The 1,150,864-nt window shown below is 37.8% G+C and overlaps 7 protein-coding genes and 1 non-coding gene across 21 annotated transcripts; 4 read left to right on the top strand and 4 right to left on the bottom strand.

Moving 5' to 3' along the window:
• Nucleotides 1-397,247: 397,247 nt before the first annotated feature.
• Nucleotides 397,248-942,639, bottom strand: CTNNA3 (catenin alpha 3). 4 transcript variants are annotated; one of them, XM_074830309.1, is made up of 18 exons: nt 942,519-942,639; nt 932,544-932,650; nt 925,017-925,209; nt 914,275-914,441; nt 900,587-900,706; nt 821,818-822,081; nt 814,533-814,736; nt 632,300-632,380; nt 627,003-627,155; nt 598,479-598,571; nt 568,319-568,475; nt 537,682-537,882; nt 503,363-503,514; nt 472,434-472,526; nt 462,744-462,925; nt 421,894-421,999; nt 414,000-414,134; nt 397,248-399,615 (listed from the first exon to the last, which is right to left on the bottom strand). In XM_074830309.1, the coding sequence occupies exons 2-18, from the start codon at nt 932,643-932,645 to the stop codon at nt 399,328-399,330; spliced, it is 2,691 nt and encodes an 896-aa protein (XP_074686410.1). In that variant the 5' UTR covers nt 932,646-932,650; nt 942,519-942,639; the 3' UTR covers nt 397,248-399,327. The 4 variants fall into 4 exon arrangements, with proteins under 4 accessions (XP_074686410.1, XP_074686411.1, XP_074686412.1 ...); XM_074830310.1 differs by lacking the exon at nt 598,479-598,571; XM_074830311.1 differs by lacking the exons at nt 900,587-900,706; nt 914,275-914,441; nt 925,017-925,209; nt 932,544-932,650; nt 942,519-942,639 and adding an exon at nt 894,198-894,251.
• Nucleotides 696,908-786,357, top strand: LRRTM3 (leucine rich repeat transmembrane neuronal 3). Of its 2 annotated transcripts, XM_074830315.1 has the most exons (3): nt 696,908-697,405; nt 697,726-699,257; nt 784,272-786,357. In XM_074830315.1, exons 1-3 carry the CDS (start codon nt 697,402-697,404, stop codon nt 784,479-784,481), a joined length of 1,746 nt encoding a protein of 581 aa, XP_074686416.1. In that variant the 5' UTR covers nt 696,908-697,401; the 3' UTR covers nt 784,482-786,357. The 2 variants fall into 2 exon arrangements, with proteins under 2 accessions (XP_074686416.1, XP_074686415.1); XM_074830314.1 differs by lacking the exon at nt 696,908-697,405 and having other exon boundaries at nt 697,464-699,257.
• A 13,759-nt stretch (nt 942,640-956,398) lies between the features above and the next one.
• Nucleotides 956,399-956,480, top strand: TRNAS-UGA (transfer RNA serine (anticodon UGA)). The gene has a single exon. It is a non-coding gene; the product is annotated as a tRNA-Ser (tRNA).
• Nucleotides 956,481-963,889: 7,409 nt separating this feature from the next.
• On the bottom strand, nt 963,890-978,315 carry DNAJC12 (DnaJ heat shock protein family (Hsp40) member C12). Of its 4 annotated transcripts, none has more exons than XM_074830308.1 (6): nt 977,924-978,315; nt 974,009-974,104; nt 970,794-970,872; nt 968,325-968,464; nt 966,865-967,066; nt 963,890-965,044 (listed from the first exon to the last, which is right to left on the bottom strand). In XM_074830308.1, exons 2-6 carry the CDS (start codon nt 974,084-974,086, stop codon nt 964,950-964,952), a joined length of 594 nt encoding a protein of 197 aa, XP_074686409.1. In that variant the 5' UTR covers nt 974,087-974,104; nt 977,924-978,315; the 3' UTR covers nt 963,890-964,949. The 4 variants fall into 4 exon arrangements, with proteins under 4 accessions (XP_074686409.1, XP_074686407.1, XP_074686406.1 ...); XM_074830306.1 differs by having other exon boundaries at nt 974,009-974,141; nt 977,924-978,314; XM_074830305.1 differs by having other exon boundaries at nt 974,009-977,573; nt 977,924-978,313.
• Nucleotides 978,316-978,715: 400 nt separating this feature from the next.
• SIRT1 (sirtuin 1) lies at nt 978,716-1,000,581 on the top strand. Its single transcript, XM_074830304.1, has 9 exons — nt 978,716-979,211; nt 981,864-981,980; nt 983,381-983,622; nt 984,941-985,093; nt 987,757-987,904; nt 991,139-991,218; nt 995,467-995,653; nt 997,005-997,565; nt 998,493-1,000,581. The coding sequence occupies exons 1-9, from the start codon at nt 978,731-978,733 to the stop codon at nt 998,813-998,815; spliced, it is 2,292 nt and encodes a 763-aa protein (XP_074686405.1). The 5' UTR covers nt 978,716-978,730; the 3' UTR covers nt 998,816-1,000,581.
• A 7,410-nt stretch (nt 1,000,582-1,007,991) lies between these two features.
• HERC4 (HECT and RLD domain containing E3 ubiquitin protein ligase 4) lies at nt 1,007,992-1,044,729 on the bottom strand. Of its 5 annotated transcripts, none has more exons than XM_074830300.1 (26): nt 1,044,572-1,044,729; nt 1,043,562-1,043,716; nt 1,041,997-1,042,288; nt 1,039,077-1,039,236; nt 1,037,628-1,037,704; nt 1,034,995-1,035,216; nt 1,033,433-1,033,524; nt 1,030,017-1,030,147; nt 1,028,827-1,028,987; nt 1,028,363-1,028,439; nt 1,026,139-1,026,263; nt 1,025,566-1,025,625; nt 1,024,922-1,025,033; nt 1,024,401-1,024,590; nt 1,023,161-1,023,333; nt 1,021,145-1,021,261; nt 1,018,506-1,018,529; nt 1,017,894-1,017,992; nt 1,015,893-1,016,060; nt 1,015,626-1,015,769; nt 1,014,561-1,014,727; nt 1,013,668-1,013,734; nt 1,013,376-1,013,458; nt 1,010,975-1,011,158; nt 1,010,283-1,010,385; nt 1,007,992-1,009,357 (listed from the first exon to the last, which is right to left on the bottom strand). In XM_074830300.1, exons 3-26 carry the CDS (start codon nt 1,042,220-1,042,222, stop codon nt 1,009,149-1,009,151), a joined length of 3,171 nt encoding a protein of 1,056 aa, XP_074686401.1. In that variant the 5' UTR covers nt 1,042,223-1,042,288; nt 1,043,562-1,043,716; nt 1,044,572-1,044,729; the 3' UTR covers nt 1,007,992-1,009,148. The 5 variants fall into 5 exon arrangements, with proteins under 5 accessions (XP_074686401.1, XP_074686400.1, XP_074686402.1 ...); XM_074830299.1 differs by having other exon boundaries at nt 1,043,562-1,043,723; nt 1,044,589-1,044,729; XM_074830301.1 differs by having other exon boundaries at nt 1,043,562-1,043,723; nt 1,044,677-1,044,716.
• Nucleotides 1,044,730-1,048,973: 4,244 nt separating this feature from the next.
• Nucleotides 1,048,974-1,128,468, top strand: MYPN (myopalladin). 3 transcript variants are annotated; one of them, XM_074830297.1, is made up of 20 exons: nt 1,048,974-1,049,050; nt 1,076,358-1,077,296; nt 1,087,455-1,087,630; nt 1,089,189-1,089,240; nt 1,091,360-1,091,507; nt 1,093,051-1,093,122; nt 1,093,354-1,093,495; nt 1,094,442-1,094,465; nt 1,096,512-1,096,628; nt 1,097,369-1,097,738; nt 1,099,830-1,100,417; nt 1,102,746-1,102,893; nt 1,114,107-1,114,328; nt 1,114,854-1,115,003; nt 1,115,936-1,116,015; nt 1,116,537-1,116,663; nt 1,118,194-1,118,401; nt 1,119,112-1,119,277; nt 1,121,518-1,121,651; nt 1,123,718-1,128,468. In XM_074830297.1, exons 2-20 carry the CDS (start codon nt 1,076,359-1,076,361, stop codon nt 1,123,885-1,123,887), a joined length of 4,032 nt encoding a protein of 1,343 aa, XP_074686398.1. In that variant the 5' UTR covers nt 1,048,974-1,049,050; nt 1,076,358; the 3' UTR covers nt 1,123,888-1,128,468. The 3 variants fall into 3 exon arrangements, with proteins under 3 accessions (XP_074686398.1, XP_074686399.1, XP_074686397.1); XM_074830296.1 differs by lacking the exon at nt 1,048,974-1,049,050 and adding an exon at nt 1,065,697-1,065,916; XM_074830298.1 differs by lacking the exons at nt 1,048,974-1,049,050; nt 1,076,358-1,077,296 and adding an exon at nt 1,050,312-1,050,322.
• A 6,137-nt stretch (nt 1,128,469-1,134,605) lies between these two features.
• Nucleotides 1,134,606-1,135,061, bottom strand: ATOH7 (atonal bHLH transcription factor 7). The gene has a single exon (XM_074831625.1). It carries the CDS (start codon nt 1,135,059-1,135,061, stop codon nt 1,134,606-1,134,608), a length of 456 nt encoding a protein of 151 aa, XP_074687726.1.
• Between the last annotated feature and the right edge of the window lie 15,803 nt (nt 1,135,062-1,150,864).

The following is a 1,150,864-nucleotide window of genomic DNA, read 5'->3' as shown; positions in this document are numbered from 1 at the left end:
TCCTAAGCCTACCACTCTGCCTCTAACCGTAACCCTAACCCTAAACCCTAAACACAAATGCTAACCTTAATTCCTAAAGCTAACCCTAACTCCTAACCCTAACCCTAACCCTAACCCTAACCCTAACCCTAACCCCTCCTAACCCTAACCCCTAATACTAGCCTTAGCTCTTAAAAACTAACCCTAAGACTGCCACTGTGCCTCTAACCGTAACCCTAACCCTAAACCCTAAACGTAAACGCTAATACTAACTTCTAACCCTAACCCTAACACTAACTCCTAACCCTAACCCTAACCCTAACCCTAACCCTAACTCCTAACCATAACCCTAACCCTAACCCTAAGCCTAACCCATGCTAACCCTAACCCCTAATACTAGCCCTAGCTCTTAAACCCTACCCCTAAAAATACCCCTGTGACCCTAATGGTAACCCTAACCCTAAACGCTAACCGTAAATGCTAACCTTAATTCCTAAAGCTAACCCTAACTCCTAAGCCTAATCCTAACCCTAACCCTAACCCAAACCCTAACCCCTCCTAACCCTAACCCCTAATAATAGCCCTAGCTCTAAAACCCTCACCCTAAGCCTACACCTGTGCCCCTAACCGTAACCCTAACCCTAAAACATAACCATAAACGCTAACCCTAACTCCTAAACCTAACCCTAAATCCTAACCCTAACCCTAACCCTAACCCTAACCCTAACCCTAACGCCTCCTAACCGTAACCCCTGATACTAGCCTTAGCTCTTAAACCCTAACCCTAAGCCTACCCCTGTGCCTCTAACCGTAACCCTAACCCTAAACCCTAAACGTAAACGCTAATACTAACATCTAACCCTAACCCTAACCCTAACTCCTAACCCTAACCCTAAGCCTAACCCCTGCTAACCCTAACCCCTAATACTAGCCCTAGCTCTTAAACCATAACCCTAAAACTACCCCTGTGCCCCTAATGGTAACCCTAACCCTAAACGCTAACCGTCAATGCTAACCTTAATTCCTAAAGCTAACCCTAACTCCTAAACCTAACCCTAACCCTAACCCTAAACCCTGCTAAAGCTAAGCCCTAATACTAACCCTAGCTCTTAAACCCTAACCCTAAGACTACCCCTGTGCCCCTAACCGTAACCCTAACCCTAAACCCTAACCGTAAATGCTAACCTTAATTCCTAAAGCTAACCCTAACTCCTAACCCTAACCCTAACCCTAACCCTAACCCTAACCCCTCCTAACCCTAACCCCTAATACTAGCCTTAGCTCTTAAAACCTAACCCTAAACCTACCACTCTGCCTCTAACCGTAACCGTAACCCTAAACCCTAAACACAAATGCTAACCTTAATTCCTAAAGCTAACCCTAACTCCTAACCCTAACCCTAACCCTAACCCTAACCCTAACCCCTCCTAACCCTAACCCCTAATACTAGCCTTATCTCTTAAAAACTAACCCTAAGACTGCCACTGTGCCTCTAACCGTAACCCTAACCCTAAACCCTAAACGTAAACGCTAATACTAACTTCTAACCCTAACCCTAACCCTAACTCCTAACCCTAACCCTAACCCTAACCCTAACTCCTAACCCTAACCCTAACCCTAAGCCTAACCCCTGCTAACCCCAACCCCTAATACTAGCCCTAGCTCTTAAACCATACCCCTAAAAATACCCCTGTGACCCTAATGGTAACCCTAACCCTAAACGCTAACCGTAAATGCTAACCTTAATTCCTAAAGCTAACCCTAACTCCTAACCCTAACCCTAACCCTAACCCGAACCCGAACCCGAATCCGAACCCTAAGCCCTCCTAACCCTAACCCCTAATAATAGCCCTAGCTCTAAAACCCTCGCCCTAAGCCTACACCTGTGCCCCTAACCGTAACCCTAACCCTAAAACCTAACCATAAACGCTAACCCTAACTCCTAAACCTAACCCTAAATCCTAACCCTAACCCTAACCCTAACCCTAACGCCTCCTAACCGTAACCCCGGATACTAGCCTTAGCTCTTAAACCCTAACCATAAGCCTACCCCTGTGTCTCTAACCGTAACCCTAACCCTAAACCCTAAACCCTAAACGTAAACGCTAATACTAACATCTAAGCCTAACCCTAACCCTAACTCCTAACCCTAACCCTAAGCCTAACCCCTGCTAACCCTAAACCCTAATACTAGCCCTAGCTCTTAAACCATAACACTAAAACTACCCCTGTGCCCCTAATGGTAACCCTAACCCTAAACGCTAACTGTAAATGCTAACCTTAATTCCTAAAGCTAACCCTAACTCCTAACCCTAACCCTAACCCGAACCCTAACTCCTAACCATAACCCTAACCCTAAGCCTAACCCCTGCTAACCCTAACCCCTAATACTAGCCCTAGATCTTAAACCATACCCCTAAAAATACCCCTGTGACCCTAATGGTAACCCTAACCCTAAACGCTAACCGTAAATGCTAACCTTAATTCCTAAAGCTAACCCTAACCCTAACTCCTAACCCTAACCCTAACCCGAACCCGAACCCTAAGCCCTCCTAACCCTAACCCCTAATAATAGCCCTAGCTCTAAAACCCTCACCCTAAGCCTACACCTGTGCCCCTAACCGTAACCCTAACCCTAAAACCTAACCATAAACGCTAACCCTAACTCCTAAACCTAACCCTAAATCCTAACCCTAACCCTAACCCTAACCCTAACCCTAACGCCTCCTAACCGTAACCCCTGATACTAGCATTAACTCTTAAACCCTAACACAAAGCCTACCCCTGTGCCTCTAACCGTAACCCTAACCCTAAACCCTAAACGTAAACGCTAATACTAACATCTAACCCTAACCCTAACCGTAACTCCTAACCCTAACCCTAAGCCTAACCCCTGCTAACCCTAACCCCTAATACTAGCCCTAGCTCTTAAACCATAACCCTAAAACTACCCCTGTGCCGCTAATGGTAACCCTAACCCTAAATGCTAACCTTAATTCCTAAAGCTAACCCTAACTCCTAACCCTAACCCTAACCCTAACCCTAACCCTAAACCCTGCTAAAGCTAACCCCTAATACTAACCCTAGCTCTTAAACCCTAACCCTAAGACTACCCCTGTGCCCCTAACCGTAACCATAACCCTAAACCCTAACCGTAAATGCTAACCTTAATTCCTAAAGCTAACCCTAACTCCTAACCCTAACCCTAACCCTAACCCTAACCCTAACCCTAACCCTAACCCTAACCCCTCCTAACCCTAACCCCTAATACTAGCCTTAGCTCTTAAAACCTAAGCCTAAGCCTACCACTCTGCCTCTAACCGTAACCCTAACCCTATACCGTAAACACAAATGCTAACCTTAATTCCTAAAGCTAACCCTAACTCCTAACCCTAACCCTAACCCTAACCCTAACCCTAACCCCTCCTAACCCTAACCCCTAATACTAGCCTTAGCTCTTAAAAACTAACCATAAGACTGCCACTGTGCCTCTAACCGTAACCCTAACCCTAAACCCTAAACGTAAACGCTAATACTAACTTCTAACCCTAACCCTAACCCTAACTCCTAACCCTAACCCTAACCCTAACCCTAACTCCTAACCCTAACCCTAAGCCTAACCCCTGCTAACCCCAACCCCTAATACTATCCCTAGCTCTTAAACCATACCCCTAAAAATAGCCCTGTGACCCTAATGGTAACCCTAACCCTAAACGCTAACCGTAAATGCTAACCTTAATTCCTAAAGCTAACCCTAACTCCTAACCCTAACCCTAACCCTAACCCTAACCCGAACCCTAACCCCTCCTAACCCTAACCCCTAATAATAGCCGTAGCTCTAAAACCCTCACCCTAAGCCTACACCTGTGCCCCTAACCGTAACCCTAACCCTAAAACCTAACCATAAACGCTAACCCTAACTCCTAAACCTAACCCTAAATCCTAACCGTAACCCTAACCCTAACCCTAACCCTAACGCCTCCTAACCGTAACCCCTGATACTAGCCTTAGCTCTTAAACCCTAACACAAAGCCTACCCCTGTGCCTCTAACCGTAACCCTAACCCTAAACCCTAAACGTAAACACTAATACTAACATCTAACCCTAACCCTAACCCTAACTCCTAACCCTAACCCTAACCCTAACCCTAACCCTAACCCTAAACCCTGCTAAAGCTAACCCCTAATACTAACCCTAGCTCTTAAACCCTAACCCTAAGACTACCCCTGTGCCCCTAACCGTAACCCTAACCCTAAACCCTAACCGTAAATGCTAACCTTAATTCCTAAAGCTAACCCTAACTCCTAACCCTAACCCTAACCCTAACCCTAACCCTAACCCTAACCCCTAATACTAGCCTTAGCTCTTAAAACCTAACCCTAAGCCTACCACTCTGCCTCTAACCGTAACCCTAACCCTAAACCCTAAACACAAATGCTAACCTTAATTCCTAAAGCTAACCCTAACTCCTAACCCTAACCCTAACCCTAACCCTAACCCTAACCCCTCCTAACCCTAACCCCTAATACTAGCCTTATCTCTTAAAAACTAACCCTAAGACTGCCACTGTGCCTCTAACCGTAACCCTAACCCTAAACCCTAAACGTAAACGCTAATACTAACTTCTAACCCTAACGCTAACCCTAACTCCTAACCCTAACCCTAACCCTAACCCTAACTCCTAACCATAACCCTAACCCTAACCCTAAGCCTAACCCCTCCTAACCCTAACCCCTAATACTAGCCCTAGCTCTTAAACCCTACCCCTAAAAATACCCCTGTGACCCTAATGGTAACCCTAACCCTAAACGCTAACCGTAAATGCTAACCTTAATTCCTAAAGCTAACCCTAACTCCTAACCCTAACCCTAACCCGAACCCGAACCCTAAGCCCTCCTAACCCTAACCCCTAATAATAGCCCTAGCTCTAAAACCCTCACCCTAAGCCTACACCTGTGCCCCTAACCGTAACCCTAACCCTAAAACCTAACCATAAACGCTAACCCTAACTCCTAAACCTAACCCTAAATCCTAACCCTAACCCTAACCCTAACCCTAACCCTAACCCTAACGCCTCCTAACCGTAACCCCTGATACTAGCATTAACTCTTAAACCCTAAAACAAAGCCTACCCCTGTGCCTCTAACCGTAACCCTAACCCTAAACCCTAAACGTAAACGCTAATACTAACATCTAACCCTAACCCTAACCGTAACTCCTAAGCCTAACCCTAAGCCTAACCCCTGCTAACCCTAACCCCTAATACTAGCCCTAGCTCTTAAACCATAACCCTAAAACTACCCCTGTGCCGCTAATGGTAACCCTAACCCTAAATGCTAACCTTAATTCCTAAAGCTAACCCTAACTCCTAACCCTAACCCTAACCCTAACCCTAACCCTAACCCCTCCTAACCCTAACCCCTAATACTAACCCTAGCTCTTAAACCCTAACCCTAAGACTACCCCTGTGCCCCTAACCGTAACCCTAACCCTAAACCCTAACCGTAAATGCTAACCTTAATTCCTAAAGCTAACCCTAACTCCTAACCCTAACCCTAACCCTAACCCTAAACCTAACCCCTCCTAACCCTAACCCCTAATACTAGCCTTAGCTCTTAAAACCTAATCCTAAGCCTACCACTCTGCCTCTAACCGTAACCCTAACCCTAAACCCTAAACACAAATGCTAACCTTAATTCCTAAAGCTAACCCTAACTCCTAACCCTAACCCTAACCCTAACCCTAACCCTAACCCCTCCTAACCCTAACCCCTAATACTAGCCTTAGCTCTTAAAAACTAACCCTAAGACTGCCACTGTGCCTCTAACCGTAACCCTAACCCTAAACCCTAAACGTAAACGCTAATACTAACTTCTAACCCTAACCCTAACACTAACTCCTAACCCTAACCCTAACCCTAACCCTAACCCTAACTCCTAACCATAACCCTAACCCTAACCCTAAGCCTAACCCATGCTAACCCTAACCCCTAATACTAGCCCTAGCTCTTAAACCCTACCCCTAAAAATACCCCTGTGACCCTAATGGTAACCCTAACCCTAAACGCTAACCGTAAATGCTAACCTTAATTCCTAAAGCTAACCCTAACTCCTAAGCCTAATCCTAACCCTAACCCTAACCCAAACCCTAACCCCTCCTAACCCTAACCCCTAATAATAGCCCTAGCTCTAAAACCCTCACCCTAAGCCTACACCTGTGCCCCTAACCGTAACCCTAACCCTAAAACATAACCATAAACGCTAACCCTAACTCCTAAACCTAACCCTAAATCCTAACCCTAACCCTAACCCTAACCCTAACCCTAACCCTAACGCCTCCTAACCGTAACCCCTGATACTAGCCTTAGCTCTTAAACCCTAACCCTAAGCCTACCCCTGTGCCTCTAACCGTAACCCTAACCCTAAACCCTAAACGTAAACGCTAATACTAACATCTAACCCTAACCCTAACCCTAACTCCTATCCCTAACCCTAAGCCTAACCCCTGCTAACCCTAACCCCTAATACTAGCCCTAGCTCTTAAACCATAACCCTAAAACTACCCCTGTGCCGCTAATGGTAACCCTAACCCTAAATGCTAACCTTAATTCCTAAAGCTAACCCTAACTCCTAACCCTAACCCTAACCCTAACCCTAACCCTAACCCTAACCCCTCCTAACCCTAACCCCTAATACTAACCCTAGCTCTTAAACCCTAACCCTAAGACTACCCCTGTGCCCCTAACCGTAACCCAAACCCTAAACCCTAACCATAAATGCTAACCTTAATTCCTAAAGCTAACCCTAACTCCTAACCCTAACCCTAACCCTAACCCTAAACCTAACCCCTCCTAACCCTAACCCCTAATACTAGCCTTAGCTCTTAAAACCTAATCCTAAGCCTACCACTCTGCCTCTAACCGTAACCCTAACCCTAAACCCTAAACACAAATGCTAACCTTAATTCCTAAAGCTAACCCTAACTCCTAACCCTAACCCTAACCCTAACCCTAACCCTAACCCCTCCTAACCCTAACCCCTAATACTAGCCTTAGCTCTTAAAAACTAACCCTAAGACTGCCACTGTGCCTCTAACCGTAACCCTAACCCTAAACCCTAAACGTAAACGCTAATACTAACTTCTAACCCTAACCCTAACACTAACTCCTAACCCTAACCCTAACCCTAACCCTAACCCTAACTCCTAACCATAACCCTAACCCTAACCCTAAGCCTAACCCATGCTAACCCTAACCCCTAATACTAGCCCTAGCTCTTAAACCCTACCCCTAAAAATACCCCTGTGACCCTAATGGTAACCCTAACCCTAAACGCTAACCGTAAATGCTAACCTTAATTCCTAAAGCTAACCCTAACTCCTAAGCCTAATCCTAACCCTAACCCTAACCCAAACCCTAACCCCTCCTAACCCTAACCCCTAATAATAGCCCTAGCTCTAAAACCCTCACCCTAAGCCTACACCTGTGCCCCTAACCGTAACCCTAACCCTAAAACATAACCATAAACGCTAACCCTAACTCCTAAACCTAACCCTAAATCCTAACCCTAACCCTAACCCTAACCCTAACCCTAACCCTAACGCCTCCTAACCGTAACCCCTGATACTAGCCTTAGCTCTTAAACCCTAACCCTAAGCCTACCCCTGTGCCTCTAACCGTAACCCTAACCCTAAACCCTAAACGTAAACGCTAATACTAACATCTAACCCTAACCCTAACCCTAACTCGTAACCCTAACCCTAAGCCTAACCCCTGCTAACCCTAACCCCTAATACTAGCCCTAGCTCTTAAACCATAACCCTAAAACTACCCCTGTGCCCCTAATGGTAACCCTAACCCTAAACGCTAACCGTCAATGCTAACCTTAATTCCTAAAGCTAACCCTAACTCCTAAACCTAACCCTAACCCTAACCCTAAACCCTGCTAAAGCTAACCCCTAATACTAACCCTAGCTCTTAAACCCTAACCCTAAGACTACCCCTGTGCCCCTAACCGTAACCCTAACCCTAAACCCTAACCGTAAATGCTAACCTTAATTCCTAAAGCTAACCCTAACTCCTAACCCTAACCCTAACCCTAACCCCTCCTAACCCTAACCCCTAATACTAGCCTTAGCTCTTAAAACCTAACCCTAAACCTACCACTCTGCCTCTAACCGTAACCGTAACCCTAAACCCTAAACACAAATGCTAACCTTAATTCCTAAAGCTAACCCTAACTCCTAACCCTAACCCTAACCCTAACCCTAACCCTAACCCCTCCTAACCCTAACCCCTAATACTAGCCTTATCTCTTAAAAACTAACCCTAAGACTGCCACTGTGCCTCTAACCGTAACCCTAACCCTAAACCCTAAACGTAAACGCTAATACTAACTTCTAACCCTAACCCTAACCCTAACTCCTAACCCTAACCCTAACCCTAACCCTAACTCCTAACCCTAACCCTAACCCTAAGCCTAACCCCTGCTAACCCCAACCCCTAATACTAGCCCTAGCTCTTAAACCATACCCCTAAAAATACCCCTGTGACCCTAATGGTAACCCTAACCCTAAACGCTAACCGTAAATGCTAACCTTAATTCCTAAAGCTAACCCTAACTCCTAACCCTAACCCTAACCCTAACCCGAACCCGAACCCGAACCCGAACCCTAAGCCCTCCTAACCCTAACCCCTAATAATAGCCCTAGCTCTAAAACCCTCGCCCTAAGCCTACACCTGTGCCCCTAACCGTAACCCTAACCCTAAAACCTAACCATAAACGCTAACCCTAACTCCTAAACCTAACCCTAAATCCTAACCCTAACCCTAACCCTAACCCTAACGCCTCCTAACCGTAACCCCGGATACTAGCCTTAGCTCTTAAACCCTAACCATAAGCCTACCCCTGTGCCTCTAACCGTAACCCTAACCCTAAACCCTAAACCCTAAACGTAAACGCTAATACTAACATCTAAGCCTAACCCTAACCCTAACTCCTAACCCTAACCCTAAGCCTAACCCCTGCTAACCCTAAACCCTAATACTAGCCCTAGCTCTTAAACCATAACACTAAAACTACCCCTGTGCCCCTAATGGTAACCCTAACCCTAAACGCTAACTGTAAATGCTAACCTTAATTCCTAAAGCTAACCCTAACTCCTAACCCTAACCCTAACCCGAACCCGAACCCTAAGCCCTCCTAACCCTAACCCCTAATAATAGCCCTAGCTCTAAAACCCTCACCCTAAGCCTACACCTGTGCCCCTAACCGTAACCCTAACCCTAAAACCTAACCATAAACGCTAACCCTAACTCCTAAACCTAACCCTAAATCCTAACCCTAACCCTAACCCTAACCCTAACCCTAACGCCTCCTAACCGTAACCCCTGATACTAGCATTAACTCTTAAACCCTAAAACAAAGCCTACCCCTGTGCCTCTAACCGTAACCCTAACCCTAAACCCTAAACGTAAACGCTAATACTAACATCTAACCCTAACCCTAACCGTAACCCCTAACCCTAACCCTAAGCCTAACCCCTGCTAACCCTAACCCCTAATACTAGCCCTAGCTCTTAAACCATAACCCTAAAACTACCCCTGTGCCCCTAATGGTAACCCTAACCCTAAATGCTAACCTTAATTCCTAAAGCTAACCCTAACTCCTAACCCTAACCCTAAATCCTAACCCTAACCCTAACCCTAACCCTAACCCTAAACCCTGCTAAAGCTAACCCCTAATACTAACCCTAGCTCTTAAACCCTAACCCTAAGACTACCCCTGTGCCCCTAACCGTAACCCTAACCCTAAACCCTAACCGTAAATGATAACCTTAATTCCTAAAGCTAACCCTAACTCCTAACCCTAACCCTAACCCTAACCCTAACCCTAACCCTAACCCCTCCTAACCCTAACCCCTAATACTAGCCTTAGCTCTTAAAACCTAACCCTAAGCCTACCACTCTGCCTCTAACCGTAACCCTAACCCTAAACCCTAAACACAAATGCTAACCTTAATTCCTAAAGCTAACCCTAACTCCTAACCCTAACCCTGACCCTAACCCTAACCCTAACCCCTCCTAACCCTAACCCCTAATACTAGCCTTAGCTCTTAAAAACTAACCCTAAGACTGCCACTGTGCCTCTAACCGTAACCCTAACCCTAAACCCCAAACGTAAACGCTAATACTAACTTCTAACCCTAACCCTAACCCTAACTCCTAACCATAACCCTAACCCTAACCCTAACTCCTAACCCTAACCCTAACCCTAAGCCTAACCCCTGCTAACCCCAACCCCTAATACTAGCCCTAGCTCTTAAACCATACCCCTAAAAATACCCCTGTGACCCTAATGGTAACCCTAACCCTAAACGCTAACCGTAAATGCTAACCTTAATTCCTAAAGCTAACCCTAACTCCTAACCCTAACCCTAACCCTAACCCGAACGCGAACCCGAACCCGAACCCTAAGCCCTCCTAACCCTAACCCCTAATAATAGCCCTAGCTCTAAAACCCTCGCCCTAAGCCTACACCTGTGCCCCTAACCGTAACCCTAACCCTAAAACCTAACCATAAACGCTAACCCTAACTCCTAAACCTAACCCTAAATCCTAACCCTAACCCTAACCCTAACCCTAACGCCTCCTAACCGTAACCCCTGATACTAGCCTTAGCTCTTAAACCCTAACCATAAGCCTACCCCTGTGCCTCTAACCATAACCCTAACCCTAAACCCTAAACGTAAAAGCTAATACTAACATCTAACCCTAACCCTAAGCCTAACCCCTGCTAAACCTAAACCCTAATACTAGCCCTAGCTCTTAAACCATAACACTAAAACTACCCCTGTGTCCTAATGGTAACCCTAACCCTAAATGCTAACCTTAATTCCTAAAGCTAACCCTAACTCCTAACCCTAACCCTAACCCTAACCCTAACCCTAAACCCTGCTAAAGCTAACCCCTAATACTAACCCTAGCTCTTAAACCCTAACCCTAAGACTACCCCTGTGCCCCTAACCGTAACCCTAACCCTAAACCCTAACCGTAAATGCTAACCTTAATTTCTAAAGCTAACCCTAACTCCTAACCCTAACCCTAACCCTAACCCTAACCCCTCCTAACCCTAACCCCTAATACTAGCCTTAGCTCTTAAAACCTAACCCTAAGCCTACCACTCTGCCTCTAACCGTAACCCTAACCCTAAACCTTAAGCACAAATGCTAACCTTAATTTCTAAAGCTAACCCTAACTCCTAACCCTAACCCTAACCCTAACCCTAACCCTAACCCTAACCCCTCCTAACCCTAACCCCTAATACTAGCCTTAGCTCTTAAAAACTAACCCTAAGACTGCCACTGTGCCTCTAACCGTAACCCTAACCCTAAACCCTAAACATAAACGCTAATACTAACTTCTAACCCTAACCCTAACCCTAACTCCTAACCCTAACCCTAACCCTAACCCTAACTCCTAACCCTAACCCTAAGCCTAACCCCTGCTAACCCTAAACCCTAATACTAGCCCTAGCTCTTAAACCATAACCCTAAAACTACCCCTGTGCCCCTAATGGTAACCCTAACCCTAAATGCTAACCTTAATTCCTAAAGCTAACCCTAACTCCTAACCCTAACCCTAACCCTAACCCTAACCCTAACCCTAACCCTAACCCTAACCCTAAACCCTGCTAAAGCTAACCCCTAATACTAACCCTAGCTCTTAAACCCTAACCCTAAGACTACCCCTGTGCCCCTAACCGTAACCCTAACCCTAAACCCTAACCGTAAATGCTAACCTTAATTCCTAAAGCTAACCCTAACTCCTAACCCTAACCCTAACCCTAAGCCTAACCCTAACCCCTCCTAACCCTAACCCCTAATACTAGCCTTAGCTCATAAAACCTAACCCTAAGCCTACCACTCTGCGTCTAACCGTAACCCTAACCCTAAACCCTAAACACAAATGCTAACCTTAATTCCTAAAGCTAACCCTAACTCCTAACCCTAACCCTAACTCCTAACCCTAACCCTAACCCTAACCCCTAATACTAACCCTAACCCCTAATACTAGCCTTAGCTCCTAAAAACTAACCCTAAGACTGCCACTGTGCCTCTAACCGTAACCCTAACCCTAAACCCTAAACGTAAACGCTAATAATAACTTCTACCCCTAACCCTAACCCTAACTCCTAACCCTAACCCTAACCCTAACCCTAACTCCTAACCCTAACCCTAACCATAAGCCTAACCCCTGCTAACCCTAACCCCTAATACTAGCCCTAGCTCTTAAACCATACCCCTAAAAATACCCCTGTGACCCTAATGGTAACCCTAACCCTAAACGCTAACCGTAAATGCTAACCTTAATTCCTAAAGCTAACCCTAACTCCTAACCCTAACCCTAACCCTAACCCTAACCCTAACCCTAACCCGAACCCGAACCCTAAGCCCTCCTAACCCTAACCCCTAATACTAGCCCTAGCTCTAAAACCCTCACCCTAAGCCTACACCTGTGCCCCTAACCGTAACCCTAACCCTTAAACCTAACCATAAACGCTAACCTTAACTCCTAAACCTAACCCTAAATCCTAACCCTAACCCTAACCCTAACCCTAACCCTAACGCCTCCTAACCGTAACCCCTGATACTAGCCTTAACTCTTAAACCCTAACACAAAGCCTACCCCTGTGCCTCTAACCGTAACCCTAACCCTAAACCCTAAACGTAAACGCTAATACTAACTTCTAACCCTAACCCTAACCCTAACTCCTAACCCTAACCCTAAGCCTAACCCCTGCTAACCCTAACCCCTAATACTAGCCCTAGCTCTTAAACCATACCTCTAAAACTACCCCTGTGCCCCTAATGGTAACCCTAACCCTAAACGCTAACCGTAAATGCTAACCTTAATTCCTAAAGCTAACCCTAAATCCTAACACTAACCCTAATCCTAACCCTAACCCTAACCCTAAACCCTGCTAAAGCTAACCCCTAATACTAACCCTAGCTCTTAAACCCTAACCCTAAGACTACCCCTGTGCCCCTAACCGTAACCCTAACCCTAAACCCTAACCGTAAATGCTAACCTTAATTCCTAAAGCTAACCCTAACTCCTAACCCTAACCCTAACCCTAACCCTAACCCCTCCTAACCCTAACCCCTAATACTAGCCTTAGCTTTTAAACCCTAACCCTAAGACTGCCAATGTGCCTCTAACCGTAACCCTAACCCTAAACCCTAAACGTAAACGCTAATACTAACTTCTAACCCTAACCCTAACCCTAACTCCTAACCCTAACCCTAACCCTAACCCTAACTCCTAACCCTAACCCTAACCCTAACCCTAAACCCTGCTAAAGCTAACCCCTAATACTATCCCTAGCTCTTAAACCCTAACCCTAAGACTACCCCTGTGCCCCTAACCGTAACCCTAACCCTAAACCCTAACCGTAAATGCTAACCTTAATTCCTAAAGCTAACCCTAACTCCTAAACCTAACCCTAACCCTAACCCTAACCCGAACCCGAACCCGAACCCGAACCCTAACCCCTCCTAACGATAACCCCTAATAATAGCCCTAGCTCTTAAACCCTAACCCTAAGCCTACACCTGTGCCCCTAACTGTAACCCTAACCCTAAAACCTAACCATAAACGCTAACCCTAACTCCTAAACCTAACCCTAAATCCTAACCCTAACCCTAACCCTACCCCTAACCCTAACGCCTCCTAACCCTAACGCCTGATACTAGCCTTAGCTCTTAAACCCTAACCCTAAGCCTACCCCTGTGCCTCTAACCGTAACCGTAACCCTAAACCCTAAACGTAAACGCTAATACTAACATCTAACCCTAACCCTAACTCCTAACCCTAACCCTAAGCCTAATCCCTGCTAACCCTAACCCCTAATACTAGCCCTAGCTCTTAAACCATACCCCTAAAACTACCCCTGTGCCCCTAACCGTAACCCTAACCCTAAACCCTAACCGTAAATGCTAACTTTAATTCCTAAAGCTAACCCTAACTCCTAAACCTAACCCTAACCCTAACCCTAACCCTAACCCCTCCTAACCCTAACCCCAAATACTAGCCTTAGCTCTTAAAACCTAACCCTAAGCCTACCACTCTGCCTCTAACCGTAACCCTAACCCTAAACCCTAAACGTAAATGCTAAACTTAATTCCTAAAGCTAACCCTAACTCCTAACCGTAACCCTAACCGTAACCCTAACCCTAACCCCTCCTATCCCTAACCCCTAATAATAGACTTAGCTCTTAAAAACTAACCCTAAGACTGCCACTGTGCCTCTAACCGTAACCCTAACCCTAAACCCTAAACGTAAACGCAAATACTAACTTCTAACCCTAACCCTAACCCTAACTCCTAACCCTAACCCTAAGCCTAACCCCTGCTAACCCTAACCCATAGTACTATCCCTAGCTCTTCAACCATAACCCTAAAACTACCCCTGTGACCCTAATGGTAACCCTAACCCTAAACGCTAACCGTAAATGCTAACCTTAATTCCTAAAGCTAACCCTAACTCCTAAACCTAACCCTAACCCTAACTCTAACCCTAACCCTAAACCCTGTTAAAGCTAACCCCTAATACTAACCCTAGCTCTTAAACCCTAAACCTAAGACTACCCCTGTGCCCCTAACCGTAACCCTAACCCTAAACCCTAACCGTAAATGCTAACCTTAATTCCTAAAGCTAACCCTACCTCCTAACCCTAACCCTAACCATAACCCTAACCCTAACCCTAACCCCTCCTAACCCTAACCCCTAATACTAGCCTTAGCTCTTAAAACCTAACACTAAGCCTACCACTGTGCCTCTAACCGTAACCCTAACCCTAAACCCTAAACGTAAATTCTAACCTTAATTCCTAAAGCTAACCCTAACTCCTAACCCTAACCCTAACCCTAACCCTAACCCCTCCTAACCCTAACCCCTAATACTAGCCTTAGCTCTTAAAAACTAACCCTAAGACTGCCACTGTGCCTCTAACCGTAACCCTAACCCTAAACCCTAAACGTAAACGCTAATACTAACTTCTAACCCTAACCCTAACCCTAACCCTAACCCTAAGCCTAACCCTAACCCCTCCTAACCCTAACCCCTAATACTAGCCTTAGCTCATAAAACCTAACCCTAAGCCTACCACTCTGCGTCTAACCGTAACCCTAACCCTAAACCCTAAACACAAATGCTAACCTTAATTCCTAAAGCTAACCCTAACTCCTAACCCTAACCCTAACTCCTAACCCTAACCCTAACCCTAACCCCTAATACTAACCCTAACCCCTAATACTAGCCTTAGCTCCTAAAAACTAACCCTAAGACTGCCACTGTGCCTCTAACCGTAACCCTAACCCTAAACCCTAAACGTAAACGCTAATAATAACTTCTACCCCTAACCCTAACCCTAACTCCTAACCCTAACCCTAACCCTAACCCTAACTCCTAACCCTAACCCTAACCATAAGCCTAACCCCTGCTAACCCTAACCCCTAATACTAGCCCTAGCTCTTAAACCATACCCCTAAAAATACCCCTGTGACCCTAATGGTAACCCTAACCCTAAACGCTAACCGTAAATGCTAACCTTAATTCCTAAAGCTAACCCTAACTCCTAACCCTAACCCTAACCCTAACCCTAACCCTAACCCTAACCCGAACCCGAACCCTAAGCCCTCCTAACCCTAACCCCTAATACTAGCCCTAGCTCTAAAACCCTCACCCTAAGCCTACACCTGTGCCCCTAACCGTAACCCTAACCCTTAAACCTAACCATAAACGCTAACCTTAACTCCTAAACCTAACCCTAAATCCTAACCCTAACCCTAACCCTAACCCTAACCCTAACGCCTCCTAACCGTAACCCCTGATACTAGCCTTAACTCTTAAACCCTAACACAAAGCCTACCCCTGTGCCTCTAACCGTAACCCTAACCCTAAACCCTAAACGTAAACGCTAATACTAACTTCTAACCCTAACCCTAACCCTAACTCCTAACCCTAACCCTAAGCCTAACCCCTGCTAACCCTAACCCCTAATACTAGCCCTAGCTCTTAAACCATACCTCTAAAACTACCCCTGTGCCCCTAATGGTAACCCTAACCCTAAACGCTAACCGTAAATGCTAACCTTAATTCCTAAAGCTAACCCTAAATCCTAACACTAACCCTAATCCTAACCCTAACCCTAACCCTAAACCCTGCTAAAGCTAACCCCTAATACTAACCCTAGCTCTTAAACCCTAACCCTAAGACTACCCCTGTGCCCCTAACCGTAACCCTAACCCTAAACCCTAACCGTAAATGCTAACCTTAATTCCTAAAGCTAACCCTAACTCCTAACCCTAACCCTAACCCTAACCCTAACCCCTCCTAACCCTAACCCCTAATACTAGCCTTAGCTTTTAAACCCTAACCCTAAGACTGCCAATGTGCCTCTAACCGTAACCCTAACCCTAAACCCTAAACGTAAACGCTAATACTAACTTCTAACCCTAACCCTAACCCTAACTCCTAACCCTAACCCTAACCCTAACCCTAACTCCTAACCCTAACCCTAACCCTAACCCTAAACCCTGCTAAAGCTAACCCCTAATACTATCCCTAGCTCTTAAACCCTAACCCTAAGACTACCCCTGTGCCCCTAACCGTAACCCTAACCCTAAACCCTAACCGTAAATGCTAACCTTAATTCCTAAAGCTAACCCTAACTCCTAAACCTAACCCTAACCCTAACCCTAACCCGAACCCGAACCCGAACCCGAACCCTAACCCCTCCTAACGATAACCCCTAATAATAGCCCTAGCTCTTAAACCCTAACCCTAAGCCTACACCTGTGCCCCTAACTGTAACCCTAACCCTAAAACCTAACCATAAACGCTAACCCTAACTCCTAAACCTAACCCTAAATCCTAACCCTAACCCTAACCCTACCCCTAACCCTAACGCCTCCTAACCCTAACGCCTGATACTAGCCTTAGCTCTTAAACCCTAACCCTAAGCCTACCCCTGTGCCTCTAACCGTAACCGTAACCCTAAACCCTAAACGTAAACGCTAATACTAACATCTAACCCTAACCCTAACTCCTAACCCTAACCCTAAGCCTAATCCCTGCTAACCCTAACCCCTAATACTAGCCCTAGCTCTTAAACCATACCCCTAAAACTACCCCTGTGCCCCTAACCGTAACCCTAACCCTAAACCCTAACCGTAAATGCTAACTTTAATTCCTAAAGCTAACCCTAACTCCTACACCTAACCCTAACCCTAACCCTAACCCTAACCCCTCCTAACCCTAACCCCAAATACTAGCCTTAGCTCTTAAAACCTAACCCTAAGCCTACCACTCTGCCTCTAACCGTAACCCTAACCCTAAACCCTAAACGTAAATGCTAAACTTAATTCCTAAAGCTAACCCTAACTCCTAACCGTAACCCTAACCGTAACCCTAACCCTAACCCCTCCTATCCCTAACCCCTAATAATAGACTTAGCTCTTAAAAACTAACCCTAAGACTGCCACTGTGCCTCTAACCGTAACCCTAACCCTAAACCCTAAACGTAAACGCAAATACTAACTTCTAACCCTAACCCTAACCCTAACTCCTAACCCTAACCCTAAGCCTAACCCCTGCTAACCCTAACCCATAGTACTATCCCTAGCTCTTCAACCATAACCCTAAAACTACCCCTGTGACCCTAATGGTAACCCTAACCCTAAACGCTAACCGTAAATGCTAACCTTAATTCCTAAAGCTAACCCTAACTCCTAAACCTAACCCTAACCCTAACTCTAACCCTAACCCTAAACCCTGTTAAAGCTAACCCCTAATACTAACCCTAGCTCTTAAACCCTAAACCTAAGACTACCCCTGTGCCCCTAACCGTAACCCTAACCCTAAACCCTAACCGTAAATGCTAACCTTAATTCCTAAAGCTAACCCTACCTCCTAACCCTAACCCTAACCATAACCCTAACCCTAACCCTAACCCCTCCTAACCCTAACCCCTAATACTAGCCTTAGCTCTTAAAACCTAACACTAAGCCTACCACTGTGCCTCTAACCGTAACCCTAACCCTAAACCCTAAACGTAAATTCTAACCTTAATTCCTAAAGCTAACCCTAACTCCTAACCCTAACCCTAACCCTAACCCTAACCCCTCCTAACCCTAACCCCTAATACTAGCCTTAGCTCTTAAAAACTAACCCTAAGACTGCCACTGTGCCTCTAACCGTAACCCTAACCCTAAACCCTAAACGTAAACGCTAATACTAACTTCTAACCCTAACCCTAACCCTAACTCCTAACCCTAACCCTAACCCTAACCCTAACTCCTAACCCTAACCCTAACCCTAACCCTAACTCCTAACTCTAACCCTAACCCTAAGCCTAACCCCTGTTAACCCTAACCCCTAATACTAGCCCTAGCTCTTAAATCATACCCCTAAAAATACCCCTGTGATCCTAATTGTAACCCTAACCCTAAACGCTAACCGTAAATGCTAACCTTAATTCCTAAAGCTAACCCTAACTCCTAACCCTTAACCAGAACCCTAACCCTACCCTAACCCGAACCCGAACCCCTCCTAACCCTAACCCCTAATAATAGCCCTAGCTCTAAAACCCTCACCTTAAGCCAACACCTGTACCCCTAATTGTAACCCTGACCCTAAAACATAACCATAAACGCTAACCCTAACTCCTAAACGTAACCCTAAATCCTAACTCTAACCCTAACCCTAACCCTAACCGTAACGCCTCCTAACCGTAACCCCTGATACTAGCCTTAGCTCTTAAACCCTAACCCTAAGCCTACCCCTGTGCCTCTAACCGTAACCCTAACCCTAAACCCTAAACGTAAACGCTAATACTAGCATCTAACATAACCCTAACCCTAACTCCTAAACCTAACCCTAACCCTAACCCTAACCCTAACTCGAACCCTAACCCCTCCTAAACCTAACCCCTAATAATAGCCCTAGCTCTAAAACCCTCACCCTAAGCCTACACCTGTGCCCCTAACCGTAACCCTAACCCTAAAACCTAACCATAAACGCTAACCCTAACTCCTAAACCTAACCCTAAATCCTAACCCTAACCCTAAACCGTGCTAAAGCTAACCCCTAATACTACCCCTAGCTCTTAAACCCTAACCCTAAGACTACCCCTGTGCCCCTAACCGTAACCCTAAACCTAAACCCTAACCGTAAATGCCAACCTTAATTCCTAAAGCTAACCCTAACTCCTAACCCTAAACGTAACCCTAACCCTAACCCCTCCTAACCCTAACCCCTAATACTAGCCTTAGCTCTTAAAACCTAAAACTAAGCCTACCCCTGTACCTCTAACCGTAACCCTAACCCTAAGCCCTAAACGTAAACGCTAATACTAACTTCTAACCCTAACCCTAAACCTAACTCCTAACCCTAACCCTAACCCTAACCCTAACCATAAATCCTAACCCTAACCCTAACCCTAAGGTTACACCTGCTAACACTAACCCCTAATACTAGCCCTAGCTCTTAAACCATACCCCTAAAACTACCCCTGTGCCCCTAATGGTAACCCTAACCCTAAACGCTAACCGTAAATGCTAACCTTAATTCCCAAAGCTAACCCTAACTCCTAAACCTAACCCTAACCCTAACCCTAAACCCTGCTAACCCTAACCCCTAATACTAGCCCTAGCTCTTAAACCATAACCCTAAGAATACCCCTGTGCCCCAAATGGTAACCCTAACCCTAAACCCTAACCGTAAATGCTAACCTTAATTCCTAAAGCTAACCCTAGCTCCTAACCCTAACCCTAACCCTAACCCTAACCCTAAACCCTGCTAAAGATAACCCCTTATACTAACCCTAGCTCTTAAACCCTATCCCTTGAGATAACCTCTGTGCCTCTAATGGTAACCCTAACCCTAAACCCTAACCGTAAATGCTAACCTTAATTCCTAAAGCTAACCCTAACTCCTAACCCTAACCCTAACCCTAACCCTAAGCCTAACCCCTCCTAACCCTAACCCCTAATAATAGCCCTAGCTCTTACACACTAAAACTAAGCCTACACCTGTGCCCCTAACCGAAACCCTAACCCTAAAACCTAATCATAAACGCTAACCCTAACTCCTAACCCTAACCCTAAATCCTAACCCTAACCATAACCCTAACCCTAACCCTAACCCTAACCCTAACCCCTCCTAACGCTAACCCTTAATACTAGCCTTAGCTCTTAAAAACTAACCCTAAGACTGCCACTGTGCCTCTAACCGTAACCCTAACACTAAACCCTAAACGTAAACGCTAATACTTACTTCTAACCCTAACCCTAACCCTAACTCCTAACCCTAACCCTAACCCTAACTCCTAACCCTAACCCTAAACCCTAACCCTAACCCTAACCCCTGCTAACCATAACCCCTAATACTAGCCCTAGCTCTTAAACCATACCCCTAAAAATACCCCTGTGCCCCTAATGGTAACCCTAACCCTAAACGCTAACCGTAAATGCTAACCTTAATTCCTAAAGCTAACCCTAGCTCCTAAACCTAACCCTAACCCTAACCCTAAACCCTGTTAAAGCTAACCCCTAATACTAATCCTAGCTCTTAAACCCTAACCCTAGAGATAACCTCTGTGCCCCTAACCGTAACCCTAACCTTAAACCCTAAACGTAAATGCTAACCCAAATTCTTAACCCTAACCCTAACTCCTAACCCTAACCCTAACCCTAACCGTAACCCTAACCCTAACCCTAACCCCTCCTATCCCTAACCCCTAATAATAGCCCTAGCTCTTAAACCCTAACCCTAAGCCTACACCTGTGCCCCTAACCGTAACCCTAACCCTAAAACCTAACCATAAACGCTAACCCTAACTCCTAACCGTAAACCTAACCCTAACTCCAAACCCTAACCCTAAACCTAACCGTAACGCCTCCTAACCCTAACCCGTGATACTAGCCTTAGCTCTTAAACCCTAACCCTAAGCCTACCCCTGTGCCTCTAACCGTAACCCTAACCCTAAACCATAAACGTAAATGCTAATCCTAAAATCTAAACCTAACCCTAACCCTAACTCCTAACCCTAACCCTAACCCTAACCCCTGCTAACCCTAACCCCTAATACTAACCCTAGCTCTTAAAACATAACAATAACACTACCCCTGTGCCCCAAATGGTAACCCTAACGCTAAACGCTAACCGTAAATGCTATCCATAATTCCTAAAGTTAACCCTAACTCCTAAACCTAACCGTAACCCTAACCCTAAACCCTGCTAAAGCTAACCCCTAATACTAACACTGGCTCTTAAACCCTAACCCTAAAAATACCACTGTTCCCCTAACCGTAACCCTAACCCTAAACCCTAAACGTAAATGCTAACCTTAATTCCTAAAGCTAACCCTAACTCCTGACCCTAACCCTAACCCTAACCCTAACCCTAAATCCTCCTAAACGTAACTCATAATACTAGCCTTAGCTCTTAAACCCTAACCCTAAGCGTACCACTGTGTCCCTAACCGTAACCCTAACCCTAAAACCTAAACGTAAACGCTAATACTAACATCTAACCCTAACCCTAACCCTAACTCCTAACCCTAACCCTAACCCTAACCCCTGCTAACCCTAACCCGTAATACTAGCCCTAGCTCTTAAACCATACCCCTAAAACTACCCCTGTGCCCCTAATGGTAACCCTAACCCTAAACCCTAACCGTAAATGCTAACCTTAGTTCCTAAAGCTAACCCTAACTCCTAAACCTAACCCTAATCCTAACCCTAACCCTAACCCTAAACCCTGCTAAAGCTAACCCCTAATAATAAACCTAGCTCTTAAACCCTAAACATAAGACTACCCCTGTGCCCCTAACCGTAACCCTAACCCTAAACCCTAACCGTAAATGCTAACCTTAATTCCTAAAGCTAACCCTAACTCCTATCCCTAACCCTAACCCTAACCCTAACCCTAAGCCTAACCCCTCCGAACCCTAACCCCTAATACTAGCCTTAGCTCTTAAAACCTAACCCTAAGCCTACCCCTGTGCCTCTAACCGTAACCCTAACCCTAAACCATAAACGTAAACGCTAATCCTAAAATCTAAACCTAACCCTAACCCTAACTCCTAACCCTAACCCTAACCCTAACCCCTGCTAACCCTAACCCCTAATACTAGCCCTAGCTCTTAAACCATAACAATAACACTACCCCTGTGCCCCAAATGGTAACCCTAACGCTAAACACTAACCGTAAATGCTATCCATAATTCCTAAAGCTAACCCTAACTCCTAAACCTAACCGTAACCCTAAACCTAAACCCTGCTAAAGCTAACCCCTAATACTAACCCTAGCTCTTAAACCCTAACCCTAAAATTACCACTGTTCCCCTAACCGTAACCCTAACCCTAAACCCTAAACGTAAATGCTAACCTTAATTCCTAAAGCTAACGCTAACTCCTGACCCTAACCCTAACCCTAACCCTAACCCTAAATCCTCCTAACCCTAACTCATAATACTAGCCTTAGCTCTTAAACCCTAACCCTAAGCGTACCACTGTGTCTCTAACCGTAACCCTAACCCTAAACCGTAAACGTAAACGCTAATACTAACATCTAACCCTAACCCTAACCCTAACTCCTAACCCTAACCCTAACCCTAACCCCTGCTAACCCTAACCCGTAATACTAGCCCTAGCTCTTAAACCATAACCCTAAAACTACCCCTGTGCCCCTAATGGTAACCCTAACCCTAAAACCTAACCGTAAATGCTAACCTTAGTTCCTAAAGCTAACCCTAACTCCTAAACCTAACCCTAACCCTAACCCTAACCCTAAACCCTGCTAAAGCTAACCCCTAATACTAAACCTAGCTCTTAAACCCTAAACATAAGACTACCCCTGGCCCCTAACCGTAACCCTAACCCTAAACCCTAACCGTAAATGCTAACCTTAATTCCTAAAGCTAACCCTAACTCCTATCCCTAACCCTAACCCTAACCCTAACCCTAACCCTAACCCTAACCCTAAGCCTAACCCCTCCGAACCCTAACCCCTAATACTAGCCTTAGCTCTTAAAACCTAACCCTAAGCCTACAACTGTGCCTCTAACCGTAACCCTAACCCTAAACCCTAAACGTAAACGCTAATACTAACCCTAACCCTAACCCTAAGCCTAACCCGTGCTAACCCTAACCCCTAATACTAGCCCTAGCTCTTAAACCATAACCCTAAGATTACCCCTGTGCCCCAAATGGTAAACCTAACCCTAAACGCTAACCGTAAATGCTAACCTTAATTCCTAAAGCTAACCCTAGCTCCTAAACCTAACCCTAACCCTAACCCTAAAGCTAAACCCTGCTAAAGCTAACCCCTTATACTAACCCTAGCTCTTAAACCCTATCCCTTGAGATAACCTCTGTGCCTCCAATGGTAACCCTAACCCTAAACCCTAAACGTAAATGCTAACCCTAATTCTTAACACTAACCCTAACTCCTAACCCTAACCCCAACCCTAAACCTAACCCTAACCCGAACCCTAACCCCTCCTAACACTAACCGCTAATACTACCCCTAGCTCTTAAACCCTAACCCTAAGCCTACACCTGTGCCCCTAACCGTAACCCTAATCCTAAAACCTAACCATAAACGCTAACCCTAACTCCTAACCCTAACCCTAAATCCTAACCCTAACCCTAACCCTAAACCTAACCCTAACCCAAACCCGAACCCTAACCCCTAATAATAGCCCTGGCTCTTAAACCCTAATCCTAAACCTACCCCTGTGCCCCTAAACGTAAGCCTAACCCTAAACCCTAAGCGTAAACTCTAATCCTAACTTCTAACACTAACCCTAACCATAACCCCTAACCCTAACCCTAACCCTAACCCTTACCCTAACCCTCCCTAACCCTAACCCCTAACACTACACCTAACCCTTAAACACTAAACCTAACACTAAACCTAACTCTATGCCCCTAACCGTAACCCTAACCCTAAAACCTAACCATAAATGCTAACCCTAAATCCTAACCCTAACCCGAACTCCTAACCCTAACCCCAACCGTAACCCCTCCTAATCTTAACCCCTAATACTAACCCTAGCTCTTAAACCCTAACCCTAATCCTACCCCTGTGCCCCTAACCGTAAAGCTAACCCTAAACCGTAACCGTAAACGCTAATCCTTTACTTCTAACTCTAACCCTAACTCCTAACCCTAACCCTAACCCTAAACCTAACCCTAACCCTAAACCTCCCTAAGCCTAACCCTAATCCTACACCTAACCCTTAAACCCTAAACCTAACACTAAACCTAACTCTATGCCCCTAACCGCAACCCTAACCCTAAACCCTAACCGTAAATGCTAACCCTAACCCTTAACCCTAACTCCTAACCCTAACCCTAACCCTACCCCTAACCCTAACCCCTGCTATACCCTAACCCCTAATAATAGCCCTAGCTCTTAAACCCTAACCCTAAGCCTACACCTGTGCCCCTAACCGTAACCCTAACCCTAAACCCTAACCGTAAACGCTAACCCTAACTTCTAACCCTAACCCTAACTCCTAACGCTAACCCTAACCCTAACCCCTAACTCTACCGCTAACCTTTAAACCCTAACCCTAACCCTAAACCTAACTCTATGCCGCTAACCGTAACCGTAACCCTAAACCTAACTCTATGCCCCTAACCGTAACCCTAAACCCTAACCCTAAACGCTAATCCTAACTCCTAACCCTAACCCTAACTCCTAACCCTAACCCTGTCTGTAACCCTGCCTAACCCTAACCCCTAACCCTACCCCTAAGCCTTGAACCCTAACACTAACCCTAAACCTATCTCTATGCCGCTATCTGTAACCCTAACCCTAACTCCTACCCCTAAGCCTATCTGTAACCCTGCCTAACCCTAACCCCTAACCATACCCCTAAGCCTTGAATCCTAACCCCAACCCTAAACCTATCTCTGTGCCCCTAACTGTAACCCTAACCCTAAACCCTAACCCTTAATGCTAACCCTAACTTCTAACCCTAACCCCTCCTAACCCTAAACCCTATTCCTAGCCCTAGCCCTTAAACCCTAACCCTACCCTAAGGCTAACCCTGTGCCCCTAACCGTAACCCTAACCCTAAACCCTAACCGTAAACGCTAACCCTAACTCATAACCCTAACCCTAACTCCTAACTCTAACCCTAACCCTAACCCCTAACCCTACCGCTAACCTTTAAACCCTAACCCTAACCCTAAACCTAACCCTATGCCCCTAACTGTAACTGTAACCCTAAACCTAACTCTATGCCCCTAACCATAACCTTAAACCCTAACCCTAAACTCTAATCCTAACTCCTAACCCTAACCCTAACTCATAACCCTAACCCTGTCTTTAACCCTGCCTGACCCTAACCCCTAACCCTATCCCTAAACCTTGAAGCCTAAGCTTAACCCTAACCCTAACTCTATGCCCCTAACCGTAACCCTAACCCTAAACCCTAACCGTAAACACTAACCCTAACTCCTAACCCTAACCCTATCTCTTAACCCTAACCCTAACCCTAACCCTTCCTAACCCTAACCCCTAATACTAGCCCTAGCGCTTAAACTCTAACCCAAACCGTAAGCCTACCCCTATGCCCCAAATCGTAACCCTAACCCTAAACCCTAACCGTAAACGCTAACCCTAAGTCCTAACCCTAACCATAACTCCTAACCCTAACCCTAACTGTAACTCTCCCTAAGACTTCTTATCTGGTTAATGTTATCATATGTGAACCGCAATCTTGACCTGAGAGCTAGAGAATGAAATATTAATAACTAAGGAGAAGAGGCAGAGAAGAAAGTTCAGCCAAAGGTGAGAGGAAATGTGACCCATTAGGAAGGGAAGAGGAGAGAGGGGCTCTGTTCCTGGCCTGCTCTGTGACCTTGGGCAACTATCTTTACGTGCAGCTTTCTCCATTATTTCTCCTATTAATTTGCCTGTCTTGGCTACTTAACCTGTGAGCTCTCTGAGGCAAGGATTGTGTCTTGCTACTGATGTACAGCACACTGGGGCCCTAATCTTAGTTGAGGCTTCTGCATATGACTGCAAAACAGGGAAGAACTAGCAGTTTGTGTTCATCTATGGGAGGAAGTTTGGAAGATGAGAGAAGTAAAATAGAATGGTTACAGTAGTAGCTTATCCTTCATCCCAGGAGTATGTATGCATACCTAACAATGAGGCAGGAAAATGAATGCCCATTGTACTTGCTTTAGACTGTGACATTAATGGACTTGCTAAAATTGTAATAATATCTTTATTTTAGAGTCATTCTGGCAATCTGGCAAACCATCATTTAGCTTTAACAATCAGTTTGATCTTCATGCTGAGCAACAGACTTGTTGATTTCTTCAAGACTGTAGTTGCAAATGTGCTGGACTAAAATAAAGTAAGGAATTGAAATGCAGAGAGACAGAACAAGGTGGTGAGAGGTTGTTGTTTCCAAGCTTCTTGCTGAATTGGGAGATTTTCATGATTCTCTTTCTGCCATCTAGGTTTTTTTTCATATCTTATTTTTGCATGTCGTCTCTATTCTTCTATTAAAACTTCTCAGCTTTGTCTGCCCACTTGCCTAGCTGCCACACAGATGCCTTATGTTTTTTCGTCACTGAATCCTTTGCATAGGACAGGTCTCCTAAATGAATTTGTCAGCTTTCTCCATGTTCCAGTGTCTCACAAGAATGTACTGTTGAACACATGTTGGGAATGAACTATTTTATACTTACAGGTTTAGACTTCCACTCAGGAAAACATTAAAAATCAGATGTATGTTACAGTCTTACCGAATAGGGACTTTTTCCAGCAAGAGCCCTTAAGAAGCAATTGATTAAAATTTATTACATTCTGTGTCATATTAAAAACCAAACAAAAAACAACAGCAGCAAACCCAAGCAAATATAACTCCTCTTGACCTTCTTTGTCTCTTGTGAGGAAAATTACTTTTTAAGTGATACTTAAACCCTTACTATTTTTCTATAAACTACAAGCACTTTAGGGTGTAGAACTTTCTTCCTTTTCTCTTAGAAGGGTGACAAAGCACACCAGGCACTTTTGTGTCCCATACTCCTTTACTCCTACTGTGTTTCTGTTGTCACTTATTTGTGCAAATGTTTATATACAAGGGCACTTAAGAATTACTTATTCTGAACTTTATTCAAGGGAAAAGATGGAATGAATAATCATCACTTCAAGATAGAGACAGTGTGCATGAAAAAATACTTTTCTTAGGACTGGACTTGGTAAGAAAAATAACAAACTGAAAATCTAGTTTGTGTGCTTTTGTAAGGAATCTCTGCAATTTTGTGGAAAAAAAAGATAAAATCCTCACTTTTGTTCAAAGCAGTTAGCTTAACTATTTCTCTTTTAATGGAGTAGCCATATATGTTTCTGTGAAGGTAGGAACATACTAGGGGAGAAGACTAACTTCTTTTATCTACCAATCTTATATGTAAATGTATAACATTCAAATTAGATACAGTGATAAATTCAAGAGTCTACAGTACACTAGTCCACTTCTTTCCATATTCCCCAGAGAAGGAAATGTCTTTTACAGCAGCTTCCTGCCATTTCTACAGGAATATTAGGTTGATGTTTCTCGTGAGTGAAGAAAATTAATTGTTATAATACCTTCATATACACTTCATAGCAATTCCTACTGCAGAATGAACTCTTACTACACCCTTTTCTTATATTGCTTCTTGCCAGTAGTGCCAGAAGATAGACATCTTAATTGTTTGTCTATACAGCTAATAATTTTTTCAATGTTTGGAAAATATAACCAGGGAAGCAAAAAGAGGCAGTAGAAAAGGGGCAACTCATATAATTTCTATTATGAGATGTAACTGACTTTGATTTGTTTAAGGGTGTTTATTCAAATTAGTCTTCATACTTAAAAAAAAAAAAAGAAAGATCTGTTATGTAGGAGAAGAGAAGAATTAGAATGTTAGAAATCTAATATATTGTCAAAAAAACCTTATTTGAGCTTTAGTTATGATCTTTTTATGGACAGAATATAGACTGAAAATGATTTTAAAAAGTTAACTTGGGCCAAGTCTCTTGAACTTTGAAATACAGGCTATAGCAGGAACTTTCAATTACAATATGAGGATGTGATAGGGTATGTTTCTGTGTTGAGCCACCAGTTACTACTGAGTGCTGTTTCCAAACTGTTTATCTCATCCCTCTCTGATAGTATGTACTGTTGTTAAAGTGTATTAGTGGAAAGGGAACTTGGCTCTCTTCAAAACTGTTTGCTACATTGGAGCACAGGGTGTGGGGCAATTTGATTTCCACATGGATTTGGCAATCACTGTTATTGTCTGCAAACAACAGTTTTTTAGGAGAGAGGTACATTTTCATGTCAAATGGAAGGTGGGCGTACTGGCATTACAGAGATGATTTAGAAAGAAAAAATTGCTCATAGAACACAAGAACTCTGCAGTGTCAGCAGTTATTTTTTCAGGCTTATCAACCTTCACTGTAGTTGCTCATTTTAAATTTGTGGCATCTATCCCAGGATCTAAACTGAACTAATACCAAATAAAAACACAAAAGTGATGCTTCCTCCATTTTGGTTTGAGAAATTAATTTTTCAGGATCGATATAATTAAATTACTTTTGAAAACTTTTTATGAAAACCAGCTAAAGTTATGTGACTCAGGTTGACACTCATGTTGCCCAGGAAGAACTGTTTTCAGTTATTCTGACAAAAGACTTTGTGTTTCTGTCTGTTGGGACTTAACTGGAATGTAAAGATTAGGACTTTGCATCCAGTTGGGACTAGGAATTTTAAACTCATTTGTCCACGTATATATGAGGAAAATGAAGCCATGGTGGAGACCTGGCTCTGTTCTGCTTAGCGTATGCTAATGTATTCTTCTCAGTGTAATCTTTTACCTTGCCTAAATAAACTTTTAAATGCATATTTCTCTCAAGGTGCTCATAGAAGTTTACGTTAGTCTGCAGTGTGCAGCGATTCCCGGAAAAATAATACCAGGAGAAGTCACTGTGAATAGTTTTATCATAAAAGCTGGAATCATTTATTTCCCTTTACAATTTAAAACATTGCACAAGACTCTCCAGGGTAGAAATAACATCTCCAGCTGGCCTGATTTGTGTTACTAAAAGTAACAACAGCAAAAAAATATTGCCTTTTATAATTTAAAATTGAATATGTACCTTATTACCAGAGTAGGAGGAATTGCATTTCACTGTAGTTCTCATGGCAGTGTCCATCAGGAGGAAAAGAAGAAGAAAACAAGAAAGCCCCAGCTAATCACAGAACATGCTGGATCATAAACATTTGGTAATGAAAACTAGAATTCAGTGAAAATCCACTTGAAACATTTCAATTAAAAGCAGTTGTTTTGGAGGATGACTGTATGATGCAGCTTCTCAAAATTAGTCTTTTAAAGTTCTACCCATTCTGACATTCTGAATTCACTTTGTGGCTTCTTTGTCTCTTGCTGAAGGACATGAAAACATAAATCAGCCAAAGTTATATGAATTAAGAAAACATTCTGCAAATCATGGTGTCTAGATTAGTGGGTTTGTGGTTGTGCAGAGGCAGTGATGCTTGACATCAGTGTGTGAAGGGTGTCTTAACTAGAGAAGTCATTGCAGGACAGTGCCCACCATGTTGGATATCTCTTTATAATTATGAAGTCCAAGGAGAAGCAAACACTGTAGGGGAACACATCCTGCAGTGCTCCAGGCTCTAGGCAGTAGGGTAGTACCTCTAATGAGTTATATGAAATCCTGAATGCTGTTAAGGGTAAAAGGGTAAAAGTCCATCAGCATTTTAAGTGTCAAAAGTCTCCTTGACTTAATTAGATCAGAGTTAGCTCAGCTGGGTAAAAGCTAATGTAAAAGGATCAGAAAGGAATGGATGCTGTTACACAGCAGCTCGCTGAAAGAAGAGAGAGCAGGATCTATGTGCATCATTTTTGTGACCCTTCTGGGGCTGTCAACAGGTAGGCCTGATGGATCTAGTAATTATGGCTTAGACTTATCTCTGATAACTACTGTGCTATTGCATCCTTTTGTTCAGGGTTGCTGGTCCCCCTGCAGTGATGGGAGATCTGAATTGCATTCTAACCTGAATTACCTTGGGCTCCTGTGAACAATCTTAGCCACTTCAGCAGGAACGTGCACATGTGCCGCTTCTCAGGCGTATGCCATGTTATCTTCAACCAGCACTGCTATGTGGCTACAGTTCCTGGCAGAGAGATGGAGCAGACAGCAGTTCAAGCTTTCACAAAGTTGGGGTTATTTTGGTTGTTGTGTAAGAGTGAAGCCTTCAATTAATTTGCTGTCTTAATTGGTCTGAATTAACCTATGGTGCAACACCATTAATTTCAACTGATCCTGCAACATCATTAAAATGATAGAAGGGTATTGATATTTCCTTAATGCAGTTGAGTTGTTGTAAAAGGATTCACCCTCATTTTTACATAATGGAACCAGAAATCTACACATACCTTATTTGGTTTTGTAAATATATTCTCTCAAATAAAGCAGTGACTATTTTAGCTTGCAGCAGTGGGTTTCTATATGTAACTAACTTGTTGATTCCTTTGCAAAAGCATGTTAATTTGTCTGTTAAGAGCCAAAGATTTCCTTGCAGTTTATGTAGATGAGGAGAAAAGAAATGGGAAGGACAGTATATGCTCTCAGACATAGCTCATAAACCAGTAATGTACTAATGGCAAACCTAAATTGGGCATATTTACCTGTTTGAAGTAGACAAAATATAAATGATGTTTTGCCCAGATTAGAATGGGTTTTCCTGTTTACCTGTTGTGCAAGGGGAATGGTTTATGTAGAATTTTGAAAGAATTTTGGAACTACTACCCCTATCAAAAGTTCTAAACCAAAAGGAAAGTCTGATGTCACTACTGAGAACATGGTCTTCCTTTGTATGTTCTGTGCTGAAAAACGAGATAACCTGGTTGGTGGCTATATCTGAACTTCCTTACATTTATTGTGGTATTTTTCTCTTCAAGAAATACTCATTCAACATGATTAGACTTAAGTTTTCAATGCTCTTAAGTTATTATTTTGCTAGGATTTTTTTTTTTAATTTAAATTCTCCTTACTTTGAAAGATGGTCTACTTGATCTATACCTAAACTTTGATCAGTTCTGCTAAACTCGTGTACCTTGGAAACTGCTGCTTCTCTTTCTTGATAAAGAAGGCCTTTTATGTCTGGAATGTTGTCTGACTTTTCCAGAAACACCAGTTGGTCTAGTGAAAGAGATACTACTACAACCTAGGACACTTTCTGCCTATGTGTTTGCTACAGCTGTTGTAAAACATGCTGCAGCAAAATATTTTGGTGCTGCTGCTACTAGAATCAGTTTACAAACTGGTCACATAATTGGTCATTGTTTCTTTCAATGAATCTCTGTTTTGCTAAAATGGTCTGCCATGTGATAGCCTGAATCCTGGATCAGGATCCTGAATGATGAATCTGTATTAGTTTTACTGAGTCTCCTGAAAAAATATTTTTGAGTCACCTGAAAAGTATTTTGAACCATGTTCATTTATTGAGCATCCTTTTGGTTTGGTGGTAGTTTCCTGACATCAACCTTCAGGTCTGTCTTTCCTTGTGAGTATCTCCCTGACACTGTGACTGCTTACAGCCCTGGAGCAAAGTAGACTCTGAAAGAAATGTAAGAAGCAACTTTTGAAGTGGGTATTTCCAGAATAACAGCACAGTTGGGGTTTTTTTTCTTGACCCTTCAGACCTTGGTGCTAGTTTAGCTGTGTGGGGTTGAATGCAGCAAAAGCAGGAGAAAAAACAAATGGGATTTTGCCTGAGGCTAACAGTCTTTTTAAAGAGGATGTGGAGGCATGCTCAGTCACTTTGGGTGGTGATATTAGTGAAATGAAGAGGTTAGTGGGTCCCCACTAACTGCTACATGAAGATGTTTCTTTTGAGCTGTCATAGCCTCAGATGGTTCCTGTCCAGAATCTGTGAGTTAGCTGTAAAACTGTGCTTGACTTAAATAATATCCATCCTGGAATTCTTTTTTTTTTTTTTTTTTTTCTCCTGTCCCCTGTCCCCCTTCCTTTTTAAGTCAGATATCTGGATGAGGGCAATACCTCACCCTAATCATAGAACTGAGGGAAAACTGTCAGGGAACAAGGCACTGTTCCCACTCTGTGTTTAGCTCTGGACTATAAGTAAGACTAAGTAAACTTCTGGTTTAGGACCTCAGATGTCAAGGATGTGCCACCACCATTTACCTGAAATCCTGGTTCATTTCTGCCTCTTTCCATCTTGAAGCAGTGGAACCAGCTCTGTTTGAAAAGCACCCAGTAGCAGAAGGGTGCATCTAAGATAAGACTTATTACTATCTCTTTTTCTTCCTGGCATCTGAAAGAGGGTGTTATGTTGTGTCTGCTGCTTGTCATGCCCCCATTCCTGGCTTTGCTGAAAATGTACTTAGGATGCTGCTTCATGGTAGTTTGTCCCATGGTTCAAGATTTGTCCATGTCCTATCAGTGAAGGTGGAGAGGCACTTATTCAGCTGAGTAAGCAATAGTTTCTTGCAGAACATGCCACGAAAATGGCAAGGGCATACCAGTCTGTAAAAAGACCTTTAAACTCTGAGTAGGATATTGAGGAGGGAAAATAGGAGGCTGCAGGGGAGATTGTCATTCATTAATTCCAATTGCAATTGAGAGAGAGGAAACATTGAGTAAAGACCTGTCTCCCTTCCTTCCCTCTCGTAACTGCTTCAGTCCAAATAATAATGAAAAAGCAACTATTCCCTTGCTCTCTTCTTCACTTTTACTGTTGTTGTTTACAGAAAAAATATTACTCAGTTCAGTATGAAGTGTGCACATTTATTTCCATGAGATTTATCAGAGACACGTTCCCCGCCCCCCCGCCCCCTTAACTGGCAATGTGTAGAAAATGCTTTGGTGGAAAATCAAGACTGCTGTTGTTCCTGTCAGTCTAAGTGATGTGCAAAAAGTGGACAAGGATATTTAGATTTCTAATATATTTCTCTGAATACATTGGTAGTCCAGACTCTGCTTCTTGTTTTCTTCCTGCTTATTATAGGTGGCATATTTTTCCCCAGAAGATGTATTCCAACCATTCTGTGAATTCATTTGGTTTTCTGCAAATATTTGTTTTAATTATGTCAACAGACTCAAAGCATCAATGACTATCACTGAATAAAAAGTTGTGTTGTATGTATAAGAATATAGAGCAAACATTCCATAAAAAAGATAAATAAATTTGGTTTTGTTGCATCATAACATCATAGGATAACTCAGGTTTGAAGGAACTTCCAGAGGCCTCTAGTCCAACCTACTGCTAAAAGTAGAATGGAGACTGCAGAAGCTCTCTGGGTAACCTGCTGCAGTACCTGACCAACCTCTGGGGCGGGAAAGTCTGAACCTCTGTCATTCCAACTCCATTGCACTGTGTGATGTAATACATTGCCTCTTAAACTTGTTGCCTGTTTTTGAAAGTAGCAGTGAGGTTATGTAATGGAAATGCTATATTTGTTCCTGCTGCATGGGGCTGGAGGTATTCATAGTATAAGGTGGGTCCACATACAGTTTACAGTCTGTTCTTATTGTGACGAAGTGGAAGGCTGTTGAAACAGTTCTTGTGTTATGGTTGCTAGCTGTTGTCTTCCTTTGCTTCTGGAAAGATCACATAAATTAATAAGTGTGCCTGATAAATTATATCAGTGAACTGATCCAGTTCAAAAATAGGGAAGTATTTCACTATGATCAGTTTGTTCTGTGGCTAATAGCATGAGGATGCAGGGATAGAGAAGAGGAACTTTAAATTGGCTTTTCTATCAGTAAAGGGATAGAAGGAACTCTAAATACAGGCTGGAGATCTGTAATGAATCTAAAGAAAGTCAAAAAGCTTTGAAAGACATGTAATGCACAGGATAAAACTGTGGCTGAGTGCAGCTCTTCTCTTAGAATAGCTCAGAGGCTGGCTGGCTGGTTGGCCAATCTTGATTGATGTGCATTTTAGGAATAATTGCATCCTTTGAAAAAGGAACTGACACTGGTGGAGTATTCATGACCACGCTGACCAGTTTATTCTCTGAGATTGTGGTGGAGACAGCACCAACATCAAACTCAGTTTTGTTTGCAGATACTTACCTGTTACCATGGAACAAATTTAATTCACAGATCAACTTCCATTTATGGATTTCAATGAGTCTTCTAATGAGAAAGAAGAACAAATAAGCTGGAAGTGGTAGGACTGTGAAGCTGAATTAATTGTCTATCCCTTCTCAATCTTTCTGTATGAGATCTACCAAGGTTTAAATCATGGGGCTCATAAACAAGGCTCAAAGCATGAAAAGCTTCAGACCAGGTTCAAACTTCTCATTCTGTTATCACTGAACTGAATTCCTGTTGAAAGAGTTTGGTGCTTTTCTGACTAGAAGTGAATCATTACTGATATAATGATCTGGGATATGACCTAATCACTTCTGCAGTATGTAAAACTAGCAGGAATGCATTTCACTTTCTGCTAGGTAGTTATATTAAGATGACATGTTGATCCTAGAAATCATTTGCTGTGAAAATTTGCAGAAATCTATGACTGCTGTGTTTGAGGATGTGTGGCTCATTAAATGGAATAGAAATTTCTTTCCCCCAAAATGGAAAAGAGACCACAGGAAACTGAACAGTCAGAGTATAGCATTGGATAATGGAGTTCTGAATTACTGGGAGTACTTAATCTGAGAAAGACAGGCAGCTTGGTGTTGATTTATTACTGGTATGTGCTGCTCTAGCATCATTCAATGAGTCCCTGTGCATTTCTATAGTAGAATAACCTCTGTTCACTTCACCTGAAATGCAAGAGGAACAATGGTATGGAAATAATTTTATTAGAATAGAATAATGGATGCTATAATCCTAGTGTTGTTTTAGTTAAACAGGATAGGATCATCTCCCTGTTGCTCATTGCTTTTGTTTTTTGTTGTTAAATGTTTGATATTTTAAGAAGTCATAAACACTTTTCAATTTAGCTTAAGAGTCAAAATTCTCCTTAGTTATCTACATCAGCCGAGCTTTCCCTTGTGACTTCTGTGCACAAAGGAACAGAGCACAGGATCTGCTTTTCATTACAGTTCTTGAAGAGTGTAATCTTGTCATGACTTAAATTAGAATTAGCTTCTGAAAAAGACATGTACCGTGGGTGTGAAATTAGTGCGACATGTGAATTCTTCCACGGCTAATTGTTCCATGACTAATTTACAATGACCATTTTTAGTATACTAATAACTGCATCAGATAGTGAGAACAATCTGCATTAGAATAGCATTTAGAAGTCAGTCATGTGTTACACTTACTTAATAATGTAAATTTGACAGATTAAATGTAATAATCAAAAAGAAGAATCCATTTTTAATGCCCTATGGTATCAGATGTGTCAGTATTTGTCCCTTAGCTGGCCATACCAGAAATAGTTTTACGAACAGGATGAACAAATTTACTGTGAAGCAAAATGTAATTTATGTAGGATTATACTTTTGGTCATGTTTATATAATTATGAAAATGAACCTGATGGCTTTTGGAGATAGTTGGAGACAGAGGCTGCCATGACATGAATGAGGGCATGCTGTCTGCATTGCGTGATGGGGCATGTTGAACTCATGCAGGCTGGTATGGTAGGGGTAGGTCCACAGCTCATTATTTTACTGAGGAGAGGTGCAGATTTCTCAGCTACAAGCAGTGCTTCAGCTTCTCGTCTGCTGCAGGACCTGATGTGCAAGACTAACATCTGCATCCCATATATTGTGTTACGGAATTGGAGGAAAGCTGCCTTTGGGAATGTATGAGTTAGTGCTGAGGCACAGTGGGAGAGGCAGGCTAATGATCCTAATCCCCTGTGCCTCCCACTCTTAATGTGCATCTGATTTTGCTTGGTCACACCAGTGGCACTAGCAGGATAGTTGGAAGCTTCTGCTTTACAGATGAGATGCATCTTCCCCAGTGTTTCAAAGCCATCAGGAATCATAGCGTGACACATAAACAAACGAAACAGTAAAACGTACTGAGCTCACTCTGAATCTAGAGCAGCTGTGGGACAGCCGTCCCTGGGTGAAACAAGCAATGTGGTTTCACAGAGAAGACTCTAGCATGGGACATGAAGGTGCAGCAAAGGAATAATACTGCAAGGAATTGAATACAGATGAACAAATATTCTGAATATCATGTGACCATGTCGTATCAAGCTGTTAATCAGACAGAACTAAATTGGGATGCTCAAGTCATTTACAGAGCACTTTATGTTCTGAGGAGCTATAGTCTTGCTCTTGACTGCAGAGAGTGATATCAATTACACTTACCCAGAACATTGTTTATTTGAATATTTATCAGGTTGTAAAAGACTTATGAAACAAAATTGTACTGCAGTAAAATTCAAGGTGTTCTTTTCCTTTCATCTGGGAAAGCAACAGAGTAGAGTCTGAAATTCTATCTTTGTCAACTTTCCCCCTCTTCTTCCTTGTTCCGGAAGTTAAATAATCTCTTCAGAAAGGATCTTAAAGAAATTTTTGAGAGGTAAGTTGATAATAGACCTTATGATATCTTTCCTTTTGGTTCAGTTTGCATTATTATAATGCTTTAATCTCTTGGATCTTTTTTCAAGTGGCTGTAGCATGCATACATGCATAGGTTTGGGAATGTACCATGCACTTGGGTCTTGTGCATGTTGAGCTGTAACAATCATACCGTTGCTGAACAGTGGGAATCAAGGCTGTCCTTTGTAATCAATAGATCAAGCCATAGAAAGATACAAGGAAAAGAAACATGTTGGTTATGTATTTGCTGGACATGGTCCTTATCCTTTCCTGCCACCATGACAGTGTTGGATGTGTGGTTTTATAAATTCTGATGTCAGCAGGGGTGTATCGAGCATAGAATATGGCCATGTATATTGATTTAAAGAGAACAAAAGTGGATTTTTTTTCTGCTGAATCCCTGGAATGCATTACATCAGTGTATTATCTGCCTCATCAAAGAGCCTGTAAATTGTGACATACATCATCAAAACAGTCTTCCTTTAATGATTCATAATGGAACATGGTGTATTAGAGGTGATCCATTTTAAAATTACCATGAGCTGCCAGAATAATTTATATTAGTTTTTTCTATAGAAATAAGGGCAAACCTGCATACATTTTCTAGTGTATAGAACTTATACCAAAGTTCACAATGTTAATGTGTATTTTTATATTGCAAGATCTATTCATGTGTTAAGTACACATTGTACAAGCGGTGAGTAGCGTAAAGCTGCCTTTGTTGCAGAACTCCTAAAACCATTTCATTCATCATATTCATTTAGGTAGATACTGTATGGGAACTAAACCAAATGTTACGTGTAGGGTTATTCACTTTTTGTATGACAGAGACATACGTTGATTAACACCATTACAAATTGGTTCAGTCATGTCATCACAGAATATTTGAGAGAAACCAAAAAGTTTCCTTCTCCTGTTTCATCTTGTGTTTCACTCTGGTGATATTGTTTGCTGAAAATTCCTGTCCTGTGACCAGTTCATTATCTTGCAAGGAAAAAGCTGGGTGCATTCTGCTGACTCATGGAAATGGACATTTCTGTTTCCTATCCAGACAAACAGGCTAGTGAGGAAGCTTAAAGCAGAACTGCATCTTTTGTAGCTGCTTCAGTTGTTAACAGTCATGTTCTGGAAAAATAGAGTAAGAGTGTTTGCTCTTATATCTGGACATGTTTATTTTGAACTGTTTGGGGAAAGGTAGATCTTTCCCCACAAGCAAAGCAAGTTCCTTTGCATACATTAGCTTTGGTGCAGTTGCTTGAAAGCCTATCTGAGCATTAGGATTATGTAGATTCGAGGACTAAAGTTTTGGAGATTTTAGGTAAGGAAAGGTAGGGTTGGGAATTTGGGGCCACCTGAAAAAAGGTGGAGGAAGTTCACTTTGAAGAATTCTGAGGTTTCAGCAAAAAGACCATTGCTAGAACAGTGGAATTTGGAACGGTAAGAATTCTGTGCAGAATCACTGGTAAATTACTGGGCTGCATAAGGGGAAAAAAAAAAAAAAAAAGAGGAAAGAAACTTTGAAAATCCTTTTACTTCTGCTGCAATTTACTGTATTTTTTTGCTTATAACTACTTATAAACGCCAACTGGTTATTTAGTCATATAAACGCTTACATCTATTCTTCCTTCCTACTATGGCAACTTACTTTCTTGTATCTTCTTTGGAAGATTATGTCACCTGAGTCTTCTTTAACTATGTGTTTGCTGATTCCTTCCGAGAATTCCTATAGGTTCGTGAGGTGTGACTTCCTTTTTCACCATCTCTGTTGACCCTTTCCCAATATATCACATCCATCTATGTGCTCACAAATTATCTTTATTATAGTTTCTACCAGTTCTCCATCTACAGCCCTCAGATCTACTGGGCTGTACTTCCCTCTCTCTCCTGGAACAGTTTTTCAAAATGGTTGTCTTATGTGTGACCTTCAGACTTCTTGTAGTCAGGCACTTGTAAGCAAGAGATGACACAGCACTGTTAACTGCTCAGATATTTCATTGTAGGTTTTGTCCAGAAAGTCACAGGTGAGTACCACCTGAGCCCAGCAACTTGTTATGTTTGGAGTGATCAGAGTAGAAGTTCTTTTACTATAGTGTCTTCCAGCAGCCCTTTGATTTGAGGGGGAAAAAAAACCCAAACAAAACCTTTGGCATGCCTTGTGCTATGAGGGGATCCAGTAGGGGAAGCTCTTTAAGCTGTCCTACAGTAAAAATGAATTAAAAAAAGAAAAAATTTTGCTTAATGCAGTAACGTTATCTTTCCTGAGCACTCCTTTTATACCTTGAACAGTAATTGCTTCTGCAGATTCTTAGACAGGTATTCTGTTCCTGATATGTTATAAAACATGGTAACATATCCTTTTTCAGACTCTTATAAGCTGATCCTAAACCACTGTGTCCTTTTTCTTTGCCTGTGTTCTTACATCTAGCCTACCAGAATTTATGATACTTTCTATTTCCTTTGGACAAACCTTTAGTTTTCTGAGGGATGGCTTCTCACTTCTTAGCCACTATTTAGCCATGTCTGCTTTTGTGTGATGTTTCTAACGTGTTTTTGGTCTCGAAGGCAAGTGCTTACCTTAAGCCTCCAAAACAGTGTCTTTCCTTATTATCCATGTGAGGAAAGTACTTTGTAGGTTTTTGTGTGTGTTTGGGAATTAAATTAAGTTAGAACCAAACCCAAAAGCTTTGATGTTACGATAATAACGCTCTAATACGACATGATATTTAGAGTATACTTAACAAAAGGAAAAAAAAAAATAAAAGGAATAAATCCAGGATGGTATTTACCTCAATAAAGAAAATCTACATCATTCAAGCCCCACACAATTAATTAATGTAACACTGCATTCCATGGCAGTTGAAAGAAATGAAGAATGAACTTCTTGATCCACATCCATTCTTGATCTCTCTAGCAGGCCTGCTGAAGATTATAGGACTTTATTCTCAAGTAAGATAAAATTAATGTTGTGTGAAACTCTCAGCATTTCAATGTAAAAACATTGAGTGTAACAGGGTTATGAAACAGTGGCTGTGGTTGTGGCAAGATACTTCCTATTTCTTTTTTATCTTTGGGTTAGTCCTGTAGTAAATATTGAAAAACTATGTGACATTTGGGGGATTTTAATGAAGGATGTCTGGAAAAAAAACCAACTCACCAAATCAGCTTGGAGAAGAGCATTGTTGTATACAATAACTAATTGAAGGATTAAAAGCAAAAGGTTATGGTGTCTATGGAGAGAACCTTGAAGGTTTTAATGACTTGGCAGGAAAGTCATCTAGTACAGGTGCATTATTTGAATACATTTTTGAAAAGTGCTTGTGTTCTTAAGTGAAATGTGTTTTTTCTCACACTCTGAAGTGGAACAACAAGTTAAAAGTTCAGTGGCTGAAAATGCATGCAAATGCTCTGTGTAATTTGAATTAATACATTACAACATTAATACATTAATTCAGTTCACTGTCAAATTCTCTAATATTCTGGGCTGGATTTTAGTATGTAGACTACTTGAAATTATAGAGGAGAAGCTTTCCTTGGTTTCTCATATTCATTAAATGTGCAAAGAACTTCGTCACTACTGTGCTGCCTTTGCTTCATTCAGTATAATGTTTATGTGCATAGAAGTTATTAATACCTAGTTTAGATTACAGAAAACAAACCCAGTTTTGCTAGTTCTGCACATACCGTGTTGCTCTGTAAGAATCAACTTCAGAAAGCTGTTTGGCAAAATGTCTTGAGAGGAAAGCCCTCACTCCAGACTGTGTGAAGCTGATAGATGTCTAGAGAGTTGTCCTAGGAAATCCAAGTTCTGTCTGTTTCTTTCTGTGTAGATGAGGATCTTGCTCATTTTTCTTTTCATGCATCAGGAAGTTTGGCAAAAGAGCACTTAAAAACACATACAGTACAAACCTGACCAAGACACTATGGAATGGTCTTTGTGCTTTTTTTACTGTAAATATTTTTTTTTTATAAATTTGGGCTAATGACAACACTATTCTGGATCTTCTTCAGAGGTGTTCAATATCATGATTTGCAGCTAATGTTATTTATCAGCTTATATTTACTGATTAGGGATAGATCCTCAGGTTCCCTGGCACTTTTGAAGGTAACACAGTAGTTTGGGAATTTGTTATTCAAGTATAAGTACTTCTCAATCACCTGAATTACATGTTGTTACTTTCATAAAAGATATTTTTGAACTAAAAATGCTGTTTTCCAAATCGGTTATGTTATCTGACAGATGCATTTTAAAATTTTATTTAAGCTATTATTGAATATTAGAGAATTTTGTAGAAAATCAGTGTAAAACAAATTTGCAACATGTTAAAGTTATTACTGTAAATCTTCTACTTTTATGCTCTTTATCATTAGATGGCACTGTTTTCCATGCTTACCTTTCAAGGGTGAGTCTGAGAATTTGAAAGCTAAAATTGAAATACCATCAAGTAATGGAGGTTTTAGTATATTTAACATAAGATAATTTAATTAAAATGTGGCAGTGTGGATTAGAAATGTATTGACCACTATCAGTTGGAAGTATATAGACTTTATAAGTTAATGCTGTTACAGTTTTGGATTAATAAAGTACCCTATCAATACACTTAGACTTATTACCTCTCTAATTCAGCCTATTAATGGGACCTTTGGATTTACCTTACTGTACTTATGGCTGGTAGAGGTGTGACTAACACTAAACCAGTGAATAGTTCACCTGCATTTTTATCTGGTTCACGTGTTTGTTTTGTTTGGTTGTGTGGTTTGTTTTGGGTTTGTTTGTTTTTTTTCCTAGTTTCCTGTCTTTGCAGTCCTTAGGGTTCCCATAACAGTTTTGCTTCTTTCAAGTGAAGCTCATCTGCAGTGTCTTAAAATAATTTACCTGAAAACCACTGCATGAGTTGAAATGGGGTTTAGCATGCTCTTGTCAGTCAGCACAGCAACAGGAGGAAGAAAGATGTCCTGCAGCTCTTGCTGAAAAAGATGTGTGCCTCTGAAGGTGCCTACCCAGAGAATGTCCCTGCTTGCACTTTGAGAGTGTCCTCACTCCTTTCTCTTTCCTTTTCTGACTGGGTGAAGCAAGGATGTTCATCAGCCACCTCAGCCACAGCAGGAGTCAGTGGGTGTATGTTATTGCCGGGCTGGAATTGGGCTACAGGAGTGGAAGGGTGGAAGGGTTGTTAGGGTAAATACAGACTGTGCCCAAAGCTCTTGTGAAGGTTTAAGGAGTGGAGCTGACAAGATATAAAATATTTCTGAGTTTTCCCAACACTAGAATCTGCTTTGAAGCCTTCCTAGATCCAAATTCCATGTGCAGTCTGTTGCTTTGAAAGGCACAACCAAACCCGAAGGATGATGAATGTGAATAGTGTCTTAGCAGTGCAGCGTTATCTCCAGCAGAAGGGAGCGTTAGCATCAGGAATATGCATTCTGCTGTTCTGAACCAGGGTGTGCCGCCTTCAGAGGGATCCTCATCTGAGCTCCCAAAGATTAGCTGCTTTTTGGTAGGATTTGGATGCATCTTCACATATTGGCCATGCTATCGATATAAGAAACAGAACTTTTTTGTGGATATTTAAAAAAAGCATTAGGGATAATAATGTCAGTGTGTGGCTTAAGTATTTAATAAGAATAATTTGAGTGTTAATGCAAATTCAAGTACTACTCTTTTAAGAACATTAATTCAATAGCATGAGTTATGAAATCAATGATTTGTTTCATTTTATTATCAAAAAAGTTTAAAAGCAGTACAGGAAGAATAACTTTTTCACTCAAAACTCCAGCTTTATCTTTGTGGTTATTAATTTATACAATTTTCCTCCCCTTTTGAGATATCTTTATGTTTTAAGTCATGAGAAAACTGTACTTTATAGTGGCATATATTGGAAAGATCTAGAAAAAAGTCCAGAATGCTTGTGTTGGGACCTGGGTGATTGAAGAGAAGTGACCTTACTGCAGGCAAATCACTCCTTTACTTTTCCAGTGTCAACAATGTTTAAATTAATCAATGGAACTACACAGGAGCATGGATGGTCTCTCTTACTGTGAACAGCACTGCAAGGGTGCCACACTTTGGAACTGGCTGGAAGTTTAAGGGATTTCCTTCTTTTGGGGCAATAGTTTATGTAACCCTCTGCTTTCTCACCGTGACTGTTGTCTTATGTCCCTTTGCAGTCAAGTAATAGCTTTGGTACAAATTTAGGCAGTATCGTAAGTTCTGATATCATCTGGGGATAATGACAAAGTTATCAAAAACCAGCCACCTTTCACAAGATGTGGTATTTATTTAGGCCAACAAGCAATACAGAGAAAATTAATGTTACCCACTACATGTGCAGTCCTGTCATGTGCATACGTGTAGGTAGTACACCATGCATAAATAAAAGCTCATTCTCCACCTGATCCAAGTTGAAAAAGAATTGTTTGTAACTGAACGAATATACCCAGTGCAGGGAGGGGAGTATAAGAGACATGGTCTGTTGATCTTGGGCTAAACTCTTACCCTCTCTTGGTCATGCATGGTTTTCTCCTGTCTTGGAGTACTGACAAGGTTTACTTGTATCTGCTTCCAAAGCACAAAACAAAGGCATCCCTCCACACTCAAGTTTATCAGTTTGTCTTTTTTTTTTTTTTTTTTTTTAAATCAGCAAGCATCTGCAACAGGGTGTCCATTAATTCAGATTGTCTTTCATGTTTAATTGACTTTCTTTGATTCAGGACATTTGTTTCCCCTTGCAGGGGTAAGAATTCAACACTCCTGTCAGTTGATTCTGTAATTTATATTAATTAGCATCTCCTTTTCCCCTCAGACTCCAGTTTCCCTGGAGAAGTAACTTTGAGCCCAAGTACAGATGATTGTAATTCTTGCTATGCTCAATATTAAAAAAAAATGGAACAGTGTCTAGGGTATTGGAGACCTCTCCATACGTTTGTCATGTGAATGCTCTTAAAACTCTGATTCCTCTAATAGTTATCTTAAGGTAATAACGCAGTGTTAAACTTTTTTCTTTTTTAATATATACATCTTTATTCACTGGTGTACATTTCAGTTATGGAATTGTTTATGAGGTACACCTGCTGTCTGCAACCTAATCTGTGTATGAAAATTTTTTTTATTGTATGTCCTGCTCAGTAGAAGATCTCAAAATACACTGAAGTATTGGGAACTATTTTATAATTAACAAAATTTTGTACTGTCCGAGTTTACTTCATGAGTATTATCTTAGTAGATGGCAGTTAGGAACATAAGAAGGTGGGAGGAAATAATGTTGTTCACTATAAACTGCTGTCTAGTAAATAGTTGAGTATTGTTAATAGACAATGCCAATACAAGAAAATGCCCAAAGACATGGCAAACCAAAATACTTTGGAGAGTTTCTCCTAGATGTGGAAGTTGCAGCAGACTACAGGCATTTTCTGATATGTCTGTGGTATCCTGAGGAAATAAGGTATTTGTAGTCAATCCTTTACCTAAAAGAAAACAGTCTATATTTATGCGAGAAGGCTTTGCTTCCACTACAAAATAAACATTATGTTGGATTTGAAAAGGTTTTCCTGTCACAGCATGTCAATGAACAGGACTATGGGGAAAATGTTTAAGTGAATCTGCTGAGTAAAAGCAAATACAATCTGCTGGCCCTGAGTTTTGGAAAATTGCACAGTTGTGCTAGCAAAGGCAACAAGACTAGAGTCCTAAGGTGGTTGCTTCATAGAGGTCAAGAAAAAAGCTAACTTAAATTTATCACTTCACCTACACTTGTAATATTTTTTCCCACCCCATCTTAGTTGGTAAGAGAACAGTTGCTGTGGAAATTGTGCATGAGGATACTGACAGCATGTGTGAAAGTTCCATATCTGCTCATCTTCAAACCTGTTTAAGATGAAGGATAACGCTGCAATTTCTGATTGTGTCTGTTTGCTGTGTATTTGAAGAAAATCTGTGGAATTAACTTTAGCTGTGGTAGCCAAATGTTCATCAGTGAGAATAGCCTTCGGAAGAAATACACTGACACTGTACCAAATCGGAGGAGTTCACTGGGTATCTTAGTAGACAAACATCTTCATTCAGTTCTGATTAACATTTAATCTTTAAAATGGCATTCTCTGTACTTTTCCAGGCTGTTTTTTTAAATTGAACTGACTGCCCATTATCTTTTAATCTGTTATATGACATACGACTACACACTTTCTATCATTAATTATTTGGAGCAACTGGATGTGGGTCAAAAAAGCATTTGATACACTCTTCTCTAAAGCTTTCACGTATCAAAATAAATAGAGAATCTCAGTTTACAGACAGCTTGCAAGGCTGTTCATTGGGTGTCATAAAAACATATCAATACAGAGGAAAACAGAAGCATGTTAAGGTGCTTCTATTTTCCTTTTTTATACAGATTGGTATCTTTTACTTGATATGTCTAAAAATGAGTTATAAACGTGCAGGTCAAAATTTTAGAACTGTATCTTGGGGGGAAAACTCTACAAATTTCTGTGGAGTTTCTTTTAAGGATAAATGACTAATCAGGAAACTTGAATATAGATCTGAACTTTCCTAAAATCTAGATGCATTTGACATCTGGTGACTTGATCCTGTCTCACCTAGGATCTTGAAACTCAGCTGGTTTTTTGTTTGTGTGTTGCTTTTTTTTTTTTGTCTTTACAGAATCAATTACATTGCCATCATCAAAATACAGATCCTTGCTTGGCTTTTAAATGGCAAATTTACACTAAAAATCCTGAAATTTCATTTCACGGTAAAAGTGATTCTATCATTTTGTTATGTACAGATGAATTAGAAATGTACAATTTAATTCTATTCATCTTCCTTGGGAATAAGAACAAGTGTACAAGACTTGGAGATTTTTAACAGTAGAGACTGGAAAAGTTCTGTAGGAGTGTAGGTACTGATTTGGAAGAAATCCATGCACACTGAGTAAGTTGTATTAATGCTGTATTGCTTGATGTATAGTCTTAAACAAATGCTAAGATAAGTCTGCATGGGTGGATATATCTAATGACTTAGTTGAATAATGCTTAGGAAATTGCAAATTGCTTTACAAATTGGTAGAACTGGGATCTAATTTTGGCATATACCAGGGTATTGGTAGTACTGTGGATCAGATTCTCCCCTCAAATACACATGCCCACAACTCAAAAGATTATATCTAAGGGTAAAATTAAACTTTTTATAAATACTAATCTTTCTATTTTTGTCACTTTCATTTTTCTTTATAGATACAGGTATATTTCTGTTGCAAATATTTTGAGAAGAAACTTTCTGCTTTAAGCTACTGAATGTCCTCAGCTTGCAGCAAGAAATTTATCAAGATCAAAAGTATATTCAGGGTCATGGTACCTACCTATAACTGAGTCTAGGTCATAAGCTCATAATACAGATAACTGAATCCATAGTGCTGTATCTGCAGATAATTGAAGCTGTAATTAGCAGTGTTATGTTGCTTGTGTAGAGGGTAACTTACCACCTTAGAAACTACTGGTGTGCAAAACAAAAAAACCCAAACCTCTGAATTACAAAACTGTTAGAAATGAGTACCTGACCAAACATTTTATGTTTTAAGTGTAAATGTAATAGTTCCAATATTTAAGTAAATTCTCTTTTTCCTGTTAAACTCCATTTTGAGCAGAATAATTCACCATTAAATGGATCTAATTATGTCTAATAGTTTTCAGTCATCTGAAGTACAGTGGTCTTGCTCCTTTTCCCTGTTATGTCTTACGTTTTTCATCTAAATAACATTAGGGGGGGGGGGGGGGGGGGGGGGGAAAGGGAAATGCTAGGATTGGTTTTGAATAGTTTATATGCTGCTGTTTACCTACGTGAAAAAGATGAAATTTTTCATCTTACGGCATTTACTCATACTGCATGTAGTCATTGCTTGCTTGTAAGTGAACTGAGTTGGAGTCCAAATTCCAGAGCCTTAACAGTTGTTTTTGCAGTCAGTGGACTCTAACTTCTGTTGTACTTTAAATTTATTGGACTAAATAATATTAATTCTGCATGAGCTGACTAGGGTTAGAAATTATATTTCATTAGTCATGTGCTAGGACTTTTGTGGGTAATTGAGATTTATATCTAATGAGCCTTTGCCTGGCCAGCTCTCAAGAGGTGGTGGTAGTTTTCTGTTAACATTATATCCATTCTGGATAAATGCGCTGGAGGAACTTCTGCTAAGATAGTTTTTCTTAAAATTCATTGCTGAGCTGTGGAGTTCCTTGCCACAGAATGCTGTGATGATAAGATCCCACAGAGCTACATAAAATATTTGGGCAAATTCATGTCAAGAAAATTCACCAAGGGCTTTTAAGTACAAGCACACCACTTCTGACTTAAGATGTCTCTGAATTGCAAATGACAATTGCAGAGTTTCATCTGTTCCTGCGCTCTTTCCCAAGATTCTATCAGAGACAAAGTACTGTGCTATGCGAACCTCTATTCTGATCAGATACATGGGGGGTTTTTTTGGTTTGTTTTGGTTTTTTTTTTTTTTACAGAATAGACAGATAAGTTCTTGGAAGATACTTATACTACATTCTTCCTGCACATAGCTCCCAAAATTTTTCAAGGGCAATGTAAAATCACTGTGACTAGACAAAAACTATTTTTGCTAAAACAAAGGCAAGCTATTACTGGAGGGGAAAAAAATTCATTGTTTTTGTCTAGCCACAACTTCAGCCTACCAAAACCATCTCTCTCCTATGAACTGTATAACTTCTGGAGAATTGAACGAAAGCATAATATACCTACTTTTCTTTGTTTGCTGTGTGTATTCTGGTGCTGAAAACAACTGAAGAGAGAACCTAAAAATGTGATTTGTGTAGAGTCAGCCATTCTCAAGCTGCTAAACTTTAAATATCAATGCTAACCTTACCCTGAAGCTAATAGAGAAGGGCATGTTAATGTGTGGTAACATTAGTATGATTTGAAAAGTAGAACTGGGTGGAAAAATGTGTGCAGATGTTCTTATTTTCAGTGATTGAAGGAATTGATTTAACACAATTCCCTAACTATAGTATTAAGCAGAATCTACAAAAAGCTCTCTATAGCCATACGTATTCTTAAAAAGTTTGGTTTAGGTTAGCAACATAATGCTAATAGGGTGCAAGATATGAAAATCAATCATTAAAATCTGTATTGTTGTAGTAGAGGAAAGAGTAAAAGGAACATTGGAAATAAACTAAGAGAAGATTAACATGATAGTTCAACAATGGCTAGTGAGTCCTCTGTGCCCAATAAAGCATAGGTATATGCAAAGTTCTGGAGTACTACATCAGTATTTCTGTGAAAATTATGTTTTGTTTTTTGCTAACAAATTAAATTGATCTGTATTCTCTTTAGGTAGTTAGACTCTCAATGAGTCATTCCTAACATGTGAAAATGATGGTTTGTAGAGCGATGGGAGTTAGAAATTAATATACAAAATTGTAAAACTGTTGTTGAATAAACCAATAAATATGTACTATAAGTCTATTAAAAATCATATTAGTGTCATTAAAAATTGAACTAATATATAGCATATTAAAAATGTGAGCCTATTTTAGCATTAGAGAAAAAAACCTTGTTGAAACAGGGTTACGTTCTCATTAATGTTGTGATTTAGTTTAGTAACAGTGCTGTCATTAATTTTAATAATTGATGCGACCAAAGCTTTATGCTGTTAGTGACAGTTCAATTCAAAGTAATGTATAGTCTTAACTGTAAGATCACAATGGAAAAAACACTTTTAATGTTCCTTTTTTAAATCTGAAAATAAAAGTTTGAGGAGTTTTCATCCACATCTAGCTGTACCAAAATTGTCTTTTAGGTGAAACGATACATATTCTCCCCCCTTCCTTATTTGTGGTTTTCTCTTAAGGCTGTTGCTTGGTTTCTTACAGGTAAGAACTGTCACTGGTGCATACAGAAAATATGCCTAATTGGTACATATGCATAACTGAAAACATTAGTGCATTCAGAAAACAGTTTTCAGATGTGCTGATCAAGATTTGTTCTTCCCCTTTCTTATGCATGGTCTTGAGAGCTGGCTTTAAATAATTATCATGTTATGGGTAACCAAAACCTAGAATTTGCATTAACAGCCAATGTTGTAGCCAAAATGGGGTTACAAATTAACAAAAAATAAATACAAAACCAATGGGATTAAATGGTGTTCTGGTTTCAGCTGGGATAGAACTATATTTTTTTTTTTCCTTAGTTGCCAAAATAGTGCTGTGTTTTGGATTCAGTACAGGATTTGATATGAGAAGAATGTTCATAATATACTGATGTTTTTAGCTGTTGCTAAGAAATCAAGGACTTTTCAACTTTTCATGTCCTCCTAGTGCGCAGGTACACAAGAAGCTGGGAGGGAACACAGCCAAAACAACAGACCCAAATTGGCCAGTGGAATATTCCTTATCATCTAATGCCATGCTTAGTATGTAGACAGGGTGTATTGGGAAGCTCGCTCTGGCTTCTGGGATGGTGATTGCAGGATTGTCTCTTCTCTGGGATCACTAGCTGGGAATGGGCCAGGCATTGGTCAGTGGGTGATGAGCAGTCACATTGTGCATTATTTGTTTGTTTTTTCGATGATTACTAGTATTATCAATGTTAATATTAATATTATTTTAATTTTATTTCAATTATTAAATTGTTTTAATCTCAACTTATGAGTCTCCTTACCCTCCAACTCTCTCCCTCATTGCCCAGGTGTGGGGAGGTTGAGCGAACGACTGTGTGGTGTTTGGCTGCTGGCTGAGTTTAAACCATGACAAATTTAAAAGACTGCTTTCAGTTTGGTTTCAAACAGTCAAGAGAATCTAATCATTATATGGAACAATTGAATGGATCTTACTCAGAACGTATACCAATAACATTTCAAAACAGAGCTTCTAATGCATCTTATTTTTGCCCATTTTAAGAGTCTGGTGGTGGGTTTTTTTGTTTGTTTGTTTGTTTGGGTTTTTTTGGCAAATATTATCGTTGCATCAATATCAAAAAGTTTACCCCACTTCCTTCATTTTAAATGAGGTTTTTCTGAAGTCCAGAACAGAATGCCTGGTAGAAAAGCAGACAAGTGGAATAGTCCCAATAAGAAACATTTGCAGTCTGGGTTGCACTACTGCAGCAATGCGTATTGCAAGAATATGTGCTAGAATATCTGCTCAAATGGTGTAAAATCTGTGGTCATATTAGCTACACTCATGTGTGGTGGAGAAGTAACTTTTACCCCAGCAGCAGGGTTCAATAGCTTCTCTTGAGATATGGAGAGAAATAACAAAATATGCTACAGGTAAATGTCATGCATCAGCTGTTGCTTTTTCTACAAACTTACTGTGCACATGAAGTGTGCACAAATGTGCTGTATTTAACAGTTTCTCCTGGGTGAAACAAACACTAAAGTGTGGCAAAATGCTGTTTTACAAATGCATTGGCAGCTGAATGCCCAGCCCAAAAGAGGGGGTGGAGGGGAAAACATGGCAACCAATTGCAGAAAGCAGCAATAGTAAAGAAGCTGTAATTTTGTGGGTGTAGATGTGTCAGTCCATGTCTTTCAAGCAATGTCCTTAGTGAATAACCAGAACATGACCACTGCCTTCTGTCGGAGAAGTTGATTGCTGAGGAGGAAAAGAGATGTTAAATGACTTTTATTGATTAGTCAAAAATGTAGCAAGTGCAATTTCCATAAAAATTCTGGGTGAATTCAGACAGTAGTCAGGTGTACTTTTTGCTTTCTCTAGGATAAATTAGGTATAGGCTGGGGGAGTGAACAAACAAAGCAGATAATTGGTTGCATGCAATATGCTGGTACATTCCAAACAAGAACCATGAACATGCTTTCAAAAAGTTGTAGAAGAACAAAAAAAAAAAACCACCCCAAGTATTAGAAAAAATTAAATATATAGCAAAAATGAACCACCATGTAGCATCTTGTAATAAAGAATCTTGTATGAAAAAGAGGTACATTGTAAACCACATAGATAATGAAAATATTTGAGTCTAATTCCAATGGTTTGATTCAACATGTAGAAGTGATATACAAGTATGTCTTAGAGAAGGAAGGCCATTGAACTGAAATTTAAACAGATCAGTTTTCTGTTTTGTTTAACTGAATTATTTGCCTGTATTGTGGGATACCTACCTGTCTGTACTGTAAGGAAATCTGTTGAAGCACTGTGATATAAGATAGTGTTGCATGCTGAAGAAAACCTGCTCTGTTGGTATGTATAGAGATGTTAATCTTGTAATCTTTTAAGAGAGAGAAGTTTCAGTTTACTTATCCTTAATTTCCAGGATAGACCAATAAGTATCTTTCTGAATCATCTTTGGAAAAATCTAGTGGCACTGAGCATCCTAGGATGTTGTACCTAGGGTTTCTGAGTGCATGCTTTTGGTAGTGCTGGCCATGTGATCTAACTGTTGCTAAAAATAAACTGGCGTTGCAGGAATCTGGTGTAATTTAATTGTCAAAATGCTTTAAAAATAGATGATTGAAATAGTAAATAATATAGTTCAGGACAAACTTATTTATATTTGCCACTAGAGAGTTTTGGTGCTGTTCTACCTTAAGGGGGAACAAATTCAAAGCTTAACATCTTGATTCATATTTGTTGTTCTTTGTTCCTCCTGTATGCTAGCTCAGTCTCTTGAATATCAAGTGGTTATGTTACCAAATGCTTTTAGCTGCAAAGCATTCCAGCATACCGCATTGATGTTTCTGTCCAATAGCTTAACCTGCTTCTTTCCACACACTCCAAAGACAGCCAGATGGTTCCATAATGTACGTCAATACTCAGGCATAAAACTCACTTCAGTAGCGCTCTACAGTTTCATGCTGGCGAATCCCAGTGCAGTGTTTTCAGAATAGTGATTACTTCAAAGGAAGTCGGTTTGACAGAATGTGTTTCATGACGGTGGTTATAGCTTTGTTGATGGATATACATAAAATTGTAAGGCTGTTTTCCTCTTTGTATGAGAAAACAGGTCAGTTAACCTTTTCTCTTAACAAAAATCCTACTCCAAAAGTTCCCTATTCCCCCAGAGCTCTAGCTGTGATAGTTCTAGTGCTCTGGTTTAACGATGTATTGTAGGGATACACTAACATAGACATGTTTGGAGGGATGGCTAGTGTGAACTCAGGGTAAAGGTTCTAAACAGATGGTCTTATTGCAGGGTTGATATATAGCTATCTGTACTTGGGTAAAGATTATGGGAAAAGGGTGGTTATAATGATCAAGTCATTCAAGTCAGTGGCTGGTTGGAGTGTTACATAGCAAGCATTTTTCATCATGGGAGACAGGATTTTTGGCAGGAACATTGACAGGAACGTTGGGCTCTGAAATGTTTGTGAGCTACAAAATTAATATTTTTCCTAATCAAAATATTCCTTTCCCCCCTGCCCCCCTTTAATAAAATACTTTCCTCCTGCTTTTAAAAAGTTGAAATTTAAAGTGCATTGAACAACTTTTGGAGGCAGTTATAAATAGGCAATCTGGAAATAAAATAGATATGGCTTAGATGTATTGAGTAACAGCCATTTAAATATGGAATATGTTTGCAGCTTGGCTTCTCTGAGTTCCTGTGTATCCATCTGCCTAAAAAATGGGGAAGATGACATTTGTAAGATACATCAAAAAAGTAAGCAAGCTGATTTAGCAAAATTAGTCAATTTATTTTTTATTAAGTCTATGGAAGGGTGTTTTGTTTTTGTGTGGTTTTAGCTGTAATACTTAAATTAAGAAAATAATCTCTAATTTATGATGGGTCCTTGCTGTTCTGGTAACAAAGGCAAGCAAATGGATTAAAAGTGAGCCAAGTATGTTGGCTTGCCCCTTGTCTGTGATATTGCTGATATCATTACTGTGCCTACCCAACATCCTGCTTGTTCCTGCCTCCCCCCTAAGCGTAAAGGACATATGAAAATGTTTCCATGAATCTTAGTCAGCTTAACTGAGTGAAGGTCTGAAAAGCACCAGTACTTCAGTAATGTAGTGCTCCTGAGAGCTGGGTGAATCAATAATAACAAAATACTTCTTCAAATGACAATATAACATTTTAGGCAGTTCCAAATGTACTATGCCTTTTTTATTGATACGGACAGAATAATGGTTCTAAATTAAATGACAGAATACCCTGTATTGTTAAAACCTTCTTGTCTTAGATATTTTGAATCTGATTTTATATTGTCTTTTTTTATACTGGGAGCTTGGCCTGGGGAGATATTTAGGTTTGGGCCTTTTTGTGACCATCAGCTAATGACTTCTGACATATTACCTGAAGGAATAAAGAAGCAGAATTTAGGCCATTGTAACTTGAACATAGCAATTTAAGTGATTTCCAGAGCTGGATTCTAATCACAAATTGCATCAGTTCATACTAGTGCTTTAGGACTTAGGAGAGAAGAAACAAAGTTTTTACAGGGCAAACATCTTAGAGGAGGGGTGGGGAGAGAAGATAGACTCCTGCTATTTGAATGGAGTGAATGAAGAAAGTACCTATGGAAACTCTACTGTGGTTATGTTATAAAGCCACTAAAGTGGAAGCGAGAAAAGGCACAGAATTTGAATGCATCTGAAAGGCCTATCTCTAGGAGCTTCTTTAGGTATCTCAAATAGGCTTTCTGAGAAATAATGAGCTCTCACTAGTTTTCACTGACAGCACCTAGTAGCTCTCATTCCAAATTAGAAAGTCAGGGTATGTCCTGCTTAGAGCTATCTGTGGATTTAATAACCTAATTTTAGTTGTAACTTAATTTTTAACAGATTATGTTGAACTAAGAGTTTTATTGTGTGAATTTAGAATTATAAGGCCATTTATTGACTGAGTATAAGCTGCCAGCTGTGAAATGAATGGTCAATTAAAAGGTTTATTTTTGTTTCTAGTGTAAACATAATATAAAACAATAGCAGTGATATGAAAAAAACAGAGGTGTAGCATAGGCTACTAGTAGATTTTCACATGCCTGTTGCTTTTGGGCTTTGTTCTATCTTCCCTTACCTTTGCTTCACCTTTGATGTCAATTCAGAGCTTTGGTGATTGCTTTCCAAAGTTGCCCCACATGATGACTCTGAAATGTTGGTCTCTTTGAGGGATTTAAATTAAGTTTTTCATCTTTGACAGGGTCTTCTAGCATTTTGCTGTCTTCTGCATCCTTTGCAAGCAGAAGTATATTTTTGGCGTTAGTACAAAATGGGAAGAATTGACAAATGATAGGTCTTGGTATACGACATTCCACTAAAATATGTTTTTCCTGAGACTGGGTCCTAAATTTGAATCTCAGACAAAATTGTGTCCTTTTTCAGTTTACATTTCCTTTATGGTTTTCCAGGTAGCTCACTCATTAATGTATGCTTGTCTGGATATTTGCAGAGCTCTGTCTGTCTTAATGGCATGAAATAGGTTGGAGCTTCAACTGGCTGCCTCACACCTCAACAGAAGTCAAGAGACCAGGCAGAGCACAAAAAATATGTAGTTGTAGTATTCCCTAAATATCTATTGTAATTTTGTCTTGGCAAAAATGCATTTTATTCTAATATAAATCTTTGGGAGGGAGTGTTTTATGTTCTGCTGGAACATAAGCTTTTTAGCACCTTCGTAACACTACAGATTACAGTGACTATAATGCTTCCATACAGTCCTTGCTATATATTGGAGAATAGTACAGATTGTGCCTCTTACCTGAATGGAGTGGTATACAACCATCCAAATGAGAATACTATCTATACGTAACAATTAGTCTACTATTTTTCTAATTAAAAAAAAAGAAATCCCTAAATAAAGCCACCTTTGCTAAATGAGTGGAGATAGAGCAGTTAATCCTTTATTCCCTGAACTGAAGCCAAAGTTTCAACTTTGTGCAGAGCACTTTTTCCAGTATGTAAGAACCAATGTAGCCCTAAGGACAGACTGCTCTGTTGCAGTTTTGAATATAGAAAATTCCATACAGACCCCCAAATACTACATGAAGTCTAGTATATAGTATTTTGGAAATGTTTTTGTCTCTTCTACTAACAGCACAAACAGTAACACATTACAGAGTGGTGAGTTTCAGTCTGAACTCATAATAGTCAACCAAATGAGCTGCTTAATTTAGGAGTAGTATTGATATTATCTCCAGTTAGTGCCAGGAGAAAGAAAGAAGTAAATGTGTTTCGGTTCAGAACACTGTCCAGTTCAACTTCAAAACCATTTGGCACCTGAATGGATTTTAGTGTTAACTTTCCTTCTACTGGAAATATGTTTTATTTTTAATAACAAGATCAGGAATCTTGCTTGAAGTTTTTCTCTCGACAGCATTGTGTTCTGCTGCTAACACCTGGTGAAGATATTAGTTCAGGAACATCTTCATTAAATGATCTCTGCTTAGAGGAGGTTGAAGGAACTTCGTAAAGTACAGCTTTGAATCTGAAGACAAGTACAGACCATGTTCCACAGTATTAGGTTTCTCTTTAGTCAGGCTGATTTAACAGTGTAGTTGTTGAGGCAATTTCTCTGCAAGAAACATGAATTCATATGATGGGATACATATCAGGTTTAGCTAATACTTACAAATCACTCATTTTTCCTAAAACTGTACAGTGAAAGTGCATTCCTCATAAGAGAATATATAATCTTTAGTATGTATTTTTCAGTATGAGAAATAAGTAGTTAAATTACCAAATTATCCAGATAGTTTTAAAATCCATTGTCACATGCTTTGGCATAAACATTCAGCCTTTCTTTTCTCTGTTCTTTCTTTTCTATAATGGAAATGTAGTGTTGGTTGTATACAGCTGATTTTATGTATAGTTTTTTAAATGTGTAATAGAAATTCTGAAAGGAATATAGTGCTCAGGTCCATTAAGTTGGAATCTTCTAAATTCTCTTAAAGTACTAAGTTTTGGTGGAATAAAATAATGTTTTTATTACGATGAATGATTGCTCTCTGGTGTTTAAATGATGGTTATACAATACTGAAGACTTATGTTTATGTACCTGTGCACCTTTTGTGTTTGTCACAATTTTACTATATTGTGGAATAACTAACAAGCATGGGACTTTTCAGTAGGTAATGTTGCACTGTAGCATATTTGAAATTGAATACATGATTAGGAAAGATAATTTCTTAGTATCACAATAAATTATTTTATTCTTTTTTTGCATGTTTTAAGAAAAGAATATTGGTTCTAGACATCTGATATAAAAGGGCTGTGGTGCATGAAGAAGGACTATCTTCCCTGGAAGGACTTCTGGACATGTCAACATTTCCTAAACTCTGTTGTTTAAAAGAAGCTGTGGTACTAATTTCAAATCTTGGTCTTTTAAACTTTACTTAACGAACTCCTCATTGAAGAGTGTTCTTACTGATGTTAAATGAGTTCTAAAAATTTAAAGTGGACTGTTCTGTGTGAGATGTACCAGGAGCCATAGGTTGGAGTATTGAGAATAGATGGAAGTATTGTCATCTTTCTATTGCCAAAGCATTGCATAGCACAGTCATAAAAGAAAAATCTTTTAGTATATGCCTATGCAATATAACCACACTCTTAAAGCTGTACTGTTCAAAGACAGACTGAAGACTGTGTCTGTCTTATATATGCATTTAGTGGCATAGGATGTAAAAGTAGTAGAACGGAGTAAGCATTCTGATTTCTTTCTGCTCCTCAACTTTACATGCTAAGATAATAAGCAGCGTATTGGAAGAATCAGTTCTCATTCTGAAAACAGGGAAGTGTGGTATGAAAATCACAATTAAATCTCAGATCTTCTTATTTACAACATTTTTTCTACTGATTACACAATAGATTTTCAAGGCTTTATTATTTCTTTTAATATTTTAGGAAGTATTAAATAAAGGTGACGTTTGGTCTGTTTAATGAAACATAAGTGATGTCATTCACCTTTAGCAGGCCTTGACTTGCAGTAAGCAAACTACTTGCAACGCTTAAGGTAGCTGATGGGGAGCAAATTCTTATTGCTGTTGATAATGGAAGTTTCTGGACACCTATAATGATGACTTCTGTCTTTATAATGAGGCAATCAAGCAATATGGCATTCAGTAATACTTTAATGGCTTATGAATAGGGAAATCTGTATGTGTTTCTTGTTAGATAAATGAGGGCAAAATTATTTATCGTTTGTGTTTCTAAAACTTACCCTTGAGATACCTTTTGCATCAGATGCAGATATCTAGAATACTAGCAATATCAGTAATGAGGCATTAAGAAGAAAAGTAATTTCCCTGTTACTATGTTATTGCATTATCTTTAATGTTGCACAGAAATTTTTGGAGATGACAGCCAAATACAATTTTAGGGATAAAGACGAATGACTTCTTACAAACAGGCCTGATTTTTCATTATAGCTTAACAAAATGGTAGGCATGATGATGCTGGATGTGTGGCACCGTAGAGTTGTGACTAACACGTTATGAGAAGCCAAGATACAAGATTCTACAGTGCACAAAATTAGCAAAAAATAGAAATGAAAGGTATTGCAATTAAGGTAGAAAGATGAGTGAGTTTCAGTGGGAAGTTGTGTGGCCCTTCTTTTCTATTGTTTAAAAATACTGAGAAAAATGTTTGAATGTTGCAAGGCTCAGATTTATTGTTTGCTTGGTTTTTTTGGTGTTGGTTTTTTTTTTTTTTGAGTTTCCTCTATTCTTGATGGTAAGACCTAAAGGAGGGGGGGGGGGGGAGATATTAATTTTGTGTGTTGATTTAGAATTATAATCAGTTCTACAGAGTTCAAGTTTTGAAATGACCCACAACCTGGATATTATTTCTAAATATGAATTGTTCAACTCTGTGGGTATACATGTGAAAAGACATTGACGTGCTGTACTGAAATGTATTTTGTAACTTTCCTATACATGGTATAGGACATTTGATCCCTTGTATGACATGTAGAACTTGAGTAACAAATGTATTTAAAGTTGGTAACATGGGGAAAGGAGACTGTATTGTCTCTGGTATAACAGCATGCCAAGCAAGAATACAAACTACCTCATGTTCCTGTCACATATGTCAGAATATTGCCCTGATCTGCTTAAATGTTACCTTTCTCTACACAGAGCTTGCTTTCTCATGTGATTATCTCTGTGCCTCTGTTCACTACTTGCTTTGTTTGATTGTATCTCTGTGTTAACAATTCTTGACTATTTAGAACCAAATTTGCATAGCTGAAAAATAATCTGTGTGAAACGTAGATTATGTCCACTTGTTGAACCCTCCAGCCTTTCCAGAAGTCTGTTTATCAGTGACATTTAATAGACTGTTTTTACTGGATTAAGCAAAGATAAATCCTCTCTTGAAAACTGAGTGGGCCCCCAATGAAGCCTTATTTCACGGTGCTTTTAAACTTTTTCTAATGATTGATGTCTTTATTCTGGTACATCCCATTCATTCAAACAAAACATTGTAAAATAGTTCCTATACTGCCTTTTGATATGTAGCTTGTCTTGACTGTGTGAAGTGGCTAATTATTTCCCCTAATGATGTGATTTAATGGTTAAATGTTTTAATATTAATATCCTGCCATAAAAAGATTTCTCAGCCCCTGCTCAGGGCTCTCACTTGACTTTTATGAACTAAAATAAAAAATTAATTCACATGGGATATCAACAGAAGCAGCTGTCACTGACTTCTCATTTGCGTATTTTAATGTCTAATCTGGTTTCCTTATCAGATATCATTTTTCATGTGTATAAAATCCTGAAATCTCCAGTTCTTAAGTAGTTCTAGAGTCAAATAATAAGGTTTTTAGGAGCTATGAACTGTTTGAGGGCTGAGGCAGATAATTAAGGCATCTTGATTCCAGTTGACTGAGAACTTTCTCTGCAGCCCAGCCCTTAGATGGACAGAGACCAGAGAAGCTTGTGGAGATTGTATTTCCTAGATGTGTAGCACAGAGAGGATAAAAATTCACTTTAAAAAAGCAACTTCTTGAAGTATCCATGTCATCAGTTTCAGCAGAAAAGCTAAAAGCTGAGTGAAAATACAGACGGTGTTTTTCTTTTGGATGAGTTTTTTTCTGATTTATCACTGAGGCACACTGAGGTGACAAAGGGCAAATAGCAAGCATATGTGGATATCTGGCACTTGAAAGATGCTTTTTTATGAAGCTTACACCTTCCTAAGCACTCAATAAACTAATTGTGTAGTAAATAAATGTATGTTTCTAAAGAAATGCAATGAAATTAACTGGATTAGGTGCTTTTTTTTTTTTTTTTTCCCCAGAAGTGTTTCTCTGATGGAACCTGCAACTGAAAGGACTACTCAGAGCTGTCAGGTATGTATATACGAACATACATATATTTATGTATATACACAAAACCTCTTTCCCCTGCAGTCTCAAATCTGTATGCACAATTTTGTGAATAGGACAGGAACTTTATGGTAAACGTTTCTAAAAAAACAGTATATGAAAACTGATCCATCACTACAAAAATACTCATTGCCACCTTTTTCTGGAGCCAGTTTTCTAATGTTCTACATTTCAAACTTTTTTAATTTCCTTAGCATAGAGTCAGTAAATGGGACTAGTGTAGGAGTATAGCCTGAAAGTGTGTGTGTTTGAATAATCTCTTAACAACAAGACTGTGCATGAGGATCCCAAAGCACTCAGGTATTCAGCTTGAACAGGTTGATTGGAAACCAAGTGTCGACCAACTTTCAAACTAAAATCTCTTTTTGCAAAGCTTTGTCAAGAAATAAGAACCTATGTCATTATAAAAGGCTATTAAATTTTGGAGGATTTTGAGAGAATTTAGTTCTCTTCCCTTATGCATCTCTTCTGTGAAGCCAAGCTTCTAGTTATGGGGGGCAGCTGCAGATATGACACTCTCTTCTAAGACAATTACAAGCCTTTTTAATTAATAAGACCATCAATTTGAAAATGCTGATGAATTTTCTGTGAGCAGCATTAAGGTTTTGATCTGAGTGTACTTTACAGATGATGCAGCAGAGGACCAATGGTAAGGATTTTTCTCTGGTAGGGTTAGCTGCTTTTTGCTCATTCAGATGTTTCGGCTTTTGTGCTGCATAGCCAGAAGCATGCAGCACTGCAAAAGAAGCAACATTGAAGCCTTATATGATGATAGCTGCCAAAGGCATCAGTAAAAGTACTTGCAATGTAATTTTATTAAAAATACTGGGTGGTATGTAATTTCCAATGTTTAAAACAACTGGGCTTGAGGCAAGGGGTTGAAAATAAAGTTATCTCTGTGTCCTAATCTTGTATTCTTTCTAGGCTATGGGCTGGTTTTGGACAAAGGCTTGACTGGATGTGTTGGTATAAACTCAGACAGCCAAACTCACATCTATCTTGACATCACTAACCAAATCACCACCTGTTGCATTTCCATAGAATTCATGAGACACTCAGTTCAGCAGTTATCATGCATAGGGTAGCTGTCTCCTGGTTGCTTATAAAATCACAAATCTGGCACTTTCAACTGCTTGATTTCACTGGCTCGTCAGTGCTCCTTTGATATAAGCAGTTCAGCTCAAGAACTACATAAGCAGCATTTCAGTGTGTTATTGCTGGATAGCAGTGCTTCTTTTCAGTTCTTGTAACGCTAAGTCTAAATAATAAATACTTATGCTCAAGTTCATAATTGTAAAAAACACTTTTTGGCATTCTTTATTAGAGTGTTAATTCTTAAACTTAGTCTTTGTATTTGTGGCATCTGATAATTACTTGCTTGCAATTATGGTAAGCCATGTGGTTGATCAAAAGCTTAAGTATGTTTGTCATTGACTTGATTCCACAATACACTGATTACAGCGGTGAAACTTCCCCAATACATGGCATCCATTCTGTAGGTCTTAGTGTTGACAGGCAGCCACCTATATTTTCAGGCTGTTGGAAGAAAATTTTTAGTTCTTTGATCACAGAGAAATGAAATACATCAGTAACAGTTTTTGAATGAGGGTGGAGCTAGGAGGAATTTTGAAGTCTGGCTTTACGGAGATTTTTCTGTAATGAGTGACATTAAGAGAGAAAAAAAAGCTGGGGGCCAGGTATGGCACATCCTTTATGAATATTTAATAACTTCTAATAATCCTCAGGGAGCAGTATTTTCTATTCTGCCATCTTTTACTTTTCATTTGTCTTTATTTTCATCACTTTAAACTTTTCCTTTTACTAGTGATCTGTTGAGATTGGAAGTCTTTGCTATGCACTGTTATGGAATAAATGCTCCATTCATTCATCCATCTTTTTGTAAGATACAGAAACCTCCTGTAACTTCATTCCTTCCAACACCTTCCCTTCATACAAGAAAAGAAGAGATGGATTCTTCACTGGAAATTCTGGTTTGATACTGGAAACTAACTAGAGGAAGTTGGTACTGCCCATCTTTCTCTTCAGAGTATATGAAATTGTATGAGTTGTTTTTGTCTGGAACTGCATTAATTTCCAGGATCCAAATCTAATGTACACAAAGACTACATTTCTCTTCATGAATCAAATACTAATTACATTAAACAACAAAATTAAGGTTAAGATTATAGAAGTACATTGTTAGCTTACAATCTCTTCTTAAGCTACCTTCTGCTACTGCAGTCTGACTGTGTGTTAAAAGTTCTGTAAACTGTTTTAGCTTTCACTTCCTCTATTTTGCTTGCCACCCAACTTGTCTGTCTTTTAATTCATCATAATAATTTTCATATATATATAGGCCCTAGGCATATTCATTGTTGTCCTAATAAATGAATTGCAGTAGAGAATATTTTTGTGCATATTATTGGAAGCTGTTTGAAACAAATATTTTAATTCAATAAAGCAAATGTGGCCAAAGTTATTGAATAGATATATTTGATAGTCCCTAGCTCCAAAGACATTGTGTAAAAGCTACAGTTTTTAGCAGCATCTTCTTTATTGTTCTTGATGTATTACATCTCTGTAACTGACATATCCAAAGTCTGTTGATCATTGGAATGGAGCAGCAAACAGAACAGCTGTTAGAGTTCACATTTGAGTTGTTTCAAAATGAAGTAGCTTATTTATAATGCAATTATTTGAAGCTTTCTTCTGGGACAGGGTGGAAGAGAGCTATCATATTGTTTCTGACTGCAGAAATCTTTGTTCACAGGATCCTGCCTATTTGACTGTCCTGTGCTGAACTGCAACATGGGTAAGGAAAGAAAAGCACATAGCTATATATCTAGCTTTGTGGTTTATGACATCTGTGTCTTAGTGCCGTCAAAGAGCTACTGTAAACTGCTGCTGGGTTGGTTAAAAAGTTAACTACTTATTGCTTATTAATGTTTTGCATATCCAAGATAGAACAGTTCATTATTATTCAGTAGAGAAAATAATCAGTCCACTTTTCTCTCCCACATGAAGTCTGTGTAATTTTCAAATACAAAAATATAATCTCTTGCCATATATGATTGATTATTCAGTCTCTTTTGCAAAGAAGTGTTTCAGTATCTGTTAAGCTTTAATTACCTACTACCTTTCTATCTTTCAAACAGTGTTTAACATGGTTACCTTCTAGAGAATATTTTTATGTGGAGACAGCTAGGGTTCCTGAACACAGCTAAATTACAATTGTAAAGCAAAAGTTCTGAAACTGCTGAATAGCACTGCAAATCAGGTTTTAGCTGGTGGTACCAACAGCTTCCAGGTGATAGCAGACACAGGGAGAAGATCAGTTGTTTGGGCAGTCCTCACTTACTCGCATTGTTGGGTACACATAGCTGCTTTTATTATCCCTCAGGCTTTAAGTGACACATTTGGCCTACTATGGAAACAGTCCAGCTTTCCTTCCAGTCTAAGGGCCCCAAAAAATTAGTATTCAACATTTGCAATGGAAACTGCATGTATTTTATTTCATAGATTTTTTTAATATAATTGCTGTTTTGAAGTGATTTTTATTTTCCTTTGCTAAAATTTCTGCTGACTCTTCATTTATATTCTAATATTGAAACAAACTTCAGCTTTTAGGTAGCAGCTTGTTGGAAACTTTAGTGGTTGAGCAAGTACGTGAAAAGAAAGGTTAGTGCTTTCTGTTTCCAATTAGTAAAACCCATATGATTAACCCAATTTTGTGGTTGGGAAGGTTCCTAATTGCCTGCATTTCAATGTTCTATCTTGTCTAATGAGTCAGCTTCCTCGTGCAGAGAATATCTCTTAGACATTGAAGGTTCCATGTAGACTAGTCAGGCTACCAAAAGCCGAAGAAAATGCAACAAAACTCCAAAAACTTATCAGTAATATATAACAGAGCTAGTGTTGTGCTCAGTGTATTAGTTAAGTACTTTTTACAATACTGTATTTTTAACTGCACTTTGGGAAGTATAAAGCTAATGTAATACATTGCCTGTAAATGCTGGTGCAATACAGTAGAATATTAAAAATTATGTCACTGACTTTATTGTGGCTTTTAAGCAATTGAGCAAATTTAGACTGTCATACAACCTCTAGATGGCTCATACACTCGCTTTGCGTGCTTTATAGGAGTGGCTTAGGCTTCACCCTGCAATGTATTGCAATTTAGCAGTAGGATGACCTCTGTGGTCATTCAACACAGCACCTATTATACATAGCTATCATCCTTTGGTACTCATCTAATTAAACAAAGAGTGTAATTCTGCTGATTGATTTTTGCAAAATCAAAATCTTAGTAATTTGGTTCCATGCCCATCCTTATTGGAATCAGCAATGTTGCAGTAGGGAATGTTTGAATAAAAAGACAATATTGATAGTTATCTCTAAATTAGGCCTGTTTGCAGGTTTTTTTCTCAGATCTGGTTCATGGCAGCTTAGCAGTATATATAGACAGCAGTATCTAACTAAAAATGTCCTTTTAATAAAAATCTTTAAATAATAATAATTAAAAAAAAGTACAGATCTCTAAGTAATATGTGTGTTCTACTCAGTAACAATGGTGGTTGACTTTCTGTGAAGTAGAAAGACGGATAAACCAAGCCTTTAAAATAATAAGTAGTTAATTTGCACTTAATATGTTTAATCTGTCCACTACACACAGATATTTCTTGCATATTTGTGTCAGTACTGTGCCATATCATTTAGTGAACACTGTTTTCATTTCATGGAATTTCTGGTGGGTGTATTGTTTAGTATATTGGCAAGGTCCTAAGAAAACACAGTAAGAATTAGCAAACATAAGACGCAAGACAAAGAATATTTTTGACACTGAGGACAGTTTGGTTTTAATTTTTGTTAAACTAATAACACAATTAGATATTCAACTAAGGCTGTATATTTTTACAAAGTAGTCCTGTTGTAGCATTAGAAACGGGATACTGTTTGGTCATGAAAGCAGTATGTGAGTAGGAGATAGTTGAGAACTAAGCTTTCGGCTTAGTGAAGAAGGAAGCCAGGAATGCTTTATTGCTTCTGTCCATCTTCTCCTTTAGGTTTCACTTAGTCAACCTGTCTGAATTTAGTTAAACATCTTAGGTGGGAGATCCATCCTACCCATCCTTAGACATTAAGAATATGACTGTGAGGTGGTGAGCTAATTATCTTGTGCTTTTCTTCTGATCAATGAAGAGAAATAGGCATTTCCTGAGAGTTGTGTATTCGACCAAAATGGGATGAATCACAGCCCTGACAAGGAGTTTCATCCTGTCAGACTGTTTTGAATAGCTAAAAAGATCTTTAGACGTTGTTAGCTTCCTTCTGAAATGCTCCCAGTGGGTCTGTGGAAGTGTTTATTTCTCTTCAGTACATAGGGGACCTCTGCACATGTTTTCACATCAAATCCAGCCTGACTTAGGGCTGTTGCGGAAATATGTAGTCCTAACCCTGTGCTTGATCTTCCCACCAATGCATAGTGACTCAGCAGTTTCAGAGCCAGATCATTTCACTGATCAAGCCCACACCCCCTCAAAAAACTCATCTGAGTAATTCAGCTTGCCTTGCAGCTACCTGATCTTTAGATTGGATGGCAGGCAGGGAGTATAGGACAACCCCCAGATACAGATGGGTGAGGCCATGTAGGGGAGCAGAACTGTCCTGCTCAGCAGACTGATGTAGTTGGATAAGGTGATCGTGGGAAGATGTATCCTTAGGCTCCTGTCTTCAGTCCTCAGCATCACACTCGAAGTACACGTGGAACAGATGGTAGGCTCAGTGAATTTGCTTAATATGCAAGTGCTATATTTTGTGTGCTCTAAGCAAGAGATTGAGTGGGTGAGCACCAATAGGGAAGGCTCCTTTTCACCTTATCCCGGCTCTTGTGTTATGGGTTTTGAAGCATCTGTGTGTGTCTAGGGAGAACTAGGGAGAAGCTTGCAACTTGACTGGCAGATGCCCAAGAAAAGCAAGAAGTCTGTCTGCAGTTGAGAATTGGACCAAAATTCAAGGCTTGGGAAATGGAAGGGGTTGTTTCTAGGAACCAGAACTGTTGGGGCAGGAAGGTGGAGCTGGAGAAAGAACAATGGAGGGGTTTGCCTTAACTCAGGCTCTGCAGGTTGCAGGTTTTGAAAGAAAAATGGGAAGAGCCACACTGTGGAGCCCCACATATGTATTAAATGTGGTCTTTTGTTCAGCTCTGCGTTCACCCTGAGCCTAGGGGCTTTGTTCAACTTTGCTGTTCTTGTGGTTTTACCGAAGTGTTGTACTAATTGGGGGTTTCAGAGGCTTTTGGAGTGCCTTTTTTTCAGCAGGGTTATTTCAAACTAAAGTTTGTGTTGCTTTGTGGTCACATACCATCTTCTAGGAAAGGAGGCCTGGACTGCGTTTGTTCTTGGACTTTAGCGTGTTGTACCAAGTGTCCAAAATATCCATGGGTTTTTATCTTTCTTGAGAGCACTAATTAGAGTACCTGTTTTCCCCACGTATTTTTGTTAAACGTATCTGATTCCTTTTTGTTAAATACTTTAAGAAAATTATCTGAAATCATGTTCTCCTTGATGTACAATTCTATACTTTCCAGTACTGCAGAATTTGAATTTACAACTCATTTTATACTTTGTGCTTCTATAGAATATGTTGTTTAAGCTGTGCAAAGTGTGTCATCCATGTTGGGTAACAAGCTTTGAAACAGCTTTGTAAGGTTATATGTAAGGATTGTTTCATTCACTATTTAATTAAGCTGAGGTCAGGCTATCACCATTTAAAGTATCTGTCTTAAAGATTAATTCTCATTGGCAAATTCAACATCCTACTTTTACGGGTTTTGAAGATACTAGCCCTCCTGTCAACTCCAAACAGCTGGGAGTCTGTGATCTTGGCACTGAATTTGGGTTTGTCTCTATCCAATTTTTCCAGTTCTTTTGAGGACAAATGAGTGTCTCATTACTGAAAAGAGCAGCTTGACACCTGGCTCCATTTATATTACAAATCTGGCCACCTGAGTCTTATACATGTGATTTCTTGAGGGCATTGAACAGCAGCATCATTCAAAGTCACCCACAGCTGATGTTTCTATTCTTCATATAATAGAACTGTCAGCTGGAAGCCTTGTAAGTTTGGGAAGAGGGTTAACTGGAATAGTTAAAATAAGATGTAGATGTCAATGAACACGTCCATCATTTAGAAAGCCCAACAGATCATTTTTCTCTGAGCAGTAAATGAATTAAGTATACATCTGAAAGTTGGCAGGATCTGTTAACAGCAAAAAACCTGAAAAGGCCTCCACTGACTTTTCACAATTTTATTAGTAAATATTTGTATTAGATACTAAGTTTTACACCATTTATTTCAGATGCTTGTAAAGGTTGCTGTAATGACCCTGGTGAAAATTAGTCTCCTGCGTATGTTGCCCCTAGACTATCTCTTTGTTCTCTTGGACAAATCATCTTTTTGATAGTGAGAATAATTTGGTCTGTCTTCTCATTCAGAGTTTGGTTTCTGATCAGTAAACCAGTTTTGTCAATAGTTTTATGATGATGCACCTACCTGTTAGGAGAGCTATAGAAAACCTCAATATGGATATTTTTGGAGCAAAGTAAAATACTTGCAGAAGAGTCTCCTTTGCAGTATTTTTTGTTGTTGTTTCTTAACAGAGTTTAAAACCAAAATATATTTCAGCTTTTTAAATCAGAACATGAACTAAATGTTAGAAAGTACAGAGAAGAGTGTTTGTGGAATAGGCTGTTCTGAAACTTAGTCATGTAGAATTAAATAATAATGTAGTTTGAAAAGGACTTATGGATGTCATCTGGTCTAGCTTCCCACTTGGATCTCCTGTATTTATGAAATGTAAACTATCATATAGCTTGTACAGATTTGAACTGGTTTCCTCTACGTGAAAGTTTGATTACTAATTTCTAGAGTCAATTTATTCTTATTATGTCCAAATCATCCCCTTATCCTCCATGTCTCCAGCTGATATGTCCTTCCTCAGTGACAGCCATCTTGGCTGGCATTCTGGCTCCCAGCCTGTCTCCTGGCTTTAAGACTTGCTTTATTATGTTCTTTTTTTTTTGGAAACAAACTCTGGGTTAGAACAGTGTTTAGAATAGAGAAGTGTCTTGAGTTAGCAGTATGGCTTTTCTGTCCTACAGGAATGTAAATAAGGTATAGATTGTTTGCAGAGGTTAGCTTGGTCATGAACCAATTATCTGCAAATAGACTGATTCTTCCTGGAAACTTACTGTTAAGATGCATGTACTCCTTTGGTTGGTCTTTGTAACAAAGAGCTGGGTTTATGTAACAAATGTGTCCTCTCCCTTTTGGCTTCTACTTCCCCAGCAGATTGATGATGCAATTAGAAGCTCACTAATAACCATATAAAATTACACAGATAATCCCAGATGAGGGATTTGTTCTTGTTCGGTGAAAATAACTAGTGACCTCTCAAATATCAATACTGCAGCTGTTCTTACCTGCAGACGACTTAAAGGCTTGGCTCCATATCTACAGGAACACCACTGGGAATTTCCATCTAACAATCTGGCATCAAAAACATTGATGTGAAACCTCAAATGGTTCCCAAGCTGGTTGTTCTGTGACAAAAGCAACCAAGGATGCCTTCTTTTCACCCCTCTCCTTTCAGTTACTGTGGGGCTTTAAAATATAAACAGTTTACCTTCACTGTAAGCTCAGAGAGCCTGGAAGAATTAAAAACAGGCAAACCTTACACACACACACACACACACACACACACACACACACACACCCAACTTGTGGTTGCTTTCTGAATTTGTATTTATAGCCATATGGAAATTTGTGGGTGGTGAAATTTTCAAGTGATTTCAAGTATGAAATGGGAAGTAATTGAGAACTTGAAACATTTTTTCAATTTTTCTAGTGAAGAGATCTATTTCATTAGAGAGCTAATTGTGCATTTTCTGTCAATATATTTTTTGTTTAAAAAGTACAGACTTGGAAAATAAAAGCCCAATAAATTTTATCGAAATCTACTGATTTCGACGCAAATGAAACAGTAGTTTACCAGGTCCAGGATAGATCGTAGAGAGAGGGAGAAAGACATGCCAGCATGCTCAGTACTGCTGATATTTAGTAGTAGTGATAACTGAGGATAGAAAGGTACACAAACCTGGTATAACTTACTATGGAATAAGCTTTTTTCCAGTCTGTTACTCATGTTTTACTTTTTAAAAATACAAATATGTATTAGTATAGGGATTCAGTCCTCATCATCTGTTTCATAGATTCATGTCTTTTCCATTGGAATTCTGGAAAGTGGAGTGAAAAATGAGATTCAGAAGTCTGTTATATTTGAAAACAAAAAAAAAGTTTTGGCTTTACCTTAGTGAGGAAAAGGAATCCTCTAAAAATATCACTTTTTTTGGGAGAAGATTCAGAGATTCACTTTGAGCAGAATTCAGGTATATTCTACAAGTAGCTAGTAACTGAAGAATAATTTGGGAAATACTTCAGGAAAAAAGGAAGGTATACAAATCCCAAGTGGAAGACACTGTTGGCAGAGATAACTTTAGGTCTCTTAATTAGAAAAGACATTTAGTGTGAAATGTTGATGATCAGGCCTAACTAAATATAACACACTAATAATAGAATGTGAGGTTATGAATTGCCTGTATCTAGACCAAGCAGGGAGGGGTGGTGCACACTGTTAATTTGCCAACACAAGTTGCTACAGCCTGTGTGATGCACTTCATCCACCAGCTTGGGTGTGAAGACAGTCTGTCTGTATGGGCACTCTAAGTAGCAGCCCAGCTGTGCTGCCTCAGGCTCTCCTGCTGACTTAGTCCTGACTTCACAGGTACAGTTCCACCATGATTTGTCTACATCCCTTAGGCCTAGCCTGTGGGCACTGCAGCACTCAGCCTTCAGGCTCATGGCTTCCACAGGCCTGGGTTGGTCCCCACCCCTCCTGTGCCATGCAGAGGGGAAGTGAGGCCTCAGTGATTCAAGTGGACTGAGTGTTTTAGAAATAGTTGACCTTTTTTTTCCTCAACAAAATGGCATGGTCATTTAAATCAGGAACTTGTTATAGTTATATATTCAGATTAGGAGCTGCATCTAAATATGCCTAAAATACTTGATGCTTTGGAAATGGTTGTGTTAGAAGTATTTGAAATGTGTCTCGTCTCCCCTCTCCCCCCCCTCAGCCCCATAAAACTTATAATATATTGTGACCTTCTAAAAAATACCTTTAGAACTATGGCAGAATCTTCAGACTTTAAGCAGAAACCTTGATGGCAGGTGGTGGTGGTATTCCTCTTTGTCCTTCAGGCCAGAGCAGGCAAGTTGTGATGCATGAAAACATTTCTGTCTCTGTCAAGCTATTGCATCCTTGTGCAAATACCATTGTGTCTTTATGTTCTGATAGACTGTCATGTATCATCATAATATGTTAGGTTATGTTATCAGCACAATATGTAGGAGGCTCTTATTGGCATGTATTCTGTACTTATTCAGGACAGACCCATAAAAGTAATGAAATGTATCTAAATGCAGGAGGTTTCTAATCTAAAATAATCAGCCCAGGTTATTTTTTCTGAATTTCATATGCAGGTATACTTATTACATTTGAAGACTGATGTTGGAAGCCTGCATATAACTGTATGAGGAAATAAACTTGTGACATATGCTCATCATGTTTAAACATTTAATTTATTTTTGAAAATTAATCGGATATCAACTTTTCATACTAGAAAGTTTCCAGGAGGTATTGGCTGTAAATGTAGAATCATATTCAGTATTGCTCTAAAAATATGATCTTATGAAATAATATAGATGCTTAGTGCATGGGACTATAACTGATATAATAGAACCCAAATTCAGTTACACCCACTGAAAAATTGTAATCTAAGATGGTATAAAGTGTTCACTTTTGCCCTTCAAAACCTGATGACTTGGCACCCAGAATAAGGTGCTCTTGAAGCAAATTAGATCAATTAGTTAAAGTGCACCTATATTTAGATACTGATTTTTGAAATTATGTTAATTTTTCTTATTTCTGATACACAAAATTATGGTATCTATGTTTGGACAATGGTAAAATAGATCTGATTGGTCTCTGAAGGTTTTTAATAGATATCTCAAATGAAACACCTTGAATAATCAGGGAGAACTGTTGTCTATGACTTCTGATTTAGAGGCACATTAATATCCTGGCCTCTTTGACTGCAGTCATGAGTCAATACACACTTAAGAATCAATCCAGATCATGTTTCTTCATTGCTAGTAAAGCAGCAAAATCATGATGCTCTGTTTTAGTGAAAACCCCGCATAAAATCTCTAACTTACAGATAATGCCATAGATTATTAGCAGAGTTTTTTGAAAGAAAACCTACTTACCTTGCCCCTTGTTTTTGCTGAAGTGTGTTTCAGCACTTTGTTCTAGGTTTGTGAGCATCAGGTGCATTTGGACACAAAGAGCATTCTAATCTATATACAGTGTGTGGGAGTGAACCGAGAGAGAAAATAATAAAGGGGTCAGGTTAATATATTTAATGCCTAGTGCTATTCTCTTTGATATAAAAAGATAACATGCCAATTGGATTCCCTTCTGTTTGCATTTCCTTTCAAAGAACAGATGTGGATTCTGACTCTTGCCACCACATTTTATTATTCTTCAAGTATGAGGAACAAGAGATGATATTTATTTTCCAAAGAGACCAGGGAGATAGAGTGGCTAGCTTGGCGTTATTTGCTGATTCTTGTACTATGATATATCAGAGTTATAAGTAGAATATCTTTGCTAATGAACTCCAGCCTTTGTCCTTTGTCTCTTCCGTAGTCTTTATATGGATCAGGAAAACCTCTTTTTCTTGCTACTCTAGAAATTGTCTATTCTTATTGGTGGCGTATACATATAGCCTCACATTTTGAAGTAAGTGTGCTGTGGCAGCCAGCAAGCAGCCCTGACTACTAAACAGTGTAGTAAGATTGCAGAGAACCACTTCTCGGCTAATGGAGTTTCCTGCAGTGCCAGTCAGGCTTCATTGTTTTGTCAGCTCCACTGGAAAGCTTCAGCCCCTCCATGCTGTGGCAGATTGAAACTTTGGGGCCAGCCAGTCTTTAACAGCAGGGTTAGTTTGGAACTACTGACCCTGTTCATAGGGAAGCCCAAACAACAGTGTGAGTGATTTTATAACAGTGTTTTGTAATGCTAGTTAGAGTCTAAGAAGGAGAGGCATTGTTCATGAGAACATAGGAAGAAGTCAAAATTTTGAAGATTTGTGGTTTTGCTGTCCAGAAGAGAAGACTGCTGTCATGTAAGCTTTTTAAAATAGAACTAAAAAAAATCTCACAGAACACTTTCATTCTATTCAGTTGGATAATTGTTCAGTATAATTTTTCTTCTATAAACTTACAAAAGCAAGTCATTAAATTTGAGACCCTAGCCTGAAGAAAATAAATGTTTCTATATTTGATGGCACAAATGCTGTCACCATCTCAGCCCACCCAAACACTGTAAACAATGTAGAATTTTATGAAAAAAACCCACCCAAACATATGGACACCATGTAACAACAGGCAAAATTTTGACCTTAAAAAGAATGCTTATTAATAATGTGTTAAGTTTACAGATACAACTAAAAATCACGCTTCGGATCACACTGTTGCTAGTCTGAAGTGTTAAAAATCATTACCGACTTGAAGTGATGAGGGTTTTCTTTTTTAAACTAGCATCTGTTTTATTTGCCATCTCTATGTAGGCATTTTAGACTTCACTCGTTTTACTTCCTAGCCTTGAGGAATGGAAATTTCACTTTCATGTCTATGCTAATTCAGTATTGATCACATGAATACGAGGATCAGAAATTTTAAAAGAAAAATTTGAAGTACTCTACAAGTGCTTGGTTGTTGGCAATGCTGAGATAACTGAAAGGAAAGAATTTGGCACAGACAAGAAAGGAGAGAAGACCTCGTGTGTGTGTCATTCTTTGGAGAAATATGTGGTTGTATTTCTGTAGTGACGCATCATGGTATGCTAATCTCTGTATTGCAGTGCCTTGCAAAGAAAGTACTGTTTTTCATATCATGAAATATTAACATCTGAACTCAGTTTTACTGTTTGTTTCTATGTAGCTTCGTGGTACAGTTACTAAAGGGCATTAAACGTGGAATAGTGAGAAAATATGTTTGTGAAAATTCAATGTAAATTAATTTTTTCCAGTGTTCCTCCAATGAATAAATACTGCACAAACACAAGTGTAAGTTTCTAGACATGACCTTGGTTTTGTTTGTTTAACCCTGGAAAGGAACTGTTATTACATCTGCTGAGACAACCAACAGTGGGACCCAGCCCATTATGCTTTGTTATTTGAAGTGTGCTAAGAGGCATAGTTACTGTAGATTCAAATCTATTTGTGAGGTTAATCTTTTAATGAATAAATCTTATGGAAGTGATCCTATCCCTTGTTGAAAGTTTTAGAATCTTAGTGACATTTACAAGTTTAAAAACACATATTATTTCTTTAGATTTAGTGAGTTGTTGAATGCTGATTTGAGTAAACTATTTTATAACAAGCTATTTATGTATCTTTATAATCACTTGCTATTTCTTTCATGTGTGGCAAGAATATTTTCAGTGTAGTGTATTGACATTTCTTCCCAGTCCAAAAAAATTGCTTTGAGAGGCATCCTTCATAAGATTCTTAAGCAAATGGAAAGATTGAGCACAAGCAAAGAAATGTATTAAGCTTCTTGTTTTAATCCATCCTAAATCACTTAAATGTATGCATATTTGCATGTGAAACCTGCTGTATTATCATTCCAGTACAATTGTTGATATAAATAATGCCAGTCACTGTCTAATTTCTAATTTATTTTTAGCTGGAGAAGCCTCTCTGGAGAAACACCAATTCCTATTTAATTGCCTTAGAATTTTATAGATGGAGATGGAACCCATTAATGAATCATGCATTGCTGTGAACTGATAGGATTGCTGAAATGCCATATAGTCTAAAATTTCCATCTTAGAAAACAAAAGATAAAACCATTTACTATTTTCAAGAACAGTGGCCATATATATATAAATAAAGAACTTGTTTGTGCTGAAAACCTTTTATTTGTTGGAGAATAATGATGACGCTTCTGTACTATTGTGTCTACATGTGTGGCTATATACCATAACACAGCTTTTGCCAGTTATAGGCTGCAATGATGGGAAAGCCCATTGTGTTTTCAGACATGTTAAAGAGGCAGTGGGACAGACTTGCACAGATATTAAGAGCTGGGGGTTTGCCACATTGAGCAAAGGGGGGCATCCAAATGTTCTCAAGCAGCTACCAAGGAGATGCAGTGAAACTTCAGTTTGGACAGAAGGATGCCAGTGGACAGAGATTCATGAGTTGTTCCCAGAGGTGCTGCAGCTGAACAAGTGTTTAGAGATAAGTATAATGAGAGGAGGAGGGGAAGGGCAAAGGGAAGCACCTGGCTGGAATGGAGCACATGTCGTACAAGGAGCGGCTGAGGGAAATGGTGTTGTTTAGTCTGGAGAGGAGGAGGCTGAGGGGACACCTCATCGCCCTCTACAACTACCTGAAAGGAGGTTGCAGAGAGCTGGGGATGAGCCTCTTCAACCAAGTAATAAGCGATAGGACAAGAGGGAATGGCCTCAAGTTGCGCCAGGGAAGGTTTAGACTAGATGTCAGGAAGTATTTCTTTACAGAACAGGTTATTAGGCAGTGGAATGGATTGCTCAGGGAGGTGGTGGAGTCCCCATCCCTGGAGGTGTTTAAGAGTAGGGTCGACATAGCGCTGAGAGATATGGTGTAGATGGGAACTGTCAGTACTAGGTTAATGGTTGGACTAGATGATCTTCAAGGTCCTTTCCAACCTAGTTGATTCTGTGATTCTGTGAAGTGAGAAACAATCTTCAAAGAACATTTTAAAGAGGGAAAAACTTGGAAGATTGAGAGCATCCCAGTTTTGTAGTATCCTATTCCCAAATATGGGAAATTGAGAAAATCCCATCTAACTTTCAGATCTTATTTTAAATCCCCACATACAATATGCAGATGAGAAAATTAAATCTCCTGCCTAATAGTTGAATAACTGCCTCTGTCAGATGTACAGAAGTGCTCTTATTTATTTTGTAATGTTAGAACTAGCCAAAAAAATCAGTGATAAAACACTGGTTCTAGTTACTCATCTTCTTTTCTGTAATCCATTTTGATTTCTTGATTTGCACATGTAAGCAAAAATTTAACTTAAAGTTAGATGGAACTCTGGATTTAGTGGCTTTTCAGGGAAATGTCAGGGAGGGGATGAGGATTTGCAGCTAATGACAAAGGAGCACTAGGCCATTAGTCAGCATGCTCTCTTCATGGACACTAACGCCTCGAATGCATTTCAGACTTCTATGCTGATGTCCTTAAGTACACCACAGAGGAGGAAATCAATCACGCTTTGAGTTTCGAGGAACTCCTAGATAGAAATCTTACCCCAGATGATGAGGTTGCCACTGCAAAAACTGGCATCTCCACAGCAGAGAAATCCACCAAAGGCCTGGCTGTGAGAGGAGCAGCTGTACAAGTGTGGGCTGCTCTACTGAGGACTCTACATCTGACCTAATATGTTTAAAAGAGAGAGGAAAGTCAGGAGGAGGAAGGTAACTCTTCAAAATCATTGTCCTAGAGCAGCTCTCCAAATAGTGTTCCTCCACTTTCATGAAAGATTTTTTTTTTTTGTCAGCTTTGTGCTGAATGTAAATGAGGGGATCCTTGGGTAAAGTGACTTTTATTTTCCCTTTTCTAATGAATGCGGACAAGTCCTAGAATAAGAATCCAAAATTGCTGCAAAAAACCTCTGTGCTCAAACTGAAACCTAGCACATATTAAGCAACAAAAAAGCCTCAAATAAGATGTAAAAAGAAAAGACTCCCTGTTTTAATTATATTAAATGATTCTGCCAAGGAACCAGAGGATAAGAGGATTATCCTTGGTCCAGGAAGACATTAGGGAGTGTCTTATTGCCTCATTAGTGTGTGTTTGTCTTCTGACCGTTTGAATTGAGGAAGGACAGAAAAGTTTGCTTGGTTGACTTTTGCAGCTTACAAAAACTGCAATTACTATTTGACTATTCTTATTTGTTCTACATGTGGGTGTAGACAAGATAAAATTTCCCTGTCCCAATGTGTGAGGTGTCTTCAGGTCATGTTGTAGCAGAGAATCTATGATGCAAGGAACTGCCTTTTGATAGAACTCCAGTTTGGTGAGGTTTGGTTGTGATGACCAGGTTGTAATAATCCTGGACTCTGAAAATTTGATAGTCAATGTTATGTATTAAAAGAGAAGGTCACACAGTTCTGCAGGAACTTTAATAGCTTGGCAGCTCTGTAACTGATGGTCTGGTGTACTAATATTTTATGCCCTATTGTCCTTATAAACAGCTCAAATGTTTGATAGTAAACCATGGACCATATTATCTACTAGATGTTCAGACATCCCTGAAAACTGAATTACATTTCTCAGAGGCCAAAGTTTCTAGTATTAGTGATTTCTGAAAGCCTAGTCAAATGGAAATGTTGTGTTTCCATTAACTAGGCAATTAGACTTAGAAATATAATCCCTAAAAATACAGCTCTTGTTTTATTGACGGGTATAATTGGGAGAAACAGTTGTTTTGTCTGGAGTTTTTTTCATGGGTATCTTACTCTGAAGGAAGGATTTAAAACTCTACAGATGGTAAAGTCGCATCTTAAATCAACATGGGCTACTTGAGGATTTTTGGTTTTTTAATTTGAAGAAATAAATCTTAGAAAAGTCATTGAGAATAAAATACTCCATTGATTTCCAGACTCTCTGTGTATGCTTACATTCCATCTTTTCCACTTCTTTATTTTTGTCTGTATGGTCTTTAATAGTTTTTTCTTTTTCATCTGTGAAGTTTTCTTTCAACATGTGCAGTTTTGTATTTATCAAAGCAGCACAAGTGTCTACTGGCAAAAGCTGCCTTTATTTATAATTATGTCAGCAAATTCTTTTGGTAGAAAGATGTATGAAGCCAAGAATCCCCAAAACTGTTCACAAATCATAATTTTTCTTTATAATTTCTTGCTTTGCTATACCTGGTCAGTTCTAATATGCTTTTGGAAAAATTTCAGCATCCCTTTTATGTTCTGACTTGAAAATAAAAGTGCTTATATTTTTATAATCTACAATTGTTGGATTGTTTTTGGTCACAAACCATTTATACAGGGCATTATTATAATACACGACGTTCTAAGTAGGTTTGTTTACCTGCTGTGAATGAATTATTATTGCACATTATTTTCATATTTATAATTTTATTTGCCAGTCATATGCCTATCCCATCAGAGTAGGGTAAGTTTAAAGAAAACTTCATGTGCATCAGTAGATCTGCCTTGTATATATTTCCCTAATATAATCAGTCAGAAACTCAATGTGATTATGGTCAGTGTTGTTGGTCTCTTGAAATTTGTCCACTTCACCTAAAATACATAATTGCAATGTTGAGAGTACTAATATAATGACTTGGCAAAAACACCGAAACAAAAACAATCCTTAAACTGTGGCAAATCATTCACAATAGTTTCCCATGGAATGTTATTGTGAATTCTTTCATTCATTCTTTCTTTGAGACAAGGCTCTCTTGTATTCAGTGAGAGAAAAGAAATTCAACTGATCACAACCAAGAAAGAGGTAGGTGGTTTTTATTTGTGTGGTTTTTTGGTTTGTGGTGTTTGGGGTGTGGGGTTTTTTTTGTAACCTTGGAAATATTTTTTTCTTGATGATTTGTATTTTTCTAGATTGGATGTTATACACTGGTCTGCAGAGTGCCTCGGTAGTATGCTTTGTCTGTCTGAATTTCAATCAATACAATTTATTTTGATGTGCAGTTGTTAGTACTTTCTACAGTGAGAATAAATATCAGGGCCCACTGTTAAGTTGTGCATATTGCATTTTCCTTCTTGCTGAATGCTAGTGTTGCATTTTCAAGAGCAGTCTTTCTAGATGGAACTAAACATGGAATTTGAAACACATTCTTAAATATTAATTATTTATCTAAATAAGCATATTATTTTTGCAATTATATTTTGTATTTCCAACCTATGTATGTCCATCATTTCTTTGGTGATGAATGAATTAGTTTAGTAATTACTTCCCTTTCTATTGAGTAGTTGAGCAATTAGTAGAATAATCATTAAAGTAATTACCTCTTTGTTGACTGAGAGCAATCTTGATAGTGAAAATCCATACACATTAGAGAGCTTTTCTGGTACAGAACTGGTTCACCAGAAAAAATTAAAGGGGTTATGTGATGAGGTGGACTGATTCTGTGTTGTAAATAAATTGGGCATTTTTGTGTCCCCAAATGCATTTTGAAACTATATGTTTCAAACTGTATGTTGTGTTATTTATTTGTATTGAGGTTAGGGGTAAGAAATTAAGCATCTGTTTATTCTTTTTAAAGAGAAACTTCAATGAATACTGCAATAATTGAGCTGCTCTTCCCATTTAGTAGCATCTTATCCTCCCTACTTTTCTTGAAAATAAACATATGTGAAATTTAAAATTGAGAAAAGTTCAACAAGATTTTCGTATTTTATATATATTAGATGTATAGGGTTTATATGTATGTGACATTATACGCTGAAGAAGGCCTAATTCATGAGTGCAACAGACTGCACACAAATCTGTGCACTGCAGGTACCACCTGGAATTAGTACAGTTGTATCAGCCTTACTTGTGCATTGTGGACCACAAAGATGGATTCTGCAATTTGCCTTCCCTGGCCCTCTGTGACAGGCACTGTGCCACTGCTTTGTTTACTTCTCACAATATTGTTTGAGTCAGGTCAGTTGTAAAGAAAAGGCAAACTCCTAGATCTGGTCAGCCTTGTAATTTACCATTACCATAAGCTTTTATACCATAGGTTTTGGATTATTCTTTAGAGTGAGACAGCCTGAGTGCCGAAAATGTTGAGCCTATGAGGCTTATGCAGTGTCTCATGCAGACTTTGCCCAGTGGGTTTCTGTGAGAGAATTGCTCATAAATTAGTACATGAGAACTACTAATACTCAAAACCTGCATGCTTGATTCAGTAGAGCTCTTCAGTACAAACTTAAGCGATTCAGTGAATGGGGGCCTTCAGTTCAGAAAGGTGCACTATGTTGTCAGTGGAGGGGGGCTTTCACATTGGCATGATGGTACCTTTTTGCCCATATGATTGAACTGTGATCATAGCAAAATCAAAGCCCTATTTCTGGCTTTCAAGTGTACTTAAAAACCCACCAAAATTTAGCTACTGACATTCTGCACCTCCATGCTCCATGTGCATGATCTGATTGAGGGTATTGTTCCCACTATGATACAATAGACTTATCTTTGTGAAGGCTTCAGCTGGTCATGTTGTATACATGCTGTCTCTAGGTTTCTCAATAGCTTATTTGGAGAAAACTTATTCTGCTACACATTTTAAGAATCACCCAGTTTGCCTCCTTAAATATCTTAGGCATAATGTATTTGAAAGCTTGCTCATGGGTGCGCTTTGAAAATGCTATAGCTCACATAACACAGATAGACTTATGGCTTGCATCACAAAGAACATCATTGGTGCATGGTCATGGTAGTATGAGAAATTCCCAGCATTTAAACAATTCTTGGAAAGAGAGCTCATTTTATGATTGTTCTTTTGTGACTTACTCTGACAATCTGACTGGACAATCTTTACATTGACTGCCATTAGCATATTATTAGCTATAATGTCCTCACAGTTTACATTCTCTCTTTAAACCTTTAACACACTTAAAATCCCAAATAACATTTCATTCAAGAGCACATATGTTTTGCGATTGTCACACGTAATGTGAAGGACTACAACCTCTCTGATACGGATTTATGTAGGAAATATAAGCATATTATCTTAGTAACTGACAGTCTGCTACAAAGGATACAGAAATCCACCCAGATAATGGTTGGAGTTCTTTCCAGCTATCAAGGATTTGTGTCAAGCATTTGCATTTGCAGTATGACTGGCTAATAAGATACTCTAAGTTATCAATGGGTTGCTGATTAGTTTGGTCTTTATATAAAGACATTTGAAAAAGATCTTAGTGCTAAAGACAGTATTAAAAAAACATATTTGAAAAAATCAGGTTGCTCAACATTGGCTTTTGACTGGTGTAAACTGTACTGGGCCTTTTATGATTCTTTCAGGTTTCCTGAAACAACTCTTTGGCACTGTTTCCTTGCAGTATTTTCCCTGAGTACAGCACAACTCTACTTCACTTTTACAGTTAATTGAAGTGGTTGGAGGTCAGCCAGTTTGACCAGAGAGTTACAGCCAGGCCATTTTATAATCCTGAGGTACTTAGCACTGAAGATTCTCTGTAGAGATTATAGTATTGAATTAGAATTACTCTCCATATATTCAAACTATATTAAATGTTTGTGCTTGAAAGGGGCAACTGGTAGGGCAGGAAGTATTTTATCTACATTGAATTAAGATTGTTCTAATTGCCCACATTGGTAGTTGGGGAAAGGATCATGCAGCCTAGGGGAATTAAGAGTGAAGCAAAGGAAATAAAAGTCCAGCAGGAGTGTTGCTTTCAAGAGTTCTAGCCCTGCAGCTAGCCTTGCCTTTGAATTAGGAAAGGGGGGTGTCCTTCATGGATTTAGGCTGGAGAGAGAAAGGCGCCCCAGGTACCAAAAATATCGCAGCTGTAGTTCGCTGTACAATTTCACAGTACTATAAAATATTTGAATAAAAGGCCCACAATTACATTTTAGCATTAAATTTGTAATGAAGTTTAGTCCTTAATTGTAGCCCTTTTAGAAAATGATGCTACTAATTGCAACTATTTTTTTTGACCTGACTTCATTTTTAGGGAATACTGAAAAAATGAAAAAAAGAAAATCACCAAAGGTTTAAAAAAGCATTTCTAGATAACAGTGTGTTTTAAATCTCCTGTGGCAAAAAAGAACATATCATTCTTTTGAGTTTCAAGATGCTCTAAAAGTTGGTTTCATAGTTGTTCTATCGCATGTTTTCTCTGGCTTGTTTATACCAATCTCATAACTTTTTATTGCAACTGTTGTTGGATCAATGTTTAAAAATAGTAACGACTTAGAAATGGCTTTAAAGATAAATCACAGTACATCATCTAAATAGGGTTATGCATAGAAATAATGCTATAATCAGAGCAATTACTGATTTTCATAAGTTTGTGATGAACAGCAATACACAATTGCAACAACAAAAAAGACAGATTTTTTAAAAAGTAGTTTTCTATATAAATTTAATTTTCTAAAGCCTATAACTGTTTCCATGATAAAAAGGCCCTGCCCAAAATATCAATTTTCTGCATAAATAATTGTAATAGTTTTCTCCAAAACCTTGTGTTCTCCCAACAGAGAACTATAAAATGGCACATTAATGTGAACTGGGTTACCTTCTCGCCAGTGGCAATAAATGGTATTCTAGAAAACCTAATAAAGTTGATGATAATGGGAATGTAGACAATAAAAATCCCAGTAAAAATTTTCTTTTTGTTTAAAGTATGCCTTTCAGGGGGCAGGGAAATTGGCTAGAGAAGGGGAGTTTATGAACATGCAGCAGAGTCTTTTCAGCAAACTGTTGTCATCTGGGGAAAGAAGATAGATATCAATGTTTTCCAGCCCATCAGGCTATTTTCACTGGCTTAAAGGCATTTCTGCCTATATAATTCCAAATGGGCATTTCTGGAATAATGCCAGTACCACCCCCCTGAAAACCAGACAAAAAAATGAAATGGGATTTCTTGAGGTTGCTGCATTCTAGGGTCACTGCTTATGCTCTCTCTGGAGCCTCAAGTCATTGTCCTGATTCAATCAACCCCAAGTTATCTCTTATTCAGGATATTCAAGTTCTCTTATTCAACATATACCACATCAAATATGATAGTTATTTGCCTTTGGAAAACCAATACCTTGTTAAAGAAAAAAAAAATCTGCATCTGATAAGCATGAGGCTAATGCCTGGAAACTGAACAAACCCTTTCTTCTGGGTAAGTCTGCAATAAGTCAAGATCTCAGCTAATTTCCTTGATTTTTCCAAGGGAGACCATTCTCAGATGTATGAGCCCCTTCCTGTTCTCTGTATGCAAGTGGTAAGATTGGCAGCCATTCATTATTATACCTCAGCTATTTGAGGAGAAAACCCCACTTTTAAACTATTCAACCAGGAAAATAAGGAGGAGGTACATCCCAGGTTTTTTTGAGATACAGAAAGTGAAGGGACATGGGAGAAGGAGCAGAAAGATCAGTTGCTTGATCAAAGCAGAGGCAAGATTTGCAATATTTGGATCCTGGTTTGTTGTATAGGCATGGCACGTGTGCCATTGGAGGTAAGGTAAACTCCAAATAATAAAAAGGTATATGCTTTAGAACATCACTTGTTTTTGTCATATCTATATTTCACATCTGTATTTCCTGGCTCAGATTTATTTAAATTTAATGTATTTGTTATATTTTGCTTTACTTGCATAATATAAGAAGAATAGCATGTCACACATGAATTCCTTGTGTTTAATGGACTCTGCCAACTGTATCGGACTCATGACTGATAGGATGGCACAGCTACTGAGGATGGCTGAGTGTGATGACTTTTTGCTTTTGAGTAGGGTTAAACTCAACATAATATTTGAAGTCCTCCATTAAACTTGAGCTCAATTTTATTGTATGGTTTGTTGAAGATGAGTAGATTTATTTTTTGCAGGGCTTTGCAGAAGCATGACAGTGAGTAGGAGTATTAACTGTATTGCATTCCTCAACAGAAATTGCAGCCCAGGATGGATAGCTTTTGGTTTTTAAGGCACCTGTCTTAGCTGGGGAGTTTCTGAAACTTCTCTAGACATATCACCTTTGTTAAGAGGAGAAAAATTAGTCTGTTGATGGCCTGTTTGAATTCTAAAGACCTACCTTTTTTCCCCCTCACCCCTTCATGTGTCAGTATTTGCTTTTGCAGTCTCTAGTTTGAACCTGATAGATTTTTTTTTTTTTTCCTTTAATAGTACTGGAAAATTAACAAAGTTCTTTAGAATTATTAATCTGCTGGAAAGGTTTTTAATGATCTTCTTTACTAGAGATCATTCAAGCGGTAATTCAGTCTTCAAATTTAATGAAGCATAAGGCGACAGGCCTCCTGATGTAAATAATGAACTCCGCATCCCACTTCCGTCAAGCTTTTCAGAAAAGAAGGATTCATCTATGCTTCACTGAGTAGGCAGTAAGAGTCTTCTCTATTGAAACAGTTTTTGTAGGTTAAACAACTGTCAAAATATCAAAATCTAATTTTTCTTTGGGGTTTTAAGATTTATTTATTTTTACACCACTTCTGTTTGTTACCTAATAAATAGCCTCTAGCATATACCTACTTACACTTATTAATGCAAATCCTATATGTAGTTGTTTGACAGAAGTATAGGTAGTTTTCCTGTGTTAAAATAGTTAACTCTGAAGGAAGACAACAACCCTTAGAATAATAGCACTGTTCTACTGGGGCATGCTGAAGCTCACAAACAGTAGGTATGGAAGGAGCCAGTACTGTGTGTAAAATACTAACTTATTATGCTTGATACTTTGGCTGTAATCGTATGGTCCAGAAAGAACAAGAGTAGAAGAGTGGGCAGAGTAACCAAACCAAAATAAAATAACATAATGAGGTATGTAAGTTTGTGTATCATTTTATTTGCAAGGGAGCATTTGTGTAGCTTTAGCACCGTACTACACTGCATGTGTAGAAGGCTTGTTAACACTTACACAGACAGTATTCAGGAGTGACAGCAAAGTTGCATTCTGAGCAGAACAGTTGTGAAATTGCACAAGTGTTTCTAGGTTGTACTACAGAAAAGTAGGAAACTTCCCTTGTTAGAGTTCAGGTGTGACAACTTATAAGTCTCCATGTGTTCAGTGTGGTGATATACTCTGTACTTCTAGACAGTATAATCAACATTCAGTTATCCATGAGTAGTTTATCTGGACTGTGCATTTTCCATGCTGCAGGTGCAGGATTCGGGCAGCTCCCTGTCAAGCCAAGTTATGTGTTGTGGGTCCTGGTGACTCAGATGCGCTGCACCACAGAAACAGTGGCCCTGCTCTCTGCTTGTCTCAGATGTGAAGCAATTAACTTACTTTTTCATGGATTGCAGCCTGCTCTAATAAGTCTGCCAGAATTAAATAGACTTTCAGCAGAATCAGGCAGTGTCATTACTCCAGGAACTGGAAATGTAAAGAACTATACCATGTTAGTTTACATGTTTACCATCTTAGCTTGAAGTCTAGGTGAATTTGTTAGGTATAGCTTGGTATTGGTTCCATGAGAAATTAGGCATTTGTGCAGAGCTGTGCGTGCCCTAGCGCTAGGTCACCTTGTCCTCTGGGTTTTGGAGGTGTTCTGCTGTGTGACTGTGGGGAGATGTGCAAATTTTGATGGTGAGCCTGAACTGGAATAGCCCAAAATAGTACAGGGTTTCCAAATATTTTTGCATGAGTTATGTAAGTGCTTATTGCCAAGAGCACTCCCTACCCAGACATTTGGGTGCACTGTGGTCTGCAAAATGCCCTGTCATTCTTGTACCTTCTGGGTCTGTCCATACCACCAAATAACAGAGCACTGACAGTGTATGGGAATCTGGTATCTGTGAACAAGCATTACCTCTTTCCACTAAAGAGTCAGGAGTAACTAGAATTGAGTAGCGCATGAAGCAGTGAGTGAAACACAACTTCAGAGTCCTCTCTGGAGCAGACATATGGACTGAGAACACACTGTCTCTCATCCAGCAAGCTTTTGGTATGCAGTGCTGCACACCTCCATCGGGCTCTTGAAACTTCTCTATGTTAGTGTATTGGATGTGTTCCCACACTGTAGTCAACTATCACAGATGGTTATGCCCAGTTGTTGTCTCCAATACATCATGACATTTATCTCAAGATACTGCCAATTGTCATATGCATAATCAATTCTGTAATTTACTTTCACCTGTTGGAATCAATCTCCATATGTAGATAGGTCTACCCATTTTAATGACATGCTAACAATGTGTTCAAACACAGGTCAAGATTGTTAGGGCTAGCTGTAAATTTAACTGATTCCTATGATGGTTTTTGAAAAGATGTCTGTTTCATTTAAGGTTGCCCACTTCACCCAAACTAATTTTTGTGGGAGAGTATCCAAATAATCTACAGGATAAGCTCATATTTATAGATCCATCATGCTGATATTTGTTGCGAAGTTTTGTGTGTGTTTTTTTGTTTGGTGTTTTCTTTTTGTTTGTTTAGGGGTTTTTTTTAGGGAATTCAAAAGTGGTGTGTTGAAGTACAGAAAGAATTGATGCTTAGGGTGAGAGAAGCGCATCTAGAGAGATGCAGAGAAATGCAGCAGTGGGCAGGCAGGAAAAAGGGTAGAATTGCAGCACAAGATTGGCCCTGCCTTGCAGCTGTCATTATTGCCTCTCTGCTCCAGCATACCAGAATTTACTGTCACAGGTAAAAAGTAATCTCTGCCCTTTCAGATCCTAGGCTGAGAATGTTCTGCTTCTTTTTTAAGATTAAGTCCAGCTGTAGTAGCCAGCTGATATTCAACCTTTTCTGTAGTTCAAAGTAAGAATTTTATACCATATCTTTATCCAATTTAGCTGTTGTAGATTGATTTCAGGTGATGGAATATGCTTAAGAATATTCTTTTTCATATCATTAATTTTATGGATTTATCTAGATCTATGCCTGTAAGCAAAATAACCAAGAAAGTCTAAATACCACAAAACAAGGGGTATTAAAATCTGCCTGTGGGATTTAGGAGCACAAATCTCATTGAGGGATGGTCCCAAATTACGTGATATTTTGGAAAAATCTGCCAGAATATGCATATGATGACATGCCATATGCATATGGATTCTCCTGAAAACAGTTGCTTCCTCATTCTGCCACTGTCACCAGGCAGGTTCACAAATTCCTTGTTCCAAGTTGGAAAATTCACAGTAATTGTGGCTGTCTACTACTCTATAAACTTTTTAGCAAAATGTGTAAATCTAAATCTGGAGATTTCACAGTTTTAATATCACATAAAGAAACAGGTTAGTGTTTGAAAAGCAGTGAATTTAAAGAAAACCAACCAACCAAACAAATCAACCAAACAACAGAATAAGTTAATAGAAATCATAAGGAAAAAAAAAACCTTCCATAAAGGTTTCAATTATTTCTTCAATTTCTTTGCTCCTTACACTGTTCTTTCTCTCCTAATCTTCCTGACAGGCTTTTAGCTGATCTGTAAGATAGAAGAAAAATCCCAACTTCTTCAAAGTCAGTTAAGATGACAAAATATTTTTCTAACCGCTCTCTCATTCTCTTTGTGTAATAGTGCAGAATCATTTGAATATTTGATGTTATATCCTGTGATTAGACTTCTGATTTTTAGACAGTTTTAACATTTGATAAGAAATTTAAAAGTCTTGCTTTGAACTCCTCTGTGTCTGCAACCCCTGTTCAAGGCTGCAAATTATGCAAGGTAGTGCATTGTGAGAGGGAGGGATCAGTCCACTTGCTCCTCTGGAGCCGACTTTTAGCAGGACTCTGGAGGAACAGTTATATTTATTTCAAATGAATACATGTGTTCAAAGAATTAAGTAACAGTTGAAGAATCAATATGATCTTTTCACTAAATAGCACTAAAGATTACATATTGTATCAGACTTTGAATACTGGTGAGTTGACCATGAAGGCACACTGGAGACTTCATGCCAGAGGCTGGTGTTTTGTTTTTTTTGTTTTTTTTTTTTTTTTTTTTTCTCTTTTAGGATGCTTCTGAGAAAGACTGACAACTAAAATATAATTATTTTGAAGCTTCTTGTTTGTTTGGGGATTTCACTTAGAAGATAGTAGAGACTTGATAAAGATAAGATATTCATTTGGCACCTCTTTCTGTACAGCAGCCTTCCTTGTTTGGAAGGGAAGAACTGCAGTTCACTGATGTATTTTCAGTTAGTTGAAAACTTTTCTGCTTTTGACAGAACAGCCAGAAGGAGAGGAAGGTTTGGCTGGTGTTTGTACTGTCAGGCTGCAGTGCTGCTACGCCAGGCTTGCTGTGTCAGCCAGAACAAATGTTATTTTGTAAATCATTTTCCTTTTGGTGTGTTCAGGTCTGTCTCCTTTACCAGTCATTCTCTGAGCAGACAAAGCTGAATGGGCTATTCTATCGCCTTGTTTTTCACAGAATCACTGGGGCTGGAAGAGACCTCTGGAGGTCTAATCCAACCACACTGCTCAGGCAGGGTCAATTAGAGCATGTTACTCAGGGACGTGTCTGTTCAGGTTTTGTCTACAAGGGTAGGGACCCCACAACCATCTCTGGGCAACCTGTTCTAGCATTCAATCAACCTTGCAATAAAACAGCTTTTCCTATGCTTTAAATGGAAATTGCCTCTTGTCCTGTCCCCTGAGAATAACCTATCTCCATCTTCTTTTTTGCCCCTGAGCTGTTGATAAGATACCCCTGGAGCCTTCTCTTCAGGGACTAATCAATACCAGCTCTCTTAGCTTCTCTTCATATGATCAATGCTCCAAATCCTTAATCATCTTCATGTCCCTTTGTGCGACTCTCTCCACTATGCCCATATTTCTACAGTGCTGCTTTCCAGCCATTCAGACTCTGGTCTGGGTGGGGTAATTCCTCTTCATGTACAGGGAACTTTGCTGAAGTTCACAATGTCCCTGTCAGCCCGTTTCTCCATCCTGTCAAGGTCCCTCTGAATGGCAGCACAGCCATCTGGTGCATCATCCATTTCTCCCCCTTCTGTATCATCTGCAGTCTTGCTGAGGGTGCACTCTGTCCCATCATCCAGGGCATTAATGAAGATGTTAAATTGTATTGCTCCCAGTATCAGCTGCTGTGGTACTCTGCTAGTGACTTGTCTTCAGCTGGGCTTTCTCCCACTGATCACAACCCTTTGAGCCTGATACTTCAGTCAGTCCACCACACTCTCCACTTACCTAGTCTGTACTTCATCAGATTGTCAACGAGGATGTTATGGGAGACAGTGCTGAAAGCCTTACCAGAATCAAAATAAACAATATCTGCTGCTTTCCCCTCATCCACCAAGCCACTCTTCTCATCACAGAAGACCATCAGGTTGTTCAAGCATAATTTCCCCTTTGTAAATCCATGCTAACTACTGCCAATCACTTTCTTGTCCTTCCTCTGTTTGGAAATGGCTTCCAGGATTATTTTCTGCACCACCTTTCCTGGAGTGAGGTAAAGCTGGCCAGCCTGTAGTTCACTGCTCTTCCTCCTTGCCCTTCTTGAAGAAAGGAGTGACATTTATTTTCTTCCAATCCTGTCCCAGTGACCATAACTTTTCTCAAAGGTAATGGAGAATGGCCTGGCAATGATATCAGCTAGCTTCCTCAGCACTATTGAATAAGGAAAATAGAGGAAACAGTGGTGAAATGGATGGACTGGGTTTTCAGACAGCAAGATAAATATATGTTCTATGAGTGAATTTAGTTTTTTGAGCACAATAAATAGGACTTTATGCATGAAGGTGTTCAGGGAATTACCTGATGTCCAACTGGCTGGGTGAGAATTCTTCCTGTCTTTTAACTGTATGTAGGAAAATGTTACATTAATTTTGTTTTACAAAGAGAAGTGCAGAATATATGCAAACTCATTGAGACAGATTATTCTCAAGGTTAATTGAAATATATCAGTTTGCACTAGCTTTCTCTCTAACAATTTTCTGCCTGATTACCAGTACAAAATGGTCAAATACATGCACCCTTACTCAGTGCAGTTTCTCTAAGGTTAGAGATCCCAAGAAAGATGGATTTACGAGGCTGAGATAATTAATAAAACTGTAGAAGTTATAGACTCATGAAAACCTAACTGAGGAGGGATATTCAGCATGGCTCCTTGCAGTACTGGTGCCTCATTTGTCCTTGGTATGCAGACACTTCTGGTGTGTGTGACTTTCTCCATTTGCACAAACTCGGGTTTTCTGTTGGAAGGAATCTAGAATTTTAGGAGTGGGAAGGTTAAGTTTGCAATCTGAACTGTAGATTGCTTCTGTCTCTGGTATCATGGTTTGGTCTTAGGAAAATAAAAGATTATTTTTCTTGAGATTCTGGAATTGTTAGCTCTTAACATATTAGCTAGAGAAGATTACTCTGCACGTGGGAGCTGCTTTTCTGTATTTACTTGGTGCTAATTGTAAATTATCTAATTTCAGGAATAAGGGCTTGAACTGGATGAGCCAAGAATCTTTTTCTTAATAAAGGTGTGTATTTCCACTTGAAATCAACAGGTATTTCATTTTCACAGAAGCTTCAAACTTAGCTTCTAATGTCCATCATTGCATATTTGGTGTGGACAGGAACTCAGGAGATCATTAAAGAACAGTAATTAAGGGTCTTCTGAAAGAAGTGCACAGGAGAAGATGAGATATTTAAGAGTATTTATCATTAATTTGAAAAACAGTTTGAGCTGCCAGCTGCATTGTTTGCATTTGCACAGTTGGCCATAAAGGTTTCTGTGTCTGTCTCTACTCTGATGGGGTTAACAGAATGGAAGATTCAGGATAATGAGGAGCAGATAATGACCAGTATAATTTCAGTATCAAATTGTAATTTATTTAAACTTGCAAAATGATCAGAGTTGGTGTGCATTTCTACCAATTTGTAACACAAATATTTACGAATAATTAGTATTATTAAGATCTTTATATATGACTGCGGACCAGACTTGACATTTTAGTTGTGGAGATGTGAGTTATGGATTGTTGTTTGCTCAACCAGTTCTAACAGTGAAGCAGAATGATGGAAAAACACATGGTAGCCTGGCAAAGGACAGACTCCACTAGCAAATGAATGTTGAATTGAGCAATTAGGCAGGAAATCAAAATGAGGATTCACTCTAAGGCAACACATGGCACATGATACAGAGCAGGTCTAGAAACAACTGTAGAAACTGGCAGAGCATTGTCAGCACCTGGTAGTGTCATCTATAGCCAGCATCCTGCATTAGGGACTCCAGAATGGCATGAGCATTTATCTTGCCTCTTTTGAAATGTTTTGAGAGCACCAGCTTGCTCAGAAGATTAAAAAAAAAAAAAAAAAAATGGGGGGCGGGGGGGGGGAGGCAGAGAAAAAAGGTTCCTGCTAACTGGAATAAAAAGAGAGGGGTTTGGTTGTTTTAAGTTCAGTGTATGAAAAGGCATTCCCTTTTGTTTCAGTAAGTCTCTGTTATGGACAAAAGTTGCTGTGTACTGAATGAAATAGCTGAAAACGAAATATTTTTATTTGAAATATTTTTAATAAGTGGTATGTGTTGTTGCAGGCCAGGATAGTAAAACTTACCGCTGCAATTATGAGCCCAAACAAGTGTGTGGATTCAGCAATAATCACAACCTGATATTTGTGACTAAATAAATCTTGTAGTTGTTTGTGTTGGAAGGAAATGGAACAAATGGATGTATACAACAGATTTCCACCCATTTTTCTGCTTAACCCTGAATTTGGCTTTTTGTACAGACTTTAGGTACTTCTATTCTGGGCCCTCTCTGCACTGTCTCATCCACATGATCCTTGCTTCAATGTCATGGTAGAAATTCAGTGGCACAGAGAGCGTTGCTACTGGCATTCTACACAGTGTTTAATTTCTACAAAGTGGTACCCTATAATGCCAAAGCTTAAATAGCTCCTACTTGTATTGTGTCATTAATACTCATCTGTCAAAAGCTGCAACATTCATCCAGAAAACATATTGAAACTTGGGGGTGGGAATCGTTCTCCTGCCAGTATAAAGAATAATTTAAATCTTCCTTAAAGAGTTTTCTGCATTATTGTGCAACTATTTTCTATATCAGAAAATCCACTTCAGTCACATTTTTACTATCCAAAAATGACTCATTACTTTTCCACACCAAACAACTGAATTTCAGTGTTTATAGCACACGCTAGGACTATGAGCACCAGTGTGTGCTGTAGGGATGAGACTTAAGTGATGTGGTGTTCCAGTGAGACCTGAGCGTGTATCCCCTGCGTAACAACCTGGCTCTGCTCTCTGGTTGCTCCTGATTCAGCTGTAGCCCAGACAGTTCCTGGGCAGGGAGGAGGGCAGAGACTGGAAGGCAGATGTGTGTGGAGTGCTTTGTGTCTCAGTGTGAAGAGTAGAATCTTGGCCTGTAGTTGCAGTGTTCCTGGGTATTTCTAGTGATATGTATATCTTGAGAGAGGGTGTTAAAAGCTGCCACTTTAGTGAAAAATGTAACTTCTTGCATAATATCATCAGTGTCACAGAAAAATAAAACTTGTGGAAATTCACAGGGCTCCTTTATATCTTTTCATATAATCTACTTTCATGTGGTTCTCCTTTCCAGTACTTCATTGCTGGAAAAAGTGAACCCCTTCACTTAGCGGAACCCAGTCACAGGCTCATGTGCATTAACTGATGTGAGTTCTGTATGGGCTGAGAGAGTCAAGTGTTTTCTTACTTTTGGTTCAGATGTAATTTGCATAATCAAAATGAAAATTAAAAATATTTTCATGAAAATAATCTGGCAAGTATGATTTGCATAGTATCTACTACCATGTTGTTTGAGTATGGGATGCTAAATAGTGGTGAGCCTGGGACAAATTCTTGCTTGATAATCAAGCTCAGCTGTGCTGTCTCTTGAACTGCTGTGTGCTTAATAACTTGGTCTCGCCCAGTTCTGCTGCAATTGGAAGTGATACTTAATCTATATTGCTGGGATGTGGTGGGAACCTGTGCCTCAGTGAGCTATTTACATTCAGGAGGAAGATTGATTCTTTTCACCTGCATGTGGAACAGAAAGTACTAGAGAGAATGACAAACCACAGAGACTGTCTAACAGATAACTAAAATACAGTTCAGAATATCATAATTCAGTGATTGCTGCCAGCTAATACTGTCTGAGCCTTCCTACTGTTGAATGCAGCCTTTTCGTGGAATGTAAGTCAATAAATGTGTGAAGTCAGAGGCTGCATCTCAAAGTGTGTTGAAAGCGTGTGCTTTGATAATAGGGCACTTCAAGGGTAGGTTAATTAGCATTAACGTCCTTTGCTCACACATATTAGGGAACTTTTCATAAAAAGAATGAAGTCCTAATTATTCAGATCAGCAAGAGTAATTAGGAAATATTACCTGCATTAATAGAACATGGGACAGATTTTAACTACTGCAAGATTGATTCAGGCTGTCTAAATGGGTAGAGTTACCTGTGCATCTTTCAGATTGGCCAGGGTCCCTAATTTTTAAGGAAATATGTAAGTATCAGAGGTCTCGGTGAGCCAAAATGTTATTAAACTTCTTAAAGCATACTCTATACTTTAGCATTCAACACTGACCTCAGAAGGGAACAAAAATATGCTGATACAGTTACTTCATGCAACCTGTAAGAAAGGTTCCATGTCTCACTGTTTCTTACATGTAATTGAGAAGACTGTTCTGTGGCCCTCCCATCTACTTTCTGGTAATGCTTCACCTTTGGGTTCATTGCTCGCCACCAAGGGTGCTCTGCCTCATCATGTCAGTGCTATTGCAAGAGAATAAAGCTGACATGACCCTCTGTGTTTTCTAGTCACTTATGCACATGCTGCATAGCTCAGTGTAGTTTTGGAGATGTTTATGATACAGGATCAGCTTTGAATTTTTTTTTTTTTTGTTATTGATGACAAAGTAAATTCCCTTAGTTTGTGTAACACAATAATAATGACGCCCTCCTAAGTAAGGGCAGAGCAATTGAAAACAGATGGAACTGCATTAGTGATGGGAACTGAGGTTATTCAGAATAAGAAAACAAAGGATAAAATAATACAGAGTACATCTATTTGATCGTTTGCAAAGGCAGGAGCTGTAGACACTTTCTTAACTAGCACAACTGAAACTAGTGCAATAAAAACCAAAAGTTACAGGAAGAGATTTTCAGATAAAAATAATTACAGAGTATTTCTGCATGAATGGTGGTTTATGTCATCCTCTTGAACGGGTTTGGGTTCATTAAGAGGATTAAAACCCAAGCCAAACAGTTTGTTTCCCCACAAGTGGTAGCTTTTAAGTTGAAAGCTGAAAATGTGGCATCTTAGTGTATTCAATTACTTTAATTTCTTTATTTTTTAACAGCTTTGAGACAATTCCACATGTGGTAAAGAAAAGTTAGAACAGTGAAATTTCCTTGGCTTGCTTTTTTTATTGGTGCCAGACTTTTTTATTCTATTCTAGGCCCAATTATTCTGCTAATATTAAGAGTATTCACTTGACTGTTCTTGACCTTCTCACTGACATGGACTTTGCTTTGCTATCTAACCAAAGGAACCTGAAGAACATTCAGGGGAAAATGACCTTTAAATGCCTGCTCATCTCAGGTAAAGAATAATAAGGGTTCACCGGCTCCCAACAGATGGTAGGCTTTTCTTAGGTAAAAGAGGAGAAATACCTACAAGCTATTTGTGCAGAATCCCAAATTTGGTAGCTAGATAGAAATTGACTTGAATGACATTTCTTCACAGGGTAATAGTAACCTGCAATCACACAAGAGTGGTTTCAAAGGTACAGGTGGCTAAGCCTGGTTTAGATGTTCCAGTAAAACTGTTCCATCCTTCATCCTTGTCTTATTTTTGAATACAAAATGTATATAGTTTATGAAAAGCTTGATTTAGATGAGAATAAAAAGGAAAGCATTGCCCAATTCATCTAAATACAGTTGTTTCAAGGGCTGATGAAAGCCCATGAAGGTTAACCAAGGGTCTGTCTTTTGAGATTAGTGGAATTAGGTCAGTTTCTTATTTCAGTACATCTGACCTACAGGCATCAAAACCAGCTGTAGATTCAAACAATTTGTTGGCACACTCCTCATTTATGTTAGAAGATGAAAATTTAATTGGAAATAGAATGGATCAAAATCTGTATTTTGAGTAGTTACAGTCCCTGATAACCAACCAATCTGAAAGTTGTACTACCTGGATAGCTTTGAGGTAGATAAAGGAATTAATTAAAATTAAGCTAGAGATCAAAATCTTACAAACCACTCAATCTGCAAACACTGATAAGATGTATTTTGTTCCTGCTCTTCAAACAATGTGTAAGTCTGTCAGGGATTTTGTGTTTGCCAGCCAGTACAAGCAGTAAAATTTTTCCTTCCCTGACAAAGCAGCTGAATGCCAGGAAAGCCGATGCAGCTAAATTCCCTCACTTTCAATGAACAGAGAAATCAAAGGCAGTTCAATGACACGTGGATAATGTCTGACTGAGGGTGATAGTAGTTTTCTAAATTTGTCTGTCTTGGTACATATGTTTCTGCTCACTGTGCATTGTGCAAAAGTAGCACTGTTCTGTTGTGTCACTACAGCAATGCTTCTGGCAAGTGTGCTTTTGCCTGCTTGACCTCCTCAAGCTCAGTGTATCAGTATCCGATTTATCATTGACTATACAGTATACTTCTGCTCCTTCAGAAAATCCACACTAGCAGAATTTTTAAAAGTGCTTCTCACTTTGAAGAAAATAATGTAGGAGGGGAATCAAGGTCAGTTTCCATGTTGAGGTTGCCTTAGGGGTCACAGAAAAAGAGCTTGTCTTTCTGTTTAGAACTGGTTCAAAGAATCATTCCACCTTTCTAGAGGAAACAAAAGAAAATGCAAGACTGCAACTCCAAACTACATGTTGGCTTCTTAATAAAATGTGAGGTCATTTATAACTGTTGAGACTGTTTCTGAATAGATGATAATAAAGGACAATTCAGTGATAAAAGGCAGAGTCTGACCAAAGAGATTTTCATACTTGGCAAGGAGGGGGGGTATAGGAAGAAAGGTTGGCACGGAAGGATAAGGTGTACTGAGAAGTTAACTTCAGTGAACTTAACTTTAGTGAAGTTAACTTTAAAATGTTCATCTTCCTTTTGGCTGGCTTTTAATTTGTCTAGGTATAAATTAAACCCCATGCTATTGTTAAGATCATAATCTTTCTCCTATGTTTGTATGAGAGAAAAAGTTGAGGGCTCTTTGCAGCCTGTTTGAAATACACCTGTGCTAGCAACTGGGGTGATACAGATGAATACAGAAAGAAGTGCCATTGAGGGAGGGAAAGATACTGGTGACCTTAAGGAAGGTCTTGTTTTGGATCTCCTGGGTGATTTTGACAAGCAATCAGTTTAGAGCAGTCAGACTGACATTGATGACAGTAACTGGTACACTGGTGACCTGTAAAGCACAGAAAGATTCAAGAAACAGATGGTAGAAAGGTTAGTGGAAAAGAATTAAAAGTTCAGTTTTCCATAATTTGAATAATTTCTCATTTACTTGGAGCAAAAGAACAGAAATTACATTTTAATGCCGCTTCCATCTTAAGCACTTTATTTTTTCTTTCCTCCATCTCTTCAGTTTTGTCCCTCTTTGTATCTGAGAAGATTTGCTATTGCTACAGTTTGGGTTGCTTTTGTCAGAACCTGAAGGGACTATGCCCAAAGGTGGTGTTTCTTGGAATATGTACCTAAAACTAGGGAGAAAATATGTGTCCTGTAATTTTGATGAAACAACCTTGAAGCCAGGGTGACAATAGCTGAATGATCCATGCTGCTTCTGCAGAGACAGCTGCAGTTTAAGATGGTAAAAACTAGTGGAAGAGATGGAGAAATCAGTGCTACTTCTTCCGCTGCTTTTTTTTTTGTAGTAGTTTTCTGCAGTCTGCCTCAATTATACCTCCACCATCAATCCTCAGAACCACTCCACAAGTACTGAGGATCAGAAAAGAGCTTAGTCTCAGCAGTGAGCAACAGTATGACTTCAATGTTCATTTGCTGTTGTAACTAGGGAACAGAAACACAAGGTTTATCTGCAGCTCTAGTAGGGTGTGATGGCTTCCAATGCTTCCTACTGAGCTATGCTGCTCTTCCCAAGAAGGAAATGTTTATTTGCTCTTTCTGAGTTTTGACAATTTTACTCCAGAAATTAAGGATTCCAAGAAACAAAGAGGGAAATGCATATGGCTTGACACTGAAACCTGACCAGACAAGGCTGTTTTCTAATAGCTTGTTGGGTCAGTGTTAGCAGTGAGAACATAGCCACTTCTGTCTTGTTTCTTCTGGTGTTTATCAGTAGAAGCCTGGAGAAGAGGAGGCAGTGGGCTGTTTCCCTCCATGGTATGATCATGTTAACAACAGAAGCAGTTGTGAAGTTCCTGTTTGGGTAAAATCTTTTTCTCTAATTTTTTTTTTCCTTCAGATAATGAAAGTAAGTAGAAAAGGATCCAAGCTTGAAAATATGCAGTCAAATTCCTATTCTTCTAAAAGCTCTTTATTCTTTGGCCTTTAATCTTCCAAGGTGTGAGGAGAAACTACATAGAAGCCTGCCTGTTTCCAGTACCATCACAAAGACGTAATAGGGATGCAGTGATTTCCTTTCAGAGTGCCTCTGTAATAAAATTTTCAGCATCTAACAGCCTGGCTGCCTTCTCAGGATTTCATATTTGCAGAGGATATGCATTACAAAAATATTATCTTATTAAACTAGGACATTCCCAGAATATCAACTGCTTATCAAAGCCATGGAATCCTTTGTTCAGGCCTTGCCCGCAAACATATACAAGACCAATAATCAGTCTTCTCAGAGAGCAACACTATCCTGCCCGACAGTACTTCTGAGCAGGTACTTGTGTTCAATCACCACTTACTGCTTGAGTTAAGAATCAAAACTGGGCCTCTCTCAAAAGGCAAGATAATATGTCAGTGCTAAAAGGCCTCACTGAAACTATTGTATAACATGTTATTAAGGCAGTTCTTGCCCACTCCATAGTCGCCAAAAGAACAGTTAAACAAACCAATATATTAGGGATGAATGAGAATTAGAAAAAAAGACTATGCCTCGATATGATTTGATGTGGGATGAAAAGAACTGGGTCAAACAACCCACAATCTGTCTGCCTATTAATAAAGACCAAGATTTCTAATGAATAATTATTTACTTAGTATTTTTCTTGTTATTAAATATAACATATTCACTGTAGTGCAGAAAAGTAATTTGGTTGGCACTTTCTTTACATATTAACAGCTGCTACTCTTTCATTTTGCAGAAACATTTTTATGTTAGGTATAAGTATACAGACAGTATTTATATAAGACCTTTGGTAAATTTCATTTGCTATTGCAGAACATTTCTCATAAACTGTATTTCTAAGAAATTTGAAAGTGAACACTATTTGTTTTGAATGTGACTGGAAAATAGTTTTCTTCCCTTAGTGTTGCAGGTGAAAGAGTTAAGACTGCCTGCAGTAGATTTATGAATGCTGCTGCAGGCAAAAATTAGCTTAGTAGGTTTTGCTAACAACTCCATTCTTTTTCTTCTGAACTCTACTTTCATCTACTAGAACTGTAAATTGTGTCCCAATAGAGTAGGTAAACTGAAGGTCAAAGAGAAATGTAATGTGCTGAATCACATGCTGGATCACATCACTTTCATGCAGGTAGGAAGAACTCTGTAAGAGCAGATCATAAACAAGCTGAAAATTGTGGGGGTCAAAACCCTGAAGAAAAAATAAATAACTTTTTTCCTGCACCATTTTTATAGTGGGGTGTGTGGCTTGTTTTGTAGGTGTTTTTGTGGTGGTTTGTTTTGTTTTTTTTTTTCTTTTTAGAAAAGTAAGAAGCAAAAGTAATATAGCTGGTCAACCTTGTGCCTTGCTGCATTCAAATTAACTACTTATAAAAATGATGAGTAGAGTCACCTAGTGTAGATTTTATCCATGGTGCATTATGCTTGTGGAAAAAACCTTTGCCTCTGTACATGCTGCTCAGATCAGGTGAAAGAGCGTTGTAATTTCTGTTGTACTGCACAAAGCTGCTTGTTCTTTAACTCTACATTGAGGTCTAATGTAGGAAAAAAAAGGTAAGGCTTGGACTTAGAATCATAAAATCATTTAGGTTGGAAAAGACCTTTAAGATCATCAAGTCCAACCATAAACTGAACACTACCAAGTCCACCACTAAACCATGCATCCCTGGGCAGCCTGTTCCAGTGCTTGACAACCCTTTCAGCGAAGAAATTTTCCCTAATATCCAATCTAAATATCCCCGGTGTAACTTGAAGCTATTTCCTCTTCTGTTGCTTGTTACTTGGAAGAAGAGACCGACACCCACTTCACTACAATCTCACTTCAGGAGGCATTCAATAAACTGCATCATGAATGGCAGCATATTTCTGCTTCTGCAGTCCACAGACATCAGGAGAAGGTTGGTGACAGCAATGCAACATGCCCTGGTGCTGGCAAGCAGTAGATAGATTTTACTTTTAAACTCTTCACAAGTATACCTGCGAAGAGTTTGAATACTTGTTCTATAGATAGATAGTTTGTATTTCAAAGCAAATGTGGAATGATTAAAGACTTTAGGATCAGATTTATCTCTTCAGCTTTGCCATTTGCTCTGTCAGTGACCAGGAACAAGACACACAGTATTTCTCTTGTTTGTCATGGACTATCTCTAGTTTTGTATTCGGAGCAATTTTCTGAGTTTATTCTTTCCAAGTCTGTTCTCTTCCATCTGACATTAAACAAAACTTACCTTCTCTGCTTTAAAACATTTTTTTCCTGTTTGTAGGACTGACCTTCTGCCATTTCTTATCCAGTATAGATGTGATCCCTACTGCTTAACTGCTTATCATGACATCTTCTGTCCTCTCACCAGTTTTTCGAAATATCTTTGTATTTCTTCCAGCATAGCTAATATGAGTAGACCAGGTAGAGTTCCAAAAACATCACTACATCACTAAAGCTTCCCTCTGTTCTTCTTCCTATCGTTTGTTACCATAATGCTTATGCAAAGCTTGAGGGAAGCTATTTGTCTGGTGTAATGAGTTCAATGGTTTTCACTGTGATCCATAATTTACTCCCTCGTTTGTCTTTCTCTTTATCATTTTTTCAGTAATAGGGCAAAGGTAAGTACTTCTTTTCTCTGTTTTTATAGCAGTCACAGAATCTAGGTAACCTGTTTGTGTAAATGCTGAATGACTTGGGCAGCTGGTGGCAGTGATAAAGTTGTGATGTTCTTTGCAAGTGTTCCATGCTCTTTTGGTTTGAAAATGAGAGACTTTAATTTTGTCTCCAGTACAGATTTTGTGTGTTTCTGTGTTGTCAGAGGCTCACAATTTATGTAGTGGTTCTACTCTTTTTTTACAGCATCAACAACAGAGGTCCAGGGCTAGGACTCTAATATGCTGGGGGAAAAAACCCAAATAATATCCAGAATGCCCTACCTTAATGTGACATCGTTACTGATGGGGATTACTTCTCTTTGCAGATATGATTGCTTGCTATTCTTGGATATGCAGAGCTCTGTCTTGTGCTAGACACACGAATGCCTTCTGGATAGCTGGGGAGGCAGAGGCTTTGTCAAGGTACATTGTGTGTGGTCAGTGTTTCAATGAAGGTGTGCTGGAGCATGGTCGCCTGCCCAGTGAGACCGGGGCTGCCGTCCAGCGGTTCCAGATCAATCGCTGGTTAACGTTAGTGTTTCATCACTATGTGATTAAAATAATTGTAGGATTTGTGGTAGTTTTCTACCCCAGGCTGGAACACTGTCAATCTCAACCCCATCAATTTCACTCTGTTTGGGAGGAAAAGCAAATGCCATGTTGATTTTCACTGGACCTGAATCAAACCTTAACCTGGGCATGAAGTCTGGTTGTTTGATGGAAGCCCTCTGTATGTTTCCTTACTGAAGGGAGGGCACCTATTTTGATGTGTTGAATGAGACTGCAAATATTAGCACTGCTTTTTGACTAAATCTTTTCTTTCAGTTCCTCAGTATGTTGGATTTGGTTGAAAATTGAATTTTTAGTTATGTCTTTATCTCAGTTAGGCTACTTCATCATTTGCTGCTTATTCTGAGTGAAGTAGCATGATTGCAGACTCATTTGAGCTCTTTTGTCAGTGGGAGTCTTTCAGCTGATATTAGTGGGTCTTGAAAAGGGTGCATTATGCACAACCTAAATTCTAGTGTTGGCTGCCAATGAAACAGCTGATTTATTTAAATATCTTTATTTTAAGGGCCTTAATTCTGTTGTCTCCATTTTTTATTTAAATCCAATGTCTTGAACCTTGTTTTGACTGGTATCTGAACTCAAATATCAAATTCTGTTAAAAGCCTATTTGTCAAAATAAAAAAATCTTTTCTCTCTTTAAAAATGCTGTCAAAAATGCCTTCTATTTGTTCTTAATCTGTGTAAGGATTTTGGAAAGGCTACTTACAATGTACAATATATATCAAGTTTATTATTCTAAATTACAGCAGTTTTCTCCTCTTTTTTTGGAGACAACACACTTTCCAGGTTTCATGTCATGCTGTAATACCTGATAATATTGGTAGAAGAACTTGCTATTTCTTGCTCATAGTTTTCTCAATTTGTTTCGATTTACATTTTAAATAACACTGTGATCTACTGTATTGAAATACTCAAACTGTGTTTCTGTAATGTCTTCCTTATTTCTACCAAAATAATTTTACTGAAAGCTTAAAAAGGTAACGTAATAGACATTTCATAGTAACGTGAATATAATGAAATAGGAAATACATTTATTCCTGTTAAAATTTGTGATTATTAATGGAGTATTTATTGATATTAGAGAAACATCAATAAGTGTTCATTTTCCTGCAGGTATTTTAATAGCCTAAAATTCTAAACACAATGTACAACCTCGTGCATTCTGTAGGTTCCAATTAAGAAAATTTGCTTTTGTGGCTTAAATTTTAATATAGCTCAAGTATTTAAATTTAAATTAAGAATATTCACGGGGAAAAATATTCTTAACCACTTCTGTTTCAGCAGTCGCTGTATACTTTTAAAACAGAGTCATTAAATGTCCACTCACACTGTTACAAAACAATAAATTGAAATATCTCCTGGGCCTACATTTAGTAGTCATGTCTGCACACCAATCACGCTCTCTGGGTGCTGCTTCTCATGAAGACATTAGAGGAGGTTTAGAGATCACAGGGGACCTTTAGTTAGAGCTGCACATAATGATTCTCAATTAGGTCAGGTAATGGTGGGTATCAGCATTCTGCAACAAATGGAGCTTGAAGTGTTTTGGGAATGGAAGGTGGGTTGAATTTCTCCATAAGATGCTTTTGCTGAAGTTCAGGAAGGACTAGAGAAACATTACTTTATGCTCATTTATGTAATCAGCCCCCATAAAGGATATTTTTGGAAAAAAAACCCAAACACCAAACCAGCCAAACAAAACCCCCACCCTTTGTTTTGCATTACAAAAATACAAACATGCCCACGCAACACGATGACCTCTTTTAATACTTTGATTCAGTTGCATTGAAGTTGTATGTCATGTACAGCTGTGTTAATGTAGCATAAAATGTTTGACTGTATATTTTACTAAGCATTTTGCTGCCTTTTCATAATTTAATGTTTTCTTAAGAATTAATAATTTCTGTGCTATTTATGCACAGTTTAAGGATTATCATAAGTATTCCAAAACTAATTCTATTTTCTATTCATATGACAAATGGATTAAGAATCTTAGTTATGAAAAGTTATTAGAGTTCAATTATCATTTGGTCGTTAATGTTCTCAAATAATAGCATGCTTTTGTGCTAAAGGAAGACACATTCTATCTGGAGGAGCTGCATCATTTTTCAGACTTCTTAAGTGGAGGTTTAGAAGTTTTCCCACAGAAAAGACTAATTTCTTATAATAGATTACATTGATGTAGTGCATTTAATCTGAAAGCCTCATTGCTTTTATAAACATCATTATTATTCTTTATCTATATTACAGTCCATCTAGAATCCCCTGCTGAGATCAGTTCCCTTCAGTGCTAAGCACTGTGCAAAATACTGAGTGAAACAAATTCTTCCCAAACACGCTAATGTCTGAGCACACATTCTGCATATGTGCTCTGTGCCAAGGAATTAAAATGAACATGAAACTCCCTTCTCTCAGCTGATGGGACTGAAGAGCTGCAGAGTCCTGTGGAAGAGGTGTTCCTCCAGGCAGCCAGAACAGAAGGAGAAGTCTAAATCTCAAATATAGTTTCCATAGGGCCATATGCTTGGGAAAAATATAGATTTAGAACTTTCTCCACATAATTCTGAGTGAACCATTATCAGCAGACTTAATAATGATTTATTCTCATACAAAATGAGATGGTTAGAAATGGAATATTTCCATTTATTTTCCCAGAAAAAAAATCTGAAATGAATTGATACTTCATGGTACCTGAATAGTACATCTATACACACAACGAAGTATGTTAAGTATGTTAAGTTCACTGAAGAAAGGAGAGGATCTGCTTTTTTTCCTAGGATAAATCCTTAATATTATTTCAGTATAATAAAGGAGTATTTAAGTTGCTAAGCAGAGTAAGACAGTTTACTAGTGTTTTTCTAGGGCCAGTATTTTAGGTAAAAGTGTTTTCATCAATTTAATAAGAACTAGGAAGCATGCCTCCTCAGGGTTCATGCATTTTCATGCTTGCAGTGACTGCTCCCAGTTGTCATATAGCAGAAGCAAGCCCCGGACTATGTGTGTGGTGGCTGCTGGAATGAGCACTGAAAATTCAAGATCCTGTACTCTTTAGTTTGTTCAGGAACCTGATGGTGATTTTTAATGTGGGTGTGAGAGGATCCATTCTTTACTTCAAAAGCCACTACAGCTTGTCATTGAGGCATGCTGAAAGCTTTTTGAGGCCATTAATCTATGAGGATGGAGATCAGAGGCACCTGTTCTCTTAAAATAATGTCTGTTTCTCCTTAAAACTTGCCAGTATACAGTTTTTACTCTGTGTGCTGGACAGAGAATGCAACAGTGAAAAGGAGGAAAGAGGACAACGTGTAACTGCCACACCGTGAACTTTCAGCATTGTTCTTCCTGCATGTGCAGCTGGTTTGGCTATTAGTAGGGATAAGTGAAAAGACACTGCTTTTCTTTATTTTTCTGTCAGATGCTTGGGTACGAAGTATCTTATTTTATGATAAACCTTAAGATCTGTTTTAAGCAGTTATGTCCTTGTTTTCTTATTTAGCTTAGATGCCTATATGATGATTATGGCCAGTTAGTCATGGGGCAGATCTTGAGAAAAGAGATTTACAAGGAAAATTCCTTCTATGTTTCAGGTTTTTTCCTTAGGGACTTTGCTTTTCCTAGCTTTAACTTTACAGTGTGACCCCTGTTACATGGTTCCTGAGGTTTTCCAAGTATTGCATTCTCAGTTTCTTAATTTCCAGCCTGTAGGGGAAAAAAGCTTCCTCGGTTTACGTAGTTTTGCTTCTCTGTGTTGCTGAGGGCATGTGTGTCTGAGACAATGACAGAGGTTGTTAAAATAAAAAATCTCAGTTGCATTTATCAGAGTAGGAGCAGCTTATATCTGTTAAAAGATTTCCCTGACTGTAGCTTGAGGATCTTTGTGAACAGACCTGAAGTTAAAAAGGTTGTTTTAAAATGATTGCCAGACTGTGGGATATGGATATGAAATTTCTCTGATTATTGTTTCTGCTGAGACCCAAATCAATAATTTTATGTGTTAGGTTTTTTTATTTTCAACATAGTATTAACCAAGAAATGTTAACACTTATGGGGAAGCAACCCTTGACACCATGAAAACTAAACTAATAGGTATTTAGGGAAATGAAAGTCTCCATATCTGAGGCCTTTACTTACTCAAGCTTTATTTGATCGCAGTAATTTGGCAACTTGCATACCCTAGTGTGAAATCCTAAACCTGTATCAAGAAAATTTAACAGCGGTGGCTTCTCAAAGAGCTAATATTTGAGGTATCATTAATGATATATAGGTCTGAGATTGGCCCATGCAGTCTAGAATAGACTTCCGTCAAGAAACGTGGTTTAAGAGATGTTCTTGATCTTGTCATGTCCTGTGGCTATTCAAGCAAGTGGTTAAAGTTTGGCAAAGATGGGATCTGTGACTCAGTTCCCAGTGAATGGGGTTCTGACACTTCCTTCTGCCTGCTTTCTGTGTGCTTTGAGTAAGCTGTCGGAGGCAGGGGGTGTCTTGCATCTTGTTATATTCTTATCAAACATAAAGCATGATGAGACCTTTTATCAGATGGTTCATATGGACGCTATCATAACAATAATACTCTAATAAATAATAAGAAAATTCTGTCTCATCTCCTGAATTTGCTTCTCATACGTGCTTCTAGAAAACGAACGCCTTAAAAATCATTCACCTAGAGAAATGAGAACACAGTGCTAATCACATCAAAACAATCTGAAATCCAGTGTTGCTTTCATTATCCTAAAGTCAGCAATATGCTATCCTCATTGTTCCTTTGTATAATGGAATTTATTGAGGCTATTCATCCTTCACGCACACTGTGGAAGTGCATTTTGTAAAGCTGAGAAAGCTGTAGAGTTAATAGTGTAATAATTCAGCAAGAAAAACTGATTTGCAAGTGACCCATGTATCAGGATGTCAATGGTGCTTAAAGGTAGTTCATAAATTCTTGACAGAGAAAGGTGTGGACTTTGGGGACCACCCTTTTTTATAAATAAAATGGCCTTGTAAGTGTCGGTCACAGGAGCTTAATGCAGAATGTTATTCTTGCATGTAATTTACATACCACCAGAGGAGAGGAAGGAAGGAAAACAACTTTTTGTGATCAAGAGCTAACACAAAACCACTACATCTCTAAGGACCAAGCAGTTTTACTTGAACCTAGACTGTGTCAGAGATGCTGCAATATTCCTTCTACACCCTACCGGTTCCCAGGGGACCTTGAGCAATCAGTTTTTCAGGGTCATTGTTGTTTAGGTTGTACTCAAGCATATAACTGCCACCTGAATGTGACATGAGGCCATAATTTTTCTCTTTTTGTTTGTGAGGACCTTGTTAGGTCAGTAGTGTTGAGAAAAAGGTGTCTGCCTGCTAATACCATGTTTAAATTAAAAATGATCCAGAAACTATAATTTGCCTGAATGGAAATTGTCTCTTAAATGCTTATGTTGTTGTGCAAACTCTAGGCACTTACTCTAAAGCAGGTTATGCTCTAGCACTCAGCTTGCTGCATGAGAAATAAAGGAGGTCATTATTCTTATAAGCCAGGCTTTGAATGGTTAAAGGATTGTTTTGCTGCCTTAGCTTTTCTTCTTGGGAAGGGTCTGGCAGCAACTGGGGCCCTTATATTTTCCTGATTGTGGGGGCTTTCTCCGTGAGTGTCGTGTGTCAGCTGAGGAGGTCTGAAATTACTGTGCTCTGCTGTCGTGGGGTGGCTCTGCAGTGCCCTGGCCAGTGACCAAGTTCCACAGAAATGGACAAAATGGACTTAGCTAAAAACCTGTGATGCTGGTTACTCTGCAGGGCTGAACAGCATTAATTTTGCACCAGCTGTATATGTGCAACCAGGAGTGTCATATTAAAAGCAGTTCTTACTGTTTCTGGGCAAATTAAAGGTAGAGGTGGGTTCAAGTATTTAAGGATTATTTGACAGAAACATATTTCTACGGGTTTATATCTCTCCTATGTATAGAATGGATGCAGCAGCTCAGTAATTGCTGAAGTTATTGATTACTGTAATAACCCATTAGTCTAGAATGTCCAATCAAGTCAATCAGTACCTCATATGATTTCAGACAAAAATGCCATGTGGTAGGTTTATATACATTTTAGCAGATCTGGGATGTGTGGATGGAAGCTTTTTTATTATTAATTTAAAAGCTGATTTCTATATAATGAAAACATAAATCAGATATGTGCACTCAAGCAATCTATTCACATTACTCAACTGAATTTCTGCATAGGGCACTGAATACATTTCATAATGCTTCCTACTAGAATTTTTTTATAGAAACGGGAGCTAATGATCAAGGTATAAATGTATGGATTAGACTTCAAAGGCCTCCCCAAGAAATTTGTTGAAGGGCCTGAGAGAAGATAATATACCTTGTGACACACAGTCAAATCACAGCAGATGTCAGCAGCAGTCAATACAGGAATCCAAGGAATCGATTTTTTTAAAAAGATTTTTATAATTGTCCTTTAGAAAATGAATGTAATGACAGTGTACATAAAATATATGTCTGTTTAAAACAAACAGAAAGCAATAGAAGGGCTCTGTTTTATAAACTAATTTTATCATCTCCTTATCCTCCACAGCACTGAGAAGTTAAGGTTCAAAAATGATTCTACAAGATGGTCTCTATTTGACAATACTGGATTAGCCACTAAAACTTCCTCTTGGGTGCAATCATAGAATCATTTAGGTTGGAAAAGACCCTTAAGATTGAGTCCAACCACTTCTCCCAGTCTTTCTGTTGTTCTTCCTCATTGTGTTGCCTCCGTATCCTTCTCTTCCTGACACCCCTCTTTCTACCCCTTTACATCCTGTACTCTGCTGCGACGTCCTGTTACCTCTTTTTCGTCCTCATGTTGCCTCCTGTTACTTTTTCCACTTACTTTTGTCTCCTTTTTCCTTTTCCTCCTCCTCCTTTTTACCTCCTTTTGCCTCCTCCTGCTGCCTTCTGTTGCTCCCTGCTCTTGCCTCCTTTGGTTTCCTTTTGCCTCCTCTTGACTCCCCCTCTTCCTTTTGTGCTTTCTTGTTACCACCATTTGCATCCTGTTCCTATTGCCTCCAGTTGTTTCCTCCCTCATTTTGTTGCCTCCACTTCCTCCTCTTCCTCCTCCTTGTCCTGTGCTGCTCCTGTTGATACTCCTCCTGTTGCATCCTGGTACCTTCTCCTTCTCTCATTGCCTACTCTTGCTGCCGCCTCCTCCTCCTCCTTCTACTCCTGTTGCTGCCACTGCCACCTCCTGTTCCTCCTATTGCCTCCTCCTTTTGCATTTTCATCCTTCTTTTACTTCCTGTGGCCTCCTGTGATCTGCTACTCCCTCTTTCTCCTCCTCTGTCCTCTTTTTACTTATTCTTCATGTTGCTTCCAACTCTGGTTGCATCTTGTTCCCTCCTGTTTCCTCACCATCCTCTTCCTGTTGCCTCCTGTTACTGCCTCCTCTTTTACCTCCTGTCTCCTGCTCACTTTGGACAGTCCTGTTGCCTCCTGCCGTTGATAACAATTAAATGTTTTGCCTTATTTAAAAGATGATATTGAGGTGCTATGACAAACACCTAAGCTGCTGCACTCAGTAATGTAACTGAAAGTGGCTGTACATGGCTGATATATTTGAGAAGAAACTGAAATTTGTATTGCCCCCATTAGAAATGCTAAAATTCTGATATACCTTTATTCCTTACTGGCCTTACTAGTGTTCCTAGGAAGAAAAGCCTGTGTTCTCTCTACTGACTTTCCAAGCTTTCTTGAAAGAATGATTATGGAGCCAGTGAATATTAAAGCTTATTGTATTAATAGAAAGTCAGAATCATAGGTCTTACTCAAGCAAATTTGCTTTAAAGCATGGAATTTCTTTTGTCTTTATAAAAAGCTGAGTAAAAATGGAATATAGATCGATTACAGAAGTTATAGAGCAGGGCAGTCATCAGTGGATCTCCATTTGTACTCTGAGGTACGGATGCTGTAACTGTTATTCTTTAACCATGCTCATTCACTTCAGACCTTCAGTAAATCTAGGAGCAATTTATTAAGGTAGCCAGTGCAGGGACCAGCGGGGGGAAGCTACTATTCTTGACATTTAGAGAAATCAAGTTACAGCACATCAAGTTGTTGCTCAGCAAAATATGCCTGTAAGGGAAAAAAGAAAGTGATTTCCTGCATTTCGTAAAGGGTGTTTTCCACAGGGCCTAGTGGGGGATCATGTATTTCCTAATGTAGATACAATCTCCCCTTTGTGGAAGAATTATTCTGCTGTACATATAAACAAGAGCATAAACAGCTAATAGTTCTTCCATTTTCATATTCAGTGACCTCCAGGTCTCCACTCATTTGTTATTTTCCAAAGGAGTTGTGTAATACTGAAGGCAATCATTATAACAAGATCAGATTTACTGATTTAACTTCACATTTAGATCAGTGGTCTCCAAACTTTTTTTGATTGCACACTCCTATTAGTTAAAAAAATATTTGAGCACACAATCTCAATAAATTTATATTTATTAGTATTGCTGTACTAATGTATTATGTATATTATAAAACATGCAAAAATAGAAATTGATAAAGGCTGAAATAATGTTGAAATAAACACTATTTTAAAAGTTATTTCTTACTTTATTAATGGCACTAAAAAAAAAATCTTCCCACATCCCAGTGGATTACCTTGCCCATTCCTTGGGGTGTGTCCGCTCCACTCTGAAGACCACTGGTTTAGACTCTGTACAGGAAATCGTACTCCCAACTCCCACTGTCCTCCCACTGTGTCCTTAAAAAGCTCCCCCATCTTCCTAACTTCTGAATAAACCCCATGTCTTTCATGTTCATCTAATAACAAAGGAAGGGCGTATACCAGGAAATGTTTGAGAATCTCTTCTTATTAAATGTGCAGGGGATTCTTCGATGTTTGATTATGAGACTAAAATGCATAATTAGGCACCTTAAAATACATATTCGCTGTTTACTTTGTGGGAGAGTTTCCTAAAGAAATGTTTTCCAGTTTTAAAGTGTTCATTTTGAATATTATGAAAATCTGTTTAAAGCTGTTTAAAAGGCTTAGTCATTTTCAAATGAAGTGAAGCAACTTGTTCCAGGTCAAAGGATGTATTTTATATGGAAATATATTCTTAGTCCTTATGGTTTGCTGAGAAAATTTTTCCAGTCAAGATGAAATCCTATTTGGTTTGTGTAGAAGTTTAACAATTGAGTTGGGAAAAGTAATCATTAGCACAACCCCACAAAGGTAGAATGCTTTTCGAAAGCGACCTTCAAGAAAACCTTTGTTTTGCAAGACACAACAGGCAAGCAAGTGGTGGATTGCCTGGCTGGGGGCAGGCTGGGAGCCCTGGCCTAAGCCTGGCCCTGCAGGTGCCTCCGCTTTGGACTGTGAGCAGCAGCTCCAGGAGCTGTGAGGTAGCTGTAGTTTTTGGGTTTTGTAAAGAGTTTCTAAGGTTCTAAGATTTATGCTTATACAGGAGATATTTTTTCTGTTTGCACTGATATTTTCAGTGGATTTCAGTGCTTGCTGTGATACTAAAAACAGCAAACCAAAAAAACTCCAAAGCCTGTAGCTTTGATGTAACAGTTTTTGTCATACTATTCCTTCTGGCACAGGGACCCCTTCTGATATTTGTGGGTGGGAGAAGGGGTTTGTCCCTGCTTTTGTATGAAGGAGAACGTCTTTACCATATTGTTTTGCAAGCACTTTTAAAAATTTTCTATACATATCTGTGTGCCTGTGTATATGTGCACGCATGTTTGTGTGTATTTCTGTGTGTAAACCCCATTCTGCCTTGTAATCTCTTTGGAGTGTGACCTTCATGCCACAGTTGATCTCTGTGTGGCTAGCTTGCCATCTTTTTAAATGCCTATCCGAGGATCTCAAGATTGCTTTCTTGGTTGTTTTGTGGTTTCTGGCCCATTTGAAGGGCCTGGCTTCACAGAGGTCAGCATTTCTTTGTGGGAATTCCTGGGCAAACAGAGTCTGGTCTCTGCTGTGGAGGGAGACCATCCCAGGAGGCAGACCCGTACTGCTGCGTGCTGGAGAGGGGGCAGAGCCAGGGAGACACTTTTGTCTTCGCTGTCATACTGACTGAATGCCAGATCTCAAGTTTGAGATTGGACTCATCAGACCTGCGTGCTACCTTCCTTGTGAAGATGTGGGGTTTTCGATCTTTGATACTATAAAAAGTTTTAGCAGAGGATTTCTTTTGCCAGCCCCTTGCAGTATGCTTGCTGTGCTGCACAGGTAAGGGCTTAACAGAGATGCTTAGGGCACCTGGTTGACAGGGACCTGCTGAATACGTGGGGGGAAAGGAAGGCTGAGAGAGTGGGACTTGGTGTTGAAGAAAGATAAAAGTTACAGTGTATTGTAAATTGTAGCCTAAGGAGTTGTAACCACAGAGAGGTGGGAGGCATACTGAACAAACATAATAGGGGTATTGTAACCACCAGCAAAAATCACCACCATGGAAGATGCCAAAGGAGGATAGATACATATCTTCTAGCTACTATAGGGGTGCAGGACACAACCCTGGAACTACATCCACTTACGTCACTGAAGGCCATAGAGTACTCCTGTACAAGGAGTTTTCTTGGAAAATGCAGCATCACAATAAAGGTTTTCATGAGGTTGGGGTGGGATTTCTTTGTTTTGTTGTGGTTTGGGGTTTAGTGTGATTTTTTTTGTTTTGTGTTTTGTTTTTTTTTTTTTTTTTTTTGAGGCAGTGTCATGCTGTAACGCCCATGAATGCAGGCTTAATTACAAAAACTTCTTGTCTTCACCATTAACAACAGAAATGCATCTCTAAGAGGCAAACCCCCCCCCCCATGTCTACAAAAGGAAATTATATATAATAAACCAGTTTGCCATTTGGTTGAATGAAACAAAACACAGTTTGTGAACTTTGAGATGATTCATAGTGCTGCCTCAGAGTAAAATCTGCAAATGAAAATAAATTGCATTTGGCATGCTGGTTGTACTCTGTGATTTCTTTAAAAGTATAATTGATTAAAAAAGATTGAATGGGAAAGGCAGCGACTTGGGTGGGATTCTCTCTCACAAGCTGGCTGAAAAATGGGCATTTCGTCTCACTGAAAAACCTAAAAGCTGGGGCAGGGGGAAGGGGTGCAGAGAATGAGAAGAAAGCCAGTGTAACATGAGTGTTGTATTGCTGAAGCAGAAGAAAAGAGGAATGTTGATTCGATGCCAGTTGTGTAATAATTTTCCTTTTTCAAACTTTGTTTCTGTTTTCTCTCAGCAAAACAACTTAGCACTTCTGAAAGAAATATTTGGGTTTTGAATAATGAAAACATTTTCACTATTTCATATTTCTCTTCTCCTTTTTTGGGGGACTAAAATATCCACCTGAAATAGCAAACAATGTAGGATTTGGAAATTTTTTTTTTTTTTAAATCATTTCATTCAGATCTAGTCTTTGTGTCCACACCAGCCTCATTGTACTCTTTAAAGTGCACGGAGCTCCATGTGTAGGCTCAAAAAGGACTCCAGAATCTTCCTGAGGAGGCTTTTCTACATGTTGGTGCCATTGCAGGCAATCACAGACTGTTTCCTAAGCGGTGCTGTGTGTCCCTCAGGCAGGGTGATGGGGGTACCAAACACAGAGGTGCGGGGCAGAGCTCTCCTGAGGCTGGACAGGGTGGGTGGGGGGTTGCTGTACGCTCATTGTATTGCACCTGACTTGTTGCAGTTTTCGTAGCTGGCCATATCAGGAATGGCACAGCGCTGCCATTATTCACATAGCTCCTTAACTGCTTGAGGGTATGAAGTTCTATGTCGTGTATTTTCAAAGTGCAGCATAGAAAATCATCCACGGTGTTAGCTGCAAACCATTCAGCAGCTGTAATCACAGTTATATTGAAAGGCTTCCTTGATGGTATGAAAGGTTTTGAAATATATAAAAGAGAGCAGGAACAAGGGAAATCATATAATATGGTGAAATTTTTGCATAAAGGTTGGTCACAGTAGTGAAATGAAGAAATTTTGTTTGCAGCCTTTATTTAATCACCAACTCAAACTATTTGAAGATGAACATTATTGCTTGCATCAATGACAACTCTATTATCTAACTGCCTCTAGAGATGCTAAGGATTTTTCTGTTGACTCCATTGGTAGATGTTGTAAAACCCTGTAATGATGAGTGTAGATGAGAAGGAAGTGTACAAATTCTTCATAATGCTATCATATAAGGAAATGTATATCGTAAGCCAGCTGCCCTCTTATAAAAGTTGTGCAATAGGATGGTATTTAAAAAAAAAAAAAAAAGAAGTTTGCAAAAGGTATGGATGATGTATGGTTTAAATCCTTACACCACCAAGGCAATTACCTAAAATGAGATGTTTATACAAGCCTTCATAGGGCCATTGCCACAGCCACAGATATAAACTGACTTAAGAGGTTACAGCTTCTAATAAAAACTAGACATCAATATCCTGAACTACTAGAAGTTTTTCTTGTACTAGTTTCAAGGATTTATTCCATTTCTCTGTCTATTGAGGACACAATTGCTTGAAACACAGGACAAATGCTCAGCTGACCAGAAAATACAGCCATCCTCCAAGAAAAGTTACTTTTTCAATAACAAATTGACCTGAAAATTGATTATAAATCCGAAAGAAATTACTTAGTTATGAACTTGAGTTAAAGCAGATTGCAATGTAGTTTGACTTTAAATAGGTGGCAATACGTATCCATTACTCTGTTCAATATGCTAATGGAAAACGAGGTCAGAATAATAAAGCATCTAATGAACAAAAAACCTTGAGAAACAGTATCTGATCTATGTTTAGCATCCTTAATTACAGGCTAGCAGCAGTGAAACACAGGCTGTCATCAGATAATATTTCATTTAGCAGAAAACTGAGAACTGGAACATTTCTAGTGCTAGAAATTTATGCCAGAGTTCTGCAGAAGTAAAAAAGCTGTACAAAACAAAATATTCCATATGAGACTTGAGGTCACAGGAATTGTATTGTTCACCTGTATGGTAATCTGTTGCTGCAAAACTCAATAATCAAGTCCCCCACTCAATAATCAAGTCCCCATAGATGGCCCTGCAGTTTTACAAGGTTGACTTACCACATGAACACATGAAGAATAATGATACTACCATTTTCCAAAAAGGAGAGATCAGAGATCAGAGATACGTAGTGTGTGGTCTTCCACCAAGAAAATAACAGGAATGACTGCAGTGGATTGAGACAGAGCATCTCCACAACATGATGCTGTTGTGTGTGTTGTCTCTTGTAATCATCACATGGGTGGCTTAGAGCAAATGTTTATCACTTATAAAAGACTTCAGGAAAATTCAAGGAAAGTCAGCCTAGCCAAGTGACAGGGTAAGTGAGGATGTTATAATTAAGGCAATAACCTTAAAAAAACTAAAGTATGAAAAAACAGAAATTGTGATTAACCTAACTTAGGTCCTGCTTTGAAAGAATGTTGAACTAGATAATCTGCAGTGGTCCCTTCCTACCTAGAGTTTTCTTCACTTCTATGAAATTTAAGTACAACGTAGCAGGCCAAAAGCCCAATGTGTTGGGTTTGAGTGTGTGGCAGTGGTTTTGTGGTAACAAGGGAGGGGACTACGGTGGCGGCCCCCTGTAAGAAGCTTTTCGAAGCTCCCCCGGCTCCAAGTCGGACCCGCCTCTGGCCAAGGCCGAGCCAATTAGTGACGGCGGCTGTGTCTCTGCAATAATGTATTTAAGAAGGGGAACCTGGGAGGAGGAGTTGGAGTTGTGTGGTGGAAGTTGTGAGCAGGACACCTATGCAAACATCGAGGTCAGTGGAAGGAAGGAGAAGGAGGTGGAAGTGTGCTGGGGCAGAGACTCCCCTGCAGCCTGTGGTGAGAGGGCAGGCTGTGCCCCTGCACCCATGGAGGTCTATGGTGGAGCAGAGACCCACCTGCAACCCGTGGAGGACCCCACACTGGTGCAGGTGGCGGTGCCTGAAGAAGGCCGAGACTCTGTGGGAAAGAAGCCCCCACTGTTGTAATTTGGCACTGGGAGGATTGTGACATGTGGGAAGGATCGATGCTAGAGCAGCTTGGGAAGAACTGCAGTCTGTGGGGGTGACCCATGCTGGAGCAGTTAATGAAGAGCTGCAGCCTGTGGGAAGAACTCATGTTGAAGAAAGTTCGTGGAGGACTGTCTCCTGGAAAAGGGACCCCATGCTGGAGCAGAGGAAGACTGTGAGGAGTCCTCCCTTGAGGAAGAAGGAGTGATGGAAACAATGTGTGAGGGACTGACTGCAACCCTCATTCCCTGCCCACTGTGCCACTGGAGGGGAGGAGGTAGAGAAATCTGGAACAAAGCTGAGCCCGGGAAGAAGGGAGGGGTGGGGGAAGGTGTTTTTAAGATGTGGTAATACTTCTTACTGTCCTACTCTGTTTGTGAAGTGATGGTGGTGGTGTTTGAATTAAATTGATGTTCTTTTTCTTCCCCTAATGAGTTTTTCTTTTGCCCATGACTGTAATGGGTGAATCATCCCTCCCTGTCCTTATCTTGATTCCTCACCCTTTTGCTTTATTTTCTCCTTCCCTTCCTGAGGGGGAAGGGCTGATCGTGTGTCTGTGTGGTGCTCCATTGACCTCTGAGCTCAAACCATGACACCCAACCAACCCCCACAAACACCACAATAACCAAAATCCCCAAAAGCTTGAAAATGTTATGCAAAAGGCTGTAATTTTTTAAAAACACAACAGAAATATGAAGCCTAATATAACGGCATAGGAGAAAAACTTCTACACATCATATCTTTGGAAAATATTGGGGAGATACTCGTGCTGGAAGTGTATTTAAAGGGATTGTGTGAGTTGATAGTCCTCAAAGAGAAGTTCTGGTCAGTGAGAATGTTGGAGTATGTGAAATTACCAGGAGCATATGTTACCACCCAAAATTTCTGAAGGAGTTCTCCAGTGAAATTGCTGCCTTTGTACCTGACAATGAGAAGGGTCGTGCGTTCAATTACATTTTTAAAAGGCCAGAGTACTGATGGCATGAGGCCTAATGTCTGTTGTAGGGGAAAAAAGATAGAAACCATAATAAGAAGTAGAATGAACAGACACACAGATGAATAGGATATTTTGGGAAGAAGTCAGCACAATTTCGACAAAGTCAAACCCCACACATCCATTGCAGTTCTCTGAAGGAGTAGATAAGCAGGTAGATAAGATAAAGCCTGCTGATGTATAAGCAATTTAGACTTTCAAAAAAGTATTCAACAAGATCCCTTGCCAGTATTTTTAAGGAAACTTACCCACTATGTGTTTGTTGAAGGAATCAAGGAATAACCAGTCAGGGATCAAAAAAAATGGTCAGGAGATAAACTGTGTAATGACAAAGTTTGCTTATGAGATCAAGTTATTTAATAATGAGGAAGGCCTGCATGTGAACATGAGATGAAATATGATAATGAGTGACAAAATGTCAAATGAAATTGAATGTAAATAAAATGCAAAATAATACACATGAAAAAGAATAATACCTTAGTAGTGTTTGTTTCTGATTTGGACATAAGCACTAAGTTTATAATTGATAGTTCAGAGAAAATGCCAGAGTTGTGCTCAGTAATGATCACAATAAATAGGAATATTAAAGATTATTATGGTAGGAATAGAAAACAGAATGAAAAAATGTCATTGTGTTGCTACATTTACTAACATGTACACTGCTGGTGAAACTACATAGATGTAGTAAAACTAGAAGTGGTACAGGTGGAGGTAGCAAGGAGGTGATTAAAGATGGAGTATATTCCATATGGAAAATGACTTAATTGACTCTTCAGCCTAGAAGATTGTTTTATGTTCTGTAGCTGAGAGGTGTTTTGAGACATGGTAGAGAAAACCTGACCCTCAGGTGATTCCTGAGCCTATTCAAGATGACATGCCCACACAACTAGACCGAGGGGGAAGAGGGGATAGTAGGAAACCTGCACACCTGGTTCAGTATTATGTCTGAGTCAGTGTTTTGCAAAGTGATGTTATAGGCTGAGGGGATGTAGAGAAGCGTCAGAAGTGGGAATAAGGGAGTAGTAGCATAAGAGTGATTGGATGAATGTAAAACGTCTCCAGACTTTCATGACCAACTTCTTTTGTTGTTTGAAATGATCAGCAGGAGGAGTGTGTCACATCTGTATGCCTGGAGCACTTGCAAAATGTGCTCATCTTTAGAAATGAACAAAAGATTAAATCAGTCTGCTTTGGGTTTTTGGGATTAGTCCTTTGTCTCCTCATGCTACTCCAGGTGAGTGCTGCGGGGTGCTAGATAGCAGTGTGGGTTTAAGGAAGTGGCAGCCTGGGGCACCTGTGCATGTTATTTTCAAATGAAATGGAGTTTTAGGAATTCTAATTAGTTAGAGGGCTCTGAAGATACATTAATTTTGATTTGCACAAGTAAAACCTCATCTGCTTCCCCGAAAGTATCCCTTGATTACATGCAGTCTTGTTTTGAAATCTCCATAGTGGGGAGACGCAGGTTTCCTCTTTGAAGCACGAGAGTCAGTGTGTCTATGATTCTGCTGCTTTTTTTACTTAGTGGAAAGAAAGGTTCAACCCAGTAACAGTAGAGTTAAGTAATATGGTTTTGTGCTGTACTTTCCTGAGCCTATTAAATCTGTAAAGGGAGTTTAGGGAGAAAATGTATTAATTTTCTTTTCTTATCATGAAGCTTTCTTTTTCTTGTATAATAGTGGTGCAAGCCTGACGTCTCCTAACGTTTAAAACAGGCAATGACCTTTTTGTGCTTTGGGGTGTGTGGGTACCTCTTGTATTGTTTGACTTCTTGAAGAGGAATAGTGAAGAACATACTCTAGATGAGACATACTGAACCTGCGAGTTTATGATTCCATCATGGGAAGGAAACTAATGTGTCATCTGTTTATGTTGTTCTTTTTATGACCTTGAACCAAAGCACAGTCTCAGCACGTAGAAATGGTAGCTTACGGTGTATATAGACACAGAGTTTTCACAGATGAATTCCTCTTATTGTAAGGAAGATATCTTAGACTATCTCTCTGAGTTTTTAACAAATTTGGGCTTGTCTCTCTACTGCCCACATAGGTTACTGCTGCTTAGCTCATTTTTTCTCCCTCAGTGCTTTGATCAAAACACTTCTCTTGGTGTTTTTATTGTGATGGTATGAGTTATATTTTTTGCCTCATTAAAATTATACCATTCTCTAGCATACAAAATGATGATTCCTAAGCAGGGTAAACCTTTCATGCCAGGTCCCCACTTACATGCTCTGTTTTGAAGATGCACCTTTGTCCTTTCTGTCCTGCTACTCCTTGTGCTCAGTAGGAGCTCATCTTTATGCTTCTCTTCTTGATGATTGCCATAAAACAACTTGACCATGATGAGGCTGCTGAACCTCTGGGTGTGTTGCCTGCAGCGCTGAGCATCAGTATAGCGTTGCATTGTACTTCCCTGTTAGTCTATCTGTTGTCTCAGACCGTTTCTAGAGCAAAGACTGGATTTTAAAGGGAGTTTTAGTCTTTTTGTAGCACCTGGTGCTACAGTGCAGGGTGCTAATGAGAATGGTACTGTAATGGTCATGGTATGACCCAAGTCCTGTGGACTTCACTGGGAATGTTGCCTGGACATTTAGCCATGTAACTGACTGCTTCCCTAGCTGTTTTTAACTGTGCTTAGTTAAATGTAAGTTGTTAAAAGAAGTAATGAGGTAAATGCTTAAATAAGATTAAAACAGGTAATAAACTGTCCCCAGAAAGAACATTGAAAAGGATTGAGAAAAAACAACCCTCCAGTCAGCATGAAAGACTGCATCAGGCAGTCTGACATACAGTAAGCACAGACATCCTGTCTGTCATGAACACAAACATGGAAATACATCAAAACATATAATAAGAAATAGTGAAACCACATGCAACTGAAACATACTTACACTAGAAGTTTTCTGGATCAGGAACCATTGTCTCCTGCCATGCACTATCATTGTATGAAATAGACATCTGCCACCAGGCAAACTGTAGCTGTGGGTTTTTTGGCTACTGAGATGCTATGAAAATGCCATCTGTGAAGCATGAAATTAGATGTCTTTACCAAGTTATTATTAGAGTAACTATATTAAAACAGTATTGGTATCAGGTTTTGCCTTTTGTTACTATTTACATTGAGCTGGCCTCATTACCCCCATAAATCTTGTTAGAAGAGTACAGAAAATGCTAGGATTGAGTATGATCTATGTTATTTACTGAGATGTTTATCTTCAAAATCTCATACAATGCAATGATCCAGGATATATTCTGATAGATTCAGACTCTGGACATACCAATGTTTGGAGAAGGCGATGGACAGTGTATGTGTCATTCTTTGCATAGATGTGATCCTGTTTGCTCTTCTGCAGCATCAGATGGTTTCCTGAGATTCCTGTGGCAGAAACGTTTCCAAGAAAGCTGGAAGCTTTATTGTACCACTGCCTGAGAATTCAGAGTCATTTCAGTGTGTGCAGTTGACAACTGTCAATAACCAGCAAAGGCTGATCATTATACTAGATACTACGTATAAACCACCTGATGGAATGTTGAATGGGATAAAATTATTATTTCTATCTAAACTTTAATAATTTTAGAGACAGTAAGTGTATGCATGTGTGCAAAGACTGTTAGTACTGACCAGTGTATGGCTGAATCTCATCTGAGACAGTAATTGCTGTGTTACTGCGCACTGTAACCCAGTGAAACAATTCAGCCTGGAAAGAGGGGAATAGTTTTTCTTCTTCATTGTCTGGAAGATAACCACATGTAAAATGGCAGTGCTTTTTAAAATGTTAATTGTTAGAAGGTTTAAAAATCTCTCTTACGGATTTTTCCTGAGCTCTTATGCAATGACTTTCTTCTGAACTGTATTGACATCCCAAGAAGCTCAAGACCTGCCTAACAATGAAATACCTGAACAAAAATAGAACCTAATTATGCCATAACCCTTATGGATATGCAGGAAGCACTAGGAGCTTCTCTGCTTGAGGTAGACTTTTGAATTTTCTGAGACAACTAAATATGCTGTAGATTCTTCAGTACCAAGCAGCAGAGTCCCTGGTAGTAGAGAGAACAAGGCCTTTCTTCAGCTCAGATATTCTCAAGAAAGCCTATAAATGATTTACAACTGCAAGTTTCTTTTTTAACAGTGCATCAACTAAAGCTTCTTTTTGTCTGAAGTGTCTCTGCTTTAGGATGGGTGTACTGGTTGCATTTAATCCACAAAATAGTTGGTTTGGTCACTTTATTCCCTCCCCACACCCCACTGCCCCGAATATTTCAGTTGCCCACTACCAGCTCATTTAGAACAGTGAGGCAGAAAGGTTTGTTTTCAAAATTGTTTAGTGCCAGGAATAACTAAAATTCTCAATGGAAAAACAAGCCAATTATTATAATTGTTTTTATAAAGGCAACTAGATCTAATTATTTTTCAATTGTTAACCAAGTGACTAATTCAGAGAAATACGAATCTCAAGTTTCATTAAATTTTAAAACAAATTGAAAATCTTAAAGATCTTTGTAAATTTAGAAATTCAGTAGTACAGAATCACAGAATCATCTAGGTTGGAAAAGAGCTTGAAGATCATCTAGTCTAACCATTAACCTAACACTGACAGTTCTCAACTCCACCATATCCCTAAGCGCTATGTCAACTCGACTCTTAAACACCTCCAGGGATGGGGACTCTACCACCTCCCTGGGCAGCCCATTCCAACGCCTAACAACCCGTTCTGTAAAGAAATGCTTCCTAATATCCAGTCTAAACCTTCTCTGGTGCAGCTTGAGGTGATTTCCGCTTGTCCTGTCTTGTTACTTGGTTCTAGAGACTCATCCCCATCTCTCTGCAACCTTCTTTCAGGTAGTTGTAGAGGGCGATGAGGTCTCCCCTCAGCCTCCTCTTCTCCAGACTAAACAACCCCAGTTCCCTCAGCCGCTCCTCATAAGACCTGCCCTCCAGACCCTGCACCAGCTTCGTTGCCCTTTTCTGGACACGCTCGAGTCATTCAATGTCCTTTTTGTAGTGAGGGGCCCAAAACTGAACACGATAATCGAGGTGCGGCCTCACCAGAGTACAGGCACTGATTGCTTCCCTGTCCCTGCTGGCCACGCTATTTCTGATACAAGCCAGGATACCATTGGCCTTCTTGGCCACCTGGGCACACTGCTGGCTCATGTTCAGTTGGCTGTCAATCAACACCCCCAGGTCCCTCTCTGACTGGCAGCTCTCCAGCCACTCCTCCCCAAGCCTGTAGCGCTGCTGGGGGTTGTTGTAGACCAAGTGCAGCACCCGGCATTTGGCCTTATTGAAACTCCTACAGTTGGCCTTAGCCCATCGCTCCAGCCTGTCCAGATCTCTCTGCAGAGCCTCCCTACCCTCGAGCAGATCAACACTCCCACCCAGCTTGGTGTCATCTGCAAACTTACTGAGGGTGCACTTGATCCCCTCATCTAGGTCATCAATAAAGATGTTAAACAGGAGTGGCCCCAAAACCGAGCCCTGGGGGACACCACTCATGACTGGCTGCCAACTGGATTTAACTCCATTCACCACCACTCTTTGGGCCCGGCCATTCAGCCAGTTTTTTACCCAGTGAAGCGTGTGCCCATCCATGCTGCGAGCAGCCAGTTTTGCCAAGAGAATGCTGTGGGAAATGGTGTCAAAGGCCTTACTAAAGTCAAGGTAGACAACATCCACAGCCTTTCCCTCATCCAATGAGCAGGTTGCCCTGTCATAGAAGGAGATCAGGTTTGTCAAGCAGGTCCTGCCTTTATTTTTATTCCATTACAAGAATTGTCAGTAATGATTTATGAAGGTAGTTCAAAGTAGCATTCTGGCTCTTACTAATGCAAGTTCTGTATAGTGTAGGAGGGTTTACCAATCAACATTTGCAATTGAAATTGATTTTGAAATAAAGAGAATGTTTTTATTAGTAGTGTATCCCATATAAAGGAAATTAAGTAAACAAGTGATGAAATGTGTTAGTATTTTGTTGTGGTTTAACCCCAGCTGGCAATTAAGCACTACACAGGTGTTGACTCACTCTCCTCCCCTCAGTGGGATGGGAGCAGAATTGGGGGGGAAAAAAAGTACAACTTGTGAGTTGGGATAAAGATAGTTTAATAGGACAGAAAAGGAAGGGAAAATAATAAGAGACTATACAAAACAAGTGACGCACAATACAATTGCTCACGACCCGTTGACAGATGCGCAGCCAATCCCCAAGCCATAGTTCTCCCTGGCCAACTCCTCCCAGTTCATATACTGCTCATGATGACATATGGTATGGAATATACCCCTTTGTCTCATTTAGGTCAGCTATCCTGGCTCTGTCCCCTCCCGGCTTCCTTTGCACCCCCAGCCTCTGCTGGCAGGGCGGTATGAGAAGCTGAAGAGTCCTTGACTTAGTATAAACACTGCTGAGCAACAACTAAAACATTGGTGTATTATCAACATTTTCCTAAATCCAAAACACAGTGCTATCCCAGCTACTAGGAAGAAAATTAACTTTATTCCAGCTGAAACTAGGACATGTTTAAAGAACATCACAGTGATGTGTCAAGGGTCATAAAATTATAACATGGTTAGGTTAAGTACCTTGAAAGGACATGTATCATGGAAGTTTCTTCACAAGCAATGAAAATCAAGAGCAGCAATTTAATATTCTACAAAGTCCAAGAGTGGTTGTGTTGAACTGAGGTTGATTAATAATCAAGATCATTGGCAGCATTTAGTAATCATATTAAGGGAAATATCATTGTATAACTTAATACAAATTCAATGAAAATAAACTTGCTTACTAAATGTCAGAATTCAATTTTATCTAGAGATTCTAAGGAAATTAATCAGAATAAAAATTGGTAAGAAAATATTACACTTGAAATTAGTTAATTGCTATTAAGGAGAAAAGAAAAAAAATACAAAAAAGAAAAACAACCAATCCAAATCCCTCAAACATCCTCTTTGTAATACTTAGACTTGAGACATGCTTGTCTATAAGCATGTCTCAATGACTGTTTCAAGACTAATAGTTACAGATCAAGGTTATACATGTACATGTGCCTAGCTGAGGGTTATTGCAGTAACTATATGAATAAAAGTTGAGGGTACAACAAAATCACATTATGATTTTCTAAATACTTTAAGAAAATAAGTTTTTTGAAAGGTAAGAAAAGAGTTTGAGTAGTGTATGTGATTTTCACATTGAAAGAACTAGAAAGGAACAATCAGAACATTGAAAATTACTCCATTAGGATACAGAGAAGCATTTATGTTATTTATTGAGTTAGTCTCTCTTTCCATAGACTATATTTTCATTTCTGGTTAAACAGAATGTTGCCTGAGCCAATGCATGTGATCCATCCTTTCCTGATTTTATAATAATGTGTAACTAGTATTTGAAGTTTTCTTTAGAATGTCTTGTTAAACTGAGCTCTTGTACAGATTGTGCTGTTTACTTCTTGAATGTCCTTTTGGGATTGTCTCTTTTTATGGCTGGTAGGAAAAGAAAGTAAAGAGATAAATTGGAATTTTATTATTTCTTCTCACAGATCTATTGCAAAAAGTATCTGAGGGTGTGAGGTGAGAGTAAGGAAGTTGGGAAGAATAGATTGATTTGGTTTCCTGTCCATAAACTCAGCAAGTTTCCAGGCTTACAATGTCCTTAGAATCCTCTCCAAAAGGATTTGCAGTGGGGTTGGTTGGCCTTTTAGGGCTTGAGGATCATTTCAGAGGTAACATACTTTATCACTGTGGATTTAGATCACGGAAAAGGTTGTCAAAGCTAAGTTGCATATAACAATCCAGTGTAAGCCTGGGTAGAGAGAATACACAAGAAAATAAAATACCCACAGCAGACTATTAAGACAAATTGTAGTTTTTATTGGTTTACTATGACCAATGCTAAGTCACCACTCCAAAGTAAAAATTAAAGGATAATGCTTGAAAGTATGTGACATTCACTCATAGATGGAATGTTTCTGTAAGTGAAAATACAAAGCACGTTCAAAATCAGTGAGGCAAAGTATTCTGAAGTTTATAGGAAACATACTGGATAGAATAGAATGAATTAACGCAGGGAATTACTATCTGTATTAATGCTCATTCATGACTAGGGAATGTTTTTATAACAGTCTTTAAGTGTCTTTCCCCTTTCCTGAGATGTACACAGATATTCAAAAGTATACATTGATACACTATGTAGTTTCATATGTCATGCTCAGCAAGGCAGTTATGATCTCAGTGTTAATTTATGTAAAGACTAAATGCAATATGAAGTATTTAACTGTTCAATCTTAGGCATCTTGCTGGATGCCTAAATCAGCTGGATATCTGCAAAACTAACCTGAGCCTGGAGTAGTGAAACATCAAAGTATACCCCTCACAGTCACTTGGGGATGTTGGTCTCTCTAGAGAAGAGCATAGTCCCACTAAATGTGGTAATTCAGGAAAGCATGGGTAGATTTTTAGGTACTGCAGATTCAGTTAAACTTTACTGCCTAGTAAATGATGGCCTAGAGCCAAGGCTGTGACTGCCACAGGCGGCACTGAATCAACAGTTAATCTGCCTGGTAAGAATTCTAGAATTCAATCCATTTCTTTTTTTAGGAAGGATCTTAAAAATCTTAAGCTGGCTTTGCAGAGGTAGATCCTATATTAATGAACCCTAATATTATTATGAATTGTAATCTCAGTGATATTTAGAATAGGTAAAATTTACCCACTTGTCTATTTCCAATGATTAAATGCTGTTGGCACCGAAATCTGAATTTATGAGATGAGATCTTAATGTTCTCAATATTCTAGTGGACTCACAACTTAAAGACCAAATTCTGAATTATATTTTAAATAAGTTAGAAGGTTTTTCTGTGGAATCTTTCAACACTAAGTACTGATTTTTCCTATTTCACTAGGTGCTTTTGGAGATTTGAATACCATCTTTCACAGCACATAGTTTGGGGCACTCCTTTCTTTCTTTTGATGAGATCATCTTGGTCTTGGTGAGGCACAAGTGTTGCTTTAGCTTTCCTTAATTAACTTAGAGTTGGAACTCTATCCTGAAGGTTTGACATTAAAATTTTTTTGTCTGAATTAGAGTGTTTCTCTCAGACTGATGAAATAACTCACTTGTAAGTAGGCATGTCTGAATCAATGAAGAAAGACAAATGTGTTCGTTAGCTGCTAATATTTTGATGAAACCTGAGATCTAGAAGTACTGCAGATCTGAGCAAGTAGGGAATTTCATAGACTTAAACAGTTCAGTGGATCCTTAGGCCCAGATGTTCCTTTTGGCATGTTATTTTTACCGTGAACTGTACCAAGGAGATATTCCAGTCCCAGATGTAATCAGTATCTTTACAGACCTTTTTATTGGACAATCCAGTCTTTGACTGCTGGCGATTACTTTAATAATTGTATGATTCAGTTGTCTCTGCTCATTTTCTGCCTGTCAGGTAAACTGCATTCAAATTCAGAGAGGTTTCAATTTTCCTTCATGTAATTCTTGTTCTTTATTGAAATTGGTTCAATAATGCAGATATATAAGGTGTCAACACAGGAACTTTAAGTAGCAAAAAGGGAGAGGAAGAGATTAATTTCTTCTTATATTATAAAATAATTGGAATTTTATAGGGCAAGAGGAAGATAATTTTCTTGTTCTCCTTCCAAACAGCACATAGGCCTTTTTTTTGGAAAGTAATAAAGATGATTCATATAGTTGATAAAAATCTGTCACTCAGGGTGCAGGAAAAATTACACTAAATTGGGATTATAATATTTAGAGCACATTCCATTTCAGATCATACCTAAATTATAAAAAAGTGTATATAATTAGAAATTTTTAAATATCTACTTTAATTTTTTTATGTAAATATTTATGTCTAAAAGACTTCAAAAATACCATAAGGCTCAAAAGTGAGCTTTTTATAAGGAAGCCATATTTCATAACAAATCTTACTGTCTTTCATATCCCTCTTGGAAAGAAATGGTTCCAGTTCCTCCAATCTAAACTTTATTTGCCCTTTTCTAGACAGCCTGTAGCTCCCCCAGACTTCAGATTATTTGTATTTTTTTGACGCAGGTTTCTAGTAAAGGAATTCCCAATGAAAGAGAACAAATACTTTGCCTGTATAATAGCATAGGCTGCTTCCCTCTCAGTACTCTCCAGATGAGTTTTACTTTTGAAAAAAGTACACCCTTGCTCATTTATCAGTAGCTTACAAACCTGTTGAACACCTACACAATCAGTTGATCCATTGTTAACTTTTGACTAATTTGATACTTACTGTTTTGTAAATTAAAATCAGAGATGCTAATGCTGCATGTTTCTAAAATTAAGCCTAATATCTGGGTATGGTGCTGAAAGGTTACCAGTCAAAAATTGACTTTAAATTTTTCAGGTGAAACTTTTAGGTTTTCATTTCATTTAAACTTACAACATCTGATTCAGTAGTAAATTAAATAGTTGTTTGTTTTTGTTTTTTTTTAACTCGAAGTTAAGTATGTTCTTAAATGCTTTGCTGATTTGGACCTATAAGGCAAATATATCCATGATGTTATATTACAGGCTGGATTGTTTACACTAGTTCAAAAAAATCACCGAGTTGGTAAAAGCTATAATTCAGATATATGAATAATACTTCAAAATTCTAATTCAAAAATCTTTCCCATATTTTAAGGACTTACTAAAATAGTGCTAAGGCATTATTAATCATTGGGTGTAGTAAATTTCTGTCCTTTTATTCAGTCCATGAGTAGGCAGGTCTGAATGTAATACATAAAGAACAAGTGACTGGCAATCCATAGTTGTTGACTGATCTTTACTAGGGCAGAAGAAAGATTCAAATTAGGACTGAAAACTATCCACATTGAACGCAAAGTTCTTGCTGCAAAACACTCCACTGCTATCATTGGTACTGAGAGGCAGAATCCCTCAAGCCGTAGTCACCCATCAGCAAGAATCTTCATTCCTAACCCTGTATAGAGCCCTTCAGATGACGATAAAGGAGTAAATTATGGTAGTGGACTTGGAAGACTCCAATTATGGTCAGATATTTTAAATATGCATGCACTGTTCAGAGCACTGGCTTTATTTCTGGGTGGATTTTGGAAATAGGATAGAAATTTGGAATAGTTGGTTGTCTACAGTGCGCAAGGTTTGTGTGGTGGAGTTTTTGGTAGTGGGGGAGAAGGTTACAGTGATGGCCCACTGTGAGAAGTTTTTTGAAAGCTCCCCCGTCTCCAAGTTGGACCCACCTCTGGCCAAGGCCGAGCCAATTAGTGATGGTGGCTGTGCCTCTGTGATAACGTATTTAAGAAGGGCAAGCAGAGGGGGGGTTGGGACTCTGGGGATGAGTTGTGAGAAGGACACCTATACAAACACTGAGGTCAGTGGAAGGAAGGAGAAGGAAGTGGGGGAGGTGTGCTGGAGCATGGACCCCTCCCTGTATCGTGTGGTGAGACAACAGGGCTGCCCCTCTGCCACCCACGGATGTCACCAGAGGAGCAGAGATTCACCTGTGGCCTGTGGAGGACCCCTGGGACTCTGTGGGAAAAAGCAGCCCCTGCTGTTTTAGTTCAGCATTGGGAGGACTGCAACTTATGGAGATGACCCACACTAAAGCATCTTGAGAAGAATGCATCCCGTGGGGAGGACTCACGGTGGAGAGAGTTCGTGGAGGACTGTCTGCCGGACTGATTGCACCCCCCATCCCCTGCCCCTGTGCCGCTGGAGGAGGAGGTAGAGATATCGGGAACAAAACTGAGCCCAGGAAGAAGGGAGTGGCAAGAGGAGGTGTTTTTGTGATATGGTAAAGCTTCTCACTGTCCCATTCTGTCTGTTAAGTGTCATTGTTGTTAGTGTTTTGAATTAAAGTGATGTTCTTGTTTTCTTCCCCTCATGAGTCTGTCTTTTTGCCTGTGACTGTTAACGGGTGACCTACCCTTCTCTGTTCTTACTTCCCTTCCTGACCCTTTTGATTATTCTCATTCCCAGTGCTGGGGTGGAATGGATGGGTGAATGGCTGCATAGTGTTCAGTTGCCCTCTGGCTCAAACCATGACATAGAGTTTGCATGAAATTGTTGTGTTGTCCTCATTTTCTCCATTAAAATAGCTTAATTTTAGTTCTGATACTAATTTTTCTGATACTCATTTTAGTTATGATCAAACATAAGTGAGCGTGATTTTTAGGTAGATAGTTTAATTCGACTAATGAATTTGTTGTGTGTAGTTATATCATAGCCCATAAATCTGCAGTTGCTTTTGAGCATTTTTCTGATTTTATTCAAACTATTATTTAAATTTAGAAAAAAAAAAATCAAAAATCAACATTGACTATTTCTCTTGGCTGGCATAAAAATGCTTATTATCCCTTTTGTAACATTTTCCCCCTGGTCATAAGTTCTAGAAAGTAAATTGAATTACTAGAAAAATTTTGCAAGCTTATATCACATTTTCATAATCTGCCAGAAAATTATTGAAGGACTTCAGTTATTTTAAGATCATTTTGATTGCCATATACTTAAATTTTCAATGACACTTGCTAGATGTGACTGTCAATTTACTGTCTCCTTTCCCACAAGCAATAACAAAGATATGTTAAGAGCTCTTTTTGCTTGTCAGATGAAAAGGCGAGAGTCTATTCTTTTCAGCCCTAACAAAAAAAAAAATGTGGGTTTTTTTCCCACCGTGTATAAAGAATTTGGTTTTTTTTCCCTACAGTCCTATGTAACTCTGATAAATCCAAAGAGTCTTGGACCAAACTTTCAAATAACATTTTGCTACACAGGCAATGTCAACGTGGAGAGAGACAGATTCAGAACATTGTACTCATGTGAAAGCTGTGTGACATTAAGAGTCTCTTGGCACATTGTACTGTTAAAAAAGAATGGAAAAGAGAGTTTGGCAGGAATAGGTTTCTTCTTGTATGTACAACAAAAGGTTTGAAGAAGTGAGGAGTGAAACAGAAGATAGAGTGAAGAAGCTATTAGAGTAGAACAGGATTAGATAAAAGAGAGTATTAACGTGGAAAAAAACATTTGCTTTTTAATATGCTGTGTGACTCAATAGACTCTATACAACAGATGTAAATTTAATTCATGAGGTGGTAACTCGGAGACAAAGGACATTTGTATTGAGGGGAAGGTATTTTACTCATTCCAGTTTAAAAAGATGACAGTTTCCCGTTCCTTATAGCTCTCATTTAATTAGTGGTTGGTTGGTTGGTTTGTTTCCCTAGAGTAAAGCTCTACTACAGTATAAATAAGATTATTGGTGGTGTTCTTTTGCCACGTGTGTACAGGGAAATTTATTGTTACTGTGTCTAGAGTTGTGGTCAACATTAAGTTTCTTGTTGATACCTCATGGTTTTGATTTGAGGTTTTGTGGTTGTGTTTTTCTAAAGCAAATTGTGCCTGTTGGAGACTTCTCCAGAGAACAGTTTTTCTGGGTGGCAGACTGTCGTGGTTTACCTCCAGTTGGCAACTAAGCCCCACACAGGCATTTGCTCATTCCACCCCGGTGAGATGAGGGAGAGAATCGGAAGGGTAAAAATGAGAAAACTCATGGGTTCAGATAAAGACAGTTTAGCAGGCAGAGAAAAAGCCACATGCACAAGCACAGCAAAACAAGGAATTCATTCACCACTTCCAATTGGCAGGCAGGTGCTCAGCCATCCCCAGGAAAGCCGGGCTCCATCACCTGTAATGGTCACTTGGGAAGACAAACACCATCACTCCAAATGTCCCCCCCTTCCTCCTTCTTCCCCCAGCTTTATATGCTGAGCATGATGTCATATGGTCTGGGACATCCCTTGGGTCAGTTGGGGTCAGCTGTCCTGGCTGTGCCCCCTCCCAGCTTGTGCACCCCCAGCCTCCTTGCTGATGGGGTGGGGTGAGACGCAGAAAAGGCCTTGGCTCTGTGTAAGCACTGCTCAGCATCGCTGTATTATCAACACTGTTTTCAGCACAAATCCAAAATATAGCCCCATGCTAGCTACTATGAAGAAAATTAACTCTATCCCAGACAAAACCAATACTCAGACAACTTGTGGACATAGGCATAAGACAAGTGCCTGGTACACTACCAGTTGTCTACCAAATCCAAAACATTTTTCAGGAGTACAGGAAGGTAGAAGTGTATTAGGCACCTTTAACTTTGAGATGTAGAACTCTTACCAGAAATGTAGCCAGGCCAGATCTGCTTGCTCAAAATCTAACCTGAAGTTTTCTCTCCTCTGTGTATGAAGGCAGCTGAATATGTTTTTGTTCTCATAACCTGTGAATCACCTAATGAAGGACTCTTACCATTTCAGTTTGCAAGAGGTTGCAGGCAGGATAGCATAGCATAGTTCAGGTTGGAAGGGACCTCAGGAGGGCTCTAGTCCAACCTCCTGTTTAAAGCAGTCGGCTTTGGGGTCAGACCAGGTTACTCAAGACTTTATTCAGTCACATCTTGGAAACCTTCAAGGATGGAGATAGCACAACGTTTCTGGGCAACCTGGTGCACTGCTGGGCTTTCTTCATGGAGGAAAAAAGAGCTTGTCAGCCCGTTCATCCCATACAGATTTTTCTTGATGGCAGCCCTGCCCTCAAGGGCAGTTGCCCTCATTTAGGTGTTACCTGCAAATTTGTGAAGTGTGCATTCTGTCACCTCTTCCATGGCATTGATAAAGATGTTAAACAGGACAGGTCTCAGGATTGGTCCCCGCAGTGCTTCACTTGTCACAGGCATCCACATAGAGTACGACCTATTTACCATAACCCTCTGAGCCTGATCATCCAGCCATTTTTTTCAAGCCACCCTTCCAGACTGTAATATCCTAACAAGAATAGTATGGGAAATGGTGTTGAAAGGCTTGTCAACGTAAATGATATCTATTGCACGTTCCTCATCCACAAATGTGATCATTTTCTCACAGAAAGTCATCAAGTTGGTTAGGCATGATTTATCCTCAATAAATCTTTGCTGACTGTTCCAAATCACCTTATTGTCCTTTATGTGCCCCAAAATGTGCTCAAAGAGGACTCACTCCATGATTTTCCAAGTGACTTAGGTTGTCTGGCCTGTAGGTCCCCACAGCAACCTTTTGACTTTTTTTGAAGATGCTTTCTCCAGTTGTTGGGTCTCTCCTCGTCTCTCTGAATTTCTAATGATGGCAGAGAATGGCCTTTCAAGGACACATACAGTTTTCTGAACACCCTCAGATGCAGCTTGTTGGATCCCAGTGACTTGTAAGGATCAATCTCTCCCAAGTAATATCTACCTCAATCCTCATGTTACTGTTAGTTCATCTTCTCTTTGAACCCTTTGACCAAGTACAGAGCCTTTTTGAAGAAGACTAAGGCAAAGGTGGTGTTGAGTAGCTGGGTTTCATCTGTGTCTGCTGCCACTAAGCCACCTGCCTCATTCACCAGCAGGCCCACATTTGTCTTGTTCAGCCTTTTGCTGGTAATGAAGCAGTAGGACACATGAGCCTATGCATGAGAATTCCAGGGTTTTTTCTTCCAGCATGTAGGCTGGGAGAGGCTGTGCAGACCTTTGATCTGATCTAGTCTGCTCATGTTAGGCAGTTCTGGTCTCTTATAAATGCGCAGACATTTGGATATGATGCTGGCTCTCACACAAAGAATTTGGTGTGCAAGCACTGTTTGGTAATTAGAGCAATGAGACTGAGGGCTGGAGCTTGTAAACTTAGCTTTTTCTTTTTTTTTTTCTTTTTTTTTTTTTCAGGTGACCAATAAGTAGCTTTGTGTAGTGTCAGAACAGGTTTTAGTCTTTTACCTTTCTCTCTAGGCTGAATAGGGTTCTTTAGAGCATCCTGAGAAATTTCTGTATCACTTGGTTATTCCCTTTGCTGTTCAGGTTGCAAATATGAATTCAGAGAAGCCCAGCTGTTGTGCAGCCTTGTTTCTGGCCTGCTTCCCAAGGGGATGCCACTATTTCTGATGAACAATGGACTTACTGGGAGTTTGAACATCTTCAGTGTATGTACTGGATGGAGGTGATCTCCATCTAGTATCTCCAGTAGATACTAGATAGAAATAGATCTATATAGAATTAACCTGTTTAGTTGGTTGAATCCAGATTTATTAACTGTATCAGGCCAACTTTTAACTGGAGGCCAACAGTTTTCCGACTTAAGAAAAGCAGTTATGTTTTACTTTACATATATTAAAATTTTAGCCATCAATACAAAGAATAGAAAACTTGGGAGCTTTACAAATATGAAAAATGATGTGACTCTAAGGGTTATAGTGTTTGAAAATAATGAATTATAATTGTGTTAGTTAATAATGAACTATAACCGAGCTAGTTCCTATGAACTATGGGACCAGTTCAGCATCTATCTGTGTCTAGTAAAGCCATGTTGAATATTAAGAGTGTTACTGAATGTTGTATGGGCCTGGACAGTACTTGTTTTGCATAACTGAAAGGCATTCCTCTTGCAAGCATGGGAGAACAGACTATTTGCTCTCTGTAGCAATACATGTGTTTACTAAAGCCATAATCGTATGAATGAGACTGTAAGCCAAAACGTCTTGCTAACAATATTTTTTTTTTCTCTTTGTCTTGCTTTTGATCTTGCTAAACATTTTTTTACTCTGTAGGCAGGGGATAGTGAGGATGCTGTTGTGAGAGAGCATGATCCTGTGATTGCCATTTCCTTGAGATCCTCTTGCCCTCCTGCAGCAGCATACCCCAGCTTGTGTCCCAAGGCACTGCAAGTGTGAGGCTGAAGGCTTGTGGGCAGTGAAGGACACCTAAGCTCTGTAACCCATGTCTTTGGTGGTGCACTCCTCAAAATAGCAACTGTATCAGTGGCCTCCAGCCAAGGTTAGCCCTCTAATTCTAGTCTTTTGAGTTTATATGACTCAGGAGGAGTCAATTAGGTTTTGTTTTTCTCAGTAAAAGAGATAACAAAAGCTTTTACTTCATTGTAAATTTTTAGTTGGAGCAAAAAATTAAAGCATCTAATTTTTGTATGGGTATGTTATTTTCATTGTTAATTTGATGTTTGGTTTTGAATTTTACTTTGTTTCCTGAAAGAGAATTATTTACTTTAATAACATCAACAGTTTAGTAGTGTAGTTTCAGGGGTTTTAATAAATAGATTTATGCCAAATATTGTGAAATCAGAAGAAAAATTCAATTCTTTATGCCAGTTACAGTTTTAATAAGGTTAGGTCCATGTTTTAAAAATAATTTTGTATATAATGAAAATAGTTGTTCCAGGTTCCTTTTCACCTTCTTGTCACTTGTTTTATAATTCAGCGCAATTATTTCCTAACATGCTGTAGGAAGTAATAATTACCTGATGAAAAACTAGTATTTACAGCTGTAATTTCATGGCTTTTTTTTTAAAAAAAAAAAAAAAAAAAGAGGGGGTGGGGGGAGGAAGCACCTCTTGCGTTTGAGGAGGATTAAAGCTTGGCACAATGAGTTTGGGAAAATTTCTTAGTCACTGTATTTTAAAATCTACACTTAACATCTGTAGAAGTGATGACAGCAATATATTCTCAGTATTGGAAGGCTGATTTCCCTTGGTTGTAAATGTGTCCCCAAACTGATGTAGTAAAGCACCCTCTTCTATTATGCAAGGACATTGTTTTTGAGCCAAGCAAGGGACAAGACGAAATTTCTGATGCATAAAATTTTGAAGTGAATTATGAGTTGCATTGTTGCAAAGTTGAGTTAAATTATTAAACAGTTACTCAGAGATAAGCCAGTTATGCAAGCAGTTGCTTACTGTATATATGAACCTGTCTTGCTAAAGTCAGTTGCATGCATAATGAACATTTTTGAAGGAGTAATCATAAAGAAAAATTAGTATCTATAGATATCTAAACATAATAAGAACATTGTGAAGTAACATTGCTTTGTTTCGGGAGAGATTTTGGTGTTTGGAATGCTTTGTTCTTTATTTGTGATTCTCATTTTAAATTGGTTTTCCTAAGAGTAAAAAATTTGTCCCTGCTGTTTTTAGAGTATACTTAGTGTAAAGTTTTCCTTTGGATAATTGGAAATTCAAGTGTGTGTGTGTGTAAGTCATGCATACTGATAGAAAATAAGTAACCTATCTTATGTGCTCATCTAATTGTTCTTAATCATATGTAATTTCAAATGAAACAGTGCACTATTAAGTGAATTCAATTGATGAGAAATAGAAATTACATCCTATGTAACATTGAATTCAGGATAGATGAGTAAATGGAAGAAATAATATATGTCCTGCTAAATTCTGAGCATGCCAACAGCATAAAATATAGATTCTGCTCTGCAGTATCATTCCATTATAGCTTATTTTTTCAGCCTCTGGTAACATCAAGCATAGAAATACCAATAATTATGGTGAGTTTGTGCATCTGAGCGAATCAGCCATGGATTATTGAGGTTGCCCTTGTAGGAGGAGAAATCCATGAAGACACGATTATAGGAAGTTCTTATAGCTGAGATATGCACCACCATGTTGGTGGGAAGCAATGCTGAATCCCAGCAAGCTCAATGCATCTTTTTTCTGATGCTTTTTTCTGTTGTTTTATTTTTTTTTTCCCTTAGGATGATCAAATATCTTACAATACAGTAATTTCCACACTGAAAGAGCTTTATAGGAAGGTTCATGACCGTTCTGCCTCCTAGAATGACATGAAGCATCCTAGTTCTGTTTTGTGATCTTTCCATGATGAAGAAGATATTTTGTCACCATCTTAGATTCATAGAGCACATATAGTGGCCAAAGCAATATGATAAAATCGATATGAAAGACATTAGGTACCTCTCAGGGATATCAGTCATCTGCTTGGTTTAATTCTCTTTTTCATTTAATTTTCCAGAATTGAAATTTTTGTCATGCAATTTCATACCAAGTAGAAGCATTTTAATAGGGCTGCCATTACACTTATCTGCCAGTGTACTGCTGGGTATCGACGAGTACTTTATTAGCCCTAGATGTATATACTGCAGCATGTGAGACTTTAAAAAAGGAGGGGGAAAAAAAAGTAGAGCTTAGCACAAAACATAATTACTGTGAAAAAAAGAAGAAAGATTGAGGTGCGTTCCAGGCCTATAAAAACAGATGACTTTTATGTTCAAGATAGAACCACAAATTATTAAAAAAATAAGCTTTGTATACCAAACTTAAAATGTTAAATCTTTCTTCCAGACTGAAAGTATGATGTATTCCTTCTTTTCCCTTTGAAATTGAAGTTACTCCTGATTCCTGGTCAGTGAAGTGTGAACATATATGTATTTCTGAAACATGCTTAAGTTAATCAAAACCACTTGAGGATGCTTAGAGCAGCACATGCGCTTTGTTACTTCCCTGAGACAGACCTAAGAATTTTAAAAATGATCATGCTATTACATTTGCTTTAAATATGCATGTTGATTTGAAAAACCTTTTGCTTTCCCAGATATTCTTGTGAATTAAATACAAAAAACATAACATAAAAGTTAGTAAATACTCAGCAAAAAATAACTACCTGAATTTGTGCTTTTTTTAGTTACAGTAGTTTGGTAGCATTTTAGTTGTACTTCTACAGCCTGATATATTACTATGGTAACAAATATCTGCGATAACAAATGTACATGGTAGGAATAAAAGAATTGTAAAGAAAACCTACTTAGCTTAAATTTCATGGATCAACTATGATAGACTAGTTTAAGGTGAAGCCTTAGCCCTATCATTGTACATCTGTTTTCTCTATATAGACCATGGATATAACATCTTTTGCATATGTCTTCAAATTTATTTTTTGGTGCTGAGTGAGAAAGGTACTACAACCAGAGATTTTCCCTGTACTTTCAGAAAAATGGAATTCCTCTGCCATATTTCCCCTGAATTCTGCATCTTCATGTGTTATTTTTCTTTCTTTTAAAAAATAGCAATGTCAGATTTCCTCTCTCCTGCACCTTTGTGCAAACTACTTTTTTTTTTTTTTTTCCTGGTGCTTGATGTAATTGATAGCATATATAGAATTTATGGTATTGGATTCTGAAAAATATTCTCCAGTAGGTAAAGGGAAGTTTCAACATAATTTACCTGGTTAGCTTCAGAGTGAGGATTATGACAAATATGAATTTTCAGCTTGGTAACACCCTTCCTTTCTTTGAAAAGATGGGAGTTATGTTAGGGATTTCAGAGACCTACCACTACAGGGTATGACAATTCAGAGTCACTGGCTGTGGCAAGACCCTGCTGGTTTTCCCTTCTCAGAAGAGGTCTGCCTTTCATATGGGCAACAACTCATCTGGAGACCTGGTGTGTACCAATCCCCATAGCACTTGAGTTTGGTGGAAAATATATCCATATTCTCAGGACTAGTTAGCCTTCCCAAAGTGGCATGTACCTGAAAAGTATACGCACATTTTTTTGTTGGTTTATTTACCCGTCTGCTTTATGACTCCTCAAAGTCATCTGAGAGCACTCTCAAAGATGAGAACAGATGGGATCCAGCAAAGCAAAGGGTTAGGTTTTATATTAGGAAAAAGAAGAGTAAACTAAGTTTTGTTTAGCACAGAATTTCTCTTTAGTTACCTCTTCTGTTTTTCAGTGCACTTGGGAAACTGATGATTGTAGTCTTGCCTTTTTCTTCCAGTCTCTCTTCCCACCAGGCTCCTGTGAGTCATATTTTGTTCCTTAACTAATAGCTTTCTTCTTCCTTAGGTACCCTCACTTCCAATCACAATGTTTTTATACCAATGTATTTATACCATTTTATGAGTTATATGTTATAAAAATATGTTTGTACTTATCTGTTGAAACATTTGTTCACAGTTTACCTACTTCATAGTTCTGATAGATAATAAATTATTAATATAGACAGCACACTTGGCATTTATAGCGTTTTTGCAAACCACTCTGTTTTGAATCTAGTATCTGTTATTTGAAATGCTCATGTCCTACAGGATGCTCTCTAGAATGTATGAGTGTATCTTGAAATCTGAAACATGTCTTCTTTGTGTGGTCTTTGTTCCATATGCCAAATGGCTAGATTCTCAGCAGGTATGTTAAAAAAACCCACTGTAGTTCAGTTGAAATCAATGGAATGAAGGCCTTGTGAGTTGTAGCTTTGGCTCAAAACACAGGCAGAATAAATGCATGTCTGGTTCAAAAACCACAAAAGCCATAACTGCAAAAGATCTCTAGGAATCTAATGGATTTATATTGCCGAAGTGGGTTTTTTCTCCAGTCAGAAGGACGATATCAGAGTTTTGGAAGCCTTATTTAATACTATCAGTGTAAATACAAGCTTGCTTTTATCATGTTCTAAATTCTTATAGCAACTCTTGCCTCTTTTTCATACTCCCAAATAGCTTCAGCCCTGAGACTAAGATCCTTTTTGCAGGACACTCTACAAGCTTATCAGGAAGACAGGCTTGGCCCCATGGAGCTTCCAAAATTAGGGGCTACCCTATAGCTCACTTCATGTTAAATGTTGTTATTTGTCACACAGTTTTATTTGTTGATTTTATATGTTTCTGATCGTGGGAATATTCTTTGCCTTTTTGCTTTCTCCAAACATTTCTTGCCACTTTTGTTCCTCCAGGTTGCATGTGAAAAACTGGCATTGGCAGGGTTTTGTGATCCAGGACTTTAATTAGAGCCATAAACCTCAGCTGCCATGTGCCATGTAGCTTTCTGAGCTCTTTTCACAGATTGTACTGAGAAGGAAGATACTTGGCAAATTTGACACTGGCACCTAACTTTCTGTCCTCATTTGTAAATGGCAACTATCTGTAATGCATATTTTTTTAAAATATCTCTATTTTTATGTATGCAAAACAAGTAAGCAAGAAGGAAATGAAGGAAGTAAACAGTAGCATTCATGGAAGACACGAGTGGTAACCTTGGAGACAGAAAACCAAGGGTGCAGAGCTGTTAATTTATTTTTGAGCCAAAGTGCTATAACAGTCTATTCATACTTTTTGTATAATGCAGACTTCTGCATTTCAGGAACAATAGAAATGGTAAGCGTACACCTTACCTGTATAGTTTTAAATATATCTCTAGGAGAGGAGAGACTACATGTGATTGTGAAAGATCAGCTAGGTTTCTGTGCTCACTGCATCCATCAGGTTGTGTCTCAGGCTGTTGGTTTTTCTTTGCCTTTATATGTGGATTTAACTTGAGGATGCAGACTGGTACCCCATAGTCAAAGGCATGTTTTCAGTTTTGACTACAAAAGAGGCTGTGTTGCTGTAGGGAAGAGAGATACATGCTATCCTGCTGCTTTCTAAAAACAATGAACTACTGCCAGTCATTTTTGCACAGTATTACAGATCGATATTTCTGGTAGTTTCCAGAAGATAACAATTATGCTTTTTTATGCTCATTTCATAATTAAATGCTAATTGTTTTTAGTTGCTTCTTATGGTGCCTGGGATATTTAGAGCTAGAAGTAATATTTCTGATACGTCCCTTATAAGAAAGGAGATTTGAAATCTCTAATAACTATAGCAAGTTGTAAGTTACTAATAGCAGTAGTGTCATAGCTAATCTGTAATAAAATGAATTAAAATTCTTGAAATCTGCAACAGAGCAAATACTGTGCAGCTCAATTTGAATGAGAAGGTGTGTCTTAAGTCTATAATGTGCTGGTTATGATATGGAAGCATGTCCTTGCTACTTCAGTCCCAGGTTTTTTACTACATTCAATATATTTACATTTGCTCCACACTTTCAGCTTTTTATAAGGAGCAGATCTTTGTAAGTACAATGCAGGGACATTGCCAGGGGCAAAAAGAGAGATTTGATAGCTAGATTGGCAGATGATAAATTGCTTCTCAGCATTTCCTGCATATCTACTGTCAGGGTAACTGAGGATATCTAGCAAGTATAAAGAACTGTGCCAAAACTGGCAGTCATTATGTAGTCTCACCAGGGCAAAACTATCACTGAAGCCAATGGGAGTTTCACCTGTTTATCAAGTCTGAGATTCAGTCCATAACTGATAACATCACTCAGATGCCTCATACATCATATCTGTATGCCTGTAACCTCATCTGCTTACACCTGAGGCAACTTCATTAGTTACTGTGAATTTATTTGACTTGAGATAAGAATCTGAGCCTAAATTTCTATAAATCCTTCACCTGTTGAGAGCTGTACATGTTTCTTCCTTTCATAATGCTGTGTAATGATCACCGTTTTGTTAGAAACACATTGAGCATTAAAGCTGGACCTCAAGGTATTTGTGCACTGAAGATGAACTCTCTTCCTGTGGTAATTTTAATGGTAAGACTAACTCTTCCAGTGCTGCCAGAACTAGTTGCACACCTTTTTAACTTGGCTTTGAGCCTACAGAAAACACAGGGTCTTGCAGAGGGAAGAGGATCTTTCATAATGTTTTTTTCTCATTATGATTGTACATTTAATCATGTCTTCTTTCAGGAAATCTAACTCCCTTGCTGACTTGAATCAGATGTCCTCTTTTTTCTCTTATGGTTTTTAATATATTATTAATTAATTTATCTCCTGTCCAAAAATGAAAAAAACATGAAAAAACCCACAACAAATCAACTGTTTTCCTGATTTTTCTTTCTGTGATTATGTTACGGAAAACTTGCTAGGTTTGAGTTGTCCCTTTTCCATCCCACTTCACAATTCCTTGTAGCATTTTTCCTTTGTTGTTCACCTCCACCTTTATATAAGTTCTTTTTGATTAATTTAATTCTAGTGCCATCTGGGATTGTAGCAATTCTGCTGTTTCTCCATCCTTGTAGACAGCAGCATATATTGATTTTCAGATTTTCAGGCTATGATCTGATTTGCAAACACTTCAATGATTTTCTCTTTATGTACATGTTTGAGGATTACAAGGAAGACTGGAGTCAGTTTTTGAAGGGATTTTCTACCATATAGAGAAACACAACCTGGCAGTTTAATTTTAATTGATGGCCAAATGGGCTGGAAAGTAAACTACCCAAAAGTCTAATGGAGGCAGTTTCCCTTTCTAAATGCTAACATAGGAATGAAATTGAACTCACTATAAAGAAGTAGGCTTGTTTACAGTAGAAGATTCTGCTTTAAAAACAAACAAGCTGTCTTTTTCCCTGCTTTCTGGTGAGTGTTCTTGGATATTTAATCTGGAAATATACTCAAGTTGACACAGGAAATTACCCAAATGCTGATGAGGGCTCTGACACTCCATCTTCTCTTCTGCATCTGTTTATATGGATCTTTGTTTGAGGACAATGCACTTACCTCCAAGGGTTTTTCCATGTCATTTCTCTACACTGCATCTCCGTCTGTCAGCCTGGCACTTGAGATTAAGTCATGAAGTGGAATGCTTCATCTCTACACATTTCTTTTTTAAATTGCTATTCTTGAGTTTTAAAGCTGGAAAATGTAAAAATTAAAGCATTGATGTTCCAAAAATATGCTTTAGTACATGCATGTTTACAATGTTTTCCTCATCTGTGAAAGATCATTATACCACTCTCCTGTAAGTGTGAGCTGACCAGCAGTGGACCCTGGAGGTGAGGCATGGGGTCAAGTCTTAGAGGCTTTGGGTCTACTTGTACTTGCCTGCAGAGTGAGGTGACCAAGTCTTAGCCCACAGAAGTGATTTTCTATGAGTCTTTGTACTGCAGCTTCCTCAATAGCAATATCTATCTTTTAAAAATGCATCGAGACCTACAAGTTAAATAATACCATCAGACCATCTTCTCATATGTTTTAAGGTAATTCAGATTGGTTTTGTTTTTGTTTGGGGTGGTTGTTTTTATTTTTTATTTTATTTGCATTTTCTGCATCCTAATTTACACCATGACCTTGTGTCAGGCATGTGGTAAAAGTATTACAGGCACTGGGATGAATCTTTTTCCAAAAGGTGGCCCTGGAATTAAGGTTGTCTTGTGGCACTGATTGATAGAGGCAGTCTGTTTATCCCAGAAAAGGACATTATATTGCAATTCTTCCAGAAATTAAAGAGTAAATAATCATCTCTCTTGAGATGATGCAAAGGGAAGGATAAATGCTGTAATATCTGTGGGAACTTTGCACCACCATGTAATCTTCAGGAAAAGACACATGAAAACGCTGTAGAAAGATTTAGATGTATAGCTGAGGCCAGGATCTGAATATGATGGAATATGGGATAGGGAGAGAGAGAGAGGGTGGAATTCAATTCAGCTATGTTTAGTTATAATTATTCAAAGACTGATACAAAATGAACATCATGGCTTCTAGGCAACACATGGATACTGCAAAGATTTAGCCTTTCTGTTACTCATCATACAGAAAAACAAATAAATAGTCTCTTTCCTACAATGGAGTGAGGGTATCTCATAGTCTAGTCTGCTGGAGATGTTTGTGAAACACACAAGGGAAGAACAGAAAAATTATGGATGCAATTTATACTGTATTGTATTTTTAATATTTTAGTATGTTTCTTTGTGATTATGAATTATTTTTTTTGAGGGATAAGGGCAAAACAATCCCACCCAAAGAGAAAGCCAAGATGCTTTTCCAGTTGTGATTGAGCTAACTAGCCAACATTTTTCACCTTTTTTTTTTGATGAAAATGTACACTCAAGACTTTAAATCATAGTTTAGAGATGGTTAGAAATTATAAAATATTGTATATAACCACTCATCACCATATATACCTTCCAAGTAATGACAATTAGAGAACTGTGTTGATAAATGTGCAGAATAAGCTATGAAATCTCTCCACAGTATTACAAATGCAGGCTTATAGCACCAAAATTTTCTTCCCCTGTATGTAAATAGTCTATGTCTATGTTTTATTAGTGGGTTACTAAGATATAGCAACAAAAAGGGTAAGAGTTGCAGTAGGTGTGAAGGTGTTAGAAGAACCAGCTATTGCAGTGTGAGAAGGATGTATTTTATTGTAAATATTAATCACATAAAACCATAAAAATTCAGAGGTAGAACAAAGGTATTCTATATGAAATGTAAAGTGCACAAGTTTTATAGTACTGTAAATTGTTTTCAGAAATAGTGGAATCACTTAAGACATACAGATATAAGCACTAATCATCAAATAACTATTGAGAGATAAAAGTTTTTTCCCTGAACAAATCTTCACAACATAAAAATATGAGATAATAAAATAACAGACACAGATCATAAAGGATATAAAACTGTGAACCCAGGATGAAGCTGAAAAGATGTGTAATGTTTGAATTTGCAGCATTCTGGAGAGGTAGGGTGAAAAATACAAGAGGAAGAGCAGAATGTCAGAAGGGGATCATGAGATGGTGCAGAGGCGACCAGGTGTAGGTCATTATTGCATGCAGTTAAATGCTAAATGGAACATATTGAAAGGGAATCCTTGCACATTAATAGCAGAGAATAAAAAAAAAAAAAAAAAAAAACACATCATTGAAGGAGGGATGTTTGGTCAGGGATAGGTTCAGTAAAAAAACCTGAGAATTCTAGAAGAACTAATATGCTGTTAAAGAGCTTATTAGTCTTCAGGGAAATACTGCTTTTAAACAGTCTCTACTTCTAATGTAAAAATCTCAAATAAAATTATCACAAACGAGTGAAAAACCTTCCACTCTGTCCAGCTTACCAAATACGATTCAGACTCCCATGAATCCATATTTTTTGAAGACCAAACTGGATAATGCTTGGAGGTGGAAAAAGGGAAATTGTGAAAATCTTCAGATTACTCTTTGCAAAGTGGTGGTCTAATTTTTTTGAGAAAATATGCCCATCAATTATAAGGCTATTGGATTCACCTGAGTATCTCTAGTATTCCAGACAAACTGCGTAGAACTCACAAATGAGCATGCATTAGTTCTTGATACATGATTTGGAAGAGAGGTTTACTGAAATAACTCAACCAAATGTATGTATTTCTGAGTAGCACAAATGATAGAAAAAGAAGAAACATCTTTCCAGTGACACTCTAAGTTATTTGGCACTCCAAACTGCAAAAGCATTTGATTTCATTTAAAAGGCCTTTAGACAGAACTTACTTTAATAGCCTACTCTTTTTTTTTGTCATTTTTTGATTACGGATCTACCCCTTATGTGGATTTGCAAAGAGGTATCAATGTATAATCACACTTGTAACAATAATATTCTGGGCTCTTGTTGCAAGTGGTTTGAAAGTTGCTTTATTTGCATAACAGGTTCTGAATTAGTTGTTGCAAAGCACTGGGTCTCTGGCAGAACCAAACTCTTCCATATGTATGTGCTTCCACGATTAGATGCAAAATGGGCTGTGTGGGTAGTTGGGTCTCCTGGCAGTATGAAATGGCTCTTATGAGTATAAATGGTTTCCTTCAGCAACATGCAGATTCTAATGGGGACTGAGAAGCTGGTTTATAAAACAGTACGTAGTCTGCTAATTTCACTTCATCATGCTGTTCCTGAAGAGCGTGAATCCTTAGCACTATCTGGAAAGCCCAGGAAAAAGCTTCCATCTGAGCCTTTTTTCTGGAATTTTATCCCTGGAAATGAAAAGGATCAATGTTTACATATATTTCCAGCTATCCATGTGCAGAATATGTTTCTAAAAAAAAGAAAAGGTAAATGGAAGTTTGAAAACTTGGAAATTTTGGAAAATCAAGGCAAACTCTCAAGCCTCATCTTGGTGTGGACTATAAAATCTTCAGGTATTTAGTTCATAAACTAAAAGCAGGTTCAGGAATGGCTGTTGTTTAAACAAAACTGTATAAAAAGAAATACTATAGTGCTGATCAAGATCTATATTCCTATTCATAGTTAGCTTTTCTAGATAAAATCAGAGTAATAATAGAGCATCTAAAAAGCTCTCTATATTTTTAGTAAAAACAAGTAATCAAGATACTTATAACGCCAACACCACCTGTTCCCCTCAAAGAAATTTGAAGTTGCCCTTATTTCCCCAGATAAACTAAACCCAAAAAGAAAAGTATATCATGTCTCTGGCTGTCTTCAGCAAATTGCCTTGAAATATGCTTTACTGGTTTAGCAATACTGGGACTTTATCTCTTCTCCTTAACTATTTTTTCTCTCAAATTCTTTTGATACATTTATTATGATATGCAATATGTCACTGCTATTTTGGAAAAGTCACAGAAATCTTCGTGGTGGTTATAAGGAAGTTTAAACCCCTAAAGACTCTCTGATCAAATAAGGTCGCAGCAGCAGTTACAGTGCTGATCAAATGCACTTTTTTCATCCTCATCCACATCTCAAGTATTGTATCAGAGGCTGTTCCAAAAGAGCAGGAGGATGGAAGTTCTTTTGGAAACTTTTGCATTGCATGTCTACAGGACAAAAAAGGTCTTTTTAAAGCAACATCAGAAATAAAAAATGCTAGCCTTTGCTATGGCTTTTCTTTTTTATTATTTTCTCTAGTGAAAACTTTCAACTGATGCTTTCACTGTTCTCTTTTTAACATCTTATTTCTGCCTAAGAAGCTGATGTATAAGAAAAAATGTAACTGTTGGACGACTGTAATTCTTAAGTCAGCATGTTCTGTTCAGTTTCACTAAATGAGAAGAACCTTAAATATGCTCTCCTTTCTGCGCCCTTTTTGATCATAATGTTAGGATGGGTCTGAAATCTGGCCAGCTTTCCTCTCCTTTGAGGTACAAACCAAAATGAAAACCCACTGTGGAATCTCGTCTTGTAGTCAATGCTCACACATTTGCTATCAGAAAATGGAGGATGATACTATTGTTGTATTACTGTTTAGGCTACCGGTCAGGCTGCTGTTGTAGATGCCATACAGGTTTGGAACAAAAATTAGGTTTCAGACCCAAAGACTATAAAAGTTCTATGCAAATTACAAAACAGTGGCTTGAAACAGAGAGAAGTGCAGCATGTCCAATAGACTAAGCAAAATTCAAGCCAAACTGCTACCAAGTAATCACTGTAATTTATAAATATGTATCCTATAGATAGAGGCACCAACTCGCTCTGTTGAATTACTACTGCACAGAGCGTGCTTTATTCTGGTCCCACCACTGTTCTTTAGCAGTAGGACAAGAGGTACAAGAGGTTGGAAGACTCATAGAAAGCTGAAACAGTTTTAGATCAACTAAGCAGCATTGTTTTCCTTCTTCACAAGTGCTATGCTAGATGCAATACCTTTATTTTTGTGTTTAAGAGTTGGAGTTGCAGCTTGTAGGGACCCTAGGAATTCCCCACTGAACCATCCCATGTGCGCTTGCTTACATTGAGAAATGGCAAATTTTCTGTAGGAGCCTTGAATCCAGAAATTTTTGACCATTGCCATCAGCATCCCAGCACCCTTCACTTCTTCCAGGGGTGAAGTGGTGTTACTTTCTTCAGTGGAGTCATAAAGAATAAAGAAAGAGCATTTATGGGACTTCTTGAATTGTTGAACATATTGCCAGTGAGTAGCTTGTCTCTAAACCGGTGGGAAATATGCAGCACAAACAGATGGCCAATCTTCATTCAGCTCTATGCTGTATAGCACACAACAGTTTTCTCTCTTTTATTTTTACAGCATTCTCATTTCAGTCAGATTAGTGATGGGGATATTCATAGTAGTCTGTGACTGCCTGGGCACTGCATGGACATCTTCTGCCAGAAGTACCTGGCCTGTTGCTTTGGATACAGAGATTAATTCTTCCCTTCCTTTGCTAGACTGCACAAGACAGAAGTGTCTCCTGCCAATGTAACTGTGTTGGGATTCAGCTTGTGGGGGCACTTCTGAGGAATAAATGATGGAGAATAGCCTATTAGAATATAGGTGTTTCTATTTTTATTCCTGAGGAGGGTCCTCTGGACAGAATTTGCTTTCCTGATTTCCTTGCAAGAGGATATATGTGTTCGATCAGGTGTTTTGCACTGATGTGTAGGGCTTAACCCCCAATATGCGTTCATGAGAAAGTGTCAAATGCAGCAGTTTGTTGTGAATGCAACCCTGTGTGTATTGCTAAGATTTTTTTTTTTTCCCCTCACCAAAGAGCACTGAAAACATTTTATTTTTACTTCTTCCCTTCCAATCTTTTCCTTTTCTGGACCCAGCACTGTAGTATAAATAAATTCAGGTTTTAGAAGTTTGCTCTATTGTATCATATGGTATTTACTTTATGTAGTAGAGCAGACAAAGTCTGCATACGTACACAGATCCATACCAGCTGATTCACCTTAGAGGCTACAAAATTCTCTTGGGAAAAGGAGAGGCAAAATCAAGCTTCTGTTAGGCTGTTCTGTCAGATGCAGTCTTAGTGCCCTCACCGTGACACCCTACCAGCTGGTTCTACCAGGTATCTCTTTTTCAAAACAATTTTCAGATTATTCCATTCCAAGAAAAAAATAAACTTTTGAAAACACATTTACCAAGTTTACCAAAGGAAGGAAGGAAGATGATTTCAGCTGGATGTAGTCCTTTATTTGTTGTAAGTCAGATGTTGGCTACGTGAACATCTTGTTTTGTTTCAGTTATTTACAGCCCAGGCTGACAGTTAACCTTTAAAAAACTTTCAATTAAAATGCAGCTGCAGACGTCTTCGTTTACACCACACTCTGAAAAAGTCCAGGTTTTTGTGGTTGGTGGTTTTTTTGGTTTGTTGTTTGTTTTTTGTTTGTGGGGGGTTTTTTAGCATAATGTATTGTATACTTCCCTGTGGTCTCTAAATTACCTGGTCATCAAAAAGGCATTTACATTCCTGTTAAAGTAAGTGCACTCAGACGTTCCAACAGAAAGTTATGTGTAGGGATTTAGTTTATGTATGCAGGTTGCAATCTCATAAAAAATCAGTCATTTCATGTTCTGGGTTTGTGAATATTTATCATCATAAGCAAGTAGCAGATAGAGGCTGAGGTGAGGAAATGAGAGGGTAGGGGAAGATATCGTTATAACCAATAGAAGACAAATCTTCTAAACGAAAGCAGGTTCTTGCAAAATCCCAGGTAAAAGCTGTTGACAGTTTCCTTTGTGTCCCTAAGTGCCACTGACCTAAAACAGCCCCATAAATTAAGCTGCTCAAGAACAGAACAGACATTCTGCCAGCTCCTCACCAATGCCCAGCAGGATCCCATCATTTTCTATAAAAGCAGCTGGGTGAGCGAACTGTGTGGCTAAGGAAGTGTCAGCAGGTTGCAAGAAATCATTAGTCACCTCTGCAATATACCTGGTATATTATCAGTACGTTTAAGCAAAGCTGTCTCTCTTAGAACTGTGGTGTAGACTACTGACAGGTTTAAGGCTCTGTACATAATCAACAGACATGTGTCTGCAATTAGAAATCAACCATCTCTTCCAGTACCAAGTCAATGCAGAAGAGCTGCAAGAGTGGCTAGAAGTAGGCTGTGCTTCCATTATTTTACTAGGCACCTGCAGCATAACACACCAAGCTGATCTGGCATGCAGCACATGATCCAGTTCTTTCAAATCACCCAGTATGTGCTGTATGAAGTCTAAACGGGTTTTAAGTTTTCACATCAACTGTAGCACAGCAAATGACATTGGGTCAAGCATAATGATGCAGTGGTAAGGTTGGATGGGGCACTATCTGGAAGAAATTCCATGGTACAAAGCTTACTCATCAGGAAAGAAAAAAGCTTATCACATTTGAACCACAGCATGAATTTATATTGAATCAGTATTTTGACTTATGCAGTGTGTTGCATAGTTTTCACCTGATGTAGGAGCTCTAAAGCTGGTTCATTTATAGTTTTGAGTCATTGCTTGGATACAGTAGATTTAAAAAGTGCTGCTATGTCAAGTGGAAAGTCTTCTGAATTAGTCTTGACTATTGTATGCTAGATAAACCTTTATCATTACTCTTTTCAGCTCCATAAACAATTAGATTAATCTCTAGAGAAATAATGCTTTGGTCACCTTCGCTCATACTGGGCAGTGCCTGACTCCGCATGGATTTCCCTGGAAATCTGAATCTGCCCAAAAGGGTAAAGCAGTGATTTCTGGCAGACTTGATCCAGAATGAAGAAGTCTGCTGATTAGCTTCAGACAGGCAGTAAAGGGATGTTTGCGCTGTTCTGCTATTAATGTTCAAGCTGTGTCTCTGAAGGGCAGCCTCAGCATATCTCACTGGCATGTTTCATGCTGGAAAAAAGGAGAAAAAAAATAAGAGGTTGTTTTTCATCTGCAAACAATACTTTTTTCTTCCTTGTGAGTTACCAAGATCTGACTGAAGCCTGACATCAAAGTTTTAATCTTGTCCTGTAATTGCTTGAAGAAGGAAAAGGGGGTATGAAATGAGTCATGACAAGGAACCAGAGTGGATGATGTTAGTTCTGGTTTCCTCCTCACCCCACATATGCTATGGCAGGAAAGGAGAATTCACCAGAGATGACATGCTGAGAGCAGTAGCACTCACCAATGGTCAGAAAAAGCATGTTGCTGTTTTCACAGATTCACGCTCTCAAAGCCTCTTGTATAACCAGTAATATGTCATTTTAGGTATGTGTTTATGTTATCAGACAAGCACCCAGGAATAGCTGTCCATTTTCAGAGCAATTTTCAAGGCTTATTACATCCTGTGGAATCTGTCTGGTCCATCAGTCAGGTTGTGGGCAAGGGAATAGCATTATGGAAAACAAGCATATCGGTTGTTTGTCAGTTCATCTGGTGAAGTATCAAGTGCATAGGAGCACTTGGTCCAGGTAGAGTAGTTGGGGCAGTGTGCTTCTGAAATTTTGAAAATCTGGGTATTAAGTGTAAACTCTGCTCATCTGACTGCTTGATGAAAACAAATTTCTACTAGTGACGGGACTGTGCACATGTCCTATTTTATGAGACCTCTTACTGTTTTCCATGCTGGGTCACCTAACTTCCAGTGTGCCTCTGCATAACCTCCTGTGGCAGCTACTACTTGTCACAACTCAGTAATAGCTCTCAGCAGCTGGCAGTCCTCTCTAGAAATCCAATGTCATTTATACTGTTTTATAGCACTTCTGCCAATGTTGGAAGATATCAGATCAAACAAGCCTTGAAACTTGGTGGAGGCAGGAATTGGAATTTTCAAAGCTAAGAGGTTCCCTCAGTATTAACAGGTTTTTATGCGAGGATTGGTCTGCTTCCTTCTTATTAAATACAAATACTAGAAATGTAGTAAGCATTCAAGTCGTACAAATTTTTTCGATATCCTTGATGAGAAAGTTATCAGCATTTCTAGTTTCCTATATGGAAACTACATAGCAGAGATACTGGCAGTATTCTTCACTTGCACTTAGAAGACAAGTATTATATGAAAGAGGTTTTAACCAGTATTAAATTTTTGCTTGTAGAATTTGTAGAAGCCAAACTTAATTATTGGAATAATATTCTAAACGGTCAACTATTACTCTAATAATCCAGTAGTTCTTCTGTATTCTGCAGCTGTGGTGTCACAGCCAAAGAAATAATTTAATGAAATACAGTGAGTGCTAAAATATATATATACACACACTAAGTTGACAACTGAAAAAAAAGTGACAATGTAAAAAGCACTTTAACAGATCTTGTTATTTAATGTTCAATTTACAATTAAACAGTCATATATACATTGGATGTGCTGCCACAGTAAACACTGCTTAATTTTAGTCCCTTAATCCTTTGCCCTCTTATGCAAAAATTGACATCACATCTGTTATGTAAGTATTGCAGATTCTAATAATAATAATAGGTATTGCAGATTCTAAACTTGCACAGTGTCTCCTTCTGGGAGTGCAGCAAATGGGTGCAGGGAGATGATTCATCTATGACACAGTTTTTTACTCTTACTTGTATGATGAAGGTACATGATAGTACTCAAGGTATAGGCTGGCTGCTTGATGATGGTGACGTGCTGTGGGGAATTGTTTTTTGAGAGCAATCAGCCAGTGGAGAGCTCAGGGCTGAACCCTACCTGTAATCCAGGTCCTTTGTATAAAGGAATGTATGCTCTTATTTTGGGCCCTTCAGTAGAAGTAACTTGGAGAGCACACTTGCTCCCAGTCTTCCTGATATACCCTGTTCCATGCAGCCAGCACGGCTCTGAAACAACCTGCCAGTTGCTTTTGCGGCCTCTGCCCGCTACGTCTAGAGTACAACCTCAATTTGCGATTACTCTCTCTTCTGCTTCTCCCATGTCCTTCATTTAAAAAGTAATAGTATATAGATAGATATAGTAGCATCTGTGTGGGTCTCCAGTATACAAAAATAGACTTAGCATTTTTTCCTTCCTTTACAGAGCAATGAGGTTCTTTATAGAAGAATCAGCTTGATTAGCTCACTGGTTTTCATTGCCTTGTTTGTTTGCATGGTATGAAGGCTTTTTCTGTGAATGGGAGGAATGTTTAGCATCTGATTTTACTGAACTGAAAAGATTTCCCATCTGTATAATTAGCCTTATTTATACAGTTTGAGTATATCCACTAATTGCTTGGGGGTTTTTTTGTTTGCTTTCCCTGTATATTCATCAGACAGCTCACGTTGGAAAGTCAGAGATCCAACAAGATTGTTGCTTCTGTTTTTCATGTCTCTACAAGGAATGCATTTGCCACTGAAGCACTGACTTGTTGAACATTATCTAAACACCGCTTAATGTCAGCATATTTTCCTGAGTGACATGGTGATGAATTCTGGAGAAAAATGTCGTAGTGAAATTTCATCAAATAAATAATCTAGTTGTGCCAAGAAATCCTGTAATGACCTCAAGGCTTAACAGCTGCTCAGCATTAACCACTCTTCTTAAGGTATTAAAACAGTATACAATGAGCACAGCAAAGACTGCTTTCTTTAGGACTTAATGTATGTTTTCTAAACCTACTTCACTGTGTGCAAATGATTCTGTCTTTTATAATAGTAGCACGTATTCATGCTCAACATTGTTCTTGTCTGTCTCTCTAGCAATATAAGGACTGTGGTGTATCCTGTATGTCTTGGAACTTAATAATTCAATTATCCAGTAAAAATAAAAGTAAAATTATGTGAACGTGCTGGTGAGTGAGAGCAATCAGACTCAGTTACAAAAGACAGTCCAAACTTGCATGTCATCTAGATAATTTACCAGGCTCAGAATGTGAAGAATTTAATCATGAATTGTGTCATCTTTATAGAGATTTTAAAGATTGTATAGATTATCTAAGAATAGCAATGGAATTATGATAATTAGAAATAGCAGAGTAGGGTAATCTCTTAATCCATAAACCATCCTGTCAAGCGAAAATATTGACAAGGTTAGCACAGTGGAATCTATTAAACTGGTAGTTGTGCTGCTTTCTTCTCTGAGAAATTAGTTCTCTAAGGCTTCACTGTGTGCTAGCCTTCACCCCTTGTAATGGTATGTTATATACCCTACAAGACCTACATTGGAGAGGACTAAATATTTCTGGGTAAAGCAGGCAAACTGAAAAGGTTGCTAGAAGTGCAGTGCAGCAGTGTGGTATCTGTGTGTCTGATCCTCTGCTTGTCTGCATGTGGACACACAGTCATTTTCCAAACATGACCTGCCAGGGCAGCAGAAGGGAATATATCATCTACTTGCTATCAAGAAATGGCACATTCCTTTCAAGTTTAGCTCAGCTGCATCCTGATCTTACAGGGCTGTTTGCTCAGATGGGTAGTGTATTAAAAAGTGTTAGGAGGCTGAATTCAGAGTTTCTGGCTTGTTAAATAACAATAAACAAATCACTTCTCTGTTCCTTCTATCTGTAAAATGGAAATTACAGAGGAGTGTTAAGAACTTTGGGTGAAAAGGTTCTGCTCAGTGATGTTTTAACACAGCAGTGAAGGCAGGATTAATGGTCAGGTAATTCGAAGATTTACAGAATTTTCCTGACTGGAGTGATAGAAGTAGTTTAGATGCAGTAACTAAAAATCAGTCATTGATCCAGCTGTATAGTAATGGTAATAAATACTGTTATTATAGAATGCATAAATCATATTGCTTCTGTGTTTAATTTGATCTGTATAGCTATAAACTCCCTTGTTTCTCAAATAAAAGCACACCTACTTTGTACATTTGCCCCTCTTTTTCTTTAAGATGATGTAACAGAGTTGATATATTAATATCCTGACATTTTCTACTTAGATGGATATGATTGCTACCATCCATTACCAGTTTTTAAATGCTTCTAGATTTGTGTTTTCCATTACTTTTTATAGCCTTATGTAGCCTCACGTATTTCCTCATATTCAATGTTTTCATTTTGGAAAAGCCCAGGTTGTGGTGTTATCCCATTTGTCATTATTTCTTCTTTAGAGAAATTCTTAAGCTTTAGTAAATTCATCAGTAGGATATGGTTGGCAACAGAGAAGTATTTGACAAAAATTCCGATTTTTCAGGCAATCTCATCAAAACTGTCAGAACTTTCATTAAATTATAACTCCCTCTGTAGTGTGTCTCTATTTCTTTTAGGGCCTCTGAGATCAGCATTTCTGTTTTACTAGACTGAAACTTTTCTTTTACAGCAGACATCTCCCACGTGGCATATCCAGCTACAGTGATGTATTTTCCTTTGTTAATGACAGTAGTGTTAACAGCATTGGATTGAATTAAGCTTTCCTAAGACTGTAGCAGCTAGGGAGGATCTTCAAATGCTTTTCTCCAAAGTAATTCTTTCTCGTAAGAGAGTAATTTGAATTTTTTTTTTTTTTTAAAAGCCTCCTACTTAAGAACTCACACAAAGAACTTCATTGTTGTCACTGAATTAACCATGCACTCATATCACACAGATCTACAAATTAAGTAGGCATCAGTTTTTCCCCAAAACTCTTTGAAAGCATGGGTGCCTTGAATAGATGCTCTAGGTTTAGACAAGCTTAAGAGATAAAGTCCTACAGTCAGGGCTCAGATTCAAGTGACATTATGAATAGCTTAATTGTAATTACCCTCTCCAGTCAGACTGGATCGTCATATAAAATGTTTTAAATCAAATGAAACAAAGCATTTAAGTGAGAAGCGATTGTCCTTACCACTCTATCACACTCAGTATAAGTGGTGCTGTGGATAGTATATTGCAAGAAAAAACTTGTTTCCCCATGATAAAACAACCTTGGAGGGGATTATGGCAGCCAGGCTCCCGAACAGCTGATATGCAGCTGGAGATGTGTTATTTCAGGTTCCTATTACCAGAATATATTGAAGAAAATGCATTTTGAGGGTGATGCAGAAGGAGCTGTTTCTATGAGTGTAGTAACTAGCCTAAGTGGTAGTGTTGTCATCCTGTAGTGCTGTGATTACAGGAGTGCTTTGAGTAGTTTCGTCCTGTTGGAGAATTATACTGACTGTATAAGTTGCATGTGAATTAAATCTGTGGCCAGCTGCGATTTATGCAGACTTTTCCCAGACTGTTAGAAGTTCCACAGCAGGGCAAACTCCACTCCAAACTCCAGTTTCCATATGGGATATCACAGAAATAGGGATTATTTGAAAACCAAAACAGTTCTAAAATCAGTGATTACTTGAGCACAAATGATGCTGAGTTAAAGCTTTTTAAAAGCCAGTGAAGTATGGACAGCTTCTCTATATGGCACATACCCAATCGCCTTAGAGCTGAAATTAGATTCTTATGCCATCACCCTCTGTTTCAGGTAACCAGGTGCCACAGTCAGTTAAATAAGTGAAATCACAGTAGGGCCTTTCCTTCATCTCCTTTCCAGGGCAGTGTCTGCTGTCTTTACGCTTTCTCATTGTCATTTACTGAAACTAGAGAATTCTTTGTTTTTTCCTGGCAAACATATACTGAAGAATTTCTGTGACTGTTAAGTGTGCTGTTTAGGGTGCTAGTAGAGCTTGTTGAAACAAAGCAACTCTCTTCCCATCACCACTGTGTTCGGGATGCCTTGAATCTGCTGATTTATGGACAACATGCTTCTAGCTTTCTAGCAGTGAAGAGTATTGATTTACATACCCAGTAAATATCTTGTAGGCATTTTTCCTTTTTTAATCATTGTTCAATAAACACAGCTGGACACAAATAAATTGACAGCATAGTTAGGACCTCCTAACAGCTCCACTCACATCTCCTGGGGCCTTCTTGTAACCTCTAGGATTTTTGTAAAGATCTGTTTCCCCTAAAAATGACATGATAATATAGTTATTTTGTTATAATTATTCTCATAATTAATTTTGCTATGTTCAAAACTTAAAGAAAGAAATGTGATAGAACATACCACAACATTAATCTGAGGAGCATATCTTGTATTTCTTAAAATTACTTCTGATTTTTATTTTACTTTATTGATCTCGGTGATATGATCGGTAAATGTCTTCTCAGCTACTGCCAAATTAAGCTAATATTTACTTGATTTTTATTGTACATCAATAAAAACATAGATGACAGATTAATAGCAAGAAGGAGCAGACATGTGGTTTTATGCTATTTTAAATGTGAATGTGTTACATCTAATTTTCTAATGTTAAACAAATATTGATAGACCTGAAGTATATAGTGGAAAAAATGCATGCTGTAAATTCAGTTTCTTGTCTTAGTTTATAGACTAGATACTTCCTTGTCTATTTCCCTTAGTCTAATACAGAAGTTCTTGATTTCTTTTTTTTTTTTTTTTTTAATTTCATTGCCATTTCATATGGATATAGAACTGTTTTGCACTGGCAGAACTGCATGAAAATCTCTTTGGAATAGATGTAATTTAATTTATTATTCATCAGTATTTTCTGTGTGGTCTTAGAAAGCAAATTCCTTGATAACTTTTCATGAGCACTTCTCTTTTTCTTTCTACACCTTTGTGTTTGACCACTGGGATGGGCCAGCCAATGGACTTAGATGAGTAGAGTTTCAGGCAAGTAAATTCCATAAGGTATGTGAAATATTGACTAAAAGACATCTACTTTTAATTCTAAGAAAGCGTATTTTCTTAAAATTAATAACATTTTAAGGATCAAAGAACTTTATAAAAATAAATGATCTGAATACTTAGGATACTTCTACAAATAGCAGTAGAGAGATCCCACTATACTGATTCTCAGAATGCATGAAAATAATATTTTTTAAAATTCTGTTCTCACATACATAATGTGTTTCAAGAAAAAGTCAGAAGGGAATATATATATCTTTTTGATGCAGGATGAATATGCTTTTTGAAAGAGAACAGAACTCAGTTAATTTCAATATTCCATATTCAGTATTTCAAATCTTTTAACATTTTTATATAAGCTAAAGGATTTGGGGATTTTCTCCTATTATTTTCATAATAGAAAATCCGTTACCTTATGTGAAGTTTCAGATAATTTCTCATGAAATTTCAATGGAAGAAACAGCACTCTGCCCCAATTCTTCATGCTCTTCTCCAGTGTGGCTGCTGTGCATGGTAGGAACAGTTAACTACCTGCTAGAGCTAGGGTGATACTGATCTGCAGGAGAAGGTGGAAGCAGTTACTGTTTTTTACAGCGATAGCACTAGGAAGCACCATTTTCCTTTTAGGGCCCACTATATTTGTCCCGGTGGCAAGCTAAAAATTTTTCAGAAGAGGCAGCTCGAGACTTTTCAGCAACAGGGGTTAAATTGAATTTTGTGAGTTCGGGGGTGGGAGGCGTGGAGGGTATTACCTCATTCATTCATGGTGCTGTCAGCTACACAGTTCGGTTTTATAGCAGAGGAGAGCCTGTGGAATGACACCAGCTGTTCCTCTGGTGTCCAGGCCAGCCTGACTGCAACATGTGGGCGGCAAAGGCCATAAGAGCTGGCAGGCAGTGCCTCCATCTTCTATGCTTTCCTGCACCTACTCAGCTTTTGCTCTGAGCACTGCCCTGGGACTGAAGAAAAAAAAAGTCTCTATTGGTCCAACAGTCCTCAGGGTATCTAAAATCTGGAGATACAGAAAGCACAGTTTTGATAATGAAAGAAAGGCTAATTGGGGTGGAGAAGGGAATAAGAAGAATCAAAAAGGGATGGCTTTCCCCAGATAAGCTAACTTCTCTAAAAGCTGGTGTGAATAATAGCTGTGGGAGAACTGAAAGGTCATTCAGGCCTAAATACAGAACATCTCTTTGTGGATGGAGTTCCTCTCTTCTGGATTTTAATAAACGTGCATAGGATAAAATTGAGATCACAGTTGAACTGAAATATAAACCCCCTCTTTCTTTAGTATTTTAGGTTCCTCAAACCAAATCTTTTAAACAGAAAATATTTGACCAATTCTCTATGGCGGGAAAATACATTTCCAAAGGTTTTTTTGTCACTACTCGTCGGGTGTTTAAATCTTTACCTTTTGTCAAAAAAAATCATTTGATAAATGCCAGCTCCATGTACATAGATTTTGCCTTTGGAGATGAAAAGGAACTATCTATACAGATATATCCATTCCCTTTTGAGAGTGTGTCCTGTGCACCGGACAGCTAAATACAGAGGTCAGTCCATCTAGGACCCTGAGGGTGATAAAAGTGAACCATGTCACCTCTCTGCTTCCCTACTGATCTGTTTTGCCTATTAAATCACATCTGTCACCTTCATCACCTCCTTGTACTCTAAAAATTTACTTCTCTTTACTGCTTTTTAACCAATTGTTTATCCATTTGAAGACTTTCTTACTCTGTATCAGCTGTTTCTTTAAGATCTTTTGGCTAAGGACTTGTCAAATGCCTTTGAGTATACAAATATAGCCTGGGTTTCTGTTGCCAGTATACCTACTGATGCCTTTAGAAAGTATTTTGATAGATAATAAGGGATGACTTCCTTCACAAAATCTGTCTCTCTCATTGCAATAAATATTTTTGTCTATAAGGCCACTCATTCTATTCTTTAAAACAATTTCGACCAAATTGGCTTTACTGGTCCATAATTGCCCAGGTCTTCTTTGGTATCAATGCAAATTTAAGCCAGAAGTTGAGTAGCACTGTTGGTAGTTAAGTCTTGAGTTTCTTTATGCTGTTGACATATGATGAGGTTCAGGTGGTCTGTTACAGCTCATTTGCTCATTAGAAAACCTTTTTGAGTGTCTTCTGGCATTAATTTTGATTTGAGATAGGCGCTCTTGTATATCACTGTAGAGAGAGATTCCAGCATAGGTGTCTTTCCAATCTCCTCCACGAAAACCACATGCAATAAATGCTTTTTTTTTTCTGCTATGGTTTTATCTTCTCTAAATATTCTTTTATACCTTCATCATTTTTTGACCCTACAGATGCTCAGCAAGATTTTTTTTTCTGTCTTTTTTATACCTTTTTATTGTTGTTCCTCAAATACTTTTTTTTTTGGTGTGTCATATATATTATACCTGCCAGAGTTTGTGATCTTCTCTGGTTTCTTCATCTGGACATGACTCTGCTGTTTAGCAGCATCAGGTTATTTTGGTTTCTCTCTTAAATTTTTAGTAGGCACAATTTATTTGTGAACAAAGTTATCTTTGAATATCCTTCATACTGCCTTTATGAATTTTACTTATCATTTAAAAAAATAGAAAAGAAAAGCCTGGTCTAGTGCAGTGCTTCAAACTAAGCCAAGAGTTGCTTCCTGCTCTCTGAGTTTCCTGACTGCCCATGAAATAATGATTCCTGACAATGTGTCCCAGTATGTTTACCACTCTCCACTGAGTATAAGTGAAATTTCCCCATCACCGTGTTCTTGCATAGTTGATAATATAATGCTAATAGTACATTTCTCCTCTTTGCCCAGAATATCAGTTCCATGGGATCATATCTTATTAACCAAGCTAGAGGGCTTGGCTGATTAGTTTTAAACTACTCTTTAACATATGATGCTACTTACTGCTTGGTATAGCTTACTCTATTTTTTATATATGCTTTGACTTTCATTCTACACTGATTGTATTCTTTCCACTAGGTGTCCTGTATGCTTATTAGGCCCATGTTTGATATTGTCAGTTAAAAATGTGTATGCAAACTAGTCAGCTAGGCAGTCTAGTTCCCCATCTTATTGCTTAGATGGCTGCAGGAAAACATGTATAAGTTGTTTTTATTTTTTCTCTGTAGAACTGTTTCTCTTATGTAGAACTGTTGCTATTCTTTGCTATTTCCTATTTGATTATTTCTAGCTTTCATCCTATTCTTTATATAAATTCTTTTAACTTCCCCCAGTGAGCTTTTCTGCACCCATCAACGTTCTTCCACTTTTCAGTTTCAGCAACTTTACACAAACCTGGCCTGTGTTCCTGGGAGGTGAATTACCCAACACTGTAGCCTGCAACTTGTAACTAAGGTTCATGACCCAAGAGTGTATTTACCTCTTGTGAGGAGGATTTCTAATGGACGTCATTTCCAACTTGGGTTCAGGACCCTTCTTCTACACAATGGGGACTGCTACCCTGTAAGTGTTCACTGCTAGGAAGGGTCTTCATTTAGTTGACATACACGCAACCCCCCTGAGGAGCTGCTGGTTGCTAGGTCTGTTGTGCAGCGCAGCATATTCTTGACACCTTCAGATTGTTTAGCTCCCTAGATGAATGGGCTGCCTTTCTCAATTCATCCTGTCAGTGCTAGCTAAATTGGGTGCCCCTTGTTTCCTTATTGTAGCTCAGATTGACCATGACAGCAAACTTTTTGTTTGTTTGTTTTTCATTTCTAGCAGTTGTTTTGCAGGCTAAAAGCATGTATCTGCTAGATTCAGTTTCCACAAAGTATTGCTAATTCTGATGGCAGAATCTGGGCTGAAGACTTCTCCACAAACTTCAGGCAGACTTCTCCACAAACACTGATGTGTTTGATATATTCTTGGCATTGATATTGTCTCTGGTAATTTGCCTTTTGCCTAGAAGGGCAGTTCAGCATGTGGCTCTCCTGTGTCTACTCCTAAGTATGTTGTGGTACTAAACAGCTTATTTCTGAAACCCTTCTGATTGCGTAAGCCATGTGGTTCTGGGTATAACTACCTGCTGTGAGGGAACAGCACCTGGATGTGTTGAATAGTGGTGGTTACTTGCATTTGAGCAAATTTGTATTGAAGGTCACTCTACTGGAAGCATGGAAGAGGGATTAATCCCAGAGTCTCAAAGACATTGTCCATAGTAGGAGGTTTGCAGCTATCAGACAGAAAGCATCAACTTTCTATTTTCAGAAGCTCCTTTGGTCTTGATGAGAAATAATAAAATCCCCCAGAACGTACTTCAATAAGCTATAGTTCAGTCTGGGATCATTGGTGAGGTTTACCACCTGTGTGCCCTCTTGTTTGCCTAAGTGGATTGTAGGTCATAGAAATATGTCAGGAAACAGCTTACAGGAGCACCTATTTTAATGCACAAGCTTGAACATCTGCCTCTCTTAATCTGTCACTCTCCCATTAAAAAAATGTTTCTGACAATCAGTCAACCAAAAATACCCTGAGAACAGCCTGGTGGTTGATTCAGTAGGAGCTTGTGAGTGGAAAGAAACCAGCCTGATTTGCACAAAATACCATTCAGTGGTAAAGCCTCACTTTTGTTGGTGGCTGGACAAGTATAGGCATGTTCCACCTCCTCATGTTTCACGCTTTAATTTGGCATTAATGAGTTCTTACAATCATGGCATCTGTGTTTACCCAGTCTTCTTTTTCTTGTTTCTACCAATCTCTCAAAGACCACATTGGGGTTTTGTGTTTGCCTTTGTTTTTTTCTTTAAACACTGAGCAGCTATCTAGGGCACGTGCAGTTGTCTACACATTTCTAAAATAATATCTGCTAAGTGAATGCCTGGAAGTAATACCTCTATTCCCCTCAGATTTCAAGTCTTACAGTTTGGTTGGATATACAAATAAGTCTGGTTTCCTTTTTCTGTACTTCTGAATTTATCTTATCTAAACTTTCTTTATGAGAAAAATGCTCTCACAGATGTTATAATTTAAAAACTAAATTGTGAATGTAGAATTCTTGTCTTATGAGAAATAATGAAACGTGTGTAAAAAAAAAATGGCTGCAGCAGGACCCTGTAACATGTCCTATGAGTCTTTCTTGGGTTTTAGCTTTGCTTTTGAGTACAATAATTGCACAGTTGCAAACTGCAATACTTGATCTGTTTTAAACTGGTGTCAAAACTGGTTGCGTTTTTCAACATTGTAAAAATGGCTTTAAAATTTCAGTAGTTGGATTTCATTGTCTGTTTCCTGATAGTCACAAATCTTCAAATATTTTAAAGTCAACGTTCAGGTATTAGTCTTGCAAGCTAACAATGTTGTATATTGCAAATAGGCAGATTTTTGATGGAACAAAAATAATTTAACCCCCCCCCCCCCAAAACAAAAGAAACCCCAAAACTTAAAACTAGTTTGTTTTCTCCATATTTGATTTTGTTGTTGTTGACAACCTTACAAGTCAGTGTTTCCTATTCTGTAACAGGTTGAGCACAGCCCAAACTATAACAGAAAAAAACCCTGAATTCTCATGTCTCGAGATTTATCTAGTGCTGCTTAATTACACAGATTAATTTACTGTGGCCTCAGTAGCAATGAGTTCTTGCTACAGTTAGCAGCAGTATGTTGAGGAAAATGATCATACTGTTGCAATAGCAGAACAACAAATACCCTCCCATGTTGCATGGGCTAAAGTAGGCTATTTCTGCCCCATGTGATAGAGTGTATCAGAGAGCTACTAAGGGTAAAATGAACTCTCTGCTGCTGAAACCCTTTAGTTATAGTGGGCAGCTCGGCACGTGTAAATTAGCTGGGACTGCAATTTAAAGGGTATTGCTGATTATCAGAGATGAATGCTGGCTAAGATGTATTAGAAAGCTTGAACAAAGCCTTCTGCCCTTTCACAATGAAATATTTGTAATCCACCTGTTTCATTCCTTCAAAATAAAATGCAGGAATATAAATAAATCCAGCAAACAACTTAATAAAGTCCAGCTAGATGGACAGTGTTCATGCTTTATTTACTTTAGTAGATTTGCGAAGCTAAGTCCTGCGCAGCTGTTTGAAAATTTATGGAATTCATTTCTAAAACAAACCACTTGGATGATAGACATGGCTATGATTTCTGTTGTGTCTGTGCCAGGAAAGCCTTTGGTTTTGTACTGCAAACACGCTTTAATAACAGATCTTGTGTTTAGTCGTTTGGCTTCTGAAAACAAATTACTCCCTTTTTGATATCCAGCTGATTGTGATGCAGCCTCATGATTTAGTTTTTAAGTTCATATTTGTTACTTAATATCCATTCCTTTCATAACTATACAGCTAGGACTGGCAATGGTATTGTACAGCTGAACCATATATTGTTAATGCAGCATAATGCTCACCAATGCACCTCTGCTGCATTATCCAGTGTGCCTGTATGATAATACTGTTGATTTTGATTGCTTCTTGTACACAGATGTCCTTTTAAAATATGCTTGAACTCCTGATGGATTTCCAAATATTTCCAATTGATACCCTCCTTACAAATACCCGTTTTGGGGACTGTGAGCCAACATTTCCATAATCATGTTTGGTCATTCACATAGCCATCACATTTGAATATAATGAGGAAAACTGATCGTGCTAAAGCACAAGCATTAATTGGAAGCAAATGCTGGAAAGATGTTTTCATAATGAATGCATTGATCTTTAAGTAGTTTTCCAGCACTTTAATATCACAAATCTGTTGGGATCTGCCAACTGACTTGGTAATCTTGGATAATACCAGGGAAACTGCACATATTCTGTGGCTTTAAGTAGTGCTGTTACTCAGCACACTTCTTGGGATTCTGTGCATTTTAGAAGCAATTACTTGCTGCCTTTCACAACCTTGGCAACAAGTGTCAGAGCGACTGCAATTTTTGTCAAGAAAAAGTGCTGTCCTGTAATTCCACGGAACACCTGAGGACACCACTCATGATAACAGAGTAAGGACCTGCAACATTTTGCTGGGACCTGACTATGGACCCATTTACAGCCCAGCTCAATAAAATCTGCCTGCCCTCTATGATTGCTGTGTGGAGTAGGATGTGTATTCAGAATGTTTTCAGCATTTACCAATTAAAAGCCAAATGTGGACTTTATTGCATGGGGCTTTCACTGGTTTGTTTGCAATCCCCTAGATACACATTGTGCCATGGCATAGCAGTGTCTGAAACACAAAATAAAGCAAAGCAGAGCTGTAAAATCTACTTCCATCTGCACATTACAGTTCTAAAGTGGTTAAAAATAAAACATTAGCTAGTTACAAAGCAGAGCTACTGAGAATCCATTCAAGATTCTGTAAGTAACACAGTTCATATCTCATAGCAAGTCACGTGCAGGTCAATCAATCAATGTTTCATTTTCCATTATGCTGTTGGCATGACAAAGCAGGGAAGTGTTGTCAGAGTTAATACTCCAGCTCTCTTATCTGTGTCTAGAAACTGGTTCATATTGGTCATGGGAGTGTTTTAGATAGTATTTCCATCTTGTGTTATTGTCCAGTCCTGATTATTTGGCAGACTGACATCTCTCATATATTTTGCTCCTGCAGGTTTTTTGCTGTCTCCCAAGGCTGTGCAGAGTTTGTCTTCTTTGCTTTTTAAGTGGAAAATACTTTGTTTTTTCCAGAGAGCTTGAGGATATTCCTTTCTCACATTTTTCTGTATTATTGTGTAATTTTCCTTCCTTGTGAAAGGAGATACTGCTTGGAGAGTTCCCAGAAGCTATGGCTACCATTTAAATTCTGTATTGTTGTCTTTTCTGTTGTGGGAGGTTTTAAAGGGTATTTGTTGGGAGGGAGGGAAAAATAATGAAGGAAAACTGATCTTATTTAAGGGAGTGTTTCTCCGTGAGCATTCAAGGAAATAAATTATTCTTTGTTCAAGTATCCCACCAGGTCTTAATTGACACTATAGGTAAATATATGTCAGGTAAATATATATATAAAACACGTATAATATATGTTAAGGAAGCTTAATCATGCCCGCTTTGAAAAAAATTTTGTAAGCCCTAACATAATTAAGGCGCAGTACAGATTATTTTTCAATAAAAATACCTGTATTTTCTCTAAGGTGAACAAATAAGTAGCTTTTTTCTATTTCTGTCTGTCTTGTGTAGATGTACCATGATACTATAGTGTAGTTGATGAAAATTAGATATAGTACCTCTTCCTTCCTTAAAATATGTCCACAGTCCATGTTTTCAACCTTTAGCTTATATGTAAATCCCATGTGTGATTATCTAAGAGAAAATCTGGTGCCTAAATGCACAAATAGTTAGAAAATGCCTTAAAGTATAGAATTGTATTTGGATTTCCAAAAAGTTCACGGAATCATAGAATCATCTAAGTTGGAAAAGACCTTGAAGATCATCTAGTCCAACCGTTGACCTAATATTGACAGTTCTCAACTACACCATATCCCTCAGCGCTATGTCGACCCGACTCTTAAACACCTCCAGGGACGGGGACTCCACCACTGCCCTGGGTAGCCCTTTCTAATGCTTAACAACCCGTTCTGTAAAGAAATGCTTCCTAATATCTAGTCTAAACCTTCCCTGATGCAACTTGAGGCCATTACCTCTTGTCCTATCGCTTGTTACTTGGTTCAAGAGACTCATCCCCAGGTCTCTGCAACTTCCTTTCGGGTAGTTGTAGAGGGCGATGAGGTCTCCCCTCAGCCTCCTCTTCTCCAGATGAGGTCTCTCATTGAAAGCTTTTAGAAGTACTGACAAGTCAAAGGATAAAAAGAAAACATGTAGATTGATAAAATACATAAAACCAAAAAAAAGGAATAAATAGTTAATTTTCAATGGGGAGGGAGACTATTAGCATGTCCCAGAGAAATTTCATCACATATTCATAAATAGTCTCAGGAAAGGGTAACAGCAGAGAGGAAGCATTTGCTGAGTATGACATTATTTGTGGTAGCAAAAATTAAACTGGCCATGAAGAGTTGTACTGGGATCTCAAAATAACAAGTGATTAAGGGATCAAAAGGTAGATGAAGTCCAGTGTTGATAAATGTAAACCACTCCTAATCTGTATGTATAACATAAAGGGCACTGAACTAGTGGTTATTACTTCTAAGCTATTTTGGATAATTCTGTGACCATATCAGTCTAGTGCTCAGTGTCTACGTCTTGACTGTTAGACACAGTTCTGCCACCTCTCCACACTCAGAAAGATAGATGGGAAGCCTAGCAAGGCCTATTGCATTTTTGAAGCTGTTCCATTTAAGGAATGACAAAGTAGACAAGAAGTCTTCATCTTGGAGGAAAGATAACTGAAGTGGTATGAAATAGGGAGTCTATAAAATAATAAGCAGAAAACAGACAAGTGAGTAGCGAAGGATTAGTAAATGTTTCTTCCAGTGGGGATAATATTTGGAAGTGGATTTAAACCCAAAAAGAATTAGTCTTTTTTTCCCAGTCTCATAAATAAACTGTGTGGCTTGCTGCTCAAAAATATTGTGGATAGCAAAAATTTAGCTGGATTAAAGATTATAAAGGCAGGTTAATGAAAGAAAATCCTGGGAAAGGCTGTAAAATATGAAGATACATCATCTGGCTCAGGTAGTTTGAAGGGTTTGCTAGAGGAAAGATGAAACAGGCTTGCTGTGGTTTTATATTCTTCTACTACACTGTCATTGTCAGAGATAATGTCCTGTGCTGCACGGACCTTTGGTCTGACCAAGCATAGCAAAGTCATGTCATCAGTGAAACATCAATACATTACAACGGTGGCTGAAAAAACCCAAACTCTACTACTGTATGCAGATTAAAATAGGAATTGTTTGTGTGCTGTAGCTATTCACATAACTGAAGTATTTGGCTGAGTAGCTGACAAGAGAATCAGTGCTATTCTGAATTGCACTAATTCTTTTATGGCTGTATTTCTTTTTTAATTTTAAGGTGTAAGATTATTGTATTCCCTTTCTCTGAAAACAAGTGGTCTGTGAACCTGGTTACAGTTCAGTTTCCCCTGAGACCTGGATTTTGAAGGCCTTCTGTATAGAATAACTATACTCCTTTCTGTCTTGCATGTGGTGAATATTCTAACTATGGAAAGCTGGATAACCTGTACTTGGCAGTCTGCACAATATGGCTAAACAGCTAATGCCCTCACTCAAGCTCCTCCACCTCTGTTTGGAGCTGTGGTGCTCTAGCAGAGATATATCTGTCTGTAATGGAAATGGAAAGATTGTCCTCCATTAGAGCACATTTTAGTTTTGTGGAAATACTGCAATGAGCTTGCTGCCATTGCTTACACTCTTTTCTTTCACAAACACTCTAGCAGATTGCAACGCTCTGACTATTAGGACAGAGATATTGATTTCACTGGAAGGCAGTGAGGTATGCAAAAGTGATGTGTTTCCATGGCCGCTGTTAAGTGAGCAGATGGGCTGCTGCTTCTCGTACTAATTGGACTACTTCAGTCAACTGTGGCTACATTCCCAAGTATTAATCCATCGACTTTGAGGCTGGAACTCACAAAGAGATGGTTTACCATGACCAGGTGGTCTAGGCAAGTGCAGCTATTGAGATGCTGAGTGGATTTTTTGTTTGTACATATCTTCCTGTTTGGACATCCAGTAGCCTCAAAGACTCCAGCTGGAGTCCGAAACTCCAACTCATCCTAATCATCTTGCAGGTGTCCTAGACAGATGGAGATGTCATGGAAGTGCTTTTGAAGCACTCCTCCCTATCTAACTACCATTATTTCTACCTTCACAATGTTCTGATACAGTAGCTGGGCTCCTGCCAGCACAGTCAGCCAGAGAAGCCCTGGGAAAGACAGGAGAGAGCATAGTCTGTAACAGAGAGGGAACAAACACCTAAGTTTTGAGTAAAAGTTTTCTATTTGCCTGGAAACCTACTGCCATTCCCCTCCCACCCAATAAGAAAACAAATATTCCAATTTTGGAGCAGAATTTCTAAAAGACAAATGATTAAGCTATTGGCCAGGCATTGCTGCGTATCAAACCACAATGTTCTATCTTGGAAAGACTATGAAGAATTCTATCACACTGTATACAAAAACACCTTATCTCTAATAAAAGAAGAGCTTAGCTGATAGGCAAGGGGTGCCCTTCTGCTTTAAAACACATAGTTTTATATGTAATGCCTTCTGTAAGTAATGTAGTGCCGTTTTTTTTCCATGCCATCAGTCTATTAAACTTCTGCAGTAGTTTGGGAATTTCTCCACATCTATTTTAGCACAAAAAATATTGCCCAACCTGTTGAAACTGTTCTTCAAGAGTTTGGAGGAGACAAAGCTTTTGACATGGAATTTAAGGGCAATATGAGAAGACCTTTCCCTGTACTTCCTTATTCCTGGGAAAGTTGTGGAACAAATCCTTCTGGGGGCTGTCACGAGTCAAATGAAGCACATGATTGGGAAAAGCCAGTACAGAATCACCAAAGGAAAATCGTGCTTGACAAACCTGATCTACGACTAAGTAACCTGCTTGGTTGATGTGGGGTGAGAGGTGGACATTGTCTATCTGGGTTTCTTTGAGGCCTTTGATACCATTCCCCACACCCTTTTCCTAGAGAAACCGATGTGTTGCAGTCTAGACAATTGGTCTGTGTAGTGGGTAGGGAACTGGCTGATAGGCTGCCCCCAGATGGTGGTGGTAAGTAGCTCCTTTTCAAACTGACAATATGTCACAAGTGGGCTCCCCCAACAATCAATATTGGGCCCAACGCTGTTTAGTATCTTCATAAGTGATCGGGATGATGGGATCAAGTGTACCCTGATGAAGTTTGCTGACGATACCAAACCAAGTGGAGAAGTGGATACTTCAGAAGGACGAACCACCCTTCAGGAAGACCTGGATAGGCTGGAGGAGTGGGCTAAAAAGAACTTTATGAAGTTGAACAAGTGTAAGGTCTTGCAGCTGGGAAAACGTAATCCAGGAGTGCAGCACAGGCTGGGATCTACCTGACTGGGGAGCAGCTCTGTGGAAGGGGACCTGGGGATCCTGGTGGACAACAAGATCAATATGAGTGAACAGTGTGCTGCAGTGACAGCCAACAGGATGCTGGGTTGCATCAGCAAGGGCATCACCAGCAGAGGTAAAGGAGTCATTATCCCACTTGTGCTTGTCAGGTCACACCTGGAATACTGTGTTCAGTTTTGGTCTCTGCTATATAAAAAAAGATGTGAACAGGCTGGAGAGGGTCCAGAGAAGGACCACAAAGATGATCAAAGGACTGGGAAACCTGTTATATGAGAAAAGGCTGAGAGAACTGGGTTTGTTCAGTCTTGAGAAAAGAAGGTTTATGGGAGACCTTATCACCATGTTCCAGTATGTAAAGGGTGGCTACAAAGAAGGTGAAGACTCCCTTTTTTACAAGGAGTCACATGGAAAATACGAAGGGTAATGGGTACAAATTATTCCTGGGGAGATTCCAATTGGACACAAGAGGAAAATTTTTCACAATGAGAACATCAGCCACTGGAATAATCTCCCCAGGGAAGTGGTGGATTCCCCAACATCAGACACTTTTAAGATTCAGCTGGACAGTGTGCTGGAACATCTTGTCTAGATGATGCTTTTGCCAGAAAGGTTGGACCAGATGATCTTTGAAGTCCCTTCCAACCTGGTATTCTATGATTAAGAATGGAGGAGCTAGCTGCTGTGAGAGCATCCTCCAAGGAAGCAGAAGATTGAAATCTGTCATCTAAATTAGTCAGAAGAATGTCCTCAGTCCTTGTCTCCCACATCCCAGCTACTGCCCTGGGTACTGTATATTTAGTCTCTGTTGTTGTGTTTTTTGCACAAACACTGAAATCTTTGTGGAAAAAGAAAATGACACAGTTGTGTGCTAGTAGAGACAGAGGAATGTGGGAGTCTCCTGTTCATATGTAACTACTAACACAGTGTAGGACTACACTAACAAAGGTGGCCCATATCTACTGTTCACTAATAGGGCATCACACAACTGCAAAATGGAGAAGTGGAGATGCTAGGGCTTGAACTGGTGCCACCTTCACCATGTGAACTACTCAGCTGTTCACTGTCATGAGCCTCTGCTGCATTTATGTATATATCTTCATCTCATTGTCTTCTGGAGTGAGACTTTTTAAAAATTTTTTTGTTCTTTACAGGACAGGAAAAAAGCTCTAGCAATTGTTCTGCCTCACATGTTAAGTTGCAGTTATACTGAATTCCAATGGAGAAATCAAATCATCAGCCTGTGTTTAAAATCCTGTATGGAGTATGACTATTATAATATACTTTCTTCTCTCTCTCACACGCAGCAGGAGCTTTTTACAGTCCATTTCACTACATCATCCTGGAGAAGGCTGACCTCCTGGCCTTATTAAACTCTGTTGTCCAGTAATACTCTACTCATTTTGCTGTTAGATGAAATGAGCAGCAAGCTGTGTACACGGCCCCCATCCTTATGGAAGAATTAGGATTGTGCCATTTCCATGCACAGTCCTGGCAACATTTGCTGATAAATGTGCAATGACAGGACCATTTTAGGAAACTTTATGTTATACATTCCCAAAAGATATTGCAGCCATAAGAATCTGATGAGGAATCCTAATAGAACTGCCCATGATGTGAACAACTTTGGACACCATCCTACCTGTTAGACCACTGGTGATGTGTCACCAAAGGAAGTTGTGCAAATACACCACTACCAGCATTGCTGGAACAATTGCAATAGATCATTTGACAAGATGCATTTTTGTCATTCATCAGACATTAAGTTCCCTTAATGTAAAAGTGAGCTTACTTCTCATTACAAATAGATGAATGAAATGCAGAATACTGAATAAAATGTTTCTCTCGGAGAAATAAGTTAATCGATTTGTAGTTTGCAGGAATACAATGCACTTTACTTGTCCCTGAAGGAATTTCTTTTTTATGGATCACGACAGGAAGGCTGGATACTCCAGGGGACAGTGTGATTTTGGCTCAAATACGCAGGTAGTGATGAACAGAAATATGGATGTCGCCTCGTGGTTACAACAGGATCTGATTTTTCTGTGCTTCCAATGATCCAAATACCTTTAGGAAGTTTTTTATCTTCTATTTTTCTCCAGACTCAGGAAAAAGTAAACGTGCTACCCCTCTTTCCTTTTTTCCTTTTCCGCTCCTTTCCTCTTTTCTGTTTTGTAATCTTTGCTGCTATTTGAATTGTTTTTCTGCCCAGACAGAAAAATTAGAGTTTTCGTCTAGACAGGAGTTCTTTACTCTTTCTGAAGACAGTTATTTAAAGCAGAGTGTTAGAACACCATTTATCAATGTTATTTGCACTACACAGTCTAGGCACAATCTAAACTCTGTTGTTCCTCACCCTTCACTTAGGACCAGAGTAAAATATGGTCCCTATCCTTGAGTGCTTACAGTCTGATTTAAAATGTTGTTCACAGTAATGTAAAATTCGTCTTTCTCTATACAGCCTTAGGCTGCTGCCACCGTGCATAGACATGTCTTCGAAGGCTCCTGATTTAAATTCTCCCCAGTGAATTTGAGCTGAGAACTGCTGCCTGGACGCATGGAAAACCTCACTGATACAGTGAATGCCATTCTGACTCTGAGCACTCTCATATTTAACTCATGCCAATACTTAAAATACAACTGTTGCAACATTGTATTTTGGGACTTGTTTATAAAATAGTCTTATCTTTTTTGAACATCCACCGTACATGGATGATTTTGTTTCAAGGAAGCTAAGTGAGATGGATGGATATAGCGAGATGAGTCTCTCAGTTAAATTTTATAGTGTTGAATTGTTCTGTTTACTTGAAAACAAAAAAACTGCTCTTAATTATTGTTTTCTTAATGAGGGTAATGCAAGCAAAGTGGTTTAGATGTACAGTGTATCAAAGCAGCTGTTGAGAAAGCTCTGATGTGTAATAGCATGAGAAGGCAGGATGGCAAAGCTGTTAGTCTTTCAGTAGTTCAGTAGCGTGAAAATTATTGTAGAGATAAGGGGAAAGAAGTTAAGAAGGGTGCTGGGAAACAGTGAATTGCAGTATCACTGTAAAGAATACAAAGGTGTATTTTCAGAGGAAAAAAGCTAAAGAACTAAGAGAACTGAACATCTAAGGAATATTGTTCAAGAAAAGACAGAGACTATCAGAGGTAAAGACTTGCAGAGTTCAGTTAATGGGGAAAAGCCAGCTATATTGGCATATAATGAGAAACTTGCTTGTGAGCTACGTTGTGGGTTGATTTACATCCTGTGCAACTTACTGAAGTTACTAGGATTTCATGGGATATAAATTAGACCAAATACCATCTCCTGATGTTACTGAGACAAGTTAGTTGTGTTAGAGATTTTGAAGGCTTTTACTGTACTTGATGAGAACAGCAATAGGAAAAGGGGGCTGTTAGCCTCAAGCTGGGATACAGGTGATTTGAAGTTGCAAAGGGATGTTGAGTTAGTAGGACAGAAATACTACAGTACAAAAAGCTCAGTGTTGAGAGTCTTTTCCAGGGGCTGGATGAAGGCAAATGAGGCGTTCTTAAAGTCAAGAGTTTTTGGAGTAGTAGCCAGAAACATAAGAGGAGGTTGTAATTTGCTGATGGTTATTTGGAGTAATCAAGCATCTACTGTTAAACTAGAGAAGACCAGCTTTTTTTTACAGGTGTGTGCTGAAGGCAAGTAGAAGGGTTAACACCTTTAGGCCAAATCATCACCTGATGTAGATTTAATTGAGATCAGCAGAATGTCACTGCTTCCAAGTAAGTTGTGCAGATTTGCGCCAGTGCAGGTTTGGGACTCGGCCTTTTCTCTATATATTTTTCTCAAATAAATAGTATGTAGTTAGACAACAGACTTGAAAGGATAGTCAGGAAAACACACTGGAATACTAATGCCCCTGGAAGAATGATTTGTATTTTGCCTCTGAGATAAATTTTGGAGGAAAATGCAGCAAATTAAAAAAAGTAAAGTAATTACTATATTAATAAACCCCATCACCCCAAAACTTGGAGCTGGCTACCTACTAAAAATCAAAGGTGTTGAGGAGCTGGATCTGAAGCACTGAAAACTATTATGTAAACATACGTGTAAATCTTAAGGCCAGTATAGGGTGACAGTTTAGTCAATAGAAGGTGAAAAATCAAAATGAAAGTGCTGTGAACATCACAGTGAGGCAAAATAATAATGTGCATTTATCTAGCATTTAACATTTCCAAATTGTAGGACCATGAAATAATGCTGAAAGTTACATTGGTCTTTGGAAAGAAATAAAGGATATGCTGTATGTCTAGAGACTCTATAGCTATAAGCAAGCTGAGACTGGAAGGCTACCTTAGAGAAACACTGTGAGTAAGGAATTATGGGTAATCTAAAATAAGAGGGAATGAGTGCTTTCTATCTGGATTTAATAAAAAATAGCATATACATAAAGGTTAGGTTGAGCAGCCCTTGGAAAACAAAGTGGTATATGAGACAAATTGAGTTAACTGGAGTGTTTAAGAAAATAAATTGGCAAACAACAGGTTGTGTCTTTCTGAATGAAAAATTAACTGCTATTAAAAATTGTTTTAAAGACATTTAAGGAAATACACTGGTAAAGAGCAATGGAAAAGCAGCTGAAAGATGTGGGTCAAAAAGGCTAACTTCTGCAGACCATATTATGCCTAACGTACTGACATACTGACTTGATTGTGGGGAAAAAAAAGAAAAATCTGCACAAAATGGTGATGGTCTGTCCAGGTAATTAGAGATGTGACTGATCTCTCTGGGGTTAATTCTTTAGATAAAGTTAAATGTATGCCTAGAGGGTTTCCTGGATACAGTCAGAAAGTTCATTCACTCTCAAACTTGAGAAATAAATCAGGGTAAAATCATAGTAATTGACAGCTCTTAGTTCTGACTTACTTTCTGACATTGCCAGTTGACTTCATTACAGGAACAGGGACTACGGCATGACCCAAGTTCTCAGAAAAAGGACTGTGTTCAGAGTGTTGAGTTTTGTGGTGAATTTGTATGTTTGTAGCCTTAGACAAATTTATTTTTGTAGTTGCCATATGTGAGGGCTTTTCATAATTACCATCTGTGGAATGAAAGGCAGTTCAGGCAAAAATGTGCATAGTTGCAAATATTAGAAAATATGGCTATTATAAAAAGTCATAAGAATTTTATGCAAATGTTCCATCTACATGGAAGGTCCAGATTCTAATATCACGCATAATGCACAGTAACAGATTTTTCTTAGGTATGCTGGGATGCCCACGCTGTGTCTGAGATTAGAATCTGTCCCAAAAATGGATTATTGGGATATGAAAGAGCCAGTCATGAGGAAAATCAAATTTTACTGAGCCTTTTTTTCCTCACCCTTACTATGTGAGATTTGGCTTTCAGCATAGTTTTTGATCTTTGTAATTTATTAGGAAAATTGGCAATAAAAATAATGACAAAATGTAAAAAATCATTTTCCTCCTTAAGAAATTCACATCATCAAATTAGGATAAAGAATTGATCTCCCTACACCCAGTTGCTCTGAGCAACTAGCGAATTTTGACTACTTGAAGGATTACCTGAAGCAAACAACAGTGACTCCATTACTGGGGGATTCCCCTGAGGTGGTGTTATCAGGTATTGGTAGCAATATAGTGCTGGCAGTGTAGAGGTTGTGTGCAGGTTAATTTACTCTGCAAATCCTATAATCAGAAGCAATATCTTCATTTATTTAAATCCCAAACTTTATTCTCTTATTCCCCCCGTATCAAGATACATACTGTCTTTTGTTCTTGTCTCTTTGGGGAGGAAGTAAATGAGATTTGAATATGAGCCATAATTATTCTGGGAAAATCACCCTGTGGCATTGATTTATATGCAAAATCTTGCCTTGCAGCAGCTTGACAGCTACACAAGGCTAGGAAGGCAAAGGGTACAGAGCTTCTCTCCTTAAATGATACATTTTTGGCTCTTGTCTTCAATTCACAGTGACCCAGGTTTAGCAAGAGAGGTCGGTACAGCTATCCTGTTCTCATCTTCAGAGTAACCCATTACCAGCCAGTTAAGAAACTCCCCTTGAATAGGGGAGATTTGATTTTTTAACATCATGGGAAGATGGAGGCGTGCAGTGAACCCAGCTCCTGTGCACCGCTCAGGGCAGAGTTAAAGAAGCCCTGACAACACTCCACAGTTAGAAAGCCCCTTGTGACTTTAGACTTCTTCAGTATCAAATAGCTGGTGCAGCAGGGTGTCCATGATTTTGGATTAAGAGAAGTTTCTTGGAATGCTGTTTGGAGCGTAAAGGGCTGTCTGATGTTTTGAAGTGCAGAGTCCTGATGACTTCCATGGAAATCAATCACAGTATCAATTGGTTCTGAAAATGAGGCCTCTTGTCTAAATGGCCAGGTATGAAGGGAAAGGACCAAACCCTTTGAAGTGAATGAAGTGTTTTGTTGGATCATTACATACCCATTTTGCTATGTCTGAGCTGAACAGTTTTTCATTTAACACACAGGATTCTTATTTTATTGCAAACAAAGGGCTACTAACGCAGACAAATTCTAATAGTAGATTCAGTATTTTTAGCAAAGGCTAAAAACACAAAAATGGTCACTGCAAATGTTTTTCTAATCTACAGCTTCTCAGTTGTTTCTGAGAGCAATACTCTTGTGTTAGTGATGCTTCTGAGACCAACTGAGAGAAGCTACAAATAACTCACAAGTGAAGCAATAAAATTTCAGTGGCAAAATGTTTCTGTCTTCTAGAAAATGTGAAAAATATGCCACTGTGTACGGACAAAGAACTTTTGCAGGAAATATTCATTAAGACTGACTGAATAGTCAATAAACACCTGAAAGTCCACATACTTTTAAGATGTTGTCTTTAATCAAGATTTTGCTTTTCAAATATTGTTTTAACTAACAATCTATCTTCAAATATTCTGAAAATAGAAGGATTTCATTCATCATGTATAAAGTATATAAATTCTAGCCAGATGCTGTTGAGTGAGCTACTTTCTTAGGCATACATATTAAGGTATTCCTTTTCACAGAAAGGTTTAAGTATAAAAATTACATATCTGCTTATCTTTATATAATAACATCAACTCCAAAATATCTTTTTTTCCTTTAAAAATGTAGTAGTTTTTATCAGAAATATCATGGAATTTATATGTAGTTGTAGATTTTTTAAGTTGCAGTGTCACAAACAAATCAAATTATACAGGATACTGCATCAAATGAAACTTGAATGTTGTGCATCACCAAAAAGTATGTTTTATATCTCACTGCCTCCTTTCCAGTTCCATTCTAGTTTCACACAGGAACACTAAGACCCTAAAAAAAGTCTTACACACACAGATAATTAATATGCTGCCTGATGCCTGTAACAAATACTGAGGACACTAAGGGGTCAGTCTGTGCTGATACTTTTTTTCATTCTTTTGTGGTTTCAAATTAGCTGAAAGGTTATTGGTGTCAAGTCTCCATTTCAAAATCTTTTATTATCTGGGCAGTTTTAGTAAGGTTTTGGAAGTATATAAAATTGTTGCTAACGCAGCAAAGGATTAGAATGACAGATCTTGTTTGTATATTATGAACAATAGTTGGATTGATGGTAGACATGAGGATCCCTGTATGTTCTTTCCTTTTTTGTGACTTCTCTGACCCTTACGTTCTCTGCAGTTACACAAATCCCCATGTGTATGGGATAAATAAATTCCTTCATTGTCATAAAAGAAAATAACGGTGGCTTGGAAAATATCATTAATTGTGGTCCCCTGCTGCATCATGACAACATCGTGCAGTCACTTTTATGGAACTTATGCTACACAACTGAAAAAGTAAATTTCTTGTTCCACCATCTCACTTGAAAACATCTTCCAGGAATATCATGGTGGAATAGCTAAAACCATTTCTTCTTATATAGCCTTAATGTATGCATGATCAGTTCACACACGTTTGTCCTTGGAATTAGTTGTTCTCTGGCTCTGAAACAGCAGTGCTTCTCCCTCCCTTATGCTTATCGTAGTGTATTTATGGGCAGCAATATTTTCCTCTCTTAACTTTTTAAGTCTTGTAAAACTGGTAATGCACAGTAGCTAGACTCCTCTGCTGTCACTGGCCTTGTCTTCTACTGTACATTAATGCTTAAATTTATTTACCTTGAATGTGAGGACCAGAACTCTGCATATTCTTGCATAATGTAGTTAGCAACCTCAATTTTGTGCCTCCCAACTGCTAGTTTTAATTTTCTCCCTTCTCCTTGGCTCCTCCCCCCCTTTTTCTTTTAACCATTGAGTTAATCTAACATTGATTTGATTTTATTAATGTATTATTTTGCTATGTATGTTTTAGTCTAAATTAGGGCATACTTTTTAAGAAAAACTTTTAAAGCAAAATATTCTGTATTTAATCAAAATTCTTATAGAAAACTGAGTATTCAACATAAATTGAACATAGAACATGTTTTACTTTTGAGGTTTTCATTAAATCAAAGAGTATAATTAATAAATACAATTACACATCAGTATTAATTTCTCTTGCATAGCAGATGTGCAAATGTTTTCTAAAAATAAAGGCAATACATGAAAGAAAAAGACATAACCTCTTCAGAAGTTTTGGCAATTTTGAAAGGCAACTATGGGGTTTTTCCTATTTCCTAATTGTTTCTTCTTTCTACTTTCTTGTGCGTGTTTCATTGGTGTTGATGTACGCAGAGCATAGCCTAGTTCTGTATGGTAGTTAGTAGCTGCAATTGCTGTGTAAAGCAGCAGGAGGTGGTTGAGGTCTTCACGTTAGACTGCAGGGGAGGGAGCGCGGAGTCATAAAGATGTGCCCCTTGCCGTTGAGAGCATCACTGCACAAGTGCCGTGTTGTCCACTTCTGTCTTGGTTTGAGTGTCTATCTGATGCAGTACTAGCCACCACATGTGGAAAATTGAGTTGAATGAGAAGCAAATTAAATCTTTCTGTTTTCTTTTATTTCTATAAAAGATGTGTTAAGTTATGCAAATGTTATTCTTCTGAGTTACTACTTTAAATTGTCACAAGTGCCTGTGGAAGTGATTGTACTTCAGAGCTGCAGAAGCTGTTCTGGGGCCCTGTTCCAGTGTGCACCAATTTCTGCTTTCATATTGGAACCACTTCAGAGAAACTTAAATGAAACTAAATCATGAGCTTCCTCCAAGGTGAGAACAAAATAAGTTTTCTTTTAATGCTGGCTTTGTGCCAAATGCTGCATACCAAATTTGTGGTCTAAAATCCAGGGGAAATTGGGACAGAAAAGGTTGATGTTAGATGATATTTTTTTTAAGTTTACCAGGGATAGAAAACATTTATAAGGGAAAATATTTGTAGTGGACTTTTGTGTCTGACAGTGAAGCAGGTACCCATGCCTTTTGTCTCCTGACATTCTGCTTGCACAAAGTTAGGTGTACGTGTAATTTATTCAGTGGGCTACAGCTGGAGTTCTGTCTCTTACTCCAAAACGGGCAGCGGCTTTAGCTGAGTCAGAATTTCATCTTTATTTTTACCTCGCTAGTTTCACATTTTTACCTGGTCATCTGATTTCAAGCTAGAACCACAGCCTAAGAGTGCTCCTTACCCCTATCATTTTCCCTTCAGCCTTTTTGGTGCCTAGGGAGCTTCAAACAGAGCCTCCTATGGCAACATGGAAAAATGTGATTGTTACTGAAGCAGCCTAAAGGTAAGGCCTTCCACCCACCACTACATATAGAAACTGTTTTTCTGTGGAGGTAACGTTTTTACATGATTCCTCTGTCAACTTGCAAATGCTTTGCCTTCAGCATTTCTCTAATTTTCAATGGCATTCACCCCTGGTATGTTGTGAAGAATAACTGATCCCTAGTTTTGCCTATGCAAGGCTGGAGCCACATTTCTTAGGACTGACTTGAGCTGAAAACAACCAAGCTCCCTCTGACTCCTAGAAGCAGCAATTAAGGGATCCTGATGATGGCTTTGCTGTTGTGAAAATTTTTGAAGCCAGAGTGACAACTTCTGTAGTCAATGGAGGAATGAGGACTGGAGCAGTCACTAGTCCACTCACCCCCTCTGATCACCAGCAGCAGGATCTTTGCCAGGGCTAAGTTTCTCTTCTGCTCCTTCTGCCCTTCTCTGTGGCCCTGATTTGCATCTTATCTTCAGAGCAGCAGAGCCTGGTTTACTCTAGGTCAGCAGGAAGCATCCAGCTGGCTCTCCCTCCTCTCTTCTGCACCTGGGTCCCTTCTGCGGCAGCCCAAAGTGATCAGAGTCAGCCTCTCGGGTCTTATGTGTGGTGCTGGAGCTGGGGATTCTCCTGAAATAAGGAAACATTTCCCCATCAGGTCTTGTAGCTTGATGCTGAAGCATGTTCATGGCAGATGGAATCTGTAGGGAGGTTAGATAATTTCTACAAAATTTCTACAAAGAATTTCTACCAAAAAAAAAAAAAAGCTTGCAGCTTGGTTAAAAGCATCTTTCAGATTTAAGTATGCTAAGTATCTGGCCTGCCATGTTTCAAGCTTTTTTCCTAGATTACAGTGATATTCGGGTGTCACAATATCACAGCAATTAGATTATTTTTAACAAGAAAAAAAACATTTTGTCCTAATTTTATATTTCAGACTGACTAAAACTTTTTAAAAATCTACTATTAAATTCAGGTGTGGAATGTGTTTGTGGTAATAAATAGGCAGATACAAGAGATTGTAACAGGAAGCAGTAGACCAGCCTTATTTTATCTAGAGAAAGTACTCTTTTTTTTACTTAAAAAGAAAAAATACAATATCACAGTGAATCCTGAGGATACTAAGTCATTAGTCAGGGAAAAATCCTATTGAAATCAAACTCTAATGGATTGTCCAAACAGCAAGTGCATACTCATCTCTGTAGAAAAATTATTTCAGGCTAACAAAAATTTATTGAAAACATCTGCTCTTCTAATTAGCATATTGAGTACTTATCATCTTTACTTGTTCAAAATGCCGGACAGTTTCATTACAACAGCAGGTATTGTGATACAGAAAAGTTCAACCAGGACTAAGAAGCAGCTATCATTATTGAATTTTTTAAATAAAATATTAAATATAAATATTTTTTTTTGTTTACTAGTAGGTCATTATGTCATAAACAACCTCTACCAAAACATGAAGTACAAATCTAGACCAAATTTTAATCCAATAATAAAATTTCTAACTCTTTCCTGATAGTAAATATCCAAATTAACCCCTCCATTAACCCCTCTAATTCCCTTTTAATGGGGTATTTTGAAAATGTTTTGTTTCACCCCAACAATGTTTGCGACAATCACTGCCTGCGAGATACAAATTCCAGAGCCAGTCCATTAATCAGCAGAATCTGTTTACCATGAAATAATGCCATGGAAATCTCTGATTGCAGATAAACACCTTCTCTTGGAGAATTATTGTCATTAACATAACAGGTTCAACTAACAGTTGTGGCAGGTACAGAGAGAGTATAGCTGGCTCAATCCGTCTTACTTTTTCTAGCCTCTTCATATTATTCTTCGCAATTGTCTGAAACCCTAGACTCTGGCTTTTTAGTGTTTCAGCTATATGCTGCTCTTAATGTTACCAAATATTGGATACTTTTGACTAAAGTTGAAAGCAGCTTTGAAAACAGACTTATGACATTCTACCATTTAGGGCTGAACACCACTTTCTCCTTTAGGACAATGAGGAATGAAACAATGGCTACTGATAGAAGAAAAATGTAGCTCTGCTGAACTCAAACCTCTGCCAGCATGCTCACAAAAACCTCACCATGGACAAAGTGGGCTGAGCCGGGGAGTTGTTGAGATCTATATAATTTCCACTGACTCATTTTATATCTGTAGGCAAGTCATTTAACTGTCTCTGGATCAAATTCTCTTTTGTTGTAAATCCATGAAGCTTTGTGCGTTCCATTGTACATGTGTCAGCTGAGGAATTTACCCAGATTCTTTCAGTGGAATATGTCAACCTGGTGAATGGAGTCAGCATTACCCCTCTAATATTAAAGGTTTGTAAGACATTTTGGGCTTTAAAAATTTAAACCAGTTACCAGGCTGATAAAAAAAAAAAAAAAAAAGATTCCTTGACTCCCACGCTGTTGCTTTTAAGAATAACACCAATTTAATTTCGAGTAGGGATATGTCAATCTGACCCTAAATGAGTGCAAATGAAAAAAAATTTGTTGCCAGCAAGCACAAAGATATGTTCCGCCATTGTTTAACAGAAAGACAAGGTTGTGTTACATTTATGACTGTTTCCTTTCACAGCTCTGTCAGTCAGGGATATAATTTCAGAAACTTTCCATATGCTAGATGTTCAGTTGGGTTTTTTTCTTCCTCTCTAGGCTTGCATAGATTTTTAGACTACTTCCCTTAAAAGAAAAAAACCCTTTCAAGTAAAATATTCTGTTAGATTCAATCATGTCTATTCTAGTAAGAAAATTTGTACTTAATAGCACCTCTTGTTATTATCAGTTCTTTCAGCACAATTTTGTTTGTTGTGAGTTATGTTATTCTAAATTATTGTTCGGTCAGTCGGGGGGAAGGGCTAAAAAGAACTGTCAGTAAAAGAGAGATGAACTGTGGTTCTTAGGCATTATATTGGTGTTGCATATGCAAAATCACCTTTGCTAGGGCTATGGGTAACACTGTACAACTCTGAATGTTCTTGAACTATTGCTGTTATGGTAAGTAATAAGGGTAGATACAAGGTGCTTCTAGGGTGAGAGAAATTTATTTCATTGCCTTTCCCAAAAGTGGCTGCTTTTGGAAGTGGAGCTTGGGTCATGGTGGAGCCAGAAGGTTGCTTTATTCTTTGATGATAGTATCCATTTTTAAGAGTCACATACAAGCATAAAGAAAAATGCCTCGTGATCAGTATATTACTTTAGTTCTTGAACAGTGTAACTGGTAGTGGAAGCGCATTGCTAGGACATACCCTCTGTGATTTGCACATAAATCCCATGGCATGTGAAAGCAGAAAACTGAAGAAAGTGTCAGACTGCATTTATTTTAATTTTTTCCTCCATGCAATTCATGTGAGCTTATGGAAGGAGTGACTGCCCCAGCATTCCCCTTCCAACTGCAGATTTCTTACTCCCAAAGGTCTCTCTGGAACGTGAGGGAGCAATGCAGCAGGAGTTGCTGGGAGTTGCTAGTTAGAACTGTAATTAGCAGGTAAGGATATGTGAGGAATCCTCATACGGGATTCAAATACAGTATTTCAGCTACAGTTTTTTGTCAGCGTTAGGTCCAGCATTAGCCTCCCCGGATTTTGCCTAGAAGTAGAACAAATGTTCTCTATAGAATTAACAGTAAAGCATTTTATGTGCAGCTGCATGGAAGCTTTAAGGGAATTGGCTGATCAGATTCACCTCTTTCTGCTGCAGCTACTTCTGCTGCTGGAGGAAATGAAAATTCAGGGATGATATGGTAGAGCTATGCAATGGAGAAGAAAGGCTTTTGAAAGCAGGGAAGTTTGCCTTTCAAGGAGAATAAGATTTGTGACAGGAGGAGAGCCTGAGTGGAAGTTCAGGGAAAGAAATTCTGGGTAGTTTGACATAATTTAGGGGAGGTAGCCTGTTTCTTCAGCAGCTCCCAGGCCCTTGAACAAAGTTTTAAGGGAATGAAGGCACTGACTCTGGCCCAAAAGAACTGGTAATGGGACATCTGCACACTTTGAGATATGAGCAATACCTTGAAGAGGTGCAACTCCTAGCAAGATGCAATACCTGGATTTGAGTATAATGTTGGGAAGAAGAGATTGTGATTCTTAACTGAATGGTAGACCGTTCACTGACAAATTCAGGCCAGAAATAATAACATGCTGCAGGGGAAAAAAAAAAAAAAAGACATGAGTCCATATGCTGCATAAATCTTGGCTAAAGTGCTGCCACTGTAGGAAGAGAAAATTGAAGTGGAAGTTAACTTAATTCATTACTAAAATGTGTCATTCATATTTACATACATTGGTTTCTTCTTCTCAACATCCCCAAAAATGTCAATATTCATTAAGTTTAAAAAGATAATGAAATATTCACACCATATCTGTACATTCCTAATACTTCAAAATACTCACCTGACTGATATCCTAGTGAATTCAGTCAAGACAACGATCAAAGTTTAACGAGTGCAGCATTTGAGTGTTGTTTGGGGCAGTTTGGCTAAAAGTTGCTGTGGGAATCAATAATGACACCCCCCCTTTGAGTACCAAAAAGCTGAAGGATTTGCACTGAACATGTTTGTGGTGCTCAAAGCAAGACTTCAGCCTAACAGGGTTGGAGGAGGGGAACTCCAAAAAGATTAGTTAAATGGCAAGAAACATTTCTTTCTGCTACTATGGCAAAGATGGTGTTAACTGTGCTGTATGCTACGGATTTGCTGTGGTGAGGGCTTGTGAAGCACTAGGCAAGGGTTGGCAGCGCTCCTGCAATTCAGCAAGCAATGCACCAGGTGGGAGACTGTAGCCAGCACAGGGTAACTATCAGCTGAGATAAGCAATCAAGCCCAAAATGCCTCATTTCCAACAACGAACTAATCCTAATAATGTCTGTTACAGAAGTGCTGCCTTCTTGATTTTTTTTTTTTTTTATTTCAGTGGGAAAGAACCCTGGCTTTGTAATCATTCTTAGTAATGGTTCAAATATACAGTAAATGCAGCAGTGAGTTGAGCCTCATTTGTTCCAGTTCACAACTGCAGACCTTCCAGATTCAGAAGGTAACTTTCTTCTTGAGACCTCTGATTATAACATTGCATCTTTCCTTACTGCTGTCTAAAGGTTTGGATCAGTACTTTTCTGGCCATGTAACAGTATAAACTTTACAAGCCATGGGGGAGGTTTTGTTCTGTTGCATAAGGGTTTTTTGAGGAAAAAGAAAACCATGTTTTATGGAGGCATGCTCCTTCCAGTGTCTTAATGAACATTTGCAAATATCAGAGAATTGATACATTAAATATTGCAGTGCTAAGACCTTCTCACTCTTACAATTTAAACTGTTAGTTATAACTTTAATTAAGAGCCAAATCTAAAAGTTCTGCAACCTAATACTGCTAAAATTGGTGTGCTTGAGTCTGAACTGAAGCTCTGCTGCTTCAGTAACTAAACAAAGGATTTCTTAGACTAAAAATGCTGTGTTGAACATCAGGAAGTCAAGTTATATCAGCTTAATATTAAATTAATGTTCTTTCACGTACATCATTATGTCCTACCATAAGCTGTGCAGCTGTTCATGAAATCTGCACCCAGTCTATAGTTTGTGACATGTCTTGAACAGATATTTTATCAAAAAACCCATCATGTCTAACCTTGTAGTCATCAATTTAGCATTTCTTACATTTACCTGTTAATAAATGTATACCTTCCTTTATATATGTATTCTAGAGGTGCCATGTATAAGTTCTAACAATTACCCACATTTAGTGCTCTTTCGTGACTTTTATGCATGTCAGGAGCAATGAAAATGCACTTGGGACTTGTACATGTCATGGTCGAATTTAATCGTTCGTGACTGAAAGAAGCTGAGCATGTAAGATAGAAAATAGTGCAACAATTGCTTCTTATTCTGGAAAATACTGTTCAGGCTGTATGTGCCAGAAATATTGTCATTTTGTGCTCTGTAGAGGACTATCTTCAGCCACATCATTGGAGGTACAGAGGTTCTTCCATCACAGGAAGATGACTGCAGTCCTAGAATTAGTAGCAATCCTCCCTGGGTTCCTGTATGCCTCCGATTTTTCCAACTTATATGTGCACTGTTTTTTAAAGTTAAAATGTTGTCCTTTTGGTAGATTATTGGATGCAATTCCCTGTTGTTGGAATTACTCTTGGCTGAGAACTAGACAGAAAATGACTGATGAAGATCTGCTAAATTTCTAGATGCAGGAGTTTAACCTGCACATTTGGTTCTATACTGAAAACAATATCTTTGAAAACTTAACTAAAGTTTAGGTATGTTCAGGTATGACATGTGAATATGAGATAACTGTTTTTTCCTAGGATGCCAAATCCAAGAGGTTTTGAAAATTATACTATTCTTTGCCTGAAGACTGATTACTCTGAAAAGTATACTTAGAGGCTCTTTGGAATTCTTGCTCACTGCCTGTGAATCATGGCATTTTTTACCAGTAGTCTCATGTTTTCATCTCTCCAAGAGCTCTAGGGAAAAAGAATGGTAACATTCATTGGGAGAAATTGTTTCCCCTCTCTTGGTGAATTAACTTCACTTGTTAGAAATAAGTTAAGAGCATATTAGTATCTGAAGTTCCTCACTATTCAAAAGGTTTGTTTCTGTTTGCTTTTGGCTTAATTTATAGTCGAATAGCAGAATGGAAAGTTCAGGTTTAGGGATTATACTTCCTTGTTCTCCCTGATGTGTCATAATTGCATAAGGGTTGAGACAGATTTTCTTCTTTCTGTTCTTTGAATGGGATCAGCAGCAATATAACTGATAATGAAATGTCATTGACTCTGGCTGTGGAATTAGAAGAACCATTCTTATGAGAAGAAATGGTCATTTATTCAGGGGATGAGCCAGTATCAACTGCAGTGATGTATTTTTCTACATAGACAAATGAACTGTGAAGTAAAGGTTCATTAAGCAAAGAATATCAAGTATGCAGAGAACTGTAAAAGTTATCAGATACAATGTAGATGACAGGAACTGAAAGGAGCTTAGAAAAGTGATGGCGTCATAGAACTGAAAACTTTTCAGAATCAAATACTTGTCAGAGCTTTAAAAATATCTTTTATTGCATTTCTTAAGTCTCCAAATATTTCTTAGTAACCTCTTACCTATTATAATTGCTTAGTGGCACTGAAATTATTGCAAGGTTGGCAGGTTTTAAGCGTAGCACAAGCCTGGTGCCCAGAGCGAGGCAGACACCTTTATATTATCAAGACTTGGGCATTTCAATGGGACCTGCGGGTAATAACTAGTGGGAATAAGGGTGATGGAATTTGTCCCTAAATTAATGCCTTGCTGTAGCCTTGAGAGTTTGTGTATATTGCCAGCCTAAGCTATTGTTTCTAAGGGCCTGTTTTGTATATTGATCACAAAGATTTATTTTAAACAAATCTCCTACGATAGCCATTGTAAATCACTGCTTTAACTTTTAATTATTGTCTAGGCAGCTGATTTTCTGAATTATATTCAATGTCACAAGTATTTTTTTTTCTCAATTCTAGAAAGTCACTTTTAAATACAAGGTGTCTCAGGTTCATTTGATCTGAGAAATAAGAAATCTAAGAGAATATAAGATAATTTAGCTGACGTTTTAGTGAGAGGGTGTCAGAGGGAGACTGAAATAAGTGAATGAAATAATTCAAGTTGCATATGGACTGATACATTGACTTCAGATCATGAACCACAATTTTTTCTTAGTGTAATTTTAAACTTTTTTTTTTTCTTCTCAAGGGACACATTTTTGCAGGCGGGGAAAAAAGGAATGCTGTAGTGATTTTATTCTGTAATATTAATTTGGTTCAATTAGTGTGAATTTTGAGTGTATAAATTTGCATATTTAAAAAGTGAAAAGGTTGGGTTTTACATATTTTTTCCTTAATAAATCTTTTAAATTATCCTCTAGTTATTACAAACTAGCCTTGGAGTTAAGGTTTAAAGGTTAGCTAATGGCTTTTTTAGAAGATTGGGAGGGTTTGGCATCTAATACAAACATTAGTGAAAACACAGATAAATTGTTGAAGGTGTATTTTTACTGATATACAGTTTTTTTCTTTCTCTTTGCTTTTTAAAAATCAAGCTAGACTCAGCTAATAGAAACAAAATTTAACATAAGAGAAACATTCCTTCCTGGGGTCAAAATAAGGATTATGATTTATAGCTTTTAGCATGCTATAATAGTATCTTGAAACAATCTGTATTTGGAGAATTATGTGAGATAACATTACAAGCATTCTGGAATCACACTCTATGACAGTCAAGTGAACACAAACGGTCATTGCAGGCAAAATCACAGGCTGAATGGAATAAATGAGATTGTATGTTTGATACACTTTATATTCAAAAGCTCTATGCAGACTGTTGCATACAAAATTTTGTTATGGGCAAATAGGGAACATAGCTTATATGCATAGCAAAGAATTTATTGCTAATCTAATAAAAGAATGATTACTAATCCAGATCTACTGATTATAGAAGATGAATAAAGACATTAAAGAATGCAATTTCAGGAAAATGTCCTAATAATGAAACAGTTGCAACTGTTGCATGCTCCTTATTACCCACCCTCTTCTCTCCAATGTATTATGTGTTTTGCTTGCCTTTCCACAGCTCCCATGAATCCCAAGACTGGGTGCTCAGCTTCCTCAAGAAGGGGGAGGGTGTTACAGGAGCCATCTGTAGCCCCTCGTTCTTCATTAAGAGGAGAATTTTGACTTTGGGTGTTTCCTCTACCTTGCTCCTGGGTCCATTAAGTTAACTAATGAGGGTCGTTTGCTTGTTCTTTCTTTGTGGGTTCCCAATTTCACCCTATGCACAATTCTTTATTTATGTATATGTGCTCTTTGTTCATGTTATTATCTACAAGCCAGTTCCTTGGTCACATCCAATTCGTGGCAGTAATTAACTATTCATGTTTATATCCCTGGGGCCTTTGGTATAATCCTCTACCTTTACTTGAAGGCCTCTGCAAGCATCTCATAACTGTCAATAATTTTGAGAGGAGTTTTGGGTATCTTATGAGTGACCCAGGGATACTTAATCATAGCTTGATGTTAAATTTAGGGCATGGCCATAGCATTTAACATAGAGTTCTTTCTTTTACAGTTTGGTACTGATCCTGCATTCTAGAGACTATTTCGTTTTTAACTCTGTCTTTTCTCTACTGAAATGAAATAGATAATTCTCTTGCCTCTAAAACCAGCCAAAACAATAAATCTAAAACTAATGGTATACTACTTGAATCAAATAGTGCAGAACAGCTGCAAAACTCCCTTATAATTGGTCTTGGTGATTCTCTTTCCTAGAGATTATCTACTTCATACATTCAACATGTATCTCCATTGCTACCACAGGTTCTCGGCAGGTCTGTTTTTATGTATATCAAATTAATGGTCTGAGATTTCTTTCATAGCAGTTATTTCAGTAATTTCCTCTTATCTGTAATTTTTATTCCAAATAATTCATTGAAATGATATTTGTATTCAAAACTTATAATACAGTAGAAGCAAACTATTGAGCATCTCATGTTACCTTCAGTTGAATTACATGTTTACGCAAAATAACTCAACTGGTTTACACTAAATAACAGAAACTTAGAGTAGTTGTCAGTAATCAATTGTCTACAAGATAATGAAATAATGTTTTAATAAATGGAATCTTAATCCAAGATAGCAAATCAATTCTTAATGTTTGTTTCTTCTAAGCTAATATGTTGGATTGTGGTGGACAATTTTTAACGGGTATCTTTCTTTCACCATGGGGAAAAAGTTACAGAGGAAACATAAAATCTGAGAAAATATTTATAAACTTTCATATATGAAAGGAGCTGTCATATATAAAATGCCTCATGTTTTTATAAAATGAAATGTCTACTTGGAAAAGCAATAATTTAACAAATGAAGTGGAGTATAGAAAAACTTTCTTAACATTAGGGGTTGGGTTTAGAAAACACTTGTGTGCCAGTCACATGGCAGGCACTGTTACAGAGCTGTACTCTCAGGATTCTCTGAACTGCTGAAAGAGAGAATCGTACACATTTTAAATCTGTCTTTAAAAAAGTATACTTCAGTAAGATACTGAGTTGTGTCAGTAACTGATGAAACGTCAAACAAGATGTACTTGAATGGTATGATATGATCTAACCTCAAATCTGTCCCTGTAATTTCTACTTCTTGCATGTGTATGGAGGGGAGAGAACTGTTAGATCAGTGGATACCCTTTGCCCCTGTCTGTGTACACGGTTTTATTTTAAATGTGTTCCAAGTTTTTTTTGGTAGCTGTAATCAAAGTCCCACATGACTTACACAAAGCTTCTGAAATGGATGCCATGGAAGCTTTGGCCTTTCTGGTCAGTATATTCTAGTGAGTACTGAAGAGAAATTAGTTTAAATAAGGTAATCAAATTCATGCTGATCATGGTATGATCAGAGATATACTTTTCCACATGAAAACTGAAATTTGTAATTCTGCATGGCTCTAAATGAATCATATCGTATCTGTTGCTGTAATTACGTCTTGCATAAAAATAGTCCTTATGAGAAGTAGTAAACAATTATAGTAGTGGTTTTACTGGAAGGTAGAAGAATATAACAGGTACAGCAACACTTAGAAAATTGATGAGTTGTGTATAAATAGGAACATTTATCCCTCTTCCCAGTAGTGATTTCCATTAAGAAACAAATACCAGAATTCCTTTTTCCAAGCCCCAGTTAACTTCATTTCTTTTGGTTGGATCTCCTTAACTATACAGTTTATATAGTGGCAGGTAAGCCATTAGAATGGTTGGCTGTTTTCTCTTTGGTTAGTGATCCTGTTCTTCCTTTTCCTGAATGTATATTTTTTAAATCCCTACATATTCTTATTCCTCAAGTCTGTGTTTCTGGCCTGCTGAATGGCAATCACAGCTAATAGCTCCCTTCAGCAAACCCTACCTCCCTCTAACTTTGTCTCTGGAAAAAATAGTCAAGTTAACTTTGTATTAAATGTGGGTTTTGGATTGGATTGTACAGTACTCTCTTAATGTGAAAGCTATGACTTTATAGCAGTCTTTATAAAGCATACCACCGTAACTCATCACATGTTCTCATTTCTCTACATTCTGGGTATATGTATTCTATAAATCACTTTACCTTTTATAGTCTCTATACATCTCAAAATAAATTGAAACCTAAAATTGAAGTGCAAAAGTAATTTATTCCTGAAAAATCCAATTGATATTTATTAAGCTAGCCATGTGGCGGTTCCCCTTTCTTTTCCAGCGCTCACTGTTTATACTGCCATCCTCCTTGGTCTATTCTTCCAGCTTAATATTTATGTGTCATTAGTAAAGAGAACACTCTTCTTTCAGATGCTTTCCATAGCACCATCTATGCTCAGAATCTGGAGGAAAACTTAAAGGGCTATTATAGGTAGAATACCTACTGCTTACTCACAGTATCTTAAGTTCCACATTTTAAGAAATTGTTCAGATTTTCTTCATACATTCAAGGTCACCATAGGTACTTTATCTTCCACATAACCTGATTGGAGAGATGCAGTTGTGTGTGTTCATTATTTAGTATTGGATGGAAAGACACTTCATTTTAGATTTCTACCACTTCCAGTGCAGTCCACTGAAGGAAGGGGCCACACTGCAACTGTAACCATGTGTTGTGCTCTGCCTTACTAAGTTAAACTCTTCTGGGTGGCAGCTGGCCCTTTCTCTACGGTCTGCCACTTATATGCTTCCCTGTATCCAACTGAGAACATTGATGTTGCATATATTATTGTCAAAGCCATGGAAAAAAGGTGTGTATCTTAAAAAGCTTCTGTATTTTGTGTCCTATAGGAGTTCATCCCAGCTTCAGATCATTCAAACTGATTTGCATACCAGCTATATTTCTCATGGTCTATTTGGGAACATTTTGCTGACCCACAAGATGCAAGCTCTTATTATTTGTGTTTAGGAGATCAGTGTGTCAGTGAACAACAGGGGCCTACGTGCAGTGTGCACTTACTGCAGTGCTGTTGGGCCCTGGGACTTTGTACTCCACACTCTCAAGATTGCTAAGGAGGGTGTTGAGTGACGTTGACTTTCCCTCACTGCTGGTAGTTGCTGTTCTGCAGTACTCATTAGCTCACTGTTGACTGGGATTTCACCTCTTTGTAATTGCTTTTCAGCGGGGTTAGTCATCTGGAAAGCCCATAGTGCATCCTAGCTCAATGCTTTTCTGAAACCAGGCTCATCCTCAGGCATCAGTTGCAGAAGTCATCAGAAAACCTTCCTGCCAACCTTGGATTTGTCTGTGGTTAGCCTCAGGGACAGGATTTATTACAATGTCTCTCTGTCTCTTCTGAAAGCAGAATAGAAATTTTCACTTTCTGCATTTTGAATCTTCCCAAGAAAAACAAAATTTTGGCTCAGGCATGGTATTTCTGAAGTCCTCAGAATGCCTTTTGGGATATTATCATCAGAATCAACTTTCTCACTCACTGGTGATTTTTATAGATATCACTGCATAGCATATGCCTATACCAGTCTGTTCAGATCACTACTTGCTATACTAGGCCCTGCTGATACACTATGAAATTCCAGACTTACTTTCTTCAGTACATGATCAAAGGCAGTCTGTCTTTTCCACTGATATTTCACCATTGTTGCTACCCTGTCTAAGCTAGGTTGTAGTTTTCTGGGTTTGCATCACTTTGGCTTTTGGTCCACCATCCATATTTATTCTCTACTCCACAAGATTCTCTCTCTTATCTGAAAGTATCGAGATGTTTTGGGTTTTTTTTAGTACAGCATCTGTGAGATAGTCCTTCCTGTTGATCTCCCTTTTTAATCTGAATGTGTCTCTCAGTTTGGAGACTCCCAAGAATTTCCTGGTGCTGCAGGAGTCTTCTCTCAGCTGGTTCATAGCTGTTGTTCCATTTCCATGTGACTGGCTGAAAATGTCCCCTTTCCTTTGGCTTTCTGCTTTGCACTAATCAGCAGAACAAGTCTTCTGACCTCTGTGGTTCCTAGCTGCCCTCTTTCTCCCCAGTATAAATGAAACAACCCATTTTTAAAGGTCATGTAATCTACTATTTCAGGAGATCATACTTACCTTTCTCATCATATTTCTTTTTTACTTCAGGCTATTCCAGAACATTGGTTCTGGCTGGACTTCTCAGCAGCTTAAGTAAGGTTGCTCAAATGGAGACTGGATACTGTAGATGACAAGTTCATGTGAGAGGAACTACATGCTTTGTGAAGGTGCTGACACTGAAGTGCTGCAATTCCACCTAGTCTAACAGGACAATATCTCTTGTGGTTTTATGGATACCAGTATAGAATTTGAGGGGGTTCCTAGATCTTTTGATTTGGGCTGAAACTTTGTACTCTGTGTCTGGAGAATATGGTATCCCACAAATGGTACCATTCATGTGTCTCACAGATTTCCAGTGCTGTACCTGAATCAGTCTATAACTTTGTTTCAAATTTTCTAGCAACCATTGGACCTCTGAAAATTTCACCAGCTGCTCACCTTTAGCTGGAGATGAACCACATCTTTCTTCAGTAATTTTCACTTAGAACTATGAATGCTAGTCACTAATAAGTGAGGAGAACTGAAACAGATGCCAGAAAATTAAAATCAATTGATTTTATGCATAACATTAACAAGGCATTTTATCTTGGTGACAAACAGTGCTATCTTAAGTAAGCATTCATTTGACCTAGTGGCTTTGGTATCCGTTGCTATTAATATCCATGTAGCACTCATTAACAAGTCTGCAGCTTTCAGGGATTTAGCTGAATAGTAAGTAAAACTAGACGTGAAAATAAACTGACCTGTAAGCAATAATTTTTTTCAGGAAAACAAAAAAAAAAACCAAACAAACAAACAAAAAAAAAAAAAAAAAAAAAAAAAAAACAGAAGGAAAACACAAGAAAGCTAGTCCAACATAATAACAGGATATTAGTAACTGTAGCCATTTAATGAATACTGTCTTATAAATAGAAAATAGATATTAGTAATGAAGAGTTTCTAAACTTAGAATTTGTCTCAGATGAGATATTTGGAATAAGTTTACAGAAGCCATGTTATATGGCCATAGGAACAAATCAAACAATAAATGGATGACAAGCATAAATGCATAATTAATGCACTGTACCAAAGCAGCTTTCATGTTTCCAGAAAACTGAAGGAAGCTCTCTGGAAGCAATTAATTTGTAATACAGAGTTGATGAAATAACATTTGCAAATGTTTCTACTGTGTTGGAAGGCTGAAAAGATGCTTATCAATTCCCTTGGATTACAAAGTAGGAGTTGAAATTATTGCAATGCCTTGCCCCATTTCACCAGCTGCGTACCTAACCTGACACAACCCAGTAAGCTCTCTTTGAACTGCTTCCTCTAAAAGTTACTGGAAAACTTGTTTGATAGGTCCGTATATCAGATTTACAGCTGTAGAAGCCTGAGTCAGTATTTATTTACTTAACAGGACTGTTCTTTCTTATTCTTGCAGTATCTCTAGCTTAGCCTAGAATTTTTTTTAAAACTACTGTAAACTTCAATAACTGGATCAGCACCAGTTTGTGTCAGGTAAACCTACAGTTCAACAGGTTTCTTCATTCTTTAGCTTATTATTGTGATGGTACTTGTTGGACAAGGAAAGTTTTAATTATTGATGCTGTGATCAAATCTGATGGTGGCAGGAAAAGCTAAAGTTCTTTGTGGCATTCTGTATGCAAGTACCTCATCTATCAAACAAGGTATCTGCATTAGAGCTCATTGGAGATCTCTGCAAGTAAACAGAAACATTGATTTTTTGTTGTTTTGTTGGTTGGTTGGGGTTTTTTGAGGGAATAGCACTAAGGAGGTTGAGATCTAACTATTGATTCACAGCCTAATCCTTTTAATGTATTAACAGTTAGTCTATGGAGAACTTGAAATTAAACAGAGCTGTTCAAACTTTTATTTAATGAACAGTAAAGTAATATTGCACGAAAAGAAATGCAATTAACCTGACACCTATTAATGTTGATGGCATGGTCCTTTCAAAGTAAGTGGCAGGCTCCCTTTGGTCTGACCAGGGCAGGATTCTTCTGTTTGAAATGGAAAAAGGATTCAATGTTCTTATAACCAGATTTGATCCAGCTCTATCAAAAGTCAATATTTTTCAAATTCTGTTCAATCTGATTCCGATTCTGTAGCCAGTATTACTCTAAAATAGCCATTCTAGAGCTCCTTTAGAGTATAACATGAGTGGTCATTGACATCAGTGGACTGAGATTTCTCCTCTGAGACTTCTCACCAGATAGTAGCTCTGAACAAACTCTCTGTTATGATATGAAATATTAAACATTAGAGAGGCAGGATTGCTGACAGCACTGTAATATTGAAGACATCTGTCTGATTCATAAATATATTATATTTGGTTTCACAAAAGCCAGGGAATGTCAGATCATACAAGTATCAATTTAGACTGGAGAAATTCAGCACAGTTTTAACTCCAGGGCATCATTATTTACATCACTCAGTGACATAAACATGATCTCTGATCACAACTTTGCTTTGAAGAAGCTGCAGATGTTGGTTCTTCTTTGCAGAGTACATCTCCAGAGACATACAAACCGAACCCTGCAGAATTTGCTGAAATTATCAGTTCCTCTTTATGTTTAGATTATAATAATGCTCAGAGTATTTCTGTGGTCTCTGCTTACGTTTCTGTGGCGTGTGTGTATGCACGTCAGTTATAGTGGAAATTTGCCAGTTTCAGACATTTCAAAAATATTTGTATCTTTTTTCATACCTTAATCTGATAGGCATTCCTGCCTTACTTCATTTGAAATGAACAGCAGAAGCATAAGACAAATAAGTGTCTGTTTAACTCATTACTGAGTGTGCTGGACTTCCTTGCAGAAACAACTGTGTCATAAATGCTTTTTGGACCTCATCTTTTGTAAGAGCAATGCTATTTTCCTCTTCAATGGCCATCGTCATCTCATTGTGTTGCATCCCATCGTGCAACTATCTCAAAATAACAAAAAAATATTTCTGTAGGCTTGCTGACTGAGGGTAGTTTAAGTACTTGTATGATATTTTATAGGCAGGGCTACATACTTGTAAAGTGATTGATTCTAGACAAACTTAGGTATGTTTTAATTTTAAAGGACATAGTAAACAATTGTAGAGCTCATAGAATAGATGACCAAAGATGATAGTGAGAGGTGCAGAGTGTAAACCTTTTTAAAAAATAAAGGAATTGAAAAATTGCTGGGTAATTACATGTTAGAATATTTCCAAAATATACTTTTTTGACAATGCTGGTATTGGAATTGATTTTTTTTTTCCTATTTTTCTGTGAATAGTGGGGAAAAGGAAGAAGGGGAAGAGACAAGAACAATTCCTATATTCTAGTGCAAAGATTTCAACTCTTAACAGTGCTTTTTCGCTAAGATAACACTTCCATCACAAGGAAAAATACGTGGAAACTACCTTTAAACAGAGAAATGGAGGCCTTCAATCTGGGGCTTTGTTAACATTTCAGAGAAAGCTTTCTAAAAGCTCTTTCTAGTCAGGGTTGGAAGAATTTTAAAATTACTGTAAAGTGGATCCGTTATACTTCAATCTGCCTTAGGAGTCACCTTGAGAAAGAAAAGTACTCCAGGAAGTTTGTTACCTTTCATTCTAGCAGATATCCTGAGAAAATACATCTAATAACAGGAGTTAGAAGAAAGCTTGTACAGCTAATTTGTAGCCAGTGTAAATACCCCCAGGTGAAACAGTGCTCTGGTTTAAGAAGATGACTGGTTGACAATCCCTTTTTAGTAATCATTCACTAGCTGTGTAGTCACATTTCTTTTCAATGGCTTGCTCACTACATCTGGAAGTAGCTTCTCTTCCTCAGCAGTTCGTTGTTTAATGAGACATAAATACCTCTTCATTATGAAAAAATTCTTTTAAATTGCACGATTTTTCATTATGTTTTCCATTAAGTTTGTGTGTCCTGTAGAGCTCTGGGAGTGAATCAATGTAATGCAATAAGAAAGATTGATGCTATCACCACTTCTGCCTAGACTACTGCAGAATCTGCACAGTGAGCCGAAGAAGAATTTCAGGAAGATAGAAAGCATAGTTTCATGGTTAAGGCAGTAGAAAGCTGCACCAGAAAAACAGACTCTCCCTATATACCATATCAGCCTATGCCACAGCATTCATGTGTAATCTAAACAAGTAATCTGAGGTGTAATTTTTAGATTTTCTCAGCTGCATGCTATGGATTTCTCAGGAGGCCACCTTTAAAGTCAGGGTTATAGTTTTGGGAAGCACCAAGCAGAGAATGCATCAGATGGACAGTACACCCCAGATACGGGGGCCAGCACTGTAAAATATCTTCATTATTGACCTGGATGAGGAGATGGAATGCCCCCTTGGCAAGCTTGCAGAAAGTACAGAACTGGGAGCACTGGGAATGCTGCCATTCTGGGGGACCGCAACAGGGTGGAGAAATGGATTGACAGAAACCTCATAAAGTTCCACAAAAGGAAATATATTTACAAACAAGCAAAGTCTTCTGAAGTTGTGGAAACAAATCAATAAAGGACAGTGTGAAAAACACAGTCAGTAGTGGGCAAACTACTACCATTTCTTTCAGAAGGGAAATTCACTGCAACACTGGTGATACCTTGAGACCTGTCTGAAAGTTGCACTGCAGTACGTATCCTTGCTTCTGATTTCCCAGGTTTTAGATCACACCTTAGCATCCAATACCTATAGGCTTTTTGTCCTATCTTTTCAGGTACATGTATTGAATAATCGTCTTCATCTGATTTCTTCTTACATTTCATTAGTTACTATTTTGTCAAGATGGACTGGAAAGTTTCCCTTTTCAGATTTCCAATACCAATGGGAATAATCACATCTGGAATACCTGAGAAGGGGTTATAGTGATAATACAAGGCCGTTGCAGTTCCTGTCTCTCATAAGACTCTTGAAATCTATAGTAGTGACCTCCAGAAGAGGCAGATATCAGAGAGGTTGCAAGGACTTCTTCTACTGAGTAGTTTTAAAGAACTAATCAAAAAGAACTCCTTGGATATGAGCTCTTTCTAGATTGTTTTCATCTAGAAGTAAAATACTAGTGAGTCAGCAAGAAAAAAAAAGTCTTCTACATAATCTAAAATCTTTACAATATTTTTTCAGATCTGATTCTGGGCAAATAGTCTCACTATACTGGAGGAAAATTAATAGAAAATCGTCTATCAGTGTCTTTGTTTATAGTTCAAGACTCAACAACTCAGTGATTTATATTTTCAATTTAATCACACCAATTGATGTAAGAAATAACTGGAAATGCAGGTATGACCTTGTTCAAGCAGACTATATAAAATTCAATGTAGCAAAGCTTGTATATTGAAAATTGTGCAGTAATAAAGTGGTTTTTGCATTGTGCAGCTTGCCAACTATGTCAATACAACATAATGGTTTAGGCAAATTACACGACTAAAGAACTAGAAATGTAACTGGAAAAAGGAAACATAATATTGAGTTTGTAGCAAGAACTCATTTTATATGATAAAACTAATTTGTAATTTGATCTTTAAAGCAGAACACAAAAAGAGTACTGAAGCACTTGAAATGCAAGGTCTATTATAGAATAAAGGAAGTGTGAAGACAAAGAAATAGTCTGACAGCAGCCTAGACAAGGGCAAAGGAACTCTTATTGGGCATAGCTAAATATTGTATTCTTAAGAAACATAATTTGGTTATTTGAAATAAGGAGCTGATGAAGTTCATGGGAGCGATAACGAGATAGTTTAAGAATACAAAGTTCAGGTTTAGAAATTTCATTTAATTGACTATATTTTTATCTTCACTTAATTTTTCCTTAATATACTCAGGAAAGAGAGGAAAGTTACTGAACCTATTGGAAGGACAGAAATTCAGCTTAGCAAATACAGTTCCTTGTTAAAGAGTTTCCCAGGCTCAATGTGCTTATGCTGCAAAGAGAAACAAAGGAGTGTGAGTGACTTCATGCAGGTCAGGAAGGTGAGCCCAGAGAATACCTTCTTTAGAACAAGCTTCCTGTCTCATGCGGAACATGTGCATGGTTTTCTGTAGGGAAATGAGGCTTTGTTCTGCCTGTACCCTCCACCACATTAGTGCAAACCAACTCTGAGCTGGAAGTCATGCAAGTAAGTGCTTTAGGTACAGCCTTATGATAACCACGGTTCAGAGCAGGCTTACATCCAGCTGGTTTGGAGCCCAGGCAGGTTGTTGTTGTTTGCAAAATACTGCATGGACATACCCCTGCACTGCAAGGATGTTAGGTGTTTGCTTCGCAATTTCCTTCATTTCTCTTTTTCCATCCATGTGTAGCCTCCAAAAGTATTAAGCAGAATAACTTGGAGGGATGTTGTAGCTCATTCTAGTGATTGAGAAGACTGACGAAGTAGGTGGGGGGCAGTTTCCCATATACTAGTCTACTGAATTATGTTCTCTGTCAGTGAAAGTGTAGCTGCTTTTCAGACCCATCTTGTTGGCCCAGGATGTCTATATGAGGCTTTTGTCTCTTTAACTCCTGACAAAAGGACTTCTGGGGGGACATTAAGCATTTTTCATTAAGTAGAACCGAGTAAAACCTGATCATTCCTTGGAACATGTGAGGTGTATAGCCATATCCAAATAACTAACTGAAAGGAAATTCTCAGAGTAACCAAACGTTTCCGCTGATGTCAGGTACTCTATTAGGAAATGACCTCAGGGATCAAAGAAAGATTCAAGATATTTCTTGCTAGCAACAGTGAATTTTTGTCAATTTCCTTCTCATTTACAATTCCGTGTTGGAAAGAAGAGGACTTAAGCCATTCAGTGCAAACATCTTTCATACAAGTTAGATGTATTTTTTCCGAAGGATAATTCCTCTCCTGGTACAGCTTCTCATAAAAATATAAATTCATTAATTTGTTAAAATACCCTAATGGCTTGGCATAAGTGCAAGAGGGTGTGATTATTCCTGAGTTATTAAGGGAAGAATCATTTAGATGCAGAAGTTCGCATTGCTTCATTGAAAGACTGTGTAAAACAATTGTTGAAATAGGTTTTTGGTCTATTAGGCTCCTCACTAATCTTTTGGGGGAACTCATTAACATGCTTGAATGATAAAAGGCATAAGGATGGCTTTCATCAAGTGAAATTGTTAGTGGTGCATGTCATGCATGAGATGCATTATAAGTTGTGTTTATGATGTGAGAAACCTTGTAATAGCAATTGATGCACTGCATAAATCGTTGCATTCTTGGGACATGATAAATGCAGAGAAATTTATTTCTGGGACAATTCTTAAAAGAAATCAACAGGTTGTATAAAAATCCTCCCTCATACTATTTTTTGGCCTACTGCTTATAAAGTATGAATGATGTACTCCCTCCCCTTTTCCCATACGAGAGATCTTTAAGTGCAGTGCTTGAGTGAAGAGCAGCAACGCTGAAATGCTTTGGCCTGTGTCCTTTGAGTCAGATAGAAATAGTTAATCACATGTCAGAAGCAAGCTTTGGGCTGTGATTAATCCCACACGTTAAGAATTCTCTTTCAAGAAATTGTTTAAGAGAGGGCATGAGTCTTTTACAAAGAAAATGAGACAGCTTGCCAGAGAGGAATATTTTAAACATCCTGTTTGTTAAATAGATACCTGGTGAGAGAACTCAGCTGAATATATTTGAAAGAATTATTATTCAGCAAATGAAACCCTTTCAGATGACTGTTATTGTAGTTTGAAATCCGATAATGTATCTTGGAAAGATGAAGAACGTTTAGGGGTGTTAAAAGTGGCAGGGAATATAGGACATCACAAATTTCTGATCAAGCATATTTTTCCATATTTAATGTATTTCACTTGTGCTTTTATAATGAGCTGACAATTTTATCAGATTTTTGTTTGTCAGTATTTATTTGGAATTAAATTGCTAAGAAACCTCTAATAACAGAGTTCTCAAATATTTTTATGCAGGCAAGAATGCCTATAAACCCAGGGCCTGCTCTTACAGCTTTTATTTACAGTTCTTATCAATCTAATGAGTAGTCCATGTGTAAACTCAGCCGTGAAATGTCTGGAGAAGACATGTAGGAAGAGATCTACATAAGCTTCAGAAAAATATTTTAAAAGATTTATGGAAAGATTTAATGAATTTAATGAATTTTGATTTCATCAAAAAGATTTGATGAAACAGTGCAATGTGCTGGACTCATCTGCTCGGGTAGAAGTATTTCATGTGTTTATTCAAGGACTTGCAATTGCTTAAACCTCTTTTATCTCCAAGATAAAACTGCCAATAAGTTTTATTAGTAGCATCCCCTGCAATTGGATGTTCAACCTCTAATCCTCATCTGATCTTGTAAATTCATTGATACAGGGAGATTATGCTACAGTGTGGATTTATGTTGCTAAGATTTAGAAAGCAAGAGACAACATATAAATGGAAATACCCTGCTGCTGGAATAAGTAGGAAAGGCATGCTTTCTAAGTTAGAGTCTAAAGGGAATTTTTGCCTTAAATATAAATTTTCCCTATGTCGGGAAATTCCTTTTCTTCATATGAAGAATTATTTTGGTGATGATTGATATCACTGTTCTGAAGAATGATCAAATGAAAGCAGGGAGCTAGGTTGTATTATCTGTTTGTGGATGGTCTTACAAACAGGCACAAGGATCTTCATCCCTAGTGAAAAGGCCATAAAGCAAGTAGGATAGTCCAGGAGAAAAGAAGTCTGGGCAAAATTTCCAATTGTTTCAGTAGTTCTGAAGTTTTTTCTCATGGGCAAATCTCACAGAGTAGTTTATTTAAAAGTATTTGTTATGCTTACAGATTGTACTGTTCTGGTTAACACACTTTCATCCCACTTTTTCCTCAAGACTGGTATAGTTTTGTTCACTGTTTCATTCAGTGAAAGGAACAAGATGTCTCTTAATTGCTTGTGATGCACTCAACAGGCATCTTCTTTTGCTTATGTCATGGGTAAAACTAAAGAAATAAAAATGTACCTATTTTTTCAATGTGGCAATTACTGAAGTGGTTCTGAGCTTGTTTTATAAAGGATGCTGGTTTGATCTTTTAAAATGACTTTGCAACAATTTTTTTTTTCTTTGTCCGCTATTTCTGGCCCACCAGGGTGTGTTTGAAATCAGTGTGTAAATAAGGTACGGTAGTTACTAATGAAACTTATGCAACTTTTACTACTGATAGTATAAAGCTTGCACAGGGGAAATATGAAGCAGATGTTACCTTCCTCTTTCAGTAATAGTAAGGTCAAAACTACACTATAACTTTTGAACTCTTGAAGTCCATCAAGCTGTTCATGGCTTTACATTCCCGAAATAGAAAAGAGGCAAGAGGTAGGCAAGTGCAAAATGACCTCCATCTTCAGTTCAGCACAAATGTAATTTACGGTCTCCTTTAGCAACTATTTCAAAAATAGCAAACCACATATTTAATATATGTCAAAACAAAGCCAAGTAACCTTGGTTCAGCATTTCACCTAGTAGATGGAAAAGGACAGATGTTGAAATACCATATCTGAGAATTTGAGACCCCTAAGAGTCTATTTACAGTACCTTCTTTTGACAACTCTTACAGTTTTTACCCTTGTTTATTGTACGTTTGCTATATCAGCTCATATCTCACTGGTGATTTTGCCTTTATCATGTTGCTCTAAAAGCTCTCCAGCTTTAGATCTCTCAATAGTTTGAAACAGAAGAAAGGACTGAGGGACAATTACAGGTAACATATTCCAGTTCAGAAATATGTGAGTATTGCCCTTATTTCAAGCTCTGTGGTCTCTTTTCTATTATTAGCTTTCGGAAATATTTTAATAGCCAAGGGAACCAAGTCTTTTGATCTCAAATTCATAAAGCTCTATTTATTCCAAGAATGGCAAGTGGAACAAGGAAGACTATAAATGGTCGTATGACTGTTATAGAAGGTGAAATGCAAGTTCCCATCCATCAATAAAACAGCTCAAATTGATATGAACATTAAAAGAGATTAGAGATATGTTAGTAACAGCTGCACTATTAAAATTAATTTGAGAAACTGTAAAGATTGGTCCTTGCTTCATATTGATCACTGGATGCATTCCATTACAATGTACAAAACTAGGAGGATTTATACTCACCAGTGTAATAAGGTAAAGCCTTCACATCTGAGTGCAGTAAATAAATGCTTTAATTAAAATGAATAAGAAGCAAGTCTTTCTTTGGTATGTTGCATGTTTTATATTTGTCAGAGTTTTAGATGTACTCAAGATACTCAGATATTTGTTCAAAGAGAGACAGCCCTTGCCTAAAGAGCATATTTGGCTGGGTAGAGGAGAAGAATAATGCTTGTGTTGTGTAATGTCACTGGTGAGAAGTATGTCCTACTTCTGACAGAAGTGGTACATTTCAGAACCCTATAGTATTAGATGCTTTTTTTTTTTTAATTTAGAATTTACACTAGGAGCCAGAAGAATGAAAATATTTTGAAACAAAGAACCCAAACGGTCAAAAAAAAAAAAGGGAAAATCTGTGTTATTGAAAATAAAGAAATTGTCTTTTAATTGTGTTGAATTCAGTGCAGTTTATATGCATTTATATTGTTTTGTCTGACTGGAAAGTGTTACCTCAGAAGAGGCTGAGAGCTGGAAACAAAACAAGAGCAAGCAATGGGTCCAATACAGAAAACACTAAATGCTAGAGCTAAACGATGGGGAGGCTATTAGATGGCACTGTATTTTCTTAGGGCAAGATTCATATTCTCAGGTGAAAAACAAAGATTCGCAGGTAATGCGTAAGAAGTCTGAATTAAAAAAGGCAACAACAACAAAAACTAAGACATGGAGGCAGTTGCTGGCTATAGGTGAAGAGTTTTTGACAGAGAAGCTGTAACAAGGCTGTTTCTCTATCAGTTTCACTGTCCTGGAGGCTGATCTTGTATGTAGTGGAAGTGGTGAGGAAAGATTACAATTTAAGTGGGTAATCTTTTTTTTTTTTTTCTTTAATCCTTTTTCTGTGTGTTGTGTGTCTTTTTTTGGGGAATAAACAGTGCTTTGCTGTTTGCTGGTTTTGGGCTGCAGTGATCTAGTGTTGTGACAGGATCCTGGGGAAAAGCTCTGGTAAAATCAAGTACCTCAGTGTTAACCACTGAAGATTGAGGGATGCAGAGTCCCTGTTGAAGAGTAGTGACAGCAAATAGTTTCAGATAGAGAGAGAAAGAGAGAGAAACACAAATCTGTTTCCAAAAGGCTGTATCTAAGAGAAGAAAATGTATACAGCACTGGGACTGGAACATCAAAAAAACATAGCTATAGATTTGATGTTCTGTATTGTAACCTGTGCCATCAGTGGCATTATTGCCTGGCTGGGAGATGTATAGTCAAACCCAGGAGATTTATAGGTTACTCTACAGGTTAGGAAAATGTAAAAGAGTACAGAAAATTTCCTTTAATATAAATTATAAAAGAACGCTTAGGTTTTCTGTGGAATATATGATGATGAAATGTGATGCATGTGACACTGTTCTGGGAAGGTCCTCTTTCTTGTTTTTAGAGCTCTGTGGGGCAACAGCCATTTTGTTTTCTGCGTTTCTGAGTTGTTAATAAGACAAATATTTTGTGCTACATCCCAGTGATCTTGCCTTCATTCTGTTTCCTTTAAGCTAAAAGAAATCACTGTAGACCGAAGATGGTTTCCCATTGCTTATGGCAATCACAGCTTGAATAGAGACTTCTTAATACTCCTGATGTTGTTAATATTTCTGTTCACAGTACTGAGTGGGGAAAAGAACATATATATATATGAAAAACCAACTATAACTTCAAAAGAGCTTGCAAAGATTTTTGGTTTTGTGCTGAGTTTGTGTGGTGGGGTTTTTGGTAACGGGGACTACAGCAGTGGCCCCTGTGAGAAGCTTCTTGAAAGCTCCCCCAGACCCACTTCTGGCCAAGGCTGAGACAATTAGCGATGGTGGCTGTGCCTCTGCGATAATGTATTTAAGAAGGGCAACCAGAGGGGGGTTGTGACTCTGGGGATGAGTTGTGAGAAGGACACCTATGCAAACACTGAGGTCAGTGGAAGGAAGGAGAAGGAAGTGGGGGAGGTGTGCTGGAGCATGGACCCCTCCCTGTATCCTGTGGTGAGACAACAGGGCTGCCCCCCTGCCACCCACGGATGTCACCAGAGGAGCAGAGATTCACCTGTGGCCTGTGAAGGACCCCTGGGACTCTGTGGGAAGAAGCAGCCCCTGCTGTTGTAGTTCAGCATTGGGAGGACTGCAACATATGGAGGTGACCCACGCCAGAGCATTTTAAGAAGAATGCATCCCGTGGGGAGCACTCACGGTGGAGAGAGTTCGTGGAGGACTGTCTGCCATGAGAGGGACACCACATGGAGCAGGGGGAAGAATGCAGAAGAGTGTTTCCCCCCACTTTTGCAGGAAGAAGCAGCAGACTGACTGTACCCCCCATCCCCTGCCCCTGCGTTGTTGGGGAAGGAGGTAGAAATACTGGGAACAAAGCTGGGCCAGGGAAGAAGGGAGGAGTGGGGGGAGGTGTTTTTGTGATATGGTAATGCTTCTCACTGTCCCTTTCTCTCTGTTACATGTTGGTTTTGTTAGTGTTTGAATTAAAGTGATGTTCTTGTTTTCTTCCCCTAATGAGTCTGTCTTTTTGCCTGTGACCATGAACGGGTGACCTACTCCTCCCTGTTCTTATCTCCATTCCTGAGCCTTTTGACTCCTTCTTCCCAGCGCTGGGGGGGAGGCGGGGAGGAGTGAGTGAACAGCTGTGTGGTGCTCAGTTGCCCTCTGGGTTCAAACCATGACAGTTTGGGGTTTTTTTATTCTTGAATGCTCAAGCCAGTATTAATTGTCTAAGACTGTCTGACAAGTGTCAGTGGAGTCATGGAGAACAATCATCTATCTAACTGTTTTTCTCTTGGTCTGAATTTCAGGTGTGAGTCTGGCTGGCTGGAATAAGGTTCCTGTATCCTGATACTAGCTTTTCTTAACCTGTCAGATTAAGAAGATCAAGCCTTGTTAGAGCCAGACACTTCCACTTGACTTGGATGCATTTCAGCTGAGCTCTGAGAGGCATTTGGAAAAGTCCATGTTCAATTTGAAAAAGCAGCTGCTTCTAACGTTTGTATAGAGCTCCATCAGACAAGCAGTGGCACTGTACGTTTCTTACCTTCAAAAATCCATTGGGAACACTATAATTTTGATTTTATATTTGTCTTGATGTAGGTATCTCCCAGTTTTGCCAGGGGAAATACATTTATTTCCTGATTGATACCAAAGTTTCCTCATGTGTTATCTGCCTGAGGCTGACATAGTATTATTCTTGGGCAGAGGCCTACATGCTAAGGCTTGCAGGAGTATTCTCTGGAGTTTCTTGACTTAGTGCTTGAAAATTGATTTACCCTGCGGTATTAGTTGCCTCTCAGTGCATGTCAGCTTTGTCTTAAAAAACAGAAAAGATCAGACCCAGCAGCAATAGCAGTAGTAAAAGCACTGCCTGTTACTGGTATCAAGGGACAACGGACAGAGGGTCAAGACAGGGTCCTGTAACTTTCTCAATGTAAGGAAGCATTAAAGGGAGCTACTCATAAAGCTTTAATTAACTTTCCAAACTGAACAAACTAGTCCCAACCTTCAGTGATTCCATACAGATCCGTCTTAAAGTCTGTTGGAGATCTTGAAGATCTTGTTAAATATCAAGCATTTGCTGAAACAGCAAAAATGCCTGTGAGGTTTGGGCAGTCACCTAGAAGCAGGACCCATGCAGTTCAGGTTGGGCTTTTTGTCAGTATTTGTTCATATATTCACAGTGAATAGAAGTCAACCCTTTTCTGACAGAGTGGAGCTGGCAAATCCCTGACCCATGGCACCTTTCATCTAAGACCTAATTTAGGTTCCAACTGGGCAATTTTCCATATGCCATTCTCACTATTTTACAAAGCTGCTTCAGCAGCCTAAGTACTTTCTTAACTTGTGTCTGAGCGCAGTCTTACCATCATGTTAACATGTGTCAGGCAAGCAGGTTTAATTTTTTATATTTATGTGTTTTGACTGTTCAAAAAAAAGATCAATTTTAACTGTTCCCTTTAGTCATTATTTAGTTATCGTCATTCCCCTTCCTCCTGAAAGAGCAATTAAGCTAAGCCTAACTGCTTTGGATTTGATGTGTCTAAGAGCAGACACATGGCCAGGTATTACAGCTTGCTTGACATAGAGTAACTTTTTGCAGCAAAATATGCTGGCCATTTTTTTTTGAGTTTTCCCCTGCCGATGGGACTGTTTCAGGTCTTATTGCTCACTGGGCAATGAACAACTCGGAGGAAGAAAAAGCTCCATTTGTGTTAAGCAGTGGCTGACTGCTTCCTCAAACACAATATCACACATGTTTTATGAGTGTGAGTGCAATCACTGAAATGTATAATCCATTTTTAATCTCTTCCTCTTCTGCAGTGAATTGTCCTGGTTAATTTTATGTTGTAGTAAAATATCCTGTTAATCAGTTTTTGATGTATTTAAATGTAGCCTTGTGATTTCATTAACTGTATCATCTTCTTTGTATTATGAGAGTGCACTTGATCTACCCTGCCTATACACTTCATTGTTTTGGGTTCTTCTGGCATATTCTAAATTAGTTAATCACTAATGTGAACTGCTCAAGTCTTTTTAATTTTTGTTCACATGGGACTCTTCGTTTCCCTAACAATGCTCATTGTATTCCTCTTAGACTCCTGCTGTTTCTGCTCTTATGGTTTTGGAAGAATACTTCTGGTTTTATAACATCATTGTAATTATCTCTGTATTCTGCTCTAGTCTCTAGCATTTGTCTGCATTCTGAATAGCTTTGCACATGCATTGTTTTCTTTGTAAGATTTTTGTTACATTAATACAGCACCGCAAGTAAACTATTTTGATTCAGTTTTGTAGATCTGAATGCTGTCACAACATTGGTGATTGAGTTCTGTATTTAGTCTCTGCTTTAGTCTCAAGTTTCCATAGTCACTTCATACACTATTTGATTGACTGAAATGGAAGCTGAACTGCGTCTTTTAATGGAATTATTACTAAGGATAAAGTAGTTCATACAAGCAGCCTTGTTGAATTCATATTGTCTTTATTTATGATTAATAATCTTTGTTCAGTCATTTATATGGATGTTTAGAAATATTTGGAGGTATTGACAAAGTTGTGAAAAACAGTTTTCTACACTGATGGAGACTTCTGAAAATCATGAAATAATAATTGCTTTAAAAATGTGGTGGTGTTTAAACTATTGAGTAAATAATAGTAAAAGGATCAGTAGAAATTGCAGAAGAATACTTGTAATTTTTTGTCTATGGAGTGTATGGTGGTTCAGGCCAAAATCCTATTATTATTTAAAGATTCATGGGTTTTAAAAAAACATTGACATTATATGATAAATTCAGTATAAATTATCTAAATTCTGAATATATTAGAATTATGACAGTCCTATGCCAATCGAATAAAAGACATGAAACAAGCACAGTGAAAATTGTTTTTAAAAAATTTAAAATATGTAAATCTCTCCCACTGTGCTAAGGAGAATTGGGGGAGGCCATATTTTGTTATAATATGCAATATGTTAAATATGTAAATAATAGTAATTATTTTGCTGCTGCATACTGTGTTTTTGATTGTTGGTTAAATTAACAAATTTTTGTCATGTCAGTCAATGAGCATTTAGAATCGGTTCTTCTCTGCTTAAACGCAGAGTGACACGGTCATGCACGAAAGAGGTGGTGCCATGGAGATCGAGGAGGGTGTATAATACTGCTGTAGCTTTTGCTTGAACTCTTGACAGCTGAGAGAGAAACTCACTGCACTTCAGCTGGGTTGCCTAGTATTTTGTGTGGAACTGGGGTGTTTTCCAGCATCAACTGTGGGCCCCAACAGATTGTTTCGCAATCCTTTGGAGGGGGTCATCCTCATAGAGGAAGAACAGCTGCGAACTATCTCTGTGTCACAGCCCAAACTACACCACTGCAGTTTGGTTTGCATGTCTGCAGCCAGACACTATGCTGCAAATTTTCATCTTTCTTTTGCAGTATTTATGGCAGCTAACAGCAGTGTTGGGAAATGGGATGTCCTCTGCATAAACCCTTGGACCACACTGATGAGAATAACAGATTTTGGTCCCAGACTTCTTTACTGGATGCCCATCAACTTTGGGATCCTGGGTTTCATTTGACCCCAGTAGTCTTGTCTGCAACTGGAAACACTATAATAATTTACACTCCAGTAACATTGGAGAAAATGGGCTTTACTTGCCCCTACTGTTTCCAAAACTCTTTGACGCTTCTCCCCTTCTTGTTACCTATTTCTGCCTTTCCCTGACCACACGTATGCACTATTTTTCAGACAACAATTTTTCTTCATTTTTTCCAGTTATTAGTGCTAACTCTTGTTTTTCTCTTACAGTTTTTCTGCACCATGTTCTGTACTACTTTGTCAGCTGAATCTCTCGGACAGAGAAAGAATATGTTCCAGTGTCTCCTATAACGTGGCCCTGGGCAGCAGAAAGGTTCATACATCCCATATGGAGCTTTATGACTTCAGGTGAGAAAGAAGTAATTGAAGCAGATGAATTTTAAAAGAGAACTATTTATATGCAAATGTATTAGTGGAAGTCTGTGCTTCAAATGTCTGTGGGCTAAATTATGGAAAAAGCATTTCTCAGTTAAAAATTCATCATAAAGAACTTAAAAATACATTTTGAAATAAGAACCGGTAAAATAAATCTCAAACTACTGTAAAGCAGCTTGAAATATAACACCATATTTTTTTCCTTATTATTTTTGGTTTTAATTTTAATAATTTATTGATTTATATTATGAATTATTTTTTTGTCTTCAAAAGGTCAGTTGTTTTTAGTGTCTCCCTCTTTAGCTTTTGCACCAGCTCTTCTAAGGTGTTTTTTTTTAAATATCCTAAAACTCATAGTGTATTGCCATGTTTAATTACCAGGATTTTCTACTGGGTTGGCAATGGATGCAGTGTTTTAACTGCTCTGGCAGAGAGATTACTTTTCCAATTCCCTCTTCTGGTCAGATGATTCAGACTGGACATTATTGATAAACTGAGATTAATATATTGCTGTAACGATGTATGTGAGCTCACTATTGAATACAGCCAACTTGAGCTCATTTTACACAGCAGATGTAATAATCATGGAAGATACTTATTTTTCAACAAAGGAAGAATTTTAAATTAATACAGCCAGCCAATTTGCTTGTACACTCTTCTTAAGGACTTACCTCTAAAGGAAAAGTTACTTGGTTAATGAATTCTAGTAATGATTCCTGACCTCTCTGGTTTCTTTTGGGTTTTCATGGGGTTTTTTAAATTTTTTTAACCATGGACCTTCATGTCTTGAATATTGCATTGGTGTTTTCCACAGTGATTTTGAAAAATTGGTTAAATCTTCAGCTGATTGCATTACAAAATTTTTTTTTAGATTTGTGTTTATCACTGATGGAGAATAACCACAAAAAATTTTTAGACAACTTGACATTTGTGTTTTTTCTTTATATACTGTAGCACTTGGAAATAGTATTGCACATGAGAAGAGATTAGAATAATAACAAGAGCATGGTGTAAAATATTTTGATGGACAGCTTTTACCTTAAGATTTTGGTGCATCAGCAGGTAGTGTACAAATTATGTCATTTCCAAAGTAGCTCTTGTTCTGAGCAGTCCCAAGTTACCCTTCTCCGGAGGTCTTGTCATTGGTTTCAAAAGATGGGAACCTATGTCTGCTCCAGTATCTCTCTGTCTCTCTGTATGTGTATGTACGTATTTCTGTGTGTTTACCTGCTTTAGTTAATCGTGCACTGGTTTGTCTTCACTATACGCAAATCTGTTTCACAGCTTTGCCCAAAGTCATATCTGTGTAGACTAGCTGTAGAGTTGTTTCCTCCACGTATCAGTCAGAAGATTCTCCAGTACTGAGGAGCTCCCAACTGATTTGTGGTTAGCAGATATTTTGCAAAATGAACTTATTTCTTCAACTGTTGTCTGTAAGCCTTTCTTTGTGGGGACATCATGAAACCATATGAATTTTGGGCCAAAGACTGTAGAAGGGAAGTTCTTGACTAACATTCAATAAGACAATGTGATACAATTAAATGATAAAAGACTGCAATTTAAGAAAAGAAGCATAAAATATGTGTGTCGTATTTGTAGTTATCACAGTGGATTGGTTTTGGTTTCTTCTACATTCTGATTCAAATACAACCTGGAAGACTGGTAGACTGGAAATGCTTATAAGAAAGCTGGAAATGGGTAGAATAGAGAGTAATGACTTTAAAGGATGATGCTAATAAATTCATATTGCAAATGCAAAACATCTTTGAATACTCTTCTCAGTTATAAAACAGAAAGAACTCAAACTTATCTGGTTACTTTTCAGTAAAAGTCCAATTGGAACAGTGAGTTCAGTTGTTTAGTATTTACTGCTGACATTCTACTTTTCCAATAATTAAGGCCCCACAGTACAACTCACTGAAATCAATGAAAATATATCCATTACCTTTGAGGTTACAGATCAGTCTCTGAAACAGTTTCAACATGATTTGTTACGTATGCTCTATTGTTATTCAAGTGTTACAAACTTCTGCAAGAGTTTGTGGTGTGACATCTGCCTCTACTGTTCTAGATTCACCCTGTCAGTGCCATAGTGGATGGTGACAACTGTCACAATATTTCTAGATCCTTTATAGAAAATGATTGATGTAAATTCTTACAGGAGATAATATACCCCCTTAAGCAGCCGTGCAGTATTTCAAAACTTATTAAAGCCTTTTCTCTACACTTATCAGAAAAGCACAAAATGTAAGGGTAAGTTTATTGGCTAAATCTAAGAAAGAATGAGGTGTGTACAATCCCAATAGGTAAAGCGCAGATCTATGTAGGCTTCAAAGGTCACTCTCCAAATCTGTTCTCCTTGTTAAATCAACTTTTGCTGTTCTGACACCTGTAGTGCTAGGGCCTGAATAATAGGCCCTGAAACAAAGTTGATCTCTAGATGAACCTCACAACTAAACATTATCCATTATTAGTATCTGTTAATTAGTAAAATCTGTATTACCATTAGCATTAATTATTAGTATCTGATCATTAACAAAGTAGGTATGCTCACTAGTGGAAGATATAGCTTAGACAGAATATAATCAGTAGTGAGGATGAAATGCTGAGAGAATGTATCCAACTTCCCTTGTTCAGCCTTGTTCAAGGCTGAGAACCCAAGTGTTTGGCCTTGTTAGAAACTCCCTTGGTTCTCCCCCCCGAGCCCTGGCCAGGCTTTGGGGGGAATCCAACAGGAGGATGAAACCAGATGTTTCCGCTCAAAGAAAAGTGTAAGTCATTCTGACTTGCTGATTTTTGGTATATAAGGCTGGACCCGCTTGCAGCGACTTTGGAAGCCTCACCTAGGGGTGGACGCACCGTGTAGGACTTCCCACTTGCAGGGACAGGCTCTCCAGATCTTCACTGCAACTGGGGCTCCCCAGCGACTGCGGGTCTGGATGATGGTAACGGATGCAAGTGGTGAGGTATCTTTCTTAATCACTATTCTCCCCATCATGTAGTAATGATTAGGTGCATTGCCTTGCTTAACTGTATGTAGTAATAATTTAATTAAGTGTACTATTCTGTATTTTTCTTACCACTTATTTTCTGTATTAGTTATATCTTTTAATTATTAACAGTAAAATCAGCCTACTCTTTTCACCCTGGTGTCTGAGTTTAATTGGCATCCTCGATCAGCAGAACACACCCAAATCAGCCTAAGTAGTATCCAGTAAACTGAATGCAGTGGCTTCAGTTGACCTTGTATACAATTTGGGTAGCAGGTTCATCAGTCAACTTCTGCCTGGTGCTAGTTCCCAGCAAACCAGGAGGGCAGTTGAAACTGCAGACTGACTGACATATAAGTGTATGCCCCTTCTTGAGGCACTTAAGGGGATAAATTTTGTGTAAGGAAATTACTTTTAAAATTGATCCTTCATCATGCTACATCATTCCATAAGTCACTGATGGGATCCTAAGATCCAGAGTTGATATGTCACTGCTAAACTCTTGATAGGAAGGTTTCTAGAAGTGTGACAAGAACTTCACGTTTGATCTTGATGGTCGTGGTGGCTGCAATGCCTCATTTTATGCATTTCAGTTTGATTTAACCCTGTAGCCTGACCAGAGTTTAGTAGTTTATTTGCTGTGAGGCATCTCATGCTAAGGGTATGTGGTAACACAGTAAAACCAATCTCAGTGTTTTGTAGAGGAGCTGGACATTTTAAAAATGCTAAAATTCAGTTTCATGGCAGTTTAGGATAAAAACTTTGAAATTCTTCTGTGAAAAAGAGTGAGGCTTCAGCGCAGTCTTTGCTGCAGCAAATGAAACTAAAGATAAGAAAAAGAGAATGAGAGGGCTGGGAAGAAATCCCAGCAAGGTGTATTGCAGCTGGAAGAGACTTCTTTCCAGAGAATTACGTTGTTAACCTTGTTAAGGTGTGGAGCCACAACCCTGAAGGACTCCTAAAAAGGGGCAGTCCTAGGGCTGATAACATGTGTGCTCTTTCCAAGGGGTAGGCTGATAAGAAAATAACTTATAAACTCTTCCCTAAAGGCACAGGGATGGGGTGGTTGTGGCAACTTGTGAACTGTTAGAAGTCTCTAGAGGCTAAGAAATTCATTTTTCTGGTTTGAACATTAGCTATCAGGTCATAGGAAGAATCTTTTAACAATTTGGTAAAGAGAGATCTCTAAGAAGCAGCATTTTCTTGATTTTTACTTTGCTCTGAAAACAGCTTCTTTTTATTTTATTTATTCCTTGCCCTTACACTGGGGACTCTTCCATAGTTTTGTTAAGAAGAATCCTTTTTCTCTTGAGAAATGAAACCCACAGAGGGATACTCTTTTATTTCCTCGCTGAGCAAATCTCTGTTTATGACTAATGTATCAATTTCTATAAAAAATTTTGAAGATCACCTTCTCTAGTCAGTTAGCATATTTTCTCATTGAACATCTCATTTTAAAAAATCAACATTCTGAAAAACAAAACTCTAATGTGCTATTTTATTGGCAGCAAATGTGAAAATGTAGTTAGATATTCTGAACTAGGTTTTCAGTTACAAAATTCCAGACAGAACAGAAAAAAATTCCAGCTGGAAATCAATATACCTGATTTTGCAGCTTGCTATATCTCTTTAGTTCACCTACTGCAAAAATTCTTTTTACTGATGTCATTTTTCAAAGAAAGTTAACAGTTTAGAACAAAATTTGGCATAAATCTATCTCTTTACTACAAAGCTTCTCCACTGACACTGTCATTGCAATGCAATTTCTTGTGTTGGTGGTAGACAGGATACCAGTACACACAGTATGGGGAGACTTGTGCATCATCAGTGAAACTGTCTGAAGGGTAGTGGGCAAACACAGGCAGAGTTAATTGATTCATGAACCAGCTACACAGAGCACATAACACTTTCTGTAATCTATTTGTATCCAAGTTAGCTGCTCTTCCCTCCCTCATGTATCTCTGACTTTTCTGCCATTTATCTTTGTTGTTAAAATTTAGATAGTTTATCTCTTGCTACTGTGCCTTTTTTAATGAGCATTCTTTATTTGTCAGCTTCCTTTCACTGATACCATCTAGAACCTTGCTGTACACCATATGTGTATGTTATACCTGAGCCAACTCCTCTATTTCCAATCTTCTCTGCACTTCACATAAAAGTGAAAATGAACATCCTGAGTTCTTGTTAAGCAATATCTGCCTCTTACTGAAGCTGCATTGCTTGCAAATCCACTCAGCATATATGTGCAGCTTTGGTGCAGGGATAACTGCAAACCTCCATTTGGAAACAACAGCTTTCATTCAAAAGGAGGTGACCGGCAGTGCTCATGACTCTTGAAATTTGACAGAATATTCTGATTACTCTTATGCAACCTCTGATTCTGCTATGGGCGTTTTTGTAGGTTTTGTTTACCATCTATTTACAGGCACCGATTTGGTTTGGGATTTCTTATAAATACTTAAATTCTGGCAAAACCAGAGCTCTTCTGTTTAGACATCAGACTCCAGCATAAACAGACAGTGGTGCAACATGAGGTCCAAATCCGTCAGAGATTTATTGGTGGTGTTATGAACCTCAAAAATAAAAATAGTGAGTTAAGCCCTGTAAACTGAGGACCTTTCTGTAAATGTAAAAGTAATGAATGTTGGGTTCTTTATTTGTACAACCTTTTGGATGGAAAGCGTGCATGAAATCCAACCAGGCCAGCCAGGTGACCAGGAGAGGAACGAGAAATACAGGATTCTCCACAGGAATGTTGGCTAGATATATAATATACCTAGGAAATTGGGATCCTGACAAAATACTTGCTTAGTCTTGAGCCATTTCAGTAACTCTGACTTACAGTATAGGTTTGGATAGTGTTTTCCAGATGTCTTATTTCTTCCCTCTTCCTGTTTCTGTATTTTGAAAATTTATGTTCTCACTCTTACCAGACTACAGTTTTCAACAACTAGATCTCGAAGCAGCATATGTATCATTAAGTTTGCAACACTGAACACTGAGATTTTACTATTGTTACCTTAAGAAATGCATACAGGTATGATCTTTTGAAAGGTCAAGACCAACAAATATATTTACATATTTGTGGATGCTAAAATTTTACATAGCTTAAAATGAGTATATGGATAAGTTAATGGAAAAAAAAAATCACTTAGAGCAGTTTAAAAAAACCCTAAATTACCTTATTTCTGAAAGTCTCTAACTGAAATCCCTCACAGAAGTGGTAGATTTGCCAGTGCCAAAGCATCATTCAGAGCCACACCCCCTCTGCACTGCCCCAGTGTGCCCGTTCATCTTGCCTCTCTAAGTAAGAAAGACTGCATGCAAGGGCTGCCAGTCTCCTGCACACTGCAAGTACTGACAGTTTCTGAGCACTCAGTTACCAGTTCTGTGTTTTAAAGCTGGCAATGGGCAGTCAGCCTGCCTACATTGGTTTTCACATCGAACTAGGTATTTGCTGTGAAGATATTGGGATGAGAGAGTTCTTCAGCAGTAACCATTAAAAACATCTCAACTTCAAAAACATATTGTAATTGCTACCATGAAAATAAATATTATATTGCTTGTAAATCAAAATTTCATGCAACACTGTCATCAAAAACCCAGCAATGGATATTAGAAATAAAATGTAATACAAATGGTAAACAACTATGTTTCTAAAAATCAAGATGAAAATGCACAGTTAATATAAACTGCAACGCATGAAGGAGAATGACTCTGAAGATGATTACAGCAGCTCTGTTTCATGTTTTGAAATAATAACCTCTTGGGTAGTACATTACTGCTGTTCATAAAAAAAGGATAAATCACAAAATTGTTAGCCACCCCCTACTCAGAAATCAAAAAAACATTCAAAATACATTTCAGAATTACCATGGTATATCTCTGGTCAAATTCTACCGGCGAAGTAGAGCATGAGTTTCTAGGCAGTTTGTGTTCATCCCGCATAAGCAGGATACAAGTAGCAATCTTACATGTCCCTGGCTTCCCTTGACTAGTGATAATGGATGCATTTTCTGGATGTGGGACCTAGTTCCACCAGCTGTCGGTATTCTAGATTTCCTCCACCTGTATTAAATTGTATTCTTGGTGTCTGAGACTGAAAAGACATGGGCTGCTTTCCGTCCTGAAAGAGTAAGTCTGAGAGGAGGGCAAAGGCAACAGACTTGTATGGATGTGTTTTAATGAATGGAATATTATAAATATCACAGATACCTCATACAAGAAAGAAGGAAAGGGAGGGGAAAGGGAAGGAACAGAAAACTGAAGTGATCAGGAAAACTGTAAATCCCCAGCCCTTGAAATCTAAACAAAACTGGGAAAGAATGGTATAAGGTCAGGATTTTTGAATAAGTAGAACTGTATGTATGGAAAGTTTTCATATTAAAATATATGATTTCATTTCAAACAAAATTATTTAAAGTAAAAAGAAATTTAAAAAGGGGGAAAAAGGAACATTAAGACTATTTAACTACCAAAAATTTTGGAAATTTTGGAAGGAATAGTGAGCTGATGCTTTAAAGTTATAATGCCTGTAATTTTAGTGTAATAACTCTTTTTGTAACAAAACTGTCTGGTTTGTCTTGTTTCCTGACAAGGAATTTAGAAGCAATGTTCTACTAATATACTGGAACACAACAGGCATCAAAACAAAAGTAGTTTTATAGTATATCTAAATATACTATATTACTAATACACTATATTATTAATATATCAATATATTACTATAGAGGATATTGAAAAGGGACAAAAAGGCTGGTTATTGAATATAGTCCAGTATTTCATTTGATGTCCAAGTCATATAATATCTGCCACTAAATTATGAACTTTTGATTTAATCATCCTCCGATTTCTGGATGAGAATTGGGGCTTAGTGTAGGAAACATATTAATGAATCAGCATTCAGAAAGATAACTTTTATCCTTGTTTATTATTTTTTTACACTTTTTCGGGGCAAAAGAAATGAACTGGGAAGCCTGAGCTTAAAAACAACAAAAAAAAAGAAAAAGCGTAAGGATTGGCCGATGGGATAGGAAAAGAAAGCTAAACTGTTAGTCTGATCGTCGAGAGATAGCTAGGGATGGGTTATGAACAAGATGATTAAATGTGTTCTAAACACCTTAAGAAAGTGAATGAGACTTTTCCTCAAACCTAATCACTTGCCTCTCTGCCTCTTTCCTCATCTACATACTTCCACAAATATTGTGCATATTAGCAATTAACAAAAGTTTCCCTTAGCAGAATCTTAACATTATGTTGCTGCCTACTCTTGAAAACAAGCTGAGAGACTCAGATTTCCCCTGGTACTGGTGAACCAGAAGCCCAGCTGTTAACCCCTGCATTGTAAGCAGAGAGTTTGCTGGAGGAGCCAAAACCTTTCAGCTTTCCAATTACTCCCTTTTGCAATTGCACACTTGGAAGCTCAGGTCTAAACCTGAATAAGTGGCCTGGATTAAAGTAGCTGCTGACAAAAATAATCAGCTGAAAGACTTATTTGGTGCAGATCTCTTCTGTTCAGGTTTCTTGCAAGAAAATGCAAGTAAAGTCTACAGGCATGCTAAACTAAAAGGATAGTCAGAGAGCTTCCAGGGATCCTGAGTGGATGCACAGCAAAGGAAATATCAAGGGCTTAAACTGAGTCTGTGAAATTGCCAACCTTGCATGTTGCCAGCACCGAAACCACCATCCTTGAGGCTCACTAGTTGCTAATGTAAAATTCTGGCAGAGCTTACCAAATGAACTGTTGAATCTGTAGATCTTTGCAGCTACAAAAGCCCCAGAAAAATTAAAGCTTTATGTGTGGACACATTTGCATCCCTGCATGGCTATGTCTGTAACGTATGTTTTACTCTGATAGCTATCAAGAGTAATAAACGTTTTAAGCAGCTGCCCTTTCTGATAGCTGCTACCTTTGGGGCTCATTCCAATGCTCATTGAAAGTCAGTGACAAGGATCCCATTACCTTTAATCATGCAGGATCAGGGCCTTATATGATGTGGTCAGTCCTGCTGAGCACTTTTTCAATGAATATTCACTTGAATTAGACTATGATTATGCCTTTGACTGCACTAACTCATTTCTGTATTAGATCTTCGTAAATATTCTGGTTCAGGCATGTCAGTAACCAGGGGTGTCCATGGAAACAGAAGTAGTTGGGTAAAAGTTAGAACAGTGTTGAAAACACGTTTTTAATTTATGACTGTTCATAGAAAAAATCTGCTGCACAGATACTACTTAGCAAATCAAAACGCAGGAGAGGGTCATGCAATTCATGGGTTCAGTGATAACCAGATAAGTCTGAAGGTTAAACCCCAAATACTTCCAAATAATGAACTGCTCACATGGAGGCCACAGACAGGGAATGATCTAATGATATTGTTTGGAACAAAATTAATTCAGTCAGGTTATTTGCTTGCTTGTACTGTCCTGCCCTTTACAACAAACAGAAAAAATAATATCTAATTTTCTAAAAGGTAACATCTTTACTTTCTAACTGTGAACATGTATTTTTTTGGCGTACAGCCTTTGTCCATGGAGGTGTGAGGCTCATGCTTTGTCTTAGTAGAGCCTGCTACTTTTTACTGATTTTGATGTTACCCTTCTTAAAACAGCTAAATTTATTCAGACCAAAATGCCTTTACAAGAGTTCTACATATGTCACACACATTATGTTATTTCAGGAGGGAATAGAAAATAAAAGAAAATCCTCAGCAGAACTGCTGCAGAAAACAATTTTTGTTCTTGGCTTTGTTGTTTTATCTCCTCTACTTCATTGTAGTAGTAGAGCTGAATGTAAATGAGAAAAACAGCCCAATCCCAGACACGAAGTTTTTGGGATTTAATTTAGGAATTGAATCTCCAGCTTGAATTTTTTCTAGGCAATTTGCAAGTCAGATTATTTGAAAAATCCAGACAGTCTAATTTTTTTTTCCTAGGCAGAGGGGCATTTCAGCTTTATCTCATGTATGTTTTCTGTAGAAGCTGGTGATAAAAGGCCTCTTACTTTGAAACTGTTTGTATGGACGTGACATTATCTCTCTTTCTGTCTCCTCCGTGCTGCTGTCTCTCTAGGTTTTAGCAAAGTGCTCTTAGAGGTCCAGGGACGTCTCCTCTGTTCTTTTGATAACACGGGTTTTTTCTTGTTTTCCCTCTTTTCCTTCTCTACCTTGGCAGAATCTGCCATACAAATATTGTAGTGCACAGATGAAGGGCATCTTCTGAAATCTGCCAATATTTATACCTTTTGTAATTAACTTAGGAAAATAATGCTTTCTTTTAGGAGAACGTTTTTTCACCCCACATTGCTAACATTTTACACTTTAATTAAAACCAACAAAACCTTTTATGGGGAATTATTCTACACTGTTAACTGTGTTTGTTCACAAGTTCTTCAAGATGATTCTCTACATGAGTGTGCATATACAGCTGTTTCATCTGAAGGACCCATTAAAATCTTTGCTCATTTTTCAGCTCTGGGAGTAGATGAATTTTTATTCAGGTCTGCTGAGCTGGGAAAGCTGGGAGGAAGGTGTTTGCATTTTAAGTAACTTTCACCAATAAAGTTGATACAGCACTGAGCCCAGTAAGTATAGAAAAGAGATTATCTTGATTTTTGTCTAAATCATCTCCATCATGCAAATTGATAGCCACTTTTCTTTGTAGCTATTTCTGTGTACTGGAAACTAGTTCCTGAGGTGTGAAAAGCCAGGCTTTCCCATCTGCTGTTTGACAGTAGGCCTGTTTCCAATTCCCATAGCTCTGCTCTTAATTCCCCATGCACTCATTTCACTGTTTTGATGTAAGACCATAACTTCCCTCTAGCAATAATATAGGAACTTCTGCTTGATCCACACCCACTAGTTTTGTAATTTTGTTACAGTACCCTCCAGACAGTAATTCATGCAAATATAGAATGTGCAGATTGGATTCATTTTCATAGAATAAAAAACAATTCTACTCTCCATGAAGTGTGAGATTAAGATTATTATAAGGTTACATGCTAGGTAAAGGTGTTGAATATTTCAGCAGGGATGAACGAGCACTGAAATAATCTGCCCAGAGTTGGGTGGGTCCCATGGAAGGCTGTAAGGACAGGTGAGACAAACCCCTCTCCAGAGCAGTTGTTCCCACCTTTCTGCACAGGGATGAACTAAATGACCTCTAAAGGTCTCTGACAGCTCTAGGCTCTCTTTTTTTGATGATGACTGTATTTTCATTCCTCAATTTGTGGGTTTATATTTAAAAGCAACACACACTGAGGTAACACAAACCTAGCCTCCCCTTTTAAACCAGGCCTAAGAGAGAGGATGAACATCCTTCCCTTTTCACCCTTTCAGGATGACCTTTCTTTTCCCCATCCACACCTACTACCTGCACTAGCTATGCTCAGGACAGGACAACCCCTTTCCCTGCTCCTTATGCATTTAAATCTTCATGGGCCACTGCCCTGTGTGAGCTTGTCCAGTTCTGCCCTAGGAGTAAACAACTCACTCCTGCACCCACCCTGCTCATTCTGGCCTCCTCTGCAGCCCTCAGCTGCTGAGGCTTTTCATCTGCTTCAGAAGAGGGAGTGGGTTTTTTTCTGGACTTATGCTTCATGTGGCTTGTGCTCTCCCCTCAGGTGGCTTATATATAAATCTCATCTGAAAGGTTGCTTATTGTACCTGCAAGAAAACAGTTATCTTAGTATAAAGACATCATGAATAGGTTGGTAAGTATCCTAAAAATACAGATGCATTATTAAAACATTGTCTTGCTCAGTCACCAAATGTTAAAATGTGTCCTATGTTTTCTTATTCTTTCTGAACATTTTTTAGGGTTAAACTCTCTGTGATCATCACTTAGACTTTCTTTACACTTCAGACACAGTGCATTACTGTTAGTGTTATCAGTACAGCGGTGGTTCACACAAAGTCCAGAAATTCTCAGGCTAAAAATAGCGTCTTAGTTTCTGTAGTAATCCTTTTCTGAGCAAAATGCAACTTTAGTTTGCTCATCTAAATTAGACTGCATGCTTATGATATAGGCCCAATTGATAGGAAACGGCACTTATGAAAAAGTGTTATGAAAATGGTCTGGAGAAAGGAAGTCTCCTAAATTGTATTCTCTTTTAGGTTCTTCATGGCATAGTACCCTCATGTTTTAAGGCAATTTAGTGGTGGTACTTTAAATTTTAGTGTTTAAACTAATCCACTGAGGAAAGACAGAGCCAAATTGTTAATATAATAAATACTGAAAGCAGATTATTTTACTCTTTGAATCTATTCCTATAGTGCTACACAAAGACTCCTCCTTTGGTTATTAAAGAATTTAGGGCATGGATGAATGTCAGCAGGAGTCCGTGGAAATAATTCCATTGACTTCAATGGGATTAGTATCAGTTTCTTATGAAATAATTTTAGGAAATCACTGTGTAGGAACTGCTGCTGAAATGCATAACTCATAGAAATATTAGACTAAAAGGAATAAATATCAAGGCCAGTTCATTCTTGTCAGGGACAGACAAGTTAGATACCTTCCACAAGCTAGTCGAGAAATATATATTTTTTAATACATTCATAAAATGCTTCACACATAATAAAATTACTGTTAATTTGGAGCTTAGGCACACTGAGTCAGGACTTGGTAAATTTCTCTGGATTACACAGATCTGCTGTCACACAGAATTACATTTGAGGTAGGAATTCACATAATAATTTGCAGAAACTTTATAGTATTATAAGAAACCGGATTTAACAATAGAGTATCAGATTGTTTCCAAATGTGTGAGCAAATATACTCTGTTGAATCTCTGAGAAAATGGTATCCCTCATTAATAGTTCATATCTAAGCATCTGTCAAATTACTTAATGCTTTGGTATTTTTTTTAAATTTCCCTTCTTTTCAAAGAAAAGGTGATTGATCCAGATTAAAGTAATACTTTTCCTGAAAAAAGTTATTTATATGAGTTTTTTTGAATCCATATTTATATGAATTACATTTATCACCAAAGAATTAAATTATCAATTGTTTGTCTCAACTGACACATCAGCAAATGCTTATGTCAGGCAATTCAATCTATACTAGATTGATTTATTTTCTTTTTTGATCTCTGGTAGAAATATATAGAGTATTCAGCCACTAAAAGTGTTTCTGTATCATCCTTATTTCCTCTCTATCCCAGCTGAACTTAAAAATAGGCACTGGGCAGTCCTCAGCTGGGAAAAGATTGATTTGTAATAGCTAGAAAATATTTTTTATTTTCAACCAAAGAATATAGAGGTAATCACTTTTCAGGGACATTGCTTAACATTTCCATATAATTGAGTTTAAAAAACATTTAAAATATCTCCTGTAATTTTGAAACACTATTGGGGGAAGAAGAAAACTCATCTAGAACTTGTTATAGAATATGAAATGAAGACTCATCTGTAGCTTTCTTTAGCATTATATTAGCTATACAATTAGGTGATACATTTTCCTTTCTACTTGTTTCTTGGCAGAAAGGAATCTTCTGATTGATAGTAGCATTATGCAAAAGAATATATGTTATAATTCAAACTATTTTAGTTTAATGCACATTTTTAAAGATATTTGCATTTTTAACATATTTTCAAATATTCCTTATGCAGCTTCATTGCTATTTTGAAAGTCATAATGACGACAATGATCATTCTTCCTTCACGTGAATGGCAATGAACAGCTATCAGAAATGTTTTGGTAATTTTTTGAAGCAAAGCTGGCCACAGAGAAAAAAATTGTGTTTTTCAGCCAACTCTTTCAATTTTCTCAATGTAAAAATGATCTACTACATTGTTAGCATAATTTCAGACAGCGAAGTAGCTTGGGGAAGAGGAAGTCATCAAAAATCCTGGAGAACAAGTTGTCACATATTTTTCCTTTCTGCCATTCCTTGATGTTTGCCTATGTCTGGAGAGGTTCTTCCATCTCCTTGTTGAATCTGATGGAACAAGGCCTCCTAGGAGAGGACTTTTCCCCAGTTTCACGAAGCAAATACCCTCATCCTGCAATATCTTCACTGTCTCAGAGCTAATAGTGTCTGTGTGCTGAAACATCATTTCAGTTAAAATCCTTCTCTCCTTATAGTCTGCTGAATCAATATAGGAATTTTCAAAAGTTTCTTGTAAATCTCCTGCTTGGAAATACCCGGACCTTCCAAAAGGATTTGTTTTCTCAGATGTCTTAAAGCACTGCTGTGTGCACAGTAATTGCTGAACTTTTGCAGTGGCCCCCAGTAGCAGCTGCCCATATGGTAAGATTTCACTGATTGCATCGCTGTTAATGAACCCTGCACAACATCTCCCTCTTTGGATTTTAAGCCGTACATTTCAGGCACAAGTAGAAGCCTAGAGTAGTGCTATTTTGTAACGAGGTAAGCAGCAAGATGTATCTGTGATTATTTAATGTGTGTAATTCAATGATGGTTTAAAACAATTAAAAAGGAGGATAAGGGGTTTGTTGGTTTGTTTTGTTTTGTTTTGAGGGTTATGACTAAACTTCATTAAGAGGTCAGGTTTCTTCAGGCTGAGTTCCATACAAAAAGCAGTATAACTCTGCACAGGTCTGATTGATTCAGCTTTTCATGTACACATGAAATGGAGGAACGAAATAAAAAAATGTTTCTTGGAATAAGCAGTGGATGGTCCTTTAACATAAACGGCTGTTCTCTCTCCTTAGGGCTAGGCCCCAAAATGCTTATTCGTATCATGGTTTATTATTCTACAGCACATTGTATTGTCTCTTAAGACAGGCTCTCACTTCCCCACATCATCCTAGTCATCATTCACTTCACCTGTTCCAACTTCATTTCCTCTATTTTGAAGAGGAGAAATTTGACTGACACTTATTTTTAAGTGAGTTTTCCTCTGGATTATGGACAATGACCTGATTTTACAAGCAAATCTCAGCAACAAAATTTTGCAGAGTTTCTATACAGCAAAACTCTTGAAACTAAGGCAGGTGAAGTATCAGTCCAGCCCTGGATACTGCTTCCTGTACCAGATAGAAGTCTTCTAAGATTAACTTGCATCTTTCTACGTGAAATTGAATTTAACTATGCTTATGCAATTAATTTATGCTGAAATATATACATAAATACAATACAGGGAAAAAGATGCTTTTGAAGGGCTTTTGAAGATATATATAAATTGGTAAGGGCACCCTGAAGGTGATACACACATTATATAAAGGTAAACTACTAGTCTCCATAACTTTGTATAAAAAGAAATGTTGTTAATGGTTATACAATAATTTATTTATAGTATGTTATATAATGCTCTTCGAATTCTGGTCACAAAGACTTTTGTAAGTCCCATATATGCTCTAGGATGCAACTTCAGTTTGGTTCTTTTAATATTTACTGGGATTTCAGTTATGCTCTCCTCTGCCAATAGTTAATTGAACACTTTCATAATACTCAGCTACCAATGAAATAATGTATCTCAGTGGATAAAAGTTCCACTTCTACAAAAGTTGTGATATTTTTATTCAGAATGTTCCCTTGCACTTTTTCTCCTCCATGTAATATTGGTGACTATATTTTTTTCTCTGTCAGCCTTAAACTTTATGAATTTTATTTTATTTGATAAGAATATTGCAAGATTAAAAAAAATCAATGAAAAACCAAAGAAGTGTGGCTTGCATGTGGAATTTAAGATTGGATGATACATTTTTATTTTACCATTCTGGATATTTCTATTCTTATTACTTTTCCGTTCTTTTGAATGACCTCTTTTTTTAATGTCATAAAATATTAGGTACGTTCAGCAATGCATAAAGTATTTGAGAGGTTTCTGAACATACTTTAGATTTTAATTAACCGGTTAGCTTTTCTGCCAATGTCAGTATGTTTCTATATTCTTGGAGCTAGGTAACCATATCTGGTGACTAATTCACTAAGAAGATTTTGGTTTAGGCTTTAAAATACAGTTTTCAGAAAATGGCATTGCAAATAGCAGTAGGTGTCAGTGAAGTTAAATTCATTTTAGCTAGTCTACGTTAAAAATGTCAACTATATGAATCATCATGTCTGCTTAACTGGGTTTTATTTCAAATAAAAGAGTAATGTTTAAACAAAAATTCTTTCACCAGTGCAGACCACTGGTAAAACACTAGTCATGTTAATGAGAGAGTATTCTTGGAAACAGCCCAAATCAGAAATAAGTTAACCATGAAAATGGTGTATTTCACAAAGCAAAACTGGGACTAATTTGACTCCTATTCTCCTGGATTTCTGTCATCAATGTATAGAGCTCTGTGTATTAGGAAAAGGAGATACAGGTTCTACATTTTGTTCATCTTAACTAGAGAAATACCTGATCTTTTTTTCCTAAAATGTCCTGATTATGCCTGTGTTTGGCCTTGTTTGCACAGCAGATAAGATCCCTGATTTACCAATGCTTCTTCAACAATGGGGAAAATTCAATGCAATTCCAAGTGCCAACAGGTATCTGTTTATTTGCACTGCCTACATCAAAACAAATCACGGCTGGTTATAGCAGGTTGGCATGGAGCCTTGGGCAGGCACAGATTCCTCCTAAAGAGGTTACTAACATCCTTAAAGTAAACCACTTCTTTAAATGTTGGGGGGGGGGGGGGGCAGAAAATAAAGAGTTTCTCTAGGAAGGGTAAGGTTTTTTTCTAAACATTTGCTGAGTTATCACTGCATACCAAATATCTCTTGCTGGTTGACAAAGCTGCATTTGTGTATGTGTCAGAGATACTCTGCTACAGCAGAACCTTGATTTGTATTCGTAAGGTTCAAAGGTTTGATCAAGGATGAAAGTTACTTAGTGTTTTAAGCCCAGGGATGCTTTCTGTCATCTTATTCCTAGCTATTCATATAACCTACAGACATTTTTTTCATATGCCAAAGTTATTCTGTAATAATTTTCTCCTGTATGATACTTTCTCACAATCTCAAATGTCAGCTACAGATCATCAGATTCATTTCTAAATTGAATTTTAATGGCTCACTATTTCTTCTCCTTCTATTTATGGCACAGAGCCTACAGATACAAGGTATTACACAAATCCTACTTTTTAGTCTGTTTGTGTTTATGTTCATATTGTCTGATAACATTAAGAAACTCTACAGGACTTTAAAAATATACTTTACATAATCACTAAATATATTAAGTAGTTTCTGGGACATTGTTAAATCTTTACTTTTTAGAAGCAAATACCATATCCCCCCAAAAGAAAGAATATAGAGTGGTTGATTATTTCAAATTATTTCAAATTATTTCAAATGTTAAAGGACCATCCACTGCTTATTCCAAGGAACATTTTTTTATTTCGTTCCTCCATTTCATGTGTACATGAAAAGCTGAATCAATCAGACCTGTGCAGAGTTATACTGCTTTTTGTATGGAACTCAGCCTGAAGAAACCTGACCTCTTAATGAAGTTTAGTCATAACCCTCAAAACAAATGATTAATTCAAATTATAGACAAATATATATGTATACATACATATACACACACACACACACACACTTCCTTTTGCTGGAGTGTAATCGGAACCCTTTCAGTTTCTCCTAACTTTGTGCAAATTTACTTGGTGGGATGGAATTTTCTTTGCTGGTTGCTAGATACTTTTTTTTTTTTTAAATATTTCAGTCAATTTCACATATTTTTCATAAATTAGATGAAGGAAAAATAACTATATTTTAAAAAGGCTAAAAATAGGCTCAGGATTAATTTACTAAGCTTTAACATTTTCATGTTTTCAAGAAGACATGAAATTTAAGAAGGTGTTGGTTTGCCATATTCATGAGAATATCTGCTCCAGTATAGCCAAATTATGTTTACAAAACCCAGAGCTTTTCATGTATGTCAGGGCAGATTGAAAGCTCTGAGGACATGCCTTTGCTGATACTGCTCCATCCCTCTGGCACTTGCGGTGCTGGCCAGCTTGTGTGCGCTTAACCCGCCGAGCAGCACAGCGAGCGCTGTCTTCTCATAACTCCTGGGTCTGACTAGATGGTGCATATGCCATCCCCATGGAGTAAATCAAACTTTTGTTGTAATTGCTGTCCCCAGCTGCTCTCGAGTATGTCTTACATGCTTTTAGCAACACTCATGCTGGCAATCAAGCTGAGTGGATTTGAAGATGGCATGTTTAATTTGAATGTAGAATGGCCTGGAGCCAGACCAAGGACAAAGAAGGAATATTTTGGAATAACATTGGTGATGCTAGAACTGAGGGGCAAGCAGGAGGGAGAAGAAACAGTGACTAGTTTGGCAAGCAAATTTGGCAACTTTGATCTGGGGTTATAGGTGTGGGAGGCAAGGAAGTGGAGCTTTTTGCATGTTAGAGGAGCTTGGGATGTGGTGAGCAGTGAGATCGTGGCTAAAGACAAAAACTGGAAGCCAGTGATGTGTAGTGGGAACACACACATTGAACATCACAGCGAGAGGCAACTTTAACTTAGTAAGTAACACGTAAAGGCTGGAGATGAAAGTAAACAGATTAATGCAGACATGAACCGAAGAGAGAGACTGTGATAGGGAATTACAAAAAAAAAAAAACAAAAAACAAAAAACAAATTGGGAGAAGAAGCCAGAGTAGAAGGAATGGGGCTGGCATTTTACAGGAGCCAAGAATGGGGAGCGGGGACAGGCAGCCTTCCTCTTGCTCTGCTCTTGGCAACTTCTGCAGCTCACCAGTATGGCAGCTGCCTTGGCATTGCTCTGGGAAGAGGGCAAAGAAGTTCATCACTCTCTAGCCAGCCAGTCTGCTGTTCAATACTGTGGCTTTAAAGTGGGTTTCTTTCTTTGTGTTTTTGTTTGTATGTTTGTGTGGTTTTCAGGTTTTTTTTAAATTTTTTAAACTCCAGCTTGGAGTGCTGGGGTTTAATGTTTTTAATGTCACATTCTGAAGAACAAAAAGTCAAAATCAGTCCACGAAAGAGGTGAATCTACTGATTAGAAAATAATGTTAGATATTTAATGGCATAACTTTGATCTATTTGGGTAGTAGCAAAAGATAGCCAGTCAATGTGTAATAATTATTTTCCTGTTTGTGTTAGCACAGCCTTGTACTCTCACAGTTGTAAATAATGTCACTATTGAGATGGAATTGTGAGAAGGCTGTGCCAGCCAATTAAAATGGTAATATTACTTCAGGATCTGTTTGTGATCGTATTGATTTCTTTAATGGAAAGCTTCTCTGTGACCTTTTCAAAGCACATACTGTACTTTTTACCCTTTTATAGATTAATCTTGTAAAACATTATTTTAAATTGTCACACAGCAGGCTTGTAGAATTTTATAAATTGCCTAAAAGATGATAAAAACTACTGTGATTTTGTGATAGAGTGTTAGAGCACTGCCAGAAGATCATGAAAAGTACCTCTGAAAGTCTACTGGGAATCCCCCATGGCAAAATGAAAATTGCAGTAAAGCAATTAGGAAAAGGAAGATGTCTTTTATTAATATACGGGTATTTGTTGTGGTGGAAAACTTGTTTTAAAAATGTAGCATAGCTATCAAATAAAATTTAGAATGTGAACAATTTATAGCTCATAAAGTGTAAAACTGTGAGTAAAAAGATCTTTCTGAGATTTAGAAGAAAGAAAACACTACAGCTGAGTTTGTTAAATCATAAAACATCAGGCATGGCCTTCATTCATCAGATATTCAGATGTGAGAGATGAACCTAAAGGAAAATTCCAAACTGGAGTCCAACTCCTTTCAAGCTTTACAAATCTGAACCTTCACATTGAAACCAATGAGTAAGATGTAATGGGATTTGAATTTTCTGGAGGGAGAATACTTGGGAAAGGGATTGTGTGAATGGAGTTTAACTGTGATGAAAAAAGGCTCTTAAATCTCATAAGGGCAGCAAGTTAATGTGCTGCCAACTTTACTGAACTGTAAGAAATTCCTTGGCACTTAAAAATAATGGGAAAATGTTAAATCATACTGGACAGTTGTTGATGATGATTTAGAAATTATATTTGATTCAGTCCATTTCAACAGATAGTTTCCAAACACGTTTGTGTTAGCCTCCATATTACATGCCAAAATACTTGTGTAGGGTTAGTGTTATTCTGAATCTTGTCAGCTTACTAAAATGAGGAGCAAGCAAAAATGGGAGTTGATCTCACCATTCATTATTAGGGACAAGCACTGGATCATATAAAATTTCTCAACTTATTCAGTATGTTTATATTGCATATTTTTGTAATCCTTTTGCAATTTACTCAAAATTTGTATTGCTGTTATTTGGAGCTCTGTTTATATGTGTGTGGTGTAGCATATAATTTACAAGGGAGGTCAGCAGTTTTGTTGTGGTATGTGCCAGCCACTGAGATCCTTCTTATTGGCTCTGAGAGATGAAGGGAAGCCCAGAAATGGTGCTAATCTCTGCTTATAGACATAGAAGAGGAGTAAACACAGATGTGATACAGCTTATTGACTGACTTGAGCCAGCTCTGTCCCTTTTGCAGAAAACAAAAGGAATGTACATTAATTCCTTAAGTCTTTCTTAATAGGTGCTGTGCTTTGCCTTATGGTATCTAAGTCTCTTGGCCTTTAGACTACACACACTACTATGCATGCTCTTCAACTCTCTGATTCTCAATCAGATCCTGGATGCTCCTTGAGACCAAACCAAGGTCACATCTTCTCTTCAGAGCTCCCTTAGCAGCTGTTTCTTGAAGCAGTTTTTGCTAGTACCTAAACACTGAGTCTCTCTTTCCCATCCCAGTGTGTCATGATCAGTCACCCCATCCTGGGTGGCATATGGGTAACATAAACCCAAAGCTAAATTCTTCTGATCAAGGCCTGTGGGTTTATATTACTCATTTACTGGAATGTTTGCTAATTTGATTAAATTCTAAGCTCTCTTAACCATCACAGCCTGCTCAGTGTTTCCTTTTTATTTTTTCTTTGCATTGCCTTGTCTCCCTCATTATCTTCCTATCATCAAATTTCTTTCTATGAAATACATTGATACTATATCAATTAGAGCTGGACCTTCCAGCTCCCCACCTTACTGACTTTTCTTTGAGTGTTTCTTTCATACTGGAAGTATTGTGCCTGCATGCAGGGGAGTAAATGGATACCTCACTGGGCAGTATCCACTGTGAGATTTGTTCACCCTAGTGTTTCTGCTGCAGATGCGTGTGGTGTGCTCAGTGGATGGTGATACAAGCTGAAAGGTGTCTAGTTGTTATTTGGAAATGTACTCTGTGCATTGCTGTACCATCAGTTGGAGTGGCTATGGGAGACTGTGATGGTAACAGAGGTGGCTCTTCTCTCTACAGTGAAGTTTTCTGTCATGACTGAGTTGCACAGACACCAGGCACATTTTCGTACACAGTTTCTTTGCAACAAGGTTGACAAAAACCTGACCTGAAGGCCTAAACTTTGTCTTGTTTCCCACGGTGAGTGTTTTTTGGGGGGAGACCACATCAGAGGCAACTGCTTCCAATCCACTTCCCATACCAGGCAGAGGCAGATGAAGAAACTGTGGTAGATGCCAGCCCGCTTTACCCACCCCCTCTCCTAAATGGTACTACACCTATCTGGTGCAACACGGCATTGTGGAAGCACATTTTCTGTGTGCAGTGAATGCCTGAAGGTATATTCTTTGAGCTTTACAAATCTCAGCTGGCATTGTCAGGCAGCCTGTGGTGGGCCACAGAGGCCACTAGGCTTCTGGCCTAGCTCCTAACAGATAGAGATGGGAGTACATTGGTCATCTCTGGTTTTGCTGGAAGATCCTATGAGCCTGCATCAATGCCCTATGGAAGGTCAATTTAATTTGCTTTTTGGCATTCTAGTCCATCATGTAAAATAATGAGCGTGCTGCTGTGCATCAGCAAAAGTGGTCTTATAGCTTTGCAAGGTATGTTTCACTTGCTGGTGCAGGAAGATGTGTGTGGACATACAGGAATGTAGGGATTATTGGGATAGTGTTGGAAAGCTGTTCAGCATGGTAGGCACAGAGGCTTATCCCTACTGCTCCTGCATAAACAAATTGCTCTGTGGGTTTTGTCACAGACAGGACTGTGGGGAGTGTGGATGATGATAAGACCAGAGCCTGGGAGCAGAGTAAAACTGAATTAGGCTGATATGGTAGGCACACCCAAATTTTGAAAAAATTCAGAAATATTGGTTCAGTTCAATGTAAATAAATCTCTTTCAATTGAGTATACTGATGGGCTACATATCTTGCATTTTATCTAGTTTTAAAACTAATTTTTGCTGAGAAGTTCAAGGTTTCCTGCTTGGTTCAATTTCCCTGGATAAATTGTCTAATTTATATACAACTGTGTTAAAATTCTGGGGTTTGCAACCTTCATCTGTGTAAATCTTGGATCTGATGACTCTGCCTTATTAAAGGTAGTAGTAGTCCTTTCAAAGACACCCTCAGATCCACCACTGAAGATTTTCTGCTTCTACTGCTTTCCACCTTCTGCTGATCAATTCCAACTGATTAAACACATAGGTAACGTGCAGTGGCAACAGACAGTACTTCCATACCCTTGCTTTGCATCCACATGGAAAGCCTGGGGAAAGCTAGTGAGCTGCACGTTATTCTCTAGCAGCTCTCCACCTGTTTCTATGCCCTCTTTATAGTTCTACATCGGCGGTCATTAATGATGGACAGTCTACAACAGGAATGAAGTTCTCCAGAGTACCCTGAGTGGACAACATTTCCTGCGGGAGATGTGGTGTGTGGCCTTTGATTTGGTGACTCAACATTTCCAGAGGCATGCACCGATGCTCAGCTCACCAGATCTATCGGAAAGAATTTCTAGGTCCACAATACTGTTTTCTTGTATATGCAGTTCCTCACTGAAATTTTATGGTAACTTTGTGTAGTAACTGAAGCACAAGTTGGCCAATTACCAGTCTGGTAAGCCACTCTGTCAGTCTAGTAGAACTGCAGTAAACTATCAGCTTCTGTTTTGAGTATTCCTATATGAAAACAGATTTTTCTCTCCAATATTCACAGGTTTGACAGAGAGCAAAATATTTCCATTTCCCCCAGCAAACAGCTTGTCCTCATGTAATGACAGTTTTCCATCTGCAGGAACTGCCATTTTGATACCACAAACCACCTGAGGTGAAAATGTAACTGACTTGCTTTTCTGTAAACCTGCCAAAAGTAAAATTATTTTGCCTGTAGCAAGAAATGTTTTCATGCATTCTCCAACTTTGCTAAAAGTTACATACTTCTGATTTTATCAGAACAGAAGAATAGCTGTAGTGTATCTCTTGGCAAATTAACCCTATTCTATTGTGTATCAAGACAGCAGTTTTATTTGTGAGTTCAGGTTTCATATTCACTGAAGAAAGCTGTGGTGTGTCAAATTCTGCCTTGTCAGTACCTAAATTTGAGCTTCTAAATCACAGGTACATGACTGAAAAGCAGACTCATTTCTAGAAATAAAGGGAACTGCAAATATGCATTTTCAGCTCGTTCGGTTTGTTTTTGTTTGTTTTTTTTTTTTCTTTAGATTTCTAATTATAGATTTAAGGGCTTAACTTCATGTGTTTGTGTTTGAAAATGTTTTGACCTAAAGAGTCATATATTAATTACAAATGTTCTAATTAGAGAGAAAGAGATTTCCAGAGGAGGGAAAGGTGACATGGGAGAAACAAAATATAAAATAATTTATTCCTTATGAGACAAAACAAATCTGCATTGTAATGTTTTGGCCAGCATCGAGCCAATCTCAAGTATAATTATTTTAAAGTAATACAGTTTCATAATGTGGTTAAAATTGACTTCTATACAGGGACTTTTTTTTTTCCATGCACTGCAATTATCCTTATATTGGAAGATATTTAATAAAAAACATTACTTGCCCTGACCTTGGCAGCATCCCAAAGGATGTGACAAGTTGTATCATGTTTTTAATCTAGTGCATCAGAATTCTGAATCCTAAATAAGTTATCCATTGTATGTCTGTGCTAACTTTGGATAGCAAGGGGACTTGCAGACTAGAGTACAAGCCACGGAAACCTGCAAGCAACTTCATACTATGTGACCTAAATTGGATGGCACTGCTAGAGAGTTTTCCTTCCCAATAACTTGCAGTTTTTGGAATACATTGATGTTAGGCATAGCTTCTTCCTTACTGTGTGTCCTATCTATGCAAAAATCCTTCTGCCATGATTCCTTTATGCCAAACAACTCTAGCCTTTTTCTCCTGTTACCCATGACAGCATCTCAAATCGTTCTGCTTATTTATGTTATTCCCCGGGAAGGTTATTTCCCCTGAGAAGGCAAAGAGCAATGGCTTTATCTTTTCTGCTGCTGCAATCCTGTCTGTGCACTTCTTAAGCATATGGAATCCAATTGTGTTTATGATGGAGAATGTGAGAAGCACATTCTGTAGTCCTGCCTTTTTGTGTAGTCCCCAAGCTCCTTCATGATCACAGTGGCACTGATAGGAGGAATGGACCTCAGAGAATATTTTACCTAGTTCTTTACTGCTGGAAGGATGAAGATTTCTTTAATGAAGTTTTATGCAGTGTGAAATATAAAGTGAGAAAAAGATGAATACAAGATACTCAAATATTCATCACAGTTGCTTCCTAGGAGAAAAATGTTTGTCCCAGTGAAATCAATATCAATAGGAGCGTCTCTGTTGATTTTTTTCAGAGCTGGGAAAAATTTCAGCATGAAATAATAAACCTTGGCTGCTTATTTTGCTGGTTCTATTTGTGTTTCATCAAGTAATGGAGTATCAGCTACAGCACATTAGAAAAGCCAATCTATATTCTGACCAGCTATGGACTCAGTAATTTGACAGCTCTTTAAGTCAACATCATTTAAAGATATTTTTAATCACAACAACATGAAAAATAGTGTGGATTATTACTCCACTAGCAAATTAATGTAAGAATGTACAAAAGTGGGAGACAGTTAAAAAAAAATCGCTGCTGGAAGAGACTCTCTTTAACAATATGCAATAAGGCTTAACACTTTGACAGTCTAAAAATTTACAGTTGAATCATCTTAAAATAATACAGTAAGAGCTGTCCAAATATAGTCCATCAACAACTGTTTGATACCGAGCCCTAGAAAAAAGCATTGCAGTAACCCAAGTTATAACAGGCATTCAGAATTTCAAGATAAATCAGTGCAGTAGTGTTTGCATGATAAACATGTAGACCAATGTTAAATCATGTCTTGACTTCTATTGAACCAACCAAAATGTTCTCAAAATTAATATTTACAAGAGGATATTGTTTCACAAGAAATTAGAGACATTCTACATATTGATGTATATTGTGTACATAAATCATCTTGAAATTATTTTGAGTGCCACATTGGATATAAGCAAAGAGACATTACATTTTCTGTGTGAAAGAATTATTAGGCTGCAGCTCCAGATTGGGGCTGTGAAGTTTTTGATTCTGACAGTAAATCATTTCAACAGAGATAGAATACAAAATGTTTCAAGCCAAAACTTTAGGGAAATGTATAGGCACTGTCATCATATCCTTAAATATTCTGGGAAAAACAAGAAAATTAAAAAAATGAAAAGGTTCATCATGAAAAGAAGGACAATCTCAATCTACAATTTCTACTGTAAATAAAATTGCTAAGGTACTACTACCAAATTACAAAGTTCACAAGGTTTCTTCATTGGAGCTGTAGGTCTAAATGACAGAATAACAATAATGCTGCATTTACCTTGGAAGTCAGCAATACATAGGAGAAGTTAGGTGACATTTTGTTGAGGATCCTTAAAAATTCAGGTGTTTTGACCTAGTATTAAACCAAATGAATTGATGGAGTTCATCTTTAAGTATACCATACTTACATCAGTTGTAGCAGTTGCTTCTCTTCTTGCTCAGTTTTACCTTACAAAGTCTGTGCTTGTTCCAGAATCAGAATTCAGAGGAAGATCTATGTAGCTATCTGTGAGTCAGGGTGTGTGTGTGTGTGTTTTCATAATAGCCCATGAAGACAACACAATAAGCCTCTGCTCTTTAAAATAAAATTTTAGTTTGTAGTAAGGACAGTATCAAAGTGGCCCCTGTTTACCTTCACAAAGCCTTACTCTGTCAAGTTGTAATACTTAGGTAGTGACAAAAATTTAATGCATTTATCACAGTTCCATTCCAGTCAATTCTTAATAATAAAAATTCTTCACAAATTGTTATAACATGCAGTTCCAAATCCATGTAGCTGATCTGTTGAGTAGCTTTCCAGCAATGCTCAGCCAGTTTTGGAAGTTCCTTGCAGAGACATTCTAATTTGCACATTCAGCTTAAAGTGTCAGCACTGCAGTTGTATAGTGAAAGTCCACTTGCTCAGTCTGTTTTCATGTCAGGCAGAACGAAAAACTCATCCCTTATCTTCTTCACTCTGGAAGCAGAAAAAATATGGTTTAAGTATTCAAAATGCACACCCTTCTGGGGGACAGTCCCCGGCCTCTAGGGAGAGCTCTGGATGAAGTTTGGAACCATGGATCATGTTCACAGACTCATGGCATCTTTTGAAACTCTCTAAGTCCTGCTGCTTTCTCCTGTACCATTCTTTAGTCATATATGCTGCTGCAAATCCTTAATTTCTTCAGCCACTGGTTACATTAATACAGGCTTTGTAACTCTGAGGTTTACGTGCACATAATACCTGAAAATTACACAGCATCTTTGCTTTCTTTTTACTATTCTGTCATTTGCAGGGTAAAGTATCAAGGATCAGAATCAGTTCTTTTGTCATTAAGAACCTCCTTATTCCAATCCTTTTTTAACTACAAGTGGTAGATTAGAAATAATGAGAGCTATGTGCTACTACATCTAAAACCAGACTTTACTGCAGGCAGCCTGTGGTCTACTCTCTAGGCTCCACAGATGCAATGTCAGTTGTATCATGCCTTGCAAAGATCAATTTGATCTTCATAATCTTTTGTTCAGCAGGGGTATCCTGTCAGTGTCAGTGACCTGAGAATTGAAGTCTGTTATGGGTACGTAATTTTCTTACAGTCATTTTAAATAAATCAATGCCATATTAGCTCTAGGGGATCAATTTTTTTGATCATTAGCACATGATCATTGGTTTCACTCAACCTCAGTTTTATGCCATATACCGCAAACCTGGAGACATATTTAGTATTGTCTCTCCAAGATTTTTCAGTCCAAAAATGGTATTCATCTTTCTGCCTTGTTCTCTCTCTCAATCACACCGCACACACACACCCTGCCCTGCCATAACATCTGAAAAACCCTTTTTTACTATAGCTAAATAAAAACTAAGCTGGAACTGAATGCTTACTCTCAAACTGTTGGAAAAAAAGCCCTTAGAAAACTGCTGTTAGAAATACCTTCTTCATGTTTTGCAGATCTCTTCCTGCATTATAGTTCTGGCAGTCAGATTTACAATTTCATTTGCAGCCAAAGGATTTTAGCATTCATGTAAACCATTGCTGTCATTACCAACCATAGCACTAGAAGGATACATATCCTTGAAAGGAACCTTTCATAGGATTGTGCTTGCTTTTCCTAGTACCTCAAGACCAGGCTTCTTTGATTCAGTTCATTATTTTCTCAGAACATTTTATTCAAATATATTTCCAGTATATTCTTACATAGCAAAGTTTTTTGACTTCATATTTGTAAAGTTGTTCTGGATCTGTTCTCCTGGGAATCAATTCATTTTTCCCCTGTAAATAACAATCACATCAATCTCTGGTGTCTTGGGGATCCATGTTTATTTTTTTCAACTTTTTCCGAGTGTCCACATCTTATATTCCATCTCCTCAAAAGCTTGTATTTTCTGGTGACACATGCTCTTTCTGCCAAGACAACCTGCCCCATGGTTCTGGTGCTAATGAGTCCCTTCTGGTACTTTCCCTTTGCAGCTTCTTCATTCCTGTTTTTCTTAGTTTTCTGTGTCTTGCCATAACTACTCTTTCTGGCTGTCTCTGGATGATTTCAGGGGTAATTGCTTTTGTCCCTTCTTGCTGCCTCATGTTCTTTCCTCTCTCCCTTCACCTCCTCATACTCCATTGTAGTGAACTTACTTCTCAGTTCATTTCTCCTGCATTAGCTTGTCTCTTTTTCTATTTTGTCCTTGTGTGCACATACACATTCTGGCATGGATTGTGTGCTTTTCAACTCATTCATGTTCTGTATTTGAGGGTGGTGAATCCAAAATTTAAATAAATTCGTGGTAAATTCAGAGTCAATATGTTTTGCAGTGTAGTCTATATGATCCACAGTTCATGATCTGGTAGAAGAGATTGAAAAGAAAATAGCATGATGAAGTCAGAGATGAAACCTGCTGCTTTCACACGCTTTTGCTAGAGCCAAGCTTTTTGGCTGGGCTCAATGAGGGCAAACTTTTATTGGCTTCCATGAGTCAGAACATGATTTAATGTGAATAAAGTCAGGAGAATCTGCCTTTCATCCAGAAGGAAAAGTTGTGATACCTCATTCATGCCATTACTAGCTGTTCACACTAGTTTACATTTCTTGTGGTAACTATTGCATTTGGGCAACAGCTGGCTTCTAGGCATGACACGCTGCCCTACTGACCAATAATAAGATAAGGATGGTTGTATTGCTAATCACGGAAGGAAATTATTGCAATGAAATTAATGTATTAGAGTTAATGAGTGTATCTATCTGCTTGTGTTGGCTTTTGCTTGCTTATTTGTTTTCTGTGACAGACTTAATGTAGACAAATGTTCATTTTCACAATATTAATAAGTTCATTATCGTATCAGTCTAACAAGTTGTGGTTTTAAAAGTTTAATCTTAAAGAGCTGCAAATAGAAGATAACTAGCTATGTAGGGCTACAGCAATCACTGCTTAGTGGTAATTGATTGATTGAAGAAGTGGTAGGAGTTTTCAGAAGAAGTTTCAAAATGGTTAAGTGGTTATTAGTGTGAAAGCCTATCAGTGGCCTAAGAGATATATTAAAGGTTATCATATGGCTTTTACTGTTTCATTCTCATGTCGATTACAATTGGGGATTTTTGCAGATACTAGAGAGATATTTCAGCCTTACTGTTTTTCTTGTAATTAGCAGATTTGTGTGGGAAGATGACACTGGGATATAGTGATGTTTCCTGATGTGCAGGAGGTAATGTTTCTAAGTGTAATCAGCAGCTTTTTAAAATGGATTTTGCAGCCATGAGGTGACAAGATATCAAAGTAAAGCACTTCAGTAATTTCATGTAGTTTATTTCACGTAGCTTTCACATAATATAGAAGGATTATCCATTAACTGGATAGTCATATAAGGGTTTTAAACAAAACAACACTCTGCACATATTCAACAAAGTATGTATTCTTTTTACTTAGCATTGAAGAGTAGGTAAAGATTTTCCTATGTGCAAGTCAGCTTAATATCCCAATAACTAAATTAATGTTATCTTAGTGAGTGTACAACTTGTAATTTCTGTATTGGACAAACTGCAAAGTATATAGGGCCGTCTTCTCAACTGGTAAAAGCTGTATAATTTGCACAAGTTCACATATGTGAATTAGTATGCCCTAGTTGACTATCTGCCCATTCTCCCAGAAATCTCAATGTCCAGATGAAAATACTTTCACTGATATCAATTCATGTGCATAACAGGAAACTGTCAAAAATGGAGTAATCATGTGCAAAATGGCTGCCTAAATGTTTCAGAGCCAGGTTGAAGAATAATAATAGGGAATGTGAGTTCTCAGGGACCCTAAATATGAGGATATATTTTCATCCTAATACAATTGAAGCTCCTAAAGAGGCAATTAGAGAAACTTAATTATTCAATTACAATCTAATAAGAGCATTCAAAGAAGGAATGTCACCAGTGATTGAGTGGGAAGTTGTACCCATAAGTCTTCAGACATTCTACAAAAAGAGCCAAACTCTCCCTTATTTGTGAAGCCTCTTCACCTTGATCTGTAGGCAGATACTCAACCCTTGTATAGCAGTGTATCTATCGCTATAATACTCAGACATCTCCCAAATGGTTTCCATTGTATTCATGGGTAAATGAATTTATCCAATATACAAAACTGAACTGGAAATATAGAGCATACTGGAGCACTTAGTTCTTGCTAAAAAAAAATAAAGAGAAAATCTGACAAAAGGAAGAATGGATGAGGGGAGATGTATCCATACCATTTCAGAACTTCTTGTCCCACACACACAAACTGGAAGATGTCTGGAGGATTCAAGAAACATATGGTGAGGCTGCTGAGAAGGACAAAGAAGATGTTTTATGACTCTCCTACCTACTGCAAGAACCTGAACAAGAGGTGAATGAATAAAGGCCCCAAGATAGAACTGTGCTACTAACAAGAAGACCAGAACAGCAGCTGATTCAGGCAAGAGAAAAATGAGATGTAAGGAGCAATGGTGAAGATACTGTGAGCCAGAGATGTTCCCAGTCTAAAAACTAATGAGAACCAGGGAATGTGGTCTTGAAGAAGAGCCAAAGCAGTGTATCAAAGGAATTCAGTGGAAACAGAAGTAGCAGCTGTCATCAGGCAGCAAGGAGACCTTGATTTGTAGGCTAATGAAAAGTTCAGGGAACATGTTAATTTGACTAAAAAACTTTAAAAATGCTGACTGAATCAGAACAGACCCTATAGTTCTAAAGGACATTAAGGTATATTATGGCAATAGGAGTCTTGAATTCTAGGCAGAGACAGTTTACATGGAGTTTAAGCTTAAACTTGTGAGTGAAGCATCCATGCATAGCAGGGTGTCCCTTTGAGGTCCAGTCTGTTCCCACTGCACGTGCTGACTGCTGGATTGAAGACAAAGAAGCTGTCTAGGTGTTGGATAATCTCATCAGGGCACTAAATAATCTCGTGTAGGCTGCCTTTCCCATGAAAGGTTGGACTAGATGATCTTTCAAGGTCCCTTCCAACCTGAGATGTTCTATGATTCTAAGCTATGTAGCTGAGGTCCATGTAGGTGGGAAGAGGACAGAGATAGGATATTTTCCCAGAACAGGCAGCATGCCACAGTAAGAGCAGCCTGCAAATGGGAGTGTCTACCAGAGGATTCAAACTCAAGGGATCATGATGACAGGAATCTGGGATGCAGTACTGTGGCAGCAAGAGGGGATACTGCTGAGAGGCCTTGCTGGCAGAGAAGTATGGGAAGCAGACAAGAAGCAGTAGAGGACTAAGAAAAAATGTCCTCACGAACCACAGTCAGTGTCAAAATCCATAGGTATGACTATAGACTCTCATTCTCTTACTAGCCCTCAAGAAGGATGTCCTAAGAAATAAACTGATTAGTGCCACCCTGAGAGGGGAGCTGCTGCTAAAAAGCCATTTCCTGAGCTGGGTTCAGTAAGGAAATTAGCAGGTGGGACCTAGAAGGCAGCAGTCAGCTGTTGCCTACGTATGCCAGTAAGCATATTCCCTTCCATATTAACCCAGGGGATTTTTTCCTTTAATTTAAGACATATAAGTTTAATGAACAGTAACACATTAGTGGACCTGTTTTTTCAGAGCACGTAAGGAGCCCTAAAAACATGAATTGTTTGAGCCATGATTGTATCAGTTTAGAAGCAAAGGAATTGAGGTTCTTTTTATGTCTTATGTCTTACAGGCATTTCTCCTGAATTTTGGCAGTTCACAAAAACAACCAACTTTTCGGCATTTTACCATGCATCTGTGTATGTGCCCTGTGAGGGAATTGAGGCAATAGAGAAAATAGCTGTGCTGCAATTCACACTGGGTCTTCGGTGTGCTGTCACCCTATGCTTACTGCAGGACTCAAAGAGACCACGGGAATATTCAGAGTATGATCCTTGATGCTATGAGATCATTTGCATTTTCTTCATTACTTTAAGTGAAAATGTTCTTCTGTAATGGTAGGAGTGATACATTTATGACCATAACAGTTCACGTTTCATAGTGAACATGGAAGTGATGGCAATTTCTACTAAGTACAGATTTCCTGTAAAATGGTTCAGCCTTGACTCTTGTCTGTTAAAAGAGAAAAAAGCATGTTACAGGAACAGATGGTGTAGCTTTTTTTTTTTTTTCCCCCTGCTCTTGTTGCTTAAGTGGAAGATTCAGAAACTATTTCTTTTTTGAAGAACTGTACTTTTTGGTGGGAGTGCTAGGTAAGCTTGTGCTCTGTGCTTGGTTTTTAATATATGACATGGTCTTGAATAAATGGAGCTGTTAGGTAAAATATCAAGTCCTTTCAGGAGTCTGTCTTTTTATCTCTTTACTCTTTTTCTACAAAAAGATTAAGAAACATCTACTTATGATTGTTTTGCTAAATATTTAGCTGTTTCTCTCAAATATACTTAATATGATCTAATATGAATGTCAACATCCTGGCCTGTTTTTAGTACAGGTTTAATTATTGCTTACTACTTAATTTTCTGGAAGACATGATGTCACACTGTGGATTAAATCAGTAACAGGTGCTGTTTATAGGAATTACAAGAATCTGCATGAAGTATAAAAAATCCATATTATCAGGAGAAATAGCAGCATCTTCTAACAGTAAAGAAATTGTGTTTTTAAGAAATAAATATGAAACACCTTAAAGGAATCTCAATGCGAAACACTGAGTGCATGCTTCCCTGCAGGAGTCACCTCCAGAGGAAGAGGGGGGGTAATGGGAGCCCCGCTGGGCCGCGTTATGCAGTGAGCATAGGTACCTTCCGCATTTAGCAGATCTATATGACTATTTGAATACTGTCGTTGAGCTGCAGGGCTGACATTAAGCTATGTTCCTGTGCTATTTAACCTGCTTACTGATTAAGACTCAGCATACAGTTTGAATTGCAGTGTACTCCAGTCTAGGAATGTTTTTTATGCATGTTTTAAATCAGTCCCTGTTTAGGAGGTTTAAATCCCATTCATTTCAGTGAGAATAAAACGTGTGTTTTAGTATTGCTAAAGCCTACAGTTGTAATTATTGGCAATGGTTATTAAAGGAGATTGCATTCCTTATGTTAACATTATCTTGTGACAAAATATAATTATAGTCAAGAATTATTAGGAGAAATTATTACACTTCGGTACTACCAGTGAAAGACATAATGAGAAGGTGTATTAACTGAAATTACAAGAGAAAAATGATGAGTGGAAGCAGCAAAGTATTTTCATTTTGAAATAGAATGATTCAAAACAAAGTGTGTTTCTCTTACACTCGTTAGCTACCTGCTTTTGGAAGGGTATATAAATTTTAAATGGTTTTATAGAGACGAGTAAAGCAACTAATTTTTTCTTCCAAGATTAGCTAGATAGTGTTTTAAATAGGAAAACATCATTTCTGTCTCAGTTTTCAATTTTTTCTGTTGAAATGAAACTGCTTCAGAATAAGGTATTATTCTAAACTAAGAAGCAAAGGTTGTTTTTTAAATTTGTATTAATAATATATGAAAATATGGATAAAATAAAATAGATAATATGCAATAATTCGCAAAATGCAGTATTCTGTTGTAATTCTGTTGTAATTTGGTTTTCTGGAAAAGCATTTAGATCCAAGAAATTTTCCATGGGAGAGAGGCAGGAGGACTATTGTGCTGTTTCTTATCATTAACTGAGCAGCAAGGTGCATTTAAATACACAATGCTATTATTTATCATGTCCAGATATTAAATCCAATTGAAAATATGTATATTTTGAAAAATGCATGCGTTGGAAACGTTTTCTCCTATACACATGCATCCAGTTTTAGGTTCTAATTCTTTCTTTATTGCTTTTAGTGAGTGCTATTCCATAAAAGAAATTCTAGGTGCATTATAATTCAGTTATAAATTTTTGGTTTGATGTCATGGCTCAAATGTTTCCATACATAGTATGATAGAAAAGCTTTGTTCTTCTACCCTAACTGCATGTATTCCATGACAGCAAAGCAGTCCACAGAATGGATGGTGTTACATTGCTATGGCAGTGGAATAGGTACTTCATTGCAAACTGGGTGTAATGTGGTATTTTTTACTGAGATTTTAGTTAAACGGTAAATACAGGATGTTTCATTCTATTCTTAATTATCCTGATCTGACCCCTCTATGTGAATATCACGTACACACATGCGGTACAGGTCCAGAATAGAAGTAGTGCTTTATTTTTTTCTGACAGTCTTCAGCTTTATATGCTAATGGACTATTTAAATGTTGTTCCTTAATGATACATACAAAAAGAGAGAAAACTGTCTTTGTATTTTTAATGGCATTTTGGACAAGGAAAGAAAACAAATAGTAGGAATGTTCTTCACAGTCCATCCATCTTTTGTGCACATCCCCCTATATGTAAAAAGCAGCACTCCATAGTTGAGGAAGAAAATCCCTTTTCACATTACTTCCCATGCAGCAACCTTTCATGGCATGTAGTGAACAAAAATTAGGGTTTCATGGAAGTTTGTGTGCATGCTTGATTTGGGTCCCTCTGTATTTACATATTACGGTGAAGTTTCTTCCCATTTTCCCCAGTTAAAACACAATTCTGAATCAAAGTTATTCTGCTATAAAGAAGGTAAACAAGTCCATTATAGACTGAAAATTTCAAAATGGAAAAAAAATTGTTAATGAACATTTTTTGGACACTTGACCAGTTGTGTTGAAATTTTGCAGGAAATTTGTGCTTATTTTTCAAAGAGAAGCTAGAGCTTTGCAAATGCAAAACCAGTCTAAAGGTAATGCAGGGAGGAAAATTGCAAATTAAAATGTTAGATGCATTTTAACAATCTCTCCACAAGAAGTTCATTCTTTGATTAAATTCTGAGCAGTCAAACCTTTGTGTGTTCAACATGCTTTTAGGCCAGATTTATGACACTGTGAGAAAAGGACCTACTTAAGAGCCAAACCTAAGATAGTTTTGTTAGCTATATTTTAATTAGTATTTCTTTCTGGAAAGCCCTATGATACGGTTAAGTGCTTAAATATTCTTAAGCCACTCTATATCTGTAAAACTGAGGCACTGAAGAGAAAAACTAGGAACCTTTAATGGTCTTTAAAACATTATCTAAATCACCAAGCTCTTAACTGAGTGTGAAAGATATTTAAGATGCTTGAAGTCTGTTGCTGATATGTTAATAACAAAAGTGAGTGACAATAACAATTTCAAGAGAGCTCTGGAGCACTGAGCAATCTGCAGTCACTTTGCTGGTGTGTAGAGCTGACTGACCCCAAGTGGAGTTAGGAAGTTCTCATTTTTTCTTGATTGCTCAGTATTTAGAACCTGGTTTTGGTTTTCCCAGTGATCTTTAATGACTGATCAAAAGACAAGAAATTTGGATCATGATGTTAAACTCGCTACATATGAGTAAAGTCTTCTTTCATGAATGACAGGTAAGATCTCATTCTGTGATGGCTCCTCAATTCCATTTACTTCACCGAAGTGAATGGTGGATATTTCAATGTTGGCAGTTTCTGAACATAAGTGACAGAACATCATTTAAAAAAATGCACTAAAGTTAAATTTTTATATTTCTATCTGTGAGAAGAAAAAACAAAGCAGGCTTTCTAATGGTTTTTTTTTTCCACCTGTTCTGTAAAAAAATTATTTTTGCATGTATACATCTTTGCTATTTCCACACTGCTGTACATGTAAATAAGTTATGATTACCAAAAGAATATTTCCATTGCTAATAAGATTAGAAATACCTTTGCTGTCAGATATAAATTATTCATTGCTTTTCATGTCATCTGCTCTTTTTAATTCTTATAATAGCTAACAAAACTCCCTACATGTGAATTCTTTTTAATTAAAATATTTTCATCCACTGTTTAAATTTTTTTTTTTCCTAATTTTTGATCTCCAGTTATTTTTGGGCTTGGGGTGTTTTGGGGTTTTGGGAGGTGTTTTGTGGTGGTTTTTCTTTTTTTTTAAAGCAGCTGAACTCAGTATACAGCATTATATGTGATACTCCATAGCATCTGATTTGCTACAATATGTTTAGTAAAGACTACCTTTCCACTATATGCTTCTGCTGCCTAATGTAACAAGACCCTGAGACATCCAGAGCTCACAGACATGATGTCAATAAAGCATAATAATATTAATAATAACTTATAAGAGAAAAGTGACAGTGGTTCAAATATAAAATTGACATAAAATCACTAGTCTTAAATAGCAATGCCTATTGCTCTAAAATACTACTCAAAAGCTTTTCTAAACATACATTTACTGCTTTTATTAAGCATATAAGAATAAAGACCCATTAATATGCTGAAAACCAGTGATGGAGTTGACAAAGGCACATGGCAAAGGCTAGGTTACACCAGCCCCATAATGAAATTATGGTGGGAAGAAGCATGTGGTCAGTAATGTAGTAAGCATGTAATATAACAGTATTTAAAAAGTCACAAAGACAGGGGGTCTATTTTCAGCATCAGATGTTTGCCACAGTTCCTTGTCATATTTATTTTCGTAGTTCTCTCTTTCCCCATAAAATACCTTCCCCTTTTTTCTGCTTTTTCACTGAGCTGATTTTCAGCATTTTCTTGATGATGTACTTTCTGATTTTCTTAGTGGGAATATCCACGTTCTTTGCAATTTTTCTCAGACTTGCAAGACTGGAGTCGTATTTAGTTCTATGTCTTTCCTTTGTGTTTCAAATACTTCCGTGTGCTGTAAAGTACATGGGTATCAGTTTCTCAGTAGTCTCTGGTTTGTGGTCATCAGATAACTATTGACTGTTTTGGTAGACCATTGGGATATTGTGGCTCTTTAAGCATAGACACCGCCTATTCTCCAAATTAATGGCCACCTATGTAGGTGCAACTGTTGGACAAGTATTTTATTGGAGTGGTTTAAATTTAGGTTTTAATTTCTTAAAAAAAGAAAAAAAAAAAAAAAGACTGCACAGACAAGGACTAATCTTAAAAATCTTAGTAGTTTTGACAAACTAATGTCCTCTAAGGTTTGACTTCAAAGCCTTTATTTTTGGTGACGCTAAAACCAAAACAGAACAAAGACTTACAGGCTTGATCTGAATCTCTTAGAATAGAGCATAGATACATTGTATAGCATTCTCCTGTAAATCAGGGTAGAACAAATCTTTTGTGGATTATAATCTAATTCCAAGACGTTATTCCTGTAACACAACTAGTAGCCTGAATTATGTTTGCTTCTTTATGTTGAAGCTTATGATTTATTTCAGTTTCAACTTGGTGGAATAATAGAATTTTTACTGGTGCTGCTTGTGTATAAATCTTTACAACCCAGAAGTTGTAATAGATACAGCTAGTGTTCATATTCATTCATATTCATTTTTGCAAACAACGGGATGGTATCAGACAGCATGTGCTAAACTCGTACAGAGGAGGGGATTAAGTGATTACTTGGCTTTGGAAAATTGGACATGTATGATTTAAAGGATCACTAGTATTTAGAGGAATGTGTTTTGACTGCAGAATGCTTTGCTTTCAACTCTTTCTCCTAAGCCTCCTGTAAAATTCAAATATAGGAGTAATAAAGTGTATTGCAATAAAAACACTTCATACTTTCCCCTTTCTGTACAGTGGACATGGATCATATTGACTGGACAATTGATTGCAGTGAATAAAAGCTGATCTGTAAAGCCCAAGCAAATAATTCAAACCAGTTATTCATGCTGTTTAGCAGTTGCAAACTTGATTTCAGTAATACTACTATATGCAGCTACTAATTAATATTCTGAGAATCAAAAGAGATAAGCTTGTAGCATGAACACACCACAGAGAGTCCTTTAAATCAGTTCATTAGAATCTTCACAGAAATGAATGTAAAACACCTTGGTGTGAAATATAGTTAAAACAATATCCTATTGAAGTAAACATTGGCCAGATCAACCTTCTGTTGCAGCTGTTTGATCACTGATATTAGAACTGATAGCCATGCAGAAGGCTCTTAGAACACATTCGGCTTTGCTGACTTGCCTTCTTTTTTTTTGTTTCCTCCCAGTTACCTTTCTCTGCTTTGTACCCTGCTTTTGTCAAGTGTCTCCATTGGTGGGACTGTTACAGCTCTGCCTGTACTTCCCATGCCTGATCTTCCCAAAATACTCTTTGCCCGTGAATCTCCAGAGGTAGTCCTTTTCCCTGTAACTCAGTTGTTTGTAAACAGATTCTGAATGCTACAAATTATTAGCTGTTAACAAATATTTGCCAGATAGTTTGCACAACCAAAACTGAGGTTGAAGTACACTGAATCTTATGCCTTGTTTGTGAGAAGTCACTTAAATCAGGTAAGATGTTAAAAAAGCTTTACTGTGACTTACCCAATTTTTTTACATGATACAAACAGAAACTCTTTTCTGCATTTATTTATAACTGATTAGTAAGACTGGCAAACATGGCTGAACAAACACTTGCTTAATGTTTGCTTACTACTTTACACACAAATACAGAAACCCAATGTTATTTAGACCGCAAATCAAATCCTCAAAAGCTAGAAACTTCCAGAATTATGATAACACTTAATTTAGCCCCTTCATTTGCAGTCTGATCCTACATTCAAGCTCATCATCATATATTACTTTTGCACAAGGCATGCGCCTCACTCATTGCTCAGGGAGGTCAGTGCTGTTATCCATGTTTTATGACAGAACATATTGCAGAGATTTAATAACATGTAATCCCCCAAAAGTGTGTAATCTTACACTGACTATACTATTGTAATATATAACATACAGATTTCAAAGGCAGCCTTGGTCTTAACAGTTCCTACTGGTTTAGAGTTTTATGTTGTAATTTTAATAACATTTTAAAATCTATTTGATGGGCTTCTTACAACTTTTTCAAAAACAAACTGAAAAAATAAGGCCACACCAGAGTCAGACTTTCAGAGCCTCAGGGGTCCCAGCACTGCACACAGTGAGAACCTTTGGCTCTCCCTACAGGCCTGTGCTATCTGCATTGCTGAGGTGTTGCTGTGTTGGGATTATTCTGTACCTGCAGCAATTCCAGGACATCTGAGGACACTTTACTCTTAGGTTTCACAAATAATTGCTGGCACAGAGGGTGGAAGTTGGATTCAATTACAAGCTGTGAAAGGAATTTGTACAACGAATAGAGAATGCTCTGCCTGCGTCCTTCAAGCTTTAGATTCCTTCTGCACCATCTTTCCATCCTGCCTCACAATGAATCCTTTTTGGCAGACTCCTCATACTAGTTCCTTTTTCCTCATGAGGAGTATGCAAGCCAGGCCCACTAAGGATTTTTAATGACACTTCTACTCTTCCTGCCTTTTAAACTGTAGCCTTCAGAGAGTCTCTGAGCTTTTTGTCAAGTCTGTATATTTGCTCCTTGTTCTGTCCTAACAGAGATATGTTGGCACTGTCCTGTTCAAGGAGATGGAAAAAAAGATGGCCGTGACAGAAAGGACAAGCTTCTTTCAAGTCTTTGTTCAACAAGGTAAGAATAAGAAGGCATTTCATAAAAAGTCACCAATTTTTTAAATTTTTGGGATGTGGAGGCAGATACAACCATTATTTTCCCCCAGCTGTGTTATAAATACCTGAGTAATTATGCCTGAGTTTTTAAAAAGTCAGTCTGGAACAGTTTTATGACTTCGGAAGGTTTATGCAAAATCCTTAGATTTTTGAGAAATCTTTAATAGTTTTAAATGGATTCTAAATAATATAAAAATTGAAGAAGTTTAGCATTAGAGAATGCTGTTACCTAACATTGCTTACAGTGCTTTAGTAGAGCTGGAATTCAGTTTGATGGAATATTCTTACTTGCATATTCATCACCTTTTATAGTATATGTCATTTAATGTGCTTAGTATTTGTTATACTAAAATTAACACTATACAATAGCATTAATGTAAAATTTATTTCTGTGATGTTATGGAATTTCTTGTGATGTGCAGTTCTGTCGATAGCCCCTGCCCAGATTAAATGTACTACACTACTGCAGTCCTCAGGTCTATCTTAATTTCCAGTGCACAACACAGTCATAGTCTGTCACTTGCTGGGAGGTATATATGGCGTATCAAGGCACACGGTGGGAAAGAGCCACAGCACTATGCCAAAGCTGGGACACCTGCTGCCGTGCACAGGCTGTTAGGAAGCAAACTCACTAGTGGTGACATGTTATCCTGGCTCCCATCTGGCCACATCCAAATGTAACTAGTTTGTCAATCACTGTGGTTATGTCCTGAATCCAGGTAAAAAAAACCAGATGATTTGTAGTTAAAATAATAACAGAAGAAGTCTCCCTAGCAAAAAAAGAACCTGAGCTATAAGCATTTACAGAAAATGAAGCTTTATAGGTATAATTACTAGTATTTCATTAACTTAAAGGGACATCATTACATTATAGCACAGTTATTTTGAAAGACTGTCTTACAAGCTTCTTTAGATACACTTTCAGTTCTTATACAGAGTTTAATTTACTGATAACATTTTTGACTTTAGTCTAATGTTTTACTTAAATACATATGTCTGTATACAGTACAAAAATATATTTTTTTCTTCAATGCTTAAGCAGAATTTTCAAATCTGAAGCGTACATTATCATGTTAAAATCTGCAATGTAAGAAAAATAAAAAAATGTTTAGCATTGACAATTACAGGACAGAAAGTCATGACAAAGAGAGAAATGCACCAGAGAAGGTCTGGGATAAATAACCTGTAACATAATTTCATATAATTTAATCTACTTTCTTTGTCCATGTTTAGCCGGATAAGAAGCAATGAGCTTGAATTTCAGAAAAAAACCCACTTCAAGTTATTTATTTGAAACTCTTTGTAGCAGAAAGCATGAAAAGAGGTTGCATGGAAAAGCTGTACAATCTCTAGTATTGGAGATATTTAAGAATGCATTAGACACAGATGTGTCAGAATGACTTAAATAAATTTAGGCAGCTGGCAAAGGGATAGAATAAATAACCCCCAGTTTTTGTGACTAGAAACTATGAAGGCACTGAAGAAGTAAAATGAAGTTATATGCAGTATTTTTAGTTTCACATACAGAAATACAGGCAAAGATTTACACAACAGGTAACTGGGAATTTCTGTGCAGTTCCAAGGAGATTTTTACCAAGATGTTTCCTCAATAATACTACAAATTTACAGATTAATTTGGGGCACTCAGTAATGAACAAGAATCAAGATAAATGGAACAAATGTTAATGAAATGTGGGCTTTTTCTTTTCAAAATCAAAATCCACTTCTTACTTAACTCTGCTAAACTCCATTGAAAATCTCAGCTCCTGGCACTGTTTCATAACCAGCTTATGTAACCTGTCTGATTACAGGGAAAGAAAAAATAGTATTACAGAATGGGTGTTCTTTTCTACTATTCTCCACTTTAAAGGGTAATTAATTTGTTAGGGATTTAGGGTGACTGGTGGGCTTCCACTCTGGTTAGATACCATCTTTATGGTACCTATCCTATAAGCACCTGTCATCTGCTGAAATCACGGTCCTTGACCATAGGAGTTTGAAAACTGGGGAAGGATAGAAACAACCTGAGAATGATTAAAGACATAACTTTTTACAGTTGAGAATTGCAAAAGTGCCTTAAGGGACATAGGCATCCATTCCCTGTTCAAATACTGTCTACAGATGCAGATGCCTAACATCTTTTGGCAGATACACCCTAGAGGTTTAGGACTGCTCAGTAGTGGAGTGGAAAAGGAGCATGTCCTATTCTCATACACTTGGTGTAAGTTTAAATATTCCAAAAGCAAGTTAAACTGTAATTTTCTTTGCTGGACAGAGTCACAGTGCAGTTCAGATTCACAGGCTGTCCTCAGTCAAACCTTCTCCTCACCACCTTCTCTCTGACAATGCCTCATAATGCCTTAAAATGTAGAGCTCCATCCCAGCAGTTCTGAGAGATTTAAGTTTATTAAAAGCACATGTTCATAAGTCTATATCAAAATATATTTTTCCCTTAGGGGCAGAAATGAAAGAGCTGTGAAATAAATGTGAATGTGACTTATTAGACTCATGATAGCAATCCATTTTCTTACTTTACTGTCTCCCTAGGAACTGTTTGTGGTTTTGTCCCCAAAACGTGTGCTTTAAATAACCCTAAGAATGTTATTTCTGTTTTAAAGACAAAGTGCTGCTGGTGCCGACCTAAGAAAAATAGAAATCTAATGTATATTATTTGAAATAGAAATACTACCATTTATTGATGCTCATGCCTCAAACCAATTAATATGGGGCTTCTGGTATGGGTTTCTTGAAAACAAGCTGCTACTAACTGGAAATGATCTGGTAGTTAATTTTTCCCCTCTTGGTACTGGAACATTTTCCATACCAAGTAATGTGGTAAAGAAACTACTATATAACTGAAATATATGGTGTTTGGAGACCTCTAATTACGTTTCCACTGGCTGCAGCAACCTCAGGGCTTGCTATTTTGATGTTCTGCTGAGATTACCATCAGCATTTCAGCTCTTTGAAGATAAATCCTTAGACAATACAGCCACATCACAGCATTTTCTTCTGAAGTTTGGCAAAGGCCTTTATGACATTAGTGAAAGTTTGTTCATGAAAATGTTTGTCAGGACCATTATGCTCATGAGAACTTCAGGGCCCTTCTTTACCTGGAAGGGAACTTTCCTGCTCTGTACATCCCTTCTGCATAATGTCCCTGAAGGACCTCTGGAACAATGTCACCTACTTAAGAGTGTGGTTCTGTGGTAGTTTTGGCCTGTAGATTAATGTTAACTTTAAGACACCATATTATGTGTGCATTAGACAAACTTTGTGTCTGTCACAAAGGCAGCAGTAAAGACGTGACTATTAAGCAAGGCTAAATGAGCCTGCAATATGCTGTGGCTTTCATTATGTCATCATGTAGCTGGTGGTCAGGATTCAGATGTAGAACATTTTGATGGAAAGATATGTGGTCTATCCAGACTGTTTTTTCCACCACCCGTATTTTTATTACAGTTAAATGAAAGGCAGTTTTTACTTCAACACAAATTAAATTTGTTGTTATCATATTGATTTCAACTGGGCTAGTAGCAATAAGCAATTATAATAAGTGGGAATTAAAAGGGTGTACTACTGCCCATTTTGATTCACAAATGGCCTGATTAAGAATTTCTTACACAGGAAAAACTCCTGTTAGACTTCAGAGGAACCTGTTCCATAGCACCATCACTTCAGCATGTAGCCAGAAGTGATGAAACTTGGCAAACATATTCATATCAAGTGTGTTGGAGAAACGATAAATTTAAATGAAGATGTTTGGGGCAGGAGGTCTGTTATATGGCACATCAATGCAATGTCTACAGATATTTTTAAAAACATCAACATTAAGCTGATAGGAGAAATTACAGAAAGTAATTTGAGGAGGTATAAGTAATAGTAATGGGAAGAAGTTAACTGAATATAGTAGACTCTTGAGGGGGGAGATTTACTTGCACTGGGACTGTGACACAACAACAGGTTTTTCAGCCTGATGGTTGGCACACTTACTTAACAGTCATGGTGAACATTTAAATTCCTTTAAGCAAAGTCCAAAGCAGTAAAGAAAAAAAGTGTGATAAAGGTTCCTATAGAGTTCATGCCAGAACTTTTATACACCCCATCTTTCCCCTGTCTTTCAGAGCCCTGTCACCTCACTGTTTCTTGCAAGACCCCAGTCTTGCACCCTCTCCTGACAGTTTGCCCAGTTGTTCAGTCGAGCTGGTATTTCTGCTGCCAGTTAGCCTGGATAAAACAGCAGAGTTGGTTGTGAAAATATTAATGAGATGACTGCAAAGGAAAAGGTGTGAACTGCCAGCTTGGTGGCAAGGTAGACACCATGCAGAGTCAGTTTGTATACATTTTGAAAAAAGGAACATTTAGTATTTTGAAAAAGGAAAATATTAGAAAAGGGTAAGGAAAGCGTTCTACAATAGCGTCTCAACAGAGTTAAAGATATATATATATATAGTTTTGTTAAAGTTAAAAGACATGTTAGTTATTTCTAGCTAAGGATCTAACCCTGTCTCTGAAGCTGTTGCCTGACATCGGTGTCCATTTCATATCAAGGGTGTAAAATTCTGGTTTGGATCTCTAGGAGAGATTCAGAACTATAAAGCAGTAGTAAAGGATGAGTAAGAAGTGACTAATAGAATACTCCATGGACATGAAGGGTTTTCTAAGTTATATTTGTAGAAGTTATACTTGTGTAAAGGCTTCAGCATGTTGCAGGTTACCTCCTCACATTGTTAACCAGGAGAACTGAAGGGAAGCTGCTGCAAGTATACTTGAAATTGTTAATGTACAGGGACCTGTAAAATAAGACATTTAGTTTTAATGTTAGACATCACTTATGTTTTACTAGCTTTTATTTTTTTCCTGTATTTTACTGTAATGAATATAATTTCATTTATACTTTTTCCTAACTACCCTCTGTGGTCGTTACCCTGTTACCCACTTGTAAGATGCTTTGAAACCTTTAACTCCTTGCCTAGCAAAGATAAGACAGACCTTGGACAGTCTGAAAAAACTCGCTGAGTACATCCCTAATAGCAGGAACCTAAAGAAAACAAGTGCCTAAGAAGACGCCGGTGTCAAGTGACTGAAAGCTGGAACAAACAGGAGCTGAAGGACGGATGAGATAACTCTATGATCATATATGGACACTAGAAACCTAAAGGTCACCAACGGACAGTGTGAGAAAGGCTCTGTGGACCCCTAAGGAGGGGAGAAGACCCTCACTCTATTTTTACTACGCATGCTCAGACTATGTAAATGAATTCTGAGAACCATTAGCATAAGACTGCCTTTTCTAAGAAATCTGATGCATATGTATGCTTTTTGTGTATATTAGAGTGTTTTGTTAGTAAGTGTGGCACCTGTGGTGAAACGATCCCCAGTGCTGCCCAGCGCTTCGAATAAAGAATACCTGCTTAACAGTCATACTCAATCCTGACTGTTGAGTGAAGCTCTTTGTTTCAGAACAGCACATGGACGCTGCAGCCAAAGCTAGGCTCAAAAGCCTGCCTTTCTCATGTCTGTTCTCTGAGCTGGGGTGATGTTTCTGAGGCTGGCACTGAAGGACAAGCAGGCTGTTCTGCACAGCAGCAGAACAGACTACCTCTATTTGGGGATTTCGCAAACTGTTTGTTTTCAAGGTTTTCTTTTCAGTGTGTTGAAAATTTAAATCACAAAAAGTTTGCATAAGTTATAAATTGTAATGCAGTCTCGTTAGATGTATCTTGTGATTCATCTCATGTAATCAGAGGTGATGATTCACTGAGCACTTTTCAAATACTCTTTCTCCCATCCTTTACAAAGTATCCCAAGAATTCAGGAAGCTGTTATTGCTCAGCTCTACTGAGGTGATAGCACACTGGCAAACAGGTTTTGGTACTTATTGATGGCACTTTGGCACTTATTGATGTATGGCTTAGTTGTTTACTTAGTGTTACAAAAATATTTTTCGTTCTACAGAGGATACCTGGAAATGATATCCCCTTCCATCTCCCTGTAAACCACACAAACATCTAAACTTTGTGAAAGCAGAGGTTGTTTCTCTAAGGAGAGAAAGAGAACAGTACTTTGCATGTGTAAAAGCATTCCAAAGTGATCCTCAGCAGTTGGTTATTTTATAAAATTTTAATAATATCTAACAGTTTCTTTTGATACAAAATTTTAAGACAGGTGGATTTTTTTTTTAATTGCCTCACAGTGGTTCTGTAATAGAAACAATAAGCAAGAAATTGTTATTGAAATAAGATTTATTTGTCTTTTGGATTGATTTTTCTTACAGGTATAAAATTGTATTATTTTGTTTATGTGCTTGAGTTTGTTCTAAAGAGCACTATAAATGACTGCTCAGAGGCCAAGAGTTGAACCATTCGTTTAGTCTGAGTCTTCCAAAGTAACCTTCATTTGTGCTTGCATTACTTTCTGCTCTTAAGGAATTTTTCCATGGTTTTGTACTTGTAGCTAGAAAGGAGATGCCGTGATGTGTGGGGTAGATAGTATTTTTTTCCTGAAACTATAAAGCCTCTGAAAAAGACATTTGCCTGCTTTAGTACAAGAGTTTTGCATAGGAAGATAGGGTGGATAGGAGATTAGGCTTAATTAACCAATACAGAGAATAATAAAGTTACAAGTAAGTAATGATCTTAACTGACAAGGAAAAGACATGAAATATTTTCCCCTTCAGTTGTTTAGACAGTATGTTTCCACAAGACGATACTTCATCAGAAATTAAAGGAAAAGGAAAATGGAACTGCATCCTAAAATCAGACTGGGGTACTGTGGTGTCTGCATTTTAGGCTCCTAGTCCTTGGAATATAAAACTCAGGATCTATACCGCGCATTTTGATTTTCTGTGAAGAGGGGAACAATCTAGAACAACTCGGAACTGCACAGAAAGCTGCGTAGGGTGAGCGGGGTCCATACGGAGCTGCGTGGGCCTAGCCAAAATGGAAGTAGCCGAGGCTCAGGGGTGGTTTTAGGTCTCCCTGTAAGTGCAGTAGTTCAGCCCACAAAAATAGACGCGGCTGTGAATCTTCTAGCACAAAGATGTGCAACCAAAACGCCCTTCTCCGCAATTTTAAAGAGTAGAACAGTGCAAATGATGAAGAATTAGTGATTACTGAACTTCCATTTAGGTAGTTTTGTAAGTGGTAAAACATTTAGCAAGACTGAAAACTGGGATTTGCATTTTCTTGCTCTGTGGGACAGTATATCAAGTCACCTGCTGGGGGAAGCCTGAACCATTGAGATAGAAACTGGTTCAGAATAAGAAAAAGTCTCTACACAATTTGCTGGAGCCAAAGAAAGTATCTGTTCTTTTAAGTTGTGTTTGGCTAGGGCAAAAGTCTGAGACAGTGTGGGATTCCTCTCACCTCATTAGAGATGAAAAAGAATGGGGGGCTGGGATGTGGGGGAGTGTCAGTTCCTTGCTACAGGGGACTGTTAATGCATAAACCCTTTGACCTCTATTAGCCAACCATAAAATCAACGGTGGACTGCTCAGCTCTCAAGATGTCGAAACTTCTGAGCATGGGTGGGAGCAGAACTGTCTGGGGAGCTTTTAATGCATTCACAAAGCCTTTAAAGTAAGACAGCGACATTTGCATTTAGGCATCCTGAAGTCATAAAGCTGCTCCTTTGGATTGGAGGGGAGGGGAGGGGGAAGAGGCAGTTGATGATTTCCCCTTCTGATCAGAAGAATCTTTGCAGCCCTTAAATCCTTTCTAAATCCTTGTAGGAATCTGGCCCATTCCCTTTCAGTTTTATTATGTGCTTGATGGCCATAAAATATTGAAAGGAAATTGAATGTGATAATGTCATAAAGAGTCTATAAATAGCATTACAGTCTTCATTATGATTCTAGTTGTGCTGTAATTACCTGTGCTCCATGTGAGATGAATGAGCTGCTGAGAGATAAATGCGGGCACAGGGACGATGCAATCAGTGGCTACCTAGCTACCATGTAATATGTAAAGTGTATGGGGCATCCATACTTCATCTCCACAGATATTTACAGGTTCATTTCCAGAGGTACTCACCCAACTAAAGCCCCATCATGTAAAAATGCATGAGTGGTATTCCTCACTGTACATTAGTATTCCTAATTGCAAGTGGGATGAAAGAGCTGCCAGTACTTCACAGGGGAAACTCTGTCCTGTTGCAAGTCAGCAGATACTTGGTCATTAAGTTTCAGTGAGGCCAGAATCTCATTGCGTATCTAGGTTGGCAGGGCAATTTAGGTCTTATATGCTTTAACTCCACTATCCTATTCATTCAGGGATTTAGGGATTTTCTTTTTTTTTCCAGCTGGAAGAATTAAATTTTAGTTATCTTTTTCAGTCTTTTTCTTCCTCTGTTCTACAGATATTTGTACTCACAAGTTATCAGCAAATAAAATTCCCCATTTTGCTTGTGATTATATCATCCAATATTTGATCAAACATTATCTCAGTTTACATTCTCAGTGTAATTAGGTGCTTACACAGTAAGATAGAAGATGGAATTTTTCTGCTTAGTTCTCCCAAAGTGCAGAGAGCAGCCTTGTTGTGACCTGTGAAGCTAGACCAGCCATGCATTCTGTATATTATGTATAGACAACACATAATAATACCCTGTAGCTCTGGCAGGAGCCTGAGGGTTTGGGAAATACAGAAAGGGTGAGAGGCACTAAAGAGAACATAAGCTATTGCATCCCACATTCTTTGGGTTTTTTTAGGCTAAAATTTCAAATGGGATAGGTTCAAATTTCAAATGGGAAAAGGATAGGTTAAGAAAACCTTACAGCTGCTACAGGTAGCATTCGAATAGCTGGCCAGTTTTATACCAACACTTAAATAATATAAATAGCTACAGGTATATGTATATGTGAATTTTTTTAGAATAGTATTCTAGGTCTTGCAAACTCCACATACTTTGAATCTGTAAGGTCAGTTAATGAATTTAACCTATATAATGGTCTTAAAGGAATGGTTTAACTGTGTATTAATTTTAGTCTACATTTTAGTTATGTTTTAGCAGTGTAGGAAGTGCTGTATTAGATGCAATGAGAAACATGAGCCAGCAACTGAACGTGGTTATATCATTCCCATCATGTATTAAAAAAACAACAAAGACTATTGTTTCTCCAGTGTCTTGTTATCAGTCCAGCCTTTGGAGCCACAGAGGACATGAACACCACCAGTAATGGCTGTGTTCCAGAGTGCCTGTGACTGCGTCAAGCACAGAGATGCCACCTTCATTCTCAGTACGTGCTCTTCCCCTCTTGCCTATGCAGGGTTCCTCCACGCTGGTACTGTGAGCACCCCTGAGCAGAAAAGTTTTCCCTACTGAAGCAGATAGTAAATTTGAACAAACTGATCTCCCCCCAACTCTGAACTTCCCACAGCCAGCCAGTCCCCTTTATCAGCAGAGGGTGTGAGGTGTAACCCTGCACTATCCTGTTGCCAACTCTTCCGCTGTTACCCAGTATCAAACTAAGTATATATGTAAGGAAAATACTTTTTCAGTGTTTTTCAGAACACAAGGGTTTTCCAAGACTTCATTTCTCCCAAGGAATAGACAGTAATCTTGAGATAATTAGAATGATAAGTAGTGATTGCTATAGTTTGGATTATGTATCCTTAACATTGTGTATTTAGGGTGATAAGAATATAGTCTCAAACAGAAAAACACTTCAAGACTGGGAGATAAAACAGTTTATTGCATCAATGGCTCATCATTCTTATGATTTTTATACTATTTCTTTTCTACAAAACTTTTATTTTAGAACAAAGGAAATACTTAGATTTATTCACAAGAAAATATTTCTTTATTTCTGCTTTTTTTTCTTTTTCTCTGTCCTAAAGCATTTAAGCTTTCATTTTTCTCCCATCTGAAATAGAAGTCAGCTAAATTATTTCTGTGTCAGAATTTTTTTAAAAAAAAAGTTACTGATGCTGTTTGGATTTGTTTGATATGATGTGGTATAATTTTGTATCACACCTGGGGAAAAAATTAGATTAAAATTAAGTAATAGTTACAAGTTCATTGACTATACATAAAAACTGCTGGTTTAATGATGGTGATTTTACATGTTCTAGCTTCTTCATGAGTTCACAGTCACTGAAGTATGAAATTAGTATAAAATTATCTGAAGTTGTCCAGGAGATAGCCATTTTGGGTCCTTTAAAGGCAGAGGAAATAAGTTACTTGTATATTAGAACATATTTAAACACCTCTGATACCTTTTCATGTAGAATGTGATCCATTACTGGAAAACACTTGATGAAGAATTCAGTGCTCTCAAAAGACAGGTTTCCCAGCAAGCACAAGACTCAAACTGTCTTGGAGAAATTGTAATCTTCAAAATGTATCGTGTCATTGAATAATTTTTTCTGGTGGCTTCCTCCTGTTAGTTCAAGGTGCTATGATTCTTTAGGCTGCTGTTATTAATTCATTGATGTTATTCTGATAGTGGAAATAAATCATAGCAGCACAAGCATTCCCAGCAAGTGCTGCTTTTTTGGTTTTTGTTGTTTGTTTTGGGGTTTTTTTTGCACAGTGTTCCATACTGAATGTCCTTTATGAAAGAGGTGCTCCCACTGCCTCCGAGCACTCAAAAGTATTACACCTTTGGTAACATGGTTCAAAAAGTTCTGCAGAAAACAAGCCAGGAAGAAGATTTTAATAACCATGCTTTCTGTTTTGGTTTTATAGAATGTTATTCTGTTATCCTCAGCTTCTCTTAGGTGTTTCTTAAAGCACTTCATTCACTACAATTAGTGTGACAACACCCAAATTAGTAATTTAATGATTATTTTTGTCCCAGTAGAATTCTTAGTGCTCCAAAAGGGTAGTTTTGTCTGGAAGTTTTCTAACAGTGTCTTTAAAGAGTGGTTGGCTATTTTCTGTGTCAGATAATTTGCATTAATTATTTAAAATTCTTTGGATTCAGATTCTGTTGAATCTATATATTGCTATGTGCAAAATGGTGATCATGGTTTGCTCAATGTTCTGAAAGAGAAGAAGATATAAGTAAATTCTGTAGTGAATACAACACAGTTTAGAAGCGTGACATTTTCAGCAGAAAACTTTCATGTGTCAGAAGTTCACAGGTACTACCATTTTTTTTCTTTTTTTTGTTCTGAAGGCCATTCTTTGTCTAAAAATGTCTTTGACATTTTCTTTGTCTCAAAGCAGAAATCTATTGCCTATTTAATTTTCCTTCTTGCTTTTTGGAGGGTCTGTTTGTTGATGATCTACAGTTTTGCAAATATGTACAACTTTAATTCCTGCAATTAAGATTCTCATGTCATCCACTGTCATTTCCAACAAAACTGAGTAGGAATGCATATGTGGATTTATGTGATTTGTGTATCTCTCACTTGTGTTTATCCTTAGGCAGAGGAGTTGTATGTACTCTGGCCTCAAGACTGTTTTGAATTGTGCTCTACAATCTATTCAACAGATCAGAAGGAAAGTCCTCTTTTGTGCCTCCTATATAACAAATTACCCAATCACATAAATCAGAGGCAGATGTGGCTCAAGATGTTTTATATTTCATCTGTCAGACTGGGATTAAAATGTCAATGTTGCACAGTATTGTGTAAATTGCCACACATCACATCTTCTGCAGGGAGCCTAGACTGCCCAAGCAGTTCTGGTAGCGAGGATATATTCTGCAAGTGCATTTCTAAACTGGCACTGCTGGAAATGGCAAAAGAACTGAAGACCTTGTGACTGTTTAACTCTCTCCTTTCAAATGGCTTTTGAAAACGTGGGTGTCTTAAAAAGTCTTGAAATGTGAGAGTCCTTGATAGCCTTAAAAGTACTACTAACTCTTCCCCCACTTCCTGAACATGCAAAAAAACCCAGCTGCCACAGGAGCTCTAGAAGAGGCTGGCAGAAACACATGCTGGCTGAAAGACATGCTGGCTGAAAGCAGGTGTGTAATCTGGATTAGAGTTGTTCAGATGCTCTTGTAACCATCATTAACTGATTCTCAGTGATTAGCTGGGTGAGTACTACAGAGTTCTAATACAGAAAACCTAAAACTGGCTATGCTGTCTCAACTTTTTCAAAGGAACCATCTGTAATAAAGTACATGCATATATTAGAGTAATTTTAAGAAGATGTTTATCATAATTATGAATAAGATCTCAGCAAAAAATATTGCAATACACGGTTTGCATCCTTACAACTCAGCAGCTTCAGTGAAACTTTTCTGTGTCAAGCAGTAGAAGGAATGCAAGTTCATATTATGAATTTTAAGGAAATATAAAGAATGCAACTTCTGAACTGTCCTAAACATCTACCATAAACTGTAAAGAGACTTTGTAGCGTTCCTAAATTGTTTTCTTAAAATAAGTTCTCACAGTAATGCTGTGGTTAAGTGGTACAAGTCTGCTGAAATAATTACCGTAGAGCACAATTGTCTGTCATGGGTATTCACCTGTTTTAGTTTTTGCCCAGGAAAGCCTTGGCACACGTGCACATATTTACTAAATGAGAATAAAAGAAGGATGCTTTATACAATTGGGGTTTTGTTTATCATTGTGAGAAGGCTGTTTAGGGTGCATCAGAGAAACTAAGTACACACCCGTTGTTGCAGGCAAGGTTTTGGACACAGGTGCATCTACAGAAGTGGTTTGTATGAGAGTGACGTATAGAAGGATTGAAAAGAGAAAATGCAGTCTAATTCCAGCCTGCCATAGGGGTGAGGCCAAAATCTAATCTAATTGTGCACTAATAAGAAATTGCAGAATATTTTAGCAGAATTTGGCTAGGTAGTTCACAGACCTTCATGCTCTTTGCACAGGATCCACCGGTAATTCTTGCAAGATGAATGTGATGAAGTACATGCTTTCCACTCAACAGCAGCTGAAGAGGCTTAATGTGGAACCTAATTATCTCCTCCAGCTGTGACCAAGCAGCCAGTTAAAAACAGCTGCTTTGAGAGGAAGTGTGGGCAGCAGGTGGAGTAGTTGTGTGATGCAGATGAGAGAAGCTTCAGGATGAAGAGATATCTAGGGGGGAAACAGCTATGCTGCAAATGAGTAAGAACAGCCTAGGAAAATGGCAAATGAAAGAAAAAATTGTCCTTGGTTATTGAACAAGAGCAGAGAGGAGAGTCCAGGATCATTTTTTTTCTCTCTCACACAGAAGGGGAAGTGAGAGCTTGCAGACCTGAGGGTCAAAGGATTCCTGTGTCTAAGACTGCAGAGAGACACTGTGTAGTGTACACAACCCCTCTGGTCTTTGGATTATGATTTTAAACACCACTTTTTTCCCCACTCTGCTTTCAGGCCCACCACCTCTGGATGGGAAGATAGGTGATCAAGTTATGTCTACACCAGGTCTAGCAGTTCTTGTACCAAGGATTCTTGTGCTTGATGCCTTATCCTTTCTCAGTGATGTAAATATAGAGTGCACTGAGAAGAACTTTATATAGGTAAGTGATTCTGAGAAGGTGGGTCAGCCAATGAGACATTGACAAGCATTTCTGTTTGGACAATTATATGGGGAGGTTACTGAACTAAACAGGCAGTTAGTCTGACTCGGATCTCAGCATCTTGGAGGGGAGCTTAGGAGAAGCTACTAAACTTGTGATTTTTGCAGACTTCATTTATTTACCCCAGCAGATAGGAAGCATTTAATGCATATTTCCTATAGTCTCTGTTTCCCTGTAGCTTTTACTCTTTTGGAAAGCTTTCTTAGGCATGGTCTTTACACTGTTAAAGGTTCCTCTTTCTTGAAAAACAACTTGTTATTTATTCAAAACGTGATCTTGCTGATTCCCAGGGCTGCAGGTGCAATATCACAGGGAGCACGACTGACAGCAAAGCTATGCAGACTATAACAGTATAAAGTCAGGACACTTTTATTAAACACTGGGGCAAAAAAGAAAGCAGTTCCCTTTAATTTTTCCTCCCAAACCTGGTGGTGACTGGGAAGGCAGTTTGTACTGAGTATGCTTTCTGTAAGGATAGATGTGCTGGATTCATCCTCCGCTTTGGAAGAAGTGGTGGCAATTTCTATGACTTCAGTAAAGAATATGAGGGGGATACTATCTAACTCACAGAAAAGATGTGTAAAGAACTACTATGCTAAGAGATTGGGTTTATGTTTATAGGTTACTCAGCATTTGGCTTGGCCACTTGCTTTATGGCTATATTAAGTGCTTATTAAGTGTCTTAGTTTAATGTCATAAACACCATCTTTATAATATGTGCTTGGATTTCATGTGTTATCTCTGTGGTAGACTATAAGTAATGCATAATCACCTAATTGTCTCTGTGTAAATGATAAATAACAAGATGGATCACTAACAGTTTGAATGAAAATGAAAAATGTATAATTTATAAAGGAGATCCTTCTTCTACAGGAGATGGGGGAGAGGCATAATACAAAATAAAAAGTTTTCTAATTTCTGCGTAAGAGGTTTCTAAACAGCCCTTTCTACAATAACTAGATTTTCATGTTCATTCAGGGCACTGTAGTATGCTGGTACCTTACCTGCATTCACATTTCTTTCCCCTCTATATCAGCAAGAGGGAAGGCATTTCTGAAGAAAGTACTTGGGATAAAAGGATCCTAAAGAGCTGACAGATTTGTATATGTTACCTTTGCTATCACAGACATGTTCTTTAAAGCTCTAAAGTACAACTAGCTGAATGTGAGCAGGCTGTTCAGCCTCTGGAGAACCCCATTGCCTTCAGGAGTAATCAGGCTGGGCACAGCAATATGACCCTAAAGTGAACTTCTGAGCACAGGCATGGAAATACCACCATTTTTATCCCATTGCTTTGGTTCTAAGTGCACAATTGTGAGAATGAGAAAAGCCAGAGCAAATTAAAGCAATCTAAACAACCACACCAGCAAAATTTCCCTTTATTTAACACACTATTCTTCCACTGTATTTATCAATACTTTTTTACTCTTTGTGTCTTACTAAACCTAAACTGAAAGATCAGAGGGGAAAAAAAAAAGGGGGGGGGGAATCAAGTAAGCCTTAACTTACTGAAAGGAATGGCAAGCTCCGTTGACTTCAATGGGCGCATCTCCTTTTGTGCTTTACTTTGAATCGGGAGTGTCTTTTGAAGCAAATTTGATCATCACCACTTACTGTGCTTTGGTTCACATCATGAAGTGATCATAGAGACAGAAACTTGAGTTCCTTTTGAATTAGACTGAACTTAAGGGTGCATTTCAGAAGTACACCTAATAAACTTCAACCTCAAATGAACATTCAGACCATGGGATGAGAGATGGGCTAATCTGAAATAAAAATGGTGTCAAATGAATGCAATGTGGATACAAAGGTCTATGAACCACTGTTTCTTTTTCTGATGTCTTCTTCTGCTAGGCCACGTTATTTGCAAATGTAGACATGACCAGTGAATCCAGGACTGGTCTGTGTATTCTCTGTTTTGAAAAGCACTGTGCTCTTTGGTGCTTTAATAGCTTCCTTAAAAAAATATTGATTGTCATGATGGCTTACAGAAATGGAGAGCAATTCAGTCGAGATTTAATATGAAATTGAAATTATGAGAAGAAAAGAAATATCTGAAATTAAATTGACACTGTGGTTCATCTTCTGAATTTAAAAATACCGTGGATTATAATTTAGAGGATTCTTGTATGGAATTGTTATTACCAAGTACTGTCAATGTGCTTGACTGGTTTAAAACAGAAATGTCTTGGAGAAGATGACATTTTCAGCATGCATGTCTGCAGAACCAACTTATCACCATAAATTAAATGCTCTGCTTAGAGTTAAATAGCTAGGCTGTATTTGCATTCTTTCTAATACTGTAATCATATCTTGTGAAGCTTCATTATTTAGTTTTTGAGGGGTTTTCCAAATGAAAATTCGGAAGGAAAAATTGGACAGCTCTTTTGTGACAGGGAACAAGAACAGATACATGGCGTGTGGGTTTGTGCATTATTTTAACTTTGTGCAGTCTTACAGCACATGACTTTTTAATTGTGACTACTTTAAAAATACATTATTAGTGATCTGAATTAATTAGAGATAATATAAAAATCAAGGGCATAAAAAGACATGTCACATAGCATGTGTTTGCTCATTAGATATGACAGTAACTCTGCAGGGGAAATTAATATTGATATGTATATTGAAACAGAAATACACTGGAGAGGAAGAGAGGCTGAGCACTGTTCTTTGCCAGCATTAATAATAGGAAAATAAAACAGAAATTAATATTGACTACAACTTCTCATACACTAAGCACGTTCTGTGGCTCAGTAGGTTCCTCCCGGTACCATCTGATTTCCCTGAGACAAATGGTGATTCCAGTAATACTGCTATACTTCAGGCAAGGAAGACTCCATAACTGACTCATTTTTTTAGCTACCATTATACTACAAAATTTATGTGAAAACTTGGAGCCTGTTCTGCAACCTACGCAGGCTTTGTGGTGTACATGAAAGAGGAACAGTCAGTATACTTATTAGGCATTACACAAATTTATTCATTCAATATTCTGGCTCTGTGGAGTAAGCAGATCTGTGCCACTGTTGCTATTTTTGTGCTATTTGTTCTCTCTGGCAGAGCCAGCAGTTCTTGTTTACTGGGAATAGGGCAGTTGGCTGTTGTGCCAAGTGTATACTTTTTTTGTTGTTTAGTTTTTAACTCAGTGAATTTAGAGGTCTACCAAGATGTATATTTAAGTTGTATTTCGGAAGTATTTGCAAATGTTTTAACTAGCAGAAGTTTTGTCTTTTGTCACTGTAGTTAGGTAAAGCCCCTGTTTTGTTTTCCTTTTAATGTAAAAAAAATGTTCAATGGTTAGTAGTTAATAGTTAAGAACATGAAATGTATTGGAAATCAGTGATGTGATGCTAATCTTGTCTGGTTACTGCCTATAAGAAGTGCCTCATCTCCATTGGGATTCTCCAGTAAGACAGTAAATGGGACACAATGTGCTAATATGGTTTCCTGTCATTCTCCTGTTTCTTTCCTTTCTTCCTCCTTCTGTCTTTCTGAAACTCAGATCAGACATAAGGAACTCCCACTGCAAAAGTTCCCATAGTAACATCACTGAGGAATTGTGAATAAACTACATGCCATCAGCAGACTCCTAGTTTAGATGCAGCTGTGCTGACTAGTGCCTTTGCTGGTTTAGCTTATGGTAGCTGGGAATTTACAACTTTCTGCTACCACAAAAAAAGCTCTTATGTATGTGCTATCTTCAGCAGAAGGGCCTGTTGCTTTAGCTATGCTACAGTCATTGTCAGGGATTAAAACTTGATCAGTGCATGAAGTCTTTAGGATTTTAAGTGCCTTGAAGTAAGGCACATTATTTCTTTTTCCTTTGTATTTATATAGCATCCCTTAGTATCTGGCTTCTGTGCTTTGCAGTGATATTCCTAACACATGCTGGTTACATACAAAAAATACTATTTTAGCAGTGAATAGAAAGATAACCTTCTGACCTTTCTCCTATGTCAGATGGTAGACCCAAAAGGTCAGGGCAGTTGATCAGAGCAGCTACCATTGAAGCAACAATCTCCTGGGTATGAGGATATAAATAAAAATTTGCAAATATCTTTATTCTCTCAGGGTAGCCCAAAATTATCTGCCGATGGGTTTGTTTTCATTTTTGCCTTTCAAGTTTGTTTCAAAGGATTGTAGAGAAACTTAATACTTTCTCTAATGTTCATCCCTGCATTATTCTTGTTGTTGGGTTGTGGTTTTTTTTTTTCTTTATTAAAAACAGAAGCTGTATTCTTAGCAAGTGACTAGCAAGCGTAGATAAGGTTATTTGAACGTTGAACTGAAATTTGATTTTTGTTAATCTGCTGTTTGAGCTTGTGAATGTTATGACCAGGATGTTTTTTCTTCTGATCAAGACAAGAAAGTGGAAATTAAGTGATCAGCTGAAAATTTCTACAGTGCATGTAAGGTACTTTAGCAACATAACCAACTCTGTTACCTGTATCCTCTTTCTAGCAGATTTGAAGGGGCGTGCTTAGTCTTAATAGCAAAATCATGTGTCGTGGCCACAGTCCAATTCAACAAGGCCCTAATTTGTCATAATTTATGCTTCTGGAATAATAATGGGGTATATCCTCTGTGATCAAAGGGGTATAGATCACTGAGCTGGCTCAAAATCAGTTTCACAGAAATAGCAGGAGTGCTTAGTTTGTGAAAATTTCTATCGTTCATGTGGGTGGAATACTGACTCATTGCAATAGCTGCCTTACTAATGGTAAATTTGAGACCCCTCTGATAACGCAATTGAATACTGAGATTTTTATTTTTTTAAGAGAGGTTACTTTTGTGGCTTATGGGTAAAGCCATGCGATATTACTCAAATTCATTAATTATGTGAAATTGCCCTGTGATCTCAGAAAGGTCAGCTGGGTCCTTAGGAGCACTGTTTGAAGACAGACTGTACATTTTGTACACTTGGAGAGGGAGAAAATTATTCAGTGTTTCCCTTTCTTCCTGTTCATGTCTTTTTATGAACAGCTCTAATGATCCAACTTACATGTCTATCAATATCCTAATAAACTGGAGGAGTTCAAACTTTGCAAAACAGACTCTGATATCCTTTTAAAAGAATGGAGGGAAATAAGGTAAATTTTGGTGTTGCTTATAACAGAGTAGTCTCCTGTCTTGGGGACTATCATTGCTGGCTCACATCCTTAGGGCTTGCAGAAGACTAAACAGGTAGTTCTGTCATTCTCAGAAGCAGCCTGGGAACTCTAGGTCACTGTGGTCGCTTTACTGGCAACCAGAGAAGCTATTGCTCAGCTGTGGAGAGCAGGCCCAGATCTGAATAGAGGGAAAGGTGTAGAGCCTTTTAGATGTGATAAATTTCTGTATTCTGTCATTCAGCATCCCAAGGTGTAATAGATCTGTAGAAATTTCTCATTAGTGATTACTATAAAGTAGCTAAAGCCTGTGAAAGCAATTAGAATCAAGGATCTTCATGGCAAAAAGGGAGCTCTAATAGGAAAAAAAATGTGCATGTGTGTACATACAAGTGAGTGTGTATGCTCTAGTTACCTCAGAAATATGCTATGTGTGTAGTGTCTATCAGCTTTGATATAGCTGCAAGGACTATTTATTTATTCTATTGATTGCTAGTGTAGAGAGGCCTATGTAGCACTGCCAAAAGTTATTTCAAAGCAAGTAGTATGCACTCTTAGATGCTAGTGGCCACTGCTTTGCTAGTGTTTAACCTCTCCAGATAAGCCTGGAATTAACAGAATTGTAGAAAATAATTTTTTTGAGACAACTTGAATTCAAAAGCAAATAGTGGTATACAGGTACTGATCTGGAAGTCAAGGAAAACACTTTTATTAGGGGTGAAAGCTGGATGCAATTTCCACCTTTGCTAACGAATGAAATTATGAAGAATCCTCCTCATGCAGGAGGATGAGGTATAAATCATTTTGGATAGTGCTCCTAAAATGAACACAGGAGTCTGCAACATTTTATGGAGGTAGTAAAAATTAAAGAGGCATTATATGTGATGCATATCAATCCATCAGCATCTAGCTGTGATATGATTGTGTGCATTTGACAACAACCTTTCCTACTGGGTTGCACTGATCAAGAAAAGACAATGATTTGGAGCCCCACAGCAGAGGATACATTTGTGCTGTATGAACACTATATCGGTTATCCAGTTTATGTTGGGAATTTAATTGTAAAAATGTGGACTTCCAGAAAATAATGCATATATAAATCTTTCTAACAAGGGAGATAAATTAGTTTTACTTGCTGTGCTGAAATTTTCAAATGTTAAAAGTTGGTAAATGCAAATTGAGGTCTGTATTTTTCATTTGATTCCGATGCATGCTTATTATTTAATAGAAATTTTTTTTATAGGCATGCTGTATATTTTACTACTAGAGAGTGGGAGCATATACTGAATTTTGCAGTTCAAGTATCATAGACACTTCATTTTAGAATAATAAAGTAAATCCAGAAGTAAATACGACCATACTACTTTTGTTGTATGGTACCTTACCAAACCTTTTTTTTCTTAACCCTGAAAAATGGTTTATGATTTGATATATTGACCTGTGGTAACCAGTGCTATTCATGTCAAAGGAGATGACAGCAAATGGAGAGGAAAACGTATGCCAACAGGCTGCAGGGCAGTTGCTACCTAATGTGTATTCACAGAGGTATATAGCATTAATGCAGGCAAATAAAAACTGTAAAATAGTTAATGAGCAGTAGGTGGACAATAGTCAAATGATAAAATTGAGCAAGAAAGAATCATCTATCCAGGAAAACAATATGTTCTTCAAAATAGTATAGCAATCAGATTGGGGCATGGCAGACATCAGAGCAATAATGGACAAGGTCAATGAAGAATCTTGATGGGAACTGTAATAATGGAGTTAGGAAATTTCATGTCTCGAAAGAACTTTAGGTTAAGTCCTTAGGACTGATCATTATGTGCAAGAAAAAAAAAAAAAAAAAAGTCTTTTAGCCAAATATCAATCTTTGGATAATTTTATTTCCACTTCTGAGAGTGGAGGAGCTTATGCACCAGTCCTTTACCCTAGTACCCTGGGGCTCTAGCTCTCCATCCTTCATCACTGTGGACTTCAAATGGACAAAAGCATGGTTGGATTTGTCTGGCTGAGTTTTGTTCATTTTCCGTAACTTTATTCATGTCAGTAAAATACAAAAGAAAGTTGAGTTAATTATGACAGAATAAATGTGTAAACATAGAAAACAGATACCTTCCTCTAATTTGAAATGTCCTTTTTAAAAAAAAAAAAAAGGTGAGTAGTGAACTGGCTAGCTACAGGGTAAATCCTTCTAGGCACAAGGAAGCAATACCATCACAGGTACAAGACTGCTTGGCACAGGTAAGACTTCAGCTGGGAAGTATTTATTGCATAAGTAGTCTTGACTCTGTGGAATGTGTGAAAGCCTTGCACAGTAATGGAATGCTGAAAGAAAGACTACTTTGAGTGTGCTGTATTCCCTCCAAATTTCCTGCTTCCTGATTACTGCCTGGAGCCACTTGAATTAAAATGCAGGTCAAAGCAGCCTTTGCTTTAAGATCTTGTGTGACCCAAAGAGGCATTCAGATTGTACTGTAATATATGTAATATGGATTGCTTTCTACTTTGTTTCAGTCAAGCACAGCTCTCAAGAAATAAAGCACCTACAACATAATAACTTGTAATGGCATTCTGCCTGGGGATTTACCTCAGCTCTCAGTTATTCAGCTTGAGAAATGTGTACTGGCTGTATATGTTTATATAACATGGTTTGTAAAAGAAAGTCTCTGAAGAGGAATTATCAAAGTATAAGTAGACTACAACTGCATTGTAAACAATTTTCTAGATTCTTCTCTGTACTAGGGGAGGGCCATCATGAAGTATAAAGCAAAATGTTTTGTCTCCAAGATGTACATCAAAGCAGAAGCCGCCATTTTGAAATGTGCCCAAAGTACCCCTTAAAGCTTGATTTTTGAAAGCATTTGACCTCAGCTCAATGCTAATGCTATTTAAGTTCATGGGAACAGGATCAGGCTAACAGTGAACTCTTCTGAAGGGTTATTCACCTCCACATCCCTAGCTTCTAGTCTTAGTGTTAGGAAGCTGTTAGTTCTGATATGTCCTGAGTTCTTTTTAGAACTTTAATAATAGATAACTATAATTCACTCTGAACTCTGCTGTTGTTCATAAACCATTTAAGCTGTGCTCTGGCAGTTCATGCCATTTCTGAACTCAGTGAATTACAACCTTTCTTCAGTTAGCAAGGTGGCTGGTAGCCAGTCTTTTGTCTATTTCATGGAATTTAATAGGGTTTAAGAAGATCTTTTTACTAACTGGGGGAAGAAAAACCACTCCAAGCCAAACATTCAGAAATTTTATTCTCATTTGAATGTCCTATAATTACTATATAAACTTCTTTTTTTCTTCTGTCACCGAAGTTGAAAGAGGGAACAAAGTACTGTGGTAGCAATATTTCATTCTTAAGAGGAGAGAACAAGGAAGAGTAAGAAGAGATAGTTTCTAAAACCTTACGACAGTCTGCAAATCTTACAAGTGAACAACTGAATACTTTTTCTCCTTGAAGGCCAACTGGCTCTTGCCTAATCTCTCATGTTTTTACATGATCTTGTTATGGGATCTCTTGTAAATGGTGTAGGGTCTAGCTCTTACTGTTTTTTTTGTCCAGGTTCATATATTGTTGCTTCTTTTTGTTCCAGCTGCTTTAACTGATCAGCTACCAGAATGGAAAGTAGTGCTAAACAAGAAAATCTTTTTGTCACTGTGATCACTCCTTCCACCACTCAAACTATCTTAGTATCTTATCAATAGGATGAAACTTGTTTTGATGTCCCCCCCTATTTTTCTTGTGCTAGTCTCACTCATGCACTGTCACACACGCTCTGTCCCTCTCTTTCTGAATTCCATCTCCCACAGTGCTGTATAAAATCATAAATGCATTGAGAAGAGTTTAGATACCTAATTAAGATTCTCTTCCTTTGCACATTCATCTTTTAAGACTGACTGGTTTTCTTTCTTCTTTGGCCCAGGTACTGTTTTTAAAACAGTCAAAGCTTCTCAGTGAGTTTTAGGAAATTTCCTTTTATAAAGGCTAGTTTCTTGTCTGTGTCAGTTCAAATAAATTAGACTTTAAAATTTACAATATTGCCATTTATTTTTAATATGTAAGATAGTGTGCTTTGTGCATCTTTTAATTACTTAGTATTTGTTTAATTTCCTAGTAATCACTACAGCAAATTCTGATGGATCATAGCATATTTACTTTCATTTTTTACCTTATTTCCTATGTTTGAGTTAGAAATGTATTATTTTGCCTTTTGCACTGTCATGCTGGAGTTCTCAACCATGTGGTGATCTTGGCAGGATTTTTTAACAATGAGCATTGTCTCTTAAGGAAAACAGACTTATATCGTGTTCTGAAATGTTATCACTTTTTAGGAAATATGTAAAATAATGACATGAAATAAAGTTCTTTGGCAGGACCCTGTTGTGCAACTGTTACAAATGTGATAAGGTGAACAAATGTGAAATGAGGACCTGCTATGTTCAGAGTATGTGTAAACTCAGTGCAAAGGGCAGAGTCTGGGAGACAGTTTATAAAATTCACAGTCACTGAGTGTGTTTAAAATAATTCAAGAAAAAGATATAAAACTATAGAATTTTAAAAAATCAAAACAAAACCAAAATAAACTAACTACTGTGAGATGACTTGTAAAAACAGATCCTCAAAGAAACAAGCCTACAAGAAACAAAGACAGAGAAAAACAGACTGAGAAAGAGATAAAGGTTAGCAGGGGGAGTGAAGCTCCTCCGAGCTAAGGAATGTCTCAAACACTTGCAAATAATGAAACTATAGTCATGGGGTGGATAGTGTGGAGGTCGAAGCTGATAAGGCTGCCCCAATAACACAGGATGCAGCTGGACGGGGGAGCCCTGTGGAGACAGGATGGGTCTGCTCTGGTGCACCTGGTCAAGTTTCAAGGGCCATCTGTCCAGTGAATGACCTTTGCTTCATTATCCATGAAATGCATGTTAAAGTTAACACCCCTGAATATGCTAACAAAGACTAACAAGATCATGCTAATTACATCATCCCATGAAAACACCTTACCCCTCCCCATACATGGGATACATAGGTATGTGAGTCGACCTAGGGGATGGACCCAAGTGTGTATAAATTGAGGGAGGGTGTTGGAGAGTGAAGTGAAGCAAAGAAGATGGATGCCTCCTTGAACCTTTGCTGGTGGGATCGACGCAGGAACCCAGACCGGTGATCTCTACTCCTCTATTCCCTCCATCTCCCTCCTTTCCTTTTTCCCCTTTGCTTCCACTACCATTAAGTAATGCAAGGCATACTGTATTGCTTGCCACAACTCATTATATACTCAGTCAATTATTTTGTATCCAATTAGTACATTGTGGGAAGTTAATAAATGTTTGCACTTTGAGACTTGTCTCGGCATTGTCCACTCTGTTGGGGATTTATGAATCTGAGTCACTTGTCTCCCTCATCTGAGCGGGACCTGACAGCTACTCAGAATGTGAATGAGGATTTTTACTTTGGAAACTTTCATATATATTGGATTGTCATCATCTCATTAAAGGTACTATGAATGGTGCATTTCAAGGAGAGCCTCAAACTAGTGTCACCATAGATGCTTATGGAGTGCCATGATGCAGTTAGAAGTTGAGCTCCAGGGGGGATGCATGACTCAGACTGTGAGTGCTCAAGTTTTATGAAATCCAGAAAGCACCCTCAATCTATACAACAAGGCTTGTGGGTTATGTTTCTCTAATAAATTTTGGAAGAATACTGTATAATTTTACATAGTAATAGAGAAGATAACATTCTTCTTGTGATTCTTCAGCTGCAGTACAAAAGAGGCTGATAAGTGTAGGGAGCTATTCTTTAAAAAACAGATTATCAAAGGCACTAATATTGTTGTGATTTAACCCCAGCTGGCAGCTAGAGCACCACACAGCTGCTTGCTCACTCCCCCCTCCAATTCCCCCCCAATGAAATGGGCGAGAGAACTGGGGGGGGGGGGGGGGGGAAGTAAAACTCATGGGATGAGATAGAGACAGTTTAATAGAACAGAAAAGGAAGAAAATAATAGTAATGGTAATAATAATAACAAAAGAATTAGAATATACAAAACAGTGCAATCCCTCACCACTCACAGAATGATGCCCAGCCAGTTCCCGAGCAGGGGACGCCAGCCAGCTTTCCCCCCAGTTTATATGCTGAACATGATGTCATATGGTATGGAATATTCCTTTGGCCAGTTGGGGTCAGCTGTCCTGGCTGTGCCCCCTCCCAAATTTTTGTGCCCCTCCAGCCTTCTGCTGGCAGGATGTGAGAAGCTGAAAAGTCTTTTACTTACTATAAATGCTACTTAGCAACAACTGAAAATATCAATGTGTTATCAACGTTATTCTCATCCTAAATCAAAAGCACAGCACTGTACCAGGTATTAGGAAGAAAAGTAACTCTATCCCAGCTGAAACCAGGACAAATATGAAAGCTTGGAATGAACAAACTTTTGCTGAAACTCAGTGAAGCTCATAGTACTGTGTGGTGAATACTGAATAGAACGTTGCCAATAGGAAAATTGAGTAAGTTAGTTTAGCGGTGCTCTACAACTTAAGTACTGTGAAATGAGATGAAATAACAAGATGCAATGCATATTTTCAAAGAGGATATTGGTACAGTCCTCATGCAATAGTATAATCAAGACTGTGACTAAATGCAGGTGTGGAGTGCATTGCTTGAAGGCACATTCTTCAGCCCAGTTGTTTAAATGGCACCATAGAGCCAAGTCCCGGTCTGTACATAGTCTTCTGATTTGAATTGTTTTAAATACCTCTCTGCAGATTGAATGCCCAAGTTTATGGTTGAGACAGAGACTTTTCAGAAAGTGAGTTAAAATGTTAGAACAATATGGATAATGAAATTGATGTTAAAAATAGAATGGAAGCTCTTTAGGCCTGATGTGTAGAGAGTTGCAGTTGTTTTACACTGGTCACACATAGTGTTGATTACTGTAAAATATGTGAAAAAACATAGGAAAAAAATTTTAAAACTTACTTTGGTCATAGAACTAAAATTTAGTTAAGCTAAAAATTACTTTAGAGAGCAAAGCAAAAGAGGACCATCATTTTCAATTTATCTAGTTGTTTTGGAATATTAATCTGACTTTCAAGAGATTTTATGTAATTTTTACTGCAAGATGCTTCCATTAAACAACAATCATGAATGTCAAGTCAGAATTGTGAACTATGAGACAGGAAGGTCTGAAAATGGGATCTGTCAATATGTTTTCTAAAACCTGTGTAGAGTCAGACCAGAAGTTGTAATTAGCACAAGTCAGAGGCTATCATTGTTAAAGAAGACGTCAAAAGGGAACCGGAGTACCTACCATGGCAGTGGCTGACATTATCAGAGGAACCAGAAATTGTTAGAAATACAATATGTAAATAAGAACAAGAAAACAAATCAGTATGTCTGGGGAATTGACATCTCTTCAAGAAAATGATTTACTGCTTTCCCAGTGGTAATTGGTGACTGTAAACCACAGTAGTGTTCTGAGAAGCTCTGCTTCTCAGAATATATTCCCAACATAACCTAGAGCAGAGTAAGTAACATTTAGTCCAAATCACAGGAATTAGGGAAAATTGTCCTGAGGGCAAGATACTGCCCAGAAAGATGTTAGGCAATCCACAATCATGTAGTACATGGGTCTTGGGGTATGTCGGGATAAAGCAAAAAAGTCATAGACAATTAAAAAGTGATTTGTTTGGTAATGACTGCTTGGAGAAAGTAAATTATATTTGGAAAGTCATTATTGTTCTTAACTTCTATTTTATGTTATGAAGTTATCCTGAAAATTTACAGTGCTTGGTATCTGGTATTTGTTTGGTATCACAGAGCTTATTTGGGGATTTGGCAAAGCAAAATCTCGGTTTTAAGAAGTTAACTTGTAAATCAGCATGGAACTGTTACCATTTTAATATAGGGGTTTTGAGATATTGCAGCAATAGGGAACAGTGGTTTAAAAGGCCCCTCTAATACTGTTAGAAAAAAAGATTAATTCAGATTTCTGGCTAACAGAAGAACACTTCAGAAGCCATTACCGATTACTTAGGAGGAAATGGCTGTGTCTGATTACTTAGGCTCGAAAAGGAATTATGTTAATTTGAAAACACTGTTAATGATAATTAAATTGCATTCCAGTTTTTGAAATTAAAGATAATCTGAGTTGGAGAAATTGAAGTGGTTATAGAACAACTTTAGAACGTCTAAATAATTATAGCTTTCAAAAACATGAAGTAGGAAGGGGAAGGCTACTTTCTTTTACTTGTTGGCAAAATGATACTTGCAAATTGAGACTTAATAATAGCAAATGGGAACAGCTACCTTCTTTGTTACTACCTATCCTTAATAATTCTTATTAGAATCAGGTTGTTTTTAAATTAATATCATACTCTGAGATCTTAATAGCTGCCTCTTTAAATTTAGCTGAGATAGAAATATGGCTCAGAAATAACTACACTAGTATTTGCTGTTAATGTCTGTTCATTTACTGAGAACAGTCTTCTTCAAATCTATGTTTTGTATGCCCTTTTTAAATCTTTCCTTACTTCTGAGGGGGCATCGTATTTTCAGAAACTTATTGTTTCAATTAATGTTCTAACTTAGAAAACGTAATCAAGGTGCTTTTATGAAATAAAAGATGGTATTGGTGGCAGGTATGATAAATGAAACAGCAGTTGTTGAAGTAACAAAGCTAGTTAGTCATTTAGAGTCATAAATGCTGTATGTGCTTTAGTCCCTCCCATGAAACTATAAAGGGATAGTACTTAGCAAGTACCATTAAATTTTTGGGGTATAGGGGACAGTAGCTATTGTAGTGATAATCCAAATTTCACAATTTAGGGCTTCCACCGCAGACACTAAGGCTGATCTCATAAAAGTGTGATGATAGAACAGCTGATGTGGTTGTTTCAGTCTTAGATGATTCTTATAGTGGTGATTAAAAATACTTGTATTAAAAATAACTAGTGAATCTGATTATTACAATCGTGATAAAAAATTACTTATATTGCACTCCATATGTACTGAGTTTCAGAACACTGAGGTTTACTGGAAGATAAAAATTAAATACTCAGTTGAAGAATTAAATTAATTGATAGAAACAGTGCTTTGGAAATCAAATCTCTGTTCCTTGAAGAAACAGGGCTAAACTTGGTTTAAACTTTATTTTTCTCCTCCTTAACTGTGAGCTAAAAGGTGTCCAGCACAGCTTATGTGCCAGTTACTCTGGTTGTGGTGACTGAAAGGCTCATGCCTTGAGGACTGCTTTGCAGGCTTGCACTTTATACTCGGTATGAAACTTGCAGTATGCAACTTGGAGTGGGATCTGAGTTTGACATGAGTTAAGTGAAACCAAATGAAAGGTTTGAGAATAAAAAAACTTAATATATAGAATTATTTTTTCTAAGCAGTTTGCATTAGGTCTTAATTATATAATTGATTATCCTCCTTTAATCCCTTTTACTTAAAGATCTGTTTCATCTTGTTGGAGTTGACTCTTTGAAATTCATGCGCAAAAATACAGCTGTGTCTAATTCTCTGCTGGTTTCTTGGAATTAATGTGATTCTTGTTCTTGCTCTTTTTTTTTGTTTTGCAAAGAAATAGTCTTAAGGCAACCTACTGCATTGAGGGAGTGAGCAGTTATGCTACACTTATGAATTCACAAGTTTCATGTTAATAAGTGGCAGCTCATTCTCAAAGTGCAGTTTCAAGTTAATGTTGAGAAGAGGGAGAAAGTGTGGAAGTATGGGGTTTTTTTCTCTTGCTTTCCCAAAATCACTTGTTTCTTTTGTGATTCTAATCCAGTTGTGATAGTAGATGGCTAAGTACGCAGATGCTTTATTCATATGACATACCATATAAGCAACCAGGTTGACATGGATGCAGTGTAGAAATTGTGAGCAGACTATTTACAGGAAGCAACAATCGGAATGGATATGAAGATTTGGGAACATCATACAGGATTAAATTGCTTATCTTTATTTAAGAATTGCAGATTGCTAATTGAGCATAAAGACCTGATTCTAAAGTGTGGGTGATAACTTCAAGAGTACTGATTCCCATTATTGTGAATAGCTCAGTCTCCGTGAAGTGCTTATGAAAAGAAAACTCATGTGCTATTTTGAGTGGATGGATAAAATAAAATAATGTTTGCTCTATGAATTAGCATATTGTTTCCAGAAGAAAAAAGGTCCTATTGTGTAATTTATTTTCCTCTGAATTTTTTAGTGTTTCTGCAGCTTTCCTGTCTGCAGGGACAAAAACAGATATAATCACATCTGCTTGTGATATGCCCTGTGCCTTGAGCCCTGCCCGTTGCAGAAAATTCTCAGTTCAGAATGTTTGTTTATTTATGCGTATTATGTTTATTTATGGTGTAAAATCCTGTAGCTTTCAGTCAGTCAAAGGTGTGTCATTTGTCCAGTGGCTTCAGTCATTAGGTCAAACAAGTTTTATAAAACTGTTTAGAAAATATATCATGCACCTAAGCAAACAGTAGTTAGATATTTGACCACTTAGTGACACCAGGAATTTTGAATCCACCTAAACTACTTAGTTATCTGCAGTGAGATCTTCTCTTGCCCTCATCTCATGAGTTTAACAATGTTTGCTGTCATGGCTGGTTGGCTTCAATTTGGTCAGAATATGTCAAGATGGTCAAGTTCAGAAAATCGCAGATCTATTAAAAGTAAAAGGCTCAGATGTGTGGGATTTGATGTGCGTACCACAGTCCTGCTGAGACAGTATAGTACACTTGATTTATGTGTACCCAGCAAATTCATAATCTGAGCACATCAAGGATCCTATATCACTTGCACTTTCCATCCAGTATGTGCAGGCACCTATTACACTCACTGCCTGAATATTCCTCCTGAGTTTTGATTGTTCCATTAAAAAGAGATAGTACAAAATGTGAAATCTGAATCCCAGTCAAATATTTGATAGCATGCTACATGTGGAGCTTTTTGTATTTAGCATTTTTCCTACTGCAAATGTAGGAATTATGCTTGTTTCTGATATTGATTTGGATTCTCAACTCCCCCCAAACCACAAGTCCTTACATATTTCTGTTCTAGAATTAAGAAAAAATTGCTTTAATGGTGATTTTAATTGAAGCGAAATTTACTTATGAGGGTGGGATAGTTACTGGGAGGGGTGGAAGTAAATCACTAGGTACTAGAAACATTTGTGTTCTGTGAAGGTTATGAAACCATTGCTAATTAAGCTAATGAAATCTCATAGTCTCTTCCCTCCCTCTGTCCTTTTAGTCTGTGGCTGTTCTTCATAATGCTTGCTCTGTAAATATCCAAAATGTTTATTGATCACCACTGGCAAACTATTCTAATTAACAGTGAAATTCATTAAATAAGTACATGGGAAACAACTCCATCTGGCTGTAGAAAATGAAATGAATATTTGGTACTTTGTGAATTTGTGATTGCAGTGTAAAACCCACGTGGGTAGAAAGTGTTTTTAGAAACATCTGAATCTCATTACTGAAGTGTAACATTTTTACATATTAACGTTTTTTAAAATTTATCTTGAGGAAAATGAATCTTAAAAGTACTTATTTTGTAAGGGAGGTTAATGTAGAATTACATTGTTCTAAACTCAATAAAGAGCAAGTATAGTAGATAGTAGATACAGGCATAGAAAAGTGAAGGGACAGGAAATGGATTAGGAATGAAAAACCTTACAAATATTCTGATCCTTGCAGAATCACATAATGTACAGTGAAGAAATACATGCATAGATCAGGGGAGGCTGATAAGCGTAGAGAAGGGGCAAAAATCTAAGAGGAGGAATGTTCTTGGAGTGCAGGTGGGGGATGGCTATTGCCAGAGAGGAACAAAAACTAGAGCAAATACAACGGTAGAAAATAAAATTTTGCTTCAAAGTCCTAAAAAACTTCTTTTGATGATATTTCTATTAAAAATGTATTACACTTCTGCCTTTAAACTCCTGTTTTAGTAGGGGTGCTCTATTGCACAGTCTAGAAATACCCAGAAATACGAACTTTGAAGGCAGCAGTGTATCCATACTTAGCAGAACCTGTGATAGGTACACAATTTGAATTCTCAAACGGGTAGTTGGAACGCAAATCAGTAATTGTAATTATCTCTTGCCTTCATTTGTTTAGGTTTAATTCAAGAGTTCAGTCATAACCCATGCTGGGGAGAGAAAGAGATCTTGTATTCTGTGCTTGTACCACATGTAATTAAAGGAGGATCTGTACAAGGCCTGGTACCTACCATTCCACATTTCAGTGTGACTTTTGGAATTCCAAGAAACTGAGAAAATTGTCTAGACAAAATAGAAATACATCAGCTACTAACAGGCACAAAAAGGTTTTAATCCAATGCAGTCAGTGCTTGCCACAGAGATTTTATCTGGTGTAAGTTTAAGTAAATATTCTCATTTTTCTCTAAGTTGAATTGGGTTAGAAAGTGGTGTGCCACAATAAATGAATAAAGCAGACTGTCAGTGGTTAGTTACTTCGATTTAAAACTGCAGTTGTAACATACCTCCTTCTTGCTCCAGTATAATCTAAATTTAGCAGTGTAAGATTTAGCAGAAGGGAGAGAACTACTTTAATCTTATAAAATGTTCATGGTCTGACAAGGCCTCTAGTCAAATGCAGCATGTTACAAAAATCCTACATAAAGAATGCTAACAAGAGATTAAAACAGGCAATAGTAAAATGTTTGTAAGATTTCTTTGGCAAGTTATTTTCTCTTTCTACAGTTCTCTTAGTGTCTTTCTTTAATATAAGGGACTTTTGCTCCTGGACAGGGAGTGGTAAAGAAATATAGCTGAAATGGAAAATGCTTCTCCTTAAGAACAACAGCTAAGAGATAATTGAATGGAACTAAAGAGTTCTTCAGGAGTGAGCCATGTGCTACTTTAGCTTGAATATATCTTTTTTGTTAGGATAGATTTCATATTTCAAAGTTGCATTAACATTAGTCATTGAGTTAAATGTTCAAGCATAGCCTGGCTGAGGCTAATACAGTGCTTTTAATTTTGCCCTTCCATTAGTTCAACATCCAAAAGAGTTCCTCATTCTGAAGCAGTGTTTCCATAGAATCAGTGTTAATAATTGTTGGGACAGCTCTGTTAATTGACACTAACATTGCTTTCTTCTGTTCTTGAAATGCTTACAAGTTTTGTCCTATTTAGTATTTCTTTCTTGTCTGAGTTCTTAGTTCCAATATTAGTCTTTTTTTTCCCCAGTGTTGACTCATTCCTTTGTTTCAAGTTACTATGTTCTTCCAGTCTTCCTTCACTCTGTTACTCATAATCATAACTCATTTTCTCTGAATCCATAAATGGCTCCAAGGGGCAGGCATTTCTAATAGAGGACATTTCAGAAGTTCAGATTAACGATTCATGAGTGTGCAGGTGAATGCCAAATTGCCAGGTTGCTGCTCTAGCCTTTCACTACTCTGATGGAATATAGATTTCAAACACATGGGCCCAATACCTCCAGCAAGATGACTTCATAAGGCCATTTTATTACTTTATCCATTCTTATTTCTGTAAAGTGGCAAAAACAATATTATTTTTTCAAATTATTTCTGATTTATTTAAAACTGAGTAATTATTACTTAATGATTATCAGTTAATATAGAAGTCATTGTTTTCAAGAGCGGTCTACCCGCACAGTATCACTAATAAATACTGTATAAACCTAAAATGATATACAAATACTGTTGGACTGCAAGACACTATTGGACAAAACATAACTCCTATGGATTTCAAACAAATGTCTGCTAACTGAGATTTATAGCATGGGTGTGTACAGACCATGCAATTCATTCTGAAAACCATTAGAGGTGTGGTAACTCCTAGTCTGTTGTAGCATTTGGTGATAGTGAGAAAGAACCGAAGACAGAGGCCTGTCTTTCGGTAACTCAGTTTTAGAGGTTCTTATTGAACATTGCCACAGAATGACAGTTCCCATTGTCTCTCCCTTAGAACTTGACATCTTTATGTTAGGAGAAAGAACACAGAGGAACAAACAAAAGATATTGGGAGTAAAAACCAGCATGTTATGTACAGCATGTCAAAATAATGCATCTCTGTCTTTTAACAACCAAAGAGTAGATTCCCATTAGCAAAAACTGAGCTAGAGATGTGAATACACACAAAGACAGAGAACACTATACCTTATGGTAACATATCACAGTTTTGAAGGGCAATTATTCATCTACAGTTGTAACCAAGTGCATTGGAAATCCTAGTAAGGCACTTGGCTATGGATTTAGGCATCTAAATACCTTCAACTATTAGCAACAGCAGACAGTTATTCTGTGTGGATTATCTGGAGACAAAGTGGATGGTAAACAATATACTGTAACAATACAGTAAATTGTACACAAATGCAGTTATCAAAACCGTATTTTCTCCTCATAAGGTTCTTCCGTGAACAGTAGGGCAACGAAATTAGAATTTCATGCCTCATGAAAACACATACATTTTGAGCAAAACTGGTCAAAAATAAAGCAATTTTTATAATGCTGAATTTGGACCAAAGTACACCAAAGGAAAGTAGCACCACCTGAACTCTGTTGTGATTTACTCACCAATCAAAAGCTTTGCAAATACTGCTCCTATTATAGATATTGACTGTTCTGTAACACACTCTGAATTTACATCAAGAAAACCAAGTTTTAAACATTGTTAAGAGAATCCAGTTAAAATTAATACAAATGGGCTTTAGTTCTCTGTAGAGAAAACTATAGATCAGAGGTTGGGAAAAGTTTTGCCACATAGATTGGTACACTTTCTGCTGAGTAATAAGGTGTTCAAAATTGCATGTGATTTAATTTTTGTCTGTTTTCCACAAAGCTGTCCCTCTCAAATTATAGTATGCATCAGCAGGGACCTGACAACGCTGAAGATAATTTTCTGTGATATCCTGATACATGCATATACCTTGAAAATTTCTGTAGCTACTTCTTAATTCACTTGCAATTTTTATGTTAAAGTTTTGAACAGGAACCATGCTTGTAAGATTAATTCTTTCACACCTTCATTCTTGAGGAAGAATTTTGCAATTATCATAGAATCATAGAATGGTTTGGGTTGGAAGGGACCTTAAAGATCACCTAGTTCCAGACCCCCTGCCATGGGCAGGGACACCTTCCACTAGACCAGGTTGCTGAAAGCCCCGTCCAACCTGGCCTTGAATCCTTCCAGGGAGGGGGCAGCCACAACCTCTCTGGGCAACCTGTGCCAGTGCCTCACCATCCTCACAGTAAAGATTTTCTTCCTCACATCTAATCTAAATCTACCCTCTTTCAGTTTAAAACTGTTACACTCACCAATAAAGAGTCCCTCCGCATCTTTCCTGTAGCCCCTTTAAGTACTGGAAGGCCACTATAAGGTCTCCCCGCAGCCTTCTCTTCTCCAGGCTGAACAACCCCATGCCACTCCGCCGAGCAGATCCCTGAAGAGGCCAAACTCTGCTTTCCTAAGTCTAGGGTAGCGAGTATGCTGTGCACCTTCCTCGCTGCCCAAAGGATCTTGAACTCCACCATTTCATGGTCACTGCAGCCAAGGCTGCCCTTGAACTTCACATTCCCCACCAGACCCTTTTTGTTGGTGAGAACAAGGTCCAGCATAGCACTTCTCCTCATTGGTTCCTCTATCACTTGGAGAAGGAAGTTATCATCAATGCATTCCAGGAACCCCCTGGATTGCTTATGCTCAACTGTGTTGTTCCTCCAACAGACAGTCAGATTAGATAATCAGATGGTGAATTAGATGGTCAGATAAATTTCTAATGTATAGCTTGTGATTTGAGAAATTTCAGACAGTATTATCATGCATATTTATAAGGCTGCAAATAATTTTCAGTAGGGCATTTCCTTACCTGGGAATTGTTACCTGTGTTAACATTAGTTAAGCTTCAGTTTACTGATATATTAGGTCCTGAATTTTCAGATTGAATTTAAGTGCTTGTGTGAATAAGAACAGAATGAGTGAAGACTCTAATTTATTTTTTTGAGATGAGATACATTTTCTTCAAACTCAAATCCCTTAAACAAGAAAGTATACTCCTGACTTTGCATGCCTGATTAATAAATGAAGCTACTCAAATTGGTGGACTCTGCATGTAACAATAGGCTCACCTGAAACTGGTTGCTGTTGGTGCTCTGGAAAGGAAAAAAGAACGTTAGCTGGTGTGCTACATTTCAAGAAGATCTTAATTTCATGTGCAAACTTACATTTTTCCTGCTTTGGATTTCACATTTTTTTACATTTTTTCTGAGGGTGGACTTCTAAGATGAAAGAGAATAACAACAGAAATTTTAGTAACTTCATTTGTGTCACAAACTGTTCATAAACAAGAAACTGTTCATAAAGAGGATGTCTCAAACAACTCGAGTGGGATGCCCTGTGGGGCAGAAGTGGCATGAGCTCTGCGGAGGTGGGGCAGTGGGCTGTTTCTCTCCCCCTCCCTCCTGTTGTTGCCCAGAGACAGAACTTGCCTAACTGCACAGGTACAAGCCAGAGAAAATGAGAATCTTTGGGAACAACCTACTGCACATGTGTAAGAAAGACTATATAAAGGCAATAATCCATGTATGTCTTTGTCGACCCACCATCTACAGACCAATCTGGCTACTCTGCAACAACTCAGGATCCAAGGGTGGTGATTTCCCCTTTTCCTATCCCTTCCTCCTCTCTTTTCTCTTTCCTCTCTCTGCTCTCTCTTTCTTACATATATTCATGTGTATACGTTTTGTAGTAATTGAATTGCAATCAGTTGATCATTGACGGGTTATTGGGAAAATAGTCTCATCACCAAAGTACCTTTATTCATTCCCCAGACCCTTTGATTGTTGCCAAATTGTCTCCATTCACTTACTAAAGTGGTCAGTTAATAGAGTCACTAGCACAATTGTTCCTCTGAGTCATTGTCGTGACTCGCCACCCTGCGGCTCTGCCAAGCAGAGACCAGCTCTTCCACCGGCATGCAGGGTCTCGGGGACTTCAAAAGATTCACCCCCCTCGTAACCCACTGCATGGGACAAGACAATTTGTTAGAAAGGTTTTGTTTTCTGGATAACCTTCTCTCTTTTACACATAAGGTGTTTCTGCCCTTCACTAGTTGGGGATTCCTATTAAATTTTGAAGACTGTCAACTTCCCTCAGTGTATCATACCTGTGAATCTCATAAATTTTTGTGGTTGCATGGTATTTTGTTATTTTGCTGGATTAGGCCCAAGCCATGTAATATGCTGCCATATTGATACATTTTTTATTTAAGCTATTTTCACCAGACCTTACTTGTCATTTGTGTTGTTAGTTGAAAACTTCTCGTCTGTTGAGGGTTGAACCCCAGCTAAGAAACCACCATAAGGCCACCCAGACACACACAATTGCAATGACCAAATCTGCTTTGTGCACCCAGGCTTTCTTCACAGCTATCTTGGTCACTTGGCTTACTTAGCTGATTTATCTGTTCCGGGTGCTGTCTCTGAGCTCCTGCACCATCCTTGAGCATACATGCTCACACACACGCCCTTGATATAGACAGTACTTTGGAAGGTTTCCCCTTTGCATAAAACGTTAATGAAACTGAGAAACAGAAATGTTTGTTTTTGTCTTGATTGATAAAATGTCAATTGCTGTGCCCATTCCATTGGAAGTTGTTGACAAATTTGTCTAACCAAATTTCTAGAACTCGGATAACTTTTAAGTCTTTCTCCTCATGTAAAATGCCATGATGCATTTTGTTTTACTTGATCCCTTTTGTTAAATCACTGTGAAATAAAACTCTTCTGCTCTCCATAAATCTCTTCTTTCAGGGATGTACAAGAGCAGATGTCATCATTTAAACTTTCTATCAGTCAACACTTTTAAAACTTTTACTTATCTGCCTGCCTTTATTTGGCAGTGATATACATCTCACCACTGTCTGTTTTAGAAACAGTCACTGGGTAATACTGTTGCAAAATTTAAAAATTCATAAAGATCTTAGTCAACCTTAGTTGGTTTATACTTTTTGACATAGTTTGACAAGATGTCTGTTAAGAGACAATAGGTATTTACTTACTGAAATGAGGTTTCAAAGCCTTTGAAAGTAGAAACAAGTCTACATAGCCATGGCAGTCAGATCTCAAGCTCATTTCTTTAAGCAAAATATGTTTGCATTCAGACCATACTCATAAAACTATGCGTGCAACACATATTTTTGATTTTGAAAGAAATGTTGGGTTTTGCTGATATGCAAAGTGCCATTTAAGCCCAGCCAATCAATGCTGTTTCCACCAAGGAGCAGTCATGCTCTACTAGGTTGTCTTGGCCACTTCAAGTTAATAGCTTTGAAAACTTCTGACTAAACAACTAGGATCATTCCTACTTTATTTTGTTGCACAATTGTTATTTTAATTTATCTTAATTTATTTTAATATGGGATTATTACAACGTTTTGTTTTTGGAGGCCACTGATGACACAGAGCATGCTGGTGCTGTTGCATGTGTTTAAGAAGCCAACATAGAGAGCTTCAGCTTTATAAAGTTAGACAAAGTAGTTGTGGATATCAATGGAGTATCTTGTGGTCATGTGTTCAGTTTTCTGACTTTCCCGTGCACACAACTTGATTAAGGGTTGTTCTTGATGAGAATTCCATCTGTAGCTCTTCTGTTCTTCCACATCTCATAATGTGCTGCAGCCAGTGTTCTGAAGAGGCTGGAGATAAAGTTCCGAATCTTAAATTCCAAGTGAACTAGAGCTTGTAAAGTATGAGAAATTGTGTCTTTAGAAAGTGGGTTAACTGGTCTGTATACACATACCTAAAACAATCTTTCTCAGCTGAAATAAGAACTTCTCCATTAAAAATCTAATTTCCCTGTTTTAAATATAATTTTAAAGGAAAACATGTTACATATTCCTGAAAGAGTGTTTCATCTTTTTGAGGGTTCAGAATCATACTTGTCTGGAGGTTGATGCTTCATGTAATAGTGAAGTGTTTTGCTATGAAATATACCTTCAATATTTTTCTCATTGCCTTTTGTTCTTCTCTTCTGATAGTCTATATATCCATGTAGACTAAGGAGGAAGAGAAGAGAGGACAGCACTGAGTTATGCTTTGGTAAGCTATTTTTGTAATTGATTCAGTTTCTCATTCTGCAACAGCTCACTGTCATCAGTTTCAAAGTCATTTAATGGCTCTACTAGATCTAAATCAAAGGTAATGTTCATATTTTTACTGGGTAGTTGTACAAGTCTTGAGTCAGCGTTGGTTGTGGATGAATGCACACATTATATATAATGGCTTGAACCCACCTAGGAAAGAGTTAACTGCTTTAACTTATGACAAAGAACAGCAGCTTTATTTTTCTCTGCCTGCTAGAGGCCAGTGAGGTGTCATCATTTAACTGTTAGAGTCTTGATTTTGGAATTTAGCACAGCATTTAGCAATCAGTAAAAGCATTCAGTAAGGCATTTAAACATGTGCCTCTGAAAATGTATGATATTATGTATGCTGCCTGTGTTATTCAGTGAAAAAGACTATGGTCAGTAACTTGGGAAAAAGGATAAGATTCTGAAAGGAGAACACAGTGATATGAATGGTGAGGAAGTAAATAAGGAAAGAAGAAAGAGCAGGGTAGCAGCTAGAGTAGCAGGCAAGGAATCTGAGGAAGTTGTACTTCAAGGGAGGAGATCAGGACAGCAAATATAATGAAATAAGAGGTCATGCAGGGTTGTGAAAGAAGGAATGGAAAGGAGGTAGTAAAGGAAAAGCTTGATCATCAGCAAAACCTGAAAGGATGAAATCAGGGCGAAATGCCTCACTAAACTAAGTGAAAACAGTTTTGTTCAGTATTATGTGAAAGGAGTGGTGTGCAAGCTGAGTGCCTCTTCTCTGCTGTAATTTATATTAAGACACTTCTTACACTGATTTGGTCTCAGAGGCTGATGAATCAGAGTACAGAAAGCAGTCTATTAGCAAGAAAAGCAGTGGCTTTCTGTGTCTGGAAGCAAGTGGAGTTCCTACTCAGCACCTTAGGAGGAGTCAGGACTTCTCTTTTTCTGCTTCTCCTTTTCCCCTATTTCTTTCCCCCCCCTCTATAGTTGGTTTTTTTCACCTTGTTTGGAGCACAATGCATTGTGAGGAATTTGAAGTTAATAGCTGTCTCGCTTCAGGTCAAGTTGCAACCTGAATTCAGTTTACTAGCTGATCCTGGACCCCTCTCTTTCTTGTCTAATTTTGCTAGGTCTATGCATTAAGTCTATTCTGAAATTTAAGTTTGCTGTGTTTGTTTTTTCTATCCTTTCTCTTCCCCTCTTACAGAGGTGTTGAAGGTTTACCCTTCGGTCTGGTTTCTGACACTATGTAGAGTTTATCAGAGATCAGTGCTGAGGTAATCTTATGTTAAGAACATATAAGAATGAAACAAGAGCAATTTAGATTTGCACATAATGAAAACAAGTGGTGAAATGGGGCCCAGAGCTATCCAGAGGCTGGAAAAGTAATTTTTATGGCTTTGATGTTTGAAATGGGAAGTAATGACTCTGGTAGAGAATAATTATCTTTTATCATTGCTCTGTAAGTATTCACAACTGCACCACTCTGCTCCAAGGCTGGATTATGGTGGATAATCTAATCCTAAATTAAAGCATGCAGGATTAAGTTAAATTAGAGCACATTAAGTGTTGCACAGATCAGGAGGACAGTTAAAGTGCTGAGAAGACTACTCCCAGACTTTCATTACATTGTCTGTTGAGAAATAAGGGAATAGTCTAGAAAGAAGGAATAAAATTGATAAATCCTAATTCTATTTTATTAGAAAAACAAGTTATGGGTAAGAGAAAGAAAGAATATTTGTACTTCTATGAAGGTATAAATGTATTTCTATTTCATTTAAAGTAGTCAAAATGGGGACAGAATGGGAGAGAACGTATATTTGAAGTGTTTGATAATTTTACTATACACATTACTGATTACTGCTCTGTGCTGAACAGACCTTAGTGACATGTGAGGTCCTTGAGAAAATTAGTAGATTATTGGTTCAATGGCTGGCCTTGAGCAGCTGTTAAAACTTTGTTTTATTTTCGGTTCAGTTTAAAAGTACTGTAATCCTAGACTTATTTTACAGATCTCACTGGAACTCTCTGGAGAGAAAGCTAGGGAGTTACAGTAAGAATAAAGAGTCAAGTCACCTAGGTTTTCAATCTTTTATAGGTATGCTGCCTTCTTTATTTTCTTGATAATGTGAAACCACTTCTTCATCTTAGATTGATTTTATGAGGAGTATTTATTAATACTGATAGGATTTAAACCATTCCATAGATATCTTTACCAGGCAAAAGTAGAATACTTGGGCATTTTGCAGTTACTTGAACAATATATTCTATCTTGGTTCAGGTTGTGTTTTACTTCAGTTATTTTTTTCTTGATTCATGTGTGTATTAAGTTTTTTTTAATATACAGTACTTTTCATCTTCATCATTATCTCTTGAGAGTGTACTTCTACTCATCTTTTCATTTGTGAGCTCTCCAGTAACATTTTTAGATTAGGTAATGCAATATAAATCACTTGAAAATGCAAACAGATTAGTTCATTAATAACTTGGAAGGTGAAGAAAGAGGAAAAAACATTTTTTTCTATGACACGGCGCTTTGTTTTGAGTAATATTTTACAATGCCTTCTTACTGACATTTTGGAAAAAAATTGCTGAACCAAAGTCAAATAAGGTGTCTTATGTTTTGGTATGGTTGCAGTGCCATGAAGTGGGATTGCTGCCAAACAAGACTGTCCTAGCCTTTTTGCTGCCTCTCTCATGTTACCACTTTTGTGGTTGTGCAGTCAGACAGTTGAGGGGACTGATTTGGCCTTAAATCGTCGTGCACCACAGATCCAACCAACCAAACCTCTAGAGTACAATCAGAGTGGGAAGCTGAGAATAGGGTTGCCTCACTTGGCAGCAGCCCAAATTTATGTTGGTTTAACAATATCATGAGTCAGCCATCTGAGTTAGTTATTTAAGCCTTCAAATGATGTTTCATATGCTTTGCTTTAGGTATATTTATAATCCTATTAAAAATGATGAGCTCATTTACATCTTGAGTGTACACACATTTAAATGTTTGCAGCATGGAGGCTTTATTTTGATACATTTGGGAATTTTAGTAAAACTTATTGTTTTCCAGTTCCATTCAAAACTAAATGGATATCAACCTTTGAAAGGTAACACAGGTCACTCAGAAGATAAGATCTTGCTTTGATCTTGTTTGGTTGCTGATATAGGTGGTTGCATGTGCCAAATGCAGTTTTCCACAACTGAAAGTTCTCTTTAGACAAAACTAGACCAGTTAAATGTACATTCTTTAAATAATTTTCTCTTACTATGTAGTCCCATGTAAGCTGTTAAAGATTTCCCAGAAAATGCTCTTTTTGCATGCTTTTTGCGTAGTAGAAATCATAAAGTGTAGATATGACTGTCTTCCTAAGTAATAACAGTTAAGTATGGACAAGGAAAAGTCTAATAGTGGGGGTTTTTTTACTGTCTATTACTTTTTCTTAGCAAGAATAAGACAAATGACATCATAAGGTCTGAGGCTGTAGAAGCAGCCTTTTCTGTTAAACAAATACACCCTCAGACGTGACCCTTTCTGTCTTAAGATTGCTCACTGGCATTCAGATTTATAAGTTTCACAAATCTGTCAGGTACTTCACAATGTATGTGGAATATCTTATCTTATTCATTTTGCACCTGTACTTGCCTCCCTCCCTTTATATTATTTTGAATTTAGTAAATCTTTGATGTAATCTGGTTTTTCTTTCTCATAAAAGTCTTGAAAAACTATTGTAGAATTTATGCAAACCTGATGGTTACTTGGTTCACAGAGAGTAGTTCTCAGTGATCTGCTACTGAATTGGAATTAATCAGGTTTTCCAGGTGATCTGTCTGGAGGTTTGTACAGCTTTGTATCTTCATTAGTGGTTCAAATAATGGAGTAAAAAGTATGCTTATTATACTTGACAGTAGCATGCAGCTGGGAAGAACAGGGCAAGTTGGAAGGCAGGTTTGTAACTGAGAAAAAGTCACAACAAATGGAAGAAATGGTCTAAAACTCAAAGCCATGCGTCAGTCAGAAGTGTACATTGCAGTTGGAATTTCTCAAGCACATAAACAAAGCACAGGTAGGATTAGGTAGGAAATCAAATTTTTTTTTTCTTTTTTTCCTAAAGGATCTGATAGTTGAGGCTCACAAGCCGAAGAGGAGTAAAAAATACTGTTGTGATAAAAATAAAATGCAGTACTGCATTATATGTAGTGGTAGTGTTTCTGAGATGTAAGATATATACAATAAAGTAATCCTTTCAACTCAGCTTAGATGGAGTCATATTCCCGGTTCGAGGAAAAAAAAATCGGGATGAATGTAAACTACTGAGAGAGGGTCCGAAGAAGAGCATAAGAATAGTTGTCTTTCCCTGCATTTTCTATAATTCTCCAAAGATAGTTAATAGAGTTTCTTTAGCCTAAAGACAGACATGAGAAAGTGGAGGAAAGTGTAGGAGAACTTAAGTATCTTCAAGTATGTAAAAGACTGTTTCTAGTTGAAAAGGCACTATCTGTTCCCACGTATCTGTAGTGCTTACGTCAAGAAGCATGAACTTAAATCTGAGGAGTAAAGATTCAGGATAGACACGGATTAAAACTATATCATGAGAGAGTACAGAAGTTCTCAAATGATTCAGTGAGGGACACAATAGAGTATCCATAATAGGGGAGCTTTAAACAGTGAAGACAATGTCCATCAATAATGACTGGGAACTGCTAAACCTGCCTTGAGTTCAGGAGGTGGCCTAGATAATAGGATTCCTTCCTGCTGTACGACCCATGTCATTTTAATGTCAAAATAATTACTGGTTTCTCCAAACATTAACTTTCAAGTTATGTAAAACACTCATCCTGTCTTCATGAGTATCTTTTAGAACCACTAGATACTGGATCATGCAAATATTTCAGACCAACAGATGAATAAATTAGGGTGACTTGCCTTTCTAATGAAGCTTGGATGTTACCCTGTGAATCATGGATTGATCTCAGTGTCCTGGGAAATTTGTCAGGACAGTGCTTTGTTCTGTACTTTCACCTGAATGGGATTTTTGCTGTATCCTTTCAAACTGTGAACCTAGGAACAGACAAGTGGTCATCCTTTACTAGAAGACTAATTGCTCTTGTTACTGTAGTAATAAAACCAATAAATCATTATTCTGTTACAGTCAATGTTCCGTGCTTATTTTTGTTACACATCCCACTCCTACTTCTGTAACAGATCCTAGCTATGTTTAGATAGGCATCTTAAAAGTATAAATGCCCATCTGTTTGTATACATCCATAACCTTTTCTGTTAAAAAGCCCCCTTTTGAGTAACGAGTGCAAATATAGGCTATTAAATATACTTTTTGCATAGATTTCCACAGAGCTTGGTCCAATAACTTACTTTTCAACACACTGTAATGTAAAGGAATCAAAAAGCCACAACAACGATGGTGTATTATAGGAATAGGGCAAAAAAGATGAAGGATACTGTCAATGCACTAGGTCCTGTTCTTGTAATAGGGAATATGTGCTTTTACTGTCAGGGCAACAAATTGAATAAACTGTTTTATGCAAATACAAATTTAACAAAAGATACTAAAAAAGCCTGCATTAAGTCCGATGATGTAAATTTGTTATGAAACACTTGTGCAACATATTTAGGGATGAAAATTCAGCATACGAAAAGCAATTGCTGTTAATAAATGCAGAACTGCATAATCCCATCTCATTAGCTGTGAGAGCAGACTTTATAGGGATGTCAGTTCAGGAAACTGCGCTGCAGTACAGTAGATTAGTCCATTATTGTGCAGACAGGCTGCCTTCTCACAGCAAAAGCCTTCACGAACCTCTGTGCGTTATCCACCTGCAAATAAATTGATTTCTCTCAGAATTAAAAAGCCTGTAACTCTGGAAGGAATATACTTATTCATTCCCACAAAAAGTGTAGCAAATAGAATATTTCCAGCAAAAGAGATAAATAACCATCCAAGGATCACTTTGTGCAAAATCTCAAGGGAATACTTTTCAGGAAGCCATTTTAAGTTCTGTTAAAACAAAACAAGCCCACATTAACTATCTTCTTCTTCCAAATACAAAATGTTTGAAAAAGCAAAGTCAGTCCCCAAGTTAACCTGTGTAGAAAAATTTTGGCTGCTTACTTGTTTTCATAAAACGTCTTTATAGATAAAAGTTAGTGTATTTGAAGATTGTGTTTATGTAATGAGAAGCCTTTAGATCACAGTTCTTGCTAACGTGGATATACAGGATTATGTCAGGTTTTATTTAAGATAATGTTTGCACAAATGCTTAGTCTTAAATTCTTATGTTGATTTCAGTGGAGTTAGTTAAGCACGTGTTTGCTTTCTTTCCTCTGTGGCAACTGCTTTACAAAATTGGAAGTGTAGATATTATGCCGCTGATTAAGGGCAAATGTGCACTTAATGAGAAACATAGAAAGCAAGATGTTTACAAAGCAAGTTCTGACCAGCAGAAAGATCAAAATTATTGCTTTCAAATACTGTTTTGAAATAACTTTCAAAAAGAGTAAAGTAAGAAGTTGGTTTCACAAGATGTACTCTGTAGGTGAACAGTTCATTGCAAACCATTGGCTATGCTGGTTTAGCCTTTTAGTTTGTTTGCAAACTGTTTTACAACAGACTTCAAATTTTATATTTTTATTTTCCTAAATTATTCGGCAAATGCTTAGTGAAGACAAACTTCACCTTGTGGATTGTTTACTAATTGTGTTTTTCATATGTTTATATGTTCAGCTTTTCTGCTGAGGGATTTTATCACTTTCATCACATGCTTGAGGACTGTTTTTTCCAGAAACGGTTATATGTAGCATAGTCCTGGAAAAAAATATGGAAGCACTAAAATCTTTACTTTCTCTGGGATGGAATCTTTGATATCTTACATGCTAAAGATTCTATAGAACTTTGTCTCATTTATATTTTGAAAAAATATGTCTGTTTGCAGCCCTTCACTGTGAAAACTGTTGTTACTAAAAACAGTCTGATGGTGTTAGCAGCTTTCATCTGTATGTGGGGCTTATGCTTTGTCAGATATAAGCGTTCATTTTCAAGAAATGATAGCCAACTACTGTGTCCACACACCAGGCACTCTGTTTATGTTTTGGGTTTGGAGCAGACTAAGAGTCTTCACATAATACATATATAATCTTTGCCCTTTTACCTCCCGAGTTCAGTTCTCTTCTGTTGATTTTTGCATACTCAGCTTTGCAGTCTTTCTGCTTCCCTACTGACCTACGTTCCCTGAGACTCTCTCAGCTTTTTGCCACCCTTCCAGTATTCACATAGCCAGCCATGGGGGTGGCTTGCCAGGATTCAAGTGTTGGGTTTTTTGTCAAGCTCTCTGTTCTACATTGGTTTTTAATATATTAAATCACCTGATCGCAATCTAGAAAATCTCATCTCCAGTCACTACCTGGATCTTGGAAAAGTAATTGTAGAGGGGTGGATGATTAGCATTTCATGTAGGGTAGCATGTTGGTGAATATGATTTCTTGCTATAGGTCTGGTTTGGTTTTGAATATGCCTAGTGTATATTCTAGGAGGCAGAGAAAAGATTGGATTATGCCTACCAGTGAAGTGAAGTGGGAGTTTGAGACTACTAAGGGTTTTGGAAGCATTACAATTTCTGCACTGATTAAATCCACAATTTCTTTATGGAACCAGTCTTACAGGATGTGCCTAAGCCTGACATACACCATGACACACATTGTCTGACTCCCACTCTGTATTTATTTCTTTGTAATTGGGAAAAAAGAGGAAAAGGAACAGCAGAACAGGACATGAGTCTGTCACATAACATATGAGCTGTTCCTTCCCAAATGAAGTCACTCACAAAAATCCATTCTCTTCCATATGAATAGAAATCAGCCTTTGTGGAAAAGGATGTTAAGGGAGGCCTGTCTCAAAGAATCTCATCAAAATTTTAAACATGTATCTTTTAAGTATGGAGTGTACTTCTAAATCAGTATGGCCTGGTCCTCTCTTGTAGTACAAAGAATATTCAAACATATAGACACTGTTTCAATTAATACTTTAACAGGAACAACTATAGGAAATTATTATTTTTTCTAGAATGGAAAAAGTATGATAACTTGAACCCATCAGGTTCATGTACTCAAGCTCTTTCTGTTCCAAAAAATCTGATAAGATGCTTTGAAACTTTTAAGTTACATAAATTCTATTCATGAGAGTGGCTGACTGTAGGATCCTTCATAGGGAAGCAGGACGACTGTGCTGCACAATACTTGAGTCCTGTCTAAAGACACACTTAAATAGCTGTAAGTGATGCTAGTAAGAGGACTTCATGTCAGCCCAGAATGTTTCTGCACAGGTGGTGTTAAAATTTATCTTAGATTTCTGCACAGAAAATCTAAGAAAAACTAAGGTCTGACAGAACTGACCTATAAAAAAAGTCAGAAAAGTTTTGTACTAATATCAGTGCATGTCTATTCTTTCTCAGGTGAAACAGATAATATTACTTATGTAGCTGATACAGATATGAAAATAAAGGTTGGATGTCCCCCTGCTTTTAATCTAAGCCTAGGAAAAAGACTCTTGTTTACTTAAAGAACTAGCATTTGCTGCAAGTGCCATCTAAATGTCTGCCCAAATTTGATCCATGTAAATCAATATAATGCAGCAGAGCTTCTGTAAGGCCCATAACAGCTGAAGGAGCCAAAGACTGACTTACGTATGTTTTATTAGCATTCATTGGTGAAATGTCTGACAGAAATGGCAGCCTCTGGAGAGAAGTCATTGGATTACAGTGTCATTTTCTTCCTCTTCTTAATGACAGCCACCCATGCCAAGCTTATAGGAGCTTGGTAAAATTTTAAGAAGCATTTTGGTTAGAAATGTTGTTTAAGATCAGTTTGACTTGTAGAAGATTTCAAAATTTTTTGGTTGTTTTTGTCCCAGTTTTTCGCACATGGTATTTTTAACACATTGAGTGTTTTTCCGGGATGGTAAACTTGACTTTCAGTTCTTCTTCCTTACCTTAGCCATGTATAATTGTAAGGAACTGAAGGAAGGAATGCATCATTCATTGACACAGAAGACCTCAAGGACAAGCTGTGGCCTTTGTGATTAGTCTAAGGAATGTCACCTAAGGAAGCATGGAGTGTATTGAAGGATGCACACCCCCACTCCCTTATGGTTGTATTTTCAAACTTCTTAGCTAAGCTTCAAAGGAGGGAAACATGGACAGGGTAAAACCAAATGTATCTCATCAAGCACAAGGACTACTAATCACTGGGTTCATTGTGTAAGACTGATACTTTGTGGCTCTATTGTGTAAGCCTGACACCATGCAGGCCTTGCTAACGACTTTGCCATTGAAGAGGTGATAAGACTTGACAAGAGGTGATCATTTCTGCCCCAGAACCCCAATGACTGCTCATCAAGAAGGTAGTCAGCAAAAATCTGTGGGAACTGGGGTAGAAGTAAAAGTGGCAGGGTGAGCACAACCACCAGCTCAATTGGAAAAGGGGGTTGGTACACCACATTTCTCTCTCAATGATTGTGCAGAACCCGTGCTCCACCTTTTTCCTTGTCTCTCATGGAAATGCGTTTGTGGAATACCTGCCTCTCTTTGTCTAGTATGCTAATCAGCTGATAAAATGAATTTAAATGACCACAGAAAACTTTGCTGCTGTGCACCCACCACCCAAGATTACCAGACCTCAGACAAATCTGGATCCAGGGGTGGTGACCAGATTTCTTTGACTCTCTTTCTCTCCTTTCTTTTTCTTTTCTTTCCTTTCTTTTCTTTCTTCTAGATTAATAAGAGACCACACTGCTTATTATCCTTTTCCAGGTTTAAGTTGTTTCTACCGCAAGTAAAACATTTTAAGTAGTCATTTAGTGTCATTTCACCTTAATTTAACCTGAGGGGATCACAGAACCTTTACGACCCTCTGGGCTCCCAGTCCGGGTCATGACAGTAATCCACATAATTCTTTTTTTTTTTATAGGTGGGCTTTTATCTTTGTGTTTTCCATTCTAAATGAAAACTCAGAACTATGCTTCTTAATCATGGATTTCTATAAGCAAGAGGTTAAAACTCTTACCAGAAAGAACAGGACCCACATTCTTTGTAGTCAGTAGATTTAAGACTGACTGACTCCTGTGGCAATGCAAATGCAAGGAAAGAAATAGTGCAGCAAATTAATGTAAAAATGAAAGCAGAGGATTTTTTAATTGACCCAAATTATGAAAATGAAGATACAAACAGAATATAATCTTTACATAACTTGTTTCATTGCTACATTAATTTTAGTTTATGCTTCTTTAATTTTTTAATGTGGTTCAGAGTTTTTAGCTGACAGTTACTGCTTTTGTATAGAGACTGACTAGTGAGATCTGAGGTTTGGGAATTTGGTGAAAGAATAGTTTTGAGATTCAGCAGCCCAGCTCTGAGAGCACTTGGGATTGTTGGAAAATGCTGCTAAAGGTTAAATATTAAAACTGTCATGTGTCTGACTTTGGAAGACAAGAAAGGAAGCTCTCTATATGCATCTGAGTTGCTGTACGGTATGTTATGTGTGTTCTGGCAGATGATGTAACAATAATTTACACATTATCAGAATGTTTTCAAACATTTCACTTAATTGGAAGACATCCCAATTTTGTGTTGATTTCAGATTTTGTCTGTGTTTATAAACACACATAGATGTAAACAAAACATAGATGCATTCACACGTGAACATTCATGTTGAACTTAATACTTATGTGGCAAATTCAGTGGTGGGAATCACAGAATAAGTGGGCTTCTCATGTGTATGCAGCTAAATAGTTCCAAAGACCTGTGGGAGAGTTTAGTTTCAGTGTCAATCGCAAGCATTCACAAATACAAATATTAGCTGCTGTTTATCACTACTTCTTCTTCTTTATATATTTATGTCTTTAAAAATCTCTACACTATGTTAATGCAGATCTTATGATGTCAGGATTACAGGGGACATTACTTTGGCATCAGAGCGCCAAAAGACCTGGTTGGTATTGTCATTCAGTGACTGGCCTAAGTAGAGGGATTTGTATTGGTTCAGCAAGATACCTAAAATAAGTTGTCATCATATTGTATATAACTTAGCTCCTCTAAGTGCAGTAAATTGCATTGTCCCTCAGGTCCCAAGCAGTGGGTCAAATGAATCAATTCTGTTCAGTTCATAAGCGCTTTAGGGTGGTACCTACTAGGTGTCATATGTTAATGAGGAATTTAGCCATTTGTGGAAATACTGGATCTCCTGGCAATGAGGAAGTGACAGTCATTCTCCTCATTGCCTATATTATGTTTGCTGTGACTAATAGAGAATTAAACAACTCTAGACAAACATAACTTATAAGCACAAATTTGCTTCTTGAAGATAGTCCTAACAGTAATCTGTTTCCTGTTCAGGGATGTTGGAGTTTTTAGCATCTTGAAGGGATTAAGCCCAGTGATACAACCAATCATTTGTTTAGTAGAACATTAATGTAAGTCATAAGATCAGCCTGGTAATCATACTTGTAACCCTTTTAAGATTAAAGGGCAGAAAAAATGTGCTCTCTATACTACTATACCAGACATTCATTTCCCTGTCACTTAAACTGTTGTGACAGGTGATGATTTGCTGGTTGTAAGCAGCACAACTAAGGTTATTATTAGGGAAAATATGGCAAGGAAGTAAAGCAACAGAATTTACAGCTGGTAAAAACTGAAAGCAAGAGTTGTCTAGCATTTATTTGTAATTTGTCAGACATTTGGCAGACAGGACCTCTAAAACCATGGGGGATCCACAAAAAGCTGCAATAGAGCAACAGGTGGTAAGGAGACCTAAGTATACAAAGGTAAGCTTACACTGATAGCAACAGCAGTTTTCTCACTTTATGGGTCACACAATTATACTACAGCCAAACAAACACCTAAGCAGAAACAGGGAGGCAATGTACAGTGAGAACCACTTTCTGGCATTTCTCCAAATACAGTCCACCTCAGAATTCAGCTTCCATCACTATTGAGGGATGGCAATGCCAAAAAAGCCAATTTCAGTGGTTTCAGTTTAGATCAGCAAACAGAAAAGAAGCAAGGTGTGTGCAATACAGCACAGAGTAATGGATTTTATCTTTACTGGAAGCTTTATTGTGGCTCAGGTGAAGCAGCTTGATACTACTAAGGAAAAACAGCCTAAGTATGGCAAGCCATGCCGTGGTATAGCTTTTCAGCTGGCATCATTTGACTTAGACAAGTAAAAGAAGCATGTCAGTGAATTATTTTGTACCTACTCTTTACAATTTAATCTAACAATGTCAGTAGTATGGAAGCTGAGGAACTGACTTAGCCCAGAGGCTGCATTTAAGACTGAATGACAAAATGCCAACTGTGAGACAAAAGATAATAATGACATTTGTCTTCCAAGATATTATGTAAGAATGAAAAGATTCTTTTCAGGAATGATTTGCAGGAAGACCTCTCTATTAGAATTTGTATAAAATATAGGGAGGAAAATACTAGGTGATATCCATGGGGGAAAAAAAATTTCCCCACGAAAACCAAACCACCAGATGTAACAAAGACAGCTTTGTGAATATGGAATAAAGAAAGTCACTACATTTGGCATGGGTAAGCTATTCTTCACAAAAAACCCACATGCTCATCAGAAGATTCTCCGAGTATAATCACTCTGAGAGAAAATATTTACCATAGTGTCTACGTTACTTGTGCTTGTCTTCCTAATATGTTTCTTGGCTGTCTTGCCATAGGTCAGGTTCAAATCTCAGGTCAAGGAGAGGTTTCTGGAGGGGTGGTGTTTTGGGTTTTTTTTTGAAAACTGAAGACTAAAGCAAGACATTTAATGAAAATTAATTGTGTCTATCATTTAGGTTCCTAAAATTTAGAAAGTTTCCCTCATTTTTTCTGCACACATAAACATGAAGGGGGGAAAAATAAATGGAATTTCTAGGAGGAGCAATCCAAATATTCAAACCATGTTCTCAGAAACAAATAACGTGATTAAGGTATGCTTATAACTCAAGCTTTAATCTTCATCCATATAAGATGGATATCTTCATGAAACAAATGTGTTCTTAAAATTCAGTGCCCCGCTTTGGCAATGCCTTCTTGATGAAACATCTATAGCCTGGCAACTTTTATCAGACATTGTTGTCTTCCATTTAACTGTGTTAGATAATTTGGTGAACTCATCCAGAAGGAAATGTTGAAATTTATAGAGGTGTTTTTGGGGAAGTTCTGCCAGATTTACAGGAGCTGTAGTTTTAGATTTGTTCATTTTCTTTTTTACTGTTTTGGATAAACTGAAGAAAGTGGGCTGAGTGCTGAACTAGATTGTCTTTTGAGGATTTAGACTTGTTTATAGTCAGGTCACTGATGGGCTTAGGGTCAGACAAGAACTGGAGCCAGTACAAGAAATTAGGAAGAAGAATTAGATCTGTTCCTGGACACATGGATTCATCCTAGAATTTTTTCTATCCAACTTGCCAAAAAAGCGTTCAGAGATGCAAGATCCAAGAACTCTTCAAGCAGTGATGTTTCGTAGGCTTTCTGAGATAGCTGTGATCACAGACTCCTAGCTGCTCTTCTAAGTTCAGAAAATCTTTAATTACAATGTAGGACATATAGTCAAATGATGTTTAAATTTCTAAATGCTTTTTTACCTTTGAAGAACCTTACCACAGCTGATAGACTTTATGGAACCCTGCAAGCCTGCTAAGATTAAATAAGAAGAATTGTTCATAAAAACTGTTGTAGATGTGGTAATTATTTTTTCCCATCAGAAAAATGTGAGAGAAAACTTCAAAGAAACAAAAGATAGAGAAAAGAGTGAGCAAGATGAACAGAGAAAGGGAACTGGGGGGAGGGAGGTAGATGTGATATTGAACCATACCATAACTAATTGCAGACTGAGTTGTACAAAAGAGACAGAATGCATGTTCACTTAATGGTTGCAGATCTGATAATAGGGTAGCATAGAGGGAGGTGTCTCCAGTGTCTGTAACTAAGGTCAGCCAGATATTAATTGTACAGACAATTATCAGTATGTCCTCTGTATATCGTCAGTGGCAAACAGGAACAAAATCAGGGACTCCTGCTTTTTCTGTAGTGTTGCCATCACAAGATTACTCGATTTCCTACAGTAATTGTCCAGCCCTGTTCCAGTACCTTTTCAGCACTGAAATGTGGTTTCCTCACATGTTACAACATTGAACTGGTACTGTGCAGAAGAGCCAAGGTACATGGAAAATGGTCAAATTCTTCTCTCACTCAAAAAAGCAAGCTCAGCATGCACATGCCCTTCTATAAAGAGTTATGCTTGCTCTGTGCTGAAGATGGCAAGGGAAAGACAGCCTCAAGGGTTCCTTAAAAAGTGTATTAGATCTTAACAATTTAATAATATCAGGATTCATAGCCAAATGACTTAAAAGCAGAGACTGAATCCCTGGTATGTGACTTTTTCTGGCTTTTGTTCTCTCCTATAGAGGGCTTTATGGGTGTGTTTTGTTTTCAGTCTTTTCATTTTCATTATTTGGTCTTTAGAAAAGACATAGACTTAGCATTTTATCACAATTGCTTTCTCATCAAGCAGGATTTGATCTTATCTGTGAATACTTAGAGCCATTGTCCAGGGTGTTTAATTAGCTCTAATTTACAACTCTAAATATACAGAGATGTTTAGATCTCATAAACTTATATACAGTATATATTAACTAATTACCATCAGTGTGATATTACACATGAATAAAGTATAATTATAATATTAGTAGATGGTTTAGATCTGATAAACATCTAGAAAGATAATTGGAGATTAGAATCTGCAAAGGGAAAACAAAGTCCATTTGCATTGACCCTAGCAACAGCAGTTTTCAATCTGTACATTCTCCACTTTTATATTGTAATTTCTACTAAAAGCTCATCATAATTCTTCAGTAGAGAACAAGTTTTAAGCCATTTTTAACTTCCTCTTACATGATGATGTGTTCTCTAAGCTGTCTGTTATAGTAAGTTTGTTCCTTTACTAAATAATACATGCATTTCCCTGTTAAAAATAAGCTGTCTTACAGTTCCTCCTCAGAACCCTGTATTTTTACAATATTTTATTTAGAGGAAATTAATTAGCTTGTTAAAATAGAATTGTATGAGATCTCACTGAAATATAGTCTGTAAACTCTAAAGCAGAGTCATATATCTAGTTTCTGCCTCATTTAATCAGACTCTGAAATTGTGTTACGCATTACAAAAGAGTGCTACTGGATATTTCAGGCCCCTAGAGAAATGTAGGTTGTGTGTCAGACCCGGTCAGGAATTCTGGTTTAACTGGCTTTATCCGAAATTCTCATTCATTAAACCTTAAGCATTGTGTAAGAATACAGCTGTTATAGATGAAAGGTTTCTGAGCTGTTAAGGAGAGAGATGGACTCAGATGTGGTTTTGATGCTCACCTGCCTGCAAACCATTGTTCAAATTCTAGCTCTAATTAATATTCAGCTTACACACTGGAGCAGCTCCAACAGGAGAAATTGGGATAAGCCTATCTCAAACTAATTCATAGGCTGATTGTGCAGTGGCATTTATTAACGTTGTGGGAGAGCCAAATTCAAATCCCCATTCTGCCAATAAATTATGTGGCTATGGAATTGCTATATGTTACTTCTTAGCAGTTAGCATTTTTTCACCCTATTCTCAAGAGCCAAGTTTAAGGATTATGTTAAAACATAGTGCAGATTGAATGATGCAATTTTCACAGTCAATAACCAGAAGAGAAAGAAAGATCTCATCAAGAGAAAGTACCAGAAAAGTTGAAAGACAGAGGATAGCCTCTTCCCATCCTTTCTCACGTACTATCTCTATAATACTTTACAACTGCTTCAGGCCATGAGTCCTGCCTGCTATAAAATATTTCTGCTCCACTTGCTTTGCAGTGCCACTCTTGATTGTGCTGAAAAAAAGCTGTTTGTGGGACCTGTACGGGTTACATGTGTCAGAGAAGTTAAAGATACGTTGGTAATGATATCATATTTAATATCTACATCTTTTACCCTGTCCTTGCTCAGTACTTAGGAGTTGTCAGGAATGAGCATAAGGGGCTGAGAACACTTTATGCCAGCAGTGAATGGCCCTTGATATACAGTACAACTAAGGCAATTCTATAATGCAAATAGATGCTCATTTAGGCACAGTAACTTCATGGCCTCACCAAATTTTGCTCTGCATGATCAGGGACCAGTTTATCATTGTCTTCTTAATTATGCAGTGCATTATACATATGATAGCCACTCTTGCTCTCAGCCAGATAGCAGTCCTCATCAATATTCAAAACTGATAAAGCTGTTTTAAGGAGCTACAAATGGTTGAATGCTGAGGTAACTTTTGCATCTTAACTTTCCCATTTAACGTAACCACTACTTTATTTAGCACTTGGAAAAAAATAGCTGTGCTGGATCTTTATGTCATTGAATTACATAGGAACAGAGAGAGAAGGAAAAGGATATCGAGCAAACAAGGATATGAGTACTGTGTGAGGAGTGTGGTTTCATAGCATTTTAAGCCTGGATCATAATCTGGGTTTGGGTTATAAATTCTCCCCTATTAAGATTGTTAAATCCTTACCCTTGCCTATAGTGATCCCTAACCTACATTTTGAGATGCTTTCAGGTCCTCAGGTTCAAGGTGAGTCCCTCCTGCATCTTGAACAGCAAAGTTGCTGAGAAGTGATGCCCCTAACCAACTGTGTGTTGTTGCTAGAGGCAGGCACTCTGGTCTGGTGAAGGGAGGTGCCAGTAGCTGGCAGCAGTCAGCTACAGCTTACTTCCCAAAGAACAGGGAGGATCTCCTCAGCCCAGCTACGGTCCCAGCTGAGGAATGGTGATCTCTGAGCTGAGAGCAGTGGACACAGTGACAATGGGTCAAAGAGATCAGCAGGCCAAAAGTCTAGGGTGCTGAAACCATATGGTACATATATACCCTTTAATATTTATAGGCAAAGATAGTTCAGATACATATTATCCATAGAGAGAAGACTGTCAAAGGATAAATGTCACTTCCCTAAATCTGAAATGATTCTATGGCATCTAACAGAGCATTCAGTGATCACTGAAAGCTTTATGCAGTCATAAATGAGTAAGAAAACTGGCTTAAAATATGGGGGAGAATTTCTCAGTGCTGGAAGAAATTTTTTCACTCTTTTTTTTTTTTTTTTTTTTAAATTAGAGACCCATTAGCATTGTTTTCTTCTAATTAACTTTCTGTCATGGAGACATTTGGTTATTCAAAGTTTGCTAAAAACAAGAGTAAAAAATATTCATCTCGAGTTATGTTACTGCTTTTGAATTACAGGTAATGTTTGACATTATTGGAGCGTGAAAAAATCTCAGGAGCATGGTTGCCTTTCACTCTTCTATAGTGTTACATTTCAATTAAAGTTTATTAGGCAAGTGTTGGTTTAGTTTTAATATTTATTGTTAATAATTACTAAAATATTACCCACATATTACAAACAGTACTGTCATTCTATTGGATTAGCTGATTTAGAAAACCAGGACTGATCATGAGTGGTGGAGTGCACGATATGTGCCCTTCTGGAGAGTTCTTTCTTTCTTCCCCAGTTGTATTTGTTCTGTTCTTCTACTACAGACACCTCTTTCTTTGCCCCAGGCATATGCTTCAAGCAATTTATCTCAAATGTAGTCATACATCCTAGCAAAGCAGAAGTCCCTGGAAAGCAAAATTTTCCTTTTCTGGCCAAGACTGACAATCATCATTCTCCTTTTCCTAGTTCCCTAGGAAGTTCCTCACTGAAATCTCTCCTGATGCTTCTCTCCCACTCCAGCCTGTGTTACAATGGTACAAACTAAAACAGAGCTCATCTGTCGACATCCCTGTTGCATTGTCATTTACTGAACATAGAAGCTGGCCTAATAGATCAAACCACTTGATGTTGACAGAGGTCAGTAATGGATGACTGGAAAGAATATACTCACTTCCATTAGGATAAACTGGTTTTAGAGCAGTCAGAATCCTAGAGCCACCTCTTTTTTTTCTTTTCTTTTTTTTTTTTTTTTTATTATTTTATTTTATACATTAAACTGTTGTAGATATTTTGGACTATATTGTAGTTAATTCCAAAGTGGTTGCCTAGAATAATGGCCTGTATCACACAGAAAATCCATTATGTCCTTCTTTCATTTAACCCTGTTTGGGACAGACTAACCTGCATGTGAACCTCTTAGCTCACTGTACATTTCTTAGTTCCTTTTGGTCTTAACTCTTCTGGGTTTTCCTGGGATTAATTGTCAGGACTCAAAGTTGAGCAAAAACAGAATTTTACAGACCTTTTCAGAAGAATGCAGAGAAAGAATTACAATGAATGAGACAAGAAGGTCTCAGAAAAGGAGGAATATTGCAGAAAAAAGCAGGAGAGGAGCTTGGCTCTGGAGAAAGGGGATGCATGGGATATTCTATGGAAGCAAAGGGTAGATAGAATTTTGATACAAATCTGTCTGAACGGGGTGTTAGGATAATAAACAGTAAAGCAGACTGTTGACATTAATTTCTTTTCAGATTGCCTACTGCTACTGCTTATCTATCATCTGGTGTAGTGGCACAAGTCCTTTTCTGCTTCCTTTCTGTTTTAGCCTCACACACCTGTGCAGGACTGAAATCAGTCTTGGTGTGACCTGGTACAATTCCCACTGAAAGCTTATGCCAGGGAGAAGTAATTGATGTTGCTGTCTATCACTGATTTATAAAGAAAAAATTAGCCTAAATATTGATTTCAGTCCTCCGTTAACTGTTGGAGTAAGCATTTCTTTGTAGGGCAATGGCACTTAACTTGTTATAACAGTTGGAGAAAATCTGAAGGCTTGTTTCAGTTGATATTATTTTGTGTTTATCTACTGTAAACCTGTGTGAAATTCAATTTACCAGTGAATGGATAAAAGCTATAGTCAAAGCAAGATAAATAAATTCTATCTTTTTGTTAAAATGTATAACCTATCCATGGGAAAGTCATGGCACAAATTAAATGAAAATTAAGTCAGATACTCTGTAAAAGCTACATACTTCATCTGCTTTGAAATTTTATCGTGCTTTCAATACTTCTTGATTTGGTAAATACCCTAGCCCAATCATGAAAATGTATGCTTACAAGGATACATTTCTGATATGCTTGTTAATAGCTACTCCGGTTGGTTCTAGTTAATATGCTTCATTTTGCATTCTTGTCTGAAAAGAAAAAAAAAAAAAAGAAAAGGAAAATTACGAGCATTTAAATAACAATACAAGGGGCTAAAGATTTTCCTTTCCAGCTCTGACCCAGCCACTGCTTTCTAGTGTTCTTAACTATAGCAGGAGACTTTAATAGCAAAATAGCCGAAAAGCAGTGGCTAGAACTGGAAGCATTAAGCATGTTGGAACTTTTTTATTTAGGTTTGTAAATTAAATTACAAGAATTTCAGATGTGATGATTCACACACAAGTACCACTTGTATTAATAGGGATCTCAAAATCCTAACAACTGTAGCATGTTAACTTCCTGAGTTTCTATTTTACTGGCTTCTGTGAGGAGGTGCTTGTACAAAATAAAAATATTATTTGTCACAATTCATGGAAGAGAAAAGATGAACTAGATTGGAACTCAATAGATCAATGTTCCAACACACCTGTAGGCCTCCAGAAAAGGTGTTAAATTTTGCTATGCTTGAGTTGCCTGGAGCCATTCCTCTGACACAGTGAGAGCTTGTACAAACATGCAACCAGTGTCTTGGTGGCTCCCCATTATCTGTGTGGATTTACATGCTAATTCATCCAACATTGTGCTTGATGGTGGCTGTTTAGATCACAATCACTGGTATTACTTTGTTTTCAGTGGCCTCATTATGAGCAAACTGCTTTGTAGGCTCACAGGCACAGCTGTCTGTCCCGAGGCATTTACCATCTCAGAAGAGGTGGCCAGTCCTTCTTCAACTGCGATTTTTTCATGTATTAAAGAATTCTATAAACAGGACGCTAGGAGGAGGATGCTAAGGATTACAAAGTACAATGGATAAGGCCTTTGTGTAGCATTTGACGGCCCTCAAAGACTGTACGTATTCTTCTGCATCTTCGTGAGGCTTCCCAAATTTGCATAATTTGACTTTTCTTTCTTTTTCAAAATAATTGGATAATTATTAATAGAGTCATGCTTCAGTTTTCCACCTTGCACTAGTTCCATTTGTAAAGTGATTTACTCTGAAACTATTAGTTTTAAGTAGAATGTGAAGTATAAAATAATAGAGGAAATCAGTTTGTTCAGAGGCAGTCTTTGTTAAATGACAAAGAAGCTCAGTTAATCTCACAATTTTATATGACGGGTTTTGTATACATCATTACATCACTTAAATGTGTGAACAAAATATTACTAATTGATAACCTGAAGGTTGCTTTTTCTGATTACAATTTAGGTTAATTAAAAATTCAGGTCAATTATTACCTGCAGGAGGTGACAAAATTTTTCAACATATGTGTAACCATATCTATTAATGAGATGCAGCTGAGAAAGAGGAGATTCTGGCTAAGTAGCAGGAAAGTCTGTCCAATAGTGATAGGTTTAGAACATTTTAGAATAGTGTCCCAGAAAAAAAATGGCTAAATCTCTTTAAATCTCTGTTGTAATCAAAAATACATCTAAGGGGATTATTCCACAGTAGAAGATGCTGAATTGGACAATTAATATATATTTATGATCTCTGGCTCTTACAATTACAACAGTGACTTACTCATAATGTTTGCTTTAGGATCCCTTACTCAAGCTTGTACAAATGTAGAAGAGCACTCTGAAGTCCAAGGAGCCTACTTGAGGCTGTGAGTTGTTTATGTAGCAAATGAATAGTGTCTGCGGCATAAAAGTAGCCATTCTCCCTGTATGGCCTTCATTAATTTTGATCTTAAACTGTCTGTCTTATGCTCATGAACACTGCAGAGTTTCACTTTCTGATATGTTACATCAGCGTCATTTTTCAGTACTCTGTTGGTCTAAGATAAGATGAGAAATCTCCAAAACCCACTGGCTCAGTGCCTTCACACAGCGACAAGTGTGAGCAGTGCTGAATGCATTTGATTGTGGGTGTCATGAACACTTAAGTAATGCTAATGTATTCAAGTCAAGTACTGAGCTCTTTTACTAAAACAATATTTTGCAGCATTTGATATTTACTACTTAGGGGCATGAGAGAACTTCTAATCAGAAAATGAAAGCAAGGAAAGTTTAGGGTCACTGTGAGTTTTAAAGGGCCATTATAACAACAGCTGAGAATAGCAAGAAATAGAAGAACATCATCTGAGTAAAACAAGAGTTAGCCCAGTATTCCACTCTAACTGAACTCATTCTTGTACACTGAAAAAAACCACAAGTTTTTTTACCTGTCCCAAACCTTTCTATTTAAGTCTATCTTAGCTTCTTTTCTGGACCTGAAATTTCATGAGGAATGATATTTAAATTAAGTGAAAATACCCCCCACATTAATTAATTCAACATTACTTTTGTACATTGCAGTAACTTAGGTAGGAAAATCTGAAAGATAAGGCTGAATGCACAACCTCATATAAACATATATGCTCTTACTCATATACATTATAATCAAATAGGTAGTTATGTGACCACCTTCTGTTCCTGAAATATATTATTCCTTCAACCTGTAAACATTCTCCCAGAATTTTTCCTCCTCAAAGTAGTCCTTGCACTTGTAACTACTCTTGTCAGAGATAATAGGAAAAAGGATGTAATAAGGTTTGTTAGATTTGGTCGTTAAGCAAGAATATTTAATGTTCTGCCATAGGGAGAGCAATGCAACAGATTTTCCTGATGTTAGTGGGTGCTTGGGAACCTTTTGCAAGAGAAAATCCATGAATTTGTGTAGAAAAGATTATCATGAGTAGGAGCCTTTCCTAATATGAACTAACGTGTCATAGTTTGACAAAGGTTTTTTGTTCTCTTCTGGTTTGCTAGATTACTCTTTGTTTGCTTCTTTCTTTTCAGACTAATTTAATATCTACTAATTTACCCTTTTCAATTCAATACAGTCTTATTTACCCTTTTTCCTCTAGCAACTTCAGAATCCAATCACTCCTTGTAGGATTACATTCTGCAGACCATTGGCCTGACAGTGACATAAATTAGGTTCTCTCCTACCATCAGGGTGGTCCTGCAGAAGCCAACCTTTTCTCTACAGCTTTGCTAAAACATCTTCCAATTTTTTGTGAGAACTAGACGGCTGCCAAGATCTCACATCGCTGTACCAAGTGGGAGTTAGTTGATCAGTTACCAATGGAGTGTTAAGATTCAAGCAAAAGGATTAAACAAGTCTGGCTAGCACAGCATCCTCTCTCCAAGGGCATTAACCATGAAGAGATCTTGAGAAACAGCTTTGCTAAAATGTATTTATAGTTGGATTAGAACTGAACATTTGTTATGTAACATTCCAAAAGTGAAAAGACTGTTTTCTTCTGATCTAGATAAATGAGATGTTATGAGAACAGTTAGTATGACAAGATTATAAATTCTTAAAGTGCTAGAAATGTTGTAAAATTGCCCAACTTTACCTATCTAACCTTACATATAATCTAATTTGAATAAGAATAATTTTTGGAATTTCTACAAGCACTGATTTGTTGAGTTTGTCCCCAAATGTCCAAAATGTGTGGTAAACATTAAATTTTTGAACCATATGTGAACATCAGCATTTGGGCTGCACATCCCTAATGTTAAACTAGTTTGTGAAGGGGTACAAAGCTTCTTTGGTACAAAAGGCATTAAGATTTTAAAATTGCATTTAAAATAGAATGCTGTGTCCTAGTCAGATTCATGTCTTTGGAAAGTTAGCTACTAGACAAATAAGAACTTTAGAAAGGAAGACAAAAGCTTGTGGAAGTGGGAGATCTAAATCTGCAGTTTTACAGTTTTCCTAACTTTTAAAAATTACTGCTCAGTTTAGGAAGAATGGATTTGTGAAAAAAAAGCACTAGTTATGTTTCATTGTCATGAAATAGTGAAAATTATGTTGTTTAAGTATATTCTCAGCAAGGAAGTAAAAGTGAAGACATTCATGAATCTTCACATTTTAGCCCATGGTTTTGGTGTGATTGGTTGTGGAGGCTGCTTAACATTATTGAATACCAGGAATAAATTCTCTCAGGAAATTTACATTAGAATAAAGAACAGCCTCTTAACTTTTGATCCATATGTGTATTAATCCACCAGAGAACAGAACATGGTTCTATGGTGCTATACCATACTACTTATTACAGTGAATATTTTCCGTCCAACTGCTTTATATAGCCCAGACTGTGGTTTTACAAATTCTTGTTCTGAAACCAGCAGCTAGCGGTCAAATATGTACTTTTTATGCTTCATTTTGTTAAAAGAGGAAAATATAGTTCATTAAGGAGATACAAAGCATAAAAATTTCTGAAGCTTAACTTCGATCTGTAAAATGAATAGCTTCCTTTTAGTACAACTTTTGTTTCTCTTGTATGTAGTAATTTTTTAGCATCCCAAAGGGTAGCATAGTAAGATTAAGAAGTTATTCCTTTCTTTCATGAGTTCCAATAAATCACTTTCCTACATGAAGGTATGAATTCTCTTTCCTCAAGAAGGCTACAGACTGGTGTGGGTATCTTTGTAGTATGTCTTGCTTTTTAAAATGTTTTTTAAAAAATTGGAGAGAGTTTTAAAAAGAGACTTCTTCCCTTAGGTAAGTACCTTTTCCAAAACATTGGCTAAAACTCCAGAAGTAAAAGTTCTGAAGTTTCATTAAAGACAAAACCTGCTTTGTTTTCACCTATTTCTAAGAGAAGGCTCTTTTGCTTACTAATCTCTCTTCTTCCCTTTGACTGCGTTCTGAAATATGCAGGAATGGGAGAGTGAGCATGGATAGTCAGTGACTTGCATTTGGCAGGTATGACTTTTTTCCTTCACTGCCTTTTGTAACTTCAATGTGTAAAGGCAGCAGTAAGAGATAGTAAAATTCATAAAGAACCTCAAAAGACGTTTCAGAATTGTTGGCAGTCATCTTTTGGGGACTCATTAAAGAACATCAGGAGTTAAAGAAGAATGGTAGAGGACACATGTCCAGCAGACCAGTTCGATGCTGTGTTGCATACATGCAGAACTGCAGTCACAATTGTGTATGGATCATAAAATAAGTGGTAAATAAGACTCCCATTTTTCAAGGTGGGGAAAAAAAGAGAGACCTCATAAATTACTGATAAACTGAAAATTAAAATATATTTGAGGAAGTGCTTCAGTATACACTGATTGTGATATAACTCACTGGATGAAGTCTGCTTTTGCACACCCCTACTTATCTGAATGTTTTCATGTAACAAATTCAGTGAAAACAGGAGATCTAATAGATACAGATTTAACAAGTTGCATGACTTTCATGAGGTACTGAAGCAATGTGTGCATTAGTTAAAAAATTTTGCAAGAAGATTGTCATGAGAAAATAAAGCAAATGAAGGAAAGAATGAAGATTGCACCAATCATATTTGCTGACAAAAATTAATCTAGGAGGGCTTGCTAACGTTTGTGAAGTTGGACATAAAAGGCTGTAGGAAATAGAGCAGTTAACAGAGAGGCAGATGTTAGCAGAGTAAAATGTAATCAATATGAATACAAATAGGTTCTCACTCGGTGTAAAAACCAACAATGAAAAACATAACGTGGGGATGCTGACTAAGAAACAGTATTAGAGAAGAAGGATCTTGGGAGTGCTAAATTGAACATAACCATGCAGTATGGTGCTGCTAGAAAAATGCAAATATGCAAATATAACAGAAAGGGGACTTTTATTTTCTCTTTCTTTGGACTGAAAATGAATCACAGTTTTCTTAGAGAACATTCTCTGACAGAAGCAGTACCACCAGAATTGTTATGAAAACTGTTGTGCTAGGTCACTGTGTCAAAGCAACACTAACAAGTTCCATTAAATAACCTTAGAAGCACTCACTCTTGTCTCTTCTGAACTGACTTTTCAAGAGGATTGCATTTGTAATCACCACTCTGAATTTTTAACTAAAATACTAGCCTCAATTACGATACTTCCCTATGCTTGGCATTAGAGAAATTGTCTCTTATAGCCTTTGTTCCTGTCTTTTTCCTGCTTGCAGAACATTTGAATTACACTACTCCTCTTCTGCAACCTAACAATGAAAATTGCTACTGTGTTTTTTGTTCTGTGTAATCTATTATTGCATCTCTTCATTGAGTTTTCAACCTCCTCATCTTTAAGACCATCCAAGAACAAGTATTTCTTTGTACAGCTGTTTTTCCACTTTTTCCCTGTGCTGATACCATCTTTATCTGACCTTTTGCACAGTCTCTGCTGCTGAGGACTAAATATGCTACAAGGAATAGAGATGAGAACTTTTTTAAGACAAAAGTTTTTGCGCTCTCCTTAGGTTAATCATCAATGTTTCAATTACCAATAAGTTAAAATAAGGCCAGTTATGGAGAGCTGTATGAACTGGAATTCAGAGGAGAAAGAAGTTGGATGTTTCTGCTTCTATTACAGTGATTTCTACAACTTTCATCTGACTCGTGCTTTCTAAATGGTCTCTTGCAGAGATCTTTCAGTGGCTTCTTTGCTTAATTTCCTTTTTAGCATTCTGTTGATTTATTTCCTCTGTAGCCATCTGAATCTTACTTTATATGGCTTTTGACAGATGCTTCTGTTCTTAACTTGCTGCAAGCTATGGCTGTTAGTTTCATGTTGTACGTTTGCTCTGGTATTCCATATTTTGGATTGCACTTTCATATTATTTCTTTCTGGTCTAACACTGCAAAGACATATGTAATTTTAGCTTCAGTGTTATTAACCAGTCGCATAAAATTCTTCACACACATAAACAGTTGTTCTAGTTGAAGTAGTGGCTGTTATTCCTGTAAAGTTGTCTGAATGATAGCATGCTTTCTCATGCTTCCAGACTGAATACCATGTATTTCACTGAACACTCTTCTTACAGCTCTTAATGCAGATGACATATGACTTTTACGATAGACTGATGTTGTTATTGTTCAAAAGAAACAACATTATTCTTTTACTGTCAGTGCCTTTCTAATTATTTTTAAAATGATAGCTGTATGCAATGCCATATACAATTTTACTTTAATGTTGCCTAGGCTGTAGTAAGGTAAGATTTGTTTAGTTACGTGAAAAAGAATTTGGAAGTTCTCAGTCCTTCTGAAGTAATGAAATATAGGTAGGGTTATTTTTTCTCTTCAAATCCCTCAGACATATGTAAGCTCCTGGGATAACAGATGATGTTAGATAAAACTGCTGAGAAAAAAAGGACAGATAAATCAGAAGTAACTGTCTTTACAGATAATAGCTGTTGGTGATGGAAATTAAGAAAGCTTTTTCAGAATGCTGGACTCAGATACAAGAGGATCAAGGAGTCTCTCGGTGACAACATACAGTTCTTGAACACCTGACAAAGATGGCAGCAGTCCTGCCAGATCACAATTCAGATCAAATATATTTTCCAGGAATTGTGCAAGTAAATTTCCCACTGTAGAGCATCTAGGTCTTGATGCTTGGGCTGAGCGAAGGAAAATGGACAAGACATTGATAGGTTTGCCAAATGGATGGGACAAGATTTCTACCCACATAACAATTAAATTTCTTTTTTCCTATAACAAAGTTATAAGGAACTTATGTCAGTGGTCTTTGCAAATCATGTAGATAAGGTGTGTTAGGAAAACAATTAATTTTGTTATATAGTCATAATTGCCATGTGGAAACGTAGCTGTAAAGAGGTGGTGATGAATAAAGGAACCCTTTCCTTATGGCCTTGGCCATATGACTTATGGGTAGAGTTGCCTCTTCCATTAAACTGTAATTCAGATCATTTAACATGCAATCACCAAGAAATAACAAAAGATTAATAATGATACAATTTGGAAGAAAAAAAAATCACATTTACAATAGAGGGATTTACCTTCGTTAATAACAATAAGGGTATTTTGATCTTTTCACTTGATGATGACTCAGTAGTAAAAAGTCTGTAATCACACAGAGATAACACAAGACAAAATGATAAAGACACATAGACATGAAATATGTTGCATGCAGTAGTGGAGTTCCAGTGACTTCAGGGGAAGTCCAATCTGCACTTCTTTAGCGAAACTCTTTGAATGGATGTTAGAATAATGGTAATAGAATATTAAAAAAGGCCTTGTTTATGCTTTGTTTTGGTACCTATGTGGTCTATGACACTGCAGAATTTACTTCGTATACTTTTTTTTTAACCTTAATTTCCGGTTTAGGTTGTAAAGTGGGGCAGGGCTGTCTCCTATTGTGTGTACCTACAGTATCTTTAAAATGGAACTTTGATCACATATAAGGCCACAAGGTACCAACTCACTTTGTTAAAGAATGCAGGTACACGATAGAGAAATCAATGGTATTGGTGCCCTCCTATTTCCTCTGAAGATGAAGAGCAGAGCAGAAAAATACCTCACTTCCAAGGATATGATTACAAAAATTCCTAAATTAACTGGATTTAATTATTTGTAGTTTTCCTACTCAGTTCATTATTCTTTAAATGTGTGTTTCTATACTTGCATATCTTAGCAAAAAATCAATTTGTCTAGAAAAAGCAATGTAAGAAGATCATGCTGACAATTAACAGTCATTTACAGCATAAATTCTACCTATAATATGCTTTTACTGGATTGTACTTAAAAATCTTTTATTCAGTAACTAATGCAAGAATGTATGTATACTTTGCAGTCTGATGTCTTCTTTTGTTAGTTTGGTTTTTTTTTTTAATCCATTCCTTTTTTGCTGATGCAAAAGGCTACAAAAGTCTTGGAGAGAAGAAAAATGTACGTAATATGTAATCATTCTGTTCAGGGCTGTAATCTCATAAATTACTATACCACGTTATATAAAAATAATATTATTCGACAGGTGTCTTCACTAGAACTGAATCCTGAAGAAGGCAGCTTCAGTGCTTGTTTAAGCATTGTCAAACAGGACTAATGAGAAGGTAACAGTAGCATAATAAATAATCACATAATAAGTAATCACTCTAAAAAGTAAGACCTGGGTCAAATTTGAAGAGGGTTGATTTTGTGTTAGTAGTGTTTTTGAACATAAGTTATTAGAAAGAATGTAGAATTTAGGCCACAAATCAGAAATACAAAAAAATATCAAGGTTTCAACCATAATTTAAAAAATAAAACCTGACAAGAGGTAATAAGGAATTACATGTGGAATGATACTTTGCAAGTTACCATTGTACTAACATGGTCCACCTCTTAGCAACAAATATTCAGTTGTAGGAGAAAGTAACTTAAAAACCTGAATCTATCTGGTAACCCTTTGATGATTTAGATTATTCTAACTGAAAATGCATTTTGGAGTATGGTTTTGTGGTGTTGATTTGCATTTCTTAAAGTTTAAAATTTGTAAGTTATCCTTAAAATTTAAAGTTTGTGTGGGGAAATAGTATCTTGTATTAGACCAACAAGTATAGCTGAGAAAAATGAGGCATGCTTTCAGGAACACAAGGCACTCTTTGAATCTGAAGAACCCATATATTTACATTGAAGACATTGTTATCCTAGTTCACATTTTGATAAGTATAGCAAAACAGTTGAGTGCAGGAGCTGTCTTGCTTATTAATGAGAACAAGCAAATTAAAAGTGCTTGCCCAAAGAGCTCATGATTGTCTCATGTTTTCTTAAGATTAAACTGACACCATCTAGCAAGACTGGCACTAGCAAGAGCTTTCCAGCTCATTGCACTATCTTCCTGCTGCACCCAGAATTGCCTCTGCTTGTTTGAGCCCTCATTTTGAGCTTTCTATCCTGTGTAATTGTGTTCTCCATTCTCTATCATTTATGCTGATCTGCTCTGTAATCTGCCCTCTTGCTCAGAAGCATTTCTTTCTGAAGTCTGTCTTTTGATCCATAGAAAGTGTAAGATCTCACCAAATAGCTGCCTGACTCTATTCTATCTTTCCTCTAATAGATCTTTGAGTGTGTTTTCTCTCACCAAGACTTAATTTTTTTCTCTTTGATCTCTTCTGGGTTTGTTTTTATTCTCTCTGCACTAAACAAACAGCCTTAAAGGTAATTTTTCCTTCCTGCTCTGCACAATACATTTCCTGGCTTTGGCACCCCCTTCTTTTTCACTCTTTTACAGGTATTGCCCTGTTATCTTTCCAGCCATATATTTTCTTCCATGCCACAAGTTTAATATATTTGAAATTGTGTGTTATGGTATTTTTGAAAATAGGACAGTCCAAACCAATCTGGAAAGCTTCCTTCTCAGCTGTCTCCTCTTCCTCCTTATGTGACGTGTTTTTTCTGTTTCTGGGTTTATTTCTGCCATTGGGGAGGGGACACAACAAAAAACAAAGCCCTTTTTCTTTTACTGCCTTATTGTGGTCTTATCTGTGGCATAATAGCCTAACATTAACCCTGTGAAAGTTATGGTCCAAGTTTCAGGTAGTTGATTAGGATTTCCTTATAGTTAGCAGTGGACATTTCTGTTGGATAATTCAGTACCTCTTCAAATACATACAGATAGTTCAAACAGGAGAGATGAATCTCTCCCTGCAGATGTGTGTGATTGTTGACTGTAGAGGGACCTTAGCACACTGTGTTTGCTTGCTATAAACTAGGCATCTACATTTGCTACCAGACATGAATAGTCCTCATAATCTACAGCCTGTGTTCCACCAGAAGCTGTAAGAGAAGGTGGAATTAAGGGCATCATCAGTATTTGGATATGGGTAAACTTTCTTGTGTCCCTTCATGGAGGTCTCATGGATGACTCTTAACTACGAGCATGATTATGATTTGTTCTCCCAAATGATAAATGAGTCTCACTTGCCCTACTGGTGTCCATCTGAATCCAATTCTCCATTTCTTTGCCTGTTTTAAATTTGAGCAAAGTTTCTCAAAGAAAGAGATGTAAGTCTTACAAAATAAACAGCTCAGTTATCTCAGAGAAAGAGTCATGAATCAAATACCAAATTTAAGCAGGAATCCATCTTCATGCGAACAGCACGTGTCTCTTAATTTATCTATTCTTTTTTTAAGGGAGGAGGAAAGCAAAATGAAGGGAGGTATAGGACATAATGCTAGTAAGTGAAGGACACTTCATGTTGAAGAAGAATGCCTTTTCAAATTAAATGCAGAGAAATGTCCTTTTGTGGACCATTTATACTATGGGTGACCAGCAAAATACTGTAACTTTTGTAAGGTAAAGCCTTCTGTAATTACCAATACTATGCAATTTGTATTTTTTTATAAAAGGTATAACTATAAATCTCATTAATAATTTATTTATAGTTGGAAAAACAGAAAAAGGGCAATCTCCTCTCTGCTAATTAAAACACAAAAAAACAACAAAGCACAGTGTAACAGCTCTTAGTTACCCCAAAATTCTTAGATTCTGGAAGAATTGTGATTTTCTCACCTTAAGCTTGCAGAGATCATGTCAGGGAGGAGTGCTGAATGACTGATAGTCTTGTGAAATGGAGAAGGGGGATGGGAATTAAATGAGTAGATTGCTGCTTAATGCATTCTGGTGTTTGCTTGTAAAACACCATTATAGTCGTCTTTCAAGGAGCTGCTTTCACATCAGGTGCAGAGATGATGCAGTAGTTGTATATGCCTGCAAGGCACAACACTTGACAAAGTAACGGAGGTGGAGATTTCAGGGGAGAATGCAGCACTGTGACACTTTCCTACTGAATTCTCCTTTGAACAGTCCTTTTCCTGCATCCAAGTGCATCATTGCAGGGACCCAAAAGTAGGCCCGGGCAAGGTGTTGATATAGGTATATTAAGAAAGTTAAGCATAACTGTAAAATAGTTAGCTATAGTAAACTTAAATTATACTTTAAACTAAAATTCCTTTAAGCTGTAAAAGCAAGGCATTTCTGAATTGTAAAACAAAGACAAAGGACTGGGGCCTCTGACACCTGGAGATGGAGGAGATCTGCATACCCGGAGATGGAGGACACCTGCACCTCTGCAGACAAGGGGCACCTGTGATTTGCAACCCAAAGGATGACTCCCCATTCAAGGATATGCATCACACATCAAACCGAGAACCAAGGAAGATGGCACCGCTCAAGGATGTGCATCATATCACGTTTCGATAAGATGGAGGAAAGCATGACAATGTTGATACATTTATGGCCTACGGAAGAGACTGTTGATACAGAAATTCCAGGACTAATTACACATCATTATGAATACGTATGTTTGTATTGTAAGACCTTGTGAATATGTATGAGATACCTGCATTTAGGTCGGGGTTTCACTGGCTTAAGGTGTGCATGTTTGGTGGAGAGATCCCCCATGCACCCAGCGCTGAAATAAAGAATGCCTGCTTTCTAACACTCTGACTTCTGAGTTTTAGAGAGTTCTTCTCCGACTGACTTTTACGGTATCAGTGTCAGCTATGTTTTATGGGAATATTGCGTATATTTCAGAATCTGCAGATATGATGAAATGAAATTTTTGTTGGGAAATTATTGGTTTTCAAGTTCTCCTTTCGATCTCTATTTCTGTGAATGCTCACCAACAGCAGGTTTTATTTGTTTAGGGCTAAACTCAGTGGTGCTTGAACTGTGTATCTTGAATATGACCATCAGTGAACTGGTTGGGAGAAGGAGAAGGGTTTTAAGTTATATTTTTACCTGTGCTTTGAATAAAATGATGGTTTTTTTATGGGACAGAATTAGTGTATATGATATATTCATGTTTCCTGTTAATCACCATCTGATCTCCATGAGAATACATGTTTGTTTACACGCACTGTTGTGGTTTGAGCTCAGAGGGCAACTGAGCACCACACAGCTGCTCACTCCCTCCTTCCCCCTGCAGTGCTGAGAAGGCAAAATAAAGCAAAGGCTCTGCTCACTCCCCCCTTCCCCCTGCCCAGTGCTGGGAAGGAGGAAATAAATAAAAGGCCCAGGAACTTGAGATAGGGATAAGGGGGGACGACATCATCCATTACAGCACAGGCAAAAGACAGACTCATTAGGGGAAGAAAAAAAGAACATAAATTTAATACAGACACTAACAACAACAACAACACTTAACAGACAGAGTAGGACCATGAGAAGCATTACTACATCTTGAAAACACCTTCCCCCACCCCTCCCTTCTTCCTGGGCTCAGCTTTGCTCCTGATATCTCTACCTTCTTCCCTTGGGTGGTGCAGTGGGAGGGGAATGGGAGGTCCTCACAACTCCCACACCTCCTCCAAGGTTCCCCTTCTTAAATATGTTATTGAGGAGGCGCAGCTAATTGGCCTGGCCTTGGTGCAAAGGTGGGTCTGACTTGGAGGTGAGGGAGCTTCGAGAAGCTTCTCACAGGGGCCGCCGCTGGGCCCCCTCACCTGCTACCAAAAACCCCACCACTCACTCCAACCAGGACACACATAAAGCATTTTAAATTTGTTACCACAACACAGAGTTACTGTTGCAACCGTCTGGCCAGACGCGTGTCATTTAGCAGTTGAATTAATAAAGACATGATCAGGTTCAAAGAAAGACTGGACTACACCTGTTGAAACACACTGTGTGTGAATTGAAAACAACAGGTATTAATGCCATTGTAAACAGACCAGAAGCTTTACCACCAGAGATCAGTCTTTCTCTCCATCAGGTTTGAAGCAACAAAGTTAAATTTAGCTTTAAAAAAAAATAACTTTTAAAGAAAATCTTCCAGATTTCAGAAAAAACATCCCACATGGCTAATTTATTATTTTGACTTCATTTTCCTAACATAACCAGGGCCTCAGTAGCTCATCGTACTCTGCAGAATTGCAACAGTTAAATAGACATATCTAAATAATGAGTTCTTAAATTAATATATTAAATATATACTTAATAGTAACTAGAAGAAATAATACCACATGCTCATTTTAGTGTCAAAATTTTCCAGTGCTTTTACTAGCAACTAAATTCATGAGCAATGTGTAGACTAGTATAACTTCACTGGAAACTTTACAAGTCAGTGTGGTAAATTAACAAAGACTTGCAAATATGGGTCTGTTTATAGACCAATTTTGTACATGACATAGGACTAAATATACTGAAAGACTGTGTATCATTATTATACTTAAGATAGTAAACAAAGTAGAATTTGTACTTAGCAATATGTTGGTACCTCTTAATAGATTTAAAAATCCAGACCATGTAAAATAATGTATTATATAGGTTTATCAAAGCATACTTGTTATGTAAACTCATTGTTCTTGTCTCTCAAATGTAGGCCTCTTTATTTATGTAATATTTACATGACATGCTGTATACGTTCTTTCAGGAGACTGAGCCCCTGAAAATTTGCATTTTAGGAGTTGGTTACAAATTTCTTGTCAAAGCAGTGCAGTTTGAGGCAAATCATAGAAGCAGACTTATTCAGGGTGTGTTGTGGGGTATTTTCTTATACCACTAAAACTGGTTTTGATATATAAGTATCACGGGGTTTATCAGATTTAAGCAAAATAGTCTTGCTGAACTACTCTGACAAATAGTCTTCTCTTAATATTTCTTAATGACATAAAGCACCTTTTCTTTTGGAGATCATGTATTATAAGCTGCATGCTTTGATGAGTTTGATATGAAATAAGGTTGTATTTTTTTAAGTTGCCAAGATACCAAATAATCAGCATAGAGTTTATTCCATCAAAAGCAATTAGCTGTCATCTACAGAGATGACAGTACCTTGTCATTAACATTGATGTGATAAAACATGCATGCTCTGGGAGTGTTTTAATCAGAGAATAAAAGCAGTATCTTGTTTTCATTAACAATAATTAATGCTTGCTTTTTTTTGTTGTATAACTTAGTCATGGAGCTGTTAGTAAAAGATGCTGTTAAAAATGTCCATACTTTTAATATTTTGGAGAAAGTGCAGTCATTGGCACTACATGCTAGCTATGATATTGGAACTACAACAAATAACTACCATAAAACATAACTGCAGTGTTCTTCCCACTGGTGGTGTGCAGTGCTGTGACTCCAACAGGAATGTGAGACTACTGAGCAGTGCAGATGCTGTGAGGGCATCAAATGCACCAAAAAAGGCTGAACTGAACAGCGGATGCAGGGTAGCCCCATTTTGCCTCTAGTGACGATTTAGCACTGGACAAATACAGCCATCAGTCTGACTTACTGCAGAAAAAAAGCTTTAGAAAGAATCGCATAGCTGAGCCACGCACCTGCAAATTGAAATTGGAATTTGTGTCCTTATCTCGGAGACATTTGTTTCTTTATAATATGCTTCTTGCCTGAGTTTAGTCGATTACAGCCAGTCCTTTTAAAGTCACGTTTAAGGAGGGGGAGAGCTATGACTGAATGCTTTCCTGTGACAAAGGTCAGGCACAATTGCCATTCATCCTGTGAAGATACTGACATGTGCTGAAATGTAAGCTCTGTGAATAACCTGGTAATTTCCATGGAACTACTGACATGGTTTAGAATTGAGAGCTTATGTATATCCTCAGCATTGGCTTGATATGCAATCAGAGTAGTGGTTCTAGCTATCTTAGAGACTGAGACTGTAAGACTTTTGAAGTTTTACTAATAATTTATGTCAAATATAAGAAGATTATGAAACACCTGTGTATTAAGATGTTTCTGGTGATGCGTGGAACTTTTTTTGCAAACTGTTGAGTGATCAGTTCCAAAACCATTATTGGATTTAGTCTTTTGATAAAACAGTCAAACAAAACCCTGCAATACAGATGTGTTGGGAAAAGCACAAGAGACAGACTGCAATGGGCAGGTGAATACTTTTGACTGAACTGAATAGTGTAATAAGAAGTTTTGACATAGAGTCCCTTTCTTACTTGCTTCCTAGTTATGTTTTTATCTGACTTTTGCTCCTTCTGGTTGGTTATTGTGCCTTGTGCATATAGTGTGTATTCTGGAACTGCAGGCTGGCAAGTCTAAGTCTATATATAGGATCATAGGATACCTCGGGTTGGAAAGGACCTCAAAAGGGCTCCAGTCCAACCTCCTGCTCAAAGCTGCGAGGTCAGACCAGGTTGCACAAGGCAATATCTAGCTGTGCTTTGCAAACCTTCCAGAAGGGAGTCTGCACAACCTCTCTGGGCAATCTGATGCACTGCTGGTCTGTCCTGCTGAGGATAAATGTCCTCCTTGTAACCAGGCTGAACCTCTCTTGTTCCAGCTTACTCCTGTTCTCACCCTCCCATCATGTGCCACAGTGCAGAGCCTGGCTCCATCTTCTTGATCTTGTATTGGAGGAGCTGCTGATAGGTGTCCCTGAAGCCACCTCTTCTTCAGGCAGAACAAGCCCACTTCCCTTAGTGTCCTCTCATAGGGAAAGTGTTCCATGACTTGACATCCCTCTGCTGAACATGCTTCAGTTGATCAAACTTTTCCTGTATTGGCAGGCCCAAAACTGGACACACTGTCTAGGTGTGATCTAATGTGAGCCAAGCCCAGGGGGTTAATCACTTCTCTGTCTGCTGGCTCTGCCATGGTACATATGATTCAGGATACTCTTGGCCACCTTTGCTGTCAGGGCACACTGCAGGCTTATGCCCAGCTTCCCATCTGCCAGGATCCCCAAGTTCTTTTCAGCAGAGCTGCTCCCCAGACAGGCAGCCCCCAGCCTGTGTTATTTGTTGTAAGGGGTTCTCCCTTCCCAGCTGCAGGACTTTGCATTTGTCTTTTGATTGTTTGGTGTTGTTTTTTTTTTTAATTTCATAAGGTTCCTTGCTGTTCTTTGTCCAGTCATTGAATACTCCTTGCATAGACTTGATAGCTTCAGGAAGGAAGAACTCTCTTTGATCTTCCTGACCAACACTTAGAGTCAGCAATATTTTTCCCTTGGATAAATATGAGTGACAAACATAATAGTCTCTTCATTAGGGTTGATGACATTCATTGCTTCTGTTTTGAAATTTAGGCTAGTCCATCAAAGTGGAGGTCTTACAAGGTCCATGTTACAAGAAAGCTTGTTTTTCTACTTTCTGACTTGTGGCATCTGAAGAATAGAATAGCTCCTTTCTTCCCACAGATACATTTCAAGTTAGGTAGGAAATGTCACTGGAATGTATCATAACCATAACAAAGCAATTTCACTAGGAATAATGAATCTGATGATGAGCTGAATAGCCTTCATCTGCCACCTGAGCTGCCTTCTGCTGTATGATTTTTTTTGCTGCAACTGGAAGCTGTCAGGTTGTGTGTGGGTTGTGACCGCTCACCTAATGGACACTATGCTCAAAGTCATCCAGAAGCTTATGCCCAACATGTATCTGTCAAGGACATGAGTCAAACAAAAGTATGTTGTGTTCATAAGCAAAACCTACCTGTTTACTGCACACATTACCTTCAAGTTGATATTCCAGTGAATTCTAAGTGCTTCAAAGTGCCTACAATAATAGCCTTTATTTGGCATGCATACAAAAACTCCACATTCATTAACTCAGTGCAGCTATGTTAATCAGTCCTTGAAAAGGTAGCCTTCTGCTTCTCTCACCCATTTGCCTATCCAGTGCCAAGTCTTATTTTTTATTGGTATGATCTTTCCTGGCTTATTTAAAACCACTGCTAGTGGAAGGAGACTTAATTTTAGCATTGTATCTAGCAGTAGCAACCTTCTTTTCTCCTTAATAAAATTACAATGTTAAGATAACCAAATGGTTTGGTTACAGTGGCTGGCCTGTCTCAGGAAGAAAATTCTGATGCAATTTTAGGGGTTGAAACCAACCTGAAATAGAGCTGTTTGCTTCTTGGATCAACAGTGTCTATAGGTGTGGTGAACAGGTGTAGTTTTCTTGAAATATTAAATAGCTAAAACCAGGCAAAGCTTAACAAATACGTAACTCTTTTCTCAAGAATTCTGCAGACACCTCTGGTGTATTGTTTCGGTTTGTGAAATTGGATTCATTCACTCATACTGCAAAAATTAATAAAAGAGTACAAGCTTTTCAGTCATTATTGCAACTGAGTAATATTTACTCTAAACTGTAAAACAGAACTATTGAAGACTTTAAATTACTACTGTAAAGCAGAGTATTGCAGTGTAACTCTTGGAGTAAGTGCTAGTCAGCATGAATAGCAGTTATATATCTGTGCTCTAATTATTACACTGAAAATATTCTTTACAAGTATTTAGCTCATTTTAAAAAGTATTATTTATGTATTTAATTTTTTATTTAGGTAAATATCTACTTTTTCTCCAAACCAGACATTTCTCTTTAATAAAAATTCACAGGCTAGTAACATATACTTGTTTTGAAAACTATGGTTTTAAAATTATATTTCTAATTGAAAAATGCCAATTTTGTGCAAATTAATGAACTTTTCTGCATGCTGTAATTTATTACATTGATTTGGGATGGGGGTATAACATGAACTTTCTTGACAGAGAGCTAAGTTGAAGTGGAAAAGAAGTTTTACTGGATTCAATATTATTGTCTCCTTGGAAAGTAATGAGCATAAGAAGAGCATAAGGATAGTAGATGAGAAACTGTATATGGCCTGAAATTAACTTTTAATTGAGGCCGAATGACACTTGAGCATCTTTTTCTTTTATGTAATAGCAGTGGAATAAGGGAAAGAAGTAGAGGGTTTTTTGAAACACAAAGGGGATCTTCCATAAAAAGAGACCTTCATTTGCAAAACCAAAGAAAACTCAGAAGCTTTTAAATCTGAATGCTGAGTCATAGAAATCAAATATTACTCAAGAGTCTAACTGGACATCTGTTATCAGGTAAAATGTTCTGTGAGACTGCTGTTTTGCCATCACTGGCAGACATTTGCTAGAATTTGTCCTGGAGAACAGAAGTTGTATTCTGATAATAGATAAGATTCTTTCAAAATCAAAGGGTTGTCAGGAAGTTTATCTCATGTTTTGAAATATTAAATGTCATTGATCCATTCCTGAAATAATGGACAAAGACAATGGCAGCTGAGCGATCAGTTATATTGAGGGTTTTTTTAAATTATACATTAGCTAACTAATAGAAAATGTATATGAAAAAGCAGAGGTGAGACACCCACTTGTCAAAAAGATTGATTTCTACTACAATAGTTCAAAATATGGAAACTTGGCAGGAGAGTGTGTCAGGTATGTCCATTTTGTGCTTAAGAACTTCATAGTTGGAAAAGCACGACTCCTGTTTTAAATAGCCTTTCAGTGGCAGAAAAAAGGGGGAAGGAACAACAAGGGGAAAAAATGAGGAAGAAAATCCATGCATATCTAGAGATTTCCTTTTCTATTCGTTATAATTAAATACAAAACCATCTGGATAACTATAGCAAATCAACAGAAATAAAAGACAAATATGCTACATTTGGAAGGACTCTGATTTTTCTAAATGTAAAAAATTCATTTTCATGTCTTACAAAACACTAAGCATATTAATAGAACTCCCTAGGGAAAGTGTTACATAAAGTTTTAAATATATTTATATTTAGGCCTTAAAGCCATGTTCTTACACATTTCACTGGCATAATCTGGAGACATCAAAATTTGTAACATGTTTTTAATCTGTACTAGATTATATTTTTATATGCTTAAAAAGCAACATAATCTGTCATTTAGGATTGACATTGTTGCCTGTGGAAATTATAGGTCTTATTCCTTCTGTCCGTGGTACCAGTTAATTGCATGAAATCTCACAGAAACAGAGAAAACTAGCTGTCATTAAGGAAAATCTATGTTTCCCCTAACATGACATCTCTGCCAAAATGTTCCTTTTATTTTCTTTTTAAATAAAAATATTGCAATCTTTGTTCTCACCGGTATGCCAGGTCCTGAACAAGACTTCTCTGCTAACATTTAAGCATCCAGGTCCACAGAATGCACATGAAAAGAAAGTCTTGGGAAATTTGACTTCTAGGATTGTAGTGATAGATCTTAGACCCACTCTTCAAGACATCTCAAGATCAATGTCATCCAAAAACTGATCTCTGGCACAGACAGCAACAAAAAGTACCAAGTCTTTTAATGCCTAGTAAGATTTACATCATGCTCACAATCAGAACTCATCTTAGGGTCAAGGTAACAATGAGTTGTTTTTCATCTGTCTACAATTTTACAGTGTTGCACATGATAAGGTAGTGCTCTTCAAAGTTGATTCCATTGCACTCGGGCCAAAATACTGTTGGATTGAGACTTCTTCCATGCCAACAAGACCTCGTAGGACTCAACCACCTTTGTTCTTGGGCTTACTTTCTCATACCAGAGGAATATGCAGACCCTTCTTATCCCAGCCCTGCAGGATGATTAGCTACACTGTAAACAAAGGAATAGCAACCAGGCATTGTTTTCTATTCCATTTTAATATGACTATGTCCTTAGAGTATACAATTTAAGTTTTAATTAGTTATTAACAGTAGCCATTGCAGTTAGATAATAGCATGAAGAAAAGGGAAAGCAAATTACTTGCAACTAATCTATGTTCCATTTCAGCACCCTGAAAATGAAAAGTTGCCAGGAGAGTGGGAGGGAGGAGGAGGGAGAAACGCTGTTTGAATACACGCCATTTTTTTCCCCAAATGTCAATAACAGCTTATTCAAATTAATTTTCTAGATTTCCAGGGCATTAAAAGTTTTTGCACTTGCAGAGAGTACTGTGATGGTTGGTGAAAGATTTGCTAGAAGAGGTTCATGTATATACAGCTAGACGTGAGAAATTGTAATAGAAGGAGATGGAAGCTACAGGCTGCAGTTACGTAGTAGAAAAACACTCAGCTCAGAAACTTGTTGAAATCTCTTCTTTTTTCCCCAGGAATAATATCACAGTAAAAGTCATCTTGTAGCATTGATGCGACACTGCTGTCTTATAAAACATGGTTTTATTTTTAGTACCTTCTGAGAGACTGAGAAGCAAACTGGTTGATCCTCACTATAAAAAGTTAAAGATTTTTAAAAATTCCTTTCCATAAACATGCTATGAGAAATAACCTCCTGAAGCCAACTGGTAATGTATGCACCAACAAAGGAGTTTTAGTCAATACTTCCATAAAACTTTTCACAGCCCTTGTAAAGAAAGGCAGATACAAAATGAAGTAGGCATCTGTAAGATTGCCAGAGGAAAGGGAAATTGGCCTAAACAGTTGAACTTTAGTAAGGGAGGGAAGTCCAAAAGGGATCACTGATATGATGCTGGGATCTGTTACAGAAATAGTCTTCTAGGTTTCCTACAAGAAGTACTTTGTTTTATTTATATTGATTTACAATCAGCCTACAAAAACAACTGCCTTGCTAAAACACTCACTGCATTCCTATGTAGCATGCGAGTACAGAAGCAGTGGGCCAGGCAAGGCAACAGAGCTTAAGACTTGCTTGAAGTGAGGTGCACCAATTAAAATGTGATGTAGAATCTGCCAAGGTAATAGAATATTTTATTCATGGTTTGGTACTCTGAGCTCTTCCATTGTTAAATCTCTCAAAAAAAATCGTAAGTTTTGTTTGATTTTGGTAATAATTTTTTTTAAGGGAAAAATAAAACTTTTTTTAGCAGACTGCAAGTCCCAAGGTTGGAAAATACCTTGGGATATGGTGAGTTTTACAAGCAATGTGTAATGTAAACTAGAAGGAAGGTGCTTGTATAGTAGAAACAAAAACATTCCCTGTTGTATCTGGTGTGGAACAGGACTTCGCCTCCAGCCGAACACAGAAAATTGTGCTTCAGCTCAAGTAAATCAGCATCATTCCTCCCCAGCTGAGTGTTTTGCTAAGATATTTATCTTCTTTGATCATTGTGCTAACAGACGTCAGTGTTATTGACCCTCAATAACTGCCTGCTGTGTAACTCTGTTTTTACAGTGCCGTGATTCCATTGTTTTCAGTGGAGCTATATGATTTAAAACTAATACTAATAGCAATCTCAGTTATCTCCTGTATTTTTCCCTTCCTAATGACACAGGAGGCAGGCCTTTTATTCACTTCATTTGGTCCTGTATTAATATATAAAATCCTTGGAATAAGAGACTTTCTGGAGGACTGGAATGATGATTTATATTTCTGGTCTCCTCTGTCAAATACCAGAAGTTAGAAATAGTTTCTTCAGTCTTCACTCATATTTGTCAGCTCCTGGAGCTTAAGGAATTAGAACTCTTATTCAACTCAATAAAGGATCACCTAGTGGACTTCTCTGCCATGGTCTTGAGATGAACTGAATCTCCACGTTTTCAAACACCATGCTTTCAAAACATACTTTCCTCATTATCTACTTCCCCACAATATTTGAACCTTGCACTCCTTTAAGTTCTCTAGGACCAACCCTTGTGCATCTGGGTACATTATTCCCTTTTTATTCTTTGTAAAGATGATCACTATGACCTTCAATAAAGAGACGTGAGAGTTTTCATTTCATAAGGCTGGTACCCAAACCTTCTGAAGAGTTTCTCCACACCCTCTCAAACTTCCTTTACAAAGTTATGTCAAGTCCATCATAACACCCTGTATATGAAGACAGACTTTCTACTTCACACCCGCTGAGTCTGCAGGACTCTCTTCTTCTCTCCATCAGGTATAGGTTCTTTAGGAAGTCCCTCAGGCACACAGGCTGCTTTCATTTGAACTGTACAAAGATACTGCAGCAAAAGCATACCTTTGAGAGCACTGCCATCTTACTCATGAAGAGAGGCCTAGTAGGAAGAAAAGAGAAATATAAGTAATTTGATTGCTATCTTATCCTACAGGGAGCTGAGGAGGCATACACACATGTTCTGACAGAAATGCGGGTTTCCTAACAGATACTTGTTCAGTGCTTTGATTTTTGTTGTTGTTGTTGTTGTTGCTGTTAGTGGGGGTTGCATTATGTTTGATTGTTTTGTTTGTATGGATTGAGATCAACTAGGAAAAAAATCAGTAAAAAGAGGACCGCTAGAGCTTCTCTTCTGTTAGACTTGAACTTACTACCTATTAAGTGTAACCAATCAGCTAATGAGGAGGCAGAATGCTGGAACCAAGAGAACTAAAGATAGACTGCAAGCAGAACTTAACTTTCAGAGTAAAAATGCTATTACTGGGACTGTGTGAATATGAAGAAGAGCGTGCATGTGAATGGTAATGATTAAAATATAAAGTACAGTGAAGAAACCGGTAATATCATTTTTTTCCCTGCAACTTGGTGGTGTACTTTGTAATTACTTCTAAGTTTTAATGTCAGTGATATTTGAGTGTTTTAGATTATTATTAATAATTGGCATTAAGTGCCTCCAATGAACTGCTCAATACCTAATCTGAGCTTATGAAGTATTTAATAACACCATGCTGAAAAGCAATGATGAAAAGGAAAAGAGGATATGTTTCTGATCTTTTAGTAAAACCTTTTTTCCTGCAGAGAAAACCAATTTTTTGTAAGATTCAGTTCTCATGAAATAATAAAATAGAGAAGAGGCATTTTATGGGCGCTACATATACATAGTTGTTTCACGTTATTGTTTTTACTTAAATTAGCCTTCTGTCACCACCCACTTACCAGTTCATTGGTATTTTTGAAGGGAGATTTCCTCTGCAGTGTCTTAATTAAAATCCAAGAAAGAGCATTCTTTTTTTGTTTATTGTTTTGGTTATTTTTTAGATGTTTTAATAAAAGATCTATGTAAATCAACCTGCTATTACTCACCTAGATTTATATTCGCCTCAATTATTCTAACATTTTCCCCTCCTCCAAGAAAGAGTAGCATGTTTGTGCACTGGCAAATGTATGACACTTTCTCAGGGGAATATTTAATAGTGTTAATTTTCAGAACCATAGAAATGAAAGATGCTTAGACTCCCATCATAAAGAATATACAAAGATGGATTTATCATCGGCATGCATGCAGTCCTTAGACTGTCAGTTATGAAAGTTCAGACATAGACAGTAATTTCTGACCTAACTTACTACTCATTCCTGATTTCTAGCAGGCAAATAATCAGTGAAATATTTAAAGGTACGGAAAGAGTACCTGCATAAAAATAAAATGAATGCTAGTAGTGTGAAGTGAAAATGATTTTTTTATGCTCTTTCACAGTAAAATATGTTTTAATTTTTTCAGCTGCATTGCTGCAGTGATTTGAAAGCCAGATCACGTTTACTAGGGGCACTATTACAAAACTGGAATTAAAGATCAGCCTACTCAATCTATCTGTATCATAAAGCAGTCAAAAAAATGCTGATGACAGTTGAACTATTGATAGTTTATCAAGTTTTATGGACTAATGGAATGTAGATCACCAGTACTTGTGTTAATAATGATTTTATAGCACTGTTTTTAAACAAAGACATTGATTAAAGAGTATCTGTTAAAGAATATGTCTGATAGCCCTCTAGAAATTTTTTTTTTTTTATTGAATTCAGAAGCTCTAAGAGATGAAGTTTACTTATTAAGGAAGAATGTGTCAGTAAATGTAAACTGGACAATATCTAATAAATATGTGTGGATCCTTTTAATTCATTCTTGATTGCCTAGTGTCAGAATAACACAGTGTGTGGTCACTCCCTTTCCCTCTCTTTGTATTCATATGTGTGCATGTATCTACCCACCCAGGTACATATTGTATAGTATAGCTGTATCATATTTACTTGATCTAAATTGTAAAGCTAATTGTTTTGCAATTAGATGTCACTGATTTGTCATTTTTGAGAATTTGCAGGCATATTAAGAGCTGTTTACATGACAGCCATAACTAGAAGCTAAATGGTAATGTAGAAGATCACAACACTACACTGGAAAGTTTAATTCCAAGTTTACTATTATCCCTTTTCTATAAATATATAATAAAAAGGTAAAGTAAATTTTTATTTCTTTTGAATCTTTTAACTGAACTGTAGAAAAGAACTCTGAAATCTAGATGACATGCTAAGAAATGTATCTAAATGTGATACACAGTAGGATTTATTTACTGTTTGTTTTCAGTCTTAAATTTCAGAGGTAAATGTTGAAGCTTTATATCATATTTTGAAAAAGTATCCAGTGGTAGCAGTTTTCTAACTTGTTTTTTTCCTTCGCCACATAAATCTATGCTTGCAAGCAAACTGGAGACATCGAATGGTTTTCATGATTAGCTGATGTGACACTGTCATCCTGGTGAAACAGACCCTCTATATTCTAGGGCAGATTGCTGTGCTTTCTGGTGCTCAAAGGTGCTCTCTAGCTTTAGGGAAACCAGTACATTAACAAAGAACCATATGCAGAAGCCAGCTGGTGGTTTGTGAGGCACAGGTAAACTAAAAGATGTCATATTTTTCAGAAGTGGATCAAGTGGGAGATCTGCATTATAAATGTATCCTAACCAGGTATGGCCATTTGGTGCTGTGAAAAAAAAGAAAAGGTGCTGTCATAGCTGTCCTGATAACTACCCTGATGCAAGTACACCTGAATATGTTAGATTTGTCACACAACCTTTAGGACAGGTTCCAAAGAGGTTATGGAATCACTTCATGTGGACAAAGCATTGGCCTGGTCTGACCCCACAGCTGACCCTCCTCTGAGTAGGATGTTGGACTGGAGCTCTCCTGAGGTCCCTTCCAACCTGAGTTATTCTGTATGATATAGGAGTTATTTTGGGCAAAAAAACCTGAAAACCCCACGTTTGTGGACACATCCATGCATTTCCATTGGAGCTCTCTTGACATAGCTGTAGTAGACAAATCGGAATTTCCTGCCCAGCTCTTGCCCCATCACACTAAATGCAAGAGGTCTGAGTGTTTTGTCAACTGGTTCCTGAAATGCTGAGCAGGTGGGACAAGGAACGCTGACACCAAAGATTGAAATCCAGCTCCTCCCTCTCCAAGGGAATTCTGAAGACTGACAAGGCTTTAGTAATATGGGATATGTGGATAAAGTATTTAAAAGGTTTCTTAATGGTATGGTTAGGAAGCCAGGTCGCCATCGCTTCCCCATGCTGAATGGTGAGATCAGTCACATTTATTCCTTTGTTCTCTTTCTGGCTTTACTAAATCTTGATAAGTCCATTGAAAATGAACAAGTTTCATTGGAGAGTTTGCCATCCACCTGAGAATTGTCTGTAACATGAATATTCTCAGATAACAGATGGAAGAGAACCTATGTTTATTCTACACCATCTTACCTTATTAGAAGACGGTGATGCCACTACTTCAGGGACTGTGTGCAAGTTGTGAGGTCTGTTCTGGTCATGTCTAACAAATTATGTAATAGTAGTCAGAGGACTGCCAAGTCTTTGGATCCTGACAGAACTGAGGACAGAAATGATCAGCATTATCACGTCAGGCAGGTTGGAGCCTACTTGAAAAACAAATTTCATTATTAAAAACTGCAGTATCTAGAATCTTCAGAAGCCATCAGAATAGACCAAACATGAGACACATGTCTTGGTTGATATCTGAAGTGAGCAGTATGTAGGGCTGAATCGTTGAAATCCTTTCTTCTCTCTGACACCTTATGTCTGACAGCTCTGAGTAGAACGTTGTTTAAATATTATAAGTATGGGCTTCTTAATAGTTCATAAGAATCAGTTCTTGTCATTTTACTGACACAAGGGATTTTGTTAGTACTTTCAGATGTCACAGCTGTGGTTTCCGATATGGCTAGTACCCTTTTTTTTTTGGATAGGGAGGAAATGGTTTGACATTTTGGTAAACAAACTTTCAGTAACACTGAAGTAAATAACTTTAACTACAAACATTTTGCACCATATGTCATCTGTTTTCTTTCTTTACTGAAAAGAATTTTTTCGCTATAAAATTTGACTTTAATTTTCCTGTGTCAACCTTAGAGTCAACTTTACTGTGAATTTTTTAGTAGTATATGATTTTTTTCTATCAATAATCTTTTGTTAGTGGATGCAGCTTCCACACATGTTAATCATACACCTCAAGAAAATACCTACCTTCGGTACTCCTGAGGAAATGATACTAATGACAATATTAGTACTGTCTAGTTAATGCATATGCATGTGTGCTTGACTGCATATGTCATTATCAGTTTGTCATTACCAGTTTGTATAATCCTGTACAGTGTTGGCATGGGTTAATTTTACTCCTGTAGTGAAACATGCATGCACCTTGGCATTGAGAGAACGTGTTTTTATGCAGCAGTAACTAAAATTAATCTGAATTTAGTATATGGATAAGCATATAGTTCATCAAATCATAGCATATTTGTTATGGGCAAAGCTGGTTGACTCAGAGAATTTTACTTAATTTATTGGCAATTACACAAACTTAATTACTGATTCATATACTGAGAAAAAAAGAAAATGTAAACAATTTAACCCTTAGAGAAATATCCTTCCTTTCCAGGCTCAGCTTCAGCCAAACACCTTTTCACCTCCCGTCCCTACCCTTGTTTTACACTGCCCCTCCGAATTGGAGGGGCTGCTGTTAGGTGCTATTAGGCTGAAGCCACCTCTTCTCCAGGCAGAACAAACCCAGTTCCCTCAGTGTCTCCTCACAGGGCAAGTTCTCCAGCCCTTGACCATCCTGATGGCCCTGTACTGAACTTGCTTCAGTTTATCAGACGCCTGCAGTTGTGGCCTATGGTGAACTATAATGCTGAAGCACATACCAGACCTGTTGAGTTCAACTTTGTTGTTTATTTAAGAATATAAAATTGTTTTCTTTACTGTATTAGCAAATACCTCATACTAACGTTTCTCATTAGTAAATATGATGGCATCTTCTCTCAGGTGTGACCTGATGTTTACTGCTTCTCATAGTAAATCTTCTGAGGTCAGCCAGAGAGTGTTGCTAGGGCAGAAAGAGCTTTGCATTCCATTCACTGTTTTAATTTCTGTGCTGTAAGGATAGTAGTACAGTGGAAGCAAAAAGATGAGAAAGAAAGATGTTTTAAGTGAAATTAACTTACTGTACTGAAATAGCTGAGTGTTATGAAGATCACCCTGGCTGCTTCCCTCTGATAATAGATACATCTTTTCTCTGTAACTTCACAAGCTGTGGCAGAACTTTTTTCCCAATATTTTAAATCCTCAGAGAAAGATATTAAAGGGGTCAACTTGTAGCTATAAATTACATAAATAACAGGCCATTAATTTAAAGCTACATTAAATGGCAGTATTGATCAAGGGAAGAAATCCCCTCTTCTCATAATGTATGCATTCTACATTTGCATTTAGATTCTTACTTATCATCTCCTGCATAAGTCACAGGTCTGAGAACTGAAGCCATGCGGCAGAAAATGTCTTAATATTTTTCTTTCCTCTGTGTTGTTCACAGCTAGAGGAAGGATATGAAAAATCATGTAGCCACATGTAACCAAAAGTCCTCATCCTTCAAAGATACAGGGTTTTTTACTGACTTCAAATGCTGCCTTGTGAGACTGATGTTCAGCATGAGACAGAAGTCTCACAATTTTTGTTGATGATATTCCCTAAATTTCTTTGTACAAATATCTGAAAACTAAGCCCGAACTAACTTAATTATGTGATGTTGTCATCAGCTTAACTTGAAACAAGTGGAGTCAGTCCTGCAAAAGACACTGGGTGCATAACCCTATCACTGAGACTTCCAAACACCACATTTTGGTGATGCATAATCTAGGAAGCCTCTAACTTTCTCTCTACAAGCTCCCTGGATGGTTTAGTGCCTGATTACTGTCAAAAACAGAGGTGCCTAAATCAATGTTACTAGCTCAGTTGGTACCTGCTGGGATATTTAAACCAGGTTTTTGTCCTTCTTGACTTTCTTAGACCCTATAGTAAGAATTCTCATGGAACAGTTGGTGGTAAGATGGTTTACTACTTCTTTATAGCCATTCCACTCTATGCAGTATCATAAAAAGTTGAGAAGGGCATCTGGGAGAATAGAGGCTGTTACTTGTAGGAAAGGGTGCAGATAGAAGATGAAGGGATCATCTAGGTTGCTGGAGGTGAGTCCAGATAGAAGGTTGTAAGGGAGTTACACTGGTACTTGGAAGACATTTTCCCTCTTTGTTTATGTTTTAAATTGGTTTTACTAGATTAAGAGTATGTTCTCAGCCTGTCTGCATATGAAACCTGCAAAGTTCTTGTCTGTTTTGTTATCTGTAGAGTAAGAGTCCTTAGACTGGTTGTGGAAAGGACGTTAGAAACCAGGAGATGGATGAATTTTCTCAAACTGTCCTAGATATTTTTATTGTGTTAAAGAAAGCTGACTATTGTAAATCCTCAGTGAAATTTCATAAAACCAGAGTTATACATGGATTGAGAAGGATCTGAGGATTTCTGTCCTTTAAAGGAGTGCCTTCCAGACCTCACTGAGTTCCTGCAAGCAGGGAATGCTGCCTGTTTGGATTCCAAGTTGCACAGCTCAAGCTGTTTGCCTATAATAACTCAATAACGTCCCCTCACCTTTTATTCCCACCTCAAGCATTGTATTTGTTTATATTATACAGTAAAGTGACTGCACAAGTTGTTTTTTTAAAAATTTAGGTTTTTCATTCTGTACTGCATTTTTATGCTTTTCTAAGTTTTTTGCCTTTAGTGTGATCTATGGACATGAATCAATGAAATGTAGGTAACTCAGGATTGTATATGACTTCTGAGTTAACAGAACATGCTTGTGGTTTATTGATGTAATTCACATAAGGTACAGAAGATCAATTTCTTATGGATTTATTTATGTTGGCTAAGTATTTATCCAACAGTTAATCTGAACAAGTTCGATTCTACCTTCATAAGGGCTTAATGATAGGTACTTACTTAAGATACTCAGCAGTAAAGCTCTGCTAAGCAGTAGCACTGTTAAGCAATAACTTAAGTTGGTATATTAAAGGCAACATGAAAAAATGTGAATCAAGGAAAAAGATAGAAAAAGATATGAAAAAAAAACAACCTAGAAGTAATGGAAGTATATTTAACAGAAGTTAACTGACATGATATTTGTACATTGATTAAGGTATAACGTCCCATGGATCAGGCACATCTCAGAAACGATATGGGTTGTTGCAAAGTATTTGAGGGTTGGTTCACTAATATTAAGGAATGAGACTAGGAAGGCTTTAAAGAACAATGAGAAAGTCCCTAACTACCTACTTAGATGAGCTACAAAGGTAAAATATCCAGCTTAGAGCCATTATTAGTGCAAAATTGGTTTTTGATAATTGTTACCTGTGTGCACCTATTGTCATGTGTATCAGCTGATGAAGAATGGCGTCTTTCCTGTCATGCTTGTATTCATTCTTATTAAAATGATGATCATCATACAGGGCCAGAGTTAAGTGCTTTCTCTACAGACACTTTTTCCTGAGAAAGGGCTTTCTGTTTGGCAGATACTAAGATGTGCTGTTGCTTCTTGTTCTGCTGGGGGAAAAATCTGTTTTGAAAAACCTTTCCCTCGCTACACATTCCTAAGTGGAAGAAAATTATTGAAAACCTGTCCATATGAATATGTCGTAAAAATGGCAGCACCTGAGTCAGTGCATCTTTCAGCATTTTATTCTCTGTATTTAACTGTCTGTGATCAGACAAAAAGTACTGACTTCTTATTTTTTCTTATATCCAAAATGCTGTTGATGAAAGAGGAAACATTTCCCATGCTTGGGTTTTGGTTAGTTTGGAGAAAGGCAGGTTGTGCTGATCTGAATAATTTCAGTAGTTAAAAATAAATAAATAAATCAGGAATTTCCAAAAATCCCAGAAAATGAGCTTTGAAGTTTTCAAGGCACAAGCACCTTCCAAATGTCTTTATGTTCATGAAGATGTTTCTTAGGGGGAGGAAATGCCTCAAGAATTTTAATTTCCTTTCATTGATGTTAATACGAATAATCTCTTTCTCCTCTTCTCTTTTTTTCTCTCTTTTTTTTTTTTTTTTTTTTTTGTCTTGGCTTGTAAAGACTTAAAGACTTAAGCAGTGAACTATGTTTTCTAAAGATTGTAGTGCCATGGGTGTCAAGAGAGTTTCTAGGCCATTGCCTCAAACAATTGTGATTGATATGTTAATACTTTCTGGGGTCCTCCAAGCATATGTAATGGAAGTGAATTTATTCCAAATGAAGACTGATTCAGATTGTTCATCTTTACTCAGGTGATTTGTTCCAAATGTGAAGATGGAGGTAAAGAAAGGTTTGCAAGGTTGACTTGGTTTTGTGTCTTTTGTTTCTACAATGAAAACATAATTCAGAATCTCCAGATGAGAAAAATACTATAAACATTCTTTAGGGAAAAAATTGAATTTTGCTATTCAGTTATAGCTGTTTAAAAATAAGTAGCCTATCAAAAAAGATCACTATTTAGAGGAAAAAAATAATATTTTTTTAAAGTAGTAACATATCCCTTTTAGGCAATGAGTTTGGCAAATATAGCAGGATGCTATTTTCCTTCTCTTTTCAAATTTATTATATTAAACATCTATTAAATGTAATTAAAATGTAATCAAGTTTTCCGGTAGAATTTTCACTTTCACGTTGTAAGGATGCCAGTGTTTATTGACTTGACTACATTCTTAAGAGGAAAAGGAGTAGAAACCTTGCTTTAATTAATGCAAAATATAGGACCCTTTCTGCTTAATTTCTAGTAAGGATAAGTCTATCTAACTCACAAGTAGTCGTCTATGTAAGAAGAATCCATAATTTATTGACTTCCCGAATAAGGGTCCCCTCATCTTCTACATCATTAAATAACAGACTTGATCAGGTGAAGAACATACTTTCCATAATAGAAAAAGTGGTGCTAGCAGAAAACAGAGTTTTCCTCTATGTTTGGTCATTGCTGCTCATGGGAGGGTGAGACAAAAAGAGCTTCCCCCTACTTTACTTCCTTCAAAGCCATGGCAAAATTTCAGGCTTTGAAATTGCAAATTATTTCCTAGTATCAAGTGCTGTACTGTAAAATTGAGTTTGACCTAATGAGCACGAGGATGAAAATGTCTCTTGCTCTCTTCTCACTCTATCAGTCCAACTGAATTAAGCCATAAAATTGTTTGCAACAGTCTTCACTGTTCAAAGCAATGTAGTAACAGCATGATAGTCTCTGTGGTGGGGAAATCTGTGAGAGACAGAGTGCATCACTTCAGGGTCAATGAAGACCTGCTCTTGAAAACCTTTATGATTTATAGAGTCTATTGTAATTCCTTTAATATACAGAAAAGTTAACTGTATTTATCCAAATTTTCATATATTCAGAAGAATTCAGCAACAAACCACAGTATTTTTTTCAGAGTTTTTGGAAAAGCCACTAAGTAAATTACATGGGGTTTTTTTTGTCTTTTCTCTTAGTGTCTCAGTTGTTTGGCACTTGATAAATTAATGGCAGGAAGAATGAACCCTGTATACCGGAAATTCAGAAGTAAAGCAGTAAGGAGCCTACTTTTTGGAAATAGTTGCTTCACTGTATCAGCCAACACCTGGTAATGTGGAGAATGACTGGATTAGACAATTACCATCTCTTGGAAAGACTGAAAGCTCACAGAAACAATAGGGGGACTATAAAATTGCTCAAATGATGCATGGATTGTCCAAGGTGTCATTGCATATTACAACATCAATTCTTCTACTCTAACAACTAGGCAAAATAATTATTTAAGGAAGCTTCTCTATTTGATATTTGTATGTAACTGTTGGTATCTGTTGCCAGTTCTCAGAATTATGTATTAATTACAATAATTGCTTTAGAGACTAAGTAATTAAGAGATTTTAATTCATATACTGTGAATGTTCACAGTTGTTTTACTAATTCGTTCATATATACTTGTTCAAACTTAGAGTCTATGGCAGTAAAACTGTCTTTTGGTACTATGAGTTTATGCAGTAGTCAAAGTTTCTGTTTGTTCTGTTAGTAAGTATAATAAATGTCTATTAATAAATAAAATCACAACATTATTTTTACTTGTAGATTTTAGAGTTCTAATGGAATGTACAGGGTTTTTTTCTTTCTTCAGGTAAGGAAAATAAGGCACAAAGAGGTAACTTGGACCTGTTCAGCATCACAGAAGAGGTCACTAGCAGAGCCAGCAATACTGTTGAGTCCTTTTCATTATCAGCTAAGTAGGTCAGCTAGTTGAGTCACTATTGCTGTCAGATGCCACAAAGACATAGTATATTGACATATCTTACTCTGTCCCAAAAGAGGAATTATGCTTATGGAGCAGGACTTCAGTCTGTCAAAACAATCCATTACAGTTTTTCCATGATCTGGTGACCCATCGAATAGTGTTTTAGTTGTCAGATTTAGGCTTACATATTCTGGGTTGAAGAAAAGTGAAAAAACTAGGGAATGTTGAATGAATTAAAATGGCTGGCTTTGACCATAATCTAACGATATGAAGCAGCAAGACTGACTATTAAAGCAAGTTATTCAGATACCTGCCAAAGGCTTTAAACTGTCTCTACCCCACTGTTGTGTTTGAACTCAGCCAGCAGACAAACACCATGCAGCTGGGTGCTCACCCTTTTCCCCTGTCCAGCAAAATAGGGGAGGGACAAAAGGATAAAAAAAAACCCCAAACCTCGTAGTTTGAAATAAAAAACAGTTTAGTGATGGTAATAAAACAACAGTAACAATAGGAAGTCCAAACTGCTAACGCACAATACGATTGCTCACCACCCGACGACCAACACCCAGCCCACCCCTGGCAGCGATCCCGAGAGAACGAAGATCCCACCGCACTGACCCGAAGTGAGAGAGAACCCACCCTCTTTATATACTGAGCATAATGTCACATGAGATGGAATACTCCAATGGCCAATCTGGGCCCAGCACTCCAGCTCTGCCTCCTCCCACCTCAAAGAAAATTAACTCTCTCCTGGCTGAAATCTGGGTCAGGCACTCTGGCTGTGCTCTCCCAACTCAAGAAAATTAACTATCCCAGCCGAAACCAGGATACCCACTCAAGGCTTGTTATGATAAATAATATGACATTGAATGACTGTGAATCCTCAGAAAAGTAGTTCTGGCTCATAAAATCTTCTAGCTGACCTACCCAATTTTGGTTTAGCAAGAATAATTTGTCTTACTCTGGCTACTGCCGGAGTAGGCCAAATATACATAATAACACCACATATTTTACAGCAGCCACGTCTGGTGATGCTACTTATTAACTTGTCAGTATAATCTAAGGAAACTGATGAAGCTGACTTGCTGTGTGTATTATTTCTTTATGTCTGCCCACACTTCCTAAAAGTAAATAAATCTTGAATTGTGGAAATGCCCTGCTGGCTGTATAGTATATATGTTCTCTATATAATTGATGAACAGACAGATTCTGTTATATTCATTTTCATGGTTATATTAACATGAAATTCCCTATATTCATCATTCCTTATACATTATTTTTTTTCTCTCCCACAATAATTTTCCAAGAAAACTTCTCTTCCACTTCTAATTAATCAAATATTCTTGTCCTTTGAGACTTTCAAATTTTTTTTATTACCAGGAGTAACTTTCTTTTTATTTTATTTTTTTAATTCAAGCAGTTTGTATGCTGGTGGCCTCCCACCTTTTCAGAACATTCAGTTTGCTAAATGACCACCAGCAGACATAAAATCTGCATTGACATTGATAAAATAATGTCAATAGATACAATATGGGATTAATTAGAGTTTGGCTTGTAGAAAATCAGCTTGTATACTCTTTCACTGCCTGCGTTATCATTCTTAGTGAGAACTACATGGGGCTGCTAGTAAACGCTTTCCATTTGTAAGTGACTTACAATGCCATGGGTTTTTTTTCTGTATATGAGTTATCAGTAATGTATATAAAATTAACTAAATAATGTTCACAAAATTTGGAAACTTGACCCATTTGACCATGGGAAAAGGCAGTTACAGAACCCTCAGAAACACAGTCATTGCCTACTCTTGTCTTTCAGTACCAAGCATAGTTAAACTATTAGAATAACCAGCCAGAAAAGAGGCAAATCCTCCTACAGTTGCAATGTTTGAGTCAAGGTTGTACCCCTTTATTAAAGATATGCTATGGCTTATGTCAAAGTTTACAGGTGTGATACAGAAATTGTTATGCAGGAGGTTCTGTGACCTGTGTTATGCAGGAGGTCAGAGGAGACTGTCACAGGAATTCCCCCCAGCCTCAGATTGAATTAATCTTTTCTATTTGACTTGGGATATTGGAAATGGTAAAGGTGATGGCAGGATGAGTTTAAATAAAGATGTTACTTTTTCCTGTCTGAATCTCTTGGAAGCATGGAAATTCATAATCACCCAAAGGGAACTGACACTAGAAGTGCTGTGTGAGGAGAAGGGAAGACAAAGGGAATGATTTCTGTTTATTCCCCACAAGATCAGAATCTTATAATTTAGCAGTCATATTAAAATAAAGGAAGAATAAAATCCATGGAGCTCTCTGGCAGTACTTTTACCAGTGAGACTCTCATGACGGTAAAACACAGGTGAGCTGGAACTTTAGGGAAAAGAAAGGACTGTTTGAAAACAGATCACTGACATTCTGGGGAAAAAAAATTCCAAGTTTAAAGTATCCTAGGAGAGTCAATATAAATAAAATTGGGGAAAAAGAGAAGAGAATGGCAGGTGAATGCCTGCTCCTACACCTAATAGACCTTGAGAAACATGCCTAGCTGTTCTAGTATCACAGAGAGAATTCATTCATCTTGCTTTTAGCTTTGCAAGTTCCTTTAGGGTAATATGAAGAGAAGTGATAGCCCAATTTTAATAGAATGGAAAAGACCAAAGGGTGACATTTTTAGGACAATAATATAGATAAAGACCAATGTTTATTTAATATTAATTTCATTTTACTGCAGGTTTGCACAGTCAGTGAAGTAGTTTACTCAGTATATTCCCTACACAGCACTCATGTTTCAACTTTAACTCTTCCTGGGGGAACGGAGCTTATTGATGGCAAGCTTCCAATGGTGTAAACAAATCACACAGAAACAACATTTGTTACACATCCAGGAAATATGGCACGTGGTATTACAGCATAATTTAAAAGAAGATAATAAAAACTGAAAACTGCCCATCAGAATTTACTCCAGAGGCTTAATGGAGGGTAAATGTTTTGTATCACAGAGATCTGGCTCCCGTTTTGCTGTCAGTTTATGTATGCAGCAATTCAGCTACGGGTGAGAGTGAATTTGTTGGGGTGGAAAAGGGAGAGTAATTTTACTTTTAAAAAGTATTTTATGTAATTGAAGATATTTTGTTAGATCATACTAACTTCAAATAGATGTACAATCTGAAAATAACCTCTCACAGCAGGAACCTAATTTCAGTAATATGCTGGGGAATTTTTATTGTACTCCTTGAGGTGAATAAACACACGTTTATGCTTAAATGTATTTTTTAAAAAAATTGGACAGAGTCCTACCTGTCACGTCCTGCTCAGATGAGGGAGACAAGTGACTCAGATTCATAAATCCCCAACGGAGTGGACAACGCTGAGACAAGTCTCAAAGTCCAAATGTTTATTAACTTCCCACAATGTACTAACTGGATACATGATAATTGGCTAAGTATATAACGAGTTGTGGCAAGCAATACAGTATGCCTTGCATTACTTAATGGTAGTGGAAGCAAAGGGGAAAAAGGAAAGGAGGGAGATGGAGGGAATAGAGGAGTAGAGATGACTGGTCTGGGTTCCTGTGTAGATCCCGCCAGCGAGGGTTCAAGGAGACATCCATCATCTTCGCTTCACTTCACTCTCCGGGCCCTCCCCCCCCGACCTTTTGCTCCCCCTCGATTTATACACACTCTCCTTGGGTCCCTAATTCGACCCACATACCTATGTATCCCATGTATGGGGAGGGGTAAGGTGTTTTCATGGGATGATGTAATTAGCATGATCTTGTTAGTCTTTGTTAGCATATTCAGGGGTGTTAAGTTTAACATGCATTTCATGGATAATGAAGCAAAGGTCATTCACTGGACAGATGGCCCTTGAAACTTGACCAGGTGCACCAGAGCAGACCCATCCTGTCTCCACAGGGCTCCCCTGTCCAGCTGCATCCTGTGTTATTGGGGCAGCCTTATCAGCTTCGACCTCCACACTATCCACCCCATGACTATAGTTTCATTATTTGCAAGTGTTTGAGACATTCCTTAGCTCGGAGGGCCTCCACTCCCCCCGCTAACCTTTATCTCTTTCTCAGTCTGTTTTTCTCAGTCCGTGTTTCTCACAGGCCTGTTTTTACAAGTTGTCTCTCACACTACTGCCATAAGTAGTTCTACGAAGAGTCTGCAAAGATGCATCACAAGCTGATTCCTTATATACGCTTGCAGTGACACCGATCCCGTGAGCACTGGCACTGGGTGCCTCAGACTTGCATTGGGTCCATCCCCTGGTGCCAGCTCTGCTGCCCAAAGGTGGCCCCTGAGCACTGGCAATTCCAGGATTTCTACAAGACAATTCTGTGGCTATTTCTTATCTCATCAGCAAAGGAAACCTCACTTCCTTCCATGAAGTCCTTCTGTCTCTGGCATTCCAGCTTTCAGACAGTTCAGCCCCTTCTGCAGTTGGGCCTTTGTGCCCTCTGTGCCAGATCATTCCTCTGGTCACAGATTACCACTGCTGAGCAGTTACAATTTGAATTTCCCCTTCAAATACTTCAGCATTGATGCTGAACCTGTATTATATAAAGTGTCTTTAAGTAACTTAAGTGAAAAAGGAAAAAGAAGTAAAGCTAGTATGCTTAACCCAAAGATAACCATCTAGATCAGGATTTGGGGTTTATGGATGCATGCCCCTTCTATGCTTTCTATAATTGGTAATGTTTACACTTTTTCTTAATATTAATTTCATTTTTATTGTGATGTTTGAGTTACATCTGGACACATACATCCAAGGTGTCTTAGGGAAGAAGGAAATTTGTTCAGTTTTACTTTTAGTGCCTTTCATCAGACTGCTTTTGTTTGAATCTGTCTTTGCTCTGTATTTTATGCTTGTAGCAAGACACTTGTGAATCTTCATATTCCTAGGGAAGACCTTGTTTGCCTTTGCAGCTGTGGATTGTGACCTAGTTGTATATCAGAATCTTAAGTCTGTCTGCTGGAAGCCTGTTTGCAGAAGTTAGACATTACGGAGTTGTAATTCTGAGAAGCTAACAGTGATACATATGGGATCTCCAAGCCAGAATGACATCACTGATTATTCCTGAAAACTGGGTGAATTTCTTAGAAATCAGGACAACAGGTAACAGGGGTCAATGAGAGGAAGGAGAAATAGGGATTATCAGTTGCATATCTGAAAATTAAAACATCTGTCTTCCTTGTGACCTGTCTCCTCAGATCTTGGAAACTGCTTGGGTATTTTTTCCTTTTCTTTCTGCTCATTTCCAGTGTAAGGTATTTCCTTGAAATCAGCCATGTCTTCTCTTCATCTTCACTATTAACTGTGGCAGATTCAGTCATGGCCCCTTAAGCTGCTTTTAAATCAATACGGAGTCAGTCTGGAATATGGATGAGGAGAAAACAATGGCAGCACTAGTGACACCTCTGCTGCACCACCCTCTGTAATACCTATGTGATACCAGTAGTAACAAAGAGTATATTTTTGAGCTGCCAAGTCAGTTGCAGCTTTTAAGAGCTAAATATTTAACTACCAATAGCAATGCAAGACTGCAGGTTTCCATTCAGTAGTGTAAGATGCACAAATGCATTGTGGCCAAAAGCCAATATGAATCTCCTTTGTGAGGTTTACAGCTTGAAGACTGATGCTTTCCCAGTGTTATGGACCCAACCTAGTAGGCAGCTAAGCCTCAGTCACTTGCCCCCAGTGGGATAGAGGAGAGAACTGGAAGGGCAAAAGTGAGAAAATGTGTCAGTTAAGATAAAGACAGTTTAATAGATAAAGCAAAAGCAGCACGTGCAAGCAAGGCAAAATGGAATTCGTTTACCACGTTCCATCAGCAGGCAGGTGTTCAGCCACCTCCAGGAAAGCAGGGCTGCATCATATATCATGGTCACTTGCGAAGACAAATGCCATAACTCCAAACATCCCCCCCCTTCCTTCTTCCCCCAGCTTTTATTGCTGATCACAATGTCATATGGTCTGGGACATCCCTTGGGTCAGTTAGAGTCAGCTGTCCCAGCTGTGTCCCCTCCCAACTTCTGCTGCAACCCCAGCCTACTCACTGGCGGGGTATTGTGAGAAGCAGAAAACGCCTTGATGCTCTGTAAGCAATGTTCAGCAATAACTAAAACATGGTCATTTTACCGACACTGTTTTCATCACAGATCCAAAATACAGCTCCATACAAGCTGCTGTGAAGAAAATTAACTCTAGCCCAGCCAAAACCAGTACACCAGGAAAGAAGGGACAGGGGCTAGTCTGAGCTATCTATTGAGAGGAAACATGCAGTAGGAAATTTTACTCACCAAATCCATGAGTGTCCTTTTGGATCTGCTTGTTGAAAATAGCAGTACAATACATTTGCTATGTGCAGCTCCCAAACCAGTGCAGAGGACAGATCTATCTGGAATTACTTGTGATTTCAAGCCATTGTCATCTTTTCTTACATCTTCCTTCTCCTCATAAATCCCCAACTCCTCTTTGTTAAAAGGGCATTCCTTCAGACTGTATTGTTTTAGAACTGACACGCCATGTGCTGTCTTGACTGCAGGAGGGTATTGTCAGAAAATTCTTCCTGTAATTATCAGAAAGACTAGCAACTTCAGAGGATGTCCTCTGAAATAATTTCATTTTTTAATGAACATTATGTCTTACCAGACTGTCTGCTTGCGTGTTCTGATAAAACATGGCATCTTGAGGCTCCTCCGTCTGTTAAATTTTGATAGGAATTATTGCTTTTGAGGGTATACAGGTTTTTTCTTCAGCTATTCTAACTTCTTTATTAGCGTCAGCTTTTGTCACAGAAAGAAGCCAAGCAGTGTAGACCTTCTGTTCTCATCTGCTGACTAAACTCTTTACTGTCTTCTAGTACTTCCCACTTCCTCACTAATGTTCATGTTCGCCATCAATTTTTTTTTAACTACTAGGGACCCCTTCAAGCCTCATTCCAGCAGGAATAAGTAAGGCCTCCAGCATGAGAAAACTCAACACACTTCATGATTACTCTTCAAAGTAGGCATGGCTCTGAAATCACAGCAAGATCCACAGCTCCTGCTTTGAGAGGATACTTGTACCTTCAAATTTCAGGCCTCATTTTAGGTGAAGCACTGTCCCCCTTGAGGGGAAGAACTCAATTTGTTCCCAGGCGCTTGAAGCACTGCACTCTGCAGAACATCCTGTACCTGTGTTGAGACCATTAGGAATATTCCAAGACACTCAGGGAAGAATCCTCCCTACAGACTTGCTTTGTTGCAAACTATTCTGTTTCCCTGCTCTAGTCCCCTCTTAGCATATGCTCCAGAAATTTTCCAGGAGTAAATAATGGTCTGCTGTCATTGGTCCTCAGCATCAAATACCTCAGCAGTGAGACAGCTCTGCCAGAGAGCTGAAAGCTGTTAATCCTACCCACAGATCCACCACCCATAATTCCAGTCAAATGTCTTTTCAAGGATAGACTGACAGATTTAAATCCTAATGGCAGTCTATAAATTCTGCAAGACAGGCTTTTAATATCCTAGTCTATGGCTATACTTTCTAATTCTTGAGAATACTTCAATCTATTCCTCCCTCCCCTCCCCTTTCTAAGACACCATCACAGGATCTTGAAATCCTATCATCATTTCATCCAGGTGCTATAAAATTGATCCCCTATACACTTTGATGCAAATTAGTTTTTCAGAAACTTCTCCACAGTTAAAAGAATGAAGTCCACAAAATGTTTTGAATTTTTTGATCAAAAACTTCTCATTTGGAATGGTGCCTTTGTGGGCAGTAATTCTGCTGAAGGAAGTAATTTTAATTTCTCAGTCTGTAGAACATACATATACATCTATATCTGCATCAGATCATTGCGTTAGTTCTCACCAGGTAAGAACCAGTATCAATCAGTTGAAAGCCCTGCTTTCTATTTTTCCTGTAGCCCATTTATAAAGATTTTGCTTCCTGTTGATAGACACCTTGGATATCAGGTTGCATAGGACCTTCTTTATGTGGACAATTGCTTTATAACAAAGCATTGTTTCTGCCTTAGTGATGAACTCACCATAATGTTGGGTGAAGTGACATCACTGGACCTCTGCATAAATATGCTCAAATTATACTGTACTCTTACCTTAACATCTGTAACTTATAGGAGTATTCACCTCTCAGTGTCATTTCCAGGCGTTCTCAAAACTCATCAGGTATTTTAACACAAAGCACAAATTAAAACTTCAAGATTTGCTGGAAAGTAGCATTCAACACACATACTAAATGCTAGAGGAAATGTGTACTGGCATCCTGAATTGATCTGCTGACAGAATATTCACAGTCATATTTCAGGCATGTGTTCTGCATTATGCCTCCAATGGTGGAAAATTCCAGACATTGTCTGCAAAGGATGTTTCCTCTTTTTCTTCTTCTTTCCAAACTGAAATATCAGAAATATTTCCTGTAGGACAGAACACATTGTGTAGGCTAGAGTACCTTGTGCAGAGCCCAGCTGCGTCTTCTGCAAGGCCTTCTCATACGTTTTGGAGGGGCTGCTTTTTAGGTGCCTCTGCAGTTACCTTTTCTCCAGGCAGAACAAGCCCACTTCTCTCAGCCTTTTCTTACAGGGCAAGCGCTCCAGCCCCTGATCATCTTGGTGGGCGTCCACTGAACTCACCCAGCTGATCTAGCCTTTCATTTACTGTGGAGCCCGCAGCCGGACACGGTATCTAGATGTGGTCTACTGGGTCCCAAATAAAGTGGGATAATTACAGTCTTCTGCCTCTGCTGTGATTCATACAGCCCAGGTAACTTTGGGCCTTCTTTGCCACCAGGGAGTACTGGTGGCTCATGTCCAGCTTGTTGTCTGTCAGGATGCTCAGGTCCTTTTCAGGCAGAGCCAGGCAGCCCTCGACTTGTATCATTACTGGACCTTCTTCCTTCCCGGCTGCAGGACTTTGCATATGTTCTTCCTGAATTGCATAACATTCCTCTCAGCCTATTGCACTGTTTACTGCAAATGTATGAGCCTCCTATAATTTCTATTAAAAAAAAATTTACCTTTATTTAGTGAGTTGTGAAGAACTCAGACATACCTCAGGAGTATTCCAGTACAAAATCTAAATAGCGTTATTTTGCTGTCTCACCTTGTTACCCTTAAATACATAGTTGTAAAACAAAAGGAAGCAAAATAAAAATTATTCTAAAAATTAGGAAGTTTATTTTTTCCTTCATTTAAATTACTTTTCTTTCCCAAACATTTTCTTGTCTAGTAGCATTGCCAGTTTACCATTCAATTGCTACTTTTAGCATTTGCTCTTGCTCAACCACATCTAATTCTGCTAAACACTCTGCATATTAATAACATTTAAAATGTAAAATTACCAAAAGAAAGTGTGGGATTATAGTCCTGATGAATTTCATTACAAAAATGAAAAAAAAAAAGGGGAGACAGGAAGAAAGAGTTTTTCACTTCCTCTCAATCATACCCCTAACCCAAGGGAAGGCTGAGCTTCAAGTGTCTCTCCCTCTGGCCCTGCACGCCCCCATCAGTACACATGAAAAAGCTCTCACAGCCAAGTTCTCTTTGCAGTCTACCCTTTCCTTTGGCAGCTTCTTTCCAGCCCCTTTCCAAATGGAGCTCTAGGCTTTCTCTTGACTCCAAACCTTAACTCTGACCCTCATCCCAGTCCTGAATGTAGGCTCATCTTTTGACCTTTTGCTGTGTAAAGAGGGAACACAGGCAAGAAACTATAGCTGAAAGTCTTCCCATGAGTTTAGTCATTCAGCACCATCTAGCAATGCTCTGCCTCTCTGCTTGCTACTGCAACATCAGTACTGAATCTAAAACCATCTGTATACTCATTTGCCTCGCTACAAGGTATTTCTGCAGTGATGCCCCAAAAAGCTTCCTGTGATGTGAAAAGTTATTAAATTTGCTTCTGCACTGAAAAGTTACCTTAGAAGTGGTGTTCCCATGTTTATTAACACTCAGCAACTACAGACCAAATGGGCTTTGATTATGGTCTTGGCTTTATTTTTCCAGTTGTGCCAACACTGGAAACAAAGTCTGGGATCTGCATATCAGTCTGTGTTCTTCTAAACACCTGTAAAAACTGCAGTTAAGATATTTTGCTCTGGATGCTTCAGAATGAAGGATTTCTCAATCAACATTATATCTCCAGAAGTTGTATAAGATGGAAACATATGACATAGCCTGCCATGCTCGTATCAGCCCTCGCAGAAAAGCACCGAGTTCCTCCTTCTGTCAAAACACAGAGAGATTAGTTAGAATTATCTGTGTGAAAAGTCTTAGGGAACAAGATCTTGGGCAAATAATTCAGTTTATTTATATGAATATTCATTTGGATTTTTAAACTAATTAATGTTGAGTGCTTTGAAATAATTCTGTATTTACTATTCATGTTTATCGGGGAATCAATTTCTCCCATGCGAATTCAGTAGCCTAAGCAGGATCCAACTGTGAACTACAAAATGTGTGTATCAAAATTCCCACTGCTCTTGTTATCTAAACTATTCAGTAAGGAACAGAATACCATTTAATTTCACAAATGATTGTAAAGGATCTGTTTGTCAAGATAATTTCTGAATTTCTTAAGCAAATTAATCTTAAAAACTCTATTCTATAATTTTTCACTATATGAATTTAATCACATTTATGAAATTGTTCCTTTCAAATTCTAACATTTCCAGTAAGAATTGTGAATATGTCAAGAAAATCTTGCTGCTAAGGCCATGGACAAGAACTTTGACCTCAGTCTTCCCTGTGTAACATTGGTTTTATCACTACAAACTTTGTCGTAAGCTTCAGGTCAGGATCAGTCTTTTATTCTGTGTTTGTAAAGTGCATAGCACAATACCTCTGTCTTTCACATAATTCTTGTTATAACTTAAGGAATAAAACCCATATATTATACAACAACATACTAAAAAGTGAATAAAACATTTTTCCAGAACTGGTAAAAACAAAGTAATTTATAGTAGATGCTTTTCTCTTCACATTTAAGAGTGACAAATCCTATTAAAAAGTCAATGGGAAATTAGATTACCAAACTTCTTAAAGAATTTTTAAAAATCCTTTAATATATACTTAGAGTTGTATAATTTTAATTAAATAATGATTTTATAACTATTGTGTATTTGAGCAGTGTTATGCTGAACCACTATGTTCATTAGCAAGGACTTGCTTAGTAAAGAAAACTTCTGATCTGTTCCACTGCAATATTCCTTATCTTCTATTCAAAAGAGCAAACTGTTTGGTATATTACATACAGAAGTTCAGCAAGAAATGAGATATTTATGAAGTGCCATGAGGAATGCAGTTTTTTATACACCATTATATAAAATAAGATTAATAATTTTAAGGAAATTATCTATAATTAAGCAAATTGTTAGCTGGCTGATAAGAAGAGCACCTGGTAATCATTAAGGAATTTTTTTTAAGGGTTTAATAATGTTAAAGGATTTTTTAGATTAGAGTTTTCACTTAGAGAAGTCTATAATTTACCTCTTCAAGATCAAATAAAAATTCAAAGGAAAATAAATAAACAGTTAAAAACATGCTTTTAAAAACTGTGGTTTAGAACTTCTAATTTTGCTACCAGTGCATCTATAAATGGAAAAAAAAAATCATTTCAAAGGACTGATGTTTAAATGTAAGTAGACTTGTGGAGGCAGTGTGATAAATAGGCTTGTTGTCTGCATGTCAGACTGCCTTATGTTGTGTACTGTAGAAACTGCCTCATACAGCCTTATTCTTTTTTGCTAGAACAGCTTTGTTTCTTTGTTGTGCTGTTTTGTGTGCATATTTATATACGTGCTAGTACTTTTCTGTTTATCATAGAGTTGCTATTTAGCTTTCAGTCTGGTAGTTGAATATTCATACGGCTCTTGGTATTTGGGATTACAGATAAAGTGTTATGGTAATGCTAAGTATGAATTTTTGCTTGTACTCATTGCTTTTTAAAAAAATATATATGCATTCAGCAAATTTCTAAATTTGAGGGTGTCTCAGCTAGATCTCTTATGAAGAATTGTCACATATTTTACTATTTTTTAACATGTTTTCTGGTGATAATTATTGTTCTTATTCTTTAAATTGAGACTATCGTGGAAAATTTTAGGTCCCAGTTGCTGATCATATTTTTCAACCCAAACATAGCAATTCCAACTTGGTTCCAAGAAATTTCAGTTGTTTGTTTATCCATCCTGTGGGGAATCACTATATGTAACATGTTACACATATAATCACCAGCTCTTTGACGTCGCTATTTATGTGGGTCCTGCATATGCTTTCTCTAGCTCTCCTGTTTGATTTGACTGTTCCAAGGTGCCCTTTGTCTATTTGTTTCAGTATTTTCCTTATCATCATTATTACACCTACAATTTGTGGACTTTTCAAAAGCTCTGCTGAGATCCCTGAAAGCTCATTTTTACTAGAAATATGAATAGAGAGCATTGATCATTTTTCTCCATTTTATAGTGTCATTACATGTTGGTTTTCATATTTAGTGATTGTCTTCAGATCACCCCAGATGCTTAAAGCTATAGCGTGTGATCCTTTTGTCACGGTCATGTACATTTATTACTTGTTTGAGGTTAGTGGGCTTGAATACTGCTAGTTTGATAATATACCCTTGAGAACATGCTTCCCATTATGAAAAGTAATCTACTTTCTTCAACTTGTAGCCCATATTGAGCAAAGGACTACAGAGGTAAATAATAGCATAGCATGTGTTATCTAGGAAATACAGTCTAAATTGACGTGACAAAAAGTGACTTGACCAAGGCTACAGAATATATCTATGGCAGAGCAAGGCTTGCATCTGCTTCACTGTCTTGGTGACAGTATTTTTTTTTCTCGCAACAGCATGTGAGATTGTAATCTTAGATTCTTCATATCAATTGAACTTTGATTTCATGAATCCCATCTCTACTACCAACCAAATCAAAGGAGAGGATGAAGCACTTTTAGGACAGAAATAGATGGGTAGACTTGTGTATGAAGTGCTTTTTTATGTGTCTAAGCAAACACACGGGATAGTCACATCTCTTCCCCAAATGAAGCAAATACAAAGATAATGTCATTAAACAGTTAAACCCCAGGTACCTAAAACCATTATGGAATCATGTTTTATGAGATACTTACCTATGAAAAAGGTTAGAATTACCATGTCTTTGTCAGTGTTTATGTTTAACTGCTAACTGTTTTTTGAAATATTTTCAGAACATATACCTGCCAAACAAACACTGCTGTACAACATTTAGGATTATTCCCTCACATTGACTTGGAGGATTATAACTTTCCATCACAAAGAAGCAACTCAATTTTTGCTTGTAATTTTTTAAAAATGCTGTCAGCAATTGATTTTTTTTTTAACCTCTGAGATACTGTCTTAGTTATCTAATACAGTATTACTCTCCATTCTTCAGTGGTGACCAAGATACTGTTAAAAACTGTATTTGTTATTTTTTGAAGAAACACACATTATGCCCAGTAGCATTGCAGAAAACTGGCAATTCAGAACACCCTTTCCTCTGGCAATTTGAGTGTTCTGAGCCTACAGCATATAACAGAAGATCATCTGATGCTGTTTCTATAGGGAAAAAGAATACATGAAATCAAGTCACTTAGAGCTCCTCTGGTCAAACAGAAGTAACCTTCACTCCTGTTTAGTAATCATGAGCGAAAATCAAAGTCGTGCAGAAGAATCATAAGCATCTGCTCAACACAGCTAAAGAGTTTCCTGAGACAAGTGAAGTGAGAACAGACACAGAAGACAAAAATAATTTATAAAATTATTTTAATAGTGACTAAAATACTGAGCAGCTTGTCACTGGAAAAGGTACTTGAGGAAGGTTTACACTAATGCAGTTCAGGAAGAATACAGAATGGTTGTAACAGATTATTTCATAGGTATTCTATGATTGTATGTGGTGGTTTTTTTAAAGTAACTGGATATTAAGTCAGTTACTTTATTTTTATATGATTAATTTTAATATGATATTTAATAGACTTTTATTTGGACATGATGAAAAAAAGCAGCATGAAAGGAAAGCAGAAAATATGTGTTCATAGTGTTGCCTTTATGGGAATGGTGGAGATGCCACACTTCCAGTATGTGCTCTCCCTTTCTGTATAACACAGATTACGCAGAACCATACTGCGGGTAAGACTAGCAGAAACGTAGCTAAAGTTTGTATGGTTCCCCAAAGCAGCAACTTTAAAAGTCTTTCAGGACTCCCCTAAAGTGGAGGGTGGAAGATCATACACCTGTGAGTGAACTGCTGTAATCTACCAGGCCAACTGGGACTTGGGGCTGCTCCTTCATGAGCAGTCCTGGTAAACTGGTGCTACAAAACCAAGCATTCCGTCATGCCTGTGTGTGGATATTTATTAAGCATCGTATTAGGAGTTTCAAGTGGAATAGGTTAAGTGCTTGTGATAAGATACATGTCCCTGCCAAAGCTCAGTTGGATGCTGGTGAGGGATATGGGGATGTTCTCCCACACAGATTATGTACTGAACACACACGCGTATTCCCATCTGTCACTCAGTGTTCCAGTTTCCATTTCTTCTTCAGCAGTCTCTGAGGATTTAGTATGTGAGGGTGTGTGGCAGGCAGATGGAGGTATCAATGTAGAGGATACAGAGAGGGATATGTGCTTCATTAGAGACAAACAAATGTATTTAAGGGCTATCCTTTGATCACAGAGGAGTTTGAGGACTACAGGAATATCCAGAGTTCAAGGGTCTAGATAAATATTCATAGTGTTTTGCCTAAGGATTGTCTAATCCTAGCACCTGTGGTGGTTAAAGACAATAAAGGCAAGGGGGAAAAGATATAACTGCTATTTGCAGGAGATGGCACTCAAACTGTAACTCTTATGATGTGGTATGGTCTCAGTGCTAACATCCTAATAGAAATACACACTGACTATGTGTAAGAATTTGGAAACAGCATAGAGAGCCTTATGGCCACTGAGGCAGCCAGGCACCAATCCCATTTCTCCTCTAGATAACTTTGTGGGTCAGCTCTCACTTTTTGTGTGAGTCTAGGTTGTATCAGGTGTTAAGTCTCAGGAGTGGAGGTAAAAGTCCTTAAAAGCTTTCTATTGTAAATAGGAGCATTTTGGCTTTGGCATGTGTTAAGTGTCACTGAAGGAAAATTACCCTGAATTAGCCACAGATACTGTCAGACAACATGTAGAAAGTTTGATCTAAAACCATTCCAGAACATATCGGTTATTTAAATACTTAAAACTGCATTTTTCTTGGTCACACTGACACCAAAAAACATGCTGTGAGGAAACTAGTATTGGAAAATGCATAGTTAAGACACATGTAAAATTTGAGTTTGCCTCCAATGTTAATTATCAGTGAGTTACACTTTGATTAGAAAGATTTAGTAAATCATTATTAATGCTACATGTTGAAGGATATATTGGTAATTAATTTGATAAATAGGACATATTTCTTGTAACTTCTTTGCAATGTGTTATCAGTAAGCTTAATAATCTTCGATTCCAAATCAACTGAAAATAATTTTCTGACCGTATAAAACAGTAACTACTTAAATTTTCTAATCTTATTCTCTTTAACAATGACTTTTATGGAAGGATGCATTTTGTCGTCTGGCTGGTGTCTCTAAGTAGTTTCCTTCTTTTCTTGAATTGGACTTAGAATTAAAGCAAAGGATTACAAAAATAAATTTTTGACTTCTTGTAAGTTTTCCATATCATGTGACTTTATTGCAGTAACACATTAACCTTTCCTTCATCCAGAATGCAGTAATTCAGCGTATCTGATTTTTTTTCAGTCATGGCAATTTATCCAAACTTTGTTAGATCTGAACATTCAGCAGTTAAAGATAGAGAACGTAACTTATCTGAATACTTTAGTAATCTTTTACTCTTTCCTTATGTGCATTCTGTCCAAGCTATTAATATTACCTAAATGTAGAAAGTTTATCTAAAATGTTTTTTTTCTTTCCATTCTAGTAGATAATTCCTAGATTGCTCATGCAAAGTAAAATAGTCAATTATTGTAAAAAATGGAGGATAAAGAGTAAGCACGGATGGTTTAAAAAATCTTCAATATTAGATATTTAATAACAATTTTAAAATTTTTAGTTACTGGGAATTCTCATTCTTTTCTAGTGTTGGTCTGTGTTTTACATGATCATGCATATTTTACTTTAAAAAAGATCTTGACTTTGAAATCTGTTGTTTTTTAGTATGGATTGTGACCCTGCCTTAATGTATTAATATTGTTATGGAGGCTCTCAAATAAACAAGCAACCACCAAAAATTAAAAATTTATCCTCAACACAATTAACTAGCCCTCTGCAAATTACAGGTTCGAATGTCTGTGAGAGAAGAACAGAACAACTCCCTAGGGTTTAACGACAACTCAAAATGCTTTTTACAAGTGAGGGCTCTCAACCTCGAGGACCTGCTCAGGGCAGCGTCCCGACCCAAGGCACCTCGAGGAGTTTCCTTAGGCAGCGTCCTGATCCAAGGGGAGAGTCCTCGACTACAGTGTGCTGCTCCAGGGGACAAGCTCAAAATGGTCCCCCAGTGGAGTCCATTTATACCCAGGTCGAATCTGACCTGTAGTCAATAGCGGCTCCCATTGGCCAAAGGCCCCGATTATCACGAAGCCCTGAGAACAAAGGCAACCAGGAGCTGCTACCCTTCAGCAGCCAAGAAGCTCTGCTTTCATGGGGTGGGTGCACCTGCCACAGATATTTCCAGTGAAGCAATCAGATTTCATGTAGTAACTTCACCCTCATAAAGAGCAATTTCAGTAAAGGTGATGCTAAGGAACATGCAAATCTGCATGTGGTTGTTTGAGACAAACAGGGATTTGATTTGATTGTACTGGCATTCAAGATCACTGTGGCATGCTGCAGAGAGGTTAGAGCTGACTGTGTCAAGCTGGCATTGCAGTACAGTTAATAAGGCATCGTGAGAGGCAGGAGCTGTGAGCACAGACACAGCACGGCACTATCATGTTAACACTGTTCTGTGCAAAAGTACCAATCAGCACTAGCCTGACCTCTCCGCACTACCGTGCACACTGCAGACATACACTCCGTTTTGATTGGCTTTTTCAAAGTGAATTCCTAGTGGCTTGGGGTTACAAAGAAACTTCAAGAAATTGTGACTGAGAGAGACATCTAAATCCAGAATAACAGCTTGAAGAGCTGTGACCTGCTTGTCCTTTTTATTTCAGAGTGGTGCTAGCTCAGCTCCATTGGCAGAGTTAGTACAATATAGTATCATTCCTTACAAAAGAAAATAATGTATGAAAGAAGCCCATGCTTGCACAATGCTTTATTCTGGAACAATAGAGGTCTCACAGTAGCCTTATCACTGACCCAGCTCAGGCAAATCCTGACTGTGAGGTAAGGTTAGATGGAAGAGAGCAGATCTATTTAAGACTCACATTCAGTCTAATATCAGCGATGCTCCTGTATCAAGATGTATCACAGAAATATTTCACATCTAAAGTGCTCTGTACAAGCATGCAGGAGAACTAACAAGACTGGAACCAGAGAGTCTGTGAGCAGATAATACTCATAATTGTAGGCGTGTAAATGCCTAATCTATGTAATAAAAGTTTGACAGAAAAGGTGATGAGTATAGCAGTTTGAGAGAAGAACTAACAGTACAGGCAGGTTAAATTTCAAAGGTTAGACATGTGTGGGTAGACAGGAATTAGCTTTAGGAATTATCTTTAGTCTTTGGTGATGAAGACAGCTTTCTCAAGAGATCCTTTCAGTCCCTCCAAATGACTTTGTCACCAAAGGGGGCGGAGGGTGTGTCTTTTGAATTAGCTCAACCAGAAATTACAGTTTTGATGCAGGAATATTGAGTGAAATTCTGTAGATGACTTATGAAGAAGGTCAGGCTAAATATCTAGCCATCCATTTTTGGCATTCAAATGTCCTGTGTGAAACTATTCATAGCTGTTAAGGTTTGGTTCAACTGGATCATATCCAGTGAAATTTCAGTAAGCTATGTAGAGTATGGTTATAAATTGTGTTGTAGATGTACAGCAGTACAGTATGGCTTGGGACTGAGAATTGTAGACCCTGATCACTGTCATATAGCTTCTTAATCATAAGTACTGTGGGGTTTTTATTGAGTTATTAGAAACAATAAAAAGCCAAGCTGTTTTAATAGATACACATCATATAAACTGCTGTGAAATTGAGACGGTTATTACTCATTTGCTATAGTTAGAGTAAATCATGTTGTGATGCTTAGCAGACTGCTATACCTGCAATTCTGCAGTCTTGTCATCAATGAGGACTATGCAATATGCTAGCATAGCCTGTAAAAAACAAAGCTCATACACATCACTTAAAGTTCTTTAGATCCTAGATGATGTTTTTGGTCTTGGTTTTTTTCTTCCCCCTAGGAAAAGTTCTTGGATTGAAATTCTCAGTGAGTTGTTGATTGTTTTCAATGTTCATCCATAAATCAATAATATGAGAGTTTGTAGTACATGAAAATGCATTCTGTCAAAGAGTTATCAATAAACAAACTCTGAACAGACAGCTAAAGGCTTCTTCGGAGAATCCTGTGAGCCATGTCCTCTACCTGTAAAAATAGTCTGGCTCCACTGAAGTTGCTCCAGTTTACCTCAGCACCTGACTGTCTTGAGTGTCACTTGGCTGCAAGGGAAGTTACTCCTTCCAGACCTGATGTTAGCCCACCTGCAGTAAACAAAAGTTCCTTCACTTCATCTACAGACACAAGTGCCTTCTCAGTTGTTTCATATCAATTTTTTCAATGTTAGAAATGAATGCTGAAAGAAAACAAAACCAAGTCAACATTGTTATTTATTGTAGTACTGACTTTTTGAAAGCAAATGGCTACATAGCAGTATTTGAGATATCAGTTAGTTTTCTTCATATTGCAAAACCTGCAACACCTGATACCACTATGGGTAGCAGCCAATCCTGAGGCATCTGTGAAAGGCCAGGCAGCCTCTCCCCTCCAAAGCCTAATGTGGCTTTTGTCACCTCTTCTACCCATGTCTGAGTAGCAAACAGGAACCAGCTGTGCAACATGCACAAGCCCACTGAGCAGCAAGGGAGAGGCTGTCCTGGAGAACTTTTAGAGAAATTGTGATAGAAACAAAGAACAAACAAGGCATGCTTGGCACAGAGAGCAGGAAGAGGACCAGGAAAAGCACTGAAGTAGTCTCTGCCTTTGAAAGACTGGTATAGAGCAGGATGGAGAGTCATGAGCACAGTGCTTCAAACTCCTGCTTGGACTGCCTGTAGCAGAAGTCACTCACAGTGAGGAAAAGGAAGGAGCCACCCCTGTTGCAAATACAGGTATTCTGGACTGGGACCTGGAAAAGCGGGTGCAAGCCTCTGGAAAACAAGGTAAGAGAACTAGAAATAAAATTACAAACATAGGGGCACAAGAACATGGAGTAGCCCAAAATGTTTTTGAACTATTGTGAGATGTTTGAAAGTGCCAGTAAGATAGGTGGGAGATGCTGCTTTACAGGTGTAGGATTATTCCTGATCAGAGTAAATCAAGTCAGAGCACTAGAAACAGTTTTGTCACCATAACCCTTTACAGTAAGGATTTTTGCCAATACTGCTATGGCAGGCAGATATCATGCCTCACTACACACCTAACCTGACGGTGCTAGCAAAAACTTAAAATATTGGTTTAGCTTTAGTAACTTGCCACCTGGCAAAGAATGGCAAACAAACCTGCCATCTTCTATGGTAAGCTCATTGTGAGTCAGAATGTGGAAATCACTCACTTCTGCTGCACTGAGTCAAAATACAACAGGGAGCTTGAGATGATGTGTGTCTACACATGACACTTGTATTTTAAATGAATAGGTCTATAGTTACCTCCATGTGGTTTCTTCTGTCCTCTCCAGCTGGGTCTATTCAACTTATCTCTTCAAAGAGTTTACCCTACATGTACTCCTAATGTTTGTGCAGCACCAGTCACTTCTGTACACCTCTGTCTTCAGAAAATATCCCCCTTAAACTGTCTTGCATTTGCTTCCTGAAAGCCACATCCTATTGGAGAAAGATTGGGGCTTTTTTGAATACAGCTTTGATCACAAACTATGCATCTACCAAGGGTTTCTGCTGGCACAAACTGCACCTTTGTTACAGACTTCTGGCACAGCACAAAAACACAAGTCTGTGTAAGAGAAAGGGGGTTTGGAGTCAAAGTTAGGTAACATATAGCAGTACTAAATATCACCTCCTGTTCTATTGTATGCTTATGTCTGTATGTCCAACACATACCACCTGCTTTTCCTTTTACGCGTGCAAGGCCTAGGCTTGCAGATGGATGATATCTGAGATACTCAGAAGAATGGGTAAAACTATGAAAACAGATTCGTGGATTAGTAATTAGACTTTGCAAGGTGTGTGGATTGAAATAGTAGGTCATAGAGTGGTACTCAAGTAATACAACGATCAGTTTACTTTCAAATAACTATTCCTGCTGTAAAAACTACTGCTGCTGTGTGTGTATATATATATGCACACTTTGTCCTGTCAAACTTCAAATTTTCTAGTATTTTCTTTATCTTTTTGATGTTTTAGGTATAGATAGTTTGAAATTTTTATGTTTCTAAAACTGCCACTTAATGTGGAGCTCAAAGGCTAACCAGAATTATCTTAGATTATGTTATAGGCACAATACACTTCAAAGTCATTTTCATATAGGTTAGACTTAATAAAAATGACTTACACTTTAAAAAGAAATGTATGTTCCACAATAACTCCTTATTTCTGTCAGGATTTAGTTATATCAGCCAGATAAGGTAAAGCAAGCACTTCTGGAGACAGGAATTTATCATAGTTTATATAGCTTTATTGCATGTAGCAGCCACTAAAATTTCCTAGGCTCATAATTAATAATGCTGGCACTGAGGAAGAGGGAGAGAGAAGTGATAAGGAGAGGTATTATTTTACTATATTGAAACTAAGTAAGATTGGTAAAGAGAAAGGCTACTTAAGGAAGAGTCAAAAAAAGTGAGGCAGCGTGGAGACATATTCATATTTTTCTCAATAAAAAATAAAACTAAAGATGACAGCTGAGAATTGACCTATTAGAGCTAAGAAAAAGACTTGTCCCAGGAATGACTAGGGGGAAAAAGGGTGTGTGTGTATAAGTCTTAACAGCTTAGAATCAGTAAGTTAATATTTTATACAAACTTTTTTTCATAGCCTCAATTGCTATTACGGGATTAAATCAAGACTTCTCATCACAAATACAGTGTTTTATCATTTTATTTATTAAACCTTCAGCCTCTTTGTCACCATCTGTAAAAAATATATGAAAGGCTTTACTGGTTTGTTTAAACTTAAGAGACAGACATCATCATTTTGTAACTTGATAATAATGGGGGTGGTATCTTATTGTAGATAAAAGGATTATTGGTTTACAGGTTTTTTTTAAAAGAAACATTTATTTCATTAACAGTCTGCCTTCATAGACATTGTGTTCCATCCAACTTCCTAGAACAGTGTTGAGAAAGCTTAGCTCGATTTTAAGCTAGAGTTTCTAAAATACTGCTTACAAGTATGCTAGATTTTCAGATATATTTTATTCTTCAGGAGAACATAAAAGTTGCCTACAGCTACTTCAATAGTTAGGGTGAAACAGAGCAATCATGAATTATTAACAGGCTACCACTTGTCACAGTGTGCTATATTACAGTTCTTTCTTTTGTACTTGTCAGGGCTACTAGAAAGTTTCTTTTACTGTCTTTCATCAATAGATTACCAATATATAATAACGAATGTTTAGTCCTTATCTAGAAATACCCATATATTGGGGGAAGGTTTCATTTCTTTTCAAACTACTTTACTGTAGAGAAAAAGATGCCGGTGATCAAACATAGGCTATAGAGCAACAATAGAACATGTTATTCCCTTTACTCCTTCTACAACTAAATCCAAGAAGAAACCAAGTTAAAGAGGAAGAGGTAAATTTCACATCAGGGTAATAAGCAAGGATGTAGAACAAAGTAGAAGAGAAGCTTCCCTGATTTTTCAGATTTTTGTTTGTCTTTGTTTTTCAGAAGTAGGGTAGGAGCTGTAAGATATGCTCTTCTTTTGTAGCATTTCTACCAGTGCTAGAGTATTACAGTTGGTTGCTGCTTCTTAGAAAGAACTCCTGCAGCTTGGTCAGCCCAACTTGGGAGTCAATAATGAGTAGGAAAGATGGGAGAAAAGAAGAGCAAAATCTCTTTAAAGTATTATATCAAAGTTACCTTGCCTTTGAACTCACTCTGTCAGGATGGGATGAGTAGCAGTAGATGCTAAGGCTGGACCCTGCAAATGACATTAGCAGTAGACAGGGAAAGGGAGTCAACATTCCAGCTAAATACTCTCTTCCTAATAGGCTAAAGTATTCATCCAATGAATAGTACCAACCTTCACACTTCTACCAAATTACTAATTAAATCCCCACCACAGCCATAATTAATACAGAATTGCAGTTCTGAATCAGATGGATTCTATTACTGCTTTCTAAATTACATCTAACAAAGAAAATACCCGGTGTATTAAAACAGCATTTACTGTACCTACTACTCAGTCATTTGTCATTAAGTTTTATTTTCAGTCTTTCCTGCTGTCATCCATTTTCTTATGTATTCCTAAAATCTGGTTGGTTAAAGCTGAACTTTGAAAGCTTGAAAGTATTCATAGTGGTTTTGGTTTGTTCCATAACTTTAGCCACATGGCAATTTTGATTTCAGCTCATAGTACTGAAGACAAGCAAATTATAATCTGAGGAAACAAATGTTTTCAGTGTTGTTTCAGTTATTTTTAATCTGTCAGATTCAGGGACTTCCTCATGGTTCCTGAATAAGAGAAATTTGAAAATACTGGCTTGTCACTATGGTTCCTGCCAAAAAGGCAGATGGAAAACTGAAGCGTTTTAGTAGTTGCAGTGATGAGCAGAGACAGTTGAGAAAAGCAGGCAACCTTGGAGTGAGTCGTTTATGAAACGTTCATTTTCTAGACACCAGTACTTCTCTCTTGTTTATAGGTAAAAATAATTATACCTGCTGTGGTCATGCTTTCTTCTCAGACAAAGGTTATAATCACTCTTGTCTGTATATTTTATTGCTAAAGTGCTTAACAACAAACAAGCCACTGGAGTTACAGATGGAAGACAATGAATAGGCTCCCCTTGAAAAGTATAAGGCTAGCTGTTAATCATAGAATCATAGAATGGTTTGGGTTGGAAGGGACCTTTAAAGGTCATCTAGTCCAACCCCCCTGCAATGATCATGGACATGTTCAACTAGATCAGGTTGCTCAGAGCCCCATCCAGCCTGACCTTGAGTGTTTCCAGGGAGGGGGCATCTACAACCTCTTTGGGCAACCTGTTCCAGTGTTTCAGGTATCAATACAGGCCAGGGGATGAAGGGAGAAGCCCTGCAGAAAAGGGCTGGTGGATGAAAAGCTGGACATGAGCCAGCAATGTGCGCTCGCAGCCCAGAAAGCCAACCATGTCCTGGGCTGCATCAAGAGCAGTGTGACCAGCAGGGCAAGGAAGGGGATTCTCCCCCTCTACTCCCCTCTCATGAGACCCCCCCTGCAGTACTGTGTCCAGCTCTGGGGCACCAACATCAGAAGGACACGGACCTGCTCAAGTGGGTCCAGAGGAGGCCACGAAGATGATCAGGGGGCTGGAGCACCTCCCCTGTGAGGACAGGCTGTTGGGGGGGTTCAGCCTGAAGAAGGCTCCAGGGAGACCTTACTATGTGGGCAACTACATATTTATCTGATTCTTTCACATGTCACACTAAAGTCAATGCAGTTACTGAAACAATTTTAGGAATAGTGTCTTTTTCTGTCTTTTAAAATTTCTTTTCATCTTTAATTTTGATTTTTGGAAATTGTGTTTTTTGTGGGTTTTGGAAAAGATGGAATTAGAAGGCCTATTAGCTTCGGCAAGAGATACGTAGAGACGCTGTAGGTGGGGGTGGTTGTAACAACATATAGATTATTTCTGTGGATACACAGTCCACTTTGGGGAAGACCTTTTTTTGGCTCCCCATTAACACCAATTATTAAAATTAAACTCTTATTATGAAATTTATTTGGCTTGCAAATGCCATGGGTAGGGTTTTTTTTTCTGAATAAGCAGTTAAGTGATTTGAAACCATTTGTGTGGTATATATGAGTCAGAGGAAATAGCTTATATATGTATTTACAAGGCTGCTAGTGAGCATGTAAAACTTATTTTCAGACCAGTCTGTTCTGAATGCATCAATTGTTTATTGGGGATTTAATTATGTAGGAGAACATTTCAAATGGAAATACAATGCCAATCTTTAGAGGGCTTTTGAAACATTTTTTGTAAATCTCTATTTTCAGTTAAGGGATGTGTTTCGCTCTGAAACTGGCAAATTCACTGTCATTGGAGCTTAACAGATATTTTAAACTTGGCTAGGAACAGTATCTTTTACTGATGTGCATTGTTAAAGAACTGCTCATTACACAGGCATATCTCTGATGTTATGAATTCAAGGAAGTTGCTCTTCCAGCAAAGCTTTTTCCACACCATCACCACAGTCTCTGTGACACTCCATATTACAGATAGCTACTGACATAGATGAGAGCTTTGCCTTAAACAGCCTAAAACACACAGTTTTCTGTTCTGTCCTTCAGGAACCGGCTTGTATGCTCTTGTCTCATTTGTGTTTTATAAAATTGCACCAAAAATTCAAGGCAGTTTGTTGTTTTGCATGGAGGTGGCTTAAAGTTTTCCCACTAAATGATAAAAGAAACACCGAAGGACTTGCATCCTGTGTTTGGTCTGAATCCCTTTTTAGATCAAAGCTCCCAAATACACTAAGGAATGCAAATAAGCAGCTAGATCAAATAAATAATTGACAACTGTATTATAATTAGAAAAATGGGTGAATTGTATGATAAACAACTCGGGTTTAATCAGATTTCATCTGTCAGCAGCAATCTGAAAAATAAAATCACCAGAGAAAGGGGTCAGAAATTAGTTATAAATGCATCAAATAATCAGGGCTTCTAACGAAGGAAGGGTCACTCCAGAGGGCTGTGAAAGCAATTAGTGTGCTACCGTTATAACAAGTGACCAGCGGTGGTCTGTGCTGTGGTCTGGGGGCTGTGGGGTAGTTTAAATCACTGACACACTGGTGGCTCATTTCCTTGAAGTACTAGGAAGTGAATTGCATATTCCTTTCTTTGTCTTCCTGAGTTACATAGTGAAGGGACGTATACTTAGATAACTCAATGGTGATTTGATGGAGATGTATGAAACCAAATGGAGAGAGTAAACTGGGACCAGTTGTTCACACTCTTAGTACAAGAATGAGGTTGTCCTGGTTTAGCTAGGATAGGGTTAAGTTTCCCCAGCAGTGGGGGGGAAGCTCTAGCCGGATTATTCAATACCATGCTGATGTCATCTCCGGGCGCCCGAGCATGGGAGCGCGGAAGAGTCGATGAGCGCGTGTGTTACGCGATCTCTCTGCTCTCGCTGCTGTATCGGCACATATCTTGTTCTGTTCGGTTATTACTGTTACTGTTATTGTTGTTGTTTGTTTTGTTGCTGTTGCACTGTTGTATTAAACCTCTCCTTATCTCAGCCCCGGGGCTTTGTATTTCACTTCCTTTGTGGGGGAGGGGCAGCAGCTGCGTGGTCTCGGACCCCAGCAGGGCCTAAACCAACACAGAAGTGGATCAAGTGGAGGTGGTAAGAGCCAGTTTTAAAACAAAAGGAAGGGCAGAGTTCACTATGCAGCAAGTAATTGAGCTGTGGAACCCCCCAGCAAAGAAGTTGTGGATACTGAAAGTTTGGATTAATTCAAGAAATGAGTTAATGGAAGAGATGTCTATGAAGGGATGCTAAATTTGTAGAAACATCATCCAAGTCAGGAAGTCCCTAGGCCAAAAATAGTTGACAGTTGGAAGAGTTCTACTTTAAAAGCTAAATGAATTAGAAGAGTTTTACCTTAAAAGTGCTCATTGCCACTCTTGGAGGTAGGATATTGGCTCTCATGACCTTTGCCTGACATACTGCTGCTTTTCTGATGTTAAAATTTTATTTTCAGTTTGCAGCTTGTACTGTCAGAGGAGCTTGGGTCACTTCTGTCGCCCAGCTTATGTAAGATTTATTATAAAAGCAAGTCTGTTAGGAGCCCCAGGGCTTAAAATACTTACCTGCCCAAGAAGGAGGAGGGAACTCACTTTGATGTTTTTTTTTAAACAGATGTGTTCTGATCTGGCTTATTTTCTAACCATGTTTTGTTGGCAGCTTGCAGTCTCACCCACTCAACTGACCTGCTAAAATACATACTGAATTTCTGTCAAACTGTATGAACTTTTGTCAACAGTTCTGGAATTTACAGCATCTTTACACAGTTAAGTGGAAATTAGAATCTGGTTGTGCAGTTTTTCTTGGGTGTTGCTTTCATTGCTTTATTTCCTCCCCTCTCACCTTTTTTTAAGAGAGTAAAATAATCAATTTATGAGACCAGCAAGTTATTTATAGGTGCTGTGATACCCAACAGATCTGAGTTTTATTTGTTTCAAGAGTCACCTTGTTTTGCTTTGTGTCTTAATAAAAACTAGCTTTGGAAGTTGAAGGGCTTTGGTGGCATAAGCGTGCTCACTTTCCTGGTGCATATTTATTTAGAACATAAGCATTCAGGTCAGGGGCTTTGTCTTACGTGCCTATACAGAGCATTTTCTGCTTTTACATTGGGGGCTGTAGTATAAGTATTCAAGAATATAGCTTGTTCTCTATACAGGATGTTGGACTGCTTTATGTAAAGGTTAATGAAGTCCTTCTCCCAACACATCTAAGAGTTGACATTAGCCCTATTTTTAAGTTCTGAACCAGAGGGCATGTAGGTTAAACAGCTCGCACAAAGTCACACATTAATTCTGGGGCAGATCTAGGAGGTTTTGTCTCCCAAGATAACTACAAAGCTTTACTTTCAGTGCTGAGCAACTTGTATGTAAACGTTAGTGAATGCAGTTAATACCTACTTAGAACCGTTTTGATTAAAAATAGTAGATTTCCAAGTTAAATACTCCAAATGAGCCTATAGGGATAAGGTTTCTTAAGGTCCAGAATAAAAAAGATTTTTTTGTGTACTTATTTTTATTTTAAAATTAATGCTATGAAGGAGAAAACCTAGATGCTTTCTATTTACTCTAGTTGACTATCATTGAACATTGTAGATATGGGGTGCTGAAGGGCTTAAAGTCCTATAAAGTTCAGCTGTTCATTGGCCTAACAATCCTGAGAAGCTAGGGATTAGGTTCTGCGCTTATTTGAAGAACCAAATTTAACTTTGGGAACAAACCGTGACAGGTACATTATTTACATAAGCTCCATGCCTCTTACAGGTAACTCTGCACATCTAATTGAATGAGTCCAAGGTTTATGGTAATGTCTGGATACCCAGACATAGGAAAAGAAAGGAAAATCTGCACTTTTCCATAATGACTGCGATCGGTAAATACACACTATGTGTGCTCATGCATGTATGTGGATGCATGGATAAGTGGATGGGCATAGGGGCAAATGTTCTCCTAATTTTGGTTCCCATGGAAACAGGGACATATGGATTCATCCATATGAACAGGAACATATGGATTCATCCTATGCATACCCTACATTCAGGCTCAAAGAGCCACAGGATCCAGAGCACAGGAATAATATCTGTCTGCTATCCCTTGATGTTCAAAATCATAATTCCCTGGGCAAAAGACTGGATGTCTATAAATTTTCTTAGTAACTGAAAAATCATCTGAGAGGTCCAGCCTGTGGGAATCAAGCTTTGGTCATTTTGTTACTGTTGTTTACAATGCCAAAAAATGCCTGTGTGTGTAGAGATGGATTTGCATGGGAATTCATTCTGATATTGCAAAACATGATCAGCTGAAAAAACTAAGATGGAAAAAAAAATAAAGTGAGTTGGCTCATTCCAGGACCACTGTTCCAGAACGCAGGATTTTGGTACTTGGAGAACCTGCACTAATGCAAACCTGTAAGGGCTTTAGACAGCAACACTGCAAGTGGTAGCTGAGCAAGTGTTCTAGAGATTTACATTTTGGATTTAAGTACTGAAGTGAAAATTAAGCCATATTTGCACACCAAAATTCTCTATCAGATGGACAATATATGTGATATGACTAAGGCTAGGTTAATATTGAGGAGTAGCAAAGAAAAAATTTTGAAGAACTTGACCTAATCCAAATGCAACCATAGAATAGATGATTTTGTAGAGATGCTTTAAACAACTGCTGAGAGTAAATTGAAACCCCAAGCTATCAGAAATACTGAACTACCCCAGGCAGAAGTGAGAAATATTTTTGTGGGTAAGACCTGGATTTTTGCTGATGACTGATAAGTTGATAAGAGAGGAGATGCAACTTCTGCTTGTTTCATGGGAAGACGTGGTTGCTGGTTTTCTTTGCTCTTTTCTTAACAGCTACAGCTCTTTCAGAGTTCAGTGAAGCATTTCAGCCCCAGTGGAATTGCAGCTTGGTGCTGAAATCTCTCATGAGAAAGTCTCATGGTTCCCTTCCTCTGTGGTGAGATGAAGGTGGCTTCTTTGGTGGCTGTTGACTCTGCTAGATGAGGTAGATATTCAAGTAATAACAAGTCACCTTCTTTACCTGTTTGTTTTCTAGTATCCCCAGTTCATTTCTCAAACTATCACTCAATTGAATTTAAGTCAAAAAAACTCTCCAGCTAACTGTATTCCTAAACCTTATACATCTGAGTTTCAAAAAAATCCATTCACATAGTATGTTTGGTGGTGCTTTCCATTTCCATGTCTATAGGATAAAGCCATTTTGGGAGAGGCTTAACCTCATTTTTTCCATGGCAGAAAGGCCATTAAGTTAACTAGACTCAGAGGCTGTTGCACTGAATAGGAGGACTATATTAAGCTTTTTCTGCAAAGGTCAAGCTGCATGCATGGCTTGAACATTCCTCAGGAGAACACAGAAAACCTTAGAGCATCTCTGATGAATGTCTTTGTTCCCAAGACTTATCTGAAGTTTTGTACATACCTTTTCCCAGTTGTATGCTTTGTGCAGACTACCAGTCCTGATACAGCTCTCTGAAAAGTGACTTTCCAGTTACCATTCTTCTAGGAAATCTTCTTGTTTGTAATCTATGCAGGTTATGTTTATACTGGTAACAGTCACCCAGATGTGAATGTGAACAATCACTGCAAAAAAAAGAGAGGTTACTTTGAGTTACCCTGACATTTTTTGAACACTCCTATCTCTACATACTTGTTTTTAGTCCTGGTGTCTTTCTGTTTTGCCTTGGAGTTCTACCAGGATATAATCTGGGGTCTGGGATTGGGCTCCACTCATACGAGAGTGCACTTGGGATAAAATATGCGCACTGTTCAGACACTGCTAGGGCTAAAATGTCTCTAGCTTGTTTTGTTTGTGCCCACCTATGGTATGAATGTATTGACATACTATGCATCCTAAAGGATCTCTTGATATTTTTGATTGCTATAAAACCCTTAGCTTTTGTTTTCATTCTAGCAACTGCCACTTAGACATAACATGTCTACTGTATCCTTGGGGGAATTGTGACGTGGAAATACATAAATATGAAGATAAGGGTCATTGGTCTAATGAGAATAATTTTCCTTTAAATGTATAAAATTTCTGTATCCCCAGAAGAAGGTGTGTTCTGGCAAGAGAGATGAAGGCAAATTTATTTTAGAAGAATAGGTAAAAAATATAAGCAGTTCATACAGTTTGTTACTATCACGTATTTTTCCCTCATTCAAAAAAATGTAATAAAATCACCCTTCTCTCTTTACTCGGTTTTGATGCTTTTTCCTTTATAAAACTTTTATATTTTTTTGTCCTCCTGATGTTTGTTCTTTTGTCTCTACACCTGTCTTGTCACATTTGCTCATTTTAATTTTAAGGGATGAAGAAGCTCTTTTTACTGTCTGCTTTCTTATCAGATTAGCTTCTCAGATTGTTGCTGCAGGATAGTTAAGGAATGTGGCTTTCATCTGAAATAATTGGCAGATTGCATCAATTCCTGGTTGAGGAAGAAAGGAAGTTACGTGTTCATATTGCACATAAATTTCTTGTAGTGTAAAATCTCTTTGTATATTTCTTGTTTTAGATATTTTCTGTGTTATTACTTTGATACAGCTGTACTTCGCAGAATGTAATCGGGATTCACTAGAGCTTCACTCTCCATCCATGTTCACTCACATTGTTGAATGTCTTTCATTCAACAGATAATAAAAGCATTCTTAAAAAGCATTGCAATTTCATAACCTTCTCTGTGCTGACTTCTTCACTTACCTACTTATCTCTGGTCCCAAATCAAGAATATGTTTAAAATGACTAGTATGAGAGGAGGTCCATGGAATTTAATGAGGCTATTAACAAACAGGAATCTAGGTAATTGGTTAAATACATTCCTGAATGCAAAACCAGTAAAATAGAATGACTGTATTAATAGATAATTAAGAAACAATTAACCCAGTTTTTCTTCTTCTGACCTTGAGACCTGTAATTGTGATAGCATGTGTTATTAATTTCTTATAGCTTAGCTTGAGACTCTTCCTATATGTGCTCTTTTCATATGATTCCATATCAAAGATTATATTGAAGGTATGCTGAAAAACGTTTTCATAATATACATACTATTATTCATAAGAAACTATAATGGTAAGAGAGGTGAGTAACTTTGGCATAGTTTATGGGCAGATTCCTTGCATACATTCTACTTTGTTACACTGGTGTATATGTAAAAGGGTAACTAATTTTGCCTCACTGGAGCTGTTCCAGATACTGATGGAAACAAGGTTAGAACTTATTTGCCCAGTTATAAATAAATTGAATAGCCATGCTAAGTGCGAAGAATGGCTAAAACTCAGCCAAATTAGTACTCTAATAGAAAGTTGTCCATAAACATTAACAAGAATTCTTTCAGTGTGTTCATGGTACAGTTGGGACTCTGCTTGCTCCAAATACCTGACACAATTCTGTTAGAGCTGAATGCAATGAAGGAAAAACAGCCTTGGAAGTACCACTCATAATGGAGGAAACATGAACTGTTTTGAACCCACTTATGATCACTATAAAACACTATTGATTCAATGGAATTAAATGTTATTTAGGATTTTGGTGGGTAAGTCTAAGTCATGGAAATGAATTTCCTATAATGCAGACATAAATTTATGTATACATTATATGTATGAATTTTAAATATATGGATGCATATAGAATTTATACATGTATTAATATTTTTATAGGGGATATATCTGTAGTCAAAGAGAAAAATACTCTGTTCTGTGGGTTTGAAAGAAAACCTGTGTATTGCAAATTTTTTGGTTGATTTCTCTTACAAAGACTTCCACTCTGTCATGGTTGAACACACAAGCCTCTTTAACTTTGTTGTGTTCTATATTTATATTCATGTGGAAAGTGATTGTTTCGTTACATTGATGTGTTCAAATTTAAGTGTAAGACAGAATGGCTGTCTAGTGCTGTCACTTGAAAGAATGAAACTTTAATTACATTATTTAACTGAGCTTTACAGTTAAAGGCAAAGTATAGTATGTGAAACATCTTAAAACTCATCTTCCCAATGAAATAATAGTGTTCAACTAATCATTCTTCGACAACTTGTGGGATACTTAAAAATTTCAAGGATCATAAAATATTGAGATCTAAAAAGTCAAATGATATTCGGTACTAGCTGTAAGAGTGAGATTAATTGAAGCTGAGTGGCAGGTTTTAGGATTTAACTACTCTCAGAAAACTCCCAATATCATTATGCTGTTTCATTACATATACTATTTTCTGTATTTTAAAACTGATATATGTCTATGTAAAATTTACCAATATGATGAATAACCCTCAGGGAAAAGCTAGCTAAAAGATAAAGCCAAAAGCAGTGCCTGTAAATGAACACATCAACATAAAATTGGCAGAATTTTCCTGTCCATCCTGGCTTACTGGGTCTGCCAAGAAGCAAACTGCATTAACCTAAATAGGCCTCCATGCTGGCATCGCTTTCTTGCTGGGAGGGTCACTGACAGCACAGATACCTCTGCACGGCATTGAAGCCATGTAATCAGTCAACTGGATGACCAGATTGTGTTGGGTTTTATATCTGATTAAGATGATTAAAGAAAAGATACTTCTTATTTAAGATCTTAGAATTTTGTGAGGGTTCTATGTGCACTTTTGTCTGAGAAATTTTCTTATCCATATGAATTCTCCTTAGTTTTATGTCATGAGAAACCAGTTGTTTCCACACTTGTTTCTCTTTGTCAGTCTTTTTGCTTGATTGATTTGCAGTTAAATCCAGCAGTCTATATCTTTTATCTGTGCTCTTCTTGGTCTTCCTCCATTCTTTTCAATACATTCTTGAATGGTTATCTTCTTTCAGATGTTGATTTTTTTTCCCCCCTCCTGATCACATAACTATATTTGTAATTTTCTCTGTTAATCATATTGAGAAGCTCTTTTGTCATACCACTCTTTTTTAATACCCAGTTATAAGATTGTTGCTGAAACTGTAGTTACAGCAGCTTTGAAATCTGGGATGGTTGTGTTTGATCTAACTAACATTATTACCTCTCCCCAGATCTTTCTTTCTGTTGTTTTTCTGTAAAACAAGCAACATTCAAAGTGCAATCTATGAAGTACCACTTTTTTCTCAGCCTCCAACTCTCATAGGTATATGTTGCTTTTTAGCAAGCTATTGTCTTCAAAAAGCATGAATTGTTGTTTTTCATGCTGACCTCTGTTTTTTTCCAGGTTGTCAATACATTTGTCTTTTTTGGTTCTGTAGTACTTAATTTCCTTCAGGTATTATTCTTGTGGGAATTGTGGGTCAGTACTTGAGCCTAGATATTAAAAGCTCTTCAACCCACTGATGTTCTTTCTCCTCCATTAGAACCAGAGAATGATCTCTTCTTTACTTAGAGATTAACTGAGAATCCACACTCCTGTTATATATAAGATGTTGACATGTTCTGTGGATCCTCAGACCAGCTGGTAATCGGTGTTATACAGTCTGCATACCTAAGTCTCAAACTCTCAAATTTTTTAATGCTTTCCTCTGTGCCATCTCTGCTAGAATGTTGGATGGGATGATACGATTCACCTTTTCCTGTACACCCTTATTGTTTGAGAGCCACTCTTACATTACTCTCACTTCTCATGCAGCAAATTTATGATTGTGATAAGTTTTACACGGTAGGTCGTGTAAGTGTGACAGAAAACCCATTTCAAGCATCATCAGCCATAACTGATCATTTCCCACTGAGTCAAATGCTTTAGTGGAGTCAACAAACAAGAGAGATGATTACTAAAATATTTGAACGTGACTGATCATGGTCTTGAGTTTTGTCCCTTCTTCCTCTTCCAAGTGTATGTCATACTAATTTACATTGATATTCTGAGTTGTTTTTTAATTTTTTTAATCCTTTCCAGAATAATAACCTTGCTTCCATGCAGTATCAATGAGATTGATTTGTAGTTGTATGTTTCTTCCAGTATACTTTCTTAGGTCCTGGAATGTACATTTGATCTTTTCCAAGAATCTGGCTGCTCTCCAGTTTCCCATAGCTTCATGAGTATAGAGAGCAACTTTTCTACTGCCGCTGTTCAAGAAGTTTTATTGGTGCATCATCCTGTCTTTGAACTTTTCCATTCTTCATTCTTTTAGCAGCATGTGCAGCTTTAGACTATAATGGTGGTGGTTCTGTTTTACCTGCTCAATCGATATCATTCATCTGTTCCTTATCCTTACATAGTTCCTGACAGTATTCTTTCTGTCTGTGTTTACTTGCTTTTCTTCTATGTGGATTCTGTCACCTTTGACTGAGTACCTGTTATGGAAGTTTTTAAGCAACACTGTAGTGAGGGTGCTACAAATACCTTATTTGAGTCAACTGTTATGCCATCTTCTGATTTTTTTGGTACCCCTTTTGATCTCCTCATTGCAGTTTTTAAAAATTATTATTGAAATTGTACAGATTGTTCTCTGCTTGTTAATAATATTTTTCTAACCTAAAGAACCCTTAGCTTATCTAGGAACATATTTCAAGAACGTTAATAATATTTGTTTTACCAAAATTTGGTCTGTTACTTTATGTTTTGATCTTGCTCCTCTTTCAGTTTCAACAGTTCTTAAAACCAGGTTTTAGTCTCTGCAGTATGTGTTCTGTTACATAGAAAAAGTTGAAACCCAACAAATCAAGGCCTTCTCTTTTACCTTCTAACTCTCAAGTACAGCTATGAATCACAAACTGCACCAGAATAAATTCTCCTTTGGTGCTGTAATGGTCTCCATCTGACTGACTATGTGCAGGTGTTCTCCTGACTTCCTGTAGTTTTGGCAATGTCAGGGTAAAAGTTTTTGCTTGGACAGACTTTTAATTTAGAATTCCACTAGCTACTAGCTCTTAATTTTCTTTTATTCTTGCCTTTTTTTTAATTCATTTTTCCCAACCTTGGCATTAATCATGATAAAATAGATTCTCCCTTTGAAAATATAACTGTTTAACTCTTGCATTTATTGATAATGCAGAAGTAGCCATGTAGGTTATGATTTCCTCCAGTGATATAAAATACCACTATGTTCTTTACTGATGTGTTTAAATTATTTTGATCGAACTCATGGCCACAATTCCCAGCATATCTGCCATCTGTAATTCTAATTCTTTTACAATTAATGCAATTACTGCAGTGCAAGATGTTTAGAAGCTCCACCCATTAATCTGTTTTCTTAAATTTGGTTGATTTTGATTTTTGCGCTCAATAGCCGCAACAGCTGGATTTGGCCAAGTTACATCATAAAAGTGCTTTTCCAAAGTCTAACCCTTCTCTTTCATCACCAACCTGCTGATTTCCTACTGTAATGAGAGAAGGAGAGGATTGAGGGGAATCCCTGTGTATATGAAATACTAAGTTCAAAAGAAAATATTTTCAGACCATCTTGATGTAGAAGAGATGATGGACAGTATTTTAAAGCCATATTGATAGCTTTGCTGGAATTAGTATATGTATACCAATGGGTGCATATAGACGTTGACTGCAAAATCTTTTCTAGACATCATTCTGCAGTCTTACAGTCACAAGTAGTCCTGTTTTTCTTAAACAAAATATTATTCAATAAAATAATTATTTTCTCTTGAAACATATTTATTTATCCTTTGAACGTGAGGGATGAAAGTTTTTAAGTACCAGAAATCTGATCTTATTTTCATAGGTCTTCTACTTCTGAATTACCACTCCTCTATATTAGAATTTATCTATGCTTCTGTGTGAAGCAGAGAACCAACATACCATTTGGGTTTCTCCAGGCACATAAGGGACACAAACGAGGAGAACTGAAAAAGCACAGAAGAGCAGAGCATCCCATATCACCAGGGTTATCATCATGGATTACAGCAGGTCAAATGAAAAGTGAAATTGTGTGTCCTCAATGAATAACTGCCATCTGGCTGACTTTGGATCCAGATGTCACATTTCTTTTTAGCCCGAGAATGCAACAACAGTTTCAAGGTTTACCTGGGGGGAAATGGTGCCTGTATGGAGAAGGCAGATGTGAAGTAGACATAAAGATTTTGGAAAGTAATTAGAAAAGATTGGATATTCTGTTTTATACTCTTCAGAGTTTTGTTCCACCTGTTTACTGTTATTACAAATGTTGGGAATATCCTTGAAATGTCAAATAAGACAAAAATGCTTATGCCTTCTTACTATATCTGCAAAGTGTTATGATAAAAGCTCTTTAATGCTTTTTTTTAATGCAGATGAACTGAAAAAGCAATAGCTACTACACCACTTGTTCCAACAGCGTGCTTTAATTCCAAAGAGTATTTACAACATAAATGTTCACTGAACCATTGATATCAATATATAATACTTAATGTGACCAGGATCTACAGATCAAAATTGGTATTGCTCAAAGTCACCAAGAGTATTTATCCTGGTGGAGGAGGAAGCCTCCAGGAAACTGTGTGATTGTGCTAAATTAATTGCCCGTCAGAACGTACTCTGCCTACAACAGAAAATGCCACCACACTGATTTGAAGTGTGGTTTATGCCCTCTTCCCCCCCCCCCCCCCCCCCCCCCCCGCCCCGCCCCGCTTATCTGTAGGAGCAGGGACTAGTGTTGATGATGATATATAAATGGATAACACAGACTTTGAAAAGTAATGCTATCTAGTGTGATACCTTTTTCTCTCCCAAGTATACATAATGCGCTGTATCTGATCTCTCTTACACTGAGAGCTTTAACAAGGCTGGTGGCAGCAGCTATCTGAAAGAATGAAGACTTCCTTCAAAAGAAGGGCCACAGACTGAGACGTGCAGACTAGATCACTGGCTCCAGATAGAATTTAACTTGAAGGGGTTTGAAATTTGGACCTGAATCCAACTTCTGACTTTCTAAGTCAGCTTGCGTCAATATTCAATTAGAAAGATGAAGAAATGCTAGTTAAGTATTTATGCATTGAATATTTAAGTATCACTAACTGATGCTTTTTATCTATCCCATGGTTCTGCCTCTCTTACAGAAATCAAATTGGTACAGGATTCATACCAGCTTTTGAAGTCCAGGTTAAATTATTTTCAGCAGTAGAGGGATCATAGTGGCAATTCTGCAACAGCATTGCAATTTAGAGGGAAAGGCATGTATTCTTCAGTCAGCCTGGGGCTAAACCTGGAGCCATCCCACCATCACTCTCTTCTCATAAATTTTCTTTCAAGTTCTTGTTTGTATGTACATCACGATTTGGGAACTTCTGTGCAAGAACTGTTGATTGCATACTTTTTTTACTTCACCTGGATGCACAGCACTGCTTTCTGAGTCTCCTCCCATGAGCACACACTTTTATTTCAGCTGCTGAGCTGGAGGTTTTTTGCTCATTGCACTTGAACTTAATTGATGAATGTTGCTTTCAACTTTTATTGGTTTCAAGTCTTTTTTCAGTTCCCTCAAGAACCTGTATTAGTGGGCTTTATTCCTTTAAGGGACCTAGGCCTTGGCTTCTTTTAGCAAGTATACTCTCGTGTAATGGTAACTCTCATGCTAGTTTCAGGATCTCTGTCTTGAAAGTGTCTGATGGGGATACATTCTTCCTGTGCTCTCTAGACGGAAACATTGAAGCTATGTGATTTATCTCTTCAGCCTTCAAACCTAGGGCACTTCAGCACCATGAAAAAAATTTGAGATAAATTGCAGGGCTAAATCAAAAGTTCTAATTATTATTTCTGTTTGTCACTGTTTACAAACACATATATTTTCAGGACCAGGCTACTAATATTTTTTTTACTGGATTTGGCAGCCTACAGTTTAAAAAAAAAAAAAAAAAAGGGCTTTGCATATTTACCCCATAACTTTTAAAACTTCTTCTATTAAAAATACGCTGCTCCCAAACCTCTTTTAAATTGCCTCTGAGCCTTCCCTTCTCCCTTTTAGGAAATGCTCTTGTGAGTCTCCTATAGGAGGCTCAGCGCTAAAACATTAAAGTCCTAAAACACAAAAGAGGGGTTCTGCATTCTAGCAAGAACAGAGGATGGACAGCAAGTCTGACTGAAAAACATTTGAGTCATTTTTATATGAAAACTGAAGCTTGGGGGAGCAGCTTTTGTCTACAATCCCCTTTTTTCAAAAGGGAGATCAGTTTGCCTGTAGTATGCTTACAACTGTAAGTTGATCATCTCTTTATATCAGAAAAAAACATTATTTCTGGATAAATCAGGTTCATCACTAATTCAGGGTCCTGCCTTTTGGTGTTCATTACTTCAGCTAGCTCAACTATATGCATAAGATGACAGGACTTAAAGACTTATTTATGTACATAACCAGTTCCTATAAGATAAGAATTCCTATAACTCCTAACTCCTTATTCCCACAAGATCACATTAAGGTTGTCACGCAGCCTGTCATATTGGCTGGTACAACTGATGTAATTGTTGAGAGAATAAGTGACATTCATGAGTTACAGCTATTAACTGGTGCGCTGCCTTTTTAAGAAGGGAAAAATTTCTCACAAAGTATGGATTTTTGTTCAGTTTTGGGTGCTAAATAGCATGTATGAAAAATTTGGTTTTAGCAATTTTCTTTGTTTAATTATGTAGTTTTCAAAATCTAATTGGTTTGCCCTGTGTCTTCTGAAACTTGCTATCCTAGCAAGTCATTTACCTTTGGCTACGTAGGAATCCCAGAGCTGTGGGTTTACTACTCCATACTGATCAGTGTAGCCTGAACTGACAAATATTAACCTCCTGCAAAGGCTGCCTTGAACTCAAAACTTGGTTACACAATAGCAGCTCAGACTAAGACAACAGAAGGAATGAAAAGGCTAGTCAGAAACAGCAGTGGTAGCATAAATTTAACTAGTCACAGATAATGCTGCTGTCCAAAGATATGCAATTATTCACTGTCATAGCCCAGCCCAAGCACAGTCCTGATTCCATGACCAGTTCCCCTGGTGGGTGGGAAAGAGGTTGACTGCAAAAAGTGGAGAGCTAGACTCATCCTTTGCTGGAGCCCCACCTCAGCCTGTGGATGCCAAGTGCCTGGCTGCCAGCATCCTGATCTCTGAAGTAGTTCTGTCGTCTCTTATCTTGATTTGTGGAAGCTAACTCAGTGGTTCCTCTACCTCTCCAGTCTTCCTATCTTATCTTCTTCCATGAAACTCCAGAAAAAAAATCGTTGATATAGTTTCTCTTCCCTTGCTCTAGTCTCCCTTTTATTGAATTTTACACTGTCACTTCCCTAGGGACTTAGGAGTTGGAATACACACTTTCATAGAAACATCAATATGGTCTTACATACTACCCTTAAATCTGTATGTTAATGTACTTAAGGACACTTTTGGCCGTATCCCTCAACAGTATCATACCTAAAAAATTTAAAATGGACTGTAAGATGGTTATATGGAATTAGGCACTGCATTTAGAAAATATCACATAAACCAATTCTTGCAGTGAAGATATACTTAATGAAGAATAAAAGCAACGTACTAGCTCTCTATTTAGCAACTTTGGATATATAACAGGTGGTGTTACACATCCCCATTGAATTGTTTGCTTACATTAATTCTGTGTGTGATAAAAAGACCCGAGTAAAATTATTTGTAGCACTTGACATGCAGAAGGCAGCAGATGTACAAAACCAGCTTGTTGGAAGGTTACCATATGGTCTCAATGTCCTTTGGCATGTTTTGTAGAAAGTTCAAATCCAGATCAGATCGTCAAACTAATAAAACATAAATTTCAAATAAATGCTTTCCTATTTTATAAATACGTAAACAATGCTTTGATACAGCAGTCAGTGAAATATGGATAATGTCAGGGGGCCTTTCTGTATGGAGCTGCTAGAAAGAAGGGGATCTGTGTTTATAATTGCATTATTTTTATGTTCTCATTTTTAAACTGACCTAACCCCACCAAAAATTAGGCCTCCTTGATCTGATTGGCCAGTCACTCAGATTTCTCTCCTCACTATCCTGTATCTATCCATAGTTTTACTTACTATTAACACTTCCACATGTGGTTGTGTATTAGGCTGTTCTTCAGTTCTAGCACCTACTGTGTATTAAGATCATGGAAACAAATAATCATGTTTTTACTTTTTTTTTCTGCAGAAGTTTTTCATATAATCTTTGTCTTTTGGAATTTACCAATCATTGATCTATAGTGTGGTAACAACAGTCACACATCTGTCAAGAGAACATTGGGCTAGGACAGAAAAACTCAATGACTAAGCTTCAGAATCCAGTTCCATTTTGTGAGCCTTGAAGTGCTGTCTTAAAATCTACCACAAAATTAGTGAGTTATTCTCACTATATTATAGATGTTATACTTCATGTAATCAACACAGTAAGAGATATCAGATGAAACAGAGTTGTTTCATGGCCTCTATTTACTATTGGATGTTAATTCCAGTATTGCTATAGCTTTTTTGCCTCCTCACTGGTATCTCTGATATATTTTTATAAGGCAGGCAAAGCCACAGGATCATACTTTTGTCTTGACCGAGCCTCAGCGATCAGTTTGCACTTCTATAAAGTTAATGTTGAAGCTCCCACTTCCTCTCTGGGTAGGTGGGAAGGTAGATAATGATTCAAATATCAGTCCATTGTTAGTGATTTTGTTTACATGGAACCTACAGATAAGCAAGACATGCTGCAAACAGTGTTTTAGTGCTACAGAAACTAATGGTGTTTTTCCTATTCACACAGCTGCCAACTTTGTATCACTAGTGAGTACTGCTTTAATTACTTGGTATTTTCTTCTTCACTCAATATGACATAAAGCAAAACAGCTCCAATTACATAAATACATGGTTAGGGGATTTTTAAAAGGCTCATTATGTACCATACATATACATATTTTCCTACAACTGAATGCTGTCATGCCTGCAAAGCAGTAACTCAATCCTTTCATAATCTCTCTGACGACTCCTTAATCCAAAAAGTCTTGAATATGTAGTCTGCAGATGAGCGAGACATTATAAAACAAAATTACTTTTTTTTAACAATGATGTCCTACAATGAAAGTATTTGTGACCTAGGTGGATTTACCTTAGTCTGTGGATTTTCTTACTGCTGTGAATTCTTCTACCAGACTGTAAAACACTGGAAACTTCATACTGTAGCAGCACTATTACAACATACGGTACTGCCACAGAATTATTCTTACGAATGTCTCAAGTATAATGTAATATGATTAATGTTAAATATTTGGCTCTGAAATACTGTGGCACAAGATCTAATCCTTGTAGTTTGCACTGAACATAGCTTTTAGTAAGCTAATAGAAAATAAAATATTATTTCTGGGGATTTTACTTTAAAATGGCAGTGACTGAGATGAGTAATCCTTATAGATGTTTCTAGTGGCTAGAAGTTCTAAGATGGAACTTCCTTAACTTTGCACCTAAGTTTCCATAATTTGACCCATTAAAATGTCATGTTACTTTTTTTTTTCCTAGTGGGTTGTTTTTTTTTTTTTTTGCGCGTCAGCAATCAAACACATACACAGCTTTAGGGAAATAGAAATCTACTGTCAGGACTTAGCAGTGAAAGAAAATTTGAGGTAATTTGGTCTATATCTTCCATGTTATTTTCATTTTGATAGTTTTTTCAATGAGTAGTTGAACAATGATATGAACTCTCCACCCTCCTTTGTGTGACTCTGCCAAAGATATAGCTGTGAGAAAGAGACACTAATCAATCTACTTTGTCTGAAGACAGCTCAGAAATACAGTAGCCAGTCTGTACACTAAGAAATATTTCCTGTGTAAGGCTTGATGTTACCAAGTTCCATGGCTCCAGAGTAGCATTTTACCAGATTTCCCTGAAGCCCTTGGCACCACTGAGAGCAAGTTAAACTCTGACAGCAGAAAAATTCCCTTGTTGCCTTCTGGAGTAGTAAAATTCTTATGGGAAACTGGTAAACTCCATAATCTCTCAAAACACAGCTGCCTTAGGTGGAAGTAGTTGTGACATTAAGAAATTTTCTGTGTGAGTATTTGACCTGTGTCCCTGCTTCTGGAAAAAAAAACTTTGATCGGAAAGCTCTGTGCCAGGAGAGTATGTTTTGTAGCCATAGTTTGCCCTCCCAGGCAAGAAGTCTGTGAGAGGTCAGTGGTTCAGGAGGAAGTTTCATGTTCTTTCCATTTCATAGCTATTTTACTGAACTTCTTTAAAAATATAAACAGTAATAGAGAGTCCAGCTTTTTTCTAGTCATCAGCTTTGCTGTATGAATCCATAGTCACATCTACATGAGCACTAGTACTTGAATAAAGGAAAACAGGAAAAGTTCCCATTGAGTATGTCTAATACAAGTTCTCATTAGAGTATGTCCTACCATTAAAAATCAGAAAGGTTATAACATGTTTGCTTCTTAGGGACTCCTTTTAATATCTTTTTTTTGCTCCTGCTGGGGAAGGAAGAATGTGAGGCCAGAGAAAAAAAGACTTAGTTACATAAGAGGAGCTGCTTTTGATATTGTGACTTTGCTTTCAATTTTAAGATATTTAATAACTGAGTTATGACTGACACAAATGAAATTATTTAGCTGAGTTTATAACCCACCAACTAGGTTAACTTATTGTCACCTTTAGTGTTTATAAAGATTGATTAGTCATAGTATTAATCTTTTGATATAATTTATTTAATACAACAAACATTGAGGGTAACTTATTGATATATTAATTTGACCTTTATTTGATTTTGATTTAAATAGTAAATTGTGTTATTCTTCATTACAGTGTTAGTATTATGCAAGTGACTCTGTGTGATATATTTTCATTTGTTCAATTTTCTGTTTAAATTTAACAAAACAAAAGCCAAACCCACCAACCTGCTGCTTTCTTTTATAAAGCCCACTGGGTCCAGACAGTTTGAAAACTTGTTTAGAAACATACCTGCCTCCTGCTGATTAGCTTTTGGCTCTTACAGAGGACAACTCAACATTTTATAAACTAGAAAGAGAGAGCTGAGGAAGAAAAAGTGTTACTAACTTTCGCCATGCAGGAAAAAGTCTCGTGAGCAATGATTTTTAAGAATAAACCTAAGACTTTCCTCTGAGGGATAATTTATTAAAATTTAATAACCCCCTCAGTATAATTAACACTTACATACATTGCGTGTGATTGCTTTCATGTGCATTTGCCTAAGAATAACTATGGTAGGTACTGTGTATTACAATAAACCCCTCCCTTTCTCCTCCCCTAGGAAAAAAAAAAAAAAAAAAGACAAAGGAATCTGCATAACTACAAAGAAAAATGTCTATTACTTGACTAAGCTGCAGTTTTTGACAGCTAGCATTAGCCCTTACTGAAATCCTTGAGCAAGACAGTGTTATGCAGTGCCTCTGAAATAAGTTACCACTTTCTGCTTTATATAGGTGTCCCTGAGAACAGAGCACAGGTAAATATGAATTGCTATGTTACTTTAAGAACATGGAATGACTCTTGATTACCAGAACTTTTTCAGCTGTTGCAATTCCTTGTATCTCTGCCTTCTGCAAGGACAGGTTAGTCCTACTGTATTTGCTAGATGTTACTGTTTAATCATAAAAACTTCCATATTTAGTCAGACGTAGAGGGTCATCTGGCTCATAGCTTGTGAAATTGTACAGTAGCAAATTCAAAGGGAATTTGTGCAGGACAAGGACACAAAAAAAGTGGTAGGTCAAGTTTTCATTTCCATTTCTAAAATTACATGTAACAAAACAAATGTAATCGAGTTTTATTCAGTGGAAAATTCATTTTCACCTTCTTCCTTGTCAAAACGAAATATTATTTTTGAAGTTGGGTATGCCCATTTCCTATGTATTAATTTTGATAGGAGAAAATACAGATGAAGCATTTAATTTAAATGATGCTTCATCTGTTAATGGTATTTCTGCCAATTTTCAATAGCTGATGCTAGTGTTAATGTAACTTGATTTCTGAGCAATTAAGCAACACATTTCATACTGGCAAAATGATTAATTGGAATCTTTTGTTGGGAAGCCAAAATAACGGCTAACACTGTGTGTGTGTGTGTGTGTGTGTAAAATTGAAATGAAATTCTGTAGTTTTATTAAATTCTCAGGCTGGACACTAAATAGCTCAAGCAATTGCTAATGAAATACAGTGCCTTTCACCTGTTACTGTAGTCGTTGCTAAAAGCAATAGTGATGGTGATCACTCGGGAGAGAGCCCAAGAACCATACTGGATGTGGAGGTGAGGGAACAGTTCCATCCAGAAGTGATGGCTGCAGGCAGAGCAGCAGCACGCTAGAGAGGAGGAACATAGACGCTTTTGTTCCTATTGTTTGTGATAAAGCGGACTCCAATCTTTTTTAAGGAACATTGAATTCACCATGAAGTTAAATTACACAATTATTGTTTGCTTGAAACCCTGTGGCTCCAAATCTGCAGCCTTTTTTTGTGTTAATTAACACTGACATACGTAATTAGTCTCCTCTGAAGGCACTAGTCCATCTGATCTAAATGTGGTTAGATAATCAAGTACGCTCAGAAACTATTTGTCAAGGCCTTGTTTTATCTATGGTGAATGATTGTCACTGTCCTAAGTATAAAGGAAAAAATGAGATTGATTAGCTATTGACCCTGGAACTTACTAAAATATGCTGAATTTGAAGCTTGCCAGCACGGGATTTGAAGCTTGTAGAGTATGTAGAGTGGGGGTAACATTTGAAACCGTTAGCTTCCAGGGTTGTCTCACTGGATAAGGAGCAAGAGAGAATCAAAACAGTCTGGGAAAATTCATCTGGGAAGGGAAAATGAGTAACATCTGAGAAAGAAATACAGGAAACAACATATTGCTAATCAGGGGGGACAGTTAGGGAAAGTAAATCAAGGGAAGAGAAAAGGGGAGGGGAATGGCAAACCACAGAAGCATTTAAAGCAAAGGTGGCTATAGGTGAGATCTATGTTATCAGCTGAAAGATGAGCATGGTACAAAGAACATTTCTCAAAAATTACATCTGCAATTATCTCTTATTGCGAATGTTCTTTTCAGCTGAAATCCTTTGTTCCGTTGCATTGTTGTTAATACAACTTTGTGTCCTGAGGCAGCAGGAAAGGACCATCGCTTTCTCTATGAGCTGCAGAAACAGAAGAGAGAGCTTCCATCAAAGGAGGTAAAGGAAGGAACAGTATCCAAAGATACATATAGGTACCTGCCACTTACAGATATTCAGTCTTGGATCCAATGTACTAATGTGAATTTAAATGGACATTGGATTTTATTAGTTGGAGGCAAGGAAGGAGAAAGAAGCAGTCAGGCACTAGAGAGAGATGTAGTTCTATTACAGAGGTATCTTCCATGTATATCAAAAGCCTGCAAGCTTAAAATTTAACTCAGCAATCTGCTCAGGGTAAACACTTGACTAGTTGTCCTTCTTGTTCCAGATACTAGTGTTTTATTTTACCTTTTCAAATCCATATATTCTTCTTTTAAAGCTTTCCCTAAATGGAACGAGAAGAAATGGAATTCTTTTCTGAATTGTCTCCATAATATTCCTCCTCAGTTACTCCCTTTCCTACTTAGCTCTTTAATCAGTGGCCCAGAATTCTGTCTGTCTGTTTGCTTTCTTAAGTGAATGCCTAATCTTTTTCCTGCAGTTCCTTTCCACTGTCCTCTCACTGCAGCTTCATGACTTAATGTGCTTCTGCATGCCTTCCTTGGCAACTGCCCAGCTATTCCCTCCAGAGCTGCTTTACATCTTTATGTGTAGTTTAGGTCTTGAGGTTCTTTTAGGTCTTGAGTTTGTTGCGGGGGTGTGTGTTTGGTTTTTTGTTTATTTTAATTTATTTTATTTCCTCATGTTTCCCTTTTATAAGTCTGTTAATCAAGTTAATCATTGTATGTCCAGAATTAATATGTTTCAATATAGGGTTTATCTCTAGAAATGACCAAACATCCAGTAGATTTGCCCAAATACAATGTTGCCAGTTTCAAGGTAGTGCTAGCTAGCACCTACACTTAAGAACAATACAGGTCCTTCCTTGTCCCTCTTTTAATAGTAAGAGAAAAGATTGCCATTTGAGGTTATTTACTTCTCTTGATGGTAGGGAGACAAACTTTCAGAGTTACTTACTGGCAGACTTCATTGGGATTCAGTAATCCAGTGGAGGAATAACTAACCAGCGAAGTTATTAACCAATAGTTACTCAGGTTATTACAAACGAAAGAAACACATGCACGGCCTCTCTCTTAGCATAAGTTGTTCTGGGGCAGAATTCACTTCCTACATCTTCCACTGCCATTTTCATCCCCACTGTGTGTCACAGGTGCTTCAGTGAACATCCAGTGCACACAGAAACCCATGCTGGATTCCATGCTCAAATGTAGTATGTTCTGTGAAGATACTTAATACATAGGTTGCTCCTGGGGTTTTGTGAGCTGTGTTTTTCACCTCATACCTTTTATTTCCATTTTTATTTGCACTTAAAGTATTTGAGGTACAGTGACCATGCTATGTTTAGTGGGTGGTGCTTCCAGAATCCATTGAACTTTTAAAGTGCATAGCAGTGCACATGTAATACAGACTTATGTACACTATTTCTAGCTTTCTGGAAATATATTTCTACATTTCTGCTTTGCTCTGTGGAACCAATTATTTAATATACCGTGAAATGTTGCAGGAAAACCTGATGCAGGCGTTCTGTGACTTCATTGCTAATGTATTCATTCTGAGATATATTAATCTGTTCTTCTACAAGCACTACAGGCTTTCGGAGGTAATTTGGTTTTTAGATTTCTTTAAGTTTAAACATTTGAAAAAGGAAGTTTTCCCAACTGAGCTGATTTGAATATACAATAAGAGGTTCTGATTTGTGTACTACTTTATTGCCTTAAAAGAAATCTAAGTTACAGCTATGGTTATGATTTTTTTTTTCTTTACTACAGATAATACCCAAGATTTTGCTGAATATTTAGTATCTGCTTTTATGCATTATAAAGAACCTAGAAATACTTCTCAGTTTGATGTCATTGAGTAGCTGGCCATTCCAATTTATAATTACATAGGGTCATGGTAGAACATGAACAGTGCAGAAGTATTCCACTGTGAGTACTGGGGAAGAAGTTGCTCTGCTAAGACTTGCTTTATTAAGTAAATAAGTAGTATATATAAGGATCACAGAAGTATATAACCAGAAGCAAATCACTTCAATTTTCACTCTTTAACAATAACTCAGTCAAAGAGGTGAGGTTGAAACCTGGCATTTGACATGCTGAATTTCTTTCAATTAAATTTAAAGGGTAATTGATCAGGAAGGTATAAAAAATCTGGTTTTATTTAGGCTATTTCTGAAGAGATACTGATGAGTTAGGAGTCAACTCAGTAAGCCGTCTTAAATACTCATCCACAGGGAACATGCAGGTCTAGATTAGGGTTATGTTTTCCACTGGGTGCCAGGATGCTTGAGAGTTAGGCCTTTTTGTTTTTCCCCAAATATGAAGTTGCCTTCTTATATTGATCACCTCTGATTTTGGCAAACTGCACTTGTGCTGTTGTTTTCTGTGTTCAGTCTTTATTTCAATTCAATACACAGTATAAAAAAGTTTTGGGTGGGGCATGCTTTTTAGCAGAGGGGTAGTTACGGAATAGTAATACTTTTCTCCTTTGAAAATCTCCCAAGTATAGTCCATTTATAAGCCTTGCAAAAATCACTATTTTATAATCCATGCAATTTATGCTTTCATTATCTGAGCTTTCCATCTGTTATGCTTATCTGTTGAAGCTGTTCCACTTTCCAGAGTAAAATGTATATATTTACTGAATCACAGAGGAAAGGAATCTGAATAAGAGCACACCCCAGAGAGCTAAAGAATCAAAGTCATGCCCCTGTTAGGGTGTTCCATTTTGTTTGTTTATTTTAACACAATTTGGAACAGCTTTGAGAAAACAGAGTAGTGTGGTCATCAGTCCAAATCAAGCAGAAGAGAGCGCTGTGTCCTGTATTTTGCAGCAGTATTTGAAGCGGTTGAGCTGCTTAGCTCACTGTGTGACATTGTCTTTTTCCTTTGCCCACCAAAACAAGTCTTGAAGCTGAAGGAAAACAACAAACAAGCCCCACTACTACTACAACAACAACAAACAAAAAAAGTATCAGTTTTTAATCTTCTTAAAGCTGAAGTTATCTTATACTTCAATGCACTCGTGTCATAGGTGACAACATATTCCTCAGAGCACTTATTTAGTCATCTAGGGAACCCTGCTGGTGGAAAATGAGGCTTTTAGGAAATTTCTGTGTCTGTACAGTGGAGGCAACAGCAACATGCAAGTTCAGAAAATCTGAAGTATGAGATTGTTAGTGTGTCACACATGTGTCCAGCTCTAAACTAGTACTTTCAGTAATGTGACCAATAAATAGCATGGGTTTCAGCAGAAAATGTTCTGTTGCTTTGATAATAGGAGGGATGCTCTTACCGTTTATGTAGGTTATGCTGGGTTACAAAGAGCTTAAGTTTTTTGCATAGTCAAGGAGAGATACGCACTTCCAAAGGATGGTTCCTAGCCCCTAGGATGGATGATTTTAGTTAGATGCTGTGAAGACTCCTAGTATTACAGCGTTACCCGTGGGCAATTCTTTGCTGGAAATGGGGAACTAGATAAATTCTGGAGAAGATCAGCCTGGTGTGATTCATACCCGTCTCTTATAATTCACATTGACATAAAGAGAACACACTATTCTTTTTTTGTAAGACCATCATACACGGAATTTGTAGTGTTGATTTCTATGCTTGTTTAGATCATTGGTTTACATTAGATTTCTCATTAAAATTCTATGCTTATAAAGACAGTTTGGAGTTAATTGTCTTGCGCTCCTCAATGTGTGAAATAACGTAAGAAAAAATTCCCTGTTTCATAGTAGTTTAAAACATGCATATAAAGGTGTAATAGCCTGTTTTCTTTAATCATAGCTTCAACATACAAATTACCTATTAAATGTTTCTTATAGTCAGTTTTGGAGAAGGGTTCTCAGCTGCAACTACTGTGTTAATGCAGGATAGAATAAATAAATATATATACAGTTCTGCAAAAAAGTAACACTAGTCTTTTTGCAGAGTTATAAATCTGCCTTCCGTACTTTCCCCATATTCTCTCATATGCACCACCAAAAGTCAGCTTGTTAGGATCTAATGGCATATGAGAGTTTTCCTTTACAAGACTCCTTTTCAGTGTTTTCTCTCCATAAAGGAGACTGGTATTTGATGACCTTCTGAACCAGCAATTCTGTTTTCTGAAGCAGAAAATTAAGTTTTCTCTTCTTTACTGTGAAGAAGCCAATGTGTATCTCATATTCACGCTAGACTGTCCTGACATACAAGCAGCAGAAAATGTGAAAATAGCGTGTCCAAGCAGCTAGGATAGCAGAACACAGTTTTCCAGCAGAATCTGTATCAGAAATATCTCACAGGTTCTGATTCTTATTTATACTAAGATATCTTTAAATTGCTCTGGGAGTGCAAAGAGGTTTCCCATGGATGAGGGTGTAATTTATACTCTTTGCACTGCCAAGAGACCACAGTGTAAATAAGAATCAGATTCCCTATCTATTCTCCCAAAACAATATGGTATCCAGATTTCAGCAAGGCATCTGAATTTTCAAGTAAGAATAAAAAAATGTGTAAGATACTTCAGGTAACAATTAAAATTAAATTGGATGTTGATCTTGGATATTATATGCACAGATGCTTTAGGAAAAGCTGAAAAGGGAGGCAGTGAAAAAATTTGTCCCAAAATGTCAGGTTGTGTATGACCACCGAAGTTGGTGAACAGATGTCTTCACTTGCATGGAGTTCAGATGTTCACCAGGACAGCAGCTTACAAAGGCATCCTGGTAGAAGCATCCAGCCCCTTGCACTGGGATTCCCACTCAGAGGAAATGCTTCATCTTCTGAATCTTGACAACTGGGTTTTTCAGGTTATGATGCTCTGGATGATCAGCCCAACGTTTTGTCTTGGTGCTGTTACTGCTTCTCTAATGCTTCTTTATTATTAAAATAAGGTAAAATACTGGATCAACCCACAGTTATGTTTGGAATTGTTTTTCCTGGGGTCCTTCCTATAGCTGTACTGTAAACCTGCCCAATAATGTAATTTGTTTCTCCTGCTGGACGTTATTCAGCTCCTCCTGTAATTTAGGTTGGAATAGCAGGCTCTGGCATATGGGCTTGCCAAGTGCAGTTAGTACACCAGCTATTTGTCTCACATGAAAGACATAGGGTTACTCGTAAAATTTATCCAAATGCACTGAGTCCCAGTTTGCTTCTCAGTAGGTGGTACAGCCTTTCTTGTGTCTTACTTAGATGAAGTAAATAAAAGAGATTATGCTTAGATAAGACTGAATTTTGAAATAATATATATGTTTGTACTTGCAGAAAACAAGAAAGTGAAAATACTATCTTTTTCCCATCCTGAACAGAAATGGAAGGAAAGCTAATCAAATGAGTGAAAACAGCACAGAAAAGCACTACGCTCATATTAGAGATGGATTGAATCTTGTTATTCATGCTCTGTTGTTGGCAGATGGCTTAATGTATTAAAACGGACAAGAGAGCATTACAGACAGCATGGCATCATAGCTGTACAAGTGGAGACAGTTCAGGCAGTAGCTCATTGCAGTTTGGGGAGTGACTGAGAAAAGAAAATGACTGTCGCACTTAATTAGAAAAGTAGCAGTACAATACAGAGACAAAGCTCAGTGACAAGTATCGTCCCTGCAGATCAAGCGTTAGATACCTAGTGCAGTCCATATAGTGCCTTTCAGCTCCTTAGCTTACTGACTGCATAGGTGATATGACTTTTTACTAATCTGACAGTCATAAAGAGAAAACAGCTCTTTAAGCCAGCAAAGGTCAGTCAAAAGGAGGAAGACCCTGAAAATGGACAATTCCTTTCACTTTCTTATTAGATAAATATAGGTCTGGCTGTTGCTTTCCCCTGGATTTCTGTTTCAGTGCTTAAATGAAAGATGATTTTTTTTATTTCTATACATATCTGAATAGCAGAGCACCTTCCTAAGTCCTTTCAGCAAATTTTTGCCTATTCTCAGTGCAAGCAGCATTTCTGAAACCTTATAGCTGCTAGGAAAAACAAGGGACTTTTTTTTCTTTTTCTTCACTAACTTTCAGAAGGTAATTTCTCCTTCTTGGCAGTAAGTTTAATCATATTTGGCAGTGATCTCCTCCTCTTTAGAGTTCAAGTAAATTAATAGGTTTGAGATGTCAGGAGCATTCTTTCAGGTATCTAAGGTGCACGGATTATTTTAATGGATTTTTAGTGTGCTGTGATCAGTTTTTGGTTCACGCTCAGCATGAAGTAGCTTCGGGCCAGCTAGTGATTCCCAGCAGATAAATCCCCTTGTACTGGGATCACTATTGCATATATGGTGCTAGCACACATGGCATGGTCCCCTCCCGCACTGTTTTCCCAGCCCTACCCCATTGCAGGCAGGTTGCCAGATGCAGCCAAGGGCAGTGTTAGGGCAAGACAGAGAGGCAGAGCAGAGCTCTGCTGCAGCCACCAGCAGCATCCTCCCCAGCAGCATGTGTGCATTGAATGCAGGAGACGAGCCTCGCACAGGCCTGGGACCTCAGGTGGCTCTGTGGCCTGCTCTGTGGTCAGTGGGAAGAGAGGAGAGGGTAACTGAAAGCATGGCGGTGTTGCAGGTGCTCTGAATTGCCCACAGGAGTTTAAAACACAGGTGGAGATTTAGTTAGTTTGTGTAGATAGCTAGTTTAGGTGCCTACAGTTGGAGCAATGAAATACGTCCAAAGTTTCTGTGTATTCTTCAAGACTCCTACAGCAAAGGGGCTACATGGGCATGAAACGTGGAGTTTTCTCTTAACAGTTTTATTGACTAATTGATTTTATATGATTTGAAAACTTTCTTAATCCCAGAAAGTTTTGACCACAAATACAGTTTATCCAAACTTCTCAGAAATTCTCCTTCGTTCTTCAGAAGTGGATCAGTTGTTAATTGTCCATTTGCCCAGTTTCTTCCTGTTCAAGCATTCTACCTGCTGCTCCAGTTTATGGTCTCCCAGGAGGTTCCAGGCAGGCGTTCTGCTGTTTTATTGTATAAATAAATAAGAAGCAAACCCCATATTTGTTGATGTGCTCTGTACAGCTGCTACCCCACCAAGATATGAAGTCAAACAGAGTTGCTTTAGGATTAACACAAAAGTCCTTGTTACCTTTTCAGTTTTTCTATATTTTTTTTACCAAGTTTTATGAATATGAAGGCTCCTGAAGGAGGAGCGAGGCTTTAACTAGAAGACCTCTTCCAGAAGTATATTTCAGTGTCAGTTGTCTCTTCAAGACCAATGACACAGGACTTCCTTAACAAGTCCTTCCAAGTAGTTGGACAAGCTCACAATCAGCAATGTTTTTCATGGGACACGATAGCATTCAAAGCATTGGCACAATGATGTTTGAAAGGCAGCTTTGAATTTTTCTGGTTTGTTTTCTGATTTGTCATGCAATTATCTAGCCTTCAATATATCTCCTTAATTCACAAAAATACCAAATGTTACACTACTGGCATGTAAACAAGATTTTAGATGTCCCTAGCATCTAAGACAACTGTTCTCTTTACTGGCTTCACTTAGCAGCCTTCACATACTGTCTGGTGTATTTTACCTTTCTTTTCACTGTAGCGAATTCAACTGTTCCATTATAAATCATCTTATGCATTTTTTTAATTACCATGGATAAATCATGTATTATTCCTGCACTTCATACTGCAGCAAAACTCCAGGTGCTTTCATTAGGAACTTAGCTTGAATGAAGCAAATCACCAGTGGCCCAAAGACATTTAAGTTTGCAACTTCCTAGGGAAGTTTCTTATGTGCATTTACTTCTGTGTGACTTGCCAAGTCCTTTTATTTTTATTAATTTATGATATTAAGAAACCTGCTTTTTCTAATCTTAGTTCATTTTTTTTTCTATGTTGCAGTACCTTTTCAATTCTAGCTTTGGTGTTGCTGAATATTTTGTTAGCTAACTATAGTGGTTAAAGTATGGAATCTTTAATGAATAGGGCATTTTCTCAGTATGTTTAACAAGTGAATTAAAATCTTTTTCTAAACACTAATTATTCTGAATTGCTGACATCTCCCAGTACTACTTCTTCCTCCTCAAAACAGGCCTGAGTTTCATTTTTATATTGCAGTCTATTCTTCTCTATTGCTCGGAATTTACTCTTCAGTTTTAAGAGAGTTTCACTTGTTCTCCAGTCAGTGAATCATTACAGTATGCAGGCCTTCCACATCACATCAAGTGTGTTGGTCATTGCTTGCATCTTACTTTGCTGTCATCTTATGAGGGACTCTCATCTAAAGATTTTGCTTTATATGCGCTGTTCTTAAGGTGAAACACATTCTATGTGACTTCCTTCTGTTTGTATGTGTGTGAAGCACTGTATTGAATAACATTCATTTAATTACAGGGAGAGATGGAAAAATTAGCTTGGTGATAATATCATTTCATAGGGCTTAGTTACAGTAGTCAATAGTTAAGTTCTGTGGAGAACAAAACCATTTCCTATATACAGGCAGAATAAATGAAATTTGGTTTTTAAGGTGCTGACGTATCAGGTAAAAACTTCCAATAAAAACTGGTTGCAATGTCAAAATCAGCTACTATTCTGCTTTACCCTTTACATGTGATTTGAATTGTTTTACAGAAGTTGATTACATACATTTTATAATTAAATCACTTGTATTACTTTATAATAATTCTCAGAAAGGCCCAGTGACATTCCTAAGGTCATGTGTAAGAAACTGAGACAAGACTCTAATTATATATTGTATTCTGGATAAAAAATGTGCAAAACCTTGCTAAAGAATAAAAAGTATCTAAAATGTGTGCATGTTAAAGATTAGCCATAAAATCTACCATAGGTCCAGTTATTCTTTGTACAGCCTTACTAACTTGAAAATATGTGGTTATAGACAGAACACACACACATACACAAAGACATATTCATTCAAATGTCTCCCTCCTCCAACAGTATTGAACAGAACAGGATGAATAAAAGTTGCAGTTTTGCTACTGTACTGCCATGCTGGTACAAAAATAAATTTCTTTTGCTTTGGAGATTGCAGATGCCTTCTGAATATGGTACTTAGTGATCCCGCTAAGATAGTGAAAAAAGTGAAAGAGATGTCAAGAGAAAATGCATCTTTAGAAGAAAAATCAATGTTTTTAATTCATTTCAATTTCTCATTTTATGAATTTCATTACATCCAATTCTATTATAGAAATCCACTCTCAGTATGGCAAATAATTGGAGGAAGAAAGTTCAACTGGGTTTAATAATTCATTTATCTGTGTGTCTTCAAATGTTTCAGTTTTCTTCAATAAAATATAACAAAATTATGGAAGATGATATTATCAGTCCAGACAAAGTCTTGTGCATAAAAGATTTATCCAAATAATTCATTTTTGTCTGTACTTTCTATAAATTCATACTAAACTAGTTCATCACCACCAAAACACAGCAATTTAAATGTTTGCAGGAGTTTATACAGTTATAATATACTTACAGTCTAGCTGTTCCTGATCAGTTCCTCTGAATAATGCATGCTACACTACAGAAAGTCATCGCTACTCAGGAAGAAATACATGGCCTGCTGCTTAGGTGGCCCAGGAAAATATGAAGTAAAATTGCCTTGATTTTGAAATAGGGTGCATAAATACTGACTTTGTTTTCTTGCCGTGCATTTAATATGAATCTTTGTTATGGTCTATATTTTACTCTCCTACAATGGAACATCCACAGTTGTCCCACTCATGTTCAATTATTCTATTCCTGGGAGACCATATGAAGTTGTTTGGGCATGTGTGCTGCCCTGAAGGCTGGAGGGACAGCCCCCTTGGGTGGCCACCCCATGCTGGCCCGTTCAGTGCCTTCCTGCTCCTGCATCCCTGGCCAGCCTGGGATCAATTGTGTGGATGTGGGAGGCTGGGGGGAAGCTCCCCTCAGTAAGGGCTGCACATCTGACACACAACACGCTCCCATGCCACTGGAGGAAGCTTGCTTTCGGTCATCCCTCTTCCTCCTCTGCTCACTTCAGGCAGGCAGTAGCATTTTGAAAGCTCCTTTCAGATGAAACTTTCTTCCTAAACATGTGTTAGAGAAAGATGGTAAGATTATAATGTATCTGAGACTGCTAGGAGAATGGCTTTCGTCTTGTAAAATAAACTGGATCTGCTCACAGTAGGTTGGTTGTCACAAGAGATCTTGGGAAGATTGCTTACAACCCTTTCTTCCATGTTGGATGTTTCTTGGAATTGCCGTGCAGTGTTGCATATCTGTTACATTCCTTACCTACGCAGCTGAGAGAGAAATAAAATGGCTCCCTCTGAGATGCAGGAAGAATTAAAAAAAATAATAATCTGATGGTCACTGTGCTTCTGGGAGGAGCTAGACTTCAGTGATCACAGAATATTGAAACCAGAGTCCCTAAAACTCTGAGAGCGCTACAGAAGTAAGCAGTGACAGAGAGGTGGCTGAGGTCTTTTTGATACTACTTATTATGCCCCCTTTTAATGTAATTCTCAGGAGGTAGCTGATTTGAGACCTTGTCAGACTAGCTTATGTAATAAGGGATTGCAATGCAGTGGCTTCAGGAGTCCAATGAAGAATTGCTGTTTTTAAAGGAGAAAACTTGTTTTTCATCTCTCTTCTGTCTAAAATTCTTGTTTTGTTTTATGACATGTGGTTTGCCATCTGTTCCCAGATCACACAAGTTTAAGGATGGGAGTTTTAAAGAAATAAGGTAACCTTTTTCTAAACAGGAAATACTGTTGTTGACAAATCACATTGTGTTTTGCAAAATCAGAGGGAGAAGCCTTTGGCCACTGCAATTAGTTTGTTGACTTTGCAAGTATAGCTTGCTCTGTTTGCAGTCTAAGGTTTTGAGTTTTTTGAAAGCTCTTCTGTGTGTACTGCATTAATTATTTAGTGTTTTGCTACTAGTCCCTCTTTTATCCTCCCTTTAGATATCAGAATCTTTGGGTATTACAGTGGGCAATTAACATAGCTTGCTAAAACAGCTTGCCACTTCAGTAAAAAAAATAAAGGGGGGGAGTCTTATTGCCAGGGAGGAAGTGTTGTGAATTATTACAATTAGGCTGAGGCTGTGGTAGAAGCTGGTGAATTGATCTTTTATTTATATGTGGAGATTTATATGTAAGAGAAAAAAGATGTGTTGAAAAAATATGGGGAGTTTATATCTATCTGCTTCTGCTAGGTTAGAAAAGCTGGAGGGCATGGGCAGGGCAGGGCAGGATCATATGGATTTGATAGGAGGGAGAAAGACCTTTCACTCCAGAAGCAGATCTGCTTCCCTCTCTCCTGGCCTCTCTAAGAATAGAGAACTCTATTATTTCATGATTGCTGGGCCCTAGTTGGCCTCCAACTGCCACATCATCCACCAGTCCTTCTCTATTCACAAAGAGGAGGTCCAGCAAGGCACCTCCTCTGGTTGGTTCACTCACCAGCTGCGTCAGGAAGTTATCTCCCACACATTCCAGGAATCCAGGACTGGTCCCGCTCCGCTGTGTTGTATTCCCAGCAGATGTCTGGGAAGTTAAAGTCTCCCACAAGAACAAGGGCAAGCGATTGTGAGATTTCTCTAAGTGCCTATAGAATATTTCATCCACCTCTCTGTCCTGGTTAGGTGGCCTATAATAGAATCCCACTACTACAACATCTGCCCTGTTGGCCTTCCCCCTGATTCTAACACAAAGACACTCCACTTTGTCTTCACTACACCTGTACTCAAAGCAACCATAACAGTCCCTAACATACAGCGCCACCCCACCACCTCTCCTTCCTTGTCTATCCCTCCTAAAGAGCTTGTAGCCATCAACTGGCGCACTCCAGTCATGGGAGACATCCCACCATGTTTCTGTAATGGCCACGACATCATAATTTTCCTGTTTCATCATGGTGTCAAGCTCCTCCTGTTTGTTCCCCATGCTGTGTGCATTGGTATACATGCACTTCAGATGGGCTCATGTCCCCAGCACCTTTTTGCATTTAGAGGTCCTAAGTCCGGCCTGAGCTTTCACAGGTGTTACCATGGTTACTGATCCATCAATATCCCTTGCATGTTTGTTGTGCTGCATGTCTCCATCCCTTGCCTCCACTGGGATGGCAGGGTGAGGGTCATCGCTAGCACAACAGCCCACAACCTCTGGTAATCTTCCCTGGGGCTTATATCTGGGAGTTCCACTTTTGTCCCTTTCCCCCTTCAAATCTAGTTTAAAGCTCTCTCAATGAGACCAGCTAACTCCTGCCCCAAGATCCTTTCCCCTCTCTGGGACAGGTGCATCCCATCTGATGCCAAAAGGTCTGGCAGCCTGTATATTAACCCGCGATTGAAAAATCCAAAGCCCTGTTGATAACACCAGTCTTGGAGCCCCAAGTTCATCTCTTGAGTTCTCCTGTAATCTTCCTCATCCATCCCTGCAACTGAAGGGATGGAGGAGAACACTATCCCCAACATTGGATCAAGACAGACTCTTGCCTTAAAGCTTTTCATTCATTAGACACCAGGCTCCAAGGTATTATAACAGAGTTTGGTTTGTGACCAGATTTCTGAAAAATCAAACCTTTGTTTCAATCACAAACTGAACCCATTCTATTGTGAAATCTGTATCCAGTGACAGGCAGTGTCTTACATACAAGCTAAAAAAGCAAAATAGAATAGAAAAGAGCCTGGGACAAAAGGAATGAACATGGAATAGTTTGGCAGTTTTGAGTCTTGAATTTCATTCCAATAACAGGGTTGCCTACACCCTATTTATTTTTTACTGAGTTTATGGGTTTAAATTCACAATTCTTATTAACATAACACCTATTTGACTTGAAGTTATGTTGGCTTGTGTAACGTTTGCAGCTAGACAAAGATGATTTCAGTGAAAATAGAGCTCACTGTTAGCCAAAAAGTTGTCTTGTTACACTTTTTTATTTTACCAACTATGAATATCCTATTCAAACTCTTCAGAGGTTGGTAGACATTCTGTGCTCTTATTTTTAATTGCCGGGGTTTTAGGTTCCAGTTTACTTTTGGACTGACTAGATGCAGTTGCTATACTTTTGCAATAAGATGCAGCTGATTTTTTTTTTTTTGACAGACTATTTCAAAAACAGAAAATTGAGGCTGAATATGGAAATTCTTCACCTTACTAAGATCAAACATTCCTGTACTTCTGATAGTACTGGCTATGAATTCTAACAACTTTATCAATAGATAAATATTATGTAATTATATGAATATGTTTTTATAATTATAAATAAATTGATAAATTTAATAGGCAAAATAATTACATTTATTATACATTACTAATATTTTATTAATGTATTATAGTAATCATTACTAATGTTATGTATTGTACCATATATAAAATATATAATAAATAAGTTAATTATATAATTATATAAATGGGTAAATAATAGCAAAAGAGAGTTATTTTTCTGTCAGGCCAGGGCAAAGATCAGCTAAGCATTAAGGCAACCAGATTAGGGGCAGAGTGTTCATGTGTCTTCCTCTATTTGTGTTTACTTTATTTCTGTATGAAATCTGTGGCACGTGTATAGTCCATATGTAGAGTAGTGGAGTCCTCCTGTAAGGTGAAATGTGCCATTGGAGCTGTTTGCCAGGAGTGAAATCTCCGTTGTAAGCTACCACTTTATTTTCACATTTACCCCTTCTGTAGTAATCCGTATAACTTTTGGGTAATAAATGTTCCTCTTAGTAACCATTCCTTGCTGATTCCTGATATATGTGCTACCTAAATGTGCCAGCAGTGTGGTTTTGATTCAGCAAAGCACTTACATACAATCCTAAAACAAAGCCTGCTGAACAGATCATTTAACCACAGGCTTAATTATATGGTTTGCAATAATGGCAGATCCATGAGAGTTCTTTTCAGTGGGAATCATTGCTTATGCTCACTGTGATAAAGTGTGATGAGGTATGTTATATCAGTATGTGTTGGAAGGTTAAGCATATTACCATTAGTCTGACCAAATACTAGTAGCTCTCAACTCAATGGCCACACCAAAGGTTACATCACTGTTTGGAAAAAAAAAAAAAAAAGGTATTTCAGCCAAGGTTTCCTCACACACACTCAGTATCTTACCAAACATTTGCATGTTATAGGGAATACTACATCTGAAATGAGTAATTCCATTTTTCATTACAATGATCTACATGAATCTGTCAAAAAATATCAAACCAACAAAGAAGTGAGAAGTCTACTATATACTATCTAACAACTTGGCATGATGCCTGGTTTTAATAAGTCCGAATCCATTGTCTGGGTAGCATGCTGTATGTGCCTTTCAAGTTTTTGTTAAGTGTCTTTATATAAAAATCAAATACCAATGATAATAAGATTTAACTGACTTTCAAAAGAAATACTAAATTGAAGCCTTTAGGTTTCTAGTAGCTTTTTCAGTCCTCTTGCATTGGAAATAAACTTTGAAACCTTCAAATACTTGGTGGCAAATTCTGTGCCAAAATGTGGGTCTCATAACTAGATGTAGTTGAATTGCTATTCTTCTTTAGATGTTGCCCTGTTTAAGGAAAAAGAGATTGCAGTATCGGGGCACAAAGCTTCTGGATGAGAAATTAAGATTTGGCCAGAAAAGGGGCTTTTAGAAAGTCTTTTGCAAGGCGTTCCATTTAAAATATGGTTGAACATGCTTTTGTTAACAAAAAAAGACGTAGTATTCTATCTGATGAGTAGCCAATCAAAATTAATTCACAGAAATCCTTTCCTAGAATGACAGGCATCTCTTAATGTGTAAGTCACTGGTGGGGGATCCATTCTATGTAATATGTACCTTATACAAAAACACAGGAAGAACTGTTCACTTTCTCTCCATTGATACCTTAAAAAAATCAAAGTACATGAATTTATTCTAGCACATTCAGACCCTCAGAATTCACTTGGTAGTAAAAAGATAAATGTATAGGTGCTTGGGAGCTGAGATATAATGTGTCTGAGAAACAATATTGTCACAGCTCTTACACTTAGGAACAATGTTCTCTGTGTTCCTTCTTTTGCCGCATATTTTCTGATCTGTTATGCTCTGCTGTTAATATTTTTGGGAGATGATGGGAAGGTTTGTTTGTGAGTGTGTTTTGCTTACACTGGACTCATGTATTATTGGCTGTCAGCTTTGGTCCTCAGCTGTTGGTGATGCAGGAAATTAATGGAGTCTTCAGCCCAGGCATTATGATAATAGAGTGCTTGAGGATGTGCCATCACTACCCCCATGACTCAATAGCTCATACTACCAAAAAGCTCTTTGCCCTTTGGATTGCTGCATTAATAACCTTCATATTTTGTATTTTGGTATTTTAAAGTTGGCCCTGACGTGCCTAAATAAAGACACGTTGTTTGAAATGCAGCAAGAGAAAAGGGCAAGGAAGACATATTTTCTTTCGGGGAGCATATCTTTTTACTGGTGGTGTGCTTTCTACCTGCTCAAAAGCAAACTTCAAGGTTACTGATTGGTCTTAGACAGCTTGAATGAGGAATAACATTTTTAGAGAGCTGCTGCAGAGGAAGGACTACAGTAACTACTGTCAAGGGGATATTTTACCACTGAACTCAAAATACCTGTGCTGGTTTAGCCTGGCTGCTGAGCTGGCCACACATTTCTCCTTGGTCTTTTGTTGTCGTGTTTTGAGAAGATGAAGTAAAACAGGACCCGGCAAAATGGGGGTGGAGGTGCTGAAAACCTCGATGCTGTCCTTTTGTTTAAAGTTGCAGTATCCAGGACAGAAGACAGGAGGTTAATGCTGAGGGAGAGCATAGACATCGAAATGATATGAAAATAGCATAGATGGAAATTAAAAGGTGGATTAGAAGGGAATAGGACAGGTGGGTTACTTGGTCACTGCATACAAATAATGCTAGAAAGTTGCAGGGAAGGGGTTCAGTGGTTCCTCTCCTCCCTTCTTGGCTAACCTTGCAGACAAGCAAGCCAAGCACTTCTGTGGAGCCACTAAGGACCCACTCCAATTAAACTCCTGAATGTCATATGAGCTGTGGCTCCTCTGAAGGACACAGAGTCTGCATGGTGTGGTTACGGTGTGTTGGATGATGAACAATAAGAAACGGTTTTAGTCCAGGCAAGCCTATTCCCACACCTGACAGTAAAGGGCAAAATACAGAAAGCTGTGGAGGCAGCCATGTCCAAATGTGCAGGACCTCAGCTGCTGATGCTTAAATAGGTCACCTGCTGTGACAGCTTGAATCTTAATGTGTGATCTACATACAATGTTACATCTGTAGTGCTGTTCCCTTTCCTCTAGTAGAAGGCTTAGTTATGACTGTGTAGCAGTCACTATTGAGCAGAGGAATATGGTACAAACTGCACAACATTTCTGCACACAAAATATTTACACAAATAGCACTAGGAATGGTTTGCTGCCTGCTTCTCCTGGTTGGTGCCTATCCAAGCTCTGAGAAACATCTTGAGGATTTGGGCTTTGCAGCTTGCTGGGTGAGGTCCTTAGTACCTTGAATAAAAAGTAATATGAAAAAAATTAATCAGTGCAACTTGCTGTTAGGAGGGCTTCTAGTACGTGCATCAGTTGCTGTAAAATAACAGTTGAGTGAATAATGCAAAATTTATACTTAGATAATCTGCAATTAGGAGCAAGTTTAGGACAGAGAAAATGGAGGAGTAGACTGGGTACACAGAGGGAGTGGAAAGCATGAAAAAGGCTCTTGCTGTTTTTCCCTTGATCCTTGTAAAGCTTTGACTCCAGGGGAATTTTACTTTCCTAGAGAAATCATTCCTTTGAATGATGGTCTTTCTCCACCAGAGAAGCTGAAAAAAAACACAAAAAAGCTTTCTTCCTTTCTCCCATGCCCTCAGCCATGCTGGCTAGTTGGGCAAACAGAGAATGGTGCTCTGTTCTGTATTTTGAAAGCATGGGAGCAATTTCCTATCATGTTTCCATCTAATAAGGGAGCTCTGGGAACTAAGCGGATATATATACCTACCAGCAGGCTTGCTGAAGTAGTTAGCACCAGCTCCCTTACCGTCCTGCCCCCCTGCCTCCCTGAAAGAGCAGTGCCAAAAAGGCACAGTCTGCCCCACAGCTAATGAGCTACATGACTATTTTCAGCTGCTGTTAAATCATTTGCTGTCTTCTATAGAAATAATTGAGAAGTACAGCAGAAAAGTCAATGGCTATAAAATGGCCAGGCTGATAGAAGACTGAGAGTTCAGAGGAAATATCATCCTGCATGATAAGGCATCTCTGTAGTCTCCAGTCTGCTTAAATGCAGTCATTTTCACCATCAGGAAGTAGAACATGAATATTTCCTATCCTGTAGAAAGCTCCTTAAAAATAAATTTGCTAGATCTCTTGCACTGCAAGCTTTCATCTTAACTATTTCTTGTATGCTGGAGTCAAAAATTAGTCCCTCAGCTTTCAATTCCTTTGACCGTAGCAGCAAGTTTCTCTTGTTGACGGTACACAGTGAAGGCTTTGAAGCATTTTCCTGGTTTGTTTTTACATGACTTTTAAGCCATTTCTGCTTTGGATATAATTTGTTTCTCTTTATCCCAAGAAAGTTTCCGCAGAGTTGTGGTTTATTAATTGGAAGGTGATAGTTTTCATTGCAGCAATACCATTTTCAGTGTACAATACAAAATCTGTAAGGTTTTTTTCATCAACAGTGCTAGTGCATTTTCTTCACTTTAAGAAGTAGTTCTGCAAAAAAAACAAGCCCACTAACCATCGTAGGAGAAAGAATAAGCCAGTTCTAATGACCTCCCAGGGAAAACAAAAATGAAGTGTATAGCATTATCTGCTTCATCTTTAATTATTATTTAATTACTAATATGGTCTTAAATTGCACTCTATTGGACAATTTCAGATGACTGCTTTTGTTATGTTAACTTTTTCTTCCCAGCACCCTAGTGGTTATAGTGGGTTATTAGAAAGCAGTTTATTAACAGTTGTGTATAACCAGAGCTACCTCAGTGTTATAGGCAAAATTCAATGGGATGCAGAGCATACCCTAGAATAAGAACAGGAGGCAAGAACCCAGAAGAAGGTTGAGAAGAGTCACTCATGTCTCAAGCGACCACCAAGAGCTGCTGGCAAGGACTGGGAGGATGAGGGAGGTAAACGGTGCTTTTCAGGGATGTTGGGATTCAGGGTGTTGCAAGGCTGTGAGGCAGAGAACAGGCAGCATTCACTGGCTGAGTCCAAAGTGCTGCTCTCTGATACAAATCAAGATGTCCTGCACCATTTTATCCTTCTGTCTCTGCAATTTCAACAACTTCCGTGTCTTCTGCCAGAAGTACCACCCCTGCTTACCACCCTCAGTTCTCCCCTCGCTCACAGGCACAAGACTGCTTTCTTCTCCTGCACGCTCACACATACCGGTCCCTCTCTGCCTCTTCTAATGTAGGGCATTTGTTTTGTTTTGTTTCTAAATCCGACCTGAGGGAATAGAATTTTATTTACCTTCTTATTTCCTGAGCCAAATATACAGACAAGTCCCCAAAGTTTAACCAAGAGCTTTAACTCAAGGGATAAGTAGAATCTGGAAGCAAAAATAGCAGGTGTGACCACATAGAATTTTACTGGTAAAGACTTAAAACTATTTTCTTCAAAAAGAAAACATTTAAAAACTCATTAAAGAGCTTGCTCTATAAACACATTTTTCTTAAATACTTCAGTTGCGGGTCCACAGAAAATAAACAACCCAAAACGCCTTTTCAAAGAAGCTGAAGACCTTTTAAAACCATCTGGAACATCAGCCCTGCATGATGTCAGGCTGCTTAGTCATCTTCTTCAGTAGAGATGCAGCCATAGAGCTTCCCAAGTGATACCAGGTTAATTTGGGGGGGAAAAGCACACTGGTGTAAGTGCAGAGAGGGTTACCACATCTGTTCCTCAGCTTCCCCTCCAAAAAAAAAAAAAAAAAAAAACAAAAAACCTATTAGTTATGATAGAACAGTTTTCCTGTGCACAAGAGCAGGGCTCCAGGGGCGGGCAGAGGTAGAGGGACATGTGGGTTTACATTTTCCTGAGGGCCCAAGAGATGAGAGGTCTTTCGTTACGTACCAGGAACAGCTCACTAAGTCAAGGCAGCAATGAAGTGATTGGGACAAACTGCAAACTACGCTCAGCGCTATCTGCAGTGACAGAAACTGCTGTTTACAAATTAGAATCACTAAATACTAAAGGAAACATCAGCAGCAGTGAGAGCAGAGTGACACAACCAAGTTGTTTATTAAAATAAAAATTCAACAGCTTTGTGATTTATAGAAATGGCATGAATGTGTCCTCTTGTACTAATGTGCTTCAACAATGAAAAATACAATCTACCTCATTTTTTAGTGCTTCAGTGAATTTTTTTTAAATAAAATTGCCTTCAATTGTCCATCATACTTTGCTTCGTAATGTGGTAATGGGGAGAGGACAAGGCAAGCTAACGAAATAATCTGAGCTGCTGAGGTCAGAAAGCCTTGCAAAGCTGCAGCTAAGAGCGTAGTTTTCAAGAGACATGCTGATACGGTATGGATGTCATGCAAACACAGAGGCAAGCAACAATGGAGTGAGAAAAATACACTCTGAAAACTGGGGCTAGGAAGGAACGAGTAGATTGCAGGATGAATTGAGTAGCAGTTTTTGAATAAAACTTACTGACCAGCACATCCTCCTTCAGCATTATTAATATGGTATGGAAGTGGTGGTTCCCTGCGTCGCAGACCTGCGGGGGGGGGTGTGGGGGGGGTGTGGGGGGGTGGTAAATGAGCTAATACACTGGGCTTTTTACATCTTCAGTGTATTACACTGTTTCTTAGACATCTGTCTCCTTAGCCAGGAATAAACTTCACCATGTTATGTTTTTACTGGGGTTTGAACTTTAGCCAAGAAAAGGAAGTCCAGATATAATTAACTCATGATTCTTTTGGCTCTTCTCAAAAACCAGCAGTGAGTTTTGATTTTCTTGTTCATTTAGGGGGTTGTTTTCTTCCTAATAAATTTCTGTGTAGTAGGAATAGTATTGGAAGTTGAGATCAAACTGGCTATTGAGTATGGCCAGGATAACAGAGCAGTGACTAGCACTGCAGAAAGGAGCATTAAATTAAGCAATAAACTGTGATTTAGTGATACTAATGCTAGAAGAACTCTCATTTAAACCCGACTGAGTACACTTAATGTGCTGGAAGGCTGGCATTTCTATAAGCAAACCTGGCAGGCTTTTGATCTGGGTGTTCACTACTGTTGGAGACCAATAGGGAGACACATTTAAAAGAAAATAATAATCCCACAACACTAAAAGACGTCTTCTCAGTGGTGTACGTGCTTTTTATTAATAATGTGATAACAAGATACCAGTTACAAACATTTGATGACAAGGTGAGCTATATCAAAGGTGTAACCCAGAGACTTAAGGATTTATTAAGAGAGTAAGACCCCCCCAAACAAGGTTATGACAACTTATCTGCTGGCTTCTGGACCCAAACCCTTCTGTGGGGGGTAGGTAGTCTGAGGAGGTAGGCCAGAACCTGAAATACTACATGGAGATTTTGGCTTTAAGGTGTGACAATAACATACACTCTCCTTATCTCTGTACCACACAGAATCTTTACCTCAGCTCTGCTTAGTCTGCCAGCAGACCTACTGAAAGTAGGTTATATGACCTGACCTATATCACCCCTGCCCGCTCCGCTTGACTGTTAGCTGCTTCCCACTCTGTAGCCCTAAAAGGACTAGCAAAGACCTAGACACATTACTAAGCTCTTGATGCAAACATGCTGGAGGGAATTTGAGTTGGAAAAAAGTAATTTTTCTTCCAAACTTCTCCTTTTGTTTCATTTAATAGATAGTAAAGTTAGGGAAGGTGGAATAGTGATCTGTAAAGCTTTTAATTCATGATCACTATAGGTTTCATGGGGTTTCTTAACCAACAGCCTAGAAATTATACTGCTCCACTGTCTTGAGCTTAGAATCAGAGTGGCCCCCAAGAGGAAAAACACAGTTTATGGTTATTTTTGCTGCCCACATTGTGCTAAGTAGGTGCTCTGCTGTACAAAACATGGTAATAAATGACATGGAGCAGCAGCCCATAGTCTGGAGCTGCCTTGTAATGGCAGTCAATGACACACCGTGAATTTCTGGTATTTGAGGGAGCCCTTTCACCTTAACAAATACAAAAAAACATACCAAAGGATCCATTTACTTGTGAAGCAAAGGCATCTTGAGTAACAAGTCTGGAAAAACTTAAGTGACATGGCAGGGAAGACAGGTTAGATCCTTCAAAAAAATCAGTCCAATCCATGGATTTCAGATTCAGACACAGAAAAATTTTCTTTGTCTAAGTTTCTTACAGAAGCCTAGTGGTGATCATAAACAAACAGCACTTATCTTCATTACATACTTTGAGATATAGTGCAGCCATTTAGCAAGTTGCTTACCAGCACAGCATTTAGGACTCTACTGTCATAAGAAAAGTAATTTAAATCACTACAGTTACCTTGCAAAGATCTCATCATTGCTAAGATTCAAGGTATGTTTATGTGTATTTCACACACAGATCTCAGAACAATGATTTATTTTGTATTTGTTCTTTTGTGCAGTGATCAGAAAAGATTATTGTTAATATCATCTGATTTATCTGAACTTCCAAATGTAACAGTCAGCAGATTTATTAGGGCTCACAGAAAGTAGTAGGAAGCAGAACACAGATTAATGTTAATGTTACAAAAGGCCTTTTAAAGAGTTATTATTACTGCTATGTTGCAGTCAATGCTTTTTTTATTACATCCATGTTGTTATAACGCTTTTTGTGTTTCATCAAACATTTTCAAACATTTCCAAGGCTGGGCCTTGGATGAAGGGAGCTCTTTAGATCTTTCAATCTAGATGCAAGCTGGGGGCCCGGACTCTCAGCTAGCATCAAGCAGTCCACTGATTTGATCATGGTGTAATGATGCTGATAAGGGATCTGACCCAATAGCACAATGTTTAGAAAGCTGTATGTAGCAGAATACATGCAGTTTAGTATCGGCCACATTCATCCCTGGTGAAGGAACACCTCAGTCTAGTGACTGCAGTACGACTTGGGGCAGGTTGGCAAGCTGCACCCACCTTTCCAACTACAGCGCAGGCCCATGATGTATCACTCAAAGTGCTCTGCTGAAAACATGCCAGTATAAAGACATGATAGTTTGTCACTGGAAGAGAATGTTCTTGTTTCTTCAATCGTGTGCTTCTAATTAATCCAACAGCATTTTCAAATAATTTAAGCAAGTGTTATCTTACAGATTTAGGGAAAAGCAAAACATTAATGTATATAATTATAAAGTGGGGTAAAGATGAAAAATCATCAGAAATTCAAGATAGGAACACAAAAAGTGGCAGAATATTAGACTATTTCTCTGCCTCTAAATTCACTCATGACTTGAACAGGATGGATTCTCTTCTTTGCAGAACCTTTTCTGACAGCTGCATAGATTTCTTCTGGCTTCTCTCTTTTAATTAGGGGCTTCTTCTCTGGAGCCTTCATTCTCCACATCACAACAGGATGTCGTGGGCCAGTAGGACTCTGAATCTTGATAATCTTTGTGGATGCAATATAGGACATCTTCACTGTCTGCACCACAGCATTCATTAAATTTTTGGCAGCCTGAATTAGTGAAGTGACGCTATCCAACTGTAATAAGAAACAGAAACATTAGCCTAGGAAGCCAGTCTGCCTTTAATCACAATATGCTCAGGAATAAAAAGTAGGCTACCATGCTAAACCCTATTTTCTTTGTTTTCCCTTGGTGTGTTTGATCATTATATTCATGTTCCACTGCTCAGACTTAAAGTGATATACAGAAATTTGTGCTGGTGGAATATAAATGCTTATGTAGATAATGTTTGTTGTTTTCTTTTTTTAAACATGAATTCATGATGCTTGTCTGCAGGGTCTCATTGCAATTACTACTGATGGGTAATGAAACCAACTCAAAAAAGAGCTATGAAAATGTGACCTGTTACTTCCTTTGTATCAGCACTAGGCAAAGTCTTCAGCTGCTCCTGTCACATTTCAGGCTCCCACACATGCTCCTGCGTAATGCTGGGATACTGGGAGGTGGCTGGCTTTGTCAGAGCTACTGAACCTAGTCTCAGCAGCCAAGATTTTAAAGGGTAATTAAAAGTGGGATAGCACACAAATTGCAGTGACTGTGTGGCCTCTCAAATTGTTTAAGAAGTGCCAGCCCAAGAGGCAGAATGTGTAACAAGCTAATCCTTATCACCTACTACCATCTCTTCAACAGCATACTACATAGGCATACAAGCCTTAAAGCAAAGGCATTTTCCTTTCCTTACTCATGGAAACAGGAAATAGTGCATTTAATTCGAACTGAAAATCTACTAACTGGAACAAAACTGACAGCTTTAACGAGCCAGTTGGCTGTGCCACACCGCTCTCTAGTGTAATACAAGCACACTCACTGATGGCACAGCTCCCTCCAGCCATCTGAGGCCCGCACAGCGCCTATGGGCTGAAAGCAGAAAGTGCTGGGGCCACTTTGCTGTCTCAGTCACCTCCTCAGCCCCAGTGACTTTGCAGCCTAGCTGGAGGCTAGTTGCACTGTGCAAATGGCAAATATGATCCTGTGATGTGTGTTGAGTAGTGGCGTTTTATTCTGTGTTCCCCTCCCCCCCACCCCCCAGTGAACCTTAATCTCAAACTCCAGGTACAGATCTGGTCCAACCTGCTCCAGGAGATTCCAAGCAGGCTGTAGGCAGAACAGAGTTACTACTCTGATGGGGAGAGCTATGATCTCAGGGGCTGTGGCTTGAGAAAACCAAGAACAAGCACAAGTATTTGCCAAAAGGCAAACACTGGCAAAAGAAGTGATGCCTGTAATTGGCCATCAGTATTACTTCAGCCCTTGGAAATGAGAAAAAGCCTTTTTCTTGGTTTTGTTCTCAAAACACAGACTGATAAGGCTCAGGTTCATCCTTTCAGAAGTAATAGGAACAACAAACACGTAAAAGGGGAGGAACTGATGGTGTGGTGGGGGGACTATGTGTGTATGGGGGTGTCCTTCCACATCTTGTGGTCTTAAAATCCAAGAGCAGAGAATTGCTGTGTGTATGTTTGCTGGAGCTGTGTTTAACATTAGGCATTGTATGTCACCCTGGGCACTTGAGAAAGTATCACTGCACATCCAGTGCACTCAAACAGGAAAAAATTATACCATTGTAGGTGACATCTTTATGATTTTATTTTTGGTCATATGGGAAAATTTTTTTTGACAGGGTCAGCTAACAGCTGAATGATGCTGTATTTCATTTTGAGCACAATGCTTTTTGTACCATTAAATTTCTTTTAGATTTATTTGCTTGAAATAAAGGCTGTCTTCCCTCTTCAACTTAAGCTACCTTTGCTGTTGTCATAGTGCACCGAAGAACTGTTAGGGACAAATATAGGGCATAAATCATCTCAGTGACCTAAATGAGTAGCTTTTTAACTTGAAAGAAGTCACTACGCTCCTATTTAATTACAAGGCTGACAATTCCAATTTGGAAAGGAATCTCAAGTCTGAATATCTTTAGGAAAGCCCTCATTTACATATTTATTATTTATTTTTTATTATTTAGTATTTAATAGAGTTATTATTTAGAAATAATTTTTATGATAAATATTATTTAAATTAATGAATTTTACCTGAGCCACCTGCTATTTTATGATATCCTCCCCAGAACAGTGGAGTGTTAAAAGCCAAATTTACATCAGTGTGCCAGGATGAGAACAGTATTGGGTTTAGGACGACATACAAATTTAAAATGCGAGATGGTCTACTTGCTAGAGGTCTACTTTGTAGAGAGTATGCGCGTGCATGCACGTGTGTGTACACGCATGCACACACACACACACAGAAAGAGTGTGCAAACACACGATTACATACACCAAGCACATTGTTCAGGCGTACCTGTCACTTGCATATATGCAAACACTGAGGAAGCCCACTATGGTTTGGATGTAAAAATAGTAGGATTACGCTATATGACTGGAGAGCCTACATTTCAACTTCTAAACATCCTCTTTGTTGAAACATTTGTCATCTGTAAAAGCAATGAAGTCAGTTCTCTAAAAAGACCATTGGTCGGTTTTAGTGGGAGAATGATCTTACACTTTGTCATCCAGCCTAACTGCATTGACCTTTGCAATATACAGATTTGCAAACTGAGCTGCTAGGAAAGGTTCAAGGTCTCCTCCCCTTTGCCAGGTCAAATGAATTGATCAGGGGAGAGGCATGTGTTACCATCTGTCTGCATGTTGATTAACACTTTATACGCATACACACAAATGCAAATAAGGCAATAATAAAAATGTGGCCAAGGGACTGGATTTTTAGTTGCATTTTGGAAACACCTCTGAACTGGCAGAAAACGTTCCAGTTGATATCATGTTTACTGCTTCTCTCTGGAAGTGCCAAAAAAACCTTACTAACCCCTCCCCCCTCCACCCCCCCCCGAAAGTTGAAATACTTAGAAGCCTGAGTGAATGCACACATAAGTGTGATGGCAAACTGAAATTATCTCTGTATGCCAGGAAAAGGTGTAAAATTTACCAGCTGGCCTCTAAAGTTCATTCCTTGCTGCAGCATTTGAGCTTTTTAGAAAGGATTTCCAGTTTATAATCGTCATGTAATCTTTGCATGGTAGCATTTGAACATAACATGGTAGGTGTACGTGGGGCCTGTGATTTATAAACTTAACTTTAGGAAAGTAGGCTGCCTAGCCACTCTACCAGATGTACCAGTACAGCAGAGGTTTTGTGATACGATTTGACATGTCGTTTAAAGCACATGGTGACCTCCAAGCCTAAAGCTTATTTCAAAGGCTGCTTTTAAACCAAACATTTTATAAACTTCCGGGCTGTCGGTAAGGCATTCTGCTCAGAGGACTTGGTACGTCTTCAGTCTCCAGCATATCACTTTTTCTAGAGGCTGACTAGTGTTGTAGCATTAGCTCACTGGCAGATGAACAGACATGCTGTCTAAATTTCAAACTGCTGAATACTCACTGTCACAATATATATTATTTAGTTAGAAGAAATGAGAAGGAGAGAGAGGCAAAGTTTCATACGAACTTTTTTCTTTCATGCTAACTGGAGGATTAATTACAGACAGACACACTTGCACACACACACAATTTTAATTATCTGTTGTTTTCTAGAACAGCTGACAATGCCATGATCCTGACAGATTCTTAAGAGCTTTGAATAATCTTTTTTTTTCCCCCCAGTGGTCAATATTGGGGCATCATACACACTCACTTTTCTAGCATTGGCTGTGTAGGAACACCGCTAAGAAGCTGCTGTGTGCAAGAGGGGGCAAAAGAAAAGATCATTTTGGTTCTATGGCAGAAGGTGTATGGGCTTAGGGGGCAGGTTTTTTCCTGAAGTTTTTCAGTGACTGTAATCCTTCCACTTTTCAAAAGTTGCCTGGAGTTAGAGCCATGCTAGGAGGTGGCAGGCTGGGCAGCAAGATGGGCTAGTGTTCTTAAACTATAATCATATATATCCACTATAAACAAATAATAAATAAATTTCATGGGTCTTTAACTTTGATGAGGTTGTAATTACAAGTTAGCCTCACAGTTTGACAGGAGCTCTGGGGAGTGGGCATCTATCAACTCCAGGATTTTAAATGCTAAAAATCTGAATTACAAACCCAATTGTACACTTGTACTGAACTGAAGTGGCTGAATTCCACTGCCCCCTTGCCATACCAGAGGTACTGAACCTCTGCCATATTATTTAAGTTCTACAAAAGATGCCCTGAGATACAAGCAGGCTTGCAGAAACAGATACCTAAAACAAAAATACAAAGAAGAGCACATGACCTGTCTACCACTAAGGCTGTTTAAATTGGGGGTTGCTGCAGTTACCAGAGTGGTGGGGGCAGGGGAGGAGGTGGTGTATGTCAGGACGGGCAGTAATTGCCATTAATTTCACTTTGCTCTTGGCATCTCTGCATAGGCAATGAAATATAGGGAGACTTACTTAATGCTGACCTTTAGACTATCCATGTTACCTGCAGTGTCTTAGTGTCCATGTTCTCCCTGAGCTTTCTGGATGCATCTCACACTAGTCTTATGTCTATCCAGAAAATGTGCATATGGGGGGGCAGGGGGGAAGTTATTTCTTAATTGCATTCAAAATTTTGGAGAAGCTTTTAGAAGGTGTCCTTGGACTACAGATGGTAAGAATCAGGCCATACGTTTCATGGGGTTTTTTTGTCTCTAGTGAGCAGCTGGCTTATACTTCAATGCCAATAACATTACAGAGTTTGGTGTAAATCTATTGTTCTTCTATAAATCTAATGTACTCAAGGACTGTCTTCACTTGGATGCTTTTACCTCAGATATTCAGTAAGCTCTTCAAGGTCTCGTAACGTATCTAGGAAAACTGATGAAATGAAACTTGGCATAAATGAAAGACTGATAAAGTACACATTGATCAGTTAAGTTCATTTCATTTAGAAAGATGTAGCTGCAAACTCTTCAATGTGTAGCAAATGGTACATAAAGATTCACTAGCAAAACAAACGAACCAACCCCAAACTAAAAGCTGTTTTATTTTTGCGTGACTCCCAGTTTTGCTCTTTCCACACTTTCCGTGGAGACACCAGTTCCAGCCTCCACACTTCACAGGTCTGACTGTGTCAGGCAAGACAGTAATTCATTAAAGGATTTAGGAAAAGCATCCCTTGCCATATCTTTTTCCTCATTTAAATATGTCATTTGTCCTGTGAGTGTTAGTACTTTGCAAAAGGAATAGAGAATGATTCTATAACCACTGTAATGTCACTTTGCGGTGAAACACAGAAGATAGATACAGACCTGAAGATAGTAATTTTTAAAAAAAGAACCTGTCACCCAAATCCCACTGCCACCAAAAATCAGACTGGTGGCACTCGTGCTGAAACCAAGTCTCTCATCTCCAGCACTTGCATTCCTCTTCTGTCATGAGTCCTGGGTGCAAGTAAGGAAACTCTCCATTGAATAACCAAGTGGAAGAAAAGGGAGTTCAGGAAAAACTGAATTTTGAAACTTTATTTTCAATTTGTTTACATGCATTATATTTTTCACATTTTTGTAAAATAATTTCATGTCTTGGCAGTAGTAGCAGTACATTACTATAAGAAGTTTAACAATATAATAACTGATATGGTCAGTTATTTTTATTTAGTATTCAGAATGATTAAGAGAATCATGACTTAGAACTTAAAGAAACTCTTTGTCAAAGTACTTTCTGTTCAGTGTACTAAGAAATACTTGCCTTGTCCTGTGTCAGTAGGAGTTGTTTCTGTAGCAGTTAAACAAATATAGAATTTCCTTATTCTTAAAGAATGTAAATAAGTCAGTCTCCCGCTCACATTCTTTGCATAGATTTGCCGCACTGTCTCTTTGACATAAAGAAATGGCAGACAATTGCCCTCTGGAATAAAGCTGTAAGAGACTATGCAGAACAATACTCGCAAAACGTTTCTTGATATGTAATGTGCCAGTCTGCTAGAACCCCAGGTGTGATACTCTCAGCTGGTCTGCTGCGAGCATTAACTTTTTTTGCCGGGAACTGAGGTTTTAGTTTGAGCGCAGATTTATCAATTGGCTGTTTACAGTCTCCCAAGTCCTATTTAAGGTTCAACCAGACTTTCATTTTTCATACAGGTGAAAACTAAGAATTGAATATCAAATACACAGTTCTTTAATCGGTGTTTGAAGTCTGAACTTAGAATTCTTTTGGAAACAAGGTCAGTTATTAAAAATTTATCTTAATTGAGCTGCTAGCTTTAAATACATTCCTAGGAGCAAATTTTCTTTGTTACACTATACTGAGAGATTAAGACTGAATTTTTATTTCTTTGACAACTACTTATGAAAATAACATGAATTCTGTATTTCTATAAAGTGAGCTTCTGAGTAGTGATGCATTTAAGGTGTAAGGAGTATTTATTACATCGTGCTTTTTATTTTCTTCCCACTTTTTTACTATGTGTAACAATTTGCTGCTGTGAATTATTTTATGGTTCTTTCACTAAGGTTGCTATATAAAATAAAGAGATTGAATCCCATAAGATTAAAAGTAGCAGAACAGTCCAAACAGGTAAATTATTAAGAGTGAAATCCTGACTGTTGAAGACACTGGAGTTTTCCTTGGCCTGGGCCAGGATTTTAACACTAATTACTTGCCTTGTTTTCTGAGCCGAGGATGTTTACGTTTCCACAGTTTTTCCTCCACCCAGAATAGTGATAATTTCATTTTAATGAAAATGGAGATCTTAGTGTAACAGTGACACCAGAAGATGGGTGTTCAAGAAAGCACAGGAAAAAGTTCAAGAACTGGAAGCACTTCATTAACTACCATGTTTCTTCACATAACTGCCAGATGATACATAAAACCTGTCATGGATTCAATCCTAGTACGTGTTACATATAAAATAAGCCAAAGGGAGACTTGCCATCACGACTCTTTCTTTCCCCATTACCGGAATCTGTTCCCTCAGCATTTTGCTCACTCTGCTTTGCCATGCTCTCCCTTTGGGATGAGAGATTTCATCCTGCTGTGTGGAACTGGCCTCGGGAAATTTGCCTCACCATTTGGGTGGGTAATCTGGGGGTGTTTATTTTCAATGAGCTGAGTCTTCCTAGAAATGTGGCTATTTTTTTGGTTATCTATCTTTGTCTGGCTGTCTAGTAATTACAATATACACCTCAAGGGTATTTGGGGTTTGTTCTGCATTTTACCCATTTTTCAGGTGGGGAAATTGAATCTAATGAACTAAATAATTAACCATTACCAGAATCTCCTTGAGGCTATGTAGGATTCAAAGAACTGAAATTGAGTCCTATAATTAGACCAGGCCCTGTGTCCAAGTTAAATGATAAACAACTTACATAAGTACTGTAAAATTGTTTCCCTTTAAACATCATAATGGAACATATGCTTAGACAGGCGGTTAGCTCAGTCCCTCTCAAGTACTGCTGCCTTCACTTGCAAGATTTTAAAAAAAGAAAACTATTTTTTAAAAAACGTGTCCTTGAGAAAAAGAGAATAATGGTTTAATATAAATCCTTTCCTTGCTGTTTCCATCAGTTGCTTTAGTTTGTGAAGAAATGGAGTGCTTGTTGCAATAATCTTTTACATGCACTGAGGCTGAGAACTATAAAATACATCCAGATTTTGCTAATTAGCAAAGTCATTATTATTAGGAAAAGTTAACTGTTTTGTAGTGTACATTACCAGTAATGCTTCTTGCTGCTTTAAATTAGTTCTTCCCAGTAGATGCAGTTTAGAAAGCAATAGCAACTGAGCTGTCTGTAAGTAACAGGAAAAAATATCTCCCTTGCTTTGTTTCCAAAGGCCAGGAGTTCTATATACACACACCTACCAGCATACACTAGGCAAAAGCAGTAACATGTGTAGTACTTCTACATAAAAAAAAAAAAAAAAAAACCAACACCAACCCAGGGAAACATTTCTATCAACTCTCAGAAAAAGAAAATGCTAAAATAATATACCAGCTCTTAGGGGTTAATGTCAACTTTTAGAAAATTAGTGGTTTAGTATTTTCAGAATCAAATACCAATATAAGAAGTAATTTTATGTATAGTGTAAGGCCCTACAACTGAACTACAAGTTCCCAATGACATGGAGAAATATCAGCAAGGAGAAACAAACTGGCTGAACAAGGAGCAGTAGCTGTGCCTCTGGCACATACAGGCATCAGCTCTGTCAGAATAGCAGCTATGGACTTACAGCAAGGCAAAAGAAAAATTTTGTCACTGAAGGTTGCACAGCAGGAAAAGCAGGACAGTGGTACTGAAGTCAGTGGAACAAACTGTCTACCTATAATAAATCAAGTGGGCTGTTACAGTAGCCAATATTTCAACATGATTGCCAGCTTGCTGCTTAGCCCTTTGTTCCCAGTCTTCAGTCTTACAGGACCTGCAGCTAGGAAGCCATTCTGCCCATCTGGACTTCTCTTTTAGGAGGAAAAAGCAAACCCAAACAGAAACCCTAGAAGGAACTGAAATGCACTGCTCCCCATCCCCTCCCCTGCCAAAGGAGCAGCTCTTAAAGAGATCAGCAAAATACTACCTCTTGCTGCCTGGCTCCTCTCTAGCAGAAACTGAAAAGCTCCAACTGTAACGAAGGCGTTGAGCAGCTTGCCAGCTGCCAAGGTACTCACATGTTGGCTGAGGCACAATTCTCCTGGGGTATGGCTATCCAAGGATTGGGACTGTGTCAGCCAAAGGTCTGGTGGCAGCTACAGATACTCTACCTGATATTTTTCTACATGCTAGTTTATAGCTTTGACTCCATGTGGTTTTACCTATGGAATATAGCCTTCAAAGCTGAAACCTCTTCATAGCAGTATTGTGCAGGCAACTTTTCATAGAATCATAGAATCATTCAGGATGGAAAAGACCCTTGGGATCATCGAGTCCAACCATCAGCCCTACTCTACAAAGTTCTCCCCTACACCATATCCCCCAACATCTCATCTAAACGACCCTTAAATACATCCAGGGATGGTGACTCCACCACCTCCCCAGGCAGCCTATTCCACTGTCTGACCACTCTTTCTGTGAAAAATTTTTTCCCAATGTCCAGTCTAAACCTCCCCTGTTGCAGTTTAAAGATGTTTCCCCTTGTTCTGTCACTAATCACCTGTGAGAAGAGACCAGCACCAACCTCTCTACAATGTTCTTTCAGGTAGGTGTAGAGAGTGATGAGGTCTCCCCTCAGCCTTCTCTTCCTCAAACTGAACAGTCCCAGCTCCCTCAATCTCTCCTCATAGGATTTGTTCTCCAGGTACTTCACCAGCTTCGTGGCCCTCCTCTGCACTCGCTCCAGCACCTCGATATCCGTCTCGTATTGAGGTGCCCAAAACTGGACACAATACTCAAGGTGTGGCCTCACCAGTGCAGAGTACAGGGGGACTATCACCTCCCTCCTTCTGCTGGTCACACTATTTCTAATACAAGCCAGGATGCCGTTGATTCATCTGGCATGGGAACTCAGTGGTAACTCGGTTAAGTGAACTAGACATTTAAATCCAGCCTTCAAGCATGAAGTTAGAAGTATTAAAGCACCTACATTTGGCACAAAAGTGGACTTACATCACTGTTTAAGTAAGTCTCGTTCTTGAGATACCAATAGGAAGAGTCAAAGATAAATCAAGTGAGACATTTGCAGGAAAAATAGAGTGAAACAGCCTTCAGTGCACAGGTAAGGCTGGCTAACCAGAGAGATCTTTTCTATGCCATTTATCAAATTCTCTGATACTGCAATTGAGAACTCTCTCTTCCAGATTTCTATTTTCTTTTTAAGGCCAAAAAGCATGGTGTACCATGCCAAATACAATATAAAATGAAATACAAGAAGGTAATGACTATAAAAAGCAAAAAACAGAATTGCCCGGCAGAAGTCAGAGAGCATGATGCTCACATATAAGATAGGTTAATTTTCTGCCCTGTGATATAATTCTCTTTATTTAAAGCCACTGTTGGGAGAAAAGTGAGCTGTCAACATGTAAGCCTATCATAGTGCAGTACTTGTAAATGAATTATCAGATTATCTACATAAATGAATGCATTTACTATCAATCTGCATACTGCAAATGTTACGCCATTATTTTGTGCCTGAAGAGGCACAAATTTATTCTAATTAATAGAAAGAATTGTCCATTTCCTGTTTAATCACACGTAGTGAAGAGTTACTGAATCCTCACCATTTTTGCTTGTGCAGCTTACAAATTGGCAATGCTAGCTGTGTTATTAAAAAAGTTAAGTATTTTATGGGAGCATGAAAGACTAAATACTGATTAAGGAAATTTTAATGAATGAAAAAAACAAAACTGCAGTGAATGAAGAATTAGAAGGTAATAAATAATTCACACATCTCTTTCTCTCTTTTCCTGTATATGACCCTTTTATAACCACCATAACTGGGGCTCTGAGCATTACTGCGCCACTGACAAGAATGAAGGTACTGGAGCTCAGGGGAGGGCAGTGAGAAAGGCAGGTGTCCACATGACTGTAGTAAGAGAGTACAAGATTATATGGCCTGAAGTCAAAAAAACACTAATTGAGGAGAGTAGTTAGGAGGACTATCAGCTGGATACTCCCCGAAGCATGCCCCAGGCAAATTGGCTTATTTAACCTACACTAGTGGTATGGCAGGGGTATTAAGTAAGGAATGTTGCAGGGCAGGTTGTCAGAAGAGTGTTACAGAGAAGAAAAGGACAAGGACACAGGGGACACAGATGAAAACCAACTAAAGAAGATATTGTGATATGCAGTGAATGACTATGAGCTGTGTTTGTGAATCACAACGTACTTTTTCCTATGCATAATGCTCTTTGCTGTCATGAGATAAGTCCTGAAGTGAACTACGATGGCAGTCACTAGTACCTCCTTAGGTACAGTGCTTCTGTAGATGAGAATCCATTTTCCTGTTCACAGAGATACTGGTGCCCTTATACCGTGGCATTGCTGACCACTGCTGTATGGCAGTGTATAAGGTTAATCTGTAATGCCATTTTATGTCTGGTTTACTTTCTCCTCCATAGCTTCATCCAGAAGATGATACTGGTAAAACAGATGTTGTGACTTAGCTCTATTTCAAGACAGTTCTTTCTTTTACAGATCTACAAATATGTGATGGAGTAAGTCTACATCCTCTGCTCCTCATCCCTCTATTCTTTCCTTTGACTTGGCCTTTAGGCTTCAATAGAGGATATTTTTTCATGAACCACTATTCTTCCTGTAAGAAAAAAACTTTAAAATTCCATGAGGCAGATTTAAATCCAAGATCCTTGTGCACAGCTGTTATCGGAGGAAGGGAAGTGTGGGGTGGATATAAATGCCATCTTACATCCATACAACAGCACTTTTACATGTGGATTTGTGGTCTGCCACCAGCTTTTGCTCAATCATTCTCACTTTTTACAGCAAAGTTGACTTGCCGGTGTGGAAGCTGATATGAATGCGGAAATCTGTAATCTCTCATAGGATAGGAGCTTTCCTCCTCAGCTCTTCAGTTTGCATACACCTATCACAGCTCATGAGGGAGTCAGGAGATAACAAAAGGGAATTGCAAGAGCCAACAACAGACAGCTGAGGGGTGACCAAGAATCAGGTAGTTCTATCTTGAGCATACATGTACATGGGTACAGAAGAGAGAAATCATGGGAAAACAGTGAAAGCAAAAAAGAGAAGTATGTTTATTTCCTAATGTCCTTTCTGATATACTTGTTCCTGTAACAGATCTTTACTATCTGCAATCCCCTCTTTGTTTCTTAATCATGTCTGATGTCTTTTTTTCTGAATCTCATACTTTATTAGCATAAACAGATAAATGAGAGAAAATCAAGACTGGGGAGAATATAATCCTATTCCAACTACAGTTCTGACTCCTTGAAAAAATAACTTTGCTATAGATTTTATGTGAACAAAGTCTGAAGTTTTAGTACTGTTGCATAAACCATAAAGAAAACCTTTTGGTTTATGTGTGAAATTCAGCTGAGCAGATGCTTGACATAATCAGGGCACAGATGTTCCATCCACATATTTTCTATAATTTTTTCCCTATTATGCTCCCAGATCTATTGTGTGTGTACATGTGTGTGAGGCGGAGGGCGAGGGCGGGGGGAAAGAGAGAGAACCTCTGTGCTTTCTTATACAGAACTTTGTTTTGTCACTTTTTCCAAGGCCAAGTAACCTACATGATCAAATTCTTAAGCCCCCACATGGACTTTCAAAGCCAGAATTTGCTCCAGCTTTTAAAAAAAGCAATTCAATAATCAGCCCTTTTGTATCAGTAGTGAATTTCTCTCCCTCTCTGCTTATCACTTTATCCATACAACATGTTTTTAGCTCCCATATTCTCTTAAAATTGAAGCAAGTCAAACACAAATAGTTCATTTACATATAGATTAGGACAAGCCTTATAGGAAAGCCATCACAGTTTAGTTTGGTTGCATTTTCACATAATCACAATTTTAATTGAAAAGACACAGTTGAACACAGTCCATCATGAATGCCCTCCCCTTCCCAATAACAGACATTTAGACCAGTGAGACTTTTTTTATAACCACTGATACCAACCAGGTATGTCTCCACTGACTTTAAAAGGGTTTGGTTGAGAGCGTAGATCCCTTGGAGCATTAGCTGGCAGTTTTTCTCTCTTTTATAGGCCTAACCTTAATACTCATATATAAAAATAAAAAATACAACCACTGTTGGAGCATTTTCCAAGATTGCTTTAACAGAGTATCAACCAGAATTTACAGCATCTCACCTTGACTCCACAAAACACTTCCAGAACTGTCCAGGACTCTAATCATGTTCTTAATTTCCACTGGCTCCAAGCTAAGTACCGGTTTAGTGTGTTTATTGAACTGGGACTCAGTTAAGCATTTATTTGAACATGTAATTGCTTTCCTGAACTGGAGCTTCTGGATTCACACATTATATGTCCTCATCCTCCTTCCTTGAAACAGGATTAAGATCTATAGTCATCCCTCTGGGATTATGAATGAAGTTAAATTTGGGGTTTCATTTTTAGAATTAAAATTTTTGCACCAGGATTATGTACTTCCCACTGCTGCTTGTTGCACAGCTGTAGTGGACTTCAGGGGAGGATTATGGCCGATTCAAGGTTTGCTCTATCTCTCATGATCAGGGGGAGCATGTTAGGAGCACAGAACTTTGGGTAAAAAGCACTAATACTCTAAGAAAGATGTGAGCAGTTCATGTGCAGGTGAGTGGGAGAATGAAGTACTGAAACAAGGCTTCCAAGCACAGAGGGATACGTGGATTTCTGTTCTGTGGGACCACTGGAGGTAGGTTAAAGACAGTATGGGAAAGTTGAGAGCATTGACAGCAAAAGAACATGCACAAAGGGCATGAAACAATGACATTTGGCTTTATTAACACACACTGCTCGTGGAACTGCTTGTAAAAAGAAAAAGATACTGAAGATAAACTTGATTAATTTACAACCCAAGTGAAAACAAGCGTTTGCTTGAGAAAGTATATATTCAATTCAAAATTACTTACCTGTAGGTTCCAGATGTTTAAATATGGTCTCTAAATTATCATTTGAATAGTCAACAAAAAAATCCTACAAAAATCAGTGTTTCAAATCTCACGTCAGCAATAGAGGCTTCATTTCTGATTAGTTTATAAACCATATAAAATGCACTAATAGTGTTAGTGATATATATATTCCAGTCTATATGAATGAGAGGTCATCATAAAGAGAAAAGTATTTAAATTGTAAGAATGTGGGGTGGGAAGCTTTTGCTACCTGTTTTTTGTACCATTTAGCAGATTTTATGTCTTGAAATCATAATCCCTTACGCTACAGGTAATAACGCTAATAATCAAAGAATATGTGAAGATGAAGGCATTCTGTGAATGCCTGTGATCAGATTTGTGCTGAAGACAAGTGCATAAAAGTTCCATAAAACCACAAAAAATATCTTTTCCATGGCTAATGATACTTAGCTGTAATGAAGATAATGACTGTTATATTAATGCAAAATCAAAAAATCTACTCAAGAATCAAGTCACCTTTCTCTCAGTTTTCTTTATTTCTGTAGAGATGTACAATGTCCTTCACCCTTTCCTTCTGAACTGACAGTGCATCTCTGGGGATTTCTTTTTGTGTACAGACACAAATACCTGCATACTCCATATATGTAAGTATGAATCACTATCTTATAATGGGTTACAGTTCTTAAAACCATATTAGTCCAGGATAACAGTGAAGAATAATATGTTTTGAGGATTTAAAAGAGAAAAAAACCAAACATAAGTGATTACTAATTCCTTTTAAGCCACCAGTCTTACGTTTCACTGCCTTAGATTCTCTGTGTTAAGTGAGCGTAAAAACAGTGGGGAATAAAACTAGAGATTCAGGACTACACTGGAACAACTCACAAGCACAGGAAAGCACAACTCAAATTTAAGATTTATTTTGATGAACAGAGTAATTTACACCATTTTTCTACTTACAGCAGACATGATGAGCTCTCCACCCAGATTCTGGATTTCTGCTTTAACTTGACTGCAGATTTTGAGTTGATGGGAGTACAGCTTGATCTGTTCTAGATAAGCCAACAAATCCTGTTTGCACGATTGGTCTGGACACTGAAGATTAAGAAAAGAGGAATTAATAACGCATTTCAGCAGTTGCTGATTCATAGTTTTGTCTCAGACATCAGGTTAATACTTCACTGAGGAGTATTCAAATAGTACATGAGTATAGCCTTGCTTTTCACTGCAGCTGTGTCAGGTTGTGTAGTTCGTTCCTCTTGTGAAGCTTTTTAACAAAATAATTGGAGAAGCTCATAATAATCCTGAACTTCCCCATAGTCACTTTTTATTTAACACTACTGTGCCTGCCGTAGCAATATTTCTAAACAAATTCTTGAATATATGGAGTAACTACTTTCCCTTCAATTCCTAAGAGGTTATGATTTGTTTTTAAGAAGATACCTACATTAACAGTGATACTTATGTGGGCACATGTAGACATAAATGCAGAACAATATTAACATTATATGAAATTATGCTTTATCTTATAATATGATCTATGGTTTTTTTGTGTTCCATCCAGAGTTTATTCAACTTCGTCACAGATCTTCTGTATTGGTGGAAACAGAAAATAAGAATGTCTTACAGAAAACTCACTGATTTCAATACTTTAAACAACACGGGTTTTTTTATAAAAATAGCATCGTTCTACTCTCACTTCTGTGAACTCCCAAAATACCTGAAATACTTTGAGGGGAAATAATTGCTCTGTGAGTACCAAGCCTGGCATGCATTTGTTCTAAAGCTGCTTTTCATTACTCTGGCAGAATAAAGGGATCTTAAGGTGAATGGCGAGTCCCTATTGTGCTACCACAGCTGTAAAAAGTGAGCATGATAAATAAGAAATAGATCCCCATGGTTTTCCAGAGATGTGTTTTTAGTTTGTGTGCTTTACTTACATTATAAATATAGTCATTTTCTTTTGATAGGAAATTGTGTTCAGCTTTGTATATTAAAAAAGAAAAGATATGGTCCCACCATCTGTAGTGGCAACAATCATTTATGGTTTCATGTAGTTATTTAAACTTTTGGTCTTATGGAATGATGGTCAATAGATTTAAATCCAAAACCTGCCAGAAGACAGAAAAGTCACCAATTCTATTCAATTCATGAAATACTTTACCTAAACTACTGGCTTTGCTGAGGAAACTTGATACTTGTTTAAAATGGGGGTGTGACAATTCTACTTCATGACTGTGCAGTATGTTTGGTTAAGCAAATAAATTCATGTTTTAGACTTAGGAAAAGATAACAATGAATAAGGAAGATGAGATTGAACAATTTTAAATTAATTAATATGAATTAAATGTCAGTCCCTACCTCATGTTCTGCTAGACCCATTACTAAAATGTTTTCTATACTTTGGCACAGTTTAGAAGAAAAATAGAAGATGTTCTTGACATCCTCTCTTTTTCACGTGTGATGTTTTCAAAGTGTTAGTGTACAGAAAAATATACTAAAATATGTCTTTGTTTCTTCCTTACTCAACACTGCTTTAAGAACTGCACAAATCAGTATTTAAATACTGGTATTTCAGTGACTGTTTAGAAAACTGGAATAATCATTCTTTATTTAATTTTAATTAATAAAAATTTGTTCTTCCAGTCAAATACAGCTGTAATCCCTTTAAGCCCAGAAGTAATTATATCAAGACAGGGTGTATTTCCTGGAAGTAAATGCTTGATCCTCCATTTTTTTTCTTTTCTTAAATACACTGTGATTTTTTTTTTTCCACTGAAAAAACTCAATAAATGGGCAGATAGGGTGCTTATATAGTGTCTCATCCACTTCAAATAGTGATAGTGTCAATTACAGAAGTTCAGGGACAAGAATAATTTAACCTTATTATATACCACTCTTTTATGGAACAATATTGGCAGGCCAGTCACATTTACTATCTTCCTTATGTACCATTAGAGAAGAAATGTGTAACATTTTAGGAATGCTAAAGATGATATGCATCAAAGACTGAGAAATTGCCATGCCAGAACAAGACCTTGAGGCTAAAATAGATCTGTGAAAATACTGGTTCAGTGCTCAATATCATTCAAAAAAAGCAAATGCTAGGCATTATTAGGAAAAAAATTCTGAAATGTAATTATGTTACCATACAACTCTGTGGGATACCCACAGTTTTCCTACCCTGTGTAGATATGGCGCATATTTCCCCTCCCTTGCCCACTACAAGGCATATAAGAGAAGAGAAAAAGGACAAAAAAGATCTTCATGAAGACGGGTATCTTTCCTCCAATACAAAACCAAGAGGTCATCAAAAGGAACTAGCATGAGTTCAAAACAAAAGGAGATGGTTCTTAACACTGTGTTATTAAGTTGCAGAAATCTTTGTTGCAGAATGGTTATAAAAGGTTCCAGGAGCTAAAAAAGTTACTGGACAAATTAATGAAAAAATACCAAGGACTATTTAATGTATCAAGTGTATTAAAAATATGTTTGATTAAGTAAATTCTTGAATGGATGAATGAGCTTGGGAGACCACATGGTGGAAGTATCATGAAACACATGCCATTATCTCACTGAGATCTGTATATGTTCACTATTAATGATTGTCAGAAACACGATATTGGCCTAAATGAACCTACAGTCTGACCAAATGTGCTCATTTTTATGTACTTTACCCATAAAACTTTACAAGATGATACGGTCACGGCAGGGACCAACACAATACAAAGAAGAGGCATTTACAGGGGTAAAGATAACATTTCAACTTTAAGCAGGATAAAGTACTACAAAAAAGTGAAAGCCTCATGCCTTACAGTATATCCCAATCAACCATAAACAGACGTTAGAAAGAAATGTACTCTGTAGGGAGAATATTCCGTAAGGAATCCTCTACATATGGCTCAGAAGCACCTGGTACAAGCAACACTTGCTCACTAGTGAAATCAAACACTAGGCTGCAACAGGGCGACAACAATAAATTCTGAGTTTAATCATCCCACAGGCAACTGATAGTTACCAATTTAATGCCTCATATTCTTAGGTAGAAAGCCGGGCAAATTATGAGAGGGTCTTTCCCATACATATTGAAGGTAGTGGGGTGTTAACAAGGTCTTTCCCTAAGAATGGGATCAGAACTGACTTGCATCCAAAAGATACAGTGGTGTTTTAGTAATAGAGATATTATCCACAGAAACCTCAAAGTGATTTGATAAATTATGTACTGATTAAAAATACAGTGAAACAAACATTCACAATCCAAATGAAAAAAGCCACTGGCACAGCAGTGGCACAAAAGATCAAGACAATTCTGCAGGAAATTCTGACTATAAACAATACAGTTCTTGCTTTTGATTTCATCCTTTTGCTAATGAAGCCAGTAGCTTTTCTCTAGAATCTGAATCTGTCTTCATGGTGCTTAATGCTGCATAGAATCACACACAGACCCACTACTATAAATATAAATGTATAATTTATTGCAACTATTTGTTAACTGTAAGCTTTTAGGTAAGATGATCCTGTAATGATAAGATCTTTTTGGCACATCTGCTTGCATCATATTTATCAGCTAATCATTTTAAAGGATGCTTTTTAAATTTCACTTTCAAGAAAACTTTTTTAAAGTACATGAAATCGGCTTCTAAGTCAGGAGACTACCTGGTTCTACAGAAAGAGATGTTTCATATTGATCCCTACACTTCCAGAGTTTAAAAGTAGTTAATGTTCTTTTGCATCAATGTATTGCTCCTGGCCGAGAGACCTCTGTGCATTCAGGAGCTAGTGACCCAGCCAGCAGGTGACCTGCACAGAGCCAGGCCTGGGCTGTGCTGTGGTTCACACATCCCCTGGCCGCAGCACACACCTAGCTAACGCACGGTACGGCAGCAGAGGAGCTTGTGGGCAGCTCCCACTCGGTACGGGTGACTAGGACGCCTGCGTATCCTTGCTTTTATTTAGGACTGCAAAAAGAAGTTCTCATATGACCATCCTGTTTGACAGTGGAAATGATTAATAGAGTTGTTTCCTTGTAAGAAAATCCCATCATAGCTCACATTACCAAAATGGGGGAACCGCTTCTAGGGACAGGGTCTGCCCAGCATGCTGTGTGCAGATTGGAGGCCCATTCAACATTACACCACCTGGGGCTCCCATCACTGAAAGGGATATAAGATTACCTATGCTATTCTTTCCTTACAGTAGACTATGCTATTACCTATGCTATTCTTTCCTTCCTGACAAATAACATTCTAAACTACACCTCACAGAGTCTGAGTGCCTGTTGTACTGGGATCATAATGGACCAGCACCTCCTGGTGCAAAACAACTGGAATACTGAGGAGGCTTCAAGTAAAGATCTTAATCTACAGCACATTCCATTAAAACCAGGATGTACTAATTGCCTTAATTATCTTAGGGCTTTCAGGTCACAAATTTGACAATGAATTTGAAACAATCTTATTTTAAACTAAATTTGTTATCAATGTACCAGTGATTAATTTGCCTAGGTTCATGTTGATGCTGTACTGTGATTATTTTCACCATTGTTAACTCTGAGTCATCTTAAAAGTGCTGTGAATATGAACTGAAATATAACTGAATTCTGCTAATTTTGCCACACTGTGTCCCTTTCCTTCAAACACGGGAAGAGGGGTTTATAAAAAATCTGAAATGAAGAACAGTGTATCAGAGAGCTGCTGTTGTGGCTGATGAATTATAAAATACTACAAATACAGTTTTGGGGTGGGTTGGTGGGTTTTTTATTCCTAACAGAAAAATGAATTATGTAATTACCCCATTCTGAATTTTGAGTCTCTGAAATTACATGGAGTATGAACAAAATCATTCCTTTGAAAATGTTTTATGAACAGGAAAAGGTCAGAGATATGACAATGATTCTTCATTATGCATTGATGGCTTCTTTTGGGTTCTTGCTCAGGTCTGAAGCTAGATGGAGGAAACAGAGTGAGGTTTTTGCTTTTCTTCCTTGCATGTAGCTTTGAATACTGAAAATGCTATCATACATTACTGTGGTCCTGTTACCTGCAAAGGCACAGTAATAGTTGAGTCATGGGACTACTGTGAACTGCAAAGTGATGCGGCCTAATTAAATGACAGTATCAGAAGTATTAACAAATAGTTATAGGGTAGCCTAAGCTCAATAGCAAGTGGTGAAAAAGAGTCAAGTATGTGTAGGAAGAATGCAAGGACCTATATGTCACAACAGTTACTTGACAGTTGGTACAATGTAGAGCTACCTATTTTCAATTTCAAAGCAAATCATACAAATCCATTTTTACATAGAAGAAAAATTCCACGTAATTTAGATGTTACTAAAAGGCAACAGGTGAAGTATTCCACTAAAAACTATTACTGCTGCTGAGAAAGGCACACATAAAACCTCATTAGAATTCATGTTTCAGTCTGGGCACCAAAGTCTTGAAGGCTTCCTTCAGTTTGGACCAAATTCAAAGAACATCTATTAGGTAGCCCAGAGGAATGTAAAGTTTACTTTATTTTAGGACCCCAAGAGAGCAGGGCATAGGAAATTTGGCAAAATAACGGCTGAGAAAAGGAATTACCGGTCTTACGAATACCTCGGAGATTAAAAAAAAAAGCACAGTGAGAAAAGAGCTGTATAAGTTAAAGGATGACTCAGCATGGGCAGAAGAGGTTACAGAAGTTAAAAGATTCTAGCCATCTGAGGAACGAGGGGATCATATTAAGCACCTTTGTCATAGGAGGAGTAAAGACAAGATTCTCTTTTTTACTGTTTGACACGTGTCTAGCAATGGTTATAGTTGTGTTCACCACAGAGTTACTGGAAACGCTGCTTCAGTTCATGATTTTTTTTTTTTTTAAATTGTATATGCTTATTTGCTTCTAGTGCTTATAATGTGAAATTACATCTAAAATACAAGCAACACCTCTAACTAACTAGTATATTTCAGATGCATACAAGATGCCACAGGGAATAAATACTAGGGGTCAGGTGGTTCAAGGGTTTCAACTGAGTGCAAGCTCTGAGCTAGGACAAATGGAAATAATTTGAGTGAATTCACTAAAAGGGTTACAAAAACTTGAATGATGTCTCATTTGCCAGCAGCTATGAGGGTACACACGAATTATTAGCAGTAATGATTCATAACTACTTTTTCCTCACACTGATTTGTTCATGTTTCTAGTCTAGAGTCACTGTAATAATACACAAAAAGGAAAATTTTAGGAAAGAAATATTTCAGCAAGACCGGATTCCCTATTCTGAAAAGAGCAAGAGATTATGACCCTTACTCATCTTTGGCTTTGATATCACATCATTTTCTGCAGTAGATCAGTGATGGTTTTGAATTTTAATTTGTAATTGATAAAATCTTAAAAGGAGCCATTCTCCAATGCTCTTGAAAGGAGAAATGTGATGGAAAACTATCTGTCAAGATCAGAAATGGGGACTCAAGACATTTTATCTAGTTTTTCCACAAATCAGGTCACAACCGTGTAGATCAAAACCAGAAATGCTTTGTCTTGTTATCTGGAATTCAGAGACATATGACAGAAAACACTAAGAGGTTGTTGCTGCTTCGTAGATATTAGAAAAGCAAGCGTACTAAATGAAAATCAAAAGTGAGGGGAAGAGAGACAGTACGTGAGGGTGTGGAAGACAGCGACTATACCATGCTACCCTGGACCTAAAAGTCAGGCACAAAGACTAGGAATGTAAATGCTTTAGATTTGATACTTGCACAGCAACATTTCACTACACTCTACTGGCACTGTCTGGCCCTAAAACAACCAGCCTTACTTAGTAAGGAGGGCTGCATGTGATGAGTTGCTTGGTGTATTCATTTACTAAACTGCTATGCAGTTGTCTTAGCTAGGAAAATGATCATGCTTATCAATTTACAGAGATCCTGATTTGGGTATTTTGCTGGGGCTTTTTGAGCTACCTGATGTTTTAAAAATTCAATGGAAATAAAGTAGACCTTATAGCTCTAGCACTTTGCATTTGATGATGATATATATTTCTTCTAAATGCTAAAAATTCACCTCAAGACTGCAGGTATGCTGAGGCCAAAACTGACTATCCAGAAAAGTATTTACATATAAAACCATTTGACGCCAAAGAATCAGACAGTGTTGGGGGGGCAGAGATGGAAGAAAGATAACCTAGGTACAGCAAAAGCACAGATTCTCTAACTATATAAAGGGAGAGACTATGGTGGAAAACAAATAATTTCTAAGACAGAGAAGAAAAGTCAGTAACCTTACTAAGTGTGGTGCTGAGACCTAGCACCTGTCCAAAACAGTAAGCCTGCTCAGCAGAACTCTATGCCAATGCAACAATCCTGTGTTCCCACATCTAAACTGACTCACCTGAAACAATCAAGTGGTGTCTGTGTAATTTACCCAAGGAAGTCAAGAATGGACTGTACTATACATCTAAAATGTTGCGGTCATAGCTTAAATAAGCTATAAATATATATATTTATATATACGTACACACATATATTCATAGATACTGTATGTCTGAAATGTTGCATTCGTAGCTTAAAGGAGTTCACAAATACACACATATGTACAAATACATATGTAGATAAATATATGTACACGTACATCTGTTATATATGTATAAGTGTATATAAACAGACACATTGATATGTATGAAGAAGGGAATCCACACATACCATTAAGAGAGGATCTATGTATTCATCGCTTCAGAAATTGAGAAGAAAAGGAAAGTCAGAGAGGTAGATCTAAAAATGTCACAAGAACTTTTGTAAGCGACCTTCTTAGGTGTTGGAGGTCTGTGGATGGATTAATCTGTGACGAAGTTTAATGTGTTACTGCATAAATAACCTACCTGATTGGCAATCAGCCGTGCTAGGACGTCCATCCTTGATCCTGACTCTGAAATCATTTTTGCTGCATTAATTACATCAGATGTGTTCTTCAGTGGTCCTCTACCCCTTCAAATGAAACAAAGAACCCTACTACGTTATTCAAAAACTGAGAATAAATCATATCCACGCAAATTAGTCACAGAAGAACTCCATTGAATAAAACAACTAATCCATACAGAAGCAACATTAATTAAATGCACATTCCCCACAACCGTTTGTTTTCATGTCCCACAAATTTGTATTGATTTGCATCATCTGGATGCGGAAGTACCAGAAAGATGTCACACAGTTTTTACATACTGGAAGCACATCCTATGCCAAATCGTGAGGATACAGATTTTAAGAGACTAATTGTGCCACTTGCTTTTCGCGTGGCTATATGAAGTTTATGTTCCTTTTCCTTCCAGGAATTTTCTAGTAAGTATGTTCAAAGAAAGTCCATCACAATGATGTATTCAGAGACTCATTATGGGTATCTGGTCAGAAAAATAGTTGGTTTTTAAAAATTTAATTGGTGTACACAAGCATGAATGGAAATATATGAACAGGGCTGCAATTAAAACTAATGAATGCCACTCAAAATACAGATATGCCATATCTGAAAGTACTTTCCAAATAATTTCATAAATTATTCAAAGAAGAATTTTCAGTTTACAAAAACTGTAAAGTTCTTGCGAACAGTTTGTCAAGAAGCCAATCTCTTTTTTGTACAACGCCCTCCCCCATACCCAAAAAACTTTAATTATAAGACAATGTTTCTAGAACCTAAGAAGTAAAATGTGAATACTTAAGGTAGGTAATACTGACAACCATTATCTTCACATTCTCTTGGGCTTCAGCTTCTCCAATGCTGAAACACTTCAGCTAAACTAAAATCAACACACACATGTATAAAGTGAGCAACCCTGATAAATTCAACTTTGCATTTCAACATCATTGACAGAATACTTTTAGTTTTATACTTAACATTTAATTCCTGAAGGTCTCATATCAATTTCTGTAATGGACAAAGGAAGTAGATGACATGAAAAAAAGTTACTATACTTCTTTGTTCGAATGAGAAGACCCTTTTCCTTGAAGTCAATATGATTTCATGTATAAAGAAGGCAAACCATTCCAGTAAAAAAATCATGTAGCCTAAAAATATCATCATACATAACTATAAAAACAATTAATTCAGTAAAAAGACACTGATGACAACACACCGTGGCAGATAATGTTTAATCTCTTCTTTGCTTGATTAATTATATTGCTTAGCAAAGAACTATTTGTTAATCCTTGCAAAAAAAGCATACCTTACAAATTACAGTTCCTTATTTTCAACTTTTGAAGCCCACATTTGGAACAACCTAGAATCAGGTACTTTACATGTTACTTTTCTACAGAAAGGTATCTTCTTGCTATGAAAAACCTATTTAGCAAATTGATCAGTTTATAGAATAATAGTGTATGTGGAGAATGAATTTGCAAATGCAATCCCACGCATCCAGGATTAAGTACTTCAAACTTCAGCATGGTCTTCATTTGCCTTTCCTGATATTTTCCCTTCTAACTCACAATTGAATTGTCAGCTGCCCATAACAAGTCCTTTAGGTCCTTTACAAACTACAAGCAGCCCAATACCCTCCTGGAAAGTTACAACCCAGTCTATCAGTCAAACAAAACAAAAGGTAAACACAACCCAGGATTAAAGAAGCGAGGAAAGGAGAGGTGGCATAACAGTGTAAGCAATTTCTGCTTAGGTAATTCTTGTGAGTATCAGCGAGCTTTTTCGACATCTGAGGATACGCTGGCCATGTATTTTGAAGGTGAAGTTGTTCAATTAAACTAGCAATTTTCTTGTACCTGTGCAAGTCCCTCAGAGGATCTGACTAATGAGAGAGAGGCAGTTCTATCCAAGAAAGGTATTTCAAACAAATGAAAAGAAAGTATTTCCACCACAGATACAGTCACCGTGAGAGCCATTAGAGGAACACTCAGCAATGAGGACTGACAAGACTTCTGCTCCACTTGCCACGTAATTGCACCAACAGTTCAAGTTCTTCTCTACTACATTTTCTAATGAATGTGGGGCAGAATGCTTATGAGCTATAAATCACAGCTAAGTCTTGAAATAAATGCTTAGAAATAGTGTTTAAGAAAGCCTTAGGCTTATACTAAAAAGTGTTGAAAAAACAGCATGTGAAGTTACACATACAAAGAGGGCTCCTTTTCTACACAACCAAGAAGAACTATCTGTGCTCCTTTTTTACCTTCATGTAAAATCCAGACCCTTTTACATAAAGTACAGGTTTAATACCTTGGGGTATGGCATAATGAGCCATTAGTCCCAATTTATGAAGTTTGGCAATTCTGCCCACTAAATACTTTTAAAAGAATACTTGGGAGAGTACACCAAATCTGCTGAATCACCAGCCAAATGGAAGAAACAAACAGGAGAAGAAAAAAGGACGAAATTTCTATGGGGACAACTGCAAACTCTGAATTTGGACACAAATAATCAACTCCACAAGAAGAGAGAGATACAGTCTGTATAGTAGTTTTAAAAAAAGATATAGGTGTTATTACAGTGAGTCAGTCTTAACAAGAGTCCATGAGGTAGTGCTGTTACGAAAATAATAGCAGATGCCACACCAGGGTACACAAATAGGTAGATACCCAAACCAAAGTTTGTCTTTTGCTTTCTCAGTTTTGTTAAGACTGCAGCTGGATTTCTGTGTGGGTTTCCGTGAATAAAGTTTTGACACGATTGGAGACTGTGCAGATAGGATGGTTAGACATGTCATAAACGTAACCAATAAGGAAAGACGAAAGAGTTTAAACCCTTCTTTGATATAGAAATTTGAAAGTTAGGAGTGAGACAAAGGAGGAAGCATGAGCAAGAGAGGCTGTAGGATACACACGGTAACAGTCTTCAAATGAGTGTCATGGCCATAGTGGATAGGGGAGGTAGTACTGAGCTTACATTCTGGAAAACAAGATTCAGGTGAGGTGCTGAGATCATGAGGAACTGGAACAGAGCAGCCAGGAGGTTGTGGCATCTCCACCACTGGATGAGACTGGACAGACATTTGTTATGAATGATGGGAGGATTTAAGTCCACTTCTGAGGTCTCTTCCAGTCCAATAATTTTCTTATTTTAAATTTAACAGAGAAGTTTCATGTTGTTTGGTGAATGACTACGTTTCAATGCGTGTTGCCTTCTAATGTTATTGGTGCAGCTGCGCATTTTGTGAATTCCCAGTTTTCCTGATTTAGCACCAGATCTGCAGATTCAGAATGCCACTAGCTCAGATTAACTCCCTGAATCCAGATGTTAGAGACACAAAAAGTCTATTAAATCACCTAGGATGTTTTCCCCAGCCATGAGACAGCTTTCTACCAGTTTTATATTTACTTGCATTTTGTCTGGCAAGTTTGAAGTATGAAAAAAAACTTTTCTTAGGAGGCTGTTTCTCTGAGCTATCCATCTCACTGTCTGGATTTTTTTTTTTTTTTTTTTTTGGATATTTCACTTAGTTCTCTCTCCATATCATTGTACCAACATCCCTTTCCTTCTACAGATGTAGTCCATGATCTGTCTCCACCAGGTGTTGAGGTATCCCTGCCTGATCTGTGAGACTATTGTGGTACTGGTCCAGTTATTAAAAATAACCAAATTACTATAGATAATACAGATCTGCATGCAGAAGCTTAAGAAAATTAGCTTAGCTCATGCATCTACAGCAGATGCTTAAAGACAGATAAAAAAAATCCTTCCCACCAACAGCATCATATAAATTCTCCTTCACCAAATTTTCCATCTTTTTCCCCTCTTCTGTAAGATAAATTCTATTTTTTTGCTAATAATTCCATGTAATTATTATCTTTTTTTCAGTCAGCCTTACCTTACTAGTTTTTCACTTCTTCCAGTCTCTGTAATTATTAAAGTCAAACTTCAACTCACACACTCAGTTACTACATTTACTGAAATTCTTTCCCAGTGATTTCATTGGGTTCACAGCCTACAGTAGACTCTAACTACCTGATTTGGATTCACTGCATAGAAGACCTAATACATCTATTTTCCTCACACTTCACTATTTCTGAGCATAAAGGCTTACTAGCTAAGTAAGCTGATAACACATTCAAGGCTATGAAAACAAAGACGACACAAGGTACTATAATTATGAGCAATTACACGCCCCCAAGGTAGCGATGGATTGTTACTATTAAATCACCTGCTCTATCCAATGAGGAAACTGGGAATAGACCATAAATAATTTGAGAGAGACGTCCAGCTAAGTCTAACTAGAATGAAAGTAATTAGTTTAAAGTATCTCCACAAAGTTGTAGGAGAATAAAAAGCTTCATATAAATGTTTCTTGAAAAGTGTAATCATAAGAAGAAAAAAGTTGGATCACGTTAATTAATATGACACCAAGAGCTTTGGAAAATTGTGAGAGACCTAAGCCTCTCAATCTAATCATTCTTGCTCCAAGCCATGATAAACAGTGTATTTGCAGAGTCTGTGTAACTACAATGATTAGGAGGCATCAGTATTGGACATTATTTTCTGTTTTCCTTCACGCTGGAATTTCACTCTGAAAAGTAACAATCAAAAATATTCTCTTAATTGTTACATTAATGGAAACTTGTGCTCTGACCTCAAATCCAAAAGGCCTTTGCCATCATATTTTCCAGGAATAGACAGTTTTCTATCTCTGAGCAAAGTTGAGTGGCTTACCCCTACTCACTGTACTCATCTCAACAAATGTTTTGTACTTCCCCTGCATTAGAAACAATAGGAAGCTCTACTGACTAGTCAGTCTCAAAAAATAAACTCTTACCTAACATACATCTAACACCATAAACTACCATCAGACATAAACATTTCATAGCACTGCAAGCATTTCAAGGTGGGAACTTAAGCTTTTCAACTGCTGTCATCTCCAAACCACAACCTGAGTGGTCTTTGTCACATTAAAGTCTTGAGCTTCTGACACTGACCACTACCATCATCAGTCCTGACTTCTAGCTCAGCAACTCCTGACAGCTCCCACTGTAATTACAGGTTTTCTGGGGATACTGCAGAAGAGGCACTAACTCCAAACCAGTACAGACCCAGCAATACAACTATCTCTTTAGTCCTTGCTGTTTCAATCAAAACTCAGCAATGGATCCAGCCTGGCAATCCCAGCCAACCCCAGACCAATGTCCATCTGAGCAGCCCCAACTTGCATCATTCATAGGGTTCAGGCTTGGCCTGCATAAGGCTGATGGTTGGCAAGGGCTCCCTGTTGACGGGAATCAACTGGGACATTTCTTGACTTTGTGAAGAAGGTCAGGGCACTCATCCAAGTGACTATCATGATTTTTCAAGGATAACTATTGTCAGTCCAATGTAAAATAAGCTTTTATGCCTTCTGGAAAGATAAGGAGCTGTAAATATCATGTCTTCAGATAGGCTTCTGAAACTGTCTCCTGTTGTATTTTCATAAACTACCTGAAGAATATGTGGTCTAGACAAAATAATTGCAAGGGAAACACAAAACTGTTGGAAGAGCATATTCCAAGACAGACTGGTTATCAAAGGGCTGCAGAGTCACAATGGAGGGAAAAATAGAAGGAACCTGGTTTTCCTGGGATCTGCCCTGGTTTCTGTGTTGCTTAGTTCTTTATGACTTGAATGAAGGAAAAAATAGAATGTTTAATGAACTTAAACTTGATACTGATGTGCAAGAAGAAGGAAATAGGCTGGGAGGCTAAACTTGGAATTAAGAATTATCTTGAGAAAAGTAGGGAAGAAAAAGTAGATATGTTTAAAAAGGGATAAGTGCATTGAGGTAGGAAAATCAAATGCACAGACATCAAGTGGAGAATCAATCCCTACACAACAGGACAGTAAGAAGCAATCTGGAGTTTCAGTAGATCACAAATCCATCAGGAATCAACACTAGCATGCTGCAGAAGAAAAGGCAATGGGAAAATGGTAAACACAGAGCAGAAGTAACACTTTTTCTCTTTTTTTTACAGTAATAAGTCTCTGTAGGAGAATTCCTGAAAAGACATAAGACAATTTAGAGAAGAGAAGACCGAGTGCCAACAAAATGGGTTAGGCTTGGGTTTGCTTCCTAAGTTTCAGCTTATTGTGGTGGAGTAAGCAGTAAGGCTCTGTGAAAAGTCTTGTCATGGGAATTCCTCTTCAACTGCAGTCACTGGGTTATGTGGCTCAGGAGGATTATATGGCATTTACATATGGTTACATGGTCTATCCAAAATGACATCTTACATAACATCATGCATCTCTTATCTTAAAGGCATCTATTCTGTCAAAGTGGCCACTGTCTGTTCCAGGGAACAGTAGGAAGTGACACAAGATTTCTGGATGAACCTGCAATAATTAGCCCAATGAATTCTACAGCGCTAGCTTTGAAGAAACCAAAGAAGTGGGAAAAATACTGAACACAGAAACAGTTCAAAAGTCCAGACTTTTCCTTTGAATTAAATTGGCAGGAGACAAACTATACTTCCCTCTTCTCCCAGACCTTTACAGAATGATAATGCAACTGTGGCTAAAGAAATATTGAAAATGAAGGCCAATGTAGTAATCCACAGGAGTACTTAAATCCTTTACACCAATGTGTCGTTAAAAGGGAATTGGAAAGTACTGTTATTCACAGCAATTTTTTTAACATCAATACACATTTATATCAGTCCTATGATTTCTTTCTTTTTTTGCTCTGGGGCAGATTCTACTATCTAGATAGTTCATTGTTGGTCTCATGTTGGTAATTTTCTTATATAGGTCATCCTTCTCTCCCCAGATCCCTTGTGCTTTCACCAGCTTTACAAAATAAAGCAAGTTGTTATTAAGAAGGCTTTGCTCTAAGAGGAACCCAGTCTTTTATTTCTTCTTGTTGCTCTTACTTCTTGTATTGTGCCACCCAAGACCAAGATACAGCAATCAAAAATTTTCTCAGCACTTAGACAATATAGAAGCAGATTTTTCAAAGGCCTTTAGTGTCTACCAATTTCAATTCTGATAGTGATGTCAAAAATTCTCAGAATTTCACTAAAACCATGATCATTTGTTGTGGTCTCTGAAGAAAATCTGAGTGTTCTGGTAATTTCACAAAACATCATGAAGACTCTTTGGTATATTTGTAGTTCATCTTCGGTGCCGTGCCTATGCAACAGGGATTCTCATTCATGGGCTGCCACTGCCCCTCAGGAACCACACGGCCCTGCCTCCCCCGTCACCCCCAGCTGCTTTCAAGTGTCATGGTCCCTGGCTATCAGTCTGCAGAAGCCCTTAGGTCCATCCTTAATAGTGTCTGTTCCTGACCTCTTCATACTTTTCCCAAAGCAGGCCATTTCTGACCCTGAATACAATGTGACTGCATAATGTTCTGAATACAATGTGACTGCATAACAACAAAAAAAATGCCCTGCATTTGTATTACTATTTGGACAAAATATATGATATTAAAACACAGAAGAGACCTTTTCTTAATGATTCTCTGTGTTTCCTTCCTCTCTCTGCTTTGATTAATGAAGTAGGAATACAGCTATTTAAACATGAAAAGGACAAAAGACTCTTCTAAGCTGACATAGCCTATTTTGTCAGCTGTATAAACTTTGTTAGAAAAATCCAGGCACTGAAAACTTGGCTGCAGGGTCAAAGGTGAACATGACAGTGTTGCAGAGTAACTGTCATTAGAAGTACTGTTTCTGGCCTTCAATTTTAAAAAGCATATGGCTTAACACCAAAAAATTCTTGCTTCTGAATGTAGTCCTAGATAGCAGAGTGCTGCTCCATCATCCTAATCATAACACTTTTGAAACTGAGAAATCCTGAAGCAGTTAGAAGGGAAGAATGCTGATCTTACTTGAATAGTAGGAGGGGAGAGGGAGAGGGAGAGGGAGAGGGAGAGAGGAGAGAGGAGATGAGGCAGAAGTGGGAACTGAAAAGAAGATATGTCAGGAGAGGAGCTGTACCTGTAGCCTGGGAGGTAGAAGAGCAGCTGAAACCGTGACTACCAGTTGTTAAATAAGAAGTCTGACAAAACTAATCACAGCAACAACAGAATGTGGAAAGCGAAACATCAAAGGGGTATGTTTGTACATGCCTGACTCTGAGTTGTATGTATTGAATATTTATATGTGCAACAACCAAACACAGAAGTGTCTGTATGTTTGCATACACTTACAGAGATGAAAATCTAAGACTTGTGAGATCTTCCCATACTTACACTTATGCACACAGACAAACACCCTTTCCCTTCACCTATCAATCCAAAAGTCCAAATCTCAAAGACATTTGGATTTCTCTTGTCAACCCTGATGAAATGCGTTAATGAAAATGTTCAGTTTCTATCCAGTTGAGACCAGCTGCAGGAGGTGTATATGTTTAAAAAAAACCCAAACAAAACAAAACACCATATAATTAGAGAGATATATATATTTTTATATATATGTAAAACAAACTTGTCATTGTGATCTGAAGATGAAGAGCACTTTATAGTCCTTCACAAAGCTAGTTGTTGTTACTAAATTATTTTATCAGTAGATTTTACACAGGACTCAAGAAAAAAACCAAAAAATAAGAATGCCAAAAGCTTGTAGTGACAAAAATAGTGCAAAATCAGGAAGCTGCCCTCTTGCAGCAGGTCTCAACTGGGTATAAACTGCACACTTTGATGATATATTTCATCAAAGACTGCAAGAGAAGTCCAAACGTCCAAGGGTGTCTGTCTGTGTGCACAAAAGTATGGAAACAGCCTGCAATTCTTAGATTTTTAGCTCTGTAAGTGCATGAAACATTTCTGTGTCTTGTAGCAGTTTATTAAAAATAGAGATGAAATTGTAACAAAAGCAGTGATTTGTACAATATAGCACACCAGAATAAATTTGATGACACCATTACTGAGCAGATGCCATCCATACAGCTCAATGATTTGCGTTTTGTATAGTTACAGAGGAAACAATTTACAGATGTAGAAACTGGTTCCCCCAGTTAGCTATTTCATAGTCACTTTTTCCTGTGCCACCAGAAATCTCTCCCCAAATGTCCCTCTGATCTGTTTATCACATCCATACACAAATATTATTGGTACAATGCAAGAGAATACCACAACATCACAAGTGAGTGAGTTCTAGTACCTAAACCAGGCATCAATTATTTGTTTCTCACCTCTTTTTCCTCTCATTATCTCTTGGATGTTTCTCCATCTCTTTCTGCTTCCAAATCCAGCTTTTCAAAGGACACTTTGATTTTTTAGTTGCTAAGAAGGTCAGCAGACCTTACCATAATTTGGATGTCTATCATTTTTAATCGCTATATTACATATCTACAGCTACTGTTTTGTTGATTACAGGAAAAGCCTCTGCTGTTTACCTCATCAATCTCCCTTCTCCTATTTTCCCTGTCATGAGCAGAAATTACCCAGAGACTAACTACCCAGTAGGCTCACAGACTGTATGTTTCAGTATTTTTTAAAATCCAAGCCTTTCCATAAGTAGAAACTATTTGGTTATGAACAAATAACATTAAAATTGTACACATACATGTTAATAAATGCACAGCTTCCTTGCAGTCTGACCTGGATTGTGCAATGAAGTGGACAATGCAAAAGGAGATGTCAAATCTTGTCCTTTACAAAGAGGCCAGACACACTGTCTATAATACTTCTGTAGGCACGGACAGCCTGTCTGCAGAGGTACTTAGGGTTGTCTCCCATGAGAGCTGAAAGAGCAAACCTGGAGGTGTTTGGCTATGTGGAGTATGTTTCAAACATAACAGCACTGCAGCTCCATATCTGCACTTTCTCAAAGCACAGAGGTGACTTACGGCCAAGTCAGAAAGTCAGCATTATCTCTAAGGACTCCCACTGCAGAGTGGCCCATCTGCTTCCCACTCTTGTGGACCATGTGTTGAATTTTCAACAGGAGTTATAACACGGTCTAGAAAAGGCAAGTCTTAACAGCCTGGAAGCAGAAAAAAGCCATTGGAGGGTTACTAATGAAACAAAATATTAATGTAAGCAGTGCAGTACAAACATATAGCAATGCCACTTAAATAAGTCAATATTGTCTTATAAAATCCTCTTGCTATGCTGTAACCTTTAAAAAATGAAAGAAACATTCCCTTTGTCCCTCCAAGTGCATCTTTTCAGTTTTCCAATGAGAGAAAGCAAATGAATTGTTCTGAAAATCATTTGTTGGGTGTTTTCTATTAATTTTTTTCCTTTAAAAGAATCCAGCCACGTATATATCCAGACTATTTCCTTACTGTTTCAGAACACACCCTGTAGGAAGGCCTGTTACAGCACTTAAAATTCAGTGAATCTCAAAAGGTAGAGGTTAAAACAGAAACAGCAAATTTTAATCTGGTGCTTTATGACCACTATGCTATGATTTTTTGAGGGTATTTATTCCTCATTTAATTGTGTCATTAAAAAAATTAACTTAGTGGCAGACCTTACCTTTTCAATTTTTACAACAGTGCACAGACACTCATGAACAGTGTTAAAACTGAGTTACTGGGAACCTGGCACAGGGTAATGGTCTTGTGGGAAATCATCTCTCTAAAACAGGACAGTTGGTCTTTCTCTGAACTCTCTATTTCAAGTGTCCTTACAACAGCATCTTCAGCTGGATTGTGAGAGACTTCCCAAACCATTCTGCTGAGTTTTTATCATTCAGCTGGCCTGTGGTTCTGCACAACCACTCCAACCTGTGCATAATCAATCCATTGTTATTTATTAACTAAATTACATTCATCCTCATGACTTTAGTGAGGTACAAAGGACTGTCCTAAGTTACCGCTTCTGCATCTGTGGCAACATTTTCTACTGGCTATTTACAAGTATCTTTTGCGTAGAGTTTCATCAATTTTGCAGCAGGAACTGCCTGGGGAGTCTGGACGGACCAGATTCTCCATATCAGCTGTTTATCAACACAGCAGGAGCTGCCTGGGGAAACCTTAAGGGCACTCCAGAACCCTCATCCAGAGAGCTCCTGCACCACTTCGTTACATCCTTCTTGGTGCACATGGCTGGAAGTTCAGTCAATCACCTTGTCTGTACTGAGTTCACTGTTCCAAGTCCATCCATTGTTTCCTGGATGCAAATGACTACAAGGGGAACTCCTGGACCATGCATGAATTTAAATTAATTTACTACCACATTCTGTGAAACATCATATTGTCACATCTTTTTCTAACTTTTGAAGTCTTTTCCATGTTTTTAGAACAAAGCGGGGACGGAGTGCATGGTAGGATCTGACCCCACATGTTTTAACACTTAGTAAATGAATGGCATATATGAATGAGCATGAAAGGACCTCCCCCTCTGGCCTCAAGCAGGTATGATCATTTCTGGATGTAGAAAATCAGCTAATACAGAATAAATCAATGCAATTTAAAAGCACAAACAGGGAAAAAAAATCAAAACATTAGGAAGCCTGACAAATGCATAACTAAACACTTAAATTCAGAAGGGCCAAGCTAAAGGTTGAAGGTGCCAACTACCCTCTGGGCATGGAGTTAAAGAGAAGCTTTTAATTACATCATCACAAACCCAGAGTAAAATATATGGTACACTGTACTTATTCCTGGGGAAGAAAACTGGATGGTAGCAAAAGATGTAGACACTGTAAAGAATGGTCTTCTAATGGATTTTTAGATTTTCAAACATGAGAGCAAACAAAGGAGATAGTAAATTCACTATGCAAAAATAAACATTGAAAACCCCGAACTTGGAGATCAGAGAGCTCTTTTACGAATTATAATAAAACAAAAAGACCATCATGAAGTAGAGTCACACAACGAGACCTCTGATTCACTGAGGTATTACAGGGTAATAGTGCCAGCTGTATTGTATTATATACCCAAATAGCTGTAATTATGCATTTATATGTACTACATGACCAATCTGTCATTCTTGAGCTTACACTTTTGATCTGTTTTTTTCCCTAATCCAGTTGATTATAGTTCCACTAATCAGACGACAGTAGAAATTGCAAAGAAAGGTAAATTATTGATTTCAGTTTGCTCTCATGTATGTCATAGTTCACATCATTAAACACCACATATATCTTGTGGCAAGAATTAGACACCTTTTGGAGTAAATGTTTCTACTTGGAGACTACCTTGCAAGTAAAGGTAGTGTATCTAGATTTCAATACCAGCCAAACAAACTGGAAAGTCTGGTAAACCCGTCTCACACGCACACAGACTGACCTGCTTTCTTAACAAATTTCTAGCTTTCATTACAACTCCCAGATTAACTCAGCACATAGTACATAAATATATGAAATGTGGGATCTTGCTCCACTATCCGCCACCTGACTTCCTTGGAAATAACTACAGCCACTGGATCAAACATAGCTATTTTATGCAGCTGGTCAAGACAAATCATGGTAGTCCCACTCCGCCATAAACTCCAGCTATGGAACAAGGGTGAGGACAAGCAATGAGGGCTGGAGAATATTCCCCATGCAATTCTCTGTATTCTAGCAGGCAAAGCACTATATTAACCTGCCACCAGCTCACCTGGGAACTCCTTTCAACGCTTCCCTAGACCTGTTAATTGTCTGGGTGTGTTGTTGATTCTGCATCCATTGCTGCATGCAGCCATCCTGACACAAGGACTGCCTATGCACCGTAGATATGCCTTGAAAACATCACAGGCATTATGGTCTACTGCCATATATGGTCTGCTGCCACTTACACAAAGAATTCCATTTTGGAGCTTTGAGATATTTAGAAAACATGATTCCTCAATGGATGATGGAGATAGCTCACACCTTCACAAATTTAGTTTTCTGTACTTAGAATGTCACAAGACTCATAAGATACATGTTTCCTGCTGACGGTATTGTCAGAGACTACCTAAAGACAGAAAAGAAAGCCAGAACCTAGCTATACAGTCTGTGCAGGTGTCAACACAGCTGCTGAGAGGTCTTTTAACACAGTTAAGCCAAGAGCTGTAGCAACAACATCCAGTTTTAATTCTGAACCCTTCTTATCTCGGATTTGCTCATTCCCTTTGACTTTATCTTCAATCGCAGTAATCAGAAAACCTCATCCAGATCTCAAATATCACAAAACTGGCCAAAAAGTGTGCCACTCAGATTATTTTGAGCTTGTTTTATTTCTAATGCTCAAGGCTGCATGCTGGTCCTGTCTTCAACCTTTTAATCTCTATTAATGAAAGCTCAAACCATTTTACTTTTAAATAAAGGTTAAGGCTCTGTCCAACTGAAAAAAATGGCTTTCTTAGCATGGACAGCTATGATGAGTGGTCACCCTTTACCAGGTCATCCTCTCCAGCATCCTTAACCTGCCAGGAAGTAGCACCAGGAGACATTGATGCGCTTCAGCTCAGTGCCATGACTGTAGTCACTGTGGACACCTCTGCAAGAACAGAGGGGAGAGATGATAGCTGGAAGAACAAAAAATATCTTCAGATGTGAAGCAGAGCCCTGAGAGGCTCCTCTACCCATAGGTCTTCAGAAGCAGATACTTCAGGGAAAAAGAAAAAGAAACTTGTATTGCTAGATGCAGAAGAAAATTGGGAGAACTGGCAAAACTGATTAATGGCAGTGATATCATGGGCTACAGAGGAGGCCATACTACAATCAGGTCTGTCTTATGGCATTATTTTACTCTATGCAGTTAGCTTCTGCAAATCTCTTTTTTACCTTCCATCTAACATTTTTTGAATTACTTTAAGTTGATTCACAGCACAATCATTTTACCTCTTTCTTGCCAATACTTCCTACTGTAATATTCTTTACTGAAGGGTTTATCATTCCACTGAAGTGTTGATTCCAAAATGAATCTTTCAGAATGCCTTTACTACATTTAACATCATCTTGCTAGTCACCAATCATGCCAATTTCAGAGTTTACATGTGCTATCCTACTTCTGGTGTTAACATGTACTATTAATAATCATATTTTTCAACACTCCTGCCTACAAGCTATCATTAATAGCTTTTAAAGCTACTTGAAAGAACAAGACCTCTCAGTAGTACAACTATAATTTTAACTACCCAGTATGTCACAACAAAGGAATAAGTCTTCTGAAAAATCTCCAGAAAAATACAAATTAATACTAAAAGTTGATTCAAAAACTCACCTGGGCTATCAGCAACCTGCTAACATTTTTTCTCACAAAGATGTATTTGATTAATGGTATCTAAAAATACTGCAAAATGGACTTTCAGAGTGCTCATCTAGTGTTTTGCAAAGAAAAAACTCACAATGATCAAAGATTTTGCAAATATGATAAATGGATTTTAAGTTGAATTAAGTTTAGGACACAGAACATGGGAATGAAATAAATTTTTGGAGTTAGGGAGTCAATTTTCTGGTAGTTAAACTGCGATATCTTATAATTGTATTTATCAAGTTTTCAAGTTTCATCTTCAGAAAACAAAGGCAATTTTTGCCTGATTGTGACATCTGACATTTAAAAAAGGGAGTCATGAAGTTGTACACTCTACATCCCATGCATGATCAATTCAACTGCAATTGGAATTAAAGATGCTATTGAGCCTAGAGAGGTACCAAAATTGGGATTATCAGAACCAAAATGCTGCAAAAAGTCTGTAATGATAGGCTGTAGGTCAGAAATGGAAGACAGTAAAGTTCACATTTCAAAATTAGTTCATTCAATTAGCAGACCGTATTTTAGAATTTATCAGAAAACTGTCCTCACAGATTTGTTTTAAAAAAATAAAAGCACTTTCAGTGTTGCAAAATGAAACAAATACCATGATACATAATGTAATTAAAACATTTTGTAGTAAAAAATAAGAAAGTACTCATCAAAAATTTACATTCATTATATATGCACCTAGCACATCTGCTATGCCATTGTGACAGATGTTTATTAATATGGATATCTAATCATATTGCTAGATTGCTAATGGCTCTAAGCCATCTTCTAAATACCGCAGAAGTTTCTGGTTACATGTTGAACCAATTATCAAAATATTTTCAAAGAACTACTTCTTTACCTCTATGGCCTCTGAAGGGCACCATTAACTTGCAGTTTTGTTTCAACAACAATATAGTTCTACCATAACAACACTTAGAACATGTTGTGTTTGTAATACGTATGTTGTATGAAAGACTTACTTTAAAGACACTTGCTTTAATATTATAACTAGTACGAAAATCAGCTAAAATTAATAGAAATGTGTTTTGATGTGAGAGATCTCTTGCAAGAATATGTTCTATGGTAAGGCTGGTGACCATGAAACAGGTAACTCAGCTGGGTACTACTGCTTTCAGTTATCTTTAGGAATGTAAATACTACTTACTCATGCATTAGCCCACCCTAAAATTTTTGTGCATTGCAACCTGCAACCTGTTTTTTCCTCTCAGTTTGGAAAGGAGTAAACCTCCCCACATCAAAATTGGATGTTGATTTTCAAAGCTCTTGTTCAGCTTCACAGTCTCTTAGGAGAAAATCTCATGTCTTCCTGCCAGAGTACTACAGATCATGCGCTTATTTGAAATGCTGGCATTTAGTTAGAGAGTTAATTACTTAGACAATTAGACAATTCAGTTAATTATTTAAATATTTGGTTACATCAGTGTTTTAAGAATCCTCAAACTATGGAAATAATAATGGTTTATTAAATTAAAGATCATAGTATCCTTTTCCAATATCCCAGCCATCAACTAATGATGGCCACTACTCATTTGTACTCACCATTACTGTGGACATATTCTCTTACCAACTCATCTCCTAATTTCTAAGCCCTTATGAAGGTACAGGTAAAGCTCACTTTATTACAAGTAAGTTCACTGAAGATGAACAAGCTGGAATTGTTGAGCTTGAATTTTTGAATTCTCTTGACTTTTTTGATACTACTTTAGCCCCATTTATTTCTACTAGACACCATCTAGCTCACTGACAAGTTGCTCTTTCATGTGGCACTGCCACAGAATCAGACTAAAAGGCAACAGAAGTTTTTGAAAGTGTTGTCTTAGACACCAGATATGATCAGAATCCTTCAGATACAACTCTTCAGAGCTAAAACACCACCTAGTGTCAACCTATTTGTTGCATTTCAAGGGTTGGGGTTTTTAGGTTTGTTTGTGGTTTGATTTTTTTGAGAAAAAACAGGTGATATGTTTTTTACTGTTACTTCCTCCATATTACAATTGCTTAATGGGCATGACCAGATAAAGCAATTTCAGTCCTAGATAGTCTTAATGACTGCACTACTTACTTGACTCTTACTGAAAAAGTACCTGGCTTTAAAATGCTATGCAAAGACAAAACTAATTTCAGATTTTTAGAATAAAAATATATACTTTGCCTAATGAAAAAGAACAGTTTTAGAGGCAGACTGCATTGTATTTTCTTTGTACTTTATCAATTTGATACTTGCCTTGTTCATGCTTTGAAAAAAAAGTCAGTAAACAAATTCTTATTTATACTGCTGACGACTCACAGAGTTATGAACAGCTCTACAGCATCAAAGGAAAAGGGTCACGATGTTCCCATCCTCCCAAATTTCTCACATTTTTCATGGTGGGCTCTCCCTATTGCTCTTAACTACTTATATAAACACAGTGTAACATGGTGCATGAATGAAATCTTTGTATTGTCAGCCTCAAGCATTCAAATATCATGAGTCAGGCTCTAAAATAAATACCATGAGACTTGAAATAATAAATCTGAAGTTCTTTGTATTTACGTTCTGTTTTCCAAGCCTTCAGGGATTGCATTTTCAGGATTTGCTCAACAGCCATGAAACTTACTTAAAAGATGCTGGAGGTAAGTTTCACCTACAATAACATATCTCAAGTGCCAAGACATGAAGTACTACACATAGAAAGATTTCTAATAATGTTGTGAGTCATCAACACTGACTATATGAGTCTAACAAATGAGCAGTTAAAACATGGAAGGTCTTAATTCCTGTTCTGCTCATCAAACATCAGTAAGAAAGCTCTCTTGCAGCCACATGGTGGTGAGAGATAAGTGGTAGTATTAGAGGAGGACGTACTCACCGCCTAGAATCCATCATTGATGACAAAAAAAAAAAAAAAAAAGAGCAAAGATGTGGGAAAAATTATTAACATAGGTGTTGTTTGCTAGAATGTATACCCTCTGGCAGACAGTTATGTCTGCTTACAGTGTTGTACAAAGCTGCTTAGCTCACTTTTTTTTTTCCCCATCTTAAGAATAAGGAATTTGCTACTGACTGGCTATAGAAAGCACTCATCATTCCTGCTGCAAAATGCTGAGGGGTGAGGAAAGGATTTCCTTCCCCAAGGTGATGCAAGAACTCACCTGCTTAAATGCTTGGCTGCAGAGACTGCAATCTAGAGCCAGAATTTGGGCCTTACTTAGATCATTACTTACTGTTTTGAACTGCCTCGTTCAACCACAGCAAGACAGGCCATTCCTGGTTATATTAATTATGTACTTCAAAGGTTTTCTTAACAACCAAGAAGGCTAGAAACTTTTTTTACTGGACACACAGTTTCTGCAGAAAATTACATTCAACACAATTAACATAATTCAGTAGGGCAAGTTACTTGCCATCGGCAAGTGTCGCTGTCACTTTGCTATGTCAAGATGAAAGCATTGGAAAATATTTTTTTCACAGGCTCTCTGGTGAATGAGACTTTAAAATTATATCACAGTAGTTGAAATTTCCTAGGACTGAAAGGGGGAAGTATCTTCTGAGAGAATTTCGGTTGAATACAACATGCCCAAAAAGTAACGTGATAGGCCTGAATAAAAATGCCACTTTGCTTTTTCATCTGAGTTAAACCATACTTTATTCTAATGCCTAAAACTATAGATGCAGCTTGTTTCCTCAGCCTACAGGACTTAAATTTGAAGAGCATTTCTGGAATAAGTTACTGCCTTGGCAGGCAATGCAGCACAGACAGCTGCTTGTTCACTAAAATCCTGACAAAATCCTGAGGGTTTCTGCTCTGAAGCTTGTGCTTTGTCCCAGGCCATGAGAAGTTCTCTTTCTATATTAATAACCCTCCTTTAATGATGAGAAAAGCTGTTTTATCACAGTTAAGCGACCCATTAAACAGCCATGTTTACTTACATATTTATCTTTACATTTATAATGGGTCTCTCCCTGCATGAGCAGAATTATGGGGCTGTGTAGCTTTTTAGCATGGCTTGTCTTGGCATTGGTTGGGAAGACAACTCTTCCAAATTTTGTTAAAATATTAGTAATATTCACTCAGTTAAACACTGCAGCCTGACTCTGAAAAGGAAACACAAGATGTAGGCTCCACACTGCAGCAAAGATGTAAAGGAGAAGAATGGCAGTGTGATTGAGAAATGTAGCAGGGACTTCCCTCTACAGTATTTCCTTAATTATTCTTCCTTCCTTCTGTTTGCTTTACCTGTTGTCAGAAGCTAAAGTTAGACCTTATCTGAGTGGTTCTCACTTGGGAATGTGGGAGAGTAAGGAAGTGATGTGTATTCCCAATCCTAACAACTGACTGTTCTTTAAACCAACCAGACGTCACTTGAGGTCCACTGAGACAGCTTTATGATTATGGTGGGGCCTCAGGCCCTGACATATTGTACACAAGAACTGCTCTTGGAAAGAATTTCATAAACTACTCTGAAAGTGTCCTTTGAGGAAAAAGAAAAAAAAAAAAAAAAATCCCACAGTCAGTTAAAAAAGATATAAAAAAAGAAAGATAAGATTCTCCAAGTAACTCATTGACTCTCATTAATCTAGATTGAACTGCAAGTCGCAAAAGCAAAATTATGGCTTGCATAAAGAAAAGCTGCAAAAACCCCACATGTGAAAAACAGACCACTCTTGACAGATATAAGCTGCAATGAGTAATCTGGAAATGACCTACATATTTATAGCCGCTGAATATTTAGAAATGCAAACAATGCATTTTAGGCATAAAAGGAAAAGCAGAGGGAAAACTGACACTAGCAATACCCCTTCCAACAGCTGTAACTTCTTTGGCAGCAACTTTTTCTGCTGTATCCTGTGTTACCCACACCATGACAGCAAAAGCCCTTGGTATAACATAGCACAGTTGCTAGTAACAAATGTCCAGCATCTGGTGCCTGCAGCTCATGCCTTCTTGTATAAGCACTGAGAACTCTTAAAGGAAATCACTTTTAGAATATTCATGTTGTCCTCATCTGCTACCTCTGACTGGCCCACTTGAAAAGCAATATAGACAGAGACCAGACAGCATTAATGAAGACGTTCAAAAGGGAGAAATGGAATCGTGTATATTCCAGTATAAAAAAACCTTGACGTGCTAAATTAACTGGGAACTATGATGTGTTTACAACTATTTAGCCCCCCAAAAATATCTTTAAGAGCAGAGTATTACAATACGTCTAGCAATTACCACAGGCCCATACATACAGAAGAGGTTTCTCAGCCATTACTCACTGAGGAATATGCTGCTCTGCATAGATGATTCAGCCAACAGAAAAAAGAGGATGTTTAAACCAGTGAACAAAACTCCGCAAATAAACCATGACTTAATGCTAAATATAAATCAAAGGTGTTAGTGTAAATGGCCAAGTAGTTTCAAAATTTTAATCCTAGTTTATACAGTTTATCTTCAGCTCTAGGGAAAGAGAGGCAGACCCACCTCAGGATAGCAAGAAAGTTAGTGATCAAGTCATCCAAGTGAAAGTGGGAAGCTGACCTGAATGATGAAAAGCAGAAACTACACTCTTCTGCTTCCTCTTTCTCTGACACAACACTAATCAGAAGCACACTATCTCCAGAATACCACACATTCCTGGGGGTAGGCACGTGGGACAAAGTGTGCTCACAACCCCCTTCCCCTCCTCCTTTACCACTTTGATTGTATTTTATTTGGCCTCTCCATAAATCTAAAGATGACCTCAATGACAATGTCAGCTACTTCCTCTAAGGGGAATAATAGAACTCCATATGTAGGGATGATCTCAATGGTCTGTGAAACAAGTATGACTACAGCAGATATCTTTAAACAATAGCTTTTCAGTAAATTTACCATGAAATGAAGATACCCTGTTGAACTCTGAAACTCCCTCTATTAACTCTCACCCACCCAGGGTATACTGAACAGTGTCACTCCTTCCCTCTGCCATCACAGAGCACATGGAACTAATGGAATTGTTTGATCCACTACTTGCTGACAATAAGTATAGCTCTCAGATGACCTTAACAGTTCAGGACTGAGACAGGTATGGGAAAGTATTGTGAAAGAAAATCTTACATTTGCAATCTGTGATACAGATTTCTCTACATTTCTACCTTTTGCCATCTTCTACCAGCTCGGGTAACAGCCATGATGCAATCTTTCAATAAAGAAATCATGGTATTACTTCTGTTGAGTGTATGTTGCATTAAGACTACATTTGCGTGACCTGGATAGTCCAAAATACCCATATCATGTTTATTCACATTAAGGTCACACAGCCTCCATATTCCCAGATACTGACCTCCAAGTGGTCAACTGGCTGTGGTCATTCTGCAAATTGGCCTTGAAACAGCAATAATACCCCTGACCACATGGTCTGTGGCAGAAGGAAGGGCATCTGCTCTCCTTGTTCTTCAACTTGTCTGATGAAAACAAGATCTGGTGCAGGGAGGCAGCACCATGCACTGAGCAGGTCTTACCATATTTGTGTGAACACACCTCACCGAAGTAACAGTGACCAATAGCCATCTGGCTTACAGAAAACCTAGTGCTACAAGCCAGTCCATCCAAACACAAGCTTTGTCCATCATTTCTCATTTGACCTTCTTTCCAGCAAACCAGAGGTATGTCTCTCACAGAACATGGGCCATGACAAGGGAAATGCCACCGTTATATTAAGAAAGCTGAAAGCTGCTCTCAGCTCATGTCAGGGAAGTGAGGAGTTTGGGCCAGAGGCTTGGTACGGGCATACCTCTTTCTGCCCTACAGTATTATGCCTCAAAGGTGTCAAGAATATAATAGGATGGAGAAGCAAAACTGTTCACTAACCTTTATGAACAGTAGTACTACATCAGGTCTGAGGCATAGTATGAGAAGCTGAATGCCACTACCAGTGCCATTTTAAGGAGAAAGATGGCGTTCTAATCCCCAAGGGTACCAAAACAGCAGCCACCAAAGGCACTGAATAAAAAATGTATCTTAAAAAATGCTGTATAGTGTTGGAAAAAAGTGTGAAAACTATTGGCAGGCTATGTGAACCCTGAAAGGTCCTGGTTTAATTAAAAAAGGTTGGAACAGACTCCAGTCATATTTTTAGCAGAAAACACAGCAGTTTAGCACTGCTTCTGTTGTTCAACATGCTCCCAAGGTAAGCATTTGTGAATAGTTTTTCTCAGAAGTATGCATATTCAAAAAAAGAAAACTAAACTAAAAGGATACTGAATAAAATAAATCATACAGTAAGGCTCTTTGTATCTTCTGGGAACAATTATATTTTATGAAATGGCAACTCCATCCTAGCTTGACTCTTGGCCATAAAGAAACCAAAGGTTCAACTGAAATTATTTCCTGAGGATTGATCACTCAGAAGAAAGTTACGACATTTGGTAGGGTGAACCAGCGGAGGACAAACAGTACAGGTAAATTGATTTTATAAAGATGAAGGCCTTATGTCTCTGAAATAACCACGGCTTCATCTACACAGAGGAGGGTGACTATAGCAAGTGCTACAGTGCTGTCAAACTGGTCTGTAACTCAGTTTAGGGAAGAGGGGAAAATAATAGTAAACTAACGCTTTAGGAAAGACTGAAGTCATATACTGAAAAGAAAATTCTAACCATGCTTCCTCTCCCTACCCTATAATGTACTCCTGCTATACCAAATGACCAAAGCCATGCACACAATTTGGAGAGTCTCTAACTGATTTGGATATGGCTGGGTACTCCCATAAAACCTGCTTTTTAGGGTGTGTTGTGCCTTCACCTCATCTGCATGCTAAAGGATATGGGATATGTCCAGAACACAAAGGGCCAAAGTCTAATTTTTCTCCAGTGCTTATGACTTACTGCACATGTGAATGTAAAAGAAGGTTATTTGTTTAAAGTAACTGACTCATAAAAATATTACAAAATCTCTTTGCTTTGGAAAATATGACTTAATCCTTCAAAGTTCTTTCATGTTTTAAATTCTGATAGAAAAGCCCTGAAATACAAAGTTGATAGCATTGCTTCTAAGGGTAAAGAAGAGTGAAGAAGATGGCAGAGAAGTCCCTGACTACAAGCCTTCCTCATTTCCTCCCTTTTCTCCAGACTGCCCACTTGCCCCCTCACTAAGATCAGAGCAGCAGTCCAGAAAACGACACCCCTTTACTAGAGTCATCTTATCCTGGTAATCATGCGCAAACCTCTGACGAGTATCTGCAAATTGTGGTGACCACCACTGCAAAGCCTACACAGCATCAAAAGTACTCCCTTTCGCTTTATAAAGTAACATCCCACTGATCTGTTTCCTTTCTTTTTCACTATCTGCAACTAGTATTTGACTTCTTTCTTTTAATAGTTACTACTCATTTTTATGTATCCACATTGTGTACTATCTTTATTATCAAGTTCACAAATTCTGCCTTGACAATTACTCCAGTCTTCTATTTCACAAACACCAGCCAGGTCAACAGTGCAGTAACTACCGTAAATCCATTTTTTTCACCCTTGGACAATAAATAGCAAGAGAAATGCAGGTGTACATCATACTCTGAATGTGACTGATCTCTTGTAGAAGAAGGCACAGCTTTCAGTTGAATCAGCATTAAATTCACAGAAAAAAAAAAACCTAACTAATATTTTATGTCAAATTTCTGGTCATAATTAATTTACTGATGTGCCTACACTTCCAATGAAGGAGCTGATAACTGCAAAAGTTTCCAGTCTTTATTTCTTGGAAATACTCCAAAGGTTTAAGCTTCTAATTTCTGCTAATTAATTCAGGAGGAACCTGAACATATGGTGTTATAGCAAAAAATATATAGCACATACAAAATATAGCAAATAAATTCCATAAAAATAGGCCTACATTTTAAAGGGGAAAAAAGCTGGGAGAGGTGCTTTGCCTTTTTAATGACTACTTCTTTATCTCTCTGGGAGACATTGCTGGGTGTTCTTACCCAACAACAGCTTGAGCAAAATAAACAGAAAAACAAGTCTTGCATCAAGCCATTAAAGTTCAAAAGGCAGGCTCAATGACATGCCAACTGGAGAATGCTACAAAAACTCACTTCCCAGAACATTATCATATGAACAACAAATTGTAATATGTCACTGATCATGACCTCATTTCCAGTTTGGACGCTGACTTCTTGGCTTTGTCTTCTGGGTGGGCCTGAGCCATCAGAACGGACTGAGAGAAGGGATAAAGGAGAAACCGTTCCCTGCTCCAGTTGCCATGGTCCTGAGTGCACCAATAGGCCTTATTGCACCTGACCAGTCTCACCTGAGGCCTCCCCTCACAGTCTCTGTACAAGAGCTCCATTTAAGCTCTGGCCTGCACCCTTCGCAAGCCTTGACCTGAATCACAGGTATACCTGTCCCAGCTCTGTTTCTAGCCTTACCCTCTGGATGGATTTTGGAACTACCTTGCCAGTACCTTGTCTACTGGATGGACCCCCTCATGCCCATGCTGGAGTTTGGCTTTGGCCCCTTCTCCTTTTGCTCCCAGATGGACCATACAGTTGCTTCATTGCTTACCTTGTCTGGGACTGCTGATGGATCTAGTTACCAGCACCCTGTGCTCCTTGCTGCATTCACAGAATCATCTAGGTTGGAAAAGACCTTGAAGATCATCTATTCCAACCACTAACCTAACACTGACCATTCTCAACTACACCATATTGCTAAGCGCATGTCAACCCAACTCTTAAACACCTCCAGGGATGGGGACTCCACCACCTCCCTGGGCAGCCCATTCCAATACCTAACAACCTGTTCTGTAAAGAAATGCTTCCTAATATGAAGTCTAAACCTTCCCTGGTGCAACTTGAGTACATTACCTCTTGTCCTATTGCTTATTACTTGGTTCAGGAGACTCATCCCCAGCTCTCTGCAACCTCCTTTTAGGTAGTTGTAGAGAGCGATGAGGTCTCCCCTCAGCCTCCTCTTCTCCAGACTAAACAACCCCAGTTCCCTCAGCCGCTCCTTGTAAGACATATGCTCCAGATTCTGTTGGCCTGAGCTGTGCTCAGTGCAAGCTCTGTCTGCACTGGGATTACCCCTGGACCCTGGCTTGCATCTCTTAGGGCGCAGTTGACCTTTGCTACTCCCTGACACTGGCCTATATCCTCACAACCTCAGGATCTCACTCCTGTTGCCTCAAGGACAGGGAGGAAGATGACCATGGATGGAAACTGAGCAGCCCATCAGAGTGATGGTGTTGGGTGACCCTGCAGAAGCCTGCAACTGAGCAGATAGCTATCACCTCTGGCGTGCTCTGCTTCCTCTTGCTAGGGAGCTGATACCACCTCAGCCCATCCCTGATAAATGGTGAATGTCTACAGAGTGTCTACACAACCTAAACTGCTGTGAGGTGGCACTGCATCTGGCTTTATGTTGGGCCTAATGCTGCTCATACAGGTACAGTTTCAACTTGGTCTGACACTCCCAAAGGAGGCTGCCCTGCCACAGGCTTCCCAACTGCCTATGAAAACAGGCCTGGAAGCTGTTAAATTATTGCCTGAACCCCTCTTGCTTTACACTCTTTATGTCTCTGATGGCAGGAGCTAATACTTGGGAGTCCCGAACTCACTTTGTCCTCTGAGTATAGTAGTCCCTAAAGATGAAAGGCAAAAGATGACTGTTCCTGGCACAAGAGATACAATTCTATTTTAATGAGAAGTTGTATTTGCTGTAATGTATGCTATGACTGTAGTTGTTTTGCTTCTAGTCCTGGATGTATTTATATCAATGGGTAGGATAGATCAGTTTATCTACCTTATTTGTTATTTTGCTATATTTGAGTATGACCCCATTTTATTAAGTTGTCTTTGCTTATGTACATGAAGCATGAACATTAGTTCCTCATTGTTGGAAGCATGGGAAAAGCAAAATAGCAAAAAATCTGCAAAACACACATTTCCTTAACACATGGTGCCCAGAACAAACACAGGATGGGATGGAGATCCAGTGATTTGTGTTGCTGTGGCACCAAGGAGGAATGTGAAGTGAGGTGGAGGCCACGCAGTCCCATTCTTCCACTTTACTCAAGGAACATTTGACATGACTATGCAGATTTATCTCCTGCTCTTCCCCTTCTCTCAAGGACTGTTTTGCAGTACTCTGTGGACCTTATCTCTCATTCGTCCTCTTTTCCCACAAAAACAGCGCACACCTTGCACCAACGAAATATGTGGTGTCATTACTCAAGAAACAATGGCTTGACCACAGTCCCATCCACTCACACATACATACTTCGATAAATACTACCCTGAGTTTGTATCTAACTCGAGAGATGATAATCTGATACCAAATCAGAGGGACAGATTGACGGGTTTGTGCTCCTCGGCCCCTCCCAGAAGGGACACCTTTTGGTAAGATTTGCACCCTTACCTACGCCGAGTGATTACCCAGAAATTAAGTGTGTGTGATTACAATCATTTTTTGTGTGTAGTGCTATATAGCTAACCTGCAGTTTGTGCGTTTATCGTAGGCAATCTCAAAGAATCTGTAGATGTTGCACAAGAATAAACTGTACTATCTGTGAACCTGACTGCTTCTCTTGAATGCAACCGGACCCACAGCATACGGGCTGATTGCGTATCTGGTGTCAGGCCTATAGATCCAGCCATAATTGGCATACCTATTAAGAGATAATTCCAGCCGCCCCTAGCTCCTCTAATCCCAGAGGACCAGCTAGAACGCAAGGGGATTCATCTCTTACCAAATTAATTCATTACCTTAAATGCAACACTCATTAACCTCCTTGCCCAACCAGCAAACATCTCTTTATCCCTTCACTGTTTTGCCTCAACTTTTACACTAAGGGTTTTAGTACTGGTATCAAGAAGTACTAGGAACCCTGATAACTGATAGACTATTTGTAAGATTGCTAAAAATGAAAGGAATTAATTGAAATCTTGCAAAGGAGTAGAGGAAAAATAGTGAAGTAGCAACAACTGCTACTTATCCAATTTCTTGAGGACCACTGTTTTCAAGGAAATACTAGTTACACTTTGAGATACTGAGACAGGGAGGTCTAAAAATATTTTAGTGTTCCTATTACTATATTGTTTTGTCCTATGTATACAATATGTTTATGTATACATGAGGTATAATTAATATGTCAGCACAAACAAAGGATTTATACAGAAAGAGTGGAATTAAGAGACTCACTTTAAAATGGAACACATTTTCCTGGTCTTAAATTTATAAAATTCTTTTAGGATGTGGAGCATGTAATTGCTCTAATCAGAGGAATTAATCTTCACAGCTTCCATGGCTACAAGGCATTCTACATCATGAAAGAAACACTTCAGAAATGGCTTTGTACAGTTCAGCCGCAAGTCAACTGAAAATATCAGAAAAGCAAACCATCACCAGAATCTTTAAGTTAAGGAGTTTTACATAGACTTTTAACCAGATGACTAGTAGGATTCTCTCTGTGAGAGAAAGTGTCTGAATTGCTGCCTCTATATATGCTATTCCAGCTGGCAAGTGACTCTTTTTGTTTCCAATCGATTAAAACATTTTAAAAGAACTTCATGTCTACATGAAAAAGACTCCATTTCTGAGCCCTTCTACTTGTATCAATACTTGGTTTTCTTGCAGAAAAAAATAGGAATTAAAAAAAACGGTTTGCAAGCACTGGCAATATACAAGTTGAAATTATGAAGCTCAAATGTCAAGCTAAAATAATTTTTTGCCAATTTTCTATCAAATGTCTAAGTGTAACTGTTAGTTCAATAATAAAAAACCATTATGTTTATTTTCAGTTTTGATCCAAAGAAATGAAAGTTGCACAAACTCAGTGTCTTTTTTAAAAAAAAAAGTTGTTAAATAAAAGACCAAACTGTGAATGCCTCACCCTTTCAAGGTAAGAGGCAATTAGAAAAACAGTGAAATAATTACACATGCTTATATTGTAGAAAGATATAAGCAATGTAGTTACATCAGTGAGAGAAGGAAAAAATAGTAACAGAACATCCTTCTGGCCTCATCTTTTGCTGAAGAGCTTGTGTTTTCCCAGTATGATTGCTCTCTGTGAGCAATTTCAGGGACTTAGAAGTCTATCCTTCTCCCCATATGGGGGAGAAAACATCAGCTCACACAGATCCAATAGTGATTCAGTAGTAGAACAGTTCCTGCAAATTTTGTGAAACGAGCTTATCCCAAACCAATCCTTCCCATTAAAGGCTTACTCTGGAATCATAACTCAGATCAGCATTTTTCTTTCCTTCCAGAATTGGAAGCGTGATAGCTTGAAGAGAAGATCAGGATTCAGAGGAGACATAAGCAACTGTCTATGCAGCAGTTTAATAACCAAGAGTTACTAGGTGAATTATATCATATGTTAACTGAATTATTTGAAAGTTAATAGCAATTCAGGAGGGAACTTAAGCACCTGCTGTATTCTAGAAGCTTTTAGTTTTGAGTAACACTCTGTAACTTAAAACTTTACAATGAACTTGAGAGACTGGAAAGGAACAGTGACAATAACGTGTGATTAAATGTTCAAAAAAGCAAAAGCTACTCATCAGATATCACAGTAATTATTACCAGGAACCTGATGCTGTCCTGGACCCACTGTAGTACATGCTAGGCACCTGCTGTCAATGAACTTGCAAGCCAATATAAAAGAAAAAACAGACAGCTCCAAGCTAGTCTCCAAGTTCATCTTCAAAAAGTTAAGGGGGATCTGCAGACCTACAGGCTAAGGCCTCACCTCAGTCCTGGGGAAAATTATGGAGCAAGTTCTCATGGAAGGCATTTTGAGGATAGGAATATGATTAGGAAGGGCAAAGGGAAAATTGTTGGTCTGCTAAACCAACTGCCTCCTGTGACAAAATGGCTAGTTTGGTGGATGTGGGGACAGCAGGGGATGTTGATCACCTTAAAGCTTTTGAGTCTCCTACAGTATACTTACAGACAAACTGAAAAGACATGACTACATAGGTGGACTAGCAAGTGGGTAAAAAGCTGGCTGGATTGTTGGTCTTGCAGTGCAATGGCCAGTTGTTCAAAGTTTAACTGATGAATTTGTTCCTACCAACTCATGTTCCTCAATGGTTGATAGTGGAGCCAATGCTGTTTAACACCTTCATCGATGACTTGGGTGATGGGACTGAACACACCCTCAGAAGTCTGTAGGTGATATCAGCTGGAGGTAGTGGCTGATACTTGAATGGTTGGGCTTCCATTCAGAAGGGCCTCAGCAAGCTGAAAGAATGAGCTGACAAACCTTTTGAAGTTCAACAAAATAAAACACATGGTCCTGTACTTGGAATGGAATAACTCCATGTTATCAGTGCAGAGGCAGAACTAACTGGTTAGGTAATAACTGCATAAAATGGTCTCACATGAGTTAGCAGTGTGTGCTTGTGCAGTGAAGACAAACCACATCATGGGCTGCACTACTAAAAGCATAGCCAAGAGGCTGAGAGAAGTGATGGCCCTCTACTTGGCCCTTGCAAGACTGCATCTTGAGTCCTCTGTCTAATACTGGGCTTTCAGTGCTACAGAGACACTGACAAACTGAAGAGTCCAGAGATTTGGGGCTGGAGCATATTATATATAGAGCAGAGGATGAAGGAACAAAGCTTCAGCCTCAAGAAAACAAGATAAAGGAGGGGTCTAATCTGCATTCTTCCACTTCCTGAAGGGGAGGATATAGAGGACACAGAGGACACTGACTTTCCTCAGAGGTGCACAGTAAAAGAAATAAGGTGCATGGGACACAAACCAGCTAAAAATTCCTGTTAGATGAAGACGGAAAAATTACTTACTGTGGATGCTGAAACACTTACAGGTTGCCCAGAGAAGTTGGATGTGCTGGAATCTCCAGTCTTAGGAATTTTCAAAGCTTTACTGGACAAGCCCGCCCCTGAGCAAATTGACGTAATGTAGAAATTAGTCTGCTTTGAAGAGGCTGAAGTAGATGACCTCCAAAGGTCCCATCTAACCAAGCTTGTTACCCTGGACTTCAGGAGAGCAGACGTTGGCCTCTTCAGGGATCTGCTTGGTAGAGTAGCATAGGATAAAGCCCTGGAGGGAGGAGGGGGCCCAAGAAAGCTCGTTGATATTCAAGGGTCATCTCCTCCAAGCTCAGGAGCAATGCATCCTGACAAAGAGGAAAGCAGGTAAGACTGCCAGGAGGCCTGCAGGGATCAGCAAGGAGCTTCTGGACAAGCTCAAACAGAAAAAGGAATCCTACAGAGGGTGGAAGCAAGGACAGATATCCTGGGAGGAATACATAGAAATTGTCCAATTAGCCAGGGATCAGGTTAGGAGGGCCACAACCCTGATAGAATTAAATCTGGTCAGGGGCATGAAGGGCAACAAGAAAAGCTGTTACAGGTACGTCACTGACAAAAGGAAGACTAGGGAAAATGTGGTCCCTCTCTGGAAGGAAAAGGGAGATTTTGTCACCTGGGATATGGAGAAGGCTGAGCTACTCAATGACTTTTTTGCCTCAGTCTTCACCAGCAAGGGCTCCAGCCACACCATCCAAGATGCAGAAGGTAAAGGCAGGGACTGGGAGAAAGAAGAGCCGCCCACTGTAGGAGAAGATCAGGTCCAAAACCATCTAAGGAACCTGAAGGTGCACAAGTCCATGGGACCTGATGAGATGCATCTGTGGGTGCACCTGAGGGAACTGGCGAATGAAGTGTCTAAGCCACTATCCATTGTATTTGAGAATTTGTGGCAGTCCGGTGAAGTTCCCGCTGACTGGAAAAGGGGAAACAGAACCCCCATTTTTAAAAAGGTAAAAAGGAGAAGCCCCAGGGATCTACAGGCCAGTCAGTCTCACCTCTCTGGCCGGCAAGATCATGGAGCGGATCCTCCTGGAAACTATGCAAGAGCACATGGAAAATAAGGAGAAGACTGGTGACAGTCAACATGGCTTCACTAAGGGCAGATTGTGCCTGATGAATTTGGTGGCCTTCTACAACGGGGTTACAGTGCTGGTGAATAAAGGAAGAACAACTGATGTCATCTACCTGGACTTGTGCAAACCTTTTGACATCATCCTTTACAACATCCTTGTCTCCAACCTGGAGAGACATGGATTTGACGGATGGACCACTTGGTGGATAAGGAATTGGCTGGATGGTCGCACTCAAAGAGTTGTGGTCAATGGCTCGATGTCCCAGTGGGGAGCAGTGATGAGTGGCATTCCTCAAGGGTCAGTGTTGGGACCGGCGGCTTAACATCCTTATCGATGACATGGACAGTGGGACTGAGTGCACCCTCAGCAATTTCACCAATGACACTGAGCTGTGTGGTGAGGTCACACGCTGGAGGGAAGGGATGTGCCATCCAGAGGGACCTGGACAAGCTGGAGATGTGGGCCCCTACAAACCCCATGAAGTTCAAGAAGGCCAAGGGCAAGGTCCTGCCCATGGGTCGGGGCAATCCCAAGCACAAATACCGGCTGGGTGATGAGTGGATTAAGAGCAGCCCTGCAGAGGAGGACTTGGAGGTATTAGTGGATGGAAAACTGACTATGAGTCAGCAATGTGCGCTCACAGCCCAGAAAGCCAGCCGTGTCCTGGGCTGCATCCAGAGCAGTGTGGCCAGCAGGGCGAGGGAGGGGATTCTCCCACTCTGCGCTGCTCTCTTGAGATCCCCCTGCAGTGCTGTGTCCAGCCCTGGGGGCACCAACATCAGAAGGACACAGATCTGCTTGAGCGGGTCCAGAGGAGGCCACGAAGATGCTCGGGGGGCTGGAGCACCTCCCCTGTGAGGACAGGCTGAGAGAGTTGGGGGTGTTCAGCCTGGAGAAGAGAAGGCTCTGGGGAGACCTTAGAGCGGCCTTCCAGTACTTAAAGGGGCTACAGGAAAGGTGGGGAGGGACTCTTGATCAGAGGGTGTAGGGATAGGATGAGGGGTAACAGTTTTAAACTGAAAGAGTTTCTGAATCTGAAGATTCAGATTAGATATGAGGAAGGAATTCTTTCCTGTGAGGGTGGTGAGACACTGGCACAGGTTGCCCAGAGAAGCTGTGGCTGCCCCCTCCCTGGAAGGATTCAAGGCCAGGTTGGACGGGGCTTTGAGCAAGCTGGTCTAGTGGAAGGTGTCTCTGCCTATGATAGGGGGATTGGAACTAGATGATCTCTAAGGTCCCTTCCAACCCAAACCATTCTATGATTGTATGAGTTGGTAGGAACAAACTGATAAGCAGTGAGATGAGACTAGACTGCTGGATAGCAAATGACCTCAGCAAACTAATATGCCTGCCAGTGTCCATTTCTCAGCCTGGCATGTTTCTGTGATGTAAAGGAGAATAATGAGCTTCCACAGTACAGCACCCCAAGGACCCATTTAAAAAAGAAACCTAGTAGGTGTTAAAGGAATAGGGTGGTATTATGAATGTTATGAGCTGACAGGAGACAGAAGCAGTACTGAGTGAGAGATGAGCGAAAAGATGTGTGCTTAAGGGTTTTGACAGTGAAGGCAGGTGAGGTGAGAAGTATGTAAAAAGGTTGTGGCTAAAGAAACAGAGATGACGCAAAAGAAACAGGAGGCTGAAAAAATGCAGATTCAAAACAAAGCTAATGCATTTAGGCATACATATGTAAGTACCTTCTTCCTACTCTGACGCTGACATGGAGCTTTAGTTTATCCATTCCCTTTAGTATCTCTAGTCCACTAGAGCTATTTTGCTATTTTAGCAATAGCAAAAAATTGTTTACTGAAGGTAGTTGCAGATAGTTTAGCAGTATTTTGTCAAAGTAATGTTGCAGAGGAAAGAAAGCAATGTTATGCTCATTTTTTTGGTCATTAGCTGTTCACTGTATTGGTTTATGAGTATTTAACATGCTTTGTTAACCTGCAAAACAGCAAGCATCTTAACATTATATTTGTTACTCTTATCACCTCACATCTTCTTTAGCTGCATACTGTTTATCCATTTAGAACCTGTTTATGTCACAGTCTAAAAGTAAATTCTGACTTTGTAATTCCTAACAAAAGCACCTCAAAACAGAGTCTGCATCCATGATTTACCATGTTGGTTTAATTATAGTACTATCGATGTTAATTATGCATGAAAAAAAAAAAACACCCTACTCAACTTGCAGGCAAACTGGGTATCTAAATACTTTGAGTAATAATCTGAGTAATAGAGCCAAACTGTTTAAATTGAAGTGGTTTTCACTTTGAAATATATGGTTGTATAAAATAACTAATATATTTGGTTATCTTTTTTTTTGGAAATTTTACTATCCGAAGATGAATATTTAGCCCTTACTTTTTAGAATTATACTGAGGCCACCAGAGTAGTGATCACCATTTCTAATTAAATGTTTTCTGGTATATGTCTTTAGGAATCAGCTGAAACTATTTTTACTATAAAAGTGGTAAAAGAGTCTCCACGTAAGTATAATATAAACTATCATATTCTATGTAAATATCATTAATAAAGACACATTAGTACCATGCATGAAATTCAGACTCAGTCAAAATCTTTTGAGATGGGCAGGAGGACAGATACAGGATTTTTGCCTTCAAAATCCTCACTTATTTGTGAAAATTTAATTTGTATACATTTTAGAAGCTCTGTGACATTCAGGAAGAATTAGCAGTATCAGCTGATTCTGTGTTACATGATATGATTTGACTTGCCACATCTCAACAATTCATTACAAATCTGAGAGACCATGTTTCTTGGGGGTAACAACTGCCTGAGCCTACTACATGTAGTTCTGGCAGGACAGTCAGTATTCTGCAAAATCCTAAATAACATTTACACTATTCTAGCTAATGCAATTCTGCTGCTCATTTTAACAGTAAAATTTATCTGCTTAATCTACTATGTCTTAACAAGTAAATCCTGGTGGTTCTGTTTATCAAAGCATGTATGATAAAACACATGCAAATATGCACACACAACTAAATTGTACTTGCTTTAGAAATAAATTTATCTTAAAGAACATCTTTATATAATTACCTCTGATAAAAGTTGCTCTTAAGATAGAAGCCTAAGGAGGGTTCACCTACTTTGCCCAAAGTAATTTTGTCCAAGACAACTGTTCTTTCGGATGACTCAGCTGGACAACATCACTGTTGACAAAACTTTTACAACCTTCAATGTTTGGGTGATTTTAAAGTGAAAGTTTTTTGTTCTTGTATGCATCTTATGATGCATGTTCTTTTTCCATCTTATGATGCAGACACTGAGTAGGTGTGGACTCTCAAAAGCATCGCAGACTGCTTAATGAAATAATGCTGACCTATGAATTCTCAGATATGAGCAATGAGAGGAAGGAAAAGGGAAATTTTTATATATAACTGAAGTTGAACTGCAGACGTAATGGCACTTAGTTCAGGATTTTCAGTTATAAAGGTACCATTATCTGTTGTGGCAGTGACAAACTGAGTTGGTGACCAGGGAGAAGACTGAGTAGGAGAGCTGGGACATTTGAGCGATATCCAGATGTGTGAGAGGAGCTGGATGGAACTGACACAAATCTGAGGGCTCAGGAGGGGCCAGAAAAAGGCAAGGAAGTCAGTGGATTTTAGGGTGCAATGGAAAAGCTCCATACTATTTCAGAAGCAGAATCATCTGGCTGCTAAAGGGAAACTAGGAGGATCATGAGTAACACTGAAGGGGAAAGGGACACCAGGAAAGGTAAATCAAATAGTAAGTTATGGTGAGGAGCTTCATGATAAACCTGAATAGGAACAGAATCCCTCTTCTCATCCATTATCTTTTTGTCCCATAGTCTCTTCTAATCCCACTAACTACAGAACTGCCATCTTGACTTCCCATCTTCCTTTTAGATAGCTCTCTTGCTTTGCCAAGCAAAGACTAGAAGACCAGGGAGAGCAGATGAATTAAGGCTGAAAACTGTGGCTGTTAACAGGTGAGGAGACTTGCTAGATTGGGCAGCTGCACTTGATCTTAACCAAGAGTACTACAGAGAAAAGTTTAGGCTAAGCTATAGTCCTTGGAAGTACTATAAGTATAAGCAGAATTATATTTAGGCTTACCATAGGACAGACAGGGACAGGTTTTGAGGGGGATGACTTGGCTAGATTTATTTTTCCAAGTCTTGTTAATTTGTTTTGCTATTTTCACTATTTTTCTAATATTAACTCTGATATTGATGCCATTTTAGAAACAAATGTCAAGTAGTAAGAGCAAATATGAGACATTTTCTGAACAGTTTGCTAAGAGCTGCCCTTTTTTTAAAAAAAAAAAAAAAGAAAGGAAGTGTTCATATAGCCCCATTTGGAATCTCAACAAACCTACAAAATGGGTAGGTGTAAAAGCCCGGTGATTCTCATTTCCTGTTTATACTACAGAAAACTGAAAGGGATTGTCATAGAGACCTCAACCAGGCACTGTGAATCCTGAATCCATGGACTGCATGCCATTAGGATATGCCATGGAACAGCCTAGCAGAAGTCAGTTACCAGAGCTAGTCTCTCCCTAGCATATCTTTAAAATCAACCCAGACATCGCAGCAAGCTCTGCCTTGTATGTCTGAATCTCATCTGAGTACCTAGTAGCATCTTTCCTATCAGCAAAGTGCTGTGAAAAATTTGCAGTGAAGACATCCTGCAGTTCTCAGTTGTTATGAAGGAACTTTCCTTGGCGAGCAGGACTCAAACAGTAAGGCTGTCCACTAAAACTATTCTCAACAAGTTCAAGACAGACTTCCCTCTCTGCTTAAACCATTGACCGTTTTTTGCTACTTTCTCAGTATGAATTAAAAATTTCAGTGTTCTGATCCTAAGCACTGCTTGAATTAGACACACATTCCTTTATAGGAGCAAAAGGGGATTTGTGTCTGTTTGTTGGTAAACACCCCCTTAATTATAAATCTGCTGTGGCAATGGAAAAAAAGATCCTTCTCCATTTACAAATATAGTTTAGGGAAAAAAAACATCACAACCCCAGGATTTATCTTGTACAATCAGCAGAGAAATTAGAGTATTTTCACCAGAATATTATTAAAACTACTATAGCAGATGAGGCAATTTCTTGCTATTTACCTCTACAGAAGACACAGCAAAAGGACAGAACATTGATGTGTGATTGACCCATGTGATTAAATACATTTTTCCCATAAAATTAAAAGCTCTAACTTCTTTTTAAATGACATTTTCCATCAGTGAATATCCATGCTTGTGCATCCGGAAAATTTAATGTGGCAGGACACAAGGAAGAAAAAAAATTCAAATTATATAAGCACACATATTATGTTTATACATACCAAAATCCCTGTTCTTTCACCCTTCCATTCCTTTCACAGGTAATTCTGCCTCTTGTACATTCCAAAACACTGTCAGAGAATAGAGACTACAGTACAGCAGATTTGTTTCCTAAAGAGAATACATACATACACACACATGTGTGTGTGTATCTCCCTAACCCAATGCTGTCTTTGGGGTAATTTTGTCCACGCTTTTTCATGTGTTTAAAAACACAATTCATGCCTGTATTTGAGATAAGCATATAAATAAGCAATTACATCAAAAGCCTTACAACGTTTAATAATTTAATTTGAAAATGGTTAGAAAACTTGGGGAAAGACGTGATTTTCATATTGAGAGGAAAATTGAGTGCATTTGGGACACTGAATCAATGATGTATCCAAGCTTACTATTAGCTACTTGTTCAGTTTCTGTAAAATACACCTTTGAAAAATAGTAACTCTAAAGTCAGAGGAGAACTTTGAATTAATTGCTTAGAAAATTGTAACCAGCCTTTCTTAAGACAACTCTGAGTAATATATGTTGGTTGTACCCTAATTTAGTTGTTTATTAAGTGCTCCAGAGTTCCTTGTTCCATGAAATTGTGTTTTCTTTAATGTCAAATCTTTGTAAGTTCTCTTTTGTTTGGGGTGAATCAACTAGTTCACAGGCAAAGATTTAAAACTAAATTACAGTGCACAGTATTCACTTCCCAGATAGATCTGATGTCCCAAATCCAAACTAGTCTCCTCTTACTTCCCTAAGAGTCTGCCTGTTCAGATGCCAGTTCTCTTCTAATCTTTCATTTAGATACCACCCATCAAAACAATGAAACAATGTCACATCTACTGAAGTCTAAGCAGTGAGTTAAATTAATTGACTGCTCTATGTTTATATAGATTCTTTCCAGGAATTATGTTCACTTAAAAGCTCAATTTAAAGGAAAAAAAGTCATTCATTGCTGAGACAAAAGCTATTCCTTTAAAATAATATATTCCCACACAGCAGGACAGATCTGTTGCTGCTGGAAAAGTGGAAGCTCAAAAGCAGAATGAACAACTTCTGTTTTGAAACCAGTAGGCATAAGTTTTGGACTGCGTTTTCAGATCAGTAATGGTGCTTGTACAACTATGGCATTTCAGATGTCAGACACCTAAGACTACAAAGGGAGTTTGGTGAAACTAAGTGAACGTCACAGCACTTAAATACATCTTCAGCAATCATCACATCACATCACACACACTGCGTTGTTAGACTGCAGGACACTGTAAATGAGAGTTAAGTAATTCAAAATGGGACAAATGAATCTTTATATCTTGTCACTGCCCAGGAAACAGAAGCCTTTCAAAAGCTGAACCAAGAACTGAAATCCTGCTTTCCCTTCTCCGTAACACAACTGATCAACACTCACGACGGTGGCAGAATTTGAGCCAAGTCTGACTTCAGTGCATAGAAATATAAATCCATGTCTATTGCCACCTCTCACTAAGAAATGTCATAAATTCTAGGCTACAGGGTACACCATGTCTGAGGACTATAGAAATGATGGCTTTGTGAAAAGGAGGAATCTAATATTCATCTTCATGTCCCCGAACTATCCAATGAATATTTAACAGACAGATACATACGCAGCTTTTGGAACACCAGTTGGGATCCTTAAACACTAGCCAAGCAAACTCTTCTTCTGCACAGGGAAGTATCCATGGGTTGGTGTTAAAGTATGTCCCACAATTCCCAATAATTTATAGCCTAATACTCTGGAAAGTGAAATATATGTTTAAACCCCTTCTCACCAAAGAAACCAAATGTCCTGCTATCTTGAGTGAATCCCTAAAGTATCAGAAAACCAAACAAACTCTATAACAGTTCTGCACAGCAGGCATTCAAAGGAGATGCAGATATGCACTCTGGATAGATCCTGACCCAGTAAGGTGCTCCTTTGAACAGAGGAGTGACAAAGCACCTCTCCTGCATATTCAGAGGAAGATGGTAAGTGACAGGTGTAAGGGAACCCTCTCCCAGGCTTTGCTCATTTCTGCACAAGACTAGAGGGAGAAGTACAGGTTTCTGGTCAATCACTGGGGAAGCTAGCAGAGCCAAGGCAAGATGGTCTTTCATGAGAAAGGCAGAAATGGGGCTGCAGCTACAGGCTGAAAACATCAGTGGACCCACTGATACCTCGTTTGTTTCTCAGCTTCGCTGAATGCCTTTGCTGTTGAAGCCATGGCAATATACAAACAATTTCACACTCCTTTTTCTTTTTGCCTTCTTCACTGTAGCCCCCCTAAAGAAACTAAAACTACAATCCAGTTCATCTTCAGCAAAGTAAAATTCAGGAAAGAAACCTCCACCAAACTCTCTCATTTCCATCAGCAACAAGCTTCAGTGAACAGACAGAATACAATTGGCAGGAACTTTGTATGTCATCCCCCAACAAGCAACAAGTCTGCTGGAGTCCAAATGGGAGTATGAAACCACACTTTCAGCAGAGCAAATGCCTGTTATCTACTGCCTCCATCTCTGCCTGTCAGGGCCAAAGCTTACTACTGCAAATATGATGGTATTTTTACAGAATTTTTACCAGATTTCAGTAATCAATATAGCCAGTTTTGCATATCATATTCATACCACCAATTAGCAGCTGCTGCTAGCTGCTACAAACTTCCAACAATAGATTTCTGCTCTTGCTCAATTACTTTTCCATCTGTCAAGTATGTTTTCTATGACAATGATTTATAGGATGGTTCACTGCAGCAAGGTTCATCATCAAGTTTTAGTAAGCTTATGCCTTGTAGCATACACAAAGTTTAAAGAAAGTTGGAAAAAGCTGTGTTACATAAAATTACAGTAGCCTGGTCTAGTGTCTATCTGCAGAGGACATGCTGATGAATGTTCAGTAGGATAAGGATTGTTTCAAATGAGGTTCTGCGGGTCCCTTCTGCCAAGACAAAAAAAAAAAGCAGAGGCATCTGCCTCTATAATCAAATAAGGAAACTAAGCTATAATAAGCTACTTCAGATGGTTTCTCTTCACACCAGTCCTAACTTCCGCTGAGCAATCACTGGCCTTCACTGACGTCACTCTCAAGTATTTTTGTTAATGATCTGAGGCATACATATTGATACTTTATGCCATCATTATTCCCACTACTCTCTGTCTGAATAATGAGTTATTTTGATACCAATGTTAACTTGGTTTTAGTTGAATATGTAACTGTTGCATAAATGTTCAGGGTAATACACACATGCAAACACACTAAGATGCCAAGATGACCTTGAAAAACTAAATCTTTGGAAAGCACTCATTGAGATTAAATAAAAATTAATCCAAGGTAATACATTTGAAGGAAAATGGAAATCAGCTTAGATAACAAGTGACTCAAATACAGAATTTAACTATTTGCCTGAGTAGCTTCTGATGTATCAAAGACAAAATGTCAGAATATTTTATTTCTTCCATGTCCAAGAACTTGGAATTGTAGACTGGAGAGATTAAATTCTAAAGTGAGCTGGTGCTTGCTGTGGCCTCTGCACTATTCATCCCCAGATTTTCATGGAGAGGGAAGTGAGAAAGCCAGCTGTGTTCCTCAGCACTTAACTGCCACCTTTGATATGGCAACAAGAAGAGAAAGGGGAAGATCCACAGGAGTTCACCTATTGTTTAGATAGATACAAACCTTCACTTTACAAGACTTTGTCTGGCATCATTACAGAAGAAACAAAACTTGAAAACATATTACTGAAGAATGTATTCAAAACCAGCTTTATAAAGATGTGAGGTAAGGTTATGTAAGATACAAAAGTATCTTGAAGACCTTTATTGTATATACAGTATTATAGGGTGACCTTGGTTTCTGTTACTAACAGTCCTAAAAACTGAACAAAAGACTTGGTAGGATAGTCCTACTCCCAAGAGGTTACAATTTAAGCATCAAACACATAATACAGGAGTATGTACTTGTATATACTTGCATATCTCAAATTATAGTTAAAAATCTATGAAGTACAAGAATCAATATATTTCCTAAAACTTATAGAGAATAATCAAAATCCATCTTCCCATAATGTAGTTCTACCATACTCTGAAGTAAAGACTAAGATTTCTGCTCTCTCTTCCCAATAGATTTTAATCTTACCTTCAAGTAAATTATTTTACAGGAGTCATTTCAGAGTTCTCCATGGACTCTTTGGATATCAGCAACACTGGACAAGAGCTGCTCTTCGACTTGAAACTGCAGATTATGCTGTGTCCAACTGAGAGCCACAGATGCAAAACTAAGACTATGAACTGGCCTTGTTAATCTAAAGCTTGATTAATCTAAAGCTAATAATTTAAAGAATTTTGGTGAGGAAGGTGACTTTAATTGTAAAGACTGACTTCGTGGCACAATACGTTCTTTTTCAAAGGTCTCAGTACAAATCATATACTCTTAAAAAGAATAAAAGGATTGCAGAGTTCAACATGCAGGTATTTAAATCTCTCTCACGTGAAGGTGAATTTGGAAAGTGTTAGCATGATAAAATGCAACAACTGTCTTCGCCAGAACAGGCCTAAGCCAGACCCCAGTTTTATTAGCTGGTTCAGCTCTATGCAACTCTGTTAATTTGCACACTTGAAGAATTTGTCCATGAGGCTTAGATTTTTCTTCATATCTTGTATGAAAGGACTCATTTTATGAGACATGAAGTGTCTTGCAAGAGTGGTTGTGTTTTAAGTCTTCACCTACCTATCCGCAACTATTTTATTAGTAACCAGATGGTGAGGGGTGAGAGGGAGAACCACCAGTACCTCCCTTTGCTACAATTAATTTGATGAAATTTACTGAACATTTATTCAGTTCATGGCAGAAAAAGCTCCTAAACTTAAGATTGTTTCCTCTATACAAGTATCATAGAACATACACTGGCAGGAGAGAGAAATACCACCTTTGAAAGCTGTCTGCTATAGGACACTTCATTCTTTAAAACTACATATAGCAGCATGATACAGTTCTGATGAAAGTAACAGCAAATAATGTGACATAAAATATGCATGAGTCTGAATGTGTACTGCCAGACATATGCTCTGTACAGTATGTTTTATGCTTGACAGCATGGTATGGTACAAGGAGAAAGAATGACAGATGAGACAGAACTACAGCTTAACATCAAGATTATTTTGTTACTTTTTCTTTTCATTGAGAGCAGAAATAAAGTGCAAACTAAAATGCAAAAACCACAACCAACCAAATGAATAAAAGAGGACAACGAAAAAAAAAAAAGGACAAGCATAGTTCAAAACTTCAAACATCCCTTCCAACACTTCAGTACTACTAGCTAGTGTGGTAAAGCTAACTACATTAGCTTAGCCACTCAATTTTGTGAAGATGCTGTCACCTGACATTTAAAATGTGGTATTTCCTGCTGTAACAATATGACAACGGCCTCCAACTTTTATAGATGTTGAAGACCCTTTTTTTGCATAATTACCTTGTGAAGTCAGTCATCTCCATCATAATTACACACATCCTCTTGGCCAAAACAATGATGTCATTGCTGGTATCATCCCATATTTCAATCTCTGCATCAAGTTTACTCTTAACTTTTTTGAAGTCAGCCACTTGCTCAGCTATCTTTTCCTTTTCAGCCTCTGGCAGTTGAGTCATCTTGGCCTGAAACATAAAATAATTTTATTTGCAAAATGTCTATGCCAGAGTTTTTTCTTATAAAATCCCTGGATGTTATTAAATATATAGTTTAAACACACCATGGCCTGAGCCAACTGCTCCAGCCTGAGCACTTCTGAATTTCAAAATCTGTATGCTATCATTGGGTTGGGCCAAATAAATTACCTCAGAGTAATGGGGATAGTCATGTCCATGAAACCATTAATATTAACGTAGTGAGAGAAAGAATAAATTCTTCCAGAGATCCTTTATGAAATATGATTGATAGATTTTCCTTTTTTCTTACAGATGAAGGAGCCTAAGTGTTTTAAAGTATTATACAAAATGCAGTATTCTTTCAGGTAGGAAAGAAAACGTTTAATTGTCCTAAAACTTTCAGGTATGCTTGTCCTCTCTCCTGAGAAGGTTTTACAATATCATTTTAAGAACTGAGAAAGACTTAATTACTCAAATATGCACTTCAGTCTTGAAGAAGATAAATAAATAGATGAGCATGTCAGAAATCAGTATGTGAATAAGGTTACCAAAAAAGTACCTTGAATGCCAATACGAAAACATCCAATATTCAAATAAAGCCACAGCTAAACTGGGTTCAGGCAGGACACAGCCCTATAACTTGACTGCAGCTCCAGATTGGACTGTTTGCAAACATTCCACTGGCTAAACGTGATTCAAACAAAGGTTTATCATAGCTAGAAAAGTGGTGCGTTTTGTGCAAGTTCAGACTATGGAATCAGAACATTGTATCTATACTGAATGCATGTATTCTTCCTACATTTAAGCATTTCTGAAGTATTTAATACATAAAGAGCAAAAAAACTTCTGAAAATGCAGCAGGTGAGAGAAATATTTTATTTAATATTCTTCATGAGCAAGGTTATCAGCCTGCTGCAGACAAGGGTCAGATATACTTCCTGTGTCAGAAACAGCCCAGGTAGCAGACAGTGGCTAAGATATTATGAGGCCACATGACAGTCCTGGCCCTTCATAATGCCTTCTACCACAGAAGAAGTAAGGAGACCTTTTGGCCTGTTGGTCTTGGTGGCTCTACTGACAGAGTGGTTTTTATCCAGCACCTTCTCTGTGAAATGGCCCACCTCTTGCACTGCAGGCCATCAGGAACTCACGGTTACATACAGCAACTATTAACACACTGTAATTATCCTGCAATTTAACAATAAATATTTTGTGATTTATTCTTGTTCATAAAACATTATGTACCATCCATAAAACAAAAAGTTAAGGCAGTGGCTGAATTACTTATAATTAGTGTAACGGGTAAGCAGTTTAATAGGTAATGAGTATGTTTTTCAAGCCATGCCATTTCAGATATTTTATTTATGCTGGAATCACTCTGTCACAAGGTTAATTTTCCCATTTATATGAATTACTGGAAATTACAGGTCTCCCAAGGTATAACTATGTTATAATTGCAGTCACAGAATTAGAATGTGTAACTATTTTAAGGAATACTTTTCCTGTTTTGTTAAAAAAAAACCAAACAAAAGAACAACAGACCAGAGAAGACCGAGACATATTTTCCTCATGTCTGTAGGATAAGCTTGCTCAGAAAGGTATGAAAAAGACAAAAATAAGAGTTGGGCTACAGAGTCAAGAGAACCGGAGTACCCCTTTTTATAATCTGATACATATTTGCTGATTTGTGGATGGTTGTAGTATTTCCTAGCCCCCAGCTTCAATACTGTTTTGAGTTCAAGAACACAGGCCTAGATCTGGAAACCACAAGAAAGATGACATTTTAATGAGGGAAATGTGACATACAATATCCTGCTATGTGCCAGCAATAATGAGTTTCTGGTGAAATGAGACACGTTATCCACTGGAACAAAGGGGCAAAGGAAACTACAATTCTGACCTTGACTTTTCTTTCATTTTCCTCATACTGATTTAAAAGCATGTACAGCAATGAAATAAAACAATTGTATACACAGCCTTTTAAGCACATATTTTGATTTTGTATCAAAATAAATAACATAACAGTAAATTGAAATAAATCTCTAAACTGAATGACTGCTGTTACATGAGTACAGGTTTAATTTGTCCACCAGGAGAAAACGATTTTTTCATTACTTCTAAGACAAAATGCTTTTTATTGCAGTAGCAGATAACAGACTCAAAACTAGGTGAGATGAGAAGTTACATTTTTGGTATTTTTCTTTCTTCTATTACAAAAAAAACCCGGTATATATTTTTTTCTTTAATTTCCTTGAATTAACTTTTCATAAGGCTATTTATCCCTGGTACATGGGAGTCTCCAACACTGGGGTTACTTGTGTTATCCCATTTGCAACCTGACTTACCATGTGAGATTGGTGTTTCATTTCATTTCAGCCCCTTTCAAATTTCAGTCAATTCTCTATCACAGATACCAACATTTTAAGGTCAGAACAAATTGTCCACATAATGATAAAAATAGAGGACACATAGGGAGTAACGGATTGGTGAAGATTTTGACTCTTCTCTCACTGGTGTATTACTCACCAGTGAGATCCCATCCCAAAGAACTGGCCTTTTGCCTACCTTTGTCCCTGGCTACACTCTAAGGAATTGACTTTCATATAAACTTATGATTATTCTCTCCAAGTCTTGGACTGACATGCACTTTTTTCTTTCCTGATCCCCTAAAATAAACGCCTGGATAGATCCACATCGCCAAAATTCTTACCATTTAGAGAGAGGAAAGAAGGAAAGAAAAGCAACAGAAAGAAGCACAATACATTCAGGCAATTTTTTTGTGTTATCAAAAACTCCTTCTGTCTGAGACAGAGGCAAGCCAGATATTCTTTTAAAAGGGAAGAACCTCCCTTTGAAAATTATTTAACACTTCCTTCTTTGTAGGTTGCAGTGTGTCACGTAACTATAGAGAAGAAAAGAGAAAAACTGTGGTTTTCTACAATTTTGCAGGTTACAAAGAAAACAAACCCCACTCTCTTGATGGAGCACATGAAAAATTTTTCAGAGCTTTTATAAGCAATAATACAAAATAACATGCTCTTCACATTCTGTAGTTATAAGATAATGGCATAGATCCCAAAAAATCTGATTCATATCCCTGTTTTGCCTTAGTTGAGAGCTAAGCTTTTCATTCCACCACAGACTCAGCAGCCATAGCAAGCCATCTCAACTATGTTCTTGCGCCTCTGCTGCAGAGTCAGCTGAACATTTGGTGGAAGTGAACAAGATCCCTCCAAATCACCGAAATGACAGTAATATATTTCAGACAAACTGTTTTAAAACAGTTCCAATTGTGACCTTTAATTGTTTTTTCTTGGACAAACTTTGTAGATCACATTGGTTGATCACATTTTATCAGGAAGGCAAGCATGAGATAAACACTTATAAAGACTACTATACAGATGTGTTTTGAATGTCAGTATGTAAGTACATTTCTTGAATACATCACAGAGTCAGAAGTGATTCTGTTAAAATGAGTAAAATGTGTTCACTACGTTTTACAAAACATTATACTTTTTCTACTGAGTGAATAATTGTTCAAGTTTGGATAAAAAGGTGAAAGAGAGAATGGTGGATATTCAACAATTCATGGCAAAGTGAATACACAGGATGTTCCCTGGAGATGGCCTGTGTGGGTGTGTGATACTGACAGTTGGGAGAAGCTGAATTTCTTTAAAGTTTACTACCTGCTGTCACCAGTTGTCTTCTCACATTTTTAAGAACTGTAGCATGCCTGCTGAAGTCCAGCATTCTTCGAACAAGTTCAGAGTGCCTCATGTGTGCTGCCATGTCAGTTCTTGGGAAGGTTTAGACTGGATATTAGGAAGTATTTCTTTACAGAACGGGTAGTCAGGCGTTGGAATGGGCTGCCCAGGAAGGTGGTAGAGTCCCCATCCCTGGAGGTGTTTAAGAGTCGGGTTGACGTAGCACTGAGGGATATGGTGTAGTTGAGAACTGTCAATGTTAGGCTAATGGTTGGACTGGATGATCTTCAAGGTCTTTTCCAACCTAGACGATTCTGTGATTCTTGCATATTTTTAGATACAGTATAATTGGATAAAGAGGTAAAGCTATTGGGAGATAATAGAACAAACTGTTTAATGCCATTTTTGCATCAGCCTTCACTGAAAAGGTTGACTTAGATGAGGAAATTGTGCCATATTAATCTAATTTCTCTTTGTCCCAGAGTAATAAGCCTATAGATGAAGAACCAACATTTCATAAATCTGGGCTTCACTAGGGTTTTGTCACTGATTCTCATGTCATCCTTATTTAATAATCTAGGGAGATATGATCTAGATTTAATTGCCATTGGATGGATGTGATACTGGTTAGAAAAGTGTTCAGAGACTACTTATCAAGAATGCATGCCAAAGCAGAGGGATCCATCAGGTGAAATTCTGAAGAAATCTGCCCTGACTCTGGCATTATTCAGTATTTTCACTAATGGCATGGGTGATGGAACACATCACACATTTGCAGTGTAAGAGCCCTGGTTTACAATTTAAAGCAATCTTGAGAAACTTGAGAACTGATCTGAAAAAAATAAAAGGATGTATTTCAGCTGAGATAAGTATAAGATTTTACACCTAAGAAAAATCACCAATACACACTTGGAACTGAGACAAAACCAGTTAGTGGCTCTGATTTTTAGTTGATCAAAATGTTGTACTCTTTGCAAAAAGGCAAATCTCATACAAAACTCATTTGTAAGTATGTATACAGAAGAAAATAGCCCTTGCTGTTGAGACCACAGCTGGCATAATGCATTTAGCAAATAAATAGTCTGGACACAAAATTCAAGAAGTCATTAACCAGCTGAAGAGCATCCAGAGGAAAGAAAAAGAGAGCAAAAAGACATACAGAAACTGCTGTCTTAAAGGATAAATGAAGGGAATTTGAATTATTTAATCTGGAGTTTAGAAAACAGAGAGGACACAGAAAAAGGATCTACAAGTACAAAAAAAATTATACATACAGAAAGGAAACCACACATCCTCTGTGTCCATTGCAGATAAGACTAGTACTAACATGCAACATACAAGGTATAAAGAAAAAAACCTATCTAATAAAAAATCAATTCCAGTAATGAGCATCATAGAGAGAACAATGCAATTGCTCTTATATATGTATGGAAGAAGTAAATTTATTCAAATTTGGAACAAATGTCTGGATTAGCCTACTTCTTGGGGTGCTTTCCAGTCCTACCTTGAGTCCTCCATTAACTTCATCTCTTCATTGAAATTGGGGTAATTTAAGAATTCACAAGGAAATTAAATGCTTTTGATAGATCATGACTCCTGACAGGGAATCTTTTGCCATATATTAAGTGTCAAATTATCATTCATAGAACCTACTCAAAATTGCAGTAAATATTTGCATTATGCTTGAATTCTTATCATCAGGATTTCAAGCTTGTGTGTGGCTTTGATGAAAATTAAATTTACAAAATATTTTAAACTCGGCTTTTTTATTAACAAAATAGCACATGCTTCCTGTTAATGTATGCCAGCATTTATACTAACATAGGAACTAAGATGTAAAGTATCTGTTACTTGAATAAGAATAGCTAATTAATTTGATGGCAAATTAACTTCCCTGAGTAGTTTTTTAAGCAAGTACTAATAGGTGTTCTTGGTGTTTGCTTTTATGTTCAGCCTCTCTTATAAGAGATTTTGGTAAGACCTTTATATAGCCATCTTTTCAAGGCTAAATATATTTTTAGACATATATTAATCATTACTGTATTTAAGATGGAATAAAAATAAAACCATAAAATAATTCAGCCTGGATTTTCTTAATCATGGTAATACACACTGAGTCATCAGCCCTGAATTGTTGCATAAACATATAGTATGCAACAAATCTGTATAAAAGAAGATCTTATTCTCAGACATTTTTGTCTATGTATTCATAAAACTGTCTGCAGAACTCTGAGAAAAAAAGTGTGGGTGGGTGGTTGCCTGAAAGCATTTCTGCTCTTGTCATCTCTAAGTGGATTATGTTATGAGCTAAAATATTTTGCCTCTTCTTCAATATGAACACCTAACCTGTAGCAATAACTTTGAAATTAAGCTAAGCTCTTCTCTTCACTAATTTAGTAACTTTAAACACTTAAAATAAATTTTCTCCTATCATCAGAATGTACGTTGTCTTCTAAGCGTGAAAATTAAGTAGGCAACTTCTTGACCCTCTCTTCAATGCAAAATCATATGATAATAAGCCACTAACTATCTCAATAGAATTACACTGATCGTGATGGCATAAATTTCCTCAAGCAAAATTACTGTGTGATAAGCTTGCAAAGTAACTACACAAATTAGACACAACAACCAGAGGAGTATCTAACTTTCAGCTGAGAAAAACTGTGTCAGCCCTTGGATCCACAAGCAGCACCTTTTTTTCTAGTAGCTAAGGATTTGCTAAGGATCTTCTTCAAGGATATAAAACTGTCAAATAATAATCAGTATTGTTATCCAGTTTAATTACTGAGAGATCTCACAGCACATTGCACAAGTTAACCTGCATTCCATGGTGTGGGATGGTGCCATAAGAACAATCATATTCATCCTAGAGATATGGAATTATCTGAGGGAAAGATCAATGAAGTAATATGTCCAAGATTACCTGTATACTTGCAGAGTCAGGAACATAAATACAAGGTCAAATCTCAGTCCTGCTATCTCACCACTAACCTATACTCTCTCTATATAGAGATAGATTCTGAAGAAGTTATAATTAATAACATATGATTTTTTCCTACATAAGGAAAATAAGATTTGCTAGTTAAGATGTAGCCTTTGTTACAAGCGGCATATGCACATCACATCTGCTTTTACAGACTTATGTTGTGATAAAAAGAGAAAGAAAAAAGGCATTTTCGTAGGCCCTAGTTCCTTGCTGGAACAGTGAGAGATGTGACAAAGGAGAAAATACGACACTCTTGACACAGCAAGAGGAATCAAGAGTGCTGTTATGCAGAACTAGTATCGAGACAGATACGTATAAATAAAATTGAGTTACTATAGTGGAAATGCCCAAGAGAAAGAACTCACGGAGGAAAAAGGGTTACTCTGCAATCTTGCCATACCACTTCTGGAACACAGCCATTCTTGGTGTTACCACTGCATGCAAAAGCCTCACAAAGCCACAGAAATCTGTTGCAGAATGCAAAACAAGACAATCCCTGTCTAAACCTTAAAATCTATCTTCCTTATACACATTCTTCATATTGCTAAACAGGTTCTAGGTATAAATCTTTAAATATCAATATCAAATAGCAGGCCAAACAAAGAGGCCTTAAATCATTGTTTACATTTGCTGCAGCAGCAAATAGATTTGCTCAAACATTTGTTTAAAAAAAAAATGTACATGGAAGTTTTTGTCAATATGTTGATTTAGGCTGAGAGGGTATCTAATTTAGTCAAAGCTATAATCTTCTATTAATCTCGGGGGTTAATGTGCCACTTATGGCTCTGATAGCATAATTTACAAAAATTGTTCCTAAGTAAAGATATAGAATCAGGCCTTAAGCGATGACCTGCTATCTAGATCCCCCAAACAGGAACATTTACAGTAATTTTATTATTTTGGGGATAAATGGAAGAAAAAATAGAAATGGAAATGTTCATCCTATACTGTTAAAACACTGTTTTTTCAAAGGTATTAACCATAGTTTATCTATAAACAATGGTCCCTTCCACCTCCCCACCCAATTCACTGCCAGTGCAGATTAGGTATTGTGTGCGTAGTACAAGGAAAAGCATATTCCAGAGATCTGTCTCCACAGCAATAACCTAGCCTCTGAGTCTTGATAGCCAGCTCCCTACCTACAGCTGTCTTCAGCATTTACTTCTTGCTTTGTGTAGCCATCTTGAAGTATGTGTTATCTACCGTTTTCTTTTCAAAAAACATTCCCTTTAAAGAAGTACTCTGGTTGATCTGAGAAGTAGAAGACCATGTGTGAAAATATGATCTTTTAAAGCTTTAGTGGATCTTTTGTTACTACATTGTGATAATAAACATCTACAAACTACTACGTCTGTTTTCCCAGTGAGAGAAAAACTTCAAGTGCGTTGAATATGGGATATTTATGAAAATATGCAAACACACCATTTGTACCTGTTCCAAAAAAATTCATAGCATCTTACATGGATAACATTTTGAAGGAAAACCTTGCCTTTCTTAACTACAATAGAGATTTCAGCTTGTAATGTGAGGAAAATGTGCTAACATTTACAAAGAGTAATTTAAATTGAAAAGGGCAGCTAGTATATTTTAATTGCCAATTATATTTATTGAGTAATAAGACTGCATGAGGTGATCTTTCACATAGTTGTTACATTTCTCACAATGTTTTAAGAATCAACGGACAGTGAATTAACATATAATTGATATGCACATATGCAACATAAGTGAACAACATTCATATTGGTTCATGTTTTTTCATTAGTATTTAGGGTCTTAATAAAGAAAATATTTGTGCTTGTTGAATAAAAAAAAGTGCTGAAAACCAGATGTGAATTAAAATGCCATTTTCTTGACATAATTCTTTTTATATTGAAAAGTTTTGCTTTTTCCCAACTAGTTCTATCATTTATAATTTCCATTATAGGAATAATACTAGAATCAATCAAATGTGAGAGATCTGTTATTGTGCTAGGTATTGAGCAAACAATTAATGAAGCAGACATTTCTGGCCCCATGGATCTGCACTTCAGAAAGTTGTGAATAGTGTACAGTTTTGCTGAAACATTATTTAAAGTGGAAACATAAAGAAGATTAATGTTTGCTAAATGCATCAATTTTGTACTAAGAAACCTTCTGCTATCTCAAAAATGTTTTCAGGCTCTTAAATGTTTGAATATAAACAATAAACAAAAAACAGTAATGCAGTGAAGTCCTAAGGTTAAACTATGATACAACAGGAAAAACAGATTCAGAACTTCCAGAAATACAGAAATTGTCAAATACTGTATTAAGTTTTTCATACTTCATTAATTCACTAGTTAAGCAATAAGCTATAGAATAGTTTCACACATGACCACAGCAGGAAAAGTCTGTAACTCACACACAGCACTGGCTATGATTTCAGATATATCACTTTCTCTTCTATGCATGTGAACTTTCTCAAACGTAGAGGTTATTTTTGATTAATACACAGTGCAGGCTTCAGTAAGACCCAGATATAAAAAAATCCTTATTAACCTAGCTTTTATTAGACCAAGCCACATTTATGAAACTGTAACCTGTTAGAATTTCATTCAGTAAGAATAAGAATTTTTCTGTGTAATTTAGATGTTCACCAAGTATTTACAACTTAATTACACTGTCTTTTTCTCTTTCAGGTCATACACATCAGTTTTATGCCCTCTGCACATTTTCAGAAATCTATTAAGAGTTGAATAAGATTTTAATGATTCACTGCATGACTTTAAGTGGCTTCATAGGAACAATAACAGAATAGCATTTTTCCCCTCATCAAATTGCTTTTAAAATAAACTGATGTAATACATACTCTGTCGGTTTTCCCTTCAGTCTGAATACTTGTACGGCTACGTGCATCATGGTCTTCTTCAAGGTCAGATACATCTTCTAGCTCCTCAGGTGTCTGGGAAAAAAATGTAGAAATGGGTTATTCTCTTTTATGGTTAGTAACTTTCATATTAATGTCAAACATACATTATAATTTGGTGTAAAATAATGTCTGACGAACAAAAACCAGTCCTGTTCTAGCAGTGCACTGGTTACTAAATGCTAACTAAAATCAAATTGTGTCAGACAGCTTTGAACTAGTTCAGATCAGCCATGCTTTAATTAAAACACTGACTTTTAAAGTTGGTACTTCAGGAAGTTATTTTATATTTAAATATCACGTCATTGCTGCTAGCAAAGGTGTCTTACAAGAAACCTTTACATGACAAGAAAAGATGCCTAGATTTTTAGAATCAAAAGATTGTTCTACTTTTTTTACAACTCTTCACTGTCCGGAAATACTCATATGTCCACCCTCCCATCTTCAGGTTAGATACAGCAGACTTAGTAGGCCCTTGAAAGGGCCTAATATATTGTCAGTGGGAGCAAGAGGCTTCAGAATCCTGCTGATTTTTGTTGCTACACTGACATCAAGGAGTGCTCAAAGCCAGCTATGCACTCTGGGAGGGAAAGAACACCTCTTCCCCAGTTTTGAAAGTGTCACTTCTTGATGCTATCAAGTAGCACAAGTTCCTGCACTACTGGAAAAATTAAATGGTCCTAATTTGCTATTTGTATACATGGCATTATTTCATATGCCACTGTCTGTTCCTTCTAGTGACCTTAACTGCCATTTAAGCAACACCAGTTTATACACATTTGCATTATGATAATTTGATATCCTTTTCTACTGTTGTGGTTTTCTTAGGGCTGTTTTTTGCCTGTAGGTGGATAGGAAGAAACAGTTCTTACAGATATCCATTAATGATATCAAGCTATCTTCTCAACAAAGGAAAGTTAATCCCAACAGCATTAGGTAAATACATTTACACTTTATTCAGCATATAAGCCTTTCACAACCCTCAAACTATTATCCTGCTTTGATAACATAGGTTTTGGGTACTAATTTCTTCAACCGTACATGAGCAACTCCATCAAAAAACATTTAACTTATGACAAGAGCAATTTTCTATACGATCCAGGTCTTCACATTTATTTCCTCCTTCTCACTTGCCAACATATTATAAAATAAAATAGTCTGCAAGCAGAGGTTCTGAATTTTATCATAAATAACAGTAAAAAAAGCATAATGAGCATGGCTATATAAAGTACACTAAATAAAACATTAAAAGCAATTTTACTCATATTAACAAAACATCACACAATGAAGCACACAAAAATTTTGGGATTATGAACTATGTAAAAATTAATATTGGCTCTGTCAGTGCAATAGGGCACACAAAAAATTTTCCTTTATCAAGTAGATTAATATTTTAAAGAATCAAAAATATATAGAATCAGACTCAATACATAACTGGTGGCAGATCTACTACTGAATGATCTACTACCAGCTTGACATATAGAGTTCCAATTAGAAGGAAATCCTGGCATTTTTAGTATCCCAAAAGGCTGACATGCCAAGAGAAACATGACAAGAGAAGGACTAGCAGATAACCCTACCAAAAGACAGGCAGAAAAAACTCTGGTCATTACTTTTACCCAACTTTCAATCATGTCAAACATAATTTTTTAAATCTGGAATTGCTGTACATTCTCACCTTTTTCTTTTTACTGTCAAGTTACATATAAACAAGATCTGCTGAGAGAGACATTGTAAGGTTCTGTTATTTTATTTCTGGGTCCGTAGCATGGTAATGGCACTACATTAAACTGAATAAATCCACCTGCATATGTTCATATCATTTGGGAAAGTGCCTCTGTGGCTCAAGGGTGGTATATAAACCACTAGACTTCAAAGTCAGCCTTGAAACAAGGTTTAAATAGCACTTCATTACTTCAAGAGCACACAAGTAAATTTGACTCACTAAACAAAATAACAATAATTTCTGTCAGATAACACTGTAAGAAATAAAGAACTCAAAGCAGGTCCACAAGCTGGCAGAAATATAATGCTGGTGGTGTAAAATACAGCTAGACTTCCTCACGAAAATAGACAGGCAATCAGTTTTGAGAGCAAAGATGAGCATAATGCTACACTGGTAAAGCAGGGAAAAGGAACATTTTATTTTCAGGCAAAGACTAAGAGTGTGATGAAGTCTCTCAGCTTTAGCCCTGGAATTAGACATGCTAAGAATTCCACGGTAGCCAAAAGCTGTTACCATGCAAAAGTTGTTTGAAAACCTGCAGTGTGAAAGGAAAACCAGATTTTATTGTGGGTGGATATCCAGGAAATAAAAAAACTGTCACAAACTCACTTTAATTGAAACACAGACACTTTTATTAGAGGACCAATAACAGAAAGGGTATTAAAACAGAATAACTGTAGCTTCTCAGGATTACACTGACCAGGGCCCTCAGGCAGGTAACAGCCTTGATTCAGTGAGAGGTTATTCGAAAAAAGAAATCACTTTCTTTTTAAAGCTACACAATACGTGGTTATTATATACAAAAACATATTGCGATTCTTAGGTTTTTCTAAACATTAATTACATTTTTTTTCTCCCAATAATCATAAAGTTGGATTGACAGTAGAAGGGCACTGTTCCTTCCAGGGTAAACACATACTTAGATATGTTTGACAATCCCACATTTACAATAGAGGTTTTTTTCCTTCTATAAAATATGGAATACAAGATGTTGTGAAAGGGCAGAATGGTTAATAATTTTGACACAGTCACATTATTCGTAAGTGAATTTTAGGTCGTGTCACTAAGAGCTTTATACCATCACCACCCCACAACAAACTGCATATATTTTATTTTAGGAGGCATTGAGAGAATTTTGTAGAATAGCATTGATACTATTTTTCTGTAAAGTCAAACTACATAAATATTACCAGCCTAAATGTAGAAACCATAGAGAGCAAAGAGGACAGGAAAATGACACTAGTATAACACATCTCTCAATGACAGTCTCAGGTAAGTTGTCCATAGGCGAAAACATCAATCTATTAATCTGATATGGCACTTTCAAAACCACAAGTTGTAGAACAGAGAACTCCTCCCAGCTGCATAGGTATAGGTATATATTTCACTCTCCAATTCTTTACTCATATGCAGAACATTAGGTCAGAGTCTAAGTGCAAGCAGGTTCATCTCTGAGCTCCTCTTGGCCCAAATGTTGTCAGAAAACTTTTTTTTTTTTAAATGCATATGCCCTTTTCAGGTTAGCAAAATTTATTTGTGGCTGGGACAAGAAGTTTCTTGTAGAAATCCCATTTTTCTAGCCAAAAGAGTGCACTCCCATTGACTTCTTTCCAAGTCATTCTCTCCAAAGTCTAGATCTGCCAGGTTTTGAACTATTGGTATTGTAGAATTCAGAAAAAAAAAACCTATCTAGTTATTAAAGACTAAGGACAAAGTTTCAAGCAGAAAGATGCTCTTGATTTATCAAATATTAAATCACAAACCATAAACCACAGGCAATTCATAGAACCATAGACTGGTTTGGATTGGAGGGGACCTTAAAGATCATCTAGTCCCAACCCCCTGCCATGGGCAGGGACACCTTCCACTAGACCGGGTTGCTCAAAGCCCCGTCCAACCTGGCCTTGAACCCTTCCAGGGAGGGGGCAGCCACAGCTTCTCTGGGCAACCTGTGCCAGTGTCTCACCACCCTCACAGGAAAGAATTTCTTCCTCATATCTGATCTAAATCTGCCCTCTTTCAGTTTAAAATCATTACCCCTCATCCTATCCCTACACCCCCTGATCAAGAGTCCCTCCCCACCTTTCCTGTAGCCCCTTTAAGTACTGGGAGGCCGCTCTAAGGTCTCCCTGCAGCCTTCTCTTCTCCAGCTGAACACCCCCAACTCTCTCAGCCTGTCCTCACAGGGGAGGTGCTCCAGCCCCTGATCATCTTCGTGGCCTCCTCTGGATGTGCTCGAGCAGTTTTGTGTCCTGATGTTGGTGCCCCAGAGCTGGACACAGCACTGCAGGTGGGGTCTCACGAGAGGGGAGCAGAGGGGGAGAATCCCCTCCCTCGCCCTACTGGCCACACTGCTCTGGATGCAGCCCAGGACATGGCTGGCTTTCTGGGCTGCGAATGCATGTTGCTGGCTTACACTCAGTTTTCCATCCACTACTACCCCCCAAGTCGTCCTCCACAGGGCTGTTCTCCATCCACTCATCGCCCAGCCTGGATTTGTGCTTCGGATTGCCTCAACATAAAGCATCAAAAATTGAAAAAAACCACCCACCATAATAATAAGAACAATAGAAGTAGTTAATTGTTTTCTCTCCTTGGAAGCTCTTTTATATAATTCAATGCAAGATTTGTGATTTTTTTATATTGCTTTCATGATTCACTATTTATTAAATACCTGAGACACAGACATATCTGCTTATATGAATCTGAATATTCCATATTGGGAAAACTGAACATAATGCAACTCTGCTGGTTTTGAATTCTACACTCACTTTTAATGCTACAGTAAGAAAATGTTATTGCATGTTTAAACTGGTATGAACTACCAAGGCTTGTAACACAAAATAGGGTGCTATCGTCCATAAACAGAAATTCTGAACAGGAAGAACAGTAGAGCTTGAGGACTGGAATAAGAAGAATGGAAGGAATTTGAAAGTACTGTTTAAGTTGAGTGTTTAGGGCTCTGACATAAACTGTACATAACCTCCAACATAAACTCGGCAACTGAAGTGACAGAAGGGGAAGAGAGTTAGGAATCTGTAGTCAGTGACAGGATAAAGACAAGACATAAATGGCAAATTCACTATTAAGACATACAAAGTATGGAATTTAAAATAAATGTAAGGAAGAACGTTGAGGTAAAATGAAGTCCTGTGCAATACTCTGGCCAGCAACAACCTACAATCTCATGCATGAAGCACAGTGGTAAAAAGAGTTTGGAAATAGATTTAAACAGGAAAATTTAGAAAAAGGTTTCCAGCAGTCATAGGAGCAGAACTCTTGAATAGTCTCCCCTAGAGGTGCCGGAGGAGGGGAGAAATCAGTTATAAGATGAACCTTAAGCAGCTTACAGACAATGTTAGATAACAGCTGGCTGCAAGAGCAGAGGTGTGAGACAGGACAGGACGCCTGCCCCAGCTTCCTGGCCCATGATTCTATGAGAGATTTCAGTCATTTGTGAAAAGGCTTTGTTGACCCCAACAAAAATGCATTCAAGTATGTCCCTACACATTTAAGACTATAATTACATTACTACTGCTGATGTGTTAGGCAAGTAGCGTGTATTCTTTTCCACAGTTCAATGCTTGTAATAAATCTGCATTCTTGATGGTTTTGCTACTGAAGACTCAGGCTGAGGACTCAAAATCATATTTATAGCCAAGTCTAGTACTGATGAATTTTACACCTTCCTGGTATTCAACTTCAAGCCGCAATAGCGAGTCATTACTATTGCACATGGGTGATTTCAGGCTATGAATTACCTTTTCATCTATGAAATGAAAAACACTCTCTGATGACAAACCTTTTAATTTGCTTTTCTACTAGGATTTTAAAGAGAATAATTCATAAAACCAAGGTCTGGCCTTAGTCTTTAAATCTCTGCCAGTCTTTCCAAACTGGGTGCAAATGTGCTTTTTGGCTTATTTGCTTTGTAATCCAAGCTTTGTAGAACAATGTATTTGACTAGGTTTCAAACCTCCTCAAAAGTGATTATCCAAACAACTTTATATAGATCATTCATTTTTAAAGGTCACATACACCCATGAAACCATCAATCCTGCAAATAAAGGGTCTCAGCTGGTAAAAAAAAATGCAGAGTCAAGTCTAAAAATCTCAAGATACACAATGTAAATGGACAAAGAGGCATCATGACATGAAAGAAGGAAGCTATCTCTGCTTATCTAACATTCAATTAAATGCTGACCTTTAAACTGTCATTATGTGCTCTTATGGTTTATCTTATCTTGATTTCAACACCCCCTGTCAGTCATTCTTTTTTCCAAATGAATACTAAAATGCAGTGCAGAATAACACCTTAACAAGAGCTAAATTGATGTGATATCTTTATTACACCACTGCAAATACAGAGGTATTTGTGGTATGTAAATACCACAGCAGCAACAGAAATGTTTGTATGTACTCTAGGAGGATCAGAATTTGTCTATTATGTTCTTCACTGAGAACAGAATGGATTTAAAGAGATTATCTATTCTACTCTGGACATTTGACTAATGTCCATATTTCGAAAATTTCATCATGTCAAGCAGCGTGTCATTCAGTGTAACAAACTATGGTAAACGTGCCACAAATGGGCCTTCTGCAAATATTTAGCTAGTGTCTGATATTTTTGTGTATTAGTCACAATACCACTGTTATCCCACACATAATTCTGCCAGATGACAGGCTGCCAGAGAAAGAGTTTTGATGCACTAGAGGGAGAACAAGAAATTGCAAGCATTGTTTGTTTTTCCTGACTAATTTAGTAAGAACCTCATATAATTCTTTCTATCTAGTCACTAAAAGCACTTTTCAGGTTTTTGCTTTTAGCAATTATTTTGAGTGTTATTTTGAAAACAATAAAATCCTACACTATAAAGGGCACATTAAAATCCTGTGTTCTTAATCTGTCAATATTGTGACATCTCAGTGCTGTGGCAAATACCATTCCCCCTATTTATCATTAAAAATGATCATACATCTATTCTTGAAATCTATTCTTGGCACTTCCCTTAAAGTGGCATCTTTTGTATACCACATTATTTGGGATACTATGAATATAAAGCTAAGAAATGATTAATTAAACCAGAGATCAGAGCTCTGTCTTTGATAGCAGTACTGTCACGACCGCTGGCAAGGAATCTGTCATCATGTAATAGTAAAATCATTATCCTGCCATAGCCTGTACACATTACAGATAGTTCATTTTCAAATGTAGGTGGTAAACAGTTCTTGTTACTAACAGAGAAAATTGTGCAAAAGATTTTTTTATATATTTAAGCTGTAATTTCAGGTAAGATTAGTGGTGAGAACACAAACTTTGGTGAAGACCAAACAATTTAATTAATGATGAGAATAAAGTATGACCTTCAACGCTAAAAGATGAAAGTATTTTCAATAAAAAAACATTATGTTATATGGTAAAGAGTTGAGGTTTTAAAAATAATAGATGTCATGAACTCATAGTATGGGAAAAAATTTGCCTTATTTCTACTGGATGCTAGGAGCTTTTGTTTGTTCATTTACCAATAAGGCAATTTATAACATTCTGCTCCAGGAGATGAAGACAAAAAAGTTAAGATTAATCACCATTAGAAACAGCTGGACAGATCAATAGCCTGACTCGATGTGACAATTCCTGTGTTTTCAGTTCTCACTGAGGATACATTAGGATAACAGCCTTCTCAGTAAACAGCCCGGCAGATAGGAAGGATGTGAGCAGAGGAGTGTAATTGAAAAGTTTAAAGTGAAATTTTTGAGAACTGACTTCTGAAAATCCTTTTAAACTAAAAACTGTGAAGTTATGACAGCTGAGTAAATTGGAACAGAGATTTTTAGTACCTATTCTCTATCCTAAATTAAACCTCTTTTGCTAGAAACCTGTATTTCAGCCCTGTTTTCATTCCTTCCTTTCTTGAAGTTTGGTTGTACCTCTTGAAGTGCTGATGGTACTTTGTAGGCATGCCACTCTTGCATAATGACTAGAACAATTAGGAGAGTTTTATTCCTGAAAATACTGACCTAGTCATGCTGTTGTAAAAGCACTGAACACATATTTAAATCTAAATAGTTGGTAGAAGCTTGAAAGTTGACTGAAAATCACAACTAGTAATGGTATTGTAAGCATAAGGGTCAAAAGATATAGGAAGATAAGATTTATAGATGAGGTAGAAGTTTTTACAAAATGAAACAGTGTCATCAGAAAAGAAGCTAAGATTTCAGGAGGTACCTGATTTTCATTTTCATTAGGTACCTGAGGACTCACTTCTGAATGTGAAAGCTTGTTTACTTTTTCCAGTTATCTCAAGGAAGCACTTTTTTGGTATGACATTTTAAAAAATATTTTAAAATTCAAAATAACAACAACAGAAAACGTGAACAAACACAGCTATTACAATCATACACCTCTGTTGTATCCAAAGTCTGTCTTCACTCCATGAAAACCATAACAACTGATACACAGCTCCGTGCAAAGTGTATCCTTTGCTTATGCTTATTAAGTAGGAAACTTCACCACATGGCTTAGAAGCTTCCATTTTAAACTCAGAAAATTAATAATTAACAAGAACAGATTAGTAGTTTTTAATACAAGTGATTTGTTGTTCTAAATGTATTCCCTGTTCCCTCTGCTGGGTTGACACACATTTACTCAGTCTAGTGGGAAGCTAATTAAGACATTTGATTTATAATGGCAATACTTAAGTTGTTTGAAAACAGGTAGTGAAAAGCCAAATGAGCTATTGTTCCCCCTTTTGCCAGTAATCTTTATAAAGTAAATTATATATGGCCTACCAATTTTATAGTTGTATTTGAAATAGAAGACTATTGCTAAACGTTACTCCAACATTTGAAAATGAAAAGAGAATAGAACTCGTTTTCTCTATCACACCTGTATGTATTAAAAGCAGTCTAAAATATCGTTATTGTAGGACTGGCTAACTCCAAAGGCAACCAAACAGATGCTTTGCATTTTTACTCTTCAAAAATTCATTATGGTTCCCATTTTCAAAAACGAACAGAAGAACAAATTGGAAAAGTACAGATTGCTCAGCCTCTCTTCAGTCCCTGGGAAAATCATGGACTGACTCCCCTTGGAACACGCTTCCAGGCACATGAAGGACACAGTAGTCACTATGGAGCGGAGTCAATCACGCCTCATCAAACTGACTACCTTCTCCCACATTTCTGGATGAGGGAAGAACAATGGCTATCATTTAGACAGGCTCTCCACACAATCTCCTAGTTTCTGTAACCAAGTTGGAATGTTAGACTTTGGATGGCTGAACAACTAGATGGATAAAAACTGGTCAGATGATCGGGCTTCAGAGGGCAATGGTTCATGGTTTGTACCCTACCTGGTGGCTGGGAACAAGAGGAGTATCACAGAAGTCTATCCTAAGACCAGTTCTGTATGACATCTTTACCAAGAGGAGGTGATGGAGTGTACATGCAGCAAATTTACAGATGACACCAGACTGGGGGACTGGTAGATAGGCTTAAGGGCAGAGCTGCCATTCAGAGGCATTTATGCACACTGTAGGAATGGGCTGATGGGAATATTGTAAAATTCACCAAAGATAAATGCAAAGTCTGGCAGTTAAGAAGGGTGAACCCCTTGCTACAAATAAAAGCTGGGGCTGCCTGGCTGGGCATCCTGGCTGCCTGATCAGCTGAAAAGGGCCTGGGGATCTTGGCACACAGCAAGCTGGGCATGAGCCAGCAGTATGCCCTGGCAGCAAGGAACACTAACAGCATCCTGGGCTGTATGAACCACAGCAGAGTGAGAAAATTGAGGGAAGTGACTATCTGCCTTTACTTGTCTCTTATTAGCACCCAGAATGCTGCATCCAGTTTTGGCCTCCACCCTATACACAGAAGACACTTGATTAACTGCAGTGAGGTCAGCAGAGGACCATCAAGACAGCTGGTGGCTGGAACGCTTGTCTTACAAGGAGAGGCTGAGGGAACTGGGCTTGTTCTGTCTAGAGGGCAGATGGCTTCAGGGCACCTAACAGCAGCCCACTGAAACCTATGAGAAGATCATCAAGAAGATGGAGCTAGACACCACACAAGCGATGCATGGTGGGAGGATGAAAGGTAATAGACATAAGTTGGAACAGAGAAGTTCAGCCTGGCCATAAGGAAAACCTTTTTCCCCATGAGGACAGCCCAGCAGTGAAGCAGCCTACCCAGAGAGGTTGTATAGTCTCCATCCTGAGAGGTTTCCAAGTCACAGATGGTTTACACCCTGTGAATGGGACCAAGGAGACCCATGGAAGGCAGAAAAACTCCCAAAGCAGAGGAGATGATTACAATGAAGATCCACTTAGCTAGACCCAGTCACACGTTCCAGCTACTTTCAAGAAAAGCCTTTGTTTCCTTCAGCATCTTTCATGCTTGTTTGCTTTTTTGTGTGGTTTTTTTTTTTTAACATTTAGTTTTACTTTAATCTCACCTAATGGTGAGCTTTCCACAATGCTTATTCCTTGTGATAGGGGGTAGTGAAGTGTGGTAAGATAAATCCACTTTTGTGAAGAAGAGATTTAAAATTATGCTTGGAAAACATGTGATACAGCCTGCCTTCCTGCAGAAACTCCCTTTCCTCCCTAGAAGACTCTTCTTTTTTTTTTTTTTTTTGTGGAGGTGGAGAGTATATTCCAAAACCTCATTCCCAAGGCCAAAACAAAGAAATTGTTTCAAGGCAGACTGTCCTATGAAATGCAGATAAGAAAACTGAAAATGCTTTTGGAAAACATCAATACATTAAAGGTAAAAAAGGTGCAGTGAATACCTCAAAGGACAAGAAACAAGAGACAAACCAGACAATTCAGAATTCCATAAGAAATGTAGGTTTATCAGACAAATAAAGCCCAAGCAATGGCAGCCCCTGCATCAAAGATTCTTCTGTAATGTGCCAAATCCATCTGTTTCTGTTAAATGAACTATGCTAAATGAGCATAGAAAAAAAAAAAAATTCCCTTGGATAGACAAATATATTCCTTAGCCAGTGATAAGTACATTTCTCAAACTGGAGTAGATTAAATTATTATCTACAAGCTCAATATTTGCTCAAGTCTCTTTAGTCTCAACTGACCCCCTCTACTATCTGATTGCAAGTAAAATATATTATCTTTAAAAAAAAGGTGCACAGAATAAGCTTGTCAATTAAAAACCTGTGCATAATTGTAAAGATACACAGTCTAATGCATAGCCCACTTCCGAATGCACAGGTATGACCACCATCATACTTCCCACAAATTCCCCACCTATGACTTGTTGGTGAAATGGGGACTTCTCACTTTTAGCAGATGTTCCTCCCAGACACTAAGACAGTGAAAATAAAACCACCCTAGCTGTCACTCCTATATCCATTACTTTTATTCCTGCTTTTAATTATCAAGAGGCTTCTGGCGCCCAGAACACGTGTCCACGCACATTTAGTCATTCAGTAACCAATAACTGTACAACTGAGTGATCAGTGCCAGCTGACATGGAACTAAATAACCCATTAAGCACATCATTGTGCAAACCAGCCTTCATGTCACAAATCAGTAATTTGATTCTGCTTTAAGAGTCTGATAGCCTTTATTACTAAGTAGGCTCCCCAAGTGAAGTGGAATTAAACACACACCCTCCAGCCACCCCTCAAAGAACACTATTTCAGGTCTTGTTTCTGAACCAATTATTTCTTACATGATTTTGTTGTCATTTTTATAGGTGCCAAAAAGAATCATACAACAACAGCTTTTTAGTTATATGTACACTGTCTGTTATTACTAATGCATTTAACAGTCCATGGAAAACTCTTGGGTCTGTACATGAAATGATTTCTTTAATTTGGGAAGGTTTAATGTCAAAGTTATGTGAAACAAGGCAACAAGGAATATTCCTCTCCAACACATCAAATGAGAAATTTATTCAGATCAGTATTTTCCCTTTGCATATTTTTTACGATATGCATCTTTGACAGCTTCTGCTGGCCAGTGAAATGGAAGGGCAGATATTCAACATAAATTTGTCATTTACAAACACAGACTGCCATAGATAAAAATGGCACAAAGACAGCCACAAGATCCTTAATATCTACAAAAATTTAACAAAATCTTACGAAATTTGGTTTTCCTAATGTCTAAACTGAAACTTCCCCCATGTAGTCAGAACTTATTATCTTTGTATCCATTATGAACATGTAACACAGATTTTCTCCTTTCTTGTGCAACAACATTTTATACACTTGAAAATGGCTATCATATCTTTCCCTTCTCTCTCCCCTTCTGTTGCTCTATTCACTGGGCTAATTAAGACTAACTCATTTGGTATTTTTCTTATAGGTCGTATTTTCTAATACTCTTATTATTCTAACTGCAATAAATCAGAGTGCCTTTGCTTAACCAACTAAGGAATTCTGGAGGCGCTCACTGCTCATCTTGGGACCATAAAACCCCACTTCCCTTTTTTTTAAGTAAGGTACATAAGAAGCAGAATAACTGCAGCCAATAGTAACTCCATAAAATCTTGCTTGGTTGCATGGGGTCAAATCGGTCTTTCAGAGATCTCCAGTATTATCTGACTTGAACAGTAAGTGAACAATAAGAACTAATGAATCTAAATACTAATTAACCATAACCAGCCCAAATTCAATCAGTAACTGGAGCTGTTCAGCATTATTTTTATCGCATGGCAATGAATTTAAAAAAAAAAAAAAAAAAGGTCTTTTTTACTAGAACAAATGGAATACAAAGACTTTTTTGCATGAAAAGAAAAAAAAATGCCTTTGATAAATACTTGTTAGAAAAGTATTAATGAAATTAATTTGGTTTGTCATTGGCACTGCCTACCCATAATTTTAAGTTTTTCTGGAAACTGTTCAGGCACATGAATAATTTCAGTAAAACCCTTTCACAGTCAGTTAAGTATCAGAACTATATCTGGTTTCAAATCTCCTGAAAAAGTTTAATTTTGGCAACAAGGTCAAACTTCCCTGATAAACTAACACAGCCTTGGGCCTTACAGAATGTAGTTGATGTGATGGCCAAGGTATCTCAATAGAGGAGGGCTTGTAAGGCACATGAATTCCAACTTGTATGCATGTGCATAATTGCACCAACTTCACTGCGGTCTGCCGTTCTAAGTAGCAATTTCAAAAAGCTTCCCAAAAGCTCTGATGAGAATAGGGCCCTGGTGAATATGTTAATTTGTCTACACAAACCGGAGCTGTGAGACAGCAAGGATGAAGCTATACTCCTTTCATGAATAAACTAAGCACTTCCGAAGTCTAAGTCTCCAACATGAAAATTACTTTGTCAATTTATATTAATCTGCAACTCACAAAATGTGAGGCAGCAGAACAACAGAGGTCTGTCCTGTGAACTGGGTGAACCTGTATTTTAAATTAAACAGTATACAATATGATGCAGAGCCTACGCTTCTACGAAATGTCAAAAACCATACAGAGCAGCCTCTTCATCAGTGCTCATCTTTATGCAGAGAGACACTTTAATGACACTTGCTGCTAAAGAAAGGAAAACTTGAAAGGAAACAAGCTGAGTAACAGCAAACATAGATATATCAAGAATAAATCATAGCAAAACAATCAAATTTACTTCTTTGATAGGATAATGCCCCTTTGGGGATAGAGGAGCAGAAGTTTTTGTAAGCTTTCACATTATCTGCTTTTAAGTAAGCTAGAGAAACAGGTTCTACATGAACTTATGATAGTGCTTGTACATAATTGGTTAAAAAATATACTCCAAAATATACCACCAAAATTTGTCTGTCAAATTGACAGGATTTATCAAGCAGAAATCAACAGGCATCTGCATTAAGCCCAATATTTTCATAAGAATTTGTACAATGGAATGGGGGGGGGGGGGTACTAAATCTGTAGGTGGTACTGAATTCTCAAGAGACTGCTACTATAAAGCCACTGTTAAAATGTAACATAATCTTGACAGACAGAAAAAAAGGAAGATAGGAACAAATGCAAAGTACTGAATTTAGGCAGGAAAAATCAACTGTACAAGTAAGAGATGAGATCTAAGTGTCTAAGCAGGAGCTCTAGAGAAAAGCATTAAGAATTACAGTGGATCACAGGCTAAACAGGAAACAGCAATGTCACATTCTTGAAAATAAAGGCAATCAGGTTGTTATAAGTATCTGCTGGAGCACAGTCAGCAAGCTCTATGAAATAAGTCTTCTACACAACTCAGAGTTGAGACCTCCACTGGAAGTACTGCATCTAGTGTTGGGCACTGCAATTCCAAAAGGAGGTAAATCAGCTGAAGAAAAGGATCACAGCAAGCATGAGCAGGATATGAAAAGAAACACTCTTTAAGTATAAAACAAGAAAAAGGAGGAGATTGCTGGTTCTCCACATCCTTGATGGACTAGACAAGAAGTGCTTTAAGCTGCCATAAGGAGACATGTGGGGCTTAATTTAGGAAGAACTTTCTAAAGGTAATGAAGGAGTGGCATAGATTGCTTGAAGACACTGGGGAGCTTCCAGCTGTGGATGTTTCTAAGAATGGTCAGTCAAATGAACATTGGGAATTATTTGAAGTTAATCCTGGTCTGCACAGGAAACAGTACTGATAGAGTACTGATAGGAAAAACACTTTTGAAAACAGTGATCACATAAATGATACTCTAATTCATTTATATAAATTTGTCTTAATTTATATGGTGATCAGACACCTAGTAAACTATTCAGAACCTTTTCAATCATCCAAACTCTAAAATTTTCTCTTACCCTAAATAAAAACCATAACCTACTCATTGATTTAGTTTAAACTTCTGTTTTCTTTTATGGAAGTACTAACATATTAGTATGCATATATATGCAGGCAGTATGGGTATTAAGGTGTATTTATTCAATGCAGTGCAAGAAGATTTATTATTGTTAATTACTGAGATATCATGAAAAAACACCCCTGCTTGTTAAATATATACTAGGGATGATTACTGAGACATTATTCAGATATAGTGCATTAACTTTGCAGAGAACCTCAACAGTGCTATTTACTAACTTTTAAGTGTTTGTTTCTAAAACATTCACAGTTTTTTAGTGTAGTATTTTAACATACATAGAGGCAACATAAGAAACAGAGAAGGGAGTGAAACCAGGTGCAAAGATCTGGATGAGTAGAGACTTTAAAATTTAAGATTTAAAAGAGAAAAGAGAGGAAGCTTACTTTCATAAGTAAGAAATCCAATTCTAAATGGGGGGGGGGGGGGGGGGAAGTTAAAAGATAACTTCAAAAAGTTGGAAATAACTAGTCATGAATGCTCAGTGAACTGTGCCATACCGTGGGACCACATGAAGACCGAATACAGGCTGAGTGAGATGGGTAAATGAGGTCTGCTGCTCACAGTGGTGGAACGGCCTTTATCTATTTCCCTTTTTTAATATTTTATCAACAAACTTCTATATCTCTGTCACACAAATTAATAAGAGTAAGACCTTCAAGCAGAGTCATTGCCACAGTTTACTGATTTTAACATAGGTGCTAAATTTCTGTAAGCAGAAGATGTGGCCCATAACATCTACAGAGATCAGTTTGCAGCGGCCCACTGTTCAGTGGTGTGCTCCACAAGAGGTTAAAAATACATTAATTCCCTTGAGATTTCAATTTGCTTTCATGGTATTTTTGGTAAAATACATCTTTTTCCAACTAATGAGTTAGTAATTATTCTATGTAATAGTACAGTAAAAAATACCACCTAATGGCTTCCTTGGAAAAGTATATATTTTGCACAGATCTTTTGGAGCAGATGTAACAGAACAGAACAGAATATTTTCAGTTGTAAGGGAGCTGCAATGATCAATAACTGCCTGACCACTTCAGGGCTGACCAAAACCTAGAGCATGTTATTAAGGGCATTGTCCAAATGCCTCTTAAACACTGACAGGCTTGGGGCATCAACCATCTCTTGAGGAAGCCTTTTCCAGTGTTTGGCCACCCTCTCAGCAAAGAAATGCTTCCTAATGTCTAGTCTAAACCTCCCCTGGCACAGCTTTGAACCACTCCCACACATTCTATCAGTGGATCCCAGGGAGAAGAGCTCAGCACTTCACTCTTCCCCTCCTCAGGAAGCTGCAGAGAGTGATGAGGTCAACCCCTCGGTCTCCTTTCATCCACACTAGACAAGCCTGAAGTCCTTTAGCTTCTCCTCACAGGACATTCCTTCCAGCCCTTTCGTCAGCTTTGTTGCCCTCCTCTGGGGGCATTTGAGTACCTTAACACCCTTCTCAAACTGTGGGGCCCAGAACTGCACACAGCACTCCAGGTGAGGCTGCAATAACACTGAATACAGCAGGATAAGCACCACTTTTGTCCAGTTGGTTTTACTGTGACTGATGCACCCCAGGATGTGGTTTGTCCTCTTGGCTGCCAGGGCACACTACTGAATTATAGTGACTCTGCTGTTGACCAGCACCCTCAGATCCCTGTCTGCAGGGCTGCTTTCCAGTCACTCCTCTCCCAGTTTATACTTGTGCCTGGTGTTACTCCATCCTAGGTGCAGAATCTGGCATTTCAACTTGTGAAATTTCATGGTTTCTAGAAAAAGCAATCATGGTTCAGTTTTTGAAAGACAAGGCTAAACATTCCTTTTCTTGTAAGAAAGTCCCAGGCTACAGAACTGCCTTTAAGCTTTGAAGCCTTTAGCAAGGTCACCAGTCCCAGGAGATAACGGAAACTACTAATCATGAAGATTACAGTATTTTCACTAAAATGCCAACTGTTTTCAATTGCATTCGCAGTCAGGAATATGGCTGTTGGGGATCCTATCCTGGTTTGTCCAGCACTTCCCTTATCCTGTATGGGGAGGCATGCCATAGTGGTGAATTTAACACTGGAGATGACATTGAGGTGGAGTAAAATCATGGTGTGGTGCCACTTGTTTTATTTTTGTCTAGCTCAAATGACTTCCCTGGTGTGTAGAAACTACTAAGTACATAGACTGGGGTAGACTTCAGGGAATGTGAAGATGCATCTCTAGGCCTTGAACTTTGTATTTAAACATCCACCTTCTAATCTATATCCATATGCCAAGGTAGCTTTTAGTGTGTATGTCCCCGCTTCTAAGACTTTTTATATTGGATTACTGTATTATACAATTTCTATACATAGTTTAGTATCTTTAAATTTCATACCACTGTAATAGTATTTATTTTAGCCAAGATAAAAGTCAAAACTCATGCACTAATTATTCTTTTCCAAGAGACTGACACCCTGTGGGAATTCCAGTTTTCATGCTTTACAAAAGACAGTAATTATAGTACCTTAAAATCAGGCATGAGAAGTTAAATCTGCATATAAACAACATGAAAAAAACCTGTAAGGTAACAGGAGAGAAAATGGAAAAGGAAAGAAAAAAGGGAGGGGAAGGAAAAGAAATTAAGAGGGTACAAACAAACAATACTATGTGAGGAGGGACAATGCACAGCTATACCTGTGATGCAGCAGGATGATTCTTCAAAGAATACTATCTTATGTTTTCACAGGAAGCTATTCATGCCAGTTGTTGAATGGTCCCTGACATGAATTTCAATTGTTCTTTTATTTCTCTTTGTGGATGATGGTATTTTTTGGCAATTAATAATGCTCTCAGTGGGTTTTTTTGCCTAGGCAGTAGATAAATCTCTGAGCTCATCAACATACCCAAGAATAAACAAAAAGGAGCAGAGATGTATCACAGCCTAAAACCCAATTATGTCAGGTAAAAGCTTCCTGCCAAACCTCTGGGCTATCTGGCAATCCTACAAAGTGTGTAAGAGTGAATCATTCCATCTCTAAATATCCAGGCTGCAGGTAATACTTGCTGTCGAGTTTACTGAAATAGAAAATATCAGGAGAAAATGAAGTTTTTTACTGATGAACTAAACACAGCCTAAAACTTTATCTGGATTTAACTCTACCAGCTGAGAAACGTGATAATTTTATAGGGAGAAAAGAGTAGAATTATAAAGGTAGTATGTTCTACAAATGCATGGTGTAATTTCATATACCAAAAAAAAGTCAAACACCCAAGCAAAACCAATGATACAGCAGCAAACTATCAGATAGGATGATCTTTTCTTTCAGGAAAAAATAGCTCCCTTCACGCAGATCCTTTCTGCAGTTAAAAGGCAACTAGGGTGAGCCATCTGCTTTCTGATCTCTGAGTTTCCTATAAATGGCAAGAGCAAATCAAGCAGTCAAGGCTGAGATGGTGGAAGCTGTAAGATGCAAGGCTTAAGGCTATATTAATAGAATGGAACAGCAAAGCGGAAAGGGAAGCCCAAGTTTAGGTAGAGATAATTTTAGGTTTCATCTCTGCTGGGGACTGGCTCCATTTCAGAAATAAATTATTAGTCCACAAACCCCAACATAAGCAAATAAAGCCACAATTTGCGCTGGTACTGCTCTGCTTAAAATCTGGTTAAATTCTACTTCTGGCTTCGCTTAGGGAGGGGACAAGCTTGTCTTATTTGTTGGCCACTGACCAGTCAGACTGAGCTTTGTACTTACACAGGTCCAAGGCACCTGTGAGATCTCACATCACTTCAAGCATGTAACTGTGTGCTACAAGGGTTACCTTTGCTGCTTGTGGTTAGCTCTTCCTCACTGAAAAAGCAAACAATTATTCAGCTCTGTTCTTTAATTGATGAGTATTAATTAAGCCTCATACTTGGCTACTTACACATTTGGAATCCAGCTTTCACAAACCCACAAACATTTTCAGAGTTTATTTGACAGAACCCTGTGGGGTCAGCAAATCTCACAGACATAGCATGGCATGCCATGTTCAGGTGGGATGCCAGATGGGTTTCTCACTAAGGCAAAAGGGACCAATTCCAATTCTGATAGCACATCAGCAACAAACACAAAGAATGTAGAGCTGTCTGACATCTGCTTATCTGATTTCTTCAATGAGCAAATTACACACGGATTATGAAGAAGGTAAAAGGCAGGCAGTGTATGATTAATGCAATAAATATAGATGAAGAACAATAGATGACAGTTATCCAGCTAGCTCTCAATGGATGCAGTTATCCAGCTAGCTGTAACACCAATTATGCAGTCAAGCATGTGGCCCTCACCACAAGACTGCACACAGTCAGCCAGTGGATTTCAGAGCCTCTGAAAGAATGATGATATTTCCCTACCTGTGCTGGCCATGATGCCAATGTAGGAAACCAGATTACACCGTAGTAAGGGGATGAACCGTTGCTGGAATGGGGGTCATGCAGCTGGTCTGGGTGCAAGGGGGCTAACTAATGCAGTCATCTGTTGAAAAAGCCATTCTCAGGGACACGTAACTGTACCTGCGTGCATCCCCAAGCTGCCACCACCTCGCTCTGCATAGTTACTGGCAGCTCTTTACTCTCAGTACTTCATGTGGATATGCTTTGCAGCATTATAACATGAAAGTTGTTACTATTTTTGTAGGTGAACTTAACACTGTAACAAAGATCAGGATATTTCAAAGGCTAATCGAATTGGCACATATGATCATTTCTCATGCGCTATTTCACGCAGGACCATGACAAGAACAAAGGCAGGCTTCTATTTTCTATTTTCAGAAATAAAATAGACTTGCTGAATAATTGGGTTTTCTTATATTTTCTATAATCATTTTATGCAGACTACTTCATGTAGACCAGGATAACAAGGCACTTGGAGTAACAAACTAATTTTGTGTTAATGTTACTGCTCTAATTTCCTACTACTTGGTACAGTGAACAGCAAGAGGGCCTCGAAAGCCAATAGCTAAGTTATGTTGAAGGAATGATGCTCTAAAACTGCAATTTCAACACAATCCATGCGGTAGACGATGCACAGTGCTCCCTTGCTGCAACACACTTCACTTCAGTACCAATATACACTGACTGTTGATACTGAATATAATGAAGGGTCTCTTTTCTCTCTTTTGAAGAGCAGGCTGTAAATCCCAGAGGTTCTCAGGTAATTAGGTAGTATCTGGTTTGTCAACCTCTACAGAATCTTTTCAGGTAAGCAGTATTTAAAAACACCATCTTCCATTTATCAAGCTCAGTGGAGGATTTTTTTAAAAATTCTCCATAGAATTTTCTTTCAAGGTTTCTGGTTTTTCTGAGTCAGTTTCCCTGTTATTATTATGCCTCCTTACTTGGTATGCCCACCTGCCTTCATCAATTCTGCATTACAACTGTATGAGCACACGTTCAAGAAAACAATCTGGTGTGATTCAAGTTCTCAAACAACATTTAAAAAAAACCAAAAAGGCAGGAAGGTATCATTAACAGCAAAACCCAAAGCCAAATATACCTATGGAATATGATGGAATTATAAAAATGTAAACCAAAAGAACTATTCAGAGTTAAATAAAAAAAATAAATTAATCCCAAACCTTTTTTCACTGTCATACTGCCGCATCAGCAAGGATGTGCATGACAACAGGACCAGATCTTACACTGTGACACCAATGTCAAAGGACAGAATGACACAGACCACAGCACTGCTACTCCATTCTTGTGCCAGCAAAACTGAGATCACAATCTAGCACACAAATAATTATGTTTTTGAAGTTTGATTACATATTGAATACATTTTCTGCATTATGCTAAAAGGAGCCTGTCCTACCAGTTAAATGATTCCACAGTGAAAATAATGTCAACAGAGAAATTTCAACTAGGTCATGGACTGTACAGATGATTATGATCAGTAAAAGGGATCTATGGCCAGAGCAATGAAGATCTCTGAGCCAGAACTGGCACTAGCATTGACAGGGCTGATTTCTGAATCAGAACCATAGCCTGAGCTATTAACACTATTGAGAGACTGCTGTCTCCATTTGCAGGCTTGCATTTCTCATACTCCAGTGAACCGTGTGGCAGGATGCATATTTTAATAGAGTATCTGTGATTTGTAACACTTTTGCTGTGCCTCCCAGTTTTAGTTCAAAAAATTCAGTCCTTCCCTTTTAACAGAATAACATTCATTCCATTTCTCTGGGAATATAATTTATATTAGACAGTAAGCACCAAATGGCAGGGAAGGAATACACATCACTTTTCCTTGCTATAAGAAAAAACCTTCAGCAAAGATTTTAATGTTCCAGAAAAAATACTGCCTTGTGCTTAAGCTTCCAATGAGATGCTAAACTAAAGCTACCAAATCATTCTGGAAAGTTCTGTTTTCCTGAAAGAGGGGGACAATTTTGTGAACAATTAAAAACATAAACAATATGTGACATAGTTCCAATATAATTTAATCCCTAAACTGGGAAGAATTGAAATTTAAAGTAGTATGTAAGTCAAGACTGTTCATGCCATCCATTTCTGTACAAAGCATATTGGCTTCTCTGTCTGAATCAGTAACCCCAGCACTAAGAGACTTTGATGGTAATCCATGTCGCAATTTGCTGCTGAGAAGTTCTTAATTCACAGCCTTACATGATGCCTAAGGCTGTATAGCTTGGGCAGAAGACGATGCAGATTTGCCAGAATGGATAATTGCACATTTATATTGTAATGGATACAGAATGCAGCTGACACTTTCACCACTGGTCCCTGTATCAGCGTTTCTGAAACCATTCACTATTTTTGTCTATATATACACACCCATAAAGCCTTTCTTTTTCTTTCTTTTTTATAAATCAACGCAACATCTTTCCTGTTAGCTGACACTTTACAAACTCTAAACCTAAGGCAGATTTAAGAAAATTACATTTTTAACTGGAAAAATAATAAGAAAGAGTTAGGCCATACAGTCACGTCATGAATATAAACAAGCAGGCATAAACGCAGCAAGCAATGGTAAAAGTATTATAGTCTAGTAGTTGCACGCAATGTAGCAAGCACCTTGCCTTTATAAAGAAGATTTAGCACACACTATGACTTTGTCCCATCAATTCTCCATTACTGTCTTAACACTAATACATAAAAGAAAAAAACAGACAGTAAAGTCAGACTTGGCTTGACAGGGCCCTGGATAACACTCTGCTTTCAACAGGAGGTTGGACCAGATGATCTCCTGAGGTCCCTTCCTTCTGTGATCCTCTACGTACGTGTTTCTCTTCTCTCTTTCCCCTCACTGACAAGAGTGCGAGATGACTGAAATGTGTGACAGTGAAAAGTATGGTTCGGTTCAAAAGATACTGCAGTATTTTTGGTGTAGAAAGTAGGCTCAGTTAACCATAATATTTTTGACAAAAAGAGGAAATACTGAATAGTATTAAAAGAATTTCAAATAATGAAAAAAATTAATAAATGTTAACATACAGTAACTGCAGGCTTGAATGAGGTACTATCTGAGCGGTGAGTTCCTGGCACTCCTTTTAAGTACTTACTTCCATTTAGTCACATCTAGAGTCACCTGGATGGTGCATGTGAGCTGCTGCTTTGGAGGGGAAAGAAAATCTTCACTGTCAGACCTGTATGCAAGATGTAGCCTGACAACATCAAGCACTTTTTGATATGCTTATAGATGCAATCAGAGAAAGAGTCTACTCCTCTGACAACATACATAAAACAATTTGAAAATTCTACATATTCTTGCTTGGAAGGGGGCATCTGCTTTTGACACTCCTATAGTACAGGATGATTTCGCTGTATAGAAATAATACAGTACATGGATGTAAAAAGACAATTTTGGAATTTCACATATGGGGATGAAGAGGGTACTTATTTTCCTACCCACTATTCATTTTATATGTTAAAAGAACCCAGAATCTGCAATCAGGAATCCCGCTGTAAAGATTGAGCAAATAGCTGGAGCATGGGAACAGGGGCAGCAGTCAGAAGGATGTACAATGAAGCAAAAAGTTATAACTTGTTAGTCTGAAAGTGCAGGAATGTAGAAGCACAATAGCCAGGTAGTTTCTATTATCATTTGTTCAAAAAAAAAAAAAAAAGAAAATAAAGAAATCTATCATTCCCCAACCACTCTGCTGACTCTAATTCAATGGTTTAAGCAAAGGGAACCTGAAGATGTGTGAGGAGAACAGCCATCCCTCCTTGGGTGAAATAACAATGTGTCTGTGCTTTGGCTTCCACTCCCATGTCTGAGATTAAAAGGATGAGCATCTGCTTTTTCCTCTTCTGTCTCCCTCCCTCTACCTGAGATGTGAACACACCATCTGTTTTTAAAATCAATAAATTAATCTGTTTTTCTACTAACAAAGCTTTAATTTTTTTTGTGGAAACACCTCAACTCTTAAGAACAGACACTTGTTATGGCAATTGTGGCAATTGCAAACTCTAAAGATATTTCTTAGGGTAACAACCTGCTCATATGTTCATGAAAACAGGATGCAGCTTTTGAGGAAAATGAGAGGGTGGGGTTTATTTACAGATACACTGCTGAGCAGCTTTTTGCTCTATAGAGCAACAAAGCCAGAAACATTATTACACAGAGAACCCAAACGGTCATCTGATTTGTTGAAGATATTAAAGGCCTTTAAACTAATGAAATTGGCAGAAAATCAGACCTTTGAGAGTTTGTTATATGGTACATAAACATGAAATACAAGCAAAATTATATGTGTAGCTGTTTGCCAGAAAACAGAAATTGGCTTTATTTATTTGGGAACACAAACTGACCTGGTACTAAATGGAGATTAGCATTTAAAAAAATGTCAGCATGTTAAATTGAAATTATATGCAGAATGTCTCCCAAAACTGTTTCAGTACAGAGCATTTTGATAAGACATCTGCAAGGTAGTCATAATAATAACAACTGAGTTTATGATGTCAGTACAGATGTAAATATAAACACACAAGTATTTCTACAATATGAGATGACTTCTCAGGTATACTGTGGGGTAAAGAACATCCACATACCTATTTTCCAAAAATGTCTATGAATTAAAATATGAAATGTAATCTATGTGGGATATTGCTTTGAGTTAAGTTTTCCCCATAATCAAGGTTGGTGATCCTGACTCAAGGTGTGAAAAAGCCAAGTAATATGGCAGGGACAAATAGGTGCCAGAAGCATTTACTTGCAAGTATGCATATTTGATCATGGCACTAAATAGTTTTAACTCACTTCTTATTTGGTTTCTGCAGCACAAACATAACATTCCCCAGTAATACCTTTTATGTGACTCAGGATAAAAAACTGAAAAAGGAACAGGTGTCCATCTATCCTTAACAGACGACAGGCACTTCTTCTAGTCTCTTTTTTAAAGGACATCAGATATTATATCCTTTTTCAGTCACACTGCATCTAGCTATATCAATCTTTGGATGACAGGACTGATAGAAAAAGCAAGAAAAGCACCATTTGAAGAAGGTAGGGCACAGAAGCATCTGCTTGGTAACAACCAGTATAGAGCATATTTTTTCCTGAATAACAAGGAAAGAAAATCCTCTCCTGGTTAAAAAAAGATGACAACGTAAGTAGTACTAACTATGTTTATACCAGAAGCCTAGTGCATAAGGGAGCACAAAGAAAGTTCCTGCTTTCTGCCAGGGAAGTTGACAAGTTGCTGAGGGAAGGAAAGGTCAGTTCTGACCTACTTAGGTCAGCAATGGTGAGAAAGTGATGAGAGGTGCAGGTCCAACTGGCTTGCTAACTACTTCTCCAGAAGTTCTTCCTCTTGTGCAATTGGTGTAGGATAGAAAAATGAAGAAAAAGATATTTAAAAAATCTCCAATATATATTTGTAATGAGTTAGCATCACTTATAAATTTCAGACCAACAACAATGAAGTTTCCCAAGACTATGAATTGTTCTTTGCCTTTCCTCCCTATGAGATCTCAGGGCTCTCTTGGAAAAACAAATAATTATGAGTGCAGTAAATGTCTTTTTTGTCAAATGCTTCTCTGCTTTGCTTTTAAACAGAGGTTCAATTCATGTGTGATATTGCCTGTATCTGACAGGATCTAACTCATTCCTACTGCAGAAGTAAAAACAGGTAGAAAACCCTACATGTGTAGGATAATTCTGTCATTAATAAAAGCAAAGGTAGAATCTAAACTAGATGGTTATTAACTGGCTGAAAGAGAAAAAGGATGATAGGAAGGTTTTCACCATTGCTATCTTCCTTTCCAAGTCCATATTCTGAAAATTCCTATAACTCTGCTGGATACAAGAGATCGAAGTTTGCTGTGATGTCTCTTACTGAGAGAAATCAAGTGTATTGAAGAGCTCACAAGCTCTGTTATGGATGAACTCTTAGATTTCTTTAAAACTGAATGAAAAACTACCCAGAATTTGCCACCCTCCCACAAAAGGAGAAAAAGGGAAACCATCTCAAGGGTATTTTGAGGTAGCCAAAACATTTTAAAAAGGGTCATGCTGAATGTGTATCTGAATGTGTACCTAAACTGAGCTTGAATTTGCAAAGGAAATTAAAACCCACAGTAAAAGATTGAGAGCTAAAGAAATAGGAATCTAAGGAATGGAATGGGGATGTAGTGAGGATCTAGCTGAAATAAAAGTATCTAGGTATGATAGAAAACCAAAATGAATGTTTTGTCTTACTTTGCGGCGGGGACCGGGGAGGGACTGGAGGTGGAGATCATGTATAACATGGTACAGAGAATGGCTACTCAATATTAACAAAGGCACAACCCGCAAAAGAAACTCAAAAAGCTTAACACCATAAACTCTGAGGGAACCTGTAGTCTCCATGCCAGAATTCTGAAAGAAACAGCACATGGAATACACATTGAGTAGAAGGGATTCTTTAAAAATGCATTAAAATCATGCATTGTATCAGGTAAGAACCACAATCTCAATATACATTTTCTACCCCATAAAATCAGGGAACACAGGTTCCTCATTCACTGCTTCCATGAACAAAGAGTAGTAAAAACATTCTGAATAGAGTATATGAACATTTTTACCTCTTCTTCCTCGCTGTAAAACTCATAGCAGTTCACTTGTTTACCCTCCAATAAAAAGAAAGAATTCCATGAAACTTTGACTTGGTGAATTCTTTTCCACTACTCTTGTTGCATTTCTATTAGGATGTCTTTATTACCAGTAGTTATTATTAATTTGAAGTCATTACCACTTTCCACTGCGTTTAATATCCTAATGGGATATTCTTAGCTGTTACCTCAATACAGCTGCCTCATATTCTTCAATAAACAACTTTCATATAGAAGCTCCTTTTTTTTTTTAAAGTTCTAGAATCACTCTTAACATTATGTAACATTTAATACGTATTGTCTCAAAAACTGTTAACCTGTTTCCTTTAACTTTTCTATGTATTTCACCTGGCAGAATTCTTGTCTTTGATTCTACTATCTGCCCTAATATACTTCCATAACAGCAATATTCTGATTAAAACACTATCCAGATAACGCACAAATGTTTCTGTGAAAAATCAAGTTCCCAAAGCCTCTACAATTTCACAAAAATCAGATGCTTCAAGAATCAAAAAAGGACTGAGGAATGTGGACAGTAATAACCACATGCAGCTATACACCCTGGATCAAATATATAATTATTTCTAATCAACAGCTACCACTGGATTAATTAATCATTGCAAGTGAAACAACAAAAAGCATCTTAAGGGAAGCATCCTGCAGTTCGAGAGGCATTTCTATTACAGCTCATCAGTGCAGCACACCTTCCACTATTTAGATGCTCTCAAGTGTTATTCACATTATACCTGCAGGACTGGAATGAATGTTTTATGTATCTATGGTTAAGCTTGGATGTTGAAAACCATATCTGATAATTTGCATTAACAACAGTATTTGGCAGCATTTTACAGTTAGGAACTCTATTTTTAAAAACATTTTCTCAGTGTAATTACATGCTTGAAATGCTTCCTGAGGAGCTGATGTGGAGAGTTTCTGCTTTTACTTTGATGTTGAAATGTTGTCCCCTGTGAATCAATGTCCTTGTTCATTTACACCTCTCAATTATATTTTGATCAACAGTTTCTTTCCCTGATTCAGCCTTGCAATCCCCTGTAATCTGCAACACATTGTTCTTTGGCACTGTATCAGTGAGCTCCATAAGCTGGCCACAGAACACTTTTATTTCCTCACCTTGGCTGCTGTGGTAACAGCATACGTCTGAATAACCATCAGATTTACTAAAGCTTCTTACAGACAGACTGAAATGAAACTGGCATTGTCTGGAATGTATCTAATTAGGAATGCAAATACATCCTTACTCAAAAAATGAATATCAGGGTTTCCTCTGCAGTCTCTCTGTGCTGGCAGTCAGTATCTCTGTGGGATGGTGGAGTAGCTGACTATCTTTTCACCAAACCTCAAAAAAATGCTCAGTGTCTGAATAACGGTATTCATTGAGTAGAAAGCTGCACATGTCCTTTTTAATGAATTTTTTTTTTTTTTTTAATCTCCTGGGCTTTTGTCAGGACTCTGCAATTTTTGGGCTGTTGAATACATTCAAATACAGTTGAATACACTTCAAGCCACATTGATTTCTAAAGCAAACACATACATTGTTTAGGATAATGGGAGGTTCAGTACAAGTGGAGGCAGGCCCTTATCCCATTGGTCAAATTCTTCAATTTAGAGGAGGAGGAGGAGAATCTGCTCTTTGCTACCCACAGCTTCAGGTACAGCCAATGAGCTAACTTCTGACACTTGGTTTTTTCTTGCCTTGTCAAACTGCACTTGCAAAGCAAAAGTGGAAAATGGCACTGATAGAAATCATCATATTAATACTGTCCATTTAGGTGTTGTGCAATGACTTGCAATTTTATAGATGCACTATGTACTTACATATTACACGTACACACTGCACTTACTATGCGTTATGCATATGTACAGTCTCTTCAGATGAAAGTATTTCCCCTCATGCTTCAGAAAGAAGTACAGGGGATATAATTTTTTTTTTTTTTTTTTTTTTGGAGTGACTGCCCACATACATACACACATCACAGAGGACTAAGAATAGACACTCAAAGAGTTTCCTGCAGAGCAGTGTCTGCATCTTCCTAGAGACTGAGTGAAGCTTTGTTACACTCCTCAGTGCATTTCCTAAAAATGAAAAACTCCACAAAGGAATAGTCAGTCATAATATCTGAAGTTCAAGCCCAAGAAGACTGGACATAGAGAAGACTCAGATCTCACTGAGAAACAGATAGAAACAAATTTGTAATCTTAAAAAAATAAGAGTCCCTGAGACACTAAGGGAAGGCAGGATGAGCAATGCAAGCATTAAATGAAGCCTAACTAATGTAGAAAAAAAAAAAAAAAGATCTCCTAACCAAAACTCTTAGCCTATGTTCACTGAATCAGGAACTGATCAGAAGACCTAACAGAGGATTGCCCTCAATCTGGTCTGTTTTGCCAGGTAAATCCAACTCACATAAATTCTACCTGCTATAGGCAATAATCTACAAAGTAGAGGAACAGAGCCAGGGAGTACAACCCTGTGAAATGACTCATCTTGAGCCTGGGACAAGCAGAGAGTTCTGCACTAGCAAATAAGGAGGGGTAGAGTCCAGAAAATTGTCATTGACAAAGACCATCATATCAAAACCGCTTATCTATCCTGGCATTTGGCTTTCCCTGAGTAGGACTCATAGAAATTAAGGGGACAGAGGAAAAGAATATAATGACCCTCCAAGTGTCCCAGTCACTTGGGATGCTGTCTAGCTTGCAAGTAAAAGGTCTGATGCTTTTTTCCTTGTCTCTGAGGCACAGAGCTTCACCCTAGAATTATTTCTAGTCCTAGCAGGACCCACCAAGTAACATCTGCATACTGATAACATTGTTCACACTCTAACCTCATGAAGTAGCTGAGATCACCCACCAGGATATCTAAAGTGTGAAGGAGTTGAACTTTGAATCTGCTCTTGATCCATTCCAAAGACTGACTGTTCCCTTACAGAGAAGAGGACAGCATTCAAAACTCTACTCACATATTGCAATAGCAGTGGCACTCGTCCCATAAACGTGATTTTCCTGGTAGATACTTGCCTTTCCTGTTTGATCCTGAAAGTATCTGTTGTAAAACTCCTTTTTTTTCCAGAATCATACAGAAAGGAAGTTTTATGATTCCCAGATTAGCAGAGAAATTACATCCTTTAAAGTATATGGTTGTGAGAACACATCACCGAAAACGCCTTTTTGAGCTAAAAAGGTTTCAGCTTGGACTCCTCTCAAAAGGTACACAGTTTAAAGGAGCAGCAAATGGAGATGTTGCTTTCATCTTTGTTGTAGACGTGCCTACTGCAGTGGGATCTGTAAATTGAATCTGACCAAGGCAGGGTGACATGAAAAGTAAACATCTGGAAGACGCTGTAAGAGCAGAAGCCCACTCAAAAGTAACGGTGACAGGCACAGAGGCAAGCAGACACATGAAGATTTCTTGAATACATGGGGTAGAAACTGAATATAGTTCAAATAGGATTAGGAAACTTCTAAATCTGATAAGAAACAAAAATATTTTTAAAATGCTGCTCGACTGAAAATTAGCAGAAGAGTACTAAAACTTTTTCGGGCACTTGCAATGAAATTCATGGTACTAGCTGCATCCTGCATCATGTAGTTAGGTGCTGAACAAGACAAGCAGGCCAGGCTTTAGTGAGCCCTCCAGATAAAGTATATCATTATCTAATTTTTTACGCCTGCCTACATGCACAACCACCAGTTGAAATAAACCTCATAAACAATCACTTCAAGACAGAATCATTTAAGACTAACTTGCTGGCAACCAATCAAAAATCACTGTAGGTCAAGTGAAAGAACAGCAAACATACAATAGTGTTTCAGGATCTCTCTTCATAACAACTACAATAAGGATGAGACATTTTAAAGATTTTGCACATTAGCATTCCTACTGAAACAGTGTAACTTATACACTGCAATATGTTAAGACTCACTAATATTTTCCATATTAGAATCACAGAATCATAGAATGGTTTGGGTTGCAAGTGACCTTTAAAGGACATCTAGTCCAACCTCCCTGCAATGAGCAGGGACACCTTCAACTAGATCAGGTTCCTCAGAGTCCTGTCCAACTTGGCCTTGAATGTTTCTAGGGATAAGGCATCTACAACCTCTCTGGGCAACCTGTTCCAGTGCCTCACCACCCTCATAGTAAAGAATTTCTTATATCTAATTTGAATCTACCCTATTTCAGTTTAAAACCATTACTCCTTGTCCTATTGTAAGAGGTCCTCCTAAAAAGGTTGTCCCCATCTTTCCTGTAGGTCCCCTTTAAGTATTGAAAGGCCACCATAAGGTGTCGTTAGAGCCTTCTCTTCTCCAGGCTGAACAACCCAACTCTCTCAGCCTGTTGTTATGGGAGAGGTGCTTTTGTGGACCTCCTCTGGACCCACTCCAACAGGTCCATGTCTTTCCTGTACTGAGGACTCTGGAGCTGGACACAGCATTCCACTCAGAGTCTTGCTAGAGCAAAGTAGAGGGGCAGAATCGTCTCCCTCGACCAACTGGCCACACTAGCCTATAATATATTTTAATATTTTAAAGAAAAGATAAATCTGTTTCTTACTTTCTTCTCAACTAAAAAGACAATTCAGAGACAACCTTCCTTTGAAAAATTTATCTACATTTTTATTAATGTTTACTTTTATTTTAATACAAAATTGCTGAACATACAGATATTGCAGCTCAGATGTTATCTTGTATCATTTGAAATTGGATTTGTGGTCTGAAGATATTTTGGGGAAATTCTGCATCTGACAAAATTCTGTTTCAAATTTTAAAAATAAGCTTTTCTGAAGCATTTTCTTGAACTTCAGAAAAAACACTAAGATAAGTACATTAATTCTGACTGTGTAAAACTGACAGAAAATCAGGCTGTTAAATCCTTTGGTGTGAAGCTGACAAAACTTCAACAAGAGATTATCAGGATCACCTAAATATACTCTCTATTCCTACATTCCACTAAAGAAGGTTAAGTTTAAAAAGTTACAAGCAGATTTGTGTTAGTAGACATAAACTGATCATTAATGAAGTGAATGAAGATTTTTATCAACCAAACATAAATATATACTTTTACGGAATAAAACACATTTTTATGCAACATTCTGATCGGGGACTCAATGCAATTCTTGCCTTCTTAAGTTATAATCATGTGTGTTTCACTGTAATCCAAATTTCCTGAATCAGTTCAATCTGGATATAAGCTTTGGGGCACTGTTCATATACAGTTCTAAATTCTCCAGCATTTTCCGGATAATATTCCATTAATATTAAATGAACAAATAAAAAACTTACCCGAATCATCATGACTGAGCATCTGATGTTATGAATTGTATCATACACCTTCTTAGAAATGTCCACAAACTGGTTGTCATCAAACAGATGCATTGTGTTCTTGCTTAAGCTCTCCAATGCAATATTTACTTGACTAATAAATTCTGGAATCACTATTTAAACAAAGAAAACACAAACAAAATTCGGTGAGCATAAAAAGGATAAAACGTGATTTTTCTTTCTGGCAAATTGCCTCACATTGATTAAAACTTTATTTAAAAACACATTATAGTAATAACATGATTAGTTTTAAGTGGGAACACATTTGTAATTTTTATCACAGTGATAAAAATGCACGTGGTGTGCACGTAAGCTGTGGGTGGTTATACAGTGCAACAAAGAAGAAAACAGCTTTAAAAGCGGGGGAGGGGGCGGGGAAGTAGTTGTAAAAACTTGCCAGTGATTTCAGTAGTAATTTTACCCAAAGAATCAGGATGAATAACCTGGGTCAAAGTTGGAACTACTATTCAGCAGACTCCTACTATTTCAGAATCTGCTTTTAGTCTGAATGGAGACAAAACTACCAAAAGTTTGATGCCTATTCTCCAAATTTAAAAGTCCCACAATTGTAACCTGGACTTACCAAGGTGTTTTATCTTGTTTGATTGAATCAAACAAATCGTAAATTTTGAGTCAGTTTCATATTAACCTGTGCTTTACCCAGAATGTCCTGGGAATTTTCTTCTGGTGATCCATGGCCTTATTTTGCATGGTGACCTGGTACCACTATATCTCTCTTGACCGTTCACATCAATTCGAAGCAAAGGAAACCCAACACACAGAATATAGAGTGAAGAGAGAATGCAGCTGGAAAATCCATCAGGCACAGAAGGACCTCAAACAAGTACAGACCAAACTCATTTGCAACAACTCATTTCCTATCACTTGGAGATTGAAGACATAGAAGAAATGGAAAGTAAAGGGACAGACCTCACCTTCTGTAATATTCAACATGAATAACATACCTTGTGGAACAGAAGTTTTTTTCAGGCAACGTGTTGGTTTCAAATACAGGTATAATATGCTTTTCAGCCCTTCCTCCACAATTACACATTGTGTAAATCATAAATTCATACCACATGAAAGCAACACCACCAATACCTTAAGTACGAATCATTTCAGGTGACTATAATAAATTTTTATGCCGACGGAGATTCAGCTGAAGTTAACAGGACTTCTGAATTAGAAAACCTGGCCACATATACTTTAAACATTAGGAAAGATGCCACAATAATGCTTTAACCCCTAACTTTACACAGAGAAAGCCACATAATCCGTGGAGATATTTAAATTCACTCTTAAATTTCAGTAACTTCAGGCTCAGATGTTTCTCTCTAGAGTGTAGAGTAGTTACTTCATGTGTCAGTTCTCAGAAATAACAAGCTTCAGTTAATTCAGCAGTAGTAGGAAGGTTCATTTTCTTCTCTAAAATAAGTCTCCACAAATGTGAGACGAGTAGATACCATTTAATTTGAAAAATAGGATATTTAAAATCCTTTATTCCCTCTTCAGATTATCACCTGAATTATTCTGCTTTCTGAAAAGGTCAGTGGGAAGAACAGATTTCTTAAATGATATGGAAAAAAGACAAGGTACATTTTTCATTAGCAACCAAATGGAATAATTAAGGAGAGCGAGTGCCTACTTATTTAGTGCTTTTTGAATATTTTTTTTAAAGAAACACAAATATACAATTTCAGAGCATTAAATCTTTTTCTTCTGTTAAACAAAGATCTCAGCCCCTAGACTATCAAAATAATTGCAAGTGTGGCAGTTTTAACTAAACAGTCACTTCATACATTTACATAAAATTAAAACGTTTAGCTCCTCACATCTGTTGTAAAAATGCTGCAAAGGAGAAGATAAGAAATTTCCAGGAATTTGGGATTTCCATTGGTATAGTCAAAACCATCAGGTGTTTTCCAGAGCCTCCGACATCCTCACTTCGCAGTTTGTTGTACTTCATATACTTTCACTTGTGGTATTGTAAAGCACAGACTCCCTGCTCACCAGCAGCATCTTCAGTGGCTGCTAACTACCTGCGGGCCTCTTCTTCTACAGGACAGGCTATTTCTTCTCAGTTATCTATTCAGGCTCCATCCTGCACTCCATCTTTATTCCATATGCTTATTAATGGCCTTTTTACAGTTTCTTCCGAGGCCAAAGTCATTATCACAGTGTATTTGTTTGTCTGAATGAAAACATCACTTCTGAAAAAGCATTTTGCGCAAATATGTACAGTATAGCTCATATGCTACCAGTGTAGTCAGTGCTAAACCAGAGGCTGCACTTGATTATAGAAATATGATTTCAGTGGCTTCCCTTTGATAACCTTTTTAAGACAGTTGCTTTCCATCAATACAATTTTTACACACAGGCAATTAAAACACAAGACTAAACTGCAATTCTAAAATATGTACATAATAATCTGCTAATGAAGTATAAAAATACACTTGGGCTATTATAAGGTTACAAAATAGTTCTTATTATTTGGTCATTTACCCTGTATCTGATTGGATAATTCCCTCAAATCCAAGACTCCTTTCTTGACTGCATGTGATTTATTTAATTTTTGAGTTCCCAACAAAATGACTACTTAAAAAGAGGTTTTGGTGGATATACGAGTTCTTATCCATGGCTCATTGGCATCAAAAATACTTTACTTCACACACCCTCAAATGGTTCAGGCACCACTCTGACACACTGCATTAAGTGGACTAGAATTATGTTAATGATGTGCATCTTTGCTGTATTCCGCTTTATTTTTCTAGGCAGCCTAAATATAGAGAAGTGGATGAAGGCAAAAATACGTTGGATAAGATTGATTTTTTCAATCTTTCAAAAGCAAAGAAAAATTAAACAAGTAAATAAAATGAAAAACTTGAAGTGTTATACAATTGAGAAGTATTATTACATTTTTGTGATTTTAATATTAAAACTTTTTTCTTCCCTCAGTGAAAATTATGAGCAAATTTCAACATGAATATCTGTAATCTCCCTTTCCTGAGGGGAAGGTGTGGAAAGGAGAAGAATGTTTTGGAAAATACCAATACTGCTCATCATCGTAATGTTGAAAGTCCCCAAACTAATTTACAGATTTCATGCCACCAAAACCACATTCTGCACTCTTCTTGAAATTAAGCTTATTTATTCTCATCACATCTTCCCTAATTCCTCTCGTTTTAAACAAACATTATTATTTGTCTTTCCTTGTAGGCCATGTCTTCTTAAACCTCTAATAATTGTTGCTTGATTTTGTCATCTTCAACCAAAACCAACTAATGAATCCTGTTTGTAGTTTAACAGCTGTCATGGCCCAGCTCTTAATTCAGAGTCTACCGCATCTATATGCCACAAACGCATTAGGCAATACAGAAAGGTAAGCTTCACTAATCACTTTATTTCAATTAGCAACTCTGTGCCCGTTATTTTTAATAACAGAATCATCAGAAAAACAGGTTTTCAACTTTGCAGAAGGCCAGTGACAACAGTTGAAAACGAGCTATTCTACTGCACCTTTCAATGAAGTTGTGTTAAGTGATTAACTTCTTCAGCTATCAGGATAGCTTGCTATTGAAAAAGCAACAGGCTCCACAGCTAAAATGTCCACAGTCATGCAACACTCACCTAAAGAATGCCTTAAAATAAATATAAGAGACATGGACAGACATGACCTCCTGGAACTGATCAAAAAATGATTACTTTTTTTTTTTTTTTTCCCAATTCAAAATGTTTATGGTCTTTAATTGGGAAGAAAAAAAAACAAAACAAAACACAAACAACAAAAACCGTGTTTCATTTATCTGACAACGAGGAAAAAAAACCCAAGAAGCATCTTCATAAAAAATGAAAATACAGATTACTTATTTTTCACCATTCTTATGCTCAAGTACTGAAAATAAGACTATTTGGTACTTTGCCATCTCTGCAGGACAATCCTCAGGTCCCATCCCTTGTGCTTATGTTGGAATGATATAGGCAGGGTATTGTTCTCCCTTTTAGTTTCTCTCAACTTAGAATGCCACAGTTTCTCAAGGATGTCAAGGGAGAACAGATGTGGTGGATTACTGAATGCACATATACACAGTTTATCTCAAGAAAAAGAATTTGTGGTAAATAGCCAAACTTTCACCTTCAATGTTTATCTATACGTATGAAGATTGTGAGCAACTAACTGCATGGTGTAAATAGACTGGGAAAAGGTTCAAGAGCTCCCACTAGAATGAAGACTGAAAAATTACTCTTTCAAAGGCAGCTCTGAAATGGAAATGTAAACACAGTGCCCAGATGAATGAATAAAGCTCTCTGCGGCAGACCTACAGATCCCAGCTACAGGTAGTCTCTCTAAGACTCTCACAGCTATTAATTAAACTTAAGTTCAACGACCTTTCAACAAAAGAGAAGAATCTTTGTCGGGCAGTCAGCCATTCAGAGACATCTTCTGTGCTCAAATAAAAGAGCCACAGGACTGTTTGGTAGGAGACATGAAAACATGAGCAGCCTTCCTAAAAAGTTTCTTGTCACTATACAAAAATACAGAACACCCAGAGTGAGTAAGAAGTTTCAACTAATGAAGCACTCAGAATAAAAATCACATGAAGGTTAGTACCCAAACTGAACCTCTAATATCAAAGTGAGTAAAGACTGGAGGAGAACTTAACAAGAATAGCATAAGGAGGATTTGTTATAAGAATGGGAATCTCCATCTTCTACAGGTAGCTGAAGTAATTGCTATGAAAAAGACCATTAAAAAAAAACAAATGCGGGCAAGACTGAGTGAAAAAAATGTTTTTTCCTCCTGAAGATAATAAAATCAGGGTCAGTTACTATTGATGAATTCAGATTCTAGCAGGAAAAAAAAGTCCCATGAGAACTTCCAAAAGCCCACCAGAAGACGGTCTAAAGAATTAAACAAAAGCCAAATGCACAGTCATGTAAGGACTAAAAAGATGCTGAATGGACCTAATAAGAAACTAGTATGTCTAGGTTTTTTCAGATCACAGAAATAAACCAGATTTACAGGCAGGCAAATTAAAAGAGATGAGTGCAACCTAGACATGTGCCAAGCCACATGTTTCAAATGCTGAGACTAATACCTTCTTTCATCACACTAGGTCTTTCTATTAATTAGCCTCCAAGCAGGAAATAACAGCTTCACTAAAATCTTGAAAACCATCCACCATTTAGGCAGTAAGATGGCAAAAAACAGAGGCTCAGGTCTTGATAATAACCTTGGTTTGTTGCAAGATCTGAAATCACAGGAAGAGCTACAGGTCTCCAAACCAAGAGACACAGCAAGTCCTGAAACCAAAACTGTTTGGGTAATGTTGCAGCTTGAGGTACTAAAAATGGACTGTCTTCTGCCATCCAAAAGATAACTCCTGACAAAGAAAAACTTGAAGGTAATTAATATATTACAATTCCTAAAGACAGGGCTAAGAGTGCACCTGACAACAATCCTTGGATGGGACTCCTTTCGGAGAAAGAAGTTGATCTCGGGGAACCCACAAATCCTGCAAACCAGTCTTCAGAACATCATTGTTTATCTCCCCATTTCTGTACATCAGCCTGAAGGAACCTAGGTTGCCTACAAGACCAGGAGGGCTCCTTGGAGCTTACCCAGTAATATGTGAATCCAAAGTTCTCAATACAGAAAAAGAAAATGCTAGCTTCAAGCATAAGCAGGCATTAGGAGCAGTATTTTTTATGAAAAACTTCAGTGCTGCAGAGAAAACAAAATCCAGAAGCCTGTTCTGTTAATGCTTATGGGACAAATTTAAACCAAAAAACCTTCCAGAGTTACTCTAGAATAACATTTGAAGGTAAATTTATCACCCAAAACTCTACAAGGGAGCTGTAATATGAAAGGTGGTAAGGCTTTCACTGCTGGTGGGGCCAAACAACCTGAATAAGATGACTCTAAGCCTTCTAAGATGAAGAGGAGATAGATGAAGGACTTCTTTATTTAATCATAAAATTAGATGGAGATTGAGTGGCTTGTAACATGAGAAGTCTTTGACATAGCAGAACAAAAAGAGCTCTAAAGGCTGTCTGCCTTAACAGCCTTCAGGTCAATCAAAAGATGGTGAAGCCATGGCAACAGGTTAATATGTCTCAGCTCGGGTTTCCCTAAGAATGGAAGCATAGCTATAATATATGAAGCCCAACTCACCTTACAAAATCTAGTAAGTTCATTGTTGACATTGAAGTATATGGATAGATTTCTATCTTCTTCTGCAAAGGCAGCAGAGTCTACACCTACAGAAGGACCCCAAATACACATTTTATACCTTACCTTTCCAGATGAACTTGCCATATCTCTACAAGCATGCTATGACTGTCAGGAGAAAAGGAGGCTGAGGGGAGACCTTATTGCTCTCTAGAACTGCCTGAAAGGAGCTTGTAACAAGGTGGGTGTTGGTCTCTTCTCCCAAATAGCAAGTGAAAGGACAAGAAGAAATGGCCTCAAGTTGCACCAGGGGAAGTTTAGATTGGACATTAGGAAAAATTTCTTCACAGAAAGGGTTGTCAAGCATTGGAACAGGCTGCCCAGGGAAGTGGTTGAGTCACTATCCTTGGAGGTATTTAAAAGATGCGTAGACGTGGCACTTAGGGACATGGTTTAGTGGTGGACTTGGCAGTGTTAGCTTAACGGTTGGACTTGATGATCTTAAGGGTCTTTTCCAACCTAAATGAGTCTATGATTCTATATGTGATCTCTTGTATTTTACCTTGAAAAAAAGGTAAAAAAATGAAGAGAAAACAGTGCAAGCATTCCACAGAAATCTCCAAGTCTCCTACTTCAAAAATGACCTCAAAGTTATTCTAGGCATCAAGAGCTTGTGAGAACTCATAAAAGTCAGAACCAGTGATCTTGTATCTTATGTTACCAAGGAAATTTCCCCTTGCAGATGTAGTTAAACTCAAGCTAGCTATGAAGCATGTTGCTTCAAGTGATTTTCTTTTCATTTCTAAGTGTCAAGGACGTAGAAGTTCCAACCAACTCTGGAAAGCCTTTTCAGGTAGCAAGGTAAAAAATTACCTTGTTTACAGTAGGTATTCACATCATGTCTTAAAACTGACTTGACATTTAAAGGAAAAAAAAAAAATTCTGTTGACATTTTTGGTGGGCTTTAAATCTCCTGACCAGTATTACTTTCTGTGCTATTGCACAATTAAATTTGCATTGCTGCGTAACCCATGTATTTTAGTACAACACAGGTAACACAAAAAGGACATGACCCATACAATTACAAGATGATATTCAGAACACTGCACTCCCACAACTCACACTCTTTCCTAAATACAGGAACTATATTGTCCATCAAATCTGAAATTCCCCTCCTTTTCTAAGAGTAAAAATTTAACATTTCCATTTCAGAGAAATATACCATTGATGCTTTTAAGTTCTGCAGGTAAAAATTTTCAGGAGCTGTTGATTAGGAAAAAGAAATCTATCCCTGTAACAGATAGCTAATAGATGACAATTTTTTTAACAGTCTTTTGATTTCCCTATTTAAAGGAAGAAGCTTATACAATCCTTATAAAGAAGAAAGTTGCCATGCACACTCAAATCCTGACACTAGCTAAAGGCTACAGGCAGGCAGCAAGGGTATAGGCATACCTTCCATCACTCGGCTTAACATTCAAAAAAATAAACAATGGTAAAGCAAAAAAACCAAGATAAAAGTGAAAGAAAAGTAGAAACAAAAGTAAAATAAAAATTAAGAAGAAGAATGAAAAAAATAGTAAAGCAGCAAAGCAAGAGTTACTCTTCCATGAGGAAAAACTAAATCATTTTTTCTTGTCATGTGATGTAATTCACTGTTTCTTCTCTGTATGCCTTTTCATTTTCCTCTATGCTTGTCAGCATAGCTTGAGTTTAATTTTTATTCCATTCGTCTAATTTTGTTTAGCACTGAAAAAGCCACACAGTAAGAGGAATAAATGCTTGAAATCTACCCTCCTGAGGATGCTTTTCAATACTATATCCTGGAACTGTACACTATGTTAGACTGAACTAATTTATTCATGAGAATGAAAGATTTGCGTTAAGGATGTCCTTTGTCTTTCAAGAAGAAGTTCAGATGAGCCCTCCTGTGGCAGCAGAAGCAGAGAGCTGTGGCAAGTGGCGTGTATCTCAAGTATTTTATTATCCCCCATAATCTGATCACCTAGCATGAAAGTCAGTGTGATGGGTATAGACAGTTTGCTTTCAGAGGATTTAAATAGTTTTTCAGTTGCAGGAATTCAGCTAAAGTGAAGCATAAGAAAATTAGGGTTGAAAGGATTAAAAACACAGTTACCACTTAAATGTAGGGTAATACTAGAGCAAATAAGAAATCTAGTTAATAATGGCACAGTCTTTATTCAGAACTTTTTTATTTCATTTAATTCTTTGAGACAAAAGAGTAGTTTGCATTTCTTGAGATTTAAAAATAAGCATTTGGAAATTTATTCCAGAGTGGTATCTAAGAATTTTAGGTAGAAAGAACATTGTATATTCCGGTAACACAATTTTATTGCTAAGTATTATGTCTGTTCTTAATGTCATTTCAATCCAAAGTGGTATACAAAGAACTAATAAATAAATCAAATAAAAAACATCTAAGCTAAGGCAACTGCGCTGGCCAAAGCATACCATCTATAAGGGCTTCTTCTGGCAGAAGCTTGAGTTACACCACCCACAGCATGCTATTTAGAATGGAATAAACTGTTTAATGACTGACGAAGACCTCTTCATCGGATGTGTTCAAAAATACATTTAAATAATAATGGAATTACTGAAAAGAAAGATGATTCGTCACTCACTGCAAAAGGTTGAACTAAATAACTTAAACAGTTTTTTGAAACTCCAATCATTTATGACTATTATAAATCCATATAATGCTAATATGAAGATCAAGCTGTTTCTAAATTTGATTATGGTACCAGACACTTACCTTCAAGCCTGTATTTTTGTGATACAATGTTAAATTGGTGACATTTAATTATAACACAGTATCAGATGACTTGCTGAGACGTACATATAAATATATATATTATATATATGAATGGAGTAGAAGACATTTGTGACCGTGTGCATCTGATATATCCCTTATACTTCTTCAAATATTACCACTCATATTTAATAACATTTTTTTGGTAACAAGCTTACAGATTATATGCAGGAAAAGATGTTTTTGGAATTTCTAACACATGAAACTGATGTTTATTTATCTGCTCGAGGGTAGGGAGGCTCTGCAGAGGGATTTGGACAGGCTGGAGCGATGGGCTAAGGCCAGCTGTAGGAGTTTCAATAAGGCCAAATGCTGGGTGCTGTACTTTGGCCACAACAACCCCCAGCAGCGCTACAGGCTTGGGGAGGAGTGGCTGGAGAGCTGCCAGTCAGAGAGAGACCTGGGGGTGTTGATTGACAGGTGGCTGAACATGAGCCAGCAGTGTGCCCAGGTGGCCAAGGCGGCCAATGGCATCCTGGCCTGTATCAGAAACAGTGTGGCCAGCAGGGACAGGGAAGGGATCTTACCCCTGTTCTCGGCACTGGTGAGGCCGCACCTCGATGACTGTTCAGTTTTGGGCCCCTCACTACAAAAAGGACATTGAATGACTCGAGCATGTCCAGAAAAGGGCAACGAAGCTGGTGCAGGGTCTGGAGCACATGTTGTACGAGGAGCGGCTGAGGGAACTGGGGTTGTTTAGTCTGGAGAAGAGGAGGCTGAGAGGAGACCTCATCGCCCTCTACAACTACCTGAAAGGAGGCTGCAGAGAGCTGGGGATGAGTCTCTTGAACCAAGTAATAAGTGATAGGACAAGAAGGAATGGCCTCAAGTTGCGCCAGGGAAGGTTTAGACTAGATATTAGGAAGTATTTCTTTACAGAACAGGTTGTTAAGCATTGGAATAGGCTGCCCAGGGAGGTGGTGGATTTCCCATCCCTGGAGGGGTTTATGAGTCGGGTCGACATAGCACTTAGGGATCTGGTGTAGTTGGGAACTGGCAGTGTTAGGTTAATGGTTGGACTAGATGATCTTCAAGGTCCTTTCCAACCCAGATGATTCTGTGATTCTGTGAAACACTTAGCTCATGTTCCTCTGCCAATCTGATTCCTAGGCCAATATATGAGAGAAAAGACCTCTGAATCGCTCACTGTGCCTGCCCCACCACCTTGATTGTTTTGAGCATAAATTATCTTTGTGGGAATTAGTATTTCATGCTAAAGTTTTTGTATGCTGAAAGTGTAACACAACATGAAGTATCCAAGGCAGAGGCTTGTTACATGTAAAAAGAAGTTGTATACTAAAAGCAAGATATAATTAGTATTTGCTTCTCTTCACCCAGCCATATGCATCCTGGAATAGTGAAACCAGAAACTGTGTGTAAGCATTTTGCAACACTGGGTGCACTTACAAGGTTGTAAGACTACTGGCATAATCAACAAGCATTTAGTAACACAGCTAAGTATATATATAAATACATATAATATAAATATTTAGAAAATTATATACTTAAAAATATATACAATGTTTATACTATATGTATATGTTTACATATATATTTATATGTAAGCTATGCTGAATATATGACAGCAGTTTTGTGGTATTACATCCTTACAGCTAATGAGGGTAAGATTTTTAAGAGTTAACTCTTCCGAATATGAGATATGATTGATAAGGAGTGAGACTTAATTATTGGCAATGTGTATTATTAATGAATGGCAATCCCATAAACTGATGCTTTTAAGTTTGGAAAAGGTCCTAATTTATCCTTGTCTTAAACACACCCATAACAGTGATTGAACTTCCTACCTGGAAAACATAGTTATTTTCATTTGCACCACACCAATTTTGATATTTACAAAGTCACTGCTACTGTGTAAAACAGCAGACTGGATGGATACGGGTATGGGTAATTGCTTGTGACTTTGGAATCCATGAGCCTCTGGACTTTCCCCTACCCAAGCTCGCTCTCCACGAGTCTTGAACAGCCTGGCAAATGCACGTAACACTGCAGCTGGGAATTAAGGCAGTGCCTATAATTAATCATGGTTCAAGACTTCAGTGATGACTTAAAGGGATCTTTTTCCCCTCTGCACAAATGTCCAGAAAAAAAAAAAAACAGAGAGGTGGTCTTGATTTTGAGGGGTTAGATGATTTTCCCTATATGAGCTATTAGAGGCCGGTCACAGCATCTGTAAGAGCAGAAAGATACTATAAGATCATATAAATAATCTAACTTTTTAAAAGCTGTCTGCCTACTGCATTTTGCTACCATGCTCACGGACAGACTGACCATGAGATCTCAGATGAGAAAGACATTTCCCCAGAGGTCATACTGGCAAAGAATTTAATAAATTTTTTTTGCATCTCTTAGCAGACAGTGTGGACCATGTGGGCCTGTCTTATCCCACAAGTCGCCTGGTACTGGAAAGCCTTTATGTGCTGTGGAAACATCCACTCCTCCTGAACTCAGCTCACAGTGCAGAACAGCATGACTTTAGTCTAACTGAAGTCACTGGGCTTAATTTAGAGGCATCAGCACTAAATAGAAGGTCTTGTGATACACATAAGCTAAGACTAGTAAATACCCCAAGTCTATGTAAGTAGAAAAAAAGCAATTACTTTTCATAAGTGAATTTCATGGGGCTTCACCCAGAGGCTTCAAATTTACCTTCAGTCCAATTGCAGACTACCATCAAACCTTCACGTGTATGTCCTCACTTCAAAACCAGTGATCATACTGGATACAGCATGATCACAAAGGTCAATGAACTGAAATGGTTGAAGACTTCAGTTTTTGGTTGCCAAGCTAGTTTTGAGGTGGTTCAGTACTGCAGTCAAACTTGCTACCAGGCCAGAGAGTTGACATGCTAGTACCGGTACAAGGAAGGTGATAGGAAAAGGCAGATGGGGCAAGTCAGCACCGCTGATGTCAATAAAAACTGCATTTAGAGCTGTTTAAAATGACCATGAATTATAGCCCCCTTTTCTATGACTAGATTTTGTTACCGCAGATTTTTAATGAAGTTTTTCTTCACTGGGTTTGTTATATTCAAGGCCAAAGCTCTGCTAGCAAGAGCAGGGAGCTAACACATCAGGCAATTTCTAAAGGCTGCCGAATGAATACTCCCAAATTGGGATTGTTCAGATATGCTGAACAGGACACAGGAAAAGCCATACAAACCATTTAGAGGAAATGGAGGTCTTCCTATGGGAGAGTCCCTTCATTCTAAGTAAGAGACACTATCTGCACAGAGAACAGCTTTTCATTAATTTAGGTGGGGAAGAGAAATCCTGAGAGTTGAATAAAAAAAAGATATATCTCTCTATGAAACTTAGTTGTTTCAAGTGAATCAGCATTTTGCTATACACTGCTTAAGGTAGAGAATGGTGTTAATCAGCAAAAAACCTAAACCAGTCAGACAAAAAACCTAAACCAGTAAGACTTTCTGAGTATTATTACATGCTGGTTTTTGTTAATTTTACGTTAAGTATGATGATTCCTATGAAATTTGAAGTAATAAGAATATGCTTAACAAAGTATGAAGTGATATTTTGGGGTAAGTAAGACTATTTAAAAAGACTGACCTTTGAAAAAAGCTCATTTGGAAAACATTTAAAGTCATTTAAGAGCATTTAAAAAATATTACCTCTTTTGAACTATAATAGAGATCTTATTAAGTCTGTTCTGGAGAGAAGTCCTGAAATGATAACAGAATTCACTCACTGCATCAAATTCACCACTGTATTAGAGACTGCATATTTGGGAAACAGACATCCTGGAACATGGAATATATTCTTACTCCGTGTGCAGTTTTGGCTAAGGTTTCGTACACTAACATTGCCACGACTAGTACGGGTTTCCTCACATACTCACTTATGAATGCTGAGACTACCTGCAAACTGACAGCCTGCTTACTCCACATTTAGTGTTACAACCCAGACGTTACTGGTTAGGCATTACCTTGGTCTATGCCCTGAGCTTCTAACTATTAGTGCACCTTCTCCTTGAAGGCAATCCAAGCACCTTCAGAAGATCCCCAAAGCATTCAGGACTCATCCAGTAAAATGGAATTCCACAACACAGTCTGTTGCTGGGTAAGGTGGATTTGTTTCTAAACATAACATACACATTCCATATAAGCATTGCGTCTGTAAACACAATGATTTTTTTAAAAGAAAAAAATATTGCCAAATTATTTTTTCACCTTTAGTCTGACAGATTACAACTTGTGAGTCTTAGAAGACTGGCTTCATTTATTTTCTTGAGTATGACCATAACACCTTTTCTACCATTTTTAAACCCCATCTCTGTAATTTTCTGTTCAACTGCATAAACACTGTATGTACACACATACACACTTCCATATCTATTGAAGACAAGACAAAAAAAAAATATTTGAGAGATATTACAATCTCTTTGTCTTATCGCTTGCAACTGGAAAAAAAGAAAAATGAAACCTCTTCTAAATCAATAAGAAGAGAATTAGCAGTCCACAAGAATGGAGGATAATCTGAAAGGATGTTAAGAACTCTCTAACCAACCTGTTTCTAGCACTTGATTCTGTTATCAAACAGTATCAGTGTGATAGCAGGCTACTCTCACTGATTTTTTGCTAATTTTATGTCAGGATAGACAAAGTACTCTCTGATTTTTAATAGCTAGTATCTGATTTCATTCCCAATTAAAAACTGTTATAGTGGGTGGGATGTGGCAAGTTACTGTTTTCATTTGGAGAATAAGGAAGATGGTTAATATAATTTAAGTATGTAGAAGTACTCGGGAAAGCTAGCTAGAACAATTAAATCAATGGAGAAACACTAAGTATCTGTCACTAAATATCTAAGTATCTCTGAGCTCTGCTTAGTGAAAAGTCACAGAAAACCAACTATATTTTTAAGTGCAAAGTTATATTCTCATTTTATAATCTTCCCCAAAATGCAGCTTGTGCTGCATGAACATATTGACTTATCTGGAAAAATGAGGGCAGATTTTATTTACATTAATTTATAACTGTTCTTTACGAACACAGTTTTGAAAAATACAGAGAGGGTAAGCAGGGAAAACCAATTAAGATGGGTCTTCAGGTAATGCAAATCTCAGACAATATGTCTATGAGACAGTGTTACATTCACTGAAGTGAATGGATATATGGCAATTCATTCTGGGAAAGGGACTTTGTAAAAGAAACAAAATTGCTGTAAAATAATTTCTGAATGTCAGATATGTGGATTGCACTTTTGTGTTTATATAGCAGTGTTCATTGTAGATATGAGCATGTTTGCCTATGAAGTCTTTCTGTATGCTCTTATTAAAACTGTACAGATCACTTTGTCTTTGCCTTTTCCCTAAACTGCAGTGCAAATAAGCTAAATGCAACTACTACTCTTGAAAATTAGATCACTAACACTGTCTCTAAAAATGAAATGAAAATGCACAAAGAACCAAGAGAAGCACGTACTGACATTTTTACCATATCTGGTTGGTCCCCTCCCAAAGGGAGGGTGGGGGGAAAGCACGTGCACAGAAGCCCTCACTGGAGACACGCTGGTAACATTTGGACACATCTAACACTACAATGTCCAAACGCCTTAGCCATGAAAAGTGAGTGTCTCTAATATGCTGCAGTGCTCTGAAAATGTTAATATAAGGGGGATGGCTGATACATGAAACTAGAGAGGAAAAAAGAAAAAGCCACAGGGCAGGGGGCAAAGGCTTGCCATGGATTAAAAAGTGAAAGTGATAGGAAACAAATTTAAAGTGAAAGCTGTTTCCCCTGAGCATCGAGGAGTTAAGCATATGGTGCTTCAACACATCAGCAGGGGTGAAGACTATTATTCATAGCCACTTTCACATTCACATACCTTTAAGAGTTATCTAGGCATGAAAAGGAGTTGCTCTCCTTCATTCCCTTAATGTCTTCAGCAGAGATCAATGGACAAAAATACATCCCTCTGCTAACAGACACAGTAAGAGTCATGGAGTTTAAAACTAATACTGTAACTAACATTGACATTTTTAAAGGGACAAAGCTAACAAAAGGACAAAGCTAGACTCCTTCCTGTCATATTGAGTAATTAAGTATCTTCAAGACTGCAATAGTCTCCAGACAAAGACACTTGAGGAAAACCAGGCAGAACAATTCAGGATAGGTTTTACTCCAGTTAAGTTTAATTAAGTTTAGGTAACACATAGTAACAAATATGCCTACGTTTCAAACGGGAAAATGGAAAAGGGAACAGACCCTTACATTGGACTCAACAACAAGAACGGCATAGGGCTAGCTTCTCTCTCTGTGTTGCCCTTGCTCTCGACACTCTCCCAAGGTCTCCAGAAACACTCTAAGTTGCTATAGCTGCATAAAACCAGAGCAGAAACCAGAATGGGAGTTAGCATTTGTTAGCTTACATAAATGTAATAACCACTGATAGTACATCTTCTGAAATCGTTACCTTTAGGTTCTACCTTTTATAGAAAACAGCTAATAAGGCACAGCTTGAAAATGGTCCAGAAGAGGCTCTTAATGGCTGCAGCAAATACGGTTTGAACAGGACCAAGTGCTTGCAAAGCAGAGGAGCATCTTCTCTAAGGTACCCGGTGCGGGACTTCTCTTTTCCTATTGAGCCGTGCTTATTGCATGGGAGTCCTAATAACAGAAATGAGTCACCATCTTCACAATGGGGAAGCTTTTGTCACTTACACAATGGCAAAGAATGCTTGTTCTACATTTTGCCATAAATCTGTAGACAGAGCATAAAAATAAATTTCATCATTTTGGAAAGAAACAAGTCTGTGATGCTTGCATCAGCCTTCTCTAGACTTTGCTTACCGATCGCCATATAACTTCTAATAAACTCAAATAGCCAAGGATTTTGTTCTAGACTCTTTTATCTCAGGTTGGCGTGTGTCAATTGCTGCATTGAAGGAGCTACTTTCATAAGCTGCAAGGTGGATTACTTGTGCAATCTCATCCTAATTACTGCACGACACCCTACTCACTGGAAGGAACATGAGTGAAGGCCTGAATCTAATCATATTTGTTTTGCTGTACAGGAGTGGGTTTAAAATTATATTTTTAAGGATTTCTTGAATCAGAGCTTCAATTACAAAATGACCTAAAAAATTAAAAGATCATTCAACTAAACAAGGTCAGAAACTCCAAAACATTTTTTCCCCTTTACAAAAGTAATGTTTCCACTGAACAGACAAGGGGCAAGGAATGATGCAATTCAATGACAAATGGAGAAATCAAATTTCTTCAAATAATTTTTTTAACTGAAAGATGTTTAAACTCTATTCCAAACAAACAAGCAATACTGAGCAATACTGACTGATACAATGTTATCTCATTTTCTCCATCCTGTATTCTCTTTGGGGTGTAACTATAGACACTTTTCAGGCCCTACACTTTTATAGCAGGGCAAGGGACACCTCAATTCAGAAAGTCACCAAACACAGAAATAACAATAAACAAAATTGAAAGAAATTATCTAATCCCATCTCACTACTTCTTTTAGACCCTCTTTGTCTAAAACGAATAAGTTAGTTGCGTTTGCAATACACATAGACTGGCATGCATGTTTTCAGTAAAACACTAAAACTAAATATACGGTACTTTGACTAGCGATTCACCCCATTACCTGTCACATCTTATTTCAGTTTGACTTGCAATGTCAAACTACCAATGCAATCCTGCAGTACTATATGCTTTCTACAGAGGAAAAGGCAGAAAATCCATTTATTTTAAGGACAACAAATCTAGGCCACAAATCTGCAAAGGAATCCTTTGTACCCTTATCATATGCTTGGTTTGTATGATCCTTCTTAATATTTCTCATTATCTAGCTGCTTTTCTTTGCAGTTTTTACAACAGTGTGGGATTTTTTCTTGTGCTTATCGCACATCTAAATGACAAAAATGAAGCATTCTTTTGTTTTATCCTTTGCATACCATACTACACTTCATGCAATTCATAAAAGAAGAAACAGAGGTCTGTAAAGGTAAGACCCTTTACAAAAAAAAAAAAAAAGCTATTTTACATCTATTTTTATTTTCAATGATTCATTTTGAGACACTGCAAAGAATGACTCTTTCACAATGGCAAAAATAGTGAAAAGTCTGTTTCATAAATAATGTTTCAGAGACTCTGTTTTACCAAACATGGCAAGAATGAATTTGTCTACACAGAATTATCAAGCAGTGACTATATACTGTCTTGAGTACCAAACACCATGGGTACTTGAGCCAAATATATACCTGTAACAGAAGATCAGACTACATCCAACGAAAGAGACAGACCAGGCAGAACATGTGAGCAATAACTACAGTCTTTCTGCCCATCTCTTGCTAGAAAGATAAAATTTAGAAAGGCACATGGCAGGTGTGTGTGAACAGGAATGAGAACACTGCAGACACCTCTGCTCAACACTGCTAGAAACCAGAAAACATGACAGCTACATTTGCTGCCTTTGGCAGTAAAAATATATCCCTATAAGATCAGCTGCATCTTTGACATATGAATGATTTATTTCCCAACTGCAGTTTAGATTATTTCGTACCTCTAAGACAAATTTAAACAATCCAAACAAATCTGAATATTATCATTGTTACAGTTGGCCACAAGGCATAGCTATTTAAACTGGTATTAAATGAAGCAATCATCCTATAGGGAAAGGAAGAATTTGTTTCCAAGTGGTGAGAAAGAGTTTCCCCTGAAAACAGGGGAATGCTTGCAAGCAAAGGTGGACTGAATCTGCAGGTATAGACAAAGAATTGCAGCAACAACATTCTTTAAATTTCTCCCTCTTATTACCACCTTAACTAGTGAAAACAAATGGTGCACCAGAAATGGAAACTAACGACTATGACTATAGTGCTCTGAAAGACAGCCTTCAAAGAAGCCACAAGAAATGCTCTGTCTTCTCTTTGCATCTTGCCTGCTTGCAGACAACCTGCAGGGTATTAAATGACTATACCTAAGTTTTGGGGCTAGAACATGCTCCAACAGTACTTGAGAACATGCTTCTGAGGATGTGGAGTCCAACAGTGGTGAGTTCTATCTTTAGAAAGGGCTTTTACACTATATTGTCAAAAAGCATTGTACAGGGCACATGCAAACACTCTTTGATACAGCTGAGGAGCTTTGGTCTTGTTAAAAGCTCCGAATTGCACACAAAGTTCCATTTTCAAAGCTTGTATTTTGTTTCTAAAAAGGTTTCCAGATCCGAAACATCTTGAGGAAGTAGTTCCATTCAGATACCTCCAGAGATCTGTGCACACATTACAGATCCGGTGATCATGAAGTACTTATTCCTGCTGTGCTAATATTGACCTAGAATTCATTTATTTAGGTGCTGTACCTAATACTAAAAGAATAGTCCATAATAGTTTAAGCATGATACTGAAAGGTTAGATACAATTCAGTTCTCTTGCCTAATTAATTTGATATCTTAATACAAATCTCATCCAAAACAGATCACTCATTAGAAAACAACCAACAAGAAAAAAAATCCCCACCCAAAACCTTGACCATGAGGCCAAGACTTACAGAGCTATAGGGAGAACTTCCACAGTGTTTAAATTCCAAATTACCTAAAACTGCAAAGTCCTATCTCAACAAAATTTAGGATACAAACAAAACAAGAACAAAACTTCCATGAGGCTCATGAGCAACAGATTTAGAGAAGTATCAGGAAAACAAGAAAGCTGGAGAGGGACATTTACAAGGGCATGTAGCGATAGGACAATAGATAATGGCTTTAATCTGAAAAAGGGCAGATTTAGATTAGATAGAATAAATTCTTTCCTGTGAGGGTGATGAGACACTGGCACAGGTTGCCCAGAGCAGCTGTGGCTGTCCCCTCCCTGGAAGTGTTCAAGGCCAGGTTGGATGGGGCTCTTGGGCAACCTGGTCTAGTGGAAGGTGTCCCTGCCCATGGCAGGGGGTTGGAACTAGATGATCTTTAAGGTCCCTTCCAGCCCAAACCAGTCTATGGTTCTATGAAAATGGAATGCCTAAATCTGAGTTAACTCTAGTCATCCTATAAGGTAGAGAAGTAGGAAAAACCCTGAGCCCAGCAGCTGCTAACATACAAACTTCTGTATTATCCCTAGCAAGTCCTTCAGTGATGGGGGAGGGCAGCAGACTGATGTTGAAGTGGTTATTATGTGCTTGGTACAGGGAGGCTTTCATGTTCTATGGTGACGTTATGTCAGGAGGCACCAGTGTAGTTTAAAAAGCTCAGAACATGGCTCAGAACTTAGTCAAATTTTCCCAGTATTATAACCATGCTGGCAATAAGTTGGTTTTAAAAACATTAGCAGTAGACAACAGTCTAAACATTTCCTTTTGAAATGCAGCCATTTGCTTTAGTAGATTACTAGGAATATTGTCTTTTTAGAAATCTGATCCCCAGTGGGTGTATCAATTTACAAAACCTGAAGGTAATTGAATTAGCCAGAGGGGATAATCCTGCACAAGATTCCCAGCTTTCTTTGTCCCAAAGACAAAAAAATTTGCATATCCCACCAGGAAACATCAGAAATGAACACTGGGTTTTTTTAGGCAGAATCAGATACTTCATTTTTGACATATCCATTAGCAAATGACAAAAACCAAAAAAGACAAAATTGCCTTTGGCAAAACATATTTGGGAAAAGGGTCACACTACTTTTTACTACTATATTACAATAGTAACTTGGAATAACTAAAATAATTTAATCAAGAAGAACTGTATTTCATGGAAGACTGCTGACATTTAAAAAGCAGGCAGAAGAAAAGTACAGCTTGGTAGCCAAAATCCTCAAATTCTTAATGACAGTCAAAACCATTGTCAACTGTAGAAAAGATATTTGTCTGAACAGTGAGAGAAAAATACTGACTCTAAATTTAATACTAATAGCTAACCTCAAAATGATTCAGAAAACCCTGCCTTGTGACAAAGACAAACTTTGTGCATCTACTTCTTTCTTTGCTGTAACACCTTAGCGTACTGTGCAGTGGTACCCTATCTGTTCTTTGCTGTTCAATACGATAACAAACAATGGAAAAACTCGGTAAATAAGAACTGGGACAAATAGGTTTTGAGACATAATTAGCAGAGTTAGTGGCAATCATTCCAGCAGTTTCAGTGGATTTGAAATTAGGTACTAAATGCTGAAGCGACCACACAGAAACTTTCATTACTAGAACATGGTAGCATTGAAACTATTTTAAATTAAAAGTGAGAAAGGAATGTTGGTATATTTAAGAAGTATGTTCAATTATAGTATGTAATCATTTGAAACCAATAAGTCTGCAAGTTGCAGAAAGTGAAATACCATTGGGCAGCTTGTTTGTGGCCAAGGTGACAAAAACTCAAGTGGTTCTCTCTAGACTTTAAGCTAAATTTTATTACCATGTGTGGCCCTTTTGTTGTATTATTCATGGGCTTTTTGGCTTTTGGAATTATCTTGTAATTGTCTTTTCATTTAAAAAATGGAAATTTCTTCTAGAACACCTTAAGTCATACATTGTAACTATGACTCACAATCAGCCTTCACAATGTCGCTTTCTGGACCGCCATTTCTACTCCAGGAAGGTAAGAAATGTCTGTTCAGGCAGCCAATGCTGTCTTAGCAATATTCTTCCAGCAACTCTGCTTATACAGAGCTTTGAGGCCAAACCACATTCATGTCCATGTGGGAAGACAGAGATGAGCCAGATGTATAGATCCCAGCTTGAGATAGAGCCATAGAGCATGGAGTAGCTGCTACCATATTGACATAACCTGTAGGACGGTCCCCAATCTGGACAGCTTTGGGCTTCTCCTATTACATTCCTGAATACTGTGAAAGTAAGTATGCATCATTCTCAAACTTAACAGACACTTAGAACATTGCATTTAAATATGTAAGGTTAAGATCAGCTATAAGAACGTGAGTAAATCTTACCCAAAGTGTTTTATATTGGTGGCCCTATTCATAGTGGAGAATAATTTCCAGATTAAGGAGCAATATAAATGCAATTAGAAGATCTTTAGGCAAATCAAACTGTTTGTACATACGAACACACTAAGCACATTTATTACATAATCAAGCATCTAGCTATGGTGTAAATACAATGGTAAACCCAAATTAGCAATCTAATTGCTAGACTCACAGATATCTGTTTTTATTGCAGCTGAGCTTTTAAAGACTTCCTGTCAGAAATGTTGAAGCATGAGCTCACCATCTGACTCAGTTGAAAAAGGAGGCTGAGGAAGAAGACTTTATAACATAGGAATCTGAAGCGGCAATTGCTAGAATTCTGGGTAAAATGAAAGATGGAAATTATCATATCCTTATCTTGCTGCAAGCAGCAGAGCAGCCCTCTGGACACCTGGCTTCCCTGAAGGTGAAGACATATCAGAAGAGAAGTTGTCAGACTTGGGACACTCAATCATTTGCCCACACTCCTCTAAAGAAAATAATGGTAATTAGAGAGTTAGAAGAAAACAAAGAACACCTTTCTCTTGCAGAAAACAATAGTGCTGTGCTTGAGCACCTTCTTTCACAAAAAAAGCTTACGTCTGGATGAGGAAATTAAGGAACCTACTTCTACTGGCTCTTGCTTGCTATGAGTTTGAGAAGGCTCAGGTTCCCTAAATCTGCCTTAAACCACTCAATATTAATTGAATAAAACCAGTCAAAAGGGAGAAGTTTCAGCCTAGTGAAACAAGTGTCAGGAGGCAAAAAGTTAATGTTCTCTAAGCAGATGACTGCAAAAGCATAATAAGCATCAAAGTATGCATCAAAGGAGGGGAATATCAAGGTGCTCTGCAAAAATTCCTACATACAGACAATACTCCAGAGAAAAATAAACCAACCCAACCCAAGAACTCAAGAAGTTACCTAGTTCACCTCCAGCTCAAAGTCGTACGGGTTGTGCCAGACTGTCCAATTGGGCTTTGACCAGAACCTCTGTGGGCAACATTTCAAAAGCTGTCATGTACATTTGGATAGAGTCTGTATATCTTTTTATGTTATCAAAACTAATTTAACTACGTGTACCACAAGGAGAGCAAGTATTTTAGAATATTTCTTGTATATCTAATTAAAATCTGAAACCAAATGGGAAAGTGATTCTGAAAATTGTTTGAAGTGAAATTTGAAGGTAATTGGAAGCCCAAAAGACCAAGCATAGACACCACAGAGTGAGCAGATGATCAGATACACAACAGCCCCCAAATCAGATAGGATTGACATAAAGAATGAGACTGTTCACACAGCCTAACAAAATTGCTTGCAACTTTCTTACTTTTATACTAAAAGATGAAGAGACAGAGAATATCATGTTCTCATGTACCGGTTCTCTATTGAAAACAGCAGGATGGGATACCACACAAAATAAAGGGAGGGGGGAAAAAAAAGGTAGAAAATTGAACTAATTCCAGTTGTACTCTTCAAGTTGCTCCTTCCCTTGATTCTTACCCCTGAGGTAAAAAAGCATTCAAAGCAAAAGTCTGAATGGGCTGTTTGCACTCAGTATACTGACAATAATTGCATCTTGCATTACATTTTTGCCCCATAACAGAAACCTTTCTACCAACTAGCTACCAATAACATTAAAAAGAACATTCTTCAGTGTTTATCTGAAACCTCTCAATCAGCTAGTGATTAATTAAATTAGCAACTTTTACAGATATTAGTGGTAATGCTAGTATTATCATGAAGAAGTTGTTCTTCAGGGTAAATAAAGTTCTGTACAAGAACCAGAAAAACAGTGGCAATGATTAATTATAATATGTACTGCAAATACAGTCAGGGTGAACTCCAACTGCAACGGACTGCTGACAGATAAGAAAGTGATTGTCAATTAGATTTTCTGCTACTTTCAATTCTATGTAGAGAGTATGGAAAGCCTAAAAAACTTCCAGAAGATTTTTTTGCTCTTTACTTGTGGTTTAGAGTTTAAAAAGGCTGATTACAAGAATACTTCCCCCTAACCTGCAAGGCAGAAAGAATAATTTTTCTCCAAGACTCAGAATAGCAGACTTTAATAAAGATTCAAGAATGTCAGTTATCAATTAATGAAAAATGGTTAGGAACTGAATAAAACTATACTGAATAAAACTAACATTGCTTCTAACACTATTAAGATATGATCTCTGGAGGTGTTCTTAGGTACAGGTACTTATTTGCCTTATTTGTCTCACAATAATATATAAGCGAGACAAGCAAAGAAATTGAGTAAATACAAGATGACTGTTGTTATTTAGAAGAAATCTGAAGCAATGCTGAAAATCTCGCTATTAGCTCTCATGGAAAAAAAAGTCAACATATTTTTAAAAGAGCACACTACAGAACGAACAAGAACTTTGAAAAATAGAGTACCAATATGCTTTAAATGTTTATCTGCCTATCTGGAAATGTATCAGACTAAATCACGTAGATTGATTGCATCCATTTGTGAAGTTGCTATGCTTCACCTCCATCTAACACATGATACTTCATACAAGAAACCTGCATTAGCATTCTAGAGAAATTTGTATATTCAGAATGAGGTATCTGCAACCCTTTTACACTAAAATCCTTCTCAAATTCTAACACTACATATTTTTAACAGCAAGCAAGTAGCTAAGGAAGAAAAGGAACTCTTCTCTGGGAATTCAAGATTGCTACTGCAGAGTATGAATGCACATGTTAAAACATTTAATTACCCAGAAAAAGGTGACTCTTATATGAATGCAGCTGGTATCTAACATGAAGGGAAAAAAAATCATAAGCATTGTTTGTAAGGGAATTCTGCATATCATTTGGATGAGTGTCCTCCTTGAACATAAGACTAACACCAGATCAGGTCAGTCATAATTTTGACTAGCTAGGTCTTGAAAACCTCCAAGGACAGAAATTTCATTGCATCTCTGTTCTAGTGTTGCGCTACACTTTCAATATATCCTCCCACCCCCATGTCCTACCTGAACTTCTCGTGCTGCAACTTGTGGCTATTGCCCCTTGCTATCTGTCTCTACCAAGAAAAGTTTGACACTATTGCTTCTGTATCCATGTCTCAAGAAGCTGTAAGGCTTCTATTTGATTTCCCCTTGGCCTCCACCTCCTCAGGTTAAACAAACCCTCGATCTCTCCCTCTCCTCACAGGTCACCTGCTCTAGGCCCCTGGCCATCCTGAGAATTCTTTCCAGAAATCTTTTCCCCAGCTTTTCTGAATTTAGCACAGCCTGTTTTGGAAAGTGTACAGTGAATATCTTCCTGTTTCCAAAAGACACATTCTCAGATTTTTCCCACCTTTTTGACATTCTTGTTACAATCAATACATCATCTTTCTTTAATGTTTGGTGTACTACCATTAAATACTATTAAAATGAATGCTTCCTCAGACATCTGCTTCACAGATTTCCTGAAATCAAATCTCCTCTTCCCAAAAACCAAGTGTATCAAAAACAAAGGCCCCAGGAAATATAAGAAGAATAAAAATAGGTCTATCACTTGCAGCCATCTTCTAGAACAGATCACTAAACACTTCTGACTTTAAACCTAGGAATCAGTTTCAGGAAATTATTTTAAGCCTCCCTCAACACCAAGAATAAAGTTACTGGGAAAACACTAGTCTGATACAAGGAATGCTAACTTGCAGCTTCAGGTCAGGAAAGAAGTTATAAAATTGCTCCAGATACAAAAACAAGATAAACAAGTTGTTGAAACATCTATGGCTTCTCCCAAATGGTTTTTTTTCTTGATTGGGAGAGGCATCAAACTGTTTACTGCCTAAGCTAGGTGTCAGGCTCTGAGTATTCCATGAGAGAAGCATGGCTGCTGCTTTATATTGCTTTGGAAGGGTGAAGGTTTCTGTAATGAATTTTTTGTACAATGCCCAAGGTACACACCTTCAAATCTTCTGACTGAAGCTGTCTACCTTTTAATTTTTAATTCCTGACAGCAATCATAAAGGAGCATGAGTGACGGATAGTTGTATATTCCTGCATGAAACGCCATGACAAATCCTCTAAAATTGATGGATGTATTACTTACACTTTGTCTGCTATCTACTGAATTATTCCAAAACTACTCTAGCTGCAGTTGTTTAATAGCACTGGGTAAACTGAGAAGATGGTCTGGTCTTCTCATCAACTGAGTCAAAACAAAGCCCACAGGAGACAAATCTGGCTTCAGAGAGGACCTTGTACAGTGCTGGCAGTGGTGAGATTATGGTAGAAAACAGAATCTCATCCCCAGAAAGTAAGGAGAAGCCCTAGTTACAGAAGTATTGACTTGGCATATAATACATTCAATGCCACTTCTCCAAATACTTCCATAAATGGTAGTGCTGATAGACTTACTGAGATCTGAGGTAAACAAACTGACCACAAGCCTATCATTTATTTCAGCAAGACTCAATTTTACTATGTTAACAGATTTATAATCCATACATGCATACACACACATACATAAATCCTACTGAATTATGCATATGCTTCCCCCATCAAGATCTGTTGCATCATTTCCAAATTTAACAGTTCATAGCTACTAAGAAGGGAACCACAAAGAGTTGAGGGCATATTTACCAGAGAGGAATTTGGGTGAGACACTATGTTAATCTTAAGCAGAGCAGACAAATTGTCAGCTATATATAGTTGGAAATATTACTGGGGGAAGAGCGGTAGACTACATAATGTTATTATTATGATATAGCATGTTATGACTGAGTTAAAGTATAAAACATTAAAAAAGTATTCCATGCAAAAATGAAAACTGTGGAAGGTGTTTTTTGTAAATTCAGGTTAGAAAACAACAACAAATGATAGCTATGAAGAACTTAGAGTGATCTAAAGCATAAGAACAAGAAATTACCCTGATTTTTCAAGTCTAAGGAAATCCTTGATGATACTGGATTCATGTTAAAGACTTAAAACAAAAAAGTCCTTGTAGACAACGGAACACGGAATTAACTCTTAAGCACTAATGATTTGTGAAATAAAGTTACTCAGTCCACAGTCCTTCTTAGGAGGCAGATCATGCTCTGACAAATAAATTACAAAACCAGATGGTTAGAAGAGTGGTAAATCCCAAAGAATTCAAAACATTTTGGACTGTAGGAAAAAGAAAAAAAAAAAAAAAAAAGGTAGGTATGGCTGAGCAACTGGCTTCAGGAAGCATCAGGAAAAGCCAAAGCTGCTAGGTTGAGAACTAAAACGTTCCTATTACAAAGAATTTACAAAACAGACAAAAACTTCGACTGTTGTAAGGCAGATGTCATCACCAATGCACTACACTGTTCTAAAAGACAGCAGGACAAAAGGATTCTTTGGATGTTGAATGGCAAAGGAAACAATTGTTAAACTAGTATCTGAGACATGGAAATTTAATCATGGACAAATGCAGCTGGCACAGTATGCTTATCTTACCTCTCAAAAGAATGCAAACTAACAATAATATCAGTGTTTGTAGCTGCAAGACCATGAGAAAAGCATTATGACAACAGCAATAGAAAAATACAGAGGCTGTGGAAAATACATTCAAAATAATCCCAAAGGTTACAGAGCTGGAATTGAAAGGCAGAGTATAGAACTGCAAATGAAAGGTCCTTAACATTAGAGAGATTGAGGCACTTAAGACTCTGTGCAAGAAGGTCGCAGCTGAAATGAAGGTAATGGTTTTGATATAGGCACCCAGATAGAAACTGTCCAAGTTAAAGAGTCTGTTTCAGTTAAAAACACCTACTACAAAGAGCAGTAGTATCATCTTAAGGAAGGGCTGTCATTATGAATGGAGTCTACTAAACAAGACCAGGACAGTGATTCTTAACATCTAAAAGAGAAAAATATATTAAAAGGGATAGATCAAGATTATATACACACTGGAGAGTCATGAGTCATTTCTTAAAGTAGACTCAAGTGATGAGAAGCAGTGAAGATTTATCACAAAGTGTCACACATGAAGAACACAGAAGGGCAATTCTACTGGGAAAAAACAAACCAACCAACCAAACAAAAAACCCACAAAACAAACAAACAAACAAACCCCCAACAAACACATGAAACAAACTCACCCAACAAAAATTGTCTCCTGGAACACACAGATTTATACTGACAGGGAAAAAAAAAAGCACTTACTGCACATTACTTTTTTATCATTCTCACTTCCCCTAACAGAAATAAAAAACTGGTTTTACTAAGGGCTTGTGGAAATTAAAGAAAGAAGGACAGCAGTGGAGTTCCTACTTTAAGGAAGGCTTACACAAGTGTCCTCTGCTCCAGAATCAGACTGCAAGCAAACCTGGCTTCACCAGGGTACATGACAAATTCATTATCATGGGAGCAAGATTTAGAATTCACAAGAAATCCTCCCTTTTCCAGTTTCATCCGCAAATGCCCCTTAAACTGAGGCACCCTTCCCTCAACTCTCTCCCCTCTCCCCACGTAACTAGCTGGAGCAAGACCATGTATGTCAAATCCATGCTGGAAACAGAAATGTATTTATTATTCTAATTCAGAAAAATGATATAACAACCAAAAAATATCAAAACTAATTTGAAAACTGAAAAAATAAAGTTATTAGCTTATTCATAAAACATAAATTTATTTTATATTAATGCTGTGTTTTAAATGTTACTCTTACCAACTTTTATCTTGAGAAGAAGGAAAGTATTTGGAGACCATGTGTTTAAGGATTAGGGCCCTAGACAGCGCGTGTGCACTGGGCACCCTGAAGCTTTTACTGCACAAAGCCTGTGGGAACAGTGCACTGAAGAGGAGTTGCTTCTCAGTACCTTGGACGATCACTAAGTGCAACAGCATTTTAAAGCCAGCAAATGTATAGTTAAAGGCATCGACTCCCACACAGTGTTTATAATCAACATGGACATTACTGTTATTAACACTGAAGAAAAGCTAATTTTAAGCTACAGGAAATGAAGAAAAATTGTCACAAAGAAATGGCATTATGTTCAGGGTCATTTTCTGATTATCTGGAATACAAAAAAATTTGATTACATTTCTTCCTATTTTTCAGAACATTCTTCACATCTGAAGCAAATCTCATGTTCTTTAAAGCCAACACTTTTAACATAGTTTCACAGAAGGATCAGAACAGAGCCTTACAAAAAAAAAAATCTAGCTGCAGACTTAACCGAAGGGAGGTTTCTGACTCAGTAATAAAGTCACAAGAATGAAGGGTTATTGCTTAAGCTATACTCTTACAGTCATCATGTAATTATAAACAAAAAATATTTTAGGCTAAGTCATGCAAACATCCTCAGCATTTTTACTAGTTAATGCTTTTTTTTCCTCTTAGCTCTTAAAATAATTCTCTGTTGAATAGCTTCTTACAAGCTGTTCCTTGTCTGAGTTGTACACCAATTTCATAAGCTTGTATACTCAAGCCTTGATTTTTCCATCAAATATTTTGGGTTTTTTTTTAATATTTTACAGTGAAAACTCAGTCCTCTTTAACAGTCTTTGGGCTTCACAAGCAAGGGTAAAAAACTCTGAAAACTAAACAGACTCAAATAGCAAGTATTATATATAAATCTCATTTTGAGGGTGATGAATGAGCAGTGGGAAATATTTTCTTACTAAGAATACTTGTCCTTTTAAATGAATGAAAACTTAATTTTGCATACACTGCAGAAAGAGTCAGATTCATCCACCTCACTCTAGCTACTCTCAAGTAAATCACCTAAAGTTGGTCATATTGGTATCTTTTATACTACAAGAAGAGGTAAGGAGCTTCAACAGCTGATTCATCCTATGTAATCTGAAGATGTATCAATGAAGTCTCTGGAGGTGCTTCTCTCTTCCCATTCTGGCTTAGATGGCATGCCAAAAGAGGATAAAATAAGTACCAAATGTCAGAGTGGGCACGAGAAAACAGACCACAAAGCCTTCCTATGTTTCCTCCTTAGCAGGTTTCTTTTGGGTGAGAGGGAGGGTAACATTCTTGAACTGGAGAAAACAGACAATCCCTACTGCAAAAGGCTCAGACAGTGGACAAAGGAAACTGTCATTTTGCATAAGCTGTTGCAACAAGCCTGCAAACTGTATTTGAAAAAGGCAAGTGAAGCATCTAGGAAAATACGAAGTCATTAGCTTGTGCACATAAGCATGCAAGAAATGGAAAAGCTAAATAAAAAGCAGAAGATGGAAGGAAGCTCCTATCAGATAACACTAGTCTCTTTTAGTGCTAAGATAAATAATCTTTTCCCAGAGGAAAGCAATGCAGTAGATTTAATCCACCCTGCAGAATCATTTAATAAAGTACCGTACAGGAAAGCTCTGTTTCAGGTGGAGTAGATCAGTATTAGTATGGAGGCTATACAACTGATCACACTGAAAGGGCTATAAAGTGAGAGAAGATTCTGGAAGGTGGCCAAAATAACAATCTTTGGACCAAGAAATAAACAAATAAATAAATTAATTAGTGACACTGGCAAACGGTATGATGTTAAAACATGCTGCCAATACAGAAGACAACTGGGTCAGGAGGAACAGAATTTTAGGACAAAATCATAGGAAAGGACTTCAGAAAAAAGGTAACTGAAACTTGTGGAGGTTTGTGTTTGTCCCACTGGGGCCAAGTGGTTTTAATCCAGGTGGAGGCAGAAGAGTTGTTAATATTGACACAAGAACAAGATGTGTGAACTGGCCATGCATAATTGCTAGAAATTTGAGGAGAATATTTAATTAGAATTAATAGGCCTATACAGCTCTCAAGGGGACAATGGGGACACAAATTGTCCTTGGTATCCCCCTTGCTATATCAAAGACTTATGATTATGTAATACTCAACATAAAGCTCCTTGAGCCTCATGATTAAGTCATGGGGACTGTTTGCTTTCTCCCTCACTCTGAATTGTCTAAAAACTTGTACTTACCCAGATGATTACTCACTTAATAAAAACCACCTCTTATGTATTTTGCCCTTCAATCCCCAATTACAAGTAACATTGGTGGTATCACATCAGAAGAGCAGTAATCTCTAAAACTGTTAGATTCCAGTTAATTCAGTTACTACACTTCATAGTTTATGAGCGCAAATGTCACATGAATAACAGTTTTAACGACTTTCAAGGAGACACAATTTAGGCATGGGGTATTTGTAAAAAAATCTAATTTATGTTCCTCTTATACTGAGAAAGTATTTGGAATCCACAGTTACGGACACAGGTTTATAAACATTTTCTGAGGCAGGAAGAAATTTTCAAATCCATGTTCAATTTTACATTTGATATCACCATTTTGTCTCAGAGATTAAACTCTGTCTTAATCCATACTTCAAAGGGACTGAGAACAGTATTTTGTGTCATGCCAGTATCTGTCTCAGAACAATGCCTACAGCTGACCTTTAATTTGAGAACAGTTACATTTGTTTTTCATTCCAAATGCAACTTCATTACTATTCCTAAACTTAAAAGTAAGCCCTATCCCTATGTGAATTATAATATATTTCATAATTATGGTTGTAAGAAGCTGTGGACAATGGTTTGCTGTAATTCCATCAGCACTATTGAAATAAAAAAACATGGACTCAAAACTCCATGATTCAGAGAAAGATACCTCCACTAGTTCCTTAAGACAGTTAAAATATTTATCATCTTTGTCTCCAGCCTTTTCCTTGTTTTCTACAAGATCCTTATATCTAAATAACTAGAGGATTTATATATGTGTTTACATACATATATATGTATATAGTATATCATTATACTTTGACATGAAAGCAAAACTGCAGACAAAATTTACAATAAATATAGGCTCTTTCCTATATCAACAGATACATGCCATAATATAAATTGCTTACTTAAATTTAACTGCTGCAGATTCTGGCAGGCAGTAAAATAACAGAGTAGACTTTGATTTTTTTAAAAATACAGTACAAGGTTAGTCTTCCAGTTCTGAAGTGGAAATACCTTAGGTTTTTGTAAACAGTGTTTCCAAAGGCTTCATTTTGCTTTCATGCAGCGGTACACAAATCCTACCAAAATGCAAGGATCTGCGTATTTCAATCTAATCAACAGTGCCAGACACTAGGAATGACAGAGAGGTACCAGTACGAACATTTTCACAGTCTTAACCATACCAGAATACAGCCTGAAGCTCTCCTACCTTTGCACTTGTAAAAACAAGATAGGAAATGCTGGTTTAAAAAATTGCCTGCATGGAGTATACAGACCGCATGATTGAACACTCTTTTCCCCAGTGGTCTGTAACGGTTTCATACAGACCCTGGGGCACGCATTTCCATGGCATGATTCTCAGTGCTGACTTCCAATCATCTAGAGTAGGGACTTGGTTGGAATGCTTTGCAGCTCTCTTTCCTACCCACATTACCTACATGCCCGTCCCACTGAAACCTGAGAAAAGAGGGGACAGAGGATGTCCCAATCTTATTGTGATGTAGATGAAGGACACAGTCAGCATGGTGCTCACTCAGACCAGGAGTTAGGAAGCATTCCTGCACCCCACCATTAGCTGTAGCCTCATGAACTTACACAGTATCACAGAGGCACTCTATACAGACAGTGGCACTCTAAATGAACTACAGAGTCATAGAATCACTTAGGTTGGGAAAGACCTTTAAAATCATGAGTCCAGCCATAACTATCCTCAATATCAGATCAAATATTCTCTTCTTGCAGCCCTCTGCTTCATTAATTCCCAAATTAATCCTAGGGACACCAGTCTCCTCTAATATGTGACCCTGGCATATGTCTAAAGCAGGTTCATCCCGTGACACTGAAATCATTTCAGTGACCTAAAAAGGCAGCTGTTTTGTAACATAACTGTGCATGACCACATAATCACAGTGTCATAATGCATGCACATACCGAGTGCAAATCAAGGCTGCAAAGACAACTTTAGGCCTGGTATTGCCTAACTTCTAAGAGCTTGACTCCACAACAGAAAGGGGCCTTGTTAGTTTGCTTGGGGTTTTTCTTCTTGGGTGAAAGGGAAGGGGCAAAATGAATGAGCAGCAAAACATAAACCTGAGAAAGCAGACACTCCATTGTATGGTGCTGTAGAGCTCTTCAGCTGTCAACAACTTGTGCCTAAACAAGACTACGCAACTTGAACTAAGAAATTAAGCACTGGTTTTTAATATTCATTGTATGGCAGTATCACACTATTATTGTTGAATAGCTCACTTTACCATCTCAAATACGCCTGATGTCTTCCAGCGGAAGACAGATTCAGTGATCTTATGCTCTTTTCTATATGTACTGTATGTACTGTAATGCAGAGAATTTAACTTCTTTTTTTCTTCTAAGTTACCTCAACATATATGCCACAATTTCTCAGTCTTTGTTTTAAAAAACAGTAAATGTATAAGTTCCCCTTTATGCACAATTTCTCTGTCCTGTTACCTCCAATTTGCATAGTTCCCATTTCTGGCTCCCATTCTCTCTTTAGTTTTTGTTTTATTTCTCTGCAATTTCTGTGTACACTATTATTCTATAATTCCATTTTCACTAACTCTATACTCTGCCCGCAATAATTTATCTTCAGTAAAGCATTACGTTTTCACTGGGCATAAAGGATGCACTTCACTGCCCTAGGTTACTCATGTAAGGTATCTTAGGAGCTAATGGCAGCATAAATACACAGTTCTCTTCTAGTGAAGTGTCACCTTGCAATCAGCTGGCTCCTGAAAGACTCAGAAGTGATAGAATGTTTTGGGTCACACCTGAGGGCTGCAGCCTACCTGCATTTTCCCTGTAAGCTGAAACAGTTAAAACAAACAAACAAAACAAAAGAAAACCATCAAGCAATCAAAAACCCTTGCATGATTTGATGTCTGTTCATTGCAGATCATATAAATACAGGTAAGAATGAAAAGTACATGTTCCTTTTTTCCACTCCTATTGAATCGTGTAAAGATAGTGGATTCTTAGGTCTGAAGTACGGCAAAGACATTTGAGATGACACCATGCTTGATGTCCCTTGACATAGGCAAACATTTCAACCAAAACCAGTTTTACGCCTTCCTGTCTTTTATAGATAGACAGATTTAGGTACATTATATATTACTGTCAAAGCAAGGCAACAGAACAGAAATCAGTGTCAACCCTTAATGTGTTTAAACACTACCAGTTTCAAGAAAGAAGGGCTCAGTTTTTAGATGGGAATCAAAGCTATGCTTTCATATAATTGTTCCTTCCCTTGGTATTTGTCATAGCACTTTCAGAAGTTATGAAAAAAAGGATGTCCTGTTGAAAGTTTTCAGATTTTCTCATCAAAATGTCAGAAAAGAAGATAACAACAGGCAAGTCTACTTCAAACTCTTCTCACTATTCTGTTCCTTTTGCCACTTCATTGCGATATCAGTTCACTCTTGTTCACATGAAGACAGTTCTGTCCTGGACATATTTGAACGGATTAAGAGCGAGCTCAAACAACATTCCTGTCTTTTCTTGCAGTAAAATAAAGTAAATGTCAGTCAAATGTAAGATACTAGAAATTTATTTAGACTGGCAGAACTAGGATTTAGACTACTGAGTTCAGGAAGCTAAATCCTATATTTCAGAGATGTACAGATTTGCCAGAAAATTTCTTAATAGCACTTTTTAAACTGCCCAACTATTAGACTTGCAACCACTGAAAACATGGAAGTCCTGAGAGCTCCAGAGATAATTTCTTTTTATTAAGTATATACACTATGAAAGGCCAGGTAGTCATTTATATAAACAACGGCTGTAAACAACAGAAACCATTTATAGAATAGTGCAGTTGCATCCCTGCTGCCAGTACAGGGATATTCCAATATAGGATATCCTCCTTTTTAATATTATGAAAAAGTAAACGGACACTACTAACCATTTTAGGAAGTTCCAAATTTCCTTAGTAAAACTGAAGATATTTGGGGATATATAACCACTGCTCAACAGTCCTTAAAGTGGTGTGGTACGCACAAATCATGAACCTGCTTCTCCTTCTCCGAGTTTGCTTTTCATCTGCTTAGAACAGATGTGGTGAGGCCAGTGCTACAAAGTGGAAAGCTGCTGCCTCATCAGTTACAAGTCTCCAAACACTGTTACTTGTGTTTATTTAATTCTGGTAAAAGCCTTCCATAACTTAAAAAAATCTTACATGAACGATGTAATTCAAATAAAATTTTAAAAAATAGTTTTGAACTGCATGGTATCATCATAATTGGAGAGCATGCTAAAAGGAGACTAGAGACCATACAGTGAATCATTAGTGCATAATTAGTTCATTAGACCAGAGAATCACATGATTCACTTTAACTGTGGCATATAAAGAAAAGTTTATATCAATAAAGAGACTGAGAACATAGCTTAGAAATCAGACTTACCATTCTTGGATAAATACTGAACATTCGTCATCACTCCTTCAGTGTAAGCCCCTGGTTCATAATTGTCCATCTCACCCGAAACAATATGAGCTATTCTTGAAGCACGCCCTCGGATTGCACCTGCTGCACGATCTAAACTGTCCGCATTTTGCTCTCTCAGTGCAATGATACACTTGTTTACATCCTCAAGAATATGGCTTTCTGCAAATAAAAGAACATTTCTTTTAAGATGGCACCTCTTACACAATCAGACACATTTTAGACTCAGAGTTGATTGCATTTTTTCTTCCCCTGTTGAAATGCAGGTGTGGATAAAAAACTTACAATATGAAATCTACACTGAACTGTCCTTGAAATTCTTAAAACAATTTATTGATTCCTAGAATTTAAAGGTACAGTAATAGTCTCCTATAAGCAACAGCAACAATAAAATACTGAGTCAGAAAGCGTTAGAAAAATATGAAAACCACAAAAATTTACATATGTAGTGAATATTTGCAGAATGAAGGAAAATTTCAAGGGATTAAAGCTGTTACTTATTGTTGAAACCTTAAGCCACTGTGACAAAAGGTTCCATAATGAGATGAATCTCTGCTGACAAACAATTGCCCCAACAACTAAACTAATTTCTTTTACATCAGTGTGTTAGGATGTTCACGCTAAATCAAACTCATGTGAATAGAAAGAGCAGTATTTTTCCCTGGTACTAAAATTACACTACTACTTATTAAATGATTGCAATATGAATCATTATTATAAAATTTTTATTGAATACATATTTGCTATATGGTTTACATTTCTTATTTACAGTAATGTATTTACTGCATTACTATGTATATTATTGGTTTATATGCTATTAGTGACATTCAAATAAATATGTGCAAATATCTATCTATACACACATACATCCAGTAGCACTTATCAATATATTAACACAATTAAGCAGCAATGGCTTTCCTGCTACAGCTACATTATTTCACTAAGCCTTCTTAACACATAGTACTTCCCCCATTCAGCTATCTCTGTCACTGCCTAATGGCAGGATTTCTCTGTTCTATTATCATGCTTTCATTCCTACAATATTCTCTTCCTTATTGGAATTTTCCTCTTCAGAATTCATGATCACCTCACAAATTCAAAGCCACATTGAGTAAATGAAGAAATTCTTGTTTGCTTCATCTGTTCTACAGTATGGCTATTGGTTTACTCTAGTTAACTGATTTGTGATGACCTATCCAAAGCCTATCCATGTTAACTTTACCAATTAAAACATATACATGCTATAGTCACCTTCTGCCTGTCCAAATAGACATACATTCAAAATTTTACATTTCTGGCACAAAACAGAACACACAGTTTGGGAATAGGCAAGGAGATGCTGCTAATCTATGTGAAACACAGAACCTCTGACACAGAACCTCTGAAAGTCAAGAAGTCTCTTAGACACCAGTTCTTGAATGAGACATTAAATGGGTTAATGATGATCCTCCTAGTAAAAAGTTTTAAGAAAAGAAATGAACATGCACAAAATCATTCTACTAAAGAGCTGAAAGATGCAATAGAAAAGGGCTATTCAGCAATAGCACTATTTAAAAAAAGACAACACAACAATATATGTCATGGTAATTGCTATATTCTGACTATAGGCAATATTTAACATCCAAAGGGTTTCTTCAATATTTGATAAAGACAGACAAAGAGACACCTGGGAGCTGAAGAAGTGGATGTGGTACAGTTAACCAAAGAGGTACCCAGTGGTGTGTTTGCTAAAGATGGGAGTTGAAATAAGTTGACTCTGTCTTCCCTACAGGTCACACATGCTTATATCTGGCAGTCGCCTCCAATGCAGGCAGAACTGCAAAGTTGCTTTTGCCGTTTCCTCTTTGACAGACCTTTTTTTTTAACCGGTGGTAGTTGCTCTAGGTCGAGACAAACTGAGCTGCTTGACACACTTCCACGCTAAAAGGCATCAAACACTCAGTACAGAAGAGACACTTAACTTGAACCTTTCTTTGCTATTTCACTCAGCTCTATGGGATGTAATGACCTCACTAAAGAGATGTCAATTTGTGTCTAGGACAGTCAGAAAAGATAAATTATTATAAAAATCATAAATACAACATAAGCATGGCATATGATCATTTCCAAGTCACCCATGCAAAATGTGAACAGTTAAAAAAGAACAAAGATTTGGCTAGAGGGAAGCAGAAGGAGAAAATCTTTGCTTAAAGACTGATGGAAGCAATTGTTGGGTTTACACGGTCAGAAATAAAAATGTAGACAAATGCAGAAGGGTGCCAAGCAAAGAAGAATTATACAATTCTTATTCAAAAATAAATTATTACCCTTCTGTCTTTCTGAACATTCATTTTCTTGACATTTTTCACATGGCCATAGTAAAGCTGCATTTGTGCTATTTTTCAAATGGCAATAGTAAAGTTGTATTTGTGCTTAACAAACTATTTTTTGATACTCAAATATATAGTAATGGAAAAAAGAGCATCAGCAGGAAGTATGGAGATGAAGGAGAAAATACTGGTACTAAAGACAGACTGGTCATAAAACCAAAGGCTAATAGATCTCAGTAAGAATTCAGATCAAGCTAGAAGACAGTCTCAGTAATGTCAAGAGTTACAGAGAGAACAGGTATGTGATATGCTAGTATTCCCATCTATACCACCAATACTGAAGGACATACTACATTTTGTCAGGCAAAGTAATGTGTATATAGAATTTAACTTATGGTACAGAGGGTAATACCATAAAATATAATTAGAAAATATGTTTATGGCTTTAAAGCTTAAACACGTCTTAAAAGCTTCCATATTAATTTTGGTATTGAATTTCCTTTCCTACACAGACCTAAAATCTGCTTTATCTCTTAGAGAATGTAATACAAGAACATTAGGAATGCAAGATGTGAATGCAACAGATTTGCTCTATCTTCAGAAATACTGTTGTGAAACTTCTCTTGCACTAAGCCATGAAATAATTCAGAGTTTACATGTTTCTTATTAGCTCACATGACTGCCATTCAGTACATCAGTATTAAGTTACATTTTATGTTACACAATAAATTGGACAACCGAGGTAGCTCAGCAGACAAAACACATCATTAGGTAATCCTGAATTACTAACTGTGTCTGGCATGAGTATCTGGGATTCTACCTATGCAAAAATTATGAAATCTGGTTGAGTTTATGAAATTGCTACATCACAGAATGCCTCTGTGAATATGGAATGTCCATACCCTTTCAGGTACATATCACCAATCTCCAAAGTCAGCAGAAAAAGAAAAGTTTCATAGTGGTGACTTCATTACCACTGTTGGTTCAGTCTGTGCATATTCTGTATCTAAACCCATTGGACGACCATCTACATGGAAGTAGGACAATGAGAGGACTGGCAACTATTTCAGTTCCACCCATGCCAAACACAACACATGAAACTGAAAGAAAGGGACAAATGACAAGATGCACAAAGATGTTCCAGGGACTACCCTGTGCTGTATAGGCTAACATCTCACCTTTCTTTTTTCAGGCATCTGTTCCTGTATGCTTTCCACATAGTGGGAGGCTTCCAAACAAAACAGTTTGTGAATGTGTGCAAGGTTGAAAAAGGCTAAAGCACTGTGAGCTGACATGCACGGAATGCATGAGAAAGGACTAACAAAACCCCACTTCTGCTGCCATAGTTATGCTTAAAACAAAGTAATATAGATCACCATTGCATTAGGTTTAATATTGCCCAACTGTTAACAGAGATAATTACGGAAGCGGATAGAGCAGCCTCCACTTTAAGGACCTTTGTGTGATGAACATACTGCCTTTTAACTGTTCAGCAAAGACAACAACTAAAGAGCTCAGTCCTGTGTAAATAGAAAGGTAGGGCTCTTCTGGTATCTACCAAGTGAAATCTCCACAATGGAAAAACATAGTTCACTGGTTATCTTGTGTGATATGAATCTGAAGGAAATTTAAAAAAAAATATTGCATGTGGCCTAATGGAAATACTGTATGAATGGAACACACGATGGAAACCTCCAGGTTTCCGAACCCTTCTAGGAGATGTCATGGAGACTTTCATGGAGAAAGAAAAAGCAAACTTGAGGCTAGATGCTCAACAGAAATGCAATTAGATGTGTATGTTGTGGCCTGAGATCCCAATTAGCTGCTTCCTTCCAAATTGTTAAGACTTCTTTTAAGCCATTTTAGAATCTAACTATCAAAATCCATAATAATATCAGGGAATATACATTAGAATGTGATATATCCTTCCAGATGTTGTGTTTCAAAGAAGCTAAAGACAGAAACAGATTTTATTAACGGTATATTGTCCATCCACCTTGTACTAGAAAAGATGTGCAACATCTTTTCTTGCTACATCCATCCATAGTCTCATGTAAAAGATCAGTTGAGAACTTGACAAATGCCATACTTATGTCAAAAACTCAAAAGCTCTTGTCAGCGTTACAGAATGCAGACAATACATGCACGAAATGAGCATAAATGACCTCGTCCACACACATGGGTACTACACAGTGAATATCCATAGTGAATATCTGAATATCCATAGCCGACATGCAGACTTTCACAATGTTCTGAAGCTCCTCCTAGATGAGTTACTTCACAATCAATAAAATGCTGCTTAAGTTAATTTTCCTAAGGCACAAACAAGCTTCTACATTTGCCTTGGCACATCTAATGGAAAAGGAATGAAATGAGCACTGATGACAGTCCAGCTGAAATTGTTCTAAACTGTATCTTTCTTATATATGCTTCCCCCTCCTGTACAAAATGCATTAGATCAACTTTTGATTTTCATCCAAGCATCCTACTTTCCAAAGCAGAAAAAGAAGATTAAGAGGATGTACCATCTCTTTGTCATGAGTCAGAATGTCTAGTATAAGAGGTAATTGTAACAGTGGATTGATAGATGTTTAAAGAAATTGTCAGATTGCCATGGTCACCACAGCAATTATCGTGAGTGGTGCACTGTACCTTCTGATCTTCCTTTGGGATCTTGGTGTTAGTTGTACTGGCCAAAAATCATCTCTCAGCTGAGCTAACTACTGGATAATAAAGCTGTCTTTGACAAATCCATGACTCAGCCTCTCTGTGATAAAATCAATAGCTCTTCCTTTGCATGTCATCTGAAGAAAAAGACAGGTGATGCCCTTCCACTCCACTTGGCACTGATAAGGCCTCAGTTGAAGCGATTCTTTTAAAAGTTTCTCCACTCAGTTCAAGAAAATTGTGGACCAAATGGAGACATTACAGAAAAAAATAGAAAAGAAAAAGAATTATTAGAGATTTAAGAAATATGGTATATGAAGAAGCATTAGAAAACTAAATTTGTTTGGTCTCCTGAAGAGAAGATGGAAAATAAAACATACTTTCCTGCAATTCCTATACCATAAAATTAGATGTACAAATGTATGCAGTGATAGTTTAGCCTGACCAAAATGATTTCTGTCTTTTACCATCTGTTGGCATGATAAAACGGGGAGCAAAGAAACTTTGTACAAAAAGCAAATTTCTTTTCAGACCACTCCTATTCCTGGACATGGTACCTTATAGTGCTACTCAGAAAAGGATTTCAAGTTCTCCAATAATGGCACTACCTAGTATGGCAGAAAACGTGCTCCCACAGATTCATAATGCTTTGATGAATCCCAAAATTGTATTTGAAAGCAAACAATTATTAATAATATCCATACTTAGATTTAGTAATTTCTGGTGCCGAAGTTAAGAGAACAAGACTGCTAAGTGGAAGATGGAAGTCCCAGTATACAACTCCCTGTTATCATTCCTCCTGTATTCAGACAGAAGAAGAAGTTGCATTTAATTCCCACCTTTTTCCTACATACTGAAGTTCAGAGAATACGCAAGGCTAAATCTCCACAAGCAATCTTATGGAATAGATTTTCTTGGCAGTTGGGACTCTTTAAATATAATATCTGCATTCTACAAGTAAGACAGTGTCTTAGCCACTATTCAAAAAAGAAATCACTGGTAAACACTTAATGTTCAAGGTCCCTGGCAACTTCAATAGAAGAATTTTTAAATGAATAAAGAAATGGAGAAAAAGAATTACTCAGAACAAGGAAAATAAATATCCTTTCTTCTCTGATTATATTAACCAAATATACTTTATCTGCCAAAACTAAGAAACTAGATAATTTCTAATATTATTTGTTGCTAATACACCTGACAACACTGTCATTCTGTCTCAGACCAAGAGTGGTACTGAGAGGCACGGTTGACAATGGTCTGATATTTACTCAAATGCACACATGTTGCGTGCTTCCAAAACGCTCTGTTTTTAGACACATGCAGTTAAAATATAAAATGCACATAAATGTCTATTGTCATGTCCATCTTAAAAAAGGTAAGGAAGAGGATCCAGAAAGCTACAGGTTAAGGCTTCACCTCAGTTCCTGGAAAATTATGGAAGAAGACCTCAAGGCATTTCCAGGCACATGAAGGACAGGAAGGTGTTCAGAACAGCATCAATTTACTAAGGACAAATCAAGCATGGCCAAACTGATTGCTTTCAGTGATGAAGGACTGGCTCTGTGGATGAGGGGAATGCATTGGTTATCGCTTGCTTCAAGAACATTTTTGACACAGTCTCCCATAGCCTCCTTGCAGAAAAATTAGAGTGATAGCATCTGGGTGGGTGAAGTGGCGATCAGACCATCAGGGTCACAGAGGAGTGGTCAGTAGTTCAAAGTCAAACTGGAGGCTAGTTAGGACAGCTGCTCTTCAGGAAGAATTGATGCTGAGGCTGACACTGTTTAACTTCTTCATTAACACCTTGGGCAATGTCACAGAACACATCCTCAGCAAGTGTGGAGGTGACATCGACTTGGCTGACTGGCTGGCCATTCAGAGCAACCCTGACAAGCTGGACAAATGTGCCAACAGGCTATTGGTCAGAAGTTGAATTCAAAGGAAACTTAGGACTTGATGTAAGGGTTAAAAAAAAAATAAAAATTCTTAATCATGAGTACAGTGAAACACTTGAACAAATTGCCTGTGGAGACCAGAAATTAACTGATGCAGAGAAATGGGTGCAAATGTCTTTCTTTTCAAGTGCTAGATAAAACAAATTATTATTACTTTTAAACAACACTGAGAAAGTCTGCCACAACTACAATATCTTCCTGAAGGGGGAATTATGATGTCAAGAGAGACCAGATTTGGAAAAGCCTCCTGAGTTAATAGGTATGTCTCATGTTAATGGGTACCAGGCTGCAAGAACAAATTTTCCTGAAAGAAGAACATGCCTAGGAAGTGTGTCAAAGAGTTCCAGGAAAAAGTGAGCTAACTTGGAGAAAGGTAAAATCTAAGAGTCCAGTATGATGGGACATAAGCACAAAAATATGGCAGCTATCTCAGTGAGCTGAAGGCTGCAAGACAAAAGCTACAAGACAACAGAATATGGATGGAAAAGGAAGATGAATGTGGGCAGAGAAAAGAGGGGATGGCATAAAAGCACCCCCCTAGACAAGATACTGAAAGTTCTTCAGTATCTATCACTATCTGTGCACATCCCTATAGATGAATTTTGAACAAAAAGGGAAGCAACACTTTAAATTGTATAATAAATTTCTTGTTTGTGTTTTTAGAAACTTCAACCTGTAGTCTGAAACATTAACTTCAGTTCTGTTCACAGAAAATACTAACCAAAGTGTGTATTTCTTTCGCATTTTACCTTAGGGTGAACAAAGTATTGATTGAGTTGGCAGCTTCTCCTTAAGGTTTATTTTCATTCACATATGCACAAATGATTCCAAGATGTTAGCATTTAAACTCAAAAAAGCAAAAAAGTAAAAAACAAACAGACACCCCCCCGAAAAAAAAAAAAGTCTCCCACCACATAGCCACCAAAAAAGAACCTCTGAAAATAAGAATGTTTCTTAAAGTGAGTGTCTATTAATTACAGAGTTGGCAGCCCAAAACGATCAGTTTAATTGGCTAATGAAGGTTTCAGATTACAGAAAATTTCTCTCCCTGCATGAGTGAGAACCTTACAGCAATGTTAATCCTTTCCAGACTTTTATTTCTTTCCTTCATTCATTTTAACACGATTACAATAAGATTTGGTTGGTTTGAGATGTTAACTGCTTGTCCTTCAATCCTTGCCCTCAATTTCTTGGGCACAAAATTCAGCCTAGAGACAGGTTCCTGGATTGTCAGCTTCTCCTTTCAGCATCCAGATATATTCCAGGATCTTGGGGAAATAAAGGAAGCACAGTCTTAAATTCTCAGTATGCTTAAGTCTCTTTTCTTTCCTAGAACTTTACATGAAGCAGGCTCTGAGATCTCTGAAAACAAGGAAGTACACTGTAAAAGCATACAGGCCATCTTGATGTCTAATAGGATCTAGAGAGAGGAAGAGCAGAGAAAAAGTAGACCAGAAGCATGGACACCTGGATGGGCAAGAGATAAGGAGAAACCAGAAAAAGCAAAAACATAAGCATACCCTGCTGCATAGAGGTCACTTCTCTATCTACATACTCCAATTCTCTCCTGGGCTACAAGACCAAGGAAACACTTTCCTCCAGAAACATGCAGGGGTGATCTGCACTCACACAACTTGCCCCTAGCCTCTTCATTTGGCCTAGTCATCTTAAACACACTCTTCTTATGTCAACTGAGAACAATTATACGTTTTAGGGACAATCTACCTCATCTTTTATGTACACATGTAAATGTGTCCAATTCACTTAGGCTTTAGAGGTGCCCATTTCTCTCCTCTGGCTATAAAAAGCTGAGAAAGTTTAGCTCAGTTTTTATTTTAACAATTAAAGGTGATGTTTCATACTCCCATTATCCACGATAATGTACAGGGCAACAAAGAATTTTTTATGTATTAATAAGCTGTAATACGATGCTGACTTCGTAGGACAAGAAGGGAGAAATAATGAATTGAAAATGGTAGCAGGACATGAAAGAGGAGACAGCGAGACAGAAGAAGAAATAAAGCTTTCTTGTTTAATCCTCAGAAATCACCATAACCCAAATTCATGCCTACAATACACCCCCCCAACTGCTATTAACTTGCAGAATGTACATAGCAAATTTTACTCAAACTAGCCTTGTCTCAGCTATGAACCTAGGTAATTATAATTATTCTCTCCTAAAAGAGCATTGTCTTCACCCAAGTAGCTATAACTGACATACAATAAAATTTTTCAAAGAGTGTAATTTACCTTCCTAAAAAACAAATTCAACAACTTCAGCTCCTTGAAGTACAATAGAATAAACCCCTTCAACTTTAATTTGAGTGTGGTAACTGACTAGAAGGCCATTTGGCCTAGACTAGGAGACTAGGCAGCACTGGACTAGAAGACCTTTTCTGTCTCACCTACTGCAGACGGACTAATACTTCGTTATGTTATTTATATTAGAATTCTCATGGTACATGTACATCTTTTACATCTGACCACAAATGTGGGGATGGCAAATGCCTCCCCCTTCCATAGCAACTAGTACTTCAATGGACCTGCATTATACACTCAGATTTGCTAAACTGCTCCAAAAAGTGTCTCCACCATTTAAATAACTTTACACCTAATACAGTAAGTGCTTCCAGACAGATTCAAGAAGACATATGTTAATTAGCATACATCCCCCATCTCCTATACCACTTTTTAGAAATTTAGGTTTTAGTGAACACAGCATGCTAGAAGAACATTGTCAGGTAACTTTATCTCTGCATCAATAAGTTAATTGACTCCAGTGTTTCACTTATTCACTAAGGCATGAGGCTGGTGAATGAGAGATAACAGTCAAAATGCAAAATGGAACAGGCGAGGATCTGAAGGGGAAAAAAAAAAAAAAAATCACTGCAAGGATAACGAGGTTCACCAGATTAATGAACAGTTGTTCAGAGAGGTTGTAAAATCTCTGTTCTTAATCTGATTTCAGTGTGGTCCAGCTGTGAACAGTAGGATGGACTAGACCTTGAGGTCCTTTCCAACCTGAATGATTTTATGACTCTGTGATATAGAGAGAAAAAATGGTAAGAACTGCCAGCCAAAAAGAGCATGGGCTAAAGCTGACAGATCCAGGCTCCATGAATTACTGAAACACACCTTCTTAGCATCAGCAAGTCCTTTTACAGATTTGCTCATAAAATTCTTCAGAACATTTGCCACCAACCATCAGCCTTAACTTAGACTTCTCTTCTCAGTTTGTTATCTTAGACATAATAATTATTTTTCACTCTTCCCTTTAGCTACTGGATAATGGAGAACTGTTTGCAAAATCATGTCATATTTTCTTTAGTATGTGGCATCCAGTTCATAAAATACACAGGAAAACCATTTCCTTTATACTCAGTCCAAGCCTGTTCCCTTCATTCACACAGAAATGCACAAAGCATTGATATTATTCTCCTCAGAACATACACTCTCTCAAAAAAATACAGGAGATGGTTTCTCTTTCTGTCACCTTTATAAACCTCAAGTAAAAATTCCTGGAGGCTTCTTTTTTTCCAGTAGATGAACTACAAAAGGGGAGAGACTTTTCTTTGGAATATTTTTTTGTTTTCATGTGTTTCTTCATTCCCATCGGCTTTTCAGCAGTCTACTAGAACTGTCTGGGGGAGAATTCTTAACTACAAGAGAGGATTCTCCTTCAGCATGTGAGAAGACGACTGTGTGTCATACAGAGAATCCTCCACAAGCCTTTGTTTGGTCTTTTGTGTCCCACTTGCCAACTTGCAGAGTTGCTTACACAGCTAACAAATTAAAGCAGGTAGAGGCTAAAAAAAAAAAACAAACCCCAAACAAAACAAAAAAAAACCCAAACAGGGAGTTGTATTCTCAGTGCTATGAAAGTAGAGATTCAATTTTCCATATCATTTGCTCTGCCAAAAGAGAAGAGCTGAAGTCTGCAGTTTTATTGCCTTCGGTGAAATACGAGTTGGTCCTAAACAGGTCATAAATAAATCTGTTTTCTGCCCTTCTATGGCTGGGAAATGGAAAATTTATTGTTGCTTTCTAAATTCTGCATTCAAAATCCAAATCTAGCTAAAATATTATCTAACTTCATGAAAATACCTCTTAAAAACCCAGAAAGGCCTTGATAAATCATAAATCCTTAAGTCTAAAATGGCAAAAGCAGTATTTTCTGAATAACAGATTATCTAAAGGAATTAGTTTACGCCAGGAATTACACAGAGTTTTTCATTGAGCTCCAGTTTTATCTCACTGGAAATGAAAGTCTTTTGAACAGTGAAATAACTAGCCAGGTTACAGTGAAACAGTTCACAGAACATATCTTAAAAATCAGTGCATATCTGAGTTAATAATTTCAGGGTAGATGCTATAGAATGAAGAGCTGGCAATCTTCCTAGTTTGGACCAAACAGCGTAAAAGAAATTTGCAATTACTGGGGAATACTCAATGTCTGTCTTTGGATCAGCTGAAAGATTTGGTTAATTTATGACCTTCAAAAGATTTAATTTTTCTTGGGATGGGGGGGCAGGATTAACAAACATGAAAATTTATCATCTATTTCCTTCAGCTAGATTAGTGGTGTATAATTGGAGACCTTTTGCATTACCTGTTTTACAATGTGTGCAACAAAGCAGACCATATTATGTTAAATGGTAGCTATTTCGTTTATGTCTATAAAATATTGTCAGAAGATAATAGCCATCTGTCACTTAGATAATTGTTCAGGTGAAAACACTGACTTTATGATGATATTTTCTTGTAACAGCTTTATATCTGCTATAATGAACATCTGATGAACACCTAATAATTCTATTTGACACTAGCCAACCCACAAATAGGGCAAATGTTAACAGATGGAAAACATTTAATTGACAAGAGATAATTTGGGGTAGGAAACTCAGAAATCTCCCTGCAGAAATGATAAATTCTAAGCTGTGATAAACTTGTCAGTTTTCCTGGTGGAAGCATTATACTCATCTGTGAATTGCGTTGTTTACTGTTGAAAATAGTAACCTCTTGAAATATCAAGCTTGCAAAAAGAAAAGCTGCTTTTTCATTAGAGCAGTTTTTCCACTGAAGTGTAAGCTAGGATGATTTTTGTTGCTGTTGGGGAGGGGGACATGTTATTGTTTTGGTTTGGGTGTTTTTGTGGGTGTGGAGGGATTAAGGTTTGGGGTTTTGTTCGGTTGGTTTTAAGTTTTTTTACACTACCATGCACCACATTTCTGGCACCAAATTTAAAGTATCTGCTAAAATTATTGGCAACAGAAGTCTGGACACCTAAGTCAGACTTTCTGCAACCCATGAATTTAATTACACATGTTCCTCGATTTTGCACTTCCCCCCCTCTGATGTACTAAGGATTTCCAGCTTTGTAGCAAACAAGCACATGTCCTATCCAGCTGCTGGACATTACAAAGGGTAGGCTGCCTTTTGATCATCAAGGAAACCTCATTAGCATCCTACCGCTTGTTATCAAGTTCACAAGAGGGGACCTTAAGCGAACACATCACATTCAACAACCAGCTTTTGTTCATCTTGTGCATGTATGTCTGTTTTCTCAAATCTCATTTTAAAAGATAATATGGGTTTGACATGCTGCACACTAGCCTGGCTCGCTATCTTTCAGTAGTAAAGGCACACACTAGAAGTTTCAGAACTACAGCACAACTGGAGCCTGCTCTCCCAGATATAGATTTTGTATCGTATCCTGGAAACAGAAAGTCTGACATTCTGCACCATAGTAGCATCATCACTTTAAACTCTCAGTGCCACTGATCAAAAACCTTCCCTTGTCATTTGGTTGTGCTTATTTAGATATCATTTTTTAGAACACTTGTGTATGTTTCCAGTAGGCCTCATTACAAAAAACAAGCAAATCAATTCCTGCAAAGCTACACAAAACCATTAAAAGCTACTTCCACAGCTGCAGCTGAAAAGCTATTAGCAACCAAGCTGTTAGGAAATAAACACACAAAAAATTAATCCCGATCTGTATCAGACCCATGCATTTTAGACCATGCTCCAAAGGCTGCGAAATCTGAACTCAGCCAGATCAAATACAAAGTGAATTCCAAATGCATCAGTCTTCAGAAGTCCGGAAGAGGATGCCAGTAGTTTGCAAAGCTGGTGATGAGAAACAAATCTTGCAGAAAACTAGGTCTCAGCAACAATTTACTGAAATTCAGTAAGAAGTGAGCAGAAATTCAATATGAAATTTCAGTTTGTGGATAACTGAATAATCCAATAGTCCATTGCTGAACTACACTACCTAGCCTCCTTAGTACTGCCTACTTACTGAATGACTTCACACATCTGAGTTGCTCTTATCCTCTACAGATCTGCAAGAAGTTCACCAGTACAATGTTCCCATAACTTTATGTCACGGATGAGTGTTTTAGATCATTTAACCACTGTCAACGGTATTAGCAAAAAGCGACTTTAATGTCAATTTGTAAAAGTGCAACTTAACAAAGTTCAATAGCAAGGTTCACTCTATTACAGGGACAGAAAATCTTGAATTAGAAAATGCTACTTTGAAATAACAGGTTTTTATGGGACAACACTTGCCAAAACGGTTTCCCAAAATCAGCGTGTGATACATGGTCTAATTTGGTGGCCAGGATATGGCATACCTAAACAAGCAGTCCCTAAGAATGCATCAATTATCTAACAAGTATAATACCATTATAATGTTTGCTCTTGAGTCTAAGCAACCAGTATTACAAGAGCAATTTGCATTGAGATCAGTGTATCAGGGACTGTCTGCTACTTTGGGGGCACGGATATGAATATCAAAGGGAGGTAGGAGGCAACACTAGATTTTCAGTTAAAACAATGGATACACTGAGCAACAACAAATTTTCACAAACAAGACATTCCTCTAAAGGAAGCTGAAAACAAATTGTTGAACTACTATTTGTGACATGTAACATATCAAATTTTATTAATCTTGGTAACAGAGTAAGAAAAATTGATTACTATTGTGTTAACTTTTAAGGCATTTGTTAGGAATGGGGAAACAGAAACCTATATATAACATTTCTGTTGGGCAAACTGGTAGGAACTTTTATAGAAAATAGAACAGAGAGAGATCCAAATAAGATGTAATTAACAAGGGACAAAATAGAGTAGAAAGCCACATATCAGAAACTGGAGATTTTTAAAGGCACCAGAGAACAGTGGGATAAGTAATACATTTAGTAACTATAGACTGGATTTCCAAAAGACTTTCAAAATGGCCAACTTGCAACTACTATTCCTGGACAACTCTGAGATGGCACGGGATAAGATGACAGATTTTCCTAGGTGTCACTTACTTCTTACAAAGCAGAAAACAAGGGCTAGAAATAAGCAGACAGTTTTCACAATTACGTAAGCCAGCAGTTCCGGCAGGGATTGGCTCTGAAATGGTATGATTCAATATTTATCGAAATAATATAAAAAGAGAGTACTGAAGTAACAAAGGAGGGATTTTTTTTTTGGTCTTTTCTCATTTAGCATAGTCAAAGTTGACAACAAAGAACTGAAGATGGCTATCGCAGCACCAAGTGATCAGTCAATAAAACACATCACATTCAATGTCAATAAACTCAAATTAATGTGTATAGCGAAACAGTCCTAATTCTATATAAAATACTGACCTATAAATTAGTTACTACTATTAAGCATAGAAATTTCTGAAGTCAATTAAGAAAATTCTAGAAGCACACTAGCTTAATGACGATTAAAAGGTAAACAATAGTAGGATTTCTCAGGGAAGACCTGACAGTAAAGAAAAAAGGGGTTTACTATGCCAGCATAAGCCATGATATGCCTACATCTTAAATGCTATGAACAGTTCTTGTCCTTCCTTCCATCTAAAAACATCTACTTCAGCAAGCAGCAGGACTAAAACCAAAAAACCCTAGTTCTTCACAAAATACATCTCTAAATTGTTGAAATAACAGTTATGTAATGTTACTGAAGACAAACTTGTTAAAAGAAAGAGTACGAGACAGTAGAGGATATGCCCAGCAAGGGCAAAGTCATATGATGGCTTTGACAGACTTTCAGGAGAGTCATTAAGCTGATGAAAGCTATACCAGCAGAAGCAAACTTTGCATGCTCAGTGACACACACATCAAGCCTTAAGTCTTGATCAAAAAGGAAAGAATTCAAAGCCATTTTCTTACACTCCAGGTGAGAACTGTGAAGAGGGAGCTTGACTGTTTTAGCTTAGTGAATTCATATATATCCCCAAGCACATTATAGACAGGCCAAATAAACTTGAGATAAATGGTATTGAAAAACTCACTGTGTAATTTACCTTCCTGTTCAAATATCATTTCACCATAAATAAGTGTATACATCTCTACTTAGATTCTTACATTTATTCTCTTTCAAAAAGCATGGCATGGTATTTTGCTATCGCAGGTGCCAAAAAGCCAGCATGAAAACATTAAATTTAATCTTAAATCTCTGAATAGCATCTTTTTTCCCTATCTCCATAGCTATGCTGAGTGAATCTATAATTGGCAATTTTTGCTATGCATTCATCTGTAAACATGTTACATAGACCTGAAAAACAGTAATAAACTGAAACAGAACTTTGAACCATTGATGGAAAACTAATTATATCAAGTGAGATAAGCAAGCCAGAAATCTGAATCATTCTCTTATTCCTTGACCAAGTATTTACAGTACATTTTGCAGTTTACTTTGAATGACTTCAACTGTCCAGGCTGCCATTTTAATGATTGTAACTGTCCAAAGTAATTTGAAACATGAGCCTGATCAAAATCTAAAATTTAATGCTATAAATACTTACAGACTGAGACTTGGCCTTACGGTTCATTGTATCTGAGTGCTATCCATCAAGTGCATTTTTTTTAACATAATAGAAGATGTAGCAAAGTTATAAGGTTAAAACAAGGGTGAGCTCAGCTTTCCAAACAAGCACTACAGAGCATCTTAGATCTCTTAATCCCAGCATTCCAACTGAGTAAGAGTTTTACACTATCCATAAAGAAGAAGGGGATGGTGTTAGTAAATAGGAATTATAATGGGGTTTTTTTGTAAGCAGTAAAAAGAATGTTCTCCCATGCATAAATAATGTTTGATAGTTGTGGGTTTTGGGGGGTTGTTTGAGTTTTTTAAACTAAAAGCATTTAATAAGAAACTTCAGACTGCCTTTCGCATTCTAAAACATGAAAAATGTTCTAGTGTGATTGCAGTTTACACAACAGTTCAACAGGGACCAGACAAGGGCTTCCCTTTCTTTCAGAAAAAAACTCAGACCTATCCACTAAGATTGAAATCACATTCACAAAGGAACACAGGGAACGGGACAAGAAATTCCACAGCTTACCATGAAATGGGCACTAAAACCAGGAGCTATGAAGTACCACTGGCACTCAGGACTCATCCAGGAAGAGGCCCTTCTGCACAGGGTTAAAGGTCTCCCACATTGCTCAGCAGCAAAAGCCATCAGGGACGGGGAACAAGGTAGATTTTCCATGGCAATATGTCCTGGTTTGAGTGAGTGGCAGGGGTTTCTTGGTAGCAGGGAAGGGGGCTACAATAGTGGCACCTGTGAGAAGCTTCTCAAAGCTTCCCTGGCTCCAAGTTGGACCCGCCTCTGCACCAAGGCCAGGCCAATTAGCAACGGTGGCTGCACATCTGCAATAACGTATTTAAGAAGGGGAACCTGGGAGGAGGAGTTGGAGTTGTGAGGAGGTTGCGAGGAGCGCATGTGTGTGAACACCGAGGTTGGTGGAAGGACGGAGGAGGAAGGGGGGGAGGTGCGCAGGAGCAGAGACTCCCCTGTATCCTGTGATGAGACGGCAGGGCCACCCCCCACCACCCATGGAGGTCACTGGTGGAGCAGATACCGATTTGCGGCATGTGGGGGCCCACGCTGGGACAGGTGACTGCACCCAAAGAAGGCCGGGACCCCATGGGAAGAAGGCCCCGCTGTTGTAGTTCAGCACTGGGAGGATTGCAACACGCGGGGGTGACCCACATGCCCGTGGGAGTGACTCATGTCAGAGTTGGTTTGTGGAGGACTGTCTCCTGTGAGAGGGGGACCGTGCTGGGGCAGGGGAGGAATGCCAGAAGTTCTCCCCTCCACCCCGAGGTGCAAGAAGCGGCAGGACTGACCGCACCCCCCATTCCCTGTCCCCTGCGCCGCTGGGGGGGAGCAGGTAGAGATATCAGGAGCAAAGCTGAGCCTGGGAAGAAGGGAGGGGTGGGGGAGGTGTTTTCAAGATGTGGTAATGCTTCTCATGGTCCTACTCTGTCTGTTATGTGTTGTTTTAGTGTCTGTATTAAATTTATGTTCTTTTTTTCTTCCCCTAACAAGCCTGTCTTTTGTCTGTGCCTTAAAGGATGAGGTCATCCCTCCTTGTCCTTATCTCAAGTTCCTGGGTCTTTTGCTTTCCTCCTTCTCAGCACTGGGGGGGAAGGGTGAGTGAGCAGCTGCGTGGTGCTTAGTTGCCCTCTGAGCTCAAACCACAACACAACAGAATCAACCAGCCCAAAACTTTGTGACTTGTGCTTACACATGCACTTACAAAAATGAAGCTGGATGTCTTTGTGCAGGTAAGTGACATATAAATATAGGTACAAGTTGTGCAAGATTTTAAAATAAAACTTGCACGTGGAATTTAAAGGAAGTACATGTGTTCCAACAGTGCAATGGCTCTGCTGGCTTTGGCAAAGGAAAGAAATTTTAGGTGACCACTAAATCTAGTTATAATGGTAGAGACCTCTGATGGTCACAGGCCATTCCATAGATTGACTTCATTGTACTATAGCACATAGCAGAGTACTTTAAGCTAAAGGCAAACATATTCACTTACTACATTTGATATGGCATGAACTTATTTTAAGATTTTTATCATCTGTTTTTTTAAAAAAAATGGTATTCTATAAACAGCCTAGTTTTGTTCTCCTTTAGGGGTTAATAAAAAAGCAACTGTAGTTAATAGAAACAATCTCACCAGAGTCCTGTGTTCATGTAATACCCATTTGCTCAATTACAGTCATGGGTAAGCCCAACTACCATAAATTGAGAGTAATTAAAATTAGAGATGAGAGAACTTTACCCACAGAAATTTAATCACACACATACAAATGCACAAACATGCAATCGGTCCTATAACTGCAGTGATGCATGACTTGAAGTAAACTGCCTTAACAGTATTATTCATGGCTTTGATGAGTTCATAGTACTTTGTTATAGTACTACAGTAGCAAAGTTACTGCAAATATCTGAAGTAGCAAAGTTTGAGATGTTTCAACAGTCCCCACTCTTCCTACAATATACCTAGCAGATACAGGTAGGAAACAAATAACTTCTTCAGTGATGCTCCCTAAAATCTACTGGGTGGTCTCTATGCAAGCTGTTCTGCAATGAAAGAAAGATATCACTCGTTAGACTTGATCCTGTAAGACAAGCCTAAGAGAAAGACATAACTCCAGAGGCAAAAGCCAAAACCTCCAAGTTAATGAAATAACATACTAAACCTGATTAACCCTAATTATATCCAACACTTTCTATGTGGCTTCAGCACAACTGTGTATTTTGGCAAAGAACAAGTGATTAGTGAAGCATAAGAAGTTCTGCCTGGACTGCAATAAACTCAGACTAGCACCTTCTTTAATGCAGGCTTAGTGCAGGTGTTCAGAAAGATGAAAGCTAGCATACATTCCTAAATCACTGAATAAAACCACAACAGAATAAAGTGCACCTGAAAAAAATGCAGAGATGTCATACACTGTTTCTGTTTGCAAGTTGCTCCACTAAATTAGCAGACAAAGCATTAAAGTTTTACAGCCTTACCTGCAATGTACTAGAACATTGCGGAAATTTGTTTTTTTAAATAAGAATGGGAGTGTAGGGAGGAAAGAGATTCTAGAAGTTTTAGAAGATAAACTTCAAAGGAAAGAAATTAGAAGGTTTTGGGGCGAGAGGGGAAGGAAATCAGAAATTTTCAGTGGAAATGCACAGTACTAGACAACTGAGGAGTTTAGGAATAAAATAAGAATAAATTACATATAAATTACATATAAAATGGTTTCTAAACTTTGAAATGCATTGGATATAACCTTTCAGAATTTTTAACTGAGTTTCAGTAGCTGGCATTAAATAAATTTCCCAGCACATATAAATTTCCAGTGGAATATGAGAACAATTAGTAAGGATGAACACGGTTTTACAGAGTTGTAGTAGCATTTTTCAAAAGGCATCTAAACGAAGTAGGGATTCTCTTCCACTAAACTTTCAAAACAGTTTCTGCACTTCTGAATGTTCTACCATTTGCCTCTATCTACATATTTACAATGACCTTAATTCTAAATGGCACCTCTACAAAGAGCTCTTGCCATGTCTAGGTTCCTACCCGAAGCAATTTTTTTCATGTAAAAATCCCAGATGATCATCAAAGCAGAGATCAGAAGGAAGAATTCAGTAAATAGGTCATTGATTTCCAAAATTTTTGGCAAGGTTAGTATCACGATTCAGCAACACTGATGTCATCAGTATATTGCAATAAATATTTCTACAAGTTAAGAGTTTGCAGAGGATAAAAATACTAGGTCTAACACATATGATGCATTCTCTAGTAATGACGCAAAGGGCACAAAAATACAGTCTGTTTCTAGACATTGGTTTAGTGCAGTGAAGGACAGATCATGCCACAAGAATTAGAACACGTATTTTGGCAGGAAGGTGTGATATGCAAAGAGCTGAAAACCTATTGTATCTAATCTCCACTCTCTTTCCAGTTGTCTCCTACCCAGAATTTGTCACTCAGTTCAAACCAATGGGTCAGCAAACCTTTTTACCATCCAAACCTTCTGGCAATTAGCCTAGGGAAAATAACAACATAAAAGAAAATCAACATGCCTCAGTCACTCCAGATAAGAGAAACACAAGGCAATTTAAGAACTTGCAAAGGAATACACATCAGAAATGAACACTGTGAACAGGTAAGGTGTTTTCCCTTGTATTAACTTGTTTATCATACAATGTTTCTCTACTGCATGACCAACTTATTTATGGAACTCCATTATTTAGCAGTTCCTGTAATTATGAAATAAGTGATATATATCCAAAAATGAAGAAATTATTCAATATGATTTCAGCACAACATGACCCCAACACAAAGAATAATCTGTTTTAACACCTCCTTCCCTCTTACCCCTCAGTCCATCAGCAGCAGAGTGCCTGAAGCTGGAACAATGACTGCAATTTCAGTCTGGATCCCAATTTCAATGCTGATCTGTGACAATCAGTGTGAGTCATCACACAGATTCTAAAGCAGCCATGACCTCTGGTTAGCAGACAGGATGCACAGGGCAAGACAGAGTCACTTATGTTAATTACCTCTGGTGCTCAGCATCCTTCTCTCTCAAAATGTCATCAATTAACGTAAGTTAAATCCTAAGCTATTTTTACCTTGAAGTTTGCTGCTTCTGTTTCAAACAAGAAAAAAGGGTTTTATACTAAAAACCAAAACTTTCTCTTCCCTTCAAATGTAACAGAAAGATATTAACACCCCTTTCACATCTTGGCCTGTTTCCATCCTCAGACTGTAAAATGGCAAGCATAAATTATTGTTTCAGGTTATTTGAGGTCCCAGAAAAAAAAGGAAAAAGCGGCACTGGGTAGACTATGACACAATCCTGGATAAATGAATACGATGAGATGAAAAGGACAGGCAGCATAAAGTTATTTCTTAAGAATACCTTTATACAGAATGGGATACCGGATGATGATTCATAGAATGGTTTGGGTTGGAAGGGACATTAAAGATCATCTAGTTCCAACCCCCCTGCCATGGCCAGGGACACCTTCCACTAGACCAGGTTGCTCAGAGTCCAACCTGGCCTTGAACACTGCCAGGGAGGGGGCAGCCACAGCTTCTCTGGGCAACCTGTGCCAGTGTCTCACCACCTTCACAGGAAAGAATTCCTTCCTCATATCTAATCTAAATCTGCCCTCTTTCAGTCTAAAACCGTTACCCCTCATCCTATCCCTACACCCCCTGATCAAGAGTCCCTCCCCACCTTTCCTGTAGCCCCTTTAAGTACTGGGAGGCTGCTCTAAGGTCTCCCCACAGCCTTCTCTTCTCCAGCTGAACACCCCCAACTCTCTCAGCCTGTCCTCACAGGGGAGGTGCTCCAGCCCCCTGATCATCTTTGTGGCCTCCTCTGGACCTGCTCGAGCAGGTTCGTGTCTTTCTTGTTCTGGGTGCCCCAGGGCTGGACACAGCACTGCAGGGGGGGGTCTCACGAGAGCAGAGCAGAGTGGGAGAATCCCCTTCCTCGACCTGCTGGCCGCACTGTGCTTGATACAGCCAGGAAACAGTTGGCTTTCTTGGCTGCAAGCGAACATTGCTTGATCATATCCAGTGGTTCAACAGAAGAGTAACTCCTATAGGACAGAGATAATTAAGAATGTGTGATATTGAGAGAATATTACAACAACTGGAAATGTAGTTCCATATAATTTTATGTTAGGGAAAAGTCAGAGGAGCTAAAAGTATAGCATGATTATTTTTTAAAAAAAGGCTGATCCAAAGTAATTTTGGAGTAGTACAGGAAAGATCTCTTTTTATTATATGAGTCTGGATAATGCTAGGGATCTGCTACAGATTTGAAAAAACAAACTTCAAAATTTATTACAAACATAGCTACCAACCAGAAATACATCAGACTGGAAGATCAAGGGGAGAATTCATAAAATTAATGTTAGTCTAATCTCAACAACCTTTTTCTGTATTCAGGAAAGAAAAACTGAATCATTCAGAAGAAAAAGTGATGCTCTCCCAAATATCTCTAAATGAGCACATCTCTGTTCACTTAGTACTGAAGAAAAAAAGGAGATTAAATTAAGCTTCGGAAATTCATTTAGATGTAGATTGAAGAATAAATGCTCATCAGATCTTGTAAAAAAATTCACCTATTTAAGAATTGCTTTTGTTAAGAGGTATTATGATTCAAAACAAACATTGGGTTGATTTTAATTCAGACAGAAGTATATAGAAAGACTATGACTCCACAGCTTAAGTTCTCTTAAAGGTAAACTGTGGTAAGATTAACAGAACTGTTTAGTGAAATCAGTTGTACTCATGAGTCTAGGGGAATAAGAGAGGAAAGAACTGTACTGAACTTATATCAACTATCTTCTGCAACTAATTATACAAGAGAAATTAACAGAAAGCCTACAAGGAACACAAACAATACAGGCAGAGCTAGAGCTGAGACACAAAAGTCATTCTCACACAGCTCTTGCAAAGGATGTAAAAAACCAAACATAGCACTTAAAAACCAAAACAGCTTAGAGAAGAAAATTACCAAAGAGAAATTGACCTGATGTGAAATTCAGTCAACGATGAGTCTAACGATCCAAGAGGTTTCTGCCAGGAACCTCTTCTAAAAGTGTTCAGCAACTCTGTTTTAGTACTACACAGAAGCAATAAAGTACTGGGATTTCCCCCCGCTTCCTTCCCCCGCAGTGCTTCAGAAATACCAGTCTGAAATCCAAGAAATTGAAGGATAATTACATGGGCATTTCAGGCCTTCTAAAATTATGTGTTTCAGTAAAAACAGGTGACTACATTCTTAAGTAAGAAGGTGGTCTACTTTTTCTGAAGCAAATTCTCAAACATCAATATATGGTCAAAATACTTTGAAATATGTTTTTATGTAAATAACAAAGTTTTTGCTTTCCATCTACTTAAATGTCTACTTCATATACTGAAATACTTTAAAACATAAAGCTTTACAATTAAGTTAATCGCAGTTATTTTTCTATCAAATAATGGCGTGCTCCTGTAACTTTCAGTTCCTCAGTTTAATAAATAATTTTAAGCAAACAATTACAAATGAAATGCTTATGTAAATCCCTTTCTATTATAAGAAAGGATATGCTTTCTAACTTACATAAATTATAATCTTCACCACAACTACTGCATTACCACAAGGCATCCACCCTGCAAGTCCTAACTTCAGTCAGTATCATCAGCTTAGAAAAGCTATGCAGTAATTCACAGAGCTCAAATATATACAGTTATATGTAAGTGTGTGTGTATACACACAGGAACATAAATATGGATGTACATGTATGCACACATACATACACTTTTTTGATTCTTTTCACTAGTGTGGTACTTTAGATTTTAAAAAGCTCCCACTTCTACTCCTCAAAGAATGTGTGTACAACTGAAAAATTAAACATGAAAAATATTTTTCAGACCTATGCAATTTAGTAATTGCTTTCAGTATTTACAAGTGGCATATTACCGGTATCTTCCCATATCTATGAAATTATCTGTAAATAAAATAAATCTCTTTTCAAAGTACAGATATCATATTTTAGTCTTATTTTGAACTTTGTCATCTTTTATATAATCCTAAAAATTTATGAAAATACATTTACATTAATCAACTCTTAGTTGCTCTGACAGATCAACTGCATTCTTCTTTCAGTGATGCAACTGAGACAAGGGATTCGTCAAGTAGATATTTTTATATATTATTGCAGTAGATGAGTACTACTTAAGCATTGCATTGCTTAAGCTTTGCTGTACATGAATAGTTAAGACCAAACTAAAAACAAGATTTAGATCTCATATAGCTGAAGAAGTTTCAGATGAAATTTCTGTAGAAAATTTGAAGTTTGCCCTGCTCTGTGCAAGATGGTTTAGTAGATAATCTCCAGAGTTCTCTTCTAATGTCTTTTATTCTTTGAGTCTATTCTCCTATTCTGCACATGCTAAACTACATGTTAATAAAGTTCATCTGATACCCGGTTTTCTAATCAACTATTAAAGATCTTTTCCAACTGTAGAAACTGCAGTTGCAGGACAGGCTTCCATCTGAAACTATAATGTTAGGAAAGAAGCAAAGCTGCATATTTGCTCCCTCCGTGTTATCAGTAAATTACTTCCTTAGAACTGGGCTTTTGGAAAAAAGACTAAGGTAAGTTTCTTTTTTCCTGTTTATTTTTGCTAGTGTTAAACTGAGTAAGCTTCACTGAAATCAAATAAAAGCTACAAAGAAAAGCAGCAAAAAATGTGGTCCCTTAGCTCTTGTTTTTGTTGGGACCATAAGACCATTTGCACACATGAAAACTGCTTTCTCCAACAGCTTTACAATAACATCCTATCTTTTGCTGTTTTCCATGAATTAAAAGTAGTTTCTGATGGCACAGGTTTACATAAAATGGCAAGTTCTGTTCTAAAACTGTGGTATTTCACTGTTTCCCATTATGCTTGGAAAGACTTAACATATTCTTAGATTCCAAGGGAAGGATTAAGAGGCTGGAAATAAATTTCTAGCCTGCACGATTTCAGATTTTTAGAGAATCCCTTGCACACTCCACATTTGGAGTGTGCTCTTTTCAACTCCATTCAGAGGGAGAGCCCTGCAACATTTCCCTGAATCTCTTCTGAAAGTCTGTACATGACACTGGAACAAGACTATAACAGGAAGGTGAACTATGTCTCTTCTCCCTCTTGCCAGCAGTAACTGATTTGTGCCAATTCTTCACTTAAAAAAATATTCCCTTTTGCCTGCTCAAGTCAGCTTGAATGATCTTCAGTCTTATCACAGAACTTCCTAAGCAGTCTCAGAAGTCTTTATCTATCTATTTAAAACACTTCAGTCCAATTACTGTAAGGAGTTGAATTGTGGGGCACCTCTGTATACATTATAGTATGTCTTTATGTTCACAATACTAAAAATGGCATCTTCTCCCGATTCTACTGCAGATTGATCTGCAGATGTCCACGTTTACCACTATCAATTTAGTATTGGAAATTGCATGGAGGAGTTACACAAACCCTTACCTGAGGCAAACACTTAAGTCATTCCACTCACTATCGCTCCATTAGGTAAAAGGCAAGTAACAGAATTTCTGGTAGAGAAACAATGAAGTGGACATCAGACAAAGCCATCTCAAAGTCTAATGACTTATTAACCATTATGTGGAATGCATTTACCTTTAAAAAAAATTAATTCAATTTTAAGTGTTGATGAGATTACAAGAGTCAAAATGCACTTTAGACAAATTGTATTTTAAGGAGGTATTTGAAAGGGCAGAGAGTGAAGACATCATTACATTGAGAATACAACAGGAAAGGGTCTATGGTATTTGCATACAGTATATGAAGAAGAGGAGGATTTATTCATACATGAGGAGGGATGAGAAAAGAGATGAACAAAGAAATGTTTTTATGAAAAAAGTTGTCGTGTTTTAAGCCCAGAAGGCAACTGAGCACCACATGGCTGCTCGCTCACTACTCCCCAACAGTGGGATGGGAAGGAGAAAATATAACAGAAAGCTCGGAGATTGAGACAAAGACAGGGAGGGATGACTCACCAATTGTGGTCACGGGCTAAGGACAGACTCAGTTTGGAAAAAACAAACAAACAAACATCAATTTAATTTGGACACCACCACTAATTTACCAATCAAATCGGAGAAGCACAGTGAGAAATACAACCACATCTTAAAAAACCCTTCCTTCTACCCCTCCCTTCTTCCCAGGTTCAGCTTTGCTCCCTATTTCTCTCCCTTCTCCCTGCCTCAGCAGTGCAGGGGGCAGGGGATGGGGCGTGCAGTCAGTTCATCACCCGTTCTTTCTGGCACTCCTTCCTCCTCAGCGGAAGGACTGCTCACACTCTTCCTCTGCTCCAGCGTTTCTCATGGAAAACAGTCCTCCATGAACTTTCTCCAACATGAGTTCTTCCCACAGGCTGCAGCTCTTCACAAACTGCTCCATCGTGGATCCCTTCCACGTGCTGCAACCCTACTAGCAACAGACTGCTCCAGTGCGGGCTTCCCTCAGCGTCCTGGCCTTCTTCGGATGCAGCCACCTGCTCCTGTGTGGGGCCTTCCACAGGCTGCAGGTAAGTGTCTGTGGGCCTCCATGGGCTGCAGGGCCCAGCCTGCCCTCTCACCACGGGTTGCAGGGGAATCTCTGCTCTGGTGCACCTACCCCTCCTCCTCCTTTCTTCAACTATATTTGCATAGGTATTTCCCTCACTCCTCCTCCTGGGTTCCCCTTCTTAAATACATTATCACAGAGGCACAACCACCATTGCTAATCAGCTTGGCCTTTGCCAGAGGTGGGTCCGACTTGGAGCAGGGGAGGCTTCTCACAGGAGCTCCCCCCTGTAGCCCCTCTCCACTACCGAAACCTCACCACACACAAACCAAATACTACAGGAAACATCAATTTTGGCAAAAGAGGACCTAATATTATACGTATTTAACCATACTGATATTATAAATATGACAGACCAAAACTCAGACAGCATGGAAGGCTGGAGAGAAGGTTCATTAGATGAAATAGTCATAGTTTGGGCAAGGACATTGAGAAGAGGACAGAAAAGCAGCACAAGTCTGCCATTCAAGCTCATCAAGAAGTTGACAGAAAGGAAAGATCACAGGCCCTGAGAATTTTGCATATTTAAACACACTTCTGATGCTTTTCTTACCTATATAGTCCTTGCAAAAGTTGAATTAACTCTTGGACTAAAAGATCTAACTCTTCTCTCACTGGTTTTCTAACATGTAATAATGTAAAATTCTTAACAATTGTAATTAACATATTGCAATTACACACCATCATCAGGAGAGGAAAACATACATATAAAGGAAGGAAATACTGTCATTTCAGATTTTCCATCTATATCCAAAAGCTTTATTCATATAATTTTGAATAAAGGGTATTAAAGTAACACAGAGGAACCAATATTGAAAAATGAACTTCATGAACAATGTTTTCAGCTTAATTGTATCAGGAAAGAGACACTCAACGGTCAGTTTATGAGAGCGGAGTTGAGGATAAATCTTAAGATTTACCAACATAAACAAAATTAGAAGCATAGCAAAACTAGTTTCCTGGAAATTCATACATCAAATGCAATAGAACATTTCAATTTACTTATATGAATCTAACCTCACATGATCATGATAAATGGATGACAGTATTTTTTAAACTTAATGTAGTAGGTCATAAAGATTAATACCCACATTCTTCCTTGCATAAATTAACTATCCCAAACTGATAGGCTGAAACTGATTCTCTGTTCTTAGGAGTTATAACATATCTATGAACAATGGTATTATAATTTATAATGTTTCATAATTGCAATGACATTTTTTATACAATTCATTAACTCTTGCTTTCCTTTACAAGGAACAGACCATTATTTAAACTGTCTATTTGCAGTCAGACCTCTTTTTCACTTGCAAAGACCTGATTTCATCTCTTTTTTGTCTTCTGTAGTGCTAATTTTCCTTTGAACACAGGATCACATACAAACAAATAGAAAGAATAAAACACAACTGAAACAACAAAACAATATCCAATTTCATGAGGATAGGTGAATCTGAAAAGGAGAGACCAATACACTTCGAAAAATAAGAACAGCATTATTAGCAGTACAATAAATGTCATATTAGCACTTTAAAAAACAAAACACCCAACCAAACAAAAAACAACAAAAAACTCCCCAACCTTTCAAATGCTTACAATTCACCCTTTTTGATCTGCCACAGAATTCTTCTTCCCACAGTGCTACATCAAAGAAGTACATGTATCACAACCGGAGAGACACGATTTTCCTGTACGCATGCGTTTTGTTTCAGCAACCTCACAAGTGGCTTGCAAAAAAGTCACAAGGAGATATTTTCACAGGGAGCTCAGTTCCTTCCCATCCTCTCAGCTATAGGTCCCTTATTTAGATTATTTTAAGGACAGAAACATAACATCCTGGATCCAAGAAACATAGGGACTAATCCACTTGCTACTGAGCTTTGCACAAAATTTTTGCAGTGACATTCATGGAAGTAACCTGGCACCTTAAAATCGTCCATAGCAGAAATGCAGCTAAAAGTTCTGAATTAACCCTCCAAACCATCAGTAACGCAGAATAACTCACATTAATAACATCATTTTATAGAATGACTTGCCATCCAATGCTCAGGTGACACTGTGTGAAAGGAGATATATAATATAAACCACAAAATAGATATTCCCAAATCTTAACAGTTTGGGGAAGTACATTTTGTATCTGGATCTGACCTATCAATCAGTCAGAGAGGCACTTTAAAATAAATTTTTAAGTAGGCGGTTCTGTTGTATGACTTAGAATTCTGAATGACCAGAATTACTAGGAAAGGTGTGTTTACTGTATTTACCAAAAAAGCATACTATATTTTTGAAAAAGATTTTAACACTACAGGACTAATCACTTCCCTTGCCAACCTGGGAGATGCAGACACAGATGCAAACTCAGCCATTCAACTCAGATATGAATATTTGACACTTTGAGACAGCACAGTATCAATTTTGAATGAAGTATGTTATTTAAAAATCATTTTTCCCCCCCAATATGCCCATGTTGACATGTGTTGTAGGTTACTATTTTCTGCAGAAAACACAGATCCATTATAAATCTATTCTAGTATTCCTTTCATCTCAAACATGACACAATTATCTTTCCTAATTGCCAAGTAATTTCCAAAGAAGTTAGATACCATCTTCTATTACATATTTAAATTTTATATTTAGACAGAACAATATATGAAAGTTTTAGTCCCTCAGAACACGGTAATGGTGCTAATACACTGAGGAGTAGACCGAGAGTGGCTTGCACTGTTCCTTTAATAATTACTTCTTTGTACATGAGCTAATAAATAAAATAAAATCTTCCAAAAGCAAGCAGGTGACACTGCCATAGGGAAACATCTACTCAGCAGATCACTTAAGAACAAGCATGACACTTGAAGTTAAGCAAATTAAATTAACATGTGCCAAAAAGTTATACCAAAGCTTACAGAAGATGGTCTACACATGGTTTAGAGCAAATATATGAATGTTCAATTTCTTGGACCTCATGATATGTAGGCCTACACATTACTGTTACTTAAGTTACAGTTTCTGCTTTTACTTACTCTGAAATATTGTCCAATTATTCAGCTGTGCTCAACCAAAGAATATAAAATACATCAAAAAGCCAGGAGTCTACTCTGAAAAGAGTAGCTGCCAATGACAGATTTCTTTCCCCCCAATTGGAATGTCTAACTATATTCTTCAAGACAAGGCAATTTTAAAAAAATATCTGAAATGTGCCACTTAAATGAATCACAGTTGTGTAGTTAAAAAGAAACATTTAGCTCAATGAATCTGAAAGAATTTTAAAACTAATGAGATTTCATATTAGGTTAAAGAGATTCATGGATTTAATTCATTAGCAATTGAGTCATTTCTTCCTTTTTTAACAGCTCCAGCAATACCTGCAGAAATTTCAGTTTCAGTCTAACAGGAAAGATTTGCAACCTCCCAGGCCCTATAAGCAGTAGAAAGGTTCATAATTGGCTTCTATTAAAGGCTAACTTACACAGGGGAAAAAATTAATCCTCTGGTAATGTTTTCCTGTACTAAGATGCTAAGATACACATAGGAGAGTAGCTCAGTGAATAACCAACTTGTGCTATTTGCAGTAAATTCTTCTACATTCAGACCTAAATCACTTGCTAGGTATACCAACTGACCACTCTAAAGCAAAGGAGAACTTTCATGCTGTAAGGAAAAGTCTGTATCCAGCATCAGCAGACCCAGAAATGGCCTGCTTACAGTTTTTGCACTGTAAGATCCACAACCTAATCACAAGAAAAAAAACCACCACTCAGTTATGGGGACTCCTGTCCAGCAGCTTCTGGTTACCACAGTAAAGGTGATATTTTTGAAGATATACAAGTAAGCTTTAGAGCAATGAATATCCAAGCTAAGTCCCCTTTTAGACAAGAGTCCACCCTCATGTTTAATGAGCAAAGCATAATTTGGGAAAATTAACTTAGTTCTGACTTCACTGACATCTGCAGAACTATTCATGTTCTATACTGCTGCATAAACCAAATAGCCCTAACAAATGGAGTTAAGCCCAATGGACATGTCCAGAGAAAAATGGGTAAGTGCAGTGGCCCACTGGCCATCGGGAAACACAGAAGTTAAACCACATTTAATGAAGATGAGGCAAATTTTTTCATTCCTGTCCATGTTACGCTAACTTAAGAGAAGTAAAAAATGTAGAATTGGGATCTTTAAACCGAAACAAGTAAAACTGTTTTCTATCTTCTGCTTAAATGTTGAAGACACTCACTGCTTCAGCAAATACAGTTTACCACTATCAAAGATCTCTTCAGTGCACAGATTTAGAAGTACATTTTGTTTGACAAATATTTGTAACTCAAAATTCTGGAAATGCTACAGTGCATTCCACAGTAATTGGAACACAGGATATCATGAGAATCTCCTGGTTTATGTATATGCACACTGATAAATACTTCCTTTTCCAGAAGGAGACTTCTCACAGCTGAAGAGAGGATTTTGAAACTTAGAGCTAAATGAACCTGTAAGGATGGATAAACGTACCCACTGTAACATACCCATACTGCTTCATGCACCTAGTTTGCTCAAGTAACTTCCACCCAGCTCTACATTGTGCAGAGTAGAAATATCTACTGTGCAGGGACATTTTAAACAGAAGCAACAGCTTCACAAAACCTTACACAATCTAATCTTTCATTGGTTTCTTGTTCAAATGTTATCAAAAGTTTTCAAAGAATATAAAAGAATATTAAGATTCTGAAAATTATCATACCTGATACAGCAAGAAAATCATCAATACTTGTTATATCATCTACAGCTTCAGTAAGAATATGGATGTGATTCTCCCATGTACTCCGATACATCTCCATGTTGTTTTTCACAACTTGACTTTTTGGTCTGGCAGCAAGAGCTAAAGCAGCATTAATAACCTGTATCAAAAATAAACACAAAGCCCAACATCTAAATAATAGCTTCAGAAAGAAAATTTTACATTTTACTTAAAATTGCAGAGCAGCATTTCTGTTCTCTAAGCAAAAGCGTTGCTCAGCTTTTGTTACTGTTCTCAGCAGGAATATCAGTCAAATGTTGCTTAGGCTAACTTCCATTTTAGTTTTATAAATTAAGCAGCTAATGGAATAGGATAGTAAGAATCCCAACATTTTATTTTTAGTTGAAGAATTCAAACTATTCCAGTTTGCAAGATATTAATACAAGGCAGTTTTTACACACACTTAAGGCCCGCACATACTGGTACAGCATACATCACTTCAGTTTTGAGTTTAAACTCTGTAACAACTGTTATCACAGAGCTTATTATGGAGTATCTTCACTGAAAGAGATATTATCAGCCTCTGTCATGTAAAAGTGGAAGGTTTTACCAGGATAACAGATATCTCTTTTAGGATCAGTGACATGGGACATAACACATACTACATCTATACAAAAGCAGCAGACTGGTATTTCTAAATCAGTTAGGCCTAAAAATAGTAACTATGTTCACATGAAGAGGGTAGATTCCATTTTTCCCAGGAATCACTAACTGAAGATGGAAATATTGGATCCTGAAGTGATTAATTCTATAGATACCTCTTCAATCAGTTAGTTAGAGGGTTTTTTTCCTAATATGGCTTTTTGTTGATGTTATATCTATAAACATTATTTAAATTAAACTAATACATATCCCAGGTAGAAGCTGAACATTAACCTTACAGTAACCTTCTTTTTCCCCTTCCCAATAGTGCTTATTTATCAAAGGAAGAATGGTTTTAAGAAGACAAAACACCACGTAAAGCAAAAAATGGGAAGAATAAAAACAATATATTACACTAATCCTCAGTGCTGACAGTACACATTCATGAAACATTCTTGTATGTCATGTCACTGTAATCAAATCATTGTATCAAAGAATAAGAACTAGGAAATTCCTCATCCTAAACCCATCTGATGTGTCTTTGCAGTAATATCAATCCTCTTGACCCTGTTCTGGATCATAAGCTAAACTTGTAATCAGTTATGTTTGGTTGGTAATTTTACATATCACATGAACTTACATAGCTGGTGAAATCTAAATAATGCCAAACTTACTAATATTTGCGCTCTCATAATGAAGGAACATACGTAAGAATACTACTGGGATTGAGTCTTTTTACTAATGATTTTGACAAAGAAGAATAGACCACATGCTTATTACTTTACCAGGTAGTTGGAGAAGGAGGAGAATATGCAACTAAAATGAAGAAAAGGGTAAGATTTCTTCACCAACTCCACAAGTGATCTAAAAAAAGAGAGTTCTGTCCCATAAGTACAAATATAAATGCATCCTATTCTCCAGCAAGAAAAAAAAATATCCCAGTAGGCAAAACAAATTTAGAATTGGAACCAAGTGGATAGGTAGCAGCAAAAATGCATCTGCATTTACAGTGCATCAGTCAATAAATGCAAGTCCACCATGCTGAGTAGTTGCAAAAAATAAGGTACTGTCAGGGAAACCAAAAGTCTGAGAAAAACAGAGAAATACCTGGAAAAAACATGAGGCGAGTGTTTTGCTTTACTTTTGCACTATCAAATTTTTTAAATAACCTGTCCACTTTGCATCACCATACTTCTAGAAAGACATAGTTTCTCTCCCATGTTAGACAGAACAGCATCAATATCATCATCATAGATCTAAAAAGCATAAAACTGAGAAAAGACCGAAAAAACTTAAGTCAGTCTAAAGAAAGAGAGAGCCTGAAGAGAAACAGAGAGTGGCTGTAGAGATGAAATTAATAAACTACTCTATGTGCATCATGAAAAGAAGAATCTTTAAATTGCAGAAGAGAAAAATACAAAAAAGAACATAACAGAAAAATGTAAATCAACCAAATAAACACTACCTGAACTTTTTGTAGGCAAAAAGCTCTCCATTTACCTTAAATTCTCTAACATATGAAAGGAGTAATTTGCTTAAGATTAAAATATCAAGCACACTAATTGCTGAGCTGAGGAAGACTACATTATTAACATGTCATTTGGTTGCATAAAATAGCACCAACATGCAATATAAACCCAACATACCAGAATGTTTTACTACATAAATAAAACAGGACTGGAATTATCATAAAGGTGTTACTTAACTTAAATAATGACATAATACATATATTTAAACACTGTTTAATTGTTGCCTAAGTGTAACTAATCAGGAGCTCCACTGCCTCAGAATTATTGAATTAGTGGTGATCTACACCGCAAAACCTTCCTATTTTGACAAAACATCTGCAAAGTTATGCAGAAAACCACAAAATACACTGAATAAATCTGAAGTTGTCATTATCCCCACTTCCAAATTACTAATACCCAAATTATTTAATCCATTAGACTTTCAGCTTTTTGACAATGAAATCTGCCTTCATATACACAGCACAGCACAATGCTGCTACCTTAAAGAACATACTATCAAACTACTCATATTTGGAAAATATTTTAAAATTTTAGTAAAGAACCAAAGTAAAGAATCAAGTTAATTCTGATTAAAGGCAAAAAGTACATGCTATAGGAAAAAAGTGCTGAACAGTTGAACAATTACAGTTTGAAAGTCCTGAGTCTGATCAGTCTTTTTATTAAAGCTGCACAGCTTGATGTTCTGAAAATATCTTATGATAATAACAACAATAACAATAATAAAATCACTTGATCTGCACCTCAGATAATATGGAATACTGTTACAAGTGAGTAACAGAACACTGCTCTAGCCAGGCCCAGTAAGGACTTAGAACTGGCTACTTTTTCCTTTTCTGATTATAATTTGGCTTGTGTTAAACACAACTTTCCCCAGTTTTCAGACGTCCTTTCAGTATAGCCCAATCGTTATGTATTATAGAATTTTATTTTATCCATACTCCAGATCTACAAAATCTGCAGCAAAAGCATTTATCAGCTGTATCATCTGACAGCAGATCTGTCTTGATGGTGATGTGATCCTACCCCTAAAAGCAGGCACACCATTTATGTCTCTTATGTGAAAAATACAATCCCAGTTCCCCACTCTCACTTACTGGTTTTTTTAAATGCAATTGCCAGGAAACATATATGGTTAAAATAGTGTATGTGCAGAAGGTGCCTTATATTTTAGTTTGTAAATAACCTTCCATCCAAAAAAATGTGGGAGAGAATTGTAGAAGCTCTCCCAAATAAATGTTGAATGAAGCTTGGAGCACTGCTAAGATCACTCATCATTTCTGACATCTGAAAAGTAGTAATAGCACAGCAATGCTGACGTAGATGAAAATGTTGATCATTGAAACCTCATCCGAATGTAGACATTAAAAATGAGACGCCAGGGACTTTGAAATCCTATTCAAAGACACCAACAAAGGTGCCTATCTCCTAGGCATAAGCAAACTACCGCAATAAACCCTCTGCCTACATTCCCACATGCACTATTCATTTACAGAATCACTTTGGAAACATAGGGTCTCTTCTCCAGACATTTATTTATGCTTGGCTAGCCAATTGCTTCTGGCTTCTCAAATAAGTCAACAGACCACTCAAGCTACTGAAGGTTTAAATTTCCATTTACGTCCGTTGCTTCTACTGAAAGCTCTGCAAGTACAGATTTTTTTTTTTTTTTTTTTTTTGCAAAGAGTTAAAGGAGGGAATTTAAGAGCTTATTAGGGTTCATTTTTATAAAGATAAGTGTTCAGCATTTCCCTATTATAGAACTACCTTTGGCACTAAACACACACTTTGAAAAAATACTTCAAAGTAGGCAATAACACACTATGCTAAAGCCAGTCTCAACTGACTTCCAGTTTCACCAGTAATACAAACTTCCCTTGTTTATTAAAACAAATGCTTAAAATTCAAAAGATGCAACTGTAAGCAGTTTATGAACTAGGCTTCAAATCATCTTTCCAATGTTGTTACTATGTTTCTCAGCATCCGTGGTGATGGAGTCCATTGCTTAAGGTTTCTACTGGATTGGAGGTGCTTCAGCAATAGGATAAACCAAACGTTTTTATTTGCTAAGACAACTCTTCTTCTAAGCTGTAAGGAACTGCATACTGTGGCTATTCCATCTGATTTGGTAAAACTAATAAAATATCCCACACATGCTAAAGTAGGAAAGTGCCTGCATTAATACCCTTTCCTTTTCCTTTATCCCCTGTAAAATAGACTGAGCTTTCAGTTCCTAAACACTAGACTAGAGGCACAAGGCCTTCTCATAAATGCCCAATTTGAACTCCCAGACATGGAAAATGAGGAATAAAACATGGTGACTCAAGACTTGCACACAGACCACGTTTTTAAAACAATTCTGCATTTGATACTTCAGGAGTACCACTTCTGGTGACAGTATGTATCACGTCCTTCAGCTCCTCACAGAAACTTCTGTGCAACAAATGCAACCCCACCAATCTTCAGCTCAGTGCCCAAACGGCTTTGGTTAAGAGACAAAATTCAGTGTAACAAGTGTACTTCCATATAATTTTTAAAATAATATTAGCAGTTTAATCATTTTAGGAACTTATAATTTTAGGAATTAGTAGAAAACTCTGTTTTCTTTGTCCTGAGACAAGACTCTTTTTTTTTTTTCCAAAGGTACAAGCTCTACCAATAAGCATTTGCACTTACATAACTCATCCTGCTCTACCTTAAGCTTTGTTTTCATCAGCCAGAACACAATACATCACGAAAAAAAGAAGAAAAATTTCAGTAAACACACAGAACAGGAATTTATAAAGCAAGCAGCATTCTTAATGTTGGGTGCTTATAGCTATTTGAAAATTATACCCAGAAAATGTACAATGTAACAACAGGACAATGTCTGCGTGCAGAAGCAAATGGGAGAGAATTTAAAAGCCGAGGAGGAGAAGCAGAAGAGAAGAATAAAAACAACATTCCCTATAAAATATATGCCAAGTTATCTTCCACTTTCTAAAAAAGGAAGAAACAGTTCAAATTGCAAATTGGTCCTGAAAAAAAGCCATAAAAAGATTTTGCAAGATACCTTAATAGACCAGTATATGCTGGTGTATTAACAACGAAAACACAACCTTCACCATTTTGGTCGGCCTATTACTAGCAATCCTTTATGTCACAGATTTGTTGTAAGAAAGACTGTGATACAAAGGACTAGTAGTACTGGTAGCATATAGAAACTGCAGTATACAAGTGAAGGGATATATGACGATTTTCAAATTCATAAAAGGTAGCTCTAAGTAGGAGAAATAAAACTGCAATCTCTACCACCAGGAATAGGTCAGGAAGTACTGGACAGAACTGTTGCAAGAGAGAAGGCTGTGTTGGGTTTTTACTGTTTGGTTTTTTTCTTAAATATAATGCCTAACTGAAGGGAGTTAATATGCACAAAACCAGACTGCCTGGAGAGACTAAACTCTCCATCACTGGAGGTACTTAAGAGTAAGGTAGATAAAACATCTGCCAGGAATATTTTTACTCTCTAAACCATGGAAGAGTTGATCCTGTATTGGTGGAAGAGAGAGGAAAGGGAAAGTGGACTACACAAGACATCAATATGACATCAAAATAGAGCTAAAATGAAATGGTTTCCTGACTTGATAACAAACATTTCTTATAGTACAGAAGAAGAGCAGAAGTTGTAATACCGCCAGGAAGAAAAGGCATCAAGGCTGGCATCAAACAGGCATCATCTACATACTGTGCGACATTTTTAAAAGAGTTGGGATGATTAATTTGTAACTACTATTTTTTCAATACTAACGGTAAACATTTGAAAATGTTATAAAGTAGATAAATACTTGACATTACTAGTTAAGCCTCAAAATTTAGTACTTTTTGGAAAGCTTGTTTCAAGCAACCAGCACATATTTCTATAGAGTTCACGACACTTTTTTTTAGGATGCAAAACACACCCAGTAAACAATTCACTGCCAATCCCTGTACATGCTAGGGGTTATACAATAAAGATTTTGAGCTTCTGCCAGGTGGAGATCCAGCCCAAATTTTGTTTCTAGGATGTGGACTGCATAGATCTGCTGCAGGCAGGAAGAAATACTACTCAGCTAACACAGGAGTAGATCTGTTCTGCCTTTGTTGCTCTGATCTCACAACTGTTTCCTAAACCATACTGTGAGATGGGAAAACTTGCCAACAGCTTTCAGAAAGAGTGTAACTGGGGTGCTTTCTCTCACACTGCTGGTGAGAAACATACACAGGAGTCCTCACAAAGCCAGGCTCTGCAGCACACAGACTCCTGCATGACTTGCAAGTATTAGGTCCCATCCTCCAGACACAGAGCAGTCTACAACATGAGCTAGCAATAAAGCATTGAGAGCTCTGGCTGTACAACTATATTAGTGTCTGCTGCCCAAAGGGTCCAGGAGATGGGCTACAAAGGTGGAGGAAAGTGTGGCCAAGTACCAGCACCCAATTAAATACCCTCTGAGCTTGTTAAACCCAAAATAGGATCTGTGTATCTGATCCCATTTTGATATTCTACAGTTGCATATGAGAAATAATCTTTGGTTTCTTTATTTCAACATCAATACCAAAGATACAAGAACTTTCCACGCAGTGTAATACATAAAAGTCCATTTCTGTTTGCCTTTACAGCAGCTACCCCAGTATTCTTAAGGGTAAAAAATTTGCAGGAGTTGAAACATCACTGTTTTCCTTCCTATCACATTTGATCCAATTTCACGGGATCAGTTTTCTGAACTAGGGCTCAAAATTTCACCTCTATATTTCTTAGGTTACATTAGTCTTGTTTCCCCTCACCACACTAACTGAACAGGTTACATTTTAAGATGTGTCCATCAAGACTGAAATATTACACAAGTAATTTCTAACATTTCTGGTCAAGCCTCCAGAAAGGTATTACCTGAAAGTCAAACCCCATTTCTGGTTGAATACAATAAAGTCTTTCTTCCTGTATTTTCTTGTTTTGGTAAATTTACCCAAAAATAACAATGAGACTAAGTAAAAAGCTGTTTCAGTATCAGAAGAATCATAAAATTTTTATCTTGCCAAATGCAATAAAGAGGTAAACTGCTTGGGAAGATCACCAAAACTGTTACAGAATGTAGTAAACTTTTCTAAATGGGTGAATTTAGAAATCTGGATGACTCCATATATCTCTGGAAATAAAGTCCTGAAACCTTCACTAAAGGCAAAAACTACAGCACAGGCAGGCATCCTCATCTAACAGTACAGATATTGCTCTGACACACAGACTGATAGACTCTAAGGCTACACATGATCTGCAAATCATCTAGTCTGACCACCTAAATAACACAAACTATAGAACTTACTAAGGTTTCCCTCGGGAATTTTACAGCTAGAGGTTAAATCAGTTACATTCTACATACAGGCAGCTAATCCTGAATTAAATACTCCAGTGATAATGTTCCTTATGGTTCCCAAGGTAAATTGTTCTAACGCTCAATATCCTATTAAGAAAAGACTTAATTCCACTTTGAATAAATGTGACTTCCACAAGTGTGACAATACTTACATTCCATAAAACAATTCAGACTGATATTAATGAAATTTAAATGCTGTCATAGCTAAGCTGCAGAGCAGGGTATAGACCATGTGTCTTTATTTTGCCTGGCTATCATGTCAAGGTGACAGACCCATGGGTTAAGTAAGGTTGCTAAAGCCTGGCTAAGCACAGGTATACTATTAGCTTTGTTCTATCTGGAACTGCCATGCTAGCCAAGATTCATTAAATTAGGAGCAGCAACCATGAAAAGCTCCTTGGTATAGACTTATAAGTAGTTCCAAATCTGTAGCCATTAGAGCCTTTGTTGGACATTTCCAGTATGACTGAAAAAGGGGGCATTCAGCATTCTGGTGTTCATGTTGTAGAAGCCTATCTGCCTCAGATCCAATAGGAACAAAAACAGCAAGCAAGAGGCAACTGCCACTTTTGCTCACCCAAAAAGTGCAATACAATGTTGTTTATTAAGATCAGTCTCATGTTCTTTTTTTTGAATCATATTATCTTTTTTTCTTTTTACTTGTTTTTAGACAAATCGAACTTGGCAAGAAGCTTTATCTGGTTTTTGTTAAGAAATTATATGATGTATGTATTTAAAATCCTTTGAAATACTTGATCATCACTAATATTTTGATGATCAGAACAAAATATAACTAGAAATTCAAAAAAAATGTGAAGCCATCAGTGGCACCCACATACTAAAAAAGCCAAAACCCACAACATGTATGATTTAGACTGGAGTATTATCAGTATGGGCTAAGAAACTTGAAGGGATACATTATCACCCAAGTAAAATGGAGTTTTAAAGCCTTTTTTTCCTGTAAAAGGAAGAAAAATCAAAAAACAAAAACCACGTACTTCACACCAAGGTGCTCCCATTCTTACCAACAAGAGACCAAGCTGAAAAGTTTTAGCCAATTTCTAAGGCTTCGTGTAGCTTAGCTTTTCTACCTCAATCCAATTATAATTTGTGGTGTAAATTTATCATTTTCTGAATTGACCTCAAGAAACAATGAGAACCAAACCAATCTGAAGTCACTGTTTCATCACTGCTTCCTGGTTTAAAACAGGGTTACAATTTGTTGCTGGCCAATTAAATATAGCCTTAGTCTAGTTTATTACAGCATATTTAGGCTGTTCTAATTCCATCATTACCTATCATTAGTTTTTCTCCAAATGTTGCATTTCTGCACTACAAATCTCACAGTTCAGGTAAACATTACCAGAAAGTTGCTATTCCTCCTGCTCTACTGCTTGGGCATATTGCCAGAAGCTAAATTAATAGTTTTCAAATATTTCCTTGCACTTCTGAGCACAAGTTAGCTGAGGACAGCATTTATTATTACTACTTGTACTGCAGTAACATACATATGTCCTCATCAAGTAAAGGATAAACCATACTCTACACACTCAATTAAACGAAAGCCAGTCTCAAGAAGTTAACAGAACAATAACAGAAGATTACACAGGTTGAGGGAAGCTTGAGGATAGAGCAAAATTATGACAATAATAAGATAATTCTGCATACCTTCTGCTAACTAGCTTCTGAACAGATAAGCTAAAATGAGATTCAAAGTATACACAGTAGATGTAGCTTTCAAGGAGATACACCAGTGCATAATGGGTTAAAATAAAGAAAAAAAAAACACAAACCAACAAAAAAAAAAAATTACAAGAACAACAACAAAAAACCCCAAACAAACAAAAAACACCAACACACACACACACACCCCCCTCCCCCAAAAAAACAACCACCCAACACACCTGGACAGCATTCATGCGGTAGCCTTAGACTATGGGACATTTACTCCTTTATCTTAGCAATAACAAATTGGAGGCCAACAGACATCTATTCTGTCACACAAGGGAGGGAAGCAGTGTTCAGTGAGATGGTGCCTTAAGGTAAGGATGAGTCACCCAGTTTAAGGTCAGGCAAAAGGAGACAACGGAAGAGTAAGAAGTGCATAGCAGGGCTGGAGTAACATTACAAGAGAATACTTTTATCAGTGTTTTAATTAAATAAAACAAGGAAAGAAGCTTGTTGCCTTCTCTAGTCTCACCAAATTAGCAAGCACAACAGTCTGTAAAGTTGGTGTTTCTGAAGAAGTGCTCACTTTCATGGAAGATGTAAAAGGCCATGAAGTTCTCCTAATTTGCGTGCAGAGCTAATGTCCCTAAATCTGATACATGATTGAGAACCCTGGCCCCAAACATTAAACTAACTCATATTTCCTAGTATTAAAACTGTGCATCTATCATATATATGTTAATATAATCTCTTATGAGAGAGAATTATTCTGTGTCTTAATATTATAGGATAATTAAATGTAGTTGAAAACTGATATATTTAACTGCCACCCTGCTCCCTGAAAAAAAGAAAAGTCCATACCTGCTCCAGAGCAAAAGCTCCCAGAAATTTCATGTTCTGCCTGGGGTAAAAAGTTTTGAGCTGAATGTAGGCTGGAATTCCTTTGGAGCCAAAAGTAAAGAAGTGATCTCCGATCAGTTCTTCCTGTGTATAGGATAGCGCACTCTACATTCATGTAAATAACCAGAAACTGAATTCAAATCATCTGATTTGATCACAGAGATTTTTTATGGATGGAAGATGGAACTTTGTAGTTCCATTTATTTATAGCTAAAGAAAGTATAATGGATGGTCATATTCAAGGTGAATAGTGTATCAAACGTGGCATTTGATTCTGTCACTTCTAGAGATCAGAATGCATATCTTTGTTCAAAATCAAAGCTATTCCATGCATCTTCTATTAATCCCAATTCATTTATGTAATGTGAAAAGTTTCTAAGCATACCTCACAAGATTCATCGAGGTATGGTGCATGAATAACACAATGAAATAACACAGAAAACTATTTTTTGAGCTTTTAGAAGGTGGGTTTTTCCCAAGCTATTACTAATCATCTAACTAATTTTACTAATCTCCTAAACTTACTAACTAATCATCTCATTCTACTTCACAAAAGGAATTGCACTGCTTGGGACAGTATCAGTAAGGAATAAAACACATGTACAACCATTTTTGATCTAAGAGAAGCTAAGATTTTTCTTCTTCCTTTCAAAAACTATCAACTGAATGTCTAAAAACTAGTCTTGCAGCCAGGATGGAATAACTTTTTGTCATGATACAGTCTGGAAACCAACTGGCTGGGGGGCAGCTCTGCTGGAAAAGGACCTGACATCCTGCTGGACAACACTTTGGAATGCATGTCAGCAGCAGGCCCCAGCAACAATGAAAGCTAACAGCATAGTGGGCTGAAAGGGCAGAAGCGTAGCTAGTAGAATGAGAAAGGTGACACTTAGTAAATCACATCTAGAAAACTGCATCCAGGTGTCCAGTTCTGTGCCCTCTGATACAAGACAGACATCAATGAAGTAGAGCAAATTTAGCAAAAGGCCACCAAGATGGTTAGGGTCTGGAGAACTGAGCTTGTTCAGCCTGGGGAAAAGGTGGCTTCTGAGGGACCTAACAGCAGCCCCTCAACACATACGAGGAGATTACAAAAATGACAGAGACAGGCTCTGCACAGCCATGGAAGGCGGGAGGACATTCTGACAGTGGCTAGAAATTGAAGGAAGTTCTGGCGAGAGAGCGCACAGATGCACGCAAGAGCACTTTTCACACCAAGGTCAGTCAAGCCCTGGAACAGGTTGCCCAAAGAGTCTGTGCAGTGTCCGTCCTTGGAGATTTTCAAGACCTGTCCAGAGAAGTTTAGAGAAAACCAGTCTGAAATTCAGCATTGAACTTGCTTTGAGCAGAAGTCTGGGCTATAGACATCCTAAGGTTCCTTCCAACCTGAATTGTTATATAATTCTGTTCTGTAATGCAGTTACAGAATTATATGATACACAGAGTCATAGAACAGTTTGGGTTGGAAGGGACATTAAAGATCATCTAGTCCAACCCCCCTGCCATGGCCAGGGACACCTTCCACTAGACCAGGTTGCTCAAAGCCCTGTCCAACCTGGCCTTGAACACTGCCAGGGAGGGGGCAGCCACAGCTTCTCTGGGCAACCTGTGCCAGTGTGTCACCACCTTCACAGGAAAAAATTTCTTCCTTATATCTAATCTAAATCTGCCCTCTTTCAGTTTGAAACAGTTACCCCTCATCCTATCCGTACACCCCTGATCAAGAGTCCCTCCTCAGCTTTCCTGTAGCTCCCTTTAAGTACTGGAAGGCCACTATAAGGTCTCCCCGGAGCCTTCTCTTCTCCAGGCTGAACAACTACTTAGTTGCTAACATCGTTACTAATATTGTTACTCCTTCTGGGGCAAGTTACTAACACTGACTCCTCCTGGGACAAGAGCAACTGACTTCTCAGGGATACCCTAAAACAGTCAATAGAAATGTAAACAGATAGCTACCAATAGATATAGCATGATGTAGCAACATCATGAAATAGTTGTGAGAGACTGAAATGTCAAATGATTGTCTCAAAGCTTGCTTGTGTGTTTGCTTTGAGTTACGGGGTGGTGTCAGTAATGCCTCAACCATTCATCAAGGACCAGCTGTGGCCTTTGTAATTAATCTAAGGAATATCACCCAAGGAAGCAGGAGTGTATCAAAGGATACACCCCCCACTCCCTTGCAGTTGTATTGATAAACTCCTTAAATAAGCCTCAGAGAGGTGGACTGAGTGAAACCAGGTGTTTCTCATCAAAAGCACAAGGACCGCTGATCACCGGCCATTGTATAAACCTGATATGTGCCTTCGCCATTGCACTGATAAGAGGTGAGCGTTTCTGCCCCTGAAGCCAGATGGTTGCTCAAGAAGCATGAAGTCAGCAAAAACCTGTGGGAACAGAAAAAAACTAAAGGTGGGCAGATATGCTAATCAGCTGATACAATGAACTTAAAAGGTGGCCGAGAACTTTGCTTGGTGTGCACCCACGACCGAAGAACTGAAGACTGAGGACCAACTGAGTCCCCATCCCTGGAGGTGTTTAAGAGTAGGGTCGACATACCACTGAGGGATCTGGTGTAGTTGGGAACTGTTAACGTTGGGTTGATGGTTGGACTGGATGATCTTCAAGGTCTTTTTCAACCTAGACAATTCTGTGATTCTGTGAACAGGACGCTGCTGGATCCATGGTGGTGACTATTCTTGCAACTCTATCCTGCATGATTGTTTGATTTCTGTCTTTTCCTTCCATTTTGTCCTATTGCTACCCCTCTTCACTTTTAATAATAAAAATTGGTTTGGGTGAACAGCATTTGACCTTGTTTGTGTCTTAACCTCGCTCTTGGGATCATATCGTAACCTCCCCCGACATTGGATCAGGACAATAGTATTTCCTGACACAAGGGCTGCTACTAAAGAAACCACAGAAACATGTTGGCAGTCTGCTATTTTTTTTCTTTTAACAGAAGATTGTGCAGAACTTTATTTCTGTCAAGCTGTGCCTTGTTTTTCTCTTAAACAACGCAGTGGGGGAGCTTAAACATCCAGACATCCCCAAGCTCTGTAAGAAGGCATCTGTATTTACTGCTAACCCAAAAAACAACCTTGCAAGCAAAAAAACCCCACTATAATGATAAAAAGTCTCAGGGATATATGACACTGTTGCTTTGTCATCTGCCATAAAAAGTCATTAAAATAACAAATATATGAAAAACCCCTAACAATTTTAAAGCTTTGAAAGCTGAGTATCTTGTATACATAGTATTTAATCATAAAATGTATTTCAGTTGATATAATTAAATAAAATTGAGATCATGTTGATAATGCAGCTCTAGTCAACACACAAATTCTACCCAAGGGGTAAGTGCATTCCGAGAGTAAATAGATTGCTTGCTATATTTTTTAAATAAAATTAACTTTTAAATTCACTGACCAATTAAAGGTGAAATCCACACCCTCTGAAATACCTAAAAGGAGATGCAAAGTTAGGGAAGATCATATAATCATTATATCAAAAGTGACATATCAGTGACAACGCAAGATTGTACTTCCACAAGAAACTTCCCTCCTCTTCTGAAAACAGGAAAAGTTCCACCCACAGCACACCACGCCCTCTCACAACACCCTGAAAAATTTCTGTCTCAGCAGCATTATCAAGTATCGATAGTCCTGAGAGTTAGATGTACAGGTGGTGTGGTGGGATAAACACATGACTGTAAGTTTTACATTATGTTCAGAAAAGACCAAGACACCTATTGCTTCAGACAGAGACTCAAAAATTCCAGCAAGAAATAATGATGCAATAATAAGAACACAGCAACCCCTAAAATACTAAATGAAATGGTTAAAATTTCAAAGTCCTATTTGCAATCACTCTCTATTTTGGCAGAACTAGTATTTAAATAACTTACTGTATAATTCTGTTTCTTCCTCCTTTCCAATCATTTAAAGCAGGAAGAAGGGATTGCACTGGAGATCTATTGTTTGATAGTGACATAGTTGACTATGTTTGGTAATACGTTTAGAAGTTAAATATGAATTTACTTATTCTGAGATTATTAGGTAGCTTTAAACTTTGAGAAAAGGTCACTTTGTTCAAGTTGGTATATATTAACACACTGTTCAAATACCAACCATTAAGGGCAGATTTAATTTCTATATTGTTATTACAAGCCACTGGCCAAGAATCTTGCAGATAAATTCTGAGCACACAGGTAAAGCAACTCCTCAAGAACAAATAGAATTGTGGGGTAGGGGGTAAACCGACAATACTATGAACATTATTGATCTGATACTCCAGGCTAGAAATTAAAAACAATCTTGCATAGCTTTTATCTCCTGATATCTGGGCAGTAGTTGCTAGTGCTACACAGGAATATGCTTTTATTACATTGGGATAAAGATTTTGTACTTTATTAAAACAATTTGTGTAACTTCACTCAAGCATACTTCCCAACATAGGCTAGCACTGCTGAGAGGCATGGTGCACTCTTGAGGAAGAAAACAAAACCAAACACAAACAAACAAAAAAACCCAACCCAACCCAACCAAACCCCTACCAAACCAAAAACACACACACCACAGTCCTCTCAAGCTCCCCCCTACGCCCATACACAACTATGTCTTGGTTTTACCTAGCGACTACCTGCACATTTCTGAATGTATTTGGAAACCTTCTACAGGAAAGGCACACAAAATTATCTTTTACAGTCCAGGGACTAAGCAGAGAACCTAATAAAAATATTCTGAGAGAAGAATAAAAAAAAGCTTAAAAAAACAGACATTCTTATTATTTTAGTCTAGTGAAAAAGAACTGAAAATGCAGTAAAGTATTCAGTATTCACATTTGGGTGGATAGTTTATTTTGGGGGGACAGAGGGCAAAATAGACTGAACACTTAAAGCCTGATTTTTAAATCCATCTGACAGCACCTCACTTCCAGAACTAATTCACTTGACCTGACAAGCGAAGCAGACAGCAGATCACAAAATACATTGGTGGTTTTTTGCAGGTCAGATTGCAGGTGCTTGATTTGCATGAAATTCGTAATTGCAGCTGTTAAGCACTTTCACTTTTTCTATTTTACAATACTGAAACTGAAGTAACAAGAATAAACAAACATTTCTGTTTCTTCCTTATCGAATACAGTGTCTGTAAATGATGCAGGGAGTGTTTTGGCTATGATATTCAAAGGTATGTGGGGTGGATCACACTAATCCCCTAGTTTATTTCAAAAATCAAAAGTGCATTTTTCCACTCAACCAAAACCACTGTTCCTCAAACTATATTTTTTTGTATTAGATATAAACCCAGTATCCAGTATCTCACTTAAGCAAATCATAACATTGGTCAATTGCTTTAAATAATTTTTGCTACAGTTTTGATTTTCTAACTAAACAATTAACTTTGTGTCCATGGTTTGTGTATGTGGGGGATGATTAGATTCTTCTCAGAAAGCACAGAATACTTCACAGAATTTTATCAAGCCTTGAGCAATGTATTCTCAAATGCAAATTTTAATTTCAAGAGAAGCAAATTCTTGAAATGGAAGGCTAAAATAATCCTCAAGACTTACTGATACATGAAAGAGGAAATAAAAAAATATTCAAAACAGAGTTCTGTTTATAATGTTGCACTTGTTATTCTACACTCAAAACCATAGCGGACGTCGTATCTTCCAACAGTGCTCCATCCAGAACTGGAGCTCCACTATCTGCAGTTCAGTATAAACATATTGAATTGAGACCAAAGCCTCTTGATACAGCAATGTTTTTCAGAGATGTAAGCTGCTTCTGCACTTTCTTAGGCTATGTAAATGCTCTATCACAGAATACCAACTCTATTGGTATAAAAATTATCAGCACTGGTAATAGCTGAGTTTGCTGATCAGACTGGGATAAGCCAGCAGCACAAGTTATACTCATATAGCTACAGTACAGCTTTCCAGAATATCCAGGCATACAGGAAACCAAATCAAGTCTCAGGACTTGATCTTGAAAGGTGCTCAGCATTAAAAACCCCTGTGTCTGAATACAATTATCAATGAAGTTAGCTGTATATTGAAATTACAATATAAAAATGAAGCTTATGTAATTAACCTTCTGTTTATTGGATTTCACATCCAAGTAAATCTTTAGTCCAATTTATAGTATACTGCATATAAAATAGAAAGGTCCTTATGGACTGTTCATTCACATAGCAATCTTTACAGAGTTAAAACTCAGCTGCAACGGAACTAGAACAACTGCAGTGTAACTACACTACAATTACAGTCTTTGAATATTTGGTAAAGTGAATCTAAATCTCATCAATTCATCCTGTAAAGGTATACAGGGGGAAAACTACGCTTGAGAAACAACAATGAAAACACTGAAACAGTTGAAAGACACAGTAAGATCTGGGAGCTAACAGATCAAGAAAGCATCATGAGCATTTTCAAATGCATCATGACAAATCAGGTATTTTTTATATATATTCAGGAACAAAGGAGAACTCTAAAATAAGAAGATTATTTCCAGTAATATCTTTTATATGAATGAAATTAGCCCATAATAATCAGCATCATATGATTTCATCACAGAAGTGTAGTAAGAGTTCAGTTACATTCCTGTGGAATACTGTACTTTAAAATGGAATATCATACCTTAAAGAGAACAACTGTTTGCTTGGGGACATATAAGAGCATAAAACTATCACTAACACCTTGAAGATTTTACAAGTTCCTCCAAAACAAATGCTATGTCACACCACCAGATGTGTTACGCTGAAGTAGCTGCAAAGTGAAGCCAATGTAACAAAACACTTTCTTTGTCCCCTTGGCAAATGACTGTAGTCCCAAAGATCCTTGCTGCTTCATTTTGAGACATTTGTGTTGGTGAGGTTGTTTTTTTCCCGAGTGTAATATCTCCCACCAAGAGAGTTTCAAATCACTTTTTTCCAGAATTCTTTCAAGCAAACCCTCTGCAGCCAAACAGAAAAAAAGTCCTAAAACCCAAAAGAATTAAGAAAATGGTGCAAAGTGAAAACTGTGTATTGTCAGTATCTTAGCAGGTATGCATGACATTAAGGTAGGTAAGTATTGCCACATTTCCTCACAGTTTTCATTTTCTGTCCTGAATTTCACATACAGTCTGTACACCGTATGAGCTGAAAGAAGTGCAAAAACCAGCACAAAACCCTTGTTACCTTTCAGACAGTGAGGATAGTACAGGGCAGGTAATGAGAATATTCTTCAAATAAAGAAAATATTTTCTCCCCCCCCCCCAAAGGAATCTTTATTCCTCTGTTATTATTAACAATCATTTCTGAAGTCCAAGTGCAGAGACTCATAATCACGAAATTAGGTCCCTACACATCATTCACATTATCATCCTGTAAAAGAGGAACCCAACACTACCTAAATTGTATGTTACCCACCATCAAACGACTACTTTTTTCCCCTGTTGTTGGTACTATTTTTCTAATGTCATAGTCCCTTTTCCACATGCAGAAACCCCAGCAGAATATCAACTTAAAACAGCATCAAGAAAGAGGCAAGCTGTTGCCTCCAATAGAAAAATGTACCATTAAGGAAATGAGAAATGGGGTGATTTTTGAAGCATCACTATTTATACATTCCATGATTAGGTATGGGTAGAATGAATGTCAGAAGAATGCAGTGCGCTATCCAGAAAAAAATTCCTTATGAGAACATCTTTCCCAGAAAACTACGTATGTATGGGGGTAATAGTTCTGCCAAAATTATACAGATCAGGCATCAACAGCAACAGAGTCTGCAATCTTCAAGAATTTCAGTGATGCTACAGTATAACACAAAGTCAGTGTGACTGCAGATATTTATTTAAAATTCATTTTGCATTTTCCCAGAAAACGTGGAAAGGAGGCAGAAGTGGTATAATGAGAAACACACATGCCTTATCTCTATTTTATGCATAAACGTAAACATGAGTTTACATCTAACTAGCACATCACATCACACAGAAATTAGAAAGAAAACTTTGCTTGAAATTATCCTGTCTAAAATAGTAGTGACAGCTTTAGGATGGCAAATGAAGCTTTTTCTAACTCAAAATAGCAAATTAGACTGTGTCAATATCAACAATAATGCACAATCATCTAAGAGATGCAGGAATCAAAAAACCTGGTGCTGTATTTGCTACTTGCACTATTACTTCCAAAGCTGCTCTTACTGATACATTTCCTAATGACTTTTAATTTGGAATTTAGTAAAGCAGATAGTCAAATTTGCCAGATGTATTTTGCATTTATTATTCTGCAAATATAACTCAGAAAATCCACTTGCAGATCACATTACCTCTCTTTGCCTTCTTTAATGACATTTTAGCATTTTAGTTTCCAGGAAGAAATCATGAAAACACAAGAAGGGTAGTCATCTGCTGCCTTGAATTTGATGCTACTTCTACACAAACCATTTAAAAGCTCAATTTAAAAACTTGGAAGCTCGTCAGAGGCGTGAATCAGCCAAAACTTGCAAGATTCACCTCTTCACACTTCTCCAGGTCAGACACTTCCCTCAGAGACTTGCTAGAATCTCCCCACATCACTGAAGTCTGACCCTGCGTCAGTGACAGAGGGAGAAGGTGGGTGTGCAGGGAAAAAAAAGAAAAAGAAATTCTTGTGCCTTTGCTATCCAAGCTTGTGCAGAAGACACTAGAAATTGCCAAAAAGCTTGTTCCTTAGCTTCAGCTCATAGGACATATATGCACGTACAAGAATGTGGACCGTGCGGCCCCACCCTGTCAATGCTACAGCTACACTCAACTTATGTCTACCTCATCCATTCCCTTGGTGCTTGCCAGACTCAGTGCCAGACTCTGTTCCCCACCATCTATGTCACCAGCTGTCTCCAGGGTGCTGAAGCACCCATGAGGACCCCCATCACACTTTCAGTATTCCAGTTGAAAATTATCTCAAAATTAGGTAAAAAGCTCATGATTGTGATATGTCAAATGCCACAGAACAAAGTTATGTCAGATGGAAACATGCATCAATGATTATAGCTTCTTCCTTCACCAAGAGGAACGTGTTCCCCTTGTCACTCTATGCTATCTATACCTCTCTATTACTGCATGCTATAGCTCTTTATATTCTCTGCTCTTTATTGCTGTCCATCCCCTCTCTTCCAAAAACCATGCAAAACTACATCTCTCAATAGCGGTATTATTCTGCTGTCTTGTACTACTCTAAGCTTTCCTACTGTTTGACGACCCTCCTCCCCAGACTCAGTAGGGTGTTTTTTTTATTACAAGTCTCCAGTAATGATGTTTTATTGCCTTGCTTTCCTTCCCTGGCATTCTGCTGCAGGACTGTCACCAACAAAATGTGGCATTTCCAGAAAACTTATAAATTCAGAAAAAAGGATGACATTAAAGGGATAAAAAAGAAATATCTTTCCAGGAAGAATACTTTCAAGTTTTAAAGGCACAGGGAAAAATAAATTGTTTATAAAACATTCATAGCACTTTTGTGCAGTATGCATCTACAGCAAATGCCCTCCAGCAACTTTAAGAAACTTGATCGTTCTCATGTCATGTCCATTAGCTGCAGGTGGGGCAAGCAGAAGAGAGGATAAAACAGAACAGCTTCTGTATTACTACAGAAGTTGAGGCTACTTAGGGTTGGTATTTTTATTTAATATTACAAACCGAGAATTTGTTGAGGATTCTATCCTAACACAACAGATGCTGGAAGATGAAAGTTAAGACTGAAAACCTCAAGGCATTTTGTAGTTAATTATTCTCTCTCCAAGTACGATCATAAAACAGCCAAGCAGTCACAGCCAACATGAGACTTTCAGGGGAATTTAAGAGTCATAGTATTATTTTTTTCCCCCTTCAAACTGTTTCTTGGAGAAGTTCAAGCCAAAGCAAACATCTAGCTAAGTCTATTTGTGTAAGAGCATAAAGTGTTAGGTCTTCCAATACATTTTGGTGGCCCACAGCTTTAGGATTCCATAGTATTCCAACCAGGTAAAATGTCACATGCTATATCAACTTTTTGAAACAACAAACCTCAATTTCCACAAACAGAAAAAGGTAGCATCCTACAACTACTGATGTCGGTAAATGATGCTAGAGGATATGAGAAAGGTTTTATTCTTCGTATCATTTTCAGTCCTTATCAGATAGCCAGACTGGAAACTGGAGCACAGCTGGTTTTGTACATGTTTCTTTTCTGCAGATTGCCCATCACATTAAGACTGCAGTGTTCTGATAATACAAAGGCTCATCCATCCAAATAGGATCATACAGTATTATAATACTTGAGGACTAGACTAACAACTTTTTCCATGCAATCAATGTCTCCCTAGTAACTGGTAACAACAGCTATCTGCTAATAGCGAAAACAAACATTAACTTCTAACACCAAAGCTATGCCACCATCAGCCCAACCTGGCAATATTCTGCACTGCCACCAAAAGCAGTGGCCTGCTCCTCTTTCAGACTCCTTTTCCCTCATTCCTCTCCTTGAGACAGCAAGAAGTGTTCATACATCCACACAGCAATCTACATCAGTCAACTGATGTGAATGAAAACTACCCTGCTTATACCTGCTTCCCAGGTTAATTCTCAGCTGCATCATTTTCCTGACCCAGATCACTGAATTGCTGTTGTTAGTCACAAGGGAAGGAGGCACAAATAACAGCTTGAGAGTAGGGAGGGAGATCGAGTCTTTAGCAGCACTGATGATATATGCCAGATTAAACTGGTTGTGGAACAAAGGTTCCAAGAGAGAAGAAATTAAACATAGTAATGTTCGAGCAGACTACCATACCTATCAAGGTTAATGACAAATTCTTCATTAACCTCAGCAGCATTGTGTGTGGACTTTGCTAACGTGGTGAAAACCTATGTAAAAAATGTATCACTTCATCAAAATATCTTTCCTTTAGTTTTAGAAATATTATTAAGGCATGATATGTACTTTTAATTAATCTCCCAATTGAAAGGCTGGAGATGGTTCTAAAGAAGATGTCTGATACTGTTAGAGATACTAACATCTCTTTTCTCTCTTGTAAAGCAGATGGTAGAGAACTCACTAACGTACCATGTTCTCTCCATTACTTCTGCCCTTACACAAGACTGCTGTATTTGAAGAAAAATGTATTAAGACAGATAAAAGGAGATGCCGCACAGATGGTTCAACCAAGAAGATGAAACAAATGTGGTTATTAAAGTGATATTAGTGAAGAGTTTTTATAAGGCTAATAAAAAACTTCTTCAGTGTCCCCCACCATTTAATGTACCAGAGCAAATAACAAAATGGATGATTGATTTTCTCTCATGAAAAAGTAAATATATAGGAAATGTAAATTGCTAGCTTCAAAAATCCACAGCATCATAAAATACATAATTAAACTCCAATACCTGAAAAATGCAACGCACCAAAAGATGCTGCCCACTTATTAGCTATCAAGTCTCATTTTTGTCATTGAGAATTTTCAGGTTTGTTCAATACAGTACCTAGTTTCTAGAAAATAACACAGAAGCAAATAATATCCATCTATCTATATCAACCTAAAAGGGCTACACAATTTAAGTGTAAATCAAAACATAGCTCAAATAAAAGACTAAATTCCCCTGCTCATTTTTATAAGAAAAAAACACACTGATAAAATGCGCAACTTTGAGAAAAAGATTTTATAGGACATTCACACTTAAAGCTTGAGCAAAACTTATAGGAAACATAACAAAGTTATGATCATAGTTTTTAGGACAGAATGCAGAGAACATGCAAGTTGGGCTCAGAAATTAGAGCTTCTCAGTTGAATACTCATATACGTGGGGCACACTGCTGTAACTGCTAGGCTGCTGAAGGCTTCCATGCTACTTTGCACCAAATTGTAAGTGTAATTGACATACTTTGGAAGATTATCCTTAAAAACAGGCACCTGACTTAATACTGTCTGCTAGAGAGATAGGAAAGGAAGCATCACTACAGCAGTGCTGAAATTACCAAAATTCAAAGAAAGGAAGGTGCGGGGGCTGGTTTCTTGCAAGGAGTCTTGGCGTTTTTTGCCATTCTCCTCATTGCAGGTACATATGTCAATAGAGAAGCAGCTCCGTAATACCACAATACAGCAGTCAGTTCCAGACAGTCATGTTGTCACTGAAAAAACAGATTAATTATGCTGGACAAGCCAAATACAAAATATTAAAGACAGCTGTCAGGTCAGTGTTTGAATGGCCTGAAAATATGTGTATAAATATATTTCCACTGATCAGCTCAGCATCTTGCTTACCCTAATACCTCTCCATGTTATTTGAACTACCGCACTGATTTATTTACAGACGCAGACAGCCAAAATTCCAGCTTCTATCTTTAGTGGTATATCACATACCAAGCAATATTAAGAATAACTAACAGCATATTGAGTTCCAAGTAGCAAGAAAAGATGGCACTGAGAATTAGAACTGTACCTTCCACAAATGTGCCAGGTGTTATGCTCTTTTCCTTAGTATTTTTTTAAGTATTGTAGGAGAGGAAAGAACAGCAAATATAAAAATAAAAACCAACTGTAACAATGAACCCAAGATAGCATACACTAAGTGTGTTAGACATCAGTGCTCAGGTAACACAGGCCAATACATACCACACGTTGTCTGTTCCAGTCTATGACCAGCAGGGTTGTAGAACAGCAGCAGCTGGTTTTAGAGAGTTGTCAGCAGGACTTCTGACTGTCTAAACTCCATTTTGGGAGTCAACCATTTTATTAAGAATTTACTAACAGTAGATTTTGCAGTGTGATTTTACTGAATACTGTTAAATAACATAATCCAAATAATTACTTAAAAGGTGACAGATACACCTGCCTAGAAATAAACATTTTGATTTGGATTGTGAAAGTGCTGAAAACTGCACTGAGATAGGATGCTTACCAGATGCTTTTGCATATATTAAACATCTTTAGTCAAAGAGTTCTTTCGGTGGGAAAGGTGAGAGTCCCCATTTAAAAAGTAGTAATTCTGTGTTTTATGTAATTTCTGCATTGAATTCTATATTGAAAGAAAAATTACATCATAGAAAAGTGAACCCAGAAAAACCAGACACCCAAAACAGGTCCTAACGCACTGCAAGCCAAACTAATAATCAGCCTGATTTAGAGCAGAATACTAATGGGGGGCTGTTTTCAGGAAAGAAGCAAAAAGAAATATGATCAGAACATTCATCATCTGCCTCTGAGAGTTTTTAGAGTGAGGGAAGACGAGTCTATACATATATTTTTATGCTGTGAAATTTAAACAGAAGTGCTGAGACATCCTCCAGGAGTGGGCACACACCAAAACACCTTGTGTCCTTTCCAACCTGTCACAAAGACTGATAGGGGTCTCTCTCTCAAATCCCCCATGAAGTTGTGCAGGAGTGCATGAGTGAAATCACGAAATTTGAGATCCCCTATAAATAGCATTGAGAACAACAGAAGTATTAATCTAAGTTTCTTAGACTCTCATCAGTGAATCTAGGAGTCTAAATAGAAGATGGATTCTTCTAACAGAATTTGGATGAAGAAGAGCAAATTGTGGGCCCCAATGAAGTCAGTCCATGTGTCCCTACTAACTGAAGCTGGAGTGAAACAACAAAGAGTTTTCTCTAAGAGGCAGTTTACTTTCATAAGCATGGAATATAAGAGACATACTTTTTAAAAATCAGATCTTTCAATATGGATATTTTATAACAATATAATTATCTCATTTTAAAAGTTATCAGAAATCTGGTGTGAAGTATTCTCAGAAGGTTTTTGCAAGATCTCAAAACTAAGTCTGCTGTCATGTGTCATCACTACAAGTTGCTAGAACCTAACCTCAACTGTTCTGCATTTCTCACTCTGTTTCATATACTTACAGAATTATTAATTTAGTTAGATCTTAATTAGCTTTTTGGTGTTTGTTACAGCTTCTTCCTCACAGCTGAACTAGAACTGCTGCAGGAACAGGACTAACAAACTTATGCCTCTGTTTCCAAGTATGCCAACTTAACTTCTTGCATAGTATTTTGCTTAGGCATAAGAGGAACTGTAAGTGTAGATATACAAAGTAAACAAGAGTGGGAGGACACTGGAAGTATGGGCACTAAATGAACTACAGAAGACATTTCTACTGAAGGAGAAATAGGATAAGGGAGAAACCAAACACAGATATCCATTTGGTGACTATTACAAACTCAGTAAACCAATATGAATAACTAAGAGTAAAGCCTGTAACACAAAGCTAACTGATAATAAACATTTTATTCTCTGTCAGTAAAAAGTTCTGAAGAAGCACTGCAGGGCAGAAATGCTATCACAGGTACCAAACCCTACCTACAATTGGACACTCCACTGTAGAACAATTTTTATATTAGAGGCATCAAGGTATCATACACATCAAGAGAACTAACACATCAACTACAACTACAAAACAAATAAATCAAAACCATATCAAATCTCAAATAATTTTTCCCAAACTGAGACACTCCACATACACCAGTAGTGAAACTGAAAGTCAAGACATGTTAAAAACATGTAATTTGTTTTTTAAATAACATCTTCCCATTCATGCTTTTCCTCAATAATTAGTCATCAAGACAAAACACTAGCTTCTACTGATTTTACACCAGCATGTGAGAGAATACAGAAATGAATGTTCCATGGTTCTCAGAATAAACATGCCCTTAGATAGAGTGCCAAGGACTAAGAGGAAGCCGGCTTCCATCTAAGTAACCATAAATATTTCACTAGACAAATTCTACCATATTAGGATACTAGTCTTGGTCAGCCTTCTCATATAATGGGCACAGCATGACTTGTAGTTTTATTGGACAGCCTAGTCTGATCTGCAAGTTGTTCTTTCTCAAAGCAACCTGTAAAGGTGCCCTTAGAATCATATCCTGCCACTGGAGCCAACCATATGGATCCACTTGGATGCCAGAGAGCCATAAGGGCTTACAGTGGCTGTGTAGCTGATGCTCTGTCATTAAAGGTCCACTCACCTCCTCTACTTCCAAATGGTTCCTTCAGAAGGCAAAAAATAGTTCATATTGTGAACACTTACAGGCAGCAGAAAACTGGGGCAGAAGAGGAGGAATATATGAACTCCCAAGATCAAGCCTGGTACTAGCTAGCTGCAACTGGTATGTGCTGGTTTTAAATTCTGTTAACATCTCAACTAAACAAAGCTGACGTATCCTGAGTCATCCAATTAATAAAGAGACACAAAACACAGCCACCAATTAGGAGGCAGATCACACTTCCTGCTTTTGCACACACACTTATGTTGGGAAAAATCAAGGGTTTAGGGGCCCAAAAATAGGTTGAAGATCCTGGCTGGAGAAACAGTCATGGAAATGAGGAAAGATCCCAGAGGTCAGGAAAATACTTGGAGACAAATGCTGGGAAACATCCAGGGACCTTGGACAGTAAGGCCCATGACAGGTGACTGCAAGCAGATGTACATGACAAAACCATCATAACTTTCTGCCCAACCTTCCTGGACCAGCAGCAATCTCCCCACTGGGAAGAAAAGTCAAGACCTAGTGAAAGTAACACTGTGGGGAATACAAATGAGTGAGCATGTGGTATTATCAAACAGGGTAAAAACTGATTTCCCTGGTTCTTAAATAAACCCTAGTATCCAGATCTACTATGTGTTGTAACTCTGTCTTGCTTGCGACAAAATTTTTGACCTATCACAAGGTGCTCTCTCTTCATCGTGTGGTTTCAGTAAATGATGTGTAATGGGCACTGCTTTTTAGACAGTAACTCCAATAGCTTGAATACAAAGATAAGACTCAGGCAGTCAGCATTCTCAGAGCCAGTATCACTATGTGAGCACGTACACTTTACATCAGAAGTGACCGCGAATTTAACTGACTCACCATGCATTTCATATCCATTCAATCAATGTCTTCCCCGTAATACATTTTGCATCAACAATAGCTAGCTATAAAGAAGGACATTTATGTCCTTGCAAACTTCCTCCAGCAGCTTAGGAACTAGTTCTGAAATACGCTGTAATATCTGCTTTAGATTCTGATATATTTCTGGTTAGGTGCAAGTTAAGAAAAGAAATCAGGTGACAGCTTCCTATACATTTAAAATAACTCAAGATGCACACTCTCTTTTTTTAAGGTTATCTTCCCTCATCTCCATTTTTATTTTTTTAAACACAAAGAGCAACTCAACCTCTAATGGATTTCCTGTTACATAGACATCCTTCTCACCTAATAGCTTTATAACTAGATGGCTTCTATCTCTCTCAATACGTAAGACAAAAACAGAACTCACTAAAAATACTAAGATCTGATGCTCTGGTTATACCAGTGTATACCTTCTCTTTTTTAAAATATATGATTAAAATATTGCATGGGATTGAATGATTTTTTTAAAAAAATTATCACTAACAATGATTAAGCTAAACCATGAACATTCATGTGTTTTTTCTGCATTTTACTTCCTTGCATGATGTACCAGAACAGATGTGGCTCACTGCAGAACTAATCACACTGTGCCATTTTGGTAACTAGTAGCAAGCTCTAGCAAAATCTCATCTTCAAAAGGAAGTGAGCCTAAATTCACTTTTTCAGGTATGGTTCTTCCAAACAAGCTCAAGCCTTCTGCTCCTTAAAACTATCCTGGGATCTTTGTGCTAATAAAAAGGCTCTAGCCAGAGCCCTTTGACATGCTGAAGCTCTTCCCAGCTGCCGCCTTGAGACTAGCCACTTCTGATCTCCACTTTAAAACATCTGTTCCAGCTTTAGGCTCAAGGTCTTTCTTCCCCTCAAAAATATTAGCTCAAGATCTGTTTGCACTAATGTTCTTGGGACTCCCTGGCTTCCATTCCCTCAGGGAGGAAAATGTCCTTAAATCTCATTATGAGCATCCCATCACCTCCACTATGTCTGTTTCTGACAGACATGAGTTTCAGAGAGAACAAGCACACCGTCACCTACCTCAGCTACTGTTCAATCTTGCTACTCTGCTCTCCCCCATCACCATATTGCTTACCCCAGGTTAAGTCACATATCTAAGGCCTTCAACTCCATCCAAGATCTGATCAATGGCTTCCTTCTCACCTCCTCCCTTTTTCAGAGCCTGTTTGGAGAAGGCGTCCTTATTCCTCAAGCTTATCACTCAGCAGAGCTCCCCAACCCCACAAAACCAAAGACCTGCCTTAAGGAAGGTAAAGAAAGAGGACCCAGTACACAGAAACCAGGTCAAATAACAGGCTAGATCCTCCTTATACACAAAACCAGTTTTTTCTAGGTCTTTTCTCCCTTGTTCCTCCTCTTGTTGGCTGGTGTGCCAGGACATACTTGTTGAACTACCTGAAAGCCAACCAGCGTAAAAATGTAAGAACCTATCAAGAATTTAGACAGAGAAGCCAGATCCTTGTCTGCTAATCTCCAGTTTCCTACATTCAGGATATTCTTCCGTCTCTACATTGACAGGTTTACCCTCTATCAGCTACCTTTGGCTATTCCATAGGACTAACTATTAGAAGAACCAGAGGACTTCTTCAAACATGCCAGTGAACTGAAGCATCAGGGTAACAAATTCAAGATCTGTATTAGCAAAACAGCTCTGCAGATTTATATCCTTACTGTTCAAAACCAGAAATTAGTTTGCTTTTGTAACCCATGAAGGTTTCTTTTCCTTTTCTTTCTCATGCATTTGATGAGGTCATGATTTTGTTTGCACACCAGGAAAGTAACATGGACTCCCACATAGAACAACTGACATTGTAGATTTTACCTACCTGACAACACTCAAGAAAATTTTCGCAATCAAAAGCTAGTAACATGAACAGAAATAACTCTTCCTTCATCAAAACATATGTTAGCAGGTCCTTATTTCTTTATTCTATTCATTATTATTGATCTAACATTAAATATTATTAAAATTAATTTCTCATGAAGCATTCATGAAATTTCAGGAACTACAGGCATTATGTGTTTTGTATCGGCTCTAACATACATGCCTAGCTTATTTTATTTATTGAACAGTCAAAATATTTGCTAATAATCTCACTTGAGAACAAAAAAATATGGTCAGAGTTCAGAATCAACCCTCTACATTTTAACTAAAGTACAGTATAATTAATATAATATAAGCATGTCTATGAATTCTAACAATCAAAAGGCTTTCCTCCAGAGTTTGCCAATTCCCTATCTGCCTTCTCCCCAGTGCTACATGGGAAGTTTTGCTGTCAAATCTGCAGAACTCCCAAGACTCTGCAGGCGTTGTTTTCATTCCTGTTTTTTTTCGGTGGTGTGTTTGGGGGGTTTGAGGTGTAGGGTTTGGGGTTTTTTTCTGTTTTAATTCAACCATTTCAGATTTCAATCCAAACCATGTGGTTCCCTTCAAGAAACATATTTTCAGAGCATGTAAAATCCCATTTTTTTTACTCTAAAGATTTAAGAACATTGGGAAGTTCTACATGCAAATTTCCCCGTTCCAAACTCTAATTGATATGTCCTGCAGGGATCTTAAGAGATAATTATTTTCGCTGTGGAGGATTTTTAAATGATATGGCATAATCTGATTTACTGAAAAAATGCAGGAGACTTATTCTGCTATTTCTTACTTAGGTAAAATGCCAACTGCTTTCGCAAGGAATGGTCCTTATCTAAGAAAGCAGCAAATCTTGCACAACGAACACACCATTAATAGTAATATAATCTTATCATGTGCATACCACATTCCCTGTTTAGAGAGATCTGTAATCAACTAGTTCACCCCTGGTTTACCTTGAGGTTAAAAAAAGGGGGGAAAAAACCCAAACAAGAAACTTCCATTTTACTACAGGAAATTAAAACCCTAGCAACTTAAATGGCTGTGGAGAAAATCAATATTTTAGTCAAAATTAGATTTTAGGAGTTTCTGTTATCAGATGCAATACTGAAAGCGTAGGTTTTCAATTAAAAAGCTACAGCTGGGTGAATAATAATGTATTACAAAGGTGCACTTGTACCCCTGGAGAAACAAAGAAGCTGGAAGAAACTATTCATGAATTCTTCTTACAACCCAGCAATCTTCTTACAAAACCAGTAACACATTAAATTAAATGGAGTGGGATGTGAAACACAGAAATGTAAAAGTTATAAAAATAGACATTGAAACTGAATGATTCAAGAGAAAACACTGATCTGTGATATTTTCAGAATATCATGTTTCCTTGATAGAAGCTTCTTTTTTCCCAAGTCTTGTGTTTACTCAACAGGCATAAAATGGACTTCTCAAGCTTGTAATTGGACATATTATTAATATTTGCTCTTCACTTTCTATTTCAACTACATTTAGCATTCAAACACACAAAAGGGTAAGAATATTTAGGCCACTGTGTAAACTACAGTGTTCTTCAAAGAACTAATGATCCTGAAATTATGCAGCCTCAAGGCTGAAACACTTAGATCAGATTCACACAAATCAGTAAAATCTTTGCTCTAAACAGATGTAACTGCAGAAGCTTTTATATCTCTGTAATTCTGAACGCAACAAATACAGAGTGAATACACTTTTTATAAGATAATAAGCACCAAAAATGTATCTGTAGCTGTGCTGTTTTCCATTCATTTGCTTAAGACAAAAGCTCAAGCTTTTGAATTGGTGACAATCAGAATTCATACTTTAACATTCACATACACAAAAAACAAATCAAGTGGTAATCATATTTCAAGTTAAAGGTCAAAATATGTATTGTTTTCTAAGAGTAATACTCCCAGTTTGCCTATCATGTTACACTGTTCATTCAATCAGGTTTAATTTCAGAAACAGAGCAGCATGTTTCTTCAATTGCAATTTTTATAGCTTTTTAAAATTTCAAATCAATACAGATTATTAACAATTTTTGTGTTAACCACTAAGAAAAAATAAACAAATTAACTGAGTATTTGTCCTTGATTTATCATTTGGTGTCCATTTACTACACTAAGCTGTGTGAATAGAATGTGAATTTAGATTGAAGGAGCATGACTGAACATCTATGTTGTGTGACAAAAATACAGTGTATGCTCAGTGTGCTGTCATGGGAATTAATTGAAGAAGTCATACCTGTGGGCACAAAGTCTCTATGTGATTAGCTGCCATTTGGACAATTTTCATTCCATCTTCATTTGTTGACAATGAACAAGCAAGATTAGCAACCTTAAATAAACAAACAAACAGTTTTGTAAGCAAGTATTCCTCCCCAGACTCTCAAACTTGCCAAAAAACATCTCTGCTAGAAAGCCTTTGTTATTTGGGGAAATTAATTTACCAAAGAACATATTTGAACAAGGAAACACAAGGGGGAAAAAAAAAAAGGAGTTATGGAAAGGGGTGACAGTAACAACAAATCTCATGACCTCTCCCCCATTTAGGTTCTGCACCTAATAGCTGTAGAGTGGTGTTTAGATAACATCAGGAAATTTCAAAGATCCTAAGGCCTCAGCCAGACTGCTTGTGATCATGCTTTTTAATTTTTCAGGGCCCTTCAAACCATGTCCAGCTTTTAAATTTTTTTAAAACTTACTTTTAAAACCTTAAAGATCAAATAACATTTGCCTTGGTTTGTTGTAATGAAACACAGAATGATTTATGCCCTGAGCTATCCACAGATCATTATTTTAATTAGTGGTATGATTTTCTACTGAAATAGTCATATCAGTGCACTTATGCTGAAAATGTATAAGGAAACTTGAAATCTGTGAAAGAACCAGTCTATCTTCTGTTTTATTTTATTATACACCATGGAGATAGAGCTTCCTTGAAAGGAAAAAAGCTCTTCCACAATGCTCCACAGTTCTACAAGTTTGAAGAGATGAAGGAAAAAGAGCACTTGCTTCAGCTCACTGCAACTCAACAGGTTGCAACAGACAGGCTTGACAGAGTCAAAAGAGGGGTTGGGATACTGGGATCCAGTAGATCTTTTCATCTTCATGAAGTCATATGATGTCCTTACATAAACTACTACACACTTCTTAGACTTCATAGCCTTCGCTGAAGTAGCTGTAATACATACATGTCACTCCAGTGTTAATGTAGATCAAGACCTGTCTGAGAAATAGACCTCCGTAGTGCTGCAAATACCAACACAGATAGAAACATAGATGTACAAATTTGTGATTATTCAAAACTCATGCAACGAGTTCTACAGTCGAGCTGCTGCAAAATAACCGCAAATCTTCATTTATCAATGTTTTAGACACTATTTCTAAGAAAGAACAATAATTCAATGATGATCTATTACCAAAGGCTTTTATTATTCTTACTTAATTGATACAAATAGTTACAAGAAATTAGTTCGTTCATAGACAAATCAATTACTTTTCCTACCCAAAATTCAGAAGAGACTGACAGACACTTTCTAAAGAGGATGAAGGCTAGAATGCATGGCCTTTCATGTACACCCGTGCCTAAACAGAAATACTTTATGAGCCTATCCCTGGTATTCCAATACGACTCACTGGTTCCCCACCTGTGTGATGTGTTATCTTGTCCACATAAAAAATAAAGGTTAAGACCAAAGAAATCCAATTTTCATAGACGCACTCAAGCTGTATTCTCTTTTATTTGAAGTAAACTGCCACAGGTCTTTTTAACATAATATTTGAGAAAAATTGTTTTTGATCCTACGCTTCCCCTCCTGACTCTTCAGCTGTAAGTTACCTACAGATGTTTGGGTATCATCTAAATACAGCTCTGAAAGACGTGATTCCCTCCCCTCAAAAAAAAATCAGTTATTTTCTTTGGATTGAAGGTCAGGGTTTTTCAATATTGGTTACAACAACTATTCACATTGGTTTGAATATTTTCTTTGCAGCAGTCACTGAGCTGCTTGTATATCCCAAATGTAACACTGCATTCTTTCACACTGCATTAATATACCACCATATATAAACAGCAGCACTCTACAAGGCTCAGTGCAAATATTATTGACCTGTTTCTTAAAGAGTTCCTCAATGCCTAAAACAGTAACATTTCAACCGTTAAAAAAAAAAAAAAAAAAAAAGTAATACAAGCCATTCTGCCAGGATTAAATACTCTCTCAGCAGCTTCTTCTCTTTGCCATAAGGTTCCTCAGGTTTTCTAATTCCATTTCACAGTTCCCAGAAAAACTTTACTTTTAATTTCTTGGGATCCACTGAAAAAATGTGCAATAAGTAACTCCTCTTTATCAGTAAAAACAGTTTTAAGATCGAGTTCTCTGCTGTAAGCAATAAATATTTTGTCCCTGTCTTGATGTGCAAGGCAGATACAGAGACAGCCTAAAACAATTTTTTATCCTGTTTCCCAGTTGCACCAGCTGAAACATCTTGGTACAAATCCAGTCCTTGATATAAATTGTGTCATAAAATTACAGAATAATAATTTAGATTGGAAGGTTTCCAGAGGTCATGTAGTTCAACCTCCTGCTCAGAAGATGAGAATGAACTCTAAACAGATTTGTGCCAATGGGTCTATGCGGCAGATAAGCATCTGGGGACAAATTATGTATATGTTACTAGATCATGTTGAAGATTAGAAGGGTGAAAAAGCGTGGCTCTTCTCTGACAAAACACGCTCAGGTTGGGAAGGATCTCTTAATCCACAGTATCCTCTTTTATTTGAAGTCAACAGCCATGGGGGTTTTTTACATACATTGACAAAAAACTACTTCTGATCTTAACTTCCCCCCCTGATTCTTCAGCTCTAAGTATTCCTTGGTAATGGCTGAATTCATAATAGGATTCTCAAAGCACAAGCAGCAAAGTAAGGATATAAGCATTAGGAATTTATGTTAAACCACCTAATGCCAGATAGAAGTCTGTATTATTTACATTAGACATCTTTTAAAAAACAATAAAATTAAAGAAAGTAGTATTTGGCTACTTTAAAATAAATACATTTACGGTGTTACATTTCTGCTGGGTATTTGGAATTCATACTACAGAGCTACACCAACAGTGCATTTAGTCCTCTGCCTTTCATTTTGATTGACATTAGCAAATCTTTTGTTTCCATTAGGAAATGGGTAGAATTTTCTTCTCTTGGCATTTAAACGTGTTCTGGTTTCGGCTGGGATAGAGTTAATTTTCTTTGTAGTAGCTGGTACAGTGCTGTGGTTTGGATTTAGTGTGAGAATAATGTTGATAAGACACCGATGTTTTAGTTGTTGCTAAGCAGCGCGTATCCTACGTTAAGGATTTTTCAGTTTTCCATGCTCTGCCAGCAAGGAGGTGCACAAGAAGCTGGGAGGGAGCACAGCCAGGACAGCCGACCCCAACTAGCCAAAGGGATATGCCATACCATAAGATGTCATGCTCAGTATATAAACTGGGAGGAGCTGGCCAGGAGGGGCAGATTGCTGCCTGGGGACTGTCTGGGTATCAGTCAGGAAGTGGTGAGCAATTGCATTGTGCATCACTTGGGGTTTTTTTCCCCCTTCAGTTTTATTTCTCTCTCTTTTTGCTACATCCCCTTTCATTACAATTATTATTTATTATTATTGTTATTATATTTTATTTCCATTATAAAGCTGTCCTTACCTCAACCTACAAGCTTTACTCTTTTATTCTGATTCTCCTCACCATCCCACTGGGCGGGGAAGAGTAAGTGAGCATCTGCGTGGTACTTAGTTGCTGGCTGGGATTAAACCACAACAAAGTGGCACCACTTTTCTACATGTAGCTTATACATAAGTAAAAGGGTTCTCTGTCAGTCCCAGCAGGTGATTAGACTAACAACTGTTTCACCCAAAAGACAATCCAGATTCCAATAAGTCATTAACATGGTCTCAGCCATCAGTACACTCACTGTTAGTATTTTTCTCACCAGCTCCTGAAGAGAGCTCCTTAAAACAAATTCAAAACACAATAATCCAAATAAATCAAATGGAAAGTGTCAAAGGGTGGGTGGGTGTGTAATTTTTCCAAGCATAGGGCAGGGCATCTGAGAACCTGAAGTCTCTTTCAAAGCTCTATTGTTGCTACTAAGGATGACAAGCTGTTTCATCAATACTAAATGCTTTTAATTCGTAAGAAAATCAAGCACTAGCTCAGAGAAGACCTATCACCTTACTTTCCTGAAAGTATCATGCACATCTTGGAAGGTTTCTCAAACAGCAGAACTCCTTTATTACGCTACAGTCTCTCCCCTAAGCATTATAAGCTACACAAATACACCACATCTCTTTTGTATTCTCTAAGAGAGTCAGTAGCTTCCCTTAAAGGGACTTCAAGCCCAAGTACACCACAACTTCAAAAACAAATAAAATTGCAAAATGAAGAGCCAATGATTCCTCTCAGAAAATCACTGTCTTTCTGAAGAGCAAAGTTTGTCAGGACAAAGTTTTCTTGGAGGCTGGTTTGATTGAAATCAGCTCCAACAGAACTTAAAAAAAAAAAAAAAAAGCCATCAGAAATTTTTCAACTGTTTTTTTCCTTTTTTTTTTTTTTTTTTTTTAACCATGTGAAAAAGCATATTAGTTCACCTTCTACTATTCCAAGAGAACTTGCATTTCCTCTTCTTGGTGAAGACTTCCTATTCTTCATAGTAAATACTTCCTGTCAAGAAATCCTTTTCACTGAGGAAAGATATTCCACAGCTCTGCCTACCCTAAAGTTAACAAGGTCCTTCACCACCCTGCAGGGTAAGCCCAAAGTCTGTTGTATGCAGTTTTCTAGCATAGTGTGAAGAACTTTCTGGCAACCTAATCCCTCCCACCAATAACCCTATAGAAATTCTTAAGACTATGCTGGGAGCACATATAGCCTTCGACGACAAATGTTCTGCTGATATTTAAGTGTTTGGAATATATTCTTAAGCAAAACCAAGGAAAAACAATGATATGTCCAAAATAAAATCTGACATGTTTCAAATTTCAAGAAAATTTAACTTGTGTGTCATAAGATTTCAAATACAGTATTTACTAAAAAGTTTAAAATAATGATCCTGTCATTTTGCCAGTCTTTTTTTTTTGTTTTAATATGCATGTAATAAAGATCAGAACAAAAACATATTGGTGTTCCTCAAAACCAAGTACAAGTATTTCTTATACATACCTCTTGAGAACACTAACCAGATACACTATCACTTTAATTCATATATGAATTTACCAAGTCATTGACATGATGTAGGGGGTTAAAAAGGCCTAAACCAAGATGAGGACCTTGTTTTGCTGAAAATTTCACAAAAGGCAAAGCCTGAAAGACCTTCTGATCCACTAAGCTTTATCTTTGTAATGAAGCCAAATAGATGGGCACCAAACAGAAACAAAATAATTGGGGGGAGTGGGTGTGGGGGGTGTGTGTGTGTAAACAGGAAGGGGAATGGGAAGCAACACCACAAATGGACACAAATACAATAAAGCAATCCACTGAGGTACAAATTAATCATGAGTAATCACAGTTCAGAAGATATTTCATTTGTAGGAGAGCAACTGAATACTGAACTGGCGAATAACATTTGAATCTCAGCATTACAGCAGTTAACGTGGCTTTTAATATAAATTAGATACTCCACATAAATTGAATTTAACTGTTAGTCTACTCTCCTCCAACTATAAATGAAAAAAGGTACTTACATATTCTTTGCTTCTAATTTTTTGGTATACTGAACTATCTTTTGTAAGTTTATTAGGTGTTCTTAGCTTCTACCACTAGTTTTATTCATGAAGCCTTAAAAAGTCTTTTGAGAAAAATGACTGTTCATACAAAAAAATGCCATGGAAAAGCTAGGAAGGTCAGCAATAAATAATGACTCTATACTTTTTTAAGGAAAAGGCTACATTGATCTATGTATGTCTTCCAGTCGTTGCTGCATTTTTATATGCATTTATGATTACTATGTGCATTTTTATGAGCTTAATAAAACTTACATAGACTAGAATATTTGTTTAGAGTAAAAAAAATGTATTCCTGTGGACTGAAAACTTACCTCCAGTGGGCAATAAAGTAATATCACAGTGTTGCTTGTTTTCCAACCCATTTTCTACTGTAAAACTTAATTTCTTTCCAGATCAACTCAAATAGTAACACTATTTATAAGCTACTGCAAGAGTTTATCTGTTATGCTTTCATTGTTTATAAAATGCTTTAGGATACTTCAGGTCAAAAGTTACACTGTTACTTTAATTTTTATTAGTTTTTACTTTTGTGAGAATAAAGCTAGAAACTATACAAAAAATACATTTAACTTATATTACATTGCTTTCCCTGTCTCTTTTAACTTTTCACCTTCCACACTTCCAGAAAGATTCTTGAATCTGCTAATTTAACTACTGTGGGGCACTACATATCTTAAGCTTCTTCACGGATCTTTTGGCTCCTTTTGCACTTCTTTTAATGTTGCATGTCTCTATCGCTTCCGTTTTCTGCAGAACTGAATTACACAGTACTCCATTAATGCCATAATCACTACTGATTTGATAAAATTAGCTCTACCTTGTATACCGGAGGCTTATCACTGCCCCTGTTCAACTGTAACCAACTTACTTGTTAACATGAGGAAACTCCTCAGAGTATTATGTAACTTTAAATGTTTCCTGTAATGTTATTTGTCAAGCATGCTAAAGATTCTATTTTCATAATTAATTAATAAAGGGTATTTGAATACCAATGGATTAGAGTGTTCCTTTTTTTTTTAAACCAACATAAATCTAGAACAACCCACTGTAACCGGTTTATTTCAAGTTCCATGTGCTCAGACAAGTCTCATCTCATACAAGCTCGTTTAGGAGACTGTTTTGATAAACTGGGCCTCAACCAAAATAAAAATAGAAAATAAATTAAACAAACACAATACTCTGAGGCAAAGATTGTACATGTGTAAGGGATAATTCTGCACAGTAACACTTCAGAAATAATTTCCTTTTCAATAAAGGTGTCAGGCTTGATGCAGAGCCCCATTAAGCTTTCTCTCACTGTTTGGGTCACAGTAAAGACAGTTGAAGAACTAAGTTAAGGATTCTCTCTCTAGACCTCAGTATGCAGAGCCCTGGTTACAACCAAATAAAAGATACTGTATTTGGATTACATTTGGGCTCTGGCAACCCAAGTTAGCTGAAGAGTCCACTAAATAGAAACTGTCTATAGGCATGACCTGAGTCTCACTGACAGTTTCTCAAAAAATGTACCATCTCCACCAGCACCAGACTTAATCTACTGGAATAACCACAAAATGGCCTTTGATATCTGAAGGAAGGTCCTTCCATGGGCCCAAATGTAACAGCAGGTGAAAGATCTAAATGTAAACTACTTATGAAACCTCTCCCTTAGCACCATTTGCTGAAATGTTAGCAAGAGAGGGCTTTCCAGCAGTACCACATGAGCACAGAAATATAAAGAAAACTACCTGAAAAGAACAGGACAAGCAAAGACCTAAAAGACCAACCATTTTACTGCCTTGTTCCTACTTCCTTCATGCAGACAGAAAAAAAAGTCAGTATAAAGGCAAAAATTTATTTTAGCAGTAGACAGAGGTGTTGTATGTTATATTAAACTAGAAAAAAGCATGTATTTCAAAATTATAAAAGTGACTATCCAGTTCTATAATCATGTAACCAATAACCAACCTTCTGATTTTCTTTATCCCAGCCTGACCACAAATCTTGCAAATAAGATAGCAGTTAACCATGGAGCAAGAGGCCATCAGTCATGCACAGAATTAATCAATTCCTTAAAATATCTAAGAGGAGGAGTGATCAAAACTCACTGCCAGAATATTCCTTGAGGGAACTGGGCACCACACACACAGAAGTGCTTCTGAAGAGATTATTGAGCTGGGCTCGACTGTCTGACATTGACCTGACTGACACTATCACCAGTGAAAGCCAGTAAAGATCAGGGTGGATTAACCAGTTCTCAAAACAAATACAACATCTCAAATCTAAATATCCTATATATTTTCCAGTTTTTAAATAAAATACCATCTTATGAGGCAATATTTTGCCTGGTCTGCCCCATGAACTAATCTTCTTCTATGTTCTTAGGTGTTTCAGTGTTTCAGAATTTCCAAATATCTCTTTCCTTCTGCATGAACACTTCTTTTTTCCCCTTCTTCCCTGCATGAAACCCTCTATCTCCTGCACCTAAATAATAAAGAGGCAAATACAATACACAAACTGTCATTAGAATACTCACATTTCACACCCTTTTCCTCTATAAAAGAAAGGTAAGATTCAAACATATGCATGAACACACCCTCATTTATTTTCTTATTACTCATTATTCAAAAAGTCTATGAAACAGTATCCATTACCCTTGTTTTAAGGATTTTTCTGTTAGACTAAATAACATATAGTTTTATCATACAAATACCCGAGTGTACTCAGGTGACCTTTGTTTCCCCCGGCAACAAAATCTTACATTCTTCCTATTGTCAAAATCAAAATCTTCACCTTTTTGCCTCTGACTGGTTAACTGAGATCAAAATCGATCCCAGGAGATGCAGCACATTTCCTCTTAAGATGCATAAACCCTCTATTATTTAAATCAGTGTGAGATAAGAAAATGTGTGCTAACAAAATGAAACCACACAGATCTCACTTAGCACTTAATAAATATTAGTGGAGCAGGAGAGGAAACAGACTTCTTTCCAGCAGTATAATCACTTAGTTACAATACCAGTGTAAATGTTTTCAATTCCTTGAAGGACACCTGACAAATAAAACATTAAATGATTGTTTTTGAATGAGAAACAAAAACACAGTTCGAATAACAGTTCTTAAAGGAGTTCAAAATAGAAGCAGTATTCTACAAAAATTAGACAATTGTGCTTTCACAACAACAGTTACGTTTTAAGCATATTGTTCTGATGTAACACCTGTATTGATTATACATGCTACAGATCTACGTTTTTAAAAATAATACTAAGCATAAATTAAATAATTTGACAATACATGAAAAAACAGAATTCACCTCTGGAAGGTTACAAAGAACAGCCACTCAGAAATGTAATAAATACTGTATCACAAATACTTCCAAAAAAATCATGCATAATCAGGGAGGGGCAGGGGGGAACCCACCAAAAAATCCATAAATAAGAAAGAAAATGAAAGCCCTGTGTGAAAAAACATACCTTCAGAATTTAATCCGTCTCAGGATCAGTCCTTCACAGAACTTTTGCCTCCACAGAAAGTATGGTGATTCATTTTACATCTAACATTAATATTGACTACCTGCTTTGGCAATATAGAAAGTACATTGCAGTACAGGTTTTTGGAATATGTATTTTTTGCACTAAGAAGCTAAGTTAATCTATATTCTAGTTCATTCCCAACTATCATTAACTACTGGTACAGAACTATAGATGTGTGTGGTGCTTGAGCACTTACAATCAAATCTAGGATGAGAATAATAGGAGAGTCAACAATAACACATTGAGGGTTAGCTACAGCTGAATGAAGTTTGACAAGCAGAATGTTAACGCACATTACATTAATGCACGTAAATGACACGTTGGCAACAAAAAACCACTTTCTTCTCCATAGTTGAAAGGAAACAACACAGGGAGATACAAGCATATACTCACTCAATAATACAAATTAAATTTACCATATTACTAGAAATAAAGTAGCTTACATCAGCCATACAAACTTTGATATTAATTTTAACACATCCACCATTAATAGTACCTACTTTATTTTCTGCAGGACACAGTATTGTGTTACAAATTGCATGTGACAAATTCAAAAACAATGAAACTGTTTCTCCTCTAAAAGTTACTACAGACTTCAGCATGTCCAATTTCTCTTAAAAAAAGTAATCTCTTTTTGAGACAACAAACAAAATTTCATGCTGATGGGTTGCCCTTTTGTTCACAGGGCTAAGAGCAAAAGACTACCTTAGATCCTTAACTCTGAAATCAGTGCAGCAACTTTGTATTTCCCTGCAAACTACTAACAGAAGTTCAATGATACCAGCAATTACCAACGGGGTACTAAAACATACCAATGCATAGATTCTAATTTCACTTTCCTTGTGAAAAATCCCAAATACTATCACTGACTTTGGTTAAGATTTGCATCAAAAGGTGTCACTGACTTTCCAGAAACACACTGTTTTTCTCCCTAGATATTTAATTGAACCAAATCAGTACTGCAAAATAAAGGCACAAAATCATTCAACCATATATACCAGCATACATGGTTAGTAAACTGGGAGAACACAGGATCAATGAATGCAGTATTTGCTCTCTTATTATTAATGGCACAAACTGGTTAGTACTATACTGAAAATCCAAATTAAAACATAGAATGCATATATAACAAAAATGGGAAATAGCATAAAGCTGCATATCTTTTCATAGTGCATGACAGGAAGGATTAACCTGAAACTTTAGGCATCCAACTTTTCAAGATTCAGCTTGTGGCAACATCTGAATTCTAGCTCTTTGACAGCCTTCCCAAAGCAAGTACAAGGTCCATCTCCCAATTTAAGATGAAATTTACTGAAAAAAGCAGATCAGGGCCTAAGGCACCTTGTGTGATGCACAACCACCAGCTCCTCCTACCTCACACAAATAAACATATCAGATGCACTTAAAGAATTCTTTTCAAATACTGAAAAAGTCCCATTTCAAACTTGTCATGAGTTAAGTCTCTCTTTCAGTATTCTTGGAATCTTTCTCCAACCCAATCGTCTCGCTCCAACATTTGGGACAGGACAGCACCAATTCAGTGCAAATGATGTGCAACCTTCACAGCACATTTGCATATAGAAAAAAAACAACCTTATTTTCAGAAAAAATTTTGGGGTTTACACTTTACATATTGAAGTGAATCAAAACTTTAAATTGAGATTGAAGGCTGTAAACATGCTTAGGAAGCTTTTTCTGAAATGCTCAAGCCAACTATTTGCAGTGGCTATAAGGTAATCCATTATTCACTCATAATGAAGTACATACATGTATGTATACTAGGTAAATTGTCTGTAAGGCAAAATAAATGTTATACTGCTCCAGTGGTAAAAATGTAATCTGTGTCACAGGCACATAGTATATTCTTACACATTACATTATGTCGTTACTGCATTACAATATATTCTTATGCATTCACTATAGGCTACATTTCAAATATCTCATAAAAATATAATTAATCCTCTCGTTCCTTTTTACCCTTCCTTTATCCCTTAAATTAATATCTCAGTAATTTTTCTCAGGTTTATTAGTTTTTCTTCTCCTTTTTGTGAATGGCGCCATAAACTGCCTATCTGCAGCTATTGTGAAAGCCATCTGCGGACAGCACATTCCAGCTGCAGTGGAGTTGAAGATAGTCTCCTAGCTACTGTAATTGATATGGAGTAAATGTTGCACTAGCATAAAATGTTTCTGTGTCAGTAGAAGTCTTTATTTCACATTAATTGAGTTTAAAGGTTCATAAAACATTTTATAAGAAATTCTTGACTCATTTTTGCAATGTAATCTCTGGTCTAGGAAAGGTAAAATTGATCACAAAGGAAAACATTTAAAACTGTTTATAAGCTTTGCAACCAAAACTTAAACATAAAATCATCCAGATTTCCAAACTGCAGATTGCAATGCAGTCTGAGGCATCACATGGTCTCACCCTTAAGCATGTGGATAGAATTCAATGTGTGGGATTGTGATCCTACTAAATTCGCTGACAAAACTCCTGGGGAAACTCTACCTTGTTTACAGTACACTGGCCTTGAAAAAGGGCAAATTAATTCACTGTTAATCACTGTAAAGCGATGCACAGATAAGAAGCAATCCTAACACACAGTAGACATCTGTCCAACAACAAAGTAAGAGATGTGGGGGTTGCTACTATGTTTCAAAGGAAACAAATCTCTGTGCAAGGAAGTCTAGAATTATAATCTATAAATTATTTGTAATTAAAGGGCTGACAGGGTACATGTTAGTTAAGCTAACACTCAGAATAGTGATCTGAAATTCCCATCACAAAAGTACATGGGATATGGCTACGTCTGTCTGTCTGTCCCTTTACTGGACTGGTTGTGTAAGGGAGCTGATAGTGACTGACAGTCATTACGAGAAAACAAGCCTAGATACTTTAATTCTGTCCTACTGAGTCTAGCAAGGAGGTTCCTTGTGTCTAGAAAGACCAGCCTGTGTTTTTTAGAAGAAGTTTTAGAAATTTGTCATGAACCTAGTATTTGGAATACTAGGCTAACAGGTATTAAAAAACAATTTAATATAATGATGTTAAGATGTGAGCAATGTGGTCTCCTTGGAAGTAGCTATGTTGACATTATTGCATATTGCTTGAGTTTGTTTTTCAGTTTCTTTTAAAGAGCTTCTGCAGAGGATTAATTACACCAAAGGGAAATACCGAACAGTATGTGCCTTTTGACTCAGCCAAGCTGTCAAAAACAATACTACCCAATTTCCCCGTTAAGCAAAGATCATTTCCCTTCCTTGCGATCAGAAATTCTAGTCCATGACTTCCCACAGTATGTTTTCCTGATGATGTGATTGCCTTTTATTCTAAAAGGACAGTTCTTTTAATTTTATTTATGCTGTTAAGTCTGTATTTTGAAAGGATTTGTCCTACTTTTTATTGCCTCAAATACAAGATATTACCTAGCTTCTCTAAGTATTGTGCACAAACTACATTTTAGAACAAGAACATTTCTCAGTTACTTCAATGTATTCAAGAATTCACATTATTAGGTACAGTCTTGTAAAAAGCATCACCCTGGCAGTGGGGGAAAAAAATACTTGTTCAAAAGCCATTTGGCAGTGGTAAAATACCCAGAAAGATTCCTAGAGAAGTGATTAAATTGAGCAAACAAACATGTTGCCCGATCCTCTAGAAAATACTCTTAAAATCATAGAATGGTTTGGGTTGGAAGGGATGATCTAGTTCTAACCCCCCTGCCATGGGCAGGGACACCTTCCACTAGACCAGGTTGCTCAAAGCCCCGTCCAACCTGGCCTTGAACACTGCCAGGGAGGGGGCAGCCACAGCTGCTCTGGGAAACCTGTGCCAGTGTGTCACCACCCTCACAGGAAAGAATTTCTTCCTCATATCTAATCTAAACCTACCCTCTTTCAGTTTAAAACTGTTACCCCTTGTCCTATCACTACAGGCCCTAGTAAAAAAAAAAAAAAAAACACCAAACAATTAAAAAATTGATCTCCATCTTTTTTATAAGCCCCTTTTAAGTACCAAAAGGCTGCAATAAGGTCTCCAGTCTAAACAAGCCCAACTCTCTTCTCCAGGCTAAATAACTCCAACTTTCTCACCCTGTTGTCATAATAGAGAGGTGCTCCATCCCTTTGATCATTTTTGTGGCCCTCCTCTGGACCCACTCCAACAAGTCCATGTCTGTCTTGTTTTGGGGGTCCCAGAGCTGGACACAGCACTGCAGGGGGGGGGTCTCATGAAAGCAGAGTAGAGGGGGAGAATCCCCTCCCTCACCCTGCTGGCCACACTTTGCTTGATGCAGCCCAGGACACAGCTGGCTTTCTGGGCTGCGAGCGCACATTGCTGGCTCACAGTCAGTTTTCCATCCACTAACACCCCCAAGTCCTTCTCCTCAGGGCTGCTCTCAATCCACTCCTCGCCCAGCCTGGATTTGTGCTTGGGATTGCCCCGACCCATGTTCAGGACCTTGCACTTGGCCTTGTTGAAATCCATGAGGTTTGCACAGGCCCATCTCTCCAGGTCCCTCTGGATGGCATCCCCTCCCTAAAGCATATCAACCAGCTTGGTGTCATCCACAGACTTGCCAAGGGTGCATGCAATCCCACTGTCAATGTCATTAATAAAGATATTGAACAGTACCGGTCCCAATACAGACCCCTGAAGGTCACCACTTGTTACTGATCTCCATTTGGACACTAAGCCATTGACTCTAATTCTTTGGATGCAGCCATCCAGCCAATTCCTTATCCATCAAACAGTCCATTCATCAAACTCTTATTTCTCCAATTTAGCAACAAGAATGTTAAATGTGACCATGTTAAAGGCCTTATAGAAGTCAGAACAGACAACATCTGCTGCTCTTCCCTTATTCACCAATACAGTCAGTCCACCGTAGAAGGCCACCAGATTAGTCAGGCATGATTTGCCCTTTGTGAAGCCATGCTTGCTGTCTCTAATCACCTGCCTGTCATCCATATGCCCCTTGAGTTCTCTTAGCCTGTGGAATAACAACTTGCAATAAACCCTCATGTTTTAGGCTAGAAATCTGGTTACCAAAAGAGGTGAAATTAATGCAAACCTATTCTGTATGCATACATGCATATATATACACCCATGCTGTACATATAGATATGTTTCTCTGTCCTCAAGAACTTGGAGATCCCATTGGCCAATTTGACCCAACGGAGCCAGATCATTTGACAGAAGGGTAACAGCCTCTGGCAGTTTGCATAGAGGGTCACATAGAACAAAGAATATTCAGCACCTCCACTGACAGGAATAAACCTCCTCTTCACCAGATATCATAGCATCCACATTCCAAGGAAAAAAACAACAACAAACCAACAAACCCTAACAAGTACACACATTCACAGACATATTTGAGATACTAAGAAGCACAAGCTTTAGTAAACTGATGTTAATATTTTGAAGACATGCCTTTTTTATAACCTTCAGAATTATTCTGTTATAGTGGACTGACTCATTACAGATCAGTACTTTAAAACTATGACACTGTTGGGAACGTAAGATGGAATCACAATTATCAAAAATTCTAATATTCTGAGGAACTTCTAAATCTGGTTTCTGCAGTAATACAAGAAAAATGTCACTGCCACTGCACTTGTGTCAGCTGTCTACACTATGAGCAAAAATGTTAACCGGGTGTATTATGATGAGGAGTCCATGTTGAACCAAGACAATTTCTCTTTTGGAACTCACATAACTTTTAGTACACCCTGCCTCACTGTACTAGGTGGCTGACATTTCTAGCTGTTGAAATACGCCCCTCAGACATAGAAAGTCTGATAAATCTTTGGGTTGTTTATCTTTTGTTCCCTTGCTTCACACTTATGCAATAAAGGCTGTGATTAAGAGGATTAATGAAAATGTCACCATTTATCACCTGAAGTTCAATCAGTAATAGGAAAGTTGGGCCTTATTTGATTAATTACATAAAGGTGCAGAAATTCTCACATTATGAATTCAAGACTTGCTGCAAGATGCTGGAACTCTGTGAGGCCCAAAATAGCAAGATTCAATGTCTTAAAGTTTACACACTTAGAAGTACATGCTTGACTTTAAGCTAATTTTTTGAATTAATTTTCTTAACTCACTATTTTGACCACATTAGCCCTCCATTAAGCATTCGTCTACCAGCTCCAATACATCAAGAACAAGTTACCTTTAAAGGCCTCCTTCCATCTGTCTGCCACCTCTAAATTACTCTTTCCAGGCTTCTTCTATTAGAATTTAAAGCTTTTTTCAATTTAAAGCATTTGTGCGTTGTTCCTGTGCTGTCTTTCATTTTAGAAATAATTCCACACACCCCCCACAAATGCCATTACCATCTTTAGGCTTCCCTTTTGTGTGCTATCTGCAACAACCAAACAGAGCAACCCCTGACAACAGAGGGTTTGTAGGCTGTAGCCAGTAAGGCTGTCTATACTGTTTATTGACAGCTGTGACATCATCTTGACAAGCAGGTCAGTTTGCTGAAGGACTCTCGGAGCCTTCAGCACAAAAATGAATTCTAGTTGAAATGGGAAAGCAAGGGTTTAGACCTAACTCTTAGGCTTACTGACATTAAATTTGTGTTTCAGACATTAAAAGTTTAATTTTTAAAATGTAGAAAAAAATTATCTGTAAGTAAAATGAGGGAGTGTGCTTTTGGTTTTGTAGTTGGATTGCTATTGCTTGCTACAGACCTATCTAATCACAGATTTACTAAAATTAGCAAAGTCAGCAGTTGAATTGCTAAAATGGATCCCACTAAGATCTTTAGATTTAACTGAACTGCAGCAATGAAGAACCTACAAGAAAGGAACCTCCACTGCCCAGATCTCATGGATGTGCCATTAATTAAACCCTGCCTGAACAGGCAGGCTGCACACTGGTCTCTCTTGAATGTGAATAAGTTAGACAAAAACAGGGGAGTGCTGAATGGGAATTCTGAATCACACAAACTGAGGGTGCATAGAAATTAGCAAACTGAAGGTGGTTTTCCTCTCAAAAACAAAGCATTGTGTTAAGCAAAATAAGAGTTAAAAAAATGTATATGATAAGAGAGAAGGGATAATTTATCAAGGATAGACTGATTCTAGAAATTAGTAAAGTAATGAAAATGCACTCCCCATTCATAAATACTGATCGTGTTTAAAAGTGCTCATCTTATTTACAAAAGATGTCCTCCTAGTCTGCCGACAGGTACATTTTATTCCCAAAATGCTGACCAATATTCTGCATGCGTACCTCTAGATGCTAACTGCTTCATGTTTAATACTTAGATATATGCTCTTTCAAGCAGAAAACTACACTTAAATTCTGTGTCCACAGGTCACATTGTACAACAACATCCTGCATTGTAGTGACAGCTGCTGTGAGTGTTCAGGTACGATGACTAATAGAAGATAAACTGTTAACGCAAAAATAGAGATGATGACATGCTCTTCAGCTTAGCTGTTATTTTGACACAGATGTAATTATATGATGATATCACTGAAAGTGTATTATGGGTTAAAGAAGAATAGTAACAACAAAAATGCCAGCAAAAAAATTATAAACCCTAGACTCGGGTCTTATATCTGGGGATGAAATTCCTTAGCATTGAACTGTTTGAAACTAAAAACTTCTACGGATTCATGTTTCTTGTTTTCTGATTATGCTCCTAAGAAGAATGCTAAAAGATTCTGCTCTCTTCTGATATCCTGAAAGTTAATAAAGATGTTCCAGTAATCTGTCAGTTTGACCTCTACACATGCAGTTGTTATGGAGTTTTGCCACTGTCAGAAGTAGTTTTGTTTTTCAATAGCTCAGTAAAATCAATACTAAAGAACTAGTAATGGAGCATTAAAATGTTATTTGTATTTAGTGTTCACCAGTCTGTGATGAAAACCCATAGAAATGGGTCCAGTGCTGAGAATACTCAATTCCCTATTCTTTTTGACAGTGGTAGAAAGAAATCAAAATCTTCCAGTTGACAGTACTTTGTATATGCAGTACTTTAATACGTAAAGCAAAACGTTAATGGACTGTTAAATTCCATTTAAGATTAAGTTGCTATCTGCCAGGAAACTATGCGTATGCTACTTTGGATGGCAAATCTAGGGGGTTTTGTCAGTTTTCAGAATTCAAATAGTTTTTTTCCCATGAGCCTTAGCTCTGAGTAAAAGAAATGTGAAGGAATTTAGTCCTTATATACTGGATGTTCAGAGGTTAAAATAATAGCTGTCACAGGCTGCTCGAAGGTTGGTTGTTGTAACTAGACTCAGGAAAGCACAGGAGTGAGATGATTTTGTTTTAGGGTTTTTTTGCCTGCATCTTTCAGAGCTATGGTGACTTGCTGTCAGAACCCAATTTTCTGGGTCAGTATATTTAAAATTTGACACAAACAGATGTAGCAAATTACATACAAAAATCAGACAAAGTGGCAAATAAGAGCTATCATCTTTTATATATATGTCAATAAAACAGGTTGAAGTGGTGAGAATTTTCCCATTGTACTTGGAGAGAAATATTTACTGTTTGTATAGGAAACAAAAAGCAACTTATCATGATTAAGTTGCAGATTCCATGTTGAAAATTACTTTTGGCAGAGCTGTTTTCCACAAGAGGCAAATGTAGAAAACTTTAGTTCAAGAGCCAGTGGCCCTGTCTTTTGCTTGAGAGAAAGGATTTTCTTGTAGCATGCTTATTAAGTTATTGTCAATATAGATTCATTTTGATTACCAAGTACTTACTATTATTTCTACTTTGCTGGGTTTTGCAAACATTTTGATTAATATGTTTAACCCTGAAAACTTTTCATCTGTATGTAAGTTTTTCCATATTGTTTGTTGAAATGGCATTGTAATTGTACTAGCATTAAATGAAAAATAATTTTTATATCTACATATATCTCAAGCCTTAATTTCTTTATAGAAATTGCACCAATTAAAGGCTTTCTAAATAGGCGTTAATTCAGATAACCCCTTACATGAACGTTCTTAACTGAGTTTAATGGTGACTGATTTTGAGTTAGCTAAATTCATTTATCTCTGTTTTATTCCAGGCTCCGTCACTGATCCACATGACAGATGAATTCTCCCTTTCTGCCTCCTTCTACAGTTTATCTGTCTCATCTGTTTTCCCAAATCTAGGGACCTGGATATTTCTTGGAGTCTCCAGAGTGCTATTGAAACACAAATGAAATAAATTTTACCTTCGAAGAACTTAATTTCTGTGAAGGATGAGGCAATTCCATGAGTTTGGCTCCCATTAGTTCAAACACATTTTCTGGGTCCAGCTCTTAGGTAAATAGGAAAGGCTCTAAAACCACAAACTAACAAAAAAATTTATACTTAAAGTTAAAATTATAAAGGTGTCAATCCCAGACTGTAGTCATTCCACACACAATAGTTTGATCGTGTTAGAATGTCAAAAAGTTATTAACTCTGAAGTAAAAGTGGTTTAAATGAATTTCCCTTATCCTTATTGTTGTGCTCTGCTATCCAGAGACAGAGACAACCGCCCCAGATAAGGGGCCAGGAGCCCTATATTAAGCAAGGCGTGCCTGGACTCAAATTGTATGGTGTGAAGCAAAGTTGTCCCAACACATTCAGGACATCAGTCTCATCTTTTTAAAAGCTAGTTTTAGAAATAGCTGAAGTAACAAGAGTCAGCAAGTTATTTTATTCAAGATCTTAATATTTTTTTTTCATAAAGATTCTGTCAGTATTTGTATAGTTTGTTCCTATGCATCTTGATTCTTTTTCAACTAGAAAGTGACAAACCAATTTATTTCTCTCTATATATTTTCATAACTCAAGATCTTTTCTCCTTTACGTGTTTTAATTTCATTTAAAAAGAATGATTTCTTAAGAAGAATTCACCTTCAATAGATGTGCTGGATTTCCTGCACTGGAAATCTTTATATCAACTGGCAGACTTGCTTTTTAACAACACTCTATGTCCCGCATGCCTTTGCAGTTTAGTATCAATACATTACCATACCGATGTACTTAAATATACGTGCTGTCTGTTACTGTCTGCTGTTCCTAACAGATTCAGCCTTAGAAATCCTAATTCCTAGAAGCCAGCATTGTCATATTGGAATACAGTCACAACTGAAAGACACAAGGGCATGAATTAGGCAATAGGCTTCAAGTTTATGCATCAGACTAGTAGATCTGAAGTCAGTGTTATTAGACCAAACTACACAGAATATGATATATTCATGTACTGAGAGAAGAGATGAAGAACACAAAGTTCACTTCATCATCGCCTCCACTTCTATTAAATCTCTCAGCCTCTGCTTGGTACAGCTGACCTTTAAACACTGCAGTGGGAGATTTGCATCTGAGCCAAAAGAAAAGATAATCAGAGAATTCTTCCCTTCTCCCATCAAATTCCTTTTTTAATCTCAAGTTCACCCAGCCTATCACTCCTCCTCTCAAAAAGCATTTCATCTCTTTGACAGATCAGCTCAGGAGAACAGCCTGTCAGCTTTCACAAACAAGAAATTTCTAGTTACAGAGGAACTGCTTTTTAGCTTGTGTAGATGTGACGTTTCAGTCTTCCTTTTTACCTATCTTTTGTTCACTCTTGTGTACTTGGTCTCTCAATAACAGAATTTGGTTTGGTCTTTGGTAGAAGTGAACTACAGACCAAACACTATATTCACTAAAACCAGGCATGTCTTACAAGGGACTTACAACCAAGTCCCCTAAGGCTTTTCATTATTATTTTGCCATAATTTTCATTATTTTAAATAATGTTTCTATTCAGAGCTAATTTTGAAATTTCCTAGAAGACTGTTCAAAAAATGTTTCCACATAACCAAATATTTCAATTGGATTTGCAATTTAATTGTAACATTTTAAATGAAAAAGCATTTCAAAGCAAAACCCAAATGTGTGAAATCTCAAAACAGTTAATCTTCATTTTTTGAAATATTTTTAATCAAAATTAGAATTATAGAATGATTTGGGTTGGAAGGGACCTTAAAGATCATCTAGTCCAGCCCCCCTGCCATGGGCAGGGACACCTTCTACTAGCCCAGGTTGCTCAAAGTCCCGTCCAACCTGGCCTTGAACACTGCCAGGGAGGGGGCAGCCACAGCTGCTCTGGGCAACCTGTGCCAGTGTCTCATCACCCTCACAGGGAAGAATTTCTTCCTCATATCTAATCTAAACCTACCCTCTTTCAGTTTAAAACTGTTACCCCTCGTCCTATCCCTACACCCCCTGATCAAGAGTCCCTCCCCACCTTTCCTGTAGCCCCTTTAAGTACTGGGAGGCCGCTCTAAGGTCTCCCCGCAGCCTTCTCTTCTCCAGCTGAACACCCCCAACTCTCTCAGCCTGTCCTCACAAGGGAGGTGCTCCAGCCCCCCGAGCATCTTTGTGGCCTCCTCTGGACCCACTCGAACAGGTCTGTGTCCTTCTTATGTTGGTGCCCCCAGAGCTGGACACAGCACTGCAGGTGGGGTCTCGCAAGAGGGGAACAGAGGGGGAGAATCCCCTTCCTTGACCTGCTGGCCACACTGCTCTGGATGCAGCCCAGGACACGGTTGGCTTTCTGGGCTGTGAGCGCACATTGTTGGCTCACAGTCAGTTTTCCATCCACTAACACCCCCAAGTCCTTCTCCTCAGGGCTGCTCTCAATCCACTCCTCACCCAGCCTGGATTTGTGCTTGGGATTGCCCCGACCCATGTGCAGGACCTTGCACTTGGCCTTGTTGAACTCCATGAGGTTTGCACAGACCCACCTCTCCAGCCTGTCCAGGTCCCTCTGGATGGCACATCCCTTCCCTCCAGCATGTGACTGCACCACACAGCTCGGTGTCGTCAGTGAACTTGCTGAGGGTGCACTCGATCCCACTGTCCTTGTCGCTGTCAAAGACTTTAAATGGCACGGGTCCCAATACCAAGCTCCAATGTTAAAATTGTTGCATTACAGTAAGGAATTCCAAATAATAAGTACTTTCTAACAGAAATGTATCTTTTGGGAATTTATTTTAGCCAAGGCTCACAGACAAAAACATATAGTCAGAATTTTAACCGAAATCTGGTTGCTTTTTCCATTCTGCAATATACCCTAGTTTTTCAATGTCACAAAATTAATATTCAGACTTACAAATATTTGATGCAGTATACGAACAATATAAGGCACTATAGTCTAGAGTAACCTCCATCTGAAGAAAGTTTAATGTGACCTTTGGTACTCATGAAAATACTTCAGCTGCCGAGTGTCCTTTTCATATGTGGGAAGTGTTCAATATAATAGCCAAAGTGCGCATTTTAATGTTTTTTTCTTTTTACTGTGTAACTAGGACTATTTCACTTCTCTAAGACTTCACTATCTGAAGATACTATTCATGTTTACCACTAAGAGATTCTGTTTTGTACAATTATTGTGCAGCTATAATAGCACAAAGATGTTAACCAAGGTAGCTCAAATATTTTGCCACTGTTTGAGCTTTTCAAATACTAGCACTGTCCACAAAGCACCAGCTAATATTCCTGGTAAGTGGGGCTAACATCCCAAGTGTATGCGTTTTTTAACAGAAGCTAGGACCTCTAGGTTAAGAGCAGGGAGTAGTTAATAAACTCAGGAGAGAGAAAACATAAGGAAACAAGGAAGAAGATATTACCTGTAGTTGCTACTACCTTTGGAAACATCATTGCCCCAGATCTGGTGAAGTGTTCTGTCTTTTCGTTTCACTGATGTTTTGTACTTCATTGAATTTATATACATACTTCTGAATTGCATTATATTGTTATGTCTTAAATCGATTTTTAACAGAAAGACTGTAACTTCCAAACACTAATCCAGAAGAGAGGTATTTGTAAGAGATATTAATTCTCAAGCTGATTTACAAAGGTCACTGGCCTATGAGGATACTGTTTGTTTCTTAAATTACAATATGAGCAGTGAGGCAGTGCAGTGGGCAATTTAGCTTAGCTCAATTAACATTTCATATCTGAAGAGGAAAAATAAGTATGTTCCTTCTCAGGACTTATTGTTTCTATATGAGAAGTTTTAATTTTCAGATTAAAATAGAAACCACAGAAAATCTCTCTTGATATTTCAAGTAGTACTTCTAATTTCCATATCAAATTCATCGTTGGAGAAACCTTTGTGAGAAGACGAACAAATTTGTTTTTGTAATGTCCAACTTGGTCTACTGTATTGATATACAAAACAATATCATAACCTACTACTCAAACATCCTTGGATCTTTCAAAAACAGACGCAAAAAATGGACTGAAAAAAGAGGATACACCTGATTAAAAACTGCTATACAGAGCATAAGAAAATGCAACATAATATATGTCTCAAAACAGATCACCACTCATCTCTCAAGGTACAATTCATCTCAGCTCATTTCAGCTATCTAGAAATTAGACATTCAGACTAAACTAGTCTTTTAGTCAAAGGAGAGACAGGCACTTAATATAAGCAAGATAAATCTTCCTTGGGAAATCTTTATCTTGAGTTAAGAGTAAACGGGGTAAATAAGATAAATCTTCCTTGGGAAATCTTTATCTTGGGTTAAGAGTAAACATGGTAAATAAGGTTTTAAATTGAAAAAAGACCAACACAATCAAATCTCAGAATAGCTACCTGACTTTTTCAACTTTAAAAAAAGAAAAAACAACTGAAACAACAAGTAAAGTGATACTGGGGGAGGGGGGCTATTGTTAGTACATGCTTTAATTTGAGCAGACAAGTAAATGCTTAAACTGGAAATAACACAAATATCAATGGCTTGTTTTACTTAAAAATGGACTTACATCGTAATCCTGTAAAATCAAAAGCATTGCATTATCTATCACTGTTGGACTTGCTGGCTGCAGTACTAAAATCAATTTTTATGTGACTAGAGATCTGACTAACCAAATACGCAAGTCTTTGTGGACCAGATGCAGAAATTTATTTTGCAAATTTCTGCAGTCCAGTGAAATACCATGGAAGGAAAATTAAACACCGATGGTTTTATCAATATGGCAACAACAGCATCACTTACTGACAGAGTCATAGAATAACAGTGTATATTAACATTTACAAAGGACATATTAGAGTAGGTAATAAAACTATGCTGATTCAAACTATGGCTCACTGATTATTTTGCAAATGCAATATCATCTCTTTATTACAGAATGTTTTCCTGTCTCCATTTTTAAATTGACATTATCAAATTAATCATTGGTGCAACTCTAACACCATCACCCCAGCTCAACAGCGTTGCTTTGAAGCCTCATAGGTGTGTAGAACATGTTCAGCTGAAACAATGCATCTGACAGGGTAGAGCTGAGACCCTGCTTTTTAAAGAGACTTACTGAAGTTGAATTCATGACTGGATTCAGGAAAAGCTACATTTTTTAAAAAAAATACTGTTTCCTTAGTTTGGAGAGAGTTAAACTTCAGCAGACGGTACATACAGCTGATTTCACAGCACATATCTTCAAGTGCAAAAAGTTACCCTTATATGATGAAAAGGAAATAGTCATAAAACTTTCTTATGCCATAAATATCTTTTAGGAGAGCAACGTTAAAATCAAGGAGAAATGGACAGGCCTGTTTCCATACAAGGAAGCAATGAAAATGCCTTCACTGAGGTTGCCAAGAAAAAGGTAGACAATTAATTGTGCTGTATATGCAGTACTGAGATCCAGGCATGTAGATCCTAAGGGTTCTCCAAAAATCAGGGTGGCTGAGTAACCAGTAATTCTCAGCTGATACAGATAGATTAACATCACTTTTTTCAACCTCAAGAGCAAATCAGCAGGAAACTGGGAGAAAGCCACAAGCTGGAAATTTCCTTGTCCTTGTGGTCACAGGGTCTGCATTAACCTTTCATTAATATTTGTTATGCATCTTTTACCAAGTTATTCAGAATAGTAAATAAAAGAACTAATGAATATTTGCAAAAGGACCTCATGGTACTAGATGACTAGATGATAACACAGAAGATGAAATTCAATCTAGAGAAATGCAAAGTGGATCAATTTTGGGAAAAAAAATAATCCAGCATTACATATCTATGACAGACCTCAGCAGACTAGTACTAATCAGGAATAGATTTTGGGATTATCATATAAACCTGTGAAAGTTGCGGTTTAGTCTTCAGCAGTCATCTGAGAAGAAACACTGTTAGGGATTAAATAGATGTGGAATGAAGTACCTTGAATAGCATGCACAGTTCTGTGCTATCACCTCATGAGATGGAAGGTACTGGAAAAGGTACAGGGAAGGTAGCAAGGTGATCCTTTTATGGCTTCCAAACAAGAAAAATTTAAAAAGACCAGAAATACTCAACTTGGAAAACAGACAATTCAAGGAGGATATGACAGAGGTCTGTGAGTGGCATGGAGAAGGAATACAGGGACTGGTGCTCATTTTCTCTTCTGATACAAGAATTCAGGGACATTAAATGAAATGATCATATGGGGGTTTCACAGATACTTCTCTACACAATGCATAGTCAAGCTGTGAAATTCTTTACTATGGGATGTTATGGATGTCAAAGGTTTACAATGGGCTCAGATCCACACCTAGGGTGTTTTATATTCAGAAAAAAAGGACAGTGGGAATGTAATTGGGTTTTTTCTTAGCTTTTGTTCTCCAAGACAAAAACTAGGGATTGCATCTGAGCTGGTTTTCATGTCTCAATGCTTGCAAGCAGCTTTCCTATGTCCTATGTTCCATAAAGGCTATTTACAGCTGACAAAAGAAAAAAAGCCTTTTTTTCTTCTGATAAATAAGGTATTTTGTATTTAACAACATGGGCAGTCTTGCCTGCATCACTGGCCTTTGCTGTATCATTTGGTGCCCACAATCCATCCAACTCCTTGGATGTCACAACTACATGTAGATAGTAAAACTGCCTTCATAGCTATATTATAATCGTCTGATGTCTCATCTACCCCACCCACTAGCCTTCTCTAGTACAGTTACTGTCGTATGACATTTTTTGCAACAATTTTTTCTTAGTTGTTTAGCTTTTGAAATATTTTACCTTCAATTATTGTCTCTATTAGTATTGCATAGCCAGGTATGTGCCACCCACGATCTTGCATTTCAATATTTGACTTAAGTTATTCTCAGTTGCAGAGATCAAGCCCAGTTTTGCAATAGCATACATGACTAGCTTTCCAGATTTATATTTCATAACCTGAAAGTTGTAAGGGATTTGTTTGTTGGCTTTTATAACCGTGAAGGAAATAAATAACAAGGAATGACTGTGAGGGCTATCCTGCAAACACACAAATTATAACTGTCATTTAAGAACCTTCTAATAAAATACAAAGATGTTTGACAACTTTTTCATAAACTCTGGAAATGTTGTACAGGGTTGGATATTGAATTAACCTGTCATCTCAGCTCAAAGTCTTACAGATGGCAGACAACAGCATGTTAGGAAACATATCCCTGGCAAAAGACTGGGCAGCTATCCCAAAGGGTCCAGGTGATATTTATACATTAGAAGTTTCACCAAGAAAAAGTAAATTCTTTGGCAAGTAAATGGATAATAGTAGTGGCAAGGATTCAAAGCCAACTCATCTCTTTCTATCAGTCCTGTCCTTCTTTCAGAATCAGGCTCCTTGATTTTGGTAGCACTTTTAACTATACCTGATTTCTACGGAATATCCATCAAGCATGGCACCATGTTCAGCTGGAAACCAAGCTCCATACATATTTGCCACCTCTCAGTTTCTGAAGTACGCGTGTATTTCTGAAGCACGCATGCTTGTGAAAACTAAGATTAGTAAGATCTATCTATCGGTTATATTCCTTGACAAATTAAAGCAACAGTGCAGTGCTCTACTACTGTCAATTTAAATATATATATATTCTCATCTTAACAGGTTTTAAGCCACTAAAAAACAAAATATTCTTTCAATTTACACCTCTAATGTATTTAAATACTATTCCATTTTTATCAGTTGAATTGGTATTACACTTTCCACAAAACAGATGCAATAATTCTTTTTCTTTGATGATGCTTTTAGAAATGACTGAGTTTTTCTTAAAAATCAAATAAACCTGTTTATATGTACAAAGCCCCTTTGTTGTCACTTGCTTAGCTGTTAATATTTTTTCATTTTTGTTTTGTTTTACGTCTGATAGGCTAGCAGTTGATGGATGCAGTACAACTACTATCTAATTAATTTGCTGGACAGTCTAGCAGTACAGTTTATCAAAAAGCCATCAATCAAGCTCTCAGTTAAGAGATACTGATAAGTGCATTGAACCAATATAAGCAACTTTTAAATAAGATACTTCAGTTCTAGTAGATATCCAGAAGTGTCTGGATATATGAAGATCACTTCAATTTTCTTTTATGTTAATTTTCAATAGCAGCATATGATGTAAGCACCAGTAAAGCAACAATTTGGAACAACTAATTCAACAATAGGAGATGGCACTGTGTACAGTCTCTCTGAAAGCCAGTTACTTAAAACATTTTAAAAGTACGTGTTCTTCACTGTAGGCAGCGTATTAAGTCATGGCATAAATATAAATATGTCCACACACACTGTATATTTACACATACAGTAAGATCAGTCTACCATGTAATAGAACCCCTTTTATACAAGAGTCATGAGACTCATTCTTTTATCCCCTCACATGATTTGTTTATTATTTACTAATTTGCTTGTAAAATAAATATGTCTGATGTCCTCAGAATAATCTGGATAAATGACTCTCCACTAGTATTTGCATTCTTGAACTATACACATACTTTCCCTCTTAGACTGCTCTGCTTAACAGCATTTAAGTAATAAGTTTAGGTAAAACCACAAGGTTCTGAAGTTCACCATTCAGTGAGGTGAACGACGGCAATCTCTGTAGGTTTTTGAGGCATCACTGTCTAGTCTGATTATGAATTTGCAGAGTGGACACTGCGGAATGGACTAGTAAGTAATGTCTACGCTGAAAAAGGACATTGGACTTCCCCCACACCCCCCTCTTCTAGGTAGTAACTGTGCTGGAATTGTGAAACTTTGCTATAGCTTTTCCTGCATCACTAAGGATAGCTGTCTTCTGGTCAGTCTTATGTTCACAGGCAGCTGCTACACGTCCTTCTAGATTTTGTAGGCAGTGCATCTGTGCAGCCATCAGCCCCTTTAATCACAAACCTACCCTGATGACCAGCCATTCCTTGCATCTGGGAAACAAATTCAAACCTATGAAAGGAAATGAATACTGGATTTTTAGGTTCACATCTTCTAAACTGAACAATGATTTGGGTATTTTAGCTCACCTGGACTCAACTTCAAATTCATTAAAGTTATCTGATCTTCAGAGATAACCTGTCCTTTCTAAAAATCAAGCCACTTCAGCCTGGTTTAGCTTCCATATTAAAAAAATCTGAAAAACTTTTAAAAATTTGGGTTTGTGTTTTAGCTTTCACTTGATTTTGCAGCATGGTCAAAATGAGACACTCCTGTAAATTGGAGAATAGTAACTAGTCTTATTCGGTAACTACATGACCATGAAGAGAAACATAAATGCATTTCCCTACTTTAGCTGTTTACCTATTTGTCTTTCATTCTCTGTAGATCACCCAAAGATTAACGAATTCATTCTGAGCCAAATAGTTTTCCTAAGTAAATTTTCAGCCACACAGTGAATTCATTGATTTTTCCCATTTTTGCATTACTGCACACAAAAACACTAAAAGCTTAAAAAACCTCACCAAAAATAGCAACACATTCCTTACAGGCACTTGAGATAATATTCCTGCAAAATCCATTATTTCAGTATTCCAGCAGTGCTTCAAGCTCCAGTTTGAATGCGTTTAAGTCAGTGGACATTTAGTCACATTTGCAGTGCTGATTGTCCAACAAACTAAAATCTCACCCCCATTCTATTTGGAAATTTCTAAGTGACGAAGAAGAATAGTTTATAAATAATACAGAAGTATATCCTTTAGAAATGAATACTGAGTATACAATGTATGCGAGTGAATTTATTCAGCATATACACCAACATGCTTTCAGTGTGCTAGAGGGTTCATGGCTCTAAACTGTGTGTCAGAGCACCATTTCGTCTTCAGCATATCACTGCACAGGCTATAAACTTTCAAAGCGAGAAAGCTGGCAAACAATTAACACTAATATGGTGTCTCACGTAGTTTGGATAGTAGTATTCTGAACACTTTGAGCTAATATGCCTTAGAATCACCCATTTGGTCCCCATGGAGCCACCCCATGGAATATAATTTTGGAGAGGTTTACACTAATTTCTCAGATTAGAATTCACCACCACCTAAATTCTATGCAATGAGATACTATATAAATGCCAAGACCACAAAACCCACTATCTTACTGCATACGATTATATAAAAAATGGAGTATGTTTACTATTACCCTAGGCCATTTATGTATTCTTTCCTGAAATGCCAGGCTTAATTGTTTTATGATATCTGCTAGCAAAGGAAATGTGCAGTGGCAAGTCACTTATACCATATATTCAAAAAAGAGCAACTCTGTCAAACATACCTCCACAAGCCTGCTGGTATGTTCCCGAAATATAGCAGCATATTCCTTTATTTCTTTATCTCTTCCATTTTTAGCAGCTTCAATGAGAACTAGAAGTGGAACAGTGGTATCTAAGAAGGAGTCTGAGATGTGATCTATAATGGCTTTACGGAGCTGCAAAAGAAAGCATTACGTTAATATCTGCTAATTGGACTATTTATTAAAATCTACTGTAATTATTGTCCATTAGTATTTTATAACATAAACACATACACAGTCTATTCTTCCATTACGTGCAGGATTCTGTGTCTGAAACCTACAGCAGGTGCAATTTATCTATTACACAGAAAACTCTATTTAATTTTAGGGACAATTTTAATACACCACTAGTTAAATATGCATGTTTGTATGTGTGTGTGTGAGTACAGATACATAAAATACTTAAACATGTACTAGTTCTGTTGAAATCAAGGGAGCCAAACAAATATTCATGTTCTTCAATGAATAGAATAGACTACTTAACTGATTCCACACATGAAAAGTTACGGTTAGACCAGTCCTAGTCTCTCTTGAAGTTCAGATGCCAAGGGAGAATGCTATTTCATTTTACAAAAAAAAATTAATTTAATTATGTTTGTACTCACAAAATAGTCTACATCATGTTTTCATAATTGTAAATTTACCCAAATATTTTCTACCTTGTTGTAAAACCTAACAATACAGTTTAGATAGCAAAATGGTAGACTTCATGGTAATTATATCAATGAGATTTCTGATTATGCCACCTGATAATAGATTAATAGAACAAGAAGAACTATAAATGAGTCTGAAGTTCAATTTTCTCTATTTAAATTAATTGTTCTTGACCTTCTTAAATTATTAAAGAAGTGTAATATTCTGCTACAAATTACCTCTCTTATATTGGGTTTCATGTAAGCTTATAACTGATCATTGGGACATTACTTCATTTTCCATGTTATAAACCTACACATGGCAATTGTTCATTTTAATCATAGAACACTACAAGAAATTGTAACAATGCATGTAATGCAACTAAATTATCAAGTTCATTGACTTTTCTACTGCAAAAGAAAAAAATTTCCAATGTATATAAAAGATATTGATTGGAACAGAATAGAACACAAAAGGCTTTTAAGGTCTTACATGCCGACAGGCTTGTTGCCAAAGGACGTGTTTTCACTTAGCATTTTGCTCCAATGTATCTATGTGAAAATTTGGTAAAAGTAAAGACTCCTACAACTAGAAAAATGCAAAAACCCACAATCTTTTTGATGCTGCTGTCCTTACAGGTAGGGCAGTGAACATGCACAGCAGAAATAATAGTAGAGAAAGCTGTTTATTATCAAGACAAAATTTGGATATGAATTCCACCACTAGGCTTTTGGATAGCCTCACCATCTAAAAGACAGCTTTCACTGATTCACCAGGCACATGTGGACAGAAAATCTTCCAAAAAAATACAGGTAAGTTTACCTTTGGAATTTTTTTTTGTCTTCTAACTTCCTGTAGATTATTGCATTAGGATATACTATCTGGATACTTTGTATGTTCTCAAAAGCAATTTACAAAGACAAAGGCTATGGGATTCCAATACAGAATTGGATTTTGACTATCATGTTCACATTCTCAGTTTTATTCAGGATGGAATTTAAAAAAACTAAAGAGATAATAAAAAGCTTCTCTACCAGGAACAAAATACATTGAATCTCGGGTCCTGCCAAGTTACTTGTTAAAATTTCTGTGTTGGAAAAGTCCAGCTGAAGAAAACAGACATACTTGCCTCCCTAAAATGAAGTATGTGAATGTGACTTTGAGGAATCACAGTTTAAACATTAAGATTTCAATTTACAATAAGCAACAAAAAGCTGTGGAACCATATCCATGGCCCATGATTTATTATCTCCAGGAGAAATATTTTTGGGTTCTGTATAGTCCAGGTTGTAGGAGTTTCACAGCCTTAATGTATTATTTGAGGACCAGTGACTGCAATGACCTTAGTCACATTTGTGGTGAGCTTGAGGCATCCAATTTTCAAACCAGAAGCCTAATTTTCTGTCTCATCATATAATTCTTTGCTGTAGCTTTTTACTGGTTCCTTTGGTTTAATTAACCTTTCACATATAAATTATCATTATTATTTTGTTTAAAAAATCCTCTATCCTGCAATTCAACAGTGAAACACATCTTTTTCCAAAAAAAAAAAAAAAAAAAAAAAAGATAATGCCTTGTTTTTTTGTCTTTGCTGAATACAAACACATTTGAAATTATGCTCCTGTTTCACCTATGTGAAGGAATACATGAAGCTGAGATTTTTAAAAGATGGCTTGTGTAGCATTAAAGAAAGAAGAAATACAGTGTAGAACAAAGAAAGGAAAAAGACAAAGAGGAATATCTGAAGCAGTATCTATTTCTCTTCATTCTAATCATAACAATCATTTTTTCTATTACTCAGTAAGTCTGTTCTGACTCTGGTCACCTCCAGAGCAAAATGCTAAAAGTTAAGTAGACATATAGGGAGACATATAAACAGACAAAAGAGCAGCACCAGTAACGTTATCAGGCAATACTAGATAATTAAAATTTTCATCATATTTTTAAGTGAAAGAGACACCATCAGAAAGGGAAAGCAGAGGGAGGATGATGTCTGACAAATCGTTTTATTTTTAAGTTGCAAGGTTTTATTCTTACCCTGCGAGCAGACTGTTACAGAAGTGGAAGCATGGAGAGTTTTTGTTTTGATATCAAAGTGCATTAAAAAATAACATAGAAACATGTTGTTTACAAGACATGGTGCATAAGGTTGTGAAAAACAAACAGTGGAGGGTAGAGTAGAAAATTGCAGAAGCTGTTTACAACACTATTAAACATCAGTATCCTGATGAGTACAAAAACCTGTGTTTGCCTCTATTTGCCTATTGCCTCACAAGGCTGCAACTGGCAAAAGTCCTGGAAGAACTGAAGATTAATTATTGAGGGATCTCTTTTTCCTGTTCCAAAAGGATGCCAAGAAGGCAATCTCCTTTGTGTTCAGAAAAAAGCTATCCATGGTGAAGAAGCAACATAGAAATATAAGAATATCATTGGGAATAACATTTATTAAAAACAAACAAAACTGCTGAACAACCGTAGGAGAAACATTTGTGCAGTCGTTTCCCAGCGTACTGTGAATGAACTGGGAGGTAAGAACTGAGCATGGTAATTTCTCAGAATTAGAAATTAGAATGAATAGGCAATTCCTTCCTAAATATTCATACAGCTCTACTAGGCAGGGAAGCAGTGATCTAGGTAAAACTGCACACACAAAAATTACATGCACATCTCTGGCACAATACAAGTAAAAATCAAAATAGAATAGTTTAAAATCCCCACAAGCACTGGCCATGCTCCTGAGATGAATACAAATTATTTCACTTGGAAAGCCAGAGGTTTTTACAACTTCCAGAATACACTGGTTTTGGGACAGTTCCTTTTGCCTTCAAGTTTTGTCAGATACAAGCCTTCCTTCACTTTACTTACTGTGGTTGACAAAGATGCTCCATAGGGGCTCACTCATGGCATAACCCACAATCAGGTGGTGACTGTGCCAGCATTTGTATGATGGTTTTGTTTATTGTGCACTACATTGAAGAGGTTTAAACAAATACAACTTCATAAGGTTTCATATTCAACCCCAATTTTGCAGAGGCAATCCCAGTAATTGACTGAAAGCAGAGTATATTGTGCACCCCCATAGCCCCGAATCCACTACAAGTGCCTAATGTAATGCCAGCTATGGCACACAGTATTGTTCAAAAAAAATTTTAAGTATTATAAAAGCTTTAAGAGTAGACCTAATACCAATTTTCATGTTTCGAGTAAAAGTCCTGGGAGACGGAATAATGAATGTTCATAAGCGAAAGCAAGTAAGACTCCGCTGCAATATCTGCAGGCACAGAACTCACAATTCCATATTTCCCAGATCAGGAATCAGACATGCAGTTAGCACTCTTCCTAAAACAACTTTTATGCAATTCACATGTATGAACACAGAATTGGAGGAAGTAAATTAAATATTTCTTATAAATACCTTCCAGTGGAAAATGTCAAGCCATAGAGTTACTCTGGTTAAAGAAAACTACTTGTTCTAGACTGACTATAAATTGAGCATGATTACATTCAGCCTGAACATTTTATAAAGGCTTATAGAAACACACACATTGACTTAGTTAACAAATTTTAAACACTGTAACAGAGTCAGTAAACTGTTACAAGCTAGAGTTAATTAACTCATGAAAGTGTAGGACACAATAGGAGTTCCTAAACACACTGAGCTTGTGATACAAGTTGTCGGATGTCTGAACTGAACATATTTTTGATGGAATGTGAGCAGAAATTGGCTAGTTAGTTGTAAACACTATATTTATATTATATTCATCTCATCTTTCAAGGCTTCTCCTGGCTGATTATGAGAGACAGGAAGGAATTTATTTGTCATCGTGAAGCATAGGCTGGCTTGTAAGACTGTACACAAAGTTGGGAGGGATATTCTTCCACCAGGGAGTTGACAAATAGCCACAGCTAGAGACAGGCTGAAAGCAGTGTGTGCTCGTGTTCTGCGTAGCCATAAATTTTCATATGGTTGGTTGGGGCAGGCTGGCTGAAAGAACGACTGGCTTTCTAGCTCTCTCTTCTAAACTGGCATGTTATATACTTTAAACATAATTTGCAATTTTTCTCAAAGATGTTCCTTGCAGAGAAAGGATGTAAACAGCTGATGTCTACTGCTCACCTTCTGCAGTACACTGAAGTGGATTTTAGTCCATGTCTTACATTAGTTTTAGGATACTGGGACACAAAATGGGTGGGTGGACTGTGGACCACATATTCCAAGGACCCTTCTCTGTTGTATGAGTTCTCACAACTGTAAAGAACTAGACACAGTGGCCCAGTGGTCCCTTCAAGGTTCCAACAACTCATATTAATTCAAGCTTATTTAAAATAAAACAAATCTTGATTTCCAAAGTACATTACCGATATATTTCTATAGCAAATACATATTGAGACATGTACACATCCAGGGTTTTGTCTATGTACATACATATATTCAGCAGTATAATTTGGCAGATTTTTTTTGTTCAATGTTTTGAAAATTTGTATGTATATATACTGTGGAATAGTGTAACTATCTTCAGTATTTTTTTAATATAGAAGGAATCTTTATTTTCAAAATGCAGTGCTACAAAGACTGAAAATAGCAATTTGGAAAAGTGTCCTTCAAGCCTCCTTTTTCTACCTTTTCAGTTCCCCAGGTTGCTTACCTGTCTGCGGAGGTCTCTTGTCTTCTTGCACATACTATCTATTGCAACATTCAAGGCATTACTTCTCTCTTTCTTGTCAGTCTGTAATAAATATGACAGAAAACACAACAGTGGTTATTTGTGATCTCTTAGCAAGCATGTTCTTTGTGTCCTCAGTTCATCAGAGCATTTGGTAAATCATACATGCTTAAGGATTTTTTTGAATTTTAATATGTTTCAGGAGCCAGTACCACAATATTCACAGAATGCCAATTTCTGATGTTAAGCATAATCTGCTTAACATAATCTGCTGAAACAAAACATATGATTTATTAGTATACAGGAACAAAATTAAACACTTTCTATCTTCTGAATTGCTGTAATACTCTTTTTATAGTCCAGGGTTACTTATGGAACAACATTAATATAATTATTGGTGCCAATCCATTATCACCATATTCACATGAAAAATTATGTTACCTCTCTACAAGTAATTTATAAATTCAGATGCCCACAATGCAGTTCGGTAGTGCTTTAGTCTGCAGCATTCATTATTTTACTCCTGTAAAACAGAATGGCTGAGTTTAAAAATGTCCAAGATGTTGCAATGCAAACACTGTCAATAAAAATGGACAATTTCTTCATTTAACAGCACATTCATTCTCAGCATCAACAGAAGATTGAGCTCTTGAGATGTTGGAGAGGCCTTAAGAAAATCGGTTGTATACTTTACAAACACTCTTAACTTTTTGTTTCTATCTATAAGCAAAGTGCTTATATCATTATTAGCTATTTGAAGTATAGTTAACACTTTTATCATACTGCCCAGCAGTTTTTCTATAAAATATTACCGTAGTAGTTCTGTATCTACTAGCTGTTTCAAATAATCTTTTTTTCATGTTAGTACATAAGCTATATGAAAATCCAGGATGTCTGATGAACTTTGTTTCTCTAAAGCAGTCATTCGTTACTCACTACCTTTGACTGCCCTGGTCCAAAGGAAAAAAACCCACAAACAGTGAAAGTGTCTTTACTCAAGTCTTAAGTCAGTACACATTACATTTCCAGGGAAAGGACCAGATTCTCACACATGTTAAAAAAAAAGGCATTGTATACTGACCATAATATATGGGCTTCAGTTATAGTACACTAGGAAGTCTATGTTATGAACATGACTGTCTCATTTTGTAAATCATACTAAAATAAATACTAGTAAAAATAAATGTAGTATTATCTTGGTAGGCACCTAGGTATCTAACCTTGTTATATACAATATATCATACTTCAGTCAGTTATTTCCTTGCTAAAAAAAAAAAAAAATAATCTGTGAACAGAGCAATATGCTTAATATTAAATCAAAGACTAGAGATGATCAGGAGAGAACTTTTATATTAAAAGTGAATCTGTAAAGCAATAGACACCTTGAAATAATTAGTACATTCTCTGTCAACTGAAATGAACAATCACTTTAAAAAATTGAGCTTATATATTCAGGGTGACTTCGAACTTTTCCTACTACTTTCCATTTCTGAAATTGCTTACAGTCTTCGCAGGGAACAGATGATCAAACACAGGTCTGAACTTCACCTTGAAACCTTCAAGGAATCCCTAAAGGTAGATACTAACCTTCTATTTCATAGTAATGTGACCATTTCTCATACCAATGCTTGCATAGGAACTGAAGTAAATAATGACTCTTCTAGTATGTTTTGCAAGCTATTGTCAGCCTTGACAACAAAATTGATCCTTTCTAAACTGCTAAGTAAACAGGACCAGTAAAAGCATTGTGGATACAATTCAGTTTATGCCTATGCATTTTCAGATGACAAAGATGCAGTTCCACACTGGCACATCCTTTAAAAGCCTTATATTTAGGAACCTATTTTTCAAAGACGACAGAATCCACGTAAAATATTGGGATTTTTTTAAAGTTCTCCAGTAAGCTGTAACATATAATATTAATAATACAACTGGCTCTAAGCAAACCTAGATCTTTGAGGCAGCTAATATGAAATAATCTCACTCGGGGAGTGGAATAAAAATATTGAACAGTGAACAAGGCAAAAAATACTTTATTTGCAAATTCTTAACATAATTGTCAATAGTCAACGTCAAGAAAGCAAACCTAACTATAATTGAAGTTATTTTTCACCTTGTGTTTTCCCCAAGAACTAAATACACTGTAAAATGTAGCTTCAGACGGCAGAATGTGGACAGGTCCAGAATGTGGGTAACCTCAGAGCTGCAGACTCTCTTCCTTAAAGAAATTTAAAACTCAAAAAACTACATTACTGTTTGGATAAATCCTTCTTGTAAATATTTAAGTATTTCAAAATTGTATATATTCTGTTAAAGTCAGTTCACCTGACTACAAAGTCTACTGTGGGAGTAGTCTTAAACATCGAAGGTCTCGTGCTGTGTTGTCCAGCCTCTGTAAGCTATTGTCCGTTGGTCCCAAGTACCTTCGAATGCTGAGTTACTCCTTTAAGTTAAGTTTATATTCCTCTGCAGACTCCCATCTCAAATATGTTTGTGACAATAACAGCTCAAGATCCTCACTAGATGATTAGACTTTTTAATAACTGAAAAATACTAATTTAATATTTTAAAAGTGTATATTAAAACGATGGCATAGTGAAACTAAACATGATCTGCACATCTCTACACTCCCTATCTTCACACATATAGCTAACATGTCTGTATTTGCAATACTCTGCATCTGCTTGTCAATTAACATTCTTCTCATGACTGCTGTACTTAAAAACAAACAAGTCTATCCTGAAATAGTTCATTCTTGTACAGGGTGACTGGATTAAGAAAAGGGCTAGGAAAATTATGCACATTATTCTAGGCTCTGGATTTCAAAAATCATGCAGTTGAGCTCACTCCTTTCTCTCTGTTTTCCTGCACTCAGCTACAGTTTTATTCTGTAAAACATATGTAATAATGGCTATATGTCTCCCTTGTGAAGATACTACAAGCAATATCCATCTCCTATTTCAATGCATTTTTAACATATGAAACATTTCACAAGCATTAAGTCACACCATTATTAATACTCCGCTAAGTGAAAACAAGTATTTTTAATTAACACTGCATAGCCTGAAGATAGATGCTGAGTATCACCAATAATACAGGCCTATTTCACACACTGGCAAACCACATTAGTTGAATGACTCAAAACCACATGTGCAGAAAACCTTTTCTGTCAGATTTTCATTTAAAACAGTGCATATCTAAGGGCAGATTCTCAGCTGAAACAAATCACCATATCTCCACTGGTTTTAATGGAGTTCATTTTTATCAGCAGGGGATCATGACCTTCATAGAATCACAGAATCATTCAGGTTGGAAAAGACCCTTGGATCATCAAGTCCAACCATCAGCCCTACTCTACAAAGTTCTACAGATCCTTCTGCACTCCAAGGTATACAGATGCAAACAAATATGTTTGCATTAGCTACCCAACCTTGCAGGACTTAGGAACATGTCTCCAGTGGAGTCTTTGGTAGGCACACTCCCAAAGTACTACAAATTTTTACCTAATAGTTGCACTGTCTCTCCTATCTGAAAACTAATCAGTAGATTATAAAGACGATTTGGGCAAAACTACTTAAGAGATCATCTAAACTCTCCAAATACTGAGGCTAATAGAAAAGGGCTAAATTTATAAAAAATTATATAAAAAGAATATATAACAGGATACAATCAGCCACAGGTATTAAAAGAGTAAATACTATTAGTATTATGTGAATCAAAGAACACCCCACCCCCCTGCTTTAGCTATAATCAAGAGCTCAGTTACAACACAAAATTGAAGTGCTCTCATTAGCAGGATTAAAATAAACAAGATCTGGCCAAGTGAAATGGAGTCTGTTTATTTGGGTACGTAGTGGTGATAAAGTATTCACAAGGTTTTACTTAAATCTTCAAGGCTGCACTCCTTGAGGTCCCCTTATAGTCATCAGAGAAAGTAATTACTTTTGCATCACCTCCAAAGGTCCTGAGCCTCTACTCACCATAGAGGGTGGTGAGAGACACCTAGTTTGGTAAGTTGAAGTTTTGTCTTGTGAACAGTCCCCCAAAATACATTCGAAAACCCACAAACTTTTGAAAGTAAATTGTAACAGGCCTTCATGAAGCACACTGGATATTTTGGACATATCCACCTGAAACTGGTATCAATATTTCAAATATAAAGTCATTGTTTTTCAAAAGTAGCCCTACATGTTCAAGAACACATCTGTAGACTCTAGCTTTTCAACATAGTGGAGTAAAAGGGAGCAATATTAATTTATTACGTCCATGGTGAGATCAGATGTCTTTTGAATTCCATAATACATAACATCTAGAGTCTTAGTTATAAACTTAAAAACTATTTTACTTTAGTCTTAAAGGATTCCTTCAAATATTTGTATGGCAACAAAACAGTCAGGAGATTCTATCCATGCCAGTATGCAGGGCCTCGAGATACAACAGCTGAATTAGAATCTAGACTGCAAACAGCAGAAGTGGTCAGGATCTATCTGTGTTCCCTGTGCAGGAAAAGTGATGTTGGAGTAGTGAATAAAATGCAGAGCTTGAGCCTCACTGAATTTTTAAGAATGGTCCTCCTCAGCCAAGTAAAGGAATAAATATATGCAGGTACTGGGCAGTATAAGGTTGTAAACAGGCTACATCAATATAAGCCTAGTTATATCACACACGTCTGTGTGTGCCATTGACTGCAGAAACTACAAAGCAGTAAGTAATTTATCTTGATAGGCATCCTGGCCTTTTTTCCTTAAACACCACTATAAATAGTTATTTGTAAACACACAAAACAGGCTTAAGATTCAGAGCATTCCTGATATTTGAGGGTACTCAGATATAAGTTCATGTTGCATTCCTGGGCTTACATATTGGTTTAAAATAACAGAAGTTTAAACAAAGCAATAATACTTCATTGGAATGCTTAAAACTACATACATGATTAAAAAAAAAACTACATACATGATTAAAAAAACCCTTTATAATCTTAATCCATATTGTACTCAAAGGCTCTCCTGAAAATAGATTTCCATACTTAAAGGCCTATAGTAGCTGTACCATGACTCTGTGATAAACATCTTTTGATTTAGTTCAATGTATCCTAGGACAATTTTATTTTTAAAAAGACTAGCACATTTATTGAAATCAGTTCTCTATGGAAATATTAAAAAAAATGTCAAGCTAAAAGGTAAACACTAATCAATACTATGATTAGTTAATAAATGTCAGAGCTCTAATTAAATGACTGATCATTTCAGGCTATGTGTTGATTGACAGTAATCCTATATTCAATAATTATAGGGTAGGGTACATTCTACCTTAATTAAAAAAAACAAAACCTCACCCAACCTAAATAAGATACACGAGGTCACGGTCCCTATAGAGATACCAGTCCCTATAGAGTCTGTTGTTATAACTTAGTTTTAAACATTCACCATTTAACACTTTTTGGTATATGGTGCTTATAAATGTTTCCTCTTTTGAATTATAAAGTCATTTTGAATTCTAGACAAAATTGTGAGAGCGATGAAAAAAAAAAAAAGTTGTATAAAAAGCAATTTCACAATTTTTATCACTGTTGAAACAATGCTGCTATTGCTTGGGAAAATTCCATGCATGGATTTGTTGTACAGACACAAAAATAAGAAATTATTTTAATTTTTTTTTTACATACTCAGCTCATAGAAATCCTGATCTTTCAAATCCTGTTGTGTAATTTAACAAAGTAAAGACAACGGCAAGCATCTGTCTCAAAACAAACCCCAAACCATAAGCCTTCATAAGGGAAGATCCAGTTCAATCCTGTTGCAGTCTTCATTTATATTAAAACATATCAACTAATAGAGAAGGGCCAAGAGGTTTGTCAACTTGATTACAGTCATTTGCTTCTGCCAAAATTAGTTAACATAGTGCTTCAGCCATCAATAAGTAAATAAAACTAATTTCGCTGTTTACATTCTTTGCTGGGAGAAGGCAAGCGACTTGTCACCTTTTAGGTCACACAGAGAGTGAAGAAATCCAAGAGGAGTGCTTCACTATGAAACACCTGTGGGAAGTGCCAAGTCTGGGGCAGCCACACCACAAGAATGATAACAGGGCCCCAGAAACATCCTGATGATGGGAACAGCATAATACAGCATGGAAGGCCCAGAACAACAGTGTTTCAATAAACTCTGTCTTTTTCACAGTTCTTGCCAAAGTGAGGCCTCGGGACAGCTATTTCCGTATGGATAACCTCCCTCTCTCTGACGTCTCATGAGGAACAAGTAACTAGAACCACATAATCTAAACCTTTCTCCAGCCAGTGGGTCTTACTCTAGTCAATCTGCTTGCCATCAGGCTCCTGGGTGAACCTCCTCCCTGACCCTTGCTCCCTGCACAGCCCCTGCTAGCTGCAGAACCTGCACTGCACCAGAAACTGCTCTGGCATTAGGCCCCCCAGAGACCCTGTTTTTCTTGGGGCAACATAGGCATACTATTACCAGAACATGAAAATCAAGCCTCAAGTGTCTTGTTATCAAACAAGATGCTCTTTGTACCCAAATGCATCTGGCTTCCTTGTTCAATCCAATATAAAGAAAAGATCTCTCAAGTAAGCTTTCTTTCTTACTGCCTTCTTGTCCCAATCCTACAGTTCCCAGCACAGTAGGAACAAAACCTGTTGTAACCAAAAGGCAAAATCAAAGAAATTTAAATGCTCTTAAGAATCTCTTCGTACTTGTACCAACTTGTATATCACTAGGCCTTAGGAATATTTGACCCTTACATGCAGAATTAATGGAAACAATATTTTACCCTCCAAATTTTTAACTTGCTCCTCAAAGTACAACTTCCAAGTAACAAAACAAGATCTCTTGTTGAAGGTCATATGCATAGTTAAATAAACCAAAACTATGATCTTATCCAAAGCTAAAGACGTCAATGGACAAGTTTGTGTCAGATTCGAACACAAAAGGAAGCCAGCTGTTTACAATTCTAGTTTTCAAGTATGTCTCATTCTTTTAACAAACTTTTTAAAAGAGCTCATGTTCTCCATCCTGGAAATAGATAGGAATAGCTTTTTGAGTGCAGATAACCTCATTGAAACAATCAGACTATTTAGATGCATGAACAATTATGTGCACATATTTCCTTTTTTTTTTTTCCCCCCCCCAAAAATCTTTAAGGTTTCACAGCAATGCCACCTTATTAACTACTGCCTGAGAGATCTCTTAAATGAACATTTTAGAAGTTATTCAAGGAATCCTCTGACAAGACAGTAAAGGCAGAACTTGACATTTCCGACATTTTAAAGAAAAAAAAATTCCTTTGAAAAGGCAAAAGCTCCCAACCCTTTTCATACAGCATTTCAAAGCATATTTTTACTGTATATCAGAAGCCTACAAAAGAAAATTAATTTACAAGTATATTTATTACTTTTCTTTGTTAATATAGGAAGCACAAAGAATGATTAACTCATGAGTATTTTAAGTCAAAAATCACTATTTTTACACAGTAACACAGATTCCCTACTCTAATAAACCAAGACTAGTGCACTTTTTTTAAAGACATCTGACTCAAGAAAACCTATTTCTGTGAAAAAATAGTAAGTATTTTTAAAAAGGGGGGGGGGGGGTAAAAGCCAAGGGAAAAGAAAAACAAAAACAACAACAAAAAAAACAACCAAGAGGGGCATGGAAAATCATATGCAACTGAGCAAATAAGGAATCTTTCATGTGGAACTGTTTCTCATTATAGATTTTTTTTTCCTCAACAGCTTCAATATGAGATTGTCATTTTTTTCCTCTTCAAGCCATCACAGACAGCTCCCTATGGATCTAATGCTGTGAGATGTGAAGTACCTCATAAGAAATGAATTACCTCAACCTCTATCAATACCAATTGGAGTACCGAGGGCTCTCCTCACTGTGTGAATTACCCTTTCTCAATCAATATGCAGGAAAAGTCTTGAATTTAAAGCCTCTCAGTATAACTCTCTTTTAGCATTCAATTACATCTAATTCATAATACTGCAAAACAAATTTAACTCTAAATGAGCATGCATGAAACAGCCTTAAAAAAAAACAACAACAATTTTTAGAATGAATAATCCTTTAATTAAAAAAAAAAAAAAAAAAGCAGAAATTTTCAGATCCTAATTAATCCTAAACTGTCAGAAAGAATTATGTTGCTGGAATATGCATAATATTGCATGTTCTAATCTACTCTGTGAAACATTAGTTTCAAGCAACTGAAGTTGGGGTGGGTAGCCAGGGTATCTCAAAGGAGAGAGCAGGACCCGTGGTTTCTGGTAAGAGAATAAGAATCTTAAATTCTCTTGAAAGTGACTATGAGCAAGCCAAAGAAGGGAAGGAGGAATCTATGTTGTTTTCAATTTTGACTGTTTCTTTCTGATATATAAGGCAAATATCTCATTATATCAGTTTTTCTCTTACTTTTTCACACTGGCAATATTAGAAAAATTCAGCATGATTCCAAGCTGATCCTAAAAAAAAAAAAAACCACCATGTTTTTCTATTACTTATTTGGGGAAAAAAGTCACATGAAGTGAATGTGTCATAACTGGTCTGTTGCAAAGCAAATATGATGATCACTTCTAATGTAAAATCAAAAGCCATGGGTATTTCATATTTGAAATATGACAGTCTTTACACTTGATAGAGAAATCATAAAGGCCAGTGGTACTTTATTTTGGTTTGTATTTCAACTTCAGAAGTACTGGAAAAATCACAGGGAATAAAAATAGTTAAATTTCTTTTAATCAGATGTTACTGTCATTCAGTGATGATGCAGGAAGGCAAACATAACTAGAAATAGAGCAATATCCATACTATCGAACTGACAACAAGAACCATACTTAAGGTTAATTTGCTTTTTACTAAGAAGCAATTTTCTAAGTTCCTAGTAGACAAGTTTTTAATTGAATATCCATCTACCATTCACCAAAGTGTTCCAGCAGTTTTATAGAAGGAAAATAGGAAATTAGTTGGAGAAAAACTCATCCTACAGCAGCAGCATAAGACTTTCCTATGATGAACTATCATATAAATTGCTTGGAGATTATATGTTGTTATGAGAAGGAGGAAGGGGATAGAGGGTGAAGAAAATTCAAAATAAAATATAGTAGAGTTTCTGAGACAGTCCTTCTCATCCAGATTGTTTAAAGGTCTTAGCTGTACTCTAAATCAAAATGTGATGGTCTTAAACAGAAGTCGTAAACAGGGAAAAATGTCCAGCACTAAGCTACTCGAATTCTTCCATACCTAGGGATAGACTGAGTTAATACAACTTCTAAAGTGGTATTTCTGCAGCAAAGCAAAGGCACATCCTGCATTTTTCAAGACAACAAAAACAATCTTACTGTGGTTTTAGATGGGGTATTTTAATGCACTATGTACTACATAAATAGATTCCAACAGACTTAAGAGAAGTGTAACAGCATTCAAATATGTCAGCATCATATATATAAAATACATACAAACCTTTTTTTAAATATATAGAGTGATTACAGATATATTTCTGGAAAAAAAAAATAACCAACAACTTTTTCAGGTCCTCATAGCCACTCCATACTATCCAATAGCATCACACTTTCTCCTTATATTCCCATTATATCAAAGAGTAACATGAAGAGATAAGGAAGGTAGAACAGTAGAACTAAGAAGGTAATTTCTTTTTTTCCTTTATGAAGTTTGCTGTGTTGACATATTTATTGTTCTGAGATAATCCCTATGATCCTATTCATGATCAGTTATGGAACAGACATGCCATGATATTTCTTTTACTGGAAAACCAGCATGCTCTTGTATCGCCATGGATGGGTAATGAAGATTGATTTCCCTGATTCCTTTGATCTGAGATTTCAGCTATGCACATGTCCATAAACAAAGGAAATTCCACTTGTAATTATTCTAAAAAAGCATTTAGTTTCACTCACACATAACTCATACTCTACAACATTTCTGCGGAATGATTTGAAGGAAGCCGTTTGAGACAAACATGGGTGGAAACATGACAGAGCTTGGTTTACAGACAGAAACTTTATGAAAATAGCTACTTGTCAAAGACTTCAGCTCTAAACCAGGCAAAGTTTGGTCATTTCAGCTAACATGCACATTATGGATTTGGTTTTGTTCATAACCATACTTCAAATAGAAGTTAAAGGATGAAACCCCAAACAGACAAAAACTGTTAATTCCATTTAATTATGTTTTACATGTATTAGTTAATCCCTTTCTAATCCAGAGCAATTAATTTAACACCATACTGTGATGCAATATGTGAATCTAGGAGACTAGAAGTCACTTAATGTGCAATGAATGAAAATCCAGCTTTTAGGGAGAAGACTAAGGCAAGTGGTTTAAAAATTTAGCTCTCAAATTTACAAATACTTCAGCTAAACACTCATCAGCATCCTGTACATATAATGAATCCAGATTGTATGAATTCCTTTATACATGTCTTGTCTATACAGAGGACTACAAGATAAGAAGTAGCAACATAAGAAGTTTTGGGGATTGTCAGAGCAAATAATAGCTGATGCAATCACTTCACCAGGTGAATTCTGTACTATCAGTCACTCCCGAATAAAACATACCATTATTTATAGCAACACAATGAAATTACTCAAAGATGTTATTCTCAGAAGCTCATGACTAAATGTTTTTCATACTCAAATGTTATTTTAAAAAATCACTATTGTTAACTAGAGAAAATCTATTCTACTTCAGATAGTTTCTGCTGTTAGCACTTATGGGGGAAAGAACATGAAAGAGATTGATAAAAGAGCACTTGAATGATCCTTTTACGCTGACGACTGCCAGGAAAGAGGACATTGCATAGCCATTTATTTAGCAGATTGATTTGGAGAGTGAGAAACCGGAGCATTACTGCGCCTGTTGGATTATATTCTCAGTACAGGTTTAAAGATCCTGTGTTTCTATGCTACATGAGAGAAAAAAAAAGCAACGTGTTAAATGTAGCAGCTAACAAACAGAGCAAGTGAGGCTGTATGTGATGGCATGCAGGGAAGACAACTGAAAATTACAGTCTCCTACAGGGCAGGTAAGATCAAGAAAGTCAGCTATTCAGGGCATATTCCTCTGCAGTTCTATGCAGAAATTCTCTATATTTTTTCCCCTATTTATTTTTACACAGAAAAAAACCCCAAATGGAACCCCCTGTGGAAAAATTCACTCAGCATGCAACATTTTTAACATTCTAATGAAGTGATCATATTTTATGTTGGAAGTTCTTTTTCTTCAGGACTTTTAGTTTAAACTTTGTAGAGCATTTCTGTTTAAATTAAGATTTCCAAAGTTTCATATTTCATTTTTTTAACCATTTACATTCCTAATTAGCCAAAGAATTAATGTACTATAAATTAACCTACATTCACATACAATTGTCATCAGCTCTATGAAAGATTATAGCAAAAAAGGAAAGGAAATGAAAGTATCTAATTAGAACAGAATCAGTAGAAAAGTAACTGGGAATTATGTTGGGTAAAGCTAAGAGCAGAAGAAAGATTCATTAAAGGTTTGAGATGTGTGTAAGTTAAAATCCTGTGCTGACGCATCATTAATTGTACAGAGTAAGCTTTTGACTGACAGGCAGCAGTGAAGATCAGGTAAAAGGTAATGAAAAGTCCTTGATATTAGCAGAAACCTCAAGAAGGACTATTAATACATAGGTAGGAGAAAAGATACAGGAAGCATTGTGACATGGCTATAGAAGGTAAGAGTCATGCAGACTGATGAAGTTCGAAGGTCAAGAGGAATATACCCTGTAGAGGTATAGCCTATTGATTTTAAGAATAGTGTTCATGCTTTTAGGTAGCCACACATAATGAAGCAATGGATAACATAAATGCTCTGTAAAAGAGAAATCAATGGTTGCAATCTGGTGACAGCATTTTGTAATGACACCAGTTATCTCAGTTGAAGTAGAACCAGGCAAGCTGTCTGAATACCCAGTGACATGAGCTAGTTTCATGGACTATCTCTGCTGACTGTACCTATCGTATCAGAAGCAAAAAAACCTAACAGATTCAAATTAGGGTTTTAGGGGAGGATAACATATTTTAAAAGTATGCTACTTATGTCTTATCAAGAGATCAGTAAAAATTACAAACCCAGGGTCTAGCAAAGGCTGTGTTGAAGGTAGGCAAGCATTCAGTTTAAGACACTGCACCCACTTGGTATGCCTCTACTGGCACAATACCAGAGATATGGTGGTAAACTGCCACCATGCAGTAGGAAAAAAGGTGAGAAAAGGAGCTTATAAAAAAAAAAAATCGGAAAAATAGAATGAGTTTTTTCATAAACGCAGCAATATCACAGAGTTCAAGGAACATTTTTTTCCTTTAAGATTTATATTCCTTCCTTCACTTCCAATGAAATAAATGAAAAAATGAAATACATGGCTGAAATCTAATGAGCAACCTCCTCTTTCTATAAATGTGTGTTACTGAATTATACATGAAATTTAAAGAATGTCAAAAATACACAAAGTCAGGTTAAGTACGATAACTGTAAATATTGTTCACTAGTTGCAACGTACATGTAAATTCAGACAGATGCATTTATATTAAAGAAATATTCAGGTTGTCTTATAATGACCTGTTACCAGGGTCTTAAAAGATACGCTGTCTGCTTGTGTACTCTAAAAGTAAACCACTATATAAGATTTGAAACTTTTCTTCATAATATCTACAGAGCATTTTCTCTTGGACCCCCCCTTACTGCTCCTCAAGATAGTGTACATAGGTCAGAGTAACTGCCACTAGTTCAGTTAGCTCTCAACCACGTGGCTGGCACATAAAGGAGAATAAGAAAAGACAGGTGGAAGTCAAACGTCCACACAGACTGAAAACTTCAAGGAACAGCTTATTGGTAAGGAAATCGTCTTTATTCTTTGCAAGTCCTTGTATATATTTTAACAACAGGTGCAGTCAGTTACCATTTTCATTTATTAGCTGGCAGATAGTTTTGAAGTTTCTCATGCAATTACTCATGGTAGCACCACCATGCCAAAAGCCATGTTATCTCCCAATTCTTCAAAGATGCTGCAGCATTTAATAAAAGTGATGATGGAGCTCCAGGTGGCAACAGAGCAGCCATCTAGAGTTGCAATCTCAGCCCAGCCACAGAAGTTTTTGAGGACTCTTACAATATGCTCTGATGATTGTACAATGGCACCTTTCAGCAGTTTACATGCAGGCGCAGATACAGCTTGCTATCCACTTAGTTAGTCCTCTTGGAAACAGCTGGACATAAAGATCTCCCAATAGTAAGCATCAGTAACTTGAAAAAACTTCAGAAGGGGACTGTTCATTGACTCTGTGTGGTGTATGAAACATCATTCATGTGGAGAAAACATTCAAGCATGCATTTAAAGATGGTGCTAGTACGCATTCTGCTGATAGGTCATGATAGGTGTGAAGAAGAATCTTAATTCCACCATCTCCCTGCTGCTTCGAGTTTTGTTGCTATTAACTATATATCTATGCATTTGATGATACACAGATATATTGTTCAAACACACACAATACTCACATATACAAATATAAATTCAGATAGCAATATGTCAGACTGTACCTGGTTTACTTTATAAACACTCTTTGGACTGAAAAAATTCACAATACTGCATGCAGATCTGACAGAAATCCAAGCACAGCAAGTGCACAAAACTGAGTGACTAACCTGAAAACTTACCATATTTGAGAGCCACCTGTTCAAGCATTGCAAATCAAAGAAAACCAAATTTTCTATTAATTTGAAACATAAATACTCACCGTTACCATGGAAAATACTGTTAATAAATGCCATGGAAAGAGAGTTTAGCATACAGTAAAATTGTGAATGAGATTCTGAGAATTAAGATAATGTTGATACTTATTAGATATATGTATCTTACTTCAGGCTTTCATAATAAAATACTTGCTATTGTGCTATGAACAGTATGGCAGAAAGTAAGCTTTTTTCTATAATCCCTCCCACTCCACTCTTGTTGCACCGAAAATTATCCCTACCTCCCTGTTCTAAAATCACTTTGAAGAGTATATGCCTATTTGCTGGGGGGAAAAAAAAGTGGAATCACTTCAAATATCAGCTGTTTATGGAAGTATAAAACATATTTAAAAACTCAGTGCTGAAAGTATAACTTCAGTTTTGCATCATCTTTTGTATGAAAATAAATATATTTTAAAATACACTTGTTATATCAAATACACTTCAGTGTGCTATGCTTCCAAACTGCCACAACAAGAACTGCCTAAAAACAAATGTCTGTGGATATCTCCTTTATCAAACTACTTAAATTTATCACACTGAAAGTACACTTTTAAATGTCTTTCAGCAATATTAAAGGGTGCATACATTCATTTTTAACTAGAGTATGTGTTCCAATGTAGACAAAATACCTCTACAATCACATGACAGTATTATATATTAAAAACAACTAAAATAATAATTGAACAAAACCACATTAATGGGATCACGGATCCAAGAGAATATAAGAGCAATTGTACATGAAAATGCTTTATGTCAGATTGTGCTGACAGCATAAGAGAAAATGGATGCTGTAGTAAACCATATTACATAAAGAGCAAATCTGATGTGACAGTGTATCTGCAAAGAATGTTAATAAGAACAAAACCAAAATCATAAAAAAAGAGAATGGGAAAGCTAAGCAGGAAAAGCAAAGCAAATATTCCAGGCAAGGTTTGTTCTGTAATTAAGAAACAGAAATTAAATTATAAACCATGGAAGAGCTGTTGTTTCCTACTCACAAGGCATGAGTGAGAAGGGTACTTGGAACTGAAATGAGTTTGCAGAGCCAGGGCTTGGTTTTGGTTGTTTAAGACTATCACACTCAGGCTCGTCTTTTTTTTTTTTTTTTTAAATTACTGATACACTTCTTTTATGCCCATCCATACGACAGCAAATTAAATATACAGGATGTTTTTGCTACACTCAGAAAACCTCAAATGGGAACTAACACAAAACTGCTATTGCAGACATACACTGACATAATTTAAACTCAAGGGTACTGAGGTAAAAAAAAACACAGCAAAAATGAAAATTACAAAGTTGAAGGCTCTTCTTATGAAAGACTTGAGGTTTGGTGCTTCATTAAGCTATTCTGAGTGCAGGAACTTGGGTGAGAAGAGCCAAAATGCTTCCAGATTATTTTGCTGCTAAATCCAGGTTCAGAAAGACCTGGATCCTCACACACCACCTAATGAAACTACGGCAGTTAAAGAAAGCCGTAGAGAACCATGCCACTGTCTGAAGTCAGAAGATGGCAATAAATGACATGCCGTGATCCCTGCACACTACCTCTCCTAGCCTAAAGAGACATTAAGCCTATGTTAGCAGAGCAGGTGCCAATTAAAAGATTCTCCTGCTTTGGAGGAATCCCATTAACCTTCTCAGGGCAACTGCTTGTGTTCTCCAAGTGATCAAGAGAGGAGAACGGAAGACAGAGCTACAGGGCACAGAGCTATGTCTGATTTACACTACCCTGAAGAGACCATACAAACTTGTTCTAAGAAAAAGGAAAAAATAACTTTGTGCTGTAAATTACATAGTCAAACAAGATCATTTCACATATTCCGTACTGACCAAGTCCAAACCCAAAAGCTGAGATGTCCAACATAACAGTGATTTCATTGAATCATCATTATTTATCAGTAATAATCTCACAGTACTTTCAAGCATCTGAAAAACAGCATTCTTCTTAAATTAGTGACATTTAAAAAAAAAAAAAAAGAGGTAGATGGAAGCTATAGAGACTGGAACAAAACAGAGCTTTTAAAACATGTCGGCTAAATCCACTATAAGCTGCACAACAGCAGTGTGCTCTGAAAAGTCCCTAACAATATATGGACAATGCATACTTGGAGCCTCTGGGTATTTTTATCCATGTTTCAAAAAGTTTTCAGAAGGAACAAGGTTGCAGTACTTGCAAAAATATTAAGTGCAGGTTTTGTTTAGAATACATAACTACATACATACTCTACAAAAGCTAAAAAAAAAAATTATGCTTATAGCATGTCAGCTTTGTTACTGTTTTTGCAGTAAGCAGCCATCACTACCCAAGTGACAGCAGAAATTACGTGCATAGGGTAGATCAAACAGGCTAAATGAAATAAATACACTGCAAAATATCCACTTATTTCTCATACAATAAAGAGACAAAGATCCCATGATATGCAAAACATCTTTAACCACTTATAACTCTCTATATTAGTTACGGCATTTACTAAAAATGTTGCACTTTAAAATTAACATTATTAGCTGTTTTAACACTAGTTTGTTAGCGATCACAATGTTGTGAAATGTGCAACATACAAATAAGTGCTATGCTTTTAACAAATTCCATCCACTAAAAAATGATCCCCTAATGGCATCCGATATAATTTTAAAAGATAAATACTCTTAAATTTTACTCGTAACCTGAGCCTAAATAAAAACAAGACAATAAAACAGAAAGGTTCAATGCGTAAGTTGAAAGAGCCGGTAAACCTAAATACACCGTAAGCAACTGTTGTTAAAACTAAAAAAGAAAATAAAAACAAGTTGCTAAGAAGCACAAACAACACTTTGCTCTCGTTTTCATTTATAATTGAAATACCAAAGAGTAGTATACTCAGAGGCTCTAAATGATAGATGACAGAAATCAGTGAAGAAACAAAAATCAAGCAACTGGTTTCTAGCATCAATCGTACAGAACATTCAACATAGGGCAGAGAATGACAGGAATTGCCAGTTCTTGCTAACTTCAAATTTCTGAGGTTGTTCCACGCAACACTGCCATCCCTGAATTTATAAAGTACTGATTAGAATTTAAAAACACATCATCACTTAGAAGCTTCATCCACTTCAAGCGTGATATGAAGAGACATTGCCATAAAATGAAGGCATCGACCAGCTCTGGAGACTGAGGCAGAAAATGAACAGCTTCCCACTTAGGGAATACATCTAGTAATGGAAAATGGAAAGTTGAGCATGAACAAGCCAGATGACAGAATGACATCTTGAGAAGGCTAACACAAGGAGGTCTGAAAACAATACCTGTAATTTTCATCAGGTTCACTGTTGACTTATTAAGCAGCAATGTGCAACTGAGAGTAGGGCTTTATCAAGCAGTTTTTTCCAATCTTTTGAAAGAGAAACTGAAGTTCGAGAAACAAAATCTTTTGTCCAAATATGTGTCTGCTAGTATGGAAGCAGTTCAAGTAGCATCCTCTGACTCTCACATCTACATCACACCTTTCACAAAATATGGGTCATACTCCTTGCTGCATAATGATAGCTCTTAATGCAGTTGAACTGTTATAAGAGAACACTGATCTAATTTTTAATCCATATTCAAAATGAGACAAAAGTCTGATTCAACACACTGATTAAGAAGACAGCAAATGCCATAAATTTTATGTGTGCACAACATGCACATATTTAGAACAGAGACAACATTGGTACCACTCTTGGAATTTATATTTAAATGAATATAAAAAGTTGCTAAGCTGAAAAATGCTTTTAAATGAATTCCCTTCATTATCACATGTACTGCAAAGAGACAGAAACCAACACAGACGACTCAGACTGATACTCTAAAAGCTGGTGGTTCATACAAAGGATGCTAGGTACCATCTGTGACCTCATGAAGAATTTAACCTCCACAAGTTTTTTGGACCATTCACCATGGGTCTAAACACACTCTAAAAATCACTTCAGCCTTTGGACATGTGCCAGAACAAAATTAAAGCCCTTCATACTCAGTTTTGCTAACTGCAGAAACTCATTCACCTGAGGCTCAATGATGACAACTTGATTCAATTGCAAATCAAGATTGGTAAGTTTTGTAAAATACATTTCCTGTCTGCAGACCGCAAAACACTATGCTAAAAAAAAGTTCTCTTTTTTAACTTTTGAAATACCTAAGCCCCACTTGTAGTTTAATATAAAAGCTGTAAACATTTTCAGATTCTGCTACAAGAGCCCATTTAGATTCTGTCCCTCTTATTCTTTATACCTTAAACAAAACTTGGGTAGGTCAAAAGCTTTTGAAAACTACACCTTGTCGTTAAGTAGTTACTCAGACTCCAATATATATCGCATATGGCATGGCCTAGAAGTACAGCAATGCTTGTTATCTGTGTCATGTTAGCTAATAATTTCTTGCCAGATCCACATAGAGATTAAGGAACCTTTCTCAATAAAGAGAATGCCGAAGAACAGCTACCCCTAGTGATCAGAGAAATGGGAGACGAAGTTCAAAGTCTATCTCTGTTTACAATCATTTCTCATTTTTTCCAACAAGCTTGTAGCCAGACACAGAATAAACACTGAAAGAAGACAGTACCTCAATATGTATATACATATTTGGCAAAATCACTGCAAATAATTATACTAGAAACAGCTTTCTGAATAGGCTTTTATCACATTGTTACATCCAGGGCAGAACTCTAGCTTCAAATGCTAGTGTACCTCCAGCTAAAGAGTTAAAGCCCAATTTAAATTTCTCTGCTCTGACCTCCTCAAACAGAACAGAAAACAGAACCTTCTCTGGGTCTCTATGCAATATGAAAGCACTTGAATGGGCTAACTTAGGGTCAGTCTTTTTTAAGTGCCCTGATCACTAAGCAAAGATCCCTTATGTGGAGGGTCACACATCGGAGTGGTATCAATGGCAGACGGAGAGCAAAAGGTAAGAATGTAGACTGGGCACCTGGGGGCAGAAGCCTTCCATCTGGTAACAGCAATACCCCACGCCAAATGGTGTAAGGGGGAGAACATCAATGTGTTTTTACTGTGCCTAGCAGAGCTCCACTTCACAACAAGAAAATCCAGATGCTACCACAGGAGAAATATATAATCATAGAATCATTTATGTCGGAAAAGACCTTTGCAATCATCAAGTCCAACCGTTAACCTAACACTGCCAAGTCCACCACTAAAGCATGTCCCTAAGCACCACATCTACGCATCTTAAATACCTCCAGGGGTGGTGACCCCACTGCTTCCCTGGGCAGCCGGTCCCAGTGCTGAAGAAATCCCATTTTCACTGAAGAAATTTTTCCTAATATCCAATCTAAACCTCCCCTGGCACAACTTGAGGCCATTTCTTCTTGTCCTATCACCTGTTACTTGGGAGAAGAGACCAACACCCACTTTTCAGGAAGTTGTAGAGAGAGATAAGGTCTCCCCTCAGCCTCCTCTTCTCCAGGATAAACAACCCCAGTTCCGTCAGCTGCTCCTCATAAGACTGGTGCTCCAGACCCTTCATCAACTTCGTTGCTCTTTGGACTCACTCCAGCACCTCAGTGTTTTTCTCGTAGTGAAGGGCCCAAAACTGAACACAGTATTTGAGGTGTGGCCTCACCAGTGCTGAGTACAGGGGGACAATCACTTCCCTGGTGCTGCTGACCACGCTATTTCTGATATAAGCCAGGATGCTCTTGGCCTTCTTGGCCACCTGGGCACACTGCTGGCTCATATTCAGGCAGCTGTTGACCAACACCCCCAGGTCCTTTTCTGCTGGGCAGCTCTCCAGCCACTCCTGCCCAAGCCTGTAGCGTTGCACGGGGTTGTTGTGACCCAAGTGCAGGACCCAGCACTGCGCCTTGTTGAACCTCATACAATTGGCCTCGGCCCATTGATCCAGCCTGTCCAGATCCCTCTGTAAAGCCTCCCTATCCTCAAGCAGATCAACACTCCAGACCAGTTTGGTGTCATCTGCAAATTTACTGAGGGTGCACTCGATCCCCTCATCCAGATCATTGATAAAGATGTTAAACAGAATGGGTCCCAGTACTGATCCATGGGGAACACCACTTGTGACCAGCCACCAACTGGATTAAAGTCCATTCACCACCACTCTTTGAGTGAGGCCATCCAGGCAGTTTTTTACCCAGTGAAGAGTACACCTGTCCAGGCTATGAGCAGCCAGTTTCTCTGGGAGAATGCTGTGGGAAATGGTGTCAAAGTCTTTACTAAATCTAGGTAGGCAACATCCACAGCCTTTCTGTCATCCACTAAGACGGTCACCTTGTCACAGAAGGAGTTTAGGTTAGTCAAGCAGGACCTGCCTTTCACAAACCTGTGCTGACTGAGCCTGATCCCCTGGTTGTTCTGTTTCCATATAAATGGAAAAAACTTAATATTTTTTAGTGCAAGAATGTTATTCATCAGAAAGTTAGGAGACTCCATAGCAAGTAGCAATCTTCCTGATTTTTCTTCTGTGAGTGAATACACTGTGCAATCAAACTGGCTAAACATTGTCCATGAGAACACATTCCTGATGGATAAATTAGTACAAGCAACACAAACTATTTAGAGGTGTTATTACCTGGAGCTTTCTGAGCACTGTGTGGGCTCTTTACTTAAGTTATACAATTGTATTATACAACTGGGAACTCTGTCTGTCTCGATAAATATGATAGTTAATTATCATATGCATAATACACTCTTTATAGACTCAAAAGATGGATACAGGACTAGGGAAATGATTTTTACAAAGAAGCAAAGAAAAAAATTAGCATAAAGAATATTCATGTGGCAGGAAATTTAAAGCACAGCAGCTGCAAGAGCAAGAAGAGATAAGAGTGAGGAAGAAATCAAAATCTCAGTGAAGGAAAACAAAATGGAGACAAATTAGAAACACCATTATTTTCCATAAAGCAGAATCACCACAGTCCTTGCTTGTAATAGTGCAACTTGCTATAGGCTTCACTCATTTTCTATACACATATCAAATCCTTTTCTGAATTGTATTTGCTTCAGGACAGTCCTGCTTGAGCATCTTCCTTACAGCTTCTCTCCATACACACACCGACTTCAGGCTTTTTTTCTCATAATAACCAAAGATACTATACCAGCCTCCTCCATATCCAGCTTTTCTCAGACTAATAGTCTCTGGTTATTGCTACTTGTCTACCTTTGCATTCATCATTCATGGATTTACAGAACTTTCATGTGGTAGATTCTGTGCAGGATCTTTGAAGACATTATTTAAATCACATCCTCTCCAGCACATAACTTGCAGCATTAGCTTTCTATGTAACCAAGATAGAAGCTGAATGAAAGGAGGAGAGACATAATATGTATGTGTGCAAGCATTTTGATCTACATAACTCTCACTTTTTTTTTAAATTGTTTTCACTTTATACGCTTTCTCTATGCCCCACAGTGAAATAAGCCAAGACAAAAAGAGCAGGTTACACTACAGATGCATGCTTTACCACAGGCATTCATTTCAGAATGAAAACACTCCTCTGAAAATAGCAGAAATTTATAACATAGCATAATGCCTTTAAAATAAACAGTCTAATCCAGAATTAGTAAAAAGTACTTCTCTCATTAACATTCCTGTTATATGACACCATCAAGTCTCAGTTTATCTGAAATAAGGGGGAAAGAAGTTTGAGAGCCCAAGTAGAGAAAGAAAAGTGAATTATACAGAATATATATAAATTATAAGAGAAGTCAAAAATAATGGCGGGGCATGCAAAGGTCATTATGTAACTTGAAAACATGTGTCTTTCACTGACCTAAGTGTTACATCCAGATGACCACAACAATTCTCCATTTAGATCTCCACAGAGGAAAGCCAGAAGGCAGATAACAGCTCCCAGAGTTCCAGAAGCATCATGTCTCCAGCTCCAGTGGGGCTGTGTTATTTCTGACAGTGCACAGCTTGGCGCATGAAACCAGTCAGAGGCCTCCACACCTGACACACAGTTAATCTCAGCCTGGACAGCTTGCCTGTGAGCAACAGGGATCTTACAGTGTTAAGCATGTACTATGATTCTGTGATTTTATGACTAAACTGAGAAATCGCTGACAATTTATAAAACACCTATCCCTTTTAAAATAACTATTTTTGCAGGTTATTTTCTATTAGATTAAGATGCTATTTCCATTCTGAAAGGGAAAAGAGAGAAATAAAGTGTGTTGGCCTGTTACAAAACAGGGAAGCATATTTTCATCTTTATCACTCAACAGAAAATAAGAAATAAATTTCAAACATGGTCTGTGATACCTGTTCACCAGCAAGTATTTCAACACAAAAAAGACAATATAGGGATGAAGCTAGACTCACAAATTCACTTTGGGTGGGAAACAGCTGAAATCAAGGAATATTACTTCTAATGCCAGGGAAATGCATCTGCCAGGAAAAGCAAGGTCAAGCCACAGATACAATCTCAAAAAAAACCCAATTCAAATCTTAACACTGGAGATAATTTGGAAGCTGGCACGAGTAAACACGGAACAGACAAGCTGGAAGACAACAGCAAACTGCCAGAGAGGGATAGTATTAGCCACTCTAATTAAATGTGTTATTACAGGGCACGCCACTGAGGTGTGTGTACATCAGGTCTCTGAAAGGGCCACCTCATAATCAGGTGGAATTATCATCCTGCTGCAGTCTGCAGGACCACAGTCCGTCCTTTCTGAATATTCAGTGCTACTGTGGCAAGAATTTTGACTGAGTATTATCAAGCTTGATAGACAAAGCATAGTTGCATTTTATGTAACAAAGAGCCAATACTGTATTATTAAGACAAGATCAGCTGTCATATTAATCTTGCTATTATCCTATTATTATCCTATTTTTCTAACTTTCATCTGTGTATATTATAAATTCTAAAAATCCTTCTCATTTGTTTAGACACAATCAAATACAATGAGGCCCCTGCTGGAAACAAGTAAGTGCAATGAAGGTAATAATAATTAACAGTAATGGAGTACTGTTATAAAACTGTTCTCATCAACTTTTATTGCACAGTAGTTAATGCTATGAGATTTTCATGAAACGTTCATCTTTAATCTATTGTAAAATATGAGTTATAATACTGATCTGGAAACAATGAAGACTAGGCAAGAAAACAGTACATCTACAACTTGCAACATCTTCGAAAAGCATTTCTTAACTGATATACCAAATATGTTATATCATGAATATGACTGTACCCTAAGTACTAGGCTTACTTTGAAATATTTATGCTTCAACATCACAGCTAGGTATTTCTTCATAACTGTACATTAAAATGGTTTCACAGGCTACACTACAAGTGTTTTTATGTTAACTGTTAGGAAAGAACATTTATATATTCAAGCTGTGTTTAGCAGGCTCTTTTAGATCCTTGAAAACTTGACTGGGTAATACTGGACTTCAGCAGACAGGCTGCCAAAACACAGTGGGCCAGACTGTTGAACCCAGAGAGAAAATATGACAATCATAAAAACGGCCTACACAGCAATAATAGCTTCCTATAACAGCAGATGAGGTTATGATACAACTATAAATGCATTGATAGATTTGTTCTCAGCATTTTGGTAATACATGAGTCTCTGAGAGCAAGAGCGAATAGGGATGTGCTGGGTTTGTGTGTGTGGCAGAGTTTTTGGTAGCAGAGGGGGCTACAGCTGTGGCCCCTGTAGGAAGCTTCTTAAAGCTCCCCCGGCTCCATGTTGGACCCACCTCTGTGCCAAGGCCAAGCAAATTAGTGATGGTGGCTGCACCTCTGTGATAATGTATTTAAGAAGGGGAACCCAGGAGAAGGAGTTGAAGTTGTGAGGAGGAATTGCGAGCAGGACACCTATGCAAACACCGAGGTCAGAGGAAGAAAGGAGGAGGGGGAGGTGCACCAGTGTGCCAGAGACCCCCTGGAAGTCCGTGGTGAGAGGGCAGGGCCGCCCCACTGCCACCCACAGAGGTCAACAGTGGAGCAGATGCCCCCCTGCAGCCTGTGGTGAGAGGGCAGGCTGTGCCCCTGCACCCATGGAGGTCACTGGTGGAGCAGAGACCCACCTGCAGCCTGTGGAGGACCCCAGGCCGGAGCAGGTGACTGTTCCTGAAGAAGGGCACGATGCTGTGGGAAGCCTGTGCTGTTGTAGTTCGTCACCGGGAGGACTGCAGTACACAGGGAGGACCCACGCCAGAGCAGCTCGGGAAGGACTGCAGCCCATGGAAAGGACTCACGTCAGAGAAAGTTCATAAAGGACTGTCTCCCATAATAGGGACTCCATGCTGGAGCAGTGGAAGAATGCAAGGAGTCCTCCCCTCAGGAGGAAGGAGCAGTAAGACTGACTGCAACCCCCCCATTCCCTGCCCCTCGTGCCCTGTTGGGGAGGAGGTAGAGACATTGAGAGCAAAGCTGAGCCCAGGAAGAACGATGAAGTCTGTCTTTTGCCCATGACCATTGTCTCAATTCCTGAACCTTTTGCTTTATTTTCTCCTTCCCATTCCTGAGGGGGAAGAGGTGAGTGAGCGGCTGCATGGTGCGTGGTGCTCTGTTGCCCTCTGGACTCAAACCATGACACCACACCACATGTAAAAATTCAAACTGTTTAGTCATATAAAATATTATGCAGTAGATTTAGCTTACCTGTTTAGTGTCTTACATTCATGTTTACCAGCAAACAAGATTCTCACTAAAACTCTTCAGATAAACATCTCTACTGCCTTGATGCCATTTATCATATGGCACTAGAAGCTTACATGAAAGATGTTGTAGAAACAGAGACAGCAGTAGCAGTACTCTAGTACAGAGGCACTTTTTGTCATGGTTACACACCACAGCCAGTAGTTTGGCAATCACATTTAGTAGAATGGAGGTGTTTGAAGATTTATTACTATTCTGTCAGTTTTTCTGTGATTTCTTTTACCAGTGCTTCATGAAGACGACCTCTGATGTTCACTGTAAAGGCAGGAGTAAGAATCCTACCAACGGCTTTCATAATGAACATGGATGGGTTTGAACTCACTGAGCACTCCTGAAAATATTTCAGTCATTTCTTACAGACTCTCTTAAGACTTGCTGGACCTGAGCTATTTGGAAGAGGGTTCTGTTCATGCAATTCTCACAAGCTTTTCTGGATGCTCTTAGTTTAAAGTCACTGTGATTTATTTTGTTTGTATTTACATTCACATTACTGTTCAGCAATTTTAGCTTTCTGAAGCTGTTTCAAAGTCTTCTCTGATAGGTACTATGTATTTGCTCTGGGCCTCTAATACAGTATATTCAAACAGTCTTCACAGAATTTTGAAGGAGTTCACTTGTAATTGAAGTTTTTAGTTTCTTTCCTTGTTTACTTTAATTCCTTTGTTCCACATCAAGCATACCTTCTGCAAAGATGTAAAATCTACACACATTACAAAGTAGCTCTTAAAAAGGAACATTTTGAACCAAGTTCAGTGTGCCATTCCAGAATAACTGAGGAGCTGCTTCTTATTTTACACCTAAAAAATAACTGGGAGAAGGGCAAGCAACAAAATAGCTGAAGAGCCAAAGAGATGCAGACTGCAATTCAGGAAATACACCAGACATTTCTTGTACTCTATAAAGCAAAAACAGGTATAAGGGAAGGAGGAATTTGTGATATATCCTCAGGACTGGCTTATGTTGCAGTCTTCCACATAAGCATAATTTGCTGATCAGACATATGTAATTAAGAGACTTCACATAAGAAACTTCTTTATAAGCTCACTTATATAAAGGCAGATCACTTCAGCTATGAAGTTTACAATCAAAAGAGTAAGCTCAGTTGTACAGCAAGCCATCTCAGTAATACAGGAGGGAGACACACATACAATTTTAACATTGCTGTTAAAACCCACTCTAATTAAAGCCTACGTAAACAGAAAATATTAAAATCTTATTATCTGCCTTGCTCCTACTTCTCTCATAACCTCCAAAGCAAATAATCAACGAACACTATCACAGTAACTAGATGCTCAGCAGCATCAAATCAACGGTAGCTTTTCTCCAACTATATCTTGTGATGCTTTTAAGCACAGAAATGAGACAATTTTAAGCACTCATCACCCGACAGACCTAATAAGCAGTGCCCTGGACTGCTCACTGAACGTGGAATAGAAAGTTACCAGCCCACAGTTTACAAAATGCATAGAGACACTCCTGAGAGACACTTTCAGCTCAGCCACTGATACACTACTTTGTTGCTTTATTTTACTCTTCCTGCAAAATAATCAGATCTATAGCCAAAAGGTCTTCTGTGACTTGGGGGACATGCATTGACTCATCAGTATTTATATTTCATTATTATGTCAATACAGTCTAATGTAATATATCATTCATATTGCAATGAGCACCACTGCAGAACTGTAAAATATAATAGCAACAATTAACTCTTAAACTGAGCTTTTCTCAAAGTGTTTTGTGAAGAAAGCAAGTACTCTTCCCTTATTTTCCCATGAGAAAACTGAGGCATAGAACAGCAACGTTACTTGGCCATTGCCTTCAGGCCAATAGTAAAGCCAGGGATAGAAAATTAAAAAAAAAATAATCAATCTTTAAATCAAAGGGCTCACACTTGAAAGCACGACTGAATACATATATGGGGTAACCAACAGTGCAAACCACAGGATAATCTTTGCTTCCTGCCACAAGACTGCCAATGCAGGTCAGGATTTCACCATACAAACTCAGTATCCTCTGACACCAACTGTTACTGTAACTTATTGTTGTGAAGAAAATTAAATACAGTATCCAATACAAGTCCACCATTGTGCAGCTAACAAACTTAAACTGAAGAGGCATACATGGGAAACTGATTAGACAGCCTCAATTTACCAAAAGCTGAATTATTTCACTTTTGAACCCCCCTCCTTTTGTGCTTACAAAGTTATGTCTTAATCTTGTAATCATTTCCTCCCCTTCATAAAAGCAGAAGAGTCCAACTTCTATTTTTTGCCAGTCTGACTTGCTGAGTAATGGAAAAGTACCTTTCATCAGCTCAAAACAAGGTTAACAAGAAAGGAATCCCTACCTCCTTGGGTTTTTTCAGTCAAAAATCCATCTAGGCCAGTACAAACCTTTTGTATTTCCTAGGAGCAATAAAAAGTTTGAAAGAAAAAAAAAAAAAACAAAACCAAAAAAACCAAACAGTTGTAGAGATCTCTTGTTACAGCTTAGGGATATCAGGCAACTGGAAAGTAAGAGCAGGATAACTGGTAGGAATGAACTCACTGTTGGAGAACAAAATAATTTGCAGGTCATACAAACTAGAAAGATTAAAATACATTTATTCTGCTCAACCTGGATCATACTCTGTGTGGCATTAGAAGAATGAAATAATTGTTTCATTACTCATCCTAACAAGGACCCACAAATTAGATATATTTTCCTAACTAACCCCTATAAATTCCAGAAACATATTCTGCAAATATTATAGAGGTGGGACTATAGAAAGAATCTGAGTTGGCTGGAGTACTGCTGCACATTACAAACTAAGACACAAATTAAAGATTACAGCAAAAGCTTAAATTTATTACTTCCAAGATGAATGAGTCTCTGCAAGTGGTTTCAATGTCTCTGGAATGGTGTACATCACATAACCTTAGGAGCAGTGCTATCCCTGTCTGTCCTGGTCATCATTAAACAAGCAATAGTGAAAAGCACTTTCTGTTATTGTTGTTTCATGGATTTGGGGATGGATAAATCTTACAAGTTCTCTAAAGTGACAGTTAAGAGTGTTTTGGATGAACAGTTCTTTGTTTAGCTATGAAACTACAGTCAAAAGGCAGGTCAGAGCACAGCAAGCTATCATTCATGATTTCTTCTCTCACATTAGGAAATAACTCCCAGAATGAAATTAATTCATTTTACACGTCCACACAGTCCTTAGCTTTGGGGTTAAGATAATAAACAAGGATGCCAGTAAATAAAAGTAAGCACTACCCTTCTGACTGCAGCTGATATACTCTTTTTTTCAGCAGACCAAACACAGCTGCATGTTTTGAAGTTTAAGTTTTCCTCCTATATTCTAAGGACATACAATTTAACCTCAGAAGCTTTTTTCCTAACCACTTACATTCTCAGGTGCTGCCATTGCAGCGTTTCTACAGAGCAGTGGTGAATCTCCATTGTGAAAATGTGTGTGTCTGCTGAGAACTGTCCCTCCAAAAAGAGAAGGGATGCACGTGCTTCCCAGAGCACAGCACAGGACAAACTGTCTCGCTGTCCTTGCAACCTCTCCCTACACAATGGCAATAGCACAGAGGAGGTTTATTAGCCATTACAGGGCAAGTCCCCATGGGCCTGTACCCAGAAGGCTGCCCTAGCACCACCCTCCAGCCTGTGGGCAACAAGCAGGACCACTGCACATAGCACTCACAGACAACAAACATATGGTTGGAGGGGAGTGTGGGGAGGTCTCCCATTAGTCTGTTGGGAAAAAGAGAACAAATGCCATGAAGCTTTAAAGCTCTTCAGCTCTTACAGGGTTTAGGAATCAATGGTATCCCTGAAATATACCATCAATACAAAAGCTGTCTGAGGACAGAAAGAGAATAATGGAGTACTTTGTGTCTTAGAGCAACTGATAAGAAGTGTTAACGGAGGATGCGTTAAGTAGAAAATCATATGAAGTCCAAAAGATGACAGGATGGAAGAGCCAGAAACATCCAGCCTGTGACTGAGGCAGCAGCTGCTCATGCATATCTATTAGCTACCACAACAACTAATCCATCCAGATTTTGATAGGCTTATGAATCAATCTTTTGAACAGTTCAAACTATGATCATTGCTGTACATGGACCAATGTTGAGCCTTCACAGAGTAGGCATTTTTTGGTCACTAATAACTTGAAGATTCAAGCTACATCTACAAAAAAGCTGAGCAGTAAAAAAATATATTAGCTCTATTGTCAAGTCAATATCACCCCTAATTGAAAACATTTCATCAGGTGGGATATTCAGTACAATGACATCTCCTCTCCAACTACAGATCATCCGGCAGAAAAAACAGTGCAAATCCACTACACCGAGACCAAAACTGGGGTTTACAACTCTGGTGTATTGTCAGAAGTCATAAAGGGACATGTGAATCCAGAAATGGAACCAGAAGACTGTCATGTCTTCATTTTCCAGTGAAGAACTCGAATACTGAGGCTGTATAACTTGCTGTCACGTCAAGACTGTAGAGGAAACATCCTGCTTTACAGGCCTGACAACAGAGTTGCCTTTCTTCCTCCATGCCTCTGGCTTCACTATTCCACAGAGTAGCTTTGCCACCCAGGAGTACAATCATGAAGATAATAAGCCAACTTTTAATGCACTTAGTCATGATAAATACTCAGGACTAAAAGGCAGTTAGCATTATCCAGTTTGCAAAGTGTACTTTGCAGTTGTGAAATGTTTATGACCAGCCAAGCCTTTGTTAGTAACTCAGCAGGACAATCCTATAATGTAGCGTCTCATATAATATGAAAGGCACAGTCTTGATGCTATTCATACTTTGCTTCTGTATTCTTTTTATGAGACACGTACATGAAATACTGTTTATCACCATTACAGGAACACAATTACTTCCTAAGTACAGAGAAATATCTCTGGACAAGATTTTGACTGGCTTCAGCATGAAAAAAAAGATTCTCAGACACCTAGAATCAATTACTTCAGAAGCGATAGCTATACAAATTAAATACAAACCCAAGCACCTTCAAGCTGTTCAGACTGCCAGGAAATACAGGGCCTAATTTAGTATTGATATACACCTAATGGGAATTTACCGGTGTGTGTGTCAAATAGATTTTGCTTAAAGTAAGTAATTATTAGGAATGAGAAATATTTGTATGGTTTACTTGCAATACCACATGGGATAGGGTTTTTTTAAAAAAGCCTTTTTAAGGTCTTTGTTGCTGTTCCTACAAAATGGACTTAACATTACAACTGCGTTGCACTTCACTATGATACAGTACCTTTATTACAGCCAAATTCCCTTTCACTTTCTCGGCCTTTAGGCCACAAATCTTATAGTGCCACACGGTGGTTATTTATTTCTTTTATTTGTCTGTTTCTAACCTGGTATTCATTTTCCTCCACAGCATATTTTGATTAGGTTCACAGTCATTCCAATTTGAATGAAGGAAAAAAAAACAAGTTTGCACTTGACCACCACAAAATTTGAATTTATTTGTTTTCTTTTTACTTTAAAATGATTTGTGTAGTGTTTGGGATTTATGCCCAAATGGGCCTAGCTGACTAGTATAGTCATAGCTCTTAGAAATATCAATTCCCTTTGAATGGCTTAAAAGCTGCATAGAATGTAAAACAGAAGTGGAATAAATGTTGACTAGACATCTAGCAACACATTCAGAACTGCAAATTCATCTTTCTAAAACAACCTATCTTGTTTAGAATAGTCTCAAACAACTCATACCTACTTTGCAGCTAGTTTATGAGATCTCAAGGATTTACTGTTTGCATTATATTGACAATATAGCATTTGACAACTGCTGGGTTGGAGTGAGGAGATATATGTATAGGAATTTATGCTTTTGATCTTAAAGGTTAGTTATCTTCTGAATTTTATTCCAATCTCTTATATTTTGATGAAGCTCATTGATCTTTAACAGTATAAATTAACAGATTAAAAGTACTGATCTATTTTCTTGTTATTTTTAGTCAATATTTGAAAGACCATAGTGTATCAAATATTTGCTACTTTAAATTTCAAGTCATCTCTTTTTAATATCTGGATCTATTGATTTGTCAATGCCTGGCCACACAAGAGTCAGAAAAGTCACACACTGCAATACAGAACAATCATCAGTTCAAATCTGACTTTTGGTATCTACAGTATTGATATCCACACCTGAATGAGTTGCTCTGTGCCAGTGGAGATAGAATCAATACAAACAATATTAAACTCAGCCTAAATTTGGCATTTACGTTTGGTCAGACTGTAGACTCCACTGACTGTACTGAGTCAGTCTCCCAGCACTGTGATGGGAACCTAGACAGTTAGGTTAGGTGTAGACCACTACACTGGAAATACTGAAAATTAAGCAACATGGGTTCCGCTCTCAGTGTCCAAAAAGCAGAGGTGTCTCTATTATTAGATGGGTTTGATGATGTCATTATAAAAATTTCTTTCACTGCATAATTGTAAATTAAAGGCTACAGTATTTTCTGCATTTTCTTTTTCCAAAGAAATACAAAAGGCATGTCCCCTGAGTCAAGCAAGCTTTTAACAACTTCCCTAGGCACTAAATTACAACACCTGAAATAGTTTAGCTATCAGCAAATCTGGATGAAAATGTATAGAACATACAGAAATTACTTCAAAGATTTGATAGAAAATAGTAAAAGACATAATGCTGTGTCCACTGAAGGCAGCAGGAACACTACCACTTGTTTAAACAGAAGCAGAAAGGAATATGAACGTTTTTTCACAAAAAGGTTTTGAATCATTTTGAAACTAAACCATCTATTTTCAAACAATATTTTTTTAAAAATTACATATTCAATTTAATTTTCTTTTTCTTCATCTCTAAAACTCCAAAGTACTTCTAAAATAAAAATGAAATGAAAACTGGGATTTCCTGCTTGAATAATTTTCGAACGAAAAGGGCAGTCTTAGAAAAATATTACTGAAAAATCTAGATTTTCCCTATGTAGAAATCACACCAACATATGCTCTCTCAGCAGTTCAAGCCAAATGGGAAGACTTCATTGTACTACAATGATATGGAGAGTTTTGTCTGAAGTTAGCACACAAAAAAGCATAACATTTTATTTTCTTTCTCATGCATTTAGGGATTCCATAGAAGACCTACACATCTCCCTCACAATAATAAAACCACAGGAGAAAACCTGTACACTGCATGAGAGCAAGCTGGCTATCTACGGACACGTAGCAGGAGGTGACTGCTGAGCTGAAGATGATACCTCCCTCCTTCCGCACCCTTTGCCTCATCCTGGCTCCCTACCAGGTAAGTTATGTAAAGTGAAATACACTCTTTTAATTTCAAAAGGTAAAAAGCTTTCAGTTCCAATCAGAAATGTTACAATAGAATGTCCATGTTTCCATAGGCTTACTCAATATTTTCTTACCTCAAAATCTCTTTTTGGGGCAAGAATAATGATTTAAAGTTGGAGTATTTATGATTGAGATTACAATTTCAAATCAACATGTTTTATGTTCTATGGGAAAATAAACATTACTCCTGGGAATGCTGTTTAAAGGTGTACTGGGGGCCTGTGCCCAGGAGCTGGGAGCAGGGCTGAGAGGTCCCTGGAGGAGGCTGGGGCTGCCCTGTGCTGGACACAGGGGTTCCAGCCAGTTCTGGACCACTGCAGCCAGACCCTGTTCAGCCCCTCAGCCACACTGCCAGCAATCTGGGGAAAGGGATTTAATAAAGGGCAAAAACACTGAAAGGAGAAAATTAGGGAAAAACAGGGTGAGGAATAGCCCAGTGAGCACTCGGAGATGGGGGGAAGTGGTAGTGCTCCAGGAACCAGGGCAGAGACTTCTGGGTTTTTTTAACATTGGTTTCCAAGGCAGATCTCTGCAGAAAAAACCTTTCTCAGATTTACAGATAAAACCTTCCCATGTGTCTGTATATTCATTGACAGATATAGCGTATTATGAACCTTAGAGATAATTTAATATAATTAAACTACAGGCACAATCTGTAACACTAGCCAGGAAAGTATACGGCAACTGAAAGCAAATATTGACTCAGTGAAAGCAGCAAATAATGTTTACCTGATAAAAAGCCAAAATTGAGTAAACAGGACAGAGGCTGATACTTTGTGTAGCTCTTAAATTCTGCTCACAAAGCTAATTCTAATTTTATTTTCTGTCATAAATCCATTCGCTTTAAATCTCCCTTACTGCCTCTTGTTAGTTTAGAGAAATGAGCATTTTTTAAGCCAAGAAAGCCTGTGTTATGCACTAGACCAAGTCTAACCTAGAAATTTTAGCAATATACAGATATCAATTAGATGTGTGAATTTTAATAATATTTCACTGCTATACTTGCCAAAAACTGGGGGAGGCTTGGAATAAGTTAATTCAAAGAACTAATTAAACATTCATTCTCTTTTTGTTGTTATAGCTAAATTCCCTACAATATATCTTATAGTATTTCCTATAGACATTACCCTGATTAGTGCAGCTTAACATAGAGCAGTTGGCCTAGATGGTTAGATTTAACCAATCCAAATGTCAAAAGAGAGAAATTGTGTCACTGTGTATGCAAATACATAGATATTTTCATCTCCTTTGTTTTCATTGCTCCTTTAGTTATTTTTTTTCCAACAGAATATGCTAAAGAGCTTGGACTTCATTACAGCTAAAAATGTGGAATGAAAATATATGATAAAATTATGGCAAATTCTTTACCCTGCTTCTGAGAATCAGTCTGATACTATATTCTGATTTTTAAAGATGAAAATCCTGGTTGAAATTTTCTCTTTTCTTGTCCTAAGTTTGGCTCTTCAACTGTTTCAGATACAAATCCTTTGAGACAGAAGATCCTGACTGTCCTAGTGATGGACTAATCTTCTCACAGAGAACACCTCCAATTGCATCGCCAACGATAGCTGTGAGAATACAGGTGGGCAAAAGCCGTTTCCTCAGAGCCGAACAGAGGATGCTTGAAGACAAACAGCTCTGTGCTCAGGGGTGGCAGAAAACTGCACCAACCAATCATCAGCACATACATTTCTGTTTCTATCCAACAAGATACAACAGTACATTTCCCTTAAGACCCGAGCTAGTTCATTCTAAACCAGTATAAATAATGTGGTTTTCTACACAATTAAGTTAATTTTGCTTATTATTCAGAGCAAGAGCCTGGTGTACTCCACAAGTTACTCATGTACAGCCCCTCAACTGAACAATCTGAAAGAGGGTGTACATATTTATGCAGAGAGACTATAAAAATGGGGAGAAGTATAACATGATAGCATGCGCAACCTTTGTTTGCAATACATTTTACATTGATGGATTTCAAATAAACTAGCTATCGCTTCACCACTCACAGGAATAAAACAAAATGGCACATTACAGAGAAACGCTATCTCAAAACAACAGCTGTATGCATACTTTGGCTATGAATGTAACTGGCACACAGTCCCAGCAGCGTTGCCTATTCTGACATCCCCCATAGGGAATCAATGCCTGATTACATTTAGCATGGCCTCTTTTTTGCTACCTTCATTTCATCTGCTATGAAATAATAATTCTCTGTTTTCACTTCCTCCCAAAGCTTTCTTTGTCCATGAACTCCTCCGATTACTAACTCCCTGTTAACAGTCTTTGTGTATCTTTTAAGAAGCAGAGCATACACTGGAGGTCTTTTATGTAGGGTTTTACCCTCCAGAAGTGAACCTGCATCCCTTCATCACAGAGACTGCAAAAAATCTCACTGCACCTAGTTTGGGGCCGTTCCCCTGCCTTAAGATAGTCACATGTGAATAGACAATCAAAGTTTACTGTCCTGCCTTCACCCCTCCTCTGGGAGACATGCGATGACCATGACAGTAGCCCCAGGCCCTGCATATCCTCTGTGAAGAAGCTGACTGAGCCCTCCAAATTTGGTGATCCCGATTCTGTTGGGTGACTTCAGGGAGAACCCAGCAGAAGCTTCCTGTCACCCAAAATGCTTCTTGAGGGCATCTGATGAACTGTGCCCCTTTGAAGTCATTCTAGATGCATCATTACCATTTTTGCATACTGCAAAGGGTCCCACATACACCTCTGTAGTGCCATTAGAGGTGAGAATTAAGCAGGATATCAGGTTTTAGAAGTCCTATATCCATGAAAGCCACTGAAGTTAGGTAACACTGCAAAGAGCACTCTGAGTACACTCTCTCTCCCTCTCTTTCTCCTGCTCCCCCAAAAACGAAAAGCTGTGCCCTGCATCAGAGAACTTACCCAGTGCTGGAAGGACCATGGCCAAGACTCACAACAGTACTTCAATATTGCTGAGATGGAGGCAGGGTAGGAGAGTGTCTGTTGCTTACCTACTTTATTTAAGGTAATATGAGAAGATTCACAGCATGTGAAAGAAGGAAAGAAGCACACTCCTCCAGGTTAAGTGTGCTCCCAAATCAATATTCTTACCTTTGAGACCGTAACATAGCTGACTGGTGTTCTAAGAACATATTGACATTTCCACAGTTAATGTACAAGGATTTCTTGTTTACCGAAGACAAACAAATTCATCATAACAATAGCAATGCTGGATAGCTTGAAGAGTAAATGGATTCTGTGAAGTTTCTAGAATGACCTCAAGACTCATCTATTAATCCTCCATTAATACCCATTAGTATATTGAGAATTACACTAATGCTTCTCATAAATTATTTTCAGATTTTTTTTTTCTTATTATAGCATATATTCCACACATTATAGAGTAAGACATGAATAAGCCCACAGGAGACAACATAATGTGACGTGAAATTCAAAACCTACCGAGAGTAAAACCAACTCTTATTCAGGACACATCATCTTGGCTCTTCTTAGAAGGATGTGTAAGATTATACAGGCTTTCAAAAAAATGAGCAGAACATCCACGCAGTGTGATTTCCAGTGGATTTGTCCTAAATCTGCACTATATCTGTATGGGATAACAGCCTGTCCCATTCTGTCGGGTGTCCCTCCCACATGCCCTGCTCATTTTACAGGCGACGTGGCAGCACGCAGTGTGGGAAGCTGCTGTAAGGTACACGCCGATTCACCCATCCAACTATGCTGACTGGCCAACAGGCTGATGACTCCCCCGCTATGGCTAATGTGTAGTTACAACTGCTTTACGCTCTATGGAAGCTTTAATGTGGACCTCTCTTTTCCAACCAGCGATGGGTTTTGTTGTTAGGTTGGGGTTTTTTAAATCTTTAGCATAGTGATTTCAACACTCAGTCAGATTTGGATGAAATCAGCCAAAAGATAAAAAAATTTCAAGAGGGGACCCATCATTGGCAATGTAATCACTTAAACCTCATTTTCCTAAGAAACCAAGCTAAATAGTGATTATTTTATAAAAACCCCAAGCCAGGAAAACACGTTAAGTAAGTTTCCAATTTTAAGTATGAAGTACAATCAAATAAGCAGTAGCATAGCAGAGGGTTTTTGAGTGCAGCAAAACTTTGCACACCAACAAATAAGAAAGTCCTCATACTGATCTCACCTTCTCCCACCTGCAAATGAAACCAGCACTAGAAACCAATGGGATAGGCTTAATTTAAGCAGACATAATGAGCTTGTGTCAGTTCCCGCTCTGATGACATAAAGAAGGATTTTCTCCTTGGTGTTAGAAGGTTTTCCTTGTTTTTATTTTTGCATATAGATTCCTTATAACCAAAACAATGTGTACTGTATTGTTTTAGCATTCACTCTAATGTGCATACATACATTTTTTAACCTGAAGCTCAAACAAAATTTCAAGATGGGGAAAAATTGGTTTTGAGAGAGATTCCTTACTGATTATATAACCAGTAAAATATGGCTTTAATAGTAGCTAGAGTTGTTAATGACATTGCCTACAAGAGTATACTATAAAATGTAAATAGTAGCATATAAAAAATACTTACATTATGCAGTAACCAATTATTTATAATACATATGAATAGATAAACAATTTTAATGTACCATTAAAATGACATTGTATTTTTACTATCTGTCGCCCCCTTTTTCCTCTCAATTTTAAACAACAATAGAAAATCTAATGCCATGCAAAGAAGTTTACCACTTCTGTATAGGACATATACTGCATTTATAATGGAGTGCAGGAATAAACTGGTGTGAGGAAGCCTTTAACAGAAGGAGGAACTCTCTTAAAGAATAAATATGAAAAGAAAGATTCAAATGAATAGATGTCAAGTCTTTAGTATGTTGTTGTTACTAAATTTCTTTCATCTTTTTCAGCTACTCCAAACTATACTGAAAAATCATTAAAAAATACAAAATACTTGTATTACTCCCAGTTTCCCAGATTTTCAATTAACAAATTTTCATATGACTTTCTATGAGTACAGTACAGGTCCAGTAAGAACCATTCACTTAGTTTACAATGGTAAAGTGGGCAAAAATAATCTTTGCCACAGTTCAGCAGAACGATCTACTTAATACAAAAGCAACCTGTAAAAATAACCCCATGTATGATGTTTGTGCTCATGTGCAAAGCTTTTTCAGATGGTGCCCAAAAGATTAGTCCCAGTTAATTTAATTTTATATTAAACTCAACCACATCAAAAAAGGTACATATAGAACTGTTTGGGATTTCAGATAAATACAGGAACATGAGTAAGAAATCAGACCACAGGTCCCCACTGCTCAGTATCCTACCTCTGACAGTGATTATCCAGGAATGGTTGGGAAGAAGACGTAGGACAGAAAAAATACACACTGATACTTTCTAAATTATGTGCTCCCACCTATTGGCAATATCCAGCATAGCTTGGGACTTCTGGAGCCAGAGGTGGTATCCACCTTTTTGTACAAATCCACAGCTGCAGTGAATAAAAATGTCTTACTGCTAGCTACGCATAATTCATTACTCTTCAGTCACAGAATCTAAAAGTAGAAACAATAATCTGTGACCTAGGTGACCAGCTGCACACCATGAACAATAAATTGCAAATAATTCAAGCAAATTGTTTATGCCCATGGGCTAATATTTGTTCACAAAATATTTCAACATTTGTGAATAATATATAAGTGAAGAGGAATGCCTGTTCATGAACAATTCATAGATAAAACAAATGCTACTTTAGCCAGATAATTCTTTTGTGACAAAGAGTTTGGCCAACTCCCACGCTCAGAGAACTTCTAATTTTTGGTGGTCTCCCCTTCTTTTCACCCCTCCAGGTTCCATCATGAGGAATGCCAATGATTGATGTATTGGGAATACTAAATTGCCTGAAGTCTATCTCATCATTCTGACTCCTTTACTTCCCCCAGCATGAGGCAAACAAATCAGCCAGGACCACAGCTATTTTCTATATACTGTAGGTATTCCAAAGATGCTTCTCCTTCTCCTCTTTCCCTTCCCTTCAATTCAAGATGCTACCTAACATGAGAAGCAGAAAGACAAGACAATGACATGTATATCTCCTGGAATTTCTAACTACATCTCAATGCTACTGTCTGAGAGAGAAGCGGACTACTAAAAACTCTCTGTTGAAAAACTCACTACCTACTGCTCACACTGACATTCACTATGTACCAAACAGTGGAAGCCCCCTCTAAATGTTTCGCCCAAATTCCATGTCTATCTTGTTAATCCCCTTCAATCTTCAGCATTTTCAAACTAGCTTTCAAAACAGCTAGAGGGTTTCAACAAAGAATTTCTACTGAGTGAAGGCACGGCTGAATTCATCCTTAAATGCAGTATTCCCTTCTGTACTGCAGACTGGAAATTTCAGGCTGGATCCAGATACCAATGTGAATTTCTCCAAGTAACTTCAATGCACAAAATTAGATGCCATTTAGTGATAGCACTCTACATTCCCTATACAATCAACAGTGGGAGACAGCTGGTTCCCAGAGGGCAATTCAGAAGCATGATACACAAAAAGAACAGCTACCAAGAGGTAGCTAGGAGAAAGTAACAAACATAGAGTACATCCGATTCCCCTCCTCACTCCAGAGATTAGATACATGTCTCAGCATAACACACAGCTCAGCCTGACATAGTTTCAGCCCATACCTCTTGCTTCCAGGCCTTACTACCAGACCACAGAACAGGTTAGGTAGGGCAGAGTTTTGTCCCTCACACTAAAGGATGGTGACAGTGCGGGTGCCACAGGGCCAGAGCACACTACTGACAGACTTCAGGGTAGACCATGTGGTCCCTGCTCACAAGACCGTTTCATCAGTCTTGAGGTGAAAAGCCTTCATTAAGATGGAACCAGAACTCAGATTTCTCCTTCCTCAGTGAGCCCCCTCAGATTGAGGCTCCTGCAGTCACTCCTCTGTGTGGCACACCTACCTCCCTGCTTTAACGCTGCTCACAGACCCATTCTCCATGCACAGGGGAACTGTATGCTTTTCAGATTGGATTCACAATGTCTTTATACTTCCAACATTTATCTAGATCTCTGATTTAACTACAGGCTTCAGTAAAGTCAAGAGTAATGCAGATGTTCCAAAGGAGACCTTTCCATTACTAAGCACTGGTGTGGCTTCCAGCCCCTCCTGGAAGACTGTTGTTTTGTAAGGGTCCAATTTGACAGGGGATGGGGGAGCAGAAATCTCTTGGCTTAGTTTCAGATGTTGCACTCAGTTTCTAAACAACTAGATTTTATTTTCAGATCACTCAGACTGGTTTGTTGGGGTTTTTTTTCCTTTGTTTTTTAGATGTTAACAGAAGCATGGACTCTGTCCCCAAGATAAGTTCACTTTGTAAATATTTACAACACTGCAGCATTAATTTGGGATCTCAGTTCTGTTTTGCACTGATCATGAAAACTAAACCCCCTGCTTATTCCATTAATACTGACAGATTATTTAATTTTGTTGTTACTTGGTAGGGTTCCATTTTCTTCCCTGTTTGTACAAGTCCAAAACAAAATCAAAGTCTGTTTAATTTTGTAAAGGAGATACCAAGTCAAAGCAAGACTGGGTTTACAATGCTGCAAGCTAAAAACTCCTTTTTGTTGGTTTTGTTTGAGTTATCATGTACATTGTTAGATGATTAAAATACAAGAGGAGGGGGGACTGATCCCATACTGTTCAAGTTAACCAAATAAACTTCATGACAATATCAAGACTTAGCTACTAGATTTGTCATCACATTCCATAAGTTGTGTTTCTAAATCACCTGCACTGCTTTGAAAATTTCATATTGAAATATTGAAGATTCCTCCTCTAATATGAAGGACTAAGCAGTAACATAATATACTAAAATGTACATTAAAAAAATAGCCCATAGTAAATGAAGCCAGAGAAACAGAATATTTTCAACAGGTATGCCAGTTACTAAAGAAATTATACATATATCCTTATTCTTCCGAATCTTGTTCACCAAAATAAACTTAGTAGGTTATCCTCTTTGTTTCACAGTTCATAAAATGTGTATGCCATTATAATGGCATTCACTGTACATACCACTACCATTTTCAATCTTTGCCACATGAATTCATATAAATTGAGTGTCAGCAGAAAGCACATGTGTTTCTAGATGCCACTTAAAATTAAGTATGTCTTAGTCCAGTAACAAACACATCAGAATTCCTCACTGTTTTGAATGGCAATGAAGACAAAAATATACCAGCCGTAATGATTTTGTCATCAGACCAACAATATTATGCCATGCATTCTGAAAACAACATTTTCCTTGGCCTTCCAGTCAGTGCAAACACAAAATGTGTGGGAAACATCCACCTCAAAAATGTGACTTTACTCGCGAGTAAATATGTAAGCTCATGAGTAAAAATGAGCCCAAATACTTTGAAAACACAAATATGGGCCACATGTATATGAACAGATATGCATGTAGTTTTACATGCCTGCTTAATGCATTTCCTGATACAGTGAAGTCCTTAACATAGCTAATATTTGCCTTAACAGATATTTACACTATAATCAAAATTGAGATCTGGGAATTGTGAGAGGGTGGAAAACAACCCTGGGAGGGCTATGAATGAGCAAGGGAAGGACATACCCAGCAATCTTGTGCTCATGAGAACAGAGAAGGAAGGATAGACACCCAGCTGTCCTCTGGAGGATTGGGCAGTCATCAAGAGTCCACCCCCAAGTTGCCCCCAGGTAATCTTTGTATTTCCCACTCTGACTCCCAATCCTTCCTGCCTTGCAGCCTTCACTTCTCAGTTGTTCTCCTTCAGAGTTTGGATCCCTCATGTTTGTGCTTTCACCCCTCTGCGGTTCCCAGCTCAGAAATCCACAAGCCCAGATGCTATCTTTTCACTCCAAAACACTTCACTCTCAATTTTGAGACAGTGTCGCATGCCTACTGGGGGCATCTATAGGTATAAATGCTTTTGCTTTTGTTGCTGCCTCTCATAACTGGTATTCCAAGGAGCTGACTTCACTTGAAAATATGTTCACTTTATAAAACCAATTTTAGTCATCATGTGAATACATAGTCTCACACTTATGTCGGACTGTGCAAAAAAATTAAAACAATTGCTAAGTATAATTATTTTTGAAATGCAGAAACCTAATCCTCCTTAAAAAGAACATTTTATACTTTTACAGCCTTTTCTGAAGTTCAGCATCTCAACTGAAACTACTAGTAACATTCCTGCAACTTACATTTCAAGTTTTGACTCTGGGATGACAATTCTGCAGAGTTGCAACATTTGTATGTTTATTTGCCCATCAAACCTAATGCTAAACACTGAAGCTAATATTTTCATACTTTACACACTGCAATTACAAGTTTATTTCTATAAAATATGGTTCAGTTGCTAGAGATGTCTCATAAACCCTGTTTTTTTTCCTATCATTTCATTTCCAGCCCCCATGGTGAGAATCAGGCATTCCAAAAACATTATCGCTACTTTAAAACAAAGTTTCCAGACAACACAATGATAGAGTTGGATACAGTTAAAACATCTGTGAAAATGACTGAGGAATAGAGACTTTAAACCTGGCATCCTAAACCTGATTAAATTCTTCCACAGTGCACAGAACTGCAATGATTTCTACTAAAAATTGAATTTGGCCCTGAGAGTGGAATCAGCATTTGAGAGCTGCTGTGTGATGGTTCACCAAAGGATCACAATTAATGCCCTCTGGCCCACAGAGGATTTAAGGAAAGCCGCTCACTGAAGTGACAGAGATTTCTCAGATCATCTGAGCTTATATGGAAGATATAAAATACAAAGTCCCATTTCTCTGGCTTTCAGTGGAAATCATATAGGTTACTTATTTAATCAATGGTAATTTGACAAACCCGTAAGCCAAAATGCATTTCTATCAAAGCTGAAAAAAACATAAGTATTTTAATTTCATTTACAGCCTATCTAAAGACAAACTCATATATCCAGTATTAATTTAACAGAGAAGTCTGCTCAACACAAACCATATAGTTCTGCCTACACCGATATTTACCAGTTGTAGGTGGAGTTGGGATTTTAAAACAGTGGAAGCATGAAGCTCTGCATACCTCCTTCCCCTAATTAGCTTTTTAAATACCCTGAAAATGCAGTATATCTTCAGGGAAGGAGCATCTGTCCAGCCCCATAGGCACACTGTGGATTAAAAGTTGTACCTCATCACTGATTTCAGTATGTCACCTCAGCATCAGCCACAAGCATGCCAGAGGTGATGGCTGCCAGTTATATTCAGGTCAATCAACCTTAAAAATTTTGTTAGCACTGCTGACATTTAAAGCTATAATTTTTTATCATCAGTACCTTAATATGATTAATATTTATACCATCTTCCTTAAATGAAAAATAAACCTCTCAGTAAAGAGCCTTTTCTAAAGCACACTCACTTCAGCATCAAACCATTTGGCTGTCATTAACTGAGTCACATTTATGCAGATGAGGAATTTACCAATAAAATCTATGAACACGGTTAACTTGTTCCTCATCTCTGATTTTCAGAATCTAAACAAAACAATAAAACTGCTGATTTCTTTTATTGTTATCAGCCCATCATATTTTGAAATAATGTTAAGCTGCTTGCAATCTCAGGAAATGTATGCATTCAAACATTATAATTCTGAAATTCAATGTCATTTAAAAGTGGTAATGCAATGAGTATAATAATTTAAGACTATTCTGTATATGCATTAGCTTTTATTAATTCCATGTTTATTAGGTGTTAGTTAAAACCAGTTTGCCAGCTGATTTTAAAGTAAATACCTTTCTGTAGTCCTGAGGAATGAATTGCCTTTTGCTTCAATAACAAAACTCCATAAGTAACATGTTTCTAACAGAACTTTGCTAATTATTTCAATTCAAATAGCTTCTACTGTGAGAGACAATTTGGCTGCGGTCTGAGAGTTGCATCACCACAAGCGTCCAAAGAAATCACTTTAATACACACTCAGAAATGAACAAATGCTGTTTCTACAAGGTGTCATTCCCACTGAGACCAGACTGGCAGGCAAGTCTCTATGTTCCTATAATCCCATTCTTCCTCAGGGAACAATTTTTGCCATAAAAGTTTTATTCCCATTGAATAATTTTAACTTCCCTTAAAGAGAGAGACCTTTTCTTGCTGCAGGATAAACAGAACTTTAAAGATTCAGGGCTGAAGTTTAATTCATTCCATGTAGTGTTCAGTACCTTCAGCCTGACTATGTTACGCTCCACCCAGACAATCTATCTTGCTGGAGTCTGCTTACTCTCTTCCTCCTCTCTTTTTGTTATGTTTAATTGCTTTATACAGAAAGATTCACCATGCCTTTCCATCTCCCAGCTTGTCTTTTCACATAAGCCTAACTAGTGGGGAAGAAAACAAATGTGATGTTGAGTAGGACAACTATGGGAGACCTGCTAGAGATGTGCATTCCATGGCCAATACAAGAAATAGGTTAACACCCTTACATACTATCATTAAGTAAAACAGTGAGGATGGAGAGAGAAATGTGCATTTCATTCCATACAGTTATAACTCTGAAGAGAGAAGCAGTAATAACAACACTACTAAATATCTAGCAAATCCAAAGAAATGTCTCGAAAATCTTTTATCACAGAATGTGCACAACAACAGTTTGTGTTACAGATGTAAATACACTAAGACTGAAATCCAAAATATAGTCAGGTTTTCCTCTTTCTCTGTCTAATTGTCTATCTGTCTATTGTCTAATATGTTTTTCCTGTCTGTGCTAAGGTCCACCCTTCAGGTAAAGCTGGTAGATTACCCTAATTTATCAGCATATAAAACGCTACAAAACTGAAGCACTATGAATCTAACAGCAGTGAAGCTACTGTGTATCCGTTTTGTCTGTTGTGATAGCTACATAGCATCAATTAAATAATGGCAGCAATTACTCTCAGCTTTCCAATGAAGTCGATATGGATCAATGATGTCAAATCATCAAGTTGTACAGAAAGTTGGTCTATGCACAGTTCTGAAAAGAACTACGATGTCTTCCACTCTTCCTGTCTTTTGAAAACACCTGTCATGTCTTTTTCTCAGTGAGATTATAAACTCCTAGGACTGGGATTAACCCTTTCTGTACACTGTCCACTGTCACTGCTCCAGCCAATAATTTATGCATTAAAGACCTATACAGAATTTGTATTTTAATTAAAATTATGTTAGCAAGTGTTGAAGATTGATAGATCTAGAACCATTTCATCCCTGAACACTCCCCACTCAGTGGTCCTAAATGCAGAGCGCCAGCTACTCCTGCCTAAAAAAGCATTTCATTCTCTATTTCGTGATCCTGATCCATGATGAGCAGCCAAGCCTAATACCTACTATCTAGCTGAACAGAGTATTAAGCCAGAGACTGGAAGATCAAGCATTATACTTGACCTTTTGAATTTTGTTCCAATCAATACCTCAGAAATTGATTTTTCTCCTATTCAGTATACCCAAATGGTTTCATTAAACTGAAAGATTACGTGATCACCCAACAAGGAAAGGCCATCAGAACCTATTCTGTAGTCTGTGTTATATAAAAACCCTAATCAGCAACCAGTGAGTATCTGAGAATATCAAACACCTCAGTTATTATACAACAATCATACTAGCAGCGGTGTTCAGAAGAAATTATGTACAGAATATTAAATTATCAAATTTTTAGACTTGGTTAAATGTCTGGCAGCAGAACACACAGATAGATTTGGACTCCATGAAAGTACAACTTCAGCCATTACCAGTTCACTGTAGCAAGCATGTCAGAAAGTTTCCTAATCCAAATGTGTTCAAGTGATTTGATACACCAACAAGTTACTCCCTATCAGGGGACAAATTCCCCCAGTTGCACTTTTAACCTAGAATAAATGAGGTAACCACATTACTGTCACTACTAGTCCCAATCAGCTTGTAAACACTCCTGTAGAAGTGGTGAGCTCCAAAGGATAAAGGTGACATCAAGGGTAGCAAACACAGAGAATGAGCTTTATCATAGAACCATATAATTAGTTAGGTTGGAAAGGACCTTTGAGATCATCAAGTCCAACCTAACACTGCGAAGTCCACCACTTAACCATGTCCCTAAGCACCACATCTACGCATCTTTTAAATATCTCCAGGGATGGTGATTTAACCACTTCCCTGGGCAGCCTGTTCCAGTGCTTGACAACGTTTTCACTGAAGAAATCCTTCCTAATATCCAAACTAAACCTCCCCTGGTGCAACTTGAGGCCATGTCTTCTTGTACTATCACTTGCTACTAGGGAGAAGAGACCAACACCCACCTCTCTACAACCTCCTTTCAGTTAATTGTAGAGAATGATAAGGTCCCCTTCAGCCTCCTTTTCTCCAGAATAAACAACCCCAGTTCCCTCAGCAGCTCCTCATAAGACTTGTGCTCCAGACCCTTCACCAGCTTCATTGCTCTTCTTTGGACTTGCTCCAGCACCTCAGTGTCTTTCTTGTAGTGAGGGGCCCAAAACTGAACACAGTATTTGAGGTGCGGCCTCGCGAGTGTCAAGTACAGGGCACTGTACAGTCACTTCCCTGGTGCTGCTGGCCACACTTTTTCTGATATAAACCAGGATGCTCTTGGCCTTCTTGGCCACCTGGGCACACTGCTGGCTCATATTTAGGTGGCTGTCGACCAACACCCCCAGGTCCTTTTCTGCTGGGCAGCTCTCCAGCCACTCCTGCCCAAGCCTGGAGCATTGCACAGGGTTGTTGTGACCGAAGTGCAGGACCTGGTATTAATACTTTTGTACTACCTGGACCCTGGCAATAGTCTAATAAATGGAAAGTCCTCCTGCTAAAATATCAGACATCCTGTGGTCATACGTAAAACAAAAAGAAAATTAGAGAGTCCCTTTAGCGTTTAAGGAGGTGTGCAAGCAGCCTTGTGTTAGTGTCACCACCTGAAAACAGGGTCTTAGTTAAAGATGACCAGACCATATCTTCTGCGATCTGTCCCTCATTCCAAACCCTCTTTTTTACTACAAACTCTTGTTTTTCTGTTCTAATATCCAAGAAGTCTCCAACCCTATTCAATACTATCCTGGTTTCGGTTGGGATAGAGTTAATTTTTCTTCTTAGTAGCTAGAATAGTGCTCTGTTTTGCATTCAGGATGGAATTTGGTATGAGAAGAATGTTGATAAAACCCTGATGTTTAGTTGTGGGTAAGAGATCAAGGACTCTCCAACTCCCAATGTACTGTCCAGGCACAGGTGTAGAAGAGGCTGGGAGGGGTCACAGCCTGAGCACTGTACCCAAATTAGTCAACGGAATATTCCCTATCATGTAATGTCATGCTCAGTATATAAAGGAAAGGCAGGTGGGAAGGAAGGGGTTCTCTCTTACTTCCAGGATTGCTATTGGGGTACATTGATATTTTGGGATTGCTAGCAGGGAACAAGCTGGGTATCAGTCAGCAACTGGTGAGCAAATCGCATTGTGCATTACCCATTTGTACTTTCTATTATTGTTATTGTTTTATTTTATTACAATTACCGAACTGTTTTTATCTCAACCTATAAGTCCCCCTTTATCCCTCCAATTTCTACACCCGTCCCCCAGCAGGGAGAGGGTGAGAGAGCAGCAGCATGGTGTTTGGCTGCCAGCCAAGTTCAAACCAGAATAAATACCACAACCTTCACAGCTCTCAAGCCCTCCTGTCTGGTGCCTACTCCATAGTTATCACAATTCTAATCCTTGCAACAACTTTCCCCTCCTACCCCAAACCCTCTCTGACAGAATCCCTTCTATTCCTTCTGCCCTAAACTTCCTCAGTTTCTCATTTACAAGAACTGGGCTTTTTTCTTTAAAGCTAATTACAATTAAAGCAACCATGACCTCGTTGTGCTAAAGGAGAGTATTTTATATTTACATTTGTGTTTTTATTATCAGAGATCCTGCTCTTCCTTACTTCCCAAAATTGCCTCTAGATCCAGTGGTCTCCTTTCTCTTTCATTTCTCCTATCCTTCTGCTGCACCATGCTGCCATCTCAAATCTTCCTGCCCTCATAGTATCTGGATTTATGTTCTTCTACCCTCATCCCACAATGACTATAATCCAGCAGTCCATTTACACTAGCCACCCTCCTTTGATCCCTCTTTCAGTACAGCTGTTTGAGTCCACAGTATGCCTATTCATTACCTCAATTAAACGTTTGTAGGGTGGTGTTGTTTGGGTGCAGGCATGGGGAAGAAAGAGAATGAAAGAGCAACTTTAAAAAAACCCTACTCAAGACAGCAAGTATCAAAAAAAAGTCTTTCCTGATAAAAGCATAGGGACAAGAAAATGTTTTGGAAGTGAGTGGAGGAGAGGAACATCGCATGGTAATTTTCCCCTGTATTCATCCAAGCTCAATAGCAAATACATCCATTTGTCTGTTCTCAAAAAAAAAAAAAAAAAATTTAAAAAAATCACTTTGCAAGATTTTTTAAACTTGTATTTCTTTAAATAAAATTAATCCTAGAAAATCTGAATTAGGCTTAGCCTGGTGGAAAAATGTACAGAATTTTTCAAGCAGCCCTCAGAATACCAACCATAGAAAAATAATAAACAGAAATTTTAAAACTGCAGTTTAACAAATGCTTAATCTCAATGAATCACCAGTAAAAAGAGAAAAAAAACCCTACAAAACAATTTATTGCATGGCAACACTGAAGCAGTGGGAGTTTAATCTGGCAGACAAGAAATAAGGGAAGGAATATTAACCATTCTATGCTTTAAATCAAAGCTGGTGTTTTGGGGGTTTTATTCATTCAAAACATGTTTATCTGATTATAAAGCTCTGGAAAGTCCTTGATATGAAAACAGGCATATAATAATGTATACTACTTCTCAGTTTCCTGTATACTACTTCTCTCTGTTGCCTTTTTAATAAAGTTATGGCAATTACACAAAAATTCTTTGCCCATAGACACTCAGATTTCATCTGAAGAGGACATAATATTTGCATAGATAAGACAAACCCTTCTTGGACTAGACCAGGGGAAGTATTCAAATTTTTTCCCAAACAATTAATACCACTTGCCCTATCCTCACTCTGTCAGTACTGTTTATATCAACCCCAAAACAGAAAGCTCCAATCTTTCCCTAATCCTAACCCCATCTACTTCCATATAGCTTCAGTAAATAATGAAATGTCCTTAAATGATGAAACGCCTCCTAAGTGCAGTGATCTTCCTTGCCCCAACTCTACAATGACTCTACTTCTGAGCACCTTTTTTAACAGAAGAGTCTGTAACTTTAATCTCCAACCCTACATTTGACATATCCAGTCTGGGCCCAGGCATGACAGCCTGAGAAAATCACAACCTCAACTATAACTCCAAAAAATATTTTATTGAAAATAACTGCGAGGAGTCCTTATGCTTCCATAGAATCAGTCAAATAATGGCTGCGGAAGCCTTTATGTGGATAAAAGACAAGCATATGTCAGTGTCACACAGAAAAAACAAGACATGCAAAACTGGTCAGAAATTAGACCATAACGTTAATGTGGTAATGGTTGTTGCTTTGTGAAGACTTGTATATGGACAATAGGAAAAAGCAGGGAGAAACATCACAGAAACTGAGCCACAAAATAAGTTAAGCTATCTAATCTCATCAGATCCTGGGACTGCAATACCCAGAAAAAAACAACAGAGTATGTCTTTTGGGCTGCAGCCCAGCTGAATGAGACTTGAAACTGTACTGACAAGGCTTAACTCAACTGCTCTTTGATTCTTGCTGCGTATGGGGAAACTGGAGTTAACAAAGAAGATAATTTTTGCCTCCAACATTTACCCTTTCTCCTAAGCAAAGCTACTGGAAGAACTGTGACATTTGTCTAGCTCTCACATCAAAAGGGATACCAACACGGACATAAACCCAAACACACCTAGAGCTGTGACTCTACTCTGAGGAAAAAGATTCTTAACTTTCCTTCCCAGTCCCTATAGTTTCAAGAATATGTCATGTAAATTTTTATTATGTACAAAGGGAACAGATAATTTGAAAAATGACCAGTAAAAAAAAAAAAAAAATATTCAACTTTCCAACTTTCTGGCCCAAGATAAACAATAAATTAAAATAATTACAATAAATGATAGACACACCTAAACGATTTCTAGGAGTCAATCTCTAAAGATATTAATCTATTTAAATTGCCAAAGCAAAACAGCCCACCTACAAAATTTGCAGTCTGCAATGATATCTATGAAAACTAGTTTTCATGTTGGCCTCTATTTACCGACCTTTTTTTAGATCAGTTTTATGTATCTGAAAACTCATAGTTCTACACTATATGTTCAATATCAATAAATTAGTAGATTAACTTTTTAATTAATCATACTTGCATTAAAATGCTGATTAACTTAATCTGAAATGACTTGTGGGAAAGCATCAGTCTGTATTTTTCATTAATAAAATGTGTTGGAAGTTTTGACTCTCTTTACAAAAATCAAAAACCAAATCAGGCCAGTGGGTGAAAATTAAAACCACTTCAAATTCAAAGAAATTCAAGAATTAACTCCAATATTTTAAGCACATTATTAATAAAACTCCTATTTCTCTACATTCATATGTATTTAATTGAAATGATACATTTGTAAGCTGTCAGCATAAAGTACTTCAAATAAGCTGAAACAATTTTGTACTCATTTTGAAAATCATCACCTCAGTAAATAACCCTGACTGAAACCTGAAACCTTGACTTTCATCACAATTTGTGAGTTTTTAAAAAAAAAAACAACCGCCTTGAAAACTGGTAAAGGGTAGGGGTAACTTTCCCTGTCAGTTTCTAATATATACAACATAAAAGCTGATATCAATTTACTAAAACAGCAGCTCCTAGAAAAAAACAGTATTAATTTCTATATGAACACACAATACTATCTAAGCAGTCCAAAAGCAAGTAAAGAGAGTCACGACTGGTGCTCCTCTGAGTGAACAGATCAAAATAAAAAAGCCAGATAGGGAAGAAGACATAAATATTTGTAAGAAATTGAATTCTTCTTCAGAGAGAACTGTTTCTTGGTGATAACCTACTCATTTTGCATGTATTCTTGTTGATTTACTTCTTCGTCAGTAACAAATGTTAGTGTTGAGACTCCCTGGCTCATTTGCACAAGACCATGATGATGGGTCAGATAGCACCTCAGCCTCAGAGAGAGGACACAGTGCAAAGACACTGTAACAGACCTCTGCAACAGCAAGAAGTCCTGAGGTCACCAAAAAATAAATAAATCTCGGTTTCAAAATTCAGTGACTCCTTCTGTTCTTCAGCCACTAAAGAAAGCACTGAAGAACTGCCACATGACTGACTCCTGTCTTCAGACATGGAAAGTCTGAAGCAGAAGGGAGGAAAAAACAAACCTTTAGAAGTCTAAAACTGTAAGGATTAGAAACACAGGGTGATAGTTACTTATTAAGTATGTTGCCCTTATTTATAATAAGGATTTTCAAGACTTTAGAGAGAGAGATTTCAGGATTTTGAGAAAGAGAATTATATGTGTAGAAATTTTAATAATTTTAAATTAGTAAAATGTATTGCCTGTCCAGAGAGAGCTAAAAAAAAAAGCTATCTTATAGGTCTAGAGAAGCTGTTCCCAGTTTAAAGGTGGTAACAGTAAGGCAAGCTGATATACAACAGTGACCATCTGGACAGCAAAATAAGATACCATCTTACGGAAAGAAAGTTGAAAACATGCCTTCACCCCATGAGATGGAAACCTGCATGGTCAGCAGCCGACTAGAAAATCAGGTGGGTGGGTTTATTTGTTTTTAATGGACAAAATGAGAATAGCCAAAGGTCCTCATGGTTAGAAAACGTCTGAATCAATTAATAAAACTGATACATTTTTATCTAGCTGCTGGACTTACTTGCTGAGCTTCAAGCATATTTTTATTTTCAGTTGCATTTCCTGAAAAAGAAATTGATCCTGAAGAGACTGCAAGAATGCCTAAGAACAACCTTTTTAACAATCTGGAATTCAAGACAATACTTGGGGGTTTTTTTTAATCTGACCTGTTGAGTTTAACAGGTTAAAAATTAGAAATTAAAAATAGAAATTTCCTTAACAACCTCTTCTGAATTTCTTATTAAGCATCCTATTGAACCATCAAGAATAATTATATAGCATAGACTAAGATAAAGCCATTAATTATGGCAAGAAATATAATGCTTTGCTTTGTTTTATGTAATAATCCCTATTTGGCTCAACTGAAACAAGAGGTCTGAGTCACAGGAAATGCATTACAGACAAAAGTGCACTGAATTTCCATGAATGTTATATTATCTTGAAAAACTCTTTAAGTTAATTTTTTGAACCATGACAGGTGTTTCTACGATAACTTCAGTTCCTTTCCAGCTGTGTGCATAGGAGCTTTGTACTTTTGAAGAGCTCAGGAACAGCAGTGAAATTTACTTGGAAGTCACACAAAACTGTTTACCTACACAATGAACCAATTGAAGAAATTCTGTGAACACAGATAGACTGACTGTCTTCAGAAGCATTATTGTTTCAGCTATGATTAAACGGGAATGACTAGTATCTTGATAAAAGGATTATTGCATTGCCCTTATAATCTTTTTCCAGAGCAATAACATTTTGCAACAGTAGTCAGAAAAATCAAAACACATCCCTCGTCTGCTATAGCAAAATTCCTGTATATAAATATCAAATGGATGTTTATTTACTTATATGTGCATTAGAAAGTGATTCAACTTCGATTTATATATCGATTAAAGGGAGTAGCAGAGAGAAAGAAAATCACAGAAAAACATCACTGTCACCAGACTGTGATGAACCTGAAAGGCTGATACCTTACAAACTGGTACCAGTACACTCAGATACACACACAGACTGACAGAAACTACTCACTTCAGTGTAATGTGGATGAATATGCACGACTTAAACTGACCTTTAATTGTAGATCTAAGAAGGAGCTGAGAATGGTGAGACATGACATCCTATATTTTCATTCTACTTAGCAGAAATGAACCTTGCAAACAAGACTTTTAACCAGTACCGGAGGGACTTTTCACAAGGTGGTGAGAATCTGATTATCTCAGCCTCCTTCCCTGTGGAACACTAATCCTGAATAACTGGACACAAAAGCTCCCCTTTAGAATGTCAAATAAGTTATCTGCTTCAGTTCAAAGTTAATTAAGATTCAAATTGAAGACACAATGTTACAGCATAGCTCCCTAACCCTAAATGAAGACATTCAGCAGTATGAGGGACAGCTACTTAGAAGAACATTTTTCATGTCAGTACGTTTAGACTAAAAGTATGGTAACCAGAGCGAAGCAAATGTTAACTCTATGATGTTTACATGGCTCCTGACTTGTGAAGGCAGTCTCCATTTAACACACAGATTCATACTATGTTTTCTTCACATGAAATAATTCCCTTTCTTGGGGAAGTAAAGACAATGGGAGGCCAGTACAGCTGACTGATGAATGCCAAAACCTATTCCACTAAATAAATGTAATGACAAAACTCAGAAGAGGCAGAAGCACTTAACAGTGAGTTCCCATTTATTCATTTTATTTCAAACCCAGCAACAACTCCTATAGATTGTCTTAGACTCCAAGACAACAGAATATTTATATTTTGGATTTTATCAATCTTCTAAAAACATTACCTACAGCACACACAATCATGTCTAACACAGACTCACAAGTTCTGTAAGAGTTATTAATGTTTAAATTAAAAATGCATAAATGGAATCTTAGTATAAACTATGAAAGATTAATCACCTTGAATATCAGGAGTAAAACTATGTAGTGACTACGTAAAATATTTACCTCCGACCCTTGTTCTAATCATGCAGAATACAAATTAGAGACAAATTAAGAGATAGTCATTAATTCCATAGGGAACAGACATCAGCAAAACATACTCCCAGTAACTGTTATGTTAAATCATGAAACTCATCACTAAATTCCTACTAATGACCCCTGACCTCAGGATACTGTTGTTCTAACATACACATTCAGATCTGATTCACTGATATGCCTATTCACTAGGACTCCTGGAAAGTGTTTAAATAGTATATCGCTCCATATAATGATGACTAAAACTCTTTGCGATTTTTAAATTCTTTTTTATTTCAGAACATAAGAAACTCCCTAATGATTTCATAAATGGGTTCATATGCGGTTTCTACCTTTCTTGAATGGCAACAGTAGAAAGAATAGGAACTGAAACAAATTAGACTGCCGCTGCTGCCTGCTTTTGCATTAAACTGTGGCAAGTGAAATAAGCCACTACTGACACACATGACACTTCCAGCCAGCCTTTGAGAAGGAAGTAGCATACGGTACCAAGCAAACTGTGCAGAAAGCAAAAGACAAATACTAGCAAAGGGTGGCAGAGGCTGCAAACTTGTAAAGCACTGAAAGCATTTACTCTTTCTGAGATATATTCTAGGCACAGTGGGACATAGAGGATTTCACACATTTTTGCTGCAAGTGGCCTAAAGTAAAAAATACCAGGTAAGTGGCAATATAAGCAAAGAATACAAATGTACCAGATAAACACTTTAAAATAAAAGGACATAAAATAGCCATCAAGTACTTCCAATAGTTGTGAAAAGACCAGCAACAGAAGGTCACTGGCATACCTATTAAATTATATGCTGAACATTTAAGAGGCTAATTTTGCCATACTGAAAAGGATCAGCAGCTCCCTGCCTTAATCTTTCGGATGCAACTTGTTGTATTAGTTCATTATATGATATGGTATTAAGTATTTTAAAAGACACAGATAGAAAAAAACTATACCAATGGACAATCATCTCCCACTCTGAAATTCTGCAAATGAACCACATTCATTATGTGATAATTAATTCTGTCATCAGTTAAGACATTTGACTGTAAAAAACTGTGCTACAAAGAGTAGGAATTCTCTCTCTCAGTGTCCCTGATGCAATTTACAACAACCTTTTTTAAGTAGAAGATCTAAGCTGGAAGTTTACCATTACTATGCTAATTCCCACCGTGTCAGTAATGGGTAATGACAAAAGTAGGCTTCCACAGTTCTCACTTAAAGGTACAATAACTATCACAAGTGGATTTGGACTTTGTGCAGACTCAAATAACCAGAGTAGTAACTGTTACTGGAAACCTTTTCTAAACCTGGCTTTGGAAAAAACTTTGTTTTATCAAAATTAAGGATCTTTGCAAGATCAAGTCTTGAAGTTCAACTGTTACAGAGCCTGGCATATTCACTCCTGTGTTCCTCTTATGGTTTTGTGTGTACGAAAGGGTGCAATGTTAAACCCTGGTCTTTATGTGAACATACGAATCATCAACTTCTTCAAAATGTTAATCTTTTGACCAGCATGTATCTGATACAGAATTCCAAATACCATGGTATTTAAGTAAAGAGCAAATATGTCCAAGGACATTTACAGTTTTCTTCTTGGAGATTCTCTCATACAGTGGTGTTCTGATAGAACTCCAAGACTTTTATCCGTTTACAGATATCTCCATTCTAACAGCATATTTCTACTTGACTTTAAATCGCACGAAGAACACTGAAATTGCTATGTCAGATAAGAGCACTGGATCTCTTCCAGCTTTCTGTCTCAGAGTGGCAAGTACTAGGTATTTTAAAGGAAACTGCAAAGATCTTCATAGGAGACAACTCTTACTCAGTAACTTTTTTTTTCTTTTCCCAACACCCAAGTCACTTTTTGACTTATACATTGAAACATGAGACTTTTATGTCTTTTAGCATTTACCACCCTATGTGAATTCTTCATGCATGCAAACAGGCCCACATCACCTCAGAACAAGTCCCACAGAGATTGTATTGTGGGGTTCAACTATCATAGTATAAACTAAACTATACAGCTGAAATTATGCATATTAAGTTTAAAAAAAATCAAAGGTATATTTAACTTCCCCTGAAAAGTCCTTCTTTTCTACTTTTCCTATAAATTTCAAACTAAACAATATTTTGACATCACTCTACTTACAGTTGTTCTGTGTATTAGATTTGTATATATTCATTTTATGATTAGGGTCCGTTTTAGTCTTACATCGATAAAGCACATCCCTAGAAGCTTACAGTCTCACAAAGGAACAGGGGAAACCGCTGAACACACAGCGGTAGAAACCCCGCAGGATTTTTTTTTGTTATGTTAATTATATCTGTATGTGTCTATTCATGCTCTGGATTTCAGTCCGGTCAATTTGTCCAAATGACAAATAAATGACGACACAAACATATGCTGTAAGATCAAATCAGCAAGCCACATGACTTCCCTGTTACATAGAGAGAAGATTTTTCTGTTATATACCCATGACAAAAGAGGTACCTTGTAAAAACAAGTGGATGGAGATGTGCCTGCTTCCTGTGTGTCTGGAGGCAAAATATTTGGTTTTGAAACTGAGTACACATTTATAAGCCCTTACTTCTTTCTCCCAATTCCTGTTACCATTTAGGGACACAGAAATGAAGCTGTTGACTCACTCAGGTTCAGCTCTTCTGTGTCTCCACTGTGTGGGCTGACCAGAGTCTGTACTTGGTTATTAGTTGGAAGAAGCCCTTGCTTTCTAACCTTTTCTGTATGCAACTAAACTATAAGAGAGAAAGGTGTTTTTAAGCTTCTCAACTACTTAGGAGACACACAATACTGGATAGAAGGATTTACAAAATGCAAAAACTACAATGGGCCTATCCCACTATTGTTGCAGGAAAGAGAAGAAGGGGTGAAGACTCCAATTCTTCTCTTCATGTCAGCTTCCTCTCTTCCTCCCCGTGCCTGCAGCACTCTTCAACATTTTGGTCGATCAGAAATTAACATTTTGCAGATATTTATTGCTTTACACTGTGACGCAGTAGGCAAACGCCATGTATAATATTTGAGTCCCTTTGAGTTGGGTTTATCATTTGTTTGCTGCCCTGTCCACTGGATAAAAGACATTTACTTTTAATCAACAGTATACTGTCACAGAAACCAAAACATATCTGTAGTAACGAAGATTTTTGCTTTGGAAAGAATTATATGGGAGTCTGTTGCACCTTTGTAAATCACTTAAATATGCTGGGGTTTTGCTGTATGTTTATTTCTTTATTTAATCACATTTAAATTAAGACAATTTTCTTGGGTAGCCATGGCCTGAAAAGATGAGCTAATAAGTCATTTAAATCACCTACGGTTTCTTCAGAGCTCTGTTTGCTGGACACACCGATGGGAAAAGAATAAGAAGGATGGCAAGTACAGAATAGAATAGTCAAAACATACCTGCAACAATTAACCTTCTGTATTTTTTTTTAAACCAGAAAGTTCTAGTCCATCACTACTGGGCACAGATGAGTGACCTCTGTGACTAAGTAGAAGCAGATTACAGGCCAGTTAACAAACCAAGACTGTCAGTGTAATTAAGATTCTGAGCTTTCTCAGGAACAGCAACTACCAAAGCTAGAGTATCTAAAAACTGCTGTAGCTTGCTTAATTGAAAAAGACTTGATTGAATTATTAAAAGCTACAAAAATCTCAAACTTTTGATGAAAAAGAGAACAAACATTTTTGGCAGGAAAATGCCAGAAAACAGAATTAGTCTGAAGCCAGGGAAGGAAGTGACTAAGCATGCAACTGTAACCATTTGGAATAAATCATTTTTATGCTAGTCATAGTATGAATGAACATAATTATATGCTTCTTAACTTTGTTCATGTTTTTCTCTTTCAGTTGCAAATCTGCTCAACTGTCATGTTTAGTTTTCTCTTCAAAATGTTACTAATGCTGTATAGTAACACATCACTCTGACTGTCTTTGGTTTGAAATCACAATCTCAGAATACCACACTTGAGTCCAAGCATAAATCCTAATATAGGTAAGATAGAATGCTTTTCTCTCTGTAGAGTTTTTCATGCATAAGCAAGTGAAAGGAGAAATTGGAAATTATTTTAGAATATTTTAACAGGTCAAATGAAATCAAGCTCTTCTGCACTCTTTAATTGCTTACACCTGTATGCCTGTTTGCACTGACGAGCACTAAGTCTAGGAAGTACAAGAATAATTTTTATCTACTAATCTAGGTCTGATCCTAAGGAATGCTATGTATACATATCTTTCATTTCAACTAGCCAAAAAATGTTAGCCACCCATCTCAATTTTTATATAGAAAATTAAAGGTAATATTTGGCAGATTTTAAAAAAGTTTTCAAAATAGCACTCTTATAACATCAAAAAAGGTCCTACGGTGAACAGAAGTTAACAAGATAATTAACCAAAGATTTAAGATAATTTTGCATTTTAAAAAGAAGCCTGTGTTCCTATATTTGACGACTATGTTGTCCTCACATGGAATTTTGCTATTTGGTCATTCTAGCTCAAAAAAATGTATCAAAATAAGTTATCACAGAATATCACAGAATTGTCTAGGTTGGAAAAGACCTTGAAGATCATCCAGTCCAACCATTAACCTAACAATGACAGTTCCCAACTACACCATATCCCTCAGCACTATGTCGACTCTACTCTTAAACACCTCCAGGGATGAGGACTCCACCACCTCCCTGGGCAGCCCATTCCAACGCCTAACAACCCCTTCTGTAAAGAAATGTTTCCTAATATCTTGTCTAAGATTATTTATACCCAAGATTAATTATACCCATACCAAGTAATAAAAATTACAACAGATACAGAATAACTTGTGCTGGAAGTCCAAAAAGAAATAGATGGCTTAACTGATGGAAAAGACATATGTTTGAAAATAACTAGTGTCAGACAAAAAGTGAAGCAAGTCATCTATTATGCTGGTCAACTTATAGCATAATTAAATGTCACTATCCCACTCTCAGAAGTGGAGATACTGAGACCCAAAGAAAATTAGGGTAAAAGTTGAAGTTTGGAAAGCAATTTATGAGACTTTTTTAATAGCTTTTGATATAATGTGGACGTCATGGTTTTCCTATAATGAAAGTCCTTGCCAGCTGCTTCCCTCCAGCAGTCAAGGAGCCACAGCAGCCAACAGATATTTCCAGGCTGACCTGACAGAATAACTACCTCTGCAGCTTCAACATATAGTAAGATACCAAGGCAGTTTCATTTGGAGAGCCAAGGAGCAACTAGTTAAATGTGTAATAGGGAACATGTCTGAAATTCATAAGAACATGTGTGAACATACATTGTATATCTGTGCTCTATGCTGAGCGACTGACAAATACTCATCCCTCAAAGACTTATACATAGGGTAGGAGTTAAGAAGGAGAAGATATAGGCAAGGGCATGAATGCAGAAGGAACAGCTGAGGAGGAAAGTCTACCCTAAGGTTTTTAACTACACATCAACACTGAAGACTGAAAACGCCTAGGGTTTGGTGGAAAATAAAACACTGCCAAATGGCCATATTACTGATACTACCACCACCTTAGTTCTTAGTCAAATGTTCTTGTTCTTACCAGTAAGACGGGACATGCTCAGAGCTCACTCCTTTCCCTCTGGCCAGAACTGGACGCTGTCAGGATTCTTTTTTCCCCCAACAAAGTGTCTTTCTGTCAGAAAATATTTATTTATATAAACCTTCTATTGAAACATAGCCATTTAAAGGAAACCTTCATTGCAGGATGCCTTCAGTTTTCCAGTTCATTCTCCAAAGAAGAAGTAGTATTTATGTGCACACATATACTCCATCAACCCATAGCTAAATTGCTTATCACACTAGTTCTACCTAGACTAACAGATAGAGCCAGACATTACAATATCCTGAGTGCCCCCATGGTTTTCTCCTCAGTCTTAACGAGACCAAAGACCTATATTCCTCCCATTCGCTGCTCATCAACCATGACCATCATTGGCAAGTCAGGTACCCTTCAGCTGATGAGAGCTTGGAGCAGCCTAGCTCAAGGGCCAGGCAGGCACATGTTCTGAAACCAGCTGCTCCCCATCCCCTCTGATTCTTCACATAGCAGCACAGAGCTGCTCCAGGGATGTCACTCTGATGGGACCAGACTGCAACTCCACTTGATTTCAGTTACACAATACCTCCAGCCTGATGTCCCAGTATTACAGAGTTCTCCATGAACAAAACATTTCTAGAAAATCTCCATGTTAATATGGCTCCTCAGAAAGTTCATTAGCTTTGCCATCTATCATAGCCTGCCACTGATACATATGCAGAATTGTTATAGCAAGGTGGAAGAGTCAGATAGCCCTAGGAAAACAAATCATACTTCATAGGCAAGCATACTTCATGGTGACATCTAAGGGTTTCTGAATACTTTAGGCTACATAAACCCCAAATGTGCTGCCTGGACAATACCACAGTAGGCACTCTTCTAGCAATGGCATCCCGGCCCATAAAAGAGCATTTGCAACAAGCCTGGGTTTGTTCTAACCTACTCTCTCTGCATCTTCAGAGATAGACAGAATCACAAGCAGAGGCCACTAAGACTGCCCTTCATTTTGCACCTACAGGGCACTTATGGTGTGTATCATTCATGGTCTGCAGGTTGAAGCTAGCACTATGTGTGAGATGTAATTAATTTCTTTGAGCTAGCTCCCAAACAGCTTCAAAATCATAGGACAAGAAGTCGACTGGGGAACATTGAGTGTCCAATGCCTCATTAAGGGTACAGGAGTTATGATAGGATGCAGAAAACCTAGCCACTGGATGCCACGAACAAAGGTTGTAGGCTTCTATGCAACATTATCTACCCTGAGACAGCTTAGAGGCCCCTGTGACCTATCCACAATGCACAGATTTAAACAAAATTGTACAGCTGGGAAAGCTTCATTATTCAACAGTGTGCAACTGTGCATAAGGCAAGCGATAGCCTGTGTTGCCCTGTGAACCACGGCACTGAGGAGATCCTCCGGGTATACACAAATTGACAGACGTGTCCCTGATGTCCTCTACAAGCAATCGGATGTTACGGAGGTTACTGACTCCTAGAAAGGGGGCATGGCTCCTATTCAGCTTCAGATGTTCCTTCAGCTTATCACAGAATTTGTAACTTGGGATCCTTTCACCAGAGGCAGCTTTGTAAAGCTAATTGTTCCTCACAGGAGAGCAAGAGGATATTTCACTTATCCACCTCCCCAGTCTATCGCTTACATGGTCCTTCAGGTCAGTCCTGACAAACTGCTGGGGTAAGACCCTAGTCTCCGTCTTCTTTCTCTGTGTCTTCAGAGCATTTTCTGTTGCCTCGATTTCCCTTGCCTGCATGTTCCTTGAACCTAGCTTTCCCACACTTTCCTTTCCTTACATCTGCCTTTGGCAGATCATGCATCCTGAGTTTCCCTCTGTCTTCCCACACTCTGATATTTACACTGGGAGTTATACTCCCCCAGCTCTAATCTGATCCTCCTGGAACAGCAGATTCATTTAATCACTGGCTCAAAAATTGCAAACATATTTTATTAGACTTATCTACTCTTAATGATACAGTGATAGCAGACTACAATACCACTTAGAACAAGCTACTATTGCTAACCCAGCTGACTCCTAGTTTCTTTACAGAGAAACAAAGTCAAGGGAAAGATATATGTTGTCACTTCATAAACCCAAAAAGAACAGAGTGCAGCAATGCTTAACTATGGTTCCTCAAAGCAACATGCAATTACACACACAAAGGCACCCCTAGACCCAGGAGCTCTATCTGTGAACAGAAAAATGCTGTATCCAGAAGTCTAAATTCTGAAATTTGTGCATTAACAACATAGTGCACTGTGGCTAGAAAGGATCATACTGCTTTTCAGAATGGATTTTCTATGGGAGCAACAGAAATGGAAACTTTTTTTTTAAATTATTTCCTTTTTTTTGGTAACAACATCATTAAACAAGAACTGCATTTTAAAGAGTCAGCATGAAATATCCTGAAGAAGGCTGATGAGAAGCAAGTGACGGAAGAGGGAAAGACTTCTGACTGATGACTTATGTGGGATCCCACTAGGACCTGGTAACTGCTGGTTCCTTATGCTTTGGAAGTTAACATGTCTTCCTTGCACCCCTCATCTCCATTCCACTGCAGCCTGATAATTCTGTCATCTCCCCTTTTCAAATGAACTTAGCAAACAGATGTACCTGGTCATTACATGTGCCTTCTCACAACCCTGAACAATGCAAAATTTTCTATTTCCCCTTTCCTCTGCAAAATGTTTCAATTCCAAACCAGCTCTGTGGAGGAACAGGCTTTCACAGTGAATGTCATCTTTTGATTCACCTTTTACTATTCTGGCTGCAGTTCGTGTTAACCTTTCCACAGGGAAGTTGCAGCTAGGTACAGAGACCACAGCCAGAATGAATGGAAAAAGAAAATACGCTAAAATTTAGCTACATAAGCAAAACCAAAATCAAACATGAAATTAAAGCAAATTACTGCAAAAATCAGATAGCAGTGAAATCCATCTAGAACAATTTCCAGGCAGAAAACCTATTGAAACTTTAGTACCAAGAGAAAAATCTGGGCCATCACTACCCTGGGATAGTGCATAATTTCCAAACAAATTTGAATTTAATTTGTCTGTTGTGCAGATGAAGAAAACACTGCATTCATCACAGGCTCCACCCAACACATCACTTTCCATCTATATGAATGTTAAGACATATTTAGCCACACATTTGTCAATGTATTTTCTCACGTATGCCATTTTCTCCTCAGAAGAAGCCCAGAAAAACAAATTGGAGTGATCATGGAGGCATACAAATCAAAACTAATAACTTTCCCAGGATCTGTGGCATCTCCATTTATGTCCAAGGCATATCCCAAAACATAGACTGCGTGCAAGAGTACACAAATAAATGGAAAGATTTCTCTTAAGAGCACCTGTCTGCAGAATTGCATAAAATGCTGTCTTCACAGGCAGAAGAGAAGGAATAATATCATTTGTGAGCGCTAATATTCAGTCAGCGTGAAGTCATTGAGACTTTTGTTACTTGCAGTTTTTACCTCCTGTTCCTGACTGGGAACTGCTGTTCCAGGACAGGAGGCAGGGCTGCCTAGCAATGGTGCAGAGAGCTGAACTTAAAATGCCCTGTGCCTACAGCAGCTATCCTGCAGAATGAATACACACAGACTCACATGGAGGACAAGTTAATTACACACCAAACCTTCAACAAACTCCTGGATTTTAGGCACTCAGGAGTTGCAGTATTAGTTCTAATGAAACTAGCTTATCCATAAGAGAAGCTAGCCAGTTTGGCCCTGTGTTCTTTTTTCCTGGTTATGTGAGTTAAATGGTAATGCAATGGGGTTGCACAGATATATAAGGTGTAGTTGATCCAAGACAAAGGTTAAACCACTTACAAAATGTATCTTCTTACCTAAAATACACCTTTAACTTAATTCTCTATTTTTCATAGTTTATAATATGGCCAGATTGGTCTGAAATTTGGTATGAAATGTTTCATACTGGGAGCAGCTTTATTTCCACAATTTGAAAAGAACTCATTCAGCTGTATGAAGATACAGAAATGTAATTTTAAAAAACTGTTTATCAGACACTGGCACTTTTCCTGCTTGTGTAATTCAAAAAGGATCTCAGTAAAGAAAATTGAATTTGGCAATCCATTAACATAGATTTGATGCTCTCTCTGTTCATCTCTTGATGCCTCAACCCTTTCAGAAAAATGAAAATAACTCATGGTAAAAGAGAGGCTGTTCCCTCTTATTTGTCCAGTATATTGGCAATTATTAAAACCCTAGAAAAGCTGCTGAAGCTCTGCTGACTCATGGTGGCAGAGAACTTACTTGTTAACTCCACAACAAAGATGGAGGCAGAGAAGACAAAAGAGGAAAAGCCAGAGAATAGGCAAGGTTTGGGGAGAAGGCTCAAACTGAGCTGGTATACTAAGTAGCACCAACTCTTCAGGAGAAAGAATTTGGATGTTATCTGAAGCTTTACATGCTGTGTTTGAACCAGATGAAGATTCAGACCTAATTTAATACCATCTAAGTTTAGGAACCCAAGTGAGCCATTTCAAAAAAGAGTTTACTTGTCACAGGCATCCTCTACTATCAACAGTGGAAGAGCAGCAGTTCCAAGTGACAAATTGGCTTACTGAAGGTCTGAATTGTCTTCTGAAGCTGTCAATCTTGCTCCATCAAGTACAGGGAGACCCCAAGGCAGCGATGGAAAACCTGTAACAGGCACACGAGGACTGGCACGTGACACTCCTGTCAGCAGAACAGCTCCCCAGACTATCACAGTTCCCAGTGCAGCCTGCAGTTTGTCACTGGCTCCTCAACCCTATAGATCAGATTTAAGAGCCAGAAACAAGCTCTAGTAGAGAATGGGAGATAGTTGACAGTCACAGAGATTAATGGAGAAATTAACCCTTTCCCTCTTCACAAATCAGACCCAAAGGAGAGAATTTTCACAGGATGTGCCTTGATGCAGGTATGTATTTCTGACTCCTGACATGAAAGATGTTTATAGTTGTTAGCCAGGGGCGACTATGCTCCTAATTTAGGCACTATAGATACGTGTGTTAATACTAGTGGGATTACTCTAAGCCTGAAGTCATTCACAGACTAAGTACTAGGCAATGGTGGCATTTTAGCGCGTGGAAAATTTCAGGTTCCACCTCATTTTAAGTTCTTCTACGCTCACAGCAGTGAATAATAAGGGAAAATTCAAAGCACATTATTCCAAGGGGTAAGGCGTCTGCCTCAGAAAGGAAAAGCAGTTCTCAGAGCTGTCTGGTTGCATTTGAGGGACTGTAATCTGTACTCCTCTTTTAACAAGCAGCACACTTCTCTTCAGGCTCTAGCCTATTCTTGCACGACAAAGAGCCATGATTTCACACTTCCCCACCATCATCTCTGATCACATATTTCTTGGCGGAGGAAGACTGCCAGCGTGGTGCATTTGCTGTAATGCCATCTTACCTTTGCTCTGCCCACATAAGAGGATGCGTCGATCCTTTCTCTACAGCACACAGGAAAGAAGAGAAGAGTAAGGAAAGAGAAAAAGGCTCTTTATGTGATATATAAGGACTGCCCAGAGCCACACATCTAAAAAAACTCTGCATATTGTACCTTCACATAAAATCCTGCATATGTCATAAGTTACAGTAAAAATAATTCACCTGATTAAGGTACTACACCAAGCTGCTTAGTCCCTACATTGTAAGCGTTACAGAAGCCTGTGTTTGAAGTGTTAGTGTTGTGGAACGAAGTGACAGCAAGTTGGGAAATAAATGAGCACAATACTCTCTTCTAACCTCCTGGCACTGTGCCTTTTAACAGAGAATAAAAAAGCAAAAAGGCAAAATGTCAGCTCCAAAACATTTTTCATGTTGTAAAATATAGTGTCCCCACTGAAACACTTGCTAAGAGACACACTGAGGGAGCTGATACTTCTCTAAAAAATAGTGAGTTATTGCAAAAAGGTCATGTGAACACATGTCTAATGCAGTAAGGAAAAAAAAAAAACACCAAAAAAACAAACCCTTAGGACCAAAAATTTGTTTCTATGTCCTACAAATGTCATGTTAGCCCTTCAGACAAAAGTCTCAGCAGCGCACGCTGAGCTATTATTAAGTTCAAGGATGCAAACCAGCTTTCAACAAGCAGCAAAAGAGACTAAGAGGATTTGGATATTTCAGCACACCTCACTAGTTTACATCGAAGCTGACCATTCGGCTTCTATTAGTCACTCAGAACAATCACTCTTTTCCCAGCAGAGCTTACTCATTTGCAAGATAAAAGGAAGACATTTCTGCACATGCCCATAATATTCTTCACCACTGGGGGCAGCTTTACATAAGACTGCATTCCCCGAAACCAAAGCAACAGTCGGACGGAGCTCTCAGAATGACAGTATGCAGAAGTGAGCAGAGCTTGTTCGTTGTACGGGCTTATTCTACCTTCTATGCTACAAAGCAGCTTCCTAGCCGGATCGGGTACTAAGTAAGGGAACTGCTGGGCTATGGAATACAGATGTGTGAATTCAGATAGCTAAATGGTGCTTGGAGAAATCTAACATGCTTTCCTATAAAGAGAAAATTTAAAAGCCAGGTTCCTAACTATAAAGATGCAAAAACGTAATATCCATGAAGATCCTATTACCTAGGAAGAATTTGACATTTTGCTGCGAATGCTGTGTTGGGATTGATTTATTCTTGGAGTGTTCTGCATGGCTGGCAAAGAATAATGTTCCAAAATCGGTCCATCTCCCAAGGGGTCCAATTTTTCTTCCTGGGTGTCAGCGAGCCCTGACTCACTACAGTGCAGCTGACAGGGGCTGCCATGCTTGTGGCACACTAAGCAAAAAACAAAAGACCTAAGGACGACCTTTGAACAACACAAAGGATGGGTATGTTTTTCATGTTATTTTTCTAATGTATAGTTCATAGCCACTGCATAGCCTGTGCTTTAATTACTCCATAGACTTACCTTGATGTAATTTATTATTACAGTTAAATTGCTTAGGGATTACACCTTTTACCCAACTGTTCTTCAGTATTTATATAAAGGTATTCTTTAAAAAAAATCTGAGTAAAGAAAACAATGTGAAAAGTAGTTGAGTCAAGCTAGGGATTTTTAAATGATTGTTGAAATAAAAGATTTTAGCATGACTGAAAGAAATGACTGATGTGTGGGGGGATAACTTTTCTAAGTTGTTTTTATTTCCAGGTTTCAATGTAATTAGGCTACTGAGCGGATCAGCTGTAGCTCTGGTAATAGCCCCTACTGTATTACTGACAATGCTTTCTTCTGCTGAACGAGGATGCCCTAAGGGCTGTAGGTGTGAAGGCAAAATGGTATATTGTGAATCTCAGAAATTGCAGGAGATTCCCTCAAGTATATCTGCTGGTTGTTTAGGTTTGTCCCTTCGATATAACAGCCTCCAAAAACTAAAATACAATCAATTTAAAGGTCTTAATCAACTCACCTGGCTCTATTTAGACCATAACCACATCAGCAATATTGACGAAAATGCTTTCAGTGGAATACGCAGACTAAAAGAGTTGATCTTGAGTTCCAACAGAATCTCCTATTTTCTTAATAATACCTTCAGACCTGTGACAAATCTCCGGAATTTGGATCTGTCATACAATCAGCTGCAGTCTCTGGGATCTGAACAGTTCAGGGGCTTAAGGAAGCTGCTGAGTTTACATTTGCGGTCCAATTCCCTAAGAACCATCCCTGTTCGAATATTTCAAGATTGTAGGAACCTTGAACTGTTGGACCTGGGTTATAATCGCATCCGAAGTTTAGCAAGAAATGTCTTTGCAGGCATGATCAGACTTAAAGAGCTTCATCTGGAGCACAATCAATTTTCTAAGCTCAACCTGGCACTTTTTCCAAGGCTGGTCAGCCTTCAAAACCTTTATTTACAGTGGAATAAAATCAGTGTGATAGGACAAACTATGTCCTGGACCTGGAGCTCATTACAAAGACTTGATTTATCTGGCAATGAAATAGAAGCTTTCAGTGGACCTAGTGTTTTTCAGTGTGTGCCCAATTTACAGCGCCTCAACCTGGATTCAAACAAGCTCACATTTATTGGTCAAGAAATTTTGGATTCCTGGATATCCCTCAATGACATCAGCCTTGCTGGGAATATATGGGAATGCAGCAGAAACATTTGCTCTCTGGTAAACTGGCTTAAAAGTTTTAAAGGGCTGAGGGAAAATACAATTATTTGTGCCAGCCCCAAAGAGCTGCAAGGGGTGAATGTTATTGATGCAGTGAAAAACTACAGCATCTGTGGCAAAAGTACCACGGAAAGGTTTGAATTAGCACGAGCTCTCCCAAAGCCAACGTTTAAACCAAAACTCACCAGGCCTAAACATGACAGCAAGCCCCCTCTGCCCCCAACTATTGGAGCCACTGAATCGAGCTCCGAACCTGAGCACGACACAGAACACATCTCCTTCCATAAAATCATAGCAGGCAGCGTGGCCCTTTTCTTGTCTGTGCTTGTGATCCTGCTGGTAATCTATGTGTCATGGAAGCGTTACCCAGCCAGTATGAAGCAGCTGCAGCAGCGCTCTCTCATGCGAAGGCACAGGAAAAAGAAAAGACAGTCACTGAAGCAAATGACTCCAAGCACACAGGAATTTTATGTAGATTACAAACCTACCAACACTGAAACCAGTGAGATGCTGCTGAATGGAACAGGACCCTGCACGTATAACAAATCAGGCTCCAGGGAATGTGAGGTATGAACCATTGTGATAAAAGAGCTTTTAAAAGCTGGGAAATAGTGGTGCTTTATTGAACTCTAGGGACTATAAAGGGAACGTTTTTCTCACTTTTCTGGCACAGCTCTTCCATGTCTCTTTTTTGTACATTCATAATACTGGTCATTTTATTCTCATACATAATCAACTCATTGAAATTTAAATACCACAATCAATGTGAACCCTGAGCTCTGGTTTAATACAATACCTATTGTACAAACCCTCTACTGATTTCATTAAAGTCTCTCTTGTTTTTAAATAGAAAACTTCTTTCATAAGTAATCCATTGCACCTGCAGCAACTGTGCCTCTGTTTAGGGAGAAAAATGTCAACAATGAGGAAAAAAAAAATATCAAACTCAGCTCCCCCCACCCCATCCCCACTTCCTCCCCCAACCCAACCCCAGCCCTTGCTCTGAAACTCACTTTTTGCACCAAGAACAAACTAAAGACCCAGGTACTGTAGCATCATATGAATTCTGAGTTGTCTGAGGAGAGAGATGATGCAGGAACAGCTCTGAAAGAGTGCCCGATTTCTGCCCAACACAAGATAGAATAAAAAGCCAGTGGGGAGTTAAAGCACTGTCTTAGGACATGAGGTATCACACCAAAAGCAAAGCAGAGGGAGACATAGGTTTAATAAAAAATTAAAAATAAAAAGGTACAATGGGATTTACTGTACTGCATTATAATACAGTGTTTCTAGGGCTGATAACTATTAATTGAAACCTGGTTATGTGACTTCATACAAAAGGTGCCAGTGTTTATCCCTTACATCCAGTTGCCTTTCAGAAAGTAGTCAAAAGGCATTCATTAAATGAGGAGCAGAAATTCCTTATTGATGCAATTAGAGGAACTCAAATGTGCAGTAGCAAAAGCAAGACCACTTCCTGCACACATTTGTTTCAGCGCTCATTAGAAATTCTCTTTTCAAGACTGTCAAAGACATTAATGTAGCTGAGGAAACCATTAAATCTGTCATTTTCTTCTATTTCTTTTTATTTGCTGGGCTGGGCTTGTTAGGGTTTTGTGATGTGTTTTGCACACTGTCCCTCTAATAACTAAATAAAGCTTCATTACTTACAAAGCCACCAGTGTACATTTTAGAAATACTACAACTGCAAAGAGCTTTCAGAAAAAATCAGTTACTCTCTGATATGAGAAGAGTGTATCCAAAAATCCTTAAAGAAACCAGTGGCAAATTATTTTTCTCTCTTAGCAAAACCCTAATGACATTACAAGAATTCACAGATATTCTTTTTTTATGTGTAGTCATTCATCAGTGCTTCTGGGCAAAATACAGATTTGTAACCCAGCTACTCCCTGCCCTCTCTCTTCCAAAGTCATGTATTTTTGTGGTTGCAGAAGAATATAACACCCCCCACATTTCCAAATAAATCATATCTCCTATTTTGATTATCATGAAGGGGGGGGTGGGGGGGGGTGTCATTCTTGAAATAATACAGCAGCACCTATATAGAAGCAAGTCAGCAATTTAATTATCTCTATTTTGTAACTTGATTTGGCTTAGTAAACTGCGTGTCTTCAATCACTTGGGAGGGAATGTTTCTACAAAGGAGTTTCACTGCAGCAGATTAGAAAAATCAAAACCTTAGCAGAATATTCTCCTGAATTTTTACTGGGGAAAAAAAAGCTAATCACAGCCAATCACCTTGAAATATGCTAGGTACAATGAAAACAAAGCTAGAAAGCATCTCTTAAAAAGAACTAATGCACTTGAAGGGATTTTGGTTTGGTTTTCTTCATGTAGTGAAACCACTCTCATTTTCAAGGACTGTAGCGAGGAAATATCTGAGAGTAGAGGCTTGAGACTGAACCCTACAACGAGACCCCATTTTACTGAGTACAAAGAGGATCCCACACAATTAATAATGCAAGTGCTTGAGACGCTTTAGTAGCACTGAGCAGACTGTGATTTTTAACCTGAGTTGTACCTTGAAAGTTGCTATTAAAAATACACTTACCTTAGCTGTTACAGGATTTAGTTTTCTACCAGCAGGACTTGGTTATCTCTGTACAGAAGTATTAGAGTTTGCTGTAAACTTCGTGTTAAGAACCATCTCTGTACTTCTACAGGCTACAATGTCTGCAGTGGTGACTAATATTAGGCACAGCCAAAACAAGAAAGATTTGGCCCAAAAAATACATACATTCATGTACACATATACACATACCCTCACCTGTGTATGTGTATATGTATATAAAAGAAACTTGTGCTATTTAGTTTTGGGAGTGCTAACTGCAGTCAGAAAAAAAATTTCATACTATTAATTTAGAATTTTTGCTATTTGAAAATATTCGATACATCTTCTAAAACTTCTTAATGGACTGTGATTATGAATTAGTTATATATAACTGCGTTTGACTTTATATGTTTCCTTTTATGTTTCTTTAATGTCTTGTTCTAACCATAACAATACTCAGAAAGAACCAATCCACAATTTCCTACAGAAAGAAACACCTGTAAAATTATCACTAGCTCCTTTTAAAAAATATTTCATTATAAGCATGAAAGAAAATAATGCCAGTATGTCATTAATCATAGATGAATATCAAAACTAATAATGAAAATCCAGCACGTCTATATTCAAGCACATTCAAGCTCAGATCAGCTAATTTGTTTATTGCCTGAAAAAAATACAGATTCACCTTTCATGAATTTTCAAGCACATACCAAATACAGATGAATGTGTAATTGCTGCTATAGTCATTGATAATGAAACCACTGTCTGATTACACAAAAAAGATGCCCCGTGTAACTCTCTGAACCTTCTTGCACAGCCTGAGGCCTGTGAGCTGAGTTGTTAAATCCCACTTTAGTGGCTCTGGCTTAGAAAACATTTTAAGCTCATGCTTTCATCTGTGCAAAGACTACATGAACTAAGCTAAACTTAGACTCACCACTGTCAAATTAAACACTATAGAAGTGACTTATTTTGGGTGTCTAGGCCACCAGAGTCACAAATTCTAATAATCTTATAGGAAACAACCTAATCTTAGCTGAGCAGCTCTCAGTCCCTGTGAATGTCTGCCCCTCTCCTAAATACAAACGAAGTGTTAAAGCCTCAAAGATTCCAAAGAAGAAATTTCTCCTTTGCTTCTCTATAGTTTGGGCAGCAAGTATCTAGAATTCTGATTCCACTTTGTCCTGAGTTTTGGATATTTTGGTGCCAGTAGCTCACGAAACTGTTAAAACTTTGCTGGGGTGATGCTGAGGGATCCTCAGAGGATGGCAACAGCAGTGGTGGCTCTCACAAACCCCTAAGCCTTCATACAAGCATTTTAGCACCATCTTGAGGAAGGAGATGTGATTGAGTGCCTCTAATGACCTGGCTATCCCTTAATGGATCTGATGCTGCTTACATATTCCAAGTTTAGGAGAGCAACAATGTATTTTGAAGGTATCTGGCGTTTGTTTTGTTGTGGGTTTTGTGCTCTTTTAATCAATTTCTAATCCTTTTCCTGAGTCATATATGGTGTTCTGGGGCTACCACTCAAAGACCAGGGCTTTTCAAGCCACAAACAAGGTGCAGTACTCTTCCATGGCCATTTTTATTGGTTTTGCAGTCTACACTTATTCAAACAATGTTGAGACAGATGTGAGGTGGAATCACCAATCAAGACTTTCATTTTATTGTAGCACCCCAAAAATCTTAAAAGAAGTCAGGACCTCCTCTGCTAGACACTTTACAAACACATTCCAACAATCTCTTACATTAAATGTTTACGAGGTATGTTGAGAAGACAGACAGAAGATGGAAAATAAACGTGATAGATTTGAGGTAGTTTGCTTGAAATCACACACCAGTTGAGTACTGGGAATATAATTCAGTCTCCTCACACTAAGACATCCTCCTAGCCAGTGGACTACTTGGCCTTTCAACTAAACGACCTAGCTCCTGGAATACTGAAGTGGTATTTCAGAATAATAAACCACACAGAATGCACATCTTTGGAAAAAGAAAATAACTGATGTACTAAGCAAATTCGAGGAGACTGGTAATGTTCATTCACTGTGTTGAGATTACCTCCAGCAATTGCAGAGTAAGAGAATAATAATGAGAACAAGTGGCTTGAGCATAATAAATGAAAGTTTCTCTACTGGGTGGTAGATTTGCATTACTCACTGTCTGCACTTACACAGTCATCACAGCTCAAGGTTGGGCAATGCTCTTTTTTTATTATTATGAAATAGTGAACCTTGATACAAAATTCAATTGCAAAATGAACGTAAATGTACAATATTGCTGCAAACACAATTAGAAATTTTCAGTTTGCTGCAAGCTAATGGTCTTTGCTGTCAGCCACTCAACTCTAGATAAATATTCCCTTAGATGAATTTCTGTGGAACAATAGTGACATCCAGTGGGTAGTTTGCTTAATCACAGGTATCTATTGTCTATCAAGTCACACAGAGATGTGCTTGCCTATTTACTTTGCATTCTTCTGTATCACATGGTGGTAGCATCAAATCCTTTAAGCATACAAAGTATTCAACTGTATCTGTGTAGAGCAGTCATGACCTGAATGCAGTGAATAAGTGGAGAAAATAATGGATGAATGCTAGCAAGAAATAGTCTACCCAGTGCCACTACTGTCAGTAAAAATCAAGAAGCATATAATAAGTAGGCAAGGACAGGAGCTGTAACAAATCTGTGGCCACTGATTCAGAACTTCTTACTTATATAACACCACTAGGTGACTTTAAGATACTATAAAATAAACTCAGACTACAAACAACTCATTCAACTTTGTTACAGCAGCAGATTTAAAATAGTAATAAAAATGTTGAGTTTATTTTTACAATGATGAAAGATATTAGTAGATATCAAAAGGAAGGGCACTTACCACCCGTGAACAAGTTAAAGTAACAGCTTCATCTCAAAAACACAAAATGTACACAAGAGACAAGAAGGAAATTATGAAAGATCAAATTCACAAGGAATGATAAAGCCAAACTATTGGAAAATCACCAGTGACATGAATATGCAGCAAATTTGCTTGGACAAAGGTTGCTTGCAGCAACCTCTGGTATGTTTTGCAGCAATTACTTTAGGCCTCAGAGTAACTCTATGCTAATATTACTGGCAGTGATTTTAAATCACAATGAATGACAAAAGCCAATGAAATCAGGATTATAGCTCTGTTGATAACAGACATATTTCATTTCCCTTAAGAAGATGCGCAAGAACTCATTTCACTCCACATTGAGTATTTCTAACTTTTTATGTACTTAGGTGTGTTTGGAGGTCACCTATCAGTCCATGATATGTAGCCTTGATTTTTATTCCTAGCTAGGCTGTCTAGAGTGGGTGTTATCACAGCAGTACAGTATAGGATTTCGATGTGATTCTCAGGGTTATAGCCAAACTATTTCTTGGCATAACAGTGAATGGAATGCAGTAGGACACCAAAGAAGTAAAAAGGGACTGAGCTCAACAGCTATCAACAGATCACCAAGGAAGTGATAAAGTAATAAAAAGGAGTTTATTCAAGATACTCTGGGATGGCTAGCTGTGAGTTGATGGCCAACATTTTACCTACTAGAGAAATTGCAAATCTCATTTAAAATGAGCACAAACATCATAAAGGCAATAATGAAAAAAACTTGCAAGTAGTAGGTAGTGTTTTTTATTTGACCAACCCATCACAGAAATCACATCTTACCACAATTCATCTTGCTGGTATTGTTAGACTATCGTGACCACAGCATTAGCATTCTAATGTAAGAATGAGCATTGTTTACTGAGAAGGGACAAAAAGACAATTAATCCCTATTTATTAGCTTTTTGTTTCTAAACAGCTTAATGAAATTTATTGATATTACAGGAAATATTTTGTATTCATGTGAAAAATTGCAAGTTTAAGATTCTTCATTACTGAAATCAACTAAACTAACAAAACATTTCATTCTTTACTTATTGTTTCTTACTGTTTCTCACAAACTCTTTTACTTGCCAAGAAACTGAATGACTGGAGATGTAATCTTGAAAAAGAGTTTTCCAAAAAGCCCTCACATGTGTTGTCTTAGCCACTAAAACCATTCCCTTCCTGTGTTCCTGTGCAACTGATACACTGACCATGTGTCACAGCTTACACTCTTGACTGAGTGTTAAATTTCTATTACTTCAACACTAGCAGTAGCATTGAGATCATGTAGGAATTCATAATAACAGTTCAACCTTGTAAATTCTCTAAGTGTTTTGTGGCAGTCAGACTCTATTAATACATCATAAGGACATATGAAAATAAAACATCCTAATTACTCATCTACTTACACTCCAAACAAGAACATAAATGCATTACAAGGTTTATTGCTTCACTACACTATTGAGAAAATCATCTGCCCAGTTCTATGTGCAAATCCTTTTCTTCTTCAAACTAACAAAACTAGCTAGGTCTCTCAGGAACCTAATTGCTTAATGCTGAAAGAAAAAAAAATTAAACACATTGATATTGGCAGCAGCCTGCAGAAGTTGTCATCACAAACTCAGCCTTCATTAGTTATTCTCACTTGAAACCCAGCAGTACCTCCTATACTCGTCATGTATTATACCTGCACTATATCCTATAGTGTGTTGTACTAACAATATAAAAACTGCTTTTTTATAGGCACTTCTGTTCATGTGCATAATTATACTGAGAGATGGAAAACAGAAAAGACTCAGGAAAAGGACTGCATATGGCTTACAGTGCTAGTAAAAAGTTAGGGAGCGTCACTCAGCTTTTCCAGAAGTTAAGCAGCTGGGTTTGAAAAAGATAAAATCACATTCTAAAGCAAAACTGGAATGCTAAATAAATGCTTGTGCATTTCTTAAAAGTATTTTAAGCATCTGGGGTTTTCTTTTAAATTGCTACTGTCTGATTCTGGGCATCTTTAAACATCAAAGAAAACACTTCTTTAACTTTTATTTCACACCTAACAGTAAGAGGGAGAAAACACCTTATAATGTAAGACACCTATTTCTGAAGCTGTGGGACTGAGTTGATATGGGAATAATCACAATCTATTTCATCTTACTATTTGTTGTTTCTTGTATGATTATTTTCAACATCTGTAGGAATAATGAGATAATGCTAATTAGTAGCATGTACATTACTCTAGCTGAGTATATTCTCCTGACATTTATTTTGTGCTTCATGGCAAATCATAAGTTGTGTTGTTAGGTCTTACATGTGCCCTTTATGGCCAGGAACAACTTACTGGATGCTTGAATACTAATTCTATAACTAGTGTCTATAATAATGGGTGCTGCAGAACTCATGGTTCTGATTTTCAATCAGGCACTTAGATTTTCCACTTCCTTAAAGGCTGCAAAGCTCACAAACCAACTTCAAATTAATGTAACGAGACTACCATCCCTGTCCTGGTTCAGCTGTAACTCAGGGAGAAAACATGCACGAAACTTTCAAAGGTACAAAACATGATCTCCAATGGAAGCTGGGCATCCTAATTATCTTTGTAATTCTTCCCTTCATTGCCCACAAGGTTAAAAGTAGCCATAGATGAAGGAAACATGAAGACTGAACATGTGTTTTGCTAGAGTGTAGATTATAATACATTATATGTATGTATATTTTATATATACATATATATGTATATTATTATAGTATGATAATACAAGCAATGATAATACATTAGTCATACAATCTCTGAGCCACTGAAAACACAACCATCATAAATGGATTCCTTATTCCAAAATACAGACTTCAGAATGTATATTATAGTATATACATTGTTTCTTGTTGGACTTTTTTTTTTTTTTTTAAACACGTTATGCAGGAGCATCTATTTGGCTTGCGGTAAGTTGTACGAAAGCCACAGATGATAAAAGTGTAAAAAAGGGAATACAGTTTACAAAATGCAAAATGAAGTCAAGCAGAAAAACACTTTAGACTTCATCTTAATTAGTGTCTTGCTACTAATTTTTCAGTTTCCTATAGATTATCCTATTTGAAAATAGATTACAGGAAAGATTTTCAAAGCTGCAAATGGGAATTTAAATACCCAGATCCCACCCACTTCTTGCAATAGTTGAGCACTTAACCTTTGTGACACAACATTATCTCCTCTCCCCTTCTGCCCAGAATTGGAAATTTGAACGAGACTCTAAGGTCTACAAAGTGCAACCATCTTCATGAAGCTAGTCTAAAAAATTACCCTCTCGGAGACTTTTTGCAGGTTTTCTTGCAAGCGAAAGGAAGCAGTTGTACCTCAATGATGCGCAGATGGTGGCAAATGTATCTTACTAACATTGGGTGGGATGCATATTGAAAAAGGGTATATATTGGAAAATTGCCTTCTGACCTACTACAGAAGGGATTGCCGCTAATTCCTGGCATGCAGTTAAAATTAACTGACCTCAGAAAAATAACTACCTATGGTTCAGTTTAAAAAACACCTACAGATTCTGGAGTCTGTTTTTTTTTAACCAGATGAGCTTATTCCCCATATTTCTCTCTAATAACTATCATAGTAATCTTATACAAAAATATTTAGCCGAAGTTTGAGAAAAGGATCATCTTTTCCTCTTCAAAAATAACATCAGATAATCATCACAGTTTTGTTAGCAGTGCACTATTGCTTTCATATCACAGTATTAGCCTTCCAGCCATCTGTAATGAGTCATATCCTCAAAACAGTGCAGGCTTCATCCTACATTACTTCTTACCAGCCAGCTTCTTCTGAATCACATTGTACTATCCAGAATACATATGCACTGCATATAATAGCACTTTCCAATTCAAAAATGAATTTCATGTGATATTACACCTGTGACTCACAGTGCAATATACCTACTATCCAACAAAGGATCACAACACACAGGGATGGAAACCCTTCAGTGGGAACTCTTCCTAAGGCTAATTGTACTTATCACAAACATTCTCTGTACTTTTGGGACTAAATGTTTAGTTTTCTCTACTTTCATTTATCCTTAACAACAGTTTCCAGGCTACGCTACTGATACAAAATGTGGGCCTGCAGCAAAAACTAGCAGTATTATTATATGAGCTCAGAAGCTCCAATTACTAGCCAGTAACTTGTCCTTCGTTAAAGAACAGATTTACTTCAGACACACATGACACCGGACAGCATATTTCTATTACATCCCCACTGATGCTGGCAACTCAAAAATAGTTTTTCATTTTTCTTAGTGAATAATTCACAATCACAGAGAATATGGGGTGAAAAATTTCTAACATTCTAAATCAGAATCCTGCATATTGAATCTTTATACCTTCCACATTTTGCATAAGTGGCTTCCCATTTTTAAAATATGTACGTCAAAAATAAACTATTTGCCACAGGGGAAGTAATAAATTTTGTGAGGCAGTCTGCATGTAGTTGCCAGTAACCATGTTCTTTCCACTGAGGGTTTGAACTTATATCCAGTGTTTATTTTACAGCTTAAGGAAGCCTGCAGCACACAGCTATGACGTCTCAACATTTTCTTACTTTTTAAATTAATTTTTGTATATGATCTTTCTTAGGACAAAGCTTGAAATATTTTAAAGTGAGAAGTTATTGCCTATCAGGCCGAGTAGAAGGCAACAACATTGTAGGGAGAAAAGTGACTGTGAGTGGTATGCAGTTGCTCTTAGTTTGCATGTGCTAAGTATTCACAGAGGTTTGTTGTTATGAAGGCTTAATAAAGCACAGTAACTCAAACAATCATGCACAACTTTTTGCTATCCAAAGGATGCGGGTTTGTCTGTAGCCATAGCATTTAATGGTAAATTCTGATGTGTTAGAGATATCTTGTAGCAGCATAAAATAATCTGAAATCATAACATAATAGATTGCATTCTCAGATCTGAAAGCATGCTGTATTTGGGCTGTATCGGTATCATAAATTTGAAACACCTATATATCAGTAATAATAATAAAATGCATTTTTCCAAAGCCACAGAACTACTGATACATATGCTTTGGCTTCATATATAAACTGACATGGCAAACTCTAAATTTAAACAAAGGCAATTACTTTTAAAGCCTCATCACACTAATTACATCCATCAAGTGTGTAAAATACATTTTGTCAGCTAAGAACAGAGGACTTCAATTAAATGCAAATCCTTATTCAGCACTCTAAACTGTTAATGGCTCAAACTCATTAATGAGATGATGAAAAGAAAACGCTCCTACACACAGACTCTGCAGTGAGAATTTATTACAAGTACTCATTATTTCCACCTAGTTCATATACTTAAGAAAGTGTCCCATATTTATATGTCAATACTCCAATATCAACAGAGAAAGATATCAAAATAATATTTTTTGTTTGTGAATGTGCTTGTATACATATTTGGGCCTTGACAGTCATTTCCAAGAGAGGTGACCTTCTTCCCTAACCCAGAGGGCCCCAGAATAGCTAGTGGGACACTAACCAGCCATGATCTGCTGTTGATTCAGACTTTGAGCCCCTTCTGTGCAGAGCTTGCTATAACTATTTGATAGCTTTTTTGCGCAGTCACAGCAGCTTATTTGAAAAAGTATTCCATATTCCCAAATCTTTCCTCAGCCATCCAAGCAGCATGGCTCTCCAAAACTGATGACGAAGTTCACCTGGCAGGTACCTCTGCCTCAGAATCAAAATAGAAGAATCTGCATTTTAAGCCATATGGGTGATAAGGCCTGAAGTAGGGGAGAGGAAACTGTCAGAATGGTATTTTAAGCAAACTGTCCAGCATTTTAATTTTTCAAATAAGTAATATGAATGCTAATGGCAGGCTGCACAGCATGCCTGGGCTTACACATTTTTATAATGATTTTGGATAGATCCTCTATTTGAATTAGTTCAGAAGAGAGTAGAAAGAGGCTTACAGAACTACAGGTGAACTACTACAGCAGGGTGGTGGGGAGACATGAGAGTCAGAGGAACATATCCCTGTTCTCTGATATGTGCACATTTCACATCAGGTTTGTGAATTTTCATCCCTCTTGTAGACTGCAGGGTTTTCTGTATGAGCTTATAACCTTAACAAAAGTTAATAAGAGGATTTCTCAATTGCAGGACTTCCCTAGATCAGGGTTACTTCCCATAGAAAGGAAAAGTATCATTATATTTTGATTTCTTTTTCAGATTTCTCTCTTCCACTCCAATCCCTTTCTTTCCTCCAGTCTGGGCTCCTCTTCTCCTTTGATTATCTATTTCCCAGAAATAAAAAGGGAATCTAAGGACTACATATAAGTATAACAGATGCCCTTGAATTTCTAGCAAGTCTAACAAGTTCTGCCCATGCAAAGCCTTGTTTACAAACAAACTCAGCTCCAACAGCAGGCAAGCTTTCAGCAACAAAGAAACAAGAGACATTTTCATAAGTCTTAAAATTACTTCCCCCCAGTAGAGAAGACTCATTGATCAAATACCAAGTAAAATGAGATACAGTGAAGTGATCCATATTATAAAGCAGTTTTGAATATTTGTACCTCCAGCAGAAACCCTATCCTATCAATTTTAAGTGAAAATTAACATAACGTTCAAAACTTGTTCTGCATGAGAAAACAAAAGTTATCTAAAATTATGGGCCTTGCTGTTACAGTATGCTGATTAGTTACAAAGAATTGAATTTTTTATATCAATGCTTTACTGGGGCACTATATGGATATGACAGCTAGGACATGTCCCTGCACTGCAAAAAAGAAGCAGATTTGCCTAAGGTTAATTCTACACTGGCTTAATTATTAATCTATCTCTCCCAAATGCATTTTTTTTTTAAGTACTTAAAAAGGCCTTTGCAAATAGAAGTCCTCTGTTTATCGATAGGATAGTTTTCAAGGCGGACAGCTAGGCTGCAGTATATAGACAACATTTCTTCAGCTGATCTGGTTAATTAAAATGCATGGTTATAACAAGCTCTCTTAGAGCTGCAGCTGAATAACCCATGATCCCTTTTTTCTCAGTACCACAGAATACTTTGCGTCTGTTTAATAGGGCTGTTTCAGGATTTAATCAAAGATTTCCAATCTATGCTCTGGAACAAGGAGTCTTTCCCTTTTTAAAAGGTTTCAAATAAAATGCTCATTTTCATAGACATCCCTTCGGAATACCTGTAGCTTGTGCCCTTTACCTGCACTTCCACTCAATTTAATGCTTGTTTTATACAATTTAATACTTCCTCTTCCATTTCTCTGCGTCCCTACACAAAGAAAACGCTAACAACACTATTGCATGTTCTTTCCAGCATAAATCTGTAAGTCCAATTTTTTTGAATCACTTCAGGAGAATATATTAACAGCTTTGAAGGGGGAGGGTAACTGGAAGAACTGCAAAAGCTGATAGAAAACCTGTGCCAGGTAGTAGATGGAGCAGGATTGAAAGTGGAAATCCATGTGCTATATAGCATTTGCTAACACACTACGGTGGTGCTGCATGCTAAGTAAGAGAAAGAAGGGGATTTGCAAAGGAATATTAACTTTGAAGATGTATAGGCATTAAACTGTTTAGAAAATAGCCTGGAATAAAGGAATGCCTCAAAGTCAACCACTCAAAACTAGCGGACACTTGAAAACACAGCCCCTCCCTATTTCTGTTTATACATTATAAAAATCACTGTGATAATTACAAGGTTCATTTAGTCAATAATGGTAAAACATGTGGATACCTGAAAATTAAACATCTTCAGTTCAAAAACAGTAGCTGACTCAGTTCCTTCACATGTTGGACCAGTTGGTCATTCACCCAGAGCTAATGTGAACCATATCTGACAGTACTCTAAAATGATCCTCTACTCCAAACCTCTGACTCAGGATCTCTAGTTAACTACCTTGAATGGGTTTGCCTATGCATCTTTTCCAAGCAGTACTGGAAGTCTCTAGTAAGTTGACGATCTTCTGTATCCTTCAGAGAAAGATTATATATTAGGTCTCATCTGCCCCATGAGCTACCAAAAATGACTGAAAAGAAGCTCTTTTCTAAGCCATATTTTCCTTTCTGATGGGTGAATTCAAGTAGACCTCCATGGTGTAGTCTGCAAAAGGGCTCCTTATTGGCAAAACCATACTGAATGGGTGTTCAGGGCAGTCTGATTACCTTTATAAATACCTTTTCATTCTTTTTATGCTACTGAAGCAACATAGATCAGTGAAGAATCACTGCACATCCCCCTTCTGATGGTTTCATTCTATTTAAGTTTGTTTAATGGACAAAACAGTACACTTTCCAGGGTCTTCAACAGCAGCGTTATCTTTCTCAGGTTAACTGTCAGCTCCTGTGTTATTTTTTAGGAAGTGCTGTTTTGCTTGACAATAGTAACACTAACTATAAGAAGAACAATATATAACAGCAATAGCTTTATACTTTCCTATTCTATTAATGTTCCAGAAATCAAAGCTTGCAGAGCCTGTGGGAAAGAAGCCAGTGACCATTAACCTTCACTTTATTTTAAGCTTCTGTAATTTTAGGAGTTTAATTTCAGGCTTGCAGCCTTCAGGCTGCAGAGTTGAGACTGAAGTAAAATAAAAGAAAGAAGCAAATGTGTAGCACAAGTTAGAAGAACTCTTTTCCTGGGACCTCTGGTCATCTCCCCCAGTCCTAATGCAAAATTTATTTCAAGGCATTTAAAGTATTTCTCCCTACTTAGAGTAAATGCAATAGAGTTTTGATTTCAAATAGATGAGGGAGACAGATTCTCAAATCTTCATTAAGAACCCTGTAAAATTTCCACTAACTTTGCAGCACAATCTTACCAAAGAAATGGCTCCTGGTTTGATAGTGGCCAGTTCAGTAAGTCCCCAGACCTCCCTGAGAAGTCAGGTTGAGTAGGCAACACCTGACTATCTTTCCAACCCTGAATTTCTTGTCAGTGGACTAGATCAATCAGGGCTGGAAGGATGGCTAGGACAGCATACTCTTCATTTTTGCCATCTGTATGAATCCAAGAGAAAACTCTGCTGCTACTAAAAAGCAGGAAATCACTCTTATACCCTCATTCTCTCCTTTTCTTCAACTCAGATTGGTCCACTGGACCTCAAGACAAGTTAAGAGTTTTCCAAAGGATAAGTGTCCCACAAAACTCAAAGACAGAGCTTACTAAGAATGCACTGGCATGAGGACTTTGTGGGTGTTTCAGAAAGTTTAACCTTCATAACTAATTCACACATCAAAACATTCCAAAAGGTTAGCTGAATTTTACAGAAGACTGTCATATGCTACAGTTTGTAAATCAGCGGTATGAAAGTAGGACAGTGGTATCATGCTGACAAGAGGCCTCAGCATTTAACAATTTCCTCACTAAATAAGCGTGACTTGTGATGGCTGCAACAAATCCACTCTTCTCAGTATCAGCTTTTCAGCACAGCCATTGAGAGGGGGAAGGAGCAAGGGAGAAGCAGCCTAACATGCCACCTTCCCTTCTCAAAACAATGTATAGCAGTGGAAGTGTACCCTTTCCATAGCATACACACACTTCTGTTACAGCATCAGGACCAGGCTGGAGAAGCTGAAACATCATGCTGCTGTTGTTGAGGAGTAGACCCAGAAACCACGAATGGCCTACACTTTACACAGGTCTTTGCAGACGTGTGTTACACTAATGAGACATGCAACGTTATTCCTGTTGAAATTACAGTCCCTTATGAAACTTAGAGTAATTTGGTTTAAGATTTAGAAAATTCATTATGACTGTACACGGGGTGTGAGGGGAGCCAGCACTACAGTGAAAGGATGATTTCATCATAAACAGCCTTTTGCATTCTGTTTTTCAAAGGCTTGATTGATTAAATAATATTCATTAGCTCCTATTATACACAACAGGTGTAGGAAAGGGCGAGCAGGCCAGTCTGTTCAGTGGAAAGGAAGATGGCACCATTGATTCTTCATGTCTCCTAGAAATCAGAGTCAGGGGGTTCAGGCCATCTTGACCTGCAGGTAGAAAACAGCTGATAATACCCTTTATGTCATGTCCCAGATCCTCCTCAGGGAGAAGAATCTAGAGTCACCACATACTGTAATAAGGGTTGTTTTTTCATTTCTGAGTTTTACAGGCTGATGGCTTTCAGTAATAGATTCTGTAAATCTTTTGTATCACTGTCTTTGCTGTGCCTAATACTCCAGGTGGGAAGGCCCTGCAACAGACACAGGCAATGTTCTGACATGCTGCAGTGTGCCGCTGCAGAGGAGTCAGGCTACTGCCCACCAGCCCACAATTCCTCCCAAACCAAAGGAGGCCACAAAACACCAAATTACTTTCACTTTTCCAAATCAAGTCAGTCCCCCAGTGAGCCAAATATCTGTTGTGATCTTTGTGTGCTAACCTTCATTTTTGTTTATGTTTTGGGAAGTGAGTAGATAAGGACATAAAGATTTCTTCTAAATCATACCCTCAACAAGGGGCCTATATCTCTTTTGTTTCTTTTCTTGGTGTATACAGAAATAAAACTTAATCTGGCAAGTATTTTTCTTACTCAGAGTTTTAGTACCAAATATAAAAACACCCCCTTAATTTTCCAGGAATTTCAAACAGAAAATAAACAGCTCATCAAGTCAGGTATCAGTTAATAAATTAAAAGATTATAACATTCCTCCCCAACTGCTTCATAATAGAATTAATTAGTTGCAATTAGAAATAAATGTCACTCCTTAAAGTAATCTTAACAACAAAAATATTGAGGCACCTTTCATTAGAGAATCTTAAAACACTTTACAAGACATTATTAATGCCGTTTATACAAAAAAGACACCTGATCTGGTTTCCTTACAGGCTACAGCAGCACTGGGAGCAGATGCTCAGCCTCCCACCGCCAGCCCTCTGCCTGTTAGATCTGTGTGACAACTCAGGATAACTTTGTTTAATAAAGCCAGAGTGGATTTCCATTTCTGTTTATACAGTAAAACTGGAATTCAAATAAATATTGTACATTATCAGTACTTGTGAAAAGGGCTACTCCCCACTGCATTTTAAGAACTTTTATTCAAACAGTGACCCCTTTGTGAGATGGGTGGAAAGAACACCCATAACAGAGTGATGGGTGCCTTGAAACCATCAGAGCAAATTTGTATGTTTTTCCCAAAGACAGGTATGCTGTAACCCTCAGATACACCAAACAGCTTTCAATGTGCAAGGGAGTCTGCATCTCCTAAACTGTGTAGCTTTTAGCTGCAGTTCAGGAATCCCTAATGGGAATTGCCTTCACCCCAACATACATGGTAAAAATTACATCTTCATTTTAGCTACTGTCTAGCCCCTACTTAAGCAGCAGTGCTGTTCACATTTTTGCTTGTCAAATTAACATAATCTCATTTTATACAGGGAAAATGATATATTATTCCCTCTATAGCCTTACTCTATTTTAAAAAGTTTTTCATTAATACTATTTTATTGTTTTTTCTTACAAAGAAAGTGGAGATTGGGTAGGAGACACGAGTCAGATGAAGTGAGAGTGAAGGATTATGCAGCAGCAAGGGAGTCACTCCAGACACTACCATCTGAATTTAGAAAGGTACAGAATTTTTTTAATTAAGATATAACCTTAATCCCATAACAACACACTTTTAGAAGTGTTGCTTGAAGATCTATAGCTTGTCAACCCATAAAATAAAATCACTCAGAATTTAGAATCACCACAGAAATCACGTAGACCTGTTGTGATTTGGCAGGCTTTCCTCCTACACTGACAAATATAAAACAGATGATGGTGGCCTACAAAACTTTAAGGAGACATAATGTTTGACAGCAAAACAACACTGCATTAGAAATATTGTATATCTTCCAATAAAATAAACAAACTGAAACTCTCACAATATCTGTTCCAGCAATTATGACCGTCATAATAAATCCAGAGTTTGAAGTTTTTTGTTTTAAAAGACTCATTCCACTTTGTAAATTATGGCTATTCTTTCTGAAGTGGCTCATGATCTGATTGCTTAGAGATCCATGTACACTCAGATTATTGTAAAATTATTACTGGGAACATCTATTCAGATGAATACTTTCTACAAATTGAGAAAATTACTAAAGTCATGATTTTGTATTTATCATCTAGTAATCTAGTATTAATAAACTTTTTTTATTAACAACAGTGGAAATAATAACTTTATATTTATAGTGCCAGACAAGATTCAGTTTCGTTGCTAACCTCTGTATATTGATTTTTACTATTTGTCCTACCCAACATGACTTAGCAAGAGCATGCTGATGTTACAGTTATCATTTCCAAAAGATCCAGGTTTTCTGTTAAAAAACAACCCATTTCGATCCTAGTCTTTATATTAGGACCAATAAATAGCATTGAAGTACACCTGTCTATGATAAACTAATGAAATCCTGCTTAAATAAAGACAAGCGGGTGATCTATCCTGGCAGTGACCATGTCAGCATTATGATTCACCACTAATACTACATGCAGAACGAAAGAGGTGTCCAAAAACTTGAAAGAAATAGTCCTTTTTAAAAAAAAATAAAAATTAAGAAATAGTATAATACAGCAACACGTGCTGAGCACAGAGCACCAAGTTTGCCCATGCAGAAAGAGCAGGGCGTTACCAGAAGGAACCAGACTAGGCCAGGGAACATGCTACCCCACCCTCTACAGTAGTAGCAGCTCAGGAGAGTTCTCCTGCATTCCTAAATGGGGTCCAGCTACAAACTACCAAATGCTGCTTTTCTCCATCCCTCCCTGTAAAACATGATGGCAGGTGAGAAGGGCATATAAACTGTGTTTTATAAATTGAAAATTCTGATCCAACTTCCATTGGCCACATTAGCATTACAAAGGAGTTGGAATACTAATGAGATTATGGCTCTAAAGAAACTCAGAATCAAACTGAAACAAATATCAACATGAAAATTGTTTTCTTTAATTCCATTGTGACTCTGTTTAAAAAATTCAAATCATGATGATACACAATACAATAATTTACCTTAAGTTCAAAGATGCACTTGCAGAAGTCCAGAAAATTGTAATACCTCATAAATTGAAGGAATTAATATACAGGGCATTTAACTATTTGTGCTTTCTCCTGATCTAAGGACATTGCAGTCACACTTGGAACTTGCCTAGCAGGCTTTCTAACTGTGAGTAACCTGTGTCTAACAGGTAGAACCACATATTTACAAAAAAAAAGTTACAATAGTTAGAGAAAAAGATGCTGCTGTCTTAGTCCTTAACATATTATCCCTCCAGGCATGTGGATCACGTATCATACTTTTATTTTTAAATAACATACTTGTAAGTGTTCCCATTATACATTTAGAAATTGAATCTTTTTATACAGAAATTCTACTGAAACCTTAACATCACTGAGTTCTGGCAACAAGTTCTACAGGTGAATTATGAACTGTGAATAAAAAGATTTTAATAGGCCATTTTAAAATCAATTCCCTATCCCTTGAATCAAATGCTCCCAAACATTTTGCTCAGCAAGCTCCAAACCATTTCTGTTTCAACTAATCTTCCTTGATAATACATAGTTAGAATTGAACCTAGACTCAAGAGAAAAGGTGAAATATTTACACAGAGGCATTTATTAATTTTCAGTGCATTTTCTAGTCCATCACATGCATGCCCATTTAATTCATCGCTATACTCTGAGCAAGGCTTTTGAACACAGTGTCCAGAAGGACATCACATACTATTTTTTCACTGCTAACACTTTGCTTAAATACTAACAGCAGATGTTTATAGTTCAAATTATTCCTACCATTATCAACAGCCATTACTTTACATTTGTCAACTAATTTTGCTTGGTATGGTAGTGCTCATTCATCTAGCTTTGCTGAGTTCTGGAAGGTTCTAGTTGCATTTCCTAGGTTTGACAGACCTGAACAAATGTATATTATCTGCACATTTTGCCATTTTTCGTTTCACAGAGACTTCAGATTGTACCACATGAATCTAACCTGAATACCTGAGAGCTCCCTGCTGTTAACCTTTTGCCACGTGGCAAACTGACACTTCATTCTTTTCTTTGTTTTCTGTCTCCAGGCAGTTCCTACCCCAGAAGAGTAGTTCCCCTTTCGCCTCAGGAATATTTATTTTCCTGAACAGCCTCTTATGAGGAACTCCAGCAAAGGCTTTCTGAGAGTCCAAATAAATTCTGTCAATGTGCTCTTCTTTACCCTGTCAGACAGTACTGATTAGCTGTTGTGGTGGTAAAGCTGTTCTAGAAAAAAAAAAAAACCACACCTGTTTTCTGGGTTGGTGCTACTTTTAAGCACCAAAAGAATGCAGTAGTTAGCCCCCATTTATACCACATCTACTTGACATTTAGGAGACTGATAAAAAGCAGCTATGTGTAATATTTCGAGTATCTACCATACCCTCTCCCAGGAAACACGTAAGGACTGTCCAGCAGCAGTTCTGAATTTTTCTCTTTGGTGAGTTCAGGTCAGCCCCATAATGTTACCCTTAATTTATTTGTTTTCTGATTTAATTATGCTTCGTCCTAGTTTCCAACAGGATGTGCTTATATCAGGCTAGACATACTACAAAGCACTAAGGCTTAACGGAGTGTAAAGATACAGTTGTTATCTTCATTCATATGCACTGGATTAAATCTAGAAAAGTTTTTTTACAAAGCTACCATTCTGCAGAGAGAATTCAGCCAACAGTTCTTTCACTTTCCCTTTAGAAATCAGTGAGATGAATATAAAAATCAAGACTTATTATGTTAAAAACTACCATTCCGTAATGGGTGTAGAATTAAATTTGATTAGCGTCTTATTGACGTACAATGCAAAAGCATGCAAATGACAAAAATGAAAATCTATTTATTTTACAGTTGGCAAATAGAAGTGTATGTAATACTAGACACAAATAGCATGCAAGTTTACAAGCATAGTCAATGTTCAGATAAAGGCATATTTATTTCAAGTAATGTCTATTATTCTAATGATCCATGCATGAATGCCTGCATAGTATAGTAAGAAGAGAAGAAAAAATAACATTATATAAATTATTTGTTTATAAAACACATATTGAGATCAGTCACATTTTTGGCTATCCTATTAAAATACCATCTTACAAAAACTAATACTGTCTCATCTGAACTACTTTTCACTAAAAAGATAATTTGCCCTCTTTATGCCACAAATAGATACACCATAGATTAACACATTCTCAGTAAACATATTTTTACACATCTTACATATATGAAATCAGGAGCTACTGCCTATTAATGACAATAATTAAATACCATTAAACAATATCTCCAGGTATCTTCATGGCACTATAATCCAAACAGAACTTCTTTTTAATGCTAGTCCATATAAAAAGATACAGGCCTGTGTGCTGATGACATGAGCACCTTAACTTCTAAGCCAGAGGTATATTACTGGTTTGAGGTATGTGTGAGAGGAAAGGGCTGGCAACCACACCTAACTGCAGAGGAGAAAACTTGATCCCTAAATCATGAATGAAGTCTCTTATCGTCCATCCATCTAAACTAGACACAGTATAATCTTAGTGGTATGAACAGTCCTGCTTAATTCCATCAAATTGAACGAGGTGATGGATGTTATTAAAGTAACATTTGGACAATTACTTTAATAGGTTGGTTTTTTTTAAGATTCAGGTCTTCATAGGCAATTTCTCTTTAGGTGGCTTAAACAGGATTTAAGAGTTTAGCCTTGGTTTGAACACTGTTCATATATCTTTTCCCCTCACAGGTCTGTATAGTGTTCATTCTTAATGTACTTCAAATATTTATAGATATATATTTAGAAAAGGCATACATTTTCAATAGAAAGCCATTACAACACACCTGTTGAGAGAGAAACTAGTTGTCTTGTGCAAAAGTAGAAATACCGCAATTTTTGTAGTCAATAAAATGCAGACCTTTATTCACAATAAAAGGGCACTATCTATCTTGGTGCCAACAGAGCAGGGTTTATTTTTTCTTTTTGCAATCAATGTAAGCAAACAAAATTTAAATGCAAAAACATTTGCAACTAGGTTACAGAAATTTCAACGTAATATGGAATATTGTTAGTTCATCTGCCTGCTATTATCAGATCAGATAATTAGATTAGATGTATTTATGCTAATGTTATCCTTACAACCCCCTAGAAGGTCAAATATTCTCTCATCTCTGTAATAAATCAGCTGTTCTCTGCTTGCATGTAAAATGTTACGTACTTGTAAAACAGCATCTGGTGGTGAGAGAAAGGATGGAACACAATTGCCATGAGTCCAAAATTTACCATGTTTCAAAATCCTATTTCATTATATAGCTTTATGCATCTCATTGCAAAAATAAGACTAAAGATTTTCTTGCATTATTCTCTCCGTGATACATTATTGCCAATAACTTTTTAAGATTATTTTAGGAAATGATTTATTCAAGTTTCTAGAGCAAAGCAGTATGGAAAAACATTTAACCCTAATTGTTTAGGGGCTTATTCTTCACTAGCCAGTGTGCATAATGACACAAACATTCTCTTTTCCCATTAAAATGACTGCAGCTCCCACTTGTCCTTGTACCACTTGCCTTGTATTTCTAAAGTGAAACTGGAATAGTATAAAAAAATTTATCGCATGCTATCAACAAGCAGCATGCCTTACAGTGCCCCGTGGCCTTCTACAGACTTCAGGGCAAGTCTTTAGCCTTAGTATCACAACTATGCTCAAAATCAATCACAACAAACATATTAGCTAAGGCCGACTAAGGAGTGGTTTTAAGCAGCTGACTGAAATTTCACTAATTTGAGTCACTTGTCCCATAAACAAAAATTCATAATAAAGTAGAAAATCTTTGGGAGGTTTCCATAAATGAAAGGACAATGCAGCTGAATATCTGACCAAAAATGAAATTACATTTAATTGCAGAATAAATTGAAAAAGTAAACGGTAAGAACTCATCAGGATCAGACAGAATTCATCCACAAATTTAAAAGAAATTCAAGGATAAAATTAGTGAACTAATCACCGTTGCATGCCATCTAATGCTTTGAAACCGCATCAGTGTCAAAAGAAATGAAGACAGGACAAGTGACACGGGTTCTTATTAAGAAGTCTTGAACACAAGAACCAGTACACCCAATGTCCATCTATGAAACAGGAGGGAGGAGCAATAATAAAGAACTGATGTAGTAAAAGGTAAATGGACAGTTACTATGTCTTGACAAAGAGTTAAGGAGACTTTTGTAAAGAAAAATCACACCTCGCAAAGCTACTGAAACTTTATGTAGGACTCCAATGACAGCTGGGAGAGCTTTACAACTAGTTCTTAATTAACAATCTAGAAACCTCTGATATTATATCCACTGTGGAGAGATGGACTTGTAAAATGTAAAATCAAAACCGTCACACACACAGAATAAAATCCAGCTTTCTAGACTCTCAAGCTCATATCTCTCAGCTGTGATTTTCAAAGGTTAATAGAATTGGGCACCAACGTGTACTTCTTTAAATATTGGAATTTAACATTTTTTGATGTGGTTCTATGACAAAGTTAGCTCCAGCCATTCCACTAACAACTACCACCAACTCACTTCTGTTATTTCAAGGTAAAATTAATTCCTGGAGTGGTGTTATTTTGCCGCTTGAACACCATAATTACACAAATCCCAAGTTGCTATTCAAGCTTAAAATAGACACATTGTTTTTCTTTCACTGTCACTGTTCCCCTACCTTCAAAATTCTCTCAGCCCTTATTCATCACACTCCAATAGGTATTTGATAGCTGACAATATGGCAGACACCTAACACAAATAGACTTTTAAAGTTTATGATGAGAAAGCCAGTTTCCAGGCAGTGAACATCTATGAACTCACTCTTTTCCTAAGCAAAAGGAAGTCTGTAGGTAAGTGGGTGCCCCCAAGGACGACTGAAGTAAGAGCTCACCAAAGGAGGAAGGAGACGGGCAGGGGGACACCCTGCTAAAAAGACCCCCAAGGAAACTCTGCTTCTATTTGTTACTGCCCCCCTCCCCCAAAAACAAGCTGCCTGTGCAGCTCTTTGTACTTTTCCCCTTGAAGCTTCCCTGTCGATCCACACATGGGGCCCAAGGTCCATGAGCTCAAAGCCAGCTTCTGGGTTTGTACTGCGTGTCCCTACTGATGAGCTTTTAAAGTAGAAGTGAGAGTAAAGTTCAGAATGTGGGTAGAGGGAGGGAGTAAGAGGGCAAGTAGGATAATGAAGGGAAAAATCCAAGCACTTTTGGAGACATAAAGGGATTAAAAGAAAAAAAAAAAAGGCCACAGATGACTAGTTCTGCAGTTTAATATAGCACTGTTAAATACTTCTCTGAAACACAGGTATGGTGGCTGTTTTCTGCTTCTACCTTATAGCAGTTTCTTCTTTGGAAGGGCACTGCGTTAATCAAGATCAGGCACAAAAGCCTTAGAGATTCACTAAAGGACTCCAGTTTTATAAATCTAAACAAAAGTTGTGTGTAGTGTGTCACACATACACTTCAAAGGAAAAAAAAACAAACACAAATGGATCTTTAAAATCTGTTCTAGAAAAGAATGACAAAAACAAGTGATATACTCATTCTTTCCAAAACTAACCCTTCACAGCCACCATCTTCACTCTAATCACTATTTCCTTGAACAAGGCCTTAGGGGAAATGAAACAAACTGATTTTAGCCTAGCTTTAAAGCTATACCCTAAATATCTAAAAGCTGCACATCGTGCTCAGATTTGGAGAAATTCTACATGTCCATGGGTACCAGAGACCCAAGTCCCCTCTCTCAGCACGTGCACTTTCTGCACCAATCTGAATCTCTTCCTGCTAGTACTTGGTGTAGACCATTTTTCCCAGCAAGCTGGCTTAACTGTGCTGCCCACTGTCTCAGGAGTCGATGAGACGGAGACCTTCAACCCTCTTCCTACTCATGCCTGCCAACTCTTCAGCCTTAAACACAGTGCTGAGAGAAATAATCTCCCCCTGGTGTGAGGCTGTTCAGGACATTGAAGGAACTGAAGGGCATTCATTTCCTGCCCAGGCATGTTAGACAGGTCATAATTAAACCTTCTGCTGCAAAGCTTTTAAACATTTTTCTATCAGCTTCTACAAGATATTTTTTGAGCAGCTTTACTTATATAGTGCCATTGTGACTTCTAGAAGAAACATTATTTAATATGCTATGCTAGTACTACTCTTACAACAGTCACAGAAAAGGAAAAGCTTTATGATACAGAAGAGATTTGGATTTAGCAATTAAACCTTAATTTGTATTTCATTTAACAATATGAGAATTCTGCCAACATCTTTAGAAAATTTTTAATATATCTGCATTAATGTGTAGCCCATAACCCACCAGTGCTTTCATTTACTAAGCACTCTAATGCAGCTAGATTTGCCAGATCAGCTGGCGCATGGGAAAAAAATTTTCTTGGCTTGACTAGATTCTCCAGTCAGCTTCAGTGAAATAAAACAGAAGCAGCTCCAAACTTCAACTTCAGAAAAGCTCTAATACATTACACTTCATGTTAATCAAAAGCATATGGTCTTTCAAATAACATACAGCCTTCAAGTGACTTAACATTACTGTTCAGAGAAGCAAGGGTAGTACGTTAAGCAATTCTTACGTCAAAGCAAGAGTCTTTCAAAATACAGGGATGACTCTAATTCATCTATTTTTCATGCTTTTAAAATTATTTGGAGATTAAAAATATAAAAAGGAATGATGCAGTGTTCCCTTTAAAACAGAAAGGCAGCATAACAGTTCTTATCAGCATCAAAGGGGCCACATGTTCAGGGTCTTTGAGCAAGCCAAACTATTAAATAAAAAAATCTGAGAGAATTTTGCTCAGAAAGATGTCCTCCTGAGGTTTATATTTCATCATTATACTAACATAATTTCAAAGAGGTGCATAATTTAAAGATTAGCTGAAAGTATGTGTGCCCTGTCAATGGTGCAATAGGAATTCATCCTGCTTGCAGTGATCCTTGAACAAATCTCCTGTATGGAAGCTCTGCACATAGATGCAATCTACGTTCCATTGCAATAAGTAGGACTGCCCAAATTGTGCAGATTTTCCAGAACAGTCTCTTAAAATTGATTCCTTATTACTAATGTAACAACCCTTATTCTGTCTGTTTCCATTTATTTATGAGTGATTACGCTTTCCTGGCCTGAGTCACAAACTTATTCTTTCAAAACATTTCATATCTGTATGGAAGCCAAAAATGGCTACCTACTTGAGCAGTCAGAAAACTCAACTTCTCCCACAACTCATCCATCTAACACTAATGAAACAACATCTCTCATTTTTTTATATTCAGAATTAAACATCAAGAAAGAACAAATACATTATTGATCAACAATACTGAAAAAATATAAATTAAAATTTTATTAATACAGCTTTAGGATCCTCACCCCTACATTGCAAGATCAGCTAATAAAGTCTAGAGCAAGTGATTTGTTGTGAAGGATTCACCCATGTCTAGAATTAGCCAGGGCTAATGTCTCCTTTAAATGTGTTATAAATTGTTATAAAGAAGAAAAAACAAAGCTTAAGAACTAGATTGTGATCCCCTTACTCATATAGTGGCTAATGTTAATCAATGGTATTTCCATAAACTCATATGAGTAACTTGCCTCCACAGCAGCCGTCTAGATAGATATCACTATCTAGGTCTGAAAACAGGCTAGGAATAGGGGAAAAAAAAAAAATAAAAAATCTTTAAGACAAGCAAAACTCCCACAAATTCAAGACTATTCCTCCTGCCAGGAGAACACAGGATAACAAACAGTATTTCATGCAAGAGAACCAACAGTCACTAGCCAGCAGGCTACTGTGCTGAAACTGGAGAAACCCCAAAAGATTTACTATGACTTGGTGCTTTAAAATGGCTCCCTTAGGTAACCACAGTAAGTACTGCTAATGATTCCCTTCTTCAGAAGGAATTTGTATTTAGATCCAACAAAACACTGGTGAGGCTTTGATGCCATTTTTGTTCTAGGGAAGGATGAAGACAGACTATTTCGATGTTTTCCCTGTGCCTGGGACACTGTTCTAAACATTTCTTACAAAATCAACTCTTAAGTCCTGAGCTCTGCCTGAGATAGGTAACTAGAGACAGACTGTTGGGTGGCTTTAGTTGTTGGGTCTTTTTTATTAAATTTGTTATTTTCAAATTAGGCAGAGCTGGGATTTAAAGTTTATCACCAATATCCAAATTCAGTGTCTGAACTACCCAGTTACCCACTCTCTGTTTGATTCAATTCATCCAGCTGATGAAATGTTTCCATTTCAGCATGACAAAAAATAGATTTCTCTGTAATTTTGGTTTAGTTTGATTGTTTGTTCTTAACTATCTCAGCTTCCAAAAGCAACTGCAGATGCAAAGTTACTCTCCAAGCTCCCTGATGACAGTAATACTTCTAGCTGCAAACTAGTGAGATGCAGGAATAAATTCTGAAGAGCTGATAGGAGTCGAGAAGCGAGGAGAAAGGTGCTAATGAGCAGCAGGAGGAGGCTTGGAGCATGGAAGGGAAGTTCCAGGGCACTGCAGGCAGGCAAGGACAGAGGAAGGGGAACTTAGCCCTTAGCATGCTTTCACTGCACAAGCTAGACCCTGCTGCTGGCACAAGACAATCAAAAATCTATGTATTGTCTGCAAGGCCTTCAGGAAAATTAGCAGACTAGATAGTGAGAGAGAAACCCTTATCAAGGAGGAGAATTTGCTGATTTTTTCCACCCCAGGCTGCAGCTTTACAGTTAATTTAAACTGACCTAATTACAGACTGTTGCAAAAGAGGATGGGAAAGACAGTAGGGATTTTCTCTCCCTCCCTTGTGCTGGCACTAGACCTGGTACTGGGCACACTGCGCAGAATCTGGGGTTTCACACAGGACACTGATTCAACTGAAAACTATTTTTTCTGCTGTTTTTAAATTCTTTTCAAGTTACTTCTAGGCTGGATCAGTTCCCTCCTTTGGCTCAGCCCAAGCACCTCAAGAGCACATTTAGATTAAACAAGGCATGAAACCACACCTGGAGAAGGCCCCAGCTCCACCTAGAAAGACAGAAAATACCCATGGTCCTGGGCAACTCTCCTACCTTTATACCAACTCCCTGTGGTTCTTAAGAAGTTCCACCCACTGCTATTTTACAAACATTTCCATCCTGCTCAAATCACTAAGGTTTTTTATTCACAGCAGTAGGCTACAACAGAAAAAGCCTCTGTGCACCTACCAGACTGCAAACAAGCAGTTACAACGTATGCAATGTGTAATGGAGACAGATTTTAGACTTCCAGTGACACAGTTTAGCGAGGCATTGGGGAAGAACATTCGGCTATGAGTTTTCCATAAATAGCCAATTTGCAAAAAAAGGTGTTCAAGTTCTAGAAATCTGCCACTTTTCTATTTTCAGTTCTTTATCTCATTATTTCATATAAATGTTCAGAACATACTTCATACTTCTGAGATTTAAAGTGAATGTCTTTGTGGTTTTTGGCTAGACCACATGCTTCATAGATACAAATGGACAGAAATTAATTTGTATGATAAACTAAAAGAGGGATCAAATGGCAGAAGCTCCAGTTCTGCAAATCAAGCAGTAATCATTCAAAAATTAAATAAGAATCTCTTCATAAGCAGAACTGCATTTCTATTTGTCTGTAAATAAGCAATGTATTTCTTTTCAGAACCTGCTCAGACAAACCATCTTTGAAGCTCCTCTGATGTTTCTTAATGACACTAAATAGATGCAATAATTGCCTTTTGGCAATTCTCTAGGCCTTTGTCTTTGTTCAGCTGCTTAAAAGTCGCTTCTTCCGGCTCATCTGTAGCTTCATAACTGACAAATTTTTCTTCTAGGGTTTTTTGTTAGGTTTTATTTTCGCTCTTTCCCCTGGTCTTGCTCATTCTAAAAACTGAAAATGCACAGAGATACCAAGACAATAATTTAGGGGTCCTGCTGAAACAGCCTGGCTTCAGATACATACAAGTCAGCTGTAGGACCTTTTAGGAAGTGCATCATAGTTCACTTCAACTGAAAGAAGGAGAGGGGAAGAGGGTGAAAAAGGAGCAGAGAGATTATATCAAGGGCTCTTAGAACTAAGACTGCAGAAGTAATTACAAGTCTAAGACTCATTCCAGAAACAAAGTCACTACTGCCAAAAATTACCATGAAATGTTCTTCATGGAAGCTACCACTTGGGTAGTTAGACACTATGGGTCTAACTGTAAAATTCTTCCACAGCTGTGACTTAGAAATATTAATGAAATCTGAGAGGAACAGGACTACTGCAACAGACAAAGCAAGACCCATGTAAATCAGGAGTGAGCATACAGCAACTGACAAATATCATCTTTGATAGATCTATGCTTAAAACCCTTCTATCTGCCTTTACTGTTGCATTAACAGTTTCTAGAAAACTCTTGATTGAACTTAATCATGAAATTTCCTACGTTCATCGCTAATCCATACACACACTAAAAATAATATGGATGTGCAGATGAACACTGAGAGCTAATCCTTGCAGAGAAAGGTTTAGGAACTCACTTAAGACCAATTTTGCACAGTTTATCTATTCATTTCCTAAGCCATAAGTCTATGAAAAATATTACCTTACTGGTATTTCTCAAGAACGCTGAAATAACTGAAAATAGTTCAGTATTTTCTTGGATCATTGTTGCCATGAATATGTCATACCATTTAAGTTCACTCAAAACTAGTTTAGGCTTCTCAGTACTCTCACAATGTATCAGATAGCAAGAGAGAATACTGTATGCTGTAGGCATAGAATACTTTATAAACAAAACTTTTATGAAAGATGGCTTTCACTTTATGAATTCCAGTAAAATTTGGTGTAGGATGCTGAACAATAAAAATAATTATAGCACATGTCTTAATCTCATCAAAACCAGCTTCTTGGGCTTCACAGAGAACAAACAAAAAAGTTATGAAAGATCATTTAGTTAAATGTTTTTTGAGAGTTGACAAAACACAGTCCCTAACATAGCTGCTTTATTGAAAAGTGGAATCAGGTTACTCTTACGTGAACAGAAGTAATATTCTCCCACATTTCTTAACCACCAAGAATTATCCTTCCCCTTTTCATTTCATATTAAAATAAAGGTCAAGTTAGTGACTCAAAGAAAACTAATGCTGTAAATATTGACCTCCATAGCTCTGAAATGATGGTTGGTACCACTGAATCCTTGAAACACGGTTGGAAGTGAAAAAGAATTGTAAACTACTGCAGAATTTTCTAGTGCTGTGTGCACCTTGTGGGGTCTTAAATACCTGCCAGACAATATAGACAGAAGTGATTTACAACAAACAAGTTCTGTTCAAAACTAGCTAGCACTGAAGACTGATCTTCATTTAACATGATTATATAACCACAAATTAAAATAAGAACTCTGCTTTTTCAGTGTGAAACCCAGTTTGTCACAGTGTCTCTTTCACACTTGATTACAAATGACAAAATCATTTCTTTCTGGTTTTTTATGTAATGTAACCATAGTTAACATATTTACTGCAACATTTCATTACCCAGGTTAACATGCAGTGTGGAATATCCTAGTAGTATGTTTCTAGAAAATACAGCTTTTTAAATGTCACTGACTTAAAAGAGATAATTGGAATGAGTGAAAAATTCATTTGTTCCTTCTCCCTGAGGACAAAGCCATTTTTTTCTTCCATGGAAAGTGAAGAGGAAAACAGGAAAACAGCTTTCTGAGGAAGAGCTTTGCACATAAACAGGTGTAGAGGCCTAATTTATAAAAATAATGCAAAACAGTTAATTCCATTGACCTCTGCCAAAAAGCAGCTTGGGTAGGTTCCTTGCAAAGCTTCAGCTTCACAGAAACCCAGAGCTTCTAAAAAGGCTGGGTGAGAAACCCTAAACTGCCTGTGAAACAATATATTCCCCAGTGGAGCTCTTAGCAGACTAAATGCACCCCTGGGGAGGCTCTAATTGATTATGCTGCTGCCAGTGGCTGAATAAACAAGCAAAGGAGCACACACGGTCACAGTCTCATTTATCATGCTTTAAAATTCTATGTTGTCATATTTGCTCAATTAGTAAGTAAATGAGTTCACAGTGTGATCCTTCCCATTTAAAGATGAAAGAAAAGGAGTGGTATCTATTTGTATTGGAAGTCAGGAGGACACTCATTTTGCTGCCCAAAGTTCACACACATATAATTCTTATCCCACCACAAAAGAAGGACAAGCAAATGAACCCCATAAACATGTTTGAACTTATGATGCAAGCAGGCCTTTTGTTCATACAAAAAAGAAGTATGACTTTCTAATTTTAAAATATTACTAAATTTAAGTAGTGCAAAATAGCATAGCATTAAGAGATATTTATTGATAACACACAAACTAACTGTCAAACAGAAAAGATTGTCAAACAGAAAAAAATCCCCAAGCCCGTAATATACTAACAACAAATGTAATTGACTTCAGTTGGAATCTTGAATAAAAACAAATACAGGATCAGACCCAAATATAGTTCAAGCTCCAAATTTAGAGAAATAATCCTACTGCTGTTTAACAGAGAAAACTAATCTCACTCTAAAATAACTTTCATGAAAGTTAATGAAACACTTGCTAGTGATTTATCATGGGAATTGAATGGTGCCTTAGTTTCAGCATCAGAGAAGAGAGAGTCTTCTCTCTTCGTGATTTCTAATGGGCCAGGAAAAGGCAGTGGGGAAAGCAAGAAATACTAATTTTGACTAGCCAAAGAAAGTAACTATGAAAAGCTGATTCCCATAACAAATATTTCTGAAATCTGGTGATTCCTGCTAATAATTCACCCAGAAGAATTTTAAAACATCTGAAATACAAGTCAGAATAAGGGTTAGAGACATCAAAACTACCTAATCTATGGTGCATAAGTACTGTGGATATTGGTCACTAGAATTTTTATGCGTAAGTCTCTGTAACATTTGTTATTTAATTGCATTTCAGGAGAACCACAGATGAATGGAAGCATCTTTTTAAAATTCTGCCACACTTTTCCAATTAGCCTAGCACACTTAAATTTAGGAGAAAAAAAGATTATCAAGAAAAGCTGAAAATAGCACTGATAGAAAATCTGTTTGAGATAGTACTCAAGAAAAAACATTATATAAAAAAATGGGATTGGAGGGAAGACAGAACACATACCAGAGTTACCTTCAAATAGGATAAGCAATTAATGTTGGCTCCAGGATATTTTATATAAAGCATAGGAAGTCTAGCAGAATTATTTCACTCCAATTGACCTGAGCTGATACACTGCAGCCAGTTACAGATACTGCATTTTAAGGAAAATAAAAAGGTAAAATAATCTAGAAAAGAGAAAAGGAAATTAGAAGAAATATTGTTAAAATTACCTATGATGTGTTGAATCGGTTCAATTTCAAAAAGATTGAGGCAAACGAGAGAGCAATCCCCCACTTAAAAAATCTATAGCAAAAGGAGTAACAATCAACATTATCAGTAACAAATGGGAAAAAAACCAAGAAAAATCCAATAATTTGCGATATTTATTTCTATTGAAAGCACTTCTTCAAACTCCATTTGCAGTTTTCTCTTCATCCTTCTCTCACAGCAATAGTATTTACTGCCTCTATCCTACCCAGGGAAGAAAGCCTGATCTGTAGAGACCACTGTGTAAAAGCACACTGTTAGGCACTGAAGCAAACACAATTTGTAGCTAAGAGCAACTTTCATTCGGTTTCACCCATGCTTCTGTGTTGCCAGATGTTGGCAAAGAATACATAAGCTTCTTACAAGGCACAAATAAAAACCACATTTTATCTGAGGTTCTATGCAACTTCAATACTTCCTATATTGGGCGATCAAAAATATGAAGTGGTCTTAGGTTAAAGCAATGTAATGGATTACAAATTTGTCAGTGTAAGTAGAAAACCAGGCTTTAAAAAAAAAAATTCACAGATTTGCACATGACAAAACATAAACAGCTAGCTGTATAAATGATACAGAGCAAGGCTGATGATTGTCAATAGGCTAGCAAAAGAGGTGAACGATGAGATTCCAGTACGAAATAACGACAAGATGTCCTAGAAGTTTGTCTCCCCAGGATCAATGAGTAAAGTCAGCGTGTATTCCAGTAAAGAGCGACTCTAAACCACTAAATATAGAAACCACGCTAATAAACTACAAATCACATATTCAGCACAGTGAGTACTAAAGATGCCTCAGAAATATATGAAAGGCAGAAGTAGCCAGATATGATGTCATCAAGCTCATTTAAAATCTACCTAAAGCTAATTATAACAGGCCAAGCTCATGCCACCTTTCAGGATAAATCAAGTCTATGCGCTAACTGCGTGATGAAGAAACATGATGAAGGGATAACGTAGATTCTTACACTTCCTTGCATCTCCCTAAAACTGGGTATAAAATTCAATTTTTCAAGGCACATCTTTCTCTATAGAAATGGCAATATTCAGTAGCATATTTCAAGGCAGCTCAGTTAGGAGGCATGGAATTTGGCAGCAATATGAGTGAAAACAGTAGCAAGTGTTTTAAGGATGCAAAGGTGTTCAGAGATGATTATAACCTTTTATCATATGTAAATACATATGTCTGGAATGTATTTAGCTTCTGGCAGATACAAAAGGATAATATTTAGGACAAGTGATGTGTATGGCACTTAGTTGTGGAATCCAGTTTGGTAGCCTATATGATACAAACAGTTCTCAGCAACAAAAAAAAAAGCCAAACAAAAAACTCGTTAACACATCAGAGAGGTTCTGAGGTGCAACTAAAAATTTGTGTTAGGGGACTAAACCTTATAATAATCGTACCTTTTTTTCCATGTCCCCCCCAAATCCCTAAAGCAAATGGAATCCGACTTGCCTCCCATCTCCCCAGCGTACAGCACAGGCTCCAGACATAACGGGCAGATTTTAAACCTGATCCTTACCTCGAAAAATAAAGTTAAGGCTGTCATTTAACCAAACCTTTCCAATGTTCACACCTTCCTTTCACCTGCTGCCAGTCAGTGAAATGAATTCAGCAAGCAGATTGTGTAAAGGCAACAGATTATATCAGTTTAGTTTTCCTCACTTGTGCGGTATACTATTCTCTTAACAGCTGGTTTGAAATGCCACCTAGGGGTCTTGGTGAAATCATGAAACTTGCCAGCACTTTGGAGCTGAAAATCTGCAGAATATGACTATAAGATATGATTAGAAATACCAAAACTGTGAAAGAAAATACAGATGGATTTTCAAAACAAGGGATTTTAACATCTATATTTGATTAAATGAAATGCGAATAGACAGTATTTGTCTGAATTAAATGGATGGCTCAGCAGCATACGGACAGGACAGCCCACCTCATACATGGGACCTTGACAGTTTTCAGGTCATTCCAGCAGCATTCCATGTTGCTCTTCCACAGCCCAAAGGTCTTAGAAATGCTCTAACAATAGTTTTAGTTGTCATGCAGGTATGTAAATTCTGCAATGCCTAATAGCTGTTCTTTGTCTGGACAATTAGGCAAATAGGGCTAGTAATTTGGGGGTTTCTTCTATATCAAGACAAAACTTTGGTTTTGCACTTCCTTATATCATATACTGCAGCCAGAACTGCTACAACTGTCTTGTTTTCAATGTCTGAATAGTTTCTCTTTTTGTTCCTTACCTAGAATTCTCACTTCACAAGCCAACAGCCACAGGTCTTTCTATAACCAAACTTTGCTTTATGTAATACAGGAGCAAATACATTTCAGTAGAAAACTGGCCTTCATCAGTCCTATAGGTCTCTCTCCTCTATCTAAACTAGGGTAATGCCAGCTCAGCTGCTACTGAGACTCTGCCAAATGCTGCAGGAGAAGCTGTCACTCGAAAGTACACCTCCTACGGAACAGTATTGTGTCTGTGCAGGCTTCCTACCAAGAACAAAAGTCAATACGGCAGCTAGGCTTGTCTAATGCTATGCCTGAATAAAACATTTCAGAAAAAAGCAGCAGCAGCAAACTTAAACAGAAGTCAGAGATGCTCTTGGATCAAAATCGTAGACCTGATCAGCATTCCAAACCTCAGAAAGTCTCAATACTGGACAGCATGCAGTCCTCCTTAAGAAATAAGTCTACAGACTTTGTGACCCCTCTCTACTTAAGAGCCTGCTAGGATGTAAGCTGAGAAAAAGTAACTTAGCCCTGTTTGAAGGTGAAGCCATCCTCATCATGACTGATTTTGTTAGCACAATTGGATGAAATAAGTATGTGCCAGTCTGCCAAAGGAGACTAACAGAGTAGGTGTTTACACAACATAGCAAGTACAAAGATTTTCTGCAATAGACAAAGTATCTGCAGCTTTTCTCTTCACATTTGTTTCCAAATGTGTGGTATTTTCCCAACAGGTGAGATAAACAGATACAAATCATTACATAATCTGTCTCTTACATAATCTGAGAACTCCTCCCTCCTCTATGCTTGACATCTCCTAGTACCTTCAACTGTTGGAAGCCCAAAAGACAGCTTTTCTAAAGCCCCCAAAGGTGTTCTTTTTTTTTCCCCTAATGCAATTTAAAAATAGATCAAAACTACCTCATTCCTGTGACAGGCATATTCATCCAGAGACTTAACAGCATCACTTAATGTGCCACATTCAGACAAATGAGACCACTTCTCAAATACATCTATAAGAGTTATGCCACTCTCAGGTGACCACTTGGAAATGGGTTCAAACCACACTGCCTTCTCAGAGACAATCACACAGCAGATAAGTAACAGCATTAATAGCTGGCACCTTTGTCTAAATGCCCATTGGCACAGACTACACATCTAGTTACTAACTTTCAAGGCGCCCTGCTCTCAAGATCCAGGTTTGCTTTCCTTTTCTAACTATGTCACATAAAACCCAGTTTAGGAAATGTACTAAATTTCCCTACCATATTACAGGTAACCACAATCCCCTTGGTATTTCTTATGCAATTCATTGCTTTTGACTTGAAAAATAAACACATGCATTAAAATTGCCATTTCTTATAATTACACAGTATCCTCCTCTATAACTTTATCATACATTTATCACATTTTTAGCTGCAAGTTAGTTAGGGAAGGTCTTACTCTTCTGCCATTATTATTGCCAAGTGGTTCAATCAAATTTAATGGCATCATTTGTTTAATAGGATACTACCCAACATGAAAAGAATAGATGAATCCAGCTCCCAGTAAGGTATCTGCCTCATTTCAACTAAAAATATGCTTCTGCTAACCACATACATATTAAATGGTATTTTTTCCCCATCTTCCCCTGTGCTAGCTTTTCAAGCCGTTCTTAATTACCTCTGTTTTATTTATGAAAGCATATTTTGTTAGACTTTCCCCAAGAGCTTTACTAAACAGTTATATGAAGCTTGTCTTTACTTATAACACACCTGCTTTTAATGCTTTCAAAAAGGAGGGGAGAAGGGGAGAACATTTAGAGGGGCAGAGCTGTGTTTGGGGTGTGAAGGTTTCTGCTACGTTTAGCCCATCTTCCTTAGGAAATCATAATGTTTTTTCATGCCTGTATATGTGCAAGTGTCAATTTGTCTCCTTTCTTGTTAGTTTTTAGCCGATTAGCCTATTTTGGCCTGATTTAGTAGAGGGCAAAGCTCTTAAAAACATACAGTTCTTACAAATTTTGTGAATACTGGGAACAGAGTATAAGAGAGAGACTGTATGAATATTGCCATTGAAGGACTGGACTATTCAGCTTGTTAGATGCAACAGAATTGAAAAGAAGTAACTTTTCCCCCCAAGGCAGTAAAGGCTTCCATCAACATTAAACACGGGGTAATGCTGTTTTCCACACATACTTCAGTGGTAGTTGCTAAGTTTGCAAACACAATGGCTGTTAACCGTCTTGAAAGGATGCCCATCACTCTAAAGGTAGGTAGGAAAGTGTTTTGCTGAAAAAACTACCACACTCAGCCTGGTAAGAGAGTTTAGGTTTTCCACACCTCACTTCGGGGTGTTACACCTCAGTTTGCTGGACTGTACCAATCACATTTAAAAAGCACAGGGAATGTCAATAAATATAGTCACCTTGCAAATCATTTGTTAGTGAAATGCACTGTTAATACTAAATGACAAATTTTCTGAAGCAAAAAAATTACATGATTTTATTCTACAGAGATCACATGAAGATTTGGGACTGCAAAATGAAACGTAAATGTGCATTCATTTACTTCTCAAGTTAAACAACTCTTGCAGATTTTTGAGTTTTAAACTTTTTGGTGTATATGGATCAGAGAATCAATGGTCCATCTCAAGTATAGTCCATCAAAAATTACTACAGTATCTTTCCATAAAGTGGAGGAAGAAACAGAATTAAGCCAGAGAAAATCTGCTGTAGATACATCTAGGTGAGGAGATGTGGTTCCATATCCTTATGTGTCCATCTGCCTCCTTTCCTGTCAGTTTTTAACCAGTTAGCCTGTTCTGGCCCAGTTTGACCTCTATCTTTAAGACCAGGTGATTTTTATTTTAGAAAGATAGAAGGCAGCACAACAATTTGTGTCATTAGAAATATCAATTCTACAGGAGAGTCAAATGAATGTGAAGCTCAAAAACTTTGAATTTTTACAATGCTTGCCATTAAAGCACTTAGAATTTAAATTAAATTGCTAAAAAAATTGTTTTGTGAAAATATTTTCACTATTTTTTAATTCGATGAAAATTGCAGAAACTGACTAGAAGTAGATGAAAAGAATGAAAAGTTTTTTAATGTTTTCATATTTTCAAATTTTAAAAAAATTCTTGTCATTACAAATAATATTTTTCCATCAAAGTTATTAATGAAATACTTTTTTAAAAATATCCTGACTAAAAATTAAATGTTAGCTTGCACATCAATACAAGAAGCTACTTTTCAAACCCAAATGATCATTATCTTGTTTTACCAGGATAAAAAAAGACATTTAAATCCAAAATAGCCAATCTTTCACCATGACGTGACAATGAATTAGAAGTTACTAGATACATTCCTAAAAACCAAAACAAACTCACTCCAAGAAAAGAACAAAAAACTTGCACAGACTCAAAAGCTCCTACTGACCAAAACAATAGAGTGGAAAAAATAAACATTCAGGTATTTTGAGTTTATGCTCACCACACTAGCATTAAGGTGAAAGAAGAAAGTATTAAGCAAGATTATTACTTCTAAATTCTAGAAATGGATGCACAAATATGGCTATTACCACAAACACACAATTAGTTTAGCTAAATTATGATTTTTCTAAACATGAAACCTCAGTCAGAAATCACAAATTCAGGTCTAAAAATATTCACAATCAAGAAATCATTAAGAAAACTTTTTAATCCTTTCAGGTCTGAAACAAAAATACTTTTAATTTTGTTTTCTGTTCTTTTTTATCCCTGTGTATTTTTTTCTTTTTCTCTCCTTTGTGGACAGCCAAGGTTGTATATTTGCTTTACAGCCCTTCTCTCCATCCGTACTAGAACACCAAACAACTTAAATGCCTTGGCCTCCTATCATCTCCTGAATCACATACAGAGCTTCTGAGTTAATTGTCACTATACTGAGGGCATTACAAAGGAATGCCAGTCTACAAAAGTAATTTTTAAAAATCTTCACCTTACCAAAGCTAGCTGAATTAATTCAGCATAGATTAATCTCTCTTCATTTTAGGGATCTAGGTCTGTGAAATAAATCTTGAAACATGGGACTCAAAACCTATTGGTAAAGCTGGCTTAGGAAAGCAGAGCTGGTAGCTGACTATATAACAATTCTGGCTTTCATAATACCCAAATTCATACAAACAAAATAAGTTGAGTTTCCTCATTTTTTAACTTTAAATGTAATCTCATCAGGTATATAAGAAATCATACCCTTCAACTGTATGTGCATTTGGCTTGGCAAGTGAATGGACTCAAATGTACAAAAGTTCCAGGCAGGAGTCAAACCAAGTAGGAAAATGTAGCTCTTTCCAAGGATCATTTAATTGCTGTTATCTACATATCAGAAGTCATGATCTTTGACTTTTTGTAAATTCCTGAGCAATCCATTCAGTATTACATGCATTTCTGTACCATAATGATCATCGTATAAAAATACAACTTTTAGATCAGCACATATTAAAAAATAGTGTCCTTCGATTAGATGTGGCATTTCTATTCAACTGTGCCAACATTCTGCTTAAGAGAAAGGAGTAAATAAGCTTCCTCTTATTTTTTGACCTTTTATGAATTGTCTTACATTAATAAAACATGTTTCTGATAGACACCAGTTTGTAAACAAATATCAATGCTTTCCACTTTTGTCTCCCAGATAGACTCCCCATTGCTTCAAAAGAAACCTTCTGCATCTGCAGCCTTCACTTGTATTTTTGTTTCAGGCTATAGAAAATTTGAAAGCAATGGCAGACACAAACAAAAATGAAATAAATATAAATTATTAAAACAGAAATTCTGCAAGTGCTACCTCTTAGACTTACATTTAAGTTCACTGAAGTTAATGGAAAAAAACCAACAACATTGAATTGAGTAGGGTTTCAACCAAGTGGTTACACAGCTTAATTCTTGTGGCTGAACGGTTTTTGAAGACTTTTTCATGTTCCCCAGTGAGCCAAAAACTTGATTTAAATCTCTCATGCTCACGTTAAACACCATTTGGGAACATTTCAAATTCTTAGCTTACAAACTAGCTTTAAAATGTCCAAGTGCAATTATTTACTTATTCTAAATGTCAGCACATCCTCTGACATTGCCTAGTGTCCAATACTGGTACAGGCCTTTACACTAGGAAACAGGGGGATAAATTCAGAAGTATCTGAGAAAAAGTCTAGGCACAGGATTGAAAATTACTCCCATGACTCCTTCCAAAGTCTTGGGAAAGTTATCTAACATCTTTCCTTCAGTTTGCCCCTCTATAAAATGGGAATATTAATACTTAACAATTTTGAAGGATATGATGAACATTAAGTCATACTTGTAAACTGCCTTGAAGGAAAATAACACTATATGAAAGCTAAATATCATCCCCATCATCAAAAATTCATGATGTATCCTATCCTCCTCCATACATATAAAGGCAGGAAATTATCTTACCAAGGAGATTGATAGCACCTGGAAATTGTAGGCAGCCACCCTCTAAATTACTGTCCATGAGTCACTTTAAAGTATTATAGTTCTTTACTCAGTGGGACTGTATTGACTTTAGCATATATTGTCAGAAACGTATTTGGAGATGCTTGTAAGAGGGGAATTGTTACTGAAGACTCCCTATAACCAGTATGTAAAGCAGCTAGGGCAAACTTCGCAAAGATGGAAGAGATGTTGGCTGTATTTCAGTATCCCCATCCCAAAATATGAATTTCAGATTATGTTAGAGAGAAACTGTGCTGATGTATAACACCACCAGCAGTGAAGCTGGATCCAGACCTAAATTCAACCCCGTTACATTATGCTGCATACATCTCTCCACTACTTTTTTTTCCCCACGCACATCATTACCAGTGCCTGCCCTTGTTAAAAAAAAAAAAATTCCAAGAAATGCAACTTATGTTGAAGGTACCCCAACACATCAGGTAAGGAACAGCACTGACAAAAGATATCTAAATCAAAAGCAAATTTAGAATAACTACTACTTCTGGCTCTTTCAAAAGATTCACAGCCATATCCTCAGCAACTTTAAATTAAGATAGTTTCCTTGACATTGGTGGAGCTCTGCTGCTTAACAGGGAATGAAGATAGGTTATTTAAATTCTAAGAAGTAACTAAAGCACCACTTGAGGTATTTGAAGATGAATCTCCATTGAAATTTCATTCTTTCTGGCTTCATCTTCTGATGGTCTGCATCCATTAGGCTTTGCAGGAAGCAACTTCACTCTGTTAATTCTATGACAGCCATAGTATAAAGACATGAGTTGTCTGGGTTTGTTTTTGTGTAAATGAAATAACATTCTATGCGGCAGTGACAGCATACGCACTGAAGAAAGTTTAGAAAACTAAATCAGAGTACTCAGGCTATCTTGACACACATCCTGTCTGCACAAACTGAATCATTATTTTGGAATCCAACATGAGACAATCAAGCTTTCACCCAAAGACCAAGGACCTTTAGTTAAAAATGTTTTATCATTCACACCCTCAAAATGAGGTCTTGCGTATATCAAACAGAATAACAACATGGAAACAATCAAATCTGTAATTTCTTTCCTGTATCACTTGCATAAGGCTGCAAAGTGCCTCATATCTTAGTTTTAGCCTTGCAGTCCAGCACTTTGACTTCAAGGGTTAAATTTAAACTGCTAGAACATATCTTTTTCTGAAAGCATTGAGCAAGTTCAACAGTATTTTATGTACTGAAAAAACTGTTTCATCACTTTTCATCCTCTCATTTCTAGACTTAGTAAGCCCAGGTCTTTCAGTCTTTCCTCATAGGTATTATTTTCTAAGCCTTTTATCATTCTTATTTCTCCAGCTTATCTATATCCTAGGCATGATGCCCAACCAACACAATACACTTCCTTTTCATAACTAAATAGTATCCAAACTGCACTTATCCTAAGCGTGAGTATTGCAAATGTTTCAGCAATATGTTATCTTTGTAAAAATATAACTGAGTCTCCCACTTACTGAGATTTTACTGTGTGCATATTTTCCCAGCATACAATGGTGAGAAAAGTGAATTGCTGGGAGAAAAAAAAAAAAAAAAAAAAAAAAATCAAGTCTTGCTGTCTTGGCCGTGAAGAAAAGACTGAAAATATTAAGTAAGTTGACAGTAAAGATTCCAAAAATTGAGTTGAGAAATAAAAATAACTTTTAAAATGCATTCATTCTTCATCTCCTTTTTCCAAACCTTTCATTGTGATTTTGGACAGTCCAGTTGATGACTTTTGAAAAATTGCCGGTGCTTCATATAAGAAACAAAGCAAAAGACACCCCTGAAAATTCTTTTCTCTGCTACATTTAGGATAACAAGACATTACTGACCCAGTATTCTCTCAGCACTAGAGTAATGGAAATCATAAGTAACCAGTCCATACTATGAATTTTATAATTTGACTCTTAACATCATTTTGCATTTCCTGTTTCCGAAGGAAAATGAATACTGTCACAGATGGCTCATTTAAAAGTGTTCTAGACCAGTTTTTTCAGCCTTAGACATCATGATTGATGTTGGGAAGAATACTCTGGAAAAATTGAAGCTGCAAATCTCATTTGGATTAAGTTCTTTCACATGATCTCTAAGAATGAAAAATGGCTTAAGGTCAGAGAAAGCAATTTCCACATGTATTTTCATTGTGCACAAAAGACATGTGAAGTTCTGTCTTCAGCAGATACAATTCTTCGATTTCACATTGATTTTGACTTGATAATTTTAGGGGTGACATGAGAAAAGTAATGTAAGAAAGTGGAAGACATATGGAATCATGACAGTGGAAGTTAAAGACTCAAAACACTTCTGAAGATCACGAGGTTATGAAAACTTTTCTATTCATTTTTTTTAACATTGTATAGAAAGAGGTGCAAATTTATCCCTAGTGAGCTTTTTTCTTCAGTTATGCTTGTTTCCACAGGTGATAAAAATCAAATATATTTGAAGCCAACAGAAAACTTGGCATAAAAGAACTGCAAAAAAAGGTGAAGAACCACTTAATTTTCAAGCTATCACAGACAAGCATAAATTTAATTTCTATGAGGAAAAAAAAACAGACTAAAAATATTGTTGAAGGAACTGTAAAGTACCCATTCACCTTTTATTTTCACAAGTGTATCCAATGCAAGCCCTCAAAACACTTTACATGGAGTCTTAAGTTGTCAGGCACTTCTTCCCATGCAGCCAATGCTTGTTTTGCTATGAGAGACATTTTTTATCTTTCATATGCAGACTAACAGAACTCTAATGCTGGAGTTCTGAATAACCTGACATGTCAGTGTGTTCTCTGTGTTGCAAAATAAATAGCATAACTCAAATACTCAAGGCATTAACCTAGGCCATTGATAATGTGATTCAAAGCATCACTCCTCTAAATCACATTAGACATACCTGTACTTCCACTTGCAGCATTTTTTTCTAACTTCTAATTGCTCTGATGCCAGCTGCCTCTTTATTTTATTGGAGCAGGACAACCACCACAGCATGTCCTGTACTTCTGTAGTGCTGCCTTTACAAGATGGTACCCATTTCATTCACGGTCCTTCTTGTTGTGCTGTATACATGAACCCATGGGTCTGATACTTCAGTGCATGATTTCTCATGAATACATCAGCCCAAAATTTCAGTTACTACTTATCTCCAAAACAGTTTTATAAAGATGTGGATAGGCATGAATAGGTAATGATTAATAACAGCACCCAGTCCATTAGTAAATCAAAATGCACCGTTCAAAAGTCAGCGTTAAAATCTATAATTAAGACATGAGGGAACTGAGTTTCAGAAAGGGAAGTCCCAAAGATGACCAGGCCATTGGCAGAGACAGGTGATAAAAGCCAGGTTTCCTGTACTTCGTAGAATCATAGAATCATTCAGGTTGGAAAAGACCCTTGGGATCATCGAGTCCAACCATCACCCCTACTCTACAAGTTCTCCCCTACACCACATCGCCCAACATCTCATCTAAACGACCCTTAAACACACCCAGGGATGGTGACTCCACCACCTCCCTGGGCAGCCTATTCCACTGTCTGACCACTCTTTCTGTGAAAAATTTTTTCCTAACGTCCAGTCTAAACCTCCCCTTTTGCAGTTTAAAGCCGTTCCCCCTTGTTCTGTCACTAATCACCTGTGAGAAGAGACCAGCACCAACCTCTCTACAATGTCCTTTCAGGCAGGTGTAGAGAGTGATGAGGTCTCCCCTCAGCCTTCTCTTCCTCAAACTGAACAGATCAGCTCCCTCAATCTCTCCTCATAGGCTTTGTTCTCCAGACCCTTCACCAGCTTCGTTGCCCTAACTTCATACCCTCTACATTGGACTAACACAACTCAGAAATCCCACCACAATTTATTGACCCTTTGTAAACCCAGGCAATGGTGTTAAGAAGGACACATTGATTACACAAAGGAATTGTTTAACTGTTTAGGAAAGTGTAACTAATATAAAGAGACATCTGAACTTTCTCTTTCTTTGATTAGCCAAGATTTTATAGCTAAAGTTTCACATTTATATAGGCAAAGCATACTATATTGTATTGACCATAAAACACAAAACCAGCTGATTTGCAATATTTCCACCTTTAAAGTTAGAGTTCGAAAGACTCGGTACCAGAAGCATATTGCTAGTAGAAGCACAGATTTGGTGCATAGTAAATGCAGATATAAAACATAGTCTTCATGAAACTGAAGCATTGATACTAATGGAAAAAGGCCAGGCAGGTCTTGTCCATACATTTCCATAGAGCTCTCTGAATACTCGTGAGACCTAACCTCTGATGTTGTGGCATGCCTTTTCCAAGACTGCTTCTCCAGTGGATCTTAAATTTTTCACTCTTCATGAATAAAAGTCAAAAAATTATTACTATTCATGAAGTTTAAGACTGCTGTTGATCAAGAAAAGTTAAGATGGAAAGAAAATACAGGAAATATAATTTCAGAATGTGTAGCGTTGCCAGACTTTTGTTATCTGCCTTTATGTTCCTTAAATAATAGGGCCAGCAGGAGGATGGGTAAGTCCCCATACAGGAGCATTAACTCTGATTAAATCACCCCGTCAAGAGGTCAAGGCAAGAAAGTATGACCTGGCAATACTTTTTCTCCCTCGCAAACAGCCCCCGAACATGAGGATTTTTCATTAGCTGAAGCTTTCTTTACACTAGCAGGCTCACTAAAGGGAAGAATCCACTGGTTTTACCTCTCAAACTGTGCTTTTGCAGTAAAAGCAACCACTGCCTTGCTGATAATCTCAGTTTTAAAAGGTGTTAGATATATGAATTCAGCAAAAGAAGAGACCGATATAAAGGTGTCGTTGTCTATATCAACCAGGTAATTCTATAATCCAGCTCCCTAGTAAACAATTTATGACCAGTGCCAAGCAAGTCATTGCAGCAAACTCTAAAATTAACAGTGATCATAAAATACAGCTTCTGTAATGCCTTCTGTTTCTTCAAAAAACAGTTACTAGAATTTAGCCTTATTCTTTTCTCAACCACTGCAAAACAAGCACAATGTAAATCCACTGAATGAAATGGAAGTATTCAAGACTACCACCAATACAATTGAGCTGAAAATGTGAGGCAGAAATGCTGCCTATAGAAAATACTAGGTAAAACACATTACTTTCTAGCCTGTATGCAGAATTAGTAACATTTTCAAAGTAATCAATTTTATCAACCGTGCCACAATTTTTAGTTCTGCTCTATTTCAGATCTTTAGGAAGATGTCTTAATTAGGGCAGTAGTCCATTAGTACTTTATGCTACCACTGGTCTTTCTTCTTCATGGTCTGATAACAGCAGTAAAAGACATCGAAAGCCTTGGTGAGTACTACCTACTTCAGATTACTGACTGGGTTTTATTGGTCACTGTTCTGTCATCTTACCCCATACAGGCATCTCTCACAGTAGCAATCACTAGTTTTCACTGACTTTAAAATAATTCTGAGATTAAGTAAGTATCTTACAGTATTTTCTTAGAGTAAAAAGATGTAATTGGGTGTCACAGACTCCTAAATAAATTACAGTGCCAACACAAGAAATTAAATCCTAAGGAACTAGTTAATAACGAACCAAATCTCTGGATGCTGTAAATTCATCAGTGGAATTTTTACACTGGCAGAATATTTGGCCCTACAGATTTAATAATGTATCAGCACACACATTTCAGCATTTTTGTGGAGGCACAAATTGGAACTCATCAGGTTTCTGCCTAATGGAAGTAGTTGTCAGCCAAAAAATTCATCTGGAGTATTTGAAAATTAACTTTACTAATCCCCTCCATGCACTCTTAGTACGCAGCCTTCTCCTCCAGCTGTTAGAAGTCATGATTTTTGTAGGACACAGAAACCAGGGGAACAAGGGAATGGCTAAAGCCAGAAAAAAATAGGATGCACTTAGGACATGACTATGTGTTAAAAGCTCAGCCTTATGTCTCATTTATCTCTAATGTTTCAATGGTTAAGTATTTTTATAGAGGAAGGCTAGTTTTGATATGTCAAAATGTTATACACCTTGCTCGTGTTCCCACTAAAGTTCACTTAAAGTGAACTTCTAATAGGATAAATTAGAATATTTCTAATTTTCTTTCAGATCCTTACTATCCTATTCACATCTGAAGTGCAATGTCTCTATTTAATAAATGTAATCAGATTTACAGCTTCTTCCACTCATTTTTATAATGAATGTTATAAAATAAGTTCAAACTTCCAATATGGAAGTTTCTTACCAACTGTGTAAGTAATAGGAGGAGCAAAAGACAAAAAGAAGGTATAGTTCATGCCCACGTGGTGTAATCTGACTGAGGGGCACAATGAGCTACCAGACTAAGCCAACTTCAGGAATAAAAAATTGCATCATTTCTTGATGTTATGTTAATAGTTGGATAAAACAGCACAGTGGCCTGATGTTTAGACCATTACATCAGCTGTATCAGGAAGATGGGACAAGCAAGGGAGGATCATAAATTTAGATACTAATGTCTAAACATGTAAATGCTCATCTGGACCAAACCTGAAAGTTATGGTTGCTGACTCATTGTAAAATTGCCATCTGATTTTTAGTTTGTAATACCAACTTCTGAAATTATTGGGAAAAGCCACAAAACCGCATGCTAATTTCATATTTTAGTCATGTTTCTCAAATAAATCCAGCCTCCTGTGTTCTACACGCATGCAAATATAAATACAAAGTTCCTTTGTAAGAGTTCTTGAAAGCTTTCTGTGTTTGAGAAGGATGGCTTTCTTAGAAAGGTGACATAATAGAATCACTTCAAACACAAAGCCCACCAGAATTTTTTTGGTTAAGATTCTGTGCATTCACGTTCATCAAATGTCTACCAGTTTCCTCATCTCAGGAGACAGCTGCTGAAAATCATTCTTTACTGCTACTCTCTCTTGCTCTGCAGAGACCACCTCCAGATTAGTGAAAGAAACTCACGCTCTAAATTGTTAGACTGATGAAACTGGCACAATGGTGCCCACTGGGGTGATTTTAATAGGGTGAGAAGGGAGACTGCATGAAGGCTTCCAGCTGGAAGTATATTTTTAGGCGCTATTTACAATTCACTGCAAGCAAGAGTAGCTCTTAAAACTGCAAAGCAGCTCTGGAAGCTGTGGGAGCCCCTAACAGCTGTGACATTTGCTGGGATTGGGGAACCCTTTTGAACTAATGCAGTCCACGCTTCTTGGGAGGGGTGGGGGGGAGAAAGGAATCAAAGAAATAATGACACAAAACATTTTCAAAACAGGTACCTGACATTAGATTGCTTAGACATGGCCTCTAACAATATGAATCCCACCCATGGGATTTAAAAAAGGTTCTTACGCATTTAGATTTTACAAGCTTTCTAAAATCTAGAGTTTCATAAATTCAAACAGCCTTCTGCCAGCTTTCTTCCCCCAGATTATCCCGACATTTACCTTTGTCAGGATGCCTATAAACACATTAAAATGTGACCAAGATCTTGTGCTTCCCTTAACTGAATGATAATCCAACTACTTTAACGATTTAAATAGATTATAAACTCAGAGAATAAGAGTCAACATTTTCACACTGAATATAGTTACAGCACTTAGACCTGCTTAAATGATACAACATCATAGACAAGAAAAATAAGTAAATCAATAATTAGCAATGAATTTGTTGCATTTTTTACAAGAAAAGAAGCAGATTCTGATTCCTGATTCTGTAAATCCAGGACAGCTCAGTCCAGTTTCCTACATGAGGTGTCAGTTAAGGGTAAAGGACTTAAAGTACCATTTGCAAAGGGAGTATTCATAACTAGACTTTATCAGATAGTCTAAAGACTTGATGCTGGCTCCTGAAACAAAGAAAACATAAATCAATTTCGTGTGAAAAGTACGTTCACCATGTGTCAACTGATTAAGTTTTCAACGGACTGTATTACTCCCCCTGCCCCAAACACATAACATATGCATCTATAATCTCTTCTAAAAGGTTTTCTGAGTCTATCAAACTGACCTTGTTATCAACTCTCTCTGACTCCAATGACACCTTTGCCTTGTCATGTTCCAGAATTAGCATTGTATGTTCTGGCTCTCATTCCTTTTACTTGCCAATTCTACATTTCAGCTCTGAAACTTCTTCCCCTCAAAGATACACTACTTCTCTGTGTCACAGCTCCCATTTGGACTTTGATTTAAAAAAAAAAATAGTTTTCATGAAAAAATGAAGATTAGCAATGAGAATTCTGATGTGGATAAGGGGCTAGTTAAAAGAGAAGTGAGAATTCAGTGTTTGAACAGAAAGAGCTGGTGAGAGATTATAAATGGCTTATCTCAGTATTTTCATTAATGATTTTAACACAAAAAAAGTAAAATTATGCTAATGAAATTTGCTGTTACACAAGTTTATGCAGTATCATCAATAGAGTGGGTTTGGAATATTACATTGAATGAGGGAGATGTCAGAGAAGACTGCAGTAGTAGGAAAAAAATTAAAATTGATGTGAAATAGTACAAAGTCATGCATTAAGAGACAAAATATTTTTTTCCTGTAAACAATGGGCTTATTCACTGGAAATAACAGCAGGAAAAAAGATATGAATGTATTCATCAATTCCAACTTAATATAAAGGACTAATGCAATATGGCTTTGAAAAAAGGTAAATCTGATCCTAAACGTCAATCGAGTCATTTTCAGTAAAGAAAGGGAGGTGATAACATTATTATAAAGGTACAAGTAAGAGTTTCTCCTAGACAATACATAATTCTGTTCAGTTATATTTGAGAAAGAGATTCAAAGCGAATCTTTGATGAAGAACCTGTATGACAATCACTAGGATGGATGAAAGGAGAGTAACATCTTGGATTTTTAGTACACAAAAATTAAGAACGAAGGAGAAAATTAGGTATATATCAGTAAATTAACCCCAGAAAAAAAGAAGGTTAATTTAAACTGAAAGGCAGTGAAATGCATTTATTTTGACCCTATAACACTGTAATCAGAAATTAAAGAATTTCTAACATCAGGAAGATGAGGTCCTACAACAAAATTAGTAAAAGGGGAGGGAAGAAACCTGGGTTTCAATAATGAGCTTAAGCAGCAAAAAAGGAACCTCCAGATTTATGTTCTATATATCCCAAACCACCATGTTATACAGAATCCTTCCTGTGACTTGCCTCTGGTTCTGTATCAATGCAGCCTTGATGGGATTGCATGGAGGCCTGGCTGTTTATGACAAGAATGCAGACTGTCTTCTGTTAGCAAATTCTACACGTTTGAGCATACAGGGAACGAAGGAGTGTCAAGCAATGAACGAGGAGGACATCTCAGAAATACATAACTCACTCCAGCACACTGCTATTTTGAAGCAACCTCTTTAAAATTTATCCATGTAGGTTCCTGTGTTGGTAGGAAGTAGTTCTAGAGCCCTTTGCATGGGAATTAAAAGCTGGATTCAGCAAAGTGACATTCCACAAGCCTTTGTCCTTAGATAAGTTATCTTTTTCCCCAGGTTACATTTGATAGTATCTCACAATTGGATTAATCACATCGGATTTTATACTAACCTACTTCCCTAGGTTTGCTTGACTAACTCATATTCATACAAAACAGCATCTCTGGTAATATGCTCTGAATTATGGGAAACCTTGAACTTCTGACAGATGCTATACTAAATTTAGTTTTGATAAATATAAGAAATGCATAGTAAGCTGTTTTTAAGGCATCTCTCCTATGATTTCAGAAGCAGAGTTCTTTGGCCATCATAAGCTTTAATCAAACAACTACCAAAAGGCAGATACACAGACCTTTTTCTTGTCCCTAAAACATCCCCTTAACTTTAAAAAAAAAAAAAAAAAAAAGATTACTAATAAAAGGAGCAGAGCTAACTAGAGAGCCTAGCAATCTCGTTATAGCCCTCCAGTGAGACACTACCTTTTGACACACATTTGTTATACATTCCCTTTTGGACACAGAATGCTTAAGGTCATGGTTATGGTTTCTAAAGTGAATCCTCAATTATGAGAGAAGAGTCAGAACAGATTTTTATAGCACTACTCTATTCATTTACCAAACTCCTTAATAAAGGTGAAATGTGCCCCAGCTGCTTTCTTGACTGTGTTGTTCCAGAAATTATGTTAGTATAAAATGTATTTTTATTCTCAGGGATTTTAGGAGATGAATGACAAGCCTTAATCATTAACATATTCCTGAGGCAATGCAGATGCCAAATATCACATCCTGTAATGCTGTAACACTTCTCCAGAGAACTTTAGGATTACATAGAAGCCTGAAAGCAGGGGAACTGATGACTTTTCTGAATTCAGTGACTCTCTTGTTTACAGAAGGCATTGGTAGCTTTCAGACAGGTCACAGTAAATACTTAAGACACTTAAGGTTCTCTCATTTGAAAAGAACAATGACAATCTGGGAGGCATGGGAATCATGAAGCTTATCCATTACCAGCAATATAGATATTTTGTATTATTTGTAGTTCCTACCACCTTTTATCTGTGATGACCCTAGATCTATTGAGAGGTCGTCATCCCTATGTCCATTTAACTGTAGCTGGGGACTGCCATGCTGGTTGAGGAAAAATAATTTTAGTATGCCTGAAAAAATCCACAGCTTCAATAGCGGCGAATTTCCACCTTACCTATTTGAACATACACATCTCTCAGCACTCATTTCGACAAGCACTTCAGGAGCTTATCACATTTTGGCTGGCATTGCGTAGCGGTCTGAAAGCAAACTGCACTCCTTTTGCATGAAACTAAATCAGAAGGTGTGCTCCAGGAATGTTTCAACTGCTTGTCAGTGCTCCTCCCACAAGATCAGACATGGCCTGAAAGATAATACACACAGTGCAGACTCTGGATGGTCCTCACCAACTGTTTTGCTCTACACATCTGCCTCTATTGCACTCACTAATCTAGATGTAGCCAGCGGTTTCTCTAGAAGCCCCTCTAAAAAGAAATACTGGCCTGAAACTTTGCCCATTAGCTCTGACAGTTCTTCAACAGTGGAAGCTCAGTGAAGTCAATAATTAACCATGTCTTTTTTTTTTTTTTGCCTAATGAAGGATAATAGTAATTTAATCTGGTACCATATCGCAAAGCTTTTGTAAAGCAGAGGGGACCCTAGAACAAGATTAAAGAGTAGAAAGAAAAGTGAGGTTGCCTTCTCCCAGAGGTACCGAAGCTACTCTCCCCATGAAACAGGTCTAAACTTTCAAACTATCACATGCATGCTAGGCCATTTTATATAAGCAACATGCATATTTTCATTTCTTTTCCCTGTTCCTCAGCAGGTGTGGTGAGTACAAAGTATGAGAAGCTATGAAATCAGGCCACGTTAATATTTCAAGTAAAATTTGACATTTGAATCAACAACATTAAATGATTGAGTCTTAACATCAGCAAAGGTACATAAATATCACCTAATCAGCACTTCCAGGATTCTCATTTGGCAAATTAAGGAATGTTTTCTGTTTCATGTCGCATCGATTTCAGACTTTTTTTATAACAAAATTAAGTATGCATCAGTATGTATGGTTAGATAATATAGACGCATAGAAAATCTACTAGTATTTTTAAAAAATTTTTACAATAATTATTTTATGGGCAATTTTCTTTGCAAAACATTGCCTCTGCACTAAAAGAAAACTTTTCATATGTTCTTGACAAAAATCCCTGTACAATGTTTCTCGTCAAAATAGTTTCAGGCTGGTATTGAAGGAAGCCATTGATGGTACAGTTACAACATCACACTGTTGCAAAAGGTAATGAAAATCTAGAGGGACTGCTGTACTATGGCAGAATGATGTCACTGCCAGTCTGAGGAGATGACTGCAGAATAGTCACTGGCCATAAGAGTCTTTGGGGATGGGACCATGATGACAACACCACACTGCAGTTCTAGTAAAGCCATAATACTCAAAATTTAATTTGATAGTTTGGCATCTAAATAAATTACTCACACAGGATCAGCTGGAAACTAATCAAGCATTGACTCAGCAGCACTTACTCACCAGTGCCATAAAATGATAAATAGTGACTTTCAAAGGAGATGAGGTATGAGAAGAAGGGAAAGGTAACAAGCAAATTATTTTGTATGCAACTGCTGTGAGAGACCTCCCTAACAAATAAATTTTGCATCTATCATAATTACAAATAGGTACAACCCAAAAATGTGTTTATTTTGCTGGCATTTAAATTCTGAGCTCATTTGTAGATCCCAAGCAGTTTCTAGAATGTTACAATACAAATAACGTCTCCCAGGACTCTAGGACATAAGATGTTAAGATCTGGATGCAAAATTTGCAATTGAAGTCTACTTCTACTAACCTTAAAGAAATTTTCAGTCAAAAGTCCTGAAACCACAATTTCCAAGTACCTGTCTTATGGCAGACAGGGGAAGTAAGAAAGAAAAGGTGGGGGGAGGCGGGGGGGAGGCAGTAGCTCAATCAAGTAGCAATCATATTTACCTGCTATAATGCTATTAACTAATTAATACAAAGGTCGTCAAGCCAGGATTTACCTTGTTCTTATCTACACAATGCGCAATTTTGTTTTCCAACCCTTCTGATGACAGTAATATGAAGTAAAATTTTATATAGTTGTAAAATTAAGAAAAACAGTACGCCAACAAGATGTTCTTGAAGTGCCAAACAGGATTACAACACACACAGAAAGTGGGCAGAGGAATCTCCTCCTGATTTCTGTCAGGTTGATACTTCAGACTATAAAGCTATTACAGAAGATCCTATAGCAGGTATGGACACGTTTCTGTTTTGTCATTTTATCTTTCTCAGTATCCTTCATGTCCTTGTTTGAGATTAATTGCCAACAGCAATAGACTAGATAAACAGGATTTTGGAGTAATGTATTATCCACGAATGTGTGATAAATCATATTGTTGGCGCCTTTCAAACTTTCTCCTCAAAAGGCATATCCTGTTTCTCTCCTAAAAGCTCATTTGGTAATTATTTGAAATTATTTTTTTCAGTCATTGTTTTATTTTTGTGTTAGACTTCACAGGTTTGATTCTTGCCTCCTTTAAAACAGAGGAATGCAAGAGCCATAATGCTCTGTGCTTATATGTGCACACACTCATAAGAAATTTACAGCACTGACTTTACAGCTCTAGTTTTATGAAAAAAGTCTGACAAAAATGATGGCTTTATTAGATAAGAGAAAAAAAAACAATTTTAGGCATAAAAAAGATTACTTCAGAATTATAAGGACTATTCTTACAACATAAGCAACAATTATACTATGTGTATATATATATTATCATGTCAGGTATGTTTATCTCTACCTGTTTTTCAATTAAAAACTGCTTCTGCCTCATATGCCTCTCTATCTGCAAATACAGATGAGAGGTCAGATTTGAGAGCATTGCATTTGGCCTGTAACACTTAAGAGGCTAAAATGGGTAAAGAAAGGTTCCTTTGGTGGGTATGATAAATTAAATCAGAGCAGAAGATGGGGCAAAGCCTTTCTCTGAGCAAGCAGCACACCAAAACACAAGCAGGGGAAAGAAATCCCGACTCTCTCAACACAGCACAGATGCCACACAACTGTGTCCTGGGAAGAGGACGAACAATCTCCACACAGACGCCCTGCCGAATCCAAAACCTCTTGAATAAAGAAAGGACTGTTTCCAAACTATGTGACTGAATTCAATTCTCTCAATTTTGCTGCAATAAAAACTGCAGTAAAATTAAGATTTGCTGGGCCTGTCACTCCTGTATTCAGATGTTCTCACTTTTAACATCAGACTCCAAATAACATGACTTCTTTTATACGGGTTCTAGTCCACTGATCACATTTTAGCTGAAAATCTACAGGTATAAAAAAGTAGTCACAGGTTTATTGAATACATCTTGTGCTGGATGGGACATATAAGGTAAAAATTAAGCTAAATACTAACCTTTATAATAAAAGCAAGTTTTTTCTACAGTGTGTTTAAGATAATGACCTGAAAAGCCCCACTCCCCATCCCAAGTAAACCCTCATTTTAATGCTGAAACAAACCCAAATAAATTTGTAAAAATACAACGCAGAAGGTAAAATTATGGAGATCGTTTCAATCCGACCTCAAGTATCTGAAAAAAAAAGTGATTTTTCAAATATGTACTGCACATTCTCCAAGTAATACACATTAAACAACTGGAAAAAATGTTACACAATTAAAAAAAAAACACCAAAAACTTTACATTATGGCTAAATGATACCAATTTCAGAATAAGTAAAATATTAAAAAAGGGCAACAGGACAACGATAAATCCCTTAACTTGAGGCTACTCTTAACAGTTTAGCTTTTCTCTGAATAAATGTAGTCTTAAAATTGTCACTGCAAAATGGAATGCAATCATTAGATAAACTATTGAATTATGATGTCCATCCACATGGACATACGGGTCTCACAATATTATAAGAGTACCTTTCTGCACCAAGATTTCTAAGGAGCAGAGCTGCCTGATTTTTCATTCCAAACAGTTTATTCACCACCAAAGGCAACAATGATTTCCTAAAACTATTTGACAAATGTGGGTCAAATGTACTAAATTGTTTTGGCCAAAACACTAAAAAAAATAGAGGAATATTAAGGTTACTAATGTAACTAAAACTTTTTTCCTTTATTTAAGTTTTTCACTTCTCCCCATAGCTAGCTAGAATTGTTGAGAAAAAGTTGTGATGAAATTTCAGTAAAATACAGTAAAAAAAAAAAATGTTCTGACAGGTAGCAAATATTTTTAATATGTTTACGACTTTTTCATACATCATATAGGCTTTATAATTAACATTAATAAAAAACTGAACTCCTACAACAGGCAAAAAATGTCAAGACCCATACTAAATAAGTACCAGCAGCCTTGAAGTTGATTATAGTATCACCTGTGCTTATTTCTTTGCAAAATTCCATAGCAAAATTCTGTTTAGTGTAGTTTTGCTCTATGATGTAATGACCAGCCTAGTTTCTTTCTGAATGCTCCAGACCAAATAGGAGAGTGATTATTAACTATTCAAATTTGCAAGTTTATCTTTTTTAGTAAATACTTCAACCTTCTTATCCCGAATGACTTAAGGTATATCCCAGTTCTATTTTAGTTCAAACATAAAACATCTGCCTATGAAGATATTGGTAAGCCTTCCATTCACATTTAATTTACTGTATTGCTGTAACTATCATAAACACAGCCATGCATGAGATTAAATGCAGTTTATGAAATAAGAACGTCACTTGTTTAATTTGTTTCAAGTAATTCACCCCTAGTGCATTTAACAACATAATTAAGTTAACACCAGTGCTGTTCTCTACTGCTTTGTGTCAAGAAGTGCTGCACTTAAACCTGCATCAAGGTCACCTTGCCCCATAACTCTTATAATCCCAAATCACCACACAATAAAAAAAACCTGCTGTCAGTGACTGAACAGATTTATATTATTTTTAACAGCCTAATAGAATTCACAAGTTGTACCACCCCTAATAGAGGCCAGATTTTAAGTTACTAGGCACGTAGGAATATTAGATACACACTTAAAATGAGCTACAACGCTTCCCACATTCCATAAAAGTCAGCTTCCTCGGTGGCTCTTAGAAACTTGCTGGGAAAGGAGGAGAAACTGCTCATTATACTGAAGCTATCTCACCTAAATATATTTTCTTTGGTCTATTTTAAATACTGTCAAAGGGTATTTACGAGGCACTGAAATGATATAAATACCATCACAGTAGGAATTAAAACTATGGTATGTATAAAATATGGCAGGTTCTAATACTGCAATTAGCTTCACACTGGTAGATTAGCAGGCCTGCAAAGAGACCTCTTTCAGTCAGTTGAGCTCCAAAATGGCCGTGTGTCTAGCAGATCAAAATTCATTAACTAGGACATTTTATAATTTCATTGTTTGTATTTCCACTATATATGGAATGTATGAAAATACACATTGAAAACTTTTGTACTTATTTCCCCTAAACTGACTTTTATTAGACTTTAAGAGACTGGAAAATCATCAGTATCACAGAATAGTATTTGTTATGTGAAAAGGTTTTCTCTCATCAGTATTCATCCAACCCTGTCCTACCTTGGGGCCTAAATTATACTTTAAAATCCTACTTCCCTAAATTAAGGCTTTCAAAAACCAGAGATGGTACGAATGGTACCACGGCATTTGTCTCTACCCAGATTTTTCAGTCTAGCTAATTAAAAAGCATCGATTCCTGACGATTGAAATGCATACCTCCCAGAGATCCCATATACTGTGTATTTTTTGATACTTAGATCTTAACCCACAAACACAGTGTATTGCTACTGACCTCTTCCTGCTGTAGAGCACTGCTAGCAGGATCAGAGAGGTTCTTCAAGTAACAGTCCCTCCATTTCACAGAAACAAAATAATAAATCACAACACAAGTACACTTTTACAGATCACACTGTATTTTACTATTTCATTCTCCAAATTTGTCCTAAATGTAAATGCAAGCTATTCAAGGGGTAAGTAATATTTTTACTGACTTAGCATTTCTGTAGCTTATATTTCAGGACAGCAGCCCCCGTAAACTACTAACTTGAACAGATCACAAAAAACATCATCTTTTCACTGTAGAAGTTCTTTTTTTTTTCACTGTATGATTGGTATAGAAAGGCTGTAAGAGAAATTCTTTGATCCAGGAGGATAATACTTTAGAAAAGACCAAATGATATTTTTCTAAATTCCATCGCTGGGCAAGAAAGATTGACTTAATCAGTCTAGATTTCTGGAACTACTCCATTTCCACTTTTCTTTTGATCAAGCTACATGTGTTAAGATGCAGTAACTCCAGGCTGGCCAAATTTATGCACAAGCTTCTTTGAACTTCAAACAAGCTTGCTGGACCCTTTAAATTCAATTTTATCTGTAACTCAATTACAGAGAAGTTGTTCTCTCTCCTCCCCCCAAGAAAATATATTTCCATTTGCATCATCTCATAATTTCATATAACCTCCTATGGAATCCTATTTCCCTTGTCAAATGTGATCAGCTTCCTTAAGACAGTTATAGACTGGAGTTAGCAAAGTATTTATTCACAAAGCTTTCTGTAGTCTATGCCCCAGTAAAGATGATTTCAACATTTAAAGTAATTCCATTCTTGTCATATACGAAAAACTGGAAACGTACCTCACAACTTTTGTACTACAATCAGTTTAGTTCTCACTGAGATCTCGTAGGAAAATCACCTGCTTTAGAAATAAAATGGCTCATTACAACTTGATATATGCTAGAGATGTGTGGGCAGCCAATCTTGGGAGGAAACTACTTGCAACAAAAACCAGACAGCTATCATTCAGCTATGTCTAAAAGCAGATGTAGTACCTGCAGTGAATACCTGAGTACACAGGAAAGAATTGCAAAGCTGTAGATACCCATGCTGCACAGGTATCGCAGCACACAGAACTCAAGCACAGCGGGAAACTGCTGTTCCAGTGTGATACAGTGTCAAATAAAATACTTACTGGGTTCTCTTCTGACATATTTGTAACTAATATAAAAACCAGTTTGTTTCTACTGTAGGCCAAGATGGCAAAAATCTCCTTTTACTGCAGCATATTGCTCTGTTGTCAAGAAGTCACCTAGTGCACCCTCAGCCTCAGGACACAATCAACTTGTCCTAGATCAGTCTGATGTGTATCTAGAAGATATCCCATGACAGAGGATCCACCCCTTCGATACACAAACTGCTCCAACGCTTTGCCATAATTAGTATTAAAACAAATGAACTGCTGTTTCTTGTCCTATCAATCTCAGTCTAGGAGAGCAAGCCCCCTCTCCCAAAGCAGCTTTTAAACTCCCCGTGCGGTATCCAGCAGGATTGCTACCAGATTACTAGCAGTTCAGTTAATAACGTTGCTGATACAGGAATAGATGGGAACTTCACACATCTTTGTGTTTGGAGATGCAACTCAAGCTAATTGTAGTGCATACAGGCTCTACCTACACACTGATACTCTTGCACACCATATTATGCTGTTTAGCCTCACTGTTGAGGCCAAAACTGTGAATCTGCGTTATTTCATTATCTAAATTAAAAAATACCAATAAATCTTTTCCAATACAACTTCGCTATATATGCCAGTAACTTAGCACTCTAAAAGTCTGGGCAAAACTGTTGTAGAAAGATGAAGACAAATCCTGAGGCCAATTAACAACTCCCAAACTTCAAGCTGAATTTTTGCGATTGTATGGACCTGTGCTCTCAGGCAAAAGTATATAGAATAGACAGCAATTACAGATACCTCACACTGCTTTACATGCAATTACAGGTACCCTCCTAACAACTGAATGATTTTCTTTACAAATAGATCTGACAGTGAGAACTTCTTAATCCTTTTTAAATTTGTCCTTAAGCAAATAGCCTATGCCAACTCTACACTGCTTCAACACTCATTTGGCTACAGTACTGCAGCATATTCAGCTCATTGCCATGCGTGGTATGAAAATAGGGCCAGGCCAAGAATGCATTGCCAGAGTTAAGGCTTCCGAAAGAAGCATTAGCAAAAAGATGCCTAGTTTCCAAAGAAAAACTCCATAGCATAAAATATATACATTTAATTTTGCAGATTATCCAAGAGTTGACAAGTGTGGTGAATTTATTAAGCCCCAATGAAATATATCAGCAGATTAACCCCCTGTGTTCCTTTTACATCTGCTGTTTTATTAGCATAAACCCAGTCGAATAAGTCCTGATTTACAATGCTTTAAGTGGGAGAATAATTAAATCCATTATTCCACTCTCCCAGAAATAAACTATGATATATACCATTCTAAGTGGCTTGACAAGGGGAAAAAATGTTCAATCCATCCCAAATCTTTCGTAATTCAAATATGAAAGCCCCTGTGCTGTCCATCCTACAGGGCTGTCTCTCCCAATTACTGCTACTACTTTCACCAAGATCTCTTTCTTCAGGATAGGGGAAGAGATAAATTCCATTAGAACTTCTAGAGAGAGCAGACAGAAATGGCAGCCATCTATTTTGAGCAAAATGTTACCTTGGCAAAACCAGTTCAAGATAAAATAGAAATAATCTCTTCTCCTAGGACTGCCTCTCTCAAGAGGAATTACTCTCTTGCATCTTCAATGAGCCACCACAATCAACACAAATAAATATTCCTCAAACCTATGGGCCATCCACAAGGGTGCTGCGATAAGATGCAAATGCAGAATTTCTGATGTGTTAAGCTTGCTGTAGGTGCTTCCCTTCAATCACCCAGGCTACAGGCTACTCAGAATTTCTCTCTGACAGAGCTATGCCATATGCTATAAGCTACATGCTTATGACATCGGATTCAGCCATCAGTTTTTAGGAACATCTTTTCCGATAATTTCAATTAAGGTACAATTTTCCTGTTTCACAGTTTAACTCTTAAGGAGGAGCATCATAGGTGCAATTAACACATACACTAACATAGACAGACTTTGCAAAGAGTCCTGAATACAGGGTTTCTCAGTCACAGAAATCTTGGGGACTGTGGTTGTTATCTATGTCCAGAATACCATAATCAGTCCTTTACTTGCTCCCCATTTGTTAAAGATAGCTTCTTAAGCTTTCCTGGATCAAACCATTCCTTAATCAGGTGACTTTACTACCAATGAAACCTCTCCATGAAAATTCAGTCACTATTTGTGATACCTGCATTTGGAGAGACAACCGGCACGACTTCAGGGCTTCAGCCAATCAGTTATGTCTCCATGTGCTAGCAAAACAGAGAGGTGAAAAGAAAACAGGGCTGAATAAAAGTTGAACAGATGGGACCTTGGCAAGAATGTCTCTGATCCCACACAAAACACAGATCTCTCCAAATTCTCTTTTAACCTACTTGTTAGCTCTATTTCCCTACCTAACAATGACTATCCTCACTCCAAAGTGTATTTCTTTGATGTATACCTTCTAATTCTGGAAACAATCAACAGCTTTTACTTATCTAGGAACTTTTCAAGGCTAAGAAGGGGTTTTTTTTCGGGGAGTTGGGGGAATGACAATTCCAACTACAACAACAAAAAGTCTTCTATCTAGAAGCTTACTCAGAAAACGTTTACATCAAACCAGCCTTTGGAAAAACAATAGGCGATTTTTTTTTGTTGTTCAGATTCAAAGCATCTTTGAAAACTTACATTTTAGACTAAGGCTGGAAGGAGTTGGGGAGTTCAACTTGTCCGTCACTTGCCCTAGCAGGAATGGTCATGATGCTGTCATCCTTGACAGAATTCTGACTAATCTATTTCTAACTTGCTTCTGGTGAAGTACACTTCACTATTTCCACCAGCAAACTATTACAGTACTTAATTATTTCTAACATGAGAAGTTTAATCCAATTTAATCCTATTTAAGACCTGCTTCTTGTTTTACCCACCACTACGATAGAGAACAGATCTTCCGTTCTTTGCAGCAGCATTTTATATATCTGAAGGGTTTTATCACATCTTGCTTCATCTTCTCTTATCCAAAGACTCCAAATCATTCCCCTAATTCATCATTTCTGGAGTCTGATTTCTCCTGATGCTGCCCTTCAGAGAGTCTCTGATTATTTTGTATCTTTCTTTAACCACACCACTCGATACTGGACAATATTCCTCTCCAGCCAATGCCTCACCAGTGCTGGACAGAGTAAAAGGATCACTAGACATACCTTGGCAGGGAACTACCTCATGTGCCATACCTTCTTCATTATAGCATGATAATGTTGACTGGCATGTCCTGTGCCATGCACAGACACTTTCTTGCTGAATTGCCACTTACCTGTTTCTCACCCTGTGGGGACACAGCTGACTAGTCCCACATGAGGGCAGAACCATGCACCCTGTTTTTTCAAACCACCTCTCCCATTTGCCAGTGAATCTAAATTCTAAGTTCTGTCATCCAACATACTCCTAGTCTCCTCCTAAAAATTCAATACTCAACTCCATTAAGAAGTTGCCTTATGACCAAGATATCTAGGAGAGACTTCTCAGGACTTTATTTGCTACATTCTTCCAACCTGAGAGCAAAACTGTACAGCTCATTTGTTAGAATACTCCTCCTATTCACTCACCTGCATTTCAGCACATAACAAGTTCACCTTCCAATTCACATTCCGTAACATGCCCTCTCACTTTCAAGTTTTTCCTATAGCATCATAGTCAAGTTAACATACACTAACAGAACTATTTAAAGTACCCATTTTATCACTGTAATTTAATAACATTTATGCAATGTGTAAATAACTAGAAAGACAGCTTATCCTACAAATACATCAAAAACCTATTTTCTAAACACAATATTATAAAACAGAATACGCCAAGTAGACATTCAGATTTATTCTATAGTGTTTGTAGTTTGTATGGCTACCAGGTAGAAAACTGTGATTATGACACTGAGTACCACAAGCGCCACAAGGAGTCCAAAATACATAGGATATTTTGGTGTTATGGCACATGCCCTAAGCAGTTTTCCTGAGTCAGACATGTCTACTGCCTCTAATTCAATACACCCTGGACCTGCTGAGCCAAAAGCACTAAACAGATCAATTGCACACATTCAATAAACGGAGGTATGCCAGCTCTACTCTTCATGTGTGCAGCTCAGGAGCAGTGACCTCATGCATAGAACTTTGAAATCATCTCTCTCCAATTTTAATATACATAACTTTGAGAATTCACACAAAAATGTGCAGAAATCAAATAGAAGAGAGAAGCAACGGTGAGTATAATAAAAGCTAATTCACTTATCATGCCTTTGTCTGTAGCTACCATGAAAATTGTTTTAACCAGTAGTAGCTGTAGGCTGAGAGTGAAATACACCCTTTTTAAAGCATAGTGGAAGAAACAGGCATTAATGAAACACTTTGATTTTAAAAATAAAGATAAGAGAATTGGAAATTGAAGTTCCCAAAGCAACTAGAACTCTGTCATATTTTATGTGTGTATTGAAGTGAAAAATTAAAATACATGTATGCACAAATGGAGAGAATTATAAGAACTGCCATGAAGTAGTATAACAGCACAGTATTTCTTCAAGGGCAGGATTCATCAGATTTCTGTTTCAATTCCCTCCTGGAAAGGCAGCACACCCCAAAAGAACTGAGAGCTGGATCCAGGAAGAAAGGATTTCCTTGAAAAATTGAAAAAGGACTTTCACCTGGACAGGTTTGAAATCAGGATTAGCACTGTTATAGTAGCCAAATGGACCATGGTTGTACACAGAGGAAAAATTCTTCACAACTGGACCAGTTCTGATATTAATTAATGACCTATTCAGCTTAAAGTGCTGATCTTGATGAAAAGTGGCATCAATTATGACAGGAGCAAATGTTCTTTGTAACACTTTTACATACCTAACAGACATTATCATAACCAGTTAACAAACACTTCAAAGCCAGGCTATTATACACACCAAACTGCAGTGTTATTCAACACAGTCATTTTGAAAAGGTGTAACTTGCAACTAATAGACTCGCACCTAACACAGGGTGGACACATGGTAGAATTTAACATGGGATGTTAGAAATAAAGTCAGTTTAAAATCTCACTACAGCTTTTAAAAATTCACTTAGGATAAACAGATGCTCAGTGCCATATACAAAATTAAGATTTTGTACATAACCCACTATCATGTATTAAGCCCTGATGTAACAATTAAGTGAGAGATTTCTGAAAGGACACCAAATGATACTGAACACTCTTTCAATACTCTGAAATCTTGATTTAGTAAATTCTCTCATCCTGATTTCTAACAAATGAGTTATTTCAACCTGTATATACAAGAGGCCAGACTGTGATACAAAGCCTGGATTTGCAGGATTATTCAAGGACTAATAATATATTTGTCAATGAGAATGAATATATGTGGCTCTCGCTTAATTCAGTTGAAAATATTATTTGATCAAAGCATCCATAATGCTTTAAAGGATAGTAACAGATTAGATACAGTACCAAGATGTACATCAGTCTTTAATTCTTAAAATGTACTTGAACACAGAGATATACTACTATATCAGACGTAAGTAGATGCAACAAAAATATCAAATATCTATGAAATTGGTAAGACACTGACAATTAAAAGAGAAAAGGAATATTTAATGGTAACTAGTTTAAAGATCCCTCTCCTATACTTACAGCAAGACAATTTGGCAATAAGCACCCAGTAACATTAGGAATAAATATGTACATAGTTCTCTTGCTGCTTAAACAAAACTAGTCTAAACTTCAGTCTGAAGAATGAAGCTTTAACTTCTTGCATATTTTACAGACACGACAAGCAACCCTCTAAACTTCAGCCAAAAAAAAAGGCAAAAATGGAGTAGGAAAGTTTTATGCTAAAATCTTTCTGCACAAAGACTTTTACTTACAAAAAAAAAAAAAAGATGCAAATTAAATGAAATTTCTGTTATTTCACTGCAGATTTATGTGTAAACAAGCTGCCAGTTCCTTAGTTCAGACTACAAAGGCTGAACTATACTGGAGGCCCCAATTCCCCCTTTGGTGGCAATCAAGATTAGATTTGTTCTGAACAAAGCATTTTTGGATCCCTTTCAGACATCTGGTAAAAAACTCTTTGCATACGCTATTAACTGGTATATGAGAAAAACACTTTACCAAAAAAATAACAAACCAGAGAAAATATTTTATAATGCAACAATATCAGACTTCTTTTATATTTGGCATGTCTACATAAATAGTATGGTAATAGTAGTACTGCATCTTTTCTAAGTAGGTCACCATAAATACCATCCAAAACATGGAATTATGTTACATTTGTTAAATCTGAAAACTACGATTGCAGCTGGTAACAATTATTAGATGTCAGTTATGCATTTTGGTACAACCATTCACCTTATATTTATAGCAAATACGTCTACAAATAAATGAACCAAAACTATAGATTTCAACATAGAATACAGACCCTGTTTTAAAGACCCTGTAATGCCCTATAGTTATGAAGTTTATACAATTAACAATCATGCAAGTATACAGTATTATAATACAGGCAATGGAGCAGTCTGCCTGTTTAGGTGATGGAGGAGTCCATTTGTTTGACTGGAAAGTAATATTGACTCTATCATCTAGGAAGTTAATAATGGCTTATACGTTAAAAAACTCCTAAAAATTAGCAACTGGGTTGGCTGGTTTGTTTTGACAACTCCTCAGCAAGAGTAAGTATCTTAGAGGTTCTGAACATGTTCTCAAATTACTGAGAAGTATGGAGATTATACATGCACTTGACCTCTTGCCCACAGAGATAACCATTTTCCTTCCCTGCCAGCCGCAGCCTCCAAATAAGAATAAGGAGGACCAGTCTCTGAGGCAGTCAGAACACTAGGTGAGGAAGAGAACATAAAGAGCCTCTCTCTCTCTGCCCCAGTGTCAGTGGCTATTCACTTGCTGTTTCAGTAACACCCAGTCCAAACATTCACTTCATGCCTTGGCTTTGGAGTCCCTGAGTGACACCATTTTGCAATGTAAAGGTGGAACCAGATGCTTGGGTTGTGGTTTTTCCCTCTAAAACAAGAAGAGATTGCTATCTTCAAAAGAAATGTAGAAATAAAACGAAATACTTTCTCCGGAGACATGGAAAGCAGGTCCCATCCAGTCGTACAGCACCTTAATATCAGAATACGTACGAGAAACATTTAGGGAACTTGGATGAGACAGGGTTAACATTGGAGATGTTCTTTATTTTATTGTTGCACATTCTGTCTGAAGTAGTGGTGCAATGCTGAGCAAGGGAAAAGATATCTGGCAGAAGTAGTACCAGTCTTTTAATTATAAGAAGCTACATCCTGGCTGGGGCTTTACGTTAAACAATTTGCTGGTTAAGCAACCACCTGTTCCATCAAGTTATAATTGGCCCTGATTGAAGAAAAACATTTAGAGAGGCAGCAGAAAAGTATTAGTAATCTTCCAACACTGAAAAAAAAAAAAAAAAAGAAATAAAAAAGAGACATAGTTCTACCCATTAAAGCAGAAGATTCCACAAAATTCAATAAAAACAAACATTTGTTGGATATATTTTAGATGTTAGAACAATCCACTGAGCAGACATGTTCCTGATTACAAAATAAACTGAATTATCAATAAAAAGCTCTGCCAATCCTCATGTCACCACGTCCATATAACGGAGCTCTCACAAGTGAGTGAGTGCTGTGCACAAACGTACAAAGGGATGCCCAGTGAGAGTCACTAAGAAGTACAACTATATAGGAAGTAATTCAGTAAAGGAGAAATGGAAATGAAAAAGCATCTATCTGAATAGCTACCGTGACGGTGCACGGAACTTAACATATTACAATCAACAGGGAGATTAAAAAGGACCCCCCACCAAGGAGAAAACTGGAGAGATATATCAATAAATTATACTATGTTTAAAAAAAAAAACCAACACCACAAAAAACCCACAATAGTTCTCAGGAAAACTCTTTCATTGATGGAGAGTTTTTCTCCAAAAGGGTGTTTTCAACAAGGAAATTAACAAAGATACATAGCTTGACAAGATTCCCATAACTCTGAAAAACTAGCATTAAGGCTCTCAAATACTACTGCTCTCACTGCGCTAGTTTTTCCCAATCCAACATCTAGACAAGCTTAGGTTTTTAACACCTTCTTCTTATGACATGTGCATTTTTGTCACTTTTCAGTGGAGATCCTGTCCCAGCAATACCATCATGCTTTCATATTTTGTCTAAGTTGCAGTTTCCTTACATTCCTTTATTTATCTGAACAAGCTGCAAGAGTTAATGATTTCCTTGCACTAGCCATGAGATTTCTGTACAGCTCACACCAGCTTTATTTCTAGGCTGTGAGCATCAGATCAATGTCATACAGACCTTGGGGGCAGCAGAGCAGTATCAGTGAAAGAAGTACAGTAAATGCAGCAAGAATAACAATCTGGTTTCTCACATGCAGTAAAAATGCTATAGTCTAGAGACTATGTGTTTGCTGCAAGGAAGCAAAGAGGTGATATAAAGCAGCAGCACGTGTTGCTCAACATCTCCAGGGGCAAAAAGGAATAGAAAGGACAGGTTGATTAAGGATAGAGACTAAAATGCTTTAAGGATATTTTTTTTGTTTGTGTCTCTTCATTTTCTTTTAGTCAAACACCACACGTGAAAACACCACATACTAATTGAATGAAAACCGAACATAAAGAATCTCAGAAACTGAAAATCCCATTAGGCTGTAGGCATTGTTCTTATGGATTAAAACAGACCATGTTATGAAGAACAAATGAACTTATCACAATTTAATGCAAATCATCAGCCCAGCAATACAATAACTTTTCCAAATGGCAAATAACAATTTTTACCCTTCTCATTTTTAGCTTGTTAAAGCTTTTCTTTCTAAACGAAAAAGATAATGTGTCATTTATTCAAAGTGCATAACTACCTTTTAGAAAAGGATTTCATAGGAGCGTTTTGAAAGCTCTACTCTGATGTTTACACTTACCCCATAAACTAAATGATGGCGTGTACTAAAAAAAGCTGGATCTAGGACACTGAGTGGTATATCTTACAGATACAACATGGGTTTAAAATTAATTGTTCTTCCTTTTCTTCTTGTACGCTTTCCAAGTTGCCACCTTATCTCTGGAGTAGGTTGCAACAGAATTTTTCCATCCCTTCTCTCAGTACCATCCAAACAACAGTAACACCAAATACAGTGTTATCATTTTGCTTTCTTACTTTTAAACCACAAATTATTATTTCTATATAAGCCAATTTTAAACTATCACTGTTACAAGATTTAAAAGACACTGCATGTAAATCTGCAGTATAGAACACAGAACAATGGAGAAAGGAAGTAATCCAACCCTGACTGAGCTTGCTTATAAACAAAAGGCAATGGGCTGGCAGTGTTACTAAGACACACAGACCTAATGGGGCCTCTATTGTTTCTGGGATTTGAGTTAGCAGCTCTGTACCACAGTGTGTAGTGTAGAAACTCCCTTCAGAGCATTTTCATGGGACTGCAGGCCAAAAGATTTACTTCCTTGAGTAGAGTACCTTTGCTCAGTATTTTCAGATATCCAGAAGTCTAATCAGTGCATTTCACTGTACTGCCAAGGACACCAGCTTCAGATATGACATGCCTTTGATACCTTAGGGAATGGTGAAAACATTGATAAAGAAAATGCAAGGTACTATTTTAACTGTTAGGAAAACTACCAAGGATTACCTTGTGTTGACAGTAAAGAAAGATCATTTTCTTGGGCAATCACTGCAGCATAAATCAAGATATACACCAGTTTACTTTAAAATAACTTCCTTCTCAAGCCAACCTTCACTTACTACAGAAATTCACACGTGTGAAATTATTCCATTTGCCTTCAACAATCAGTAATTCGGCTGTATCTTTCAATTATTTGAGTTGTCATGATTGTTATTTCCACAGAATCATCTAGGTTGGAAGAGACCTTGAAGATCACCTAGTCCAACCATCAGTCCAACCATTATTTTATCAACTTTCTCTTCCAACAGTGCCAAACTAAGAGTTTCCACCAAGTCCTGAAATAGTCCTAGGAAAGAGGAATCTTTTCTGGGCAGCACTTTGCCTCCTCCAGATCCATTGCCTATCAGTGCCAGATCCAGAGTACAGATAAAGTCAAAGATTGTGGCTGCCCAGAAGCTGCCTGTGGAAGGCAAATTACAAGTGAGGACCCACCTGTGTAGCTGGGACACAAAGCCACTGTGGAGGCACGAAGACTTCTAATAGACTTCTAGGTGACCAAGGTCAGCTGCCTGATTTAGCAACAGGTGCCACAGACTTAGCACATAAAGGAATGAACTATCTCAATAGTACTGAAATCTACATCAGTTTTCCTGTAATCAAATCCTTTCCTTGAACGATATTACTACTTTTGAATCCTTATGTGATTTATCAGATGTGTTGTTAACATTCACAAGGTTAGAGAAATTTTGTCTGTACAACTGTAAAATGCATTGCTAGAAAACAAACGTGTGATCCATTCCAGTTACCTTCACTAGCTTCAAGGTAAAAAGTCTTTCATAAGGAATTTTCCAATATAGATTTGAGAGACTGGCAGATTTCTGTACTAGACATCTGCGCCTTTGGTTAGCTCAGCTGAATAGTTCTCTGTTCATTTATTTTTAATGTGCAAAGCACATTACCAAAAGGAACAAAACGATAAATAGCAAACTATTCTTTAAAAAGGCAGAAAACATCTCTGCCATATGAAGTTATATAAAATACTTCTCTTTTATTCTAAAATCACCCTAAAGAAATTCTGTCCAAATATTTAAAAATTTGTTTTGTACATTTAATTAGATGTTACCTATGACATCTGATTGTGAAATTTGGTCAGATTTTCAGTCCATCTGGTGTGCATATTAAAGCATGCAAATGCAGATTTTGAAAAAGTCGTACTAGAAATTAATTATGTTTTGGTCATTCTCATGCAAATTCTTGTAATGAAAGTTTTACACAAAGGTTTTCAAAGAGGATGGATTTAGAGGGCATTTTATGAGAGAGAGGTAAGTTAGCCAAGACAATTCTCTGCGGAATCACACAGTGGTGTCTCAAAAGATATAGGCTCATCAAGCACCTATACTGGCCCTTCCTCAGGTCTATTCAGATTCTTTGGATGAAATGTAGTGCTGTCAGCACATGTGACCAGTGTTGTAAGCAAATATCTATCTTCCATTCCTGCAGTGTTCAGCACCACTTAATCCAGCTTCCAGATCCAAACACCTCTTAGCACATCTGATGGATTTCCTGGTGGTCAATTAGGGTGGTTCTGAATCCGCAAATAACACTGAACTGCAGCGCCCCAGGAGCTTACAGGTCAAAAAAAAAGAGGAACATGGCTTGGGATTGCTGTCTCTGGTTCAGTTGCATTAGCATCCACTTAACTGCCATTTAAGCTCGTACGTCCTTCTGTCAGTGAAGCCTTGAATCTGCTGCATGACTTTTAAAAACAGACTCAAAAACATTACTTTGAACAAGCAGTACTTTCACAGGGAACAGTCCAAATGCATCCCAGCATCCTCTAATTCAAAAGCAGTTTTTCAGAAGTGATTTTATATTGCCTAGGATTGCAGAAACACAGGAGCACTCCACAGTGACTAACGAAATGGAGGGAAATCCTATTCTTCCTTCACTGACAAAACGCTACATGAGCTGTGAATCAAAGTCAAGCAAATGCAAGTAAGCAGTTACCATTCTATTGTCAGCAATCCCATGCAAGAGAACAACACTCTAAGGAAGTGACACATATTCACTGATGTGGTTATTTTCTTTATGGCTAATAAATATTAAAACAGAAATTTATGATTACATAAAGCCACATTACTCATAACATCTTTCACCTTAAAAATCCTAATACTATATAGAATAGGTGGCATCAGAGTCCTTCGTATGAGACAAGTCAAAGTCCGCACCTATTTTTTATCACTGTATTCCAAGAGAGAGAACTCAGAAATGCCTAAGGAAATTGAAAGGAAGAAAAAGGGGATCCATGTCATATGTGCATAACATATACCACACAATGGTTGGCTCAAGGAGCCAGATGATAAAGAAGAACTGACATAGTGATTACCTATATTTTTTCATGACAACTTCATTAAGTCCTTTAATTAGTTACAGCCACTAAGTATTGCATTAGTGCTATTAGTAACTCACTCTATTGTTGCAAGATTGCCTATTATTGGTTGGACTAGATGATCTTCAAGGTCCTTTCCAACCTAGATGATTCTGTGAAATTCTGTGAAATTTTGTGTCTGAATCTGATGTCTCAGATGAGATGTGACAGTACCTTGCAAACACCATCATTCTAATGGCACGATCTGGCCTCAAAGGAACCAGTCCTTGGAATTATTCTCAACGTACTCAGAACTGGTCAAAAACACATGGATGGATTTTTCCATCAGAAAATTCCAATTCACGAAATGCATTTAAAGGAAAAATCTATCCACAATATTTCACTAAAAATTCTGGAACGTTTGGATTAGACCAAAATGTTCTCATTATGATTTTAATACACTCTTGCAATTTTTAAACTCTAATTAACTTTTCAAAAATCAATTTTGATAATTCATATTATTGAAACTTTAATTATTAACACAGTGTGCAACAAAACCAGAACTAAATATTCTCATTCAAAATGAAAACGCTTTGGTGCTGTGAAAAACTTCAAAAGTCCTAAATTATTTTTCATTCTAATTCACTGCGTATCCGAAATCTCTCAGTGGTTTGAATTTCCATTTAAGTGGAAGTTCATATTCTATCATCAGGAGCTGCCTAGAGCTAGTGTAGGTAGAGCATGCAGGCTTCAGAATGTACATTTCTCAACATTTTGGAAAGCAGCACTATTTTATTATTTTTAACATGAACGTATCCATTAATATAGACGGCTCACAGATCTTCATATTTTGCAAATACAGAGGGTAATTTCCTTTATTACGAGCGCATTCTTCCCACTCTTGCCCCTGCTATCACTACCATCTGCAGGCAGTAAATACTGACACTAGGCCAAGCAGACTGATGAACATCTAGTATACCTGTATTTAATTTTGCCTTGAACACAGATGGGCTGGTTTACTATGCCTAGCTCTTGAGCCCTCTAAGTTTGTCTTGTTTTCCAGTGAGTTCTCACTTGTTCTAACAGCAAATAAGTTATCTGAACAGAAACACATCTCTTGTAAATTCAGTGGAAGTTTCCATATAGAATTATATAAATGGAATATACTTGTAACATATTCTGTAACATTTTGTTTCAGAAATATTCAGGCTCCATTCTTTTTCTCCAGGCCAGATCTGTTAGAAGTGCTGACAATGCTGCTCATCACCTATTTTGTGTGTTCCTTTAAACTCATGCTGGGCTCCTGCTATATATGTGAGCTTTTTTAATACTGTTTAACATCTCCGGTTGCATGTTCTAAAGAGAACCATCCTCCGCCTACCCACAATACCAAAAATAGTACAAACTGCTGCTTTTACCACAGCAACAAGACTCCATTTTGACCTAAAGAAAACATGCTAACCAAAACACTTATGCAGTAAGTATGTATTGATGTCTCTTTCCACAGTTAATATAAGAAAGTAAACATATTTGCATGAGTGGATACTAGGAAAGATCTAAGTGACTGGGTTTAACTGGCTGGCTCTTAATAAATATCCTAAACAGTTTTCATTTCCCTCACTACTTGAGAATTTCTTTAAAGAGAAAACACACTTTACCTGTATAAATCTGAAAGGAATACCACTGGTATCAACAGGAGAATGGGGTTTTAAGGTCCACTTGTCAAAAAAGCCATGAAGAGGAATAATAACCCAGATCCAGACTGAGAGGGGGTCTTTTTTATATTAGTCCTATTCAAGTTCCTGTACCACGAGGGCTATAAAGGAGTCCGGGCTAAGCACATGAGTCACCTGGATATCTAAAACTCCAAAATCCAGTCCCAATTCTATGAACCATGCAAACCAGCAATTAAGGTCATCTTTAATGAACCAAAAAGGTCTAAGAGAACTTTTTTTTAAAACTACTTTTTTTTTTTTTAAAAACTATTCAGCTTTGGTCCCTTGCCTGCAAGCCTTTAACTCTGTTATAGTGTATTTTCTACACTCCCTTGCTTACTATAATTTTCCAGAAAATCTGCCACAGTAACTAACTAGTGAATCATTGAAGAGTGAAAAGGATGACTAACAGCCTGGCTATCAATAAACTGCCACTTTATGCTCTGAATGTTTGCCCTGGATTTTAAAGATATTAATATTAGATTGGCCAAATAATGCATTCCTACTCTGCAAAATTTGTAGTCCAACATTGATGAATTGTTTAATTATGGACAGATATACAAACATACAGTCTGAATGCCACACAAATATTTTAGGAGCAGTGCAACTGAAGCACATGATATAAATAATTTTAACAAGTGCAAATATTAATAGTTCTTATCAATAGAAATAATCTTGCAGATGCTTCTTGGGAATGTAACAGAACTTTTTCTCTCTAGAATTATACAGTGGAAAAAATATAATATGAAGGCCACTTAAACACACTCACAGATTGAAGAATTTTTTAAAAAGAAAATTTCATTTGCACAAATATTAAACAATATATGCAGAGGATGTCTTGGTTAAGGAAAAGAAATGCTATATCATTACCACTGTCACATCAGAAAGTAACAATTTTATATTTGTCAGGTATACACAGTGAACTTAAGAACCTTTCCTGAGAACTGAAAGAACCATGCTCCCCATCCATGAGATATATAAATTATATTAAACCCTGCTCCTGCTTTTCAAGCTGCATCTGGTATTAGCCTTCTGTTACAATATCATTCAATTTTTAACAAAGATCTTTCTTTAATTTACTTAAATAATTACACAGAGCTTATTCACTAATGTAATTGGAAATACTTCACTCAGATGAGTTTTATGAAATTATACTATTTTGTAGAAATAAACAAAACACTGCTCATTGCATGGTAAATTCCAAGAATTGAGTCTCTTAAAGCAGTATTTTATTTGAACGTTAAATGTAAATTCCCCCCCCCCTTTTTTTAGATATATTAATCTCTATTAATTTTATAAGTTTCCAGTTAGAAATTTTACTTTTGCTTTAAATTCTTCTGTGTTCTGAGTTGTTTCTCCCAATATCCTTTAGGAAATTTCTTCTCTCTGGATGAACGTGTCAATTCTCCTACCACTAACAAAGAAAGAGGACTTCATTCCAGGAGAGCCTCCTGCCAAAACTGCACTAGCATTTTGGCATCACTCAAAAGGTTTTTTTAAGATACATAAAAATGCCCTAGTTCAAACCATTAGAAAAGAGCAATACACTAGTTATTTAACTAAAGTGTAATGGTAGCTATATGAAGAATTGATATTTTGCCTATTCTAGTTATTCTTTGACTAGATAGACCATGATCCAATTCATTCCATTCCTCACTTTGTACTCTGAGCAACCAAAACCCACCTCACAGAACAAGGACTCCTACTCCCTAACTGTTGTTTCGTGATTGTGTACACCCAAGTTAATACCCCTTATCCTGTCTGCCTCCACCCCCCACTCTGTGATGTCCTGGCCTTGCCTGAGTCCCAGCAGAACATTCATTGTAACACAGAGCTGCAAATTATCACTGATAGCACTAACCTGCCACTAGCCAAGCCAGGAGCTCCCAGCTATTGCTTCATCAGCAAAGCAAATTGTACTTCAGAGCAACAACAACAGAAACAAAAACTAGCCTTTCATCAGCTTGGTGGGGAAAGGGAACAAGAAAGGAAGGATGGGAGAATAATACCTGGAATTCTGTGCAGCACATACTGTTTTTCAGTGAGAATAGATAGATGCATTATACAGTGCAAAATAGATTTTTAAAAATAAAACACTTCCTACCATAAACAAACCATTTAGGCTTCAACAAATGATTGAATCCCAAGGGAATCTGTCTATGTCTTCCAACTAATTTAAAGATCATGCAAAACTCAGCATGTGGAGTACATTAGGATTTCAATCAGTTACTTTAAGACCATAAGAATCAGCAAATGGATTAAAGCAGTCTTAGTATAGGTTTTCCACCTCTGACAGGTATGTCTGGATTAGTCACTGAAATAACGTTAGTCATATAATAAGCTGATGCAGCTATGAATTTAAGTTAGATTTGTAAATTTATTAATTTGAGACCACTGTGCAAGAGGACACCACTCTATGGAAACTGATTGTTTAAAATACAAAAATAGGAATTTATGTTGCAACACACTTGAGAATGAAATAAAGAACACATGCTTAACATTCTCATTCTTCATAAGTAGTTTCCTACATCCAAAGAGACATTTTCATGATATGGCTTTTAAATTAATCCACACATGCCATATGTATCTAGGTATGCTTTGGCCAGCCTCAAGTAGTGGTCAGCCTTGCCTCACAGAATAATGCAGCAGTACAAAGAGGCATCAGAGAAGGGTAAGGTGAGGTTGGGGGATGGGGGTTATTGGGTTTTTTTTTTTTTAAACCTTTCTTACATACTTCCTAAGGCTCCTGAGACTTGAGATTTCATTACATAAGAATATTCCTGATATTATATCACTGACCATTGAATGCCTCAATATTACTGAAAGTCAGCTGAGCATGCTGTGATAACAATCACACTCATCAGAACAATCTGACAGCAGACCTCCTGCACCAGCTGAAGAACATCCTGACCCATACAAGCTAAGCTAATAAAATTAATCATGGCCACATCTGCATGAAGGGTTTTACCAGCACACCGATGTTGCTGAGAGTGCATGATGACTTTTCAGTTACAACAACACTGTGAATAGGATTCTGTCAGCTAAAGATGTGACTGGAAAACCTCTTCTCCAGAAATGTCAGAAGAGGATTGAAAGCTTCAGGTTTCAGCTGTTGTTTTTAGTGATTTTTAAATTGGTACCCCAGTTTAATCTCAAGCTATCAGTAACATAGAATTCAAATGAAATACATGTCTTCAACTCAGTTTTCTACACGCAAAATTTTGAGAGAGAAAAATCAAACTAGCAGAGTGAGTAAGGCCTTCTCCTTGCTGTCAGAGATAGCACAAGTTATTTTCCCTTCAGATCTATAAATCTTTTGGCCCTGGCATCTGTCGGCCCATACAACTCCCATTTATATAAACACTAGATTAACTATGTGGATGTCTGTCAGCTCATTCTAGTAGACTAGTCACAACCGCATGCAGCAGTTCGCAGAATCAGACTTTGGACACTATGAAACCCACAATCACAGTCCCTTCAGCAGGAGAACTGTTTTAACTATCAAGGGCTGAAAGCTAATGCTCAAAATTTAAAACTGCAGGGGGTGGGTTCACTGTGAGTTTGTCTCAGCATAACCAGGCTTTCCTATCTCCTTTCCTGGAATCAAGAAAGCATATTTTGGGATATGACACTTAAGAAAGGAAAACATTAGGGCACTTACTGAAAAGTAGCCAAAGAGATACAGTAGAAAACAAAGAAAAACAAAGGTGAATGAGGTAATAGACTAATGGCAGCCAACAACAACATAACTTTAAGATGGAGAGGTTACACAAATTATTAATATAGTTAATAAGAAGAAGGATGCTTCCTCTTAAAGACAAAAATAGAGGAAAAACAATAAAACAAGTAAGAAAAAAAGAGGTTAACAGTTGGGAGATATCAGAGAGAGAAAGGGCAAAGTGGAAAAAGGAGCACATATATCATCAGTACTATCAAGTTTCCTGATATCTCCTAAAGCCCCTACTATTAGAGCTTTAAGAGCTTCAGCTTTCACTAAAATTAGAACCTAGTCTTCATAGCTAGATACAGAAGCTATATAATATTCCCCAACTGCTCACACACTAAGTAGTAAACAAGAAAGCTAAAGATGATATCAACAAAATTACCCTCCTTTTCTTGAAGTGGGGTCATGATTTCTTTGGAGATGACTCGTGGTTCTGAATACTCAGAATAGGTAATACTTCAACTTCTGGATTATTCAGTGTTATTTATTTTGCTGCTGTTTTATTTCTCTGTAAACAACCCTGATGAAAAGTAATGAGATTGCCTGTTATAGCACTTAGGGGATATTAAAACTGTTTGTTACATTAAAATAATTAGAGAAGGATAAAGAAAATAAGATCATATTAATCACACTCTACACAAGCCTTTCTAATGTAAGAGAATCTAACCTGTGAGGAATAGAGTCCTCAAAAAACCTGCTTATAGCCCTATGATGGGCCAAGAAGTTCAACTATCAACCAAAACAATCACGCTTAATGAAATTCTGTTAAAATAACTGCAGTCTGTACTGTAACTGATTAGATATTGGATATAGGCACTCATCAACGATTTTTGCTCATTAAGGGGAATACCACAGAATACCATGCACAGACCTTACTCTCCAGAGAGCTCTCCTAAACAAAATGTCTTCCCTTTGGTTTCTGCAAGACATCATGCATGACCAGGCCTTAGGGTATTTAACTAAACAACGCACACTAATGTTTAACTAAGCCTGGCTTGGACAAGTTTTTCTAAAGTGTAATACGTTGTTTCTTCAACTTATGATACAATATATTATTTTTTTAAGGGAGATAGACCTCCTCTAAATATGAAACAATCTATAATATAAATCTATAACATAAATTCTATAATATAAAAATGGTTCCTTTCATACAGCTCCCTTTCCTTCTACATATACCAATAAAGTCTAGTTTCCTTTTTAGTACGCTAAAACTTGCAGAGGAGAAGGGAAGGAGCTGCACTGACCTCTTTTAGGGCTTGTCCACAAGACTTACAAGTGTATGTGTACAATATATATACACATCTACCTACAAGTGTGTGGCTTACAATCATATGCTCTTTGAGACATCTCTACAAACACATTATTTACTTTTCAAAGGTATCTTTTTCATGTGCTTTTTATTCATGCAAATTCTTCACGTTTTAAGATTATTTATTGCTTATAACTCAGATACAGTATGATGGTCAGGTTCTCCAAGCTGCAACAAACTTTACTGAGACAAAAATAGCTATATTTTCCTATATATAACAAATGCTTGCTATTTAATACTTCGAACTGAATACATCATTTATCTAGCATCTATAGTAAAAGCTTTATCTGTGTTGATTTACTTTTAGTCCCAAAAAGTTCAGACCCGTCTTTTTAAAATAATACTTCAGTAATTATGCCTTCAAAGCCTATTAATAAACACCAAGTTTTGTATAAAAATTAAAAACAAATGAAAAACCTAAAAAGGTTAGTGCTCAAGAGGTATGGATGTAATTGTAATAACACTTCTAGAAATACTTTAGGGCAATATACTCTTCAGTATTAAATAAGTTTTTACCTGTAATTATATGCTCTCATACCTACTTCCCTAAATCAATTCACTATATTAGAACTTGAAGGACTTATTTAAAAAAAAAAAATCCAAACCAAATGAATCCACACACACAAACAAATAAAAAAAAAACCTCAAAAAGACAGGGCAGATATTTACCTTGTCAGGCAGAACAGTATTGATAACTTGTTCATTTTTTAACATTAATAGCTAACATGACTAAATAAAATAGAAAGTAATACATACTGTTTTCAAAGACAAGTAAGCAATTAAAGCCAGTCAAGTCACAAGTTGTTCTCATCCCACGAATGTCGCATTCTTTGGAGGAAGGAAAGATGTTAAGCAAATGTCACCCTGTTCAAATTTTGAGAAAGCTAACAACATGCAAGACAAAATGTCCAGCATTTAGGAAACCACAGCTCACTATTTCTTAGTCTGAACCCCAATGAACTGAATCAGAATGAAAAATAAAACCTTTTTAGTTCTGCTTCTTCTTATCTTCTACTTCTTAAAAAAAAGAAAGCTGTGATATTCTGTAGCTGCTGTTCATTTTGGCACTTCAAGAACTAGTAGAGACCATTGTCAAAACTAGTATATTCAACTTGCTGAAAAATTTTTGCCAATTCCATCTACTTTAAAATTACAATTCCAATTCTACATTGACATAACTAAAAACACAGCAATGGAGAATGGGCAGAACACTGATGCATAGTAATACATGATTGGTTTTGGTTGCATTACTTCTCACAGTGTGGGACCCCAATTCAGGTAAACCAGAGATGAACATGCGGGAACTGAAAAATTACCAAACCCAAGGAGAGCACATGAACCATACCACTACTGTACGTTATTGCCCAGATTTACTGCAGAGAAGGAAAATTATAGCAGAAGAAAAGCAAGTGTTCCTGAGCAACAGAAATTTTCATGTTGAAATCACGTACAACATCTGGACAGATGTGTCCTTTGAATAGAAAACACAATTCTCCCTCACCAATAAGACATTAACTTAAGCTTTGTGTGAAGAAGAATTCTGCTATTTGATGAAAGCTCTTGTTACTGCTTACACTTCTGGTAGGTTTTTAATTACAGCCTGAACTGAGTAGAAATGCATTTTGAGAGAAGCAGAAACAGCTTGAAGACATCCTTCCCTTTGCATTCCTTCACTTGCACAACTCCTCCCTGCCATTCACAAGTAAAGCTGGGTAAGTTAATACCAATGCCTTGTGACATTTCATGCCAAAGTTCCCACCAGCTGATCTAACAACATATTGCCCTTTCCCAGGCCTTTAGAATTTGGGCTTTGAAAGGTTGAAATATGCAGACAGAAGTTTTAAAGAACAGACATCTAAGAAATTAGAAATTTAAAGAAAAACTAAGATCTTTAAAAGTGGCTAGCAATTCTTGCAGCCACCCATTTTCAGCACTTTAAAGGGACCACAATTTAATCTGAAGTACTCATTGCCTTAGAGTAAGGGCTCCTCACAGCGTATGCAAATGCCACCACCACCAAAAAGTAACTTCTGGTAACTTTACCCCCATGGCTAAGTTACATTTTGGTAGAGAAGCTACGAGGATCTGAACTGTAAATCCATGATGCTCAAATTGTCTGTGACAGGTTTATGTATTGCTTTAACAGACACTTGAGTTTAATTATCTCCCTTGTTTCACCACACAGCACTTTTAAGTAAATACATGCTTGAAGAACCAGACAGTGAAAGAAAGGGGACAAGATCATAATTGGATAGGTACTTTCTTTTCATAAGTATACCTACCAGACACCTCTGGGGCTTTCATAAAAAGCCATTGGACATGCTATTTAAGAGAGAAAATAAGGGACTTGTTATGTGCAAAACCTGCCCAAATCACAGAGAGGATTCAAACGCAGGGGTGAAGGGACAAGAGACATAGGCAAACATACAAAACAATCTTGCTACAGTCCTGTCCTAAGACTCTGTAAGGAACAGGGACTCAGCTTCCAGGAGAAGCCAGTTAAGAAGCTTGAATGAGCATTCAGGTGATTTTTGTGCAACATTATCAATAGACCAGAACCCTGAAAAGTGCTTCAAATATTCCAAGACCTACCTAGGTTATTGGAAGAAAACAGGAACCACTAAGGAGCAGACTATCTGCAAGGCTACTACATTGTGCCTAGGGTGCATATTCAACTGGCTTTCTCCATTCAGCACAAGCAGTAGTTTCTAACACAAGTCCAAAAATTCACAGAAGTACTATACTCCAGCAGCACTGGAACTTTTTGGATTACACTCTTACATACCATTTTCTCTGCATCTTATAGCAACAGAAAATAAAGAAACAACCAAGTTAATAGAGCCCTCTTAGGAAATAACAGTGTTAGAAAGCAATGGAAAAGGATTTGAAGAAAATCACTTCCTCTTGAGAGAAAACCAGAGCATAGAAAATGGTAAAATGTTCTGAAAGATCTGTGTTAAAATCTGGGATAGGCATTACAATGCCCTGCAACATTGCGTATGAAAACAAAAGGGCACCTCTGGAGGACTGCATGGAAAAGAGGCTGACAGGAAAAACTGAGAAGCTGTGCCTAAAGCCTCCATGCAAGGTCTGGCTACAAGAGACAGCTCTCAGAGGGCAGGATAGGACACATTTCAGTGGAATGAGCTTGGGGCAGGCAGAGGACCGAACCAGTGGGTCGGGAGAGGGATAGAGTCACTGGAGAGTGAGAGGCAGGTGCAGAAGTTGTCACTGGGCATTGTGCAAAGCAAAGACTGATAGAAATGGAAGGGAAAAGCAGGGGACAAGATAGGAAACATGCAGATGAGAAATATGGAAAAATAGGACAGAGGGTGACAGAGGAAAACAGGTAAATGTGGCTGGCCATGCTAAAGACAACAGCATAATGAAGTTTGGAGCAGGCAAGTTGGGAAGTTGAGGGGAGGCTGAGTAAACAGAGGTAGCACAAAGCACAATTTGTCAAGTGATTTGCAAATAAGAAAACTTGTGGGAAATGGGTATTTAGAGAAGAATCAAAGATGTCCCAGAAACACTGGCTAGTAAATATGAATAAAATGCGTTCAGTGATGCTTTGCTGAGATCAACATTTAATAGTGAGGTTCACGGGTATAGGAAACAGGAGAGAAACTAGGGATTCAGGAGGTTCCTAAATAAAGATAGAAACTGCCTTCACTTGTAATTCAAAGTCTGAAATCAGGTTGTTAAGATTCATGGAAGAGCCAATTTAGATAAAATTTCTTAAATACATTAATTATAATTTATTCTAATGTATTCTCTATCTAATAAACCCAAGGTATTTTATTCCTTCCAAGCCTTTTTCTGTTTTACATGCATAAGGATTCAAAAACAGTACTACTCAAAATTTAACCTCCAATCTAAATAATATGGCAAATACATCACAAAGACAAAGTAATGGATGGTAAATTATCAGGTTTATTTTGAGGTTCATTTGAAATAACAGGATTCTTTACACTGGTCATGAATAAAGCATTTAATTTTGATTCATGCCAATAAAACCTTTATGGTTCCCTGGTATATATTACAAGGGCTTGTTCTTTTTTTTTTTACTGGAGCCAATAGAAAATTCCACCAACTTCTTTATGAAATAGATTTAATTCTCATATGTTGACCATATGCTGATATATTATATTCCCATGTCTATGTTGTAATGACATTTTTATATTCTGTACATTTTCAGAATGATATATCACAACTCCATCAGTTCTATTGCTTCCATTATTCACCTTATTTTATTCTCCTATTTCAGTGTACAAACCGCTTTACTTATTTTCATCCCTCCTGTTCATGATCTGCTACTTTTCAGCTCCTTATCTCTGTCATCTCCATGGATAATATTCCTTTGCCCTATCATATTTCCCCATGCCTACATTCTTAAGCCACTCTGGATCTGTTGCTATGCCCTTATGCCTTTAGTTTCCAAGCTTTCATTTCCAGGATTCTGTGGCTGAGTCTTGAAATCTCCTTGGGAGGTTTGAACACCCCATATCCATTAAATTTAAAAAAAATACCAAAATCCTTAGACTGAAAATATTGCCTCTATGTCTAAATACAACAAATTCAGAAAAAAAAAATGCAAGTCTGTTTCTTATGAAAGCCAAGCCAAGGTCAAGCAATCAGATAAAAACAAAGCCACAACACCAGAAGCTTAATAAGTGCTATATGCCTTTGCTAGAACCTTTCCCACCTTTGCTGGCTGCCAAGATACTCATCTGTAGCTAGCAGCATTCTCCTCCCCAACCAGTTCACATCTGTTTAGTAGTCAATATGCTTCTGCATTCTAGATAAAATAACCTATTTCCTGCAGATCTCTGTAATTGCTATTGAGAAGCCAGAGCCAAATTCTCAGTCTCTTTTTTTAAAAAACAAACAAACAAATAACTTTCTTTTTAATCTGTGGTAACTTTTCACCAGCCAGTGAGGATCAAAACAGAAATGCAAAAACATCAACATCCCAAACACTGGATTAAATTCTTGTCAGGACTGAACAGAATTATTTTTTTAAAAAAATTCTGGTTTGCTATACAGTTCTGTAAATGCAACCTTTTAGCTACATTTTCTCTGTAAAATAAGTCTGGAGTTTTAGAGTTCCTTACTGAAAAGATATAGGGTTGCTGGAACTTTTCTCCCCACTACACTATACAGAAATTTCATACTACGCAATGAAATTCAGCTTGCAGGACGGATGCTTCCTTGGATAGTAATTGCAATTCTAAGGCTTCTGAACTGTAAATCTGAGATAAGCAGAGGCTTTTTGGATGCTCATCTGAACCTGAACTCCAAACAATATGAAGTTCACAAATCACTACTAATTAAACAATGCAGTGTTTTTTACTGCAGAACTGCTGTCAGTGATGAGAGCTATCATTACAAATGCTGCGGTATTACTTATTTGCATTTTTAAAAAAGTTTGAAGAACAGGAGGTTTACAGAGATAGAGCTTTTACTGAGACACATACCATTATCGGAAGGGAAACAGGAAGGAAAAATGAAAAGTAGGAAACACAAACAGGGATGTCCTTGTTTAATTACCATGTCATGAGGGTTGACATCTCTGTTCCAGGACTATAATCTGAGAAGCCCAAAGTGATCCAAGCACACACAGACAGCAATAAAGCAGCAGTTGGTAGCAGCTTCACCTAATGGTTACAAATGACCTGTGGTATGAACTGCAGTGACCAAGGAGTCTCCTTACACTAAAAAGAAACATGGCAGATGGTCAGATCCTGACCATTCGAGGAAATAGAGACAGAAGGGGACACACTTAAGGAAGGAAAAAACATGCAACAAAAGAAAAAGAGTAGGTCAGAAGAAATTATCTGGGTGATTTTATAACAACTTTGAATATCACTAATTTTCTAAAAGGTGCAGATTTTGCATTCTACAGGAATGACCTGGTTACAAGAGAACCAATGCAGATTCTTCTGAAGTGTGCCATCATTCCTGGTTCGTATCTGCCCAGAATAAGGTAGAACTGCCAACATTATTTCATACATCACTTCAGAAAACAGCAGTGGAGAACCACACAAGCTAATTTTTTTAAGAACAGAAACTTTACCAGACTAAGGAAAATGCCTTTAATCCAAAAATTGTTCTGTTTCACTAACCTCAGCTAGGCCTTAGATCTCTTCCTATGTGCCTTCCCACTCAGGCCCGTGTGTGTATGCACAAAAGAATGCATGTATGCAGTTGTCTACATTTCATGGCAAATGCGCATATAGTTTGCTTAGCCCACCTTACACTGCTAACCAGCTTCCTGGAGTTGCTTTACTGCAAGGCCATCATGTCAGCATCAGAAAGAAATTAGAACAAGCCTGTAACCATAATCAGCTTGTTTCTGACTATAGATCTGAAGCACTTAAAGTGCTCCTTTCCTCCCTTCTAGTCTGATGTTGCTGAAAACAGAATATGATCAAATGTCAGCAATTTAGATACATTGCATGAAAAATATACGAAAAAATGCTCCTGAGACTCTGACCAGGTATGAAGATTGTAACACACGCACACATTTTCCAGTCCAACATACAACAAACCTTTTTCAAAAATGCATGTAAGCCTCAGCTCTTATTCCAAACACACAGATTTTAATTTTTACAAAGCATGTCAATCCATATCTTCTATTTTGATAGATGTGGCACTAAATATCTCTTGATTGACTATTCCAACCAAAATGTGGGCAACAGCAGATTTGAAGCCAGATTGTACAACATTTTGTCTGGCTGTCTGGTTTCCATGGAAATGTGGATATACATTAGTGATTCAAGGCCATTCGCCACCTTTTGCTCCTGCAAAAAAAGGGCAATGCAAACAGGACTAAATTAGCTGAGCATGCAGAGAAAAAAAAAAGTAAGTACCAGCACATCTACATGATTCCCTGTACAGCCAGAGCCTCTATGCCACTTTTCCTTTTTTGTACACCCTTTGGGACATCTCATGTTTTCTAGCCTCTTTAATAAAGTGGTTCATTCAGCAAGAAACTCTGTATAACTCTCAGACACCTATGTCTGGTCAACAGAACCTGAATGGAGATGGAAGCGGCTTTGCTTACATCCCATCTCCAGAATTTATGGCAGTTTTTAGGTTAGGTACAAAGAGGCCCAGAGATGTTTTTATCCTACAGTACCATGGGAACTGAAGGCACAATCAATCTGGGAGGGAGAGCATCAGTCCTGTTTACAGTAGGGTTTAAGAACTGTATTGGTTGTACTGAAATTGCTACTTGAGGAGATCACTTAGGAGCCAGGGTTCTGGATGTGATCACAGTAATGATGAGGACATGGTGCAGCACTGTAGCCTTTCCTCTACCATGAGAGCAAAGCTGCAGGACAAAGTACACCTTCACTGCATTGCAGCCTCCGAAAGTAATCCATGCCTACAGTGACACCATCCAATATTGTGTTGCATTCATGAAATTAGGTTAGGAAATACATTTTGAGTTGTCAAAGGAAATGTTCAAAAAAAGATACTGTTAGTGTTTATGAAGAGGGGAAAATGTGGAGCGTTTCTTCTTATTGCATGTATTTAAAATGTCAGAGTTCTTCCTCGGGTGAACTTTTTTCATTATTTTAAGAGAGCCTGAGGTGTTAATTTAGTGCTTTATCATGAGGAAAAAAACCAAACAAAACAACAACAAACCACCACACTCTAGGTTGCTACATGAAATGCAGAGAGAGCTCATGAGTTTTGTGAATAGAGATATATATATCACCATACACCTATGACACAGTATGGTGTCTTCAACCTTAAGTTTTCAAATACAAGAGTCAGGATAGAAAAAGATACATTCCACTGGGTTTCTGATTCTATCCTATGAAGGTACAGTTTTGTCACAGGTTTAACCGATGTTCTTCTGGTTCAGACTGTGATCACATGCTATGCTACATACGTCCATCTTCTAAGCTGAATGTTATTTAGCTCTTCATGAGCTCTGGATATCTCCTACGTAGGTAGAAAAATCATCTATTTCCTTATATTTTTCAGTCTATCTCCATGTTTTGCATAGCATATGAGCAGTGTTTATAATGGGACTTCCAACATGCTGTCACGAGCATGTAGAAGTACAGGTGGGATATCCAAATGCATCAACCAGTTGTGCTAATGAGAAACAGTTGTTTTGTATAATTTCATATTTCAAATTCAAATGCTTTTAAATATTACCTGTCTTCATATTTAGTTTTATTATATTTCAGTCAGTCTTCAAAATAACAGCAAAACAATAAAAGTCACAAATAGAAGTTGTTCTCTTTAGTTTTACAATGGACTGGAAATCTGATTTTTAAACAGTTTAAGCATGACTCACACAGCTATTACAATACAGTCACCTTTTTCATCCTTCAATTCTCAATATAAAAAAATAAATCTAATAATACAAATATTCAAAATCTGTATTAATATCACCTCTGATTCTACAGTATATTGTAAATAATTCTACGGTGATGCGTGTTCAAAATCACCAAGAAAATAGTAAAAAAAATTTAATAACTTTTCCTGGTTTCAGCTGAGATAGAGTTAATTTTCTTCCTAGTAGCTGGTACAGGGCTGTGTTTTGGATTTAGTATGAGAATAATGTTGATAATACACTGATATTTTAGTTGTTTCTACACAGCACTTACTCTAAATCAAGAATTTTTCAGTTCTCTGCCAGCGAGGAGATGTACAAGCAGCTGGGAGGAAGCGTAGCCAGGACAGCTGTCCCAAACTACCCAAAGGGATATTCCATACCATAGGACATCCTGCTCAGTATATAAACTGGGGGGAGTTGGCCAGGAGGATGGGATCACTGCTCAGGGACTTGTTGGGCGTCAGTCAGTAGGTGGTGAGCAATTGCATTGTGCATCACTTGTCCATCTTGGGTTTTATTTCTCCTTCTTTTTATCTACCTTTTCATTACAGTTATGAGGAGTAGTAGTATATTCTATTTATTTCAATTATTAAACTGTTCTTGTCTCAACCCATGAGTTTTGCTTTTTCTCAATTCTCCCCCCCATCCCACCAGGGGAGGGGAGGAGTGAGCGAGCAGCTACATGGTGCTTAGTTGCCAGCTGGGTTTAAACTATGACATAAAACTTTTCAGCCTAAAGCATTTGAATTACACCTGCAACAGTGAAGCTTCCAAAGATACCATAGTATAACAGTGGATGAAGCTATCAACTACCACAGTCTGATATTTACTGAAAGCTGCTAGATTCAAATCGATGCTTATGCTATAATTAATAGGAAACATGTCATCTGTATTTCCCAGTAGACCAAAGATATCACACCCACTGATATATTCAAGCAAGATCCACTAACCACTCAAACTTAAAAAGCCATTTAAGTTTAATTTGAAATATTCCATATATCTCCAATTGATTCACTTCTCTTTCTCCTCCCTGACAGATTGATTTTAGCAGAGGCTAATTATATTCCAAAGAAAATTTGAGTTCAATCACATCTTAATGCTCACAAACACATTCAAGCACACACCTAGTCCTGGCCCACAAGATCAAAGGTGGTAGTGGTTAGGCTTAAAACACCCTAGTAAAGACCAGGGTTTGGGTGGAGTGGAGGGGGTAGAGGGATGGAGAAGGAAAAGGTTTTTTTACATGCAGTACTATATTTGGCATTAGCCAGTGTTTTTAGACAGCCCATTTCTTCAACATCAAATTCAGGCAAGTACAATTTGATTACGTCTTTTGGTAACTGGCTGTTTCTCATCTTTGTTTTTCCCCTAGATACCATTGGCTATGAATGTGTCAACATTTCTTGCCTACGATCAGCCCACGATAAGTTACTGTGGAGTCCATCATGAACTGCTTGCTCACAAGCCCTATGACTCGAATAACCAGGAAGAAACAGTGGATACACACCTAGAAACTGATCTGGATCTGAGCACAATAACAACAGCAGCACGAATCAAGGAACACAGTCAGCAGCTGGCTTAACTGGGGTTTTTTTGTTGGTTTTTTTTTTTTTCCTGTAGCAGAGGCTGCAACCAAATTCTATGTAACATTATGGACAGAAGTGAGAAGACATAATATTATGGATTCTAGGATCCTTGTTCAAATTAAAAACGAATCACAAAGATTAATTGTTTCAAGTCTACAATTTGTAATTAGTTAAGTTGTGCAGTATTTTTTTTGACTTCAGAGTATGACCCTTAAAGTGAATCTTTTTCAAAACTCATCCTACCTACCTGTATAAACTGTACAGATGTAATGTATTTTTCATATTGTAAAGTTTCAATTACCAAGAACAGCTGGTATGTACAGTACCATAATTTAATTACATCTTACTTTACAAGTTTCAGTTTCTAAAGTTTCAAATTAACAAAATTTATTTCTTGTGTTAAGTTACTCTGTTTTGTAGGGATCATTTTGTTACTGCTTTTGTGCCCAGAAAACTTTAATCTAAAATTCTGTCCTTTGCAGAATATGCACCGTTTTTACCGTGTTTAATGTGTAGAATTTTATCTACTGGTTCCAGAAGTAATGCATTAACCAAAAGGAGGGTTTAACTATACAGACTTCTAAGAAATTCTTGAAATACATAGCCAAGTTTTCCTATAAATTAAAATCAAAAAAAGTTTAACAGTTCTCCTCAAACTTACCTGTTGCCTTGAATTCTAAATTTTTGATTTCTAAATCAGAAAAATGTAATGATAAACAGATATATTTTAACAACAAAATTTATGTATGCAACCGTTAGCCGAAACTGATGATGTTTTGTAAATTCTCACTATTCGGCAAGAAAATATGGACCACAGACTTCAATAGGCAGCTGTCTTTATGAAATCTGCTGTGAAAGTAGAGCCTGCCAAATCAGGCATTTGTATTTCTACTTAAAGACAAATGGGCCCAAAACTTACTTCTGTCAAAGATGGCTGCTGACAGAAACAGCAACAGAAACAAGCCCGTAGAGCTATACTTCTAGAATGTAAAACATTACTCAAAAGTAAGAAACCTCTACTTTGCTTAAAAATATAGTAATTTGGACCAAATAGTACAGATTAATAGTCCTTTAACATTATGATACATCAAGCTAGGGAAAAAAACCCTAAAACCTTTCAATACAAAAAAATGTAGTATTAAGTCTTTAACAATTACTACATTGTTTATTTGTCTACCATTTAATATCTGGATTGAAGCATTCTTATATCCCATTCTTTGGTTTTAAATCTTCGAGACTTCTCAATACTGTACGAGAACAACTTTTATAATACTACCCTCATGTTGTAATCAACAAGGATTACAGAAATCTGAAACACATTATATCATGACAACTCGGTGAAACATAAAGGGAACACAAGCCTTCCAAAATATAGGAGAAAAAGAGTTTCATATGGTGAATCAACTTTTTTTATAATAAAGAGAAATTATATAACCACAAATCTATTTTTCTGAATGTTTATCCCACCATATTTTCATGTAGCTTCAAAGCAGAAGACAGAAATTTACAGTTCAACTGTTTGTACAAAATATAAAACAAATATAATGAAAAAGAGCTTCAAAATATTGTTAACAAATGAATCTGCATTCACTATCTTTTAAGTGGAAAGAAAAGTGTCAAAACAGAATACATTGTATTGGTTATTTATTTAGCATCTTAGATTTTGTAACATATTTTGCATAAATTATTTGCTATCCAAACATTACTTGTTTTTTTTAAGACTCATCTTAAACCTCCACATTTCAGTTTCTTATTTCTTTACTACATGGGTTCTTGAATTTCTGGTGATCTTCTACAGTGCTGGAATTTTACTATGCACAGTTTGAAAATACATTTTGCTAATTATAAAATGAAACCAAAAATGCAGGTGTCATTCTGGAGTTGAGTGACTTTTGTACTGCAGGAACAACATTTCCAAGTTGTTTAATGTTTAGGCATTCTGGTCATAATAGAAGGCCTGAGCTGTTAAGATCAAATACCATCCTCCCAAAAAGATTATTTCAGTTATTCTTACTCTGTCATTCCTATTCTTTACTTTGATCCACTGCCCTCAAATATTTACGGCGCATGAATGTGGTCCTGGCACTGATGCCATTACTTAAAATGCACAAATGTTCAAAGGCTCCATGTACTTCTAATTTATGGAGAACTGTACAACATGGATATTTTCAATGTTAGACACGCTAATGAACTTAGGCTAAGGAATTTAGGATAAAATATTTTCTTATACCAAGAGACACAAAATCTTTTTGACATATCTGGTTAAACAAGCACAACCAAGTATATTTTTATGTACACACAAAGGTTTTTCCTTTTGTTTCTTTTTCTCAATAACAAAGCACACATTAATGAATCTGGTTTGTTCTGGACCTCTCCTGAAAGACTTGTAGTTTAAGACCAACATATCAATGGACAAACAGTAGAATAGCAGTGTCACAGAAGTAGCAGCAACTCTGCACCTTAGAGGTCTGCTATACTATCAAAGTCAACTTCCTGGGCATTTGTAGTCCAGTAACCCCAGGGGGCCACTCCAATGCTCTGAAAAATGGCTCCAACACCCCAGGACCCAAAGCAGTGGTGGAATACATACCCACCCCAAACCTAGAGTGTTAAAACATATTTTTCTATACATATCACTGGGTACCATTTTTTTAATGGACTACATCAACCTGAAATCTGCTACTCTTAACAAGATGGATGTCCTCGAGAAAACTAGATGGCAGGTAGGTACCTTCCCTAAAAAATGCATATCATGAAAAAAATCTAGGTTAAACTAACCCAAACAAGGTTTCACTCCTCAAGTCCTATGTCAGTGTGTGTATGCCTGCTTTCCAACAGATTATTGCCACCTATATTCTGAATCAGAGTGCACAGAAACAGTAAATGCTCTAGTCACATGGACAAAACAAAATATCACCTAATGAAACAAAGTATCACCTAATAAAGCCCCAGTTTTCTAAGCTGCAAGTTAGCAAGAAGAAAGTAGGCTGAGCTTATGGGTTCATATATATATTCACAGAGGGTCACTTTCATATATCACTTCCCTCTGCAATAAGATACATTAACCAGAAAGAGGTAGCCAACAACACCATCAATCTCAGTCTTACAGTTAAGTGATACCACCATACCCTGGTAGATCATTTTATCTAGAAAAAGCTGGGCAAATTAATTATGCTTGCAAAATACAAACTGATAGAGAGTATAACTGCTATCAATAAAAAACCCAGACAATTTTAAAAATAAATCTCTCTACAAGCAACAATTCACACCATCCATCAGTGGATCATGCTTTTATAGCAATTTACAGGGCTGAAACACCCATTAGGGAACTGAGCACAGTCCTATCTAAAGAAGAAGGCATATGTGAAGATTAATCTGACAAATTACTGCACATGTCTCAAGACAGTATATAAAAAACCCACCAAAATAACATCTATACAAGAAAGCAAATGACTCTTTCAATTAAACAGTGATCAAAAATTACAGTATAAGGCATTGTACAAAATATTCACAAGTTCACTGGGATCTGAGAGCTACCACTAACAAAAATATATATATACACACACACAGTTTTCAGAGATAAATCACAAATATCAAACTTCTTTTGGCAACATACAAACAGAACATGCACCACCCTCAGAAGTTGCCTATTAGCTTGCTTTACTGACAGCCATTCAATTTCTCCCCATGCCTCTCAAGATATTTTTTATCTCTTACTGTTGTTTCCAATCCTCAGATTGGACAAGAGAACAGAAATTGTGCAAAAACAGTAATGTGAATGGAAAACAAAACAGAAAAACAACACTGCAAGGGCAACACCACTGACTAGAAAAATAAAGCCAGGATTCTGGTATCAACAGAACTGTAACAAATTCTGGGAACTGCTTTATTAGCAATGTAGGTACTCAAAGATGATTAATTTAAGCAAATAACATGATCACATATAGTGGCAAATACAAGCAGCTGTATTTAGTTTCGAGCTGGTCTAGCAGAAATAGTCTGTTGAACTGGCAAAAAAAGAACAGTTCAACTCATGTTCCCTAGCCTGATCCTCCTCTTCTGAGGGAAAGATTTTTTTACTCCAGACTTTTGCATGGATCCCAGGGGCCTGGGCTTCCTGAAGGCAAATCTTACCAGTGAAGACATAAATATCTGTAAATTAATATAATAATGGATTTACTTGGTCAGATCAAAGGTACATCTAGGCTTGATAGCCTGTCTCAAACAGCAGCTGAAAGATGAAACCCAAAGAACTAAAGAATAGGGCAAACACACGGCAGTATTTCCCCGGAATGCCCCTACAGTTCCCAACAATTTGTAGGTTGAGGACTTACTGAGCCAAATGTGGTGTCTTAATAGTCCCTCTTTGAAAGTGTAGACAGCTTCTCTGAAGCCATGTAAATTTGTAACATTCACAAGTCCTGCAGAAAGGAAGTTTACTTTGACAAGAAAAGCTGCCTGCTTTGTTCTAGTAGAAATGACAGAATAGTGTAATAATAACACTTTTCACTTCCATTTTTGACACAGAAACATGATTATCATGTAATTAATAATGACAGACTGATGACTTCCAGGTAACTTGAATAGCATCCATCCAGTCATCTGAAGTACAGACATTATCTGAAACCCTGTAGATTTAATTATCAGATTTCCCTCAGGGGGGTCTTAAAATCAAGATTCATGTCACCAGAGAGCAGAATATTTTTTCAGCTTTCTCAAGTCCATCACAGCTGAAAACAAAAAATAAGCCTGTTTCTAACAAAGTATTGCAAAACACTTTTCAACATAGACACACACACACATGAACCTCTTATGAGATATATGTTTGACTGTATGATCCATATTTAAAAGCAGATGTTCATTAAATTCCTCAAAAAAATTCTAACATTTCAGTGAATTATTAGTTCTATTATAAAGTAACAAGGCCAAATTCCATTTCCCTGCTCTACCTAATTATAGAACCTGATTAATTTTAATTATAAAGTTTCAGAATAAATCAACGTGAACATCATCAGAGTTCATGATTAATGTTATTTTAATGAACACCTAAGGAATTAACATTTTGCCACTAGAACCTTGCCAAGAATTTTTATGTAAGCTGAAGTGCAGCGTGTACAACTGTGAAAATCCCACATGGCATCAAGCTTATATTCTACTTTATCAACATCAATTTTGCATGTAAATAACTCATTCTGAAAACTGTCTCTTTAGCTGCTTAACTACGAAGGAGCACCTGCTGTGTAAGAGCAAATGAGTCTGCAACATGAAATTCATTATACCCAGGCCTGTTACATTAAATCTCTGATACATTCATAATAGTGGACATTTCAAAGCGTCACCACTATAGACATGACACATGTAACAATAATAATATACAAGTGAGCATTAATTAATTTTGCATTAGTATGGAATTTCTTTGGATTAACATAAATGTTTGAAGTTGCCTTAGGTCAACTGACCTAAACAGGATGGATGTCATTGTAATAAACACTAAAGGAATTTAAATGGTTCATTTATGTAAGAATATGGTTTTTCCAGCTTTCACAGAGTATCTTCCACTTTGTATTCCATAAAAAATAAGTGGATGAAATTCAGCAATAGTTCTATCTGCAATCTAATCATAAAGTGATTGCACCAATGAAACATCTTTCAAAGTCAAATAATTTAAAAATTGTATATACTAATTCTGTGCTTCTTAGAGAACAAAAACTCATCAACTGGGGATGAGAATAATCATTAAAAGAAAGCAATGTGTCCCTCCAGCACTGCGCACTTCAATAATTTCAGTAGTTTTATACAAGAGTGTGACATAAATGAGCATGGAAAGCCATTAAATGAACCATTCATATCAAATATATTTTGTTGTCATTTAGTCTTTCAAAAGAAATAATGAAAATTATTTACTTTTCTAGTAATGATGATGCACCTCCCTTTTACATCTTGCTGTAGGTAACTTGATTTTTAAAGAACCTGTAAACTCAAACAATTAGTCTAGACTTCACTATCCAATAGCCTTATTCTCCTTTTCATGAAAGGAAAAAACACAGGTATCAATGGTATATCTGAATATGCAAGTAAGATTCATGAAGAAGATTTTTTTTTCCTTGTCTTCTGCTTTAGCATTATCTAGACAGTTCATATTTCTTCTCCTTACACTTCTGCAACTTGCATCTTTCTGCAGGTTCTAACAGTCACAACTGAGAATGCAAGAAATTGAAAAAAAAAAACAAAACACAAAACTATTTGGGCTGCATTACTGGAGGGGGAAAATAAAAAATGTTGAATGCCTTTCAGGTATCCATCTCCAGAGCTAAACAGGTTTGCTGCCTACTAAGCACATGGCAAAGCTTGTCTGACTCAAGTGCCTTTTACTTCATCACTAGATCTTTCAACTATAAACTCATAAATATGCTAACACTATAACATGCTAATAAAAATCAACTTCTTTGTTGTTCTACCACTACACAAGGTGAATTGGGTTTTGGTTTTGGTTTTTTTTAATCTCTTTGCACCCTCAAGACTTGAATACATTTGATTAATAGATGTCAGAATAAACTGTCCTAATTCCACTTTCATCAATTGATTACAACACAGACTAAAAATGGAAGGAGTAAACATGATGCCCTCCCCATCTCAAAGCAAAATCAGCTTTACTATGATAAACACTTCTCTAACATCTTCAAAAACTTTCATTCTGGGGAACACAGTGTCTACCTCAATCTCTATCCATGCTTAACTATTCTTGCCATTACAATATTTTTCCTTAGTGCCTAACCTAATTGCTACTTGTAGCTGTTGGAGGTCTACACCCATATGTGCATGAACATCTTGAAAAATGCCATACAGGTTACTACTGACTGAAAGTCTCATGATGTTTTAAGAGAAGTAAGATATTCTCCAAAATTTGAGCTTTCATTCAGAAAGCTAGATGCACTGCTTGTGAAGATGACCAGGACAGTTTTTAAAAAAATCTTTTTAAATTATATACTTAAATAGGAATGTAGTTAGTGAACCTGACTGGGAATAAGTATTATTGATTAAATTTCTATTTCCATTTTTAAGACTTTATAATTCACAAGATTTGTAAAACAGGATTCATAATCCTGTCTACTGTCTGGCTTAAATATAGCCATTGTTATGTTACTATTTTCCTGAAGATTTCTTCCATTTCTTTATTTCTTTGAATAACTCCTTGAATCTACAAAGAATCTTGTTGATGATACCCGAATCCCAAACAGGTATCTGCCTCTGTTCTACACTGCAGGATCAATTTCATGGCTTAAATTTAAAATGACAACTCAAATATAAATTGCTGCCAGTCTCTTCTCCCATATTCACAAGCTCTGGCACTTGTTCATTCTTTTCTTCCCTACCTGCACGCATTTTGCCTCAGGATTTTTGAAGTTCTACATTTTCTTTACCAAAGAAATTAAGAAACCCACTGAAATTAAGAACTGATTTCAAATCATTTATACTGCTAAATTATATTCTAAGATTTCTTCATGTCATATGCAAGTATCTTACTAAAACCCAAAATTATTCTTTGAAAAAGAATAAATTAATTTGTGCTTCCAGAAATAAGCATTAATGGCCTGTTGTAGGACTTTGTGTTTAAGTTTTGCTTTTACAAAATTCGGAGGAGGGGGGGGAATTTATGCAGGGGCATTACTAATCCCACAAAAATACAATATTTACTGAAATAAAACACTGACATTGCTAGCTAAAACTTGAAGTGATTTAAATACAAAGAATAATTCAGTGTTACTCCTGAGAAAGGATGTAAAGAAAGGGGATATAAACATCATAAATGCAACTAAGTTACGCTGCAGGAAGAAAAAAAAAATATTCTCAAAAACTATATGGAGTTAGAATAGAAGATATTTAAGGCCGGTTTTTAAAAGGAGGTGCAGGCTAAAAAGGCACTAAATAAAATACAAGATGAGAAGGATTAAACTTAAGTCTGCACTGAATAAACACAGGCAAACAACCTAATAAAGAAAAAGACTTCTGCCTTCCTCCCAAATGAAAAACATTTTATTTCTATTTGCTCTAGTACTAAATATCTTCTGTATATGTGAGTAATCAGTAAGAAAGTATCCAAATGTAAATCATTAAGAGGGATAAAAAAGCTGGCCCTATGTACATGAACTAAAAGGAGTAACTGACCACAGAGAAAACAAAGACAAGACCCACATATGCAAACATTTAAATCTCATTTCACCAACTGCTCTGGGAGGCAAATAAATAACTCTACATTAGAGTCTCAATCAAGTGCTTTTCTGTTAAAAATAAGTAATTGCTAATGACCTGTTTCACCTAAAAGGTGAAACCAAAGGAAGGGAAAGGGAAACAAAAGGAAGTGAAAAAGTAAATCAAAGACAGAATTATTAAAATATAAATAAACAAACAATAGTAAATGCAAGGACACCAAAATATTACTCATATGAAAATTAATTCAATTACGTGGGGCAATGAGGACCTAAAATGCTGACTATCAAGAGCAGAGGTCTGCTGTGCTTTAGTGGTATATTTTTCCATTAACACCACAGTTTTCAAGACTCTCAATTATAAAGGCAACCTTGGAAAATAATTTAAAAAACTAAGCAAGCATTATAAAAGGAAAATCTTTTAACATATATATTGTAGCATCAACACGTCAGCTAATCTGAAATTGTATGAGTTTCTTTATAAATTTACTGTCTGACTGAAGAGATAAATAAGCAAACTCTCATTCTTAATTGTTGGTAAGATGTGCTAGCTACCAATAACAGCTCTTAAGATCTTTACAGTTATTTCTCATGCAAATCCAGTATCTCCATTAAAATTGTCCAAAAATGAATCAGCATTTCACTGGAAAACATCTTCTCCTACGACACAAACTTTAGGAAATACATTCAACTAAGAAAAAAATTAATTCTATCTGTACAGGAGAAGGGGTAGATGTGTAAAATGGAGAAATGAGAGAAAACAGTAATAGAAGCTGAAATAAAAGGAAGACCAAAATGATTCAACTATGAAGGACTTGACAAAAACTGTGTAACTGGTCATTATGGTAACAGATCAAGATAAGCAGGTAAACAGGAAATAACGAAAATGGGAAGGTACAAATTAAGCTGCTCATTCATATTGATTGGTCCCAAATCAGGTTTAATCCTCTGGGGACGGGATGAAAATACGACATTTAGATTCAACAAGCTCTCTACCTCATCTGCCATGGCAGCAAAAATAGGTGAATAAGATGTTATGTTACATCAGAAGGATAAGATAGTAACACTATATATATATATTAAGACAATACTATCTGAATTGATGTCATCTTTCCAGCTTGAATACTTCATTCTATTTGGACATCTCAAGGTAGAGCCATTATTTTTCTGATGACAAAAAGGGCTCTTACTTTGCAGCCATAACTCTCAAAAGAATTAGTTTTTAAAAAAATGCATTTTTCACCTTTAGTAGAGCACACCAAAAACTGTAAAATACTCTGCTCCCAAAATTCTTATAAAAATAAGATCTTTGCAATCAGATATACTTGATTTAAGGATAATGAAGCAGGTTTTGTGGGCTGCAGAACCTTATAAATCTTTTCTGATTTCCTTTGGGGTAGAGGGAAAAACGGGAATTGTTGAAAGAAAAGATGATAAATTACATTTGCCTGTGGGTAATAAGGCTTCCTACAAGGAGAAACGGCATACTCTGAATAATTACATGCAGTTTGAGGCCAAAAGAGACACACAGTCTAGTCCTGGTCAGAAATTTCAACTGTCACAAAATACTGATAAAAAACACATGATGAAAACAGGATGAATTCACACTATTTTTCAACATTTTTTCTTTTACTAGTTTGCTTAGCTTAAACAGTAGGTCAAACTTCAATTTCTTCCTTCTACTTTGTAAAAATTCTTGCATCATGAATGTCAATAGAAAAAGGAAATAATAGCCAAACTGCATAGAAAGAATGTCAAAACATCAAGAACACAGCACAACTCCGATAAAAAAAAAAAAAAAAAAGAGATATAACCAGGACTGTATTTTAACAAAAATATTAAGTATTTTTTTCAAAGAATGTTTATAAGACACTACAATAAACATGGGTGTCTGGCAATATAGACAACAAAAACACAGCATGAAATATTCAACACAAACCACACTTCTAAAAAAAAAAATAGTAAGATCCCCTTCTCCCCACCCTCCCCCTTATTTTTACCAGATGCTACACAGCTGTCCTTTTATATCTACAGAGCTGAGCTTAACTTCTTGAAATAAGATGATATTCCAGCTCCATTAAAGTCAGTTGAAGTTCCACCATTGGCTTTAGAGGATTTGACCTTTTGAAGTAGCAGGATTTTTGCACTTTTAGAGATGATAGTTAGGAGTTGGCAACGGAGATAAGCATGAGTGTTTTATGTAGCACAGTTTGACATAGGCAATAGCCACAACACACTAGCTAATCTCATAATTAAATACTCACTTGCAGCCTTCTAAGATATTTCCTATACTTGAAAGAATATTTGATGAGAGGGTAACTCCTTTCTTCTCACACTGAAAAAAACCAACTCATCCATATAGTGATTTAAGAGTTTAAATTTATGTGTCACTGAGAAGTGGCTATTGGGAGCCACCCAGAAACTGCCCACTCTCTTGACAGGACCTCCTCCACCTTCTCCTTAAGAGAATCAAAAAGACACTGAATCAAAGCTATGTTTTACTGCAACACAATTCTGGAAGAACAAAAAAGCTGCTCTGCTGGACAAAAAGAAGCTAAAACAGTGTTAGTCAACCAATCCCTCCCTTGCTCATCATGTACCCTTCCTTTCTACAAACATGTTCTCAGGCTAAGAATTCTCAGTGGGGTTTGTTTGAGATGCAATAACTTTATAAAACTCCCTTAGGGTCCACAGATATATTACCTTCTTTCTCTGAAGTCTCCTCCAAGAGATACAGTCCCTAGCTTAGGAAACTCCAGAAATTTCTTTCAGCTGAGCATGCTCAGCTGCTCACAAAGGAAGTGCATTCTCCCTTCCTTCTGGAAAGCTCCATCTGAACCCCCAGGGGCCAACAAGGAAAATAAGCAACCTGTCTCCCTGCCTCTGAGCCAAAATATAACATACAGTAACATTCAGTAAAGAGTGAACAATTGAATAACCAAAGTTATACTATCAATCACATCATCCCAGAACATGAAAGGTCACATCTTATATCACAGTTCATTAGATCAAAAGTGTCAGAATAGCTTAAATTTTTCTTCTTTGTAGTTTTAGGATCTTCAGGCTATTTTCTGGGTTGCCTTTTGTATTACTTCAGCACAAGCTAACAAGATATTGAGTGAGAATTCATTAGCAACTGGTCAAGTGTAAACAGTCCATCAATCATTTTTATTTCCTTACTGTCAGCAATTCTAATTTCAACTCCAGAAGAAAATTTGTTTTAAACTGTGAAATATATCACGTAAAATAGTGACATTTGATAGTATGTTTTTAGATTCTCAAGCTTATTGAGAAAAAGTCTGTTCAACACATAATAAAGTCATTCTTCCTTTATAACTACCAAACCCAATTGTAGGGGGGGGGGGGGGGGGAGGGAAAAACAAAAAAAGGTGCTTCAACTAGGGCAGATGAACAAACTACAATCTTTTCCAGAATAAATCCATCAGTCTGTTCATAAAGCTCCAGTAAAAATTCTGGAAGAACTGCAAAGCTCTCTCGTGTCTTATATTTACATCATTTCTGCCCAACACGAAGCCAATACATATTCTGGGTTGTTCTTATATTCCAGTCAGTGAAACATCAACCAGTTACTATAAAAGGACCTTTCAGCCGACAACAGAAGTCACATATTCAACATACCCAACAGTGCCCTGCTGCAGTTTTCGTGGCGCTGTTTTTGCAGACATGCTTTCATCAACTTTCCTACAAGAAATCTACCTGACATTTGGTCAAAGTTCATGAAGAGGGTACCACTGCAATTAGTCACACCAAATAGCATCATCACTCTCACAAATTTTCTGCTCATTTGGCATACCAGATTTCAGAAAAAGGCACGGTGCAACCGCGTCCTGGGAACAGGACCAGCTTTTCTCTCACATGATTGTAGCAAAAGCACATTCAATCTCTAAATCTATGTTTACTATAGCTTTCTGTTTATATTGAACAGAAAGATTATAAAGTTGAACACAGCAACTATCTGAGAAAGAAAGCTCAGATGGCCAAGTGACTCAAAACATATGAAAGTGGTTACCTCCCCCTCATCTGTATCCTGACACAGTGGGAGGCTCACTCCTTTGTTGCTTCCTAGACCAACACCTTTCAGCAGCTTCCTGGCTTACAGCAATCTTAGAAAGCCTCCTCTAGAACCCTGGGAAAATTTCCTCCCTCCAAATTTCAGGTGAGGCTTGGCTGGGGGTCCACTCCCTATGGACATGGAGGCCTGGGGCAGAAGCATCCTGTCTCCCAGTTGTACCCCAGCCCACTCCACACTCCAGGCCATTCCTCACTTGTGCACATCCCAAAGCAGGAGCAGCATCCAGGACCTTGCAGAGCTCCCTCAAATCCAAAGTGCAGAAACCGCAACAGGTAGGTCAATACATCCTGTTTTTAAAATAGCGTGGTACAAAATGCATACAGAATACATTAAGAGCATAAACATTTAACAACACAACCATGCGTGACCTGTCAAGCTGGCTGTTTCCCTGCTAACAGGTTATGCAGCTTCATATGCCTGACAAGACATTAAGCAAATCACTCCTCCAACCAGAGTCAAAACTAAGCAAAGTGATATTCTCTCACACATAAAAGCACTAAGAACAGTGATACTGACGTTTCTTAAATTATGAAATGATTATTAAAATAAAATTTAAAGTAACAGTAGGTACAAAGAGTAATGTTAAATATTAAATATCATTTATTAGATTTTATATTACCACTGGGAAATTATTGTGGATTTCTGCCATACAACCAACCAAGTTCTAGAAAGATTTGTTTTGTTCTTGGTTGTTTTCTACAGTGCATATTAACATTTTTCTCTGAAGAAAGCCGATATGAAAGAACAGCTCATATTACATGACACAAAGCAATTTAGTTGCTAAAGTTTTCATTTTGTACAGCAAAACTCCAATCTTCTATTTCTTGTACTTAAGTTCTAGTTCCTGAACAGATTGTAGGATGTAAAATTGTTAGGTAGATTCTAAAATATGAAGTTTAGATAAATCTTTCTAATGTAGTTACAAATCTAGTAGGGTAAAAAAAAAAAATCTTGCTGAATCAATGTTAAATGTACTACTTTCATGCAAACAACTCATGAGGAAATAGACTCGTATTATGCATACAACGATTAATAGCTTCTTTTGTATATCCAGCCTTCCCCTGATACCAAAGGCAAAATTTTAGAAGGGACAAATTATCTGTAGATAACCCAGAAGTCTAAAAGCCCCACCAAATTTCAGTCCAGTTTTGATCACTGCATATGAAAAGCATTCACCATTACAATTCTACACTAATCTGGGGAAAAAGCAACTTGTAGTAAGAAAACGCACAATGAAGACCAGGAACATTAATGAAAACGTAAGCCAATAATCAGTGGGGCTAGAAGGGACCTCATGGTCACTTTTTCCATTCTGACCACTCTGAAACAGCACAAATGTTCCTAGAGCTGCCCAAACAGATGTTTGGCTAACCAGTCTTTAACCGTGTCCATAAACAAATCTCTACAACCTCCCCAGGTAACCTGGTTCTAGTGTTTCCTCATCTAATGGTTGACTTTAACCTAACATTGCACAGTTTTCACCTTTTGCCAATTACATTTGTTTTTCTTTTAACAGATATGGAGAATTACTTATTATGAAAACCTCTTCCATACTGAAAACATTATCATATTCCTCTTCGCCTCCATCTTTTCCTAAATTACACAAACTCAGTTAAGTCAGTTCTTCTTGCCTCTTGTGTATGTTCTAGAATCCTTGCTTCATTTCTCTTACCAGTCCACACTATTCTTAAACTGTGATGCCTAAAAGTACATACTGAGCTGAGCCCTACTCACGGTTCGTTTCATCTGTAATTCTGTACAGCTCCCAGTGTCTTATGAACAGTACCACTGTTAAGCCAGAAATCCCGCATTTTTATTTATACAGCTGACTTCTTCCCTGAAGAGACTTCATTTGCACTTGTCATTTCAACTTGCAGATTTCAGACCATTTCTCCAAATTTAAAAAAAAAAAAGGGGGGGGGGGGGAGAGGTGTGCTTTTACTGTCCTATAAAATACTTCAAATTCTCACCAGGGTAGCATCATTAAAACTCTCAGTAAATCCACTCTTCATTCCCTCAGCCTCCTTATTAATGAAAACATGTAATATATGGGAACCCAGGCCAGTCCTTGCAGGACCACACTTTATTAAACTATCCCAAGCTGACCTGCTATAGTACAAATAACAATTCAGTAGGAATGTTATTTTTCAGTGAACTGTATTTTCCCTTAATACTAAGTTAACTATGCTTCTCAAGTTTGCTTATGAAAACACCCTACTTCTCAGTGTGAAACACCGTGTGCTAAGTTACATTTACTACTTCCCTTTTAAGAACTAGCCAGCTATTCTGTTAAAGAACTGCATGTATTTGACAACACATATTTTGAAAATTTATCCTTCTGGTTTATCACCACCACCTTATTCTCAAGATTTGTGGGAAATGAACATTTAAGGATCTCCTGCAGCTTCTTCCTGGTTATCCAAGTTACAGGGACTGATCTATAAATTCCCTAGTTTTAAGATAAGTTTTGCTTTTCTATTACTTGCAAATACTCAGTCCTCACTGTTTTTTACAATCAAGGCCAATGGTTCAGAAACTCCTTTCTTAAATTTTCTTCAACCTCTTTTCTGGCATGTATTTCACTTTGTCTTATTAACTGCATTAAGCACTTATTCCCAGCTAACTATTTACACGAAACCTGAAGCAGGTAGAAAAATCATAGTATTTTTGAGTTACTGTCCCTGATTTAGAACAGTCTTTACCTTCCTCCTTAGTTCCTCTTATTAATAAAGGATTAGTAGAAACTTCTCTCCTTGCCTTACGTAACTTCTACTGGTTTTAACACATTCTGTGCCACAGCTTTTTTGACTGTGTCCACAATCAATCTTGTCTTTTTATTTACACTGCATCTCTATTTTATTTTCCAGTCACTAAAAAGCTCCTGATGCAGGCAAGTTGGTCTCTTTCTCTGCTTTCCACTTTTCCAGAAGTTTGCTTTTGTGCTTTAAATAGCTTCTACTCTCCACATTCTTTTGAATCCCTTGTCTTCGTTACAATCTTTTTTAATGAATGGTTTTGCTGTTTCACTTGTAATGTTTAGAATCATGTTTCTTATTTTCTTATAGTATTTTTGACTAAATTACTTCCAATGATCAGATTTCCACCCTCTTCTTCACTAGGTACTTCTTGCTTTTAACAGAAAAAAAAATTCTTTGATGCTATATAAAAACTTGGAGTGTGTCTTGTTGTATTATTTTTGCAATAGAATGTTTGTTATTTGAACAAAGGAGCAAGCAGCCATTCTGACATAGAAACCACGTACAAAAATTCATTCTAGCTAGTCCTCTTCATCTAGTCAACAGCCAGGCCTTACAGAACCGAGGGGAAGCTACAACTTTCACAGACAGATGGCATCAATGGTTTTCCAGTACTCCCACAACAGCATTCTGTTATAAGGTTGTCCTAAGCATGGAGCTAGATCTCACAGCAATCCCATGACACTGTTTTCAAACTCCTCCTCATTTACTTCCTCCTGTCACTGAAGATTGACTCTCACCATCAGCCAGAGTGAATACCAAGGACAGGATCGTGTTCCGGCTGTTTGCAAGCAACGCGTGTTTCCAGATTTCCAGGCTGGCCTATAGATCTGTATCACAGATACACACAGACTCTCCACTACAATAATAAACTAGAGAATAAAAAAATTAAAACTTCCACCCTTAATTAACAGTCAAAACAAAAATCTAAAAACTCTCCTCCTGGTTATTTTTCCAACCTCCCTATTTTAATTGAGCTGTAATAACTATTTGGTTTGTAGTAGTATTCTACAGGAGCTGTATCTAAATAAATGCCAGACAAATAATCTGAACATCTGACCTTTGCCAAACATCACTTTTGCTCCAGACATGGAAAAGCCAAACTCTTTGGCAATGTCTATGAATATACAGAAGTCTGAATTAATCACACAATTCACCTCTGTCCTCACCAGTTGAAGGGGAGGATCACCTCCTCCCATTGTTGCAAATGTCACACCTACTAATAAAATTTACCTTTTCTTTTTAGTTTTTTAAATGTACATTCAAGGGAATAGTATCTACTTCCTTCTTTAACCTCATCCTTGGAAACTGCCATCACGTAACTCATACACAACCAACATGACATTCAGTTATAGTGTTTCTCTGGAAAACCCAGTTTCCCCAACCTGGCTAACTACGTCTTTATTTTTTGTCTCAACCAAGAGCTAGTTATAAGCTAAAGATACATGCAGAACATACAGACTAGCATAAAACACATTTTGTACTGAAATAAATCAGTAAGGCACAAAACCAGGTGAAAGGAGGCAGGCCTCTGCTGTTTCTGAGAGAAAGACCTGTTAATCTAAAAAGAGGTGTTGGTATATCCAAGAAAGTGAAACACGCTCACATTTCTTCATTAAAATAAGCATTATTTTTCTATGGAAGTGAAAACCAGAAAAAAATTCAGGGATGAAAAACTCTAATCTTTGTAAGGAAGAATTAGCTGCAAGAACTAACAGGTGTGAGGAAGGAAGTACTCTAGTGAGAACCTCTCTATAGGTTCAACCTGAGGCTTAAGACATGCATCAAGAATGAATCTTTAACACACACCTTGCCAGGAAAGGATGATGAATCAGATGGATAAGGAGAAAGTGTGGGGGTCTTTCTCATTTCTCAGGGTGGACTAAGTTAACAGCTTGCAGCCCACAAAAGAGACAGTTCTGCTCAGCTAGCCCACTTCTGCACTCTCAGTTACTCATTCCTGTTTCCCTGGGCATGTATATAGCACTTGTGTAACCTTCTCAGAGTTTGACTCATCTCAGTAAAAGAAAATTAATGCAAAAAGAACAAGTGAACACTCAGTTTGACAAGCTCATCTGGCTGACAGACAGGGTAACCTAAGTATCTGAGGTAGCATGAGGAAAGGAACAGACCTGAGTGGCTGACAGTGTAAACATGCAAAGAATAATGGGACTACCTATTCCAGCTGAATTGAGCACTCAGATCGAAGCAAGGGGAAAGGGAAACTGATGAGATAGAGGAAAAAGCTGCTTCACAATGAGCATGATAAAACACTGGCATAGGCATCCAGAGTCAGTGGAAACTGCATCCTTAGAAATCTGACCTGATTGAACATAGGCCTGAGCAACCTGATCTAACTTTGTAGTGGGATATTTTTTGAGCAGGGAGTATCACCAGATGTCAGGTGTCCCTGATAACCTAAAATATTATATTATTGGATTTTAACTAATAGTTTAAACAATTAATATTGATGAAAGCTACAGAGATAAAATTAAGTAGTCAGAGGGCTTACTACTTGCTTACAATTCTATGAAACATTTAAAATGGCACTAACAATGCTACAGGCTAACTGGAAAACAAACAGGAAGAATCAAATCAGAAATCAAAACCATCAGAAACCAGCAATGTAGCTGACTGGAAATTCTCCAAAGGAATCATTTTTCTACCGAATTTTGCCAGTTTATCAAAAGCAGAATATTCCATGGAAATAGAGCAAGCGCAACAGATCTTCTGACAAAACACAGGCATATGCCCTGCCAGCTCTGCAAGATGGCCTTGGAACCAAAATCTGAATGTTTCAGATCCACTGCCCCAGGCTTTCCGGGAAGAACTTGGAGGTACCAGTCCAAAAATTTTGTACCAGGTACAAAAATTCTGTTCTTACAGCTCAGAGGGGCAGGTGTTCCGAGGATCACAGTAACTAAGGAGCCAAACAACCTAAGAAACTGACAGCCTTACCTGGAGCTTATTGAGATTTTGCATGCTCACTCATATGCAACAGCACTCTGGCTTCCCATTGGGATCTAGAATAATACTTCATCTCTCATCTCAACAATCTGGTCAGTTTGTCCACAGCTGTTCTTTAGTGGACAGGTATTAAACTGATAATGCTCTTGGCAATATCAGTCAGCCACCAAAAACATTCTAGTGTATTTCATTTCAAAATCTTGCTTTAATGTGTGCACAACTGAACATAGAAGGTGGCTGAAAGAATCCAGAAGGCTATTAGGCTTCTTTATTTTAAAATTCTAAACAAAAATCTTCCAATAACTTGAAAGCCAAGAAAACTCCATTTCCTAGACAATTATAGCAAGGATCAAAAATGTCATTATGAACTTGTCTCCTTAAAAAATGGCTACAAGCTGTCAAATAGCATTTCATGATTCCTTTACCTAGTCATTGTTTGGTTTCTACTGGAACTTTGCAGTTTTCATCTATTATTCCTCCTTATTATTCCAAACAGTAGACTGGAAAAATCATTATCGTACCAAAACAGTTCCTGCTTGTGTGCATATGCTCTCTCACACACACATTGTCCATTTGTACGTGTGCACAGTTAGGAAAGACATCTTAATAATACAGTGCTCTTTTGCTGTATTAAAAAAGTACTAATCAAGTTTCCAGAGAAGACATTTACCTTGGGCTCCAGTTTTATTTGCCATTAGCTGCTTCCAGGGTGTATGTAATTATTATACTTCTTATTTGCTCCTATTTACGTGGAATTCAAATTGATTTTTATTCTTCATTTCTCCAGCAAAGACCTAAATGTATTCAGTAAGAGAATGGAGGGAGGGATTCCTTTACCAGTTATCTTCTTTTACAGACTGATAATTCCTCCTATAGAATATTAAGGTTTTGAAAAAAAATTAGAAACATCACTACTTGATAGAAAAGATAATCCTAGATTATTTCTGAGTACAGCCCCTAGTTAAGTAGCTGGCTTATACTTTCTTTCCATCTTTGTACAATTTTTCTTTTGTTTTTGCTACTGATAATGAAACAATGGTTAAAAATAATTAGTATAACCTAAAGATAGCAAGGATTTTCCAGTAAATAGAGTAATTAGAATATTTTGCTTTATTTAATGTATTCTACTAAGCATTGCAGCTGTCTGATTTGAGACATTTTCTTCACATACTCAAACAGAAAGAAAATGAGCCAGTTGGCAACACAAGCTTAGAAAACAACCACAAGAAGCAGTTCTTGAGAAAAGCTGATCTTGAAAGGACTTTTTTTATTAATACAATGGTGGGGGCCATTTTGATTGTTTACTATTCCAGCCTTCTGATCATACATATTGGTCACAAATGTAATGACACAGAAGAATATTCTTCATTTTTATTTTTAGTTAATTAAGAAAAAAAAGAGTTGCACATCAGACAGAGAAGCAACTCAAAACAAATCCCCTGAAATGAAAGTTAAAATAAAAACCATGTGCCAATGAGTGCTGTTTATGGCCACAGACAAAGATCTGGTTTTGTTCTTTAAGCAATGTTTTGATTTTTTTTGAGAAAGAAAATGGAAATGTGGAATTTGAATTTAGATCCTCAGGTTCCCAGTCTCTTTTAAATCACTGTTTTAAGATCTGGCTGAATAGTAAAAACAAAGCATTAGAATTTGTTATGCAATAGTTTTATGATACAGTACTGATTTAATCAGAAGTGATCATAAGCTATTTCACATAAAACTCCATTCCTCATAAAAGAGATCAGTAGAAATTAAGCAAGAAATTAAGTTGAAAAGCCAGCTGAGAACTATGCAGATATCTCCATTTCTACAAAAAAGAAGTCACCTCTGGTTCTACAAATTAAGAACTGCAGCATCTCATAGGTTGCTGGCGTACAAATACTTTAAATCTGAGTAACTACAAGAAAAAGTTTTGTTTTGTTTTTTTGGGGTTTTTTTAGCCACACAGTAGACCTCAGCACTTTGACTGATGAAATTCATAAGGAGAGGCTTTAATCAACCACTTCCCAAATGATCCCTACAAGGAATTCAAGCTGTCATTCTAACCTTTGTTTTATATAAAAGATTAACTAGCACAGATTTTAATTTAGTAACTACTCTCCCTTTCACAACCTCAGGATTGTCAGATTATTCAAACTAAAGAAACTTTCATTTTACTACTTTATGTTATTTCTTGTCCCTCATTACCAGAGTATCTTTTTATCTTCCATTAGTAAATAATGAGATTTACTTTATATTAACAGAAGCTGGCAAGGACATCCAGGAAGTTGCACAGACTTTGGAATTTATTCAAATGTTTAGAATCACAGACTCCACTTACTGAAGTCAGCAGAGGCATCTGGACATCATCCAGTCCAACCCACTGCTCAAAGCATGGTCAACTACACCCATGTTCATTTGGATTTTGGATGGGAACTCCACAATCTCTCTGGGAAACCTGTTCCAGTGTCCAACCACCCTCACGGGGCTGGGGGGGGGGGGAAGAGTTTCTTGTTGTTTAAATGCAAATTCCTGTATTTCAGTCTGTGCCCATTGCCTCTTGTCCTGTCACTAGGAACTCCTCAGGTATATCTAGATACCATAAGGTATTTGTACACACTGATAAAATCCCCCTGGAGCCTTCTCTTCTCCAGGCTGAACAATCCCAGCTGTCTCAGCCTCTCCTTGTATGGTAAATCCTTAACCAGCTTTACAGCCCTCCACTGGACTCCATCCAGTATAGCCATGTCTGCTTGGCACTGGGGAGCCCAGCACTGGACACAGCACTCCAGATGCGTGTCACCAGAGCTCAGTAAAGGTGAAGGATCACCCCCTTGACCTGCTGGCTATGCTTTTCCTAACGGAGCCCAGGAGGCTGATGGCCTTTGCTGCAAGAGCATATTGCTGACCAACTTTGTGTAGGGCTTGGCCTTTCCCTTTGTTGAACTTCATGAGATTCCTTGTCAGCCCTTTTGTCCTGCCTGTTGAGGTGCCTCTAAAGGGCAACACAACCAGCTGGTGCAATAGCTATTCCTCCCAGTCCTGTATTATCTGCAAGCTTGCTGACAGTGCACTCTTCCATCATCCAGGGGATTAATGGGTTAAACAGCACTGGACCCAGTATGACCCCAGGGGTACACTGCTAGCTACTGGCCTTCAGCTGGATTCTGTGCTGCTGATCCCAATCTTTGAGTACAGCACTTTAGCCAGTTTTCAGCCCAACTCACTATCAACTTATCTAGTCCATACTTCATCAGTTTGTGTTATGAGAGACAATGTCAGAAGTCTGACTAAAGTCAAGTTAAATAACACCCAGCATGCTATCACACTGAACACGTGTTTAGAGTTTGTACAGATATTTGGGGTAGTGTAGGTTACATATTTAGCAAGTATGTAACATAAGTATGCAAGGCATTTGAGATTTGTTTAGAAAAAAATAATTCTTTCGTTAAAAAGTTGGATTTGGTCTTCATTTGTCTGAAATATCAATATTTTAAGGGTCCCCTAAACTATCAATGACTGATCTTTTTAATAAGAATTGTTACATAAACAAGAAGTAAAAGCCTTTTAATCTGAAACAGAATCCAATTTAGAAATTTGTTTGGAGAACAAAAATCAGCTGTCCTATACAGAGGATAAAAAACAAGACAAATGCATTCTGAAACACCAGTCTTCAGTAGTCTTCCTAGAAATGGCATACTAGCATTTTAAAAAATGATCAGTCTTTAACATCCTCCAGAAGATAGGAAACTGGTCAAGAAAAACCTCACGTAATGACAACCATTTTCCATAAACTGTGAAAGAAAAAAAAACCTTGTAAACAGCTAGATAGATGTTGAGTTAACAAATACTTTAATATTAATTTTTAATGCTTGTTTATTACCATAGTAAAGGATTTATTTAATCTTGGAGAGAGAAAAATGCTACTTTATTGAAGGTTCCCTGAAAAAAATTTTTCTTTAGCAACCCAATATATTCTCAGTCCTGTCAGGTATACCACATACAAATTGCTGACTATTGTACTGAATCATCCTCTACAGAGCCACGAGTCGCTCATCACGCTACATTACTTCAATGCAAGCCTTAAGTTAAGATCCAATTAATCCTGAAATAGCTTGGCTCAGAACCGTTAAATGAAAAACAGGGCTTAAGAACAGAAAAATCTTTCATTATCTTTCTATAGCTCACGTGCATAGATCCCAGTTTATTGCAAATTCTGTAAGACCATCTATAATCAGGTAAATTTAACTGCAGCTTATTTTTCAAATATAAATCTATTTGAGGAATTCACTAGACTACTTTTGTCTTTTAAGCACACTAATAAATCTTATTCCTGAACAGTTAGTATCTAATTTCCCCATAAAACTAAATGTTTGACAAAAGTTAGTATTCAGAAGAAAAATTTTCAATTACACATACTGCATATAAAATGTAAGAAAACCCACTACGGGAGTGTTCAAAGTCAACTGAACTAAGTACTCGGCCAATGTCAACAACAGAATGATGAAAACTACATTTTCCTGAATAAATGCCAGCATAATATGCCATATGGGCATACCAATTTTACTGGAATAAATCTTTTTTTTGAAAACATAATACTCGATAAAATCATTAAAACAACCCTGAATAAGAAAAATCCAAGTGTCACTTTCCACCCACACAACACACAGAAATTCTTATAGTTTAAATTTTGCTATACCCGACTTCCAAACTTCTCTGGAACAGCAGGTTTTTTTAAGTGTTTGAATATGAAGAGGACAGTAAAGTAAGAACATTTGAATCCATTCCGTTTACAAAAAGATGGGAATACAAGCTCTGCTTGTTCATGTTCCTATATAGAAATACAGAAAAAAGGATTTCAGGAAATCAGTTACTTCAACCACTTGCATGAATAACCAAGAGCTATACTGTTCTTGAAGACTTTAACCAAGGATTTCTTTGAACTCCCTGGTTAGTCTAGTCTACCACGCTTGAGCTCAGTTCTTCAACCAGAGAGCAATTACACAAAACTTTTCAAGATACATATTAGTGAAAGAAAGTGGAAGTAGCCAAGAAGGACGAGTCAAACTGTCCCCTGTTCTCAGCTCCCTAGACATCACTGGCAACAATATGGAGCATCTGATACTAAAGTATATTATTGAACAAATAACATATTTAACATAACTCTAAACAGTTGCTGTAATCTTCAGCTGTGTCATATATGATTGTTTGGAATAATTTTCATTATATGAAGAAAGTTGGAGACACATCAAGCTAAACAGATGAAGGTAGAAAGCTGTATATGAAAATCTATTTCTTCAGTCATAGCTCAGATCCTTTAATTAATGAGCTGAATTATCAGTTTTAAATTGATAATATCATGTAGTCACACAGACAGTTTCACTGGAAGCTACAATCAAACCTCTGTAAAAAGAAGTACACACCTTCACAGAACTGATAATATCCTTCCAGCAGTTTCACCATCAACAAAAACAATAAAGAAGGACAAACAATGTGAAAGTGGTAAAATATACATATTTAGACATGTATCAATATGTGAAGTGGTTGTAATACTTTTGATATTTGACAAGAATATTAAGAAAATTTTAACATGCATCATCGTATCAGTTTCCTATAGCAGAGCAAACAGCAGCTAGCAGGTACTGATATGAGAAGGTTTAAGTCATGAAAAATGTATTCATGAAGGAAATTATACATTCCAAATACATTTTCAGCATACTATTAAAAAATATTCATATCAGACTGTTCACTATACCTCCACTGCAAAACATAAATGCGATCTAGCCCCCAATTAATGAAACTTAAAGTGGCAGACACTGTTTTCTGACATAGCCTGTGTTCTCTGAAGCCCATCTGACAGGAACAGGTTAGGTGAACCCTTACGTGAATGGAGAACATAAGCTTTACCATAAAGAGTTTAGCAGATTAAAAAGTGTCTGGAGCTTTTTCACAAGTTCGGTTATTTGATTCATGCAATGTAAATTTTCTCTGGTAAGAGGTATCATTTTGTGCCCTAATTTCTTATTTATGGAGTACCAGTCTTTTCATATACATATTATTAACCATCAGTAATCCACTTTTCTGCAGCTACAGCACACGGATAATTAAGGGAAAATAGCCCCAAGAGATGCAAATATCTAACAAAGACAACCAGGCAATTCTTTAAATTAAAAATATGAAACATTCCCTTTTTAAGATGAACAGAATGTTTTCTTCAATCTGAAATAACTCTTTTGGAGGAATTCTTGCAATTTCCAGAACTACCGAAAATGTTTCCCCTGAGCACTGAAATGAAAAATCCACTGCTCAGAGCAAGATTAAGTAGCTTAAATGCAAGATACACTGCACCACTGCGATGATAAACCAAAGTGTCTTGTCTTCCCTCTATCCAGGGAAGCATTAAAAGTCTTCATCAGGAAACCATAAAGTACAAGTAACATGAAGTTTGAGGTACCTGTATACTTGAGGTATCTATATGTCCTTCCACTCTAAAAGAGTAAGAATGGCAATAAAATACTACACAAAACATTATCAATCACAGGCAGAGTCTACATAGAGACAGTGGGTCAGACCTTAAGCTATTGTTGAAGAGTACTCAAAACAGAAGTAAAGCAAGGCATTAGCACTCCACAGCACTCAAATTTATCAGTTGAGACAAAGGGTAAGGCCCAGATAAATAAAGATTCAGTTTTCCTTCCATTTTCTGGTTTTGAATTTCCAATGCTCAGGTTCCACTAAATGAACAACTTTTACAATTTGAAATCTGGATAGACACAACTGCAGAGGTCCCAACTATCCACTGCATCATCTTTCCTACAGCTGGACTTTCCCCATGGCTACAGAGGGTCTGTACTGCACACCTTTTCCTTAGGGGGCTCAGGAGAGTCCAGCTCACTCCCTGTCTCAGTTGTCCCCCTACTCTGAGGGATCCTAGCTCCCAGTTTACGTGTTCAGATCCAAATATGCCTCAAATCCAAACGTGACTCTCATCCAGAAGTTGTGGACACAAACCTGTGGTGAAGGAACAGGCTTCAGAGAACCTTCAGGGAACCCTAGAACATAAAGCTCCAGCAGCTGCATTTCAGTGAGATTCAAGTATGCCCTACATGCAATACAGGTGCTTCACTATCTGCCACCAACTACTTCATCTCCCTTGCAGCACCATTCCTGGAGTGACCCGATGCTGTCTGCCACAAAGCAGATGAGATTTATAGTCAACCTCAGCTTGGAGTGCCGTTAGGCTACATGGATGGTCAGGGTTTGATAATCAGTACCCTAGATATATAATATACGTATGTAGAAGGTGGTCAACTTCAGTCCACTTCCTGATCTGGCCTTAAGATAAAATGTATCATTAGTCTCCTCCTATTTTCTTAAATGTCTCGTTAAGAGACTGAAACCACCACTGGTGTAAGAAAGGATGGCTTAGCTCTGCTCCATGCCACACTCAGTACAGCAGTGCCACACACGTGGTATAGCTGTGGTACAACAAGCAGCAGCAGCAGCCACCACCTGTGGCACAAGAATCACAGAATCAAAATACCAGGTTGGAAGGGACCTCAAGGATCATGTGGTCCAACCTATCTTGGCAAAAGCATGGTCTAGACAAGATGGCCCAGCACCACGTTGGGACATCCAGAACTGCTAACTAAATTACTGAGTTGCTACTAGTTTGCAGTCACGCATTTCTGTGAATCATGCGTGAAATATTCTGTGAAATATTTTTAACAGAAGAAATTATTCTGTGGCACTGACACGTTTTTCAAATCTGTATGAAGTTGGCAAATGTATTTAGAAAAACAAAATATTGTTTTTATAAATACATTTTCAGATCTCAATGTTTCAGATTTTCTTTTGAAACTATTTTTAAAGATAGAAGACTCGAAAACATGCAAGCACTTTGAAAATTACAATGAAAATGCAAACCATTTTACTGACATTATTTGACCCAAAAACTTAGGTAATTTTAACATAAAATCCTAGTTGAGAAACAGAAGTTTTTTAAATACACAACAGGAAAGAATGAAATCACGACCTACCAGAAAAGGCATAAAGTATACTGGCCCAGCATGCATAACAGTCTGTGTGTACAAATACACACCAATATCCAGAATAAGATGAGTAACTAGTACAGCTAAAATATCATGAAACAACATTCCAAAAGCAAGGAAACTTTAATTCAGGAAAGTAGCTATCATACCATCAGTATCTGACCTTTCTTTACCAACTTTTTTCAGCCTTGTCTGAACAATCTAGCCAGTGATCTTTATTCAAACCCACAGGTGGGTGCAGAATAATTATTCTGACATACCCTCCCTATTTAATGAAGGCAGAGAAAGCAGTGCCTGCAATCATCCTAATTGCTGCTCACAACAGCCACTTTAACCCACACTCAATCACAACTCTATTATCCCTTTTGATCACCCAGATAAGTGCATATCCCTATTGTGACTGAGAGTAAAAGCAGACAGAGAAATCAAAAAACATGGAGTTAATATTGCTAATAACTTCTCATTTTAAAGGATGAGCAGAGACCAGACAAGAGCTTGTCATTAGGAAAATGCAAGTGCTTATTACTAGAACAAAATGACTGCTCCTATGGATACATTATTATCCACACACCATAGTATGATTTTGTCATTGATAAGCTATCCAAATTCACTGTAATAATTCCTGTTATTTGATGTCCTGAAATGCAAATATATCCCTTAAAAATATATGTCTGAGTAAAATGCAGAGAGGATAACAATAGTACAGAAATAACTCTAAAATACCAGAAGAAAAATCGCTGCCTTTTTAAAGAATTATAAATATATTTTCAATTTACTATATGTCTGAATTACCTTGTGAACAGAAAAATGTAAGGCCTCTCGGAGACTGAGTGGGTCTTTATTAGTGTAGAGAACATTTTGCTTAACTTTGCATTGCATCACCTCACTGTGATACAGCCTGTGAAAAACAGCCACTTACATGAAAGGCAGTATCTGCTGAAAAGATACTTCTCCCAGCTTGCCATAAAAACTCTAAATTTTATCACTGACACCAATAGGCCCTTGATTTCACTTGATGTCCTTAAGGCTTATTAGAGACTTCAAATAATTGAGAATAAAAACAAAGTAGGAACCACAACAGCTATATTCCTTATACTCTTTCAAATAGTTAGGGCTAAATCATAAGTTTCTGTACACTTGTTTAGGCACTGAGGGCTAGTTTCAAAAAAAAAAGAGGGTGCAGAACTCACACAGAATTTCAGCACTGAAGTCCTTGGCAATGATCATATTAAAGCTAAACACTTACCAGACAGCACCAGACCCAGGGGCTTTAGAGATACCCTGGATGTTACCAGTGTCAGTGCAGCTCATACAGCTTCCTGACAAACGAGCTGCTAGAGAAGGATTTGCGAAGGTGGCGCTTACTGTGTGTGGTGTCTCTGAAACAGTGCAGCTCCCACTAGCAACACTCAGATAGGAAGAAGCCTTAAGAAAAGGAATCAAACCAATATACTATCAAGAAATGACAGACACGTATCCAGAAAAAAAAAAAAAAAAATCTTCCAAGCAGCTGACTACTACAACTCATGTGACTGAAAAGAACCAAAATGATGGTGGGTAAGCCATGTTTTGTGAACCATATATCAGAATGAAGACAGGAACAAAAGATGCTCTTTGTGGATAATGGGCAAGGAAAGCTTTCCACTCTTACGTACAAGCTGTGATACAGAGCCTCTGTGCCTCGCTTTGGGCACAGGTCACAAATACACCATACACAAACAAACTCACATGAAGTATTACGAAGACAGTGCAATTGCTTGTGGAGTACAACAGTGTTCCCAAGGAGAGGAAGTGAACCACAACCTAGTCCTTAAATTGTACTATGTTAACAAATGGCTGGCATAATTTTTATAGCTCATTCAATTCACAGTCCTAGCTTATTAAAATTATTAATAGAAGAGCCCAGAAGACAGTGATAAATCAGCACTGTCTCCTGGATCTATCATCTATTCTTCAGTGAGAGTTGTGAAATGAAGTAACTGACACCTGATAATCTCCTTGAAAAACTTATTTAATCCAGTCTCAGTAATAGCCATAAATGATTCTTGATGAGAGATTTTCAATTGAGATCAATACTAACTGTATAAGCAGATCAAGAGCACTAAAAGCAACTAAAAACTTTAAATTCACTCCTGTCATTTAACCCTAGTATAATACTTCATATGCCTTTAAGTCCTTTGCATTTCTTCCTTTCTGCTTCCCTCCTCATCTTTGCCACCCTGTGCAGACACTGTGGTCTGCAGCAAATTATATGACATTTTCCCTTCTTGACATATTTAAATAGCTGCTTCCTAACTTGAGAAAGTCAGTGGAGTGAGTTATGTATTCTTCTTTTACGTTCAGTCTGCATTATGTAACCCTAAACCCATGATTATTTCAGAAAGATAATCACAATTTTATTCCAAGAGTCCAAGAGTTCAAGACCGTTTGACTTCCAATCATGTAGTTTTACTCCTGGCAACACATCGAATTCCTGTAAAGCATTCTTGGGACAAACCCACAGTGTTCTTTTGGACCAATATGAGTTGCTATACACTACGTCTGCCTCCACAGGTTAGAATTATAGAATCATTTACATTGGAAAAGACCTTAAAATCATCAAGTCCAACTGTTAAAGGTTGATGCCTTCCCTTATTAAACTTTCAGCCATTTAACAGCAAACCTGATCCACCCTAGAACAGATATCATAATAGACATCTGCTAGAAGAAGGTGTCAAAGACTAACATTCCAAGCTAACCAGAACTAAAGAAATCTCACATTTCTAACCCATGTGTAAAAGCACCACCTGAGAGGTTCAAGAATTATGTTGCATTCACCAGAAACTGCAGCTAAATTTTGAGTAAAAATATGAAAGCATCTTTATCTGGTATTGGGACTGAAAGAGCAACTTGAATTTACAGAAAATGAAATGTTAGCTGTAAATGCCACCTGGCCCCCAATAAAGAGAAGATATAAAAAAGTACAATATCTATGAAATGAAAAAACATCTGATATGTATAGATCATCTTAGCCCTCATACCTCATTATCCTAATGACAATAGGATAAGACAAAGAAAACAATCTCATTAGAACAGCTTCAGACTAGATTAACTAGTATGACTTAGAGAATAGAAAGGCATTTCAGCTTCCCAAAAAAAGAAACAAATAGCTGTATCATACAATTATCCTCTCAATGGGCTTGATGAATCATCTTGAAATATCTTTAGATAAGAACAGTATGTCTACAGAAAATGTTTCCAGAGAAAAAGCATGGTATTAACACTGTGTACCCATATTAATAGTATCTGAGTCTCCACTGTTTTATCATTTAACTGCCAGACATAAGAAATGCCAAATCCATTCTTTAAACCTAATAGTTATTTTTAAAAACACAATCAAACTATATTCCTTTTCAAAAATTCACAGATGAATTGGCCTATAAGCATGCCAGACAACCAGATTTCTGGATTTACTGAACAGTCCTAGCTTTCTAATTTAGCAATTCAGTCATTTTTACACTTAAACTTGGTGCTCTTACACAGATCAAATATAGCGGTGTGGACACTCTAAAATGATACTAAGAGATTACTTACATTTTAACAAATTATTATTTAAATTGTTGCATTCTACAGGAACAAAGATTACATTTTAAAACTCTGGTCTAGGAAGTGACATTACGAAGAAACTCTTGTTGCTAGCATATGAAGGATTATGTCTGTTCTGTACTAGTGACAGTTTGCAAGTAAAATAACCTAAATGTGTACATTGTATCTGTAATACAGCATTTTCCACGGACTATATGTCATAATACAATCCATACTCATTATGGAGATCTGCATTTAGCTTTTGCTTAGATTTATGTCGGAAAAGTGTTCCTTTCAACCTTTTGAAGAGCATGTTGAGAAACATAGGTTAAACTCTAATTTACACTAATTATAGGTTAAATTGCAATATACACTAAAATAGGCTTTGAGACAGACATTAAAAAAAGAGGAAACAAGTGTGATTACCTACATTGTTTATGTATTCAGAAAGCAGGTCTTGGAGAGCTTGGCGGATAGCATTGCATTCAGCAATGATACGTTCTCGATGAAAATCACGTGTGCAGGAGGAATCAGCTAGCAAAGCTGCTCCACTGATAATAGCTTCCAGACGTTTCTCTAGTGATGGTCTTATTTTCTCTTCATTCACTACAAGAGGATCCAGGATAATTAAATTCTGGAAAATATTAGGAGTACAGGTAAGAAAAGTCAGCCCAATTAAGTTGCTGCTTTGTTTTTTATCTGCATGAACTACAGTGACATTATGCTTCCTAGACATGCAACTAACCCTTTCCCCTTGTCGTATCCAGCTTGACCATGGCAGGTTCCATTTTCCCTACTGGGGCTATGCGTACAGGTCATTTGCAGACAAAGCCAAGTTCTCTCTGCCATTCAGATCTCCCTAGTTCTAAGCCAATATCCATGTCATCAAACCCTACTGGCCTGGACCCAGCAAAGACAACAACAGAGCCTTCCAGCCAGAGCTAGTTTGCACCTAAGCAGCTCATAGAACAAGTAGAACAAGATCACATCTATCTGCAAGCCATGTTGACACCTTCTGACTATAACTGCCTTGTCTCCAAGTCCTTCCTCTGTTTCCTACTTTTGCTGCATGAGATTCAAGATTTTCATCCTCGGCTTCAGTCTCTCCTACACCATATCTGGCATTTCTTCATCTACAAGGCATCTTACTTCCCCTGGAAACAGAAATGCTATTTGTCTGCCTTTATAAATATGCATGCACTCATCTCTGCAGTATCTATTTAGTCTATCCATCTTCACAACATCATACTCTACAACGAAAAGGTATCAACCCCATTTTATAAACAAAGAACTGAGGCCCAGACTGCCAGGTTCATGGCCATACAGAAGGTATGTCAAAACAGGCAACTGCATCCCATCTTCCCAAGTTCTCAGCCAGCATTGTTCCCTCCCCTTCAAGTTTTGTCACTGCGGTTGTAAAAAAAGTATTTCTTCTTTCAAACTCTTTCCTGTGTCTGTCCACATTTCTTAAGGGTCATCTGTCTTCCATATCCTCCTATACAGTGGGACTGCCTTGTATATTTACCTTGTAAATTCTTAAAAAGAAGATATATATCTTATGCTAAGCTTGTAACATCTATGTACAATTATGACACTGTATATGAGTTTACTACTCAGTCATATTCTGTGTTTTATCTAAGTATCTCAGACCAGAGTCTTAGCTTTGTCTGAAAGAGGGGTTCAACACCTCCAAAATTTAGTATTTTAGAGGTCAGGAGGGCCTCTGCGTTTAACACAAAAACAGCAGTGCTAGCTCACAGCTGTGAATGTTAAATCAGATTACACAGGCAGTCTACTTCTGCCAATTTTTAGTCTAATACAATCCTACACTGTGGCAAAAAGACACTGCTGCTACCTTTAACAGGCTGAACATAGGCAAAGATCAAAATAGTAGCTTTTGTCCAACAATTGATTTTTCAAAGGACATAGATATAACTGTCCTTTTTCTTTTCACTAGCTAGGGTAAACAGAAGCAGACAACTCTTTTGACATGGTAAAATTATATTTGTGTCTCAAGCAAATATACTAAAGAGAAATAAAAGGAGAGGTGATATTTTCATGAAATGTGAAAGTAAATATATTCAACCTGCAGCATTTAAAGAAATATAAACTAGTAATTTTTAATCTAACTGAACATCTGAAATAGTATCACAGTCCAGATCACCAAACCTATATTCCACATAAATCCATTCACCTGTTACATCCACATGTGGTTCCAAGCCTTCAGAAGAAATATTAAACAAGAAAACTATGTCATATACCCTTAAGTGGAATTTAGGTCAGGTAAATCAGAATTTATCTGTGCTTATACAGTATGTGCTGGACTACTTTTAAGCTGGAGAATTTTAATTATTTTTTTAATTTAGATTTAATATCATGATTTCAGGTACTGTCTAGCTTAGTCAATCCTAAAAGCAGTGAAAGTGTTCTATTAGAACATCATAAGATAAAAGCTTAAATAGCTAGGAAAGGGGACTTCAGTCACCTTGAAATTTTCTTGTTGGTTATTATTAACATTCTCTTGCATGCTGGCTATGATTTAGTGAAAGGAAGACTTTGTTACATATTCAATCCTCCCATCTTTTCTGAAATATACAATTGTTTTGAGACAGCTGGGAGATTCTCAAAAAAAAACTAGAGAAAAATCAGACTTCATGAACTGAATATTTCCAGAGGAAAACAGTGCAGGTTCTTTCTGCATTCTATGTTGTTCAAATGGAAGCTTATATTTCCCAGCTTGCAGAATCAGTGTAGGTTCCTAAACATTCCACCTCCACTACTGTTCCATTGCCTTGAAGCCCTCCATCTCATTTTAAAACATTCTAGTTATCTAAGTAGTCTCAGCACTTCAGCTCCATACTTGCTACCTATTAAAATACATAAAATCAGCAGACAATGAACCTCCTTAAACCACCTCTGTAAAATCTTCTAGGATCTAAAGTTCTATGCTTTATGTTATGCTTTGTACCAGAAAACTGGGACTACATGAATTCTAGTCCTCAAACTTCCACAGACAATGACTAGAAAGAAAGGTACTAGTGAATTGCTGTCTGTCTCCACATTTTCTGTGTTGAATTTTGGGATTTTCATACCACTGTAGAGTATCACAAAAAATCAGGCCAGTGCTACTGCAATTTTCTGTTGTCCATTCTGAGAGACTATAAGAAGTCTAAAATTAAGTTTATGGACTTGTTTCAGCAAGTGACAGGATAGACCATTAAAATGGTTTATAGGTCTATCTCAGGTGTTTATGTGCATTCAGCAGATGAAACCATAGATTAAGTATTAACTATGTATTTCCAAGCTCCTGGATTTTCTCAAACTGATGTTCACCTACCCAGATACACATAATATACTGAAAAGGAGTTTATGTGCAAGCAGGAGGGAAAGAGCTTAAATATTTCAAAGATGAAAACCACAGCTATTTGTATATCCATAAAGGCAACATATTAACTCTATATCTCTTAATTTCCTAATTAAAAGATGTAAAACATATGTTGATCATGGAAATGTTAATCTCACATGCAACTTTGGAACCAAAGCCAAACTGGGATGAAACAATAATTCGCCCACTCACAAAAACAGAGCAAAGGAAACAGGCAATCCACTCTTCCATCCTTCTTTGCAGGAGAAGCTGGAGCCAGTTAAGAACCACTCGTTAATTACAAAAAAAACCCTGACTTTTGCCCTCTCCAAGAGGGAGAGAGAACAAAGCTGAAATTTTGCCAGGGCCTGGCAGACCCTGCCATGAAGGCTAAAATCCAAAGAAAAGAAAGACCGCTTGGACAAAATGAAGATGGCTTGCTCTTCTACTCCAAAATATCTCCATATACCCTAACCTCTTGCTCCAGATGGAGCCAGACTGGCTCTCTCCCAAGGAACAGCATAGGAAGTCATTTTGCTTTTGCAGGCAACTTCTTAATTGCCCATGCCTAGAGCCAGACCCGATAGGAGCAGTAATCCAGCTCTTAATGTCATCAGAAGCCTTCCTAATGCAATTAAAACATTAAGACTCCTGTGTCCTTTTCTATAATAGCTATTTCCACAGAAGGAAGGAAATGTACCTGAAGACACTGTTCTGGAAGGGTGAAGGCAGTAAGATAACATTTGTTCACAAGGATAACTTGGAGACACGTTAAGAATATTAGTATAGGGCATCCATTTTTTCCTCATTTCTTCTCTTTGCTGAGCTTCCTTACAATAGTGAGATTATGGCTGAATGCAAAGGAAAACTGCACCAAATTTACCTGGAGGCAAGCTAAATTACTGCATGTCTCAAAGACAATACACATTGCGGGGAATTAGGGAAATGCAGTACAGGAAATTGTAAAGTGGTAAGAAGTGACATTAAGGACCCTGAAATTCAGGGGAATTAATGCATAACTTTAAAAGCAGAATGAAAATAGTTTTAAGCAGTAGGAACAGTGTTTTCCTGTGTAACAAGTGTTTAACAACTGCATTATCTAGGTCTTTGTTACTTTGGCTATATCCAAAGACACAGCAAAATTAAAAATGAAAAAGCTTTGACTTTAATAGCTAGCATATTAACAGAGTTTTGGAAAACTGCATAAAACTAGTCATTAAAGTTTAAATATTTACTTTTTTTAAAAAAAAATTAACTTACACCCAATAGATTATTTCATACTAATCTTAAACACAAAAGACTCGTCCATGATGATCTTCTAAGAATGACAAGGGAAGGCACTCTAAGATATAGTCAGTTTCCCGAGGCCAGGACACCCTTTTCTGATGTGGAAGACAGGTTTATTTGTGTAAAGAGATTTGAAAGTGCACTCCTCAATTCACATTACAGTCCTTAATATCAAAGTGTTCTGTGGTACCTCATCTCTGCTGGAGTTGTGCCACTTGGTCACTATTGACTGGAGCAGCAACTTCACTGTTGCGTTCCTATATCTCAGGTAAGCACCCTCAACAGTAGGCTATACATACAACGTTCATCCTAATGTAAAACACGCCTGCCAAGTAGAATATTTAAGTGTTACCTTAGCAACAGCCAGCTTCATTGATTGTGGAAGACTAAGAAACACCTGAAGGCTGCAGCAAATTAGCCATTTAGCTAGCAAAATGACTGCCTTCAAATCTCAGACAAAACAGGAGTAGAAATGTCTTCCTTTAGGAGGCAGTTTGTAGAAGTTCGTGCAAAGATGGACAAATAGCACTGGCAAAAAAGCTACTACAGTTCACCTCTAAATTAAAAAAAAAAGTCTAGACAATAATAACCAGGAAAATATGACTTAAGATTCTGCCCACAGATTAAACTCTTCAAGCAATGTCAAATATTTATGATCAGTACATCTACACAGAAAAGACGATCCAATTTCCAACCAATCAGAAGACAAGCAGTTTTGCTTTTTTAACAGAGCTAAACAGTGGATAGCTGAGTTCTTAAGCTTAAGTGAGCATTTAAAAGGAGTTATTAGAGCCCTATTTTCTCCCTCATTGGTCTTCTGATTAACAAAATAGAGGGATCATGAGTATCCAGAAACCTGGTTATATTTCCTAACATTTTGGACTGATTTACAGTATTTTGACATCTCACATGTAATTGCTCTGCAAGATAGCCATGGTCATTAAAAGGACCACATATCAGATGAATATGCTGACAGAGTCAGGCATGCAAGAGCTGTATCATTTTCTGAGAAATCTCTTTACATTCACAAGATGCAACACCTGTGAAATGCATTAGATAAAAGAGCATGTAGGTGCAGGTTAACACAGACGTTAATATGTAATTAAATTTGTAATATTACAATTTTGTGGGGTTTTTATGACATGGTAGTTATATGGAGCCTTTAAGAGGAACTCTTGAGAGCCTACTGATTTAAGAGTTAGCTGCTGTTTTACTGGTGGCTTCCTCACCTATAAATCTGTAACGACTTCCACACTGCCAGCACTGGCAAAGGAAGAACGACATTGCAAAACATCTAGATACTAGATTGTTGGGTAAGCTCCTTGATACATTTCCACACTATAAACATTTAATGAGATTTGTTCCCAACAGACTATTTACTACATCAATCTATTTCATGGCACCATATTTGCAACAAGAAGATAGAGCAAAGGTTATTTCAGGTCCTTAGCCAATAGAACTTTCTGTAAGAAAGAAAAAAGTGCAACCATATAATTCATAAAATCATTTTAAGAAGTTAAATGCTCTATAAATTGTGCTTTATCTAACTCACACAGCTTCAATTCCCATTTATATTACCTAGGTAAAAGTATATTTAAAACTCCATAAACAAATGTCTTTTTACAACAGTCAGACTTTTATGTTCTTATACTTCCAAATAAAAACAAATTCAATCCAAAAGACATTTTTTTCCATTTTGTGATTATCACAAATCTTAAATTTTAAAACAGTAACAAATTCATTACTTTTTTTTTAAGTCATTAAAATAGTAGTGCTCACATGCAGTCAAGATTAATTCATCTGCAGTCAGATGATTGAATCCTTTTGCCAAATTTTGTTTAAAAAAAATTTGTAAATAAAACAGGTAAACAATAGCTCTCATTTAAAGTATGCAATTTTTCATTGTGAAAAAGTCATGTATTACTCTTAAATGTTTCTTTTTCCTTCCATTTATTAAGAAAATAGATTAGAAACTATAAATTTAAAATCTGGTGTGAGAAGAAAGGAAGGATGACATGTAACATACAATTGTAGCCTGTTCCTTTGGGGGGAAAAAATCTGTCAGATTCAGCTTTGAGCACCATCGAGAGGTCTGCTTTGACCAATAAACTACCACTACAAGATTTGTGTATTCAATGTACATTTACAATTTACATTGAAAGTTTTAGACAAAATCTGTTACCATCAGTCATAACACCAGTTCTCCTGAAAATGCGTCAACGCTATCGGAATTCTGTGGCTGAGATCTGATAAGTCCAAGAATTTACAACCAAAGAAGGCCCATATTTGCAAATGTGTTTAGAAACTTTCATTCCTATTGTTAATCTGGCCACTATACTGTTGATCTGCCTACATCAGTTACACCAGATGAGGTCTGTAATCTCATCTTCAGGAGGTCTTTTACCATTTTTGACATGATGGAAAATAACACTAGTAAGAGCCCAAGCAGCCATGAGAAAAAGGGAAAGCTCCATACAAAAGCTTAGGATCTGGTCAGGAGTAGAGAAAGAACTGACTTTTCTCCAAGTATTTGTTTAAATAATGGAAGTAGACATGCAGAATTTGTGAAAGCATTTTGGTTGTGTCACTTTATTTAATGATAAGCAGAAAACCTAATTAGGTTTCTAAATCCTTCAATTATAAATTACATAATGATCCCAATGACAAGTTTTGGAGTCAAAGACTTCAACTTGCATTGTAGTAGTTCAAATGCAGTCAAGGTAGCAATGATCATCATCATCTGATAATGACTGTTTGTAACCTAAACTCATGGGTTCTGCTCACTTATTCAAGGATGTGTCTGTCTCCATCATTAGTGACACACTTAGAACTAATTCTTTCCTGATGTTTGAAGGAAGCCAAATATTAAACATACATGAAGACTTAATTCCAAACTCTTTTGAAGGAAGCAACCCCTTCCAATGAACTAATTTAGAGTGATACTATTTATGGTAGGACTAAGCAGAGCATCAATTTCTAATGCCTTCAGGTCCACCACTTATGATAGCAATAGTTAATTAAAGAGAAAAATCCAAAAATGTTGCAGTCTCACAGGTTTACGTACCTCAAGCTCATCAAGTGCACTTCCAAGAGTAGCTGTGTGAGATGTACGTTGTCCCATTTTATTTCCAACTCCTTGGGAAGCATTAGAAATTACATTGAGAGCATTCTGTATTTCATTGCAAATTGAATCCTTGCTGGCTGTTAGGGATGCAACATCTGAATGTTCCAAACAAGCTGAACATATTGAATGTAAGAGAGAGGAATTTTCCTTCAGGGATGCACGTGCTGCAGCAATTTCATCTCGCTGATTGCTAGATTTCAAATCCTGTCAGCAAAAGAACATGCTGTTTATTTCCAAAAGCATTTCAAAACTGACAAGAAATATATAAACAATTATTCTTCTATCTCTACTCTGTTTAAGGAAACATTGAGTTAAATTCATCAAAGATTGTGAAAATGGACTACAACAGTACTTACAACTGAATCATCTTTATCTCACAGGAAATGAACAAAGGCTGTTTAAAACAACCCCATTTATTGTGTCTTATAGTCAGCACCATGAACTGTCCATATTTTCCTTATTTTTAAGCAGTTTTTCTATGAGAAAACTGGCCTGGAAACTAGCTGTCATTTCTCCCAGACATGCGTCTCTTCATAAGCAATAGAGAACAGAGGTGCAGGCTGGGTTAAGCAAGGAATTCTGTGGATGTTGCATCTGAGCAAATTCCCTGTGTTTGCTTCCCTGCCTCACCACTATATGTCCTGAGCACGCTGCAGAAAGGACCAGCAGGTCAGGGATGAGAATCCTATACTCCTGGGAAATGGAAAGCGTGGAAGGTGTGGAAATGAAAAAGGTGCTTGAGAGAAGCCATCTCTGTGAAGTGTCACTGACTGTTTCTCCTCTCTCCCTGCTACGTACACACTTAAAGCACTCAGGGATCTTACCACACTCATCTTGCTCCTCTCTTCTCCACACAGATCTTCTTGAAACCCTACTGCCTCCTGCCAGTACAGACAACAAGGAACACACAGCTCAGTCGAGCCGCCAAGTCAGATTTAACTGTTTCCAGGAATCAAGCTTGAGAGCTGTTATTTGGACAGCTGAAAGTTATGAACTTTGGGACAACCATACAGTCAGCATCAGGATTGTAAGGAGCCTCCTTGCCTCATCCTGTTTTACTCTAGACATTCTCCCCACTCCCATTCTCATCTTGTGCCTTTGAAAAAAAAAAAACTAGTATATATTTGCAAAATGACTTGGGTGAAGGAGACAGTTAAATTGGGGGGGGGGGGGGGGGGGCGGGGAGGGAAGGGAAGGGAAAATAGCACATCAGAACAATAAAACCCTGTGGCACCAGCTTCAAATGAGAAGAGGCACAATGAAGAATGAATGACAAAATGCATACAAAACTGCTCACAGCATGCTCTAAAGCAAGCTGGAGTCTTTGTAATGATTTTCCTTTGCATTGCATCAGGCTCTATATGCACTATTTACAAAACTGTCACAATATCCACTTCTCACTGCATAAAGTTTACAAGTTTATGGCTGAAGAAGAGAGCATTCAATATTCAATGAACCAGTCCTATGTTCTTAAAAATCTCATTTACCGCAAGGTATGCACTGGACATAGCATTGTCTCTTACTTCCTCAGGCTAACTTGGAAATCTCAGGAATACAGTAAAAACCATACAAACAAAAAAAACCACCGGGAGAGGGAGAGCCTTAAACAGAAGCAGACAATGGTTTAACCAGCTGATCATCTGAGTTAGAAAATTGAGTCATTTTCTTGGGCATATTAATACTTAACATAGTTTTACATTTTCAATAAACAAATATATATAAATGAATCACCACTGCACAGGAATGACTTCATTACCCAGTGTGCTCAAATCCAAATACTAGTGCACCTCCAACCTTGGTAAAGCATCTGCAGTTTACCTAGTGCGCTCTCAGCAAAAAGTGTTCTTTATTTGTAAACACGGACTCTTGTTGTAATCAGTGAATTTATCTTTCCTACAATTAAATTACAAGACAACAGAACGCCCTCTTTTCTCTTGTGCTGCAAGGAAGCTACAGACCTAGAGATACAATGGTAAGTCAATATAACACTTCAGTCTAGCGGTCTTCTGTTCTTAACCATTTCTTACTTTGCTGCATCATATGCAAACAATCAAACTCAAAAATCCCTTCAAATTACTTCTTCCCTCTAAAACAGTAGTGTCTAACCAGGAATGAGGGGTTCATAAGAAATCCAAAACTGGCAAGCCAGTGGCACAAAGCCAGTAATGGCAAGTCAATAACACAGCATCTGGAAACAGTCCAAAAAATTCAATGTGTTGATGTTTTCACAACACAGAATATTTTTTTCACACAATACTGTGTACAGTTTCAGAATCACAATATTGGTAAATTCACCTATGAAGGTCTTCACTTTTGTTCAATAACACTTTTTTTAAAAAATTAATGCTTACACCAATGAAATTCATCATTACTTTGTTGTTCAGTTGTGAACCTTGGACAGCCCCAGAGAAGCTGTAGGGCCATTGTTCTTTTTAACCTTGATGAAGAATTAATTCCTCAAAACTTTTCATGTGAACAGGAAGAGACAGTTGATAATCTTAGTCTGATCTGCTGCACAAATGGGCAAAAAAAAACCCCTACAACTGAGTGATTTTTCTATCAAATATTTGCATATGTGGATTATCAGAATAATGTAAGTAGTTCTCTGAAGAAGGAAGTTAATCTCTACAGATTGTTAACCCATAGTCCATAAACTTTTTCCTCGAGAGAAAAATACAGAAACTGTCCAATCCCTTTTTTACTTGTCAAAGAGAATATACCACTAGAAAACACAAGAAAGCAACACTGAGAAAGTATACAGTTTCTCTTAGGTTACCCTTTGACAGAACATATCACTTGAGAACTACAGAGTATTAACGTTCTCCTATGAACTGTCAAACTGTCACAGTTCTAAACAAGTTGATGGGCACTGTGGTAAGTTTGGAAGACTTGCACACTTTCAGACAAGTTTCCAATCTAAGACCATAGACTTTTACAGGTCTGAGCATTCAGCGTGTCAAATCTGGCTGCACTCAAAGTTGGACTCAAATAGGTACTCTGTATGTACTGACCCTTGTCCAAATATACTACATTAACTTTGTCACAGAAAGCAACAAGACATGTTACTCAAGCAGAAGAATCATACGGGGGAAAGTCTGTGCATAAAAGACTGAAATATCTGTAAAACATGTCACTAGAACAAGAGGAACAGGAAAACACAAACTACAACTATGGTTTTTGTTACTCAGAGATTGTTTTAAGTATGGATGGATCATCTTCCACCTCACAGAGGAGACAAATAGGACTAGAGAGAAGAAATTTTCCAAACTAGTTCTTACTACTACTCTCTTCATACCATAATATCTGAGCATCTGTAGTTCATCCAGCTACGTTACTGGGATTTCTTCACAGCTTATGACTTTCCTCTTATTCCAACTTCTTTTTAGACTAACGAACTATTTCCACTGCTCTGGGATGTGGTCTTCCATACTAAGTCAGCAACTGAGCTCTAGGTATGTCACATGAGACCAGCTAAGATCAAAGATAACCCTGTCTCCAACCACTGTCAATCTAAGAGGCCCAGTATAGTGATACTTCCCCAGGCTGCTGTCCTAGTCTCCCCTAGGACATACTATTATGTCTTCCTCATACCTGGTTGTCCCTGATAAGAATGGAAAATTAATGGATAGTCACAGATTCCCAGCTGTGAATTGTTCCAGCCAAACATGGTGAATGGATAAGAAGGCTTTGAATGGAAAACTTGAAAACTACCTTCACAGTTAAGCTTTGGTTGCACTACTTCAGCAAGAAGAAAAAAAAAAAAATCTGTTCTTTATCACACTTAATACATTTAAGGTTTGATAGCACAATACACCAGGAAGCCAGCTCTTGTTCACTGAATACTCGTATCAGCACAATTCATGGGATCCAGGCATCGCTGTGGGTATAAATCACACTGCCATATTTTGCATCGACTGCAGTCAACACAAGGTTCACAAAGGCAGCTTCAAATAAAGTGCGCTGCAGTCCCCTAGCTCACTCTTTGCAGAGACAGATGTCATTGAACTGAGTTGCATATGCAGGAAAAACACAGACATACAAACCCCCACAATTTCACACGGGCTGGGAGACAAAAGCATTACTCTCCATCACAGCTTAAACTTGGGCTTTAGTGTTCAGCTTTTGGTCAAAATTGACTGACAGATTGCATGTATTTTGTGAATCAAAGACAATAACAAAGCTCAAACTCTTCTGAGTGCATTCATGGACTATTTATCTGGGTAAGGTTCCAGTTTACATATAAGTACTGTGTAGTCTTCTTCAGTGGAAGAAAATATCTCATAGACAAGTAAGTGAAAGAGATCCAGGGTTGATGCTGACTGCCATGTTGCTCTTCAGCTGTGTCAGTTCTTCCAAGACAATACTACTTTCACACAAGTTTTAAAGGCTTATACCTGTGAGGGCCCTGAGAGCACTACTAAGCCTCAGAGGCCCCGCCCAGCCTCCACTGAGGGCTCCATGAACATGTCCCCCTTGGGCCCTGGAGCCCCAGTTCAGCTTCCATCCCTTCCTGAGCTATGCTATAGGAGTGCCAGTCCCCAGCTCAGGCACATCTGTCTCCCTGCCTGGCCATGGGCCCCCTGATCCAAACCTGAGCCCACAGGCTGACCTCCTGAGCTCAGTCCTGCCCTGACACCATGGTGCTTCTGAGATATCGCTGGGCTCGCTCTCTCACCTAGTTATCCTCATCAGGCCTGAGCCTCAACCTGATCCACGGACTGACTTCCCAGCTTGTTCTCTGACCTGCCTCATCACCACAATCTTTCCTAATGATCTGGACTCTTGGTTGGACCTGGTTACCATCACCTGGCATGCCCAGCTCACCTTGATGCAGGGCAGCAGGACAGGGCCCTGGCTGGGCAGACCCCTGCCTCAAAGAGCAGCCAGCCCTCGCTGCACCCCCACAATGCCTTTTTCTAAACAGATAAGCATTTGTCATCATCAGGGATCACCCATTATAAACTCTAACATAAAGCTGACCCTGCCTACTCTACAAAATGCTAAGTTTACAGAAGTTGAATAGCATGACTTAATGGCCCCTTTCCTCCACATTACATTTTTAACGCTACATCCAACTACCTACACAAGTGACTGTAGCCATACAAAAGAGACACAAACACACATTGGGAAGAACACCTGACTTAGGATAATAGCTTTGTTAACACAAACAAAACATCGCTAGATCATACAGCTGTATTACACTGACAACAAAAGGTCACCTTACATGCATTCACAGCAAGTTAAACCCACTGAGAAGGTGTGCCAGTAAATTCAGAACATCACCGAATCAAAGGAATTTGTTTAAATGCACCTTTGTGCATTTCTCATTGACTGAATCAAAAATCTGCCATTACCTCTAGAAAGTAAATTATTAGAACTTCCACATCAGAGAGATGAAAACTCACTGGAAACTCTTCTTAGAAAAAAATATCTCATCTGCCCCTTCACAGAGAAAGCATGTATTCGCAAAGCCAGTTTGTTTGCATTTTGCTTTTTTTTTTTAAAAATACATAGGTTTCCAGAGATTATTCCAGTCCAAACAGGTTTACACTCCAGAAACATAAAAATTTTTTACCTTTCTCATTTTTCTTCTCTGATAGACAGACAATGCTGAAACACTGACAATCCCCAAAACAACAGTGCTTGCAGGCACCACAGAAGTAAGCCATTTTAATAGATGTATCCTATAGATTGATCATGTCTGAAAACAAAAATAGGAACCTATCTTTACAAAGCAGTGACACAGTATGCGCTTGATTGTCAGGAAATTCAAGTTAACCTACTAAAAAATAAGTCACGACTGGCCTCTAGCTTTATTTTTCCTGACTTCAGAAGTGATCAGCAGTTCTTAATGTCTTTTGCTAAAATATACAACAGCATATATACAGAGCACATCAACACCATATTTATACACACAAAATATATATACACTATATGGCTATAAACTGTAGGCAGAGTTTGTTTGCATCAGCCTTATGCACAAATACACAAAATGTGAAGTGTTACAGTACAAAGCCGTGTCAGTGTTATCATACAACTAAGCCTTAAGCAATACCCTCTGCCTCTAAGATGGCTCTGCACAGTCTTTATAAAACCATAACTTTTAGTTAACTTAGAGCAAACAGGAAACAGATTTACAGGACTGAGGTCCCCAGTAGAAGCAAAGTCTTGCAACTTTCTCTTTGTATCTATACCTATTTACTATTAACCATAGGCAAACTGATATATAATACCACAGAAAAGCAAAACTATCTTATATAAGAAGTATCAAAAACTGCCTGTGATGCTTAATATCCCAGTTTTGTTTTTTTAATTTACTAATGTTTTTCAGGAATTTGCTGCTCAGCCAGGGAACAGAACAGTTTCTTTTGATGACTTTGTTGCATCAGATTTCAACTACTGCACAATATTCTGTGTCTCTCATGCTTCAGCAACTTCTAGTCCAGTTACAGATGATAGAGCAACACCTTGCTGTCACTACTCTATCCATTATTTCAGGATTTGGTCCCCACACTTCTAATACCCTGCTGTGTTAACCTTCAGTCTCCTAGATGAACTAGCTGATTTTGAGAGGCAGCAAAGCAATTTTTCCATGTAAGAATTAACGTAAGAATTTTTCTTTAAGTTCAGCAATCTTTTTTCTGCAAACATACTAGCTCACAAAGGTTTTCTTCAAGTACAGCTATGGTCATGTTTTTCATCAATGAGCTTGCCTGGAACTAGAGCAGAAAACATTAACCAGGGAAAGGACTCTGAAGTTAGGAACCTCCAGAAGGTCTTATCACATCTTGAAGAGAAGGAGATGGTTAACAAAGATGTGAAGGGGAGGAAGCGAGGAAAAAGAGAGGGAGGAAATACAGCAGAAATATGGATTAAATTAAAGACAGGAAAAGAGGAAAGTAGGGAGAAACAACACAAAAGAGAGTGAAAAAGTGTAAGGAAGATTAAGATGAGGAAATAATGGATGGGAAGGAGTCAGTGATATACCAACATCACTTGATCCAAGCACTTGAAAATAGGATAGCCAGTATAGAAACACGCAAAAGTAGGGCAGCAGCAGCAGCAAACAGTCCTCTTATGTAATTTAATGAGTAAAGCAGCATTCTTTTCTTTGTAAAGAAAAAGAATGAGGAAAGCAACATTTTTTTCTTTGTTAATATTTCTACCTAAGGAATACCTTCTCTTTATGCTGCTGTCAAATACAGTTTAAAATTTTCACAAGTGTTTTCATGGCATAATTTTCTTTTCCTGTCTAAACTTGCTTTGTTTTCAGTGCTCAGTTCTTAATGTGACTTGGAGATAGATCTCTTTCCAGAAAGTTAAAAAGGTGGTAGGTGTAACTATTTGTTTCAGAAGTACATTATATCTGCTAGTGTTAGCTTGACCTGTGCTGTTTAAAATTCTATCTTACACTTTAAGCTAAATAATCTGCTGATTAATGTCTATCCTTGAGATAAAAGAGCTCAGAGGTTGACACATATTTCTGGCAGTCAAGATAATTTATAATTTAATGTAAAGCTTAATATTAAAGCAACCTACCAGAGTTTTCAATAGACAAGGAATTTGTTCATACAGGCCGAAGTAATATATGACAAACAATGCAGAACATGGAATCTGCAGAAGTAGGAAGTTCAGAAGATATGCCAAAGCAGGACCTAACTTCTTTCTTAGGAGTAAAGACACCTGAAAACTTGCATTTGTGAGAAATGACAGATTAAGAGTATTCTGTAAACATTCATACCAATAAAATAAAATCAAAGTAAAACACATCAAGCAAGACTCAATACAAGATCTTTCATACTGTGGTTATTTTAAAGATATGAAAAATATAAAGAACCAACATTCATATTTAGTACAATACACAGAATACAGCTGTTAAAGCGTCAGGAAATATTTTGGCCTGGAATTTTTTTCAGTGGAAGATGACTCATTAAAAAAAGTGGCAGAATGACATTTATCCACAATTACTTATTTCTGTAAGTTCAGTAAATTCTCATAATACTAAATGTGATTATTTTTTATTTGCTTCTTTTCTGACATTTTTAAAATTAGAAGAGATTTGGGGATATTTATTAGATTGAAAACTTGGTTCATTCTCTGCCTTAGTGGTATTAAGCTACTTAGAAACAACCTAAGTAAAACTATCAGTAGTGGAAGGTCATGTTACACATGGTCCACTAGCATTTTCACTGATACACTGTTTAGCAGACAAAGAGATCTTTCACATTTAGCCTGTTCTGGTTTAGCATTCTTTTTATACAAATAATCATGTCTAAACATATTCCACCTGCCACAAGAGTTCAGGATCTCTTTTGGCAACAAATCAGCTCAAGTTCCCCTAGGTACAAGTTCTTCCTGGTCTTGAACAGAACACAGTTCAATTTTCCTTGATTTAATATCTCAATATGAAAGATGTGTACACAACTCATACCAGGCAGCCTGTTTCAACTACTATTTTCTCACAGATTATATACTCAACAAATATTCATGGCCCTTGCCCCTATTTTTCTGTCAAACTCCAGTTACAGTTTAACTACTTTTAACACCCATTATAAATACTTTCCAAATATTTAAAAGAAGCTAGTTTCCTTTTTTGCTAATTAAAAAAATCCAAAACTAAAAGCAAGCTGAATCAAATTAATCAATGACATATCCTCACACACTCTCTTAAGATGAACACATTTCAAACACTGCAGGGCATATCAAGTTTCTGTAACATGAAGACATGTACAATCGACATGCATAAGGAGTAGCACTCAAGCAAACAGAACTGAAGAGCTAATCCATCAAAACAAGATTATTAGCATTATCAATTTCAGAAATGTTAACAGTAGGTTTTGGTTTTGCTGTTCAGCTTATGTTGTAAAATAAGCTGGTTTCAAGTATTTATCACAGACAATACCATTTCTTTTTTTTTTTTTTCTTGTATATCAGTTTAAGTGTTTTAATGTTTTCTGCATACCTTGCAAACACTTACAGGACAGCAACTCAGAGCAAGAAAGAAAAAGCCATAAGCCCTTGAGCTCTGTACTGAATGTTAATGTATTTGTACATGATAGATTTAATACTGAACTGAGAATAAATGACTTCCAGCAGCTGCATTCTGGACCTATAAATTGCTGTGAGTACTACAAAATCCATACAGAGGAAGAACAGCTGTATAATTTACAGTATCAGTATTTGTCAAGAAATGTTGCAAATACAGAACTTGATTTCTTCATTTTAGCATTCCTATAAAAATTAGAAATTACCCTTACATAGATTCTACTTAGATTAGAACTTTTATTCATCTTCACTGATGGCACTTCAATGCAGAATGCCGTTTAATTCTTACCAGTGTTAAATGAAATGCAACAAGTATAAACACCACAAGAGTTTTATAAAATAAGTGTAAGAAATGTGTAAAAAGCTGAAGATTAGCATGTTATGTTTTACATAGAATATGCTTTGAGAAAAATCAGGAAAGTATAAATACTCTGATCAGATGATTTATACTACACAACAGATGTATGTTACACAAATCCACAAGAAGCAAATCTCAGGGGCAAAGGTTTAAAGAGCTGGGTTTTTCCTCAAGATGTATCCTTACTGACAGTATTGACAGCCACCATATCACACACCCCTCCTTTATGCTTGAGAGAATTTTGCACCACCTTCACAGCATAGTGTGACCAGCGCAAGAATATAACCCAATATGCTATAAAAATATGCAGTATAACACAGTAGCTATGAAAATGGTATACACTGTAACCATCTAAAAACTACAGAATTTCGTTAATTTTATGGAAAAAATCCAAAGTTTCGGGTCCCAAAGTCACATGTCCAACAGTTATACACAATTGCTTATTTGTGAACACCAAGCAATACATTTTTAAGGGATTAAGATCTGAATTTTTCACTAATGAGGAAGTATGACTTGTCAGCCTGTACTTTTAATTCAGAAAATCAGAAAAAATTCTGAAACATGTTTTTTCTGACAACAGACATTTTAGCAGTTATATTCATAAAAAATGTTCTGTAATAACATCTTTATTAACACAAGTAATTTCAGTGGAACCAAATTATTTTGTTTTGAAGGCATTACAATACTTTTTTCAAGAATGAGATCAGCATGAAACTGCATTGCCTAGTACGTCTACTAACTCAAGAGACTACTGTGTGTTAACATTCGTTTAAACCCCCATTTTAATTTATGTGTCAGCTTCCAACTTTTATAGTTGAAATGACTCAGTAGGAGACAATGTCTTCCTGGTCTCACAGCAAGTGACAGCTAACCCTGTAGTGCATTTATTATATAGTAATAAGGTTGGTAAATGCAGTTTTCTTGATCTCTAAATATATAAGAAATAAGGTGTTCAAGTCCCATAAAAAAAACCCTGAGGTAAGCTGATCTGAAATAAGACATTTCATTATGATTTTTGTTGCAGAAAATCAGAAGAGTTCCAATATGTAATTTCCATTTTTCTAAACTGAATGCTGTATCAGAAGTTCAGTCATACAAAAGCCCTTCAAACTGGTCAGAATTCAGCTTTATCCCTGTATCAGACACATAATGCCACAAAACAAAATAGCAAGCCTGTTTGTATTATCTCACATGGCACTAGTTGTTATGATTCAGTGGGTTCAACACAACTCTTAACCTTAATACAAGGGATACCACAGGCAACATGCTCTAGGACAGCCATGTTCAGTAGAAACATCCAAAATACAATGATTCTCATTAATACAAGAAAAAGCAGTCACAACAAAGTTCATTAGGGAAAACTCGATGAGGACCTTACAGATGCGGCGAAACACTGAAATTTTTATTTTCACCAAATTGTCCTTTAATATATTAGTTACAGAGTTGCACTGTATCTCCTAAAGAATAAAATATGAATCCACAGCTGATCACAGTCATCATCAGAAACAAAGAAATCTGCTTCACTTTGTTATCGTCATCTCCCTACCTCAGGACATATCAAAATAGCCTATAACCGTCTTTCCCTGAAAGAAAGGAAATGGTGAAGAACTTCCAGCTTCACACAGCAGTGGCAGCAGTTTTGCCAAATGTCCTCCATCTGTCCTTGATGATTCCCTTATTTGACTCATCTAAGAGATAGAAACTTACAGCAGGTACCTTTCCTTAAACTAGTAATTTTTCCTTATTAATTAAATCCTTTCATTAGAAGTGGAAAACTTCTGTAAACGGCAAAAAATTATCAGAACTAGTTGGGTTTGGGGGTTTGTTTTTTTTTTTTTCTTTTTTTTAAACGATAGTATCAATAGTGTGGAAAACACTGATGAATTAAAACATGCAGAGATTAATCTAATTAAATTGCCTGAGAAGTTTTTGAGTTCAAGGGGTTTGTTTAAGTACAGTTATTCTCTGTAGTATCAAAGTCTTGCTTTGAAGCAACTTACTATTTTTCTTATAAACCCCTCAGCATAATAAGCCTTGATAGAATACAGTCATTTCTATGACTAGTGGTTTTGCACAAATGATAATGAGGTCAGTTTTTCCATTGAGGAAAGGTCACTGTCAAAGAAAATGTCCTCATCAGTAGCATTTCTAGTTAGAAACTACAATATTGTAAGGACCTCAGACAATTTATGGAGCCTAGGACAGCCTTCTTGGTTGATAAATATTTACATTACTCAGACTTAAGTGTTTCTAAGTAAGCCATTCTTTCCCCTGTTGAATTAAAAGGCACCTCATTAGTATGAGTTAAATCACAGAACCTTATAAATTATGTAAAATCAGATACAATCTTCAGTAAATTCTTCAAGTGCTTATGGTAAAAATCTAGGAAAGAAACCCAAATTCTTTTATTTAAGAAAGAAAATGGAAGAGGTTAAAAATAACACCAGTCTATCTCTGCTTCCCTTGATCTTAATAAAGGAGAAAACCCAAAACTTATTACATGATTCTGTGCAAATGGTTTAGAAAAATCTTAGAAAAACGGGTATATTTTATGCTTCCTTAAAAATAAACCACAAGCTTTCAGGTTTGTCAAGTTTTCAAGAGTTCAGCGGAAGGCAGCTAGGATTGTTAGCTGTGCTGGAGCACTTAGCATGAGGCTGCAGGAATTAGGTTTACTGAGGCTTGAAAAGAGAAGGTTGCACAAAGGGAGGGTCTGCTCCATGGTCTTGACAGGCACAGAAGTGAGACTGACTGGCCTGTAGTTCCCCAATACTATACTATACAATGCTAACTTTCATTATTCAAGTGGTGAAAGTGAATATTCTGCAGCTTTATGGAAAGTCAGGAATCTTCCGTCTCAGGGAAGGATATAATAACCAAGTCCTGCTTGAATGGTCCCCATCAGGGTAAAGGATAAGTGGTTTATTGTTATGGAAGATTCAAAACCACAACATGTAAACCACTAACCTCAAAGTACTCCAAGGCCCTGGTTCTGCATCTTCAATGTGGAAAGTCCCTACTACTCAGAATATGCGAAACTTGTAATGAGGAAAGGTTAACTACCCCACAAATCTGACAGACTGGGAGGAGGAGGATATATTTTAGTAATATTTCTCTCCCCACCCCAATGTAGAATTTCAAACTCCAGTTAAGTTTAGAGAAACTTAATGATGAAAAGAGTATTGCAGGTGAGGTAAAAAGTGTGGAAAAAAAAAAAGTTGGCTTACTTTGCATTGGCTTGTGGAACATTTTCCATTATAAAAAAAAAACCTGCTTTCAACTGTTCATAATTTTGATGAATGAATAGGTTGGGCTCTAACTGATCACATCAGATATCTGGAGATGGTTGTTTGTTTTTAGAAAAGATGGGTTCAGGCACTTTCAACTTAAAGGCTAAGGAAAGCATTTTCCCCATGTTAATATAGTCTGAGTAGTATTTTCTTGAGAAAATATAGTATTTCCATTTTTTGAAGAACTGACTTAAAGTTTGCTTCCCGTAATGTTATGTAAAGTTGTAGCTGCAACAATAAAGATCAAGTACAAAATACTCCACAGCATAATGTTTCGGGCGCTTTTTAGAGAGAAGAAAACTCAGAATTCATTGTCCTGGGAGACTGCTCTGACCAAGAAGCCACATCGTGTAAGTGCACCAGGGTTGACAAGGTGAAGGAGCAGAAAGACAGTATCGCCATCTCTTCCTTATTTGTCACATTGAAAATAAGTTCTTAACTTTAAGCCTATGTCACAAACTCGGTATGAAAAAGCAATTTTATTCAATTTAGTTTTAAAAACTATTCTTTAGGCAAGTTATTCCTCCATACTAATTATAAGACATCATATTGAAGTAATCACATACTATTATTCCAGTTAGTCACTCAGTGCATGGTTTGCCTACTTCTCACAAAATAAAAGCAAAACTCTATAGAATTAAAGCAATTATCTATAATTGCCATGTTAGCTTTGGAGGCTTGATGGTTTGCTGTCTGTAGGCTCTTATTTTTTCTATCTGTATCCCACCAAAGCCTATTCATCATCAGAAGGCATACTTCTTATATACTACCTGATGCTTGCCACATACTTATCTCACTGAAATGTTGGCCAGTGTTTTTGTCTGCTCTATCAGCTTCCTGCAGAGACAGCCCCTTTGCTGCTCACAGCTACAGCCACGAGCAAAACTTGTGCACAGAAACCCACCTTCCCTGACCTCTAATGAGAAAAGACTCCACAATAATATGGTTACGTATCACACAGAAGTTTGTCAATTTGACCAGTCAGTGTATAAGTGATTTCCTTCAGTCCTCACATATTCTCCATATGCTCTTGAGAATGAAGGAGACAGTGATTGGGATATAGGCTCTGAGATACATTAGAGGATGCAAAAAATGAGGGGGAAAAAATGAAGGAAAGGTATGTAGGTAAGTGGATAAGGAGGAGGAAAATATGGAAGAAAAGTAAGTTAAAAAGCAGGAATGCTAAATTAAGGAAAGAGGTGGGGGAAAAGTTAAAGGCAACAAGCAGAAGGACTAGCAGGTATAGCAGGCTAGGTCATCAGGCCTCAGTATTATGTGTCTTGTGAGGCCTAGGATCTTCTCAGGGCAGGTGATTTGACAGGTAAACACAGCAGCCCCTCCTGATAAAGGGGGAAAGATGATTCCAACATCTCAAGTGTCCTGGAACACAGAGAGAAACTTCAGTTTCTCTGTCCCCTGGTTTCCTCTGTGATAGACTTTTTTTTTTTCCCCTCCAGCTGCGTGTCATGGAAGGAAATAGCATATAGTAGATGGGAACAGAGGCTCAGCAACCATCACTGAAACTACTATCATAGACATAACCTTGTATTTTAGATTTCATTTCATAAAATTTCATTTTACTAATGAGGCCAGGTAAGCCAGTCTAAGCAGCACTGTACTTCACATGACCACCCAATCTATCAAGCAGAAACCAGCTCGACATAAAAAATTTTTTCCACATTTCATGCAGAAAGTTTCATGTGCTCAGCAGGTGCTCAACACTTAAGCATTAGGACTTTGTGCCACTGTGTATGTCTCACTAGCAGTCACTCCTCTGAGATGATACCATGTTACTAATGAGCCTATAATTTTCTATTTTTTGTTACAATTTGACTAAACACAGATTTGACCCAAAACCCCCTCAAGCCAAGGGGAACTGCTATATAAGTCTTTGCAAAAAACTGTGAATAGAATACCATAACAAACAACAAGAGTCTTCTTTCATGTTTCTGAATCTGTTTTTTAAAAAGTTGACTTAGGCATTTCTTTCATTGTCTAGCTAAGTATTGCCCAATTAATTTTCATCTCATTACAGTATCAGTCTTTTGTTTGCAGCACACTCAGAAATTCTAAGATTTACAAGTAACCAGAGTGCTGTTCATTTATAATTCCAGATGAGTGGTGTAATAGCCTGGATTGCTGAGACTAGAATGCAGTAAATTGTATTCTCTCTTTGTCCACCCTAAGCCACACTAAAATCAACATAATATCTTATAATTTCAGGACTGTGAATCACATTTATATAAAAACTGCAGTAGAGTTCTTTTGTCTTTGAAAGTTTATTTAACATGAAAATTACCTGAAATGTTTCCTTTCTTCCAGTTTATTCTTGTGATATATTAATGCAGCATTAAAACTTTTTTCATAAGACAACACCTCACTGTTAAAATGATAAGTCACACTCAACAACTACTTCATCAATTTACTTTTTAGATTATTAATAGAACATAATTTCTGAAAAGAGAACAGAATTTTTGGAAAGTGTAATCCTTCAGAGACCCGATCTTCAAAGCTAAAAGCATAACTGCCTTCTAAAAAGGAACAAATCTTTTGTATTTTATTGTAATAGTCAATTTTTATAAAATATTGGAAAAGTTATTCTTGCTCAGGAAAAAAGCTCCAAGATTTCTACTATAAAATTCTTTCAGCATGAATGTGAGATGCAGTTGTGTATTTGTATATTTCAAAAGTGAGTTTCATATGTCATACACCCCAATAGATTTTAAATTTGTGAATCATATTCTGATTCTGCAATATTAGTTCATAAAGAGAAGAGGTAAAGGATCTCCATTCTCCTGCTGGAACAATTTGCTGTAGGATTGCATAGTAGCAGCTGGGATCAGAGCCTCAGCATACAGGCACTGCATAAACCTGAGGGACACTGCCTGTCACAAGGTACCAGAAACAGGTCATGCTATAAATAGATAAGAGAAGCTACATGGAAAGGAGAAAATAAACATGTGAGCAGAGGAATACATCATTTTAGCCATACGTTCTGCTTTTTCTTTTAAGCACAATCAGCCTAGGGGGATAAAAGAATGGAGTAGGAGGACGCAGGAAGTGTTTGTAATTACATGGGACTACGGGAATCTTAGGAAAGTTTGTTAAATGTGTGTGACATTCTCAGCATGTCAGTAACAGCAAAAATGAAATCTCACTCCTTTTAATGATTACAGAAGTGGAAAGAATAGCACCTGGCACGGGAGTCATCTAACAGAGAACAAAAGAATAGTGATCCCAAACAGAAACAAAAGGCATCTGGACTACTGCAAGCCCACGGACTGTTTTTAGGCTCCAAAGAGGCCAACTGTACTGTGCACTTACTCCAGAGCTTGTGATACAGAGAGAAGATTCTGCACGTGGAGTCCCACAGCACCTTGGCAACCATATTCTTCCAAGGCTAAATAATCCTTCACTTCAAGAATTTTTCATGCTAATCAAATATCAGTAAAAATTACTCCTATCTCATTCTAAGAAGCCATATATTTCCCAGTTTGGGGGGTTCTTTTTGTGTTGGGCTTTTCTTTGGTGAGGTTTTTGTTTTGTTTGGGGGGGGGGGGGGGGGGGGGGGGGGTGTTGTTTTGAGGGTTTGGGGTTGTTTTTTTTTTAGGAACCATCCACTGAAACCAAATAGCCCAAGTCTCCAATATAATTTCAATGTCCTTCATCACACATTCTCTCCACAGAAATGTGACCAAACTAGAAATGTATTAGGGAATTGTAGTATGGAAAATATATTTCTGTTAAAGTGCTACTCATATACTAACAAAAACAAGAAAAAACTCATCCAAAAAAGGTATTTTACAAATGCATACACCTGCATTCTGTATACTTACTCAACTTACAACAGCCACACAGCAGCTGTGGAATGTCTGTTATTAGCTGTTTTTTCTGCTTTTTAGACACTCTTCTTCTAACTTAGACAAAAATAATTTCTCCTTGTTAAGCAGTCACAGAATGACAACTTCTGGATTTAAAATCAGGCTCAATCACTTCACCACAGAAAAATGTCCCAAATGCAAAACATTTTAAATCCTTTTGAGCACCATATTAAACAGCTAGCCCTGAAAATTCACACTTGTGAAAGCCAGTGAAATATGTTCAAATCCACTGCTGCTTCAGCCTGTTAATGCCACAGTAAGAATAGGAAGCTGCCAAAAATCCAACCACATAATAACAAACCCCACTGGAAAACAATTTTAATAATTACAGTCTCCTCAGATAATCAAGAAAAAACAATTTAATATCCCTATAGGAACTGTATTTTTATCATAACAAAATTCTTTCCATAGCATTTGTATGTTGCAATCAATAGCTGTTTGCTATATAGCAAGGAAACTTTCTGATAGCTCTGGACCAGCGCCACGTATATTGTCAGACAAACTGGGTAGACTGGCAATTCTCCTTACAAGGGACTGCTTGCGGACTTGTGCCTAGTCATCTGCAAGGAGGTTTGTGTATCAGTTAGTGAAAATCCTTCAAAAGAGACAACAAGAGATGTGTGGCTGACTGCTGGTAAGTACGTAAACTATGTATTGAGAATTCTAATGATAATCATGACAGTTTACAGTAATTAGACAGTAACTAGCAAAACCAAAATACACATTTTTTCTGACCTGGCTAAACTTGCCGTTTCAGTAAATTGCAAAAATAGTGATACAAATGGATATACACACCAGAAAAAAAGCAATCAGCTTGAGAAACCTACATAGCCAACTAGCAATATATTATAACAGGAGCAAAAGCTCATTATCTGTGCAATTAAAGTATCTAGGCAACTTTTCTCCCACTGGTTGCTGTGTGGCCAGTCCTGCTGCAGGAGTATGGTGCTTCATGGAGTATTTAAATAAAAGGATACCCTCCAAAGTGAAAATTCTGGGTCAAACTGGCTGCGCAAGAGAGGTTACGATCTATGGCTCGCTGTCCACTTGGAGAAAAGGCACCACTCCTTACTCCCCTCTAGAAATAATGGGGTAATTATCATTGCTTCCAAATGAGGCTGCTTAATTCCTCCAATAAAGGTGGTAGATTTCCTCCTCCTTCCCCTGAGAGCTTGTACCTGAAGAGTACCGCAGTGTGCAAAACCTTGTTAACTTTTAATACTCAGCACTTAAGTGAAATCTGCTGGGACTGATTATTAGTTTTTGGAAAGCTTTGCAAAGGTGCAGCCCAAATCAGCCTCACATTCTGTCTAAAGTGCTCCTTTCTGTTGTCTCTGCCTCTGATGATAAAAATCACACGTGGAGTGGAAACTCACTGAGCTCCAGCTTGCTCCGAGTGGAACATGGATGAGGAACATAAAGAATGCTGGAGAACCAGTGAGAGCTGTGACCTCCAACAAATGAACATATTTCTTCTCTGATTAGAAGAGGGGTCTAGAGTGAAGCAACCATGCAGAACCCCTTCCATGCATCTGGAAATCCAGACAGAAACAAGTACTTAAGTCCATGTTTCCCTATGCTTTCACTTCCCAATGAAAACAGGTCTGTTCTTTCCTGTTATAAAACAGAAAAGAAAAAAAGAAAAAAAAAAAAAGAAACCTTCAGAGGATAAATCAGTAAAACAAGTTTTAGCTACTTTTGATGTGCAAAGAAAAATTGCTTCAAAAAAATATTGCAGTTTGCTTCTTCAAGAGAACAAAACCAAAAAATGAATGTTAGTAATATCTTGCTCTTTAAAAAGGCTCCTTATCAATACACAAGACCAGTGCACTGGCCTATACCAATACCCTGTCAAGCTCAGACTCACTTCCTACACACAGGGCACTAATCCAGAGGAAACTGAAGAGGATGACTAAGCTTTTAATCATTGAGCTAGAAACAGTACCAGCCACAGCATGACCTTCAAATGAGGAATAATTTATTTTCAAAGAATTGACCCAAACTTTATTGTTAGGTTAAGTAATAATTTATTCTGCAGTTTCTCTCCAGGGAGAAGTACAGAATTTTCCAACAGGCTGTCTATCTATCCATTAACACCAGCAAAAACTGTTCCAAAGTCATTAAAACTCATTCTTTTTCTGTAAGGAATATTTTTTAGAAATAACTTTTTAAAGATAACAAAGGGACCTGATTAATGAGAGACTTAGCACCTGGTCTCTACTGAAGTCATTCTCTTACTCAGGTTCTGATTCAGCAAAGGACTACATAAATCTAACTGAAAACACAAGTGACATCACCAACCTTCATGGGACTACAGACATACTTTCTGCTTAGTTTAGAATAATTATGATGTGGGCATTAGTAGACTAATAAATGGACAGAGATAATTGCCAGTAAGGCAGAGCACAGCTGTTACATGTCATCTCTAATCATCAGAAAAATTCAGATTTGAACTTCTGGTCTTCAAATGAAGGCCTCATATACTGGTATCAAACCCTTGAACCAAACAGTTCATCAAATACCATATGTCAAATATCAGAGAATCTAATCAAGTCTTCCTAGTCAGTAATGAATCCTAAAAGAAAAATCATTCTATCAATTAGATGGAATAAATTTCTCAGAATTTGCCAGATTCCTTTATTTTAGAAAAGATTTAAAAATTAGTTTTTAAAAGGAATATAAGGCTTCAAACTGATCATTTGTACAAACCACAAAGCAAGACTGCCTATTAGAAAAGCTACTGGTAATGAGTTTATCATCTTTCTGTTGTCCAGTCAAGAAAGAAAACCAGACATTTTCACTCTGAAATCAATAGAAGGCATTCAGCTTTTCATGAATAGACAATTCATGATGGTAGTTAAGAGAAAGCCAAGAGCCATATGCTCACAATATGGTGTGGTTAATATAGCCAAGAGATCAAGGCAGCATGTCTTGTATATCAAAATCCAGAAATATTCAACATAAAATTCCTATATTTTCCACTTTCCACATTAGTGCACAGTATCTCCAGTTTTTACAAATATACATACCCTTTTTTGTCAGGATTACAGTTCTATACACCAGCACAAATAGATTAACTTCTGTTAATACTCAATACTCCACTATTAAACAAGGCAAACCTTTTTGAAACCTTTTTGCTGGCAGTTCCTTGGTGAAAGTTTCAGTTGAAGAAAGAGTGATTAGAATAATAGCTGTACAGAACTACTTCTCTATTTATACATCATCTGCAATTCTCTAAATCATGTGGATTTTCTTTGAAGAATATTATAGTTTTGTAGTTTACTATCACACTAAAGATCAAATGGATAAGCAACAACAACTAAATTATGTTATGCTACTACTTCATTAGGAAGCCTTACACAGTCAAATTGCAATGCACTACTCACAATAATTAAATCATTGATGGAAAAAAACCCCAAACTTACCATGCTCAGAAGTACTTCAACAAGTGAGAAGCTGAAAAAAACAGGTCCTAGTAACTTATTTTAACTTCAGAAATTTTCTGAATTAAAATGAACAGATCAGTTTTCTCAGATTAATTATCAAAAGCGTTTGCTGAGGACAATCAGCAAAAATATTTCATTTGTTGCAGCAGCTTCAGTGCCAAGTAAAAATATGTATGAATGAATAAACGAAGTAAATCCACAGAGGAAGACTGCCATTAAAAATAAGGCTACTAAGCCCAAATAAAGAAGCTACTACTACATCCAGGGGACACCAACACTTAGTTATGCAAAGAGATACAACTCTTCCATACTGATGCTGCTGTACAATGATTGGCATTACACGTAAAAACAGAAGTTGTTTGGTGAACAGCAGAACAAGAACATAGACACCAGACCTGCACCACTCACTACCCAACCTTCAAAAAATACACCCAAGGCCTGTTTGTTTTCACTGTAATTTGTGGTGTTCCCCCACAGCTGCTAACAAGGAGCAGGAGCTCTCAATTAAATAATTCTCTAGTGGATGCATGCCACCTATTCCCAATTAGACAAAGAAAGCTGAGTGTGTTGCACCACGGGGCCATTTTATCTCCACTAACCAATACCGCTAGAAATGCTTCAGGGTTAGTACACTTCAGCACAAGTTTTACAGGTCTGATATCCTTACGTTTTTCACTTCCAAATAAATTACAGCACAGTTCTTAATCTATTCCTGCATGGCTCATCTTTCTTCAACAGATCAGGGCAAGTCACAGGTCTATTCTCTGCATTCTCAAAGATTACAAGCTTTCTTTCTCATACTAATGACCACTGATTCTTCTGCAATCCAATTCTACTCTAGTAATTGCCACATCAGAGCAAAAATCCTGAAGGTTACAGCCTGTTGCTGCTTTCTGCATCTAGGTTACACCATCGTATACATGCAGGATGCTATTTGACTGTCATGATACAGTTTTGGTTACTTTTTTCCCTTAGTAAAATAAAAAGGATGGACTTGAAGACAGACAACAGTGACCTATGACAGTCACAATGTGGGAAATGGAGAGAAAAATACCAAATGGGTTAATCCTCAAATATTTCTTTAACTTCTCAGAAGGATGAAGGCAGCCTATCCAAAATAGAAACTAGGTCAGATTACCACAATCAAATTTAAAAGAATAACACAAAACACATAAAGGACAAAAATCAATACTAGCAAAACATAAAAGGAGCTTGAATTAGCCAGGAATACCAAACACAGCAAGAAAAGGTTCTGGAAATGTTGAAGAAGTAGGAGGATGATGAAGTAAGTGCTAGAACACTAGAGGGAAATCTCCAGAGACAGATTATACTGTGAAAGACAAAATGTTCACAGCTTTTTTTTTTTTTTTCTTCAGACTTGACTTGAAAGATCAGTTGCAATCATATATTAAAATCAGTAAAAAATAGTAAGATTTCAGATTAATATTGAAAATAACATATTAAAGAATACTTAAGATAACCTGGCAGCTTTCAAATTGCCTAAACCTGTTTAGTTTCATCCCATTATATACTAATCAAGCCTAAGAGTCATAAGTGATTAAACTGAGACCCTGCTGGAGTAATTAGAGAATTAGGGGGGAAAAAATATCCTTAAAAATGGGAATTCCTTAAAAAAGAGAAAACAAGGACAAGTAAGGGAATAGAAATTTAACTGTAATTCTGAAAAAAAGAAATCTGTAAGCACATAAAAGAAAAGTGACAAGTGAAGCTAATTTGGGTTGGCTCAAATAATCTCATTTCTTTCTATAATAGGGCCATGGGTGTGTGACTAAAAGAAGTAGACAACAATAACATATGCCATTTCTCTAGCATGGTTTTTAAACCCATGACAAATGAGGTTCTTCACAGCAGGTTCAGAAAACATGCTCTAAATGAAACTAGTGGAAGGACTGTACAAAATATTGGCAGTGGAAACATCTTGGAACAGATAACAGTGGACCGCTATCAAATGTACCAAATAAGGCTCTTCAGAAATTTTTTCTGCATCTGAAAAAAACTAAATATTCTCTACCAAGGTTATGAAAAAGAGAGAAAGCTGAAAGAGAATAGAAAGATGACAAAGGGCAAGTTTAAAACTGAAATAGTCTTGATAACTTGCAGAGACCTAAACCCAAAACCAATTTAAAAAGCACACAATTTCAACATGCACGAATTTCTGAACTCAAATTGGAAAAAATAAACTGTTGGCTATATTATAGTCTGCAAGAAAGAATCACAACAGTCAATTCACAATTAGTGCAAGGGAAATATGCTGCCCTGTTGAAAATCCCTCTACAGTCCTGCCTCAAACAGCAAATATCAAAGTGAAGTGAATGAATAGATGGTAGCCTGTAAAAACATCTGGTTACCTTTCATTATCTTTAACAATGATAAATCCAGAGCTGAAGTGCTGTGAATAGTTGTGGGCATTATAATCTCTGCCCCCCTTCCAAAAACCTCTCTTCAAAACAAGAGGGAAGAGAGCACTGTATGCCAAGAGTCCTAAAAAAACCACTTTAATTTAGAGTGACTGAAGAGACTGGGGCTGCAAAGAGAAAAGTTATAGGAATTATGGATCTTTTTCAAATATATTAAAAGGAAGTGAATCATCTTTTCTCTGTGATCACTGTGGACAGTAAATAAGAAAAGAGATTTAAATGACAGGAAGGAAAACAATTAAAAGGGGAAACATTTTAACAGTAAGGATAGTGAAATACTGCGACAGATTGTACAGAGAGGTTGTAGCACAGATAGGGATACATATTTTAAAGCAAAAAGAAATCTCTTGGAATTGCTCACTTATATTTAATCTGGTTTGGGAAGCACGGATACTGGATGACTTCCTGCATTCCTTTCAGACCTACTTTTCTGAATCTATGAACACACATTTTGAAACAGACTAAGCAAAGACAGATTTCACATCCAATACAGAAGGAAATGTGTCTGATTAACAGAGGAGGGTTACAAAGGCATAAAGAGGTTTTCATTGTGGGTCAGTAAACTGAATCTCAGTTTCTCTAGTCATGACCAAAATAACCGTCCTGTACAGACTTATGTGAAAATATCAGGCGTGTTGTCAGAACAAGCCAGAAGTCACAGGGTCCCTGTTTCTGCTCTACTGGCCTTGTGACTAAACAGTTCCGTGCATGTGAATTTTGCTCAATGTAGCAGCTTGCCACTAAATTAAATGCTACAAAACACACAGCAATTATAACTACAGTCTAATGAGTAAGCTGCATGTAAAGTACATAAATCTAAAAAGAAGACATCAAAAATAACTACTTACTACACATATATGTTCTTTTCATTCACTACGTCTGAACAAGTTCCTAAATTACAGAATGACCTAACATGGAATGTAATGCTAGTGTTTTGGTTCCAGGCTTTAAGTATCCTCAGTTCAGCACTGTCAGCATCTCTAATTTATTTATCAAGTAGGTTTGAAATTATTCCAGAGAGCATCAGACTGCACCTGAAAGTGCTACTTAAAAGACTGAACACTAATCCTGTACAGCAAAGCATGGTGCAGAGATCCCCATACTAGCACTGACCCAGGGTAATCCATCTCCACAGCAGAGAGACACAAAGAGATAACAGCCTCAATCCAGAAGAAATTTCAACATGTTAGTACAGTGGTGTTCCATGCTAATGCCACAGCATAATTTTACTGTTCCGGAATAACACACACACACACACACACCCCCGCCCAGACACAGAGGATTAATATTTCGGACTGTTTTACAATGATCAGTGTAGCACGGTGAAAGGAAATCTGTTTCTCAGCCTTGTGCAAAGTTGTACTGATGCAGATGAGAACTTTGGGATTCTTGGCCACCTCTGTACAGTTGTACACAGACATGACAGTTTTAATCAGCACTCGTTCAGGTGTGTGTGCTACCATATTCCTTCGCTCAGTTGTAGTTAAATCTCTATTTCCTTGAGACATGTGAAATCCGTTCCATATACTTTGCATTTCTGCTATATGAACCTCAGAAATTTTACCAAACATACATACAGCAGTGTTTGTTGAGATATCTTTTTTATGAAACCTGTGAAAAATAATTCACGAATTATTGTAATATTAATTTCATTATTAATAGTAATAATATAGTGAAGTATCTTCCAACCTTTCACATAATCTTTTAGAATGCTATTAGTCATATTCCAGAATCCATATTATTACAACAATTCTCAAGCTTAGCTCCAACACACTATCAGGCCTAAAAACTTCTCACACTTCTTGAACACATCTCACACTTTTAACTGAAAAATCTCTTGAAAAACACTGCTTACAACAGTTCCACGAATCAGCCACATACCCTGGCTCACCACAGCTTTGCAGACCACTAATCTAGAGGATCTTTATATATCACAAGACTGCTGAAATTAGTGCTATACAGACTGAAAAGTAGCAGAGGGACCTGATTAAACATAAGCAGGGAACTTATTTAATTACGGGTTTCATAGAATTCAACAGGCATCCTGTCAAGTGGTGTTTTTTCCCCCCACTGATTAAAAGTATGTGCCTCTGCCATCGCCTGCTTCTCCTCCTCTTCAATTTCCTCATCTAAGAGCCCTTTGTTTACTTGCTTTATTGGTCTTGTGAGTGAGACAGGCAAATTATAGACATTGCATTAAACTGTTCTAAGGGCAATGCAGGTTTCAAAGTCTTGTTATTTTCTCCCTGCAAGCATATGACAAATAATGTTTACAAACATCTGTTATTATTGGTTTAGACCATCCTGGGTCTTTTTTAACTACACCAAACCAGTAATCACAAAATCACAGAATCGTCTAGGTTGGAAAAGACCTTGAAGATCATCCAGTCCAACCATCAACCAACATTAACCGTTCCCAACTACACCAGATCCCTCAGCACTATGTCGACCCGACTCTTAAACACCTCCAGGGATGGGGACTCCACCACCTCCCTGGGCAGCCCATTCCAATGCCTAACAACCCATTCTGAAAAGAAATGCTTCCTAAGATCTAGTCTAAACCTTCCCTGGTGCAACTTGAGGCCATTCCCTCTTGTCCTATCACTTGTTGCTTCGTTCAAGAGGCTCATCCCCAGTTCTCTGCACCCTCCTTTCAGGTAGTTGTAGAGGGTGATGAGGTCTCTCCCTCAGCCTCCTCTTCTCCAGACTAAACCACCCCAGTTCCCTCAGCCACTCCTCATAAGACCTGCCCTCCAGACCCTGCACCAGCTCCGTTGCCCTTCTCTGGACATGCTCGAGTCATTCAATGTCCTTTTTGTAGTGAGGGGCCCAAAACTGAACACAGTAACCGAGGTGTGGCCTCACCAGTGCCAAGTACAGGGGTAAGATCACTTCCCTGTCCCTGCTGGCCACGCTAGTGCTGATACAAGCCAGGATACCATTGGTCTTCTTGGCCACCTGGGCACACTGCTGGCTCATGTTCAGCCAGCTGTCAATCAACACCCCCAGGTCCCTCTCTGACTGGCAGTTCTCCAGCCACTCCTCCCCAAGCCTGTAGCGCTGCTGGGGGTTGTTGTGGCCCAAGTGCAGCACCCGGCATTTGACCTTATTGAAACTCCTGCAGTTGGCCTTAGCCCATCGCTCCAGCCTGTCCAAATCCCTCTGCAGAGCCTCCCTACCCTTGAGCAGATCAACACTCCCACCCAATTTGGTGTCATCTGCAAACTTACTGAGGGTGCACTCAATCCCCTCGTCTAGGTCATCAATAAGATGTTAAACAGGAGTGGCCCCGGGGGGACACCACTCGTGACCAGCTGCCAACTGGATTTAACTCCATTCACCACCACTCTTTGGGCCCGGCCATCCAGCCAGTTTTTTACCCAGCAAAGCGTGTGCCCATCCAAGCCGCAAGCAGCCAGTTTCGCCAGGAGAATGCTGTGGGAAATGGTGTCAAAGGCCTTACTAAAGTCAAGGTAGACAACATCCACAGCCTTTCCCTCATCCAATAAGCGGGTCACCCTGTCGTAGAAGGAGATCAGGTTTGTCAAGCAGGACCTACCTTTCATAAACCCATGCTGACTGGGCCTGATCATCTGGTTGTCCCACATGTGTTGTATGATGGTACTCTGGATGAGCTGCTCCATCAGCTTCCCGGGGCACCGAAGTCAAGCTGACAGGCCTGTAATTTCCATGATCATCCTTCCGACCCTTCTTATAGATGGGCATCACATTGGCCAGTTTCCAAGCTGTCGGGACCTCCCCGGTCAGCCAGGACTGCTGGTAAATGATGGAAAGCGGCTTGGCGAGCACCCCAGCCAGCTCCTTCAGCACCCTCAGGTGTATCCCATCTGGTCCCATAGACTTGTGTATGTCTATGTGGTGCAGTAGGTCACTGACTATCTCCTCCTGGATTGCGGTGGGGTCATTCTCCCAGTCTCTGTCTTCTGGCTGAGGAGGCTGGATTCCCTCAGTACAACTAGTCTTGCTATTAAAGACTGAGGCAAAGAAGGCATTAAGGACCTCAGCTTTTTCCTCATCACTTGTTACCATGTTTCCTCCTGCGTCTAGCAGGGGATGGAGGCTCTCTCTAGTCTTTCTTTTGCTGCTCACATACTTATAGAAACATTTCTTGTTGTCCTTGATTGCTGAAGCCAGATTAATTTCCAGCTGGACTTTAGAACTCCTGATTTCCGCAGGAAAAATCAATGATCTTAAAGGTCTTTTCCAACACAAACAATTCTATGATTCTGTAAAACTCACAGAATTTAATACATTTTGTTTTCAATTCCAGGTTTGCAGTGAATGAGTCACCTTTCATTTTCATTTCTTGGAAACTCTGAATAGATTAGTAAATTAACAAAAATTTTGACACTTTTTGCACTAAGATCTGACTCCTTTTTCTCTTAATTTGGTTGAATATCAATTGATTTTGTGAGTCCTATGCTAAATGTGAAAACCTGTCTTTTTCACTTGAACATAGACATTCCTGAACTAATTTTCAAAGTTTTCCACATTTGGGAGTCAACTCTCCAACCTCATATTTTCATGACATTTTCATCTGAAGATTGTCTTCTCAGTTTATTATTTCCATTTCAGCACAACAGATATAAAATGTACTCATACATGAAACATGATCAGTGACTGACCATGGTGAGACATTGGTCATCTTTCATTGCAAGTATTCAAGTTTATTTGCTTCATTTCAGCACTTACAACATATGGAGAGACTTCCATAGATGAAAACATCAAAACCAGCCTTGATGAACACACAACTCTTGAACACTCCAGTCCTGCCTTTCACATAGAAATTACAGTTCACATAATCCCCATGAAGTTATCTTTACTCTAACATGCAAGTCACAGCCTATCAGAAGTAGGAGAGAACTTTTCTGAAAAGGCAGAGACTGGCTGCAATACTAAAAACATTTTCACCTACATTTGTGTTTTATATTCACTCTCCTTAGTGATCTCAAGATTGAGAACTGAAAATCCTAAAATTAAAGTTTCAATGAAGTTACTTTGGTAACTCTGGAAATTCTGATACAACTCACAAGTTTAGAAAGAACAAGCTACCTTGACATATCTCTATACATTTCATAAACAACAGTCACTGCCCCGTAGTCTTTCAGTCATTTTGCACTAATAAATTCCCTAAACACCTCTGCACAGAGCTAAGGAGCAGCTTTAAAGGAACACATTTAAAATATTTGTGGGGCCATCCAGGCCCCATCAGACCTTTGGTACTGACTTTAATAAAGAAGAAAGAAGGAAAGAAAAAAAGAGAAAAGAAAGAGAGAGAAAGAGAAAGAGAAAGAGAAAGAGAAAGAGAAAGAGAAAGAGAAAGAGAAAGAGAAAGAGAAAGAGAAAGAGAAAGAGAAAGAGAAAGAGAAAGAGAAAGAGAAAGAGAAAGAGAAAGAGAAAGTGAAAGAGAAAGAAGAGAAAGAGAAAGAGAAAGAGAAATTTATAAAGCAAAATACTTGCTGGTCTCAAGGACATCTTATCCAAGAAAAGAAAAAGGCCAAGATTACTTTGTTCTACTGGTCCATAAAAAGAAATTCTAACATTTGAGATGTCTGTCCATTTAAACAGAAAACAATAATATCTGCAGCACTATTGAACAGGCATTTCAATTAGAAAATTACTCCTACAAATACTACAAAACCAAAAGAATCTCTATAAAATAGAGAATTATTCCAATAGATCAGTTAATCCACACACAACTTCAGTCCAACCCTTAACAACTATGACACAACACATTTTTAAATCCCACAGAAGGCTTTACTCTGGTAATACAGTTCTGCTACCATTGGCTCAAGCTAAAAATAGTATGTAACAGCAGCAGAAAAGATTAAATGTTACATTGCTTCATGAGTGCTAAAGAAGATCAAGAATTAGGAAAATAGATGGAAAAATTTTGACATTTCTTTGAAAACTTTTCAGTACATACTGGAAAATATATCTACTGATTAGTTTACTGAATGTCAGATTGTTTGGAAACTGGGTGCATATGATAAAAATGTACATTCAGTTCAGTAACCGAAAATGCCTATTCAATTGGTAAACTAATTCGTGCACATTCTTTAACAAGCTGTAAAGCTAAGCATTTTTTGAACATTTCAAAACTATTAGTGGTGAAAATATGTAGTATTGAATATACAGACAACCAAATATTCATGAAATCCAGTGAGTGACAGGTAATAAACATTGTATATGGGCATTCTTCCTGAAGTACTATGTCAGAAAAACCCTGTCAATATAAAATATGTACACTCATTAATAAATAGTTGAAAGGTTTAACAACGAGTACAGACTCAAACTGCAGTTTACAAACACCTTCACTAAACCAAGTAAAAATTCTCCATGGGATCCATTCTCCCACAGATCTCAAAGCCAGTCCTTATCACACCTAGCAGTTTCTTCATGGTACAGTGTAACTACTCTGTTTCTCTTGTGGCCCTATTCTCTCCTCCTCTACATCAATGGACCATTCAGCAGGGGGGGGAAAAAAAAAAAAAAAAAAAAAAAAAAAAAGGAAGGAAAAAAAAAAAGGAGGTAGCTCTCCTTTGAGTAGTAGATGGGGAGATTCACTTGCAGGGGCAAACAACCCCTCTAGTCCCAATCATTACAGCTAGGAAACTAGCAGGGGTTCCTTAGCAACCACACATTAATGATAACTGAGCTTTATTTCCCTATGGCTGCCAAGGGTATCCTATAATATTTCCTAGCTACTGCACCAAGGATTAAAGAAGGGGTGGTGATTACAGGGGAGACAAACCATCTTCCATTTCTATCTTGTTTAGACTTCTATAGGAAGAAGTAAAGATTTTCATATTTCCTCTTGTTCTGCTGGAGGGAGGAAGTCAGCTCCCTAGCCTGCACCCTGCACACCAACACGAAGGGACTGCAAAGCAGCAGGAGGCAGTGGGTTTAGCACTCTTGGGCCACGTAACACTCCCTAAGATCACTATGCCACCCAAAATGCAAAACAAACAGGGAGGATGCCTGTATGAGCAGCTGTGTAAACAGCCAGGGCTCTTGTCCAGTGGAAGAAATAATTATGTATTTAAGATTCAGATACTAAATGTATTTACATAGAGAAAACTCTAGGAAAAGCCGAGTTACATCATTTTTTTTTCTGAATAAGCTATGCATTAAAAAAGTACAAAAAAGATTTTATCAATGTATATTATCTTTGATGGTCATACTAATTTAACAAGAAAACTGGAAGCATATATAGCAATACGTTAAAAAACAGCTTCAGTTATTTCACAAAGCCAAGGAAAAACTTGACAGGTTATTCATGAGAATTTAAATCCATGTTTCAATTAGATACATAAAAACATCTATGATATTGAAAACACTTTTGAGACTGCAAAAATATGTGACCCAAAAAGAGATCTATAAATATGCTTGAACATTACAATTGCTAAGTTACATAATAAAGTTAGAACAAAAATTTTAAGCATGTTCTTTTCTTCCAACATTTATACTTTTCCTGAATCTGCAGGTCAAAGATGCTAACAGTCAGAATATCACTGCTCATCATACTTTTTATTTTCAGTTTGTCATTGAGAACAACCTGGTATAAAGTTGTCTCGTAGCTTTTTGTTCCAAAATCCTGTAATCTTATATCCCTAATGGTTGCTGAGATCAATCATGTGAAAATTATTGCAGCAAATGTTGAAATTTGGAAAAAAAATAAGATTAACTGAGGTTGTACTAGGAAGGATATTATGTAAAGCATATAACACTGGCCAGTTTTAAATAGGTCGTGAGCTAGAAGGGAAACGAACACCTCTCATGTACCAGGGAGCTGTGTAATGTTAAAAATCTCACATTTTCTCTGACACTCTAGGATGAACAGAAACCTACTGAATTCTGTATTACTGTAGTAATATGGAAGCAGTTTCATTTTGATAAAATTTATTCATTAAAAAATTAAAGTCTGTGGAAGCCAAAATAATTTCTCCTGACAAAATGGAAGATAGCCATATTCCATGGTTCACAGGAACAGTTAGACTTCTTTTCCCATAGAACCAGATACTGTGCAATTCAACTAAGATTTTTTCCACACTGGATTTCATCTCCAGCCCTGAAAGATTTATACCCACTGCACATCACGTATTGACTGAATGGCTCTCATTTATTTTTTGAGAATGTTTTGGAAAGAATGGGTTATGTTCCAACTCTCCTTTTCACAAGCTTCTGAAATTCTGTCCGTGAGGATTTAGGCCAGTACTAACAGGAATGCTGGCAACTTCCTGTTAAATCCAGTTTGATCAAAGCCCAACAGACAGACCCTTCTCTGATAGCAACAGATTCTACAGTAGTCCAACAGTTATATAGCTGTCCCGATTTTTATATTTTTCAAACATTTAATGCTGCAGTCATTTAACAGGTCTAAGGTCCTAATATTTACAAATCTCAAAAATCTTTTCTCTTTGTAGATGATTATAACATAACTATGTAATTTGGCATCATGCTGAGCTCTGTCTTCACTGATTACTGAATTCTTGACAGGATAAGCTGCACGCTATTCCCTTCATTTTTCATTATCACACGACTACCATAAGCTTAAAAGCAGTTCTTAAATAGAGTGAGTGTGGTTATAAATTTTCACCACAGATGCCTGCCCTCTTCCACACGTCTACACTCTATTATTCCAAATAGGTTTTGCTTTTTTAATGGGTTCTAGGCACTGCTGCAGTTCCCAAGTAAACTCCTGTGAAGGTCTGAAATATTTTCATTACAAATAATGTTTCCAATTTCTTTTCCAAAGTTGTTAAGTATTTTCTGACAAGCCAGCACATCTCAAAACCAAACAAAACAGTGTTAAACAGAATTTGCATTCCTATATGTAGGGTCTTATTTCTGTCTGTCACATCTATTTTAAATGCAGACCCAGGGGTGTCTGTGCCCCTTGAACTGCACATGACTTAAAAGAAGTTTAAATGTCCTTCCCATGTTGCTGATCACATGAATAATCTCCAACTAGGGGAGCAGGAATGCAAGGGAGGATATCAGGTAATCAAAAGCCCCGACTTTTCAAGGAAGTAGGCCACCATCACCACATCACCCCGGGGTTCAACTGTATCCTCAGTGCTCATAGGAACCCCTGCTTGTGAACTTAAAGTCAGCTCTCCATTCCTTAGGCTTTCCAAGGTTTTATGACATGTATCTTGTAGCTATTGGACATACAAAGATTAGGTTAGGCAGTCTGAAGGCCAGGAACTTTGACCACCTGTGGTATACTGTATTTCTTGATAATCTTATTACTGTTGCAAAATGGATATTTCATTTACCAGTTCTTCTGTTTATTAAAAATGCAAGATGAAGAAGAAAACATACACGGAAGATTATACTACCCACCAGCAATCACTTCTTTGTACCAAGGATTATTAGACATGGACTTATTGGAGTGGGTACAGAGGAGGGCCACAAAAATGATCAGAGGGAATGAACAACTCTCCTACGAGGATAGGCTGAGAGAGTTGGGGTTCTTACAGAGCAGAGTTGTATTATTTTCTCTTGATTATTTATTATTGAATTGAGTGGGATTAAGTTGAATCTGCAGCAGTTTGCCTGCTCTACTATGTCTGTTGTTACCAGACACAAAGTGACTCTAGACAGATAGTACACAATCCTCTACAAAAGGATTATTCAAAAATTCCTTTTAATTAGTATGTGAGCACTCATTTTGTTTCCACACCACTCCTGTGAGAAAAGCACAATGTCTGAAAGGTCTGCAGCAACACAAGTCAGAAGCAACAGTGACAAGAAAAATCTCATGTTTGATCCTTCCATGCAGATTTTGAAGGGGCTGCATTAAAATTTTGGCAGATGGACAATGGCACAACTACTCAATCTCTTCCCCTCTCTGATCATAGTCAATAAGTGATTTTGGTGTGAGAAGCTTCAACAGATGCTTGAGTAGCAGGTCAAAATCAAACAGCCATCAGCATAGTGTATGATGGAGTATTAAAAAGAATTGCTACAGTATCTGCAGTCTCAGGTGGCAGGAAATACTCAGGTAACTGAAGAAGTAGGGCCCAGGGGTAAAAAAAACAAAAACAAAACAAAAAAAAAAAACCTGTATCTCGACTTACTGCTTTTCTGCATTGCTAGTCCCAACTTGGCAAAGCTACATGGCAATAGACTTGTAGAATACTATCTTTTCAGTGCCACACTGTGCTAAAGTTAAAATTTGACTCGTGTTCTTTTACCTAAACCAGAAAGGTCTTTGTCAATGCTTTGATTTTTTTCTATAGGGAAATGACCCCTTATATCCAAAATATAAATTCAGTTCACAAATATCACCATCAGTCAAAACACACTGCATTTCGTTGCAGCTTAACATTGCTAATAAAGATTCTGCTGATTTCACTAACAAGCCAGAAACTAAAGAACCGTGCAAAATCAAAGCTATCCTGCAGGCCGTTTTAAATTTGCATCTACATTGGAACATTCAGATTTCTTGCCATAATTTTTTACCAATTGCAACTAGACCAGCACATCAAAAACAGGTACGCTGACCATACACACGATGCGTACGTGTCAGTACACAGCACTACTGCTCAGCGTGAGAAAGGGTTGCAGAACAGGTCCATGAGGAAGACTGCAAACTTGTGCAGCAAAGTTACGATTAGCACCATGGTATAGACAGACTCCTTATAACACACTTTTTATCTCCATGCAGATGTCACTAATCACGGCTTTTTAAAATCCCACTTTAAAAAAAAATCCCATCTTCCCCTTAACCACATTCCTGGTGATTTGGAATTTTCAGCACTTGCTGCCTGAATATACAAATACATAGTAGTTTTTATAGCAACTTTATGGACTCCTGCTGCTGATGTTCTCAACAGGCATTATTTTCTTCAAGTGTGGTCAGCCAATTAGGCATCAAGGTCTTAAGTCATTAAGATATATTCTTAAGAACCATCACGTACATAACACCAACCATGCAGTGAGAAAAAAGGTGCAGCTAGCAATTAGGGAAACCAGTCTACCGCATTTGAAAACACTGACCTGTCTGCATGATACAAGGACTGTAACTGAAAATGTGTAATCACACATCAAGGACCTAGCCAACTTGAATTATTCAGCAAGTTTATCAAGTACAGTATGAAGATATTTGCAGAGGGAAGTTAGAAAGCAAGCAAAAAGGAAGATTTTCTAGATTGGGGTAGAGAGAAAAAAAAAATCTGTAAAAGAGAATCAAGAAAAAACAACCTGCTTTTAGAATATGGCCAGTTTCGTCTCCTAAAGAAACTTACTGGAAAGCTTCTAAAGTCCCATCTTCAAACACACACAACATACCTCCTGGACTTCATTATGTGCTGGTTTTGTCTGGGATAGAGTTAATTTTCTTCATAGTAGCTAGCATGGGGCTATGTCTTGGATTTGTGCTGAAAACAGTGTTGATAATGCAGAGATGTTTTCATTATTGCTGAGCAGTGCTTACACAGAGCCAAGGCCTTTTCTGCTCCTCACCCCACCCCACCAGTGAGGAGGCTGGGGGTGCACAAGCTGGGAGGGGGCACAGCCGGGACAGCTGACCCCAACTGACCCAAGGGATGTCCCAGACCATATGACATCATGCTCAGCATATAAAGCTGGGGGAAGAAGGAGAAAAGGGGGGATGTTCAGGGTGACAGCATTTGTCCAAGTGACAGAGCCCTGCTTCCCTGAAGATGCCTGAACACCTGCCTGCCAATTTTTTTTTCAACCCACAACTTTTCTCATTTTTACTATTCCGATTCTCTTCCCCATCCCACTGTGGGGGAGTGAGCAAGTGGCTGTGTGGGGCTTAGTTGCCAGCTGGGGTTAAACCACAACAATTACCTATGTGGAAAGCCAGATTCAACTGTCTTTAGACAGGTAGTTAACAGTTTCAGAGAAAAAAATATTTAGGGCATGAGGTTTTGCCAGCATAACCCAAGAGCAATATTCTACTCTTGGAAATTTCAGTCTCATAAATATGTTTTTACCAAATGCTCTCCTTTTACAGCTATTTTTTGCTCATTACTTCATCATCCTTCCCACCTTTTCAGATCTGTGAAAGGAAAGAAAAAAAAGTATGATCTTCCCTCTGCATTTTACGCCATCTATTCCTTAGAATTGCACAGACATATTGCAAATATTGGTCTACAACAGCAAAGCTGTGAAGGACATGATTTAGGAATTGGTTGCAACACTTGCTTATTTGTGGCAAAAAGGGTTCTCAGATGCTTGGCTGATTCAGGTCTGCAGGCACTTTCAAAGAACAACCAAACATTAACAACAGTCTCCACATTTTCCAGGTTGTATAGATAGATTACGACTTGTTTTTTGCTTTGGGGGAATTTATTTAAAACAGAAGCTGTATTTGCCTGTCTGCAGAAGCTGCTGTGATTAAAACATTGGTATTACATGAGTCAGTCAGGAGGAAAACTGGAACGGACAATTCTTTAGAAGTTATCTTAAAATTATGCCCAAATGTGGATGTTATAGATCCTTAAGAATTTAGGGTTTGTTTAGAATTATATCAGAAAGAGTAATACAGAATCTCAAGGTACATGTTTTCTGCCCTTTTAAAACGAAAATTTAACCTTAAAAGCACCAAAGCACATATGATGACTCTATACTGAACATACGATATACTAATCATAAAGTTAACTTTTAAGAATCTTCCAGAGTAGATTAAATCTCTGTGTCTTCCCCGTAACTATATAAGTAAAGAGACTAGACAGTGTTTTCTGCTGCATTCAGAAATAAATTCACCTCCGAGAAAAGGTCATCCATGAAACATTTCAGCCTCAAGGATGAATATTTGGAAAGCTCTGAGCATATAAAACAGAATGCCAAAAGAAAAATAACTGCAACTCAAAGCACAGACTGGTGTTTCCAACCAGCAAATTTTGAAGGAGAAATATACTCTACTGCTACTGCAAATTTTTATTTCCTCACCAAAAATAGCCACCAAAGGAAGTTATTTTCCTTGAAAAGTCACTCATTTTGGAAAAGGAAAAATTTTGTTTAAATAATTTTATCAAAGACATATTAAGTCCCCTCTATGTAATAAAGAAAACTGTATGTAATAAAGAAAATTTACCTAAAGTTATGGAAGAGCACATTTTTTACTGTATTTATAATATTGATAAGAATAAGAAATTCATAAACAAATATGTAAGGCATAAACTATAATAGTAGGCAACAACCTGATTGGATTTGTTTCTAGATCTAATATTAATAGCCTGTAGGTACACCCCCATAGAGAATTCTCATGAGTTACATCCTTGTCTATTTTGCAGTTTCTTTTAATAACACACGCCAGAGACAGGAAGTCTCTCTCTCAGCCATTCCATCCCTAAGATTATAGCCTGAAAGTTCCCTCTGTATGGGACAGTATACTGGAACACCTATATAGGGCATAACTTTATTTATCTATTTACTTAAAGAAATTTAATACCATTTCAAGTTTATTATCTCCCATTCCAATGCTGCAATTAAATGAAATAAAATATCCCAAACCTAGACGTATTAAAGTTGTAGTTACTCAACTAAACGGTAACTATACACAGATAGGTACATTTTCCTGTATTTTCATTATATATATTTTCAATTTCACTGCTGGTGGTAAATAACCCAAGTACATTATATACATACATATATATACACACATTATATACATATATACTGTATATACATAAACCAAGTACATTATATACATATATACATTCAAATAAAACAAGTACATTATATACATTAAAACCAGAAACATGGTTGAAAACTTTCTGCTCAGGCATTTTTAGGGATGATCTGTAGAAGCAAGAGCAAGTCAAAAAAAGATCAAATATTTTCCATTCCAGTCTGCATTTTAAATAATCCATTTGCTCCATTATTTGCACTGAGAAGTGCTAACCCACTTCGTTCTCATGAAAATTTATACATAATTAAATGCACTGCATACAGTTTACCAAACACAGATATTTACAGTATATTATACCTTCAAGAATTGTTTCAGACACTTACATCAGCCCCCATCTGTCCCACATTTTGGTCACGTTTGACATGACTTCATGATTTCACTGGCTTTTGGGCAACCTGAACCACAGAAGACTGTAAAACACAGCTCTGCTAACATTTAGATTTAAAGATTCAGTCAGGACTATAATAGAGAGCAAAATAAAACAATGCATTGTAAATGTCCATTGGAAAGACGATAAATAACTGCAAGTTAAAAGAATGGTGAGAAACAATGTTATTTTTTTTTAATCTGCTAACAGTAAAGAAAAAACGCAGGAATGACAAAAAGAAGATGACTTCAAAAGTCTCTGGGGCGCAAAATCATTTTGAATACACCTTGATAAGCTGTCTCCCAAGTGTTTCACATTCATACATGTTTTGATTAGGAACAGGAAAACCATTCCAAATACATGAAGGCCAAATTTATCAGCAGTCAAGGCTGACCTTGCTTTCAGATGAGCTATTAACATTTGTTGCATAGAAGAAGACATGATGTGCATGTGTAAGCCAGCAACACCACTACATTACACCTGCTTCTCCAAAGGAGACCCTCACAAGCAACATTCTGAACTACAGATCCTGCTTCTTCTGGTTAAATTACATAAACTCATATACTTGGTCCTGAAGCTGGAAGTCCCTGATTCAGTCCCTAATACTGGCCAATGCAGAGATTACCACAAATACACACGGGATCAGCTTGATGATATTTTTTTGAAACACAGCAGGCAGCCACTCCCACTAAAAGAATCATAACCATTAATGGTCAGAATAATAAACAATCTGTCAATTCATAATTAATTAATTAAAAATTACATCATAATAGTTTATAAATAAATAATCTGCAGTGTTGAAGATGGGTGATTTTATTTGCTACCGATAACAGGAGTTTTGCACTTTTTCCATCAGGTGAGCATACAAAAAGATAAGAGTAGCAGCCCTTTGGTAAAGCTGTGATTTAACACTGTGCAAAACAGCACCTAAGAATAAGGAGACATATTCAAAAAGAGGGGGAAAAGAAAAAGAAAAAAAAAGATAAAAAAAACCCCAGACCTGTGCTTGGAGAGAGCTCCTATCTGAGATCCGAGAACTTTACAGATGGATTATTATCTTCTTACATAAGTCACTGATAAATTTTAAATGCAGGAATATCACAGAATCACAGAATCGTCTGGGTTGGAAAAGACCTTGAATATCATCCAGTCCAACCATCAACCCAACATTAACAGTTCCCAACTACACCATATCCCTCAGCGCTATGTCGACCCAACTCTTAAACACCTCCAGGGATGGGGACTCCACCACCTCCCTGGGCAGCCCATTCCAACGCCTAACAACCCCTTCTGTAAAGAAATACTTCCTAATATCTAGTCTAAACCCTCCCTGGTGCAACTTGAGGCCATTCCCTCTTGTTCTATTACTTATTACTTAGTTCAAGAGACTCATCCCCAGCTCTCCGCAATCTCCTTTCAGGGAGTTGTAGAGGGCGATGAGGTCTCCCCTCAGCCTCCTCTTCTCCAGACTAAACAACCCCAGTTCCCTCAGCCGCTCCTCGTACGACATGTGCTCCAGACCTCGTGGGGCACCGAAGTCAAGCTGACAGGCCTGTAATTTCCATGATCATCCTTCTGACCCTTCTTATAGATGGGCGTCACATTGGCCAATTTCCAATCTGTCAGGACCTCCCCGGTCAGCCAGGACTGCTGGTAAATGATGGAAAGCGGCTTGGCGAGCACCCCAGCCAGCTCCTTCAGCACCCTCAGGTGTATCCCATCTGGTCCCATAGACTTGTGTATGTCTATGTGGTGCGGTAGGTCACTGATTAGGAATAATATGATTCCATCTTGTTAATAGCAGTCCTTCAGACTTATAAGATCCTATGACATTCATGAAATATTACATAACTGAGCTTTGGAAGATTAGAATTATATTTTGATAGAAAAGCAAATTTAACTTTCAATGTGGGAAAATTTTTGGTCCGCTGCCTTTCAACCAAGCATTTCCAGATACTGTAAAAAAAAAAAAAAAAAAAAAATAGCTGTTTGTATACCAAGTAAGACACTAACAGAAACATTTGAGCATGCTCCTTCAGTATATTTAGAGATCAATCAAAATAAGATTTCTTTACTATCAATCTTACCTTGAATACCATACTCTCCAAGTTTACAGAAACATTTTCCTGCACCGACAAATAGTGCAATACAATAATCTGCATTAAAGCCACTGCTCAGCAATTCTTCCTCAAGCGTAATTCCCAGTGAAATCAAGGGAAACTACTCAAACAGGACAGCTGAAGATACCCAAAGGTAGTGATGCCTCCAGCTCAGGACAGTTTCTGCCTGCCAACAGGCTGTGATCAGACCTGCAATCCCTGCTCCACTGAAATCAAGAGGATGCTGTCACTGGTGGTCTACACTTCACCTTTTCTGGTTGGTGTTCTTATGTACTGGAAGTGCTACAACATCACTCTTTAGAAGAGGGTTAGCAAACTGGCAGGGCAGAGACTTTATTTGATCTACACGTCTTTCTTGTTTCCATGTATACTGCATATGACTAAGGTCACAGTTCTGTGCTGTCATCATAGCAAGAACAGAGGAGCAAAAGCAGCTTCATCTATCAGAGATTTTTTAGGTCAACTACAGGGCCATCCCAACATGGCAGGCCTGGGGGGTTTGGCTTCATCAAAACATGTAAATGAAGATGGTTCCTGATCACTTAGAAATCAGTTAACCTTGTTTCCAAGACGCTGCATGTATGGTGTTGACAGAAATCCATGAAGAGACACGTGGATCAATTAAAGTGCTTTGATGGAAATTCACAGAAGGAAAGAATATGGATGCTTGTGTCCAAAACAGTGGATAATGTTGAGATGGTTAACAAGCTATTCAGATAGCAAATAAAATGGATAAAAATAGATCTGATTATCCTAACAATTACAATGAGTGCATGTACACATGAAATTCAATTTCCTTTCCAGCCTTGCAACACAACTATCTAGAAATTATGTTTCTGAAGTGCTTTTGTATTTTATATATTATACTGTATCATGTATATTATATAGGTCAAATATATGTCTAAAACAACAAGAATAACCATAAATATGTTTTCACAGTGATTTCAATTATTCTTAGCTTATTCATACCTCTACAAGTTGTATTCTGGTTTATTAAGTGCTCCATTTACTTAAGTCCTTCTACTTCATATGCAAGAAGAGACTCTTTTCACCATAAAGCCTCATAATATAGACTGACTTTAAGACAGCAGAATTGCTGAATCAAGTTAAGGCACTGTTTCACAAAAATGAAGCACCAGAAATCTGACATAGAATTGTGAACTGCACAGTACTGAAAACCTTAGGATTCACCTAACTAAAGTCACTGTTATTGCAGTAAGAAAACAACCAAAATAAAATTTTAACACTTCTTTCTTGCCAGACAAACTATGCTGTTTAAATACGGTTCCTGCCATCAACTGCCTAAAGAACCAGAATCATACTGAGCTAATGAATGTTCAAAAGGATTCCAAAGTGTCTCTGCATGCAAATTTTTTGTTTGTTTGGGTTTGTTGGGGTTTTTTAAACAAGACTGGGGAGATAGGGTTTTGTATGAACCATCTCTTTCTTTCATATATAAAATACTCTCAGGACTGACCATGAATGAGAGATAAACACTAAGCATCACTGTTTAAGGAAGCACTCAATAGATGCAGAAGGAAATTACAGACCCATAAGTCTAAGATGAGCGTGAGAACAAGAATATGTTGGAGTTCTTTGAAGATGTAACTTCTGAGACAGATAAGGGAGATACATTTGTTGTCAGAGCTTAAAAATGTGTTTTGGTGTCTACATACAGTACGGTAACCTTTCAAACCTGTATAGAAATCTCACTGTCTACTATTGAAGTTTAAAACTCTCAAATTTAAAAGGGAGGAAGGTTAGTTAGCGAAGCTTCAGTTTGTTATCTGGCATGAGAGGGCACAAGGTGCCTCTGCATTATATTCAGAGTAGTAATCGGTTCAAAAACCGTAACTGTTGAAGGCAGTAGCATAATGGGATACAGCGCTATGGTTAAACATGTTTAAAAGCAAGGCAGAGGGAAGGTGCAGCTGCTGTTGGTAATGTGTACCTCATGTCCTTGGTCAAGTCTTGAGGTCCTGACAGTTCTTTTACTAAAAGAAAGACACACTATAGAGCTGAACACAGCCTTTGCTGCAGCCACCATGCCCTGGCTGGAAGGAAACACCCATTTTTCTAAGAAAAACCTTTCCCCAATTAATCTTCCTGCAAGTCATTCTGTCAGAGATAGTCTTTGATTTCACAGAGCTAGAGTTGTTGCCAATCTCACCAGAATTATGCCTTCCAGAATAACTTTGAACCCAATGAACACTGTCCCAAAAGGCTTTTCAGAGCCCTTTGCAGGGGAAGGGGAAACAAAAGACAAAACACCCACAAGTCTGTGCAAGTTGTTCTACTTGAATAGCATATTAATGTGATTAGTTGCACATACCAAATCAATACTGATTTTGGGAATGCAAGTTTGGTTTGTTTTTTATTTTACTTATTTGCTCGTTATTAATTGCATATATAATTATATATAATTCATGCAGATTAAAACTTGCTTGTCACACTGTGGTGCATTTTTATTACTGTAGTAACATCTAAAGGACCAGGTTCCAACCAAATGCCAGTTTTAAGATTGGAGATTATTTTCATGACTTTTCTACTTCTGTGGTAAGGATATTCAATACAGAAGTCAGATACAAACATATAGCTGTACTGTTTCATTGTTACTAAATCACTTTTCAGAGAAGAAACACACTCTATGATTTAGCCCCTTCCTTACAGCTCAGAACAAAGAATCCTGTGATCAACCCCCACAAATGTACTAAAGAACAACAGCAGATATTTGTCACAGTTTATGAACATTTTTTTTTAAATCCCAAAACACTACAAGCACTGCACACTACAAACTAGTGCTACAATAAATTTCTTTAATTTTAGCAATTAAAAAAATGCTGAGTACTAATGAATTTCCATCATTTATAATCTCATATCCTTGTTAGAAGCAAGTTTTGCAAATCTAACGATTGTCGTGACCTCTGTTTACTCAGTCTAACCAACTATGAACCCAGGGTTTGTTTTGTTTGAATAAATACAGAATAGCATAATATTTTCCTGTTTCCTAATAATTACTGTTTAAAGATTATTAGTCAACAAAGACCGAATTTTCTCAGGAGTCATCACTCTTTGCTTGCATGTGTACTGACATTACTGATTTCCTACTTAATTCCTTACTAATCTTGCAGAAGTTCTTTAAGACAATATAAATCAGATATTTTGATGGGTCTTTACAGGTAGGGTCACTGGAAAGACTGTGCAGTACGGTTCAAATACCAAGGTGGTAGGTATACAGGAACATATAAAAGGCAGAATTTTTTTTTATTTTTGTCACTTGCCAGACATCAGTAGAGGAGGAAAATATTTTTAGTATGGCACATACAAGCCAGAACATGCAAGGATATCTTATGTGTCACTATTACTTGTTGCCAGAAGTACTATGGATGGTGAAATGCCATTTTGCAATGCACTTTGTAAAACTCTTTCCTGCCTTACCCCCTAGAAATAGTTTTGAAAAATCTTCTGGTTTCTTCTATTGTTAATCTTCATATAAAGAATTAAGTTGCTTTAAATAAAAAAACTCTGTTGAAAATTAAAGATCAAATAATTACATTCCAAAACACTTTGATATGGACTTTAACTCGTATTCTCATGGATTAGGTCTAGAATCTCAAACTACATTGCGAACCTCACTTCTATAAAATGTTGCTAACTATAGAAGGACTCGCTAGACTTGTTTTAATCTACAGGCTAATGATATTTTTGATCAGTCAACATGGTTGTTAGCATTTACTTTTTATTACTGTGAATTTATTATTTATCATATATTTAAGTACTGGTAATGACATTCTTTCTGTTACCCTTTGTTTAATAGCAGATGTATCAAGAAAGATCATGAAGTGACCCAAATAATCCATAAATCCATGTAAGGTCATATCTGCTGTTCAATGCATGATATAATGAAAAACGTAGAGCATGAATGAAAAATAGAAGCTGATCTTTTTAAGATTACAGCACCCCTTTGAATGCTAGGAAGGACTTAGTAAGGTATATTTTTTTGAACTGTTCGCTGTGGTCTTGTTCAGTAAGTGATTGAGCTGTGCTGAACTGAACTTCCAAAATTGCTGTAGTTGATTAAGATTACCTTGACAACTAACGTCAAAATACAGCAATTCCATCTGGTCAAAACTCTTCACCTCCCCTCCCCCCCTACCTTTTTTTTTTTTACCTTTTTTTTTTTTCAAGTTTCTCAGAAATGAAATGTTGACAACATTAAAATAATTTTGTGCAAGCTAGTTTCAGTGGAAACGCACTTTCAAAAACAAAACAATTTTCCATTTTTTTCAAGATAAACACAAGTTGTAAACTTTTTGAGAGCTGTCTGGTTCCCGGAAGAAATTTTGAATACATAAATGTATTCTTGCTTATGTTTATACTACCACTGCATGCATGTGAATCTACTTACACATTTAAACAGCTTTATTGGATTATGGCCATGAAGACTGATGTTTTAAGTCTCTGTACACAGAAGCCTCATTTAACTCAAGAGGATTTTTATCCGCTAGAAAATGGCAGAACCAAAGCCATATGGCCTTTTGGCTTGGATTATAGTATCATATAAATATTGACTTTTTACTCTCCTAAGGGTGAATTAACATAGTCATGGAATATGCACTACCCTAAGGAAATATTTGTGCCCAAAAGCTAGAGCTGACTTTTTAAAATCACAAGGCCTGTTCTTTCATAAATATTTCTAAAGTAAAGCATTGGACTCCAGTCGGTGACTGTTAAAAAATTTACAATATCAATATATAATGTACTTATACTGTTTTGGTTTGTTTTCTTTACCTCCACACCAACAAATTTAGACATATACATGAAAATAATTTCATCTTTTAAAGTAACCAGTTTAGAGGTCGGCTGTTCTGTTATGCTAAGGTGGCTAATATAGGACTCCAATAAAATTACCCATGTGAGTGATGCTTTAATGAAAAAAGCATTAACATCCTGCAGACTTCCACAGATATAGAGGAAAATAAATAACAGTCCATATTTCTAAATCATCGGTCTTATTTCTGTCATAAATAAGTGTGTATCATTAATATCCCCACAAATATCCAACTTTATTAAAAAAGCCACAGTTTATTCTATACCAGTATCCCCAATGACTTCCCTATTATAAAGATGTTAGTGTAGTTCTTTCAGTTTCCATTACTGAATTTTTCAGAATGAAGATGAATGTTGACTTGTGAAAACCTCCTGCTGCTCTGTACACCTGCAGACTGCCTTATGCAGCCCTCCTATTGTCCAGAGCATCTGTTCATATTTTACCTTCAAAATGCAGTGCTTCTTCACATTTTGATTTCCCCTACAACTCCTTAATAAAAATCTTTGTAGAGTCAAATGGTGAGAAATTGTAAGCCTAACAAAGTGACTTTCCATTTTTTCCAATGGCAGATTTTATAGTACCTCAGAAAACTGCTCCACTTCAACCCCTTGAAACACTGATTTTGTTTATTAATAAGGGATTGCCTAATAAGGCAGTTAGGGGCCACTGAAACAACTTATTTCCCGGATGAAGAGAGTACATAAAATGAAAATACTGAATGCTTGTCATATAAGACTTATTCTGCTACTGGTTTTTAATTCCTTCCTGAATTTCTTACAATAGCACCATCCATAATTAAATTCCCAAGAATGTATAAGCCATTAAAAACATGAATACAAGATATTTATATAGTGCTAAATATTTGCACTGAATTCTGTTGAGTTTCACCAGTATTGCAAAAAAATACAAATCATAAAAAGGTCACTTGAACAAAGATTATTCTATTCAAATTATTCCAGATGAAAAAATATGGTTTTCCCAGATAGAAATGCCTCTGCAACTGCATGCTATCTTCAGTCATGGGATAAAGCTAACATCTGGTTTAGTGGTTTGTTATGAAAATAAAGTATTTTCTAACCATTCACAATGGAGTAATACTATAATCTTAAGGAAAAAGCCCCACAGCTAAAAAGCTAGAAATTGTACAACAAATCAAATATAGCATGAAAAATTCAAGGAACAGTGTCTATCTGTTTAGCATTTATGCAATATAATTAAATCCAATAATGAAGACACAGTATTTGATGATTAATTAACATAATATCATGCTTTTGTAGGGTTGGGGGGGCAGGGCGGGGTTGGGGGAGGTGGGTGTTGGTTTTCAACGGAGACATCCAATACATCATACAAGCTTTCAAATACCAGGCTCTCCAGGAAATTTAAAATGACTCACTGTTTGCTAATGCACATTCAGACTTTATGCATGTCAGTAACATTACTAACAGCAGACTGAGGTTATTAAAATTTAACAGCAAGGAAAGTTTCCTAGATCAATACATATGATAGCAAGATGGCAGTCCTAGCTTGGTCTAGCAGGCTTCCTTAGTCATTCTGAAAAGTGAGCCTACAGGTTGTGGCATAATGTATCAGTATTTACACATACAAACTACCACTCAAATCAAACCATAAGGCTTCACTTATACATATAGCCCCCAACTCATCATTAAGACTATTCACATCTACAGAATCAGACACGTGAGAAGCAAATAAAAAAATGACAGTTTCATAATAATGAGGACTATCAAACATAGGTGACCGCTTCTATAAACTGTCTGATTGAAAGTATGAAACAATTTTTTGTATTTTGCTCATAGAAGCAAGCCCATGCTAGACTGGACTCCTTAGATCCCAATCCCAATCTGACCCATGAAAGTTTGAGTCCTAATTTAAAATAAGAAAAGAGTAGGGTAGGGAGATGAGAAAGAAACTAGATTTCTTTTTAAATAAGATTTGTGTTTGTTTCAAAAAATACCATCTTTGGACTAGAGAAAACATTTATTTTAGATTTTTCTCAGAAAGCAAAAGGAAAAAAATAGTCATAAACAATGGAATTCTTTAGGGGTCATTAATGTATTTTACTAGAACAATTCATGGATCTGGAGAAAAAAGTAGGTATGCTTTTGTTCAAAAGCATTGTCTATTAACCTAATAAAAGCATTAGCTCTCCTATGACCTGGACAAGTTTTTATCTTCAGACTGCTACAGCTACAACACAGTAACTGGCTTTACACCTTCATATTAGTACATAACTTTGTGCTGCAAAGTTTTGTACTTCATGTAGGCTTAACTTACCCAAAGAACAAGAGTGTGTATGGTAAAAGTTTTCCTGGGCACACAAATTGTTATTCTGGAAGAATCCTTTATAAAAGACAAATAGGCAGGAAGAGCTGACAAGTTGCAGAAGCTAACATTAAAAAAAAAAAAAAAAAAAATCATAACATTATCTCATATTCTGATTTACATGTCAGAACACTTCAAGGAATACACCTTGTATTCAGTGCTTCATCTGTTAATAGAAGTTAGCAGGTACAAAACCAAACGGAAGTTAATATATGTTAATAGATGTATCTATCTATATCTAGGTATTATAGAAAATTATTGTTGATGTTCAGGAAATGTTAACTAGATGACTGGGAAGGTGAAGAGAAAAAGTCCAATGAGGGAAACACAAACATATATCTGTGAAAGAGCATTCTGTTTAGTAAGATATTATCTACTCTAAATTTATTCATTTTGACTGGAGAACCTAAATTATAATCACAGCCAAAGATTAATGGGCTGCAGTAAAATTACTTCTTCAGTAAAATATTTGAAAGACTGCTTTTAAGAGCATATAAAGAGAAATGAAAGAGAATTAAAATGCAAAAGAAGTCTTCATTTGGTCCAGTTACGGGTCTTTTTTTTTTAATGGTTTGGGCTGGAAGGGACTTTTCTATGTGATCAGAATTAATCAATACTACAGAAATAAATCTAATAGATAATGTACAGGACAGGCAGTGTCAGGCATGAGGCAGAAAAGGTACACATCTCTTTGCACTGACTCTGTTTAAATTTAGAATTGATGGTATGTGCATATACACACCATCTGTCTGTCATATATATTCACAGAAGCATATAATTATAAAAATGTACTCAACAATATCATTTTAATAAGCCACTGTCCAGCTCGTGCAGCAAAAAGCTTATGGGAAACAGGTATGATGACTACTAGAGCTGTACAAAGTCCTGTTCAGAAAGTATTTATACCTAAAATTTCTGATTTGTTCCTGTTTGAAAATGGTATTTAAAAAAGCAAAAGCAAATGAATCTCTGTAGCAGGAAGATATTGCCATTCTTCTGTTACAAGTGCAGGAGCCACATTTGTCTATTCCTGTCATGACAGGATTACACTGAATGGACATGATATGAAAATACAATTTTATATTTTCTGTTATGAAAATAACTTTTCCTCTGTGCCACATAGAAATTCTGATCAATGTCATAATGAATTACAATGTACAGGTAAAACCTGTCAATTCACAAACTTCTCCAAGTCTCTCCCCATATCTATGGAAAGATTTAACAGTGGAGGTGGTAGAAATTCTGTCTTATGAAAACTCCATTATTTTCACAGGGTATTTATTAGTACACTATGAATAGGTCTACAACCACATAGCTATGAGTTCTACAGTTATTCCAAGCAAACATCTACACAGATAAATTTTGCAGCAAAAGAGTACAAGTATCAAACTAGGACACCTGGTAAAAATTTTACTAGCAATAATTCTGCTGGATAAAGGGGCTTACACAATGTTTGAACACCTATCAGAAACCATAGAGAGTGCAAACTCTCCCTAGGCTGCCCCTCTACTGAGGTGCAGGCACAATGCTTCCACGGAGCTAACATGGAAATAAGAACAACAGTGAGGAGAAAGCATTAAAACTAGAGTTTCAGAAAGGGGCATAAAACCTGATGGCCCCTCAGCAGTACTCAGGACTCCTCAAAGGTGCCCAAAGAATAAGATGTTGTCAGGGAAACAAACTCTTCCCAGAGAGACAAGGGAACCAACACATGGAAACAGGTCTATAATCAGGTAGACTGCCTTTCCCCTTCCTCATGCCACCCTGATTACAATCACTACTTGTCACACCGTCACAACACGTTATGGAAGTAACAAATATAGAGGAGTCATCCACTATGAAACAGTATCATGCATTCTTATCTAGCAGTTCCCAGTCCCATTGTAACAACGAGCAAGCATTACCGATTTATTTATTTAGAATTCTTCTTATGAGTTACAAAACGTAAGCCAGGAGATGGCATTTCTTTCCAGCCATGCAAGTATCTGCTTCCTTTGGTTTTTGGATAACCCTCCTATACTCAAAAAAAACTATGGATTAGACATATTGGAAAATAATTCATCTTCTAAGACAACTGTGAAACAATTGTTAAATAAGATTAAAGCTTCTTCCACTCAAGACAACCTTATGTTGGACTGACCAGTGATTCTACCAATTCTACTGAATTTTAAGTCGTTTGGTCTGCTACTGCTGCAAGTTACAAAAGGAAGTAGTGTACAAGGTTGTAGGAAAAAGTTTCTTCATGTATAAAGGAATACAGAAAACAGCTTTATGATACTGCCTTTAACAACACCTGAACCATAAACAGATATACCATTCTATTTGTAGAATAGAATTCATAAAGTCTATGCACTATATTCATTTAAATGCATCTTCCACAGAAAAGGGATTTGCTGTGTAATTTACACACACAATATAGTTATAAGGCCATGGCCCTTCGAAGGCATACTTCACTGACAGTAGTCATGTCAATGAAGATATGAGCTTGCAGGTATAGCGCCAAAGTGGTTCTCTGGGAAGATGCTTAAGGAATTGATGGATCAAAAGTATGCGGGGCTGCATTAACAGAATCGTAGCCAGGAGGTTGAGGGAAGTGAGTACTCCCCTTTACCTGAGCTTGTTAGACCACATCTAGAAATCCGTGTCTAGTTTTGGGCCCTCAGATACAGGAAAGACATCGGTACACTGCGGTGATATAGGTGGAGGGCCATTAGATTGCCAGGGGGGCTGGAGCACTTCCCTGTAAGGAGTGGCTGAGAGAATGGCTCTTGCTCAGCCTGGGGAAGGTACAGCTTTGGGTGCACCTAATAGCAGCCCCTCCAGTACCTTCAAGAAGGTCATCAATAAGACAGAGTCAAGGTCTGCACAGTGGTGCATGGTAGGAAGATGAGAGACAACAGGCATAAATTGAAAAAAGAAAGGGCCAGATTAGATGTAAGCAAAATTTTTCTCCAGGAGGACACCCCAGCAGTGGAGCAGGTTGCCCAGAGAGGTTGTGCAGTCTCTGTCCTCAGAGATTTCCAAAATGCAACTGGATAAAGCCCTCAGCAACCTCATCTGACCCCCAAGCTGACCCTGCTTTGAGCAGGAGGTTGTACTAGGACCCTTATGAGGTGCCTTCCGGTCTGAATTATTCTGTGATTCTATAATTATAAGGAGAAACTAGAGGAGCTAGTAGTCAGAAATAAATCACTGTGGCATTTTTGTGACATATAAAATAATATTGCAGCAAAATTATTACACAAGGGTATAAAGTCTTTATACAAAAGTTCACAAACCATTCTTATAGTATGTATGAACTTAATAAAATTTATATGCATGGTAAAATGTCTAATTTAAAACTTTTATAAGATTTAACTAGTTACATTTTATTAGCATTACTTCCTTCCAAAAAAGAGGATTAAGTCTTACAATTAAGTACATCTTGCTAAGAGGGAAGTATGCATTTTAATATTTAAGTAATGGACATGCTTCAGCTTTTAACTTTGATTTTCTAACTAAATAAATCTGTCTGTGCCAGAAAATTTTACAGACCGATTCCCACCAGTGCTAACACTGCCTCTACTGAACTGACATTAACAATGCCAAAGGAAGCTCTAATTGAAACTGAATTCTTTGACTAGGACAACTCTTTTCATTTTGTCCCCTAAGTCTAGCTTTGCAACTTAACTACCAGAAGAGCAAATGTGCTGCAATAACCTGGAACCTTGTTTAGGTCACAGCTAACATCAATTCAATGGAACCCACCAGAAGAGAGGTGTTTTGTTGTGTTGGTTTTTTTAAACAGCATGAGATGTGCCTTAATGTTTCAATATCTGACTACATAAAACATGGTTCAGTTCCATTCCCAAAGCAGCTTTTTGAGAGCATGCAGTCATGTTTTTACATATATTTCCTACATCTGTCAAGCTCCTTATCAGAGAAGGCTGGAAAAAACAAGATCTCAGCAGAACACTTTCGGAGGACACATGCACAATATCCATAAAGTAAAAAAAGATTAACCTATATGGATCAGACTAAACATATATTTAGTCAAGCATCCTGTCTCTGACATCTGAATAGGACTAGGGCAATCACAGCTGCCTCAAAGAATATCGATGAATGCACCAGGGTCTGACTTCTCTGCTTGGGGTTTGGGGGTATTTGTTATATCTGCTATAGAAGAACTTGAAAAATTAGAAATATTGGCGTGTGTAGCTCACAGCATGCCTCACACATAGCTTCATTAACTTTTGATTTAGCATCACAGAGAGCCCTTTGTCACAAGTCACATGAACAATGGTGATTGTAAATGAATGGCAGGAAAGAGAACAAGTACTTAATCCAATTAAACACATTTTCCTTTCCTGGCTGTCAAGTACATTGTTGCCTGACTGAAAAAATACTGCTTTCTAGCTTCAATGTCTTTTTTTTTTTTTTTTGACAGATAGGTAGGTTGATCTCTATACTAGTCAGCTGACTAGCTAGAAACTAACTAAAAACTATTTCTTTTTTCTTGTCTAGTTCCCACACCATTCATCTGTATACAAATACTACTGACAGCCCTCAGCCCTCGAACACTGGGGAGTTTGCCCTGGGCAAAGATCCATAAACTGTGGGACCATGAGAATAAGAGTAATACAGACTAGGAGGAACAAATGTACAAACAACAGCCTTGCAGGTCCCTGTACAATTGCACCCATGGCAGACTCGCTTACCAGCAACCGCAGGCTGCTAAGATATCTGCGTGGTTGGTATCTTCAGTTCTGCTTTCCCCGTGGGTACTGGTTCCTAGAGGGAAGGGTACCAGTGCTCAGTGGATAGGCGACAGCTCCTTGCACAAATACTTGAAGGTGTCATCTCTCATAACATTTTTTAAAATCTCATTCCTCTTTAACACTCCTTTGAAATACTCCTGTAAGATGGGCTAAGGTTTATCTCCACTTACAAACAAAGATTTTAAGAGTTGTCTTACTGAGACTACTGAAAGCAGTGAAGAAAGGAGCTACTAAAAGCAGTGAAGAAATGATAGAAAGAGAATGCATTGAAATTATTTTGAATTTTCTTAAAATATTTATCTTCTGCATCTTCTTTGGAGAACTTCAATAGTGCTCAAATCTTTTTTACATTATTTCTGTTCATATTTTATTTTCAGAATTGCTTTCTTTCCTCCCTCCCCTGACAACTGTTTTAGTTTCACAACTATGGCAGAAGCATCTGTCATTTCTCCCCTAAACTATTAAAGACACTTGGAAAGGGAGTACATTGCCTTTCTGGACTACCCTTACTGCTGACAATAATGGTGGGAAAAGATTAGGCAAGATTCATGCAGTGTGCAGGCAGAGATACACATACTTCTTTAAATTAATCTTCATTTGTTCTAACCTTTTCAAGATTCTCAAGAGCTTCTCAGCTAGCTCTTTGCAATTCTAATGAATCATTTTTCAGGGCAACATAAAAAACCTCCTATCTCATTTACAATAAGCCAAGAAAGTGACCAAGGCCAGAATCAAGAACTCTTTAGCATGCTTTCACATCTTTCTCACTAACTCCTTTCCCTGACCTCCTAGGTTCAATTCTTTACATACCATAGTAATGAATCTATCCATCCTTCCTGTGATAAAATGCAGTCCACTTCTCTAACAGACACTTCCCACTGAGTTCAGAGGGGATAGGCTCAAGTGTATCAGGACACTTTGCTATCATTTTACTTGTGTTTAAAAACTATAACCTACTTGTAAAATAAGTAAAAAAAAAAAAAAAAAGGAAGAAAATAAAGGATAATATTACTCCTCACATTGTCTCTGTATCTATACTCTCTATCTGTCAATTTATCAATAAAACATAATCGGCATCTCCAATCTGCAATCACATTGTCACAGTTTAGTTCCATGGACTTTAGCCCCTCCATTTAGGTTCAGATCCTTGACATACAAAGTACTGCTCTAAGAACACTGTATTAGTGAAAACATAACCTTTGCCAGGAGTCTTACCCAGAGACATATGGTGAGCGGCTCATTTCTGGCACATCTGTTATTTGACTATAAACTAATAATCGGTAAAGAAGTTAAATGTAATGCTGTTCAGATCCTGAAACAATTTATTGGCCTATACTAACTTAGCAGAAGAGGAATAGTACTGCATTATTTTCTCAAGATGCTCAAGCAAAGACTAACAACTTTAGCTTACTCTTCTGAATGTATGAAGAAGCATACAATACTCCTCTGTAGTGTCTGTCCTTGCTAGAAGCATAGTATAATATCTATATCAGTCAGTAAAGAGAATCAATAACTAACCAAAGCAACAAGCTATTACTCAAAATATATATTGAAGTTATTGACACCATCAGCTCCAAAGACTTCTCACTCATACTTTCCCTTTGCCACTTCCTGGAATGGTTTGTGAGCATGTGAACAGTTCAGAGAGCACAACTGAGTATTTCTGAGTACAAGTACTGGGCTGGAGGACAACTGGGTGTTTGCATACAAGAAATTCAGCGGCAGGCTCTCTTAGTTACAGAAGAGACTGGAGAATATCAGTGATATCCACCAACAAACATAGCTATGACACTCATTTATAGCTCTAATCATTGTAAAAGTTGATTTAAGCCATACCATACAGCTGTAATAATCATTAAAATACATGTACAGAGAATATACTGTGGACAGAGTCCGACAGTGAAATGGCTGTTGTGTAAATAGAATTGTTTTCTCTTTCTCCACACTGTATTTTCATGGTTAGCTTTTACACAGTACAGCAGCATACAGAAAGATCTGGAAGACAGTAACAAGGTTCTTACTTCTCCTAGCTTTTTAGAAGTTTTTCAGTCCCTGATTAGAAATCCTATACTAAAACTGAATCATGAATATGCCTCCAACACCTGATTTCTCCATGCTTTTAGCTCCCATTCAACCAGCACTTGCAATTGCTGCTTTATTCTCAAATCTTTTCTGAACCATCTGCACCTAAACTCACTGTTCCAAGCTAGATTTAGTATTGATTGTACTATAGTAAAATCTGAAGTACTTTCCTGATAATATGTCCAAATTGTAACTTTTCATATATTCAGTCTATACTCACTGCACATTACTAGACCATGTCAAGATCATGTAAGACCAACCCATGGTCTACTAATCAGGCCTTTTGAATCCATAACAGCAATTCTAGGTCTTGTTCTCCATTTCTGGGCCATGTTCCAAGTGTAAATTAAATATATCTCTTTAGTACAGTAACTCTGCACTTCAGATATACCATCTGCAGGAACTGCTCAGAGACATTTTTCCCAGGTCCCACAAATGAAAAAGGGAATCATCGTTAGGGAATCATCTTAGCCTCCAGTTCTCCTTTCCCTGAAGGATATTTAACTGTACCCTGTGACCATGTGGTCTGTTAATCTCTTTTACACTTCAGTGAATCCAGTGCTGAATTTCTTGAGTGCAAGTGACATAACTTGGCAAGTTTACACAATAAAATGCACCCCTTTTTTTTGGCAACCCTTTGTGATCTAGCTAAAATAAACAACTACATAAAATTGTCCTACAGTACAGATTGTACTTCTCTTCTGCAAATCAAAGAGGATGCTCAAGTTTCTCCCAGTGTTAACCAACCAAGTTACAGCTAAAATTAATACAATTGTTGTTGCATATGTAAAGCTTGACTGAAGTAAGACTTTATTACATATTACCTCTTGATCTTACAATGTAAAGTTAGATCCATGGCTAAATTCATGCAGGGAAGCAAAAGAAAAGAAATCTTTCTTACTCAAGGCAATAAACCTAGATTTAAATAGGACATAGGAAAGCATTCACTGTTCCATTGCCAGCAGAATTTATTATCATTAGTTATAAAAGCACTGTTATACAAGTATCAAAATCTTACCTACAAAGAAAGTTTTGTTCCATAATGGCCATCTATAAAGCCACAATTTCACTAAATGACATGAAGGCAGACTTCAGGGTGGATCAACTGAGTGATAAGGTCTATGTTGAAAAGGAACCAGCTATAGCACTCTTAAACCATGAAGATCTTACAATACAGACAAATAAAGGAAAATATTAGAGCCTGATGAGCCCCATCAAGTAAGGGGAAGCTCTAACTGTTCTCTCCCAAGTCCTTGATGAGAAAAAGTGTCAGAGATGACAGGCCTATATATCACAGGCAATCAGATGCATTTCAGCTGGGTTGGAACAAGGATCTGGAGTTCTAGAGGGACAGGAAGGATAAATTCAGATCAGGAAGTTCAAAACTAGGTTGAGGCAGTGACCTCTGTCATGGCCCATCCTTTGCCCTCCTTCCTCCATGCACAAAATCTCTGTGACCTGACAGTCCACACATACACACACTCCAACTCTTAATGGCAATCCTTCAGACCCTACATAAAAACATACACACCCATCAGTACTGTATCCTTTGTGCATGGACAAACAAGAATAAAGGGAAACAGTATATGTGTGAGCAGAATTGTTATGTTTGTTTGAATCTAATGAGATAAACATCTATCTGTGAGCAAAATGAATGAGTAAATACCTTTAGAATGAAGAAATAGAAATGAGGTGTGGATGACAAATGATGGAAAGGCTTGGAAGAAGGAGGAGACAGATTGAACAAAAATTGATGCAGAGTGACTGGATAAGAAATTTAAGAGCTGAATGACTAGAGTGAGTTTTAGAGGGAAACTGCACATGGGTAACATTATGCAAATGCAAAATATAGAATGCAACTTTATGTAGAATATCTGCTGGGGAAGGGGTGAGGGTGTGTGTTGGGGAGACAATACAAAAAGGACTAAGAGCCCAACTTCATAATGTCACAAACTACAAAGTAAGTCTTGGATTCAAGACAAGACTAACAAGTAATTCATTAGTATATGCAACATTGATTTCTATCTTTAGTTTTTTTGTTTCAGCCCTGTGTAGCATTGTTCCAGTTTAGCAGTATCCTCAAAAAGCTGGAATCCAAAGGCTGTGTGGGTACCTACTATTCAAGTGGCAGCAACCTCATGAATAGGGTTTGTGAGTTCTTCCCTCAAAACAAAGTTCTTAGCCAGGGGTGAGCTATGAAGCTCACCTGTTATATAATCCTAATTGGTTACAGAACTTGAGTTTCATAGGAGACACAGAGATCCCTACCTCTACCTCCTAACCCATGGCCAAGCAGTTAACGATATCCACATGGGAAAAAAAAAAAAAAAAAAAAAAGTCTACATCCTGCATTAACTCTCTCAGGTTCAAGGAGTGCACTAAATCCAAGTTTTCTGTTTCCTATGTGAATGTTCTATCTATTAAAGCACTCCCATATAAAAGTATGGGCAAGTAGTACAGGCATAGTATCTGCAACACAAGCTCAGCCTTAGAAAAATATGGCAAGAAGACACAACTGCTCCTGGCAGTCTGCTTTTGGTGTTGTGCACTACAGGTTCCTGGAGCAAGCACTTCAGGAACAGTGTTCCTGCAGGATTTGTCCACTGTGACCAGGCATTATGTTCTCAAAACATTTTCCACTCACAGCTCAGTCATTTTGCAAAGCTTTGATTTTCGTCTAACCTGACTTTTATAAAGTGCCAAGGTAGAAAAACATTTTATAAAGAGAATTTCTTTTTCTGTGAGAAACTAGTATATGTCTAGTCAGGCTTGGATCAATACAGTTTAACATTGCCTTCAGATACTCTTTTACCAACTACTATTACTGTCATTTTCACCATGACACGACATCATTCATTAGACAGTCTTCTCTAATCAGGGCTCTACATTCCAAACTGTTATTCCACTTGCATTAATTTGCATTATTTCAGCACCTGAACAACAGGTTTTTCTCATATTTAAAAAAAACAAACTACCGCAAACACAAAAATAGTGGCTCAGGCTACGTTTTATGCTGCCTCTGACCCTGTAAAGGTGTGTCAGTTGTGCTCAGACTGAACTTCACTGAACTGCTTTACTTAGGTGAGAGCAAATTCTTAATATGAAGATCCCATGCCAGACTGGCCTAGTATAGAGGCCAACCTCTTCTCATCCTATGCTGACAGGATTTACCTAGTCTGACATAAATCTGTAATAGTCTGACAAGAACAACTTCAAATCTGGTCTGGTGCTAAGAGTCTTGCTAAAGATCACCCAATAAAGCTGTGAGAAAGAAAATTTGAAGGTGTTTAGAAGAGACCTATATAGATATCTCCCTCTTCTCTTTCTTCTTCTTCACTTTTCAGTACGACAAATCTTATTTTAACCACCACTCCCTACTGCTTCAGACTGGTTTACTTAAAAAAAGAAAAGAAGATCAAATCAAAATAGCACATATATCACCTTTGATTGTGTTCAACAAATGAAGCATCCTCGATAATTCTCACCTTTTCTGTAGAATATTCCGATATGTTATTTCCCAGAAAATTAGGGAAGGTATTTTCTCCTTCAATTATGGCTAAGAATCATGCATCACTTCACTAGGTGATGATTTCAACCAATAAAAATGTACCGAGCTGTAGATCTATAAGACAGGGACAAAGAACTCAGCATAGTCTTTGAAAATAATATCCCTGGAGTATTTCAGATTTCAAGCCAAATTTTTATTATTCTTTCCAGAGATATAAAGTCAGCACTTAGACCTAGTCCAAATATAAATATTGCTTCTCATGCACAAATATGAAAGTGTTATGTTTTATCATATTTTTGATAAAAACTTTGTCAAATTTCCTTAGACTGTAACACTTTACAGATCATAATGTTGCATAAGCTTTTACACGAGGCTTATATAATACAGGAATCTTGACAGGTGTGTGAATGAGGACATTAAAACCCAGCAGTCCCGTGTCCCAGCATGACCTGCAAGCAAGCTGCTGCAAACAGGAGTTCTGCAAGAGTGAACCAGCAGGGGAGAGGAAGATCTGTACAGAGAACCATACTGAGAACATAACATAAGGGAATTTTTTCTGCATACAGCTGGTAGAAGCATCCAAAGTGCAGGACTTACAATGTAGGCTTTGAACTACCCAGTGGGGAAGGCAACAGTAGCATAGAAAATGTTCAGCAAGATCTTGAAATGTGTTTGATAAGGAAGGTGGAGCAAGTGGTGAGAGGGAAACTCTTTTAGATTTGATTTTAACCAATGTGGAGAAACTACGTGAAGTTCTGAAAGCCACTTTAGTTTAATCATGACACTCATTACTCTTGGAAAGGCATGATCAAAACCTGCAAAATAAACAGCAGTGTGTTCCATTAAGGCAGTTGGGTTGAATGAACATCATCCTATGACAATAGAGAACTCACACATTGATGACAAAGCTATTCAATGCTCCTTGCTACCAATGTTCCCCTGCAAGAGAGCATGGAGATCTGAAAGACTGAAAGGGAGCAAACCTGACTAGTCCTTTTCCAAAGAGAGAAACCAAGGAATTAGACCAGTCAGTTATACTTAAATTCCTGGGGAAAATAATGAAGTACACTATTTAGTTATCTAGAAACAAACACAGGAATGAGTAATAGCCACCACAGTTTTATCCAGAGCAAGTCTTGCCAAATCAGTCTAATTTCCCTCTCCTTCTGTTCTTGTAGTCATAGGATTAGTAGCAAATGTCTCATAATATGACTAGATTTTTGACAGTCTCATGTGACTTCTTCATAAATCAATAGGGAAAAAAATAGAGGAAATTACTCTGGAATCAATGGAGATTTCTTAAGAGCAGTTACCAGTGATTCACTGCTACAACAGAAGAATGCATTAAATGATTCTCTGCAGGGGTCTGTTTTGGGTGCCTCACTATGCAACATAACTTGGATAAGAAAACAGAAACGGATTTCTTGGGGGTGGAGGACAAGAAACCGTTAGTGCACTGGAGGTCAGGATTTGAACTCAGTGTTTATAAATAGGTGTGATGCTCTCAGATAGGATACAGTTCAGTAAGGATGAGTACAAGTCATCACATGTAGGCAGGCACAGTCAGCTGCACATTGTATGATCAAAAAAATCAATTAGGCAACGCTTCACAGGAAATTGTTCAAGGATCATAAAGATGATCGTGCCTACAAGAAAGGTCAAATCGCATACATGTAAATAGAAGACAAGAGAAGAAATCCTTCCATTCTACTTATCAACAGGATCCTTTAATAAAGGGGTAGAACTATTTGAATGGGACATAACAGAAGGCATCAAAAGTATGACATAGGACGAAAGACTGAATGATTTGAGGCTAGTTGTTTTAAAGCAGAGAAGCCTGAGAGAAGGCATGATAATATACACAAGACCACAGCAACACGAAAAGGAATAATCTGATTCTTATGTCCATAGTAGAAAGTACAAGATGCAATGATCTTAAATGTATTGAGGATTCAGATCAGACACTAGGAAAACAAACTTTCAGTGAAACATAAGGGCAGCCAGGGATGTTGTGGAATCTGTCACTGGAGGTTTTAACAAAATTTTAGATAAGGACAAATGTCAGAGTAGGTCATACTCTGACATTACTGATATAGTTTATCTAATTCTGCAGTGGAAAACCAGAGTAATGGTCTCTTGATGTATCTTTTATTTTTGTCAAAAAAAAACCAAAAAAACACAAATAGATTTGAATATATTTTTTCTCTAGATTTTTTTTCATACTTGTAATAACTCCCACAGCAAAATTCTGTCCAGAAAAGGTATCATTTATATCATCAAATAAACTCTCCTTCTTGGTATGAACTGTACCCAGATGAAGAACTTCACTTGTGTGGTTTGAAAAATCATGAAACTTTTTTTAAGGCTCTTAATATCAGAGGGAAAGAAAAATCTGGAATGACTTGTCCCCAGTGATACGGAGATTCTGCAGTAAAATTCAGACATCACCATACTTTTCTTCAACGAAATTCAGAGCATTTTAAGAGGCAAACTATGTATCATTGGCCTTTTCATTGTTGTGCATATTGCAATCTTTTATTGTAAGAAAACTAACCCAAGTTGTCAGAATTCTAAATTTCACAGAGTAACTGAAACGTGACTCAACTTTTTTGTGCTAAAGATGTTACCATTTGACCATGTGTATATATATCACAGCTTTATAGAGCCATTATCCCACTATGATTCCATCTAATGTGTGAACTTATTTCTTGTCAGAGAGATTAGCTATGCTGTGGGAAGTTTTACCTGGAATTAAATTTATGATTTCCTTGCAAATGAGAAGATGATCCCATGTGAGACAGTCTAGATAGCAGAAACAGGGAAAATTTTCTCAAACAGCAATGGTTTGATCATCAACTCTGCTACCTCAAGCCTTGAAAGATGATTAAAAAAAGATTACTGAATTTTGCAAGAAAACACATGTTTGTTACCCTGCCACATAAAAAACAAGGTTAGTTTTTATTTACTGTCTAGACAAAGCAGAAACCTTTTTTTAAAAAAAAAATAAAAAAAAAAAAAACAACTAGATATTTCTTTACCAAGAATAAATGGAAGATTGACAAACCATTCTTGCAAGAGTCTTCTCTTTTTTATTTTTTTTTTATTTTTCTAAAAAAAAAAAACCTCTAGTTTGATCTCTGAGAACTGGCTCTCCTGCTGGAATCTAAGCTGCTTGTAGACATCCTGCTGGGTTAATTGATAGGATAACAAGGATCATCAGTCAATGAACTTACTGCTTCCTTAAGCCTCATGGGGCTTGTACATAACTCTGCACATATAAAAATGTAACAGAGTTAGGTTGTCATCAGTAGGAATAGCTGCAATCTTCTCCATGTTCATAAAAAACCCATATACACATCCCATACGATTGCCAAACACAAAAAGAAATGCATATGCACAAATCACAGAGTAAGGAAATCAGATATACCACACCTGAACATGCAAATTACTTCTGTAAATATTCAGTCTTTCAGTTCCAGGACACAGGCATACTTCAGTCTCAACAAACTGAGGTGTATATGGAAAAATAAAAAAGTCACAAATGGTTTAACACCCGACAACCAAATTTAGTATCAAGAAGCAGCACCACTACAACTTTCAAGTTTGTCATAGTTCTCATAAAAAGGAAGACACAACCACTTTCTCACAAGCAAGTACATGACCCTTGTAAAAGATTATTCTTTCAGTTACGAAACGCTCCACTCCCTTACAATACTTTATATTCATACAAATCTACTTGTTTTGCCATCTCCACTGCATGAAGAATGCAGTCTAAAAACATATAAGTGTGAACTCTTTCTTCCAAATCACTCACCCACACAAATGAAACATCTGCCCCCAGTTACCAACCACTCACATTTAAATAGCAATATTAATTTGGAAAAATCCAAGAGTACTTTCTACATTATATCAAGGGCAATCAGAACACTTCATTCAATAAATTTAAGTGTCACTGCAAGTAGCTATGAAGAGAGTCTACATGGACACAGATTTCCACAGATCACAGAGTGGACAAGCAAATCCAAGAATGTTTTTAATCATTTTAACTCAACAGGAACATAGAGAGAAAACCAAACCAAAACCATATAACTAAATACCCACGTCGCATGGAAAAAGAAAGGTGTTTTTCTCTATATTCTCCTAAAGAAGGATTCCATAACATCCATATAGAAGAAACCACAACAAGCATGCATACTACTTTATCAAAATTATCTGTTGTGCAGCATTCACATCCTGAAAACATCAGAGGCCTACACAAAAATAATTACGTTGTCCCATAAAAAAACCAAACCACTGATCCTGTTACCAAAAAACAAATGCACTGATCCTATTACCAAAGCATTCCAGGACCAGCACTCCCCAATTCTTCTGGCAGAATGGCACTACCACATGCCAGCACAGGGAAAACAAACACCACTGGTGGAGTGGGTGATGCAAATGGCCATCAGAAGCTGAAGTTCGTAAACCATAGAAGAAACAACTGGAATCAGAGAGAGAGCTGGAAGTGGTTTGCTATACCAGCAGGCTATCACCCCTTTTTACCCCTGTATATATACTGGGGTTACAAAGCAAAGGCTGTATAATGTCATTAAATACTTACAGTGCATTGTTGTGAACAAACAACTATATCCTAAATGCTGCAAAACATTTAAATCTCAGTACTCGGTTGTAATATTTATTTGAAGAAGTAGTTTCAAGTTTTTATACCACAAGTTCTGTGTGTAATTCATGCTGTAAATGCACTGACCTAAACTGAGTTAGCTGGGGGGAATTTGACAGTGACAGTAAAATCTTCATCCAAAATATATTATGTTCTTATCTGCAATACGCTTCTAGATTTTTTTTCTCTTTAGCTGGTCTAGTCTTCTAACTTAAGCCTGCTGCTTTCCTCTCTCTTATCTAATTATAACGTGGATTTTTGCCTTAATCAGGGTGTTAATTACTGTATGCTCCATGATGTGGAAAAACAAACAAAAAACCTCCCTGATTTTATGTTGCATTCACCTCTTCTTGAAACAACACTCATTCCTCAACACCAGTTTATGGGATTAATATATATTTTGACTCCCTTACTTGTTAATTTACAGAAGTCTCATATATAGTCTTACAAAGTATTTGGAGCACTTCCAGAGAGGAAGATGACAACTAGAAGACATTAAATACACTTCATCTGCATTAAACAAAACAGTAGTCTAACATTAATGTACCAACACACAGTCATGAATGATACCTGCATGCAAAATAAAGATATAACGCAGTTCCTCACAAACAAATGCCCTTGGCTACGTTTAGAGCATTGAACAAACATACTGCCTACTTTAAGGAGCACAATTTTTGGTATAGCTAGTATTCTGCAACTTGCCTTAAAACAACGTATCTGCATGAACTCCAAAGGATGACACCTTTGCCATCTGTAGGAACAAGATAGATTTGAGTCTAAGGAACAGTATAAATCATGAATATTTTTCCAGAAGTACTACTATAAACAGAATGTTCTTTTGAATTTAAGAAGCTACCAGAGCCCACTACTTTCTTTAGAGAAGTTAATATCAGTAAGAAAAGCCCAACATTTGATATAAATCCAACTTGCTCAATGCAAGGTTTAGTAAATGTTTCATTGCCCCCCCATTTCTGACTTTCTGTATGTTCTGAATACAGTCTACTTTTTTCCCCTCCTCCTATTATATCTTTAGTTGTACTGAATTCAGCCAAATGCCACAATTTAAGACATAAAGTATCCATGTCTTAATAGCTTGAACTTAGTCAATCTGATGCCCTTGAAATGCAATTCCACAAGAAAAAGAACCTCTTAATTTAAGGATGAAACATTTTTCTCCTATCAGATTACTCCAACATGAAATACCTGGCCAACTCTATAACTAATAATACATATATACAAGAAAAATGTGTTTTCAGTTCATCAGTGGAAAAAGTGCTGGCTTATTTAGGGGTTATTAGATCACCAGGGAGTTTATATGTTCAAGTATTAATTCTCAGAAGACAGACGATTTTTCAGTTGTACATTCCACAATGTAATGTATTTCTATTTTATCTTCAGAGACATCTAGGCTTGTGATTGTTTTTCTCATTCAGCAGTGAGAATGTTCATTTTAGCATGACCACATTCATACAAGAAATAAGATGGAACCTTGATATATTTAATTTTCTTACAGCCTTCACTGAGGTGATTTACTGAGAGGAGAGAGTAACCTGTAATAGCTGGTTCTCACAGCAGCAGTGGGAAGACTCATGCTGGTTGGTATCTTTTTTCTTTTGTATATTTTCCTCTCCCTCACCTGGACCTGTACGTTATGGGTAGTTCAACAGCAACAAAAATCAGATTTGCTTTGACACATTACTGGCAAGGCTAAGCAGCTTGCCCAGCAACACACTGGTAAATGGAAGAAAAAAAGAAAAAAAGAAAAGATATCACCAGCAGTGAGTCTGTGCTTGAGCTCTAAGTTGCATTTATCAGAACTGTGTTCACAGATAGAATCTGGAAATTATTTTTTAAGTGGTGAAAATCAGAGCAAAAGTCACGGTAATAAACATCACATGAGATACAAACCTTATAAAAAATAATTAGCTTTCTTTGTTAAGTCACCCTTGTGCTCCGTTTTCATTGCAAGTACATATATTGTGTGGCAGTAATAGGAAAACACTTTGAAGCTATGAACTGACCTGCCAGATTTTAAAGATTTTTAAGTTGTCTTTTGTAACTGATGAAGTTCATTGTTTCAGCGCTTTGTTGCTGCTGATCTCCTGCTCTCAGGCAGTTTTCAATTAACTCTGTTCATGTATTTCTCCTCACCCCCTTGACTGTTAAGAGCCAAAAAAGTAGCGTTTTGGAATTTACTCCCACCATTGCGACATGGAGTAAAAGACATGAAAAAAAACCAAGTTTGAAACCTAGAAATACTACTTTTTTTGGTGACAACTGATTAGAATTTAACAGAAAATTATCAACCAGTTATCTAGCACATGAGATCACTGTTGTTTTATCTTAGTAACTTTTGTGTTCTGTAGCTCACAAACACTTAGTTTTCTCCTGCCAAACTTCTGCACTTCTCTCTAGAACTGTCACACAAAAAAACCCCAACAGGCCCATTTCAGATGAAAATCATTAGTCCTAAATGCTCCCAGCAGTGCAGAGAAATAATTTTTGTAAGCCTATTTTGTCCTCCTTGTTGGAAATCCAAGATCAGGTCTTCAGCACAGTGGGTCCTAAGGAAATGAAGCTGGCAGGGAGGCACAACATTTCAGGCAGTTGTGGATGGATGAAGGCACTGGAAGTAATCAATCAGTTATTGGGGTCCTGTGAGCAAAAGTTTCCTCAAAGTATATTCAATCCATTCTCAAAACAGAGTTATCACTTGCCTCTTTCAGATTTCACACAGCTGTATTGGATGTGTTGTCCAAGGTCTAATAGTACAAATGATAGGAAGGCCACGGGCAGGTACACACATTCTGTGTCACAAAAACCACTGAAGGACCCCCCTTCCTCTCTCAAAGTTATAGAGCATGTCTGCTACCCCACCCCTCTCCCACATACCCAGATACATCAAATACTACAGAGTGCATAGTACGTCTTTAGCAACACTGAACTTCCCCACATTAAACAGATCCACTCAGATCTGCGCAGGAGCCCAGCAGCAGGATACAGAAGAAAGTACAGTGCCGGCCCTATTCGGTGAGCTGTGTGAGAACAGAAGAGAACGAAGGCAAAAGGCCAAGACACAACTGCATGCTGCAGCGTTCCACAGGGTCTTGGAGGATTCAATAAAAGCAGAGTCTGGTACATGGAAATAACCCAGCCCCCCAGGGAATGCAAGAGCACCTCTGTTCTTAGGCCTGATGCAACTGGAAGCACAGACAGAGAGGATGCGATTACTGTTATTTTTAAAATTACCAATTGCTTACGGTGACCTATGCCTCAGCTCAGCTCCAAAAACCTAGAAAACCAGGTCAACTAATAGTAAAGATGCCAGGGGCTATGACTGCACATTTAAGGATAGAACTTTTAAAAAAATCTATGCAAAGCAAGGTAAAGTACTGGTGCTTTGCTTGGAGTCAGTGTATACTATCCTTGAGCAAGCCACATTCTGTAACACATCTTGTTGCTCTTCCTGTCCATCTGATCTCTGCAACTAAGTTTAGCACCTGTTAACAGAGTTCTCCATGTGTAGTGGTCTAGTTATATTCTTTTTTATGTATTATTTGGTCTAGTATTCTCCTTCTTCCTTATACACCAAACAGGAACATAAAGATGTAAGGGAGAATTGGGGGGGGGGGGGGGATATACATGGGGTGGGAAAAAAAGGGTGCCTCGAGAAAAAATAATGGGAATGCTTTTTAATGGGAATCAGAAGGTAGTACCACAAAATCAAGATAGTTAGGGCTTTTCTCCCATTTAAAAAAAAAAAAAATGCACTGTGTGAAAAAACATTCTCCAAGGCCAGGGCAAGCCCAAGAAAACCCAGACAACTGACAGGTCCACAGCATGCTGACATTCACAGTCGAGAGCATTATGATGAAGTTTTTAAAGAGTTAGATTACTTAAGCACTGGATGCTTTTAGCATTGTGTGTTGCCTATGGTATGTCAGGATCTTTACCCCAAGGTTTTTATCTAAACATATGATAAAAGAGGATATAGTTTCCAAAAAGAAGGCAGAAAGCTTCTGACTGCAGGGACCTTTTCTATGCACAGCGCTCCAGGTTCAAAACTGCCTGGCATAAAAATACAGTAGGAGTAGGTCTATAGAGAAGAGCTTAGCACTTTATCTGCTGGAAGTGATTCCTGATGAGCATATCAACTGGGGGGACAGACCAGAATGGAAATCAGGAAGACCACAGTCCCATTGATGCATGCAACACCATTGTTTTCTAAAAACTAACATCGCACATACAATGAAGAAAGCAAATAAAAGCAGAAAAGAAAAATACTATCTGAATGAGACAAATGTTGTGATAAAGGTACCACACCTGTTAAAAGACTCATCTTTCCTGCAGAAGTTTTACATGTAGTTTCTCTGTTAATTTAATCACATATACTTCAACTGTACTTAATGTCTTTAATTTTTTTTAGTACTCTCTCTTTTTCTTTTTTTCTTTTAAATGATTTATCAGAACTGGAAAGAACAGGTTTTGTTTCTGTGCACAGAGTAGATTGCCAGAATCACAGAAACTTCCATTATCAAATAATTAACCCTGTTATTTTCAGCCTAATTTAATTTTTAAGATTGCCTTGGGATAGTTTAGCTATATCTTGACATGAACAATAAGACATTCCCACCAAAGCATGCTGACTGCTCAAAACAAACATGTTGGTTCTCATATATATCATGTTAAATCTCCATTAGTAAAATATTTAATGGCTCTGATTTTCCCTGATAAAAAAGATGAACATGCTCCCCAAGACACACTCCTTGATGTGGCACTTAGGGACATGGTTTAGTGGTGGACTGGGTAGTATTAGGTTAACAGTTGGACTCAATGATCTTAAGGGTCTTTTCCAACCTAAATTATTCGATGATTCCTTCAAATACTCCTCAGCTACTTCTCTCACCATTCTAAGATACATTAATAATAACCTCCTGAGATGCAGTTTGAACCAGAGGAAACCTAATTTATGCTTAATCTAACTGATGGCTTTTTGAACACAGAACAGCTTGACCTTCCTTGCCCAGTTCTGAGACAAGTCATAAAGCACTCAACTGACAACTAGAAGTTCTACTGCTCCAATTAGAACAGCCAACAGAACATCTTTTGCTCTCCAGGTAGAATGCCACATTTTAGCAAAAAGGGAAGAATACTAGAAAATACTGAACACTGTATAATTTACTCTTTTATAGAAGTGGAAAAAGGCATTTAAGAAAACAGGAGGAAGAAGAATATATTCCCAACCTTCCTGTGCACAGCTGAAGCAGGTCTTAAGACCTGCATTGCCCACAACCACAGGCCTTCCACGGTTCTGAGACACAAGGGCATCAGGTACAACCTTAGTTTCCAAGAGGATGTCCTTCCACTGAGCACTAGGCTTGAAAGCTCATGGGTTCTCTGGTGACATTTGCACTTATCTTTAGACTTTTCTAACACGAATGGCTCTTACTGACAACCAGAGAAAACCCATACAAACTTCCATATCCACAGGCACACTTTGAGTTGCCCCAAAATAGCACTGAAAAGAAAGAAGTGAGAATTCCTTTGATTCTCTCTCACGCATCTTCCCTCCCCATAGTACTGCTGCTTCTCTTCGCTCCCTGATGTTCTCCATCCTAACAGCAGTTTTGCAAAACAGGAAGGGATATATATCCAAATGTCTCTAACAAGCTATCCCATTTATTTTCATGTAGCTTCACACATACATGAAACAAGTATGATCTGATCCTGTTAAAGATCAGATCAAACTTCTCGGTCAGTATAATTAGAAGGAGAAACAACCATGAACAAGGACTGTGATCAACTTTGAGGCTGTACTTTGTCTCCTCTTTGTACTTTCAGTTCTTTGTTTACTCTCTCTTCCCATGTCTCTTGGATTCACTGATGCTGCTACTCAGTTCTCTTATATCCATGAGCAGTTCACAACAATTCAAGTACTACATATCTTCCTCTATGACCACATAGAGATTTTGTTTTCTTTTAACATCTGTATCAGTGCCTTTCTATTGTAAAATTCTTGCAGGTTTCAATAAATTTACTTTGCCTGTATATCTGGAAACAGGAAAAGATTAACAAGACAAACACAGCAACTAAGGCTCACCTATCAAGTTCATTCTTTCCCCAGTTGCTAAGCCCACTCCTAACCACTCCTGAACACCCAGAATATTTTATTCTTTTTTCTAGTAGGTTATTATCTATTCCAAAAGTACAGGATATATTTAATGAAGTTCATTCTGATTTGCAAAGGAGAGAGATGTGTGGTGCTCACAGCTGTGCAGTGGTTTTCATTAGCCAATGCAAACCTTACTGCTGATAAATTCTTCCCCAGCAACAGAAATAAGTATAATTAATGGAAATTACCACAAAGGATTTCAGGAGGAACATTATTTCTGAAAAAGGAAGACTAAACAAAATAAACAAGAAAAAATAAAGGATCACTTGGTATCTCCTGGAACATTTCAAAGAATTTTTATTTTAGCTGGGAGTGTTAAAACATGGGGAATTATAGAGCCTTCTTGATTCTACTATTCTTTGCACTCTTCCAAAAGGTAGAATGCTTTATGTCTCTCCTGAACACAAAACTATTCAGGAAGGAAAGAAAATTACAACTACAGATATTAAAAAAAACCAAAAAAAACCACAAAGCACACACATACACACAGCATCTTGGTACTCTCTGCACAGAAAAATATCTGTGGAATAAGTCTACCCATGCCACCAAAGTAAGACAATTTTTAAAAGTTTTTCCATTATCTCAAAGTGAATTATACAGTAATAGTAATACTGCTGTGTCTTCTTAATATTTGTTCTGAATACAATTCACATGAATTGTGTGTTGGTAGCAGACAAAGTCAGGCCTCAAAGTAAGAGGCAAGCAATTTAGTTTTAAAACATTTAATTTACTGAAATTGCTCTTGTCCAATTAGAATAGATTCTGACCTTGGTGTAAGTTTATAACACTATTAACTTCCTGAAACTACTTCACATTTAAACCAGTATAAATAAAGCCAGCTCAGAATATAGAAACTAAGTATTGAAGTCAATAAAATAAAATGGAAGGTAGACAACCTCATATGGTAATTCTCAAAACAGTCTCCACAGACCACCTGGCTTATATAGATCTATCGATATTGATTGTGACAGAGACATCAGACAAAACAAAGTATTAATTGGAAGCATGCAGGACAGTGTAAAAGAAGTCCCCTGCAAAGTGGATCATTTGTGATCCTTGGATTATTGACTCAATACAGATGTTTACTAAAAAGTAATCCTCTATTCAGAGGAGCTTCCATTGATCTGAAAATATGTCATATAAACTTGAAGTATGCCCAGTTCAAATATGTTTCTCAAACCGCTGCTCTCTTACCATTTCCAATCATTCTCAAAAACTCTGCATACTTCAAAGCTATTTGGCTAACACAGAAATTATCTTATTAGGCACTATAAACTCATCCAGGGATTTTTCTTAAAATTTATGACTCGTTCTCTGTTATGGAGAGAATTCACGAGTAAGGAGGTGATCATGTACAGATGACAAAATTTGCATTGATTACAGTTCAGATGTGGATCATAAAGTGGACAAGACAAGCCATACAGAAATGCAGCTTCTGTGTCTCATTCTGTGTGTATCCTGGACATGCATAAGGGGCTCAGAGAAGCCCAGCTAATCAGCCCAGAGGCAAAACCCTGTCAATCATCTGATGCACTGTATGCGCCGCGAAGCAAGCTGTCTCTCACTGCAACAAGATCAGCACAATCTTCTATCTGTAAGGAAACACTACTTCAATTACCACTGTGTTCTGAACTAAGCAGGAGCCTGCGGCCACCACATCACATTATCTCATCTTTCTCCAGGAAAGGTCGTGTCTCTTCAGCTACAGAAACCGCCCAGGAACCCGATGTGATACCCCACAATGCAGACACACACTGACTGCCCAGGAACTCCCAGGTGAACTCGGACTGCCATGACTATTATCAGAAGAAAACAAACCCAGGCAACTTCCAGAAATGATAGTGGAGTGGTTTGCAATTCTTTGTGGTTTTCTAAAATATTAGAGCATGCTGAACCAGTTTGAATTTGTTGATTTCCAAAGTCCACAACAAAAGGTGCCTGTTTGATATCAGTATTTGGAGGTATGAATGCATGCCTTTTATAACTTTAAGGTCAAAGAACGTAATTTCTCTCAGTGTCTGGCTGAATTCTACCACAGTGATTACTTCAGTGCTGTTAGGATTTTACAACTAACAGGCCAGTGTACCAAGAATCTTGTCTTTAGTTGGTTTCAATCCAATTTTTTAAAAATCATCCATTTAAAGTAATTAACATATTTTGGATCACTAGACATAATAATGCAGCAACGTATTGATTTCTCCTGTATTTGTTCATCAGGAGTGTTGATGACCACTTGTAATTCTAAAATCATCCCAGAGATTTCAAGATTTTTCCCTTTTTGCAGTGGACCAGAAAATGAAGCACTTTGAAAAACCTTTGTCAAGAGAAGAGACACATTACCCAGAATTACAAATATAACTCACTAGACCGTGTTGGTTTAAGCCTCACAAATCAAATAGAACAGGAACTTTAATCTGAATTTGGAAAAAATACTATTTTTGGGGTAGAAGTCAGCCAGCATGTGGGTCTCACGCTCTTAAAAAAAAAATATATATATATACCCAAACATAATTTTTTAATTAAAAAAAAAAAATCGAACCAACTCCAGCAGTTATCCATACCAGAAATGTCACAGATAATGACTGCCATTTCAGAGAGTATAGGCTCTGCAGCACAGAATTATTCCTTAGTGCATTTTAATACACAGATTCATTATTTCACCTCTATTCTCAGCTAAATCATATAATCTACTTTATAGCGCTGTATCTGTCCCACCCACAGTTATTCCTCCATATCAGAGGCTCTTTATTTCTTTCTTCCCTGCAAGTGTGAGGAACTCAAATTATTCAAGCCAGAAAAGTTATCACTGAAATAAGGGCAAGTAGTCACTTTGTCAAACCACTCTCTAATCCTAGATTCTCAAGATATGCACTTAAGACTAGTTAATGTCACTGCATCTTCAGCAGCTCAGAGAATACCTTTTTCTTTAAAAATCCTAATCATTAGGATCTTACAGTCCCTGCTCAAGAAAATCCAATACCACTTTGAAGTTAGCAATAGGAAAGGCTGAAGTTAGCCTTAGGAAAGGCTGAAGGAATAAGGCTCACAGACTTAATCAAATTAATTCTAAATCGCTTTGCTTCTCTTTCAAGCACTGAAAGTTTCTGCTTTGAATCTCTGCTTCATCCTAAATTTGCATTGTATTTTCCTGATATAAACCAAAGAGAAGTCCAAATACTGGCTTGTATGGAAGTGGCTCTCCAGTAGTTTCTCATCTGACCATTTCTCCATCATTAAAATTCTACTCTGCTACACAAGATCCTGCTTTATTCACCACATTGCCTAACCCACAAAATGCTTACTGAGGTTGCAAGCAATTACAATAGCCACACCCTGAACCATTAGTGGGTTACAAATTAAACTCTAGTAAAAACGTTCATCAAGGACACCCTTGGTTGTAGAGCAGATTGTATCCAAAAGAAATTCTTTCCCACCTCTTTGATTGGGGCTAAACAATTAAAACATACACTGTTATAGATCAGACCTGAAGACCAATTGAAAGCTACTATTACTTCAAAAAATAGTACACTATCTGCAGAATAACATTTTTCACTGTTTGTACTTAACCGCCCAGTGAAGCGTTGCCAGAGAGCAGGAGCAGCAGAATGAAATTAAAGGTGTCAACTTTAACCTATCACTTGGAACGCTGCCTGGTTCATCACTGAAAATCTGCCTCCCTTTTTCACCATACTTCCTTCTTTCCATCTTACTCCTTACTTCCTCTGTCGGGATTAGAGCAGTAAATCTAAACTCTCTTAAAACTGCACTGTACACTGCACTGTCCTGGCTAGGGAATAGCCAATCCTTTCAGTCAACATTTGCAAGTAAATGGGAAGCAGTAAGGAGAAACTAGTGTTGCCATTAACCATAGCATTGAGGGATTGTGGGACAGAATTCATTAGGATGACACAGGTAATTAGCAGCTGATTAAATCAGGTCAGGGTAATCAATCACTGTTTTTTAAAAGTGGCTGGAGGAGCTCAGCCACGTAGCACAGCTTCATCTAGCATCAACATGAGACAGTTATACTACCTAACTCTGCTTTATCTGTGATGTCAACTGTTAAAATACACTCGACAAATACTTTGCACTCTTTTATAATAAACTCTCCTGAGAAATCAAAAGCTATTAACCCCAAATGATTTATTCCTTTCAAGGCTCATCTTACTCCTGCTGTATATAAACACAGTTTTGTTAGCTCCTTGAGAGGACATTGCTGCCTAACAGAATACTCTAATTATCATATTATCATTATTGTTGCAAAAGTAGGTAGACTCTGTAGACTCTGACTCTGTTACATTCCACAAATTCTGGTTTTGTCCTACATTAGGATAAACATATCATCTAAAGTATCAGTAATATTTCATTTGGGGAAAAAAAATAATCAATTTCTAGGCGACTGAAAGAATAGGGTTTTAATCTGAGCCACTAGATACCACTGAAATAAAATACCCACACATTAAAATTCATATAGGACACATATATGGTACCATACCAAATGTTCAGGTACGAAATCAGTGGCATTTGCAAGTCCCCCATGGCACGCACTCAAAATTCTCTAACAGCTTTTTAAGTCACGCCCTTTCAATGTTACTTAGTTCTTACTGTAATTTATTTCCTAGCTGAAGATCTCATTTCCTTCCCGCCCTTATACTCAAATTTGTATTGTTTGTTTATTTTTAAATTACCCGGGCACTCCATGGTTAAACTTAAAGTATCATCCATCCTTGGCTCCCAAGACATTTTAGATACAATTATCAGAGATAAGACTAGACTGGAATCTTTTACCCAAACGGAGGACGTCGTGGGTGCAGGTAAACAGCAATTCAGTTTCATAGAAACAGTGACAGACTGAGCTTTGGAAAGATTGGGAGGGGAGCCTTTTTAGCCCTCTGCTGAAGTGCCAGGCTACCTACAAATGCCCTTCTGTTTTCTTAAGAAAGTGAGAAGCAAGTTTATATAAACCCCACACATCTCAACCCCCTTACAGCACCACTGGTTTTATTCCTGAAAAATATATAAGTGTTTCAGAACTTCCCCCCCCCCCTCCCCCTGCTTTTATTTCTTTCCCTTAAAATATCAAAGTTTTAAGGGCTTTTTGCCACGGGCACCTCAGATAATAGATTGACTTCATATCTTGGAGGTTGAAGACTACATACTAACTACTTACATCCTCCACAAACAATATAAAAAGGGGGAAAGATATTATTTCTCATAACTCTCACTCTGGATGCAAGATAAACCAGAATTCTGTCCATTTCCCCCAGATTCCAAAACACTTACACTAGCTCACATGAGAATATTTCAAAGACATGCAAGACAATTACACTTTTACCTTCACGACTGGATTTTCAGCAGCATTTGAGTCACTACTTCTCTGCTTTTACATTTGGATGACAAAAACATACTTCCCTGTTTCTTTAAATTTCATCCATTTATCACAGCTGTGGAAAAAGCAATTGAGTACAAATGGTTCCTTTTTGAATTTTGGATACACCTTTATTGTTCCAAAAGAGGAATCCCACCCACTCTTCAGTTTATCAGTGTTCATACTTTCAGCAGAAATTTCAATAACTTTTAAAAATCAGAGTACCCCTTTATAGTGACACTTTTAATTATTTACTAAAAATCAGCTTCTTGTTATTCCCTCATCACATTGACTAACATCAGGCTGGTTCTGAAGCCATCAGCATCAAGGCATCTTTGGCATTAACCACAGCACAAGTATCAGGCACTTAGATGCTAACGTGACCAACTATGTAAACTATACTTCCTGGTTTGCACCCTAAGGATTCTTGTCTATTTTACCTAATTTCGGTGATCAGATTTCTACAAGTAAAAAGTGTATCTATAAGACCAGCAAAACCTTCCTCCTGCTCATCGTGCAGCTGCACAGTGAGCACCAGATATCTGTATAATCATACACACACACAAAAACCCAAACCAAAACAGAAGCTGCTAAACAGTTTTTTAAAGAAAATCTCTACTTCTCCTTTTTTTTTTGTCCTTGTCATTTGATTTTTCCTTCTTTCAAATGGAAAAGACAAGTTTTTTTTAGAAGTCTGGATTCCATGCACAGATAGAAGAATTGTGCACATAGAGATATGAACTGCTTGCAGCTTAAAATCATGCAAGACTAGCACTACAGACAGACATATCCAATTGAAGAGCTGAGCTGTAAAACTATGGTGCATGCAGTGGCAAAGTTGATGGGCGATACAAAAGTCTTCCACCCCACCACCCTGAATACATAATAAAAAAAATTGTAAATGGGAATATCAGCACTTTCGGGTGGGCAGGGGAAAAGAAAACCTCTTCACCCATTAAGCAAACCATATAGACCCGCAGGACTGACAGAAGCAATGGCTCAATGACAGAGCTCTAATCATGGAACTACCAAGAAATGTCAGGTGGCTGGAAACAGAATTGTCATAATTTTTCACTCTCTTAGCTACTGAGACTGATTTGCTGTTTTTTTAAAATGAATGCATAAATCAATTATTTTAATTAAACAGCAACATGATAGATAGTTGTTCTTACGTCAAGGAGAGATAATAAGCTAGAATACTGGAAATACAACCTAGACTCATTTTATAATTTATATTGTGTGACTAAATATTAAAGAAGGAAAGAAGGCATTTTCAGAAAAGCCTACGGGAATCAAATGCCTACATGTTCTTAAAATTACTCGAAAGTAAAGTGCTAGGCTTGTTTGAAAATTCCTAAACAAGAACGCAACACATCCAACCCTGCAGAAGAATCGACAGTGGCAGGGTTGTAAATACAAAAGTAAAAAAACTCACCCATTTCTTAATCCAGGATGGCAATTCAAAACACATAATTCTGCCTTTACCCTCAAATACCCAACCAAATGTACTGTCATTCTTAAGTCTAGAAAAAAAAAAAATATGAATTCTCATTCCAGTTCATTGAATAGCACAAGTGTTAAAAATTTCCATAATAATTCCTGCCCTTTGATTTGCATCTCAGTTACTGCACATCTTTTAGAAAGGCATGGATTATGGATATAAAGGCTACAAGCAATGATTAATGTACTGCACCTCTTAAGTAAGACATCTCAGTAGTTAATTGTCAAAAACATTCATTTGTTTTCTGATTTGAACTTTTCTGACTTCCATCCATTGGATCTTGTCATACTTCTGCATACTAAAGATTTAGTTAAGCACCTCTGTTTGTGATATTTCCAAGCCAAAACTTTTTCCAGATAAACTCCAATGACTGAGCTCCTTAAGTTTTCCTTGTTAATGCTTGTTTTCTTTACAGCAAATAATTCACCCCTACCCTGAACTCCCTCCAATTTTCAGCATACTTTTTAAAGTGTTCGTCACACAATAAACCTGACACTTCATAGGTGATAATCTCGTTTGAAAACTTGGCTCCAGTTTCTGGAGTAGAGCACTTTAGTGAACAAAACTCATGGTCAACATAATGCCATCTTAAAAAGCGAAGTGAACAATCAAAAGTAGAGAATAAAAGTGCACTTATTCCATTTTAACAAAGAGAAATACCATTTGGCTCTACAAACAAGTCATCACTCCAAAATTAAGACTTTTAAAATGTAGATTTGATCTGTATGATCATGAAGATAACTGCAGTACTGATAACAATGAACTGCTCTGAAGTAAAACAGGTTAAGGGCTCTGCTACATCTCCTGGAAGCATTAAGTTCCCATAAGCAAAGTAAATTACTGTGTGCCCCATAAACATCTTTGACACAGCCCTTAATTCCTTCAGTTTCTAATGCAACTTCTTAAAACATTTCTAAATACAACAATCATCAGGAAGCAATCCTAAAAAGATTTTAAAATGGAACAACCAAAACAGTTTCATATAGATTCAGTCCTTTAACACACAATTACCTTGAGGGCATACAATCAAAATCAAACAAGCAAACTCAAATTAGCATATCTTTGCAATATGATACTGCTTTTGTGCGTGTTCACATACTAAAGTTCTACTGTCAACTGTTAGATTACCACATTGCCAGAGACGTCTAGGCAAAACCTAAGTGTCTGGATTACAGCCAGCACTGCTACAGGCATCCTAAAGGCACTGTTAACACTAAGAACAGCAGCAGCAACAATTTTTCAGTTTGACAGGTGCTAAATACCACTGAATTTGATTATAATTCCATTTTTATTGTAGCTATTGCCCAACACTCCTGAAATGACCTTACAATAAGATCATTATAATGAATGGCCTTAAACCAGTACTGTTCAAGCTGAACAATACATGGACAACCTCTCTTCAATAGGAGCAAGGTCCTATATAAGAAAAAAGGAAGCATGCGCCTACTACAGTATCCCAAGAAGAGCGTGGGATCTATCACTGAGGCCCCTCTTATCCCCAGGTGCTTTCCCATTTCACAGGATCAGAATCACAGAATCGTCTAGGTTGGAAAAGACCTTGAAGATCATCTAGTCCAACCATTAACCTAACACTGACCGTTCTCAACTACACCATATCCCTAAGCGCTATGTCAACCCAAATTTTGTCCTATATCATTTCCCTTGTAAATATTCCTATTGCAGATGTGTTAATATTTAGGTTGAAACTAAACAATGCTCAGTGTAAAGCTTACTTAACTCTTATTAGAAACATTCTATTAAGTCACAGAGCAGGAGAATACTTTTACTACTTATTGTGGCACAGAGCTATTTTGAAGTCAAATTTCAGAGACGACAGTCAGTATCAAGGAAATTAACAGCTTGTTTTAATTCAAAGGAATTGCCAGACTATCTCATGGACAAGAAATTAAAAATACATTTCTTGGAGACAGGTCTATAGAGATGGAAATGTGTATTCCACTAACCAACAGTAAGAAGGAAAGCTCTGACAGCAATATATTTGGCAGCAGACTTGAATATGGTGGGATTTCATCACAGACAGCAACAGTACAGCAACGATAACTAGACCTGGCATATAGATGCGATTCAATACTTTATATTGTGTTTGGGACACAGAAGAATGGCAAAGAGCATCGTTCAGGCTTCTTGCCCACAATACTAGATGTCATCCACACAGTTCAGCTTTGCAACATTAGAGCCCAAGAACTTCCCATTTTTCTCCTCTGTAATCACCAAAGAATTTAGCCACCCTGACCAGCTCCATGTCAGCTGGTACATACACTCAGCCTATTTGCAAAATTAGAATCTGAAAACTCTGAGTTTGACCAACATACGCTAACAGCTGTGGGGTTTTTGTATAAAGAAAGCCAGAACTGAATTCTTGACCTCACTGCCCATTTTAAAGAGACATTTCTGTTGTCAATCTGCTGGCTGTCTAAAAACTCAAGACCTTCTACCCCATTCTCAAAATTGCCAGTTAAAAATGACATAATATAAACCATTATCCCAAACATATTTGCCTCTTGTATACTTCTACCACTCATAGAAGTTTGGTCTGTATTTATAAATCAGCATCAACATGGGTCATTTTAAACATCCTTTAAAAAGCACAGTTTTAGTTCTCCATCTGTCCTGTAAACTTCACCACTGAAGAATTACATTGCTATATTGCACTTCACGTCTCATGTCTAAAAAATGACAGAAGCAGATAACCATATTTCATTCAAAAGCAGTTATTCATTACTTTGACTACATAAAACACTTACTTTAGCATGAATGGATTCATATTCATATTGTATACAATTGTTTGTCTCCAAACAGATGGTAGTGACTCAACATTTTGCCAGTGGGGCTATGAATATACCCTTAGTCTAATAAGAGAGCATATAAGTCATTATCAATGAAATGCACACACTCCACAAACTCAGATACAAATGTCACAAATTCAGAACAGCTTCAGTCCGAATCCAGGTCACAGTAATCAAACCAAATCTTAATCTTTTGACAGAGGGACCACTTTCTTCTCAAAGCACAAAACAACTCAAAGTATCTTCTATAATAAATAGATATGGCAGCTTTTCAAATCCCTCACTGCAGATAGTCCAGCAAATGCTATTGAGATGAAAATCTCAGTATCAGAACTGGGAAAATACTACTCAAGAAAACCATAAAACTACTGATCAGGTATACAATGTAAAAACTAAGACACAGAGAACATCTCTGGTCTCCCTCATTTGGTTTTGGTTTGGGGATTGTTTGGGGTTTTTTAATAATTTCAGAATTTCAGCCTTTGCCTAGTTTATTTTCTTAATAGCATTGTATAACATTTTAGAAAGATTCAATCACAGAACAGAAGATAGAACAGCCTATTTTCTGCTCTGTGATTGAAAGCAGGAAGTGATTTTATACCTAATACACCTTTAGTACCTCAAAATGCAAAAGTTTCTGCCAACACAGTTAAATATAGAACAGAAACAGCATGGGGAGATATATGCATGCCTGATATTAAACAAGGATTTGAGATTCTCCAAATGGCTTGAAAGTGCAAAGTACTGCAATGGGAAGAGTAGTAAAGATCCAAAAACAGGAGAAAAGATGTCCTTCTCAAGGTGAAATTAAGTATGTTATTGAAGCATATTCAGAGTCTGCTAAAGAACCAGACATATATTACTTGAAATAACAAGAAATTTTGCGAAGTCAAGAGCGAGAATTCAGGCTAGGGAGAGCTATCCCAATAAAAGTGTGATGATAGCCTGAGAAGTAATTATAGAATTTACACTTCCCTGGCTCAGAAACACTCTCCAAGCCCTTGCAGATGTGACATTTATTATGTTTGACATAATTATGAGATCAGATAACATAAACTCACATTAGTTGCCAGTTAAAACATTGTCTTCTCGTTGGTGGCAGCCCCATGTCAAAGGGCACAAAGGACGATGCTATAGCGCTACCAGAATAACAGCTCCCACCACACTGAAACTCACTCAAGCCAATTGCTCCCTGACCTACCTATCTCAGGAATAAAATATTCATGTGTTCAGATACCATCTGTCCCTGAGCCCTTTCCTAATTGTTAACTATCTAATCAATTATCTGATATAAACAACTGTAAGTGACCTGCCCCCAAGCAAATGAAGTGTTTGACAACACTGACACCAAGCGACAGAATTCAGAAAAATACAAACCAAAACAGCCCCCATGTAGAAATGTTAGCGTATTTCATCAGTATGCTCTGAAAGAGGCAGTCTTATTTTACCAAGAACACAAAAAATAAGTGAAGACCTATTATGAGAGCTGACATTTTCACAGAAGGCACGCATAAGTGACAGAAAGTATGTGTAACATCAAATACACGTTAACAATTTAATTTGACCTTGACCTTGCAATCACGAGTCAAAGACCGCATACACTTTAAAGTTTTATGCAATCTAGATATGTAAATTCATTTCTAAAGAATAAAAAATTAGTGGTTTGCGTGCACAGTCAATATCTGAATCTATTAACTTATGTGGATTTAGTTCATTTTGCAAGTAAAAAAATCTAAACAGTACTCTGATACTCTTTAATTAAAAAAAAAATATATAGTTATGTGTTAATGCAAAGTTTAATAGTCTGCTATGTCTCACTTATTTGCTTTACCTATCTTTCTCTCTGTTGAGAAATCAAAAACCATGTAGTGCAATATCATATGCATTAAATAGAATTGTCACCCCGCCTACTGGCTTACCTGATAACATTACACAAAGCATAAAACCCTGCTGATAGAACAATAACTCTATCAAATGCACTGGTTTTACCACCCATCGTGTTTATACCCAATATTCTATGTCTTCCTACCAAGCCTCCATGTTCTTACCTGCTGACGTTTGTATGCCAAATAATCAAGATTTTCCAGATCTTTTCGAAACTTCTGGTAGGTTTTCTGTAGATCAGCTTTAGTGGATATATTTCTTAAAGATTCAAAGGTTCTTTGAAACTGTGATGGTAAAAAAAAAAAAAAAAAAAAACACCACAATCAACACACCATCATTCACACAGTTGTTGTATTTTATTCCACTAAATACTAATGGTACGGAGCTGTGTCACCTCTTGAGTATACTGCCTTCTATACATTCCTGCAATTTTGTTTTGAAATCAATCCCAGAATTCAAAGCAGAGTACATATGCCCTGATTAATTAAATTAAATCCTCTAACTTCATAGGTCAGACTTGCATAAGACAAAACACTAGCAATCAACACAACCTCTAAAGTTTGTTTTCTATGCCATGTTACAGGATGGAATACGTTCATATAGATTTAACTTTTTCAACTAATAAAAGCATATGCAACTTTTTACAGGCCATGAACTCCTCACTCCATCAAGCATAACAGTAGATCTTATATATAAACAGGTACTCCTATCAAGTTAATTTACTTAAGAGTAATTTGCAAGACCGGATACTCACCTTAGGCAATGTGCTCCCATTCTGTGTGAAAGCTGTGACAATGTTAATTATACTTCGTTACAGATCTTACTTTTAAATTTAAAACTTCTTTCATGCATACACTATTATTAAAAATAGTATGGGTATTTTTCAGAGATGAACAATACCAGCTCAGCTGTAGGGAACTGTAAGAGAAAGGCTAAGGTTTGTGCAAAAGGAGAGCGGGAGGTACAGCTTCCCTGCTACCTTCAAGAAATCAAGAACCTTCTCCTCTGACTTTTTCTGTTTCCCCATCTGTAAATATTCTTCTTCACCTCACAAGTATGTGACAGCTGTAAAGCTGTAAGTAGTTTAGAAATATTGTGTTATCACAGTGATTACTACCAGAAGCAAGTCTCTAAACATTTATTTACACTGATATAATCAGGAAAAACTACCTGTCTTCTAAATGCATCCAAAATACTGACTTAGCTTACTACAGTTACAGGCCCTGTAGATGAAGCACCTACTATAAGCTTGCATGTGGTGCTGATGTCCAGGGAATGAGGCAAAAGACCAAAACAAATGGACTGCTTTCCAGTCTGTTCTGGAAAACCAAGCACTTCAGTAGTAACTACAGCACGCACTTCTCTATACCTTTGCTAAAATTACAGTCACTGAATTGGAAAAATTAACCATAGGAGTAGAAGGAAAACAAATCCTCCATTTATCTTCAGTCCCTCTTTAAAAAGCTGACAGCAGAATAGACAGCTAGTGCTGACTGTGAATGTAGACTGCTGCACAGCGTGACTCCTTCTGTGGACATCTGACTGAGATCAAGCCCGAGTTGTACACACCATTGAAGTGCCACTGGCTAATTCCTCTTTGAGGATAATAAGCAGCTGCAGTGGATTTCAGCTGACAGTTTACAACAGATACATCCTGGAGTCTTCAGGCAAGTTAGCACTTCTTGTTTGCCATGTTGCAGACTTTATTTCAGTCTCACTGCTCTGATAGCCAAGAAGCAAGTTAAGGCAGTGGTTATATCTATTTGTAATTTATCTTACTATACCTCATTCAGCACCACTAGAGGTTAACTGGAGACTTTCTAGTTGCATCTGAAATGTTTGCTAACAAAAGCTAAAAGAAGGCTTTGTCACCCAAAGTATACTTCACCCAATTCTGTAACAACATGAGTAACAGAACATAAATGTTAAGACAAAACTTCAAGACTCTCTATTCTTTCCTGTTTGACTTCATTATCTTTCACCTTTTGCAGGATCTGTTGGTTTCAGATTTTATCTCTGCTCCAGAGTTGCTCTGAAAGCCTTGAATTTGCAATGCCTGCTCTTACCAATTCCCACCCCAGGGTATCCCTATTAGGTGTAAGCCATTTAATTACATCTACAAGCGAGACCTGAGTACAGTTTAAGCTGACCAAAATATATCCATAGTGCTCCCTCTTTATAAGTGTGTAAGAAACTGTTCATAATATATATGTACAAGTTCATCATACACCCCCAGCTCCAAATCATGACAGTTCTCCAGAAATTACTCCAAAGCTGCTGCACCCTGTCATGGGGTTGAGTAATTCCCAAACTCACTAAGTGGACATAAAGTACAGTCATATTTGACCATCTTTTTTTTTTTCTTTAAATCATGAACATGTTAGACTACAACACAGTTGTAGAATCATCATCATCATCCTCTTAAGGATGTACTTAATCCCATAGCTTCAATTTTTCCTTTGGCAGGAACTCTACTAGCAAGGTCACTCACTTCCTCATGTCCTGAAGCAATCCAAACATTAATAATGCATTTGCCTCTCTGGAAAGAGATATAAGAACCAGCATGTGAGGATGAGTTAATACAAACCACATGTGTAACTGTAAGGGTAATATACTTCAATAAAATAGATGGGTAATGGCCAGGACATCCACTTAGAAGAAGTCTGTCTTTAGATGCAAGGAAAAACACTTTTTAAAAATTTAACTCAAAAGTAAATAAAACCCAAACAGGCAATTTTAAGAAAATATACATATGCTCTTTTCACTGCCAGCAATGGGAAATCAGAAAAATGTGCCTTGAACATACAAAGGTTATCAGAACATGTTTTAAGCTTAAAACCACATCTGGACCTTCCTGTATCATTCTGCCATTGGTCTGAACCACCATTTTGGGTGAATGGCAAGAAAACCTCTCTCACCAACAGTTTTACTGTCTAGAAGTGTAAATAATTACTATTCTATACTAAATACTTAAAAGAGGTACTATTTTTTTCTCTCGCTCACCAATAACCAAATGTAAATAATCAGAAGAGATCCACAGAAGCTCTTTTTTGCCTGTCACTTTTTCAAAGTACTTTGAACATTGTTTCTGGAAGTTGAGAAGTAGCATTCTTTTACTACTTTTGCTCTCTGCAGCACTACTGGGTAACTAGCTGGACTGGTCCTCTGAGGAAAGCTGGACCACAAGTAGAGCAGAAATACCAATATTTCAACAATTCCAAAGAGCTTCTTCTGTTTGTCAGGTTACTTCATAGCACAGATACTGCATGGACAACTTTATAACTTTTCAAAACACAAGAACACATTACAACATTACAACATTCCTTTCACAATTAAAAAAACAAAAAAAACAAAAAAAAAAACCCAAAACAAACAAACAAAAAAAAAACACAAAAAAAAACCCCAAACAAACCAGAATCAACAACTGTAAAACTAGAGCCCAGCACCCAGGCATTAAAACACACAAGGTGGATAGCACAGCTGATGCTATGTCCTGAACATGCACCATCAAGACATTGATGAATGAAGGTTGTGTGCTTATCTGACTGAAAACCAATGCACAATGGATGTCTTAAACTAAGTGGAGCAGCTCTCACAGACCCACTTTAGATATCTCGAAGCAACGCATACCATCAGAACTCTGAAAGTGATGAAGATCCCAAATGTGGATAGACCAGAAGAGTGTTATTAATATGGCCTCTTTGTAAGTATGGTGTCCCTGGTTAGTATGGAAAAGTCCTGCAACCTCCCCTCAGATAGCGATCATGGTTCTATCTAATCAGTAAGTATAACTGTAAGCATTAGGACTAAACTTCCTATAGTCTCACAGCTTATTCATTGTAATGTCAGAGAAGAGATGTGAGCTCTGACTGAGGTTTCTTCTGCAGTAAAGCTGTTGATAAGGGCTGAGAATCCTCTGGTGTCTTTGTTAGCTCCTGATGTAGCCTTTTTGACTGCTATCCATCTACCTGATTTCAGGAACCTTGGAACTTCTGCTCTTCTGTCATATGTAATGGAAATGAGGCAATGAGTTCAAAGAGAAGAAGCTGAGGCATAAACAGAGTGGTTGCATAATGTTTCAACAGGAAATCATACTAAAATTTTGATACTACTTAAGTTAAAATTTCCTGTGCTTGATCATTCAAATTAATTTATCCAACTTAATAAAGACTTAGAAGTTTCTTTATGTAGCTTAACTCTGCATCCTTCTGTAAAAGGTTAAGGTTCTGGTCACTATTCACTGAACACTCTTCACTGTTGCTACCATGTTCAGCTGTTGCAAACTGATTCATAATATGAGTATTTGTAGAATAAGTAATGATATTAAAGGCAGTGATGTCTGATTTTTAAAGTCTAGTTTAATTATTACATTTTGACAATATAGCTTTGCAGCTACACTTCATAGCATCCTTTATGGAATCCCAAGGAAATAGCTTCTGCACTAGACAAATTTAGGCTTGTTTGCTCTGAGGTGGACAAATTTCTCTCCAAGTTTAATGGGGTTCCCTTGAATCCCTGGGAACCTCAATATGGTCCATGAAAATTAATGGCTTGTCAGCTAAACAGGACACCAGGCCACAAAAACATGAGACTATAAACACGCACTGCAAAGTACTTCACTGCTTACAATTCAGAGATATGGGAGGAAACATCCTTAAATATGGAGTACTTACAGTCTCCATATAAACAGAAAGAGGTATGGGAGGCAGCAGATACTGCTTCTTTAGGGTGTAAGTGATGCTATTTGACAAACCACATACCTTTAATGTCATTTGCCTGGGAGTCTAGCTAAGTTTATAAGGCTGACGTAATCAAATGTCCTGCTGCGCATCCTCTACTTGGTTTCCTTCTGCATACTTGGTTCAGACCTAGGGCCAATGCTGCAAAAAGCCAGTCTGTTATTCAAGAATAAGGAGTAATGGCTCTCTTCTGGTTTGTCTAGAGCTGCAGAAGTGAGAGTATTTGTTTTTCAGAATATCAATATTATCATCTTCCACTGTGCAGGACAGCAAAGTAGGACTGAACTATTTTTTTCCATTTGTGAAGTATTTCTCTTTCTTTTCATATGGATTAATAGGAGTTGAATTAAGGATGAGAAGCAAATTTTATTTCCATTCTGACATAAGGAAGCTGTTCATTAAAAAAATACCTTCCTGTTTTAATAACATACTGCTTCTTTAAAAGACTAAATTATACTAAATGTACTAAATCACCAGGAGATACATTCAAAACCTTTCTTAAATTCTGATTACTGAACACACATATTTACAAGAAAATAGTTGCTCTCCCAATATTTTGCTGTAATGAAATGGGCAACATGCCTCTTTGGAGAGGTTTATAGAGAGTAGGTCACATAGCTTTTTCCGTTCAGAAAATATCAGATTATTTTGCTCTCATTTTAAGAAGGTCTGAAGACATGCGTTTTGACGATAAAGCAGATACTTTGTTTTGCATGCATTTCCACATTTCTGCCTCCCAAAGCAAGAGTTATAAAATACATTTCTCTAGATCAGAATGATCTGTGCATGCTTGAGATACAAATAATCGTTGATCAGACAAGCTATTCTACATTACACTGACTTCATTACTATACTACCAATAAATAATCTGCCAAGAGAAACTGATTTTCCAAGGTTATTTTACCAACCTAGAATTTGCCTTCCAAGATTAGTGCTCAATAGAAGGAAATTTCAGAGCGTCACTTCCATATTATTCTTTTATAAGCACTGCACTTCATGTTAAGTAAGTGCTGCTGTAGAAGCAAAACACAGTAATAACTACTCAGAAGGAAACAATTTAGCAATGCTCTTTTTTTCCTGATAAATTCAAAGAGAATCTACTGCAATGGAGTTCTAATCACTGATTGGAGCATGCAGGCATTTACATAGTCCAACTAATAATTTAAAATAGCTGTCTGCTTTTCTAATATCCCACCTTCCAACTTTCCCAAAATAATTTTCAAACTTCATCACCAGACACAATACAGATTTCTCAAACTTGGTTGTACTACTGGCGACTTCATGCATTCCATGTTAACCGATGCTACAAACCATCTTTGTATCATAGATCCCCCCAAGCTTTAGGCTTACAACTTACTTCATTCAACTTACTCACAACTTTACGATTATTTATTTTTACAAAAACTTAGTAAATAAATAACTTTCATACTATGTGTGCTAAACCAAACCAGAAAAATTCCATCTTACTTAAAGAAAGCCTTATCTGTTTAAAATAAGCCCTACTTCTTTCACTCCCCCTCCCCTTACACCTGGGTTGTGCAAACAGTTTGTATAAAGCTTAGGACGAAGTGAGTCCACGTAAATTTGCTTTCATCACTATTTTCTCCTGGTTTGTGTAACTGACAGGTTGCTGCTTATATTCTCTCTCATCATCTCAAGGATATAACAATATACCACTGTTTTCTAAGGCAGCTTTTCCCAGCTTTAGGAACCTTCTCCTTAACTCTTTGTCTAAATTCATAATTAAAAAGTTTATATCCTCCCTTCCCAGGTCTATCTACCCACCCCTACATGCACAGTTTTCAAGAGATGTCAAAACTCACTCCCCCCCAGACAGGAGTTTTAAGAGGGCAACTTATTCCCTCCTATTGCTTTTGCCTTTTTTTTTTTTTTTTTTTTTTTTTTTTGAGTGCAGTAGATGGGCATGACTTTTCTTTGCTATTGTGACACACGATTCTATTAAAAAGGCAGTGGCTGAGCAGTAGGAAGGCTGCGTATTTATCTGTCCTGCCACCACTAAGGGTGAGGGCCTGCTCTTACTGCACTCTAAAGCATGCAGACACTATGGAAGAAATGGAAATAATCCTCTCTCAAATCTACCAAGCATGCTTTGCTCATGGAGACCCTTCTAGGATACTGGGTAGGAAAGGAAAAAGTGAAACAGCAGACAGGGTGACTGCAGCAGAAGCAAAACTAGGAAATTCCTGATAAGTAGAAATTCCTGAGGGAGCTGACCCACACTTAAGTCTTAAATGTGACAGCAAAGAAAAGATTTCAATGCATATAAAGACGACATTGAAGAGCCTGTTGCAGACAAGAATCTGCTGAGAGGTACTGAACTAGAAATAAGACTGAAGGGAAGGCTCCATACTGCAAAATTCAAGGATTGGATTTGTTTTGAAATCTTTTCATTTAAGTGTGTTTTTAACCCAGCAATTGTGTTTTTCGCTTGGAAATACAGCCACTATATTCCATTTCAGTTTCTCGTTCTCTGGCAAAACAAGGTTCAGGAGCCTTCAGACTTGCTCCCTTCAAAGAAATTCTGCAACAGTAGAACCTGAAGCTGGCCTGTTAGGGTCCCTTCAAAGCCATATTTCTGACTGGCAAGAAAAGCATAATGTTCTTTTTTTCAGTGATTCCCATGCTAAGACCAAAACCAGATATTATATAAACAGAAGTGCAGCCACTGGGGAGTCTGTTCCTTAGCAACAGCTTGTTAGAAGAGAGTCATTACGAATATGGCTGTTTCAAGAGAAGTCCTAGGGGTTGTAAACCCACGAGTCATTAGGGAATTACAAAGCAACAGTCAGGAAGCCACTATACCAAGAACAGAAGTGGATCCAGGTTCCTGTTGCTCTCAAAGGGATGTTCACTTTGAAAAGCCCAAGTTTTAAAAGTAATTCTTTAGGAGCTGCTCCGTCATTTATTGCACATTAGAGGCTGCCACAGAATTTGCAGAGTGCAGCGATAAACACTGTAGCCCTGATTACAAACAACTGCATCCCATGTACCATATACTGACCAAGAATCCATTTCTGCTGGTTGATGAGAAAATAAATATGAGTATGTACCAAAGGAGAAGCCAAATCCTCTCCCAAAGACTCCTGTCATCTTCTTAACACTCCTTATTTTCAGAGATTTCTCTTGTCATGAATGACCCATGCCCACCAAAGGGAAGGTGGGAAAAAGGTAGAACTTAATCTGGCTACTGCTGTAAAAGACAGTAAAAAAATGTTTCTATAAATACATTAGCAACTAAAGGAGGGCTAAGGAGAATCTCCGTCCTTTATTTGTGGTAGGGGGGAGACATAGTGACAAAGGATGAGGAAAAGGCTGAGGTATTTAATGTCTTCTTTACCTCAGTCTTTAATAGTAAGACCAGTTGTTCTCGACGTACCCAGCCCTTGAGCTGGAAGACAGGGAAGGGGAGCAGAATGAAGCCCCCATAATCCAAGGGAAAATGGTTAGTGACCTGCTACACCACTTAGACACACACAAGTGTATGGAGCCAGACGGGACCCACCCAAGGGTACGAGGCAGCTGGCAGAAGTGCTCACCAGGCCACTTTCAACAATATACCAGCAGTCCTGGCTAACAGGGGATGTCCCAGCTGACTGGACGTTAGCAAATATGAAACAAGAAGGGCTGGAAGGAGGATCCAGAGAACTACGGGCCTGTCAGTCTGACCTCAGTGTAAGGGATAGTTATGGAGCAGAACATCTTGAGTACCATCACATGGCATGTACAGGACAACCAGGCGATCAGGCCCAGTCAGCACTGTTTTATGAAAGGCAGATCCTGCTTGACAAACCCGATTTCTTTCTATGACAAGGTGACCCGCTTAGCGGATGAGGGAAAGGCTGTGGATGTTGTCTACCTAGATTTAGCACCCTCAGTAAGTTTGCAGACACCAAGCTGGGTTAGAGTGTTGATCTGCTTGAGGGTAGGGAGGCTCTACAGAAGGATCTGGACAGGCTGGATCAATGGGCCGAGGCCAATTGTATGAGGTTCAACAAGGCTCAGTGCCGGGTCCTGCACTTGGGTCACAACAACCCCGTGCAACGCTACAGGCTTGGGCAGGAGTGGCTGGAGAGCTGCCCAGCAGAAAAGGACCTGGGGGTGTTGGTCAACAGCTGCCTGAATATGACCCAGCAGTGTGCCCAGGTGGCCAGGAAGGCCAAGAGCATCCTGGCTTATATCAGAAACAGTGTGGCCAGCAGGACCAGGGAAGTGATCGTCTCCCTGTACTCAGCACTGGTGAGGCCACACCTTGATTACTGTGTTCAGTTTCAGTCTCCTCACTACAAGAAAGACACTGAGGTGGTAGAGTGAGTCCAAAGAAGGGCAGTGACGCTGGTGAACAGTCTAGAGCACCAGTCTTATGAGGAGCAGCTGAGGGAACTGAGGTTGTTTATCCTTGAGAAAAGGAGGCTGAGGGGAGACCTTATCACTCTCTGCAACTACCTGAAAGGAGGCTGTAGAAAGGTGGGTGTCGGTCTCTTCTCCCAAGTAGCAAGTGATAGGACAAGAAGACATGGCCTCAAGTTGCACCAGGAGAGGTTTAGACTGGATATTAGGAAAGATTTCTTCATGGAAAGGGTTGTCAAGAATTGGAACAGGCTGTCCTGGGAAGTGGAGGAATCACCATCCCTGGAGGTACTTAAGACACATGTAGATGTGGTGCTTAGGGGCATGGTTTAGTGGTGGACTTGGCAGTGTTAGGTTTACAGTTGGACTAGATGATCTTAAAGCTCTTTTTCAGCCTAAATTAATTCTATGATTCTGATCATTTTCAGTTTCACAACCTGGTCCTGTACCCCCAGGGTAGCCTACATTCTTTTTTGCCCTTTTTCCATTTTTTAATGTTTTACTGCATGATACCACAATACCAAAACAGTCAGAAAGTAATGTGGGTAGCCAGTCAAATTCAAGTTTAAGCAGTTATGCCAGTCAAACCACATACCTAAATCTGAGGTGTAGGTAAGCCTGAGATGACTTACTTCTTATATATTAATACTGTTTTTCCTCTGTTCAAAACATTTTTAATGCTGATGAATACTCTGCAGGGAAGGGAGGAATGGGCAGCACTATGCCCACAGGGCCTAAGCTCACAAGTTACTTCTTATCTGTAGCCATTCTCACTCTTTTTTTTTCTGGCAGAGTTTTAAATAACTCTAAGCAAGCATTTTATAAAAATCACACTGTCTGTGGCGTTCATGAAAAATATGAAGACTTAAACAGTAAATCTACAAGCATGACAAGAAGGGAAAAAAGGCAGATAAAACATGTTGGCTCAGCATGATCTGAAATAGATGAGAGAAAGACAGACTGCCAATGCACTTTGAATGAAATTCTCAGAACTTGGTACCTTCTTGCTGTTCTCTTCTGATCAATAAATTCAAGCAATTCCATTACTCTGTTAATTCACTTAATTAAATAATATCAAGCATTACTAACCATAATGAATGAGGCTGGTAATACAGATCTGAATCACAGAATGTAATACATGAGATAGCCCTTTGACTACATTTTTCACAACTCAGTCGTTTGATTAGAGGTTTCAGACTCTAAAAATATATATGGAAACTCATATACAGGTGGCTATTGATTTTAACTCTTCCCTGTTTAAAAAAAAAAATTAAGTTGTTTAAAGAAGCATAAACTTTCTTATCAGTATAATGTACTTTATTTTCTCAAGTCACCTCTAAAATGAGCTTGCCGTTTGCACCGCACCACCATACTCTTATAAGGCTGTAAATTCCACAAATAGCTAGAAGTGTACCGTGCCAGAATATGATCAGTACCGAGAATTTGTACTGGCTTCTAACATGCGTTATTTGATACACACTTCGCTGGATGGAAATCCTATAGAATCCATAAAACAACCAAAATTTTCTCTGCTTTATTAGTGAAATTTAAAAAAAAGCTAATCTCATGTTTCCAAAAGTAGGATTTTGGACATTTGGAATGAAATTCCTCGCAGGTTTATCAAATTCTTCCTAACAGACTGACTTGTTATTTCTAGTTTAAAAGTTGCATTTCAATATTTTTGTAACAAAAATATTCAGTATTTACAGCATTGTACTCTATGTAATAAAATCTTCATATAAAGTCAGTAACACTCCAAAGTCTAAGTAAAGTGTACATAAAACAGTGCTCTTACAGACTACATAAACTGGAAGGATGTAGCTAAAGTTCACCTTTTTTTCTAGATACACTCAGAATGGCAGCTGTGACAGCTAACACTAGACAGGGCTTTATATGACAGCTAGTCACATTGACATTGTTTCCTTTCTATTTTTATTCACAGCTTATTCACAGAGGAAATTAAAGTTTAATGATCCACACTGCATTCTGTCAGAAGAAGTAAGTATGGTTTCAAATGCTTTGAATGTGAGTGTTGGAATTAACCTGTTTTACTGAGTGAGCAAGACTAAAAACTGTAGGCACTCTTTGATAAATGGGTTTGAAAAATATTAGATACATAAATAGATAAGTCCCCATGAAATACTTCCATATTGAATAAGGTCTGATTGATATTCTACAGAGTTCTTCGGTGATTGTGGACCACTTTCTTTCATTTAATGCATACAAACAAAAAAATTCCTTGGTTAGGATTTTTGTTTCGTTTATTCTACTGTTACTACTTTTATTATTTTTAAAATCAATTTTGGATCAGTCCTTTAAATTTCTTCATTTTATTCTATGAAAATTATAGAGCTCAGAGTTATGCAAATAAAGGGCAATGAAATTTCTCATCTTTAAATGATTCATAACAGCTGTAACATCCATGCCTTTGTGAAGAAGAGGATAAAATGGTAGAAGTATTAAAATTTTAGAACAAGTTCAAAGAAAAACTGCTAATGACTTTTAAAGAGAGCTGATTTTCAAGTCATATGAACATGCAAACATTGAGAATATTAAAGCTGATACAACAAAGACAAGGTCTACTTTCTATGCTGCAGCAACTGTATGAATATAACGTCTTTTTGTTGGAGCAAGTCCACATGAAGAAAAACTGAACTCCTAAGGGAGTTTTAAAGTATAGTAATTATAGTTAAGGACTTTGAAAAGAGCAAAGTTAAGATTCATTAAAATATTTAACTGTATTTAAATCTGGCTCAGATAGGCATGACCAAAAATTGTTATAAATTGAAGGATATTCAGTAGCATATGCTGAAATTACTCTATCTCAGTCCATTTCCTAATTAGACGTCAACAAAAAGACACCATTACGGCTAATACCATTGTTGGCAAGTTCAACAGCCAGGGCAGAGACTAAATAAATATGGAAAATATACCACCTTCCTTAAGGACTAGAGTCTTTTTACGTAGGCATTTTGGAGAGTGTTATGCCACACTAATTTATTCCAAGAGTTAACTGAAGAATTCAGTTCTCACTGCTATTAAGAGAACTAAATTAAAGTATGGAAGAAGAAAACTTAATTGCACTCTTTGCAGTGTTGGAGTTTTTCCTGAATGATACTTTGCATTCTTTTATGATTTTCAGTTATTGTTTGTTTTCATTTTCAAATGGAAATCGTGAAGTGAATAATATGGTTGTTTAGAAGTACTGAAACTCTAGGAAAGAAAACTACCCAATTTTAGTTCTCTCATGTAAAACATACTAAAAACATTTTAGAAGGGTGCATCTAGGATTATGAAAATACGTATGTAAAAATGTAATAGGGTACCAATGAAAAATATCATAAGTAGATTTTTCACAAACAGTACAAAAGACATTGGCCACTCCTCTTACAGCCGACAAATTTCATACATATATAACGACGTAGAAGCTTCTGTAAGTCAGTGTTCATTTAGCCTGTACTCCATCTCCAACAATTGCCAACACTGGATGTTTCAAACACAGCATTGAAACCCACACAAGACTGTTTTATCATAAAATACTGTTCCTACTACAATTGGGAGCTAAATTTTCATTTCCCTGTCCTCACCAAACCGAACTTGCTTCAGAATGGTCCCTTTTATGTCAGTGGGTTCTCTTGTGGCATGAGCCATGTGGCAGTGACTATCCACCTCTGCCATGAAACATTAAGAAGTCAATAGAACTTTGACTTTTTATCATTCTGTCACACATTACTGAAGATGTTAAAAGAGAAAAAAAAAAAGAAGCAGAAATAGAACAATTCCTTCCCAGCAAAGACACACACCAGATTGAATGGAGTAAGCAGCCAGAGAAGAAACTCAGTAAACACATTTTTGTGGTAAGACATGTGATGCTGGCAAGACTAAAATTGCACTGTTCAAAAAAGGAAAGAAGCCTGCTCACATGGGAGACTATGGCTGACATTAAAGGAACTCGACTTTATGTGGACAGGAAAGTATTTTGGTGTTGAACAACAGAAGTGTGGACATTTTGCCTAATTCAGCAGTAGTGGCACAACCACTGGCTAGTTTTATATGGGAATAGAAGATGAAGCCATCCATTCTGTATAGAGAGCCATGTGGAAAAAAAGACGATGCAAAACAGCACTACTATGGTATGCACTTCCGAAACACATTATTCCCTTGAGTGAAAAAAAAAGAGTAATTTTTAAAGCTTTACCAACATTAGAACTTTCTAGTCTTCTGTCTACAGCGTACAAATACATAGCTGGAGCTAGGAGTTGTCAGCGGCTTCTCTCATCATCTTCTCCCTCTCATTTTAGCTGATCTCTCTCACAAACTGACTTGAATACAGAGATAGACCCTTACCTACCCAGTTTTTTCCCTTCATAAATATCGATATAAAATTCCACACTTAAGATTCTCTACAAATAAATTATTCCCTACTACTGCCACAAACATCAAGAAGGTTTCATGCATTAAAAGCTATACAACAATTCAAGTAAGAAAATAGGAAATAAATGGAAGTTAAAATATAACTGTATGGGTAACCATCTGCTTCCCCAGATCAAATATGTCAAGTTAGAAGTAGAAGACTTTTTTTTGGGTACATTCTCATCTAGAATCTACACTTTTACCAATTGCCAAGGTGTTATGTGCATGAGGATCTGCCATTCCCAAGTACAAAAGAATTTTCAATGCAGAAAGAACCATCAGCAGACACTTCTCTGGCTAAAAAAGTGTGAGTTAAGTCAAATTCTACTCACCACAGATAAATGTTCCAGTAAGTATGCCACATCAACCATGTCTGCCAGAATTAGAAGCCTTGTGACAGCTGTAAGCAGAGATCGTGCTGCCTGGACAACAGCCTGCCTCTTAGGCAGGTAGCAGGGATCACTGGTAAATGCCTCTGCTGATACCTTTAAGGCTTGACCTGCAAAATGAAGACATAAATCCCCTTAGGCTATCTTGCAACACGTGGGAGTGGGTGGGGGGGTGGGAAATGGTTAAAACTCAATCAGTTATTTGGCAAGTCACAACTAGTGCCAATAAATTTGGCATCTCTTTGTGGCCCTAATGCCTTGAAGTGAAGGTCAATTATTACAGACCATGCAGAATGTTCCACATTTTGAATGATGTTCTCTTTCTGTTCTTCTGAATCATTTAATTCTGAAATAATTCTCTTGGCAATCACACTGTTACTCTTAACTGTACACAAGGCCAGGGGCACTATGTTAAACTTCCCTAGTCACTGCTTTTATATTACTATGTACTTTGCTGGCCTTGCTATTAAATAATCCCCAGTCACAGAATGGAATCAAATATTGTTCTTCTCATTATAAATACAAGTTAATAGAATGAAAATCTCATACACTTGAGCATCTGACTCTGACACAAAGTATGTAGAGTTATGCAATGGAGCTAGTAACTGCACCAGTAGACAACAATATAGTGCTTTCCAACGGAAGTTTTGCAAATGAGATTTAACAATAAGAACAACAATGACAAACACCCAACTTTACTTTTGGCAATCTGTCACCTAGACTTACTCTGAGGAAAAAAAATACCATTACAGTCATTTCTAAAAGCATTTCAAAGTCTATTATCACCCGATGAGCTTTGCTAGTGATCGCACAACCTTGAGAGAACTCACTCTACACAGAACAGCCCTAGAAAACTGTTGTCACACAAGCACAAACTGCTAGAATAAACATTTGACCAATTAAACTCTCTATATCAGCTTGGAAACCAAAGATGGATCAAAAGTCACAAAAATTAATAGTTTCAGTTGTGCTAAAATTAGAAGACATGATTAGTAAATGTAGCTATTAAAAGACTACATATTCATGAAGCCAGCCTTTGTTGACAACAGCCTTAAGCATGTGCTGGATTTTGGATGCAACAGTAAAGAAAAATATGGCATTTTAAAAATTTCGTATTGCTCCAGAGTTAAATACTTTGTTTATTGTGCAATATTCTTTCTACCTATATCTAAATTACCTAGGTCATTTGTATCACAGAGGTTTTCTACATCGAAAAAGGGAGTGCAGGAAGATGTAATTTTTGTTTCATTTGTTCTACAAATTCTGACCAAAAGTAAGGAGAGAATATTGCCTGCTAAATTAAAATTCACAGTACCCTTAAGCACTGTATAGCTTCACTCAAAGGCAAGAAGTCTGGACAGGCCTCATGCAGGAACACTATCAGCATGCCTGCTTCAGAGTATCGGGTAGTAAAGTCAAAGCTAAAGTCATGCAGAGTTTTGCTACCTGGACCAAGTATGTGTTTGTATAAGCTTTGGAGTCCTCAAATCCAAAACAAGGTTTTTACAAAATACATAAAATCAGTAATTAATGCATATTCATAGAAACATGCCTACAAACATAAGGGATTTCCTGTAATTATGTAGATACAGACTTTTATGTGTTCCCTCAATCAGAATTGAATGAGAACTATTCACGTGCAACAGAGTTTGACAGACTAGTTCTATATGTGACTTTATGTCTCAAGATGCAGAGAAAAAACCAAGTTTTACTGCTCTTACTAGAAACTGCATTTGAGAAAAATATTGAGCAAAGGCTACAGAAATAAACCTACCAATTACTACGGAGTCCCCATACCAGCACCTGAGACAGTATTTGCCTGATTCTCAGAACCCTGAAATACTTCCAACATGCTGAAACTCATCAGTTTTCCAGGAACACCCATCTTTAATAATGCTCTCTGTTTTTCTCCTGGATTTGTTAAAGTCTTTGTGCAAATCATGTATCTTAAGTACATGCTTAGCAAACTCCATAAATAAATAAAAATCACACTAATTTGAGATCTGGTTCTAGTACCTGCTACATCACAAAACAATGACAGTAAAAAATATCAATTTCTTGTGCTCGGGACAGCAAATTAGAACTTTCTTCCAGTAGTTGGTGAGATAATGCACCATAGCTGAGCACATCACAACAAATAAAACTACAGGAAATGAAAATCAAATACTGAGATGCAAAACTGAAGATAGACTCTTGTTCCACTATTTATGGACTCTTTTTTTTTTTTTAGACATAGAGAACATCTGAAGTGTTTATAAGGAAAGGAAAAAAACAGCAGGCAGTATTCTACTACCTGTTACCTTGTTAAGGTAAGCAAACAGACCAGATTCATTGTTTCTGCCTTGAGCAAATGCAAAGCAGCTATTAACATTTTTTAACTCAGCACTTTAAGCCAGATTTGCAAATACGTTTGTAGCCCAAGATAAATGTGGTCTGTTAACCTCATACTTCCCAGGATAAAAGGGGAAGTAGCAAGCCAACTTGGTGACCTTTGGGGAACTTAAAACTTGTTAGGCACAGAATCTGCTACAGTTCAGAAGATCTTCTGTTGAAAACTAGTTAAGTCTGGAAAAACTGAGAAGAGAATTAATGGAAGGAAGGCAATAAGAAAATAGAACTGGTTACTTTGAGAGGAAAATCTGGGGTAGGGGACAGGAACTAAGAAAATCAACCAACCAGAGGAAGATTCTGTGGAATCCTCAGTCCTGTGGTTCAGCTCTCTGTGACCCAAGGCCTAGTTTGGTGCAGTACAACTGTGTGAACTTAGCTGAGAAAACTTTTGGTAACATGCAAGAAAGTATGTTAGCTAACATTACACAAGATAAGTAAAAACACAAACAGAAGCGGAGTTGTAGAGACAGTAGTAATGAGCAGTCAAAGAATCCAAGAGGAAAAAATACTGACATGAAAAGTTATAAACCTTAGGCAGAAAGACCTTGCAAAACTTGCAAGATAACAACTCTGCAAACCTGAGCCACAGTTCCGAAGGAGCAACGGAGGTCAACATTTTCCCACATGACTGGCAACTGTCTGGCCAACATTACTGGGGGTAATAAGTACATTAACTCTTTGCTCAGTCACTCATTAGTCTTACCTATCTACTGTATGTGTTACCCAATAACTAACTACGTTGGGGTTTTTTTAGGTTCTGTATATCCTGCTAGCAGAGTCTCTTTGTGCACAGTAAAAGTGATCCAAACAAAAGGGGCCAGGAAAGCAGAGCTACAGATTCAAACAGAACTGGTTGGTTAGGAAGGAGTGAAAGTACTCAGTTGTGAGAAGCCCAAAGAGGCGTGAATCGTAAGTCTATGAGTTAGTAACTGAATGGATCAGGAGGGAGGTGAGTTATAGCTTAGCTGAGGATAGGAGACAGTGCTACTAGCAGGAATATTTAATAAATGTTGGGAACAAAAAAGATAATCATCTGACAGCACAGTGGCTCCTCAAAAACCTCTAATGTAATGTTTCCCCCTACCCATAAGCACAGGGCTGAACTCCATGTTCACAGGCCCCACATGTGATTATTTGCCCAGGTCTCTGCTATTGTGCCTTCCAGAAGAGAATGGGCATATGGATTTGGGTGTCCTTCAAGCACCTGAGACACTTCAAAACCTCAAATAGTCCTAAAATCTGAAAATAGTAACATTTCAATACTGATAATCTTCTGGGTACTTGAGCCACAAAGATGATTAAGGGACTAGAGCACTTCTCATATGAGGAAAGGCCAAGAGAGCTGGGACTGTTCATGCTAGAGAAGAGAAAGCTCAGAGGGGTCTTATCAGTATATATAAATACCTGAAGGGAGGGTGTAAAGAAGATGGAGCCAGACTGTTCTCAGTGGTGCCCAGTGACAGGGCAAGAGGCAACGGGCACAAACCAACACACAGAAGGTTCCATCTAAACATCAGAAAACATTTTTTCCCTGTGAGAGTGACTTAGCAGTGGCACAGGCTGACCAGGGAGGTTGGGGAGTTTCCATACTTGGAGATATTCAAAAGCTGACTGGACATGGCCCTACACAGACTGCTGCTGGCCCTGCCCGAGCTGGTGGACTGGATCAGATGACTTCCAGAGGCACCTTTCAACATCAACCGTTCTGTGATTCTGTGATGGAGTGTGTGCGCAAAGACAAGCCAGAAGGGTCTGAATATGACCAACTCCTTAGAAATGAGCTGGGCACAAGCTGGATGGCCAGATGAACAAGTATAAAATCAAGACCCTAAAACAGAGCTATGAGATACAGCCTAGGCAGACAGGAGCTATGAGTACAAGCAGCAGAAAATGACAACTCCAACAACAACATGATGTTAGAACTTTCTTAAAATGCAGCAGATGGCATGACAGTTCAATGCAATTTCATCCATTTTATTGTAATTGCCGTCAAGTGGATATTGTTCCATAATTACATTTGTCACAAACGATGAAACATGAAAGACTGTGCCCTTTCAGTGGCACAAATAGGGGAGCAGGAAGATGGGAATATTCATAGTATTTCAATTATTTTAGACATTCAAATGAGAAGCAATTCAAAGAACCAAAGTCAGGATATATCATAACTACATAATTATTGGGAGATAGATACTTCCAAGGCTCTATTCAGCACCCACAGATCGATGACTCCCAAAGTAAATGGTGTCACTACCATTAGCTGATCAGCTACTGGTGGCTACTGCTACTGTCAAATGACTGCTGCTTATGCACATGCTTACATAAATCTATGCTCAGGCATAGGCAAAGGTAGAAACACAGTTCAGCCACAGGGTATTTTTAAAAAAGTTAGTGAATCCTTGCACTTTAGATCCAGCACAAAAAATATCCAAAAACTTACATGAAAATTCCTTTAAACACAAGTCAATTGTAAGCCTCTTGGCAAATTTGCTGTTGGCACATAGCTGACAAAAGGTACACACTTCTGGGCTGCTAGCCAATGGCAGGAAATCTGTCTATAAAGACACTTGCAGTAACACCACTAACTGCAGTCAGTGAGCACCCCTCAGAGGCAGTGTTCACCATCACACTCCGACAACACTAGGTGTTCTTTATTGTTTTAGGCAAGACCATCAGAATGATGTTTTCTTCTTTTATTCCTTTGAATAGATGTACCTTCTCCTATCTAAGCATCACATTTCTCTCTCTTCAATTTGTTTTTACATCTGGCTTTCTCTTCTCATCTTTTTATTTTTCATGGCAGTATGAAATCCACATGGAATGCAGTGAATTTTATGCCATTCTTGTGTCCTCCCACAAGGAGGTATTGTTGCCAAGAAAGTCCTGTCACCCACTCCTGTGAATGGCATCCTTAGAGGCTGGTGGGTTTACAGTTCCAGAGTATCACAGTTGTCAAAGGGACCTCACTGACTAAGGGAGGGAGGGACATACCAGATTCAGCAAAAAGAGAGGATTTCAAACGTCCTATTCTCAAACTTGAGAGAAAAAAAATAAAACCAGTGGTTTATACCAATAGAAGAAAACTTATAAATTCTGATTTACACTAGTATTTGCAGCCTCAAGTTTCAGAGGCATGAACTAACACATAAGCAGAATGAGTATCAGAGAAGGTTGGGAGTCAATGTCACATCAGAGCACAAAACAACCTACCCTTTCTAAAAACAAGTGATTAAACAATACTAGTCATTAGTATAATCACCTGTTCTGCTCCCACAAATACCATCTCCATCTGCTACAGCAAATAAAGGATTCTGCTTCACCCAGCCAGCTGGAAGTGACCCTATCAGTGTCAGGGCAAAGCAGATTGATACCTCCTGCATGTTCCTAATATTCAACACCATGATAACTCAGATTCTCACAATAGCTTTCTGTAGATGTTACAGGACATTTTTCTCCTGCCACACAGTCTCTTACCCCACTCAGATACCACTGTATTCTGTTGCATTGCAATTATTTCACTGCTGCATACCAGGAAGTTCCACTTCCACATCTCATACAGTTCTTCCTAATGTGTAATCAGAGCCACCACACGCCCCCTTCATGCCTTACACCCATCTCTTCATTCCCCCTTTCCCACTCAGGGACACCTGATCCAGTGAGGGTGATGTCAGAAGCTTTTCTACAAGGGATCTGTTCTTGGTTTGATGAAAAGGGTGTACAGCACAGATTATTTTAAGCCACTTGAATATCTAAATTCTGTCTCCTAGAATTGAAGTCCCTTAGATGCAGAGCATACACATATACCCCTTAATGTAGGATGAGAAAGCTAAGCTCATTTTTAATATTTTGGGGGCAACAAATAAAAATATAATAAAATACAAGAGATCACTATCTTCTTCCTTTAGTAAATATCCCTACAGTACTCTCCCCTTTTCTTGCCAGTGAATGGTAGTTTCTTCCATGCCCTCAGTCTTGCCTCCCCTGTTTAATGTCAAAAGACATTAATATGGACATTTGAAATATCAAATTATCTTTTAAAGAGTAACTGAAGGCTCTAAATGTAACTCCAGCAAGTAACTTGCTTTCAATCCACTGTTACGTGTGATGAAAGGCTTATCTAGGAACACACTTGAGTATGATAACAGCTAAATGCATGAAACATTGACATTGCAATAGATAGAAACAACACAGACAACTGTTGTGTTTCTGACCATATATAGACAGTAAGCAATGGCAATAAATACCAAACATTTTAGCTATGCCTGTACAACAGTTTGAAAACTATAAGCAATCACACCTTGACGTAAATGAAAAAAAAAAAAATTATTATCCTAATGCTAGACTTTAATGCAAATTCCTGAGAGAACATTTCCCCACATAAACTACATCAGTGTTTTGTCTTAAAATTGATTAAATATCAGAATCAGGACATTAGCTATAGTCTGATGGTCAGTGTCATAAGCATTCATGGTTGAACAATGCTTCTTATTCCTTTGTATAGGGGTCAGTTATTTTACTGTTAATTCACAGCACATTATGAGTCAGAAGGCAATTTTTTGAAATGCTGTATACATTAAATCTGGCAGTGAGCATTTTTCAAAATACTTATATTTGGGTTTATTACACTATTTTCAAACAAAAATGTGAACATGAGTACCCTTTAACAAAGCTTCACCCAACCAGATCAACAGGAGAACATGGCGTTCTTCACTTAGTAGGCTCGTGGACTTCCAGGTGATGCACATAGTCCACCACCCACAGGCCTGCCTGGTAACTCATTTAGTAGAGCTCCAGAAGAAGGTAAATCAAGATGTGGATAGAGGTGGGCCTTAAAAAGGACTTTCTTGAGAGGAAACTCAAAGAAAAATGCAGAGAACCTCTGTATTAAAATTATTAACTCCAAGTCTTCGGTAAAACTTCACAGATGTCAAAGGAAGCAGAAACTAGATTTATCCAGGGAATGTGCCTGCCATCCATTACAGCAACACCTTCTTTCAGATGTCACTAACAGAACTCAGCTGAATTTGAAAGACTAAAATCTCATCTACTGACAGCATTTGTCAAGACCAAACTGTAGTCAGTGAAGCCATACTCATGTCCCCATTTCTGAAGACATTAGATGAGTCACTAATGCATCAGATGAATTAAATATGACAAATCTTCTATTTATCTTACCTCCACTGTTCACTTTTATCCTACTAATTTGCCCCTTTGTTATAGTAGCTTTAACAGAGTCCAATGTATAGTCACTCCCTAGCTCAAACGAAATCCATTGTATAGCATTAATAGAAAGACTTGATAAAGCCTTAGGCTACAAGGGGCGAACTCAAGCTGAATTTATACTTAGTTACATGAAGGGAGGCCCCAAGACCAGTGAATTTTGCGAAAAATAAGGTTACCACATCCATCAACAGAAGGTGTGCCCTGTGAAAAATAAGGGAACTGCATCTATCAGCAGTAGCTGCATCCTGTGAATAATAAGGTAGTCACATCTGCCAGCAGAAGCTGCATCCTTGAGATAAGATAAGGAATGGCTTGCCTGAAGACAGAAAAAGGATCCAATGAGGAACAAGAAGACCCCAGACCCAAATATTACTATTGGACCAAACTGTCACATGAGGTGAGGGGAACTTAGATTGTAAGGGTATAATTGCCCAGAGACTTCTTTGTTTGGGGTCCCTCTCCAGAGGCACCCAGCTCGAGCTGTTTTTCTGCTGTACCATTTGAATAAATTGCTTTTATAAGATTCAATGCCTGAGACTCTGCTATGGAAAACCTAGGGTAAAGAAATTTCTCTGACACCTTTATTCCCCGAAACATTATTATGAACAGGATTATCAGCAGCAGCTTGAAAAAAGTCCATCACTCCTCTAAAAAGAATCTCTATTAATGAGCTCCAAAACTAACAAAGCAGCATTTTCACACTGGTGACTGATATTCAAAAGAAATAAGCATTTAATTCTCATGTTACAGTCTTCAACTCAACAAGCTCAGTGAGTGACACAAGCTAAAATGTGAGGTGAGAGAGTATTCTTTCCAAATCTTGGTATGCAAATCTGGGACTGCTTGGTTCACATCTAAGTGAAATTATCTAGAGCATTGTTTCAAAATTCCACTATATTTTAATTACAAACTGTAGCCACATGCAAAAATTCATCATTTAAGAGCATGTTAATAGAAATACCTGCAGTCACCACAGAAAAATATGCCCACAGAAAATTAAATACTATATGCTATGACAGGCATAGCAGGTGAGAGTGCATGCATGCAGTTTACGACCCACATCCTTTCAAAGAGCTTGAAGTAAATAACATAAGACATTTAACAGCAGCAGAATGTGACCTGAATAACAGGCAATAAAGTTACATATGATGTGGAATACCGCAAATTAAAAATAATACACAGCTTCAAAGGACTAAAAATATCTGCAAAATTAACAAACTGCTATCTATTTTACAGTTGTTCAGCGTCTTAAAATTAACTTGTGTAGTTTGGCAAATCCTCGGAGGAAGATCGGCTGTGAACACTCAATTTGTCATTGCATAATAATAGGTGATAACATGGACTTAACTTTCTTTTAAAATGTATGAGGTGTACATAATCTACTTTATGTATTATTTATTTTTCTAGTTATCTGTGGTCTTGGCTGAGAACCAATAAATAAATTGAAAATGTGAAATATTTTTATATTATCTATGTATAAAAATCAATATAAAACTATATTTTTTATTCTTGTCTTGTGTTATCAGCCTGGAATGGATGGGCGAACATTTTAAGAGTACTCCAAAATGAATTATTTTTTTAAAAGCCTCAGCTGATCAGTGTGACAGATAACAATGATATTTGCTGGTCATAACACTTTTAATCACAAAGGACCTTAAGGTATCTCAGACACCACATGCATATATCAGACACTAAAATGCAGCCATTTCTGGGCCCAGAGGAAGCCAACAGCTAGTAATCACTACCCTGAACAACAGCAGAGACTCACAAACCGCCCCAGCGGCACATGAAGGAAGACAAAATAAAAAAACAACCAAACAAAAAATGCTGACTAAGTTGCAACTTTAGTAAAGGCAGGGTGATATAAAGACCGGATTTAAATGGCTAACACGCAGTCCTTCAGGCACAAGTTTGCCACGTGGCATAAGAACATACACCACACTGTTCAATAGTGAAAACACAACTGAAGCCCACTTTGCTCTTTGATAAAATCAAGCCTGGTTGCTAGCTCGTTCGACAGCATGGCATGGCAATAACTTTATGGTACAGACCACTGTTCTTTGCTTAATTGTTCCCACTTGTTTGGGAAGGCTTTCATCATCCCCTCTTAATCTGATTCCAGGCAACCCTTAGGAACCATTTGTTTACAAAATTCATGGAGTACTGATGAAAGGACATAATTCTCAAATGACCAAGCACTAAAAGCATTACTCTTCTGTCCCGTTTTTTTGTCTGAAACCTTCTCCTGAATCAATTTTCAAGGTCGATTTCTTCAGGAACACATTTTCGATGTCTGTCATCTGGCTTATTACTATCTGAGCCTGGTCTTCATATTCACCCAATAGGCCCTGATTATCCATGGGGAGAGTAAAAAATCAACAAAGAAACAAAGAGCCTGGAAGTGGCTAATACAGCGGTCTCAGCAGATCATAAAACCTAGTCCTATTCTGGAGTCTGGTTGGAAATGTGGAGATAGGTCATGAGGAAATGAAATATGGCAAAACTCAAAATTGAGCTGCTCTATCAAGAGGAAATGACTCGTACAGTAGGTTAAAAATCCATCTTTCTCCTACTGAAGTCTCAAAACATACCTCCAAATGGGACTACTACTCCTTCGCAAATTAAGTCCTTACTACTGCACAAAAGAGGGAAGATTTCTGTTTTTAAAATTTGTAACTAAAAGGCTTTAATCCCAGATTCAGGTAAAAAGTTCTTTTCAAGAAGAGCATTAAAGCATGCATTAATTTAAACTTGTGCTTAATAGCCACTAAAATTAACAAGAGGCATCCCATCTTCACTGAAAAAACAAAACAAACAAAAAAAAAAAAAAAAAACAAACCCAAACAATGGAAGTGCTTTTCTACTCATGGAAGTGCTTTTCTACAACGGGACCCAGGTTGCACAATTTACCTCCTTATAAGTGGTACCTGAGAACAGACAATTAGACAACTCAAAGTTCAGACATTTGCACATCAAAACATATTTCTCATGGATATCCTAGCTTCATTTTGATACCAGTGTTACATAGTTAAACTAACTCCTTATGGTGCCTAAATTAATTGTCATATACTTACTCTCTTTCTGGACATCAGCAAGTGCTGCGTGAAGTTCCTCTTTAAACACAATTGCTTCCTTAGCAATTTTTTCCCCCTTGTCCAACAGATTCCAAGTGGCTTCTTCCACAGAAGCCAGCAAGACTCGAGCTCTTTTGGAACGGCCCTTTTTCTTACTAGAAGGATTCTGTGGACAGTTCACTAGTGTTGTAACCTACATTTAAAAGAAAGAAAGAAGATAATAGTGGTATAAGTTCTTAAGTGAAATTATATTTTACTTAATTTTTTTTAAATCAAATTAATACAGTTGAGAATAAGCAATGAGATTCCCCTTGCTTTAGAAAGACAGGCAAGCTCAGCATGCATACTGGGAGAATGGGCAAAACTACAGAATCAAATTTGACAGATAATTTTACTTAATATGCCTCGTCTTTGTATTCTTCTTTTTGTGTGATCAAAGCAAAGTCAATAGAAATCTCACCATATTAACCATGATGCAAACTCCTGACGCTGTTTATTTTTAAATTTCCTCATGATAAAAAAAAAAAAAATACTTAATGCTATCTAAGGAGGTTTCAGTCAAGGCAGAAATTATAATCATTGCTGAATCTTCCCATACTTCTGGCTTAAATCTCCCAAGTTATCTCAGACACAAACACCCAAAATGACTATAGACACACTTCAAAATGTTTTCTCTTCTTACAAAGGAGGATCACAGAGGTCAGAACTCAGCACCTCAGAATTCTCGGGGGGACCCTCAACATTAAAACTGTACATTTTACGCAGAATGTAGGTTTACTGCAGCTCTGTCCAAACTATGTTTTTTAACAATGCACTTCAACATCCATAAAGAACTTATTTTTATATAACATCCCACTCCACATTCCTCATCATCTGAGCACAGCCTCCACACTCCAACAGAATGTTTCTAACAGACTATGCTCCAAGGCATTGCTTGGGCTGTCACACTAAGGAAAGACTCCTAAAAGATTTTAAAAGAGAAGTGTTATGTAGAGACTTTGAAACATACTTTATTTTCATTAAGTTCACTGGTGTTTTTTAATTCTCCTTCTGTTCTGTTCTCTGTGCCAGAACATGGATAGTATAATATTAAGTACAGATCTAGTCTTGGAGCTCAATGAACACATTTTATATGTCTATAATTGCTTCATTTTATTACATGGCATTCCAATCATCAACAATATTATATAAGCAAAGCAAAAGCTGTGTATGAATTTCTCAGTCCAGCAGGCAAACTTAGCTGAGGGCTGCAGTAAGCTTGTGGTTTGAGCTGGTCTATGGAAAAGGGCTCCACTCCCAGGCGTGTGAGGAGGCGTGTGCTAGCTGTGCCCTAGCTCACCTTCGGATTGTGTTCATGAACTCACGCACTTCAGTGCTCTTCATGAATCAGTACTTTTAAAAGTAACTGACAAACATCCTCTGGGAAGCATTTCTATGAACACATCTTTGAAAGACAAAAGCCCTGACCCCTACATCGTTCATGTGGAATTTGGGGGGGGAAAAGCACCAGCCACTTGACATGGACTACTCTGGCATGTCACAAGGGAGACAGCAACATAAATAACTCTGGCTCGGACTGTTAAAGAGGGCTTGGGTATTTTTCCGACTGTGGCTCAAAGAAAGTAAATTAAATTATTTATTGCACATAAATCAGCCAGCTGGTAGAGAATGCACTGGGAATAAGAATCTTTATATCTTTTATTTTTACAAACCCTCTAACGTTAGTTCCAGAGCATTTAATGCAGTTTCAATGATCATATTTTTGAGAGGGAGTTAAAGTGATTATAAGCTGATACTTCCAACAAGAAAGGCATAAAACACTGTTAAAAAAATTAGAAGCTGCCCCAAAAACCTCTCAAGTAAAAGACATTCTATTTAATCACCATTCCCAGAAAATAATATATTCTATTTCTCAGATTTTTACTGTAGTCTTGTTTTAATGTAAAATACCATTCTATGTACTGTTCACTCATGTTTTGGAAGAGGAGGAAAGGAAACAAAACAAATGGAAAAAGAAGAAAAATAATCATTCTTGCAGGTGAAAACTCCTGACTGTAAGATATCCTTCATGTTCAGCATCTCTGTCAGGAAATATCAGAGGCAGCTTCTGATCTCATATACGAGTCAAAATTTGATAGGTAGTTCTTGGCTCATGGAGATTAAGGAATACAGAAAAACTACCCTTGAATCCTCCAACAGAGAATCCCAGTGAGGAATGCAAAAAGCTTTATGCAGATGGTACGCAGAAAGAATTGAACTACACAGTAGCTAATACGATGTGTCCTTTTGATACACTGTCAACACAGCTTGTACTGTAGTGGCAGAATACACAGCCAAAATTATATCATTATAAGAAGAAAAAACAAAAACAAAACCCAACATATCCCCATTAATCCTGCTCATGCCCGACTGCATTTCCCAAGTATTAACACCTTCTTATTGCCATTACAGCAGGTCTCCCAGCATTCCACGGAAATCACTGACAAGAGGTTATTCTGTATCTCTGGTAGGAGCAACAGAATTGTGCTAGAGGCACAAGCCCATATGCCATCACAGTTGCAAAACTGAATCACGTAGCTGTTGCCTGTTATTGCCATTATTTATTAGGCTGAAGGGGTGGGATTTTTTGTCATGATTATCCCAAATACTGAATACCTAAGGAACTGTGCAGCCGTTCTTCCAATGATATATTCAGTTCCTGCCAGCCCTTACAGACAATCTTTTAATATTGCACTAGTTAAGGAAACAATGTCTTGGTAGCTTGAATACCAAAAGATTTGGTTCACCTTTGATAGTTATATGAAATAACTTAAAGACTCAATCACAAAACATTCTTTTTTGCTTAAAATTTAGTTCAGCGCAATCCCTAGACGTTTGAAAAAACAAGACATGAACGCAGTGATCTAATGACAACAGCAGAACCCTCTGCTCACTGTTTCAAATCCCAAGTATTGCCCATACAAATAAATACTGGTTAATCACTTTCAGTGTGTGGAAGTAAACTCACCATACGTAGAACTAGAGCCAACAGTGTATGTTTCCTGTGTGAGAAAACTTTTGTCGGTGTGGATGACAGGTGAGAATAAACACCTTTCAACTTGCCTGTTTTTCATCAGTGAAGCAAAGGACTCGTAAAATACATGGATGTTTCTACATATTCTGTAAAACTTACCTATCTTTTGCAGCCATAAACGTTCCTTAGCCCACATGTATGTTTAAAACATAAAAAGATGGAAGCAAGAGGTTTGGCAAGGAAAAGCTCTTACAAATATTTGCTTATGTATACATATACACATATAACATATATATTAAACGTGCACGTGTGTGTATACAGAAATAGAGAGAGTTTTAGATACAATACCCAAATAAGTAGCAAATTTACAGTTTATAAGACTTGCAATGACTGCAAAGGCAGTTATGAAGTGTTTCCTGAATGAATTAATGAAGCTATATGAATCTCATCAAGTCATATATTTCAAAACTTTTACTTGTACATAAATTCAAAAGGAAAAAAGTCTTATAATAGTTTGCTACAGAAGCAAATTTATACCTAGCCATAACTGTAATCATTAAATAGTATAGAAAAGAGATTAAACAGACTTCAGTCACTGAGGATGAGATAAAACAAAAGGACATTTTCTATTACATTAATTGTTATATTTTGTGAGTAAATCTAGCACAAGCATGACAAATATTAGACGTCAACTATGCAAATGAAAATACTTTATGATCTACTGATTGCTTCACACTAATTGCTCCATGACAGAGTGCAAATCTGATAAAAGCCCAGAATTAAGGAAAGATTTTTTTGTCTGAGCATGTACCCAATTCACATCAAGGCAGCTGTCAGCTGAATGATATCAATTTTGACAACTATCATTTTTAATGGGCCAGATGCATTGATAGAGACCCTTATCTAAAAGCCTGCCTTTCAAAACTAATGTCCTCAAAACACGTGGAATAAAATAAAATAAAGGCCACAGACAGAGGGAACCCCTTCTGGTGAGGGGGCAGCTGGACAGGATTAAAGAAACTTTTTTGTAACACATAGAAAATGGAGTGCAGCTAGTAGTACATCCACATGAGAGTACAGTTTATAGGGCTGGACACAGAATTACAGTAATGCAGTTATACCACTTCCAACATATGAGTTTCTATCTCTGCGGAGCCCTGCACAGCACTATTTGAACTTATCACCTTGTGTCGGGCCACTGTTTGGGATGCAGAGAGGGAAATGCAGTGAAATTGCTGCCCCTGCAATCCTCCAGACATTGCAATTTAGGGGCATTATTTCATTCCAAGGATGGAGAACTTGCCAAGTCAGAGGGGGTTTTATACAAAAGAGAGTGTCATACTGTTTTCCCAGTTTCGAAGTGATCACCACTGTCAGTTGCAGATTGCAGGGAAGAGAGAGAACCTAGCAAAGTCATTTGCAAAGTTACATCCACATAGGCTGGTTTTGCCTTCATTTTCTCCCATATTGATGCTGTTAACCTAATGATTGCTCTAACACTTAGCATAACTGGCTAGGCCCGATTTCTGAGAGGCTCAAACATTTCCACTGCCTCTTCCCTACCAGAGCATTACAAGACTATTAAATAAATAAATTAGAACATAAATCTCAAAATAAAGTGTGTTCAAACCAGCAGCTGCTAAGTGAATGTGGCCAGAGCATAATACTAGTCATTTTTATCTATGACTGGTCTAAGTCTCTTTCTAATCATAGATCAGTTTTCGTTTATTGCCTTTCCAGCATCTCAATCATCCCTCATCGAGTATTAGTTTTAATCCCTGCTTTTGCCTTTTCAACATTTTTTCTGTCTCCTTCCCACTCAAAATGCAAGTTTCCCTTCCACAGTTCTGTTATGAAACAAAGCATTAAGGCTGAGAGGGGGGAAAAGACAGCCAAAATCGTATTCTCTTTGAACCAAAGCATTTCCATTTTTAACAGACTCAAGGTTTCTAAAGATGCTTGAGAAAAGCTTTTTTAAAAAAAAAAAAAAAAAGCTTCCTTTGTTTTGTTCTGGAACTGTATTTCTTTGTTTTGTCAGGTTTCTTTGATCCTGCAAAACTCAGGCCAAAATTTACATTTCTTCATCTCCTTTAAAAATAGTCAGTGTTGCAGCTGCCTGAGCACAGTGTGACCTACTGGTATACAAGAGAAGGTTTAAAAATGCAGTCTATCAAGACATCTATTCCTACTACTCTGAAACTTATTTTATAATCCATCCACATATGATGCTCCAGCTTGACGACTTCCCACAAACCACTGAACTGTTAACTAAGGTTTTATACACTGTCAATCACACACAGGCAAAAATAAATAAATAAAGGCAGAAAAAATGAGTGAGAGGCAGCTCAGTTAATACCAGCTGGAAATGAAGTAATGATAAAAATAAAAGGTTACTTTCTGAAGAAATTCTTCTAGAAGGGACAAATGTGTAAGGCAGGAAAAGAAGATAAGTCAAAAATAAAGACAAGAAATTTTGAAAATTATATTGAAAGATGAATAAAAGAAACTGGATAAGTTAAAGAGATAAGTTAAAAAGTTTCGGATGGGGAAAATACGACTTTATCTGTTAAGGAGAAACGTCTTTCAATGAATTAACCGATTTTTAAAAGCAACATTTGTTATAAAACATGATCAGCTTTTCCTGGCTTTTAGAGCCTGTACAAGCACTTCTGGAATAAACAAAGGACTTTTCCAACATGAAAGTCCAGATAAACATAAGAACCATCACACCAAACATACTCATCTTTTTATTGTCCTCATCTTTCATCTCTATATTCTTCTTCCCTCCAATCATAATGTTCTGCCTCTTTATTTATAACCTGACTATTCCTCTGCATCATCTGGTCACCACCCTTTGGCAAGCCCAGGGAAACCGCATGCAAAACACCCAGGACAAAGAAGGAAAGATGTCATCAGAGCAGTGTGTGTGAAAAGAAGTGCATTCCTGAAATAACAAAATTTACCATGTACCTAAGTGCCTGACTGCAGCCAAATTAAGCTCATGAGTTGTACAAGAAAAAACATTTTTTTCTTTAATATCTGTCCAAGTACAATAATAATTGTTTTATTCTTCATTAAAGGCAATTTTATTTATCTCTTTTTTAAAATACAAAAGTTGCAAATTGAAAAAATTGAAATAATAGAAAACTTAGTAGATGTGCCCTTACCTTTTTTTAATAAGCTGTACATCCCCAATTCTTACATGTATATAAACAGAAAAACAGCCAGAGTACAGTATTCAACCTGACTTTATTTACCAACGGTCATCCTCCTACTAACAGTTTTGTTTGTTGATTGTTAACATAAACTATTTAACAAAAAGTTATTGTCTTGTAAGAGGCATTACTCAAAGAGCTTGGGAAGATCTTAATCAACCAACCACTGAAATTACTTCATAGCCATTATACCTAATCATCTTCACAACCTGAAAAACAACGAAGTACATTAGCAATTGAAAGAAAATTCTGAATGAAGTCACACCTTTCTGCAGCCAGAGTAGTGACTGCCAGGTAAAACATACCCTCAGGCACCAGGAAAAGAATAGTAAATAAGCAGGGTACAGCTGTGGCAAGCAGTTTGATCTACATCATCTTGGCAAGGCTGAAGGAGAGTGATAAACTGGCATCCTTGTGCTATGTGTAAGTGGCTAATTAAATGCAACATCTTTGTTCTAAGTACAATGAAGAGAAAATTCAAAATAGCTTGAGTTTCAAAACAGAAGATGTCCTTTCTGTTCTTTACCCTGTAACATATTGCTACAGAGGTCTTTTAACACTTTCTTAGTTATACACGTTATCTGCAAAATGAGGTCAGGTCTTCAAGTAGGTCCTTTCCATTGTAATAAAAAAGACATTTCTAATCTATGTCAAATACAGACATAATGAGAGAATCTTTAACACACTAAGCACTGCATATTTAACCAGTGAATACTTGAAATAGAACTGGACTATGCAGTAAAATTGTGCCTCCTAAAATGAAAGTTTTATCAACAAACCTGAAAGACTTTTGTAAATTACTCAGTCTAAGTTGTCTTCAGTTGGAAGGAATAGTACTAAAATAGGTTTATACAATATGCAACAGCTGCACTGTTCTTAGGGCAACAGAATGCAATTCTTTTCAAAATTCAGATAAAGAAACTCACATACAGATTTCAAGGCTCTTCTTTTCTACTCTGTCCACTACTTACAATAGGAAACTTTTCATGTGTTGGAAGTCCATTTGCAGGGTATTCTACATTTAAACATCCACTAGATAATACTGTACAAGAGACTAGCTAGAACATGCAACATTTGCTGTAATATACTGTGTGGCATTTGCAAAAATGTAAGTGACTGAATGAATTACCAAATCTGAAAGATGACTGATCCCCCTGGACAGTTTCTGAGTCAGAGTAAACTACAAGCACAGAAGAGCTGTGGTTATGTCTTTCATAACTGTGTCCTTAGCCAAAGTTCTTCAGCCTTATTCCCTTCCCTCCATGGTTGTCCAATTTATTTTCTTCAATACTAAAATACCTGAATTATCAATGGTTCCAATAGTTTCTCCACTGTAAACGTCTGGATCTGCAGATCCTGAGGATCAATTTTCAGTTTAATGCTTGGCACTTTTGTTGACATTTCACCTAGGTACAAAACAAAAAAATTGCAATAAGCAATTATTAGCCATGACCACAAGTCTCATTGCCCTCTGTCAGAGCTCAGAGACTGCCTATGGGAATACAGACTTGGCTCCATAGCAGGCTTAGGATTTCAAGAGATAAAACTAATTTTTCTGACTCCTCATTTCTAAATTGTGAAAAAATATGCAAATACTTGCATAAACTGTAAAACAATAGATTTAAAGTACTTTAAAATAATATAAAATCATAAAGTACATTTAAAATGAAGTACATTTAAATCCTTGTCTCTTCTTCCAGATTTCTAAATTGACCATATATTAAAAATACACAAGTATAATTGCATTAGAAGACTTTTGAATATAAGTTCTCTAGTAGTCAATAAAAAGGAGCTTTAAAGCAAAAAATTATATATTACATTATTGAATTTATCACAAAGCAAAAACATTAATGCTATGTGCACAACACCTGTATCTTATTCCATGTGCCAAATTACAGTGGTCATAAGAAATACTTTAATAACAAAAATATATACAGTAGCCCTTAAGGGTCCTGGCAACTAATAGCAGGAGAAAGTAAAACATTTAGTTATTTTACACTCTGTAATAACCAATATTTTCTAAGTGTCAAGACAGATTAAGTCAAGAAAGCCTGTTACTGAAGTCAATAAGATGGAAGTAAAGCTAAGTAAGGCCTTTAAAGCAAATAAATCATTCATTAGGAGCTTGATCCAAAGTCCACTGATGTTAATTTAAGGGTTTTCACTGAGTTCACTGGGCCCTTAGCTTCAGTGAAATGTGTGTGTGCCAACAAAGAATTATAACTGTGCTTTAGTAGGAATGCAACTGATTATTGTCCCAAAATAAAAGATGTTTTAAATTTTCCATTAACTTAACTTCCCATAAAACATAGCTCAGCAAAGCCCTTTTAGGCAATAAAGACTTCAAACACACAAATAATGGATACCTGTCTTTTTTAAGCAGGACTTATTACAACCATTGCTGCTGTATAATAAAGTAATAACGTACTGCAATTGTGCAGGCTAAAGATATATATTGTCACCTTCCGGTGAACCTAGCATTGATTTAATACAGCACAGTAGGTTTAGGGTTTCTATAGCAAGTTGTGTAGAAATGGATCCAAATTGTTTATCACAGAATAGTTATCCACATTTCACTTGCAAGCAAAGATAATACGTACGATAATTAAAGGATTAAGGTTAAAGGTAACTTAGGGTTTTCCCATTTTTAGTAAATGTTACACAAGTGACAAGTTTATTCTTTTATTACAAGCTATATTAGTCACAGCCTTAAGTTCCCACAGATTCAGCTGCATAGAGTCAGGTGACAGCATATGTAAAGAACTGATTTTTCATTTTTAATTCTAAGTCAAAAAATAAAAAGAACAAAAACTTGAGATCACACTGACCAAAATTACACTTTTCCTTCCATGGAAAACAGTAATAGAAAGAGAACCCTAGAAATGTCAATGCAAATTATTTGGTCATATTTTACACATTTAACTTTTAGATACTTGTAACAAACCCCAAGGAAATAAAATTTGAGACTCCCAAAATATCCAGTGACAATGGTTCTCCTTCTGTCCAATGAATCAGCAGTTTTGAAATACTCCAGTTTAACTTATCCTTCTGTTTGAAGGGAACTGAGTCCCCCATCACTCACTATTTCAGAAACAAGTGGTGGCTCCTAGTCAGGAAAAGGACTGCAGCCCTTCTGCTACCTCAAATTGTTATGTATTTTCCCTCACGTGATGAAGTTGTAGCTATGCAAGTGTACAGAGCGCATCTCTTATTCACAAAGGCTCACTGCAGCAGTTACAAAGTGCTTTGAGATGGGTGACTCAGTATCTTCTGTTGGTTCTGTTCTACTAGGTGTAAAATACTAATTTATTCACTCAGCTCAAAACAAAACAGGCTGAAAACACAGCATAGCTGTAGAGGCTGGTGGTTAGAGCATGTTCCCATAAGGCAAAATATTTTGTTTCCAAACTTTGCTTAACTAATGTTTCCAGAATTTCAGACCAAGGAGAACCACAAGAGACAGAAGACACCAAAAGTCAATGAACTCAAGATATCTACAAGCACATTCAACGTCATAAGTGTCCTACTGAATCAGATCAACAGTCCCTCTAGCCTAGTATGTTTGTTATGGTCAGGCTATCAATTCTTGATAATACACTGAATTTGCAACAAAGCAAGAAATAAGGCAGGCTCTTTCCATCCACTGTTCAGTGGAGGAATCACTAAGAGACAAATTCACAATCACCCAGAGGGCTTCATACAACTTAGGTCATCATGAAAGTGCAACACCTCCTGGTTTCTTTATATTGGGTGTGTAGCATCCTTGGTGAGCTGAGCTCTGCAACAAGAGCTTATTCTTACAGCTCAGGCCAAAGACATGCCCATTCTGTACTCACACAGGCAAGGGGGTTTTTTACTTTTTATTTTAGCTATAGTGGTTCTTACTGTTAATACCCATTGGTTCTTTATGTATGGAAACTAAAAACAAAAGTTAAACCAATTTCTCAACCATATAATTATTTGGAAATACACTAAATATATAATGTAGGTAAAGTCTGTAAACCTCAAGAGTGAGAGGTCTAGTACAAAATGCAATCTCAGTGGGCCAATGGCCATTAACTGCATCATTTTATTGAACAATGAATATTCAGAAAGGTTCTGTGTTTGTAAAGTAGATTAAAATTCAAGCTTTCTTATAGCTACAGCTATATAGTTATTTCCAGCAACATTTGCCATACTCGCTAGGGAGCTATCAGTAACCTGGAAGCCAGGTTCCCACCGACATTTGGACCTCCACACAATCTCTTGAATTAAAGACAGCAAACACTAACAGGAGATCCTTTTTAACCCATTAAAGTAACCTTTCCTACAGTACTAATAACCTGCTCTAAAAGCCACAAATGTCAGTCCTGCACATCCCTGCTCTTCTCAGCTTCAATTCCAAGCTGCAATGCTATTTAATAGCATCTTAAACTGCCTCTCCCATAACAAAGCAGTAGTGTGTGCACTTTTGGTTGACTGCCGTGTTGGCAAATAGTGTGTCATGTCTGTGCCTACCTGTCAGCATGTTGGTGCAGCCCATGAACGTACAGCAGAGAAGCACCCACCCTGCTGAAGAGCTGTTTCTGCTGTGTCCACCCCTGAATCAAAAAGCCATTAAATTCAACAAGATACTCTCCTCCAGCTTCACTGTGATTGCATCAAACCACATCATTTCACACTCTTGACAAGACAGACTTTTTTTTTTTTTTTACCATCTGCAATTCACTGGTTCTCTAAATCTTTGGCCAACACTTCAATAATCTGCCTTTTATTCACATTTTTAAAAAAAATCTTTATGATATTGCTGGTTCACAACCCTTGTCTTTGACATTTTCACAAGCCTTCCAGTATATGGGTACTTCTTGAAATCCATCACAACAGTTGCAAATAGATGGTATCAACTGTGCTGTGAATTTTTTCTGGTCAAGACATACATCAGTTGCAAGGGGACAGGTAAGAACTGGATGGAGATAGCACCTCACACTTCTACTGAGATTTGAAGAAATCACTAGATGATTTTCAGGTTATTTTTTCTGCAGATACACTCATGCTTTAACTCATGCGCAGCGGCCTCCCCCCAATTCCTTAATAGAACGGTGTTAGCAACTGCTTTACTCAAAATTCAGAAATAAAATGTTTGCTGCTTGCAACAAGAGCTGCTCTCTATTCTCACAGCACAACTACAGGTCGTCTACAATGATCAGATCTTTTCTAAAATTTAGCAGATAAAAATGTAATTATGGTCACTTGCTCTTACTAGAGATCACTGTGCTCCAGAATCCTACCACTGAGCAGTCTCAAACATGGGACTCCAATCCCATTTTTACAGATCAGAAAAATGCGAATCCTTCTGCTGTGACTTTCCCTTTTCTGGGTTTTTGGGTTGCTTTGGGCTTGCTTTTTGGTTTTTTTAACCATAGCATATTGTCTAACATAAGCATTTTTATTCTTTGCTTGAGCCCTGGCTCAACTGGCTTTTGAACTCAATAATAGCTTTTTAGGGTCAAGCCCACAACTTATCATTTACTGAAAGTCAATTGCAAAAATTACTGTTTCTGAAAATTTCAATTATATTCTAAGGTATAAATAGCCTACTTAAGGGCTCACTTGCTGATTCTGGTCTTTTTTTTTTTTTTTAAGTAAAATTCTAATGCTTCCTGAAACTTCCTTAAAGCAGTCAAAACATGAAAACAGGCTTGCAAGCCAATGCAGTGAAAACTACAATATCTTAAATTATTTTGATATCCTGACTACATATTTTTAACTTACCAAAAGTGAGGAGCCTGCTCTCCTTCCTGTTATTTACTGTTATTATATTTAAGAAAAATATGCAGCCAGTAAAGATTATTCTGGGGTTTTCTCTGATATTTCCACTTAAAAAGTGAAGTTCCGTCCTTCCAGATCATCTTCATCAAAACGACAAATTTTGGTGCTTGCCTCAGGAAAAAATGAGAATCACAGTCCATTGTCTATGGTTTTAAAATGCATATGTCTCCTCCAGTATAACATGCCCTCTAATTTCAGCAGGGGTCTTGACTGTGAGATATTTTGGTAAAAGGCTGCTATAACCTCACACTCGGTTATATTAACCTTTACAGTAGGCAATTTCAGCACTGTAGATCAGCAGCTCTTACAACACTTAAGATGTTAAGCATGTGTCACAAGATACAGTTGTGTCTCAGAACAGCCAGAAAAGAAACCACCTGCACACTTCTACCAAGTGCTACAAACTTTAAGAATTTTGTCTTTTCAGCAGACGTGTCCAAACTGAAACTGCTGAGTCTTTTGGTGTAAGAGAAAAAGATCCTGGAAAAACAGTCAAAGTCTGTATCCATCTGCAATACAATGTGAACACAGTACCTGCAGCTTTTAAACAATCTATAAGTACACTGTATACAGACATAGATAAACTAATTAGTGTCAGAAAGCAGAGCCAAAGATATTCTGCGTAAATTAGAAAACGTTAACTTTAGAATAATCCATTTCCTGCTAGATCATTAGAAAGCCAATAGCACATCACTCACCTATCCTAGAATATATATGGTCCATATTCAGCTCTAAAGCAACTGTCTATGTAATTTCCTTGTGTTAGGAACTTCAGTGCAACTGCTATGGCTCACTATTTGGCTTCTGAGGCATCTGCAAGGGACTGCCTGACAAGCTCTCCAGTGTATTTCAGGATGACTGACAGGACACAGTGGCTGCTGGAGGGGTGGCAGGGGGATGGGCATCCTTAAAGCTATATACTAGAGCACAAATATGTCAAAAAAATTTAAAGTCAAAAAGCCTTCGAACAATTAGATGACATGAAACATGTCATTACTGGTACTTCTGGTGCTTATTCTTGTAATTTTCAGCACAGCTACTGTTTTCCCCATACATTCTGATTGTATGCCAACTTCTGTCTCGAGGCAATGACTCAGTCTCAGACTTTTGAGCTAGACAGCAAAGGGATTCATAAGGCTCTCACCCAGTAACTTGGCACCAAATTTGTTTTCTTTGGGGTTTTTTTTTTCTATTGTATGTTACTCTACACTGAAAACCAATATATTATCCTATCAATTTCATAAAATGCACAGGCCTATTGCCTTCTAAAAAACAGGGAAGGCAACAAAAAAATGTTAAAACGTAGTCTGGATTAGTATTTTCAGACAGGATACACATGGACAGGACACTCGAGGACTTCCAAGACAGGAAACATTGCTGAGAATATGTAATAGAATATGTTATATTATTTGTTCTTACTTTAAGTATTTACTACACAGCTTCATCAGTGGGTGCCAACACCAGTCTAAGAATAAAATTTGTTAGTCCTTTTGCTAGAGTCAGCACAACAAATGCAAATCAGGTTTTATAGAAGCCACAAAAACAATCACTGTGTTTTTCTTTACTCCTCTGGCTGATACATGAAATAAGGTATTCAGTACACAAAAACATGCCAGGTCTGTTTGCAGTACAACAGCATGGACTTTTTTTGCTTGAAGACCTGCTGTACTTTGTGGGCCAGACTATGCCCTGGAATGGAGCAATACCTCTGAGACCTGGGAAGGATCTGGCCTGTTTAACACCAGGGAAAACCTATCCTGCACCTGCCAAATGATTTAAATTTCCACACAAAGCTGTCAGGTTACACTCTAACTTATCACTTCATAGCACTAGTAACAAGAAACGTGTCTGTTAATGCAAAGACACCACAAAGGAACAAAGAGCTGGAGAATTGAAGGAAGTGGCAAGATTCAGATCCCTTAATAACATTTATTCACTGAAGGCTACTTCATTTAAACAGGCTTTCCATTTAGGTGCAGATTTGCAGTGAAGTAACTGGAAGATAATTTTTGATGCTGAGATTAAAAACAAAACAAAACAAAACAAAACACCGCTTTTTACATTTCCTTTCACTTCCCCCTGTGTCTACTTTCTCCCTAGAGCAATTTTTCAATTGTTGGCCAACTTCAACCACATCTGAAAAGCAGCTAAAATTCCCAAGTACACAAGATTTTCACCAAGTTCTTCAACACAGTTCTCAGTATAAATAGTGTCATACATAATCCTTTATAATGAATCTGCCAAGGAAAAGAACACAGCCTAAGCCTAGTTCTTACTGGATACTGGAGAATCCACATGGCAAGGAACAGGTTTTGACTGACCCAATGGCATGAAAAGCTTTAATTAAGGTTTATGAAAAAAAAACATTTGAGATGGGGGAAAGCATTACACCTCAATGAACTTGTCTCATGTAGACTTTCTGATGTCTAGTGAGATAACAAATGAAGATTTTTCCCAGGGTTATAACATTCAGAACATGCTCTCTTTTCCTTGTTTAATAGTCATGTCTTCTTTTTCTATAGTGCATTCCATCAAAGCACTTTTTCAAGCAGAGGTCATCTTCCAGTATCACATAAGGAAATAGAATCACAGAGGAAAAATTATTTACCCAAGATCACACAGAATGCCAGTGATGGCATCAGGGATGGAGTGCTGGGATACAACCATCAAGTCACTAGAGTACCTTACTCACACTTTCTTTAACTGAGGCCAATAAGCCAGGTAAGAAGAGTAAAACATTTCCAAATACAATTTACACCATAAATCTAAAGATATAATCTTATCTTCCATACTCATGTCAAGGTTACCCCGATACTAGTAATTCTTATTCTTAGTAAGGTCAGCTAACACATTCTTCTCCCTTAAACATACTATCAAAATCACTGCCTTGGCTGAATGCAGGCACTTCCAGCCAGTTTCATCACACTGACAAATTCTAGGAGACGTTCCAGCAGAGGTGTGAATCCTGCAGCCTGACCAGCTACAGAACTTTTGGCTTTGCACTAGCTTGACAGACTCTGCTTTTCAACCAACAGCTATCCAAAAATGTGTGTTATGGTCCTGAGCCTACAGCCACTGCAAGTAAAATCTTCTCCACTTAAGTGTAACCATGAAAACTTGTGAACCTGACAATGCTCTCACTTATTAGCAGTAAACTAAACAATTCCACTGATATCAATGAAATTCTAGTGGATATACACCATTATGGGTGACAGCAGAATCAAAACAATCCTGTTTGGTTTAGAAATGCTTTACCAGTCTTCTCTTCATAACACTTCTTCCAGGTACATTTTTGCAAATACTGGAGGTTTTGGTCTCAGAACTGCAGCTGTAATATTTAAGATATTGAAAAAGCATTTATTTCAAAAAAATACAAAAAAAAAAAAGGTGGTGGTTAACATCAGATGGCAGCATTTCATTCAAAAAAAAAAAAAGGTTTTCATCAGTACTCTTCAGATCCATTTCAAATTCTTAAAGAAAAAAAATCCTTTCACATGAGTCTCTGTGCTATTTTCACTGCATGCACTTTGAGCACGGAACAAGGATCCCTCTCTATTTAAGTGGCATGCAGCTCCTACATAGATGGTTATCCTGTGCTGGTAACGATAGGTTAAGGTCTGGCTCCAAGCCCTCTCTTTTGTTATCACTTTTAAAGTGTTCCTATCTCTATTCAGAACCAGAGTCTCTGTTTAAATAAAGTTCAAGTTGACCTTCCACTAAAAATAGGATATTGTTCAACTCATTAAAAAAAACAGACAACAAAAAAATTCCATAATAAGCTACTAAAAGGTTCTTAAATTTTATTTTTGTTAAATGCAATCCCCCTCATTTCTCCTTTTTGTTATTTGCTGAGCGTTATCTATTGCAACATTATACTACACTGCTTTGCACTTAACAAATGTCTCTCTCTTACTCAGTTGCAATGAGGTAAAAAAAAGCTTTTCCCTTCTCTTTGTAGACCTGCTAATCTTGCCAACAGATTTGGTTGTTTCATACCCATGCATTACCCCAGGATGCTTCACCATCACGTACCATTTTATGTAACTATTTTCAAATTGATATAAAGGTTATATAAAGGTTTGTATTATTTTTTTTGTCCAATGACCCAAATAGTGTAATTCTTCTACCCTTTTGCCTACAGACACGCACAAAACAACCTCAAAATCAAGAGTAGCATACGTGATTGATATTTCTTAAGTATATATTAACTTTGAGATCTGCATGAAAATAAAAGAGAAATGGTTCTCAGAAATGGCATCATTTTGGCTGTTGGCAAGCAGCTAGTTAGCTAGTACCTACAAAAGCGTGATCTATAAAACAGGTGACAGAAAAGCAGTATTTAAACAAAACCATAATCCCACCACACTATGCCTGTATACATGGACAGACCTCTGACATACAGATTAATTCTTCCAATGGGGTTCCTGGTGCTGCATGGCACCCTGTTTCCTCCGTCAACTCAGACAACCAGTTTCAAATCAAAACATGGCTCAGAAGAGAAACTCTACTTAGTTCATACATCATTTCTGGTGAAACACCTTCAGTAATGAAGAACACATTCAGTAATGAAACACCTTCAGAAATGAAGACTAAAGACGTGCCTGCCCATTTTGACCTCCCCTCTCATTCCAAGTCAAAAAGAATTTGGTTAAAGAGAAACCATTTAAAAACAAAACAAAACAAGACAAAACACAACCAGACTTTGTTCCAAGGTGGATTAGTTTCCTAACATCAACCAACTGTTTAGGAATAGGAGAGAACAGCAACAATTCATTATGCATTTTTTCTAAATATCTGTCACCAGGCCTAATTCCTTGCTGTTGGATGTCTTTTGGGCTCCACTAGCTCTGAACATAGCTCTTGTCTTTAGTAAGAGGAATCCAAACGGATTTTACATACAGAAAATTGTCTTAGCGTACATAAAGTTTTTTAAATATGCCAAGAGTTATACTGAATACAACAGCCCTTCGTTACCCCTCACTTATAAACAAGTGCCTTTTATATTTTAAAATAAATAATAATTGTATAAAATTGCCTTGTACATTAATTCAGTATTTTCAACACTGAGGTGATAAATGTACATTTACATAAGCCTTCCTTGCATTAGATGCAAAATCCAGCAAAGTACTAGGAGGTAAATTCAACTTTTAAAATAACAGCATCCATGCAACGTTTTATCCTTCCTTTTCCAATATTTCAATGGTTTTTTCATATTTCAAAAATACACAAACACATTGCACAACTTTGGCTACTGGCTTCAAGTGACAAGACCATGATGATTTAAAATATTCAGGACATTTAAAAAAATCATGTTTCAAAGATCTTTTTCTAGAAAGTTGGTTAAGAAAACCAGCTTTTTAACTCAAACTTTTGAGGCAATTATTTGATTAAGCAACTATAGTTCCAGTCACAGCTTCGGGTACTTTCACCAAGGGGAAAATTCACTTAATTTCTCTTCAATCTTACCTTTTGAATCAAGAATCTAACAAGAGAGCCTAGAAACAGCCCTGTGAAGAACTCCTCTTGATGCAGCTTGGCTCCAGAGGCACTGACAGCGGGACAGCAAATGGTTGCCTGTCATTCCTAGTCTATGAGGAACACAATAGGAGGGGAAGAGAGTCAAAATGGGGAGGGCAGTACCCATTTGGGACCTCCTCCTAAACTGTTAGTTCCCGACTTCACTGACAACTTGCTACTGAAAATAGCACTTAAAGAGACTCCAAGCTCATTCCTGGTCTTGCAAACATAGTCTGGCACTGAACTTTTAGACCCTAAATCAGACACCATTGAAGTCAATGGCAAAGCCCCCTCAGAAATCAATGAGGTTTAAGTGAAACATGAGAGGGAAAAGGAGAAGAAGAAAAGCAAAGGCCATTAGTGTAAAACCCAGGTCAAATATAGTTGCAATGTACATATCATAAAAGTTCATACAAACCATGCTGTACATGACAATCTTTGTCATTTACCTTCACAAAATATTCATAACATACTTCCAGATCGATAATCCCACATTTATAAAATTTCAAGAAATGGACATGAGTGAAGTTTTGATAATTTGCTATTATAGCAAATTTGAGTACCCTGAAGTGTAGTATGCAACAGTGTTCATGTAAAAAAACTCTGGAGACTTTGAAAAGGCAGAGACTGCTCAATACTTATACCTATTCTGCTAGAGACTCTATTCTGCTGCTTAAGACCATAATAGTCTTAAACCATTCAGTCTGAAAATTTGCATGAGGTCCATGTGTCAGGCTGAATTTTCTTTTTGGAAAATTTCAGCCACAGCAGTTTGGCTATTTTTAGTTGATTTAAAGGTAAAAAGGGCACAGACAGCCTGAAGGTTGAAGTAATCTGACATCACCTAACAGCATTGGAGAGGCTCAACTAGAAGAAAAAAAAGAGACCTGGGGCATGAGTACATATTGTGACTAGTCACAGGTGAGGAAAAAATCCAAGACTTGGACAGACAGACGTAAGAGAGTACTGAAATGGAGGGAATAGGAAAAAAAAAATTTAAAAACTCAATCACATTTGGACCCTGTTGTGCAATGGCCAATCAATTTCAATAGGGTCTTCGGCACTTAAAGCTGCATAGAAGGAAAAGATTTGAAAGTCAGATAAAAGATGCATACAGAACATCTTACAGAAGATTTTGTTCCCCTGCAAAAGCATCAAATATTTTTCATAGAAACTAAGTAGACTTTCCTAGATGATGTAATAATTTATTATGGGGAAATGTACCTGGTATTGCCATGTGAAACTTACAATTTTATTCATAATTCATTCCTCTCCAAATTTTTTCAAGGTTCAGCCTTGAAAGGTGATTTTTTCTTTCCTCACCTTCAACTCATGAATAACAATAGTCAGAGAAGAAAGCTGCTGGACTAAGAAAGATTTAATTTTCTGAGCACTATATTACAACTATGTGGTGCAATCCAAGTCTAAATCTTACTAACTGCAGTTAGTATTTCTCATTTCTTAGCTCTCTTATTTACTTTATGAATGTTATTTAAAAGTTAAGAACAAATAATGCAATTCACTTAACTGCAAGATTCAATATAGACACGTGGAGTTACGTGGATGATCCCTAATACAGTTTTTTATCATTAGATCTTTGTAACTACATCAGTGCTTCATTTACGAAGCAAATTACTACAGCGGTGAACAGAGATTCTCTTTATTTAAAGAGGTGCACTAAGGAGAGGTATGGAAAATGCTAGGTTTTTTGAAGTTCTTTGCCCTGTCACCTGCGTTACCAAATGAGGAATGGGATTCAGTTGCTTAAGCAAAGCAGCTAGTGACATTTTAGATACTGTAGGTAGGGTATCCATCATACAAGCCTCTAGGGTACCGCAGGTCTCCCACAGACCTCAAACACATACGTCAGAGCTGGATATGGGGATGCTTTATGAAGCCAGGAGTGTCTAAAACGGTTCTAGACACCTGTGCTCAGGCACCTGAACCATTCCCAAGATGTCTTTACCTTAACAGATCCTCCCATTAATTTGTTGCTATAAAGCTTTTTCACTCAAACTTGTGTTTGATAGGTTACCTGTGAAACACAGTGGTAGGCACATGCCATTACAAGTAAGCATGGCAAGTTTTGAAGTTACGCAGTACTCACTGCAACTGCTACACTAAAAGACATCTGTCAAAACCGCTCTACTAAATATATTTTTGTCTACTTACATGCTCATACCATTCATGCCACAGAAGTTGGTTTAAAATCCCAAAACGGCTCTGAGCAAAAAGCAACCAGGTCCACGATACACCAGAATATTACCACTGTATCTAGAAACACCTCTCTGAGCCACACTGTCTCTTCAGTAAGAGGAGACGTTCTTATGCCTCTTCTTTGTCCCTAAGAGTCTTTCCAGCTTCCACGCCGAGGGGGCTGTCTGTCTCAAGAGCCTGCTGAATTCACATGCTCCTGTCACAACCTCCATTCGAATGCCCAGCTCCGTGTCCATCCCTCTTCCCTCCTGCTCCCAGCCCTTCTCCTCCTCCACAGGAGGACACAGCTGCTCTTGCCCCATTACTTGAGGCAGACACGAAAACCCACCCAGGCTGAGAGTGGACCTGAGGTGGGGGGAGCCCCCCCCTGCTGCCCTCCGCTCCCCACCCTGCGCTGGCCCTGGCTCGCACCCCAAAGGGACCAGAATGACAACACGGCCCATACTAATCCCTGACAGGAGAGACAGAGAGATTACGTTGCCACCTCGCCCCAGGACAATGCTCAGCGGTAATTTATAGGAGGAATCTCACACTTTTAATTCACCCACTGCCCGCCAAACTGCTGTTTTATCAACAAAGTTCCTTCTTTCAGAGCCTGCAATAAACAGCTCTCGTTCTGTTTGCAAACAGCACCTGCCAAGAAGGCTGTTTCCTAAACAAACTTGTGAGAAGACCTGCCACCACAATGCCAATTCAGCTCCCAGGGAGTGGAAAAAAAATTTCCCCAAACAGATCCTGCTATTGGCAAACGCTCCTGTCGGATCCACTTCCTAGCGGTAGTTGTGAGAATTGAACATACAAATGTCCACATTTGGGATTTTTTAAAGTTAAATCATTATATGTCTGTCTTCATGTATCCCTCCTGACATGCGCTATTTTTTCAGGTAGCAGGTTTTCCTGTCTGTTTTGCTGTCATGATTTTTTCCCCTTTGGTTCACAAGGTAAAGTTCTGCTTTTTTCTGTTCTGCTATAGGACTCTGGATAGAATTTCACAGCTTTGAATGAGAGCGAGACCTAGTCAGACCCAGCACTTCTGGCAAAGCATGCTGGAACTTTAATAAATCAAATTTCATATCAAACAAGGTATCTCCATCGGCATTGGATGGACACAGTCTGTAGTGCATCTCAGCCTTGGCCTGTGATCACCCCCATAAGGAACCTGGCTGATTAACATCAGGATTTCATGCATCTCCTGTACCTGGATTTCATTCCCACAGAAGGAAAGTCAAAAATTTATAACTGGTGAGTGGCTGAATCTAGCCCCAACAGTGCATCAGGGCATGGACAGAATGTGTGACCAGACCCCAGACCTTAGACTTACCCTTTTGTCCACCAGTATAGGTGTCATCATATTTGCTTAAATAATTTAGACTGCAGCAGGCCAAAGGAAATTTTAAAATAAAAGTCTTCAACAAAATTTCGCACTGCTGCAGTAATTTCTGATGTTAGCTATCACTTGAATCACTTCAGAAATAAAAGAGTTTTTTGTTTGTTTTACAGGCAGCATGTTCCAATATTCTGACTGTCCATTTGTCGTCAACTATTATCTGTAAGTAAATTCAGTAATTAGCAATTTGTTTCTATTTTCAGTTGCTCTACTAATCTATTTACTTTTAATGGAACTACTGAGCAGAGTTAATATATTTCACATTTGTACATTATTGTTTAATCAAACTTGTCAGAACTGTAATTGAATACATAAGCTGTAACTTTATATAAACAACAGATAATATGATTTAAAGAGAGGACTCTTTAAAAACAGCCTGCTTACAAGGCACTACTTCCCACTACTACTGAGAAGCCTTGCAGTATGAAATTAGCTGTACGGAAGCTTAAATTGCAAAATTAATCAGAAATGAAACAGCAGTTCCTGCAGTTCCTGAACCCATGTTTAAGTCTTCTCAGGATCCACACAAAGAAAAGACACAAATCTCAAGATTTCCATTGCTTGAGGTTTATTTCTTCAAACTATCTTTTGGAATTTTCACCAGGAATATTTTTCTTAAGCAGGAAATGTAGGCTATAAAGGTGAGAATAACCAAAGGTCAAAAAAATATTAGAATATTCATGAAGACCACGATGTTTTCAGACAATTCAACAAAAGCACCTTACCACTGTGCTTCTCCACATGCAGCCTACCAGTGACAGAAATCGTCAACAATATAGACCTATAAAAATCAAACTTTTAACCAGGAGTGTTAATATTGTATATCATAGATTTCTGCACAAGCAAAATGCTAACTGTAGATGTGTAATTAGTAGAACTTCTAGTATTGTATAACAATGTGTATGTAGAAGCTTAGTCTGAAACAAAGAGGACATTGAGCTGAAAGATCCATGGTAAATTGACTTTAAAAGATAATCAAAGTTGCATCTGTTCTGTTACTGAGTTTTAGCTTTCCTACATTCAAGATCTTATAATTCACAACATACAAAGTATTTGATTTTACACATACAAAGAACTGCAAAGGATTATTGCTACAATCTAATACTGAGGCTTAATAGGAATTAGAGTGGTCATTTACCCAGGATAATTTCAGCCTCTCAATACTACACATAGATTTTATGTTTAGGCACAAACGTGTGTTTCAGGGTTAAGCCAACCACTGATCAAAAGGAAGATTTTCTGATGAAGAGATTTTTTCATAATTGCCCACTATCTTATTTAAACTCTCTTATGAAGCATCTGCTAATATGTAGATATTAACACTAGATGCACATACTGGTTTTACCCAGTATCATAATTCCTCTGTGTAACAACAATGAGAAACATAGCCTGTAAAACTCTGCAAAATCACAGTTTTAAACTACAACAATTAAATAGATTCTGTATATATTATTTTTATGGGGAAAAAAATCTATCAAACCGGAAAAATATGATGAAATGAAGAATGAAAAAAATAAAAAGGTCAGTATTTTAAGATTTGAGTCATAAAAAAGGGAAAAACTCTTTGAAGTAAATCAGGGTCTCCTACATAGGGATTTGTGCTTAGAACAGAGACAAAAGCCAAGCAATTCAGAATGGGAGCCAGAAGCATATTTTATTTTCATACAGGTGGTAAATGTTACTCTATTTATGGTGTTGCAGATGCATTGTGAAAGCCAGGTCTAATTAATAATCCTACTAGGAGGGGTTTTTTGGCACATAGAGTTGCATTTTCATATGGTCTTTAGCATACTCAGATTCTGAAAGCATATCCACTTACCTGCAACATTAGAAGCATTTGCCTATCCGCTTACCTTGTTTCTGTTTTCATTAAAATGTAGTAGATGTGTGTATAAAACAGTTGCAAGTAGAAACATGGAGTATAAAACCCAATAAATCTGGTAAAAACGCATTAAGGAAAAAGGCTCAAATCCAGTAGTACACTGCACACATGCCTAAATTTATTAGGATTATTTACTTAAAAATAAGAATGCAAATAAACATTTGGCTGCACTGACACCTACAACAATGTTCAGTGGTATAATCTGATAATCTTGTAACACTGAACCTATAATTTCATTAAAATTTAAGTAGAACTAATAGCATCTTTCTAAAAAGGATCCATTACTGAACATATGAGAAGACTAAAGGGAAAAGCAGGCTCTATACAGTCTGTTAACTCTAAGAGTCGCATTTGCAAGAGTAGGATGAAAGCTTCAACATAAAATCGTGTGCCTCTTTTTGTGCATGCATGGATGTTCGGACAGGTAAAGCAATATTCAGCTGCATTAGCAGGATTAGCAAACAGTACATGTTTATTCACATACTTCTGTTGACAGATGTCATACTTCCTTCTTTTAAAATGTTGCTTTAATGAAGTTGATCAAGCAGCTGTGAGCAAAGCCAGACAGATGCACAGGGAACTGCAGCTATGTTTGCATACAGCGAGCATCAGCACTTTTTCAACACGACCCTACCAACAGCCTTAAGTCTCAACCAGAAAGGACCAGCACTAGAAGAACAGTTTAGTTTACATAACTATCAGGAATTTTTTGTTGTTTTTCTAGATAATGTCAATAAAAAAAATACCTTGTGATACCAACTGATTCCGTGGAAGCTGCCCGGCAGCTATTATATTGCAACAAGTTTTGCCATCACTGACAAACTGACACACAAGAAAGAGTTCCACATGTCATAACCAGGGACTCGAACCATGTGGGTCCTCCAGTTCTTGGCATCCTCTAGTTACAGTTCAGTCCCAGAATAAATTCCATGTTCACAAAAATTACAGCTATCCATAGCAAAAAAAGAAAATAACATATATTCCATGAGAACCTTTCCCCATTTCAGGACAGAGAAGGTTTTATTAGAGCTGTGTCTCGGAGACCATACTGGTACTCACTATTCACATCTGAGCGAGACCAGAAGAGAGGAAGGCAGAGCAGGGCTCTGGCTTTAAGTAACAAATGTGCTAAAAGTTCCTAAAAATGTTACCATCCCCCAAGCAGTAATTAATGTCTTATTCGCAATAAAGGAAAGGGGTTCAATCTTTTCCATCATTCAGATAAACATCTGCAATATCCATTAAACTGCCTTTTGGTTTAAGATAGCAGCATGCCATTCAATATTTCTAATGCTAATGCATGAATACTAGATCAGATTGTGTCAAGTCTTAAACAATTTGGTTGACTGAAACTTTCTCTTGCATTTTATCACACCAGAAACAGCCTTTCAGCCATTAGCAACAGATCTTGATGCCATAAATACCGTAAATGTGGAGTCAAGTAAATAAAGCAAATACTTCACAAGCTAGAAACCCCTTAAGACAGAATTTTAGTATACTTCTGTCAGAATGTTTTCAACCAAACAGAAGGAAAGTGGAGCAGCATTGTAGTAGCCCCAGCAAAGACCCAGGAGCCACAAAACAAGGAAGCACAATGCCAAACCAGGGGAAGGGACTGACTGTGTTTGACAACAAACAGTGAAGAGAAGCACAGTGCAGGGTTCTGAACTAGGAAAGGAAGCAGGAGACATACCCACGTCCTGAAAGTATCACCTAGGTTATTTTCTACATAAATTGTGCCAGAAAGCATAGTATGATGAAATGCAAACTCCTTGAAACTTGACAACTCTACTGACTACTTCCTTAGGGAGAATTCTCACAGAGCATGCAGAAAACATCATACTAAATTAGTATCTGTTTCCCAGGCAAGCTAGTTTGGTGTGGTGGTTATAATTACAAGTGATGAATAATAGCTTTTCATTCGATTTAGTATTCATATCTAATAGTCTCCAAATGTCTTAATGGAACTAGCAACAAAAACTTGGAGAAAAGCTAAATAAATCACCTTTCCCCAAATGATCCTAAATTATTATAAGGATATTGTAGTTTAAAAAAAGGCACACCAGAAATAACATGCATTTAACATCAGTCTTACACCATAAATATATCTATTATGTATAAGATAGATGGAAATGGCAAATGATCCCTAAAGGGCTTTTCAGTGATATCAGAGAAGCCGTAAGAACTCCCAAAGTTTAGGATAAATAAAATACAGAATGTTTTAACACAGAGGACTACTGTTAAAAACTGATTCTACATTTAAGAACTTGAATAAGTGGACTAAGAGTAAGGGTGTACAGTACAGCATGAACAAAGTACTGTATGGGGGAGTTTATGAAACAATAGGCTATAGGGGCAAGCTATAACGTGATTATATAGCAGCTCAGAAATGAAGCCACTTCTGATTCTGTACCTGAAACTGGTCCCCAAATACGTTCTTAGGCACACAGAATAGAAAAGGTTAGCCATATAAGATTTTCTGAAGTAAATTCTTATTTTTATTCACTGTATGGTTTAGGCATTAGGCTTTGTTAAATGATTTACAAAGCCAATAGATAGTATGAGAGAAATACACCTCAGTACGCAGCACTGGTTTTGCCATTGTTATTCCTTAGTTTCTTCAGTAAGAAAACATGAAATGATGGGATCTAGTGGTGCCAGCATTATCTGTTGTAATACACAATTTGCGTTGAGTTCATGAATTCATTCACATTCATCACGGGAAATAAAATATTCAAGAGTAAATTTTACAAGTTACACATAAACACAAAGTTACAGTTCCACTGACATTGCTGCAAATGTTTCTTGTTAACTTAGAATCTCATCAAATTTTCTGTTGCAAGCATCACAGACATAACAGATTAATAGATTTCTAACAGGAATAAATGTTGAAACTGTTGCATTTGTAAAGCTGATAGAGATTGATTATCCATTGGGAAATTATATCTGTTATCCTATGTTCCTTTTTGACCAGTTACATCTTCACTGAGATATGCTAAAGCTTTTTTCAGTGTTTGTTTCGCATTTAGTACTGCCATGAAAAAAAATTCTAAGCGCTAATGGTTTTTGTTTAGCTTGCATTTCCAAAGCAAGTACATTATATTTGCATCTTCAGTTTATGAAAACTTTCTAAATACCACAACCCTTCATGAAGGCTGTCAGCTGTCATTTTTATTCCCATTTAAAAACAGGTGCCATAGGTTCAAAAGTTCTAAAGTTATAGAACAACACATTCATAAAGCAATGTTATATGCATGAATTCTGATAAGGAACTCATCCTTTGACAATATCATGGTATGCAAATTAACCACATACGCATAATCATTGCTAACTTTAGCCTATGACATACCAAATGCTTTAGTTAGGCTTTTAGTCTCATATCTAGTCATCTTCAGGGCTGCTCGATGGCTACTGGAAAGTATTTCTGAGGAATTGCTCATACCCTTCTGAAACAGGTGAGCTTACCTGCCCACACAGGACAGGGATCTCCCCCTCTGATGTCTGCAAAAGATGACCCGAGCAGACAGCTGAGGCGTCTACAAGCCAAGTGCCTACCTGCATGCTGGTGAAGCTCCATCCTACTCACACTGCCCAAGACCAGTTTTCATTTGACCTCCCTCCCCCTACATTGCCTCAGCCTCTTAAATGTAGCCAAACATCTCGTACTTTAAGGTCTTTACACCACAATTGTGTACACTAGGTAGCATGCTTTATTAATTAAACACCTGTACACGCAGTGGCTCTCCAGCACCTGGCAACAGACCTTATCACATTTCAGGAATTTCAGAGTTTTACATGAGGCTTGTATCTCGAGGTTTTAATGACTTTTTCAGATACTGCAGAGTCTCCCTATCTCAGTATCTAGGACCTAACACTGCAATGCTATTTTAGCTGAGATCTTCTTTAGAATATTTTTAGGGATTTGTGTTGGAGTCTTCTGTCTTGGGAACACAACAGCTTCATAGTGAAGCGCTAGAATTCAAATAGCACTCTGCAAATGATACCATTCTTTCCTGATCCCTTTCTGATCGCTACTCATCTTCAAATATCATTATATGAAAGTGCTTAAACCTGCTCCTTCCACATGTGTACCTGCAACTCGTCCCATTTGTTCTTTTACTTGCAGCTTGCACAAAGAACACTGGAGGTCACTCTAGCATTGCTCAAGTAACAATTTTCTCCAAAGAGGGACAGTTTTACAAGATTCAGTTGAGAGTGTTAAATGTAACACTTTGTGTGTCATTTACACAAGTCAGCCAACTCTCATAATTTATTATGTTTTACTGAAACTGCACATTTAACTCAAGGCCTAGATTCATGTGAACACAAAATAAAGGCAACTATCATTTAAAGAAAAAAATGTTTCTTCTTAGTCCTGCTAGGAAATAAAGGCTCCTAAATTCAAACTATAAAAGTTAGACATTGCAAATTGTCTGTTTCTAGGTTTCAGTGGCTCAGGATACTTGCACGTATGTTTTAGGTGTCTCTTTACAAGTCTGTGTTCATTGCAACCTGGCAAAAGCCTAGAGGCCTGGAACGGTCCTGCTATAGGGTTTCACCTTCCAAGGAAGGCCTGACACAGAACAATGGAACTCAACTGTTCCCTCAAGCTCCAGCTCCAAACCCTCAGACCTCAGTGGTCTTAGAAATGCGTTGGCTATTCTTACATAACTGTCAGCCACCCAAGGGTTTCCAGGTGGACAATTTATAAGCGGTCCACGTGTCTTTGTGTCACCGCCCAAAACTGTGCTCAAGTACAGAGTGTTCCAAAGGACATGGTCTTACCCTTCGTGAGCCCAGACTGATAACCTTCATTTTGGCATCAAATAAGTTTGGTTTAAAGAAGCATCTTGGATTTGCTAATAGGTAGCAGGGGCACCCCCACTGAATCCAAAGGCTGAGTGCAGTCTGAGCTCTGTATTCAGTCAATGTCTATAATCACCCCTCTCTTTCCTCCGAGTAAATAAGTTCTTTTGCTAGTGAGACCACACTGTAATTTATTTTTGCTGTGTCTTGTTTGGGTTTTCTGCATTTTGCATGGCTTCAGAATATAATTTTCTTTCCAGCATAATTTCCAGCAGATTTAAAACACATGTTTTGACAAAGAGATCAAACAGAAACTCCAAAACATAATTTAGTATTGATGCCAATTAACTTCATTCCTGAGACACAGGAATTTTGCTATTATATTTGGAGCAGCTATTAGAACAGAGGTCAAATAGCATGAGACCTCCAGTGATGTGAATATTTGCATAGGACACACATTAATTACACCATTCACATTTATCTTGCTTGCTGTCAAACCCATGTAAAATAATAACAAACACACCTATTCTTCATCTTCTCTTGAACATTTTCCTTATACAGCTCTCTGTAGGTAAGTAACAATTTCCATATTTTCTCAGCTTACAGAAGAATCATCCTACTTAAAAAAAAAAAGAGCTATCAAAAATTCTTAACTAAAGAATTGTTTTTAACATTTCAGTCAAGAAAGAGAGTTTTTAAAAAGACCCTCCTTCAATAAAAGACTGGAAAATGTCTAGAGTTCTCAGAAACCACTGTACCAAGTACTTAGTACTAAGTACTACTTCAGTAGAATTAAATGCAAGAATTGTTTCTGTAGTCTAAAACCAGGACCATTTTGATTTAGTCTTCAAGAATATTTTAAATGTGTGACTCCCAGTAATATAATGGATTCTTTTTTTATGTTTCTTCAATGACAATAACAGAACAAGGCGTCTGGAAAAGCAGGGAAGGCATATTTTATATCTTGTATAGATAAGGGGAATTTTTCCCTCTAACAAACTGTCCTTAATAAATGGGCAAAATTCAAAACATAGAGCACTTAAAAGTTTTCTGTTAATGTTTTCTGTGTAAAATGACTTTATACAAATTACATAAAAGACTCAGGTGGTAACATGTCATTTATTGCATGGATCTCTAGGTCATTAAACAACCTTAAGCGGCAAAAAGCTTTCATCCATGAACAGAATATATATCTAAGATACTGCCCCTTTACTCATCCTGGAAATGTCATCTATTCAGGAGGTGAAGATGTTGTGTAATCATTCAGGATTTATAAATATCCAAGAGTTCACTCAAAGCTTCAAATTGCCTGCTGGATGACTGGAAATCTCAGTCCTATCCATCATGCGTGTGCTGTGAGGCAAATGCATGTAAGAAGCACATGAAGACCAATATACAGCATATGTGCATAGATTTCTGTCCAAGGGTGTGAGGGGGAAACCAGCCAGAAAACAACAGCTGTGGTTCAATCCCTTCAGGAACAGTTAGATCAAATACCCTTACTTGAAGGGGTATTACCAAATTTGAACTTTGATGTGTTGTTATAATTTGGTTTCCTTTGGCTTTGAATAGCAAAAATGTTCTTGCATTTCATAAGATCTTCCTAAAACAAATTACTAGTATGGATTTCAAATAGTCTGTTTTCTGTAAAGAAAATAAATCTGCGGCAGATCCATTAGTGTAGAAGTAAACAACTCTGCTCCTTGTTCTCAAATCAATTTAAAAAAAAAGGAAAAAAACACACCAAAAAACCCCTTTGTACTAAAAGCCCCAACAAGTCTTTTCTGGCATTAACACCTGAGAAATACTTGTTTCTCCACCCGCAAACATGATCTCTGATTGTCTCCACTTCTGTGTCTGTACTTTAAGACGCTCCCCTTGGCTATAATGTGATACACTGAAGGCACTACTTTTCCTTACCCTGCTCTTCGCACATTTGCTATTTACATAATCATAAAATTCATAATCATTTGGTATAATCATGCATTTTGCCTTCATGTATATGAAGGTACACTATGGGATAAAGGCAGCATCTCATCAGGCATAATGCAATTTACGGGAGTCTTACCCAGACACACAAAGCCACACAGACATCAGCAAAACTTGGGGTATAAGCACATTAACCAATCAACAGTTTAAACAAAGATTATTACGATGTTAAACTACTGAGTTGAATGGGGGGATACAAAGTAGGATAATAAGAACCATTTAATATGTTGATGTTTTTAAAATGTTCCTCATTATCTAAAACACTGCAAATAGCACAAGCATAAACGCTAAATGAAGTTTGATTTTTTTTTATATCCACAATAACAAAAAAACATACAGGAGAGAAAGAAGATATATACAGATAATATCATCAGTAACATTGAACCCTATGCACTTAAATGCAAGGAAAAAACACTAACATGTAGTATCAAATTTTCCATATCAATCCAGCCTTTTACTGTCTAGAGTGGTGATTACAGAGGGATGTTACCACAACAGGCCTGCATGCAGCTAAGGGACCATCTCTGTTTCTACAGCTGGTCCATAAATACTGTTGTTCCTATCATTTCACATTGAAATTAATGATAAATTCTATATTGGTTTTCATAACACAGAACTGAGCAGTCATAGCTGTCTGACAGTGACCACAAACTACCCTAACTCCCAATTGCTAACGAGCAATTGAAGATAAGGATTCAAAACCTTTTCAGAAGTTGTATTAAGTGGTAAAGAGAATTTAATGAATGTTGAAGTACAACAAAATAACTGATTTCTTTTAAAATTATAGAAACACCTTGTGCTTTCTAATCCTGCCTGTTCTCTACATTCCCCAAGTCAGGTCCCAGAGAAAAGCCCTAAAAGACAAATTTCATACACCTACTTTAAGATCTTTTTTATCCAGCAATATTTTTGGTGCTGAATAAAGTGAAAGGATTATTAAGAGTTCTTCTTGATTGATAACTCATACAAGCAAAACTAGGGGCATGAAGCACAATCATCAACATCACTCCGGCTATTTAAAAAAAGAAAAAAAAAGAAGCGTTGACAAAAGCTGTGACTATAGGAGGGAAACTAGGGTAAAATTCCTAGCGTGAACATGCTCTGTAAAAAGGATGAAAAGGAAAAATACTATTTTTGTCCATTGCAGTATACGTATAAAGTCAGGTTAATTTCCCTTATACTACTGCTGACACCATTAACTATTGCTAGGGTTAAAAAACAAAAAAACAAAAAAAAACCAAACAAACAAAAAAAAAAAAACAAAAAAAAAAAAACAAAAAAAAAACAGTGAATGAAATTACATGTAAAAGTGATATGTAATAGTAGACAGAATGAGTAAAAACAGGGAAAAAAAATTAAGGTAACACCACTGTAAAATTACGGCGGTGCCTCCCAGTCGCTGCGGCCCTGCAGCAGTCACCACCCTCGCCCTGAGCGGCGGCGGCGCGACGCGGCGGCGCCCATTGGTCCCACGCGGGGCTGGGGGCGGGAACTTCCGGCGCCGCAGCGCTCGCTAGGGAGCGCGGCCCGGCAGTGCACCTACCACTAGCAGCGATGGCCGAGTGGTTAAGGCGTTGGACTTGAAATCCAATGGGGTCTCCCCGCGCAGGTTCGAACCCTGCTCGCTGCGGCCCGCTGGGGGTCACTTTTTTTTCACAGTTCATACCGTGCAGTTTTACTCCTCGCGGCTTCTCTCACGCTTAAGCGTGCCCCTTGCAGCAGCGAGGGGGATTTAGTATTTATCGTATTACAACATTGTAGGTCGTGCCTCCACACTCTTCCCCTAGTTCTGTCAAGAAATAAAATTAATAGCAAGGCAGCGATAGGTGCCCGGGGGAGTTTCCAGCATTGCATCTAAACGCTTGCGATACACAGCACTTGGTGGAGATGGGAGAAGGGCACATCGGGATCAGTGCTGTTTTCACTGCTCACCTTCTAGGTCCTCTGTAGACAGGGCAGGCACTGTCCAAGTGCAAAACTCGGGATTAATCCAACGCATTACGCACAGAGAGGGTCCTGATTTGCCCAAAGGGCTACTGTCCTGCCCCCACGTCCTAAAGCTAATAGAAAATAAATGAAATCTTGTCAGCAGCGGGCTATTCTATATTGAATGCATTTGCTCAGTCAAACCTTCCCATTCATGAATCACAGAATCATCTGGGTTGGAAAAGACCTCGAAGATCATCTAGTTCAACTATTAACCTCACACTGACCGTTCCCAACTACACCAGATCCCTCAGCGCTGTGTCAACCCGACTCTTAAACCCCTCCAGGGATGGGGACTCCACGACCTCCCTGGGCAGCCCATTCCAACACCCAACAATCCGTTCTGTAAAGAAATGCTTCCTAACATCCAGTCTAAACCTTATCTGGTGCAGCTTGAGGTGATTTCCGCTTGTCCTGTCTTGTTACTTGGTTAAAGAGACTCATCCCCAGCTCTCTGCACCCTCCTTTCAGGTAGTTGTAGAGGGCGATGAGGTCTCCCCTCAGCCTCCTCTTCTCCAGACTAAACCACCCCAGTTCCCTCAGCCACTCCTCATCAGACCTGCCCTCCAGACCCTTCACCAGCTCTGTTGCCCTTCTCTGGACACACTCGAGTCATTCAATGTCCTTTTTGTAGTGAGGGGCCCAAAACTGAACCCAGTCATCGAGGTGCGGCCTCACCAGTGCCGAGTACAGGGGTAAGATCCCTTCCCTGTCCCTGCTGGCCACGCTATTTCTGATACAAGCCAGGATGCCATTGGCCTTCTTGGCCACCTGGGCACACTGCTGGCTCCTGTTCAGCCGGCTGTCAATCAACACCCCCAGGTCCCTCTCTGACTGACAGCTCAGAAGGTCTGATTAACCTCCAAAAGCGCCACTGAGGGGGTCCCAAGTCACCTTTTCCTGTCCTTCATGGCCTGCTGCACAGGCACCAAACGCACACACACGATCTGGCAATGAGGGGAAAAAAAACCCACAGAAGTTATTACGCAACTAATAACTAGGAAAGACGTAAGAACAAGGCACTTCCCCCTACATACAAACACACCACCCACCCCCTCTTTCTGACTGGCTTAAACTGACCTTTCACCACTCAGATATGTCAATCCTCTCCTATGTGTGACCCCAGCGTTGAGTGAAGAGCTGAAAAATTTGCAGTCAGGTAAGAGAAGGCTGGAAATAAGAAAAAGGCCATTTTCACAGAGGCCAAAATAGAGTAGGAACAACCACTTTTCATTCTTACCCCTCTTAAAGACAGGGCAAAAACCCAACCAAACACACATACAAACCCGTTCTTTCTAGCATCATGTTCTGTTAGGGCAGCTTAATTTAATCAGAAAATGGAGGTGGGGAAGAAGAAGAAACATTGAAATATCCCTGCTCAGAACAAAATTGAAGAAAGAGGGGACAAACAATTGTTTAAGCTGGCAGCAAAACAAACATTTCGAAGTGTTCCCTAACAAGGTTTCCAGGGATTTCAGGTTTGGGTGTTTGTTTCTGTTAGGGCACATGCAAGTGTTAGAGGTTACACTTTACAGGGAATCTTGAACTGGTAAATAACTGACAATGGTACCGTGTAAATGTACATGACCATAACATCAGGCATTTTCCTTAATTTCTCACATGTGAAGGTATGTGCCAAGGGATACTGAAATCAGACAGCTTATCTCAGATGTTGCAGAACAGACAGTTTTTAAATTCAAGAGTACCGACTTAAGCATCTTTTGCTAAGGTGCAGTACACGTGCTACTTTCATCTTAGCGTATTTGTATTCTAACAGCAGCTTAAAATTGTGTGCTTAGAGCACTACAAGTTAGTCACTCTGAAAAATATCAACATTTTTAGTTTCAGATAAATTAAAAAAATATAACTTCTTTTCCACATATAAGGCTTTATTTTGTTTAATCAGTCAGGAATCAAAACTCTTTTTTGTTCTTTTATAACTTGAAGATCCCACCCATCCCTGTAATCTGGAACAGATGAGAGAAACTCCATTTCGTGTTACGCAGTTTTGGGTATCATTCCAAATTACTAAAAGGACAGTATTAAAAGAGTCAAAATACTAAACACAATGGGCAAGCTTTCAACTAAGTCCTTTTCCACTGCATCGCTGAAGACAGTTTTTCAGTTTTTTAACTGATCACTTTAAGTGTCTTATTTCCAAAAGACATATTTCATTGCTTTAATAGATCTGAAGACAAAACACCAACCCAATAAATATTTATTAGGAAGTCTGCAACTTCAATATGTCCTTTTCCCTGGGACCTTGCTCAGGATGTATATGCAAATGACCAACAGGAAAAGATGTGGTTATTTTAAATTTTATATTGAAAAATAAAAATAAGAGGGCAGTCTGTCAGAAAAACAACAAAAATCTCTAAGGAAGTATTTGCATTTGGTGAACCTTTTCTCCTTGAAACTGATTTTCCCTAAAATTTGCAGTTAAAAAGAGCTGCAACAAACACCCAAGTTGTTTCCCACCCTCACCCTTCAACAAGATTTCATAGAACGCTTTGGATTGGAAAGGACCCTAAAGATCATCTAGTCCAACCCCCTGCCATGGGCAGGGACACCTTCCACTAGACCAGGCTGCCCAAAGCCCCGTCCAACCTGGCCTTGAACACTGCCAGGGAGGGGGCAGCCACAGCTGCTCTGGGCAACCTGTGCCAGTGCCTCACCACCCTCACAGGAAAGAATTTCTTCCTCATATCTAATCTAAATCTGCCCTCTTTCAGTTTAAAACCGTTACCCCTCATCCTACCCCTACACCCCCTGATCAAGAGTCCCTCCCCAGCTTTCCTGTAGCCCCTTTAAGTACTGGGAGGCCGCTCTAAGGTCTCCCCAGAGCCTTCTCTTCTCCAGCTGAACACCCCCAACTCTCTCAGCCTGTCCTCACAGGGGAGGTGCTCCAGCCCCCCAAGAATCTTCGTGGCTTCCTCTGCACCCACTCGAGCAGGTCCATGTCCTGATGTTGGTGCCCCAGAGCTGGACACAGCACTGCAGGGGGGGTCTCATGAGAGGGGAGTAGAGGGGGAGAATCCCCTCCCTCACCCTGCTGGCCACACTGCTCTTGATGCAGCCCAGGACACGGTTGGCTTTCTGGGCTGTGAGCGCATGTTGCTGGCTCACAGTCAGTTTTCCATCCACTAATACCCCAAGTCCTTCTCCTTGGGGCTGCTCTAAATCCACTCATTGCCCAGCCTGTATTTGTGCTTGGGATTGCCCCGACCCATGTGTTTTGTATTTATGAAAATGTTCCCATCAAGGCGCTAAAGGGGAAGAACCACATGGTTTTAATTGCAGTTATTTTTTTGTAATTACAGAAGAAAGTAAGGACCGCCAAACAGCCTACTAAAGCTATATATGCATCAGCAGCACTAGTGTTCTGGATTCGGTGCTCTCCTCTTGATTACTATCACTTTTCATCTCCATTTTGTGGCAAAGAGTTAAAGCGCTACTGTTCTGACCTGCTTCCCTTTTCAAACCTCAACTCTAAGAGTGAGAAAGAGCAAGACAGTAATGAATCTGGTGCTGGAGTCCAGACCCCATCTCCTTAAAAAAGCCATCTGCCTTTGGTGCCAAGAGTCCTGCGATAATTTTGGAGAAGCACTTTTGACAAAGCAGCAAGCAAATCATTTTGTCCAAAGCACTGAGAACCACATCGGACATCAAGACCAGAAACCTTCTGAACATTGGCAGCAAATTTCATTTTCTAGAAGTAACCCCTCTCCCTTACTGCCCCACTAGAAGAAGGGAGCAAGAGCAAGCCACTCTGAAGATGGAAGAGAGAGGATAGAAAATTAATTTTCTTCAGTATCCATCACCTGTGACAGGTTATGATATCCATCAGGGACCTAAAACATGTAAATGTTCCCAGTCTATATTGTGCACCACTGTAATGACTCAGACACAAGCTTTTCAAAGCTGGGACAAACAGAGCACATGAAGTCTCATCTTCATTACCATGGCAGGGAGAAGAGACTAATATAGCGAAGGTGAAAGAACAAATACACGCAGTGCCTACCATCGGGGGGAGGCTTGGCAACTCTGATGACAGCGGGATGAGCATGTACACTGGGCTGCAATAAAAATGCCCAGCATAAACTAACTGATAAATATCACCCCATCTGACAGTGCCAGAGGCTGACATCTTACTGAGTTGCTTTATCTTTTGCTGGGTAATTTCATCAGCTTTACAACAGCTTCACTGCTTACCTTCCCAGCAGTCTCATCTCTCATTGCAGGATATGAAAGTGTAAGATAGCAATGTTCGTGCTCAGGAAATTAAAGCTATCCAGTATCTGTTTTAATCATCAGGATACTTGCTTCTATTACAGAACATATAAACTGTCTTTTGCTTTTTTTTCCCCTTCTCTCATTCAAAGACAAAAACAAGCATTCAGGAAACGACCTTACCTATCATTCAGCATTACTCAGCCTGAGATTTTAAATCATATACTACCTGTAATCATCATCAAAACTTTAACTCTTACATTGCCATTTGGGAAATGTTGGCAAAACAACTTGACAAATACTTGCAAAACAAAAAGTTTGTGAAGAACTAGAACATTCTCAATCTTATATGTTCAGCACTTGCACAAGAATAGGCATGACAGCAGTAATTAAAGATATATTAATTTTATATAATTCAAGACCCCCCCCCCCCCAAGCTGTTCAGCTTCATTGTAAACAGCTGGCTAAAGAGTTGCTTAATTCCAGATACTGCAAAACTGGTTGATACAGTTTCAGAGACCTTAAAACACACTATTAAACAACATGCCTTAGTCTCTGTATTTTATTATCATCATCATCATCTACCTGCAACCCCATCTACTACCTCATAACTTCCAGTTCAAATCTCATCAGCCCTCATAAGTCCAGTTATGGCCAAGTTAAATCATTCCTTTTGACTAGACTCCAGAGGATCTGGGCTCACTTCACAGGTCTGATATTTTCATTGCAAGCTAAGCTAAGCCATTTAGAGTGGTAGCTAACAAACCACTCAAGCATGGTAATGCTCAATCCCTGTGCAGTGGAAGCACACATCGGCTCAGACCCCTCAGATATCCAGAAGCTTCAGGACCCTTTGTTACCTACCTAAACAACTCACAGGAAGTGCTAAAGAAGAAAATAAGACCTTACCATCCTTTGCAGGTAGCTACCCTCTCCCCCAGCTTGAGATTCACAGACCCTAATTCTAATAAATAGTATCTGGGTTTGTTGCAGTTGTTCCCCAACCCCACAACTGTCCTTTTGCAGCTGTGTCTACTTTGCAAAGAAAGTTAAGTACTCTGTTGGCTACTGAAAAAACAGGTGTACCTGACTTTGTTGCCTCTTAATCACATCTTCACAGAGCTTGAGATCTACCTTACAACCCTCACTCCAATGTTAATTTTTTTGTGTTCTTACCAGTGCAGAGGCCAAGGCACATCATTGTTGATAGTCATGTGGGACATTCGCTGGATCTTTTCATGCAACTAGCAAAAAAAGATGGAAAAATACTATATATTTAAAACAAAAAGATAAGCAGTTTATGCTTGGGGGGTGGGCCCTGAATGATCTAACACTGAATAATTTGTCAGGTGCTTATTTCTTTCCTTTCTAAGATGAGGGAGAACTGGGCTGCCCACTTACTCCAGTTAACTGCTCTTACTGGCCAACTGGTCAGGTCCCAGCGATGCTGTCCCAAAAGCAAACCAGGCTGCACAGCTTCCTCTTGCTTTCCAGTACTCCTGGGTTTGCTTTGCTAGGAATGGGTTAATTCAACTCTATTTGTGAAAAACAGAAAATTAGACCATTTCAAGTTAAATATATACATATATAGGAAAAGAGTCTGTATCAGGGTACTAGAGTGCCAGATAATAATCCGTCCCCTTCACTAGGGCAAATACAATTTTACAGTACTAATCTCTAGCACGTATGTTGCAAAATACAAGTTTTGCCATCAGCTTTTGCTGGGCTGAGTCTTCCAAGTATCTGCAACTGTTCATCCAGAACAAATATCTAAAGGTGCTTTGCCAGAACAAAACATGTAATAATTGGCTAATAATGACATCAGTTTTAATGACATGAAAAATGAGTTTGCTGTTCAAAGTCTACCGTATACTCACTTCTCAAGGGAAGCCAGCTGGTTAGGTGCTAAATCATCCATCCAACTACCCTCTTTTACCTTTACGAGCAAGTGAAACAGGAAGAGGAGAATCTGAGCTGCCATCTGATTCAAAGTACTCCAGCTGGTTGCATTTCCATCTTTTTTTTTTAAAGAGAGAAAAATTACTATGTATCCTTTGCATGAACTAGGGTTTCTTCTCTTAATGGCTGTTTGAAGTGCTTTACAGTCCCTCCCTATAAAATGGATTGAAAGTCTTTCTTGAGCAAAGCTCTTTATATGAAGAAAAGCAGTATATGCACTAGAAGAATATTTGTAATTACATTTATCAGATATTATAGAGAATTATTAATCTCACCTCTAGAATGTTTTTAGCTGCAAAATATGCAAGGGAAAAGCATGTAGAATAAAAAAAAATTTCAGATAAGCTGGATGATGTGCTGTAAAAATAGCTATTGCTACTGCTGCCATCAAATCTAGGATCAATGTAGCTGTATCAGCAGAACACCAGTACTCTGAGCTTTTATAAACTGGTACAAACACAACCAGCATTAACACTGGTATCAGCCCCTGTAAAGAAAACTGGCACCAGAATAAATATACTAATGAGGTTAATAAGATATACATATTATGCAGGTTCCATTGGCAGACACTTGTGTTACAATTTATAGCAAATAGGCACCAAACAGGAGAAGCACAGTAGGTCAGACAGCACATCACACCCCTGCAGAGTAGAGCCAAACGTGTCACTCCAGGGAGAGACAGATATCGTAATATTGTTTCCATGTTGGGAGAAGACTGTAGTTTTCAGATTAGACTTTCCATAGAGATGCCCAAGATTGGACTCCCTTAAGCTTTTACCCACTGAGGGGACAAATAACAAGAAATTCAAAAGGGATCTCTGTGATGGATAGAGGATTTCAATTCAAAAAAATGAACACAACCCCTTTCTGTATGCATGCAGTTTTATTCGTTGCTGACGGAATTACTTGCTTGCACAAAAACACAATGACAATAGCTGGCATATTAGCCTGGTTTACAAAGAAGAAAACAAATACAAAATAAACACAATGTAGACTTTGAAAAGTTGCCCAAAATATCAAAAACCTTTCATGTGAGATTCTGTACACATTAATGCTGACTGGCCTGATTCTTCATTCCTCACCATACAAAACCCTGATTAAGACCAGTCTACCAGGCCAGAGCAGGGCAGGAAATTACTATTAAGCCACAGGACAATGCTGGCACACATACAGGGGATATCAGTTGCCCACCAATAAATCTTAAGAAGAAAGTTGCTAACTGGAGAAGTGAAGTTCTGGAACTGCCTTCCGAAATAAATAGCTGGTGCAAAAAATGTACTTGTTAAGATAGAGAGCAAGTGATTTTTAAGAGTGCTTGATCTACGACACTGACCTTCTAGGATAATAAGAGGGTTCTTACTTCATCTATATCGTAAGATCACAATTCTCCAACAAGTTTGTAATAGTATCGTGCATGCATGCATTACAAATCACTGCAGTAAGTACAATGCAATGGAGAAATGAACCAGAGTACACAGTTCAGAAATAAGCACAGTTTTGCTTAAAGTTCATTGTCGTACAGCTTTGGGAAGATCATCACTGAACAGGATGATATGCTGGAGTCTAACATTGACTTTTGGTTCTACCAAGAGTACATTCTCTATAAGATCACGGTATTGAGAAAAATATTATTCACTACACAATATTTAAGGATACAAGAAACCATATATAAGATGTTAGGTAACTTCACGGTATCACTTTATGTTAATACTGAAAAGGGCTTGACTTATTAAAGTTTGCTCATTAAACAAAAATACCTCCATCTGTAATGCTCACAGCATGTGTGTTAAATCAGTATTAAGACATTTATTCGAACGTTCACATCACAATGAATGAATACAAAATACAAATAACTTATAACTGCTGACAAAAAAAATACTGAACTGTTGAACAGATGATCTCATGCTCTTGCGTATTTTGCATTTCAGATCTCATAGTTTCTGAATTTCCTCAGAAGCTCTGATGGAGCATCCCCTGACCAGCGGAAACGCAAGTGCCAGTAATTTGCCTCTGAAAATCCTGGCAAAAAAAGAGAAAGGGGAGTAAATCATTATAAACATGTATAAAACTAAGTTGTCTGAAACAACACTTGATAATCTTCCCCCAAAAAAGTAAAAAAAATGGTCACTTCCAGTGCTCTTGACTAGAAGGGACAACCTCTGTAATCTTGGCACTGTTTGAACAAGAACTCAAGCAAACACCAAATTTCAAGATATACATCAGCTGGGAAGAGTCCAAAGGAGAACAGCGAGAACAACGGCAGTCCAGAAAAGAGGACTTACAAAGAAAAACTGAACAAATGCATTTGCTTAATCTAAAGAAGAAGAGATAGAGGGTGACACGATAAATCTCCAAGTACGTGAAAGGCAGCAGTGCAGAGGGAAGGCACAGATGGTCCTTTCCACATACAAGGGAGTAATGGAGTTTTTCAGACCCTGCGCTATGTTTTTATCATCTGTGGGCTGTTACTACTAAAATGTGATCTTCCTATATCAGGAAGCTGAAACCTGTTACCAGACTTAGTGTCAAAACCTCTTCTTCAGGCTGAAATAGCTACGTGGAGTTGTAGTCCATAATTCTTACAGACCAGCAGACAGGAACTGAAAATATCCCAGTTTAAAAGTGGAATCCAATATAATAAAAATTTTCCTGGACCAAAACAAAAGCATTATCAACATCCTAACATCAAGTTTGAACACTGAAGTGCATACAGGCCCTGTCAAATAAATATATTCTAATATTAACATTTATTAATATAAATATAGGCCCACAGGATAAATTAAGTAGAAATTTGATTTTTCCATTCAAATCTATGGAAATTAAATTAAAACATAAAAAAATTATGAGACAGAAGATGCCTGCAAAGAAAGCTCACCATTACAAGGAACGAGATGATGTTTTCTTTACTGTGAAATATTACTGTTCTACAAAGGATACAGTGATGAATTAATTACCAAAACCCAGCAAATAGTATCGTGTTGTAGAGCTCAGTTTTTAAATATAACGTTTTCAGTTACGCCTCACAAACATTTGTTTGTAGAATTTTCTTATCTATTTTCTTCATTCCACAAATGTTTGGGATTAAATTAGGTTTTGCCTCCCTCACAGTTCAACTTAATTTCCTGTTTGATCAAGCTGGGAAGAAATGACAGGACTTTGTTTTCTGGAAACATAAGCCTAAAATCATGAAAACCCTGAAGGATCAAGCAGAACAGAGGGTGGATGTTGTGGTAAGTAAACTTTGATTCAGGCATACCAACCTAAACAACAGACAGGAGATACTAGCTGGCCAGATGACAGCTTTTGAAATACACATTTATTCTGGTGCATGTACTTTTTTTTAAAAAACCTGTTAAAATACAAAAGAAGCCTTCAAGTCTCAATGTTTAGTCCTCATTAACTCATCAGATGCAAACTGTGCAGAAGTACTGAATGCTGGATTAAACAAAAGAGAATACCTGAATATTTTATTTAAAAGTTTTTAAAGCTATTTTTTAGAAAATAACTGCAAATAACTGCCTTTTGTTTTTATAGAGCAGCAAAATGGAACTTTCCATTTTGGTTTAAGATTTTTTTTTTCTTCTTTCTCTCCAGTTTTCGGTTTTACTAGCAAACAGGCAAGTAAACAGGGAGTAGGGAGGAAGAAAGGTCTGAAAGCTTCAAAATTAAATAAATAATAAACAACATAAACCCCAAAACAAAACCCCAACCCAAAACCACATTAAAAGAGCTACCCGTTAAACGTATTATTCTGGAGAAGAATTTCTCATGACTAAAAGCCTCCATTTCAGGCCAATCCCTAGATACTGCAATTTTCTGTAACTGCTGGTTTCACTTACTTGGGGAGTCTGGACTCTTTGAAGACTGTGGTTTCACATCAGGAATTGCAACATCTTCTTGCTCCCTGTTCCCATCTGACAACCCGCCTTCATTGTTTTCAGTCTGTTGGGTCCAAATCTCATTAGTTTTGTTGTTGCTGTTATTCAAGTCGGGAGCTTCCAGCATTTGGTCCTTCTTACTTTGGACAGCCCAGTGCATTGACTAAAGAAATGCAAAAATAACAAAAAAAAGAGAACTAATTCCTATGCTTTAAAAGATTTTTAATGAACTTTTCTTTCTTATATTGTATATGGTATAATAAATGGATAAACAAAGCACATATTAGAGAGAAGCTTGCAGGCCAAGGGGATGGGGGAAAGCACAGTTACATGTTGCAAAGAGCATTTGAGAGGATAGTTCATGTCAGGTCAGGATGAAGAACAAAATGTACAAGTGCATCAAATAATCCTAAGTGTCTTTTGTCCAGTTTCTTCTGTCACGACCTCAGATACTTTTTTAAGAGGGCTTGAGTGACTTAGAAAATGTCCATTTTCAAAGGTGTCTTTGACTTCAAGGTGCCCTTTGAAAGCAAAACAATTTGGAAAGATTTACTACTAAAGTCTGTGGAATGACTTCTGTTTGGAACTGAACTAAGCTTGATGGGATACTTCCAGCAAACATTTAAACTCAGGTGTAATGCTAGTTGAAGAGGCTCTCAATCTTTTCTCGTGAGCAGAATTGAGGTGAGCAAAACTGGCAAGGGAAACATTTATTCACCTGCCTTAAAATATGACCATATAGACTTTTAACTATCATTTACCCTAATAAGGCAGGGAAAAAAAAAAAAATCAAACATTATGGAATTAGGATCTGCTAGGAACATTCTACCAAATTATTTCACTAGCAAAATTAGCAGGGGAAACAACCTTCAGAGCATCTGTCTGCCAAAAATCACCCCACTTGCCTGGCAGGGCCCCTCCAAAGAGGCTCCGTGAAGCCCAGGGTTCCAAGGAACCTATCTTCTAGGTTTCTCAATGAGCTCTTTATTTAATCAGATAGCATGAAAACCTATCTGATAAGTAATATACCAAAAGGAGAATGTATTATACAAAGCTCGGAGCTTTAACCTAACTTTGAAAATAAATAAAAGATTCCTGCAGAAGCAAAGTGTGCTGAAGCATTTGAGAATAGCCCTTAAGTTAGTTAAACGTCATACAATACACGTAAAAGGAGCAACTTGATAAATTCACTCTAAAACTACTAGCCTAAAACCCTTCTGTGAATGGGCTTCTATAGCCCTTCAATTTTTCCTGAATTTCCTTAACATCCTTAGTGCAGGAATCACTCAGCACTATTCCCATCCCCAAAACCCACTCCTGCAGAAGTGTCGTAACTCATCCCCTCAATCACTGCAACACTTTCTCCTTACCAGCCCTACCTCCCCCTCCTCCCGATGGCCCAAACTTAAGACACCACCAACCATTTTCACAGAACTGCTCAGGGCCTCCCATTGCTGGAACGGAATGGTAATTTTGCTTCGTCGCCAGTAATCGTAACGTGCTCGACTCTCTTCATTAGTAAGAATCTCCTTAGCTTGCTGCAGCTTCTGGAAATTCTCCACTAAAACACAAACCAAAAAGATACTAAAGCCAATACTTGTTTTCAAAGAAATTAATTCAGATGTGAAAGGGGAGCTGCCAACAATGGCTTAGAGCAAACAGAGTCGAGGAGACAGAAGGAGAACTAAGTGACAAAGGTACGTGGTTGTTCTGCTCGCAGCTGTGCACAGCTTTAGCTGGCTTCAGGATCACAGCACCTTTGGTGGACAAATGATACCTTTTCAAAGGAGGACTAAAAATACTCATTTGTCTACCAGCTTCAAAATCTCCTCAATTTAAGTTCAGAGAAATTTACAGAGTACAGCAGGCAAAAGGCACGAGTCGCCCCCTGCAGACAACCTTAAAAGGGGAAATTTGAAATGAGATTAATGCTTAGAAGGAACACACATCCTGAACAGCAAGGAAGTCAGAGCAAAGCACAACACCAAGAAAACATGAGCAGGGGAAAAAAAAAGACAAGCAAAAATTGACAAGCAAGAAGAGGAGTCTAAATATAGTTCAAATTAATTAACTTGTGCATTTTATTAGGTATGTTTTCTACATGCTAAAATGTTGTCTTGAATATCAGACTTCATGAATGACAGCTCCTATTTTTCCCTACAGGGTAATTTTTCATTAAATGGTTACTAAGGATGCAGCTGCATGTTACTATTTGTAGAAGGGTTATAAAGATTTAGATTTTATCTATGAGTCACCTATGTTACAGTGATCTAGTAGTATTATTATTCATTTATTCCAGTTTACAAATTAGAGAGATTTCTTTTGAAATACACTAAGCCCAAACACTAATCAAAACTGATAACTGTAAATCAAACAACAAGTTGAGGGGGCAGTTCTATTAGATTTCCTTTTTCTAGTGTTACTAGTTTTCAACAAATAAAACGTCTATTTTAATTACTCTTTATTGAGCTTTAAGCTGATGAAATAAAAAAAAAGAAACTTTCACCACTACTGTAAAAGGTATTTAAAGTAAATACAGCATGTTCAGGTAAATGGAGCATAAAATATTTCTTCTTGACAAACAAAGCTGCTCCAACATTTGGCACTTGGCCTCCCTTTCTGGGTTACTTAGTTTCAATTATTTGGGGGTGGGTGGATGGACTGGGGGGTGGTGCAGACATAACAGGATAGCACTGGGATAGTCTCTTGTTTCCCTGCTGCAAATGCCAAGAATTTTCTGCAGACAAAGTTCATTCCACTGGTTTCACTGGTACTTGTACTATCATTTAATATAAATTAAATATTAGTGAACAGGTCATTGTTAATAGATGGTAGATTGTCTCTTAAACACCAAATCTCAGGGAATCTCAAAGTGAAAAAACCCACGTATTTCACCTTTCAAAACCTCCTCCTTGTCAACTCTGCAATTCTAGGCTAGGATGGCCCAACAAGGAGGCAAGCCAAGCTCTGCTGAGAGCTCTGAGGTGGCGGAGCGTGAGTCTCATTTAACTTCTGCTGTATTCCCTGCTCTGCTATCTCGGTGGAGGGTGTGGATGAGGTCAAACTCACCCAAGCAGGTAGGCCACAGTGCTCAGTTTCTGCGTGTGTTGTTCACTTTAAACTAATAGGAAGAACCCAAAGGAAAAGTTTTGTGCATTAATCAAAATGAGAGCATATTTAATTATTCTACAACAAATTTTTGATGGGAACCATAACTGTAACCAGAACAACCTTGATTCTAAGAATATAAACTATTCAGACATCAGTGACCACTGGTTAGATCTATCTTGTGGTTATGAATGGGTAAGATTGTCTCCAGATAACTCAGGTGCTGCTTGGTCCTTCACAGGTATGAACTGCATGCTGTCATAAACACAGATGTTAGCTGCTCTTCTGCAAACAGATGGTTACTCATGTCGTGCTGGCTTCTCTTTAATTCCAGTCATTAAATTACATTAAAAGAAGCTAAAGTACATTTAATGTGTTCCTGATGGGCTTGTTCATGGAAGCAAATTAACTAGTTGACGCAAGTATGGCACTTGAATGCCACTGACCGTGGAAGCAGGCCAACTTCATAGGTCTAGACAGGGATACACTCCACAAATAATTTCTGGATTAAAAGATTTTCTACCGTAGAAAACAAAAAAATTTAAAGTCCTAGGAAAAAACAAAATCCCAAAGTGTCTTCCTGCTCTATCACCTAGGAGTGTGCAAGTGTTAGAAAAGAATATTAAAGCTTGCTATTTAAAGACAATATGCTCAATATAAATGACAATTCAAATATATTGGGAGAAGAGATATTTAATAAAGTTTTAAGGCTGAATTTAATATCTTAGTCATGTTAATATAAGAAAAAAATAGATCATTTTTAAACAGGGAAGAATACATACCTGCTTTGGGGTTTCCAGGATGTTTGTCAGGATGACATTCAAGGGCTTTAATCTTAAATTCTGCAAGAATTTGTTCAACCTAAACAGAATGTTGAGACTTAAAGTGAGTAAATACATACACAAAGAAGAGATTTGCAAACTTGCTTTTTGAAAGGGGTTGGAACAGAAAAGAATGCTGAAAGGGTTTTTTCCTACTCATTTTCACAAGCTTTAGTACAAGCAAAATAGGTAACAACCACCATCTGTCAGTGACACTGCTTATCTAATTTCATTTCCCATGCACCCCTCCTTATACTTGTTTTTGTGAAGCTCAGTCATCCAATGTGGCAAGTTGGCTTTGAATGTGTAAAGGTCATGTGTGCAAACCCCCTTCCTCACATTTGACCATGGAGGCAAAATGCATCTCTTCAGTTGCTCTTCGCTTTGTTTAATCAACTCTTAACTTTTAATGAAGTCTTACTGCAGGAAGCAAAGACCTTCTGTATTGCTGAAGATCAATTTGTGGGATTGGGTGGCTTTCTCCATATCCTCACCATAGGAGATTTAGCCAGTACCACATGACTTTTCCATCTTGGATACCCCAAAGCTAGATAACTAGCAGTTCACATTCCTCCTGTCTAGTTAATTTTCTGTGCAAAAACACTGGCTTGCAATAGAATACATTTATAATCAATATTAGAATACTGGCATGTATTAGTTTATTAGTTAATTACAAATTCCTGCACAGTTTATAGTACCATAAAGTATTACAACCACTGGATGAACAAAGACGTACTAACAGTTATCAAAATACAAGAAACCACTGGAGTGGCATCAGCTTAGATTTTCACATGTTCACATTTTTCAAAGTATCTTTCTTATTATAACTCAGAAGCCAAAACTTCTTCATATCATTCCAGTACAGCTTAAGCTTTCATAACAATTTGCCTTAAGATATCAATTAGCTACTATTCTTTCCTATGCTAGAAAGGCTGTTTATATAAATTCGTCATCCTTCAAACCCTGATATCTAGATACAATTTAAATGATTTATTTCAAAATTAAGGCTCATATTTTTTCTTTAGAATAAAATTACAGTTCCCTCAACTAGCTGGCCAAATTTTGTTGTCATATGCTGGGAAAAATGTGGTCTACAGTGGTATTTTAAGAATTCCACAACTTTTTGCTTTTCTCAGTAACCTCTTCCAGAGGGGCAGATATAAGGTGGTATATTTCCTGTCAGTAAGACACTTAAAAAATATATACATCGTACAGAGAACTTGTTGAAAATGCTTATTATATAGCTAGCTACCATCTCTAAAACTCAGTTATATAAAGGGGAAATGCAAAGTTAAAATACATACAGTAACAGAGGGGTAGCGTGGAAGTCTTCAGTTTAAATAAAAAAAATCAGTAGAAGGAAAAGTTTATAGAAAGTTTATACAAAATATATTAAATTTATATAAAATATCCAGTGAGATGTTTTGCCACAAAAGTATCTAATAGCCACTACATATGCATAACCCTGTTCTTGGAAGAAGGATGTAGATTAAATCTCTCCTCTTCCTCTCAAGTCTGAAGATGAACTAGGTGTCCATGAGCTCAAATCTCCAAGAAGCCAAGAATGAACATGGGTGTTTACTTGAATACAGATAAAATCTGTAGAAACCAAGACGGTTTGTGTTTAAATTTAACCAGGTCAGATCAAGACCAGAATATTCAGCAGCTTAGATGAAGAAAGTACTGCAGCTGGGAATGTGCTGTATATGTCTAAAGAAGCCTCTGCTGCTACAAATACTGCACTGCACATGCAAAGTAATGTGATTGCAAAACACCTGTAATGCTTCAAATTTCTGCTCAATGTTAGAAGTAGTGTGCACCATCCTATCTTGAGGGAAGGCAGTCGTGGTCCTCCATCAACTTATGATCTCAGTTCCTACTCCCATGTCAAAAATAATCTAGGAATATTTACAGCTTCTCTCAACAAATAATACTCGACAGATTATTTTTCAGGACCCATTAGCATTTATTTCATTTTTTTCATTTCGTTTTTAAGCAGTTTGAAAAATCATTCTCATATGTGCTTGAACTAGTCATTAATTGCTAAGTCCTTGAGGAATTAGTGTGAGGTAGAAAATGAGAAATAGCACCTGCGAAACCAGCCTGCACAGAAACTTTAACACCCACCGCCCTCTGCTGGGATGACTTTTTAAGAGTTCTCAGGAAAAGCTTTACATTCCCTTCTGTAACAGACCGACGGTGCTTACTAGTATGCTTTGTGACAGAAAAGGCAGAGGTATTTTCCCAGCATTTGACCACTAGGACAGATGAGAGCATCTGATTAAATTTACTGAGCAAAATACAGCTTTTACCCACACTGAATACATCCTTCATTACAGCGGAGTAATCAAAACTCCTTTTCCAAAATTGAAGCATGACTCCAGTTAATAGGAAGACTAGATTAAAAGGTATCAGCATACCACTAACTCAGACTATCCAGAAAATGTTATATGGACACCAATAGGAAGAAAAATACGTGTTTTAGCTACAAATCATTCAACAATTGCTTAGCTAGATCTCATTATAAAGTAGGTATCTGGTACCAAAACAAATTAGTAGAAGTAGTATTTGAATGTCATTAAAATTAGCATTTAAAAATCATTAATATGATGAATGAAAAAGACATATTTTGTTTTTCCTCCCAATCAATGAACAGTTTTTAAAAAAAATTTAAAAATATGTATAAAACCTGAGAAACTCAATAGCATTATCAGTGACCTACAGCTGTGAACATTCATTGTATTAGTTGCCTATAAATAGATTTTTCATGTTTTAAAACTGAAAATATATTCCAAAATATAATTTGAATGTTGTCAAGTTTATGCAGTTGGCTCACGATTCATAACCATATCACATGTTGAACTCAACTAATGAATAAACTGTATCACGTTGAACTAAACTAGTGAATAAACCATTATTTCAGCTGGATCTATAATACAGTCCTGCTTTATAAAACATTTTTAATACAAGCCTTATTCTAGGATCTTAACATCGGTGTACAGATCAGAAAATTGAGCTTTACAGAGGAAGATACTAAAAGTAGCAAGACAGAAGGTTCACAGTGCATTTCAAACAGTCCTGCCTGCAGAGATAAACAACTTCAACCCCCCCGCTGCAGCTACAGAAGCACATTCAAACTGTTACGACCCCGGCGGGGAGGTGGGGAAGGCTCTTACCGTGGACAGTTCGTCGCATCCTAGCAAGTTGTAGTAATCTTCCAAGTCATCCGGTCTGCAGTCCAGAATTGCGTCCATCTGGACTCGTCCAGCGGGCTTGTTCAAGCCGAGGCACGGAGGGTGTTAAAACAGACTATCAATACAAAGCTCGGCTTAAAAGTAGCCCAGGGAAACGGGCAATTTCCACTCAGGTCTACAGCTCTCGCCAGTGCTTTTTAATACTGGCAGCTGACACACATGAATTTTCTCGAGTTCCCTGCCAGCCATTGGCCCCTGCAGGATGCCAATCCGGTTGCACAAACCTGCTCAGGGCAATGCTCCCTGGGATTTGTAGTCGCCAAAGTCACTTCAACATTAAACCCAACTGAAATCTAGCTGCATTTGAGATTTAAATCACGCCATCACGTGTACAGCCACTGAAAACCAGGCACATACTTAAAGGCTTGAGTCTACATATACTAAAATATATTCTCTGCTTAATTTTTAATCGCAACTTTTGCTACAGGGGGGTTATATGGGTAACTATAGAAAAGAGAAAGGATTACTTCCAAAATAACGAATACAGGGCTGCAGACTTCTGAAAATGAAGTACCGACCTTGTCAAAACCTCTCAGAGTTGTGTCAATCACTTCAACAGAAAGGGGTGAACCTTTACTCTTTGAAGGCTACCTAGGGTACATACAGACTACCCTTCAAAAACAAACAGCTGTCGTACACCAATTGCACGTCTGACGAAATTAAGACTATGGAAAGACAACATGAAATACTTACTGTCTACTAGCAAATTAAATAGAGACTCTTTCTCATGCTAAATTATTTTCAAATTGTGTCTTGAAGGTCTATATCGTGTGCAAAACACATTCCTTGTAAAACTCATTTTACATTGCAGTGGAATACCTTTGATTTCAAACAGTGGTTAGTGATCAAAGCCTCACTCCAACAAAGACTGCAGACCTGTTTAACTGTAGTGTCTCCGCCAATCTATTGATTTAAAAAGATGACTTCCTACATGTAATACTAACCACTTGCCAAAGTCTCTCCTCTGGAGCCAAAAGGAGCTCTATTTTTACTTTTCCCATCCCTGCAAGAGCACGGTAATCCAAGATGTTTCATGTCATTAAATATTGCTGATTCTTTAAACTAACACGTGCCCATTCAGAGCTGTTTATAAAATACTGAATATATAATTCCTGCATTGACAAGTGCTTTATTTTATTATTGTATTATTATTAATCTTCTGACATTATCTACATATAATGTTAGTCTTCCACTGCTTTCTCTTCAAGGCTGTATTGTCTGAAATTTCCTATTTTTGCTGTATGTTCAGATAGCCTATTAAGATTATAAAACATATAAAATACATGCAGAGAAGAAGCAATAATATTAAACAGCAAAGCACAAGCCTCAGTCAATTTAAATCTGTTAGAAAACACTACTACCATATTTGTCAGAGTAAACAGAACAACAGATACACTTTTTCAACACAGTGGAAGAATTAGCAATTACAAATCTCTCCCTCTCCCCCATTCATAACTTAATAATAAACCAGAAAAGTCCAGGAAAGAAAAGAAAGCCTTTTAGCAAGAGATCATGTCAATATTTAAATAGATTGTACTTTGGGGGAGGATAAACAAACAACTGTCCCTCTTCTCCAGGGCACTCCTGACATACTGTTCTTGTCCAAGTATTTCTTGCATATTTGCGTTAGGGGAAAGGGAAGGCTCTTTAACCCTTTTCCCCTCCAGCCTGCAGTGGCTGTTCCTGTGCTGCAAGGAGAACTGCGGGTCCAGGAGCCGGATTCAGATGACCAAACCCCAAGATTTGCAAGCTGCTCAGACCAAACAAACAAGGGCTTTGATCCAAACTGCAGCAGCAACCATACCTGAGCTCCCCGCACCCCCCACCCCCCCGAGGTTTCCAGTGCTTGGGACACAAGGGGCCCCATAGCACAGTCCGAAGGTTGGCGTGTGGAGGACTGAAAATACTGGTACTGAATAATAACTCAGACTTTTACTGCTCCTACAGACTTCAGTGGGACAACTCACAGAGGAAAGCATCACCAAAAAAAAAGGAGAGCAAGAGGACCTCTATATAATATGCAGAGGAAAAAAAAGATTGCCTTCAGGACATAAACTTTATTTGAAAGAGAACCACAGCACCCGAGATGGCACAGCTTCTGTGTCTACACATTTTGGCTAGTGTTGCTCAGAACGCACAAACAGTGAGAAAGTGAGAAAATCTCGTATTTGTCCTCTGTACTCAAACACAAAAAACCCCATTTCTATTAATTCCTAACACATTATCAACAATTTTGCTTATTTAGAGACGAATGAAACTAAATTCTAGTTCAGTATAACAGGAAGTTTAGCATCACTTTGTAAAACTCATAAATGGCCCTTTAAATAAAACAGCAATATCTGGAAATCTCTATTTGAATTTATTCCCATAAAATACATCAAATCTTCCACTACCAGTTCTTCTCAACTGACTTTAGTTGTTTTGCTTCCTGAGGGCAGAGTACACATTTTCAAGTTCAGGGCACAAGGTAACTCAAATGAGTTTTGCATTTCATGCTCCATCCTTGTCCCCACACATGCTCAGAGTTGGAAATACAAGAGGACCTAAGCACTACCAAACTGACTTCCCAGTTTAGGGGTAACTACTGCAACGTCATCATTAACACGTATAAACACTTGCAGTATCAGAGTCAGCTTTAGGATCCTTGAATCATTTCCTCACCGATACCTTTGCAAAAAGCTTTAGATCACACACCTGTATCATTTACACATTTTCTTCCTTAGGATGCAGTCTTCACATAAATAAGCACCAAAACAACACTACTGAAGTCACACCTCTCCTTTATATGCTGACAAAAGCATCTTGCGTGTGCTTTGTAAGAAACGTGAATCTTGCCTCAGCTTCAATAAGGAAGAAGAATGCTGGCATACAAATTTGCACATAATAATAAAAAAGTTCTAAAAAGTGACATGTACATCTTTTGGGGGGTTGCTAATACCCAAAGGAACCAGAAAAAAAATAATTCCCCCCTACAAATATATATACCACCTATAAAGTCAGTTACCTATACACTAATCCATTTTGAAGACAAAAAACACGTATCAAAAATTTTAACCCAAAATTTTTTAAAAGCTGCTGTTATCAAGGCCTGCATGCCTGCCTAGTCCTGGTCTTGCCACCAAACCTAGGGATTCAGTTGTATTAAATTCACTAGAACTATTCTGCAAATAGTTTATGATGTTAAGCAGTAACATTAGACAAAACAGTATTTAAATTTATATCCATGAAGTTTAGATCAAAATTCTGTGTTGGTAGAAGTCCTGGGAAAGTGGTCAAGCTCTACCCAGACAAGACTTCCAGGTAGAAAGAGACACTACATCTAAGAAAGCCCACGCATGGTACCTCTGTATTTACTATACAGTGATGGTCCGCAATTCGGCATCGAGGTCGGTCGCTAAGGATTGCCCACAATTTACACAACGGAAGCCATCACTGGAAAACCACACGTCACCAGAGCTACTAGCTGTGCACATCCCACCAGGGAACGCTGATGTGGAAAAGAATGAATTTGTGGCTGTCCCAAGTACAAATCCCAACTCTTGAATTTTACCATCAGGTCTCTCATACGCTACGCAGGCTCCGTTCTTAAAAGAGCCGTTGTTCGGACAGGTGCTGAACACCCCCAAAACCTCCCTGGAGTTCAGGAGTTCAAGCACCGCGGTAACACATTTAAGCACCCCTACCAACAGCTCAACATGCAGGTGCCAAACCCTCCCCAGGCAGCCAGCAGGCACGCCAACATCCCGGGCAGAAGCTGTAACCCTGTGGATACTTCTGACCCTCAGCTCTGCATTTAGGGAAAACGAAGAGCCGCCTCGAAGCTCTCGGTAACGCCACCTGCCCGGTAAACGAGCTGCCACGGAGACTCGTCCGAGCTTTCCCTGGCGGGTTTCACCTCACCCGGCGCGGCACAGCTACATGGCAGCCCAACACAGTGCGTTTCCAACGGGAAGCCGGTGCCAGGAAGCACCGTGTGTCCCTCGGGAATATGCGTTCTCCACCTGACGCCCCGAATGCCACCACGGAGGGGCCCGAGGGTTTCTCACAGGGGCGAGAGGAGCACCGACTCCCGCGAAGCCACACAGGAGCCGCCATTTGGCGGGAGCGCGCGGCGGGGTGAGCCTCGGGGACACGGTCAGGCTCCCCCGGGACGGGGCTGCCCCTGCCCGCCGTGCGCAGTCGCCCCGCCCGCGCAGCCCGCGGTGAAGAGGAGGCCGCGGCGGGGCGCGGGCGGGCCCGACCCGGGGCTCTCCCCTCCTGGGCAAGGCTCGTGCGGGGACACGCGGCCACGTGACGAGAAACCACCACGGCGCGAGGGGCGCGCGCGCGCGCGCGCGAAGGCGGGTGAGGGGGCCGGGGGGGGGGGGAAGAGCCCTGCGGCGCGAGGGCGGGGCCGGCACGGGAGTCACGTGACGGATCAGCCCCGCCCTCCCGCCCCCTCCGCCGCCCGCCCTCACGTGACCCGGTTTGTTGTTGTTGCTGCCTCCGCGGGGCGGGTGCCCGCGTGGGCGGTGGCGCGGTCACGTGCCGGGTTTAAATCGCTCCCTGGGGGTGGGGGAGGGGGCTGTGGCGGAGGCGCTGTTGCGCGCTGCGCCGGGCGGGCGGGAGGGAGGGAGGGAGGGGGGCGGCGGTTGCTACTCCAAGATGGCGGACGAGGAGACTTCGCTCCTCCGTCCGCGCGACGGCGGCCCCGCCGGCGCGGCCGAGAGCGCCGAGCCCGCTCTGAAGCGCCAGCGCCTGGACTCGGAAGACGGCAGCGGCGGGCGGGGCGCGGGGCCCGCCCAACGCCCGGACCGGGGCGCGGGGCCGCCGCCCGCCGCCGCCGTCGTTCTGGCGGCGGAGCTGCCGGGTGAGGCGGCGGCCGTGACCGCCGATGGCGGCGGCCGGGCGCGGGAGGAGGAGGAGGAAGAGGAGGACGACGAGGCGGCGGCGGTCTGGAGCGGCGGGGACAATAGGGCCGGGCTGCGGGGCCTGCCCCGGGCGGAGCCGCCTCCGCAGCCGCGGCAGCGGGGCCGGGGGGAGGGGGCGGAGGCGGCGCCCGGCGAAGACGCGGCGGAGGCGGCCATTGGCTGCAGGCGGGCGCAGTGTTCAAACGGGGCGGCCGAGGCGCCGGCCCTGCATCCCGGTGAGGACCCCCCTCCCTCCTCCCTCCTCCTCCCCCGCTCCTCCCGCCCCCCTCCGCCCGGCCCGCCGGCACAGGCCGCGGCCGCCCCGCTCGCAGCCGGGAGGGGCCGGCCGTGCCGCGCAGCCCCGCCGCGGGCTCCCTCCTCCCTGCGCGGCCGCTCGGGGCCGGCTCCGCGCCGGCTCTTCCCCCCCCCGCGGGCGCCTCGCCGCGGCAGCCGCCCGGGCTCTCCCGGTGTTCCCCTGCCGCAGGCCGGGGCCGGCGGGCGGGAGCTCCGTGCGGCTTTGGGGGCGGGGGGGGGGGGGGGTGTGATCACCGACCGGACGCGGGGCGCCTCTGGCTCCTTAACCGTACGTTGAGTGCAAACTCGAGCGAACCGCTGAATCCCTTTTTCTAAACCTAATCAATTCTAATCAGGCCTTGTCAAAGTCTCTCGCTTCTGTGCTGAGCCTTGTAGAAGGACATCGACTCGTCTCTCATGTCTGAAAACGTTTATTTTGCTGTGTTGCTGGCAACAAGTTATTAAAAATGAAAAATCATAAGCCCTGTTTGCTTTTCACAGTTCCTGCCGTGGTAATTATTTTATTTACATTTCTTGGAAACTTGCACAGAAAGCACAGGAGCAGCGGTCTTGAACAATTCTTTAAATAACTTCAAGTTACAGTCCTGGTTAAGATTTCAGTGTGCAGCACAAAACTAAACTGTAATCTTCTAAAAAGTTTCTTTGCAGATCACGTTTGAAGCATACTGTTTGGACAGTATCAGTATGAAAGTACCTTGCATTGCATTACTGAAACAGATAGCTTTTAAGAGTTGTTTGGTTTTGGGGTTTTTTGTCTTTTAAGGTAGTGCTGTGGAAAGACTTCTTAAAAGGTGTCAGATACTGCATTTTGCCAGTGAAGCCTTTAGGTTCTGTCCTGGAATGCAGTTAAAGATATTTTACCTTTAACTCCATAGTATACAGAAAATTTCAGCCTGTGCAAAAGCCATCCAAAAGAGAACAGAGCTGTATGATAAGTTGGAACAGCTTTGGTATTTAAAAACTTCATTGGAACAAGCACAGGACTAAAGTTAATGAACTCTTATCATATGAAGCCTTTTCGCTCAAGTTACTGAGACCCTCAGGCATGTTTTGCTGTGAATTGCTTAGTTCTGGCAAGCATTCCCTTTAGTCCTTTTAGGGATCAAATTAATGCACAGGGAGTGTTATAATTTAAACTGTTCCTTTAGCCTGCTTGTATCTGTCACAGTGTTTCTTAAATACAAGACAATGTGACCTGTCTATGATGAGTCTTTAACAATGTAGCTTTGATTTTTTTATACAGTAGATATAAAGGTTGTTCTAGTACAGTTTGCACTTCACACTTGCTGATACGTACTAATCAACTTTTTTTTTCGTCATAATGTTTTTTGCATAATACGTGTTTGCTAACTTCATGCATAATGAGATGGAAGTGAAATGCTGTAAATACGTAGATTAATAGCGAGAAATAGTAATGTCAGTGAACACCTGTGGTCTCAGAATAACAAAACAGTATATGCAAAAAGCAAATTTCTGTCCTCTACCTTTTTCCGTTCTAATTTTATGTCACAAGGGAAAGAACAGGACAACACAATCTCTGAATAAAAAAATGTTTTGTGGTGGTCTTTATTTAAGAGTAAAGTAACCTTGCTAGGGGTTTATTCAAATGGAGATTGAAAATTATTATAGTGATTCTTTGCTTTAGAGAGCATGATTGAAACTTGTTCTCCTTTGTTCATAGTCTTAGATTTTCAACAAGTTAAGTTGCTGTGTCTATTTTTAATAAAGCCAATAAAGTTTTGTAGTCTAAATTCTAATAAGCTGCTCAGTTTAAAATTTAGATTTCCCCGTAAATGTTAGCTTAGTAATGCATGCTGTAAGAGAAGTATCTCGTTCTCTTTGGACTCTTTCATCTAGATACATGATGAAGTTAGATTGAGTTACTCTGGCTTAAGGCCATGAGCTGAGCTGAAGTAACTATGCAGTACTCTAAGCCAAACCCAGCTGCAGGGCAAAATGGGTGAGAGACATTTAGTGAAGGTGGTTCAAGGTAGCACATTTTCTGTCATAGCTGAAATATCATGAAAGTGTGTATGTGGTCACCTATTGCAGATCAGCAAGATAACAGCCTAAGAAAATTCTGTAACTCAGTTGTATCCAAATGGGTATTTGTGAGGTTTTTTTAAAAATGCTGTGCTCTTAAAGCCTAGTCAAAGATTGGTCTATAAATGGTGACACATTTTCGTTTTATTCAATTTCTCAGTGAGCTGAATGAAGTGAGAATTGTAAGAGAAAGGAAATTTTAATTGTACTTTTAAAACATCTGATTTTTTTTTTTTTAAGATACAAAATCCTTAATGCCCAACACTTCATAGAGTGAAAATTTCACTAAGGTCAATATCCAGCCCACTGAAGCCCAGTATTAAGGTAGTAAATCTACTGACAGCTTGAAACCGTATCTATAAAGTCAAAAAAAGGTAGAAATTTTCTGCATCTAAGTGACAAAACTGCCTATTTGTAATTCATTGCAATCAGATTTCAAAGCGTACAATTTTAGGTTTTGTGATGTATTTAAACATAGATCCGTGCCATTTGGCCCAAGTGTAACCTGTCATTGTTGTGCTGTCTTGCAGATAACTTCCTTTTTAGTGATGAAATCATAGCCAATGGTTTTCACTCCTGTGATAGTGATGAAGATGACAGAGCCTCACATGCAAGTTCTAGTGATTGGACCCCAAGACCACGTATAGGTAGAAGCCTATATAATGTTCTTAGATGCTGTTTGCCTTTGAACAGTTCCTTAATTCTTCCCAGTCTTCAAATTATTGCTTCTGTTGCAAAAAAAATGGCAGTTACTGCTTTTGAGCAGCTTAGAGTTGTTGACTGTATCCTGTATGTTAAGGAGTTTAAAAATGAACCTGTATTTTTTGATTAAAATTGTCAATGTCTTTTTTTTGGTGTAGAAATCCTGCTGTGATCCATATTAAAAGCATACACACAGACTCTCTAAATTGAACAGATTTATGGCCTATTTCTAGCTTATTTACTTAGTACTAATTCTTTAAGGAACAAGAGGATTCTTGTATGATTTTAACCAGGCTGTAGGGCTCACTGTGTTGTGTTACGTCGGTTTGGGAATTATTAGTCCGCATATATATTGCATATTAGCAACAGATCTGTGAAGCATGGCAGTTAGGAACACAGTGGAAAGCTCTTGCCTTGCACAGAGACGAGATAACTGCGAAGGTCGCTTATGATTTGTGTGGGACAGAGGTTTCCAGGATGAGGTGGGGTTGGGACTTGAGGTCTTTTGTCTTACGCAGACACGATAACACCAGAGCATTCATTTTGCCAGTATTGATAATAACAACAGCAAAAAAATGCATGGTGATAACACAATATTCCACTTAAAGTCTGCCCATGTGTTTGTCTTTGTTCATCCCTCATTATAGGATCACTGTTGGTACCTTTTGGGTAAATATCTATTAACAGTTGCTTTCTTTAGATGAGTTGTAACTAGCCTAGTGATCGCTATTTGGGTCCTCTTAGTCAGTTTAGCTTCTTAAGATTTACCTGTTTTTCTTCTACTGCTCCAATCAGGAATGTTTCTGGAAAGATTGGTTCAATGGCTTTCGGAGGTCATGTAGGAAATCATTAGTGTTAGACAACTAAAAGAACAACAAACAATCCATGGACTGGTGGGTCCTGTTTGTCTCTTTAGAGTGATGTATTATTAGATGTATTAGAAAGTATGTGTATGTTTGTTGTCTCTTCAACTTATTACTGTAAATACTTTATAAAATGTTGGAAAAATACAAATGAAGCCATAAAATGGAGATACATTGTGAAAATCTTGGTGCTAAATAAGTGCACCTCTAAGAGCCATCACGTTTGCTATGAACTGGGATTTCTACCGTGACTAACTTTCGAGGAAATCCTTCATGGGTTAACATAAAATAATAATAAATAAAAACCCTAGTTATACTATCACTTCAGCATTTAGAGCAAAACATACTGGGGTTTTGATGAATGAAGCATTAAATTACATTAACGAAATTGTAGTAGCAAGCATTAATAAATGGATGATGATCATAATAATCTGAAATACCTGACTTAATTTTAAATGTTTATCTTTTTTTACTTTTCTCAGGTCCCTACACATTTGTTCAGCAGCATCTCATGTTAGGTACAGACCCACGGACAATTCTGAAAGACCTGCTACCAGAAACAATCCCTCCACCTGAACTGGATGATATGACACTGTGGCAAATCGTTATAAACATTCTTTCAGAACCACCAAAAAGAAAAAAGCGAAAAGATATTAATACTATTGATGATGCTGTGAAACTTTTACAAGAATGCAAAAAAATAATGGTCTTGACTGGAGCTGGGGTACGTATTGCTGCAATGACAGTGAGAGAATATAGAGAGAGTTGGTTAAATACTTACCCAGTGCTCTACAGCATGCAGGTGATGTGACCCTCGCAATGTTCGTAGTCAAATAATTGTGCTAGATGGGAAGAGCAGGCACAGCTCTCCACTAGAATGATGCACACTGCAAGACTGGAGCTTAAGTTGGAAATTACAAGATCTTGTCTTACAAGAAAATATTCTTAAACAGTTGCTTCCATGCAAAATAGTTATGGAATAAGATCACATCTACCTGTTTCAGAACATTTTCTATCCTAGTCATTTTTTCATTTGATACAAAGGTAAAGATTTTTTAAACAAAATGTCAGTGGATCTTAAAATACCTGATGGAGCTAGAGGGACTAGAAGAACAGAACTCAAAAAAACAAAAAAAAGAGTTCAAGGGGGGAGGATTATAAGGAGAGTTTGATTAGGTTTCAGTAAACTGAACTTTACTTGTAACATAGGCCGCTCTGTGATGGTAATAACATTACTCACTGTTTTACTAAAGACCGTTTTCAAACTGTTGTACATTTGCAGCTTTATACCTATGTACCAGATGATGATACAAAAGTCGATCATTTTTTGCTTCTGTTGTTCATACACAGAGGGTGTGACACCATTCAGAAAAGATGAGTAATTCAAATCAGCATGTTAAAAAAGCACTGCTACTTCTGTTACCCAACCTTGCTCTTTCTATAATTGCTATCATACACCTGTTTCTCCTCCTCTTCCCATAGTATTTTGGGGTAGTCTGAGACAATTTTAGTCTCTATTGACTACTATACAATGCTTTGGTAAACAATGTTTATCAAAAGAGGTTTATTTATCCAAAGCAAGAATTTGTTACTATGTTATCATGTAAAAAAAAAATAAATCAACCACCTCGAACAAGCCTAAGTAGGCAGATCAATGAACACATAGTAATCAAATTTAATGCAACGGTATTTCAAATTTTTGTTCACTACGTACAAAGCTTCCAGTAATAAAAGTCAGTTCTGGTGTCCTGTTACTGCCTGTACAGATTGTACTAAAGGGTTGCTTTGTCCAGTTGTCAAATTTTGTTTCTGTGCTGTTTCTCCTGCTTGTGATTTGGGAATTGTTATTTTGGTCCAAAAAAAGGAGAAAAAAAAAAAAAAAAGAAAAATAAATACAGAGAACCCAGACTGGTTTTGTTCTTAATGTTTCTGAGCACTGTAAGCTTACAGAAATGTGGTTTCTCACATAGTTTGTATCATTGCAACTCTTTATAGCTGAATGTGTAGTTTTACTTATTTCAGATTGCAAAAATATATTTCAGGTGTCTGTGTCTTGTGGAATACCTGACTTTAGATCAAGAGATGGCATCTATGCACGCCTTGCTGTAGACTTCCCAGACCTTCCAGATCCTCAAGCAATGTTTGATATAGAATACTTCAGAAAGGATCCCAGGCCATTTTTTAAGTTTGCAAAGGTATGGTTTTCCAACAGTTATTATTTTGGTCAGTGAAGACAGATAGCAATATTAAATTGAATCAATTGGATATGAAACTATTCTGTTAACAAAATGGTGTCTTTGTCTTTATTTTCTAAACAAGATAGAAAAATATGTTAATATATTGAATTTACTTTAATGAGAGACCTCAGTGGCATAACAACCTCTCTCCTTGTGCAGGTCTTTGCAGTTTATCAATTTTATATCCTTAGTGTTACTTCAGTCGTATGCAACCTCATATTAGCCTAATTAGAAGTAATTAGCAACATTCTCGCTTTTCTTTTTAAGCTTAATTTTACTGTTACAAGTTCATTATATATACAGCCATTCCAGACAGTGTCTCTAATTTCAGGGAGGATAAACGAAAACTTGTAGTTATTTGATCCACCCTCAATAATCTTAGCTGCTTTTACTTCCTCTGAAAAATGAAAGAATATGAGAAATCTTTGACCAGCACATGAGTAATGTGGAAAGCTACATATGAATTTTATATGCCGTGGCATGCTTTTCAGTGTCATACAATATATTTGCATTTTATCACTGTATTTACAGTAAGAGGACTAAAGCAGTTTCCTGCACTAATAAGTTTGTTCTTGTTTCAGGTTTTGATATAGCTGTCACAAGGATCTGTACATCTTAGAGAATTAAAGCCTTTTTGCAGGGACTGTGTTTGCTTAAAAGGGAGAATGCACCAGTTCTTGAAAAGATGTTAGTGACATTAAACAGTTCAAAAAGCAGGGAAAAGGAATTGTAGAAGTTGTAGGCAGATGTAGAAACAAAAAAAAAAAAAAAATTGCATTTAGTCTGAAATTTCATCCAGACAAAAAAACCTGAAATATTATAAGAATTACTACAGGACCAGTAAGGACTTGTGAAAATCAACCACTATTAGTCATGTTCACTCTTTCTTCCCTTCACTCACAAGTTATACTACTGCTCTATTATGTTATAAAGATTGGCAAAGAAAAATCAATGCATTCTTCAGCTACTTGGCTTTCTCTGAAAGCCTCCTATCCAGATATAACAGATTTTGGTGCTCATTAGTATACTCAGTCCCTTGGGTTTTTAATATGTATTAAAAAAAAAAAAAAAAACAACAAACAACCAACCCCAAAAATCCAAGTTATTTCAAGTGTCTCTATACACAGGTTTTATCAGAATAGTGCAAATTCAATTTGGCTGGTACTTTTGTACTAAAATAATTTCTCCTGTCCATCAGCTCAGTCAGAATATTGATTTTATTTTTTTTTTTTAATTCTGTGAAATCTTGGGTTCCTTTAATTCTAGGGGCAAAGAACAGCAAATAAATTTGCAGAGCTCAGTGGCAGAACCTGTCTTGCTTTTTCAGACTAAGATATAAAAGCTGTTAGGACCACATGAATATTTGATTATAAGTGTCTATGCCTAGTCATAATGTAGGTAATGGCACTATGAGCAATCATTGATCGTTGCTGCAGTTTAACTCCAAAGACCCATGTAGCTTCAGAATTACGAGTAACTGGAAATATTTTGGGGAAAAACAAATGCTTTCAAAAAGTCTTTTTTGTTTGTTAATAGGCTACGTGGTAGCTGAAGGCAGAGCAGTCACAAAGATTAACAGTTCACTGTTGTGCTAGAACTTTTGGTTCAGCTGGTAAAGGGAGGCCGCAGCCGCCTCTTGGCTAACTTTCTTTTGCCCAGTGACTCCTGTGCTTTTTCTGTAAAAGGGCCTCACTTTCCCAGGTGAGGCTCCAGCCCAGCTGCTGTTCAGTGGTGAGAGAGTGACTGGACTGGAATTCAAGTTCCTCCCCTAAATAAATCCTCCTGAGCAACAGAGTGGTGGTGGTGGTGCTGCTGCTGTCCTCCTTGTCACACAGCCACCAGAGCTGCCCCATGGGGTGCTCAACTCTGGACAGAGGTTCCTAGAGTGAAGCTTGCAGCTGGGTGCCCACATTTCATCTTTCCTTTTGGCAGGCTCCTTGTTCACTGTGAGCAAACATCACATCATTCTACAAAAGTGCCTACATTTTTTTCCATATGCTCTTTAGTATACTGACCTCCTCTGTCAGGCACCGTGGAGTTGCTCTGCTAAGGCAGAGCATGGTTTTACTTGATGACTGCTGTAATTGGCTAAATTGGCAAAGCTGGTCTGAGTACCACCTGTCTTGCCCTTTATATCCAATGCCATCCTGCTTTCTGAGCTTCCATCTTCTACGAATCGCTGCTGATAATGCCAGGGAGTAAAAACTGCTGATCACAAACCAAACGACCAGAATCCAAATTCCTCATGAAATTTTTGTTGGACTGAGTTAAACCATGTGTGTTTCTAATAACAAATATTGAGGTTACTTGGCTATTACAAAGGAAAAAAGCTTTCCTATTTCATAGTTCTCAAAACCAAAAAAGATTTAAACCTTTCTTTTATGCTGTGTGAAGAACAAAATACCAACTTGCATGGAGCAATTCATCCTGACGTGATCAGAAGCTCAGCTGTTGAAAGAAGACTTGGATCTGAGAGAAATGTCAAAGTGCAAAAAGAGTGATAACATTAACTGCTGGCATAAGCATTATTGATAATAGTTAGCTCTGTGTGAATTGCTGCAGTTGAAATAAATACATTGTGTAGCCATTTACACTTTCTAATGTACTTCTGAATTCCCTAGGAAATCTATCCAGGACAATTCCAGCCATCTCTCTGTCACAAGTTCATAGCTTTGATGGATAAAGAAGGAAAACTACTTCGCAACTATACTCAGAACATAGACACATTGGAACAGGTTGCAGGAATCCAAAGGATAATACAGTGTCATGGTTAGTGGTTTTAGTTTCACCTTTCTTATGTGTAGGAATGATTTTTACTGGTGCATGTGACAAGGTAATCAGTATTGGAACCAATTTTTTTTTTTCTTTAGTTGGTATCTCTTGGCAACAAATATTCTGCTTTTAAAATATTGTGGGTTTTGGGTTTTTTAGGTAGCTTATGTATTTAAATCCAAAGTGTTTCAAGTGGAAATGCTTTTTTCAGAAATTATGCTTGATAAATGGTGGTCTTTGTGTATCAGTGAAGATCCACACCCTGTTCGCACAAGCTTAGACCTTAACTTTTAAAATGTATTTGGTGCTTCTTCATACTCATGTATGAGAACATAGTGTGGAAATCAGTCTTTTCATAGGTGCCTCTCACTGTCTATCAATGAAATGGAGTTCTTTATTTAGGTTATATTCCATTGAAATCTTAAAACATCCTGACGCTTCAGTGACTTTACCTCATGTATAAAATATTGCGGATTAATCACCAGTTCAGTTGAACTGAAGATCATCTTGTTACAGTGTCATACACATTCTGTAATTATGATACCAAATCAAGTGGAATATCATAATTATTTGTTTGATATCCTTTCCATTTCCAAGGACTTGCAAATGTCAAGCTAAAAGTCCAAGGATTCATTTTTAAGGAAAGGATGCAGAAAATTAGTTCTTAAAGTGCACATTTGGATCATTTAGTAGATTTCTGACAAATAAATTGTTTAAAAGCAGTGTCGGCATGTTTGTAAGACCTGTCTGTCTAATTCCACCTTTTCCAGGGACCAAGCTCACTTGGTTTCCTTATCTACAAAGCTTAGCTCAGTGCCAGATCAGTCCATTTCCTTTTTTTCAGACAGAGCAAACATGGTGCTCTGTTGTGGTGACCAAACAGCACACAGTAGAATCCTACCTGTTGAATAATCCAAATCTAGTGCCAGTTTCCATTTGTGTTTAGTGTATCATGCATTTTCTTCTGGTTGTCATGCAGTATGAGGTATTTATCATTAACTTCTTATATATTTGTGGTTTTGTACATCACTGCCACACTCAGGCTTCCCATTTTTTTCAGCTGCACACTACGGTAATTAGATTCCAGACCATCTTTAGTGTATGTCCTGTATAGGTTGATTTCAAATTAAAAAGATTCTTTAAAAACATGCTATGGACTTTGAGATTGAGGCCCTTGGAAATTAGCAAAGGTTGTTTTGAGCACATCAGGCTTTATCCAACATACAGTTATGCTGCTCTTTAACAAATGCTAGTTGACTAAAAAGAGAAACTGAAACTCTCTTACGTAAAGGTTCATACTGCTATATTTATTCTTTTTTGTCTAGCTGTGGCAATGGCAAGTTAATCATGACTGTGCCAAGTGGCAAGGAAACTCTCAATGATCTGGGGAGTTCATATATGAACTCTGAACCCCTTTCACACTGCAGGCCTACAGGAAAGTTGCTACTATGAAAACTACTGTGTCTGAAATGCGTTTTCTGAATTTAAAATTTCTATTGCATTCAGCCAACACATCTGGAATTAGATCATATTCCTTGCCATTACTGTAGCTGAATGATCGGGGCAGTGGCCTGCTGGCTACACGACTCGTGCGTGGGGCAGCATAACTGCTTGATCCTTCTGACGGTGAAAATAACTCACAATTTAAAGTTGTAAGTAGGTAGCAACAGATGCCTTAGGCTTAGGTCTGCTAGCCTGACAGACATATCCCTAACACACTGTATAAAGGCCAAAATTACTACTATAAACAAATTATAATGAGCAAATAACTGTCATACTTCCTGTAGTCTTTGGAATCCCTCAAGTTCTGGGAGTCGCAATGCTGAGCAAGCGTTTCAGAAGCTGTGCCCTTTCCATGCCAGCAGTGATTAGCAGACCTGAACTGCCAGTTGTTTGTCAATGACCTGCTCCAAGTTTTTCTGTGCTTTCACTCGCTTTGTCTTACCCAGATACCGTATCCCCAAAGTGTATTTTGGTGTTGTACTTAGCCCCAGAATCCCTTCGTTTAGCAGTGTAAGTGTTGGTTGGCTGCTGTGCATAGGTTATGAGCAGGAGACAGGGGTTTGGGTGGCTTAAAATAATACTCCAGATAAAGTTTTGGTACCAGAGGTTTTTAGCTGTTTCTAGCTTCTGCAGAGCTTTCAACATCTTAATGGTTACCTTAATGGTTCTAAAAGTTCTGTTTTAGAGAGAGACTGTTGTACTCCCCTGTACTCTGTCACAGGGTTTTCTTAGTGCCCTTGTATCACCATTATAAATTAGAGAGCTCCAGACTTCTGCTGTATGAGTGGCACATTCCAGTGCAGGATCAAAGATCCTCAAGTTTGTTTTTTTTTTAAACTGCTCGTTTCATGGTTAGGGGAAAATCCATCAGTTTATCTACTTTATTCTTCATCATTCTGTCAACTTACTAGCATTATTCCTTCCACAGATAAAAGGCCTTGTAGGTGCATCTCTCCTGGACATGTGTGCACCCAAAAGTCACTCTAGTTTGCCCCAAAGACTTCAACGCTGTATTTTCATGTGTGTGTTAGCCACCTGATAAGCTTTCCCTTTAGATGGATAGACACAGGAAAGCTCTACCAGATGCTCGAGCATCACCTTCAGCTGCTTCAGGAACAGGCCAGTGAGAGCTGCCAAGTGGCTGGATGGGGCAATGACCTTAACACAGTCTTGCCAAGTAATAAACACAGTAGCTAAGCTGGATACCCAGTTCAGAACAGTATTTCAATTTGAACAATATAGCTGTAACTTCTCACTTCTGCTGAAAGGAACAGTACTGCTATTTGGTTGCCTATAGTGAAATCTTTACTAATACATTTTCTTAGTTACTTTGCCCTACAGTTTCTTGAGTTCATGTGGTTTCATGTTCTGCTGCTGCTGTTTGCAGAGCTGTCGGCACTGTTGTGTAAAGAGGAAGAGGGAAGGTTCTGTTCCCCCCTCTTGCTATATGCTTGCACAGGTTGGGGGAAGGAGAGGACACAATATAATTTGTGTTTACATGCATGTGGTATATCACTACTCCTAAAATAAGATTTCTGCTGACTAACATCTAGAAGAACTACTTCTAGTACTACAAGTATCTTCTCTTAATTTTACATTACTTTTTAATGACTGATTTTTTTATAGCACTGCAACATAACAGCCTTTGTGTCAAAACAGCTTGGGCAAAAAGACCAGATCTGAATGACTGAAAATCCTTATTTCTACCATACGGGTTTTTCCCCTCAGGTTCCTTTGCAACAGCTTCCTGCCTGATCTGTAAATACAAAGTTGATTGTGAAGTTGTTCGAGGAGATATTTTCAATCAGGTAAAAAATTTACTTTAACTCACTGCAGCTTTCTAACAAGTAATTCTCTCTCAAAACAAAACAAACAACAAAAAAACCCAAATCCCAAAACACCACGCTTGGATTGCTTAGAAGATCTGCTTTTAAAAGGCTACATATCTTTGCATGCATTTCATAAAAGTTCCTATCTGTATTTTAGCATTTCCTCTAGTATTTATTAGTATACTCAAATACTGTACTGCAAAAATTAAGTAATGGGAAAACGCAGAACTAAACCATGAGTCCATTTTTAATGGCACCTCCGAGAAAAGTAGAGGTTAAAAAATGGTAAGTAGAAAGTTGGATTTATATGTGGTTTATGTTAATCTGCACTCACAGTCCCCCTCAGAAGGCATTCTTAGCTATAACATCGGTCACTCTTTGAGCATTTACCTACGTTAAAAATATGTTTAAACAGTAGATGATACACAAAGAAATTGCTAACTACAGAGCAGCTGGTGAGCAAGAAAGAGGATCAAATGAGATGTTGGACGTTGCTTTCTAGGACTTCTGAACTATACCATATCCTGAACTCCTCACATCTGGGTGTGAAGTGCCCCAGAGCCAAGGCAGGAGTTGGTTCCGCTCTGTCAGAGCAGATGAACCTTTGGCTTGGCGAGACCCTCTGCTCTTCTTCCCCTTCTTCTGAATGAACAGAGATGACGATTCTCTGATCAAAAAGATCTTGTTTATACAAAGGGAAGGTGACTTTTTCTGTAGGCTCTTGGTTTTTTGATAAATGCTTAAAAGAGTCTGCAGTTGCAACTTAAGGGATGTAAATCTTTCAGATATTACGTTTGAAATGGAACTTGATGAAAACCTTTCAAAGAGATGTTTGAGTTAAAGCTTTAAGAAATATGAATCTTGTAAGCCTGAAGCTTTATAACACTGAAATACTGAATGTGAAATCTGATTTACTTTGCTATTAAGAATATTATTTTTGAGAGCTTTTTATCTTACAGATGTTTGCTGCTCCTTTACCTTCAAAGCCAGATGGTTGGAGTTTAGGTTTTCTTCCTTCTAAACAACCTTCCTAAGCATGTTGTAATTTTCTGTTTTGATTGTTAGTGGTTGGGTCTCCTTTTTCTAACAACACTTTAATCGTTGTATGTTCCTGTGCTGAACCAAACTTCTGCCCCGATGGCCTATCCCTGCTGGTGTCAGTAATGGAAGTGTGGGGGAGTGGAGAGAAGCAGCCGGTAGCAATAATTTTGCATAATGAGAACAAAGAGGGTTCTTACTCCCAAGATGAGACTGAAGGAGCTTTTCACACTCAGTCTCTCAGCCCTTATCTCTCAGTACTGCTGCCAAGTATATCTTTCCAGGGCAGGCCCTAGGTGTAATACTGAATTATTCTCATAATGGAATATAAACACAGCTATTGCCAAATATCATTTCACACAACAAGAAATACAGCTATTGAAAGACAACATATCCTTCCTCCTTTATGCCTGAAAAAACATTTGTTCTATTTGCCATCATTATCTTTACTCTGTAGCCTGCATTTCCCAAACCGGTGCTATGCAGTTTCTTTTTTCCGCTGCCTCTCTAGAATATAGAATTTGGTTCCTTAGATATCAAAAGAAACCTGTTCTGTACTTATGAAACCAAACACTGTCCATTTCAACAGCTTTCTGTGCTCTAAGAAGTCCTCCTTCACAAATATGGTTTTGGCACCTGGGTACCAATAGATAGTCCAGCTTCTAGTCTCTGCTGTTCTCCACTACTTGAAAGTTCAGTTATACATGGTCCCAGGTCCTTAGTTTTCCCTAAAAATACTACCTTTCCTTTGCTCTGGTCCATCCCCTCATGGTCATAAGTGCTTCACAAGGAAGTGAGTCTAGTTAGCATCTTTCTGCCAGGATTTCCTTTCAGCATAGACTGAGAATTGTCTGAGAACATCTTTTTAGAAAACTACCAATTTCTTGTTGCTGCTCTTGATTCTTTTGCCACTTCCAAGACAACATGCTAGTTCCCTGTAGCAAGATCCTGTCTCTTGGTTGCTGTACTCAACCATCCTTCTGTATGAGAAGCAGCAGCAGTTATAAATCACACATAGAACTTCTGAGTAAAACAGTTGTCAAGTCACTTCCAAAAATACCACTTTTACTTTGCTTTTGATGATTTTAGGCAGGTTCAAGAAATAGTGAAAGGGTCTCAGATTTAGGAAGAAGCAGCCCAGGAAATAGAAAACATGCACCAGTTTTGGATATTCTTAAGCCAGTGTAACCTTACCTTTACTAATCTTGGTTTTGATATATGGATAACATCAATAGTCAATGAGAAATTCCATTTCTCTTTCATTAGACAGATACATCAGCAGAGGTGGTGGGATTCTGGGGGAGTGCTGCTTCTAGAGGGAAGGAGGACCCTAGGCAATTGACTGGCCAATTATCTAGCTTTAACTTCTTGGTATCAATTTCAGCTCTTGGAATAGATCTTCCCCCTTACTGACGACCTTTCAGAGGATTAGCAGAGAATCTGGTGAGTAGTGTAGTGTTGAAATGCATTTATGAGCCCATTACAGTGACTCATGATCTGGACAGGGACATCAGTTGCTCTACAGAGATCCACTAAGTCACAAGTCATTGCACTTCCTGTGAGAAATGATGGACACTGAGTTAATATTACTTGGTCTCTTTAAACCAAAAGTTAGAGCTCTTCATTTCATCTTCCTTCTAATACAGAGCAAATTATTTTTCCTCCTTAAGCTTCCAACTGAAAGTGCAAATGCATCGCTAACATCAACAGAAGAGACAGCAGGGTAAAAAGCTTCAGTAGTTTAAGCTGTTTGTGTGTTATGAGCTCTCTTTCTAATATGTAAAGATCCAAGGAAAAAGTGCTAGATTCGTTCTACCCATCTGCTCCTTTTTGGGGAATTCTTTAGTTGGTTTCCCTTTAGCGTGGGGTTACTAGACACTCTTCAGCTTGGGTATATGGTGAAGGTTTCCTCCATACCAGTTCCTAGTTCTTGTGCTGTATTGCTTCTTAAGCGTCCCTCCACAAGGTTTTCTTCAAAGAACGATTGGATTCTTTGTTCAAAGACTTAAATTTTTGGGAAAGGTCGTTTGATGTTAGAGAAAGCCTTTTAGTTGTGATGTTTTCTCATTTGGACAGCATTGTCTTTTGTCCTGCAGCAGGCATCCATAAACTAGTTGTTTGATTGAAGCTTTCTAAGTTCTATATGATTTCTTTCTGCATACGTTCTCTGTACAAGAGGGAGTTATTATGCATTTAAATGTCAGTTTTCATATATTTTCCTATTACAATAGGTAACATACATCTCTCTACACCTTTACATAGCACCGATTTGCTTGTAATGACTGCTGTAGGATTGCAGCTACATTCAGCTCCTTAGATTCATTCTGGTGTATCGTATTTAAACACTACAGCTGAGAAGACTTGAACTATTTGAAAGAAAAATTTCTCAGTAGTAATTGGAGTATTGCCTGTGCACGTATCTCTCACCTTGCTTTTTTTCTCTCTGAAAAAGTCTTAAGATAGGGAAGAGTTGAAAGAGGTTCCAAAGATCAGAAAATCTTCTGGTTTCAGGAGGAAAGGGATCCTACTTCTCCACAAACATAACTCTCATCCACTCTTTTTAGTGAATAAGGATTCGGCTCTGGTTTTGGAGGAATTGGCAAAGTTTAAAATGGACACCAGACAAAAGGTTTTTCCTCTGTCTTGTCCTGTATGCTTTTTGCTAGCCACCTGCTACAGTGCCATCTTGCTTTATGTGTGTAACACACATACCCTTTTGGAGGAGAGGAGAAAGTAGAGAGGTGAGGCTCTACAACATAGTCTTTGATGAAGAAGGGTTTTATATCAGATCCTATAATGGAAGCTGACAGCAAAATCTTAAGTTTTTGTAATGATTAAACCCAGAAGAACATATTCCTATCAAATAGGAGGTAATTACTCGTGCTGAGCATGACTTCTGGACTTTGGCTTAGTTGTCAGGTAAGAACTGTAGTGTAGATCTGCGTGGTTTCTCCCTTTTGACTTCAGAGGACTCCCTCTTTATTCCTGTTGTAGTTTTATTCCTGTGTGCAGTCGCTGCAGGCTAGAGTAAGAAATGTACTTGTCGATCTATCTACAGAAAAATTAAATGAGGAAATATCACTGACATTTCCTTGTCTTTTGCCAAAAGAAGCCACTGTGAATTGCTAAAATCTGAGGTTTTCAAGGGCGCAGCCTTGAATTGCAGTAATAGAAGCTGTTCTAATGCAGGTTGTACCTAGATGTCCCAGATGTCCACCTGATGAACCGCTCGCTATCATGAAGCCAGACATAGTGTTCTTTGGAGAGAACTTACCTGAGCAGTTCCATCGTGCCATGAAGTACGACAAAAATGAAGTTGATCTCCTTATTGTCATTGGGTCTTCACTGAAAGTAAGACCAGTAGCATTGATTCCAAGTAAGTGACTATCTCTGGTAATGTTTCCTTCCAGAAATTTCAATCAAAAGTGAAATTCTCAGTTAAGAGCTCTAAGAAATGCTTTTGGCTTGATTCAGTGAAGAAACTAGATTAAGCATCTAGTTTTGTAAGATGAAAACTGATTGCCTATGTAAACTTGGAATCCAAAGTAGAGAAAGTAACAAATTCTAACTGCTTTTTCTACACTCCAGGCAGATCTCAAGGTAATGAAATGATAATCTGAAAAACTACTCTCCTAAAACTTGAATGACTTTGTTCTGGGATACAATTAATTTCTTTCCCTGCTTGCAATATGCTTTCAGTTACCTGAAACATTTAGAAAGGAATCTTTAAAAAGAAAAATGTAGTATCAAAAAATCAGATCAACTACATCACGTGTCTGAGTTGTAGCTTATTTTAAAGTCAGTATTTAATACTAAATAATACACAGTGGGCATTACATAGTGTGTCACCATTTGGATCCTTAGCTTTTAAAAGTGATATGGAAAAACATCTCTGCTAATACATGGTATAGAAAAATGCCCTTCAGGAGGGCTGAGAAAATACCATGACAGGTGATTTATTTGCCTACTGAGTGCAAGACTTACTGGTACTAAAGAAATTCTCTTCACATGTAAGCTTGGGACGGATATGTGCTTACTATCTGCTGTTGACTGGGAACAGTACCGCATCCATGGCCTCTGCAGTAACATCCTCTTTGCTATAAAAGAGGCCGAGCCTGGTGTTCAGGCTGATGGGAAATGCGCAAGGATTAGAAAGTTACGATCCACTACGCAAACCGTTGCTCCTTCTGTGCCCTAGAACTGGATTTCATCAGTTGGTTATCTGAGGAGTCAATTCCAGGTTACCAAACTGGTGGTTTTGGAAGCCTGAACATGAGAAATGGATTGAGCAACCCCATACAGTGTAGATTGTACCTGGAAATATTTTGGCCTAATTAAGAGGATGTCATTTATCAGCAGGATATTCTTCACGTGCACTTCAGTACATAAAATGAATGCAAAAAATCAACATAATTCTTCTGAGAGATTATAGTACTGATTTTAATAATTTTTTTAGCACTTGACCAAGCATTACTTGTAGTCAGTATTTCTCAGTAATTGAGTAGAGGAATCTTTTTACTGAAAAAAATGTGGAAAAAAAGTCTAGATAGGCTACGGTAGGCAGAGCACCTCAAACTGCTGTTGCTAAATTTGACATTTGCTTGTCGTCTTCCTGATCTGTCTGTTTTAGTCTTGTTGTAAGTGAAGGTATGAAGAGAAGTCTGAGGAATCACGCTTTCTGAGTAAATCTGAAGTGGTTACCTTTAAATTCTCTTTTCTATATATAGGTTCCATCCCCCACGAAGTGCCTCAGATCTTAATTAATAGGGAACCTTTGCCTCATCTACACTTTGACGTGGAGCTTCTTGGAGACTGTGATGTTATTATTAATGAATTATGTCAAAGGCTAGGTAGTGAATATACAAAACTTTGCTACAACTCGGTGAAACTTTCAGAAATAACAGAAAAGCCTCCACGAACGCACAAGGAGCTCGAAATGCACTCATCTGAGCTACCGCCTACCCCTCTAAACATTTCAGAAGACTCTAGTTCACCAGAAAGAATGACTCCACCGGATACTTCAGTGGTGTCTTCAGAACAGCCAGCTGAATGTAAGGTAGAAAACTGTGATCCTGTCTCAGAAACTAAAGGGACCTGCACAGAGGAAAAGTTTCAGGACACAGAGACATCATCAGAAAACCCTGAAAATCCTACTAGTGAACTAATGAACTCTGAAACAATGAAGGAAAATGGATCTAACAACAGCGAAAATAAAGAAAAAAATGAAATATTGAAGAAGTGCTGGGTAAACAGATCTGCAAAAGAACAGATTAGCAAAAGGCTGGATGGTAAGTGTTAACTCATTTCAATATTCTGCATTTTTTGGCTGAGATGTTTACTCTAGACTTACTTTAAAGCAATAAGTAAGTTACCCTTGAGGGAATCTGTGGGTTTGGGTGGTGATTTTTGTTCAGACAAGTGTCTACATAACTCATCATTATATCATTTAATTCTTTTGGAGAAGCCGATAGGAAATTTTTTTGTAGTTCATAATAGGTTTTATAATCGGTGATTACATACCCCCTAAAAAGATAAAAGTTTAGGAGGTTGAAGGTAGGTATAAAAACATAAATCAGTTTCTAACATTCTCAAATGCAGATTCAGAAAATTAGTTTGATCCTCAGGTGTTAAGAAGCTGGTCACACTAGGTCAGAATTTGGTATGGCAGTAGAACTGAAAGATGAGGCCGTGATAGGAGTTGAAAAACAAATCTCACAGGTGGAGCCAGGCACATTTTGAAGGAAACTTTAGACTTTCCAAGGAAGCTTTCCAGTGTGCAGTCTCTTAACTGATGTAAGCAGTTACCACACTAGAAAATCCATGGGGCTGAAGAACCAGGTATTACATTGCAACTTTCCAAAGCAAATGTTGTTTTTTAAACTTTGCCAAATAGTCTGTGCAGTGGGTTCCAGTTCTGTTACAAGTAATGGAAATCTAGCTGTGAATATGTAAACCAGTGAAAAAAGCTGCTAGTTTAAATGCTCTTTTGTGTCAAAAGGAGGAATGCTGGGCTTTCCAGTGAAGCATTTGTTTTGTGCTTCATAATAAATATACATAAATTGGAATAAATGCATTTCTAATGTAAACTGATCCGTGAGTTAAGTTTCACTGTCAAAAACACGTATGTGCTTTTCAACCTTCTAACCAGAAGTCTGCAAGATCTTGTACGAATCATTTATTTTAGCCTTTTATTGACTTTTGAAATTCTGTTCCAGGTACTCAGTATCTGTTTTTACCACCAAATCGCTACATTTTCCATGGTGCTGAGGTATACTCAGATTCTGAAGATGATATCATATCTTCTAGCTCTTGCGGGAGTAGTAGTGAAAGTGGTTCATGTCGTAGTCAGAGCTTAGATGTGGAGGATGAGAGTGAGATTGAAGAGTTTTACAATGGCATAGAGGATGAGGATGCTCCTGAAAGGGAAGAGGAACCTGGTTTCGGGGAAGATGGAGTTGAACAAGATGAATCGGCAGCTGATGAATCAGCTTATACAAATGAAGCTGCAGGGACTGACCATCCAAGCAACAAGTTGTAAAGTGATCACTGACTGGTTACAAGAACTTTCCACCAGCATTAGGAGCTTTGGCATGTCAGAATGAATGTTTACGTCTGAATTTAGAGCAACAAAAACATAAGGATGTAGTGTTTATAAATAACTAAAACAGATTTTCATGCTTAGTTTTTTACCTTTTTCAATAAAATTCTATTACTGCGCGCTCAACACTAACTCATCTTTTTTTTTAAGGTACTAGGAATATCTAAACAATTGTCACTATGTTCACTTTTAAGTTCATCTGTCTGATCAGGCATCCACGTATATAATACATATTTTTGCTTAATGAACTTCAGCTTATATTATTTTTAAACAGTTTTGAAAAAGCCATTGGAATGTTAAACTAATATAAAGGGAACAGCTAATTTAGACCAAAGAATGGTATTTTCACACCTCCTGCTTGTAACAGTTTGGTTTATTTAAAACCTTATGCTTCTGCTAAACCTTTCATTCTTGCCTAGTCTGTCATTAAACACTGGCATTTTCTAAGACCTACTGTGGCAGCTAATTTTTTGCTTTAACAGTTACTTTGTATGTCTCAAACATACTTAAATGTGAGTAGATAGTTAAATGGAAACAAGACAGTGAGCACTTGAGAAATCCTGTGTTTTTAGGCCGATCAAGAAGTGCTGTGAAAATGCTTAGGTTACTGAGTTTAATACTTCCTGTGGACATGAAGCGATGTTGACATTGGCTCCTTAGCAATTATAATACTGGTGTTTTAAACAAAATGGATCCCCCACACTAGAAGTTTTTCACGTGGTATACAAAAGTCAAATATAGCGCAGCTTGCATTAAAAATAGCATTTGATAAATTGCCACAGCTCTAATGTGGAAGCTAGGCTGATGCAGAATAGTGTTTCTACCAGCATGTGAGAAGGCACAAAAAAATAATCTCTTCCTTTGTACTTACTGATGCAACAAAACCAGGAGAAACTAACTCAAATACTGAGAGCCTCTGCTTATACACTGCTGTGTGGATGAAACACAGATGAACAACCTAACCTGGAAGCATGCTGGTTTGAGGTCCTGCCTCAGGTTGGGAAAAGCATTTTCAACCTGCTAGTTCCACCTCGCATATTAAAAGCAAAGCAGCTACTCAAATTACAACATTGTATATTCAAGTGCTAGGCTGCCTTAAAATTGGATGTTGCAAATTTTCAAGTGCGGATTGTTTCCAAGCCTTTAGAACTGTTTTGTAGAATTGCACAGTGCAGTAGTAAGTGAAACAGCATTTTTCTATAAACCACTTTTTCAACATTGGCCCAAATGAACTCTACGATGTAGATTATTCATATACTTTGCTTTAATATTTATTACATTTTGGAAGATGTATAGTAGCTGTTCTTTGAACATAAGATACATCAGTTAATAAATATTTAAGAACAGCCTCCTGTATTCATCAGAAAATGTTGGCATGTTGTCTCATTGTCCAAATTTAATACAGCTCTTATTTGGCTACACTAAAGAATGCAATATGTTTAGTTTTCACTTGCATGTCACAATGTATTAGTTTGTGCTATAGGAGATATTTTAAATTGAAATACTTTGTTTTAAATTATTTTTACAGTGAGGATTGTTTTCTGCTCTTTTATATTGTATATAGTGTCTTTTATGTAATCTACTGGCATATGTTTTGTAGAAGACTGTTTAAAATGACTGGCTATCTTCCTGCAACTTTTGAAATACAAAACCAGTGTTTTATACTTGTACACTCTGTTCTAAAGTCTATTAAAATTGTCATTTGATTTCTGGTTTCTGTTAATTTCTAGTTAGATCTTAAAAACTTAAGAAAAGATGCCCTATAAAGTCAAGGCATGCCCTAGCTAATGTAAAGTAGTAGATCGCTTTTTTCCATCTGCCCCTGTGAGGAAGAAAAAAAGCCTGAATGAAGCTATTCTGCACTGTCTTTGGTAAAACAACCTCCCAAACCATGAGGCAGTGTTGTCCTTTGGAAAACTACTTTTCTCCTTTCAAGCCCTGCATTAACCTTAGATGTCTCTGCTGACCAGAAGCATTTATTTCTGCTGGTGTTCTGGTACCTGGCAGCTCTGCTGCCCGTCCTCTACCCAGCCTAGAGCTTCCCTGACATCTGGCACTTGGTGCTTCCACCCCAGCCCTGAACAGCTGCAGCTGGGAGAAGCTTCCCACGAGGAACCACGCCACGCAGCAGCTGGGGACATGTTTTGGCATCACTTACATCACAAATATTTCACTTGTGTTTTGTCTTTGGGCAGGTAACGCTGACAGGCGAAGCCTGTGTTCCCCCTGGGGGAGGGTGGTCTCGCCTGCCCAGCCCAACTGCAGAGCCCTGGCTGGGTCACCCTTTGGTTTGTCCTGTGGCTTCCCAAGGGGGCTACAGCTGTATTGACCCCCACACACACTGCAAAGATCCACTCCTGGGGGCCCTCAAGGGCCAAGGCCCAGTTTCACTGGTTTTCCGCTATGTAACACCTGATTATTTTGATGATTCCACTGTACTTCTGAATCACCATCCCTCAAATATAAATTACATTTGTATTAGGCAAAAAAAAAAATTATAAAACACACTTGAGATATGAAATAATGTATTAAAAACACTAAAAATTTTTTACGCATATCTTTCCCTATCAGTTATTACACCAAAATGAGTTGAAAACATTTTTCCTCTAGAATAAAACATCTAGATTTATTATTATTATCTAGATGGAGAAGTTCTGCTCAAATAATACTGGCAAAGATACAAGAAAGAACAAAAAGCAGAAGAGGAACCCCAAGCTATAACGTGTTGCCTCATTCCTTCATTTCACACCCTATCCTTTCCCTGTAGTGCAGATGTTCTCTTTAAATATTGTTTAAAACAATCATAAGAAGATAAATGATGGGGATAAGGAAACATTTGCTATCACAGCTCTTTGTTATCCCTAAATATTCAAGCACCTTACATGAAATCTGTCTGGAAGCATGGAAGAGCATGCTCAGCTCCAGCTGTAATTTGCACAATCTCAAAAAGGGAGAGCACTTATTTTTCTCATAATTTGCATTACTACCCTATTGAAAGCATCTTAACTCTCTGAGTAGTTATACTAAATCAACATACTGAAAAAAGCAAAATACAAGCATTTGTTTAATAAGACAGTGCCATTCCCCAAGGCCCCTTTCAGCCTATTTTGATGCGTTAGACACAATGACCTAGCAAAAGTATTTCAAATTACGTCAAAGATGTTCATATTTAAAAATCTTGTCATAAATTTTTCTTAATGGCCATGTATGGGTCTATCGCTTTTTTAATTAGTGGTTTTGATTATAGAAAATACATAATGTTTTTAAAGGCATGACAAAAAAAGTGTTGAGCAACATCTAATTGGGAGGGGCTAAAAGAGTACAAAATTTGAGTGAAACCAGCATTCAGAATCAAACTGAAAAATTGAAAAAAGTCTGAGAAGAAGGAAGACACAGTTCAGTACCTCAAGTTCAATATCTATGCTTCAATACCGAACCAGAATGGTCAAATCTAAAGGCAGCTGCAATTATTTGCATAATATACTTACCTACAGAGTGAGTGGAGAAAAAAATCCAGTTCACAGTGCAGAATTTCAGGCCACATCTACCTAACAGTGGGTTCTAAACTAGCTATAACTCATCAAGAAAAGTCATGGAGTCATAACAGTACCCTTAGTAGAGTCACTCTTTGCTCAGCAGCTTTGAGAAGACACACAGGCTGCTAGGACTCAGTAGGAAAAGTAGTAATAATAATGGTGCATGAAGTGAAAAAGAGTTGCTATTTACTCTCCCAAAACGAGGCCCGAGGGCCATTCAGTTGAAGACGCAGAAAAGCAGAGGCAGTTGTCACACACGAACTGTGGAACTCGCTGCTGTAGGATGTTGTGGAAGCTCAAAGTGGCCTCAAAAAGGAATTGGGCAAATTCAAGTAGGACAGGATTACCGAAGCTCCTTGGGGAGGATTCCAAGGAAAAGGGTATTTTCCTCTCCCTATGCTCTCCTTTAAGCACCTGGATGAGCTACAGGTGGACAGTTTGTACCTCAGATTAACCCAGTACAACAGTTCCCAAGTGAAATATAGAAACAGGGTGCTTCCCAGAGCTGTGCCACAACTATTTATACTGGACCTTTTAAACAACAGACGAGGCAAATATTTGCAAGGCACACCCTAAGTGTATATTCATCCTGCCTTGGAGATGGTGGAAGCAGACACATGACCACAGGTCTTTACAGGATTGAGTTTCTTAAAACACAAACCCCAGCACTCTCCTGCCCGTTAACTCAGGGAATTGAGGGCACTTAGTGGGAAGCCTTTTGCCAGCAAGGGAATGTTTCAAGGTCATGCTGCATCCTGGCGTGAGCATGCAATGACTGCGCAGGCCTAGTTCCTACCGGCTGCAAGGATCAGTCCCTTTTAAGACCAGACACTGCAATGCAAGGGGAGCTGCAGTGTTGGGGAGCCCAGCTCGGCTCCCTCCCCGGCTGCTCGGGGCCCTGAAGGCACCACGCAAAGCAGCCCTCAGAGGCACTGACACCATCTCAGCCCCTTCTTGTACTGCAGCTGCTCTACAGGAGCTGCCCCACAGGCCCACGCCAGGCCCCACACAGCAACTAGCTCAGAAGCACTGCATGCTAGAGGATTACCCTTAAGCCTTACAGCGGGGTATCACTATCTTACCCTTAAAGCTTCTCTAGGCACCTACTGCTGGCCCCCAACAGAGCGGAGGCTACAGAAATCTCCAAACAGCCCACCTGGCCCTGGGCTACACCAACCTCTGCACTAACACAGCCTGCTGCAAGCTACAGCCAGGATAGGCCCAGCGTGTGGGCTCCCTTATCTAAAGACACTATCCATCTCCCTTAGCTCCTCAGTTACCCTCTGCCTTTGTTTATTGCCAGGTGAGTGTCAGCACTTCAGAGTGCATTCTGATATCCGTGCCTTGCCAGCGGATAGCCTCAGCCTTATGGAGACATATATGTAGCTCCCAGAGTACTCTAGCACTGCTGCTAGCAGGTGCACCCACATAGCCTCTGTGCAGCATTACAGAATCACAGAATCATCTAGGTTGGAAAAGACCTCGAAGATCATCTAGTTCAACTATTAACCTCACACTGACAGTTCCCAACTACACCAGATCGCTCAGCTCTATGTCAACCCCACTCTTAAACCCCTCCAGGGATGGGGACTCCACCACCTCCCTGGGCAGACCATTCCAACGCCTGACTACCTGTTCTGTAAAGAAATGCTTCCTAATATCTAGTCTAAACCTTCCCTGGCGCAACTTGAGGCCATTCCCTCTTGTCCTATCGCTTGTTACTTGGTTAAAGAGACTCATCCCCAGCTCTCTGCACCCTCCTTTCAGGGAGTTGTAGAGGGTGATGAGGTCTCCCCTCAGCCTCCTCTTCTCCAGACTAAACACCCCCAGTTCCCTCAGCCGCTCCTCGTACGACATGTGCTCCAGACCCTTCACCAGCTTCGTTGCCCTTCTCTGGACACGCTCGAGTCATTCAATGTCCTTTTTGTAGTGAGGGGCCCAAAACTGAACACAGTAATCGAGGTGTGGCCTCACCAGTGCCGAGTACAGGGGTAAGATCACTTCCCTGTCCCTGCTGGCCACACTATTGCTGATGCAAAGCCACAAACAATTAAATTAGTTTAAAATTTTTCAAAGACACAGCAAATACAGTTTCTAGAGGACATTGTTTTTTAGATAGTCTGCCAGCTCTGCTCCTTCTAAGGGAAAAGCTCAAAAAACTTAAACTTTTGCGCTCTACTCAAACTGAAGTCTTCATGTAACATTAATCTTTTGTTTCCACACTGAAATTCCTTACATAGTGAGGCACGTGGCATCAGCAGCACGTTATTTTTTTGTTTTATAAAAGATCAATAAAGTACATTCAAACTCAAAGGAGATGCAGGAACTCAAGACTGTTCGGTCTACTGGTAGTAAGAGACCAGTAGGTCTGTACTTACAACACTTTTGCACAGTTCTAGTATGCCAATGGTCTTGCCACAGCTGGTTTTAGGTGGGGTTTTTTTCCCCCTAGTTGTCTTGTAGTCAGAAGACAAAAGACATCTTCCTCAAACCACCAAGCCTTTTGCTTTTTTTTCTCCTTCTCAGCACTCTGGGGGGAAGGGGGGAGCGAGCAGCTGCATGGTGCTCAGTTGCCCTCTGAGCTCAAACTACGACAGTCCTTATTCAACAGATCTGCATCAGTGAAGAAATGAGGAGGCAAAGGTTTGCAGTTAGAAAGTTTCAGCATACACCACTTGCAGAAAGGAAGCACAGAGTTAAATAAAGTGTATAGGCATGAACAGGCTCCTTTCCTCCAGAAAAAGAATTGAGGACTCAGTTAAATGGTCAGAGAACAAATGTACAGAAATTATGGGTGGTGGTGTTATTTTATTAAGTGTGCACATATTCCAGGCAAACAGTCAAGGAGATTTCTTGTACTATATGTGGCTGTGGCAGGTGATAGAGGATGCTCTAAGCCTTTTGAGGTCTAGGAAAGGTTTTTAAAGTTACTGCTCACAACTTGATCAACATAAACCTGAACAACACATTGAAAACCAAAAATAGCTTGACGATTAGTTCACCCAAACCCCACGCTGACCTACCAATTAAGGAGAAACAAGTATTTTGTTCTTCTTCTCCCCCCCCTCCCCCCCCCCCGCCCCCACATCTAAGAGTTATACACAGTACGCACAAGTACACAGTTCTGCTTGCACAATGGGGAAAGACACCACAGCCATTCTTATGGTGCTCACTATATACCAGTCTATCATGCTGAAAACTGTATTAGTAAAAGAAAGCTTTTATTCTGTACTCATTGTAACTGCAGAACCTCATGTGCCTTTATTTAAAGAGCTCTCTTTTATAGCAGTTTATATTTGATTACATTAAACTTCATTTATTCCTGATAAATCAAGTTTACTGCAGCAGAGAGCAGTGCAATGAATTAAAATACTTTTTAAAGTAGCTTATAAACCTCCTGAAGGGAATATCATGGCTTGGTGCTCTACAGTAATAACAACCTTGTTAGTAGTAACTCTCAAAGTGCCCAAGGAGACAAATTATGCTTAAGCAGGGCTCACTGTTCCTATAGTTCTACACTGGCACAGGGCAACAGTGTTCTTAGATTTTCCCTGGAAAATAAGGGACAAACTTCTGCTGTACATGTAGTTGAAATAGCCTGTGTAGTTCTGTCATGCAAATTCACCTTCAGTCCTGTACTAACGTGACAGGTGCAATAAATCCAGTACACGCCTGCACTGCTATGACGAGTCCTCCTTTAGTAACCATGATGGAGATGGACACAAGTTTGACACACAACTAGCATTCTCCAGTAATAATTCTGAAGCTTTGTCAAAATGCTGATCTAGTTATCAAATAAAAATACTTTAAGATTTTGTTATTGTAAAATGCTCCCACTGCAGCCCAACTACTATGCCCCAGTTGCTTGCATTATCCTTTTCTAAAAGTGGTATGCAAGCTTTTCTCATTAACTGGAGATTTGACAAGGAGGAAGGCCCTAGGCTTTCTTCATTAACACCATGGCTATTCTAGCTAAGCATAGAATGGAAGGGATTTTTTTTTTTCCTCCCTTCTCACATGATGCACAGCATCAAGTATTGTATGCAAAATGATACTTGATCAAAGAAAGAGAAAGCAGTTCCTGCTACCCGCCTTTTTCCAGCCAGAGGAAACATTAAGTGTACAACTTCTGTAGAGGTCCTTCACAGGGCTGTTAGGACTGTTAATAGAACTAGTGGCAACATAACTATTGCAGCAATTATTAAACTGCTTGGCAGCAGTAATATAACAGCTAGTAATCGTTCTGGTACTACATAAAAGTCTTTTACCTGGTTACGTAGATAATGTCTGTTTTGCAACCGGGCACCTGCCTCACTGCACAGAATGAGCTAACACCTGTAAGATAACCAGGAGCATTTAGCAAATACAATCACGCTCTGTAGGACCCAACTCTATTTCTTGCAGAGGTAGATAAAACCAAGGCAAAAATTGCCAAAAGAAGTCTCAGGTGAATACTGTCCTGAGGAAAGTGACTCTAGCCCTGCTCTGCCAGTTGGTTCTTAACCTGACATTTAACCAACCTTTCAACACTCCCCACCCTCCCAACACTTACTAACGTCCACTAATGTTCCAAGAGAGTGAGAAATGTGTCTTGCTGATGCTGGAGAAACTCTGCAGCAACATGAAGTAACTGCCACAGCAGTTTTAGTCAACAATAACTGCACTTCAAAGAAAAAGGACATCCAAATTTCTAAATTGGGCACCAAAAATTGTTAAGTGTTCAGTAACTACAGCACTACAGCTAGGATTCTGTCTCAGACCCCCTCATCTACAGAATGAGGCTATTACTGATCTTTCAGACTGGTATTGATGAAAAATCAAATACAGCAAAAATCAGAGAAAGTCCCATAGGGAAATTAAATACATATAATGCTGAGTTTAGATGATGCATAATAAATTAGACTTGGACCTGCACAACTGAACATAAAAAACCCCTATTATTCAGTGAACCCATCAACTGCATACGCTGAATGAAGCAAGACTCCCATAGAAAAAAACCAGCCCTTGATCATGTAATAATACACAAGGGAAAAAGGAAGAAGGCAGCTTTACATTAGCCACTTCCTAATTTTTGAATATTTGCCTTTGCAATTTTAGTGTTTCATAATTTTAAAAAAGTGTTTTAATATTACCTGGTAAAATGAAGGCATAATACTTTTTTTTTTCCCCTCCTTTTCTTTCTTCCATGTATACTAAGATTAAGTTGCTTTAGTATTTGTTGGTTTCTTGTTTTCCACAAGAGGGGGAATTTCCCAGCCAGGTAACAAATGTTGGAAAAGGGAATACAGGCTGCATACAAAGAAATTACTAGAGGTTACACTGCATGGAGAAAGCTGTAAAAACAGTGTTAAGGAAAAAAGAGAAGTATTTTAACTGTACTGACTGCTTTATATTGTATCCACATCTACTGCCAGCACAAAAACTGCACGTTATACAACATATTACAATGAATGAACTTCCCTGCTTTTCAAGGGAGATCTTTGTATCCTAGCTGTACTCCAGTATAATGCATGCAAAAGTTGCCCTCCAACTGAAGAAATATGCATGATGCGAGCATCCGTACACATCAGCCAACAAAGGTTTTCATTCAAGTCTTTTATTATAGCTTGAATTTTTTCACTGCATTTAAAAATCTAAAAAAAATAAATATTTGTTTCACAGCTGCAAGTCACATATGCATTAACACCACAAAATCTGGAATTTAACCAGAGAAGGAAAGTCAAATCCGAAAGTGTCCAGCTAAGCACAATCGTCTCAGGGCAATTATACTAAAAATAAAATCTTAAGAAAAGGGGAGGGGGGTGTTAAAGAGTTATTTCAAATGCATTTATCTGGAAAAAAGTGAAAATTCTATTAGAAACCATAAACTACGCTTTCAGCATTTAAAAATAAATGTTTAACCTCTTGACAGCAACAATTGTCTGGTACATCTTTTTCTTTTAAGCTGTATTCTTGACACATGGCTGCAGAGGTTTCAAATGATAAATTAACCTCTTTTATAATTGTGTCCACTTGATTACAGAACCAGTCCTTAAAAATAAAACAGTGTATTAAGTCATCTTGTCCATCCACATATTAAAAATGCCATCGTATGCAGTTTTGTATCGGCACTAAGTGACTGCTTAATGGATTGTACATTGTGAAGATGAATGTCTCTTAAACAATCACTTTCATTATTAAGGTTCTTAAAACAAACCAGAAAAATATATATCTTCAGAAATCAGAGTAGTCACTTTTTTTGTTAAAAGCCATAAAATAAGCTTATATTCAATTACAAGCAATAGAAACCATACTGCTATTGGAACATAATTATTTTATCACAAAAAATTTATTATTTACAAAATGAAAAGTTATTTATCAGGGAAAAGTTAAATGTTCTTACTAAGTGATTTGAAAAACTTAAGCAAGTCTCTCATGCACTCACACGCCAAATTGTTTGCATAAGGTGAAATGTTAATTCATGTTAGTGAAACTTGACTCCCATTCACAATACTCTCCTTTTTATTATAAGATGGCAAAATCCACATGGTTCTGTACAAGAAAGTATGTATTAAGACAGTTCCTCAATTTTGTAAATGCTTTTTGGCTCCCATGAATATCCGTACCACTGAACATTTTTGCAAATAATCAGTTATATTATCAACTCCATCATTTAATCCACTGAATTCACCACCACAAGAAAGACACAAAGAGTTAGTTTAATGATCCCACGTTACACAGAACTCTCATTTCTGAAGTTATACTAAACTGAAACCTTCATAGTGATCTATAGCCTGGATCAACTTAGATTTTAGGGTTTCTTTATCTGTGTATTTTGGCAGATCAAGAAGATTAAAGCAAGTGTGAGCTACCGGAAGATAACCTTCTCCACCTCCTGTTGGCTGGATGACTAGTTTGAGACACTTCATTCCAAGAATCGGAATACGATCACTGCCTGTCAGAAACACTGCCAAGAAAAAACAAACAAAGTCTTGAAAGTAGTTTAAGACTAAAATTGTATATGTCATATATGCAGTTCTAATAACGGTTTGCATTTTTTAATTATTCCAGCAGTGGATAGCTTTTCACACTGAAGTTGTTCTGCTAAATTTGAAAACCAGGGAATAACGACTTAACATGATCTCCAGCTTACACATATGAACTCTTCACTGTAACACAACTAAAGGAAAATATTTCATTTTAGCATATGAAACCAAACAGTCCTAAAAAAAGAAAAAAAAAATAGTAGGAAATTCTTCATTTAAAGTTTCATTAAAGACCCATTTAAAATCCATTTGCTATACCTTTAGTGAGCATTTGCAAGCATCTTGTATGCAAGCATACACATAGTTTGTTCAATAAGAAATTTATCTGACTTGAAAACTAATCTACGATCTAGTCTCAACAAAAGCTCATTCACAGGAAGCTTCAATAATTTTGTTTTTACCCTGTGCATTACCACTCAATATGGTACCTTGATATATTTACAATCAGTTGTAACTCCAAAATTCTATCTATGTACAATGAAAAAACTGGAGGATGTGAACCTTATGTCAAAACACAGAAAAAAACTACTAGTCATCAGATAAATGACACTAGCAGTTTAGGTTGTTGGGTTTTTTGGAGTATGTGGTTGGTTGGGGTTTTTTTAATGCTACTCTGGTCTACTGTGATCTTGTAACTGCTCACCACCCAGAATTACTCAGGACAACCCCAGCAAAACCAGAGACAAGCTCATAATCAACTACTTCTACTATGATTCTTTTCTTCCAAATAAAGTTAATCACATCATTATAGACAAATACTTACTTGTACCCTCTTATAGCAAGAGCCTGAAATCACAGTGATTCTGTTCAGTTAGCAACCTCTGCACAGTAGTTACAAATACTTACGCAAAAACTGTTTTTTCTTCTCCAGAGACAACTCGTGAAAAACCTCCCAGAATATTTTAATGGTAGGATGGTCTGCCCAGTATTCTCCTTTGTATTCTGTGTTCTAAAATGAGCAGGAAATTACATTATTGTTCATACGTAGGACTAGTAGGATAATCTGACCTTGAAGAAGAATGAATGTGGTGTATGTAAAGGGATACTGCAAGTGACATATTACTGTTTTCCTTGGTCAATTTTCTTCAGCTGTTCAGTTTGACTTCAACTATAAGGACAGATGCAGGTACCCCAAAGAATTTTCAATCCGAACGAAGTAGTGACAAAGTCTCACAGTGAGTTTTGGCAATCAAGAATGTTTACTTTTATTAACAGCATGCATTTTGTTCCATTTCCCCCTTCTAACATAATATGTTGTACACAGCTGCCTTTTGGTTCTGTGGATTTTTTTTTCCTCTCTCTTCTAAATTTGATTTCCTTCAGAAATTAGACAGAAAAACTTTAAGCAGGAAGGTAAATGATATTTTAGTGTCTTTGTTCACTGACATTTTAAAAAATGTTCCTCACTCATCCAGTCAATCCAATCATGGCTGGCAGTGACATTCATTAAAACAGAGCTCAAAAGGACACTTCAAGATTTTGCTTTTGCATCTTGGAATTAAAAATATATGAATCAAATAGCTAACTATGGTTCTTACCTTCTCCAATTCTTTCCAATCGTAATTTGTGTTCCCAATCACCATTGCCTGCAACTCACTGGGTTGGAAGAGCTGAAGCACTTTACCTCCACATACTTTATGGAAGCCTGCATGGAATGCACTGAATAAGGAAGCCACAGATTTATTGAAGATGTAATCCACATATGCATCTACAAAATCTTGCCTGTACAAAGAAGAAAAAAAAAATGTTATTTATGTTATTTATTTCAGGCACCATAATAATTTCTCTTATTTGTACACATTGCAGTCAACTGGACTGAATGGCAACAAGCTTAAAGGCTTGAATTACATGCAAGTGTCCTGAAACCAACTAGTCAAACTTGCTGTTGTATTTTTTTAATTAAAAAAGATTGTATTTGCACTAAAAATGTAAATCAACTTCAAATGGACATTTGAGTCCTATACAGTAGAAAGATCAGTGCAAAGGAGCTAGGATACTGAAAAACAGACAGCCTGTTGTTATCTGTGTACAAGGACTTCTCATATCTTGTTGGAAACGTCTTCCACAGCATTTAAGGGTAGAACTAAAATTCATGATGTGATACAGTATTTATGATTTTTTTTTATTACCATTTTAATCAATCCTAGTTAACGCTGTTAGTTTTTTCACCGGCAGAGCAACTTCAATTATAGATTAGTTATCCTACCAACATACATTCTCTGTGGAAACCCACAGTATCTGATCAACATCCACAGTATTTGAATAACATCACCACTAATTTAAAGAATCATCTAAACACATTTTGACAATACATTTATTAAAGTTGTTGAACTGAACATACTGGAGATGAGCAAAGTGATGAACCACACTCCCAGCATTCAACAAGATATCCATTTTATGCACACTAGGTAATTCGCAGAGAGGCAGGTAACTTGTGTAATACTAACAATGGAAGGAAAGGCTGTTCCAGAGAAAATTTATAGTAATAAACTAATTATCATTATTATACTCTATGTTAACATTGTTTAAACTGAATTAAAGCATCACGGAATACTTGGATCTTGAGAAACAGGAATTCTTCATTGCTGCAAGACAACGGGTGACAACAGTGCAGCAAATATTCCATGGGCACCTTGAAATTTCTCTCGTAATTCAACTCCAATTTTAGTGTTACTTTGTGACAGAACACCAAACCACCACCAGAGAACTTCAAAGCTATCATGTTTAAGATAAAGTATCACAAATTCTCAGCTACGAGCCAAGGATTTTTTTTTAAAAAAAAAGTGTGGCATGTATAGATGGTGATTGCAGTTGGTAATGGTAGGGTAAGTCAGGAGGATAAAAATCGTGGGAGGTACTGTCACTGCACATGGCTATGTACAGGTTTATGATACCCTCAGAATCTTCTATCATCACTCTACAACAGACACGGCTAATTACACAAAATGTTGCCCAAAACATCTGCCCTCTCGGAACATGCCTAGAGGTACATTTTCTCCCTTGTTCCTACCACGCACAGCCTAGGTGCATTCTGCTCTCATGGAGTATGCTCTTTCCATTTGATTCTCCCTTTTCTCTGGGAGAAGTAAAAACACAGAGAACTCGAAGATTAAAGAACAGTCAGGAATACATGAGACAAATGGACAGAGAGACAGGAAAATAGTAGTATTCTGCAAAAAGGGACAAAAGCACCACCAGATATATTCTGCCTATCCTCCAGGAGCAGAAAGGAAACAAAGGGTGGGAGAGGCTGCTTTTATAAATAGATGTAACGGAATCCTTGACCAAGGGAAAAAACCCCACCCCTCACACAGTTTTCTGACAATAACACTAGGTAACATTAATTTATCTGCTCTACAAAGGGAAGACTTCTCTGAAATAATATTTCATATATGAATAGATGCCATATAATGGCATCTAGGTTGTTTTCATCACTACTCACTAAATTCCAATTATATATAGCTTCCTGCAGAACTACAACCATTTTTAATCTCACAAAACAAAGACCACGTAGTCAAAATTGCCCCTCCCTGGCAGTGTTCAAGGCCAGGTTGGACGGGGCTTTGAGCAACCTGGTCTAGTGAAATGTGTCCCTGCCCATGGCAGGGGGTTGGGACTAGATGGTCTTTAAGGTCCCTTCCAACCCAAACCAGTCTACGATATCTATGAAAATGGGCCCTAAAGAGCTTCAAAATACTTTCAAGTTCAAAGTGAAAAAGAAGTATTAAACAGTCTGAGTAAAATTAGATAGCCTCTCCACAGCTGGCAAATCCTTAAATACAATAGCTATTTTAGCAATACACATGAGAACAGGTTGGAAGAACCACCGAAGTAGTTTTGCCTTCAACATTAGTGTAACAGCTTAACAAAGGCTATTTACAGCAGCCCAGTTACATTCCCAAGGCAACACTGAACTACCCTGTAACCCGTAAAACTCACCTATTTTGTTTGACTACAGGAATGTCAGCACCATTAGGAACAAGCTCTTTAATTTCTGTTGTACCAAAGTTTTCCACAGTGATCTATTTAAAACAAAAATAGTGTAAATCTTATTTACTGAGTAAAGTACATCTTCCCACCACTTAGCTAACAGCATCATGAACTGCACACACAGATACTAAAATTCATGGGAATCACCAGCTGATAGCTTTGCTCAAGCACTCCATCAGAGACTGTTATAATAGATGGCATGAGCTTGATACAAAATATTTCCAAACTATATAAAACTTACAGTAAAATTAAGACAAAATGCTTCTTCTATGTCATCCTCTGGATAGTCCAGTAACTGTTGCATTCCCCTACAAAGTAAGTTACAAAGTACTTGTATCAGTGGAAAGAAAGATGAACTCATTTTCCTGAAGTATTCTTTAAGTTTTGATAATTCAAGTTTTAAAAAAAATAATCTTTCTACTGTTACTTCATTTATTAGCTCACTGACTTGCACCTTGTGAAGTGTTGGGAAATCTCAAGCAACTGTTTTGCCATTACTTGTAGTGTTATATCCTTTTGACTTTCTCCAGCTGTGAAGAGAGAAGATTCAAATCCTAGTCTTTAGCTAAGGGATTCCCAAACCAGAGGCAGTAAGTACTTAATAACCATTGATGGACTCTTCCATTAACTTCTTTGATTTCTCCTTGAATCTATGAAAACTTTAGCATTCACAACACTGAGGCAATCAAACATCCACTTCCACTCGTTTGAACCTCCTACCTGCTAGTGTTATTCAAATCCCTACTCAAGGGCAGGTATTTAGCATATATTTGTTCCTGAAATAAGCAAAAACATTTCCTGGATGGACTAAATAAGCTGTTCAGAACTAAACTATGTTCACACTTTGGGTTATAAAATTAATGGCTAAAACTCAAAGGTTTGTATTTCAAGTATTATTTTACCCTAGAATTCTTGTAGGATAATAGAACAGAAGACAAATACTAAAAGCAAGCATTCAGAAACAGGTATCTAGCAATGGCATGTATCCTTTCTCAAATGCCATAATGGCTGCAAGTTACTCCTGTGCTGTTTAACCCATTAGTGTGAAAATAACACATTTTCATTATGTTCTTAAAGAAAAATGTTGAATTAAAAATTAATTCCTGGTAACACTCATTTTTCTTTCTTGCTTACCTGCCAACATCTGGCATCAACTCTTTTAAGTCATCCAGGGATGGTTTCTTATTCAATAACTTTTTGTACAAAGCCAAAGGGAAATGAAGGTCTACAATAGTAAAATTATATATTGCTAGCCCACAGACAACACCAATCAAATGAAACAAGTCACTGTCTTCAAAGGTCTAAGAACAGAAAACAGACAAGATGGTTTAAAATAAAGAAGTTATTTTAATCTTGCAGAGTCCAGAAAAAAAGTGTACAGTGCAGTATAATCTGAGTTACATTTATATTTTCTTTAAATATGTATGTATCCGTAAGTACTGAGGAAAACAGGATAAAGTTTTAAACAGCTGAGAGAGTCTGAAATCCAGGGAAACAGAACTCTTTCTACATAACAAAAAGAAAGCTGAGATATAACATATTTTGTGTTACAAGTGATGCATACTGCTGAAGTACTGCATTAAGATTCTGGTTTTGTCTGTGACTTACTGTTGCACTATTCAGTGCTTAAATACGTCAATTTTTAAAAAAATATTTTTGGGAGGAGGAGGAGGGAGGAGGTCACTATTGACTCCCTTGGAGCTAATAGCCAAGGCTTAAAACATAAGTGTGAAAACGCTAACATTCAGGTACTTGTGATATAGCCACCCTAGTCAGTGTTTTTCTCTGAAGGAGGACTAAAAAGTCAATAGTCAAAACTTTGGAGAAAGTATGAGTAGATGACTATCGATGAAACGGACCTATAAATGTGACTGAACACAGAAAGACCTGTTCAACATGCCACTTCAAGAATTTTTCTCTGTCACCTTGATTTACTGATTCTGCTCTTGGAATCAGTTTACTCTGGCTGGCACGTTCTCCTCTTAAACTTCTCTGGGTTGGGGACAACTGGTAAGGAGTAAGTGAGGAATGGGGAAAACAGAAGGGAAAAGTTTTGATCTAACAATGACAAAAATAAACATTTTTTGAGAATATTACTTCAGCTTGTCGTCTTGAAATAAAATCACCACAAAGTACTATGTTCATACATTATTGTATCAATATTTTAAGTTAAATTAATGACTATAGATCGCACCCTACCTTATCAGAGAACCAGATCAGCCTGGACTCTTCATAATACCTGAACATTCCATATTTGGGATCTAGCAACTCCCTCATGATGAGCAAAAAAAATTCTTTGCGAACACCTCCAGCATCAACAGCTTCTTCCCCTACAAAAATAACCTGAAACACACAATTCAGTTAGCACTGAATTAAAAACAGATTATGAAACAAGATTTGTCCAAAAACATTCTCAATTAATTGCGTGTCATTGAAGACGCTTTGAGCAACGTGTACTGATAATACCTTGAGTGGCTTCTTGTAGTCTACATTCTTGGTTTTCCTTAGAACTTCCACAGCATCTCCTACAATGTTGTCTCTCCGTACCATTAATATCAGGCATGGGTTGACAGATTCAAATACTGGCAGAAAGAGAGAAGACAAATTCTGCCTGTGAGCCTGATCAACAGCCATCTGGAAGAAAAAAGTGAAAGTGTCAGTAGGTAACATAAGATTCCTGTCAACATTAAATTTCCATCAGTCTTACCTTAAAAAGTGCCGAAGACATGAATGGGAATAGCTATTGCCAGAGCTACTGATTTTGCCCCCAAATTCTTCATATTCCTTTCATCTCAGGAAATATTTAATCTCAAGAAATACTTTTCCTTTACCCATTAGACTAATCAATGCTAATGTTCAGGGACGTCTTAGAATACAGTTTTTGACATTCCAGTCAAAATACTTTGGATAACAAAAGGAAGCAAAAAAATACTGCACTTCATCTAATGAGAAGTGAGTTATTTCAATACAAATTGGGCATCAAAGCATCCATTAAAAACTAATTCACAGAATGAAAAGCAATTTGTTAATCTATTTCATTTGTATTATAATTTTTGTATTACAATTGTTAAAAACAAAATACTGTTGCTAATGTTCTGAATATGACATAGATCTCTTGAAAGTTTAAGACTCTAATATTGTTAACAGAAATATTCAGTGTGAACACTTCCCCGAATTTGTCAAATGTTCATATGGACCGTGTATATACATTTTTAAAGGCATAAGAAACTATGTTTATTACGCACTACAAAAGCAAGCTAGTGTTTTTCTACACGAACCCATTACTTGAGCATGACATCTCTTCCATTTAATTTCAGACTCACAACAGTAACTTTTATGTTAAAAATTATAAACAAGGCGCAGCAGGGGGCGGGGCTCCTACTGCTGTTAACTTTTGCAGTAGCCTCCCTTCATTCTTTCTTTCCTTTTTTAAGAATATGATTTATTATACCCTTACAGCAACAGAACAGGTATGGAATATATGTATAAAAAAATGCCAAATGTTGAACAAAAGTATAGCTCATCACATCACACTGGTTTCAGTTCTACCTAGACAATCATGAAAACACAAAATCCTCTCAGTTACTTCAGGGTTGTCTAGTGTATCTATCTCTAGACAAGAGATATGGGTCAAGATACAGAATTGTTTGTATCAAGTACCTAATTTCTAGGAAAGTCTCTAGTTAAAACAGAAGTGAACAAATTAGGAGTAACACATAATTGTATTTAACAGCAAGAGAGCCAGAAACTACTGCAAAATCAGGAAACCTACTCCTACTATCCCAAGTAGATGCTAGATTTTCAAGATAAGCTGCTTTTCTACTGCCCTCCAGACACTGATCAGACTTCAGAGTTTCACAGCATTTTGAAGGTGGTATGACAGATGAAATGGGAAATGAGGTGTGCACTAGATATTCACGTGGTGCCAACATATTGCCTCTCTGAAACTACCACTCTTAACAACAGCTGTAGCTCCTAAGTTCCATCAAGGTAAAAAATTAAAAGTAACTGTAGCTGGCCACTGCCTCAAACAAGACAGACTGACTTCCAGCTCTGGGCTCTATACAAGTATCATTTAAAGTCTGCTCATATAGGAGGTGGAGTTGGTTTTTGGTTGGGGCTGGTGGTTGGGATTTTTTGTTTTGTTGAGGTTTTTCTGTATACCTGTACTATGGGTTGTGAACACCTCAAAAAAGCCATCTCACTAATGGAAAGAAGTTCCTTAGAAATTTATGCAATTATTAAACAATCTAATTTCAATGAGATCCCAAACCCACAAACCACCAGCTTCTATCATGTACATACCCTGAGATTAAAACTAGATCCCTCATTCTTATGGATAAGAGATTACACCGTTTTAACAAAAAACCAAACAAAAACAGAACCAAAAAAACCCACAAAACAGCAGCAACCCCCCCAATTAACTAGCTAAATAGACTTCATAACATTTAAAACTGAGACTCTTACCTGCATCTGTATGACTGCATCTGTTTGTAGGAGAGTTGTCTTTGCCTGGGCATCAAATACAAATGGATATGTGCAAATTGTAACAGGAATATCTGTTAACTAGAATTAAAAAAACAATGTCATATCTCTGCTTATTTAAAAACCACAATCGTGGTTAAAGAAGCCACTGCAATAGTATTCATTTAATAAGTCTATTTTACTGGAAAGAGAAAAGAATCTTTATTCATCGTCAATACAGGACCAAAGCATCTTAGGAAAATTAAGTGGATTTTCAATTGTTTAGTACTTCAACAAAAAAAACCCAAAGCAAACCAAAAAGCCAAACCAAACTAAAAATAAACAAACCACACACAAACAACACTCTCACTTAGCACATTTTGATTTCAGAATTTATTACAGCTAGTGGATATCAAAGTAGTCCTTGTTTTCAAATGCCGCTCTGAATTTGGAATACAAAGAATTACATGTATTTGCCCCACAAAAACCTTTTCAGATTACAGCCATGCTAATTTAAAGCTTTACTCCCAATAGAACACATCAGACAACCCTTGACATTCATATTTCTGATTTCCTTACATTCTGCAAAAGAAATCAGATTGCAACCAATCTTACCTCAGATAATCCATGGTTGACATCCTATGACAGCATTTGCACAAAGGTAGCAATAATTAAGATGAAAAAGCAGCATTAGTGTCTGCATTAATTATTCACCTCTGACGTAGAATTAAAAATATTTACAGTTTACCCCCCAAAAGAATTCTAATTAATCTACCAAATACAACCATGCCTTTCAACACCCTATATATGTCTTTAAGAAAAGGACCATTAGAGTAATCCATTTTCTTCAATGTAAAAAAATTAAACATTTTAAATATTTACTTCCATACACTAATAAATGACATTTCCTTTTACCTATGCATTTTCATTCTTAAATGACTGTAGCATGTCATATTAAACGAAAAACATTTTGAATGAGTAAAAATTTAAAAATACAAAAGAACCTCATCACTTTAGCATAAAGTCTCAATAATCACTTGGGTCTATGATAAGATATGATAGGAGAAAAAAAAATTTGATTCCTAAAATTTGAGACAGACCAATACATATGGCCGGGACTGTGGGGAGAGTTTCACAACAAGCTAGATCAACTTTGCTAAGAAACTAAGTTATCCATCTGGTGCTATGTTACCCTCCTTACCCTTTGCTGAAAGCTAAGTTTATTTCCACCTAGCCAGCAGAAAACAGAAAAAGAATAAAAAGTAAAACTAATAGATTTTAAATTTGACACTCTCTCTCTATATATATATATGAGACTCAGAAGTCACATATGTAGACATCCATGGCTCACAGAAAGTGACAGCCAGAATACTGTGCTCTCTATCTGTATCCCTATTTCCTATAGGAAACATCAGATTTAAGTATCACATTCATCACAGACTTATGCAATTTTGTACTCCTACTGTATCTACCGTTATTTATTCCTAATTCAAATGGGTTTTCTCAACTCCTTTATGCCTTATCTCAAGAACACCTCTTCAAATCTATCACTCATGAGTGGGGAAAAACTGAAGGTACTAAATAATCTTTCTATTGTTGAAAGAATAAGAGCTTTTTCTTCCAAGTTTCTCTCTGAGAATACTCTGAATACTTCCGAGATTCTCTTTTCTTCTACATTTTTCCCCTCCGTATTTTAATTAAGGAACTGAGCAAACAGTTTTACCTCAAGTTAAGACAATAAAAACTGCACTAGCAAAAAAAATTTTGATTCATTATTACTGATTCAATAGGCAAGTAGGGTTTCTTATCATTTTAAAAGCAAGAACACAGGAAACTAGTGGATATGAAGGCAGGAAAAGGCCATTAAAACCATTTATGAAGGAGATCTGACTAAGGCCACAGAATTTCTCTCAGTCCTGCAATAAATCAAAATAACTTCTTCTCTGAACTTGAAACTGCACAAATGCATGACCGAATAATGACAATTAAAGGGAAATTCAGTAGCTAGTATTTTCTCAGTAACATCAAGCTACTGCTCAATCTTCCAATTTATTTAACAAACAGAGTTTAAGACTTGCATTACAAAACAATTTTTCAGCTGTCGTTTTCACATGTTCAGTATTTTCTTCTCTGATTATGACATATGCAATTTGGGTATGTTTACATCCATTTAAAGCATAGTTGCAAAGGTCATCATCTTTTAAATTCCACCACTTTTGCACCCTTCACTGGCATAGCCTTCTCTGCTCCAAATATACGACCTGTCTCTAATCCCAAGGCTTGGCAATGCTTATCCCTAGCTTCTACATTTCATTTAGTATACCACCCCTCTTTGCTACCAACACCAGCTGACATCACACACCAGTTATTTTTTCAGACAAGCTTGGCTGAAACAAATGTCTGTCATGACTGCCAATACTGACTCATTATTTCTTTACACTCCCCAATCTCCCTGCTGTTGTTATTCTACATTGCAATTTTAATTCTTTGGTAAACAGCATCACTTGCTTTGTATTCATAAAATACAGCAAAAGTAGGTCTCCCATGTTCAGGACCCTCCAGGTACTACTGCAAAAAAATTAAATTTAGGTGGCTAGAGAAAGCATATTAACTTACTCAATATTCTTTCAAAGCATAAGTCAAAGAACTGTGCAGCAAAATCCTATTCAACTCACTAATTCTCTGCACAGTCATTACTTTACTCCCACTTACCCCTCTTCTGTTTACAGATGCAGGAATTCATTATCTCAGTTCTTGCTGAGAACTGACTATTCAAAGTAGTTATGTTAGTTATTATGTCAATTTTAGTTATCTGTCCCCTGTAACTGCCTATTATGCTTCTAGACTTAGTTTTCCAAGACAATTTCAGCTTTCTCATTAACTGAACCTATCTTGTATAGCAATTCAGGTTATTCTGGATGTTTTCCTAGCATGAATAACACTTCCTAACGTTTTTGACAAGGCAACTCTCAAGTGACAGCATTCTAAGTCACTTTTTAATTGATGGATTAAAAATGCTGAACAGTGTCAATCCTAAGAATGATACCCTACAAGGAGCACACCTATTTAACAATTCTTCCTTAGCTAGTACCTAACATGAGTGTTCAGCATCAGTGATGTGTTAAGATAGTTTTATGAAAAGAAAGTGCCCATATTTAAAGAATCTACAGGCTTCTCTAAAGGGACAAAACCAAAACAAAACATGGGGGGAAAAAACTCACAAAAAACCCCAAATAAAAACCAGCACAACTTACCATTCCAAATACTTGCTGCTGGACCCAGTTGACATAGTCATTTCTGATATCTATCAAATCTTGTATCTCATGAATGTAAAATCTGTCATACTGTATAACTTGTCCTCTTTCATTTACCTAAGGAAGTACAATTTACTTTTTATTAGCACTTTGTATAACAATTTTCAAACGGCCATTTTCCATGTTTTTCAAGCACTCAGTACATCAGTCACAGATACCCATCTACTAAAAAAAATTCTAGAAAAACAACAGTGCCTACAAGAATGCAAAAAACAGTGTTAAAGGCATGGATTTCAGAATCCCAAAGGTGCAAAGAAAAATAAGATTAAGTGAGCATACAGCATCGCACAATACAGTGCTACCACTCTGAAACATCATACAATCTCAAAGGAACACTGATGAATATACATATTCATGTATACAATGGAACAAATACTTGTTCCTGTATTTGCACAAGTTTAAGAACCAACTCCAGAATTCTATTCTTAATTACAACATGAATGCTACCTCTATTACCTGTGACCAGAGGAACAGTTTCTATTTTAAAACATTAAGCTTAGAAAAAAAGAGAGATGTGGAAAAATAACCTTATATAAAGGCTTGTCTTCTACAGTATAGTTTTAATCTAGAAGCATCCACACTTTCGTAACACATACTTCTTTTCTCAAGGACTGTTAAGCACCATTAACTGCCAAAACAGCAAGATCCCCAATTCTGACTTTATAACCAGATAATCTAAGCTTACTTTTCTCAAATATCTTCCCCACCATCCCCATAACTCCAAACCACCAGATACTAAATCTGTGAAATACCCCAGATATGTTGCCCCATTTTTTCCTCTTACTTTAATCCACACTGACTAATTATTAAGATTGTACCAATATAAATAGTTGGGCAGCAAGGTAGGTCTAAATTTAACTATTTCTACAATGTAGCTACATATTAGTCAAAGTTGGGTTTCAAAAAAAAAAAAAAAAAGCAAAACCAGAACTTAGGAGAGCCACATTACAATTCTACAATTACCCATGAGGCTTTAAGATTTTAAGACCAACTTCAGCTGTTAAGATTCACAGCCACTGCAAGCCTGAGCAGTGACAGAAATTCTAAAGGCAGCAAAATAATAATTTATATATACCAACAGCTTTCCATATGGGAATCCGTAATGGACATCTTGGACTTCTAATACAAGAAACTTACTAAACAGTTGCACTCTCAGCTTAATTTGATCATCTCCATAAAGAATAACAGCTGAGCAAACCACTGCATACAAACTCCAACTTCCAAAGCAGAAATCCATTCCATTCCTTCTGACAGCTTTGGGAGGAGGACTGTCACATACAGCACACAAAGGTTCAACTTAGACACCTGTGCCCATTTTGCTAGACTGTACAAATACAGTACTTGACCAGCACCTTAAGGAATGCCTAAAATACTCTTTTAGCATATAAACACAAAATGCCATAGGACTAGAATAAACTAGCGAGGGAAAAAATTAGGGGGTGGGAGGGGAAACCTCAGCAGCAATCAGATAATGTACTCTGATGTGTACAGTTTGGTTACTCCAAATCGTTTGGGCTATTTTTGTTCAAAGTTCATAAATTTATTAGTTTTAATGAATTTACAACACTAACAAATGGAATAAACAAATCATGAAATAAGTGTTTGGTAAAACTATGCAGATCTTTCCTGTTCAAAATACAGCTTGCTCTTATCTTCCATTTGTGATCTTATTTGCTATCATTTCAAGCTTAGGAGGCAATTCTTTCCAACATACCCTCACAGATGCAATTGACTGGGTCAGTCTGTTCCCAAGAAAACAGGTAATTCCATCACCATGTCAGATTGGAATCCAGAATTCCAATGGTTCATAGGTCCAGATGGAACAACTACAGATATCTCTGTAGATGCAAGTCTAAGTATTTAAAACTTTTTAGTAACTTAACTTCTTCTAACAACTACACAGCACACAGATGCTGACAAACGATAAGTAATTGGTTAAAATTGATGTAAACATACTCTATGCAGTATTTCCAGAACTCTGAAAGCTGTGTGTAGAAAATTGGTAAGTATTCTTCTTTCAGAAGCTGGAATGCCAATCTTGCACAACTTCAAAAGGTGGACTACAACATCCTTGTAGAGTTCCACTATCTTGAGGAATAACGGAGGTTCAAGTACTGACCACCAATTTTCTGTCAAAAAATGTAAACACATAAACTTAGTACTTGCCACTATAACATTACGTTATGCTATCATTTTAACAAAAAAACCATGTTTTGCTAGAAAGCATACTGGTCAGTTACCAAAGCCACTCAAAAAAAAAGTTTAACACAGCAAGAGTGGTGCAGACATAAACAGCAAACTCCTCTTTGTATAAATAACGAAACCTCTCTTCAAATGCTCTATTGTTACACACCAACTCTTTAAATTAAGTCTGTTCATCCAGAGTACATGACAGTATCACGAAGTAATATTTGACATAAAACCAGAAAGCTCAAACCCTGAAACCTTGACTTTAAGCAAACAATCCTGAGAGCAATGGAAAGTGATGGAAAGGACCTACAGTTCAATGAAATTCTCATTTTGCTTTTCTTTACTCTCACCAAAAACTACCAAAAAACACAAGAGGTGTGTTACAAGGCAAAAAATTGAGTACCCTCTCAAAAAGATACCAATTATAAAGGAAATATTCTGGAACCTCAATTCCTTAAGCTGAATTTCAGGTGACAAGAGTCACAATAAGAATGTGTAAGGAAGTAGAGTTAAAGAAAATAGAGCTATTCTCAGCTATGTATTTGAAGACCACATCTTAGGATCAGTGAGAAAACATGAACTGCTCAGAAGCAACAGAACAGGTGCTGTATTCAAAACAAAGACAATTTAACATCTGCTCTGCAACACTTCTGTAAATTGCTTAGAGCTTGTTAGCTGCCTGACCACGTAATTTTCACTTTAAAGTGTGAAGACACGTATCAAATATGCTGAAGTAAACAGTTTAATTCCTCCCAAATGGAATCAGTCCAAAAATTACAATACCAGATGAATTCACAGGGATGGCCAGTTAACTCACCCAGAAGCAAGAGAATAGGTGTTTTCTTACACATCAAGCAATGTTAACCCTTAACTTTCTCATTGAGGAATTCTATCAAACTGTAAATACATAGCAGGTGTTGCTGAGCCCATGTCTTCACTAATGGAATTTCTATACATTTTCATCTGGAGATCCTTAGTTTTAACAGTAAAGAATTCAGTTTCTTACCAAGAACTTTCAGAGGAGCTTTTTCTAGGTTCAGAATAGCTGTTCCAAAAGGAATAGCTAATGTTGTGAAATTGTTTGCATCACTCATCAGTGGGCATTCTGGTAGAGTGAGATACAGCCTCAAAGCTTCAACGTCTGGTAAGGAGCTGGTCAATTTGGGAATAAGGTTCTTTTCCAAACTAGCTGCCACCTACAGCACATCATAAAATTCCATTTATTTTAATGCAACTGTGAATTTAAACAAATGCCCACTTAGATAAAAAATAATCTAGAAAACAATCATCAGGAGTTTAGACTATTATGTATTTAGAAAAAAACCCAGTATATTACATATTAAAATACAATATGCTGATGTGTTACCTAACTGTCACAATACAATAGAGTTTTACGTATTTGCAGTTGATATATTACTGAGTAAAAAAAGTTATTAAAAGGGTCAGAGCAAGCATAACAAGAGCATTTCTGGATAGGTGTAATGCAGAAAGATAATCCCAAACATAAGGAAAATATGCAGCACAAACCTGTTGTGATATATGAGTGTGGTCAGGTTGTATAAGCTTGTGAAATAGTAGTCTAGCAGCATTCATATCAACCCCTGAGAATCTAGTGCTAGTTTTGTAATGATCATCATTGCTGCAGAAAGAAGAAACATATAGAGAAAAAGACTGAATGCTGTATTCTCAGCAACTCAAGAATTTTTTCCACCTTGAGTTTCTAGCCCTACTAAGGAATTAAAATATGAGAGATTGCAGTATCAGACTTCCATTTCCCATATGACCTTTGAAGCAACTGAAAAAAAAAAAAAAATCTCCTCTAACTGCAAGACAATCACATAAAAACACTAGGATCTAAATCAGCCTGTGCAATATATCCCCCCCTTGAGTTACATACAACCTGTGGCTGAGAAATAATGAGTTTTGCTGGCTTACACAGTAGCAGCCAGGCAGCACACACTTCCAAAGACCGGTAGGAGACATGCTGCATTTGGGCCAGCTGACAAACCATATGGCAGCAAAGGAGCTAGAAGTTTAAACTGAGGGTATCAGAGTAACAGTAAGATAAGGAAATACTGGGAAAGTCTTACAGCTGAAACAAGAGACACTAGGAAGGTAGCCACCATTAACTCTGCTCACAGGAATACTTGTTGGTAAGACTGACCACTCACCTCAAAGCCAAAAAGCTCCCATTCAGGCACCCAGCTGAAGAGAATGTTCCATCAATTTCACTGAAATTGTTCATATGAAATAAGTTACATTTATTTCGTTTTCTTTTTGCAGCATTTGCAATTTAAAAAAAGTATTTAATCCCTAACAAATTCCATTGTACAAAGGATAGAACTGACTTTAGTATGACTGAACAACATAGATAAAACCTCCATTCAAGACTCAGTGCTTAAGACAGCAAGTCTTGCAATCTATTCTTAATTTATTTGCATCCTCCTTTATTAAAGTAGAAGCAATAATCTGAGTTGTTCTCATATTCCTTTACATGTACTGTTATTTTTCAGTGTGCAACTAGATGCTTAATTTAATCTTGTATAGTCATCTAAAATGTGACAGATGACAGACCAAAGGATCTAAACTACTTGACAAACATGACAATGAAAGCACAGCAAAAACTCTGCACATAATAAAACCAGTAATTAAAAATAACCTTGCTATGTATATACAAAACCCCATTAATGCCCAATTCATAAGTAAAATTTTGAAAGACAACTTCTTTCCTCAACATCACTCACTTAGCTATCTCTACAGGAAGTCTTCCAGATGGGAAAGTCAGCAATCTTTGAATAAATGTTTCATTCACAGTCCAGATCTGCTTCAAAAAGTCAGGATACCTAAAATCATCTGGTGGCACCATGTTCTAAATTTTAAAGAAAGCGTAAAGAATCAGGCACACAAAATTGCTTTCCAGAAAAATCAATTCTGTGGTTGAGCTCTTTATCTTTTCATTGACTGACAATTTGCCTACTCTGACTATCACTGTGAAATTAATCCAAAGATAAATTTACTGTATTCTAGCAGTTCTACATTCACTATGAAAGCAGAGCATACACTAAAAACACCTAGATGAGTCTGTTAATTCACCCCACAGCTTACTTAATGGTAAACTCCCTAAACACACAGTACTTTTCTATATGATGAGCACTAAACAAGCTTTAGACAAGAGTAGCAAGCATCTCTTCTCCCTAGTCACTATGAGCCGTTTAGCTCACTGCCAAGCTGTGAGCGTACAGAAAAGGAGCCATTCAATTTTTTGGACAGCTGCTCTCCCACACCACTTCCATCAGACTCCTCTGAGAATGAATCATGTTTCTCTGAATGTTTACTGCATCATCAGATGAGCTGCATTTTGATGTGCTGCTCATACCAAATGAATTCCAGCAAGATTTCCAATAGTAAAGAGGAGCAGAATCAAGATCATCCTTTTGAGTAGGAGCACTGGTTCAAAAAGAGTTGGCAAATTGCACCAAAAATAAGGTTAAAGTAGTAAAAGGAAACATATTTCTCCCAAGGGTGCAGTCTGACAGCATAGCTGACTCAGTATAATGATGACTAGCTGTTGTCAAACATCAGTACTTCTGATCCCATCCTACAGGATCAGGATGAGAAACACTCTTGCCGTTTCTCTTGTGTCCAACTGAAGTGTCATTTAAACCCACAGTGAAACAACTCAGGGAACTGAGTTGTCCAAAAACAAACTTGAGAAAACAGATTTTGGCTTGAGACCCCTTAACTGGCAAGGACACACAAATCCCAAGAGTACAGTACTCGTGTAACTTTGAAAGAATTCAATACAAATTACCAAACTAAAGAGTACTAAAGGGGATACTCTTGCAGCATCAAAGTTCATCTATTGCTAATACCTTCTGTACAGAACAAGCCACGATAACTGCATTCATTGTCTCCAGTTCACCTCAGTTAAGTCAGCCAGAATCCACTTCAGTAATTATGAAAATTGCACGTGAGAAAGTTTATAAGAAAGGAGTTTTAATAGAGAAATATTGAGCCTATATTATCAGTAATTTTTCCAGTCTACACCTGCTAAACAAGCTTCTGTCAAATACAGCAATAGCTACAACTCAATCAGAATTCAGAAAAAAACCGAAAACTACAGAAATTGTTGATTCTGTACAACCAGAACAGGCTGTGGGAGCAAAAGGTTGCTGCAAGCCTGACCTGTACTCAGTTTTCCTTGACAACAAACGCACTTCCCAGTAAAATCTCGTTTCCTTCATGTCCAAATTAGTTTTCACCCCACATACATACTCAACTCTTGATGTTTCATTAATGCCTATGGTCTAGTATCTGCTGGGCTATATTGGAAACAAGTCCCATATATCTTCATCTTGTTTTTTCCTCCCAACTCATCGTCTAATCGTACTTCCCTTCCACGATACTCCCACATTGCCAGTTTTACTGTAAAGTCCTTCTAGACTTATTTTCCATACTAGAATTTAAACAGATCAATTCTTGTCCTTTTAAAACTTAAGTTTTCAGACTAGCATAAAACTCTATCACATAACAAACTATGTCACCACCTATAATTTTTAGCAAAAAGCTCCATTTGTTTCCTCATCATTGTGATATGCTGAAATGGCTATAGAGCAGAGGACAGCAAAGCTGCAGTCAGGAGTTACTGAGGAGGACTGGGCAGGGGTGAAGAGCTCAAATATCCAATAACATTTTCCTTAATAAAAGGAAAAGAAGTGCACGCACCCATCAGTTAGGAGAAAAGCTTATGCCAAAAAGCCTCAAGAGCTTACTGACAGCTAACACTCAGTTACTGGATCCAAGTCCTCCAATTGCTAAACTGACTTACTGTCTTGTGCTTCCATACTGCTCTAACGAACTTTACAATGTACTCACGAACCTTCAATATGAAAATCTTCTAAAAAGCATCAAAAAAACTAAAATTTATCTTTCACAGGCTTCAGAACCAAAGTATACTTAATTTGTTACCTGTGGATAAAAGTAGTGTGCAAAACTTTGGTCCCCACCAGAGAAAATTCTCTTTACACAATAACACTCCTCACTATCTGCAATAGGAATAAAAAACAGGTAACTGTGAAAACATGAATTTGAGAAATGATTAAAACACTGCAATCAGAAGAAAAAAAAGGTTCCTTCATTGCATAACCTTGCTGAAGCAGATCTTTGCAATACAATAGTTAAGACTGTCTTTAACAGAGGTAAAGGATAACAGCTCTAAGCTTTAGCTCTAGTACTAACAAAGGACCTAACCCAACAGCACAAACAAGCATGTATGCCCTACAGCAGAAATGGACGTTAAGGAATAGAGCACAGGGAAAACAAACTGTTTGGAAGAAAGTGATTATAGCCCATATTTAGTTTCAATCTCAAGATTTGTAAGACACTATACAGGAACAGGAATCCAAGAAGTAAGTATGCCAGATGTTGCTTACCTGTGGTTATCGGGCATTGAGTACTATAAGGAAGCCAGTTTCCTTTTACTGTGAAGGGACTTTTCCTATTGCTGGTTGTTCCTGTACCTAATTGCCCATTACCTCCAAGTCCAAAAGAATAAATTCTTCCAGATGAAGGGACAAACGCAGTAGTGTGCTGCCTAGGGCAAACGAAATTCAGTAACAAAAACCTAAGCATTATAACATGCTTTGTGCAGGCCAGCCTAAGAATTGTGTTAAACAGTACGTTAAGGTCCTGCAGTATCAAACACTCCACTTCTCTACGAGCAATGCACTGTCACTGACAATACTCCCTTTACACTCCAATAGGCAATATTCCATTTTCATGGAAAAGGTCACGGAATGGAGTTGCCAGGTTCTGCCTTGAACCCCTGCTTAGCCACAGTCCGACCTTCAGAGGATATCTCTAGACATTCAGAAATCTGAAGTTTCTACCAGGTCGGCTGCATCTCCTTTCCCCTCCCATCCTTATAACTCTAAACACCCTCTCTCCTATCATGAGCCTGGGAAGAACCAGTATTGAATTTACGTAAACTATTAAAAGGGAATGGGTCCACTCAGTGTCAACCAAACTGCTAGAAAGATAGGTTGAAACTTACATATTCTTTAACCTAAATAACAAAGCATGCCCAACTCTTAAAAAAATTATGTTGTCTCCCTCATTTTGTCTTCTTAGAATGCAATCCTTTGGACAAGAGCATTTTCAGGTGTGCTGGGAGTTTTTCCAATTTCTTGCATGGTATTATAATGCATACAATAAAAACCCATTAGGAACTAAAGTGCCATACAGTATTACAGGTATTTCACAACACAAGTTATATTTCCAAATTTTACACTTATCCTCAGTGATGCTCATGTACCTCCCCAAACACACTTGTTCTTTAACAGGAAATGGCAAAGTGACAGCAATAAACAACACCTTCACACCAATTATTTACATTTTCAGTTTAGAAAATCAGAGCCTCTCAAATAGTTTAACTTCCTTTAGTTCTTCTATTGACTGTTTTAAAATCCCTGTAAGGCTTCTAAATATCTTTTATTAGAGATCATCTTGTCTTCCCTAACCACAAGGGCAAGAAAAAAAACACTTCATATTGCAATATATATGAAGTTTTATACAAAACAAGTTATTCATAAGATTCATAGTGCTAACACAGAATAGACCTTACCTGCCACAAGTGATCTGTGTGACAACACTTCCCATAAGTTCAAAAACTTTCCTTGGGTTTATCTCATGGCTGGTGGAGTTATGACCCAACTGACCATAGCCTCCAGCTCCAAATGTAAAAACCCCACCTTCCTAAACAAATAAATTATTTGCATTAAAATGACAGCATATCTCAGAAGAAGAAACTTAACAGAAATAGGGGTTTAATACATCTCCTTGTCTGATGATTTTGGAACTGTGGGGAAGAGAGAGAAAATACACATGCACAAGAGGGCCCTGAGACACAGAAGGGTCACAAGTTAATTGCAGTTATAAAAATGTGGCACAGCTATCAAGTATTACCTTGTTTCTGTTAAATCGCGTTCTTGTAATTTCCATATTATTATACAATAGTCCTGCCATTAACTTGTGTCATTAATAGATTCTAATCCTTGTTTTTCCTCTTTTCCAGTTTTCTTGATGAACTACGATAGTATATAAACTCACACTATTAAAAAAAGTATACTTTAGCTTTCAAATTCTGAACAGAAATTTTAAAGCAATCACCAAATACGAAGCTGCCCTCCTCAGGCAGATGATGCAGAGTATGACTGAAATAGCCAGCTTCATTATTTGAAAGCGTAAGAACGAAAAAATTTCAACATTGTTGTAAGGCAAGTAATTTTTAGAAGTGTTTTTGATTAATTTAATCACGAAATTAACCAAAAACTTTAATGAAAGAATGTTAAATCAGAAACATTTTCAGAAGTTATATAACTTACCTTACAACAACTTTGAAACTTTCCATTTTCAAATGCTTTGAAATTGTAAAGCTGTTTCTTTCAATTCTACTCTGCATCAGACTGGACCTCTGCTGGAAATCATCACTAAAATGGCAGCGTCCGCTGAGAAAAACCAACAGCCTCATTCACTGAATCAGGATAACAAACAGTGACAGGTTTTTCTGAATTTCAGAAGGACTTGGAGAATGCTTGCACATATATACAGTACTGTCTACAAAAGATATAAATCAAGAGCCCTCGTTCTGCAAGGCCTATCAAGCAAGAGAAATGGAGCTATACAAATGGGAGACATAAATAATTTGTAGAAACATTTACAGTAAAGTCCATCAGTTTTTAAGCAAGTCCAACGTTAACTTCTGTACATTAGAAAGGGAAAAACATTCAGAAGGCAAGTCCATCAATTTCAGGATTACAAAGTTGCCACATCTTTTGCAAAGTGAGAGAATATTTTAGAACAAAAAGCAATTGTTTGTGAACAGTCTTTTCCTTTCACTGTAGAAAATTAAGCATGTATAAAAAATGAAAGTAGGACCACATTTAGGCAGATCATATTCTTCAAAACAACTTTTAACTTATTGCAGTGTAAAAATTCAAACACATTAACAATTTTCCGAAATTAAAGTTTTTTCTTCAGAAATAAAACATTAAAAATAGTTACTTTCAAAATTCTAATGCCTTCTACAACAATATTCTGAATTCAACAGATTCAGACATGAAATGGGTATTTAGTCACTTGCCCAAATCTTGATCAGCCAGAATTGTTTTCTACTGCTATCAGTAGTAAGCTCAAAATATTCTGTTTGTAAATTGACACATTTTCTTGAGAGTGATGAACAACGGGAAACATCAAAACGTTAATACATACTGATTTATACCTAAATGTTGAAGTCTAATCCAACCATCAAAACACAGAAAGAAAAAGTACAGGAGTCAATCATTTAAAGAAAGACACGTATATATTGTTTTACCCATCACAAAATCAAGGTACTTATTACTTGATGCTTGAAGTACACTATTCATCACTAAAATGAGTGTAAGAAAGAGCGCTAGCATTATACATTCTATGCTGCTCCTGAAAGCTTCCAAATAAATTTAAAAGTTTAAAAATAAGACTCCAAACAATGCATTTAGCCAACAGTTATGTATAAGGCAATCTGACACATTTCAGCTCTCTATTTTAATCAGTTCCTACATCTCTGCATGAACGTGCCGCACTGACACAGAATACGTGCTTTTTTTCCAAATCGGCCTTGAAATAAATGACCAACTTTTCATAGAACCTCACACTATAATACTTAATAGTGGATTATGTAAATCTTCAATTTCTTCTATTTGTTTGCCAATAGTATGTAAACAGCTGCTGCACAACAGCAGCCAGAGGAAGGAGTGAGAATATGTGAGAGACAACTCTGCAGACACCAAGGCAGTGAAGGAAGGGCAGGAGGTGCTCCAGGCGCTGGAGCAGATTCCCCTGCAGCCCGTGGTGAGGCAGCTGTGCCCTGCACCCATGGAGGTCCACGGTGGAGCAGATCTCCACCTGCAGCCCGTGGAGGACCCCACGCCGGAGCAGGGGGATGCCCGAAGGAGGCTGTGACCCCGTGGGAAGCCCACGCTGGAGCAGGCTCCTGGCAGGACCTGTGGCCCCGTGGAGAGAGGAGCCCACGCTGGAGCAGGTTTGCTGGCAGGACTTGTGACCCCGTGGGGGACCCACGCTGGAGCAGTTCGTGAAGAACTGCAGCCCATGGGAAGGACTCAGGTGGGAGAAGTTTGTGGAGGACTGTCTCCCATGGGAGGGACCCCATGCTGGAGCAAGGGGAAGAGAGCGAGGAGGAAGGAGCAGCAGAGACAACGTGTGATAAACTGACCACAACCCCCATTCCCCATCACCCTGCACCACTTAGGGGAGGACATAGAGAAACCAGGAGTGAAGTTCAACCCAAGAAGGAGGGGTGAGGAGAAGGTGTTTCAATTCCTCATTACCCTACCCTGACTTTTTATTGGCAATAAGTTAATTTGCCCAAGTTGAGCCCGTTTTGCCTGTGACCATCACTGCTGAGTGATCTCCCTGTCCTGATCTTGACTCACAAGTCTTTTGTCTTATTTTCTCTCTCCTGTTCAGCTGAGGAGGAGAGTGACAGAGCAGCTTAGTGGGCACAGCCAAGGTCAACCCACCACAATAGCAAATAGCAATTCACTAAGAAAACTTTAAACAACCACACACACCAATCCCCCCAGCATTTAATTCAAATTCAAAATCAAGTTGTTCCGATCAGTAATAACAGCAATGCTAGAGGTACTACAGTCAGAAAACAGCTAATCTCTTTAGGATACACTAATGTAAATTTCAGTATCTGCATGGTTTTAATAATGCAACATGCACTGTCATATCAAAAATGCTATATTGTGTATGTTCAATTTCACCAAATCTGACAGAAATTTAACACTACTGAAAGTTTTCTTGTATTTGGTGTTTTTTCAAATATTTAACCACTCTTTCAGTGTTTCCTCAACTTCATCCAATAAACTTTAAGAAATTTTATGCAGAATTTCATTTATTATTTCCTATTCAGGTATAACATCTCCTGAAAACATTGAAAGAAAAATCTAAGCATAAACATATCTTTAAACATTGTACCTTTGTAAGGGCAGCGGTATGATCTTCTCCACAACATATATGAACAACCTTCTGAGTTCTCAATGACTTTAGCAGCGTAGGAACATACCTGTCTGAAAGGTTTAATACAGCAGTAGATGGCTTACTTTGAAAATAAAAATCAGAAAACAAAGTTTTGCTCATTTATTCTAGTTCAGTTCCAGTCAAACAAGCACTTCAAAACTTGCTACCGTAATGCAATCATTGTGACTGAGCTTATGTATCTCTGAGATGGAAGTGTTACAACAGAAAGACTGCTATACCGAAATTCTTTGTGGCAAATAGTCTCATTTTCACTAGTATAGGATCGTATGTCAGCACATAAACCATGAAATATGGAACAGTACATTAGACCTGCCATTGGCTATGAAAAAAAGAAAACAAATGACAGTTGTTTCGAGTTGTTCATGTGCTTCATGTTTTTAAAGCACTCCTGTAAGTTGATATCAGTTGGTCATAGTTCAGTATTACTAAAGGATTAACAGAATGGAACGCTGAATAATTAGGAAGCACAACTAACTTCCCTCCATCACTAAAACAAATCAACTTTGTCACCCGGTTGCACAAAGGCAATTTTTTTAAAATGTTAATGCTAATGTCTTAAAATTTGTCAGGTACGTTAAGGTGCCTGGAAGAAGTCCCTTCAAGACATAAAAAAGGGGTTTTACTGAGAAATGATGATATACAAAAAACTGGGGTGATACATATTCCCAGGAATATGTAGAAGCAACTGAAGTCTCCCAAGAAAATCTGATTTCTGAAAAGTACATGTAATTTTCTTATTACATAAGTGTGACCAGATTTATAGCGTTAATTCAGGTATGCATTTTAACCACAACACATTTTTCTTATTTTAAATGGTGTTGAGAACAATGAACCAGTGAGAAAATTTGAATTAATGAAACCAGCTATAGATTATTCTACACTAAACTGTGTATTACAGGAACCTGACAGCATGCACTCCCATCTGGGAGCCAGGCATGCAGATAGTCTGCATGTAACACAATACAATTAACAAAGTGTCTGTAGCATAACCACTTGCTTAAATCGTTAATGAGTATCAACACCCTAGTAGAGGAATCTTTGGAAATGGTTCTCTGAAAATTGTAAATTATTATCAGAAGTGGCCTAAGACAGATATCCACATGGCAGTAAAACAATGAAGATGCCTTAAATGTGTCTACTAAGGACAACCAAACAGTTTTGATAGATTATTGGTTTTGTCAAGCAATTTCATCTACTTAAAATTCAGTTCAAACTGTAACTACTGCACAGTATCTTAATCCAATCCCATTCAGAAAGTTTAACTAACAGAAAAATCTAGAACAGGGAAAGAAAACAAGTCATGCAGGCTAGAATTTCAACGTAACACTGTCAAAATTTTCAAAATGTCTTCCTTATGCAATCTCCCATGACATCAGCACTCTCTGTCAATATTCAACAAAGGTTTGTTCTGTCTGCTCCTTTTCTAGGAATACTGCTGTCTTTAGATTCACAAACCAAGACCTTCAGCACAAAATTCTCCTGAAGTAATATTTACTTACCATTATCATCATTAAGACCCAGCTGCCCAAATTTGTTGCGTCCCCATCCAAAAATGGCTCCAGAAAGAGTTAGTACAAAACTATGAGCTCCTCCTGCTGCAATCTGTGCAAAAGGGATTCCCAGCAGAGATTTAATCACATGTGGTGAGTTTTGTTTTTTATACTCGTAACCTAAGCCCAGCTGGCCATATTTATTTTGTCCCCAGGAAAACACTTCACTTCCTGTTTAAAGGAAAAAAAAAAAAACAACCCAAAAAACCCCCAAGAAATACAATCAATTTAGTTTACTTATATAAAGTTGATTTACTGTAAGAAAAGCTAAAAGTTAAGACAATTACTCTTCAAATATTTTTGAGTTTGAAAATGCATACAAATTACTGACTTCTGAAGCTAAGCATTCTCATGTAATTTGCAGACATTCAACTCAAATATTTAAACGGACTGACAGTATTTAAATCACGTTCAAAAACCTCAAAACTGCTCTTAACATTCCTGTTTCAACAGTGTTAGCTAAGTTGAGTTTGGTTATTACCAAGCAAGGTGCTGTTCCACTGGGAGTTCCACTACTGCATATATATTTACACAGAGATCTTGTTGAAAGTGCACACTGGATGTGCAAAAATTTCCAATTTCCAAACACAAGCCTCATTTAAGCTTTTATACAGTAACACTTATTTTTCACATACAATTTAAGTGACGTATTTTAAATTTTAAAATATTGTATTAATGATATGATCGATGAAGCACAAAGTTTATAACGTCATTTGATGCCTTGTGAAGGAAAAAAAAACACATTGTGAAGAATCACAAATCGGAGAGCGATTATGTTAAGATTGCCTCCAAAATAAAATGTTCTACTGAACAACCAACATTTTGCCAAGGTATTTACCATCCTAAAGATTAACACCTAACCAAAAAGATATTTTGCTTTTGCTGATACAGTATGTTTCAAACATTACTATTACCCTCAAACAGAAACGTTTCCTATGTCTCTCCTACCTCCATCTTTCCAGTAACAGTTTTATCAAGAAAAAAAACAATGAAACCCATTTCCTGGGATACAGGTCTCAGATTTTATTTATCTAAACAGGAATAATCAAAAAAAACAAACCAAAACCAACCAGTCAAAAAAAAAAAAAACAAACCCCAAACCACCACTTTTACACAAAACAGTCTTCCTAACATCAAAGAAATCCTATGCAAATCATTTATAATCACATGAACTAATCCATCTGAACAATATCCCACATATAGATCTACAAGTACTACAAAGTCTCCTGTTGAAATGCTTGATTCAAGTAAGTTCATCCTATTTCCCTCCCTGTGTTTAAGGCCATACCCTTGCTACATCGCAAGTATTTCTGCAGCTTCTCTTCTAAGCAGAAAAAAGCAAACAACAAAAAACCCACCCTACAATGCATGTGAAGAACAGAAACATAGAACTGCAAATCCATGAATTGGCAATAGGATAGTGATGCTGTACTTGAAGCTTGTAACTATTTAGAACACTGAGTGAATTTTAAGTTACATACTGCTATTGTATTTTTGCACCTTTGACCGACAGAACGCTTAACAGCACAATCCTGACACTCCGCCCCATTCTACCGCTGATCTTAACCCAGGCAAGGGGTTACCCTTCTCTGTACCTATCTCTGCCTGCCTGTCCTGAAAACAAAGGAATCTCACTAGGTTATAATGATAAAGACACTTGGGAATACATGACAGCACAGAAAACACTCAATATGAGCCCAGGAAAAGTCATGTACAGAATCGAGGCAAACATAATCAGTATAGACTATTATATTTAAAGAAAAAAAAAATAATCATTCAGCATACAAGTAACACCTCCCTCCCCACAGCTTATTTAATTTATATTTTAACCACACCTTGTTAAGAAGCACTGTCAAACTACAACCTTTCTGGAATTGTTGTTTTGAGTTTCTAAGTTTCCATTAACCCTGTCCAGCAACCACTTCTTCCAAATGGAAGTTTTGGCCGCAACTCTCCTTTGTCACAGTGAAACAAACAAGCAGCAAATTTAAGTTCATGTTCATTTGTGGAGAGCTATACTAGCCAGACACGCAATACTCTTAAACAAGTGAGGCCAACTAACTATGTTCCCATAGCCCCAGCAAAATTTCAAAGACGGATGTTTAAACCTTTCAAAAGGTGGGTTATAACGTGACATTACATTTTAACTATAGAAGCACCAACAAAACAGAGGATTTGCAATAGAAAAGCAGACAAGGAAGTGGTCATCTGCAAACCTCAGTAACTTGAGGTTACAGCTTAAAATAGACTAGTGATAAAGTGGCACGCTAGCAGGATGAAAAAGAAATGGGACCAAAAAAAAGGAGAGGTACAAAACTTAATTAAAAAGGAAGTTACATGAAAGCAAGTCGACAAAAAGCAAAAAAGCGTAAGAAAAAAACAGAACACCCCAACATTTGTTTGTATATTTATTTTTTAAATTCAAGCTTCCATCATTAAATTACACCTCCCCTACCAACCTGTGTTAACTGGTAGCATGACTTAAAAGAACATTTCCTTTTTAAAAAAGACCAAATAAATGTTGAAACTTTTAGAATTACCTGGTAAGAAATTACAGAAAACTTCAGAAGAATTTGGCTTACCTTTTGAGAGTGCTAGTGAGTGATAATAACCACAAGCAACTTGAACAATTTGGATCTCCGACAAGCTTTTAATATTTCTATTGGGGTAAGAAAACAGAGAAAGAATTAAGCTACTAGGTCATGGTATGAAATATAAAGTCACACCAAAGGGCGATACACAAAAAGTGAACACTTTTCACTGAAGTGTGTATGAAACTAATTTAAATATTATTAATTAGAAGCTATTTAGTAAAGTCAAAACTGCTTCTTTTCTAACACTTTCAAGGACAGGTTCTGTCTTATTTTCAAATTAATGAAGTCAGTGAAAGACCATATGAAGAATTGGGGAGGTTCACGTGCTAGAAAGGAGATGTCACACAGCTGAACAGTGGAAATGAATACTGGATGCAAGAAGAAAATGATTCTTACTTTCTAGCTTCCAAAAGAAAAAAGGTTTTATAATCTTCTTCATATCAATATTAAAGACTGAATTACTTTCTGTTACAATTTGAACACTCGATTTTTCATCTCTACCAACATTAACTTCAATCAAAACTTCAGTTACAGAGCTATTAAGTATTGCACAATAGGATAAAGAAGTTGCAAATACATACAAATGTGCATAAATCCAGTATGCTTTCAACTTTTGAGGAGAAAAACAGGAGTTTCTAAAAGGCCTGTGGGCTTTTAAATTTGATACAGAAATAAAAAACCTTTATATTCGTTATTTATATCTTTCATATTTATACATGTCACAGATAGCCGTGATAAAGTTATAAATTACTAATGTTCCAAGGAACCATTACTTTTGTGTGTCTTTTTCCTATGTAAAAAACAAAATTAAAAAAGAAAACTTCCAGCTTGTAAACATACAAACTTACTGCTACAGACAGTTCCACTGATTTCAGTGAACCTATTCATCCCAGTAAAAATGTGGACTTCAGCTAGCTGGAATGCTTGCAGCATTCTGAAAACAAGCAAGTCAATCTGGCTAGCATTCATTTTTATAACTAGGAGGTGTATTATTTGATCACAGCTAAAAAACTTTGGGGTAAAAACTGAACTACAAAGATTGGATCACAAATGTACCTTCTTCAAATGTACTCCCACAACTGGCTTTGAAAGTTTAATATTTTATTTCTCTTTAACTTCTCTTAAATGACAGTTATCAATCCCCATTTACATTCTTGAAATACCCATCCTACTTTTCTAACATAACTCTCATTCTTAGTAGATGACTATTAAAAGGAAAAAAAAACCAACAAAACCAAAAAACCCCAAACGAAGCAAACCAGTAACACCCTTCTCACATAAGTTGACTTTTTGAGAAAGGAAACAAACTGCAGCATGCAAGTTAAAATACACTCTCTAATGTGTGTTTTTCATTATAACAGCAGAATAGCTTAGCCAATGTGATTTAAGCACATTTTTTTCAGAAAAATAACTTATTATATACTAATTATTTTTAACCTGGGCACTCTGATGCATTCCTCTGTTCCCGGCAAGCCAAGCTGTCCATCAGTAGCCAGACCCCAAGCATATACCTGACCTTTGTCATTTAATGCTAGAGTGTGGGCTTCTCCACATGATACAGCTACAATATTTTGGGCATCCAGTGCACCAACATGCTCTAAAAAAAAAAAAAAAGAAAAAAACAAAAACCAAAAAACAGTTAGTGGTTTAAAAAAAAAAGCTACTAACAAGCTAGTGTTGTTCAAGACAGTTAGACTCGGTACTAAGATGTCAATTGAAATGACACAGAAGTAAGCCCACAAGTCTGCCAAAGCATCCTTTATTTAAAATAATAAGCATGCTATTCTAGGAGAAGTAAGTTAAATTTGACACCCCAAAGTAACCAAACAACAACTGTATCTGAAGCAATATACAGAAGTGCACAAAACCTGCAGCTTGATCATAATGGTTCCTTCTAATCTTGCCATCTGAAAATGAGTGCAGAAACTCAGTTAACATTAAGTTCAAACAGATTACTGTCAAATGACTACACGTGTAGACATTATGTAAGAGGAAAACATTCCACCACAGCAAATTAAATTCACCTATTCATTATTAACAAAAAAGCCTGCAAAACAAGGGAGGGCAAATTAAAGACTAAAGCTACTGATTTTGCAATGAGCTACACAATGTCCTCTTTATAATGCAAAATACTGTAGAAACAGATCCTAAAGAGTATTTTTTCTAGATATACAGTGCATGCCTCTGAAAAGCAAACCCCAAAGTTATCTGTGATCTTTTTCCAGTAGCCTGCATCAATACCTTTAAATGCATTTGGAAAAACTCAAAGTTTGTTTTCATGCTTATGATTTGTGATCAGAAGTCTAACATTTCCAGCAACAGTAAAGTGAAGAAGTATCATCAGGGCCTGTCATCAAGGCTTAAATTTTCAACAGTCCCCTTAAATAAGAGCCTGCTTGGACATTTTATGCTCAGTTTTCCAACACATAAATTCTCTTCCCGCCTAAGAATGGCACACCACTGAAAAAGCCTGTGTATTATCAATGTAACATGCACTGTAAACACAGCCTAGCAGAGCCTAAACCAATTTGAAAACAGTAGCTAACAGCATCTGCAACATGACAGGCACTCAGTTTCCAAAATAAAGTGACACAGGCAGCAGAAGTAAGTTCATTTTCTTAAACAGGTGGTCTGGTTAAAGAAGTTACCACCCCAGTTCTGCCCATTATGGCCTCCAAGGCTCTGCCAGCAGAAGAGCTCACGTAAACACTCTCCAGTTCAGGCAACACCATACAGATTAGCTCAGACTATCTTCACCAGCTGCTAAACCAGCCAGGTTGACTCTGCCTAATAGGGATTAAGGAACAGTCACACAATCCCTATGGCAAGCAGAGCTCTGTGGGGAGGAAAGAGGAAGGCACAGCTAAACAGTGCCACTGGTGACACAGAGGTGGCAAAGACATGCAGTCAGCGACAAAATTATCTTCAGTTAGCAGAAATACATTCAGAAGAGATCATCCACCCATTTGTACAGATACTGAGCTGCTTTAGACCGCACAGTAAAGTTATCCCAATGCATCTTCACATTACAACATTCAACAGCACTGTCAGTAACCTTTAGATGAAAGAAAAATTAGGGAGGAGGACATCACAATCCTGATAACTGCTGTGTCTGAGCGTGTTAAAAAAAAAAAAAAAAAAAGAGATTTATAGTTGGTGTTTGTCCAGTACATATGAAAACTCATACAAGGCTGTCTTAAAAAAACCCAAAAATTAAAAGTCAGATATTTTTGTTGTGACTTTTAGATTTAAAAGACAATTCAGCATCATCTTCAAAGTGGGTCACAAGTATTCCGAGTAAGTTTGACAAGCTGAGTTTCTATTCATGATCATGAAGCAGATGTTTGCACAGGATTAAAGTTTATCAGTTTTAATATCCATTCACTGTTTCCCAATAGAAGTGCAAATTAGATTTACAAAGTTACATATCAACTACACAAAAAAAAAAAACTTTACTTGGCACCAAATCCAAAACTCTGCACAAAGGAGAACTACTAAAACACTGCATAATGCCTTACTTCCACTTGAAATATTTGTATCAATTATTGTGCCAAGTTACTTGTAAAATTGCTGTAACAGTGATCAGAATAAACTCTTACTAAGCCTTTTCAGTTTGCTTACGTTATGCTACAAGTACTGTCAGAAGCACTGTTCCACATCTCTCAGGAGCACGCAGATATGACTCACAGGCACAGCTCTGAAGGGAGCCCATGTGCACACTCCTCTGCAGTCCCTGCAAGATGTTTACCCACTTCTGCTACAGAACTGCACTAGCAGGAAGCAGAAACACGCATATAACATAGACAGGAAGGAAAAAGCCCAACGAAGTTTTACATTGCATCCTTTAGGCTTTTCTAAATCCTCTTCCTGTAGCACTGCTTATACTGAAAAGTCTTTTACCGAAAGTTTTTAGTTCTTAAAGAAAATTAAGAACGTTGCTTTAATCAGACCTGCTCTACATCACATATTAGACGATTAAAAACACACAGCATGTTTCTCAGCTATGGCATGCCAAATATTCATTTCTACCATATTCCAGCAGCCAAACCCATACATACAGTGCAATACTAATCCATGTATTGAAGCAGGTGACCTCCCCTTGGGATTAAAAACAGCCACCGAGTCTCCCATGGCCTTAGGTAAAGTGCTTCCATGCAGGAAGTAAGAAATAGTGGCACTGCCCAGCTGCACAGTAGGCAAAAATATGGGGGGACAGCCACGTTTCACAGCTGGTTGTTTCCAACTGTCACAAGATGCGATCCAAGCAAAGGAATGCTTTTCAAGTTTAAAATATTGCCCATTCTTGGAAGAACTACTGTGCATACAATTCTCCACAATTCAGTACTTCTAAACTTACCAGGTCTTTTCCTGGCTTTTTCGTGCCCCAGTTGTCCTAGATCATTGCATCCACACGTATAAACAGTCCCATCGTCCAGGACAAAAACAGTATGTCTCAGTCCACATCCTACATCTCTGACCCTTTTATTTAAGAAAAAGTCACTTTTTCTGGGTTCTAAAACAATCTCTTCATCAATTCCACCCAATCCAAGCTGTCCAAAAGATGCATTTCCCCAGCACAACATGTTTATGCTTCTGTTGATCACAGAGATCTTCCAACTTCACTTTTCTAGAATATTCCTTCTGTGTAGCTGTTAAAAAACAAAAAAAGGGAAAATGTATGGTTTTTCAGTATTGTCCCTGACATTTATGTTATCCTCTACATAGCATGTAATCCACAAGTTCACTGTCTATATACCAATATCTTGATACACTGAACAATCTTGAAACACTGAACAATTTTTAAGAGTGTGATTTACTTTCTTGGACAGTATTTACATTAACTCTGAAGTAAAATGCTTTTCCTTCCCATTTCAGACACAACTTTTAAGATGTGCAGGTCCCCAGTTTTATAAAAAACTTTGTTTCAAAAACTTAAACATTATTTGTAAAACTTTTCTAATCCCTAATCCAGACCTATACAAATGGCAGTCACAACCAATTCTAGCCAGTGGAAATGACCTCAAGCATCTTTTGAGGAGACTATACAGGCTAGTTTCTTTACACAGGGAGCTGCATGACTCCAGAAAGCACTGTGTACAGCCTCAAGATCATCCCCAAAAACAACACTTGACTCATTGCTTGGAAAAAATTGGTCAGCTCTGATCAACCCAGTTACGCAACACAAAGGATAATACGATGTGTCAATCATTACATTTAAACAGCTATGAGTCAACCGAACTTAGAATTTAAAAGAAAATCTCAAGTCCCCAGCCTTGCACTGCAAGCAACACAGGCTACAGCTTCATAGTTACCCTGCAGTAACAGGAGGCCACATACACAAACTCCCCCATGCAAACCCCCATCCCGAATGCCTAAATTGCAATTACCAGTATTTGTGCTGACAGACTCTGTACATATTTGCAAAGGATACAAACCTACACTCCTCCTTCGTTTTCAGTATTGCACATGAAGAATTTATGATAATGTTTTCACTATTACTTATACTACGCTTCCGCGACAGTAAGTTTCCCCGTATTTGCAAAGCAATTTAAAAATCAATGCAGTACAGTGTAAAATTGCTATAAATTTTCATCTGTGACCATTATTTGGAAGACAGCATGAATAATGGAACATGGTATACAACGCACTACAAATGCATTCAGCCTTACATTCTGCACGGTCATAACACGTATAAACCGCCTCAATATAAAACTGCTCCGAGAAGCAAGCCAGCAGTTAGCACCTAAGCATTCCATAAACCAAAGGAGGGTGGAATTTTTGCCAGCACAACAGGATGAACTATTTTGCTCTGCAAAAGTCAAAATGCAGTAAGCCAGATGCTTAGTTTCGTGATCTCGTTACAAAAAAAAAAAAAAAAGCAAAACGAGCCAAACAGCTTTAAATATTTTGCATTCTGTTTACCTATCTCAGGAGATGACGCATGATCAGCTTTTCCCTAGCTATCACTGGTTATATCCTACCACATTCAGAAGGGGACATCAAAATGAAGCCGTCTTCAGTTAAGCCATAGCTATGTAATAGATCCCACCCAGCTGTAGCAGTGACTGCAATGCAAGCTTTAACCTGCAACACAAGAAGTTAGAAAACACGTATGATTAGAGCGCTTCGGGATTTCCAAAGTCAAGAGTTATCTCCATCTCCAGTGGGGCAAAACGAGGGAAAGTTCTCCTTTCTGTTGGAACAGGGATGGCTTTCCACAGAAGGCGGTTTGCTTTGGTTTGTTTTCCTCTTTTACGGGTCAGTAGCCAAAGAAGTTCTGTACTTTGATCTCAAATCACGGCAGTGTTTTACCCCTGCGTGTAGCCGGGAAAGCCACGCGCGTTGTCAGCGGCTGGATCCTGCCACGCGTGACGTCAAAAGCAGGGCAGTGCCGACGCCACGGGCGGAACGCGAAGGACCCCCCCGCCGTTCTACCGGCACAGCGCGAGGAGCGCGGCCGCAGGAAGAGCGCGGCCGCTTCCCGCAGGCCACCGGGCTCCGCAACCGCTGTGGGCGGCGGCACCGCCGAGCCCGCGGGCAGCGCCGCCCGCCCGGGCCTAGCGCCTCCCTCCCCGGGGCGCAGCTCCCCCCGGGGCCGCCGCCCTGGGGTGCGGGGCGAGCGGCCGCGCCCCGGGCGGGGCGGGGTGGGGGCGGCCCCGGTCCCGACGGAGAAGCGCAGGTCGGCGGCCGGCCCGGGGCCTCCGCCCGTTCCGAGGGGGGCGGCGCCAGGCGCCGAGGTCCCCTCACCGCGCCCCGCAGCCGCGTCGCCCCTAACGGGCACCGCCGCCCGCGCCGCGGGCACCGCCGCTCGTCCCGTCCCGCCCCGCTCCCGCAGCGCGGTCCCGCCGGCCGAGCGCGGCCCCCTCCGCTGTCCCGTTCGCCCCGCGGGGCCGCAGAGGTCCCGGGGCCGCAGAGGTCCCGCGGCGCGTCACGGCCCAGCGGAGCTCACCGGCGGCGAGGCGAGGCGAGGCGCGACGCTCCGCTCCCGTCCGCTCCCCGCGAGGCCGCGCCCAAGCCCGGCCCGCCGAGGCACCCACCGGCCACCGCGAGGGCGTGAGCAGCCCCGACACAGAGCGGTGACAGGGCCCGGCCGCCGCTGCTGCGCAGGCGCGGGCTGGGGCTCGGCGGGCGGGGCCGCAGCGCGCCCGCTTCACCGCCCGCCCCCCGCCTGCCCCGGCCTCGTGGTCGGGGGCGGTGACGCAGCGGCGGCGCGGCGTGACGTCAGCGCGGGCCCGCGGCGGCGGGAGAGGCACCGCCCGGCCGGCGGGGCGGGGGCCCGGGGGGGCGGTTTCGCGTTCCGCCGGGGCTGGGAGGGGGGTGACGGTCGGCGTCGCGGTGTGAGTTCGGTTCCCGCTGTTGGGTGTGAAGAGGCTGAGCGAGAAGTTGACAACAAAAGAAATTGAGGCGGGCGGCCGTGACGTGAGGAACGGCGGAGTGACGCCTTCACCCCCCCGGTGCGCCCGGGGAGGGGGCTCTTGGCGCAGGTGCTCGCTCCGGGGTGGCGACCGCAGCTGCAGCTCTGCTGGGGACAAGGGAGCGCAACAACAATAACAAAAAAAAATACAGCAGCTTTAAAACCCACCAGCGCTGTGTCACGTCGCTGTTTTTAAATCGAGGATTTTTAAAAATTGGGTGTGTTCTGGGCGCTTCCTCTCTGTTTGCCGAGGTCTTCGTGACGGCGCGTTTCTCCCTCCTCGCGGAGTGAGGAGGAGCCGTGCCCGGGGCTCCGCAGCCTCTGGCGATCGGCGGGGACCCGCGGCTGCCCCGGCTGCAGCCCCGAGGGCGGGAGGGGAGGGAGCGGGGCGAGCGGGCCGGGGCCGATCCGCCAGGCCGGGCTCTGCTCGCCGCCCCGCTGTCCTGCCGTTGAGCTGTGCCCGGGGCTGCGGGCAGGGAGAGGGGGCTCGGGGGCCTTCGCGGGCACCCCCGGCACCGGTCGGGGCAGTTCGCTCCGTCGCGCGTTGCAGGCTCCAAACCTTTTCGCAGTGTCAGAGCGTACGGAACGTGGGCACGGGAAAACCGTTTTTTTTGACTGAACACGTCTCTCTAGTGGAACAACTAAAGAGAAGTTTACACGCTAGGCACAGTTTTTAGCTTTTTTTCCCAGGATTTTGCTTAGTACTGGCAGGAAAATCCACTGCAATTTGTTGAAGTGGACGGGGTTGGGTATCCACGTGTTTCCTTAGTTTGCAGTCTCTCTACAGTAGTCCTGGGATCCACCTTTATGTAGGTCAGGAAGTAAAAAAGGCCAGGACCAGGCATATTTCACGTGAATTTTGCAAACTATGAGTAAGAAGGTGTTGTGTTTGGTGTCATTTTGCCCTATAATGGAAGGCATTTAAAAAAACAAAACCAACGGGGGATGTCTTGGTCCAGCCATTGAACACTCCTTTGTGTATCTAAATAGGTAAGATTCCACAGGACTGCTCACAGTTTTTGGTGGTAGATTTATCAGTAAAGATCCAAACCAGAAATATTAAATTCCTACCATAGAGAAAATGAGATCGCTGCGTAGCTGACAAAGGCTAAATGATGCAGCACTTTTCAGGGTAGCAGATACCCAGGTTTGTTATTTAAAGGAGAGATGTGAGTGATTTGCCTTTTTCCGTTCTGCGTGTAAGAACGGAAGGTTAGCAGTACATGTTAGAGCAAAAGGAGGAAAACATTTCCTTCATTATCTTCTAAACTCCTTTTCCCTTTTTTTAAGAGACCACCAGAGTAGTAACTGCAAATAATTAAACTGGGAAGTAGATTTTAAATATTGCCATTTATTGTGCAATGTGTCCTCTGACCAGCATGTGGGGATATGTCCATGTACTTGAAAAGAACATTATATGCCCAGTACAATTTTTACATAGAAAAGTATTTTGGTATAACTGGCCTAACGCATTTAATAAGAAATACATGAAGCATGGAATAACACAGTGTTGCACAAATATCAACTTCCTCGTGTAATAGAGAGCTATTTTATTTTAAAGAATTATTTCAGTCCTAAAATCAGATTACTGGAAGTTAAATAATTCAAATGTGTCTTCAAATAAAGTATAAGCCATGTTTTTATTCCACTCACTACCTATCTCAGCAAGTTTTCTGTGCCAGAGGAGCCATATCCTGCCTGTTTTAATGCCTTGAGAAAGCCCCTTCTATCATGGGGCTAAAAGTACACAGGCAGCGGGGGGAAGGGAGTACCTGCTCTGATGCTACATCACTGCTTGGACTCCCTGCCACTCAGTACTACCAATTCTGCATTCGCTGGCATTAAACCTGCCAAAATGTGGTTCTGCAGTTGCAGTGGTCAAGAGGACCGCAGGTGAGCACGCTTGCACCTCAAAATTCCCAATGTCCAGTCTAGTACTTGCAAAAAACCCCAGTATTTTTCAGTGGTGCAAAATCCAGTGAAAACAAGAAATGTAGATCTGGTTAACTTCAGGGAAGGGATATATTCCTTCTAAGTTACCCTTAGCACAGAGGGTTTCCTATTACAATTGCACAGTCTCCTTACTGATGGTCACAACAAGCAGGAAACTATTTTCAGTTGCCCTGCCATTATTAAAATAGCAATGCTTGGCTACTGCCTGGTGATTGCTGTCAGCACAATTGTGTTTTTAAAATTGTACCCCAGTTAATCACCCATTCAGATAATACAAAAATTTAAAAAAATCATATATAGTGTTAACTAATGGGTACTTTATGCTTTATTACTGGAAAACATCTTTCAGTTAATATACATGTTTCTGAAGGCTACAGTGTTTTGGCACAAAACTTTCTGTATAGCTAACAACAGAGATGGACTCTGCTCTCTGCCTCCATTTTCTCCTGGCAACAGTCAGTACATACTTTATAAACATTAATTCCTCATTTCAAACCCCTTTGTTTTACACTTTGATGTGTCACAGACTACAGAAAATAGAAATGGGTGTCCAGAACAGCTGATAACACGAAATTAGAGATGTCAGCATTTTGCTGTGAGAAATTACTAACCTTTGTGCGAAGGCTTTGTGTAGAATATTCTTGATTAAGACAAAGGAAAGGCTTTAGAATGCAAATAGCCTTACAAACAAGGTACAGTCAGTCCCTTTTATGCCATTTCAGTTTTACATTTTATCCTTACAATCTTCACGGTATCAATATTTGGATATTAGTAAGTAATGAAAGTGCCTATGTAGACAAGACAGACAGAACTCACACATACACACAGAGTACGTTTCATGTGCTCTGCTACTTTATAGCTGAGCGTGTGTCAGTTCTCTCTCTGCCCACTCTGCTCACTGTAATGATTCTGGTTAGCTCAAATGCAAATGTGCTTACCAGTAAGACCAATTATTTATTAACTGGTGGTGATACAGTTAAAAAAAATGAACAGTTCTTGACCTGTTTGTGAAGGTAAATCACTATGTAAATGCTAAATCGACAATATTGCAAGTTGTGTGTCTAACTCAAGGCACCTAATTAAGGGAGCTGTTTAAGGATAAGCTGAGGAGTCATACCTTCAAATAAGATAAGCAAAACCAAAAACCCAACACCCCACTCCCCTCATCCTCTCAGGCCACAAAATATAGCTGAAATAGCCAAAAGAATGCTATTCATAGGATGACAGATGTAAAGAAAATGGAAAAGCTGTGAAGGGCAAGGATGAATCCTGGGCAGGAAGACTCCAGTGAAGGAAACAAGCTGACCTTTGTGTTAGGTATGAAGCTCTTGTGCTCACAAACTCCTGCGTGGATCCAATATCCCCAAGCCCACACAAATTGCAGCTGGTGCTCCGAGTGAGTACCCCATATCCTGGCAGTATGGCAGAAGCCACGCAAATGCCCAGGCACCTGCAGGTTGGGGCTGAAGATGCTGAACATTTTTGAGCATCCTACACAGAGGGTTGGGAGCGCAGCCACTTCACCCATGTGGCACGTTCTCTTCCTATTGCTGTGATGTTTCACGCTATTTCATTAATTTTTCTGTTATAAATAGATCAGCAGGCCAGGTGCTAACAGAGCACCAGGAAATTCCCATGTAATCTTTTGGGGTTTTTGGCTTAAGTGTTGGATGCTGAGACTCCAGTTCCCATGTCATTATACCAGGCTTTTGGTCAGGCCAAAAGTGATCTTTGATTTTTAAGGTGCAATCCTACAGGAACATAATATCAATAATTGAGCCAGTTCTGCCCTGCAAGAGACCAATTTGAGAACATGCTGAACCTCAGCTTACAAAATAGCAGCTCCAAGTGGTGCCACATGCTGCTGATTCTGACATGACACTGTGTCTTTGCAAGGCAGGATGATGAAGCACCCTAAAATTAGCCTTCTTACTATTTCGTAAAGAGCAGGCAGAAAGGTAGCAGCCTGCACTGAGGAGAACAAAGAGGCACAGGAGAGCACCAGAACTGAGGGTCACACACAGGCTGGTCACAACACTTCATGGTGAGCACTCTTGGCTTCTTTGCAGATTTCCATGCTGGATTGTTTAGTGTCATTTCTTATCCCAAGCACAGGGTGACCTGATTGTGAAAGAAAGGTGCTCGTGTAAACAGAGGTGGGGTGGAGGGATATGTTCTCTCAGGGGGCTTGGGAGACAGCAGAGGGGAAAACTAACTGTGCAAATGACATGGATGATCTCTTTTCTTAGAGGTGTGGTGGGAGCTGGCATTTAATTCACAGAATTAAGTTTGTTATGACTGGAATAGAACCAGGAATGGAAGAAAAAATCATGCTGGTATGGAAGCCAGAAATACCATGATAAAGCCCCCTTTCTGTTGAGCCAGACTGATTTTTTCCTGATATTCAGCTCTCTCTCCACACCACTTCTTGGGTGATAAAGTCCTTGGCTTTACAAGGAGTAAGATTTGAGAGAAAAAAACTTCCAGGCAGTAGGAAGATAGGCATGGATGTTTTTGGTTATGGGAACAGAAAATAGTGAAGGAAAAGGTCCTAGACCAGAATAATGCTTGCAAATGGGGAGAAAAAAGAAACTGCAAGGAAACATTTGAGTATCAGAGGGCACAATAGGCATGACATGAAATGGATGTTAGGGCTGATTGCTAGGAGAGAAGAAGACAGAGCATGCATCTCTAGGCAGCAGAGGACTCCGCCATCAGCTAGGTGTAATAGCCTGTGGCCCTGTGCCTAAACAATTGTCAAAACATGCTGTTTTCTCTATTCCTATGGTAGGACTCTGCAAGAAAAGCTGGGAAGAAAATAACTCTGAGGCATAAACTGTGACCAGTATGTTCAAACTACACCCAGCTGTTTCTGCTATTAGTTATTGCTCAGAAATATGGGACTGTTTTGCTACGAAGATGTTTCTGTTTAGTAAAGATGATTAGACAGTACTCTGGCAGCTTTTGTGATTCAATTCAGGATAAGACTCATGATTTCACATGTATTACTGAAACCCAGAGGGACATGATACTGTGAGATCTATTTTGGTGCAGTTAGCAACTGATAGATATTTGGTATAGCATGGACTGAGATGCGGTGTCAAAGTGGTAATGAATCTGTGCCATTTGTACCAACTACAGTACAGGACATCTCTGTTCAAAAAGGGGATTAAATATTCACAGTGGATGAAGACTCTTGGACAGATGGAAAATTAGATTTCTCTTGCAGAGGTTGTTAAGGAGCCCCACAGAAATTATATGTGAGCAGTCAGAGCTTGGATTCCTTGGAGAACTGTAACTCTGAATTTCCTATAATGTAAGTCTCAACCTTAAAATTAGAATAAAAGATTTTTTAAAAAAATTATTTTAGTTTGGAGTCAGAAGGAAAGTGAGCTGTATGAGATGAGCAATCAAATCCTCATATCTCTGCGAAACTTGGAATCACTGCTGCTACCTACACAAAATTCGTTTGTAGACAAACCTATTGACTCCTCATGTTCCCAGAGATCTATGCCAATACTTACTAAGTTCCCATTTAGGAAAGAAAAATCTCCACAAACTTGTAATCTTTTACTTCTGTTTACTGACACCGGAGTTACGCAAAATGCTGACAATCTGGTTGTTGATTTTTTAATATGAGTGATTTAGAAGTTTTGATTTCTCTCCAGAAAATCTTGGGACAATGTTTTTGGGATAACGGGTTTTTTTGTTTATTTGGTCTACCAGCATACAAAAAACTGTTCCGATTTAAAACTTCAAGCTTGTAAAGGGGAGGCCAAAGCAACTATATATCATTTGGAAGCAGAAACAGTAGAGCAGCCACCTGTGCCAAACCTCCATTGCATTTAGCTGGCTTTTTTTTTTCTTGGATAGGAAGGGAGGTAGCAGTGATTCATCATCTATCTGTGACTGATGAAGGCTTTCTTGTCATTAATGTCAACAAGCCACTAGGACACCACTAAATATGATCACTGATCCCAATCAGAAATTATCATTTGTGGGGTACTGGGTAGTCCCCACTTAACACACATATTTATTTTCATAAAAGAAGAATACAGGGCTATTTGCAGCTTCTGGGCAGGGTTCTAGAGCAGCAAAATTACTCTTATATATGGACATAAATTTGAGAGTAGTCCTAGGACTTGGATCCCTGGAGATTCAAGAGAGATCATTCCTGAGACTGTCTCAGGAAAAGACAGAGCATTTCCACAGTATCCAACTGGGACATAGCGGCTTCTGTTCACCCCATGACCCAGTGGACACATTCAAAACCAGACAGATTACCAGCCGGAAAGTCAGCTTGAAACTCCAATTTCATCAGAAAACACTTCCACAACATTTTTTAGCCGGTAGACTTGTAAAAAAATATTGTGCCCAATGTGACAAAACTTCTGCAAATACAAACAATTCAATACAAACAATATTGTGTGCTTATAAGCTTGTAGCAAACTCAGCCAGGCAAACTGGCTCTTTAACAGAGACTATAAATATTACAAATTAAATTCCTTTGAGTACTTTTTTTTAATAAAATGAATGAAAAAAATACTTATTTGGCCTTATGGCCAAGTGGTTGCTTTGTAATAAACAGTATTAGCATTAAAAATCACTTTTCCTGAGAGGCAAATGACATGTGATCTTTATAATTTTTCCTGACCTCTTGTTCAAGTTTGATCCTCTAAATAGCTCATCACCATTATAAACCTGTTTGTGTTATCTTCTGAGTTTACAATAACAATAAGCATTAAAATAGTCTGTTCATAACTATAATAATCCCTACTGGCTTCCCTGCAGAATTATAATAGACATGAACCTAGAAGCATTTTGTTTATAACCATTACAAATAGTCATCATTTCCAGTGACTTATATCAGCAATGATCTCTTAAGAATCTAGTATCTGGGATTACAGTGTCTGCACATTTTCAAGTCAAATTTATGAAAATTGTTGTCTTTTGGCTAAGATTTAGTTTAGAATAGTTAATAGCAATGCATACAATTTTAAAGTCTTCACTTCAGAAGTTCCTACACCATTAGTTTTGCAGCTAATTTTGACTGGATACAGAACTCATTATTTGCCCAAGTAACAACAAAACAGGTACTGTTATTATAATATTTTTTCTGATGTTTTCTAACAAAACCACAGCAAGTTAAAAGAAATACTGTTTAACAAGTAGAATTAAAATGTTTTTTTTAATTAAATTTACATTTTACTTTATATAATTTTAATTTTGAAGTGAGATTTAAAAGCTCAAGAATTACCAAATAAATTTAGGTTTATAGATATATTTCAGGAAACTTATAATTTTTTTAATATTTGAGAAATTAAAGATTCAAATACCATGCTTTCCTCTGCCATAATTTCTTTGGACATATAGTGATCAACATAAAAAGAATAAAACCAGAACCTAATAATATATTTACTGTCACATATTTTCTGATGTAAACAGTTGGCTGCATCAAATCCTGCATCTCAGGATCTAGACCAGAGAGATCTTCACATCTCTACAAAAGAGCCAAAGGTTTTCTCTTGTGCCACATAAATAGAGAACAAGTATTTCAGGATTAGGAAGCATACAGTATGTAAAAAGTTTCTTTCCTAAGTTTTTCAAAACCAGGAAAGGAAACAATACTTCTTGGAGCACTGTTATCCCTCCTTAATAGTTTAAATAATACAATCAAAAGGAGCCCATGAGAGCGCACAGCAAGTAGTTATATCTGAAAAGTGGAGAGTTATTAGAGGCCTCACTTTTGGGAATCAAATTATTCATTGGTTCCTGGATTTAAAACTTCATTTTCTTGACTAAAGCTGGGAAGACTCTGGAAGTTCTTCCCACTGAGTTCTTTCTCTTGGCTGTCCCTGGCCAATAAGTCAAAGCTGTCATTTTCCCTGCTTCCCTTTCCTCTAGGTCAAACCCTCAGATGGATAAATTGTTTCTCAATGGAAGTCAACAGAACTAATGCCGATTTCAACTAGCTGAGTCTTGATGCGTTTATATCACAGCTCAAAACCCCACAACTGAGTATATCAAGTACAAGAAAATACATGTTTATACTGCTTTCATGCACTGCAGTCAGCAAAGCATTTCACATAAACTCTGTCCATCACAGCATAATACCTGCAGTTCGGGCTCCCCTTCCTGCTCCAGCCCCCACTTAAACTTCTCTATTCGCTCAGACAACTTAAATCCTATCCAACAGCTCAACTCACAACAAAACAAATCTGCTTTATACAGGAGGAATAGTTTTCGTATACCATACCCGCGGGTTATAAACATTATGGTTGAGATATTCTAAAGTATATCTCTTCAAAATATGTATTCTGATTTTCAAAAACTGGTTAGTAAAGATTTAGGTGACTGCCTCTGGTCACTCAAATGTCAAAATCTTGGTCACTATGAAGTTATATAAACACCCTAAATGAGAATATACAACTGGATCTATACAATCCCTTAGCTTTTCAACAAATATGGAAGAACATGGAAAGTGTATCTTTTTAACTACTTAATTAAAACATAGGCTTGGTCTTCATATCCGGTCTTTGAATTTGCAAACTAGTAAATATTTCTTTACAAAATAGTTGTTTTCTTGATTTACTCTGTTGTCCTGATTTAACATTAAGCATATACTTTAAGGGCATTATGTCTAAAATTTAGTTCAAATACCGAGTTTCCACAGCCCCACACCACCAATTAAGCATGCCCAAAAGGTCTAATTGGGCTTTAAAAGGCCTTTACTAATCAGATTAAATGAAAAATACTTACCATAACATTTGCATTTTCTTTCTAAGTGTCACAGTTTGGAGTCTTCCAATATTCTTCCTTTCCTAAGGCAAAAAGAAGTGAGACATTTAAAAAAGCATTTCCAAAGGCACCCTAAGCAGAAAGAAAATTCCTTTTTATAACTTGTGTGATAGCACATGGCATTACTATATGTCACTGATGTAACAGTTGGTCTAAACTTGGCTTGTAATATGCGTAGTTTATCAGATCAGAATATATTTTAAATCCTGTGATATATCTTTTGACTCCTTCCATTGAGTAAATTAATATTTTGGCTGTTTGGAAATAGATGGTTCTGGAGACTGACTACTTCATAAGCAGAACCACTGGCTTATATGTGGCCTGGGAAAGTAGTCAACTTTTTTGATTACTAGGTGATTTATTTGAAATGAATTAGAGGTCTTACTTAGTTTCCTATTAGAAAAAGTGTATCCTCCTCTCTTTCTCTCTCTCTTTCTCTGTCTTATATACTTGGGAAAAAGTCATGTTTGGCATAGTTAACAACTATGGCTAGTTGGGATGGCCAGTACCTCCTGCTATTGTTGCTCTGAGGTAGTGTTCTGGGTCATGATCCTTACTTCAGCAAGTGAGCTTACATTATCTGAACATCACTTGTTCTGTAGCTAGACAGAGTGATTCTGATACTGCTGGTGTTTAATAAGCTGGTACTATCAAATTACTTTAATTCTCATCTCTGTCCCTTCTGAAAGTTTGCTTGTGTTTTGACAAAAAAAACACCCCTTATTTTAAAATTAATCCTGTCACTAAAGTTGTATCCTAAAAAACCCAGGGTTTTTTAAGCTTCATCAGTATCTATAGAACAATTTTTGCAGTGCATGTTCATATAAATTTTTACAAATTATGTTATAGTGCAAGTCAGTTTAAAATTACAATGAAAAAAGCAACATTCAAAGTGGGAAGGTGACTCAGTGGCCTGAGGGAAGGCGTTCCAGACAGATGAGGCAGCATAAGGGAAAGAGTGCCAGAATCATCGGGAGGAGCTGGTAAACTGATCTCAAGTATGCAAAATAAGGTGACACACTAAAGTGCTGGTACAACAGTAACTATTTCTCAAATCAGTCATCTAACGAGATTCAGAGTTTGGGAATGATATCCTAGTTATGTTTTCATTACAAAATGGCTCTGGTTTAATACCAGTTTAAAAGCCATAGAATTTCTGCAGAAGTTGTCTTTTCCGTTGTCTGTACGATCAGAGAGCTGGGCAGAGCCAATGCTTTCTGAATGCTGTGCCCAAGGGGTCAAATAACAGCAGCTAGCACTCATTCTCCTAGCTATAACCACACCACACCAATCCCCTAACCCCACAGGACATTACTGCATTTTATTTGTTGGCACGAAGACTGCCATGCTTTTCTGCTGCCACCATGTGTCGGGATGATAGGTTCCCTCTAAGTATGGATATAATCTCTTCCCCAGCTGTGGCCCTTAAGACTGACCATGTCTCAGTTCATCCTGTTGCACCACTGTAATATACTATACACAGTCTCTCTTTTCCATGGAGTTTGCTTCTGTCATATTTTAGCAAACTGTTATCAAACTATGCTCTCCTGCAACCTAATCTATGGATGTCAAGCTCTCATCTTCGATTAGTTCCTCTAGTCACCTCACTGAACAATCATGCTGCTGTCCTCCAAACTGTTTATCCAAGGCCTACCTAGCTGAGGTGATCCGATGACCACAAGTTCAGAGATGAGCTGACTGCCATGCACACTGCTGATAAACCACTGAAACTCGCATCCAAGTGTGCTTGGAAAGCAAGAGGTCTCAAGAAATTATTTTTAAAAGTTAGACTATCCATGAATGCCCTCTCCTTACTCTTTTCTAGCAACAATCCTTTAAGACATTCTAATTAGAGGTGTATCTCATGAAGTATAATTTTGGCAACTAAGTTATAGAATGTTTTGTCCTATTAAACATCTGACTAGAGCTGATATTCTCCACAGTTCTAGTTGTCTGTAACAGGCACAAAAGCCTCTGATGCTCAAAATATCAGCCATTCATCCTGGTTTTGGTTACTCTAAAATCCTAAAGGTCCTGATCTACACTACCTTTAGGCTGAGCTGTCTCAGGCTCCTGCCTGTCTCTTTGTGTTTAATTTGCTGTAGGCCTCAGGGTGTCCAATATAAAACAAAGAAATACACTGGAAAACCACTATACCTAATACCTAATTAGAAAAAAGATATTGAAGATACCTATATTTTATATAAATGGTATATATGTTCTTCGTTCAGACAAAAGGCAAGAACCTCTGAGTATATTTTCCTCATTACCATGCAACTCACATTAATCAGCTTTCCACAAATAATAGCCACACTTATTTTGTTCTTTTATGCTAAAAGCACTTACAGATGGACTCTCAGTGAAGTCTCTCAGTTCTTTAAGGGGTTTGGAATTTCTTTGTAAGTAGCCTGGACGAAATTCCGCTCTCTGTTCTAGATATGCAATGCCATTTAAGTGACAAGAATAAGGACTGCACTGTGAATCTCTGTTTGACAAATGTGTAATTGGAAATTGAGACTGTGTGGTTACAAAATACACCTCACTAGACAGGCTCTTAATCCATTTTTAAAAATACAATCCATAATGTGTTGTGTTAATCTCAACCCCAAGTCAAAAGCATTCATGTATATGACCATGTCTCTGCACAACAGTAAGCAGTTAACAAAAGCAGACAGTGTAGATGTCAAGTCTGCTTAATATCAACCATAGAAATAGCTACCATGAGAAAAAACATAAACTTTTATTACAGTACAAATAAAAGGAGAAGTTCAAATCAACAAAATATAAAGTATATAATATGGCTTTCACTTTAGTACTGTTCCCGTATTTCCTTTTCCTTTAGATTTAGGTATCAGGATACCTCCACTCTTTGTACTAGTCCCTCCGACAATCTGTTCTGTTGGTATTAATCACAGCTATAAACATCCTTTTCAGATGTTCTGAGGAAAGGTAAAGAAGCCAATTGGAATGGACAGATCTGTAGCTGCTAGGGTCTAATCCTGTTTTATCTGAAGAGCAAATTAGACAAGCCATGAAAAAGGGGAGAGCAAAACCCAGAAAAGAACAGCAAAAGTACAAACACAGTGTTTGGCTCAGTGCCCTCTCTTACATATAATCTGAGGAAAACAAGTCCATTGTTGTATCAGCTACAGCAAGATCCAGCAAACCTCAACCAGCATCGGACTGAGTCGGTGCCAACCAGTGCTCTTCTAGTTGGAGACCTGAAACAACATAGCAAAATTAGTCTTGTCTGCTAAGCCAGGTTCTTACTAAAAACAAGAGAAGGAAAGACATGAAAGACAAGAAATAAAGTGAGGAACTAAAAGAAGACAGAGAAGGAGAGGGTCATAGTAGGAATGCAAATCTCACATATCACAGAATGTCCCAAATTAGGTGAAGACAGTAGAATTGGCATTATCAGACTCCCTTTTATGGTCTGTTTTGAACTAGTCATGCCTTGCTATCAGGACAGCGAAATTCTATAGTGTCGAATGGATCCTGTAGTCTCTGGCGATGCTAGGAGTAGTAACCCTAACTGTAAATCTCACACCTTTCAATCAAGCTGGTTTTTTTGGCATCAGTGTCAAATCAAGATTCCTCCCGCTTCACTTGCCCAAAGAAAGTCATTAATGGAACAGTACTTCCCCTTGATATTTTGTTCACTAATCAAGCCCAGTTTCTGGGTTATTAATTTTAATCCATTGATTTCATATCTTGTGTTTCTGTTGATTACCAGACATCGTCTCCACCAAGTCACTGAATTTTATAGACAGGAGTCCTCATTAGTATTATCTCAATTTTTTCTGCACTGAGTTTTTAATGATTTTTAAAAACAATCTTATATAATAGGTTGCATCAAACTTCCACTTCTTTGGGCAACTGCCAGTCCCTATATATCAATATTTGCTGTATGCTCTACAAATCATTGAAGTTTGGTAGCGCTGGCCCCAGAAGGAAGGCTGACATGAGCCAAACCCTGCACCCAGACATGGTGGTGACTTCACAGAGATCCTGTGCAGCCATGTGAGCACTTCCAGGTAGAGCTCGTGCACTCTGTATTTGAACCATAAAGAGAAACTATCCACTTTAAAATTTGAATGCTAGCAAATTACACAGTTGCTTCTAGAATGTTGTTTAGATATCCCAACTTAAAAAAATAATTTCCCGTACAAAAGGAAGAATTTGGGAGAACCTACTAAAATATTAACTATACAGGGAACAGTAGAATGGTTGTGAACAGACACTTTTTGCTATTTTGCATTACAGACATCTTTACAGGTTGACCAAGTTCTTTGAAAGGCTAACATTATACAAGATAGTGTACAATGCATAATACTGCACAAGAAAAAAAGATCATAATTTAAAATAAGGACACAGTGTCCTCCATGTTTTTAGGCAGGAAATCCACCTTCAAGAATCTAACACTTTTACAATTGAGTAAAATTTTTTTTACAAAAAAGGGATTTTACAAATCCCCTTTTACAATTGCCACCCATAACATTGATTATTTCATGTTCTAGGGATTATCTCTGTGTTTTATAGAAATCTTTACAACATTTTTCATCTGTACCATTTCTACTGCAACGAAGCAAAATACTGGTATATTTTTACCTATTGATTCATTCCATCCATAGATGGAACATTGGATGAAACTGGATGAGGACAGTGAGATGAGATTGTGGCTCTGTGTTGATGGCTGAAAGACTGCTTTCATTCCTGTGGTTATAAGTAACTTTTTGGAAAAGTCCTATTGATGTTAGTGACAGAACAATTACTGATTTCATTGGAAACAATGACAGGCCCCATAAATTACTAGTATGTTTCCCATAAATTACTAGTATGTTTCATCTAAATAATTAATGAGACTGAAAAATTCTGTAGTAACACTCAGGCAATCCTCACATGAGTGCTGCCCTGTTAAAAGACAAAACCTGTTTGGGGCTGGGTGAAAAAGAAATAGGCACTGAAGGAATGTTTCAACATTATTATTTGTGCCTTCTGCAGAAAAGAGTTACCATTTCTTTCATCCTTCTGATATGTCTCCACTTCTAAAATTAGAATCTGAGTTAGAATCACACAATACCTGGCAGGCTCATGCTAGGGGATGCACTGCATAATGATATGAATAGAAAATATCCAACTCATATTATCTTACACAAGGTTTGCAAATCACTGTTGAACTAGCTTTACCAGAAACATCCAGAAAATTGCTACTAACACTTTTTCTTATCAAAAGAATAATGGCCTTAAGATAATTCATTCAAGTCTATAATCTAAAAGAGAAATAGGGCTTGCCACTGCTCTTCAAATTACTGGACCTTTAAATGTAATACCTCAAGCAGCAACTAATCACTGATACTTCAAGAAGAGACATCATTGCTATGGTCCACAGCTGCACAGGTAGGGAGCAATTCACTGCCCTTGGATAACTAGTATAACTAGGATAGCTAGTATAACTAGGCTCATATAACAAAAGACAAAGTGGATACTTTATAAGTCACAGAATCACAGAGTGTTACAGAATCACAGAATCATCTAGGTTGGAAAGGACCTTGAAGATCATCTAGTCCAACCGTTAACGTAGCATTGGCAGTTCCCAACTACACCAGATCCCTCAGTGCTATGTCAACCTGACTCTTAAACCCCTCCAGGGATGGGGACTCCACCATCTCCCTGGGCAGCCCATTCCAACGCCTAACAACCCGTTCTGTAAAGAAATGCTTCCTAATATCCAGTCTAAACCTTCCCTGGCACAACTTGAGGCCATTACCTCTTGCCCTATCGCTTATTACTTGGTTAAAGAGACTCATCCCCAGCTCTCTGCACCCTCCTTTCAGGTAGTTGTAGAGGGCGATGAGGTCTCCCCTCAGCCTCCTCTTCTCCAGACTAAACACCCCCAGTTCCCTCAGCCGCTCCTCGTACGACATGTGCTCCAGACCCTTCACCAGCTCCGTTGCCCTTCTCTGGACACGCTCGAGTAATTCAATGTCCTTTTTGTAGTGAGGGGCCCAAAACTGAACACAGTAATCGAGGTGCGGCCTCACCAGTGCCGAGTACAGGGGTAAGATCACTTCCCTGTCCCTGCTGGCCACGCTATTTCTGATACAAGCCAGGATGTCATTGGCCTTCTTGGCCACCTGGGCACACTGCTGGCTCCTGTTCAGCCGGCTGTCAATCAACACCCCCAGGTCCCTCTCTGACTGGCAGCTCTCCAGCCACTCCTCCCCAAGCCTGTAGCGCTGCTGGGGGTTGTTGTGGCCCACGTGCAGCACCCGGCATTTGGCCTTATTGAAACTCCTACAGTTGGCCTTAGCCCATCGCTCCAGCCTGTCCAGAAAAGTCAACATTCATATTCAACCAGCAAAATGGTTATGGGTCTGCTAAGCCTCTCTTCTGAAGTTACTCCTTCAGCCCATTAGAGCAAACTTGTCTAACATACTGCTATTTCATACTCCACATTAGAAAGAAATGAGTTCAGCCTTGGGATGAGCAAGACCAGTGGTTGGTGGGAGGCAAACAGAAGTGTGCAGTAACCATGTGCTCCACAGGCTCCAGAGAGATCCGCAAAATCACTGCCTTGCTAGAACTTGATGGCAAAGAACCTCAAGGAAGCTTTCAAAGAAATAGAACATTTAGTCTCTTGGTTCCAGAATTTTCATTGGGAACTTTAAAAAATCACAATCTAAAACCCTATCAGAAATCTAGAACCAATTACAAAGACAATACTAATATTTTTGACAGTAATTGTGAATTTGATTACAACCACAGGCAAAAAACTCTTCTTGTAGAAAATCTTGCTTAAGCATGATGAGATTTTTTTCCTCCTTTTCCAGTTTTGCCCATCTCCCCACATTTTCTGTTTGTGAGATAGCTATATAAACACCATCATCCTGTTCTGTATAATTGAAGGCCACGTGTGGTAGTCATAAGAACACAAGGATTAGTGCTGCTAGTGCACATATTCATGGGCAATAACAGAGTCTGCTGTTGTATATTGGGTGTTTCCCAATCTTCACCCAGAAAAAATCCAATAAAACCGGTATGCAAAAGGTAGTTTTTGTGTCTTTTCTCAAAACTTTTTCTAATGTATGAAAATGGAAGGCACAAGTGTAATTATTAGTATGATATTACTGTTTCTTTTGAATGTCTTTTCTTTTGTAGACTGGGCTTTAATGAAGTCCATGTGAAACGTGTAATAATGTCTAATAGGCAGTATTTGATTTTCAAAAGCATGTCCTGTGTTCCTCTAAATCAAGAGCAAATTTCTCCTGCATTGTATAGCACCTTCATCAGCTTAATGGCACGTACACTTTTGCGAACCCATTTGTGATGGCATGGTAAGAAGTTATTATGACATATTTGATACCAGCTGTTCTTGCTGCCAGTTGGGGCCCTTTGGATGTGAGCCCCTTTGTCAATCTCAGACAGACAGAGGGACATGAGTTTGCTGATAATCCAAACACTGATTTGTCATTTCTACCATTTGTGTATCAGTTCCACACAAAGCTCCTGGTCGTGGTATTGGTACCTTCCCAACTGTAATTGTCAGAATATGCAGAACTTCTACACAATAATATATAGTCTACTTGTAGTTAGATGTCCTTTTAGAGCACGGAAATTGCCCACTGTTGCTTGAATTACAGTCTTCTTGGTTTTTGCAATGTAGAAGCAGTGCTGCATCATCATTTTCTTGTTTTGTTTGGGGTTTTTTTGCCAATGTGATATACAGAATATATCAACTCTCTCTGGATCTGCCTCAGAACTCTTGCCTGTCCCTTGCAGAGGCAGACATGGCAACAGCAATCTGTATTTGCCCATCAGCCAACACTTTTAGTACAGAATCACAACCTGTGACACGCACATCATTGCCCATATCTTTAATCATACTTTGTCCTTTTATTGGTTTAAAAGTTAAGCCAAGAGACTGATGAGCTGTAAAACAAAGGCAAGAGGACATTAGATTGAGCTTTTATTACCAGAGACACTGCCATGTGAGAAAGTATCACAAGCTACTCTTGTAGGCAAAGATACCCAAATATATCCAGACCCTGTCAGATGATAGATGCTTATCTGAAACATAGGACAGGCAGTGAGGAGCAGCAGCAGTTCTGGTTATACAGGGGAAGGAACACTCTTTCCATGGTGGCAGGGATTGCTGACGGTGACCGATCAGCTCCACATAATTGTGGCACACTCTGTGACTTACGCTTCTTAGGTCTCTTTGTGACTTCAACATCTTTTTGTGATTCTGCACATGTTTCTGGACTGGTGTGTCCACAGTATGCAATGAAATCATTGATAAATTTACATTTTCCGTAAAAATTCAGATCAAGGTATAATGGTTGAATGAGTTAGGATCACCTGAGGTACAGGACCATTTTACATACTTGCCCTTAAAGAGTAACAGCAGAAACTCTCACTACTTGGATCTCCCCACAGGCACACAGACAGCTGCTCTGTGTAAACTGACTGGAACTGATCTGAAAGTGGCTTGGTCTAGTCCAGTTGAGCTTAATTAAAATCAGAGTCACTTCACAAACCAGCTGTTAAAACATGTTGCCAGCAAGTTTTTCTTTGTGGAACTGATGCCCTCTTTCCTGTGAGTTGCACTGCTAATGTTCAGCTTGGTGCAGGTTTTTTTCTTTCTCAGACTGCCTGAGGCTCAGTCTGGCTCCATGTGTATGGCCACTCAGCTGGCTCCCAGTCTTCTGGTCCTGCCTCCATCCTCTCTCTGCTTCCAGCCTAACTAAATGTCAGCAGCATTCAGTTTTATGCCTTTTGTTCTAAGGTGGTATTCCTGCTCAGAATGCAATTTTGAGGTTTGTCCAGGTGTTTTTCATCACTAGCTTCTGTGACAAGCATCTAACTAATCAGGATGCCCTGTAATATATGTCCCAAAGCTTACTGCCAACTTGCAGCTGTCAGCACTATTTCCAGCACTAACCTCTAAAGCCAAAATAAACTTTGGTACACGCGTAACTGTGAGCTTGAGGTGGCTTGAATTGGAGAATTTCTTATTCTAAACTAATTAAGCAAATATATGCTATATACTAGGTACATGATACTGACTTATATGTACTATGGGCTTAATTGTAACACTGAAATCACTGCAACTATGGCAAGCCTATGCCCCAGAGAAGTACTCATCTGCTTCAATTACTCTGGGATAGTAAGCTAAGCCTTACTTCTTCTCTGAGCTGTTTCAAAAAAAAGGATGGTAGATCAATGTTGTAAAGGATAATGACTTCTTTGGTTCTTCAGGTGTCTTTTTCTTTATGTTCTAAGGCTCTAAAACACTCCAATAATGTACTTCAGATGTCTTCTTCCAGCCCCAGCTGTATTCACAGGCTTACTGTCAGGCTGGACAATATGTGTGGTATTAAGGGATGCCTTCAGGTCACCTCCAAAAGACAGCACAGACTCCTCATATAATTTTGGGCAGTCCACACAGATGTCTAATAATTGTTCTCTACTGAACAATGTGTAACCCATCTCATTGCTCAATTAATGGTTCCACCCATGCTATTAATAGGATTGTATTAATTTCATCCTAATATCTAGAAAATCAATAATTTTCCACGTATGATAAATCCTGAAGGTTTACAGTTCTAGTCTGATAATCCTAGTGTCAAATAACAGCCAACCATCCATGTACAAAGTTCCATTTTAAGACTCAGTCCTTCTGCTTGTAAAGGTACTTTGGGCTTTGACTGACAAGATCTGGAGAGAATTAGTGCTGATGTAATTTATTCTAGGACACTATGCCTTATCCTAGAGAGACAGATGTTCCCTTCTGCTGGCCAGCAAAGACAAAAGGACATAGAGCTGGAGTCTTAAAAAAGTAAAGTCTGCTCAGCAGTCAAAAGCTTCAATTCACTATCTTCTAAAAAAGTAGACAGAGGAACAACAGTATTTTCATAGGCTTTGTGCTGCTATTTGCAAACTAGTGAATCTGAAATTCTCTGATGTTGCTCTGTCAAGATGACAGCTCTGCAAAACCTGGCACATTTACTGTGTATGCTCTAACTTCTTGTGGTTCCTGGAAGTTTTGTCCTTGTACCACCTGCTGTTACAATGGTCAGTCCGTTTGCCACAGTAAAGGCTCATAATTTTATGGTTTCTCAATGCTGTACTTTCTGCATAACCCTTAGCTCATTTGTTGCACAGATTATACAGTGATTTTGAAATGCTAGCATCTTATATAAAACTCTCAAAGTGGAAAATTTTGGCATTTTGTTTTTGGATCAGATTGAATAGTCACTTTGGATTGCTTAATTTTGCATATCATGCACAAACAGCAGTTCACAGCTCAGCAAGACTCCATGCACATTTTATAATAATTGCATCTCAGCAGAAGTCCACATAGACTTACAGTTATTTTATCAGACCCATCAGACTTTATTTTTGGGCTTCAGACTTTTAGCCTACAGATCTACAGATAGTGTAAAGTCTGAGCCACCACAGCGTGCGGTACAGTATCAACATGCAGTTCCTGTCAGCACTCTATGGCTCACATCTATTGTTACAGATATTATAAAGAATACATTAGATCTCTATTCCAGGTATAAAGGTACATTAGACATCACCCAACTCATAAAATGCCTAATCTGTCCCCAAAAGTGCCTGACCTGTCCCCAAAAGTGCCTAATCTGTCCCCAAAAGAAGGGCTGACTTCCCTATACAACTTTTCTGTGTCACTGAAGAAACCACAAATTAATGTTCACAAGCTATTCTGACAATGATTTTTTACAAAAAGAGAGAGAAACAAAAGAAAACTACCTCCAATGCATAAGGAAATTTTTCATAAAAGAATTGCCTTTACCTCTGATTTTTCATACTGTTATGCTTCATAAAACCCTTTCTGAAGAACTACATCCCACAGGAGAACCTCTTCTCTAGCTAAGGCACTCACTCGATAACATTTTGAGAGAACTGGGAGAAGGTCAACAAGCCAGTGAATTACATCATTAGCTGTGGAAAGGGCTATATATCAATTCCCCATAATAAATGCATAACATTTTAGTAATCTTTTAAAATTGGAATTGTGATGAGCATTTTAAATAAAATAATATATCAAAAAATCAAGCAGTATTTTTGGTAAACTGAACTGTTTAGAATCACAAATTATTTTCTGTTGCTGGTGGACAGGATGAGTAGAAAAGAAAATCTAGTCTCTACATTTTCCAAGTGATGTGGTAAGTTTTAGTCACTTAAGGTTTTAACCAGTAGTTCAGTTTTACAAAATGAAATTTTATATAGTAACAGGGTTTCTCTGTGTAATGCTTAAAATATTTTGAAATTATTCCACCTATGTTTATGTCTCAGTTTTATTTACAGCTAAGTTTCACTTTCCTTTTTTAATTACTTTTCCAACAGTTTATTTCTGTGCATTCAATAACAAGTTTAGAAGTTCTAGCTGTTTGAGGATTTGCAGTTACAGGCCATCCTTAAGGATTTCTGTATTGTTGCACTGTGTTTATTAAATCAAACACTTCAGAGAAGTCAGGAATATTTTACTATTAAATCACATGCGTTTGCTGGGTGTGCCTTTGGAGTTGCAAAACTTTTACGTTGTTACCGGCCGACGGGTTTCCCAGTGACTGTAATCTTCAAGTTCTGATCAAAACAAAAAGACAATAGCAAAAACTAGTAATTTTAAAAGGCTGAAGTCTAAACCGGCTGACAAGAGTAATACAATGCCACTACAGTACCTCTTGGATGAATCAGCAAAACCCGCATAAGCATCTATAGGGGACGTTTCCTGAGTGAGGAGAAGGCACTTGGTGCCCATAGGTGCTGTCAGAGCAGTGGATTCCCTGTCCAATGAGGTGGAATGCTCCGCGGGCACATGGTTTACACTGCTCAAAATAACTTGGGACCTGCAAACTGACAAATGCTATTGCTCCGGTGGTGACAGGTTGTCCAGCGTCTTACAGCCATCCTTATAATAACGAAGGTTAACTTCCCTCACTGTATGGACTCCTAGCTGTTTCTGTTCCTGAGGACTCGAAGAATTCCCTCGCTTCCTTAACTTTAATCTCACACTTCTGGATAATTGTCATCGCTACTAACTGCCAGGGTTGGGCAGCAACATCTGGAGGAATTAAAAAAGGTAATCCCTCAACTTTAGATCAGTCTACATTTTGATTTTGCAGCACAGGTGCAGAAGGGTTTGATAAGCATGTATATTTGAATGCTAATTATTGCTGTAAGACATCTACAGAGAACAAATAATTTTTAAACTGACTGACTTAAATTATGCTGAGGCATGTGTATTGCAGTGAAAGAGAAACAATGTTCTGCAGCATTATAAAGGGCTTTAATAGCATTGGTGGGGTTCTCAAAATCCCTCGGAGCCAGTCTGACTCCTCCAAACAGTCAACAGAAGATTGTAACAACCTGAAAAGTTCCTTGCCGGGACTGTATTCTTCTTCCCACTTATTTCACCTCCGTGTTCTGAAATATTTACATTCTGGTATTGAGCCTTAAACGAAGATGCCATAATTTGGATTTCCTTCTTAAGCAAAATCAAACCTAATTTAACGTGACCCCATAGTTAAATACTTTCTATTTATTTATTTATTTATTTTGTCGTGTAAAATGACCCCGCTGGCTATATTTAGTGCTGGGAGATCTGCTCGCTGGATTAATGTACACAACAGCTGCAGAAACAGTCCTGCTAGAAGGGCATAGCTCTCACCCTTGAGCTCTCACTATCTCCTTTGCTCTCTTTCTCTCTCTCAGAAAAGTATTTGACTGTCAGTGGCAAATGTTTGGCCCAGTATATTGCAACATTAAGCAGTAATCAGAAGCCCATCTTAAGTTTTACAAAATAATATGTCAACAATTGACAAGAGAACAGACTAGCTCTTGAGTTCAGGTCAATAAAACATTATATGAATCATGCTAAAGACACTGATTACTTTACCAGTAGTTTTGTTGTGGTCATGAGGTTTACATTTGTGAAGACGCTCTAGAGTTTGAGTGTGGAAACAAAATCAGCAGTGTTAATGGAACAATTTCATAAACTTCAGCTTTGCTCTTCTCCCTCTCCTACACCTCCTGAAGGTTCCTAAGGTCAGGATATTTCTTTCTTTTTGTCTCTTTTTTTTCTTTCAGAAACAGCTAACAAAATTAAGCAATAGGAAGTGTGTTAGTCCCTGCAGCTGAGCAGAATGATATTTACATATCAGAAATTATTTAAAGTCAAATCAGGAGTTAGTTAATGAGGTTTTGTATTTGACAGACTACCAAAGACAAAGGAGAACTGTGTGCTCTGTGCTGGTTTGCTATTCCTGTGCATTCTTTAGAGATTTTACAGCAGGTCTTGCTGTGGTACTGAAGGAATGTTTCTTATCAACAGCTGTTAAGAATTAGCAGTCTAGGTATATTTGCACATAAATACAACATTAAGATGGTTTGTTGAAAATTTACACAATACCATAACATAAATCGTAATCTAAATCACTAGGAAAAAAAAAAATCAGTTTACTTTTCTGTTTAAAACTTAACTGGTTACAATATTCTTAGGGTTGACTGATGAAAAAGCATAAAAAAGAGAGAACAGTGGACAAAAAGAAACAAACACAGTGAGAGTGTGAAAAAAGAAAGGCACAATTGAAAAACTTTGGGGGAAAAACGCAAGCCAGATTTCTTTTGTGTCTAATTTAAGGCTTGAGTTCCCTTTTCCACTAGGAACCAGTACTTGTATGAAAACTGAATCTCATTTTAAAAACAAAACAGCCCATAGATTTGAAATTACCAGACAAAAAGATGTACAAATGCCATGTAGTTTGCATACCCCTGCTTTACAGAGCTTTTCTTTGTCCAGTTTGTGCTTGTTCAGTCTGGCTACACAAGCAGTCGGTTGTGCAAACTCTCATTACAGCATCTTATGCAGTGCTGTAATTTGTCAGTCTAGACTGAGCCCATGCAATATATAAATCACTTTTTAACACTGAGAGCTAAGCTGTAGCTTCAGTTCTAAAGTAAAACTTTACAGTAGTCCTCAACCGCATGCATTTGTGGATTTCTGCACTGCTCATGCATACTGCTAGCAGGAATAATAGAACTGACCTAGTTTAAATCATTTGGGTCACAGTCCATGAAAGTGGATTTGCAGTTTTAGCCATGAAAGGCTTGCAGAGTGGTGTGCCTGTGTTTGGACCAGGATAAATTAATATTGTTGCCTGTTAGTTATATTTTCCATTGAGGACTTTTGTATGTACATTCAGCACCAAATTGTGGACCTCTGCTGTATCTTTTTGGGCCTTTCATACAAACTCTTTCACATATGGGTAATCCTTGAAGGAAACTGGACTATATACATTACTTGAATCAATAAAAACTTGTCCTATGTTACGAGCAGTTGAAGTACTACACTGCAGAGCTTGTCCTGACATCTGAGGCCTGGCCTTCACAGGCCAATGGGAGAGGAGTATGAAGAAGCATCCCAGGCAGGCCTCAAAGACAGCCATCACCTGTTTTCCTGTTGACCTTCTAATTTAAAAATCGAATTTATTTCAGCTTCAATTTGACTTTATATGGGGTTTCTTCCAGCTGTTGTTTACCTTGCAGTTCAAGGAGATTCACTGAGGAGGCAAAGAGAACTTGAGACATGGGTAAGAAAGGGTGTCAGTTCTCATTTTGAGAACGACTAAGGGACAATGTTAATTATGAAAATATGGAGACTTTTTGTGATCAGAGTAAAAAGAGAAAAGGTCTTTTCGTGCTATGATAGTATGAAGGAAATGTTGAAAAAGTTAAAGAGCTTTGAATGTGCTTTTTCACTGAAGAAGAGTTGAATATTTTACGCAGCTTAGGGTGCCCACTACTGTAACACTGAGGTCACAGGCCGGGGCACGACTCCAAGTGCACACAGGCCTCTTGCAGTGTCTTCTGCAGAATGACTTGGAGACAGGGTTTATCTCATCCCATTTCTGAGATGATGAATTTCAACATTTTTTTTTTCTTTTGTGGGCTTTTCTTTTGTGTGATTATCCTGTCAGCAGGAAAGGGAAGAAACATTAGGGATGAAATACAGTGGTGATGAAGAACGCATTTCACCTCTTATATTTCCAGCACCAGAAGGATAAATATCAGTGTTTGCTTGCAAAACAGGAGCTCTTAAGGCTCATTAAAGTTTCTTAAAGCAAAATAAGTGCTTTCAAATGCCCATGGGTGAAATGGTGAACACCTCCAGACAAGAGGAAAAGAGCTGTGTTAAAGGAGACCAACATCACTACAAAAAGCAGTTTAGATAGATCCTCTGCTACAGAAAACTAGACTCTTAAATATTCTCAGCTTCAAATCACTTGCTTGTGGTCTGAGATTATTTACTTAATGTTCATAAAATATTCATATGTTAAATTATATTTCTGTAAATTCAAATTATTTATTACTTCAGCATAATATTTTAGCTAAATATAGATTATATACAACCATATATAGATAATTTAATTCTATATGCCCTTTTTAATGAAAATCCAGATAGCAATTTCAGTTTAAAAGGAATTCAGTAGTTTTACCAGTAAAAGCCCCTATCCACTATCACAAGGGTTCAAAATATAAGGCATTGTTCAACCCCAAGCCATTAAATTTTTTTGGAAATAATGAAATTTCCCCAAAATTCTAAATATTTTATGTTCTATATTTACCTATTTTTTTCCTTCTTTCTTTCCCTTTCCTCCCTTTTCTTCCCTTCCTTTCTTTTTTCCCGTTTCCTTTTAAAAGGAAACTTTCTTTTATAGGTAACATTTTTCAAGGTTTAAGATTCAAGTTTGTAGAGGAAAACTTTGCATTTTGACTGAAAACTGCTTAAAAAATTTAACTGTGTGGCATTTACAAATAGAAGAGCTGTGAGTGGGAGTTAGTACTTCCATTCACAGCTACAAGTAAATCCTTAAGTGAAGTTGCTCCAGGTCTATCTTGCAATGTATCTAAGGGCAGAAGCTGGACTATTAGAGGTTTTATTTACAGAAGAGGGTCTGATTCTACTTATTTTTCTGAACAGAAGCAGTGGTAGCCATACAGCAGTTATAACAGCAATTAAAAAATCCCTTGAACAGCAGACATTTACATTAAAGCAGAGCAGCACTCTGTGAAGATACTTAAAACACCACCACCATGCCTTTTCACTATTTACAGAATTATGTAACAGTGAGCAAGAAACAGCTGCCAGCCTCTTTTAGTCTTTTAGACTTCCAATCAAGGGACAGTTTTAAGGTCTGAAATTTATAAAATGGATTAGAGATGGAAGCAAATGCAACATATACTTAAAACATTAAGAAGATGATATTGAAAAATAGATGTTTCCTAAACATGGACATAACCTTTAGCCTACTTGTTCTTAAAGGGATTTTGTTTCCATCAGAAGTTGTTACACTCCTGGGCTTGGAGGCTCTCTATTTTCCATTATTTAATTACATTACTTGGAAATAGGAGTTTAGTTATCTGACTTTCTTGATTCATTACAAGGAATGGAATTCAAAGCTACTGATGTGTCTAAAACAGAAAAGTAAACCACATTCTTGTATATAGCTTTCTAAATACAATTACTAAAAATATCTTACACCCCCAAACACACACAAGACCGCTAACCTTAGTCCTGTGCTCCAGCCTAACCTTCCCTATGTCTGGAGTCTCAACGTCTGTCTTGCAGCAGCTACAGCTCGTCAACAGGCAGTAACAGAGACAGTGACAATAGCAACTGCTAAGTGAGAATTCCTGCAAGCAAGTAAGAATGTGATTGTGATCACTAAATGATGTCTGCAAGACAGATCACTTGTGCCATCTCTCAGTTTGTTTTTCATAGCTGTAATCATACACTTGAAACGCCTGCATAACTGCTAGTCTTCAACAGCGTATAGGTAAATGCAATTTATGTGCAATTAAATTAACTGGAGAAGGATATAGCCTCTCATATCTGCTAAACTTTTCAGTTTCCAAACAGAGGTGCTGGGCATACAGGTCCAGAGCCTTGCTGTGTAAAGGTCATGAAGGAGAAAGAAGCAGCAGTTTGCCAGCTGTTCTGATACTGGGGTTTCATACAAATGCAGTCTCAAGTAAAGTAATGACAGGAACAACATGTACTGACTGAAATTACTCATTTTTAACTACAACTGAAGGCCAGATAAGATGTCCAAATGCTTTTTGCATTAAATCTGCTATTTGCGGATAACTTTATTATGATAGAGAGGAGTGTTTGCAAAAAACAGCTTTAGGGCTTCAAGCATTCAAAGCTGTCTCACCCCAAATAAAACAGGGGATCTGCACTCAGATATATCCAGGATTCCCTTCAGCTTTGCTGAGATTTCACTTCTGCTGTTTTCTTAGGAAAAACTCAAGATTTTTTCAGTGATGACTCAGCAATGAGCCTAACAAGCCTCAAACAAGAGGAAATGAAAGGGTTGGGTGTCACACTGCACGAGCTGCCGGAGGTGCAATTTTCCTCCTTTCCATGTCCGGATTTTCAGCTCAAGCCACTGCCAAATCAAACTGTGGAAACTAATTCTACCTTTGTGAATATTTTATCCTAAAGATCACTTGGCTAATAAGAGAACATTGCCATAAATATAGGCTCTTGAAAACTCAGAATGCTTGTGCAATTAGTTGGCTAGTGGAAATGAATTAGTAGACTGTTCATGCAATCAGTTTTGTTCATGACATCCTCTGATGCCTCCCAAGAAAATAGGTGCCCAAGGTCACTGCCGTTACTGTCCCAGAAAAGCAAAAAATGTCACCCTCAATGTACTTTTTTGGTGCTGTAGGTAATGAAGCAGTCAAGTAGAGAACTGCTGACTGCTGGAGTCAGTCATCCCATTTTCAACCCTAAATAACACCAGTTTAGAACTATTATTTGTAACTAGCATTGCGATTCCTCCCCTTGATACTAGTTCACTATGAGATGGATTCTTTCATTGACACCACAGATTGTTGTCTACTGTGTTTTTACTAGAGTTTGTCCTTTTTACTGCAGATAACAGAGTTATCTGCAAAGTTATCTGCACTTATCTGCTCAACAGAGATATCTGTAATAACGGTATACATTTTGCTAGCTCCATGACATGGCAGCAGTGTGCCATGCACTGCCACTCAGTGCCAGCATTCTGTACCGCTGCACACTGGGGAACCATGGGATGGTTTCTGTGCAGCCACAAAGACACTTTTATTCCAAAGTCCCCATTAGGAAAAATGAAAACGAATGCTCAAGGCATATCAAGGCCAATTCCACATCTCAGTCCAAACAATCCAGAAAGTCAGGCAAAGAGAAAGACTGAATTCAAGACCAGATCTTAATTTTGGAGCTTAGATGCAATTTTGGCTATAGAAAGGCTAAATTATTATTAATTATCATTAGTCAAACCTGTAATAGCATAGTTGTTCCTCTGGTGATACCTCTTTGCTCACTAGGAAGACGGTTTAAAAGATATATTAAAAACATATTGAATTCAGCCTTATTACTATCTAGCCCAGAGGCCACGTCAGGCTGTACGTTTGCTCTCATTTGACAAAAGCTGTTGTTCCCCGACTGAAATCTGAATGACCCAGCCTACCCAGTGCCTCCCTCAATCATCAGCCCTCTGTAGTCCTTGGAGAGTATAACTCCTTGTAGGAAAAAAACCCCAAACTAGATGTCTTTCAAGGCATAATTAATATTTGTAACTGGATTGTCTGGTAGCCCCACAGCAACATTTGCTGAAATTCAACATTTTCTATTTAATTAGAAATATCACATAATTCAAAATATCTTAAAACTTCAGTAGCCAAGCACTGCCTCAAAGTGCTACATTTGACTAGTACCCAACTTCTTCCATACTAAAAATAGAATAAAAAGTTATCTTCTACACAAGCTGAAAATAGGGAAGAGTTAGATATAATATTCTGACACTGGGTGAGCTCTAAAGAAAAGCGACAGCTCTCTAAGGATTAAGAATTTGGCATCAGATTCATTTTCATCAATATCTTGCTTCCCAACACCAGAAGGAGCACCCTGCTCCCTTCTACCTCTTCTGCTCCAATGGGCAGAAGGAAGGAAGTTGTCCCAGCTCCTTTGCTGGGGAACTGTTTGTTTTCTCCCATTCACATCTGCTCAGCTGCCCTCAGAGGGGCAGAGACAGGGTTGAACCAGCGAGTTGTCCATTTGCTTCCTCTGTGTTCACTCAGGACTGTGACAGACAAGTGAGTTTTGCTCTTCCGTGTATGGCTGTGCTGTCTAGCCTGGTCATCCAAATGGAAGACGCTTGATACAGCTAGCCAAAATGAACCATCAGTACAAGGAAGTTTTCATTTGACTGCTGTAATTTCCTCTATCCTTTTATATTTTCACCAGCTGTAGGCACCCCTGGTTTTGTTATGTTGCAGTAATTTGCATGTAATTTTCCTCCTTTTGCTATCAGACAGTGGCTTCTTCACTATAGTTTTTTGCAGACTAGAATTATAAAGCTATTTTGCCAATCTAAACACATCTTCTTTGAGAGCATCTCCTCACACTGCAGTAATACTCCTTAAGGGAATTAGCAGAAATTATTTCTCACATCAGCAGAAATTTTCTTTCATGTTGCAATGCTTTGTTCAAAAGATGAATAGAAGATAGGCAAGACCCAGAACAAAGTCTCAAATAACCATACTGAACAAACAGTTGCTTTACTATGGTTATCTGCAGAAAAGCTGCACTGTGATTAACAACCTCTGTTGAAACAGACAGAGCACTTAAATGAGAAAATCAAATACAACAGAGGGAAATGAAACCCTGAATAGTCACAGTCAGATGACTTTCGTATACCCTCTCAACAAAATTTTTGCAGGAGTTCTTTAACTTCGTTTGACTTCTGCAGGTTTTGATCGCACAGTATTATTTCCCTACTTGCATTTCCTCCTCCTCAGAGTGTCCAGTGTTCTCTAAAGACCTGCATCATCTTTTTTCAGCTCTGATGTCCTTTACAGACATTGAGATGAAATGAAGATGTGCTCTTCTGAAATGTTTCCGAAAGAGTGGCCAAGAAAGGTAGCCAGCTAAATTTTGCAACCATGTAAAATATTCACTTCAACTATGTAAAACACAGCCTTCTGCTGTAGCATCTTAAGCTACATGAAGATACATACGGCTGGATGTTATAATTTAGCCATAGTCACATGTAGAGAGGTTAGTGTGGAGCTGCATCCCCCCCAAGATATTCTGAGAGTCTGTACCTTCTATGACATCCCACTAAAAGCACACACTGCTCTCTTTTTGTAGGCTAAGTCATCTGCAGAGTGCAGAGAAAAGAGCTGGCTATGCCTCTGCTTCTTCCCTTCTGTTTTTAAGTAGATACAAGGCAGCACATGGGGAGGAAGTCTAAAGCAAACTTGCCCTATGTTACAGCTATATTCTAGGTCTGCAGTTCATTCATGTGCAAGGTTTGTCTTCCAGGCTGTAAACTCCTTATGTTAGAATGTATTTAAACTCTTCAGAGTTGAAACTGTAGCTTTAGCTGTGACCTTTACAGCACATAGTATGCTATCAGCACATAAACAAGATAATATAACCCCTTAAACACGTTCAGCTTCAGTAAGGTTGCACAGCTGTTTAAGAAGTAAAAGCTGAGCAAGCAAAAGTAGTATCCATAGAGTGGGAACTTGAAGCCTCACCGAGACCTCTTTGTTCTCTTAAGAGGTTAAATTACATACTCTGTCCAGTCATGAAATGGCTTAAACATTATCTCATGTGGGCTTCTCAAATCAATGTTCTCTTATGTACCACAGCTTCACTGAAACACTGTGCCAGATAATTTAGCACCAAGTGTTCAATTAGTATTGCAGACCCTGGCTCAGTTGCAGGGACTAACTGGGTGCTTAGAATATAATTTATACGGTATTTTATTTGTCATTTTTCATACAGGCACCAACTTATCAATATTTGGGTTGGATGCCTTTGTTGTCTTACTGATTTTGCTTGTTTTATATTACCAAAATAAATCAAAATCAATAAATCTGAAAAGCCAAATATTTATGTAAGAAAAAGAATTTCAGTATAACAAATTGTGCCTCAGGCAGACAGACAGAGGTCTCAAAATGCACATCAGAATATGATAGCTTTCTGTTCATTCATTGAAGAAGAATATAAACAGTTTAAATTGAAGCTTTCCTTTTTGTAAATAAGGAAGAAGGGCTGTCACTCACATTCCAGGAAGAAATACTGCAGCAATATGAGATATTACCACTTCATTTGCTTTTTACCAGCCCTTTTCCAGGGACAACTGTTCCACTAGCAGAGCAGAAAGCCTTCACAGCAGAGATACCTTTTTCACTTCTCTTTCTCTGGCAACTTAAGCTGTTACATAAAGCTGTGAATGGAAATGGCTGAGGCAAGGGCATGCATGTTCTCTTCACCTGATGCCACATCAGAATGGAACCTTCTGCAGTGCAACGAATCAGACACCTTGGGGTAGAAATATTTGAAACCATCACAGCAAGACTTGCCAGGCTGTAAATGACGTAGGAGAGAGATACTGTGCACTGCATATTCTGAAAGCCAGATCCAGTAAATAGTCATGCACTTGTTTCAGCATCTGTGAGGTATCAGCTCTCTGAAAGGTTGTGAAGAGTATTTGTCTTATTGGAATTCTTATTTAAGCCACCTTAAGATGAGTGTGTGAATAGGATGTCTGAATCCCTCCACATTCATGACTCTTGTGTAAATAAAAGGGAGAATATTATGTAGCAGTACTTACTTAAGTATCAAAAGGGATACTTTAGCTTTGCTTATTAGGCATGCAGGTTAAGCATGGGCTTTCTGACACTGTCTTCTCATCTGTGGTACATTTTTTCAGAATCAGGATGACCTAAGAAAATTATTTTGAAAGGCCTGTAGTAAAATGACATTCGTACCAAATAATGACATAATTCTCTACTTACTTTAAATAGCTTATTAGAAATAATGCTTTATTTAAGAAGGTATAGAACATTTAGCACAGTTATCACTTCTTATAATGCAAGATCTTTAAGAATTTAAAATTAAAATCTGTCATTATAGGATATTTTTGTTCTTCTCTCCTCTTCTTCCTCCTTTTACCCCTCAAATGCTTTTGAGGATTTATTTACTTACTACTTCAGTGTCTTTCAAGCAAAATTTACTTAATTAAAAAGTACTGCTATTCTCTCACAACTTTTAGTCCTTGAAATACTCAGCATTTAATCTGTCTGATGAGGTTGTTTCTTAGCTAAGAAACACACATCAGCAATGATAAAGATTTGACATTGAACCTCAGTTAATAGCTTTGTTGTTGAAGTTTTGCCTGGAACAAAGTATAAATTACCACACTTGCAGTTGCTTTAGCTATGTAAGGCTACCAATGGTAGAAAGTGATAAAAGATGAATTTTGCTGGGTAAAGGCAATATATCTGTCAGCATGTACAGAAGCAGGCCTTTAAAACAAGGCCATATTTACAAGTTGTTATTCAGCACACAGATGCACTTTGAAAATGTGTTCTGCTTTTCAGAAGCCTGTAATTGTGTGCAGTCAAAAAATTTGCTATTGATAAGGTGTGGTCCTATTTGTCCTTTTTGTTGGCAGCATGCAAGACGACAGTTTAGAATCCTCAACTTCAATATCTCAACTTCTGAGAGAAAGTTATTTAGCTGAAACTAAACATCAAGGGAAGAGTGAAAGAAGCAGATCAGAACCAGCTTCTCATAATTTCCATTATGGCAACGCTTCGGGTGATTCAGATGAGGTAGCTGCCCAAGATGACCTTCCAGATCTCTCCGCCTTTTTGAGCCAAGAAGAGCTAGATGAAAGTGTAAACCTGGCAAGACAAGCTATTGATCAGAATCCACTGGAAACTAAGCAGGATGAGCTTCAGGCACATTCACAGCATCCCCCAGATCAGCTGAAAAACACAGGAAAACACAAACAAATGGCCCAGTCTACAGCTTTGAAAACATCAGACAATGGTCTGCACTCAAACTTTTGTCAGGACCATGTCAAAAATACAAAGGGCTCCAAAGGGAGCTCTCAGGATCTAAAGAAACAACACGCCCCTTCTGAATCAGAATCAAAAAAGGAATTCCTAAACAAGGCGGCAGATTTTATTGAGGAGCTCTCGTCACTTTTCAAAGCTCACAACTCTGAAAGAATAAGACCCCGAACATGCAAAAACTACAGGAGCAAAATTGATTCTAAGAATAAGCCTGCTCAAAAAGGTAGCTCTAGCCCATCTAGCACAACAGAAAACAGAGAAAGGCTTTCCATTCCAGTACCTCAAGACTTAGAAAACAAAGCAGAGAAAACATTTGAACAAACAGATGATCAACAGGCAGCAAACTTGGAATCTATCAATCAATTAACAAGTGCAGAGCTAAAAACAGAGTCAGAATCTGCATCTGTATATTCTGATGAGCCTATTGGACAACCACCGCGCTTTACTCAAAAATTGAAGAGCAGGGAAGTTCCTGAAGGAACCAAAGTGCAATTGGACTGCATTGTGGTAGGAATCCCAGCACCTGAAGTCAGGTAAACATATTCTGAACTTGTCATTTTGTATTTCTGTAACAGTTAGGTGTATGCCTTACTCTTTCCAGATATTTTGATGCATATGTTTCAGTAATCTGTAGCAGAAGTCTCTTGATCTTGGTAATTAAAATCGATTAAGAAAAAAATCGCTTTCTTTAAATCATACAAAAGGTTACTTAATATTTTAAGACAACATATTTTGGGACACGTTACTTTCTTTGAATATTAGAGAACTGTTTTTAAACACTGTACTTCCATAATTAAAAGAAAGTGCTAACTCCTTAGTAAGAAACGTTAGTTATCTTTATGGAAATCAAGATTGATTGTGTAAACCAGCTAAAAACACCAATGGGCATGACACCTCATGCTGATATCTGAAGGTATTTGAGATGAATGAACACAGGATCCTATAAACCAAAAACATCCATACATGAACAGAAAGGAAGGAGCTCATTTAAGTTATTACACAAATAATCAGGAGCAGCTCAATTCTAATTCAGATTCTGACAATGATTCTGGTGTGACCTCAGAAAAAAAACACTTCTGTTTTATCAAGTATAAGATACCCTTATTAAATGATACTTATTCACGTTGTGTGACTAGCCTGCTAATTCTGATGCTTCAGTTTTCACCTATATCTATGAGGATTTTGGAATTTAAATAAGCAACATTTGCAAAGATCACTGGAGATGAAAGGAAATGTGAAAAAGCTACACTTTATTCATCAGTGACATCAGTGGAATGAGAAACAGATTATTGTAACTTTTAAATTTATCTTGAAAATTCTTAGATCTCATCAGCATTTCTAAATCTAAATTTGTTCAAATAGAGCTCATTAGTGAAATCTACCTCCCACTTACAGTGGTGGAATTAATTTCCTTTGCTGGGACTGTACCAATCCAGTAGAAAGAAAAACTCTATCCATCTTTTAAAGCCATACTATACATATTTGTATCCTAATATCTGCAGTAGCATAAATAGATACCCTTAGTCTAGATGATTGCCTATCCTTTTATAGGCATTTTAGAAATCTGTGGCTTTTCTAAATATTGAAAAGAACTATTTGCATCTTCAGCATCTAAGTAGATTCTGAGTTTCACAGATGGTCCACTTTTTCCAGTTGTCAACTCATTGTCTTCCTTCTACACTTCGACAATGCCGAGTACAGCACTACTACCACTTCTACTGCAGTCAATACCTTTTATCATCTTTCTCACTGAACTAATAGGCACAATCATCAAATGAAAACTATCTCAACATCCAAAGACAAAAGCTCCAAAGATTTTTGTGGTAAAGAATCTTTGTCTTCCACTCCCTTGGATTTCTGGCACACCAGCTGCTAATTTTTACAGAAGGAATAAGCTTTTACAGTGCACTATTAAGTACATAGGAACAAGGATCTACAAATGAATCATCTTGTTATGGACAGCCTTGTCATGAAGACAAGAAGTTACCCAGTTCCTAGGATCCCTGAACTGTGACTGACAGACCATGTTGCCCCACTAGTGCTTTCAGCAGAAACATGTAGGTTCTCAGTCCCTACCAAGACCTTGACTGTGGTGCCATGCAGGGTCTCTTGTCCATGACAGGAATGTGAACTTCCAAAGGACTAAATGATTTGTTTATAGAAGAGGAATCTGTTCTAAAGCTGGAGGAAATACCTTGTTTGGGAAGATTATGCTTTCTACTATGTTTCATGTCTAAACTCAGTGCTTTAATTAACAATTTTGAGGCATTCCCTTGGTGGAGCTTATGCCATTATAAATGTTGTATTATGTTCAGCCTTTAAATTCATAGAGAAGTCTGATTAAAAGAGAAAACAATGCCAGAAACTTGGGGGGTTTGGCAGAAAAAAGACAGGAAATATCATCCTCCCCTAGATATTAGCAACACTCTCTGAAGACTTCTCTTGATTATAAAACTTTGAGACTTCTCCAGGCACTTGCCTTGATAAATCTTGTTGATATTAAAAATGTCAGTAGGATCCCTGGATGTGAGAAATAAATATTTTTTTCTCTCATCGTTCATAGTTTATAATGCAAAGAAAACAACTGAAATAATCTTCTCTCATGTATATAGACATGTACACAAACTCTGTCTGGCTTTCTTTGTATTCAGAAAAGGTGAACACTGAATTGCTTGTTTACAGACATATACTCCAGAGCACAATGTTAATTTTATGAATTTCTCCAGAAGGCCACAACACCATCCTTATGGCACATCATACCCATGCCGTTAACACATACATAAAACTGACAAGGTGTTCATGCCATCTAAGTTTAGGCATTTAACAACTATCTGAATTAGAAGCTGACACTATAAAGTCACTGAAGCCTCGCAAGGGCAGATCAAAGAACCCAGGAACAATGACTCATCCCACAGAATATCCAAGGATGGCCAGGATGCCTACGCACCCAATTCAGGGACCGCTTGATTCCACAGAATTGGATGACAGGTATCTTTGTAACTTGGGTCTATTTTTGTCGCAACAAAACTGAAGCTTTTCCATTGAAATTTCTATTTCAACATTTGATTTTGTTTATTTTAAATAATAAAATAAGCTACTGATGTGAATGACAGTCAATACAGGAGCTGTTGCACTTTTATAGAATAAGCATCCATCAGACTTTTCCAATGATAATACACTGCTGTCAGGCACTGCACTGCTCCAAACAGAAACGCACACTTGGTTTACTGACTCATGCTTGTAGCCAGATCAGGGTCTTACAGGAGCTAACACAGAAGTCCAGGGAGAAAGAAGTCCCATAGGGAAAATCAGGCCCAAGCAGTTGAACTCAAGAGAAAGATCAGGCTTAGCTTTCAGTTTCACAACTTAAACTAACAAATAAATCAAAAGGGGTAAGTCTCTCCCCTTGTGTTTTTGTGTGTGTGTGTGCATGTACATGCTGTATTATGGAGAAAGCTGGGAATGCTAGCTGTTTGAACAGAGTTTCCTGACCATAATTGTTTGTTAACAAAACTTCTGTCCTGTTCATCCAAGAGTCTTTCAACTCCACCAATGTGTAGGAGTAATGCTAAGAAAGGGTGTAAAAAAATTCACTTGCCTGAATGATAAATATTCATGGGGTTCCAGTGATGATGGCCTTTATAGTCACTGCTACATCATGAGGAAACCAGAAAATATAATGTACTTTGTGGTATGTGTTCCATTAACCATGGGGACCATGAGAATGCAGGAGTTTTTTACTAAAAATAGTGATTGCCTTTGATCTGTTGTGCAAAGCTTCCAAAATACTGAAGGAAGCATCTGTTGGCCATAGTTGTGAAACTGTGTCCAGAACTGGGCTCAGAACTGGCAACCGTCTCGCTTTGAAGGTAACAGTTTTCTGAGGTTCGTGGTGAGTTAGTTCAGTATCTATCTGTGGAGCTGGGCAAGAAGAGAAGAATTCTGTTAGATAAGCAAGAGAGATACAAAAATCAGTAGTCCCAGGAAAGTACTAACTGGCAAGGTGGCAACTGATGAGAGAAAGCTTAATGCTGACTTAAGACATGATTTCTTCTTCCCTAATTTAGGTGAATGACCAAGCTCGGTAAATCAGCATTCTTTGGACACACATGTGCTAATGCATGCTTGCCTGTGTCCTTTGACTTAAAATGGACTTCCTAACTACAAAAAGGAACCCTAAGTTACTTATAATGCTTATAATATAAACACTTACAATGTAGAAGTGGTAGTGTGGGAACCCAGAGCATTGTGAAACAAGAACAAGATTCAGCAAGCTCTGTAATGTAGTTTCTCAGTCAACACTAGTAGCAATCAGATGGTTAAACTGGTGTAATGGGGATTATAAGAGAGAAATTAGAGACGGGAGATTTAGAAAGAAGCTCACCATAGGAATGGAAAGGACTGGAAAATATGACAGACAGATACCATGTTTGAAAGCAAGATAGTACAAAACAAAATTAATAATGTAAAAAATGGTGTAAATGACATTCATGATGGATCAGGGTCAAAATATCACTGGCAATGATAAAGCAGTATAATTTACAGGCTTGGTAGGTAACTGGCATATACGAGGGCTCACTGAGGGACAGAAAATTGGATGGTGGAGCAAGTGGGAAACTGGGAACTGATTTGAAATATCAGTATATGGAAAGCTAAATCTTGCTTGGCTGCATACAGATAGACCTATCAAGCTGCTTTTTAAGATAAGTCAGCCTTGGTGTAACAAGTCCACATGTTAGAGGACGCTCGTTAAGCCTACCTAGAAAGACATTTCAGTGAAATGTGACCCATTTTTCATTATCATCTGCTGAATGCAGTGTCATAGAAGAGACAAACAAGGATTGATACTGTAGTATGTGGGCCTCTAGCTAGCTCAAACATTCGCTCGCTATTAAAGAGCACTGCTACAATTATTGATTACTTTACTCTGACTATACTGCAGGTTAGAAACAAGCATTTAAGAGACGTGTGTAGCATATTTCCAAATTGTTAAAGGTTTTGATGACCTCTTTCTCATGCTTCCTTCTACAGCTCAGTTTCTGTATGAGTAATGATAGGTGTGACATTCACTCCTCTCCATGAGGAGAGCACTCCTTATTCCCTCAAGTTCAGAGGTGCCTACATTTTTCCAAACTGTTTGGCACATCACTCCTAGGTTAATTTTACTTATGAATCACATTGCATGGTTTGGCATACACAGCTATCCTGGAAGTGTCATGAGGATTTGATGTTCTAAAAACAGGCTGTATGTCATAAGGTTTCCATGAAAACATTCTTTAACATAGGCACACAACGCTTAAAAAGTGCATTTTAGTGCTGCTTTGTTTAAGGAGACTGGATCTGCAACTAATCACAGATTTTTAGAGACTCTGAAGCCACATAAGGTTGATTAAGATTTTTTCTTTCTGGCTGCCAAATGAAAACATTTATCTGTTTTAGTGCTCAAAGTCTAGAGAGCCAAACTTCTCTTACATGCAACTCCAGTCAAGTCAATGGATTAAAACCGAGGATGAATTTGGCACAGCGGATGACACTGCTTGTGCTTAATGTGAACCTGCCTTGTATGATGAAGCTATCATTACAATTCATGGCAGGAATGAAATGTCAGTGACAGAGAGTATTGCTACTTCAGTCATTCCACGTATCTCAATGTCAGAACTCCCCTTGGAACTGACATTTCATTGCTACCACGTACAACGTTTTGATGGTAAGAATAAAATAAAATGTTAATAAGCAAGGAGTAGATATGGCCATACCAAAGATTTACATAAAGCTTAATGTCACAAGAGAGAATTGTTTCTCATTTATAAGCATTGCAGAGAGATAACACACATGCAGCATGCTCTTTTTCTTGGCTTAATCTCAAAATATTTGAACATTATGGTGAAAATAGTGACTAAAGAACACACTGCATAGGAGAACTAAACACAGGTTTGAAAGAGAAGCTTATTCCTGAAGTTTTAAATCAATTACGTTGCAAATTTTGGACTAGTCAAAGGAAAAAATCACTGCAAAGAAAAGAATTAACTCAGTCCTGCTTCACTGTCTGAGTCTACTACAATAACTGGAAGAAATAGCTTACATGGTGGTTTTAAATTTGCTTATAGGAAATTAGAATTGTGCCTCACAAAGGCATGCAATGCAGAGTTATCTCTACACAAACACAACAGGTTAATTGGGAAAGCTGATCAGTAGTAACACAAAGACTTCTTATATCTTACTGGTGATTATATCACAGCATTTTGTGTAATGTGTTTTGCTTTATGTGTCACTTGACTGGGAGCCACATTTGAGTGACCACAAAAATATAATATCACTGTACTATGCAAGTTATTTTAACGTTCTGAAAAGATGCTGCTGAAAACAAGCAAATTCTAGAACATGGGTATTCTCTTTAGTAGTTTTTCATATCTGCTAAAGCTAACATGCTAAAACAAGGCTACATTATATGGAAGAGGCATGAGGTAGGTATATAAAAAGACATGAGTAAGTGCCATGACTCACCTCCCAAAGTACACAGTTGCCTACATGAATTACACACCTAAAAGGCAACTTGTACATTCATATACCAAATTTGTGCTTGTAGTCATACAACTGTGCGTGATCCTTAGGTCTTCTCTCCTGAAAATGTGACCATTGACAATTATCACCAATTGCAAATCTTGAAAGCAACAGAAGAATAAACCATATTACATAGAATTAAAAAATTTTCCCCGTTTGGGATCACAGGAATCCTATATAATTTCCTGCTCTGGAACTTAAAAAAGGTACTAATCAATTTCAAAGGACCTTTTCAATCAGCCCTGTACTGCACATTAGCATACTTCTCCCTCAGGACTGCTAAACATTTCCTCTACTTACTTGTGGTAGAGTTGTTCCTTTCTCCCAGGCACTAGATGTTTATGTTCTGGATACCAAGGACCCTACTACTAGCTATGGTGTCATATTTACATGTTTATAAGGACATCACTGAACAGAAAATGTGATGTGTGATTCTGGGGAGCCAGTCAAAAAACCCCCCACTGTATCTCATTATTAGTGGGGAAAATACCAGATTTGGGAAAGTCATTATGGGCAAAGTCTAAAATAGACTAAAATAGTTCCTTCTGTCTGAAGAGGTTCATATTAGAGGACTGAAGTTTTCTGACTGGACTATGACGGAATATGAACACTATAGCTCTACCAGAAGAAGCTAGAAAGATCATTATTTTAAAGGACATGTATTTTGAATGGAAGTGTAAAATAATTCTTTTAAAATAAAGACACAAACAAAAAGCAGGATTTGCAAACTAAATGTTAATGAAGAACCATGCAATCTAATCTACTAGAAAATAATGGCAATGGTACTGTGATAGTGAAATCCTTTAAAAGAGAGGTAGTTTGTAAATAATCATTTTAAGACCAGAGATTTCACCTTTTTAAAAATTATTTTTAAGTGCAGCTTCACACCTTCTAAAAGAGATGAAAAGAATGGTTAGATACTCTGGAGATATATATGAATATATATACATGTATATATTCACTCTGTTCTTATACTCTTCCGTAAGTGTCTGCTCTCAGCCGCTGTCAAGACGGCACGCTGGGTTAGGTGGACTTGTAGTCTGAGCCAGAACACCCAGTAAGTTCCTGTTTATCCTTTTACATGTGCTAGCTCACCTGGCATCCTAGGATATGTGCTGATGTTATTACTCCCTTTTGTATGGTGACAGCTGTCCCTTAAATTTCCAAAGGTGCTGCATGTTATATGTTTAATATCCAGAACGCTGTTTATAGCTGTATTGTGAATCACCTTCAACAAGCTCCATTGTGGTTTAGGAAGTAGCATGAATGGCTGCTGAAAGCTGTCCTGGAGTGAAGTGTTGTCCTAGACAGATTGTCCACTGACAGGAAGTACCTCAGAGCATCTCATTTTGCCCACCAGAGTGGTAGAAAAGCTAGGAAATTAACTATGTTGAACTCCAGAGGGACAGAGGAATAATCCCTTAACCTTGTGGCTCGCGTTGAGTTCCAGCAAACAACTGTGTCAATTTAAGATGCAGCTGAAGCCTCCTGACTGACCAGTGCCTTTTATGGTTATTAACATTTATCCAAAGTGACAGATAGGAGAAGTTGTATGGTTCAGTTATCCTAGATCCATATGTCTGTTGTCCTGGTGCAAACCCATTTTCATTAGACCAGAACTGAGGCAGCCAGGCCTGGGAACACATTTGAAGCTGCCACCCTTCCTTCAGAGCAAGAAACCTCCAGCAAAGAAGTCAGCATCAGGATTTTAACATTTTAAAGTGCTGCTGCCAGATCTGCAAGAGCTTGTGCATCAGAGTCCTAAGGCTCAAATGGAACAGAAATGAGTAACTTTGGTCGAAGTTGTCCACATAAAGCAGTGTCAGTCTCTCGTTGGTAAAACCCTGCAAGAAGAATGTGGATGTATTTTAGTGAAGCAAAGCTGTCCTTCAGCTGTGAAATGCCAGGGAAGAGAGCTGGGACATTTTATACCCTACTGGCATCCTCTTTTAACATGATGATATTTACTACATGACTGTCCATTGCAATTGGAAATGTTAAGTTCATAAATGTAATTTTCTTAGACCCCTTTTCAATTCTTGCTACAATTGAGGCTTGTAAAAGAGGACAAGCAAGCAGATGTAGACGTGAACCAAGACTTCCAAGTTCTAGCTCTCTAGCTACAGAGGTTTGCCTTTCTAAAAGGGGAGATTGTGCTAAGCAGTATGATTCATTCTACAGTGCAGGAGCTTCCCTCCATACCAGGCAGACCTGTACGCTTTCCAAGCTGTACATTCAAGTCAGTTGACTGTACAGCTACAGATTACACTAATGTGCAGCTCAAAGTGGACTGGGGAATACCCTGTCTACTGTAAGAAAGCCGTGCTGGACAGCTAGGACTGATGGTGCACAAACAGTGCATGGTTTACTTCTTAGCTATGTAACCAGCATTTAAGTTCCAGATCTGTACTCCTTCATACTTCACAGTCCCTTTGAGGCTACTTTTTCAATTCTACATTATATTTCTCTTAAATTCTGGTTTTCCATTGGTATGGACTGTCTTACAGGTTTGATTTTTTCCAAGATATTAATTTGGGTTTTTCTTCGTGATCGATTTGTAGCACAAAATGTTATACAAAGATGTGCTTCCAAGAGGTGAATACAATTGAATGGTTACACAAATTTATTTATTAATGTTTTTCTAAATTATCTGAGATGGAAATCTATCAAAGTACCTTATAGTATGAGCCAGGAAATACGAATTATTACAATTTATTACTCAAAAACCTATCCTTATCCATTCCACAACTAATCCTATTTGCTGTAACATATAATAGTAAATACATTTGCCATTGCTTTGATAGCATTTGTATGCATTCAAAAGCTAGCAGGCACTTTTACCGATTTACCATAAAATATGGATGAAACAATTATTCATTTTTAAAAAATCAATTGAATAAAAACTGTTGTCAGTATGACAGCCCCCACCCACACATGCATAAGATGCATTAATCAACCACACATAGTTGAGAAAGCAGCAGTAAACAGAAAATACAAATATTTTTGTGGAATTTTATATCTATCTATATTTATGAGAAAAGTTATGGTGAAGATGAATGCACCTTAGTTTGTCTTTTCAAATTTAGCTAGTTATCTAAAAATACAGGTATTTCTGAGTATTATCCCAAACATTTAAGTCTGGATCCCTATACATAGTACTACACCTTCTCTATAAAACCTAGGTTATCTTACTAAATTTGAATCTGATTCTCCAAACCCACCTGCTTTTTCTCTTTCTGTTCTGTCTTTTCCATATTAACAAGCAAGAGCAATCAGGCCTGCTCTCCCCTCCTATGAGCAATCAGGTTGAGCTGATAGTTACTGTCATTAACTCATCCTGTGGAGCTGTCTTTTCAGGTGCTGCTTTTACTTTTGCTTGGATTCCTGCATTTTCTATTGAAACAACCCCTCTGAACACCGAGGGACTTAGGAATGCCTTAGATGAGAGCATGAAGTCTCTAACCAGCCCACTATATTCTTGGATGTGGGTTTTACTTTTAAACATAGCACTATGATGCAGAAAAGAATTCAAGGCCCAGCTGTCTCACTGGCCATGTCCCTCTAAGGAAGTGCCTCTATATTGTAATAGATCACTTCTCTATCCTTGTGATAAACCTATGCTATCTTTTATAAAAAGCAGATGGTCTTAAATATTTGACAAAACAAAGAGTAACATTATAGTAAACTTCAGTCACATTCTGAATCAACATGAACTTTGGAATCACAAGTTTGAGGGAAATTTGTTTGCTTAGGGGTTGGGATTTTTTGCTACAGTTTAAGCCACAACATAGATCTAAACGTACCTCAAGAGAAATTGAGAGCTGGACTGATAGCAGTCCAAATTCAGAGCTCTACTACTCCACTACTGAAATCTATATATCAAGAAAAATATGTGCTAGAGTCACTTACATAAACTAGTTTGTTTAAATACTGCAACGAAAGGAACTGTAATTGATTATGAAAATCATAAATATTTTATTCCTAAGGCTATTGATTCCACACTTGCCTGCAGTGCTCTGTCAGAATCTTCAGGCTAAAACACACACATTTTATCATCAGAAAGACTTCGAACATTGTCATTCTAGTTGTCAAGTTCTTTGCATTAATAAACAGTATTTTTTGCCTTGCAGGTGGTACTGTGAAGGGAAGGAGCTTGAAAACTCACCAGACATTCAAATTATCCAGACGGGTGATCAACACTCACTGGTTATTGTTGAAGCTTTTGAGGAGGATACAGGACGTTACTCGTGCTTTGCTTCAAACATCTATGGAACAGACTCCACTTCTGCAGAGATTTACATAGAAGGTAATATTAGAATTGTGCGGAAATTGGTAGTTGAAATTGGTCATACAGGACTAAGATACAATTATGTATTTTGTATGTTAACTGTGTAATAGATTTGTCACAAAAAATACATAGCAGGGAGTCAACACTTTTCATCACTATTAACATATTTATTATTTATCTGTAAAATACCCTTCAGGCAAGTGACTGCCCTTTACATAAAATTTTATTGTGTTGCTTCCCAGAGATTTTATATATCTCACTGCAAGATTGAAGTCTAGGAATATTCAGACTCTGATGCCACCTTATATTTTTTGTCTGTGGTACTCTACAGAAATATAAGAACCTAAACTTTGTGTCTAGTTCTTATTAAAGCCCTTTTCCCTACAGGCATTATTACAAATTGAATATAGGATAGCTTTATCCTAACCCATTATTTGAACCTTGTAGCCAAAATAAATATGCTAGCAATTTGATAATTTACTTGCCCAATAGATGCTGTAAATAAAACAGAATACATAGCTGCAGATTTAGCTCTGTTTTCTTTCTCCTTATGCTTTTTAATATATCCTATTTGGCTTGAGAGGTCTGTTTATTATATTCCTTCTTAACACTTTTTTGGGTAAGGTTTTAAATTGCATCCATCATTGGGCTAGCAGGATTACAAATTTAAAATAAACATATACAATCTTTTGGGGTTTTTTGTCTTTTTTTCCATTTCTCAGGCAGAGAAACATACTGTGAGTACTATCACTGAAAGCAGCAGGACCATTCATAAATTAAAGCACCTACCCTACTTAATACAAAGTTAATTTTGCTCTACTGTTATTCTTCTTTCACATCTCTAATCTGACAGTGAAAGGACGAATCCTTTTTTAGTATCTGCACTGCCCCTGACATTATTGGGAGATGTCTGTGCTTGCAGGGATTTACTTGTTCTCAAGACTGGGGCCAAGGCCTGCTTCTACCTAACTCAGTGGATGTTGGATGGAAGCCATGGCTGATGGAGATGCTCACTGGCAGGAACCGCAGAGAAAATGCAAATTCCAAACTCAGTGAAGGCTGAATCAGAAGTGTAAAATGTCTCAGTGAGACAGCTGTTAGTAAACTGAGCTGGTATCTTCTCCAAACTGTGTTACAAGGCACTAGTTTAAGAATAATAGCTATGATTCCAGGTCTCTGTCTTTTTTTTTTTTCCCCCCTTTTTTAAGAAAACTGGTAGTATCAGGTGTCTGAGGAAAAAAAAGCTCTTACTTGATTCACAACAGACTAAATCACACTAGTGACATTTTAAAGAGAACCTGAGCAAGACCCAGGTATACATTCACTTGTGGATGCTGTTTTCCTCATTTCAGTCACACCTCATCCCGAATCTGCCTTATGTCACTAGCAGTTCTGCATCTTACACAGTATGCGATGTTGGTTCCTTTCCCCTGCAATGTGAGCTTTTGTTTTGGCATAGCTTCATAATACATATCCTTGGAATGCTCTAGAGGAGATTTGAATAAAGGTTTGTATCATTCATAGATAAACTTCTCCAAAAAACCCTCTGCAAAGTGATTTTTTTTCTTTTTCATAGGAGTCTCTTCTTCTGACTCTGAAGGTGAAATCATCAAAGACGAAATGGATCAGTAAGTTTAAAATCAATTACATCTTCCTTATTTCTTACAGTTAAAAAAACCCACAAGTGTAGACATTTCAGTTTCCATTAATATTTTGCAACTTCCAACACATTAGGGTTTTGTTTGGGATTCGTTTGGATTATTTTTTGTTGGGGTTTTTTTGTGTGTTTGTTTGTTTGCTTTACAAATAGTGTGGAACAAATACACGTTTGCTTGTGTGTCCTCAATGTTAGCTTAAGAATTGAAACTTTAATATTAAATATAAACAGAAGAAGAAGTATGTTACCTTAAAGATTAAACTACTAACATTAATTTACTAAAACAGATGCCACTTGACTAGACCCAACTTAAATGCCAATTTAAGCATCTGACTTGGAAAAAGAGTGTAGTAAAATTTCTCACATGAAAATATGGTATGTCATGAAATTTTTGGCAGAAGGTGGCTCTACATGGATTATTTAGATTTAAGATTGGGAAATTAATACATAAGAACTAAAATAAACTGAAATGATGGGTCTGAAAGACTACTTAATTATAAAAAGAAAGAAAAGGTGTCAGATGTAATCTAAAACCTAGGAAATAATTTTATTTTTCCTAAATGAAATCCATTCCCTGGGCATTTAGAACATGATCCAATCCTATTAAAATCTATAGCCTTTCAGAATCAAAGTCTTTGTATTAACTGGAAAGGGAGTCAGACTGGTTGAAAACTAAAATAACCAATCTTTTTTCTTTAACTCCTTTATATGCATTAATTCAACCCCAAAAGCAACCAGTGCCTTATAGAGAGGAAATTTTAATCAGATAGACTTATGTACCTATTTTTTTCCCCCCATTATTTACTAAGGAAGGTTCTACTCCATTACAAATGTAATTTTCTTTTAAAATGCAAATACAAAACACTGAAGCGTGTTCGACTGAAGACCTCAGGCTGACAGCAAACCCTGTCTTAGGTGATTTTTGCTTCAAAGTCACAAAATACTCCAGATTAGGTTTGTTTAATGACTTTGATAAATCTGAGGGTTTAAGATCAAGAAGATCTCAAAGGTTTTGGGACAGATTGCTAAGTTTTTCATAGTTCTAGCTCAGACTTTCCCAAATGTCTCAGGCATAATGTTTTCTCTTATTAATCTCATTAGATGTTACTGTAGTGTTGACCATGATCCTTATCACTCGATGGCATCTCTAATTTGCTTACCTCATTAAATTGGGAAGTAATTAATTGCGTTCTGTAGTTCTTAGAGAAAAAAGAATGCTGCTCTGACATTGTAGTGGGATGTCCTCAAATGACAGAATTATGAAAGATCAGGTATAATCAGAGCATCTTTATTTTTGCTTAGCTTCCAGCTGTCATCACATGAATCTGAACACCTGTAATTACAGGGAATTAATATGAGAATAGGTGAAAAAAAAGTTGACAATTTTAAAAGTTAAATCAGTGATGACAACAATTGTATATTCACTCTGAATAAGGCTTCCTCTGATTTGAAGGCTGGCTTTCCTGGGGCACCTGTGGTACATTCCAGAGTGGTTAGTACATACCTCAAACTGAATAAAAAGTCCATCTCTTAATTGTCTCCATTATTCTATTTAGCAATACAAATAAATAGGGTCAACTCTTTTACTTCCACATAGAAACAACCTAGAAGAAGTGAAGAGGTGCCAATGTACACTACCAAAATTGCATACCTCTATTTTTCAGCAGTAAATTATTGAATCTGTATCCAAGCAGACCATGGTATTTTCATTACCTTATAGACCCAAATCTTCATATAAGCTCAGGGAGCAGTGCAAGAGAGGCTAGCACTGTCCTCTGAGAAACTAGCATTGCTCTCTCATTCTGCCCAGAGCTGGTAACAGCAGCTTTCAAGCCACAATTGGGTTAATCCAGGCCATTTATTACATTTGGTGTAACTGAACTAAGTATGAGTGATTAGAGTGGCAAGATATGCAGTCTGATTCTTATAAAATGCAGTTTACCTAGGAGTATGTATCAGTTTAGATAGCTGGAGTTCAATCCCAGAAGTGAGGCTGGGGTTGACATGTAACTGGGACAGATATAACTGAGGGACACACATGTAGCTCTAGCTTCCAAGTAGAGAACTTGTTTTTGGTTAATATTTCACAGCAAACCAAAGCCAGCTGATACCTCCTCGAATGCAGCATCTCCCGTTGTTAGAACTGCAACCAAGCATCAAGAAACCTCCAAGGCACCATCTGCCATGGTTCAGCCTGTGTCTGTACCTGTCCAGCCTGTGCCAACACCAGTTAATAAGGTAGGGGAGACAACACAGGGAATTTCAAGGACCAAAATCAAGCTCTTAAAGAGGTGTTTCTTCTACAGTTTGTGACTCAGAACCCCCAAATTTTCTAGTTTTTGCTTTGCTGTTGAACTTCAGCTTTGAACGTTACAGCCATACAGTAGTTGGCCACACAGAAGAGATGTCCTGCCTACCTGCTAACCTTTAGCACCTGGCAAAGGGAAGGGAACCTTTCACCCCCAGGTTACAGGCATCTCTGTGGCAGTGAGCAGAAGGAGCAGCTGGCCCTCGCTCAGCCAGCGGCGGGAATCTGTGAGCGCTCCAGCAGGTCAAAGACTGCATGCCGTGAGGGGCACTGGGATGTGTAAGTCACCTCGCTGGCCTCTTCACATTGCAGACTGTCATTCACTTTCAATAGCGGCAGCCTATAACTTTTTCCTCTCCCTCTCTACAGAACTCACTTGAAATCATTTTCTTTCAATGAGACTTATTTTAGGCTAAATCATTTCACTACTACGTTTACTTTCTATGTAGGTATGCTTATTTACCACATAACATTTTCATATCTAGATCAAAGTTTATAATTAATGTTAGTATGCATTTGGAGTCCTTTTTGTTGCAAACTATCAAAATATTCATAACTGTGAATTCTTTCCTAATAGGAAAGAAGAGCCATATTTACTTAAAAATAAAACAGAAAAGTTATTGAGAAACTCACTTCACACTGCATTTTGAATGTTTACAGCCTAGAATTAGGTGGTAACCAATAAACAGATACTGAATAGGTGAAGCAATGCACAATTACTTTTGACTACAGGGAGAACAGAAGTAAGCCTTTGTGACATTTTGCCATTTTGACAGATGTTGACTAAGTGTGATAGTTATCTCAAAAATTACCACCTTTTAATCTTGTTGACTTATAAGACACCATCCATAAAATTTGGCTGTTTCCTGAGCTACTGAATCACTAATTCTGCTGTTCTGGGGCAGCTTCTATTTCACTAAAATCAAAAACTCTATTAATCAAGTTATATAAGGAAGTTTTCCAGGAAGAGAATAATTTAATTCTGATTTGACTGAATAAGATCAATAGGATGATATTCCACCTCTGTAAATTGTTTGATTTTGTCAAAGGAGAAGAATTACAGTAGCAGTCACACACATGGCTTGACTTAACTTTTCCCTAGTAACATCCATAAGTATTTTGCAAGTAAGAAATTTTAAGAGAAGACTACCACCGAGCAGCCTACATCTGTTTGCCTTAGTGAAGTATTAATGAAAGATATTATAATACACTGCAGTGAAGTTTTCTTTGCCATGATTAACTCAAAAAGACAATAAGGCAATAACAGCATTTTTGTTACTCAGGCAGTAACCCACCCAGGAAGATCACTAGCAGTTGTCTACAACAGAGCACCTTTTATTCATTGCATTAAATATTTTGCTTTGGACTTCACCCACTAAAATCTCTTCCGTGTCATTCCAAAAGTATGTTTCTTCTGTATATGAAAAAATAACCTCTGTACAACATCATCATGTGGTGTTTTGCAATCTACAGGCTCAAAGCCCCACTAACTATTTGCAAGGACTGGATGGAAGACCTATAATTGCTGCTCCTGTATTTACAAAGGTAATTTGTTCAATGACATATTTGAAAACTATAGAGGTCAATTGATTATATGGAGAGATAATTAAAATTTTCTATCAAAGATATTACAAAAAAAGCAATTATGCATTTCTCAAGCCATTCAAGGATTTAAGTGGCTTTATGAAATCATACTGAATTAAGTAAGATTGAAATAACTGGTATTACTTCAGTCCAAAAGACACTTACTGACTGTCTATTCATTTTCTCTATTAGATGTTGCAGGATATTTCAGCTTCTGAGGGGCAGCTTGTTGTCTTTGAATGTCGGGTGAAAGGAGCTCCTTCCCCAAAGGTTGAATGGTATAGAGAAGGAACACTGATAGAAGATTCTCCAGATTTTAGGATATTACAGAAAAGTATGTTTCTTGTGTGGAGATATTGTGTCTAATAAAATACAGGCAAGCAACATAATTTCTAACATAGCAACACTCTGACTTTATTATTACAATGGTAAGAACTATATAAGCCGTATTTATGGCAATAAATCTGGGTTCCAGAAGTGAAAACTGGATGAATTGAACAGCATACTCATAGGTAGTACTTGTCTGACATTTCCCAAATCCCCAACTATTGACCTGTTTTGCCTTCTACTTTGATCCTTTTGTCACTTTAATGTCCTTTTCTAATTCAGCCTTACTTCTGCAGTTTGTTTTTGGGTTTGCACCATTTATGTAGAGTTCCATTGCCTGTAAATCCCTCATCTTTTAGTCAAGTGCTATTATAATAGTGCTTATGGGCAGTGGATTGCAAATTTATCCACAAAAGTAACCTGATGTACACATTAGCATGCTTACACATACATGTGTGTGCACATGATACATGATAGGTTGTAAACATATACTTCTACTTTAATTTTCAAATGCAGTCAAAACATCTGCAGTTTTCTCATAAGTCACTGGAATGCTAAAATTGCTAAAACTCAGTAGAAATTCCTTAAATACCACACTAAATTAAACCTAAATGAAACAATGTTTATCATAACTTGATTTTATGTCTGTAATAGTTTCAGAAATTGCCTTCAAGACACAATAAAGTAGTACTAAGATTGCAAAAAAAATACTTCTTGCAGAATTTATTTCCTATTCATAAATTCTCAAAAGTGTAAGTGTTCATATTGTTCAGTGGATTTAACATACCATTGAGTACAAGGCCTGGCTGTCTCCACCACCCTAAACAGAAAATTGGATCAAAAGGAGTATTCTGTCATATTAAGAAGACCAAGCTTCCTATTTAGTGCTTAAGGAAAAAAAATAATTGGCAGAAGTATATTCAACCTACTAATTCTGCTCTTCTTCCCTTTAGAACCACGATCTATGGCCGAACCAGGTGAGGATCGCCAAAAGGCTCATATTCTTTTGATTATACAAATGTGATGATTTAACCTCACAAAATATTAATTATTTAAACTCCATAATTTCATTAACATAATTTCTTCTTTTCCCAATGTTCTGTAGCTACTAGTGAGATGCATTTCACTGTATACTGTTCCATAAACAAATCGTTTGAATTCATTCTATCACTTTTGAAGAAAATAATGTTTCCATTCTGCTTTCACCCAGTTCTAATTTAGGACCTAAATGTTACCACCTTATGAGCTAAAGATCAACAAAATTAATGTATGTGGGTCCCCTGTATATCTGAGGTTCAGAAGTACACCAGATGATGTAGGACTGGGCTATTTTTATCTAGTTTACCAGTTAGGGAACATTGCATCAGATGTTTAGCCATGTCAGCCATTCCCTTTGCTCTCTACCAGCGTAATATGAGAGTATCACATCAGGTGTTCCACCCCTGATATCAGCAAATCCTATAAAAGTGGCTGGATTTGCTAATTTCAAGGGTCAGAGCAGAGTGTAGATTACTCTGCATGATTTGAGCAAAGGAGCCTTATAGATTTTGATTACTTCTCCATGAGACAATCACTCTCACCATTATGCTTTTCACTATTAAAAATATAAAGCTGCCCCTCTTAAGATAGAAAATTACCAAAGAAGTATTAATCCTTACAGAATATAAACTTCTGTAACTCTTCTCCTTGACTGATTAGAAGTTTTTTACGCCAAAAAGTGTCTTGAAAGAGATTCCCCCTCTCTGTAACATCTCTTGCTGAGACTTAGGAATGAATAAATGGAACTTCTACCAGAAGCCACTGATGCTGTTCCTTTACTGTCCAGTGGCATCACTGCTGAGTAATGTGAAGCAGTTCTTAGAGGGTAACCAGTTGGGTGCAGTTGTCACTGCCTCATCACCTGCTGCTCATTCAGAAGGAATCTGGATTTCCATGCATGCAGTGGTTGGCAAATCCAAGCACTATAAACTAGATACCATAATGCCTTAAACTAGTTCTGTAATCCAAGTACTATAATAAACTATTATTCTCCTATAGTTGTTAGCAAATAATCTCTTTGTTGTTACTAGATTTTGCTCAGTGATGACATGAAACAATCATGTTTAAGTATGGTATGGTCTTCTACAGAAATACTCATAAAATATTAATCCTGTAGGATTCTAGGAAAGTTTCTTGCAAAATGGTAGCAAAATAGTCGCTGACTAGTTCAAAAAATGCTATCACCCTACATTTCAACATGCTTTAGATGTTACTCACCCTCCCCATCTCAGCTACCTGGCCAGACAAAAGATTTAAAATCACACCACCAGTATTTATTAACTGGTACTGCTGCCTGGACATGTCAGATACTGGTCAGACAGGAATGTCATAACCCCAGATTGACTTTTTAAGACAGAAGTTAATTTTTCCTAGTACAATTTTGCTAGCACATTTCTGGTGCCCATTAGTCTTCTTCACAAAGAAGTGAAAAGGCAACTTTCTCTAAGCACAATTAGCACAATCCCCTCTATCTGCAAATCTGCACTGGTACGTTTGGAAAATGCCAGCCTATATGTATGTGTTTGGTATTTCTTCACCTAATAGAGTGACTCCACTTGAAGGGTTCCCAGTTAATTATAACTAATCTTCCAATCTGTAGAGGGATAAAACTACATATATTTTAGTGAGTTGTGAGTATAGAGTACACTATATTTCTCCAAATTAAATTTAAAGTTCTTCAGAGAGGAAGTCTGCACTTCATGTGATTAGGAAAACATTTTCTAATGTTTTCCAGACACTGCTGACACCTGTTCTTCAGTTTCCTTGGGCATGCTGGAGCACAGAGGGTACCAGTTGCTGCAGACAATGCTGATAACAGCTGCATGCACACAAAGACTGCCAAAATTGATAATACTGATGAAACTAAAATCAAACTGAGCAAGGTGGAAAACCTCAAGGAAATGTCCCCGAGGGTAGTCAAGGCTTTGTGTGTTTGTTCAATGCATGTTCACTTCAAGTAATAATACTGCTCTGATGCTTTGCAGAGGAAATTTGTACTCTCGTTATTGCTGAAGTATTTTCAGAAGATTCTGGCACTTTCACCTGTACTGCAAGCAATAAATATGGCACAGTATCTAGTATAGCTCATCTAACTGTGAAAGGTAAGAGTTTGTTTTAGTCCTTTGTTTGCTAGTAAATGGAAGCAGAGCGGGTTGCTGCATTGTGCAGCCCAGGCTGCTTATTGAACATACAGATTGCTATGCCTTTTCAAACTGTCCTTCCCCAGTTAGAAATGTGAAGGGACAAGGAACATTAGGGAATGAATCCCAAAGAGCCCTTCCAAAAGCACAGCTCTTGCTGACCTCAAGAGTCGGGCAATAGCCATTTTTGGAATCTCTATGAACTGTCTAGTTTGCTGTTTCAATAACCCATTGGTGCAGAGCCCAAAGGAGGAAACCTCAAAAGAGATTCTTTCATACTGCCTACACGATTTATGCTGCCAAGGTGCTAAGCAGTTAGGTGAGCAAAGTATAGAACATAAAAGCATAGTGCATTGTTGACTCCAATTCAGCTCCAGTTCTGGCAGTGTTCTTCATAAGTAAAAAGTTAGAGAAGTCTCTGAAAAGAAAGTTTATATTTCGAAGATGCGAGTGGAATTCACAGGGGACATGGATGAAGACCATTGCTGGATCTTCCAAACTAGAACTGTCTCTTTATCCCCTGCCTTTACTATATTCCTTTGATAAGGGAATTTGTTGTTAAACAAATGAGGTCAAACAACTCAGTCCAACAGCTAGAAGGACATCAGAGTGAGTTTTTCCAACTCTAACTTTTGTGATTTCATTTCACTATAATTTATGGTATTTATATATCATCAAAAGTTTGATATTTGTTATTTCAGCATCTGAAGACAGTAGTAATGCTGCTACCCTTCACACAATGAGCTCAATCAACTTAATTGCTGCTGAAAATCAACCTCCTCCACGTACTCCTTCCCATCATGTTGTAAATCAGACCCCCAAACCTAAACTTGAAGGTGTCCTTGTGAACCACAATGAACCCAGATCGAGTTCCAAGATAGGTCTCCGTGTGCACTTCAAGCTGCCTGAAGATGATAAAGGAAGTGAATCATCATCAGAGGATGGACCTGGCACTACAAACCAAATCAGACCCAACTACTTCCAAGAGAGGATAAATGGACAGCCAATGAAAATACCAGAGCCTACATCGCCATCCAAGGAACCCCCTCCAGTACTGGCTAAACCAAAGCTGTAAGTAAAAGGGATTCTAAGTCTCAGAAGCATCACTGATAGTATTTAGTATTCATAGACCAGAACACTATTGCACTAGAGCAAAAAACTCAAACACAGAACACAGCCAGCATCACGTGGTGCTGGCCTAATTAACCATACTCTTAGAAAACATATCCTACAGAGCTAGATTTTTTTTCTGTATATCTTTCTTGGGAAAAGTGTTCTCCAATTTTAAAAGGCAAGTGTTTTCCCTTTGAAATTTTATTTAATTCCACAGTAATTTCTGCTGCAAACAAAGTTGAACAACAATGCTTTTATGCAGGCAAAATAAAAGCAGGTTCTGCAGATATATCTCCCTCAATTCTGAGTATGCAATTTTGCCAAAACCAGACATATTTAGTCTTATACACAGTATGGGCTAGCAACTAGCTAGCAACTGCAGTCCCAAAGGCCATGCCTCATGACTTTTATGTCTCACAATCTCCTCCTAAAACAGATAAAATACTTGGAAATGTTTGATAATGTGAAACCACTTGAACTAAAAAGCACCTGCATGATTAGTGCACTGTGAGTTCAAGGGGAAATTTTAAAAATTAGTGTAGTTTTCTTAGAGGACAATTTATGGAATTCACAATGCAGTTCATTAAGAAATATCTTTTCAGCATTTTTGAAACCTCCCAAATCTAGTTTAACAAAAAGCATGCAGAGTCCTTCATTTCATTTCTTAAATAGGCAGAAGCTTTAACTAAAGGCTCAGGAAGGACTTTATATTGGTACTCTTAAGCAGGGATGTAATTTCATAGCATAAACATTACAAGTGAGAAGACAGAACTTACATACCATGTAGCAGAGGAAGAACTTGGAGCAGTGTTTTTTTAATTTGTTAAGCCCATATTCACAGCCCTATTTACTTTCACAGCTATAGTGTGTTCCAGGGGGCAGCAGAAGCAGTATTTAAGTTGCCCAGTGCTTGCATAAAGCAGAACTTTGAACTTCTCTCAACCCCCAGAAGTTGAGAACTTCTCTCAACTGTAACAGAGCGCATTATTATGCAGATGTATATAGAAAGGACAAAAAATCAGGATAGCACAACTTCTAACTCTCTATCATTCTGCTTTCTGAAGGCTTGAAATTGCTATCTTTATCTACCTGTAATGTGATTTTTGTTTAGTACATTATAGAAACAATAAGTCTGTTAAATAAAAAGTTTTGTTGACTTCATATATTTGGTTTGTCAGTACCAGTTGTGGTTGGTCTCTACTACATTTTTCCCTTTCTAACAATAGTTATTTAATACTCAACAATTTAGTACTTGATCTTTTTCCATATCCTCTATGTCCTTTTTGTTTTTGGAAGGGGAAAAGACAGCCTGTTTTCCATGTGCTGTATTTCCATATATATAATAACTAAATAAACCACTGACAAGGCAAAATAATTTTTCTTAATTGAAAAGTAAAAAAGTCCTGAAGACATACACAGTAGATAGCATCTAGGAAGCAGCAACTGCATGAAATGCAAGTCCTCTCTGAATTATGCACTCATGCCTGTCACCAATGTCAACACCACCTAAACTACGTCGGTTATATCTCTTTTGGTGGATTATTACAACGCTTTTTTAGCCAAAATGCTGGTTTCAGAACCCACTTTAATGGGAGCTAAATAACTGCAATCTGGCTTACAAATGCTCATTTGAAATCCAGTAAACAAAATCCTACTCTAAGTTACACAAGCAGAGAGGTACTAAGGTGACATGGAGCAGAATTTGACAATGCTATCCCTTAAATATCTTTAAGTAAGATTTATATTTATATTTCATGTGTTAAAATGTACGAATCATCTTCAGCCAATTTTCAGACACAAAGTGTTTGTGCCTCAGGCAAAGAAGGGGAGAGGAAGCAAAAGTTTATTTTAGTAGCAAACTAATATTATGCTCTTCTCATAATGTTAGAGAATATGTCATGTAGCAGTTTCCCCTACCTCTTGTTTCCCCTACCTCTTACTGTACCACAGGACACAGAATTTTTCTCTCACAGTTCACATATGGAAATGTAGTCAGCCAGCACATTCAGGGCTCATGACCAATTCTGCTCATCTTTGTTTTATATGCAGCGATCAGACCCAGTTAAAACAGCTCCACAACCAGGTCTTGCTTGAACAACAGCAGGTGCATCAGACACCTACAAGAGAGTCATCATTCAACACAGTGTTACTGAATTCTGCTACTTCACTCCATCAACAGTCCACCTCAACTACGTACAAACAAAGCAAAGCCTCTGCTTCACAAGCATTCAGCTATACCCGACCTAAGCAGTTCCTACCATCACAAACCACGCCGCCTACCAGCTCCTCTTCTAGCTCCTCAGTTACAACATTCAGCAATGTGCCTCAAGGAACTCAAAGAACAAATAACAAGGAAAATTTCACAGGAAATCCTCCACCTGCTCAATCAAGGTCTTCAGGAGGGTATACAAGCAAAAGTGAACAGTCTCTACCAAGCCCTAAAGAATCCACGGTGCCTCCATTAACGCTCTCTACATCTAGTGCAAAACAGTTTCAGCCGCAGAATGTGACTCCTGCTCCTCTCTCCCCAACTGGCCGGATTCAGAATCCAGTAGCTTTCCTTAGTGCTGTTCTTCCTTCACTTCCTACTGTGCCATCAACCAATGTTATGGGACTGCCCAGAAGTACACCAGCCACGTAAGTAGCATAAACCATATGCGCAGAAGCAGGGACAAGAAATACTCATAAAGGAAACTAAGAAGTATTTCTGTTCAAGGGTTCAGTGGGGAGTTTACTGAAATGCAAGTCATTCATAAAATAGAAAAGCGAGTTATTCATACATCCTGGTCATTTCATCTAACCTTTACACTCCATTAAGAAAGGAAGGGATACTATCTTCTATAATAAGATACATCAAGGGTAAGATAAATTCAAGACAGAGATGTGATTTTGTAAACAGATTATACAAGACTTTGGGGGCTCAGAGATTCATAAGACTTCTGGTAGGAGAAAGGGGATTTCATGAACTTGCAGGATAAGTCACTCTAAGACCATTTGCCTACATGGGCTATAAAAACATTCTTACCTATTTTAAGCAACGAGTAGTTTTAAAAGGTACCTCATAATGTAAGTTATTTCTTAGTTCAGGTAAATCCAAGAAATAACTTACTATAAAGGTATTTTTCTGGTTGCAATACTTTGTATATGTAAAGTCAGAAAATCTCAGGACAGTTAATGGTTTGCACATAAATATTTTAATTGACAGTCAGCATGATTTCTGTGGCAAAATGGCTACTACCATAGAAGCAAATAAGGATGACGATGTACCGGAAAGACTGCAGCCTTAAGAGTTCCTTCTTTACTAGTAGAGTTGAAATTAATATCCCTTTTGTGGACTAAGTGAACCCTGTGTTAGCACAGCTAGCACCAGTAGATTGATACAACTTTTTAACCATAGAACTCCAAATTCTGAACAAGGAAGGAAAATTTCCCCCTTTTACCAATGGTACACTTCCAGGTAGTGATAGCCATCAGTAAGTCACAATCTCCTAACTATCCTGCCGATACTACATCAACCAATCTGTAATTATAACAGAAAAAAGTGTCCCTGTATATGTAACATTCACCACTCTCTGTGCCAGGAAATCCTGCCTTCAAACCATTACTCCTACTCACAGACTTCCTAGTTGCCCAGCACAGCCACATAGTTGCCCTCACCCTGTGCCACATGCCTGGAAGCCTTCATGGCCCTGGCATGATGGGCAGCCATACATAACAAAGTTATAAGGATCATGGTGAAGGTTTTAACTATACCCAGCTCAAGCCTTCGGCCTGCTTTCACAACACTGCAACTGCAAGTAAAAATCAACTGCAACTACTCATCCACTCCCCTTCCTCCCCTTCTGAGCTGGTGCACAAGTGCTCAAGCACTATTCTCTTTGCATTAATGACACTTAACCCTTGCAAAGTGCTTTACTTCTTCTAACTGCTGTACAGGCATTACCAAATAAATCCTTACAATATGCCTCCCAGGTAGAGTAGTTAAATATTGTTTTCTTCATTTCACCTCTCCTGGGTCCCAGCCCAGATCTGAATCCCCACATAACTAGAACTCATCGTGCTGAGATTCAAATCTAGATGTCTACATGGGAGAGAGTCAAGTGAGGGCACAAAAGATCAGGAAGGAACCTGAACAATTCCTGTGCTAACCTGTGAATATCTATTGAAGTTTCAGCTTCCTTTTTTGGCATTATCAATTATAATAATTCTGGTTACAAAAACAGTGAGAGATCACCAGGTCTGCAGAACAAAAGGAAGATATCTTGCACAGCAATCATCAGTTATGCCTTTTACCTAGACCCCCTGCTATTAAGATCCCAGCTCCTGGTAAACTACTAGAACGTTGCACACTCTCTAGTAGTGTGCTGCTGCTGTGCTTCAGCAGTGCACTCACACAGCCTCCCAACAGTCTTATTTAAGAATTTAACTATTTTCAGACCTTACTAAAATAAACCGGGCTGCATCTATAAAATAAAAATTAAAAGAACTGTTGATGTTAAGTGTCATAAAAGGGTGAGAGAAATGAAAGAAGTAAAAGTTCATGGAAAGAGTAAATTATCAATGAAGATGTGAGATAAAGATCAGTGAGAAATTGTATTAAGTTTTAAATTATTACCTGATACAGGTAATATGTACAAATTGTGTACCTATGGTAACACCTATACACATTTCTTCAGCATTCATTGTGACATCATTATTCCAGGATAAATATAAATGGGACTTAGATGCTTATTATAATGTTTGTTCTCTTTAAGATGTGTGTCCGTAATTCCTAGTGGCATGGGAATGGGATGCACCATTAAAATAGTACCAAAAAAATCAAATCCCATATTGTGCTTTGGCTTCTACATAAATAAATAATAGGTTCCTCCAGACAAGTGAAGCATAACATACCATATCACACAGATGACAAAAAAATATATATACTGGTTGCTACATGTTAGTATCAGAATTTTCTTTTAATAGCCCGACCCAGAGATTAACAAAGAAAAATCTGAAGCCTCTGCTGTTAGCAACAGATGATTCTATTCGGGAAAGTAAAGCTGCACTTGTAAAAGACCTGGAAAGAAAACTGCATTTCAGAGGGGATGTTAATCAACAAAATAGTCAGCAGGTAAGAAAATCAAGTGTTATTAAAATAAATTTCACTCATGAACAAGACATATATTACGGCTTGTGGAACAAAAGGCATTTGTGTGGTTGAGCTGCTACACTACTTTGTGGAGTGAGCTGTTGTGGTAAGTACTGGTTTGGAATAGCAAACTGAAGCTTTAAATAGGAAGTATGAGGGCATGCAGCTGTAGAGGGTTTACTTTGTGACTGAGTAGCATTTTTAATTTTTGATCATCTCTATTAGAGAGCGGTAGGAATGTAAAACCTTTTTATTTTCATGGGAGCTTCTGTACGCTGAATTTCATTTTTTCACTTTACAAGTTGCTCAACTCATTGCACATACACACTGTATATTTTTAAGACAAATTAAGCAGTAAAGTAATCAAACTGTTTAAGAAAAGGTTTCTGGTTTTACTTCAGTTGAACTAAAATGCGGTATTCAATTTTTAGCATTAAACCTATTTTTCCAAATCTCCTGACTTAAATGAATTGACAGGGACTTGTTGGGAACTTAACAAAGTTTTTGGTAGCTGTTACTGGCATACACTGAACTTTAGGCCTAGCATTATTAGAGTTTAGCAAAATAACAAGCCTTTCACAAAGTTTAAGGAACTAAAATCAGTTCATTCTTAACTGGAATCAATAAATGAATCAGATCTGGGCAGTGTCTATGAAATTAAAGAAGAAATAAAAAATGAAATCATACTTTGAGGTTGATATCACTGTAAAACAGGTTCAACCACCCTTGAATAACAGTAGGTCACACTAAGGACTGCTAGATAGCTGTTCTGTCTGTAGGTAATTATGCTACTCTCACCTTGGCCACAGAGCCCTCCATAGCTGTCCCGCCAGCTCAGGCTTAACGCAGCAAATAATGGTTTACCCTGATCTGTCGTCAACAAGGGAACTTTTCACAACGTCTGTTAGCCCTTCTGACAGAGAACATGCAAAGATAAGCAAAAACCCATGGAGTCTCTGGAGCAAATTACCCTCTGTGGACAACTGCTATGTAATCCCTGTTTTTTTAATTTTGCTGTTGACCTTTCTTTCTGATAGATCACGCTGCCAAAGCACTTTGAGTAAAACAACTGGCAAGCGGTATGTTTTGCAGATGAATCACAAGTGTTACAGTTTGTACTTGCTATGGTAGTAAGACAAATTATTTAGAGAGCTACTGTGAAATACCAATCAGTCTTTCGAGTTAACTGCATGATAACCCCTTTAGAAACAATGATCACTACTAGTGTCAAAGTTATCTGCTGACAGCAAAAGTTATTTATACACTTATTTGCTATTCTGTATGAGCCCAAACCAAAATCTTGATTCCTAAATCCCCCATACACTGAAAAACTTCAAAGCTGGCACTTCTCTAATTGTTACAGTAATTAGAATGCCAATGGTAATGAACCAGAAAGCAATTTTAGGATTCCTCAGTAAAAGTTCCCTCATTTTCCCTTCAGTTCCCACCTTTAATCACTTCTGATTTTATTCTTCCACATCCAGGAAAACCACTGCTCAGACTGACTCCAGCAAATTCAAGTCTGAGTTTTCTCCTCAGTGAAAGCAGTGATTATTTAAAGGGATGAGAGGATGCATAGTATTTTCCAAAATTCCTATTGCTTTGCCATTTATAGAACAATCAACATCATGAGAATAGTATGTTGGAGTGCTGGATTCACACCCACAGATTTTGTCCTGTTTTTTCCTCTTGTAGTTAACACAGAATTAAAAAGGAAACATTTTCATCCTATATATATCATATATATCATATATATACATATGCATTAAATTGATTATTAGAATGGTAGGGAAGGGCTTCTTATTCACTTTCTCATAAATACGAATGCAACTCTCCTCTGTGTGAGAGATCACTGCATAATGAATGGAGTACAGCATCCAATAAGAATCTCAAAGTGTTGGCTTCCTTGTATTTTTTACATGCTATTTTAGAAATTCCTTCTCATAAAATGTGTCCTATAGCATATTTTTATTTAGGGAATTGTATTGTAACCCCCTATTTCAATAGCAGCATTTGGTCTCATTTACAGTATCTGCAGAGCATGTAGGGATCATCCAGAATGAGAGCTGCAGATGACAAGTCTGTGCCTTAAAGTACTAGTATTGTCTTATATTACTATATAAAGTGCAGTAATGAACACAAGTGATTTACATTCTGGTGCTCTATTTATTATCTATCACTGACTTCCATATGAAAAGTGTTTAGCTTACAACTCAAGATTTTCCTAAGCGTCAGCATTATGCGCTCAGCATGATATCTAGTAATCCAGATGTACTCCTTCTGTTTCATCCAGTGCATCATTCATCACCAACAATAAAGAAATCCAGAATCAGAACATAGTTGGTAATTTTGCTGATGTTGCATGAGACAGAACAGATTAGTCTCTGGTCTTCTACAGCTACGATAATCATGTGGTGCTGACAGAAATACAAATAGGATTTTGCTAAGATTCTAGCTGCCACTTTGATCAAGTACATACAATAACAAGCTGTCATTTTTACCAGAAAAAAAGCACCATACCTGTCATTTATGCAGATGGTAGTATGCTACATTGCCAGGTGAAATTTCATCACAATTAGAAGTGTTGAAAAAAACGTGGTTCATTTATACCAAACGTCTTCAGTCAGATTGGCTCAGTTTTTTCAAACAGAAGATACACTAAACGAGGATTAGCTTTACGCAATTGCAGGAAGAGGTTAGGACAAATCCCAGGATACAGGAGACTTAACTCAGTTTCTTCCTTGGCCTGAAGACAGTAGAATTTGTAACTCTTAACTCCCATAAGGACAACCTAACTTCTTGCTGGTGGGTATGTGTACTGTTGGTGCTGTCCCAGGTTGCACAAATAATTAAGCATTCTTTATCAGCAGGATAAAAATCTGGAAATTCCACCTTTCAAAACAGCTCCCATAATAGGAGACCTGAGCCTTTCTCCCACTTTCTCCGGCTCAATGAATAAAATTTAACACTTTCAGGCAGTGTGGAACAGGCCCTCCTTTAGCAGGACATTTCAGAGAGCATTTCAGCTTAATGGTTAGGGTTGTTTGAGGAAGCTGTTTGTTTTGGAGAAAAGAAACAGAGACAGACTGAGAAAGACAGAGAGAGAAAAAGAGAATGACTCTCCTGCCTAGGGACCAGGACAAACACCTGGATTCTTGTCCTTGCTGTGGTGGATGTTTCAGTATTTCTGCAAAGTGAAAGAACGAGAAGGACAAAGAACTTCCTTGTCCACTTATCACAAGCCCCATAATGTTTTATTAGCATGCAGCTCAGAGCCTCCTCTTGGAGTCTGAGGTTGAAATCCTGTGAGACAAAGCATCCAATCTCATAACCCCAGTGAGCGTCTGGGCTACTGCACCATTTGATGAAAGGACAGCACAGCCAGTGTTATCTACACTTCCCAAAATCTGTCAGTCTAGTCCATTGGGCCTTTTATTTTCCTTACAAGTAAAATAACTTGGTAATATTCAGTTAGAATATGTCATGTAGAAACAAAAATACGTGTGAGACTGCCCAACATAATTCATCTGCAAGAAATAAGTTGCTTCAGTGATACCTCTTCATGGGACATGATAAGTGAAGAAGAGTATTCATGTTGGATCTGTTGTTTTTTTGATTCCCACCACTGAGAGGAGTGGGGGCAGGGAGGGAAGGAGAGAGAATCCAAACAAAACAGAAGATTTCAGTCAGATTAGCCTAGATTAGACTTTGAAGCCATGGAGTGTTCCAGCTTGGAAACAGACACCGAGATGCAATATATGCCAGTTTCTTAGATAAACTGTTAACTGGATTTAGAATAACTCTGCCAAAAAAACCAATCTAGTATCGGGATTAAATTGGGAAATTTGTCTGGAGTTGGCAATGACTGGCAAACAGAATTATGATTTTATACAGTGTATGAGAATCAACATTCAAATAAGGTTCCTCTAGCCTTTCTGTTTGTGGTAATTTACACGGGTTACTATGCTAACATCCGATTATTTTGATACAAAAAGCTTCTACTAACTGTTAGCATGTATTTCCACTAAAATCTGAATTCTACTAAAAGCAAGATAGGTTTTAACTTCAACAGGTGCAGGATTTTAGAACACATATTCACACACAAAGGTGCTTAGAAACCTACAGAAATTACTACAGTCTATCAATTCCCTTATTTGCCAAAAAGGTTCACAGGTAGCAGAATGGCCAGGAGCTCGATTGCTTGACTCAGGATCTAGGAGATCATGATCCAACTCTCTGTGCTGTCACAGACTTTCTATGTTACCTTAACGAGTCACTTGGCTTCTTTAGGCCTCAATTTCTCACATGTAAAATGTAGGTAATAGCCCTGCCCTGAAGGGTGCCTTGCTGTCAGGTGCTCAAAAAATGATGATGATGGCGCCACATAGAGACAAAATGATGTGAATCCGTACCTTCAACAATACTTGCATTGAGAGAAGATTTTGTTTGCCACACTGCTCAAATTACAACCATTCAGCAGCACCCTACAACAATATTGCCAAGGCAGTGCAGAGGCTAGCAACTCCCCAGAAGAGAAGTTGCATTTCGCTTCTCCATCTGCCCCAGATTTCAACCAGAACTTATCTGGCTTCTTTTTTTTTCCCTTTTGAGTTAACTTTCTTCTAGCTCACTCCTGCAGAATAGGTCACTGTGGGATTGGATGACCGCCAGTGATGGCAGGAGGGACGTGTGGGAGCATATGAATATGAGCAGGGAGGGAAGCGGGGGAATGCTGCTGCTAGCACAAGCTGGCAGCTAAACTGGTTCAGCTACGTTGTCAAATCATATACTGAATACGCTACACGTCTCTGTGGCAATAATGCTGTGCAGCTCACTTACAAGGTGCTACTAATGACTAGAGAAAAATGGATCAGAACTGCTTAAGACACATATTCACCAGCACATTTCCTGGCTTTCCTCTGGCCAGTTTTAAGTCTTTTACCCTTCTAGCTATACCCTGAAAATATTAATGCCACCACCACTGCCTACTCCCTTTTTCCTAAGGCATATAAGTGAAATATCCAGGTTTCAAAAGTTGCAGTCCACTCAGCACACAGAGATATAGATAATTATATACAATTATAATATATATGTACTATATATATTATAATTTGTACAGAAAATTTACACCTCTAGATAAGAGCTTGAATTTCACAGTTTTCTAGCTGGGAGAAGGCACAATTTTAAATATCTGGATACTATATTAAACAAGTGTGTGAATCCCTGTCTGTAAAATTTTCATGTTCCAGGAAAGTTGCCAAAAAGTAGCTGGAACCCTACATTTTTGACCCAGAACCAGATCTTGAACCTTTATACTCTTTCCCTTAGTCTCCTCAGTATGCTGAACTGAAGCCTAGTTTTAACATTGTACCCATTGATTTGTTCTTTGTGTGATGCTTTATGAAATATTTGTCTGAACCACAACCACAAACACTTTGTCCTACTCCACTTATGTAATAACGTTCAGAAATAGTTTTATGGCTTATGTGATAAAAACAGTTCTTCAGAAAGCCATATTAACAACTATTTTCTGTTCTTACTGATCCTAGAAGAAAATCTCCCAAACAAGCAAAAAACTCCAAGATTATATTCTCTATACAGCTGTATATTTCCATTTATTTCAGAGATTCCTGTTCTTTATAAGAAGTTTGGTATAACACCTTCAGTATATGTACGTTGGTGTTTGTTGGTATTTTCACAGCAATGTTAACTTAGTCTTGTTGGTTTGTGTGTCAATTTATACATATATATGCACACTAAACAACACATTTAGAAAGACAAAGACTCAGGTATGAGAACAACACACAGGCAACACTATGGGGCTGTGGGAACCCTAACGTCAGTATTTTCTAACTCAAAATGTATTTTTGAACATGACTCATTAAAATGACCAGCCCAAACACATGCAGTCAGCCTGCACGGTTCCTAGCCAGAGACTGTAGTGTTTGCATGGAAACAAAATGACTCTTGTAGCTTCCATGGGCAGAGAAGCAGCCACCAGTATTGATAGTGCAGCAATATGCATTTGTTCTGACAAACTCCTACTTTTATTTTATACTTTTTTTGTATGTGCACATACATCCAGAGTCCTATTCACTCAAGAAATGTGAGAGAAAACCTGTTCATGATTAACTTCAAAGAAGTGGCCCCGTGAAATGCATTCCTTTATCATATTTTCTTCTGCAAGCAGACATATGAAAAGGAAGAACTGCCCATATTTCTTAATGAAGTAAATTTTTTAAGAAGTTAATATCTTCAGCACATCAGTCAGGAAAAAAATTATACAATGTGTTCACATAAAACTTTTTCAGTTTTAAAACAAAGGCAAGAAACATTAGGTTAATTACAGTTTGATAATTGCTCTAAGTTTAATTTATGTTAGTTGGTTAGACAACTTAAGACAAACCTGTACCTTTGGAGTAGAGGAAATAAAAGATGTTAATTGTCTCTATCAGCATTGTTTGGTTTCATCTGTAGGCCATCATGGCTACAGCAACCCTACACTATTAATTTCTTATTACATATCACGACTTCTTTTGGACAGCAATGAATCTGAAAAAAAAAAAAATCAGTATGAAAAACTGCTGACTCAACTCAACTATCTATAAACAATACTGGACTCTCCCATTAGCAAGAAGTATTTCATTGCATTTTAACTCCACTTTGTAGCATTTTGTTCTGGAGTCAACACCTTACTCATTAACATGATGCCTTGAAAGTGTAATGGTAATGCCTTCCTAGCCCCATTAATTCCCTCTGCTAGAGAACACCGTATGATGAAAAATTCACTTCAGGGACCAAGCAATGATTCCCCAATCTTCACCCATACCGTTGAGGATGTATTAAAAGTACAACACTGCGTTTTTAATTTGAAACATTATTCTTGCCATTAGAAATTTTCATTTCCAAAACCTGCTTGTTGTGGTTTAACCCCAGCCGGCAACTAAGCCCCACACAGCCACTCACTCACTCCCCCTCCAGCTGGGATGGGGGAGAGAATCAGAAGGGTAAAAGTGAGAATACTCATGGGTCGATATAAAGACAGTTTAATAGGTAAAGCAAAAACCACATGCACAAGCAGAGCAAAACAAGGAATCCATTCAGCCCTTCCCATCGGCAGGCAGGTGCTCAGCCATCCCCAGGAAAGCCAGGACGGTCACTTGGGAAGACAAACGCCATCACTCCGAACGTCCCCCCCTTCCTCCTTCTTCCCCCAGCTTTATATGCTGAGCATGATGTCATATGGTCTGGGACATCCCTTGGGTCAGTTGGGGTCAGCTGTCCCGGCTGTGCCCCCTCCCAGCTTGTGCACCCCCAGCCTCCTCACTGGTGGGCTGGGGTGAGGAGCAGAAAAGGCCTTGGCTCTGTGTAAGCACTGCTCAGCAATAACGAAAACATCCCTGTACCATCAACACTGTTTTCCGCCCAGATCCAAAACATAGCCCCATAGTAGCTACTATGAAGAAAATTAACTCTATCCCAGACAAAACCAGCACACTGCTTTTGACGCAGACATCAGAACTAAAGAAAAATTTGATATAGAGATTAGTTACATCATTCTGAAAAAAGTAATCACATTCATGCCTTTTAAGTCAAATGAAATGTGCATATAGCTCAATAAAGTTGAAGACTGTATACAACTAAGATAGTCCAGTGGCAGATTTATGCACTGCCATAAAAGAATGACGTTAACTGTTGGTAAAGTTCACAGGGCAGTACCTAACTGGTCTGCTGACTTCCAGGTAATGCAGATTGAACAGTTTTGGATGCGAGAGAAGATGCAGGCCCCTACTTTTTCTTCCTTTGTTCTTTATTATGTGGCACTTAAAAACTAAAAGGTGTTGGCTCTTGCAAAAGCCCTCTTCCAATTTTTATCTTCTAGGCTACTGCTTTCTGATTGCTGTCTGACTCTGAGAAGTCTTAACACTTTTCATTCCCACTCAATTTATTCTAATCTGAGTTCAGGGTTACCCTCTCCAAGTAAAAGTTCTTCACAGACTTACTGTGTCTAGCTTCTAACAAAACCAATTTGTGAGTCACTTTGTCTACTCTGTCCATCAGCCCTGTGGCCCTCTAAACATACATAACACTTGAAAAATGGTTTATATTTGCAAAGGAAATAACAGTGCTCAAAAGTGCTCAAAAATGATATGAAAGTACGCAAAAAAGTGTATTTAGCTTTATAATTACACTGTCATATAACCAATATCCAAAAATAATTACATAATTTTTGAGAGGTTCGTTCCACAATAAACAGTAACGTGTTTAAACAGGCAGAAATGAGACTCTCTGTACCATACTTGCTATGTTGCCCTGACCTTTATTCATGTGACAAATCATTAGATGATGGAAAGGGAAGGAGGGAAAGAGATGACCCCTACCTTAATTAATCCTTAATTAGCCTCCACAATTCCAAAGGCCACATAGCATGTGAAATCCCTGATAACAATTTCATTCTTAGAAGAATTATGTGTAGTATCTTCAGGTCCTACTGGAAAATTCGGACAGACATGGTAATCCTTCCTCAGTAGGTCAATTTTTTTGCCACAGATTTTGCTCTCTGCTGCCAAGAACTACCTAAACAACATGAAAGATCTCAAAGAAGTGGAAGGAAAACAAAACTCCAAATATGTTCTTCAGTATATTGCTTGCAACCAAAGTATTTAGGGTTGAATTCCTTAATTTATGGGAGACTCTAGAAACAAAATACGACTGCAGTACATTTTATTGACATGGCTGCTTCTTCGAACATAGTACTCTCTGATTTTTACTTGATTCTTCCTTCCTGAAAACACACTGGCCTTTTCTCAGTATCAAGGGTGAAAGACTGATTGCTTAACTTTCCCTTGGAACACTATGACCAGCTCTCCTCATCTAAATGGAAAAATGATAGCTTTGGTTGGTCAGAAATCAGAGAATCTCTGGTTTTACGCTGGCTTAACTGAGATTAGAATTTGATCTATTGAAGTGATTTGTTGAGACATGCTGTGTGAAAGAAAAAAAAGCTCAACAAGATGAAACTTTATAAGGCTGTTTGCTGACCACCAGCTGTTGGCCAGCCCACAAAGCGAACAGTGCCAGCTAAGAAAGAGGATGGTACCATCTAGTGGCTGCTCCCACCCCTTGGTGCACATCTCGCACACTTCTACAGACCTGCAAGCTCAAAAGCTCATGCTTGGCAAAGCTGTGCTCGCAGTGGTACATTTGAAGAAAGTATCAGAGAGCAGACTGTCCCTGTCTGAGTGGAGGGAGACTGTAAGGTAAGGATGGCATCTGGAAGGGGGGACCCAGCAATCTAAGCTCCCTGTGAACACTCCTGCTACCTTGTAACTATCGGCACTGCTCCAAAGCTGTGAGGAAGGAACAGCCCTGCAGCATCAGAGAAAAAGGGAGGAGTGGAAGGAGGGCTCAGTTTCCAGAAAAGAGAGTTCATTCATCAAAATCCTTCCCTCCCTGCTCTGACCTGCCTGGCTTTTCCTACCATAGCTAATCTTTACTAGAGCTGACCTTACAGCAACCCCCAAAAAAATATTTTAGATGAAGAGACCAATGTACAACATCTACCATTACAGTACCAAAATCAGATATTACCAGGACATTTATTCCACCATGGCAATTTCCATCTTCTTTTACTTTGAGGCTGCCATATTTTGCTCCTTTCACCCCCAAGTCTCACAGACTCCTGTCTCCCTAAAACTCCTTCGTAACCTCTCAATCTTTGGCCACTTCTGTCCCCTTGGTCTCCTGAAGAAATCAGAAGACTTCAGAAGAAATCAGGTAAAATTTTGTGCTGCCTCTCCATCTTTGCTCCTTACTATTTGGGAACTACTGGTCAAGACCACGATCAACAGTATGATGGAATGGCTAAATAATCAGGGATGTAAAGTCCCAGTGATTTGGGATCTTTGCTGGTCCTTTAATTAACTTTCTGTAAGATTTCAGACAAGACACATTTTCTGAACCTTGGATGTTTTTAGCAAATGGTATGTATCTAAGGATAGGCTATGTCCTTATATACTATTCACCAGTTTCTAAACTTCTATTTAAAATATAAGAATTACACTTTTGGAATTGCATAAGTATTTCTCTTCCAAGCCACAGATCATTTCCTTCCCATAACAAAGCAACAAAACCCATCATAATAGCACTGACAGATTAAAGTGAGATTCTGAAGATCCAAGCTTGCCACAGAAGTAGAATAAAACATAAGTCTGCTTGCAGAGTGTCAGTGCCCTTCAATAGAAGCAGGAATGCAAGCTCTGGACTTACAAACTGCATAAATTCAGGTCTGAGCAAACTGATTTGGTTACTGCTACAGGCCTACATATGGTAATATGTATCCCCACAAGACAGTTTATAATGACTTAAGCAAGATATTATTGCAACTGTCTATGTTAGTGTAGCTAGGCAGCATCTGCTACCCGAAAAGTCCACTCAGGTGTATCTTTAGGGCTCCACCATGCCCAGGATAAACACTGGTTTAGTGTCAAAAACTGAAGCTGGCTCTTGGTGTGAAGCTTCACATGTCACAGCAAGAGACATTTGGCCAAATGCCTCTTGGTCTAGACAAGAGACATCGTCATGCAAAACAGCTAAGTAACAAGAGTCACAGGCGGTTAGGAGGAGGCTCATAATCACATCAAACTATCCGGAAATGGTCATCTATGTAGGAATACACTGGTTTTCTTGCATCATCTGTTTAATCTTCTAAGGATTTAAATGTGATATGTTTTGCTTTCTCAGTTACACCAGCTAGAAATCTGGTCAAGTTTTAACCTGAAGGCAAATTACTCTTTTAGTAGGTATAGTTTTCCTTATTTAATTCTGAATTGAAATATGTATAGTATTCATTTCTATAATTAGCAGATGACTAATATTTGAACACAAAATCCTCAAAAATTTGGTATATTTTAATGACTGTTTTTGATCAACAGTGTGTAAGAATACAGTTTTTTCACAGGGACTTGCAGGAATTAAATGTTTGATTTTTTAGTTTCACTAGTTGCATTCTGCAAACTTCAGATGCAGTGAGAATCTGTGTCTGCAGACCAATTTCAGACTGTTTCAATATGTCCTGGTTTATGTAGGCTTTTTTATTTTCACTCATTTTAGAATTAGTCTAAAAGCACAAATGACTGCAAATACCACAGAACACGACTCGTCCTGTTCAGAACCGTGCCTCTCTCACTCTACAGGAATACAGGATTTCAAGCTTTGAGCAGAGGCTGATGAATGAAATAGAATTTCGCCTTGAACGTACCCCGGTGGATGAATCAGATGATGAAATCCACCACGAGGAAATCCCTACAGGCAAATACATTGCACCCATCTTTGATAAGAGACTCAAGCATTTTCGGGTAATGGAAGGATCTCCTATTACATTCACTTGCAAAATAGTTGGAATACCTGTTCCCAAGGTAGGTCATTCTCACTGTTAGCAGTAAAGGAATAAAAATCATCTACTTGCTATGTTCTATACATCCCTCTGGAAAGTCTCACTCCTAAGAACATGGCTCTGTAGAGAGAGCTCTAAAACAAATTATTTCCTCCCCACTTTCTAAAATAACAATATCTGCTCCTGAGCATCTCTCAGCCCTGTGTGGACTGCCTCACAGCCACCTGACTCCAAGAGAAACAGAACTTCATAAACCCCCTTTTCAGAAAGATGAGAACTGGTATGAGACAACCAGTAATGTGTCTATAGCCAAGAAGAGAGAACCTGACAGGCCCAGCTATATAAAGGAGATAAGCAGCTTTCTGTGTTCAACCTGAAATCATTCTATTTCACATCATAACCGATCTGCAAATTTTATAATATTCTAAAATTTTTACTAGCAATTAGTCAACTTATCTCATGTTCCTATCTACATTTTTTTCTAGTCACTATTCCACTACAGAGCAAGTGTTAAGTCACTGGCGGGGGGTGGGTCTGATCACTGCAGGTATACTGGTTCAAGGATGGCAAGCAGATTTCAAAGAAAAATGCGCATTTCAAAATGAACAGAGAAGAAGATGGCACGTGTTCTTTACATATTGAAGCTTCTACTAATGATGATGATGGCAACTATACAATTATGGCTGCAAACCCACAAGTAAGGTGTTTTATCTTCCTCTACAGAAACGCTTGTTTCATCTGTTTCTAATATATGTTAATAGGAACACAGATTGGCCCACCTAGTCTGACATCGAGTGGTAACTGTATCAAAAATCAGATGCTTCAGAGGATAGGAGAGGACACCATGTAATGAAGAATGATGAAACTACTAGCCTATTCTTACACATCCCAGTCACAACCATTAAGGACATTTTTCACATTAATACCTCCTGCCCTATCTTCTGAGTCCCCCCTCTGTTGCTGATAGATACCTTTTAAGATGTGCTGACAAGGCAGACATGATATTTCGGGCAGAAAAAATAGAGCAAGTGGAAACAAAAAGTTACATCAAATTTGGAAGTGTTACCAAACACAATTATTCTTTATCTAGGATGCAAAGATGTGGTTCTGATAATAGTCTCATCCCCAGTACCATTCTCCTTCACCTGATGTGCTAGCTTAGCTGTTTACTTAGCAGTACGCTCAAGTAGATAAGGCAACTTTTTCCAGTTTAAATTTTTCCTTTTTTCTGAATTATATTTCAGCCCAACTACTTCTCAGTTTCTGGGTGGCTGCATAAACAAGTATGCTAGCACAAAGGTGCTAGTACCCGTGGAGACACAGTGGCAGGAATGAACGAGCAGGGACAGGCACTGCTTAAGGTGGTTTACACAGCACCACTGCTAAATGCATTGCCACAGCCTTGAAGGGTCTGAGAAACACCCTGCTCTAGACACACAAAGAAACCCCTGCCTCAACTGCACTTCACTGCATGCTAACAGCATTTGCTTTGAAAAAGTAATATTTACACTACAGTTCAGTTACTTTATAAAAATAAATCTGAATGCATTGTAAATGTTAAATATTTATACTTCTAAACAAAATGAGCTATTAACCAACTATTAATTCTGTTTCCGTTGTGATTTGCAGGGGAGAATCAGTTGTTCAGGCCACCTGATGGTTCAGAGTATCCCTGTTCGGGGCCGAATATCAACAATTCAGCCTCACAGGTAAAAGGAAAGACAAGTCCTTCAGACCCTCTTTATGCTTCTTACTGAAGGCACTCAAACTAACTAGCTACTGTACTTCAGTGCACCCTGTACTTCAGTTCTCAACCATAAAATGGAGATAACAGCAGCAGTTCCCTCCCAACAGGTCACTTCTAGAATGTAATACTTTTGAAGGTCATCTTCAAATACAGGGAAGTTTAAGTGTAAAGTGTTATTTCATTTACCTGTCGCAGTGGAGTTAAAGGCAAGGGATGGATTAGCAAGATGAAATTCTGCCAAAAAAACCCAAAAAGAAGTGGAGGACAGATTGGGAATCCAACAATACTGCACAATATAGTTAATTTGATAATCTTTCTAAATGGAAATTATGCAAGTATTAAATTACAATCAGTCCATTTCTTTCTGCCCTATTATTTAACTCCAGCTACCTGATCATCCTTTCCCACAATTTCTTCCTTTTTTTAAGCATCACCAAAAAAAGTTTGACTTCCAAACATATACATGCAATTTTTGTGTTGCAGAACACGACCTCGGGCGCCAGAAGGAGACAAAGAGACAGTTCAAGAACGCTTTTTCAGGCCATACTTTCTACAGGCTCCAGGTGACATGGTAGCACACGAAGGGCGACTTTGTAGGTTGGATTGTAAGGTACCGACTGTTTCCTCTGTTCATTCTCACTTTTTCTACCTCTCTACATGTACTGCTAAACATGTTCTCATGTTCTTTATTGCATATGTGAGCCCCTTCTGTTAAAGTTCTAATGCTTCATTTCTAAAAATCATTTCTTATTGCCATTGTCTCCGAGCTGATTCAGGGGATTTCTTTTCAACACATGTTATATGGAATGAAGAACACCCCAGAAATAGAAGGCTTGCTTACAAGGTTGTTCAAATTACTAGATATGTTCACCGTGTCCTTTACCAGTGCAAACTTCAGAAGTTCATCTGAGAATGACAGGTCCTTCTGCTCCATTATCAGATTCTTGAACATAATCCAGAATAGCACAAAACCACGAGAAAGAGAGGATTCAGCATGTTGTATTCTGTACAAACAAATGTTCCCATTGTATTGGACTGAATTACTGAAGATTAATACTCCCTGAAAAGAGGGAACAGAGCCTAGTTCATTTTATGCTTCCCCAGCATGCACAGATGCAGAAACATCCCCCACTTACAGATTCAAATCCCCACAAGAGAGTTGTCAGAGGTTAGAGTACACACAGTGAACATCCTGTTATTGAACAGCTTTAAGAAATTCATCTGCTCCAACATATTTTGGCAGTCCCTCTATATCCCAGTAGCACAGCAAAGGTACTAATGCTGACACTGACTTCTTCCATGCTCCAGAATGTCTCCTACCCTGAAGAGGGTAGAAGCTCTGAAGCAGAAGTTAATGCCCTGAAGATGAACAAGATTCCTTACTACTTAATTTACAATGTAAAGTTTACTAGGGAGCATGCCAAAGAATCTGGTTATTCTTAGCTCTGCTATCCTGGCAGAGCTTGTGAAACCTTAAAGCATGTCTGGTATTGCACAAACCTGGAAGACAGCAGTCCTCGTTCAGGCAAGTTCCACTTCCCTCTTTCTCTGGTTTGTAGAGTATCATTTGGAAAGCAATATTTCGGACATGAATAAGTACTTCTATCTATTGGAAGGAACTTTAAGACTATAATACAGCCTAATAATCTTCCAAAAAATTACTTTATAGTGTTCTAAAACATGTAAGTTTAACAGCTACAAAGAACTATATCATCCTTCATGAAATTTTATTAAATACAAAGTCGTTTGTATAGAACTCTTTTTCATCTCTATTAAACTCTGTAGTGGTTTAGATCCAGGGTTATTATTTATACTCAGCACTAAAAAAATAAGAAAACTAGCAGATTACTAAGAGTCTTTTGTGAATCTGATATATAACCAAGGTTCTTCCTTTCTGACTAAGAAAAATATAGGCATCTCATGTATTTGTTTTTCTTGGGATTTTGTTGCTTGTTTGTTTTGGTTTTGTCCCTTTTGTAACTAATCAGAAGAAAAACAGAAGCTGAGAAATAAAAACAAAAATCTTTGTTCTAGATTCTGACATCATTTAGATGGTACCTGAAAAAAGGTTTACCTATGAATTTACTAGAATCTATTTGTCAGTTTGACATTTGTCTCTAGCTGTTTCACTGTCTGTTAGGTGAGTGGGTTACCAACTCCAGACCTGACGTGGCTTCTGAACGGCAAACCTGTGCTACCAGATGGCACCCACAAGATGCTGGTCAGAGAGACTGGAGTTCACTCTCTGCTTATTGATCCTCTCTCACAAAATGATGCTGGAACTTACACTTGCCTTGCCACTAATAAAACAGGACAAAATTCATTTAGTCTGGAGCTCACTGTTGTAGGTAAGAATCATTGAAAAACTAGTCTCAATGATGAAGGTATTTGTACATGCTTCTTCAAACTTACCTTACTTTTCCCTACAGACAAGTATAAATAGTTAATCCACTGATTACTTACTCCACTGAGAGTTCAACAGCTATAAAACTCATCTGATGGAGGGAAATGGACCTGGTGCTCACCAGACAGGTGCACTCCTGTTATTAATAGAGGGCTGGAAGAATTCTGTCTCATCATCACTTCACCGCTCTTGTCTTGGCAAAATGACATTCTCAACTTTCTCCCCAGAAAATGCTTAGGGTTTGAATTCATAAAATATGTTGAGAACTCCTAGATTTCAGTCCCAATTTTATGAGTTTAAAAGTATTTTTAAATAGAAAAATACAAATCTGAATACTGTTCTTTATTAAAGCCTTACAAGACGTGAGATACTGAAATTCATGGATCTGGCATTCACTTGCTGCAATGGTAGCATGTTTAGACCTATTAGATATGCATACATTCTTTTATGAACATCAGTTCTGTCTATTATTTTCTTTATGTTCCCTTACAGAGGCTATGTCATGGCATTTCATTTTCCTTCCAATATCCCATTAAAAATTCACAACCTATTTTGATATCACAAGAATAATTATCGGTCATGTTCTTCCACACTGTTCAAAGCAAAACAAAGAATACAATATCTGTTGCTCAACAATTCTTTTTCTTTTTCCAGCAAAGGAAGTAAAAAAAGCCCCCATGTTTTTGGAGAAGCTTCAGAACTGTGGTGTTCCTGAAGGGTACCCTGTCAGATTAGAGTGCAGAGTTGTGGGAATGCCACCCCCCGTATTTTACTGGAAGAAGGATAATGAGACCATCCCATCAAACAGAGAGAGGATGAGGTACTGTATCATCATACCCATGCTTGGAGTTTCTTGTGGCTGGGCCAATTGTTTCCATGAAAACCTGTGTGATAAGTACAGGTGGTGTTCTTCTTAAAACAACTTCTTACACCCACATAAAGATTTTAAAAGCTGGCTTCACTGTGAGGTGAACAATAGAATAAAGGATGGAGCATAATATGCCACTGCTTCAGAGAGTGGTGATAGACCTTTCGGGCCATAGGCCTGCTCAGCATACGCATCTTCTTATCAAAGATACTATGATATGGTATTTTAATGCATTTTAGCAGCTTATTCTCTCTCTAAGCTATTTTTTTCTCCAGTTTAGTTCTAACTATGGATGAATTCAAACTCAGAACAGTTAGAACATGGTTTTGAATGCCCCAGAGCACAGGACAATAGAGAGTTTAACATATCAGATACAGAGACTGATAACAAAGTTTGGTCACAAACATAGGCAAAGAATTTGATCCATGCTTACAAAATGCAGCAATGTTCGAGTTCAGCTCTTGCATTCAAATGCATCACTACTTTTTCGGTTTTGCAAAAGAAAAGCTGATGAAATAATGTGCCTGGTTGTAATTAATGAGAAATTAATTGCTTTCATTTATTTTTTAAAGACTACTACTTCAGCATAAATCTGATTCCTAATATTTTATTTCACTTGGCTCCAACTGATGATTCGATGCAGTCATCAGATCTCTGAGATCAACTTCAGGAAGTACGACATTTTCACATGCACACCCTGCAGGCTCTCTGTAAAGAAAACTGTCTGCACAGCAGCACTTGCTACAAATGCACACCTATCATGAGGGGAAGCTTGCCTGTCCCCACTCCGAGACTGCCGTCCTCTCCAAAACCCACACCTGACTCTGATCTTCCACAGCCTGTACTCTCTATTCCTCTGCCTCTGGGCAGATTACTCAAGGATTTATTTCAAGTACTGGTATTTTCACAGTATTATGTAATTATGGTTATACACATGCAAACGCTAGTTAATGTAAAATGAACTGTCCTAAAATGCCTCATTTTCAGTTGTTTCACAGAAGCTTAGAAAACAAATTTTTGCTTCAACTCAGATGAGGATAGACTAAGGGAAACCTCCCACACCTCCCAATGCCAGGAGCTAACAAACATCAGGCTCGTAATACCTCTGCTATTTCAGCCTGGCATGACCAGACTGCCTGCCCCCAAGGCTTTGAGTGGTTCTGCACAGATCCACCTGAGCCATGGGCAGCATTGTCCTTCTTTGTCCCTATCTTGCCTCACTATTATCTTCCTGCCTGAAGCCAAGAGACCTTTTTGTGTGATGATATGGACATGCATGAGCTTCTGTACTACTGCACCCACAGCATAAAGCAAATTATGTAGTGCAGGGAGCAAAGGGTGAATGTTCCCTTTTATACTAGAGCTGTCAGAAGCACAAAACGTCCTCTTGACCTGAAATTCTGTGGTTTGATGTTTCATTCCAGTTCATAAGGAAACAAAGTCTCAAGTTTCAGAACTTCCTGCAACTTCCAAGTATTCTGATGTGTTCATCTCCCACCTCTTCCTTTATAATGAGGGAAACGTTTGGGTTGATATAAAAGACCAACCACAGCCTAGAAAGCAGAGGAGCCTCAGTTCTTGGATATACTACTGAATAGTTTTCCCCTCAAATTGCAGTCAGAAAGTCTAGGATCACCGAAGAGCAAAGGAAGATCAGGGAATAATGAAGCAGCTTTCTTTTAGACTGTTGGCCCAACAAATCTTTAAGATTTTGCCACTCAGCCATTTTCTCATGAAAAAGGGTGCCATAAAACAGTTTCTGACTGGCCCTGGTTACTGTTGTGAAAAATATCACTACTTTGTACAAATGTTCTTTGTATTTTTTTATGTTATTCTTCCAGCTTCTGATCTAGGAAAAAATACAGTATGATTGTGCAGCAGCTTTGTGTGGGTTTAGTTCACTGGAATGCAATAAACAATTCTAATATTAACACATACAAAGCAACAGTTCAGCTCACACTGTCATGCCATGGCTTTGCACAACTGAGAGGAGCAAGAACAGATTTCAGCTACTCTGATCATTGGTTGAGGCCATATGAAAGCAAATCTATTGACTCTAAATGTGTTGGACTGCTACCTCTTGGAGAATAAAAGTTACAACTCATCTATTTCATATTTAATGTACATATTGTAAAATCTCAAAGTTGATGTGCTCTTGAGAAATACTAATTCCAAATCACCTGTTTTCCCAGCATGCACCAAGATACAACAGGGTATGTCTGTCTCCTCATTCAACCTGCCAAGAAAGCAGATGCTGGCTGGTATACCTTGTCTGCAAAAAATGAAGCTGGTATTGTCTCTTGTACTGCTAGACTTGACATATACGGTAGGTATTGCCTAGTAAATAAAACAAATCCGAATTAATTTTCTTTGACCCATCCCAGCCCTCACTCAGTCTGTAAATTGTTGGTTTTGACATGGATTAGAAATTAGTGTCACAGCATGGCCACAGCTTAATATGGCCACCAGGAGGAGGTATGATGATACAGCTAAATGGCCAAATTAGCTCTCCTGCATCAGTTTAAAGGCAGGTAAAGAGAAAAAACAGAAGAGTTTTGCACAATATTCTCTACTCTCATTTTCCACTTTCCAAATTCCCTAGACACATAAGCATGTAATAAATACGTATTCAAGTTGAACCTTAACTCTGTTCCCTCTGACACATGCCTGTGCTACAGCCCTGACCTGATATGGAACAATAGATTGCACACAAGAAAGTAGACCCCTTCTTCTATGGAGCATGTATGATGCAAACTATGCCTAATTAATGGAGGCTAGTTTGTCTAGGACATAGAACACCCCAGCCCAGCTCAAGAACTACAGCACATCACTTAATTACTCTGTATCTATGCAAGATGTAATAGTTAAGAAAATTCATCTAGATCAAGAGTGTACTTTGACCAATTAAGCAGCATAATAAAACAGAAGACATATTCCACAAACTGTTGGATTATAGTCATACCCTCATAGGAAAAAAAAAAAAAAAAAAAAAACAAAACACCACATTTCTCTTTTTTTAAAAAAAATTCACTTAATTATCAGGGATAAAAAAGAAGTCACCAAGTGCATCTCTGTCAGTTTTCCGCCACCTTGTGGTGATACCGACAATAGTAATGTAATGTTCAACAGAAGGCTGGTGAGAGTCTGATTCAAGAAAGACCACACAAAATAATTCCTTAGCTATCTAAATGTTGCAAGACATAAGTTAAATTTTCATATGAAGGATTCAAGGTACAAACAGGAAAAAGATGGAAAGTAAGAAATGCTTCCTGATTCCAACCATATTTTCTAAAGACTCTCCAAGCCTTACACAGCAAAGGGAGTGACATAAATTGGTTTTCTTTATGCTACTTTGAATGGACGGGATTGGGAGATTGAAAGTGTGGTCTGATATTTGCAATTACATGTGCAGAGAAAAAAGTACAGTAAACAATGAGTGTGTTGTTCAAATAGAAAGAAATTGGGGGCTGCAAGAAAAAAAAGAGGGTTTTTTTCAAATATTTCCAGATAGACAGGGTCAAAATTCAGCATGGAAAGACATTTCCTATCAATGCTTAACATGGAGGTTGTAGGTCTCCCACACTAACCTCTTCTCAGAGTATTGTAGCCTGAACTTCTACCCTTTCATTTTAATTGCTGACACATATGTTTGTCCAGTTGGGATGCAGACCTGGAGGGTTTGTATTGATAAATACTGGCAAATATCAATTTCCCCTTTCTGAAGTGTTTTAAGAATGATAACTGTTAAGTATTATATAATAGCTAAATATTCTTACAAATTCATAATGGTATTTATTCACATGGGAACATGTTGAATGTTACTTTTAAATTACTGAATATGTGTCTTTGGATTACATTTATCTCCATATCTTAAAAAATTTAGGAAACGTGTTACTAGTTGTAAGTATTACAGGGAAATAAAAAGCATAATCACTTCTTTAAAAAAATTCCCCATATTACTACTTTGAAATTAAATACCACCAAAAAAAATAACGGGAAGAAAAGTCCCCCAAAGGATGGAGTAGTACAAAATCAGAGCCATGTCCAGTTTGTTCACCTCTGTTCATGCTATGGTATGTTTTTAGTTTTGATTGCGGGAGCTTTGGAGAAGGCTCCAAAGATTAAATTATTAAATTTTGGACTTAGTGAAATCCATGTAAACATTGTCATTGAATTGAACAGGGATGGAATTCCATCTGTAGGCTTCAATAAAAATACTCAACATACAAACTATGTAAATTATAATATTTGAAGGAACAGACCCTAAAACAGGGAACAAGAACGCTGTGCTCTCTTCAAGGATGTTGGAAGCGACTTTTCAGTTGTGTGCATTGATTCCTGTTGTTTGATTGCTAGCTTAATTAGAGGTTTATACAGCCTATTCTGTTTCAGCTCAGTGGCACCATCAGATTCCACAACCAATAAAACTTCGACCTGGTGGCAGCCGGTATGCAAACCTCACCGGTCAAGGACTTGAAATTTTTTCTGCCTTCCCAACTACTGAAAGCCCTATGCTGTTTTCATCCCCAACCCAAAAGGTGGTGGAGAGTGAAGAACTTTGAAAAACAAACAATTGTTCCAGTTACACCTGCAGAGATACTAGAACTGTGGGGGAGAAAAGAAAAAAAAAAGAGGTACAAGTCAAGATGCTCAAGGTTTACAAGCAACTTGTTTGTAATTGTGTACTGCTGCTGCAAATGTTGCAAGTAACATATCATACAAGACTTTTGCATATTATTTTACTGCAGGATAATCGTGGTATGGAGTGTTGTGCAATAAATTCAATACTGTGTAGTTTGCTAAGAATTACATAGTAAACATAGTTTTCAGCACCTAAAAGCCAATACCACTTTTACTGCTTGAACTAAAGCTACTGTACTGTAGCAAACCATGTAAAGGATTGATGATGTTCGGCTGGAATACTGCCAGTGAAAACATTGACATTACAATAACAACAATCCGGAATGAGGGTAAACAACAAGACTTTGAATGTAATTCTAAAAAACATGCCAGATAATCACAAAGCACAAGTTAAAGGGAAAAGATGTAACACATTTTTATATATTATTATGCCAGATAATCTTAGAATTTTTGAACTCAAGACTAGATAAATGTAGCGTTTCATGTAGGTACAGCTGTATACCCTATATATTTATATTTGTGTGTGTGTGTACTCCATGAACTGTGTACTCATGGTGTAAGGATTCATAAAGTAAGGTACAGGGCACGTGCACAGGACACTAACATAGGAAACCAAAATTCCTGTTGTCTGAAGCATGTTCTCTAGAGCCCATAGTTGAAATTATTTTCCAGATGTGCTTCATACTTTTTTCTTTACAATGTTAGTGATTCTCTGCCTTTAAACACAGATGATATCAAGCTTGTAACTTCACAGTTTTTAAATATCAGTCTCTTTTTCCTAATTTTTAACGTGACTAAAAGAAAAGTGCATTTACCATCTAGCTCATTTTTTTAACTAACTGAAAAGGAATTATGATCTGGTGGAATTTAAATTTTCACCATCATTTAGGAAATAGTCACAAGTGTGGTGTCTACTACAAAGACAGAAAATTCTGTTAATATACAAAAGTTATGAAGTTAAGCAACAGTTATGTTGAAAGAGCTAAAAACCCTACTGTAACCAATAGTAGCAATAAATAAGGCAATTTAATGGACATGCAACAGAAGGTGTTAAGTGACAACACTTAATGATTAATTTAAATATATTTAGCATCTATAAAGTTGTATTAATACCTCACAGCACTTAGAATCCAAGAATATCTAAGATGATTTCCTGAATCTTTAAATTACTGCTACCCCTCTTCTTTGGACATTGTTTTCAAGCAGTTCTTACTGCTTTCAACATGGCTAGAGAATGCAACAAAGCCCTGATCAAAGTCACAGAGATGAGAAGAAAAATTAACAGACACTTTCGTTTTGGACCTTATTTGGATTTTTTCAAATTTAAATATGTAACTGTAGAAGATTACATATGCAAAGAAAGCAATGAGGAGTTATCTTAAGAGCAAAAGGATACCGGACATAGCCAGAGACTGAGAAAGAGATAGCCTTTCACTGAGTTTCCTACAAATGCAGCTTATGTTGTCTCTAACTGTTGGTTCCCTAAGGGTTTAGAAGAAGTGAATTTCTCGTATTGTTCTAATTCCCACCTGAGTGAAGACCATAAAACAAACCCATCATTATAACTTTCATGCTTCTGTTAGAAATCTCAGGCCATTCACCCCACATTGAACAGACCAGGAAGCTAAAATCCATTCTTCTCCTGAGACACAGACAAGGTGCAGGTATTTCAGTGGGAAAGTAGAAATACCAGTTGTTGCCCGTGCTATACCCCTCCCTGGCAAACAAAAGAAAACCAACAGCTATTAAGAACAATGCACTGATTCAGGTGACTTCAGCTATGGGGTGACCAATTTAAGACACATTGTGGGTCTGATTTTCGAGGATAGAGTACCTACTGCTTCTCTTATCTTCCGTTGGTTTTAGGATGGCTTGGGGATTCCAAAACTAAACCTAGACTGAGTCAGAGTTGGGCAATCCAAAATGTAAAGTTTCCCATATTAGTAACTACTCTTGGGAAAATAATCCAAGGAAAGTTATTGGATTTTGCTTGTTTAATCCAGTGCTGTTGGGAAGTGGGAGGAGAGGAAATTAAGACATGAGAGATCAAATTCTACTCCCATCTACAGCCCCGGCCTTCCCATTATTTCATGCCAGGACTGAAGATTAGATTTTGATCCAAAGTATTCCAAGTTGCATATTGGTCATCAGACTTTATACCTATCACGGGCTTAGTCAAGCAATTGTCTGCTTAGAAGTCCCCTGTGGCCCCCTTGTCTGACTTTGAGTGAGGGGTTGGACCAGATGACCTCCTGAGGTTCCTTCAGACCTAAATCACTCTGTACTTCCTAAATTGTTTCACTTTCTACTGCCTGACTGAATATCCTATGTGGATTAAGTTACCTATTGACTGAGTAGAAACTAATTCAGGCAAGCACAATCTTTTCCTTTTTGACTGGGGTATAAACTATTAGGCAATTGTAGCTACAAGAGTGATCACTTTAATCAGAGTTCTTTACATAGTTTAGAAGAAAGGAATACTAGTACTTACTATTAGCAAATATCTGGTTACCAGTCCTGGAATCATACTTGTTAATATTACTGACAGTAGTAGTGGTTCTCACATTTTACAACATCAGACAACACACCCAAAAACTCAGTACAAATTAAAAGACAAAGTGCACAGAGAAAATGTATAAACCATATCTCTTCAACCTTTTCTCCATGATTTCAGTGTAATGTCTCCAAACTTACATCACTATAACCTGAACTGACAAACTGAGGATTAAGTGGTACGATGTTTTTTAAAATGCACATTCAGTTTTTGGAAGTGGGAGGACAAGAAGCTACTGCTGAAAGACTTTTCCCAAAAAATCTGTGTAACAAGGATTAATCTTTAGTCATTCAAGAAGGGGCCCCAGAAGTCTCACTGAGAGGTAGGCTACAGAGAGTGGATCACCAAAATCTGTCAGCTGAACCATAACATTCTCTCCTTGACAGTATTTACTAATAATAGGATCAAAACTTTACCCATCACATCTCCCTACACAATGCAGAATCAGTAATTTCAAGTATTTTCAGTGCATCTGATATAAACAAAATCAGAATCTGAACGCAAATGGCCTGTAGTCATTAAATTTTGCTCGTAGTCATTAAATATTGCCACAGGACATTTCTCCTCTGCATATACTGAGCCCATAAAATGAGTATGTAAAGGAAGCTTATGTGAACGGATGTAAATGCTGTTAATCAGTAGTATTGATGTGCTCATCACAAAGAAGACTTGCTAGAAAAAGACACAGAAATTATGTTTGTGTTGTTAACTGATGGAAAAGCCAAGGGAAAAAGGCTTGTGTAAGCAGCAGAGACAACACTGAGTTGTCACAAAACACGCGATGCTGTTTGAGTTCATGTCCTCTGAAAGATGGCACTATCTCATCGTACTGTGTCAAGATGCACTAGAGACTATGCAGCTGTGCCCCCTTCCTGAACACCTTGGCTGTTCACTGTTTTTGTTTAACTGAATAACCCATCTGACTTCAAACCAGCATGGTATTTCATTCTCTTATTCAGGGCAGGCTGCCACAACAACAAAAATAAATGTTAGAACTTTCACTGAAGTCAGTGTTAGCTATTATCTTCCAAAAGTCCATTAAATCACCACAGTGTGGAGCATAACATTGTGTCAGTGAGATACAGAAATGCTCAGGTTTGTAATCTCGTTGTTTTATGATTCAAAATCTTGTAGGTTTATTTAGTTTCCTGTTTCCTTCTGGTCCTGGTTTTGTATACAATCAGAGGCACAGTATATTTCAAAGAACAGCAGAAATTATAACTTTTGTATTGCAATTCTAGAATGCAAAAGTTTTATCTTTGCCTTAAAATTTTGGTCCAGCTTGGTGCAAACCCAGTTCTCAGCAGCATCCCGTAGCAGTTTGCATTGGTATCGCTGGACTTCTTGCCTTAAAACAGCTGGATTGAGTTCCTTTGCTTCCACGTGGGAGGTGGAGCATACATTCTGAAAGCCTCACGTCTGCTAACATGAGGAGAAGATGAGAGCACACACTTCAAATAGGAAAAGCCAAGTCTGCAGTCTTTATCTTAATATGTAAACAGCTGCTGATCCCAACTGTTTACAGTAATCACAGGTACTTCAAAGCAACAAATCTGGAATAAGAATTCCTTTAAGAACTGTGTTCTTAATGCTACCAGGTTTAAAAGTGTTAGTTTCTGGAAGATGTCTTCACACAAAATTATTAGCAAGACCTAATGAAATATTTCAGCTGTTAAATATTGGAGAAGTGATTCATTGTTAATTGCCTTACTATTTCCAATACAAAGTTGTCACTTTGAGCCTTAAAATTATATTTTATAATTTTTTCTTGATTAAAGTTGATATTTTTTATTTTTTGATCCAAAGTCATGGGAAGAAAAATGTTAATGTCAGTTTTAAAGTATATTTTAAATGCATATGAAAGGAAAAAAACCACACCTGCCTGTTCAGTAATGTATTTCCCTTTGTCTCACCTGAATTTAAATAAATGCTTCAGAGTTGCATACAAGACTGTGTCCTTCACGTGTTCAAATAATTGTGAAAGTGTGCAACAAGACCAGAGGTTTCCTCAGAACTTTGCTGTGACAGCTGATTAATGGAATGAGACCTTATATTATTTAGAAGAAAACCATAAAATACTGTCAAGTTATACATACTAGCCATGCTTCTAGCAGGTAGTTGTGAAATATAGTTGTTGCTTTTTTAAACAATTCTTAATATCAATTTACTTTGGTTTTAAATTATGCTTTATTTTTTCTGATAAACTCAGCCCCTTCATCAAAGTTTGAAAAAACAAGTTCTCTCAGGGGTACCAAGAAGAAGCCAAGGAGTCTTTAGGGCAATTTGCATGTCAAAGGTCAATAAATTTGCCAGATTCTCAGTATCTTGGAGAATTAGTCTCCAAAGCCTGTGCTTGAGCATATACTTCTATCTACAGACTATCATAGCTGAACTGCATCGTGTCTCAAAACTTCATGCAGAATCTGTCTACTACATTGGCCGCCCAGCCCACACACTCCCTCTGCAATACCTGTTCACTGGGTCTAGACCAACACACGGAGAAGTTTCTCTGTGCAGTAGGGCACTGGAGACCTGCTACACAGGACTTACTTTTTCAACCCACAGCTTGGGTTTTTCAATCCAGCACTTGAACAAGTGAAAATTGAATGAGGGAAAATCAAACCAACCGACCACACTGAATTTCGCTCTTCCTTATACATGTCTTCAACTTGAATGATTTAACATATTCTTTGTATAAGGGTCCATTAGTAGACTTTGGAATTAATTTTTAATGAGCAGCAGATGCAAACCCAACACTTGAAGGAAGCTGGATCTTATAGCTTGGATACAGAAGAGAACAGGGTAAAAAATAAGGATGCACCCCATTACATTTGCTGGTACTGATTTTGCTGCCATGTAACCATGCTGCTCCATTCTTACCTGACTTGATTTCTATGTAATTCTGTGCCTGCTAGCTCACAGACAATGTTCTTAAGACCATTTTAGCTCAGCTACAGCCCCATGAGCTAAAGCAGCTCCTACACATTTTATAATTTCCTCTGAACAACACAAGCTGCTTTTATTAATGCCTTTATACTTCAAGTCCACTATAGATACAAAGAACCATTTATTGCATAATACAAAGAAATCTTGGGTCATATGTGCTGTGAATGTAAGTGGAGTTCTCCATTTGTATCAGTGGGAAATTCTGCTCAGAAACTGACCATACTTTAGGATCACACAATCCATTAGTAGCAGGCAACATTGTAAAGAAATGGCAAAATACTGAAGACATTCTGACTATGCACCCCAGGCTGCAGAAAGCCATTCAAAAATGAACTTCTTATTCCTTGGAGTTACATATGCAGACATTTTAAGCAAATTCTGTATAAGATATATTTTGCATGCTAATTTCTGTACAAATGAAAACAGAATTACAAATCAGAAAAATACAGTAGACAACATTAAAATGTACTCTTTGGTAGAAGATATATTTAAATATTATATGTGAAGTTGCTTTGTTCTTTTTAAAGCCACAGTTTCTTGAAATGTAATTAAAGTTCAAAACATAGAATATTTTTTAAAAAGTGCCCAAGTATTGGGTGAAATCAATGTTTGTTACAAGATATCTGTGTAGAGGAAACACTGGACTGCTTCTTCAATGAATAAACATATCTTTATTCTCAGTGCATTTTTTCTTTCCCTGGATATTTTGTAGAGATAGAACAGCTGAATATATTTAGTGCAAAAAGAAGATGTTCTCTAAATTCTTATTGAATTTTAAAAATCTAGATAAATTTCACTCCTAAATGACAGAAAATTGCATTCATATTGCTTAGCTCAAATAGCTGGAAACCTAAGCGTAAGGGTACCCATCTTAAGGCAGAAGCTTATTTTGGAAAATAGAAAATTTGACTGGAAATCACATTTTTTTAAACTTGTGCCTGAAGAATCACATCACAGTAGGGACTTCCACAAAGATTTCACCGGGGAAGTTCTACTTAACAAGGTATAGGAAACTTAGCTAAATACTAAATATCTCATGTTTCCCCCTGTGAAGGAGTTGTAATGTCATTGACTTTACGAGACTCTAACTATGGTTAGTAACATTTTTACTTTTCAGAATTTGTACTGCAGCACCATTTAGGAATTCCAGCCAAGAATTGAGCTTTGCCCTGTAAGTGCATATAGCATAAGATGGACTGTGCCCTAAATACCTTATAAATGGTGAGATGGAAAATAAAAGCCTAAAAAATTGGAATGAATTAAAGTTGTAAGACTTGCTAATACAGATGACCTCGATACTTAGACAGGAGGAAACCACTTTTCTTTACTAACATACATTTTGGGAACGTGCTACTCTAGTTCTGCTTGCAGCCACTGAAAAGTCACTGCAGTTAAAAATGTCACTCCAGTTCCGAGTTCAAAAATAACTCTGGTCACCTTGTCAAAACAGGGTGGTATGATTCAAAGAATCATAGAAGCAGAGTATCTACAGCTACTTCAAATAGAAAACACTGCAGTCTGAACCTTTTAGAAGAATAAATGTTAATTTTGCACAAATAGTTCATTAGAACTTCACACTGAATTTCAATAGTGAAATGTGTATGTGTGTAGCATGCAACAAATATTTAATGAAGCAAGCATTTCTCATCCCCATGTCTTCACAATAATGTGGTTCTAGAATTACAATGTACTGATACTACAAATAGAAGTATTTCAGGTTTGCACTGCTGTTCAGTGGAACAAAACTTTACGAGCAGACAAACCTCAGTCACTAAGAACACATCAAGCTCTAAGCATCTAAGCTTTTGCTTCATTTGGAGGCCCACTGGAAACAGTATTTAAGGGGAAGGGGCTTCAAATGCCCATATGAAAAAAGCCCAGTACAGAAGAAGGGTCACAGCCATTATCTGACAAGCACCAAACAGCCAGTGGGGAACAAATAGTTGGGAGCAATAATCAAACCCAAATTAAATGGTCAAGTTTATATTTCACAAAGTGTCACTGAAGTATTTGTAAAGGAAAGCTATGAAAAGAACCCAGTGACTTCCTGAATACTTGAGTTTGAGAAGTACAAACCAGCATGGATAATATCTGCTTTTCAGACTGCCTTCAGAAAAAATTTTTAATGATTAAACTTCCCCCTCGCCCCAATTCACTCCCCAAAAAGCTCCGACAGATCATCAATAGACAGACAGCTGTCTATACACTACAAAGAATTTGTTGCCTTCAGTTCCTATAGTAAATTGGAAATCCCAACTTCCAGCTCAACACTGCACCCTCCCAAGAAACAAAAATTCTACATTATATAAAATCAGTTTTTCCACTAATAATATTACTAATTATTATCAATAGATAAAGAGACCAATAAAACATTCACCTCTCATTAGCACAACCAAGTTGAAGAGAATGGGGATTGTAACCTTATCACATTATGCAACAGCAGAGATTGATGCAATGACCTGATTTACAAAGTGTTCACGGGCTATCTACTGCACTAAAGTGCTTTTCAGGACTTTGGTTTCAATTCTTAATAATATTTGGTAACATGACCACAGATATTTTATGTTTTGTGTTGGTTTGTTCCTCTTTATGCTAGCTTAGTATCATTTAATCATTCACTGCATACTTATCCATTATTTTTATAATTATATCTACCATCATATGCAGATGTAAATTACAACACAACTTACAAAATCGGAAGAGAAATGGGTGTTAAGTACTTCGACATAAATTGCATACAAACTGCAATGCCATGTCCCACAAAATCAAATTATATGCCAGTAGTGCAGAAACACATCAGTACTATTCTTGCACACTACTCTGGTATTTATACTTTTGTATTGTATTACTCTTCCCACCTAAGGTTTGGGATGCTTTCTTTCACTAAGCCAAGATTTCCACATCATATAATTGCGTGATTTATTTGTATCATATCCCCGTTTCAGGATGGAAAACCCACTACTGTGCTAGCAGTGCAGGTGAGACAACGTCTGCATAAAATTTACAGCTAATAAATTAGTGTAAGATGGCACATCATTTAATTATTTAAGGATTGTATTGATTGCTATTACATACAAAATCTTGTCACTTAATGATGAGTAATATTCAAACAATATTAACTTGGCTATATGATGGACAACAATTAATTCTAGTGTCTCTATATAAACTTCTGCAAAGAAATCTGTGAGTAACATGATATTCCCAGAAGGGTGAATCTGCTGTTTGCTGATAAAGATATAAGGTAATTCATAAGAAGTAAAAGCCCACATTTTAATAATTAACACTATTAATTACCCTTAGAGAGGCTAAAATATTTATTAAAAAATATTCCTGAATGCCAGTGTTTAAAGGAGAGAGTTGCTCAGAATATACTGTGCCTCTCCTACGTGTGTTTAACCCAGCCTGAAAGTCTCTCCCAGCAGCTTTCATCCCATGAACAGTCCAACTCCTGCCTCAGGAAACGTACTAGTCTGCATAACAGTGACCAAGGGCAAAACGTCAATAAGGGTTCTGAGAGAAGACAGACAGTAAGGTCAGGTCTTTGTATGCAACTGTTCCGGCAGCAGAGTCCCCCTCCCCCAAAACAGGGCTTAGTTCCTATTGATGCTTTTGTTTTTCACTGAAAGCTGCTTAATTGTTGAAAATAACTCCTATCAAAGCTATTCATTTGTCATTTGAAAGAATTCGAAAATACAAGACATGGCAGCAGCCAGCAGGGAACCCACCAGCCTTCCCTGCTGGAAACACACCAACAGCTGTTCTGGGACAGCAGCTCCTTTTCTCCTTCTCCCTCACAGCTAACACTAGCAAGGGCTTGTTTCTGGAAACTCCCCTCAGCAGAAGTAGCCTTCAGCTTCAAAGTCTGCCGCCATCACAACAGACATCAGCAGTCAAACTTCTGCAGCCTCTACATCCTGCTACAAACACATCTGCTTCTCCAGCCGTCCTGCTCCTACTCATTTTTTGACCTTCCCAATCTTCTTCTCTCTTCTGCCTTTTCCAACCAGATCCCTCTATCCTCCACAAGTGAAAGAAGCAAACAAACAAAAGGCAATTCAGGGCACCACCCGGGCTGAAATGAACCCAACTGCTTTGCAAGAATGCTCTGTAACTTTTTACCAAACCCTTATCTTCAAAGGCTGTTTTCCAGAGGGTACATAAAACACACTTCTTACTCTAACTGGGAAGCAAGCATCATTTGCTAGTTGATTCTTCTGCACATTAAACTGTCAGGACTGTGATGGAAGCAGTATAACATTTGGGGTAGGAAAGCCACTAGTAAGTAATTCCTAGAGCAGGAATTTCAGGTAGTTGGTGAGGACATATCATAGAAAACACTTTATTTATGATTTACAAAATCTGTTATTGTTTCCAGATAACATAAAATTAAAAAATAAAATCCAAACATTTAAAGTCTAAAAAAATCTAGAAGTTTAGATTATTTCCACGAAAGCATTCTCATTTATGGTATATAATCACACGTGCTTTTAGAGCCATTGAAAATTCCTTCCATGACTTGAAACTAGCTCTTTTTTGAGCATACAAGAGACACCATAAATTGGATTAAAGCAAACCTACACAACCTTGGAACCCATAGGTCAAACTTACAAAGTTTAAGAAAGTTAGTTCTCTGAGGACTAGAACTCCAATACATTATAAAACTTTTTCCATGGGAGCCATTTATGTGAAAACAAACCAAAGAATAACTTTAAAGCTGACATAAAAATAAAAACATGGAATGAAGTTCATTTCTGGTGTTATTCCATTCAGTTATACCACCACTGGTCAATTTGGCCTGTGATCTGTAGAAAACACTGTCACAATTCATCACAGTAAAAAAAAAAAACACCAAAAACTTATTTAATAAAATAATCAAATGAACTAGATAAACTAGGAAGCAATTGTCAGAAAGATTTCAAATTAAAAGTATGCTTTCCACCAGCATTAAATATATTCAATCTTCCTAAATGCATTTTGATATAAAGATCTCAAAGCAAATTTATTTTGTCAAATTAGTATAAGATGCAAACAAGAATGAGCTATTATAATGCCAATATTACCTTATTCAAGTGGATTAACTCTTGCTAATTATTAAATTACACATCTGGCCTGCTGCATATTCTTAGTTCGTAAAAAGTTCTAATTAGCTATTTGAAAGTGTTCAGGGTGATAGCTGAATATTCGCTGTGCGTAAGGATCACTGTCTGCTGCCATTTTTTGTGCTGTGTAATGGTGGTAGCTCTCCGGATGAAAGTGTTCACAGTGAAGGCTAATCCATTCTCTTTCAGTACTGTATCTTTCTGCTTCGGCAAGTATTCTAGTGAGAGCCATGATATAACTCAAAGCCATCTGAAGGGTCTCGTACTTGGACAGCTTCTTATCTTGACCCCACTGTGGAACAACCTTTCTCAAACGATCAAAGGCTGTGTTCAGTCCTTGCATCCGTCTTCTCTCCCTGGCATTGGCAGCCAGTCTTCTCTTCGCAGCACTCTCCATCCTTTCTGAACTGCACTTCACGACACAGCCTGGTGCACTTCTGCACTGGATGTCTGATTCGACGCCTGAATCCAAATGACTGGATTTACAGGTTTTCATATTCGATGCAGCTTCAGTTTCACACGCACAAAGATTACTTTTTGAAAATTAGGTATCTAAAAAATGATAGGGAAAGCACTCATGTGAGTAGCCTGCGTACTTCTTGAATCTGTTTCCAGATATCAACGACGGGATATTTTTCTTAGCATCTAAAAAAAATATAATAAAATAAAAGGTCTTCTGGTTCTTCTGAAAATGTCTGAAAATTGTTTCTTATTATTTAAAGAAAGAATAAAGAGTTTTTAATGTCTTATGCTTTCAGTCTTTTAATTTCTTTAAACTCAGAGAGACAGAAAACAATGAAATCTCCATTCTCAAAATGTATGTTACTGAAGAAAATGGTCCATTTAATTCAAAAAGGATCTGAATGGATTAAAGACACATCAATTCCAAATGAAAGAAGTTCTGATTCAGTTTAGGAGAGTATTTTGAAATGATGAATGGTTGCAATCTGAAGACATTACTTCGTAACAGAAATCTCTCCTTTCTTGACTCCTGCCGGCAAGCAATGATTGTGTCTTACAGACAAGATGAGGCTTTATAGAAACTGCAAAAGCTAAACAGGTGGTAGCAGGTGGGCGGGCGGCACTCTGCTTCCATCCCAGTACCTTCCCACCCTGGGAACTACAGGGGGAAAAAAAAACAAAACAGTAAAATCCGAACATTACAGCCTTCATCTGTTGAGAAGTCTTCCAAAGCCATTCTGTCCAGCCCTAACAACTTGCCATCTGGAGTAGTGTCTGGCTGGCCCCACAAGACTCTGGGCAGCTAAGCAAAAGATCCTTTCAATGGATAATCTGTTGCAAGTCAGGAAAAAAAAAAATCTCTGTGCATTGTAGTATTTGTACATTAAAACATGTGAAAATTCTCATTAGATGGCATTAAGGGTAGAAGAAATAACTGTTCTAATGAAACAGAGGACAATTAGCTTAATGGTATATGGCCGAGAATACTACTGGTTTGCACTGTATGGTACCAAAATAAGTCGACTCAAATTATTAGAAACCCTTCAGCACTCACAATTTGAATATTATATAAAGTACTCAACATTGTAGAGAACAGTATCTTGAGAAAAATGGGAATTATGTATTCGCCTGTCAGAAAATCCAGTGTCATTAAAATAATTTAAATATATTTAAACAGTTAAAATGTAGCCATGGATTTATCTAATAATGATTGCAAAAATATTTGGATAGGTTGTGATATACACATACACAATAATACGTAAGTATACAAACTGTCTGAAAACTGCCCTTTTTAATATTTTAATATTAAAATATATATGTGTATTTTATGTGAACGTAAAAAAAAAAAAAGTGTCTTTTAGAAATATCCCTAAATAAGTAAAGAGAATGAAAGAAGATGTGAAAAAAAGAAATCTGCCTCCTGGTAGTAAGGGATCATTTCTGCTATTAACTGTAATGATGAAGCCACCCTACAGACACCCACAGCCCATAATCAAAACATCTTTCTTTTACTGTACTTGTATTATTAAAACCATTATCTACATAAACTTACAAGGAAATATCATAAAATCATTTTATGATATACACAAAAGGTAAAAAAACCCTGCCATACAATGATTTATTATCTGTATTGATTTCAAACTTAATTAAAATGTTACCAGCATTCATAAATTAGTAACTTTTTTCATTAGAGACTGAATACTGTATATTTGTTTAGAACTATAGCTCAATTGTTTTCATTATGACTCCAAAACTTGGTGTAGTTGTAAACAGCTGATTAATCCCTAGCAGAAGCAATGACAATGAAATGAGGTTGAATAATCCAAAAACAATAGGATGCAATTGAACACTAATGGACTCCAGCATGACAGATGTTGAACGTAGGCTGTTACGCCCAGTTGCTCTGCTCTTAATATTCTGAATCCTAATGGTCTTGAACAGACATGATAGTAGGGGTAGGGAGTCTCCATTATTCCATTATCAAAATGCATGCCACATCTTCAATTTTTAAAGTACAACTGCATCACGTTTCATTATAAATGTTCAGTATCTGTGTGCATTGACCTATTCTCCCAAATATAAAGAACTACTACCATACGTTAAAATGCTACTTTCTGAACGACAATTTCTGATTATTTGTGTGTGTGAGAGAGTTGAGCACGGCACCTTTCAGAAAAGCCACATAACCTTATCGGCAAATAGAACTCGTGAGATATTTCTTCTTCTGAAGATGCTTCATGGGAAGCATCGTATGTGCAGTGAAAAAATTAAATACAACTCTGATCTTCATGCTATTGCTAGAGCATATTCTAGTGCTACAGCCTTCTATGCCCAAATAAGTTTGTTAGGTAAACCCTTTGTCTCTTATAAACGAATCTCAAGGGATTTTTGATGTAAAAGAACACAACAAAATTAAGGTGTTTTGTAAATTAATAGATATTGTGCGTTCTCATGATATAGTTATTACTCAATTCAGATAATTAATCACTCTTAGTGTTAAGAGTGCTGTTAACTTCATACCAGAAATATGAAAAGCACCCCCTTAAAATATCATATGGTACAATACTGTATTTTTTCATTTGTCAGCAGTTTTCCTATTTTTAACTTATGTCCTGCCAGTATGAATTACAATGAAAGCTTCAAATACATTGAAAAACACACTTCTTTAAAACTTTGTATTTTACTCCACTAATGCATAGTAACATAGTACATGACAGTGCTGTTAATTTTCCCTTTCTTAATTGATTCACTACCATTATCATGCTTTGACTAACACACTGATATAATCCCAAGAGGGAAGCTGTGATTTATCTCTCTTACTGAACAAATTGTAACTTTACCTTAAATGATTTACTACCAAATCACAGGACAAGGACCCAAATCCATCTGGACTAGTAACGAAACCCTAACAGGATTTTATAGCTTATAGGCAAAGCTAAAAATTGTTCCATGGCAGACCAAAATGCCTCCTTTTTATCACTTGTGATTTTTTAAAGTTTCTGCTTTATGAATAGAAATAAGAAAAGTAAGCATTAAGGTCTTATCCACACCAATTAATATAGTTCATCTGCACAGCCCACCAGCCACATGTAAATACGTTATCTCAGGCTTCCAAATAAACTGCCTTATCACTCAGTCAATAATAGAAAGGGTATCAGTGAAATTTTCCCAGGTCTCCTTCACCTGGTTTGATTTCCTCTATATTTCAGCTTGCCTCAGTTATTGCTTATATAACTCTATTCCCCCCTCCATTTATTTTTAATCATTTCTCAGAGATCTTGTTCTTTGAAATAATTTTTCAAATTATTCTCAAGATTTTTATGTTTTCAAAAAGCTATTAATATATTCTGATGTGATATACTGTTGTAATGCTAAAAACTTCTCTAGATCCCAACTTATATTAGTTTCATCTTTATTGTATATCAACCATTTCCCAAGAATTTCTCTTTTACTCTTATTTTATTGTCATAACAGATGAACATTAGAATCATCAGGAAGTTCTGTGTCTACTCAATTACTCAGATTTCAATCTTTGAATCTCTATGCCAGTACAAATTTAGTGCTACTCCATGATGCTAGCAGCATTATTCTTGATTCACATTTTAATTCTAAAACAGTATCCTTAATCAAAATATTATGGTTTTCTCAGAGAAAAACAAGAGAGACAGGCAAGAATGCTATTTCAGTCATAAACCAAATTATCTTAGTATCTTTAAGTCACCACTGATATTAGGAAAATAAGAGTTTCAGTCCATTAAAGAAATCAACTAGTTTCAGGATTTATGACTACATATAAAAATACACTAAAAACTGTATGCTAGATATCCAAGTTAATAAGTCAGATGTGATTATCACAGCACCCATTAAGAAGAGCTGGATATCTTCCATCTGTACTACTATGGAAAACACAATCTAATTACTTTTCTTGTGGAAGGACTATGGACAAATACTGATTTTAAAAGGAAGTGAAAGTAACATTTCTGGTTAAAGTCTAATTTGTCAATACCTTCTCTTCTCTAGTCATACTAAAAATAACATATACAAGCAATATATCAAAGTAAGAGTCTTACCTCTTCCTCTAGGCAGAACTCACTATTTCATCTCAGGTAGACCCTTTCTAAAAACCTCATCAAGACTTCCTACCACTGTAGTTTATACTGAGCAAAGCTGAAAGACTGGTGTTGCTGTATGCTGCTTAATTAAGAGCAGGTGGGTAACTACCAAAATATGACCATCCTTAAGGGCCCAATTTCTAGTAATATTTGACTCAGCTCACAAGACAGGCTAGAAATCCATAGTGTGCAGAATAATGTATTTTCCTTCCTTGGTTATTTACATTGTTTTCCCTGTGACGGCTATAGGACAATCAGAAAACAGAATAATTCACAAGTGAATGTTGTATCCTGAACTGAAGGGAAATTTAGATACTAACTCATACTGGGCAGTTGAACAGCAATCTACAGCAGCAAGACGAGTTTACAATCATTTCACCTAGGGCTTCCCAACCTCATACTGGACACCCTTTTCTACAGGGTGCTTAGAACATTTCATTTTCCTCTTAAGTCTCTCTGGGCCGAGCTTTTCTTTCTAATATTTCAGCAAGTCTCCCAAACACACTTCAGGCTCTACTTGCCACACTACCCTCCTATTGCTTCTTCTCAATTTACCCATTTCTTCTTGCCAGCCATCCTTTTCTGTTCCATGTTATCTTTCTTAAGTACCTTTCCCTCAGGTGAGGCTCAAAAAGCAGAGCTTTCCCCAGTCATCCGGCACAGTACGCCTTTTCAACGCAACCGTTTTTAAAGCATGCTTCTACAACATGAGGTCTAAAACCTCAAAAAAAAAAAAAAAAAAAAGGAAAGGGTTCATTTTATCATGGTACTAGAGGAACATGCTTTGAACCTTCAACTGTCTAAAATGTTTCTCACCTTTGTTATACATTGCATACAATTACTATTACATACATATATATACACACATACATATACACAAGACAGTTCATGAAAAGAGTTTCCACTTAGAATGATACTGCAATCCATTGCACCACTAAAGCAGCCAAAAAAGCTTTGACATGTCCTTACAAAACTAGCAAATTTTCTGAGTACTTGACATCATATAGGTTCTCATGTGCTCAAAAATATAGTTATCTATCAAGGTCAGCTGCACCTGCACATGCTCAGCCATCTGCAAAAGCTGGCCTGAAGTTTTTCACTGAGGGACCTATAGACAACACACGATGAGGGACACACAGTTACCTGGCACAACGTTCACTGTTCGCCGTTCAGCTGGCATTGTGCAAGGAAGCTTGGATACTGAAGTAGTACAGCTGGGTAAGTTTTGCTCTACTGCTGAACTAACTAGCCTGGGTAAAACACTGATCCTCTGTTCATCTTTCAAACATGAATTAACTTGTTTGCACTGGCTTCAGTAGCACTGGGTGGTACAAATTACAAATTAAAAATTAAAATTAAAAAATTGTTAGGCATTACATAGGCATTCTGGCACACATAAGAGCAGAATCCATCTATTTAAGATGTAATTCAGTGTCTTTAACTTTTATTTTCCTATATATTCAATTTCAATGAGGCAAGAGTTTTCCAGAGAAGACCTTCCTTTACTATATAGCTTGAGACTTACTAAAAGCACTATGCTATGCACCAAGAAACAGATGAGGGAAGGGATCTGGTTTACCCTCCTGACTCCAGACAGGGATTACTGTTTTTATGATCTATGATAGATGTTTTTCTAACCTGTTCTGAAAAACCTCTAACAGGGTAACTAGCAGCACACGTGACAAATTATTATCTTTTAATATACCAGGTACCTCAGGATTAGAAAGATGAAGTAGGAGGTTGGGACTTATTTAATCAGCTGCTTTGACCGTATTTGCTCACAGCAGAAGGAAGTATAAACTCAGGACTCTTGGATTCAACTCCAGATTCTGGAGACAGCAGTACTCCAAGGGAATTGACTGGATGGTCACACTCAAGAGAGTTGCCGTCAACGGCTCGATGTCCCAGTGGAGAGCAGTGACAAGTGCCATTCCTCAGGTGGGTATAGGGACCAGCGCTGTTTAACATCTTTGTCAGCAACAAGGACAGTGGGATCGAGTGCACCCTCAGCAAGTTCACTGACAACCCCAAGCTGTGTGGTGCAGTCACATGCTGGAGGGAAGGGATGTGCCATCCAGGGGGACCTGGACAGGCTGGAGAGGTGGGTCTGTGCAAACCTCATGGAGTTCCACAAGGCCAAGTGCAAGGTCCTGCCCATGGGTCGGGGCAATCCCAAGCACAAATCCAGGCTGGACAATGAGTGGATTGAGACCAGCCCTGAGGAGAAAGACTTGGGGGTATTAGTGGATGGAAAACTGACTGTGAGCCAGCAATGTGCGCTCACAGCCCAGAAAGCCAACCGTGTCCTGGGCTGCATCAAGAGTAGTGTGGCCAGCAGGGTGAGGGAGGGGATTCTCCCCCTCTACTCCCCTCTCATGAGACCCCCCCTGCAGTGCTGTGTCCAGCTCAGGGGCACCAACATCAGAAGGACACGGACCTGCTCGAGTGGGTCCAGAGGAGGCCACGAAGATGCTCACGGGGCTGGAGCACCTCCCCTGTGAGGACAGGCTGAGAGAGTTGGGGGTGTTCAGCTGGAGAAGAGAAGGCTGCAGGGAGACCTTAGAGCGGCCTTCCAGTACTTAAAGGGGCTACAGGAAAGGTGGGGAGGGACTCTTGATCAGGGGGTGTAGGGATAGGATGAGGGGTAACAGTTTCAAACTGAAAGGGGGCAGATTTAGATTAGATATGAGGAAGAAATTCTTCCCTGTGAGGGTGGTGAGCCACTGGCACAGGTTGCCCAGAGAAGCTGTGGCTGCCCCCTCCCTGGCAGTGTTCAAGGCCAGGTTGGACGGGGCTTTGGGCAGCCTGGTCTAGTGGAAGGTGTCCCTGCCCGTGGCAGGGGGGTTGGGACTAGATGATCTTTAAGGTCCCTTCCAACCCAAACCAGTCTATGATTCTATGTTGTAGCAGCTTCTTACAGTCGTGGGGTGTTAGGGCTCTCCCCAACTAGCTGTTGAAGATCATTAATTATCGATGCGTGAAAAGACAACTACTTTTTATTTTCTCATAAACATTTTTCTCTTAATATGTGGGGATTGTCTTCTTGATACACAGGAGAAAACTAAACCTGTTCATACAGTAGAACAGGCTCTTTGTATTAGTAATGAACTTATTTTATCACAGCCTAGGGAAGAGACAGCTGTTACACTGTTTAAAAACTGAGGGGAGAAAGAGAAGTAGAGAAAGGGAGATATAAAAGTTACTTCATGGTATCAAAAGAGAGGAATGTAAGAATGTGCTCCCACTGAGTTTCCCAGTTACATCATCACAAAAAATCTTACTTAAAATTGAACAAACAAATAAACAAACAAACTGCTTGCACATGCAGATTTTGATCAAGCAAGTAGCTTGACATACTTCAGAAGTAGAACAACAGCAACAAAATTGCAGCATTTTACCTATTGTTTTAAAACTTTCCTGTATAATTTATAACTGTCAAAAAATTGTACTCTCTGAGTCCAAGCACTGTTCCTCTACCCAGACACCAACAGCTAGTCCCCTTCACTTCTAGTAACTTCTTTTTCCTCATATGGTCACCTTCCACGGGACAGGACCAATAATGGACTCCACAAACATTCAGCTTTCTGTTCCTTCCACCAAAGTCCTGGAAGATTAATTTATTCCATTTTTTCCTACAGTGAAAAGTCACTGTCTATAGTTTATTCTTTTCTCTATCAAGAGGCCTGAAGACCCTCAGACTGAAGCTGACATCTTCCCAGTACCTATAACCACAGAAAACTAAGGAGACATAAGTGAGTGCTGCAAATTAGTCAATCTATTTATGAAACACCACTACTTGTGTATAATGTCTGTACCATAAAGACTTTGCAATCTGCAACCTGCTTCACTCAAAGTACAAAAAGAATCAATGTGCAGGAAAATACAAGGTAGTTTAAGTATGAAAATGAGTGCTAAAATTGTTGAAAATAGAAATACTTCTTGATAAGTAGACAAAAATCAAAAACCATAGAGAATGGTCTCTGTTTTGAGAATCAGAAAAGTGCACAAGAAAGAAGCTCTGTAAGGGATAAAATATGGTGTCTAATGCCATGAACCTGCAAAGACTTGAGTGTGTTTAATATTAAGCCCTGAGTAATCCCACTGAATTCAATGGCAGCCTGCTTACAATATTTAAGGTAAACAGCAGCACTTGGAATTTCAGGGAAAAGAGAACAAGCAAAGAAAGACAATGGGGAAAAACAAGGGCCACAAGATGAGATATAAGCAGAGATACAGGTAGGATCTCACAGAAAGTGAGAATGAAGATGAAAAACAAGGGAAGGTTTCAAGTGGCCTGAGTTGCAACAGTTTACAGGGGCTGGAATCTATAGTCTATAATATTAGGAGCTGTCTTTTTTTGTCTTCTCAAACCCTTTGACTCATTGTTGTAACATGAAGAAGAGACTGTAATTCACTTTGGAAATGAACTACAGTTATACATCTGGTTCCTAACCAATTAGGAAGAAGACTCTCAAAACTCCTCATCTCCCAAAACATAATTAATGCTACAATTAACGTTGCTTGCCTAAAACAAAATCATGTATAGATTGTGCCATATAGTTTATTGACTGAAATAGAAATATATGAAGCAACAATGAAGAGAGTGATGCCAAAGGATGCTCTAAGCTTTTTATAAAATAATTTTTCAGTTCAGAAGGAGTTATTTTCTTGTGCAAACAGGCATAAAATTACTACCCACTGCCGCGCTTCTCATTGATTTCTACTTGGCACAGTTTGCCAGATGCTGTTTGGTCTAAGTGTTGCCCTGACCTCCACTGGTGACGCTGGCCCCTTTTTGCTTTGTTGCGCAGTATTTTCCCAGCAGGGAGGTCCCACCCCTCTAATAGTTCAGTTGCAACTTTTGCTAAAGGCTTATAGGTTACCCATATGTTGTACTGGAGGGGCCAGCCTGACTGGAATTAACTCAGAAGTGGCGTCCAGCATTGTGGCTGGAGCTGGCCCAGAGGAGATTATAAATGCCCCAAAACTAATTAAATATTTTGTCTCCTGCTGGTAAACAAAAGCGAATGAGGGCAAAAATATGAAATGCCTGATTTAACTAGGATCTGTAAGTAGCTTGACAACAGCAACCCTGAAGTCAGTGATGCATGATTTAAAAGCCCCTAATGGGTCAAAGCTGTTACACAAATGAGACTTTTGTCAATTATCCTTCACTTTATCTACTTGCAAAACTGTTACCTAAATGTACTTACTATCAGTTTTCAGAGTATTTCACAACAGCACTTCTGGGGTAAGAGCCGTGCAGTCCAGATATTTATTTGGAAGCATTCTTAACTTGCAGTTTTGCACTGAAAAAATACAGAAAATAAATATGACAACCCAAAAGAAAATATGTACAAATACGACTTGACAGTATTTTCAGTAACATTTTCAAGGATCTGAACTGTCAAATGGTGCTCCTTAAAAATGAGATAGAAAAATTCTCTTATTTAATAGCATATTTAGCAACATTTTTTAAAAATTGTTAGCTAAGTGCCTTTCTCAAGGCACTTCTATTTAAAGAAATATATACAGAATACATACAGAAAAATAGATATAAAGAAATCAGTTAAATTATTTAAATACAGAATAACATATAATTAAAGAAACCAGCTAAAATATTTAAATAATTGATCAAATGCTTTTGATATATGACATTCACATTCAAAGTATTCAGTTTTGTAAATTAAAAATCCTCTCTCATGGCATTTTAAATATTGTATGTCCATACTGTATTTTAAAATACACAGCTGGAGACTTAACTTCTTTTCTCTTAGTAATGCATAATAGTTATCGTGTAAATATTCCATGAAAATGTTTTAGAATGTTAAGTGAAGAAATGTCCCACAAAAATCCCATTAGTAAAGAATATGAGAATTCTAATTAGATGTTCTATATACTTATTTCACATACATGCTTAACCTCACATTTTTAGGTAACCCTACTGCAGTTAATGGGACTAATCAAGTGTCAAAAGTTAGAAATAGCTGTAAATTTTGGTCATCCAGGACCTCAGTTCATAATGCTGTTAGCATGAACTAGAAAGTGACTTGTTTAACAAAGGCATAGCATTCACCTTTTCTGGGAGGGCATGTGTTAAATCTTTATGTTTTCCATAAGCACATTTTTACTTACTTTTTAAAAAACCTCTACAATAAGGTTATCTTTACTTGCTGAAATTTGAAACACCGAAAAATGGCAAGGATCAAATTTATGGGTAAAAGAAAAGGAAACCTTAAAACACTTAAAAACCTTAAAACCTTAAAATTGATAGATGCATATGTATAAATACATACATATACAAAAACCCTATACATCTCAGTTCATTTTTTATAGTACTTTACCATTAGATTTTTACTTTAGAATTAAACTGTTATGCAAATTAAGTAATCCACACTCAGCTTAAGGAAAAGTTTACACTATTAACTGTAAGGGCGGATGTTGTAATTAATGCTTCCCAAATTAACTAGGAAATTTTGTAGCTATATTGGTTTGCATCCTGCCATAAACAGATGAGCGCACACGCACACATGCATATAACACATCTGCTCTTTTGTCCAAATGGACAGCAGGATGCCACAGAGGTTTTTCCATCAAAAGAAATGCAATTCTAAAAGATTAAGATGTTCTAGTTAGGCACATGGTAACATTTGATGTTTCAGATTTTCAAATCTCCCATGTGTGACATTTCCAAACAATAATGAATTAGATGTGACAGGTATATTCTAAAAGCTACTAGTAAAGCTGGTTGTGAATAAAGGAACACTTAATGTAGTGACTGCTGCTGGATTTAGAAGGCACAAAGGGCAACGTTTCCCATTAGGTACAGGAGAATAAAAAGTGATAAACCATGACTAGAAGAGCAAAAAGCTCACTTCACTTCACCAATGTGCCTAGAAAAAGGACTGAATATTTGGTATCAAAAAGCTAGTTGTTTCTTTTAATTCCTTATTATTTCAGAGATTTCAAGAATCTCAGATGACAGCATTCTATCAGATTTTAGCACAGTTTTCTCTTGATTACCCAAATGTGGGGATTTCTCAGACTTAATATCACAGTGGAAATTTCAAATGAAAAGCTTTTTACAGCAATATATTCAGCTACTTCTGTCAAACAGGTTTCCTTTTAGATATACATAAATGACACAATCTTGCTTATTTAATTACAGACACTGTGGTTTATGTCATCAACTACTCACGAATCTTAATTCCTAATTCAAAAAATGCAGTAAGGCAGCTACATTTCTGTTGCAGCTGGTTCATATACGACTGAGAAGCAAAAAGGTGTGTATTATTCTGTTCTTCCTTACAGCTTAAAAAAAGTGCCTGAGCATAGTAATAACTGTATTTTTGTAATTCAGACTCACTGAAAAATGTGCATTGAATAAAAGTGCTACCAGTTTAAAGAATTAGGGATGCTTTTAGAGTCAAAGACCAGGAAAAAGTCCCACCCAAGTTCTACAGCATCAAAAAGTCAAGAATGCAAGCTTTACAGCAGGACTCTTTAATCTAAGAGACAAACCCATAAAAAGATCCAATAGCTGGAGGACAAAGTTTGAAAGTCAGGAACTGGAAACAGAGTATTTCACCAAGAAATATGATAGATTCTTCATAAATTTACATTTTTATATTAAATTTGGCTGCCTTTCTACTATGCCTAAACCACAAAGTATTGGCTTCAGTGCACAGATTGCTTTGTGCAATATTACTGTCTGCGATATGCGTTCAGGTCATCAGATGATGGCCTTATAGATATGCATCTGTGAAATGCAGAAAAGACTCCCAAAGTTACCTAATAATCCAAGACAGTGATCCAATAAGCATCTGAATCTATAGAGAATTCTGGCAGACTACATGCAGATTAATTTCCCTTACTCTCTAAGTCTTTTTCTTTAGGGAAAGTATGTATCTTCTTTATGGTGAGTGGAAGCCATTTATGTATCTCAGGCATTCAGAGAATAAAGAAGCTATAAAATTCAAAGTGCTCAATGAAGAGGAAACAAACCCAAATATTTTACTGGTATCACTGAAGCCCAAAACTTATCACCGTATCACTCTGTCTTCCTCTGAATTTTGAGGAGTATGAGTGACAATATAGGAATGTGTATTTCTGTACAGGGAACACAAGCTTGTATCTATCTTTCCAGAAGGGCTGTTTTTTAGAAAGGGTATTAATGTATTCTTCCACAAAGGATCTATTAATTAGACTGCTTTCAATACATTGTTCCTATTCCATAGGTACATACTGGAAGAAGCACGTGAGAAAAATTGTCCTAGTTACGAAAAGACCAGCATAATCCATTTCAGGTGTCAATAAGATGAAAACAGTTAAGGAGGGAAAATGAACCTACAGAACTTAGGATCTCTCCTCTACTGTTTTTTTGGCTGGCAGGGAATGCTGAATTTAAGTAATGAATTCATATTGTACCATTTTAAGGATGAAGATTCCAACTGCTTTTGTCCATCTCAAAATCCTAGGGCATAGCACAACTTAATCCACACTCCAAGCCAGCAGGGAAATCTAGCAGAGATTACACCTCCAGAAGTACAATTCCCTTCAGAGCTCTTCCTGGAACTGTCTGACTGTACCACCTTTTAGTCAGTGCTAGTGCTTGAGACAATTGAATCCTTTGTTCAGAACTTCCAAAATGAAACAGAAGTACCAATTAATTGGTATTCTGACTGGGACTAATTCAAAGGTGTCTTCTAGTACCTTGGGATATGGTGTGTGCTACTTTGGAGAGAATCGATCAGTCAGAGATTGATGAAGGGGTGCTGAGGTCAGGTTTGCAAATACAGAACCATCTGCAGAGTCTCCTGGGTTGGTACCTGCAGCATAGTAATTTACAGGAGCAGGTGTTTCCTTTTAATCTACATTTTTTTTCTGCTGAAATTGTAACTTTACTGAGAAAGTGCCTGCAGTTTGCTATTAAGAGGGTACTTTGTTTATTGATGCTATTAACTATTAACTGCTGAAAGGTTTCTGAAAGTTGTAGTAACCTTACTCCTTAAGAACACAGGTAAGAATAGAGGCTGTGATGTTAAATATTCAAGTCAATTAGACATATCTTCAGAAAGCTGCTATGCATAAACATAATAAAGACCAAAAGGCTGTTTCTAAACCAGAATTATTTTGTTCAGAAGAGAGCCATTTCCTTCTGAATATGGGTGACTGGAATTATCAAAGTCGTTAAGATTATAATTTATTTATTTATAGCCATAAATATTTATAGAGAAAGGAGGCATTCTGAAACAAAAGAAAAATTCAATAATTCCAGCTGGAATTTCCCACCTGAATTGAGCTTGGTGAGATGGGCACTCTGGGAAGTGCCCTTTGGTTTGGATCCAAAGCATAGCAAAAGGTCAGTAGAGAACACAACTGAATTCAAATTCAGGTTCCTGGCTTTGCTGCACCTCACACTCTGCTCCCGATCTACTATAATCTACATAATCTCTTCTCTAGCCTAACATCTCTAAACATGACTCCCAGATCATACAAACTGTCTTCGCATCATTAACTTCAACTAGTGGCAAAAACTGAGGGCATGCCCTTGAGTCTTTTAACTATGCTAACATATTGCAGTCTCTACACAGGCATTACACCTCCTTCTCTTCCTGCTCCTCACAAACCTACTTCACCTCCTTCAAACTCCCTCCTCTTCACAATTCTAGAAATGCTCTTGAGAATTTTTCTTGGCTCTGCTCAACGTATTTGATCTACCCTGTAATTCTTAACAGGGCAAAAATTATGTATGGGAAAGTGGTTTCTTGGTTTGGGTGTATCACCAAAAAAAGCCACAGAACACTAGGAAGTGCATAAAACTTAGGCTTATATGATTCATGACATTAAAAACCAGGGAATGTCCTCCTTTGGCAATCAGTGAGGCAAAAACACAAGTCAAAGTGAACCTCTCACTAAAGAAACCAACAGAGTTAGAAATTTTTTTCATATTCTGCTTTAGACATTAAATCTAAACTAAAGGTCTTAGTCTAAAACTGACCTCTCATAAAAAAAATTTTCACAGTTCAACTATCTGGTAATATGTTGGGTTTTGTTATTCTACTTTCCCATTCTTTTGAAAATTTTTAATTATGTTTGTAGTAAATTTTAGGAAATAAAAGGAGGACAGTGACAGCAATTTAGAAAAACCCTTTGTTGTTTAAGTCTGGTAATTTAAAGATAGATCTACTCCTCTGGGAAAAAGAAAACAAAACAAAAACCAAACAATTTAAAGTCAGAATCAAGCTGCTTAATTGGCAGATTTTTCAGTTTTTAATTAAACTAATTTAATTTTTACCTGATCTGGCATCACCCTTAATTTTCATTTAGTTTCCCTTTTTAACTCCTGGGAAGGTTCCCTCTGTTTCTGGCACATTTCCTTGTCACTCTGATGAATCCTGAGACAAAGAAAGCTTTCCTTTCCCAGAAATAACTGCCTCATCTGTTGCTAATTTCCCTTCATACCCCTTACGAAACACATGGCTCCTTTCTATGACCTCTTGCTGTGTACACATTCATAAAATCTTTTATTTCCACCTTTTGCAAAATTTTCCAATTTTGATAACAATTTTTCAATGTATGTTTTCTGTCTATTCTCATCTAGATAACAGAAAAGAAATGCAAAGTATTTTCATGAGTCCTTTAAGCAAATCTGTTAAACAGCTTATTGCATAAAAAATAGCTTCCCATTTTCTTTTCATCCCTTTTAGCTGTACATTAATTTCCATAGCAACAAACTTATATGGTTTCTGTTGTTCAGTGTTATTTTTTTTTATTATTTTGTTTCCTTCCTCACGGCTATGTGCTTCCTTCCTGACCCCTACATGAGCTATGCCTCTGCAGAGACACACACCAAAGAAGTAAAATGAGCAAACGTGCATTTAAATTTTCATGTCTCAGCTGTTGGATCTAGCCACAGATTTACTCAAAACTTACAGTGGCCTGGAACTTAATGACCTTCTCTTGGACACTCTCTCAATAAATAACTCTCCAGTGCACAGGAATTTTTGAACTGTATTTTCCCTTTACATAATTTGTTCTTGGTTCAACACATCCCTATGCTACAATCTTAATTAAGAGACCAGCCCAAAAGAGTTCTGAAAATCACAGAATCAAAGAATCATTTAGGTTTGAAAAGACCTTAAAGATGATCAAGTCCAACCATTAATGTAGCACTGCCAAGCCCACCACAAAACCATGTCCCTAAGCACCACATCTACACGGCTTTTAAATACCTCCAAGGATCCTCTGCACCAGAAACACTGACTGAAGAGACACTACATTCTTCCAACCTCCCACTCAGTATCTTCACTTAATTTAACTTCTGATTCAACATTTTAGTTTAATCATAATAATGCAAATTGGCTATTTTCTTAGAGAAACATTAAATTCCAAACTTCTATGTTAATAACTGTAATATCATACAGGCAGTTCCCAAATATTCTCTCTTGAACAGAGGTTTTTTAATTAATGAGTAAGGCCTAGCAACTTGCATTAAAAAACAGTCCATGGGAAGTCCATGATGATGAAGTCTGTGTGAAATTCTCCAGCACTCAAAGATTGTATTTAGCATTATAAGGACCTAAAAATTGTGCTGCATAGGTCAAAGATCACATGGCACTAATGTTTATTTAAATTATAGTAGTCTCTTCACAGAAATCTGCCTTTAAGTATTGCTTCCTTTCTGCATTTTCCATGCTGACTTTGGCTTTTGGAAATTAACTTA

Source organism: Strix aluco, chromosome 7, assembly GCF_031877795.1.
Source record: "Strix aluco isolate bStrAlu1 chromosome 7, bStrAlu1.hap1, whole genome shotgun sequence".
Taxonomy (NCBI): domain Eukaryota; kingdom Metazoa; phylum Chordata; class Aves; order Strigiformes; family Strigidae; genus Strix; species Strix aluco.
The sequence above is the reverse complement of the archived record's forward strand: the minus strand, read 5'-3'. Positions and strand labels throughout refer to the sequence as shown.

What these genes read in the sequence shown, in the direction of transcription:
- LRRTM3 (XM_074830314.1), top strand. Translation starts at nt 697,677, where the DNA reads ATGACTGATGTGTGGGGGGATAACTTTTCTAAGTTGTTTTTATTTCCA. An exon ending in CAGGCTCCAGGGAATGTGAG is followed by an intron (nt 699,258 to 784,271) that starts GTATGAACCATT and finishes TTTTTCCCCTAG; the next exon opens with ATACCATTGGCTATGAATGT.
- CTNNA3 (XM_074830309.1), bottom strand. Translation starts at nt 932,645, where the DNA reads ATGTCAACAAAAGTGCCAAGCATTAAACTGAAAATTGATCCTCAGGAT. An exon ending in TTTCTGAATACATAAACAAT is followed by an intron (nt 632,381 to 814,532) that starts GTAGGTAATCAC and finishes TATTTATTACAG; the next exon opens with ACTGACAAGAAAGAGAGAAG. An exon ending in CTGAAGGGAAAACCGACAGA is followed by an intron (nt 462,926 to 472,433) that starts GTATGTATTACA and finishes TTTATGTTTCAG; the next exon opens with GCCAAGATGACTCAACTGCC.
- DNAJC12 (XM_074830308.1), bottom strand. Translation starts at nt 974,086, where the DNA reads ATGGACGCAATTCTGGACTGCAGACCGGATGACTTGGAAGATTACTAC. An exon ending in GATGCGACGAACTGTCCACG is followed by an intron (nt 970,873 to 974,008) that starts GTAAGAGCCTTC and finishes CATTCTGTTTAG; the next exon opens with GTTGAACAAATTCTTGCAGA. An exon ending in TGAGCAGTTCTGTGAAAATG is followed by an intron (nt 967,067 to 968,324) that starts GTTGGTGGTGTC and finishes GCATTTCTTTAG; the next exon opens with TCAATGCACTGGGCTGTCCA.
- SIRT1 (XM_074830304.1), top strand. Translation starts at nt 978,731, where the DNA reads ATGGCGGACGAGGAGACTTCGCTCCTCCGTCCGCGCGACGGCGGCCCC. An exon ending in GGCGCCGGCCCTGCATCCCG is followed by an intron (nt 979,212 to 981,863) that starts GTGAGGACCCCC and finishes GCTGTCTTGCAG; the next exon opens with ATAACTTCCTTTTTAGTGAT. An exon ending in GACCCCAAGACCACGTATAG is followed by an intron (nt 981,981 to 983,380) that starts GTAGAAGCCTAT and finishes TACTTTTCTCAG; the next exon opens with GTCCCTACACATTTGTTCAG.
- HERC4 (XM_074830300.1), bottom strand. Translation starts at nt 1,042,222, where the DNA reads ATGTTGTGCTGGGGAAATGCATCTTTTGGACAGCTTGGATTGGGTGGA. An exon ending in GGGAGCTTTTTGGCTTTGAG is followed by an intron (nt 1,025,034 to 1,025,565) that starts GTGAGTGGTCAG and finishes TTCTTTCTGCAG; the next exon opens with CAATGATGATCATTACAAAA. An exon ending in ATGCAGTCATACAGATGCAG is followed by an intron (nt 1,016,061 to 1,017,893) that starts GTAAGAGTCTCA and finishes TTTTTCTTCCAG; the next exon opens with ATGGCTGTTGATCAGGCTCA.
- MYPN (XM_074830297.1), top strand. Translation starts at nt 1,076,359, where the DNA reads ATGCAAGACGACAGTTTAGAATCCTCAACTTCAATATCTCAACTTCTG. An exon ending in CCCAGAAGTACACCAGCCAC is followed by an intron (nt 1,100,418 to 1,102,745) that starts GTAAGTAGCATA and finishes TTCTTTTAATAG; the next exon opens with CCCGACCCAGAGATTAACAA. An exon ending in TTGGAATACCTGTTCCCAAG is followed by an intron (nt 1,114,329 to 1,114,853) that starts GTAGGTCATTCT and finishes TGATCACTGCAG; the next exon opens with GTATACTGGTTCAAGGATGG.
- ATOH7 (XM_074831625.1), bottom strand. Translation starts at nt 1,135,061, where the DNA reads ATGAAAACCTGTAAATCCAGTCATTTGGATTCAGGCGTCGAATCAGAC.